At 43.2% G+C, this 1142784-nt stretch overlaps 3 protein-coding genes across 6 annotated transcripts; all 3 read left to right on the top strand.

Moving 5' to 3' along the window:
* The first annotated feature begins 15896 nt into the window (after positions 1 to 15896).
* On the top strand, positions 15897 to 24053 carry LOC137556009 (protein SON-like). 2 transcript variants are annotated; one of them, XM_068271602.1, is made up of 6 exons: positions 15897 to 16117; positions 18926 to 19105; positions 20409 to 20595; positions 20783 to 20977; positions 21147 to 21239; positions 23685 to 24053. In XM_068271602.1, exons 2-6 carry the CDS (start codon positions 18926 to 18928, stop codon positions 23993 to 23995), a joined length of 966 nt encoding a protein of 321 aa, XP_068127703.1. In that variant the 5' UTR covers positions 15897 to 16117; the 3' UTR covers positions 23996 to 24053. The 2 variants fall into 2 exon arrangements, with proteins under 2 accessions (XP_068127703.1, XP_068127704.1); XM_068271603.1 differs by lacking the exon at positions 15897 to 16117 and having other exon boundaries at positions 16630 to 19105.
* A 157838-nt stretch (positions 24054 to 181891) lies between these two features.
* Positions 181892 to 981598, top strand: TMEM132B (transmembrane protein 132B). 3 transcript variants are annotated; one of them, XM_068243776.1, is made up of 9 exons: positions 181892 to 182352; positions 364309 to 365194; positions 536889 to 537035; positions 741256 to 741442; positions 893004 to 893147; positions 950859 to 951064; positions 965382 to 965655; positions 975930 to 976121; positions 979889 to 981598. In XM_068243776.1, exons 1-9 carry the CDS (start codon positions 182274 to 182276, stop codon positions 981032 to 981034), a joined length of 3261 nt encoding a protein of 1086 aa, XP_068099877.1. In that variant the 5' UTR covers positions 181892 to 182273; the 3' UTR covers positions 981035 to 981598. The 3 variants fall into 3 exon arrangements, with proteins under 3 accessions (XP_068099877.1, XP_068099885.1, XP_068099892.1); XM_068243784.1 differs by lacking the exon at positions 181892 to 182352 and adding an exon at positions 329358 to 329378; XM_068243791.1 differs by lacking the exons at positions 181892 to 182352; positions 364309 to 365194 and adding an exon at positions 536528 to 536586.
* LOC137561976 (uncharacterized) lies at positions 387344 to 390575 on the top strand. Its single transcript, XM_068273323.1, has 3 exons — positions 387344 to 387530; positions 388777 to 388939; positions 389762 to 390575. Exons 1-3 carry the CDS (start codon positions 387344 to 387346, stop codon positions 390573 to 390575), a joined length of 1164 nt encoding a protein of 387 aa, XP_068129424.1.
* Positions 981599 to 1142784: the final 161186 nt, after the last annotated feature.

Below are 1142784 nucleotides of genomic sequence, written 5' to 3'. Positions count from 1 at the left end.
AATGTATATGTTTTACACATGCAGTTAAAATTTTACGTTTCATGATAGTTGTCTTTGAATATTAACGGAGACACAGTTATATTTTGCATTTAATTGATAATTTAAAACCTGTTTTTAACATCTCTCTCCTCTGACTATACACAGCTTTTTCATTTTATATGTATTCCATTTTTAATAACACCAACTAAGACACCTATTTCTTTTTTTTTTTTAGTAACTTTATGCACACACATTTCTTCTGCTTTACGTATTTCTTCCAGTCAATGAAAGGGCACAGTTTTGCATTACATTACCTATTAAAGTAGTGGTTATAGGCACAGAAATTGCGGCGCTAAGAATGATGTGAAAAAAACACTGAAAAAGTGTAAGTAAGCTGAAGTACTATCCAAATCTTAACCCTTGTGGGGCTACACTCAGAAAAAAATATCAGAATAAAATCTTCTGTGAATTAAAACCCCGGGTTTTAACTTGGCTGTAGGGATAACAGTTGTGCCTGGATGAGTGAATCTGTGAATGCATTTGTTTGAACATTTGCATGCGAGAGTGTGAAGGGTTAATAGATTTTTACATTTAGAAAAAGGCATACCGTATGCTCATTTGCAAATACATCAGAAGATGATATCTTCATCTCTAAAGAGGTTTTGTGAATAAATAGGCAAGTAACCTTAAATTATGATTATTTAGTATTTATATAGTGCCAACATCTTCTGCAGTGCTGTACAGAGTATATTGTCTTGTCACTAAATTGTCCCTCAGAGAGGCTCACAATCCCTGCCCTAGTCATTTGTCTATGTACAGTATGTATTGTGTAGTGTATGTATTATAGTCTAGGGCCAATATAGAGGGAAGCCTATTAATTTATCTGTATGTTTTTGGAATGTGGGAGGAAACCGGAGTGAATGGAGGTAACCCAGACACAATGAGAACATACAAACTCTGTGCAGATAGACCCTGGTTTGGATTTGAGCTGGGGACCCAGCACTGCAAGGTGAGAACGCTAACCGCTACACCATCATGTTACCTGACCAACATTCCATTTTATCTTTGTATTGGGATTGACGATTACAGTTTATGGTGCCCGGGACTAAATAAGGTTTGGCAGATAACCAGGGGCGTATCTGGGTAATATAGAGCCTATGGCAAACACTAAAATTGCGCCCTCCCCCCCCCCCCCCTCGGCCCCCCGTCAGAGCCCCCTCCCATCTAAAAGCAGCATCCGTTCTAGCGTACATGTGTTATGGTTGCCTATGTTTTTTGGCTCGGGATATTGCTGAAGTAACTCTTCTTATTTCATCTTTGTCCTCTCTTTTTCTAACACTAAGCCAAGTGCACCCTACATACATAAACTAAGTAGCCATGTTTCCCAGATAACAGAATTAATCTGATCTGAAATCCGAGTCACAGGGACAGGCATGGGGCGCAGCACAAGGACAGGAATGGCGCCCATGGTGCTGTGGCGCCTATGGCAGGAGCCATGCCTGCACCCCTCTAGATACGCCTCTGCAGATAACTTCTGTATTATATGTATTCGGTAAAATAACCTTCTTGTAAAAGCTTATGGTAGATGTACATCTGCTCTTGCTATAAAGTCATAGTGGTTTTATACTTAGTTTATATCACGACAGACCGCTATTAAACAACAAGCATGAGGTGGATAATTAACATGCTACTGGTCTCTATCAGGTGAATTTCTTTCAAGCAGTTTTGTAAGTTCTCTTGTGTGATCTTTGGGTTGTGAAACATAAAGCGCTGTTATCCTCCTGAGTGTCTCTTTTCTTTGGCAAACCAGGAGTGACAGGATCGGCAGAGGGACGAGTGACAAGTAGGGACAAGTGAAAATGAAATGGTTTGCACAGTAGCTCATTATTGTAGTGTATGTGTCTGGTAGGCATCTCTGGGGTCTGTCACTGATTTGCTTTCGGCTGCTTATTAAATGAGATCTGTGGAGTGGGAGCTCCTGTGCTCTGTCCTCAAAGGCTCAGTCTCCAACCTGTTCCATAGAAGACTTGCTACTTTTATATTTCAGAGAATATGTGAAAAGGATTGTAATTTTATACAAATTATGAACAAATGTATCATTTTTTTCATTTAAAATGTTCAAAACTACGGCAACATGACAGAGATGTCCCATTAAAGTGGAACGCCAACCTTTTTTTTGGGGGTGTTGATAGCATAGGTTAAAATAAAATTATTCAGAGGCTGCGCTGCTTGAAAATATTAATCTCAACCTACCATCCGACAAAACCTGTATTACACAGTTCTAGTCCTGTTGCAATTGTCCTAGGGATAGCGTTGGAGCATGCACGGGCATACTGAGGCCGGGGATAGAGATTCGGGACGCTGTCTTTCTACCAACCTAGAAACGAGGCCGGATGCCAGGACAGACCCCGCTGTTTATCTGATGTGCTACTATACAATAACATATAAGTGAGTGCGCATTCATTTGCGCGGGTGCTATACTTTTTAGAACGGTCTTACGCTATGTTTCATTTTTTGTTTTTTCCATGATTGGAGGTTTTATCTGCTATTAAAGAATTTGCAAGATACAAAGTGCCAGTGGCATTAATGAATTGAACGTTATAGATCCACCTGCTGTTTGAGGTGGCCAGCATCTGGTGAGCGCATATAGTTGGGAGTGTGCAGCAAGTTGAGTGATGACGTGTGTCGCACTATTCACTGAACACATGGGTGCCTGAGAAGTTATTGATGCAGTATCACGCTATGTGGAGCATATTTTGTATTTATAGGTGTTTATAGCAAAGTGGAGAGCGCAGTTCAGGGATTGGAACTGATAGCATAGGTTAGGTTTTTATTGTTACGTTCTGAAATATAAAAAATGTTGCACAGTGACTGTATCCTGGGAAAAAATGGTACTATAAAAAAAAGAACCAGATGAAAATACTTAGTCACTTGACATTATCTGAAAGCGGAAGGGGTGTACATTATATAGGAATTTATCTTCTTTGTTTTCAGGGCATAGTGAACTGGTAAGTGGTTCTGTGGATCAATGTACGAGTTTATGTAAAAAAAAAAATATTCAATTAATAATTAATGAATAAAATATCTGTGTAAAGGTGGCCACACACTATACAATTTTTTAAATAGCTTTCCAAGTCAAGAATTGCAATCAATTTTTCGGATTGATTGTAACATTCCAAAAATCTGACCAATGTACCACACACACACACGTTAAAATGTTTCCCCAGTTGTGAAAAAATGATTGAAAACTCATACAAAATTGCTTGGGCCTGTACAATACGTAATTGACTAGTTACCCTACACCATTAAATTTTCTTCTAAATTTATCAGAAAACTCCAACAGTCCCGATCTTCTTTTATTGAATAAAAATGGGAAATTTGATTATATTTCTCGATTTGAATGAAAAAAAAGCTTTCAATTTTTGGGACAATTGACAATTGGGACAGTCAATCGTATTTATCGAATTGGTGTAAAATTGGATCTTTTAATTGTATGGTATGTGGCCACCTATAGAGCCACAGGTATGCTGTTCAGACCTCGATCTTCAGAAGAGTACTGGATCTGCATCCAAGTAAAATCGCACTATATGATTTACTGGTAAGGCATCCAAGGGACTCCTGTACCGGTTTTACTTACAGAGCTGCTTCCGTGTTGCAGTGGATTCCTGGTTGAAGACCATTTTTCTTGTTTTAGAGGACACTTGGAGTTAGAGGGATAAGAAGGGTTCAAAATGTATTTGTTTTCATACATCAGAGGTGTCTGAATCACACACCTGAAACAAGCATGTGGCAAATCCAGTAAAACATCTGCTCTGCATGCTTATTCAGGGTCTATGGCTAAAAGGTAGTGGTGTTGGATATACCGCTCTCCCTCCTGGAGACCAGATAGTGCTCAACCACAGACAGCCAGTCCACAAAGCAACGATGTCCAAAGTATCCAAGTAGAAATCTTTATTAAGGCCGTATCCAATAAAATAACCAGCGATCGCCAACAACCTACATGTTTTAGACTGATGTGGTCCTTAGTCATAGCTTATAGATCTATGGCAAAAAGTAATAAAGACAGAGGATGAGCAGACCCCCTAGGCAATGTGCATTTTTTAAAAGGAAATATGTCAGCCTTCATATCCCTACCACTTCAGGTAGCCTTTAACCACCCTGGCGTTCTGATTAAATCGCCAGGGTGGCTGCGGGAGGGTTTTTTTTAAATTAAAAAAAAACTATTTCATGCAGCCAACTGAAAGTTGGCTGCATGAAAGCCCACTAGAGGGCGCTCCGGAGGCGTTCTTCCGATCGCCTCCGGCGCCCAGAATAAACAAGGAAGGCCGCAATGAGCGGCCTTCCTTGTTTTGCTTACATCGTCGCCATAGCGACGAGCGGAGTGACGTCATCGACGTCAGCCGACGTCCTGACGTCAGCCGCCTCCGATCCAGCCCTTAGCGCTGGCCGTAACTTTTTGTTCCGGCTACGCTGGGCTCAGGCGGCTGGGGGGACCCTCTTTCGCCGCTGCTCGCGGCGGATCGCCGCAGAGCGGCGGCGATCAGGCAGCACACGCGGCTGGCAAAGTGCCGGCTGCGTGTGCTGCTTTTTATTTGACGAAAATCGGCCCAGCAGGGCCTGAGCGGCAGCCTCTGGCGGTGTTGGGCGAGCTGAGCTCGTCCAGACCGCTCAGCAGGTTAAAGCAACTAGATTCAGATCTTGGTGCAGAGCTGCAATGTTCTTACAGCCACCTTGTCAATCTTCTGCTGCTACAGAACAGGTTTTTCAACTCTTCCTATCTAATTTTGCATAATATACCATTATCCAACAAGTAGATTGGGTCTTCCTAGTGCTGCCATAGTTGTGCAGGCCTAGAAACTGGCCCGGATTGATTCGAATCTTTATTATATGCAAAAACCATTTTTGCCTAGTCTGCGAAAATAGTGTCAATAGTCTCACAATCATTTATAGATCCATCGTGATGGATTGCTAAACAATGAATAGCACATTGTTGTTCGCACTGCAGGTGGCTATAGCTCATCTATATCGCGCGTTCCCCCTACTCCCTCCATATAACTGGACTGTAAATGAGTGCATTAACCAATACTGTATAGGTTGCATTAGTCCGATGGATTCTGCCACACTACACTGCTAACAGGCAAGGCTTGCAACATGCCATAAATCTAGCTACAAGAAAGGCAGAGACTGGACATTTTGTAGCAGCGGTTATCTGATCTTAAAAGATACCCTGCACCCAGGGCCGGGCCGAGGCATAGGCTGGAGAGGCTCCAGCCTCAGGGCGCAGTGTAGGAGGGGGCGCACAATTCATTCAGCTGTCATTCCTAATTGTGTATGAAGCAGAAAGAAATAAGAAAAGGGGATACATAGCAATTACTGCAAGCCAGATAACTAGATACTAAGGTGTTGGGGAGGTTGTAGGCCCTGTGGCACCTCTTAGTCTAATAGCAATCAGTGTGTGATGGCTGGGGTGGGAGGGACGGAGGGGCGCACTTTGGTGTCTCAGCCTTGGGTGCTGAAGGACCTTGTCCCGCCTCTGCCTGCACCATTTTGTTTTCCTGCAGTTTCTTCTGGTTTCTAATAGATATATAAATATTTTTATCCAGGGGCAGATGTAAAGATAGCATCTGCAACTTCTCTAAATTCCTTGAAGTACAGTGTCCTTCTCCCTTCTCGCATAGGACTGGATTAGGTGGGTTTTGTCACAGGCCAGGAGACACTAAACAATAGTATCAAGACTATGCACTTTGATCAGTATCTGGTGGATAGCATGGCTGCATTTCTACACATGGAAAGCCAAGCCACTTTCTACACATGGAAAGCCAAAATGTCTATGCAGGCTTACTGTCTTTTTAACATTTCCAAGCATAGTGCAGGTGTTCTGTAATGGCCACTATGATCCCTTTTTGTTCATCTAGTTGGTGGCTGGTAGTCCCAGGGCAATGCTTCAATGACCACAATGCTACCATCCTTTCTTGTTCCAAAAGAAATATTGATTGTAAAGAAGTAGAAAAGAAAATTCATAGTTGAACTTTTAACTCACTTTGGGGTTGAGCAGGCTATTACAAAGCAGAAAATTGTTGGCAGATAGCAGTAGGAGAGATCAATGTGTCAGATTGCTATCCTCAATCTTCAGCAAATGTGTTAGTTGAGGGCATAATTCAACTGTGCTAGTGTGAATTGGATTACAAGTGTTGGTGAGGCAGAATAAAATAGAGTTTGATAGCAACATGTGTAGCTCTCTCCCTAGCTACTATGAGGGGGGATGTTTTAATTTCACACAGGAGTGGGCATAAGATTGCCAGCCATTGTGTAGTAATAAGAAGACTGCAGTTTGTGAGTACAATTTAAAATGAGATAGAAATGCTTTCTAAAAGTAAGGCAGCTGCAGCAGTGTAAAGCAGTTCCTTGCTATGGTTACAGATGGACCGATTGTTTTGCTTGACCTGGCTTGGATTGCACAGATTTGGATAAAGAGGTGTTCTCAATAGATAGCATTCTACTAGTGGGAATCCATCCGCAACCTCAGAAAACTGGTAAAGGTTTTTTTTTCACCTGTTTACTTCCTTTGTTGCTGATTTGGCACAGACCATGTGTCCTTTCTCCATGGCGTCTGCCCCATTAGAGCAGTCTGCCTTTCAGCTGCCATGTAGACATGAATGCTCAGCTGATACATGGTGTCTGGGATTATGGAGAGGAATGAGTGGCACCTGGAAGCAGATGCTATAGATACTGCTCATCTAAGTGGAAAACAACTGCTACAGGGAGAGGGAACCACGTAACTCTAATGGCTGTCTTTGGCGTTTTGTGACAATGACACACAAGTTCTTGATAACTGCTTTACGAAGATTACAGTAAGGCCATGCAGGCAGTGCTTACAAGGTAACAACAACCTGCTAACAAGGAACAGGTAGAGCTCCAGCAGTCTAAATAAAAGAACATTACGTCCCTTCTATGACAGACCCTCTCTCTCAGCACTGTTTGGTGCAGCTAGAGCCCATTGGCCACTAATGGTGGGTTCTGCAGAATAGTGACAGATGCAGGGGTTTGTGGTTTAGTTGTTGGGACTTACTTTAGGGTTGTGATCACAGGGGCAGGACATGGCCTTAGGGCAGGCATGTCAAACTCAATCACATGATGGGCAAAAACTGAAAGAATACAAAAAGTTGCGCTCCAAATAGTTTATTATGATTTAACTTTTACTGAACAGACTCAAACTAAGTGGCGTTACTATATTGACCATGAGAGTAGCACAGTGGAGCAGTTTAATACAGTTGCATGTTGTCAAACTCCTTGCAGCAGTATCTACACAGAAGAAATCAATCTCAAATCTGTTAGCAAAACCATCCTTATTGAAGCACAGCTCAGGTTTGGGGGGATGGGCTTATATGGAGAAGTGGATAGCTGGTTGTGCAGGTACAGAAGATGTTAAGTGCAGAATGAATGTGCAGGGCAGCTGTGTAGGCACAGAATAGGAGGAGCTGCGGGAGTACTTCCTTGGCAGTGCAGAGGAGCTGCAGGAGTACTTCCTTGGCAGTGCAGAGGAGCTGCAGGAGTACTTCCTTGGCTGTGCGGAGGAGCTGCAGGAGTACTTCCTTGGCTGTGCGGAGGAGCTGCAGGAGTACTTCCTTGGCTGTGCGGAGGAGCTGCAGGAGTACTTCCTTGGCTGTGCGGAGGAGCTGCAGGAGTACTTCCTTGGCTGTGCGGAGGAGCTGAAGGAGTACTTCCTTGGCAGTGTGGAGGAGCTGCAGGAGTACTTCCTTGGCTGTGTGGAGGAGCTGCAGGAGTACTTCATTGGCTGTGTGGAGGAGCTGCAGGAGTACTTCATTGGCTGTGCAGAGGAGCTGCAGGAATATGTCCTTGGCTGTCCTGTATTCCACCATGTATTTTGTGCTTTGCCTATAATTCATCTCTATCTTTTGACCAGTAATTGCTGGCTAAAATTCCTATGTATAATAATTTTAGACACAGAAATAAAATGAACAAATAAAGCCTTGTAGTAACTGGAAGTGACAGGAATGTCACAGTATGTGTGGGTAGAACGCTGATTAATTTCTTATTTTTCACATAGTTTAAAGGGACTCTGAGCAGTGCAGTAACTATGGAAAAATGCATACCATTTTGAAGCTCTCTTTCTCCTCTTTCCAATGATGTATAAACCGCCACCCTACGCCTTTTAGTTTTTGTTATTTTCGCAATCGAAATCACGGCCGCCATTTTGGATTCCTTATTCAGCATTGTATTAAGCAGGACGACACTTTCCCCAGTGTCGGCAGCTCCATTCAGCACAATGCAATGAAATACAAGGAACCCAGGGGGATATAATTACAAACATCATGCCGGTAGGTGTAACATAGTTATTTTGGTTGAAAAAAGACATACGTCCATCGAGTTCAACCAGGTGTGAAGATATAATTAATTAGTTGTGGGTATGCTTAAAGGCATACCCACAGGCACTGCTCAGAGTCCCTTTAAATGTGACTGCAAATAGGAAAACCAAATGTAAAGTCATTTCAGAAACTATATTACATATTTCAGGAAACGCGCGACATTAGCGAATACACAAATACTAAGAATAATAACTGAAGAACTTGTTACAACAATTTTCCAACCTTAGGTCATTCTTTTCAAAATGTTTTTGAATTGCATAGCTTTATTTTTAGACTGCACGTAGAACACCTATTATTCACTGCAATCTGGCTCCTGTTTCAGACGTACACTTTTGCTCTTTTTTCAACCTTAGTGCATTCAGTAGCCTCAAAGGCTGCAGTTCTCGCAAAGCTTTAGATAACATAATTACTTTCTTGTACAACTTAGAGAAGCGCCTGAGCAAGTCCTGATGTGACAATGCTATTAGGTTTCAGTGGGCGGCAGATTGACCCTGTAAATTGAAACTCTGAGAGGTCAGTGCATCTGTCTTATCACCACATTTAATAATTCCACACAAGCTTTGCAGCCTGTAGTTTCATTTAAATCCTTGCCTGCCAACCTTGCAGGATGGGTTCCTTGTGTCTTTCAGGCCAGGATATTGCTCTGCTGTTTGCTGACAATGTATTTAAATTAAGGAAAAGTATTCTTAGTAGAGTGGCAATAAAAACCTATGGACAATGCAAGTGAACAAAGCAGGAAGCCATTAACGTTAAGCTCACGCCGCCAATGTGAGTGAGAAGTGTTTACTTCTGTTTGCCAGCAACACTGCCGGTGCCCCCATCCTTGTGTGATGTGGCATGTAAGTGAATATAGCCAATACCGCCGATTGGTTTCTTTTAGCTCTAGGGACTGATGAGATTCCTGCATATCTGAAAGGCCTCTTGTATGCTCAGCAGGTCTGTCTCTACTCAATAGCAGCCTCTATGGATGGGTGGTGTATCCTTCACTGTCTTATTTTTTTATGGACTGTAAAGACAAAAACAAAATATTAGCTGAACAAATGCTTACTGCACAGCCTGGCCAGGTGTCCTAGAATTTGCATACGTTTTGCCTGTGTTCACATTTTTTTTTGCATTGCAAGAGTTAAAAAGAGGTGCCTTTTAACTATGCAAATGAGTCATTCAAATATGATGAAAAGTGAATAGAAGGCAAAACACTTTTTTATCTGTTCTCCTGATAAGAACATATTACTGAAAACATCAAATGGTAATTAAATCTCTCCCCTGGGACCCATTGAATGTGAGACTGACTTACTTACTACGCATACAATTAACACATCTAGTTTTATGGCCCATACAGACACTAAATCACTGAAGCAACTGTTCTTGATAATTTATGGTGGTGTTTTAGGAACGATTGTAGTACATCTACAACCAGGAAGCCTGCACTGTTCTATGGACAGGGATGGGGCTGAATGGAGAAACATGGGAAGGCACTGGACAAATAGCATGTCAGATCACTAACCAAACATCATAAAATGCTAGATCTTTACTCTAGATTATCCCAAGCAGTCGTCTCAGGCAATGAATATGTAGCATCTGCCTATAGCTTTGGTCCTTAAATCAGACTTGAGCATGCTGAATGAGATCACTAACGTGTACAGTTAGGCAATGGATTAAAGCACCACTACTTTTTTCATGGCTCTTTAATGTTAGTGAATCATAAAAATAAAGTCAGCAAAAGTGTAAAAACATGACTTCTGTGTGAACTCTCTCTCTCTCTCTCTCTCTGTCTCTCTCTCTCTCTCTCTCTCTCTCTCTCTCTGTCTCTCTCTCTCTCTCTCTCTCTCTCTCTCTCTCTCTCTCTCTCTCTTCCTTTCCTAAAAAGTATGTATTTGATCAAGTGACCCTAGGTGAAGTGAAAGATGAGCAAATGCAGATATATCATTATTGTAAGACAACCCACCCTTCGTTTACAGGATCATTACCAAAGAATGCTTTATCCTCTTCCTCCTATATCAATAAAGAGTTTATGGCCATCTGTTGTATATTTGGCTGGGTCAGAGCCAGGTTGAGGCATAGGCTTGAGAGACACCAGTCTCTGGAAGCAGCAGGCACCTCCTTCCCCTGGCCTATACAGGGGTTGGGACAGAAGGCTTCCTATACTGTGGGGAATCTGGCTACCTATACCCGGGTGACATTTGGCTACCTATATTGGGTGGGACAAGCTTTTAGAGAAATTGGTTGTTCTTTTGTTTGTGAAATATTATTCAGCCTTTCATTCTCCTCCCTTACGGGGAGTTTTGGCTTAAACATATGACTTGTGCACCAGGAGTATTGATTGCAGTCTAGTATATGGAGTTCCTGTGATGAACAGTTTTTTCCTAAGTCAAGAGTACACGCAGTCTTCCTGACAACACCACTCACATATTTTAAATTGTTTTAAACATTAACAGTGAGGTGTGTTTCCATCCTTGTCACCATGGCATACACTATTGGGGAAGATATAGATATGGATATTCATGAGACTTTTAAAGAAGGAGAACAATCTGAACATAAGATTAATCATCAAAAAGATCTTAAGAAATTATTTAAAACACATAAAAAATTAACATTAAAACATCTAAGGAGAAAGTGGAGCATTTCCACACTTCAGTCATATATTGACAGGGGTGTGGTACCTTGGGGAATGAGGGGACGGTTTGTCCCGGCAGGCCACCTGAGGAATGACCGCTTTCTCCCGGAATGGAAGAAAAAAGCGATAGAATATGACCTGAGTGTCATGAAACTTATGGTAAAAGAAGAAAAGGTACAATTGATCGAACTTCAAAGTTTAATTGATGATAGTATTGATAGTCTAGAAGAATACAAAGCTGACAAGGATTTTGATAAATTTAACGATATGGTCAAAAGAGAAGTAGAAAATACCCAAAAAAAGATTAAATCTACAAAACAGACCAAATTTTTGACAGATATCAGAGAATGGAATGATGGTGAGTATTATAACTGTAACCCAGGAAGAGCTAGGTCGAGGTCTAGAAGTAGGGTAAATCTAAGCTCTGAAGAGGATGAAGATGATGATAAAAGTGAGGCCTCAGCTGCCTCAGGTAAGTCAGTTGGTTTTTTAGGCGAGGAAGAGGAGATAGGAGAAGAGGAACAAAGCACAGACGAGGAAAGAAAAGAAGCAGAAAGAGGCAGGTCCAGAAAGAAAGAGAAACGACAAAAACAGAGGAGGAAAGGGAAGGTAGAACCAAAACCCATTTTAAAGAAACGAATACAACCCCCGAGGCAAGGGAAGAACAAATAGAGACAGATGGTTTGAGATCATCAGAAGAGCAGAACAATATAATTAATTTGACAGGCTTTGAATTGAAGCCAGAACATGTCTCGGTGTTGAACAAGGGATTGTCCTTCTCTCCAGTGTGTGGAGGTGATCTCTTTGATACATACCGAGACGTGCAATTATTTTTAAGAAAAGTTTTGCTCAAAAAGATGTTTTCCAAGCAGAAACTAGTTGAGACAGATCTAGATGAGGATGAAATCCAGGACATTACTGTTATGTCGTTGCAAGAAAGAGAAACATTAAGAAATCTGGAAAGTTTGATGGATGAAGGTGAAACAGGGGCAGTGGGAATAATAAATAAAGAAAGATCAATTGTACCTACAAGTTTGAGAAAAAAATCTAAATTCATGCCCCCAATATCATCAGACAAAAATATTCAATTGTTCTCTGAATTGGTGTCTCAGGAATTAGAAAAAATTAAATGGGGAAAAAGTTGGGATAACCTAAAGGAAATAGAAAGAAGAGCCCTAAGAGAATTAAGGGATCACGATGAAATATTGGTGAGAGGAAGTGACAAGGGTGGAAACATTGTGTTGTGGTCAAAGGATGCATATTTTTCTGAAATGATGAGACAGTTGTCTGATGAAAGTACCTATGTGAAGTTGCGTGATAATCCTTTTCCTGGTATCATCAAAAAGAGGGATCTAATCTTAGAAGAGGCATTAGTGAATGAGTTAATAACGGCAGGGGAAAATGGTTTCATGAAGACTAAAACATATAAGATGCCATGTTTATATCTAATACCCAAGATACACAAAAACAAAGATTGTCCTCCTGGACGCCCTATCGTATCTGCAATTGAAGGACCCCTAGAAAAAATAGGGACGTTTATTGATGAGAATATAAAACGTTATGTGGAACAGTTGCCATCATATGTAAAGGACACACGTGACCTTTTGATTATGTTGGAAAACTTTGAGGTCCAGGAAGAGGATTATCTTGTAGGTATTGATATTGAATCCCTATATACCTCCATCCCGCATGAGGTGGGGATGGAGGCTGTGGGATATTTCCTTAGACAAGATAAAAGCAAGTCAAATGGAAGGTGCCAGGTAATTATGGACCTATTAGAACTAGTCTTGACACACAATTGTTTTGTTGCAGATGGAGTACTGTACAGACAGGCCAGGGGGACGTCGATGGGGGCCGCGTGCGCACCAGCTTATGCTTGCTTGCACCTAGGAGCCTGGGAGCGGCAGGATATATATAGAAGAGTTGATTTTGGTGCGCACGCGGCCCTCTGGCTAAGATACGTGGACGACGTCTTCCTGGTATGGAGAGGGCCAGAATCTGCCCTATATGCCTTTTTGACAGATATAAACAGGAATGCACGCAATTTAAAGATAACCTATACTGTGGATAAATATAATTTAACCTTCCTGGATCTACAGATCAGGAAAGGAGAGAGAAAAATTGAGACTAGTCTACATAGAAAAGAGACAGCTGGGAACACCTATTTACATGGGGATAGCTTCCATCCAACAGCTCAAAAATGGGGGATTCCATATGGACAGATGGTCAGGGTGAGACGGAATTGTTCCCAAGAGGACAATTTCAGAGAAGAAATTGATAAGATGTGTAATAGATTCCAAAAACGGGGGTACCCAGACCAAGTTTTAGAAAAAGCGAAAGACAGAGCCTTGATGTTAGATCGAGACACCTCCCTAAAAAAGAGGAGAAAACCAAAAAATGATGACAAAGTACGTTTGATAACGAGATATGGATCCCACTGGTCACAACTTAGAGGGATACTTAACAAGCATTGGCATGTACTAGAGAGGGACCCCATTCTTGCAAAGATAGTAGGGTCATACCCTGCAATGACAGCCCGAAGGGCCCCAAATCTAAAAGACACTTTAGTGAAAACAGAAGTGTATTCTAGACCTAAGAGGACAGGCAATGAAGGTAGGGGCTTCATGGGTCCGATCCCAGCAGGGATGTACCCATGTGGGGGGTGTACATATTGCAAATTGGTAGATAAATCGAAAATATTCCACAATGCCAAAGAAGACAAATGTTATGACATAAGAACGTTTATAAATTGTAACACGGTGGGGGCAATATATATGATTACTTGCCCATGTGGCCTAAAATATGTTGGCATGACTGGTCGGATGTTAAAGAAACGAATAGGAGAACATGTAGCTAATATAAAGGAAGCCAATGAAGATAGCCCATTAGGCACCCATTTTGCCATATTTCATAACAGTAACCCCAATTTATTAAGATTTAAGGGTATTATTAAGCCTAAACAAAGTTTAAGGGGAGGTGATTATGAAAATTTTTTATATCAGGTAGAAAGTCGTTGGATCTATACATTGGGGACATTATACCCAGGAGGGTTAAATACAGATTTTAATCTGGCTGTTTTTTTGCCAGACTAAGCATGGGATAATAACATTCTGGAAGTGATGCCAACGTGCTTTGAGGCCAATGTAATGAATGTGTATTGTCAATCTGATATTAGAGGAGCATAGAATGTGCATATGGGTGTAAATATGCTGGGGCACACGTGTGTGTATATATATATATATATATATAAGATCAGGGTGAGTGGATCGCATGCATGAGCGGACGAAACTGTGTGGATATTAGTAGGCGAAAGTTGTTAATGGATTCTCTGGATATTTTTACATATATATACAGATGTTCTGGGTTTTTCCCAAGATAAAACAAAACCAATGAATTTAATGAAGAATAGAGTTAAAAACAAAAAGAAAATATTTGTTAGCTATGAACTGCGACATATATCCAATAGGAACAGCTATATCGTAAGAAGGAGTAACTATGGTGGACATAAAAGGAATGAAAGCACGCCCCCTGGACGAGACTAACAGCATCTTGCACTGACGAAGCCCACGTGATGAGGTGGGCGTAACGCGTATGCAGGCGTGGTCACCGAGCCGACAGAGTGTGAGCGTCTAGCCGGACACCGCTCGCCGCTCTGACAAGGCACGCCGTCTGGCCGGCCAGAAAGGACCAGAACACTCCCACAACAGCCCGCATGTACCCCGGAGGTCACGGAGCATGGACAAAGTGAGCTGCGGGACGCCGCAGCCGCAAGGTTTGGAACGCTCAGTGTTGCCCTAAAGGAGTAGAAGAAGCGGTGAGTGCTGCTGTGCAGCGTGGATGTGTTCTTAGTAAAACGCTCTCTTAATGCCATTGTTGATGTATACAAGAGCCCAGCACAAAGCTCCAAGTTAAAGCTGATGGTGCCATGCTAAACAAGGTGTGTTGAATCCCGGATGTACAGACAAGCCTGAGATTGGATTGGACATTTGAAGGAGATATAACATTACCCTTACAGCGGCTACCAATTGTTACAGTGAAGGGGAGTTGCTGGAATGCTGCTTAAATGAATGGAGGTTATCTTATATGACTGTATAGCGGTCAGAGGTCCCATATGATCATGGATCAATTCTAGGCCAGAACCAGAGATTGTGTCCTTGTGCGAGTGGTTGTATGCATGAGGAGCGCTCCACTTACTAGATAGGCTTTTTAGGGGGGAGTGGGTGGGTTACCAAGGGGGGCTGCGTGTTTTTGATACAAGAAAATAAAGATGACAAGCTTTTAGAGAAATTGGTTGTTCTTTTGTTTGTGAAATATTATTCAGCCTTTCATTCTCCTCCCTTACGGGGAGTTTTGGCTTAAACATATGACTTGTGCACCAGGAGTATTGATTGCAGTCTACTATATTGGGTGGGGGCATATCTGGCTACTTATACTGGGGGGAGGGCACATCTGGCCACCTATAGTGGGGGGGGGGGCACAATCCTTCAGGGGCCACTTCTGGTTCTGGAAAACCCTGTCCCATCCCTGGGGAAGACTGTCAAGCCCTATATTTATGATTAGTTGTGGAGATAATTCAAAATTATAACCCAACAACCTTTGTACTAAATCAGAAATCCCAAGAGTCCAAATAGTTAGATAAGGCCGAACCCAAATGTGTTTCACAGGCATGGTCGGAATTGCTGAATTCCGATTCCGTGGTAATTCCGTGTTCCGTCGATCCGGAATTCCGCTACCGGGTCATTCCGGCGGTATACGGAGCTGTTCCGCGGAATTCCGTGGAATTCCGACGGTATACGGACTTCAGAAATGTATATTATGCGGACTTCCGTAATTTACGTAAGCGTAACTCAATCCGTTTTTTTTCCACATTTACTGATTGTTTTTGGTTTCTTCTGCCTTTTATGATGATATGGAGATTGTTTTAAGAGTGTAAAGTCAATAAAATTGTTGTATATAGTCTCAAATGTGTTAACAGCGTACTTCCGTAAAAAAATTCCGGAATTCCGCCCACGTGCGCTGGGGGCGGAGGTACCGTTGCGGAAGTTCGTCATTCTTTACTTCCAGCCCATGCAGTGTTTGGAGTGGCCCAGTGAGAGTGACCTGAGAGAGACTGTCTGCACTGCAAACTGTTATTGTGGTAAGTGAGTAGTATACTTTTACATATATGTTTATGATGTGATGAATGCAATTAGTCCATTTTGTTTTAGTTAGAGAAATGTTACCATTTTTGTTTTTGACCCTCCCTGACCTGTACATCATTTGTATATGGCCCTGTTTCCACCATAGCGAATTCGCATGCGACGTCGACATGCAGATTTGCTTAGTGTATTGAAGTGGCTGGGGCTGTTTGCACGCGTGCGTCGTGCGTGCTTGATTTGGCGGCGGGCCAAATCTGCACGACGGTATTGCAGATTTTGCGTGCTTCTGGAATCCGTGCGAAACGCCGCTAATGTATTTAATAGGAAAAACGCATGCGTTTTCTTGCATTAGTTTTCCCCCGCGATTTTGCGTGCGATTTCGCACCTTTTCGAATCTTAAACTACCCTGGCAGTGTCATGGTTAATTTGGCAGTGTCCTGGTTAAAATTGCACGCGAAATTGTGGTTAAAATGCAATCATGTTGCATTTGATGGCGATTTGTGGCATGCACTTTCACGGCATGAAGTTCCCTTCGCGGGCAAGCTGGGCATGTTGGGCCTTTTTTATTTTTCCAGAGCCCATGGTGGAGGAGGGCCGGCAGACCGACACAACAACCCCCACAGAGTACAACCAGATTGGCAGCAGATTTGCCCACAAGTGCACTCAGATTGTTTGCAGATGTGTCCAAAAAAATGCAGTCAGATTGATTGAAACCTGTGCCCACAAGTGCATTCAGATTGGTTGAAAAACATGTGCCCAAATAGCAGTAAGATTGATCCTTGATGTTCCCACAAAGTGCAGTCAGATTGGTCGTAACGTGCGCACAAGTGCAGTCCGATTGGTTGAAACATGTGCCTACAAAATGCAGTAAGATTGTTCGCTGATCTTCCCACAAAGTGCAGTGCTATTTTTGTATGTGCAGATAGGCCGGTTTCCTCCCGGGTTCAGTGGTGCACTAGGATCTGAGTAGATCATAAAATAACAAACAATACTAGCTAAGCTATGTGCAGATAGGCCGTTTTTTCTCCCATTTTTACTCCACTGCACTATGATCTGACTACTAGGTCTGAGTGCTATGTGTGCATTCGCAACAGTAGACAATTGGCAACTGTGAGCGGCGGCCTTATATGTCAGAGTATATTTACAATCCCCGACCATGATCTCCCAGCCAATCTCCGTTATCAGACAGGCATGTCCCGAAGTCAGCTGACCGTCTTGTCAGCTGATATTCCTTCTCAACGCATAAAGAAGACAGCTGCGTTGATTGCGCGTGCGTGTATGCCGAGTCCTCCTATGCAGTGTGGACAAGGCAGAACACCGCACGTCGCCAGCTCCAGATGACACCAACTCTCCCTCCGCGTTCCCAGAGGAGAAAGCAGCGGCAGTGCTGTATTCCGCCACAACGGTAATTTTCTTATTCATTACAGATCCCTAGCCACGTCCGTAATTTCTAGCACTGTAGAAGCATATGAAAGTAGTAGATAATAGATATCCACTTCCGTAGTAGTGATTTGTAACTATATAAGTAGAGATGTCGCGAACCGCCGATTTTCGGTCCGCGAACTTCCACGTAAGGTTCGATTAGCGCAAACCTCCACAAACCACAATACACTTCAATGGGGAGGCGAATTGCAAAATGTAAAAAACATTACTATGGCCATAAAAGTGATGCTAAACATCTTTTAAAGGGTCTAACACCTACAACCCCAGGTGGAGGAGCGGGATACATGCCAAAAGTCCCCGGGAAAAATCTGGAATTGACGCAAAGCAGCTTTGTAAGGGCAGAAATCACCTTGAGTGCTAAATGACAGGCCTAAAGTGTTTTAAAACATATTGCATGTGTATACATCAATCAGGTAGTATAATTAATTAGTGTACTGCTTCACACTGACACACCAAACTCACTGTATAACACACTGCAAACAGCTGTTTGTGTATGCAGTATGAATTGCAACGGCTGTCGCATCAACACAAGTGCAGTAATAATGGGTATTACACTACTGATACAGTTAGTAACTGGATGTGGTTGGCCTGGCAGTGGCAGCCAGTATGATTTGCAGCGGCTGTCAGCGGTAGACAAGTGCACTGATAAGGTTGTTACTGCTAATAGTCACTGGGATGTGTGTGGTGGGCCTAACAGTGGTGGCAGCAGGCAGTATAAATTGCAACAGCTTTGGCAGCCAGCAGTAACACAAGTGCAGTAATATATACAGTTGAATTCAAATCAACATAAAAAAAAAAGAGGATTAGTTTGCAAAAGAACTGTTGTGGGGGGCTGTTATAGCGACATCAATTAGCCAGGAGCAACTTAACAAGCAAGGAGCATAACTAATATTTTCCTATGAGAGACAGTCTGCAGCAGCTCGCCCTACACTCACTAAAGCAGGCACACGAGACAGCGTAATGGCCGCCGCTGCCTGCTTTTTATTAGGGGGGCATTGTCTCCAGGGGATAGCGTATTCTGATTGGCTAGTTTGGGCCTGCTGACTGTGATGTAGAGGGTCAAAGTTGACCGTAATGGAGCATTATAGGGTGAATCGAACTTCCTGGATAGTTCGCGTTTCGCCGCAATGCCGAACACCCGGAAGTTCGGCTTGAACCGTTCGCCGGCGAACCGTTCGGGACATCTCTATAGATAAGCATTTATACAATAGTCATTGTACAGACTATATTATATAATGCTATGTTGCTGTCTTTGTCTCTAAACAGAAAACTCATAGCAATTAAACATGTTTTGATCAGAAAAATGTTTTCGTATGTGCAAAAACATATTATATTTTTCAATGTTATTTTTCATTGACTTCTAGATGGCTGCTGCTGCTGAAGCCGTTGATGGAGGGAGGAGCAGGGCGTCTGCTGCTGCTGCTGAAGACGCCGCTGATGATGGGAGGAGCAGGGCGTCTGCAGCTGAAGCCGCTGACGGTGGGAGGAGCAGGTCGTCCAACACTCGGCGACTAAGAAAGAAGGAGAAAACCTTCATCATTAAAGTAATTTTTTTTATATTTCTCCTTACTGTATTAATCCATGAACCCAAAAACTCATTAATATCAAAGCTGAATATTTTTGGAAGTAGTTTTTATTCTGTTTTTAATTTTTGCGATTTTAGGGGGATATCAATCTGTGTGTGCAGATGACTTTTACTGTGCACAATTATTAGGCAACTTAACAAAAACAAATATATACCCATTTCAATTATTTAATTTTACCTGTGAAACCAATATAACATCTCTCTCCAGTGATAAATACCAGCCCAAACCAGTACTCCACCTCCACTCTGCTGGCATCTGAGTCGGACTGGATCTCTCTGGCCTTTACCAATCCAGCCACGGGCCCATCCATCTGTCCCTGTGGCCCATGAAGAAGACTCACTCTGATTTCATCAGTCTATAAAACCTTAGGACAATGAGTCTTGATATATTTCTTGGCCCAGCCTTTATTTTTCCAGGCGCTTCTTGCGACCCTGTTGACTATTTTGAATGAAACGCTTGATTGTTCGATGATCACGCTTCAGAAGCTTTGTAATTGTACGAGTGCTGCATCCCTCAGCAAAATATCTCATCGATTTTGGACATTTCTGAGCCTGTCAAGTACTTCTTTTGACCGATTTTGACAAAGGAAAGGCAGTTACCTAATAATTATGCACACCTGATACAGGGTTTTGATGTCATTACACCACACCCCTTCTAATTACAGACAGAGATGCACATCACCTAATATGCTTAATTGGTAGTAGGCTTTTGAACCTATACAGTTTGGAGTAAGACAACATGCATGAGGCCTCTTTTCCACGAACTGTTGATAGGCAGTGAAATGCCTTTCAAACTCTCACAACCGCTCGCTGACGCTTGGTAAGTGCTCCCTGCTGGCTGCTGCCTGGCAACTGCTCACTGCTGCCTGGTAACTGCTTGCTGAGCACACAGCTCAACAGTTCGTGGTAAAGAGGTCTAAGGATGATGTGGTCAGAATACTCATTTGCCTAATAATTCTGCACTCCCTGTAGTACCCCGAAGATTTGCAATGGAAGGGCTTAATGTTCAGACTACACAACTACGCCCCACACACACTCAAGTCAACTCAACATCGTTCTTTTAGGCTCTCATAACTTTGATTTAAAATTCACTTACAGATAATCTCCTTGTATTGTTCACACAGTTGATAATACTGATAATAAGTCAATTCAACATTTAATTTACTTTCAGCAGTGTTGTTAGTACCATAGCAAGAGATGTATGTATTGTAAAGGTTTTTTTTTTGTTGATCATTAATTTTTTATTTTTTTTTATGTTGCAGACTATGTTACGGGGGGGGTATGACACTGCGAAGAGGGCGGCGAAGAGGGAGGTGATGGACCGGCTGCTGCAAGTCCTTCAGACTACTTACCACCGCACGTGGTCGGTTAAAAAAATTCAGACAATGTGGTCTGACTTTAAGTCCAAGACCCCACGTGCGGTGGCGAAAATAAAGTCTGACCTTGAGTGTAAGTAACAAATGTTTTTTTTCATATATGTAGCGGGATGTGTAATTTTTTTTCAACCTTGTTAATCCTCACGATTTTCCAATGTATCAGTGGCTTTATACTCTTATTGTTATGCAATGCACTGTTTAACCTTAGGTAATATCTTCTTCTATCTGTATTTTTAAAACAATCTCACATTTTTTTTTAGTGGATGGGTCTCAGCGCCGCAGGCGGTCCCGTCGTGCCTCTGCTCCTCCCTCTTCCAGACAGGGATTGGATCCTGCTGCTGTCCCCTCCCCTGAAGATAATGATGAGGAGGCTGGACCCAGCACCAGCCACAGATCAAGAAGTCGGCAGCGCCGTGGGCAAAGGCGTGCCCGTGGCCGGAGCCTGTCTGTGGCATGTAAGTATTTTATAACAAAGTTTTAACATTAATCAAATGAAAGTGGTACGTCTGTAAGGAAGGAGATTAGTACATAATGTAATTTTGCACAGAACTATGTTTTTTTTTTTTTTCTCTCCAAGAAAAAAAAAAAAAAGTTGCATGATGCCATGTTTTCTTTTTATCGTAGCATCTATCTCTGTGCGACTTCGCAGGCGCAGGCGCGGAAGACGACAGAAGTCTTCCAGCAGGCCAGAATCTGGTCAAAGTGGCACAACTGTGTGTAAGTAAAATGTACTGTTGTACAAAGAAGTACACACAAGACGGAATGTATCCACATATTTATAACAGTACTAACTTAACTCTTTTTTTGTGTGTGGAGGGGGAAATAAAAGTTGTACCGAGTGTTTAATGTGAAAAAAATTCCACTTTCAAATCATCTGCTGGCCAGTGACCACTGACCAGTTTGTTTTCTGTACACTGTTTGTTGTTAAAAGTCAATATTTATTACAAATATTGATTGCCACTACAAGGCCCAGGGAACTAACATGCGATGTAGTAAATTTGATAGTTACAATGATATAGTAGAGGTTCTTTGAGAAGTGTTTTTATCGTTATTGCTAATTTTCATTATGTATATAGTGCCAACATCTTCCTCTTCGATGCACAGAGTATATTGTGTTGTCAGTTATCTGACAAAGACTGTACGTGCACACAATGTACATCATACCAAAGTCCTATGTCTGTATTGCCCTCTATTCAACTACTTTTATCAAACAGTGTACAAAGTTTCTCATAATTTACCACATCAAATTTTGCTTTTGAGAAAGTCTTATCGATGTGTATAACGTTGCATCTAGAAAACATTCAATAAATATGTAACACCTTACTTAATGCAAAATTATATTTTGCTTGTGCGTTACATTATTAAACCTTTTACATGGTATTTGATGCAGTGTATTGATTTGCGGACGTTGTAGTGCATGTATCGTATGGTAGTCTAGAAGAATGAGTTATAGGAGGAAAACAATACAGACAGAAGGAAGAAATTAAAGGAACACTATCTAGAAAAAACTCGGCAGTTAACATGTTACAGATGACAGGTTTTGGGCCAGTCTACCTGTTTTTAGGGGTGATTCCCAAGGCTTTATTTGTTTTCAACAGCATTTACTGAACAACAGTTTACAAATATAACTGACAACATAGTGTGCAAGTGACGAGTAGGGAGACCGGCTGTTATCTTGCCATTTTGGCAGTTCAACTGCTGTTCATGAAATGCTTTTGAAAACAAAGAAATCCATGAGAATCACCCCATGACGGTGATGGATTGTGCCAAAAGCCGTCGGTTCTGTCAGATGTTTACTGCCTACTTATTTCAAGATAGTTGTCCTTGAAGAACTCCAGCCCGAAGTTGAATGGATTGGAATCGTAGAAAAGTAAGAGCACTGACCCACCACCACATCACCCTGCTTCCAGATTACAATACCTCATCCAGCCAGTGATTATGTCCATCCATAGTGAAACTAGTGTATCATCCCTAAATATTATGTAAGCCGGGAAGCCCATGGTTTAATTTCACAACTTGAAATGAAACTTTATCCCTAAGTGGCCATAAATAAATTGTACATACTGGGCCAACATATCAATTTAAGAAATGTTGACAAGCTTCAGTACTATGGCAGTATGCACGTGTGTAATGGTAGTTTAAAGGTATTCCTTATCCACTAGCCACAACAATTTCTTCAACATTTATGTGTCTTTTTTGGATTGTGATTTTGCGATACACTAATTTTGGCAGTCATATTTCATTAGTCATACTTTTTGAAAAACAATGAGTATGTATTTTGATTCTGGATGAGATCATTCATTGGCAAACTTAGACATGAGTAAACAGTGACTTTTCGGCTTATAAAAAGCATTCATCGGAGTGGTTCCTGACTAACAATGAAAAACACACTTTCTGTACACTGACATAAAGTTTAACAATTTTTCTGCAAAGATAAATGTAATTATACATGACTTAAATGTTACTCAGTCAGAGAACACTTTTCCTGCTATCCAAGCTGAGTTGATAAGATCAACATTGCCCTGAATGAAACGTAACGTACACTCTGGTGACTGGCTAGCCATTGTAAATTCCAAGTTCAAATTGAAACTGGGCTAGTCACATCACATCACATGCACCATTAATTCTAAGCTAAAGAGAATTGTGGCATTTCAAACCAACGTATGCATGGGGAAAAAAAAGAATAGTGCCAGTAAACACCATCTTACAAAGCATATGACACAAACAATGAAGTAAAAAATTTAAATAAATCAATCATTTTGCGCATTGATAAACCCATTGTACAAGCATGAGAGGTTCTTAACAAGAGTCCTAGTTTAAACCAGGTTGTACAGATTTCATGAAATGTGTACATTTTGAATCTTGTGTACATCTCATTTTTTCCTTTAGAAGCCACCCATGAATACAGTGAATGTCAATGTATAAGTTGTGTTTTCAATGTGTTTGTCATGAAAAAGTACAACGAAAGTATTATAATGTGAAAAATCACTGTTTACTTTTCTCGAATCTAGCCTAACCAATCAATGCTATCACTGGGTTTCATAATGCCTTGCTTTTACTGATGGCTGATACGGTACCACACTCTACTGTTTATTCTTTTATTATCAGTTTTTGTTCATGCGTAGTGTAATATTTTATTTTTCTCCATCTTTTTCTTTACAGCTTCTTCTCATTTCGAGATTCTGGCCGGCCAAGTCTCAACCCTGCAGCAGGAAGTGGTGGTTCTGACTTCCACTGTTCAACAATTAGAACAGTGGAAGTCAGAACAACAAACGACTCTTCAGCAGCAGCAGGCGGACTTTGAGGAGCGACTTCGGCAGCAAGAGGCAGCTTTCCGCCACCAACTGCTGCAACAAAGGCAGGAGATGGAGGGCCAAATTGAGGAGCAAAGGCAACGCATCCTCGCTTTCAGGGAGGAGGCAGGACAGCTCCATGACTATTTTGGACAACTGGCAGGTACAAGGAGGATGTAATGTTGGTCCTGACTCCTCCTGGGTTCCGAATTATATCCAGTGGCTTGCAAAAGTATTCTGCCCCCTTGAAGTCTTCCACATTATATCATATTACTGCCACAAACATGAATCCATTGTATTAGAATTCCACGTGAAAGACCAATACAAAGTGGTAGACATAAATAGTATTTCTTGAAATATGGGCTACAAGGTGTAGAAAAGGCCGCCCGAGTTTTGATATAGCCTACAAGTGCTGGAAGCCGAAATATTTCATTCGCCACTATCCATGGCGGCCTGGAGGGGGAATAGTAATTAACACGGCCCTGGGCTTTTTTTGTAGCCAAAGTTTTTGTATGGGTACACGTGAGAAAAAGTGGACTGAAAATCATACATGATTACAAACATTTTTTACAAATAAATAACTAAGTGGGGTGTACTTAATTATTCGGTCACCTGAGTCAATACTTTGTAGAACCACCATTTTTTTGCAATTACAGCTGCCAGTCTTTTAGGGTATGTCTCTACCAGCTTTGCACATCTAGAGACTGAAATCCTTGCCCATTCTTCTTTGCAAAACAGCTCCAGCTCAGTCAGATTAAATGGACAGCGTTTGTGAACACCAGTTTTCAGATCTTGCCACAGATTGTCGATTGGATTTAGATCTGGACTTTGACTGGCCCTTTCTAACACATATATATGTTTTGTTTTAAACCATTCCATAGTTGCCCTGGCTTTATGTTTCGGGTCATTGTCCTGCTGGAAGGTGAACCTCCACCCCAGTCTCAAGTCTTTTGCAGTCTCCAAGAGGTTTTCTTACAAATTTGTCCTGTAATTGGCTCCATACATCTTCCCATCAACTCTGACCAGCTTCCCTGTCCCTGCTGAAGAGATGCACACCCCCAGCATGATGCTGCCACCACCATATTTGACAGCGGGGATGGTGTGTTCAGAGTGACGTGCAGTGTTAGTTTTCCGCCACAGAGAGCGTTTTTCATTTTGTCCAAAAAATACCATTTTGGTCTCATCTGACCAGAGCAACTTCTTCCACATGGTTGCTGTGTCCCCCACATGGCTTGTGGCAAAATGCAAATGGGACTTCTTATGCTTTCTGTTAACAATGCCTTTCTTCTTGCCACTCTTCCATAAAGGCCAACTTTGTACAGTGCATGACTAATAGTTGTCCTATGGACAGATTCCACCACCTGAGCTGTAGATCTCTGCAGCTCGTCCAGAGTCACCATGGGCCTCTTGACTGCATTTCTGATCAGCGCAGTCCTTGTTCGGCCTGTGAGTTTAGGTGGATGGCCTTGTCTTGGGAGGTTCACAGTTGTGCCATACTCCTTCCATTTCTGAATGGTCGCTTGAACAGTGCTCCGTGGGATGTTCAAGGCATAGGAAATCTTTTTGTAGCCTAAGCCTCCTTTAAATTTGTCAATTACTTGATCCCTGACCAGTCTGGTGTGTTCTTTGGACTTTACGGTCTCGTTGCTCCCAATATTCTCTTAGACAACCTCTGAGGCCCTCAAAGAGCAGCTGTATTTGTACTGACATTAAATTACACACAGGTGCACTCTATTTAGTCAATAGCACTCATCAGGCACTGTCTATAGGCAACTGAATGCACTCTGATCAAAGGGTGCCGAATAATTATGCACACACCACTTAGCAGTTATTTATTAGTAAAAAAAATGTGGACTCATGTATGATTTTTGTTGCACTTCTCATGTGTACACCACTTTGTGTTGGTCTTTCATGTTGAATTCCAATACAATTGATTCATGTTTGTGGCAGTAATATGACAAAATGTGGAAAACTTCAAGGGGGCCGAATACTTTTGCAAACCACTGTATATATGTTTTGTTTTAAACCATTCCATTGTTGCCCTGGCTTTATGTTTAGGGTCGTTGTCCTGCTGGAAGGTGAACCTCCACCCCAGTCTCAAGTCTTTCGCAGATTCCAAGAGGTTTTCTTCCAAGTTTGCTCTGTATTTGGCTCCATCCATCTTCCCATCAACTCTGACCAGCTTCCCTGTCCCTGCTGAAGAGATGCATCCCCCGAGCATGATGCTGCCACCACCATATTTGACAGTGGGGGTGGTGTGTTCAGAGTGATGTGCAGTGTTCATTTTCCGCCACACAGAGCGTAGAGTGTTGCATTTTGTCCAAAAAGTTCAATTTTGGTCTCATCTGACCAGAGCACCTTCTTCAACATAGTTGCTGTGTCCCCCACATGGCTTCTGGCAAACTGCAAATGGAACTTCTTATGCTTTCTGTTAAAGAGAGACACTGAAGCGAAAAAAATATATATGATATAATGAATTGGTTGTGTACTATGAATAATTACTAGAAGATTAGCAGCAAAGAAAATATTCTCATATTTTTATTTTCAGTTATATAGTGTTTTTTCGCAGATTACATTATCCTATAATAATGTGCAGATTACACAACACTCAGCATTCAAAATGAGTCTTTCAGAGCAGTCTGTGAAGTAATGAACTCTCCTCTAGCAGAGGAAAAGTAAACAGTTCAATTACAGTTCAGATAATAAAAGTCAGATAACAGCCGTTTCCACAACTAAGTTAGTGGGAGAGCTTACTAGCTTTTTGGCATAGAGATAACAACTGGAGTTTCTAAATTCTTCCTGTACTGGAAACAATTAGACTGATGTATCAGATCTTAATGTTTTTTTTTCTTAGCTGTACTACACATACAAATCAGAATATCATCTTTTTTTTAAGCTTCAGTGTCTCTTTAACAATGTCTTTCTTCTTGCCACTCTTCCATAAATGCAAACTTTGTACAGTGCATGACTAATAGCTGTCGTATGGACAGTCTCCCACCTGAGCTGTAGATCTCTGCAGCTCGTCCAGAGTCGCCATGGGCCTGTTGACTGCATTTCTGATCAGCGCTCTCCTTGTTCGGCCTGTGAGTTTAGGTGGATGGCCTTGTCTTGGGAGGTTTACAGTTGTGCCATACTCCTTCCATTTCTGAATGATCGCTTGAACAGTGCTCCGTGGTATGTTCCAGGCATAGGAATTGTTTTTGTAGCCTAAGCCTGCTTTAAATTTCTCAATAACTTTATCCCTGAACTGTCTGGTGTGTTCTTTGGACTTCATGGTGTTGTTGCTCCCAATATTCTCTTAGACAATCTCTGAGGCCCTCACAGAGCAGCTGTATTTGTACTGACATTAGATTACACACAGGTGCACTCTATTTAGTCATTAGCACTCAGACATCAAGTAATGTCTATGGGCAAATAACTTCCCTCAGATTTTTTTTTTTTTCTGTTTTAAGAAACAAAAGTTTAAATTTTGTTTTATGTGTTTTATATTTGTTCACTTTTTAAAAAAAAGTTTAACAAAGTTGTTGCAAATTGCAATAAAATATTTATTATAACATGTTCACTGTTGGATTCTATGTATTGAACAATGTATGTATAACTACTAGCTGGTGACGATTGATAACCATCAGGCTCTTGCTTGCCTGGCATATTTTTATGTCGGTTGTATGCACCACAAAATATATTTACTGTAACACACAAATGTTCATTTGTCAAGGTTTAGAGATTTGCAATATTTTTCAAGCATAATTTGTTTCTTGCCTTACATCAAATTTGATGATATGGGGGTCAAACACCTCTCCTAGTTATTAACAAAGAATTCACTGTATCGGTTGAAAAGGGCACCTGGCCTACATCTATGAAAAGTGCGACGCCATAGAGATCAAAGTTATTTCTGGAAATATGGGCTTCTACAAGGTGTCTAAAAGTGCACCTGAGTTTTGATATAGGCTACAAGCCCAAATTATTTCAATCCCCGCTATCCATGGCCAGACCCGAAGATGTTATATGGGCTACACCTGGTGCATTATTTGTCGCCGAAGTGTGTATATATGTGCTCTACCAGGCGCCCTATCCTGTTTAAGGATATCAAAATTCACCCTTGGATACAATATTAAGTAGCCAAGATGTAAAGTCTTTGTTCATATTTTTAAACAAAATCTTTCATGCCATATTATATGATTTTGTTTAAAGCGGATCCGATATGAAACCGTAAATATAATAACAAGTCACTTGTCTATGTATCTTGTCTAAAGTTTAGATGGTTTACTCAGCAAATCTAGCTGCAAACACCTTCAACAGTGTATTTTTCAACAGTACTATTTTTTCCTGTGATACAATGGGATCAACCATGTATTCTGCTTGTCAGTCAATATTACACAATTACACTCAAGGCAAGCTTATCTGTATCTAGGCATGCTATTCTGCATATCTGCATATTCTTTGAATATTCCACTCCTATCTCCTCTATTACACAGAACACTGAGCTGTATTCTGTATCTGCACTGCAACTCTCAGATTGTGATTACTCTGCCCCTGAAATCTATAGCTAGCAACACCCTTTTTAAACAACCCAGACTGAAATCACACAATCCCTTGCAAACACCAAGGCGTTTTCGAGAAGCTGTGGGCATGGCTTGCTTAGTTTATAGGAAATTAGGGTATTAAAAAACACAAGTATTTTCCTTAAGGAATGCCCTATAAACTATATGTAATGAAAACAATTATGCAATGAGTAAAAGTTCATCTCGGATCCACTTTAATAAATCTCTGACATCACTCGTTGTTCGAGGCACAGGGTATAACTTCCATAAGATGGCTTGGCAGTAGCGTAAGTCAATATTGGTTTTGAGGCAGCAGGTAACGGCTGCAGGGTAGACATGCCCTTCCAGAAGTCCAGAAGTTGAAGTTGTCACAGCAGCAGCGGTAGGTATCACAAGGTTTGACACAGCAGCAGGTAATAATGTCAGCAGCGGTACAGGTCCTCTGTCCCTAGAGAGACCTGGATTGAAGGATATAATGTCCAGCAGTTGAAGTTGTCCCAGCAGCAGAAGTAGGTATCGCAAGGTTTGACACAGCAGCAGGTAATAATGTCAGCAGCGGTACAGGTCCTCGGCCCCTAGAGAGACCTGGATTGAAGGTTATAAAGTCCAGCAGTTGAAGTTGTCACAGCAGCAGCGATAGGTATCGCAAGGTTTGACACAGCAGCAGGTAATAATGTCAGCAGCGGTACAGGTCCTCGGACCCAAGAGAGACCTGGATTGAAGGTTATAAAGTCCAGCAGTTGAAGTTGTCACAGCAGCAGCGATAGGTATCGCAAGGTTTGACACAGCAGCAGGTAATAATGTCAGCAGCGGTACAGGTCCTCTGTCCCTAGAGAGACCTGGATTGAAGGATATAATGTCCAGCAGTTGAAGTTGTCCCAGCAGCAGAAGTAGGTATCGCAAGGTTTGACACAGCAGCAGGTAATAATGTCAGCAGCGGTACAGGTCCTCTGTCCCTAGAGAGACCTGGATTGAAGGATATAATGTCCAGCAGTTGAAGTTGTCCCAGCAGCAGAAGTAGGTATCGCAAGGTTTGACACAGCAGCAGGTAATAATGTCAGCAGCGGTACAGGTCCTCGGCCCCTAGAGAGACCTGGATTGAAGGTTATAAAGTCCAGCAGTTGAAGTTGTCACAGCAGCAGCGATAGGTATCGCAAGGTTTGACACAGCAGCAGGTAATAATGTCAGCAGCGGTACAGGTCCTCGGACCCAACAGAGACCAGGATTGAAGGATATAATGTCCAGCAGTTGAAGTTGTCACAGCAGCAGCGATAGGTATCGCAAGGTTTGACACAGCAGCAGGTAATAATGTCAGCAGCGGTACAGGTCCTCGGACCCAAGAGAGACCTGGATTGAAGGTTATAAAGTCCAGCAGTTGAAGTTGTCACAGCAGCAGCGATAGGTATCGCAAGGTTTGACACAGCAGCAGGTAATAATGTCAGCAGCGGTACAGGTCCTCTGTCCCTAGAGAGACCTGGATTGAAGGATATAATGTCCAGCAGTTGAAGTTGTCCCAGCAGCAGAAGTAGGTATCGCAAGGTTTGACACAGCAGCAGGTAATAATGTCAGCAGCGGTACAGGTCCTCGGCCCCTAGAGATACCTGGATTGAAGGATATAATGTCCAGCAGTTGAAGTTGTCCCAGCAGCAGAAGTAGGTATCGCAAGGTTTGACACAGCAGCAGGTAATAATGTCAGCAGCGGTACAGGTCCTCGGCCCCTAGAGAGACCTGGATTGAAGGTTATAAAGTCCAGCAGTTGAAGTTGTCACAGCAGCAGCGATAGGTATCGCAAGGTTTGACACAGCAGCAGGTAATAATGTCAGCAGCGGTACAGGTCCTCGGACCCAAGAGAGACCAGGATTGAAGGATATAATGTCCAGCAGTTGAAGTTGTCACAGCAGCAGCGATAGGTATCGCAAGGTTTGACACAGCAGCAGGTAATAATGTCAGCAGCGGTACAGGTCCTCGGACCCAAGAGAGACCTGGATTGAAGGTTATAAAGTCCAGCAGTTGAAGTTGTCACAGCAGCAGCGATAGGTATCGCAAGGTTTGACACAGCAGCAGGTAATAATGTCAGCAGCGGTACAGGTCCTCTGTCCCTAGAGAGACCTGGATTGAAGGATATAATGTCCAGCAGTTGAAGTTGTCCCAGCAGCAGAAGTAGGTATCGCAAGGTTTGACACAGCAGCAGGTAATAATGTCAGCAGCGGTACAGGTCCTCGGCCCCTAGAGAGACCTGGATTGAAGGATATAATGTCCAGCAGTTGAAGTTGTCCCAGCAGCAGAAGTAGGTATCGCAAGGTTTGACACAGCAGCAGGTAATAATGTCAGCAGCGGTACAGGTCCTCGGCCCCTAGAGAGACCTGGATTGAAGGTTATAAAGTCCAGCAGTTGAAGTTGTCACAGCAGCAGCGATAGGTATCGCAAGGTTTGACACAGCAGCAGGTAATAATGTCAGCAGCGGTACAGGTCCTCGGACCCAAGAGAGACCAGGATTGAAGGATATAATGTCCAGCAGTTGAAGTTGTCACAGCAGCAGCGATAGGTATCGCAAGGTTTGACACAGCAGCAGGTAATAATGTCAGCAGCGGTACAGGTCCTCGGACCCAAGAGAGACCTGGATTGAAGGTTATAAAGTCCAGCAGTTGAAGTTGTCACAGCAGCAGCGATAGGTATCGCAAGGTTTGACACAGCAGCAGGTAATAATGTCAGCAGCGGTACAGGTCCTCTGTCCCTAGAGAGACCTGGATTGAAGGATATAATGTCCAGCAGTTGAAGTTGTCCCAGCAGCAGAAGTAGGTATCGCAAGGTTTGACACAGCAGCAGGTAATAATGTCAGCAGCGGTACAGGTCCTCGGCCCCTAGAGAGACCTGGATTGAAGGATATAATGTCCAGCAGTTGAAGTTGTCCCAGCAGCAGAAGTAGGTATCGCAAGGTTTGACACAGCAGCAGGTAATAATGTCAGCAGCGGTACAGGTCCTCGGCCCCTAGAGAGACCTGGATTGAAGGTTATAAAGTCCAGCAGTTGAAGTTGTCACAGCAGCAGCGATAGGTATCGCAAGGTTTGACACAGCAGCAGGTAATAATGTCAGCAGCGGTACAGGTCCTCTGTCCCTAGAGAGACCTGGATTGAAGGATATAATGTCCAGCAGTTGAAGTTGTCCCAGCAGCAGAAGTAGGTATCGCAAGGTTTGACACAGCAGCAGGTAATAATGTCAGCAGCGGTACAGGTCCTCGGCCCCTAGAGAGACCTGGATTGAAGGTTATAAAGTCCAGCAGTTGAAGTTGTCACAGCAGCAGCGATAGGTATCGCAAGGTTTGACACAGCAGCAGGTAATAATGTCAGCAGCGGTACAGGTCCTCTGTCCCTAGAGAGACCTGGATTGAAGGATATAATGTCCAGCAGTTGAAGTTGTCCCAGCAGCAGAAGTAGGTATCGCAAGGTTTGACACAGCAGCAGGTAATAATGTCAGCAGCGGTACAGGTCCTCGGCCCCTAGAGAGACCTGGATTGAAGGATATAATGTCCAGCAGTTGAAGTTGTCCCAGCAGCAGAAGTAGGTATCATAAGGTTTGACACAGCAGCAGGTAATAATGTCAGCAGCGGTACAGGTCCTCGGACCCAAGAGAGACCAGGATTGAAGGATATAATGTCCAGCAGTTGAAGTTGTCCCAGCAGCAGAAGTAGGTATCATAAGGTTTGACACAGCAGCAGGTAATAATGTCAGCAGCGGTACAGGTCCTCGGACCCAAGAGAGACCAGGATTGAAGGATATAATGTCCAGCAGTTGAAGTTGTCCCAGCAGCAGAAGTAGGTATCATAAGGTTTGACACAGCAGCAGGTAATAATGTCAGCAGCGGTACAGGTCCTCGGACCCAAGAGAGACCAGGATTGAAGGATATAATGTCCAGCAGTTGAAGTTGTCCCAGCAGCAGAAGTAGGTATCATAAGGTTTGACACAGCAGCAGGTAATAATGTCAGCAGCGGTACAGGTCCTCGGACCCAAGAGAGACCAGGATTGAAGGATATAATGTCCAGCAGTTGAAGTTGTCCCAGCAGCAGAAGTAGGTATCATAAGGTTTGACACAGCAGCAGGTAATAATGTCAGCAGCGGTACAGGTCCTCGGACCCTAGAGAGACCTAGATTGAAGGATATAATGTCCAGCAGTTGAAGTTGTCCCAGCAGCAGAAGTAGGTATCATAAGGTTTGACACAGCAGCAGGTAATAATGTCAGCAGCGGTACAGGTCCTCGGACCCAAGAGAGACCAGGATTGAAGGATATAATGTCCAGCAGTTGAAGTTGTCCCAGCAGCAGAAGTAGGTATCATAAGGTTTGACACAGCAGCAGGTAATAATGTCAGCAGCGGTACAGGTCCTCGGACCCAAGAGAGACCAGGATTGAAGGATATAATGTCCAGCAGTTGAAGTTGTCCCAGCAGCAGAAGTAGGTATCATAAGGTTTGACACAGCAGCAGGTAATAATGTCAGCAGCGGTACAGGTCCTCGGACCCTAGAGAGACCTAGATTGAAGGATATAATGTCCAGCAGTTGAAGTTGTCCCAGCAGCAGAAGTAGGTATCATAAGGTTTGACACAGCAGCAGGTAATAATGTCAGCAGCGGTACAGGTCCTCGGACCCAAGAGAGACCAGGATTGAAGGATATAATGTCCAGCAGTTGAAGTTGTCCCAGCAGCAGAAGTAGGTATCATAAGGTTTGACACAGCAGCAGGTAATAATGTCAGCAGCGGTACAGATCCTCGGACCCAAGAGAGACCAGGATTGAAGGATATAATGTCCAGCAGTTGAAGTTGTCCCAGCAGCAGAAGTAGGTATCATAAGGTTTGACACAGCAGCAGGTAATAATGTCAGCAGCGGTACAGGTCCTCGGACCCAAGAGAGACCAGGATTGAAGGATATAATGTCCAGCAGTTGAAGTTGTCCCAGCAGCAGAAGTAGGTATCATAAGGTTTGACACAGCAGCAGGTAATAATGTCAGCAGCGGTACAGGTCCTCGGACCCAAGAGAGACCAGGATTGAAGGATATAATGTCCAGCAGTTGAAGTTGTCCCAGCAGCAGAAGTAGGTATCATAAGGTTTGACACAGCAGCAGGTAATAATGTCAGCAGCGGTACAGGTCCTCGGACCCAAGAGAGACCAGGATTGAAGGATATAATGTCCAGCAGTTGAAGTTGTCCCAGCAGCAGAAGTAGGTATCATAAGGTTTGACACAGCAGCAGGTAATAATGTCAGCAGCGGTACAGGTCCTCGGACCCAAGAGAGACCAGGATTGAAGGCTATAATGTCCAGAAGTTGAAGTTGTCACAGCAGCAGTTGTAGGTATCATGAGGTTTGACACAGCAGGTAATGGCAGCAGTACAGGCCCTCAAACACTAGAGACCTGGGCAGAAAAGTATAACGTCAGGTAGCTGAGTTGGCGGCCGCAGAAGTAATTTTGTTTTGGTTAGAGGCAGCAGAAATTATTTTTAAATAAAATACATTAGTTCCAGCCAGGCAGCGGTTGCGAAGCCGCAGTTCGACCCTCGCCACAGCTCGGACATCACTATTTTTCAACCCGGACAACACACAGAGTTTTTTTTTTTTTTTTAAAATGCAGCAGCAGTCAGCAGACAGTGTTGGAGTAGTATCAGCAGGCCGTGAACCCTCACTGTGGTACCACGGCACTTATTTTTATAACAAAATAATTGGGTTCAGCAGGAGTAATTTTTTTGGACAGCCGAGTATGTATTGTAGCACCCAAGCCTTTTTTTTTTCTTTTTTTTTCTTTTTACTTTTAATTTGTTACACCAGTTGTGCCCTTGCCACAGGTGGGACATCACTATTTTTCTACCTGGACACCGCATAGAGTTATGAATTTTTTAAAAATAAATGCTGCAATAGATGTTTTTTGGATAAAAGTGGATCCGAGATGAACTTTTTCTCATTGCATAATTGTGTTTGTTACATATAGTTTAAAGGGCATTCCTTAAAGAGAACCAGAGATGAAGTACCCTCATGTATTTTACCTTATAAATCAGTGGGAACATGACAGTAAACACCTAATCTGCTCTTTGTTTCATTGTTCTCTGTTTAATCTGACTGTTATCACCTCTGATAAGAATCCCCGACTGAGCTCAGTCTAGCTTTGCTACGGAAAGATTATAGCCGAGTCTGTCTTCTCTGGTGTCTTTTCAAGCCCAAGCCTGCCCCCTTGTGGCTCTGCTATAATGACTGAGCTATAATTATTCCCTGCAAAGAGAGAGTGAATGCTCAGTCCGGGATTCTTATCACAGCAGATAACAGACACTTTTAGCAGTGATGATGAAACAGAGAGCATGGTAAGTGTTTTCTCTCATGTTCTTACTGATATATATGGTAAAATACACAAGGGTGCTTCGTCTCTGGTTCCCTTTAAGGCAAATATACTTGTTTTGTTTAAATACCCTAATTTCCTATAAACTAAACAAGGCACACACACACCTTCTTAATAGAACCTTGGCGCTTGCAAGGGATTGTGGAATTTCAGTCTGGGCAGGTGAAAAAGGTGTTAATATCTATAGCTTTCAGAGGCATAGTTTCACAATCTGAGAGATGAAGTGCAGATACAGATCAATTGCCTTTGTAATGGAGGAAATAGGAGTGCAGTTTTCTCACAAAATTCAGATATGCAGATTTGCATGCCTAGACACAGATAAGCGTGCCTGCCTATGTGTGTAATTGTGTAATAGTGACAAGCAGAAAACATTTCTGCTCACATTGTATCACAGGAAAAAATAATATTGATGAAAAATATACCGTTGAAGCTGTTTACAGCTAGATTTGCTGTGTAAACCATCTAAACTTTAGACAAGATAGAGTATATAGACAAGTGACTTATTATATTTAGTTTTTCATCTCGGATCCGCTTTACATTAAAAATTTTTTGGGAGATTGTATCCAATTAATATATAATTTTGCGGGAGAGCGTGCGAGGGATTATGACCAGACCCTTTTACTCACTCTCTGGAATCAGTGACAGGGCCTTTGAACTGGTCATTGATCCAGGACTCATTCATTTTAATAAATGTGAGTCTGTCCACATTTTCTGCGGACAGACGGGTCCGGTAGTCGGTGACCACCCCACCTGCGGCACTGAATACCCGCTCAGAAAGCACACTGGAGGCGGGGCATGACAGAACCTGCAGTGCGTACTGAGCAAGCTCAGGCCAGGTGTCCAGCTTCTTCACCCAATACTCCATGGGGTCATCTGTATCCATATTGTCTGTTGCACTGGATGACCCCAAGTAGTCATTCACCATGCGAACCAGCCGTTGGTGGTGATGACTACTGCTGCCGATAGTGCTGCTGCTGGTGGGAGTATTGGGTGATTGGGGCGTATAAAATCCCCTCATCACAGCCAGCAGATTAACAGGTCGGGTGGGGTTGGTGCTCGTATTACCGCCACCACACCTCTGCTGGCTGTGACTAGCTGGCTGTCGCTGAGTAGTATGGGAAAGCGGAGGTTCAGGTGGTGGTGGAAAGGCCTGCTCCACTCGCCTGATTAAATCCTGCCGGATCGCTGACATTCGGGAGCTAAATTGTTGGGTACATCCCATTAACTCCCCCACTTTCCCCTTGCAGCGTGGGTCCAATATGGTGGCCACCCACAGATCATCCCTCGCTTTCAGTCGGATTATCCGGGGGTCCTTCCTGAGGCAGAGGAGCATGTGAGCAGCCATGTGGGAGAGATGACCGCTTTCCACCTCTTCCTGGCTGTCAGAAAGGGCATTTTCTGCTTCATGCTCCTGCTGCTCATTAAGGTCGTCCCACCCCCGGACGATTAGCTCTCCCGCATGTTCAGGCCCTGACTCTGTCACCACCACCTCCTCCTCCTCCTCCTCCTCCTGGGCCTGAGCATCCTGGGGCTCTCCACCACTTGCCCCAGCATGGACTTCCTCCGCCAATTCTATCAGGTGACCCAGTGTCCTGTCCAGCATTAGCACAAGGGGGAGCACTTCTGAAATGTTGCAGTGCTCCATGCTGACCACCTTAGTAGCCTCATCAAAAGGCGCCAAAACATTGCAGACCTCCCTGATCTGCCGCCACTGGTCCCCAGTCAGATTCTCCGGAGGTGGTCTTGACGAATGGGAGGAGGAGGCTGAAGACAGGTAATGGATGACCGCCATTTTTTGCTCCAACAACCTTCTCAACATGTACAGTGTGGAGTTCCACCGCGTCTGGCAGTCAACCATCAGCTTGTGCTGCGGCAAGCTGTGGATGCGCTGCAGTTTGGCCAAGGACGCGGTGGCGGTTGCGGAGCGTCTAATGTGGCCACACACTTTACGTGCCAAAAGCACGACGTCACTCAAACCCTCATAGGTTCGCAGAAACCGTTGCACGATGAGGTTGAGGACATGTGCGAGGCAAGGCAGGTGTGTGTAGCCACCAGTACGAATGGCGGCCAGAATGTTGGTGCCATTGTCTGACACCACATTACCTGTCAACAGATCTCGGGGGGTCAGCCAATGCTGGATCTGCTCCTGTAGGACAGACAGGATCACATCTCCCGTCAGACTCCTGTGTTGCACTGGCTCCATCCTCAGCACAGCTTGACAGCGCTTGTGCTGTAGATTAGCGTAACAGCGTGGCCGCTTGCTGGGAGGCTCAGCAGCGGCCTGACCTGCTACAGAAGAAGTGGCAGAAGGGAGGGAGACGGGCCTCCCCTTGACCCCCCGGGGCGGCACCACCAGAGCCCCACAGCTCATACCCTCCCCAGCGCCATGAAGGGTGACCCAGTGAGCTGTCACAGTCAAATAGGGTCCCTGCCCTTGCCTGCCGGTCCAATCATCGGTAGTGAGGTGCACCCTTCCACAAACCGCGTAGTCCAACGAAAGGGATACACGCCCAGCTACATCCAGGTGTAGGGCAGGGATAGCAACTCGGGAAAAGTAATGGCGGCTGGGGACCCGCCATTGTGGAGCCAAACAGCTCATCAGTTGGCGGAAGGGGGCACTTTCCACAAACTGATAGGGCAAGAGCTGTTGGGCCAACAGCTTTGCCACGAGCCCATTGTTGCGTAGCGCTATGGGATCATTAGGGGGGAGAGGCCTCTTCCGTGCAACCATCTCAGTGAGAGAGGCCTGGCGCTGGGCGGCAACATTTTGTGGGGAGGATACAGCTGGTGATGAGCACACCGTCAAGGTCTGGTTGCCGCCACCAGCCTGGCGTGCAGAGGGAACAGCCATGCAGTGGGACTGCGCAGGTTGCACAGGACGCACAGAGGAACGGCTGAGAGGAACTGCTGCATCTCCTCCTGCCGCACTCTGTGCACTGCTGCCTTTACCTTGGCTGGTATTTTTTTTTATTAAGTCCCACTGCACAATATGACTTGTTTTAAGGTGGGAACGCAAACCTGATGTCCCAAACCCAGATGCTGCTTTCCCTCTGCTCACCGTCACACTGCACAGGTTACACACTGCACGGGAAGGATCCTGTGAGTGATCAGTGAAATAGTCCCATGCTTGGGAGGTCCGGCCCTTTCTCTTGGTGTTGACCGGTCGCTGACCAGCATGGGACTGGGTGCTCACAGATGGTGCTGCAGGCTGCTGGACAAGCTGCTGCTGCTGCTGTGTTTGGCCCTGCTGATTAAGCATGCTGCTGCTGTTGCCTATCACACCACCAGCGGAGTCCATGCCCCCCCTAGACTCCACCTGATGCACCCTCCTGACCGATGGACGCCTAACAGGTTCACTTTCACTGCTGCTGTTCGGTGAATTAGTTGGCGTCCAATTTTTGTCGGCCACCTCATCATCACCCACACAAGACAAATCGTCCTCCAAATGGGGACTTGACAATTCCCGACGACGAGTGACTGGGGCATTTCTTGGTGGAGTGGATGGAGAAAAAACTGGACCCACTTCATTCACCACATCCTCCACCAAACTTTGTGAATTGGGTCCCATAGTCTCATGCAGGGCTTCTCCCCACAATTGTCCAATATTACCCTCGTCAGCATTACCTTCAAAAAGATTGGGGGAGAAGCCAGACTCTGCAACATGACCAGCTGCCACAGAGTCTTCCCTGCTATTTGCACTGCTGCCACTGCACATCAGCTCTTCAGATTGGGTGGAGGGCTCCGCACCGATCCAGTCAACCAATGAGGCCGCATCCTGCTTGCCAATGATGCGGCGCCTAGTGGTTGGGAACATAGAAGTGATCCGGGGAGTTCCCCTGCTGCGCCCAGGAAGAACCTCAACCTGATCTGTTTCTGCTACATTGCTGGGCCCTGCCTGCTGCTGGCGTCCTGATGAGGAGGAGCCACCTCGTCCACCAACACTCTTGATGTGCCTCATTTTTTAAATTTTTTTTTTGGGGTCGGGGACAGTAATGAAATTAAAGAAGAAGGGAGGGGACTTACAGGCAATCAATGAAGAAAATCAATGAAATAAATGAAGAAAAAAAGTATAAATGAAAAACTGACACTATGAAAAAGAATAAAATACACTACACTATCTAGCTTTATCTAACCACTCTCACTGACTTACTAATTTCAAAATACTCTCAGTCACTTGTCACTCAATACTATATCTATCACACTAAATCTGTCTCTCACTCACACTACTAATACAGGCCTGATCTAACTTCAAACTGCTCTCACACTGTCTACAATCACACTACAATCTAATCTATCTCTCACTACTACTAGTATCTATCTAATATATATAGCAATAATAGCAATCACAGTGAAAAAAAATGTCTCAACAGCACACAATATAATAATGCAGCTCTGAGCTCTCTCTTTCACAATTCTCCTCTAACTAAAACCCACACATGACATCAGCATAAGCCTGTCTTATATACTAGAGGGGTGGGATAGACTCTGATAGGTTGCTAGGATGTGGTTGCTAGGGCCTGTGATTGGTGTAAATTTATGAGGACAGTTATTGGACAGTACTTTTCCGTTTAAATCAAATTTCCGTATATTTATACGGATTTCCGCATTACATACACGGAATTACGCTTTTTTTTACCGCGCTAAATTTCCTCTGATCATGATTGGTCAACTCATTCCGCATCTCCTCATTGGTCAATTCATTCCGGTTCCGTTTGGTCGGATTTCCGCGGAATTCCGCATTCCGGATTGTAAATTCCGGATTCCGCAGAACGATCCGGAAACCCAAATTCCGACGGAATTCGGAATTTTAGATTCCGCGGAATTCCGGAAGCCCATGCCTGGTGTTTCAGAGTACTGTACCTATTTAGTGACAACCTCTCTAACATACATTTGAATCGTGGTGGGAACATTTTGAGAGATTATAACAGTCAAATACCAATATTTATTTTTGGAATGTTTTGAGTATTTAGCGATATGTTGAGAAACTTTTTTAACCATCTCTTGTGAAATGTGAATTCCTGCAAGCAATATTCTGTACTACCACCATAATGAAAATCCCCCGCTTAAACATGATGGGATTATTTAGCAAGAGTTTTTTTTATTTGTCTATAAATTTAGGACAGCCTAAAGTTTACTAGATAAAAAAAATCACATTGGGCTTCTGCATGAGACTAAAATTACACAAATTTTAATTTACTAACCCTTCAGCATTCTCCACTGTGTCAATAAATCAGAGGTGTGAGTTGCCGATTTTAAATCGAAAGTTCATTTAAAATTGCATAAAACTGCAGCAGCTCGCGAATCAGGGGTGTGTACAGCAGATCCATGGCATACATATATTCGCTGTGGGCGCAGGGTGAGCCAAATGACTGCTCAAACTGCTGCCCAACAATTTCGGGGTGGTGTTAAATACTATTCCCCCTCCAAGTCGTAGCAACTCGAAGAAAGGGGGTCATTTTGGGTCCTGCTGTAGTCACGCCAAGCTTCGGCGCTACGCAAAGCAGGGTGCCAAAAAGCCCGGCTTTGTTAACCTCTGCTCTAAGGGCTCTGAGTGTTTGTGGATTTTTTTTAAGCGCTGGCGATTTAAGAAATCACCCTAAAAGCACTTGTACAATGATTTCCTATGAGAGTGTTCACATATGAGCTTTTTGATTGCTTTTTGTTTTCAAAAGTGCTGCCTGTACCATTTTCTGAGCGCTTTGGCTCAAAAGAAGGTATAGAGAAATCGCAAAGCGCTTTGTATAGCGATTTCCCCAGCACTTTTTAGAATAAATACATTGTATTTATTCTTTTCCGGGTCAAAGAGTTCACTTCCTGACAGATGCCAGGACATGAAAATCTAAATCGCTCAGCAAAAGCGCTTAGAAAAGCGCAGGGAAAAGCGCTTTGAAAAAAGCTCAATAAATCGCTCAGCGCTTGCGATAGTGCTGGCGATTTATAATGTGAACAAAGCCTTAAAGCTAATGCATGATCACGTGGGTGGGGGCATGACCACACTCCTGTCCTAGAATGTATTGTAGAAGAATACAAAAGGACAGAACAGACCCTTACAAACTAGATAATAATTAACTGTATAATGTAATGGGAGGAGGAAGGCCTCTTTGTACACACCTTTGATGGATGTCACCGGTAGAGGATTAGGACCCGATCCCCTTGGGCAACATCGCTGGGCCAGGCTGCACAAATGCTGTGTAGGTGACAACACGCTGCGTTGCTATGAGGGGAGGTGGGGGTGGCGCATGTAATGGGATCAGCTGTCGCTGGAGGTGTGTTGATAAAGTTGTGTTGGAGGTGTGTTGCTGGGCAGATGACTTGCGGTTTGAGGGTAGCAACACACTGTACATGCGCCTGATTATCAGCTGAGGATGTCGTTACCGACTTTAGTCAAGCATGTGTACCAGACATTAGTGTCCAGTTTTACTTAAAGGGGAACTGAAGAGAGAGGTATATGGAGGCTGCCATGCTTATTTCCTTTTAAGCAATACCAGTTGCCTGGCAGCCCTGCTGATCCTCTGCCTCTAATACTATTAGCCATAGCCCCTGAACAAGCATGCAGCAGATCAGGTGTTTCTGATTTTAAAGTCAGATCTGACAAGACTAGCTGCATGCTTGTTTCTGGTGTTCTTCAGATACTACTGCAGAGTAATAGACCAGCAGGGCTGCCAGGCAACTGGTATTGATAAAAAGTAAATAAATATGGCAGCCTCCGTATACCTCCTACTTCAGTACCCTTGAATTACTTCCATAGCAGCCCACATGGGTAGCAAATGAGAGTTCACCCCAATCATTCAACAAATGGATAGGATGAGTTGCAATTTAAAAAAAAAATCTTGGGGACTTCCGGTTCCGGCGCCTGCAGGGAAGGAATGTGATAGCGGAGCTCCGCTGAGCACCACACCAAACAACCAGCAAAAATCCTGGAAGAAGCTTGGCACCTACCCCCCAGGACACCAAATACGGTCCCAAGGCCACAGAGGTCACGCATGGATCGATACCTCACCAGGTCAGCGGCAAAGCACGGAGACCGCCCTCGTGACTCAGCACGCGGCAAGATGGCGGAGCAGGCCCGATATACTGAAGGCTACGCCACAGACGAATCCTCGATACATGACTGGGAAGAAGATGGGCACCCAGAGCAGAGGCAGGGTAAGAGACATCCGCAACACCCCAAATCCCTAGCCAAAGAGGTCGCTAAATACCTCAAGCCCGACCTGCACAGCATAGTGGAAGCCGCAATAACTAAATCCCTGTCCGCCATTACTAAAGACATGCAAGCGCAGGCACACAGGCTCAAAGAAACAGAAAAAAGAATATCCACATGTGAAGATGACTTACATGATGCCCACATCAGATTGAAAGATACAGAAAGAAAGAATAATACCTTTCATACACGAATAGAGGATCTTGAAAATCGCTCCAGGCGGAGTAACTTACGTATAGTAGGCCTTCCAGAGTCATTTAAAGCAGAAGACCTAAAAGAATTCTGCGAAAAAACATTACCAGATCTGCTATCCATCACGGAAACTTGCAAGACTGAAAGGGCGCATAGAGTAGGCCAGATACGAACAGACAAGAAAAACCCAAGGCCCAGAATGGTTATGGCGAAATATTTAGATTACACAGACAAGGCCACGATACTCAGAGCATATAAAGACATGGAAGGGACGCTGACCTACGAGGACACTCCAATCAAGATCTTTAACCACTTGCCGACCGCACACTCATAACGTGCGTCGGCAAAGTGGCAGCTGCAGGACCAGCGACGCAGTACTGCGTCGCCAGCTGCAGCCTAATTAATCAGGAAGCAGCCGCTCGTACGAGCGGCTGCTTCCTGTCAAATCACGGCGGGGGGCTCCGTGAATAGCCTGCGGGCCGCCGATGGCGGCTCGCAGGCTAGATGTAAACACAAGCGGAAATAATCCGCTTTGTTTACATTTGTACGGCGCTGCTGCGCAGCAGCGCCGTAAGGCAGATCAGCGATCCCCGGCCAATCAGCGGCCGGGGATCGCCGCCATGTGACAGGAGACAGCCTGTCACTGGCTGCACAGGACGGATAGCGTCCTGTGCAGCCCGGCTTACCAGGGGGGGCCAGGTAGGAGAGGGAGGGGGAGGATTTCGCCGCGGAGGGGGGCTTTGAGGTGCCCCCCCCCACCACCCACAGCAGGCAGGAGAGATCAGACCCCCCCAGCACATCATCCCCATAGGGGGGGAAAAAAGGGGGGCAATCTGATCTCCCTGCCTGCATCCTGATCTGTGCTGGGGGCTGCAGAGCCCACCCAGCACAGATCAATCAAACCAGCGCTGGTCCTTAAGGGGGGGTAAAGGGTGGGTCCTCAAGTGGTTAATGACTATTCACAGGAGGTCTCACTAAAGCGTCAGGCTTTCACACCCATTTACTCTGCCCTCATCAAAAAGAAAATACGATTCGCATTACTATATCCAGCCACGCTACCAGGGCCGGCCCTAGACTATTTGCCGCCTGAGGCAAAAAAAAAAATTTCCGCCGCCACCCCCCCCCCCCCGGGGCGCGCTCTGGGGGGCCGCCGAGCTGGAGGGGTAGCTGGCAGGACGGTGGTATTGGGCCTAGCGGCGGGGAGGGGGTCGTACCCCCCCGCTCCCTCGCCTGGGTCCCCCGAACTGCGCTACCCTCCAGCCTTAAATACAAGCAGCCGCTATGTGTAAGAGGCACGGGCGGGTAGGACTCACCTCTTCCTCGTTCCAAGCGTGCGCTCCACTGACGTCACTTCCTGCAGCGTTGCAGGAAGTGACGTCAGTGGAGCGCACGCTTGGAACGAGGAAGAGGTGAGTCCTACCCGCCCGTGCCTCTTACACATAGCGGCTGCTTGTATTTAAGGCTGGAGGGGAGCGGAGCACGGGGGACCCAGGCGAGGGAGGGGGGGGTCCGACCCCCCCTCCCCGCCGCTAGGCCCAATACCCCCGTCCTGCCAGCTACCCCTCCAGCTCGGCGGCCGGCTCCCCGCACCCACGGACGGGCGGGTGCCGCCCCTGGAATTTTGCCGCCTGAGGCAAAAGTTTCACCCCGCCTCATGAGCGGGCCGGCCCTGCACGCTACGCATCACAGACCAGGGAGGCCAGATACATGTGTTCAAAACACCGAAGGAAGCTGAAAACTTTCTTAAAACACATAAAATCGCTATACATACCCCCCCAGAAGCATCTCCGCGATCTCAAAAGTCACCATCGCAGGAAAGGGGGTGATGTATTATACCTCCAGCGGGTAACTAGAAATAACCATAAGAGTCCTGTAAACTAACAGGTTCAGATATAAATCATATCTTCTGAATTATGATATCTATACATTATTAACATGTCATATGCTGTTGTTTGTTGTGAGTGCTTTGGTAGTAAGGAAGCTTATCGCAAGTCTGCAGGGAAGAGGTGAAGTCAGTACCTAATTGGAGAAATGCTGTTATTTCCCAGAGGAAGGTTACCTCATGTTTATATTTTTATGATACTTTACTTAAACCCATTCCACGTTGGGAGTAGGGTTAGTGTTCAATACTTTTCATGTAATTTTGGGGTACTGTTAAGGGGAAAGGGAGGGAGTCACATCATTTCCTTATATACTACTAATGTGATAATGTTGAATCGTGTGAAGATCGTTCGGGAGACACAGGAAAAACGTCAGACATGACAGTGAAAATCTGTTCATGGAATGTTAAGGCACTGCGCTCGCCTATTAAGCGATCGCAGATCCTGAGACATCTAAAAAAACTACAAGTAGACATAGCACTATTACAGGAAACACATTTAAGAGAAGAAGAGATAAAATTCATGCATAAGAACTGGGTGGGACATTGCTTGGGGTCGTCAGCCATAGGTAGGAAAGCAGGAGTAATCATTTTAATTAACAAACGTTTACGGGGTAAGGTGGATTTACACTATGCAGACAGAGAAGGACGTTGTGTAGCTGTCAAAATTCATCTCCCGGGCGATCTTCTCACCATATACAATATTTATGGCCCAAATGATAACAAATCAGTGTTTTATGACAAATTGCAGTCCACATTACTTAAGGAGAATCCGGAGTCTCTCATATTGGGAGGAGATTGGAATGAGGTGCCAAATTATGTAGAAGATACTAAGAATGAAAATAAGGGAATAAAACAAAGACCCAAACACTCGCTATTAACAAATCTTCTCAACCCCCTACAAATTATAGATGCTTGGAGATTTCTCCACCCATACGATAGAGAATTCACTTTTTTTTCCGCACCTCATTCATCTTTTTCCCGCATTGATAGCCTCTGGATAGGTAATAATTATGCCCCTAGACTCATATCAGCCTCCATTCAAGATATTTTAATTTCCGATCACGCCCCAGTAGAAATAGATATACTGGAAAAGATCCCACATGGGACAGATATATTATGGAGGTTCCCTTCTCACCTATATGGAGACGACAGCTTTGCTCAATCTTTGCAGGGATGGTGGCTAGAATACTATGAGGACAACAAAGCGCATATTGAAGATATCTCTCTATTCTGGGATACTGCCAAAGCAGTGCTAAGAGGTAGGATCCTGGCATACTCCTCCACAAGGAAAAAAAAGACAAATGAAGCATATTTAAGTACAATCAATAAGGTTAGACAGACATACCAATGCTACCAGCAATCCCCCTCACCCAATACACAAGCCGAATGGATCAAACACAAAACAGAGGCAGACAAATGGTTAAAACTTAGGGAAATACAACTACAACCCAATAAACGTCATTTTTTTTTTCAAACATGGCAATAAATCTGGTAGATTACTAGCTAACATATCTAAAGGCATATTTGCCCCTACCCCAATCTTAAAACTTAGCGACCAGCAGGGTAATATAACTTCTCACCCCAAAGAAATAGCTACTATTTTTTCTGAATACTATAAGACCCTCTACACACAACCTTCAGGAGATATAGATATAAAGGCACGCCAATGGCTTGAAGAAGCAAATCTCACTAAAATAGCATCAGAAGATCTAGAAACCTTAAATGCATCAATTGCCCAAGAAGAAGTTATTGCTGCAATTACTGATCTGTCTAATCATAAGGCCCCTGGGCCAGATGGCCTCCCTGCTGAATTTTTTAAAAGCATAAAAACAGAAATCGCCCCAACACTCACGAAACTATATAATAAAATCTTGCTGGACCAAATAACTTTAAAATCAGGGAATGAAGCATATATCAAATTATTATTAAAAAAAGACAAAGACCCCCTCGCCCCTGAGTCCTACAGACCAATATCGTTAATAAATCAGGACATGAAACTACTCACAAAGATAATGGCCAACAGATTAGCTCACATAACCCCAAAACTCATTAACCACAATCAGACAGGATTCACAAAAGGAAGATCAGCAGTGACTAATATCAGAAAACTCTTGGCTGTCCTGGAGAGTGTCAGGACATACCCCACTACACATAAGCAAGCAGCAGTCCTAACATTGGACGCTGAAAAAGCGTTTGACGCTGTAAATTGGCAATGGATGAAACTGACGCTCTGTAGGATGGGCTTTACGGGTAATTTCTTAAATTTAATTCAATCAATATATCAGGCACCCACAGCAAGAATACATTTACCAGGATATCTCTCCACTTCATTTAATATCTCCAGAGGTACACGACAGGGCTGTCCCTTGTCACCCCTGCTGTTCAACTTATCTTTGGAACCGCTAGCCAGACTACTCATGAACACAAATGTAGGAATCCTCCTTAATAATCACCCTGTACAGCAAGCTATATTTGCGGACGATATCATGCTTTTCCTCACTGACCCAAGCAAACAACTCCCACCCATATTAAAATTAATATCTGAAGTAGGTGCACTATCAGGCTTTCGGATCAACCCCACTAAAAGTGAACTGATGTTCTTATCCAGAAACGCCACCATCCCTGCAAATCATGATTGGGGAGTAAAGGTTACTTCAGGCCCAATTACTTACCTGGGCATCAAAATTGGACCAGACCCCTACTCTCTATATAATTTAAATATCACACCACTGGTGAAAAAAGTGATAGATCAGCTTAAAAATTGGGCCAATCTGCCGCTGAATCTTATGGGCAGGGCAGCATTGATAAAAATTGTAACTTTCGGAAGACTGCTGTATCCCATGCAAGTACTACCTCTCCTATTTAGACACAGAGAAATACAGCAATTACAAAAAGCAATTTCTAATTTCTTATGGCGCAATAAAAGGGCTAGAATATCTCTAAAAAAACTGTCCCTGTCCAAGGAATATGGGGGGCTGGCTATCCCTGACATTAGAAGATACAATATAGCCTGCCTAACCAGACACGTACGTGACTGGATTTTTCAGACTTCCAAATTTTCTGATTACAAACTAGAGGCAAGTATTGCCGAACCTTGGTCACTAGTTGGTATACTACATGGAACTTGGTCATCACTTCCCTCCAGACTCAAACACAGCATTCTATTCAGAGACACAGTGCTAGTCTGGAGGGAATTGAGGAAAATATTTAGAATGCCATGGAGGGTATCAAAATATACATCATTATGGGGCAACCCCAATTTCCCCCAGGGGATGCAACATGAGGGTTTCATTAGATGGGAAAAAAAAGGTCTTACTAATTTAGGCCAACTACTGAACCTAGACACACATAAATGGAAAACCTTTCCCAACATATGCGAATCGTTTCAGATCCCTAGATCACAATTTCTTAATTTTGCACAAATCAGATCTCATGTCAACTCGCAGCTACTCAATATTGCTAACATAGCCACTATCACACCCTTTGATAAATTTATAGCACCAACAGTGGACAATTTATCCTTGTCTTCTATTCATCATACTTTACTACAAGTGCAAGGAAAACCGTATGCCTCAAAATGCTTTAAGGGATGGACTAAATATTTTCAGGACCCACAACTTATAGAGAACATGTGTGAAGCCTATCTAAAAGTCCGGAAACTCATCATCAGTGAAAACTGGAGAGAATCGTACTTTCTATTAATACATCATGCTAAATACGCTTTCAACTTTAATCCTATAACTCCACCAGCAAGATATGAATCCAAATGTCCAAAATGCAAACACCCACGAGCTGATCTCTACCACTGTATCTGGGCCTGCCCAAAAATAGAGAAATTCTGGTCTAAAGTGATTACCTATATAAATCTAATATGCAAAAAAACGCTTGTTAAAGATCCTCTGCTGTTTCTATTCAATATTGTACCCACAAGCATGGACCCCTCTATGAAAACGACGGCACCATCTGACTTAGCCCACATTATACTTTGTGCTGCACGCAAAGCTATCTTCAACAGATGGATATATCCTACAAACCCGTCTACATGGGATCTACAGGCAGAAATGCTAGAGCTATTTGCAATGGAAAAAATAGGAACATTGCTTCATAAAGAAAAGAGTTCAAAGAAATTCTTCAGTAGATGGAAACCCTTCATTATATCCACATTTACTACTTCTGACATTAAGACCCTGATGGAACCCTTTAAATATACCAGCTGGTATGCCATGGAAGATCTGCAAGGCACATTGGGTCGCCTAGCCGTCACCTAACTTAACCACTTGAGGACCCACCCTTTACCCCCCCTTAAGGACCAGCGCTGTTTGTTTGGATCTGTGCTGGGTGGGCTCTGCAGCCCCCAGCACAGATCCGCGGCCACACAGAGCGATCAGATCGCCCCCCTTTTTTCCCCACTAGGGGGATGATGTGCAGGGGGGGTCTGATCGCTCCTACCTGCAGGCATGTTGCGGGGGGGGCACCTCAAAGCCCCCCCCCGCGGCGACATTCTCCCCCCTCCCTCTCCTACCTGCTCCCCCGGGAGATCTGGGCTGCACAGGACGCTATCCGTCCTGTGCAGCCAGTGACAGGACGTCCCCTGTCACATGGCGGCGATCCCCGGCCGCTGATTGGCCGGGGATCGCCGATCTGCCTTACGGCGCTGCTGCGCAGCAGCGCCGTACAAATGTAAACAAAGCGGATTATTTCCGCTTGTGTTTACATTTAGCCTGCGAGCCGCCATCGGCGGCCCGCAGGCTATTCACGGAGCCCCCCGCCGTGAATTGACAGGAAGCAGCCGCTCGCACGAGCGGCTGCTTCCTGATTAATCAGCCTGCAGCTGGCGACGCAGTACTGCGTCGCTGGTCCTGCAGCTGCCACTTTGCCGACGCACGGTATAAGCGTGCGGTCGGCAAGTGGTTAATCTTAGGCCTATAATTCGCTTGTTTATTATGTCTATATTCATGTCACTGTCTGATCTATGATAACATGCATTATCCTTTCAGGATCGGGTCTGCACCGGGGATGTGGACCCGACTATAGCTCCATATATATAGAGGAAATGATGTGACTGGGGAGGGATAGGGGTTAGGGGGGTTTTATAACTAATGTTAGTGTTCAGAGAGGAGGGAGGAGAAAGAAAGCATCAAAAATCAAACCAGCACACTATAAATATTAGTTAGGCAAAGCAACTTTATTAAAAGCAGCAAATATAAAGTAACAATGGCACAAACTTATAACTCAGTAAGTTTTAATGCGTAGTGATCGCTCATTCACATGTATGCAAGTAAGTAATCAAACTATGTGATGAAACTTTAAGCATAATTGTATCACTATGTAGTAATGTCATATATGCAGTGCTATGTACTAATCCTCTCATGTTTAAAGATGTAAGAAACGCCGAAATACCAATAAATACATTTTCAAAAAAAAAAAAAAAATCTTCTGAATGCAATTGGATCTTTGATGTGAATATTGTTTCACTTCACTTCCTTTCCTTGTACTTTCCCTTTAGCAAATCAGCTGTACAGCTTCTCAGAGCTGTCTAGCTAACATCCATATTGTCAAGTATGCACATGTTCATTAAATTCTGACACCTTCGTGTCTTCTGGCCTGTTACATATTAGCTTGCTAATAAAATGATAGGTCTTTCTGACCTTATTCGCTTTCTACAGACTCTCTCCCCTGCTACGTTTGAGAATTTACAAATTAAATCTCACTTGCAAGGCACATTACCTCACATACTTACCATTGCATAGTAAAGGAATATTTCATTGTATGTGACTTAAAACAAGACAAAATGGACAATACTTGTCAGTATATTATACACATGGGCAGTGACTCACTGGTGCCTCCTGGTTCACGCCATTTTACTGCACACTTCTAGGAAATAATATAAATTAAACTTCCTTACACACATTTATTTAGACTGTTTGCAAATTTAATCTTAAATTAAAAAATATGATTGTTCCCCCAAGTGACCAGACTTATCACCAGCACTGACTTATAACAGATGGAGGAAACCATGACCTCTTGCCCAACTATTACTTCTATACATCACTCAATATCAGAAATTCAGTTGGCAAGTGAATGGGTTTAATCTAGGAATGTTTATAGGATTACTGGTGCCATATCACCTTGGTACATAATGTAATCCCAAAGATCCTGTAAATTGCTCACACTATGAGGATCTGTCTTCAGTCTAACCATTCACTGCCTTGCAAAGGGGTCCTTGGGCATACATGTATAAGAGGTGCTCAGTACTTTGGGCACCAGATCAAGTGGTGAACTCTTGCCAATAGAATATTGGTAAGGTTACCAATATTCTACTATTGGCTTCCCTTGAAAATACCTTATGCTACTGCCACCCCATGCCTACTAACACTAACCCCCCCCCCCCCCCCCCACCTACGACTAACATTGACCTCCCCAGAAGTATGCTTGATGACACTAACCCACTCCCTCCAACTTACACCTAACACTAACCCCCGTACCAATGCCTAACACAAACCTCCCCCATACCTATGTCCAACACTAATCCCACCCACGCCTAACACAAACCTCCTCCATACCTATGCCTAACACTAATCCCACCCTATCTATGCCTAATACTAACCTCCTCCTTACCTATGCCACTAAATGAGCTGATAGCGATCATTATGCCGTAGCTGATCCAAGGTTCTGCTACACAACTGATTACTATCCCCCTGTCACTAGCTTCGCTGGAATCCAGAGTAAGGCTACATAACATCCAAACTGGGAACGCTGTGTGCTCACCCTTGCCGCTGCCTCTGCCAGTATACATTGTTTTGGCACCAAGCTGGAAGGGGGCAGCAGGCACAGCAGTGGGAGGGGGGTCGGACACCCTCCCTCACCTGAGTCCCCCATCCGCTCTCCCCCTCCAGCTATTACCGCGGTGTAGTAGGCAGCTGGCGGAGAAGCAATGACTCACCTCCTTCCACATTCCAGCGTGCATTCCATCTTTCGTCACTGTACTGTACAGTGGACGGTATTGCAGGAAATGACGAGAGATGGAACGCATGCTGGAACGCGGAAGAAAGTGAGTCATCGCTTCTTTGCCGGCTGCCCCCCCTCCCCCTGGCATCTTCACAAGTTTGCCTCAGGCGGCAAAAAGTCTTGAACCAGCGCTGTTTACCAATATTTTATTGCTAAGATTTAACAATAATGTACGTGCTAACGCCTGGCTTTATCTCAACAGCTTGGACTGCTGTATTTTTAAAAAAATGGGAAAAGCAGACATTATTTCTGACTTGCTGTAAGAAAAACGTCGTAGGAAATTCTGATAATTACCGACTCTTTGTTTTGCCATCAAAGCCGATTTAATACTTTTTTAGGGTCAATATTCTCAGACTGAATTCTAGAAGCTAATTATAAACTCCATTTTCATTGTTCATTAGCTTTGTTTTCCTCAGTTTGCAGTACAGGCCAATTATTAGGTTGATATAATTGCCTTTACCCAGTAAATGTGGGTTAGCAGATTCTGACAAGAGTTTTTCCGCTGGTCAGATTTCCGTGAAGATGACATCGGAAAGTTTTCAAAGTGTGTCTCTTCTGGGGTGATGTAATCAGAGTTTGAGCAAAGCATTAGAATCTACCGATCAGGATATGAGGTGACAGCCCATCACCGGGCAAAGGTCAAAGCTACACCGTTGTTACCAGCTGCTGGTGTGTCTTCATCTGAGGTGTCAGTTTGAAGGTCTTTTCATCTTCACTACAAACACTTCAGGTCATCCTGGGCTTTGTTGTCATGGTGATACCGGATAAGCAACTGAGGCAAACTTCATGAAACAAGCAGTGGCCAGGGAGATTCAAGGAACAAGCAGAGGTGGTGACAGAGTTAAAAAGAGATTTTTTTTTATTGCAATAGTCCTTTAATATAAACAGAAAATGGAGTACACATCTGTGTGGATGCTGGGTATACATATATGTAAAGTGGCAGCAAGGTGGCATGGTTAGAACGCTCACCTTCCCAGCCAGGGCACTATCTGCATGGAGTTTGTCTGTGTGGGTTTCCTCTGGGCACTCCGGTTTTGTGTCTGCATGGGTCTCCTCCAGGCACGCCGGTTTCCTCCCACATCCCAAAAACACACAGATAACTTAATTGACTTCCCACTACATTGGCCCTAGACTACGATTCATACACTACATGATACATACATAGACATAGGACTATGGTAGGGATTAGACTGATAGCCCCCTCTGAGGGTCAGTTAGGTGACAAGGCAATATACTTTATGCTGTTCAGTTAAAGATGTCAGTGCTGTAGAAATAATAATACGTTCACATTGGCTCATGTCCACCCACTCACCTCTTAGTGCCAGGGAGACTCTTAAGAGCTTTATATTAGCAGTAGGGATGATCAAAGATATGCAAATTCTTAAGAGTTGATGCAAATGTATGCAGCTTTAAAATGGACCAATCAATTTAAACCTGGGTTTACATTGATTGGACCATTTTCAAACTGCATACATTTGCATAAGAAATTTGCATAATTTCAGAAATAATTTGCATCTCATTGATCATCACTAATAAGCAGTTTCAGTGCAGCAATCCTTGCAATGTACATAGCTGTTCTGAGGATTTTTTCTTAGCAAGGAATGGGCCTACACTTTGAAAAGTTTGTGTACTTAAACGTAAAGTAAAACTGAAGTGGTAAAAAAAAAAGGCAAATACTTACCTATGTTTAGGGAAGGCTCTGGCTCCTGTTGAGCCCTCACTGTCCCTTCTCATTCCCATCATTCCAGCAATGTCAACCAAGTAGCCGAATACACCTCTGTGAGCACATAGGCTTTTGGGAGCACTTGTGTCCGAGTGCTCACAAAGACAGGTACTGTGCATGCACAAGCGGGGAGGGAGCATGAGTGCTCACAAAGACAGGTACTGTGCATGCACGAGCATGGAGGTAGCATGAGTGCTCTCAAAGACAGGTACTGTGCATGCACGAGCATGGAGGTAGCATGAGTGCTCTCAAAGACAGGTACTGTGCATGCACGAGCGGGGAGGGAGCATGAATGCTCACAAAGACAGGTACTGTGCATGCACGAGCTTGGAGGGAGCATGAGTGCTCACAAAGACAGGTACTGTGCATGCACGAGCGTGGAGGGAGCATGAGTGCTCACAAAGACAGGTACTGTGCATGCACGAGCGTGGAGGGAGCATGAGTGCTCACAAAGACAGGTACTGTGCATGCACGAGCGTGGAGGGAGCATGAGTGCTCACAAAGACAGGTACTGTGCATGCACGAGCGTGGAGGGAGCATGAGTGCTCACAAAGACAGGTACTGTGCATGCACGAGCGTGGAGGGAGCATGAGTGCTCACAAAGACAGGTACTGTGCATGCACGAGCGTGGAGGGAGCATGAGTGCTCACAAAGACAGGTACTGTGCATGCACGAGCGTGGAGTTAACATGAGTGCTCCCAAAGTCTTCCGGGGGCGTAACTTCACCTGGGGACAGTGCTGTAAACAGGGGACAGGGAAGGTTCAATAGGCTCCAGAACCTTTCCTCTCCATAAGTATCTGACTATTTCTTTCCCCATAGATTTGCTTTGAAGGGAGCCTAAAGTGCAAGGGATATGTAGGCTGCCATATTTATTTCCTTTAAATAATGCACATTGCCTGGCTGTCCTGCTGATCTTTTACCTTTAATACTTTTAGCTATAGACCCTAACACGCATGCAGATCAGCTGTGTCTGCCAAAAATCTCACAGGAATAGCTGCATGCTTTTTTTAGGTGTGCAATTCAGACACTACTGATGCCAGAATAAGCAGGACTTCCAGGCAACTAGTCTTGTTTAAATGGAAATATACAGGTCAGCTTCCATTTATGTTTCACTTCAGGTTCCCTTTAAGATGCCACTTTTCTCTCCCCCCCCCCCCTCCCCCCCCCACACCAGATTTTTAATTGGTAGTGAAGGTAAATAGCATACTATGCAATACTTCACACAGTTTTCATATTTGATGCAACTGTTCCAAAGAATGCATCTGGAGAAATCGACCACCTGACCCAGATAGTTTTGCACAAAGCATGGAGCTGGCAGCGGAGTGGGAGTTTCTTTCTCTCCACAGAGCCATATCCTGACCACACTCACCTCATCCCTCCGGTGGCCAGGATGAGCTCAGCGTACACCAGGAGTGACTGGCTAATGCCATCTTGTGTTAATAACATCCTGTGTTTACAAATGATCTGCTCTGCTGAGGCAGCCAGCTGACACAGCTGAGATAATACTTGTGATTATTCACAGATGAAGTGAAATTAGACAGGCTAAATTTTCTAAATACATCCAGGGTGCATTTCTTTCTGTTTTCCTTCTGTCCTGTACAAGAGTGCATCCCCTGATGAAGGCATTGGGCCGAAATCCGTATCGAGATAATGTTTTATTACATGCAATAAATTCAAGAGTCCGTAAGTGTGACTTTATGCGCAGCTAACCAACATTTGGCGCAGTCTGCACAATTAGGTTGTCCCCTCTGTGTTCCCTTACTCAGGAAATAGCCGACTCACGCCTGGTAAGCACTTGGAACGCAGGCGATGATGTCACTACCGGCGGATGTGGAGGGAGACGGATGTGGCGTCTCTGCGTGAGCCTTGATTCCTGCTGTGTCTGAGTAATCCTTCCCCACCCCGGGACGGACTGGATGTTACTAGAGAAAAAGTCTTCTATATTGGGGCACCAAAAGAATAAAAGGTAATTAAATGAACTTAAAAAACCAACTGGTTAAACAGAGGAGGCAGCGGTGGTCTTACCCCCTCCAAACAGACACAGGCAAGGACTGCGATTCAGACAGTCAACAATTTATTCGGAACTCCAAAAAACAATGCAACAAAGGCGCCGAGCTCGCTGATATAATACAGATGCTGTGACTCCTACTGTATTTTGCCTGAGGAAGCAGGATGTATGGCCCGTGGAAAGCGTTGCATTGTTGTTTTTTGGAGTTCCGAATAAATTGTTGACTGTCTGAATCGCAGTCCTTGTCTGTGTCTGTTTGGAGGGGGTAAGACCACCGCTGCCTTCTCTGTTTAACCAGTTGGTTTTTTAAGTTCATTTAATTACCTTTTATTCTTTTGGCGCCTCTGTATCTTGTACACTACATTGAGTCCACCCTGGGTGGAGGGTTGTTACCCTAATTTCCTGTCTACAGAGAGCGACTTTTTATTCCTGAGTGGGGTCAGGATTGTTCTCCCCACATGCCTATACAGTGGTTGCCTATTGGTAACCCTGGTTTGTAAGTATAAATTTAACTTCTCATTTATTTTGTTGTCCCCAAGACAAATTACACTATTGGGGCTCTTGGTGTCCCTCTGCTTTATTTGTCTTCTATATTGGGGAGGTATTTTTATACACCCCATAGAGCACATGTGTTGAACTCCAGGCCTGGAGGGCCAGATCCATGCCAGTGTTTAGGATGGACTGAGAAAGAGAGGAATGTGTTCTACCTGATGGACCACACCTTTCCTGCTTCAGACCCATCAATTTATTTGAGCTGTATCAAATATGTGTGAGGATCTCGGCCCTCGTAGGACCGGTTTGACATACCTGCCATAGAGGTACTGTGCTTAGACATTTTACATGATCAACCCCCATTACAGTTGGGGAGAAGCACTACTGCTGTTATACATGCCTCTTTGAAATAGACATTTCGTGAGACTGTGCTATTTTGATCATATTGATCCATATTTTTATTCATTGAGCGCCCGGTGCTTTAGTTTTTCGTTTGATTCCTTTTTAGGGGCTTGAGGACTGGCCCTGAGTACACCTGGGCTGCTCTTTTAGTCCACCAGTGCGCTACTGCTCTTTTGTCCTGTGCAAGAGTTCAGGTCCATTTTTGAAATGAAGCCTTATTCTAAGACATTTTAAACACAGTTAAGTGTAACTATGCTAGCATTTTATCTGTATTCGCAAATGCGGCAGAAGTTTAAAAGCATTACCTGGGAGGCATTAGGCCATATCAATTACTGCATAACCTGCAGATGAATCCTGTGGCTTTGCACACATTTGAATGGGTTTCCTGTGTCAGAATACCGGTCACTGGGAGAGGAAGCCCACGATTGGCCCATTTGGAATTGCCATGCAGGGATGATCTTCCTGACATCTGATGACAACTCACAAAGAAGCAATTTTAAATGTAATTCATGACTCCTATGGAACATCACCAGTAAGAAGACTTTAATTCTTAGGAATGCCAGACCATGAAATATTCATTCACCTCTTGAGTGAAAACATGGAGGAGAGACTGTAGCTACGAGATATTCTGATGTCTGCCTGTGGGGCTCAGTGACTCCTCAAAGCATTCCGGAGTCATGTGATAATACACAGAGATTAATGTGTCCCCCGAAAAATTCATTTTCCCAATACAAGCCTTATTTTCCTTAATGCCCAACAGCTTATTGATCTAAATCTTTCAAGGGTGAGGATATACAATTCCTATTTACTCCTGTAGTGGAAATATCGAATTCCTTCCATATTGCGTTTGCTGGGTAATTTATTTAGCAGCAGCAAAGAAGACTCATACATGATTTATACATATTAAAGCAATTTAACCTGTGCCAGAATTCTGTATACTGACTAACGCTGAAAGGTGACTTATGCGTTACAGATATGCCCATAGTGTAGGAACAAGCAGCTCACTTACATAAAGATGAATAATATGCTCTGCTTAAAACTGTATATTTGCAGAACAGACCCAGAGGACACGTTTTGCAATTATAGCATTTCACAAAAGAGGATGTATGGTTTTCTCCAAGCTCTCTATTGGGGTGATTTACTAAAGGAGATGTGCAGTGAAAGTGAGTGGAACTATACTTCTACTCCACTGAAATAGAAACAAAAATCCCATTTGTTAAAAGACATGGCTAACCTTGCTGTCCAAGAAAAACAAAACTTCTGGTGAGTTTTGCTGAGACTAGCATAACCTACTGTGACGTTTTCATGATGGTGGCCGCCATGCTGTCTTGCTTCTAGGAATTGAGATACATGTACATGACTGTAGATGCAGTTTCCTGACTCTGCAAGCCCAGTTTAAAGACTCTTTCTCATGGGAGGCTGAACTGTGAGCTTGCCAGGCAGCCCAGCTTCCTGTCTGCTGGCCACCAAATATCTGTAATTCCACTTGTTTCTGTAATGGATTGCGGAGACACCACTGCGCGGTCTGGCAGCGGGGCGGCTGTCTCCGCATTCAGACCGGCGGTTTCCGCACAGCAGCATGCGTCTGGTTTGTCTGAGCCTAGTAGTGCACACAGATGGAGAGCTACGCGCGCGCTAGGAGGCAGGACCTTTATGCCAATAGGAGAGGGATCAGCTGATCAGGACGATCAGCTGATCCCAGCGCAGTGGGTGATTGGCTGAGTGGGACTTGGCGGCGCTGAGGAGCGCTGCACTATATATACTTCTTGCCTGTCAGTTGCTGGTTTTCTGCCGTTGCGAATACTAACGTGTGAGCACTCAGACAAGTCAGATCTCACAGTGTGTTAGAACCAGGAGGACCTGGGAATTCACACTTAGCCAGATTACGTTTGTGTTATATGTTAGACCAGTTCCAGGGTGTTGTGACCAATGACCTCACACCCAAGCTTAGGGATACTGTGTCATTGCTGTGTTATTATTTAGACCAGTTCCAGGGTGTTGTGACCAAGGACCTCACACCCAAGCTTAGGGATACTGTGTCATTGCTGTGTTACACTTTAGACCAGTTCCAGGGTGTTGTGACCAAGGACCACACACTCAAGCTTAAGAATACTGTGCTATTACTGTGTTATACTCTAGACTAGTTCCAGGGTGTCGAGACCAAGGAACTCACACCCCAGCCTAGGACTTTGTTATACTTATATGTTATGACCATTTGCTCTGTCAACCTTTCTCTTGCTTTCTGATTCGGTACCTCTGCATATCTGCCTACCTGTTGCCAGACCCTGCCTGTACCCGGTTACATATTCAGTCTCTCTCTCTCTCTCTCTCTCTCTGTACCTGATCTGCTCGTGTGTTGCTGACCTGGCTTGCCCGACCACTCAAGCTGTCACTCTCCCTGAGTGCTCAGTCTATCTGTACTAGCAGTAACACCATTCCACCAGGTGTCAGCTGCAACCAGGACTCCCGCTCCTCAGAGAGTCCGGCCTGTTAGCAGCCAGTGGTCTCTTACTCTGGCTGCAGTACTGTTTACCATCTGATATCATTATCCCTGGTTACCAGGTCCTCACTATCTGCACTGCCCAGGGCCACCTGCCCCTCAGGTGGCTCTTGGCTGAGCTGTTAACATCTCCCGCTCCTCGGGAGATAGCCTTCAGTTCATCTAGCACTTTACTCATTAGGTGTCCAGAGGTTAGTCATACTTGTATTATTGGTGATTCTGCAGATCATCCATAATCAGGTATACATCTGTATTGTTGAAGATTCTGCAGATCATCAACAATCAGATTCTCTCTGTGTGCTGACACCAATCGTTACAGTTTCCTTTCTGTTTGGATGGAGGGGGCAGTGACTGTGTATCCATATGGATGTAGTGACAGCAGGCTGGGCATTCTGGGAGGAGGACTTGATATAGGCGGATGCCCTTGGATTGGACAGATGGTGATGACGCGCCAGGTGCGTCTGACGTCACGAGGATGCGGAAGTGCTTGCCGGCCGGCCGGGACATGTGAGTGGCGTAGCGGACACGCCGCGGTGGAGGAACGGGACGCTGATGCCACCAGAGGGGGTGAAAACCGCTGGGCTTATCAGCCCGATAGGCGCTATATCCATTGGGATTATGTAAGTGCGCTGGCGCAGGCTGAATACATTTGATCATATGAAGTTGCGCTATGAACGTTTTTCTTGTTTGTGTTTTTACATGGAATCTAGATTAAATATCTTTTACTACTTGTGATGGAAGTGACTGTTGCCTGGTCATTGGTTGACAACATATGCTAGACCCACCTGGATGTGAGGTGGAGAGAATCCGGTGAGCGGTTACTATTGCTGGAGGACCGATTGTGTTCACACACGGTCTTAAAAATCACGCGTGTATCACTTTTCACCGGGGGAGTGTGGTCACTTGCTTATGTTGCAGTAATGCACTATGTGCAGTATGTTTACATTTTGCAGATATAAAGAATTATAGAAGAGGAGCGCTGTCATTCATCATTATCAGTGGCGTAGCTAAGGAGCAGTGGGCCCCGATGCAAGTTTTACAATGGGGCCCCCTCAAGCACTCTATACGTAACAATTGATACGGCGCACCAAAACCTGCCAAGGAAAACTACAGTTTCAGAGGTGCAAGAAAAGGATGGGAAACAGTTTGTTAAGGATTACCACTATTCCAAGTATCTATAGAAGTAATTATTATGAGCACAGGACCAATAGAGAGCTAATACTGTAGTTGAGGAAGGGCCCTTCGGGGCCCCTCTGGCCCAAGGGCCCCGATGCGGTCGCTACCTCTGCAACCCCTATTGCTACGCCCCTGATCATTATATGTGTGACTCCTATTGGACTCGTGATAGCGAATACTCTAATTGTTGTTGCTTGGAGGAACTGATCATTTGTAGGGTATAGGGCAGGCACAGTTTGTTTATTGATAGTATAAAATAACAGGAAAATAGTGCAGTAACAAGGTGTGTTTTACAAATAACAACATAGTGCAAATACAATTCGAGATACAGCAAAATCTGCAAAAGCAATGATGATTTTATGCAGGTGATGCATGGTGTACGGTTAAGGTGATGTTTACCTCAACATTGCAGCAATATTGATCCACATCAGTCCCTATAGGGAAGCAGTTTAACAATTTACCCTCCTTGTTTTTAAATTATTTTATTCATTTTATCATCGAAACTCAATAAAAGATATGTTTTCAGTATAGGTTTAGGAATACATAGTAGTCCAGTGTTTGGTAATCCCACATGTGTCAGCATTTGACATGGGGTTGTTAGGTAACAATAAAATGCATTATGTCGCATCTCAGATGTGACCCAATGCAATGGCTGCCTCTTCACCACATGTGCTGAGCACTAGCAAGTTCCCGGCTGGTGCACAACAGCAGCTGACAGGCAGTGAATTCACTTCTGTTATTGATCAGAGCTGGGGGAGACACCCATAGAAGACACTTTAGGATTAGTTGGTGTCAGGTGTAGCACTGGTAAGGCCATTGCTGTGTTTGTTGTTTGTATGTCTTGGATTCTAGAGCCAACTCTGACAATGCTGGTTTCACCTATGGAGGTGAATGGCAGTCTCCTGCAAGTTTTAGGCATGCTCATTTGCAAACTACCTCCTGCTTTAGGATGCTATTCAGAAAATGTTGCTTAACCACTTCACCACTGAGGGGTTTTACCCCTTGAGCACCAGAGCAATTTTCACCTTTCAGCGCTCCTTCCATTCATTCGTCTATAACTTTATCATTACTTATCACAATGAAACGAACTATATCTTGTTTTTTCCGCCACCTATTTGGCTTTCTTTAGCTGGGACATTATGCCAAGAATTATTTTATTCTAAATATATTTTAATGGGAAAATAGGAAAAATGTGGGAAAAAATACATTATTTTTCAGGTTTCGGCCATTATAGTTTTTAAATAATGCATGCTACTGTAATTAAAACCCATAAAATGTATTTGCCCATTTGTCCCAGTTATAAAACCGTTTAAATTATGTCCCTATCACAATGTTTGGCTCCAATATTTTATTTGGAAATAAAGGTGCATTTTTTTCAGTTTTGCGTCCATCCCTAATTACAAGCCCATAGTTTATAAAGTAACAGTGTTGTACCCTCCTGACACAAATATTTAAAAAGTTCAGTCCCTAAGGTAACTATTTATGTAATTTTTTTAATTGTACATTTTTTTTATTTTTTTTTTAATTACAAAATTTTTTAATTACAAAAAAAAATAAAAAATTGGGGAGTGTGGGAGGTAATGAGTTAATTTTTTGTGTAAAACTAATGTATTTGTATGTGAAAAATGCTTTAGGGTGTAGTTTTTTACTATTTGGCCACAAGATGGCCACAGTAACATTTTGTTTATGCGACCTGCAAGCGTTCATTGATCTCCGGGCGAGTGGGCGGCGGTGTGCATGCGAGCGGGAGTGCCCGCGGGAGCACGGGCAGCGGCGGGAGCGCTGAAAGTATGGATTTTTCCATCCCTGGTGGTAAAAGGATGGAAAAAGCGACGGAGAAATCCGTACGGCTGAGGGTAAAGTGGTTTCATATATTACGTTTTTATTGATTTACATAGCGCTAGCATCTTCACTGGTGCTGTACAACAGACTACAAGGTCTAACAATAGATCATAAACTATACAACAATTAAAGAGAGTCTGAAGCCAAAATGATTTGCTTTTTTATTGCTCACTTATGTTAAGCAGTGAGATCAAAGTTGATTCACCGCAACAGCGCGACAGAACGATATATATATCACCCCGAAATCCCCAGGGCAAAATTCTCCCTTTGCTTCCTGGAGGAGGCAGAGCTTTGCACAGTAGCTCTGCCTCTGCTCCAGTCAATCTACGCCTCTCCCCGCCCCTCTCAATCTTCTTTCACTGAGAGGGGTGGGGAGAGGCAGAGATCGGCGGAGATTGACTGGACTCGAGGTAGAGCTACAACGAAAAGCTCTGCCTCCCCCGGGCAGCAAAATCCACAACCTGGAAAGTTGTGGAATTTTGCCCTGGGATTTTGGGGGAATAACAACCTTGTTCTGCTGCGCTGTTGCGGCGAATCAGCTTTGATCTTACTGGTTAATATAAGTGAGCAATAAAAAAAAGCGAATTATTTTGTCTTCAGACTCTCTTTAACAATACAAGACGATGGAAGAATACAGTTCACAAATCAGCTACAGATTTTACATAGGGGTGGAAGATATGGACACACATTACACAGCATATAGAGACAAAGGGGACAAATGGGAAAGAGCCCTGCCCAATAGTTTAGTGGTGGATGCATTGAGTGAATGAGTTCATGAGAAGGGGAGAGGATTGAGAGAAGGCTTGCAAGCGGGAGTGAGAAGAGGTGACCATAGAGAAAGACAGGAGAATATTGTTAGTAGAGCGGAGATTGCATGTAGGATGGTATCTGGAAATAAGTTGGGTTTTTTTTTTTAAATAAGGAGCTACAGTAGATTGTAAAGGGCTTTGTAGAAGAAAGTCAGGATTTTGAATTGTATCCTTTGTGTAATTGGCAGTCAGTGAAGGAAAACAGTGAGATAGGGCTGGAGAAGCGTTAGGAGAGGTGGATGAGTTGTGCAGCAGAGTTCATGATGGACTGTAGAGGGGTCAAATGGTTAGTGGACAGGCCATAGAGCAGAGAGTTGCAGTAGTCTACCGTAGTTGTAGACATACTCCCATGGCTTAATTGTGTATTTCCAAATAGGTGCAACTAATGCCTGTGCTTTTCATGGCAGAGGATTACTGCAACCTGCTGGGGTAACCAAAAGGTTCCTTACTTAGAATTGGGTTTCAGAAAGAAAACGGCCTTTTGACAAGTATAATGCATGAGGGCATTTTTGTTTTCTTGCTCAACTGTAATGGATAGCGGAGATACGGCCGCAACAGCAAGCGGCATGGCAGCTATCTCCGCGTCACAGCCGGCGGTTTCCGCCGCGCAGTTTCACGCTGGTGCTTTGACTAGTCCTTCTATTGCTCACAGACTAAGGGCTACGCCAGGCGACAGGACCTTTATGCATCCAGAAGGGGAGTCAGGCGATCAGCTGACTCCAGCTATGCTCCGGATTGGCTGAGTGACTGGGGCGGCGCTGTGGAGCGCTTGCAGTATATATAGGACAGGTCATTCAGTTGCTCCGCATCTGCTGTTGCAAATGCTACGTGTTAGCACTCAGACCTAGTCAGATCCCAAAGTGTGCTAGAACCAGCTGGAGCTGGGGATCCACACTTAGCCAGATTCTGTTGATAGCTTAAAGTACTAATTGAATTGTATTATTTGTTATGACCTTCTGCTAGCTTGACTACTCTTCTGTTTCCTGATCTTGTACCTTTGCCTATCTGATATAGTTGCCGACTCTGCCTGAAACACTACTCTGATCTAGCTTTCTGTCTCTGTACCGTATCTGTCTGCTAGTTGCCAAACCTGCTTGTCTGACTCTCCTATCCTCTCCAGTGAGCCTAGTCCCTGGTGAGGGATTCTCTGCCAGTATCACCTGCTTTACTGGTGAATACTAGCTGCAGTACTATCTGAATCACCTGCCCCTCAGGTGGTCGGTAGCTGCAAGTACAATCTGAATCACCTGCTCCTCAGGTGAATAGTCACTACAGTGCTATCCTCTCTACCTGCTCATCAGGTAATAGTGGCTGCAGTACAGTCTGAATCACCCATTCCTCAGGTGATCAGTACACTTGTTGTAACATAGTTCCACCCGCTCCTTGGGTGAACTATCTCACTATTGTCTGTATCTCCAGCTTGCTGGAGTTTGTATTCCTGTGTTATATAGAGATATTCCTATCTCCCAGCTCCTCTGGGAATAGTGAGTATCTCTATCATTACTGTTGCACCAAACACATACCCTAACATTGGTTGTCCTGGTCCTGGCTATACCAGTATTATTGGTGATTCTGCAGATCACACATAATCAGGTATAGCGTGTGTATTATTGGTGATTCTGCAGATCACACATAATCAGGTATAGCGTCTGTATTATTGGTGATACTGCAGATCACCAATAATCAGAGAAATCTGTTCTCGCTGACACCAATCGTTACATCAACATTGAACTTTTCATACAGATGCTGTAACACTAGTTGGCATCAGATCATTGGGTTCATTAACCTTTCCTGCTACTTTGCAGAGATACTCTTGAGTGCACCCCTGCTTCATTTAGCCTCTACAAATAAAGTGAATCCACTCATCAGACATTTTTGTTCAAAGGCATATCATCTCTACCCTAGAAAAGTAAACAAGCACAGTACTTAAATTAATTGACATGGTTTTTCTTTTCTTTATAGGGTTGTGTAATGCTGAATCATTTTGCGCATCATCCTTAATTAGTCTGGCTTGTAGAGTGGTTCTGGACAGGTGTCAGCGTCTTGTTCCCTTTATGTGTTAAGATGAAAGACTCCTGTGAACATTCATTTTCACACTTCTCTCTTGACATTGGAATCAACAACGACATCATGCAATGTGGAGCAGCTCAGAGAAAGGTACAGTTTAATTCGCTTTCTCATGTTGGGGTCCATTTGAGGGATCTAGGCTCAGAAGTATTGAAATAAAAGCGCAAAGTTTATATTGAAACAAAGAGTAAAATGAAAGCAAAATCATTGTCATTCCTCAAAAGTGGCCTAGTATAAGGTAACATGAGGACCTTGCTGGCTGCTAAGCATATGTGGAAGAGTTTGCTTACAATCTGTAATGCTGTAAGATTATAGCATCTTTTGAAATTATTTGTACCAAACACATAGTTTAAAATCACTATATAGTGTAACCTTGTTAGAGTAAATTCCAATACAGTAGAACTTCGGGTATAGTAAACTAAATCTCCTGGTCCCGGCCAAGCACCATTATGGGAGTAACGCCTGGTATAGTAAACCCGGATGTAATAGAAGTTTGGTTATAGTGAACCTGTTTTTGGCCTCTGTGTTATTCTGTATGTGGTTATAGTGGAAAGTGGGCGGGCATATGCGTCACATGTCAGTCAGAGACCCATGAGCTGTGGGCGGGGTAGCAGCCACTTGCACCCTGCTCACTATCTGCGTGCTACTCTGGGCCTGCATGGATTATCTCAAATGCATCGACCATTGCATGGAAAAAATGCCTGCTAGCTGAATTTACTGGTGAGACCTATGCTTTCTGTGTAAGCTGTTGTGTGATTATTGCATGCAAACCCCTGCATATTGAGCACTGTGCATTTTGATCTAGCTTAGACACTGTCTGTGCTCACTTGCTGAAGCATTGAAAAGAAAATTATGACTCCTAATTATCGACTTAATTAAGATACAATATTCTTTATGCGCTTGAGTATTTCTGAAATAGTAAACTATTTGACCCAGCCGCTTGGAGTTTACTAAAAATTAATTCTTCTGTATTAGTTTGTCAATGATCTCCTGGCCCAGCATTACTGATTGATACACTTCCAACAGATTACCAGTTAAAAGCATTATCGGTCATGGTGGTAAATTTGGATTAAAGTATTTTTTCAGCCTGCCATGTTTGTTAATACATATGACAGAAAATTTGCATTAATTAGCAGTGCACACGGTTCTGTGCAGTGCATGTCTGTTTTTTGCGCAGTAAATTATATTTAATGTTCCTGTTTGGCAGGATCCAGTAGCTCCTTATTGACAGCAGTGTGGGAGTTCCCTTCCCAGCACACACCACATGACCTAACCTGTCCCACCAATTCCCACTGCAGCACTACATCTTTACAATGCCCTTCTTACACTCTCCCAGTGTACTTGTACAGGGCGTTAGTAGTGCTTAGGGCTCTTTCCGACAACTACGCTTTAATACAGTTATTGGAGCGCTTGCTATTTCAAGTTGCATATAATTTACATGAAATTTAAATGCAAGGAGAAAAGATTTCCATCTCATTAGTCATCCCTAGCAAACATAGTCAGTGTCTCGAACAGTTCAGCATTCAATCAATGCCTTTTGATATAAACAACCAAAGGTAAAATTTAATTCCCAGCATGCTTATTTTACTTGCCGCTAAAATCTCATTTTGCTGTCCTTATCTATAATACACAAAGAATTTTGGAATGCGAGGGCGAGCCAATTTCACACATCTGCCTTAGATATAACTTCAATGTCCTGCTGTCATTGTCACATCTCTTTAATGTCACTTTGTCACAAATTTCCAAAAAAACCTGAACCTTTATATGTGCCCTTTTCAGAATATTCTATTTCAGACCCAAACTGTGTGTGTGCGGCGGCAATTTATTCCCCTTCATTATTCTGAACTCCATCTTTAATGGGAAGGGCAGCCTCTTAAGGATGATGGTAGACTCTATTATCTCCTGCTCACCTCTCTGACTTTACTGTTAAAGCCGGCGTGACTGTGATGTTCTAAACCGCGCCGTCCTCTCACCACCTACTGCTCCCTCTCTTATTCTGCAAACCTTTAATACAATTTTACTTTCATCCTGGTTTTTTTTTTATTTCCACACATTCGTGCCCAGGCCTTATCGGACTACCTCCAATGCTGCAAGATAAAGTCACATCGGTAGAGCAAACACCTTCTTTTCTAGAATATGGTGCAGATAGGCATTCTATACTTTTTTCTTTATGCTGAGCATCTAGCTTTATGTTTTACCATTTGATTTGCTAGGCATGGAGATGTGTTAACAGCATTGCTGTGATTACAGTTTATTGGGGGTTAATATGTTGAGGGGATTGCAGCAGTACTGTCGTGGTTCACAAGATGCAAGTTAAATAGCCATTTGCAGAAATTAATCATGCCTAAATACTTTTATAGGGTACCTGATCTGACGTGGTGTGATGAGATACATGTGTATTCCGAAGCATTCATATAACTAAACTGTGTTATTTTTTTTTCTCACTGCAAGGGTTAAACATTCAGGTATGCAGATGACAGCGTAACCCTCACTGATAACTAAATATAACTATGAAAATGAAAACAGCTTTTGAGTGCAGGTGAAAGATTAAAAAGGTCAATAGTTCATAGATTGTAGGTCTCGTACATTAAAAGGCCGTGTTATGCAGCTGAGACAATAACAACAATAACAATAACATTTCTATAGCACTTTTCTCCCATAGGACTCAAAGTGCTTAGGCTCTCTCAGATTCAGTAATTTAGTAGGATGAAGTATTCACACAACAAAAGTTATATTTCTGCAAATGCCAAACTGAACAGGTGGGTTTCAGTCTGGATTTAAACATCCAGAGATAGAGCTGCCCTAATCAGCGTTGCCTGGGTATGTATTTGGCTGGTGTTGGCTGCGCCCACTTTTTCTAACCCTAACACACAATTACTCAGTTACTCAGTGACCTAGTTTGTGAGCTTTGCAGTCTTTGGCATCAATAATTTCCATTGAAATGAAACAAATCTGATTGGCTGTGGCTCCACACCCTTTTCTGAATTTGATCCCCAGTCACCTAATGACCAACTATACCAGGTTTGAGGCTTGTGCCATTAACAGTACAAGAATGGCAGCAATTAAATATTCCCCTTAAAAATCAATAGGTGAATTTTGATTGGCGTTTGTAGGCTCCACCCACTTTTCTGAATATCAATCCCAGTCACCCAGTGACCAACTTTGCAAAGTTTGAGAACCCTGCCATTAACAGTGTAAGAATAGCTGCAGTTTACATTTCCAGTGAAATTTGTATTTGTCTCCACCCACTTTTTGGTTATGGGGATAAAAAGTATCCTATGTGTTATTCCAGCTAATGTACTCTGTGGGTGCCAAATTTCATTCAAATCCGTTGTTGCGTAATTGAGTAACAAACATCCAAACCTCTAAACTTTTGCATTTATAATATTAGTGAGATTTATCTAGTGCAACATCTTCCGCTGTGCTTTACAGAGTATTTAGTCCTGTCAATAACTGTCCCTCAGAGGAGCTCACAATTTAATTCTTACCATAGTCCTATGTCTATCATAGTCTAGGGCCAATTTAGGGAAAAGCTAATTAACTTATCTGTATGATTTGGGGATGTGGGTCGAAACCGGGGTGCCCAGAGGAAATCCACGCAGAAACGAGGAGAACATACAAACGCCTGCACTGCAGAGACCAGAAGGATGAAGAATCAGCACTGGAGAACAGATAAAAACACTATGGAAGGCTATAACTAAGGGCCACACTGCGGCCTGAAACATGTAAGCTTTTCTGTCACTGATGTTTTGCCATATGCAAGTAGAAATGTTTGGATTTAATGGTGTGTTGTGGAACTTTCGTTTTTGGATACATGATTTGCAAAGGGTATGGAAGAGACACAGGGCAGGGTAGGAAAAGGACACTGGTTAGGGTAGGTGTGAGGATCCATGTGGTGATGATGATATGTACGGTAATATGCAGAACATGGCAGCCATATTGTATCTCGTGGAGGCCATATTTGTCATTTTTCTGTCTGTGTCATATGTGTATGGCTTTGGGGGAATCTGTGATTGTCTGTATGACAGTATGAAGTACTTTGAGTCTGTATTCAGTTCCTATGGAAGTTGGAAGCTGCTAATTGGATCTTCTGTAGGCCAGTATATAGTACATTTGCATCTGAAGGGTGAACTCTTGTGAATAGTAGAGCAGGAAATGCTAAATTGGTTTGCTAGCTTCTGGCAAGGAAATGGCTAATTAGGCCAATAGCAGTCATGTCCCCACCTTTGATCTGCTGTGAAATACTGTCTCAGATGTGTACTATTGTCACCTGGACTGGCTGCAGACCACACCAGCACCTGAGCCAGGAATTTACATATGACAGCCTGCTGGAATGTTGAAGAAACCAGGAAGCCTTACTCAAAAAATCTTTTTGATGTGTGTGGTAAGCTACAATTTTACCTGTGGAAATTAGATCTATGAGGAGATGGGAAATCTCTGCAAACTTCAAAGGCTAATCGGAAACCCAGCAAGGATGTGCTGTCACGTCTGAGGAAATTGGATTATTCCTGGATCTGGACATTTGAGTGGCCCAGGGCCACAAATCTGGCTATAAAACCTCAGCTAGGAAGATTTAGAGTTGTAGTTCTTTGGAGATAGCAAGACGCTAGGACTATCCTGGTCTGACCAGAACCGCGTTCTCCTCGCAACAATGCTCAGATCTATATGCTGGTACTGTTTATCATCATTTATTTTTATGCAAACTGTCTTATTGTGTATCTTTGTAACTTTTACCCTTTGTAATTTTTGCTTTGTTTTTGTAAATCTTTTATATATATTCTTGTCTGCACTGTTCCACTTTTTGGAATATTAAATATTTATTTAATAAGTTTGACTTCTGCTGTACTAAGCCAACGCTCATAGCCTAGAAAGAGACTGCAGTGTAATTTACGTTATAAGTCCTGTGCCTGATTGTGCTGTGCTATTGTATGATTGTATTGTGTGTGTGGCGTTCCCGTGTTTGGCCTAAGCGCAAAGCTGACCCAAACACGAAAACGCGGACTGCGTGCAGATCACTCGACAGCAGAGTGGGATTCGTTGAAGTGTCTAGCAGCAGCTAGTGGTGGCAGTGAGAAGTGCTTTGAGGGGAGACGGCCTTGTTGTAGCTCGATCTGGTCAAACCCGCAGTTGGGAACCGTATCTGCAGGCGTGCCGCGGGGCCGGTTCCTGACAGTAGGGAAGGGACAAAAGGTAGCTTAGGGTAAGGAAAGGGCAGAGAGTAAGAGTGGGAAGTGAAGGGGCACTGGGTAGAGTTAGGTATGGAAGAAGCATAATAATAAGGTAGGGAAGGGGCATGGGTTGGGTATGGATGGAGCATAATATAGGGCATGGAAGGGGGGTACAGGGTGGGTTAGGGGAGGGAAGAAAGGGAAACAGATTTTTTCGGACATCGGTTTAGCTGCAGGCTCTTATTACATCAGTTACCTACATGCTGTTGCATTTACAGTGTAATATGTGAAACTGGAGATAAATCCTTTTTTGCCCCAGTAATTTACAGAACTCACAGAAGAAGGTTCACATAACTTATTTCATGAATTATCTCTGCTTTTTTATTTTTCACCTGATCTGTAAAATTACATTTTGGAACTTTCCAAGCAAATAAAAAAAATCTCAAAATAGGTTGTTTATTACCTTAATTCTGTTTTTTCTTTTCTCCTCTTATTTATAGTGCGTTTTGTATTGTTTGGTTTTTAATAAGCTTTATACAGATTAAGTAAAAAGGCTAAGGGGAGATAATTCAGGAGATGTTTTCTGAATAAATCCCTTTGTACATTATTTCTAGTAAACATGTGTTTGTTTTGTTTTCTCTGAGAGCGGTTACAGCATGGAAGATTTTGCCTTGTTGTATGTATGTGGATTGCTGCTGTTAGTCTCCATATTGATGCACTTTGAGTTTTCTGCTCGACCCCGTCATACAGGTTTCAAATGCTGCTACTTTAATATCTGAGTCGTGCCTCCTGGAGGCAGTTCTATTAACTGAAGTCAATATTAAAGTCACATGGCTGTGTGGAGATTTATTTATGAAAGCCTCTTTGTGGAGGGAATGTAAGCACTATACTTAATCCTTTGTGGCTACTAGACTGAATGGCAAATTCTTTTAAAGTGCTGAATTAATTAACCTAATTAAAACAGGTTGATTAGCTTAGATAATATCTAATTGCACGCTATTAGTATCGGCTTGCATGTATTAATGATCTGCTTGGACCATGTTAGGTTTTCATTGCATCAAGGCCAAAAACATTTTTCATGGATAGTACAATTAAAGCAGCATGGTTTGTTACAGCCAATATGCCTGAATCGGGGACCGCACTTTTACTGCTAATTATAAATTGATGAGCTGCTTGCCAGTTTATCTATTTGCATGGTTTGGTACACATACATAAAAAGAGCGTCAGCTGCTGGGAGTTTGTATGAGTATGCCAGGTGTTACTATACAATAAAAGGATATGGATGGCTTCCCATTTTTTTTTACCACTTCTCCCCCACCAACATAAAAAATAGACCAAACATAAGATTTAAAAAATAAAAGAAAGGAAAAAAAACTAAAGACAATCAGATGTAAGGTCATGTTCTTCTCACCAAAACTTAGTAGAAGAAAGGTCAGACCGGCACCATCCGTAGTATTTTATGCTCTTTTAATACTCTTTAATGATACAAAACAGCCATAGTAGCGACCTTTCGAAGTATCACCTCCTTTTTCAAGCTAGGCTGAATATTAATGACAATATAACACACACTCAACTTGCTTTATATAGTGTATAATAGCTTGGAAACACCAATAGCAATCAAGTATACTCATAACCAATAACAGTGGTCCATACAGAGTCGAACCTGATGGGAAACTGAGCTTGTGGGATCCCATTGGATGCCCGCATGTAAGGCAACTCACCCACACTATTTCAAATCCACCGGCGCCGTATCAAAGTACGCCTCCTGGCTCCGGCAGCTCCCCGCGTCATCACAGCTCCGCCTTCCACCCGGCGGACCTGCTGGGAGAAGTCGGGCAGTCACGTGGGACGGTGTGACGTGCCTCGTCTCCACCGCCCACTTCAGCCAGTGCCCAATGATGAGAGCGCCGACACTGTCAGCGCTACTCATCATAGATGGAATGCGGAAGCGGCAATGATAGCGGTGCCCGTGAACTACAATGTTTTTTTAACATATCAATTTTTATTTTGAAAAACACATAGAAAAACAGGTACAGAGACAGAAACAGTGGGAACACTGCACTCCCAGACATAGGAGAAAGTATCCCGTTATCTTAACTACGTTGCCAAGTAGGAATGGAGCATAGTAAAATATAGCATCAACACAACTGCTGAATAAGTACATAGTATTACATACAATGGTCCTTGTAATTAAAACTTGTATAATATACATGTTCCATCCAGAAGACTAGCTTAAACATTGCATATATATACTACACATTAGGAGAACATAATGTCTGAGCCACTGTGTCCCCAGAGGGTAAAAGAGAAAGGAGAAGAAAAGACAAGAGAATAAAAGATGAAAAGACGAGAAAAGACGACGGCTCCGACTCCACCCCCCCCCGCCACCACACGGCAACACCAGCCCCAGTGATCCCCTACGTGACACTATGAAGAAACAGGTGTATGGCGTCAAGGCTCCATATTTGAGCCAGTCGTGGAAGAATTCTCACACCAAGGTGTCCATATTTTCTGGAATCTTAAAGGACAATTGCGATTCTTATATGTCATTTGGTATAAAGGCAGGACTCGGTTAATGGTACGTTTCCACATATTTATAGAGGGCACCTCCTCCCCTTTCCAAACCCTTAATATTTCTTTGCGTGCATAGAAGCACAGTATACGAATTAGGTATTGCATATATTTATTATATGTTGGCTCCTCGAATAATCCTAGCAAAGCAAGTTTGGGCGTACATTCGATGTATGTTTCCATAATTTCATTTAGAATATCAAAGACCCTTCTCCAAAATAACTTAATCTTTGCACATCCCCAGAACATATGATAGAACGTACCATTCTCAGCAGAGCACCGTTGGCACAGTGCACTATTAGTGCTACTAATATTGTGCATTCTTATGGGAGTAAGATACGTTCTATGCAGGAATTTGATCTGTATAAGCCTATCTCTAGCCGAGATAGGGATTTTCACAAAATCAGTCAAAATGTCTTCCCAGTCAGTATTATCTAGACCTGGAATGTCCGAATTCCATTTTTCCTGGCAGTGGAGGATCTTTTCATTGTTTTGGGACATTAGGTCTGAGTATATCACCGACAAGGATTTGTCCAATTGTTTTGTCAAAAGAGTATTTTCAAGGTGATGTACCTCCAGCACAGGCGCACCCCCGGGAAACTGTGCCGTGAAGGCATGCCGAAGCTGCAGGTAGCGAAAAAACATTTTGTTTGAAATGGAGTAGGATTGCTTCAGCTCATTAAACGTTAATAATGAACCCTCTTTAATGATATGTTGTAGATTCTTAATACCTGCCGACACCCAGAGTTTGGGGTCCGGTATCTGGGTAAAATGCACCAGATTAGCATTGTCCCATATAGGCATGTATGGGGATAGTATCTTCTCTACTTTTAAATATTTAATCACTGCTGACCATACTTTGCATACTGTTTGCATTGGAACAGTGCAACGCACATCATTACTGGTACCTCTGTATAGTAGAAGAGTGAGTCTCTCATAGGAGCCCAAACAAGCCGCCTCAGTCACCACTGCAGGGTTATAATCATCTTGGGAGAACCACCATCTGGCCGTGACCAGTATTGCAGCATAATAGTATAGCTGCATATCAGGAAGGGCCAGACCTCCCTGATCAATAGCTAATTGGAGCGTACTGAGAGCAATTTTGGGAACTTGTCCTGACCAGATAAATGATGAGATCAGGGAGTGGAGGCTTTTAAAGAACTTTTTAGGGATATTTACTGGCGAGTTACGAAGGACGTATGTAAATTTGGGTAAAAAGATCATTTTAAAGATATTTATTTTCCCAATGAGTGAGAGCGGTAAGTTTTTCCAAGTTTGCGATTTCCTACGAAAGGCCTCAGTAACCGGCTGTACATTAAGCTTAAAGTAGTCATGCACAGAGTTTGTTATTAGAATTCCCAAATACCTAAATTCGGTTACCCCATGTAGAAGATTAGAAGGTACAATGAGCCGGGACCCGGTCAGTGGCATGATGACAGACTTATCCTGGTTGACCCTAAGGCCTGAAAATGTGCCAAATGTCGTAATAATATTAAGGGCTGAGGCTAGGGAGTCATCCGGGTCATTTAGATAGAGTAGGGTATCATCCGCATATAGTGAGATCCTTTCTTCAATACAACCCACTGGGATACCCTTAATGTGTTCAGAGTCTCTTATTAGAATAGCCATGGGTTCTATGGCAAGAGCAAAAAGGTATGGTGAGAGTGGACACCCTTGACGGGTACCCCGTTGTAGCTGAAATGGATCAGAAATGGTGTTACCGGTACGGATTTTAGCTTTAGGGTTATGATATAGGGCTTGTACCCACTTAATGAATCTAGTGCCAAAGCCATAGCGATGCAAGACCTCCCAAAGATAGGGCCATTCCACGGAATCAAATGCCTTCTCCGTGTCCAGCGAGGCAACAACCCTGCGACTGGACACAGAGGAGGACATCGATATATTAGTAAACAGCCTACGCAGATTGATATCAGTGCCCTTGTTAGGCATAAATCCAGATTGGTCTCTGTGAATGAGAGAAGTTATTACTGGTTTAACCCTGTTTGCTAGTATCTTAGCTAAAATTTTTGCGTCAGTGTTGAGTAGGGAGATTGGCCTGTATGACCCGCAATGTGTTGGATCTTTCCCTGGCTTTAATATTAAGATTATTATTGCTTCTGAGAATGACGCAGGAAGAGAGTGACCCTCCAAGACATCATTAAATAAGGAACGTAGTTTAGGAGCTAATATGTCGGTATAGCATTTATAGAACTCGGAGGGGAGGCCGTCTAGACCGGGAGTCTTGCATGGCTTAAGGTCAGCTATAGCTTCCTGGACTTCCTCAATAGAAATTGGACTGTCAAGAAGCGTCCTGTGCTGATCCGATAGAGATGGCATATCTATTTTACCTAGATAGTTAGTCAGCTCCTCCGAGGAATAATGGGCTCTGGAAGAATATAATGTTTTATAGAAGACAGTAAAGGCCGCATTAATATGCTCAGGATCAACCTGAAGGAGCTGGTTATTGTCTAAAATAGCAGGAATGGCTGTAGGCACACTAGAATCTTTAGACAACCAAGCAAGTAGTTTGCTATTTTTGTCCCCAAATTCAAAGATGCGCTGTGTCTGATGTAGAAGTGTATTTTTAGTTAGGGATATTTGAGCCAGTCTCCACTGCCGAATTAACTGTTGCCATGATCTCCATGAGTCAGGAGAATTAGAATTGGTAAAAACCTCCTCAGCCTCTTTGACTTTATTTTCAAGGCTCTGTACATGCGCCCTGGAGTTGGATCTAAATGCTCTAAGTTCAGTCATATATTGACCTCGGATGACTGCCTTTCCCGCATCCCATACAACCGGGTCAGAAGTAGAGCCATTGTTTGTGTCCCAGTAGTTTTGCAGGGCTTGCGATATTTGTGGTTGGATTGAGGGTTCAGTTATATAAAAGCGAGAGATTCTCCATAGTCTATCTCTTGGCTTGGTGGTAATAGTAATTGTAAGTAGTATAGGAGCGTGGTCTGAGATACCCGACGGTAAAATATCTATAGAATGTACCTGAGATAATATGGAAGGGGTAGCAAAGGCAAGGTCTATGCGAGACATAGAGTGATGTGCCGAGGAAAAGCAAGTAAATGCCTTTTCCATGGGATGTTTCCACCTCCACAAATCCTGGAGATAATGACCTTCAGCCCAGAGCCTCAAATCGTTCCCGTCTCTAGTAGAGCCGTGAACTACAATGTTAATCGTAACCACAGAAAACAAACATTATAGCCAAAGGGAAGTACACACTTATGGGAGGAGGTGCGCCTATATGGGCATAAGGAGACTGGGCAGTAAAAGAGAACACTAATCATCTGTATCAGACATACAGTGTATGTTCTAAATATATGACTTACTGAGTTCAAGATATATAATTACACTAGGTAATGGAAAGGAGGAACCTGTCACCATGGAAACCAAGGGCAACAAAATAGAACTCATATAAAAGGTAAAAGATCTAGTTCTCGATTAAGACCCCTGGGTTCCATGGTGTCAAGGACCTTAATCCAGTGAGCCTCACGCCACAATAATTTCTTAATACGAACACCAAAACTTAGCAGACGTAAGCTAAACTGAGACTGGGAGTGTGAGAGTTACACAGATAGTCTCCACCTCTTCATGTTTCCCATTCCTCTCTGACAATTGTTTTTTTAGCACCATTTATTTATAGAGTTGTTTTTTTTTATTATTTTTTATTTATACAGCGCCAACATCTTCTGCACCATTGTACATAGTACAAAACAAATACAACACCAACAAAACATATGTAAAGCACTTTTCTCCCTGCGGACCCAAAGCACATAAGCTTGTCTCAGATCAGTGCATAGTGATGTGTATAGGGGAAAAGTCATGTCAGACTAAACAGGTGGCTTGTTAGTTTTGATTCTTCAAACATGTTCAGAGTTGGAGCTGTCTTAATTTGGCAAGGTGTTCCAAAGGGTAGGAGCAGCATGACAGAAAGCTCTGACTCCAAAGGATTTTAGTTGGACTGTGGGGGTGGTCAAGTTATTGGATCCTTTTGATCTGAGGTTGTGGGAGGTTTGACACAATTCCAACAAATCCTTCAGGTATCTGGGGCCTAGGTTGTGTAGGGATTTAAATGTTAGCATGCCAATTTTGAAAAGGAGTCTCCATTTCATGGGTAGTCAATGTAGTGAGCAAAGGATTGGTGTCCTGTGGCAATGGAGGGGCTTGGCTTGTTGCAGCATTCTGTAGCAGGTGGTGTAGGTATTTATTTGGAATGCTCACAATGTTGGAGGAAGTAAGTTCTAAGCTCCTTATTCTCAGTACTGTTGACAGGGTCTGGAGCTGCTTTGCTGCTAAGCGCTGACCTCCGATGACTAGAACCTCGGTTTTGTTAGCATTTAGCTTAAGCCAGTTGTCATTCATCCACTCATGAAGCTCAGCTAAGCATGTGTTTATTTTTTAAATAGTCTGTCATGTCAGGTTTGAATAACAAATATAGCGGAGTGTCATCAGCATAGCAGTTGTATGTCAGACTTTGGTTTTGGATGATTTTCCCGAATGGTAGCATGAATATGTGGTTAACAACAAAGGGGACAGTATCGAGCGCTGGGGCACACCATATTTTAGTGGTACAGGGTTGGACCGGAAAGGCTTCCCTTTTTTTTTCTGCCAGTCAGGAACTCAGGAAGGAGGAGGACCACTGCAATAGTACTCTTGCAGCCTATTAAGCAAGATTTCATGATCATCTGAATCAAAAGCCGCTGAGAGGTCAAGCAGTACCAGGATGAAACAGGTGGCAGTCACTGATTACAGTGTACTGTGGAGAGGGGATTCCACTTCACGTATTGCACAATTCTAGTATATGGATCTGTGTGATCCAACCAGGTCTGCTCGGGCCCACTCCAGCTGGAGGATACTGTAGTAGTAGTAGTTTGGAACCCCTTACAGCACTATGCCCCCTTGCAGTTGCAGGGGCTGCTCCTCTGTATTTACGACCCTGCCTACAGTTGTACAATGTTTGTTATACCTGGAGACTGAAGAACAGAGGAATTCCTGCTGACAGTTTTTCTGCTGCTTATGGTGGACTAGGGATGGTCGCTGCATTCCGCGGAATTTTAAATTCCGCTATTCCGGCTGGAATTTGGTGATTCCGGGGATCCGAAGCGATGGAACGGAATCGCTATAGCCATTTTTCGGAATTCCGTGAAACAAAACTGATTTCCGTGAAATTTTACGGAATTCTAATTTTTACCCCCTAACTGATTTCTGCCTTATAAGAAGTCTTTCTACTCAGTAGACTCCTCTCCTCCCTTCCTCGCTCCCTCCTCTCGTCTTTCAGGGAATTGTAGAATTTCAAAAGCCAGCTTACATACCTTGGCCGGGAATTGAACCCAGGTCTTGGCCGGGAATTGAACCCAGGTCTAGTGCTCGGTAGGTAGCTCTCTTCACCACTATACCACCACCAACACTACATGAAATGAGCTTGCTTAGGGATTTGTAGGATTTTAAAAGCCAACTCACATATATTGGCCAGGCCCAGGATTTGAACCCAGGCCTACCGCTCTGTAGGCTGCTATCCTAACCATTATACCACCAACACAATCTACACCCTTCAAAATATCTACATATTGTTGCTTTGTAGTTAAATATAAAGAACAATATTTTTCTAGCCAAATTAAGGAATGACTAAAGGATTACCCCCTGCCCCCGCCTCCCCATCTGAGAAACACTTTTAAATTCAGTTGTAACAAATCACCTTCTTCATTTAACACCAAGTTGACTGGCTTGTTCCTCTGATTTAACTGTAATCATTTTGATTAGATTTGCATAAAAACAACTATTACTATGGCATTCCAGTGCTTGGCAATTCAACTGAAAGCACACAATCAAGCACACAATCAACTATGGGTACTGTTAAAAGATTTCAGAGATAAAGTGATGGACAGGCATAAGTCAGGACATGAATTCAAAAATACATTTCAAAAATTATACCAATCCCTTGGAGCACAGTAAACTATATAATTAAGGTCTAGCAAAGTGTTTAATATTATTAGGATCCTTACAAGATCCATCAATTGGTTGGTAGAGTGAGGAGAAAACTGGTGAGAGTACAGTTTTAAAGTTAAAAACAAGTGTAGTTTGTGCATACAGATGAAACAGTAGAAATGCATAGGTAGCTACAAACGGAAATGGAAAGCTAATTATTAATAACATTACCCTGCAAGAACATGTGTATAGCACTAAGACGTGTTTATAGTCGTTTTTAAGCAAGTGTGGAATTTCACTTTACGTGTTACTTGAGGCACAGCCACTAGTGAATGGTCTCCGAGACCTGCTCAGTTTTCTCCTTTTCTAGAGACATACCTGGCTGGCTGGCTAGACAGACAGCAGTTAACTACCAGAGCTATTTTAGGGGGAATTACTTGCCCAGAACCTTTGATTGCAGATTTCATCACATTGCAAACTGAGAAAATGGCACAAAGCAATATGAGTATAATTTTTCCTCACGGCTCCATTTATATACTACAGGAACTGACAAAAAAGCTTTTATCCAATTTCATGTAAAAAAGTTTCTTAAATAAAAAAAGGTCTGGAAATAAGGGAGAATACTTTTTTTCAGCATTGTTCACTATTATCAGTTGTAGAGAAAACCTTGGACTTAAGTCATTTATTTGCAAATGTACTGATTCTAAATGTCATAGTACTGTACAAATACATTTTCTAATAGTTTCCTCACCTGGGAATGCTATAATTTGCTCTGTATACAATATATGTATAGATTCAGCACACACAAAAAAGTTTCTTGCAGTGTGTGCAGTTTATATATATATATATATATATATATAGAGTACAACTCACAAAAAAAACACCTCAAGCATCACTTGTTCAAATAATGCGACTTTCTGATGAAAGAACTTAAAGGGGACTTGAAGTGAGAGGAATATGGGGGCTGCCATCTTCATTCCCTTATTAACAATGCCAGCTGCTTGGCTGCTATGCTAAACGTTTGGGGCGGTGGGCAGGGGAGCGGCCTAAATAATGGGATCGGCAATCTCTGGGGGTGAGTTGATCCACCTGGTGGATCACTTGGGGATCGTGCGTCGTTTGCCTCCTTACACGGCTGATTATCTGCCAACTTTAGTCAGACGTGTGTTATCTCTCCTTCTCTGTATATTTGTCTTCTCTTATTTCCACCTGTAAGGTGGGACAAATCAAGAGGCTTTGTGAAGCAAACCCATTGCTTGATAAAGAATAAAGTGCCACTATCACACATACTGTATACATATATTACCACACTAATCATAGAAGTCATTTTGACTCTTATTATTTTCTTTTTAGTTTCAGTTCCTGATCTCCCAATGAGTTTATACTGGATGAAAATGGCTTACCGTATATATAAAGATTATCAATGAAATGCTAGTAATCCTCCCTTGATTGCCAAAACTGCCCTATACCTCTGACACTAGTTTATTAAGCAATACTTTGATAATAAGCCTCAGGGCCCTTTTCCACTACAGCGTTTGCGATTGCTTAATCGCAAAACCGCAAACCGCTAGTGATTTGTCAAATCGCTACAGTTTGCTTTTAGCATAGGAATCGCGGTAGGTCATTTCCACTACCGCGATTCGTTTTTGACCGGATCGCGATCGCGCGGCGGAGCGATTATTGCCGCGATTTTGCTATGCAGTGCATAGCATAGCAAAATCGCGGCCGCGAACGTCGGGGAATCGCCGGTAATTGCGATTCAGCAATCGCTAGCGTTCAGCGTGAACGCTAGCGATTGCTAGTGGAAAAGGGCCCTCATGGACGGTGTACCAGATATTGGGCCTTACCATTTATTTGATGCACAGTACTTGTAACTTATCATACAACACAATTATTTCTCTGATACACTCAGAGAGAATCTTGAAGTAGTTTGAAGCATCGTGGCTCAATTAAGAAATTTATTAAAGTGAAACTGTCACATGGAACATCTCAAATACACTAAGATGGCATCTATATATTGCATAAATTGCATATCTTACACCTTTACCAGCAAGGTAGCACTGAATGCTATTTATAGCGTTATCAATGGCACATTCTAAGTACCAGTCTGAAAGACATTGCAAGAATAGCTTTGACATCATCAAGGTGTCAAAATGTAATGAGGATAGGTCTGTACACTCTCATGCTGACCTAGAGTGCTTTTATTCCAAACAGTGTACTAACAGCGCTATTCTATGTGTCGCAGCTACACGATCCCCTTCTGCAAGAAGCAAAACAGCAAAAATGGCTACACTGAGGTAATAACTTTATTTCACCACAGATAAACAACCATCATATAATAGCATACAGTATTTTATTACATGGTAATGATGTCATTTTCTGGCCAATGTTGTGTTGAGTTTATCAATGCAGAAAAAGAAGAAATGGCATGGACTCACTCATCAGCTGTGCCATGCTGTGGATGTAAAAATGCAAGCAGCACTACTTGTTACCAGTTTGCAAGCTATAAAGACTAATTCAGGGCAAGAGGCTACTCTGAAATGGAAATCTAGATGGTGTTTAATTGGGTGGGAAAATAAGATGGACACAGGATGGTAGGAATCTTTACATACACATAGGTTACTAAGAGAATATGCAAAGAGGTCACAGTGTGTGTGTGTGTGTGTGTGTGTGTGTGTGTGTGTGTGTGTGTGTGTGTGTGTGTGTGTGTGTGTGTGTGTGTGTGTGTGTGTGTGTGTGTGTGTGATGTATATGCTAGTTTGCTCTTTGATGAAGGTGAACCAGCATTGGGTTAACATACAAGGTAGGACATACAAGTAGCTCACAACAAAGCAAGATCATGCAGATGTCTTTGATAACAGTAGTTCAGTGTCTTTGGTCAAGATAGACTGTTCTAGCCCACACGAGGGATGACAGACAGTGAGATCGCATAATCAAGCTGGAAACACTAGAGGGGAGAACCTTCCAGAGGCTTACAATCTAAAGGGTGGGGGTAGACTAGAGACAATAGGTGCATCTGTTGAGAGGATGCCCAGCAGAACATATTATGGTGCTGATGAAGGGGGGTATGTGAGCATGAAAAGGTGAGTCTTAATGGCTTTTTTGAAGGTATTTAAGGTGGGGGCGTGTCTAATGACTGGTGGTAGCAAGTTCCAGAGAGTGGGGGCAGCCCTAGTGAAGTCCTGCAGTCATGCATGGGAATGAGATATACGCGGTGCAACTAGGTGCGACCTGCACCTGGAGAATCGGAGGAGGCGGGACGGTATGTGCCTATGGACAAGATCAGAGATGTAGGTCGGGCAGGTCTTGTGCACTGATTTGTAGGCCAAGCACAACATTTTGAAATTGATCCTATACCAGATGGGGAGCCAGTGGAGGGCTTTACAGAGGGGAAGTCGTAGAGGCGCTGAGATGAGAAGAGTTTATCAGTCTGTCTGCCACATTCATTACCGATTGAAAGGGGGCAATATGATTAGAGGGAAGGCCAGACAAAAGAGAATTGCAATAGTCTAAGCGGGAACTGACAAGGGCATGGATGAGGAGTTTGGTGGTGTCAGGGGACAGGTAGGAGTGGATCCTGGAGATGTTGCGGACGTTGAAGTTGCAGGATCGGGCAATACTTTGGATGTGGGGTCCAAAGGACAGTGCAGAGTCCAGAGTAACACTTAGACAGCGGCTTGGGAGGTAGGGTGGATGGTAGTGTTATTGATACTGATATGCATATCTGGGAGGGGTGCAGCTGTGTGGGGTGGGAATATCGGAAGCTCAGTCTTGTCCAAATTAAGCTTCAGGAATCTGGCTGCCATCCAGGAGGAAATGGATGTGAGGCAGGTGGAGACTTTGGCCATGGTGGAGGAGGAGAGATCTGGGGTTTAGAGGTATATCTGGGTGTCGTCGACAGGTGATAGTTGAAGCCCATGGAGATGATTTTCGCAATTGAGGCAGAGTAGAGTTATTGTTTACAGGGAGTGCAGAATTATTAGGCAAGTTGTATTTTTGAGGAATAATTTTATTATTGAACAACCATGTTCTCAATGAACCCAAAAAACTCATTAATATCAAAGCTGAATATTTTTGAAAGTAGTTTTTAGTTTGTTTTTAGTTTTAGCTATTTTAGGAGGTTATCTGTGTGTGCAGGTGACTATTACTGTGCATAATTATTAACTTAACAAAAACAAATATATACCCATTTCAATTATTTATTTTTACCAGTGAAACCAATATAACATCTCAACATTCACAAATATACATTTCTGACATTCAAAAACAAAACAAAAACAAATCAGTGACCAATATAGCCACCTTTCTTTGCAAGGACACTCAAAAGCCTGCCATCCATGGATTCTGTCAGTGTTTTGATCTGTTGACCATCAACATTGCGTGCAGCAGCAACCACAGCCTCCCAGACACTGTTCAGAGAGGCGTACTGTTTTCCCTCCTTGCAAATCTCACATTTTATGATGGACCACAGGTTCTCAATGGGGTTCAGATCTGGTGAACAAGGAGGCCATGTCATTAGTTTTTCTTCTTTTATACCCTTTCTTGCCAGCCACGCTGTGGAGTACTTGGACGCGTGTGATGGAGCATTGTCTGTCCTGCATGAAAATCATGTTTTTCTTGAAGGATGCAGACCTCTTCCTGTACCACTGCTTGAAGAAGGTGTCTTCCAGAAACTGACAGTAGGACTGGGAGCTGAGCTTGACTCCATCCTCAACCCGAAAAGCCCCACAAGCTCATCTTTGATGATACTAGCCCAAACCAGTACTCCACCTCCACCTTGCTGGCGTCTGAGTCGGACTGGAGCTCTCTGCCCTTTACCAATCCAGCCATGGGCCCATCCATCTGGCCCATCAAGACTCACTCTCATTTCATCAGTCCATAAAACCTTAGAAAAATCAGTCTTGAGATATTTCTTGGCCCAGTCTTGACGTTTCAGCTTGTGTGTCTTGTTCAGTGGTGGGCGTCTTTCAGCCTTTCTTACCTTGGCCATGTCTCTGAGTATTGCACACCTTGTGCTTTTGGGCACTCCAGTGATGTTGCAGCTCTGAAATACGGCCAAACTGGTGGCAAGTGGCATCTTGGCAGCTGCACACTTGACTTTTCTCAGTTCATGGGCAGTTATTTTGCGCCTTGGTTTTTCCACACGCTTCTTGCAACCCTGTTGACTATTTTGAATAAAAAACGCTTGATTGTTCGATGATCACACTTCAGAAGCTTTGCAATTTTAAGAGTGCTGCATCCCTCTGCAAGATATCTCACTATTTTTGACTTTTCTGAGCCTGTCAAATCCTTCTTTTGACCCATTTTGCCAAAGGAAAGGAAGTTGCCTAATAATTATGGACACCTGATATAGGGTGTTGATGTCATTAGACCACACCCCTTCTCATTACATAGATGCACATCACCTAATATGCTTAATTGGTAGTAGGCTTTTGAGCCTATACAGCTTGGAGTAAGACAACATGCATAAAGAGGATGATGTGGTCAAAATACTAATTTGCCTAATAATTCTGCACTCCCTGTAGGGCCTCAGTGACTTATTGTCTTATTGCTGCCTCAGTGACTTGTCTTATTGCTGCCTAAGTGACCTAGAAACTAGTTTAATAGCAGTGGATCCTTTCGGCAGGTGTCTAATAGGCGCCAACGCTGAGTATCGGTAATGGGGCGCCCAGGCAGTAAGTTGGGCCCTCGATGCGGGAGCAGTAACAGTAGTAGTATTAGGTACTAAATCCAAGTGAGAATGGCAGCTGAATTAGTCAATAGTAAAATATCGGTTGGTTGGTGAGGAAGAGAAGCTGTGTGGCGGCTGAGGTGGTGGGCTCATCAAGTGGAATGTTAAAATCTCAGAGGATGATGGTGGAGAGGTCTGAGGACAGGATGTTTTGGGAGCCAGGAGGCAAGGTTGTCTAGGAAATGCAATGTTGTACAGTACAGGACTGCGATAATGGCTGGGAGGGGATAGTAGAGGCGAATAGCATGGGCCTCAAAACAGGTAAAGTGAAGAGAAGGTGGAGGGGTAAGGACACGGAAAATGCAGGACAGGAGAGGAGCAGCCTCACCCCTTCCCCATGCCTGTTATCTGGTCTTGGGGTATGGCTGAGTTATAGACCCCCTGTAATAAGGCAACAGCGGGCTGAACGCGGACGTTTGTCCGCGTCCGCATCAGCAGCGCAACCGCCCGCATGGTCGCATGCGGAACGTGGAGAAACGTCCGCAGCGGTAGCACGATCCGCCGTTCAGTCGCAGACCTCTCGGCGTACTCCACGTCGAGGCTGCACTCCTGGAACACCTTCACAGGCCTCATGGCATGCTGCTCGCCGAGACACCTCTCATGACAGTCTGGACCCCGTAGGGGCCGCGCGCGTGTGCAGTAGAGCCTTTTATACTCTTAGAAAGAGAGTCAGCTGACCAGCTGGTCAGCTGACCTCAGCAAGGTCCTTGAGCTGTGCTGCAAGGTCCTTGAGCCAGGTTGTGATTGGTTGAATGGCTGGGCGGGCTGTTTGAGTCCAGCACAGTATAAAAGCAGGCATTCTGTCAGTTGCAAGTTGTCTGCAGTCAGCGAATACTTGTGTGTTAGCACTCAGACCCTAGTCAGATCCCAAAGTGTGCTAGAACCAGCTGGAGCTGGGGATCCACACTTAGCCAGATTCTGTTGATAGCCTAAAGTACTAATTGCATTGTATATTGTGTATGATCTTTTGCCTGTTACCTCTTTATTCTCTTGTCTCCTGATTTTGTACTTCGCCAGCCCGTACCGTTACCGACTATTGGCTTGGCTTCTGACTTCCCTTGTGTTTCTCAATTCTGTACCTCTGCTCATCTTATTTCCCGTTGCTGACCTTGGCTTGACCTCTGATCTTGATTTCTATCTGTCGATTTGGTACTTCCTTGCTAGTTCTGATACCGAACCATTTTCCGTTGACATCGCCCCCTTTAGTGGTTCTCCACTAAAAGGTTTACTTTGCTGAGTTCTTCTTGCGGGGAACTCAGTAACTCCTCAGCATATCATTACTGCTGAGGAACGCTATTCTGCGTTCTTTTCCTAGTCGCAGAATCGCACACACTGCCCTTCCTTCCAGAGGTTACCATCCCTCTGAGTTAACGTCAGTGTGGTGGGTTTTCCACAAGTTATTATATCTGTACCTTGTGTTTTCCAGAGTACGCATAAATATTTGTATTATTGGTGATGCCGCAGATCACCATATAATCAAATATATCTGTATTACTAGTGATACTGCGGATCACTAATAATCAGAAAACTCTGAAGTGTGTGCACCTAACACCACATCATTACACCCCCGTAGGAGAGGGCTGCAGGCAGGCTGGAGGGGTTGAGCCAGGTCTCAGTAAGGGCAAGAAAGAGGAAGAGATTATGGATGGTTGTAAGCTTGTTACAGATAGATCTGCCATTCCAGAGACTGCAGGATAGAGGGAAACATTGTCTAAGGATAGGGTGGATGGGAATGAGAAAGGGGCGGGGATGTTCGTAGGAGGGGGGAGGGATTTGGGGTGGGTGGTGCAGTGGGAAGTGCGGCTAGGTGGGTGATTTTGGGCGCCGGATCAGCCGCGGAGGAAGACCCGGCTTCTCCGCCGGATCAGATATCCTCGCCTGAAGCTCAATCGATACTCTTAGCCATCTCAGCTTTACAAACCTCCTTAACAGACACCTTTACCACCAAAATAGAGGAGGTCAAAGCAGACCTACAACTTCTACGCCAAGATGTCCGTAACCTCCGCGAGCGCGTCTCTGACGCGGAAGCCCGTATCTCCAAACTTGAAGACGACCTCAAAACACTTCCATCTGATGTACGCACCTCACAGGGCCATATCAAAGCCATCATAGCCCGACAGGAGGATATGGAAAACCGGCTGCGCAGGTCAAATATACGCCTGGTGGGGCTCCCGGAGAAAACGGAAGGGAATGATCCTGCTCGTTTCCTAGAAGACCTGCTTACCACACAATATGGTAGGGACTCTTTCTCCATGGCTTTTTCCGTTGAGCGGGCCCACCGCATACCCTTCAAACCTAATCCCCCTGGCGCAGCCCCGCGCACTTTCATTGCTAAACTCCTTAACTTCAGGGACCGAGACACCGTCCTTCGGTTATCCCGTGAGCAAGGTAACATTCAACTTGATAATGCCTCTATTTCTATATACCCCGACTTTGGGGTGGAAACACAGAAGCAACGCGCCAAATTCCAGGATGCAAAGCGCAAGCTTAAAAACCTGGGCCTACAATACGCCATGCTTTTTCCTGCTCGCCTCAGGGTTATATCAGATGGAAAAACGCTTTTCTTTGAATCTCCTACTGAGGTCCTCACCTGGATTGACAAGTACAAGCCTCAATCCAGCTCAGAAGATTAAGATCCACCTCTATGACATATATACTCACTAATGTCCATGGGCTTACATGGTAAAATGTCCGATGACATCATGGCACCATTTGCTGTGCCACCCGGTATGACTTGTTGCTCTACCGAGGACCATACTCCAATCTCACCTACTCATATAAGAACTGCATGTGGTAAATATGAAGCTGTTCTAATACACTAGCTATGTCTGTCCCTAGATGCACAATGCCTACCCAAGTAAGGTGTAGAGCAAGGCTATATGCGACATCATATTTTGATGTTGCACCCACAGGTGTTATTATTCTACTGTTATGTTCTTTTTTCATGTATTTCTCCTGATGTCATTAGGATTATGCATGTTACACGTGTTATCTATATGTTTTTACACATTTATGGGAAAAAGCTCTGGCCCTATGTTTTGGGCTATGAGCCGGGTAATATTTTTCATAGCTTCTCCAATTCCATGTCCTGCAGCCGGGACCCCCCTGCCCCCTCCCCCCCGCTACGATGTATACTTTGCATATTCCACTCTTCCCTCCAATATGGCACCTGTCTCGCAGACCCTTAGCACTTCCTTGTCCATTTTGACCTGGAATGTCAGGGGCATGAGGGATAGGGTCAAAAGGACGGTGGTTTTAGAGTTTTTGCGTAAGCAACATGTAGATATAATTGCACTGCAGGAGACACATCTAGATGGCACCCTTCATATGGCCCTACGCCGCCCATGGATTGGATGGTCCTTTCATTCCATTTACACTTCGCATTCTAGAGGTGTCTCCTTGCTTTTTGCTAAAAGTGTTCAATTTCAGCTAATAGACCAAACTACTGACGGTGAAGGCAAATACGTATTTATGCACTGCTTACTATATAATGTTCCTGTCCTAATCATTGCTGTATACATACCACCTCCATTTTCATTTGCAATCCTGAAACTTGCACTGAATTTTATTGCTCTTTATCCTCAGGTACCCTCAATATGGCTCGGAGATTTTAACTATGTCTTATACCCTAACGTTGATAAAATCCCCCAGCCAGTTATTTCCACTGCACCCACTGGTAAAGACACCAAATTGGTAACCCTTCTTAAAGATGTATCCTTACACGATACTTGGTCAATGAAATACCCTGATACCCCGGCATTCTCGTGCTACTCTGCATCGCATAAAACCTGTTCACGCCTGGATTATATTCTAGTCTCATCCTCTTTACTCCCAAATATATGCAAAGCACGCTTCCTCCCCTCTCCCATGTCAGATCACTCTCCATATGTTATCCAACTGAATTGGTCTTTTCCACCTAAATTACCTTTCTGGCGTTTACATCCTTTCTGGCTATCCAAAATTGCTGAGACAAAATCCTTCGAAGAGACCCTTGCTAGTTTCTTTGACCTGCAAGGTCTTTCTGCATCAGTTGCATCGATCTGGGAAGTATTCAAACAATTCACTAGACAACAGTTCTCCTCCAAAATAAAAAGCATTAAAATAAATTCTGCCATAAACGAACGTGCAGTCCTTCTAGAATTACAACAGGTCACCTCTGATTTTACCGCTGACCCCTCTCCCACCCTCCATGATCTCTACAGATCCAAACTAGCTGCATACGAGCAACTCCTTATAGCTAAAGCAAACCGGAAAATTTTATTTTCCAAGCAGAGAGTCTATGAACTAGGTGAACAATGTGGAGCGTTATTAGCTAAACTATCCAGAGAAATGACAGCCCCACAGGTTATTCTTAAAATAGAGGATGATACAGGATCTACTCTCTCCTCCCCTCCTGATATTCTACAACGCTTTGCCTCTTTTTATCAATCATTATACTCCAAGACCTCCGTTGCCTCTGCATCTTCAGTTGCAGATTACCTAGAAAATATCCCTCTCCCCTCCCTAGATGAACCCAGCCACTTATTATTAGACGCCCCAATTACAATTCAGGAAGTTGAAGATGCCATTTCTTCTCTGCCCCCCTCCAAATCTCCAGGCACTGATGGCCTACCAGGGGAATTTTTCAAACAATATAAATCACTACTGGCCCCTAAGCTCCTGGAATTATACAACAATGCCCTTGCAACAGGCACTCTCCCACTCTCTATGAGAGAAGCTCTAATCATCCTAATTCTGAAACCTGGAAAAAATCCCCTCCAATGCGAATCATACCGCCCTATTTCCCTAATCCAAACTGATGTCAAGATCCTTGCTAAACTCCTGTCACAACGACTTAATAAAGTTATAACCTCCCTAATACATCCAGATCAATCTGGTTTTATTCCAGGTAGATCAACCTCTTTAAATATCAGAAGATTGTTTCTTGCTATGCAGACGGGGCATGAGAATGTTGGTACCAGAGTGGTGGTGTCTCTTGATGCCGCCAAAGCCTTTGATACCATTGAATGGGACTTTTTACTGTCCGTTCTTCGTCGTTATAATATTGGCCCCCGTTTCATTGCTTGGGTTAAACTACTCTACACTGATCCCTATGCCCGGATAAGAATCAATGGATGGATCTCTGATGCCTTCCCCATATCCAGAGGCACGAGGCAAGGTTGCCCACTGTCCCCCGTCCTATTTGATCTGGCGATCGAGCCCATTGCTGCTCTGATTAGATCAGATCCCTATGTCCGTGGCCTGGAAAAAGCAAATATAACAGACAAAATTAGTCTTTATGCTGACGACATGCTTCTATATTTAAACGACCCCGGGCCCTCATTACATCGTGCCCTCGCCCTCATTGACAATTTCGGTCACTACTCCGGTCTACGTATCAATTGGTCCAAGTCCTATATCCTCCCTATTGACATATTTCCCCCAACCTTGTCCCAGGCCTCCTCCCCTCTACAATGGGCATCAGAGATTACATACCTAGGTATTAAGATCTCCCGATCTCCACAAGATTTTATTCCTCTAAACTGGACACCCTTATTACAATACATATCAGCTAAATTTCAGGCCTGGTCCAAACTTCCCATAAATGTGGCAGGCCGAGCAAATCTATTTAAAATGGTTCTCCTCCCCAAGATACTCTATGTTTCATGGAATGCCTCGATATACCTCCCATATGACACCTTCTCCAAAATAAACACCCTTTTAACTCAATTTATTTGGGGCTCCTCAAGGCATCGCCTCTCCCTCACTACTCTTCAAAATCCAAAAGACTTAGGCAGCTTAGCAGTTCCTAACTGTCATATATACTACTTGGCTGCTCAACTTTCACATATATATTATGACCTTACAATTAATAGGAACCGTATATGTAATTTAATGCACGACACCCCCCCTCTTCGTCATACAGACCCTCTCTGTATTATTGCCACTGAAGCTAAAAAATCTCCCCATACTAAGCAATTTCCGACAACTTTCCGCCAAACTCTAAAAGTCTGGGATACCGCTCATAAATATCTAGAGCTAGATGCCCCATTGAAATTCACCCCGTTGTGGGAAAATCGAGGCCTTCCTGAACTCCGTAAACTTCCTAATAGCCGATTGTGGATTGAACACGACATCATATACCTACACCAGGTCCTGGACTCTGGTTCCATTGTCTCATTCGAGCAACTGGCAACTAAATTTCATCTACCAATACACATGAAATTTTACTATATGCAGCTCTCGCATGCCCTCAAAATCCAATTCCCAACAGTACCCCCTTCCCTCTCTGATTCTGGTATACTAAATATTGTAACAGGCCCCTCTCCCACTCAACTCATTTCAGCTTTATATGCAGCTAAAATGATAACTGGAGCCACCCGTAGAGCCTTTGGTAGGAAATCCCAGTGGGTGCGGGATCTTGGGGAGCTCTCCGATGAAGATTGGGAGGAGGCTCTCGAGGATTCTGCCAGGGTTTCCCCCCACATTCCTGATAGACTACTTGGTCTCTACGTGTTGCATCGCGCCTACCTTACCCCGGCTAGATTAGCCAAATTTTGTCCCGGGTATTCACCTTTATGTCCTAAATGTGCTCTGACCCAAGGTACCTTCTACCATATGATATGGTCCTGCCCTGAAGTGAATATCTACTGACAACAAATTATTAAATTTCTAAATGACAAAATGGGTTGCTCAGTTGCCCTGGACCCTAAACTTTGCCTATTAAACATGATTACTCATGATATCCATAATAAACACACTAAATTGCTCCTGCTCAATATCCTCCATATAGCCCGCAAGGTGCTTACTCGACACTGGATACAACCTCAGGTCCCAGAGCTAGCTGACTGGATAAGATCAGTTAATAAAATTCTTCCCTTCCACAAAGCCATATATCTACACAGGGGGTCCGTGCAAAAATTTCATTCCATATGGGACCCCTGGACCACCTCACGCTACACTCGTTCTAGAGTCTAATACCCGTCTACAGACCTTCACACTGTCATCACTACTGGAGGCGTTTGAGGCGGGGGGCGGGACTACGGGGATCTCGGCTGTTGTCTGTATATATTTTTTACTGTTCACTAAGTTTTATACTCGGTTTATGTTATAACATGTCTCTTTGTTGCTCAATCCATCCTTCTGTTTAGGAAACTCTCCTCCAGGACTCTCTTATCTCGCCAATCACTCCAATGACCTTTAACATTAATGTCTCTTTTCATCCTTACATTAAACTGTCATTACTATGAGTATACCGCATGCGTGCGGATAACAACTATTATGTACCATCACTGCATTATCTCAATAAAGATGACATGTTAAATCAAAAAAAAAAAAGTAACATGGAGGGAGTTGCCGAGCAGTTGCAGACTTTAACTACAGCAGTCGATGAGCTTAGAAACACCGTTGCTGCTCAGCAGGTCCTGATCAAACAGCTGACTGAGGCCTTTCAGAAACTGTCGGCACCACTTAATGTTCTACCCTCCCCAGCCAGTAGCGAGCCTAAGATGGCTCTTCCTGAAAGATTTTCTGGTTCTCGGTCCGACTTCAGTAATTTCAAAAATTGTTGTCTAGCCTATTTTCAGATGAGGCCCATGTCATCTGGTTCTGAGGTACAGAGAGTAACTTTAATTAAAACTTTGTTACAAGGGGATTCTCAGACATGGGCTTTCAGCTTACCTGAGGGTCACTCTGCCTTATCTTTAGTGTCCGAGTTTTTCAAGAGCATGGCCATCATATATGAGGATCCTGATTTAGCCGGTACTGCCGAGCGTAAATTCCGATGCCTAAAGCAAGGCAATCGTATGGTTGAGGAGTACGCTGCCGAGTTTAGAAGGTGGGCGGTCTCAGTGAGGTGGGATCAGTTCACTCTTCTAGACACATACATGACCGGTCTCTCCGAGTCCATTATTGACGTCATGATAGGCCACCCTGAGCCCAAAGATGTAGATGCAGCTATTGCCTTATCGGTTAAAATCGATAGACGCATCCGTTATCATAAAAAGGGCAGGTCATCTGTGCTAGTTAGAGCGCCCTCTACTGTTGGTTCCCCTGAGGTTCCAGAGGAGGAGCCAATGCAGTTGGGGCACGGACGACTCTCAGTCGCTGAGAAAGCTAGGAGAAGGAAGGAGGGTCTGTGTCTATATTGTGGGGAAAAGGGTCATCGAGTGCAGAACTGCAGTAAGAAGGTGGAAAACTTGTCCGCTTAGGGATGGTTGGAGGTACCACCCTAAGCGAGCCAGTTCTACCTCCATGTCAGAATAAAATCTTGCTGCCCTGCTCTCTTCATTGGGAGAACAGTGACTTCCTAACCTCTGCATTTGTTGACTCTGGGTCAGCTGCCAACTTCATTGACAGAGACCTTGCTTTGAATTTTAACATTCCCATTCTTCCCATACAAAGACACATCTATGTTACAGCAATCGATGACTCTCCTTTACAGAACAAGACACCTCTTTGTCAAACTCCGCCGCTCACACTTCAGGTTGGAGTATTGCACACTGAGGTCATCCAGTTCTATGTTTTAAAGATGGCCACCTCATCTGTCATATTGGGGCTACCATGGTTGAAGAAGCATTCCCCCCAAATAGACTGGAAAGAGGGCCAATTATCTGCCTGGTCCTCCTATTGTCAGGAAAATTGTCTTAAATCTATCTCTGTGTGTGCTTCAGAGGTCCAGGTCCACGGGGTCCCACCTCAGTACACTGATTTTTCCGATGTATTTTGTCCTCGATCTGCTGACAGGTTGCCTCCACATAGACCCTATGACTGCCCCGTTGAATTGAGACCGGGTACACTGCCTCCTAGGGGTCGTTTGTACAACCTTTCCGGCCCTGAAAAGGTGGCAATGAAAGATTACATCAAGGAGAACTTGGAGAAGGGATTTATCCGTGCCTCCAAGTCTCCTGCGGGGGCAGGTTTCTTTTTTGTTAAAAAGAAGGATGGTGGTCTTCGCCCCTGCATAGACTACAGGCAGCTAAACAAAATCACCATCAAAAATCGATACCCTCTTCCACTCATTGATGATCTGTTTACTCAGATTACTGAGGCCTGTGTTTTTTCAAAGTTAGACTTGAGGGGGGCATATAATCTTATTCGGATTAGAGAGGGCGACGAGTGGAAGACCGCATTTAACACTCCTGACGGTCACTATGAGTATTTAGTTATGCCCTTTGGATTGTGCAATGCCCCAGCTGTCTTTCAGGAGTTTGTAAACGATATTTTCAGAGATGTGTCTGGCAGGTTCACAGTGGTCTATCTTGATGATATTTTAATTTTTTCAAAAAATTTACAGGAACACAGGCAGCATGTAAGATTTGTGTTACAGAAGCTCAGGGAGAACCAGTTATATGCTAAACTGGAGAAATGCCTCTTCGAGGTGAAAGAGGTGGCATTTTTAGGGTATATTATATCCACCTCTGGACTGGCAATGGATCCAAGCAAAGTCTCAGCAGTTTTGGATTGGCCGCAGCCTTCAGGCCTCAAAGCCCTGCAGAGATTTCTAGGCTTTGCTAACTATTATAGGCGGTTTATTAGGGGGTACTCTTCTGTTGTTGCCCCATGACCCAGTTGACCAAGAAAGGCGCTGATGCGACTAACTGGTCACCAGAAGCCATTGAGGCCTTTCAATCATTAAAAAGATCTTTTTGCTCCGCCCCCATATTGCGTCATGTTGACGTCACCCGCCCCTTCATAGTAGAGGTAGATGCATCGGAGGTTGGGGTTGGGGCAGTCCTCTCGCAAGCTTTTGGACCAGATAATAAGGTTCATCCTTGTGCATTTTTTTCAAGAAAGTTTGCACCGGCAGAGAGGAATTATGATGTGGGGAACCGGGAATTGTTGGCTGTTAAGCTAGCTCTAGAGGAGTGGCGTCATTGGTTAGAGGGGGCAGAATTTCCCTTTACTGTTTATACTGACCATAAGAACCTCGAATACATTGAGAAGGCCAAGAGGTTAACACCCAGACAGGCGAGATGGGCACTTTTTTTTTCCCGGTTTGATTTTATCATAACCTATAAGCCCGGGGATAAGAATGTTAAGGCTGACGCCTTATCCAGGTGTTTTGAGTCTGAATCTGCCCCACCAGCCACTCCTGTCAATATTCTACCTGAGAAATATTTTTTGGCAGCCACTGAGATCTTTGAAGACTTGTCAAAATCGCTTATTGCATGCCAGTCCAATGTTCCCAATGGAAAACCTGAGGGACTTCTGTACGTCCCTATTCGTTTTCGGGAACGGGTGCTCCAGATGTTTCATGAACATAAGAATGTGGGACATCCAGGTATTGCCAGAACCCAGGAACTCTTAAATAGGGCAGTCTGGTGGCCTTCTTACATGTCTGATTGTGAGGAATTTGTTAAGTCCTGCTCTGTCTGTGCCAGGAGTAAGTCCTCCAGAAAAGCTCCAGCAGGCTCTCTTCAGCCCCTGCCTTCTCCACAGGTTCCATGGTCCCACATTTCCATGGATTTTGTGGGTGAGCTGCCTGAATCTGAAGGTAACACTGTCATCTGGGTTGTTACGGACAGATTTAGTAAAATGGCACATTTCGTTGCTCTGTCTGGGTTTCCATCTGCCCAAAAATTGGCAGATTTGTTTATTAATAACATCTTTAAATTACATGGAATTCCGGTGGATATTGTTTCTGATAGGGGGGTACAATTTGTGTCAAAGTTCTGGAGGGCCTTTTGTAAGGATCTGGGGATTTCTTTATCATTTTCTTCAGGTTATCATCTCCAGACTAATGGACAGACGGAGAGGATCAATCAGTCCATGGAGCAGTTTCTTAGATGTTACATAGCAGATGCACAACATCTCTGGACAAGATTCCTCCCATTTGCTGAATTTGCTCACAATAACCTGAAAAACGCATCCTCTGGTTATTCTCCCTTTCAGATTGTCAATGGGAAGTGTCCCAAGTTTACGTCACTTCCAGTCAAGGAGTCACCTCTTCCAGCTCTCCAGGAATGGCAGGGGACTTTCAGAGTGATCTGGGGGAAGGTCAGAGATAATTTGGACAAAGCTTTTTCTGTTCAAAAGAAATTTGCTGATAGAAGACGTTCCACTGAGTGGAACTTTATTCCAGGAGATTATGTTTGGGTCTCTACTAGACACATTCCTCTCAGACAACCATCAGCAAAATTAGGTCCTCGCTTTATCGGGCCTTTCCCTATAGAGAGTAGGATCAATGAGGTCACTTACAAGGTAAAATTACCAACTAATATGAGATGTGGCAGGACTTATCATGTTTCTTTATTGAAGCCTGCGGTAAGGGTAGATTCTACTCCCCCTGCTCCTGTGGTAGTGGATGGGGAATTGGAATATGAAGTCCAGGACATTTTAGATTCCCGTTTTTTACGCAACAAACTCCAGTATCTGGTGCACTGGAAGGGGTACGGGCCAGAGGAGAGGTCATGGGTTCCCCTTCGAGATGTTCATGCTGAGGAGAAAAGGAGGAGATTTCATGAGTTGTATCCTGGGAAACCGGGTGAGGCATGCCCGGAGGTCATGCCTGAAAGAGGGGGTACTGTAATAAGGCAACAGCGGGTTGAACGCGGACGTTTGTCCACGTCCGCATCAGCAGCGCAACCGCCCGCATGGTCGCATGCGGAACGCGGAGAAATGTCCGCAGCGGTAGCACGATCCGCCGTTCAGTCGCAGACCTCTCGGCGTACTCCACGTCGAGGCTGCACTCCTGGAACACCTTCACAGGCCTCATGGCATGCTGCTCGCCGAGACACCTCTCATGACAGTCTGGACCCCGTAGGGGCCGCGCGCGTGTGCAGTAGAGCCTTTTATACTCTTAGAAAGAGAGTCAGCTGACCAGCTGGTCAGCTGACCTCAGCAAGGTCCTTGAGCTGTGCTGCAAGGTCCTTGAGCCAGGTTGTGATTGGTTGAATGGCTGGGCGGGCTGTTTGAGTCCAGCACAGTATAAAAGCAGGCATTCTGTCAGTTGCAAGTTGTCTGCAGTCAGCGAATACTTGTGTGTTAGCACTCAGACCCTAGTCAGATCCCAAAGTGTGCTAGAACCAGCTGGAGCTGGGGATCCACACTTAGCCAGATTCTGTTGATAGCTTAAAGCAGGGACGGATCTAGGGGGGAGCAAGCGGGTCTCTTGCCCCAGGCGCAGTTTGATGAATTCTTAAAAAGGCGGCTAAATGTGGATGGGGAATGGCAGTTTAGGCGCCAAAACCTGACCTTGCCCCAGGCGCAACTTGGGGCAACTTGGTCTAGATCCGTCCCTGGCTTAAAGTACTAATTGCATTGTATATTGTGTATGATCTTTTGCCTGTTACCTCTTTATTCTCTTGTCTCCTGATTTTGTACTTCGCCAGCCCGTACCGTTACCGACTATTGGCTTGGCTTCTGACTTCCCTTGTGTTTCTCGATTCTGTACCTCTGCTCATCTGATTTCCCGTTGCTGACCTTGGCTTGACCTCTGATCTTGATTTCTGTCTGTCGATTTGGTACTTCCTTGCTAGTTCTGATACCGAACCATTTTCCGTTGACATCGCCCCCTTTAGTGGTTCTCCACTAAAGGGTTTACTTTGCTGAGTTCTTCTTGCGGGGAACTCAGTAACTCCTCAGCATATCATTACTGCTGAGGAACGCTATTCTGCATTCTTTTCCTAGTCGCAGAATCGCACACACTGCCCTTCCTTCCAGAGGTTACCATCCCTCTGAGTTAACGTCAGTGTGGTGGGTTTTCCACAAGTTATTATATCTGTACCTTGTGTTTTCCAGAGTACGCATAAATATTTGTATTATTGGTGATGCCGCAGATCACCATATAATCAAATATATCTGTATTACTAGTGATACTGCGGATCACTAATAATCAGAAAACTCTGAAGTGTGTGCACCTAACACCACATCATTACACCCCCGTAGGAGAGGGCTGCAGGCAGGCTGGAGGGGTTGAGCCAGGTCTCAGTAAGGGCAAGAAAGAGGAAGAGGTTATGGATGGTTGTAAGCTTGTTACAGATAGATCTGCCATTCCAGAGACTGCAGGATAGAGGGAAACATTGTCTAAGGATAGGGTGGATGGGAATGAGAAAGGGGCGGGGATGTTCGTAGGAGGGGGGGGGGATTTGGGGTGGGTGGTGCAGTGGGAAGTGAGGCTAGGTGGGTGATTTTGGGTGAAGGGTGAAGTAAAGAGAGAGGAATGGGGGGGTTGGGAAACCGGAGTAGGCCTGGGGTTAAGACGTATGGCAAGAAGTGGACACGGGACTGGGGCAGGATCAGATGGAGCCAGCCCAGAACATGAGACACCGGTAGGGTGAGGTGATCAGGGGAGAGAGGAGCAGGTATGAGGGGGGTACACATACTGTGCTGGGGATACATACTGTTGCACTGGGAGCGGTGGAGTGGAAGGTGGGGAAAATAGTGGTGCAGTGGCAGCCGGGGAATCCTTGGAGGTTGCGTTGACTAGGGCAATAGAGCAACGGTTGGTATATTATCATTGCAATTCGATTGATTATCAGTGGGGTGGCTTGTAGGCAGGGATGGTATGATTAGGCTGAAATAGTGCTCAGCAACACAAGTGAATTATAAAAAATATGTTGAAAGCTGTAATTAATTAAAAGTGTTGGACCTATATTCATTGATGTGCATAGCGATGCCATCCACTCCAAGGCACCAGCAGGAATGGAGATGGAAGGATGTTAAAAACTAGAGTGCAGGCCAGACAGGTGAAATCCTCCAAGTACAGGTGGCACCGATTACTGCTGGTTTGAAGGGATACAGGTGGCACCTAATACTGCCGATTTGAGGGGTGCGGGTGGCACTTAATACTGCTAGTTTGAGAGATAAGGGTGGGGCCTAATACTGCTGGTTTGGTGGTTGTGGGTGGCACCTAATACAGGTTGGGGAAAAATAGGGGGTGCAGGCGTCGCCTATTACTGCTAGTTTTTAGGGGGGGAGGGGCAATTGGATAAATTGGTAATTCTAGAGGCACCTAATACTGCTAATTTAGGGGATGCAGTGCCCTGACATCTGATACCACTGATTTGGGGGGTGGGTGCGGATTACATCTAATACTGGGGAAAGTGGGTGTGTGTGGGAGGGGGGGGGGGGGGTTGGGGACATTATGATGACGGTTGCCCAGTGCCCTATTTTATCTATAAGCAGCCCTGACTTTGAGGGTACTGTGATTGGTCAGTCTGCATTACAAAACTCCATGTGATGCAGAATGCCAAATGACAACAGCCAATAAACCTTTCTATTACAGTGCAAATGTAAGGAACTACTTCTCTGCACATAAAAAAAAACATTGCTGTTCTATACTATGGAAAATGTATTCCTTTGTATAAGTGAATTTTCTTTGCAAAATGCTACTATGCGCAATGCAAAGATCAGATGTCAAAGTATACGTTTTTATGCACAAACATTTTAATTTATGTTCGCAGCTTTCTGAGGCCACTATCCAATGGGCTAATTAACTGCTGGAAACACATTAATCCCAAAAGCTAAATGTATAATGATTGGCTGGTAGCGATTAAATCCTTTGTGGCTGTGTTATTAGTGGCTTATTATCACCCACAGTTTGGGTACCTATGGATCAACAGAGCTATTTGATTGCCAGTGTCCAATCACTAGACTGGATGCTGCATTCGGGCTATTCTCATTTTACAATGTGTAGCTACTCGCTAGTCGGGCAGATACCCCATGTGACACGTGCCTTGTGCCGCAACAGGGACAGCCATACTATCCAAGGGAAAAAACACACATATATAAGTAGATAAATATTTGCTATAGTAAATAAAGAGGAAACTGTTCCAGGCATTTTCTATCTTTACTGCATCTGTTTGAAGCCAATCCTGATTCCATTTCCTCCCTTACTCCTTTTTTCCTTCTCTGACTGGTGTATGCATTGCCACTGAACTCTGTAAAAACAGCACTGTTATATCTAGCTTGCTTTGTAAACACATTAGCACAGTATAGATTGTATTTCAGCAGCTTCTGCAGTGGGTTGCGGTATATTATATTTTCCCTCTCAGCCTTGTGTCACACTGAACTGGCTTCAGCCAATCAATAAGAAGCAGCTATGTGGGATTGGAGATTACAAGCTTCCCTCTACTTGAGAATGTACCAGAAAGGAGCCAGGCTTATTAAGATAAAATTCATTACAGAAGACTATTATTGGAATGCTTGCAATCAGGGCGGTTCTAGACTTTTTGCTGCCGGAGTCAAACTTGTGAGGATGCGCCCGCCCCAAATTAGAATGATTGCACAGCATCCGACAATTCGCACCGCATGTTATATCTGCGGTGAACCCCTGGCTGGTGCTGCCCCCAGACTTCTGACGCCTGAGGAAGTCTCCTCACCTGGCCTCATGGGGGGACCGGGCCTGCTTGCAGTGCAGGGTCACGATGTAGACTACAGTACATAAACACAGAGCAGTGGATAAATGGAATTTGATTTTATGGCTGACAATCCCGCTTTAACGCAAGACTTCATGTGATGCAAATCTTTATAGCATAATGCTGCTGAAGTTTCTTGAGGTCATACCAGTGACCTGGTTACAAAGGTCAACTTGCTCTGCAGAAAAACTGACATAAGTAGGGAACACCTATTGCTATCCAGCCCCCAGCTCATGATGAACACTAATAGGTTGTTTTCAAAACCTGCACTAACTGAACTGTTGCTTTTATATATGAAATATCTATGGACAAAAATATTGGCACCACTTCTCCCTGAAAATTATTAAAATTAGAAATGTTTTGATATTGTCATGGTTAGTTATTTTGTTGTCACTGAAAGAACACAAAAAAGCAGAGGAAGGAGTAGAAAACCTACTGGCTTAACAGGGTGGACTGCACAGTGTGTGCTGACCTATAATTGTGATGGACTGCATGTCCCCTGTATATTTTGCTTTCATAGTGAAGGACTTTCATCCAGTTCGCTCCCTCAAGGGTGCCTCTTTTTTCTGTACTGGTATACATTGTTTTATTATGTATGATATCTTTTTTGCTTTCAATAAAAAGATGGTTGATTAAAAAAAAAAAACACAAAACATCAAAATGGCTGGGATAGAATTATCGGCATTTTATCAGAATAGTATTAATTCTTTAATTGATAATTCAACTAACCTGTAGCAAATGACAGTTGCTGGCAGGAATGGAGAAATGTTGAGTCTTGCTTTTGGTTGTCTGTGGCTGGATAGTATACTGGTGAAAGGCTCTGTCTCTGAAACAGGAGACCAGGGTTCAAATCTCAGCTCTTCCTGTTTAGTAAGCCCAACACTGTTACTGCCTATGGTGCACGCCCTAGTGGCTGCAGCTCTGGTGCTTTGTCTGCCAGGAGAAAAGCACGATATGAATGCTCTGTGTTCTGTCTTGTCTGTGTGTATGATATGGAAAAAAGAAAGAAATGCAAGGAATCGTCTGATGATTTGATAACCAAAATTATACAAAAGCCCGGGCAATCCCAAGGCTACAGGTCCACCTCCAGAGATCTTAATGTTCCTGTGTCCAACGTGGGTAACCTTGTAATGAATTTTTCAGCCCATGGCACTGTAGATAATCTCTCTGGAGCTGGACAGAAGGGAAGCATTAATGACATGATACAACAAAGAATTGTTTCAATGGCGGATAAAGAACCTCGATCAACTTTCAAACAAATTCAAGCTGACCTGCAGGCACAGGGTACAGCAGTGTCAGATGGCACTATCCGTCTACATCTGAATAAAAAAGGACGGTACTATTCCGTTAGCCGGACGCAACTGAGCTAATTAATGTACCGATTCATGTATTTTCTGGCCGTCTCGCTGTGGCCAAATGTATCAAAAGTGAGTTAATTTAATTAAATTAAGCCGGCAGCAATGTAACAGATGAAGCCGCCGGCTTCGCCTCTCTCTCCTCCCCCTGCCTCTCTCCTATACAATACTGCCAGCCAGGGACATGAGTGTCCCCCCAGAGTCGTTCGTCGCGGCAGGGAATCCTGCCGTTCGTTCTTGCAGAGCGGGTGCTGGCAGAAGCAATGTGTGCAGCCTCCCCGCTCTGCTTGTTTCTTGAGACGAACGACTCTCAGGGTCACGCGTGTGTCCTGGCTGCCAGTGTTCTATAGGAGAGAGGGGGAGGAGAGGAGGCAAAACCGAAGCCGGCGACTTCATCTGTTACATTGCCGCCGGCTTAATTTAATGAACTCACTTTTGATACATTTGGCCGCAGCGAGACGGCCAGAAAATACATGAATCGGTACATTACTTAGCTCAGTTGTGCCCGGCTAGCGGAAGAGTACCAAAAGGACACTATGGCAGGATACCCAGGAGAACTCCACTACTGACACAGAAACATAAAAAAGCCAGATTGGAGTTTGCTAAATCTTACATGTAGAAGCCACAATCCTTCTGGGAGAATGTCCTCTGGACAGATGAGAGAAACATACAGCTCTTCGGTGACACAAACCATTCGCCTGTTTACCGAAAACAATAAGAAGCCTTCAAATAAAAAAACACATTCCTTACAGGTAAACGTAGAGGAGGGTCACTGTTATTTGACGTTGCTCTGCTGCGTCAGGCACTGGTAGTCTTGACTGTTTGCATAGCACCTTACAGAATTCTGGGGCGCAAGACACAACTAAAATGTTAATACATGTTCTTATAATATCTCGTCTGGACTACTGCAATTCTGTATTTTTATCATTTTTGTATTTTGTCACTAATTATATATCTTGTATATTGGTGTACACCATTGTCTGTATTATTATGTACCCCATGTTAGTTTCTTACTTTGTACAGCGCCACGGAATATTTTGGCGCTTTATGAATCAATAATGATAATAATAAATGTAGGGCATAGCTGTAGGTCATGTGTTTTACAGCAGAAAAATTACCCAATGCATACTTCAAAAACACCCAAAAATGGTTCAGGGCAAATCGCTGGAGAGTTCTGAAGTGGTAAGAAATAAGTCCAGATCTAAATCTGTGGACCTGTGGAGAGATCTAAAACAGAAGTTGGGGGAAGGAACCCTTCAAATCTGTAGCGAGATGACAGACCACAGATGGCAATCTCACCAGGGGATGCAGAGCCTTCCTGGAGAGGAAGAAGAATGGCGACCAACGTCGGGATCCTCCGGGAGGTGAGTGAAAATGCCCGGTGTGTGTATTGCTCTGCAGTAACCTCCCAGCGGCTTCCCAGAGTCCAGCTCAGGGTTACCCCTCCTGGCTTGTTTTTTCACCCCCGAGCTGGATTCGTGATTCCGGCTAAGGGGGGTAATGGGATTCCTATATGCCTTTCACATTGATTGCGGTGGGGCACTGCGGGTTCCCATGCAGTAACATACAAGATGCTGTGTGTTAACTGGGCCACATGTGTATCTACAGTGGCGGTGAAGCATACTTTCATTGTACTGTATGCCTCACTGTATGGTCACACCGCTACTGCATGATGTGGCTTTTTGGCTACGTTGCGCTCCGATGTCATCGCAATACCACTTGCTCAGTGTGAAAGTGCCCTTACACATACTTCTCTTTATTGTATGTTTTGGTTTCAGTGGCAGGCACCAAATCTATTTCCTACAGCAATAAAATAGGTGCTGATTCCAGTTGTTTATACTTGCTAGCAATGGTGCAGTTACTTAGCTCAATGCTGGGTCACCCACAGCTGATAAAGCAAGCACAGAGTTTGTATGTTCTCCCTGTGTCTGTGTGGGTTTCCTCCAGGCACTCTGGTTTCCCCCACATCCCAAAACATACTTACTTAATCCTGTATCTCCCACTGGAGCAAAGGGCCTCAACAAATGTATACCAACCGTTTCTGTCCTGGACAATTTTTTCTATCTCAGTCCATGATATCCCTGCCTTCTTTATTTCTTCCTCCACAATTCTTCTCCAAGTTGTCTGGTCTTCCTCTTTTTCTGCTGTCTTGAGGATTCCATTTTAAGACTTCTTTCTCAACTGATTTGTCCTTGTGAAAGACTATGGCCAATCCATCTCCACTTTCTGCGTTTGACCTGCAAGTCCACTTGTTGTTCTTGGGTTCTTTCCCACAACTCTTTATTTGGACAACAGGACTGTCTTCACGTTACTCTGGAATATTCTCAGTTTGGGTTTTGTGGAATTCTCATGGGCTCTCTAAATTTGATACAGTTGTACAAAAGCTGCGTTCGCCTTCTTGATTCGGCTTTTAACATCAGCATTGGCACCACCATCCATTGTCATCTGCCTTGATACTGAAACGTAAGTCACAGTATCTATATGTGTATTCCATACGCCTGAAACGTAGAATTGTTTAGGACCTATCTTGCCTTTTAATCACATCTTGTTAGTCCCAAAAACATACAGATAAGTCAGTTGGCTTCCCCCTAAATTGGCCATGGACTACGATACATATACTACACAATATGAACATTTTACTCTTGTCCATAAAGTGCAGACAATGATATTTAGTGCTCGTTACTACTGGCCTTTTCCCTGAAAAATTAGTTTACAAAAACAGAGGCTTGGTTCAGCTGAGCCTGCGTATTTTTTCGGAGAGGAAAAGAAGGAGATGTGTAGTAGACCAGATCCTGTGGCTGAATCCATCCAAACTCTAAATCTCCTGGTAATAGAAGGAACTGGAGGTCAAGTGGGCATTCAGGGGTGACAGACCTCTAATGGTAACTGAGCCCATCTGTTGTCAGTCAGAGAGAGGGTTGCAGTAGTTAAATGTCTGCAACTTACTGATATATAATAAAAATACAGAACTATCTCTTAGTAACAGACAGAAAAAAAAAATCAATAACCAATAAAATGAATGAAACTTGACATAAGAAATGCTTCAAAGCAGTGAAAAGATTTATTGTGAGTAATGCTTAATATACAGGACAGGTTATACAATAGGAACGATTTATTTTAAATTTTTAAAAATATAACTTTCCTAGGTACATACAGAATATCCTTTTTTAGTTTGTGGTCAGTCAGTAAATATAGCATGCTACCACATGGGGGCACTGTTGCTCCAGCCTGAGGGATGATGAAGAAGAATTCTGTAGACTTCTGCTTCTTGCAAGCAGCGCTGTGCTTAACCACTATGTGAATTTGTTCGCAGACTCCAGCAGGCTTTCGTGGCCAATGGGGAGGTCTCGACAGGTTAAACGAGATTATGAGAACAAAGCAAAGTCATATTGCCCATGGTTTTTTAATTATAGGCACTTGCACAACAAAGTGAAAATAAACGTGCAGCATTAACTATGGGATACAGACGGACTTATTTATTAAAGCAGCAGTTTTGTGTTGGTGGGGAAGAAATTGATGATTCTTGGAAAGATCCAGACAGAACAGTTTAATGATGCTGCTGAGTATCTCTATTCATCTCCGGCCTCCTGCAGGGCTACCTGGGATAAAATAAAAGCCCGCAAAATCCCTCTTCAGCTTCATACTGAAGTCCTATCGTCATTCCTTCAGCAAGACATTCATAAAGCATTTCTGAACATGAAAGTACAGGTAGCTGTATCTCTCAGCGCTCTCCCTGTTTTCTACTGCCTATCCTAACAAGACATTCATACTTAAATAGAGATGGCCCGAACCTCCGATTATCGGTTCGCGAACCTCCGCAAAAGTTTGGTTCGCGCAAACTTTCGCAAACCGCAATAGACTTCAATGGGGAGGCAAACTTTGAAAACTAGAAACACTTGTGCTGGCCACAAAAGTGATGGAAAAGATGTTTCAAGGGGATAGACGCCAAAAGTTCCGGGGAAAAATCTGGATTTGACGCAAAGCAGCGTTTTAAGTGCAGAAATCACATTGAATGCTAAATTGCAGGCCTAAAGTGCTTTAAAACATCTTGCATGTGTATACATCAATCAGGGAGTGTAATTAGAGTACTGCTTCACACTGACACACCAAACTCACTGTGTAACGCACCGCAAACAGCTGTTTGTGTTGTGACAGCTGTGCTGGACTGGTGCGCACCATGGCGAGATTGCTCTTCCTCAGTGATATCAGGTAATGTCTCCACCATTGTTAAAGCTTACATCTATTTTTTTTTAAATTACATTTTCTGCTGGCTGTTCAGTACCTGTAATGAGAATCTGTTATGAAGGGCAAGTCTGCCATTGTGACCACGGGTAATGAACGGGGAATCCGGGTTCGATTCCGGTCCAGAGTGGGAGCCTGAGAACCGGCTACCACCACCACACATTCAAGTAAGGACCCATTTGCTGTATAAGTAATGTACCTGCCGTGACTGTGCTTTGCAGACCAGGCATCTGTGGTCAGATGGACCCTTGACCCAGCGCAAGATGAACCAAATTGAAAGCATTTGCCAAGAATGTGTTATGGAGGGCAAGTCTGTCATTCATTCAACTGTGTGAAACTTTCAATGGTACTTTCTCAGTACCATGGTGACCACGGGTAATGGCCGGGGAATCCTGGTTCGATTCCGGTCCGGAGTGGGAGCCTAAGAAATGACTACCACCACCACACATCCAAGGAAGGCAGCAGGCATGCTGTGGGCAAAGGAGCAGGAACAGCTACCACCACACATCCAAGGAAGGCAGCAGGCAAGCTGTGGGCAAAGGAGCAGGAACGGCTACCACACATCCAAGGAAGGCAGCAGGCAAGCTGTGGGCAAAGGAGCAGGAACGGCTACCACACATCCAAGGAAGGCAGCAGGCATGACCTGCACGTCCCGAGGTAGTGACCAAAAATAACAATACAGGAGGACTTTCGAGGCCCTGCTGTATATGAGATGAATCAACTTTAAATCCTTTAACGAGAATCTGTTATGGAAGGCAAGTCTGCTATCCATTCAAGTGAAAGGTATGCACTGACCGCCAGGTATAATACAATGTGCAGTCAAAGATGCAGTGAAAGGTATGCAGTGACTGCAAACAGCTGTTTGTGTAGTGACGGCCGTGCTGGACTGGTGCGCACCATGACAAGAGTGCAGGTGATGGCGGCTTCCCAGCCCATATGGTCGCCGGGCTGAGGTAGCTCAATGACAGAACAGTGCCTGTCCAGCTGATCAAATTTGGTCTGTCCACAATGAAGCAACAACCTTATTATTGTGTGTGTGTGTGTGTGTGTGTGTGTGTCCCGAGACACTTATATAGCCGGCGGTCATTGCTTCATTGTGATACGCAAGCCTCTTCACCGTGGCAAGGTAATTATCACGAAGGGGAATTGGCACATGTACATGCCTTTTGTTTTGCTGTTGCAGCTGCAGTGCAGCCAGACAAATTAGGCAGGCATGTACACGCACCAGAAAAATTAGTATAGCGGCCTTAAAAATTCAGGAATCCACCTGGAGTCCTGGACTCTGTTGGTGGTGGCAGTCAACCGGCCTGTGGGCAGAGATGCTGTGTGGGGAGCGACTTAGTCTTGGGGCAGGCAGTCACATGGCGTGCAGGCAGAGATGCTGTGTGTGAGGACTGACTTAGTCTTCGGGCAGGCCTGAGCGTGCTTTGCAGACCAGGCATCCATGGTCAGATGGACCCTTGACCCAACGCTGTGTGCCAGAGATGTCACCACTTGCCTTTCAACATCACGGTACGGTTTAGGTATCGCCTTTTTTGAGAAAAGATTGCAGCCTGGTATCTTTCACTGCGGTGTGTGGCTTTGCTTTTGTGTGCTGCATTTCCTCAGGTGGATATCCCATTGCAGTTTGTGCTTTGTAATCATGTGCCTTCGTAAGGTAGTTGTCCCTACGCGGGTCTTGGTCTTTCCACGGCTCAATTTTCGGTGGCAGAGAGTACAGATGGCATTGCTTTCATCTGAGGCAGACACACACAAACATTTCCACACCGCTGAGCCCTGGGGTGATGGCACTTTGGTGGGCGGCAGCCGACTGAGTGTAAAGTGGGGTGCCAGAATCAGAGCAGGAGGAGGAAGATATGTCACGCTTCCATGCGGATGCTGAGAAGGATGAGGTGTTCTGTGTTAAATAGTCAACTACGTCCTGACAATATTGGGGGTTTATGGCACGTGCCTTCTTCTGAACACTGTACTTTGGTTGAGGGCCGCACAAAATCACGACAGCGTGACCTCAAACAGACCTGCCAGGTGGCCTGCCTCTGGCTCTGGCTTTTGTTTTGTCCATATTGGGGGGGATGAAGTGAAAGGTATGCACTGACTTGACTAATACAATGTGCAGTCACACAGGTGCAGTTAACAGGTATGCACGGAGTGGTATATCACACTGCGTACACTTACGTAGGTAGGTGGGTGCACTGAACACAACAGGTAGGTATATGTAGTGATGGGTATTACAAATGTGCACCTGTCACACACACACACACAGGTACTGCCTGACGCTGCCTGCCTTTTATAAGGGGGGGAGTGGCTCCAGGAGGGAGTGTAGCCTGATTGGCTACAATGTGCATGCTGACTGTGATGTAGAGGGTCAAAGTTGACCCTAATGATGCACTATGGGGGCGAATCTAACTTCCGGAAAAGTTTGCGGTTCTCCGCGAACGCGAACCACGGAAGTTCGCCGGGAACCGTTCCTCAGTGAAATGCTCGGGCCATCTCTATACTTAAAGTGTACTGCATGTATACAGAGTGTCCGAACTTCAGATCTCTCTCATATACTGCCCCTAATGGTGGCTGAGAAATCCCAATGGCTTTCTAGAAGGAGCGAAGTATCTAAGGAACGTTTAAAGGGAGCCCAAAGCCGATGAATACAAAAAAGTCAGACACTTACCTAGGTAGAAGGAAGCTTATGGATAGTCCAGAGGCTCCCCGTGTCCTCCTCATCCTGGACCCTCTGAACATATCTGACAGGAGCTTGATGGGTATGTTCTCATGGATGCGTTCCTGAAGAAGATGTCAGTGCTGCTATATAAATACATAATTATATTATGGTAGAACATTAGACTATGGCTACAAATGCAGAAGGGCCCGGCAGCTAAGGAGGACCGACTCCTCTCCATGGTTACCATGCATAGCAGCAGCAGCTTGGTGGTAGGACAGGTTCTCTTTTCAACTCTTCAGTGTAGCTCATCACTGCACCGTGCAGCCAATCACCATGCGGTTCTGGATGCATGCCATAGAAAGTCACTTGGTGATTGGCTGCACGCTGCGGGATGAGCTGCATTGAAGAGGAGCGAAGAGGCCCTGTCCTGCCACCGGGAACAGGTGCTGTATAATGCTCCGCTGCTGCTCTGCATGGTAACCATGGAGAGGGGCCAGCCCCCCTTAGCTACTGGGCCTTTTTTATTATATTATTTATATTTACATTTTATTTCTAGTCCTAGTCTAATGTCCTACCATATTGTTGTTATATAGCACTGAAGTGGCATCTTCTGCAGCACTTTACAGAGTTCCTAGTCATGTCACTGACTGTCCTCAGAGGAGCTCACAATCTTACCCCTACCATAGTCATATCCTAATGTCCTACCATATTATTTTGTATTTATATAGCACTGACATCTTCTGCAGCACTTTACAGAGTGCATAGTCATGCCCTGATCTTGTGATAATTTACCCTAAATTGATACTTCACTTTATCCCTTTTCCATAATCCAATTCTTAAATTCCTAGCCTCAAACTGCATTGCCCAAGAGCCTAGCTTTTAATCTTTCTTAAAGGGATACTGTAGGGAGTTCAGGGGAAAATGAGTTGAACTTACCCGGGGCTTCTAACGGTCCCCCACAGACATCCTGTGCCCGCGCAGCCACTCCCCAATGCTCCGGCCCCGCCTCCGGTTCACTTCTGGAATTTCAGACTTTAAAGTCTGAAAACCACTGCGCCTGCATTGCTGTGTCCTCACTCCCGCTGATGGCACCAGGAGCGTACTGCTCCTGGTGACATCAGGGGAAGAGAGGACACGGCAATGCAGGCGCAGTGGTTTTCAGACTTTAAAGTCTGAAATTCGGGTAGTGAAGCAGAGACGGGGCCGGAGCATCGGTGAGTGGCTGCACGGGCACAGGATGCCTGCGGGGGACCATTAGAAGCCCCGGGTAACTTCAACTCGTTTCCCCCCGACCCCCCTACAGTATCCCTTTAACTACCCTTCCTACTTTTACCTAACTTTAACAAATTTTTTTGTAAATGCTTAACCCTGATCTCCTAACCTATCGGTATCCCTAACCTCCCCCTTTCACATGCCTGATAACCCTGTCCTAACGCCGTTGTTGTCCGGGGGCGGCTGGTGATAGTCAGCCTTGGGTTATAAAAAGTACAAATCCGGGCCCTGTGTGTAGGTTTTGGTTGCTTGAGAAGTCAAGCAACTGGGCTTAAATTTAACATTAATTTCCCCCCACGGGATGAAATGCAGAGCAGCCCGCTGCGGAAACAATTTACAAATTTCTGGGCTCCAGTCCTCATCACTTCATACAGCTCCCAGCTCCTATGCTGCATCTGCTCTGTACTATTCCCGATGTGTCATGTTACCCGATGCGGATCAGGTGACATGTCAGGAGCCATATTAGGATGCAGCAAAGCAGCTGGCAGCCGAACTGTGTGCCCCTGTTCTCTGGTCGGCAACTCTCCCCACTTCACCTGCCCGGCGTGCCTATGCTCACCATCCTGGACTCTTGCTGTGGACATCACCAAGGGAGTATAGAGAACTAGAGGTGATTGCCCATCTATCCTGCCTATCGAGCTCTATATGCTTGTTTGGCAGTGACCAGCCCGGCTCCATGCATGTAGCATGGGGAGTTGGGGTTGGTTTGGGACTGCCAATATTGAGGCAAGTATTATAAACATGGGTTTTGGTCCTTAAGTATACATTTAAAATTGAAAATGTATTTCTGCAAACTGCTGCCTAATGTGGCAGCAGCTTTTCTTGATATTTTGGAGCTGAAAGCTGGAGTGGACAGTTCTGACTTTTAGCCAAAGCACTGGGTAACATTGTTGTTTTTAAATGGGACATTACAGGAAGCTTGAACTCATTTAAAAGGACAAAACACAGGATAAAGCTGCCTCATAGGAATTCTTACTACCCAAGCTGCTGTGCTGCTACCTTCCTGTGCCTGGTAGGTCCTGTTTTCTGTCTCCATATTGAGTGAGTAGAAATACAGTATAATCATGGCTCCTCTAAAGTCACCCCCTGCTGTCATCAGCGCATTGGTGGAGTCCACTGAGCCATCACCACTGAAACCTCCATTATAATAAGTTTCCATGAAGGCACATGCTGTGGTGGGGGCTGTGGGAGCAGAATTTTAGACCAGCAGTACTGCTGCCTGGTAAGCAAAACTTGCTAGAAGGCAGCTGTAAAGCCTTAGCTCACTTTCATATTATTTTAATGCATGTTGTGTTAAATATATTGTCATTTGCAATGCACAATGATTTGGGCATTACACATAAACCATTTTTAACACTGTTCATTTTTTTTGTTAGATGGCCAGGTAGGTTTGCAATTCTGAATTACTGTGCTACTTTCTGATACTGCTTGGCTGGACTAAACAGCACTCTATGAGCTGCCCAAACCCCTCCCCAATCCGATCATCCCCCACAGATTGTAGTCAGGAAGAATCTAGAAGGGTACACCAGCCAGTCTCTCCCTGTGAGCACAGAGCTGACCGCACCCACAAGAAAGAGCAGAAGAGTGAGGACTTACCTGGAGGCTACCCCACACGTCCCCCTCAGCACAGTGCCCAATCAGATACCAGCTATGCCATTGTATTAGTTACCGTAGCAGCTATTTTGGCATGGTTGGTGTCTGACTATTCACTGCCCCCTGTCGCAGTTATAAATCAAATTATAGGTAAGTCAGCTAACCTTGCGGGACTGCAGGAGATATTTGAGGCAGGGACCACACTTAGCAGAATCGCATGAGTTTTCCACTATATGCTATGAGGAAAACACATGTGATTCTGCTAACTGTGTTCCCTGCCTGGGACAGATATGTGCTAATTATTTGTTTTCAATTCTGTATGGAGGTAGCTACTTTTGCTATACAAATCCAAACTTTCCCAGGAGACTATTGGCCTACAACAGTTATGGTTGGCCTTTACTAGGGGCTCAAGGGGAAGGGAGAGATTGGGAAAATACACTACTTCTACAGTAATCTGAGTGTACTTAAATGTAAATTCCGTCTCTTTGTGTATGTTTTGCTAACTGCTTCAGTTTTCCACTTAAATGTGTTCAATAGTTTTTCTCCGACCAAAAGCGCATTGACCTCTTGTGATGGGGTTTTATGATTGCTTTGCCTGAACAGACTAGCTTATTATAATTAGAAGCCTTTGATAAGCTCATTTGTGCTCAAGCAAGAAAATCTTTGCACTGTATCAGTCCCTAAAGACATGGAAGTGGTCAATCAAACATGATATCCTCTCCGTCAGTAAGTAAAATACTCAATGCACAGTCAAGCATTCGGCTTGCCATCTGAATCCTAAGCAGACCACTGCATGCCAGAGGCTCTGCTTTGAAATCAGCGAACGTTTCAGGTGCAAAATGACTGTTGTTTGCACAGCAACTAACAGTTCTTCCTCCCTCAGCACACAGTGGCTTGCGTTGTAGGTATTGCTTTTTTCATGAGATTTGTGGTACTGAGGAGTGCAGGATTCCGCTAACATAGAAAAAGAGATCATGTATTTATTTAACTCATTTATAGAGAGGCTAACGCTTTTGTTACAGTACTGCACAGAGATCACTTAACCGTGCATATCATCCCCTGGGTAATTAAGAGCTGACAACATCATGTCCATATCAGAATTATAAATATGCACACAGAGAACACAGACAGTTTTTGGATGGAAGCAATTAACCTACGTAGTATGGTTTGCAGAGTAGGTAAAAATGACACCCACATAGTGAGAAGACACATCATAGTTCATTTCAATGTGGTTGGTTTGGGGGCTGGCCATGGAGTGTTCATTCTTGCGTGGTTCATTCCATTGTCTCATCTGGATATTGCCCTCAGCCTGGTTAGAAGCATGTTCTGGCGTTTCAAATGTTTGTAGCTAAGAAAAGATACTTAAATAATACCATCTGCTCCCAGCAATTGCATCCTCAGCGTAGCCAGCACTAAATGTTGAACTGTCTAAGTTATAGGTCGTTCAGCAGCAACCATCTAATGCATACATGTCAAACTCTGGCCCGTGGGCCAAATCTGGCCCTCAGAGCCATCAGATTTGTCCCTCAGGTGGTTTCCCCACTTTACATTATGTTTAGCCCAATTAGGACTAGTGTTGGGCGAACATCTAGATGTTCGGGTTCGGGCCGAACAGGCCGAACATGGCCGCGATGTTCGGGTGTTCGACCCGAACTCCGAACATAATGGAAGTCAATGGGGACCCGAACTTTTGTGGTTTGTAAAGCCTCCTTACATGCTACATACCCCAAATTTACAGGGTATGTGCACCTTGGGAGTGGGTACAAGAGGAAAAAAAATTTAGCAAAAAGAGCTTATAGTTTTTGAGAAAATCGATTTTAAAGTTTCAAAGGGAAAACTGTCTTTTAAATGCGGGAAATGTCTGTTTTCTTTGCACAGGTAACATGCTTTTTGTCGGCATGCAGTCATAAATGTAATACATATAAGAGGTTCCAGGAAAAGGGACCGGTAATGCTAATCCTGCAGCAGCACACGTGATGGAACAGGAGGAGGGTGGCGCAGGAGGAGAAGGCCACGCTTTGAGACACAACAACCCAGGCCTTGCATGAGGACAAGAAGCGTGCGGATAGCATGCTTTGTACCACCATGCAGTCATAAATGTAATAAAGATAAGTGGTTCAATAAACAGGGACCACGCGGCAACGCTAACCCAGCAGCAGCACACGTGATGGAACAGGAGGAGGCGCAGGAGGAGAAGGCCACGCTTTGTGAGACACAACAACCCAGGCCTTGCATGAGGACAAAAAGCGTGCGGATAGCATGCTTTGTACCGCCATGTAGTCATAAATGTAATAAAGATAAGAGGTTCAATAAACAGGGACCACGCGGCAACGCTAACCCAGCAGCAGCAGCAGCAGCAGCACACGTGATGGAACAGGAGGAGGCGCAGGAGGAGAAGGCCACGCTTTGTGAGACACAACAACCCAGGCCTTGCATGAGGACAAAAAGCGTGCGGATAGCATGCTTTGTACCGCCATGTAGTCATAAATGTAATAAAGATAAGAGGTTCAATAAACAGGGACCACGCGGCAACGCTAACCCAGCAGCAGCAGCAGCAGCAGCACACGTGATGGAACAGGAGGAGGCGCAGGAGGAGAAGGCCACGCTTTGTGAGACACAACAACCCAGGCCTTGCATGAGGACAAAAAGCGTGCGGATAGCATGCTTTGTACCGCCATGTAGTCATAAATGTAATAAAGATAAGAGGTTCCATAAACAGGGACCGGCAACGGTAACCCAGCAGCAGCAGCAGCAGCAGCAGCACACGTGATGGAACAGGAGGAGGCGCAGGAGGAGAAGGCCACGCTTTGTGAGACACAACAACCCAGGCCTTGCATGAGGACAAAAAGCGTGCGGATATAGCAGCAATGCTTTTTGCCGCCATGCAGTCATAAATGTAATACAGATGAGAGGTTCAATAAACAGGGACCGGAAACGCTAAACCATCCCAGATGTTCATCGGTCATGTTACTTGGTTGGGGTCCAGGAGTGTTGCGTAGTCGTTTCCAATCCAGGATTGATTCATTTTAATTTGAGTCAGACGGTCTGCATTTTCTGTGGAGAGGCGGATACGCCGATCTGTGATGATGCCTCCGGCAGCACTGAAACAGCGTTCCGACATAACGCTGGCTGCCGGGCAAGCCAGCACCTCTATTGCGTACATTGCCAGTTCGTGCCAGGTGTCTAGCTTCATGCCCGGTTTCAGGTCCAGCGGTGCCAGCCACAAATCCGTCTGTTCCTTTATTCCCCTCCAAATTTCCTCCCCTGTGTGCTGCTTATCCCCAAGGCAGATCAGCTTCAGCAACGCTTGCTGACGCATGCCAACAGCTGTGCTGCACTGCTTCCACGATCCTACTGCTGCTGGTGCTGGGTTAGCATTTCCGGATGAGGTACAGCTTTGAGATGCGTTGGAGGAGAAGGAGTCAGAGAGGTAGGTGCTGCTGTTGTTATCCAGCTGTTTGCGGCGTGGGCAACACCCGCGCCGTAGCAGGTGAGGAATCGCTGCCAGGCTCCACAAGGTTCACCCAGTGCGCGGTAAGGGAGATGTATCGACCCTGGCCGAACGCACTCGTCCAGGTGTCAGTGGTGAGGTGAACCTTGCAGGCAACGGCATTCTTCAAGCTTCGGGTTATTTAGCTGACCACGTGCTCATGCAACTCAGGCACTGCAGAGCGCGCAAAGTGGTAGCGGCTGGGAACCACGTAACGTGGGATGGCCACTGACATCATGCCCTTGAAGCTGTTTGTCTCCACCACTCGATATGGCAGCATTTCGCAGGCCAGAAGCTTGGCTATGCTGGCTGGCTGTTACTGCCACGGCCCGGGGGTCATTTGCTGGCAATTTCCTCTTGTGCTCAAACATCTCAGAGACAGACAACTCAACCGTAGCGCTGCACACCGAAGGGCTGTTGGTTGTTGTGTTTGATGAACACTGGGAGACCTCAAGAGCACTAGTCCGGAAAGTGACAGTGTCAGCATCGTCTGATGTTTGTGAATGTTGTGAACCACGCAATGGCTGGGCTACTGCTGCTGCTGAGGCGGGTCTGGTGGTGAGTCTGGTGAACCCAAGGGAGGCAGTGTTGCTGGTGGTACCCTGTCCTGCCGCGTTTGCCCACAGAGTGGGATGTTTGGATAGAATGTGGCGGCTCATGCTGGTGGTGGAGAGGTTGTTAATACTTTTCCCCCTGCTCAGGCGGGTCTTGCACACCTTGCAAATCGCCATGGTAACATCCTCAGTGCAGTCTTCAAAGAAAGCCCAGACTTTAACTGGCTGAGGACTCGGACCTCGTGCGTGATGTGCTGGTGCTGCTTAACCCACTGCTGGACGCTTGAGAGGTCATCCAAGTAATTATCTGGTCCTGTTCTTTTGGATCTGTGAGGGTTGTTGTCCTGGACAACATGGGCAGTATTGAGTGGGTTTTCTTGGGTGCTCCCCTGTGGCCTGTACGTGAACCGTCAGGGGAAACACCTCTTCCCTTGCCCCTCCCTCTTTCACCGGATTTCTTCCTCATTTCACTTATCCTTAAAGTACACGCTGACTGGCAGCAGTACAGTGGCAGTACAGAAATGCTATACAGTGGTGGGTGAGCGGTGTACCACTATTGTCAGCAGTGACACAGAGCACAATGCTATACAGTGGCGGGTGAGCGGTGTACTACTGTTCCCAGCAGACACAGAGTGGAAGTAAACACAATGCTATATAGTGTGGCTGAGCCGTGTACACAGAGTGGCATTAAACACAATGCTATATAGTCTGCTATATAGTCACCCCGAACAGGGTGATGTTCTGCAGAACCCGAACAGTGGCAAACACTGTTCGCCCAACACTACTGGGAGGGAACGCAGATTTTAGTACCTAAACACACGATACAACATGTTTTCCGGGGTCGGACTCTGAGGCACATACAGATGGTCCCGATCATCATCCTCATCATACAACTCTTCTCCTGAGTCTGACCCACCCACCACCTCTGCCACCCCAACATCCCCAGACACAGACCCCTCATCGTCCTCAACATTAACTTGGGATGCTGGCCTGAGCCAGACCTCCTCCTCCACATCAGGCCCCATCATCTCCTCAATGGCAGCCCTCATTAATCGCTCTGGCGACGGACTGATGGACACAACGTTCTCCTCCGGGGAGGGCTGCTGCTGACCACTGGCTGCTGGGGTGGATGTTATAGCTTGCGTGGGGCGTTGGCTGTTGCTGTTGTTGGGAGTGCTGCTCACAGCGGAGGTCTCTGGGGAACTCATGTTGAGCTCATATAGTGGTTGACGGTGAGTGGAGTATTACTGATCCCAGCAATATACACACTGACTGGCAGAGTACGCAATGCTATATAGTGTGGCTGAGCGGTGTACACAGAGTGGCAGTAAACACAATGCTATATAGTCTGGCTGAGCGAGCGGTGTACTACTGTTCCCAGCAGAATCAGAGTGGCAGTAAACAATGGTATATAGTCTGGCTGAGCGGTGTACACAGAGTGTCAGTAAACAATGGTATATAGTCTGGCTGAGCGGTGTACACAGAGTGTCAGTAAACAATGGTATATAGTCTGGCTGAGCGGTGTACACAGAGTGTCAGTAAACAATGGTATATAGTCTGGTTGAGCGGTGTACACAGAGTGGCAGTAAACACAATGCTATATACTCTGGCTGAGCGAGCGGTGTACTACTGTTTTTTATAGTTATTTTGGCTGAAAAAAGACATACGTCCATCGAGTTCAACCAGTACAAAGTACAACTCCAGCCCGTCCCCCACATACCCCTGTTGATCCAGAGGAAGGCGAAAAAAACCCCACCAGGCATGGTCCAATTAGCCCCAAATGGGAAAAATTCCTTCCCGACTCCAGATGGCAATCAGATAAAATCCCTGGATCAACATCATTAGGCATAACCTAGTAATTGTAGCCATGGATGTCTTTCAACGCAAGGAAAGCATCTAAGCCCCCTTTAAATGCAGGTATAGAGTTTGCCATAACGACTTCCTGTGGCAATGCATTCCACATCTTAACCACTCTTACTGTAAAGAACCCTTTCCTAAATAAATGGCTAAAACGTTTTTCCTCCATGCGCAGCTCATGTCCTCTAGTCCTTTGAGAAGGCCTAGGGACAAAAAGCTCATCCGCCAAGCTATTATATTGCCCTCTAATGTATTTATACATGTTAATTAGATCTCCTCTAAGGCGTCTTTTCTCTAGACTAAATAAACCCAGTTTATCTAACCTTTCTTGGTAAGCGAGACCTTCCATCCCACGTATCAATTTTGTAGCTCGTCTCTGCACCTGCTCTAAAACTGCAATATCTTTTTTGTAATGTGGTGCCCAGAACTGAATTCCATATTCCAGATGTGGCCTTACTAGAGAGTTAAACAGGGGCAATATTATGCTAGCATCTCGAGTTTTTATTTCCCTTTTAATGCATCCCAAAATTTTGTTCGCTTTAGCTGCAGCGGCTTGGCATTGAGTACGATTATTTAACTTGTTGTCGATGAGTACTCCTAAGTCCTTCTCCAAGTTTGATGTTCCCAACTGTATCCCATTTATTTTGTATGGTGCTAGACCATTGGTACGACCAAAATGCATGACTTTACATTTGTCAACATTGAATTTCATCTGCCATGTATGTGCCCATATAGCCATCCTATCCAGATCCTGTTGCAATATGACACTATCTTCCTGAGAGTTGATGATTCTGCACAATTTTGTATCATCTGCAAAAATAGCAACATTGCTCACTACTGCATCTACTAGGTCATTAATAAATAAATTGAAGAGCACTGGACCCAGTACAGACCCCTGTGGGACCCCACTGCTAACAGTCTCCCATTTTGAGTACGATCCATTGACCACAACTCTTTGTTTTCTGTCCATTAGCCAGTTCCCTATCCATGCACACAAACTCTTCCCCGGTCCTTGCATCCTCAACTTTTGCACCAGACTTCTGTGGGGAACAGTGTCGAAGGCCTTTGCAAAGTCCAAGTATATCACATCTACAGCATTCCCAATATCCATATTAGCATTTACTACCTCATAAAAGCTGAGCATGTTAGTCAAACAGGACCTGTCTTTAGTAAACCCATGTTGATGCTGAGAAATAAGATTATTTTCTACTATGAAGTCATGTATAGTATCTCTTAGTAACCCCTCAAATAGTTTGCATACAACTGATGTTAAGCTTACAGGTCTATAATTTCCTGGATCAGATTTTTTGCCCTTCTTAAATAATGGGAAAACGTGGGCTGTACGCCAATCCATTGGGACTCTGCTAGTTGCAAGAGAGTCACAAAAGATAAGATAAAGGGGCTTAGCTATAACTGAACTTAATTCTCTTAGGACCCGAGGATGCATGCCATCCGGGCCAGGTGCCTTGTCTATTTTTAATTTATTTAGTCTTGCCTTTACTTCTTCCTGCGTTAAGTATTTAATATTACAGTTAGAAGATTGAGACTCTTCTGCCTCTGTAATTTGCAACAGTGCTGTTTCCTTTGTGAAGACTGAAGCAAAGAAAGCATTTAATAACTCTGCCTTACCTTGGTCGTCCACCATCGAGTTCCCACCCTCATCCTTTAGGATTCCTATACAGTCAACCTTTCTTTTTTTAGAGTTGATGTACTTGTAAAACTTTTTTGGGTTAGATTTGATATCCCTAGCGATTTGATTTTCAGCTTCGATCTTTGCCAGCCTAATTTCTTTTTTACAATTTTTATTGCACTCCTTATAATTGCTTAGTGCAGCCTCAGTCCCCTCCTGTTTTAGGACCTTATAGGCATTCTTTTTCCTCTTCATTTTATCCCTAACCTTTCTATTCATCCATAGAGGCCTTTTTTTATTCCTAGACATTTTGTTTCCATATGGGATATACATACTACAATATTGATTGAGAATACGTTTAAAAGCTTGCCATTTCCCTTCAGTGTCGTCCCCTTGTAGTACATTATCCCAGTTCACCAAACTTAGTGCCTGCCTAATTTGATTGAACTTTGCTTTTCTAAAATTCATAGTTTTAGTGGTCCCGCTGCCCCGTGGCCTATCAGTCACCAGATCAAACGTTATCATGTTGTGATCACTATTTCCCAAATGTTCTTGAACCTGCACATTTGATACATTATCTGGTCTATTAGAAATGATCAGATCCAGTAACGCATTCCCCCTAGTTGGTTCCGTTACCATTTGAGTCAAGTAATTGTCCTGTAGTGCTGTCAGAAATCTGCTGCTTTTACCAGAATGGGTAGCCTCAATACCCCAGTCAATGTCTGGAAAGTTGAAGTCGCCCATAATTATGACCTCGTTTTTACTTGCAGCTTTTTCAATCTGCTGTAGTAATCGCAGTTCTGCAGCTTCATTAATAAGAGGTGGTCTGTAGCATACCCCAATAAGCAATTGGCAACTTTTATTTCCACCATGAATATTTACCCAAACGGACTCCACATCTTCGCAATCTTCCTCCATCTCATCGTTGAGGACAGCTGTAAAAGAATTCTTAACAAAGAGACAAACCCCTCCACCTTTTTTCCCTGTTCTATCCCTCCTAAACACATTGTATCCTTTTAAATTAACTATCCAGTCATGGCTTTCATCCATCCATGTCTCGGTTATTCCCACAATGTCATAGCCTTTGTCATTCAGAATGAACTCTAGTTCGTCTATTTTATTTGCAAGGCTCCGAGCATTGGTTACCATGCACTTTATATTTTTACCAACACATTTACCAATTTTGTTTACACGAAATAGGCTACTTGAAGTTTTACCAACCTCCTTAATCTTTACACTGTCTCCACCCCCCTCTCCACCCCCCATAATGTTAGGCTCCCACTGTCTTTTTACCTTATCTTGTCTACATATTGAGACTTTATCCTCCCGCCTCCCCCCAGATCCTAGTTTAAAATCTCCTCCAACCGTTTAGCCATCTTCTCCCCCAATGCAGCTGCACCCTCCCCATTAAGGTGCAGCCCATCCCTGCTGTAGAACCTGTAGCCGACTGCAAAGTCTGCCCAGTTCTCCAGGAACCCAAACCCTTCCTTCCTACACCAATTTCTCAGCCACTTATTTAACTCCCTAAGCTCCCTCTGTCTCTCAGATGTAGCGCGTGGCACTGGCAGTATTTCAGAGAACACCACCTTGGAGGTCCTTGCTTTAAGTTTATCTCCAAGTACCTGAAAATCATTTTTGAGGACCTTCCATCTCCCACTAACTTTGTCATTGGTGCCAATGTGTACCATGACAGCTGGGTCTTCCCCAGCCCCACCCAATAATCTGTCAATTCTTTCCGCTACATGCCGAACCCGAGCACCCGGGAGGCAACAGACTGTACGGCATTCACGGTTTCTTCGACAGATTACCCTATCTGTGCGCCGAATAATTGAATCCCCTACCACCAGTACCTGTCTAGCCTTAGCTGCACTCCTATTCCCTTTCTCGTTACAGCAGTCTGCCCCTTGGTTGCTAAGGAGCACATCCTGCTGCAGCATTGCTACTCCAGAATCATCCTCCCCAATATTACGCAAACAAGCATACTTATTAGTGAGGGACAACTCGGGACTAGCCTCCCTGTCACTTTTTCCCCTACCCCTTCTAACTGTGACCCAACTAGCGGCTACCTCTGCTTCTTGCTCCGGCTTTACTCCACCCACCTCATCTTCACCGATTCCATCCAGTGTCTGGATCGTGAGATCCAAGCTCATTTCCATGTTGTGTATGCGTCTCAGTGTTGCGAGATGCTTATTTAGCTCTGCGACTTCCGCCTCTAACTGAGCAACACGCACACACCCAGGGCAACAGTAAACACCCTCAATCCGCTGATCAAGGCATGCATACATGTCACAGGATGTACACTGTACAGCATAGTCCAACATGATGACTATTGTGTGGGGAAATTTTATTTAAAGTAAACTGTGGCGGTAAAAGTTGAAACGGGAGAGGGAGTGAAGTTCGGGAGTGAGTGCAGCTGGGGTGGAAGAGGGGGAGGGGTGGAGGGGGAGTGAGTGAAGTTGGAGTGGAGGAGGGGGAGTGAGTAAGGTTGGGGTGGAGGAGGGGGAGTGGAGGAGGGGGAGTGAGTGAAGCTGGGGCGGAGTCCTCAAAACTTAAAGACTACACCACAACGTGTTAGCACATCCTAACCAATGCAAAGAACCGCAGTATTGTTTAAATTTTTTTTTTTTTTTTTTTACCTGCTTCCTCTCACCTCTCTGTTTGTGCCTGTGTTGTAACGCCTGTTTTTAACGCCTATGCCACTTGTGTCGAAGCCACTTAGTGAGCAAGCCACAGACTGAGCAAGCTCAGTACTGAGTCCTGAAGCTGACCAAATGCCTCCTGTTACAGCTAATCCCTCCCCCTAGCTAATTACCTGCCTGTTGCAAGCACACTAGAGGAAAAAAAAATGTACTTTTAAAAACTTTTAAAACTAACACTTGCGGCTAGATATCTGATGAACTGCAATGCACAAGCCCACCAGATATCAAAGCAGCAAAACACAAATTTACAAACAACAGCAATATAATATAATCAGAGCTCACAATTCCCAGCAGTGAAGTGAAACAGCCCACCACCAAGATTAAGGCTTTGGCCTACACTTCCTGTTTAATATATCACCTGTGTTACAGCTAATCCCTCCCCCTAGCTAATTACCTGCCTGTTGCAAGCACACTAGAGGAAAAAAAATGTACTTTTAAAACTAACACTTGCGGCTAGATATCTGATGAACTGCAATGCACAAGCCCACCAGATATCAAAGCAGCAAAACACAAATTTACAAACAACAGCAATATAATATAATCAGAGCTCACAATTCCCAGCAGTGAAGTGAAACAGCCCACCACCAAGATTAAGCAGATGTTCCCAGCAGACACAGAACAGTAAACAGAATGCTATATAGTGTGGCTGAGCGAGCGGTGTACCACTATTCCCAGCAGACACAGAACAGTAAACAGAATGCTATATAGTGTGGCTGAGCGAGCGGTGTACCACTATTCCCAGCAGACACAGAACAGTAAACAGAATGCTATATAGTGTGGCTGAGCGAGCGGTGTACCACTATTCCCAGCAGACACAGAACAGTGAACAGAATGCTATATAGTGTGGCTGAGCGAGCGGTGTACCACTATTCCCAGCAGACACAGAACAGTGAACAGAATGCTATATAGTGTGGCTGAGCGAGCGGTGTACCACTATTCCCAGCAGACACAGAACAGTGAACAGAATGCTATATAGTGTGGATGAGCGAGCGGTGTACCACTATTCCCAGCAGACACAGAACAGTAAACAGAATGCTATATAGTGTGGCTGAGCGAGCGGTGTACCACTATTCCCAGCAGACACAGAACAGTGAACAGAATGCTATATAGTGTGGCTGAGCGAGCGGTGTACCACTATTCCCAGCAGACACAGAGTGGCAGTAAACAGAATGCTATATAGTGTGGCTGAGCGAGGTACACAGAGTGGCAGTAAACAGAATGCTATATAGTGTGGCTGAGCAAGCGGTGTACTACTATTCCCAGCAGACACAGAGTGGCAGTAAACAGAATGCTATATAGTGTGGCTGAGCGAGGTACACAGAGTGGCAGTAAACAGAATGCTATATAGTGTGGCTGAGCAAGCGGTGTACTACTGTTCCCAGCAGTGACACAATGACAGGGGGGACCCTGGCTAGCGTGGCTGGAGCGCGAACTACCCTGCCTGCCTACCCAAAGCTAAACCCACAGACAAATGGCGGAGATATGACGTGGTTCGGGTATTTATTTACCCGAACCACGTGACAGTTCGGCCAATCAGAGCGCGTTCGGGTCCGAACCACGTGACCCGTTCGGCCAATCACAGCGCTAGCCGAACGTTCGGGGAACGTTCGGCCATGCGCTCTTAGTTCGGCCATATGGCCGAACGGTTTGGCCGAGCACCGTCAGGTGTTCGGCCGAACTCGAACATCACCCGAACAGGGTGATGTTCTGCAGAACCCGAACAGTGGCGAACACTGTTCGCCCAACACTAATTAGGACCACCAGAGAATCTATGTTGGAGTGTAAGCCCTAGATCCCCAGGGAAGCCAAATAGGGAGGGGGAAAGCACAAAATACCATGGAACTGTACAGGAGAGAGAGGGAACCACCAGACAGCAGGAAACTGTATAGGGGAAGGAGAGGGCCACCAGACACCAGGGAACTGTATGGGGAGGGAGGACCACTAAATATCAGGGAATTATATAGGGGGATAAAGGGAGAACCACTAAACACCAGGGAACTGTATAGATGAAAGAGGAGGGCCACTAGACACCAGGGAACCATATAGGGGAAGGAGGGGGGCACTAGATCAGGAAACTATAGGGAATGGAGGGGGCTATTAGATACCGGGGAAGTTTATAAGGGAGAGAGGTGGCCATTAGACATTGACGTTGACCCGTGACTTGGTACCAGAGCTCAATTTCGGCCCACTTTGCATTTGAGTTTCACACCCCTGATCTAAGTCCAGGATAAAAGGTTGAAATTTGTGAACCCATGAGACTGGGTGATTTTGAAGTGGTTATTTTGGGTGCCAGACGTGAATAAACCATAGCCATTGTCAGTGCCCAGTGATTTTATTGGCACGAATGGGTATATTACCAAGGGTGCCAGTTGATAACTAGGGTGTTTGATTTGCCAGTGCTGGCGCACAGACGAGTTCATCCCTGGTGCTTAAATTTGCTGTCATGAGTAAAGATGACAAGTAGTGAATATTGGTTATAGTTAAAGAGACACTGAAGCGAAAAAAACAAGATGATATTATGATTTGTATGTGTAGTACAGCTAAGAAAAAAAACATTAAGATCAGATACATCAGTCTAATTGTTTCCAGTACAGGAAGAGTTGAGAAACTCCAGTTGTTATCTCTATGCAAAAAAGCTATTAAGCTCTCTGACTAACTTAAGGTGGCCATACACTGGTCGATTTGCCATCAGATTCGACCAACAGATAGATCCCTCTCTGATCGAATCTGATCAGAGAGGGATCGTATGGCTACCTTTACAGCAAACAGATTGTGAACCGATTTCAGCCTAAAACCGTTCACAATCTGTTGTGGTGGTGGTGCTGCTGCTGCTGCCCCCGCCCACCCGCATACATTACCTGCTCCACCAGCGCGACTCCAGTCCCCCGGTCACCGCTGCTCTGTCTGCGCTCTGGTCTCCAGGTCCGGCATGCCTCACTTCTTCTAGCCCGGCCGGAAGTTTAAACAGCAGAGGGAGTCGCGCCGGCGGAGCAGGTAATGTATGCGGGCTCTATTGCGTTGGTCGTCGGGCACTCGAACGCCGCTAGCGACGCGCTCCCTACCCGCGGGCGATCGACGGTAATTTTCCGCATGGAGCGATCGACGGGATCGGACGAAATGGATCGAAATTCGGCGTGTAGCGCGAACGATTGGCAGCAGATTCGATCCCAGTGATCGAATCTGCTGTCGAAACGGCGGCAAATCGGGCCAGTGTATGGCCAGCTTTAGTCGTGGAGAGGGCTGTTATCTGACTTTTATTATCTCAACTGTAATTGAACTGTTTACTTTTCCTCTGCTAGAGGAGAGTTCATTACTTCACAGACTGCTCTGAAAGACTCATTTTGAATGCTGAGTGTTGTGTAATCTGCACATATTATAGAGTGATGCAATGTTAGAAAAAACACTATATACCTGAAAATAAAAATATGAGAATATTTTCTTTGCTGCTAATCTTCTAGTAATTATTCATAGTACACAACCAATTCATTATAGCATATATTTTTTTTCGCTTCAGTGTCTCTTTAAGGCTGATTCACACTGCAAGAGTTTTTTTTAAATGCTGGTAATTTAAAAACCTCTTGCTAATGCAATGTTATGGGGGATTTTTATAAAATCTTATCACTCTAGTGAGAACACACACATTAGCGCAAGCTTTTAAAATCACAAAGCGCTTAGAAAAGCTCCTTTAGTGTGAACAATCCCTTAGCAGGTTAGAGTACTCTTGGAGGGTTGGGGTGAATGGTTAGGTTTAAATGTTAGAGAGAGGTATAAGGAAGGAGATAATGTTACTGGAAGGTTCGGGTTAGGCACCACAAAGGGAATAATGTTTGGAAAGAGGGAGGAGGAGGTGGCGATTTTACTGTTTAGAATCATGAGAGACATTTACCAAAAAAAAGGAGTCAGGGCCTCCGTCAGGGGGGGACAGCTATTACTGCAGTAAGGGGCCTGGGGCACCAAGGGTTCCACGGGGGCCCCCCCCCCAACATGGTGGCATTACCTCAAGTCCCGGGCAGAGCACCAGGGGGTGGGGACGCAGCGGCGGTGGAGAGTGGGCATAGCACAGCAACTCACCTTCTGAGATCCCTACAGCCTCTTTCTACTTCCTCTCTCGTCCCTCGCATTGGTAACAGCGTCCCCTGTGATGACGTAACTGCTTATCATACTAACGCAAGGGTCGCCTGGGAGAGGAAGTAGAAAGAGACTGCTGGGGATCCAAAAAGGTGAGTTACCGTGCTATGCCCATTCTCCACCACCACAACTCTACTGGCTACCTTTACTGGAATCATCTACTTAGCTATCCTATACTGGGGGCAATTATACTGGCTACCTATACTGGAGGCACCTACCTAGCTAACCTAAGCTTTACTGGGGGCAACTATACTGGCTACCTATATTGGAGACACCTACCTTCCTAACCTGTACTGGTGGCAATTATACTGGCTACCTATACTGAAGTCACCTACCTAGCTAGCCTATACTGGGGGAAACTATGCTGGTTACCTATAAATGTCCAAGGAAGTCCCGCTACACCAAGAGGTAGGGTGAAGTAGAAAAAATACTTTATTGTAAATCCATTTTAATCCATCACCAGTGTACAAGTAAAAAGCTCGGGCGTATCGGAGCGATGTATGGCTCCTTAATCATAGCTTGCCAAGACAGGTGTTCATACAGATTATATAGGATACAAGACCACACCCTTAAAGGTGTGAGTCTTAGCCTTAAAGGTACAAGCATCAAAAAGCTAAAAGTGGAGTATACCACTATAAAATATAAATATAAAACAAAATCTGCATAAAAACACAATATACTGCATCAGATTATAGCGACCTGTCATATATAAATGTAATGGTAACATGTAGTATCTAGACAAAATGCATGACTATTAGATAGGGAAGGGAGGCAAGGATGCAAAAAAAAAAAAAAAAAAATGGGAAGCAGGGGATGCAAAAAAAAAAAAAAAAAAAAAAATTTTTTGGGAAGGTTGCAAACAGAGAAAGCAGGCCCAATTTATATACACATATATATGCAACACATCAATGTATTCATTTATCATAAAATGTATGAAGGTCTAATCGGGAGTTTAATCCCAAGGGGGAGCGGGTCCCCAATTTCCAGATCCAAAAGGCCTCCCGCTTCAATAACTTGCTATATAGGTCTCCTCCCCTTAAAGGGAAGGTTCAGGGACTAACTAAAAAAAATAAAAATCCATTTCCACTTACCTGGGGCTTCCTCCAGCCCGTGGCAGGCAGGAGGTGCCCTCGGCGCCGCTCCGCAGGCTCCCGGTGGTCTCCGGTGGCCGACCCGACCTGGCCAGGCCGGCGGCCAGGTCGGGCTTCTTCTGCGCTCCATGGTGCGTTTCACGCCGGCGCGATGATGTCATCGGACGTCCTCTGGGCTGTACTGCGCAGGCTCAGAACTACTGAGCCTGCGCAGTACAGCCCGGAGGACGTCCGATGACGTCATCGCGCCGGCGTGAAACGCACCATGGAGCGCAGAAGAAGCCCGACATGGCCGCCGGCCTGGCCAGGTCGGGTCGGCCACCGGAGACCACCAGGAGCCTGCGGAGCGGCGCCGAGGGCACCTCCTGCCTGCCACGGGCTGGAGGAAGCCCCAGGTAAGTGGAAATGGATTTTTATTTTTTTTAGTTAGTCCCTGAACCTTCCCTTTAATGAGGGTGTTACTCTTTCTATACCTTGGAACCTAAACCCAGACATATTGCCTAAATGGACATAAAAAAAGTGCTTGGATACACTAGATGCGTGCGTAATAAAACTTTTGTTCTTGAGACATCTCCCGGCACCATTATAGTGCTCTGAGATTCTTTGACGAAGAGGACGCGTGGTGCATCCTACATATTGTATCTCACATTCCGTACAAGTGACTAAATATATAACATTGTAGGTCTGACAGTTAATATACTGTCTCATATCATAATTGTTGTGTCTGGAAAGTGAGATGATTTCTCGTGTCTGGTCATGAACCCTACAGTATCTACAGGTACTATAGCCACATTTATACGAACCTGTATGTGTGAGCCATGTAGGTTTAGGCCTATTTGTACTCTGAAATAAACTGGGAGACAAGGTAGTTCCCAAAGTAGGGGCACGCCTTGAAGAAAAGCCACAACCCTCCTTCAAAACAGTATGAAGTTTAGGATTCGAATGAAGAACAGGCAAATATTTTTTAATGATATTGACAATTTGGTTATATTCCAGACTATACGAGGTAACAAAACTAACCCCTTTATTATGTTGCCTGTTCCTGCAACCGGATCTGGGAGTAAGTAAATCTGACCTTGTTTTACGTAGGACCTGATCTCTTGCTCTCAGGATTTTGTCCTCATGATACCCGCGATCGCGAAGTCTCGATTGTACCAAATCCAGCTCTTGCTGCAACATAGCCGGATCAGAGCAGTTTCTTGCCGCTCTGATCATTTCCCCATATGGAATTGATTGCAGTGTATGTCTCGGATGACAACTAGTGGCCAATAGTAACGAATTGCCAGCACATTCTTTTCTAAATGTTTTAGTTAATACCCTCCGTGATGTAGCACAGCCACTCAAATGGAGATCCAAATAGTTAATTTGTGTGGCATTATGGGACATCGTGAAAGACAGATTTAAATCATTGTCATTACAATAAGTAAGGAACCCGGGCAAATCACTTTCAGGGCCCCTCCACACCAGCAGCAGATCATCTATATATCTAGCATACCAAAACAAAGAATCAGAAAAGGGGTTATACTCCCCAAAGATGCAGAGCTCCTCCCACCATCCCATATACAAATTGGCTAGGGATGGGGAGAATTTGGCTCCCATAGAAGCTCCGCATCTCTGGAGATAGTACACCCCATCAAACATAAAATAATTTCGACTAAGTAGATGATCTACCGCTAGGAGGAGAAAATCACAGACGGTGGATGTAAATGACCCATATTTTCTAATATGAAAATCTAGGGCTTTCAGAGCCAACTTATGGGGGATGGAAGAATACAAGGAAGCCACATCCATTGTAACCCAGACAAAGGATGGCTCCCATTGCAAGGGTTCCAAGCTTAATAAAAGGTGCGTCGTATCCCGCAAAAAGCCCGGTAGACGACGCACCAGAGGTTGGAGGCACCCGTCCACCCACTGTCCAAGACGCTCCCCCAAGGAACCAATGCCGGCCACTATGGGACGGCCCCTAGGGGGTACATCAGATTTATGGACCTTGGGTAGATGATGGAAAATGGGCGTGACGGGCGCCTCCACCAAAAGATAGTCCCTTTCTTTCTCACTGAAGATTCCCAATGAAACCCCCAGATTAAGGAGCTGTTGAAGCTCAGTCTTAAAGCGACCAGTCGGATCACTAGGCAGAGCCTCATAGGTGGTAGTGTCCTCTAGTTGGCGTAGTGCCTCTTCTCTATAGGCAGCCGCATCCAGGACCACCACAATAATGTCCCTGTCACTCACTCACTCACTCACTTCCTAAAGGGGCTCACTGTCACTCACTCACTCCCTAATGGGGCTCCCTGTCACTCACTCACTTCCTAAAGGGGCTCCCTGGCACTCACTCATTTCCTAAAGGGGCTCCCTGTCACTCACTCACTCCCTAATGGGGCTCCCTGTCACTCACTCACTTCCTAATGGGGCTCCCTGGCACTCACTCACTTCCTAATGGGGCTCCCTGGCACTCACTCACTTCCTAAAGGGGCTCCCTGGCACTCACTCACTACCTAAAGGGGCTCCCTGTCACTCACTCACTGCCTAAAGGGGCTCCCTGTCACTCACTCACTTCCTAAAGGGGCTCCCTGGCACTCACTCACTTCCTAAAGGGGCTCCCTGGCACTCACTCACTTCCTAAAGGGGCTCCCTGGCACTCACTCATTTCCTAAAGGGGCTCCCTGTCACTCACTCACTCCCTAATGGGGCTCCCTGTCACTCACTCACTTCCTAATGGGGCTCCCTGGCACTCACTCACTTCCTAAAGGGGCTCCCTGGCACTCACTCACTTCCTAAAGGGGCTCCCTGGCACTCACTCACTACCTAAAGGGGCTCCCTGTCACTCACTCACTGCCTAAAGGGGCTCCCTGTCACTCACTCACTTCCTAAAGGGGCTCCCTGGCACTCACTCACTTCCTAAAGGGGCTCCCTGGCACTCACTCACTACCTAAAGGGGCTCCCTGTCACTCACTCACTGCCTAAAGGGGCTCCCTGGCACTCACTCACTTCCTAAAGGGGCTCCCTGGCACTCACTCACTTCCTAAAGGGGCTCCCTGGCACTCACTCACTACCTAAAGGGGCTCCCTGTCACTCACTCACTGCCTAAAGGGGCTCCCTGTCACTCACTCACTTCCTAAAGGGGCTCCCTGGCACTCACTCACTTCCTAAAGGGGCTCCCTGGCACTCACTCACTACCTAAAGGGGCTCCCTGTCACTCACTCACTGCCTAAAGGGGCTCCCTGACACTCACTCACTGCCTAAAAGGGGCTCCCTGGCACTCACTCACTGCCTAAAGGGCTCCCTGGCACTCACTCACTTCCTAAAGGGGCTCCCTGGCACTCACTCACTACCTAAAGGGGCTCCCTGTCACTCACTCACTGCCTAAAGGGGCTCCCTGGCACTCACTCACTTCCTAAAGGGGCTCCCTGGCACTCACTCACTACCTAAAGGGGCTCCCTGGCACTCACTCACTGCCTAAAGGGGCTCCCTGGCACTCACTCACTGCCTGAAGGGGCTCCCTGGCACTCACTCACTGCCTGAAGGGGCTCCCTGGCACTCACTCACTGCCTAAAGGGGCTCCCTGGCACTCACTTATCTATTTATGTGCCTCATGACTGCTGAATTTGTCTTGTTGGGAGCCTTATGATTTGTTGGGGCCTCAAGATTGCTGAATTTGTCTTGTTGGGGGCCTCATGATTTGTAGGGGGCCTCATGATTGCTGAATTTGTCTTATTGGGGGTCACATGATTGCTAACTGCGAGACTATGGGAAAAGCTGAATCCTTATCATATGAGACTATAGCAATAAACCTACTTTTTTTAGCTTTTTAAAACAGAAAATAAAACTGGGAGGTTCTAAAAAATTGAATACATTTTTCAGGAGTAGGATGGATGAAATTGTTTATCTTCACAGTTTATTTTCAACTTGGATTTTCCATAATGTTCATGTATGAGTTAAAACGTTTGTACAGTATTTAGTTTAAATTGCTGTTGCCACTTTGCGATAAATAAGTGACTTTTGGGTTGCAGTTTGGGCACTCGGCCTCCAAAAGGTTCGCCACCACTGTCATAATCTAATGTCCCACCATTGCTAGGTTCATGTAAATTTGTCTCCACCCGTTACCACACCTATATTCTGGTCCATGGCCCACCCATTTTTCGGTGCGGCGCGATAAGCACGCCGCACAACGTGATCCTCATATTTTTGGCACGCTAGCTGCAGTGTGCTGAATTCTGCTGCCTACAGTATGTACAGTATACACTGTTCTCTAGTGCCTGCACTGTGTGCTGATTTACCTTCAGTGTGTACAGTGTAAGGTGTTACTCTGTGCCTTTACTGATTGTAAACCAGCTATATTGTATGCTGATCCCTGCTACTTTCAGTGTGTACAGTATTAGCTGTAAAGCCTGGTACACACATACAATTTTGATTAGCCAATTTTAGCTCTGTTCATAAAATTCATTGTCTGTTGGCCCACTTACTGCACGGGGGTGGTAAAATTGGGGGTCAGTGATTGACCAATCAAAATTGTATGTGCGTATACATCTTTGATCTATGCCTATACTGATTGTAAATTATCTAAATAAAGGACAGGGGGCTCCATCCAATATTTCGATGGGCAGGCCCATTATCTGTAGTTTACACCGCTGCTAAGTTCATGTACATTTGGCCCCACCCATGGCCATGCCCACTCACCTCATGGCCACGCCCATTTACCTCCCCACCTGGTGCCCACAGGTGCCACCGATCTCCAAGGACCCTAGAAACACCCCTGGGGGCAACTATGCTGGCTACCTATACTGGAGGCATCTACCTGGCTTAACTATACTAGGGGCAACTATACTGGCTACCTATACTGGAGGCACCTACCTAGCTATCCTATACTGGGGCAATTATACTGGCTACCTATATTGGAGGCACCTACCTAGCTATCCTATACTGGGTGCAATTATACTGGCTACCAATACCGGAGGCACCTACCTAGCTAACCTATACTGGGGGCAACTATACTGGCGGCAACTATTTTGGGGGCACCTACGCCTGGCTACCTATACAGCTGGGGACCTATAGCTGGCTACATATACTGGGGGCACCAACTGGCTGTACATGGGAGCATAATGCAGAATACATGGGAGCATAATGCAGAATTACCTCAGTATTCATGATACTTTGTGTCAAAATTTAATGTATTCTTGTGAGTGCCAAAGGGGCTACTACAACCAAAGTTCCCTGTTACCAATTACCTATCCTTGCTAATGGAAAACGCACATGTGAGGTAAATGTTATAATAATTGTGACTGAAAAGAATGTGGCAATTACATGTATAGTAATGTGTATATACTCATACACATGGCTAATTTGATAGATCTGTTCCTGCCTTAGATGTTTGCAAGGGCAGAGGTATGCATATGCTGCGATTTTGGTCTATATATACACAATGTGTTTGTGCAAACATTTGCATGTATTTGTATGTATTTATGCAATCACTGGTTGGTAAATCCCTGTGTTGCCCATAGCTGAAATCAGCTTTCTGAAGCAGAAAAACGACAGAAAATGCTTCTAAGAAAAATCCATAGGAGTATAAGCAGAGTAAACAGCAGTGAGTACCGCGCTAGAGAGACAACTAATCGTTTATTTTGCTATGGTCTCATCCGTTAAAAGTTGGATGAAAGCCAAAAAGCCAGAAAACAAAAATTATTTTAATTCTGGATAGTGTAAAAAGGTGCTGGAGCCTTTTTGGGGTTTTCATTGCTGCCCATGTCTTCATTGTGGAGATTTTCCCTTCCTTCCTGTCCTTAAAACTTCCTATTTTTATTCCAGTTTTTTTAAGAAACCTGCTATAAATTAATTCAAACTGTCCAAATAATTTTTGTACTTTAATTACATCAACAAACAATGATCTTTTCATCTCATTTTGCAACCAGCTGTAATTTTTCGTGAATACAGTGAGCCTCTATTTATCTCTGCATGTTGTGACACACTCATCTAGCATTTACTGCTAACTTTCTTGTGTTCCTCCACCCTCTGACTATCAGAGCCCATGGACTATATGCAGTGTAGATTGCATGAGAATGTAAATTGACAATTAACTCATATCCATAAGGGTAGGTGCAGGTGGCAGAGCTAAAGAGTGTCGATATCTGAGGGCCCAATGAACGTTTTGCTATGGGGCCCCATAATCTCTAGCTACACCACTGCCCATAGCTCCCAACTGTCCCTCTTTCAGAGGGACAGTCCCTCTTTGGGAGCCCTGTCCCTCTTTCCTCCTCATTTGTCCCTCTTTCAGGACTTTGTCCCTTTTTCTATGTAAATATATATATATATTTCTGTACTAAAAATGTGTTTGACACAGAGGACAGGAAGGAGTGTGAGGCTGATCTTTCATTCTCTTCACTGCAGGATCTAAAGCCTTCAACAGTGTGTCCATAGAAAAACAGGACTTAAAGAGGAGAAGGCGGGACCTGGGATGAGGGGGTGGGGCCCGGGATAGTCCCACCCAAATCGGGACTGTTGTGCCCTATGATATTACACACAGGAATTTATTTGTGAAACATGGTAGGTTTTGGTTATTTTCTCTATCTAAATGTATTTCTACTAGTGTATTATATTATTTTTGTTTCACAATGCGGCCAATAAATTGTAAGCTACGGAGAGAATATGCCCCCTTATAGGTACCATCATCAACGGCTTACCAGACTATGGTCCTAGCTTGTGCAGGTAGCACCCATTTTGTGCTTTATGTTGTGATCTTGAGGTCTGTCATATATGTGCATTACCTTCTTTGTTTCCTTTGTTATGCCGTGTGCTATTTCCAGACACAGCCAGTGTTAGGCAGGAGATGAACGCTGCTCACTCATGCATTGTAATAGCGTGAACAGACATGACTGCATCAGCAGAGTGTGGAATAATAAGAGGAGTGCTTGCTGTACAAGGGAGAACATAACTGGTGAGTGAAATGGTGGGAAATAGTGATAATCAGGCGGCATACATCACTTACCCATCACACCAGAGAAATTAATCAGCCTCAATGAGACAGTGGACTCAATCAATACCTTATCTTGTTGAAGCAAAAGCTGCAAGGCTGGTGGTGATGGCTCTGATATTTAGAAATAATTTAGCCAGCACCACAATTTGGACAGTTCAGAGAATGACAATCAGATACAGGTAACCTCAGCCACCTGCAGCAGTCATTATGTAGGGCTGCAATAAAATTTTAAGTGGGATTACCAATTACAGAAGATCTTCATGAAGCAACATTTGCGTTGAAAATGGCAAAATCGCTTTCCTCTATTTTGGAAAAATGAAAAGTTCTGTGCGTAAATTGCTTCACGCTGTCGCTCAGGTATATTGTGATTTAAATGTGGCCACAGCTCACCCGCTCAGCATTTTATAGGTGAATAGGTCATTGAATATGAATGAGCAAAGATCTAAAAAACGACAAAATCTTAACTAAATCAACATTCAAATTTTTTGGGACAGTTTAAAGTAAAATAAAGCAAAATAAAAGTGTTCATACCATGCAAAATGTTGTAGTGGGAGGTTGTCCAGGCAGCATGTGTACATGTTCAGTGGTTCCAGAGATTAGAGGACACGTACGTAAAGACAGCTGAGTTGTCCATCAGTGCAAATGAGCTGGCTAAAAATGTTGCATGTGTGTAGGTTACGGCACTCATGCTCTGGCTTCTAAGTCTGTGGCTTCACATTCTATTCCATGTGCTTCCCCCAGTGTACAGCGGCTCCCCATTCTATTTCATGTGGATCCCCCAGTGTACAGCTGCTCCCCATTCTATTCCATGTGCACCCCCAGGGTACAGCATTTCCCCATCTATTCCATGTTCTTCCCCAGTGCACAGCAGCTCCACATTCTATTCCATGTGCACCTCCCAGGGTACAGCATCTCCACATCCCTGATGAGTCATTATTGATGATGAAACCGGTAAGGCGGAGCCTAGGAGACACGCTGAAGAAGGAACTAGTTCACATGCAGTCGAGACCGGAGCTTTCCCGATGGCAACGGTGACTATGTGATGTGCTTTTATCAAGATACATACAATGTACGCATGTATTTTTTAGGCAAGAAGCTGTATTAAAACGGTTTTACACATAAGTATTTTGTGAGGTGTATGGTGTTAGTGGAAGTAACGACGTTGAGAGATACGCAAGTTTACAAAACTATCTGGTGAGCAGGGAACCTAAATGGTGGGGGGGGGGGGGGGGGGGGTGTATCCCCAGGTGGAAGTGACTGCCAACACTATTGGTGTGCTTTTGAATGTGGGTTTTCTGGGTGCACATAGGTGAAACAGCAATATACCGACATCCTGCACTATGATATGTCTCTGATGTTTTTCCATTTAAAGGTGTATGCATGTTCTGAAGAACCAAGCATCCGTGGATATTTGTAGTCCTTCGACATTGAGCGCCAGTATTGTGGATTTTAATGATTTATAACCAGAGGATGTTGTGTTTACTGTGGCGCCCTACCGTACCATACAGTTTGTATTGAAATAACTATCTTTTAAAGTCTTTGTATTGGAATTATTAACCTTAAAGCATTTGTAGCCCGGCTTGAAAAACCTGTTTTTTACTTCCCCAAATGGTGTCCTCCTGTGTTCCCCATGTTTCCTCCTGTGTGCCCCATGTTTCCCCTCATGTGACCTCCTGTGTGCCCCATGTTCCCCCCCCCCCCCCCATGTGTCCTCCTGGTTGCCCCATGTCTCCCCATAAGTCCTGTGTGCCCCATGTCTACCCCTGTGTGTACTCCTGTGTGCTCAATGCCGCCTCCTGTGTGCATCATGTCTCCCACTGTGTCCTCCTGTGTGCCCCATATCTCTCCATGTGTGCTCCTGTGTGCCCCATGTCTACCCATGTGTGTGCTCCTGTGTGCTCATATCTCCCCCCTGTGTGCATCATGTCTCCCACTGTGTCCTCCTGTGTGCCCCATGTCTCTCCATGTGTGCTCCTGTGTCCTCATGTGTGCCCCATGTCTCCCCTGTGTGTTCTCCTGTGTGCCCCATGTCTACCCCTGTCTCCTCCTGTGCGCCCCATGTCTACTCCTGTTTGCCCCATGTCTCCTCCTGTGTGCACCATGTGACCTCCTGTGTGGCCCATGTCTCCCCCATGTGTCCTTCTGTGTGGCCCATGTCTCCCGCTTTGTCCTCTTGTGTGGCCCATGTCTCCCCCATATGTTGTCCTGTGTGGCCCATGTCTCCCCCATATGTCCTCCTGTGTGGCCCATGTCTCCCCATGTGCCCTCCTGTGTTCCCCATGTCTCCCCCGTGTCCTTCTGTGTGCCCCATGTTTCCCCCCTTGTCCTCCTGTGTGCCCCATGTCTCTTCCTATGTCCTCTTGTGTGGCTCATTTCTCCCCCTGTGTCCTCCTGTGTGCCCCATGTCTTCCCCTGTGACCTCCTGTGTAGCCCATGTCTCTTCCTATGTCCTCTTGTGTGGCTCATGTCTCCCCCTGTGTCCTCCTGTGTGGCCCATGTCTCCCCCATATGTCCTCCTGTGTGCCCCATGTCTCCCCCCGTGTCCTCCTGTGTGCCACATGTCTTCCCCGCCGTGACCTCCTGTGTAGCCTATGTCTCTTCCTATGTCCTCTTGTGTGGCTCAGGTCTTCCTCTGTGTCCTCCTGTGTGGCCCATGTCTCCCCCTGTGTCTCAGAATGTGCCCGCTCCCCCCCCCCCCCTGCATGTGCCTCTGCTTTCTCCCCCGCGTGTCTCCTAGTATCCCCCCCTCTCCCCCGTGCATCGGCAGCCAGCTTAATTCATCCATAGCGTACAGCAGCTCTCAATTCTATTCCATGTACTTCCTCCCTTCCTCCAGTGTACAGCAGCTCCTCATTCTATTCCATGTGTTCCTCTCAGTGTACAGCCACTCCCCATTCTATTCCATGTGTTTCCCCCAGTGTACAGCCACTCCCCATTCTATTCCATGTGTTTCCCCCAGTGTACAGCAGCTCCCCATTCTATTCCATGTGTTTCCCCCAGTGTACAGCAGCTCCCCATTCTATTCCATGGGCTTCCCCAGTGTACAGCAGCTCCCCATTCTATTCCATGGGCTTCCCCAGTGTACAGCAGCTCCCCATTCTATTCCATGGGTTTCCCCAGTGTACAGCAGCTCCCCATTCTATTCCATGTGCACCCCCAGTGTACAGCAGCTCCCCATTCTATTCCATGTGTTTCCCCCAGTGTACAGCAGCTCCCCATTCTATTCCATGTGCACCCCCCAGTGCACAGCAGCTCCCCATTCAGGACTGGCCAGGGGGAAGAGGGGGGGGGATATTTCCCCCCAGGCTGCCTCTCATTTAATGATTTAAGGCTGGTAAAGTGCCTGGTGCATTCATATTTTTGTATAAGTGTAACGAACGGTGAAGCAAAGAGAGGATCTGATTACCGGTGATCTGCAGTATCACTGGGAATACAGATGTATACCAGATTATAAGTGATCTGCAGTATCACCGATAATCCGATATACCAGCTAACCTCTGTTCACCTGAGTAGAGTGTAGTGTTTGGTGTAACAGTAACACTTAGAGGACTGGCCTCAGTGCAGTGAGGAGTACTGCATGGCTTCCTTCCGAAGGCCTGAACTCTCCAAGGCGGGAGGAGTCGGGCTGACAGTAGGAAGGTAAGTCTGAAAGTAACACTCAGGAGGTAGTGTCACTAACAGGACGGGGAACCGCCTCCAATAGTAAGGTCGGTTCTCGAGGTCGGACAAGCCAGGTTGTAACACACGGACAGATAAAGTACAGAATCAGAAGGCAGAGGCGGAGTCTAGGTACAGGCAGGGTTCGGCAACAGGGTATCAGAAATATCGAGGTACAAGATCAGGAGGCAGAAGCAGAGTCTAAGGACGAGCCGGGGTTCGGCAACAGAGTATCAGAATGGCATGGTACAAGATCAGAGTTCAGGAGGATAGTCAGGCAGGCAAAGAGTCATAACAGATAATCACAATCAAACTAGTACTTTAGCTATCAACAGAATCTAGCTAAGTGTAGGATTACAGCTCCAGCTGGTCCCGGCACACTTAAGGATCTGACTACAGGTCTGAGTGCTCCCACGTATGTGTTTGCAACGCCAGACAACCAGCAACTGAATAAGCAGCAGAATATATAGTTGCTGGACTCTGCTGCCCCGCCCGAACCATTCAGCCAATCATGAGTCCTGCAGGAATCAGCTGACCTTCCTGATCAGCTGACACTTCCTCTGCAGGTATAAAGGTCCTGAATTCAGGCCCGCGCGAGCATAGCTCTCCATCTGCCTAGGTGCACTAACAGACCCAGCCACCAAGCACATGCTGCTGCATGCAAACAGCCGCTTTGCTGTTAGGACATGCGGCGGCTTTTCCGCGTTCCACCACACAACCAGACGCGTGCAAACCGCCGCGTAGGACGCGGAGTCAGCCGCCTAGCTCTTGGCACATGCGGCGGCTTTTCCGCGTTTCCTCACAATAAGGCAATGTGAACCACTTGGCTGGCTGAGAGAAATAAATACCCAATTACAGAGCAATTAGAGGGCGGGCAAGCTGGTAAATATGCACAGCATGATGGAGAGCAGAGGCTTGCCTGCAGGGTCCCTGGGAATAATCTGTCTGGTCTCTCACCATTGTTAAAATGACTGCATGTGCACAGCTACATAATAAAGTATTGTCTAGGTTGAAAAGTTTTCAACAGTCCCTAGACTCTAGAAGGGCTGCTTACAGACAGTCCCTAGAGGCCAGAAGGGCTGCTTGCAGACAGTCCCTAGACTCCAGGAGGGCTGCTGGCAGATGGTCCCTAGACTCTAGAAGGGATGCTTGCAGGGTTGCTCAAATCCGAATTTAGGAGACATCCGGGGGGTGTCAATCTTACCTGTATGATGTCTTCTTCGGTCCGTCCCTGGCGCCTCCCACGATGCAGTCCAAGCGGCGGTCACGTAACTACAAACACTTCCTCCTTCCGGGTTGAAGGAGGAAGTGTTTGTAGTCACACGACCGGCGCATGGACTGAACCCAGTGTACAGCAGCTCCCCATTCTATGCCATGTGCTCCCCCAGTGTACAGCAGCTCCCCATTCTATTCCATGTGCTCCCCCAGTGTACAGCAGCTCCCCATTCTATCCCATGTGCTCCCCCAGTGTACAGCAGCTCCCCATTCTATTCCATGTGCTCCCCCAGTGTGTAGCAGTTCCCCATTCTATGCCATGTGCTCCCCCAGTGTACAGCAGCTCCCCATTCTATTCCATGTGCTCCCCCAGTGTGTAGCAGTTCCCCATTCTATGCCATGTGCTCCCCCAGTGTACAGCTGCTTCCCATTCAATGCCATGTGCTCCCCCAGTGTACAGCAGCTCCCCATTCTAGTCCATGTGCTCCCCCAGTGTATAGCAGCTCCCCATTCTATTCCATCCAGTTTCTAGGCTAAATTGCTCCCAGGGCGAGGGTGTAGAGGACAGAGAAGACATTATCAAAGTACCTGGGAATCTGCAGCAGTAAAGGATGAAGAAAGTTAGGGGGATAGGTAAAACTGTGCCTGTTTGATGGTGACACGATGCAAGAAAATAGATACACTGAATTGGGAAAGAAAGAGCTATCAGGGAATATTACTTTTAGGGCTAAATTGAAAGAAAAAAAATTAAGGTAATCAATAAAAGACAAACTGCAATGTACAGTTCCTGTCACATAAACCTTTCATGAGAAATGTCACCTGTAAAATTCTTGCCCTCGTCCTGCATGTTTAATGCTATGGAATAAACTATTTCTCTAAACTCCATGTGACCTTTCAGAGCCAATTACTAGTCTGTGACAAGTTTTCAAATGTCAGCAGAAGGAGGGTTATATGCATTACATAAGAATATGCATTAGATGCCATGGCTAATGGTGGGCGTTGAAATCAACATTCACGCTGTGTGCCTACCAGTGCAAAGCTGCCACCAGGCCTGAAATTCCCATAAAATGGGCTCAGGTTAACGGAAGGGGACATTTTGCACATCTGTATTCTGGAATCTCAGCTGGGCCAAGAGAAGCTCCATTACGTCATTCCCTGTGTTGCCATGAAACAGTGTTAGGAAACCAGTAAAGGCAGGCATGTGATTACCAGTATATACTGTAGATCTGTATGTTGGGTTCACTGTGCATTGGAGAATCCAATACCTTTATATGTCTTCTATGCAACAGCCCATTTACTGCTTTAGCTTAACCACTCAAGTACCAGCGGCCTCTGCCCTCTTAAGGACCAGAAACCACTGGTACCAGAAACAGCGGAATAGCGACGAATACCGACAAATCGCCACACATACCCGCCGCAATCGCCGTCACCGCCGCATGTTGGGAACCTGGACCACCCAGCCCATCAATGTAAGCCAATAGGAGCGGCTTACATTAATAGACAGGGTCAGGAGCCAATGAAATCGGCTCCTGACCTTCTCACAGGGCTCTGCCGTCCTAGAGATGGCAGAGCGAGTAAGCTGTGGCAGGGAGACAGCGGCAAGAACGTCGGGAGCGACAAAAACGCAGAGAACGTTCGGTGTCGGTGGATTGAAATCTATGCCCTGGCAGCCAGGTAGCCATCAAAACAGAGCATAGATTTCAATCACTAAGGTCCTTGGGCTCCCTGAACACTGCAAATCCGATTTGCAATTCCGATTTTTCCTGAATGTTATCAACAGAAAAACGCGGAAAAAATGCAGCATGCTTTAACGATTAAAAATCGGATTTGGAATCGCATGCAGTGTGCAGGGGGCAGTAGTTAAAAAAGAAAACCTGTGGAGGTTGGCATGACAACAAACCCTTGCCAAGGGTCCCTTGAATAGCAGTGTTTGGCTTAACTTCCTGGCTAGGAATACATGCCACGCCCCTCCTAGCTCCCTGGTGAAGTCATTGCCTGGCCTTTGCACAAGTGCCAAGGCCAAGTAGCTGACAGGTGTGGAGAGAGGTGTGACTTTGCTGTTATTTCAATAGCTGGACTCTCAGCCAACTATAGGAACTTGCCAGGGTGCTGCCTGAGACAGCAGTCAGTACAGCTGTGGTATTAAGCCTGCTTAGTATGATACATTTAGTATTGCCGCACGTTATTTGGGAGCGAGATGTTAATATCTTGATGCTCTCCATTACAATGCTAGCTTCCTATTCGACTCTAGGGGCTTGATTCACAAAGCGGTGCTAACCTACTTAGCACGTCTAAAGTCTTTAGACGCGCTAACCAGGGTGCTAAGTAGGTTAGCACCGGATTTCTCAATCAGATCGCGCGCTAACTTTGCGTGCGCAAAGTTTTATGCGCGCAAAGTTTTACGCGCGCTAAGTCCCATAGGCTTTAATGGGCACTTCGCGCTTTATGCGCGAAAAGCTTGTTTAGACGTGCTAAGCGGGTTTTCACAGGCGTGCTAACAGTTAGCACCGCTTTGTGAATCAAGCCCTAGACCTCTAACGCAAATCTTCCCCTTCTCCATGCCTAACACTAACCTCCCTCCTCTTCATACTTAACACTACCCCCCCATGCCTAACAGTAAACTCCCTCCTCTAAATGCCTAATACTAATCCCCCCCTCTCCGCTATCTTACCAAATAACACTAACCCTCAAGCCCTGTTCCTATTCCCTCACACTAACCTACCAGCCCCACTGCTATCTACAGTGTAGCCAAACGCATTTCCATTCTGTGTGCCACTACTATCTGAGTTCTTTTTACTGATGGCTAACATGGTACAGTACTCTACTGTTTTGACCACAGTGTAGGCAATTTCATTACCATTCCATGTGCCATCATCACTGTTATCTGTGTTTGACAACAGTGCAGCCAAACTCATTACTCTGTGTGCTGCCCCCACTACTATCTGAGTTCAGATACAGTGTAGCCAAACTTGCTACAGTTCTGTGAGCACACACAAAACTAACCTGTTGGTGCATCATAGCTACAGTTCTGCATTGTGGTCTTTGGAGGTGCTGAGTATCGACAACTGCCGCTTGTGATCAAATCACCTGCTTCCTGCTTAACATGCTATATTATTAACAGACTAGTAGACCCAATCCCGTTTAAAAACGGGCACCAAGGTCTTTTTTTAAGGACTTCTGAGGCCAAATAAAAAACAAAGTAAAATACCTACATCATATTTTAAGGCGTGGACGGCGTCCTCTGTGCCTTAAAATATGATGTAGGTATTTTACTCCGGGGGGTTGGCCCTAGAGCTGAGCAGCCGCACTCGCGGCTATGCGGACTGCGCAGCCGCGGCCAGCTCATGCGGCCATGTTTGTAGAGGCAGGAGAGTCTGACCCGGTCGGGTGCCAGACCGGGGGGCTATTGAGCGGCGGGGACCTGGCGGAACGGCACGGAGGGCGTGGACGGCATCCTCTGTGCCTTAAAATATGATGGAGGTATTTTACTTTTTTTTTTTAATTGGGCCTCGGAAGTCCTTTACCGCCGCCGCCCCCCCCCCCCCCCAGTCGCTGCGCATGCGCATGCATCCGACGCGCGCGCGCCTGCCGCACGCAACTGCCCGCCCACCCACCTTGCTCTCTGGTCCCTCCAGCAGCCCGTTACTGCGCACATGTGCAGTAAAACAATACCAGGGACGCTGCAAAATTGTTGGACGCAGCAACACTTGGACTTTACTGTATAGAATGATGTGACCTACTACAGGGTCACTGTAATTTACTGTTCCTATAGTAATAAAAAGATGCTTTACTCTTTCTTATAGGTGTTCATGACAGTCTTGAATGTTAAACCATTTTAATAGCACTTACTTACTCACAAGCTCTGTAGTCTAGTCCCACCCAGGGCCGGGTTTGTACTTTTTACTGCCCAAGGCCCATTATCAACCCCCCCCACCCCCGAACCGACAGCATCCTATACTCCCCCCCCCCCCCCAAGACGGCAGTGATTAGATTGTAGGCTTCTCTGAGGACTGCTAGTGACATGACAGGCATTAGATTGTAAGCTCCTTGGTGAGTAGCACATTTGGTGAGTGATAGGCAGCTCAAAGATCACTGTAAGTGGCTGTTCGCTGCCCCTGCATCCCCTGAGTGCCACTTTCGGCTGTTGGTAGCCACTCACCCCATGTGCAAGCTCTGTGCAGGGGCGTAGCTTGGGGTGGGCGGGCTAGGACACGTGCCCCCGGAAGCTGGGTCCCTAGGGGCACCCTGCCGTGACCTGTGTTTTTTTTAATTATTATTTATTTATCCCCCCCCCCCCCCATCGGGAGTGCAGAGAAGAGGGAGAGTGGTGGGCACAGTGGGGAAAGGGGGAAGTCTCTACCCCCCCTTCCCTCACCTTAGGGCTCACCCTCTCTCTCGCTCCCCCTGCAGATATGAGCGGTGGATGGGCGGCAGAACACTTACTTCATTCACGCGTAGAAGACAGATCTGTGCTCCGCTGATCTGGTCTAGACTAGACCAGATCAGCGGAGCACAGATCTGTCTTCTCTGCGCGAATGGCGTAAGTGTTTTTGGCGCGGCGCGCATAGGTCCCTCCTTACAGAGCGCATTAATAGTCTTTGTCCCTGGGTGCTGAAAGCCCTAGCAACGCCTCTAGCTCTGTGTAGCAGGACGAATGTTCAGCAGGCTAACTGCTACTGCCACTCTGCTGCCCACAGCCTGCCCCTTGCTTTCCTGGTGCCCTAGGGCATGGCCTTTGTGACCTTGCCTGAAATCCAGCCATGGTCCCACCCCACATAAAATACAACAGAGGTGGAAGTTTGGTGGATAAATCAGTCCCACCCATTGAGAGCACACAAAATTATGAAGAGCATCATGCGTGCCAAGCCACTCTCCAAGAAGGCACTGCAGATGTTTAAATCGTTGCCATATTTGGCTTTTACTAGAAAACACTGTTGTAAGATACCGTATAAGGTGGTCGCTGGATCTTCCTCAGCAAATTAGTGAGTACTGGGCTTTTATTTAAAGTGGAATTAAACACAACTTCCTCTCTTCTCTAAAATATTAACTGCTGCATGATAACCTTTATGGAAAAAAAAGTCCTAAAAAAACCTGACGATTTACTTGGTTTGATTTCACATTTGAAGAAGGCATTGAAAGGGTTAAGCCTCAGTGTTTACCTTGTGGACAGCTATCCTGCAGTCTTATGCTTCTTACACACTTGAGATAAAAGTCTTTGGAAAAGGCAAGATCACAGACCAATCTTACCACCCTTCATGTAGTATGAGAGCCATACTCTACACAGTCTATTCTATGGAGGTGAACTCCCCATCAGATAAAATCTTTGCAAGATGCTGCACACAAAGATGCCCGTACACACTCAAAAGATCATTATCTGCAAAAGATCTGTTCCTGCAAAATATCCATTCCTGCAAAATGCATTCATAGTCTATGAGATCTGCAGATCATCATACACACTTGGTTTAACAGACAATCATCTGCAGATCATCTGCAGATCAGTTCCACCAGGATGGATTTTCAGATCTGCAGATGATTGCCAGATATGCAGATGAAGTCTGTTAAACCAAGTGTGTATGATGATCTGCAGATCTCATAGACTATGAATGCATTTTGCAGGAATGGATATTTTGCAGGAACAGATCTTTTGCAGATAATGATCTTTTGAGTGTGTACGGGCATCTTTGTGTGCAGTATCTTGCAAAGATTTTATCTGATGGGGAGTTCAGCTCCATAGAAAAGACTGTGTAGATATGGCTCTCATACTACATGAAGGGTGGTAAGATTGGTCTGTGATCTTTCATTTTCCAAAGACTATAGTCTGATGTGTGTATGCACCTTTCACAGCTTCTGCTAAGAACTAATTAGACAGGTTTATTTGCCTAATTAAAATACAAAACACAAAGAAGTGCATTTGTTCAGCAACTTTATGTGGAATAAAGATATTTCATTGTGTGCTGTGCAAGAGTTCAAGTCTGCTTGAAGGGAGAGGTTTTTTTTCATGTGAATAAGGAAAATGCTTCAATGTTTAGAATTCTTTTTTTTTTATTTTTTTTATTTTAAGAGATGCAGAAAGATCAGTGCAATAAAGTACTATGCTACCAATGCAACAAAAACCTGAAAGAATATATAGAGACTTTACAGCGCACTAGAATCTACTGCTTTTTCCAGTTCAAGTAAATAATGTTTACTGAGCTGCTTTGTCTAGGATTTTCTGTAAGTGTCTAACAAATTCAGTTTGGTATTATAAATGAACTCTCACACCGAGAAAATAAACCTGTGTCTAAATGCTTTTCTCTGCGAAATATGCTGTTTGAATAAATACGTATTTCTTTGTATGCGCTAAAGCAAGTGGGCAAGCTAGCATTCCAGTGAGTTGCCCGGTGATGTTGCAAGGCCCCTGCAGGTCAGTAAACACCTCTTCCTTCCTCGTCCAGATGATTACTGGCGGCATGTGGAGAGACGTACGGTGACAGGACTCCCTCGTGTTTCAGACCACTAATTTGGACAGCTTTTTGCTCATACATTTTTCATGGGCTCCTCACCATGTTATTTTCTCCCTCACTGAAGCATGGTGTGGCACATTTGTTTGCTGAACGGTTTGTCACAAAATTGCTGCTGAGTCTGATTTTCTAGGACTGTGCCCGATATCTGCCCGAGAGTGGATGTGACTTTCAAGATACACGGGAAGTTGCTGCGGCAGCAAAATCTGTGGTGTCAACATCCAAGTTTTCTTGTATGGCTCCTGGAAAGGAAAATGTATTTTCAAGGCCATGGAAATGTCAGTGAAGCAGAGCGCAAGTTACACAATACGCATCACGCCATATGTGCTGCTGGCCCATATTCACAATTAGTCTCTGCTGTTAACCTGTTTCTTCCTACTCACATCCTTCCTAGGAATCTTATGTCTCTTTCTGACACACACAGATGGAGTTCAGTTCCAGGTGAATGAAGGGAACAGGTTTTTAAGGCTGTGTTTACCTCATAGGCCTGGATGTGAGGCAGAGGGGCCTCAGGGTGCGTTAATACAGTCACTCAGCTATGGCTCCGCTGGAAAACCTGCTTTCTCTTCAAAGCACTTGTGGCAAAAGCTTTGCATTTATTTTACAGATGCCAACATTTGTTTGAATATACGAGTGGGCTGTCAATGGATAGGTCAGTGGCTAACAGCTTAAAAAAAAAAAAGAAAAACACTTATTTTAAATGTCAGCAGTTCTGTACAGGACTCTTCAATATCTGAAGTTTATAATTATTTGGAGTTTCAAGGTTAGTGCAGCAGTTTTAATAGAAATCTGAAAGAAAATGGTGTGGAAGCTGCTGTTTTTATTGTCTTTCTATGTGCCTGCCTGCCGTGCTGTCCTCTGCCTCCCAAGATAATGACATGAGTTTAATTACTGGCATAGAAACAATCGTCTTTTAAAGGATACCCGAAGTGACATGTGACATGATGAGATAGACATGTGTATGTACCTTGCCTAGCACACAAATAACTATGCTGTGTTCCTTTTTTTCTTTTTCTGCTTGAAAGAGTTAAATATCAGGTATGTAAGTGGCTGACTCAGCCCTGACTCAGACAGGAAGTGACTACACTGATAAGAAATTCCAACTATAAAACACTTTCCTAGCAGAAAATGGCTTATGAGTGCAAGAAAGAGATAAAAAGTGGAGTTTCTTATCAGTGAGGGTCACACTATAGCCACTTCCTGTCAGAGTCAGGACTGAGTCAGCCACTTACATACCTGATATTTAACTCTTTCGGGCAGAGAAAGAAAAAAAGGAACACAGCATAGTTATTTGTGTGCTAGGCACTGTACATACCCATGTCTATCTCATCATGTCACATGTCACTTCGGGTATCCTTTAAAGGTGGCCATACACCACAAAGCAGGTGGTTTCAGCCAAGCGCCGCAACTAGTCGCAACTCTCACAGTAATGCTATAGTGCATGGGGTGCGTAAGGGTAATTTGGGGTTCCAGCGATTGTCAGACCCCGAATTACATCTCCCTCCGAGTTGCTACAGCTCATGTTTAACACCGCCGGGGATTTAAAGGAAACATGTAATGTCCCCCCCCCCCCTCAAAATAGAGTTTCACTTACCTGAGGCTTCTGCCAGCCCCCTGCAGCCTCCCTGTGCCCGCACGGTCTCTGAACGATCATCCCGTCTCCTGCCGTGGCTCAGCTTAGTTTCCACCGAGAGGAAGGGGATGGCGAATGAGGACGTGCGCCTAGGGCCACACAGGCACAGTGGACGGCAACTTGCGGCAGTGAAACTGAGCCATGAGCCGGGTGACCGGAAGATCGTTCAGAGACGGTGCAGGCACAGGGAGGCTGCAGGGGGCTGGCAGAAGCCCCAGGTAAGTGAAACTCCTTTTGGGGGGGGGGGGGGTTGCGACATAATAGGTTTCCTTTAACCACTTGAGGACCACAGTGGTAAACCCCCCTAAAGACCGGGCTATTTTTTTTATAATTGGCCACTGCAGCTTTAAGGCCAAGCTGCAGGGCCGCACAATACAGCACACGAGTGATTACCCCTTCCCCCTTTTCCCCCCACCAACAGAGCTCACTGTTGGTGGGGTCCGATCGCCCCCCCCCCCCCCCCCCCAGATGTTTGTTTGGTTTTTTGTCAATATTTATGTAATTTTTTTAAATTATTTTTTTACCATTTCTTTCTTTTTTTTTTTCAATTAAACCCTCCCTCCCCCAGCCGGCCAATCATGGCGATCGGCTGTCATAGGCTTCAGCCTATGAGAGCCAATTGCTCTCTTGATCCCCCAGGGGGACAGCCGTGACACACGCCTGTCCCCAGTACAGCGCTGCTGCTGATCGCAGCCCCAGGACCATGGGCGTGGAGTGGTCTTTAGGTAGTTAAGTGGCAGCAGCGTGAGCCGGGTGGTGTCTTACCCCTGCACCCAGCTCAGCAGCAGCGTTCTAATAAATACGCAAACATCATTTAATCAAAATGTTTATTTGTAATTGCATAGAAAAAAAATGATTTATTTTTTTTGAATGAGAAAAAACAATTAATTTTAGGATAAAAATCTGATTTTGAATGTTGAAAAAAATCTGAAAATACAAAAATCAAATTGTCTATCGGGTTTCTAATAAAAATTATCAAATGTGTAAGATATAAATGATTCGATTTTTGAAACTATTTGGTCATGTCGAACGATTCAATTTCTTTGGTTGGAAAAGAAATCCAAAAAATTGTATTCTGTATGGCCACCTTTAGAATTATTGGTATACATTACGTTCCGCTAAACAGTGTGAAAGAAACCCTAAATAAGGGCTCGTTCACACTAGAGGCGCTTTTTCATTTTTTCAAGCGCTGGCTATTTTTCAAAATCACCCTGAAAGCGCTTACACCATGCTTTCCTATGCGCTTGTTCTGATTAGGGCGTTCCGTTCGCTTTCCGATTTGAAAAGCGCTGCATGGACCTTTTTCAGGGTGATTCCACCTCAATGAAAGGTTTGGGAAAAGTGCAAACGCTCACAAAATCGCTTTGTGCAGTGATTGCGTTTGCATTTTTAAGAACGAATACGGGTCAAAGAGTTCACTTCCTGACTTGCGCCAGGGAGTGAATTAACCGGTTCAGCACCGCAGTCCGAAAATCTCATGCATCCGAGCAACGTTCACCTCCCATTCATTCGCCTATAACTTTATTGCTACTTATCACAATGAATTGATCTAGATCTTGTTTTTTCCGCCACTAATTAGGCTTTCTTTGGGTAGTACATTTTGCTAAGATTTATTTTTTTCTAAATCCATTTTAACAGGAAGATTAAGAAAGAAATGAAAAAAATAATTATTTCTCAGTTTTAGGCCATTATAGTTTGAAATTAATATACGCTACCGTAATTAAAACTCATGTATTTTATTTGCCCATCTGTCCCGGTTATTATACCGTTTAAACCATGTCACGAGGTAACTATTTATGTTGTTGTTTTTTTTTTTATTGTATTTTTTTTTATTTATTTTTTTTAATAAAAAATGTATGTGGGTAATTTTTGGTGTGGGAGGGAAACTGTTTATTTTACATGTAAAATAATATTTTTCTTTAATTAAAAATGTATGTGGGTGCAGTTTACTATTTGGCCACAAGATGGCCACAGTGAAAAAATTCCTGGATGCGAACGATCTCGCATCCAGGAACCAAAAATCAGAGGAGTTGTTTCCTGGGGGCAGAAATACCGCGCTCTTTGGAGAGAAAGCGTCGGTATTTCTGTGGGGAGGTTAGATCGGTGAATGGGAATTATATTCCCATTCACTGATCGGGGGGCTAGCGGCGGGTGGCGGGTGCGGGCCCGATCGCGCGCACCACGCAGGGAAAGATGCAGTGCCTATCTGGACGAGAAAGCTCGTCCAGATAGGCCGAACTGGTTAAAAAAACACTTTGGAAAATCGCTTAGAAAAGCGCTTTTAACAAAAACACACTGTGCAGCAGTTTCACCCCAGCAGTAAATGGTGCATCCTCCCGAATAGGCGAGTGGCCAGGATGAACTGCAACTGCAGTCCCCTGCTATCCCCTGCAATTCAAAAGCCTGGCCTGTGTGCTGCTCCACTAAAATGAATAGGAAACAGTAACTGTGCTTTCATATTTACCTATTCAGCAAACAACATCACACTGCAGCCTGCTTGCAGCATTTATCAAATCAATGAGCTGTGGCTAGGTGATGTAATGCATGGAGATGTATTTTTTTTTTAATATTGTGTATGTACGTGCCCACATGCCTCAAAGAACGTGACTAAGAAAAAAGTAATGCCCACATGAAACAAAACGTGACTAAGAAAAAATAATTATAAATATAAAAAATAAAATAAATCATAGCATGATCCTTGAGTCTAATTAACTCCTTCTACCCTGGTATTAACCAGTCACATAGAGCCAGTTAACATGTGGCTCCACTGTTTGAGCAATACCAGCCAACATGGCTCTTTACATTGGAGGTATCCTGAAAAAGACATTACACCCTTCATAAAAGCACCCATCCCACTTCTGGCATCTGGAAGAAGGTAGAAGTGATGGTATGATGTGTTATATGAAATATCTTAAGCTCACCCTTACCCATTTACCATAAAGTGTTAAAAAGTAAAAATAACAACATACTAAAAAAAAAGATCAATGACGTTCAAAACACTACTATCTGGCATAGGATTCAATTTAATTTCCCTTATTAACCATATCATTACCCTACCTTTGTGAAAATCACAATCACCACCCCCTCCCGGTCACAAGAGCTAGTGTGGTAGCTACCATCTTGCACAGTAATGTAATATACAGGTCACTCTGTAAGCCCCACACTACAATTGTTCTGAAATGTACAGTTTTGTATCAAATTACATTGCAAACAGATGCTCTCTGCCAAAAAACAATGTTACTTCTGCATAGACAAAACACGCAGAAAAAGGCTACTGCCTGAAAGGCATTTCTTTCCTTTTTTTTATTTTAGAATTTTCCTCTTCAACTAGTTGCTGGATCTTTAACATATCTACGCCCCTTCAGACTTCATCTTAGCTCCAGGGGCATAGATATACATATTCTACTGTGATCTCCCGCAGTGTGCACGTGCTTGTTACGATCGATGCCCGTTAGGACACTGTGTTCCCAAAGCTGATCAAAATACCTGTAATGAATGATCATCAGCATCAGCAAGATGCCGGTGGTTATTAACAAAATAAAATAAAATCACATACACAACACTTCCTGTGTATTGTTAACCGTAGACAGGATTAAGTGTGGGGACATCCTGTGGACAAAAAAGTAAAATTACACCTATAAATATCTCATATAGTTATTAACCCATTCTTACCCCCCCATAGTTATCAAAATAAAACACTTGTAAAAAAAAATACAATTAAAGAGATAGCATTTGAAAAAAACAAAACACATAAATAGTTACCTTGGAGACTCAACTTTTTAATATGCATGCCATGATGGTATAGTACTGTTATTGTTTTTTTGCAAATAAAGGCTTGTAATTAGTGATATAGTATAAACCAATACAAAACAGAGAAAATACACCTTTATTTTCAAATAAAATATTGTCTCCATACATTATACAAGGGACATAATTTAAATGTTAACACATTTCATTTTAAAACTATAATGGCTGAGAACTGCTAGGATGCAAATACAATGCTCTGGTAAATGAAGAGGTTTTAACAAAAAATAGTTTTTTTTTAAATACACTTTTTTTCTTATTATTCCTGTTAAAATGTATCTAGTATACAGTGGCGTAGCTAGAAACCTCTGAGCCCCGATGCGGAATCTGGATGTGGGCCCCCCCCCTCCCGGCAACGACATGCCCCTCCCCCCCTCGCAACACCCGAAGCACACACATATCCAAATCCCCATAGCTGTGCATGGCATGGCTATATCAATTCCGCTTTCCAGCAGCATGGCTGCCACGTTCAATTTGCAAACATACGCATCACCCAGAGGAAATAGGGCAATTAGTAGCAAGATGCCAGTCTGAAGGAAAATAATCGTTATGTGCGCAGCATTCACCCGATAATAATTATTATGTGTGCAGCATTCACCAGAAAATATTAGTTATGTGCGCAGCATTCACCAGAAAATTGTTATGTGCGCAGCATTCACCAGAAAATAATCGTTATGTGCGCAGCATTCACCAGAAAATAATCGCAATGTGGGAGCATTCACCAGAAAACATACGCAATGTGGGAGCATTCACCAGAAATTAAACGCAATGTGGAAGCTTTCACCAGAAAATAAATGTGGGGGCATTCACCAGAAAATAAACGCAATGTGGGGGCATTCACCAGAAAATAAACACAATGTGGGGGCATTCACCAGAAAATAAACACAATGTGGGGGCATTCACCAGAAAATAATCGTTATGTGGGGACAGTCACCAGAAAATAATCGTTATGTGGGGGCAGTCACCAGAAAATAATCGTTATGTGGGGGCAGTCACCAGAAAATAATCGTTATGTGGGGACAGTCACCATAAAATAATCATTATGTGGGGACAGTCACCAGAAAATAATCGTTATGTGGGGAGCAGTCACCAGAAAATAATCGTTATGTGGGGGCAGTCACCAGAAAATAATCGTTATGTGGGGGCAGTCACCAGAAAATAATCGTTATGTGGGGAGCAGTCACCAGAAAATAATCGTTATGTGGGGGCAGTCACCAGAAAATAATCGTTATGTGGGGGCAGTCACCAGAAAATAAACCTGTACAAATAAAAAAAAATCACTCACCTGGCCAGCCTCTGGCGTGAGCTCCCCGACGTGCAACCAGCCTCCCTTGTGCAGCTCCTCTAGCAACGATCCTGCAGCGGAGCAGCCAGTTTCTCCCTAGCTGACAGGCAGAGTGCAGGGCTACGGGAAGATGGCGCCCGAAGCCCTGTACTGGAGACACAAATAGTCTCTAGTGCAGGGCTTCGGCAGCCATCTTGCCGTAGCCCTGCTCTGCCTCCGGGAGAAACTGGCTGCTCCGCTGCAGTATCCTGCTCTGCCTTCGGGAGCCAGTCCCCGGGATTTCAACACCTGGGGGGTCCAGGCCCCCGGGCCCCTCCCCCGCCTCTTTAGGAGGCAGGCCCGGTCGCCACGGCGACCCCTGCGACCACGGGCCCTACGCCCATGCTAGTATAAAATACTTTTTAGCAAAAAGTGCCACCCAAAGAAAGCCAAATTTGTTTTGCGGAAAAAAAATGTATAGATCATTTAGGTGCAACTTGCTCTGGTCCATAAGGGGGAAACTTGCTCTGGTCCATAAGGGTAACACAACCTGTAGTGATCAAGTGGTTAAACTTAATAGGTGAGGCTAATCTATTAAAGCAATCTGGAAAATCTGAATATAGTGTTCGCAGAGATGTTTACCCAGGGAATATGCAAGCCACATTAAATTTGTGGTCAAGCAATAAAATCAGCCTACTAGTTTATTGTTTGATTTATCTGTTCTTTTAAGCGCACATCAAATCCAGGCTGGAAACAGTTCCAGTATGAGATCAGGTTGGAAACAGGTCTAGCAAGACATCAGGTTGGAAACAGCCTTAGCAAGAGATTAGGGTAGAACAGCCGTTTTTTTCCGGAACGTAACCGGAACATATACTGTACAAACGGAGCGGATGTGAATGGATCCAATGTTAACCTATGGATCCATTCACATACGTCCATTGGTACGGATACGTTCCGGTCCCAGGATCTGAAAAATGCGGCAGGCCCTAATTTTCCAGACCGTTCTGCCTAGCAGAACGGATCTGGACAAAAAATACTGCAGCATTGGGGGCAATGGGAAACGGAACGTTTCTTCACGCTAGTGAACAAACGGACCGTTCCACGGGGATGGGTGCATGGGCTGACTTAATCTAGTGACGGGAGGGTGAGGGGAGGGTGCAGCAGCTGTGCGGGTGGGCTAGGGAGGCTTTACCTTCATAGGCAGCCGGCGGTAGAGGCCTCCGTCTTCTTCCATGTCATGTGACTAGTCACATGATGCGCTGTATAGTCACAGCGGAAGAAGAGGAAGCCTCTACCGCCGGCTGCCTATGAAGATAAGGTATGTATTGCCGAGTGTTTTCACTAGTGTGAACTAGTGTGAACAGGGCCACTAGTGTGAACAGGGCCATGGACGAGCCATCCGGATCTGGTGAAGCGGACACCGGATTCGCTCACTGGATCCGTTTGGCTCAAAATGCAGATATGAACCGGGCCTTAGCATGACATCAGGTTGAAAACAGCCCTAGCATGGGATCAGGTTGATAACAGCTCTAGCAAAAAATCAGCTTGAAAACCTCATGAGATATGGTTGGAACCCCCAGCACGAGATGAGGTTGGAAACAGCCCGAGCATGAGATCAGGTTGGAAACAGCCCTAGCAAGAGATCAGCTTGGAAACAGACCTAGCACAACATCAGGTTGGAAACGGCCCTAGCATGAAATCAGGTTGGAAACTGCATGAGATATGGTTGGAACCCCCAGCACAAGATGGGGTTGGAAACGGCCCTAGCAAGAAATCAGCTTGGAAACTGCATGAGATATGGTTGGAACCCCCAGCACAAGATGAGGTTAGAAACAGCCCTAGCATGAGATCAGCTTGGAAACAGCCCTAGCACAATATCAGGTTGGAAACAGCTACTTAGCATCTTTTTTGATACAATAAAATTGAGTCCTTTATACCTAAGACATGTTTTCTTCATTAGTGTGGTTGGACTCATAAGTTATATACACTCCTACCCTTCCCCTTTTCCCTAATATCATATAGAAACAGCCCTAGCATAAGATCAGTTTGGAAAGTGCCCCAGCATGAGATCAGGTTGGAAACAGTCCTAGCACAAGGTATTTTGTGGAGTCCTCTTAAAAACAGGAATTTGATCAACAAAAAAAGTGAAGTAATACCGTTACACCGACATCCAGCCAGGGGCATTTTTAGTCATAGGCATTCCAGGTCACTGCCTGGAGTGCAATTGGTCCAGGGGGGTGCCATGCTCCTGATTAAGCCGCACCCCCAAACTAAGCCATGCCCCAACGAAGCCATGACCCCACAGGTGTCTGTGCCTACTTCTGTGTCCCCCTTTGTGTCTCCTTCTGTTCCCTTGTGTATTCTTCAGTCGCCAGTGCTACTTGTGCCCCCCATGTCTCCCTCTGTCTTTCCCCCTGTGCCTCATTCTGCCACCTTCAGTCTCTGTGTGCCACCTCTGCCCCCTGTGCATCCAGAGATGGAGTAATTTGAAATGTTGCTCTAGGCAAGCAACAACTTTGGGCCCACTCTTGATGGCCATCCAGCTTTTTTGGCAAGATTTGTTGGGAGCTAGCATAAACCAGGCCCCTAGTCTCTTTCCAATTCCTAGGCACCTGCTTAAGTTGCCTTAATGCTGATCTAGCTCTGTGTGTGTCCCACTGTGCCTCCCTTTGTCCCACTGTGCCTCCTTCTGTCCCCCTTTTGTGCCTCTTTCTGTCCCCCTTTGTGCCTCCCTCTGTCCCCTTGTCCCACTATCTATTCCCATCCCCCTCCTGGGCTCTCCTCCAGCCCATTGTTTAAAGGAGTATAGCGCAGCAGAAGCTGTGCTCTAACCTCCCCTCTGGAGTCCAGTGTTGTGTCCGTGCAACCATCCTGTTTTCTACTCCCTCTAGTGCTGGCTCTCCTCATGTAGCGTGTAATCACATTACATGTGGTAGGAGATGCTGGGCACTAGGGCGAATGGTGAGCGGACAGGCGAAAGCACATTACTGGACTCCAGCGGAGAGGTGAGAGTACAGGAAGGGGTGTGCAGGAAGGGGTTGTGCAACAAAATGTGACAGGATCGGTGGGTTGTTTGTATCTCAGGTGTATCCCAGGTATCTCCCTGTATTATGCATCCACCTTATACGGCACATAGTTTATATTCTCTAGTGTGTAGATGTGTTTTGTTTTTTGTTATATTTGGGGGGGGGGGGGAGGGTAGGTGACACAGGACTTCTTACTTGGAGTGACAAAAATGCTGGAAACGCCCCTGCATCCAGTAAAGGTAGAAATAAGAACTGGACATCATTAATTACTGAAGTGCAGATGCTCTTTCACCTGGCGTAAAATGGGAGCTTGATCAATACTGGAATATATTTATGTTATTGACCTTGTTCTGCTCAGTAGATACCTGATAACAGACGACCTGGGCTTGTTTGACATATGTGACACTTGGCTAGGCTAGCCTATTCCCATTTTGTTTGCTACGCTTAAAATGAAATTCCACCCTTGCTAAAAAGTTGTTATTACCAATGCATCCCTCCTGCACAAATGTTTTTGACATTTAATGTTATTCAAATTTACATTTCTATTTCAAGATTCAGCCAACTGTCAATTTCCAAAACTGCCCATTTAAAAAAAAACAAACAAAAAACAAAAAAAACAGTTATTGTCTAGTCTGGAATCTGTACTGTATTTTTTTCATTCCCAGACAGTCCAGGCATTTCCTTTTCCTGTACAAGCAATCAGCTACACAAAGCAGGAGGTCTTACTAATTAATTCCCAAGCCTGCACTAATTGAGTGACTTTCAGCCTTATGAACACACCCAAGGTAAATATCTGTGTAAAGGTGGCCACACACCATACAATTTTTCAAATACCTGTTCAATTCAAGAATTGCAATCATTTTTTTCTGACTGATTATAACATTTCAAAAAATCTGACCAATGTACCACACACATATGTTAAATTTTTCCTCAATTATGATAAAAATGATTGGAAACGCTGAGAAAATTTCTTGGGTATATATAAATAATTTAAGATACGACACACCATTCAATTTTCATAAAACTTGATCAGAAAAATCCAACATTCCCGATCAACTTTTATCAAATAAAAAGGGGAAATCTGATCGGATTTCTTGCTCAAATAAAAAAAAAGCTTTTGATTTTTCAGGAAATCCAATCTTTTTTTTTATCGAATTTCCATAAAATCTGATCATTTTATTGTATCATGTGTGGCCACCTTTAGGATCATGATGGAGGGCCCGTGAAGGGACAGGGAGATGGCTGAGAATCAAGTAAGCAGTTTGAAATACTTTTTGGCATTCATTCTAGCAATGTATAGAGCTGTACCAAAGACATTGCTGATTTCGTAACAAAAGAATAGTTTCAGTATAAAGAATACTCTCCTAGAGGTGACAGGCACTGATCTCCTTCACCGTGACAGAAAAATCACAGGAAATCCTTCACTGCAGCTGACTTTGCTTTGGGAGCAGTTTGTTTTGCTCACTGCTTCTGTCATGTGGAGGAGATGTGAGCTCAGGTAAATAGCTGTACTTCAGGAGAAAATAAAGGCTGAGGCAGCATATGGCTGGAATTAGGAACTGGCTGGAAGAGCAACAGTTACAAGCAAAAAACCTAAGACAGCAGGAATATGGAGTATATAGGCTGGCTATGAGCCTGGTTTGCTATGTATACACAGGACTGGCACTACCTCAGTGTCTATGAAGAGAGCAATGAACAGTAAAATACAGATAAAGCACAGGCCTCATTTCCAAGTGTACCCAAGCGGAAACCTGCATGAAAAACCACATGTTTACCTAGGTAGAGGGCAGCCTTTTCATCCTGCAGAGACTTCCCACGTCCTGCTGGCCACACCCTTGTTGCAAACGGACTCCCGAAAGAAATCCGACAATAGCTTGTCGGATTACTAATTGTGACTATGCTCCTGTTCATGCATGAGTGCGGCTTTACTGTGCCTGCGCGAGTACAGCCACGCCTGTGCAGTAAGCCATAGCTGCTCAAAGAGGGAAGAATGAAGAAGAACATGGCCCCTATCTTCCAAATGGTCCTGGCAAGCAAGACAAGACACAGAACATTTTTTTTGCACTTTTCTCCTTGCGGATCCAAAGTGCCAGAGCTGCAGCCACTAGGGCGTGCTCTGTAGGCAGTAGCAGTGTTAGGGAGTCTTGCCTAAGGTCTCCTCACTGAATAGGTGCAGGCTTACTATGCAGCCACAGATGTAATAATAATAATCTGAACATTTGTATAACGCTTTTCTCCTGTCGGACTCAAAGCGCTCAAAAGCTGCAGCCACTGGGACGTGCTCAAGAGGCCACCCTGCAGTGTTAGGGAGTCTTGCCTTGAACTCCTTACTGAATAGATACTTGACCTAGCCAGGATTTGAACCCTGGTCTCCCATGTCTAAGGCAGAGCCCTTAACCAGTACACTATCCAGCCACCGTAGGTGTAGGGGCGAGACTTCACTATCCAGCCACAGAGGTAGGGCGAGGAGGACATGGGAAGCCACCTGACTGATCCCCTGTGTAGGTATATGGCTTTGTGGAAAGGAAGAATTTTATTGACTGATCTTATCCAGTCAGCTAGTACTGGGACTTGAGGTTGTATCCATTGTCGAGTGAGCACCTTGCGGGCTATGTGGAGGGTATTAAGCAGAAGGAGTTTGGTGTATTTATTACGAATATCATGAGGGATCATATTTAGTAAACAAAGTTTAGGGTCCAATGCGACTGTGCAACCCATTTTGTCATTTAGAAATGTAATAATTTGTTGCCAGTAGATGTTCACTTCAGGGCAGGACCATATCATGTGGTAGAAGGTGCCTTGGGTCAGGGCACATTTAGGGCATAGAGGTGAGTATCCTGGGCGGAATTTAGCTAATCTGGCCGGGGTAAGGTAGGCACGATGCAACACGTAGAGACCAAGCAGTCTATCAGGGATGTGGGGGGAAACCCTGGCAGAATCTTCGAGAGCCTCCTCCCAATCTTCATCGGAGAACTCCCCCAGATCCTGCACCCACTGTGACTTCCTACCAAAGGCTCTACGGGTGGCTCCTGTTATCATTATAGCTGCGTATAAAGCTGAGATTAGTTGAGTAGAAGAAGAACCTGTTACAATTTTTAGAATACCAGAGTCAGAGAGGGAAGGGGGTAATGTTGGAAATTGGGTTTTAAGAGCATGTGAGAGCTGCATATAATAGAATTTGTTTCAGCTCGGGTTTACATTAAAGTTACACTACCAGTACCACACTAAAGGGGTCAGGAACCTTGTTGGCTGAGAGAGCCACATATTGTAAAATGTAATTCCGTGACAGCCATACAATATGTTTCAAACTGGGACCGTAGGGCTCATGGCCATGGTGATGGGTATACAGTTGATCCGGCAGGCAGCCGAAGTGTTAGACATGTCTTCAGCTTCTCTTGGGTTTCAGCACATCAGCAATTTCCCAGAGAGTCAGAGAGGAGAAATACCGACTAACAGTTTGTACAATTAGCTAGCTGACTTCCGGGTTGATTGACTGATTGACCCTGTCAGGTTCAGTGACTTTGTAGGACGAGATCCCTGCACTTTGGCCCAATAGGCTGCCTGTCAAGTGACAGACAGCCTATTGGCCCAATCAAAGTGCGGGGATCTCGTCCTACAAAGTCACTGGACCTGACAGGGTCAAGAGTGGGACAATTGGAGCAGCCATTGTTCGTTTTGGGGTAGCGCGAGTAAGTAGTGCATGCTACAGCACTAGCGTGCCTACTTTGAAAATGTTACTTGCACTGCCACACTGCGCTGCTTGATCAGTGTAGCTTAGTGAATCAACCCCTACTGATTTGTATGTGTAGCCAGATGTAGTCATCAAAAGAGCCACATCTGGCTCCCGAGCCATAGGTTCCCTACCCCTGCACTAAAGTGACAGAAAATAGTGATGTGGCGAACTGTTCGCAGGCCAGGGGGAATGACCTCGGGGTCATTTCCGCATTTGTCATTTTACGCATTACTGCGCAGACGCGCGATCGATCGGCTGGCGTGAAAGCATCTGCGCAGTAATGCGTAATATGAAGAATGCGGAAATGACCCCAAGGTCATTCCCCATGGCATGTTCGCTGCAATCAGTTTGGGCCCTCTCTAATAATGAATTGTATGTGCAGTACTGATAATTAATAAAACATTAGTAACATAGAAAAGAGTCTCATATTTTTATTTTCAGTTATATAGCTTTTTTTTATAACATTGCATCATTCTCTAATGTTTGCAGTTTACAAACTACACTCTGTATTTTAACCTATGAAAAAGGGCTAATGACCCTTTGAACTTTCCTGCAGTAAAATTTTATCTGAACTGTTTCTCTGATGTATAAGTGCTTCAGAAAATAGGACTGCCTATGACCCAAATTGGGTCAGAGAGCGCAGAGAAGCTCTTTTGCATAGATAACAACTGAGCAATATGAGATTTGTCTTTGCTACTAATGTTCTATTTCTTAGCTGTACTACACATACAATTCATTATCTCATATGTGTATTTTCACTTCAGATTTCCTTTAAAGAAAACCTGAACTGAACATAAAAAGTCAAAATAAACATACACAAGTCATACTTACCTCCTGTGTAGTCTACTACTCAATCTATTTTTCCTCTCCTGCATCCTGTTTGTTCACTGTGATCAAGGGAATTCTCAGTCCTCCATTTTGAAAATGGCCATTACTCCATAACAGCTTTCTGGTCAGCACACAGTTAAACTGTAACATCGCTCACTTGAGCCATAGGGAAACATGGACACATCAGTTCTCCTCTCAGCTATAACTGACAGCAACTGATATTTTACCGACAGCAACTGATATATTTCAGTTCTGACAAAATATTGTCAGAACTGGAAGGGATTATTGTCAGAAGAAAATGGTGAGCTTCTGAGAGGAACTGATGGCGAGGTAACTATGTAATGTTCATTTGAAGTAACCTCATGTGTTTATTTTAAATAATTTTACTCAGTACAGGTTCTCTTTAAGGATTTTTCTTTAAATAGTTCAAAAGGCATTTATATGTTAATGCTGTATTAAAAGCAGGGCTAAAGCTGTGTACACACTTATAATGTAGGCATCGAGTGTCATACAGACACATAATGCTAGGTACACATGGTGCAATTTTTCGACAGATTTACTGTCAGATCGACTATTTCCAACATGTCTGATGTGATTTTCGATCGACTTTTCATTCACTTCTATGGAAAATCGATCAGAAAATTGGTCAGAAATCATATCTGACATGTTGGAAATAATCAGTCTAACAGTAAATTGGACCTAGCATTAGGCTAAAGCCTTGTGATCAGGGCAGTAGAACTACTAAGGGGCCCGGAGAGAGTCTGAGGCCCAGCCAGGCGTGATGTGTTCTGATGCTATGGAGGGCAGGAAGGACGATGGCAGTGCACAGTGAAGCAGCTTCCAGCGGCCAGGGTGAGGAGAGGAACAATGCACTCAGCTGAGATGATCTAGCGTGTGTATCGGTCTATGCTATACATGAGTGCATTGTGTACAAGTGCTATCTCACCTGTAATGTGCCAGACCAAGACCAGCAACCCCAGAGTAGAGGCTTGCGTGGGTCTAATTTTTCAGACCCGCACTCGACCCGCAGCCCTGCTATCCGCACCTGACCCGCAGCCCGATTAGATCAAAACTGGTACCCGAACCCGACCCACATTTCGGGTAACCCGCAGGTACCTGACCCGATGCAGGCCTCTATCCCAGAGTACATTCTTGACACCAGCTCCCTGGACTTCAGCACACCCAAAGTTCAGGAGCTGCGTGCAGCCACTTAGAGCAGGCACCAGCTTTGCAAGGACCCTCAGTGGAGTACAGCAGGAGCCTTAAAGAGTTGCATGCCTGGTCCATGGTGAGAGGGACAAAGGTATACTGCTGGGAACCCCGTACGGGCTTGCCAGCCACCAATTCAGATAAGGTTACTCCTCGGCCAGCTGGCCACCTGACACCACTGAGTGCGCTCTTTTCCTCTTGTCTCCCCTGTTGCCAGATCATCCCACCACCAGAGTGGACCACAGAGCGGCACTAACCACACACCCTACCCATAGACAACCAACTCGGATCTAGCAATCTAGCAAAAGTCATACATCCTTCTATTCCACTATTGCTGATTTTGGCTCCTTTACTGGTAGTGTACACTATGGACCTATTATAAAATGGCAGTTTAAGCATCACCTACATGGAAATAAATAGTGGGAAAGTAGTGGCAAATGTAAAATAGGTCAGCCTGCTGAGATGCAGAGAACAATAAAGTGCCACCATTTCTGCAAAACACAGTCCACCTCTATATAAACATAAAATAAGCCTGTAAGTTAAGAAGTATAGTTTACTTGGAAGGCTCAGCCTCTGGTACACAAAAGGAAAGATAATTTGTAATAAACCAGAATATAAAAAAAGACTTATGCAGCACAGATGATACATTTTTTTCAAAGTTGTGGAATTCCACCTTGTGCATATTTTGTACCTCTTTGTTTTCTCTGTCCTGCTGTGTTCCCCATTTGTTCTCTACCCCTTACAACTCTCTGCACTCTTCTTACAGTCCTAGAGATATGACAACCCGAGCCTATATCAAGTCTCCGCTAAGCAGCTTTGTGCCTCTGTTAGTCACATTCGCTTCACCGCTACATTTTAAAGGTCAGCCAGTTATGTTACAAAACTCACATTTCCTTGTGCTAGTTATAATACATATACTATTCTTGCTCATTAGGACAAGGCACTGCATCATTTTCCTGTTGTGTACATGATATGCCTTCTCAGCAGTAGAATACCTCTCATCACAAGCATCATGGTCTGTTCTGCCATCATTTCCCCTTCACTAGGTTGAAGCTAAACTGACCTAGATTCTGAGAAGTATTGCTTGCCTTTGTACACTTGTATCTTCATCTTACTGAATATTTCCATGGGAAACCTTTCCATTCTTCCAGACAACATAATTATGGTGGGTGTGACCTGAACCTGTACTTGTTGTTACAACTTCCTCCACTGTAACACCTGAAATGACTGCTCCGTCTTTTTGCTGTCTTCTGCCATCAGCGTATGCTTAGAGAAGTGGAAGATAGCCCCAGAGCTTTTAGGGCACACAAATGACAGGAGGCATTGCTATGTAATATTTGCTTTGCTTGTGAGATGCCCATCTCTTCTCATTATCAGAGAATGTAGTGCATCCAGTGGAGATCTTTTAGCGGTCAGCATACAGTAGCAGCAAACTCTGTCATTTAAATAGAAATATATTTGCACTTTTGTACTACCACTGTTTTATATTTCAATAAACCTTTTGGTCAATGAAAAACAAAAATAGAAATATGTTTAAATCTGTTGAATTTAATGGCTGGAGACATTGGCAGACCTTTGTACTTTGTAGGGGAACTTTCCAAGGCATTCAAGGCTTAAAACTAAGTTTTAAACTAACTAAGTCAGGTCATGAACCAGGTAGAGCGCCTCTGTTGTTCACAGAGGCGCTCTACCTGGTTCATGACCTGATTTTGCACCCTCCAAATAATCGTTTGCCTGAAGAAGCGGGACTGTTACCCGTGAAACGCGTTGCACTTTTGGAGTTACTAATAAATGTTACTTTAGACTGTAAGTAACCTGTCCATTGTCCAGCCATTTTTTTCAGAAGGTAGGTGAGTCCACCCACTTCCCCCTTTTTAACAATTTTAACTAATTTTATTCTGCTTGGCGCCTCTGTTATCGTATTTCAATATTTCCCTATTTCTTGTTAGACCCTCTTGTATCTCTTGTTATGACCACATTCAAATTCCACCTTTGTCTGCCTTGTAGCTTGGCTTGTGAATCACTCTGCACTGTTATTAACCTGAGGAAGTGGGGCGAGACCCATGAAATGCATTGCCAGTGCGCAATAAAATTATTTGTACCGTAATTTAGAGTCTTCTTTGATGTAAGACACCTCTATTCCTTATCATTTTTGTTGTATTTAACTGTTTTATATAACCTTAGGTGCCTCCTACCCCCTTGTGCTTCTTGCCCTTCCTTCTGAGGGACCTTCGCCCCAAGCTGGATAGCAGCAGTCGGTACCTTGTTTTTTCTTAGAGAGAGCAACCACATCAGAAATAGTCTGGGAATACCTAAGTGGAGACAGGATTATACATCTCCACTTGCCTGTTCGGTTGGTTGCCCTCATTTTTTGAGTACAACTCGATTGTTCACCTTTTTTACATCCCTTGGCATACTGCACCATTTGGGCTCCTGTTGTCTTTGTGCTCTTTTTTTTTTCTTAAAGATGTTGTGTAATCTTATCCTACTTTACCCCGCTAGCAACACAACTTCTAAAAAATGTAGCAGTGTCCGAGAAAATCTGTTGCATAGCAACACTGATGCCAGTGCGAGGCCTGAATTTTCGTTACTGAGCAGTCCAGGGGAGAAAAGTGTGGTTGCTTGGTGGTGTGCTGTCTACTCTCTGAACCCCATGTTTTGAATTGTTTCCTGCCAGCTGCTGCACTGAACATTGGGAGATGATTATGCTCCACCTACCGTTCCTCCTGCACCCAGAAGATGGAGCCTCCCTCACCTCAGCTTTCACTTGGCCTTGGGTACAACTAACAACACACAGAGAACCAGGAACACATATGGTAATTACAGTATATAGCAGCAAGAGGCAAGCGAAGCGGCAGACAAATAGATGCAGTATAATCTCGTTATAGTAAACTCCAATGGACCGGAAAAAGTGTTTTACTAATTATATCGTACATTTTCTATATCAGAAATTGCCCTAGAAATGGCCCAGTATGCCCTGGTACATTCTCTGCTGCAAAGGAGCAACTCTGTTCTCCCATTGGAGGTACAGTAGAAGCACTTGCACATTTGGTGGACTGCAAGGTTAAGTATACTTAGGGGTCCATAGCCAGGCTGGACATATTGCTGGTACAGTATCCAGGACTCGTTAAAAATGGCAGCCGTCACTGAACAGAGGCAGCCACTCGCTTCCTGTGAGTGGCTCCGATATCTCCTTGGGTGGGACTTGCAGCACCAGCCTGAAGAGAGCAGCTGAGCATGGGTTTTACACTGACATAACGCACGCTCCGCCAAATTTTTACTATATCCAGAGTCCGCATTACGTAGCGGCCCAAAAACATGTTTACTATAACAAGTTTTATTATATTTGGGTTTACTGTACCAGACGTTGCTCCCATAGACTATTGGAGATTGGCCGGGACCTGGAGAGGTAGTTTACTATACCCAAATGTTTACTATAACCGAGTTTATTATAACGAGATTATACTGTAATTGTAGTGCCATTTAGTGCTCATTCATTTTAATCTGTCTCTACCATGATGTTAATAAATACTGCTATGGCCTTATCTCAATATTTGTGCTAACATGAAGTAACTGGAAAGTAGCATATTGTAAAAAAGGAAATAAAGATGGTATTCATGTATATGATATTCTTACTAGGAATGTGCCAGCATATTTTATTTCCTTCAAAGACAAGCTTTCGTACAAGTTATTATTTAATTAAAAATAGTGCGTTATGAGCAGAGTAGAGAAAAGAATCCTGTGTAATTGAATCTCTATTCAGTGAGTAAATACAAACCTGCCAACTTAATTAGGATCAGCAATAATATGACTAGTATGATTACAAAAGCATAAAAGGATAAGACGTGAAATACAAAGAGCAAATTGTAAAGCAGTCAGTTGTAAAAGGTGAGATCTGGAAATTTACTGCTGGCACTGAAAATGTTGTTATTACTGTATGGGCCACGTAAGGTATCACATTCATCTTTCATCGCTGTGGGAGTTGCAGCTGAAGCTGGTCACGTTGGTGCAGAGAGGCGTAGCGCAAGCTATCGGCGGAGCTATAGCTACAGTGCTATAGTCCGTGCCCTGTGTATCTGTAATCCAGGTGTCGGCAATAGCCTGACCCCAAATTTAATGTCGTCGCCCCCCCGAGTTGAGTTACGCTCGGCAGTAGAATAGTAGTTCACCCTGCCGGGAATTTCAGCGGCAGCAAGGTGAGCCATAATTCAGCTCACCCTGTGCCAAGCTGACCGGCGGCGTACTGCCATGTATGTGTTTATAACATATCTCAGCACTGAAAGAGTTAAAACCCTGGTTCAAGCTTTTTTTCTTACAATATGTACTGTATTTAATACAGCATTTTAAATTAATGATATATTTGCAAAATAAAATAAGGAAACTACCTGATACATTACTTCAAAGATCCTCAGCATCTGACAACTGCCAGGTAAATACCCACTCAGTATGAAACACTTCCTGGTCCTTATTCAATTCACTTTTTCTTCACAGTTTTCTCCCAAGACATCATTTTTCATTTTCTGTTTAAATTATTTTTTTTCAGCACCTCACAATTGAAACAGTGCCAGGATTTTCTCCCTTGCTGTTGGCTTACAAGGTATTTAGAAGGTGTGTAAGGGTCACTTTGGAGAAAACTTAGGAGAAAAAAGTGAATTGAATAAGGACCCCTGTTAGTTACTTGTGAATGCAAAGGAAAGAGTGATTGTTCTGACAGCTGAAGCCACGCCTACATGCTGACTGATATCCTATGGTGGCTTCAGACTGACTATAAGGGAGCGGGGAGGAGAGTAAGCAGGCAGTCAGAGATCACTGCCTTTGAGGGGTGATGAACTGTTTTGTTTTTGTTCTGTGTAATCTGCATTTTTTTTATAAAGTTTTTTTTGTGCATAATTAACAAAAATCATTTTGTTGAATGCATTATTATTAATATTTTGTATATACTGCGCCAGTATCTTCTGTGGAGCTATACAATAGACAGTAACCCTGCCCCCCTCCCAAATATAAAAATTGTATAGGCACTTCATAAGCTGGTGGCTTAAGCAGCAGTCAGAAGCTTCTTCCAAATCTTTCTGCTTCCAGTCACACCTTACAGCTCTCAAATGGCCTCAATTCTGGTAGGGTTATCAAACAAATTACCTCATGTGAGGTAATTTACCTCATGAGATAATGACATTTAGCAATTCTGGTAGGTTTTAGTCATGTTTTACCTGATGAGGTAAATTATGAGGTAATCCATGAGGTAATTTACCAAAAATAGCTATTCTCATGGAAATTAGGGGGCATGTTAGCACATAATTTACCGATCCGTTTAAAGGGAAGGTTCAGGGAGGGGATTCAAAAAATAAAAATAAATTTCCACTTACCTGGGGCTTCCTCCAGCCCGTGGCAGGCAGGAGGTGCCCTCGCCGCCGCTCCGCAGGCTCCCGGTGGTCTCCGGTGCCCGACCCGACCTGGCCAGGCCGGCTGCCAGGTCGGGCTCTTCTGCGCTCCATTTCCTGGGACTTCTGCGTCCCACGACGGCGCGCTGACGTCATCGGACGTCCGCCGGGCTGTACTGCGCATGCCGGCCTGGCCGGCCTGGCCAGGTCGGGTCGGGCACCGGAGACCACCGGGAGCCTGCGGAGCGGCGGCGAGGGCACCTCCTGCCTGCCACAGGCTGGAGGAAGCCCCAGGTAAGTGGAAATTTATTTTTATTTTTTGAATCCCCTCCCTGAACCTTACCTTTAAGACCTGCCTGTACCTGGTGGTAAAGTCAATTTGCATGCATTTTGCAGTTTTTAGTGGAGTTCCTATTGCTGTTTTAGTGTCGTTCCTATTCAGGGTGTGTAATAGAAAAAGATAGTAGAAATAAAACTTCAAATATTTACTGGTTTTTATTTTATTTAATTTTTTTTAATAAGGGATGTCTATAATTATACTTTTCATTGGTTGTTACATAATCAAATACACCCTCCCTCAAAAAAAAAAATCTTCCAAATCCTAACTTATGGAAGACAATTAGGCCTCGATTCATAAAGCATTCCCGCATTCGGAAATGCAGAAAACCGCTCACTTTACCGACCACACAGCAAAATATGTATTCATAAAGGCTTTTTCCGCATGAAAAGCCGACATTCGCGAGCAGAGTGATCAATCACCGCCTTGCGCGGTGATTATCATAGCAAAAGTAACAAATGTCAATTCATAAAGATTAGAGGTAGCAGTATGCGGACGGGTATTACCGCTACCTCTGATGTGGCGAGAAGCATGCGGAATACAGTGCAGTGAATGGGACAGACCTCCCAAGCAGCTGCAGAGAGAACACCGCACGGAGGGACTCCGCCTGCTTCTCCTGTTTCCGCATGTCTCCCGACAGCCTAACGCCTGCCTACAGCGGAATATCTCCGCACGCCTGTCACAAGTAGCAAAATTTTTATGAATTACCACCCTGAAGGCGGAAATACCGACAGCGGTGTTTCCCCGCTCGACGTTACCTTCCCGACAGCACTTTTATGAATCGAGGCCTTAAAGGCATGCTTACCACTGGAATACCTCATGTTTTACCTCACTTTATGCATTTACCTCATGTTTTACCACATGTTTTACCTCATGTTCGGAAATGGAGAAAAATCTTTCAGAATTGCTATATAAAGAGGTAAATACCTCATGAGATATTTTACCTACAAAAAAATATTTACCTCACATAGCTACCAGAATTGAGGCCAATTTAATATCTTTAATAATCATCATTGTGCAAAATGCTAAATTTTAAATCTAGACCTATTTAGTTATGAGCTAAACAAAGTCCCATTTTTTTTTATTTAGAAAGATTTGTGAAGATTATGCTGTATTTAGGAGCATTAATAGTGATCTTATTGTGTTTGATGAAAAATGGAGATTTAGAATTTTTATTGAACGTTTTCAAGGTTAAGCAAGGAGAACCAATTGAGAAATTTCAGAATGCCTCCCACGCAGGGGAGTAAAAGGTTATGCACAAATCTGCTAAAACGCAACAAATGAAGAACAATAAAAATATTGATGGGATCCAGGGGCATAACTAGAAATCACTGCCCCCCCCCCTGCAAAAGTTTGAATGCCCACCCCTTGCTTTCTGCACAGATAAACTGAGAACCAATGATATTCATTTGGCTAGTGCACACTTGAATGTGTTTTCCCCATGCAGATAAAAACATAAAAACAGACAGCAGTGAACATTGCACACACTTTCTCTATCAATTACATTAGCTGCTGTGAATAAAACGTGCATGTTTACACACATACAGACACACATGGGGCTTGATTCACTAATCCGTGATAACTCATATCATGGCCGTGCTAGCGTTGTTGTGCGCATTTTTTGCGTGCAATCGCGCAGTGATACAGGTGCCGACAGCTGACTTCTCTAGTGTACAAAGAAGCACGCTCCAGGCAATTTAGATTAGCTTGATTGCAGGCAATCATATCTCTTCCCAGCTCCCCCTCCCACCCTCTTGTTTTCCCCCTGACCCTTTCCTCTTTCAGTTTTCAGTGGCTTCTTTTAACAGCATATCCCTGCCAAACAGCACCCGTGATGTCTGCATTCCTGGTGAGAGGTTGCCCTGCCATTTCTCCTCTCCTACCAGGCTCTCTGTCTTTATCCCCATTCCTCCTAATCATCCCCCTCTTTTGTATGTCTCCCTTTTCTGACTGTCCTCAGAGGAGCTCACAATCCAATCGTACCATAGTCCTAGTCTAATGTCCTACCATATTATTATTGTGTATTTATATAGCACTAACATCTTCTGCATCACTGTATAGAGTACAGAGTTTAATAAAGGATTGCTCCATCCACATCCTGACAACTCTTTTTCCCCAAAAAATCCCCCAAAATTTGCTGCAACACCTTCGGTGTCTTAACCCGTCACACCTCCCATCAAAAATGTGTTGTTTTTTTTTGTGGGGAGGGGGATTGGTGGGAGAGGGTGTTTGTCAGTACATAATCAGCACCAATTTCCTAGGTATGTCACTGCTCCCAGGTTTAGCTTATTACACTCACTCTGTCCATCTCTAATGGAGCAAAACTCCCAGCTCTGCAGACTCCTCTACCATCACTATAGTACACAGCACTTGGGGAGGGGTAGAGAGGTTGGGGGTTGGGTGCTGTACACAAGAGCCTGCTGCACATTGAATAGGGACTGGCTACAAATCTATGTCTACAAAACTTTGTACGATTCATTATCAGTGACTGAGCAGACGCAGTCATTAGAACAACTGTGCAGAGTATAAAAGGCTTTTTCTCTCTGTGCCCAGTCTCCCCAAGCACTACTACAGTACACAGCACTTGGGAAGGGGTAGAAAGGCTGGGGGTAAAGCAGCTCTGTACACAAGACCGTGCTAAACACTGAATAGGGACTGTCTACAAATGTTTGTCTGCAAAACTTTGTATGATTCTGTAAGGGATTGCGGAGATGCCGCCGCATCAGAGATTGGCATTGCGGCTATCTCCGCGTCTCAGCCGGCGGTTTCTGCCGCGCGGATACCTGATGGAACTATGCCTGGGATTGTGGGGAATGTGGAGGAATGCGCCACAGCGCCGAGTGGCATGGCGGCTATCTCCGCATCTCAGCCAGCGGCTTTCGCCGCATGGTCACATGGTGGATCTTTGCCTGCTCCCTCAGTCGCATATAGACTGAGGTCTACGCGCGCGCGCGCACACAGACACCATCTTTATGCAAGCAGAAGGGGAGTCAGCTGATCAGCCGGTCAGCTGACTCCAGCTCTGATTCTGATTGGCTGAGTGACTGGGGCGGTGCTAAGGAGCGCTCCTAGTATATATAGTACAGGCCTGTCAGTTGTTCTTCGTCTGCTGTTGCATGCTACGTGTTAGCACTCAGACCCATAGTCAGATCCGAAAGTGTGCTAGAACCAGCAGGAGCTGGGGATCCACACTTAGACAGATTCTGTTGATAGCTTAAAGTACTAATTGGATTGTATTATTTGTTATGACCCTCTGCTAGTCTTGACTACTCTTCTGTCTTGTGATACTGTGCTTCTGCCTATCTGATCCAGTTGCCGACTTGGCTTATCCCTCACTCTGATTCTGTCTTCTGCCTTTGTACCGTATCTGTCCGTGTGTTGCTGAACCTGCTTGTCTGACTCTTCTACCCTCACCAGGGAGCTTAGTCCTGGTGAGGGGCTCTCAGTTTAGTTATCACCTGCTCCTCAGGTGGATAGCTGCAGTATAGTCTGAATCACCTGCTCCTCAGGTTGATAGCTGCAATACAGTCTTAGCCACCTGCTCCTCAGGTGACTAGCTGCAGTACAGTCTAAATCACCTGCTCCTCAGGTGATTAGCTGCAGTACAGTCTTTAGCACCTGCTCCTCAGGTGACTAGCTGCAGTACAGTCTTTAGCACCTGCTCCTCAGGTGACTAGCTACTATTAGTACTGTCTGGATCTCCTGTCCCTCAGGAGGTCACCTGTTGCAGCACAGTCTGAGTCACTCGCTCCTTGAGTGATCCCTCTTCATTGTCTTACTGTGCATCACCCGCTCCTCGGGTGAACACATCATTACTCCACTAAGTCTCCAGCTTGCTGGATTACTGATTACTGTGTTGATAAGAATTACCCCCTTCACCAGCTCCTCTGGACAGTGGGTATCTCCATCCATGTTTACTGTTGCACCAAACACTATCTTACATCTTAGTACCTTGTGTGTCTAGCTATACTTGCATTATTGGTGATTCTGCAGATCACCATATAATCAGGTATAACATCTGTATTATTGGTGATACTGCAGATCACCAATAATCAGGAAAAGTCTGTTCTGGCTGACACCAATCGTTACAGATTCCTTATCAGTGGCTGAGCAGATGCAGTCATTCAAACGATTGTGCAGAGTTTTTTTTGTGCAAGCTTTTTCTCTCTGTGCCTTTAGTTGTCAGTCTCTCCCCATTGAGCCCCCTGTGGTCCTGCCCCATCCGCCCCCCCCCCCCCTGCAGCTGCGTTCCTTGCAGGGTCTAGTGTTATGGAGCCATTTCTGATTCCTTCGATTTTTTATGACCTCTAGTTAGTTTTTTTCTATTCACACATCTATGTCAATTAAGTTCTGGCAGATTGGATCCCTTTGAACAAATCTGCCTATAATGTTTTGCTCCAACATATCCAATGGATTGACTTGATTTTGTACAATGGCATACAATGCACATGTGTGGTGGGGGATTGATTGCCCATAGTGTGGCACTGCATTTCAGTTTCTACTGAAATGTAGCAGAACTGAGCTTGCCATGTATGGTAGCAATTAATCGCTATTAGATCAAATTCTAATTGGATAGGACTTGTGTATGGCCAGCTTAAATAGCACTTTCCTGGAGTCTCATATTCTTATTTTGCACTTAAAAAAAATCTAGATTTGAAGATGGTGTCACAATGACATGGCTGTTGTTTATTCAAATGTCACACAGAGAAATGATGACCTCTTGAGCTTTTTACTTCACCACCCTACTATTACAAAGCACTTTTACAGCCACAAAGAAATGTTATGACTTCGAGTTCGTTTTTTGGATTGCAATCCAGCTTCTCTGATTGCAGAGATAAAGCACCAATTGATTAACCCTTACAATGAAATAAATAAAAAAGGGAACACAGACAAATTCTAAGTAGGATTAGTAGCACATTTACACCTTTCTCTCATCATGCCACATGTCATATTTAGGGTCCCTTTAAACCAATAAAAACCATTCCCCTGGCCGATGAGGGTCTTTAGAAGTACACTAGTGTGCAGTAGCAGAATAATCCTCTTTTTTTTACAGTCCTGTCAACCTTCTTTTACGTTAGCCTGACTGCTTTCAGTTGCTTAAAAAATTGCTTATTTGCATAAACACATTAACTCACTTGCATAGAAAACATCCAAGCAGTTATTTCTCTAATGCAAAAGTAAATGCTAAATGAGGCATTGTAAGTTTGTAGTATTTCTGGCCCGGAAAGCATCAGGAAATCATTATGGGGGCACTCATTATAAGTGTGATGGAATGAAAACTTGACAGAGAGAGAGGAATAATGGTCCATGCAAACAGAACGTATGCTCTCCTCCCTGCACATCCATTACCCCGCGAGCTGATAGAGAGCAAGCAAGCGCCTGGACGGCGAGGATTTAATGAAATGACAGCCACAACAGTGGCATAGGCAGAAAATCATCACTTTTGCAAGGAGGCAACATAGAGCACTGACACGTAATAAATATATTAATATTTTCATTATACTGTACATGCAAATCCTGCTTATGAATTTAAAAGACAGCGGCAGGAAAAGTACAATACAGTAGTAAGTAAAAATAACAGCTTGTGTAATCTAATCCAAAAACAACAAATGCAACACAGGCAATGATTAGAGATGGCCAATCATTTTGGCTTGCTTGCAAATCTAACCCTTTAGCAGCCAATTTAGAGCACATTTTTTTTATTTAATTGTTACATTGTTTGCTACTAAATAGTACTTCTGTAATGTGTATTTATAGCCACTTATCACTAATGGCAGTGTGAGACAATAGAGGACTTCTGCTTTCAGTTTCTGTGTTTTCTGTTAACAGGGGGAGATCAAAGCATTCTAAGAATTAACAACACACTGAGTTCTGCCAACTAAGGTCAAAAGCAGTACATTTATTTCAATCGAGATAACTCTACTGAAGCTGCTAATGCAAGTATTAAGAAATGTATTAATAAGATACTCATAAAAACCAGAAGTAACAATACATATTTCATACATTGATGAACTCATAACAAACCAAGACATTATCATAAATGGTCATATTATTATTATTATTATTATTATCATTATTTTTTATAATTAATCTCGTAATAATACATTGCCCTTTTATAAAAGATTTTGATTTGTCAAAATGGAAAAAATTAAGATTTCCAAAATATTTTTTGTTTATTTTTAATGTATGGGATTAAATATTTGGTACAGAAAGGATTCTGTTCTTTAAATACAGTGATACCAAGATTATCTGTTACATGTAAAAGTGCTATGTTCAGAGAAAGTGTCAAACTGCTAATTACACTAGGCCTGCTACAGAGAAGTGGTGGCAGTGAAGTGGTTAACTTTATTCTTTTCCCTTCTTTGTTTCCCTCCCTATTTGTTTTATTAAACCTGCTCTACAACCTTACTAATGGTTCTTTGCAGGGCCGGATTTGTACTTTTGCAGCCCAAGGCCCACTGTCACCACCATCCCCTGACCAATAGGATGAATGTGCATAGTATTGTGAGAAGCAAAACTGTACCTGAGGAGGGTGTTATGGCAGAGAGGTTTAATTTACCTGTATTACAACCTCTTGCAGTGGTGCTCCACACTGCGCTCCATCCTCCTGACACTGCCTACTTCACAAAATGCAAGAGGGGTAGGGGTATCCAGACGCGCTCCATTGGCATCAAAAACGAGGTGCACACACGGTCAGCCAACCAGAGCACAGATAGATTTGTATTGTGCAAAAGAACAACACTCTTAAAAAAATTACTTAAAAAGTAACTTTTACTCAATTCAGTAAAATACATGCAGTTCAAAAATAGTGACAATCCAGTGGATCAATTGGCAACAGGTTAATTACCGAACCGGTAACCAGAGTCAATCAAACATGCCAGACCTGTCTGGATACACTCAGCGATGATAAGTGGTTGCTAATGAGTCTGATAAAGTTATAAATATGTGTTCCTTTAAGACAATGGCAGCAGACACATGCCACAAGCTATTTCAGGCAATGGTGCGTGTTCTCAAGCCAACATGGGTCCCCCTCCTAATATGAGGCCCACAGAAGTCTGCTGTTATTCCTATGCCATGTTTATGTGTTTATTCTTTCTGAGTTTAACGCACACTTTCTCCTATTTTTCTGCAGGCCATTCCTAAACCTGGATAAGGGCCCAAGAAGTGGTCTAGGGCCCTAAGCACTTGTCCAGTGTGCCCCAATTAACCTCTCTGAAAGGGCCTATATAAAAATGTCCAACCTGTCAGCTCACTTGCACAATGTTCTAACAGCTGGACTGAGGCACTCCATTAAGTACCTTTAAAAAATAAAAAAAATCCTAAAAATCCCCATAAAAGAAGATGAACCAGTACAAAACTTGTCAGTAAGAGGTTCAGAACCGTCAGATTAACAAATCCTACTGTAACTGGGAGCTACATAGTAAAAAACGTAATTTATTTTGCATTTTACATTGGGATAACTAAACATTTTATACTTATGTGTACAAATTGTTTATACTTGCTACATGTTTTTTTTTTTTTGCAGTAGTGCTCCTTTCACCAAGAAACACTAAGCTAGCACTGGTATTGGAAGTTGGTCAGGGAATTGTGGGTGTCCTGCAGGCTTGGATTTCACAAAGCAGAGGTGACTGTAGAGATGTCCATCACATTGTCCACTGAAGGGAAACAAGGAAGACTCACAGTCAATGCAAATATGGAGAGAAAAAAGCACTTGCACAAAATGCAGCAGGGGTGGATGCTGCCACACTGGGCTTACCTGTGGCGTGCTCCAATGGAAGTCCACAATTTCAATCAAAAGAGAAGAAGGAGATGGGCACAGCTGCTAAAACACCCTTTATTGTGGTTGGGCTGACACAAAAAAGCTTACAGCAGTGGGGAAAGGACAAGTCTGACAGCTGTTACGCAGGGGTTAACCCTGCTTCATCAGAGACCGGATGTCTAAACAGTGTATAGTAAAACTTTTTTTATCATAGCACAATGAGACAACGCGTTTCGTGGGCAACAACACCCGCTTCTTCAGATCAATAGCGTGCCAAATCATCGGTATAATGGAGCTCAGAACCCTTTTGTTCGGATGAGAAATGTGTTCAAATTTGTGCAAGTGTCGCCATTACACATGCATATTTATAGTGGTTTTCAGGCATTCAAAGGCCTGGTTTAGATGCTTGGGAAATGCTACCAACCACATATTACATGCTTGAAAATGCCTAGTGAAATGCATATAAACATTTTATGCTCTTTCCCAAGCATCTTCAGTGCAAGTGAGGCCTTGTTGTCTGGAAGGTATGATTTTACTAAAGGGTCCTTTTATTTCTAGTGGCAGTGGCTCATGCATGATCAGCTGACAGTCCTGGTGTGAAGTCAGAGCCTGGGGCAGAAGATGCAGCTCCTGGTATAAAAGCAATAGTCTGAAAATTTGTAATATGGCAAGTAGCTTGTTTTGATAGATACTGAAGATTGGAGATACTAGTACCGATGTCATACTGATGGTTGCAAAGTTAATGAATGACTGTTTTAAAACTTTCTGTTTGTACAGACCTTTCTACTTAAAGTGGATCCGAGATAAACTTTTACTCATTGCATAGTTGCTTTCATATCGTTTATAGGGCATGCCTCAAGCCAAATACTTTTTTGTTTGGTGTTTTAATACCTTAATTCCCCAAAAACGAAACAAGCCTCGCCCACAGCTCCTTTTGTGCCTTGGCACTCTTAGAGCAATGTAGCAAGAGCTTATGGGAGCTTAGTCTGGGCAGGAGGAGGAGGTGTAACTAGCCAGAGATTTCAGAGGCAGAGGGGAGGAGGAGAGGGGATTGAGCTGAGGGCTGGAAATGCTATCAAGCTTGCCTGTGTAATGTGACAAGTAGAACATGGCTGCCCTCATTGTATCACAGGAATAAATAATCATAAACTGTTAAAGCTGTTTGCAGCTAGATGTGCTGTGCAAACTATCTAAATGTTAGATAACATATATAGACAAGTTACTTGTTATAGTTAGTTTTTCATCTCAGATCCGCTTTAATGTCATTTTCCCATCCTCTTACAGATTTCCTTTTTTTAAAGGGTACCGGAACGAACTAGAAGGCTGAAAAGTAGGCTGCAGGCTCAAAGTTTTATTTTTTTTCTGCCTGACTTTTATCTAGAGTATTTGGCTTTGCAGGTGTCTGAAATTCATGCCTGGGACAACTTAGTTCACAAACAGTGTAGCAGAGGGAATCAGATTCCTGATATGCATTTCTTACTGAGCCTATTTCAGTTTACCAAGGATTTGCATTGATCAATAAAGATACTTTCAAATAACCATTATTGCAAGTGTGTATGGGGCCATAAAGGCACATGCTAGATTAAAGTTGGCGGAGGCAACTAATAATGTCCGACTCTACAGATAATACCGGAGTCTGTTCAGCAGCCCCCATCCACGACCAACAATCCACTAGGCAGAACAATTCGGCCAAGCGATGCTGATAGCTTTGTTCTCCCTGCTTGCCCCGCCTGCCACGATAGGTGACATCTGTAGCACTACCGTAATCCACGATACCACAAACTTTGTACACCACAGTCACATCAATGCCTCGGCAATGGCAGCCCGCCTAGCCATCCCAGCCACAATAGACAAACCAGAATCCTAGGGTTTACTAAATCAGGCCCTGAAAGAAACAAAGTAGAGAAACAGCCAGCACCCAGACAAGTAGTGCTTTCAAAAGTATACGGTCCTGAGAAAGCCCAGGGGGCGAAACAATCGTCAACCTTCCTCTGCACCTCTTGCTGATCTTCATGAGACTGATAAGTATCATTGTTTTTTATATCTACTGCTGCTTGCATTGTGTTTTTACCTTAAGAAGATCCATTAAATTGTTGGAATGTAGCACGTGTGTTCTTGGATTCACTATCCTCTTGCTATGCCTTTTAAAAACATAGTTAGCAATGGTTAACTCCATTTTCCTCTCAGCTCGGGTTTTCCTCAAATCAGTCTTGCATGAACGATGTCATCTTGATAGCACACAACCCTGGTGTTTTGTGCGTTATACTATGTTCCATGACAGCAAGTGCCAGAACAGTCATAGCAATTCCTAACAATGTATATTATGTAGCTAATAACGTTTCAGATTAATGGTCCAAACATTTGTCCAAGCAGCATGATAAGATCTGCGCATCTCTATACATAGTTTTAAATTGCATGCTGCCAGGGCAAAGCTATTCCCCTATCAGTTAGTCTGGTCTCCGGGGTCCATCATGCTACGCTACAGAATGGCTCCTGACCCTTATTCTGTATCACCTCTGATGGTCAATTAGATTGGTAAGGAGTGAGAATTCTCTGTTATCTTGGTGCTTTTCTTAGTTACAGTTCAGTACTGCCCACTAATTAGAGTAGCTTTAACATGTCTTTTGTAAATTCCCCAAAGATGCCTAGTTCTATAACATGGCCAAAACAATAGCGATACATACAGGCTCGATTAATAAGAAAGCACAAACAACAGTCATGATGCACACAATACATGAGCTCAAAACATCTCACCAGATTTTGCATCTCACCAGAAGTCAAATAAATAAACAGTGATACAATAGACTAATCTTGGGTCATTAGACTTTTTTTTTTTTTTTTAACAAATCAAACTTGTCCCATTGCCTAGCAATTCCTAACTACAATTCATGGGTTCCCTCAGCAAAAGTTTAGCCACAAAAAACACCTGATCTGAAGTATAAGGTTCTCTGTATCGGATGGAGGGAAAGTTAGTTTCAGCTTTGGTCCCACCCCCCCACCACACGCAGGGACTGCTCCCCTCTAGTTACGCCCCTGCGCACTCTGCCTGTTACAATGTGCATGTTACTTTTCATAACATGAAGACCGCTATGGATGGTAAGTCAGAAAAAAAATACAGTTTTTATTCCATCCAAGACCAGTTTAAAGAAATACCAATTACATACCTAGGGCTTCTTCCTGCCCGTAGACGCCTGCCTGGTCTCTCGCAGCAGCTCCGTCTTGCTCGAAGGTCCCCCTGTCAGCCTCTCTGACTCGAAGAGTGTCTTGTATGCATGCATGGAGGTGCGCGCTCGTGCGCTGTTCGCAATCTCCCTCCTGCCAGCAAAAACGTTCTTTGCTTACGCAGTAGTACTGTGCAGGTGCAGAACAATCCCAGGAATGTAAGCCTAATCACGGGCAGTGCGCAAGTCAGTGACCCAGTGACCATTGGAGATCCTGAGAAGGCTGACAGCGGGACCTTCGAGCAAGACAAAGCTGCTGCGTGGAACTAGACAGGCTTCTAAGGGCTGAAAGAAGCTCCAGGTAAGCTATATAGCGAGGTCTCACCTCTCAACACCTCTAAGATATAAAACATGCATCTGGCATCCAACAGTAATCAATAAAAGCATCTCTTTACGACCTGTTGGTGAAGCAGGCTAGATAAAAATGAGTATGTAGCCAGCGGAGTAAAATGTATTCAGTGGAAATTTGCTGACGCGTTTCATGGCCAAATTCCAGCTTCCTCAAAGGATCCATGAACTAATGGACAGAGTGTTGCCATGCAATTTAAAAGTTCTAAGGCTCGCTGATATTCAATATAAATAAGCTTTTCCCATAGATATAGGAAAAGAAAGACGCATACATTGGTCTATATCCTGGCATTCTGAAGTATGCCTGACATCACCATGGTAAACACAGACAATACTCCTCATTCACCACGGGGACGTCAGGTACATTCCACAAATTACATGTAATTGTTATTTCTGGCAGATGCTGTCAACATGTTGCAGTTCATTTTATATTTGATATAATGAAAACTGTATTTTCAGTTTTTTTGTTTTTCTTTTCTTTCTGCATATTTAAATGCTTGCCATAAGATTCTATATATATTGAGCCATGTTGATTATATGAAGTTGTACAATTAATAACAATTTTTTTGTGCTTCATAATAATACATTTTTAAAATATTAAGCCTAATATATGGAAAAGAAATTGTACTCTACATATTACCTAAAACATACTGTATTTTTCGGTCCGTATGACGCACTTTTTTCCCCCATGAAAGTGACAGGGAAAAGTGTGTGTATCTTATGGTCCCAATGTTACAATCAGCAGTGCCAGGATCCCACACATACACCGCGGTCTGCTGCCAGACACGCTGACCCCTGCCGCCCGCTGCTCCCCATTTGTGCCCTCTATCCGTCCTGTGTCCCCCTCTGTCCTGCTTGTGCCCGCCTCTCTCCGTGTCCACCACTGTTGTCCTGTGCCCCCTCCGATCCCTCTCTCATCCTTCATCCCGGGGTTGGCAGCATGTGCAGAAGTATGGTAGTGTAATAGCCAGCCTTCAGAGCCCTCGGCAGCGATTGGCCCCAATGAAGGAGCTGTGGTCCCGCACATGAGACTGTCGGCTCCTGTAACAGCACAGCAGCGGCCATGATTGACAGCACCCCACACCCAATTGGCCAAAAGGGCTCTGAAGGCTGGCTGTTAAACTACCATACTTCCACACACGCTGCCAACCCCTGGACGGAAGGGCAGTGAACGACTGGAGGGGGACACAGGCAGGACAGAGAGAGACGTAGGCAGGACACAGAGGGGGATGCAGGCAGGACAGAGGGGGACACAGGAAGGACAGATAGCAACACAGGAAGGGCAGAGGAGGACACTGGGACACAAAGGGTCCAAAGGAGACTAATAATTGGGGGTATTAGGAGGGAAAAGTCCCTAAGCCACCCCTGCACCATGGACACACCAGGATTAGTATATTTTATTTCCCGGGTTCTTGTCCACCAAACCTACGTGTGTCTTACAGTCTGGAGTGTCTTATCGTCCGAAAAATACGGTACTTTGTTTTTTCTTTTTTAGAAAGTGGTTTTAGCTTTAAAGTGGACCTGAACTCTCTCACAGGATAGAAGGAGAACATAGAAAAATGCACCCTGTATGTATTTAGAGACTTTTGCCTTTCTAATTCCCCCTCACCTGTAACTAATCACCACTGTAATTTGATCCCTCAGTTGTGTCAGCTGGTTGCCTCGGCAGAGCAGCTAATTTGTAAACACAGATTGTCTGCTTCCCCAAAAGCAAGGAATAGACACACTGCAGATTTATTGCAGGATTTGTATTAGCTGTAACAAAGACATTTTTCTCTTTAAAGGTTATTATGCTGTTGCTTTACTTTTCAAGCAGAGAGAAAGTTCTGAATTTAGGTCCGCTTTAAGGCTTATAAATGAATAAATAAGATGATCAGAAAAAGAATCATCCTCCCTTTTTCCCTCTGCACTCTCTTATATTATCATTTTCTGCACATATTACAATAATTCCTCCAGCACTTTTGAAACTTAGACACTGTTTAGCTTTCTACATATTAGAAAGCTGATTACTCTGCTATGGCATTTGAAAATATAGTAATAAGGTCAGAGAGCAATATATTTCATATATAATCTATTCCATATTTTCCCTCCTGTAATTATAGTTTGAAAACCCCATAAAATTAAATTAAATGGAGTGCTTATTAATATTCATGATGCCAAACTCTGTGTGCTGACATGCACATAAAAACATGGTAACGGCTTCCTAAGTTACATATCAGAGTTGTGCATAAGTTACACTTCCCAGCTGTGTGAATCTGCTCAGGAGTGGATGAGGCCCCTTGTGTATGCATCAGCTCAAGTGTCTACATTATCATCCATGAATAGCTCACTTGGCTCTGATGATTTTTTAAAAGTCATTTCGTATGGAAGTGCAGTGCCGAAGATTGTTAACAGCATTAAACTAGCTCAGCAAACCAACAGAGTTCAGGCATGCATGCTCAATTTGATTTCAACCTCACAGATGCTAACTGGGTTGTAGACTCTCTGTATCACAAAAAGGGCAGAGGGTGTGTAACCAAGGGCAACAGTTGATGATGGGTCAACAAGAGCCAACAGAGGCAAAGAGGAGAAAATGCATGTTGTAGATACAAGGAAATAAGAAGGATGACAGACGGTGGAATCAGACATTGAATAACCTGGAGTTGGGCAGTTACTTGACTGGAAGTAGATACTTTTGCTTGTAGATAGTGGAGCACTCCCCTTAAGATCAGATGGTGATGTACCACGGCTTTTCTGGCAACACTCCAGAATCTTTGTAGCAAAAAGGAAAGGAGCCGGCACCATCAAATGTATATATGCTCTTTAATTAACCCTCCTGGCGGTCAATTGTTCTGCGGCTGCGCGGCCGCGGGAGGTTTTTTAAGCCTAATTTTTTTTTAATCATGTAGCTAGCCTAGCTACATGATTCCCCCCTCCCTGCGGCCTTCCTCCCACCCCTCCGATCGCCGCCGGCGATCAAGCCCATCCGGAAATCCCGTTCTAAACGGGATTTCCTTCAGGGCTTCCCCCGTCACCATGGCGATGAACGGAGTGACGTCATCGATGTCGTGACATCACAGGGAGTCCCGATCCACCCCATAGCGCAGCCTGGCGGCGATTGGCCAGGCTGCGCAAGGGGTATGCGGGGGGGGCCCTGTATTGCGGCGGGTAGCGGCGCATCGGTGGCGAGCGGCGGCGATCGACCCGAACACGCAGTAAGCAAAGTGCCAAGGATCTGTAAAAAAAAATCTACTCACCCGGGGTTTCCTCCAGCCCCTTGCAGCCGTCCTGCGCCCTCGTTGCAGCTCCGCTCCCCGCAAGTGGCCTAGGGTCCCATCCGGCGCAAGATGCCCAATGCGCCTGCGTGAGCGGCTCTCAGTCGCACTGACATCATCCGGACTGTACTGCACAGACGCAGTAGTTCTGCACCTGTGCAGTACAGCCCAGATGACATCAGTGTGACTCTGTGAGCCGCACGCTGGAGCACAGGAATCGCCAGGTCGGCATCTGCTCCGGATGGGAACGGGAGCCACCGGAACTGTGGTGAGGGCACAAGACGGCTGTAAAGGGCTGGAGGAAGCCCTGGGTAAGTAGATGTTTGATTTTTAATTACCCTGGACCTTCCCTTTAAATAGCTTGGAATCAATTAGTATCTAAGATGAAATTCTGGTTGCAATTTCATCCTCAGAAAAGACATGGCATGCTTGGACCAAGATCTCTGAGCAGGAGGATTTGAAATAAGAGCAGCACTGTAAGGGTCCAGTCACACTGGAGTGTTTCCTGCACAATTTCCACTTCACTTTCAACCGCTGGTGTTCTTGAAAAGTGCTATTGCATTGTAACGTGTATGGCAGTGGTCTCAGTGTAAGTATTGCCAGCGATTAGCAATAATCGCAAATAAGGCGTCTGCAGCTTTTTTTTTAGTGATTGCAAAGTGATTGTGTTTCAATGCTAAAGAATTGCAAAATGCAATCACTCCTAATTTGATTTCCTGTACAAATTGCAAAATATTAGCAATTTTGATAGTGTTTTGCTATTCGCAGTGTAAATGGGGCCCCTAACAATGCTTAAGATGATGAGAAACCAGCACCCAATGCAGGAGGCCAACCTTGAGACTGACTGGAGGAGTCTGGGTAATGCAGCTATAGCCTCGTACACACACTTGATTAGAGTCGGCTGATAATGACCACCTCAGGTGATAATCAGGTGTGTGTACAGCAGCTCCTGACCCCCAACCTGAAATCAATCCACCAGGCTGATCAGCTGCCCCAACCGGTAGACCCCTGCATAACAACAGAACGCCTTGTCAGCTACACAGCTGATACGTGTCTGTGCAGCCCGGCCCAGTGATGGAGCCCAAGGGGATCAGGTCCTGATCCCCGATGAGTGACATAAATCTAAGACTAACTAGGTTAAGAGACTAATGCTGGGAATACACGGGTAGATAGTTTGTTATCATTCGAGCCGCTGATGGCTCGATTGATAATTTTTGACATGTCCGATCACCGCGCGGATCGATTCCCTGCTCGATACCTGTTGGCGGACAATAGCGGAAATCGAGCGGAAGATAAGGAAGCGCCCGCGGGGACGAGCGGGAATCGATCCAGGCGGCCGCAGGGACGAGCGGCTAATCGAGCTGACGGATCTTACCGTGTATTCCCAGCATTACCTAGGACTAACCTATGAGAGATATGGCAAGTGATCAATTAATCCCCAATTGGAAATCAATCAGGTATAAGTGATCAACACTTTGTCTACTAAATCTCCATTACATTTCAGCAGAAAAAAGCAATTGAACCACTAGCATTGTATTGCTTGATGCAGTACCATGCTGTGTGGGCATCGATCCCTGCTACCCCTCCCCATCTGCTGATCAGAGATTTTCCAACCTGACCAATTACCTCTTCTCAATGGATAAACTATCTGAAATTAATCAAAAGTTGATTGTACAGACTTGTTGGGAACAGAAGATCACCAGCAGATTTTATCAAACTGGCCAGAAAAACAAATGATATATGTACCAGTCTTAGTAAATGAGTCCATTAAAATAATCCCAGAAATCTGCCTTTCACTATATCTAACCATGCTAGACATCACAGAAAGGATGTAGCCTACTGAGAGCAATATACAATAAAAGCCAAGTGTAAATGTGAAAGAAATTGGAAGTTAGCACAATTCTTCCTACTTGTTTGTGCTTGACATGGTGCCATTTCCTCCTGCAAGGATATGGTACATTTATCTTGCTTTAATTTGTGCCTGAGTTTTGAACAGTAAATTGCTGCTCATTTCCTGCTATTTTCAGGAAAAGTGTGCCACCACCAGTACCTGGGAGTCAGTGGCCGGTGAATGGGCATCACGTCAGCATAAAACAATAGAGAGCAGGATTAGCACCCCTGAGACACCCAATACATGGCACATCACTCTGAGACGCTCAGGCAGGTGTGCCATTAACATTAACTCTTCCCTATCTCTCCCCCAGTGCCTGAGCTGTCAGAGAACTGAGGCACCAACACCAGCCGGAGCTAGCCCTTACCCCAGATACATCACCCAGCCCCTTGCCACCAGATGCCCACTCCTCCCAGCCCCCACCGCGCCTGCTAGTGGTACACAGAAGCTGCCAATCCACTCCGCCCGCCCACTCTCACATTCAAGGAGTTGCAGGGGAGTCCTCCTGGCCAGATCTCTGTCACTGGTGGGGCTGGGAAGATGCTGCTATCCAGAGAGCACAGAGGTGAAGAAGCGTCGTCCCTATTGGCAGAGTGCAGCAGGGGCTGCTGGAATCCGCACGTGTGAGTGAGCACTGCTGCTACACAAGAGGATCCTTCAAACATGCCTTAAAAAGTCTTTTGTGCTGTCCATCAGTCTGTCCCAATCCTCCTGTGGGGGTCGTTCTGCTGCGCTAAGAGCTCGTAAAGTTGCTTGCCAATACTTCCTAGGCTCCCTTGTGCCATGCAAGCCATGAGCGTCCTTGCTAGACAGCATCTCTGCGAGTGGGATTACCAGAGGATCGCTCGCTGATCAAACCTGAGGATATGTCATCAATGTGTTCTAATAAGTGCTGATCTGCGACTGGGGAAGATGGCTTGTCTCGGTAGAGGCAGGACGGTGTGCCTGCAGCCCGCCCTGCACCTTCTAGCACTTGCCCTGCTGTGGAGAGGTTAGTGAAACTTTCCTTCTATCAGTCGCTGCTCTCTCTCTCCCCTCTCCCGGTGCTGCTGCTGCTGCTGCTGCTGCTTTTTAGCAATGTCAGATCTGCTGAAGTGACAGCCGATGTAAGCGGCTCTTGAAAGCAGCCTGGAGGGGATTTTCCCCCCTTTATTTAAAAGTGGTGAAGGAAAGCGTTACAAATGCAAAGCCACCTTTAGGATACGCTGGAGGTTTGCTGCTGCCTCCCTTATTTAAAGCGAGCACGACGAGACGTAATATTTTTTTCACACATATCCAACATGTGCTCTCCAGAAAATAGGTTAATTGTTGTAGAGCAACGCTTGATGAGATTAGGCAGCGAGCAGACATGTTTTATTTGGGCTAAATAAATTCTATAATCATCTCAGTGGAACAGAGAAAAGAGATCTGTATGAGTCCCAGTGGGGATTTCATAGTACTTTCACGGTTAGTAGTGTGAGAGTTACTAGAATGGAAAACAGTCACACACATTATATATATATATATATATATATATATATATATATATATATATATATATATATATATATATATATATATATATATATATATATATATATCACACACAGACACATATAGTGAGCTTTTGGCTCCCTCCTGTGTACAGTGGATTTAGATCTGCAACCATGACACCTTTGTCTTTGGTTGTCTTTGGGGACTTGCCTGGATATCATTAATAAAGCTCTGCTAATTCCCTTCAGTGCCACAGGAGGAAAGGAAAGTTGTGGTACTTGGCAAGTGCCCACATGTGCTTCCCCCTTTCCATTCATTATCTTTTTATTAGCTTCAAAGGAAATAGTTAATAGCTGTCCCCCTCTCTGCCTAGGCATCGGCTATGTCAACCACTCTAAGTGTTTGTTTGCAATATAACCCAATGGGGCCTATAACATTAACATTTTCAGTGTCCTTTGGCGAAGGAAGAATTGCATTTTAAAGGGGCAGGGGGGCATATTCATAACCACAATCATCCAATTATGCTATTCCACTGTGTATTGGTCTGTGATAGCTGCATAATGTACCAGTCAAAGCTGCAATCCTCAGAGCTTTTGTTGTCTGTAGCACATCTGTAGTATTTATGAGATTCAGATTCACAAATCTGAGCATTTGAAGGTCAAACCTGCGTTTGTTTTGGAATTTAGCATTTTGAGGTTTTTTTCTATTGTACTCCTCAGCTGAACTGCTTACAAAATGTGGACGCAGAATGACAGCATATAGTTACATAGTTAACTAGGCTGAGAACATACACATCCATCAACTTTAACCTCTCAGCTTCTGTAGTCTGAGTCCAGGAGAAGCAGAATAAAACTCCTTTGGTTGGAGTGGCCAGTTCTAGGGCTCTCAGGACCAAAATATACTTGTACTATGTGTAGTTATCAAAGCTACGGTCGTCGTTGGATGTAAGAAATTCATTCTGTTCTATTGTTTAAATCTATCTTTGCTTTTGTTACATGCAGTATATCTCATGTGTTTTAGGGCATACTACGGATAAACCACTCTTAAGGTGGCCATACACACATAGATTGCCACCCAATGTGGCAAACAGATCAATCCCCCTCTGATCTGAATATAAGAGGGATTGAATCTCCCCAAACCCTGTACACATATTTTCAATAGATTTCACTATAAAATCTATCGGACTGCATCGACCTACCACCGCTTACCCGCCACATTTGATTGAGACTTACCATCTGGTAATAATTTCGACCGATTTCTGCAGCAAATCGATTGAAATTATGATTGGTGTGGCTCATTGAGTCATAGATGACAGTTAGATTAGATCCGAGTGATCGAATCTGCCGGTAAAAGTCAATATGTGTATTGCCAGCTTTACTGTACACAACATCTTCGTAAAGCATGTTCACTTACTTTGTCAAAGTCTTACTGTGCATTTTTTATTGCGCGAGTATAACACTAGGAAGAACATAGCACACAAGTCAGAGTCAGTCAGCGTTTATGAATGGTTTGCTAAAAGTGGCAACATTTTTACCAGACCTGTCAAGCTGTGATTTTGCTCCAAGGCCAAAGTAGGATAACTGAAATAGGAAAAAAAAATTCTCTTGAAACCAACATTTCCTGTATGCGCTCACCATCGTATGGTGGCAAAAATCATTTGATCACTGGTTTAAATAATCACTATGTACAGTAAGCTGGATGCTTGTACACAGAATATTCTTTGATGGATCTCCAGGATTATTTCACTCTGGCTTACAGTTGTGTCTTGGAAAGATCAGGAGACAGGGATTACATACAATAACTAGTCATGTGACATGCTGTTTAATGACCTAGAAAGTTTCAGGCATAGTAAAAGGCAACGCTAGGGGGCTTATCGGGTAGCTCAGAGGAGAGTGCAGGGCAGTTCCCCATAGCAACCATTCGGAACTTAACCCTCATGATTCTGTCATTGCTGAAAGAAGATCTCTGATTGGCTGCTTCCACATCTCTGCACTTACCACTATGATATAGGGGCTGGGTTCACACAGACGTTTTAGAGGAGGAGGTTATAACTAGGCATTTTAATACTCACTAAGATATGGACCATTTAATACTCTCTAAGATATGGTGGCAGAAACACTATTTCTGCCACCATCACAGCCTGTACAAGTAGAAGGCATCGCAATTGTGTCTGTGGAAAATGCAATTCCTCGCAAACGTTTTCTCACATAATATGTGCTTTTGACTATATATGAGCGCAGCAGTGTTTTTTTTTTTTTTTTTTGTACGATAGCAGTGAATATCAACGTGTTTGCGGAAAAGTAGAGCAGGTTGTATCTTTTTTAAAAGCTATGTAGAATTGCAGATGGCTCCTGAAAACACAGTAGCCTCATAGGAAAGCACTTATCATTGCAAAAAAAGTTTTTTCACTTGTGTTTTTCACATACGATTTCAAATTGCCGCAAAATGCATAGGATTTCAAAAAGTGTGACCCCTGCCTGAATGATTGATGGTGGTACTCTGTATGTCACAGTTTTCGGACACCCTTTAACTCTGCCACCCTCCTGTGACATATATGTTGATGGGTCAGGTGGGTTTCACTTCACTAACACTGACAGCTGTTTAGAGAGCAGTTAAACGTGAACTGTCATCTGCCCTCAAAACCGTAATCATACAAGTTAAACTAGCCATAGACTAGTAGATGTCTTTAATCAATTAGCCATTTGATTACATAAAGACATTGAACCAAGTGAAAAACAACTTAAAGAGAATCTGTACTCTAAAATTTTTACAATAAAAAGCATACCATTCTATTCATTATGTTTTCCTGGGCCCCTCTGTGCTGTTTCTGCTACTCCCTGCTGCGATCCTGGCTTGTAATTGCCAGTTTTAGGCAATGTTTACAAACAAAAGACATGGCTGTTAACCAGCTTGTGATAGGCTGAGAGGAGCTCAGTCTGTGACTCGCACAGAACCTGCAGGGGGCGTGGAGAGGGTGTGGATAGCTTCTATCCTATCACAAGCAGAGCAGCACATTAGTGCCTGAGTGCCTGAGCCCGACAAAGCCGTCAGAGGAAAGAAGATTAGATTACATAACGGAGATAATACAGCCACTGTGCAACTGGGAAAGGCTGCAGTAAGACAGACCACATTAGAACAGGTATAGAAACTTATAGGATAGAAGAAATAAGGCTGAAAATGTTGTTACAGAGTCTCTTTAAAATTCAGCCCACAATTGATTGTTTTCAATGAAAATATCAATCAAAACTCGATTGAGAAAGACTGTTATTGACCAGGTATGGTGAAAGTGGCTTGGTTGGGGGGCCGAGAGGTTTATACTGCATGAGCAGTATAAAGCTAGCACCAGTGATGGTCTGACTGGTCTGACTGGTCTGTAATTGAGTGCTGCAAGGTGGTAAATGTAGTTCATCTGCCAGATTGGATGAATGTCTAATAGTGTATGGTGAGCTCTATCTCATTGTATGTGTCCAGGGCACAAGGTGTTCTTTTAGTAAGTTTAGTTTTTTAAGACTTAATACAACTGATGGCTGTTGGTTAGCTAATGAATACACTGAGTCTTGACGAAAATTGATTAAGATGAATAAATAGATGGTCCTTTTGGTAATCTGAAGTGTGAAAGGGGTAAAATAAAGAGAACATCTGGGCATCTTGACACCCACTGGGCCCCAGGCACCTGCCTAACTAGCCTTGTGGACGATCCTGCTCTGAGTATTGCTGTTTATGCATAATGCTTTCTGTTATTTTTAATATTGGTGGGGTACAAACTTTTTCTTATTGTGTCCAAGTTTTCCTAGTGTACGGTATCTCCCTGGGCATTCTGCTAAGAATATGAGAATAAATACACATCTATATTATGGTCACTTTGAAGCTCCTTACTTAGGCTGTGTTGAAATTGGACTTGCTAATGCGAAATGAAACCCTAATAGCGTAATTACTGTGCATGGCAAATACATAAACAGTGATTTCACGCGTGACACATACAAACGCATGAGCGTCCGCCACTGATGTGTGTGTAATTTGTATGTGTTATGCCCTTGTGTGTGCCTGGCAGCTGGGCACAGTTGGTAACAGTTACTGTGTTGAGCAGTGTATGGGCCCTTATAGCTCTGCCAGCAGATTCACCATCTTGAGGCTACATTATGACAGCACAATACAGGCATTTGGCTTTGGAAATGAAAAGCTCAATACAAACATGCTGTGATTCATTAGTTTGTTGGGGACTGTGATATTATAGCAGTGAAACAGATTGAGAACATTTTACTCACCCTGGATTTTCCTTGCCAGTTTTTTTTTTAATTTTTTTAATTTTTTATTAATTCGCATCATGTGAGTGACACAGTGCACTGCTAATCTGTGCTTATGTAATGTTTTATGCAGCTGAAAATAAAAAAAAAATAATAACAAGATAGCCATATACTAGCAAATATTACTGACAGGTAATTCCTAGAAAACTGGCACTTGGACTTTTCTAGTAACGTGCAAAGAGAGATCTGTGACCCACAATTTATTTAGTACTGAGCAAAGAACAGTACTCAATAGCAACCAATCACATTTGAGGTTATTGATATAGACATGTGAAAGGTGAATTCTAATTGGTCTGTAAGCATTAGGCACACACAAACATAAACTGACAGAAAAAAAATGACTGCCACACAATTGCTGGGGTGTAACATTAAATAGTGGCATATTTGCTCGCACTAGCCAAGCAAGCATGTTTCTGCTCTGGGCAGGCAAGTAGAGCAGGCAACATTAACCTTATTTTGAGGGAAACCATAGCATTTCAGTTATTAGGAACTCTAACATTTATTGGTCAGCTCAGCTATTCTGCAGCAGTCTATGGTACTCCAACCACAAGCATACTTATTCATTCTTCTATCTGAGTATTTTCGTCTTAGTCCCATGAATAGCCTAGGTGTAGTTTGCTGTTTTCCATTTCCACCAATCAGAAATAAGCTTTCAGGTGCTCTCAGCAGGCAGACGGATGAAAGGCGATGTGTAAGGAATACAGCACACAGCGATTCTTTGCAATGTTATTATATTATATTAGACAGACTGTGCTATTTTTGGAAATCCACTGTGTACAAAGCGACGCAGATATAGTAGTAGTTGAAGCATCCTCATTCTTGTCAGCTCCAGAAGAGCTTTTGTCCAAGTCTCTCTTTTTAGGATTATACAGATAGCTAGAATACAACAGATCTTGTGTCTTCAAACATGTGGCTCATATAGTAGCAAGTATTAGTCTTCGTTTTCACCTTGGCGTGCTAAGAAATTAGATCTGTGGGCGTTAAAAGTGACATCTGTACGCACCTAACACTTCTCAGTCTGCCTCAGCCCCCTCCCATCCTCCCTTTCTAATCCTATCTCTTCTTTCTTCACATTTCTCATCTCCCTTGTGTGTCCCTGCAGTCCCTATACATCCCTCCCCCATTATCTTTCCTCTGATTCTCCTTTCTCCTTCATTTGTTTCCAGCTAAGTTTTTATTTTATTGTTTCACTAACACATGTGAGAGGAGATGTTGCACTGCTGGCTTTTATTGAGGTGTCTATTCATAGGTAATGCCAGTTATAACTCTCTGGGGATCCAACAGGAAGCTTTATTTCCTCTTATATTGCTATTGTAGGAATGAGCCCAGTTATCAGACAGGTCTATTGTTATAAGTCTGTAAAGAGGCTGCTATATCTGGATTTGCAGTGAAAGTGTCTTCAGTGTTTTATATGAGCCTCAACCCGAGAGAGATGAAATCAATTGTTGTGTTTTATTGGGGACCTCACTGCTGCCTGCAGTATGGAAAATCGACCCGGTCTATTTTTAATTGCATAGGTTTGATACATTAACCAATTAATGAACCTTTGAAAGCATTCTGTAACACTGGAACACAATCAAATTTCTTCTAGGTCTTCCATTCGCAACAATCATTATAAATTGGGGGGGGGGGGGGGGGTGATAATGCTAATTATTCTCAGATTTAGTGTCAGTTATTATGTTGTGTGTATGTATTTGTTCCCTGTTATTTAACTGGAGTCAGTTTCACTTAGAAGTACAGGATTGTAGGCTTCTGAGCCTCTGGGGAACAACTGATTGGATAGATTGATAGATAGATAGATAGATAGATAGATAGATAGATAGATATTGATATATGTAGGTACATTGATAAAGATTGAGTGATAGATATAGCTAGATTAAAAAGCAGAGCTAGAATATAGATGTAAGTAGACTGATATAGGTGGATAGATAGATAGATAGATAGATAGATAGATAGATAGATAGGAAGTATCTAGAATTAACAGATTTTTTTCGGATTTAGATAAATGTAGCAAGAGATATAAGATAGATAGATATGAGATTGCTAGATGTATCTAGAATTAACTGACTTTTAGATAGATAGTTATGAGATACAAGACAGGTGGACAGACAGACGGCTAGACGCTAGATAGACAGATACGAGATTGCTATTAGAGGTATCATTCTAGAATAAATGGTCTTTTAGATAGATAGATAGATAGATAGATAGATAGATAGATAGATAGATGTAGTTTAAAATAAAAGATAGATAGACCGATACATAGACATATGGATACATTGACAGACATTCAACTGATGTAGCTAGATTGCTATAGATATACAGAGTGATAGATATAGAGAGATCCATAATAAGTAGAGATAGCTTGATAGATGTAAGTTGATTGATAAGGAGGGAGGGATAGATAGATAAATAGATAAAAGTAGAATACATTTCCCACTTTCCCTACAAAACTCTACACATAGATATATCTGTGTGGAATATGTTTTCACTGTTAATATTGAGCTTTATCAGTATACATTCTTACACTGTGTGTTTAAAGTGTGTGTGCAACAAATACAAAAATGTACAAAACTTTGCTTAAATGAGTTCTTTCAGTCACAAATATGAAGTACGGTACAATATGTATAATAAAAATGTGGAGTTTTGGGCAGCGATCATAATTAGTATGCCAGAATCTTTTGTGATTACTATCGAGCAGGGCCCCCATATTTGAAGATTACACATTGGTGCCAAAGCTGAAGTTTGGGGTTGCACAGCTGTGACCCTCCAGTGCCAGAGGCCTTCCCAGAGTCCCGAGTTGTAGCTTCTAAAGGAACTTCACAAAAATGGTTTGGGCATCTCTGACTTGATGAGTTCCTTGAGAGATAGACGAGTGCAATATTCGAGCTGATACAGATGACATACATGCTGCCATCAGGGTTTTGGCTTTAGATAGTCTTTGTGAAGTCATGTCTATTTCTTCAGGAGGCCTTCATAGTTCAGCCAAGGCTATATCAGCTTGATCTTTCTAATTGATTCGTGAGTAGATTCCTTGCATTCTGCTTCCTTGCCTTCAGAAACACCCAGAAGCAGCAGCACGGCTCACCCCATCCATCACGCAATGATTTCATTAGGGGTCTGTGTCTGTCAGAAGACAGATGACGCACTGCTTTTCTGATGGCTGACTTGGCCTTGGTTATCTAGGGATTTCCTAATAAAATTACAATAGACTTCATTTTAATCCTAGAAAGTATTATCTTTGCATCACTGTTTCTGGATCCTTGAAAAAGAAGGTAGACTTCGGCCTCCACATTTGAGACAAGGAGAAACATTATCACACAAATGTTTCTAGATGTGAATATATCATTGTTAAGGAGGAAATAGCTGAGATTGGCAATACAACGAAACAAAGTTGTCTCTGTGACATTTGGAGAAAACCAAAAGCTTGGAGAAAACCATTCGGAGAAAACCATTCCCCCCGAAGCTGCTTTTAGAGCATAGTGCTCTTTCTTTTTCAATTGCTTTTTTGATATCCAATAGGTATAGAAATGTACAGAGTATCTAATGCACTGACAGGGGTGATGGGGTAGCTATTGAATTTACCATATTTTTTTAACTACAAGACGCTCCTCACCAAAAGACACACCTAGGTTTAGAGGACATAAACCAAGGGAAAACTATATATACTAAACCTGGTGCATCCATGGTGAAGGGGCATCGTGTGGATTATGCCCCCTTTGTATCTCATGCCCCCTTGTACCTCTTGTGTCTCCCTGTGTCCTCCTCTGCCCCCCTTTTGTCCTCTTCTGTCCCCCATGTGTCTGCCTCTGTCCTCCTGGTGTCCTCCTCTATGCCCCTTTGTGTCCCCTTGTCATCCGTTTGTCCCAGTGTCCTCCTCTGCATGACATTGCAGCAGGATGGAGGTTCATATTGGCAGGCGTTCACAAGTCAGGAACTTCCTGCATTTGGAGGAGAAAAAGTGAGTCTTATAGTCCAAAAAATACAAAAATACAGTATGTCTTGATTTTTTTTTAATCTAGAAGGATATATGTGCAGGAGAGGAGTGGTCACATGACTGCTACTCACCTCTTCCTTTTGTCCTCAGGCTGAAAAGAACAGGTTTGTGTGGGGACAAGAGCTCCATCCACCACCTGTTTTTCCATTTATGTTGGATCAACCCGATGCATCTATAGTTTGGGTGCCATTATGATGTGGTCTTTGGATTTGGCTGTCAATAACAAATATTATTGTCTCCTTATTGGAATGTAGTGCTGGCAATCCTTGTGAGATTTGCTCACCAGACACTGAGGCTGAAGATGACCCTGAAGCTGATGACCGACAGTGAGCATTGGTTAGGGCTGGGGGCCTATAAGGAATCTTAGGTTAGGGGGTGGGGTAGAGGGAGGTTAGTTTTAGTTGTAAAAGCTACAAGATTAAGGTCATGCATCAGAAAATGATTAATTATAGGGGAGAGGTTAGGGTTAGGCAACAGAAAGTGTTTACAGTTAGAATGTGTGGTTAGGGTTAGGTGTTATGGAGAGATAACATTCGGGGGGAAGTTAGGTGGAAGGAGTTAACAGTCCAATTTCTAGCGAAAACTCGTTAGGGGGATCAGAAATTCTGATCGGATTGGTTGTAAATAATCTCAGTTGATGGGCACAATCGATTATGAATGATTATAAAAATAGTTGTCCGATTTGGATTTTTGGATTTTCTTCTTGGTTGTGATAGATAGGAAGCAAAGATTGATTTGTTGATGGTGTAGTGAACGATTTTCTTCCGATCAGAATTTCTGATCACTAGAACGATTTTTTCGCTAGAAATTAAACTGTTAGTGACCACCTTTAGAGCATCAGAAATAGGCTACTATTGGGTCAATGTTAGGAATCAGGAGGGGTTACCATTAATTCATTGGTTAGACCCAGACCTCAGGAAGGTTAGGCAGCCATCAGGGGAGATGTGTTATCACACAGATTAAAACAGCATCACAAACCTCACATAGTAGAATATCAGGAATTGCATCCATTAGAGCAATGATTCCAAGTGAACAGAGACAGGAGGGAATAGGAGAAGGCTCTGTCACACCTCTACTTCCAGGTAATATCTAATACTTAGGAAATACTAAACATGCCCCACTCAATAATGCACTATGAGGAACATTTACATACATGTAAAGATATTAAATATCATTGCCTTCTGCCCATTTTTTTTATTTTGTTTAGTTACTAACTATCCAGGCATAGTAATATTTCTGCTTAGTCTGCTATTCCACACATTCTTTAAGTGTGTCATGTGCAGTAGATATGTTGGCCATGATGCTGTGTGAGGGTATTTTTCATGTTGCACACTTCAGGTTAGTAATATACAGTAGAGGCCCAGTTATCCAGAACTCAACTAACAAGAAGTCTCAGCCAACCACACAGTACTCACAGTAGGCTCTGCTGTGCTTAAATACCGGGTTCCATACCTCCCCCTAGGTTAATATGCTTCCAGCTACTGTATTTTAATATTTAATACATAATTTATGGTAAGTACATAAAGTGGGGTATAGTCCTGTATTAGTTGGGCCTTTTTTAACATGGTGTTTCAAGCAACCAGCAAGCACATGTTTTCTGGCATCAGCCAATCCCAGACTGTGCCGAATAACTCAGACTCGACTGTACTTTGTACGCTACGGCAAGATAGTTTTGTTTATGCCTTGTTTTGATGTGCTTCTACTGACTCAAGTTATTGTAGAAATTACAGAACGGAAAAATGCTAAAAAGTAGAGTCAGTCCACTATGGTGGTTTGATTAGCTCCAGATTCACAAAAGGAGAGAAAAAAAATCCATGTTTACCTTCCTTTACATGTTCCACAATCCAAAACCAAACCAAATCTTTGAATGCTACAATTTTGCTGACTGCTCTGTGCATTGAATCTGGGAATGTAAAGGTGTCTTTTGGAAGACTACAAAACAGTTTTATAAAATGAAGTTAGTTGGAAAGTGAAACAAAAACTGCCATTTTAATTGCTTTTACTTATGTATGGCTCGTATATAACAATTGTTCAAAGAAAAGTACAGTCTGCGGTTACACTCTCACTACTATAAGACACAACGGGTCCGTCAGACCCTCCCGCTGGGCGGGCGTTCCAGTGATAGTAGAGTGTGTGTACAGTCTGTCGGCAGACTGATAACACTGTTTCTGACCGATCCGCTGAGCGGATCGTTCAGAAACAGTGTTATCAGTCTGCCGACAGACTGTACAGCGGATCGGTCAGAAACAGTGTAATCAGTCTGCCGACAGACTGTACACACGCTCTACTGTCACTGGAACGCCCGCCCAGCGGGAGGGTCTGACGGACCCATCGTTCCTTATATTATTGCGTGTGTACGCACCTTAAGGCCTAGTTCATGCAGACTGCTGTAATCCATTTCTATCCCTGTCTTCTGAAGATTTAACTAATAAAGGACACATTTATTTAAAGGACAGCTATCAACGTTAACTAAAATTGTAAATGCCACATATATTTCCACTAATTACTAACAAATAGCAATACAAAGGCTTTTCTTCATCTTTTCATTTTTTTTATGAAAAGAAAGTATGACATTTACAGAGAACATTTTTCACTGTGGGTATTACTGTGGAGAACTGTGTCCAGCATATCCAGCATACAGAAACTGTCCTCACTGTCTATAATCCTGTGACTGAAATGTCTTCAGAATCATAGAAAGCAGAAATATAGCATCAAATAGTGTGTACATAACTCATCAGCTCTTCCTGTGTCTCGCACTGCCTCACGCTGTTGTAACGTAACCAGAGATTACAGACAGGAAGAGCTCATTCTGAATGGGGGGGGGGGGGGTGTAAGCATGCAACTACAGGAATAAAGTTCAGGTCCTTCTCTTCAAATCCTTTCTGAAAAACTCTCAGCTGTTCTCATATGATCTGTGAGAAAGCAGTGTGTTTGGGCAGGGCATAATCAAGCAGTAAATCATTGCTCTGTGAATAGTGACAGAGAAGTGGCACCTATCTACATGGTACAGCTCTGGATTCAACTGTTACAAAAAGGTGATACACAAGGTATTCCTTTTACACAGGTAGTGATCAGCTTCAGTGGCTGTGCTCAGTCAGCCACCCTCAACTGTGTAGCAACTATTATGTTAAGAAGCTGTTCAGCTCCTTTTAGTGTTCTGTAGGTGTACGGTACATCCACATTTTGATCAATGCCTGCCATATGTATGTTACAGTGGACATGGGGCAGGTGCAAAGGTGATATACATATGTTATTTTTATTATTTTGCCCCTTCTTTCTTTACTGAGAAACAGGTAATCAAAATGCCTATCAGCTGCTCTCTCAATACATTTATAGTATAAGTATCTCAGCCTGTTGTGGTAGTCGAGCCAAATAACCTTCTTTCAAGAAGGCAAACTTTGATGATCCCCCACCCCACAGCATTCACACCCTTCCCTTGCCTCCCCTTGATGCCCTTCACAGCCTTGGGGCCCATCAAACAAGGTTCATAAAACAAGTGTGGCCATTATGATCAGGGCCGGTTCTAGACCATTTGCTGCCTGAGGCAAACTCGTGAGGATGTGCCCCCCCCCGTCCCCTTCACAAATTTGAATGATCGCACAGCACCCGACAATTTGCACTGCAAGTTATAGCTGCGGTGATCCCCCCCCCCCCCCCAAAAAAAAAACACCCTCAGTATAGGTAGGTAGGTAGCCAGTTATAGGTGCCCACAGTGTTGGTAGCTAGGTACAGTTGCCCCAGTATAGGTTAGCCAGATACAGTTGCCCTCAGTATAGATTAACCAGGCACTCTCTTCACTTCTGGTTTCTGCCTGGTGCTGCCCCCAGACTTCTTCCACCTGAGGAAGTCGCCTCCCTTGGCATCATGGAGGGACCGGACCTGATCATGGTCTTCAAACCCATAACAAGTGTAGCTACAAAAACACCTGATCTGAGGTATAATCCCCTGTATCAGAGGAAGGGAAGGTTAGTATTTGGGGTCCCCATAGCTCTACTTCCCCTCTAGTTACTCTCCTGGTTCCAGTACCACACCCTGTAAAAATGCTTCTTTTATTTCTTTACATGTACAGTGCAGGAAGTGGCTGTCGATTGGCATCTGTTTCTTGCTCACATAAAGGGGAATTTCTGCAAATACCCTCTATATTAAGAAGCAGAATTTATATTTAGCATATCACAAACTTTACCCTGTCAGAGTTTGCTGCCAGTGAATGGATTAACCCAGGTGTTGAAAATTAGTAACACAATCTCTTGTGCTGCTAATTACTCGTGCAGCAAGGTGGGGGTTTCTAGACAGGGCTGTAGTAACTGTACTCATCTTTCAGTACAGATATTACTGTTACTACCATAACAGCAGAGAGGAACAATCTGAGCTTACTAACAGTTTATGAAAATTGTTATCTAGCAGGAGTTGTTAATAACCTATTTCCACTAGCATGTTGCATGCTGCATCCATTTTTCTGGATCCAGATTTCTGCATTGTTTCCATGCCGTGATTCATAGCTACATCCAGATTTCTGCACTAATATTAGTGGAAACAATGCGCAAATCTGGATGCAGAAAAACGGATTCAGAATGCAACATGCTAGTGGAACTAGGCCCATGGAAAACTGAATGTGGCTATCAATCATTGTATGAGAAGCTGATGCGTGCTGCAGAAATCTGCAACATGCCATCCATAATTTTTCTGCGTCGCATCAGAAAAATCTCATTTAGTGGAAATGGGCCCATTGGGAATCAATGTAGTTAGTTTGGATATGGAAATTTGCATCCAGAATCCGCATGTAGTGGAAACAGGCCCTTATTTTCTAACTAAGTAGAAAATATTAATACATATATATGAATAATAATATTACTATTACCACAAGCTGTGTATGCGCAGTAATATTAGCACATTTTCATGAATCAACCCCTATCTGTCTATCTATTGGCCTACCTACTTATTTATCCATCCATCTAGCGATAAGCATTAAAATATTTATTTATTATTCTTATTATTTTCACTATCTATCTATCTATCTATCTATCTATCTATCTATCTATCTATCTATCTATCCATCCATCTTTCGTGGGCTTTAGTAGCTTTCCTTTAATAAAGAGTGCAGAGGTCATAGGCCGAGTGTTAATGTTCATGGTAACCTTACAGGGCACTACAACCTAATTGTCTTTATTTGCAGTTGCCTTTTGCTGAGGGAAGCATTCTCCTTCTTTCCATAGAGAACAGGGAAATAATTATTTTTTTATCTGCCTTTTCTGTTTAATCCTTTCCATGCCAGGAGTGACAAGAGTTATGCAATCGCATAATCAACACTTTCAGGCTGGAAGATGTAATGAGAACACGACACTTTGTTGCTGGACTAAGGAACAGACAGGGATTTTTAATGCTTCGCTGCATCCGGGACACATTCAATTAATCTTAAAGGGGGTTTGAACATGACTGGGTTTATCATGCTGGTTTTGCAGTTGCACAAGCAATGAGTGGAGTTTTACAAGACATTCTGCTGCACTTCCACCTGTGCAGGGGTCACCTTGGTGAGGTTGTAAGATAACAGTTGCACAACCTCTGTGGCACTTTGGTTTGTGCCTGGCATGTAGCCCAGTCCTGATGTGTGTATGAGTTTGGCAGTAACATCAGGCCGTTGTTTTATTGGCGTCTTCGCTTGTTCCTTGGCTTCCGTCCTCACTGGCAGCTGTGTAGGCTGTCTCTGTTATGTGAAGGCATGGAAGGGTCAATGTGCTTCTGTCCCAGATGAGCTGTTTTCTTCTCCATCTCTGTTCTTTCTGTCTGTCACTTCAAAGGAACGATTTTGGATAGTATAGAATCTTTTACTTGGGTCATATTTTTACATATTCCACTGAAGCTGCGAGAGGATCTTATTCTGAGACTAGCCAAGTAGGACGTGTTTATCAATGAATAGATGCTATGTTAACCCATCTAGGACTAGCAGCAAGTGATATTCAGTAGGAATTCAGTGCTGCAGATTTGGTGCCAGTGCAGAGTTTGCTGATGTAGCCATGTCGTTTTAGTATGCTGTGCATTTTTAGGTTGTGTTATTTTAGCTTCTCCCACTAATCCCCTCCTTACCACAAATTCATTTCCTAACAATTATTGATAACTTGCTCAGCTAAAATGAATCCTTTCCTAAAACCTAATAATAGTCTGCCTCTGAAGTTTGCATTAAAAGGTAAATAAAAAAATGGTAAATAGCACTTCCCCTGTTTATCTCTCTTGTAAAATCTGTCAAATGAGCCAAAAGGGTCCGCTTCCCCGGACCCGGATGGCTCAGTCCGTGGCCCGGTTCATATATGAAAACCGATCTGATAAGTGATTGATCGGATCCATTTTCACTCAGCAAATACATACCTAATCTTCCATAGCAGCCGGCGGTAGAGGCTTCCTCTTCTTCTGCTGTGACTACACAGCGCGTTATGTGACTAGTTACATGACGCGTCATGTAGTCACATGACGCGTCATGTAGTCACATGACGCGGATGAAGACGGAAGCCTCTACCGCCGGCTGCTATGGAAGATTAGGTATGTATAAACCCTCCCTAGCCCACCCGCCCGGCTGCTGCACCCTCCCCTCACCCTCCCGTCGCTAGATTTGCGTTGGCCCATGCCCCCATCCCCTGTGGAACGGTCCGTTTCTTCACTAGTGTGAAGAAATGTTCCGTTTCCCATTGCCCCACTGCTGCTGCATTTTTGTCCGGATCCGTTCCACTAAGCAGAACGGTCCGGAAAATTAGGGCCTGCAGCAATTTTTAGGTCCAGGGACCGGAATGTACGGAACATATCCGTACTAACTGACGCATGTGAATGGATCTATAGGTTTACATTGGATCCATTCACATCCGTTCTGTTTGTACAGTATACATTCCAGTTACGTTCTGGAAAAAACTGCTAATGTGAACTGGGCCGGCCGCATCTGAATATGGAATTCAGTTCTGGGCACCATATTACAAGAGGGACTTAGGAGTTTTAGAGCGGATGCAGAGGTGAGCAACAAAATTGATCAGAGAAATGGAAGGTTTCACTTACCAGGAAAGGTTAAATTAACTGGGCTAATTTAGTCTGGAGAAAAGACGCCTTAAGTTGGCCATACATCAGATGATGCATGGGCAGATCGACCAAGAGACAGATCTCTCTCTAATTGAATCTGAACGGAAAGAGAACTGTTGCCTGCCCATACCCCCAGGCCGATTTCCGATCAATTTCATGTTGAAATTGATCCGCAATCGGTCTTGTGACTCTGCATTTGCCACCTTGCCGGCCCTACACTCTCTTCCCTAATGTTAAATATTCCTGCCAGGTGCACTATACTTTACCTGTCTGGGTCCGCTGCATACATGTGCGTCACATGGCTGCCGGCATATACGTGGGTGCGTGTATGTGGATTGCGGCGAAGCCAGTAGTGGACCTGGACAGGTAAAGCCCCGGGAATGGGGGTGGGGTGGGGGGTCGGACTAAGGCACATTTAACATTAGGTGGGACAGCGCCGGGGGGTTTGATGCTCATTCCAATATCGCTCGCTGTTACCACTGCGCACCCGGTAAACCACAATGGCCTGACATTGTGCAGCATGTCCAGTAGACATGCTCGGCCCGAAATTAGCATCGTCAATCAGGCATGCATTTGGTGGCACCAATTTTCATCCGATTCAATAATAATTATCAAATCAAATGGTTGATCGGCCAACAAGTCACTAGATGTATGTACCTTTAGAGGAGATCTAATTAACATGTATAAATACATCAGAGGGCAATATAAAATCTTGGCAGATGAGCTTTTTGTCCCTAGGGTTGTGCAAAGGACTCGGCGACATGATCTGCGCATGAGGGGAAAAAAGTATTTAGAAGAGGGTGGAATATATTACCACAGGAAGTAGACATTTCAAATTCTATATCTGCGTTTAAAGGGGGCTTGGATGCTTTCCTTTCACTGAAGAACATTCCCAGTGGGGTTGATCCAGGGATTTTATTGGAATGTCATCTGGAGTTGGCAAGTATTTTTTTCCTTTTTAGGGCTAATTAGTCCAAGCCTTGTAAGGGCCTTTTCACCCTCCTTTGAATCAATTAAGATATGTGAAAGTGCAGGCTAGTGTTGTACCATACAACTGCATTCATGCCCAGTAAGTTCTGAAAGGTATTCCATTCCAGCTGCTATGGCCACAGATCTTTGAAGCTACACAATTCTTATAGCATGAATGCATCCTGCTAATTAACAATTCAAAGCTTTCATGCCTATCCGTACAAAAACAGAGATAGACAGAAAATAATTGAAGATGGCAGTCTGCCATCTACATAAGACTTGCCACTATGGACCACAGTTTATATGGTCTTTTAAAGAATGAGCAGTCTACAAATTTTATTTATTTTGGCCTGTTAGGTTCTCAACTTATGACCCTCATGAGATTTTTACAATTTGAGGTTGAGTCTTGGCACCGAATGTGGATTTTTAATGTTCTCATGACCATACATTCCCATCCTCTGAGGCTTCATATGTGACACTATCATCCCAGCCTAAAACAGGTCATAGAACTCAGAACACATGACCTACCAGCAGGGAGGTAGCTCAAAATCATGGGGCCCCATAGCGATTTTTTATTGGCTCTCCACCCAAAAAAGGTATAAGGTACCTCTGTGCCCCAGGTAGCCCCCAGGATAGGTAGTTAGAGAAACCTCCCAGTATTAGGTAGCTCCCCCCCCCCAGCATAGCTAGCTAGAGACTAGGTAGCTAGAAGTACCCCCCTTATGGGTAGCCAGAGGTACCCTCAGTGTACATAGCCCAGTAGCCCCCAGATACTTACCTAAGGAGGGGGGAGGAGCTGTTCTGCTCCTAGTGTCTGCGTTCCCCCGCAGGCTCCCCCATTAGCAGTCCATGACCAATTTAGCCATGGCTGCTCTCTTCCAGGTTGGGGAGACTTCAGCAGCCTTCAGAAGCACTCAGGTTTCCAAAGACGGGCCACTCCATACTGCACCCACGCGAGTGCCCTCTCTGGCGCACTCTCACTTGCGCGGTACAGAGCTACTCGAGTGATTCCGAAGACTGCCAAAGTCTCCCGTGTCAACCGTGGAGCCTGCGGGGGAACAAGGACACCAGGAGGAGAATGGGAAGGCTCCTTAGGACCCAGAACCTTCCATGCACTGATGAGGATCAAACAATCCGAAACAGTCTGTATGCATGTTGGATTATTATGGCTCTGTACAAATTAACAAGCTGACACATCATTGCATTCCAGAGGTTCTGGAGGTGTGTTTAGCTTCTAAGGGTACAATGGTTAATTTGCATATATTCAGCAGTGTTGCTCTGGGAGACATCTCGAGCTCACTCCAACCTGAATTATCGCAAATTCTTTCTGTTTTAAGAAAGCAAACTTTTGTTTTGTTCTCCTTAGGTAAGTATCTGTTTTTTTATTTTAAAATTAACTTCAGATTCACTTTAAAGTCAGTCCTGCATTGTTCCAGCATGTCTGATGTCCAAAATACAATAGAACCAAAAACCCCATTAGCAAAAACACACGGCTTCTACTGAACACTGGTAACAGTAGTACAAGCAGTACTACTAATCTTATTTTGTTATAACACTTTGGAAATACCGGTAACACTTCAAATAAACTCTTCAAATACAAAAAAACAAGACTGTCAACAGTAAATAGTTTTTTTCTGATAAATGGTCACGATGCATTTCACAGCATACTGTTATCAAAAAGACAAAGATCATATATAAGTATAGAAAATAAAATAAAAGGATAAAACCAGGAGGCTTAAGGCAGACTCAAGTCATGTAAAAACTCGGAGATACAGGTCACATTAATAGAAAAGCCTAAAGTCCTATTTTTTATTTCTGCGTTCATAGTTGGCGTTGCGTTTCCTGTAACAGGAACGTACCGGAACAGGAAAGTCAGCACATTGCCCGCGGGTTGCGTTGCATGCAATGAAACATACGCTTAATTAAAAGTGTGCTGCACTGTCACTTTTAATGCAGGTGTTTAGTGGGGACTCCCCTGCAATCGTAGGTGCTACTCCCCTCTAGTTACACCCCTGGTTTTGTGGTAATGCCCTGGATGCAGTGCGCTGGGATGCTGTTATATTGCCATTGGCTGCACTGTGACATCGCAGAGGGGGAGTATTACAATGCGGACATTACACCGCACCGCAACACTTCATAGCCTTGAAAATACTGTGTGTAAAGGTGTTCGGAAAATGATTGTACCAGTAATAGTGTCCTGCTGATGGCTTTCTCTTCTGATTTGCTAAGTAGTTTAGGACTGACATCTGCGTAATCCCCACTAATATCTATATACATCTTTATTTAGCATGTGCAAACCCTGTCTCACTTCCTGGCCTTTTCCATTACAAGTTTTATTCAGAATTGCACAGGATATAAAGACTATTTCTGTTGCACATCTTGCCAGTGCATTTTTTCCAGTCTGTAGAGGATTAAATTGTTTAGTAGCAATCCCTCTAGCAACAGCTCAGGGCCAAGGGCTGTAAAGACTTATCGGTAGCCTAGAGGCTTGCAACATGTTCGGTTTCTACAGAGGGAGTTGGAGGCACAATGGCGCAATGCAGGACAGAGTGGCGTGGGGTGGGAGGGTTAACTGGGAGATCTGTGGGCTTGGTCTGCACTCGACTGAGGTGATCTCTTGGTGATGCATCTGGGCCACCATGGCTGAGAACCGTATTTCATGTGTCTTAGGCTTAAAGGAGAACTGGAGTGAAAGGGATATGGAGGCTGCCATATTTATTTCCTTTTAAGCAATACTAGTTGCCTGGCTATTCAGCTAATCCTCTGCCTCTAATACTTTCAGCCATAGGCCCTGAACAAGCATGCAGATCAGGTGTTTCTGACAAAATTAGACAGATATGACAAGATTAGCTGCATGCTTGTTTCTGGTGTGATTCAGACACTTTAGCCAAATAGACCAGCATGGCTGCCAGGCAACTGGTATTGCTTAAAAGGAAATAAATATGGCAGCCTCCATATCTCTTTCACTACAGTTCTCCTTTAATGCATTCATCCAGGATATTTTTTTTTAAAGTTTTATTCACCTGGGGCTTCTTCTAGCTCAGGCATGGGCAAACTCGGCCCTCCAGCTGTTATGGAACTACAAGTCCCACAATGCATTTGCCTTTATGACTCATGACTGTGGCTGTCAGACTCCTGCAATGCATTGTGGGATTTGTAGTTCCGTAACAGCTGGAGGGCCGAGTTTGCCCAGGCCTGTTCTAGCCCCTAGAAGTATGTTAGGTCCCTCAACATTGTTCTGCTCCGAGCCATAGTTCCGCTCCTCTAGTGCCTCTAGTGATCACACTCCTGTCACCATTGAAAAAGAAGTGCATGGCATGACCATGTAAGTACATCTGTTTTAATGTTTTTGTGGTCAAACCACTATTAACAACATAATTCTGGATCCAGTGATGCACCTGACACACTGTGCTGATCTGATTCACTGATTACCCACATCCTCAGTTATTAATCACCAGAAGAGGAAGAGCTGTCGGTGTACGGCTTGTATATAGTGAATGAACATGCTTCAAAGATAGATTCACTCTCATAGCATTCTTCACAGTGCCCCCGATTATTAATGCAGACAGATGACATTAGAGATGTTGTCCCCCTTAGGAGATTTCACAGGGTAGGGGCAGCACACTGTTTGCAAACTGCCAAGCAGTTGCCATCGCTGTCGTCCTCAAGCTGTTTTTTATCCCCTAAAACAATGCTGTTATTTCATAGTGCTGAAATGTATTCATATGAACTGTGAGTTTGGTGATAGCTGTTTTCTTACTATGTATTTCCTTTTAAACAATACCAGTTTCCTGGCATCCTGTTTCATGCATCAGTAGTGTCTGAATAACACACCTGCAGCAAGCATGCAGCAAATTCAATCAAACATTGGCTCTTCATGCTTGTCTGGGGGCTAGGAATAGTTTTAGAGGAAGAGGATCAACTGGACTGCCAGGGAATTTGCATTGTTTATAAGGAAATAAATATGGTAGGCCCAGTATCGCTCTCACATCTGGGGTGCTTCATCTATAGTCTAAAGCATAGGTTCTCAACGTGTGGTACACGTACCCCAGGGGGTACTTCTGATCGTTCCAGGGGGTACTCAGGCTTGATATAATTACCCAAGAACAACAAATTTAGAGTTTTAGAAAATTATAAATCTTATTTAAACAACACCAAATTAGTGTTTTAGCTAATTAAAAGCAATAGTAAATGCTTGGAAATTGTTTAGAACCAAAATATCATGTACTACAATTAAATATATATTTGCCAAGGGGTACTTGTGATAATGTGTATTATGCTAGGGGGTACTTGTTGAGTACAGGATTTTAAAAGGGGTACATCCCAATAAAATGTTGAGAAACACTGGTCTAAAGTATTAAAACAGCATAACATTAACAGCTAAAACAATGACTGGTCAGTTGGCCAATACGTTACATGTAATGGTTATGTGATTGCCTCACTCACCCCACCTAGTGGGGGAGTGGGGTTAACGGTTATACAAGATGTGGCTTACTTCATGGTTACTTTATATGTGGTGGTTTTGCACAATTAAAAGGGCACTATGGCGAAAGATTGTAACATTTAAAATTTTAAATATGTGCAAACATAGACAAATAAGAAGTACATTTTTTCCAGAGTAAAATGAGCCATAAATTACTTTTCTCCTATGTTGCTGTCACTTACAGTAGGTAGTAGGAATCTGACAGAAGCGACAGGTTTTGGACTAGTCCATCTCTTCATAGGGGATTCTCAGCAAGGCTTTTATTCTTTATAAAGATATTCTCTAAAAAGGATTTAAACAATGATGCTGGCCAGCTTCCCTGCTCGCTGCACAGTTTTTTGGCAGTTGGACAGAGCAATTGCCATTCACTAAGTGCTTTTGAAAATAAATAAATCAATGAGAATCCCCTATGAAGAGATGGACTAGTCCAAAACCTGTTGCTTCGGTCAGATTTCTATAACCTACTGTAAGTGACAGCAAGATAGAAGAAGTGTAATTTGTGGCTCATTTTACTCTGGAAAAAAAGTACTTCTTATTTGTAAATGTTTGCACATATTTTAAATTTTACAATTTCTCGCCATAGTGCCCCTTTAAGGTGTACATGTTTTTGTCTGCCTATGCCTTGACAAAGGGGACCTTGGTGGCCCCAAAACGATTGTTGGCTGTGGCAGTCAGCTGTCATAATATGTGTGTGCTGGAACAATAAGGATTTAGGTTGTTCCTGATTAAGACTGTGTGCTGATCCATCATTTGATCCTGTACCAGCATCCACTGCCAACAGGTGTGCGATTCTTTCGATTGGTTCCAATGAGAATCCTCCCTGTTGCTAGGTAGCATTTGCCAGTTGGATCGGGCAGAATAACCAGTTTGGCTAAAACAGCGATATCTGTCATTCATTGTAAATTTCAAATAACTTTTATCTAATGTGTGTACAAGGCTTTACACAGGAGCTCTGTCTGCTGCATGCAGATGGCAAAATATTTATCTCTTTAAAAAAAATATTATTACTGAACTTCTATAAAGAAATAAAAATACAACAATTAAATAACAATAAAAGACATACATTCCTTTACTAGAGTTTGCACGTCTTTCTTTCTGTATGTAGCTAGTGATAAGTGTATCAGTGTTATGAGGCTATGTGTGCCTGCAACCTTTGTCCTTGAACAGTAACTTGGTTTAACGTGCCATAATGTATACACAGTTGTGATTTTATTTTATCTCTGACCTGTCACATAGGATTATATCGATGGAGCAGGCTCTGTGCAGTTAGATTACACCAGATAGTGTGCGCCTCAAGGCTTGTACATAGACTAATTCCTGCACTAAAAGATTCATTCATGATCCATTCATGTCAGTCAGATCTCCAGATAAATACGGTTGCTGTAAGGATCTGGCAGCCTGAGACTAACTAAAGACAATACCATTGAGAGCTTGTTCCAGGGAATGATTGCCTCAGATAACCTCCTGTATTTTGATACGTTTAAGCAAAACAATGATTGCCAGGATGTACTGTATCATTGCCGCAAGTGTAAACACTCGCAGACATGGAGCTGAGAGAACTGGACTTGATGGGGAGGAATTCACAACGGAGAGCTGAGGTAAATGGAAACACTCACAATAAATAGCAGGTTATCGGCATCAGGGATTAGTCGGTAATGGGGTAGCAGTATTAAGAAACAGCTCAAGGGAAATAATATTCCAGCTTTTAACTGTGTACAAAAAAAAAAATTAGAACTACTTTTGTTTTTTTTACTACTGTCTACACCCCCATTGTGTAATCTTCACTTGCTTACTTCCCTTTGGAACTCTATGGCGGCTTACATACAAATTGTAATGGACTCTGCCTAACACCTAAAAACAAGGTCTTTTTTGCTGTCTCTTTCGCTGCTGTAGAGATTTATTTACTTCCTGTCTGGACAGGAAGTCAGGGAAATTCTGCCAAACAGGGCAATAAATATCAATAACACCCTAAAGAGAATTTATAACACGTTTTATAATATCCAAAACTAGAAATGTATCTTTGTTATAGTTGGCCTGTAAGGTACACTTAGGACAATTATTAGCAGATTCTGCAACTCAACTACAATTCCATGCCTTTTTCATTTAAGCTGAATCCCTTGTAACCTGTTGATGATCTTGGTAAGGAGCCACAAAGACCAAAAGGTATTGCAAACGTTTGCTTATGAGGCCCCAATTTAATTAACTTAATTAACGTTTTACCTGATTTTTCTCACAGGAGATATTTTGACACCTTATTGATAAAATATGCTTTAAAGATGAACTGCAGTGAAAAAATGTAATGAAAAAAGTGCTTCATTTTTACAATAATTATTTATAAATGATTTAGTTAGTGTTTGCCCATTGTAAAATCCTTCCTCTCCCTGAATTACATTCTGCATTTATCACATGGTGACATTTTTACTGCTGGTAGATGATGTCAGTGGAAGGAGATTTAATGATACCAGCCCAAACCAGTACTCCACCTCCACCTTGCTGGCGTCTGAGTCGGACTGGAGCTCTCTGCCCTTTACCAATCCAGCCACGGGCCCTTCCATCTGGCCCATCAAGACTCACTCTCATTTCATCAGTCCATAAAACCTTAGAAAAATCAGTCTTGAGATATTTCTTGGCCCAGTCTTGACATTTCAGCTTGTGTGTCTTGTTCAGTGGTGGTCGTCTTTCAGCCTTTCTTACCTTGGCCATGTCTCTGAGTATTGCACACCTTGTGCTTTTGGGCACTCCAGTGATGTTGCAGCTCTGAAATATGGCCAAACTGGTGGCAAGTGGCATCTTGGCCGCTGCACGCTTGACTTTTCTCAGTTCATGGGCAGTTATTTTGCGCCTTGGTTTTTCCACACGCTTCTTGCGACCCTGTTGACTATTTTGAATGAAACGCTTGATTGTTCGATGATCACACTTCAGAAGAAGCTTTACAATTTTAAGAGTGCTGCATCCCTCTGCAAGATATCTCATTATTTTTTACTTTTCTGAGCCTGTCAAGTCCTTCTTTTGACCCATTTTGCCAAAGGAAAGGAAGTTGCCTAATAATTATGCACACCTGATATAGGGTGTTGATGTCATTAGACCACACCCCTTCTCATTACAGAGATGCACATCACCTAATATGCTTAATTGGTAGTAGGCTTTCGAGCCTATACAGCTTGGAGTAAGACAACATGCATAAAGAGGATGATGTGGTCAAAATACTCATTTGCCTAATAATTCTGCACTCCCTGTATATATATATATATATATATATATATATATATAATGTAAAAGAGTTAGTAGGTTAAACTTAGCCAGTAAACCTGCATATTAGCCACGTTGTCTCCTCCAGAATTATTTGGATGTGGCTTTGCTAGGGCTAAGTATTTGGGGTCCATGTCCCAAATACTTAGTGGTGCCCTGATCCTTTCACTGGACTAAATAGTCCTGCTTCAGGATCTCTTGTGTTTGGTCAGGGAGGGGTAGTGCATTAGCATCATCCAGGTTATCTGATAGGCGGAGATCAGAGATGGATTAAGGTGAAATGGGGCCCTAGGCAAGTACCAACTTAGGGCTCACTCTTGTTGGCCACCTGCTTTTTTTTATAAGATTTGGGTCGAGTTAGCATTAACTAGGCCCCTAGTCTCCCTCCAGGCCCTAGGCAACTGCCTACATTGCCTTGTGGATTATCCAGCTCTGGCGCAGATGGGGATGCTAAAGATACAAAAAAAACTAGCAGGGATGGGAACGTAGATAAGGTGAAATGAGATAGAGCATAACGTAAAGGTGTCAGACTTTTGCTTCTTGCCCTCCCACAATGCTGGATCAAATGTGCCCCCTACAGCTACTGAGTTTTGCTAAAGCAGATATAAAGCTCCGCCTTGCTAATATGTTTATGAAAGCATGAAATACTCTTTTATATTTGTAGGAAAAAACAACATGCTACTTCTCAGTTGTTTGGTTACCCTACTATTCCAATACATTAGGTTACCTGTTCCATACTATCTATCTCCCTTTTTTATTGGGGACAATCAGCTTTCTAACCAAGTGCATTCATACTCAGTCACCTCAATTGGAGTGGTGAATATAATTTCCTCCATCTGCATAATCCAGCCTTCCTGGAAAGGGGGATTTGGAGCTTGTCGTGGTCTTGCCAGTACCAATTTTGCTGTGTTTAGCTCATTAATCAATGCTATTTGATTTTCTAGGCTCTTTTAGGTATACACAACTATCTGCAAATGGAAATGAAACAATAATTTCTAATAACATTAAATAAAGACAGATTGCATTTGAAGCAATGATATGCTGTACATATCATAATAATTCTTATTTTATTAAATGGACTTTAAACTGGGAACTTTAAAATGGGATTGTCAGCCATACAATCAAATTCCATTTACCCACTATTCTATGTTTATTATACAGTCTACAACCTGACCCTGCAATGTAAGCAATCCAATATAATCATAAAAGTTTATGCTGTAATAAATATTATCTTAGCTTGGCTCTGCTTGGTACATTGCCAAGGAGAGAGATGCTTGTTATCTTCCCTCCCACATGTCTGCTCTTCACCAATTTGGCTGAGGACAGTTCAGTGTGAAGCTGCTGAAATATGAATAAATAGTAAAGGAGTAATTGACATCAGGGTTGGCTTCGATCAGAGGCAGTAAAGATGGACAATAACTGAAACTGTTTTCTCCTTATTTACATATATAAAATTCACTGTAATCAGAATGTGGACAGTACAATACATATGTTATGTAACAAGTATTCATCTACTTACCGTATATATGTGCTTTTTTTCCTGGGATAGTATGGCTGTCCCTGCTGCTTTAATGTAACAACTAATGGAAATCAGGAGACCTAAAAATATGAACATGTGCAGTACCTGACACGGTTCTCCCTAGAGAGGGTGGATTTGACCTTTAAATCCTAGTTGTAATTGTAAGCAGGTACATTTCCTGCCTGCACTGCCACGGCAACTTTTTTCATGCAGAATCAAATGACTTATTCGGTAGTTCTTAGTGTAAACAGCAATTTCTTTGCAATAACATTCATGGGTGCAGTGTTTTAAATCAAAGCCTCCAAATCAGTGCTGTTTATATTGTCATGGTAACTCCCATGGCAGATGCTTGATGGTTGGTTCTGATTGCATTTCCTTAATAACACAAATTCTGCCTTCTGCCTGAAATGACATTTATGGCCAGACAGATTATAGGACCTGCGCTCTTATAGAGTGCATAACTCATTCTAAAACATACCAAAATAAAAATATTTAGCATTCGATTTTTATTTCATGCTCCTTTTCCTAAAATAGGAGTTTTACATTTATGCATTTTGAAAATGGGAACACCCGTAGGGGATTCATATTCATTTATTAAAAATAATTTCAAGCTGTCAGAAGGTACTTTCCGGTCAAACATAAAATTTTGCATTCACACTCAGTCATTGGATGCAGTCTGGTTACTCAGTGACTCCACTTTTTATCCTGACATTCATCTTTTGTAGCTGTCTTGCTTTCTAAATCTTTATGTGCTGCTGTATACTACTTGCTGAATGATCATGAGTCTAGGTGCTCAGCGATAGAAAGAAATTATACAGTGTACAGTTATAGAACCAGAGTCTGCAGGCCTGCACAGAAGCACTACAAGTGGCCATACACTTATAGATGGCCACTAAATGCGACCATCAGATACATCCTTATCAGAACAGATTAGATCTGGGAAGGATCTATTACTGCCACACACTAGGCATACATTTTAATTGATTTCAGCATGAACCCCAAGTGTTGCGCTGTTTGATGCAGTTCAGTGCTCTGGGCTGCCGATCTCCGGTTACTCCTGTGGTTCTGTACACACATACAATTTTAATTTGCAGGCGACTGGCTAATTTTACCACTGCCATGTAGTATGAGGGCAAACAGATTTTGAATACCTTGAACAGACAGTGTAGGTATGCTCTCATACTACATAGAAGTGGTTAAATTGACTAATTATCTGTAGATAAAAACCAGATGTGTGTACAGACATTTACCCCCCACCGATCATTATCTTTCATCTGGCGTGATCAACTGATTCGACTGATTTCTAGCACATGTTGGGATCAGAATATGATCTGAGAGGGATCTATCTGATCAAATCCCTCCACACATTGCACATAGATTTTGAATAGTTTTCAGCATGTATAACGTGTGAGGAGAAATGGTTATACTCACTTCATGTCTTGAGGTGCCTTTTCTCAGTGCATCTCCATTTCTAAAATCCACATATTTGTCTTTTTCTAGAGCTTGTGCTGGTCACACAACTGTGTTAGCTATCAGTAAAAGCAAGAAGTTTTATCAGGATGATAACTCTGTAAAGCTGCCCCTTCCCCACAAACATCACAAATAAAGATGCCACCATGGTTGGTTAGTGCTACATTTGTGCTGCAAAAATTACAATTCTATCTTTTAAAGTTTTTGAGATATTCAAGTTTTTATAGAGGTCAAAAGTTTACTCAGCTTTTGCGATGTTGTAGGGGGGCTGAATGAACTTTTGAATATTTTAAAAACTATAAAGGATCGAATTAAGGTTTTTGCAGCACAAATCAGCACAAACTCAACACTACCCAGCCATACCAGATTCATGTTCGTAGGCTGTTATACGGGGGCTGAGGGATATTATTGTCCGGGAAAAAATAACTGGTATTATCTTCAAAATGAAAGCAGCACCAATCTTAATTTTTGTTGCACAAATGGGCACAAACGTAGCACTAACTAAGCATGTCTTTATTTGTGCTGATTGTAGGGGTGGCCAGCTTCACGGAACTCATTTACTCATTTAGCGGCTAACTTTCTAAGTTAGCCAAATGTCATAATCCTGATCCAAAACTTCTTGCTTCTGCTGAAGCCAGAGAAACTCTTTTCTGAAATGGCAACTGCATCACACCAGCTCTGTAAAGGAAATGGGAGGGGCTTATTGTGACAGAACCACTTCTAGGCCTTCCATGTACCTGGAAGTGCAGGGATGTGACATTATCTTGTGATGGGACTTCATTTTTGAGCCATGGAGCAGTTCTGCCTGTGGAATGACCACAAGAAAGCTGCCAATCACCACACAGGGTTAGGTGAGTTTTACCTCTTCTCACCATTGTATTTCTTTTTCAGAAGTTAATCTTCGCATTTCTTGCGTATCATTAGCACTTCATCTAACTAATTTGCATGTTGCCTGGAGACAGGTGGTTGACAAATCAATTTACAATTCATGAGGCAGTCATGTAGGACCTTGGTTCTCAGCGCTCTTTGCGTGTACCCCGGGGGGTACTTATGTTGGGCTCAGGCGGTACTTGAGCTTGTCAACGTCTATCAATTACTGTAAGTTTGAGATTAAATAAATGATAAATCATATATAAACAAACCGGGAATAAATATTTTAAGCTAATTAAAAGCATGAGGGAATGTTAAAAATGCAATGATAAACTATAATGAAGTACTCATGGCGTATATATGTATATAGACATCAAGCAAGGGTTACCTGAGCTGATGTTACCCACAACAGGGGAACTTCATTCCAATCCAATTTTCCAATTGATCAGAAGTTTGCGATGAGAATCTTTGAGGTACCACACATGCTTTTTCAAGATTGCAGCAATTTCAGAATAAAAGATCGTAAACTCTGAAAAAATTGCTTGGTTAGGAAAATCAAGAGAAAAAATTGAATAAATAAAGCTTGGTATGTACTAAATACTTACATACATTGTTTTCTGGTTGAATACAATTTCACAATCCATCACACACACCATACAATTCTTAATACAATTGGTCTGAATTTTCCAACATGTCTAATCTCAAAAAAAAACAAAAACAAAAAAAAAACAGGAAATTCCATCAGATTTTGAAAACAGATAAAATCCAGGACAACCGATCATATTTATCGAATTGGTGTAAAATTGGTTCTTTTAATTGTATGGTGTGTGGCCACCTTAGGGCCGGTTCACACTTGCGGTTCTCTGGCAAACGGACCGGATGACCTGACCGGATCTGGACCGGATCCGGATCGGAACCGTGCGGTTCTGATCCGGATCCGATCCGGATCCGATCAGGTGTTCATCAGGATGTGATCCGGATCCGTTTGGCAAAAGATAGTAGAAATAGAATAAAAATGTTGGGGTCTGGGAGGTTAGCAGAAGGTGGACCTGTGGAATCAGGCCCTCCGCTGTTTAGCACTCACCTCCACCTCCGACATACTGCCAACATCTCCAGCACGTTTAAAGTCACTGCTGCTCCACTCCAAAATGCTTGCCCATGTGTCCCCATCCAAAATCGCCGCTACAATACGCATAGGAAGTGGGGTAGAACATCCGGATTTTTAGCCAGTGTGTTGTGCGCTCTCCGGTTCTCATTGGTTTGTATTGGCCGGATGGTGCAGTCCGGCTCCGCTCCGGATACGGCTGCCGGAGGAGCCGGACCAAAAAATAGCGCATGTTGGGTCTTATGCCGGAGTCCGGATCCGGTCCGGACGAAACGGACGCATGTGAACGGACGCATAGGCTTTCATTGCTATGCCGTGCGTTCGTTCCGTCCGTTCTGCATGCGGTCCGGCTCCGGCACGGCGATTCCGGACGGCGACCGCTAATGTGAACCGGGCTTTAAGTGTCTCCCTGCCCTGCCTTGAATGAAAAAAAAACCCCTGCTCTTCTCACTGGTATTTTACAGTATATAACCCTGTTTGGTGAGTGATAAGGGAGAAACAGGAAGATGATGATTCCCTGCTGAGCTGTAGCTGCAGTACTGGTTACAAACAGTTAATCTCCTAGCAGCAGAAAGAGGATGTGGGTAGGTCACCTCTGTGCTGACACCCAAGACTTTTGTGTTTCCTCTCCCTGTCCTCTTTGACTACCTGGTGTGGTTGATGATACGTTAGGAGGAGGAGTTTGATTGGTTTACAGATTCTTCTAAGCAACTGGCACAGAAAGTCAGTTTTGCAGACCTATGCAATCAGGGTATAAGACATTAATAATGCAAAATGGCTTATGTGCAGACAACAACATTTTGTACTGCACATCTTGGTATATTTCATACAAAGTGCATTAAAGCTTAGTTCAGCTTTGTATTTTCATCAGAGAAAATTTGCATAAATTAGTATTGCACAAAGTTTTGTACTCTGAATTTCAGTATGTTACTGAAACATTTTGTATCCTTTGTCCTAGCAGTAGCAGTTTAGAACATTGGGTACTTATCCGTTAGCCGGGCGCATCCGGCAGGTGGCGCTGTTGTAGCGAATTTCATTCATGCTTAGTTAACGTAGTGCTGTGTGAATGGAAGCGCCGCAGGTGGCGCTAATTACATTGATACGGCACATAACAATAACAGTGTTAATGGGAACTAATATGTATTTCAAGTGGCCGGAACTGTTACTTAATGCAATTAAAATGAAGGCGGCGGCAATGTAACAGATGAAGCCGCCGCCTTCGTCTTCTTCTCCCCCTTTGCCCTCCTCTGGCTTTTATACAATGCTGGCAGCTGGGGGGGACATGCGTCTCCCCCCAGAGTCGTTCGTCGCAAGAAAACAAACAGGATTCCCTTCCGCGACGAACGACTCTGGGGGGAGACGCATGTCCCCGCAGGCTGCCAGCATTGTATAGAAGCCAGAGGAGGGCAAAGTGGGAGAAGAAGACGAAGAACAGACGAAGGCGGCGGCTTCATCTGTTAAATTGCCGCCGCCTTCATTTTAATTGCATTAAGTAACAGTTCCGGCCACTTGAAATACATATTAGTTCCCATTAACACTGTTATTGTTATGTGCCGTATCAATGTAATTAGCGCCACCTGCGGCGCTTCCATTCACACAGCACTACGTTAACTAAGCATGAATGAAATTCGCTACAACAGCGCCACCTGCCGGATGCGCCCGGCTAACGGATAAGTACCGAACATTGTTTATTTAAGTTCAGAAAAGACACATGCATGTACTGTATCCCTTTCTTGCTAATAGGAAGTTACTGATGAGTGTGAGAGATTGTGTCACTGACCAATGGGGAGGCCCAGAAGCTCATCTCCCTTTACTTTCATTTCCTCTTAGCCCCTTCTCACCTGTTCCTAGAGCTGCTGAAACCTCTCTTGATATGATTTTTCGGGCAGAAATTTCTTTCAGTAATCTGAGCTTGCTTGATCTTGCTTTAAGCTTGCACGCATCTGCTTGATTATAGAGTCACAGCTTGGAAGTTTCCAGTGAACAGTTCTTGTGCCAAAGCTGCTTCCTGAGGCACTTTGCTGCTCAGAAGCAAGTGTTGTATCTGAGGAAAGACACACTTCATCCCTTTCTGTTAGATTGTGTGCTATGTTATATTATGAATGAGCTGCTGATACTTCTTTATTATAACATGGTTTACCAGGGCAAGTTTACCAATGCAGACAGATTTACATCACAGGAGCCTATAGGCACAGAACTTCTGGCGCCCTAGACTCCACCCACAAATTCTGACAGGAATGCTCACCATACTGCAAATGGGCTGGCTTACCTGGCTGACACAGCCGAATATGTGCACGAAACCCACACTGACTTTAGAAAGCAACATGTTCTTCTGTAGATGATGCCCACTATACCGCTTTATGTGCCACACACTGGAATTACTACCCTCCAACTCCATCCTACACTTCTTCATGAAAGGTCCCTCACTTTCCCTCCTGTGCAGGTAACGGCAGAGACATATTTCAGCGTGCAGCAAATTTCCACAAATGCTTTTAACAAGCAGTAAACAGTAATCTGCTACATGCGTAATAAGCCTCCAGGCCATGCTGAAAGCAAAGAGGGCAGCTGTCTCTGTATAGGCCTAGTGCCTTGCTGCGCATGCATGGAAATCTGCTCCATACATAAAGATGCCTCTCCCACTGCCTGTAGAGGAGGTGAAAGTGGGGACCGCTAGTACATAAGCATGGAATGGCACTGCAGGGCCAGAAGTCCCAGCGTGTGGCACATATAGTGAGACGTATGACAGCTGGGGGGACTAACAGCAAAAAATATTCAACATGATTAAACCACCTGCATTGCAAGTGATATAGTAAGCTTCACCTACAGGATAAATGGGGATCTCCACAAACTGTAAGTCTTGTGCCACATATACTGCTGCAGCACTTAATATATACACGTACAGTATATATATATATATATATATATATATATATATATATATATATATATATAGTATATATAACACAAACACAATGCCTTAATGTATGCATGTGTTATTTCCATTGTTTGAGTCCCTAAAAATTAAGAGGTATGGCGAGTAGAAAATATAATATCAGCTCTTTACTTACTAATAAAACAAGCCAGCATTAGGACCCTGCAGCCTGACGTCTGCCTGTCCAGGGCGCATCCTTATCATTACTGCCTGGAGAGGGAGAGAAGGGGGGGGAGGTGATGACTGAACTTGTAACTTTTTGTGCACTTATTTCCCTCACTGCAGTCAGGATAGAGGGGGAAGTCTGGGCTGCACACTGCACAGAAGCTGCTGTCCACTGCTCTCCCAGCTAGAGCAGAGCTGCAGCAGCCTGTGTCAATCTATAGATGCCTGCGTGAAAGAGAAAGGCCTCAATTCACTAAGCTTAACTACTGTCTTTAATAACTCTTCTGAGCTGTTTTACAGTTATCACCATGGTGATATATTTGTGATAACTGTAAAACGGCTCAGAAGAGTTATTAAAGACAGGAGTTAAGCTTAGTGAATTGAGGCCAAAGAGACAGAGAGGGGCGGGAGCCGCCTTTTAAAAGAGCAGGTGCCTGTAGGCATGAGCCTTGGTTACTGTATTGTAAATCCGGCCCTGAATGCATGAAGCAGGCCAATTCGGTGCATGCAGGCGGCCACGTAGTGCCTGATTTGGGTGCTGTTATAGCTACAGTACTATAGTCTGCACCCATGGATGTGTAATTTTGTGTGCTGGCCCCCGAATAGTCGGACCCTGAATTGCGTGTCGTGCCACCCCCCCCCCCCCCCAGTTGCTACGACTACGGGTATTTAACGCCTCTGGGAATTTGAGAGGCAGCAGGGTGAGTCGTCATTTGGCTCATGCTGCACCTAGACTGACTGGGAGCGATTCAGTACATATGCCCATACCATATCGGCACACTGATACTTACTCGTTACTCTTCAGTGTCACCCAGTCTTCTGTGGAAGATTGCATGTCTGGGTGATTCATTCTACACAATTGTTCCAAATCGATAAACAATGGATGCATGTGCTCAATACCTGTACATTAGTCTGCACACTTCTGGCTATTTAATTTAAGTAAACAGATTGATATGCAAAGCTTGAAGAGTATGGATTTGGCAGGCTGTACAATGCTGTAGAAGTTTGACTGAAATGTGCTGCTCCTTTTCTCCTATCCATGTTCAGCATACGCTTTCCTACATGTGGCATTGGCGTCTTATATCTCCCCTCACTAACCAACCAATCATTGAGAGTCTCATTGATTAGCCATGGACCAGGAGAGAAGACATGCGGGGTTGTCACACCCACAGAAACCAAGCTGCCCCCGTGTGTAGCTGGAGGCTCAGTGTGGGTGCTCCCGTGACATACAGAGCCAGAGCTTCCATAGAGGCAAAAATGCAATTGCACCAGGGCCCCTATAATTGTTCACAGTGTTTTCATGGTGTCAATAAATGGGAACAATCACAATGGGCTCTATTCACAATAGGCAGATCGGTAAAATCATTTTGGACAGTAAAATACCTAATGCGGTATTTTACACTTTTTTCCAAATCCACTGAAGTTTTCCCCCGTGAGGCAGAAATACGGTAATTTACCGAACAAACATGCCTCAATTCACTAAGCCCTGCAAGGTAAGTGTCACTTATCAGCCTTCTAGCAGGGCAGCAGGCAGGAAGCTGTGTGTGTGACTCCGAGGTTTTCTGTCCAATAGACCCCGTCTTCCCTTTAGATGTGCTGCAGCCACCAGGGGAGATCTTCTGTATGCTACAATACAAATATGTACTGGGTGGACCATTTATATGGATACACCTTATCTATGGATACACCCCATATACCACACCATACCATCAATTTTTTTGTTCCAACAGTCTTGGAGGGATCTATCCAATGTGGGTTAGTGTCAGACCAATAGCAGTGGTTTTGTTCGTTAAATTCACCATTCACATAAAATGGTCTATCCATATAAATGGCCATATTAAGGTGTATCCATATAAATGGCCCACCCTGTACATCTAAAGGGATGCAGGGATGCCCGCAGAATTGTCAGCTTCCTCTGATTTGATACAGTGAAAGACCCACCCGATACCCCATTGCATCAAATCAAAGTGAGAAGCAGGCTGTGTGGCTCTCCCTATTGGCTGCCTGGCTCTCCCCAAAGGCTGTCTCTGTGTGGTAACTTGACAGACAGCCAGTTATCGGCTGCTGTGAGCTGAAGAAAAATACCAAACTCTATTGGCCGGTAAATGAAATGCGGAAATCTTTGTGAATTGACATTTCTTGACATTTCCTGAGGTAATTACCGCACTAGTCGGTAATTTACCGCACTAGCCGGGAACTGTGATTTTCTGTGCGGAGATAGGTTTAGTGAATTGTAACTTGGGAAGGTGATCAGTAAAATTAGCTTTTTTCAGCATTACCGAATGCGGTAATGCTTTGTGAATAGAGCCCAATGTGACAGCAATCATTTTCCTGTAAAATGGTATTTTGTTTTAAAGTGACCTGAGCACCTGGAGCTTATTTACACAATCTGTTCTTAGTATTCACAGTCTATTGACCCTCATACTACATGTTGTTAATTAAATTGGTCAGTGATTGGCCAATCCAAATTAGATGCGTGTATGCACCCTCAGGCATATAAAACACACACACACACACACACACACACACACACACACACACACACACACACACACACACACACACACACACACACACACACACACACACACACACACACACACACACACACACACACACACGTAGAAATCATAACTATTCAGCCATAAACACCTCCAGATTTAAGCAGTGTTAATACACTGCCTTGTGTGAGTGGAGGGATAATCTGGTAAATGATGATTCAATGTAGTAAAAACCCTTGTTGCTAAGCACTAATTTTACAGTCAAGGCTGTTTTACAATTAACATTTGAATGAAGCTTTCGGCTGGCAACCTGGTAGGCGCAGGGGTTAATTAAGTTTCCAGTCTACTTTCATAAAACACAGTCTCTCTTTATGTCATAATATTTGAACTTGGAATAACACTTTACACACACTGAATATGGTTTGCTAACAATGGAGACTAGAAGGAGATTGTGCTAGAGAAAAAAAAACACCTCACAATAATTTTCACATTTGTGTTCTCTAACACCTTTAACAAGTGTTATTTTATCAGGATGTATCATAACATTTTGCTGTCAAATTCAAGGAAAAACGGTTATGGGCACAGCTGTATTTATGATTATACTTACTATGATGTTTTGTGGAGTTTGGGGATTTCAAGAGAACGAGTAGGAGAGGCAAACTGAATCTCTGCAATGAAACTGCACTAAGGATAATGTCACACTGGGGCATTGCATTACACATCTGGAAAAAAAAGGATCGAAACAGTACATGAAAAGTTTGCTGTGCTCCAACTGTAAACGTGCATGTTTGGAACATGTAACATGATGAGATAATATAGGTACACACAGTTCTAGTCCTACTAAGTAATTGCTTGAAATCGCTTTCTGTTTTCTAGTACAGGAAGTGTTAGAAAGAAGAAAAAAGAAAATAGTTGTTACCTATGTAAATGAGCTCAGTCTAGTTTCCTGAAAAGTAAATAGAAGCAAAAAAAGTGTTATCTGAGTGAGAAAAGGCTTGTGATTAGGTTTTAATGGTGGAAAGTTTAAAGGGTCATTATTTCTGGTTGTTTTTCAACTTACCAAGGTAGATTTGTCAAGCCTGCTGTTTATTATTATTGATTCATAAAGCACCAACATATTCTGTGGCGCTGTACAAAGTAACAAAACAAACATGAGGTACATAATGATACAGATAATGATATACATCAAATATAGACACCGGTACAGAAATGTTGATTACAATAACAAATTTAAACATGAGCAGTAGGGTATAAATGGTCTCATCCTGATTCAAAACTTCTTAAATTTAACATGATAAATAAAATGTATACCAGAGTGCAAGCTACAGACTGAGGCCTCGTTCACATAATTTAGTGGAGATGGCTGTGCGCTCGGAATGCAACGCGTACGATCGCACGCCATCTGCGCTACTATGCTCTGCGCTGCAGATCCCTCTCAGTATAGTGAATGGATCTGCGATGCGCTTCCCAAAAAATGCATGCAGCAGTGCGACAGTGCACGGCACTGCTGCACTGCGCATATGATGGGAACGGCTGTCTATGCCCTTCTACCGTTCTTGCATGTCACACTCTGTACGTGTTGCCAAAATGCGCACGCCAACGCGTATAGTCTGAACGAGGCCTAAGAAAAAAGACACAAGAGAGTGAAAGATCCCTGCCTTTGCAAGCTTACAATTTGTTTAGAATTCAATATTAACATGAAGCCCTTAAACTGAAAATAAAAATATATAACTAAGTTCTATGTTCTAATTATCTGTAGTAATACAGAAAATAATCTCAAAATTATATTCCCTTCAGGTTTTCCATAATAGCACTGGACCCAATTTTAAATTAGCCTGAAGGAAGAAAACGAAAAAGCTTTTGCTCGTCCACATTTGAAAACCAGATGTGCCATTTACAATGACACTTTTACATTGTGGGGGTGGGGTTTGTACATGGCAATCTGGCTTTGGAAAGGGGAGAAATTCAGTACTGTATGACCTGTAAAATGGCAAGTCCCTTCCACTTGCATTACAAGTGGAGCGCTCTTCTCCAGTCACTTCTTCCCACGACTGTTATCTACAGAGTGTTGAGTGGTGCCTCAAACCTTTGTATTGCAAGCTGCATACCTCTACCTCTTAATCATGCACCTTTAATGGAAAAGTGGCCATGCATGGCAAATAGTTATAAAGTGGTGAAGAGATCTCTTATAAATGTGGTGTTAAATATGGTAGTGTTGTTTACCAGTGACTAAAAAACAAGACATCTGCACTTTAATACATTTCCTGATAAAAAAATGCCAGTTATTCAGAAATCACCATCATTTTTCTAGTGAGCAACCAGTTCTCTTCTTTATAAATAGATCCCTTTGGTTTTCAACCGCTTTGAAGAGAAACAGGAATAAACATGTTCCTAAAGAGATAATCAGTGACTAAGGTCAGCTGGTCTTACCTGGCCCAAGGCTTCCCTGCTTCTCTACCTGGTCTTCTCATCTGGCTAACACTCATCCTATTAGCGGTGGCATAGTAGGAAACGCATACAAAATGTGTCTTTTGCCTGATGCAGTACTACTGGAGTCTCAAAGGGAGGAGAGAAAATGGTTGAAACCCATTTAAGGGGTGCAAGGGAAGTCTGATCCCAGTTGGGGTTACAATGCTAGCTGGACATATAGATAGACAGTCAGAAGAAGGCAAGTTCAATAAGAATTTGCTTTCTGGGCTGCCCCTCTTGAAGATGTGCCTAAAGCTGTTGCCTATTCCTTGACCTGACCCTTCTGCCAAGTTCCCAAAGGGAGCAGGTACTTGCCTGGTGAACCCGATTGTACAGAAAGATCTGTAAGTGATCATGGGACTGTGAAGATTACATAATATTGATATTTTATTTCATTCATTATTCTATATGTAGTACTAATGGTTAATAAAACATTAGTAAAAGAACTGAGTCACAGATTTTTATTTTCCGTTTAAGGGCTTCATTTTTAAAACTTAATTCATCAAATATCAGCCATGACAGCTTTTAAACCCTTATCAGCATTGTTTTCTCTGACAGATAAAACAGTTTTTGTTTCTATTTGCTTTTCAGGACACCAGCTAAATTGGGCAGATGATAACTCTAGCTTTTTAACACTTGCTCTCCAGGAAAACAGGAAGCGACTTAAAACAATTTCTTAGTAGGACTAATAGTATTTGTAACTGTATTTATTTCATGATGTCACATATCAGTTCAGCTATGCTTTAATGGACATACCTTGCATAATACTCATGCCTGCTAAATGCAAGTGCTGAAAACTGCAGCATACACAAAGTTCATCACGTTGACTTGCTGCAGTGGGAACACGACTGTGCTTGCATTGATCATCCTATTGCTCCTGGGATTTCCAAAATGTGAAAAAAAAAATAATCGCATCCCATCTGACCAATGGAAAGGGACTCTAACTGTACTTTTTGGTAGGTGGTTGAAGACCTTGACTTATTTTTTAAGAATACACTTAAACCTAAAATAAATTGCAGTATATTTATGTTAGTAATTTTAACACTGTTTAAAAGGGAACCCAAGGAGAGAGGGATATGAAGGCTGCCATAATTATTTCCTTTTAAAAATTACTAGTTGCCTGGCAGTCCTCCTGATACTGTGCCTCTAATACTTTTAGTTATAGAGCCTGAATAAGCATTCAGCAGGTCAGGTATCCTGAGTTCCTGGCTCAGCTTTTACTGGATTAGCCATATGCTTGCTCCAGGGTTTTGACTCAGATCAGCAGGACTGCCAGGCAACTAGTATTGTTTACAAGGAAATAAATATGGCAGCCTCCATATCCCACTCACTTTGGGTTCCCTTTGATATACTGGCCTATCACTGCCATTGTTTACACTAAGGAATGAATCATAATTTGGGCATTCTCCATGTACTCAGTGTGGGATGAAGAACTGATAACATGCGCAACATAATGAGTGTAGAGATAATATGCAGCAAGAGAAAAGTAAGGGAACACGTTTGAAGCAGATTTTTCAGACAGCAATCAACACACTCATTGCAGCATAGCGTGAAGGTTATACAGATGCTAGATTACCGTCATTCAGAATGATAGTTGGCAATTGTTGATTGTTGCATACACTTTAGGAACAAATTCTATATAAACATTTTGCCTGGCTACAGCTGCGCAGCCTGTTTTATGGCTCAGTGGAAGAGCTGTACTGACATGAGAATTTCAGCCGACATGATCAGGAATGACAATTTATACAGTACATACTGCCCATGACATGTCAGTATTGTAGAAATGAGTTAAAATGAATAATGCAGGTGTAACGCATTACTGATCAGGCCTCTATTTTAAGCTCAGTGATATAAAAGCGCACTATTACGCTACATTGGTTATCATCACTGCTTTGATCTTCTTTACAGACAAAATCTATTTGTTGCTGCCGATCCTAATGTGAAGTGAACTTCACTGGTGAACTTTTCCCCTTGTGCTGTATTTACATTTATCTTTGTAGTCTGATTTTATACTACTGACAATGTTCCTAATGAAACAGTTCACTGGCAGCAATTGGAATCTTTCTTTATAAATCTAAATACTCCCCCGAGAGTTGACTGTGCTGTATTTCATCTGAGAGCTGTGGTTTCATGGATAAAATGAACTATCAGCATTTAGAAGGCTCAGAATAGTCATTCTGCCTGAATTAGCCCTACAGCACTTATGCTATAGCAGATGCTTTGAGCACCCACAACAATTAGTAATTAAAACAAAACTGGCAATGTTGATTTGATTAAAAAGTTATGTTTATTAACAGTATTTTTCCATCTGTTTTGTGCAATGGGAAGTTCTGCGCTGCTCTTGCTATAGGCAGGTGGTCATAAACTGGCTGAGAAAAGACTGCAGTAGTGATTGGCATAATGCTGTGCATGTGAAATCTAACACAATTTCTTACATAGTCTGCATTTTACATTGCTATATATATATAATGTGTGCATGCTGGTCAGCAAAGCCACAAGCCCAGTATGTAAGTTCTTCTGATCTGATCTGCTGAGACAAGGTCTCCACAGATCCTATAAATTGGGAGGTCCTCCATGGATAAAAAAAGAATCTTTGAGGGGATACCCAGACAGAAGGAAAAAATAAAAAGCCCAGAGAAAAAAAACAAAATACTTTATTAACATACACCAAAAAGTTCCAACTTCCCATTTTTAAATGTTTCCAAATAAATGCACCACTCCCTTTTGCAAGCATGGTATCTTCCACACTCCTTGCACGTGGAGTCTACAGACATATTATTAATCACAATGCACTATTGTAATAGCTAGCGCTTTGTGTACATGATTTGTAGGCTATTTCAGGTGCGTTTTTCGGCGATTAAGGTAAGACATGTACTATGTATTTTAGTCCAAATGCTCACAAAGTGCTGCATGTCCTAAATTTACTATTTCCAAAGTTGCAAGTGCTCTAGTGGGCTCAACTCCTAGACTTACACAATTGCCGATTGTCAGATCTTCAAAAACACACCCAAAATCGCTCTAGTGTTCCCCAGCCCTAAGATTTGTACCCTGTACTATATATGATTGCACAAACAACATTCCAATGTCTAAAAGGACCTTTTGAGGTTTGAAATAGGCAAGTGTTATTGCCATTGTACATCAATTTTTATTTATATTGGAATAATACAGCATATTTGGCTGCCTTGATAATAGGCATTGTTTGATGTATGTTAATAAAGTTTACGTATTTTGAACTAACTTTTTTTTACCTTCTGTCTGGGTATCCCCCTCAAAGACTTTTTCATATCAAGTGGGTGTAGTGATCACCCTCTGGGATTGCCCTTCCCTCCACAATGAAAGATTCTCTATGGATCACATGAATTTTTCACATCCCACAGATGAACATTGCACATTCACTTCCATGTGATCTAAAAGAAAATGGGATTCATTAGATCATCTTGAGCTGTTGTTTCATGGTCCAGTTCTGATGCTCAGATAGTTATTGCAGAGACTTTCAGCGGTTGATAGGAACAACATTTGGACTTGGGTTCATGCCTACCCTACTCTTTGGAGATGCTCAGACACAGCAATCTTGACAGTTTCTCTCTTGTAAAAGTAGCCAAACCTTTTGCCTGCACATTTTTCCTGTTTCTAGCACTTTAACTTTAAAAACTGACTGTTCACTTGCTGCCTGATTTAACGCCTAGACAAGTTCCATTGTAATGACATTAAACACTTCAACAAGGTGTTAGTTAAATTGTGTGCACACTTACGCAACAAGCTTATATTTTTTTTTGTATTTTAAATATTTAAAAAAATATATTTACTAATTTTGCAATTGAGTTTTTCCAGAATACCAGAAAACTTGACATCATCTTATAGGGGTACCGTAGGTTACTGGAATGGCTGTGTTGTCCAACTTAATGCACAATCGACCGCACAACAAATTGTTTACACAAGTACATACACACATGCAAACCAACTAAACAACCAACTCAAATATTATGCGCGCAAGCTAAAAGTCAAACTGCACAACATGTCTGCAATTAAAAACAACAAATGTGTTTAAAAGACTTGTACACACGTTCTAACCTGCATCATAGTTGGGCAGATTGATACACCAGTTAAATCTGGCAAACAACCTGTTATCATTTGGTCATCTTGCCAGCTGTACACACACCCAACTCTCTTCCAACAGACCAAGCTTGAAAGATAGTTGGGCAGATTTTTGAGATGTGTGTATGAGCCTTAAAGAGGAACTTCAGCCTAAAAAAACATACTGCCATTAAGTTACATTAGTTATGTTGATTAAAATAGATAGGTAATATAATCTCTTACCCACCCTGTTTTAAAGGAACAGGCAAATGTTTGTGATTTCATGAGGGCAGCCATATTTTTGCTTGAAAGAAGGTGACAGAGAGCATGAGACACAATTTCAACTGTCCTGTGTTCTGATCACCCCTCCCAGTTGCTAGGCAATGAGAACAACAACATCAGAAATCCCATCATGCTTTGCACAGTATCAGGGGAAATATGCCCATGCAGTTTTCTTTGACGGGGCAGAGCTTAGCTTCTGTGCAGCCGAAAATGAGGCCTGGATAAGAAAAACAAAGTTCTGATGCTGTGAAACTGTTAAAGAAACACCAAGCCTTTTCAGTGCTGCTGAGTAGATTTTTTGTCTGGAGGTTCACTTTAAATTTAACACTTCTGCTTCAACACCTGGCACCCAATCCACCACTACACCACTGATAAATCACATGTGCTGAATGTTCAAACCAATCCTGCATTGCTCAGAAGTGTGCTGAAATCATGTGTTGGCGCCCAAACCGTTGTGGTTTATTAATCTACTCAATTCAACCTCATTCCAAATGTACCCTGCTGCATTTTCTGTTCAATAAAAAAACGACAGCGCCAAAGGCTAGAGCCGTTCATATATACTCTATACACAAATTTTTAAGCGATCTTATATTGTTATCCAAGCATTTTATTCTCTACAAATACCTGCCTTCTATATTTTATATACATCATTTTACTGCCATGAATATGATAGATTTGGCCATTTAAAATTCTTACTAGGAAAGAGAAGGATTGCAGTCCCAGATTTATTGTTTTCATTTGTAATTCCCCAGTGTATTCAGCCTGATACTACTGTACCTGCCAAATTCCTCAGGGATTTATGGATCATACTTATTTTAATTCCCTTGTGTCTCAGGCTGAGAAATATTCAGGCCCTGCAGAAGGAGAAAACAGGGGATGCTTTACTGACTAACATAACCTTGTTCCATAAGTAAAAGATCAAAATCCTGTTAAAACTTTGCTGTGGTGTCTTGATAGTGTCCAGTGTGTGCTGATTTCTATCTGAAAATAATAAGACTGATGTACAGGGGGGAAATGGGATGTAAAGGGGAGAAATGTTGTCTTCGGCTACCAATCCAACACCAGATGTCATCTTTATGGAACATGATACAAAATCAGTCAGGCTTTCTAATATTAGATATTAGGCCACCACTTGACTAACTGCTTCAATGCTGAAGAGATTGAAGCACACCTGTCTTGAGCTATGGGAGTAGCCATTGCAAATCTCTCAAAATGCTAGTTGTCTAAAATGCATTGTGACATGGGTGTGGTAGTGTAACAATAGACCCACATCATTGCAGGGAAGCTCAGGGAGGGGCCCACTCCTGGGGTGATTTGTAAAGCAGCATCAGCAGAACGCCATATGCTTCCAGCAGTGGGACAGGTCCTCAATCCATGTGACACATCTTTGAGCTATTATGGAACATTGTGACTGGTCAGTGTGCCCATAAACTCCAATTATCTTTCACTGCAGGAACAATCAGCATGGCTACCCAAACCTGCTCACTATGCCTGGATACAGAGAGGGATTGAATGAGGGGAACAGGGGACCTGGAGCTTAGGGAAGACTGGGTGGAACTTTTGGCTCTAAACAGTGCCAGGTCCGGGACAGGAAGGAGAGACTCCCTGATCCCCCAGTGATGGCCTGTCTTGGGTCACGTGATGTTTAAACATCATATGACTCTAAAAGAGCTTGCCATTTGGAAAAGCAGGTATAAGGAGAACATTGTTTCACCTTGCATCCATTATAAAGAAGCCTTCATTGCAGTGATGTCTAGCAGTACAGGGCTACATGTGAAATGGCAGTTTTCTGCCTTTTAATACATGTGCCCTAAAGAATTTATGGGTGGGACAAAGGGAAGAAAGGAAGAAAGGGCAGGGAGAGGATAAGAGAAAGAACATACTTCCTGTGCTTCTCAGCCTAGGCTAGATCAAGGAGCAGGTTCTTCTGGTCCAAAAGATTTCAAAGAAATGAATAAAAAGTAAAGCATTAAACAATCAGTTCAAGTTTCATAAGTGCTGCAAGGTGGTATGGCTATGGAGGAAGTCTTAGGGTCCAATACAATTCACTTTTTCTCCTAAGTTTTCTCCTAGAAAATAATTTTACATCTTCTGTTTAAAGTGAATGGAATCGATATGTAAAAAAATAAGCCAGATACTTACCTAAGGAGAGGAAAGGCTTTCCTCTCCCGGTCCCCGTTCCAGTGCTGGCTCCCTCGTAGCAGTATTAACCAATTTGTTTAAATACTGCTCTCTCCCCTGTTGAAAGGAGGCTTCGGAAGTCTTCAGGAGCCCAAGTGCTCCCGAATATGGGCCGCTCCACACTGCTAATGCGCGTGCGCTCTCTTGCGCACTTACGTGTGCACGTTTTGGAGCCGCCTGTCTTCGGGAGGACTCGGCTCTCAAAGACATCTGAAGTCTCCCATGGCAGGGGATTCAAATGGAGGAGCTGCTGCTGCAACGAGGGCCCCGGGAGAGGAGAGGTAAGGCTCTAATGGACCAGAGCCTTCCCTCTCCTTAGGTAAGTACCTGGTATATTTTTTTTTACATATCAATTCCCATTAGCTTTAAAGTGGACCTGAACTAATGCAGTGGACACAAGCAAAACACAGATTAATCCACCCTGTTTGTGTTAAGAGTGAAGAGCCTGTCTAATTCCCCCTCAGTTGCAAGTAATCACATTGTAATTTGATCTCTCAGCCGTGTAAGCACAGGAATCACAGCAAGCCTTGGCAGCTTCAGCTAATTTGTAAACACAGGATGTTAACCCTGTGTCTGCTTCCATGACAACAGGAAGTAGACAAACTGCAGATGTATTGCAGGAGTCCTGTGTGCTGTAACCCCCCAAAAATGATGTTCTTTAAAGGTTATTATGCTGATAATTATCTTTTAGAGCAGATAGGAAGTTCTGAGTCCAGGTCCACTTTACAATTTCCAAAATTTCCTCTACTTTTGTTAAAATACTTTTTAAGCAGTTAACCTAAGAAAGCATAATACATTAAACAAAAACAAACCAAAACCCCCCAGAAACAAAGCACCATGCATTTGTGTAATTAGCTGCCTCAATTTTGCATTCACTCTCCATCTCTGAGAGAAATGGGAATATTTTTTCTAGACTGCCCCAATACCATCATCTTCACTTCTTCATGCCTCCAAGACAAAGTAATTAGTGTGTACAATGCAAAATTTAGACCCATTTATGTAGCTTGGAAAGGTCACAAGAAGTGCCAACGCTTTTAAAGTTCATCGTAGATGTAATTACCAACTCCATCCCCAAATGTATATCTCCACTAGCAAGTCTGACAGAAAAAGAGGCAAAATGGAATGCAATCTATTATCCAATTAGATAAATGTGTTCTAAAAGCAATGCAAATTTGGCATTGGCTATACTAATGATTACAGAGGAAAAAAAACTTTCATTAGCCATAATGACCTCATTAAAAAGACATCATTAATGCATCTTTTCCTGATTTATACCACTTAAGCTATAAGCAGCATTATGGTTTGATTGTAATCTGTATGTTTCTTACTTAATACTAATTGGCTTTGCTTGTGCATCCCATCAACACAAAATTAATTTACTCCACATTTGCACTTTTTCTGCGCGGCGTGGCTGCGGAGAAACGCCGGCGAAATTGTACTTGGTGATTTAGTTATTTCTTGAACTAGTTCAAATGTAATCATCAACATCCATTCAGAATGAATTTGTTCTGGGCACGGTGCCAGCCTTGACAGGAATGGGACAAAAGTACAATGGCTATCATTCATAAAGCATTCCCGCATGCGGAAATGCGTAATACCGCTGACTTTACCGACCACCGAGCAAGTGCTGTATTCATAAAGCCTCTTTCCGCATGCGGAGCTGACATTCCCGTGCAGAGTGACAACGTACCGCCTTGTGCAGCTTTGATACGCAGTTATCCAGAAAAAGTAGCAAAAGGTTCATTCATAAACATTTCCGCATAGTGGTATGCGGAAGGGGATTACCGATCCCCTGGATGTAGCGGGAAGCTTGCGGAGTACATGTAAGTGAATGGGACGGACCTCCCACACATCAGCAGAGAGAGCACCGCATGGAGGGACTCGACCAGCTTTTCTGTTTCCGCATGCCTACCGCCCGCCTGCCGACACCATGCTCCAGAAAACCTCCGCACTGCTACCACCCCAGGCACAAAGTTTATGAATTACCACCCAGAAGGCACAACTACCGACGGCGGTATTCTCCCGCACGGGTTCCCCTTACCGACAGCCTGTTCATGAATGATAGCCATTGTCTCGCCCGTTTTTGTAACAGGGCAGTCGTCGATTTATAGGCAAGACTGGCTATAGATCCACTCGAAGGGGCCTACAGTGTTTATACCCAGACAGTCACGGTTAGGCCCCCGATGGTTAGAAGTTGAACAAATATGTAAATAAGTAACTCAGGAAAGGTGCTCTCTATGAGCTGGGAAAACGTCGGAGAGAGAATACATTTTCTCATTTCAGTGTAAATCATTTGGAAGATGACTATTTAGACTAGAGATGCGTTTTAATTACCCATTGAGGGCTTTGACCTTTTCTAACGAGATCTCTAAAGTTGTTGTTGAACAATAGGATCAGGATGTTGGGGAAGTTTATAACTTTTTCAATAAGTGCTTGCAGGTCACTTCTATTATTGATGGAGGTGTCGGCGTTAACACAAAGTACTCTTTACAGGAGCTTGGTCTGCATTTCAAATATGTGCTTCTCAGACACTGTTAAATAATATAAGGAATAAACTGATTATTTAAGCACAGAGCTGAAGAATATGTGTCTTAGCTGTCATTACTATTCAGATTTTGTGCCGTAATAAAAGCACAGTTTTTTCTCCTGATCCCCATCGGAGCTCAACAATTTGTCCGGAACATATTGGAACTGGCACAGCACAAATGAAGAAAGGCAAAGTACAATTCTTACTCCACCATCTCTGCCATTATGTCCAAATGGCTAAAAGGTTCCGTTTCTGGAAGCTCTGCTGGTCTGACCCGAACAACCTGTGCGCCTGTGGGATGAACTGGATGGCTACTGTTGACTGAGCTGGAAGTTAAAGGGGAACTAAACTCAGAACTTCCTCTCTGTTCTAAAAGATTAGCCACAGTGTGATTGACTTTATGAAAGAAAAAAACATTTCTTCATTACAATTTATGAAAATCCTAAAAAAAAACCTGAAGTTTTAACTTGGATTTACTTTCCAGGAAGCACAGAAAGGGTTAAGCTTCCATGTTTATGTATGAGAACACAGCTGAAGCAGAACTAATGGCAGAGCTCCTGTAGTCTATTCACAGCTACTGATAACTAATTTTACACTTTGATCTGGCTAAACAAACACAGAACATAGGTTTTACTTCCCTGTACTATTTCCTTTTTGTTTCTATGTTTAAAAAGAAAACTTTACACTAAGAACACACATCTTAACTGTTAATGAAGTTAACAGGGCTACTCTACCAGCACTACAGTTTGCTTTGCCCTGGTTTCCTCTTCAGCACAAGAATTGCTGCTGGATTATTGGATGAAGCACCCTTGATTCTTAGGGGCAAGTTCAAGACTGTTGCACCCTTAAAAATCCTTTAAGGTACCGTAACTTTGCCATCTCCATTAACCACAATGTGACTTATTAATTGACCTACCATTTTTTATGTAGATGATATTACCTTGGGACAAAAGCAGGTAGAATAGCTATATAAGCATATAAGCAATAAAGCACAGGAAGGCACATTTTGATTCTATGTTATGCCGTACTATAACTCCACTTTAAGTAAAGTTGTGCTTTAAAGGAAATTTGGACAAAGAAGAAAATGCTGCCTGTCATTGGTATACACTTTTACAAATGTCACTTTCCTGCTTCTTGTGATGAACTTTTGACTTCAGTAACATCTGAGTCATTACTCTACAATAAGGATGCAACCAATGGAGTCAGGGAAGAGCAGCACATGTTATTTGTATATTCAATCAGTGTAAGTAATTCATATAATAGTAAGGACAGAGCTTCAGTGTAACAGTCAGGGCCTGTTCTTATTATTGGGTGATTCCCGCTAATAGCCGTCGCCGAAGAAAAGCGCTAGCACAATAGAAACTTAATGGCAGTGATCTCACTGCTGCGATTGCCGCTGATCGTGGGCGTTTCGCGATTATCGGCAATTGCAAAACGCGTTACCTTCAGCATTTTGCTGCGATTCTTGAGCAATCGCGGTAAGTGCTTTTACAAGCGATGACCTCAATTGTCAGGAATCGCGGAAGTGTACAGTGATCACCCACGCAATATGGTAGTGCTAAACGTTTTAAGTGTGAATGGGCCCTCAGGAAGGAATTTTTACCAATGGTACCATATTATTGTCCCTCCATTTTCTGTAACATGACTTTTGCTTTGTTTCTTGGGCTGGAACAGCATGTTACTGTACTATGCCTATGGCGAAAATAGGTAAAGATCATGTCATTAAGAAATCAGCACCAAAACCTTATCAGAATATTTGCACCAAATAAAGGGGTATGGTCACTAAACTACAACAATTACAGTAAGGTGCGTCTTACGGCACAATGAGCATAGTGTAATGCATTGCATGTAATGTATTGCATCCTGCTCTGCTTAACATGTGGTAAGACTTTACACACATTATTCTGTTTACCGACCTTTGTTGGCACACCCCATTATTAGGTATTAGTTTTGCACACTATAGCAGTTTTAAGGAGGCCATACATCTCTTGACTTGGCAGCCAATCGCCCATTCGATAATTATTATCAAATCGGATGCAAATTGGTGCCACCAAGAGTATGCTCGATTGACAATTTGACCAATTCTGGCCCGACATTGGTTGCGCGTACTGATCGGACGTGCAATAAAATCTCAGGCCTACATGCTCGATCTGGTGCACGGTTGTAACGGCATGCAATCATCACGAACAATGAACGTGACGCCCCCCCCTAAATTTTAGATGGACCCCCCCTGCCCGAGCATTAATACTTTTCCTATGTCACACCGCTAGCTTGTGTACATATATTAGGTAAGTGTGTCATAAATCCTGTTAGTAATATATAATAATGGTAAACAATAGTAACATAATAATGCACTGATGAGGTCATTTTTATTGTGTTATTATTATTTATTGGATTTATATAGTGCCAACATTACGCAGCGCTGTACAATACATAGGATTACAGACAATGAAAACAGGGGTGACCTGCAGCACGACACAGGTAATAGACAATAGATACAACAATACAGGTAATAAAAAATCAATAAGATACACAACACAATACAGGTAGTAATACAATGTCAGATCATACACTGGAGTGGTAGTGCTAATAATACAAGTTCACATATTCCGGGTAGGGTGTACAATTAAGTAATTGTAATTTTTTGGCACTAGGTAATGTCATTTTTGTTTTTCATTAAAATACCTTTTTTAAAAAAATAAAAATTGCTTAGTTTCCCCAGATACCTCTTAGAAGCAGAGACTAGCAATGTTGCAGATTCTACCCTTAATAAGGTTATATTTCCAGCTTACTTTATAATAAATCTACTAATAACATTAGATGAACCATTGCATCATCAATAAGCCAGCTGTACAGATGGTAATTTCATCCAACTTCATCTAGTATTCTGCAGTCCTTTTTGCTTACCTGTCATTGAGCAAATGTTGCTAGAGACATAGCAGGCTATCATTTGCTGTAACACTGCTTAATTTTCCAACCTGATCTATTGACAGACAATTGGTGACAGTTCCATGCGCAAATTTCCTTAGCTGAATATACGTCTGCTCAGCATACCAATGTAGTGTTCTATAATCCTTGTGATTTTTCCATAATTGAATGACTGTGACCAGAGCAGGCAGATAGCTGTAATTGCCACCGGTATGGGAAAAAGCTATCTGCTGGGCTGGATATTTATACTGCTTAGCTTAGAGTTCACATTCACATTGCTCACACAGATAAGAGCCACTTTAAACACGGTTAAATCTCTGGTGATTGATCAGTTACTGTCGAATGTCTATAGCAAGCTGAAAGCTGGCCATATGGATGCATGTGTAGATATTTATCAGCCCATTTACCTGTGATCAGATTGTTTCAAGGTTCTTTTCTCACATGAGACATTTGTGGAGCACTTTGTTTATCCAGTGTCATAGATCGGCAGCACCCTATTATTTCCCCTGTGTTCTATACAGTATATTAAGAGTAGCAACTATTAAAGGGATACCGAGCAACTTTAAAAAACACAATTTGTACTTACCTGGTGTTTTCTCCAGCCCACCATAGGCCGTGAGGTTTCCCAGCGTCCTCTTGGCTCCTCTCCTGGTCCCGTTGGCAGCTCCGTTAATTAGCGACTTCCGCCTGAAGTCACCAGTACGAATCACCTTCGCGCATGTTACACGTCATCACGTCGGCCGAAGTAAGAGTCCTGCACATGCGCGGTTCTCTAACCGTGCATGTGCAGGACTCCAGTGGCGTACCTAGGGCATTTGGCACCCGGTGCTGGGTATTAAAAGACACCCCCCCCCTAAAAAAATGGGCGTGGCCACAACCTGCGGCGTGCTTCGCGGCAAAAAATGGGCGTGGTCATGACCGGATGAGGGCGGAGCTAACTGTAATTTAAAGTATTAGCTAGTATAGTTGCCCCAGTATAGCTAGTAGTTTCCCCCAGTATAGTTGCCCCCAGTGAAGCTAGTATAGTTGCCCCCAGTGAAACTAGTTGCCCCCAGTATAGCTAGTATAGTTGCCCCCAGTATAGCTGGTTTAGTTGCCCCAGTATAGCTGGTTTAGTTGCCCCAGTATAGCTAGTTTAGTTGCCCCCAGTATAGCTAGTATAGTTGCCCCCAGTATAGCTGCCCCCAGTATAGCTAGTATACCTGCCCTCAGTATAGCTAGTTTAGTTGCCCCCCAGTATAGCTAGTTTAGTTGCCCCCCAGTATAGCTGGTTTAGTTGCCCCCAGTATAGCTAGTTTAGTTGCCCCAGTATAGCTGCCCCCAGTATAGCTAGTATACCTGCCCCCAGTATAGCTGCCCCCAGTATAGCTAGTATACCTGCCCCCAGTATAGATAGTTTAGTTGCCCCCAGTATAGCTGGTATAGTTGCCCCCAGTATAGCTGGTATAGTTGCCCCCAGTATAGCTGCCCCCAGTATAGCTAGTACAGTCCCCCCCCCCCCCCAGTAAAGATGCCCAGGAGGGGGAGAAGCAGCGCTAGAAGAAGGGGCAGTGGGGGCAGCGGTGGGGAGGGGGGAAATATCCCCCCCCCCTCCCTCACCTGGGACCCCTCCTTCTGCCTCTCTCTCCCCCTCCAGAATAGCTGCGACAAGTGCTGGGCGGCCGGAGGCGTATAGACAATTACTCACCTAATCTCCGCGTTCCCAGCGTCATGACGTTACAGGTCTCCGCCTCCAATGCCGCCCACTGTGCTTCCACTAATCAGGAAGCACAGTGGGCGGCATTGAAGACAGAGACCTGTGACGTCATGACGCTGCGCTCCACGCTTGGAACGCGGAAATCAGGTGAGTAATTGTTCATACGCCTCCGGCCGCCCCGCACTTGTCGCCGCTATTCTGGAGGGGGAGAGAGGCAGAAGGAGGGGTCCCAGGTGAGGGAGGGGGGGATATTTCCCCCCTCCCCACCGCTGCCCCTCCTTCTAGCCCTGCTTCTCCCTCCTGCTGTGCTGCTGTGGGGGGTCGTGGTGACACCCCCCTGGGTGTCTGACACCCGGTGCGCCCCGCCCCCCTGCGCACTATGGTAGGGACGCCACTGCAGGACTCTAACGCTGTACACTGTGATGACACGTAGCAGTCAGTGTGATAACGCATAGCATGCGTGACGGGGACTTGTACTGGCAAATTCAGGCGGAAGTCGCCAATTACCAGAACCGCCAGCCGGGACCGGAAGAGGAGCCAGGAGGATGCCGGGGAACCACGCAGCCTACGGTGGGCTGGAGGAAGCCCCAGGTAAGTACAAATTAGGTTTTTTAAAGCTGCTCAGTATCCCTTCAAATGGGATTGATAATCCTGAAGCATTATAAAAACAGCACCTCTGGAAGTTTGGAGCAAACTGCAAGATTTCCTCTGCTCGCTATTGCTTTGCTGTTTCACTTAGTCCACAGTTGTCAAATACAAGGCCCGTGGGCTGAATGCGGCCCTCCTTGCCATTTCATGTGGCCCTTCAGAACTTCAAAAGGTCATCATTGCACACAGTAAAAGAACCACAGCACACCGCTTTCCCAATCAGAGGAGCACACCAGTGACAGTGTTTCTGGTTGAAACAGTGTCTGTTTGAGGTGGAGTGAGTGCAGCAACAACCAATGGGACCCCTTAGCAAAATTACCAATGGGCCCTCTCTTGCCATCCAAAACTCCTCATGTGTCTAATAACCTGCCGGCCACCTCAGCTTACAAAAAAAAGACTACGGGGAAAGGAAAAGCTAGCATCTTGCCTTGGGCCACATTTCATTTTGATACTTTTCTGCTGAAGCAGCATTGGGGCAGGTAAATATTTAACTGCTCCACTGAAAGATGACAGGATTTTTTTTCCATTGAAATCCACGCGAGATATAAAACCTTCCCAGCATTATAAAAATTCATTTTTATCAGGTGTCCTTTAAATGTGCTTGGTATAGGCAAGTTTGTGGTGCTTTTAGATCATATTTATATGCATGATAGAGCTTTAACATGTGGTTCTGCATGCTGTGACAGTATGGTGTACCCCATCTCTAAGTTTACTCAGCCTCCCCGAGAAGCTCTTTTTTTACCCAATCATGTTGCTCTTGGCAATTATTATTATTGATTTATAAAGCTCCAATATATTCCGGATCAGTGAATAATGGCGCACAGTGCCTATGCATACAAATGGCGCCGCATTAAAAAGATACGCTTATCGCTATTTATCGTTAGTACTGCATAATAATGGCGCACAGGGAAAAAAGAAGAAAAACGGCACACACTAACGTTATGTATCAATAGTGGCACACACTAACGTTATTTATCAATAGTGCCGTTTATTTGCCAAACAGCAGATGTTATTGCCCACAGTAACGTTATTTATCAATAGCGCCCTACATAAGCCAAACTGCAGAAGTTATTTAACTGCAAAACGGTGAATGGATTTAATGTACTACTGTCAAGGTTAGGGTTAGGCACCACTGGGGGGGGGGAGTCTTAGGGTTAGGCACCACCAGGGGGGTGGTTAGGCTTAGGCACCACCAGGGGGGTGGTTAGGGTCAGGCACCACTAAGGGGATGGTTAGGGTTGGGCACCACCAGGGGGTGGTTAGGATTAGGCACCACCAGGGGGGTCTTAGGGTTAGGCACCACCAGGGGGGGTGGTTAGGGTTAGGCACCACCAGGGGGGTGGTTAGGGTTAGGCATCACCAGGGGGGTGATTAGGGTTAGGCACCACCAGGGGGGGTTTAGGGGTTAGGGATAGGTACAGAGAGGGTTCTGTGTGTTAACGCTAAATAACAATAAGGCTTTAACGTCAAATAACAATAAGGCTTGAACGTTAAATAGCGATAAGCGGCAAACGGATTAGCGGCAACACCGTGCGCCGTTATTCGCAGGCGCCATTTTCAAATGGATCCATATTCAGCCAACATACAATAGATGTGAGCTATTCCACCTAGTGTTTTACTTCTATACAACTTTTCCAATTTTTTATTACGCCTGTCTCAGATTTTATAAAACATGTTGCTGGCATCATATGAAAAAAGTATACAGTAGAGTCCCAGTTATCCGAAACTCAACTAACCAGAAGTCTCAACCAACGAGCATAAATCGCCGGCAGTACTCACAGTGGTGAAGGCCAACTTCTTAGGCTGTTGTGGGCTCTGCTGTGCTCAAACCTGGGTTCCACGGCTCCACCAAGATTTATATACTTTCATTTACTGTATGTTAACATTTACTGTAATACTGAGCTCATCATGGTATGTAAATATAGTGAGGTATAGTACTGTATTCATATTTTTAACATGGAGATTTACGCAACCAGAAAGCACACTGATCCTGCATCAGCTGATCTTTGCCAGTCCTGGATAACTCTACTGTTTTATAGGCTGTTGTGAGCCTCCATAGCCACATGAAAGTGAATAATGCAGGGTGAACAGTTGTGGGCATTAGATTCTTTATATCATTTCTCTGAGAAACACAAATGTAGGCGATGAGCTCATTCTGTAGAAAGATGAGAGAGATGGGGGCTATACAGTGTCACACAACTGAGTCTGCATGCATGTCAACACCAGTTATTCAACGAAAAGGATACAGATCTCTCATTCAGAGCAGCGCACATAGATACTGTACAACTGAAGGATTAGTTGCCAGGATTTTCTTCCTTAATACTCTACCTCATATAATACTAAACCTCATTCCTCTTTATTTGTCTCCAGCTCTTTACACTGTTGACCACTCGCTGCCACTTCGCATTTCATCCTATTTAGGAATTCAAGGCTTTGTACTTTCTGAATGTTTGTGGGTGGACATATAGGGATCCTGCTTTTCATAATCTTTGGTTGTATACCTTAAAGCTTTCAGTAGACCCCTGCAGTTTCTCTACTTTATTCCAGTATCACAGTCGTATAGGCTGATAATACATGATACAGTCCTCACATCTATCTCTCAGACCTGCCTCTCCCCTGAGCATCCCATCTCTCATCTATCATTGTTACTGATGAAATCTGAACTTGTCATTATTTCAATTTTTGGTCCGCTGGCATGTGTAAAAGAACAATTACTGTAATACACCAGACCCCAATACCTCCAACTGTAGCAACAAGTTCCTTGTTTAAAGCAGATCCAAGTTAAAAAAAAACAAAAACCTATATTGCACCAGCAGCATTATAAATACAAAGTACAATAGTACTACCTAGCTAAGCCTCACCCACTAAAAATTTCTGATAAGCGGGTTCCTGTATCAAATTCATCTTACCACTATCTTCATAACGTAAATGCATAAGGCAAACACAACCTCAAAAATGCTAACACAAAAAGTGAACACAAACTAAATGAACGCAAACACAAAATGCATGTGATTTTTCTGTGCTTTTTTCTGCATTTGTCATTCTGAGAGAGGAGCTCCCAGGAGCATTTGTGAATTTGGAACCAGGAGAGCCACAGCGGGGGATAGATGAGGGGGAGGGGCTAGTTACAGTAGAGGGTGATGGGAGAGGATGAAAAAGAATTAGAGTGCAAAATGTACTATTTAAAGGGAATGTTAAATGAAAACGTTAGTGGCCAGTTACTTACCTGGGGCTTCTTCTAGCTCCCTGAAGTCTTTCTTGTTCCTTGCTGTTGTTCCGTGCTGCTCCGTTCTCTAGGCGACTCCCTCCTTAAGCTTTCCGTCGGCCTCTTTGATCATGCTTCCGTCGCCAGGAGCATTCTGCTCATGCGCAGGAGTACTTACTGAACAAGCACAGAATGCTCCCAGCCACAGTAGCGCAATGGAAGTGGCACATGGCCTCATGCAGCATTGGGAGGGGGACAGTGGAGGAACGGAGCAGCACAGAATGATGGCATGTGACTTCAGGGGGCTGGAAGGAACCCCAGGTAAGTAAACTGGCCACTAAAGTTTCTGTCCACTAAAGTTTTCACTTAAATTGTCGTTTAATGTGTGTGAGGAGGCTATTAGTGATCGTGGATGCACTTTAATTGTAACACTTCATACTCATACGCTTTGAAAAAAATCATTGTTCAGACAGTCACTAATGCCTGTCACCCTCAGCTGAAAATGATTCCCTTCCACATCTATGACACAGCTAAAATTCTACTTTCCCCTCTCGTCATCCCTCACCTTTTCCCAGCCTGACCACTGTAATAGCATCTTCTGTGAGAGGATACTCCTATCTATCCCGAGCCTTGCAAATATCATGCTGATAATCTCTGTGCTTGTCCAAAAAGATTTGGCATGACAAATATATATGCTACCAAAAATATCACTTTTATACATAAGCTAGATATGGACGTTTGGTTTTCTTACTGTTATAGATTTATTTTTTGAAGTTACATACATTTACCAGCCAATAGATTCTATATGCATATATATGAGCATGACTTCTGGTAGATAATATATAGTTCTTTTAATATAGTATATTATAAGAACAAAGCGATAAAGAATAATTTTGCCAGTCCAGTATTTTTACGGTAATGATTAACAAATGGAGAGAACTGAATGTAGTCATTAACCGTCAAGCACATTTAAAAGAAATATAAGTTTATGCTAATGTTGGAATGAACAATAAAAAATGTAATGTCACTTTAGTAAGTGTCTTTTATAGTGTGCTGGTAGCAGGCTTAACAGTTGTATGTGAAAGTGTAAATGCCATACACGCATTTACCAGACTGACCAGTAGTATCAGAAATGTATAGTAGAGTCCTGGTTATCCGGAACACAACTAACCAGCAGTCTCAACCAACCAGCACAAATTGACGGCAGTACTCACAGTGGTGAAGGCCAACTTCTTAGGCTGTTTGTGGGCTCTGCTGTGCTTGAGGACTAGGATCCGTTACTGTATTTTAATATTTAATACAGAGTTCGTGGTATGTATATAGAGTGGGGTATAGTACTGCATTAGTTAGGCATAATTTTAACATTGAGACTTAACCATCTTAGCGGTATGGACGAGCTCAGCTCGTCCATCACCGCCGATGGCTGCCGCTCAGGCCCTGCTGGGCCGATGTTGTTGAAATAAAAATCAGCACACGCAGCCGGCACTTTGCCAGCCGCGTGTGCTGCCTGATCGCCGCCGCTCTCCGGCGATCCGCCGCGAGCAGCGGCGAAAGAGGGTCCCCCCAGCCGCCTGAGCCCTGCGCAGCCGGAACAAATAGTTCCGGCCAGCGCTAAGGGCTGGATCGGAGGCGGCTGACGTCAGGACGTCGGCTGACGTCCATGACGTCACTCCGCTCGTCGCCATGGCGACGAAGTAAGCAAAACACGGAAGGCCGCTCATTGCGGCCTTCCGTGTTACTTTTGGCCGCCGGAGGCGATCAGAAGAATGCCTCCGGAGCGCCATCTAGTGGGCTTTCATGCAGCCAACTTTCAGTTGGCTGCATGAAATAGTTTTTTTTTAATTTAAAAAAAAACCCTCCCGCAGCCGCCCTGGCGATCTTAATAGAACGCCAGGGTGGTTTAAGCAACCAGAGAACTCACTTATCCGGCATCAGATGATCCCTATTGGTGTCGGATAACCAAGACTCTACTGTAGTATTGAGTATTAGAGATTCTGCTTCTTCTGAACTTAGTATGCTTCGTATACATACAATACGAGAATGGACACCTTGCTACACATTTGTCTTGCCCATCCTTCAGTCACGGGGGTTGATGAATTAACCACTTGAGGACCGCAGTGTTAACCCCCCCCCCAAATACCAGGCCATTTTTCACAAAAAGGGTCACTGCAGCTTTAAGGCCTCGCTGCAGGGCCGCACAACACAGCACACAAATAATCCCCCCCGCCCCTTTTCTCCCCACCGACAGAGCTTTCTGCTGGTGGGGCCCAACGGCTCCAAGGTTGTTTATTTTATTTATTTTTTAAATATTTATTCTATTATTTTTTCAAATAAATTTCCTTCTTTCTTTCTTTCTTTTTTTTTTTTTTTTTTCCAAAAACCCTCCCTCCCCCAGCCAGCCAATTCCCATGATCAGCTGACAGCCGATCACTTCTGTCTCCCCCAGGGGGACAGCCGTGTCACATGGCTGTCCCCTGTACAGCGCTGCCATAGATCGCAGCGCTGTACCCTGCTAAAAGACAGCGATCGCCGCTGGGAGACTGAAGGTGGGACGGAGCTCCGCCTACCAAGCGGAGATGCACGTGCATTAGTGTGCACGATCTCCAGCAAACAGGCCCGCAGGACCTAACGCCAATGGCCGTTAGGCGGTCCTGGGGCTGCCGCCGTGGCCACTCCCATCAGCGTGACGTGGTTGGCAAGTAGTTAAACATTGGTAATATTACTGTACATACTCAGCGCATGGCGATATTACTGTTTCTTCCGCACATAAGTACCTTGAGATATGCTAGTAGTGTGACCCGCAGTATTCTAGTAGTGCTACCGCTACTACGGTAACGAATGCATTACCTTAGTAAAGGTCGCCCTACTGGAGTACCGGGGTCACGTTACTAGCGCATCTCGTGGTACTAACGTGTGGAAGAAAAAGTAATATTGTCATGCGCTGTGCATGTGCGGTAATATTACCAATGTTTACTGATTCAACCCCATAGTTACATAGGTGCATAGTTAGTTGAGTTGAAAAAAAGACATCTGTCCATCAAGTTTAACCAGAAAACAAAAACACTGTCATGAACTAGCACATACAGTATCCCAATCCTGGAAAGTATTTAGCGTTTACAGTATAAATCTTTTTTCCTTGTGCTGGGCATATCTCCCTTACCTCTCCTTCATCACCGTATTTAAGAATCCACTATATGTTCTGGCCTTTCGTGACAAATCCTCTGATTAGTCTGATGAAGCCAAAAGCTTGCTTACGCTTATTCTTTTAAGTTAGCCAATAAATGGTATAGTTCTGATTCAAAACTTCTTGCTTTTACTGATGGCTAACACGGTACAATACCCTACTGCTACTGATAAGTCTTGTGAAAATTGTTACAGTCACTATAGACAGTCCTTGGAGACTATCCTATGATCTATAAATGCTATAAACACACAGACGTGTGACAAGTAGCACTGCAGCACATTAACCAATGTGTTGCTATGCACCGTGACATTGGCTTAAAACGGAACTGTAGAAAGTTTTTTTTGCAACAATTTGATATTTTGGGTATGTACCTTTAAAGCCCACATACCTCTGCGCAGTCTATGTATCTTTTTCCTGGCTCTACCAGTTCTGAATTTCTGCCATTAAAATCATCGATTTACCAGTCGATGCTATGATCAGGCAGAAGAGCCTGCCTGCATGACCACTATTCCTTACCTCAGGCCAGGTCTCCGCCCTTTCTCCGCACCACCGTGGCTACTTCTTGCTCGTTCACTCAGCGCAGCGTGGACGCTGCTTTTTTCACCAGAACGAGCAGGAGAGGGGCTGTCTGATCAGAGACAGTCTCTGCTGCTGGCGCTTTCAGGGAACAAGCAGGATGAGATTTCTAAGTGCATGAGAGGACAAATTGAGCATGTGTGGTGCTGGAGTCCTCTCGTGCACGCTATCAGGAGCAAGTGAACGCATACAAATGACGCGCAATAACCCAGAGGTAGTTAGGCATCACGGTATGCCGTGATCGCGATGTCAGGGAGCAAAGATAATTAGAGATGGCGCAAACGGTTTGCATGCAAACTTATTCGTGTGAACAACGCGAGTTCGTGTTCGCGTCGATCCGCAAACATTTAGCGAGTTCGACCCGCCCCTATACTACATCATTGGGCTAAACTTTGACCCTCTACATCACAGTCAGCAGACACATGGTAGCCAATCAGGCTGCACTCCCTCCTGGAGCCCCCATTTCCCTTATAAAAGCCAGCAGCGTTGGCCATGTTCTCACTCTGTGTGCTGCTGTTTTAGTAAGAGAAGGGAGAGGTTACTGCAGATATAGGGAAAGCTTAGTTAGGTCTTGTTAGTTTACTCCTTGCTGATATTTGTTGCTGAAAAGCACCACCAAAACAGCCCTTTTGAGAGCTAATGTTCTTGTGATGTGTTTTTTTTTTTTGTGTGTGTGGCCCATTGACACTGCATATAAAGCCCTGTCTGTCGCAGCTGGCCCTTGCTAGTTGCTATACTGTGCCAGGCCCAGAACATTCAGCACACCTTTTCACTGTACCTGTGTGACTGCACATTGTATTATAGCAGCAGTCAGTGCATACCTTTCACTGCACATTGTATTATAGCAGCAGTCACTGCATACCTTTTCACAGCATCTGTGTGACTGCACATTGTATTATACCACCAGCAATCGCTGCATACCTTTCATTACCTTGCTACGGTGAAGGGTCTTGCGTATCACAATGAAGCAATGACCTATATGAGTGTGTTGGGCTCACGCCCAAGAAAATAAGGTTGTTGCTTCATTGTGGACAGACCAAATTCGATCAGCTGGACAGTCACTGTAGTTCTGTCATTAAGCTACCTCAGCTCGATCATATGGGCTGAAAAGCCACCATCAGCTGCACTCTCGCCTACGTGCGCACCAGCATGGCCAATGGCCATCTGTTTGCGGTGCGTTACACAGTGAGTTTGGTCTGTCAGTGTGAAGCAGTACACTACTTACACTACCTGATCCATGTATACACACGCAAGATGTTTTCAAGCACTTTAGGCCTCCAATTTAGGAACGCAATGCTATTTCTGCCTTTTAGGGATTATAACCCTGCTGTGCGTCAAATCCGGAATTTTCCCTGGTACTTTTGGCATCTATCCCACTCTGCCATGCCCCCCCCCCCCCTCCAGGTGTTAGACCCCTTGAAACGTCTTTTCCATCACTTTTGTGGCCAGAAACACTGTTTGTAGTTTTTCAAGTTCACCTGACCATTGAAGTCTATCGCGGTTTGCGATGTTCGCCGGTTCGCAAACTTTTTCATGAGTTCGCAGTTCCCGAACCAAAATTCGCCGGTTCGCGCCACCTCTAGCGATAATTAAATGGACGTGTTCAGGAAAAAAAGGAGAAGCTGCTGGTATGTTTTTTATTAGTATTGCATACAATATTTCAGTTCCGCTTTTAAATGGGGATGTTGTGTGTCATTGCTCAAATATTCATGGAGCCTTGAGATACCCCACTGCACGAATTTGATCTTAATGTACTTACTGATTTTGTTGCATGTGTGCAATATGTGCTTTGTTATAATGTGTGATTTAGGATTGATCAGAAAGACGAAGGGAGGACTGTTGTGGTGAAATTAGCGTTGTTTCTTGTGGACTAGATATGAGGCAAGTTAACATACATGATAGCTGCCTGTACCAATATTTGCTGAGTCTAATTTACTCCTGTGATATGCAGGAGTCCTTATTTTCTGTGATGTGCAGGAGTCCTTATTTTCTGTGATGTGCAGGAGTCCTTGTCTTATGTGATGTGTGAGGATCCTTGGCCCATATGCAATTAACTTTTTCTCTTGCGGTTTCTCCTAGGAGATTATTTTCATCTTCTCGTTAAAATACCTTTCCAGCACTTTGCATAAAGAATAAAAAATAGGTGAAAAAGTAATATCAAAATTATTTTCTTGCTTGCTGGTGATTTAAAAGGCATTTTTGACAAAATGTGAAAATATCACCTAGGAGAAAACTCAGGAGAAAAGGTTAATTGCATATGGCCTATGTGTTCCAGTCATAGCCCAAATATTGGATTGTTTCTTCATTTTAGTTTCTACAGGGGGTGGCCAAAAATATGGAACCACCTGGCAAAATGCTTGGCTTAATGAATATGTTTGTTAGAGTTGAGTTTGTGGTGGTGCTGTCTTGCATAGTGCAACTACCTATATAAGCTCAACTCCACAAACAAGGTTCTTGTGGATGAGCTGCCATTGCAGAACCACTCATCAATAATGCAAATTCTACTAAGACGAGTCACATGAGTCAAGCTTTACAGAACGCCATCTCACACTTATGGGGCCATAGGAAATTAACTTTTTCTCCTGAGTTTTTACCTAGGAGATAATTTTTCATCTTTGATTTAGAATAACTTTTTTGCACTTTTCAATAGAAAAAGTACCACAAAGTAGGTGAATAAGTGCTATCAAAATTATTTTGAGATGTTTTTGCTTGCTTTTGGCTTAAAAGACACTTTATTGAATATATCACCTAGGAAAAAACTCAGGACAAAAAGTTAATTGCATATTTGCCATGATGTTTGCTAACAAGAGTGAAACAGGGCAGAGGTTCAGTCATGGCATGGGGAGTCGTATCTGTTATTCTGCACGGTCATGTCACAAAATTGTCATGGGCCCCCTGGAATCCAAACTCTCCTTGCCCCCAACCCCCCCCCCCCCACCGACATGGGACTCAATTGTGGAGCAGCGCAGGGAGCGGTGAGATATATACTTGCTTCCAGTGCAACGGGTCTCCTCCTTGCCTCACAGTCACACCCCCTGTGCTTCCATCCTATGGCTCCCAATAACATAACCCACATAGATCATGTGATCAGAAGCCAGTGAATGGCAGCAAAGGGTGTGCGGCTGTGTAGCATGGAGGAGACTCACAGTGCTAGAAACAGGTAAATATCTCACTGTTTCCTTTGGCTACTTTGCATGCAGGTGGGGAAAGTGAGGAGGAATGGCCCCCACAGCCCTTGGGGCCCCCACCATAGCAGGTGTTGCAGGGACTATTATTACGCACCTGTGCCATATGAAGCAATAGAGAAAGCAGGATAAACCAGGGCATAAAGGACAAATACTAGTGTATTTAGTGATAGGTTTAGTTTATTCAAGGTTTATTAAGGTTGTTTGAAAACTATGGAAATAAATAGAAAATTGGTAGAAAATGTGTTTATAACACCATAATCACAGTTTTAAAATGTTGGCTTTTCATTATTAAAATGATTAGAGGCTGTAGCAGTGTGTAAATGAAAATCTCCATACAAAACACATGTATTATAAAGCGTTATTGCCTGCTGCTTGCTGGCTATTACTGCAGCCACTGCTTGGGTTATATCAGGTAACAGCATTTACCGGTGAATGTTTAGAAAATGCGAGCGCTGCCTGTAAACAAGGTGAATGGAACTTGGATCACAGCAGATTGCTGCTCATAGTGGCCTTAGTATATTAGCCCAACTAAACCTAAAATGGAATCCGGCAAAGTCACAAAGCAATCGTGCTGATCAGTGTAAACTGCAAGTATTACTTTCCAAACTGAACATTTGAAGTTTAAATATCTATTGTGAAGTTTACTGACAACTGTGTACCTTGTAAGCAGATTGTGGTCTTGGGCTGTGAAAACAGGATCACAACACAAGGAAGGGGGAAGTAGCACCATGCAATACACACGTGCTGTGATGCCTACAGTGAAGCATAGAGTTCATGAGAAGTATGAGTAATGAGTATAGGACTAGCGATGAGTCATTTTTTTATGTAAACAAAGACAGAGGCACTACAATATTTTTAAACAGGTCTACAGTCAGTAATGCAAGCATTTTGCATTATTGATCAAATCCTCATTTTAAAGAGGAACTTTAACCAAGGACTGAATTTCATCCCAATCCGTAGCTTATACCCCCTTTCCTAAGATAAATCTTTACCTTTTCTCAAATAGATCATCAGGGAAATCTATTTGGCTGGTATTGTAGTGAAACCCCTCCCACATTGTGATGTCATGACCATGGTCCTGACAGTTTTCTGTCTGTGAACCTTATTGCATTGTGAGAAATAACAGCTTTTTCTAACTGCCAAGCCACCAATATCTCCCTCTGTGCATAAAACTTCCAGTAACGAACATCTGCACAGATCACCCCGCAGAACAGAACTAAAGATGTCGCCACCAGTGATACATTTTAGAATGTAAATCAGGAAGATGAAAGATTTTACGATGGGCAAAAACGGACTAAATAATCTATAAATAAATATTTAAAAAAAAATAATTTTATTTTTTAATTAATTATGCTTATTTCACTACAGTTCCTCTTTAAGACATGTTAGTCACTCTTAACCTCCCTGGATGTCTATTAAAACCGCCAGGGTGGTGGCGCAGCACTTTTATTTGCCGGCCGCGCGGCAAAACCAATTGCTTCATACCGCTCCTGCTCCCCGTGGCCATGCTGCGTGTCGGGTAGAGCTGTGAGCTAGATGGAGGTGAGCATCCGATGGTAAAGCTGGAGACTGAGAGCTGGGACTAAGCTCTGTGCAGCGCTGTTTTGGCCCTACATCACTCAGTGAGGAGCGGGGAATCCGCATATCCAGGAAGCGATCGCTGATGATTGGAGAGGACGTTTCAATCTTTCATTATTGTGGTTGGCTTAGCTGGGAAGCTGGATCTGCTCGTGCTGTATCGGCATATGGCCTAAACTTGAATCCCCAGGCAGCTTTACTTTCTCCCTCTCCACACTCTGAAGATTAAGGACTTGTGGTACCGGTACCAGAGAGAATGGAGTGAATGTGGGTTGCTGTGTTTGGTGATTGTGAGGAGCGCTCCCCACTATTTTAAAGTGTTTTTAGGGTAGGAACGGTGTAAGTGGTTTTGATACTATAATTGACAATAATAAAGATGTTTATACTTTTGGAATCCCTGAGCAGCAGTATAGTTTTGTTTTTGTTCTAATGTCATATATGGTTCTATAGGCAGCTCCTGCACATGTAATATTACATATGCAGTATATAGGGCACTGGTACTGGTGAGTGAGATAAATAGGGTGTATTGTTCTTTGGGCGCAGCACTTTTAAAACATCTTTTTTTTAAATCACGTATTTAGCCTAGTGCTAGCTACATGATAGCCGCTGTGCAGCGGCATCCCCCCACCCCTTCCGATCGCCTCTGGCGATCAGAACAAACAGGAAATCCCGTTCAGATTGGGATTTCCTGTTCGGCTTCCCCATGTCGCCATGGCGACGATCGGGATGACGTCATCGATGTCATCCATGTCATGGCGTCTGGGGGAGTCCCGATCCACCTCTTAGCGCAGCCTGGCGGTGATTGGCCAGGATGCGCAAGGGGTCTGGGGGGGCCTCTAACGTGGCGGGTAGAGACTAATCGGCGCGTAGCAGTGGCGATCGGCTTGTAACGCAGCTAGCAAAGTGCTAGCTGCGTTTAACAAAGGGGCTGAGAAATCCTCCGCAGCGGCTTACCCCGTGCTCAGCTCTGGGTTACCGCTAAGGAGGTTAAAGGATACCAGAGGTGAATATAAATAGTGTGCTTTAGCTTACCTTGTGCTTCTCCAGCCCCGTAGGCTTGTAGGTCCCTTGCTGTTCTCCTGGTCCTCTTTCCTGATCTGCTGTTCTGCCCGGTACAAAGTTGGCCAAGTCATGCACTACTGTGCACTACTGGGAGCACTCTGCACATGCACTCCTATGAGTCTTAACATAGTGCACATGCTCAGAGTGCGTCAGGCAGCAGGAGAGCGATCAAGGACATATGCCGCTGCACCAGCACATGCGCAGTAGTGCACAGCTTGGCTGGCTGGGATTCAGTACTGGGCCGATACGAGAATTAAGAGGGCCAGGAGGACAATAAGGGACTTACAAGCCTATAGGGGCTTGAAGAAGCCTCAGGTAAGTAAAAGCACATTATTTATATTTACCTCCAGTATTCTTTAGAGTGTATCTGAGACACCTGGGGCTTCCTCCAGCCCCCTTCAGGCTGATCGATTCCTTCACAGGCTGTCCGGATCCTCCGCTAGGTGGCCTGGTAAGTCCGCAAGTCAGCTCCAGTCGTAGTAGAGTATAGTAGGCGCAGAATGCTTCCGGCGACAGGAACACGATAGGGCGTGTGGCTGGGTTGCACATGCCCAGTCTGCCCCGGCGATCTGAATTACCGGGCTGCCTAGTGGAAGATCCAGGTGATGTGGGAAGATGACAAGGGACCTATCAGCCTGAAGGAAGCTGGAGAAAGCCCCAAGTACCGTATGCATATATATTTTTTTTGTGTCTCAGGTTTCCTATATGTATATAACGTTTGTTAACATTTTCATCTTTTAATTGAAATGTGTAAATGTGCATGGATTTACAGTACCTCTGCAGTATGTGCCTTCTTTAAAAATGATCTGCAAATTGTAGGCAAGGTAAAGTAATCTAAAAATAAAAACAGATCAGCGCCATCTGAATGTTCTTTATAAAATGCTATTTGCCATAGTCTAGTAATTTATTTTAAAACGACTCTTTTTGTCTGTTGACACTTGTAAATGTTAAGAGGCAGTGGAGAAATAAATACATTGGCTCTCGGTGACTTCATCAGCTGCAGAATGAGATGTCCCTTTCCTCCAGGCAGGTGGACAGCAGCATGTGATGGGCAGCCCCATATGTGGATTCCCACGTTGAGATTAACTTCTGTAGAGGCATCTGATCCTTGTGATGATGAGAGGCTACTCTGTGCAACCCTTGCTTGATAGGCCACTCATTGGCTTACATGTCATTTGTCCCAGTGTCAGATCAATACATAGTCATTTCTGCCAGATTCTGCCACTAGCAGCAAAACAACTCAGATAACTTAGAAATGAAACTGAAATACAATTTACAGGATTTTAATAGCTTTTTTTATGATTGCAAGAGGCAGACCCATGGAATTGTACGACCTGACTGGAATTTTTAATGTGGGCAGATGTGTGTTTATAGATAGCACACTACATAAAACTGTACAACTGCAGCCAAAGGGTGCCTAACAACCTCCTGTGCTATTTTACCAGCGTATCCTCTCCATGCTTGATTAAACAGACTTAGTAGGTAGCAGCAATTCACAGCAAACCAACAGAGCATTCACTGTGTCCACGTTAACCTATAATACCGCGGAAAGCAACAATTGGGCCTTTTGAGTTACCGGGAGTTCTACTAATAAACAAAGTTTCTTTAACAAATTTAAAGAATAACATTCTCTATCACTAAATGGCGTGAAAAGCCTCATTACTTCATAGACTTCCCATAGAAGGTGGAATGTAATAGAATTTCTTTCCCCTGAACAAAAAAGCATACAACTAAATGAAAAGATATATCAGGAAATATACAAAGCATATGATATGAAACAGACAGTCACAGTATTAAGCCAATTAAATGAACTAGTCAAATTGATGGGCCAACAGCTTCGGCTGTCTCATTAGAGGTAAATAGGGTGTATATACATTTATAGAAACACACATACTTCCCCAATACGGTATACAAATCTTTACAAGCTGTGTGCTCCCAATAAATGAAATACACTTTGAGTTTTCTTGAGAGATAAAATAAAAGTCTCCAAAGATAATCAATAATTGTAAATGTTTTAAAAGTAGATTGTTATAACTCATAGAGATAAGTTCAGTATTAACCCATTAGCAACTTCAGTAGAATTATCTCGTTTGAGGTAAGCGCACTGCTTTTGACCTCAGTCGACAGAACTCGCCGTGCTGTAAATTCTTGGAATGCTTGGATCTCTTTCTACTAGCAGAAAATGTAGACACTGAAAGCAGAAGTCTTGTGTTATTGTCTCACACTGCCACTAGTGACAAGAGGCTATAAATACATATTACAACAGTACTAGTTAGAAGCAGTGAAATGTAATAAATAAGAAATAAAAACATGTCCCAAAATTAATTGTTCTGGAGCACTTGCAAGCCTCTTAATAAATTGGCTGCTAAAGGGTTAAAGTGACACAGACAGTGCCTGCAGAGTAGCACTGGTGCAGTAGAGTAAAAAAAATACAGTGTACAGATACAGAACCAAACATAATTTCCTAGAGCGCAGGGGATTGAGTAGATAGACATGAAGACTGCACTGATGACAAGTGGGAGTCCAATAAGACCCATAAAAAGTGATTGGAGACAACATGATAGGTGCACATCCAATTATGTCCTATGAAACGGTAATACCCTAATCCCACCTATTTCTTAGCACTAAAACAAACCAGGCCTGACTGCAATTGACAGTGGAATAATTAGGCCAATGCAGCCCAATCTTTTTTATTAACTTTTAACATTTTAATATAAAACAATTTATTCAACTCGTTTAACAAGAACTTTTTAAACCTGCAAGGCAAGGCATTCCGGAGGTTAAACCATTGACCTACTCATCGGGAAACACTATGGGCCTGCAGCCATATTCTGGCCCCCAGCCGCACCACAGACTCGGGGACAGCGGCATGGCCTTCACGAACCAATTTTCTATGACGCCTCTTACCAAGAGGAAATCACCCGGTGAAATTCCTCAAATAAGATTTAGCTCCATCCTCCGGACACCTTGCCCCGCCAGCTGCAATGACAAAACTTACAAAACCAAAAAAAAACAATAGGGCGGGTGGGCGGGAAACTTTCTCCTGCCTCCTCTCTCCTTGCTGCCGCTGCACTACTTCCTTCCGGAATCCGCCCTTCCTAACCTAGCCTGGCACCACCCCTAACGCTCCTCCCCTCCAGCTTCTGACCAGGGGATAATTCATCCCCCAGTCAGATTAACCCTTAAGCTGCCTGACAAATGGCTAGCCCTATCATGGGTGGCCTTTCCTTAGCTGCGCTCCCCAGGCCCTGCTTGATAGGTGCACATCCAATTATGTCCTATGAAACCGTAATACCCTAATCCCACCTATTTCTTAGCACTAAAACAAACCAGGCCTGACTGCAATTGACAGTGGAATAATTAGGCCAATGCAGCCCAATCTTTTTTATTAACTTTTAACATTTTAATATAAAACAATTTATTCAACTCGTTTAACAAGAACTTTTTAAACCTGCAAGGCAAGGCATTCCGGAGGTTAAACCGTTGACCTACTCATCGGGAAACACTATGGGCCTGCAGCCATATTCTGGCCCCCAGCCACACCACAGACTCGGGGACAGCGGCATGGCCTTCACGAACCCATTTTCTATGACGCCTCTTACCAAGAGGAAATCACCCGGTGAAATTCCTCGAATCGGATTTAGCTCCATCCTCCGGACACCTTGCCCCGCCAAACGCGAGCAAGGGAGAAACCTCACCCTTGAGCCGCCCGCAACAAAAAGGCCCTCTGGATCCCCTCCTCCAAAGCCAAGGTCCATAAGTCTGTGCCTATGGCATTCAGATGGACCCCGTCCCTGCTCAACCATGAAGTAGTCTCCTCCTCTAACTCTAAATGTCTCACCGCCACACCGCTATTTTTGTAATAAATCTGGACATTTCACGATTGAGCTTCTTCCGAGCCCTGTTGACCCGATCAACAGACCGTGCATTTCTCCAGGTGCTCCGGCCGATGATCTCCGACCATACTAATATAGTGTTGGGATACGTGTGGCGAATCCACAACATGTCGCTCTTCATGTCGCATATGATTCGCCTCGTTGTCCTTGAGGCCAAATCATTGCCGCCCACGTGCAGCACCAACACGTCAGGCGCTGTGTCCAAAGCCACAAAATGCCTTATTTCCGAAAGTACCTGTTCCCAAAGCATCCCAGGAATCCCGATCCATCTCAGATGAGCTGTAGAACGGGAAATCCCCAGTTGCCGTCCATTTGGGCGTACCAGAGCTCTCCGAGCACCCCGTGCAACGCAGGAATGACCTAGAATCCATACCAACAAGGCGGGGGTTGGGTTGCCTGCAAAACAAAATAAAACAAAACAGCAAACAAAACAACCAACAACCTGCCTTCACCATACAACTGCATAACCCATCTTACCCACCCAATGGCTTAAACTACCAAATGCGGTCTCACATATGATAAAAATCTGGATGACTCCCATCTCCCTATACGCTTAATCTGTTCATTGCATAGGCCCCAGCGAGCAGCTTCCGTCGCTGCTCCTATCCTGAATGAACGTGAAGCGAACTCCTTGGGTATATGACCCAAACTGAGCAGAGCCTTTCTGAAAACAGCCACAAATTGGTACTTCGAAAGTGATGAGCCATCCGCATGGCATAGGAAAGTACTTTTCGGCCCTGTCCGGACAGCTAAAAATTTTTCTACGGCCCGCACCGGGCACGCCACGGAGTTTGGTACTGGGAATAACGATATGGTTCTACCTTCGCCCAAGCGATCTGTCTTAGAACTACGCAAATAGACCTCAATGCCCTCCTGCGTTCTGCGCACCTCGCTGCACATTAACCCCCCTTGATGCTTTGTATTACTGCTAACTAGCTCACTAATTCTGAAGGCACCGAAAAATGCCATAACGAACGCAACACTAAACAACAGCACCTCGTAGTGAGATGTACAAAACCCCTCCAAACTACCCATTACCGCAATTAACAGCTGAAAAGTAACAGGGCGTCTAGTGTCCTGCTTAACCCTACTCTGAGATTTAAAACCTCTCATCGCCATGCGCACGCGAAAATCTTTCGTGACATCTGTAACTCCCTGAAGCTTGAAACAAAAGGCTAGTGCTGCCAAGTTTTTTGACAACACCGTTGCCGACACCCCTGATGCTCCCTTCAATGCCATAAATTGGAATAACAAACACAACCGGTCCTCGTCCGAGTCGGAGCCTCCAGCCTGTCGGGACAGTTCGCTCCATTGTCCCCATACAGCCGTATATGCTGCCCATGTAGAAGCCGCCAATGACCTTGCTATCCAGTCCTCTATGCATTTAGGGGTATGTCCCATAAGGCCCGGGGGCATGAAACCCCCTGCCGTTCCGCCTGTGGTGCGCTGTCCCAAAATCTCTGCCATTGGAATCGAGAAAGAGCGTCAGCCACCTCGTTCTCAACCCCAGGTAAGTGCACAGCAAATATAAACATGTTAAAAGTCAAGCAGCTAAGCACTAATTGCCGTAACACCCGTACCGCTGGCGGGGATGAAGCCGATAATCGGTTCACTGCTGTTACCACTCCAAGGTTGTCACAATTGAATCTTATACGCTTATTCCGCAAAAACGGCCCCCACAATTCCACAGCTACCAAAATTGGAAACAGCTCCAACAATAACAAATTTTTCGTGAAACCTAACTGTGCCCACCTATCAGGCCACCGCTCCACGCACCACTTCCCTGCAAAATAGGCACCAAAACCGCTTGATCCCGCCGCGTCCGTGAAGAGTTCCAGATCGTGGTTACCCACGTTCTCTTCCATCCACATAGAATGACAATTGTAATCAGCCAAAAACCTAAGCCACATGCGGAGGTCTTCCTTGTGTTCCGCCACCAATCGTATCCGATGATGCGGCAACCTTACCCCGGCTGTGGCCGCCGCCAAACGCCTGCAAAAAACACGCCCCATAGGCATAATTCTGCAGGCAAAATTCAGCTTTCCCAGGAGTGATTGTAACTCCCTGAGCGTCACCTTGTTCCTAGCCAAAATCGTCTCTATATGAGACCGTATATCATGAACCTTCTCTTGTGGCAACCTGTATTCCATGGCCTCAGAATCTATTACAATTCCCCAAAATTTCATGATGGGCCGAGGCCCCTCAGTCTTTTCTTCTGCCAGTGGAATGCCAAAACTATCACACACCTGCCTCATGGTTGCAAGTAAGGAAGCGCACTCACCTGAACCCCTCTCACTGATGAACAAAAAGTCGTCCAGATAGTGGATAACCGTCGACACACCAGAGACCTCCTTAACGACCCATTCAATGAAAGAGCTAAAACATTCGAAGTAAGCGCACAAAATGGAGCACCCCATTGGCAAACAGCAGTCAACATAATATTGTCCTTCCCAGAAACATCCTAACAAACGAAAACTACCCGGGTGGACCGGTAACAACCTGAAAGCAGCCTCGACGTATAGTACTGTGGCCGTGTCCGGGTCTATGCCGTCATTCACCGAAGCTCCCTTTGGGTGTGAAAGGTGGTGAATTAACCGGAACGAGTTTGGTTCCTTCTTAGGCACTAGCCCCAAGGGTGAAACCACTAAATCGTCCACTGGAGGTTGCCGAAACGGACCCGCCATGCGCCCCAAACTTACCTCCTTACCCAATTTCGCCGAAACCACCTCGGGGTGACTCAAAACTGACTTCAAATTACGGTGTGGAGGGTTGGAACCCCCCACCCCAAAACTGGGAATAACAAAACCTTCATAAAACCCTGCCTAAGGAAATCGGCTGCTGAAACGTCCGGGTACTTACTTAGGAAACGTTCCATCCTTTCCACTCTCACCGGACTCCTCCCTTTTACTAGCAGCATCCGCGGAACGAGTTTTTCCTTGTCGGTGGCATTTACTGCTCGTATGGCTTCCCCCGCAGGACGAACACTCGTGTTTGAAGCGGCAGGAACTTCCATACTTACATGCTCCCTCGTTATATTTCCAGCACACTCCCAGCTTTCTGTTGGCCGACTGTCCCGAAGCTCCTGAACCGCCGGCCCCCCATTGAAAGGACTGATTTGATCTTGTACTTGGAATCATCAGACTCATCCATAGGTTGATGTCTTTGTGATTCCACTGTATCGCTGGGTGAAAAGCTTTTGACTGCCTGAAATGTTCATCATAGCGCAGCCATGCATTTCCCCCATACATCCTGTGGGCCTCCCCTATTGTCTCCAGGTAACAAAATAATGCTGAGCAACACTCCGGTTGTTTCTCGCCCAGCACACTTGCAAATATAGAAAATGCCTGCCTCTAGTTTTCGAAGTTCCGCGGTATCAACCTATACCGTCTGCGTTCCTCCTCTTCCTTCTTACTCTCATCCCCTTTTCCGCGATCTAAGTTAAACTTACTTAAGCATAGAAGCGAAAAAATTTCAACATACTCCCCCTTCCAAATTTTTTCGCGCACCTCAGGCTTCAAATGTGAACCCAACGGTCCCCCAACGCACAAGTATGCCTCCCCTTTTGCCGTATCCGCTAAACGGACTAACTCAGTTTCCTTTGCTCTTGCCCCGCAGCTGTTGTTGCATTACCATTACTAGCACCCGACTGCGTTTCCATGGCTGGAGCCGCTTGTGACGCCACGGGCCCGACCCAAGCTTGCGCCGGTGATTCGGCCTGAGCAATGTTCTGGCTAGGCGCACGCAATGCGTCCCTGATACTCTGCACCAATGATGACATAAGGGCTACCATACTAGGGTCATTGACCGCTGTATGCTGGGTGCCCCCCGACTGATTAACCCCCACCCTGCTTCCCACACAGCTACCACTACAAGATTGAACATTAGACGCACTAACAGAAATCGCCTCACATGGCTGCACCGGATGATGATCCCGATCAGCCGCCACGACTGGTCTAGGTGACACATCTCGACCTCCATCCTCGTCGGACCCGCCGTAAGCGCTATTCACCGGGGAAACGGATCGACTGGCAATCCTGTGGCTAGGATTCCCCCGTCTCCCTTGCTGGTCACCCCTGCTGGGTCGAGCATCACTGACCGGCCTGCCATGCTGATGTTCCCTGTTCTGGGCTTCAGGATTGTTTCTCCGACTGCGTGGAGGTGATGGGGAAAGTTGCCTGCCAGGTCTGGCAGCCGACACCCTGTGACCCTGCTCAGAACTGCGCTTCTCCTTGGCTGGTGCAGTCTTCCCTCTTGCTGCTGTAGTTTTTCTTTTGGCAGCCTGCTGTGTGCTCTTTTGGCTGTGTCCAGCAGCAGCCGGTGAGCTAACTCCTGCTTGGCCCACCTCCTCTGCCGCCTGGGGCCCCGCGCTGGGGGTACTGGTGGAAGCTGAGGCTGCCGCTTGCTGCTGCCCACGTGCTGAAGGGTGTCCCCCCGACTTGTGACTGGCGCCGCTGGTGCCTGCGGCCGCCATCTTGTCGCCGCTCTTCTTGCCGCTCGCTCCCTTCCCACCCTGCGCTTTACCTTTTTTTGGAGGTGGGGTCTGCGGCGAACTGTCGCTCCTCAATCTCCGGCGGGGAGACGCTGTAGGACTCAGCCGATCAGGCGGCCTGGACACTCGGGCACTGGTGCGGCCTGCCGGATCGCCGGCGCCGCCTCCCGCCATTCGCGTCAGCTGCTCCGCAACCCACTGCGGACCATGTGCGGCTGCCTCACTCCTGACGAGGCTCAAAAGGCTCTCCACGTCCTCCATGCCGGCGGTAAGTGCTGCGCAGCCAGGTAAACTTTCTCCTGCCTCCTCTCTCCTTGCTGCCGCTGCACTACTTCCTTCCGGAATCCGCCCTTCCTAACCTAGCCTGGCACCACCCCTAACGCTCCTCCCCTCCAGCTTCTGACCAGGGGATAATTCATCCCCCAGTCAGATTAACCCTTAAGCTGCCTGACAAATGGCTAGCCCTATCATGGGTGGCCTTTCCTTAGCTGCGCTCCCCAGGCCCTGCTTAACCTTCCCAGGCCAAACATTTGTGGAGTGCTCCATGAACATACATGTGGAGGCAAAGGGAAGGAGAGGATGCTATCAGTGATGTAAAGGCAGAGGAGAGGATGCTACCAATGATGTGGAGGCAGAGGAGAGGAAAAGATCCTAGCAGTGATGTAGAGGCAGAGGAGAAGATGCTGCCAATGATGTAGAGGCAGAAGAGAAGAGGATGCTACCAATGATGTGGAGGCAGAAGAGAAGAGGATGCTACCAATGATGTGGAGGCAGAGGAGAGGATGTTGCCAATGATGTGGAGGCAGAAGAGAAGAGGATGCTACCAATGATGTGGAGGCAGAGGGGCGGAGAGGATGCTATCATAAACAATATTAGAAAGGCATTAGTTACTGATATGCTAGCCAGATAAATCCACAATTTATTAAGTGAAAAACAATTGTACAAATGTTGCTTGATTGCATGCTAGAGTCAGTATTTTTAAAGGAGGAGGGAGGAGAGGATGCTGCCAATGATGTGGAGGCAGAGGAGAAGAGGATGCTACCAACAGGGGCATTGCAATAGGGGGTGCAGAGGTAGTGACCGCATCGGGGCCCTTGGGCCAGAGGGGCCCGAAGGGCCCTCCCTCAACTACAGTATTAGCTCTCTATTGGTCCTGTGCTCATAATAATCACTTTGTATCAATTGTTATGTATAGAGTGCTTGGGGGCCCCAATGTAAAACTTGCATCAGGGCCAACAGCTCCTTAGCTACGCCACTGGCTACCAATGATGTGGATGCAGATGAGGGGAGAGGATACTGCCAATGGTGTGGAGACAGAGGAGAAGATGCTACCAATGATGTGGAGGGAGAGGATGCTACCAATGATGTGGAGGCAGTGGAGAGGATGCTACCAATGATGTGGAGTGAGAGGATGCTACCAATGATGTGGAGGCAGTGGAGAGGATGCTACCAATGATGTGGAGGGAGAGGATGCTACCAATGATGTGGAGGCAGATGAGAGGAAAGGATGCTGCCATTGATGTGGAGGGAGAGGAGAGGATGCTACCAATGATGTGGAGGCATAAGAGATGAGGGGATGCTACCAATGATGTGAAGGGAGAGGATGCTAAAAACAATGTAGAGGAGAGGATGCTGCCAATGATGCGTTATCAAATGGGAATAATAATGATCAAAACAGATTTTGCGTGCAAGTGTCTGTACATGTGGCTATGTATGCACATGCATGTGCTTAAATGAATGATGAGTGAATGATTGCTGTAAAAAAATGTTTTTTAAATGAAGTGTTTTTTGTTCCTATACTGAACTGTAGACCCCCACCTAACTAATTAACCCCTCGTGTCACCTATACTTGGCATTAAGATTTATGGACACCTGTAATGGCTGCCACCCGTAGCCAAATAATATATTTTAATGTTTTTTGTAACTGGCGTTTGCCATGTGAAAATTACGAAGGGTGAAACATTTAAACAATGTGTATTTTCTTCATCTTTGCCCATTTGTACCCTGCAAAATGCCTGTAATATTAAACAATTCTTAGATCAAAATATTACTCAAAGAAAGCTTAGATTGTCCCAAAAAACAATATATATATTTATTTTTTTGGCGTGTTACAATTATTGGTCTATCAGTAGTGATACAGCTGACACATTTTCAGAAACCTTAAAAACCTGAATTGTTTAAGGTACGACCCAGGTACGACCCAGATGACCATTCACCCTCTGCACTGTTGGCTGTCTGCCTCTGCAGGTGCCTGTAGGTGTTAGGACATCACACAAACTGATAAACATGGTTGTATCAAACGCCTGTCATCCTATGTCTGTAGCACCCGGACTAAGGCAGCTTCTGATTAGAGTTAGAAGAGTGACAGAGTGCCAAGTGCCACTTACTACCAATGAAGGTATGAGTGTAAATGGATGTTTATTTATTTATTTTTAATGTTATTTTTCCCAAGGCAAAGGACAGTCAGGAAAGAACTATAAATATATATTTGGAAGTGTATCTTTGCGAAAACAAATAAAATCCTGATTTAAGAGTTGGTCTCTTCTGTTTTGGTATGTTGTGCCATTTGTAATGCTGTTACTGCAATCATATTTCTAGGGGAAAGTGAATGTAAAAAGTCCATTAGGTTAATTAGTGCATGACTAGCTTTGAGCTAAGGGACATTATCTGTAGATGACAAAACGTAGGTGTACAGCCAAAAACGGTTGGCTGGATGCCCCTCTGATTGGTCCCGTTGTAGTCTGATTTATTGTGGCAAAGAGCAGCCTGTTTTTAGGAGAGGAAAAAAAAGAATATCACTTAGAATATTGATCGCTGGCCATAAGGATGGTTTCAGGACTAGTCCTTGATGAGTCTACACAGAGACAGGATAGTGTCCTTGAAAGAGCTGCAAGCCTAATCATATGCGTTGGGATACAAGCCACAGTCATTTGCATTGAGATGTGATTCTAATGTAGAGCATTGGAGACTAAGCTGTGCTTTGCTGCCAATGTTGTCTAGAACATTCTTTATTATCAGTCAGACAAGCTGATGGACGGTAACCACCACGTGCTGGAAGTCATCTTCTCCGTACGGTGAACTTATGAGAGCTGCATTTTGTTATTAATGCTGGTCATACGCAGGACAGCTTTCTTTTATAAAGTCTGTGACGGGAGAAATAATGGATGCGGTCATCCTAAACGCATGATTGCAGAAGACTTTCCAAGCGATATGTTGTTTAGCATCCTGAATGTTTTATTCTCCAGAACATGAAAATGATTTCTGAGAAGACGGGAAAGTGACCGTTCTTTGCGCTGCCCTTTCAGAAATAAAGAAATAAATGCTCTCAGGTTTTCTCTGTCAAATCATTTGAGTGACCAAAGCTGTATTTTTAGGGGACCAGTACTGACAGAAGGATAATGCATGTTATTTGAAAGTATGATTTTTTTTGTTAGATTTTGATATCTTCTCTTTTCCCTTAACCATTATCCATTTTTATCTTTATTTTTTTTTATTTTTCATCTGCTTTAGGCAGCAAAAGAAAATATGAAAATAGAGTCAGCTCATCTAAAAGGAACTTTTCAGTTACAGTTGGAGACATGTAAATAAAGTCAACCCCCAGCTTCTACTAAGTCTTAGAAGTTCCAGCAGGAAAATTCCTGGCTCAGTAACCTCCCTCTTTGGTTTTCTCTTCCCCTACTTGGGTTGTTCCCATCTATCCAGTGTCATCCTGTTATATTACATAAGATACACATTTCAGCAGAAAAAATTGGTATTAGTTTCCAGATTGCCATGCCAGTTCTCATCCTGTTTGCTGGCAGTCTTGTTCCTGATGTTTCTCCTAACCCCATCTTGCATGTCCTGTACTAGCTGTGGAAGTCCCACTGATGCATTCAAGGATAAGTGAGGGGACGAAATGAATGTATCTTTACTTACCTCGGGCTTCTTCCAGCCTCTGGAAGTCACGCGTGTCCCTTGCTGCAGCTACGGTGTTCTCCTGGGTCCTGCTGGCAGCCTCTAAAGGATCGCTGCACCCCGATGGGTCGGTGTCTTCTGCGCATAGACAGGCGTGCGCCCACACAGCGCACAAACGCGCCCCACATCATCAGGATTGTTCTGTGCTCCCGGGGACGTGCGCGCATTCACATTTGGCGCGTGCTCACGCATTCGCATAAGATTCGAACCTTTACAGGCTGCCAGTGGAACCCAGGAGAAGACTAAAGCTGCAGTGAGAGACACACATGACTTCTAGAGGCTGGAAGGAGCCCCAGGAGCCTATTTTGTGCCTATTTTGTATGTAGAATGAGTGGTCATATTCCCATGTTGGCCATGACATCCAGCTATCCAGCTAAAACTACCATGTAGTGGAGGTCCCTACAACTAGATTATATTATATTTTTTTCCACTGTTGTGAACAGGAATGAAAAGTATTGGATGAACAAAATAAATCTCCTAGCGTGTAATTCTCCTCTGACCCAAGGTAGACAATTAAATACAACCACTCAATGTGGACCTATACTCATCTTGCTTAGGGATCGAGCGAGCCGGAGGACTTCAGGGGGCTCGAAGAAGCCCCAGATAAATAGATGTGCGACTTTACTAATAGGGACTCAACACATCCCTACATACAACTGCATAGTCAGTACTGATGAGGAAAAAAATGACTTTATATAAAGTCTGATGCACACACCATACTATTTATGGATTTTTTATTTTTTTTATTTTTACATCTGCTTGGTACCAGGGGTGGGCTTTGGAAGGGATTGATATTTTTTTTATTATTAAAAATATGTGGTGTGTGTAATTTAACACTCCCTGGATTACAAGGAAGTGTTTCATTTTTCAACTTTAGCTTCACTTTAACCTCTTCAGCCTATCTGGACGAGTATTTTCATCCAGATAGGCGCTGCTCAAGTCTATCTGGACGCGTATCCGCGCTTACTGTTTAAGCGCGGGTGCCGCTCGAACTGAGCGGTATCTCCGTGTCAGTGCTTAGGGAAGGGAAACTAAGCTTCCCCGAACCAATCGCAGTGGGTGTAATTAATGGACATGACCCCGATCAGGGGCCATGTCCATTCATAATATTTGTATAGTGCTTTTCTCCTGTCTGGCTCAAAGCGCTCAAAAGCTGCAGCCACTGGGACACGATCAAGAGGCCACCCTGCAGTGTTAGGGAATTTTGCCTTGAACTCCTTACTGAATAGGTACTGACCATAGCCAGGATTCAAACCCTGGTCTCCCATGTCGAAGGCGGGGCCCTTAACCAGTACACTATCCAGCCCAAAAAATGAAACACTTCCTTGTAATCCAGGGAGAGTTAAATTACACACACCACATATTTTTAATAATAAAAAAAATATCAATCCCTTCCAAAGCCCACCCCTGGTACCAAGCAGATGTAAAAATAAAAAAAATAAAAAATCCATAAATAGTATGGTGTGTGCATCAGACTTTATATAAAGTCATTTTTTTCCTCATCAGTACTGACTATGCAGTTGTATGTAGGGATGTGTTGAGTCCCTATTAGTAAAGTCACACAACAATTTTGGGTGAACAACCTCTCTAATTTAAAACTAACAAACATGTACAGTAGCAATAAAAAGTATGTGAACCCTTTGGAATGATATGGATTTCTACACAAATTGGTCCTAAAATGACCTGATCTTCATCTAAGTCACAACAATAGGCAATCACAGTCTGCTTAAACTAATATCACACAAAGAATTAAATGTTTCTATGTTTTTATTGAACACACCATGTAAACCGTCACAGTGCAGGTGGAAAAAGTATGTGAACCCCTTGACTAATGACATTTCCAAGAACTAATTGGACTGAGGTGTCAGCCAGCTGGAGTCCAATCAATGAGATGAGATTGGAGGTGTTGGTTACAGCTGCCCTGCCCTATGGAAAACATACACCAGTTTTGGGTTTGCTTTATCCAAGAAGCATTGCCTGTTGTGAATGATACCTCATTATTCAGGGTTATAAAAGTATCTCCAAAAGGCTTGCAGTTCATCAGTCTATTGTCTATAAATGGAGAAAGTTCATCACTGCTGCTACTCTCCCTAGCAGTGGTTGTCCTGTAAAGATAACTGCAAGAGCACAGTGCAGAATGCTCAATGAGGTAAAGAAGAACCCTAGATTGTCAGCTAAAGACTTACGAAAGTCTCTGGCACATGCTAATATCCATGTTAGCGAATCTACGATACATAAAACACTAAACAAGATTGGAGTTCATGGGATGATACCACAGAGGAAGCTACTGCTGTCCCACAAAAATTGCTGCACGTTTAAAGTTTGCAAAAGAGCACCTGGATGTTCCACAGTAGTACTGGCAATATATTCTCTGGACAGATGAAACCAAAGTTGAGTTGTTTGGAAGAAACACACAGCACTGTGTGGAGAAAAAGAGGCACAACACACCAACATCAAAACCTCATCCCACCTGTGAAGTATGGTGGTGGGGACATCATGGCTTGGGGCTGCTTTGCTGCGTCAGGGCCTGGATGGATTGCTATCATCAAAGGAAAAATGAATTCCAAAGTTCATCAAGCCATTTTGCAGGAAAACTTAAGGCCATCTGTCCACCAGCTGAAGATCAACAGAAGATGGGTTGGCAACAGGGCAACGACCCAAAGCATAGACGTAAATCAACAGAATGGCTTAAACAGAAGAACATATGCCTTCTGGAGTGGCCCAGTCAGAGTCCTAACCTCAACCCGATTGAGATGCTGTGGCATGACCTCAAGAAAGCGATTTCCACCAAAAATCTCAAGAATATTGCTGAACTGAAACAGTTCTGTAAAGAGGAATGGTCAAGAATTACTCCTGACCGTTGTGCACATCTGATCTGCAACTACAGAAAACATTTGGTTGAAGTTATTGCTGCCAAAGGAGGTTCAACCAGTTATTACATCCAAAGGTTCACATACTTTTTCCACCTGCATTGTGAATGTTTACTTGGTGTGTTCAATAAAAACATATAATTAAAGCATTTAATTCTTTGTGTGGTATTAGTTTAAGCAGACTGTGATTGTCTATTGTTGTGACTTAGATGAAGATCAGATCACACGTTATGACCAATTTGTGTAGAAATCCATATATTTCCAAAGGGTTCACATACTTTTCTTGCTACTGTATCTCAGAGTAAGCCTTCAGTGTTTTCTTTGTTGCTATTACTGATTTCGGTAGTGGTATAATAATTTATTACATGACAGAAACAATGCAAAACACTATTGCATTATAAATAATGCAATAATAAGTCTTAAACAAAATAAATACAATACTTTTTTTTTAAATAAAAATCTAATGAAAACTGATTTTAGGTCACTTTTTAACTTTGGAATTGAATCATTTTTTTACTGTCTTCTCTTAACACTTAAAATATGCAAGAGCCATGCATGGCATGTTCTGCTGTAATAATCAGAAGTTAATGGAGTTTTCCAGCACAAATGTAAATTTCACAGTTTCTTCTTCCCAGCCCCTTATGCATATTCACTTTCTCTACAGACAGACATCAGACTGCTTGACTATAAAAGGAAACTGGAGTGTGCTTGCAGCGTGCACATTAGTTATATCCAGATTCGTGCATTGACCACTAGAGGGAGAGCCATACATCACTGTACTCATTCTGTCTTGCTGATCAATACATCTGCCTACAGACAAATGGGCTGCTGGACAAGCAGGACATTTATACTAAGCAAACAAGAAGCATCAATGTGTCGACATTCTTATACCTAAGTGTGCTTCAGAGAACTTAAAATGAGGCCCTGGTCAATAATGTTATGTACTTGTAATACATAACTTACAGTATCTACATGATATGATGTCACACTGGGCTTATACTGACAGGAACAAGCTGCATTGTGGGCTAATCACTACTTGGATATTGGTAAACTATCTCTGTGGCCTCTATAAAGTTAAAGAGAACCCGAGGTGGGATTTAGTAGGGCACAGAGGCTGGTTGTGCACACTATCACCAGCCTCTGTTGCCCTATTGTGTGCCCCCAGGACCCTCCTGCGCTCTGCTGTCCCCTGTAACAAAAACCACAGCGTGTCGCCAGCAGGCTGTTTACCTGTGAGTGTCTGTCACCGCCGCTCCCCCGCCTCCTCTATATTGGCGCTCCCCGCCTGCGTCCCTTCCCTCCCGCTGATTGGAAGGGATGGTGACAGACACTCACAGGTAAACAGCCTGCTGGCGACACGCTGTGTGTCGCTAGCACGGCGGTTTTTGTTACAGTGGACAGCAGAGCACATGGGGGTCCTGGGGGCACACAATAGGGCAACAGAGGCTGGTGATTGTGTGCACAACCAGCCTCTGTGCTCTACTAACTTTATTAAATCCCACCTCGGGTTCTCTTTAAAGGAAACCAGAGCTGTAGCAAATAAAAGAATCAATACTTTCCAAAGGCTTCCTCCAGCCCTGATGCAATCACCCTGGCAACTGGTTCAGTCGCGTCAGACCCCGACTAACGCGACTGAGCCAGTTACCAGGGCTAATTGCGGCTGAACAGCAGACCGCGAGAGGATCGGTGAGGGACTAAGATATGCTTATGGGGCTAGAGGAAACCTTGGGTAGGTATCGGTTCTTTCTTTTGCTACAGCTCTGGTACACTTTAAGGTGGTCATACATTAGGCAACTTGGCAGCCAATCGACCATTAAATTCGATAATTATTATGGAATCAGATGAAAATTGGTAGCAAGAGCAAGCCCGATCGATGATGCAATCAATTTCGGACCAAAATTTGTTGCATGTATCCATCGAACAGCCTGCAAGATGTTGGGCTGTCGTGGTCTATCAGGTGTGCAGTCTTTGGAATCCCGCTCCTCCATTAGCCCTATACACACCTCTGTCTTATAGCATGTGGTGCATGTGTGTGACTTCAGCAGACCCAGACGATTCCCAAGAAATTGTATACTGCAATTTATCAGGAATCGGCCTGCGATGTACTTTATGGGCAGCCGACAGGTCTCTCTCTAATCAGATTTGATTAGAGAGAGATTTGTCTCTTGGTGAAATCTGTCCATCATCATTAGATATATGGGCACCTAAATACACACCTCTGTTGCAGTTCTAATAACACCATTAACACATGCAAACAGTGAGTATGTGCAATCACTGAGTATGTGCAGGTGGTTCTTTTTTGTAATGTAAACATTGGTAGAATTAAGCTTTCTCTTTTCTTTTTTTTTCTTTTTTGCTCAACCATTGAACCTGATAAACCAATATCTGGGGTTCGGCTATAGCCAAGTACTGGCGTCAGTTTAAATATTGGCTATCTCATAGCCTATCAGCCGATAACTCACTTAAATAGCGGGTGCCTGATGTCCAATTTACACACTGGTAACATGTGACCAAATTAACTGTTTCATGGTGGGCGTCTCCTTAACAACCACTTTAAAGGGGTTCTGTGGAGTCCTTCAATAAACAAAAAACAGACACTTACCTGAGGCTTCTATCAGTCCCCTGTAGCTGTCATGTCCCGTGCCGTCCTCCTCCGATCACCCGTTCCCCGCCACCGGCACAAGTCAATTATTTGTCTAACAAGACGAATAATGCGTGCTCCTGCTTGCATCTCCGGGAGCTTACTGCGCAGGCGCAGTCCGAGGTTCTCTTGTACTGTGCATGCGCAGTAAGCTCCCGGAGACGCGAGCGGGAGTGCGCACACGCGCGGCCATGGCCCCGCAGCCGCATGACACAAATAATTAGACCGGGACTGGCGGCTGGGAACGAATGATCGGAGGAGGACAGCGCGGGACATTACAGCTACAGGGATTGATAGAAGCCCCAGGTAAGTGTCTGTTTTTGTTTATTGAAGGACTCCACAGAATCCCTGTAAGGCCTGGGGTCCACTATGAGCGCTTCTTCTGCAGTCGCAAAATGTTAGCGTTTAAGATTAAGCATGCCACACTGCATTTGTCTTATGTGATACTGTTATATTGAAAGTTGCAGCCATTCATATATTATATTCACTTGCACTGGGTCACTTTATAGAGGGCTCATACCCTCACACATGGTCATATGTGTTTGCCTCTCACCATTTATCTATGGCTGCATGGTGATTTTTCTATCATACATGTACCTTTTTCAATTTTTGTTCAGTTTTTCATGTTTGCCCACAAAAAAAAAACTTTTTGCACTTTTTTTTGACACCTTTAGTAATATGTAGTTCTTTTCCTTAGTGATCACTCATTTTGTGCACTAGCACGATTTTTTCAGGAATTTGTATATTCATATATTTTTCCACATACACAATTTTTCTGGACAATGTTTTTTTTTTTTTTTTTTCATGCTGAGGCTCCTTTGCACTTGCGTTTTACATATGACCATCTCATAAGCAGGGGTTGTGGTTATCCCCATTACAGGGAATTTTATATGTTTTGAATTGCTCTTATTGTCAGTGTATAGACATTAATAAAGGTTTTCCTAATTTGCAAATATTGTGTTCAGCCTACTTTCTTATACAACAGATGGGATCTTTTCTTTCTCGTTTTGTAAGATTAGGCACTGCGATTTTTGGTGATGCCAATTGCCGGTTGATCTGCAAGAGCTGTAAAAGTGCTTGTAGTGGGTCTCAGGCCGAGAGGTGTTTTATGTGTCAGCAGATAATCATTGTGCTTATTCAAACATGAAAATAAGCTCTGCGATTGACACAGGACTAGGAAATCAATTTTACTTGATGTTGCGTTTTAAAGAGAACCCGAGGTGTGTTTAAAGAATGTTATCTGCATACAGAGGCTGGATCTGCCTATAAAGCCCAGCCTCTGTTGCTATCCCAAACCCCCCTAATGTCCCCCTGCACTCTGCAATCCCTCATAAATCACAGCCCCGCTGTGAGGCTGTGTTTACATCTGTAGTGTCAGTCTCAGCTGCTCCCACGCCTCCTGCATAGCTCCGGTCCCTGCCCCCGTCCCTTCCCTCCAATCAGCAGGGAGGGAAGGGATGCAGGCGGGGACTGGAGTTCTGCAGGAGGCGGGGAGAGCAGCAGACTGACACTATAGAGATAAACACAGCCAGCTCTGACAAGCTGTTTGTCAGCAGCATGGCTGTGATTTATGAGGGATTGCAGAGGGCAGGGGGACCTTAGGGGGGTTTGGGATAGCAACAGAGGCTGGGCTGTATAGGCAGATCCAGCCTCTGTATGCAGATAATATTCTTTAAACCCACCTCGGGTTCTCTTTAAATGCTGAATGCTTAGGGGGTTAAAGTGAAAATAATGGTTTGGGAAGAGGAAAATTCAAGAATTAGCAAGAGCCCTCTTAGGAATATACACTCAATACAGTAGATATCTCTGTGAAAAAGTACAAAAGTTGGTCAGAGTTGCTCTATGTTAAAGCGGGCCTGAACTCAGAACTTCCTCTCTGCTCTAAAAGACACGCAACAGCATATTATTATTTATTGTATTTATAAAGCGCCAACATATTACGCAGCGCTGCATAATATCCTTTAAAAAAAACTTTCTTTGTTACGGCTGATACAAATCTTGTAATCTTGCAATAAATCTGCAGCGTGTCCACTTTTTGCTTTCATGGAAGCAGACATAGGGTTACCATCCTGTGGTTACAAATTAGCTGCTCTGACATGGCAGAGATGATTCCTAAGCTACACAGCTGAAAAGATCACATTACAGTGGTGCTTAGTCACAGATGAGGGGGAATTAGACAGGCTAACCTCTCTAAATACACACAGGGTGCATTTCTCTATGTTTTGCTTCTGTCCTGTGCTCGAGTTTAGGTCCACCTTAACCCCCCACTGTAGGCAGGTGTTTGGCATTCCCCTATCAGACCCTTGGTTGGTTGTTCTGTGAATTGTGACAGCAGAGCATGGGTAACATGCAGTGCTGAAGAGGCAGCTAGTGCTGATAAAATGATAAAGGTTATAAAGCCTCTACTGTAAGAACAAACTTCCAAAAGTATAACTGCTCAAGGGCAAGAGTACGTACTGAAGACTTGATTTAACATTACATATGTCATAACCATAGATAACTCCTCAACAGGTGTATACAAGTCAAATCCCACAGAATGTTGCATACAAGCAACCCTGGCTTTGTATTCTTATTAGTGCTATGCTATTTTTATTGTTTTCTCACTGGCCTATCCTGATTTTCATATGAAATGTGTCATATTTGGGTGAGCCAACCTGCTAGTCCTTTCAGCACTCACTAGATGGTGCTTTACACACCCAGCCTTCATCACATTAATCAAAGCAGGGATTTCCTGGCTAGTGCACTATGAAAGGAGCTGCCTTCTAAAATTTTGATGTTACACGAACTGACCTGGTAAGTGCTTCTGTGTGATTTACGCCAGAGCAGAAATGTTGTTGCCTTTCCAGCCTCCTGCTATTCAGTGTTCCTCTACATCGGTGCCTGCAGCTGAACTCTTTCTCGGTGAGGGCCTTTGCCCTGCTTTAAATGAAATCTTATTCTGGTCTTTGATAAATGCCTAGTGTATGCGGTGGTTAGATAGGATGCAGCCTGGAGCTTTCTCTCGCAAATGGTTTCAGTAATTAATCCCACGAGCCCTGTCAGAATTCCTGGCTTCTCTATTACTTACAGCCAGCAATGTAGATAAATGGGCCTGGCTTTTATCTCATTTGTATAAATCATGCTTGTTTTTAGAGTTAACGCGCTGGGATGGGACATTGTTACATTGCCTTTACCATTGTATATTTCCATAAACCTGTAGCTAACATTGATGTACTATCTTTAAAAGGCTGTTAATAAAGATTGTAATGATTTTGTGTACGTCCTTTTAGACTGTGATATAGGTGTAAGTTTGCTCTTTCTGCTGAGGCACTGTTGGCCTTACCCACCTATTCCTATAATTCTGCTATGTTGTATTATGCAACAAATAGTTGACTAGCTACATACACACTTTAGATATCTTTCAGCTAGAATGACCATTCCTCATTATTATGGCCTGAAATCTAAATCGGGCCCTATTCACAATGGGCAGTTCAGTAAAATAATTTTGGTCTGTAAAATACCTCATTCGGTATTTTACACTCTTTTTTCTAAATTCACTAAAGTTTTTTTCCCGCATGAGGCAGAAGTTCGGTAATTTACCAAACAAACATGCTTCAATTCACTAAGCCCTTGTCAGCAAGTGTCACTTACCAATGTGGAGCAGGTCAGCGTACAGGCAGGGAGCTGCGTGTATCACTCAGAAGTTTTCTGTCCTGGGCATCCCAGCCATCCCTTTAGATATGCGGCAACCGCCAGTGGGAAATCTTCTGTATGCTAGAATACAGATTTACACATCTAAAGGGTTGCAGGAAAGCCCTCAGAATTGTCAGCTTCCTCTGCTTTGATACACTGAAAGACCCACGCGATACTCCCTCACATTGAATCACAGTGAGAAGCAGGGCTGTGTGGCACTCCCTATTGGCTGCCTGGCTCTCCCCAAAGGCTGTCTGTCAAATCCACTTTACAGAGACAACATGGGGAGAGCGAGTTATCGGCTGCTGTGAGCTGGAGAAAAATACTGAACACTTTTGCCCGGTAAATAAAATGCGGTAATCTTTGTCAGTTGACATTTCTTGACATTACCTGAGGTAATTACCTCACAAGTCGGTAATTTACCCCACTAGTCGGGAACGCTGATTTTCTGTGCGGTGATAGGTTTAGTGAGTTTGACATGTGAATTTGGGAAGGTAATCTGTGAAATCAGCTTTTTGAACATTACCGAATGCGGTAATGCTTTGTAAATAGCCCAGTGTGTACAGGTGTCCCCTGACATCGCTTACTACCTCTTCTGTACAGCAGTTTAGCTAACTAGTGATGGGCCTCAGCACAAGTTTTACATTGGGTCCCTCAAACTCTCTATACATTGATTGATCTGTACCATGAATACCTGCCAAGGACAGCTGTAGCGTCTAATAAGTTTAAATTGCAAGGGGAACAGCTAGTTAATAATTAACAATATTCAAAGGACATATATGGGGGATCATTACCAGCATAGCACCGCTGAAGAGCTAATACAGAATTTGAAGGAGACCCTTGTGAGTGACAGGCAGCCTAATGAGCCAATCAAAGTGCGAGGATCACATCAATTACAGCCACTGGACCTGAAGGGGCTCAGGGCGGGCTCAGCGGAGTGGCCGCTACTTAGAAGGAGCGTGAGTAAGTTACCAGTGCACACTACGATGCACTGCATAGCGTGCATTGAGCTCGCGCTCCTCTCATTAAGCTGCGCTGCATTAAGCTTAGGCTTTAAGACTCTGTTTGGGCAGTTGCACTCTGAAGAGCTGAAACTGCTGACTTTCTCTTCAGGGCTTACTGCTATACACTGATCTGCACCACCGCTACCATATGCATTGAGTGGAGATTTGATTTTACTTGGGGAGGTCAGTTAGTTTCAACCTATAAATCATCTAATGTTATTTTTATAATTATTTGTATGTAGCAACAGCTTTACAGATGCACTGTGAATAGCTGGCCTTTACTGCAGCAGTGATAATGACTGCTAGGCCCACCCTTTACACTGAAAACATGAGCTTCTGACAAGAGTCAGGAAAGGCAGTGAACTTTAGCTGCACTCTGACATAGGGGCAAATAAGATGTGCTGTGACATGGGGGCTCACCAGCACCACTGAATAAAAGAACAGCTACTTCTAGATACTCCGGCACTGTATTGATTCTACAGATTTCTCAGGCTTTAAACCCCCATCATTTTCATTAATTTTGTAAATTAAAGCAATCCAATTATGGAATGCCGTTTTGATGTTCATGTACAGTACGTCCATCAGGATAAGGGCTGGTTTATTATGCTAGTAAACACATCATATAGTTAGCTCAAATCCTATTTTCCAGACTATTTATTTAAGTATTTATATAGCACCGACATATTACGCAGCGCTGTACAGAGTATATTGTCTTGTCACTAACTGTCCCTCAGAGGGGCTCACAATCTAGTCCCTACCACAGTCATATGTCTATGTGTATGTATGTATTGTGTAGTGTATGTATTGTAGTCTAGGGCCAATTTTAAAGAGAACCAGAGATGAAGCACCCTCTTGTATTTTACCTTATAAATCAGTGGGAACATGACAGTAAACACCTAATCTGCCCTTTGTTTCATTGTTCTCTGTGTAATCTGACTGTTATCACGTCTGATAAGAATCCTCGACTGAGAAGTCAGGCTGCTCCGTCTAGCTTTGCTACAGAAAGATTATAGCTAAGTATGTATTCTGTGGCGTTATTTCAAGCCCAAGCCTGCCCCCTTGTGGCTTTGCTATAATGACTCAGCTATAATCATTCCCAGCAAAGCCAGATTTAATTGCTCAGTCTGGGATTCTTGTGACTGCTGCTAACAGACACTTTTAGCAGTGAGGGTGAAACAGAGAGCATGGTAAGTGTTTTCTCTAATGTTCTTACTGATATATATGGTAAAATACACAAGGGTGCTTCCTCTCTGGTTCCCTTTAAGGGGAAGCAATTAACTTATCTGTATGTTTCTGGGGATGTGGGTGGAAACCGGAGTGCCCGGAGGAAACCCACATAGACATGGTGAACACATACAAACTCCTTGCAGATGTTGACCTTGCTGTGATTCGAACCGGGAACCCAGCACTGCAAGGCGAGGGCTAACCACTACGCCACTGTGCTGACTATGAATGTAAATGTGTGTCTGTGTTCTAAACAGGAAGTTACCACAGATTGGTGCCAGGAATGATCTTAAAGGGAACCTTAACTGAGAGGAATATGGATGTTTCCTTTTAACTACCTAATGACCGCTCCACGCCAATTGGTGTGGACGCGGCGGCAGCCCCAGGACCGCCTAACGCCGATCGGCATGCAGTCCTGGGGTTGTGATTTGCAGGAGATCGAGCACGCTGATGCGTGCGCATCTCCGCTTGAATAACGGCGCACAGCTCTGTTAGACGCCAAAACCGCCGTCTATTAACACTGTACAGCACTGCGATGTAAGGCAGCACTGTACTGGGGACAGCTGTGTCACTCGGCTGTCCCCTCCAGAGGCACAAAGGTGATCCGCTGTCATTGGCTAGCGGGGGGAGGGAGGGGTAATTATAAAATACATTTAAAAATATAAGAATGTAGTCTCAAAAAAACCCCCAAAATAAATTAAAAAATCAAATAAATAAACACTCCGTCAGGGATCAGACTCCACCAACAGAAAGCTCTGTTGGTGGTGAGAAAAGTGTGTGTGTGTGTGTGTGTGTGTGTGTGTGGGGGGGGGGGGTCACGTGTGTTCTTAGTTGTACAGCCCTGCAGCGAGGCATTAAAGCTGCAGTGGCCTACTTAGCAAAAAATGGCCTGGTCACTTGGGAGGTTTAAGCCTGTGGTCCTTAAGTGGTTAAACAATACCAGTTGCTTGTCACTCCTGCTGATCTCATTGGCTGCAGTAGTGGCTGAATCACACACCTGTAACAAGCATGTAGCTAATCCAGTCTAACTTCAGTCAAAGCACCTGATCTGCATGCTTGTTGGGGGGCTGTGGCTAAAAGTATTAGAGACACGGGATCAGCAAGCGAGTCAGGCAACTGTTATTATTTTAAAAGGAAAAAAACATATCCTTCTCGGTATAGGTTCCCTTTAAAATATCTGTAAAATAATGTGCATATAGCAGTCGGGTGGAGCTAGCTCTGCTATGTGCAATTCTGGTCCTCTGTAGAGCACACAACATTCTCAGCTGCCTGACCACCTGACAGGAAGTAGTGACACATCCAGGTTGCTTGCCATAGAGCAGGGGACCAGCAGTGGTTGTGGTGCATAGAAGCATTGGCCTGGGGAAGGAGGGGGTGCTGCACATTTTTTAAAGGTTTTGTAAAATAAAAAAATCACTGCAATTCCCCCTTTCTCCTAAGTTTTTTCCTAGGTGATCATTTTTCATCTTCTATTTAAAGCAGTGGTCCTCAAACTAAGGCCCGCGGGCTGAATGCAGCCCCCTGAGGCTTTTTCATTGGCCCCCAAACACCAAATGTATACCTTATAGATGTGGCCCACTGCACCTTAAAATATTGGTGGCCCTCATATAGAATAGCAGTGCTGGCACCACCCATCCTCATACTGTAGAAGCCAGTGAGCAGTAATTTGCTGGCTTCCAATTCAGGTTCATTAGGTGACACTGCTGTCCAACTGGTTGTCACCTGGGTATGCTTCACTGTCTGGTGCACTAAGACGTTCTTCAGGAGCCACATGGCTGCTGCTGGGAATTCTCCTCCGGGAAAGATTGGGAGGGAAATCAATATGTAGATTCAATGTAATGTCTTTCAACATCATTTTAAGTATGTTCAATCCCCCAGCAGTCTGAACTATGTTGACCTCAGCCCTTCACCAAAAAAGTTTGGGGACCCCTGATTTAAAGTAATGTTTCAGCACCCAGAAATTGAAAAAGTACCAAAAAGTGGGTGAAAAGTATTATCAAAATTATATATATATATATAAAGTATTTTCTTGCTTGCTGGTAGCTTAACCTATTTTGGTTCCTGGACGTAGAAACTACGTCCAGGAACCATGCGCGCTACCGCGCGCTTCCGCGGCCGATCGCGCGCATGCACGCGCGCTCCCGGCTCGCGGTTCGTTAGCCAGGCAATCAGTGAATCGGGCTATGGTGCACGATCACTGATTCCTCTCCCCCGCTGAAAAAGCGACAGCTTCTCTCGGAAGCTTCGCCTTTTTTGGCTGTTACCTCCCCCATGCGTCGCTCTAAGCGTGTGTTACGCTTAGAGTGATGTCATGTAAACAAACTCATGGCCGCCATCTTGTGGCCAAAAAGTAATACTACAACCAAAAGTAAAAAAAAATTAAAATCAACACACATTTACATTTTAAACCTATTGTTTACATCCCACCCTCCCAAAACTACCCAAATAAAATGTTTAATATAAAAAAAAAACATTACAATAAAAAAAAAAAACACGTAAATATTTACCTAAGGGTCTAAACTTTTTAAATATCAATGTAAAGATGATATATGTCTATTTTTTTTTATTTTAAACTTGTAAATAGTGATAGATACAAAACGGAAAAAATGCACCTTTATTTCCGAATAAAATATTGTCGCCATACATTGTGATAGGGGCATAATTTTAACGGTGTAATAACCGGGACATATGGGCAAATACAATACGTGACTTTTAATTATGGAGGCATGTATTATTTTAAAACTATAATGGCTGAAAACTGAGAAATAATGATTTTTTCCATTTTTTTTCTTATTTTTCCTGTTAAAATGCATTTACAGTAAAGTGGCTCTTAGCAAAATGTACCCCCCAAAGAAAGCCTAATTGGTGGCGGAAAAAACAAGATATAGATCAGTTCATTGTGATAAGTAGTGATAAAGTTATAGGCTAATGAATGGGAGGTGAACATTTCTCAAGTAAAAACGATGGAACGCGAATGGGTTAAAAGGCATTACATTTATAGGATATAAAAATATAACCTAGAAGTAAACTTAGGAGAAAAAGGGAATTAGATTTGGCCCAAGATCCTTAAAAATAGCACATGAATGTTGAGTCAGGAGCCTGTGCTGCCCAAGTGACACAAATAGGCATGTGATGAAATACTCAAAATAAGTTTGATAATACTTTTTTTTTTACCCAATTGCTAAGTGCTGAAAAGTTGTTTTCAGATAAGATGAAAATGATCTAATGGGAGAAAACTCAGGAGAAAAACATAATTGGATAAGGACTCGGATATCCCAAAACAAGTTGGATGTGAGTTTAAGCAGACCATACTAAATCTGGATTCAGACAGATCCCAGAATGCAGGGCTCATGTTTAGCCTGGTGCCAATTTGCTAGTGAAACACTTTCTTGCTGACAGTATTTTAATTATTCTGCACTCAGTTTGTATGCTCTGTAATTTTCTGTTATGCTTTACACGGTACTTCAAAGCATTATGTCTGGATTGTTTTTGTGAATTATTAATTAAAGCATTGTTCTCCTGCACTTTATGTGTCTTCCTTTGGCCTACACCATGTAACAAACCCCTTGAAAGGATGTTTTAATATTGCCTCGCAGAGTCATTATTTTAATGTTCTTTTGTTCTTTAATCAAATAGCAAAAATGAGGAGACTAGATTTTTTTTCTTCATGTCCATAGCTTTATAATGCACAACACTATACAGAGCAGGGGCCCCAACCGCCCCGATTTCGGCGGGACGGTCCAGATTTTGGGGGGCCGTCCCGCTGTCCTGCGCTGCCCCCCCTGGTCCCGGCCGCTGGGGAGTGAGGGGAAAAAAAATGATCGAGGCACCAGCCCGGTATGCGGCATGGATGGCCGCCGCCCGCCGCCATTACACTTCTGCCTCCCTCCCTCCTAATATGCCCCCCAGTGTCCCCTTCCCCCCGCAGAGTAAAATGGGCAGTGGAGCGGGCAGTAAGTCTTATCACTGCCTCTCAGCTGCGTACCGGGATCTCCTCTGCTCTTCCTGCTTCCTGTGACGTCACAGGAAAAACGGGACACCGAGCTGGAGGGGTAGACGCAGGAAGGGGTTATTGGGCCTAGCGGTGGGGAGGGGAGTCAGACCCCCCCCCTCACTCGCCTGGGTCCCCCGAACTGCGCTCCCCTCCAGCTGTAAATAGTTAAGTACCAGCGTATAGATTAAGAGGCAACGGGCAGGGATCACTCACCATTTCCACGTTCCAGCGAGCACTCCACTGACGTCACTTCCTGCAGCGGCGCTCAGTAAGTGGGCGGCGTTGCAGGAAGTGACATCAGTGGAGCGCTCGCTGGAACGTGGAAAAGGTGAGTGATCCCCCTACCCAAGGACAGGCGGGTGCCGCCCCCCCAGATGTGCCGCCCGAGGCAAATGTTTCACCCCGCCTCATGAGCGGGCCGGCCCTGCCCACGCTCTGTCTCAAGTTTTTGGTCACACTTCTAGACACCTCTATGGGTGGAATTAATTCCAGATGTCATCCAGTTCAGATACCAGTACCAGATAGCAATGCAGTCTCCTGTTGTTTTGAAGGCAGGTACTGCTGCTAGTGGCTGGATAATGTACTGGTTAAAGGTTCAAATATTGGCTCTTCCTGTTTAGTAAGCCAGCACCTATTCAGTAAGGAGACCTTGGGGAAGGCTCCATAACACTGCTACTGCCTACTGAGCATGCTCTAGTGGCTGCAACTCTGGCGCTTTGAGTCCCCTAGGGGAAAAGCACTAGTTCTGTGTCTAGTGGGCTGAGCTGACATGTAGCGCCACCTTTTCTCAATCTCAGGTCCTGCTTCTGTGGCCTAACTTTTCCACTGCCTTCTGTACACTGCGCATCATGCAAAATTCCTATTTGCCTGCTGTCACATTAACTGGAAAACCTCAAGGTCTTTTGGAAATGTTCTCCTCTTGTTGCCAGTGCTCCTACACATACCAAGCAAATTTGGTGGTCCTACATGTATTTGCTATTAACCTTTAGAACCCTTTTACACTATGGCGTTGCAGTAAAGTTGTGGTAAGCACTTTTACCACAAGAGGTTGCTAAGTCAATGAAAGTGTATCTAGACTTTCATACTAAATGTGACACAATGCAGTGCAACGAAAGTAGTCAAATCACTGCAATGCAAGAAAAAACAGTGCGTTACTGCATGATCCATGCCTCCTCCAAGGATTATACAGATATTGAAGTCTATGGCCATGCAGTGTAAACGATGTAGTGCGGTGCAGAGCAGTGGGAATCTCGTTGATGTACTTCCTGTCCAGCAGGGAGTACGTTACTGAACAAGGGCGGCCTATGCATATGACCCTGTCGGCACACTCTGCCGCAGGGTCATTTAAAATACTGCTTCGTGCTGTGTGGTGACCCCACAGAAGTCTGCCATGCCATAGGATAATTGCACCGCACAAGTGTAAAAGCAAACTTCAAGTCTGCTGATTGACTAAGCTTCACCATCTGAATCTGTGATCCATTTAATCCATTTAAAGTTTAAACAAATCCTGCAAGACTGACAGAGGTGTTTTCGCTCATGCCTATGACATAGTAAGAACTAGAATAGTTTAAAGTGATCCCGAGCTGAAGCTTGGGATCAAAATAAGATACTAACCTGAAGAGAGGGAAGCCTCCGGATCCTACAGGATCCTACTTAGGTTTCCCTTGCTGGTCCCATGTCCCCTGTGGCTGAGCGCAGCCCCTCTCCACATCAGGACCGCGCTGCTCCTCTTCTTGTGTGGTCATGTGGATGGGCTCACGAGGCTTCTTGGGCGGGCTTGCGTGGCTACTGCCCGGCCATGCTGCAAGGAGAGGAGCTGTGCAGCCCCGATATGAGTAGCGACAGTACTTTGTCGCTAATCTTGCAGGGGGGGGGGGGGTTGCACACGCTCTGCGACATGGGACATCAGAGCACCGAGGGAAGCCTCAATAGGATCCTGAGATTTCCCTCTCTTTAGATAAGTATCTCAATTTGTACCCAAGCTTCGGCATGGGTACACTTTAAAGAGAACCTGTACTGAGTAAAAATATTTAAAATAAACACATGTGGTAACTTCAAATGAACATTACATAGCTACCTTGCCATCAGTTCCTCTCAGAAGCTCACCATTTTCTTCTGACGATGATCCCTTCCAGTTCTGACAATATTTTGTCAGATCTGAAATATATCAGTTGCTGTCAGTAAAATATCAGTTGCTGTCAGTTATAGCTGAGAGGAAAACTGATGTACCAGGTAATGTCCATGTTTCCCTATGGCTCAAGTGGGCGATGTTACAGTTTAACTGTGTGCTGACCAGAAAGCTGTTATGGGTAATGGCCATTTTCAAAATGGAGGACGGAAAATTCCCTTGATCACAGTGAACAAACAGGACGCGGGACAGGACAAAGACACTGAGGAGTAGACTACATGGAAGGTAAGTATGACTTGTGTATGCTTATTTTGACTTTTAATTTTCAGTTCAGGTTTTCTTTAAGGAAAGCATATAAGGAAATTTATGTTTGTCATAGTTTTGATTAAGATAATTGTTTCCCGTCCACTGTAATTTCTTTCTAAACACTTCTCATTTTTCCGAGCTCTGTCTTTTCTCTTCAGTAGCACCGCTGATCACATTCGAGTGTTGACTGCTGGAAAATGAAAAAGCAGCATACAAATCATTATTCCTTGTAGCAACATGACTGATTGACAACACATGTGAGATGCGGACAAACAAGAGACTGATTGAACAGGGTCAGATCTGATTGACTTGGAAGACAAAAATACATTTTCCAGGTATTGTGCTTTGTATGAAATGGTGTAAACTTAACCCATTTCGCACTAGTGTCGCCCATGTTGAATAACACATTGCCGTGGGAACACATTCGATTTTCTCTTTGAATTACTTAAGCAGAACATTAGCATTCTGGAGCATCAGCTCAGGGCATTGCTTTATGTAATTGTGCCTTATATTCCCTATATTCTTCCATTCAGGCAAGTCATCACTCACATTCCTTGTAATGCCATAGGCATTAAAATTCAAGGCTAAATGTTCGCATTATTCAGTAACAATTGGCTGCCACTGTAGGTGAATCAGAACGAGTACTTAGCAAGTATAAACATTGTTAGCTACGTTTTTTTTTCTGTTAAATATATCATAGAAGTGTAATATTTAATTGGTTGCCTATCTAAAGGAGACATACTGTAGTTGTTGTTTTTTGTTGCTAAAAACAAACCTTATCAAATAATTTCTATATATGTCATGTCATGCATTTGAACAAACTGTACTACACATGAATACCTGTGGTTGCTTTGGTGTCTTCCCAGGCCACTACACAAGAGCTCTGCATGGCTAATTGTGAAGGTTTTCTTGCCTTTGCTGAGCTCTCAGCTGTTAGTGAGATGGAAGTGATTGTGGTCAGCATCCCTCAGTATGTGAAGGATACCTGAGATGAAAGTGATTGCTCCACTCCTTGTATACATGTGGTCAGCAGCCCTCAGTATGTGAAGGATACCTGAGATGGAAGTGATCGCTTCACACCTTGTATACATGTGGTCAGCATCCCTCAGTATGTGAAGGATACCTGAGATGGAAGTGATTGCTCCACTCCTTGTATAAATGTGGTCAGCATCCCTCAGTATGTGAAGGATACCTGAGATGGAAGTGATTGCTCCACTCCTTGTATAAATGTGGTCGGCATCCCTCAGTATGTGAAGGATACCTGAGATGGAAGTGATTGCTCCACTCCTTGTATAAATATGGTCAGCATCCCTCAGTATGTGAAGGATACCTGAGATGGAAGTGATTGCTCCACTCCTTGTATAAATGTGGTCAGCATCCCTCAGTATGTGAAGGATACCTGAGATGGAAGTGATTGCTCCACTCCTTGTATAAATGTGGTCAGCATCCTCAGTATGTGAAGGATACCTGAGATGGAAGTGATTGCTCCACTCCTTGTATACATGTGGTCAGCACCCTCAGTATGTGAAGGATACCTGAGATGGAAGTGATTACTCCACTCCAGGGGCGCTTTAAGGCAAAGGCAGCCCAAACAGTTGCCTGGAGCGCCTTTTGTGGTCAGGGCGCGACTGCTGGATATTGTAGTGCGCCTGACACACGCTCATTTCCCCTGCGCTGGCTGCTGCATCCACTAGATTCAAATTGCCACCATAGCAGCACCTTTGTGCGCTCCACGCCAACCTGGACCAATAGAGAGACAGAGGAAATGGGCTCTGTCTCTCCTAGCCAATAAAAAACTATGCAGTAGTGCTCTGCCCCTCCTCCGATTTTAACCCCGCCCCCCGCCACACGGAAGTTCTGGTTAGCAGGTGCCGGACAGTGCAGCTGATCTGATGCTAATTGCCTGTCCGGCATGCCTGCTGAGTCTAACGGCGGGGAGAAGAGAGGTGCTGGGACATGGAGGGAGCCACCAGAGAGAAGAGAGCGAGTGTCGGGAACTCAGCGGCGGCGTGATTGGTGAGTCAGTCAGTGACATCACAGATGTCGGGGAGGCAGAACTAGCAGCAGCTGCTGGCAATGAGCACAGCATGGGCATCTGTTTGCACAGTGTATGAGGCTTACCCACTGTGCATCGCCTGCTGCTGCAGACAGCAATATTCCAAGATGTCTGCTGGAGAACTGTCAGTGCATCTATCTATCTATCTATCTATCTATCTATCATGTTTGTACATTTTTAATGCAAAATGTCTAAGTGCCCCCCCCCCCCCCCCCCCCCAATCTTTCCTAGTGGAATGTTTTAGCTTCTTCAAAGGTCTATGTTCTCTCCTCTCTTTCTCTGTGGGGTCCAAATACTTGAAGTGGACATGAGACAGCAAGCGAGAGAGAAGTTATACATACCTGGGGCTTCCTCCTGCCCCTCTCAGGCTGATTGCTCCCTCGATGTCCTCCTGTGCTGCCTGGATCGTCTGGAATCTGGCTCTGAAAATCCTCCGGTCTGATGCGTACTGCGCATGTGTGAACCTGTCACGTTCCAGCCGCCGGGAGCGTTCTGCATCTGGGCAGTACTACTGCGCAGGTGCAGAACGCTCCCGACAATGGGGACACGACAGGGAAGGACTGCGTCTGCGCCGACTGGAGAACTTTCCGGCATTCCAGGCGGAGGATGAAGGCGAGTGAGTGATTACCATGGATGAAGCCCCAGTTATGTATAATTTTCTCTCCCGCTCTGTCTCTTAACACATTAAACTTAAAAGGTCCCCATTTGGCTGGACTTCCCATCCTAGCATCACTCTGCCCGCCCCCCCCCCCCCCCCACCTCCTACCCCACAGCTGTGACTAGAGACAGTTGAATAGAAGCCTACAGAGTGTGGCATGTTCTATCCCCTCCTTGCTCCTTGTATTTCCTTGTATTTCAGCACTCCTGCCTGGCTGTGTATAGCAGCTGCAACCAGGCAGCGCATACTTCAGAAGCAGCACTAAACACTCCCAACAGCGACTGTTGTGCGCAGGCAGGTGGGAGCGTTCACATACAGGGAGAGAGTAGTGGACAGAACATGCCATGCTATCTCAGCCTCTGTTCAACTGCCTCCAGTCAGAGCTGGAGAGGGAAGACCATTTAAATGGAGACCTTACAGTATTTGGATCTTACTGTGCAAAGAAGAGAGTTCTCAAACTGCTACTATAGCTGAGGGACTATGGAACTTGTCCAGTGTACCCAATAACCCTTTATTTTCCGAGGTATTTTCTCCAGGGTCCTGTTGGATAGACTCCTCTCTAGAGTTGGGCCGAACGGTTCGCCTGCGAACGGTTCCATGCGAACTTCCGTGGTTTGCGTTCGCGTCCCGCAGGCGAACCTTTGCGGAAGTTCGGTTCGCCCCATAATGCACATGGAGGGTCAACTTTGACCCTCTACATCACAGTCAGCAGGCCCAGTGTAGCCAATTAGGCTACACTAGCCCCTGGAGCCCCACCCCCCTTATATAAGGCAGGCAGCGGCGGCCATTACGGTCACTCGTGTGCCTGCATTAGTGAGAGTAGGGCGAGCTGCTGCAGACTGTCTCTCATAGGGAAAGATTAGTTAGGCTTAGCTTGTTCCTGGCTGCATACCTGTTCTGTGAACCCACCACTGCATACCTGTACTGTGAACCCACCACTGCATACCTGTTCAGTGAACCCACCACTGCATACCTGTTCTGTGAACCCACCACTGCATACCTGTTCTGTGAACCCACCACTGCATACCTGTACTGTGAACCCACCACTGCATACCTGTTCAGTGAACCCACCACTGCATACCTGTTCAGTGAACCCACCACTGCATACCTGTTCAGTGAACCTGCCACTGCATACCTGTTCTGTGAACCCACCACTGCATACCTGTTCTGTGAACCCACCACTGCATACCTGTTGAGTGAACCCACCACTGCATACCTGTTGTGTTCAGTGAACCTGCCACTGCATACCTGTTCTGTTCAGTGGACCCGCCACTGTATACCTGTTCAGTGAACCCGCCACTGCATACCTGTTGTGTTCAGTGAACCTGCCACTGCATACCTGTTCTGTGAACCCGCCACTGCATACCTGTTCTGTTCAGTGGACCCGCCACTGTATACCTGTTCTGTTCAGTGAACCCGCCACTGTATACCTGTTCTGTTCAGTGAACCCGCCACTGTATACCTGTTCAGTGAACCCGCCACTGCATACCTGTTCTGTTCAGTGAACCCGCCACTGCATACCTGTTCTGTGAACCCGCCACTGTATACCTGTACTGTTCAGTGAACCTGCCACTGCATACCTGTTCTGTTCAGTGGACCCGCTACTGTATACCTGTTCTGTTCAGTGAACCCACCACTGTATACCTGTACTGTTCAGTGAACCCGCCACTGCATACCTGTTCTGTTCAGTGAACCTGCCACTGCATACCTGTTCTGAGAACCCGCCACTGTATACCTGTACTGTTCAGTGAACCCGCCACTGCATACCTGTTCTGTTCAGTGGACCCGCTACTGTATACCTGTTCTGTTCAGTGAACCCGCCACTGTATACCTGTACTGTTCAGTTAACCCGCCACTGCATACCTGTTCTGTTCAGTGGACCCGCTAGTGTATACCTGTTCTGTTAAGTGAACCCGCCACTGCATACCTGTTCTGTTCAGTGAACCTGCCACTGTATACCTGTACTGTTCAGTGGACCCGCTACTGTATACCTGTTCTGTTCAGTGAACCCGCCACTGCATACCTGTTGTGTTCAGTGAACCCGCCACTGTATACCTGTACTGTTCAGGGAACCCGCCACTGCATACCTGTTCTGTTCAGTGAACCTGCCACTGCATACCTGTTCTGTGAACCCGCCACTGTATACCTGTACTGTTCAGTGGACCCGCTACTGTATACCTGTTCTGTTCAGTGAACCCGCCACTGCATACCTGTTGTGTTCAGTGAACCCGCCACTGTATACCTGTACTGTTCAGTGAACCCGCCACTGCATACCTGTTCTGTTCAGTGAACCTGCCACTGTATACCTGTTCTGTTCAGTGATCTCGCCACTGTATACCTGTTCAGTGAACCCGCCACTGCATACCTGTTGTGTTCAGTGAACCCGCCACTGTATACCTGTTCTGTTCAGTGGACCCGCTACTGTATACCTGTTCTGTTCAGTGAACCCGCCACTGCATACCTGTTTTGTTCAGTGAACCCGCCACTGTATACCTGTTCTGTTCAGTGAACCCGCCACTGTATACCTGTTCAGTGAACTCGCCACTGCATACCTGTTCTGTGCAGTGAACCTGCCACTGCATACCTGTTCTGTGAACCCGCCACTGTATACCTGTACTGTTCAGTGAACCCGCCACTGCATACCTGTTCTGTTCAGTGGACCCGCTACTGTATACCTGTTCTGTTCAGTGAACCCGCCACTGTATACCTGTACTGTTCAGTGAACCCGCCACTGCATACCTGTTCTGTTCAGTGAACCTGCCACTGCATACCTGTTCTGTGAACCCGCCACTGTATACCTGTACTGTTCAGTGAACCCGCCACTGCATACCTGTTCTGTTCAGTGGACCCGCTACTGTATACCTGTTCTGTTCAGTGAACCCGCCACTGTATACCTGTACTGTTCAGTGAACCCGCCACTGCATACCTGTTCTGTTCAGTGGACCCGCTACTGTATACCTGTTCTGTTAAGTGAACCCGCCACTGCATACCTGTTCTGTTCATTGAACCTGCCACTGTATACCTGTACTGTTCAGTGGACCCGCTACTGTATACCTGTTCTGTTCAGTGAACCCGCCACTGCATACCTGTTGTGTTCAGTGAACCCGCCACTGTATATCTGTACTGTTTAGTGAACCCGCCACTGCATACCTGTTCTGTTCAGTGAACCTGCCACTGCATACCTGTTCTGTGAACCCGCCACTGTATACCTGTACTGTTCAGTGGACCCGCTACTGTATACCTGTTCTGTTCAGTGAACCCGCCTCTGCATACCTGTTGTGTTCAGTGAACCCGCCACTGTATACCTGTACTGTTCAGTGAACCCGCCACTGCATACCTGTTCTGTTCAGTGAACCTGCCACTGTATACCTGTTCTGTTCAGTGATCTCGCCACTGTATACCTGTTCAGTGAATCCGCCACTGCATACCTGTTGTGTTCAGTGAACCCGCCACTGTATACCTGTTCTGTTCAGTGAACCCGCTACTGTATACCTGTTCTGTTCAGTGAACCCGCCACTGCATACCTGTTTTGATCAGTGAACCCGCCACTGTATACCTGTACTGTTCAGTGAACCCGCCACTGCATACCTGTTTTGTTCAGTGAACCTGCCACTGTATACCTGTTCTGTTCAGTGAACCCGCCACTGTATACCTGTTCCGTGAACGCGCCACTGCATACCTGTTGTGTTCAGTGAACCCGCCACTGTATACCTGTTCTGTTCAGTGGACCCGCTACTGTATACCTGTTCTGTTCAGTGAACCCGCCACTGCATACCTGTTGTGTTCAGTGAACCCGCCACTGTATACCTGTACTGTTCAGTGAACCCGCCACTGCATACCTGTTCTGTTCAGTGAACCTGCCACTGTATACCTGTTCTGTTCAGTGAACCCGCCACTGTATACCTGTTCAGTGAACGCGCCACTGCATACCTGTTGTGTTCAGTGAACCCGCCACTGTATACCTGTTCTGTTCAGTGGACCCGCTACTGTATACCTGTTCTGTTCAGTGAACCCGCCACTGCATACCTGTTGTGTTCAGTGAACCCGCCACTGTATACCTGTACTGTTCAGTGAACCCGCCACTGCATACCTGTTCTGTTCAGTGAACCTGCCACTGTATACCTGCCCTTAAAACGCTGCTTTGCGTCAAATCCAGATTTTTCCCGGGGACTTTTGGCGTGTATCCCACTCCGCCATGCCCCCCTCCAGGTGTTAGACCCCTTGAAACATCTTTTCCATCACTTTTGTGGCCAGCATAATTTTTTTTTTTCAAATTTCGCATCCCCATTGAAGTCTATTGCGGTTCGCGAACTTTAACGCGAACCGAACGTTACGTTCGCGAACCTAAAATCGGAGGTTCGGCCCAACTCTACTCCTGTCCCTGGTGCTACTTTATTCCCATGTGGTTCTGACTGTCTGGAGGCTGGCATTCCTTCCACTCCGTGGTCTGTGTATGTCAGCTTCTGTTCAGGGCTGTGGAGTCGGAGTCGAGGAGTCGGAGCAATTTTGGGTACCCGGAGTCGGTGATTTCATAAACTGAGCAGTCGGGAGTCGGATGATTTTGTACAAAATCCACAGCCCTGGTAAGTATTAGACAAAGGAGTCGGAGTCAAGGAGTCGAGTCTGAGCCATTTTGGGTACCCGGATTCGGAGTCGGTGGTTTCATAAACTGGGGAGTCGGAGTTGGAGTCGGAAGATTTTTGTAACGATTCCACAGCCCTGCTTCTGTTCACAGCCAGGCGGAGGCACTGACATTTAGGGAGAGTGGAGTATAAAGAGCATGCTACACTCTCTCGGATTCAGTCCAGCCTTTAGTCACAGTCCAGAACAGGGGGCATAGCAGTGCCAGGGTGGAGAGCTCATCCAAACGCAGATCTTTCAGTATTTGCACTTTAGGACACACATTGATACAGAAGAGGCTAATAGGCACTTTGGCAAAGTTCAATGGTGTTCTCTACCCCCCAGCTATCCTAGAAGTTTTTTTGGGGGGGGGGGGGGGGGGGGCGCCGCCACAGATTTTCCCACCTGGAGTGACGGAGAGGCTAGAGGCATCCCTGCTCCACTCCTTGTATAAATGTGGTCAGCACCCTCAGTATGTGAAGGATACCTGAGATGGAAGTGATCGCTCCACTCCTTGTATACATGTGGTCAGCATCCCTCAGTATGTGAAGGATACCTGAGATGGAAGTGATCGCTCCACTCCTTGTATACATGTGGTCAGCATCCCTCAGTATGTGAAGGATACCTGAGATAGAAGTGATTGCTCCACTCCTTGTATACATGTGGTCAGCACCCCTCAGTATGTAAAGGATACATGAGATAGAAGTGATTGCTCCACTCCTTGTATACATGTGGTCAGCACCCCTCAGTATGTGAAGGATACCTGAGATAGAAGTAATTGCTCCACACCTTGTATACATGTGGTCAGCAGCCCTCAGTATGTGAAGGATACCTGAGATGGAAGTGATTGCTCCACTACTTGTATACATGTGGTCAGCATCCCTCAGTATGTGAAGGATACCTGAGATGGAAGTGATTGCTCCACTCCTTGTATACATGTGGTCAGCATCCCTCAGTATGTGAAGGATACCTGAGATAGAAGTGATCACTCCCCACCTTGTATACATGTGGTCAGCATCCCTCAGTATGTGAAGGATACTTGAGATGGAAGTGATCGCTCCACTCCTTGTATACATGTGGTCAGCATTCCTCAGTATGTGAAGGATACTTGAGATGGAAGTGATCGCTCCACTCCTTGTATACATGTGGTCAGCATTCCTCAGTATGTGAAGGATACTTGAGATGGAAGTGATCGCTCCACTCCTTGTATAAATGTGGTCAGCATTCCTCAGTATGTGAATGATACCTGAGATGGAAGTGATTGCTCCACACCTTATGGTCAGCATCCCTCAGTATTTGAATGATCCCTTCTCCCTTTAAAAAGATAGGGCCTGATTCAGTAAGGCAGAGGATTGCAAATACTAATCTATTTGGCTTAAAACCTCACTGGTCCCTATTGCCAGTTGGAAGTGTGATTACATCTTGCCCAGCTGGAGATGCATCCATGAAGTGCAGAGAACCATGGACGCTTGTAGCCTTCTACACAACAGCAGGTGTGATAGGCTCTACTGAAATGAACAGGGAATGGCACAAAAACTGATAAGGCTTATTTTTTTTTTTGCCTTTTTATAATAACATTTGTGAAATAAATAATTAATATCAATGTAATATTTATTTTGAGTTTGCCAGGAAGTTTTATAAACACCTTTCCTGCCAACAACTATGCCTAAAAAGCAACATTGCCAGCTATTTGCTGGTGATTACTGCAGCCATTGAGCATAAAGTTCTGCAGGGATAGCCAAGAATCACTTTGTGAATTCCCTGTGTACCTCCATGGGCAGAGGAAGAGTTTTTCTTAATTTTGTCCTAGAGAAGGGTCTTTCCAAACTATGAGACATTGACTAGTCTTAGTAAATCACCTCCAAAGTGTCATTTCAGTACACCCTGCAAAGAGGACTGTGAAGAGGAAATACTTTATTCTATTTAAATTGTTAAATACAGTTAATATAAGTACATGATTATATCCTTATAACAGCTTCCAATAATCTGCTTGGCTTCACACTGCAGGTTGGGGGGGGGGGGGGGGGGGGGGGAGTGTTGGGGGTTCAGATTGATTGCTCATAGCTGTGAAATTCTGCTTCCTTGGCGGGACTACCATATATTCTGGCATATAAGACGACTGGGCGTATAAGACGACCCCCAACTTTTCCAGTTCAAATGCAGAGTTTGGGATATACTCACCGTATAAGATTACCCCTCTTCCAATGCACAGCAAATGAAAATTGGAAAAAAATCATATACTGGTGTCATGTATGAACAGATACTGGTGCTGTACTGTAGTGATACCCAGTATATAATAGTATATAGGCAATTGACTGGTTGGATTGGTCAACTCTCCCTAAGTGGATTGGTCAGATCTCCCTGTCTACCTGTTTATCAGAGCGGTATGGAAGAATAGATCACGCTGTGCCCGTATAACACACCACCTTTCTGGCCCACCCTTGTATCCTATTTACCTCCTTCTCTGCCTCTCAGATCTTGCACATCTGCGCCTGCACCGCTTCACTACAGTGCTCAGCAGCGAGATCTGAGTGTCGGTAACAGGATAGGGCGTATCACCCGGCATCAATGACACCCGCCGTATAAGACAACCCCTGAATTTTCAGATGATTTTCAAGGGTTAAAAAGTAGTCTTATACGCCAGAATATACAGTAGTTAGTGTACAAGTGTACAAGTCACATTTTTAAAACATAGCTGGTGTACATATATGAGCAGCGATGAATCAAGATGTAAAAGGGGCCCTAGGCAGGGTATTAGATTTGGAGCCCCTTTGTGGTCCTTTTTGGTAAGCTGAAGTGGAGAGAGGTCGACCAAGGTGATAGATGGGCCCCTTGACACCCACTAGGCCCCAAGCACCTGCCTCGGTTGCCTGGTGGATTATTTTTGCTCTGTATATGAGTACAAATGGCTTAGAATTATTATTACAATTATCATTACAATTGTTTTGATTGTAAGCTGCTTTTATTTTCACAGCTTGAAATGTTATTTGTACAATATGCCATCTTCTTTCTTCATGAGAAAAGCTGGCTGGGAATTTTAGCTGACTCTTTCTTTGCTATACAATTTCAGCTTGTGGCTAATGCCATTTATTTAATTAACATACTGTATATTATATAAAAAAGAGCAGTTGGGAGTACACAGATCTTAGAAAGCAGCAAACCAATGAGATACTTGGATGTTTCACCATCCTCCTTGCAAGGTAGTTCTTGAATGCTGATAGATGTATGGATTAGTAGATGATGCGTAGAGGATTTTTTTTGGTGTTTTTTTGTTTTTGTTTGTTTGTGTGATGATCCGCTCAGCTGGCTGCACAGGCAGACAGCTGTTTGTCCATTCCTCTAGTCTGTGGGCTGCAGGTCTCTGGAACAGAGACCTGTCTTTTCATTGCAAGGTTCTGTTCTCTTGCTGGGGAATTTGCATACATTCGTTATGCAAATCCCCTACCTGCCTTCTTTGATGACTGGCACTATAAGAGCTTTATGTTTCCCAGAATGCTTTGCTGGTCATTTCCCTTCCTTGCTCAGTTCCTGATGGACACTGCTGGAGTGTCAGCCATTGCTATCTAGTATAGTTAATTCCTGGGGGTTGCTTTTGGCTCCCCTTCTAGCCCAGTCAGTTTGTATTATCTGTATTGCCTGTTCTGTCTTGTCTTGCCTGTTTGCCATTGTCCTGTCCCTATGGTGGTTGACAGGAAATGGTTCTGATCTATGTTCTTGGAGTATAGCTGGTGCAGCGGTTGCTACCAGCTATCTCTTCTGTTCTGTTTCCTGGGATCGCGCTAGCTACTTTGTGCTAGCGCTGGGGATCCTTCTGTTCTGTTTCCTGGGATCGCGCTAGCTACTTTGTGCGAGCGCTGGGGATCCTTCTGTTCTGTCTTGTCGGTCGCGATTGCGCTGTCACCAACGGCGGTTGATAGCGAATCGTTCTGTCTTGCTGAGATCGCACTAGCCGCTAGCATTAGCGGCTGTGGATCTTTCTGATCTATGTTCCTGCTTGGATCACACTTGCTCTGGCGGAAGAGCGGTGGATCCTTCCTGCCTAGTTCTTGTTTTTCGTGTGTCTGTCTTGTCCGCTGCGCTTGCTACAGGCTCGGTGAGGTAACCGTTAAGCAAGCGCTCGCGTCCCCTGTTTCATGTTTGTCTGTTTATGGTTAGTTAGGCGTGCTTGTCTCTATTGTGCTTATCACGTGGAGATCGCGCATAACCGCGTGCACTGTTGCGAATGAGTGCGGTGTTCGCGGTTAGCTAGCGGTTGTTATTTTCCGTATCTCCTTATTGTATTTGCTGTGCCTTTGCTACCCTTGTATTCTATTCTGTTCTGCCTTGTGTCACGTCTCGCGATCGCACCTCTCGCGATCGCGTTCCTATTTCGTATCTGCTGTTGTGTGTGTGCGGTCGCGGAGTGGCGACTGGATTGGCGCACACACATACAACCTATCCCTTTTGCTCAATCTCATTCACAATCGCCTCTCTTGCTTTTGCATTCTGCGCTTCGTACAATTCCTGTCTGGCACTTGTGGAGGTACAGAGGATTGGTTCCTCTGCACTCCCCAGCGCCATCTGCCGACAGGAATTTCCCTCTACAGGTGCGTAGCACCTTTTGCTGGGTTCCTGCAAATTATACGCTTGTGGAGGATCTCCGCCGTGTCAGCGCACGCGTTGTGCGCTGATCACGGGGAAAGTTCCACAATCGTGACAGTTTGCTGGTCTCTTTTTGCTCATATCCAGCCTATATGCATACGACTTGTTTACAAACACCAGGGAGCCTCACTCTGTTTTTTGTTTGTTTGTTTGTTTTTTAACTAAAAAAGGCGTGGTCGGTAACTTGCAGCAGTGCCATGTGAGGTAACTGAGCTGATTTCATTTCTAGGTCAGATATTAGTGATATGGTTTTTTATCGAGTCTATTCAAAAGATATATAATCCTAGTAAAAAAAAAAGATGGTTCTTCATTGGTCCAGATCGGACCAAAGAGAATCCTCCTCAGGACGGTGGGTGATGAGGTGAGGGACTCTTAAGTCAAAATTGTCAGAAGACTTTAGAGCACTTCAATTCTTTATGGGACTTGTCTTTGTGGGAAAAATGTCGTTTTAAGGTGACCACAGTTTTTTTTTGTAATAATTCTAGTAGAAATATATTTTTAATTAAAATAAAAGGAGTCCCTATCAGTGCACCTAAAATGCATTTTAACTCTCATACCAGAGGCCAAATGCAATTCACTTTTTCTCCTGAGTTTTCTTCTAGGAGATAATTTTTCATCTTTGATTTAAAATAACTTTTTAGCACTTTACATTTGAAAAAGTACCCCAAAAAAGTGAAAAAGTACTGCCAGAATTATTTTGAGTATTTGGTTGCTTGCCAATGGTGTAAAAGGCAGTTTATTTACAAGTTGTGAAAATATCACCTAGGAGAAAACTAAGGTGAAAAAGTGAATTGCATGTGCACCCAAATGTGTTATTGCTCAAGTGCAATGTGTTAATGTGCCAAGCGAAATTCCTAGTTGCACTTACATCAAAAGTGTTACCCTAGTAATTGAATCTGCCAGTAAAGTTTGTTCACGTGTTGATAATTTTACTCACATCAGATCAGTTTTTTCTCTTGTAAATGAATTGAGGCCAATGTGAGAAGATGTAAAAAAGAACAGTAAAGGTTAAAGAAGAACAATCAAATTAATAAAAACTGCTGAAACAGTATAATAATAGACTACTGGCTACTATACTATCTGTGTGATGTTGTACAAATTCTCAGGTTTACGTTAACGTCTTGTGTTTGAGAATTGAAATTTTAGAAGAATCCAAAGTAAGAGGATTATGGAGTCTACCATCTTTACTTTCTTTTTAAATATGTTAACAATCTGGTTGTCATGCAGCTATTTTGGTTTCAGTTTGGTTTCAGTCTCAGTTGCTACAAGAGCATGTAGCCAGTGGACTTATACTTCAGTCAGTAAATATTCTTAAAGTATTAGGCTGGATTCACAGTGGTCAGATCCATAACAAACATGCTATAATGAGCTTGAACTGGAATGGAGACTGTCCGTAGACTTTTATACAAAACCTGTATGCAGAGAGTTAGAATAACACTGCAGTACTGTGAACTGGCCCATAGATTTGTATGTGCAGTGAGTTGACATGCAGAATTAATCTGTTACATCACTGAGCACTGTGAACTGGCCATTTTTAGAGTCAAAGGATGAGCATGACATTGACATTAGATCAAATAGCATTTAAAAAAAATGGAACAAGGATGTCATGCTTGCCAGTAAAAATGGCAATGTTGATGAGCATTCTGGTTGCAGTCATTATCCCCTGTTCATGAATTTTTCACTGCCTTGGAGAAGTGGGCTGACTCAAAACCCTTTTACTGAAATCGAAGATCGGAACCACTGATATCTCCAGAGGGACTGTAACGATTGCGGAATCGTTTTCGTGGTCAGCGCACAAGATGCGCACTGACACAACGAAAACCCTCCACAAGCGTATGAAGGGGGGAACCCAGCTTTGGTGCAAGCACCAGTAGAGTGCAATTCCCACCGGCAGATGGCGCTGTGGAGTGCAGACGAGTACAACCGCTGCACGGCCACAGATGCTAGATGGGGATTGTACAGATCAAGACAATGCGGGGCTGAACAGCCCTTAAAGAGAAAGAGCACAGGTACAGGATGAATGTGTCTTCACCAATCTAGTCGTGACCCAGCGACGGTGCACACACAACAGCAGAAACAAAGTAGGAACGCAATAACGAGAGAGGCGATTGCCAGAGGCGACACAAGGCTTAAGCAAGACAGGGAACGAGAGTAGCAAAGGCACAGCAAATCATACAATGAGAAGATAAGGAAAATAACAAACGCTAACTAAACGCGAACACCGCACTCATTCGCAACAGCGAACGCGTTTACAGCGCGGTCCCTGCGTGTTAAGCACAACAGAGACAAGCACGCCTAACTAACCACCGACAGACAAACACGAAACAGAGAATGCGAGCGCTTGCTTAACGGTTACCTCCCTGAGCCTACAGCAAGCGTTCGTATCAGACAAGACAGACAAACGGAAAACCGCAATAAGCTAGGAAAGATCCACAGCCGCTACCGCTAGGGGCTAGTGCGATCCAAGCAAGACAGGCAGATGAGATAGCTGGTAGCAACCGCTGCTCCAGCTATACTCCAAGAAAACAGAACAGAAGAATCCACAGCACTAGCGCAAGGCTAGTGCGATCCAGGCAAGACAGATCAGAAGGATCCACAGCACTACCGCTAGAGGCCAGTGCGATCCAGGAAAACAGAACAGAAGGATCCGCAACAGACAGACAAAACAGATATGCAATCTAACTGCACTAGGAAACTGCCTAGTACAGTTCCAAGAATTACTCTAAGATAACTTTAACAAGAAATAGCATGGCTGACACTCTAGGAGTGTTTCAACAAACCCTGAAGGAATGACCAGCAAAGGATTGTGGGTGATCCCAACCTTTCTACTGCCAGCAGCTAGATGATTTGCATAAGCAATGTATGCAAATCTCTCAGCAGCAGAGCAGGTCTGGAACTTCCAAGACAAAGCCAGGTCTCTTATCCAGAGACCTGCATCCCTCAGACACAAGGAATGGTCAAACAGCTGTCTGCCTGTGCAGCCAGCTGAGCGGATCCTTACAGGGACATTGTGACTAAGGGCTCATTTCCACTTGGGGCGATTTGGATTGATTCTGTGCACGTAAATTTGGACGGAGAATAATAGCCTATTGAAATGAATATGCAGGTCCAAATTCGCTACCACCAAAGACACAACTTTTTTTTGCATTACGCATAGGAATTTCCATAGCTCTGCATGCCATGGCTAGAGGGATTTGAATGCACATCAGAACAAGTGCACATATAGTTCTTTCGAGACACATGGTAATAGTGGAAAGAGGACTTTAGTGATGTCTTAAGGCAACTGTTTAAAATTTCTATTTTCAAGTCCCTCCTCTAAGCTTCCTTATAAGTTTCAATTTCAGCAGCTGAGTAAAGAAGACGGTTCAACAGGTTTTCCGTTACATTGCTTGGCCTAATGGATGATTAGGTACTTATAGAACATTTTGATTTGGAAAGATTAGTTCTACTTCAAGATGTATTATCAAACTGCAGTGGAGGATACTGAGGTCACTGGAACGGCTATATTCTTGGGTCATCTGGGTCACAATATTGGCTTAAGAAAATAAACACATTTTTTTGAGTTTGGAAAGTTCATGCTTTTGGCTTTTAAAAGGCTTTTCCCAAAAAAAGAAGATCCTGTTGTCAGTAACAGAAAAAAAAAGTTTTATTTTTTGAAAGCTGGGATCAGTGTCTATTAGAATAAAGATTTTTTTTTCACATGATGTGGGGGCTATCACGTGTGGATGAGGAAGGGGCCTAGAAAAGACTCCATTTAACACTGACCAAGGATTGATGGCAACATGCTTTCCTCCCCCAATGGGAAGGAAACACACAACCCCAACTGCCAAACTTACTCTGTGTGATGCTGAAGAGCTCAACAGCATTGGTGCTCTGAGAAGACTGCTGAATTTTCTTGTCGCCATGAAAATGCACCCCACTGAGCCTTGAAGGTCATGCAAGGAAATACAGTACATGCTTGTTTTCTTTTTAACTTGTGGTTTGTCAGTCTGAATGACTGCTGGATTATTATCTTGGTGTGATTATCTGAAACTATAGTTTCAGCACCACGGAGAGCACACTAGTATTCTTCTGCAGCAAATAAGCTGATTGAATGTCTCCAAAGTCTATAGGCAGAGAAAATTTTATGTGAGCCAAAGCTCAAGTTAAAAAGAAAATACATAAAAAGAGGGCAGCCTCTGGATCCTATAGAGGCTTCTTAAGTCCTCCGAGCTCCTGTCCCTGCTCACAGGACCTGTCAAAAGATTTGGGCCATGCTCCTTTTCAAGCACAAAGGTGGCCCTTCTGGACCAGCGCAAGCACAGCCATGTCTGGGCAGTAGCACAAAGCCGCTTGTCCACAAGCAGCTTTATCTTACTGTGCAGGAGTGGCTGTACTTGTGCTCGAAGAAGAGTGTGTCCTCAATGATCAAATATACAACAAGCCCTTGTCAAAAGTCTTTGGGGGGTTCTGCGAACGGCAACGGGGGGACGGAAGACGCCTCTATAGGATCCAGAGGCTTTCCTCTTCTTAGGAAAGTATTTCATTTTTTTTAACCTGAGCTTAGGTTTGGGTAAACTTTAAATTTTGACTCTAACCAGATAGCACACCCCAGGTCACGCTGAAAAATTAATGAAGGTATTATTGCCATAGAAAAAAATGTTATATGTGGTCTATATTACATGTGAGCAAGTAATTATGTGTAATTCAAGAGCCATTGCAACGACATATAGTAGAATATAATCCATTATTTGGGATATCCACTTTTACATGAATTATCCTGGTTTAAGGGCCCGTTTCCACTATCGCGAATCTGCATGCGTTTCCTGCATGCAGATTCGCACAGCCAATACAAGTGGATGGGCCTGTTTCCACTTGTCAGTTTTGCTGTGAGTTTTTCTGTGCAGGATTTTTCTGCACGGCAGAGCCCTCAGAATTCGTCTGCGTGTGGAATGCAGGCGAATCACACACAATGTATTTAATAGGGAAATCGCATGCGTGTTCCCCATGCGTTTTTTGCCGCGAATTCGCATGCGAATTCGCATAGGTATCAATGTTAATTCACACAGGCAGTGACATGGTTAAAATCGCATATACCCTCACCTATGCGAATTCTCATGCTACTTTGCGGCAAAAAACGCATGTGGAATCGCATCCGCATGCGATTTCATCAGCACTGGAATCCAGGCGATTACGCACCGCAATAGTGGAAACGAGCCCTTAGTATCAGAAACCCTTTCTATATGTATATATTTTTCTTATATTGGTATGTAACCTCAGCCTCCCAGGTGTAGGCTATTTAGTTATGTAGCATTCTGGAAGACCGGGTGTTGTTTCTACTCACTTCGGAACACACAACAAACAAATGTTCTGCATTGATGGTCCTTGTCAGCAGTAAAGATGTCACCACTTGTGATTAATTTAAGAATGTAAAGCAGTGAAAGGAAAGATATTACAATGGTATAAAATTGACAAAATAATTTATACATGAATATAGTAAAATCTAAGCAATTTTATCATTACGTTACATTAAGTAAAGTTTTCTTTAAGTGCTGGTTCCTTGTAGAAATTCTGAATTGGGAGGTGAAAAAGAAAGCAAGTGGCAGCAGGCAGTGAAAGACAGATGACCTTGGCCATGTTCGGCTATCTTTGTAGCCATTGCCGCCTGTAGGCATGTGCCAACTGTGCCCTTTTGGTAAATAGGGAATTATTTGAAAACAAAGGAGCAATACCAAGGGATATGCTCTGCTTTCCTTGCATTGCATTATTTCTAGAAGTTACTGCATCAGGTCAGATTTTTCCTGTGTCCCTTTAAAAATACCAACGCAGGTAACGGGAACATGCTGAGTAATCCAGCTCCTTTAATTTCCCATCTGTTTCCTTAATAACCTCTGCACATGATTGCCAATTTACCAGCTGTGAAAATACTGTATATTGGTTAAATAAAAATAAAACTCTTTATAAGAGAAACAACTTAGTAAAACAATACAGCTAAAATGGAAAAACAAATAGTTTATCTAAGGTCATTTGGGCTGTGTAATTGCTCTTTTGATGGCCATTATTTTACATTTTGTTGACATAAAGACTTTTTCTTTGCATTTTGCTTGTTTGTTTCGGGCCACAGTGGAATTGTTTAAACAATGTTATGTCTTCTTTCTCTAGATAAAATTGTAGCACTTGTTTATTTCTATGTCATCAATACAGTAAGGAAGCCTTGCTGAATGCTCCCCACTCGACTTTTATTTCCATGCATCAATCCAGATTTTATTTATTTTTGCTTAGTTTGTTTTAGGAGTATTAGATGTTTACAGAGCTCAGCTACACTTTATTTTTATTCTACAAAAACCACACGGATGCCGTTTAACCTGTCTGGGCTTCACAGCAGTTATGAGCAAATCAATAACAATGGAATGGTCGAGCGGTGGATCGCTGTTTGCATTTCCTTCAGAAACAAAAATCAAAGCTGCTGAATATGGACCATTAAGGTCAAGGAAAATACTTTGTTGTGCCACAATTGTTATACTTTGTGGACTTGATTTACAAATGTGAATGTGAGTGAATCAACATGAAATAAATATGTTTATTTACCGTAACGTAAACCAATCACTATCAGGGCTTCATAATAATCCAAATCTCTAGTCAGAATCTGTTTATACAGCAATGTGTTACCTTTATGCTTTTATTAAAGGAAACCTGAAAGGTTTTTTTTTTAAGTTTCACTTACCTGGGGCTTTTGCCAGAGCCCTTCAGCTGCCCTGTGCCCACACCATCCTGGAACGATCCTCCGGTCCCCCGCCGCTTTTTTGTTACAGCGGACTTGCAAGTCGATGGTCACTGCACCTGTGTAGGCCTGGCTGTACACATCCTTGTTCATGCTCCCGTCGTGCAGGCCCAGTAAGAGAAAACTTTCTACTGCTAATTTGCACCAATCTGAAAACCCTGAAAAACCCTGAAACCCTGCCCATACCCATTTGGTGGCTGTTCGACCATCTGATCCGATAATTATTATTATCGAATCACATGAAAATCGGTGATGTCAAAAGCATGCCTGATCGACGATGCAACCAATTTTGGGCCGAAATTGGTTGCATGTGTCAATCGGGCATGCTGCAAGATGTCAGCCAACATGCTTGATCAGGTGCATGGCAGTAACACGAGCGATAATTGCTATATTGTGACAGGTACTACTTACTGGCACAGTTTTTTTTACTGCATTTAATAGAACTTCATTTTATATTCATTGTCTGACTAATTATCTATCTTTAACCACATCACTACCTAATGCTTAATCCTAACCTCTCCATTTTGAATGGTGCCGAGCCCTAACCCTCCCCCCCTTTAAAATGATCCCTTAGACGCCTTTCATACTTTCTCATCACGTCGCGGTACTTCCCCCGCCGCAGGTCCTTGCAGTGACCATTAATGTCTATAAGATATGCCACAGTACACAGGAAGTGACATGATGCAACAAAAGTGGTTCGACCAGTGCAGAGGCTGCAGCACATTGAAAGTCAATGACAATGCTGACATTTTTACAGTTGTTAGCGATAGAAGTGCGGTTTACTTGTGCATATGGGGAAAATCAGGTGACTATACAGTATGTAAACTATTTCATTTTAACTTTAGCACATATTAGCTCCTCTCTGATTTCTTTCATTTATACTTCACTGTAAGGGAATGAAAATGAAAGTTGCAAGATGTATAACACAAACACCATACACTGAACAGAAGCTGAGGGGTCCCATGTAGTAGAACCCATAACCTCCATATGTGTTATTATGGAAGGAAACAATATACACTGAGTCGTGCTTAGTACATAACACCCACATATAGCTGTGACCTTCACTGTTAGTGGCTTCCTTATAATACAAACATGCAGTGTTTGCAATGGCGTATGCCAGATGTTATAGAATCCATAAGACTTGCTTTTCTATGGGATTCTGTGCCTTTGTCGCCCCACTGACATTTACAGGGGAGATTATTCTTTGTATTATTTATTTATTTATTTTTAACAATCCATTGTTCATCTATCAGACCACAAACTGAGTAACGCAGCATGGCTCCCAATGTCAAAGCAGAACGTGCGCAGAGGAAATTATTCAGCTTGTCTGTTTCAGGTGAACAGCTCATTTGAATATTAGTCAATGCCTCAGCTTAAAGGACACCTGAAGTGAGAGGGATATGGAGGGTGCCATATTTATTTCCTTTTAAACAATACCAGTTGCTTGGCATTCTGCTGATCTTTCATGCATCAGCAGTGTCTGAATCCCACACGTGAGAAGCATGTGGCAAAAATCCAGTTATACCTGAGTCAGACATCTGATCTGCATGTTTGTTCAATGTCTATAGGTAAACGTATAATGCTGGGTACACACCATACAATTTTCTGGCAGATTTACCTGCCAAATCGATTTCCAACATGTCTGACCGACACATTTTATACGTGGTCAAAAACTTGTAAATAATGCATGAAAGAATAAAGTTACATTCAAACTAAGACACCATTGTTTTTCTTGTGAAATTCCCAATAAGCTTGATGTGTCACATGACCCTCTTCCTATTGAAAAAACAAATGTTGGATTCAAAATTGCCACCATGGTCACCACCCATCTTGAAAAGTTTCCCCCCTCACATATACTAATGTGCCACGAACAGGAAGTTAATATCACCAACCATTCCCATTTTATTAAGGTGTATCCATATAAATGGCAGACCCTGTATTTTAGTGAGCCAAGTAAATCAAAACTTGCTTGTAGTTTGTTTAGATAAGAATTGGTCTATAACTTGTTACATTGAAAAGATGGCCATTAATGGTACAATTTTTAGTACCAATCATTTTTGATCAGATTATTCAGATCCTTTTTATGAAGACAAAGAAACTGATGCGCCCAATCCATGCTGAACGATGGCATTATTTATCGTTTCTGGACCAGTCTTGGTTGATAGGCACATTTTTTCATACAATTGCAACTGGTTTTGATATAAGAAATGGTTTGGATCCTTTAATGCTGTGCATCTTTACAATCTCTTATTTTGATCTGAATGATCTGAAAATACGATCGTTCACTAAAAATCACACTGTTACTGCGCATCTTTAATGCAATATTGAACTTTATCCCAATTAGTAGCTGAGACCCCCTTTCCCAAGAGAAATCCTTACCTTATATCTCTAATAGTTCATCAGTTGAAACCCCTCCCACAGTGTGATATCATTGCCATGTCCATTTTTTCCATGCCACCACCAGTAAAGATGCTGACCTGCAGGCTCACGGTGGATCAAACCACAGGAATAAATTACATGGCAAGTACCAATCATTTCTTGATCTATTTTCTATTTTTTAACTTCTTTCTTTGCAATGTCTTGATTTATTATTTTCACCTTGCTACGATCTTTCGGTAAAGTTCCTCTTTAAGTGTCTCTTTTCTATAGTTCCACCAAAACTGAGCATCAGCTTGATGATCCCCAGTTGATTTTGCATTGATAAAGAGACCCTGCGTTGTTCTTGAAACATTGAATGTATATACTTAAGTACGTGCTCGAAATAATATTGGATTGCTGACAATCTTTTGGCTATTGCCCTTTCTGCTGGGGTCTGCATCATTCATTCTGCGTGTAATTAAGATGCTATTTCCTTGCTTTCTGATCTTACGCTTATTGTACTTCTGTAGCTAAAGCTGCGGGCTAGGCTGCGCCTCACAGTCCACAGCTTGGGGCACTGCTCTAATTATATTTACAGTTAATTCACAGCTCAGCCATTGCCACTGGGCTATAAGAGACAGTTGTTTCCTCTGTCGTTATTGAATCATTAATACATCTAGAGTAGATGTGAAAAGCCACTTGGTACATATAAATCAGAGAGGAAATTGTCTAAAGCTTGCTCAGTGTTTCCAGCAATCCTGTCTGTGCACAGAGCTAAAATTCTCCCAGTGGAAAGCAGGAGGGCTGCTGTGGTGTGAAAAACACAACACATCTTGCCTTCTGTTTGCTAGTTTTCATGTGTGAGAACTGTGGCTCCTGGTTGCTTGGAGACCTCCAATGGTGTAGCTGATGGACCTCCAGGCGCAATCATTAATAATTAGTAATGTCTGTGTAACAACTCCTTAGCGCCACTTCCTTCCTTGCATGAGGCTTTGTTGCAGCATCAACCCTTGGCTGAATATCTAACAACCCGAAAACAAGTTGCATACAATGCCAGCAGCTTGCCTTCACAAGCAAAATTGAGTGCTGCAGCTGTCAGTGCTATAATTAATTACAATGTTATAAAATAATGAAAGCAGTAAATGTGGGAAAAATGTATCAAAGCATTGTTACAAACCAAAATAATGGGTGGGGATTCAAACTGACTTAATGCTTCTGGCCATGTAGCCAAAATGTCAAAAAAATTTTTTTTTACCTATGTATACCTCCCAACGTTTTGATTAACTTTGATTAGTCTGCAACTCAGCATTTCTTCTGTGCCCTTTAAATTTACAGCCTTAAACCTACTACCAGAAAAAAAATGTAGCACAACAGCATTCAAACAGTTAAACACAGCACTTTGCTTTGCAGTGGAAAGCTCCTTCAGCTTGTGACCCACATCCGAAGTGGTGATAACATTATTGTTTTGTTGTTGTTTTGTTTACATTCCTCAGTTGATACAATTAGTTACAGCCAGCCACATGCAGAAACGAATCAGCTGGGAGTTAACAAGCAGAAACAGATGAGAAATTATCATTAGATAGCTGCTGTATATATATTAAAATCTATGAATAAAATGCAATGGCGGCTTTCGGAGCAAAAAACTGTACTTTGGGAATTTGTAAACAGGCAGTGTAACTTGTGCACAAAAGCAAATATGATTATTGTATGGGTAATAAAAAGTAGGAAAACACATTTTTATGTACTGTTTTGTCAGCGTTCTATTCCACTTAAAGGCACACCCTTGCCACACATCTAGCCATGCCGAGCTGCATCCATAGCCAGGCATATAACTAAAGGGGCCCATACAGTGGTCGATTTCAGCCATTGATCAGAAATCGATTCTTTCAAATCGATCGGTCAATTTGCGGCCGATTTTGATTGATATTGATGGATTTGATCTATCTGACAGGATGGAAGATCTAGGTCGATCTGCTGCTGGTAGCAGATCCACGGCCCATAGAGTTGCATTGGATCTAATGGTTCAATAATGCATTTAGATAGATTTCCAATAGATTTAATTCTAAAGGTAGTCATACACTGGTCGATTTGCCATCAGATTCGACCAACAGACAGATCCCTATCTGATCGAATCTGATCAGAGAGGGATCGTATGGCTACCTTCACTGCAAACAGATTGTGAACCGATTTCAGCCTGAAACCGTTCACAATCTGTGGTGGTGGTGGTGCTGCCGCCGCTTCCCCCCATCCCGCATACATTACCTGCTCCGCCGGCACGACTCTCGGGTCTCCGCTCTTCTTCTCCGCTCTGGTCTGCTCTGGTCTCTGGCATGCTTCCCTTCTTCCTGTCTGGGGGGAGTTTAAACAGTAGAGCGCCCTCTACTGTTTAAACTTCCTGCTGGGACAGGAAGAAGGGAAACATGCCGGAGACCAGAGCGGAGACGGAGAAGAAGAGCGAAGACACGGGAGTCGCGCCGGCGGAGCAGGTAATGTATGCGGCTCTATTGCGTCGGTCGTCGGGCACTCGAACGCCGCTAGCGATGCGCTCTTTACCCGCGGGCGATCAACGGTTTTTTTCCGCACGCTGCGATCGACAGGATCGGACGGAATGGATCGAAATTCGGCGTGTAGCGTGAACGATTGGCAGCAGATTCGATCCCAGTGATTGAATCTGCTGTCGAAACGGCGGCAAATCGGGCCAGTGTATGGCCAGCTTTAAATGTATTGGAAATCTGTTCCTAGTGTGTGGCACACATCAGATAGATTCCTGTCAGATTCAACCTGACAGGCATCTGACAGAAATCTATCTGATGGTCGAATTTGCTGCAAATCTATAAGTGTATGGCCAACTTAAGAATTAATCAGCAAAATATGTAGTTTTATCATTCAAACCACACTGGTCCTTTCTATCATCATTCATTTTATTTCATAATAAGATTTGAAAGTAAGAAATATATGAATTTAAAGGATGAGCATAAACTGTAGAGTCAATAATTTAACACATATTTCAGTAGAAAAATACATATATTTTAATAGATATGTACATCAGTCCTGAAAGAGGGACAAATGAGGAAGAAAGAGGGACGGAGGGTAGAGGCCTGCGCGGGTCCACTTTTTCATAACCGCACCCGCTACCTGCACCCGCTACCCACACCCGACCCGCGACCCGCTTTCTGGTGAATTTTATACCTGCAACCAGCACCCGCAGAACCGATACCCGCAGGCCCGCTACCCGACCCGCTACCCGCGACCTGCTTTTTTACATTTTCTTCTAAAGTGCACATTTGCATAGTTGTCGCCAGTGTAGCCAGCATAGTTGTCCCCAGTGTAGCCAGCATAGTTGTCCCCAGTGTAGCCAGCATAGTTGTCCCCAGAGTAGCCAGCCTAGTTGCTCCCAGTGTAGCCAGCCTAGTTGCCCCCCGTGTAGCCAGCATAGTTGTCCCCAGTTTAGCCAGCATAGTTGCCCTCAGTGTAGCCAGCATAGTTGCCCCCAGTGTAGCCAGCATGGTTGTCCCCAGTGTAGCCAGCATAGTTGTCTCCAGTGTAGCCAGCATAGTTTTCCCCAGTGTAGCCAGCATAGTTGTCCCCAGTATAGCCAGCATAGTTGCCCCCAGTGTAGCCAGCATAGTTGCTGAAGGAGAGGCAGTTGGGACAGCTGCGGGCGGGCGGGTGGAGGATTACTCACCTTCTAACTTTCACGTTCCAAGTGCTGGAACGCAGCGTCCCCTCGTCACAGGTCTCTGCCTTCAATGCCGCCCACTGTGCTTCCACCAATCAGGGTAGCACAGTGGGCGGCATTAAAGGCGGAGATCTGTGACAACAGGGACGCTGCTTTCCAGCGCTTGGAACGCGGAAGTTAGAAGGTGAGTAATCCTCCGCCTGCCCGCAGCACTGCCGCTATTCTGGAAGGGGAGAGAGCTGAAGGAAGGGACCCTGGTGAGGGAGGGGGGGTTCTGGCCCCCCTCCATGCCGCTGTTCCAACTGCCTCTCCTTCTAGCGCTTCTTCCCCTCCTCACTACCCACGACCCGCAGACCGCAACTCGCTATCCGCACCTGACCCGCACCCGCAGCTTAAATCAATTTGGGTACCCGAGCCCGACCTGTATTTCGGGTTACCCGCGGGTACCCGACCTGCTGCAGGCCTCTAACGGAGGGATTGGATTCTTAAAGAGGGACTGTCCCTCTGAAAAGGGAAAGTTGGGGGCGATCCCTATGATCAATTTCTCTAATCATCATGTCTGGTTAGCAAGGCTTGGAGTGTGATTGATGTGAGTGCAGTTTAGGAATTCCTGAAGCTACCGGAAGGGTTTTCAGATCAGCGTAGAAACTATGGGAGAACGTGTTGAAAGCAGGCTATACTTTTGTCCTGCATGTCAGATTTGGGGCCCGCCCTGTCAGTAGTGCAGGCTCTTTATTGCTATATTTTGTACCCTAAAAATGGCAAGACAACTACAGTGCTGAGTGTGGCTGTTGATGAGAAATGAAGCATTTAGAATCAATCAGTTTTTATTGTTGGGAACACAGAAACAAACAGCTGGCATACTTGCCTTCCTCTCAGCTTGCATCTGTAATTTCCAGAGATGTCATAGGCCGTCTTCCAATACGGTCTCATTGACTTGGCATGGCTATCGAGGAAATAATGAGAATTCTGCATGCAAGTGGCTTCAGCTTATTGCTTGTAATTCTGTTCTGGAAGAGGGCAAACTTTTATATGTGTTCTTTGTGTGAATGCTACCAGGCTTCCCATAGGAATCAAATCAAAGTATTGATAATAATCACCCTACTTAACCTCTCCTTTTCCTAAAAGCAGTGGTGCAATTACAGTCACTTACATTTCCATCTGACAGTGCAAGCACATCAATATGCATTTGTAATCATTGCTTCTGATTAAAATAATTACGCCAGAAGCAGTTTTGTGTGTGTCCAAGACATCACCTCTTTACAGCAGTCTGCAGATAACTAGGAAACCTTCACAGTCACAAATTAATGTCAAACTTCCAAGACCTGTGGGCAACATGTACCTATTTAGATAAATGAAGAAGTGGAGTGCCAAACTTAAAGAGACTCCGTAACAAAAATTGCATCCTGTTTTTTATCATCCTACAAGTTCCAAAAGCTATTCTAATGTGTTCTGGCTTACTGCAGCGCTTTCTACTATCACTATCTCTGTAATAAATCAACTTATCTCTCTCTTGTCAGACTTGTCAGCCTGTGTCTGGAAGGCTGCCAAGTTCTTCAGTGTTGTGGTTCTGCTATGAACTCACCATTCCAGGCCCCTCTCTGCACACTGCCTGTGTGTTATTTAGATTAGAGCAGCTTCTCTATTCTCTCTTATCTTTTACAAGCTGGATAAATCCTCCTCTGAGCTGGCTGGGCTTTCACATACTGAGGAATTACAAACAAGGGCAAAGCTGTTTGCAGGAAGAAAAGAGCAGCCTGAAACTTCAGTGCATGGGGGAAAGAAACACACAAATGATCTCTTGAGATTCAAAAGGAATGCTGTATACAGCCTGCTTGTGTATGGATGTATTTTTCTATGTGTGGACATACTGTACATCAACCTACTTCCTGTTTTGGTGGCCATTTTGTTTGTTTACAAACAAACTTTTTAAAACTGTTTTTAACCACTTTTAATGAGGCGAGGAGCGGCGAAATTGTGACAGAGGGTAATAGGAGATGTCCCCTAACGCACTGGTATGTTTACTTTTGAGCGATTTTAACAATACAGATTCTCTTTAAAGGATACATGTAATGGGACAAATCATAATGCAGCAAATACCCAAAACATAAAGGAGTGATTTAATAAGATTTTTTTTGATGTAGAGATACATTTTAAAGTACTAATTTTGCCTTTATGTTTTACATGGAATATTAACCACTTCAGCCCATGAGTATTTTTTCACCTTATGGACAAGAGGAATTTTCACATTTCAGCGCTCCTCCCTTTCATTCCACAATAACTTTATCACTTCTTATCTCAACAAAATGATCTATGCCTTGTTTTTTTGCCTCAAATTAGGCTGTCTTTGGGTGGTACATTATGTTAAGTATTATTTTATTTTAAATGCATTTTAATGGAAATAATAAGAAAAAAATTTAAAAAATTCATTATTTCTCAGTTTTTGGCCATTATAGTTATAAAATAAAACAATCTACTGGGGATAACAGCCACACATTTTATTTTCCCATTTGTCCCAGTTATTGAAATGTTTAAATTATATCCCTAGAACTATGTATGGTGACAATATTGTATTTGGAAATAAAGGTGCATTTTTTCAGTTTTAGGTCCATTATTATTTACAAGCCCTTCATTTAACAATAATATACCCTCTTGACATACATATTTTAAAAAATTCAGTCCCTAATGTATGTAGGTGTAATTTTATTATATGGCCACAAGATGTCCTCATGCATTATTTTCTATTAGCATACTATAAGTACGTAAATAGGAATTAATGCAGTCCTTGTGAAGTGACGCAGGCATATCGTTGATGCCGGTGATCACGGGAACCCGAGGGGAGATGAATGAATGGGAACAAAGTTTCCCATTTATTTATTTAACAATCAGTGATGGGAGCGGTGATATTAAGTGAGCAGGAGGGGGAAGGAGCGGGAGCATGGCGGCACGATCGCTACCAAATCTGAGAATGATCACATGCATGGATTGGCTCAGGGGACTTCTGTCCCCTGCCACCAATTCCTCCTGTCACTATGACCATCACGTGTGCACCCCTCCGCTAAGTGCAGGATCCCTCTCGCATCCCTGCGGCTGTAGCAACAGCAGCCGTGGACGTGAGACTAACGTCCTTGTGGCTAAACGTGTTAATGTAGTTTTATAAAACTAAAATGTAGATTTTTTTTTAAAATAAATAGCCATGAAACAGATTGGTTGATGTAGATACTGGTGTAAAGTGAGTCTGCTTCACGTTTAGAAAACCTAAAAGTGGATATAAATTCAGAACTTCCTCTCTTCTCTAAAATATTAGCTTTGGAGCATGGCCTGGCTCTAATGGAAGATGGCAACAACTTCCCTACGTTCCTAAATACTGCTTAAGATTCATGGCCATCTTGACTCCTTTGCTGGCAAAACATTCCCAACAAGGAAGGGAGTACAGTGGAAAGCCCATCCTACATCCTTGAGCAATCTTACATCTTGCAGACGGTACAGCAGCTAGGAAAAATGGCTGCATCTGCAGACCAGTCAGGCTCGGATGCACCCTTCTCTCGTTCCTCCCTTCAACATCGAAGTATACCTGGAGCCATCCAAGAGTTAGGCAGGGTGCAAACTCTACCTTAATCCCCTCAGAGCCCCTCCAAAGTGCAGCAGGTAGAGTTCCCAACGGACTACTGCACTGGACCCTCGCTTCTGGTGGGCAGGAATTTCTACTCCAGAGCTGCTAGGCATAAAAATCTGAATCTTGTCCCAGAGGTCCAAGAAGTGCTCCGGGTGCCCCTGAACCCTATTTAAGAAGGCTTTCCACAGAGCTCCTGATCTCAAGCTCACATGCTCAATTCTACTGCTGCACCACAATTGCAAAGGACAGTTTCCTGGGCTACCTCACTGGTAACAAAGTTCTCCCAGCATAGGGGTGTGGCTTGGAGAGCATAGCATGAGGATGCATCTCAAGAGAGCTCCCTACTACCCTGATCCGTTTTGCTATCCTGAATACTTAAAACCAGACTAAAAGTGTTTCTAAATGCATGTGAGAGCTACAGGGCAGTCCAAGGAATCTGCCAGTGCAGTGGTTGAACTTGACTCACTGTGCCACAGAGGTTGCAGCCAAACTTCAAAAAAAATGTTGCAGGACCAAGATGGGGGCAGCTCCTCAGATGAGGAGGCCCCTGTTCCTTCACTCAAGCAAATCCTGGAAGCTGTTACCTTGTGCCAGACGAATCTCACCTCTATTCCACATATAGGTAGAACAAATGGTTGCCAATATCTCACCACTCTCAGCACTGTAAAACCTGCAGTCACCCAAGTGCTTAACACTTGCAACAGGTGATCACAACTACAATCATTCGATATGTGGATGAGCAGTATAAATATGAATGCAGGTTTTATTCCAAATCAACATGAATAGAACAAGAAAAACGGTACTCACATTGCGGGTTCTGAACAACGGGGACCCATATACATCAAATCAATCTAAAACACAAATCCAGCACAGATCAAATCAGAGTAGTACTCACTCTCCATATCCCAAGTGGTTTTGGTTTTCCGACATCACCCCTGACGAAAGAGCAATGCCAAAATGGTTGGGATCTGGAGAGTGGGCACTACTTTGATCTGTACTGGATTTGAGTTTTAAAGCTATTTGGTGTATGTGGGTCCCTGTTGTTTAGGACCTGCAGTGCAAGTACCGTTTTTTTTGTTCTTGTCCTCTCTTATTACTGTGGTGACTGGTCGGGTGATTTCTCAATTATTCAAGCTTATAGATATTTAGCAACACCAACATCAATGCCCAAACAACCAACCAACCAGAGTCCCGTTCCATGGAGGTGACATTACTCGTACGTGTGTACAAGGCTTATGGCAATATGGCCCTAGTATTATTACAGAAATATTGCCATGTTAATCCGTGAGTTACATAATGCTTACTTGACTGTAATGATTACATTTTCTTTTTTGTTTTTGATCTGCTAGATTCCTGTACAGATATCATTGCATTAGATATGATGCTATCAATTTCAAACCATGCATACTAAATTACTGAGTACGTGGGGACAGGTACTGTATTATATAAAATTAATAGCATAATGACATCTATCCATTAATGCAAATTGCATATCAGATACCTTTTGATAATGGCATTGTATTGCTCAGACAGGGTGTAAAGTAACATGTGTCTTCATACAAAAGGAGACATCAGCTTATGTGAGATCTCCCGTGAAGATCTTCCTTCGCACATCTGCTGCAAACTGAGCACCTGTCCCTCGTTTTCACATTAATGATATGTTTGCAGAGCCACTGTCTGTTCATCGCAACTCCTTGACTACAGCTCTCTCTTTTTCAGTGTTTATATGTGTGTTGTATCATTTTCCCCTTCATGTTTTATTACTGTTTTTATACAGACCTCCTTTTCTTAAAACTACTGTTGTGCGAAAACTTAGAGCTGCTGTAACACCCCTTAAAAGCCACCCATGCACCATCCTGTTGTGTGTTTCTGTTTCTAGCCTATCCAGATTGTTCTGTACATATTCTGTAACGATAGTCAGCTGTTTGTGTCTTCATTGGGGATATTTCCTTAAGGGGAAGAGCAGTGAAGACACCATCTGTCAGTTCACAGATCGATTGGTGTGAAATGGAGATCCTACTTTTTTTCTTTTTTTCCACTCTCTAGAATTTCACAGAAATTACATTCTTCATCCTCCGCAAAGAATATAAGTAGCAATTTCAATGGTTAAAAATGGTTACAGCCACCAATAGTTTTCCACTTTACCACAGTGGCTGTGTGACCAGGGGCTGATGGAGATCATATGCCCCATCTATTGAGCACAATATCATCTTACCATCCCACAGGCTGCTGCAGTGCCTTATTGTAGGAGTTGGGCCCATGCTGACACTTACTTTCCCAAATGCTGCACTCTGCTGGTGTGGGAGTGGCCACATGACAAGCAGGGGCTGCCTGTTACCCTCCCTCCTGTTGTACCTTCTGGGAGGAGGTGGGTCAAGGCTGCCACACACTCTTCCACCTGTATTAAAGTGGTATGAAACTCAGAATTTCCTCTTTAGTCTAAAAGATTATTTACAGCATGAAATCTACTACCACAAAACAAAGTGTAGCAGAACAGCATTCAAACAGTTATACACAACGCTTTGTTCCTTAGTGGAAAGGTTCTGGCCGCATCCAAAGAGGTGATAACATTATCTTTTGTTTACATTCCTTTGTCAGATACATTTTTGTAAACAGTAGCAAACTGCTGAAACTGAGCTGAGAAGCAGTAAGAGTTGATAAGTGATCACTAAATAGTTTTTAATATATAAATACAGCAGGTATGCAATACAATGCAATGGCAGCTTTCAGAGCAGCTAAACGTACTTTGGGAATTTGTAATTTGTAAACAAACAATATTACTTGTTTACAAAAGCAAATATGGTAACTTTATTAGTAATACAAGGTAGGAAACACATTTTTATAGAATGGAAACTTTCCATCCAACCCAAAAATTTTATCGAAATGGTCGAATTGGATACAAAAAAAGTATGGTGCGTGGCCAATGCGTAAAAATGAATATAGGCTGGTTCTAAGTAGGATTGGGATTTACATACATATATTTATCTCTTCATGTTACATGTCACTTCAGATACTCTGCATACATTTACATAAAATGCATAAAATTTTCACCAACTCCAAATTATTTTCATCTCATTGACCATCTCTACTGTGAATGACTGGATCTATAACAGATTTATCTATAGATCTATAAACTTCATACATCCTCCTTTTTTACTTTACTTTGCAAAGGTAACATTGAGGTTTAATTACAAAGTATTTTTTCTAAGGCATAATATTTCATTGCCAAGTTGCATAATGTTTTCTTTTATCTTGGTGAAATTATACCAAGGACCATGTCATACACTTCACTTCCTGTAGCGCTAACTGATAACGCATGCTAGGCTGGCTCCTTAAAGGTCAACTGGTTTTTATGTAGATTAGAATTGGACATCACAAATTAATGAGAGCGACTAATTGGTTTGTTACAGCAGATTTCTTCTCTTGTAATGAATTCAATTTGGGATCAGAAAGGGACACAAGGAGGATTCACCGTTTTTGTTTCTGGTATTTAATGATGGAATTTAGGTTGTGATCAATGAGCAGGCCACAGTGGGAACCTTTGAGCTTATTATACATCATTTTAGACCTTTTGGGTATTTTCAATCACCAATGTTTGTTTTCCCTGCATAATTTGCAATGCAAAACATCAGTAAATGTAATTTCCATCTCCCTTTCAGTCATTTGTGTGACCTTCCTTGAAAAAAAAAAAAAAAATCTCATCTGGCCTCTGGTCTGATACACCATGTTCTGTTATATTTGGGTTTATTTAAAATTAAACAAAATGAACAGTTTAAAGAGTAACTGTAGTGAAAATAACATAATAAATAAAATCGCTTATTGTTTACAATATTCATTTATAGATTAGTCAGTGTTTGCCCATCATAAAATCTTTCCTCTCCCTGAATTACTGTAATAGATAGCGGAGATGCCACCGCAGCGGTGAGCGGCATGGCGGCTGTCTCCGCGTCTCAGCCGGCGACCTTCGCCACGCAGTTACATGGTGGAGTCTTGCCTGGTCCTTCAGTTGCACATAGACTGAGGGCTACGCGCGCGCGCCAGGCGACAGGACCTTTATGCGAATAGAAGGGGAGTCAGCTGATCGGCCGGTCAGCTGACTCCAGCAGTGCTCCTGATTGGCTGAGTGACTGGGGCGGCGCTGTGGTGCGCTCTTAGTATATAAAGGACCTGCCTGTCAGTAGCTCTTCGTCTGCTGTTGAAAATGCTACGTGTTAGCACTCAGACCTTAGTCAGATCCCAAAGTTGCCCTAAAAAGTCGGGAAACGCTGCCGCCTAGGTGTAGTCAGAGGTAATACCCTAGGCGAGCCGTGTTTACCTCTAGATCAGGAATGTCAAACCGGTCCTACGAGGGCCGAGGTCCTCACACATTTTTGACACAGCTCAAATTAACTGATGGGTCTGAATCAGGAAAGGTGTGGTCCATCAGGTAGAACACATTCCTTTCTTTCTCAGTCCATCCTAAACACTGGCATGGATCTGGCCCTCCAGGCCTGGAGTTCGACACATGTGCTCTAGATAATGGCCGCTTACTCCTCCCTTGCTCCATTATCTAGGAGGGTCGGGCCACGGCCACAGAAGCATTCATGGACTCAGGCTCAGCAGCTAATTTTATAGATTATGACTTTGTCAAAAAATTGGGGATTCCCTTACTTCCTTTAGACCGTCAGATTTTGATCACAGCGGTAGATGACTCTCCGTTACAGTGTAGACAGCCTCTCTCCCAGACCCCTTATTGTTGTGTAATATAGGGGTTCTACATGAGGAGAAACTACAGTTCTTTGTCCTGCAAATGGCAACCTCCACCATAATCCTCGGTATGCCTTGGTTGCAACTACACTGTCCTCAGATCGACTGGGCTTCAGGTCAGCTACAGAGCTGGTCAGCCCATTGTCATCATCATTGTGTGGAGAAAATTGCTGTTTACGCCACCAAGGTTCAGGTGAAAGGGGTGCCAGTGCAGTACGCAGAATTTTCTGATGTGTTTTGTCCAAAATCAGCAGAGAAACTCCCGCCACACCGGAGCTCCGACTGTCCCATAGAGTTAAGATCAGGTTGTATGCCCCTAGAGGCCATCTCTATAATCTTTCGGGACCAGAGAATCTGGCTATGCAGGAATACATTAAAGAAAATTTGGCCAAGGGCTTTATCTGTCCTTCCTGGCAGCAGGGGCTGGGTTCTTTTTTGTACAGAAAAAGGACGGTGGGCTTCGACCTTGTATTGACTATCGGGGTTTAAATAAGATCACAGTGAAAAATCACTATCCACTGCCTTTAATTGACGATTTGTTTGCTCAGGTGACTAATGCCAGTATCTTCTCTAAGCTAGACCTACGAGGAGCATACAACCTGGTACGCATTAGGGACGGTGATGAATGGAAGACGGCATTCAACACGCCTGATGGGCACTACGAGTATCTGGTCATTCCTCTCGGGTTGTGTAATGCTCCTGCCGTCTTCCAGGAGTTGATCAATGAAGTCTTTAGGGAAGTTCTGGGAAAATTTGTGCTAGTGTATCTGGACGATATACTGATTTTCTCACCCAATCTAACAGAACATCGGAAACATGTGAAGTTTGTTTTAAGAAAATTGAGGCAGAACCCGTTGTATGCGAAGTTAGAGAAATGCCTCTTTGAGGTCACTAAGGTCCCTTTTTTGGGATATATTATTTCCACTTCAGGTCTCTCCATGGATCCTGAAAAAGTCTCTGCTGTATTGGAGGGGCCTCAACCTGTAGGATTGAAGGCACTCCAAAGATTTCTTGGCTTCGCCAAATACTATAGGAAGTTCATCAAAGGGTTTTCTTCTGTAGTGTCACCCCTCACCAACCTTACCAAGAAGGGGGCTGACACTTACCATTGGACAGTAGAGGCACAGTCTGCCTTCGCTACGTTGAAAAAGTTATTTTGTTCTGCTCCCATTTTGAGACACGTGGATGTCACCTTCCCCTTCATTGTTGAGGTGGATGCATCAGAGATTGGGGTTGGGGCTGTGCTGTCAGAGCGGCCTTCAAGGCAAACTACATCCCTGTGCCTTCTTTTCTCATAGGTTCTCTCCAGCCGAGAGGAACTACGATATTGGCAATAGGGAGCTCTTGGCCATTAAGTTAGCCTTTGAAGAATGGCGCCATTGGCTGGAAGGGGCAGAACATACGATCACGGTCTATACTGATCATAAAAATTTGGAGTACATTGAAGGGGCGAAAAGACTTAGCCCCCGACAGGCTCGCTGGTCCTTGTTCTTTTCAAGGTTCAGGTTTGTCATCATGTATACCCCGGGAAGTAAGAATGTCAAAGCAGAGCCCGAGACAGTTCAGCCATCAACCCCTGAGACCATCTTACCTCAAAGACTGGTGGTGGCAGCCACGGAAACCTGGGAAAACTGGGCGGTTACCTTAGGGCCTTACCAGCAAGATATTCCAGAAGGAAAGCCCGAGGGGGTTCTGTTTGTGCCACTTCCTTTTCGCCTACAACTCTTGCAATTGTTCCACGCCCATAAGAATGCAGGGCATCCCGGGGCTGCTCGAACTCAGGACCTATTGGCCAGATGTGTATAGTGGCCTTCGTTGGCTCTTGATTGCAAAGAGTTTGTGAGAGAGTGTTCTGTGTGTGCCAGAAATAAACCCTCTTGTCAAGCACCAGTAGGTACGTTACAACCTTTACTGGTGCCAAATGAACCATGGACCCACTTGTCCATGGACTTTGTAGGAGAACTCCCCAGGTCTGAGGGCAAGTCGGTCATCTGTGTGGTAGTTGATAGGTTCAGTAAAATGGCTCATTTTGTCCCTCTGAAGGGACTCCCCTCGGCCCAGGAATTGGCTGATCTCTTCATCCAGCACATTTTCCGGCCGCATGGCATTCCGGAGAATGTGGTGTCAGATAGGGGAGTGCAGTTTGTGTCTAAATTCCGGAGAGCCTTTTGCCAACAGCTCGGTATGGACCTATCTTTTTCATCATGCTACCACCCACAAATCAATGGACAGACCGAAAGAGTTAACCAGTCCTTGGAGCAATTTCTCAGGTGTTATGTGGCAGATGCGCAGTCAGATTGGGTAAAGTTCCTGCCATTTGCGAAGTTTGCGCATAATAATCTGAAGAGTTCCTCTTCAGGTTTTTCTCCTTTCCAGGTGGTTTCGGGAGATCTCCCAAATTCTCTCCAATACCAGTGGCATCTTCCCCTTTTCTAGAGGATTGGCAAAGGGCATTGAAGGAAATTTGGGTGCTTGTAAAAAGGAATCTCGGAAAAGCCTTCCAGACGGAGAAAAAAACAGGCGGATAAAAGGCGTCTGTTGAGTGGAAGTTTTCCCCAGGAGACATGGTGTGGGTGTCTACTCGGCATCTGGCGTTAAAGCAACCATCACCTAAGTTAGGACCCAGATTTGTAGGCCCATATCCTGTGTCCAGAAAGATTAATGACATGACATATGTGATTGATCTCCCAGCCAGCATGAGAGGTGTGAGATCATTTCGTGTTTCTTTGTTGAAACCTGCTGTACATGTGGATTCCTCCCCCCCCCCCTGTGATGATTGACGACCAACCTGAGTATAAAATCGAGAAGATTTTAGATTCTCGATTAGTGCAGAATTCTGTACAGTACCTGTTCCATTGGAAGGGGTATGGCCTGGAGGAGAGAACTTGGGTCCAATCCTCAGGGAAGGGGGGGGTACTGTAATAGACAGCAGAGATGCCGCCGCAGCGGTGAGCGGCATGGCAGCTGTCTCTGCGTCTCAGCCGGCGGCCTTCGCCGCGCAGTTACATGGTGGAGTCTTGCCTGGTCCTTCAGTTGCACATAGACTGAGGGCTACGCGCCAGGCGACAGGACCTTTATGCGAATAGAAGGGGAGTCAGCTGATCGGCCGGTCAGCTGACTCCAGCAGTGCTCCTGATTGGCTGAGTGACTGGGGCGGCGCTGTGGGGCGCTCTCAGTATATATAGGACCTGCCTGTCAGTAGCTCTTCGTCTGCTGTTGCAAATGCTACGTGTTAGCATTTAGACCTTAGTCAGATCCCAAAGTGTGCTAGAACCAACAGGAGCTGGGGATCCACACTTAGTCAGATTCTGTTGATAGCTAAAGTACTAATTGAATTGTATTATTTGTTATGACCTTCTGCTAGCCTTGACTACTCTTCTGCTTACTGATTCTGTGCTTCTGCCTATCTGATCCTGTTGCTGACTCAGCCTGAACACTACTCTGATTTAAGCCTTCTGTCTTTGTACCGTATCTGTCCGTTTGTTGCCGAATCTGCTTGTTTGACTCTCCTGCCCTCACCAGTGAGTGTGTTTTAAGTGGCTCTATATTATCTGGATACGCCCCAGGTTCCGCCAGGTGATCTCTATGGAATGCTTGTTACTGAAAGCTCTATGCACAGAGGGAGTTAGTGGTTGCTTGGCAGTTGGAAAAAGCTGTTATTTCCCACAATGCAACAAGGTTCACAGGCAGCAAACTGTCAGGACCATGGTCATGACATCACACTGTGGGAGGGGGTTTACTACAATCAGCCATGCAGACCCCCCTCTATTGATCTATTCAAGAAAAGGTAAAGATTTCTCATGGGAAAGGGGTATCAGCTATTGATTTGAATGAAGTTCAATCCTTGGTTAAAGTTCCTCTTTAAATGTATATTTCATGTACTTTTTTAACTGTGTAAGTAATATCTTCTTCTAATGCAAAATATATTTTCCATACTTTATTCTATCAGCTGCTCTACTAAACTGTTAAAAGATAATTTTTTTTTTAAATAATTTGTATTAAAATTTTAGTATAAAAAGAAAGCAAAATGGTTAGGTCACCTTTATTTGTTAGCATAACTAATTCACGGAAAGGGTCTGATTTATTAAGGTAAAGAGACTGCAAATGTATATGCCTGCTATGACCAGGGTACAATGCCTTCACATGTTGCCCAGGGAGTAATGCGAAGTGAATGGGGAGCAGTGCATGTGGGTGAACGTTTACCTGTTCCTCCCTATATATATTGAAAGTGTAGCCCTTGACCTCCTAGATTCATTAGTCTCAGATCCACCATGCAGGTTGTGTGGCTAAAAAGATGAAAGTACCGTTAGCTCAATGGATTCCACCCTTTGGCTAACACCAACCAACACAGTAATTAACATTGGAAGCAGAGGATACCTTACAAGGGCAGTTGGCAAATCAACCCCAGACACCCCCCCCCCCCCTTCGGCCTTACCACACACAGACATTTGTTTCTCCCAAGAATTATCAATCTTTTACCCTTAGAAGTACCATCTATACTGAGATTGTTGCATGATACAATTTTAGAGGTTACTGCTAAAGCCTTGTACATACATACAAGGACTCTCGCCCTGCAGGGATCATGACTCAATCAATCCTGTAACAGTTTGAGATTGAGTTTGTATAGATGCTAGGCTGAAGGCTAGCAATGCTTTGTGTTGCTATGGTGGGGTGGAGGTGGGCCAACAGCATGATGCCTGATGGAGGAGTATGGAGAAGGTGGGATGAGTAAGAGAACATTGTCCTTAGTCTTTGGTTGAGACAATTTCCCAGGCTGATAGCTTGTCAACGCATAGAAGGCGGTTCTTGGCCATTGCACACTTGCTACATTCTTGGCAGAAGAGGGCATGACCGACTACTTTGGCTGAGAAACCTTTAGCATGTATACAAGTCTTAAGGTGCAGAATTATCTGGTGGATGCAGAGCATTGTGTGATGCAGCATGGAGGTTTCTGGAATATGACATGGGAATGTAGGATAGTGTGAGCGAAATTTGCCACCCAACCTCCCTTTTCTTCTTTACTATGAGAGGTAGGAGTATCTCTAGGACAGCAGTGGCATCTGTCCCTCAAAAAGCATGCTGGTGCAGTGAAAAACAGCAAGGTGCACTTGGAGATGGGGTCATGCATCTGTAAACGTGTGTGTGTGTGTGTGTGTGTGTGTGTGTGTGTGTGTGTGTGTGTGTGTGTGTGTGTGTGTGTGTGTTGGGTGTGTTGGGTGTGTTGGGTATGTTGGAGGATTGTATTACATAAGAGTATAACATCCCACTAGATATGTCTCTTTTTAGCGGCGGAGCTGAAATACTGTAGTAACCCTGCCCCATCCCATCACTGCATTCCTTGCCTCTGCAGTGCATATGACGCATGAGGCGAGCAGAGGGTGGATGAGGAGGCCCTCTGAAAGAATGTTAGTGGGGTAGACAGTAATGCTGCTCAGATGACACCTTTACTGTTTACTCTGGGAAATGGGGGAGAGTACTCTTTAATTCCGATACAGGTTTTCAGACATTGCTATAGATAACAGGAACATCTGACCACCTGTAAAGCAGTACAACCAGAAACTACTGGCAGATAAGCTATAGGCTTTCATGCATGGCAAATATGTCTTATCATCTGTACATTAATTAGATTAAAGTTGGCGCACACTGGCTCGCTGCATGATTTGTGCCCAATAGTCGTCAGAAAAGATCTGCCAGTTGGATCTGCCAGAAAACAAAATATCGGTTATTCGTCATTAAGCTACATTTTTATACTGATTGTCATCCGTTATGGTGATAACTGACGTAGCTGAACTATAGTGCAGCCATGATTAATTGTATTTATTTTTAACAAGGTATGGTTTTTGGCTCCTGAAGCCATTTCTTGGGGAGAGGGATGGCTTGACCAAGGAAACATATCCTCTGGGTGTAAAATAAAGTACCAAACATAACTGGTAATGTTTTACCCTTAACCAAACCATGTTTTGGTGCCCCATAAAATTCTCTCCATCACCTCCAGTTTGATTTGTAAGATAGAAGTACTGCTCTGATAATCACATTGCATGTTTTCCCAGTGAAATTCACAATATAACCAGCCTCCGTTGAGGATTAGTGGCCTCAGTAGCAGTTTGGCATGTTGCAGTTGGCAAGCTCTTTGGACATTTTGCTTCTTATGCCTTGGAAAATGGTTTGGAACCTTTCAGAGTTGCCTAATAGCGTAGTGTGAGCAGTAGCAGAGCTGTGAAGTATAAAACCTAATAGCTTGGGATTAGTTACACACCATGAACTCTATCAATTTACAAGCAGAGATAGGCAGATCAGGGCCATACTAAGAGAAAGAAAAGCAATTTACCACTGTAACCTCTTTCACAAACGCTTTGCATGGGATTTATTTATTCTCTCAAAACAAAACAAAATCATATACAAAGTAGATTAATGCTTGTAGTTTGTCTCTGCGTTTAAACAAATTTTTATACAAGGACAAGGTTGTTATCCCCACATGTACAATTTTTTCTATCAGACAACCATGCAAAAAAAAAAAAAAAAAAGACTCAACTCAATGGATTAATGGACATATTGCCCATGTTGCCTTTGGAATGCTGAAATTCTCAGTTTTGGCAGCTGTGCTTTATGAGATGTTTAGTAATTATCGTTTATGTTACCGAGTAACCATTTATGAGAGAAGCAAAGCAGTTATAGAAGGCTGGGGGGTCGCAGGGACGACTAGAAAGTTTCCCAATATTTGAAATGCCAAAGCAAAACTTATATTCTCTATTCTTCATCAAATTTTAAAAAAGGACATAAGGCAATACCTGTAACAAGCATGTACTTTTTCCTAGACTGTACTTACCAAAAACCCACAGGAATAAGGCTGACTGCATGAATAACACTGTGGACAGTGCTGTCTGTAGAGATGTTGTATGTGCTTTTAGTTGGAGCTATGCCAAATATAAGCCTCAACCACATTTTACATCATACAGACATGTTTAAAGGAATGTCTTTACCAATGGGACCTGTTCAATTAAGGATGGTTTATACTGCATGCTTAAAAACTGATTTTGATTAAGATGTGTAAATGTGAACTGACTTATAAGGAAACATGGGCATTTCCTTCACCTGGGCTGTATATTAGTTGTCCGTTCAGTTATAACTGTCAGAAACTGATTCATTATAAACCAGCATTAATGCTGGGAATACACGGTTTGTTTTTTAGCTGATTAGACGGTTCGATAGATAATTTCCGACATGTCCGATCTCCCTTTCGATTCTTTTGCCGCTTGATTTCTGATAGAAGTGAATGGATAAAGATAAGAAAAACGAGTCGGAAGATAAGAGAATCGACTGCAGAATCGAGTGGCAAAACCAATCGAGAGGAGAAACGCACAGCAGAAACGAACCGAATTAGGGTTATTTCACTCACATCAAGGCGACTGCGCTGCGCTTGCTGATCACCAACGATCAGCAAAGCACTAGTGCAGTGTCTCCCAATAGAAGCATTCACACAGCAGCGTTGCAATTGCTAAAGCGCAGCTGACGTAACCCAGGATTCAACTTCATCCCAATCAGTAGCCGATACCCATGGCCGGATTTATACTTTTAGCGCCAACTTTTAGAACAGCTTTCTTTTTGTTCCCCTTCCATGTGCTGCATCCTCTCCATTCCTTGTGCACTATTCAAGTACAGCAGCATCTCCCTTTCATTTACAGCTCTCTTGGGCAGCTACAGCCCTCTTCCAACTGTTGCAGCATCCTCCTCCATATACAGAAATGCCTGTTTCATATCCAGCTGCTCCCCTTCCATATCCAGCCACCCCCTTGGGCTGCAGACGCCCAAGACCCAGGCCATTGTCGCCTTTCCAGAGATCCTGCCCTGCCGATACCTCCTTTCCCACAATCAATCTTTTCTTTTTCTTAAATAGATCATCAGGGAATTCTGGATGGCTGAAACTGAAGATGTGGCCACTTGTAATAAATTTCAGAATGTAAATCAGGGAGATGATAGATTTTACAAAGGACAAACTTAAATACAGGTAGTCCCCGACGTACGAACGCCCGATTTACGAACGACCTGCCGATACGAATGGTATGGATTTTTTCCATGGGAACAAGTCAACATTTTTTTTCAAATTGGACTTGCAGTTTTTGAGAAAATCGATTTTAAAAAAATCAAAGAAAAAAAGGCTTTTAAACTTGTATAAACAGGTACAAAGGGCAGAGGTGACAAACAGGGGGACACTGGAGGCACAGGGGGCACAGAGGAGGTACAGGGGACAGAGATGGCACAATGTTCTGACTTAAGAACAGATTCAGGTTAAGAACGAACCTACAGTCCCTATCTCGTTCGATAACCGGGGACTACCTGTAAATAATTTATAAATAAATATTTTAAAGAAATAAGCAATTTAGTTCAGTACGTTATTTTCACTACAGTTCCTCTTTAAGTGTATGTATATATGTGAACTTAGCCTTACACAGTATATTCCTGAAGATGCCGCAAAATATTTAGATCTTGCATTCAAATTCAATACGCTTTTCAGGTTGATAAGCTCTCATTTCTAGTACTAAACTGCCAGGCAAAGATAAAATGGTTAAATGCTTGTATAAATATTCATATTCCTATCACAGTCTGATCTGAAATGTAGGGTCACTTACACGATACGCTGTATGACTCTCAATGTCTGCTACTTTTGCATCTGTCTCTAGTCTCTGTGCATCTCCTGTGATTGACGGGTTCGTCCGCCAGAGTCGATTTAAGCATCGTGTGATGTGTCCTTAGACACTTTGTATGTGACTGACTGCGGAAAAGGAACGATAGTGCGGGCTTCTCCAGAAATCTGAGAGATACAAAATCCCAGGAGGACTTTATCACAGTTCCAGGGGAGCTTCTAGGCCAGCAAGCTTCATCTTGCGGGTTTTAAATGTGCATCCATTTGTTATGAAATGTCTTTTCAAACGAATACAGCTTCTCGGTGTTAGTACACTGGCAGGTCAGGCATACAGTATTTATTTGATCATCAAGACCTTTATTTAGAACTAGATAAAAAGAAAATCCACACACACCCCGAAGTGCCGTGTTTTATCTTTTGATGTTTTGCATGAAAACAGACACGGGTGAAGGGCTCTGACATGAAGTCCCCTTACTCCCTTAGCCAAAGCAGAGCTACCAAAGAAAATCAGCCCAACAGTAATCATTAATAATGCAGCAACATCTCAAATTACGAGAGGAAGTAAAGGTATCTCCCATTGTGAACACAGTACCATAAAACCTTGCAGAAGTCCCTTCACCACTCTGCTAAAGAAACATTTTTATAGCCATATGTGTCACAAATATAAATCTTGACATCTGTAGCCCCCTACCTTTTCTGTTCAAAAGAAACAATGAGGAAAAAGGTGAACTTCAGCTGAAATAATTTTATGAAACCTTTTTTTCACACCTGCCTCAATGCACTTTACATCCTCAACTTTCGTTTACCATTGCTGCCCAGCTGTTGACAGAGTGTTAAATGTTTTCTATACTTTTAAAGTATGTCTACAGGCAGTTATACTGCAAATCACTGATTGAGCAGCACATGCACATACAGTGGGTTGCAAAAGTATTCGGCCCCCTTGAAGTTTTCCACATTTTGTCACATTACTGCCACAAACATGCATCAATTTTATTAGAATTCCACGTGATAGACCAATACAAAGTGGTGTACACGTGAGAAGTGGATTGGAAATCATACATAATTCCAAACATTTTTTACAAATAAATAACTGCAAAGTGGGGTGTGCGTAATTATTCGGCCCCCTGAGTCAATACTTTGTAGAACCACCTTTTGCTGCAATTACAGCTGCCAGTCTTTTAGGGTATGTCTCTACCAGCTTTGCACATCTAGAGACTAAAATCCTTGCCCGTTCTTCTTTGCAAAACAGCTCCAGCTCAGTCAGATTAGATGGACAGCGTTTGTGAACAGCAGCTTCAGATCTTGCCTCAGATTCTCGATTGGATTTAGATATGGACTTTGACTGGGCCATTCTAACACATAGATATGTTTTGTTTTAAACCATTCCATTGTTGCCCTGGCTTTATGTTTAGGGTCATTGTCCTGCTGGAAGGTGAACCTCCGCCCCAGTCTCAAGTCTTTTGCAGTCTCCAAGAGGTTTTCTTCCAAGTTTTCCCTGTATTTGGCTCCATCCATCTGCCCATCAACTCTGACCAGCTTCCCTGTCCCTGCTGAAGAGAAGCACCCCCAGAGCATGATGCTGCCACCACCATATTTGACAGTGGGGATGGTGTGTTCAGAGGGATGTGCAGTGTTAGTTTTCCGCCACACATAGCGTTTTGCATTTTGGCCAAAAAGTTCCATTTTGGTCTCATCCGACCAGAGCACTTTCTTCCACATGGTTGCTGTGTCCCCAACATGGCTTGTGTCAAACTGCAAACGGGACTTCTTATGCTTTCTGTTAACAATGCCTTTCTTCTTGCCACTCTTCCATAAAGGCCAACTTTGTACAGTGCATGACTAATAGTTTTCCTATGGACAGAGTCTCCCACCTGAGCTGTAGATCTCTGCAGCTCGTCCAGAGTCACCATGGGCCTCTTGACTGCATTTCTGATCAGCGCTTTCCTTGTTCGGCCTGTGAGTTTAGGTGGATGGCCTTGTCTTGGTAGGTTTACAATTGTGCCATACTCCTTCCATTTCGGAATGATCGCTTGAACAGTGCTCCATCGGATGTTCAAGGCTTTGGAAATCTTTTTGTAGCCTAAGCCTGCTTTAAATTTCTCAATAACTTGATCCCTGACCTGTCTGATGTGTTCTTTGGACTTCACTGTGTTGTTGCTCCCAATATTCTCTTAGACAACCTTTGAGGCCGTCACAGAGCAGCTGTATTTGTACTGACATTAGATTACACACAGGTACACTCTATTTAGTCATTAGCATTTATCAGGCAATGTCTATAGGCAACTGACTGCACTCAGATCAAAGGGGGCCGAATAATTATGCACACACCACTTTGCAGTTATTTATTTGTAAAAAATGTTTGGAATCATGTATGATTTTCGTTCCACTTCTCATGTGTACAACACTTTGTGTTGGTCTTTCATGTGGAATTCCAATAAAATTGATTCATGTTTGTGGCAGTAATATGACAAAATGTGGAAAACTTCAAGGGGGCCGAATACTTTTGCAACCCACTGTACTTCAATAGAAAAGCTGTCAGCAGCCGTTTGGGGGCATTGCCAACAGTGCTTACCGCGCCAATGAGCCCTAAAAGTTATTAAAGGATGACTATCATGGAAAACTGTAAAATGTAAAATACATGTGTATAAGAAGTACATTTCTCCAGATAAAAATTCACTATAAATTACTTTTTTCCTATGTTCCTGTTGCTTACAGTAAGCTGTAAAAATGTGACAGGTGTTGGACTAGTCCATTTCCTCATGTAGTATTCTCAGGGTTTTATTTATTCTTAGAACCACTAACTGAACAGCAGTTGCTCAGTCCAACTGCCAAAATAGTGTTCAAATGGGCTAGGAGACTAGCCAACATCTCTGAATAGATAATTTCCATTTGATTGCTTTTCTATAAAATAAAATAAATGCTAAGACTCTCTCAAGGGGAGATGGTCTAGTCCAAAATATGTCAGATCTGTAAGACTTTTACTGCGTCAAAGGAAAGGAGGGTAAGGAATTGGGGCATCTGATGTTCCCAGGCCCCTCTGAGGGTGAAAGGTCTGCTTCCCAAGAAATTACACCTTTGATACAGAAATTGGAAGTGCATTCATTTTTACTTTGACTGGAAAGTACATGAGCTAAACGATGAGACACCACAATTTTTCACTTAAGTATAAACTGATCTGGGTTCAATGGGCCTGAATTATTAAGGCAAAAAAAATTGCATGCAGCAATCCTTCCTCAAAGAGAATGATGCTCTGTTGGCTTGTACAAGTGTTTTTAAATGAGGTGTGAACAGGAATTAATTAAGGCAGTGTCATATTTTTAAACACTATAAAACAAATGACTAAAACCTGGGCTATTATCATATATACTTGCATATAAGCTGACCCGTGTAAAAGCCGAGGTACCCACTTTCCTTTCAGAAGCCAGGAAAAAGTGATTGACTTGTGTATAAGCCACCTCCCCAGTATAGCCCCCTCCACATTAGCCAGATCTGCTCTTGGTACAAATCAGCCCCCCTCCCCATAGCCAGATGTGCCCCAAGGATGATACAGCTGTGTCTCAAGATGCCACTAGATGGCGTCAGATATGAGACACAGCGATTGCCACACAGGAAGAATCCCTGATCATTACACCGCTCCACTCCTTAAAGGGGAACTGAAGAGAGAGCTATATGGAGGCTGTTATGTTTATTTCCTTTTAATCAATACCAGTTGCTCGGCAGCCCTGCTGGTCTATTTCTCTGCAGTAGTATCTGAATAAAACCAGAAACAAGCATGCAGCTAGTCTTGTCAGATCAGACTTTAAAGTCTGAAACACCTGATCTGCTGAATGATTGTTCACGGGCTATGGTTAATAGTATTAGAAGCAGAGGATCAGCAGGGCTGCCAGGTAACTGGTATTGCTTAAAAGGAAATAAACAGGACAGCCTCCATATACCTCTCTCTTCAGTTCCCCTTTAAGCCAGAGGACACAGGTAGGCTTCAGCAGAGCACTCTGCACACCATGTTGCAGGGGATGTGGACACAGACACAGCAGGGAGCCAGCTGGCAAGAGATCACTAGTGCATGATCCTTACGCTCCTCTACCAGTAACAAAACCTGCTCCACCATCTGTTCTGCTCCAAAAACTCCCCTATAAGCCAAGGGGGGTAACTTTTCAGCACCTTTGTTGTGTTGAAAAATTATGCTTATATGTGAGTATATAAGGTAATTAACATGGAGAGTTACTAATAACTGCATTTGAGGGGCAATAACCTAATGAGGAGGTCCTTGTTAACCATCTAGCTCGAAAGACAACTGTGTTTTTTAAAGCACTCATTATATAATGTTCTGAAAATAATTACTGGTGTAGATAGGCAAAATAAAGAAACATTGCTATGACACTTTTCTCCTAGTGGACTTTAAGCGCCAAAGCTGCAGCCACAAGTGCGCGCTCAATAGGCAGTAGTATTTTTGGGGAGGCTTGTCCAGGGGCTCCTTACAGAAGAGGTGCTGGCTTACTGAACAGGAAGAGCCAAGTTCTGAACCCTGGTCTCGAGTGTCAGAAGCAGAGCTCTTAACCAGTGCACTATCCAGCCAGATAGCATTATTGTTTTGCATCCATGAAAAAAAATATCTCCACATGTGAACAGAACTGTGTTTTGGAAAAAACAAACAGGTAATAATATCTCTGTCTAAGCTACCCGATGCTCCTGAGGAAGATATCCCATCATTTGACATACTGCAAAAGCAACTAGCAAGATCTCTCACATTGCTCACGAGCATCGCTGGAACATCTGCAGATCAAGGAAGTGTACCTCCGGATCATATATCCCCTGTTAACTGCATTGACATCTGTTGATGGCTGGAAACACCTAGACAATGTAATGTTCACCCAGTCTTCTTTGACACAGTGTTGGTTAGTTGCATCGGTGACCTGTCTCAGACTCCTGCGACATGGAAGTGGTCCGTCAGACTCCTGTGATTTATCAGCATTAATTCACTCTTCTGTAATATAGAAGTTGTTTATCAGTATGTTGTTTTACCAACCACTCATAACATGGTGGTGGTTCCTCGGACATCTGTCACACAGCAGCACTGAATAACTTTTTTTCAGATATTCCAGTTTTATTTTATATTTAAATCTAATTTTTAAGTTTTTTACTGTATTACTGTTTTTTGCTCAATTACACATTTATTGAAGTATGCCAGAGCTAAAATATATGATCTATTGACCCTTTTAATCTATTTCCAGCTCTCAGAAGCCATTTTCTGCTAGGAAAGTGTTTATAGTTGTACTTTCTTATCAGTGAGGGTCACACTGTAGTCTGACCCAGTCCTGGCTCAGACAGGAACTGCCAATTACATACCTGATGTTTAACTCTTTCAGGCAGAGAAAGAAAAAAAAGGAACACACCATAGTTATTTGTGTGCTAGACACTGTACATACACATGTCTGTCTCATCATATCAAGCATCCATTTAGAGTGTATTCTCTTCTACCACATCGATTTGGTAAAATTTTACAATCAAGATTGTATTACTAGTGGGCACCTTAAAACTTGGTTGGAGCAAATATGGGTTATAATTTGACAATATAAGTTGGATAAATATGTCAAAAAGCAATCAAATGAAGTATATTTCTTGCGCAGGTATTTGTTTAAAGTGCAACATAAAGCTCATAAATAATGTATACAAGTATAAATTTGGTCCAAAAGACTGGAAAAGAACTGGAAAATATATAAAAATAGCACAGGATTAAATTGGTGGAGTAACAGTAATTGCAGGTTCATTCTGTTAGAGTTGACTTTGCAACAAGTTAGAGACTAGATGGGATTAAGAGACTGAGTAGACTGGAAGTGAAAGAGTTAAGAAGGATTACAACCATTTGGGAAGGAGAGAGAATAACTGGACTGGTGCTAATGAGGTCCAGTAGCAGTGCGTCTTGCTTTTTAGGCAAGCCGAGTTGATAAGTGTCACCAGCATATTTCTGGCCAGCCAGTGACACTCATCAGCCTCCACTCGTTATTCTCACACCTTCCAATTTCTTGTCACATGGCTCAATTTCTTCATCCATTTGTTTCCATCAAACTCATTATTATTCTTTTTTATATTTTTCCATCACCTTGCCTTTCCACTCCTGCAGATTCAACACACACATTCATATTATGATTGCAATGGCTATTATTGGTTTGCGTGGCATCCTCTTCTTCCACCCCACTGTACCATTATGGTAATAAATAAAATAAATATATTACGCTACCATTTGCCTGGACAGAGGAGGGAAACATGGATAGCACACCATTAGGCAGTATACCTTGTAAAAAGTAAATATATATGACATAGTGAGGTATATACAGCAATATCAATAAGCACAGAGAGCGGGCTTTGTCTATACAATCTGATAGGGAAATTCTATCTCTGTTGAGAAAACCTCTATGTTTTCAGTTTGGATTTATATAATGCAAACATTAATGACAAACTCTTTTCCAGTTTCATTACTTTGTTTAATGTGCTTTTAAAACATGAATGTTGCACTGTGTTTCTAACTTATAATGGTAGATAAGAGTGGCTGGAGTACTGGCTAAGGGCTTTACCTCTGACAAAAGGAAAAGCGCTATACGAATGTAGGAATTATTATTATTATTATAGTGAGCTGATATTCTGGAAGTGGCATACTACATTGTATTGAAAGCTCAGTATATGCAATTGGTAGATAATTTACTAAAAGATATGTACAGTGAAGAGCAATACATTTTCACTGTGCTTTAAACAACTAGTCATACGCAATGGAATTCCTAATGTCATGTACCTCCAACAGATGGAGCTCCCAAACCCCTGACTGTGACCCAACTGAAGGAACCCGTGGGGCAGAAGTGCTCGAAAGCTCGTAGCAGAGAAGGTTCAGGACCAGGATCAGTGTTCACCCCACAAAAAATTTTGCCAGCCGGTTGGCATGAAAAAGTAGCCAGGTGGAGCCCGATAGGGAAATGCAGGGCCAGCGCAACTCTACTTACAGCATAGCTCACCAAATTTAAGAGCCTTTGGAGAACACTGAGGATACTAGTAGATCAGCAGCATTGCAGGCTGGCCAAGTCTCATACATTTTCATGCAATTAACATAACATTTGCATCTTCCCCAAATTATTAGAATTTCATTGGACCAATGAAAGCAGCAGCTGGTGATTTTGACTGGTCATATTACAAGCTGCATACATTAGCATAAAATAAGCATGAACTTTGCATCAATAGAAAATAATTTGCATCTCACGGGCAGCACGGTGGCGTAGTGGTTAGCTCTCTCGCCTTGCAGCGCTGGGTCCCTGGTTCGAATCCCAGCCAGGGCACTATCTGCAAAGAGTTTGTATGTTCTCTCCGTGTCTGCGTGGGTTCCCTCCGGGCACTCTGGTTTCCTCCCACATTCCAAAAACATACGGATAAGATAATTGGCTCCCCCTAAAATTGGCCCTAGACTACAGTACTTACACTACATAATATAGACATATGGCAATGGTAGGGATTAGATTGTGAGCTCCTTTGAGGGACAGTTAGTGACAAGATATATATATATATATACACTGTACAGCGCTGCGTAATATGTCGGCGCTATATAAATACTAAATAATAATAATAATAATAATAATCTTATTGATCATTTCTAGACAGTGTCTGGCTGTTTGACCCTGCTGTGAGGCAGAGAAAACAATTCAGGAACTAAATTAACTGTGTGAATCCCCCCCCCCCCCAAAAAAAAGATAGCAGCTCCAATAAAATAGTTATCTTTGATTTTGCAGCTGTGACCAGCAAGATGAGAGGACGCCTTACACCATTACAAAAATTGGGGTTAATTCACAAAAAGTATCTCATGTAAGCCAGCAAAGCACATTAGATGGACAGTGGGGCAGGTAGTCTAAACACTATTCTACACACCCTTTCTTTAATTAGCCAGCGGGTGTGTGCAGAACCAGAGGTTGTCTGGGACAGTAACCAGTGGTGGCTCTTACAGAGAGGCCTTCTCCTGTGACTGGCAGCTGATTGGCTGGAGGTGTGGCGGGGTGAGCAGGAATCTGCTTCAGGTGGCTGCAAGAGGGTTACCTCAGAGAAGCTCAGCCAGCAGAGCAATGCCCACCTGACCTCCCCTTTAACAAATGTTCAAAATGTTTCTTCCATTGTGGTTGTTGCTTGAGTAATGATCATTTAGTGTTGATCTGAATGGACTTACTGTTATTGATGGTATGAGTTATTGTAGGCTTGTGCCATTGCTAATCCTTTTATGTAGGTTGTTATTGGGTTATCCAGGTCAATAAACCATGATATCTAATTATTCTTTGCATAGTTATTTGGTTTAAGTGGCTCCCAGGTACTATACCATAAATTATCTCTTTTTATCTGTTTATCTCATCTTATAGGTGAAGTAAAACAATAAGTAGCGGTGCCCATACATCTACCAGTTTGGCAGCCGATCCACCATCCAATTCAATAATTATTATCAAATCAGATGAAAATCAGTGCCACCACAATCATGCCCGATTAATGATTTGACCAATTTGGGGCCCAAATTGGCTGCATATATTGATCAGACATGCTAAAAGATGTCAGGCCAACATGCTTGGATGGGTGCGCGACTGTAACAGTGTGCGAAAATCACAAACCAAGAACGTTTCCCTGACCAATGCCACTCCAGTGTAAAATGTGCCCCTCCCCCACACCCGGTCCTCCATGCAGTTGTTATTTACCTGCCACAACCCGCTGCTGTCTCTGCACTCCTTCCAGATTCACCACCCACATGGTTACTGGTAGGGTGGAAGGGGTGTACACGTACATTAGAAGGGACAGTGGCTTGAAAGATTTTATGCTGAAATTGATTGGGAATGGGCTTGAGGTTTATGGCACTCAACACACCTCTCTTTGATCAGATTAGATCAGAGAGAGATCCGTCTTTTGGTCGATCTTCCCTTACATTACCTTATGTATGGGCACCTTAAGAAATAATTCAAGAGAATTTCTTTGCGAATCAAGCCCATTGTTATTAAGTAGAGCACTGGAGCGATAGAGGACTCAGGTATAGCCATGTGGAGGGATTGCAGCATCATACTTTGCCCTACAGCTTCCTATTTATGTATTACAATAACTGTGTTATTTAATCATATTACTGTTTAGAAGAGTCATACTTTTTCATTACTGTGCAGACAACACGTAGCTTATTCTGTATATTTCTGACAAGGTTTTCCTGTGAAAGTCTGTAATTTGATGACCGCCGTAATACCCTTATGTATGGTGAATATATATGATAGGTGGAATGATGTTACAGGGCTGCTGTTATAGCATATTCGGCACACCCTGCAATGAGGAAACCAGTCTGTATAACAAATTAATGGAGGAGGAAGCTCTAACATGCAGTGCAGCCTTGAATATTCCATGACTTCATGGACTGTTAAATCTTTATTAGGTTTTCCTAAGACTACGATAAAAGGCATTTTATCTTTTTTAAGGTTTGCATTAACGTGTCATCAAGATTTATAGAAACATTGATCTTCATTTGGCTAATCTGAATAGAGGAATAGAAATGTCTGTTTCTGACAATGGTGCGTTCAGCTTTATCACACCTTTTCATTTGGTTATTTTTTTCTAAATGGGCGTAAGAATGCGGGGTAATGGGCAACAAAGGGCCGCGTAATTCTTCAGTGAGTTCTAATACAGGAGGTCAATATGCATGCCTGATACAGAACATTGCAGGAATGCTGAGACTTAGGCACATTATTCCTCCCTGGATGTCTAGGTAACGCTGTACCAGCACTAGTTCTGCAGTACATTATATATAGTGTACAAGTACAGCATACTGCTGGTAATCAGATGTACAGATCACATTTATAAATGAGTGGCTGGAAACAGAATCTCTTGCTGATGTGTCAGGCATGGGGCTGTTCTGTAGCATTAGGAACAGATAAGTAATTGGGCAGACTTGATGGACCAGTTGATCTTTATCTGCTGACATGCATCTGTTTCTGTGTCTAGAGAACATCCCCTGCTGTTACCTTATGTAGCAAAACATATTGTATTTGCAAGTTATTCTCATGTGGCTTCATAGGCATGTCTTGGTAAACACGCTCATACATTTTCATCTGTTTTTTTTTTTTCATTTCAGTACCATTTATTATTTTTTATGTGTAGTTACAGAAGAGAACAGCCTTCAAGTCAGCATTTAGATGGTATTGCGAGTGAGTCAGAATCGCCATTCTTGTTCATTTTTCAGGAAAGAATAATGGTTGTACTTTGCGACATTCCCTTTGGCCAGTCGTGGAACTCATGCATAAAAGAGAAAGAGGAAAGAACCCTTCTGCTGACAGCAATCAAACCGAAACTCGTGTTTCCTGTGTGAGGTATAGTCACACAATCTGCAGGTACCACAAACTGCACAACAACGAAAACTCTTCTGACAGCAGGCTTACCAGTATATCTGGAGATGGGGATTCTGGGTAGCCAGTGCAAGAAAAGACTTGCAAAGGGGGTTGGGAGATAACCCTTATCTGAAGACTTTATAATAGAATACAGAATGAACTGGAGAGTAGTGTTGGTGTTCAAATTTGGGTTTTTCAAAAACGGAAACCCGAATTCGCCTATTACCACACTTCAGCACCCAGATAAGTTGACAGGGTCAGGGGGAGTTCACTTATTTGCATTTCACGTCACGCTTCACCTGAGTCACATGAAGCACAAATATGTGTTCTCCTCCTGACCCTGTCCACATATCTAGGTGCTGTAGTGTGTTGACGGGTGAATTCGGTTTTCAAAATTTCAATAATCCGAATTCGAACACCAACACTGCTGGAGAGGTAAAGGTCATGTAGGACATTTAGTTCTCATTCGACAGCGGTGATACACTGAGAAGCACTTGGGTCTTCTCACATCCCTACTGAATGGGTGCTGCCTGCCTAGTGTCCAATTTCACCTAAATGCATTCTGATTTTCTGTATAGGCAAAAGCAGGAGGAGATCACAGCAAATCCGATTCTAACAATTCTAACATCTGATCAAACTGATCACATGCTTCCATGAGTTCCGCTACATACAAGCATCTCTAGTAGCAAAGCACCAATTGATTAATGGGTTACTTAGAGATGAGATCGAATTTTCACCAAAGTCAGTTTCATACTGAAACTTGCACTTTTGCCTTACTTGAAATTTAGCTTTCTTTTTTTTTTTTTGGGTGGGAAGGATAATGCATGTTTTGAGGCAAAATACTTCTGCCCCTCTTTCTTCCTCATTTCCTTCTTTCAGGACTGATACTGTATACAGATCTCTACGGATATATGTAATTCTCCACCATAATGTGATTTTAAACTTTATTCCGATCCTCTAAACTGATGTATTACTTATTTTTATTTGAGAACTTAAAATACGGTATGTCTTTTCCTTATAAATTCTTCATGGTATGTGAGACTAGGGGTGTGGTGGGGGTGTGACTGTAGATGTGTTAGGGGCGTGTCTAAAGTTGTTCCTTTTTTTTTTTTTTTTTTTTTTGCATTCATTTTTTATTAGAATGTTGAAAATTATTACAGACACCACCAATTAATAATGGTAAAGGAAATCAGAATAAGTACAGAATGTAAATATACCTATAGATTATGCAAACAATGCATGGTATTTAAGACATTACAGGCATTCAAAGCAGTTGAATATACATAAGTCTTCAACAACATCTATTTAGTAGGTTGAATAAATGTTTGTGAACATTAACCAGAATATGTTTTGTAATTTACAGAAGTTCTATTAATGAGGTATGAAATGTAAAGGCTCATCTACACAGTACAATTGTCCATCAGATCAGATCTATTAGACAGATCTATTAAATAATTTCCAACTGGTCCAATCAGATTGCAATACATTTTGGGTACTTATCAAAGCAAAATCTATCGCAAAATTGATCTGAAACAATTTGGACGTCTACACACGATGCAATTTCTTATCAGATCTATCTAATAGATCTGCCTATCTGATGGAAAATTGTACCGGGTAGATGAGGCTTAATAGTTTCCAGTGGGTTGCTATCTCTATCATGTTTGGGTAAATGAATAAATACAATGAAGCCCATTTGCATCTTCAATGATTTGATTTTACTCCTGCTATGGAGCTTTTAGAATCTGATGGTTTGTTTTAAGCTGATAATATTCAGCTGGCCCGATCATGCCGTTCGACCCGCGGCCGCTCGATTCCCGCCAGCGGACAATGGCAGGTAATCGAGCGGCTGATAAGCACTGCCGGCGGGGACGAGCGGGGAATCGATCCGTGTGCACGCGGGGACAAGCGGGGACGCGGCGGGAGTCGATCCGGCGGCTAATCGGCCGCCTAGTCGACCCATGTATGCCCAGCATTAAAGTCTTGGCAAATCAGAGAAGTTGCTGGTGGGAAGATCCCTCTGGTTCTTTATTATTAATGTCTCCAATGCCAGCATATTTTGCAATGTATTACACAGTACATAGAAGGTGACTACACATAGAAGATGGATACGGAGTACATACAAAGATCAACATTTACAGTAAAATGGCTTCATTTACTCAAAACAAAGAGACAGAATGCTTCTAGTTCCTGTTTTACAAAACCTTGATTCAGAAGCTTGTGGAATTAGAGATACAAATAAGAATCTTCAGAACAATGTCTAGATTTTGTAAGAAGCACTGGGGGGGGGGGGGGGGTATCTTTAGCTGGTTTATCGAATAAGATGGTTTACATTTGCTGGCCATTAGCTTGGTTGACCAAAATAAGTCCTCAGTAGTCAGGCCCAGATTTATCTCACGGGAGCCTATAGGCATTAAAGTCCTGGCACCCTAGACTTCGCCTTCCATGAACCTACAAACCTCAGCCAAACTGCACAGCAAGTGTGCTGACTGGTCTGGTCACTTCTCCCTTACTACCAGATGTACCCTCTATATTAAGTACCGGTATAGGTGTCCCCAAGTAATAGGTAGCTAGACGAGCCTCAGTATTAAGTAGCTAGAGGAGCCCCTCACTGAAGGGAGATCTCGGCAGTGGAATGCCAAGAGCATGGGGAGTAACCTCTCATTTACACTCTCATCAGGACTTTGTATAGGGAAGGAGGGAGGGAGGTGCTCGGAGAGGGTGGCCTTTCCATAATCAGGCGCCTATAGGGACATGCCTACAGTGCCTTATGGTAAATCTGGCCCTGTCAGTAGTACACCCCTCTGCTGGAACTTCTACTACTACCGCTACTGTTTTGTTTTCCACTGATGTCCCTGCTGCTTCAGTGGGTCATACTATCTACTCCTTTGTTCTGGTTCTATAACCACTGGGCATGTTCCTGCAGCCTCTCCTGGACTCCCCTTATCACCTTCATTTATTCCAAGTGTCCACATACTTTCAGGAAGGTGTGGTTAAGACGTGCCATCCTTAATGAACTTTTGTTTTCATCCTTTTTGGTCTACAATTCTCTAAAGGGTATTAAAATGTGCTCATCTATGGTTTTCTTGCTTCTGGGCGTTTCTCTTGTTCTTGCACTATTTTTTTTTTTTTTTTTGCTGGCCCTGCTTGTTCGATCATACCTGAAGTCTTCTGGCCCTAAATAGACTGTGAGGCTGTGACCTTTTACTGTGTTAATCTTCTAAAGGTGGCCATACACTTATAGATTTGCAGCAGATTCGACCATCAGATATATTTCTGTCAGATGCCTATCAAGTTGAATCTGGCAGGAATCTATCTGATGCGTGCCATGAAATCTATTGGAAATCGATTGGAAATCGATCTAAATACATTATTGGACCATTAGATCCAATGCAACTCTATTGACCATTGATCTGCTGCTAGATTTTCCATCCTGTCTGATAGATCAAATGGATTGATAGATTTGATAGAATCGATTTCTGATCGATGGGTGGCTGAAATCGACCAGTGTATGGGTCCCTTAAAGCTCTGATGTCAGCTTCATGATTTAATAGTAGCAACCTTAAAGAGAACCCGAGGTGGGTTCTAGTAATCCTATTAGCACACAGAGGCTGGGTCTGCATATAATGCCCAGCCTCTGTTGCTATATTGTTTCCTCCCAGGTCCCTCCTGCGCTCTGCTATCCCCCATAAATCACACAGCCGTTCTAGCGTCATCACTAGCCGGCTGTTTACATCTACCCTGTCACTGTCGCCGCTCCCCTCGCATCCTCTATGTCGCCGCTCCCCGCCTGCGTCCCTTCCCGCTGATTGGAAGGGACGCAGGTGGGGAGCAGCGATATGGAGGAGGCGGGGGAGCGGCGAGAGTGATAGTGTAGATGAAAACAGCCGGCTAGTGACACGCTGTGTGTCGCTAGCATGGCTGTGCGATTTATGGGGGATAGCAGAGCACAGGGTGGGGGGAAACAGTATAGCAACAGAGGATGGGCATTATTTGCAGATCCAGCCTCTGTGTGCTAATAGGATTCTTAGAACCCACCTCAAGTTCTCTTTAAGTTTACTAGTGTATCTCATGCTTATCAGGTACCCTACTCAGGCTCCTTCATGCAGTGCATAAAAAACAGGGGGCATCAACGTTCTGGTGCACTCATGAAACATTTAAGGGAACATCATCTATGTATCAATGAAAAGAGATATAGCAATGTTTAGAGACCTGAGCCAGCATCAGTACCGTTCAAAAATTCCTTTTGCTATACAGTATTATAATGATATATTTGATTGTAGCTGCAGTTCACAGAAATGTCACTTGTTATTTACTTCTTTTTTCCTAAAGTTCTCAATGCTTTCCAACAGCTATGCAACAGATTTTCCATTTTCTTGATCTGTCTTCTGTGTGTTGAACACTTGTTTAACATGAACATCTACTTTCATTTGCATGCCTGCAGCAAAGTCAAGTTACATTACAAAGCATTAAACACAGCCCCATGCATATTCATATTTCACATCAGGTAGACGCGACAGACGTACTCCCAGCATACCCAGAATTTCAGACATGGTTTATTCTTATAATGAGTTTTTGTAGCACAAGAGATAATTGAATGTGCTGGATTTCCAGAGGGGTCTTCTCCTGATTTCTTTATTTATGGTGTTCCTTGAGGTACGCATTTAGGAAGCCAGAAAAAAAATACTGATCACATAGACATTGTTAGCAAGACTCTGGAGCTGAGGTGGCATCTGAATAAATGGACTATTTGGTTCAATGCCAGAATATTTTTCAGCTGACAATAGAAAGCAAATCTCCATTTGTTATTCCCTTGCACAGTGTCGAAATAGATGCTGAATAAACACAGATTTACGGAAATCCAGAAAGTGTGCATGCATTTATTTGGCTGTGTTTAAAGCAGACCTGAACTCACAACTTCTCTGCTCTAAAAGATAAGCAACAGTATAATAACCTTTAAAAGAAAAACATTTCTTTGTTACAGCTTTACGGACTCTTGCAATAAATCTGCAGTGTGTCTACTTCCTGCTTTCATAGAAGCAGACAAAGGGTTAACATCCCGTGCTTACATATTAGCTATGTTTGCTGAGGACTGACACATTTATGTGCTGACACAGCTAAAAGATCAAATTACACTTGTGATTACTTACAGATGAGGGGGAATTAGACAGGCTCTACTCTCTAAAAACACACATGGTGCATTTCTCTCAGGTTTTCTTGTGGCTCCTGTGCAAGTGTTAAGGTCCACTATTTTTTTTTAATAAGCCAGCACAAGCTGCAGTGACAATGCAATAAGTGCAGTACCCAGTGGTTGCCAGTGAAAAAAGCCTCTATTTACACATCTAACTGTAGCAAACATAAAACAAATCTGTTTTGGTATAAGACATGACTGAACTAGCAAGATTGTCAAAGTGTCATCATTTAATTGTGATGATTCTGAAATCAATTTCTATGAACCTAAACAGCTCATATACCTCAGTGCCAAATCCAGGGATCTTACCACTGCCGGTTATAAAACATGTATAAAATTAGTGATGAAGAAATATTAAGCAGTTTCACCACATCTGTGTAATATAAGAAACACTTCTAATTAACATACTTAATATACCTCATGATGCTTCAAACATCTACCATGTAGTTTAAATGGGGCTTATGGGGGCAATGGAAAGAGGAGCATTAATTCTTTCTTCCAGCCCATACCTAGGGCCTACCTCTTGGTCTCTGCCGATAGTCACCTCTTCTCCTTTATCCATTCTATGTAGACATATGCAGTGGTGATGCTGGGCACGGTATCTTACCTACTACAGCACCAGATCCAGTATGTCCTCCACCACTACTGACATCAACTCTCTGCCTCTGCCTTGATCTTCTGCACATCGCAGGAGTTTACTTGACAAGACTGGAGAACTCAGGATCAGGAGGCAGAGATTGGTTGGCTGTGGCCAAAAAAAGAAGGATCGGACCCAGTGCTGGAGCAGGTCAGAAGTCCACGACCATCATAAGAAGTGAGCAAGTCCCATAATTTAAGGGTTGTCAATGGACTTATTGTATACCGCATATGTGCATTTTTATATGCTCTATTACTTTGCCTTAATAGCTCACATGTTTTCTGGCTATACATGTGTAGCACAATGGCTACCTGACCTCCAATTGCTTATATCAAACAACAGCAATGACCTTGCTGCTGAAACACAGTTCTAAAGATTCCTGTGTGCGCTTGAGCAGTGAATATTGACAGTAGATGGTAGTTACTCATGAAAAGCACCATCTGAAAATTGTCCATCTCTATAAGTAAAGTTTGCTTTATAAATGTGTTGTTCCATCTGAGCTTGATTTGGCTAAGTGGACATGATGTTTCTTCATCTGTACTATATCTTGATAGAATATAATTGTGATTGGCCAAGGGGAATCTAACTCAGGTACAAAAGGTCTGGGGGCGGCCAAACATAGAACACTCTGGAACAGCGCATGTTACACCTCAGAGAAGGGTGAAGTCTACAAAAATTCCCACTTTTTTACTGCCACTCACTGAAACAAAAGCTGGGTGCAGGGCCAGTTCTAGTTACAATAGGGGCCCTGGGCAAAATTAACCTGGGCCTTTCCCCCTTACTAGGCTAGGGGCCCCCCATGGCCCCCTAGCCAGCGGCTGGGCACCCCAAGTTTCCCCTCCATATAATTGGGGTCCCTGCAGAGTTTTTGGCAGTGTAGTGATTCACCTGTCCTGCTGGCAAGATCCTCCATCAGTCTGTGCTTTCCAATCTTCATCCCTGCAGGGCTGCCTCTCCTCTGTGACCCGGTGGATATCTTTACGTAATATCATACTGCTGGGCCACTGAGATTAATGCGGCCTTTGTGGATAAAGACGGGATGGCAAGGACTAATGGAGGAGCGGGCCAACTGGACAGGTGAGTCGCTACACTGCGGAAGACTCTGCAGGAGCCCCGGGAATCATACTAAAGTTGGGGGGGAAGAGATCTGGGAGGTGAGGCCCTAGGCAATTGCCCCTATGGAAGTGCCCCAATATTTGAGCCTACGCATCAAAGCAGCCAAAAAAAACCATGAAACATAATGATCCTGTATGTAGCCAGAGTGTTGGAGAAACCCAGGAGGTTCGTTAACAGACCTGACATCTTCAAACTCTACAACACATTGAAACTATAACTGCTACTTCCTGAACCTCAACACCCAAACACAAGCCAAGCAAGTTGTATTCAAACCAGAGCTAGGGGAAAAGGATATTACACTAGGAAGACCAAAAAGCCCTAACAAAGTGTAAAGGAGGACTGACTCTGAAGATAGGACTCTGTAGTCTTCCTACACTTTGATGACAGATAGCAAGCAGCACATTTTGGATAAGTATATCACTGTGTATGTTTGTGAGCTTTCATTGCAGACAGATTCCTTTTCTGAAAATGTTATTAGCGCTGTCAGGCCTTGTGACTTGACGGATATGCTTTATAAGTGAATTTTTGCAGTTATTTTGAGTTATTAGAAGTCATGATGCTCTTTGCACACCATCAGTGCGTAATAAACTGCGTAGCTGGAATATCTTTCATACGACAACATATATATATTTGTTTTGGAAAAGTTTTCTGCTATAACTTTTCTATGAATCTCTGTAAAAATGCAGCTCAGCCAACAAAAAAAATTGCAGTGCTCATTTCTATAGAGGAAATAGCATGGGGGAAAATTCTGAATTATGTATAAAGATACTCATGACGGATATGCATAATGCAATGCTTTGTCTATTGAGAAAGCTTATTCTGGTACCTGGGGACATACCAAAACACAAAACCCTGTCAGTTTTTGTTCCATGTTTACAAAAAGTCTTTAGAATTTTCTGTTTGGTGGTGTATCTTATTATGTATATTCAGGGAGTGTAGCACATGATTATGTCTCTGACACTGTGCTACGGTGTAGATATATTTATTAACTCTGCAAAAATGAATATTCTTCAGTTGGCCATGGTAACTTATGGCGGGACAGTTTTGACAGCTACATGTATTATGTACTTTTAAGTCATCCTGTAACTTTTCAAACTTGCTGAAAAACAGGTTTCTTATTTGGGAAAGATTCTCCTGTAGGAAATGTAGAGTTGCCTGATCTCCTGAGCAGACCTGGCTGCTGCCTGCTGGACTTAAACTCAACCACATGTTTGTCCCTGAATTGCCCATAACCACCCAAACCACTGTACACAGACACAGTGGTGTGCAGACAAAGTTGGACGGCAGCAGACAGCTACTGAGTGACTGTTGTGAGGTGGAAGGTGGTTTCATATGCATAACTGGGAATGGCATGGTTGGGCCACTGGTTTGTAATGGATGTATTGGTAATTTAACTGCCTGTGTGCCAGCTTACTCTTGTCTTTCCTGGCCGATACCCAAGACCAAGGCCTTAGTGAATCCTACTTAACTTTGTCCTAGAGTATATGGCAGTGACACTTTACAGCAGGGGCCAGGAACCTTTTTGGCTGAGAGAGCCATAAACACCACATATTTTAAAATGTATTTCCATGAGAGCCATACAATATGTTTCAAACTGGGACAGTGCGCATGCGCTACAGAGGGCTCATGTCCCTGTTGCCATGGTGATGTGTATACAGTTGATTCTCTGGGCAGCGGAAGTGTCAGACACGTCTTCACCCTCTCTTGGGTTTCAGCAACATCAGCAATTTCCCCAAGAGCCAGACAGGAGAAATACCTACTAACAGCTTAAACAATTAGCTAACTGACTTAAGGATTGATTCAAATTGTAGAACGAGATCCCCACCCTTTGGCCCAATAGGCTGCCTGTCAATAGGCTGCCTTTCAAGTGACAGGCAGCCTATTGGGCCAATCAAAGTGCTGGGATCTCGTCCTACAAAGTCACTGGACTTGACATGGTCCAGGGTGGGACAATTGGAGCGGCCATTAGTTTTGGGGGGAGCTTGAGTAAGTTAGTAGTGCATGCTACAGCAGTAGTGTGCCTACTTTGAAAATTTTACTTGCGCTGCCACACTAAGCTGTGCTGCTTGAGCAGTGTAGCTAAGTTAATCAACCCCTACTGATTTGTCTGTCAGCCAAATGTAGCCCTCAAAAGAGCCACCTCTGTCTCCTGAGCCATCGGTTCCCTACTCCACTTTACATCATATACAGTATGTCACTAACAATGCCTCAGAGGAGTTATTAATCCCAGCCATATTTAATATAATGTCCTCACCATAGTTGTGTACTGGTTAAGGGCTCCATCTTTAAAATAAAAGACCAGGGATTAAATCCTGGCTGGAGCTGGTACCTAACCTGTTAACCTGTAAGGAGTTATTAGGGAGGGGGGCAATATTATTAGGGAGGGGAGTATTGCCCCATAGTGCTCTACAGTGGCCTATTGAGCATGTTGGCTGCACCTCTCAAGTTCTTTGAGTCAAAAAGAGAAAGGCACTATATACGTTTTCACAGTCTCTGTGTGGCCTTTCTCTGAGCATCAGAGAGGCAGCTGTAAAGTTTTCATGAATCACTCTGCTGTGTAATGTTAAACACATTGGGCTTGATTCACAAAGCTGTGATAACTGTTATCTCGCTGTGAAAAGTGCTTTGTGTGAAAATCATCATGAAAATGGTTATCGCGCCCAAAAATTTGCTTTCGCGCGGACGTTAATTTTTGCGCACGATAACCGTTTATTGCGCTAAAACGCATGCAAAGCACTTTTCCACAGCCGTGATAACAGTTATTACTGCTTTGTGAATCAAGCCCATTCATTTATATATATATCTTAGGCAAGTGTGTTAACATATGTCTTACCTTCTAAATCACAAAACTTTACTTACGGCTGCTGTATGGTATTTCATTTTAAGATAAAGTTAAGGCAGGAAAATCCTTACAAAAAGGGAGACAGAACAGGAATCAATGCTACTAAAGCAACTGAAGCTGAATCTACCCCATTATGTTATGTACAAAGCAAATGCATTCTGTAAAATATGATCGCGTAAACAAATGTAGAATGCCATTAGGAGTGTTTGATGTTTTGAAAACTATGTAAAAGGAAAGTACTTGAAGACCGAATCTGCACATGCTGAGGAGATAATGGAGGCTGCAATCAAACATTAACTAACGTAACATGTAGAAAAAGTAAATCACAAACGAGGCATGCCAAGAACAGTCAGATGATATGGAGGAGATATCCGACATACGTTTCAGAGTGTGAGTACTTCCTTTCCAAGGGTCCCCCCGGGAAATGTATGCCAGGCATCTCTTCTGTATCATCTGACTGTTTTTGGCAGGTCTGGTTTGCTATTTACTTTCTCATTGCATTACACAACTTTTTCATTGCATTACACAATTTAATGTTTGATTGCTGCCTACATTAATTCTTAAGTATGTCCAATGTCAACTTTCAAGTATTTTCTTTTTTACATGGCTTTGCTGCTTGATTTATCTGCATTATGCATAACATACAAAAAGTGCTAGAAGTTTACCAGTTTATATTGTTAGACTGTGGAAAGTTCAGAACACTTTAGTTCCTTTTTTATTGCAAGTTCTTATATAATCTTTTTATCTGCTATAACTATTGAGCATAGATGCATTGTACTTAGTGAGCATTTTACCATGTACGATAGATTTCTTCAGGGCTTTTCTTAGGAACTGTAGGCAAATATGGTCTTGATGATTGAACACGGAACAATCAGCTCAACAATCCTTTGGAAAGGCTTTTTGTGTGAATCACACTGGGATTACTGGGATTACAGTATACACTCAACAATATGACATCTGACAAAAATAATGGAAGAAGGAACTATAAACGTGCTGTACAATAGAGCAGAGTAATCAGAATCAGAATCCATTTTATTTCGCCAAGTACGTTTGCACCTACAAGGAATTTGTCTTGGCAGTTGCTTAACAAACACAAACAAGAACAATGCAAGGACAGACAGTGTGTATATTACAAGTCAAAGACATTATGCAAGTATAGTGGCAGTAAGCAATGTGAGAATTGTTCATTTACATTACAGACCATAACACTGAACATGCAACACACACACGCACACACACACACACACACACACACACACACACACACACACACACACACACACACACACACACACACACACACACACACACACACACACACACACACACACACACACACACACGTTAAGCATGAAAGCTGTTGTATACACTAACAGGGACCACTTTCTTGATTTGCTGCACTGATTGCAGCATGGCTCCTTGTGCCTCCTACAATCTGGCTTCTTTATATTTGCATGCATGTTTCTTCTATGCTGCTTGAAGAGATTCTGTAGGAGGACTTTCCTCTTTGAGTTTCCACTCAACTAACCTACTGTCTCTAATTTCATACTCAGACTAGGCCAATGTGAAATTCAAAGTAGGTGTCAGATGAGTGTGCCCACTGCAAGTCCTGACGAGTCTATAATAGGTGAGGAGCCTTCGGCAGGAATGTATTCTGAGGGAAAAACAAACTCCTCCAGAGGCACTTCAAGTGACATAAAATAACATAATGACACATCTATTTAGAACCATGTTTTCAGTGAAAGCCTTTATGTAGATTTACTTTATCATTATAATTGTAAAATGACTACAATACCTCATATGCTTATATTTATCAGTGCTTGAAACATTACATTACATTATAGGCATGTCCTCATATAATTGTACTTGAGCTAGCAATAGTTTTCTCAGACACTGGCCCTCCTATCAGGATGAGCAGTACCTATTCTCAGAGATGAAGTACCCTGACTGCACAGGACATCACAGAGGATTTAACGGTGGTGAGGCCAGTGGTAGAATAGAATGTATTTATTTGTGCCTTTTCTTTTTTTTTCACGGTTTTCAGATGTGTCATAAGATTTCTGTTCCAGTTGTCTTTGATTGTTTTATCCCATGGTCAGCGCAGTCAGTTTGCTTAATGACAATGACCTGTGTCAGAATGTACAGTTCAAGGTAAGAACTTATGTTAGGTCAATGAACTGCACTACGTAATAGATTTGCAGTGACAGGATTAAATATCCTGAAATTCATCACGGGAGAAAACTCACTGCTGTTATGGGTGATTAAATAAACTGCAGAGAACAAACGCTGAGTAATGTAGCCAACATACAGTAGAGACAAAAAGACTGTCTGAAAGAAGATCAGCTCCACAATAACTAGCGAGTTTCTTACTTTTATCATTCTAAAATTGGACTGAAAAATTGAAGTGGAAATAAACTTTCCACATCAAATTGCTCCAGAAGTATATATCCCTTCTTCAAAGCAGAAATAATAATACCATATATATAAAAATATATATATATATATATATATATATATATATATATATATATATATATATAGGACTCACAGATCCTCAAAAGACTCCACGGCACAGTGTGGCCGTATATGAAAGTTGTAAGCTTGTGGGAGGGACAGGACTGTGGCCTGTGTAGACATCCACTATTGGATTTTCTGAGCCTCAGGCACCTCAGATTATCATTTCCTACACTGTTCATCTCAACTTCTTGCGTAACATCCACCATCAGAATTTGAGTCTCATACTAGAAAAATGTGTTGATCCCCCATTTATACTTCTCAGCTTGCCATACAGCCTACAATCTGCTGGTCAACAAGTGTCTTCCAGTTGCAATTTAATTCAGCTTAATGGTACCTTTGGAAACACAGGCGTATCACTGGTTAATAGGGATGTACAGTGGGAGACATGGCAGCGCTTTCAAACAGAAGTTATACCTGAATGATCTATCTGCATGGATGTGCAGAACTTCAGGATCTGGACAATACTACACACCTAGCACTCACTACAGGCAAAGGAGGGTGTTAGCTTCAGTAAATAATATGTGCACAGATTATTACCTAATAGACTTCCACACGACGATGACGGATCCTCTCGGGGAAGGCCTAACACTAGTCTAGCAATAAAAACATAATATTCCTTGTGCTGCTAATGATAAATGGTATACACATTTATGGGCAGCACGGTGGCGTAGTGGTTAGCTCTCTCGCCTTGCAGCGCTGGGTCCCTGGTTCGAATCCCGGCCAGGGCACTATCTGCAAAGAGTTTGTATGTTCTCTCCGTGTCTGCGTGGGTTTCCTCCGGGCACTCCGGTTTCCTCCCACATTCCAAAAACATACAGATAAGTTAATTGGCTCCCCCTAAAAAAAAATTGGCCCTAGACTACAGTACTTACACTACATAATATAGACATATGGCAATGGTAGGGATTAGATTGTGAGCTCCTTTGAGGGACAGTTAGTGACGATATATATATACACTGTACAGCGCTGCGTAATATGTCGGCGCTATATAAATACTAAATAATAATAATAATAATAATAATAATACACATGTCATGAAGCAGGCAGACAGACAAATGACAGCGCTCAAGGCTGCACCTGAAATGAAAACTAACAGAGGCATGCAGAGCCACATTTGGGCTAAATACATGCCTTGAATGCAAAACATATGCAAATTATGCACTAATTCTAATCTAAAATTTAGATTCGAATCTAAAATTTTGAATGTAGATTTGAAGCAATGAAAGCAGCTAGCCACTAGTATACTTATGTTCAATTTGTACAGCGGGAGCCATGGCAGCGCTTTTTAAACAGAAGTTATACCTGAATAATCTATCTGCGTGGATGTGCAGAGCTCCAGGAACTGGACAATATTACACACCTAGCACTCAAAACAGGCAAAGGAGGGTGTTAGCTTCAGTAAATAATGTGTGCACAGATTATTACCTAATAGACTTCCCGTCATCGCTGTGGGGAAGTCTATTAGGTAATAATCTGTGCACACACACACACAAAAATATGATATCTACTTACATGGGGCTTCCTCCAGCCCCTGGCAGCCAATATCTCCCTCTGAAAATAACTAAGCTTGTCGCATAGTTATTTTCAGAAATAACATACGGAACAGATTATGTCTGGCTGTTTATACTGAAATAAGAAGTATATCACACTACAGTAATAATATACTAGTATGCCACTTGCCTATGGAGTTCCACAGGGTTCTGTACTATCACCATTACTCTTTGCAGCCTATATGCTCCCACTGGGCAAAATAATCCAGAACTATGGCCTAGGATACCATTGTTATGCAGTTGACACACAACTGTATCTGTCCTTCAAGCCTGGCACCCAAGACCCATCAGCATCCATAAATGCGTGTCTAGTGGATTTACAAATTTGGATGAACACCAGCTGGCTGAGGCTGAACTCTGACAAAACAGAGGTGTTGGTGGTAGGTGGTCCACACATGATGGATAAAGTTCAAAACGCTCACCACCTCAAGCTAGCAATTGGGGGAGATGCCGTGCAGTATAAAGACTCTGTGCGAAACCTTGGGGTGATCCTGGATGGAAATCTAAAACTCAGACAGCAGGTATCAGCTGTCGTCAAGGCTTCCTTCTTCCATCTAAGAAATATAGCGAAAATCAAACACCTTATCCCAGCTGAAGACCTACCTGCCCTGGTTCATGCATATGTATCCTCCCGCCTAGACTACTGCAATGCCCTGTTCATCGGATCTACAGAAAAGGTTCTGCGCCCCTTACAGCTAGTACAGAATGCTGCAGCCAGACTCCTAGCCAATGCCCCCCGCAGCTCACACATCACCCCAGTACTGCAAACTCTTCACTGGTTGCCAGTAAAATGGAGAATCAATTTTAAGATCTGCCTGCTGACATTCAAGGCTCTACACCACATGGGACCCAAATACATAGCGGATCTATTGGAACTTTATGCCCCTTCACGCACCCTCCGCTCTGCCAACAAGATGAAGCTGGTTATTCCCAGGATACACTTAACATTTGGTGCTCGGGCCTTTTCCTACGCAGCCCCTACTCTAGGGAACTCACTTCCACAATCAGTACGAGAGGCTCCTTCTCTGGACAGCTTTAAAAAAAGGCTAAAAACTCACCTCTTTTCCCGAGCCTTTGAGACTGCATAATGCAGGGTCACAGCGCTTTGAGTCCCCAGGGAGAAAAGCGCTATATAAATATTATTGTTATTGTTATTGTTAATACAAAGCTTTGATTCTTTTGGTAAAGGAAGTAGTAGTGTAACTTTAACAAAGTAATTTGCACTCAAGTAGGGTACAATAGCCTTCCCTTGCCTGGTGTAGTGCAGTTTTTTTTTTTATTTCACTGTTAAGGGACCCCTCTAATGTATTGGTTGGGAGTCTTTCAAGGTACATACATATTGCCCAAAATAATAATTTGTGATAATCTAATGTGAGTACCGGTGTTCTTAATTATGTTGACCTACCCTTCAGCAAACCCCTGTGCAGTGGCATAGCAATAGGGGGTGCAGAGGTAGCGACCGCATTGGGGACCTTGGGCTAGAGGGTCCCCGAGGGGCCCACCCCTCAAACACAGTATTAGTTCTTTATTGGTCCTGTGCTGATAATATTCACTTATATAGTTGATTTGAATAGTAGTGATCATTAACACACAGTTTCCCATCCCCTTCTTGCACCCCTGACACTGTGGTTGTTCTTGATTGGTTTTGGTATGTTGTATCAATTGCTATCTATAGCATACTTGGTGGGCCCCAATGCTAAACTTGCATCGGGGCCCACGGCTTCTTAGCTACGCTACTACCCCTGTGCTGAATCAATCTTGGGCCACTGCTATAGTAATGACAGTGGGTTCTCCCTCCCTCGCCCAGAGTGGTGATGGGCCAACTTCTTTTTTTTTTTGGTTTATTCGGTGATCGCAAAACCTTTTGAAATGTTTCCAAACTGAATAGTTGGATGCTGGCAAATGCAAATATTCATGGACACATGAATTCCAAAGCAAAGGAGCATTTGCAAATGCATTCACATTTGCCAACTCCGTCTCTATTCTAGACGGCTGAGTAGTGTGTCTGTTCAAAGATTGTTAATAAATTGTGACCATAATACATTGTTTTGGGTTACAGCAATATAGCATTTGTGCGAGGCTTCAGTCTACTGAATCAGTGCATTTTAAAGCCCCAAATTTCCTGTAGAAAAACCTGTCACTGAAATTGACTGCATTTTTTTAAAAAAGTATCAGAAAGGGCTGGTGCACACCAGAAGAGCTCTTCTGAGTGCTTTGTGATTTTAAAAGCTCCTGCTAATGTTATCCTATGTTTCTGTTCTCACTGGAGCAATTTGATTTTGTAAAAATCCCCATAGCATTGCATTAGCAAGAGCTTTTCAAATCTCTAGCGTTTAAAAAGCTCTTGTAGTGTGCACCAGCCCAAAGTAGAAGTTGATATTTTATGTGCCAGCTTCTCCTCTGAGGTAAAAGTGGCTGATTTTTTGCAGCAAGATTTTTTTTTATCATTCTATATTTTTACTAGTTAGTAATAATGAGATCAAATAGTCCTGTCTCTACTATGCAAATTAGAATGTAATTGTTGAGAGGAAGCAATACATCTCCTTGAGTGTAACCATTTATAGTACTCCATGAGTGCAATAAATGTGTCTATTAAACTGCAGACCATCTGACCTTCTGTGTTCTAAATTAATTGGATATTAGTTATTTTACTTTGTTCTTTTTAAAGCTAGGCTAATAGTTTGCTCTTATGGTTCCTCCTCTCAAAAATGTCATATGACTTTAGTATGCCATAGAGGCAGCTGTCTCTCTCCAATTTATTTATTTTTTTTGCTGCTTTCAGTGCAGTAAACTGAGCCAGGATATGCTAGAGACAGGAGAAACCTACCTTTTATTTTTCTTTTGACTTAAAGAGAACCCGAGATGTGTTTAAAGAATGTTATCTGCATACAGAGGCTGGATCTGCCTATACAGCCCAGGATCTGTTGCTATTCCAAGGGTTGTGATGGAGTTGGGCCTGAAGAGAGTTCAAGGGGTTGGCAGAAAAAGGAGTTCCTATGCTTTGAAGTTCTAGGGGAGATGACCCAAAACCTGTGGAGTTGAATGAAGGGATAATGGGAGTTGAATGAAGAAGCCAGGATGTGAGGGGTCATTGACAATCCTCTGTGCTCTGGAGCATAGTCTGTAGTTGTGGAGGAGGTCGAGTGAGGAGAGGGGTCTTCCAGTGATTATTTCTGCTGATCTAATCACCCTCTGAAGTTTGTATCTGTCTCTGGTGGCCAGTCTGTTTTTTATGCAAAAGGAAACAAAGATGGCACCCCCGGCACTCTTCTCACTTCACATTCATTTAAAGGGACACCGAGCAGTGCAGAAACTATGGAAAGATGCATATCATTTTAAAGCTCTCTTTCTCCTCTTTCAATGATATATAAACCCCCGCCCTACGCCTTTTAGTTTTTGCTATTTTCGCGATTGAAATTGCCGCAGCCGCAATTTCAATCGCGAAAATAGAGAAAACTAAAAGGTGTAGGGTGACGATTTAGGTGTCGCCAGAAAGAGGAGAAAGAGAGCTTTCAAATGATATCCATCTTTCCATAGTTACTTGTATTACACAGGGCGACTTTTTCTCAAAGTCAGCAGCTGCATTCTGCTGAATGGAGCTGCTGACACTGGGGAAAGTGTCGTCCTGTGTAATACAAGTAACTATGGAAAGATGGATATCATTTTAAAGCTCTCTTTCTCCTCTTTCTGGCGACGCCTAAATCGTCGCCCTAAACCTTTTAGTTTTCTCTATTTTAGCGATTGAAATCGCGGCCGCGGCAATTTCAATCGCGAAAATAGCGAAAACTAAAAGGCGTAGGGCGGCGGTTTATATATCATTGGAAAGAGGAGAAAGAGAGCTTTAAATGATGTGCATCTTTCCATAGTTTCTGCACTGCTCGGAGTCCCTTTAAAAGAGAGTTGCGGTTTATTCCCGCTTTGCTGTTTTACATTTCCCAGATCACATATGCAATGCCACATTCTAGAGAAGTACAATATTGTAGTGTGATCATTTATTGTAGATACAGTGGCAGTTTGGAAGCTGCAGTTTATCTATGGGTGTAAGGATCCCTCCTGTCGGTTGCAGTGGAGCTGCAGCTGAGCAGTTTTGATATTTCTGCCTGCATTTGGTTGCTTGGTTTTGTTTGCATTTGTCGTGAGAGTCTTTGCTGTTTGCAAGCACACTCCAGTTCAGAGTAGTCCAGGATGTTGTCATGAATTCACATATGGCTGGCTGCAGTTGAACTGCAGTCAGACAGTCGTGGATTTCTTACATGCATGTGGTTGCATAATCTGGCATGCATTTATAATGAGAGTTCCGTCCATTCCCAGACAGCTTGCAGCTTTCAATCAGTGTAGCACAGGATTACATGATTACCATTCAGCTGTGTGGGAATTTGCTTGTCAGTTTCCATTTGCTGATGTCCACATAAAAACCTGCCTCTCATTCCAGACCTTGCCCGACATAGTGTTCAGCTTACCTGAGTTGTCGCTGGGTCCATGCTGCGAAAGTTGTATTTTGTATTGCCTTGCTTTGCATTACCTTGCCTGTCTGGATGGTCACTGTACCCGCGGGGGTAGAGTGGAGTCTTACCACCCCGCTAGCTTAAGACTGTGTTGGTGACTGGTAGTTATCCTGCCTTCTCTGTTCCTGAGGATGTGACTATAGCAGCGTTTGCTATTAGTTACGCTCCTACCTGTTTGTCTATGTCAGTGTGGATGTTTGCCGTCGCTGGGGCAGCAACTAGATTAGCAAGAATTCCGTCTGTCTGTCTGTGGTCTGTCTTGTTACTCAGTCAGTGATTCAGGCGGCGGTCGCCCTGAGCAAACATTGTATCTTGTTTGCTAGCAGTCAGTCTGTCTGTCTTTTGTATGTCTTGTTTCTCAGATTAGAGGCTCAGTGCGGCGTCGCACTGAGCAACCATAGTGTCTTGTTTACTTGTGGCGGTATCGGAAGCCCAGAGCTGCGGTTGCTCTGGGCAATCTTGCTCCCTTGTTCATTACTCCTGTGACAACCTGTGTAGCCTCTTCCATTACCCAGCTACATAGTCTTATTTGTCTGGTGGTACTCTGGCTTTCTTGCCCTCATCTGCTATGCCTTGCACCTCCAAGGCCTGGGTGTAACCCGAAGTCGGGCAGGTGTTGCTCCTCACCTCCCGTTCAAGCAGGAATGTGCCACATAGGGTGAAGAAGGTGGTGGTGAATTGGAGCATAGTGGCTGAAAAGAAAGCAGGAGTTCTGACAGGCATTACAGTGGGATTTTTGCCCTTTAAGAAAGACAGTGATCTTTGAGATTCCTACTTTTGTTCACGTGAACTGAGAGTTCAGAGGCAGGTGAGGAATTCCCATTATAATTGGGATGAGGCACTCAACCTATGGCTACCAGTCCATAAAAGAGGAGAGAGGGATAACTACACGTGGTACCCCTTGCTAACCACAACAAAAAATGGTCACATCTAAAATCGTGTGTGGCTGAGCTCTCTCTCTCCTGTCTATGGCCGATCGTCTCAGCTCTTGTTACATTCGGTACTGCAGACACAGGTGTAAGCATTTTCACTTTGTATTGTGGGACAAGGCAGTCTGCAGACCAATTTAAATGGAAAAGTGCTGTGTGGGAGTGAGCAATCACTTCTTTGTGTTTTTCATTTTGATTCTGTGGCAGTTGGGGAGTGATCACCTGGTAGTGGGAGCACTGGGGTCTGCCTACGCTGCCCTTTTGGTGTTGCATGTGGAGTGGGGGTCCTGCCTCTCATGTGCCCCAGTGTTTTATGCGTGCTTAGTTGCCTGGTGAAAATTAAATAAATTGAAATAACTCATGAGAAATGTGTGAATCAGAGCCACAGTCATTTAAAAAATCCATAACCTTTTTTTTAAACAGAATTCCTGACAGCACCTTTGATCTTTCCCATTTTTATGACAATGTGGAGCCGAAAACACATGCTTTGTTACAATGCATGCAAGTAATAACACAGGCAGATGTATTTCACTTTTAGATTCTGATTATTACATAGGTCAATTTGATTCTTGCCTGTAATCCATGTACTTAGAATGAAACTTACATCAACTAAGAAAGACACATTAATTAAAATAATACTAAAGCTTGGCTCCAGAACTATGACTAATATAGGTATTTAACAAGGTTTGCTGGTATAGAGATAAATCAAGATGTAGGTGCATTAACAAGCCTACTCCATCACCAGCGATATAACTGAACGTAATTTCACTTTGCATATATTGCAAAATAAATCTAGCCGTCAGCGTTGGCGTTAATGTAGTGCCTATATAACACTTCTATATTATACATATTCATTGCTCCTTCATATTGGCGGCATCTAGAAAGTCACAAATGATTATGAATGGGACGGCACACAGCTAGCCTGGGGCAATCACAAAGGCTCACACCTTTGTTACATTAGATATTGTAGCACTATGTCACTTCCCAAGATAATTCCCAGTACTTGTGGTCATTAGATTACTTCTGCACATAGCTTGTCAGACTTTCTAATTAATTACTGTAACAATGGCAGGGCTTGCGCATGATGTTAATTCAGTCACATCTTCACACCGAGCCTCAGCAAAAAGGTATTACTATACAAATTGCTGCTGAATGTTAAATGTAGATTTATTCAGCCGGAGTTAATTATAATCTCTATTTAGTCTTCAGTGATACACTCTTGCCATACTTATTCTAGCGGAGAACATTAATTTTTATTCTAGCATAAAGGTGAATGTAATAATCTTGGATTAGACGATGGATTATTGTAATACAATTTGCAGACAGAAATGCAATTTGTGGGGATCTGTTACTTCTTTTAAATGGATTTTGGGCTGTATGAGGTGTGAATATAAGAAAGAAAAATGAGCGCTGGCAGGAATTCACTCTGAGGATGTGAAGTTCTTCTGTCTGCACGTGTAAAGGAGGGAAGCTTTATACTTATTCATTGTTGTACCTTAAGAGCTGGTCCACACTAGACACAGTTGCAGGATGGACACTGCAGTCTGGATCAGGGGAAGTACCCACCGTACTGCAAACTGATGAAAGTGCATCAGTTTTGCATCAGTTTCCGTTCAGGTTTTTCCCTGACAGAAAACGTCTCCATCATTAGGAAGGAGTGGGAGGATTTTTTTGGGCCAATCATAAAGCTCAGGCTATCCGTTTTAACATCCGTTTTTTGCCTGTGGAGCTGGAGATGCGTTTTCTCATTGCTTTCACTACCCCTGCGTGTATCCGTGGTCCTGATCCGTTGCGTGAAAATGCAGCAGATCCGGACCTTCCGTTCAGGTTTTGAAAACGGATCCCCGCAAACGCAGACGGATCCGTTTTTTACTTGGGTGAGGCTGGCTGCTATTTTCAACATCAGTATCCGGGACTCCGTTTTTCATCAGGTTTGAAAAACGCAGCCATGGATACGTTTCCGGACCTAGTGTGGACCAGCTCTTATTGGGCGCACTTTTATTTTGTCACTGGCAGTAGGAAGTGAAGCAGGAAATCTGGGCACCTGCGACTTATGGACGATTTGTGTGCCACCATTGTCGCAAATGCAAATATCGGCTATTGGGAGGTTAAAGTAGAAATTTGGGCGCCTGATAAATATCATTGTGAAAATTAGAATGTTAATAGTTTTGTTTTGTTTTTTTAATTTTTATAATTTTGAGAACATTAGAACATTATAATTTTTTTTACATTTTTATTGTTTTGAAAATTAGAAAGTTATAGTGTTATGTCTTTTTTATTTACAAATTTTTTGTTTTTGAAATGTATCATTTTGAAAAATATGAAGGTTAGGAAGGGTTTTTTTTTTAAGGTTAAGTGGCAGGAAGGGGGGGTTTTAAGGTTAGGCGGCAAAAAGGGGGGTCTTAGGGTTAGGGGTCAAGAATCGGGGTTTTAGGGTTAGGTGGCAGGAATGAGGGTTTTAAGGTTAGGCATCAAGAGGGGGTTTTAGGGTTAGGTGGCAGGAAGGGGGGTATAGAGTTAGGCGTCAGGAAGGGGGGTCTTATGGTTTGGCGTTAGGAAGGGGGGTTTAGGGTAAGGCATAAGAGGAGGGAGGGTTCTGTGTGAGTAGGGTTAGGTTTAGTTGTAGTAAAATAATGGTAACATTTACTATTGTTTTACTATTGTCATTACCACTGTAATTATCATTTATTTTTCTGTTTTCATTTGGCACCCAATTCACAATAGTATTAATTGCTTAGACTTATATCGGCTTCACCCGGCACCCATTTTTCCTTATGCTTCTACTTCATGCACGCAAAGGGAGTGGGTTCAGTGTTTCCAGCTGGAACACAGGGGGTGCAGGAAACATTGGCAACATTGCAGACATTTCCAGAATAAGCCCCTATGTTCCAGATAATGCAGGTATTGCTAGGTAATGCGGGTGTTAATAGTGAACTGTGCACTAAACAAGTAGTGCAGCCTGTGGTACACTTACAATGCTTACGTTACATAGGTAATGTGGGGTTCGGTAAATGTGCAAAGTGCTCCACACATATGGTGTAAGTACTGGTAAAATTGACACATGCATAATGAGAGCTATGTATATTGACATGTCTATAGATAACCCTTCTAAGATGTGTGCTTTGCTGACTTATATGTACATAATATTATTGTCAGGCATACACACGCTACTAGAACATTTCTCTCACGTGGGCAGACCACAGAAAGATATGTTTAATATAAACTTTTCTGTAAATGATAAAATGGTTCTTATTACCAGTGCACCTTTGAATACTCTAGCTTCACTGGATCATAGAAACACCCATATGTCTGAAGTAAGAAGTGCATAAATTATTTTATGCGTCATGGATCAGATGACCCAATTTAGAAGCCATAGACATTTACCTATGTCTACAACTATTGCAAAGGCTGGATAAAGAGGGCACAGTTGGTTAATTACATTCACCCTTCTTAGGGCCCTTTTTACACTGTGTAAGTTGCGTTGCTATCAAATTGCAAAGCACCATGCAATAGCATTGCGGTGTGACAATACAGTGAGCCATACAGTACAATGAAAGTATTCCTCACTCCCACTGTAAGCGCACACATTGCTCTATTAATGTGCCGGATGATGTGCCTTATGCCCATCTTACATTGGAAACTGGCGTTGTAGCAGCATTGCGGTGCGACAATTGCATTGCAAAACAGGATTAAAAACAGCCTTCAGGGATTACCACGGCAATGCACAGTAATCTCCCTTCTGGCTGCAGGCCAAGTAGGAAGTTAGGTTCTCTAGTGCTTACTTCCTGTGGCCGATATTTGAATTATATTGAAAAATATGCTTGTGGGCATGTGCGTCGCAACGCGAACGCCGAAAATGTTTAAAAATCCTGCGTTGTCATAGACTTACATGACTTCCATCCCCGCAGCGCATTTTGCCCAACAACGTGCTGTTGCCGCGCCAGGTATGAAATGCCCCATAGACTTGGCTTAGTGTTACTCTATGGCAAAACAGGGTAACGCAACGTGCCAGTGTGAAAGGGGCCTCACTACATTAGAACCTGCTGTGTCACACTGCATCACACTGGATGTGATAGCCCCATATGAATATCAGTGCATCACATTGCAACGGGAAGATATTGTCCATTGAGATGAAGCGCAATGGACTTAGAGTGAAAGGGTCCTTAACCACTTAAGTACCAGCGGTCTCTGCCCCCTTAAGGACCAGAGACCGCTGGTACAGAAACGATGATTGCCGCACATACCCACCGCAACCGATGTCACCGCCGTACGTTGAGAACCTGGGCCAGACACTCTGCCGTCTCTATGATGGCAGAGTTCCTGTGAGCCGGTTAGGAGCCACTTTCATTGGCTCCTGACCCTGTCTTTCAATGTATGCCTATGGGAGTTGCTTACATTGAAAGACAGGGCCAGGAGCCAATGAAATCGGCTTCTGACCCGCTTACAGAGCTCTGCCTTCATAGAGACAGGCAGAGCAAGTGAGCTGCAGAGGGAGATGGCGGGGATTTAGCAGGGAGGTCGGCGGGAGCGGAGGAAACGGCAGGTGCCCGCAGCGGCCGTTAATTGAAATCTACATCCTGGCAACCAGATAGCCATCAAAATAGGGAGATTTCAACTAGCACGGTCCTAAAGTGGGTAAGGCTCGTACACATGCCCAATAACTGTTGCCCAAAACCATCATTAAATATTTGTTTGGGTGACAGTTTTATGAATCCCTCTCCCCTAGTCCCCTCTATGGTAAGGCAAATGAGAGGAGCAATGCAGCAGGAACTACAATAACAGGACAATAGCTCTTCTTTGTCATTGGTCATTAAGTGATCTGTCAAGGCAGATGGAGAGAGGACATCCATACTGACACAATGTTTCACCTGTGATGATCATGAACAATTGTCTCAGATAATGGAAATCGTACCGGCCTTTAGACATGAAATGACTGTTGCCTGATCTGTTACACCTATCGGGCGACATCTGTGAACGCCATGTAGATGAATGGATCACTGTCTGCTCAGTTGACTGGCCTTATGTACCTCTCACCAGCTTTTTCACATTGGCTTCCAGGTTTCAGCGATTTTAGTCTTATGTTTTAACCTTGAAGCGAACACAGCATTTTTTTTTTTTTTTTACTGGCTCACTAACTTACTAGTCAAGAGATCTTTAGTAATTTTAGGTGTACATTTAGTTGAATTCAAAATAACAGCTTGGAGTCAAACATCTGATTGTTAACAAAAGAAGGACCAAATGTCTGTCTGCAGGGAGGCCATAATCCATTTAATAAATCTGTGTGTGCACCTGGTGCCTGGCTGAAATCAGCCTTTTTCCTTTGCTTCCAAGATTTTTCTATGTACATGGAATTTACAAATTATTTCTACTCATTGCCTCTTTATAACAACAATGTAGAGAGAACACATATATTTAAAATGACCAATTCCCTGTTTCACACACAATGGCCTCAATTCACTAAGAATTACCACATTCGGTAATGCAGAAAATAGCTGATTTTAACAATCACCTTGCCAAATGCCAATTCACTAACCCTTTTACGGCACTGAAAAGGAAAATTACCAACTAGTGAGGTAAATTACCGACTTGTGCGGTAAATACCTCAAGAAATGTCAAGAAATTGCAATTCACAAAGATTAAAGCATTCGGTAAATCAGGAAAAGTGTTCAGTATTTACCTCTAGCTCTTACCAGCCAGTAACTCATAATCTCCATGTGGTAACATTGACAGATGTAGAAGACAGCCAATAGGGAGAGCCACACAGCCCTGCTTCTTACACCATTTGGTCTGATACTCTGGAGGGTCGGACTTCAGAATGAGCAGAGCGGGAGATGGAGACATTTTAAAAGGCTTTTCTGTGTCCCTTTACATGTGCATATCTGTATACTAGGATACAGAAGAGCTCTCTCTGATGGCTGCAGGTATCCAAAGGAGGGGTCCGCACACAGTCTTAGTGAAGCAAAAAGTGCAAGTTTTTATTGCTCCATTACACACATGCAATGTTCATCTGACTGTTTTGGCCAGATGGTCACTAAGACTGTGTGCAGACCCCTCCTTTGGATACTTGTTTATGCTGCCTAGGAGTCCTGCACCAGCACTCGCACAGTAAGGTGTGCGGTTCTTTTTTTACATCTGATGGCTGCAGCACATCTGAATGGATGCCACGAATACACTGGACAGAAAAAACCCGACTCATGCACACCACTTCACAGCTTCCTGCCTGACCTCCTTGCACGTTAATGAGCAGGGCCTAGTGAATTGAAGCATGTTTTTTTTTTCAGTAAATTACCGAACTACAGCATGTGGGAAATCTTAGTGAATTTGGAAAAAAGTGTAAAATATGCAGTATTTTACCAACCTAAATTATTTTACCCAACTGCCCCTAGTGAATTGAGTCCAATGAGGCTGATTGTCCCATGGAAAGATTTAAGTGACTTTGAACAAGGGATTGTTGTCGGTGCAAATAATGCGGGTGCTAGCACCTCTGAAATGACAACTCTTTTAGCATTTACATTAATCAGTGTTTAACCTGTTTCCATGGCCATCTCAGTCCCCTGACCTCAATCCTGTTGAGCATTTGTGGGACAAAGTCGAAAGATCACTTCAAAGCTTTAAAACGCCACCATCTAATCTGACCCAATTTAGAGCTGCCTTTATGTCAGCATTGGCCAACATTACCCAGCAATGGTATCAGCATCTTGTTGAGTCTACTGTATACCAAGAACAATATCGGCTGTGATCAGAGACAAAGGTGGACCAACTCTTTTTAGAGGGTGTCTCTAATTTTGTGTATATGTACTTAACACAATGCTGTAGATTCACTAAACTACAGTAAAAGTGCAGTGTGCAGACAGCATATAGCAATTTGACTGATGTTTATGCAACTAACACATGTAACACACACAGTGCATCTCTCGCTATGTATACAACACATGTTGCTTATATAGCACAAGCCATGCAAATCAGGTGTTGTGCTATGTGCACATTGCACGTTATATTGGTTGCGTAAACACTGCTAAAATTGCTCGGTGCTGTCGGTGCATGACAGTTTTACTGTAGGTTCTTGAATCAAGCCCAACATTTGCAATGCAGGCTGTCTGCCCTTGTTTTGACATGATACCTGTTCATTAAATATCTATCCGTATAGCCCCATGGAATATATTGGTGCTAGATAATTCAAGATGATACTACTTTTTAACCCTTAACACTATGATAACACTATTTGACTGGTCGATCTCCAGGCTGTTGGCTGCAGGTTTTCTATATGCCAGGGTTGGCTTTTTGTTGTCTATATACAACACCCCCATTCCTTGGTGACATCTTCCACTCATAGGGTTGAGTTGAAACAAGGGATGGTGAGTGTCAGGCTGAGATTGAAGTCTTCTTAAATCCCCCACAGTGTATCCACAGCCCATAATATGTCATGCAAGCTTTTGCCACACTCTTTCCATATGTTTAATGGTAGGGTAGACAAAAGAATGTTGTAGCAACACCCCTCTCATACATGGATCAATGGATGAGTAGGCAACCACATATCACATACCTCTGAGAAGGCATTGCGGAAGACCAGGCCATTACAGCTCTGCTCCAGGATACTCAGGGAGTCCAGTCCGAAGAAATTGTTTTCCACCATCACTGTTTTTGGGTGATTGTGGATGGTTAATTTATTAGAGAGGGGGACTTCGAAGTGATGGCCAGGACAACAAAGTTTCTGACCTTGTTCAGTCACATTCAGCTAGTGTAGAAGCAACCATCTTGTATAATGTAACAAAGAGTTCAATTTGCAAGCACCATACTTGCTAGGCTCTGACTTTCTGCTATTTGTAAGAATTCAGATGTTTGTAGCTTGTAGAAAGAATCCCTCGCAGAACCTATCGCCTTCAACACTTGGAAACCTGGAGAGCTCAGTACTCTCACCCTGAAGTTTGTTAAAGAGGAACTGTAGTGAAAAATATGGAATTAATAAAATTGCTTATTTTTTTACAGTATTCATGCATGGATTATTTAGTCAGTGTTTGCCCATTGTAAAATATTTAATCACCCTGATTTACATTCTGAAATTTACTGGTGGTGACATCTTTAGTTCTGCCAGGTGACTGAACGGAATGTTCATTACTGAGCGTTCTATGCACAAAGGAAGAAACTACTTGCTTGGCAGTTGGAAATAGCTGTTATTTCCAACAATGCAATGAGGTTCACAGACAGCAAACTGTTAGGACCATGGTCAAGACATCACACTGTGGGAGGGGTTTCACTACAATATCAGCCACACAGACCCCCTTGATGTTCTATTTGAGAAAAGGTAAAGGAGTTATCAGCTTCTTATCAGGATGAAGTTCAATCCTGCATTTAAGTTCCTCTTTAAATCTTATAAAGGTGTAGCTAATGTGCTGAAACAGAAATATTTAACTGCATTCCTGCTTTGAGAACTGAAGGAGGAATCTACAGCGCCCTCTGCCTAGCAGTGCAGTATAGCATAGTTCTGTGAATTAGAACATTGGCTGAACAAAGTTGGCAAGGCTTTGGAAGGCAAAATCATTTACATGTCTGTATTTTTTGAAAGGCAAAACGATTTACACATACTGTATTTTTGAACTATAAGACTCAACTATAAGGTCTCTCCCAAAAGTGTGTGGGGGGGGGGGGGGGAAAGTCACTGCGTCTTATAGTCCAAATGCAGGGAGTTCCTGACTTGTGAACGCCTGCCAATATGAACTTCCAACCCACCGCAATGTCGGGGGCTCCCTGCACTGTGCCCATGCAAAGGAGGATACAGGGGGAAGAACGGAGGACACAAAGAGGCACAGAGGAGGACACAAGAAGGACGGAGGTGGACACAGGGGGACACAAAGGGGCACAGAGGAGGACACAAGAAGGACGGAGGTGGACACAGGGGGACACAAAGGGGCATAGAGGAGGACACAAGGAGGACAGAGGTGGACACAAGGGAGACAGAGGAGGACACAGGGAGACACAAGAGGTACAAGGGGGCATGAGGTACAAAGGGGGCATAATCCACAAGATAAAACCCAAGAGGTAGCGCTCACAGTGGGTTGATAAAAGAGCACCTGTTCGCCTCCTCTTAATCAATAACACTTTCAACCCAAGAGGTGGCGCTCACGGTGCAGATAGAGATGTTAACATAAGAATTGCACATATTGGTACATGGGGGATAGTGTCAAACAATACAATGAGTCCTTATAAGTAGAACAACAGTCCCCAAACAGTTCCAGATGTCTCCAATTCAGAGGATGAATAAAACCTTTTCCAGCAAAATCAGTATCAAGGGCATTGACCACCACCAGCACCCCTTTGTGTGCCACTCACCAGATTCACTGACCACCAGGTCAGTATAAGCCTTGGGACAGTTCCCCTTCACCATGGATGCACCAGGTTTAGTATTTTTTTCCTGGTTTTTGTCCTATAAACCTAGGTACGTCTTATGGCCAGGATCGTCTTATAGTCTGAAAAATATGGGTATATATTCTTTAGAAGGTGAAACAATTTACATGTCTGTATTTCATTGTGTGTATTCTTATTTGCCTTACTTGGAATTAAAAAGAAAAAGTTAAAATATCACCAGTTTTCAAGCTCTAAAATTAAAGTTTAATCTGTGAAATCTTCGCAAGACAGAGCAAATAATAATGATTAAGCAAACACTTTGTTATTGTCGCCGCTGGTACTGCAGATGTACAATACCTAATAAAAGTGATTTAGTCCTGCTGTGCAGACTTGTAGTGTAATATCCAATGATATTGCTTTCCTATATCATGGACCATATAAAATATGTTCATTGGAAAAGAAAGACTACACAGCTATCGCCACACATTATAGATCACAGTGAATTTTGTCAATAAAACGGCATTTAATTTAATGTACAAGATCTATGGATGATAGCGTAGGGCAAATATACTTTGCTAAGATGCATGGAATGTTGAAAGCCTTGTGACAGCTATGTCCTGATAACATGCTTTGTATAGTTAGCCTTCTGTGCTTACAAGAACATATAAAATACAAAAAGACCTATATTTATCAGCATTGCTTTAAAATGGTATATCCTCACTACAGCTATCTCTTTGTACTTAAAGTGACTGGGGATAGGGATATGGTGGCTGCCATATTTATTTCCTCTTAAACAGTACAAGTTGCCTGGCATCCTGCTGAACTACTTGGCTGCAGTGGTGTCTGAATCACACACCTGAAACAAGGACATATTGCTTAATCTAGACAGACTTCAGTCTTAGCATATGATATGAATGCTTGTTCAGGGTCTGTGGATAAAAGTATTAATGGCAGATGATCAACAAGGCAATTTTAATTTTTTAAAAGGAAATAAATATCAGCTTCCATATCCCTCTCATCTCAGGGGTGCTTTAAAAACAAAATCAATCTGTTCTGGCCTTTAGATGCGCAAAAAAAGCAAAAACTACATACAGACAATATATTGCAATGGCCAAACTGATTATTCTATTAAATTGAAAAACGTATTCTGAGACGTTAATTGCTTTAGTATACTGTATAGTACAGACATTTCTGAACCAGAGCTCCCCAGGGTTACAGGTGATTGCAAATAGTCTGTGTAGTCCCTCTTTTTATATTTCCTTCCCCATTACTGCAATCTTATCACCCAACTCCTCCCACCTCTTTCCTGTGCTGCTGAGACATAAGCACTTTGTGGCCAACACTGCAGCACTACAGCCAGGCAGAGTCTTATCTTTGTGTTCTAGCTTAGTGTGTAAAAAAGAATTTAACTTTTCCCACACCCTCTACAGAGTCTTTATAAAAAGGGTTAAACAAAAGTGCAGTGAGAAATTGTTTCTTAATGCAGACAGCACGTGGTGGCAAGAGGTACAGGTGTATACATATTTCTGACAAGCCATATGCAAATGCTTATTTCTGACAAGCTATGAGCAAACATAATTGAAATGTGAAATGGCTGATAGTTGTTTACATCACCCCTCGCTTTACACCCACCTGCCTGGACATCCAGTACATAGCTTTGGGCATAGAAGTTGTCACTGGCGGTTCCATTTGTCCAGTAAGGCACTTCTGGATATGAGTTAGCAGTTGTCTCTGCTGCTCTTCTGGAAACGCAGACAGTGAACATATATTGACTTTGCCTCTAAAGCTTAGGTTTCTCTGCTAAGTACATGTCACAATCTACACATCCCAAAGTGCAGGATCGTCCCTAATTTTTGCACTCACATTTAATATTTTCCTGATTTACCCGATTGAAATAAATTTAAACAAAGTGGAAAAAGACTAAGGGCGGTCAGAAATGTCCCTTTCCAATTCCCCGGAAATCCCGATTTCCGCCAATGCCAATTTCCATTTCCTTTTCCTGATTTCATGAGTATTTTTATTTCCGATTTTTGAGGAGTACTTTATTACTATTTTTTTGCATCAGAGATTGAAAAAAATAAAAAAAAAGTAAATTGGAAAAACAGAAAGTCTTGTAATTGGTCTAAAATTACCGCAGTGATTTGATTTTTGCAGAAAATTGGTCCAATCCTCCCAGTTTTGTGATTGGGCTAACACTATCGAGTTGCGGTAAATCGGATTCCTGCGGAATTCCGATTTTAGAATTTTGATTGGAATTGCAGAAATTTAAATTCCCGGGAATCCGAATGAGCATCCCTTACAAGATCATTAGATCTTCTGATTTCTTTAAATAGAAAAAGGTACTATCAATATAGCTACTATGGTGACTTTGCTGTACATGGTTTGCTTTGTTTCACTTTAATTTTTCTGCGAGAAGTATTTTAATTTGCGAAGGAACAATTGTAAAGAAGCAATGTTACTCAGTAGCAGCTACCAGATGTGTGCATTCAGCACTTGATGTGTTCATAGATGTAAAATGATGTTCCATTTTTGAGTGGTTTGGGCGATACGTGCAATGTAACATCCACTGACCATCATCCTTACTAGAATTAGCTGATTGGCCAATGTGGACAGAGACGTCCATTTTGCTTGATGAATCCAAACTGTGGTGGTGCTAAACACCCACTTACTGACAACTGCTTACAGGGTATCATTGTCTGGAAACTGATGTTTCCAATTCATAACAGGTGATGCATTTGTTGTCACTGATTCATTTAGGCACTAGTTTAATCACCACTGCTTTTTCCTCTCTGTACTGTTGCCTTGCCAATTGCAAAGCCAGATACTTAACTAGAAAGTAATTACACATGATGTGGAACTATCATGATGGGCAGCCACTTAATGCCTGTGAATATTTATGTGCATCATCATCATCACACTCCATCCACAGGAACGATGCAGTCCACCTCTGTCTGTGATAGTCACTTCTCTGGTTTTGTCAGGTCTTGCACTGAGCAGGCACCTAGCTAGAGCTCTAAGGGGCTCCGTACTCAGCACTTTGGCACCGCTGGTAAACAGCTTCCAATATCCATCCTTTATTAATGCTTATTTACAAGGTCAGAATACCAGGCTTTGTCTAAATTATGTCTATAAAGCTAACCCTCTGACGGCACAGGTACCGGTAGTTTAAATTTTTGGATTCTATTGAGTCCTGACAAGTTGCTGAACTTAGCTGGAGTTTGGGTGTGGAAGTTAAGCCATATCTCACCCCTTAAAGATGGTCATACACTATTTGGTCATTTGAATAATTTGACATTAGTGTCACTGTAAAAATCATATCTAATGAAAACCTATTGAAACTTTTACAATATTCCATTGTCTATAAGAATATGGGCAGCATCAATGTTTGATTCATTGGCTGCTGTATGATTGGTGGGAGTTGAGTGTAATTAGTTGGAGTTAGTGTTGGCACATGGTGGGTCATTAGTCAAATGCCAGTCAGGTCTGAAACTATCTTCAAGTGTACAGCCCCTATTTCTAAATTACCAGCATGATGAAAGGGACTGTACAGTGTAGTGTGGAAAACCATACAACCACTTTATCTTTTTATAATTTGACCCACTACGAAATGTAATAAAGATGGGACGGGGGGGGGGGGGGGATTGCATCATACCTATACAGTTTGGTTAAATCCTGTACCATTAGCTTGTTGTGTATCAACAGAGTTACGTGAGCCAGTTTTAAGTTGGGCACCGTAAAACACTTTGTGCATCACATTTTATATGGAACATTAAAGTCTGCCAATTCACAGTGTCAGAAAGGGGAGGGGAGGGGATGGTCTGTTAAAGCATACCTGATATGCATAAAATAAAATAATGATAGACTCTTACCTGTTGCTAATCCAGAGTCTGAAGGCTTCCCTGATGGTGCTGTGGTCCACCGTTCCAGCGCAGGGACCCTCTAAGCTTATTAGACAAGAGTTTATCGAATATGTTTTCGTGACCGCACACCCATCCATGTATGAGCGCAACCATACTGTGTATGCATGAGTACAGTCTGTGCCTGCACAGTAGCATGAAGCTGCTCATGCAAAGCTTTTCTTCTGTGCTACTGCGCAGACATGAGCTGTACTCGGGCATGTACAGTATGCCCTGTCCATGCTTGTACAAGGACAGGAGCACAGCTGCAACAAGAAGAGGGTCCCAGGCAGCAGCGGTGAGGTCGAGGATGTTATTGAAACGTCTGGAGCATCCAGAGACTTCCCACTTCTTAGGTAAGTATCTAACTTTTCCATTTTTAAACTCGCAGGTTTTCTTTATTGATTACCACTAATCAAAGCACATACAGAGGTGAGAATTTCAAGAATAGCTTCAATGATGAACTACGGTAATACAATGGCTTAAAGGAAAGACGAATAGATATAAAAGTTTTTACATACCTGGGGCTTCCTTCAGCTCCCTCTGCACCTATCGCACCCACGCTGTCTTCCTCGCGTACGTTAAAAAGGGGCGCTGGGAAAAAAGGGCGCCGGGTTTTTAACGATAATCATGGATAACGTTTAAAATTGTATTGTACTGTATTTCGTTTAAAATTAATGTTTTTTAAAGTTATAAATCATTAAATAATGTGCATTAAATCGGCAATTGTAAAAACGTTAATCTTTCGTTTAAATAGTGAAACGTATAATAACGTTTAAAATTTTTTTTACTAAGTAACCCTCCCTGTACCTACCCCTAACCCCTAGACCCCCCTGTTAGTGCCTAAACCTAAGACCCCCCTGTTGGTGCCTAAACCTAAGACCCCCCTGTTGGTGCCTAAACCTAAGACCCCCCTGTTGGTGCCTAAACCTAAGACCCCCCTGTTGGTGCCTAAACCTAAGACCCCCCTGTTGGTTTTTTCGTTTAAAAATAATGTAAAAAAAAAAAGTACTGTTTTTCATTTAAAAATAATGTTTGGGAAAAAATTTTGTACTGTTTTTCGTTTAAAAATAATATTTAAAAATGTATAAATCATTAAATAATGTGTAATCATGAGAAACAGTAATAAAACATTAAGTCTCCGGGCGCCGCTTTTAAAACGTTAGTTTTCTCCGGCGCCCTTTTTTCCTATCGGGCGCCCATTAAACGATATTTATTATAGGAGTGAATGGCGGCGCCCGATTTGTCCACTAGCCTCAGGCGCCCGAATTTACTGTTTCCGTCTTCCTCTGCCTCCTTGTTCTCCCAGTAGAAGTCCTGTTAACAGGCGCAGAATGCTGCCAAGCCTGGGAGCAAGATGGGTGTGCAAGCCTGGGCAAACTGCACCTGCGCTGACTGGCTCCTACTGGCTAAGATATCGGGGCTTCTACCGGGAGAACAAGGAGGTGGAGGAAGATAGCATAGCAGCGATCAGTGTGGAGGGGGCTGGAGGAAGCCCCAGGTATGTATAAAACTTTTATATCTATTCGTCTCAGGTACAATTTAAGGAGGGTTCATGAGGGGCCTCTCTACTCCAGGGGCCCCAGTGCTTTCACTACCTCTGCATCTCCTATTGCTTTGCTACTGTCTGCATATGTATTATAAGGCCATCAGTGAGTTGGGCGCTGAATGACGGCTCTCCCTGGTGCCACAAAACGCCCTGGTGGCGTTAAATACTAGTCCCCCTCCGAGTTGTCGCAACTTGGAGGGAGATGTAATTTGGGATTCGGCAACCACCAGAGCCCCAAATTACTGCTACATACCATGCGCAGGATTACATTGCTGTTATGGGGCGACTGGTTTTGGCGCCCGGCGGTGATCTCTGTGCGCTGAAACCACCTGCTCCGTGCTGTCTTTAGCTAGCTTGCTGGGTGAGATTTTCTATTAGTATTTAGTAAAATGTGTGCTACTGTATATGGATCATTTTCCATGTATGTATTGCGTCCAACACTATTTCACATCCTCTGCATTGTATTCTAGTTGTGGCATGCCTTTGTGATTGTGTAAAAGAATTTGAAACTTATTTTTCTGTCATTTTATGATGAGGACGGGGCATAGAATTGAATAGCTATTGAACCAAATTTGTTTTGTATTTGAGGCCCCTGTGTTTTTTTACTCATAGAATGGGGGCTGATGTTTTACCTTCTTTTTTTTCTTTTTTTTTAACTTCACTTGAGTTTTCTTAAGCAAGGAACAATGTATAAGTGCTTGATGTTATCTGCAGCCTTTTATGTAGTTTTCTTTCAATAAAGGAAACATTTTACAACCATTTGGCTTAGAAACTATTTGAACGAAAGACATTCTTGCAAAAACTCTATTGCCTTCAATGTTGAAAACATTGATTTTTTCATATTTTCTCTTCTCTTTTACAGTGACAGAGAGTCGGGCGTCAATGGACAATATACAGCGGTTTGCCTCAGTCCCTGTGTATCTCCCAGTGAACTATCATGTTTGTAACTCTGAAATCTCGTTTTTCCTTAAAGAGGCCAATCAAGATCTCATGAAGAACTCAAGTCTACAGTCCAGGACTGAACCTCTTTTCATATATAAAGCCAAGGTGCCCCCAGCCATCAATGCCACCTATGGACCCTATTCAGCAGAACAGACTGTGCCCAAAAGTGTGATAATTACCTCAAGTACTTTCAGTTCTACCAACAAATTCACATTTGACTGGCAACTAAAATCTCACATTATTGAGAGCTCTATATATTTTGACAAACCCAAAGTACAGGTGTTGTTTCATATCACAGGGAGAGACTGGGATGACGTCAATCCTTCCGAGATTTTGCCATGTGTTAGAATGGTTGCCATTTCAGAAAACAGAGAAATTTCATCCAGCTGTAGACTGAGGGGAAATGTGGGATTATGTGTTGTGGAACTGGAGCTTCTGCCCAGCTGGCTGACAACATCTCCTCCTACAGAAGATCGTGTCTTCTTCCCTCCATCACAAGGAATCCCAGTGGAACTGCATCATATTGTCTACACCACTGGAGAAAATGAGGAATGTTCTGCAGAAGAAGCTAAATGGGCAAACAGGATCCAGTCCAATAGGGATGCTGTCCACAAAGTCTCCAGTGCAATGCAAAGGTTTGGCAGTGTAATTGTTTATCCCACTCAGGAGACTTTGAGGATGTCTCTGCTCAGACTGGATAGCAATATTCAGATACGTTACCCACCTGGACCAGTGAAAGTGGGAGACATCGTAACTTTCTTCGTGTCCATAGTTGGAGGCTCAGTGACACATCAGTTTATGTTAAGGTAGGCTGCTTTTATATCATATTGCTGTATAAAGTACCTTTCATGAGTTTTAGTTGACTTTAGATATTTTATGTCAATAACTGCTCACCAGCATCATAAAAATTCCATAATATGCTAATTCTTTAAAACATTAAAGTCATTTTAATAACACCCACCACTAAAGAATGAGAAGGCCAAAGGTTTACCAGCCTAATGTACACCAAACTTTTAAGGTCTTTTGCATTGTAATGAAGAACACATCCAGGGGACAACAAGCTCCATACCCGAGGGTGATGGAGGGGCTGCCACTTCTCCACCATTTCGCAGTCATTTCACACTTTATTTCCTCAGGGGTTCTTTTCTTTGATTCTTTTTTTTTTATCGTAAGTTTTTTCAGTTTATTGCTAAGCGCTCACACTTTTAATTCATTCATTGGAACCAGAAGGACACCATTATCCTAGGTTACACAGCTAAAATCCACAGGCAATAGCCGGAAGACGTGGCCATGCTTACAGCAGAGAATGGTTTAAACTGTTGACGTTCCTGCAGAGAACAATGGGCCCCAAAGGACATTGATCTAACCAGAAGGATTGCTACAAGAGAGGCCAGCAACACCTATACTAACTTTAGATTTCCATTCAAAGGAAAGAAAAAAAGTGAATATATAGTTTTAAGGTAAAATCTAGCAATTTTGCTGTCTGATCAACCATTTGATTCGATCATTTTATTAAATCGAGAGAGAATCGAGTGTGTCCCAGTATGCTCGATCGATGAAAACTGTCCGATATGTCAAATCGACCAACTTCATCGGTTGAGCAGGATGGAAGATCTCGGTTGATCAGATGATTTTTATTGACAAAGAATCAATTGCTTTCAGAACATGGAGGCAAAACATTGTTCAGATCAAATGGAAAGAAGAATGGCATAGGATCTCGCTTGTAGTGTGTGGGCCACTAGTCGATTGACATTTGATCAACCACACTGTAGTTGATCACCTACTGAAGTCGATTGCTTTGTCGATCAAAGTAAAATCGCTAGATGTATGGCTACTTTTAGAGTTCATTTTGCTGCAGTGCAGTAGAGATATGATATTGCCACAGAAAACAGGAGGACCTGGCTTTTAGTTACAAAGTCTGGGGGCCTTACTTTTGCACTGTTAAAGACTTGTTTATCTGAAAAGTAAAGCGAGGCTCTCTTCTTCTACAAACCATTACTAAGTAACGCCTGAGCACAAGAAACCTCTTAAATGTTTATATGTTACTAGTAGGCTGTTTATATGTTACTAGTAGACCCAAACCTATTTAAAAAGTGGCTCTAGGTCTTTCTGTTTTTGCTGCCGCTGCCGCCAGTGCGCATGCCCGCAAACGACGCATGCGAGCCCGCCCACCTCGCTCGCCCGCCTCGCTCCCTGGTCCCGTCCAGCTTTCCATATTTGTTACTGCGCACATGCACAGTAGCAAATAACAGGGACACGGGGACAAACGCTGGACGCAGCGACACAGGGGTTTTATAGTATAGGATACCTAATTTTTTAGACTTTTTTTAGTGGTAAACCAAATAGATAGCCACAACAAATATGCAAAGAGAACACTGTACTTTCCTCTCATAGAAAAAGTTGTGTAAGTCTGTGCCTTGGACTGTTCACCTTAGATTGCTTGGCGTCTGCTACTATTGACTTTCAGTATAATATTGCCAGCTTTTGTTTTGTAGTCTTACAACAGTGAGGAGTATAGTAAATTGTGAAGTTTCTAAAGACAATCCTCCCATTACTTGTAGGCATTACCTCAGTAGATAGCAGAGACTGAAGCATAAGTCATTTAGGGTTAAAGTAAAAGCAGAAGGCTATTACTTTGTACAAAACACTACACATGGGAACAGAATAGAGTAAACAATCACACAATAATGCAGAAGACCAAGACCTGGCCATGGGCCACAATCTTATGGAGGGTACAGCAACAGGCTGGAAAACAGCGGGAACTTTGGCGTGGGACCTGAAAGACTTTTAGGGGCTGGAAGAAGCCCCAAGTGAGTAAAAAAATTTTTTGGGTTTCTTTTAAGTTTGTCTCATGTACCCCTATCGCGAAAAATTGTAAAATGTAAAATACAGGTAATTACATACAAATAAGAAGTATGTTTCTTTTAGAGTAAAATGAGCCATCAATTACTTTTCTCCTGTGTTGCTGTCACTTACAGTAAGTAGTAGAAATCTGACAGAACCAACAGGTTATGAACTAGTCCAACTCTTCATGGGGTATTCTCAGCAGGGCCTTTATTCTTTATAAAGACACTCCCTGAAAAAGATGTATACAAAGATGCTGGCCAGCCTCCCTGCTCGCAGCACACTGATTTGTCAGTTGGACGGAGCAAGTGCCATTCATAAAATTCTTTTGAAAATAAAGAAAGCCCAGAGAAAACCCCATAAGGAGATGGAAAAGTCCAAAACCTGTCGGTTCTGTCAGATTTTTACGAGAAAAAGAAAAAAGGGCTCAGGGTTTGCCGCTAGTAAAATCTTGCTAAATTAGCGATATTCTACTACTAAATTTCCATAGTAAAATATCGCTAAATATATTGGTAATATTTACTGATATTTTACTATGGCAAAACCTAACCCTGCTGTCACATGGAATCCTCCCTCTATCAATGCTTAACCCTAAAACCCCTCCCTGATGGTGCCTAACCCTAAGACCCCACGTGTTGATGCCTAACCCTAAGACCCCCCGTGGTGATGCCTGACCCTAAGATCCCCCTGGTAATGCCTAACCTCCTCTAAAGTTTTCCTCCCCAGGCAATCAACATGAATTTCAGCTCCCGATTAGTGGTAGCGTTTTGAAATAATCCCAGGCACTGGGACTTGCGGAAATGCAAATAGCAGCATTGCATTGTGGAATAACAGCATTGCGGAATAGCAGCATTGCATTGCGCAAATGCAATGTCGCTATTTGCATTTCCACAAGCATTTCCACAGTGCAATGCTGCTATCCCACAATGCAATGATGCTATTTGCATTTCCGCAAGTCCCGGCACCCAGGATTATTTCAAATCACTACCACTAATTGGGTGCCCGAAACTTACCCCAGCGCCGATATTTCAAATTACTACCGGTAATCGGACGCCTCCAGGAGCCAAAATTTACTTTGACTGCCGCATATTGCTGCCATTATGAAAGCCGCAATTTGTGGCAAACAAGGTACATTTTGGCACCCAGAGACAACCGATAGTTGCCGCCGCTGTGCGCCCAAATATTCTTTCTTTGCCGATATTCCCGGCTTTTATAATAGGTGCCTATAGCGGCACCATTTTTTCTGAAAGGGCTCCTGCGCCCCTTTTTCCCGCTTCGTCTCCAGCGACTTATCTTCTACCTTTTTGAAATGAGAATCAGAAACAAACATATTTGGACAGATTTCACACCCTCATCTCACTTCCTAAGAAGCATGCCATTCTAGGTTTATCATCAAAACATACATTTTAGGTTTTCAAATTACATTGCTTATTTCTTCCATCAGCAATCTTCCTTAATATTAACTCTGAAAAATAAGACATGATGCAATTATTTAACGGTTGAACACAAAATTAACTCATTTACACAATTTAAATTAGAATTCACCAGAAGGAAATATACACTCGGAGGAGACATTAGCGTAGGCTTCATTTCAACTTCATTTGCATTTGACCTCATAACCCTCATAGCTACTCCAGGATATGTGAGCTGGCAGCATGAGCTACTTCCTTTATAGACTATCAGATAAGATAGGCAGGAAACGCAAAAGAATGCTGATCATAAAGGTGCCTATACATCTAGCGATGTATGTACAGATTGACCAAGAGACAGATTTCTCTCTGATTGAATCTAATAGGAGAGAGATATGTTGGCTGCCCAAATGCTAGATTCACACAATACAATTCTCTGTCAGATTTACCTGCCAGATCAATTATTTCCAACATGTCTGATCTGATTTCCAATTGATTTTCCTACTGATTACCTATAGAAGTAAAGGGAAAATCGGTCGGAAGTCATATCGGACACGTTGGAAATGTATATCTCACCTGTCCAGCTGCTGTGGCTTCCAGTCTCCAGCATTGTCTCCCCCGAGTGCCGCTATCACACAGAGTCACCATGTGGTGGTGTGTATAACACGTGGCGTATGTGTGACATCACACACACCTGGTGCAGCATGGGAGCGAAAGCAGATGAGACAGGTAAGATTTTTCAGTGAGGGGGACATTTACACTTGGGGATGGGCAGGCAGGCGGTGCTCATCACAATATCCAACACTGCTACTGCCGCGTCGGACCAAGATCTTTCCCGCATGTCCGTTCAATGCATTTGACCGATTTCGGGCCAAATCAATGATTGGACATGCTTGTCGCGGTACCGATTTTCATTCTACTCAAAAGAGCTATCTAATTAAATGGACAATCAGGCCACATTAACTCTTTTGTGGCTGGATTAGAAACTCTAACACATGTTTAGTTTACTTTATATACAGAAGCACCGTATGCTGAAGTATTTTTGTTTTTGCCCAGAGGTATGTCTTAACTCCTTTTTAATAAGCAAATTTTTATACAAATCTAAACAAGCAGAGGAAATAGAGATGGAGGGATTTGCTTACAAAGAGGCACATTTGCGAGCTGTGTCCTGTGAGGTTTGAGGACTTCACATGATTGAGTGTGGCAGTTTGCATTACATGTAAGAGAGATCTCCTCAAGGACTGCCATAAGGACTGCCATAAGGAGTGAAAGTTACATGTATTAATTGTTTGTGGAGTGAAGAGGGAAGGTAAAATACTAATCAAAAGACAAGCAGCACTCCCAGCATAAACAGAAATGCATCCCTGTCACCCAGCTGCGCGGCTTGCTGCTTTCCTCTGTTCTTTCCACCTTAATTGAAACGGCTGTGTCTCAGCAGCCTGAAGTTTTGTGACATCTCTCCAGGTTATTTAACCACTTCAAAGTCAAATGTAATGTGAGCAAGCTGTTAAAATGCAGTCTGGGTAAGCCCGGATCCATCAGTGCAGTACATTTTTTTTTATTATTTGACTCGGTCACAGTCTTGCTGGCAATAATGGGATCGGATTAGCCAGTTTTAATTAGTTTCATTTTCAAAAGACTCAGTCAAATTTTTTCCCCTTCTTACATTTTTTTTCAATGTGGCAGATCTAGCCAATTATCTTCAAACAAGTTCTCCTTCCATTAATATGTTTTGTTTTATTGCAAATGTCAGAAGGACGGTTGTAGGTGAAACAGAAAATGCTGGTTTGTAAGGATGCAATGCCTGCTTGTGGAATACTATAAAATAGAGGTGCAGGTATGGGGTGGTCAAACAACACCCTGGAGGGAAAAACAAACACAGATACAACAGAAGCCCCGATGGTGCAGTAAGTCACGCCAAGAGAAGGAAGGCAAAAAACAAAATGTTTACTCACAAAGGAAGGTTGCAGTAGCCAGTAGGGCATTAAAGAGGAAAATGTTGGAGCAGGGAACTTAGCTCTGTGGACATGGAGAGGCCCATGCTCATGTTAAAATTGGGCAAATGTTTGTATGATCTGGTGCCACCTTCATGCAAACACAAAATTATTATTATTATTATTATTTTTTTTTTTTTTTTGCCATTTTGGACCATTTGATTCCATGTGCATTTACATCAGCTTCTGGGCAGTTTTCTTTTTTTGTCAATGTGTTTGCATCTAGTTGGCTAATCTAATAAATCCGCACTGTGAAATTGCATTGGGTAGCTCTTAAAGGACTTACGAGCCCAAAATGTCTAAAAAAGCAAAGTACCTGTAAGCTGTTTAAATGCACGGAGGACGCCGTCCGCGCCCTCCGTGCAGTTCCGCCGGGTCCCCTTCCTGAGATCGCCCCCCGCGCCGACCCCGACCCCCCAGGCCGGGTCGGGCTCTCGTGCCGCTCTCAATATGGCCACTTCCATTGGCCGCGGCTGCGCAGTCCGCCTGGCCGCGAGTGCGGCTGCGCAGCTCTACGGCCAACCCCTCCGATCCACGCTACAGTGCGTGGTTCGGGGGGTTGGCCGTAGAGCTGCGCAGCCGCACTCGCGGCCAGGCGGACTGCGCAGCCGCGGCCATATTGAGAGCGGCCTGGGGGGTCGGGGTCGGCGCGGGGGGCGATCTCAGGAAGGGGACCCGGCGGAACTGCACGGAGGGCGCGGACGGCGTCCTCCGTGCATTTAAACAGCTTACAGGTACTTTGCTTTTTTAGACATTTTGGGCTCGTAAGTCCTTTAAGGGGACCACTAAGGATACAATTTGCCAAGCGATTGTTTATGAATAATTCTTTATATGAACGATCGTAAATGATTGTTTTGGACTTGAAATGGACAAAAATCTCCTAACCAATCCAATCTAATTAATGAAATCGATCTGAAAATTGGATCAATGTCATTGATATGATCGATTGATTAGGAGATTTTTGTGCATTGGTGGTCCCAAACTATTATTTACGACCATTCATATGAAGAATCGTTCGTAAACGATCGTACAGGAAATTGTATCGCTAGTGGTCACCTTAATATGCATTTTTTTGTACTTCCATTAACAAACGCAAACAGACAAAAATGCAGCAAACAGTACATATGCAGCTGAGCAAAAATTAACATATGTGTTCATTTCCAAGCGCTTTTAAGAATAATCACATTGTATTTATTCTTTTCTGGTTCAAAGAGTTCACTTCCTGACTGACGTCAGGAAGTGAAAATCTAAATCACTAAGCAAAAGCGCTTAGAAAAGCGCTTTTCTAAGCTCAAAGCGCAGGGAAAAGCGCTTTTAGAAAAGCTTAATAAATTGCTCAGCGCTTTCGATAGTACTGGCGATTTATAATGTGAACAAGGCCTAAGGGCTGATACACACTACAAGAGCTTTTTAAGAGCTAGAGATTTTAAAAGCTCTTGCTAATGCAATGCAATGGGGGACTTTTACAAAATCACATCGCTTTAGTGTGAACACACATATAGGATAACATTAGCAATGCTTTTAAAATCGCAAAGCGCTTAGAAAAGCTCTTGTAGTGTAAACAAGCCCTTATAAAAACAAGCCCTAATAAAACACATATACACAAGCATAACACTGGCAGGAAATAAATACAGCAATTTGCATGATAAAGTGTCCTTGCAATTAGCAAAATGCATATGTTTGGGAAATGTAATTGCATTACTCTATTTTGTATCAGAGCTTAGAAAGTGTTATATAACAACAACCAGTAAGATGGAGTCTATATTCAGTATATAAAAAAATGACTTCCATTTCATGGAATGTTAGCTTCTCATGTGGTAATGTGCATTCATAGCGGTGCCTGTCACACTGCTCAAGGGGCGCCTGGTGTGGTGACCACATTACACTGTGTACATCCCATCAGACCTCCAAGGGACTTGTCTGTGGTCATTTTGAGGCCTTTACAGCCCTGAAAAAAAAAGTAACAATTCTAACAGTAAGACCACCGGCAGATGTTCCCAGCTTCCTATTACTGCAATACACCACTCCAATCCTTCCCTAACATCTTGTTAAACTAGCATTGCCTTCAAAAAACAGAAACCAAATCTAAAAAGCTATTACAATTCTTTCACTGCAGTAAACCAGAATCTGAATGGCTGATAAAGGTCAATGTACTTTATAAACTATCATCATTTATACTTCAGTAGTATCTTACTGTAACCTTCTGGTATACAATATCCTTTGACTTTCTTGTCAGTTGAAGCCTATTGTGCACCTTGTGAGCAATGGGGGAAGATTGCAGTGACCAGTCTGTGTTTGTGTTACTAAATTACCATTTACCATGATATGATTGTTAATTTAAAGCTGAAGGCAGAAACAAAACAATGTTCAGCTGTTGTTGCCAACATTGAAAAAGCAAACTCGAGCTGTGAAAAGAAAAAAAAGTGTAATACTTACCTAAGAAGAGGGAAGCCTCTTGATAGTCCGAAGGCTTTCTATGTATTCCTCATCACCTCTGCCACTGCTAAGGACTCTCATGCATGAGCGCAACTGTACTGTTCCTGCGTGAGTATGACTGCGCCTGTGCAGCTCGAGAACAAGCACCTTCAGCTTAGTGCGCTAGCATGGCTGTGCATGCGCAGGCACAGTACAGCTATGTTAGTATATGGCAGTCAGAGTGGCCATGAGAACATATGCGACAGCACGACCCATGCACAGCAGAGCACAACCAGACAGGTTAGCGGAGGTGATACCGGGATATCTGATTGCCCCAGGAGGACTGAGAGGGAACCCACGCACCACATGGGGCTGAAGGAAGCCCCAGGTAAGTATAAATACAGCACTATTCTAATCTCATGTTTCCTTTACGTGTCTTTTGGCTTACAAGCGTTTACAAAACAACGTCATCAAGGTTTCCCCAGTGTCCTAACTAACATTTAGTCCAAATCCAAATCTGCAAAATTCTGACACCTGCGTGTAACAGCTGCTAAATTTTTTTACAGTTGTGTCAGGCTTATGTTTTTACATTGCCAGTACAACGAGGAGTCTGGAGACTGAGAATTTGGATAGCAGTGGATTGTTCCTTACAAACCAAGATTGAGTAATTGTGTGTTAGGGTTAGGAAAAGTGGGCGGAGCTTACAGGGCTAATATATATATATATATATATATATATATATATATATATATATACACACATACATTTTTGGGTTTAAAAGGAACTTTCTCCCGAATATATTATTATACAGGGCTGCTCTTACCTTGTCATGTCTCTCTACTGCAGCCTGTTCACCGGCTGATCTGGCCTTGGTATGTATTCTTCCAATTTCTCTCCACCAGTTTCAGCTTTGACTAGCCTCATAACTGTGTCTCAAAGCTGCAGTGTCCTCCTGTTTTTCTGCTTTCAGTTGGACAGCCCTAGAGGGTCATGACCTGGTAGTCATTTACAGCAAATGAATCTGCTGTCCACTAGGGGAAGTGGGCCAGCAATACTTGCGGGAAGCTCTGGTGAAGACCAGTGACTACTTAGACTGTTCTCTAGGAGAGCCTATGCCTACCACCAGTGACTGGTAGTCAACAAAACCTTGACACTATCCTTTTTCGGGAACCGAATGGGCTGAAAACTAAACAGTACATCTAAATACTGAATACGGGTAAACTATCACTTGAAGCAATGGTGAAAGATTGTTTTAGGTAATACTAATCCAAACAGCTGTACATGCCTTTAGCTGGCTGCAAATTGAAACGGAGAGGTTTTTTTAAAAAAACAAAACAAAACATTAAATTAGAAAGATTAGAGCAGCACCATTGTGTGTTTATGTGACTTGATAGGAGCAAAAGCATTTACTTAATAAAGACTGGATAATAGCCATTCTGGGAAATATCACCGTTAAGTTAATATTTAGCATGCACGGTGCTTTTCACGGCTTATGTTTATAAATGTCTATTTTATTTAAGTACATTAAAAACACTAACATCTGCTGTTTGACGATGGCACATTTTCCTCTGAGACATTGATGCGGGTGCAGAGCATTTCCCTTTGCATTTTGCGGCTGCAGGCTTCCCTGGAGTATAACTGCCAACTGCCAATACCTACCTCCTAACAGGTGCTCCTCCTCAGGGAACAGTTCAGCAGAATGCCAGATACGGCTGGATCTATTACACTCAGTAGTTTATTATGTGTGTATGAATTGCGAGCATCTCTCGTAGATTTGTACCGTTTGATGCGAGTCCTGGTTAATGATGCCGGCTTATGTGCAGCAGGTATACCCAACAGAAATCTGAGCAGAAAGCAGGCACAGGGTCTTTGAAAGAAAGTTTGCAAATTAGCAGTCTAGTCCTGAAGTCTGCGCACATGTTTGCTGAGTTACCAAGTGAATTATCTGACAAATCCATTGAAAAATTTTAACTAGAATTTTGTGTATAGGTATTGCAATATTCTATTGTGCTGGTTTAGTTTGTCCCGTGAGTCATACACATACCTTATAAGAGAATGATTTTACTCATGCTCCTAATTAACAGTGCTTCATGTTAAAGCCTAACTCCGAGCAAACATGTCTTTTCTTCTCCTGTGTAAACACTAAAATATAGAGTTTGTTTTTAATTTGGGAAGTTTCTTGCCTGGCTGAAGTAATTTTAAATGCATTGTTAACACATTCAGTTGAGGAATTCTTTCACCGGGAACTTTTTGTATAGTCTCTAGACCTGTCTGTTGTTTCAACAGCTATTTTCTGCAGTACAGATTCCAGGGTCCAGCTAGTGCCACATTCTAAACTACCTTATAGGGCTGAAGCAACAATTACAACTCTGCCTACTTTTGTAGCCGATTTTGGCATCTTGGTTACATCAGGCGCAATGTATAGCCGAATTTGGCATCGTGGCTACACCAGGGCCTTTTGTAGCCAAAATTTGGCATTTTGGCTCCACCGGGTGCCTTTTGCAGCGGAATTTGGCATTTTGGCTACACCGGGTGCCTCTTTTAGCCGAATCTGGCTTTTTTGTCTATATCAGCGCTGGCGCACAGAACAAGAAAAAGACAACAAAGGCTTACAATCTAAGGGCATGGAGGAGGAACACACTAGGTAGGTGCGTGTCAGAGAAAGTTACGGTGTGGTAGAAGAGGTGCGTCTTGAGGGCTTGTCATACTTCCTGGCCAGCAGGGAGAATGTCACCACCGGAGAGGGGGGGGGGTTAGGCATTTGCATTTGACACTGTCTCTGTAGGGCAGGGATGAGCAGAAACTACGCCAGTGCGAATTTACGCATCGTAGTTTGCATCTACGCATCCTAGTTCGTAGGTGAAGTTGCAGAACTACGCTTACGAATTTACGCGTAGCGAAGTACCGCTACGCGTAGCTTACTATGCGTAGTTAACATGTGTATTGCGTAGTGAACTACGTATGCATTACTCGCGTCTATTTTTCTGCGTATGATTGTATGCTTACAAATTTACTGCAGTTACTGAGGAATTCATGCGTAAAATTTTCTGCATACAGGCATAAGCATCCGCACACAATATGCTTCGCACTACGCGTAATAGCGTATTTTAACGCGTATTCTACGAAATGCATATGAAGCGAATATTTGATTTTGAAGCCGTAGTTTGGCGAAGCGTAATTGCGTAAAACTACGCGTAGTTCCAGCGTAGCGAAGTTGGTTGACTACGACCATCCCTGCAATAGGGTAAGGGCAGCTCTAGGGAAGTCCTGCAGGCATGTATGGGAGTGGGTCAGTCGGAGGTTATTAGAGGTTCAGAGGGGGCGGACAGGTGTATATCTGTGGATGAGCTTGGAGGTGTAGGTTGGGCAGGTTTTGTGCACAGATTTGTAGGCCAGGCACAGAATCTTGAAACTGATCCTGAAGCAGATAGGGAGCCAGTGTAGGGATTTATGGGGGAGGGAGGTGTCATGGATTTAGAGGGGTGTGAAGTATGGATGTGTCTTGCTGCCATATTCATGACTGATTGAAGGACGCAGTTCAAGGGGACCCCTGACAGAAAGGAGTTGCAGTAGTTGAGGCAGGAGATGGTGAGGGTATGTGAGGGTGAATGTGAAGTTTGATAGTGTCCAGTGTCAGGAAGTGGTGGATCTTGGAAATGTTGCGAAGGTGGAAATTGCGGGCTCTTGTGTTTTGGATGCCCATGCAGTGGGCCTTAGAGGACAGGTTTAGGAAACACTGATTTAGAGCATCTTTCTAAAGCATGCTCAGGTGTTTCTTGATACCTGATGACCAGCCATTAGGGATCAGACACTCAGGAAAACCATGGTCGACTGCTATTGTTTTCAGCTGCCTGCTGTTCCTTGTCACCAGTGATCCCCTTATTCTTGTCAGAAGAATCTGCCCCCCACCGCCGCAGGAACCGCAATGCATGCCAGCTGCAGAGCCCCCATCGGACACTATGGGCACGCACCCCTCCCCTCTCCTTCACCCCCGCTGTGACTGGAGTCGGTAGAGGTTGTAACACATGTGCGGGGGGGGGGGGGGAGTTGGAAGGCAAGTACCCTAACAGCAGAACCTGAGGAACTGGAGGAAAATCACACAGACATGTTAGAGGTATATGAACTCCCTGTAGACCACAGGTGTCGCCCTCCAGGCCTGGAGAGCCAGATCCATGTCAGTGTTTAGGATGGACTGAGAAAGAAAGGAATGTGTTCTACCTGACGGACCACACCTTTCCTGATTCAGTCCCATCAATTAATTTGAACTGTGTCAAAATGTGTGAGGACCTTGGCCCTCTAGGGACCGGTTTGACATGCCTGCTGTAGACAGTTAGAAATAGTCAATGACATGTCGATAATTCCAGGTTGCATGCGCATTTCATGCAAGCTGTATGCAGCTTTGGAAAAGTAAAAATCAGCAGGAAGTGCATTTAATTGGTCTACTTCCAAGCTGCATGGAATTTGCAATACATTTACATGCAGGTTGTGATCCTTTGCATCTCATTGGCCATCTCTATAGACACTGCCCTGACTGGGGAGTAACCTGGGTCTCTGCACAAGCTGGCTGCCAACTGAATCATTGTCTTGATGTTCTTTTTTCTAAAATAACAATGTGATAATTAATTTGTTAATGCTTATGACACTCAAGGTTTCCATTCATGAAGTAACTGAGCCGCTCTCACTGGCTGTGGAATCAGCTGGCACAGTAATGAAAGGGTAAGAACTGTTTTCCTCACTTTCTATGTGTAATAAAAGTTCACGTCGGCAGTCATGAATACCAGCTGGAGAATTTCAGCGTGTGTCATTAAGTTCAAAAGCAAACACACCCCCCAGTTATGTCTTTGAAGACTTTATCTCGAGCCCCCCGCATCGCCGGTCCCACAATTCATCACTCAATGCCATACCAGCCCTTTGGGATTTCCAGAAATTATCATGCTGGTGTTTGATTTTCCCTGGTTATAGTTCTGCTGTGCATCCAATTAAGTTTATTTATTTCAGCATCCAGTTCTCATATGATCTATCATAACTCATATCCAATTAAAATATTCATTGCATATAATACTGGGGAAACTGTAGAAAAATACCCTGGGGGTGGATATTTTTCAGCTTTCCAATTTTGTTCATTTAAATCAATTAAAACTTGCCTAGAGAGCCGGGGATACTCGCTAACAAATTTTCTTTTCAATGTATAATTACTGTGTACTATTACAAATACTGCTCAGGCAGGAGGTAGCGATAGGGTGTGTGTAAACTGTCTGATTCTGTCCCAGTGCACAACACACGTGAGGTGAGGCTCTAGGCTCTGTGGAGCTATACTCTTAGGGGTATTGATGATGACATCAGCACCATCAGCCAATAGAAGTTCTTGTTATTGAACAGGGAGGGTTTTGTGTTTCTTGGACAACCTCATGATATTTTCCTATTTCTTAATGAGAAAAAGCAAAGGGAATGATTTCCTGCACTTGTGTATAACTTTACCTGTCAGATGGGTCACATGGTGTAGGGTGATATTTGTTAGTGGGATGATGCCATGTACATTATTCTCTTCCATCACATCTGGATAGCCTTGATTTGCATACATACCATCACAAGGTTTAGCTTTGGAAATCCTGTCAGCTCCCATTGGGTAATTTTTTTTAAAAGTGTTCGGGTGTATATGCACACATCCAATTTTGATTGGCCAATTACTGGCCAATTTTACCTTCTCCATATAGCATGATGGGCAACAGACTTTGAATACCATGAACAGATTGTGGAGATATGGCAATTCACTTTTTCTCCTAGGTTTTCTCCTAGGAGATCATTTTTAACCTTCTTTGTAAAAGATCATTTCAGGACTTTGCAATGGAAAAAAATACTTAAAAGTAGATGAAAAGGTACCTTAAAAGTCATTTTGGGTATTTTTTTGCCTGCTGGTGGTTTAAAGCAGGGGTCCCCAACCACCGGGCCGCGGCCCACTGCCGGTCCGTGGGCAGTTGCCAGCTGGGCCGCGGCGGGTCTGGCCTCTCGCCCCTCCTCCCCCCGCGGCCGCCGCTCCTGTCATCTTATGAGCTGGCGGCCGCTTCCTGTCACTGATTCCCCCAGTAGCGGCTGTCCTCCGTATAGCATCTCCTATTACAGCAGCGCTTCCTGTGCGGCTGCTGTAAGGAGGGAAGGAGGCGGGGCAGCGGCTTCCTGTAGCGGCGTTCGCCGTTACCATGGGAACCGCTGTTGTAAATAGAAGATGCTGTACGGAGGAGAGCGGCTACGGGAATCTGTGACAGGAAGCGGCCGCCAGCTCATAAGGTAACAGGAGCGGCGGCCGTGGGGGGGAGGGTGGCCTACACTGGGGCACATGGGGCGTTATACTGGGGCACATGGGGTGTTATACTGGGGCACATGGGGCACATGGGGCGCTACACTGGGGCACTATTCTAGCTATACGGGGCACATGGGGCACTATTCTAGCTATACTGGGGCACTATTCTAGCTATACTGGGGCACTATTCTAGCTATACTGGGGCACATGGGGCACTATTCTAGCTATACTGGGGCACTATACTAGCTATACTGGGGCACATGGGGCACTATACTAGCTGTACTGGGGCACATGGGGCACTATTCTAGCTATACTGGGGCACATGGGGCACTATTCTAGCTATACTGGGGCACTATTCTAGCTATACTGGGGCACATGGGGCACTATTCTAGCTATACTGGGGCACATGGGGCACTATTCTAGCTATACTGGGGCACATGGGGCACTATTCTAGCTATACTGGGGCACTATTCTAGCTATACTGGGGCACATGGGGCACTATTCTAGCTATACTGGGGCACATGGGGCACTATTCTAGCTATACTGGGGCACATGGGGCACTATTCTAGCTATTCTGGGGCACATGGGGCACTATACTAGCTATACTGGGGCACATGGGGCACTATACTAGCTATACTGGGGCACATGGGGCACTATACTAGCTATACTGGGGCACATGGGGCACTATACTAGCTATACTGGGGCACACGGGGCACTATTCTAGCTATACTGGGGCACATGGGGCACTATACTAGCTATACTGGGGCACACTGGGCACTTTACTAGCTATCCTGGGGCACACTTGGCACTATATTAGCTATACTGGGCTTAGCCACTGTGCTTGCTGTGCCGCCGCGAATATCCAACGCTCCCCCCCCCGGGCCCCAGAGAAAATTTTGGACGGTTACCGGTCCCCGGGCCGAAAAAGGTTGGGGACCCCTGGTTTAAAGGGCATTTTATTGCCAAGGTGTGAAAACATCACCTAGGAGAAAACGCAGGAGACTTTAATTGCATATATGGGTCCAGGTCTCATACTACATGGAAGTTGTAAAATTGGCCATTCAAAATTGGATGTGTGTATCAGGCTTCAATGGTTATAAGAAGGCAAAACCATGCTTTAGCCACTGTGCTGCACATTCTATTACAGAAAACATATGACTAATGAGTGGTTGATGGTGTTTGCTGTTACCTGGATATTGCAAGTTATATTCTTTTAATCATCCTCAACAATTCTTCCTCTTAACTATGTAGATGCGTATGGGTACCTTGGTTAGCACACTGGTGGTTTTATAGGGCAGTGAGACCACCCTCAAAATCATTATTGCTAACTCTTTAAGTGGAATTTAACTTTATTTGTGTGTGTGTGTGAGCAGAAATAGAGCGAGGAAGGTTTAGGAAATCTGTCAGGTTTGTTTTGCAGTCTGTCTGCCACAGGGTAGAAAGAAAAGGCAAAGGTACCTACAATTATCATAACTGTTTCTGGTAATGTTCAAAGTGTGAATGGCTCTTAAATCTTCCCCATACTACTAACAAATAATGACAATATTAAAGAAAAACAAAAAACAAAATTTTGGTGATTATTCATGAAAAGTTATGTTGTGATTTTGCATATAGTTAACAGTATGCTTATAGGCTCTTTACAGAACATCCATCACATTTTTTTCACCAGCTACAAGTGGAGGAAGTGAGAGTGGCAGCCAGCTTCATTTAACTTTGTTGCTATATCTGTGCTTTAGCTCTGGTCTGGTACCAAAATCCCTCGTAACATAAGTGCTTGAATCCATTTCTGAGGTGTTTTGACGCAGCAGTTCTCTCTGGATGCCGGTTGGTATTCTTTTGAAAATTCAAACTCAGCTTTGCCAAAACTACCTTGGTGGCGCCAAGGCAGCAGGTGCTAAGGTAACATGCCATTTATGTAATCCCCACACTTTTCATTTTGGAACCAGTGATTTCAGTGCAGGCATCACATGATCTCAACACCAGGGATTTAAAGCAGATCCGAGATGAAAAACTAACTATAACAAATAACTTGTCTATATATCTTATCTAAAGTTTAGATAGTTTACACAGCAAATCTAGCTGCAAACAGCTTTAATAGATACAAATGTGATACAATGACAGCAGCCATGTTGTTTGTAAACATTACACAGAGGCAGGCTTATCTGTATCTTGAGCAAAAAAACCTAATCCCCCTCCTCCTCCCTTCTCCGCCTCTGAAATCAATGGCTAGTAACACCTCCTCCTCCTCCTTCCCAGACTGAGCTCCCATGAGCCCTTTCTACTGCCAAGGCTCTCTAAAAACCTGTGGGCGTGGTTTATTTAGTTTATAGGGAATTCGTATTAAAACAAAAACAAAACATATTTGGCTTGAGGAATACCCTATAAACAATAGGAAAGGAACACAATTATGCAATGAGTAAAGGTTCACCTCGGATCCACTTTAAATGACTGCCTATGCCAGATAAGCAGATAAACCCATTTGAAAGTACAGACTGTAAACATTATGTCTGCTTCCATGAATCAGGAAGTAGAAACTGTGCAGATTTATTTTAGGATTTGTATCAGCTGTAACAAAGAGATGTTTTTTGTTTAAAGGTTATTATGCTGTTGGGTATTTTTAAGAGCAGAGAGGACGTTCTGAGTTCAGGTCAAAGTTGGGAGGTCAAAGTTAGGTGAGAAGTTAGAGGTATATGGCGGTTGCTGCTTTTATTTCCTATTTCCCTTTTGGGTCTAATTGGACCATACCTTGTAAGGGTTTTTAGCCTTCCTGTGGATCAACAGGGATATGTGAGGGAGCAGGCTGGAGTTGTACTTTATTTTCTGTTTGAACTCGATGGACGTATGTCTTTTTTCAACCCAAACAACTATGTAACTATGTAACCTCCCTGGCAGTGCATTACTGTCTGGATTTATGGGTCTAAAAGCAGTAATTTTTTTCAAGAATTTTAAGCCTCCAATTCTTAAGTCTTAAATCACCAAAATATATCAGAATAAAGGCCTGGTAGACATCCTGCATATTAATAAAAGACTGGAACACAAAATTGTTAAAATAATAAAATGTATAAATAAACAAAAATAGTGAAACTGTACAAATAAGGCACCAGACTATACAGTAGGTACATATATACCTAATATACCTCCCGCGTGTGGTATATTTTGAAACGGAATGGCACAGAGGGCAACATCACAATCGGGGCAGTAGAAGCGTGGTTCCTTTTGGACTTTTTTTCCCTTTGCTATGTGTCTTAGGCGGCCGACAGAGAGTAGTCAAAATCCAGGCTGAGGTCGGTGCAGACGGCAGGCAGAGAGTAGTCAAAACCCAGGCAGAGATTGGTGCAGGTGGCCGGCAGAGAAAAGTCAAAATTCAGGCAGAGGTCAGAACAGGCGGCAGGCAGAGAGTAGTCAAAATCCAGGCAGCGGTCGATGCAGGCGTCAGGCAGAGAGTAGTCAAAACCCAGACAGAGGTCAGTACAGGCGGCCGGCAGAGAGTAGTGAAAACCCAGACAGAGGTCAGTGCAGGCGGCCCGGCAGAGAATGGTCAAAATCCAGACAGAGATTGGTACAGGCGCAGGCAGAGAGTAGTCAAAATCCAGACAGAGGTCGGTGCAGGCTGCAGACAGAAAGTAGTCAAAATCCAGGCAAAAAGAAATAACAACAAGGCAGAAACACTTAGCTCAGAAGTAGTTGGGAACCAAATGACTTTATTGTTAACATCCTGTGCTTTCAAATAAGCTTATCTGCCATCTCAGCCATGGAGGTAAGGTGACACAGTGGAGAGAACAAATTACAACGTGTGATTAGAGACAAATGAGGAGGAATTAGACAGGCTAAACTCTCTATATACATGCAGGCAGCATTTCTCTCTGTTTACCTTGTATCCTGTGCATCAAATCGGGTCCAGGTGGGGGAATCAGACAGGCTAAGCGCTCTCTATACATGCCGGGTGCATTTCTCTATGTTTCCTTCTGTCCTGTGCAGATTTGGGTCCAGAGGGGGAATTAGACAGGCTTAACTCTCCACATACATACCTACAGGGCGCATTTCTCTATGTTTTCCTTGCCCTTTGCAAAAGTTCAGGTCCACTTAAAATTTTTGTGCCACCCCCAGACGTCAGGCCGCTCCGCCGCACACCACCACTCTGCCGACCTGATTGGCCGCTGGGATCCCGGAACAAGAATGGAGGTAAAGGGGATGCTGGCAGCTGGGGAGAGAAGCCTGGAGTCCCGCTGATCAGCGCTGATCGTGCGTGGAACCCAGACAACCAATAGGAGCAGCGGTATCAGCCAGCCCGAGCTTTCAGCTCCTGCATCCTTGCCCAAGCTCAGCTTGGGAATACTGCCAGGAGGGTTACACAATACCAGTTGCCTTGCAGTCCTGCTGATCATTCTGACAACAGTAATGTCTGATTCACCTGAAACAAGCATGCAGCCAATGAGCTTGTCAGATATTTGTCAGAAATACCTGATCTGAATGCTTGTTTAGGATCTATGGCTAAAAGTATTAGAGGCAGAGGATCAGCAGGTGTGCCAGGCAACTGCTATTGTTTAATAGTAAATAAGTACTATAAGTTCCCTTTAAGAGTTACGGAAAAGTCCATTTTCCACTGTCTGCAATATGAAAGATAATCTTTGGATTCCCGTGAATGGATTGTTTTGCAATATGGTGTTCTGGTGGATAGTGCTTTTATTCCTCCTTCGCCCCTCATTTCCTCTCTCGCTGTTCTCTTGGTTGAGGCAGGAAGTGAGGCATGTCCCCGCAGCAGCATCCTGACAGAGGTTACACTCCTTTCTATTCTATCCTAAATTGAACAAAGAGCTTCTGTTGGAGTTTTGTTTTTGCCTCAGCTACACATAATAATGGGTAGGGATGAGCTTGTATCATACCAAGCTAAAATTCAACCAACATCCCGATGTGTGTGTTTGTGAATACTGAGGGCGATGCAGATTTTTCACTTTGTTTGCTTCAGTGAGTGATGCTATTGTAAAAATACATTTCTGCACAGTTCCATGCTAATTCAAATGATGTAATATTTCCCTGATTTTATTTTGCAGCTTGCTAGTTTACTAGAATCTTTTTCAAAAAACTAATTAAAAAGTGAGCTATATGCCTACATCAATGAGCAGCATTACGTGTGAAAATAATGTTATATTGAATTTCTTTGATGTCAGTGTTGTGAAGCAGCAAGAAAACTATACCGATGCTGCAGATTTTATTTCCTTTTGCATTCAGTAGTTCTTTTTTTTTTCCTTTAGTACATTCGAACAAGGAAGGGAAATTTAAGTAGCAGGTTATTAGTTAGTAGTTATTTGAACATGAAGCATAACTCTAAACTCATTTGTATTACTAGAACTGCGCAGAGCTTGTTTTTATCATTGTACAAAAAGTTCTTTGATGAGCTGATGTCACATAATCACAATAAAATAATCTGATTGGAAGCCCGGACACCTTCTACTTCCTGCATCATAGTAGACTATAGGCTGCAATCTTCTTGGACGGTTCAGACTGTGCCCCATTCCTTTAGGCTGGGATCATAGTGGGCATTGCATTCCCTGTAACATTCAGAACTTTTTTTTTCATAGATTGGAGTGATGATTAAGGTTAGCCTTTGGTAGTGGTTAAGGCTAACAGTGGTGGGGGGGGGGGGGGGGGTAAGGTTAGCCGTGAATGTAGTAGTTAAGGCAAGCCTTAGAGCAGGAGTGGTTAAGGTTAGCCGGGGAGGAGGGGGAGGTAAAGTTAGCCATGGGGGGTAGATTAAATAAAGGCATCAGAAGAGGGAGGGTTCTGTGCAAGAATAGGGTTATGTTTAGCTTTAGTAAAATATTGTTTATTTCTTACCAATATTTTGCTATCATTATATGCACTCTTGAGTACAGTATCGGTAAATTTACGGATATTCTACTATTGGCTGTTCTGTATGTCCAAATTTTTGGGTACCCTTTTATGATGTATGCCTTAAAGAGAATCTTGGGTGGCCTGGAATATAAAAGAGAGCTAATTACCTAGGTAGAGGCTTCCTGTGTTCTCCTCGCCCCTAGAGCCGCTCGCTGGGACCTCCTGGAAGGTCGTGGCCACACTACTCTTTGTGCATGAGTGCAGTATGGCTGCGCTTATAAGCAGGTAGCATGGCCACAATGACATATCCAACCAGCTCTTGTTGGATATGTTTCAGGGGTCCAATGCTCAGCAGGATCCACAGGCTTCCCTCTTCCTAGGTAAGTATCTATCTTTTCTAGTCCCAGTCCTTCAGGTACACTTTAAGATCTGAGCAGAAGAATGACTAATTTCCAGCGTTAGCAGGCTCATGCACAGAGCCTGCTGCTAAATTCCACAACTCGGCTGATCAAGACTTTTACCAGCAGAAGCCTTATTTCAATTGAAAAAGTAAAGCTTAAGCAGTTTGATTACTTACCTATTAGATAATATTTTTCAGAATGCTTTTTAGAGACCCACAAGGTGAGAGTTGACTGTGAACTGTAATGCTCTCCACTTCAGAGCCAACCCATGGAGACACTCTGATACTTTCTGAAAATGTCTAGTGCTTCTGCAGTCTTTCATATCTTACATCCCTCACATCTTACATGTAACTTAAATACTGCTATTGTTTTCAACCATCAGATCTTAACTAGTTGTAGCTAAAATATTTCTACCTTTCAGCTTGGTACACACTCTCAATAATTGTCACCGGAAATAGTATCTATAGGTTGTTCTAGGCAGCGTTTTTTGAATAGTCCCTCTATAGACGCACTGTTTGGTTCCCAGTGTGCTGTGGGGTGGGCAGCAGAGCAGTATTAAACAGGAGCTGTCAGCCATACTATCTCAGACCCCCCCCCCCCCCCACAAATATACGTAGATAAATACTTGCTCTACTTACATAACATTTGTATTGCACTTTCCACATTTTGATTTTAGTGATTTTGAAGCCAATCCTGATGTCATTTCCTGCCCTACTCTCCTCTGCATGATTTGCCCGCCCTTCACTATAGAAAGTGCATTGTCTCAGCATGAGAAAAATTGGCCAATCAGAGAGGAACAGAGGCGTGGGAGGGTAAAACAGGAGGGAAAAAGGCTTCAGCCAATCAGGCTGCATTAGTTAAGTCGGAAGGGAAATAGAGAAGCAAAAATGGATAACCCAGCATGCCCTGCAACTTCCTTTTTGTGTACCAAATATTGGGCTTGATTCACTAAACCGTGATAACTCATACCATGGCTGTTTTTGCACGCATTTTCATGTTTGCGCACGATCGCGAATTTGCACGCACAATTGCAAATTTTCGCACGAAAACCCGAATTTTTACTTGCAGCCGATACAAATGTGAAAATGCGCGTGAAAACGGCCAACGGCTGTGATATGAGTTATCGCGGTTTAGTGAATCAAGCCCTTTGTGTGTACCAAATAAGAGTCAGGTAAACTGGGGAATGATCATTTATCAACAAGAAAAGTAATAGTGGTTTTAACTTTTCGATTGCCTGGTTAGCATCCTTATTACTTGTATACCAGATAAAAATAAAGAATTGATTTTTTATTTTATGCCTGACAGTTACACTTTAACCAAATCACCAATGTATCAATCCATGCCATCTGCTACAGTTGGGGGAGTGGACCAGAAGTACAAGCTTTCCTTTTGAAATCACCAGTAAGGCCTAGTGCACACCAGAGCGTTTCCGCTGCGGTTTGCGATCTGCCTGCGGGTGCGGATCCGCTAGGGTAATGTATTTCAATGGGCTGGTGCACACCAGAGCGGGAGGCGTTTTGCAGAAACGCATACTCCCGGGCTGCTGCAGATTTTGGATTGCGGATGCGTTTCTGCCTCAATGTTAAGTATAGGAAAAACGCAAACCGCCTGTCAAACCGCTTGGTATAGCGTTTTTGGAAGCGGATGCAGATGCGTTTTTTGTCAGAAGCTGCTCTTGCAGGTCAAAGTGTACTTCCTTGAAGCTCTTGTACTTCCTGTTGTTCTGCTTTTCATGAGGGATTGCAGAGAAGGTGTGTGCAAGATGTCTGGCACGTGGTTTACCACAGAAAATTTAATAATTAAGATACAGAATTGTCCAGAGCTGTATGACAAGACATTGCCTGGACACAAAGATCATCAAAGGCTGAATGACATCTGGAGAAACATTGCCCATGAGTTTCTGGGTGAAAAATGGGATAAATTGTCACCAAAGAGTCAAGATGCAAAAAGTGAGTGTATTTGTTATACATGTGATGTTAACTGTTTTAAGTTGAGTCTTTCTGCACTGTGCTTACAATATGTGAAGACCCCTCCCCTGAAAGGTTAATTAGCTACCCATAAGTGTCATTACCACATGTCTCTCTTGCAGTCTCTGTCTCTGTATAGCCATCTCTCAATCGGAACAGCACGTACATGTGTGTGTATGTATGCACATGTATTCTGCATTGGGTTGTTATAGTACAGTAAAGAGCATGATCATAGATTAACACATACAAACAGGTTGAACTAATTTTTAATAGTAAACTAAAGATCATAATGTAATCAAATTAAATGTCAACCTGTAATATTTACATACATATCGGTTATGGCACAAAGTAATCAGCGAGTTTATCTCGCATTTGAATAGCAGAAATAGGCCCACGTAAGGTAGAAGGGACAACATTTTGAAGAGCACTGGGTGGAATCTCCTCCTCCTCCTCTGTGTTCATGCCATCTAATGTTCTGACATAATTGTGTAAAACACATGTGGCCTTCACAACTGCTATTGCATACTGTGGTTGCATTTTTAGGGCAGTATGATAAATTCGCCATTTGTTGGAAAGTATGCCAAAAGCACATTCCACCACTTGCCTGGCTTTGGTAAGGCGCTGATTAAACAACATTTTTTTCTGAGACATATCTCTTTGGGCATAAGGCCGCATAACATGTTCGGATAGAGCAAATGCCTCATCAGCCACAAACACACACGGGTAAGGTGGGTGTTGTGTGTCAGGCCAGGGTCGTGGTGCTGGTAAGGTCATTTGGCCAGTTAGGAGTTTCAAGCCAAATCTGCTGTGTTGGAAAACTGCAGAATCATGGGAACTGCCGTAAGCACCCACATCCACATATAGAAACTTCAAATTCGGATCCACCACAGCCATGAGCACAAGAGAGACATATTTTTTATAGTTGTAATACAAACTGCCAGTGGCTGCAGGCATAACAATATGGACATGTTTCCCATCCACTGCTCCTAGGCAGTTAGGGAATTGATGCTTTTCCCAGAAATGCTGAATATTAGCCTCCCACATAGGTATATCAGGAGGTGGCATAAATTCTGGCTGCAGTGTTTTCCAGATCAGTTTGCAGGTGTCCAAAACGAGGTACTGGATTGTAGATCTTCCCATCAGGAACTGATAATGTAGTGCTGCATATGTATGCCCTGTTGCCAGAAATCTGAAAAGTAATAGAGAAATATTTGTTTTTTTTTCAAAGTTGGTCTCCTGCGCAAAAGATGGAAGTCTGTGCGAGACAGTTATAAAAAGGAGCTGGAGAAACAATATCAAGAATCTAAAAGTGGTTCTGGCAGTTCCCAAAGAACAAGATATAAATTCTGTGGGATTCTGGAATTTTTGAGAAAACATCATGAGTCGGCTGAGTAAGTATGGCGCAAATGTTAACCTATTACATTTCTGCGAAAAGTATCCGCTACAGCTGTTATTTACATACAAGTCACACAATGCATTGCAGGAGTGTGATAGACTTAATGTGATTCACTGCAGGTCAATGTAAAGTAGGCCTTTGCTTAATATGATTTTTGAGTAAGCAATTTGTAATGCGATTATCTGTCAGAAATCTGGTAGGATTTTGTGGACAAATACCAGTTGCCTTACACTCATGTGGATCTATTTGCCTGCAGTAGTGTCTGAATCACACACCACGAATAAGCATGAAGATCATACATTAATACTTCACTTCAAACATCTGATCTGCATGATGACTCAGGGGCTGTGCCTTAAAGGGGAACTAAGGAGAGAGGTATATGGAGGCTGTCGTGTTTATTTCCTTTTAGACAATACCAGTTGCCTGGCAGCCCTGCTGATCCTCTGCCTCTAATACTATTAGCCATAGCCCCTGAACAAGCATGCAGCAGATCAGGTGTTTCAGTGGTTCAGACTTATAAGTCAGATCTGACAAGACTAGCTGCATGCTTGTTTCTGGTTTTAATCAGATACTACTGCAGAGAAATAGACCAGCAGGGCTGCCAGGCAACTGGTATTGATTAAAAGGAAATAAACATGACAGCCTCCATATACCTCTCTCTTCAGTTCCCCTTTAAAGTAATACACACCACATTTCTGCAGGAGAGACAGGCAACTATGATTGTTTTCCAGTTACACATGTGCATCAATTACATTTTCTATTTCACATCACTGGCCACTATAACAGTACTTAATTTTTCTCTTTTACTTTACATTAGAACTGAAGATAGCCTGCCACCTGATCATGATCCTGAGGAGGCGGAAATAGATGCTGGCCACAACACAAGTAGTGACGTCGAAGTGGAAGATTTGACTCCACAGGATGGTGACACAGCTACACTGGATGAGAGTGACTCTACAACAGCTGATCAAACACAACCCAGTACACTAACTACTAGGCCACGCACAACTCACAGATCTAGTAGAGGTGTGAGGGCATCAAACCAAGGCAGGAGATTAGGAAGAGGGATGAGCAGGGCTGAATATGATCACAAGCTCATTACTTCCATTGAAAAGGCTGTGGATCATATGGAGAAGCGAGAGGAGGAAATCAAACAATTAAAAGAGCCATGCACACAGTATCTGCTAAGTTTAGTGCCATTGTTACAGAAAGTGCCACCTGATAAGCAATGGGCAGCCAGACATGCCATATCAGAGACCCTGGGCAAATTTTTGATCACTCAGAGCCAGCCAGAAGAAAATATCTCCAACTATGTCCCTCAACAACACATGCCTCATGCCACTCATCAGTATCACTCATACCCACAACCATCTTACCAGAGTCACCGTGTGTATGACCCACCTAGTTACCCACCTATGCATATGGCAAACCTGCCATATGGGCAGCAGCCTCATTATCCAATAACAGGACCTATGCGTTTTGAGCAAGCTAATAGGTATCAAAGATCAGACACTCCAGTGTACACTGATTTAGCAGCTCAGACACAGCCACAAACTACTTCTGAATCAGCTCAACAAGCTTTCATTCATGACACTGGTAGCATGTCTGATTATCTTGCACAACATGACTAGGAAGTGTGCCTTATAGGTAGTGTAAATCGTTATGTTTTATGTTAAAATTTGAAAGTTATTTTCACATACCTCAAAGTTATGAGGAGACGCTCCGTTGGTGTTATTGCACGGCGATAGTTTGTATCTTGTCGTTGAAGGGCATCCTTCAATTTGGTCAATAGACAATCAAAACTGTCAAAAAGACAGATGCATATGTTATTTGCTGATGATGTTTGTGATATCAAAAAATTCTTTGGTGCACATATACATTATGTTTGTGCAAAACAAGTATCATCACAACATGGCCTAAAGAATTATTTGTGCAACCACTACCAACAAGAAATAAAAAAAATCGCTGGCCACAAGTGTCTTTACTGAGTTTCAGCTGTTCATAGGTGCATGACATTGGTATAGGTAGAAATGTGTGTTACGTGGGGTTAGTACCTTAGGTTATTGATCAAAAATGAACGATGCTTATATACTATAGTAGTTACTGGGTACTTAAAATAAGCTATAGGTGTTAGGCAGTGTATGCATAACACACCAGGAACAAGCATAATGGTAATATTAGTCTTTTAATGCATACACCTGATTGCTGAGTGTGTTGGTTTGTACATTGGAGTCCAACAGAGTGTGAAATAAGGCTCAGCAATGGCTAAAACATTAATTATTTAAATAACAAGAAAGACAAATGGTACAGAACAAACAAAACACATCTTACCTGCCCACAGACATTCTGGTGTAGCCAAAGAATTTGTCTGGATGCTGCCTCAAGTCACGATACAGTGTCTAAAATTGACCCTTCCTGCGCCGCTGTTGCAGTATGGGATGCACCCAGTATCTCCGTGTCCTTGGCCTGCGTCTCATATATGCTGCTACACATATTAGTAATAGCAAATCAGGATACATTTTCTCTAACAACAAAATCTCCTCACTCTCAAGCACTATGTCACCTCTCCTCAACTAACCCACAATGCTGTGAAGGACCACTCCCTTTTTATATTGGTGATTGCCCTTTAATTCCTTTATTTGATCCACATGTCATCAATATATCTACTTTTAACCCTTTGGTTCAACTTTTTCTACCTCTTTCCTTAAAAAACGCAAAACGCTACAAAAACGCATGCAAAACGCTAGCAAAACGCAGCTAAATAATAAGACAAAGCGTTCCAAAATCCGCTAGCGTTTTGCGGATCTGCTAGCGGTTTTTGGTGTGCACCAGCCCTGAGTCCACTCCCACTATCATATGACAAATGGTAAAACCCACTGTGTGACCCTGCAACCGGAGACGTCATATCAGAAGAGATCTTAATGGAGGAGTTGTGGCTAAGTGAGCAACATAAAATCTCCTAATACGCTGAGCACTCCCATCCAGGTGGCAGAATTCGGGATTAACATATCAAAGCTTCTACCAGCTGACCAATTTTCTGCTCATCACTAATTGTGACCAAAAATCCATTCCTTTGAGATGCAGAAAAAGCCAAGCTTCTCACCTATTCACAAAAACACAAGGACTGGGGTACAGAAAAATGGCATTATGTGTACTGGATTGATGAGATAAAATTGGAAATATTTGGTCAGAAACGACTAAAGAATGGTACCCAGATATGGGCTGGTTTACATTGGGAAGCCTCCTCGTGGCGCCCCTGGATAGTGCTAATGTAGCATGAACTAATTCCCGCAGGGCGATTGTTTTGCGGTTTTGGTTTTTGACCCTGCATATTTAGGCATGCGAAAGCAAATGCATATTTGCATGAGCAATGTCTCGTGATTAGCCAATAGGCCAAATTTGCAAAGCCAGATTTGTCAGGTTCACTTGGTTGATGCACATATTTTCTCTCTGGTGTAATTATGGGCTGGTTTACACTTGGGCACTTTTGAGGAGCGTTTCAGCATTTTGTTGATCGCCAGCGATGAGCAAGCAATGTGACAAATGTAACCCTATGGTAGAGGTGCCCACACCTTTTCAGCTTGTGGCAGTCTTTTAGTGATTACCACAAGCCGAATGTCAATTAGATGCATATCATAGAGTCCTCTTCAGTAAGCCAAATAGAGCAGTGTTTGATTAAATAGAGTCACAATATCATGCTTAAAATATCATGCTCAGTGTTTGGCAAAATTGTAATCAGCAGTAGCACATAATGCTCCTAAATGTATGACTGCCCACCTTGCAACATCATAATCTTCTACCCTCGCTGTGCAAAACTTGAGGGCCGCATATCACACTAAGCTCATCCAAGTGGAAGAAACAGAGAACGATGCATGCATCACTCAGGTGGGTGGTATGGGATCTACCCGGAAGTCATTTTCGATCTACCGGTAAATCATGATGTACGTTATGGGCACCTCTGTCCTATGGGATCATTCGCACTGCAGCGCTTGCAATTTCCATAAATCGCAAACATGCTGCTTGCAGCATTTTGTGGCATTTGTGATTCTCATTCTCTTGAACAAGAATTGCAAAATGCAGATGCTGAAAAATTGCTGTAAATTTGCGCCACTAGGCAATTGCGTTTTGCAATCTGAATGTGAACCAGGCCTAAATGTCAACAGACAGCAGTAAAGCATGACAAGTGCTCCCTGTAACTATGATGTACAGGAGGTTTATTTTCCATTATGGGATACCAACAAGGGGCATTCAAAAGTTTCAGCATCATTGTGCAACACAACAATGAAACAGAAAATACACAGGCAATATCTTAAATAATTAGCTGCAGTGAAAAGAAGATCAAGTAATTTTACTAAAGATGGTGCGGCTAGCAGAGTGAAGCAGGCAATTTGGGTGCTGAATGGGCTGTGGAAGTTTGGGCTCCGCCCATGTTAATAGCTGTAATTTGCTCTGCAGAGTATCTGTACCCATTCAAAGGATGACAATTGTATCAATTAGGATAAAAAAAAAGCTGAAAGAAGCCTGAAAATAGCACCACTCAATTAAGATACAAAGAAATTAACAATTTTATTCAATCCCAATTTTGCACATCACAATTCATGATTCTAATTCATAAAAGTTATCATTAAAAAAATCCCCATAAAACACATTGCTTAAATTCATATAAGCAAATAAATGTGTACCCCTAGACTTCCTCACTGTGCCAAACGAAAAATAAATACACGTCAACCTCATGAATAAGTTGACCCCAAAAACTGATCCTCTTAAGATGGAATATTTTAAAGACGCACATATAAATCAGTCCAGGAAAGTGAATTGATGCAAATTGGGAAAATGAGGGTTACTGACTGCACTTGGGGGTTAGGAGAGGTTAATGTCTGCACTTGGGGATGGGGATCAACCCTTCCTGGCCCCCCGTTTCAGGCAGCACCTGCCCACCCCCACCCTTGGTAATCAGTGTGGCCAAAATCTATCCCCTCTTCCCTCTAATCAGTGCAGCTAACCCTCCTCCTCTGCCCCCCAGTAACTAATTATAGTCAGTACTGCCTGCCCCTCTCCCCCTTAATACCTAACTGCAGGCCAGTATTGCCCCTTCTCTCCTTAGTAACACACTGCAAGGCAGTGTTGCCCCCCCCTTAGTAACCAAATGCAGCCAGTATTGCCCCCCTCCCAGTAACTAATTGCGACCAGTACTGTACATTCCCCCAACCACCCAGCTAGCGAAGCGCACAGAACAATCCTCCTCTTAGTAAGTGGGCAACAATTCTCTTCAAACTCCTGCTGGTGCCTGTCTCTCTCTCTCTCTTCCATGTGGTATGTATACAGAGGGAAAGCAGCAGAGCAAACATACCTAGTCCACCGCTGGGCACTGTGCCCTCTGATCTCCTCTTTGCTGATGCTGGTGAGCGTGCAGTAGTAAATCTCTGGCTCCTGGTGTCATGTGATTCCCAATGTCACGTGACACTGGGAGTAGGAGAGGTACTATTAAATGCTCACTGGCATAAGAGAAGGGGATCTCAGAGGACATAGCGCCCAGTAGTGTACTAGGTATTCTCTGCTGCATTCACTCTGCATTCCTGCCACACAGAAGACAAAGAGAGCCAGACGCCCTGATGGCTGGGAGGGTGGGGAGTTTTGGAAGAAATATACTGCCTAATGAAATAGGTAACTTGCAGGAGGAGAGAGAGGAAGTAATCTGCTGCATACAGGACAGAGAGGTGCCCCAACCCTTGGCTATACAGTAGGGAATTTAGGTTGGACTCTCATGTAGGGCGACCCCTATGTTTTGACTTAGTGAGTCAGACCTAAAGTTCTCCACTTATAGCAGAGGATATATGGGTAATCATCAGTGCAAACAATGCAAAAATACTAAGGATGCCCTTCAGAAAAAAACTCTTCTGGAGCTATGCAGTAGCAGTAGGGTATTGTACCGTTTAAGCCATCAGTAAAAGCAAGACATTTTGAATCAGAATACTACCATTTATTGGCTAACCTATAAGAATAAGCAAGCAAACTTTGAGCTGTGTAGCCTATACTGCCAAAAGCTTTCTTGCTTACTCTTATTCTTATAAGTTAGCCAATAAATGGTATCATCCTGAATCAAAACTTCTTGCTTCTGGAGCTATATACAAGTATTAGTACTATTAGGTAAATGTAAAGAGCATAGTCAGAAAATGGAAAACATCACACAGAAGGTATGTTTGAGAAGGTCAAGGACCAGGCTAGACAGCAGTGTGGTCAGGGGTCGAGTCCTGTGTGAACGCGGGTGGACTACGTCCACTTACTTTTTCTTGAGCGTGGACGCCGTCCACCCTAGCAGGACTCGTACTTCTCCCCAGTTCCTTCCACGTCGGGAGCAACGGTCATGTGACACTGCTTATTATCATCTCCATTTCATTAATTAAAGCCCATGATTATTGTTATAATATGTTGCTATTATGGTTAAATACCATTACTGCTATTTTTATTATCAAATTTTGAGTTGTTCGAGCAATAAATCAGTGAACTATAGTGCTCTGTTACAGCAGTACAGAAATGGACTAGCATGTTAATAAAGTTTGTTGAGAGAGGCAAAAAAAAAAAAGAGACGGAGTCCCGGAAGTTGTGTAGCAAAGTATCAGCAAGAGGTGAAAAGAAGCACATGGGAGACAGCAGTGTAGGAAAGTGCTGGACGTGATCAGACTGTGGAAGGTGTGTGCTGTAGTCGGGACCCCTGGGAAGCAGTGCAGGGTGGACAGGACTACTTAGGGCACTCTAATGAGTGGATTTGTGCACAGAGTTATTATTTATTGATAGGTAGAAAGCCTGTTGTGGGCTTCCAGATGGTTTGGTTTGATTTATTGAAGAACAGTAGCTGGATATCCTTACTTCTGGAAATATGACAGATATTCAGCCCTTGATATACTTATATATGTTATACTTTGAGTGTATGGTTTCAATCCTGACATAACTGCAAGCGTCTCTACGCTTTTCGTCCCGCCAAGCACCAGTTAGTCAGCCACAGCCCCAGAGAGAAAAAACTCTCTCACAGCTTTAGCGCAGTTTGTTATTTATTGATTTCCTCGCTGAGCACCTGGCCGGCCAGTTTGCTCTCACAGCTATTCTGCCTGCCAGTGCCAGATATTGCCTGATATTGACCTCAGTCTGCCACTCTGCCTGCCAGTGCCAGATATTGCCTGATATTGACCTCAGTCTGCCACTCTGCCTGCCAGTGCCAGATATTGCCTGATATTGACCTCAGTCTGCCACTCTGCCTGCCAGTGCCAGATATTGCCTGATATTGACCTCTAGTCTGCCTGCCAGTGCCAGATCTATTGCCTGATAATTGGCCTCTAGAATGCCTGTACCACTGCCAGATATATTGCCTGATAATTGTCCTCTAGTCTGTCTGCCAGAATACGTCTATTTTGGAGGAACCATTGCCATATTAGCTGTATTTTGGAGGAACCTCTGCCAAATTGTGTGTATTTTTGGTGAAAAGCTGTCAGATTACCTCTATTTTTGGGGGATACTCTACGTCAAAGCTCAAACTTCCCCAGCAGACCTTTTACACCACTGCTAAAGTGTATATTTGGCCCCACCCATGACCATGCCCACATTCTGCTGCGTGACCACCCCCATTTTTTGGCACGCCGCACGTAAAAGGGGTTTTTAAAGTGAGTCCACTCACCTTTTTTCCCAGGACTAGACCCCTGAGTGTGGTGAAGACTCCCCAATGACCCCCACTAGTATTGTGGTCTTCAAACTACTTTCTCAAGAGCAGGGAGTTCATAAGCAGAAAATAACATGACTATTTAGCCTGATCACTCTTTGCCTTTAAATCAGTTTAATTCAGGTACACTCTGTACAGTTGAGGCGTATGGTCCAGTATATAATTAAAAACAATTATACCAGTTGCTAATGATCAACAGGCTAACATGAAAGGTAAATCTCAGTCATTAAATTTAAGAAAAACAGCTTTGCAAGAGGAATAAGATTGGTGAGGTAAAAGCATGCTCTACCAACCTGAGATTGCTGAAGATATTTTCATGTAAAAATATCACATTGAGATTTAAGTGTTTTCAACATATTTTATTTTTTGTTTTATGATGTGACTAAATGGAAAAAAAATGCTATTTGGGGTCTTCTTTCTTCTCTGAAGTATGTAAAAATATCTTACATGAATACTGATTTAATTTAGGATGTGCTGGGCTTATGCATTTAGTGAATTGCTTACTAATAAGTAATAATAATAAAAAATAATTGCATTGGCTTTATATGCGTCCTAAACTTTACAACATATTTTTCCTAAGACTTTTGAAATAAACCATCCACAAATGCAGGGCTGCAGGGTAGCAGGCTGATGTGAATGGAAGGGAATGAGGGAGTTTTCAGCATTTATTGAAACAAAAAAGTGCGGTAAAGTCTATCTCTAGGCAAATCTGCCGGCTGTTGTGCAAAACTGTTGGCTGTGGAACTTCTTCAGTCACTAGTAAATAGTAGATAACATCAGACTGATGTCAGAATTCCTGATCTGCACATTGCTGATGCTGAAAGCCCTGAAGCTAGAGAAGCAGGGAACCTGCATTTTCAGATGGTCGACTGAAACAGCCTTCTTTTTCCGTCATGACAGGACTGCGATGGAGTAGGAAGTTCTTAGTTTTTCCTGAGCAGCAGCAGTCAAAATTGGCTCAGGATTTCTCAATCGTACATAAATCGTGTTAAAATTCACAACACATAAGTTACTTGAGTCATGTGGAATATATCATTTTCTTTGAAAAGTCGATTACAACCAAATGCATTTGATTCATTGTCTAGGCGGGTGTCTATGCTCATCCCCCCACATCACATACATACATATGCACATGTATTATACAGACAGCTGTATGCCTGAGCGCACAGTCAGTGGGGTGTAGCTAGCCCTAAAAAAACCTGGACAAGAACGCATAGGTGTTTTTCACAGTATACAACTTTTGGCAGGTATGCTACCAATGGTGTGTGGGGTTAGTGCTATAACCATGCGGCAGTGATGGAAGCCAGTGTTATTTCAGAGCCGATAGACTTGCTTGCATACATCGGCCTACTTTCCCATACACAATTACTGGTGATCACCTCACACACCAAAATTGTTTTACAACTCAGCTGGAGCTATATATACAAGGATTAGGGAGTGCAATACATGTTTGCAGTGCTAAACAGTACTCAACATGTTTCATCTTAGTTAGATTTCGTCAGGAGATAAATAACGTGCAGAAAATAATAAATAGAGAACCCCCCACCACCACAGCATCCCCCCAGCAGCATAACACTCAAGTCAGAGCTGAGGCGCCCATTAAATGATGGGTTTTTATATGTTCATGGTGTCATGAGACCCCCTCCCATTCGGGGTGTGGCTATTGTTCTGCCAACCTCTCAGTAATGAGCCATGACTCTCATGTACCTGTAATTCATTAGGCTGGGTTTGATGAGTCCTGTACCCTGCATAGTATAGAACAGCGTGCTTCTGTGCAGGCCAGACGCTGATTTCCCAGTGGATGTGATGTGATGTGCTTGCGTACTTCCTGCCAAACATGTGCATATGTATGTATGTGATGTGGTGGGGATGAGCAAAGACACCCGCCTAGACAATGAATCAAATGCATTTTTATTATTATTATTTATTGTATTTATAAAGCACCAACATAATTTGCAGCGCTGCACAATAGATAAATGGGTTAACATACAAGGTAGGACATACAGGAAACTCACAACAAAACAAGATTATGCAAATGATTTGATAACAGTACGGTGTCATATGTCAAAATAGAGACTGTTCTAGTCCACAAGAGGGGTGATTGTCAGTAAGATTGCATAATCAAGCTGGAAACACTAGGGAGGAGGGCCCTGCCAGAGGCTTGCAATCTAAAGGGTGGGGGTGGAGACAATAGGTGCATCTGAGGGTGTCTAACAGAACATATTATGGTGCTGGTGTAGGGGGTATGCGAGCATGAAAAAATGAGTCTTGAGAGCTTGCTTGAAGGTATTAAAGGTGGGGGCGAGTCTGATGGCTGGTGGGAGCGAGTTCCAGAGAGTAGGGGCATCCCTGGTGAAGTCCTGCAATCGTGCATGCGACTGAGATATGCGTGGTGTGACTAGGTCATTGGAGGATCGGAGGGGGCGGGCTGGTATGTGCCTGTGGGCCAGATAAGAGATGTAGGTCGGGCAGGTCTTGTGCACTGATTTGTAGGCCAAGCACAGGATTTTGAAATTGATCCTAAAGCTGATGGGGAGCCAGTGTAGGGCTTTACAGAGCAGAGTTGTAGAGGCGCTGCGATGAGAAGAATGTATCAGTCTGGCTGCCGCATTCATTACCAATTGAAGTGGGGCAGTACGGTTAGAGGGGAGGCCAGACAAAATAGAATTGCAGTAGTCTAGGCGGGAGATGACAAGGGCATGGATAAGGAGTTTAGTGGTGTCAGGGGACAGGTAGGAGTGGATTTTGGAGATGTTGCGGAGGTGGAAGTTGCAGGATCAGGCAATACCTTGGATGTGGGTTGTAAAGGAAAGTTCAAAGTCTAGGGTAACGCCTAGACAGCGGGCTTGGGAGGTAGGGTGGATGGTAGTATTTTCGATAGTGATGTGCACATCTGGAAGGGGTGCAGCTGTGCGGGGTGGGAATATTAGAAGCTCAGTCTTGTGCAAATTAAGCTTCAGGTACCTGGTGGCCATCCAGGAGGAAATGGATGTGAGGCAGGCGGAGACTTTGTCCATGGTAGAAGAGGAGAGATCTGGGGTGTGGAGATATATCTGGGTGTCATCGGCATACAGGTGGTAATTGAAACCCATGGAGGAGATGATTTTGCCAATTGAGGCAGTATAGAGTGAGAACAGTAGTGGTCCTAGGACGGAACCTTGAGGAACACCAACTGAGAGGGGTATAGGAGTGGATGAGGAGCCATTGAAAAATGTTGTAAAGGAGCAGTTGGAGAGGTAGGAGGAGATCCAGGCTAAGGCTAGGTCCTGAATGCCCATTAACTGCACGTAGTGGAGGAGGAGGGAGTTGTCGACAGTGTCATTTGGATGTAATCTACTTTTAATTGAATATCAAGGAAATTGATACATTCCACATGACTCAAGTAACTTATGTGTTGTGAATTCAACACGATTTATGTACGATTCAGGAATCCTGAGCCAAGATTGACTCTCGTGTTGCATTCCTGTTTGAATGTATTTTGACCTCCGTTCAAGGCTTGGAACTCTGGGAGCACACTTCTGTGTGCAGAAAACCAAGAGTTTTCTGCCATGTGCGTTTTGTATTTTTCTCTGCATTTTGAGAAATAGGTTTTTGTATGTGTTTCTATTTTGCTTTTACATGTTCCATGTGTTTGCATTTTGAGGTTTGTTTTAATAGTCTGCCTTTTCAACCATTGAAAAATATAGTCCCGTTTTTCGTTTTGCAAGAATGCATGCAAAACGCGTGTTTGTGCAGCTGCATAGGAAAGCATTGTATGCAGATTGCACACTATTTCGCCAGTTGGATTGAGTAACCACCATTTGGTAAGTGCTTTTGAAATAATGAATATCCTGAAAATCCCTCGGGACTATTCCAAGACCTGCCAGCTCTGCCAGATTTTTACTAGCTAATGTAAGTGACAGCAACATAGGATACAAGTCATTTATAATGCATTTTACTCAGGCACAGACAAATGTACATCTTATATGTATGCTACACATGGATTTTACATTTTACAATTTTTCTCAAGAGTGGATCTTTATCTTCATTGTCTGGTGGTCACAGGTAAGAGGGGAAATAAAAAATGTTAGGTTGTGGAAAAACTAGGCCCTCACCTTCTGCAGGGTCCCATAGCAGCTACACTCCTAAAGCCTAGTCATGTGAAAATGAATGGGAGTTTATTACCATTGTTGGGGGTCTGTCATCTAGTTCACTGTTAAAGACACTCTGAAGTCTCATAAAATTCAGGGCTTTATTTTAAAAATCTCTTTAACATCAACGCCCTAACTAAAATGCTGCATCCCCACGGCTGAACACTAACTAAATCACCCCAAACTCCCCAGCAAAAATCCACGACTTTCTTGGTCGTGGATTTTGCTGCTGGAGGAGGCAGAGCTTTCAGCTGCAGCTCTGCCTCCATGCGCGTCGATCCGCACGTATCTCCGCCTCTCCCCGCCCTTCTCAGTGAAAGACGACTGAGAGGGGCGGACGGAGGCTGCGATACGCGATGGACGTGTGTAGAGGCAGAGCTGCAGCTGAAAGCTCTGCCTCTTCACAGAAGCACTCCCCGCAATGTGCCTGCGGAGTTTGGGGGGATTTAGTTAGTGTGCAGCTGCGGGGATGTAGTGTTTTAGTTAGGGTAATGATGATAAAGAGATTTTTAAAATAAAAACCAGAATTTTATGAGGCTTCAGAGTCTCTTTAAACACTTGAGGACCACAGTCTTTTCGCCCCTTAAGGACCAGAGCCTTCTTTTCCATTCAGACCACTGCAGCTTTCACGGTTTATTGCTCGGTCATACAACCTATCACCTAAAGGAATTTTACCTCCTTTTCTTGTCACTAATACAGCTTTCTTTTGGTGCTATTTGATTGCTGCTGCGAGTTTTAGTTTTTATTATATTCATCAAAAAAGACATGAATTTTGTCAAAAAAAATGACTTTTTTAACTTTCTGTGCTGAAATTTTTCAAATAAAGTAAAATTTCCTATACATTTGAGCGCGAAAGTTATTCTGCTACATGTCTTTGATAAAAAAAAAACATTCAGTGTACATTTATTGGATTGGGTAAAAGTTATAGCGTTTACAAACTATGGTGCCAAAAGTGAATTTTCCCATTTGGAAGCATCTCTGACTTTTCTGACCACCTGTCATGTTTCTTGAGGTGCTAAAATTCCAGGATAGTATAAATACCCCACAAATGACCCGATTTTGGAAAGAAGACATCCCAAAGTATTCAGTGAGAGGCATGGTGACTTCATAGAAGATTTTATTTTTTGTCACAAGTTAGCGGAAAATGAAACTTTGTGACAAAAAAAAAATTCCATTTCTTCTAACTTGCGACAAAAAAAAATGAAATCTGCCACGGACTCACTATGCTCCTCTCTGAATACCTTGAAGTATCTACTTTCCAAAATGGGGTCATTTGTGGGGTGTGTTCACTGTCCTGGCATTTTGGGAGGTGCCTAATTGTAAGCACCTCTGTAAAGCCTAAAGATGCTCATTGGACTTTGGGCCCCTTAGCTCAGTTAGGCTGCAAAAAAGTGCCACACATGTGGTATTGCCGTACTCAGGAGAAGTAGTATAATGTGTTTTGGGGTGTATTTTTACACATACCTATGCTGGGTGGGAGAAATATCTCCGTAAATGACAATTTTTTGATTTTTTTTACACACAATTGTCTACTTACAGAGATATTACTCCCACTCAGCATGGGTATGTATAAAAATACACCCCAAAACACATTATACTACTTCTCCTGAGTACAGCGATACCACATGTGTGGCACTTTTTTGCACCCTAACTGCGCTAAGGGGCCCAAAGTCCAATGAGTACCTTTAGGATTTCACAGGTCATTTTGCGACATTTGGTTTCAAGACTACTCCTCGCGGTTTAGGGCCCCTAAAATGCCAGGGCAGTATAGGAACCCCACAAATGACCCCATTTTAGAAAGAAGACACCCCAAGGTATTCCGTTAGGAGTATGGTGAGTTCATAGAAGATTTTTTTTTGTCACAAGTTAGCGGAAATTGATTTTAATTGTTTTTTTTTTTACAAAGTGTCATTTTCCGCTATCTTGTGACAAAAACCAAATGTCGCAAAATGACCTGTGAAATCCTAAAGGTACTCATTGGACTTTGGGCCCCTTAGCGCACTTAGGGTGCAAAAAAGTGTCACACATGTGGTACCGCCGTACTTAGGAGAAGTAGTATAATGTGTTTTGTGGTGTATTTTTACACATACAGATGCTGGGTGGGAGAAATATCTCTGTAAATGACAATTATTTGATTTTTTTTACACACAATTGTCCATTTACAGAGAGATTTCTCCCACCCAGCATGGGTATGTGTAAAAATACACCCCAAAACACATTATACTACTTCTCCTGAGTATGGCGATACCACATGTGTGACACTTTTTTGCAGCCTAGGTGCGCTAAGGGGCCCAACGTCCTATTCACAGGTCATTTTGAGGCATTTGTTTTCTAGACTACTCCTCACGGTTTAGGGCCCCTAAAATGCCAGGGCAGTATAGGAACCCCACAAGTGACCCCATTTTAGAAAGAAGACACCCCAAGGTATTCTGTTAGGTGTATGGTGAGTTCATAGAAGATTTTATTTTTTGTCACAAGTTAGTGAAAAATGACACTTTGTGAAAAAAACAATAAAAATCAATTTCCGCTAACTTTTGACAAAAAATAAAATCTTCTATGAACTCGTCCTACACCTAACAGAATACCTTGGGGTGTCTTTTTTCTATAATGGGGTCACTTGTGGGGTTCCTATACTGCCCTGGCATTTTACAGCGGGCCCAAAACCGTGAGTAGTCTGGAAACCAAATTTCTCAAAATGACTGTTCAGGGGTATAAGCATCTGCAAATTTTGATGACAGGTGGTCTATGAGGGGGCAAATTTTGTGGAACCGGTCATAAGCAGGGTGGCCTCTTAGATGACAGGTTGTATTGGGCCTGATCTGATGGATAGGAGTGCTAGGGGGGTGACAGGAGGTGATTGATGGGTATCTCAGGGGGTGGTTAGAGGGGAAACTAGATGCAATCAATGCACTGGGGAGGTGTTTGGAAGGGGGTCTGAGGGGGATCTGAGGGTTTGGCCGAGTGATCAGGAGCCCACACGGGGCAAATTAGGGCCTGATCTGATGGGTAGGTGTGCTAGGGGGTGACAGGTGGTAACAGGAAGAGATTGATGGGTGTCTCAAGGTGTGATTAGAGGGGGGAAATAGATGCAAGCAATGCACTGGCGAGGTGATCAGGGCTGGGGTCTGAGGGCGTTCTGAGGGTGTGGGCGGGTGATTGGGTGCCCTAGGGGCAGATTAGGGTCTAATCTGATGGGTAACAGTGACAGGTGGTGATAGGGGGTGATTGATGGGTGATTGATGGGTAATTAGTGGGTGTTTAGGGTAAAGAACAGATGTAAACACTGCACTTGGGAGGTGATCTGACGTCGGATCTGCGGGCGATCTATTGGTGTGGGTGGGTGATCAGATTGCCCGCATTAGGCAGGTTAGGGGCTGTTTGATGAGTGGCAGTGACAGGGGGTGATTGATGGGTGATTGATGGGTAATTAGTGGGTGTTTAGAGGAGAGAACAGATGTGAACACTGCACTTGGGAGGTGATCTGATGTCGGATCTGCGGGCAATCTATTGGTGTGGGTGGGTGATCAGATTGCCCACAAGGGGCAGGTTAGGGGCTGATTGATGGGTGGCAGTGACAGGGGGTGATTGATGGGTGGCAGTGACAGGGGGTGATTGATGGGTGATTGATAGGTGATTGACAGGTGATCAGTGGGTTATTACAGGGAAGAACAGATGTAAACAATGCACTGGTAAATTGATAAGGGGGGGGGGGGGGTCTGAGGGCAATCTGAGCGTGTGGGCGGGTGATTGGGTGCCCGCAAGGGGCAGATTAGGGTGCAATCTGATGGGTAACAGTGATAGGTGGTGAATAGAGGTGATTGATGGGTGATTGATAGGTAATTAGTGGGTGTTTAGAGGAGAGAACAGATGTAAACACTGCACTTGGGAGGTGATCTGATGTCGGATCTGCAGGCGATCTATTGGTGTGGGTGGGTGATCAGATTGCCCGCAAGGGGCAGGTTAGGGGCTGATTGATGGGTGGCAGGGACAGGGGGTGATTGATGGGTGATTGACAGGTGATTGACAGGTGATCAGTGGGTTATTACAGGGGGGATAGAGGCATACAGTACACAGGGGGGGGGGGGGTCTGGGGAGAATCTGAGGGGTGGGGGGGGGTGATCAGGAGGGAGCAGGGGGCAGTTTAGGGTTGAAAAAAAATAGCGTTGACAGATAGTGACAGGGAGTGATTGATGGGTGATTAAGGGGTGACTGGGTGCAAACGGTGGTCTGGGGGGTGGGCAGGGGGGTCTAAGGGGTGCTGTGGGCGATCAGGGGGCAGGGGGGGGGAATTGGTGTGCTTGGGTGCAGACTAGGGTGGCTGCAGCCTGCCCTGGTGGTCCCTCGGACACTGGGACCACCAGGGCAGGAGGCAGCCTGTATAATAGGCTTTGTATACATTACAAAGCCTATTATACACATTGCGTGCGGCGATCCGGGTGCTAGTAACCCGCCGACGCTTCCAAACGACCGGCAGGTTACACCGCGAGGGGGGCGGAGCCAGTCGCCGGCGGCTGATCGCGTCACAAATGACGCGATCACCGTATAACCACGCCCGCCGCCGCCCCCGCTGATGGGCGTATTGCGGTCGTTTAGGCCCAGTCTTTGCCGCCGCCCGGGGCAGTCCTCAAGTGGTTAAATGTACATACTGTACATATTGTGGCGCTGCCGCATCAGTTGGGTGCCGGGTGGTCCCGCTATTAGTGAAATTTCAGTAATTTAAATTACCAATATTATCCATGTATTACCTAGCAGCTATTTTAGCCTTAAACTTCCGCTCTAAGTGCCCAACTCTACCCCCTCTCCATAGGCCAACGCAGGGGAGGAATACAGCTGCCCAGAATCCCCCCTCAGACCAGGGTATATCTGCAGGTATCCTGGAGCTCGCAGCACTGGCCCCTTTCTTTCCCTGCTACAGTTGACTTTGGATGTAGCAGCAGCGTGTGTACAGAGCATGGATAAGCAGTGTATGTACAAAGCATTGAACAGCAGTATGTGTACAGTTCATGGAGTAGCTCTGGGGAACTTAACAGAGTCAGATATCAGCACAGTCCTGTGCCCTGCTGTGTGAATGCTTCACTTTCCCCTTCATTAGCAATGTCGGCTGTCCTCATTGTTATCTGAATCCAAACTTGTAACGATCGGTGTAACACAGAGAGGATCTGATTACCGGTGATCTGCAGTATCACTGGGAATACAGATATATACCAGATTATTGATGATCTGCAGTATCACCGATAATCATATATATGAGCTAACCTCTGGACACCTGAGTAGGAGTGTTTGGTGCAACCGTAATACTTAGAGGACTAGGCCTCAGAGCAGTATGGAGTACTGCACAAATTCATTCCAAAGACCTGCACACTCCCGGGGGGAGGAGACAGGCTGAGAGTAGGAAGGACAAACCGAGAGTGACACTCAGGAGGGAGTGTCACTACCAGGATAGGGAACCGCCTCTAACAGTAAGGTCGGTTCTCGAGGTCGGACAAACCAGGTCGTAACCACACAGACAGATACAGTACAGATTCAGAAGGCAGATGCGGGGTCTAATAAACAAGCAGGGTTCAGCAACAGAGTATCAGAAATATTGGGGTACAGAATCAGGAGGCAGAAGCGGAATCTCAGGGCGAGCCGGGGTTCGGCAACAGAGTATCAGAATAGCAAGGTACAGGATCAGAGTTCAGAAGAGTGGTCAGACAAGCAAGAAGGTCATAACAGATAATCACAATCAAACTAGCACTTTAGACTATCAACAGAATCTAGCTAAGTGTAGGATTACAGCTCCTGCTGGTCCGGGCACACTTTAGGATCTGACTCAGGTCTGAGTGCTACCACATAGTGATCGCAACGCCAGACAACCAGCAACTGAACAGCCAGCAGTATATATACAACACCATTCACTAGCCCCTCCCTAAGTCCTGGACCATTGAAACGAAGCAGGATTGTCAGCTGACCGGCTTGGTCAGCTGACCCTTTTCTGACTGCCATATAAGTTCTGCCTCTCTGCGTGCACGCGCGTCATCCTGAATCTTGGTGGACTATCAGTCCCAGCCACACCAGTACTGTCTTGTAATGTGCTTGCTGACCCGGGCGCGTAGTTGGTCGCACCGCCCTCAGCACCGGCGGCGGCCTCCCCGCGCTTGGTCAGATTGTTTGTAACAGACCCATGCGCGCCAACCGCCACGTCTTTTCCGCGTTCCGCCATGCCATGTGCGGAAAGAGCCGCCTTCCGCTGACTTATAGCGGCGGCTCTTCCGCGTTTCTTTACAAAACTGCTCCTGGTCGATCCCGCTGTCGATAGGGAGCAGATCGGATATTTAGGAAATAATTGTCAGATCCTGTCATTTGGACGGGAAATTGCATTATGTGTACCCAGCATGATGTCCTACCATATTATTATACTGTATTGTGCTAGACCTTTCAGGAATTCCCCCCTTGAAAATCCTGGGTGTGCCCTTGCCCTCCCCCCACCTAATGCTAAACCCTAACTTCCACCATAAGTGGCTCTAAAAAGAAGACCCCCCCACATAAGTGCCTAACACTTACATAAAATTGGATGCCCAAGCGACCGATAGTTGTAGCACCGATAGTTGTAGCTGATCATCGGCTATAAGCATTGAATGCTATGTAGTAGCCCATCAGCTACAAACTGTTTTGGGCGCCCAAATGACTACCTGTGTGCCCGATTACCGAAAATGAACACAGGCATCTATTAGACACCTGGCAATCATGGCGTCCAATTGACCTGATCCAACATGTTTGCTTCATTTTGCAGTTATATACATTTTTTTTAAGGCGGCCAGGAAAACTGTTTATATCAAGAGTCTTTAGTACAATAGTACTAGAAATGTCTAACTAGATTGTACTTGCACATGTCCTTGTCCATTATTAGAGCATTTTCAGATGGGCAGAGTTTTTCTATTGTCCTTTTCCGTTTTGCTCTGTGTCATGCTGTTAGCTGACAGAACTAGTTGATTTTTTACTGAAACATTCATTTGTATGGAAAAGATGAAAAGGAACGTGCATCTGTTCTCTGTATTGTCAGCACCACGGACAGCAGATGTAACCTTGTTCATGCCTATAGCTATAGCTCAACAGTACACGAGACATATAAATGTCTGTATGGCACATTCTTAATTTATAGAATTACCAATAGACAACTTTTTTTTTTTTCAAGCATAAAGTAAAAAAAATGAGTCTGAAGCCTTAGGCTGCCTTGAAATGTTGCTGCATGTGTCCATGCCTTACTTATCTTCTTCATAAAATCCAAAACATTGCTACTGGTAAAATTGGTTGTGGAATCATCCCATTGTGATGATATTGTCCATTGCAATGCAACGGAATGGACACTATTTATTCACTTTCCTCCTAAGTTTTCTCACCTCATCAATAAAATGCCTTTTAAAGCGGACCTGAATTCAGAACTTCCTCTCTGCTCTAAAAGATAAGTAACAGCAAAATAACCTTTAAAGGGTATCCAAGGTGAAAATAAAGATGAGAAAAACAATTGTCTATTTCTTTCTTCTCTAAAAAATGACTTTTTTTTTATATCCCACCGTTTTATTTTATATTTCAATTTAGTTTTTAAGTTTTTACTGTTTCATTGTCTCTGCTCGATGACACCTTCATTGAAGTATGCCAGAGCTCAAATCTATGAATTATTGACTTTTTTTTAAATCTCTTTCCTTCCTTCAGAAGTCATTTACTGACAGGAAAGTGTTTTATGGCTGTAATTACTTATAAGTGAGGGCTATGCTGTAGTCTGACCCAATCCGACCCGCTCCCGACCCGGACAGAAACTGTCACTTGCATACCTGATGTTTAAGGCTGGTTTCACACCAGGACATTGCGTTTTAGGGGACGTTAAGGTCGCATAACGTGCCCCTAACGCAACGCCTGGTGGTGTTGGAGCAGGACGCTACCAAGAGCAGCGTTACAAGCAGCTTTTGGTGCGCCTGCTCTGTCGGAGGCACTGCGGAGATCATGTGAGCGGAGCTCTCCGCATCACGTGATCCCACCAGCCAATCAGCGGCCAGTTATTTTAAACAGAAGATTAAAAATGATCTCCTAAAACAAAACTTAGGAGAAAAAGTGAGTTGAATAAGAGCCACAGTATGAAAGGGCCCGTATAACTTTTAACAGACAACAAAAAAGAAAATTAGTTAGATCACGGCAATACACAAGCAATCCAACAAAACATCAGTATGCTTACCTCTATATACCTCTGTATTTCTGTATTTTTATATCTTAATAGCTTATGGTGTTAAGCTGTAAGCAGGGCCGGATTTACCCATAGGCACTCAAGGCACGTGCCTACAGGCGGGACCATCCGTGAGAGGCGGCTCACTAGTGCTCTTCCCTCCCTTCCTCCCTGCAGAGTACGAGCGGAGCGTTAAGTATAAGAAGACTCACCGGAATCCGACATGTCAGTGACGACCGCTTCTCTTCCCGCAGCGCGCCAAGCGTCATCTCCTAGGTAACAGCGTGTCTCCTTACTGTGACGCGCCTGCATGTACGGGCAGCAGCACGTCAGAGTAAGGAGACACGCTGTTGCCTAGGAGATGACGCTTGACGTGCTGCGGGGAGAGAAGCGCTCATCACTGACATTTCAGGTTGCAGTGAGTGTTCTAATACTTAACGCTCCGATCGCACTCTGCAGGGAGGGAGGGAGACTGATGTTACACTTGTCGCCGCTGATCTGAGGTCTCCTATCATGGCACCCAGCCAGCCTGACCTTACCCACCCTGCCCCAGCCAGCCTGCACCTTACCCACCCTGCCCCAGCCACCCAGCCCCAGCCAGCTTGCACCTTAGCCACCTTGCCCCAGCCACCCAGCCCCTTAGCCACCCAGCCCCAGCCAGCCTGCACCTTAGTCACCCTGCCCCAGCCTCCCAGCCCCTTAGCCACCCTGCCCCAGCCACCCAGCCCCTTAGCCACCCTGCCCCAGCCACCCAGCCCCTTAGCCACCCTGCTCCAGCCAGCCTGCACCTTACCCAGCCAGCCTGAACCTTACCCACCCTGCCCCAGCCACCCAGCCCCACCCAGCCTGCACCTTAGCCACCCAGCCCCAGCCACCCAGCCTCTTAGCCACCCTGCCCCAGCCAGCCTGCACCTTAGCCACCCTGCCCCAGCCAGCCTGCACCTTACCCATCCAGCCTGCACCTTACCCACCCTGCTCCAGCCACCCAGCCCTTTAGCCACCCTGCCCCAGCCAGCCTGCACCTTAGCCACCCTGCCCCAGCCAGCCTGCACCTTACCCACCCTGCTCCAGCCACCCAGACCTTTAGCCACCCTGCCTCAGCCAGCCTGCACCTTAACCACTCAGCCCCAGCCAGCCCCAGCCAGCCTGCACCTTACCCACCCTGCCCCAGCCACCCAGCCCCAGCCAGCCTGCACCTTATCCACCCTGCCCCAGCCAGCCTGCACCTTACCCACCCTGCCCCAGCCAGCCTGTACCCTGCCCCAACCAGCCTGCACCTTACCCACCCTGCCCTAGCCAGCCTCAACCTTACCCACGCTGCTCCAGCCAGTCTGCACCCTTCCCCAGCCAGCCTGCACCCATACCCAGCCTGCACCGTGCCCCTGCCCCCAGACCCAGCCTGCTCCAGCCAGCCTGCACCCTGCCCCAGCCAGCATGCACCCATACCCCGCCTGCACCCTGTCCCAGCCACACTTTTCCCCAGCCCCAGCCTGCACCCATACCCAGCCTGCAACCTGCCCTAGCCACCCTGCTCCCAGACACAGCTCCAGCCAGCCTGCACCCCCCCAACCCCAACCACCCAGCCCTAGCCAGTCTGCACTCAGACCCAGCCACCCTTCCTCTATACCCAGCCTGCACCCTGCCCTAGCCACCCTGAACTCAGACCCAGCCCCCCTGCACCCAGACCCAGCCAGCCTGCACCCCCCTAACCCCAACCACCCAGCCCTAGCCAGTCTGCACTCAGCCCCAGCCACCCTTCCTCCATACCCAGCCTGCACCCTGCCCTAGCCACCCTGAACTCAGACCCAGCCCCCCTGCACCCAGACCCAGCCAGCCTGCCCCCAGACCCATCCTGCACTCAGACCCGGCCACCCTGCACTCAGACCCAGCCACCCTGCACTCAGACCCAGCCTGCACTTTCCCCTGGCCACCTTGCACTCAGACCCAGCTAGCACCCTGCGCTCTTATCCAGCCTGCACCTTGCCCCAGACCCAGCCACTCTGCCCCAGCCACCCTGCACCTAGACCCAGCCACCCAGATCCTGCTACCAGACCTAGCCACCCACTAAGAAAAGGGGGCGTGAATTAAGGAGCATGCCCTGAGTTAAGGGGCGTGGTTTAGGGCTCCAGAGATTATGTGCCTATTGGCTCCTGAGCTGTAAATCTGGCCCTGGCTGTAAGTGCTGCTCTCTCCAGTTTTTCACCAAATGCATCTCTGTAATCACAGCTGACATTTGAATACATTTCCAGACATAGTTATTTAGCTTTCAGAAGAGTGTTTTTGCGCTTTAAGTAACATTTCTACTAACTGAATAGAAAGTTTAAAGTGTACCCTGACTGCCCACAGAAAAGCTGGAAAAACAGCTGTTTTTACTTCTCTGTGCCAGCTGTTTTGCAAAATCCTCCTCTGCTTATCCACACTCAGCTAGTATTCCAGACAGTGGGACAGGGATGTAGAAGGTTTCAGCAAATACTACCCTCATCCTTCCTGCTTTCACCATGCTGTAGCCCGTGCACTGGTGCAGTGGTTGGAAGATGCTTTCTCATGTCCATCAGCTGGGATACCCTCTGAGTAATGGCTCCGCCCATGCTCTGAGGAAACACAACCAAGAAAGTATAAAAAGCTCCCGCCCCCCTCCAACCTCAGTTCATTTGTGTTTCCGTCCGGAGACACACGGAGAAAGTGCAGCTCCCAATTTTTTGTCCTGTGCGAAAGAGGCTGAATTTCATTGTTTAGACGTTAGGAGAGCAATTCTTGCGTATTTAGAGAGGACAAGAGACTTCAGGAAGTCCTCGCATTTGTTTGTTCTGTTTTCGGGAAAAAATAAGGGTCAGCAAGCATCCAGAAAAACTTTAGCTAGGTGGATCTGTGAGGGTATTGCACTAGCGTATAAGGTCTCAGACTCCACTCCACCATCAAGCATCAAGGCACATTCTACACGGTCCTTGTCAACATCTTGGGCAGAGAGAGCTGGTGCCTCGATTCAACAGGTATGTCAAGCGGCTACCTGGGCAAGTCCTTCCACTTTTATCAAACACTACAGAGTGGATGTATTATCGCAGCAGGATCAGTCGTTTGGCAGAAAGGTGCTACAGGCGGTAGTCCCTCCCTAGGTGGGTTTCTTACTTGCTTATCTCTCAGAGGGTATCCCAGCTGATGGACATGAGAAAGCACCTGTTAGTCTTACCGGTAACAGTGTTTCTGTACAGCAGCTGGGATACCGTCTACTACCCTCCCTTAGCCTGTCGCACTTCCTTATACCTATCTTCTGTTTTGAGTGGGTCACTAGGAGGTGCTTCGCTCCTCTTCTCCCGGTGTTTCGGTCTTTTTACTTTTTATACACTGAGGTTGGAGGGGGGCGGGAGCTTTTTATACTTTCTTGGTTGTGTTTCCTCAGAGCATGGGCAGAGCCATTACTCAGAGGGTATCCCAGCTGCTGTACAGAAACACCGTTACCGGTAAGACTAACAGGTGCTATCAGAAGTCAATTTGCCTGTTTCCATTCCCTGTAAGTCTAAGGATAAATGGTACCCACTAGAGCTCAGTGAGGGACCACTGTGCAAAGCAGTGGGCATGTATAATTGGGGCTGATAATGCAGCATTACTGTTTGCATCGGAATGGGGCTCTAGATGAGATCTAAGCTCTTTATTGGCTACCAGTTAATGAGAGGATCAATTTCATACTCTTGACCCTAACTTACAAAGCTCTCCACAGTCTCTCTCCCCTGTACATCTCCTCACTAGTTTCCAGATACCAACCCAACCGCAATCTCAGATCTGCACGTGACCTTCTTTTGTCTTTCTCTAGAATCACCTCCTCGCATTCATGCATACAAGATTTCTCACGTGCTTCACCCCTCCTCTGGAATGCCCTTCCACAACACATACTTCACTTTCTAACCTTTGAAATCTTTAAATGCTCCCTCAAAACTCACTTTTTTCCAACAAGCACACACTCTCACTTAGGTCTTTCCCCTTTTGACCTCTGGCCGAGTTGTACTTCGTACTAGATAACCTAAAAACACACTGCCTCTAAGCATGAATATTGTATACTACCCCACTTTGTGTTTACCCTCCCTATCTATATATCTAATTGGCGGTTGTTATGCATGGTGTGGACGCAGATGTGTGCGCAGCAAACGAATCCATAACGTACCCACTCGCCGCAGTGAAAGAGAGGGGAGGGGGTGGGAGGTGGTCATGCGTGTGACACCGATTGTGTGTCAGGGGATCATGCGTGGTGGTAGCAGTTGTGGTAGCAGTTGTCATTGAAGCTTTGTTTTCATATAAAAATGTTTGTTTTTCAATTAAGGGTAAAAAACGCATGCGCTTCTGTGTGCTTGTATGCGCTTTGATGCGCTAAAAAACCGCACCCATTCACTTACATTAATGTGCGTTTTACAGCTGAACACACAGAAATGCATGCAACACTACGTTTTTGTAACGCAGCTCAGCGCAGTGCATAGATGTGAACCAGGCATATTAATTACATGGGAAAATCAATACCTTGCAGAATGCACAGCGCAATGCGCTCTGAAAAGTGCACAGAAATGGCCCTGATGTGAACGAGACCTTAGACTAGTGAATGTTCATGCCTAGAGGGGTCTCTATTGAAGGGCACCTGTTACTTATATCCTATACATCACTGCAAACACAAGCAACCTTCCATTATCACTACAAGCTTTTAGCTGTCCATTCAGTACCCCATAGCGTTCATCTCCTTTCTAAACCACCTAGCCTTTTACTCATTGTGCAACCCACGTATTTTTCACTTTGCTGTCCTTTATTTATACAATTTTCAAGCTGTGTGGGAGGGACATGGCTTCAGAATGGCGTGCACTAATGGATTTAATGCATTAGGTGTTGGGAAACAGATGCGGGCGTGGAAATCTGCAGCATACAATTCATCATTTTTCACATCGCTTGCATTGCATTCAACGGAAACTACTCCAATGACACGGGTTGGCTTCAGTTTTGATGCGGAAATTTGCAATACAAATTCGGATGTAGTGGAAACGGGCCCTATATCAGCCTTTACAGTTTTCTCCTTCATTCTGCCTGCGCTGTCTCTGTAAGATCGCAGAACATACATTGGCTGACTTATTAATGTAGACATTCTGTCAGTGAATGTTTTGTTTAACTTGCCTTTTTCTTTAATAGGCTTGCTGCAGATTATATGCTGCCTTTGTGGTTTGGTTAAGAGTTCATAGCACTAAAATACTGTTTATAAAAGTCAGTGAAATCATTTCCTGTGTGTGCCAAGGCTCCTAACAATTCATTATTTACGCTCGGTGTTTTAATGACAGCCATTAAATAGGTCTAGGGCAGTGATCAAATTCGTTGGGCTTTACAGTTTGCACAAGTGAAGTGTAAGGAGAATGCATCACGTCTTTCAGGAGAATACAAAAGGAACTCATTTGCATTGCCACAAATTATGCTCTGTGACTGTTATTTGAAGTGTAAGGAACAAAGCACAACCAGGAACTAGAGAAGTCCCCCAATAAAGAGCAGGCATGCAATCCTTCTAAAGAAGACTCCACTTATAGCTGGCTGCATACAAATGGCTGGATCTAAGCAAAGAGAGTCTGCAGATTTCCCTTCCCTGGCTTTTTTTTTAGTTTTGTGTTTGTTTTTTTGTTTCCCTTCGTCAGTTTACCAAATTAAACCCAGGTATCAGCAATGGATTAATATGAAATGGGGCCCAAGGCAAGATAGCAGTTTTTGCCCTGGTTACCTGGCTTTTTTTTTTTTTTAGTAAGATTTGATGGGGCTAGCATTCAACAGGCCCCTAGACTCTCTCCAGGCCCTAGGTAACTTCCTAGCTTTGACTTGTGGCTGACCTGGTAGCAGAATTTGTAGTGATATGTAGTATGATGATCCTAATCAGCAAAATTACAATTTCGCAAAATTTCACGTAAATTTTTGCAATTACGCCTATACGTAATTACGATTTGCAAACTAAATCGATTTCATAGTCATTCGTAATTTTGCATTAAAATTTGCGTAATTTTCACAAAATTTCACTTCATTTTGTGCCGATTTTGGAGGTTAATAGCAAAGCCTCCATACAGGCTACTGAGACCAAAATGACTACCTAGGTTACAGGGAATAGTGGGTACAAGGGAAAAAAATAATTTTCCAAAAAGACCTTATAGTTTTTGAGAAAATCGATTAAAAAATGTAAAGAAAAATGGTTTTTAAACTTAGAAAAATGACAGTTTGAAAACCATTTTTCTTTGCATTTTTTGCATGTATGGAGACTTTGCTTTTAACCTCTAAAGTCGGCATAAAATGATGAAAAAAAAACTTCACGAAATTATGAAATACTACTATTACATATGAAATCAATTACGATTTTCCCTGAAATTTCACATTACGATGCGAAAATGCGAATTTCAACATGAAATTTCGGCCCATCAATAGTAGTATGTGTGTAGAGCAGGCATGGGCAAACTTGGCCCTCCAGCTGTTATGGAACTACAAGTCCCACAATGCATTTGCCTTTATGAGTCATGACTGTGGCTGTCAGACTCCTGCAATGCATTGTGGGACTTGTAGTTCCTTAACAGCTGGAGGGCCAAGTTTGCCCATGCCTGGTGTAGAGTAATGATATACTACACACATACTGTAGTGTATCATGTGTAGTGATGTGTAGTGATATTTCTTTATCAAATGCCATATTGTTAGGGTTCATTGACATTAGAGGAAGGTGCATGACATGTTTCTGGGCAGCAGAGTGGAGAGGCAGAAAACTTATAAGTGTCTGACCCCCCTCCCCCCCCCCCCCCCCCACACACACACACACTTATAAATGCGTAAAAAAAAGCTGTTATGGGTGTGAAGATTTTGATGTTCACACTTGTTTTATGACCCTTGCAATGGGCCTCCAGGCTTTGAGGGTCACAAGGGGTTGGCAAGGGTAAGGGTGTGAACCTTGGGAGGCTCCATGAAAGTTTTGCTGGAGGACCCCGTGATTTACCCTGATCAGGGCGGCACAGTTTTCAGCACCACTTTAAACTTTTTTTTTCTCCTGTTTGAACGAAAAATGACGTTCGGAGCATTTACACTCAAACATAGATAAACAAAAACTGACAAAAGGCTAAGATGCATTTGCAGATACACTTTCTTAAGCTGTTTTTAATTACCTCTGAGAATGCTGCTTGCTGCTAAAGACCTTCCTTGCTTCTAATATAATTACTAACTTTTATTTTGAGGAATTTAAATGAGAGATACAACTCTCAGCAAATTGTTTGTGCTGCTGGGCAACGGCCTTCAACATGCTAGAGATATCCAATTCAAGCCTTACTTCCTGTTTTAGAAATGACGGGGTTAATAGATATGTTATTTTCTCTGCCTGAACTAAGCTTTTTCCCCTTAAGCTGTTTTTCAAAGCTTTTTCTATTTGCAGTATTATGCCGCAGCATAAATCATTCATTCCACAGATGCTATTCCTTATTCATATTATTATAATTAAAACCTCCAGTGCATGGCTGCATATCCGTGACCTGGGCCTGCACTGTTCCCATCTGCTACACTCTCCACATGTAACATGGGCAAGGCCTGGACACAGAGGACGAGAACCCAGCTCCTCAGGGTATATATTAAACCCCATGGTAGTCAGAGGAATTAACATCAGGAACAAGGACGAACGCAAGCCTTTACAACAACTCCAAAACAAGCTGAAACATTGACACCGCACAGTTAGTCTCCACTGGCCACCATCCGAGGTCACCATTGGCCAACAGCATCCACCACACAAGGATTAGAAGGGATCCTGATATAAAATACAATATACATAATGCAACAGTAACATTCACAGGCTGGAGGCAGAGCACGTCACATGCTAGAAGAATGTTACCCAAAATGTTCACTCATGATTATTTGGGGTGATAGTTTAGCAACATTTGGTTTACAGACATGCGCTGAGCAGCCTATTCTGTAATTTGGAGAAGGGAGGTAAAGCAGGAGGCAAATACAGTTGTTGCCACCTATGATTGAACCAGCACGGAAGATCAGAGAAAGCGAGGCAAACATCGGATGACACATGTGCTAGATTGTTTCATCCATAATGATCTGAAATGTGATCTGAAATGAATGTTGTATAAGGTGATGATCCAAGGTATATTTGTAGCACAGTGTGGCAATTTCAGTCAATATTACCTACACAAGCTATGTACACATATTAGATTTCCTGAAACGGTTGTGGGTTACAATCCATGAGTAGGTGTCCTCTGACATAAGTAGCCTCCTCTTGTGGGATTCCCAAGTTGGCTAATACCGTTGTAGATCTTGCTAGTTCCCCAGGGGACACATCCTGCTTGCCCTTTTAGTTCCCTTTCCATTGGACAGGCCAGGCTGCTTGTCAAAGAGCCAAGTCTGTATAGTAATTGTTAGTGAAATGTCATCGAACTGGGGAAGCTAAGCAAGAGACCTGGCAAATGGACTGAAATGCTGGCGGCTCTGGCTTTTTATCGTGGTCTGGATATATGTCTGTGCATGGAATTCGACATAACTGTGAAAGTGTGTACTGACACAAAACTCTTGATTTCTAAAACAGTCATTAAGATCAGGGGCATAACTACAAATCATGGGGCCCCCATTCAAAACTATGATGGGGCCCCTCAATGTTCAAACCCTTCCCTTGCCTACCCCTGGTGACCCGCACAGCCTGGGGGCTCATCTTGCAAGGGTCCTAAAACAAGTGTGGACATCATAATGTTCACATCCATACCAAGGGTAGCCACAAAAACGCCTGATCTGAAGGATGGACACCTTTGTTGGAGGGAGTTGCGCCCTGTTCAAGATTGTTTTGAGCCATTTATTTGTTGTCTGTACTGGCAAACCCATCTTCTACACCAGACTTAGTGTGGGCAACAAGCCTGGACATATATTTTTGTTACATGGCTTTGCCACTGGTCACCTCCTGTCTCGCTTCTTCCTCACCTTTCCATATTGTAGCACATGCTGCTAAGCTGAGCCACATGTATATAACTGCCATTGTCCTGCAACACACTGTCAGCCATAATAATGGCAAATGATTATTTTGGCCTGCAAGCATTTTATGTGTTTTTGATGATTAAAGGAAATCCAAGCTGAAAAAGCAAAGTTAAAGGACAATTGAAGCGCATATGGAGGCTGCCAAATGTATTACCTTGTAAGCAATTCCAGGTGCCTGGCTGCCCTGCTAATCCTCTGCCTCTATTACTTTTAGCCATAAACCCTGAACAAGCAAATGCAGATCAGGTGTTTCTGACATTGTTGCCAGATCTGACAAAATTCAGACATTACTGCAGCCAAATAGATCAGCAGAATAGCCAGGCAACTGGTATTGTTTAAAAGGGAAATAAATATGGCAGCCTCCATATTCTTCTCACTTCAGTTGCCCTTTTAAACTTCAGTTATCTGGGGCTTCTTCCAGGCCCTAGACGTTTATCTGGTCCAGCACTGCAGTCCAGTGCTCCGTTATCCTCCTCCGAAAGATCCCTGACCAGAGCTATGGCCACAGGCTTCTGAGCAGGCACATCCGTGCGCCACTCTCAATCGTGCTCCTGTTGCTGTGAGCGCTGTGCGCTTGCGCAGTTTAACTCTCTGTAAACTGCACAAGCGCAGAATGCTCCCAACCATGGGAGCGTGAACGAAAGAGATACGTAGACTTGCCTGTGCACAGAAGCCCGCGACCATAGCTGTGGTTGGGGATCTTTTGGAGGGGCCAGCGGCACACTGGACTTCAGTGCTGGACCAGACTTAGGGGGCTGAAAGAAGTTCCAGGCAAGTAAAGCTAAACTTTTCTTTTTCAGCTCAGATGTCCTTAATGACCTGGACACTGGATTCCATGGAAGGTCCAGGCTCAATTAAATGTTTTTTTTTGTTTTTTTTTATTATCATTTAATAACATATTTCAGTGTTTGAAACAGTATAAAGGGTGAAATCGAACGCAGTCTCCAGCTGATATACGGTTCCATTATTTCCATACGGGAAAAAGAACCTTCATTTTTATAAAGCAGATGCGTGTGCCAAACTGACGGCTCTACCCCGGTTATAATTTAATTGGCCACTAAGTACATCTAATCTCGTCAAGTGATTTCCCATGCTATTCAAAAGTACCTGGTGAGTACAACATTATCACTACTCGATTACAAGGAGTGTTTGCAATTGGCAGTGTTAGTACTGTGTAATTGATTTCAATCTCAGCCTTCGGAGACCCAGAAGAGCACATCCGATACATCATTATGTACACACTCTAATTGTTCGGAGAGGGCTTGACAGGGAGATCGGGGTACGGCAAGTGACAAAAAGATGCTGCGCATGTGAATGAACACGTTGCCGTAGCTGGCTTGACTTTCCTAAGATACTGCATGTGCTTTCATATGTGGATGAAATACATAATAGCCATATGCAGATGCTGTTTGGATGCCTTCAGTAGCTTTATGCAAAAAGAAAACATAATAAGGCAAATTGCTTAAATGTATATTATACTGAAAAATGAATAATTTCTTGGCAGTTCCACAAAACCGTTAGTAGATTTTCTCTCCTAAATGTGACAATAGATGAAACATTTTTTTTTCATTTAATAACAAATGTTTCATAAACACAGCTGTGGTACTGCAACCACTTGTGTCATTCTTTTTGATGCGATTGCCATCGTAAAGGACCGCTACAGCAGTGAAAATTTTAAAATACCTGCACTCCTCTAGTGTTTCTTGTATTAGCAGCATAATAGAATTTTCAAAGGATTTCATGGTAAAAAAGTGCTTGAAATTATGCTTTTCAATATCAGTAGATAAAAGAAGATTCTGTGGGCGGTAATGCATAAATAAAACATTTAGAAAAACATATTTAGTTTACGTGGTAAGCCTCCAATATCCCAAAAGGCATAATCTGTGTATTATTTTTTAGCCCCACTAAGAAAAGGCTCTTTAGGGGAAAGATTCCATTCATCAACAGAAGTTAGAGTAGGTTGTATAAAGGCAACTATTTATTTAAACGCTCATTAAAAAAACAGTTAGGTCTTGTTCACTTTGCATTCCGATTGCGTTAGCCTTTGCGTTGGGCTTTTTTTGACGCAATTTTTTTTGCGATTCCTGGTGCTTGGGTGGACGGTGCGTTTCGTTAAAAGCTCTTTTTTTAAGCGCTTTTCCAGAGCATTGTTTTAGTTCACTCCCTGACGCAAGTCAGGAAGTTGACTCTTTGACCCGGAAAATAATAAATACAATGTATTTATTCTTAAAAACATGAACGCAATCACTGCACAAAGCGATTTTGTGAGCGTTTTGCATTTTTCCTATACCTTCCATTGAGGCAGAATTGCCTCAAAAAAGGTACAGGCACTGCTTTGCTTAGCGGATCGGAAACATACCGCTCAGATGTGAACTCTCTCGTAGGGAATCATTGCACAAGCGTTTTTAGGGTGGTTTTGAAAATCGGCTGTGCTTGCAAAAAGGGCAAAAATGCCCTTAGTGTGAACGAGCACTTAGGCCCGGTTGACATCTGCGTTTTTTTGCGGAGCCGGCCGTACGGATCCGGCCATCTGGATCCTGGAAACCGGTCAGTTTTTACAGCCAGTGTGCTGTAAAACGTCCGTAATCCATAGGTTCCTATTGTGCTGCAAAACCTTCCGTTTCCGTTCTGCTGAGTGAAACAATCAAACAAAAAAAAGTACCCATGGTTTATAAACCAAACAACCACAAATGCATATAGCAAAGATATGAAAGTTTATTTAAAGGGAAGGTTCAGGGAGGGTGGGTAAAAAATAAAAATCAATTTCCACTTACCTGGGGCTTTCTCCAGCCCGTGGCAGGCAGGAGGTGCCCTCGCCGCCGCTCCGCAGGCTCCCGGTGGTCTCCGGTGGCCGACCCGACCTGGCCAGGCCGGCTGCCAGGTCAGGCTCTTCTGCGCTCCAAGGCCCGGAACTTCTGCGTCCCACGCCGGCGCTCTGACGTCATCGGACGTCCTCCGGGCTCTACTGCGCAGGCGCAGAACTACTGCGCCTGCGCAGTAGAGCCCGGAGGACGTCCGATGACGTCAGAGCGCCGGCGTGGGACGCAGAAGTTCCGGGCCTTGGAGCGCAGAAGAGCCCGACATGGCAGCCGGCCTGGCCAGGTCGGGTCGGCCACCGAAGACCACCGGGAGCCTGCGGAGCGGCGGCGAGGGCACCTCCTGCCTGCCACGGGCTGGAGGAAGCCCCAGGTAAGTGGAAATTGATTTTTATTTTTTACCCACCCTCCCTGAACCTTCCCTTTAAGGACGTATCCAAAATAAAAACAAGAAACAGTTCACCAGCGTTGCTGGGAGGGAAAATATGAACAATGTGCAAATGAATAAATAAGTAGTCACACAGTGCCAATAAGGGTATATCAAAGATACATCACAGATAAAGCATGATGTCTAGCTGAACAGTTCAAACTCCTCAATGTACTATCCTAATGCGCATAGATATAATGACTGTCAGCAATAGAGTAAATATGAAATAAACTTCTCACCGTTCTAATAGCACTGTCCCTCTCAGCATCCGCCGGCGAATAAGACCTACTGCTGAGTGAAACAGTCCAGAAAATTGGGTCCTGCTGCATTTTTTTGTCTGTTCAGCGGAACGGACCTCGGAACTGTACGGCCGGTTCCGTTGGCAAAAGCTAATATGAACCGAGCCTAACAAAAAGTATCGATTATTTAGGTGCACATAGTCTCCGTATGCATGCGACAACATAAAAAAGATACATTCTATATTATACTGTTTTATGGACACAAGTGGACCGGCTCCCGGAGGTTAGGAGCACACTAAGCAAAATCGATATTGCTGTGGAAAATGCAAGCAAGCATAATGAAAGTCTATGGGCAGCATAAAAAATGCAGCACGGTGGCGTAGTGGTTAGCTCTCTCGCCTTGCAACGCTGGGTCCCTGGTTTGAATTCCAGCCAGGGCACTATCTGCAAAGAGTTTGTATGTTCTCTCCATGTCTGCGTGGGTTTCCTCCGGGCACTCTGGTTTCCTCCCACATTCCAAAAACATATGGATAAGTTAATTGGCTCCCCCTAAAATTGGCCCTAGACTAGAGTACTTACACTACATAATATAGACATATGGCAATGGTAGGGATTAGATTGTGAGCTCCTTTGAGGGACAGTTAGTGACAAGATATATATATACACTGTACAGCGCTGCGTAATATGTCGGCGCTATATAAATACTAAATAATAGTAATAATAATAATAATAATATCATTTCACTATGGCATCAATTCATCAAGCATTACCGCATTTGTTAATGCTGAAAACAGTTGAGTTTACGGAGCATTTAGTAAAATGTCAATTCATCAAGGCTGTTGCATGGCAAGCTGAAATTACAGGACAGTGAGGTAAATTACCGACTTGAGCGGTAAACACCTCCAACACGTGTCAGCAAATGTCGATTTATGTTGATCATAGCATGCGGTAAAGCCCAGGAACATGTTTTCTAATTACCGGCAGCTCTTATCTGTTGAAAACCAGCTTTGAATGCCTTCTGTGTGGATATCCCCTTGACTGACAGGAGCAGAGAGCCTATAGGAACAGCCCCTGTCTCCTGCAAGTTGCTGTGGTAGGATTCGAAGCCTTTTCTACCCCCAGGCAGTGAGCAGAGAGATTGGAACAAAAGAGGTTGCCCCTGCTGCCTTAGGTTCCTGTTTAAAGATGCAGAGGAGCTAGTGGGGAAATCACCTAAGTATGGCATGTGTACTGTCTCTTGGAGTTAATCTAAGATGTGGCAGTGAAATACAATATTAATTCAGAGCTACCAGAGGCAGTATAACAAACATGTACATTCTAAACGAATGTGGGGATGCCTCTTACTTTTGTAATGCCCTCACTGCATGGAACAGCTTGTAACAACACAGAGACAGCTCCACACTGCTCTGCTGCTACCAAACAGGTTTTTGTGAATTGAAGCATAGTATTTAGGTAAATTACCGAACTTCTACTGCACCTGTGAAAATATTGATGAATTAGCAATAAAAGTCTAAGGCCCGGTTCACATCTGCTAAATGAGTCAAAAGGATCCGGTGAGCGGATCCAGTCTCTGCTTCACCAGATCCATATGGCTCAGTCAATGGTCCCAGTTCACATCTGAAAATGGATCTGATCAATGATTGACCGGATCCGATTTCACTTAGCAAATACATACCTAATCTTCCATAGCAGCCGGCGGTTGAGGCTTCCTCTTCTTCTGCTGTGACTAGTCACATGACGCGTCATGTAGTCACATGACGCGGAAGAAGACAGAAGCCTCTACCGCCGGCTGCTATGGAAGATTAGGTATGTATAAACCCCGCCCGGCTGCTGCACCCTCCCCTCACCCTCCCGTCACTAGATTTGCATCAGCCCATACCCCCATCCCCTGTGGAACGGTCCATTTCTTCACTAGTGTGAGGAAACGGTCCGTTTCCCATTGCCCCAATGCTGCTACATTTTTGTCCGGATCAGTTCCACTAAGCAGAACGGCCCGGAAAATTAGGGCCTGCAGCAATTTTCAGTTCAGGGGACTGGAACTTACGGATAGTGTTGGGCGAACAGTGTTCGCCACTGTTCGGGTTCTGCAGAACATCACCCTGTTCGGGTGATGTTCGAGTTCGGCCGAACACCTGATGGTGTTCGGCCAAACCGTTCGGCCGCATGGCCGAACTAAGAGCGCATGGCCGAACGTTCCCCGAACGTTCGGCTAGCGCTGTGATTGGCCGAACGGGTCACGTGGTTCGGACCCGAACGCGCTCTGATTGGCCAAACTGTCACGTGGTTCGGGTAAATAAATACCCGAACCACGTCATATTTCCACCATTTGTCTGTGGGTTTAGCTTTGGGTAGGCAGGCAGGGTAGTTCGCGCTCCAGCCACGCTAGCCAGGGTCCCCCCAGTCATTGTGTCGCTGCTGGGAATAGTAGTACACCGCTCGCTCAGCATTCTGTTTACTGCCACTCTGTGTACCTCGCTCAGCCACACTATATAGCATTCTGTTTACTGTTCTGTGTCTGCTGGGAATAGTAGTACACCGCTCGCTCAGCCACACTATATAGCATTCTGTTTACTGCCACTCTGTGTCTTCTGGGAATAGTGGTACACCGCTCACCCGCCACTGTATAGCATTGTGCTCTGTGTCGCTGCTGGGAATAGTGGTACACCGCTCACCCGCCACTGTATAGCATTGTGCTCTGTGTCGCTGCTGGGAATAGTGGTACACTGCTCACCCGCCACTGTATAGCATTGTGCTCTGTGTCGCTGCTGGGAATAGTGGTACACCGCTCAGCCACACTATATAGCATTCTGTTTACTGTTCTGTGTCTGCTGGGAATAGTAGTACACCGCTCGCTCAGCCACACTATATAGCATTCTGTTTACTGCCACTCTGTGTACCTCGCTCAGCCACACTATATAGCATTCTGTTTACTGTTCTGTGTCTGCTGGGAATAGTAGTACACCGCTCGCTCAGCCACACTATATAGCATTCTGTTTACTGCCACTCTGTGTCTTCTGGGAATAGTGGTACACCGCTCACCCGCCACTGTATAGCATTGTGCTCTGTGTCGCTGCTGGGAATAGTGGTACACCGCTCACCCGCCACTGTATAGCATTGTGCTCTGTGTCGCTGCTGGGAATAGTGGTACACCGCTCACCCGCCACTGTATAGCTTTGTGCTCTGTGTCGCTGCTGGGAATAGTGGTACACCGCTCAGCCACACTATATAGCATTCTGTTTACTGTTCTGTGTCTGCTGGGAATAGTAGTACACCGCTCGCTCAGCCACACTATATAGCATTCTGTTTACTGCCACTCTGTGTACCTCGCTCAGCCACACTATATAGCATTCTGTTTACTGCCACTCTGTGTCTTCTGGGAATAGTAGTACACCGCTCACCCACCACTGTATAGCATTGTGCTCTGTGTCGCTGCTGGGAATAGTGGTACACCGCTCACTCGCCACTGTATAGCATTGTGCTGTGTGTCGCTGCTGGGAATAGTGGTACACCGCTCAGCCACACTATATAGCATTCTGTTTACTGTTCTGTGTCTGCTGGGAATAGTAGTACACCGCTCGCTCAGCCACACTATATAGCATTCTGTTTACTACCACTCTGTGTACCTCGCTCAGCCACACTATATAGCATTCTGTTTACTGTTCTGTGTCTGCTGGGAATAGTAGTACACCGCTCGCTCAGCCACACTATATAGCATTCTGTTTACTGCCACTCTGTGTACCTCGCTCAGCCACACTATATAGCATTCTGTTTACTGTTCTGTGTCTGCTGGGAATAGTAGTACACCGCTCGCTCAGCCACACTATATAGCATTCTGTTTACTGCCACTCTGTGTACCTCGCTCAGCCACACTATATAGCATTCTGTTTACTGCCACTCTGTGTCTGCTGGGAATAGTAGTACACCGCTCACCCGCCACTGTATAGCATTGTGCTCTGTGTCGCTGCTGGGAATAGTGGTACACCGCTCACCCGCCACTGTATAGCATTGTGCTCTGTGTCGCTGCTGGGAATAGTGGTACACCGCTCACCCGCCACTGTATAGCATTGTGCTCTGTGTCGCTGCTGGGAATAGTGATACACCGCTCACCCGCCACTGTATAGCATTGTGCTCTGTGTCGCTGCTGGGAATAGTGGTACACCGCTCACCCGCCACTGTATAGCATTGTGCTCTGTGTCGCTGCTGGGAATAGTGGTACTGTATAGCATTTCTGTACTGCCACTGTACTGCTGCCAGTCAGCGTGTACTGTAAGGATAAGTGAAATGAGGAATAAATCCGGTGAAAGAGGGAGGGGCAAGGGAAGAGGTGTTTCCCCTGACGGTTCACGTACAGGCCACAGGGGAGCACCCAAGAAAACCCACTCAATACCGCCCATGTTGTCCAGGACAACAACCCTCACAAATCCAAAAGAACAGGACCAGATAATTACTTGGATGACCTCTCAAGCGTCCAGCAGTGGGTTAAGCAGCACCAGCACATCACGCACGAGGTCCGAGTCCTCAGCCAGTTACAAGGAGCCAGTGGGCACAAAGCTGACACAACCGGCAGCGACACCACGCACACAACTGCCAGATAACCAGTCCGATGAATTACCTCAGGACACAATGGGGTATTCGCAGGAGCTATTCCCAGCCCAACAAACTTCCACCTTTCAAAGGTCAATGGAGGAACAGCCAGAAATGTTGTGCCCGGATTCACAACCATTAACTGTGGGAAATGCACCGCGCACTGAAATACAAGGCGAGTCCGAGGAGGACTCGGAAACCCAAATCCCAGAGCAAGTTGGGCAGGAGGGGTTGCAATTGCAGGAGGTCGGCCGACAAGATCTGGAAGACGACGTTGGAGTGAGCTGCGCAGAGGTTGTTCTGGGGAGCTCTACTCCACGGCGGCGGCCCCCCACAATGACATATGACGAGTTTGAGGAGATGGAAGAGGAGGGTATGGACAATGTGGACAGAGACCCAGATTTTGTTTGTGAACGAGAACATCGCCGTCGTAGCAGCAGCACAGATGAGTCTGTTGAAGAACCCACTGCTGCACGAGTTCGCCTTGTGCCACAAGGTAGGCGGCGCGCAATTTCAGGCACCACAAGCGTGGAAGTTCAAGTGAGAGGCAAAAGAGGAGCAAACAGAAATCGCCAGCAAGGCAGGTGCTCCAAAGTCTGGGCTTTCTTTGAAGACTGCACTGAGGATGTTACCATGGCGATTTGCAAGGTGTGCAAGACCCGCCTGAGCAGGGGGAAAAGTATTAACAACCTCTCCACCACCAGCATGAGCCGCCACATTCTATCCAAACATCCCACACTGTGGGCAAACGCGGCAGGACAGGGTACCACCAGCAACACTGCCTCCCTTGGGTTCACCAGACTCACCACCAGACCCGCCTCAGCAGCAGCAGTAGTCCAGCCATTGCGTGGTTCACAACATTCACAAACATCAGACGATGCTGACACTGTCACTTTCCGGACTAGTGCTCTTGAGGTCTCCCAGTGTTCATCAAACACAACAACCAACAGCCCTTCCGTGTGCAGCGCTACGGTTCAGTTGTCTGTGTCGGAGATGTTTGACCGCAAGAGGAAATTGCCAGCAAATGACCCCCGGGCCGTGGCAGTAACAGCCAGCATAGCCAAGCTTCTGGCCTGCGAAATGCTGCCATATCGAGTGGTGGAGACAAACAGCTTCAAGGGCATGATGTCAGTGGCCATCCCACGTTACGTGGTTCCCAGCCGCTACCACTTTGCGCGTTTTGCAGTGCCTGAGTTGTATGAGCACGTGGTCAGCAAAATAACCCGAAGCTTGAAGAATGCCGTTGCCTGCAAGGTTCACCTCACCACTGACACCTGGACGAGTGCGTTCGGCCAGGGTCGATACATCTCCCTTACCGCGCACTGGGTGAACCTTGTGGAGCCTGGCAGCGATTCCTCACCTGCTACGGCGCGGGTGTTGCCCACGCCGCAAACAACTGCACCGCCGTCCCTCCCACTGGATAACAACAGCAGCACCTACCTCTCTGACTCCTTCTCCTCCAACGCATCTCAAAGCTGTACCTCATATGGAAACGCTAACCCAGCAGCAGTAGGATCGTGGGAGCAGTGCAGCACAGCTGTTGGAATGCGTCAGCAAGCGTTGCTGAAGCTGATCTGCCTTGGGGATAAGCAGCACACAGGGGAGGAAATTTGGAAGGGAATAAAGGAACAGACGGATTTGTGGCTGGCACCGCTGGACCTGAAACCGGGCATGGTTGTGTGTGATAATGGGAGTAATCTCATTCGCACTTTAAGGTTGGCTAAGCTGACACACATCCCTTGCCTGGCGCACGTGATAAACCTAGTAGTTCAGCGGTTCCTGAGGACATACCCAGGCGTGGCCGATCTTCTGTTGAAGGTGCGTCGAGTGGCCAAACATTGTAGAAATTCCAGTACTGCTTCGGGGGCACTCGCCAAGATGCAGGAGCGCTTCAATCTCCCCCACCATCGCTTGCTGTGTGATGTCCCTACGCGCTGGAATTCTACGCTGCACATGCTAGCCCGCTTTTGTGAGCAGAAGAGTGCAATGGTCCAGTACATGACGGCGCAGTACCGAGGCGCATCCGGACAGCTGCCAAGCTTCTGTGGATCCGATTGGGCCAACATGTTGGACCTCTGCCAAGTCCTCCAAAATTTTGAGCAATCCACGTTGCTTGTGAGCAGTGACAACTCTTCAGTCAGCATTACCATACCACTGCTGTGTTTACTGAAGAGGTCAATGTTGAAAATCAAGGAAACAGCTGTCATGATGCAACTGGGGGAATCTGAAGGAGAAAACGATCAGCGTGATGGTACCAACATCAGGCCATCCGCCTCAGGGAACGCTGGCCCCAGCAGCTATGACGAAGAAGAGGAGGAGGAACAGCTGGAGTTGGAGCAGGAATTTCATGCCACCACTGACGAGGGCCAGAGCGGTGCACGTTGGACTTCCACAATTCAGCGCGAATGGTCAGCAGAAGCAGACCAGGAGGAAGGTGACGACTATGATGCATCACAACAACTATCACAACGCTCACAAGAGGATGATGAGGATTCTGGTAGGACTCTGGCACACATGGCTCAATTCATGCTAGACTGCATTGAACGTGACCCACGCATTGTGCGCATTCTGGACAACACCAATTACTGGGTTTATACCCTTCTGGATCCACGGTACAAACACAATGTTCCAAAACTGCTTGAAGAAAGAGTCAGACAGGTCAAAATGGAAGAATACCAGCAGGCCCTTGTGGAGACTTTAGAGAGGAGATTGACATCCTCCCCCTCCTCTAGCCAGTTGTACGCCGACAGACTGACTTCCGCAAACCCAGGACGACCAGGAGGACAGCAAACAACGCAAGCCGCAGCTAGTGCCCAAAAGGGAATGGTATCGGCAGTGTCCTTGGAGTGGGAAAATTTTCTGACACCCATGCAGCAGCAGCCCACTGAACAGCAAGCGTGCAGATCCACCTCCAACACCGATCGCCTGGAGAAGATGGTCAAGGACTACATGTCAGATGACGTAGCTGTGTCGAACAATCCATCTGCACCCTTCAACTATTGGGTATCGAAGCTAGACACCTGGCACGAACTGGCAATGTACGCAATAGAGGTGCTGGCTTGCCCGGCAGCCAGCGTTATGTCGGAACGCTGTTTCAGTGCTGCCGGAGGCATCGTCACAGATCGGCGTATCCGCCTCTCCACAGAAAATGCAGACCGTCTGACTCAAATTAAAATGAATCAATCCTGGATTGGAAATGACTACGCAACACTCCAGGACCCCAACCAAGTAACATGACCAATGAACATCTGGGATGGTGTAGCGTTTCCGGTCCCTGTTTATTGAACCTCTCATCTGTATTACATTTATGACTGCATGGCGGCAAAAAGCATTGCTACTATATCCGCACGCTTTTTGTCTTCATGCAAGGCCTGGGTTGTTGTGTCTCAAAAAGCATGGCCTTCTCCTCCTGCGCCTCCTCCTGTTCCATCACGTCTGCTGCTGCTGGGTTAGCGTTGCCGCGTGGTCCCTGTTTATTGAACCACTTATCTTTATTACATTTATGACTGCATGGCGGTACAAAGCATGCTATCCGCACGCTTCTTGTCCTCATGCAAGGCCTGGGTTGTTGTGTCTCACAAAGCGTGGCCTTCTCCTCCTGCGCCTCCTCCTGTTCCATCACGTGTGCTGCTGCTGGGTTAGCGTTGCCGCGTGGTCCCTGTTTATTGAACCACTTATCTTTATTACATTTATGACTGCATGGCGGTACAAAGCATGCTATCCGCACGCTTCTTGGCCTCATGCAAGGCCTGGGTTGTTGTGTCTCACAAAGCGTGGCCTTCTCCTCCTGCGCCTCCTCCTGTTCCATCACGTCTGCTGCTGCTGGGTTAGCGTTGCCGCGTGGTCCTTGTTTATTGAACCACTTATCTTTATTACATTTATGACTGCATGGCGGTACAAAGCATGCTATCCGCACGCTTCTTGTCCTCATGCAAGGCCTGGGTTGTTGTGTCTCACAAAGCGTGGCCTTCTCCTCCTGCGCCGCCTCCTCTTCCATCACGTCTGCTGCTGCTGGGTTAGCGTTGCCGCGTGGTCCCTGTTTATTGAACCACTTATCTTTATTACATTTATGACTGCATGGCGGTACAAAGCATGCTATCCGCACGCTTTTTGTCCTCATGCAAGGCCTGGGTTGTTGTGTCTCAAAAAGCATGGCCTTCTCCTCCTCCGCCTGCTCCTGTTCCATCACGTGTGCTGCTGCTGCTGCTGGGTTAGCGTTGCCGGTCCCTGTTTATGGAACCTCTTATCTTTATTACATTTATGACTGCATGGCGGTACAAAACATGCTATCCGCACGCTTCTTGTCCTCATGCAAGGCCTGGGTTGTTGTGTCTCACAAAGCGTGGCCTTCTCCTCCTGCACCTCCTCCTGTTCCATCACGTCTGCTGCTGCTGGGTTAGCGTTGCCGCGTGGTCCCTGTTTATTGAACCACTTATCTTTATTACATTTATGACTGCATGGCGGTACCTCATGCAAGGCCTGGGTTGTTGTGTCTCACAAAGCGTGGCCTTCTCCTCCTGCGCCTCCTCCTGTTCCATCACGTGTGCTGCTGCTGGTGCTGGGTTAGCGTTACCGGTCCCTTTTCCTGGAACCTCTTCTCTGTATTACATTTATGACTGCATGGCGAAAAAAAGCATGTTACCTGTCCAAAGAAACATGACATTTTCCACATTTAAAAGACAGTTTTTCCTTTGAAACTTTACAATCAATTTTCTCAAAAACTATAAGCTCTTTTTCAAATATTTTTTTTTCCTCTTGTACCCACTCCCAAGGTGCACATACCCTGCTAATTTGGGGTATGTAGCATGTAAGGAAGCTTTACAAAGCACGAAAGTTCGGGTCCCCATTGACTTCCATTATGTTCGGAGTTCGGCGCGAACACCCGAACATTGCGGCGATGTTCGGCGAACGTTCGCGAACCCGAACATCTACGTGTTCGCCCAACACTACTTACGGAACGTATCCATACCAACAGACAGATGTGAATGGATCCATAGGTTAACATTGGATCCATTCACATCCGTTCCATTTGTACAGTATACGTTCCGGTTACGTTCCGGAAAAAAATGCTAATGTGAACCGGGCCTAAAATACCTAATGTGGTATTTTAATTACTTTTTTTTTATGGTACAGCCTTTAACCTTCCTGGCGGTAACCCCAAACGTAGTTCGGGGTAAGCCGCGCAGGAGGTTTTCTCAGGCCCTGCTGGGCCAATTTACGTAATTTTTTTTTTTTTGCTGAACGCAGCTAGCACTTTGCTAGCTGCGTCAGCACACCGATCGCCGCCGCCCCGCGCCGATTCGCCGCTATCTGCGCCACCGCAGAGCCCCCCCTAGACCCCTGCGCTGAGAGCAAGAAAGAGATAAAAAGGGGAATTTCTTATCAGTCAGGGTCACACTGTAGTCACTTCCTGTCTGAATCAGGACTGAGTCAGCCACTTACATACCTGATATTTAACTCTTTCAGGCAGAGAAAGAAATAAAGGAACACAGCATAGTACTTTGTGTGCTAGGCACTGTACATACACATGTCTGTCTCATCATGTCACATGTCACTTCGGGTATCCTTTAAAACACACAAAATATATTTCAAAGGAGATGCAGAGGATGTGTGATTTTTTTATAAAATACATATGATACTTTATTGTACTCCATTGAAAAAGGGAAACTATTGAAAAAAGCCAAAACGTAAATGCACCAAAGTGCATGAAAAACACAACTGCAAACATACACATAAACGCACCCAGAAATACAGAAATGCACAATGCAGAAAACTCCTGGTTTTCTGCACAGCCTAGTGTACTCCTAGCCTGAAGGTTTTTCTAACAACTGTATGGTTTCTTTGTTGTACCTTGAGGTCTTTTCTAGTGACAATTGCAATTGACATTGCAGCAATGCGATTTTCACTATTTACACTGAGCACATTTTCTACCGTGATTTTCGTCAGAGTTTAGATGGGAGTTTAAAAAGTAAAGATGCAAGAAAAATGCAACGCATTTGCAATTGGTCAAAAGTTGAAGTGCACCGGTGGGAAAAGCACATGTAAATGTAAACATGTAAATTGTGGTGCCTTTGCGATCAGGATATCGTGCGCAAACCAGAAATATGTTTGAAATGAGGTCGATATAAAGAGGCCATAATTGTGATTTATTTACAGCTAATGGATTGGTGTTTCCCTTCGGTAGTCCATCACTTTACCTATTTCTTCTTTCAGGCACTGAAGAATCTTCCCAAAATGCATTGTGTAATTTGTGTCTGTAAAACTCCACATACTCATTTACAAATAAACCACTCGAAGTATTGAGGATTTAGATTAATGTCCTCCAAGACATCATCTAAATACATCCTCAGCAATCAGTGAGTTCAGAGTATGTACATGTCTTCTCCCTGATGTCCACAATGAGTCAATTCACTAAGGGCTGTTCAGGGAAAATAAATGAGGTCAGACTTTATGGTCCTCGTCAGAGCATGACATGGATTGAAATAGCTAGTAATACAGAGTACCTATTTTCTATGAAAATGTAAACAAATGTTTTCTGTTAAATTGCATCTTCCCACTAAAAAGTCCTTTCCTAGTAGGTCTATACTTTTCAGATCCAGGGCTGCTAAAGGGGACAGCGATTCCACTCTTCACTAGATATCTTCCACTTCAGAAGACAGCACGTGCTATTTCTCTGCACATTGCTGCTGAGCTGCCAGTTACTGAAGCGTAGTAAACAGACGCGTATCTGGAGGGGTGCAGGCATGGCTAATGCCATGGGCGCCACATCTCCATGGGCGCCATGCCTGCGACCACCTCTGCATTCAGTTGCAGCTGCCCTCCCCCCACCTGTCTCCGGCTGCCGCCAGTGCTGCTAGATGGTGCATCAGCTGAAGAGAGAGCCGGGAGAATGGAAGAGATATGCAGAGCGGTAACCTTAGTCATGTGATACAGCGTAGCATCAAGTGAGTGACTAGCGGCGCTCACGTGATGCTACGCTGTATCATATGACTAAGGTTACCGCTCTGCATATCTCTTCCGTTCTCCCGGCTCTCTTTTCAGCTGAAGTGTCATCTAGCAGTAAGGGCGGCAGCCGGAGACTGGTCATGTGATGTGGCGCCGCCGGCTGAGATGGTCTTCTCCCATCAGTCCAGGGCTGTCCGCCCAATCCCTCCGGAGTCGCAAATCACACCTGGGGGACAAGGGAGTGCTGCTGGGGTGTATTGAGCGGGAGGGTCGTACTCATGGACAGGACAGGCACGTCATGCTCTGGGGACAGATGTGTCGTGCTGGGGGGCCAGGTGTTAGAGGCAGGGCGCGTAATGTTCTGGGGGGGGGGGGGTAGGGGTGCCATGTGTTGGGGGAAAGCACGTGTAATGTGCTGGGGGGGACAGGGGTGCCATGTGCTGGGGGGGACAGGGGTGCCATGTGCTGGGGGGACAGGTGTGTCGTGTTGGGAGGAGGGTGTGTAATATGCTGGGGAACAGAGGTATATTTGCTTTAGAAAAGGTGCCATGTTCTGAGGGGACAGGGATGTCATGTGCTGGGAAGGACATGAGTGTCATGTGCTAAGCGGGACAGGGGTGTCATGCTAAGGAGGGGGCGCACAATACACAAAGACGGGAAGCGCTTCAGATGCAGAAGTGACGTCATTGGTCACTTTACGCATGTGAAGCGCGCCACACAGGCACTGTGCTCCCCTCCTCTTGTGGGTCGCCGTCGACCTGAGGTCTATATGTATTGGAGATCCTGAGGTAGTCTTCTAACTTCAATGGGGGGGTGGTTGCCTACACTGGGTGAGGGGTACAGGGGGACTAACGGGGGGAGGGGCGCGATTTTGGTGTTTGCCATAGGCGCCATGTTACCCAGATACGCCTCTGGTAGTAAAGCTTGCCTTGCTATCATGGTGAGAGTTTTGGCTTAGGTTGTTTTTGAATTTCACACTTGCAACAAGCATGCAGAGATGGAATCAGACCAGAGTCAAAGCATTTGATCTGTAAGCTCATTCTGGGCCAATGACCTCAAGTATTGGAGGCACAGCATCAGCAGCAGAAGTCAGGCAACTGGCATTATTATTAGAGAATTAAGATGTTGTCCTCCACATCCCTCAGGTTCTTTTTAACGTTTAAAATAGCACTCCATACTTTCCACAGGCCTGAAACCTACTCCTTCTTCCACAAAAAATATCTAGTTGCTTGACATCAATCAACAGAGTACAAGGGCAATTAAGATTGCATAGAAGCTTCTTATTTAGCCAAGCCGTGGATATAGAGCTGGGTCATCCACAATGCAACTTAGGCAGGTGCCTAGGCCCCGGAGAAAGGCTAGGGGCCCAGTTTATGCTAGCCCCCACCAAATCTTACCAAAAAGCCAGGTGGAAATTAAGGGTGGGCGGAAAATTGTTGCTTGCCTAGGGCCTCATTTCACCGTATCCGTCTCTGCCTGGTTATCGCTATTTTAGGCTGCTGCTGTGGAAGAGATATCAGCCAATCACAAGAGGATCTTCCCTGTGCTGTAGCTGAAAATGGTGCAATTTGACTTTTCCCATCTCTATCATCACAATTAATCAAACCATGGTTTTAAATGTGGAATTATAAACAGAAGCCTTATTAGCATTTATTAAAAAAATCATTTTTACATGTAATATTAAAAAAAAAGTTTAAATAAAAAAATATGAACTGATGTCCTTTCTTCCTCTCATAGGTTTAGTACCTGTGAGAACAGGGAGAATAATAACACGTATAGTTTAGTCTTGGAGCATGCGGATCAATAATTAGCAGTAATTATTTTGTACTGTGAAGGAGATAAAAGTAAGGCCATTTATAGCCAGAGATGTGGTGGTGTGAGATGGCAGCTTCCTGGACTGCTAAGAACAAGAAATGAACTTATTGGATTTGTATTAGAGGCATAAAAGGCTGAACAAGCTATCCTTGAAGCTACTCCTCTCTGCAGCTTGGATCAATAGCAACTGGAGCATAGCTTTCATGAATTAGGCAGATGGTTACTAATTGGATTTAATTTCTAGTAGATCTGCTTGATCTTTATTAACAAGTCCATTTTCTATACATTCTCAATACATATGCTTTTTTGATTATCACAAGTACTATATAAGTATTCCGTACTTCTTATCTTTCAGGCAGCACATGTATGTTGCAAGCAAGATCACTGAGAGAATTTTAAATACATGGCATTGCAGTACAATACCTGGGGGCTTTTGTGTGCAGTCAAGGCACTCTAGGAAGAGACCCAATAGGCAAAAAATATCTCCAGGAACCAGGGCCGTAACTAGAGGGGAGCATCACCAGTGACCGCAGGGAGACCCAGAGCTGCAAGGGGGCCCCAACTACTACAACTCCCTCTGATAAAGGGCTCTGTCCTTCAGATCAGGTTTTTATGTGGCTACGCTTGTAATGGGTGTGAAGATTATGATGGCCACACTTGTTTTATCCCTTTTACAAGATGGGCCCCTGGACTGTGAGGGTTACAAGGGGAGGCAAGGGAAAGGGCGTGAACATTGGTGGCCCCATTAAAGGTTTGCTGGGTGAGCCCCACAATGTATAATTACACCCCTGCTAGGAACCAGTCTGTTTTTTGACACGCTGTGTGAAAGAGCCAAGGGAATAGTTTTCAATTGTTGGCATATTTCCAGATATGATATTTACTTAACAATTAGCTGAAAGGTTAAAGGGTAACTAAATGTAAAGGGTAAAGAAAACTAGGGGTTGATTCACTATAACAAATAGCGTGCCTTATGCTGGATACACACCATGCATTTCCGCGTTCGATGCGTCCGTCGATACGCATCGATTCGATTATTTCCGACATGTCCGATTCAAGCTTCGATGGATCGTTAGGTCGATTTGCCATACTTTACATGGCAATCGACCTAAAAATCATCGAAATGCGTTCGGAAATGCTCGGAAATAATCGAATCGATGCGTATCGACGGACGCATTCGACGTGGAAACGCATGGTGTGTAACTATCCAGCATTAGAGTTAACATGCCTTATCAGATTTAACATGCCTTATCAGAGTAGCATAGCCGGCTACGAACTTACGCCTGCTAATTGGCAATGATGATAGCTCCACTCGTCCTGCCCTGAACCCCTGCAGGTCCAATCACTTTAAAGGACATTATCCTCGCACTTTGATTGGCCCAATAGGCAGCCTGTCAAGTTTCCTGTCAAGTGACAGGCAGCCAATTGAGCCAATCAAAGTGTGGGGATAATGTCCTTTAGGGCCCTTTTCCACTAGCAGTCGCTAGCGTTCACGCTGAACGCTAGCGATTGCTGAATCGCAATTCCGCCGATTTCCCGACGTTTGCGGCCGCGATTTTGCTATGCTATGCACTGCATAGCAAAATCGCGGCAAATATCGCTCCGCCGCACGTTCGCGTTCCCGTCAAAAACGAATCGCGGTAGTGGAAATGACCTACCGCGATTCCTATGTTAAAAAGCAAACCGTAGCGATTGTAAAATCGCTAGCGGTTTGCGTCTTTGTGATTCAGCCAGCGCAAACGCGCTGGTGGAAAAGGGCCCTTAAAGTGATTGGACCCGCAGGGGCTCAGGGCAGGACGAGTGGAGTTAGCAGGCATAAGTTCACAGCGCTCGCTAGGGGCGTAACTAGAAATCACTGTGCCCCCCCAACCGGGCCTGCTCAGGGCCGTTTTGGGGGGGGGGCGGAGGGGTCGCAGCATGAGGGGAGAGCATTGGCCCCCACATCGGCGGGGAGGGGGCCACTCCCCCCCTTTCTCACCTCCGGCTCTCCCCTCAGCGTGTTCCCATCCTGCATTAAATAGGTGGCAGCAGCGGCGGCGGCAGGAACACAGGTACACCTCTGAGGTCCGATCTCTAAGTGCTACATGCTACTTCCTGTTTATCAGGAAGTAGCATGTAGCACTTAGAGATCGGTCCTCGGTGGTGGAACACAGAGGTTCCTGTGTTCCTGCCGCCGCCGCTGCAACCTATTTAATGCAGGAGGGGAATGCGCTGAGGTGAGTGAGAGGGGGACTGGCCCCCCCTCCTCGCTTATGTGGGGGCCAATGCTCTCCCCACCTGCTGCGACCCCTCCTGCCCCAAAAACAACCCTGAGAGGCCCCCAGAGTGGCCTCAAGCCCCCCCAGGAGCTGCAGCCCCTATTGTTACGTCACGATGCTCGCTATGCTACTCTGATAAGGCACACTAACTCTGATAAGGCATGCTAACCCTGATAAGGCATGCTAACGCTGATAAGGCATGTTCGCTCTGATAAGGCATGTTAGCTCTGATAAGGCACACTATTTGTTATAGTGAATCAACCCCCTAGTGTTTTATTCTGGTAGACCTGCTGGGCCTGGAAAAAAAACAGCATTTCTTGCCCAATCTGCTCACACCGTTAAGCCCAAACTGTAAGGCACTTCTGCTGTATTAACCTGAAGAAGCAAGCAAGGTTATCACGAAACGCATTGTCCACTTTGGTGCTCCATACATTTCTTTTCCAGAACTTTTCTGGGTATAATTCTATAAGACAAGTAAGACCAACACCTCTCCTCTCAAACGGTTTTGAAGTGTTTTATCAAATACCAGCTATCTCCAAAGATTGTCCTTTTTTAACTGCTTCTTCTAAAAACTCTGTAAGTAACACATGGGTACACCTGGCCCGCTTTTAGGAAGCAGCTTTTTAAAACATTTTATTTCATATTGGAAGACACGTATTAGTACTTTGATATCTGAACCACTTATGCTGCCAGTGGAAGGGGAGAGGCATTCTCTCACATATAATCATGTAATGTGCCTGCACGTTAAACGCTACTAGTATTCACAATGCGTTTAATAGCCACACAATTACCAGTACAAAAAAAACTATTCGTGTATCCTGTCTGTCAAGATCATTTTTCTTTAATATGGAATTTTGAGCACCTGTCTTATTATATAGGCACACAAATGTCTAGTGCTGAGATACAGCTCCGGGTACACATTCTTATGCTCAACAGAAGTCATCACTAGTCAGTCGGGCTTGAAACAAGGGGTCATAGACTCCCCATGATCACTCCTTATCATGCCTGCTGTTAATGTGACTACCAGCACAATGTAGGATTAATGCTTGAAAAAGGATAGACAGATTGTGCTTTTCTATTGCAGCCCATCAAGTATTAAAAGCACATGAATGGTCATTATAAAGGCCAGTGACTTCCTCTTTCAAATATGGATTCATTCCACTGAACTACTCTAATATGAACCATAGCTCAACTGCAGATGTGTAGGTGGCAATATCTATGTGTGTGTATACCTCAAATCATTCATAATAAAGAACTCTATGTCTTGGCAACAACAGACGTTCAGGAGTAAACTTTGATAACTCTGTTTCTTTATTTTTCTACGCATCATTTGGCATTTTGTTTTTCTTTGCTGTGGCGAACAAGGTTGCCATTGTACAGCAGGAAGCCTGACAATAGTCCCTCCCACTAACTCAGTAATTATTTGGAAATATACACAGTTCCTGTCTGATTCATAACTGTCAGGACTGGCCACACATACTGCACAGGAAAAACACTAGTTTATTAGACCTTGCTTTGAAGAAAAATTAAAAGAAAACACAAACACAAGTTTTAATTAGAATAGGTACTATACGTACCCATGTTTATTTCATCAAATCACATGTCAGTTCAGGTACGCTTAAAAAACAAATTCCCCTGCTTCCTTTTAACCAGTAACAATGTACTCAACATTCTTCAAAGCCCCCACCATGCACACATGTGGGGGTCATCTCATCAATGTCATGGGTAATGTGACCCCAATTTCCAGATGAACACTCTGTATTGGATTGGCTACTTTACCACAGCACCTTCACCAATTCCACAATGCTGTGTCCCCCTCACCATGTTATAATCCATGACAGACTATGAGAGAGAGAGGTTAATGGCTGAAATAGCTATGCGTTTAATCGTTGGTGATTGGTATATTCCTCCTCCCAGAAGTTATGGTGGGAGTCACTGGAACCTCAGGAGTCCACACGGGTGTAATGGGGTATTTGGTAGGTGACAACAATGCAGCAGAAGCTAGAGATTGGCATTCATTGACTCAGTCTGTACAATTTGCTCTTAAAGTGGACCTGAACTCTTGCACAGGACAGAAGGAAAACATAGAGAAATGCACCCAGTATGTATTTAGAGAGTTTAGCCTGTCTAATTCTCCTCATCTGTGTCTAATCACAACTGTAATTTGATCTCTTCAGCTGTGTAGCTTAGGGATCTCCTTTGCCATGGCAGAGCAGCTAATTTGTAAACACAGGATGTTAACCCTATGTCTGCTTTCATGAACTCAGGAAGTAGACACACTGTAGATTTATTGCAGGGCTTGTATCAGCTGTAACAAAGAAATGTTGTTCTTTAAAGATTATTATGCTGTTGCTTATCTTTTAGAGCAGACAGTAAGTTCTGATGCTTAGCATCATTTGCCTTTCATAAATGGTGCAGAAGAAAAAGAAGAAATACATTTAAGGGCTTATTTCACATTTTAGAAACATCCCTTTAACTGATCAGGGCTGAGAGAGTCTGAACAGAGTTATCTGTTCAAAACATAATAAGTCTAGGGAAGCAACGGCTGAAGATCAAGCTCAATACCACATCAGCCTTGTGGGCCGGAGAATATCCTCCTGTGGCAGGTCACGTCTCGGAAAGTCTGGATATGTCAAAGCTGCTTTAAAGTGACTGGTAAATAAAGAGATGCAGGGCTCTCATAACGCACACATTCCTCTATTCATAGATCATTGTCAGGTGGATTCTAAGATTAGTATTCTTTCACTATGCACTCCTTTACAAGCCGCCTGTCCCTGTAGTACCTGTGAATACATTTCCATATTTCCAGGCTAGCTTCAGAAAACTTGCTCACATTGTGTGTTAGAATAATACCTCTGCATGACCAGAATATGCTGCAAACAAATAGACTTTAAAGAAGACGGGGCAGCTGAAGCGCTGATGATGTGATAAGTGCAGCAGCCCAATGGAAGTGTCAGCTGGGAGGGGATGTCTGACTTGCTCCTGTCACTGCTTTATATTAATTACAGCTGCTTGCCTGTTGCTTTTTTGCATAAGTAGGTTTGTAGCTATAATGACCACATAACATAACCTGTTATATAATCTTAAATAATCAAAAACGGCAATTCTTTTGAGTTTTCCCCAAGTAATTCAATGTGCAGAGAATGAGATTTCACCTTCTTTTTGCTCATTGTAAATTAGTTCTCTTGAGTCAGGAAGGGGAGGAAGTAGAGCTGAGATGCTGTCATGTAATGCAAGCACTGCTGTGTATGCTTCCATCTGCATGCTGGAAGAATTGACCGCAGACGCATACTTTGTGAAGGTTGCAGGTAGTACTAGATTGCACATTATTAGTTGGAAGTAAGGACAGGAAAGTGCTGTTTAGCTTCTGCCTATTGATCTCTCTCTCTCTCTCTCTCTCTCTCTCTCTCTCTCTCTCTCTCTCTCTCTCTCTCTCTCTCTCTCTCCCTCTCCCTCTCCCTCTCCCTCTCTCCCTCTCTCTCTCTCTCTAGTATAAATCACCAGGTAGGGAATCACATCCTGGTGATTTATATCATCTGAAGTTTTATATATTTAGACAGACTGGGATGGATGGACCCTGCATTACCCAGAAGAAATTAAGTTTCTTCTGAAAGCTAGTTTTAAACTGATAAATTATTATTTATTTAGTATTTATATAGCGCTGACATCTTCTGATCTTCTGCAGGACTTTTACATAGCAAATAGCATTGTCACTAACTGTCCCTCACAGGGGCTCACAATCTAATCCCCAGCATAGTCATAAATGCCCATTATAGTCTAGGGCCAATTTCTTTCTTTTTATATGCGGAGGGGGAAGCCAATCAACTTATTTTTCATTTGTCTGTTTTGGGATGTGGGAGGAAACCAAAATACACTGAGTTGGAGTTATGCATTATACTTCCCGAATGTTAAAATTAATCATCAGCTTTATATGCCAAGCAAGATAATTACATCCCGCTATCACTGATTGGAACCGTTGCTGTGTGGTTGGCCAGCTTCAAGAAGCAGCTCCTTACACAAAATACGTTGTGCTAGGGATGTTCAATGAGAAGCAAATAATTTCGAGTTGATGCAGCATTATGCACATTTTGTATGCAAATGGATGCAGTTTAAAAATGAACCAATCAAATTCTGCTGAGGTATAATTTGATTGGCCAACGCAAAATTATTTGCATCTCATTGACCTTAGTGCCTCATGGTCAGCCATTCCAATACTGCTGCTTTGACCTTATATTTCCTGCTAGTTTGAGCCTGACACTGATCTAATATACTTTATAAAGGAATTGTACTTCAGCTAATGTAATTCTTTTATTAAGTGCTGCAGACTCAGAAGTGGTGCATCTGAAATTAGGCACCAACATAAAAAGTCTGATTTTGTGTCACAGATTCATTAGAACATGTTGTTCCACCCTGTTGTGCACAGACCAGAGACTGGGGACAAATAATCTTTTCCTTACTGTAATCATCCAGGTCCTGTTATACCAAAGAAAGCTGTTATCCTCTGTCGCAGCAGATTTGTACGGCGCACGAGAAATGTTGTGACAGATGTAATTTATTTTTTCTTAACAAGTGTTCGAGGAACACGTCTTTCTCATTTCCACTTGCTATTAGGCCTTGTAAATAATTGCAAACAAAGAACTATCTGACGGCCAAGTACAATTTACATTTCTTGCAGATAATAGGCTGTCATTTGGCAACTCCTAATGCTGCCACATATGAATGGACGAAAAGGCTTAAACCTTTGCCTGGTTTGGGAAGACCTGAATGCACAAATTGATTCTGGATAAATGCCTGGACAAGTTTTGCTTGCAGATTTTTGTATGGTGATAAAAAAAATAAATACAATGACAAATTCCTTCTGATAATACTGAGACTTGCTTGCTGATAAAGTAAACCTGAAGGAAATACGTAAGCTGAAGTCATACATACACATTGCCATTTTTATCCTGTCATGCTGATCATGTGACTTCAGTAGTGCCTGAATCCAGGGCAGTTTCTAGGCTAAAATGCACCCATGGTGAGGGTGTAAAAATTGCCCCCCCCCCCCCGCGAGCCAGGTATACGTGCCCACAGTATAGGTTAGCCAGGTCTAGTTGCACTCAGTATAGGTAGCCAGCTATAGGTCCCCCCAGCATCGGTAGCCAGGCATAGGTGCCCCAGTATAGGTTCCCGGCTATTGGTCCCCCACTATAGGTAGCCAGGCATAGGTGCCCCAGTATAGTTGACCCCAGTATAGGTTAGCCAGGTAGGTGCCTCCAGTATAGGTAGCCGGTATAGTTGCCCACAGTATAGGTTAGATAGGCATAGGCAGGTGCCCCCGGTATCGGTTAGATAGGTAGGTGCCCCCAGTATAGGTTAGTTAGGTAGGTGCCTCTAATATAGGTAGCCAGTATAGTTGCAACCAGTATAGGCTAGCTAGGTAGGTAGGTGCCCCCAATACAGGTAAGATAAGTAGGTGCCCCCAGTATAGATTAGATAAGTAGGTGCCCCCAGTATAGATTAGATAGGTAGGTGCCCCCAGTATAGATTAGATAGGTAGCTGCCCCCCAGTATAGGGTAGATAGGTAGCTGCCCCCAGTATAGGTTAGATTAGGTAGCTGCCCCCCCAGTATAGGTTTGATTAGGTAGCTGCCCCCCAGAATAGGGTAGATAGGTAGCTGCCCCCCTAAGTATATGTTAGATTAGGTAGCTGCCCCCCAGTGTGGTTAGATTAGGTAGGTGCCCCCCAGTATAGCTAGGTACCCGCCCCCCATAATGGAGGGGGGAGTCAGCCGCGGGGAGGGCAGCCCGACCTCTCCCTCCCTTCCTCTCTGCTGGCCGCCCTCTGTGCTCCCTCCGAGTCTGACTGCAGAGTAAGCGTAGGGAAGCTCTGTATACAGACAGCAACTCACCTGCCTGCGTTCCAACCGCCGCTCACTCACCGCTGGTCTCCTCCTCTGCCCAGCCACAGATACACACGCTGCTTCCTGCTAAACTGTATACAGAGCTTCCCTGTGCTCACTCTGTAGTCAGACTCGGAGGGGGGAGCACGGAGGGCGGCCCGTGGAGAGGAAGGGAGGGAGAGGTCGGGCTGCCCTCCCCACGGCTTACTCCCCCCTCCATTACAGCGCCCCCACTCCTTCGGCACTCAGGGCAGCCGCATGGGCCGCACGACCCTAGAAATGGGCCTGCCTGAATCCAGAGGGCCCAACCGTCCCGATCTCGTCGGGACTGTCACGATTTGGGGGGGCTCTCCCGCTGTCACGGTATGAGCCCCCCAAGTCCCGGCGGCAGTGGGCAGCAGTAAAAAAAAAAATGATCGAGGCGCCAGCCGCGCCTAAGTGATATGCGGGATGCCGGCCATAGCATTACTACCTCCCTCCCTCCTTCCCTTGAGATCTGCCCCCCCCTGTGTCCCCGTTAGCAGAGTGCGCAGCGAGCGGAGCGGGCTGTCATTACCTGCGTCCATGCACGCATACCGATGTCCGGCTTCACTCTGCTTCCTGTGACGTCACAGGAAGCTGGAGAAAGACATCGGTATGCGTGCATGGACGGAGGTAAGATGACAGCCCGCTCCGCTCGCTGCGCACTCTGCTAACGGGGACACGGGGGCAGATCTCAAGGGAGGGAGGTAGTAATGATATGGCCGCATCCCGCATACCACGCGCGGCTGGCGCCTCGATCATTTTTTGGCACCCATCCTCACCCTCCTCCCCACCCACGGGCACCCTTACCCTCCTCCCCACCCACGGGCAGGGTGTATGAGGGTATATTTAATTAAAAAAAAAGAATAAGGGCATAAATATTAATAAAAAAAATATTAAAAAAACGATGGTAGGCGTGTCTTGGGGGTGTGGTTGGGGGTGTGGTTAGGGGTGTGGCCAGTGTCCCGGTTTCTTAGTTTAAAATGTTGGGAGGTATGCTGAATCATATATTTGTAATTAGCATGTTGCCAGCTGGACCAGACTGAGGTCTGAACATCTGATCTGCAAACTAGTTTTTGGTCAGAGATTCAGAGAACATATGGACAAATGCAACTTCTATCTTAAAGAGGAACTGTAACCAAGGATTGAACTTCATCCCAATCAGTAGCTGATACCCCCAATCCAAGGAGAAATCTTTACCTTTTCTTAAAGAGACTCTGAAGCCACTTTAAAAAGCAGTTTTTATCTCTTATTTAGTTTAAGATCATTGCCAGACCTAAAATGCTGCTATCCTGTGACAGAACGAGGGTTTTATAACCCTCAAATCCTAGGGCAAAAATCCACAACTTTCAAAGTCGTGGATTTTGCTGCCCGAGGGGGGGGGGGCAGAGCTTACTGCTGTAGCTCTGCCTCCCTTTGCGTCAATCCACCATGGATCTCTGCCTCTCCCGTCCCCCTTTCAGTGAAAGAAGACTGAGAGGGGCGGGGAGATGCTGCGATCAGTGGGGATTGATGCAAGGAGAGGCAGGGCTACTGCAGAAAGCTCTGCCTCTACCAGGAAGCGCTCCCCGGTTTTTGCCCCGGGGATTTGGGGGTTATACAACCCTCCTTGGCTGCAGGAATGTGGCATTTTAGGTCTGGCAATAATGCTTAAACTAAATAAGAGGTAAAAACTGCTTTTTAAAGTGGCTTCCGTTTCTCTTTAAATAGATCATCGGGGGTGGGGGGGGGGGGATAGGACTGTGTGGCTAATGTTGGGGGACAAAACCCCTCCCACAGTGGGATGTCAAGGCCTAGGTCCTGAGAGTTTCCTGTCTGTGAGCCTTGTTGCATTGTGGGAAATAACAGCTGTCTGCAACTGCCAAGCAACCAGTATCTACCTCTGTGCCTATCCTGTGTAATAAAACCCCTGTGTCTCTGCATCCTCCTGTGTCCTTGCTTCCAGATCTGACAGTTTGCTGTCTGAGAACCTCATTACATGTGGGATATAACAGCTTTTTCCAACTTCCAAGCAAGCAACACCTCCCTGTGTGCATATACTTTGGACAGCAGGGGAAGCAGGGGGGGGGGGGGGGGGGGAGTGGGATGCATCTGGCCTTTTTACTAGTGTATATCTAAAAAAAAACAAAAACCTTTTAGCCTATCGCATTGTTAGGGGGTGTGGTTATAGATAATGGTAGTTGGTGCTGTCTGGTTTTTTTTTTTTTCATGTCTGCCAGTAGTAAAGCTGATTACTTGCAGGCTGATTGTGGATCAAACAATATGAACACATTACATGGTGAATATCAATCATTGCAGGGAGATGGATCCAGTGACGTCTCCCTGACGACGAGCGTTCTCCTGATCCATCCTCCTTCATCTTCCGGCCGGCGGGTATGTGCAATGGTACACGACGGGCACAACTAGACTTCAATAGATCGCACTACTTTGCACGGTAATGGTGGGGATCTTAAAGATCCGATCTGCCGTGACGGTCATTATCGCCACACGATCGCCACACGATGCTAAGCGACCTGTACCCACGTTGCGAGATTGTGTAAACGGCCACGTGTCGCTTAAGAAAATCACCGATTGTGGGAAAATTGCCAGATGAAACGTGAGGTGAGTACGAGCCTTTAAAGAGAATCTGTATTGTTAAAATCGCACAAAAGTAAACATACAAGTGCGTTAGGGGACATCTCCTATTCCCCTCTGTCACAATTTTGCCGCTTCCCGCCGCATTAAAAGCAGTCAAAAACAGTTTTAAAAAGTTTGTTTATAAACAAACAAAATGGCCACCAAAACCAGAAGTAGGTTGATGTACAGCATGTCCACACATAGAAAATACATCCATACACAAGCAGGCTGTATAAAGCCTTCCTTTTGAATCTCAAGAGATCATTTGTGTTCTTTTCCCCCTGCAGGTCTCATCCACTGAAGAGTGACAGGCTGATTGTTTCTTCCTGCAGACAGCTCTGTGTCTGTAATTCCTCAGTATGTAACAGCCCCAACTCCTTTCACAGCCTAACAAAGGACGATTTATCCAGCTTGTAAAAGGCAGCTCTCTTCTCTCACTGACAAGAGAGCAGAGAGGCTGCCTAATGTAAATAACACACACGGGAGTGTGCATAGAGGGGGCCTGGAGGGGGGGGGGGGGTGCATAACAGATCAACAACACTGAAGAGTTGGCAGCCTTCCAGACACAGGGCGACAAATCCGATGGGGAAAGATACGTTGATTTATTACAGAGACGGTGATAGTAGAAAGTGCTGCAGTAAGCCAGAGCACATTAGAATAGGTTTAGGAACTTGTAGGATAGTTGAAAAAAGGATGACATTTTTGTTACAGAAAGAAAAGAAGAGAGGGGGCGCACTGAAGGGTAATATCCCAGGACAGGTCTCACCTCATACAAGATTGGCTCAGCACAGCGTGCTTTGCCACGATCAGCCTGCGTCCCTCTATGCCGAGCCGGGGACTGGGCTCTCCTGGTAGGGCGGACGTGACGTCACTCTCCGTGGTGCTTCCTGTAAGAGTTGCTATGGAGACTAAGACGCGCTCTCTGCTTCTATCGTAATACCGCAGCGAGCAGCGTACAGTCAGGTTATCAACACTTAGTAAAGAAAATCCAGCGGCCATCGATTGGGGTAGAGCCCAAAAAAACTCTGTGCCCTATGAAAACCTCCATGCTTGTGAGTGCAAATTTCTTTTAATAATAAATCGTTGTTATGGTTTTACGCTATGGCTGTTCCGAATATTATCTTTTGAGGTGTGATGATCCCATGAGAAAGGTTGAAGTGGTGGACAAGAGTTGCTTGAGAAGGCAGGAGGCGGCCACATGACCCTATAGGCACTGGAGACCCATCTAATAGAGGGTCAATGTGATGCAGTGAGTGCCCACTGCTTGGGGTATGGTGGTGGTGTCGTACCAAAGTGGAAACAGTGGTAGCCGACTGCAGGAGCAAGATTGTGCATTTGATGGAAAACTGGAATTGAGCTTGTGATTTACATGAGAGGAGTTTTTTCATGGGAACATTAGTGCGCAGCTGTTTTAGATTGTGAAAGTGGACTTTGTTTGTTTTTTAAGCAGCGCACCGCCAAATTGAATTCACCCGAGATCTGATATCAGCGCGGTGTTTGCAAGCATTTACTTGTTTATAGTTATGTTGGAATTTTTTGTAGTGTGCCAAGTTGCACTAGGTTATTCGATGTAGAAATACAGAGACAATTTCTAAGGATTGTTAATTAATTATGCATTATGTTATACATATTGTACAACAGGATAAATGTTATAAATATAATTTATGATGAATAAGCCCTAATTTGGGGCAAAGTTTTACCACAGTGGTTATGGCCTGATTGATTCATATTGATTTCTGGTTTGAATAACTGCTGACTACGTTAATATAGCAATAAAAATTAATGAAGCGCAAAATCATGGCACTAAAAACCAAATTTAAAACCACCAGGTTCATAGGGTTTCAATCAAGTACTGTCCAATATTGTCACATTTAGCAGTGATATATAAGGCAAAAACGGAAAAGGAATCTTATTATTTATTAATATCTCAATATTATGGATTTTGTATATGTTTGATTTATTCAAATGTGTAGCATAGGATATTTACAAGGTTCTAATAAGTTCCTTAAACTACTTCACTAGTATGTACTTCCCCTGTACTAAGGGTCAACTCCAGCGAAAAGTGTAGTTTAAATTTGTCTTAAAGGACAACTGTTGCGAGAAGAATATGGAGGCTGCCATATTTATTTCCTTTTTCACAATACCAGTTGCTTGGGAGCCAGTGGTGTAGCTGAGGAGCTTGGGGCCCCAGCTGCGGTAGTGTCTGAACACCAGAAACAAGCATGCAGCTAATCAGTCAGACCTGACAATAATGTCAAAAACACCAGATCGCCTGCATGTTTGTTTAGGGTCTATGGCTAAAAGTATTAGAGGCAGAGGATCAGCAGGATAGCCAGACAACTATTATTGCTTTATAAGTATGGCAACCTCCATATCCCTCTTGTTACATTTGTCCTTTAACTACACCCTTCTCTCACTGAGAGCATCAGGAGGAGGGGTGAGTGGCAACCGTGTCATGCCTACTCCTATTGTGGGAAGGAGAGTGAGTGCCAGTATAGTCTTAAAGCGGAATATATAACCCTGCATTTCAACTTTGCTCTAAAACATTATTTACAGTATATTATATGCAACCAGCATTTTTTTTTAATAGACCAGCATTGGAAGGGTTACACAGGGCTTTAAAGTTCCTGGAGATTTCTGCAGACGCATCCGAAGCTCAGATAGTTACATTTTGTTTACATAAATGTATCTAAGTGTTGAATGTTACACACTTTGGCTGTCCTCCAGCTCAGTCAGAGAGAGCGAGTCACATTCAACACTTAGATACATTTATGTAAACAAAATGTAACTATCTGAGCTTCAGATGCGTCTGCAGAAATCTCCAGGAACTTTAAAGCCCTGTGTAACCCTTCCAATGCTGGTCTAGTAAAAAAAAATGCTGGTTGCATATAATATACTGTAAATAATGTTTTAGAGCAAAGTTGAAAAGCAGGGTTATATTCCGCTTTAAGAGCAGGAGGTGACAAGTTGTTGCAATCATAAAATTTCCTCCTAAAGATCTCATTTATAGTACCATGACTCTAGGCCGCATCTGTAATATGGAATTCAGTTCTGGGCACCAGATTATAGGAAAAAATTGCAGTTTTAGAGCAGGTGCAGAGACAGGCATCAAAATTGATACGTGGGATGGAAGGTCTCACTTACCAAGAGGATAAACTGGGTGTATTTAGTCTATTTAGTCTAGAGAATGGACGCCTTAGAGGGGATCTAATTAACATGTATAAATACATCAGAGGGCAATATAAAAGCTTGGCGGATGAGCTTTTTGTCCCTAGGCCTTCACAAAGGACTAGAGGACATGATCTGTGCATGGAGGAAAAAAAGTTTTAGCCATTTATTTAGAAAAGGGTTCTTTACAGTAAGAGTGATTAAGATGTGGAATGCATTGCCACAGGAAGTAGTCATGGCAAATTCTATACCTGCATTTAAAGGAGGCTTAGATGCTTTCCTTGCATTGAAAGCCATCCATGGCTTTAATTACTAGGTAATGCCCAGTGGTGTTGATGCAGGGATGTTATGTGATTGCCATCTGGAGTCGGAAGGATTTTTTTCCCTTTTGGGGCTAATTGGACCATGCCTTGTAAGGGTTTTTTCGCCTTTTTCTGGACCAACAGGGACATGTGAGGGAGCAGGCTGGTGTTGTACTCTGGTTTCTGGTTGAACTCGATGGACGTATGTCTTTTTGCAACCCAAATAACTATATAACTATGTAATCGGGGTAAACTCACCCACACAAAACGCTAGCACTAAGCACTAGCATTTTGCCTTTTTCAAGTGTGAATGGGCCCTTAGTGTCACATGGCATAACATCCCAAACACAGGAGCCTACTCAGGGCAGGAAATCAACACTCCGTGCACAATTTCAGTTGCCAGTTCGTAGTGAGTTGTATGTTAACAACTGAATTACCCAATGGAGTCAATATGGCTAGTGGTGCCGTTGTAAAGTATGTCGTGATATCTCACTCATCTCCCTGACACCACATTGTCATTAGATGTTGATCCATTCCAAAATTTTGAGCTGGATTGACTGAGAACCATTATATTCTCCCGCAGGAAAAGCTTATTTTCAGCGTTTTGTTCCTCATAGCAATCCCTCCTTGTAAGGCTGTAGAAGGTGTGGCCATACAATGGCCTCCACATCACTCAAGCAACACATGTAACATAGAACAGCAGCTGTCATACTGGCAAAGGTCCTTGCCACCCAAGCTGCAGTGTGAGCGGCAAGGATAATATATGTCTGTATGCAGGAAAATGGATACTGCTAAACTGAACATGCATGCTTTTGGTCCATTGAGTAGAAAGGCAAAACTGTGCTATTGCGCATGTGCTGAAAGCAGTCATGCATCGCTCACTTTACGTACAACACGGACGCAGGTCCAGCAGCGCATATCCCTTCTTCTGCATCCCCACACTGCAGACTGAACTTCACGGATCTTCACCAGTATGATGGTTGCTGTTCCATATCACAATGCCACATCTTCCACAGTCTCAGGGCTGGTGCACACCAAAACCCGCTAGCAGATCCGCAAAATGCTAGCAGATTTTTAAACGCTTTTTTTTATTTTTATGAGGCGTTTTGCTAGCGTTTTGCGGATTGCTGCTGCGGTTTTCAGTATAGTAGATTTCATATATTGTTACAGTAAAGCTGTTACTGAACAGCTTCTGTAACAAAAACGCCTGCAAAACCGCTCTGAAGTGCCGTTTTTCAGAGCGGTTTGCGTTTTTCCTATACTTAACATTGAGGCAGAAACGCATCCGCAATCCAAAAAATGCCTCACCCAGGCATTTTTCGTTTCTGCAAAACGCCTGCCGCTCTGGTGTGCACCACCCCATTGAGATACATTGACCAAGCAGATCCGCAGCCGCAAGCGGATCTGAAAACGCCCAAAAAGCCGCTCGGTGTGCACCAGCCCTAAGAGAGATGGTTTAAGGGAAAGCTTCTAAAAATGTAACTTATTTTGCCGTGGTGCCCCTTTAAAAATAAGAGTCTGGTACAGCTTAATGTGCTCAAGCAATTTTTTTGTTTTCAGCCTTCCGTTCATACTTTTGTCTTAGTTAACAATAGAATTGTGTTAAAGCTGAATGGATGACACACACCAGCACCATTCATGTAAGTATCTTCAAATAGTAAATGTGGATAAGCAGACTAGGCATTGCAAGTCTGCACTCAGCAGGAGCATATTTCATCATCTTCTTTTGCTTCTTAAAACACAACTCGAGGCAAACAGCAGCATGCACAGCTGAAACACATTGTTAACTTTATTATTCAGTACAGCAACAGATTAGAGTCATAAATCAATGCCTAGATATGGTCACTAATTCCCACTGCTTCTTGTGCAAGGTCTGCATCCTCGGACTGCTCATACTGGTGGCATAAGGTCTCTGAAACTGTGCTCGTTCTGTAGCTGCCTAAACTTCTGCCTTCCCAGCCCTCGGTTCTTTATACTGTTTACATGATAATGTTTCACTACTATGCCATAGAGTTTGATTGAGCATAAATTTGGCATCTCCGCTCTTAAGGTGGCCATACACCATACAATTTATGAAATATCTTTTCAATTCAAGAACTGCAATCAGTTTTTCTTGTTGATTGTAACACTTCAAACATCTGACCAATGTACCACAAGACTATATGTTCAATTTTTCCCCAATTATGAAAAAAAAAATATTGAAAACTCTGAAAAATTGATTGGATCTGTACATCAAGTAATTGACAATCTACCACACACCATTACATTTTCAGAAACATTGATCAGAAAAATCCAACACTCCAGATCTTCTTTTATCAAATAAAAACGGAAAAATTCTTATACAAATGAAAAAAAAGCTTTCGATTTTTGATCATACCTGATTACTGGTATGCATTGCCTGCCTTCACATAGATTGAGAGGAAGGATGCTAAACAGGGACAGACAGGAACACAAGCACTTTTTGTACTTTTTCAATTGCAATGTGCTGAAACGTTATTTTAAAGAGAAGATAACAATTATCTACTTGGATAAGACATTAAAAGTTGATTTCATGCGGGCCATCGTGTCCACCAGCCCCACAGACTGAGCATGCAGTATATTGTCTGCTTCACTTGCTACAGACCAAAGGATATTGTAGCTGTAAAGCTTATTTCAACAGAGTAGTCATAATACAGTTTGTTACACTCTAAAAATGGCACAACATTCTAAATACAGCAATTAGAAGAATGATGGTTGAAATGCAGTCAAACATAAGCATCTCATGATCACTGAAGCCCTCTTGGGACGTATTAGCAAGTATGCCAATACACATCAACCAACAATCAGGTGTGGGAAGCCGTGTTCTACCAAAAGATAGTTAGTCTCAAAGCTGTAATGCTGAATACAATCAGAGCCATTCAGTTCCACAGACTTCACAACTAGCTGGATTCTGAAGCCACAGTTGGCAAGCATGTCCTGATGAGATATTCTACTGTGCAATTAAAATAGTAAGTCCTCCAGCATATAAAGTAAGCATTGTGCAGCCAACGCTCATAGCAGCATGAAGACAAAGCATCAGAAACGCATAGCAGGCCAGGAGAGCATGTAAGGAGCAGTAAGATCTGTTCATCTGGAAGCTTCTGGAATCATGTCATATAGTTTATCATTTCAATCTGCATACAGAATGCCACCTAATTTGCATCTGCTTAGAAAAATGTGCATCTTGCTGATCATCTCTAATGTGATATCCTCCTCAGAGGGTTATGTTGCTGGAGTAGAGTTGGTGCTTGACAGGCTGATCAGTTCCACCAGCATTAAATCAGCCTTTTCAGGACAGGGATTGTGCAAGTACTACCACACACACCACCTCCCTAAATATGCCGCTATGCCCCCCGCCCTCACCCTTATCTTGTTACAGCATGTTAAAAAGTATTTTCTACTTATAAAAATGGAGTAAAGAAGCTGGAAACACTTGTATCATCTAAATAAGATATTACCCAGCAAGCTGATGGTGACCTACCCCTAGGAGTGTGTAAGGGGCTACAAAGGACCAAAAAGCCCTCTTGCTATAATGTTATGCAAAACAAAGGTCCGCCTTCTTAACCACTTTACCCCCGCGCGTACGCATTTCTCCGTCCCTTTTTCCATCCTTTAACCCCCAGGGACGGAGAAATACATACTCCCGCCGCTGCCCGCGCTCCCGTTCGTAAACACGCCGCCCGCCGCTAGTAAACACGTCGCCGCCTGCTCGCCCGGAGATCAATGAACGGGAAAATCCATTCCCGTTCGTTGATCTAAGCCCCGCAATGATCCGCTGCTGCTCGGCTGAGCAGCGCGACCATTGTGGGAAAAAAAAAAGTTCTCAGCCTCTCTCTACTTCCTGCAAGCGTCCTTCCGGATGCTTGCAAGTCGCATAAACAAAATGTTACTGTGGCCATCTTGTGGCCAAATAGTAAAACTACATCCAAAGCATTTTTCACATAGAAATAAATTAGTTTAACACACAAAATTAACCCTTTACCTCCCACACTCCCCAATTTTTTTTTCTTGTAATTTAAAAAAAAAAAAAATTACAATAAAAAAAAAAATACATAAATAGTTACCTTAGGGACTGAACTTTTTAAATATTTATGTCAAGAGGGTATAACACTGTTACTTTATAAACCATGGGCTTGTAATTAGGGATGGACGCAAAACTAAAAAAAATGCACCTTTATTTCCAATTAAAATATTGGCGCCAAACATTGTGATAGGGACATAATTTAAATGGTTTTATAACCGGGAAAAAAGAGCAAATGCATTTCATGGGTTTTAAATACAGTAGCATGCATTATTTAAAAACTATAAAGGCCAAAAACTGAAAAACAATAATTTTTTTCCCATGTTTTTTCCTATTTTCCCATTAAAACACATTTAGAATAAAATAATTCTTGGCATAATGTCCCACCTAAAGAAAGCCTAATTGGTGGCAAAAAAAACAAGATATAGTTCATTTCATTGCGATAAGTAATGATAAAGTTATAGACGAATGAATGGAAGGAGCGCTGAAAGGTGAAAATTGCTCTGGTGGTCAGGGGGTAAAACCCCTCAGTTGGGAAGTGGTTAAAACAGAATGTATTTGCGATTATTCAGATTGTAATTACGGTATATATTATTGCCAACATACTGACAAAATAAACTATCTATTTGTGGTAATTGTGTGAAAGTTTTTTTTTTTTTTTTTGCTAATCTACACTGCCCGACTGTTAAGAAGATGAGTGCATTCCCCTTTAGGGCACAGTCCTGGCATTGTAAATTTATTTAAATGAATAATTTATATTTTTCAGACTGTCCAAACTCCTGCTGACACAGACCACAGACTACTAGACTACCTGCATATTATTAGCCCCTTATACACTTATCCGGCAAACAAACACTCAGGAGAATTACACATTAATGTCTCTTCATCTGCGGGACTGAAGTGTTTGTAAGCAGTGTCAATTGGGCTTCAAATAATTAAATAAAATACTAAATAAACATATCAAGGTCTAATATCGGTATTGTCTGATTTAATTTCTGGGCTGTACATGGATTTAACCTTTTCAATAACAATAAAGGAAGCTGTATAATAATGTGTTGGAGGTGTAGATGGCTTGCATATGATTATAACTCCATTTTCAATCATCAGACTTTTTAATGGAAAGAATAAACATCATGGACCCATGACAAAGTATGTAGTTGTTAAGGGATACACAAGTTTAAAATAATTATATTATTTACTAGCTAAGCCGCGTACTAAGCCTGGCAGTGTGCCTCCTTGATTGCATAGCTGGGAGGATTAAGACTCATAACGGCGCATGCGCAGAATGCTCCTGGCAATAAGTGTGATCAAGGAGGCACCCTGCCAGCCAGCACATGCGCAGTAACACTTCTGCTGTACAGACAGAAGGTTCAAAGTGCTGTATGGGATTCAAACTAAATGGCTTGGTTGTCATCCTACCCTAGTTGATTAATTATCATTTGGCATCTAAGATTGCAACCATAAACCTTGGAGAAGCAGATTTTGACAATGATATTATTTGGTTATACAGAAGTATTAGCTTTCATCTGGTCATCTAATCGTAGATACAGAGATGTAGCAGGTATTTGCTTACTTCCTCTAGTATTACTTTTCTTCTAAATGTCACTATTCCATGAGTTTCTTCACTATTTTTCTCTCCCACACCAATGTAACATTAACCTAACCTTGAACTGCCTACTACAAAGATAGCTATTTGGTTGTTATGATTTAGAAATTTGAATACTGAGAAATACTAGTATGTGATTATGTTCTGTATGCCTTAGCAGCATGATGTGGGAAATCAAATGCTCTCAAACCTTGTTGTCTTCTTGAAAAAGTTGGTTATCCCCAGGAAATTAGATCAGACATATCCCATAAGAAAAAATTATATGTATTACTCTTTAAATTGTCAACACCATAAACCTCTTATCCCAAGGTCAAAATTCCTTTTTGCAGAAGAGAATGAGCTATCATATTTTATATGTGTTATTGACAGTGCTGAGCATGTCTGGGACTTTGCGTCATATGCTATTTGGAGTCATAAGCAGCTTGCAGCATGTGAGCTGCTTATCACCTGGCCACTGAAAGAGGCTACAAAGCCTTCCCCTCTCGTACAGAACCCTTGTCCATGTCATAGACAAGGGGCTCTTTCCCACTTCCAATGGCCAGGAGGAGGTGGGCTTCTTATGTCTAGGTGGCTTATGTTCCACTCTGGGAGCCCCTAAATAAGGGTACCCCAGATGTCCTGTCAGTTCCAGGTAAATTAGTATACCTGGTCACCACCAATTTAGTGTTTAGAAAATAATAAAAATTAATAACTTTAAAAAAAATCCTTCTGTATTCTCCTTTGTTTCATCTTTCATGTCTTTCTTCTTTAACTTCTTGCTTATATCTTCCACTTTCTCCTTTGAATCCTCTCAGCTGATTGTAGCTACCTGCTTCATTAGCACCAAACCCTCCGCAGCTCCGCCAGGCACCCCTAGCCCCAACTTGGCCCACAGCACTGCCAAACATCTGTTGCTCTGTCCGTCCTTGCCGGGACTCCGTCTCTTTGTAATACTGTGAGCCCCAGGAATGCTTCCTTGATGCTCCCGCCAAGACTTCCCATTGGCCCACAGTTTGGAGCAATGAGAATCCTCCTTGAGTATGATTTTTTAATAGTTCAGTTTAATAGACCAATGTAAATTCTCCACAGGGAGGATTCTCACTGGTGCAGACCTGGACCAATGGGGAGCCCCTATGGAGCTTCAAAGATGCTATTATAGAGCGATGAGACTTCTAGCGTGGAGAGATGGCGTGGCGCATGTTCGGAAGCATCACTTTCCAGCAGCATGAAAGGGGGAATAGAACTCGCTGGGCAATAAAATCCCTCAAGCAAGTTTTTTAACACCTTACAAGGTGCTAAGGGGTATAGGATGTGGCGGCATTATCGTTGTCTGATTTTTGAACTCACCAGTGCTTAATACTGGTGAGTTAAAGTGAACTCGAAGTGAGGGGGGGTATGAAGGCTGCCATATTTATTTCCTTTTAAACAATACCAGTTGCCTGGCAGTCCTGCTGATCTACTTGGCTGCGGTAGTGTCTGAATTTCACCAGAAACAAGAATGCAGCTAATTTTGTCAGTTCTGAAAATATTGTCAGAAACATCTGATGTGCCTATGCTTGTTCAGGGTCTAAGGCTGAACGTATTAGAGGCAGAAGATCAGCAGAACAACCAGGCTACTTGGATGTGTATATATATACATGTCACTGGTGAGTTGAGCTCTCCCTGCTGCCGCAGAACTCCCCGGCGGTGCTAAATACTATATTCTCTCTGAGGTGTCACATCTCAGAGGGAGATGCAATTCTGGGTCCGGCATTACCACGTTACCCTTATACGCCCCACGCAGCATTACATTGCTGCTATGGGGCACCTCGTTTCGGCGCTGAGCACCATGCGCCAAAACCACCTGCTTTGACTGGTATTGCTTAAAAGGAAATATAAATGACAGCCTCCATATAATTCTCACCTTGGGTTCACTTTAAGTAATAGAGTATGGTGCTAAGTATGCTGCCAGGCCATGGGGTGTATTCGTTTAACTGTGGTAATCAAAATGACATGTGTAAAATCTTCTGCATGATGAGTAGAGCATAATGAATTGCGTGTTATGTTTGACATTACGCTCTACACATGCAGTAAGACTTTACACACATTATTCTGCTTACTGCAGTTAAGTGAATACACCACCATGACCCAGAGTGAATGGCACTGGGCAAATGGACTTGCAGATTGGTATCTGTGCAGTGTATCCATTCAGTGTGAACTGAGCCTTAAAGGGAACCAGAGACGAGGGAAAGCTCAAAAATGGACAAAGATGTTATACATACCTGGGGCTTCCTCCAGCTCCATAAGCCTGGATCGCTCCTACGCCGCCATCCTCCGCTGCCTCTATCGCTGGTACCGGGTCCCGTCACTTCCGCCGGACGCGACCAGTTGTACGCATGCACAGGGGCTCCCTCCGGCTTTGTACACATGCGCCTGCGCAGTACGGAGGGAGCGCTTTGCGCTTGCGTCGACTGGCCGAAATGACGGGACCCGGTACCGGCGGACAGAGGCAGCGGAGAAAGGCGGCATGGGAGCGCGAGCGATCCAGGCTTATGGAGCTGGAGGAATCCCCAGGTATGCATAAACCTATTTCTTCTTCGTCTCTGGTTCTCTTTAAAGTAAACGTTATACTTTTTCCATGTAATAAAGTAAGTTTATATCTACAAGAGTTGTTTGTGTATCTTGAAAACCATTCTAATATGACAGCAGAATTTCTAAATATGGGACCTTGAATTTCAGCTTTTTTTATTCACTTAATGCTCAGATTTTATAGAACAAACATTTTTCCCTTCATTGCCTTATCCGATTTGGAAACAGCTAAGCAAACAATAGCAATGGATAAAGTGTGTATGCCCTTCTCTGTGCTGGTTTGTTTACATGTGCCTCTATGTAAACAATGACAGAGTCAATCCACAGGAGAACAACAGTCAATATATTCAGCTATCAGCTTAATACATAATACCTGGAAAAAATGGAAAAGACACTAAAACAGTAAGTTTACTGTTTTTTTTTTGTTTTTGTTTCAGCTGAATAACACAGTCTTTGACACAGCCTGGCATAGTTCAGAGCCACAGTCAATGAATGATTGACCTTTTTTTATCTAGCTATCCATGCACTTAGAAGCTGCTCTCTGCTAGGAAAATGTTTTATGACAGTAACTAGCTATCAATGAGTGTTATAATTCAACTAGGTCCTGAATGCAGAAAAACTGTAATTTCTATACCTGAATGTTTAACCCTTTCAGGGAGAAGAAGAAAGTAAATGAACACAGCCAAGTTTTATGTAGTATGAATCATAAAGGAGTAGCCAAGAGGCCACAATACTGCAGTATGTTAAGTATCAGGGGTAAATTGTATGTAGTGATTAATACATACTCACAAACATGGGTTGCCAATCAGGCAACCACTGTATAGGCAGGTGGGGAGTTTTGACCTGACTCCACTTGGGTTAAAAGGTTGCTCTCTGTACATAGGAAGAAAAGGGGTAGTGGTGGACACAATTCTGTTGATTTTTTGTCAGCAATTAGCTTTACTTGAGTACCCCACAGAACAGTTTTAAAGAGAATCTGTATTGTTAAAATCACACAAAAGTAAACATACCAGTGTGTTAGGGGACATCTCCTATTACCCTCTGTCACAATTTCGCCGCTCCCCGCTGCATTAAAAGTAGTCAAAAACAGTTTTAAAAAGTTTAATTGTAAACAAACAAAATGGCCACCAAAACAGGAAGTAGGTTGATGTACAGTATGTCCACACATAGAAAATACATCCATACACAATCAGGCTGTATACAGCCTTCCTTTTGAATCTCAAGAGATCGTTTGTGTGTTTCTTTCCCCCTGCAGCTCACTGAAGTTACAAGCTGATTGTTTACTCTTGCAGACAGCTCTGCCCGGTTGTCTGTAATTCTGCAGTGTGTGACTCATCAGTAGTGTTGGGCGAACAGTGTTCGCCACTGTTCGGGTTCTGCAGAACATCACCCTGTTCGGGTGATGTTCGAGTTCGGCCGAACACCTGACGGTGCTCGGCCAAACCGTTCGGCCATATGGCCGAACTAAGAGCGCATGGCCGAACGTTCCCCGAACGTTCGGCTAGCGCTGTGATTGGCCGAACGGGTCACGTGGTTCGGACCCGAACGCGCTCTGATTGGCCGAACTGTCACGTGGTTCGGGTAAATAAATACCCGAACCACGTCATATCTCCGCCATTTGTCTGTGGGTTTAGCTTTGGGTAGGCAGGCAGGGTAGTTCGCGCTCCAGCCACGCTAGCCAGGGTCCCCCCCAGTCATTGTGTGTCGCTGCTGGGAATAGTAGTACACCGCTCGCTCAGCATTCTGTTTACTGCCACTCTGTGTACCTCGCTCAGCCACACTATATAGCATTCTGTTTACTGCCACTCTGTGTCTGCTGGGAATAGTAGTACACCGCTTGCACAGCCACACTATATAGCATTCTGTTTACTGCCACTCTGTGTACCTCGCTCAGCCACACTATATAGCATTCTGTTTACTGCCACTCTGTGTCTGCTGGGAATAGTGGTACACCGCTCGCTCAGCCACACTATATAGCATTCTGTTCACTGTTCTGTGTCTGCTTGGAATAGTGGTACACCGCTCGTTCAGCCACACTATATAGCATTCTGTGTACTGTTCTGTGTCTGCTGGGAACAGTAGTACACCGCTCGTTCAGCCACACTATATAGCATTCTGTGTACTGTTCTGTGTCTGCTGGGAACAGTAGTACACCGCTCGCTCAGCCACACTATATAGCATTCTGTTCACTGTTCTGTGTCTGCTGGGAATAGTGGTACACCGCTCGCTCAGCCACACTATATAGCATTCTGTTCACTGTTCTGTGTCTGCTGGGAATAGTGGTACACCGCTCGCTCAGCCACACTATATAGCATTCTGTTTACTGTTCTGTGTCTGCTGGGAATAGTGGTACACCGCTCGCTCATCCACACTATATAGCATTCTGTTCACTGTTCTGTGTCTGCTGGGAATAGTGGTACACCGCTCGCTCAGCCACACTATATAGCATTCTGTTCACTGTTCTGTGTCTGCTGGGAATAGTGGTACACCGCTCGCTCAGCCACACTATATAGCATTCTGTTTACTGCCACTCTGTGTACCTCGCTCAGCCACACTATATAGCATTCTGTTTACTGCCACTCTGTGTCTGCTGGGAATAGTGGTACACCGCTCGCTCAGCCACACTATATAGCATTCTGTTCACTGTTCTGTGTCTGCTTGGAATAGTGGTACACCGCTCGCTCAGCCACACTATATAGCATTCTGTTTACTGTTCTGTGTCTGCTGGGAATAGTGGTACACCGCTCGCTCAGCCACACTATATAGCATTCTGTTCACTGTTCTGTGTCTGCTGGGAATAGTGGTACACCGCTCGCTCAGCCACACTATATAGCATTCTGTTTACTGTTCTGTGTCTGCTGGGAACAGTAGTACACCGCTCGCTCAGCCAGAGTATATAGCATTGTGTTTACTGCCACTCTGTGTACACCGCTCAGCCAGACTATATACCATTGTTTACTGACACTCTGTGTACACCACTCAGCCACACTATATACCATTGTTTACTGACACTCTGTGTACACCGCTCAGCCAGACTATATACCATTGTTTACTGCCACTCTGATTCTGCTGGGAACAGTAGTACACCGCTCGCTCAGCCAGACTATATACCATTGTTTACTGACACTCTGTGTACACCGCTCAGCCAGACTATATACCATTGTTTACTGACACTCTGTGTACACCACTCAGCCACACTATATACCATTGTTTACTGACACTCTGTGTACACCGCTCAGCCAGACTATATACCATTGTTTACTGCCACTCTGATTCTGCTGGGAACAGTAGTACACCGCTCGCTCAGCCAGACTATATACCATTGTTTACTGACACTATATAGCAGACTATATAGCATTGTGTGTACACCGCTCAGCCAGACTATATACCATTGTTTACTGACACTCTGTGTACACCGCTCAGCCAGACTATATACCATTGTTTACTGCCACTCTGATTCTGCTGGGAACAGTAGTACACCGCTCGCTCAGCCAGACTATATACCATTGTTTACTGACACTCTATGTACACCGCTCAGCCAGACTATATACCATTGTTTACTGCCACTCTGATTCTGCTGGGAACAGTAGTACACCGCTCGCTCAGCCAGACTATATACCATTGTTTACTGACACTCTATGTACACCGCTCAGCCAGACTATATACCATTGTTTACTGCCACTCTGATTCTGCTGGGAACAGTAGTACACCGCTCGCTCAGCCAGACTATATACCATTGTTTACTGACACTCTATGTACACCGCTCAGCCAGACTATATACCATTGTTTACTGCCACTCTGATTCTGCTGGGAACAGTAGTACACCGCTCGCTCAGCCAGACTATATAGCATTGTGTTTACTGCCACTCTGTGTACACCGCTCAGCCACACTATATAGCATTGCGTACTCTGCCAGTCAGTGTGTATATTGCTGGGATCAGTAATACTCCACTCACCGTCAACCACTATATGAGCTCAACATGAGTTCCCCAGAGACCTCCGCTGTGAGCAGCACTCCCAACAACAGCAACAGCCAACGCCCCACGCAAGCTATAACATCCACCCCAGCAGCCAGTGGTCAGCAGCAGCCCTCCCCGGAGGAGAACGTTGTGTCCATCAGTCCGTCGCCAGAGCGATTAATGAGGGCTGCCATTGAGGAGATGATGGGGCCTGATGTGGAGGAGGAGGTCTGGCTCAGGCCAGCATCCCAAGTTAATGTTGAGGACGATGAGGGGTCTGTGTCTGGGGATGTTGGGGTGGCAGAGGTGGTGGGTGGGTCAGACTCAGGAGAAGAGTTGTATGATGAGGATGATGATCGGGACCATCTGTATGTGCCTCAGAGTCCGACCCCGGAAAACATGTTGTATCGTGTGTTTAGGTACTAAAATCTGCGTTCCCTCCCAGTAGTGTTGGGCGAACAGTGTTTGCCACTGTTCGGGTTCTGCAGAACATCACCCTGTTCGGGGTGACTATATAGCAGACTATATAGCATTGTGTTTAATGCCACTCTGTGTACACGGCTCAGCCACACTATATAGCATTGTGTTTACTTCCACTCTGTGTCTGCTGGGAACAGTAGTACACCGCTCACCCGCCACTGTATAGCATTGTGCTCTGTGTCACTGCTGACAATAGTGGTACACCGCTCACCCACCACTGTATAGCATTTCTGTACTGCCACTGTACTGCTGCCAGTCAGCGTGTACTTTAAGGATAAGTGAAATGAGGAAGAAATCCGGTGAAAGAGGGAGGGGCAAGGGAAGAGGTGTTTCCCCTGACGGTTCACGTACAGGCCACAGGGGAGCACCCAAGAAAACCCACTCAATACTGCCCATGTTGTCCAGGACAACAACCCTCACAGATCCAAAAGAACAGGACCAGATAATTACTTGGATGACCTCTCAAGCGTCCAGCAGTGGGTTAAGCAGCACCAGCACATCACGCACGAGGTCCGAGTCCTCAGCCAGTTAAAGTCTGGGCTTTCTTTGAAGACTGCACTGAGGATGTTACCATGGCGATTTGCAAGGTGTGCAAGACCCGCCTGAGCAGGGGGAAAAGTATTAACAACCTCTCCACCACCAGCATGAGCCGCCACATTCTATCCAAACATCCCACTCTGTGGGCAAACGCGGCAGGACAGGGTACCACCAGCAACACTGCCTCCCTTGGGTTCACCAGACTCACCACCAGACCCGCCTCAGCAGCAGCAGTAGCCCAGCCATTGCGTGGTTCACAACATTCACAAACATCAGACGATGCTGACACTGTCACTTTCCGGACTAGTGCTCTTGAGGTCTCCCAGTGTTCATCAAACACAACAACCAACAGCCCTTCGGTGTGCAGCGCTACGGTTGAGTTGTCTGTTTCTGAGATGTTTGAGCACAAGAGGAAATTGCCAGCAAATGACCCCCGGGCCGTGGCAGTAACAGCCAGCCAGCATAGCCAAGCTTCTGGCCTGCGAAATGCTGCCATATCGAGTGGTGGAGACAAACAGCTTCAAGGGCATGATGTCAGTGGCCATCCCACGTTACGTGGTTCCCAGCCGCTACCACTTTGCGCGCTCTGCAGTGCCTGAGTTGCATGAGCACGTGGTCAGCTAAATAACCCGAAGCTTGAAGAATGCCGTTGCCTGCAAGGTTCACCTCACCACTGACACCTGGACGAGTGCGTTCGGCCAGGGTCGATACATCTCCCTTACCGCGCACTGGGTGAACCTTGTGGAGCCTGGCAGCGATTCCTCACCTGCTACGGCGCGGGTGTTGCCCACGCCGCAAACAGCTGGATAACAACAGCAGCACCTACCTCTCTGACTCCTTCTCCTCCAACGCATCTCAAAGCTGTACCTCATCCGGAAATGCTAACCCAGCACCAGCAGCAGTAGGATCGTGGAAGCAGTGCAGCACAGCTGTTGGCATGCGTCAGCAAGCGTTGCTGAAGCTGATCTGCCTTGGGGATAAGCAGCACACAGGGGAGGAAATTTGGAGGGGAATAAAGGAACAGACGGATTTGTGGCTGGCACCGCTGGACCTGAAACCGGGCATGAAGCTAGACACCTGGCACGAACTGGCAATGTACGCAATAGAGGTGCTGGCTTGCCCGGCAGCCAGCGTTATGTCGGAACGCTGTTTCAGTGCTGCCGGAGGCATCATCACAGATCGGCGTATCCGCCTCTCCACAGAAAATGCAGACCGTCTGACTCAAATTAAAATGAATCAATCCTGGATTGGAAACGACTACGCAACACTCCTGGACCCCAACCAAGTAACATGACCGATGAACATCTGGGATGGTTTAGCGTTTCCGGTCCCTGTTTATTGAACCTCTCATCTGTATTACATTTATGACTGCATGGCGGCAAAAAGCATTGCTGCTATATCCGCACGCTTTTTGTCCTCATGCAAGGCCTGGGTTGTTGTGTCTCACAAAGCGTGGCCTTCTCCTCCTGCGCCTCCTCCTGTTCCATCACGTGTGCTGCTGCTGCTGCTGGGTTACCGTTGCCGCGTGGTCCCTGTTTATTGAACCTCTTATCTTTATTACATTTATGACTACATGGCGGTACAAAGCATGCTATCCGCACGCTTTTTGTCCTCATGCAAGGCCTGGGTTGTTGTGTCTCACAAAGCGTGGCCTTCTCCTCCTGCGCCTCCTCCTGTTCCATCACGTGTGCTGCTGCTGCTGCTGCTGGGTTACCGTTGCCGCGTGGTCCCTGTTTATTGAACCTCTTATCTTTATTACATTTATGACTACATGGCGGTACAAAGCATGCTATCCGCACGCTTTTTGTCCTCATGCAAGGCCTGGGTTGTTGTGTCTCACAAAGCGTGGCCTTCTCCTCCTGCGCCTCCTCCTGTTCCATCACGTGTGCTGCTGCTGCTGCTGCTGCTGGGTTAGCGTTGCCGCGTGGTCCCTGTTTATTGAACCTCTTATCTTTATTACATTTATGACTACATGGCGGTACAAAGCATGCTATCCGCACGCTTTTTGTCCTCATGCAAGGCCTGGGTTGTTGTGTCTCACAAAGCGTGGCCTTCTCCTCCTGCGCCTCCTCCTGTTCCATCACGTGTGCTGCTGCTGGGTTAGCGTTGCCGCGTGGTCCCTGTTTATTGAACCACTTATCTTTATTACATTTATGACTGCATGGTGGTACAAAGCATGCTATCCGCACGCTTCTTGTCCTCATGCAAGGCCTGGGTTGTTGTGTCTCAAAGCGTGGCCTTCTCCTCCTGCGCCACCCTCCTCCTGTTCCATCACGTGTGCTGCTGCTGGGTTAGCATTACCGGTCCCTTTTCCTGGAACCTCTTATATGTATTACATTTATGACTGCATGCCGACAAAAAGCATGTTACCTGTGCAAAGAAAACAGACATTTCCCGCATTTAAAAGACAGTTTTCCCTTTGAAACTTTAAAATCGATTTTCTCAAAAACTATAAGCTCTTTTTGCTAAATTTTTTTTTCCTCTTGTACCCACTCCCAAGGTGCACATACCCTGTAAATTTGGGGTATGTAGCATATAAGGAGGCTTTACAAAGCACAAAAGTTCGGGTCCCCATTGACTTCCATTATGTTCGGAGTTCGGGTCGAACACCCGAACATCGCGGCCATGTTCGGCCTGTTCGGCCCGAACCCGAACATCTAGATGTTCGCCCAACACTACTCATCAGTATGTGAACAGAGGATTTATCCAGCTTGTAAAAGATAAGAGAGCAGAGAAAAGCTGGCTAATGTAAATAACACACACAGGGGAGTGTGCATAGAGGGGGCATGCATAGAAGATCACACTGAAGAGTTGGCAGCCTTCTAGACACTGGACGACAAGTCCGACAGGGGAAAGATAAGCTGATTTATTACAGAGATGGTGATAGTATAAAGTGCTGCAGTAAGCCAGAGCACATTATAATAGGTTTAGGAACCTGTAGGATGGTAGAAAACACAATGACATTTTTGTTACAGAGTCCCTTTAAACAGTTTTTATCATTAGCAGTACAGCATGTATGTAGTAGGCGTAGTATGTACTTGGCGAATGGACCGTGATGGAGGACTACATGTGGCCGGACTGCGCGTGCACCGACTGGCCCCAACTGAAGGACTTTCGGGGCCGAATTGTTGACGATCCAGGTGGCTGAGGAGCACAGCGAGGGAGCAATCAGCCTGGAGGGGGCTAGCGGAAGCCCAAGGTATGTGTATTTTTTTTTCTGTCTCAGGTACACTTTAACCATAATAAAAAATACTAGAGTTTGTTATATTTATTTAAAAGAAAAAAAGTAGCTTCAACTGGACAACTTTCTGTTCTAGAAGATGTTTTCTCATCTTACAGAGCAACTTATTTAGTTATAATGAGTGAATACGTTCAGACAAGCCTATCATTTGCTATAAATTGCATAGAGGGTTTACTGCCTCATACTCTTACTGCTGTGTCTCCTTCCTTTCCAACCCACTACCCTCTAGATCCTAGGTTCTCAACATGTGGTACACGTACCCCAGGGGGTACTCCTGATGGCTCCAGGGGGTACTCGGGCTTGATATACATAACCAAGAATAACACATTTAGAGTTTTAGAAAATGATAAATCTTATTTCAACAACACCAAATTAGTATTTGAGCTAATTAAAAGCAATAGTAAATGCTTGGAAATTGTTTAGAACCAATTATCATGTATTATGATTAAATATATATTTGTAAAGGGGTACTTGTGATAATGTTTACTGTGCTGGGGGGTACTTGGGGAGTACAGGGTTTTAAAAGGGGTACATATCAGTAAAATGTTGAGAAACACTGCTCTAGATCAGTGGTCCTCAAACTAAGGCCCGTGCTCCGAATGTGGCCCCCTGAGGCTTTTTTACTGGCCCCCCACACACAAAATGTATTACTTATAGATGCAGTCAGCTACATCTTTAAATATTGGCTGTCCGCATATAGAAAAGCAGTGCTGGCACCACCCATCCACATGGAAGCCAGAAAGCAGTAATTCACTGGCTTCCAATCAAATTCCACATCAGGTGACACTGCTGTCCAATTGGACTGCAGGTTGTCACCTGGGTATGCTTCACTGTCTGGCCCGCAAAGACTTCTACAGTACATCATTTTATGTATACTCTGGCCCCCCAGCAGTCTGAAGTATGTTGACCCGGCCCTCGACCCAAAATATTTGGGGACCCCTACTCTAGATTGTAAATTCACAAGGGCAAGGACCTCCTCCTAGTGTTTCTTATTCTGCTGTAATTTATCATATGAATGTGTACCATTATTGGTGATGTCTCAAACCACACATCAACTATATTTGTTCTTGGTATTGTCAAAAGATGTTGCGTTCCTCCACAAATAGTTATTGTACACAGTCTTCAGTACCGGTTCACACCACCACAAAATTAACCAGTCTATAGAAAAGATGTCTGCGCTCTGTGCAGTACCCTGAGGTGTGTGACACTGTTCAACAGTTAATCAGTTCCAACTCGTGCACCAAGTAGGTTGTCCACTAAGTTCTGAAGTCACGGTCCTCAGAAGGTAGATAAAAAATACAAAAAATAAACGTAATAGTGTAGTATTCTCTAGATTTCGTGCACCTCCACCTTTGTGTGTGCTGTATATATTTTACAAAGTGAACACCAGCATACTGATTAATGCAAAGCGCTTACCAGATGATCATGTTGCTCAGCCACAAACAGCAAATAGAGCATCAAGCGTCATCCACAGTAGACCTCCTTGTCAGTCTTCAGTTCCTCAGATAAAAAACAATAACAATACATAGTGCAGTATCCTTGGTATAAATATTGCTCCTCCACCACCAATATGGCCGTAGCACTCCACGGCAGCCAGTTAGTGTCTACACACATGTGTAATAGTAAACCCACAGCCAGTGAGTGTTAATCACCACGTTGCAGTAGTTTAAACCCACAGTGTGAGCCCACACCAGTACCACACAGTTGCGCTCACCAAATTGCAATGCTGCTCAATCACAAACAGCCATCAGCGTTTTTGTACTACAGAACTCCTCCTTGGTTCAAGTCAACTCCACTCCTTTAACAACTGAGCAGATGCTTCCATAACGCTATAAAAGACTTTAATATAAAGATAAAATTGTGCAAGTACACTCACATGTTCCTTCAGTAAAATTTGCATATAAATTTAAAATCCAGCGTCCTGGATCAGCAATGCACAGTGCCTCCGTGTTCCGTCCTTAGCTCCGCCCAACGCGTTTCGTCATGAAGACTCATCAGGTGCCATCTTTTCTATAGACTATATACAGTATGTTCTTGTGTTGCTGGATGTGCTGATTGTACAGAGTTCTGAAATATCATGTATCTATGCTCCTCACTATATGTTTTGTTCTATATACAGCTCTATGGAAGATATTGGCGCTGTATAAATAAATAATAATAATCTGTCTGGATCAGTAAGTGCCACAGGATACTTTCTCTGTTATTCTGTCTCAGGGGGTCATCTGTGGATACCTTCTTCCTAATCTGCTGTTTTGTAACTGTAAATTACAGTTGTGAATACACCGTGACTGGTGGTTTGGTGAACAGGGATGTCTCTCTGTTATTTTGGTCTTGGCCTCCAACCTTTTCCACCATTCCTTTTGATTGTGTAGTCAAGTATTTATAGAATTCCAGTCACTGTAGCATATGCCAGTTTGTTGATGTAAATAATGGTGGTTATAGGAATGTAGGGATCATCATAAGAGCTGTGTCTGTGGGCATATTGTAGCATGCTATATGGTAGTACTGCTCTACCAACCCTTAGTATTGGTAATTACGGTAGTCTCCAGAGTTGACTGTAACAAGTTTATGTGTCTATATATGTGCAGCCAACACTGAAAGCTGCAGCTTTATTGCCACCCCCATACATACTATATAAGATTTTACTTTTTTCTGTTCAAGTTGAGTTGTGCTGCAATTTGACTAATTACAGGCTATATAGTCTGTTGGAAGATTGGCAGTAATTCCTATTAGCAATCATCCACAAATAATTATCCACAGGTGTGCTGATAAAACCTTGATAGGTATATATGTTTGATTAAAAGTTTTATTCATATCAGAACACATTTATGAACAACCAAAAAAAAAATACCAAACCTGATGAGCAGGTCAACTTACTATGTGTCATTAAGCATTCAAGAAAAAATAAATTATGCAACAGGCATATTTTTTTTTGTTATAACCAAATGATTTTGAATGACAGTTTATCTCTATATACCTTTTCTTAGGTTTTTATAAAACTTTACAGCGGGAATGGAGAAGCCAGTTTGACAGGAGTATTTAGCTAAAGGTCTTGAATATATTCAATTTCCAGTGACCGATAAGGTTACTTTTTAATAGGCGCCATCACTACTTACCTATCAAAAAGTATTTATAAATAATGTGTAAGTGAACATTATTACTATTTATTTTGGGAATAGCTGTTTTTTTTGGGACGTTTACTAAGAATGCCATACTCAGATTGAGGATCTTAAAGTGAACTTCCAGACTAAAAATCTACTCAGCAGCACTGAAAAGGCTTGGTGTTTCTTTAACAGTTTCACAGCATCAGAACTGTGGTTTTCTTACCCAAGCCTTATTTTTAGCTGCACAGAAGAAAACTGCCCGGGCGTTTTTCGCCTGATGCTGCGCAAAGCATGATGGGATTTCTGATGTTGTTGTTCTCCTTCTGCTGTTTTGGAGCAATTTTTTTATTTTTTTTATTTTGAAAGTGAGATTTGAAGCCTAGCGGGTGCAGCTGGAAGGGGTGATCAGGACACAGGACAGTTGGAACTGTGTCTCATGCTCCCTGCTGTCACCTCCTTCCAACCAAAAAGATGGCTGCCCCCATGAAATCACAAACATTTGCCTGATGTTTTAAAACCGAGTGGGTAAGAGATTATATTACCTATCTTTTAATTAACATAATGTAACTTAATGACAGTATGTTTAGGCTGAAGTTCCCCTTTAATGATTCAAGTGTGGATACATGAGCAGCCCCTTTAAAGAGGGATGGACCTCCTATTAGAAAACTCTTGTACCTATTGCTAGTAATAATTTAGGATAGTTTCCTCAATTTATTTTTCATGCATGAATATATTTATAAAAATACCTGGTTGATCCTGCAGTGCCTAGCATGTGGAAGGAACTGTGCAGTTTAAAGCTCTGTGCCCAGTATACTTGCACTCCTCCCCAGACTTCTCCTTTGTAGCGATGCATTACAATTACATGCACTAAACTGCATGGCTTTCCACTGGCCCAAACACGCTGTCAGTCACAGTGAGTAAGTGACTGACAGCATGTTCATGCCAGTTTAAAATCATGCAGTTCTGGTACAGGGAGGAGTGGGAATATGCTGGGCAAAGAGCTTACGTCTACCCATTCTACTTGCTAGGCTCTGCAGGATCATAATATATATATATATATATATATATATATATATATATATATATATATATATATATATATATATATGTACATAGCAATAGGTAAAGGAGTTTTCTAGAGTCTCATACCACTTTAAAGTCTGCAAGTCTGCATGCTTCTATTATTCTGGATGGATTCGACAGAATAAATGATAAATGGCAAACTGTCACTCAGTCTGAGGTTCAACAATAATGGGAATAGGCCCAGGGGGACCCAGGACTGTGCGGGACCCTAACTTCTTACCCGCTCTCCTCCAAACAAGGTGTCGTTGTGGCCACACACATTTGACAAGTGGATTATAATGCTAACACTCGTTATATGATTCCTATCAAATAGCCTTTCCAATTGGGGGTTCACCATTCGGGAAGGAGCTATGAATGTTGGGCCAGGGGGTAGGGCGGGTTATTAAAGTTTTGCAAAGGGACTACACTGTTTTTAGCTAACCCTTCCACTTAATGTTCCAATTAATGTTGAAGAGTTTTAGTTTGCAGCATGTTTAATGGGGCCCTGTTAAACACATTTTCTGTGGTTTGCTTAGAATTGACCACAGTAGCTTTTGCGAGTGTGAGAGCCCTTAATCCCCCAGTGGTGTAGCAATAGGGGATGCGGAGGTTGCAACTGCCTATTGGGGCCCTTGGACCAGAGGGTCCCCGATGGGCCCTCCCTCAACTGCTCTATTAGCTCTCTATTGGTCCTGTGCTGGTAATAATCACTTCTATAGTTGCTTTAAATAGTAGTAATCATTAACAAACTGTTCCCTATCCCCTTCTTGTACCTCTGACACTGTGGTTGTCCTTGGCAGGCTTTAGTGCACTGTATTGATTGATATGTGTAGTTTGCTTAGGGGAGCCCAATGTAAAATTTGCACTGGGGCCCAGAGCTCCTTAGTTACACCACTGGCTCCATCTATGAATCAACAAAAGTTCCAGCATGATATTTATCTCTGGTAGCAGTAGCCTGTCTGTCTTTCTCTAATATGGCTGCATCAGAGGCTAACATTTATCTTAGGGGGTAAAAAAAAGAACAGCAGATACTATAGCAGAGAATGCAAGCTTTCCCAATTCAGCTTTAAGTTCGTTATCTGAGCTTTTTTTCTGGTATCAAATAGAATATTGGTGTCATTCCAATGTAAAGAGACGCAGGCTCATTTGCAGCCAACGACTAGCCTCTTGAAAATAATGAACTGCAACCAACCCTAAGTTGCATATGTTCTTGCTGGGCTGACAAATCATTAGCAGAGCAAATCCCGAGGAAACTATCTTGTGGGTTGATTGTGGCAGAGGTCCAAATTCTTGCTTGCAGGGTGGAAACAGATGTCACACTTGTCAAGCTGTGAGCATGTGAGTTGTAAAACGAACAGACAGATCCATCGTGCATTAGTCGCCCAAGAGAGAAAGGCAGCAACATCCTTGCCTGCAGGTGCTGGAGTAGGGGATGGGGGGGGGGACACATAGGTGTGATTAATTAAACGCAGCTAATTCCGCAAGTGTTGGAGGCACAGCTACTGCCCTTACATGTGTCAGAAATGAGCATTGCCTGTTCTTTAACACTAACAGAGCTTAACAGTTTCACTCCTGTTCTGTACATACAGTACATTTTGATTCATGTTTTTTTTTTAATTAGGATTTAAGTTTGTTACTTTTCTGAAAAAAACCTCTGAGCGTTCATCCATAAATAATTCCTATGTGGGGCACATGTGTTGTACATTTAATGGGCAGCATGGTGTTGTAGTGGTTAGCAGTCTCGCCTTGCGGTCCTGGTTCCCAGGTTCGAATCCCAGCCAGGGCACTATCTGCACAGAGTTTGTATGTTCACCCTGTGTCTATGGGTGTTTCCTCCAGGCACTAAGGTTCCCTCCCTTATCCCAAAAACATACAGATAAGTTAATTGGCCCTAGACTACAATATATAAACTCCACAGTACATACATATGACTATGGTAAGGATTAGAATGTAATCCCCTTCTGAGGGTCATGTAAGTGACAAGACAATATACTCTATGCAGGGCTGCTATATAAGGTATTCTACTATATGTCATTGCAGGGCCTTTTTATGTCCACACCATAGAGACTTCTGGGATATGATAAAATACAATGTGACATGGCAGGAAATAAGTGGTGCTCCCTACCACCAATCATTAATCTTAGGCCAGTGAGTAGGGATAGGAATTTGATTAATATATATGAGATGTTGGTCTCTCATTAAAATGAAGGAGTTCTTTGCTTTTCGAGGACTCCAAAGTGCTATGATGGGTTCTGTTAGCATCTTTCATCTTGGTGCAGAGGCTTCAGATCTTCTATTGAAATAAATGGAGCATGTTAGCTATGGCACAGAAATCATACCTCACCAAGATGAATAAGGCTGAAGAACACATTGCTCAAGCTTCTGCTATGAGATGACATGTTCTGCAGAGTGATTTCGCTCAGTTCATCTTTGTGAGGACAGTTTTGGCATTGCTGTGCTTCCCATACATTGCAGCTTCTGACTTATGTGAGTATTTAGAATTGTAGGGATAAAAAAATGGTAATTTATCTAACTAGAGAGGAATAGTGTGTGGATAGATATAAATGTATTAGGACAGTTAGGGTTAAGAGTTTAGGAGCTCTTGGGGTTTGGAATGGATTGGGTAGGGTTTGAATTACTTATTGAGGGCAGTGGCTAGGATTAGGTATCAGTATTAAGATTAGGGATGGGCAAAACTGCCAAAATTCTAAATCTGACAAAAATTAATAATTTATTGCAAATATATCATTGCACTAACCTTAAGATAGATGAGGCTGGCACCATCCATAGTATTAATGTTCTTTATTGAGTATCCATAGATAAGGCTGTCACACACAGTGCGACGTTTCGGGATGTCTCCCTTTATCAAGCAAGTGACAGTCTAAATACATGCACATACTGCTAAACATTTATACATACCCACCATCCCATGAACCAATCAATAGCTAGTGGCTGTCTAAACCAATCACAGGTCCTGTACACATCAGTGGACCTGATGGGGAACTGATGAAAAAGGAAATAAGCCAATAGGCTTATGATGAAAAAGGAAATAAGCCAATAGGAAATAAGAGAGCTCACCTGTCACGTCCAAGCCACCATAACCGGCATCCCCCCACCAAACTGGAACGCCCAGACCCATGGAAGGCGGGCGGAGAGTCTTCATTGGAGCGCGGATGGCGCCGTCACCTCGTGACCGGCCAGACCAATCACGTCCGGCCACTTGCAGGAAATCGCCATGGAACGCAAGACCCTCACAACAAGTACGCATGATAGTAAGTAAGTCAATAGGGCTATGCGTACATAGCGTCCTCTATGCGTCCACGGCGGCCTGCAGATGCCGGCGTCGCCACATCCCCATGGCAACGAGCACCCCAGGGGGGGGGAAGTGCCGCGAATGATGGCCAAGACGTGGAGGAAGAGCCAAACTGTAGATAGGGACCACAACTGACATTACAGCACAGAAAGATTTTTTAAAGTGGAACGCCAGCAGATATATATAAAAAAAAAAAAAAAAAACTAAGAACGCTCAAAAAATGAGTAGGATAGGAAATAGAGTAGACAAGTTATAATCTATATATATTAGAATGGTGGGGACTTATTTAAAGGGCACTAGTAGGTTGTATGAATGATGGTCTGAATGACATAGACATATGACATCGAAAATGAAAATGTAACATGGAATTATCAAAAACACCCACTAGATGGCATCAGAGTGGAGTGTGAAATGAGAGTCATGGCCTAAAAAAGACAGCATGTGAATAATAATATAATGCAATCAACTAATGGAGAAATAATTAGAAGGTGTAAAATGTAAACTAATTATAAAGAATAGATGCTAATATTTCTTGGTTTGAAAACCTGCCCTTTTGAAGGAACTCAATGAGAGCCATTTGAAGCAATAAAGTTTTTGTTCAGACGAACAAGTGATGACATCATCATGGAGGCGGGGGAATCAGACTGGGAAGAGATCTATCCCCCGTATAAATAGGCAAGCACTGTGCTCCGTAGCCACGCCCTGAGGAAGCGTCATGTGACGCGAAACGTCGGTGGGAGGAGCCTATCGCCGCACCACGCGGAATCCGCGTCCCCGCTGCCCGCACCACCCGCACTGCTACAAGATAGACGGCGTGTACTAGCCGCATCCTAATCTGGCCAGGCAAGGTTACTACATGGCAGGTCCAAGCGCACAGCATGCGGAAATGGACTTACTGGCATGAATATCGACACAGAGAGTCAGCGCTCAGTAACCACTCTATACCAAGGTTGGTGGAAGTGTATGCCCTGCCTATCTAACCTGCCTGAGCGTGTGGATGGGTACAAATGGCACTCTATCCCCCCATGCACTCCATGGACGCTATGACAAGCTGGAGTAAAATCCTCCTAAGGGGAGACATGAGTTTAAAAGCGCTGCCGAAGCTGATGTGATTGCAGACAACTGAGGAGGGGAGACAATACAGCAAAGCCACCTGAGATGTACTACATCCTGGATTCATTGCAAGTATAGAATTACAATGCATGTATAAGATAAATTACTGGGAGAACGATGTCTGGATGACACTACTCCATCAAATAGCACTAATGCTTGCACCCCTGTCGCTTCACTAACGCTTGCTTATTAACTGTTGCCAAAATCATAGGACTCATCCCTAATAGGGGGAGGCAGCTGCCGGATGCATGGTGTGAGGTGGTATGTATGTGCGGGCGGACTGGGCTTGGGCGCATGGAGCATATAGTCATTGACAGACTCCATGCACACAAGCCTAGAGTATTGATCTAGGGAAAGTGTGGGTTGGTTCCTCGGTTTTAATTGTTCCAGTTTCTGCGCAGAAATAGGTTTTAACTTTTGTCTGTGACTTGTGTCGGTAAAGGTGTATACCCGCAGTGGTGTTTTGTTTAATAAAGGAATATTTATGTACTGAGATGTATTAGGTGTCTATGGCCAATTCTGTGCTACTTTTATATATGTAAATAAGAGAGCTCACCTGTCACGTCCAAGCCACCATAACCGGCATCCCCCCACCAAACTGGAACGCCCAGACCCATGGAAGGCGGGCGGAGAGTCTTCATTGGAGCGCGGATGGCGCCGTCACCTCGTGACCGGCCAGACCAATCACGTCCGGCCACTTGCAGGAAATCGCCATGGAACGCAAGACCCTCACAACAAGTACGCATGATAGTAAGTAAGTCAATAGGGCTATGCGTACATAGCGTCCTCTATGCGTCCACGGCGGCCTGCAGATGCCGGCGTCGCCACATCCCCATGGCAACGAGCACCCCAGGGGGGGGGAAGTGCCGCGAATGATGGCCAAGACGTGGAGGAAGAGCCAAACTGTAGATAGGGACCACAACTGACATTACAGCACAGAAAGAATTTTTAAAGTGGAACGCCAGCAGATATATATTCACAGTACACTGTAGTCCAATGTGGGAAAAAAACTAAAATAATAATAAAAAAAAGGGAAAAAAGAGAAAAAGAGAAAAATATAACCCAAAAATTGAAAATAAAATATATGTACAAAAAATAAAGAGTAAAAAATAAAAATAAAAATATATATAAAATTAAAAATTTGAAAAGTTGTTTTACAATAGTGGGGTTAGGTCAAATTCTCTGTTGAGTCCTCTCGGATCAAGACAATCTAATGTCCTGATCCAGAAGGCTTCTCTATATAGTAACTTTTTTATTCTACTACCACCCCTTTTCATTGCTGGGATGCTCTCAATAATCTGGCATCTTAATTGATTAACATGATGGCTACTTTGGACAAAATGTTCCGGAACAGCCTGTTCCACTAGTTTGTTGCGAATCGCAGATTTGTGGGCCGATAGCCTAACTTTAAATTTCGAAGTGGTTTGGCCCACATAAATGAGTCCACATGGACATTTCAACAAATAAACAATATACTGTGAATCACAGTTATGGCATCCTGTAATATAGTATCTTTTTCCTGAATGTGGATGAACAAAGTATGGAGATCTAATGATAGAGTGGCAGTGCACACAGTTGAGGCAGGGGAATATACCCTGCCGGGACTGTCTCTCAGGTGGTCTGACGAGCGTCCTCATCTCTGCGTGCACAAGCCTGTCACGGAGAGTGGGAGCTCTTTTGTAAGATAGCAACGGAGGCTGTTGAAATTCATTAATGGAGGGGAAGGAGTGCGACAATGTATGCCAAGATTTTACCTATGGAAACACTCCAAATATTGTACTGAGGAACGAAAGGTAAGCGATTGTCTACAGTCCTCCTCCTCCTGTGACGACCAAAGTGATCGCCTGCCTCTCTGCGTGTACTGTCCACAAGATCACTAGGATACTGTCGAACCAAATCTTTTTTGGTCATTTCATCTAGCCAGGACTCTCTAAGATTGCCATCACCCACAATGCAGCCTATACGTATGAATTGACTTTTAGGTATGTCACGCTTTGTGTTAATTGGATGAAAACTGTCATATGACAGTATCGCATTCCGATCCGTAGACTTTACATACAGATCAGTATGCAATTCACCTTCCCGTAAGGACACCATAGTGTCAAGAAAACTCACACTCCTGGTGTCTCAGTATACCGTAAGCCGGATTAACTCATTTTGTTGGTGAAGATATGTAGTGAATTCATCTAGGGTCGAACGTGGCCCCGCCCACAAGCAAAATATGTCGTCTATATATCTAAGCCAAATTTTGGCATAGTTATGAAATATTGGATTAGTGTATACACATTGCAATAACCTTAGGGTTAAATGTGGTTAGTGCGAATTCGTGAAAATGTGTTCACAATTTTGCTTACAATTTTCACTTCAGTTTTTTTGCACCTTCCCTAAGAATTTTCACATTCATGTCCCTCGTGCATGCTCAGTAGACTTTAGAATTTCTGTGAATTCTGTGAAATCCATGCACTTATCCCTAGTTAGGAGGGATAAAGCATGTGGGGTAAGTTAGGGATAAGCATATGGGGTAGTTAAGGGTGCGCATCGGGAATGGGGAGGGAGTAGTTGGGGATAGACATTAAAGGAGTAGCACTGGACATCAGAGGGACAAAAAAGCTAAGATATATGGAACTGGAAATATAATTCAAGTGGATGGTCAGGGTTGACATGACCACATATGACACAATAAAGATCCAATTTTACCGCAATTCGATAAAAACAATCAATTGTTCTAAAAAAAAAAATCGGAAGCTTTTTCTTGATTGAAAATTCCAGTTGGAGTTCCGTTCTTTCTGATTTTTCTTTAATGGGGTGGGGGAAATTTCTGATAATTTTTTTGCAAGATTGTATGGTGTGTGGTAGATTGACAATTTTGTAATGTAATAATCATAGTACACAAGCAATTCTTCAGTTTTTAATAATTGTTTTTGTGAGGATCTATGTGGTGATAATGATATGTACGGTAATATGCAGAACATAGCAGCCATATTGTATCTCGTGGAAGCCATATTTTTTCATTTTTCTGACTGTATCATGTGTATGTCTGCTAAAGTCAGTCTGGCTTTGAGGAAGCTGTGATTGTCTGTATGACAGTATGAAGTACCTTGAGTATACTGGCCTACAGAAGATCCAGTTAGCACCTTCCAACTTCCAGAGGAACTGAATACAGATTCAGTTCCTCTGGAAGTTGGAAGGTGCTAACTGGATCTTCTGTAGGCCAGTATATAGTGCATTTGCATCTGAAGGGTGAACTTTTGTGAATAGTAGGAGCAGGAACTGCTAAATTGGTTTGCTAGCCTCTAATTAGGAGAGGGCTAATTAGGCCAATAGCAGTCATGTCCCCACCTTTGATCTGCTGTGAAATACTGTCTCAGATGTGTACTATTGTCACCTGGACTGGCTGCAAATCAAACCAGCCTTAGCCAGGAATTTACATATGACAGCCTGCTGGAATGTTGAAGAAGCCAGGAAGCCTTACTCAAAAAGTCCTTTTGATGTCTGTGCTAGACTACAATTTTACCTGTGGAAATTAGATCTATGGGGAGATGGGAAATCTCTGCAAACTTCAAAGGCTAACAGGAAACTCAGCAAGGATGTGCTGTCACACCTGAGGAAATTGGATTATTCCTGGATCTGGACATTTGAGTGGCCCCGGGCCACAAATCTGGCTATAAAACCTCAGCTAGGAATATTTAGAGTTGTAGTTCTTTGGAGATAGCAAGACGCTAGGACTATCCTGGTCTGACCAGCAACCGTGTTCTCCTCGCAACGCTCAGATCTATATGCTGGTAATGTTAATTCCCATTTTTATTTCTGCAAACTGTGTTGTTGTGTATCTTTGTAACTTTTATCTTTGTAAATTATATCTTTGTAATTTTTACTTTGTTTTTTGTAAATGTTTTGTATATATTATTTTCTGCATTATTCCACTTTTTTTCTAGAATATTAAATCTTTATTCAATAAGTTTGAATTCTGATGTACTAAACCAGCTCATAGCCTAGAAAGAGACTGCAGTGTAATTTACATTACAAGTTCAGTGCCTGATTGTGCCTTGCTACTGTATGATTGTATTGTGTGTGTGGCGTTCCCGTGTTTGCCCTAAGCGCAAAGCTGACCCAAGTACGAAAACGTGGACTGCGTGCAGATCACTCGACAGCAGAGTGGGAATCGTTGAAGTGTCTAGCAGCAGCTAGTGGTGGCAGTGAGAAGTGTTTTGAGGGGTGACAGCCTTGTTGTAGCTTGAATAAGGCTGCTCCCCGCTTGATCTGGTCAAACCTGCAGTCAGGAACCGTATCTGCAGGCGTGCCGCGGGGCCGGTTCCTGACAGTTTTCATAATTGGGAAAAACTTGAATACATTGGTCAGATTTTTCAAATGTTACAATCAACCAGAAAAAATGATTGTAAATGTTGAATTGAAAAGAAATGTAAAAAATTGTATAGCATGTGACCACCTTTTAGGTATTGGTGCAAAATGTTTGCGTTATGCATATGTTAGTTGGTCAGTTTAGTGTTAAAGGGACCCTAAACTGAGAGGGATAAGGATGTTTCCTTTTAAACAACACAAGTTGCCTGACTATCCTGCTGATCTCGTTGGTTGCAGTAGTGGCTGAATCACACACCTGAAATAAGCATGCGGCTAATCCAGTCTGACTTCAGTCAGAGCACCTGATCTGCATGCTTGTTGAGGGGCTTTGGCTAAAAGTATTAGAGACACGGGATCAGCAGGAGAGTCAGGCTACTGGTATTATTTTACAAGGAAAAATCCATATGCTTCTCAGTTTAGGTTCCTTTTAACCTCCCTGGCGGTAAAGCGGACACAGTGTCGGGCTAGCCGTCTTAGGGGATCACATGGCCCCGGGAGGATTTTTTAAAATATAAACTGTATTATATGGTTAAGTTAGCACTTCGCTAGCTAATCATGTGCCCAAAGTCTCTCCGGTCCTCACCGGTCGCCCCCGATCACCACTGGTATACGTACCCCCCCAGGGATCCCGCAATGGAGCAGCCTCCAAATCAGCATCATGACGTCATCTCCGATCGTCGCCATAGTGACAGTGAAGCTCATTGGTGAAGCTGCGTCTCTCGCGGGATCGCGGACGGGTAAATATTGCTGGGGGGGGGGGGGGGGGGGTTTGAGGTGCCGGGGGACTTGGGACACATAGTTAGATAACTTAGTGCTAGCTAACAAATAGAAAACATTTTTTAATAAAAAAAATCCCTCCCGCGGACGCAGTCACTGGATCTGCGTACCGCCAGGCAGGTTAAGAATGATTTTGTGTTGTTCTTTTAGAATTAAGGTATCTTGATACTGAAATGAAAAAAGCTAAATCAAATGTATAAGGGCATATAGATGATATATGGTATATATTTTTTTAAGTAAAAGACAAGTAGAGGACAAGTAAAAACAGTATGGTTGTGAGAACTGAAAAGTGTTATCAGTCTCATGCATAGATCTCAAAGACATTTTAATTTATTCTCTGCTTTCCTCTCCTTGTTGTGCTCTAAATATCTACAGTATGTCAGTATGTCACATGTCTGTCACCGGAACTCCATAATCTATGGCTGGGTGGAATGTGCAATCCCAGGTAATCTAGGGAATAAAGTGAATTCTTTAGTAACTCTGCCTTTAACTAATACACCATGACATGTTCTAGCTGTTCAGCAGCAACAAATCACTGAGATTACGCACCAGATTCCTATCAGGAAGCTGTATGGAAGACAACTGCTGTAAAAATAACTTCTCAAATAGAACTGTAAACAACTACACATACTGTATCTTGCCATTTAATCAAGGCTGACATTGCTATGATATGATGGCTTGTAAAGCCTTTCTGTAGTTTTCTTTGTTACTGTTTAGTTTACACTATATTGTAAAGTTGGGCAAACATATGAACGTAAATATACTCTATACATGACATATTTTCCCAAGATTTTTTCTTAAATATGCTGAACGCAGATAGCTTTACTTAAAGCGAAAGTATACTGGGTTTGGGTGAGTTTTATTTAAGTTTGATGCGAGTATCAGTACAGGTTGGCACACTGTTACCTGGAGTATTCTGGGTGCATAACCAAGGGAGTAAGCATCTCAAATAGTCCAGGATAGGTCCAGGATAAGTTAGGATACCAGATTGCAGATAAATTACTTTTATTCCAATCAGTGAGTCCATAGTCTTAGCTGACAATTGTTTTGTGGTCACATGGTGTCCCCTTTATCAAAGCACAGAAATAGTCCTTATAATGTCAATTTCTGTTATTATTATTTAATTTGGAGTCATTACAAAGGAGAAGAGGCTGTTGCCTATTGGCAAAGAGAAAATCTATGGACCTATGTAGTAAAATGGCACGGTGTATGACAATCTAATGTAATGCTGAACCTTATTACCTTTATAAAGAGTCCACCTTTAAAGCCTTCTCTGAAAAAACACAGAAGGAAGGCGACTCCCTGACTAATGACCTCACTAGAGGTGGATAAGTGACATTGATGAAGCCTTGTGTAGGTTTGGGGTGTAAGCCGGAACACAGCAAGGCTGAGATCAGGGTGGTCTGGTCAGTGAAATTTTGGAAGAACTGGCCAGGACTTTTCAAGGGTCATAGTGCCATGGTGTGATAGCAGTGGTAGTAGGTTATATATGTTTTGGAATGTCTACAGGTTTATGGACTGATATTTTATCTATTTTAGTGAATTGTGTTAAAATATATTTTGCAAATTAATGTTTATTACAGGATACATCTGTTCATAGAGCCTCATGAGTAACTAAGTACAACAGTATCTCTTTGTCAAAAACAGGTTAGTGGATATGAAATTCTGTGTACTGTCCAAATTATTCAATCTTCACGCCACATTACCTGTTAACTGATTTCATAGCAGACCATAGAGCCATGACCTCAGAACCATTAGTCTCCGTTTAGGAATGTTATCTGCTTTCTCCAGACTTACTGTACATGAAGTATTAATGTGCCAAATGTTATAATTAACTGAAGAACAGTACTTAACACAAAACATTCAAAACAAATGCAAGACATATTAAAAATATTGTGTAATGTGGTGGAACTTGGCAACATCTAAAGATTTCATTAAGCAACATAGTTATATAAATTCTTGTCTCATTATGTCAGCCTTTATACTCCCCTTATTAAAGCATTTCAAATAAAGCATAGCTGTACAAATATATTCACAATATATCTTGAATCTCCTGTACCCAGGCTGGTCAGAACTTGCAAATGATGATGTTTGCCTTATATATGAACTTGTGACCAGTGCAAGCTTACTACAAAGAATATTGGCATCAGTGGCATCTTGTGTATCAAACAGTGTACAGATGGTACAGACTTGGTTGAACTGATTGCCTGAAGGATGAACAGATTTGGAGATTAAGGTCTCCCAGTATTGGTAAAAATGTAATACTTGTACCTCAATTAGATCATATTCCATCTGATCCTCCAGGAGAGAGATTATGTTTAAATGAATCCATGGTGATTACTGGCATACCATCTTTAATCCAGCACCAAACCTGTGTGACAGTATATTCTATTATATTTAGGCCAACTGATTTCAGTGTGTATATATTTTTTAAAATTTCCTTATTAGGGCTTTAAATGAGATAACTGAGAATGATCTGAAATTCACATTGGGTGTGTATGTCTGTAGACCAGGGATAAATTTACCATAAGGCACTGTAGGCACATGCCTACAGGCCCTTGATGATGGAAAGGTGGCTAACTCCCCTCCCTGAGTGTCTCCCTCCTTGAGAGGTTACTCACCCTGCTCTCCGCATTCCACTGACGGGATCTCCCTTCAGGGGCACCTCTAGCTACTTAATACTGAGGTTCCTCTAGCTACTTAATGCTTGGGGGCACCTCTAGCTACTTAATACTTAGGGTACTTCTGGCTACCTAATACTAAGAGGCACCTGTAGTTACCTATGATGACCAAGGGAAGTAAGGGTGAAATTACAGCTGGGACAGCCAGCACACTTACAGTGCAGTTTGGTAGAGGTTTGTAGGTTAATGGAGGGCAAAGTCTAAGGTGCCAGAACATCTGTGCCTATAGGCTCTTGTGTAGCTATAGCAATGATCTTTCCTCAACAGACTGAAAATATGATGCAGTAGTCCTTCAATGGTCCTTTCTCTCTCCAGTTTTACATTAGATGCTGACAATTCAGTGGCGATGGTGTGCTAAGATTGCTACTAGGATTCTGATGAGGAAATCTCACTCACATAAGCTCATGTATTAGGGGCTGCCAAATCTAGAGGTGGAAAAACTGCTCCAAAATCTGTTTGATAAGTAAATCACTCTATAACTGTCCTCTGTTAGTCTCTCACTCCCATGCAATTTGGCTATGTGCATACATAACCTGAGAGTATCAATTATTATTGCCGTTGATTGTATGAGCCCTTCCAATTACACTGACACAGTGTCCCTGTTTTCTGTCCATTCTGCATATGAATAACTTTTCCCTGAAAGTAAATGGAGATTGCACGATAGTCCCCGTAATATTACTAGATGTCTCTCTCTCTCTCTCGAGAGAGAGAGAGAGAGAGACAGAGCTGAACAACGCGGTATCACAGAAGATAAAAGTCTTCTAACATTCTCCACAGATCTGACTGGTAAAGAAAGGAGCCTCTCAAGTCACCTTGAAGAAAGTACTTTTTCAATAAAACATAGGAGAGTGTTCTTAGTACATTTTGTTTTTGATTAAGACAGATGATCTGGCTGACTCTAGTGTTAATCTGTGTGATTCATGTAAGAAACAAGCCTTTTGGGTGAAAATAGTTCAAAACAATTTTGAAGCAAGTTTGCCGTTCAGAGAATGCATGATGTGTCTGTGCTCAGTGACAGTTAAAGTTGTACAAATAGAGAAAAATAGCAGTTGATGGCACAGACGTTCCAGGGTCACCCAAGGCTAAATTTTAAAGGGCTGAAAATGATCTTGTGTAACGCTTCCAAGATATACATTTGTTGCTTCTGTATTTTTTGATATATATTTTTCAACGCAAAGCTGTATTTCACGCATTATGTGATTCAGCAGCAGCGCATCACAGTCATAAATATCCCTTACGGGAGTTTTCCAGTTTATATTTACAGATTGCTGAGCCCCACTTGATTGTCTTCATTAATTAAAAAAAACAAAACTTCACTAAGTAATGTTCTGAACACTCTGCAAAATCTACATTTGTTTAGTATTTTATCGGATGGATAATTCAAGCAAAGCATCGGCTCATTATGTCTCATCCATAAGCTGTAATTCACCTTTTTAGGTCCATCAAGTTCAAGTGATCTTTATTGCAGAGATGGCAACTAAACTTTCATTGTTATCATTATTATTACTACTATTATTACACAGTTCAATAGCACTGACACATTATCTGCAGCAGTTTACAGATAGCATTGAGTCATTCACACTGCTAACTGTTGCTCAGTAATAGAGATAGCCATGCCAATAATTTCAAGTTGATACAGATTTTATGTTAATTTATGCAGATTAATGCAACTTGAAATAACATCAATCAAATACAGTAGTTGCTGAGTTAGATTGATAGGATTCCAAGGTGCATAAATAAGTACAAGATCAACATAACATTTGCATCAACCCTAAATTATTAACATGTCATTAATCGTCTCTTTTTAGGAAGGTTTATAATGAATAATGTTCTAACCACATTTGTGCTTGGGGAGTCATTTAACGCTCCAGTATATTTTTGGGCTATGGAAAATAAGAGGAAAGGCACATAAAGATGGGGGTACATGCAAACTTATTGGCTGGGGTTTAAGGCTTCTCTTGCACATTGGCAGCTGAACTGCACACTTATCAGACACTTTAACCTCCCATCTGCTGGCCTCCAATCACCGGTGCACTGCAATTTAATGTAGCTGAATGGCAGGATTTGTAACCCCACATGTGATAGCATGAACAAAAACCGCACCATGTCATGTCTTGGTGCATCTACGACCACGCTCAGATATGACACAGATGTGCTTCCATACGCACACACCTCTCTACTGCACTCTGATCGGGCCACTTCTGTGCATTGGAAAGTAACCTAGATGGCAGACCTAGCATAGCCCAAAGGCATTGTTTTCCTATTCCCCCTGCCTGCAGTGACCCACTCTGACATGCACCACATCATTGGCTCTTTTCCAAGGCACCAAAACACTTTGCATCTGTACGGCATCGAGCCCCAAACTGTCACCCAAGGGATCTGGTCCCTATCTCAGCACACAACAGAATTTGAAGGTGTGTACGCACCATTAGTTATGGTGGAGAACAAGAAGCCTATCACATTCTTGTTTAAAAAAATATGAATCCCCTTAAAGGATACGTCCAAGGTAACTTAAAAACAAAAATCCACTTACCTGGGGCTTCCTCCAGCCCCTGGCAGCTGTCCTGTGCCCTCGCCGCAGCTCCGGTGGCTCCCAGTCTGCTCTGGTGCAGATGCTGACCTTGCCAGGTCGGCTTCCTGGTTGGGTTCTTCTTCGCTCCAGTGTGCAGCTCACGTGGTCGCACTGATGTCATCTGGACTGTACAGGGGCTGGAGGATCCCCCAGGTAAATAGATTTTTGTTTTTAAGTTACCTTGGACGTATCCTTTAAGGGACAAAAGGGTTGAGTCACTAAAGAGCGTTAATCTTAATGTGTACAGAGAGCGCACGTAAAGAATTATGCTATTTATGCATAACGTTCTATAGATATGTACAGATTTGCTTAATGTGCGCTTACGTAGCTTAAAGGGAATCTGAAGCAAGAAGTATATGGAGCCTGCCATGTTTATCTCCTTTTAGACAATACAAGTTGCCTGGCAGCCCTGCTGATATATTTGCTTGCAATAGTGTCTGAATCACACCAGCATTGAATCACAAGCATGCAGCTAAATCTTTCAGCTTTGACAGAAACACATGATCTGCTGCATGCTTGTTCAGGGTCTATGGCTAAAAGTATTAGAGTTATAGGATCAGCAGGAAAGTCAGGTAACTTGTATTGCTTAGAAAGGAAATACATATGGCAGCCTTCTTATATCCCACGCTTTTGGTTCCCTTTAAGTAAAATCCAACGTAAGTGGTGCATGTGTATAGCATGTTAAGCAATTTGTGTAAATTGCTATGTAATTTGTGTAAATGCCAATAACCTTAATGTGCGTTATCTGCACACATTATTATTCATATTTTTGTTTCAGAATATGATAGGCTTGTAGTTTTCTGGCATAAATAAAGATGTATACACACACTCAAAATTTCTCCACTGTTCTAACCCAATAATCTTCACATGGGCTTTGTTCTGGCTCTGTAGGGTACTATAGTACAAATGTAGAATTCCATTAACTCCTGCAGAGCCAGAATTGGAGAAATGTCGCTAATGTGCATAGTAGTGGCAAAATTAGTCCCACAGCTTTTAAGTTGACAGTTAACTAATGTAAAAATAATAATATAAAATATACCGGTACACATATGCAAAATAAAATATTTCAGGATTTGGAATTAAGGGAGTTTGAATTAAAGAGAATCTGTACTGTCCGATTTGTACAATAAAAAACATACCAAGCAAGTCACTGTGATCTCCTGGATTCCTCTTTGCCATTTCCGCAGCTCCCCACCACGATCCTGGCTTTTAATCGCCGGTTTTAGGCAGTGTTTACAAACGAAAAACATGGCCGCTAACCAGGAAGTGATGTATGTGTGTATATATATATATATATATATATATATATATATATATATATATATATATATATATATATATATATATCCTGATACAGTATACTGCAAGTTTTTATTACCAGTGAATTATCTGCACTCCTGTCAGGGATTCTCACAGTTTTTTAGCATGACAAGCTGAGAGCAGAGGCCTGTCTGTGAGGGTTAAACACACACAGAGCCTGCAGGGGGCCTGCAGAGGGCATGCATAACTTCTCCCTATCACAGCAGAGGCAGCATGTGTCCTTTCTGTGTCGACAAAGCCTGACAAAGGAAAGAAGATTAGTTATATCACAGAGACAGTGCAACTAGAAAAGGCTGCAGTAAGCCAGGGCACATTAGAACTAGGGCTGCTCCAATCCGAACCCGGATGCCATTTGGATAGTAGCTATCCAGATTTCTCCCAGTAAACCTTTGCGGGCTGGGCGGGGGGTTTAATCTTACCTATCATGACGTCTTCTTCGTCCGTCCCTCGGCGCCTCACATGATGCGGTCCAATCCGGCATCACGTGACTATACACTTCCTCCTTCAACCCGGAAGGAAGAAGTGTTTTTAGTCACGTGACGCCGGATTGGAGCGCATCGTGGTAGGCGCCGAGGGACTAACGAAGAAGACGTCATGATAGGTAAGATTAAACCCCCTGCCCAGCCCGCAAAAGGTTTACTGGGAGAAATGCAGATAGCTACTATCCGAATGGCATCTGGATCAGATTTGACCAGCCCTGATTAGAACAGGTATAGGAACTTATAGATTAGAAGAAATAAGGCTGAAAATTCTGTTACAGAGTCTCTTTAATATTCTAGGATACGATATTCAAAGTCTTCAGTTCAGCTTTAATGGAACAAATTAAATGCTTTTTGTGAAGCATATTGTTTCATACCCATACTTTTCAATATCAAATTAGTTAAAAAGATGGAGTGACACATTAAAGCTAATATGACTAAAACTAGAATTGTTCAAATAAATTATGATTTTGATCTTCTTTGTCAAAATATTAAATGATTATACCACAAAATGTACAGAGATAAAGTAGCTGTGTTTTACTGATATATATGTGATGACAATTAAGCTTGAGTATTTATCCAAAGCTGGTATTGGCATAATGATGGATTAATTCCATTAACATTTTGTGTCCGATTTGTATTTGCATAGTGCGTTGGCATCTCTTCTTTTAAAATATATACTTACTGTATTTTTTCTAATTAATGATTTAGGTAAGTTCTTAACCACTTCCCAACTGAGGGGTCTTACCCCCCGACCACCAGAGCAATTTTCACCTTTCAGCGCTCCTTCCATTCATCCGTCTATAACTTTATCATTACTTATCACAATGAAATTAACTTTATCTTGTTTTTTTTCGCCACCAATTAGGCTTTCTTTAGGTGGGACATTATGCCAAGAATTATTTTATTCTAAATGTGTTTTAATGGGAAAATAGGAAAAAACGTGTGAAAAAAATTATTGTTTTTCAGTTTTTGGCCTTTATAGTTTTTAAATATTGCATGCTACTGTAATTAAAACCCATGAAATGTATTTGCCCTTTTGTCCCGGTTATAAAACCATTTAAATTATGTCCCTATCACAATGTTTGGCGCCAATATTTTAATTGGAAATAAAGGTACATTTTTTTTCAGTTTTGTGTCCATCCCTAATTACAAGCCCATAGTTTATAAAGTAACAGTGTTATACCCTCTTGACATAAATATTTAAAAAGTTCAGTCCCTAAGGTAACTATTTATGTATTTTTTTTTTTAATTGTAATTTTTTTTTTTAAATTACAAGAAAAAAAAATTTGGGCAGCGTGGGAGGTAAAGGGTTAATTTTGTGTGTTAAACTAATTTATTTCTATGTGAAAAATGCTTTGGATGTAGTTTTACTATTTGGCCACAAGATGGCCACAGTAACATTTTGTTTATGCGACCTGCAAGCGTCCGGAAGGACGCTTGCAGGAAGTAGAAAGAGGCTGAGAACTTTTTTTTCTCCACAATGGTCGCGCTGCTCAGCCGAGCGGCAGCGGATCATTGCGGGGCTGAGATCAACGAATGGGAATGGATTTTCCCGTTCATTGATCTCCGGGCGAGCGGGCGGCGGCGTGTTTACTAGCGGCGGGTGGCGTGTTTACGAGCGGGAGCGCGGACAGCGGCGGGAGCGTGGAAAGTACGTATTTCTCCGTCCCTGGGGGTTAAAGGATGGAAAAAGGGACGGAGAAATACGTACGCGCGGGGGTAAAGTTGTTAAACATTATACCCAGAGGCATAGGTATAACCATAATGACACGAGCAGCTGCAATGAGGCTTAGGGGCAGGAAGACCAATATCACTAAAAGAATACTGATCCTAAGCTTAAAGTGTACCCGAGGTAACATGTGACACGATGAGATAAACACATGTACAGTTGTGTTCAAAATTATTCAACCCCCACTGAAATTGAGTGTTTTGGCCAGTTTGACATTGAATTTGATCATTTCAGTCATCTTGTTTACAATTAAATCAAAGAGGCACTTGTAAATCAGACAAATATAACATAACATTCATATTGAAATAACCACAAATGTCTTTTCTGTGCTCACATCATTATCAGTTTTATTTAACCCCCAAGTGACATTCATTCTTAGTACTTAGTACAACATCCGTTTCCAGTTATAACAGCTTTTAAACGTGAAGCATAGCTTGACACAAGTGTCTTGCAGCGATCTACGGGTATCTTAGCCCATCCTTCATGGGCAAAAGCCTCCAGTTCAGTCACATTCTTAGGCTTGCGCGCTGCAACTGCTTTCTTTAAGTCCCACCAGAGGTTCTCAATCGGATTTAAGTCTGGTGACTGCAATGGCCACTCCAAAATGTTCCAGCCTTTAATCTGCAACCATGCTCTAGTGAACTTGGAGGTATGCTTGGGATCATTGTCCTTGTCCTGTTGAATAGAGATGGTCCAAATGATTCGCCAGCAAATGGTTCCAGGCGAACTTCCGGTGGTTCGCGTTCGCCATGGAGCGCAAACTTTTCCGGAAGTTCGGTTCGCCCCCATAGTGCACCATTGGGGTCAATTTTGACCCTCTACATCACAGTCAGCAGGCACATTGTAGCCAATTAGGCTACACTCTCTCCTGGAGCCACTCTCCCCCTTATAAAAGGCAGGCAGCGCTGGTCATTACACTCACTCGTGTACCTGCATTAATTAGTGAAGGGACAGCTGCTGGCAGACTCTCATAGGGAAAGATTAGTTAGGCTCTTGTAGGCTTGTTAGTTTGCTCCTGGCTGATTGCTATTGCTAAAATAGCACCTCTCAACAGCTCTTTTGAGAGCTAATGTTCTCCTGATGTGTTTTTTTGGTGTTGTCCGCTGACACTGCATTATACAGCCCTATCTGTTGCAGCTGGACCTTGGTAATTGCTATTACTGCGCCAGCCAGGCCCTGCCTAACTATCTATACTGGGACACCTACCGATGCCTACCTAACTACTGGGGCACCTACTTACCTATACGGGGACACCTACCTATGCCTACCTACCTACCTATACTAGGGCACCTATCTATGCCTACCTACCTATAGTAGGGCACCTACCTATGCCTACCTACCTATACTAGGTCTCCTACCTATGCCTACCTAACTACTGGGGCACCTACTTACCTATACGGGGACACCTACCGATGCCTACCTACCTATACTAGGACACCTACCTATGCCTACCTACCTATACTAGGGCACCTACCTATGCCTATCTACCTATACTGGGACTCCTACCTATGCCTAGCTAACTACTGGGGCACCTACCTATGCCTACCTACCTATACTGGGACACCTACCTATGCCTACCTACCTATACTGGGACTCCTACCTATGCCTAGCTAACTACTGGGGCACCTACCTATGCCTACCTACCTATACTGGGACACCTACCTATGCCTACCTACCTATACTGGGACTCCTACCTATGCCTACCTACCTATACTGGGACTCCTACCTATGCCTAGCTAACTACTGGGGCACCTACCTATGCCTATCTACCTATACTGGGACACCTACCTTTGCCTACCTACCTATACTGGGCCACTTACCTATGCCTACCTACATACAAGAAAATAATAAATTCGTTGCTTCATTGTGGACAGACCAAATTTGATCAGCTGGACAGTCACTGTTTTTCTATCACCACAGCCCGGCGACCATATGGGCTTGAAAACCGATATCGCCATGGTGCGCACCAGTCCAGCACGGCCGTCACTATGCAAACAGCTTTTTGCGGTGCGTTACACAGTGAGTTTGGTGTGTCAGTGTGAAGCAGTACTCTAATTACACTCCCTGATTGATGTATACACATGCAAGATGTTTGAAAGGACTTTAGGCCTGCAATTTGCCATTCAATGTGATTTCTGCCCTTAAAATGCTGCTTTGCATAGTTACATAGTTACATAGTTATTTTGGTTGAAAAAAGACATACGTCCATCGAGTTCAACCAGTACAAAGTACAACTCCAGCCCGCTCCCCCACACATCCCCGCCGACCCAGAGGAAGGCGAAAAAACCCTCACAAGGCCTGGTCCAATTAGCCCCAAAAGGGAAAAATTCCTTCCCGACTCCAGATGGCAATCAGATAAAATCCCTGAATCAACATCATTAGGCATTACCTAGTAAATGTAGCCATGGATGTCTTTCAACGCAAGGAAAGCATCTAAGCCCCCTTTAAATGCAGGTATAGAGTTTGCCATAACGACTTCCTGTGGCAATGCATTCCACATCTTAATCACTCTTACTGTAAAGAACCCTTTCCTAAATAAATGGCTAAAACTTTTTTCCTCCATGCGCAGATCATGTCCTTTAGTCCTTTGAGAAGGCCTAGGGACAAAAAGCTCATCCGCCAAGCTATTATATTACCCTCTGATGTATTTATACATGTTAATTAGATCTCCTCTAAGGCGTCTTTTCTCTAGACTAAATAAACCCAGTTTATCTAACCTTTCTTGGTAAGCGAGACCTTCCATCCCACGTATCAATTTTGTTGCTCGTCTCTGCAACAAAATTGATACGTGGGATGGAAGGTCTCGCTTACCAAGCGTCAAATCCAGATTTTTCCCCGGGACTTTTGGCGTCTATCCCACTCATCCAGGTGTTAGACCCCTTGAAACATCTTTTCCATCACTTTTGTGGCCAGCATAAATGTTTCTAGTTTTCAAAATTCGCATCCCCATTAAAGTCTATTGCGGTTCGTGAAAGTTTGCGCGAACCGAACTTTTGCGGAAGTTCGCGAACCCGGCTCGCGAACCGAAAATCGGAGGCTCGGGCCATCTCTACTGTTGAAAGGTCCAACGTCTCCCAAGCCTCAGGTTTGTGATGGACGGCATCACATTTTCATCCAATACCTCCTGGTACTGAAGAGAATTCGTGGTACCTTGCACACGCTGAAGCTTCCCTGTACCTGCAGAAGCAAAACTGCCCCAAACCATGATTGACTCTCTGCCATGCTTCACAGTAGGCAAGGTTTTCTTTTCTTCATAGGCCTTGTTCTTTCTCCTCCAAACATAGCGTTGATCCATGGGCCCAAACAGTTCTAGTTTTGTTTTATCAGTCCACAAAACACTACCACAAAAGTTTTGGAATATTGTTCTGTGGACTGATGAAACTGAGATAAGCAATTGTATTTATCCTCCTACAAGGAGTAGGAGGATAAATACAATTGTTTATCTCATCAGTTTATCTTCACCTCGGGTTCACTTTAAAGTGGTGCTGTCACTTTTTGATGATTGTGGACAAAAATCTGTTTTGTTATCTGGAATATTTTAACTTGACAGCTTTGAATTGTAGCCTTATTCTTTAGTTTTGGCCTCTTGCTGATAAATTGTGTCAGACTACGATGCTCACTTACTGATTTCTGTTCCCTTAGTCAGCTTATTTGTAATTCATTTTATTTGTCTTTGCCTGTCAGAACTGTAAAGGGAGAGCAAATAAAAGCATACCCCCTTATAATTGCTAGCTGAAAATGTTAGGATATGGTAACCAGAAGATCTTAACCCCTTGTATTTGGGAATGTACAGAAAGACTGTTTTGGAAAGAAGGAAAAATAAAGAAATATACACTGTCTCAGTGAGAGAGCCACCATGACTCATTCACAAAGTAAGGCTGAACTCCAAGCATAACCTATATTTTGTAGAGGGACAAAGGTTTGTTATTTTATGGTAAGGACTCATGCTAATGTCTGGATTATTTTATTACATGATAAGATTAATGTTAGGTATTTGGGGTTAAAGGGACTCCGAGCAGTGCAGAAACTATGGAAAGATGCATATCATTTTAAAGCTCTCTTTCTCCTCTTTCCAATGATATATAAACCGCCACCCTACGCCTTTTAGTTTTTGCTATTTTCGCGATTGAAATTGCCGCGGCCGCGATTTCAATTGCGAAAATAGTGAAAACTAAAAGGCGTAGGGTGACGATTTAGGTATCGCCAGAAAGAGGAGAAAGAGAGCTTTAAAATGATATCCATCTTTCCATAGTTATTTGTATTACACAGGACGACACTTTCCCCAGTGTCAGCAGCTCCATTCAGCAGAATGGAGCTGCTGACTTTAGGAAAAAGTTGCCCTGTGTAATACAAGTAACTATGGAAAGATGGATATCATTTTAAAGCTCTCTTTCTCCTCTTTCTGGCGACACCTATATCATCACCCTACACCTTTTAGTTTTCTCTATTTTCGCGATTGAAATCGCGGCCGCAGCAATTTCAATCGCGAAAATAGCGAAAACTAAAAGGCGTAGGGCAGTGGTTTATATATCATTGGAAAGAGGAGAAAGAGAGCTTTAAAATGATATGCATCTTTCCATAGTTTCTGCACTGCTCGGAGTCCCTTTAAAGGTTAAGAATAGAGTCAGCTGATATCTTAGGGTAAAAGTTAGAGGAAGTGTAATGGAAATAACATAATGAATACAATTTCTTTTTTTCCCAGGGTTTGCACATTGTAAAATCTTTCCTTAAAGCGGAATATAACCCAGCATTCCAACTTTGCTCTAAAACATTATTTACAGCATGTTATATGCAACCAGCATTTTTTTTACTAGACCAGCATTGGAAGGGTTACACACAGAGCTTTAAAGTTCCGTGGAGAGAAATGCAGACGCATCCGAAGTTTAGATAGATAAATTTAAGTAAACACAATGTAACAAGTGAGGAATGTGACACACACACTCTGACTGTGCAGGAGCTGGAGGACAGCCAGATAGTGTGTAACATTCACCACTTGTTACATTGTGTTTACTTAAATGTATCTATCTAAACTTCGGATGCATCTGCATTTCTCTCCATGGAACTTTAAAGCTCTGTGTGTAACCCTTCCAATGCTGGTCTAGTAAAAAAAAATGCTGGTTGCATATAATATGGTGTAAATAATGTTTTAGAGCAAAGTTGAAATGCTGGGTTATATTCCGCTTTAAGGCCCGCACCCACGACCCGTTTTTCCAGATGATTTTTAGGCGGCCGGCAATACTTTGAACAACGAGCAATTGTTTGGGCGATCTCACGATGTGGATACAGGTGTGCGACCACGCAAAAACATTTAGCATAGCGCTGTGATAACAACCGTAAAGGCTGATTGGATCTTTAAGATCCCTGGCCACTCTGTGCAAAGTACCGCGATTGTTTGACTTCCTGATCACGCCCATCGTGGGACATTGCGCAGAAGATGGATCATCATGAGGGGGATGTTGCTGGATCCAACTTCCTCTGTTGGATGGTGAGTATTGGGGAATGGAAATCCTGAAACATTTACTGCATTCTACTATATTTCACTATAGTGCCTCTTTAGGGCTATGGGCAATTTAATGTAGTTAAGGACTCTGGAAACAGGGGGCTCATCAAATTCTATCTGTGGGACTCAATGAGATCTAGGTATGCCATTAATTGTACTATTTTCTCCAAAAACACATTCAGTTGAGTTATCTAAAGTGACCGAGAGCCTGGTAGACAACTCACAGCATAGACATAGGAGTCCAGGGGCTTGATTCACAAAGCGGTGCAAACTGTTTAGCACGGGTGTGCTAAACAGTTAGCACGTGAAGTGCTTTTCGCGGACTTTTGCGCGCGTAAAGTGCCGCGATTCGCGCGGTCGCTGACTTTTGCGCGCGCAAAATTCTGTGATCACGCGAATCGCGGCACTTTGCGCGCGCAAAAGTCCGCAAAAAGCACTTCACGTGCTAACTGTTTAGCACACCCATGCTAAACAGTTTGCACCGCTTTGTGAATCAAGCCCCTAGCCTGGCTTCATACAATGCCATCTGGCTGTACCAAATAATCCCAGTCTTTCCATGGAGTATGCATTGAACAATCATTGTCAAAACTTCTTAGAAATACATGCATAACTAAGCAGAGCAGTGTGAGAGGGTTGCCTGGCATCATTCTGTGCGAGCTTTGCCATTATTGGGAGGGGGGATCTCACTGCTGGGGTCACCTTGAGCAGCCTGGCAGAAGATCAAACTGCAGAAATCCACCAAAAATGAAATAATCCATTCTAATCTTGCATGTTCAGAGTCATATGTCCCTGTTTTCAGTATTTGCCTGTTTTCAATAGATCATCGTTATTCCTCTCCTTTCTCTAGCTCTAACGTTTTCTTCTGCTTGCAGTTCTCCATTCTGGATGGGTAATTAAAAGCTACTTCAATAACACTTTGTGAAATGTGTAATCTTTGTCTGACATAGAAAGGACAGTGTAAATGTGTAATTAGTAGCTACCAAGAGCTTAGTGGCAGTTATTAAGGCATTGCATGGGCAAATAATTAGCATTTAGAAAGCAAAGAGGTGGGTGGCTGCCGTATTAACCAGCAACATTAATTTACTCTACTTAGTATTTGGCAGCATTGTGGCTGATTAATCTTAACCTCTTTGTGTCCGAAGCAGACACCAGCAAATTGTGCTGTAATACGAGACTTAGAAGGTTCATGGGATTGGATGTGTTAAGTCTGCAGGTCATTTAATTTCCGACAGCTTATTCCTCAAAGGCACATTAAGAACAGAGGACATTATAAGTAGCGCCATGGGTGGCTTTTCCTTTCTTGGCTTCCTAAATGTGTTTCTGTTATTTGCAACCATTGTTTGTCCCAGGCAGTGTTTCAGCTTTGTGTCACAGACCAGGAGATGGGAAAAAAGTAGCATGACACAACAAATATCAACCCCATCATTAATTAAATTGTTTAAAGCTTAGAAGTTGAATCTCGGTGTGTGAGTTTTGTTAACCGGGATTTACAGCCCCTGAGCTAAAGTGTATGCGTTTAATCATTTACGAATAACCTGCTTAATGTCATAGGCTGAAAATGCTACGATATTTTACACTTCGGACAGAATGGTTTATTGAACTTGTCTGCCAAACATGACCGGGTCCTTAATGGGGTTGCTTAGTTAAAATGTTTCAACATTTTATAAAATTATAAGCAAACTGTAATAATCAAATATTTAGTCTCTGTGTGTGACTAACTGACAGTATCAGCGCTTGTCCTTACCACCTTCGGAAAGTATTCAGCCGGTAGCAGATTTCCACAGAACTTGGAACGCCAGAGCAAATTAAGAGTCTTTATTGTATCCAACTGGGATACTTGTTACAATCTTGGTTACAAACTTATATTGAAAAACATACGAAGCAAAGCAAACATCAGCATGTAATAATACGGATATTGAGCAAAGCTGAGATTAATATGAGCGCGCTAGCCCAGACATATAAGGATCTATCTTATATATGGAAAAACCTCCAGACCCACAAGTGACCCACTAACCACACGCCCCCAAAGGTGGGATATGGGCGGGTTCCAGATGTCACCCCTATTAAACGCTTGCTATTGGCTTATAGAACTCTGTGATTGACATCCAGAACTCTGTGATTGACATCCGTCTAATGCGCAAGTGCAAAGCCTATGTCCTGTACCCTAAATACCTTGAAGCTGGTGTTTAGAAACACCAGGCATTGTTTGGCCCTGGCCATCCCAGGCTCAGACAGCCAGTCTGCACGTCCCATAGATAATGCTGCGTTCTGACCTTTACTGTTCCCTGTAATGTTCCCTCTTAGATTCAACACTGTGGCCTCCTAGAATCTGTAGAGGAGGAGAACTCCACATACAATCTTTAACTGAAACACTGGTCAGTTTAGCTAAACTACGGGCCATACCCTGCAGGACCCTCTAAGGATCTTACAGTCCCCCCTAAAGACTTATATGCAGAATTCTCCTATCAGATTTCCTACATCGCCCTCTGTTTAACCCCTCGCTCAGCCAGTCCATATTGGTCTCCACGACTTTTCCCTTTTATGTTCCACCTCTCCATGATCACACACAGTGCCTTGTCTAGATGGCTACACCCTGGGAGAGCTACACCTCTGAGCTCTACTGGGGATGCCCTAATATTTAGCACCTCCACTCAGACACATCCATGTCACAAACACATCACTTCCATACTTGCATGTTCATGGAAGAGGGAAACTTGCCTTTAAAGGGAATGCTGGAAACAGATACCTTTTAATGGACTTCTCATATGGCATGTCTGAGCCTAGAAACTTTTCATACTATAACATACTATGGGCTTGATTCACAAAGCGGTGCTAACCTACTTAGCACGTCTAAAGTCTTTAGACGCGCTAACCAGGGTGCTAAGTAGGTTAGCACCGGATTTCTCAATCAGATCGCGCGCTAACTTTGCGAAGTTTTACGCGCGCTAAGTCCCATAGGCTTTAATGGGCACTTCGCGCGGAGCGCCCTGTGCTCTGTGCAGTACGCGCGTAAAGTTTTACGCGCGTAAAGTTTTATGCGCGAAAAGCTTGTTTAGACGTGCTAAGGGGGTTTTCACAGGCGTGCTAACAGTTAGCACCGCTTTGTGAATCAAGCCCTATAACTTATATCTAAAATATTGACTTATAAGATAATATGTCTAACACTAACTTACTAATCTTCTAACCATATTGCATAATCTCAAACACAAAATCACTTGTGTAATCAAGCATAATTATAATACCCCTCCTAATGATCAGTGGGTGCTTATCTTATCAAATTAAAACAAAAATGTGGGCTGATTTTACGACCTGGACTCCCATGGAGTATTATCTCTCAAGATGGGCACCCCCTGTGGAGCTTTGCTCTTAACACTTTGAGGAATAACATAGTTAAACCTCGACACTAGATCCATCTGGGATTTTTGCTCACACAGTAAGTTCCCCCCTTGTGAGATTCACTTTGTCTGACCACGTATAGCCATACTGTAAATGTGTCTGTAGACTTCATGTTAAAAAACAAAAGTAAACTTTTTCTTGCGGCCCCCAGGAATCTTGGTCTGCCCTCCAGTAAAAGTTGTCAATCTTCTTGCATCATAATACCAGTAATAGTAATGATAATAGTAGTAATAATAATAGTCATCATAGTAACGATAATAGTCATCATAGTAATGATAATAGTCAGAATAGGAATGATAATAGTCAGAATAGTAATGATCATAGTCCCAGATGGTACATCCTGGAAAAAAGAAAGCATTAGCACTTTGGGTTACGTTTCGCCCAATCAGTCTTTCAGTCTTTTTCTCGGTCTCGGAAATCCTGCTCCTCTCCATGTCCGGATTGACATCTGGAAACTTTCATTTGTACGGATGAAATCTCGCTAGCCATCTCAGTTGCCATCTATTCATCTTCCTTACATACATGTTGTCCGATCACCTGAAATCGACATAGGAACATATCATTCCTTATTATTGGTTGTGCCTGACCCTTCTGGAGTCGGGCCTTTCCCTTTATACACTTTACATTGATCAATATGCACAATGATTGGTTTCTGTGGAGTTCGTTTGAACTTTTTCTTGCTTTTTGGTGGATTGAATGACAAATCCCTCTCCACTACCAAAGTGGTGTCACTGACCTTCTTTATGATTTTGTAAGGACCTTCAAAATTCGCTTCCCACGGACCTGTCTTTCTGAAAGTTTTCACCATCACCCACCCCCCTTGGACATACTTTTCAGATGCGCTATCTGCAGTATGTACGGGCTCTGGGCAACACATGTTTGTGGCTGCAAACTGCAAAGTTCTTTGCAGTTGTGCTTGCAAAGCTTTTAACCATTTTTTATGACTAATGGCCTGTTTTTTCCCCTCTGAAAGAAAAGGTTCATTCGGGAAGACAAGATGCATTTTCCTCCCTGTCATGAGTTCATGTGGTGACACCTTTGTGGCCGCTGCAGGTGTGGCTCAATTACAGCTGGAAGGTGGGTAACCCAGTCTTTGCCATAGGTCAGGATCATCCTTTTTAAGCCCGTCTTAAGAGTACGGTTCATACGTTCTACTATTCCAGAGGACTGGGGTCTGTACGGTATGTGGAACTTTTGGTCTATCCCTAAAAGGGCACAAAGTGTTTTCATCACCTGACCAACAAAACTTGGGCCTTGATCTGACTTAATACATTTGGGCAACCCCCACCTACTGAAAACATGTTCCCATAAGGCTTTAGCTGTACACAGGGCTGTGGCAGTCTTGAGAGGTATGACCTCCATGTATTTTGTGAAAATGTCGACTATTACCAGCGCAAATCGCAATCCCCCCCTGGCTACAGGGAGTGGGCCTATGAAATCAATCTGTAGGCTCCCCCATGGACCTCCCGCCACAGGAACCCTCTGTAAAGCAGGTTTTTCCCCTTTTGGCTTGGGATTGATCTGGGCACATATGAGACATCCTTGTACACACTCCTCACATGTCTGTTTAAGGGTAGGGCTGTAGTATTTGTTTTTCATCACTTCTACTAGCCGTGCTATCTCTATGTGTCCTAAAAGATTGTGGTTGAATCTCACTAATTCCTTCTCTAAATGTTGTGGCATATATGGCACTATCGCTTCTGGCCTTTGTTTACACAGAACACCATTGATCACAACCAGCTCTGCCGGAAGTTTGGTCTGTTCCACAATCTGAACAATGTTTTGAACTTTCCTTTGTTCTTGGAGGAAACAGGGTGCCGGTTCCGGAATTTGCTGCTTCATCTTGGAAAGTTTTGATCGAAGGCATTTCCTCTGAATAGAGAAAATCTCCCTCCACCGCTGCCTTTTTTGCCAGTGTGTCTACCTTTGCATTTGCCAAGAGAATGTCATCATTCCCTGGAGGAAGGTGTGCATTCACTTTAACCAAAGACTCCCGTTCAGGGCTCCGCATGCCAGTCTAAAAGAGTTGCATGAAGATCTCTGAATGCTGAATGGGTTTGCCTGTCGCATCCACCATTCCTCTTTTGGCCCAAATGGGAAGGTAGTCACACAGGGAATGTACCACATATGCACTGTCACTGTAAATGGTAATTCTCACCTCTGTGTTTTGGATTACCCATTGGACGGCTTCCAATTCGGCTCTCTGTGCCGAAAAACCTGGTGGGAGCTGGAAAAGGTATGTTTGATCAGTCTGTGGGATAAAAACTGAAAAACCTGTCCAGTATTGACCTTCTTGCCAATACCTGGCCCCACCCACAAAAATGTTTACCGCTCCTTCAACGTGGAGACGGCCGTACGGACTGGTCAATTCATTTTCCACCTCCTGGACACAATCATGTTCTGTTCCCTCATACTCCATCAGTTGAGGAAGTACATATTTTGCACTGTGTACTATGGTAATGTTCTTCTCACTAAGAGGGACAATCCACTGTGTCAACCTCTGTGCTGATACCCCCCTGACCTGCCCTTGCAAAATCATTCTCAGGGGTGTATGTGGTGTCTGCACCTCGATGGGAGAAAAGCCTACAATGTGCTCTGTAGCAATTATTACCCAATGTAGAGCTACCACTTGTTTTACACATTCTGGCATCCCGTTTTCAACAGGTGACAAGACTCTGGAGAAATAACCTAGGATTCTAGGCCCATCTGGATGTTTTTGCAACAGCACGGCCGAGATGGCCTGTTCTGGAGCAAACACCTGTATGGCAAATGGCAAGTCTCGGTGCACTGTGCACAGAGCTGGAGCTTGTGCCAAAGCTTGTTTCAGCCCTTCCCATGCTGTCTGACACTCGTCCGTCCATGGGAGGCTTTTGGATGCTTCTTCCTGATCTCTCAGAAGTTCATATAAGGTTTTCACTTTTTCTGCAAACCCTTCTATGAATTCTCTGCTGAAATTGACCAATTCCAGGAATTTCCTGAGCCCTGTCACAGTTGTGGGTCTTGGGAGTGCCAGAACTGCTGCCACCCTTTTTTGTATCGGTTTCCTGCCCATCCCAAATATTTGAACTCCCAGATACGTTACCTCATCCTTCAGGATCTGGGCTTTCCCTGGATTCAGCTTTAGGCCTGAATCCTGGAGAGCTTTAAAAACCATGTCCAGTATCTCTTTATGCTGATCTACAGTAACACCTTGGACAAAAAGATCATCAACATAAAAGAGCAATGCATCTCCCAGGTTAAGCAGTTCTAAAACATGTGCCAGCGCCTGATAAAAAAGAGAGGGACTGCTGTGCAATCCCATATGCAAAACCATGAAGGTATATTGTTGCCCCCGGAAGGAGAAGGCGAACCTGTACTGGGAATCTTTATGCAATGGTATGCTGAAAAAACCTTGACATATATCCAAGCAACTGAACACATAGAATTTTGCATCAACTCTGGCTGAAATGTCTGGCATTGAAGCCACAATTGTGGTCACAGGCGGAGTTACCTTGTTCACCGCCCTCAAATCCACACATAGTCTCCATTGATTTGTTTCTCGTTTCAAGATTGGCCAAATTGGGCTATTGGATACCGAATTACATGGCCTGATAATCTGCTTGTCTAGGAACTCTTGAAGGATTTTACTGACTGGTTCCTCAGATTGTAGGGGAAGGCGGTACTGCCGAATGGATGGGGGGTCCGGACCAGAAATCCTGACCACCACATTCATCCTCCCAATGTCTGTTTTGATCTTTGCCCATAACTTTGGATATTTTTCCAGATACGGGCAAAGGTTTGGATCAAATTGTTCAGACCAGCCTTCCTCCAGATCCTCTCTTGACACCTTGAAAACATCTTGCCAACCCTCTTGATTGACACATTTGATGCTCTGATCAGGTACCCCAGTACTCCACACGACCTGATTTGGCATATCAATAAGCCACCCCTGTTTTCGGATTGCATCCGACCCCAGAAGTGTCCCCTTGATGTCCGTTTTCCACAGTGGAACAACCATAGTGAATCTGCCCAGTTTTACCCGTGCTTGCGGAATCAATCTGGCTTTGCTTTGGTATCCATTGAAACTAATCAGATTAGTGGTTTCTGTGGAACCCTTCTCTTCTCTGTGCCCTCCACTCTTTAAATGGCAAAAAATTCATACTTAGCAAAATAATATTGTCCAACTACGCTCAACTTTTCAGTATATAGGTAAAGTGGTGCCCAATTCTTGGAAACGCCCCTTCCTCTGCTCTTCATCTCAGCTGACCTTTTCCCTAAGTATTAACTATTTTCCCATAACTGGCAAAATATTAATGTCCATATACAGTATCCCTTTTTACCCCAAAATATAGTTTTGTAAGCTATAGTACAAACTATGAGATAGAATGAAGGAGGGGTGAGGCCTGATTGAATACAAATCAGTGTTATTCAAAAGTACAAAAGTTTATTCAAACATATGCTCATTATTAAAAACTACAAGATAAAATCCCACCATATAACCCATCCCTCACCCCATCCATGCATATACCCACCCAGGCGTGCCCACCACTCTCCCCCTCCTAGATGTAAATATCACTAGATCGTGTGCACACGTATAGAAGACTGCGCAGCCCTATAAAAATAGATCAAAAAACCTTGTATAAAAAAAGTTATTCCTGAATCTCTCACAACCGGAGAAATATCAAAAACAGTTCATTTGAAAAATAGATTCCAGAACTTTTATCCAATGCACAGTGATTACTTAATATCATGTAGCCTCCAATATTGTATGGGGGCCATGCACATAATCATCCAATAGAGCAGATAGAGTACTCAGCGTCCCATCAGGCTAGCAAGCCAACTCGGTATAGCATGTAGATATAGCCAAATACAGCCCTGTGTTATTGCACAGCATGGCACATGCAGTATGATTCCTCAGAACCCTTGACAAGCAAGCACATCAAATGGCAAGTCAGCATGTATCAGATTGCAGCAGCAGCAAAGCACATCCAGTGCTAGTCAGTTCATGTAGCACACAAGCAAATAAGATGCATGGCAATATTGACAGTGTCTCTGTGCAGGCAGCATGTGCAGTTAGAGTGCCCTAAGGGCTCTTACTGTATCCACCGGTGTGGAGTCTTCATGTTGGCCTGCTATAACGGAGCCTGGAACGATTGGCCGAGTCTCTAATGCTGGCGGTGTGGAGAGGAAGGTGCAGCGCCCGGTTTAGGCAGCATGGAGGCATGGAGGAAATGCTCTCATGGTGGAGGATGGCGTCCTCGATCGATTTCACCGGACTCTGCCGGCTTCTTCAGGAGGCGTGTCCTTCCGGGGCCAGCGCCGTGTCTATGTGCAGGCCGCCGTCCAATCCGGCCGCAAGCACGGCACCTCCCGCACCCACACCAGGGCCAATGCGAGCGGAGGGGCGGAGCGGGCAGACACGACGGGCGCGCCCAATAACTCACCCGGCGCGTCCGCCAAGCCCCGCCCCCCGCACGCAGGCCCCGGGGAAGGGGCGGGAGACGCCAAAGCAGCCGGATCAGACGGCGGCAGCACAAACAGACACATGCACCCCACATCCCATCCCAAAACAACATCATAAAAGCAAAGTGGCTATACAAACAATGATTATTATTCATAATTAGAAACGCCTACCATATATATATGGCTTCAAAAAACTAAGCAGGATGAGTGAATATATTAGATCACAATGTATGAGATTCCGCTCATTCGTTATAATTAGATCACCCCCATCATAGAAGTGGAAGAGACGTACGTGTCTGCACATCCCTATCCAGATGGGGATCAAGCCGATTCTGGCATAAACACAAATTAAGAGATTCTCTCCATAGACATCATGCGGAAGAACTGGACGTGAGATGCCCCAGCCGGGAGCCCCCAAAAACCCCTCCCGCTGAAAGAGCACACAGACCCATAAAGTATGGGATGCTAACACTAGAAACTCCTAAGGTGGCAGAAAGGGAACATAACTTGTATTTTCATTGAGGCCTGGTTTCTTAGTTGCCTCTAAATCAAATATCCACCTTGCTTCACGTTGTAGAAGCAAACGATCCATATTCCCACCTCTTGCAGAGTTATGGATTCTATCAAGACCAACAAAACGCACATGTTGAAATCTACCACCATGAGCAGATTTAAAGTGCTTCGCCACTGAAATGAGATTATTATAGTTTGAACTCTTAATACTTGCAATATGTTGCGAGATGCGTGTACGAAATTCATTTTTGGTCTTTCCCACATAAAAGGCCCCGCAAGTGCAGAGCAACAGGTATACCACAAGGGTGGTACTGCAATTTACATAATGTGGGAAACACCAATCCCGACCATCCGGAAGGCGAACCGATCTGCCTACCTGGATGTAACGGCATACCGAACACCCACCACAAGCGAACACAGTAAATCCAGCACTGGAGACTTGGGCGCAGCAGCGCAGGAGACTTGGGCGCAGCCGGCGCCACCATAGGCCGTAATAGGAACTACGGCTATCGCAGGCACAGGGAGTAACTTCAGCGCCGTCAGAAGACGGACCTGAAGTTGCTTTTAAAACAATAATTCGGATTCCAGCGATTGCTGGAAGCCGAATTATTTCATTCCCCCACTATCCATGTCGGCCTGGAGGGGGAATAGTATTTAACACGGCCCGGACTTGTGCGGCAGCAGGATCAGCCATATACTGGCTGTGTCCTGCGCCCAAGTCTCCGGCGCCGTTCTCTCTCGTACGCACCACAGGTGTATGTACCAGTCACTTTACAGTGCTTTTTGTTGGTCTGAGGATCGACGAAATGACTGTTAACCAAAAGATCCCGTAGACACGGTGCCCTATGAAATGAATAAAGTGGGGTTTGCGTTACCACTGTGCTCAATTTGGCATCGTTAGTGAGAATATGCCAATGCTTGTCCAGTATCCCAGAAACCTCTCGATGTTGTGCCGAAAATCTAGTACAGAACCTAATTGTATCCGACTTCTCGCGGGCGGGACATCTACTCCTATCCAATAGGGCAGATCTATCACCAGCATTAGCTCTCTTATAAGCCTTAATAAGAGTCTTGTTCTTGTATCCTCTTTGTCTGAATCTCGATCTAAGCTGCAAGGCCTCCCTCTGGAAAGTGTCATCCTCTGAGCAGTTGCGTCGAATGCGCAAGTACTGCCCAGTAGGGATACCATTAATAGTATGTTTTGTATGGAAACTTTCTGCTCTCAGAAGTGCATTTGTTGCCGTTTCCTTTCTATATAAACTTGTAGAGACAAGGCCCGCAGCCGAGACCGAGATCAGAAGGTCCAAAAATGGAACCTCCACATAACTCATGTGCATAGTGAACCTAAGATTCCAGATGTTCCTATTAATAGCTGTGATGAATTGTAGCAGTAATTATTTGCCACCCGTCCAGAAAAGCAAGATGTCGTCAATGTACCTGTGCCAGGCCAAAGCGTGGCACAGGTACATTGCCAGGTCCTCATAGGAAAAAAGCTCCCTCTCCCACGCCCCCAGGTACAGGTTGGCATACGACGGAGCACACGTAGTGCCCATCGCTGCCCCCTGCACCTGGAGGTAGTGGGTATCCTCAAACAAAAAAATATTGTTTCTCAAAATGAAATCTAAGCGGTTCAGCAAAAACATACTATGCGCAGTGTTCTGTATGCCCAGCTCACCCAAGAAGATCCTAACGGCCTCCACACCCAAGTCGTGTGGTATACTTGAATAGAGAGCCTCCACGTCCAGAGTCACAAGTAACACGCCAGGGGGAAGTTGAAGATTATCCAAGATCTGCAATAAGTAAGATGAATCTCGAACATATGATGGTAGTGCGCACACGTGCGGCTGAAGATGTCTATCTATATATGCACTTGCTCGTTCAGTAAGAGATCCCCTACCCAATACAATCGGGCGCCCCGGGGGTTTTTTAAGATTTTTGTGGACTTTGGGAAGTGAGTAAAATGTTGGCAAAACCGAATTCAGTACTTTCAAAAACGTCACTATATCTAAATCAATTACCGTGCGGGAAAAAGCGTCGTCAATTATTGCAAATAGCTCCCCCTGGCAGCGTGCAGCTCTGGACGGGGAGACCCTCACATAACAGTCCTGATTCTTCAAGATATCCAGGCACATCTCTCTGTAACGCTCGGCCCTCATCAGCACAATGTTTCCCCCCTTGTCTGAGGGTTTGATAACCCATTTCTTATTTAGCATTAGCTCTGCAAGTTTTGTAAGCTGTGCACTACTCTTTGGTATAAGGACAAGGTGTAGCAGGAGTTAATAGCATTCCACGTCCTCCTCCCAACCCCCAATCCAGCGCTGGGATGCTCTGGACGTTTGCGGTTGTTTTCCCATCCATATACGAGCATGGCCAAACTGCGCATGCACAGGATGGCCCATGTCTTTGAAGTAGCAATGGGCCACCACTCGGGCTTGGAGGAAAAAGTTGAGAACATTCGCCTCCCTGTTACTGCACACGCACGAGCCGTCTGCGTCTGTGTAGTGTGGCCAAGCTTCATTGACAAGTCTTTGTCGATGAGCTTTGGGGGGTCCCAGCACTGGAATGGTGAGGTGGAGGGGGACAGGGGAACCCTCTAAGTTATTCTGAGGCTTCCCTCTACTCAGGTAAGTAAAAATTTGGGGCACTTTTTTTTTCCCTTCAGGTACACTTAAAGAGTTGCAGTGTCACTCCACATCTATGGCCATGCCTGAGAAAAGGATTGGTGTAAGCACCTCTTCACCTGATGATTGTGTAAACAGAATTAGACCAGATGAATGTAAAAGTAAGTCAGTCTTCTATTCTAAAAGCTATACTAGCTCAATTCTTTGAGGCCTATTTTTAAACAAGTTGTGATTAGCTAACAAGTTCCTACATTTTTAAAGAGGAAATGTGATTTCTTACGGTAGCGATCAATGTTTTCATTGCCTACTGTAATTATCCTAAAATTGTGATGACATGTCATAATTAGAAAAGAAGGTGACAAAGCACACATGTGATCATGTCTTTAAATAGATTTGTCAGGAATGCCTTCAGCTTGGGATGTAGTGCTGGTCTACTAGGAGAACCTCAAGGCAGGCTGCCCATCTCACATAAACAGGTGGGCTCTAATGTGCTTAGTATAACTGTGTGTGTTGCAGTGAAGTCTAATGTTGGGCAGTGAAATGTATGGTCAAATAGGTGACTCGCCTCAGGAGCATCCTTGAGGAGGCACTGATGGACTCTGGTGCTGCACGAGTGGCTTGCAGTCTGTCTCTGGCCTGAGTGCTGTGGTTAGTAGGAGTTGCAGTAGCAATCCTCTGAAATATTGAGAACAGGGTGTTTGGTATAATTGTGACAAGGGCACTTTGCAAAGGTTGGAGGATTTATGATCCTTCTTTTTTTCATGTTATCTGCTCAGTGTCTAGAAACATGTGGGCTCCATGCTCTCCAGATTAGGGATAATCATTTGGAATCGGAATAGTGTTCTGAAGCATTTAGAGCAGAACTCAAATGTGAACTTATGCAGACCCTGGCAGGTGGTAAACTCACTCTTGTCTCTGCCTCTGTGCGCTGTGCTTCACCTCACATTCCATCTCTGTGATACTTCACAGCCAGAAGGAGGAGTATTGGAGCGACTGAATGCGATTTGGAGCACAGTGCACAGAGGAGCAAAGGTGAGTTAACCCCCCCTTCCGGGGTTCAATAAGTTCAGATTCAAATTCTGTTGTGAATGCTTTTAATGCTGTTTTGATTTTAATTAATCATCCCTCCTCCAAATTCACAGTGTTTGAAAATATGAAATAACTGCATCATCAGGCATCAGATTGCAGTCATACATTTGATAAATGAGGCAAGTGGCCTGCCCACCAAGCAATGTGACCCATGGTGATGAATAGGAAAACAAAGAAACTTTATTACTTTTTAATAATTCAGATCTTTAAAAAATATGATTTTTTTCAGTTTATTACAGGCAGGATTTAAAGTGCAAGTTTTCTGCAAGCTGCTTTCTGATATGTAAATCTGATCACAGACAAAGGTGACAATTTCACAGAGGTAAATTGATTGCTTGTCACAGGTTACTATTTTAAGACAAAGCAAGCTACATCTGTAGTTGCTGCCCCCGCAGTCAAATTAATTGTAGAAGCACTCACTCTAATGATAGACAAACTACATAGTACTAGCATTTACCCACAATTCATCTTACCTTAAAGCAATATATGCTCAGATACGTTTGTTAAAGACTAGCACTGCTGCACAACCAAAATCTGCACATGTAACTCTTTAAAAAAGTACAGCATCTTAAACTATTTAAGGTTAAACATCTCCACAATACTATCATTTCTTTTAAAATATAATAGAACATATTGATATGTGTCTTTCATTTCCGTGCAATCAGTAGATTAAGGTGACCTAGTGTAAAAAGTAAGACATGCTGTAATATGTATCCCATATAATTATTAATTAAATTTAAATCAGCCTTTATGCAGTATCTTTGCTTGTTATTAAAAAAAACCCTCCCGTATTTTATTTTCTTCTATACTGATTAGACTTTGGATCAAGAGCAGTAAGATAAATACAAACAATTAACAAATTCTTAGGTAACAACTTGCAAGACTTTTTTTTTTACCCTAGATGGTATACTGTATTAGATCTGCTATTGAGCATGACTATATAGTAGTCTATAACTATTTAGCATTGGAGATCGTCTCTTTTGCCTGTTGTACAGTTTTCAGATAGTAATGTGGAAACTGTCCAAGATGCACAGAGCATGAATGTGTATGTTGGGCAAAGTAAGAATTACTCACAGATGGATTGCATTGTTTAGATTGAACAGAAATGTGTTTGTATGTAAACTGTAGTGTATCTCTACTTAACCCCTTGCGGTCGCCGCTAGGAGACTGGTTGACGGTGAAACCAATCGCTGTCATAGGCTGGCGGCGGGAGGGAGGGTTTTAAAAATTATAATAAAATAGCAATATTTATTTTAAAAAAAAACAATAAATATTTATAAAAAAAATAAATATCCTGGGAGCAATAATAGCCCACCAACAGAAAGCTCTGTTTGTGGGCAGAAAAGGGGGGGGAAATCACGTGTGTGCTGAGTTGTACGGCCCTGCAGCGAGCCCGTTAAGCTGCAGTAAGCCTACGGTCCTCAATAGGTTAAAGACCAGTTATTGGATGCAGTGATTTTCTTATGCTAAGCGTGCACATTCAGTTACTGCCGCCCGCAGTGACCAGGACACAGGGATGAGTTCTGTACAGACGCATTGCATGGAGTAGGATGAGTAAGAAGGGAGAACAATGAAGTCGGCTAGGGTACAGAAAAGATGATTTGGCTGTCCGGATCTCTTAGCAATGCATTGGGCTGGATAGAGGCTGCATTACACATGGCAGAGGCTGCCCAAAACCCAGAACCACCTAGCATGTGAATGGGGCTTCAGCGATGCTCTGATTGCAAAACTAATACACGAGAAGCCGGAGGAAGCCTAAAGTGGGAGGAGTTGTGCTTTTAGACACATGCCTAGCTGCTGCTGCATGAACCGGGCACCAGTGCATGCATGCCAATTAAAGGAGGCCCACATTTATTAAGTAAAAGGATAGTATGATGGTTGTTGATGCCAATTTTTTTACCCCTTCCTCCTAAGCACTGAGGTAGGGATGAGCCCCTTGTCCACAATATTCAACAAGGGTGCATTGCAAAACTGAGGAACTTTGCCACCTCACTTTTATACTGTGTCCCTGAATGTTATGGATGATGTGTGCTGGTGCTCAGGGCAGCCATCAGGGGGGGGACAACTGGCACTGCAGTAAGGGGCCCAGGGCTTCTGGGGGCCCTGCCCCCCCCCCAAAGTTCTGGAAGGGCCGTGGGGAGCAGATGAGTGAGCCCGCTACAGCTGACTTTCTATACTGGGGCACCACCTATATCTGGCTACAGGCTACCTATACTGGGCCACCACCTATACCTGGTTACCTAAACTGGGGCTGGTACCACCTGTACCTAGCTACCTATACTGGGGCACCACCTATACCTGGCTACCTTTACTGAGGGCACCACCTGTACCTGGCTACCTATACTGGGGCACCACCTATACTTGGCTACTTATACTGGGGCGTCTATAGCTTGCTACCTGTACTAGGGGCACCTGTACATGGCTAACCTATACTGGTGCACCACCCATACCAGGCTACCTGTACTGAGGTCAACTATACCAGGCTACCTATACCGGGGCACCACCTATAGTTACATAGTTACATAGTTATTTTGGTTGAAAAAAGACATACGTCCATCGAGTTCAACCAGTATAAAGTACAACACCAGCTTGCTCCCTCACATATCCCTGTTGATCCAGAGGAAGGCGAAAAAACCCTTACAAGGCATGGTCCAATTAGCCCCTAAAGGGAAAAATTCCTTCCCGACTCCAGATGGCAATCAGATAAAATCCCTGGATCAACATCATTAGGCATTACCTAGTAATTGTAGCCATGGATGTCTTTCAACGCAAGGAAAGCATCTAAGCCCCCTTTAAATGCAGGTATAGAGTTTGCCATAACGACTTCCTGTGGCAATGCATTCCACATCTTAATCACTCTTACTGTAAAGAACCCTTTCCTAAATAAATGGCTAAAACGTTTTTCCTCCATGCGCAGATCATGTCCTCTAGTCCTTTAAGAAGGCCTAGGGACAAAAAGCTCATCCGCCAAGGTATTATATTGCCCTCTGATGTATTTATACATGTTAATTAGATCCCCTCTAAGGCGTCTTTTCTCTAGACTAAATAAACCCAGTTTATCTAACCTTTCTCGATAAGTGAGACCTTCCATCCCATGCATCAATTTTGTTGCTCGTCTCTGCACCTGCTCTAAAACTGCAATATCTTTTTTGTAATGTGGTGCCCAGAACTGAATTCCATATTCCAGATGTGGCCTTACTAGAGAGTTAAACAGGGGCAATATTATGCTAGCATCTCGAGTTTTTATTTCCCTTTTAATGCATCCCAAAATTTTGTTAGCTTTAGCTGCAGCTGCTTGGCATTGAGTACGATTATTTAACTTGTTGTCAATGAGTACTCCTAAGTCCTTCTCCAAGTTTGATGTCCCCAACTGTATCCCATTTATTTTGTATGGTGCTAGACCATTAGTACGTCCAAAATGCATGACCTTACATTTGTCAACATTGAATTTCATCTGCCATGTATGTGCCCATATAGCCATCCTATCCAGATCCTGTTGCAATATGACACTATCTTCCTGAGAGTTAATGATTCTGCACAATTTTGTATCATCTGCAAAAATAGCAACATTGCTCACTACTGCATCTACTAGGTCATTAATAAATAAATTGAAGAGCACTGGACCCAGAACAGACCCCTGTGGGACCCCACTGCTAACAGTCTCCCATTTTGAGTATGATCCATTGACCACAATGGATCATACTCAAGCACCTGGAGCACCTGTATCTTGCTGGCCTATACTGGGGTACCAGCTATACCAGGCTACCTATACTGGAGGCATCTACACCAGGCTACCTTTACTGGGGCACTGCCTATAGCTGGCTACTTATACTGGGGGAACCTATACCTGGCTACCTACACTAGGGGCATCCATAACTGGCTAGGGCAGGGGGACAAGCTGAGACATAAGGGAACAAGAGGTAACACAGGGGGGAAAAGGCACAGAGGCAACAGAGGTGGACAAAAGTGGCACAGGGAGAAAAGAGATGAGATGGGAATATAAGGTCACACAGAGGGACACAAAATAGGCACAAGCTGAGGTGAGACAGAGGGGGACAAAAGAGGCACAAGAAGAACAGAGGGGGCAAAAGAGAATGGATAAAGGATAAGAACGGACCTACAAGTCCCTATCTCATTTGTTAACCGGGGACTACCTGTATTTTGCTAGTATTTGGCCCACCTACAACATGCCATGGTCACACCCCCTTTTTGCCGCATCACGCTGTGCATGCCGTTTTCTCCAGTGTCGGAGCAAGCACATTTTGTGCCGTAGCGCACTTTGCGCACGTACATGGGGTGGGGTGACTAGTGGGTGAGCACAGCAACCAGTGAGTGGGCCCAGGGGGGGGGGGGGGGCAGGCCTGATGATGTGTGAGGGGCCCCAAAATTTCTGATGGCGGCCCTGCTGGTGCTACTCATGAAATGTTGGCATTGTACCCATAGAAGATAACCAGCATTTGTGCATACATTGTTTGTATGATGGGAAGTTACACTATTTGCAAAATGCATGTTATTTAGTTTACATAAATGCAGATACACTTTACTTGCCTTGCCTGAGCATGTTAAATGTATTGGTGTTTTTTGAACACACACTATACTGGTAAACTACGGTCTAAGAATCCAGGGCTGTAAATGACACCTTCTCTTCAGTCGGACTGCAGTCAGAAATGCGTAACTCTCCCCCATAATCTAATTACAGGTTATACAAATCATATCGGGCTTAGAAAAACGATTGTGTGGGAAAATAACAGATAAAAAGTTAATTATTTTAAGATTTGTCTGTATGGGAACTGAATAAACCTTTATCATTACCATAATAAACTAAGATTTTTAGTAAACCAAAACCAGAACTCAGGCTTCCAGAAAAGCCTTATTTATCTCATCAGTTTATTTTCACTTCGGGTTTGCTTTAACCACTTCACAACCACAGTTTTTTTACCCTTAAAAACCACAGCAATTTTCAAATCACACTTCTCCCATTCATTCACCAATAACTTAGTCGTTACTTATCACACTGAAATGATATATATATATTATTTTTGCGGGACAAACAAGACTTTCTTTGGGCAGTACATTTTACTAAGAATTATTTTATTTTATGTGCATTTTACAGGGAAGAAGGAAGAAAACTGAAAAATTCTAATTTTTCATATATTTTCAGCCATTATAGTATAAAAATAAAATGTGCTATTGTAGATAAAACCCACCCATTTTATGTGCCATTTTGTCCTGGCTATTACAACATTTAAATTATGTCCCAATATTTTATTGGCAAATAAAGGTATATATTTTTACCATTTAGGCCCCATTCACACTTAAAAGCACAAAACGCCGGTTGCGGGAGTGATTTTTCTTTGATTTAATGCGGAAAAATCACTGGACACTGCAGCGATTTTTCCGCGATCGCATTTAGCGTTTCTATAGCACTGAAACGTGATTGCCGGGAAAACGCCTGAAAATGGTACAGGCTACACGTTTGCGTTTGGCGATTTGCGTTAATAGCCGGCGATTAACGCAAATCGCCCAAGTAAGAATGGGCCCATAGGGTATTATAGCACTAGCGCTTTAAAAAGTGCTATCGCTTGAGCGTTTTGCCGAAGTCGCTGGCAAAACGCTCTAGTGTGAATGGGCCCTTAGAGTTTTTTTTAACACTATATCAATAATTACAAGCCTTTATTTACAAAAATAGTAAAAGTAATAGTAGACAGTAATATACCCTCATGACATACATGTATCTATTTTTTTTTGGTAACTATGGGGTAGAGGTGAAAGAGATTAAACAAATAGTAAAAATATTTTTATTTTTATATGTAACAGTGAATGTGGGTGTATGTTAACTTTTTGGCCACAAGATGTTGCCAAACCTAATTCTTGTGTACTGTGAACAGTACACGGAAGTGTTATGTGTATCTGTTTACTTTCACTTTTGTGAATGAATGCTAGTGTCTCACCGATCATGGAGCAGCAGGATTGCGATGAAGGTGAATGGGAGCATTCCTGTGACTGCAAATGACACCGAATGAGAGCATGCCAGTGATAGCGATCGATGGCGGTAAGTAAACAAATATGCATATCTAAGCCCCTGATGTGCAAGTGAAGTTTACAGGGGTGTAGATATGCGTAGCCAGGATCTTCAAATAATTAAAGTCCTTTTGATTCAATATAGTAATAAATAAAAGGTAGATGAAACATGGAACAACAGAATCACTTGGCCTTGGTTTTAGCTAGAGTGTCTTTGTTAAGGGTATATACCTGTTTCAGGCCTCTTTCACAGTGGAAGCTTAACTGCGCATTTGCTGACCAGTTCAACCTTGTATCTGGTAGGAACTTTTTCAATGCTCAGGTGTGTCCCCATGCAACGGATGCCTTCCAACTACACGTACTGAGTGCCTCCCTGTGTCTGGTGGGTGCATCACAGCAGCCGGGTTGACTACCTGCAGCTGCCCGTGTGAAACTGGCCTTAAAAAGGTGCAATTGCATTCCACTGTACTCCAATGAATGGCTGGAGGAGTGGATTTGATATTACTTATAATTCACTATTTGCAGAACTAAAGCCATTTTAATCATATCCTGCAACTGAAGCCATAATATCCAGACCAAGCCCACTCCTAAATGAGAGAGAAACAGGCAGCAGTTTTTACTTTAAGTGACATATTAAATGCTGGAACATGAATAGAATACCATACTGGCAGCAGCTGAAACCCCGTTGAACAGTCATTGTTGAAAGAAGGGTGATGAAAGTACGTTTCTATGAATGCTTGTTAATGTTTATTAATAGTAAACTTGTAATAGTAAAATAGTAAAGCATAAAAATATGCCTATATGGATAAATTTACAGTATTAGAAAATGTTGAAATCTTACCACTTAAAATGTATTTCAACTTTTGCTATAAAAAGAAAAAAATCATATACAGTATGTTATTGTTACACATATCACCATTTTATTTTGCAGCAAGCTATTATTTTGCAGACGTAGCAGCATTAGCGTATACTTCTGTGCAATTGTGGCTTCAGAAAATGATTTAACAAGTTTTTAAAAGGGACTGTAGTGAAAATAACATAATAAAAAAATGTGTGTGTGGTTCTTTTTTTGTACTATATTCATTTATAAATTATAGTATTTACTATTTAGCCAGTGTTAAGCCATTGTAAAATCTTTCCTTACCCTGTTTTACATTCTGAAATTTATCACAGGTGGGTACATCTTTTATCCTGTCAGGTGCAGCTCTGCAGAATGTTTGTTTCTGAATATTCAAAAACCAGTGAAAATAATACCTGGTCTCCCAGAATGCTCTGGGAGAAGAATTTTTCATAGCTTAACAGCCTAGGCAAAGCATCACTGGGTGGGGCCACATACCAATATCTCACTAATATTATAAGTGCAAAAGTTTGGATATTTTGATGTTTGTTACTCAATCAAACAACAATGATTGAACGGATTTGAATGAAATTTGGCACACACATAGCACATTACCTGCAATATTATATAGGATACTTTTTATCCCCAGAACCAAAAAGTGCCCTACACTGTTAATGGCAGGGTTCTCAAACTTTGCACAATTAGTCACTGGGTGACTGGGATTAATATTCCGAAAAGTGGGAGGAGACTACAAAAGCCAATCAAAATTCACCTATTGATTTTCAAGGGGAATATTTAATTGCTTCCATTCTTGCATTGTTAATGGCATAAGGCTCAAACCTGGTACAGTTGGTCATTGGGTGACTGGGGTTCAAATTCAGAAAAGGGGGTGGAGCCACAAACAGCCAATCATATTTGTTTCATTTTAATGCAAATTATTGATGCCAAAGACCGCAAAGGCAATATTGGCCAGGAATGTATTTAATTGGCTCAATTTAAATTAGCCATCAGTAGGGATAATTATTGAGATACTAATAATTCTGAGCTCATGCAGGATTATTTACATTTTGGATGCAAATGTATGCAGATTGAAAATGGACCAATCAAGTCCCACCAAGGTTTAAATTGATTGGTCCAGCGTCAAGCCACATACAGTATATACAGAGCCGACCTTAGGTTTCACAAAGCCCTGAGTGAAACTTGACTTTAATACCTTCCCCGATGATTTCGTACCCAAATTTATACAAGCTTATAAAAGTTTGCAGTTCATTGATTGTCTATAGTAGGGAGTCAGACACATGGGGACAAAATGCTAAGGTAAGCTTACTGCACTGATGCAATAATATACGGTAGCTCCTGGAAGGAAATGCGTCTTTATTGATAAAAGTTTGGATACCTGTTTATAGGCACAGGTGGCATATTCTTTAAATATATTTTTATAATGTGTAGATATTTCTCACCCAGTAAGTGGAGTGGAAGCCATTCTAGCAATATAGTATGGTAGCATTTGCAGTGTATTAGAACTTAGTGTAGGCAGGGCCAATAATGTTAGTGTATGTGGAGCTGTGTTGTCAGTCATTATCATGGTTGTTTTGTGCTGTGTATGGGGCATGCTTTATACTATATTAGTGATAGTGCATGTTTTACTAGATTAGTGATAGCACACCAGGTACTGGACAACACTGCTCCTTTTCTGCACATTATAGCCCTTTCTATGTCACTCCACTTAGTATTTGTATATATTTGTAGTCACACAAACCAGTTATTTGGGAAGAGAGTGTCTATTATTTTGTTATTTATTAAGTGTCTATATTATATATATTACATTTCAGGTTATCTCCAAAGTTTGGTTAACCACACCTCTTCATGAACTGTAGGTGCTGCAGCCAGGGGCACTTGGCTAATTTCCATAAACAATCTAGATTCAAAGATTGGCCAGTCCCCCGGAATCAATTTTCATGCTGTTATTTATTCCATCCACCATCCACAGTCCGACAGTTTTTTAGGGCAATTTATTGTACCCCTTTATCAAGGCAAGTCATCAGTGAAGGGGTAAATTATACTCCCCCTGGAACAATTGTTGGATTGTCTGTGATGGATGGAATAAATAACAGCTTGGAAATCGAGTCCAGTGTTTTGGCCAATCTTTGAATCTCTATTCCAGGGTAGTGTCAGTTAAAAAATATCTGCACTTAGTGTTCATATATCTTTTTATAACCACATAGGCCGTCAAGATATAAAAGTGGGATGTGACATACTGTATGTTTGTTCTTTAATTTGGATGTTACTAATACTGGTGGGAAATCAGTTGAAAGGGTCCGCACCGTCTAAAATGTAGTATTTATTTAAGCTCTTAAAATCATCAAGGACAAAGATAAAATGTGTGCCGGGTCACCATTGACGCACGGCGTTTCGGATCACTCCTTCTTCAGAATGGTTCCAATGCACACTGTCAAATCACAACAACCTTGTCCTTTATATATTACTACAGAGGACCTGATAGAGAACTACAGCATGCCTATCACAATTTGCATTGATGCATATTCATATCTGTATGAGCCAATAGAAACAGCAAATATATCTAAACAAAGCTAGCATTTACAAATGCTACATGGATCATATGTGAGAAACAGCGAGGAAACTTACATCAGACTGTTCAGGATAAAGGTCACCAGCGGATCCACATAGTTATACACCATATGCACTCCTTAGTCAACACAAGACGTGTAACACACGTCTATTTAGTTGATCCTGTCATTGTGCTCATAGGTGTTCCAGAGCGGAGCCGGCTGATCCACACCCTGCCAACTTCCGCATGTCTACCGCATTAGAGCCCCTCCTCCGTCTCAAGCCTATCAAACACATGCCGACAACGTCCGCTCCTGAAGTTCAAAGGGCTTCAACCAATCAGTGCGGCGCCTACAGCGTCCGCACTGAGGACTACAAAATGTTAAGGACGGCCCTCTAAATTACGGCCTATCCCCGCAAAGTCATCGTTTTCTTGGCCAATCAGTGCGGCGCCGACGGCGTCCGCACTGAAGGTCACAGTCCATACACTCCATCCCATCCATGCGGCATAAACAGCATCCGCTTCTAAGGCGGCGCATATCCACGCCCTCACCCAATCAGAGCGGCGCCTACAGCGTCCGCTCTGATAATGGGCATTAAGCTGTAAATCCTCCAACCAATCAGGTGGAGGGTAAACATACGCCACACATTGGATGTAGTGCAATGGACTGTAAGAACAGGGAAACAACAATTTACTCCCCAAAAAGACTTATTATAGTTCAATATAACATATAAACACACTAGTATAGAGAGCATGCACATTACTGCACCTCTATTTACTCACAACTTCCCAGCATATATATTGCTTCAGATCCCTCTGTTTCTCACATATGCCCCACTTTCATAACATCGGCTTCACCTGTCAGACAGAAATAGTCAAAATTAGAAATCACATAACATTAGCAAAAATTGCTATGACACCTATAGTCTCATAGTATATTATTAAGGTCATATTCTCTATTTAATCCTTTAGGCTCTAGAGTTTCCAGTTTTTTAATCCAATAATTCTCACGTTTAAGCAATAATTTATGTCTATCACCCCCCCTCCTCTGGATCGGAACTCCCTCCAAAACCTGTACTCTAAGTTGTGTCAAACTATGATGGTGGTTTACAAAATGCTCGGAAACTGACAGATCCATATTTCTAGTTCGTATATTAGACTTGTGGGATGCCACTCTATCCCGTAAAGCCTGTGTGGTCTTTCCAACATATCCCATCCCACAGGGGCACTTCAGCATGTAAACAACATATCTAGAATCACAGGTAAAAAAACCTTGTATCTTGAATTTAGTGCCCCTACTGGGATGGGTAAAGGTGTCACCCCTGCAGATAAAACTGCAGAGGTGACAACCCAAACATGGGAAAGTCCCATTCCTCACCGTTCCCTGTTTCTTCTCAGAACCTATGTCCCCTTTTACCAAAATGTCCCTCAGCGAGGGTGCCCGCTTAAAGGACATAAGGGGATGATTATGGAATTCTCTAACATGTGGAAGTCCCTCTCTCAACATTGGCCAAAATTTGTTGATGATACCTGATATCTTTTCAGACAAGATGTTATATGTGGTGACACAAGCCACCCTATCTCTATAATCGACATTAGTCTGTTTCTGCCCAACTCTCCATCCCTTGCCAGCTCTCACCTTGAAATCATCTGTCAAACATGTAATGGGATAGCCCCTGGCCAGAAATTTATACTTCATTTCTTCCAAACGAAGTGTCTTAGTTACAGGGTCACTAACAATCCGTTCAATCCTTTTATATTGTCCCTTGGGGATATTTACTTTAATGTGAGGAACGTGAAAGCTGGCAAAATGGAGGATTGAGTTTCTATCAGTTGGTTTGGTAAATAGATCCGTGATCAGGCGGTCTTCCCGTCTGATCACCCAGGTATCTAAAAAGCTCACCCTCTCACAACTGCTTTCAAAAGTCAATTTGATTGCCGGACAGGACACATGTAATTGATCTCTAAAGGTCTCTAGGCTCGAACGTGGCCCCGCCCATAAACAAAAAATGTCATCAATATAGCGTCGCCACATCAGGGCATGTTCGCAAAAAAGAGGACTAGAGTAAACAAATGCATCCTCATATAAACCCATAAATAAATTAGCGTAGAACGGGGCCACGTTCGAGCCCATCGCTGTACCTCTCTGTTGTATATAAAAGGTGTCCCCAAATAGAAAGTAATTGTGTCTTAGTAATAAATCTAATAGTGCCAGCAAAAAAGATCTCTGCTCCTTATCAAAATCTGTACTAATCAACAGATAGTGTTCAATAGCCTCCAGACCTGCCTCATGAGGTATGGAGGTATATAAGCTATTGACATCCATGGTAACTAATAAGACACTATCATCTAGGCCTTGTATGTTAGAGATTGACTTCAAAAAATGTTGAGTGTCCCTCAAATACGAATCCAAAGTGAGCACAATGGGATTCAGAATCTTATCCAAAAAGATTGCTATATTTGAAAAAATTGAGTCCACCCCCGAAACTATCGGGCGACCAGGAGGGTTTTGTAACCCCTTATGTATCTTGGGTAGCGTATAAATAATTGGAATCCTTGGATGTTCTTTCATTAAGAATTTCTTTAGTTCCCCATTGATCAACATATTCTCCTCCGCTTGATTGAGTAAACGTTCAATCTTCATCTTGATCTCATGAGTAGGATCACCCAGAGCTTTTAGATAAACTTCTTCATCATTCAATTGCGAAAGGATCTCCCCTTTATATGCTGTGGTATTTTGAATAACGACCGCTCCACCTTTATCTGCTGCACGTATAGTTATTGCAGAATTGGTTCTTAGCTGTTTAACCTCTTGACGACCAGCTAACGCCGATTGGCGTAAACTGGTCGTCTGCAGGTTACCATGGAAACGTCCGCTCGATCGAGCGGCCTTTCCATGTCAGTTCACGGAGGGTGTCTCCGTGAACAGCCGGAGAGCCGCCGATCGCAGCTCTCCGGCAAAATGTAAACAGGCAGGGAAGAAATCCCCGCTGTTTACATCATACGGCGCTGCTGCGCAGCAGCGCCGTAAGGCAGATCGCGATCCCCGGCCTCTGATTGGCCGGGGATCGCCGGCATATGATAGGCTGAAGCCTATCCTTCAATGCGCAGGACGGAATTCCGTCCTGCGCATTACGGAGAGAGGGAGGGAGGGAGGTAAGGAGGAAGAGGGCGGAAATGGCTGCGGAGGGGGGCTTTGAGAAGCCCCCCCGCAAAACGCAGATGGCCGGCGGCGATCAGACCCCCCCAGCAGGACACCCCCCTAGTGGGTAAAAAAGGGGGGTAGTCTGATCGCCCTGCTGCACTCCTGATCGGTGCTGCGGGCTGTAGAGCCCCCGCAGCACCGATCAGTGAAAAATCCATTGGTCGGCAAGTGGTTAATTGCCAATCTTTACGTATAAGATTCTGAATCCCATTGTGCTCACTTTGGATTCGTATTTGAGGGACACTCAACATTTTTTGAAGTCAATCTCTAACATACAAGGCCTAGATGATAGTGTCTTATTAGTTACCATGGATGTCAATAGCTTATATACCTCCATACCTCATGAGGCAGGTCTGGAGGCTATTGAACACTATCTGTTGATTAGTACAGATTTTGATAAGGAGCAGAGATCTTTTTTGCTGGCACTATTAGATTTATTACTAAGACACAATTACTTTCTATTTGGGGACACCTTTTATATACAACAGAGAGGTACAGCGATGGGCTCGAACGTGGCCCCGTCCTACGCTAATTTATTTATGGGTTTATATGAGGATGCATTTGTTTACTCTAGTCCTCTTTTTTGCGAACATGCCCTGATGTGGCGACGCTATATTGATGACATTTTTTGTTTATGGGCGGGGCCACGTTCGAGCCTAGAGACCTTTAGAGATCAATTACATGTGTCCTGTCCGGCAATCAAATTGACTTTTGAAAGCAGTTGTGAGAGGGTGAGCTTTTTAGATACCTGGGTGATCAGACGGGAAGACCGCCTGATCACGGATCTATTTACCAAACCAACTGATAGAAACTCAATCCTCCATTTTGCCAGCTTTCACGTTCCTCACATTAAAGTAAATATCCCCAAGGGACAATATAAAAGGATTGAACGGATTGTTAGTGACCCTGTAACTAAGACACTTCGTTTGGAAGAAATTAAGTATAAATTTCTGGCCAGGGGCTATCCCATTACATGTTTGACAGATGATTTCAAGGTGAGAGCTGGCAAGGGATGGAGAGTTGGGCAGAAACAGACTAATGTCGATTATAGAGATAGGGTGGCTTGTGTCACCACATATAACATCTTGTCTGAAAAGATATCAGGTATCATCAACAAATTTTGGCCAATGTTGAGAGAGGGACTTCCACATGTTAGAGAATTCCATAATCATCCCCTTATGTCCTTTAAGCGGGCACCCTCGCTGAGGGACATTTTGGTAAAAGGGGACATAGGTTCTGAGAAGAAACAGGGAACGGTGAGGAATGGGACTTTCCCATGTTTGGGTTGTCACCTCTGCAGTTTTATCTGCAGGGGTGACACCTTTACCCATCCCAGTAGGGGCACTAAATTCAAGATACAAGGTTTTTTTACCTGTGATTCTAGATATGTTGTTTACATGCTGAAGTGCCCCTGTGGGATGGGATATGTTAGAAAGACCACACAGGCTTTACGGGATAGAGTGGCATCCCACAAGTCTAATATACGAACTAGAAATATGGATCTGTCAGTTTCCGAGCATTTTGTAAACCACCATCATAGTTTGACACAACTTAGAGTACAGGTTTTGGAGGGAGTTCCGATCCAGAGGAGGGGGGGTGATAGACATAAATTATTGCTTAAACGTGAGAATTATTGGATTAAAAAACTGGAAACTCTAGAGCCTAAAGGATTAAATAGAGAATATGACCTTAATAATATACTATGAGACTATAGGTGTCATAGCAATTTTTGCTAATGTTATGTGATTTCTAATTTTGACTATTTCTGTCTGACAGGTGAAGCCGATGTTATGAAAGTGGGGCATATGTGAGAAACAGAGGGATCTGAAGCAATATATATGCTGGGAAGTTGTGAGTAAATAGAGGTGCAGTAATGTGCATGCTCTCTATACTAGTGTGTTTATATGTTATATTGAACTATAATAAGTCTTTTTGGGGAGTAAATTGTTGTTTCCCTGTTCTTACAGTCCATTGCACTACATCCAATGTGTGGCGTATGTTTACCCTCCACCTGATTGGTTGGAGGATTTACAGCTTAATGCCCATTATCAGAGCGGACGCTGTAGGCGCCGCTCTGATTGGGTGAGGGCGTGGATATGCGCCGCCTTAGAAGCGGATGCTGTTTATGCCGCATGGATGGGATGGAGTGTATGGACTGTGACCTTCAGTGCGGACGCCGTCGGCGCCGCACTGATTGGCCAAGAGAACGATGACTTTGCGGGATAGGCTGTAATTTAGAGGGCCGTCCTTAACATTTTGTAGTCCTCAGTGCGGACGCTGTAGGCGCCGCACTGATTGGTTGAAGCCCTTTGAACTTCAGGAGCGGACGTTGTCGGCATGTGTTTGATAGGCTTGAGACGGAGGAGGGGCTCTAATGCGGTAGACATGCGGAAGTTGGCAGGGCTGTGGATCAGCCGGCTCCGCTCTGGAACACCTATGAGCACAATGACAGGATCAACTAAATAGACGTGTGTTACACGTCTTGTGTTGACTAAGGAGTGCATATGGTGTATAACTATGTGGATCCGCTGGTGACCTTTATCCTGAACAGTCTGATGTAAGTTTCCTCGCTGTTTCTCACATATGATCCATGTAGCATTTGTAAATGCTAGCTTTGTTTAGATATATTTGCTGTTTCTATTGGCTCATACAGATATGAATATGCATATATGCAAATTGTGATAGGCATGCTGTAGTTCTCTATCAGGTCCTCTGTAGTAATATATAAAGGACAAGGTTGTTGTGATTTGACAGTGTGTATTGGAACCATTCTGAAGAAGGAGTGATCCGAAACGCCGTGCGTCAATGGTGACCCGGCACACATTTTATCTTTGTCCTTGATGATTTTAAGAGCTTAAATAAATACTACATTTTAGACGGTGCGGACCCTTTCAACTGATTAAGTACTTATCCCTGTGACTCCAGGGGTGGTCACGGCACGTCATATCCATTGGTGCAGATGCAATTCTAACTTGAACTAATACTGGTGGGAAAAATCTAAATTAAACACTCTGCTTAGTGTCACTTAGTGTCAGAAAAACCTACCTTTTACAAGCAGAACAAAAGTAAGGGGCAGTGGTGGTAAGCATAAATGGTGGTAAGTAAGGGGCAGTGGGGTTGTAGAGGGTGAGGCTAATCAGAGGGAAAGGGCTGATTGTGTGACTAAATACAATGGCAAGAATGAGGAAATTATACATGATAAGATGTTTGATGCTACATGGGATGAAGGATCAGACCAGCACAGTGACTGGCAGACTGAGGTAGAAAAGGAGGATGTTGCATATCCTGGGAGATGGTCTATGGTGACCAAAAGCAACAGGATCTTTGCCACTTGGACATTTTTTCAAACCTTGACTGATGCAAACATCTGCAAGATCTGTCAGTAGATGAATGAGTAACAATAGCATACGGCTGAGTGGATGTGTAACCTGTCAGAACTTACCATGAGTGTGGGTCTAGTGATAGGCTAGAGGAAGTGGTAGTGTTACATGACAAGGTGTGTGACCCAGCATGGGTTGTAGCCAGGGACCAGCAGAAGCTTGAATTAGCCAATCCTGGCTTCTAGCACCTGATTTAGTTTACCAGAAGATGTGTTGATTGGTCAGTAATTGCATAGACACAATTCCTTTCCCCCTTCCTGGTGAAGCTAATTAATCTATAAGGAGCATTTTTTGAGCCTTACGAATATTTTTAAAAATACAATTTAATGAATACAAATTATTGTAAAAAAATGTGCATGTTACAGTAGACAATTTATGCACTTTATATCAACATAATTATGGATCAGAGGTATCTGCTAAGAATGACTGTAGCCATTGTAATCGTGCGATCGCCAGTTTTGTTGGATTGTGGATCATTGCCATTTTCCAAGGACCACGGCTTTAGTCAATCAGACCGTACCTGTAGAAATGTAATATTTTATGTGTGTGCATTGTTATAAATGGGGTACTATTACAACTAAAATGGAATTATCATTATTTATGTGAAAAGGAACATAAATGCAATTTGTGTGCGCTCATTATTCATGCATTCATCCATCCATTTATGTAGCGTAGAGTCACACCATTACCGTACAGAAAGCAATTTTCCTCAGCATATTTTGCATGGGACATGAATCCAGCAACATATTTCATGTCTTTCTCTGTGCAGCAAGCATTTGAAGCTGGTGTCCTTGTATGAGACGCTGTGACAATGTGGCTCAACATTCAGAGTCAAGAGCACAGCATGTCTACCCTTTTCAGATTGTCTGTTATTTGCCCTATTAAAGATCCTGCCACAGAGCACGTTATCCGTGTTTCTGTGCTTTATCTCACCACATGTGATAGACGTGATGGAAGAGGTCTATTGCTGGGAATGTTGGAAAATGAGGCATTCTTGCATTGACGCCTTACTTATGTAATCATGTGGTGATATCAATTCACTACTCAACTTTTGACAGAAAATGCTTCTGCTGAACAAGCTACGGTTTGTGGCTCATTTGCTAACATAGCCTATATCTGTAGAAGCTTATTGTAAAAAAAAAGGAAAAAAGAAGGACACGGTTAAATTCTTCCATCAACACCGACATACTGGTGTATTGTCAGCCAATGCTGAGCAATATTATATGAACTTCAGCACTAGTATGGAGGTGTACAGTTTATTAGGGCAAACTGGAGCTATTCTATAGCACGTAGGGAAACAAATTCCTGAAAAATGTGACATGATGAGGTAACCACAAGTACATATTTTTTTCATTACCATGGTTAATAAACTAGCCCTTTTACCTATGCAAGTGAGGAAGTCAAACAAGAAGGTGTAGCCACAGTTCTTCCTAAGAGTAAACAAAAGCCAAAACACTTCTATCTGGCTTAGGAAATGCTGCTGATAACAGTTTAGAGCTGAAAAAGGGCTATTATTTGTTTTGTTTTGCAGCTGAATGAAGCAGATTTATATTATACTGACTTGGCAGCTGTTTATAATGCAGTCTTAGAAATTCAGCCCTTAACCCCTTGCGGATCCAACAGCCCTGGCCACTTTAACACCAGAGCCGTCAGTGCCCTATTAAAAGCAGTGATTGCTGTGATTGCTGGAAATGATCAGGAAGTGTTCAATCTTTTTTTTTACTTCATTTAAACTTTCAGTTTTATGACTCACTTTGCCTCATGATTTGAGGTATTTTGATTAATTCACAGGGATTTCAGATGGCTTAGGGAACACATGTTTCCCTTCACCATTAGATCCCCTGTAAGTGCCGCTAGGAACGAGCAGATAGCCCAGCGCAGCGCCCTTCTGGACAACTATAATTGTCCAGATAGAATTCAAAGGTTAATTATCATAAATGTATTTTCAGTTCAGGTTTGCTTTAAAACTAAGTTCCCACTGAATTTGTTGCGATGTGCATGTAGCACATCATAATTAATATGCCACAACGCATTATACCCAGTCATTTGTAATGCAGGTGTAATGTGTGTGTTCAGGGCCGGATTTATGCCATGGCCTAGGGCACCACAGGATCAAAGGCGGGAGGACAGCAGGCTTTACTGGGGTGGGGGAAGGGTCACCTGGCTATACGAAGTGGGGGAGGGTCAAATGGCTTCTTACACTAGAGGGAAGGAAGGAGGGGTCATCAGACTATTGAAACTGGGGGGGGGGGAAGGGTATCTGGCTACCTATACTGGAGGGAGGAGGCAAGGGTCATCTTGCTACCTATACTGGAGAGGGGCAGTTGCTGACAGTGGCCTTGGGTGGGGAAGAATACAGATCCGGCCCTGTGTGTGTTGCCCGGTAATGCGCAGTGCAGCTCGTAAAACATTAACATGAAAAAGGATTTAGGGGCCAGTCCCAGTCCTAGTGTTTTTCTTTATGTGACATGAAGGAATCATTTTTTGTGATTTTGAAGGTCTTTTCTGGTAGAATTTTCATGTGTTTTTTCTATGCATTTTCATTTAAATGTTTATTACCAATAACTTCAATTTACATGAAAAATACATATCATTACCTTGAAAAAGTGCATGGGTTTTTTTGTGCAAACCGCATTTTTTCTGCATTTTGGATTATTCTGCATTCCCATTGATTTGCACTGGAACACAAATCGTACAATGCACACGAAAAATCAGGCCTCCTGAATTTTGCATGCAAAAAAAGCATGAAAAACACACAAACATTGTGATGCCATCTAAATTCAAACTGATAGGTGAAAATTGCTCTCCTCCTAAAGGGGAAAAACCCTTAGTGGTCAAGTGGTTAAAGCGGATCCGAGATGAAAAACTAACTATAACAAGTAACTTGTCTATATATCTTAGCTAAAGTTTAGATAGTTTACACAGCAAATCTAGCTGCAAACAGCTTTAACCACCCAGGTGTTCTATTAAGATCGCCAGGGCGGCTGCGGGAGGGTTTTTTTTTATAAAAAAAAATCTATTACATGCAGCCAACTGAAAGCTGCATGGAAGCCCACTAGAGGGCGCTCCTGACGCGATGAGCGGCCCTCCTTGTTTTGCTTTCCTTGTAGCCATGGCGACGAGTGGAGTGACGTCATGGATGTCAGCCGACGTCCTGACGTCAGCCGACTCCGATCCAGCCCTTAGCGCTGGCCGGAACTGATTGGGCACAGGCGGCTGGGGAGACCCTCTTTTGCCGCTGCTCGCAGCGGATCACTGCAGAGTGGCGGCGATCAGGTTGCACACGCGGCTGGCAAAGTGCCGGCTGCGTGTGCACCTTTTTATTTGAAGAAAATCGGCCCAGCAGGGCTTGAGCGGCACCCTCTGGCGGTAATGGACGAGCTGAGCTCGTCCATACCGCTAAGGAGGTTAATAGAATAAGAATATTTCTTCCTGTGATACAATGACAGCGGCCATTTTGTTTGTAAACATTACACAGAGGCAGGCTTATCTGCATCTTGAGCAAAGAAAACGAATCCCCCCTCCTCCTCCCCTCTGCCTCTGAAATCTCTGGCTAGTAATACCTCCCCCTCCTCCTGCCCAGACTGAGCTCCCATGAGCCCTTGCTACTGTCTAAAAGTGCCTTGGCTCTCTGAAAACCTGTGGGAGTGGTTTATTTAGTTTATAGGGAATTAGAGCATTAAAACAGAAACAAAAAAGTATTTGGCTTGAGGAATGCTCTATAAACAATAGGAATGGAACACAATTATGCAATGAGTAAAAGTTCATCTCGGATCCACTTTAAACAGTACAGCAAATCAACATGAGGAGTTTACTAAAGGAGACGGGCATTGGAAAGCAATGCCAATGTCCTGCTTTTCTATATTTTTAAGCTCTGATTGGTTGCATTAAATAACCACAGTGAAATTTCACTACTTTGCAGTTTTTGTGTAGTGAATCAAACCAAATTTGTGACAACTAGAGGTAACTGTCATAATCTAGAGCCCGCAAATGGTTTTGTATTGTTATGCTGTCATACATCTTCCTGTCTTGCAATAAATGATGGCAGAGATCCAATAGTTGGAAGGTTTATGAAATAAAAATGAACCTTCAGCAAGTCATAACCACAAGAATATTATCTTTAACATTTGTTGCAAATTAAATGACCTGTGGTCAAACCTGGTTTAATAAATGCCTGTTTGCTCGGGGGCCAAGAGGGCAGAGTGTCAAACATTAACCTTTCTTGTAGTGAATTCAGTCTTGGATAGGACTGGATTCTTACCAGGCTTCTGTTAGCCTAGAATACAAAGGAATGTTTTTTAATTTAGCTATAGAACAGGTCACAAAACTGAGAATGGTCCATACCGCAAAGTTGAACACTGTAGATTTGCCCTGCCATCATTTATTTTTCTTGATGGGCTAATGCCTGTCCCTTTCAGTGTCACTTTCATGGAAATGCATTTCATCGTTTGCTCAAATAAATAAATAAATAAAATATCACAATGCATCACTTCAGGAGGGTGGGTGGATCCTATGTCGACCATTTCTTTAAGCCCATAAAGGCCAGCTTCGAATCAGGAATAGGTTGCTTGCTATCATTAACCATGGTGGTTCTGGTTCTCCATAGATTAAATCCCATCTCCAAGTTAATTTGTTGCAGCCATCTCCCCTTCCTCCTAAGCAAAAATGTTAAGGGCCTATTTATTAAGGATGTAAATCTAAGTAGAGGTCACCACTTACTTGTTTTCCAGTTTTAAAAATCAGATTGCCCCTTTAAGATCATTGTTTTAATAAAGTGGCAATCTGATTAAATGCAATCAGCAACCCCTGCTTTAATCAACTACTACAATTACCCTAAAGTACTGCTCCATTTACTTTAATTGGATCCTCGGATTGAGGCGGAAATATAATAACCTAAAATTGGATATTTTGAAAGAGATCAAATAGGGGACAAAAACCAATGGCCCAATATAGTGCAGTAAGTACTGATGATAAGTGGTAATAAATGCCCTAGTAAAGGATGATACTCCACCACTGTGCAAGCAGGTGGTGAGAACCAACCTGACCCCACTCGGGTTAACTTAAAAATTTGCCCTCTGTAGTTGCTGAAAGCAGGGGGTAACAGCTCAACACCAAGGGTGAAAAATAGGCAATGTTGCAATAGGTGAAACAGAGATGCAAAAATTGATAAAATACGCTAAAAAAGGTAGTAGTGGACTTATTCCCAACAAAAGACAGGAAAGGTCTTATTCAGAAAACAATTTTAACTGGATTCAATCCACTTTGTGATGCATTGCAGGTATAACCTGCTTCTTCAGGCAAAAAGGGCAGTCACTGGGAGGCATAAAACTGTTTACTAAGAGTCCTTAAGATTCATTAAACTATACATGTTACGGCAGCATCGGTTACTGGGTGCATTAATAGAGCACTGTGACCATACTCTGATAACATTATGTGGGCCAACAAGATACTGTTATTATTTATTCTCACAACAGCAGTGGCGTAGCTAAGGAGCTGTGGGCCCCGATGCAAGTCTTACAATGGGGCCCCTCAAGCACTCTATACATAACAATTGATACGGCGCACCAAAACCTGCCAATGGTAACTACAATGTCAGAGGAGCAAGAAGGGGATGGGGAACAGCTTGTTAATGATTACCACTATTCAAAGCTATCTATAGAAGTGATTATTATGAGCACAGGACCAAAAAAAAGAGCTAATACTGTAGTTGAGGGAGGGCCCTTCGGGGCCCCTCTGGCCCAAGGGCCCCGATGCGGTCGCTACCGCTGCACCCCCTATTGCTACGCCCCTGCACAACAGTATCTAAAACAGAAAAAAAGTGTTGCAAAATGAAGTGTACTTCAATGAAGATTGTTTTTTAAATAAGATCTTTCGTGTCTTCTTTTGGGAGGTAAGTTACCTTTCTATTTAAACCGTTTTTTATTGTATTTGATCTATTTGGTACCTTTGTTTCACCTATTGTAACATTATTATTAGATATTATTTTTATTATAACTTTTTATATGCTTTATGAGTAACTTCTCTTCTCTTGCCTGACCCCGATTCCAAGCTTTCTATTGGCATTGAGAGCAGATATACCTCTGAGTGTTGTTTATTTTCCTCTAATTACCTGTAGATCTAATATATCCTTAGACACGGATTAACCACTTCACCACTAAGAGGTTTTCCCCCTTATCGACCTGAGCAATTATCACATTTCAGCACTCCTCCCATTCATTCACCAAAAACTTTGTCACTACTTATCACATCAAAATTATCTATACATTGTATGGGTTTTTTTTGCCACCAATTAGGCTTTCTTTGGATGGTACATTTTGCTAAGAGTTTATTTATTTTGTATGCACTTCAGAGGGAAATGTTAGCAACATTTTTTTTAAATACCCTATTTCTCTGTTTTCAACCCCTATAGTTTAAAAATAAACAATGTTACTGTAGATAAAAATCCACACATTGTATTTGCCCATTTGTCCCAGTTATCCCGACATTGAAATTATGTTCCTAGCACAATGTACAGTATGTCAACAATATATTATTTGGCAATAAAGTCGTATTTGTTTAATTTTTGTGTTTGTTTTCTCATTTCTCTTTTTTTGTACTTTATTAATTATTACAATCCCTAATTTGCAAAATATCAATAATATACACTTTTGGCATACATATATAAAAAGCTAAGTCCCTACCACAACAATTTATGCATTCTTTTGAAATGCCTTAATTTTTTTTTTTTTTACAAGTCATTTTTTTTGGTAGCTATGGGAGTGAGGCAGGGACAAGAAGGGGTTAATAATTTGTATTTATGTGTGTAGGATTTTTTTTGTGTGTGTGCAATTTTAAATTCATCCACTAGATGGTGTGGAATGGTCAAAAAAGAAAACTGAAACGAAAATGAGGCCTCTTGCACACTACGTGCAATTCCGAATTTTTATACGACCCGATTTTTTGATTATGATTAAAAAACGTAACAGTATGCAGTACTTGTTTAATCGAAATCAAAAATTGGATCGTATAAAAAAATCGGACTCGCATGTAGTCTGCAGGAGGCCTAAAAGTTATGGGGTTTTTTTTACACTTTCAATAAATAATATCAGCTGTTCATTAAAGTACAGAATATTCATTAATAAGGTACCTAGATTGGTTTTGGGTACATATGTTCCTATTCACCAATCTGTCCTCTAACTGCTGCCACGGAGGGCCAATGCATGTGCTCATGCGCGCGTCGCTCATAAATTTAACAGACGGGTATCTATGCCCCTGGGACAGGAAGAGTACTCATGTGGGCCGGGGGATGGGTTGTTTTCCTACTAACCTAACCAGCTCAATTCCGCTAAGTTGTGCACCCTACACAAGTTGCATAGCGTATGTTACACTAGCAACATGAGTCCATGGCTGGATTTCAGGCAAGGCCACAAAGGCCATGGCCTAGAGCACCAAAAAAGCAAGGTGCAGTTGTGGGCAGCAGGATGGCAGTAGCAGTTAGCCTGCTGAATATTTTTACTGCTACACAGCGGTTGCACATGGAGGTAGGCAGCTACCAATAGCAGGATCTGGCACTCAGGGGATGAAGGGGCAGCGAACAGGCACTTACATTGATCTCTGTGCTGCCTTTCACTCACCAAATGTACCGCTTGCCAAGGAGCTTACAATCTAATCCTTGCCATCCTGTCACTAACCATTCTCAGAGGAGTTTATAATGTAATCCATGCCATCACTTTACTAACTGTCCACAGAGGAGCTTACAATCTAATCCCTACCATGTTGGGGGGAAGTTTAGGATCCTGTTGGTCCAAGGTAACTGGTGATAGTGGGCCTTGGGCGGTAAAAAGTACAAATCTGGCCCTGAGTGTTACCCAAGTAATGTAAGTGCGCTAACTGTGTAGTCTGTTTGAGTAATGGCAAAATTGCCATGTGCTGCCTCGCAAAGCAATCTAATGCTGGACATACACTGGTCGACTATGCGGCAGAATCGAGCCAGCGGCTTGATGCCGGCGCGTCCCCGCTCGTTCCCACAGCTGCCCAGATCGATTCCCGCTCATCCCCGCGGGCACTTCCTTATCTGCGGGCCGTTTTTTCTTTTGTCCCGCCCGGGAAGTCGGATATTATCAATCGAGCCATCAGCGGCTTGATTGATAATGAAAAACGACACGTGTATGCCCAGCATTACAGAAGTGTAGTGAATTTGGACCTATAAACCACAATATAGATGAATAAAAAATTAAAATGCTTAAAAACATTGCAACATGCTGTTAAATTGAATCAACACTTTTCAACAATATAATGTTATGTGTTTTCTTCAGTGCTGTATTTTATAATATTACTTTTTCTAGTACTGTACTGTATATTGTCTGAATAAACAACACCCGGCTTACTTTATCCACAAAAGACAGAAGTAATGTGTGATGAAAATACATCGAATGTCTGGGAAGCCGAAGACTGAGAACATCTACAAATAGAAGTACTTGTTTGTTGGATTTGTTTTTAAAAATACGTTTTCCTCGATTCGTGACAGCCTCTAGAAACGCTGCCTCTCCAGATTCCCCACAGAAACAGACAGAGATTTTCATTATGTGGCAGCTTTATTTCTGCACCGGGAACAGGCGAGGAATCTCTGATTATGAAACTTCTTTCTAAATATATTCAGCAAGGCAGAAAAACCAAACTTCCCTAACAAAACATGCAGCATCCTCTGAGAAACCCAACGTTTAGGTATCCTTTGTAGCCGTTGACTTGCTGGAAAACTGCTGTGTGTGTCGCCACACGAGGGGAAAACATCCAACTGTGCTAAATTATAGAAAAAAATATCATTTTACTATAGTGCACCGCTGGAGTGAAAAGGCTGGACCACTGAAACAAGTAATCATCTGAAAGCAATTTTGAAGGATGCTTTTACTGGTCTTCCTCTGGCAGCTTTGCCAAGAAGGCAGTTTTACGTAGTACATATATAAAGAGGCAATTCCACAGGTAGAAAGAACTACAGTGAACTTTGTGGCTAGGTATAAAACTCTACTTCAGTGTTAAGACTTGCCATGGGTGACTGGAGAAGCTAAACTCTGCGTATTTCAGAGCGTTATGGAAATGTGAGCTGTCAACACAAGCATGCCTATAAATATGCTAAGCAGCCACTGCGGTCTCCTGGCAAAGCGTGTAGGTGACAGAGGAGGGAAGGGGAAAGGTGGAGGTGCACGGATGAGGATCAGGAGCAGAACTAGAGAATGCACTGTAACCTCATTCATGCTCATTTATTTTCTTACTGTCATATTACTTATGCGCAATAAATATTATATCAACTCCAATAATCATTTTTTTTGCCTCAGCTTCTAACACTTGTTTTATGATGGATCCATAATGTGCGACTACAAATTATTATTATTATTTATTTATATATCGCCAACATCTTCTGTAGCGATGTACATAGTACAAATCAAATATTGTGGAATATAGATACATGAGAAGTTCAAGACACGGTACAGTCACGACATCCAGTAATACAAGCACAAATACATACATACATACATACATACATACATACATATATACATACATACATAGGTAATGTGTGGATTGAGATATCACTAAAGTTGGTACACCTTCATATGGTAAACTATAGCAAAATACAAAATTAGAAACACTAGTAGGAGGTCACTACCCTTGCGATCTTTTTCTAGGGGGTAGCAGGGTGGAAACAATAGGAAAGGAAACACAGGGGTTAGTGGATGAGGCAGTGAACTTCCAATGCTACTTATAGCAATTTATAGGCTGGTCTGAAACGATGTGTTTTTAAAGTACATTTGAAAGTTTCCAGGCTTTGAACAAATATATAGGGAGACATTGCTGATGCCCTGAAACTGCTAGTTTCTGAAATGTTTGCTGATTCTGTCTACTGTTGAAGTCATTTTCCTAGAATGAGTGTAGATTAGGAACATCAAAACATCTGTGGATTAGGAACATCACAACAGTGATCTGATGCTTGCTTCAGGGGACTGATAAAAGGATGCCATACACTATCAGTTGTTTTTGTCTGATTTGATCATTTTGATTAAACCTGCCAGTGACCTATTGCCCGTCATCTTGTCAGTTGATAAACTTCTGTTTGACTTGGGGAACTGCAGTCAATTATTGGCAAGTAGACTGAGAGTGATAGACAGAGGCATAGTTTTGTACTGCACCAAGCAGTTAAAGTGGACCTGAACTCTTGCACAGGACAGAAGAAAAACATATAGAAATTCACCCTGTATTTAGTCCCCCCCATCTGTGACTAATCACAAGTGTAATATGATCTCTCAGCTGTGTCAGCTAGCTGCCTCGGTAGAGCAGCTAATTTGTAAACACAGCATGTTAACTCAGTGTCAGTGTATGCTTCCATGAAAGCAGGAAGTAGACACACCGCAGATGTATTGCTGGCAGAGCAGATGTGGTCAGTCTTGATTTTTTTTAATGTTCTCTGGTCAAGATCAAGTGGCGCAAGGTGATGTTTTGTATGCAACATCCTGACTGTTGTTTATCACTCAGAGTAGTAGTAGTTATAAGGGATCATTTCAGATTGTGGAGATTACTTCTTCAGGCGTACTCAGTTAGGTTTGGAGTTTGGTTTTGGATCTTTTTTGAAATTCAACTCAAAGGCTCTCAGGAGTAGAGCAAGCAAAGCTGAGCATTCTCGATGTTCAGCTGTGTGTGTTCTGCAGATGTTTTGGGCTTTCCCATAATGCTGGGCTCTCCCAAGCTGCCCTGGTCTACCAAATAGACCACCTTTACCCAGCTATAGCTGTATAAATCAGAGCGTTGGGTGAGGTTAACATGAGTAATGTGTATGGAAGGAAAAATGTACTTACAAAGGTAGGTTGCACTACTTGAAGCAGGTGGAGATTCACAAACATGACTCAACTCAGGTGTCCAAGATGGGCTGGATGTGGTCACTCTTTTTGGAAAAACACTGGTAGTAGATGTGACTAGGCCACAAAAGACCAAATACATTCCTCCAAAGGAGGGTGAGAAGCACAAGGGGGTGGGGGGGGGGGGGGACGCCTTTCGTGGGACTGAAGGCACTTCTTCAGACCAAATGTAGTGACACAATAATCTATTCAACTATGCAAAGAGCACCTTTTTTCCAAAGAGTTTCTACAGTGCTGCCCATAATTATTTATACCTCTGGCAAATTTTAACTTAAAGTTACTTTTATTTAACCAGCAAGTCATTTTTTGACAGGAAATTACATAGGTGTCTCCCAAAAGATAATACGACAATGTACAAGAAGCTTTTATTTACATTTGACCAACATGATTCATACCCTTGTCAATAATCAATAGAAAAGCCTTTATTGGCTATTACAGCAATCAGATGCTTCCTTTAATTGCAGACCAGCTTTTTGCATGTCTCCACATGTATTTTTGCCCATTCACAACACATGAGCTCCAAATCTTTCAGGTTGGAAGGTCTTCTTGTCATCACCCTGATCTCTCCACCGATCCTCAATTGGATTCAAGTCAGAACTCTGGCTGGGACACTCCAAAATGTTAATGTTGTTGTCTGTTAACCATTTCTTCACCACTTTTGCTGTTTGTTTTGGGTCATTGTCATGCTGAAATGTCCACTGGTGCCCAAGGCCAAGTTTCTCTGCAGACTGCCTGATGTTGTCATTGAAAATACTCATGTATTGCTCTTCTTTCATGGTGCCGTTTACTGTGATTAGTTTCCCTGGTCCATTGGCTGAAAAACACCTCCAAAGCATTAGGTTCACGCCACCATGTTTGGCAGTGGGGGTGGTGTTCTTTGGGTTGAAAGCTTCTCCTTTTTTACGCCAAATGAAGGAACCATCATTGTGACCAAACAATTCCATATTTGTTTCATCTGGCCATAACACAGAAGACCAGAATTCTTTTTCTTTGTCCAGATGAGCATTTGCAAATACCAAGCGAGCTTTTGTGTGCCTTATCTGGAGAAGTGGTGTCCTCCTTGGTCTGCATCTGTGGAACCCAGCAGTGTACAGTGTCCATTGGGTTGTCTACCTTAAGACGTTGCCACCAGCAGAGCCCAGATTCACCAGGATGGTGAATCCTTGGATTCTTTTTCACCTCTCTCACTATCCTTCTGGGTCTGGCCAGCACAGGTGTCTCTTTTTGCTTCCGATCACATCCTCTGAGATTTTCCTGTGTGGAACATCTTGTATTTTTTAATAATGCTTTGCCCTGTAGCCACTGGAATGTGAAAACATTTAGAAATGGTCTTGTGGCCCTTTCCTAACTTGTGAGCAGCCACAATGCACAGGCACAGGTCCTCACTGAGCTCTTTTGTCTTAGCCATGACTGTCCAAAACCAAGTACAGAGAGCTGCTGTTTTTCACCTGTTGAGTTGATTAAAACAGCTGTTCCCTATTAATCATGGTAAATAGGATGCTTTAGGACAGCTTGGACTATTTGGAATGGTATAGAACTGTGGATTTTCCCATAGACTGTGACAGTTTGTGAAGGGTATAATTGATTTTGGACTGAATACTTTTTGCTCAAATGTAAATAAAAGCTGAGAATGTTTTTTTCCACAATAATGCCTTGTGTACATCATCCTATTATCTTTTGGGAGACACCTATGTCATTTCCCATCAAAAAATTACTTGCTGGTTGAATAAAAGTAACTTTAAGTCAAAATTTGCCAGGGGTATGAATAATTATAGGCAGCACTGTATATGTATTTATCAGACTGCTACATATAGACATAGTGTGCCGTGTTCTGGACAACTCCATATTTACCCTTAAATCTGAATGTTTCAAAATCAATGATTTATCCATCCGTGTATCCATCCGTCCATCCATCCATCCATCCATCCATCCATCCATCCATCCATGATTTCTTAATAGTCTGTAGCAAATTCTCTTCCAATCAACAGACAACCTAAGCATTTTGAGCAGATTGTATTGTAAGCTTCTGGCAGGGCCCTCCTCCCTAGTGTTTCCAGCTAGATTATGCAATCTTACTGTCAATCACCCCTCTTGTGGTCTAGAACAGTCTCTATTTTGACCTATGACACTGTACTGTTATCAAATCATTTGCATGATCTTGTTTTGTTGTGAGTTTCCTGTATGCCCTACCTTGTATGTTAGCCCATGTATCTATTATGCAACGCTGCGTAATATGTTGGCGCTCTATAAATACAATAAGTAATAATAGTAACAAGGATGGTCAGAAATGCCCATTTCAAATTCCACAGAAATTCCGATTTCCGCCAATGTCTGATTTTACAATTTCCGAGGTGTAAAAACCACAGAAAATCCGAAATCTGAAAAAAAGGAATCTTCTGATTGGTCTAAAATGACCATGGTAATCCGTTTTTTAATGGAAAGATTCTGCATTCTTTGATTGGTCCAGTGATTCCGAGTTCTGATTGGGCTAAAATTACAGATTGTGGTAAATCGGAATTCCAAGTTCTGAAATGCCAAAATCTCCAGAAATGCGAAGATTTCAATTCTGCGTAATTCGAATGAGCATCCCTAGTAGCAACCCTTCAAAACTCTGTGCAGTGGCTATGTTTTATATACACAAAAAAAGCATGTTAAAAAATGTTTTTTATTAATCCTTGTGATATATAGAGTTTCTGAAAAAAAGCTTTTCTTAACAAAAGTGGACGTTCTCTTTAAATGTAGTGTACTGTTCATTGTATTTTCTTTATCCCGTGTGTCTTGGTGATTTACATCTATTGTGTCTGTATCTGCTCTATGTTCCCATTGCAATTTCCCAAATCTAGTTTTCTTTTGCAGTTCCCAGGTTCTCAGTTAGTGGTCTTATCTATTCAGCGCCTTAACTTATGTCTGTAGATATGAGTTTCCTATTCCCTAGGATTTATTGGAATAACATGCCAGGCTAAGACACTGCACTCATAACTTTCTTCGCAAGCAGTTTTGTCTACACACATTCTTTCAAGAAACAGCACAGAACAAAGGCATGTCAACAACTGTGGGATAGAAGGAATGCTATTATGTTGTTTATTCAGTAGAAGCTGAGATGACAAATATATCTCAATAAAGGAAAGCTGTGAACTCCCTAGGACATAATAATTGGTAAACTGTTTAATCTGTTTTAACTACTGATGTCTCTTTTGTTCTGAGCCACTCATCTTTATTGCATATAATCTTTCAGTTATGTATATGTGTCAGTCTTTTTCAATTACAATTTCTTACGCAGCAGATTTCTTTTTCATGGTTACTAAGCACATCTTGACTTGGGAATCAGTCATTAACGATGATCTAGAGAAGGTGTCATAACGCTGAGGTCTTTTTGCATTGTTAGGTCATTGATGCATTGCTAGCTGTCATCAGAGATGCATTGCTAAATCATTTTCCCTATATTCTTCTTTCTGTAGGGTCAAAGCGGCTCTGGGCGCCAAAATAAATGCTATAAGAGTGGATGATGCTGAACAGTGGAAGGTTCAGAGACAGATGGAGAATGGAGAGAAGCATACAACGATCACACTGGACTGTGTGTGCCAGACATCGTTCATACAGGGCAGGTAGGCTCCTCAAGAAAGCATATGCAAAGAAAATGCTTTTTGTTGGACCGAAGACAGCTTGTGTAAAGGGGATGCTTGCAAATAAAACATTTTCTACATTTAACCCACAGAGGTAGTTAGCTAAGTTGTCAGGTAGAGTAACTACCGTAAACAGGAGCATAATGACAGTGATTACAGAGGGACCCAGAGCTGTGGAGGCCCCAACCTACTTTCCTTCAATAAACTGAGCATATCATAAATACCTACAATGTAGCTTTAGTGCTAAAGAATTATGTACAAGAATAAATGTGATGGTTATGTAGGTCATAGTAATTGATCACTGGCAGTGAAACCTGTGTGTCTAAAGGTGGCAATACATGGGATCTATTCTGTGGCAGATTTGATTAAATCTGCTCTTGATCTATTGACACCACAAGTCCGAATTATAAACTTCTGATTAATATTATCCCCCATTGTATTCCCCCTTCCCTATAGCCCTCCACCAGTAGTACTTCCTCCATTACCATGTCCCCTCCATTAGTGCCCACTTCATTACAGTGCCCCCCACAGTGCCAAATTCAGGCATACAGAAGACTGTATGGTTCCCAAGTGTGCTCCTCCCACTATAAACATATAATCATACCAAACGTTGTGAAATCTGGGTATAAAATGGAGCCAAAACACTAGTTTGCTAGTCCGAAAAGCATCACATTTATTCTTGTACATTTTTCAGGTTTATGTAGATCAAGGATTCACATGCAACTCCACATGCAGAATAAATAATGGCCTGATACACATTTTGCAGTGAACAATTGCTTCCTCAGAGGCACACAAAATAACATATACAGTCAGTTCCTTAAAGCGTTAAAGCTTCCCGTATATCTGTGATACTAACAAAAACGGCTCTCCATGCCACGTGCGTCCCTTCTCAGTCATAAGGTGCAACAGAGGGATAAAACCTTGAGGTAATCATACTTATGCAGCTTGCAGTGATGTACCTACAAATCATGGGTCCCCTCAGCAAAGCTTTGATGGGGCCCCCAAATGTTCACACCCATTCCCTTGCCTCCCCTTGGTGCCCTTAATGGCCTTGGGGCCCATCTCACAAGGGTCATAAAACAAGTGTGGCCATCATGATCTTTACACCTATAACAAGTGTAGCCACAAAAACAGCTGATCTGAAGTATAGTCCTCTGTATGGGAGGAAGGGAAAGTTAGTAGTTGGGGCTTCCCATAGCTCTGGGCCCCCATGTGGTCGCAGGGGCTGCTCCCCTCTAGTTACGCCCCTGTCAGCTTGGTCTTCCACTTGTGTCAACTCTGCATTTATGGAGCACGTTCTTATGAGCCGAAAACTAAATGAACTTTTTTAAGAGGGTCGACAGTTTGGCTAAATTGCCAAAGTTTACAGCCAAAAGCCAGAGAGTTCCCAAGTATGACCAACATAGTCAATGTGTATATAACATGCACACTCTACATTATTTAAGCAGTCCTGCCAACACCATCCCAAGCAATGAAAACATAGCAGCATATGTTGGAAAAACACATAATTAGAAGGTACCTTTGATTAAATCGGCATGTCGGAAGGATCAGTAGCTGCTTAGAGCCACATTGTCTGAAGTAATGTGCAGATTTTAAGTTTCTCTGTTACAGTCAAGTCAGTCAAGTCACTCTGTAACAGTCAACTATGTACACCAGACTTGCATAATGCCTAGTAAACACCATGCAGTTTCCCATCAGATAGATGGGTCGATAGATAATTTCCGACATATCCGACTGGATTTCTGATCGTTTTTCTAATCATTTCTATGCAAATCGATCAGAAATCAGATCGGACCTGTCGGAAATGATCTATTCGACCCATCTATCTGATGGGAAATTGCATGGTGTGTACCAGGCTTAACCTTTGCAACAGTGCTTCAGACATATTTAAAGTATTGATAGTTTCCCTGTATTTGTTTGTGTAATCTCTACAAATTAGATTAGATTTTTCTCAGGAAAACCGAGAACCCATGTCAATGAATTGTCTAGTACACACTTGAATGCGTTTTTCCCATGCAGAAAAAACCTGGCAGCAGTGAAGCACTGCATGCATTTAATTTTCTTTATCAATTACATTAGCTTCTGTAACAAAACACGTAACTTTTCCCAAATACACACGGTGCAGAAAACACATACAGATAGAAGCACACAGAAGACTGATATACAAGTGAGCTCCCAGTCTAACAGACTTGTTTCAGACAGAAACCCGAAGTGTTGAGTGAGGTGTCTTCTGATGGCGCTGTCCTCCCAAGTAGGGAATTGTCTAAAGCTAAAAAACCCACCACGAAGATGATGGATTGGGGGGATGTGTGATGACGAACGATGCGAGAGCTATCATACCTGGATCCATCTTCCACAATTACGTACTAACGAAGGGCTCAAACGCAACTGAATGACCGTGGTAATTAGCACAAGTAATTAGCATGAGGGTGAGTGGTGATTGGAACAAATATCCACAATTGGATCCATCATGACAGTCGTTCAATGTGAACGATTATGGCGGGTAATAGGCCGTCGACAGTTGTTTATTAAACTTTTGTTAAACTATGTTGTGTAATATCGTGCAGTCCTTCGTTGCCGATGATTCAACACCAAATTCTTCATGTGGGTATGAGCCTTTATCCTGTCATTGTCCCTAATGCCTATTGTTGTCTGGGGAACTACAAAAGAAGTTCCTACAACAGGAAGATACTCCTGCTTCTTTCCCTTCCTCTCCATAGTGCAGCACACACTGCTCACCTGAGAGCCGAACAGTGTGCCTGTACAGCAATTGTTCCTCAACAATCACTAAAGATCATTTATAGTTTAATCTACGCTGAAGCGCGCTGCAGAATAAGTCAGCACTTTATAAATGAATAAGATTAATAAATAACATTAGTATGTCACACCAATCTAACTCCTGCTGTGGTGTATATTACGTGCCTCCATGTTCATCAGACCCTTTAATGTTATGGGCTAATTTTTTTGTAAAATGTACTCTTTAGTATGAATTATTTACCAGCCTCCATGAGATTTCTCAGCTTTTGCAATTTGCATAATTTAATTAATCGGGAAATATTAAAATTGTATCATACAAAGGAAAGAATTGAAGTGCTAATTAACTACATTTGTGCCTTCTCAATATAATTTTACAGATATGTATGAAAGTGCGAAATGTCTGCTAACAGAAGCTCTTTGGCTGTTAATGGGCCTAAATCGTTAATTTAGTAAAACAAACATACGGACTGGCCCTTGATAACATCTTTTAATAGCATTTTTTTTCATTCTTAAACGGAACCTGTCAAAAATGAGCATTTTTTTGCGGCTAGCTGAGGTGGTCAAAGAGATCCAAACAATTTCTGCCTGGATGCAGATTTCATGCAATTTGTATGCAGCTTAACCTCTTGAGGACCATGGTGTTAAACCCCCCTAGTGACCAGGCTATTTTCTACTTAATTGGCCACTGCAGCTTTAAGGCCAAGCTGCAGGGCCACACAACACAGCACAGAAGTGATCCCCCCCTCCTTTTCCCCCCACCAACAGAGCTCTCTGTTGGTGGGGTCTGATCTCCCCCTCTGTGTTTATTTTTTTTAAATAAATATTCATTTTTTTAAATTTTTTATTATTTATTAAAAATTTTTTTACAACCCCTCCCTCCCCCCATCCGGCCAATCACGGCAATCGGCTGTCATAGGCTTCTGCCTGTAACACGGCTGTCCCCAGTACAGCGCTGCTGCTGATCGCAGCGCTGTACATGTAAATACACGGCGGTTTCGCCGCGTAACAGTCTTCCGAGCGGCGATCGCTGCTCAGAGACTGAAGGTGGAGCTCCGCTCCGCCCACCAAGCAGGAGATGCACGCGCAGCCTGCGCACGATCTCCTGCAAACTGCTGCCCCAGGACTTTACGCCGATCGGAGTTAGGCGGTCCTGGAGCTGCCGCCGTGGCCACGCCCATCGGCGTGACACGGCCGGCAAGCAGTTAAAGAGACACTGAAGCGAAAAAAAATATATGATATAATGAATTGGTTGTGTACTATGAATAATTACTAGAAGATTAGCAGCAAAGAAAATATTCTCATATTTTTATTTTCAGGTATATAGTGTTTTTTCTAACATTGCATTATTCTATAATATGTGCAGATTACACAACACTCAGCATTCAAAATGAGTCTTTCAGAGCAGTCTGTGAAGTAATGAACTCTCCTCTAGCAGAGGAAAAGTAAACAGTTCAATTACAGTTGAGATAATAAAAGTCAGATAACAGCCCTCTCCACGACTAAGTTAGTCGGAGAGCTTAATAGCTTTTTTGCATAGAGATAACAACTAGAGTTTCTCAACTCTTCCTGTACTGGAAACAATTAGACTGATGTATCTGATCTTAATGTTTTTTTTTCTTAGCTGTACTACACATACAAATCATAATATCATCATTTTTTTTCGCTTCAGTGTCTTTTTAAAGGATACCTTAACCTTAAGTTAAATCTTAAAATGACACGTTGTGTGTGTGTGTGGGGAGGTGCGCATAGGCTTACCGCACCTCCCGTGGCCCGATGTCTTCTACGGTTAACCCTCTGTGCCTCCCATTCCTCATTTCCTGGTCTGCGCCCTTTGACCTTGACATACTGCACTGCGCATGCACAGTATGTCCTATTGGGTTTCCTGTGACGGGGCTCACCAGTGAAGCGTGCGCACCGCATGCACCATCCACCGGCATGCACCATCACAGGAAGCCCAATAGGACATACTGTGCATACACAGCACAGTATGTCCATGTCAAAGGGCACTGACCGCGCCGACCAGCAAATGAGAAACGGAAGGCACAGCGAGTGAACCGTAGAAGACTCTGGGCCACAGAAGGAGCAGTAAGCCTATGTGCACCTCCCCCCGGCCCACACACACACAGTGCGTCATTTTTAAATTTAACTTAGGGCTAAGGTCTGGTCTAATAATAGACCAGTCACTTTGCAAAGGAAGCAAACCTGAATGGTTCAGGTTTAAGATGCATAACATTTGCAAGAAATCTGCACATAAGTTGAAAAGACTTGCATCTCATTGGCCATCTCTGTGATGAGCCAAAATAATGATGAGATTATTTTATCTCCAAAACTGTGGAGACAGCTTAAACAGGAAGTGAAAGATTACCACTATTAACTCAATAACCAATTTCAAATATATATGTGTGTGTGTGTGTATGTGTGTGTGTGTGTGTGTGTGTATGTGTGTGTGTATATATGTGTGTGTGTGTGTGTGTGTGTGTGTGTGCAGCAAGGATTTATGGGGGGGGGAATCCGCTTGCCTTCCATCAGTACAGGAATAGATTAACTAATTCTATGCAAACCTGACCCTTTACTAAGTATTGTGCTTCTAAGGGGGGCTGTTTGATTCTACAGTTCATATACCAAGCTGGGTGGGACAGTTCCACTCCCCTTTTAGACAAAGGAATTATTTTCTCTGGTGCCATGCATGGCTCCGGTAGCAATTATTCATAGATCTAACGCTGTAATTCCTTCCACATTTGCGGTGCAACTGCCACTTACCTAGTGCTTAGCTGACCATAGCAGCACTAAATTGAGGCACTGCAATGTGTATTCATTCACCTAGGTAAATGTTGGCAAAAGTAACAGAGCCTACAAATTGTTGTAACAGCCCTGTCTCCTCCGCCGCTTGTGTCAGGAAGAGAAGAGATACAAGTACAGCAACCTCTGGTGTAATGACATATAATTAAGTGCTACAGGTTACTATCACGCTAATACGTGATGAGGTAACGTACAAGTGTATACACAAACAGTAGTACGTAAAGCATAGTCAGGATCAGGCCGAAGTCGTACACAAAGTCAGAGGTATCGAGGTACAGAGTAGCAAGGCAATATAGTAGTCAATAAACAGGCAGGGTCATACACATAAGTCAAATGTCAGCCGTATTGTAAGGATCAGGCAATAACGAAGTCAGGGACTGATACAGTTGAACACGTGTATCAGATGGCAGTGGTACAGGATGACGAGACAAGAGCGAGGTCAAGAGGCAGGCAAAAGTCGGTACACAGATAAATATACAATAAGATGTTACTTCAATATAATACGATAATATAACTACAAAATACAAGACTGACTAACTAGAGTACATATATATTGTGTGTCTACACAGTATATTAATGTAGATCTCTAATCTCATTAGCTAGGCCAAGAACCAGCGAACTGATTAGTATCAAGGCCAACGAGCAAGTGAATACTCTGGCCTTAAATACCCAGGACTCCAGGAGGCAGAGCACAAGCCCAGCCCCCAGAAATGACAGCACCTCCTGCAAAAAGGTGTCAGCTGATGACATCACCGCTGACACCCTATCAGACACGCCTCCTCAGCCTATAAAGACAGCTCTGAGCTGCGCACGTCCTGCCAGAACCAACACGCCGACCCACATCTGTAGGGGAGCCCCCCCGCCCTCTCAATCTTGTGAACAGGAAAAACATAGACTACCTTAATCAGTTTTGCAGGCACCAATAACACATTGACAGGACATATACAGAAATGTTATTTCTCAAAATAAGTTGTTAAAGAAATTAGCACTTTTGCATACATCTTATAAAGCAGTTTTCCAATAGCTCTGTGGTGCCCCCTCCTGCACGTGTCACCCCAGGCATCTGACTGGTTTGTCTATGCCTAAGAACAGCCCCGTTTGCATGCTTACTTCAAGATTTAAAAGTTTGCAGTGCAAATATGTTTTACCCATTTTCTTATTCTTAATGCAATTGCTTGATTAAAGATGAGTTTCCATAAATATCGGATGTGAAATTTTGTAAACCTTTGTGATGAAAATCCGATCCCTGCTTATTAGTGTGCTTGTGCATGCTCTGTCAATCACAGCTCTCTATTCCACTCACATGTGCTATGCCAATAAGCACAGATTTATAATTAAGTGTCTATAGGCACAGTAATAAAATGCATTGTTCTATTTATAGATGATATCCAATCACAGCGCATTGAGTGATTGCGCTTCCAGTGTGATCCTATTCAGCATCTGGAAGATATTTATCTTCAGCTGCTTCATAAGTGAAACATAAAAATCTAGTTATTCTGAATAATTAGTCAGCCGCCATTATTGATTTGCAGCTTGTAGCAGAGCCAGTTGGAAATTTGGTAAAAAGCCCAACAGCCTAGTGATGTGCTTGTTTCTAAATCAGTCAGATTAAAATGTGTTGACAAAAGGTAACATAATACTAATGAGGAGGATAACATATGCCTGCATTCTATTACATGCTAATGAGATCAATCCAACTTCATCAATCCTGTTATTGGTGCGAGGGGAAACTTTGACCTATCTCATTGTCTCGGACTCTCTCTCTCTCTTTATCTCTCTCTCTCTCAATGAGCTATGTGTGAAGCATAACCAAATTATATAAGACTATATCTGAATGCATGGAAAAAAAAATAACCATTTGAATTCTTCTAATCAAAGTTATGACTGGAATTTTGCTGAGATGCAGTGGCAGGACCAGAAAACAGCATGCTCAGAAATCTAACAATGTGTCTGAATTTCTACAAAGAAGAGTACCTCTTTTCTCTGTCCAATCACACACATGTAGTCAGCTGGCCTGTCGCTGCCAGCCTGCTGCTTCAAACTAACTGCACATATCGCACCTCATAGCTACCTGTCCTTGATACAAGACAATACATTTATATCACACTTTTCTCCCAGCAAACGCAAAGCACTAGAGCTGCACCCGCTAAAATTTGCAGTGTTAGGGAGTCTTGTTGAAGGTGTGCAAATGAATAGGTGCAGGCTCACTGAACAGGAAAAGCCGAGATATGAATTCATGTCTCCTGTGTCAGAGGCAGAGCCCTTAAAGAGTAACTGTCGATCATAAAATCAAAAATCAATTCTTTATTTTTATCTGGTAAACAAGTAATAAGGATGCTAACCAGGCAATCTAAAAGTTAAAATCTCTATGACTTTTCTTGTTGCTAAATGATCATTCCCCAGTTTGCCTGACTCTTATTTGGTACACACAAAATTTGGTACACGAAAAAGAAGTTGCAGGACATGCTGGGTTATCCTTTTTTTGCTTCTGTACTTCATCTCGGACTTAACTAATGCAGCCTGATTGGCTGAAGCCTCTTTCCCTCCTGTTTTCCTCTCCCACAACTCTGTTCCTCTCTGATTGGCCAATATTTCTCATGCTGAGACAATGCACTTTCTATAGTGAAGTTTGAATGGGAAATGCTAAGAAGGATTTTCTCTTTTTTTACTGTAGAAAATTCACTAAAATCAAAACGTGGACAGTGTAATACATATGTTATGTAAGTAAAGCAAGTACAGTATTTATCTACTTATATATGTGTTTTTTTTTTCTGAGATAGTATGGCTGACAGCTCTTCTTTAACCATTACACTATCTAGCCACTTAGATGACCACAATGAACTTGGAGCTCTAACAGTGTGTTATGAAGCTACAGGGAAGATGCAAGGACAGGTAGCTATGGTTACAGTTGCGCTGCCAATGGTTACTGGGCCCCGCACACAGGCTCATCACCTGCGGATAAGCTGACTGCCCAATTTTAGTCTAAAAATGTGTCATAAAAAGGATCAGCTTATCCGCTGTGATGTACAGTACTAAAAAATACCATATTTCAATTATCCCCTCTTAATCCATAAATATATAACTTTGATATTAGACCTTAAAGGAATGGTCCAAGCAAAAAATAAAATAAAAATCCACTTACCTGGGGCTTCCTCCAGGTCGGCTTCTGCAGTGAAGGACACCGGGAGCCACCGGAGCTGCGGTGAGGGCACAGGACGGCTGCCAGGGGCTGGAGGAAGCCCCAGGTAAGTGGATTTTGATTGTACTTTTTGCTTGGATGTTTCCTTATAGTGCCTTATAGTGCCACAGTTTTGAAAAATATTAAAAATTATTAGAGCCCTAAATATTATTATGTGATTTTTCTTTAGCAAAGAAGGAAACGTTTGGTAAAAAAAATACAAACACTTGGAGAGGATGTCATGCAGAAACCACAGCTCTGCATGCAAGTTCATTTTACGTGATAGATTTCCTTTGTATCCAAAGGGGGAAGAAATTGACACTTTTACTGTGGCAGCCTGTTGCTGTAGAAAATTCAGATTGTGTTATCGTTACATGAGTCCTGGAGAAAAGTAAAATTAAATTCATTGGTACATTAAACCAAAATGTTAATGTCAAGGTTACAGGCAGCCGGCGTACCCACACATACCGTAGAAAATTACGCAAATATTGTGCCTTAAAGGACACAAATGTTAAAGTTGCATCAGTGGAGTATTTTATATGCTGGATATAAAAGGACATGAAGAGGATGAGACGTTAGTAAGGGTATGAATGTCTTACGGTAGACATTAGCATACTGTAATTAAATAAAGCTATGCAATGGTAACACTGTATGCAAATGGGTGCTATGAGTTGGCATGGTGGGGTAGCTGCCACACAGTAAAGCCTAGGGAACACAGAAGCCCTTGGACTTATCGGAAAGGCACCTTAAAAGCTGGTTCAGAGAGAGGGAAACCTACATAGAGGGTTGTTTCCAAGCAGCCACAGAAGTAGTCCATACCTTTCATAAAACTCAAGTAGTGCTGGAAAGCAACAGTGGCTGGAGTGAGCAAATAGCTACTAGTGACATCCCGATATGTCCATCTGAGAATGCTCCTTCTTGTCTGGGAGATGTAAAGTCCTCTGCACAGCTTAGGGTACTTTCACACTATGCATATTGCATTGGGATGCAACTGTGCTGAAAAGTTGTGTTGGGTGCTAAAGCGAAGTATACAATGCATTGAAAGTATGCTTCTTCACAGCCATTGTAAATGCGCACAAAGTCCTCTAAGTTCACAGCTCAACATGCTGTGCGTTATTCTGACTGAGTCCACATTGTCCGATGCAATGCAATGCAATAGATGCAGTGTGAAAGGAGCCTTAGAAAGAAAGGCAGTGGGAGGTCCACTTCATGACACCACATAGCATTAGGATGGTGTGCAATGCTCCAGTCCTGGAACCATTCTTGAGTTTAGAAACTGAAGTCTATTGACTGTCACTGACAATGCAGCTTCTCACTCTCTCTTTCTGGTTCTCTCACAGCAGTAGGCTAGCATTTGGCTAGGTGACTTTGTAATGTCTCACATTAGGGGCTTGATTAACAAAGCCGTAATAACTCTTTATCACGGTCGCGCTAGCGTTTTGGGCGTGCTATAACGTGCGTAATGCGAATTTCGTGCCATAACTGCTGCGATTTTTGCGTTTGCCCGCTAAAACTTTTACGCGAGTTATTGCGTGTGCAAAACACTAGCGCGACCATGATAAAGAGTTATCACGGCTTTGTGAATCAAGCCCTAAATGTCAATAAGTAGAGCAGGTAGCAGCAGGGTGTAGTCAAGCCCTAGATGTTTTATGTCCTTCACCACTGTCCAACAACGTAGGAAACATTTGAGCAATTGCTAACCATCACACTGTTGCGCTGTTAGCTCAAATAGAGACTATGGCTATCATTCATAAAGCATTTCCGCATGCGGAAATGCTAAAAACAGCTGACTTTACCGACCACTCGGCAAAGTCAGTATTCATAAAGCCTCTTTCCGCATAAAAAAATGACACTACCGAGCAGAGTGATAAATCACCGCCTTGTGCGGTGATTATCCGAACAAATGTAGCAAAATGTTCATTCATAAAGAACACCGCAAGCGGTGAGAGGTCGGGAAGTACCGCTCCCTCTGATGTGGCAATACCAATGCAAGTGAATGGAGACACACAGACCTCCCAGGCAGCTGCAGCAGAGCGGAACACGGAGAAATGTATCAACTCGGCAGCTTCCGTGTCTCCGCCTGCCTGCCGCCAGCCTACCGCCTGCCTAGTTTCGGGAATCTCCGCACTGCCACCGCACCTGGATGTTTTTTTATGAATGCCCACCCAGAAGTCTAAAACACCGGCAGCGGTGTTTTCCCGCACTGATTCCCCGTACCAACAGCTCCTTTATGAATGATAGCCTTTGTGGGGAAAAGACTTCAAATTGCTCTAATGGTAAAACAAATGAATTAAAAAAAACCAAATAAATAGCTAGTTTGGCCCTCAAGAATGAAACAGCCTCAGCGCCATGTTACAGAAATACACGGATAACTTGTAGCCAAATCAGAAAGAGATGATAAGATTGGATGGTAGTCATTGCACTTTGAACAATGTTATGGCTGCTTGACTCCCATATTGAACAGTAGTACAGAAAGACCCTGTGTAATTGATTTAGATGATTTTCATACAAGCTAAAGCAAATATAAATACAAACAATGCAGGAGAAACAGAAACACGATGTATGTTTGACTGCCGAATTACCCTGACAGCTGGGGGTCATACAGCTTTTCCTAGGCAATGAGTATGGGTGAAGCATGCACTGCTACCTGGCACTAATGAGGCCATTCATCATTATTCCTGGAATTCCATGGAATTCCATTAATCTGAGGTCCTCTGAAAAACTCTGAGCACATGCAGATGTGTTAAGACTTTCATGTATTTAAGATTTAATGGAGTGGTTTAGTAGTGCCTTCATATTGCATAAGCAATGACCATGGTGATCTTGTTCTAGATCATGGTCATAATTATCTCACATATCATTTACAAGAGTGAGCTGTTCTCTTGTTGAGCATTACATTGACGTCCTTGCCCCATTTCTGATACTATAGACCCATTATCTTCAACCTATGGCAAAAAGGTTTGTTTAAAGCCCAGCTACATTTTTTTTCAGTCCCGTCCCTCCTGTCCCCTCTACTAACAATATAGAGATCCTCCTGCCTTCAAATCCCCTCATTTATGTGCACACAGACCCAAACATTGCAGAAATTATGTCTTTATGTCATACTGGAACTGGACTGTCATGGTCACTCCTGGCAGAGGCAATGCTCTCACCTCTCACCCTTGTCCTTCAGTGCCAGACGGGTGTGGAAGTTATTATATTGATATGTGGCAGGCAGGCTGGATTTACATCACAGGAGCCTATAGGAACAGATTACCTGGCATGTTAGACTTCACCTCCCATGGCCCTAGAAACCACCACCGAACTGCACCGAAAGTGTGCGGCTGTCCCAGCTGTCCCTTTTTCCTTTCATCTCTTGCTTGTCATAGGTAGCTACATGTGCCCCTTAATATTAGGTAGCCAGAAGTACCCTAAGTATTAAGTAGCTCGAGGAGCCCCCAAGTATTAGGTAGCTAGAGAAACCTCAGTATTAATTTGCTAGAGGTGCCCCTGACTGAAGGGGGATCTCATCAGTGAAATGCCAAGAGCAGGGTGAGTAACCTCTCAGTAACACTCTCATCGGGACTCTGCATAGGGAAGGAGGTAGGGAGGCACTTGGAAAGTAGAGTGAGTCATCTTTCCATCATCAGGCGCCTGTAGGCACATGCCTACAATGCCTTATGGTAAATCTGGCCCTAGTGGGAGGCATGGCTGCAGTATACTGTATGTTGTTTCTGGGGTGCTGTGATGCTGTAGGGGTTCTGGGATGCAAATTAGAGGGTTGTGGGAGGGGGCACAATTAAAATAGTGTCTCTGATGTAGAGACTAAGGCTATCATTCATAAAGCGTTCCCGCATGCGGAAATGCTAAAAACAGCCAACTTTACCGACCAGCAAGCAAAATGTGTATTCATAAAGGCTGTTTCCGAATGCGAAGCGGACTTTCCCGAGCAGAGCGATAAATAACCGCATTATGTGGTGATTCCATGCGGAATTGTAACAAAATATCAATTCATAAAAACTAACGCAGGCGGTATGCGGACGGGGATTACCGCTCCCCTGGATGTAGCGATAGGCATGCGGAGTATATGTAAGTGAATGGGACAGACCTCCCAAGCAGCGGCAGAGAGAACACCGCATGGAGGGACTCGGGCAGCTTCTCCTGTTTCCGCATGCCTACCGACAGCCTACAGCTGGATATCTCCGCACTCCTACCGCAACAGGCAACATTTTTTTGAATGACCACCCAGAAGGCGGAAATACCGACAGCTGTGTTTCCCCGCATGGATTTAATTTACCGACAGCTCTTCTATGAATGATAGCCTATATTTTCAAAATATAAACGTAGGCCTTGGACCGTTTTCTTTTTTTTTGTGCTACTATGACATTGCTATTTACTAGGTTGCATTTTGTATTTGATTCCACTTAAAAAAACAAACCAAGGGGGAACAGCTCCAATTATATCATGTTGTTCACTGAATATAAACTTTTATTTCTCTTTGTTTTAGTGCATTTTTTTCCACGGCAGGTGCTTAGTAAAAACTTTCAATGAGTAATGAAAAGACCCTTAAAAAGTATGGTCAAGGTTAAATAACAACATTGAACATTATGGATTGCTTTTAAACCACACAATCTCAATTTGAGATTGCAAATGAAAACATGATAAAGAGCTATGACTGTACTCTGTCGGATTATTCTGGAAAACTTTAAGAGCAAACAAGCAAGACAGCCAAGATATTTTGCTTACAAAGCAGTCTGTTGCTTGGACACATAACCTTTTAAGTAATTTAAGTGCTGACACCTAAATACTGTCTTATTATCAGCAGTCCTAATAGAATTATACTGTGCTCTTCAGGGACTGAGATATAAAATGCTATTTATCTGGATGAGGTCTCTTGCAGACATAGCAATCATATCCTAACAGCAGAAAAGGCAATAAAATAAGAGGAAACCACAAAAGCATTATTTTTAGAAATGGAAATTACCGTAGTTAGATATAGCTTAGCAACAGTTTGTCACCCATTCAGTAAAGATATACAGGTGTGCACATTTACATTTGTAACTTGGGTTTCTGGTCATACTATTATTTAATATTTATATAACTCCAACATCTTCCGCAGTACTGTACAGAGTGTATCAGTCTTGTCATTAACTGTCCCTCAGAGGGGGCTCACAATCTAATCCCTATCATAGTAATTTGATAAAGTTCAAGTGCGGAGGTGGCACACCTTACCCAAGATGTGGGTGCTATGGCCTGTGGATACTGAGCCCCAGCATCCAGACTTCAACAATACGGTAAAAGAGTCCAGGTCAGCACACCTTTTTCAAGAAAAGAATTTTCTCAATTTATTGCTCCATAAGCACGTGAAACTTGACAATTGTTTCGGGGCCACGGCGGGTCCCCTTCTTCAGAAAGTGCAAACAAACAAGGAATTGTTTGTTTGCACTTTCTGAAGAAGGGGACCCGCCGTGGCCCCGAAACAATTGTCAAGTTTTCACGTGCTTATGGAGCAATAAATTGAGAAAATTCTTTTCTTGAAAAAGGTGTGCTGACCTGGACTCTTTTACCGTATTATCATAGTAATTTGTCCATCACAGTTTAGGAACATTTCTTTAGGGGGAAGCCAATTGACTAATCTGTATGTTTTTGAGATGTGGGAGGAAACTGGAGTGCTCGGAGCAAACCCACACAGATACGAGGAGAACATACAGATGCCATGGAGATAGCGTCTGCACTGGAAGGTGAGAGTGCTAACCACTACACTACCATGCTGCCCATATAGTGGTCATATCGTTTTGATACCTTGCAACTATGGAAAATGTCAATAGTAATTAAAGCCATTTTGTGGTTTTGGAAAGGTTGGGGTCTTTATTGATGTCCAGTGTCTCCATCTGAGATAATTTCCATCACTTCCTGTCCAGACAGGAAGTGGTAAATTCTATACAAGAGGAATGCAGATCATAAAGCATAAAACAATGTTTACAGAGTAACAGTTAGAATTTCCAAATGTTTTTTACTGCTGTCCCTGATTTCACATCCCTGGGACTGACAATTTTCATACTGAAGAGGACACAAAGCTCCACTAAGGTCCTAGGAACAGGAAATGATGGCATATTTCTGTAATGGAACACAAATGTTAAAAACTCCCCCCACTCCCAAGAGTTTCTAACTCTTATCTGCACTTTTCAAAAAAAAAATTTTTTTACATTAGATGTACGGTCCTATAAACAAAATATTTTTGTTCGGGCCATCCGGAGAGTATTTTCTGACAGTAATAATGTCAAGAGTATAAGTGATTGCTTTTTTTTTTTAATAATTTATTTTAAGTACCGCCTACACATCTCAATTTGCTTTTCTTTACATTTTTTCATGTTTCTCATTTACGCCCACATATGCAGAAAACAATTTATAGCAAAACAAGGTAATGTTTATTGAACAATCCCGAAGGAGTATAAGGAGGGACAAATAAACAACATTTGTACACTAAAACATGGGAAAACATATCTAAGGTACAAGTAATACATTTAAAATAAAAAGAGGTGCTCCCATCAGTGGTACGCGATCAAACCAAAAGAAGTATATAATCACAATACACAATCAGAGTGTACCAGTGGTGAGTTTATACTGTATTTATGTACAATGTATTACATGATTGCTTGGTGATTTATACTCAACACATTTCACCGATCAAAAGAAAATTTGCTTAGTCAAGAGAGTACCAATTATGCATGAGGGAATATGTAGCTATGTACCTACCCTAATGACATCAATGGCCTCAATTCTGGTAGGGTTATCAGGTAACTTACCTCATGAGGTAATGATATTTAGCAATTCTGGTAAGTTTTAGTCATGTTTTACCTCATGAGGTAAATTATGAGGTAATTCATGAGGTAATTTACCAAAAAAAAACTATTCTCATGGAAATTAGAAGGCATGTTAGCACATAATTTACCGATCAGTTTAAGAACTGTATGTACCGGGAGGTAAAGTCAATTTGTATGCATTTTGCAATTTTTAGTGGTTCCTATTCAGGCTGTGTAATAGAGAAGACTAGTAGAAATAAAACTCCAAATATTTACTAGATTTTCTTTTTATAAGGGATGCCTATAAATATACAGTACTTTTCATAGGTTGCTACATAATCAAATACACCTTCCGCCTTAAAAAAAATAAATCTTCCAAAGACTATCCTAATGGAAGACAATTAAAGACTACTATTATTTATTTATAGAATGCTTACTGCTGAAATACCTCATATTTTACCTCACTTTATGCATTTACCTCATGTTTGGAAATGGAGAAAAATCTTTCAGAATTGCTAAAAAAAAGAGGAAAATACTGCATGAGATATTTTACCTACAAAAAAATATTTACCTCACATAGCTACCAGAATTGAGGCCAATAGTCAGGCTGGTGGTAAGATAGGATATTTTTCAACACACATTTTCAGATGAATTTTCTGTCATTAAAAGACACACACGCACGCACACACACGCACGCACATGTATACACACGCATCACAAGTATACATATCAGTGTCACACGGAAGGGGGTGTTCCGGGTGTCTGGAACACCCCCCAGCACCGAGACCGGAAGTGGGGCTGCCGCATGGCCCGGCCGGCTGGGGAGAGAAGAGAGAAAAAAATTATGGCGGCGCCAATAAGGGATGCGGGAGCCGGCTTTATTCCTCGCTCCCTCCCTCCCTCCCTCCCTCCCTCTGAATTCAGGCGCACCGGCAACTAGTCTCTATACTTCCTGTGACATCATGGTAAACAGGAAGCAGGACACTCCAGTTGCCGATGCACCTGATCTGCGGTAAGAGGACCTACCGCTCCGCTGCGCACTCACTCATGGGGGAGCCGGGCACACATTCACCGCAGGTGAGGGGAATTCAGAGGGAGGGAGGGAGCGATTAATAAAGCCGGCTCCCGCATCCCTTATTGGCGCGGCTGGCGCCTCCATCATTTTTTTCTCTCTTCTCTCCCCAGGGCAATCTTCTCCCCCCAGGGCAATCTTCTCCCCACACAGGGGCACCTTCCTCCACCTATCTATTCTATACTGGGGTCTGGGGGACATTTACCTATCTAACTTATACTGGGGGGCATATACCTATCTAATCTATACTGGGGGGCATACACCTATCTAACCTATACTGGGGGGCATATACCTATCTAATCTATACTGGGGGGCATATACCTATCTAACCTATACTGGGGGGCATATACCTATCTAACCTATACTGGGGGGCATATACCTATCTAACCTATACTAGGGGGCATATACCTATCTAATCTATACTGGGGGGCATATACCTATCTAATCTATACTGGGGGGCATATACCTATCTAACCTATACTGGGGGGCATATACCTATCTAACCTATACTGAGGGGCATATACCTATCTAATCTATACTGGGGGGCATATACCTATCTAATCTATACTGGGGGGCATATACCTATCTAACCTATACTGGGGGGCATATACCTATCTAACCTATACTGGGGGGCATATACCTATCTAATCTATACTGGGGGGCATATACCTATCTAACCTATACTGGGGGGCATAAACCTATCTAATCTATACTGGGGGGCATATACCTGTCTAATCTATACTGGGGGGCATATACCTATCTAACCTATACTGGGGGGCATAAACCTATCTAATCTATACTGGGGGGCATATACCTGTCTAATCTATACTGGGGGGCATATACCTATCTAACCTATACTGGGGGGCATATACCTATCTAACCTATACTGGGGGGCATATACCTATCTAATCTATACTGGGGGGCATATACCTATCTAACCTATACTGGGGGGCATAAACCTATCTAATCTATACTAGGGGGGCATATACCTGTCTAATCTATACTGGGGGGCATATACCTATCTAACCTATACTGGGGGGCATATACCTATCTAACCTATACTGGGGGGCATATACCTATCTAACCTATACTGGGGGGCATATACCTATCTAATCTATACTGGGGGGCATATACCTATCTAATCTATACTGGGCATCTACTTATCTAACCTATACTGGGGGACATATACCTATCTAACCTATACTGGGGGGCATATACCTATCTAACCTATACTGGGGGGCATATACCTATCTAACCTATACTGGGGGGCATATACCTATCTAATCTATACTGGGGGGCATATACCTTTCTAATCTATACTGTGGGCATATACCTATCTAACCTATACTGGGGGGCATATACCTATCTAACCTATACTGGGGGGCATATACCTATCTAACCTATACTGGGGGGCATATACCTATCTAACCTATACTGGGGGGCATATACCTATCTAATCTATACTGGGGGGCATATACCTATCTAATCTATACTGGGCATCTACTTATCTAACCTATACTGGGGGGCATATACCTATCTAACCTATACTGGGGGGCATATACCTATCTAACCTATACTGGGGGGCATATACCTATCTAACCTATACTGGGGGGCATATACCTGTCTAATCTATACTGGGGGGCATATACCTATCTAATTTATACTGGACATATACCTATCTAATCTATACTGGGGGGCATATACCTATCTAATCTATACTGGGGGGCATGTACCTATCTAACCTATACTGGGGGGCATATACCTATCTAACCTATACTGGGGGGCATATACCTATCTAATCTATACTGGGGGACATATACCTATCTAATCTATACTGGGGGGCATATACCTATCTAACCTATACTGGGCATATACCTATCTAATATAGATAGGTATATGCCCCCCAGTATAGATTAGATAGGTATATGCCCCCCAGTATAGATTAGATAGGTATATGCCCAGTATAGATTAGATAGGTATATGCCCAGTATAGATTACATAGGTATATGCCCCTCAGTATAATCTATATTGGGCATATAACCATCTAATCTATATTGGGGGACATATACCTATCTAATCTATACTGGGGGGCATATACCTATCTAATCTATATTGGGCATATAACCATCTAATCTATACTGGGGGGCATATACCTATCTAATCTATACTGGGGGGGGGGGGCATATACCTATCTAATTTATACTGGGGGGGCATATACCTATCTAATCTATACTGGGCATCTACTTATCTAATCTATACTGGGGGCATATACCTATCTAACCTATACTGGGGGCAACTATATGGGCTACCTATACTGGGGGGGGGGAGACCTATAGCTGGCTACCTATACTGCGGGCACCTATACCTGTCTAAACGTTGGGGGCGCATTTTACGCCCTCACCCTGGGTGCAATTTAGCCTAGAAACTGCTAGTATTTGGCTCCACCCACACCATGTTTTGGCCACGCCCACACACCGCTTTCAGGAATCCCCCCCTTGGAAATCCTGGATTTGCCCCTGCATATGTAATACAAGTGTACTTATTATACCCCTTTGGTGTCATTCACTTCTTGATTTACCACATTGCTGTGTAGCGCAGTAAAAACTGGAAGCAAGACCTTAACATATCACACTCCATAGAAATCATTTTCAGGTCAGGAAAATCAAATCAAAACATTTAACCTATAGTCCTAATTGGCACCTCTGCACTTTGACTTGTAGACTTTTCTTTGGCATCGGCTCTGATTGATTGTCTCCTAGAGCCTTTTATTTGTAGTGGCCTTGGTTTTCTTTTAAATGTACTGTATATATATTTTTTAGATAGTGTTTATTGGACATAGAAAAGGCTGCTGGACGTGCCCTTTTCTTTCTCTGAATTCCAGCAGAGAGCCACTGATGTGAACTGTAATTCGCCTGTAGTTGTGAGTGATTATGTGTCTGCAGCACTCTGCAAGCAACACTTTTTGGGAGGGCTCCCACAGCGCCAGGCTGATTAAATTCTGCTTGCTCTTGGTGTTTTCATGTGAGGTTTTATTTGACATGTTGTAAGGTTAGGCCTGGTCACTGTGTTTTTATTTTTATTTCTGCAACTGCCTTTTTGGAAACAAGCCGTGTTTGCTGCAGAGAGTTTGTTTTTCTGTCTGTGATTCCGCAGGGTGGTCTTTAGCTTTTTACTGTTTAATATTTTAGCCAGAAGAGAGAAGGGCACTCATTACAGCAGCAATGTATTATGTACGGTAGTGTGAGAATGCATTAGATCAGTCAGATCTTTTCAACAAACGTCCTTTGTGACAAATGACTGCTTTTTATCATTCATAATGTAAGATTGCATAATCTCATCCAAATGTTAAAAAAAACAGGGAACTATACACCCTAAATGTGCAAGAGAGTCTAACAAAACACTGTTTCGATATACTGATATATATGGGCATACTCAAAACAACCTGTCTCAGCTAGAATTGCCAGATGGCTCCATGCACTGCCGCTGTATAATGTAATTTAAATATTACATGGCCGCACTCGGGCTTGCCACTAGGGGTGCCTTTGCTGAATCTAGCCTCTCAGGGCATCACCCTGTGTGGATAAAAATGTCAGACAAAGTTAAAGTGATACTTAAAGAGACACTGAAGCGGAAAAAATATATATGATATAATGAATTGGTTGTGTACTATGAATAATTACTAGAGGATTAGCAGCAAAGAAAATGTTCTCATATTTTTATTTTCAGGTATATGGTGTTTTTTCTAACATTGCATCATTCTCTAATATGTGCAGATTACACAACACTCAGCATTCAAAATGATTCTTTCAGAGCAGTCTGTGAACTAATGACCTCTCCTCTGGCAGAGAAAAAGAAAACAGTTGAGATAATAAAAGTCAGAAGACAGCCCTCTCCACGACTTTTGAAAGTCGTAGAGCTTAATGGCTTTTTTGCATAGAGATAACAACTGGAGTTTCTTAACCCTTCCTGTACTGGAAACAATTAGACTGATGTATCTGATCTTAATGTTTTATTTCTTAGCGGTACTACACATACAAATCATAATATGATATTTTTTTTTCGCTTCAGTGTCTCTTTAAGTCATGGATACAAAAAATCAGTTTTACCCACCTGGGGCTTCTACTAGCTCCCTGCAGCTGGCCCGTGCCTTTGCAGTCATTCATGGATCCTCCGGTCCCCCTCCGCCAGCTAGGTTTGTTTAAGCCGACAGGCTTATTGCACCTGCGCAGGCCTGGCCACGCATCTCCTTCTTGGCATTCCCGACCACAATAACGTCCTGCACAGTTGCACTACGCTATTGTGGGCAGGAACACAAAGGAGGCTACGCATAGCCAGGCCTGTCGGCGAAACAAAACTAGGTGGCGGTGGGGAACCAGAGGATCCGTGAGTGACTGCTGGGGCACAAGATGGCTGCAGGGGGCTGGTAGAAGCCCCAGATGAGTAAAACTGATTTTTTTATCCATGGCTTAAGTATCCCTTTAAACACTTTTACCCTCTTCTGTGCCACTCTGCACCACATAATATCATTATAATGCTGACACATGTGTAATGGGGCAAAGCTACAGCGTGTAAGCCTCCCCATTGATGCTGGGTAACCTCCTTACTCTAGTTTGAGGAGGTAGAAATCCAATTTCAGGATATAAATCGGGGTGAGGAAAGATTTTTTAATGGGCAAACACTGACTAAATAATTTATAAAGTAATATTGTAAAAAAAACAGGCTATTCTATTCATTACAGTATTTTCAGTATTGTTCCCCTTAAATTGGTTAATCATTAAATAGCCAAATGCCCATTTGTTCTTTAACCGCTTCCAGACCTTGGTAATTGAAATCTGCGCCGTGCTTGGGTCCTGTTATTCCTGCTAGGGCGTAAAATTCAATTACTGTGCTGCATGCTTTTGCCACTACCCCCCATCACGCCACTATCCTGTCACCACAGCCCACTACCTCTGCTGTCAGTATGACAGCAGAGCTCTGTAAACCAGTCAGGAGATGATTTTATTGGCGTCTGACCCTGTGAGATTGGCTCACAGTGATCACAAGGTCAGGAGCCAATGAAATAGGTTCCTGACCGGCTCACTGAGCTCTTGTGTCATATCGACAGCAGAGCAAGTGGGTTACAGTGACGGGAGAGCAGCGCTAATGGCGAGAGAGATGTGTCCATGTGGTGTGACGTCGGTGAGCCCCATATTTTACCAAAAAGTCTCTGGTCCTTTAGGGGCTTAAGACTTCTGGTATGGAAGTGGTTAAATAAATGTTTCCTGTTCTCATTTAGGTCTTGCAATCTTTTGCACTTACATTGCAAGTACGGTAGTAACTGTATTACATGCTTTCTATTTTAGTCTTTTCAGTCGTTTAGGTTGAAGTCTGTGTATGACAGACTTCATATCAAATAAGTACACTAAAATACTTTTACCCTGCTCAATCCAACATACAATCTGCCGGATTAACTTGACATTTTTGTGACATCCTTTAGGATGATGATGTCCTGATGAAGGTAGTCCTGTCACTGAAAGTTTGATTTAATAAAAATTTCTTCCAGGAAATGTAAACATACTGACAATGTTTTCATACTCCATTTTGTTCCTCATGATGTACAGTTTTGTAGATTAACCCCGACTCTGCTGCAGCAGCTAGCATAGCAGGAGATGTGTGACAAGATAAACTTCATAAGACACCCGGAGTAATCCGGCCATCTGTTTTTAAAACTCCCCTTTGTGTACCCAGGTGCTGTTAATTAGAATGTTTCAGTAGTTATACCCTAATCACCTGAAATGGGACGTGGGCCAGGATTCCGGAGACGACAGATTGCTCTGTTTCCAGGCTGCAAGTCTGGCGGAATAGGAAATGGATTTGAATGATTGAAATTTAGATTGTAGCCTTTTGCGTTTAAAGAGAAACTGTGACAACCCTGGCCAATACAACCAGAGTACATACTGCACATACAGTACATACTGAGCACATACTGAAATAATGCATAATCAGCAGGTTAAAGAGGACCTCCAGTGTAAGTCAGGTTACTCTTGGTTATTTTCAAAGTACTGTATGACTTGCCCGAAGCCTTGCCGATAAGTCTCTGAGGCCACCCACACTTGTGTTGCTGTAACCCCCCCCCCCCCCCCCCATCGCAGCTCAGCTGCCACCTATCAAGCTTCCCGACAGGTATCATCTGAAGAATGGCCTGCTTAGGTGAAGCAGTGGACTCTGCAATGGTACAGCTTATCTAGCAAATATGGATACAGCACTGCTCTAGCTGGGTTTATTGTAGTGTGCAGAGGGAAAGATAAAGGGGAATTAGTATTAATAACTTCTGGCCACTAACGATGGCTGCAGCATTATTAACAACTTTCCTGGAAAGTTTTGGACCCCTGTTTTCAATTGTTTGCTAATTTCATTTAAAAACATCCCTATTACCATTTTCCAGATCCTCATACAGTCTCATAAGGGCAGCACGGTGATGTAGTGGATAGCACTCTCATTCTCAGTGCTGGGACTCCAGGTCGAATCCCAGCCAGGGAACTATCTGTACGGAGTTTGTATGTTCTCCTCAAGTCTGTGCTGGTTTCCTCCGGGCATTACGGTTTTCCTCCTTATCCCAAAAACATACAGATAAGTTAATTGGCTTCCCCCTACAATTGGCCCTAGATTACAATGAATTTAAGACTGTGGTAGGGATTAGATTGTGAGCTCCATTGGGCCACAATTAGAGAGAAAACTATATATACTCTGTAAAGCGCTGCAGATAATGTTGGCAATATACAAATGATAATAATAATAATTATTAATAATAAAGTCTTATGTCAAAGAGCCCATGGTTCAGTGAGGATGGTCACGCCAATCATCTGAGCTTTCATACTGTACTCCACATTTTTTCACATGTTTCTATAGTTATAGTAAGTAGCAATATCAATATCTGGATATACACCATTTCCTTGAACCAAGTCCTATGGCTTGCCATATGTTTGCAGATATGTAACGCTGATATCTATAGATTTAACTACAATTACAACTTATACACACTTCTACAGGGAACTGATCAAGGAAGCTTGATGGAACCATTGTTGATGATGTTTTTAAGATGTTATGTACTTTACGTGGACTATAATAAAGTATTTTCTTTAATGGTTTGAATATCAAGTACTTCTTTCACTTCACCAGCTGCATGCTTGGTCCAGGTAAGGTTTGGAGACCTTCAAAGTCATCTCAGTTTATGTTTTCTTTAAAGGAGAGTGTAATGATGGTTCATCAGCCTGAATATTAAAAGAAATCTGTAACTTGTAACTTTTGAACAAATGCCAGGGCTCTCTTTACCTGGGAGCAAAATTATATTTAGCATCGCTTTATAGTAAGAGGGCTTTTTGGTCTCTTCAAGCCCCTTATACTCTCCCAGTGGTTTTGGGTCATCATGAGCAATCTGGGTACTGGGTACTGTTTACCTGTGCAAACAATGACAATATCATTTCATCCAGATAGCCCCTTCCTGCCACTCACTCATCCCTTTTGTGTTGTTGGCGGAGGTTCCAAAACACCAACCTATCCATTCCACTGTGTTTGACAATGACAGTCAGGCTAGTCATAAAATATGATCAGGACTGGATTTCGGGAAAGGCCGTAAAGGCCTGGGACTTGGGTGGCTACAGCCCAAGGGGGCACCTGAACATGAAAGAGTGGTTGCTACATATGAAAGAGGAGGCTGAACATGGGGAGGAACACATGAAAAAGGGAAACTGATGCCCAAGGGATTGTTCATGAAAGAGAGACGCTACAGGATGGGTCGATAATATACATGAAATAGTGGGCTGAACATGGAATGGGAGGGGTGCTGCAGCACATAAAAGAGAAGCCACAACATACTTGGCCTAGGGGCACAAAAAGTATAATCCGGCCTTGGATATAATTACCTCCTGTCTAGATATACAGCACTCATTTTTTTTTTATCCAGTCCAATGAAGATTCAGAGAGTCTTTAATAATAGACAATAAGAATTGAATATACTATGCAGAAAAATATAGATTTTTAAGTGCCTCTGGATAGCACTGAAAACCTAGGTCAGTTTCATGGACAAGCTCGAAAAATATCTGGGGCATCATGGACACTCGCCAACCACACCAAGTACCACTTTCATCTAGTTTTATTTATAGCAAAAATAATGCCGCTGAGCATTCTTGGAAGAAGCAAAGAAAGTAAAATTAGCATATTTTGAAATGATAGACGTGACAGTGACAGCCTCAGTATGTAGGGCATTTTGTGTGTCCATCAATAGATCCTGACAATATCAAATCGCAGCGGCCAAAATTTCATATCCCCTGCCCTATTTGCATACTGTCATGCCTGTGCTTCTCTTTGGAGCTATTCATGTGCTTCTTCTGTCCCCAAGTTTATTTATATTGGTATTGTTTTCCTGTAAATCGGTAGCTTTTAATGTATTAGGTTGTTACCAAGCTCCATGCAAGACTGAATCTTAAAATAATACCATCTGTCTGACAGAGGAAAAAAAATGGATAAAATAGGCTAAAAGAAAAAAAAATAATGAGACTAAACTGAGAGAGCATGTACTATGAATTCTTTCAAGACGTATGATGTTCATTAGCAGAAAGATTTGGAGACATCATTTAAGCAGAACTTGAAGGGACCATCTCTTGTCGACAAGAATCACTAATGAAGTCCCAGAAATCAAATAGAATATTCTGCCTCTGGAGACACACTGGAAATAAGTGTACTTTTCATTATCCATAATACGGCAATGCTTGTAATATCTACTTATGTTAAAATTACAGCTGCATTTTAGAGTGACATTAGAGGGTTCATGTTGCCGAACACGTTAGCATACTGTGCATTTTCTACCACAAAATAAAGCTGTGGATTCATGCACTATGCAAGACGTTTCGGTTTGTTTTAAAAATGCAGAGCAAAAGAATAATACATGGACAGCGAGAAGCTGGCAGACAGTGCTCCCTTCGAGACACATAACTGCATAATAGATTATCAGTAAATCAAGTTAACTCATTCATGTGTTTTGAATGTTAGGTAATTTAAGAACGATTTACTTAAAAATGGCCTCCTTCCTAAAAGGAAAAATCCTGCAGCTTTGCGGTAATGAAAAGTTATATTTCCCACAAAGCTGTCCCAAATCCCTGCATCACTCCACTTCCGCTGCTTGGCCCTGCGGCGGAGGTGGAATCATTACCGCAGCAGCGCTGCAGGATGGGGGTCCGTTTTCTTTTAGGATGGAGGTTCTTAAGCAAATACACATGCACTGGACCATATATACACTTTTTTCCATCTGAAATTACTTTCAAGAAATGTATTTAAAGTAAACCTGTGACTTTGATTAAGGAAAAAAAATGGATATTTATTTCAGGAGGGGGAAACCTCTGGACCCTAAAGAGGCTTCCCTGTCAGAACTTTCCAGCACTGGGACCCCTGAAGAGTGGCCTCCTTGAGTGTTTCCACTACCATCCGTGCTACTGGGCAGGAGCAGACGGCTCAAACCTGCACAGTAACATGCACCCGTTCTGGCCCGGCTTTTTCCGAAGGAAGCTGAGTGGGATGGTCCTAGTGTGCCAAGTCAAGAGTCAACAAGCTCTTTTTCAGGGGTCCCAGCACTGGATTGGACCTGTAGAGGAGGATGAGGGAAGTTTCTGTTCTCCCCCGGCTCTTTTAGCCGGGTGCTCCACCTGGCTAGCTTTGTGGAGCACCCGGCTGTCTTCGGCTCACCTCCTCCTATGCTGTAAGCAGAGTTGCTCACAGAAGCACCGGCCCTGCAGTCTCTCACCTAGCCCCACCTGGCTTCTTTTTTATGCCACCCGGCTGAAAATATTTTTGGGGGAGAACACTGGTTACACTTAAAGGACAACTGACGTGAGAAGTATATAGAGGCTGTCATATGTAATATCTTTAAAGCAATACCAGTTGCCTTGCTATCCTGCTGGTCCTCTGCCTCTAATACTTCTAGCCATAGCCCCTAAACAAGCATGCAGCGGATCCAGTGTTTCTGACATTAATGTCAAATCTGACAAGTTTAGCTGAATGCTTGTTTCTGGTGTGATTCTGACACTACTGCAGCTAAATATACCAGTAGATGCTAGACAACCGCTTTTGCTTTAAAGGAAATAAAAATGACAGCCTCCATATCCCTCTCACTTCAGAGGTCCTGTAACTAGTTTACCACTGAGAAGTTTTTCCCCTTAAGGACCAGAGCAATTTTCACCTTTCAGTGCTCCTCCCTTTCATTCACAATAAATTTATCACTACTTATCACAACAAAATGATTTATATCTTATATATTTTTTTTGCCACCAATTAAGCTTTCTTTGGGTGGTATGTTTTGCTTAGAATTATTTTATGCTAAATGCATTTTATTGGAAATAATAATTAGGGAAAAAAAATCATTTTTTAAAAAGATTACATTTGTTCCCACTGTGTTCACTGATCTCTCTTCTAACGGGCAGCAACTAGAAAGCGTGTGAACAAGCGGGAGTGCACGCAGCGGTGATCGCGGCCCCTGAGACTTAGGGCCTGTTTCCACTGCATGCAGATTGGATGCAGAATGGATGCAGAAAAACTGACTCCAATGAATGCCTATGGGAAAATCTGCATCAGAAAAACTGCGTTCAGTGGAAACCGGCTCATAGGCATTCATTGGAGTCAGTTTTTCTGCATCCATTCTGCATCCAATCTGCGTGCAGTGGAAACAGGCCCTTAAGATGAAGTCCTGTGGGGCTTAGATATACTGCTGCGGGGACGACAACTAGATAAAGTTAACTACTTTGCAACTGCTCCACGCCGATTGGTGTGAGCAGCGAGACAGCCCCAGGACCACTCCATGCCAATTGTCGTGAATGGCTGCAGGCGGAGATAGCAGGGTATCACGTGTGCCAATGCGCGCACATCCCCGATGGGCGATCGTCGCTAGGAGACTGTTAGACAGCGAAACGAAAGCGGTTTCACCGTCTATAGCCGTGTCACACAGCTGGGGACAGCTGTGTGACACGGCTATCCCCCTGGGAGGCAAAAAAGTGACAGCCGATTATACTGATTGGCTGGCGGGGGGAGTTTATAATAAAATAAATAAAAAAATAGCAAAATGTATTAGGAAAAAGCCCCCAAATGAATAAGAAATAAAAAATAAATAAATACGCCAGCAAGGATCAGACCCCACCAACAGAAAGCTCTGTTAGTGGGGGGAAAGGGGGGGGGGACACTTGTGTGCTGAGTTGTGCGGCCCCGCAGCTTGGCCTTAAAGCTGCAGTGGCCTATTTAGCAAAAAATGGCCTGGTCACTAGGGGGGTTTAACACCGCGGTCCTTTAGTGGTTAAAGAACAATTGGTTTAACAGAGATTATTGTTTTAGTTTTGCAAAATGTAATTATATAGGAAAGACTGTGTGCATAAAGATGAAAGCAGAAACCACATCCATTTCTAGATTTATTTATATGGATTAAAACTGTAATTAGTGAAACTAAGTGCTGACTATGCGATCCATAGGGCCTCAAGCAAGTGTGCAATCCATTTAGTAAGAATTCTGTGCGTACTTCAACAAACAGAGCTGCCATTAGCTTCCATATTTGATATTAGCATAAGTTATGGTAGTTGGGAGATTTCCCATCCTATTATGCTGTATTCTACAGTTAATTAGATGTATGAACTAGATAATATATTTTCTAAATAATACTTGTTTGACTTGGACTGCATCATATAGTACAAAATGAAGTAATTTGCTCAGTGCTGTAGAATTATAACTGTCAAATAACAGGTTGCATTTGGCAAAGTCCTAGTCTTTTGAATAATCTTTTGCAGAAACATTTGCATAATTTACAAGATGCAGATCTCAGCATCTGTTTTTATCCACCAGCGAGCTGTTATTTGCATTCATGGAAATAGGTATTTTAATGTTTAGATCTGTTTTGTAGTGGTGCTCAAATACCCCTTTTCAAAATTCGAGTTTGGTCGAATTCGAATAGTAAATTATTCGAGGTCAGTCGAATATTCGAGTCGAATAAATTTTACTATTCGATTCGACCTCGGACTTCGAGCTCACTATTCGAGTCGGTATTCGAGCTCATTATTCGAGCTGACTATTCGAATTGGCCTTAAATAGCTTCCTACACTTGTTTTGAGGGTGAATGATGCAAGAAACATCTTTTTTTCCAAGTAACAACAGCAAGTGATTATGTGGGGGTGTTCCTTTAAAAAAAAAAAGGTGAAAAGAGAAGTTGTGTCCAGAATTTTGTTCAGTACTGTATATACTTCTTCTTCTTCTTCTTCTTCTTTATCTTCTATATCTTCTTCTTCTTCTTCTATATCTTCTTCTTCTATATCTTCTTCTTCTATATCTTCTTCTTCTTCTTCTTTTATATTGTCTTCTTCTTCTTCTTCATCTTCTTCATCTTCTTCATCATCATCTTCTTCTTCTTCATCTTCTTTTTCTTCATCTTCTTCATCTTCTTCATCTTCTTCTTCTTCTTCATCTTCTTCTTCATCTTCTTCATCTTCTTCTTCATCTTCTTCATCTTCTTCTTCATCTTCTTCATCTTCTTCATCTTCTTCATCTTCTTCTTCTTCATCTTCTTCTTCTTCTCCTTCTTCATCTTCTTCTTCTTCATCTTCTTCTTCTTCATCTTTTTCTTCTTCATCTTCTTCTTCTTCATCTTCTTCTTCTTCATCTTCTTCATCTTCTTCTTCATCTTCTTCTTCATCTTCTTCATCTTCTTCATCTTCTTCTTCATCTTCTTCATCTTCTTCATCTTCTTCTTCTTCATCTTCTTCTTCTTCATCTTCTTCATCTTCTTCTTCATCTTCTTCTTCATCTTCTTCTTCATCTTCTTCATCTTCTTCATCTCATCTTCTTCTTCTTCTTCATCTTCATCTTCTTCTCCTTCTTCTTCTTCTTCTTCTTCTTCTTCATCTTCTTCATCTTCTTCATCTTCTTCTATATCGTCTTCTTCTTCACTTATTTCTCTTTTCAATTTTTTTTTTAAAGAAATGCAGCTATTTTTGAGCGTAACAAATAGCTGGTGGCGCACGCATGTTGGAAGCGCCATTGTATGTGCTCCCTGGCAGTGGAAACACACAGACAGCAGGAGGTAAATTCAGCAGCAGGAGGAGGAGGATGAGTGTGTGGCAGCAGGCAGTCAATGAGGCAGGCAGCGTGACATAATAGCCCTGGTACCTAGCGGTGATACCAGGGCTGTAAATTAACACAGCAGGCAGGAGGTCCCAGACAGCGGTCGTGCAGCCCACATCGTGTCCAATACACAACTGGGACAACACAGTTTTCAACCCGGGCACCTCAGAAAAATTAAACCTTTTTTTTTATGGTTTTCTGGTTTTGTTTGTAAAACAAATTACACAGATATATAGCTATTGTTTGACGTAATAGCTGGTGGCAGAGTGGCAGCAGAAGGTAAATCTGTGTACCCTGGCGTTGGGAAACACAGACAGACAGCAGCAGCAGCAGCAGCAGGAGGAATGGAGGAGTAATTATGTGAGCAGCTATTGTTTGACGTAATAGCTGGTGGCAGACTGGCAGCAGAAGGTAATTCTGTGTACCCTGGCAGTGGGAAACACAGACAGACAGCAGCATCAGCAGGAGGAATGGAGGAGTAGTGTGAGTGTGGCAGTAGGTAGGCAGCGTGACATAATAGCCCTGGTACCTAGCGGTGATACCAGGCCGTAAATAAACACAACAGGAGGTCCCAGACAGCGGTCGTGCAGCCCACATTGTGTCCAATATACAACTGGGACAACACAGTTTTCAAACCGGGCACCTCAGAAAAACTAAACCTTTTTTTTGTAATGATTTTGTAGTTTTGGTTTTACAACCAATTACACAGATATAGCTATTTTTTGACGTAATAGCTGGTGGCAGAGTAGCAGCAGAAGGTAAATCTGTGTACCCTGGCGTTGGGAAACACAGACAGACAGCAGCAGCAGCAGGAGGAATGGAGGAGTAATTATGTGTGCAGCTATTGTTTGACGTAATAGCTGGTGGCAGACTGGCAGCAGAAGGTAATTCTGTGTACCCTGGCAGTGGGAAACACAGACCGACAGCAGCAGCAGCAGGAGGAATGGAGGAGTAATGTGAGCAGCTATTGTTTGACGTAATAGCTGGTGGCAGTGTGGCAGCAGAAGGTAATTCTGTGTACCCTGGCAGTGGGAAACACAGACAGACAGCAGCAGCAGGAGGAATGGAGGAGTAGTGTGAGTGTGGCAGCAGGCAGGCAGCGTGACATAATAGCCCTGGTACCTAGCGGTGATACCAGGCCGTAAATAAACACAACAGGAGGTCCCAGACAGCGGTCGTGCAGCCCACATCGTGTCCAATACACAACTGGGACAACACAGTTTTCAACCCGGGCACCTCAGAAAAATTAAACCTTTTTTTTTGTAATGGTTTTGTAGTTTTGGTTTTACAACCAATTACACAGATATAGCTATTTTTTGACGTAATAGCTGGTGGCAGAGTGGCAGCAGAAGGTAAATCTGTGTACCCTGGCGTTGGGAAACACAGACAAACAGCAGCAGCAGCAGGAGGAATGGAGGAGTAATTATGTGTGCAGCTATTGTTTGACGTAATAGCTGGTGGCAGACTGGCAGCAGAAGGTAATTCTGTGTACCCTGGCAGTGGGAAACACAGACAGACAGCAGCAGCAGGAGGAATGGAGGAGTAGTGTGAGTGTGGCAGCAGGCAGGCAGCGTGACATAATAGCCCTGGTACCTAGCGGTGATACCAGGCCGTAAATAAACACAACAGGAGGTCCCAGACAGCGGTCGTGCAGCCCACATTGTGTCCAATACACAACTGGGACAACACAGTTTTCAACCCGGGCACCTCAGAAAAATTAAACCTTTTTTTTATGGTTTTTTGGTTTTGTTTGTAAAACAAATTACACAGATATATAGCTATTGTTTGACGTAATAGCTGGTGGCAGAGTGGCAGCAGAATGTAATTCTGTGTACCCTGGCAGTGGGAAACACAGACCGACAGCAGCAGCAGCAGGAGGAATGTAGGAGTAATGTGAGCAGCTATTGTTTGACGTAATAGCTGGTGGCAGTGTGACAGCAGAAGGTAATTCTGTGTACCCTGGCAGTGGGAAACACAGACAGACAGCAGCAGCAGGAGGAATGGAGGAGTAGTGTGAGTGTGGCAGCAGGCAGGCAGCGTGACATAATAGCCCTGGTACCTAGCGGTGATACCAGGCCGTAAATAAACACAACAGGAGGTCCCAGACAGCGGTCGTGCAGCCCACATTGTGTCCAATACACAACTGGGACAACACAGTTTTCAACCCGGGCACCTCAGAAAAATTAAACCTTTTTTTTATGTTTTTTTGGTTTTGTTTGTAAAACAAATTACACAGATATATAGCTATTGTTTGACGTAATAGCTGGTGGCAGAGTGGCAGCAGAATGTAATTCTGTGTACCCTGGCAGTGGGAAACACAGACCGACAGCAGCAGCAGCAGGAGGAATGGAGGAGTAATGTGAGCAGCTATTGTTTGACGTAATAGCTGGTGGCAGTGTGGCAGCAGAAGGTAATTCTGTGTACCCTGGCAGTGGGAAACACAGACAGACAGCAGCAGCAGGAGGAATGGAGGAGTAGTGTGAGTGTGGCAGCAGGCAGGCAGCGTGACATAATAGCCCTGGTACCTAGCGGTGATACCAGGCCGTAAATGAACACAACAGGAGGTCCCAGACAGCGGTCGTGCAGCCCACATTGTGTCCAATACACAACTGGGACAACACAGTTTTCAACCCGGGCACCTCAGAAAAATTAAACCTTTTTTTTTTTTGTTTTTTTTTGTTTTGTTTTTACAACAAATTACACAGATATAGCTATTTTTTGACGTAATAGCTGGTGGCAGAGTGGCAGCAGAATGTAATTCTGTGTACCCTGGCAGTGGGAAACACAGACAGACAGCAGAAGGGCAGTACACAGCAGCCCACTGTAGGTGTAAAATGTGTGGCTGCAGGCGACGTAATAGTCAAAGTGAACCAGGCTGGCTTAGTGAGCAGGAGCTAGGAGGTGGTAAAGGGTGGTAAGGCACATTAACGATGGTTCTTAGCCAGTTCATGTCCCCCTCTCGCCGACAACAGGGGCCAGGAACTCGCCTTCCACCCACGCCTGGTTCATCTTGAGAAACGTCAGTCTCTCCGCAGACTTGTGAGACAGACGTGAGCGTTTCTCGGTGACCACACCACCAGCTGCACTGAAGCAGTGCTCGGACAGCACGCTGGAAGGGGGGCAGGACAGCACTTCCAGGGCGTACTGCGCCAGCTCGCTCCAGATCTCCAGGCGCTTGACCCAATACTCCATGGGATCAACAGGGGCATCGCTGTCAAGCCCGCTGTAGGACCCCATGTAGTCAGCCACCATGCGGGTCAGGCGCTGGCTGTGACCGGAGGAGGATGCTGCTGCATGCACCTCCTCTCTAGTCACTGCTGCCGGAGCCTCTACAGTCCTGTAGAGCTCGTGGCTGAGAGACAGCAGGTCTGTGGGGCGCTTGCTGCTGGATGCAGGCACCTGCTGCTGCCTCTGTGCTGGCTGCTGGACAGTGGGGGTGGAAGGCTGGGGGAAGGCTTCCTCCAAGCGCTCAACAAGGGCCTGCTGCAAGCTTCTTATTTGTTGCGCTGGGTCTCCTCCTGCAGGCGGCAGGAACTGGCTCAACTTCCCCTTGAGGCGTGGGTCCAACATCATGCTGATCCAGATGTCCTCCCTCTGCTTCATCTGGATCACCCTGGGGTCCCTGCGCAGGCACGTCAGCATGTGCGCTGCCATTGGGAAGAGGCGGGCCACGTCTGCTGGCACATCGACGGCAGTGCTGCTGTCCTCATCCTCCTCCTCTGCCTCGTCAGCCTCATCCTCTCTCCACCCCCGCACTAACTCAGCTGCACTGTGCTGCTCCCCCTCATCAGCAGCAAGGTCAGGGACCTCCACCAAGTCCTCCTCCCCCTCAGAGGTGGACTGTGCAGCTGCTTGCCGCTCCTGCTGGTCCAAGGCTGCCGCTCCCTGTTCCAGCAAAGCATCGAGGGCCCTGTTCAGCAGACAAACCAGGGGCACCCACTCGCAGACCATAGCATGGTCCCTGCTCACCATGTTAGTGGCCTGCAGAAAGGGAGCCAGCACTAAGCACACCTGCTGCATGTGCCTCCAGTCATCATCGGGGACGATGGACGGGATGTTGCTGGTCTTGTCCCTTCTCTGAGCGGCGGAAACAGTGGCCAGGGCAAGGTACTGGTTGACAGCGTGCTTCTGTTCAACCAGACGCTCCAACATCGCCAGGGTGGAGTTCCAGCGAGTCGGAACGTCAAGGATCAGCCGATGGCGTGGCAGATCCAGCTCCTTTTGCACGTCTTCCAGGCTCGCACAGGCTGCAGCCGAGCGCCGGAAGTGACGCACAACGTTCCTTGCCGTTTCCAGCAGTTTGCCCATCCCCTGGTAGGTGCGCAAGAACTTCTGCACCACCAGGTTCAGCACGTGGGCAAGACAGGGGATGTGGGTCAGGTTTCCCCTGTCTATTGCGGCAACCAGATTTGCCCCATTGTCGGCCACCACCTCTCCGACTCTGAGGCCTCTGGGGGTCAGCCAAATCCTCTCCTGCTCCTGGAGTTTGGCCAACACATGGGTTGCCGTCAGCTTGGTCTTCCCAAGGCTGACCAAGTGCAGCAGCGCTTGGCAGTGGCGGGCCTTCACGCTGCTGCTGAGGCGGGGGGTTTGACCAGGTGTGCCGGAGGATGGCAGAGGATCGGAGGAACCTGCTGCAGTTCCCCCGACCCTGCGGTGTGGCACCACCCACTGTGTTGCTGCTGCTGCTGTGCCCGCTGCTGCTCTCCCATCCTCACCCCCTTCCACCAAGCTGACCCAGTGGACAGTGAAGGACAGGTAGCGGCCTGTCCCGAAGCGGCTGCTCCAGGAGTCCATGGTGACGTGGACCCTTTCACCAACCGCGTGCTCCAGCCCTCGCTCCACATTGGCCATCACAAAGCGGTGCAGTGCAGGAATGGCCTTGCGGGCAAAGAAGTGTCTGCTGGGGAGCTGCCAGTCTGGGGCTGCGCAAGCAAGCAGCGCACGAATGTCGCTCCCCTCCTGCACGAGCGTGTACGGCAGGAGTTGGGAGCACATGGCCCGTGCCAGCAAGCCGTTCAGCTGCCGCACGCGACGGCTGCTGGGAGGCAGAGCCCTAACCACCCCCTGGAAGGACTCGCTCAAAAGGCTCTGGCGTGGCCTTTTGCTGGCACGGGAATCAGCAGACACAGCGGAGGAGGCCACTGAGGACTGGCTGCCAGAACAGGTCTCAGTGTCGGCGGCAGGAGTTGCAGAGGGGGGAGGAGCAGTGCGTTTCCGCACTCCTGCTGGTGCTGCTGGAGGAGCAGGAGGGCGGGTGGCTGCTGTTGCTGCTGCTGCTGCAGCTGAAGGCTGTGCAGTGATGGGTGTGGTGCCACTGCCAGCACCAGATGCCTTCAGCCTCTGGAACTCCTCATGCTGGTGGAAATGTTTCGCAGCAAGGTGGTTGATGAGCGAGCTGGTGCTGAACTTTAAGGGGTCTGCACCTCTGCTCAACTTCCGCTGACAGTAGTTGCAAGTGGCGTACTTGCTGTACACAGTGGGCATGGTGAAAAATCGCCAGATTGGTGACAGAAACATCCCCCTACGGCATGGAAGCGCTGCTGCCGCCTGTCTCCCTGTGGTGGTTGGGGGGGGGGCTTGGGTGCGGCTGGTGGTGGTACTGGCAGATGCTGCTGCTGCTGCTGCTGAGCCTGAGACACCAGCAGGCTGTGGGACCTGCCTACTGCTGCCAATGCTTGCAATGATGCGCCTCCTTGCAAGGCCCACAAGCGCATCCTCCTCCTCCTCCTCAGAGCTGCTGAGGACGACATCCCCTGGAGGTGGTGGCACCCAGTCTCTGTCTGTCACCGGGTCATCATCATCCTCCCCCTCCTGAAACATGTCCTGCTGGGATGATGACCCCCCAAACTCCTCTCCTGATGCATGGATGGGCTGCTTGACTGTCGCCACAGTCTTGCTGTCCAATCCCTCATCCCCCAAAGTGCCCATCAGCATCTCCTCCTCCAAATCGCCAACAACAGCAGACAATACCCTGATGGTGCCTGGGGTAAAAATACTGCTGAGTGACAGGTCGCCAACTTGTGACGGTGAACTGGCCTCCTCCCCAGACCTTGCTGGGCGGCTGCTGCGAACAGGGGTGGTGGTGGTGGTGGTGAGGGTGGAGGCCTCGGATGCAGAGCTGATGGCGGGCTGCTCATCCTCCGTCATGAGTTGCACCACAGTGTCTGCATGCTTTTCCTCAATGGGACGTTTCCGACCCGGCTGGAGGAAAATCGGAGCAGGTGCTACACGCTGCTGCTGCTGTGTCTCTGCAGCGTGAGTTGCAGATGCTCCTGCTGGGCGGCGCCCAAGGCGTCCACGGCCAGTGGCTATGGGAGGAATGTTATCCACTGACGCTGCTGCTGCTGCTGCGGAACTGTGCATGGTGGCGCGGCCGCGGCCTGCCACAATGCTGCTCCCTCTCCTCCTGATTCCCTTGCTGCCCTTCCCCTTGCCCAAACCGCGCTGGCTGCCACTTCCAGACATCTTCAATGTTTTGGGCGTAAAGACAAAAGTTTTTTAAAAGGGCGGGTTAAAAGTGGGGTACTCTAATGGAGTGGGTTGGTGGGTGAGGTGACTGAGTGAGTGTCCCTAGTACAGTAAGTAAGTAGTAACAGTCAGGAAGTACAACTAGAAGTTACAATAATCAGTAGTAATCACAAGTAAATTTAGTGTGTGTACACTACAGACAGTGAGTGCACGCACGCGCAAACACGCGCAGGAGCTAGCCTATGAACAGTGACTGAGTGAGTGTCCCTAGTACAGTAAGTAAGTAGTAACAGTCAGGAAGTACAACTAGAAGTTACAATAATCAATCAGTAATCAGAAGGAAATAGAGTGTGTGTACACTACAGACAGTGAGTGCACGCACGCGCAAACACGCGCAGGAGCTAGCCTATGAACAGTGACTGAGTGAGTGTCCCTACTACAGTAAGTAAGTAGTAAGAGTCAGGAAGTACAACTAGAAATTACAATAATCAATCAGTAATCAGAAGGAAATAGAGTGTGTGTAGTGTGTACACACTACACAGACAGTGAGTGCACACACACACGCAGGAGCTAGCCTATGAACAGTGACTGAGTGTCCTAGTACAGTAAGAGTAAGTAGTAACAGTAAGTACAACTAATTACAATAATCAATCAGTAATCAGAACTTCAGAAGGAAATAGAGTGTGTTGTACACAGACAGTGAGTGCACACACGCAGGAGCTAGTAGCCTATGAACAGTGACTGAGTGTCCTAGACTCCTATAGTACAGTAAGAGTAAGTAGTAACAGTAAGTACAACTAATTACAATAATCAATCAGTAATCAGAAGGAAATAGAGTGTGTGTGTACAGTACACAGACAGTGAGTGCACACACGCAGGAGCTAGTAGCCTATGAACAGTGACTGAGTGTCCTAGACTCCTATAGTACAGTAAGAGCAAGTAGTAACAGTAAGTACAACTAATTACAATAATCAATCAGTAATCAGAAGGAAATAGAGTGTGTGTGTACAGTACACAGACAGTGAGTGCACACACACAGGAGCTAGTAGCCTATGAACAGTGACTGAGTGTCCTAGACTCCTATAGTACAGTAAGAGTAAGTAGTAACAGTAAGTACAACTAATTACAATAATCAATCAGTAATCAGAAGGAAATAGAGTGTGTGTGTACACTACAGTACACAGACAGTGAGTGAGTGCACACACGCAGGAGCTAGTAGCCTATGAACAGTGACTGAGTGTCCTAGACTCCTATAGTACAGTAAGAGTAAGTAGTAACAGTAAGTACAACTAATTACAATAATCAATCAGTAATCAGAAGAATATAGAGTGTGTGTGTACACTACAGTACACAGACAGTGAGTGAGTGCACACACGCAGGAGCTAGTAGCCTATGAACAGTGACTGAGTGTCCTAGACTCCTAGTACAGTAAGAGTAAGTAGTAACAGTAAGTACAACTAATTACAATAATCAATCAGTAATCAGAAGGAAATAGAGTGTGTGTGTACACTACAGTACACAGACAGTGAGTGAGTGCACACACGCAGGAGCTAGTAGCCTATGAACAGTGACTGAGTGTCCTAGACTCCTAGTACAGTAAGAGTAAGTAGTAACAGTAAGTACAACTAATTACAATAATCAATCAGTAATCAGAAGGAAATAGAGTGTGTGTGTACAAGACAGTGAGTGCACACACGCAGGAGCTAGTAGCCTTAGCCTTAGCCTATGAACAGTGACAGTGAGTGTCCTAGTACAGTATAACTACAATACTAAATACAGAATCAATCAGTAGTAAAGGACAGCAGAAATACTGGTATAGATGAGAGAAATATACTAACAGAGGACAGGAGAGAACAGCTGCCCACACAGGCAGGCCCTGAGGCCTAAAGCTGTAAGCTTGCCTGCAGCAGCTGTCTCTGTCTATGTAACACAAAAGCTACTAACTAAAATACAATGTCTATCTAACTAACAACAATATAGGTGTGTATAGGAGGTGTATGTGAGCAAAAACGCTAGGTAAATGACCACAATAGAGCTCTTGCTAAGCCAAAGCACAAAGGAGCAACTCTCTCTCTATGCAAGTCTCAGGCAAGGACGGAGAAACCTAACATGGCGGCCGCTATTTATAGGGTAGGGGCTGGCCACTGTCCCCCTCTGTGATTGGCTGCCGTCAGAGGGCCTGGGAGCCCTCTGATTGGCTCTAAGGACATCAATCTGGGCTATGACGGTACCCGAGCTCGAATAGCGCCGTTTGCTCGAATAGCTCGAATAGTGAATGGGCTATTCGCGTTTACTCGAATAGCCCATTCGAATAGCTGCAGCTATTCGGAGCTCGAATACCGAGCTCGAATAGCTGAAAAAGAGCTCGAATATTCGAGCTACTCGAATATTCGAGCTCTGCTGAGCACCACTGCTGTTTAGTGTATTCAATGTACAACTATAGAAAGCAGAAGGGCCTTCAGAAAAAAATAAAGCTTTACATTGCCAGAATGTGTACAATTATGAATATTTGACAGCCTTTTCAGAATAAATCAAACTTAAGATATTAGAAAAAAAAACATTAAAATTTTCAGAAGAGCTGACTGTCGTTGTGTAACACTATTTAAACTGGCCACTAATAGAAAATAGACTGCTTGAACCATATCTACAGTGGGATGCGAAAGTTTGGGCAACCTTGTTAATCGTCATGATTTTCCTGTATAAATCGTTGGTTGTTACAATAAAAAAATGTCAGTTAAATATATCATATAGGAGACACACAGTGATATTTGAGAAGTAAGATTAAGTTTATTGCATTTACAGAAAGTGCGCAATCACTATTTAAATAAAATTAGGCAGATGCATAAATATGGGCACTGTTGTCATTTTATTGGTTCCAAAACCTTTAGAACTAATTATTGGAACTCAAATTGGCTTGGTAAGCTCAGTGACCCCTGACCTACATACACAGGTGAATCCAATCATAAAAAGAGTATTTAATGGGGTCAATTGTAAGTTTCCCTCCTCTTTTAAATTTATCTGAAGAGTAGCAACATAGGGGTCTCAAAATAACTCTCAAATGACCTGAAGACAAACATTTGCTCACCATCATGGTTTAGGGGAAGCATACAGAAATCTGTCTCAGAGATTTCAGCTGTCTGTTTCCACAGTTAGGAACATACTGAGAAAATGGAAAACCACAGGCTCAGTTCAAGTTAAGGCTCGAAGGGGCAGACCAAGAAAAATGTTGGATAAACAGAAGTGAGGAATGGTGAGAACAGTCAGAGCCAACCCACAGACCAGCACCAAAGACCTACAACATAATCTTGCTGCAGATGGAGTCACTGTGCATTGTTCAACCATTCAACGCACTTTGCACAAGGAGATGCTGTATGCAGAGGAAGCCGTTTCTTTGCTCACAGCACAAACACACTTGAGGTATGCTAAAGTACATTTGGACAAGCCAGCTTCATTTTGGAATAAGGTGCTGTGGACTGCTGAAACTAAAATTGAGTTATTTGGGCGTTATGCATAGAGGAAAACAACACAGCATTTCAAGAAAAACACCTGCTACCTACAGTAAAATATGGTGGTGGTTCCATCATGCTGTGGGGCTATGTGGCCAGCGCAGTGACTGGGAATCTTGCCAAAGTTGAGGGCCGCATGGATTTCACGCAGTATCCGCAGATTCTGGAGACCAATGTCCAGGAATCAGTGACAAAGCTGAAGCTGCGCAGGGGTTGGATCTTTAAATAAGACAACGACCATAAACACTGCTCAAAATCCACTAAGGTATTCATGCAGAGGAACAAGTACAATATTCTGGAATGGCCATCTCAGTCCCCAGACCTGAATATAATTGAAAATATGTGGTGTGAGTTAAAGAGAGCTGTCCATGCTGGGAAGCAATCAAACATGAATGAACTAGAGATGTTTTGTAAAGAGGAATGGTCCAAAATACCTTCAACCAGAATCCAGACTCTCATTGGAACCTGCAGGAAGCGTTTAGAGGCTGTAATTTCTGCAAAAGAAGGATCCAGTCTGGCATTCATGAACATCTGACTATCTCCTCTGTAACACAACCCAGCCTGAAACCCTGTATTAATCTGAGACACAGCTATGCGCTTTGAGTCCTATGGGAGAAAAGCGCTTTACAAATGTTATTGTATTGTATTGTATTGTATCTACTAAATATTGATATCATTTCTTTTTTGTGGTGCCCAAATTTATGCACCTGCCTAATTTGGTTTAAACAATTATTGCACACTTTCTGTAAATCAATAAACTTAATTTCACTTCTCAAATATCACTCTGTGTGTCTCCTATATGATATATTTAACTGACATTTTTTATCGTAACAACCAACGACTTATACAGGACAATTAACAACCTTACCCAAACTTTCGCATCCCACTGTAACTAGACCATGGCATGGAACATCAGTCAACCATAGCTCTGCTAACTAGAGAGGGTAAGGGGGGAGGGATCAGGAGAAGGGAAGGCTACTTTGTGTCAACTGAGACAGGTTATGCACCAGGTAAAGATTTAGGAGGGATGTGCTAGCAGTAAAGTAATCAAGTCCCAATTGATTTTGAGATGAGAAGATGATCTACTAGGCGAGTGTAAGACCATAAACACACTTTCCATTTTCAGGTTAAAACCAGCAAAATGTAATAATTGGGTCAGAGAAGGAGGGTTATGTGACTTTCAATTGACTAGAATTAAACCTCTGGCTGCACAAATTATATGTAAAATAGGGACTCTCAGTTTGGTAGGAAATGAATTAATGTCAATCAAAAATAAGCCAAGCTTGGGAGTAAAGAAAAGTTTGTATCATAGGAGGACAAGGAGAATGTTTGAGAGCACACTCCAGAAGGTGGCTATGGAAGGACATTCCCATAAAATATGAAGGAGAGTACCAAAAAAAGAGACATTCCTCCAGCATAAAGGAGAGTAATCAGCTGCCATTTGTGACAAGAGCCTTGGGGTCATATACCTTTTATACATTATCTTTTTGACAGTTTCCATGTGGTTAATGCACTTAGAGTATTGTTTAGTGATGGCTTGTGCATTGTCCAACATCTTAGTCATGAAGGAAGTCTGTAAGTCAAATTCTCAATCTCTCTCCAGTACAGGTCTGTACTGGAGAGAGTTTGGAGTCGCTTATAAACTTATACCAAATTCTTAGTATCATAGGAAGGGTATAATAAAGTCCAGACTTGTTTAGGGAAAGTAAGAAAATTTAGTAGGGATGTACGGTGAAGATGGGCTATCTGTATGTATGTGTATTTCTCAGAGAAAAGGCCACTTCTTCAAGTGTACATGTAGCAAAATCAAGTACCTCAAATAGATAGTCACCTCAATGGAGGGAAGCTTCTGGATAATCCAGCGGATTCCCCTGTCCTCATCCACTGCGCTGTTCCAGATCTCTGCTCTCCCAAAACCCATTGGCAAGCCCCTGCACAGTTGCAGTACCTGATCTGGGTCAGCTTTCTCCGTCAAAGCCTGAGTGGGCCTGTTCTACTGCGCAGGTGCAGTACGCCTGCTCTAGTACATGAATGGGAGCATGGCCACAAAGTTCCAGAAGTTCCCAGCATCCAGGATTGGTCTGAAAAAGGAAGTTGAATGCCTCCGGAGGATCAAGAGGCTTCCCTCTCCTGAGGTTGGCATCTAACTTTTTCATTTCTAAACCTAAACCTTAGCTTTAAGGCTAACTTCACACACATGTACATGGTACAAAGTCCATGGTATCACACAGGGATAATGCAACAAACAATCTTCAGGTTAATAGCATGAAGGATTACTATGTAATATGCACATTTTCACAAACATTATCCAGAAATGTACTGTATAACATGCATTAGGGCTCTTTCACACTAGAGGCTGCGGTAGAAAAGGCTGAAAGTCAGCCTTTTGCTTAACGCCAATACATAGCGTTTTCAAAGCGTTTTCAAAGCGTTTTGAAAGAGTTTTACAGCTCATATGAAAACGTCCTTTTTTTTTTCTTCTATAAAAATAAGTGAACAAGTTAGCTGTAAAACGCTTTGAAAACGCTTTGAAAACGCTGAAGTTGGCGTTTTCCATTGACTATCATTGAAACGCCAACAGCCAACTTCGGCTGTAAACAGCCCTGAAAAAGCTCCTGGGAGCGTTGAAACGCAACGCTCCAAAACGCCGAGTTAGATGTGAAAGGTAAAATGAAAGTCTATGGACTTTCTTTTACCTAGCAAAACGCCAACTTCGGCCGTGGCGTTAAAACGCCGAAAAATCCCTCTGGTGTGAAAGGGCCCTTAGGATAACAAGGTCTGTTACACCACAGAGATATGAACATGCACATACCATTGTATGGACAGTGAGTTCACATGCCGTATTATGGTGCCCCGCAATGTGCATATTATGAACATAGCCTTATGTCACTATATTTATTGTCTGATCAAAAAGATAGACTGGGGGTGTAAAATGAAGGGGTCCTCATAATCGCTGGTGTGTGTGGGGTCGGCATATGTGGGGGGGGGGGGCTTATCCATGGTTACATATGGTAGATTATAGTCTTGCAGTTCTATAAGTTACTAGTCAGTAGAGAATAGAAACTCCAAATTTCAATTCAGAAAGCACTTTGTATCCAAATATGGGGACAGTTTGGGGGAACACCCATTACCCAAAGCACCAAAGGCACTCTTTTATTTTTTTGTACTCTGATTAGTCATTTGTGCTTTAAAGAACCAGGGCTATAACTGGTTAAAAAGGGTTATCCTAGTCACTTGTGCTAAAGAGAGGTTACATGATGCTTGCATTACTTTAGTTCCATATTGGCCAGAAACTTGAGACCAGTTTTAAATAAACAAATACTTTTTTAATTCATATTTTTGAATGCAAAACTTTTTGGTATTACATGAGTAGAGTTTAACAACCTCCAAATATTGCACTCAAAGTTTAGAGCAATTTCATAGTACTGTATATACTGTATGAACAAAAAGTGTGTTGGATTTCAACCGGAAAGCCTCATCTACACACGTAGATGAGGCAGCGATCCGGCGGCTCGATTAGCCGCCGGATTGCCTCTTCCGCGTCCCCGCTCGCCGGCGCGTGCGCCGGATTCGATACCCGCTCGTCCCCGTGCCGCGCCACTTATCTTCCGCTCGATTCCCTGCCATTGTCCCCTTGCGGGGAATGAGCATGGAATTGGCGGTAGCAAGATCCGACCTGTCGGATCTTATCAATCGAGCCGCATCAGTGGCTCGATTGATAAGCCACATCGCCGCCTCATCTACGCGTGTAGATGAGGCTGAAAAGGCTTTCAAGATACAGTGAAGATATTTGAAATGCATAGTTCCTTCATAGCCAGAAATCTCCAATTATTTTTTTCAATCTTATTGGTGAAGATCTTTTCATCCTTGTTTCCTCGTGTTTGATGCAGCCTACATCAGGTTTTCATTATATTTGTTGTCTTTTTTGCACCATATAATGAAGTTTAATGGAGTTTTTTTTTCATATAATAAATTTTAATGGAGTTTTTTTTTTCACTTTATGGCTATTGTGGTACTAGTTTTTGTTGCTTTTCTAGAAGGGCACATGCAAGGGAACCTTGAAGTGTAAGGAATATGGAGGTGGACTTATGTATTTCCTTTTAAACATTGCCTTGCTGTCCAGCTGATCCACTGCCTCTAATACTTTTAGCCATAGACCCTGAACAAGCGTGCAGATCAGATGTTTCTGCCAAAAATCCTGCAAGATTAGCTGCATGCTTGTTTCAGGTGTGGAATTCAGACACTACTGACCAGAAGGATCAGCAGGACTGCCAGGCAACTGGTATTGTTTAACTACTAAACAAATTTGGTAGCCTCCATGTGTTTCCTACCACGGGTTCTTTTTAATAAGGAAAAATACACTTCAATACCTTTATAAATATGGAGAAAAGAGACCTTTTTTTCAAATAGGCCCTTTTATCACTTATACATGTAAAACTTTTGGTTTGTAGATAAATGCTGTAGCTGAAATAATAACGTTGAAGCCAAAAGGTGTCATTTGCTTTGAAAATATTATAAAACAAACTAGTTATTTTTATTTTCTGTATTTTATTTGTGTTACATTTTGTGTTGATTGGTTTCTATACCCCTTCTTTTTTAATTACTTATTCTCCACCATGGAAATGCAAATACAGTATATATACTGTATTATTTTAATTACAGTTATAGCGCAATAATAACATATTCTGAAGCAATGCATCTGATATAGAAGCATACCAGAAACGGACACAAATTGTATGCCAGGATTCATATTTTTCTGTCTTTTAGCCTTATCTGTTTTGCCACAAATATAAAAAGCCATGCATACATAATATTCATATCAAGAATACAGAGCCTAGCATTGCATCATTTTTAATCAAAAAACTTTGACAAAACATTGAAGAATCTAGATATAAATGTCCCTAAACCTCTGGCCTTGTACTAGGAGTATATACTAGGCTTTGCTTCCAGGAGCAAACAAAATATAATTTCTCTTTCAAGGACCAAATTCAGTCAATTATAATTATGAAACCTTAGGGATCAGTCATGAAGAAAATAAATAGATTCCTCTTCTTAAACTGAAAACAAGTGCTGAATAATGATAAAGAATAACTGTACTATTCATTTAACTTTCAAGCATTGCAATTGATCACTGGTTAGTTACACAAATACATTGTATTGCTGTTTTTTGAGAGATTGGACATTGTAGCAAGACTATTTTGTTTACATGCACAGCATTTCTATAGGGATGAGCAAAATAGATTTCTCCTAAGAATCTGGACTTTGTAATATGTGACCAATTGGGACCAGATTCTTTGAAAAAAATCCTTGATGCTTGGAAAAATGTATGGCAAATACAGTATATATGTGTAAGGAATAGCGGAGATGCCGCCGCATGGGCAAGCGGCATGGCAGCTATCTCCGCGTCTCAGCCGGCGGCTTCTGCCGCGCAGCAACATGATGCTGGTTTGCCTGGTTCTTCTAGTGCACACAGATGGAGAGCTACGCGCGCGCACGCCAGGCGACAGGACCTTTATGCTAGTAGAAGGGGAGTCAGCTGATCAGGCCGATCAGCTGACTCCAGCTATGCTCCAGATTGGCTGAGTGACTGGGGCGGCACTGTGGAGCGCTTTTGGTATATATAGGACTTGCCTGTCAGTTGCAAGTTGTCTGCTGTTGCAAACATTTACGCATGAGTGCTCAGACCTGAGTCAGATCCCACAGTGTGTTAGAACCAGCCGGAGCTGGGAATTCACACTGAGTCAGATTCTGTTGATAGCTTTAAAGTACTATTACATTGCTACTGTTTATCTGTTAGACTAGTTCCCAGGTGTTGAGACCAAGGACCTCACACCTAAGACTAGGATTGAGATACATTACTGTTACCTGTTATGACCTTTGGCTTTCCTGACTACTCTCCTGTTCTCTGATTCGGTACTTCCGCCCATCTGTTTATCTGTTGCCAACATTACCTGTACCTGGATACCGAATCAGTTTTTCACTTCTGTACTTTATCTGTCCGTGTGTTGCCAACCTGGCTTGTCTGACCTTTCTGGCTGTCACCTAGCCCTTGGGTGATCAGCCTTACTGTACATCTGTGACACCTTCTCTTCAGGTGGTTATTAGCTGCAAGATCAGGCCTATGGTCACCGGCTCCTCTGGAGACCATCTTGCAGCACAGTCAGTGGGTCTCTACCTCTCTAAGGTCCACTGGCTGCAGTACAGTCTGATTCCCTGCCTCTCAGGGAATCCTTGGCTGCAGTACAGTCTGATTCCCTGCTCCTCAGGGAATCCCTAGCTGCAGACCAATCCTTATCATATTAATCCAGTCAGTGATCCCTGCTCCTCAGTATCCACTGGCTGCAGTACAGTCTGATTTCCTGCTCCTCAGGAAATCCTCGGCTGCAGGTCTATCAGAATTACTCATTCCATTACATATCATTACCTGGCAGCACAGTCAGTGGGACTCTGCCCTTCAGAGGTCCACTGGCTGCAGTGCAGTCTGATTCCCTGCTCCTCAGGGAATCCTTGGCTGCAGTAGTGTCTGTATCTCCCGCTTCTCGGGAGATAACCTTTCCGATTACTGTTGCACCAAACACTATACCACATTGGGTGTCCTGTGTCTAGCTATACTAGTATTATTGGTGATTCTACAGATCACCACATAATCAGGTATAGCGTTGTATTATTGGTGATACTGCAGATCACCAATAATCAGAAAAATTTGTGTTGCTGACACCAATCGTTACAATATGCTGTATTATTTTATTTACAGTTATAGCACAATAAGAACATATTCTGATGCAATGCATCTGATATAGAAGGCTAAGATGGATAGACAACATGTGTAAAGCTGTAAACATGCTTGTGCAACAATTGAAAGAAGCATTGATTGACAGACACATCTGGCGTGCAAAAGTACATATGGTCACAAAGAGTCAGTATCGTCTAAACCAGTGTTCCCCAACCCTGTCCTCAAGGCCCACCAATGCGCATGTTTTGTGGAAATCCACAGAGGTAATTTATCAGCTCTACTGCGACACTAATTACCTCACCTGTGAATGTTTGTGGTTTTCTGCAAAATGTGTACTGTTGGTGGGCCTTGAGGACAGGGTTGGTGAACTCTGGTCTAAACGAATGAGGAGGAGCAAGATGGAGATTTACTTTTGCTCATCTTTTCACAAAAATTGACTTTTGTGAATAGGAAATCCTTGTGAAAAATGAACATGTACAAATATTCAAAGACCCTTACAATTAATTGTTAACACATGTAGCACAATTGTTATAGTTGCTAGCTAGGTAATGGACCCATGGGCCCATATGCAATTCACTACTTTTTCCTGAGAGTTCTCCTAGGAGATCATTTTTTAATTGATTTTTAACATAACCGTTCAGCACTATGCAATTTAAAAAGTACCAAAAAGTAGGTAAAAAAAGTACTATCAACATAATTTTGAGTATTTTCTAACTTGCTGGTGGTTTAAAATACATTTTATTGACAAGGACACATATACAATTCACTTGTCTCCTGAGTTTTCTCCTAGGAGATACTTTTTTAATCTTGTATTTAAAATAACTTTTTGAGCATTTAGTAATTGAATAACTACCAAAAAAGGGGCGAAAGGGTGCTATCAAAATTATTTTGAGTATATTCCTGCTTGCTGGTTGTTTATAAGGCATTATTTTTACAAGTTGTGACAATATCATCTAGGAGAAAATTCAAGCGAAAAAGTGAATTGCTTATGGGCCCTTATTAATAAAAAGAAAAGAGGAAAATGTATCCCTTAGGAGAAAACTCAGGTGAAAAATGTAATTGCATATGGGTCAATAACTTTGAATACAAGGGCCCATATGCAATTCACCTTTTCTCTTGAGTTTTCTCCTAAGTGATATTTTAAAACTTGTAAATAACATACCTTTTAAGCCACCAGAAAGCAAGCAAATACTCAAAATAATTTTGATAGTACTTATTCACCTACTTTTTGGTACTTTTTTAGGTAAAAAGTGCTGAAAAGTTATTTTAAATCAAAGATGAAAAATTATCTCGTAAGAGAAAACTCAGGTGAAAAAGTGAATTGCATATGGGCCCAGGGCTCTTATCCAATTCACTTTTTCTCCTAGGAGGTAATGTTTCATCTTCTGTTTGAAATAATTTTGCTGCGCTCTGCAAAAGTACCAAAAAGCGTTGGTGAAAATGTAATGTCAAAATTATTCTGCGTATTTTCTTGCTTGCTGGTGGCTTAAAAGGCATTTTATTGATTAAGTGTAAAAATATCACCAAGGAGAAAAAATGAATTGAATAAAGTCTAATTATGACTAATATATGCAAAGCAATGTAGAAGGCCACACCACCTTTAGAGTAATTTCTGTTTATTGTGCCAGCTGTTTCGGGCTGGCACCTTTTTTCAGGCCACCCAGTTCTAGAAATGATGTAAATAATAATAATAGACTTCTACATTGCTTCAACTACTAAAGTGGTACTTAGAACAAGGACTGCACGCTTCACCCAATTGTTCAGTAGGCCTTTGAGTGCTACACCTATTATGACTCGATTACTTCTCTATCCAAGTGTATCATAAGCATTTTGAGACCAGCCGAACAAAAAATAATAATAACAGTAATGATAAATAAAAATCTTCTTTTTCAATTGGAAATGGACATCACTATATTTGAAAAAAAGTAAATGAGTCACATTAAAACCAGATGAAGGTCCATATTAGTGCCTTGTTTTTGAGCTGGAATGCCACCCTATGCAGATCCCAGCATAGAGATTTCCTCCCCACATCAATACTATTTATTTTAACAGGTTAAGCATCTTGATGCACTGTTTCCAACAACTTCCACTCCATCTCTTGATCTTGGCATCATACTTTGACATGCTACTGTCATCCGCTTCATGCCTGTTGAGTGACATACATGGGTGTAGGTTAATTAGAAGAGGGAAATAAAAAATAAATAAAGTCCCTGCACATTTAGCAGCACAGAACTGTGAAAATAATACTCATCAGAAGCAGTGAATGTGGCAGAGCTCATATTTACATTTTAATGCATATTTATGTGGATATTTTTATGAGAAACATAATTGAGGCATTCAGGCTGGTGCCTTATGAATTTGGTGACAGGGATACAAAGTCAGCAGTGCTTTTCCAGAGAGTATATTTGTTTTTCCCTTAGCTGTACATGTCACTTTTCCATTTATAAGACGGGCCATTTCCATATTCTTACATGCTGATGAAGATGAGCTGGTTGATTTTGCAGATGTGCGTGTTGTACGCTTATTTTTTATTGCCATATCCAGAGCGCCTTCCATCCAATCATCTGGAAGTATACTTCATCAACAGCACTGTTCCGATGCAAACTCATAGTTGTGTTGTGATAAAGCTATTTATAATGCAACACAGAAACAAAATGTATATTGCAATCTACAACCACAATAGAAATTTGAACAACTAATGATATTCTGAATTCTTTCTGGTTGTGTAGCTTTTCAGTTGTCTTTTAAGTCAATGTGTTATTTTCTTCCTAGGATAATTAAATGAATAAGTCAAAGAACAGTCATGCTGTGCAAAGTACGCACACAAAAGCTGGCAGTGGATGCGCAAAGGCTGTAGGATGAACAAGTGCAAGCCAACTACCAAAATTGCAAATGATGGAGCTTGCGCTCTCATGTATGGTCCCAAATGTGATTCCATGGTCCACTTTATATATAATAGTGATCTTCAATCGCCTCAAACACAAAAGACTCTTAAAAATGTAGCAAGATACTGTGGCCGATATGCAATTCAATTTTTCACCTGAGTTTTCACCTAGGAGATAATTTTTTTATCTTCTATTTTAAATAACTTTCCAGCACTTTTCAACTAAAAAAGTACCAAAACGTAAATTAAAAAGTACTATCAAAATTATTTTGAGTATTTTCTTGCTTTCTGGTGGCTTAAAATGGATTTTATGGACAATTTTAAAAATATCACCTAGGAGAAAACTCAGGAGAACTTTTTAGCACTTTGCAAATGAAAAAGTACCAAAAATTAGATGGAAAAGTGCTACCAAAATTATTTTGAGTATTTGTTTGCTTGCTGGTGATGTAAAAGGCATTTTATTTACAAGTTGTGAAAATATCACCTAGGAGAAAACTCAGGTGAAAAAGTGAATTGCATATGGCCCTGTATGTGATAAAAATAATGCTAACATTTGCATAGCCCTTTTCTTATGGCTGATTGATTGAAAGCTGCAGCCACTAAAGGTGCACTCAGTAAGCCACCATGGGGTCTTTCCAAAGTACTCCTTAGTGAGTAGGTACTGTCTTACTGAATAGGATTAGCCAAGATTTGAAACCCGGTCCCCTACAGTATGTTAAAGGTGGTGCCCTTAACAAGGACACTATCCAGTCACATCATATATCCAACACTTAATCACCATTGTGAACGCATGCACACTTTAATGTTTTTGTTCTAGTGATAAACCCAAATCAACCAGCCCCTGATCCTTAGAATTCCTAGTCTTACAGCCACTCACCCACTGTGTTGTTTATGGATCCAGTGCCTGGACAGTGTTTTGTCCCTTAAATTGTATCTGAGGTGATATGTGACATGATGAGATAAATGTGTATGTGCAGTACAAAACATTTGAATAACCAGGCTGTCTTACTTGATTTATTTTGCTGCCTGAAAGTGTTAATTTCTAGGCACGGAAGTGACAGCTTCTGTCTTGTCAGTACCTTGTAGGGGAATATAGTATACATCACTGATATGCAAACTACAGCCATAAAAGTTTTCCTGGCAGAATCCAACATCTGAGGACAGGAGGAGATATTTTCAACTCAGATTCACTTTAAGCATGAATCTTGGCTGACCCTATCTGATCACACACAGTAAAGCTCCATACACACTGGGACTGTGGTAATTGGGAACAAACAACGAACAATGGGTTATCCGATAATCGTAAAAAAAGTCCCAATGGTGGTAAAAGACAGTGATTATATTATTGCCCTAGTAGACCAATCAGTCCTGGTGGATGGGTTCACATGATAATCACTGTTATTCATCCATACTGCATGATAGCAAAAAGACTGATCCATTTAAAATACTGACATGTTGCGAATTACACACCTCTGGGTCCTCATTTTCACATTTCCAGTAACAAATTGATCAGAAGACCGTTGACATACCTTCACTTAATTCAAATGTGCGCCTGCTCATGGCTAACCATTGGGGAGCACTCATTTACGGATGACCGCGGCTGTGATGTCTGACTTGCATTCATTATGGTGATATTTTGTACACTTTGACTGTATGTCCAGTGTAAGCAATTACACTGTGTTTATGCTAGTTGTTAACAAGCTACAGTCAGTGCTGATTACCTTCCTACTACTTTACAGGGTATATACCTGACATTCTAAACTAATTAACATATCTCTGTTGACATGTAATAACATCTGTAAACATTGAATACACAGGCTACTCCCAGCTATTTTTGGAATGTAAAAATTGTCAGGGATAAACTATTTTAGAAAAAAAAATCAGTTACAACATGTTGCGTTATATATCAGAGCATCATATTTTATAAGCACTCCTTAGTGCCACGTAAAGTTAATGCAAAGTACATTCTGAAAATTTAAAAAGGCAGTAGTGTGTTGTTCAAGTAAAACCACTTAAAGAGACTCTGAAGCGAGAATAAATCTCGCTTCAGAGCTCATAGTTAGCAGGGGCATGTGTGCCCCTGCTAAAATGCCGCTATCCCGCGGCTAAACGGGGGTCCCTTCACCCCCAAATCCCCTCCGTACAGCATAGTGGATATTCAATACATATATGGCGGAAACATACCCCCTTTTCCAGTACTAACTAAAAACAACGTTTTGCAGTTGCACTTCTAATACTTCTGAAGTTAAAAAAAAAAAGTGAATTCTGATTGTGTCTGCTATGATCTCCATTATTCCACAGTGTTTACATGTTTTATATATATTGAGAACATTTCTACAAATTACATTCCTACAAACATTGAACATACATCCTTTGAGCATGTTCCTCTTGGGACCGTCTCTTTTCTCTAATCACTGAAGTTCTCATCTGCCCACACTACTGCTATAATAAAAGTGTAGGGCTTTCTCTCACAGTTGGGGATAATGGAGTCAGAATGAAAATCACAAGAAAACATTCAGAATGTCATATTTTACTTTTTCTTACAGAAAATTTTAAAGTTTCAAAATGTTAAAAGTTTTGAAATAATTCAACAAAGCAACCTCCCCTTCTATTATTATTATTATTATTATTATTATTATTTATTGTATTTATAAAGCGCCAACATATTACGCAGCGCTGAACATTAATTTAGGTTACAGACAATATTTAGGGGTGACATACAGCAATATGACAATACAGGAATACAAGAAAACCAGATCACACACCATAGTATGAGTACAAGGTAATGCTTAGTCAGTCACTGGATGGAGCATGGAGATTAGGCAGGTTAGGTTCACTCAGATGCATAGCATGGGTGCACAGTAATGGAGGTGCAAGATCAGGTAGGACACAAAAGGAGGAGGACCCTGCCCAAAGGCTTACAATCTAGAGGGAGAGGTAAGGACACGAATGGTAGGGGACCAGAGTTCAGCTGTAGGTTTAGAGCACTTGTGAGGGGTGGTAGGCCAGAGTGAAAAGGTGAGTTTTGAGTGCTTTCTTGAAGATGTTGAAGGAGGGGGCTGCCCTAATGGGTGGAGGTAGGGAGTTCCATAGTGTTGGAGCAGCTCTTGAGAAGTCCTGGAGGCGTGCATGGGACTGGGTGATTCGAGGGGCGGTTAGGCGAAGTTCATTGGAAGAGCGGAGAGAGCGGCTAGGTGTGTACCTCTGAGTAAGATCGGAAATGTAGGTGTGACAGGTTTTGTGGACAGATTTGTAGGTCAGACACAGTATCTTGAATCTGATTCTGGACTGGATAGGAAGCCAGGAGGGATTCTAGGAGCGGATCCGCTGTGGTGGAGCGATGGGAGCAGTGGATAATTCTGGCTGCCGCATTCATGATGGACTGCAGTGGGGCTGTTCGGGTCATAGGGAGACCAGACAGCAGGGCATTGCAGTAGTCAAGGTGGGAAATTATGAGGGCATGGATGAGGAGTTTGGTGGTGGCAGAGGTCAGGAAAGGGCGAATCTTACAGATGTTACGAAGGTGGAAGTTGCAGGACTTAGTGAGGTTTTGGATGTGGGAAGTGAAGGAGAGTGCGGAGTCCAGGGTGACACCCAGACAGCGGGCTTGAGAGGTAGGGCGAATGGTAGTGTGGTTAACAGTGACATGCACATCTGGGAGGTTCGTGGATGGCCGGGGTGGGAAGATCATAAATTCAGTTTTGTCTAGATTTAGTTTCAGGAACCTAGCGGACATCCAGGAGGACATGGCTGATAGGCAGGAGGAGACCTTGTCCATGGTAGTGGTGGATATGTCAGGGGTGTGGAGGTAGATCTGGGTGTCATCTGCATACAGATGATAGTTAAAACCCATGGAGGAGATAACCTTGCCAATGGAGGATGTGTATAGGGTGAACAGTAGGGGGCCAAGGACCGAACCTTGGGGGACTCCCACCGAGAGGTGGTTGGGGGTGGAAGAGGACTCATTGAAGACGGTCGTGAAGGAGCGGTTGGAGAGGTAGGATGAAAGCCAGGACAGGGTGAGATCGTGAATGCCCAAGGACTGGAGGGACTGGAGGAGTAGGGGATGATCTACTGTGTCAAAAGCTGCTGACAGGTCAAGGAGGAGGAGAATGGAGTATTTACCTTCAGCTTTAGCTAAGGCAAGGTCGTTGACCACTTTGGTGAGAGCAGTTTCGGTTGAGTGGGCAGGCCGAAATCCAGATTGGAGTGGGTCTAGCAGTGAGTTGGCATTGAGGTACTGGGTCAGGCATTTGTGAACCAGGCGCTCAAGGAGTTTTGAGGCAAAGGGGAGGAGGGAGATAGGACGGTAGTTGGAGGGTAGCGAAGGGTCGAGGGAGGGTTTCTTGAGCAGGGGTAGTACAGTGGCCTGCTTGAAGTCTGAGGGGAAGGTGCCTGTGGATAGGGAGAGGTTGAACAGGGTAGTGAGGACTGGGGCCAATTCCGTGAAGTGAGGCTGGAGTAAATCGGAAGGGATGGGGTCAAGGGGGGAAGTAGTGGTATGGGAAGTCTGCAGTAGGTGGTTGACTTCCTCGGTCGTAGTAGGAGGGAAGGATGTGAGGGGAGGATAGGGTGGAGGAGGAGTTGGGTGGGAGGGGGTTGGAGGTGAAGATAGGAGATTGGATATTTCCTGGCGGATGGAGACAATTTTGTTGGTGAAGTGGGTGGCTAAATCTGTGGCAGAGAGGGAGGAAACGGCCATCGACCAGGTGGGTGGGTGGCTAATTTAGAGGTGCCTTCCGTGAGGAGGTTGAAGGTGAGAAGGTGATGGTCTGAGGGTCTGATTGAAAATGATTATTCTGAAATCCCTTCTACTCTCACACAAGTTATTTTTTTGTTTAATGTAAGATTTTATTACTTTGTTTCTAATCTGCCATTTCGTTATTGACAAGCATCTTGCTTATTGAGCAACTGCTGACCAATTTCAAAGCTTTGTCTCTTTTAAAAGTGTCAATGACACTTCAGTATGTTTTCATTGAGCAGGTAATGAGGAACCAGTGGGGATAAACAGATACATAGCTGTGTAAAGGGAAGATCAATGAGATGCAAATATTTCCGAGTTTATGTAGGATTATGTACTTGTATTCAAATGTATGCAGCTTGAAAATGGACCAATCAAGTCCCACCAAGGTTTAAATTGATTAGTCCATTTTCAAGTTGAGTATACTTGCATAAAAAATTACATAATGCTGCATACATTCGGAAATGTTTGCATCTTATTGTTAATCCCTAGTTCTGTACTTCACCGAGAACTGCAAAACTATCAGGGTGGTAGTTTCATCCATTTTCAATCAGATTTGTGTTGACTGGGTGAGGAACTTTTGAATATTGTAAATATTAGCAGAGAATCTTGTGAATATTAGCATTTGATTATGATTCTCTATTGTATTAAGACTTGTATTAAGAAAATTAAGTTCTGTATCCATAATGGGAAAGAACATCTCCTAATGTACAAATCTCCTCTGACCCATAGGGGGAATTACATTTAGCTGATCAAATCTCTAGCTACAGGTTAATTAACTAGTTACTAACTGATTTGATTGGCAGATGCTGTTTTTTGTAAGAAAATCTACGTCGGTTGCTATTGGCAACAACACTACACCTTTGTTCCGGCACCAGCAACTCATTAGAGCTGCAATTCACAGGAAGTGAGATAACTTGACTCTCATCACAGCAACAGCATAGGAGATTAAACTTCTTAGGCGTCCTCAAAGTTTAGGAGTTTATTCAGTAAACAGATATACAGTACGTGTGGTTACATCTTAGCAAAGCAGATTGTTCTGTAGTAAGTCCTTTGCATTGCAGCTCTTGGCTCCCTTGCATGGAAGCCAGGTTTTCTCTTATGTCTATCCTACGTTACATCTAGGCTGCGTTGCTCTTAGTCCTATATACAGCATACAGTTAGATAAGATGACAAGACATATTATAAATAAAAGTAAAGGGTTGAAGCCAAAAGTCACAGGAAGCAGAAGTGCCTCTCTGCAGCCCGTCCCCGGCTTTAATACTGATCACCTAAAAGTTAAATGTGACACCATCTGAGCCATACCCCCAAGCCTACAATTGGCGGGCATGGGCATGTGACCCACCTCATTAATTAATATTCCATTGCTTTATAACCTAGTTGCAAAGAATGCAATGTATTGTAAATATCAGTTTTGTTTACCGTTTCTGTCGTCTAACGGTCGAAGCAGTTAGACCTTAGACCTGATAACAAGTAACAGGTTCCTTGTAACTGATTGCATCATTTCTTCTCAAAGAAACTCTGCTTAAAGGGAGACTCTGCAAATCAAGTCCTTTAACTAAACTCAGTTAAAACAACTGAGGCCTTACATTCTAACAGTTTTAGTAGGCTGGATTTCTTTCCCTTCTTGGGTTTGGTTAAATTTGCATTTTAGGAGACGTTTTGCCTCTTCAGTACTCTTCAGTATGCAGACAATATCAGACATAACCAGAATTACATACCTTTCATGCATTGGTAACTGTATCTTCACTTCATCTGATGTAAAGTCAGGGATATTTTTGTACACTGCAGTCCAAAACATAAATGCATACTCAACGTTCAGTTATGCTCATATGTTTACATACCCTGGAAGGATTTATGAAATATTGCCAATTGTTAGAATAAATGTAAATATTCAAGCAGAACATTTTCAGTTGAATAAAGGGGTGTGCCCAGGTGAAGCTACTGATAATCACACATTTGTTGATGCTGTTTCTAAATTCTGATCACTAAAATCACACAAATGGGCCTGATCAAATATTTACATACCCTTGAATGTTGGAGCTAATAATATACACACGTTGAGTGAACATACAAAGTACACGTTCAAAATAAGGTAGAGTGTCCACACGTGTAACTTCCTTGATTGTAATCATAATTTACACTCATTCCCAGAAGCACTGGTGGATACTGAGCTATGGCAGAAGCAAGATAACTGTCAAAGGACCAGTGAGAAAAGGTTACTGAATTGTATAAAACATAAAAAAAGGGTATAACAAGAATTTCAAAGATCTGAAAATGCCCATCAGTAGTGTTTAATCTCTGGTGTAAAGAGAGTTAGGGGCACTGTTGTTATCAAGGCACAGCCAAGCAGATCAACCAAAGCTTTAGCCACTATTGCCAGGATCATTTGACAAGATACCTGGAAAAAAAAAACACATTACACTCAAGCCAAAATACAGACTTCTCTGCCAGCAAGTGTTGCTGCTATTTCAAGATACACAAGGTAGGTATTTGAAAAAAATAGGCTGTATTGTTGGGTTGCAAGAAAAAACGCCTTTACTCTGCCAACATCACAGCTCACTTATAATATGCCAGACCACACCCAGAAAAGCTTATAACAAAGTCTTTTGGAAGGATAATACCAGAAGGACACAATGAAGGCCTATGATGAGAAGTAAGCCATCCCTATTGTCAAGGATGGAGGTCGATCTCTGATGTTTGGGGGAAGTGTGAGCTACATTGATACAGGAAGCTTTGTTAAGATTGATTGATGCAACTTTAACACAAAGCAATACCAGAAAATATTGAAGGATAACTAACATCCTTCAGTCTGTCAGCTGTGTAAGGGACACATTTAGATCTTCCAACACGACAATGATGCAGAGCACAAGGCAAAGTTGGCCTTTACAACAGTAAAAAGTAAAGGTGCTGAAGTAGCCAACACATTCTCCTACCCACAATATTGAGCCCCTTTGAGAGGTTCATGCAAAATAACCTAATAATTTGTGAGACCTGACCGTTTCTTAGCCAAGAAGAATGGGCAGCTCTACCACCTGATAAAATAAAGGGCCTAACATACAGAACAATACAGTTTAAGACCTAGGGGTATGCAAAATTCAAACAGGAATCTTTCGTTATTTTCCCTATTGCTATGTTTTGTTAAATGATTGTGATATTATGTGGCGCAACATAGTTTATTTTAGATTCCATTAAATGTATTGAAAAGTGTTTTGCCTAATGAGTCATTTTTTCTTTAAAATATAGTACACTTCTTAACATTTCTGCCATCTATGAGCACAACTGTACCTCTCATAAATATATATGTCTTTCAAGAAGTACATTAAGGTACTAGTTATTATATTAAATTATAAGTAAAACTTTTTTTCCTATCAAAAGGTTATACTTTTAAGCTGGTGAAATAGCTACGTAATAGCAAGGTTTCCTTATTTTGTACAGTATAAGTGCTACTAACAGGCCAGTCTTTTCTAGGAGACTGTAAGACCCAGATATTCTTCCTGTAGCCTGAAACCTGCTGGACCTAGCTTAGTGATTCTCAAGTAATATGTTGGATCTCCTGAACACTATAATTTTTGAAATAGCTTTGAACATTGTGTTCCTACTTTTTAGTGTTGGATAGTACTATGTAATAAGTAACATGTTTCCTGGGGACTCATTTTATACTTTAAAGTAACATTTAACTGTAGGAAAAAAAAGGAAAAACTCGACAGACTTCAAATTGATGGTTATTAAGCTATCTTGATGTTAAAAAGTGTCTTTTTCTTTACTTTTGAGCACATCTTCAGTCAACCGGCTAGAATTTGTTGTAAGGTCATTGCCATGGAATATTTCGATGAGAAAAGGCTTTTACTATTGTTTTTTTTTGTCTTAAAATGGTACTTTAGGTCATTAATAGTCATTGCCCATGCTGTGTGGTTCATAAGTTATGGCGGAAAATCCCATTTTGATGTAGAAAGGAAGCTGTTAGCACTGCCCTGCCATCAGCTCTTCCCAATGTCCACTTGTGGTTGACACTTATTGCCCCAGTTGTGTGTTCCTTGTACTGGCATTCCAATTTCAGACACACACAGATGATGAGCAAAGTACCATAAATGTTCCCATTTTGCTTAAGGCTATATTTTGAGTTAATTGCTGCAAACGTATGTGAAGATTAAGCGATCACTGTTACAGGAATACGAACAGAAATAGAAGTACTTTTTCTTTACTTCTGAAGTGTCTCTTGAAATCTGTAAAATACATTTCCCTATTTACTTTTCCAATACATTAAGCTTATAGTCAGATGCTTAGGACCAAAAACATCAGCCTGGTTGAATGCTGTATTGCTTTTTCCTGCAGAACCATAATGAGTAATATTTCTCTCTCAGTTACCTGAAACATGTTTTCATTGTGGTGGATCCATCAGGGGACTGTAACTTTTTTGTACTGCAAAACTTTATATTTTTGAAGACATCTCTAATGACTGCAATCCCCATGATTCGGATAACTAATAAATAACATTGTATAACCTAAATTGCAGTTTTAAATGGAATTCAAGCCCAATTATATTTACTCTGATTCTTCCCCAAAGAAAATTATACTCACACTCACTTCCAAATGACCATCACTAGCCTCACACTGGGCCTTTCATGTTGCTCTCCATCTGCTTATGAAGGTGAGCCACTATGTTATCAAAATGGGCCCTACCATGGGCACTTCTGGGGGGGGGGGGAGTAACTCACCCATTCCTTTTTTTGGTGAAAGGGTAGCATGTTATTTTAACCATTAAAATACTAGAGCAATTAGCTACTATAGCAACTAGCAATGGACATGGCGTCATGTATTGAATGTTGGTGGGAGGGAAGAGGGGTGGGCCAGCAATACTGGACTGACACAAGAGATTGTGCAATGTAAGGCAGTGGTTATTGTCAGAATATCACAGGCAAAATGACTTCAAGCCTCATTGCTATTTGATTGGTGGAGGGGTCAAGTGATTCTCGAAGTTGAAAACTCATGTAGGTAAGAATTAGTGGTTGGGGTTGGGGGGTAAAGGACAGGGCTGCCATCAGGGGCTCTCCTCATGCCCACCACTTCCCCTGTTCTCCTCCATCCCCCTTCGTTAGTCAGTAGCGACCCCCCCTCCGTTAGTCAGTAGCGACCCCCCCTCCCAAAACTTACTTATGAGTTGAAGTGGTTGCAGCTTACTGCACAGGTGCTGCCTGGTGAAACGTATTCTTGTACGCGTTCATGCAGCCAGGAGGGATCGCTCTGCTCAGGCAGACTATGTAGTTGTGACTGACTAATGGAGGGGGACAGAGGAGAGTGGCAGGATCGGTGAGCATGAAGATAGCTTAATAAACATGCCTTCTCCCCCCATTTTTCATTTTATTTTCCACTAAGGCATCCTTAATCTTATCCTATGAAAGCAGTTCCTGGCGAGCACGGGGTGGGATGACTAGTGGGCAGGTACAGCAGCCTCTGGGTGGGCCGGGGGGGGGGGGCCCAGGCCTGATGATGTGTGAGGGGCCCCAACATTTCTGATTGTGGCCCTGGTGAAGAATACTGCATTAGAATATTTTTGAGAGCACAGGAGAAATTAGAAAAACAATGGAAATGGGTGTTAACCACTAGCTCATATTACTAGTATGTTCACATACTTAAAGTAAAATTTCATTCTCGTTAAACACTTGTGAAAAACATGTATCATTACTGCACTTTTTACTGTTTAATATTATTGCAGATTACCTTTCAATTTTATCTGTCAACCAGCTATGAAATGCAAAATTGTTTACTGGTTTTCAGTAAAGATAGCCAAGATATTGTCCCCTCCCTGCATGAATAATTAGCTGCACAGAGCAAGAACTGATGTTGGATATTTTCCACATCTGCACATACTAAGTGACTGACACCAACTGTTGAACTCCCCAAGACTTACTGGTCTGTTTTTAGGTTTTTACTGAGTAACTGAACATTTGAACTAATCTACTAAAGGTAAGCAATGTAAAATAGTGTGACATTAATCCTCACAATATGTAGGGCTGAATGGAACAGACTACTACTCACCTCTCAACAAAATTGGAATTTATCTTAAATACATGATCTGGATATGTTTTAGGCAAGAAACACACTTGACAGTTTTCGTACGCATTTTCTGCACAGAAAAACTGAGAACACATGTTAATCAATGGGCTAGTTCACACTTAATGTGTATTTCGAGGGCAGAAAAAAAACTGACATTCTGCATCATGATTCTGCACATTGTGTCAGTTTTCTGTATCAATTACATTGGCTGCTGTGAAAAAACGCGCACAATTTTCTGCATAGAAACACACTTGGTGTGCAGAAAACGTACGCAAACAAATGCACAGAAAACTGAAAGACAAGTGTGTTCCCTGCCTGAAGTATTTGAACAAGCTGTATTACATGCCCTGAAGCTCTGCATAGTTTATTATGAAAGGTGGATTGCATGGATCTCAAGAGGTCCTGAAGAGGTCCTGAAACAAGAGTGAATGCTCTTAATTATGCATACACATAGCTGTCATACCTCACATGTGTTGGGTCCCTCTACAGTATGACATGACCATGCCATTACAGTAAACTAAATGAAGCTGTAGGGATGTAAGGGGAAACATACAATTTGTCCTGCTTTGTATAGACCAATGGCCCATATGCAATTATCTTTTTCCCCTGGCTTTTCTCCTAGGTAATATTTTCACACCATGGCCCATATGCAATTAACTTTTTCTCACGAGTTTTCTCCTAGGTGATATTTTCATAACTTGTAAATAAATGCCTTTTAAACCACCAGCAAGCAAGAAGTTACTCAAAATAATTTTTTATAGTACCTTTTTACCTATTTTTGGTATTTTTTCAATTGCAAAGTGCTGAAAAATTAAATAAATAAAAGATTAAAAATTATCACCGAGGAGAAAATACAGGAGAAAAAGTGAATTGCACGTGGGCCCTTCATACGCAATTCACTTTTTCACCTGAGTTTTCTCCAAGGAGATAATTTTCATCTTGAATTTAGATTACCTTTTCAGCACTTTGCAATGGAAAAAGTACCACAAAGAAGGTGAAAAAGTGCTATCAAAATTATTGTGAGTATATTTTTTTGCTGGCTGGTAATTTAAAAGGCACTTTATTAACAAGTTTGAAAATATCACCTAGGAGAAAATTCCTAGGTGAAAAAGTGAATTGCATACAGACCCTTGTCTATAAAATGGGTTTTAAACCACCAGTAAGCAAGAAAATACACAAAACAATTATGATAGTACTTTTCATTCACTATTTGGAACTTTTTCAATTGTAAAGTGTTGAATTTTTTTTTAAAATACAAAAATGAAAAATGATCTCTAAGGATGAAACTCAGGAGAAAAAGTGAATTGCATATGGGCCAATGACGTAATAAGATAGAAAGAAAACTCATACTGGAAAACACTGTTCAATGACATTTAGTTACTACCTGACTATAGTGGCAATATATCTTATGTAAGATTTCTGTGCTAAAGTGAAGTAAGTCTTAACTACTGAACTGCAGCTTTTTCTTTTATTTTCTCCCTCACAAAAAGTGTAATGGTTATTTGCTAAAACCACAATAAAACAAATAAAGTTTGGTGTAGTGTTAGTCATAGAAAGGACACAAAAATATAGTTTTTGTCAAAATAACAAAAGTTGATGTTGGTAATATCTTTTAATGACAAACTGCATTTACTGGAAATTGAAGTTTATCAATGACAAAGAAACCTAAGCTGTCTTGAAAGCTTGCAATAAACATCTATCTGCTGTAGTCACTAAAAGGTATCACTAACAGCAATTCTTTTGTTATTTTACTAAAAGTACGTTTCTAGAATTGTGCCAAATACTGTGTTTTCCTTTGCAGAGCTCACTGCTTCATGACCACAAATTGGGGTATCCTCTTTCCTGCTGAAATAGGGCCATGTGCCATCATAGTGCTCTTTATCCTCTGATAGAATCTTTTGTAACAGGGTGCAGCCTATGCTTCTGTTACTACAAAAGGGATTTTAATAAAAGATAGTAGTAGGGGAAAAAAATAGCTCAATAAATTGCTAGATGAGAAGTTAAAAAATAGAAGATAGATGAAGAAATGATTTGTACTCGCCATGTAATTCCTTCATGCTGTTTAACCACCCTGGTGTTTGTTTAATTACGGCCGCGGGATACTTTTTTTAAAAAAAAATGTGCCTACGTTGGTGTAGCTAGCACTAGGCTAGTCCCCCGGCCCTGTCCCCCTCCCTCCGCTCGCTGCCGGCGATATTTACCTAGCCACGATCCCGCGATGGCTGAGACTTCCGCTATAGTTTCAGGAGTTGCTATGGCGACGATCGGGCATGACATCTGATGCCATCGACGTCATGACGTCATGCGTAGTTCCGATCACCGCCATTGCGACCCCTGGAGGCTATGGAGAGGCTGCGCGGGCTCCGGGGGGGGGGGGGGGGGTATGTATAAAACCAGGTGATCGGGGGGATCAGAGTGGGCCGGTGGCGATCGGAGGGGTGATGAAGCTAGCCAAGTGCTAGCTTAACCCCCTCCAAAAATTTTGTACTAAAAAATCCTCCAGGGTTTGAGAAATCCACCGCGGCTGTAATGGACGAGCTGAGCTCGTCCATACCGCTCAGGTGGTCCACCGTGAGCTTGCAGGTCATCATCTTTATTTCTGGCAGAAAATGGACAGCACAAACTGCCCTTATCTATAAACACACCCACTAAAAATCTTAATTAAAACTCAAAGAAATCGAGCAGGCATAATTAATGTCACATTATCTTAATAACCTAAATAGGTATCAATAATCAGGGGAGATAGGTCAACGACCTCAAAACTGATACTTAAACAAAAAAGAGAAAGAACCCCCTCTCTTGTGATCTGATAATAGGCAGAAGCATTCAATCAGGTATAACTCAGGACACCAAAGCTACCATGAAAAAAATCTTTATTGATGACCAGCTAATGAGTTAAAATCAATTAAAAACAAGCAGCCAGACCTGGTACATATGTCCCTAAATAATAAATTAACAATTGAGTCTATTGAAAGATATCATAAGTATAGTTTCTTCTGGTTGCTCCTGTGATAAGAGAATGAAAGCGGAGTCCTAATCTTGAAAATAATAATAGTAATAATAATAATAATAATAGGGACTCCTGCTCCACAGGTCACTATCCCACAAGGAACATACATAAATATTGAAAATTACTGTTCTCACATCTCTCCTGCTGGAGATAAGGTGCTAGTGCTGAAAAGACTAATTGATAGACTAAGAACTCCCTAATATAGTTAAAGTGATAACCGTGCATAATCAAATTGATTATATAAAACAAACATATTGCTGCAAAAAATTGATAAACATACAACATTGAATCAAAATAGTGAAATGTGCAACCTACAACAATTGATCAAATAGCCAAGCAAATAGAGACAAGAACTGTCTTAAGGTAGAAGTTGGTGCAAGAAGATGGCCGCAATAGCCAAATCTGAAGTCACCTAAAGTGCATGAATGAGCAGGGAAGGAGATCGTAGGAAGCAAAAGACTCACCAAGTAAAAGAAATGAGAGGACCAGGAAAGGCTGTACAGCGCTGCCTGCGCTGTCCCACTAGTTCCGCCAAAGCTGCCAAGGGACACACTAGTTCCGCCGAAGCTGCCAAGGGACAATCTGATAGAGAAGCTGGCGCAGTTTAAATAATTCCCCCGGACGCGGCCGCGTCATTATCCTAACCTCACGTGCCGTCAGAAACGTCAGCACGCAAGGTCAGGCAAGCGTACATTAGAACGCATGAAGACTAGGTGATACACATGAAGAATCTTGTTGCTGCCATCTAGTGGACTAATGAAATATTGCATAGAAAATCAATGAAAAAAATATACGATTCTACAGATGAGGAAATTTGCCGCCACCCAGTGGAGAAGAGAAGAATAACGATTGTAACATTTCATAAAAACAAAGATTTTCACATAGTCCCCAGAGCATCCTAAGCAGATACCTGATTATTTGGAGTATACATAAATGAATAGTTATAGTCTTAAAATCTGAGAGTCTAAAAGTTTGTATATAGAAAAAATTGCTTGGCAGTTGGTGATAGCCAGTTTCCCCCGCAATTCCATGAGGTTCACAGACAATATCAGCCACACAGATGTTCCTGAAGCTGAAGAAAAGATAAAGATTTCTTGTGGGAAAGAGGGTCTTGGCTGCTGATGAAGTTCAATCCTGGGATCAAGTTCCTCATTAATATCTCTCCAGCAGTGGCCCTGGGTGGGAGAAGGATGTCTGGGGGTAAAAATACATCACAACTCATGGTTCTAATAATAATCTGCTATACTTTTTGTGGTGTTATGGGATGGACAAAATAAAGGCAATTTTTAAAAAAGGAAAAAAAAACAAAAACAAACTGGATTTCAATCTTATAGAAAGCATGAAGCAAAAAAAAAAAAAATACAAAAACTTATGATATAATAAATTGAATGGATAATGAATAGAACATTAGTAGCAAAGAAAAGAGTCTCATATTTTTATTTTGTGTTATATAGATTTTTTTTCCTATACTATTACATCATACTGTCACAGCCACAGTTATAAAACCACACTCTGTCTTTTAAGCTATAAAACGAATCAGAAACCATGACCTGACCCTTTGAACCTTCCTGAAGTAAAACCTTATTTTAAGCTGTCTCTCACTGTTTTTTTTTTTTGGTTGTTTTAGTTCTTTGGAAAACAGGACTGTTTTCTACCAAGTGGATTGAATAGCTCTTTTGCATACTCTTCCTGTTCTGGAAAACAATATGAGACTATTTTCTTTGCTACTATGTTCTATTTCTTAGCTGTAGTTTACATACAATTCATTATCTCATAAGTTTATTTTTGCTACAGGTTTGCCTTAAGATCTCAGAATCCCTTAATTTGATTTCTTCTAAAGCTTGTGTTTTTGTGTGGGACCATCGGAGTGACTAAATGGTCAGCACTCCCATTTTGTAATACTAAGATCCCAAATTAGAATCTTGAACACTAGCCATATAAATATTGAATGTTCTGCCCATGTTTGTGGGGCTTTCCTCTGGGCGATCCACTTTCTTCACATAAACTAGAACATATTTGTAGGTAAATAGACTCTTGACTATTTTAGGGACATTGGGTTGTGATCCTATCCAGAAAACAATTAATGACAATAATTATTTCATGTAGTCTGGAAAGTGTGACAGAAAATGTTTTAAGTGCTTTATAAATATATAAATGAATATAATTGAATCAGGAAAAAGAAAAAAGAGTCCTGCTATAGGCGCCTATTATAAAAGCCGTGATTTGCGGCAAAGAAGGGAAATTTGGGCTCACGTCAGCTCACACTATTGGGTGCAGCCGAGTGCAAAAATGTACCTCCTTTGCAGCACCGAGGGAGTTAGGCACCACCAGGGTTGTGTAGGGTTAGGTGCCACCTGGGGGGTTACAGTGAGTGAACTCCAGGGTGGTTTAGGATTAGGCATCGGTAGTGGAGGCTTCTGTGTGAGAGTAGCATTAGGTTTAGCCATAGTAAAATATCCTTTAAGATTACTGATATCTTACTATCAGAATCCAGTTGTAGACTATCGCTAATTTTAGCAACTATGTTTTTTAGTCTTTGTCCCTGGAATGCTTTCCATACTCTTGATAATACTTAGAGTTTGTGTATCATTGTTCAGTCCCTTAGAGACGAAAAGATTTTACGCATTGCAATCAGACACCAAATGGTCTTAAATATTTCATTTAGTAGACAAAACTAAGACAGTCCTAGGGGCATAGTCTTCTTTGTAATAAAATCATCAATAATTTTCTTTGCTTCAGTAATAAATAAAGTAAACTAGTTTGTTATTCTTTGCAACCTTGATATTCATTTCCTTCGAAAGACAAGATCCTGAAGCCTTGAAGTCAAGACAATAATATGTTTAATAATAATGATAAGGGAATATTGGCATTCACAGAACTTTAACATTTTTGCACAGATACAGATATTTATGAAAATATAAGGACATGTGAAAACACATTTTCCTAGAATGCACAGCAAATGCAAAATCGCAATATTAAGACAGTTTTCATTTTGTAAAAATGTGTATCTTGCAATGGATTCATTATATTATTGCAAAAAGTTTGAGTCAGGTTAAAATATAAACGTTCATACAAACATGATTGCTTTTTGTACCATGATTACAACATTATGGACTGGAGAAATTATTTGATAAAAAAAAAATGCTGAAACACATATGACACATATGTTATAGCAATATATATATCCACAATATAATATAACATATCCAGATACGATTTGAAAAGTACAATTTATGATCTAGTATTGTATTATCTGTGTTCGACCCCCCCCCCCCCCTTTTTTCATTTTGATTCTTTTGCTTGTAGCATTTCTATATTTTCTTACATTCTTCTAACATTTCTGTATTTTCATACATGTATTCATGCACCATTTTCTATTTGGCTTTGTCATTTTATTGAAGAACCAGCACCAACCCACATGTGCTCACAGGAATAGTAGAAGGGGTCTTTGTAAGAACAGTACACAAAAGTCTTTATTGATAAAAAAAAAAAATTACAGGATTATTATAGTAGTTAGTGGATGTGAAAGATAGGGGTGGTTGCTAGGTAAAGTCAGACTGGCACTACAGCTATTGCACACCCCTTAGGAGGTGTGCTCACATTTATGTCAGGGGTGTGGGTAGAGCTGGAGAGGCGCTGGAGATGAATCCTCCTGATGCCGCTCCTGACCCATCCCACCCAAATCATTTCAACATTTTTCCCACTTTATTGTGACCCATAACCTGTACAATGCAATTCAAAAACAAACAAATGTGTTAAGGGAAAAATAGAAAAAAAACTATTGTACTATAAGCTGGTTGCATAAGTTTGCACATCTTTAAACTGAAGCTGTGTACATATTGTACACAAAGTCAGCTGAGGCAGCCAATAACAACCACCTCTGCCAAGAACCCAGCATGTGTCGTCAACCCCCCTCAGAAGCTCGGCAAGTGATCAGCCTAGCGGACCGATTGGGCCGAGTGCTGGCTGAGGGCATTGTTCTCCCCACTCATCCATACTGCAGCATAACGCTCCGTTAGCCCTCCTACCCTGCATAGCAAGAGAACGTGTTGCTAGCCTGTACAGTGTCAGCCCTGAAATGTCACATGAGGGATCAAAGCTGTGCTTAAGACTTGATTTAATTTCTGCTGCATTTAATTTTACATCACGAAAACCTAGCATTTTTTAGGGGTGTATACACTTTTTATAGCCAGTATTTAGTGTTTATTCTCTCTTAGTTTCACCCAGTACTTAAAAATGTATTATATTTCTTCATTCGTATGCTTGCAAGGTTTTTTTTCCTAAGAAATGGTGCATTTAGAAATGGGTTAAAGGTTTCATCTGTTTAGTTTCTCACTCCTGAGACTGTAGAGCTGTAGAAATTGTCACCATTCCTACTGAAAACCATCTTCTTTGGGATTCTCACAAATTCTTTGCAAATTGTTGCACAGAGTAAAATTTGTGTGGTTCACTCAGCACTAACTATGACCATAAAGAGGTTTCAATCATGGCTTTACTAGATGGTGCCACATGTCTGATATGATGTTCAATCTTTGACACTCCAAGGCAAGGATAGGGTATATAAGAGAAAATGAAGGTTGGATGATTTAGTGATGTGTAAACTGTGCTGTCACCACCTTTCGAAGTTTATCTGAGTAGCTGGTGTAGAAAGAAATAATGCATTTTAAAGTGTCAGAAGATTATGTCATTCCATGAATGTTCCCACGTATTGATCAAGAGCTTAAAAATGTTTGGTTTATATAATACTTTAACGAGACTACAGTTTTGCATTTATTTTTAAATGTGTGAAGATAAACATCTGGGCAGTGAAGCTGTGGATTATGAGTATATGGGCCATATGCAATTCAAGCTAATAAGAAGCACGCAGCATGAAAGCATCTTATCCCCTGACATCACTCAGGATTTACTGGCAAATTCAATTGCTGGCTTTACCCGAGTGATGTCTCAGCGAGAAGACCCTTACTAAATACCTGTAGTAGCTAATCACCTGAATTGCTTGTGGCTACCGAGCAATGGGGAGTGAGGTATTTTTGTTGTGGCACTGCTACCTCTCTCCCCTGGGAGATCCACTGTACCTATCGCTTTCTGCTGGTTAAGCCCTAGGCACCCTATGATGCCCGCTACATACCAGGCTCCAGGCTAGCTTGAGCTGAACCACCTGACCTACTGCCAATCCTGACTGCTAAGGCAAAGCATCTTAACAGCTCCTGCCGAGGCTTCCCATTGGTATTAATTGTTGAGAATCCTCTCATATTTGAAGGGATACACCACTTCCTGACACATGAAATAAGGAAATAGAACTTGCTGGGAGATCACACCAGCCAAGCAGGTTCTTTTCCACCCAGCTGAGTGATAGTTAGATTTGAATTAGGCAATGGACTCAACGCCCAGTTTTAGAATTCACCAGCACTTATTGCTGGGTCTGTTTGCTGTGTGATGGTGAACAGTGGGATTGCAGCCATTCCTGAGCAGATGTACTGCCATTACATACGGTTTTGGCAATAAATCACACTACAGACTTTCCATTTGGCCAGTTGCAACACAACATGCATGAGCTAAGCATACTAGCATATTTTCCTGCTATGTTTGCATCAGGGCTGGATTTGTACTCTTTACTGCCCAAGGCCACTGTCACCAGCCGCCCCCCCTCCAGTATATGTAGCCAGATGACCCCTTCCCTCTAGTATAGGTAACCTGATGACTACCTTAATCCCTCCTTTTCCAACTTCACCCCTTTCAGTATAGGTAGCCAGCTTGCCTTCACACCGCAGCAGCCATCAGTGTCACTCATTTCTCTTCTCATCTCCAGTGCAGAAGCTTCCTTTTCCTCTCTGTCTCCAATGCTGCCCAAGTCCATAGCCGCTGGCCCCAATGCAAGTGTGTAAAGAGAGCAAGGTAGCTGCTTCACAGGTGGTTAACAGCAGAGTACCACAGTCAGGCACTCGCCTGATCTCTCTGCATTGCAGCATTTGCAAGTTTGCAAATGCTGCAGAAGTTTGGCCTGTTGCTTTGGTGCCCTTGTTCCTGTGGTACCCTAGGCCATGGCCTAGGTGGCCTTGTCTTCAATCCGGCCCAGGTTTGCATATTGAGTGGGACTTGTATTATTCTGCTGTTAATGCATTGAGAGTTCTTCTGTCAATCTATATTTCCTTGGTCCCGGTAAGAATTGCCTGGTCTGGGACTTTTTAAGTTTGACACGGACATTAGACATCTCTTACTTGCTGCAGAGTTTCCCTCCAAATAAAGACAGACCTACAGTGCATAGCCTACTTGGTGAATACCATCAAGTTTATCACATGCTGCTATCCTTCATGTATAAGTGAATGATGGCGTGTATGGGTGTGTGCTCTAGCCGGCTTAGTTCGGTAACCACTTAAGTACCAGCGGTCTCTGCCCCCTTAAGGACCAGAGACCCCTGGTACAGAGATGGTGAAATCCCGATGATCGCCGCACATACCCACCACAACCGTCGTCACCTCAGCACGTCAGGAATCTCTGCCCACCCACTCTGCCGTCTCTATGATGGCAGAGTTCCTGTGAGCCGGTCAGGAGCCACTTTCATTGGCTTCTGACCCTTTCAATGTAAGCCAATGGGAGTTGCTTACATTGAAAGACAGGGCCAGGAGCCAATTAAATCGGCTCCTGACCCACTCACAGGGCTGTGCCGTCATAGAGACAGGCAGAGCGAGTGAGCCGCAACAGTAGGGATTCATCAGCGAGATCGGCGGGAGCGACGAAAACGGCTGATGCGCGCAGCTGCAGTGAGTTGAAAACTGTGCCTTGGCAGCCAGATAGCCAAAAAAACAGGGCGTAGATTTCAACTACTAAGTTCCTTAAGTAGTTAAGAAGAGGGCTATTGTGGTCAGAATTATTTTAATGCAATTTTAGATCCTATTTGTACCAGTTAACTTTTTTATTTATGTGAGCAATCACCTTTATTAGAAATGTATACTGCTCCCTTTATATAGGGGTTGAATGTGAAATAAGAGACTGATTAGCATTTTTGGTATTTGGGGGGTACCCACAGATTTGTCCATGCCTGTCTGTGTAATTGAGAAAAGATTTAATCTGTCAAGGATTTGATAAGGATAAATGCAAACAACTGAAAAACGAGGTGAATAGTGGGTGCCTCTACATTGAAAGGTGCTTCAACCCTGACTGTGAAATAATGTAGTAGTTCTAGATGTAGAACATCCCCATTTCAGCCTGAATAAGACTACCATTAGTATCTAGCTGCATCATTATCTGTCAAGATGAGCTACAGTGGTTTCTCTGGCAGGGGAAAGACTAAAATAAACCTAATTAACTTACATGACAGTGTCAAGCTTGACTGTTACTTACAGAGCTATACTTCTGCCGTGACCTGCTGGAGGTGACTGAAGTTAACGAGTAGTGGTCAAGAAATTCTTATTATAATAGGAGCTGTCCAAAGTGCTGAAAAAGTATTGTGACCAAACTATGGAACATGTTATACTGCCTCTGCTCACTGTCTTCGTTTCTGTGCTATGTGCCTATTAAAATAAGGTACATAATCTGTTTTGGTTATGGTTACACGCTGTTTACATCTAAACTGTTTATAACAACCTCATGGCAGCCAGGTGAAGATAACGGTAATTTACAAACTACTCAGAATATGTCTACGGACTGTGATGGTTGATAATAACTCATTAAACAGGAATACAAAGAAGATTCATTTTTTCCCTAGCTATCTAAGTAAACTAGTTAATTCAAACCCAATCAGAAGTTCCAGGAGGAAGCTGTAGTGTCCTTGTCTGAGTACATTTTGATGCCTCTAAATATGATGTCCAGCATTAATCATTGATCTTTCCCCTTGTTGATGCATCAGGTTGCTTATACCACTTCTGCAGCATTTGATGGGTTGGTAGATTTTGTATGACATCCATCAGCAGAGCAGGATCATCCAACAGGCAACCTAGGCAGGTGCCTGGGGCCTAGTGGGTGTCAAGGGGCCCATCTGTCACCTTCTTTGTCTTCTCTCCTTGTCAGCTTACCAAAAGAGCCACAAGGGGGCACCAAATCTTCTACCTTGCCTAGGGTCCCATTGCATCTTAATCTATGTCTGTCCATCAGCGCTTGCCTTACAATGTGTGGGTGAATTCCGCAGGCCAGTAAGGTTGTCTGGCAGGAAGATCTTTTTTACAGTTAGTCCCAGTTTCATCTGCCACACAGTGATGAATGGACAAAGTCATTCACCTCCACAAAGTTATGGCGCTCTCTTTTTGAAGTAAAGTGGGTGATTTACATTTATGTTCCCGCTCCCCATTATTCATCACTATGCGTAAATAACAGCTGCACGTGAACAGCTTTAATGTAAATCTGTAACATCTGGCACTAATGAGGTGTCATTAGGCTGCAAGGAGTTGCACTGGATGCTGAGCATGACTCTTATCTTACTACTTTTAAAGGGAATCTGCAATGAAAATAAACTTATGATATAATGAATAGCATGTGTAGTACAGCTAAGAAATAGAACATTAGTAGCACAGAGATGAGTCTCATATTGTTTCCAGTACAGGAAGAGATAAGAAACATCAGTTCTTCAGTTGTTATCTATGCAAAAGAGCTTCTCTGAGCTCTCCGACCAAGCTTGGTCGGCTACAGTGCTGTTTTCTGAAGCACTTATCACAGCCTGTCACTCACTGTTTCTTATTTGTTTAAAGTTTTACTGTAGGAAAGTTCAAAGGGTCATTAGTTCTGCTCTGTTTCATAGTTTAAGATAGGGTGTAGTTTGATGATGCAACTTTATAAAAATAAAGCTATTGTCTCTGTTCCAGAACAGCGCTTCACCATATGCAAGTGTAGGTTATACAACAATCACCGCCACCAGGAGCACCCTGAAGGATCCTCACTCACCAAATGGGGTGGGCCAGTAGTTACAGTGGCCTTATCACGCCTCTGGGGTACTTTCCAGGCTCCCCACACCTTATAGTACACAGATGGTATTCAGATATCAGCTCTTGTTTCTTCTTGAATGTATACCTCAATGCAAACAAATGCTATCATTGCGCAAGCATCTCATAAAAACAAAAGGTTTATTAAAAGGTTCCACTCACATGATACAGGTAGGTGGTAAGCCTGTGGAGTTTAGGAACGGGCTCCACCCCGTGCGGCCTCCCGGGCTGGCCGCCGTTGGTGATATCCAGAGTTCGCTCGCTCCACCACGCCACCGCGTCCCACCACGCTATCTTGTGTTATTTCCGCATGTGGCTCCTCCCTATCGATTCCGTCATGAAATGACTCATTCAGGGGATGGAGCCATCATGCGGAGATCCTCGTAAGTACTGTACGCTACGCCCTCTTTGTGACGTCACCCGTCGCTCCTCCGCACACCCATTGGCCAATTAGAAAAAAGCTGTCCTGGCCATCATACGCCGCCCCTACGTGCGTTCCATCGTACGTTTGTGCGTTCCGGAGCCCGGGAAGCTTACAACAAACAACTTTAAAACTTTATTAAAACCCCAACAGCCTTTAGTTATACATTTTTGGCATACTAATATTCTTCATTATCCCCCACAGAGAGTCACAATATCCCTTAACACCATAAAATTTACTATCATCATTTATTATATCTCGTTTGTTTACATATTATTATCATTACCAATTCCTAGCATAATGACATGAATCCCGGAGCATCCACGCTCCACAGGCCTTTACATTATAATAGTACATTCTGATTCTCCCCACTCCCAATTAGTTATCACCTCTGTTTATTCCAAATGCATCCCACGTTATACATGATTTTTTGCAATCTTCATGTGCCACCGTTTAAGCGGCATCCTTATTATATTTTAATACTATCCCAATTCCCTCCATCATCATCCCTTATCATTTCCCTACACATCATGTTTGTTCTTCTTGTTCTTACACATTACTATATGAGCCGTTGTTAACCCCCCATATAAATACCACTAGTCCCACCTCATCAGCCCTTCTTTAGTAAATCCACCTACAATTCTCTACTCCCTCCCCCCATTAGATACCATATGTGGTCCATCATCGCCTAGTTATCACCACCTCTATCAATCCTCCCCTCCTCCACTATATCATCCCACTCATTTTGCCTTACTCATGTGGGGCCCCCCCCTCTACTCAACTGTCATCTATAAAACAATTAAGGTCTACCTCCACATTCATTCCCTTTGGTTGCATGGTTTCCATTCTGAAGATCCACTCCGTCTCCTTCCTAGAAATTAGTCTCACTTTGTTTCCCCCCCTCCATGGTATATTTACCTTTTCAATTGCACAGAAGCTCAACCCACTTGGATCTTGATTATGTTCCTTTCTAAAGTGTTCCGACACACTATGCCCCCTCACCCCCTTTCTTATATTCCTCACGTGTTCCGCTATACGTTCTGTCATCTGCCTCTTTGTTCGTCCTATATATTGTTTCCCACACTCACACCACAGCAAATAGACCACTCCTTTGCTGCGGCATGTGATATTTTGTTCAATCTTAAAAGATCTCCCATTGTGGAAGGATACAAAGCAGTCAGTCCTCACCCCCCTGGCCCCCCTGCAGGAGAAACACCCCCCACATGGATAGAATCCCTTCCTCTGCCAAGGCGCCAATCCAGGGGGGATCGGTGGGCTCACACAGCTAGGAGCCAACATATTTTTTAAGTTGTTAGCTTTTCTATATATCATTTTAGGTCTATCAGGGAGCAGTCCTTTCAGGGTTACATCTTCCAATAGAATACCCCAATGCTTTGTAACAATTCTCTCCAGATTTTTATGTTGACAACTAAAATCTGTGATGAATGCAGTTTGATATTGTTGTTGCTGTACTTCTGCTCCTATTTTTCTGCCCTGTAGTAATTCCCTTCTGTCACTTCTCCCCACATCAATCATAGTCCTTTGTAAGGTTCCCTCATCATACCCCTTTTCTATAAATCTATCAATTAAGATCTGTGATTGCTCCACATACTCATGTGTATTAGTGCAATTTCGTCTCATCCTCACCATCTGGCCCTTGGGCACCCCACCTTTCCACCTAGGGTGATGGTTACTATCCATGGGGATGAAACCATTCCTATCAGTGTCTTTAAAGTGACTTTTTGTCACTAACCCTGTTCCTTCTTTCCTAATGCTTAAATCTAAAAAAGTGCTCATGTTAAACTCCACATTGAGTTCAATATTCCAATCATTGTTATTTAATCGTGCAATAAATTCATGTAAGTGCTCTACCGACCCATTCCATAACCAGAACAGGTCGTCAATATATCTAGACCAGTGATACACAGGTGCCTGTGTTTCCACCTCTAAAATACCCTCTTCCCATCTGGACATAAACAAATTGGCCAAACACGGAGCATATCCCGCCCCCATGGCACATCCTCTTATTTGTAAAAAGTATTCACCTTGGTGCCAAAAATAATTCCTCTTAAGTGCAAAATTCAATAGTTCTAATAAAAAAATCCTCTGCTTCTGGTTTGTTTCCTCATCCATAGTCAAATAGTGCTCAACCGCCTCGAGGGCCAGATGGTGAGGAATATTCGTGTACAGAGATGAAACATCTGCTGTCACCAATATTGTATCTTGCACTACTCCCATATGCTCAATTTGATTCAGCATATGCTTAGTGTCCCTAATCACATAGGGCAATTTATCCACTATCGGTTGAAGATACCCATTCAAATACTTACCCAATTTGTGGGTGATGGATCCCAACCCACTGATGATGGGTCTTCCCGGTGGATTCACTTTATCTTTGTGTACTTTTGGGACTTGGTATACTATTGGTATCCTGGGTGCTGATGGGATCAGGAATGAGAACTCCTGATCATTCAGAATGCCCTCATCCAACCCCTGTTTCAGCAAACCCCTGAGCTCCTTCATATACATACTTGTGGGGTCTCCCCTTAATCGAACATATGTTTGGGGGTCATGTATCAACCTATCCAGTTCCTTTGTATACTGAACCTTATTTAACACTACTACCCCCCCTCCCTTGTCCGCAGGGCGAATTACCAGATCTTTCTTATCCAGCATATCCTTCGCTATTTTCCTCTCATCACTGCATCTATTCTCAGGAATTCTTCTAATCTCGTTCTCAACCATTTTTTTGAAGACCTCAATGGACTTACCACTTGCCTGGGGGTTAAAGGTTGATGGATTTCTCAATCCAGAGTGGCGATATGGTTCCACCTTATTAACTCTATTATTTGGGCCTTCCTTCTGCGCAAAATACTTTTTTATATTCAATTTTCTTGTGAATTTTTGTAGATCGATATATGTCTTAAATTTATTCAATCCACTCCTGGGGGCATATTTAAGGCCTTTATCCAACAGACGGATTTCTTTATTTTCCAATGCTATCCCACTTAGATTGTATATACCTTCTCCACCTAATACCTTCTTCTTTTGAATTCTCCTCCCTCCCCTTGATCCTCTTCTACTCCTCTTTTCCTTTCCTTTGTCGGTGTGTGGAATTCTACCACCTTCCGTACCTCTGTGTCCTCTCCCACCGGGGTTCTCCATCCTGGAGGGGACTTCCCCCTCCAACCCTCCTCTAAAAAAGGCCTGTACTTCTGCTCATTTCTCAAAGGGTCATATCTATTATAGACCGGGACCTGGTATCTGTTTGGGTAGCCTCTTCTGGGTTGTGTTGGATAATATCCCCCTCTCCCTCCATAGTATTGTGGGGGGGTTTTTGGTGGTCCCCAATATTTATTGGGAGGGGTCCGTGGATTCCTTTTGGGAGTTCTAGGGTCATAGTACTTATTTGGTGTCCTTGGGGGGTAATACTTTTGTATGGGCTGTTCATCATTGTTGATGAGATTGGTCTCCTGCATTATCTCCCTTTTTTTAGAAGTTTGGCATCTATATGCTATTTTGTTTTTAAAGGCCTCTAAGTCTTTCTCATACCTAAATTTTCTGTCCTCTATTATGGTCTTTTCTGACTGTGTTAATGAATCACATAATTTTTGGGATAATTTTTTATACTCCTCCCTTTCTTTATGGGGGTCAAGTTTTATTTGAATATCCTCTACCTCCTTAGCTAATCTCTCCAATCTGGCTGTTTTCCTTTTTATACTTATTTTTACCATTAAAAGCCCACATTGAGTGAGTTGTTCCTCCCATTCTTGGTCATTCTTTTCATTTTCTTCCCCATCATCCGGTAGTATATCCCACCGGAATTTTTTGGGGATACAACCTTTGCCCGCATATTTATTCAAAATTGCAATGTCCCACCATGTTGTTTGCTCTTTGTTCATTGTATTCTGTAATTTACGAAAATTCTCCTCTAGAGTATTTTCATGAGGTGTGCATTCATTACCCAAGGCATCATCTAAATTAACCTGTCTGTTTCTCCTATACTCAAATACATCCATCATCTAGCTGCTGCCTAAACCACTCAATATGAGAAATACTAAACACTAAATTATACAGCGCTCCGATGAATTTACAATCTATATCTCACAGCCAATATGGCTTAAGGATGTATCCAATACAATCAATATGATCAGTAAATCCACAATATGTGTGCTTATAAGGTAACAGTTACAACAGTCTAGTGTTGTTGCACCCTAAATCATCGTCCAATACACAACTGCACGGGTGCGCCTCTGGCAAAAGGCTTGAGTAAGTCCTCTATTCAAGTTATTGTCTCTGTTCCAGAACAGCGCTTCACCATATGCAAGTGTAGGTTATACAACAATCACCGCCACCAGGAGCACCCTGAAGGATCCTCACTCACCAAATGGGGTGGGTCAGTAGTTACAGTGGCCTTATCACGCCTCTGGGGTACTTTCCAGGCTCCCCACACCTTATAGTACACAGATGGTATTCAGATATCAGCTCTTGTTTCTTCTTGAATGTATACCTCAATTCAAACAAATGCTATCATTGCGCAAGCATCTCATAAAAACAAAAGGTTTATTAAAAGGTTCCACTCACATGATACAGGTAGGTGGTAAGCCTGTGGAGTTTAGGAACGGGCTCCACCCCGTGCGGCCTCCCGGGCTGGCCGCCGTTGGTGATATCCAGAGTTCGCTCGCTCCACCACGCCACCGCGTCCCACCACGCTGTCTTGTGTTATTTCCGCATGTGGCTCCTCCCTATCGATTTCGTCATGAAATGACTCATTCAGGGGATGGAGCCATCATGCGGAGATCCTCGTAAGTACTGTACGCTACGCCCTCTTTGTGACGTCACCCGTCGCTCCTCCGCACACCCATTGGCCAATTAGAAAAAAGCTGTCCTGGCCATCATACGCCGCCCCTACGTGCGTTCCATCGTACGTTTGTGCGTTCCGGAGCCCGGGAAGCTTACAACAAACAACTTTAAAACTTTATTAAAACCCCAACAGCCTTTAGTTATAAAGCCTTATACAGCCTTTAGGCGATGATGGACCACATATGGTATCTAATGGGGGGAGGGAGTAGAGAATTGTAGGTGGATTTACTAAAGAAGGGCTGATGAGGTGGGACTAGTGGTATTTATATGGGGGGTTAACAACGGCTCATATAGTAATGTGTAAGAACAAGAAGAACAAACATGATGTGTAGGGAAATGATAAGGGATGATGATGGAGGGAATTGGGATAGTATTAAAATATAATAAGGATGCCGCTTAAACGGTGGCACATGAAGATTGCAAAAAATCATGTATAACGTGGGATGCATTTGGAATAAACAGAGGTGATAACTAATTGGGAGTGGGGAGAATCAGAATGTACTATTATAATGTAAAGGCCTGTGGAGCGTGGATGCTCCGGGATTCATGTCATTATGCTAGGAATTGGTAATGATAATAATATGTAAACAAACGAGATATAATAAATGATGATAGTAAATTTGATGGTGTTAAGGGATATTGTGACTCTCTGTGGGGGATAATGAAGAATATTAGTATGCCAAAAATGTATAACTAAAGGCTGTTAGGGTTTTAATAAAGTTTTAAAGTTGTTTGTTGTAAGCTTCCCGGGCTCCGGAACGCACAAACGTACGATGGAACGCACGTAGGGGCGGCGTATGATGGCCAGGACAGCTTTTTTCTAATTGGCCAATGGGTGTGCGGAGGAGCGACGGGTGACGTCACAAAGAGGGCGTAGCGTACAGTACTTACGAGGATCTCCGCATGATGGCTCCATCCCCTGAATGAGTCATTTCATGACGAAATCGATAGGGAGGAGCCACATGCAGAAATAACACAAGACAGCGTGGTGGGACGCGGTGGCATGGTGGAGCGAGCGAACTCTGGATATCACCAACGGCGGCCAGCCCGGGAGGCCGCACGGGGTGGAGCCCGTTCCTAAACTCCACAGGCTTACCACCTACCTGTATCATGTGAATGGAACCTTTTAATAAACCTTTTGTTTTTATGAGATGCTTGCGCAATGATAGCATTTGTTTGCATTGAGGTATACATTCAAGAAGAAACAAGAGCTGATATCTGAATACCATCTGTGTACTATAAGGTGTGGGGAGCCTGGAAAGTACCCCAGAGGCGTGATAAGGCCACTGTAACTACTGGCCCACCCCATTTGGTGAGTGAGGATCCTTCAGGGTGCTCCTGGTGGCGGTGATTGTTGTATAACCTACACTTGCATATGGTGAAGCGCTGTTCTGGAACAGAGACAATAACTTGAATAGAGGACTTGCTCAAGCCTTTTGCCAGAGGCGCACCCGTGCAGTTGTGTATTGGACGATGATTTAGGGTGCAACAACACTAGACTGTTGTAACTGTTACCTTATAAGCACACATATTGTGGATTTACTGATCATATTGATTGTATTGGATACATCCTTAAGCCATATTGGCTGTGAGATATAGATTGTAAATTCATCGGAGCGCTGTATAATTTAGTGTTTAGTAAAAATAAAGCTATATAACTGAAAATAAAAGTCTGAGACTCTTCTCTTGCTACTAATGTTCTATGAATTATCTGTACTACACATATTATTATTATTATTATTATTATTATTATTATTAATTTATAAAGCACCAACATATTCTGTGACCAATTGATTTTATCATTAGCTTTTTTTTTTTTTTTTTTTTTTTTTTTTTTTTTTATGCTTCAGTGTCACTTTAATTATTCTTGGATGTCATTTTCCTTTTAGAATTTGCTAACCATCCAGGATTGTGTTTATTATAATTATTATAATTCCTAGCATGTCCTCATAGCAGGGAATGGATTAAGTAAAATGTTCTAGAGGAGAGTATACCAATGCTTACGTTTACAGTTGTTTTTGTTTTAGGTCACTTATGAAAATGGATAACATCATCTTTATATCGAACGCAGTCTATTGTCTTCTTGATATTCCCCCTCGTCATGCCTGACAAATAAAAGCCCCCGGCTACGATTGTGCATGAACTCTTGTTGGCTGCAGAATACCATAATGATCTTTTCAGGTTAAAATTTCAAGCAATCATCTTTGATCCATGGCTACGAGAGTACGCAATCAAGGAGATTAATATCAATCTTCTCCAAAAAACGTAATCTAAAGAGGAAGAAACCAAAATCGCAACACTCACATAAGGTTCTTGTAGGTTTATTTTTAACTTACATATTTGCTTCCTGGAATAATCGGAACAAGAATTGTTATTCCAAAGCTTCAGAACTTTAGCCCCTTCATATGGCCTGTGTAGTGTAAGTCTCCCAACAGAGAGAGAGCTCTAGCTGATCTACTGCAGGATTTCAAAACGGCTTGCTTTGCTATATATAAATGCACACAAAGGATAAATTGGCATCTGGATGTTACAGTGTATGGAAAAATAGGTGTCCTGTGTTTTCAGAATGGTTTTTACCTGCTGTCAAATTCTGAGGTTCATTATGCTTCGCTAAAAATTGCCGAGACGTTAGGGTTTTCTAAAACTGGTTACTGCGGCTTCACTAGAAAAAGAAACTGCTTTCAAACCCGGCCATATCTAGTTCAGCTTCAGAAGAATCATGCAGCACTGAGACACAAGTACCTATCACAGTAAGAATGGTTTTTGTATTCCCCATTGTGTTTGAAGTTTCTTTCAACGCTGGGCCTAAATGCGAGGAGCTGTCATGGAGTTTTAAACGGAAAGGCATAATCTAAACGTTATTAAAATGCCTCGTATTCCTTAAAGGAAAATCAAGGCAGAAATACTGCCTCGGCTTTCTGACACTCTCAAATGCATAGTTAAAAGTTTTCATGCTCCAAGCAGTTTAGAAGATTCACGGAGAATCAGGTGTTTAAGAGAAAAATTGCCTTCCCTCCGGGGTGAACAAAAAAAAATGTGAGTTAGAATAGTTTTTATGAAGTTATGAAATGATTCAGAGAATCGCCTGTAAATTTTACACAGTGCAAATATAATTCTAGTCGTAGATTCTTAAAGGGAAAAAAATGGATTTCTTATGAGAGAAATGTAATGCTCACAAGCCAACGCAACGTCAGTTATTTTTTAACTAAAGTATCGTGCTGAGGACTGAAAGGAAAAGGGTTTTTTTTTAACACTGTTACATTGCAATGTGGTGTGTGTGTGTCAATGATTTAAGTTCATTTTTTTAAATAAAGTTTATGCAGTAAGTGGCATTCCAATGATAAGTAATGTGTGACCTTTGTGAATGTGCATCTACTGGAGAACAAGGACACTGCTGAACAGAAAACAAGTTTATTATTCCAATCGCCATGTAGATAAATCCAAATACAAGGTAAAGTAGGAGAAAACACATATTAAGTTGCCGGAGATTGGTCAGATCTGTGGGTGCGGGCAAAAGGAGCCTGACGGGCTGTATCATGCCAACCGGCACTTCTTCTGAAGCTGTGTCGGCCATCATCTGCCGCTGCCAGGTATTTAAACCTTAATTCCGTCCGTCCATCTGGACATGCGTGGTGGGTGATGTCACACACTCCAGCCCTTCCTGTATTTGCGCTCCATGGCCAACTGGAAGTGGCCGGCGCTCAGATATACACTATCCAGTATGCTCTGTAATGTAAAGCAGTACTAGACAATGTTAATTGCAAATGCAAAAGGTGGTACATCATAAACCAACTGGGAGAAACAAGTTAATATCACCATAAGTGTGTAAATAGCTACCCAGCTGTGGGAGATGCTTGCTAAATAAGAACAGTGGGCATGGATATTTTAAGCAAAAGCTGAATGATAATAGGTATGGTATACACAGGTCACAGTCACCTAATTAGAACTGATAAAGCTGTTTACTGGTGAAATGTTTTCAAATTACTGAAAAAAATGTCCATGTGAAACCTATCTTACTTTGTGCACGGCATGTACTGAAATGTACAGAAGGGCAGGCATCCAGTATAATGTACATGCTTCCTTAGTAACTGGCACACCAATGCCTCCCGGATTTATATTGCTTTCCATTATGTCATCCCAAACACTGCTCTACCCCATATGGGAAATACACCCATCATTATATTACATAGTTATTTGGGTTGAAAAAAAAAATGTCCATCAAGTTCAACCAGTTATTGCCCTATAGACATTGTTCGTTGTTTGGGCTAGCTCACTAAACTATCCCTCATATGAATTGTTGTGCATCATCGTGCCTCCATATATGCTACACGGTGTCACAATCTGTAATCCCCTATGTTCCCATTCATGTACTATACAATTAGCAAACACACGTGACCCCAGAACCATTGCTGTGCCAGCTGTTACTAGGCTGCAGGTTCCAACATTTGTGGACTGTCATGGACAAGGACCTTGCATTATCATTGTACCCAGCTAGCTCTAGAGTTGTAATGATGTGTGAATCTTTGGCCAATGTTTCACCTTGTAAGACATAGCAACATTTTAGTACTTTTTTAACCTGCTGCAGTCTCCTCTAAAACGTTGCACCTACCTCCATTTTACTAAAAAAACTCGAGATAAAGGACTGCTAAAGTTACTACCTTTTTGCCTCAATGGGACCCTGTAGTGAGGAAAAAATAATGAACCATATGTTTGGGTCGGAGAGGAGAAGGAGGGTGGGAAGTGATGTCATCATGTGGGCAGTGATGAGGGAAACCAATCACTGCATCTAGGTCAAAGCTCCTTGTGACCAAACCATTTGTCCCATTTACTACATTCACCTAATTAAATTATTAGCAGCATGCTGATCATACCATTAATCACCTTAATAATAAATCTGATCACCCTTTTAAAAATATGGAATGATACAATGACCGTTCTCATTTTAGGTGGAGAACAATTCAGTAAATAGTCTATAAGTTAAGTTTGAATGTACAGTATAATGATAAGCTATTTTATGTGGTTTACAGGACTTTTTTGTTTATTATAAACTAAGAATCTTATAATAATAATAATATCTGATATAAACGTATAGTTTTTAAACACAATTGACCTCTGCCTTATACTAGGCCGAGATATAGGCTGCTAGGCAGTGATCCAGTTCAATACCTCGTCCCTTAGCTTGCAGCTTCCTCCATTCTATCATGGCCAGACTCCCACACATGTGAGTTATGAAAGCGTGAAAGAAAGCTGAACAAAGTAAAAACAGGTTTCCTCCAGCACCTTTTCCAATTGGCATTTTTTGCGTGGCTGTGTCCATAAACACAAAATCCTTTTCAATTTATTGGGGCTCTAATTCTCCAGTTTCAAAACACGCATCCCAGTCAGGGAACCTGTCTTCTCGTTAATGTGCAGGAACAGGTTGCATTGGAAGAATGCATTAGAGATTACATAAACTAGAGTCCGGGACCAAAGCTTTGCCATGTCACAGAGAAGTATTTGCAGGCATAAGGTACTGCAAAGATCTGCTTTATGAGATTCTCTATATCTTGCCAGCATCTTTATGTCTAGTGCAGATTAGGGAGCTGGGGATATCATACATCAGAAATAGGTTTGTGTCGCTTTTGTAAATGAATACCACATCGTTCATTGTTTATATTGCCGGCTGGCAATGTACACTGCTGTGAAGAGGCTCTGTTCCAAAACAATTTTTGTGATCAGCCTAATCTCATCTGTCCCATGAGGTCATGAATAATGTAGAGGAAGGTGGATGGCAAAAGAGATAGCACTGAATGAGAGTCATTGAAGCTAGGAATTCTGTTTGTGGTTCCTGTGGTATGGATATCGACTTTACTAGTAATGCCTGAAGAATCTTAGGAAGTCACTTGCCAAGAGCACCTGCTTCAAACTGCTTCCTTACAGAGCTGGTCGGTTTTGTGTTGTTGTTTGAGTTTTGTGCATGTTATGTTACTGCTCTTTAAATAGCAGTAGATCAGTCTGGCATTTTCTAAAGTTACTTATAAAAACAAATACAGTAGAATCTCACTTATCCGGCACAGGCAGGGATTGCCTGGTGCTGGATATGTGTGCTTGCCTGTTGCTTGAGAAGTCAAGCAACTGGTGTTACAAATAACACTAACCTCCCCCCAACGGATTAACTGCGTAGCAGTGTTTATCAGAAACTGCTTACAATTCCTCCAGACACCATCCTTTTTTACTGCTTGCAGCTCCCAGCTGCTGTGTGCCATCCTCCTTGCACAACCCCAATGTGTCATGTGACTTGATCGGGGTCAGGTGACACACTGGATGCCGCAAAAGGAGCTAGGAGCTGCAAGAGGTGAAAACGACGGTGCCCGGAGGAATCGTAAGCAGTTTCTGATGCACACCTCAGCTAGGAACGCCTCCATTGTGTCCCGCCAGGCATGCTGGTTAGTTGAGACTGCCGGATGCTTGAGTTCCCGTTAACAGTGATATTTTTTGTTAACCTGCAGCTTTTTAATGGAAAAAATGTTAGATATCATCCCCTCTTCATTGGATAGTGGGTTAGGGAGTTTCAAATATATCAAGGTAATGGGAACCAAAATTTCAGTTTATACAACTTAACTGACGTTGGAAAAATGTCATACCATTGTACTTATTATGGCCTTGAAAACCTGTTCATGTTACTGTACTTGTGGCCTGCTGCTGCTCCGTTCATGTCATACCCTTGACATGGCCATTTTACTCATGACCTGGACACTTGATCACCAGGTAACTCCTGCTCTTCAGGACCCAACCAGTGTCAGAAGAAGCTGTGCAGTGGTAAATAACTGCTCAACCGTACCGCTGAATGCGCAGTAGGCTATTTCAGTCATGCAGCTGAGCGGCTATTCTGTTTTCCCCTGCACAGCTTGTTCTGAATCTGGCTGAGTCAGGTTAGATGTTCATGTAATAGGTAAATAGGCTGCGGCGTGGCATGACATGGCTAGGGCAGCAGAGCAGAGGGCCATATGCACAACAGTATGGACAGATACTCTGGGGTCAAGTGCCCAAATTCACTGGTGAATTTCCGACTTCAGTTGTATAAACTGGATTTGTGGTCCTTTTAACTTGGTATGTTCAAGCACAAGAAACATATTACTGGCATTGTAACATAATGACCACATGGTCAGATAAAGGATTTCACACTCTGTAGGAAGCTAAGCCAGAGCTGGATCACCCACTTAGGCAGGTGGATAAAACCTGCTTGGGGTCAGGCTGGTCAGGTTGCTGCCATTTTCTCTAAGCTGCTGTACTTACCTTATCCTACCTAAAAAGTCCTTGTGGAAAGGAAGGAGTGTTCAAGCTGGTACCTTGCCTAAGGCTCCAGTTTTCCTAAAAAGGGTGCAGTAGTGAGAAAATAGTAATTAAATCATCAATGTGGGTTGGCAAAGGGGAGGTGGGAAAGGGTATAAGAGGAGGGATATGTAGTGTAGGCAATGAGTGGTGGAGATGATCACAGGACTTAGTGGTGGAATTCATTGCTGTGTCCAGGTCAAGCTCCTTGTGATCACCAGAAGAGAAGTATGGATCCGCACACAAACTTATGCAGGAACAGTGAAACGTTTATTGTCCCATCACACACGTACAATAATCTGACCGTATGCTTACGATCGTTCCGGGCCGGAGAGGTCCTCTTCGTCAAAGCTAGGACAGCTCCTTGTGATCAGACTGCTGTTTTTCACAGAGCTTGCATCAGGGAAAGATACACTATGCTACCGTGAACCAATTAACTAATGGTACTGTACTTGGTAAACTGGACTCAGTGACCCAGAAGTGTACGTGGCATGGACACCGGGAGATCACAGAAGGATACTGCAGAGATTGCACTGGCTGAACAGTTGAGCAGCAAGTGTGCTTTGCTGTGCTAATGTTTTACAGAGACCCCAGAAAACTAGGCAGCTTATGTGTGCAGTTTAGGATTACTGTATTGTACAATTGGTATAAGATGCTTGGTAAATGATTACTGTTTGACTGTTAAATGCTCCCATGGTAAGGGTGTGGTTGAATTGTAATGGAAAATGTTATTAAAAAATTGTAAAGGTGCTTATTGAAAATCAATCTAACACATACAAGACACGGTAAACAGGGCAGTCAATAGAGCGTTACACAGGATTTTTACATAGGAAGGAAAGAAAGCAAATAAAATTGGCATTTTACACACCATAGCGCATTTGAAAACAGAGTATATACAGTGTATATATATATATATATATATATATATATATATATATATATAGATAGATAGATAGATAGATAGATAGATGGGTTGGTGATTCATCTTTCTGATGCACTAGAGAATTTGTTAGGGCAACCCCTATGCTGGTATACCAAGCGTTTAAAGGGCAGTGTAGCTTTCATCTTGGATTTTCAGTCATCTATGGAGAGCAGGTTGGGGACAACCAACTAAAGGCAACGCAGAATAAAAAAAAAAATACAGATCCCATGTGATGTTGTTTGAAATTAAATGTAGTAAATAGGTAAAAAAGTGGTGCAAAGGAACACATTTTGGAGGTACTGTAGGCTTTTCCTTGGAAATTCCCTTCAGAATATACTCTAGTTTGTAAATGCTATGTAGACTGGTATCAGCATGATAGCCCCACCTGCTGGATACTGATCGCAGTAAGCATGAGATGTAGGCAGCCACACGGTCAGAATTACATTTTATCTGTATGGAATGTTACTACAGCAAAGTCTGTGTTATCCGGAACTCAGTCAACCCAGAAGTCTCAACTAACCGGCATGCCTGTGGGATAGCGGGGACTTTTTTGGTGGGTTTTGAGGCTTTTAAAATACTCAGTGCGCCTCCAGCAATACCTAGCAGCTTTCCTGCCGCACCTAGCGGGCTCCTAGCAGCTTCCGGCTTCTGTGCTGGGGGAAGCAGGAGAGCCGCATTAGGTGCTGCAGGAAGGCTGCTAGACATTGCTGGAGGCTCGGTAAGTATTTGAAGGGGGGAAATTTGTGCTTTATAGGCCGGTTGCTCAAGCAACCGACAAGCACAAGTATCCAACATCAGGCGATCCTTGCTAGTGCCAGATACCGGGGACCGTGCAGTATCTGTGTTGGATCCTATATAATAAAACCTCTGTGTCTCTGCATCCTCCTGTGTCCGTGCCTCCAGACCTGACAGTTTGCTGTCTGACAACCTCATTGCATTGTGGAAAATAACAGCTTTTTCCAACTGCCAAGCAGGCAACATCTCCCTGTGTGCATATACTGCAGACAGAGGTGGGGGATGGGCAAGTGGGACACGTCTGTGCGCACATTGCGGGAGATAGCGGCCGTGGCCTAGTGTCCGTTTTTTAACCGGCAGGCCTTTTTTACTAGTTATAAGTAATACTGTGTTGCATAAATCCTACTATTGCATACACGGAGTTCCGCTTTATGACCTGGCGTAGGGACTTATGGGCACGAGGGCTGATTGCCTAGAGACTTTTAGACTATAACTGAAGCATGGAAAATGATAAAAGTATGATATGAAAATAAGAAAAATTGGAGAAGTTGTCAGTTATAACAACCATCAAAGTTTACTTTTTTGGATGAAGCAAGAAATCTGGCTTCTATATTTGCCCCTCGTGCTCAATTTATCTGTTTACCCTTTTTTTCTACAAATAAGTCTTTACAGTTTCTTTTACAGTGTTGCATTCACAAATACATAATGCTGCAAGTGCCCCCTCAAATGCAATTAAAATGAAGTGCTGTTTGTTAGACATCCTGTGATGGGCTGTAGAGTGGCAGGGTAAATAATAACCTACTGGCAGAACTGCTTATAGAGCAGAACTTACAGATAAGCTGTGCTTTGCATTAATTGCATCCATTCACAATGCTGAATATAATAGGGATGTCCAGCACAAAGCATCACCTCTTCAGGTAAGTTATTCCATACTGTGGCTCTCTCAGTTCATTTGCATTCAAACCCATTTCAGTTGATGACATGTGTTTCTTTTAATTCACACCTATGGTTTTATCTCATTCCAAGTTCATTTTCACTGGCGATAAAAGAAAATGCACAGCTTGTCACACAGTAGGCACAGTGGTTCTTTGAGCCTCTGTCACATGTTCATGCATCTTTACTGAACATTATGCTAAATCCAGCTTTACTCTGCCCAGTACTATACTGCTGCTGGGTTTTTTTCTTCCTGCATTGGGGGATTTATGTGGGGAAAAGAATTAGTCTGTTGCCCGCAGCAAGCAAAAAGTATTCAGGTGTCATGTTTTCAGTTCACAATAGAAAAAAGCAATCTGACTAGCTGTCTTCAGTTTACATTGTATATATAAGACCAGGGCCGGATTTAGCATAAGGCACTATAGGCAAGTGCCTACAAGTACCTTATACTGCAAAGGTGGGTCTCTGAACTTCCCTATTTTTAAATTCAAAATCTGGGAGTGCGATCGCTGTCACAACCACGGCCCGCCCACGATTGCTTCTCCCAGCCGCATACAGTTCAGTTGCCAGCCTGCTGTCCCACCCCCAGCAATTTAATGGCCTGAATGCAGGCCAGGGTTGGGGGTGTGGCCTATGATGAGGGGCGGAGCTTTGGTTGCCAGAACGCTTCTTCCTGCAGGCTCCTGAGTTGCAAATCCGACCCTGTATAAGACTATGGGCTCGATTCACTAACCAGTGATAACTGAGTTATCACGTGTTAAGGCTTTGCGCGTGCAAACTAGGGTGCTAAGTAGTTTGCACTGCAAAGCTGTTGCTGTTTGCGTGCTATTTTAGCACTCGTACGGTGCTACACCATTATGTTCCGTTCGCGTGCAAAATCAACCGCTTTGCATGCTACGTATCCTTATTACGCTACTTAGCATGTGAAGCGGCTGATATTGCACGCGAAGCTCTGTGCGCAAAACTTTACACGCGGAAAGTCTTACGCGCATATTAGAGCGTGAAGAGCCAGTTAGCACGTGCTAAGCGGCTTTTCACTAGCGTGCTAACACTTAGCATGCTTTAGTGAATCAAGCCCTATATGTTTTATATAACTACATGTATTGTACTGTATATGTTTTGAAATTTTGTTTTTATAATGCATATTATAAAAACTGCTTTAAATGCTTTTCCCTGCCTTAAATTTAAAAGGGAACTCCGTTATCAAGCACAACTGTTGTTCTACATTGGAGTTTCCATTTGCAATATTAAAAGAACATGTTATTTAAAATACAGGTGCTTTGCATGGACAAACTCAAAAATGTTGGTTTCCACTTGTTGGGAGTGTCTCTGTCTGTTTCTACAGCTGTCAAAGGACCACTCCAGCAAAAAAAAGTAAGCAGTTAAAGTCTGACAGAACCAATAAGTCAATTTTCTCATGAGGGATTATCAGGGATACAGTGCCAGTCAGCCTCCCTACTCACGTTCACACTATTGTGTTGGTTAGATATAACAACTGCCATTCAGAAAAGGCTTTTGAAAACAAAGAAACCCCTGAGAATGCACCATGAGGAGATGGACTAGTCTAAAAGCTTTCAGGTCTGTCAAGTTTTAACTGCTTACTTTTTTCACTGGAGTGGTGCATTAAGTGCCTAGAGATAGGTCTCAGACATGCCTCTTGTAGTCTTCTGGAGCTGAGGACAGATGGATGATATAACCATATAAGCCTTCCCCTGAGATTTCTGGATAGGCACTCTCTTGTGCACATGTTGCATCATGGAAAGGTCACTTTTACAGCATTTTGAACCAGTGAAAGTAAGATTTTAAATGTAAAAAAACAGCAGGTGCACATTCAAAACTACATTGCAGCCCGCATGTTATTGCCCATACCACAACATGGCATTGCAGCCCCACATTACATCTTATACCCCCACATGACATCACAGCTACACATAACATATAACCCATTAGACTTCAGCCCTCAGATTATATTTCATACCTACAGACCTGCATTACATCTCACAGCCCATCTTACACCCCTTCCTGCATTAAATTGCTTATCTTCACAGTATATTCCATACTTCCTGCACTGCAGCCTTCCATTATGACCTATATCACACTGCAGCCACAAATGACATGCCAAGTCAATCAGTTTACATCAGTTGAGAACTAGTGTGTAGCGGGCGGGTGCTCCATGCAGTGTCTCTTCAATCAACACAGAAAACTGCAATCAAGCTGACAAGATACCTTAGTATTTCCTTCACTCATTAGAGCTAAGGAGATTGTTATGAAGCAACACAATGCCTACTAAAACATAAAATAAATGTTCAGTTATTCTTTCTTTGGCTATGTCATGACTTGGATAAATGAAAACCTTATCAAATAAGGTGCAGTAGGTTTCAGTTATTAGAAATTGCAATTGTTTAGTAGCTCTGGATCTCCAGAGCAGGGATATCAAACTCAAATAAAACATGGGACCAAGGCACGGGCCAACCTCAGTGTCTAGTGGCCACCTCCCTCCCTTATAAAGTTCACTGGTGTCTAATGGCTCCCCCTCCCCTATATAGTTCCCTGATGTCCAGTGGCCCTCCTCCCTCCCCTGTACAGTTTCCTGATGTCTAATGCTTCTTCCTTCCCTATACAGTTCCCTGCTGTCTATTGGTCCTCCATCTTCCTAATATACAGTTTCCTTGTGTTTAGTGGTCCTCCTGCTCATATACAGTTCCCTGGTGTCTCATGCTTTCCCCCGCTATCCGTTATATGGCTTCCCTGGTAAACTAAGGCTTCACCTACAAAAAAGCTTCCTTGGTGGTCTAGAGTGGGCCAAATATAAAACATAGTAGGGAAACCACTTGGAGGCCAGATTTGACGGCCCTGCCAGATTTGGCCTGCAGGCCAGAGTTTGACAGGTATGCTCCAGAGGCTTACCCTGTTTTCCTCTACTAAGCCATTTATAAGCAGGGACCCCTGAAGCGAGGCCACACTGCATCTGCACAGTAGCATGGGCTCGCGTATAACAAGAAGGTCTGTGCTACTGCGCAGGTGGACATGACTTCACATGCGCAGTAGCATGGACCTGATCAGGTTTAGCTTTTTCTGCCAAAGCCTGAGCAGGTCTTTGATACTGCGCATGCGCAAGCTGTCCACAAGCTTGGCGAGTAGTTTTGCGGAGGAGATAGTGGAGGAACGGAGAGGAAGTGCGGAAAAGGGGGAAGGCTCTGAATCATACAGAGCCTTCCTTCTATTCCGGTAATTACCCAATCGGGCCCCTTTTTTCCCCCACAGGTTTCCTTTAAAACTTTTATTTTTTACTCACAGAAGACTTGACTCACGAACGCTGAGCATTATCTTCACACCTGTCTCCTGGCTGTATCTGTAGGTAAAGCAAGTCATATTAACATAGAGGATAATTATCTGATTTTACCATTAAACTTCTGAATGTATTTTAAACATAATTGTAGAGCTCAATAAAATGACATTATATACTCACTAAGAGCTGCTTCCTATATTTACAGCTTTTTTATTTTCTGAAACTTCTTCTTCTGCTGTATTCTGTGCAAACTCAAGAGTTAAACAGAATGCAAAAATTATCAGCAAGACAGGATCAGATCACATTATAATAGTGATGGGGTTTAAGCAAATACCTCATTAATAATTCAGTTTCTGTTTCCAGCAAAACAATATGTTGCTAAACTTTAGCTTGCAATTTGAGTTATTATCTGGAAGTTTATGAGAGAGTTATGTTTTTTTAACCAGTTCACACAAAGTAAACACTGCACTCGAAATCAGCATACAATTCTCTTGTTTAGCCAACAAAACATGTACGGTAGCTGCTGCTGGTTAATTAATTGGATTCCAACTTACTAATAAGCAGTTGTTGGCTTTGATTAGTTCAATTTCCTGCAGTGGAAATTTTCACGACAAGGGTATTTTTGATAACCATTGTTCACATCCAAAATATAGTGAATGTAGTTGTACCAGCATTTATTATTAATCTTCCATGTGGTGATTAAATCAAAATATTGCTGTGTTCTTGTATGTATTTATTTATTTATATAGCATTATACTGTGTTATTGTCTACACAGTTTACTTCATTATTCAGTCTGTAACGGAAGGATCGTTTACTTAACCGATTAGGGACAGCAGGCTTTGGCCCCTTTAAGGACCAGAGCCTTTTTTTTTTTATGTTGCACTTCCTGATCACTGTGATTGGCTTACAGTGATCAGGAGGTCACGAGTCCATGAAAAAGTCTCCTGACTGATGTACGGAACACCACTGTCTTTAGACAGCAGAGATCTGTACCGGCAGGGCCACCCAATTGCGTCCCATGCACGGGAGCCACCGTCGTTGAAACTACGCTGCATCAGGCTTAGGCAGCAACAAGTGTGACGTAGTTTTAACCATTGGCAGTCCTGACCCAGTTGAAGAAAGCAGTCAAGGTTTCATTAAAACATAATTATAATACTGGCTTTTAGAAATACTTACATACTCTAAACAAATGGGTGCTCTCTAACTACCAAACTGGGGGGCTCTCTGGCTTCCAAAACAGGGGACTCTATTGCCACCAAAATGGGCCGAGGGGTCTTTGGCTATCAAAATGGGGGAGGTGGGCTCTCTGTCTACCAAAACAGGAGTCTCTTTGGCTACCAAACTGGGAGCAGGGCTCTCTGTCTACCAAAACAGGGGCTCTCTGACTACCTTAACAATGTAAGGGCTCTCTGGCTACCTAAATGGAGTTCTCTCTAGCTACCTACAGGGAGGCTATCTGGCTACCTACAAAAGGGAGCTCTCTGGCTACATGTACTGGGAGGGGGCATCTTATACTGGGGTGGCTATATGTGGCTACCTAATAATGGGTGCTTTTGTGGCTACCTATACTGGGGGGGGGGGGCTCCATCCGGCTAATACTTGGGCTCCTCTGGCTATCTTCATAGGGTGGGGCTATATCTCTGGGTCTCTATATTGGGGGTTACCTAATACTGGAAGTCTCCTCTGGCTGCTGCATCACAATAGAGTGCCCTAGTTTGGGAGGGGGGGGGGGGGGGTGTCACAATTTATATATCCTTGCCCTGGAAGCTCTATGGCCTAAAAAACTGCCCTGCTGAGGAAGTTCCATTTATCACACTGGTGCTTAAACACACTTGTGTGACACAATGCAAAACAGTGCAACAAACACATCTACTTACAGTGGCATTTTTGTATGCTATATACATAATGCATTAAGAAAGTACTAAGTAACGTACACTGATGTGTGCCATCCACATCATATGGCTTAAAGGGTTCTCTGGTTTCCCTGCTCCACACATGATATTCCATTAGTACATAGGTAATATCATGGGTAATGTCAGGCAATTGAAGCTCCCTCAAAACCACCATTTCATCATCTATTACTACAGCAAAAGGGAATTCTCTGTTTGGATTTCTGTGCTGAAAGCCAACATTGCCATTGCGTTTGGCTGCAGGCGAGTTGTGGGCTTTACGGTTTATTGCAAGATCTGTGTTGGCGTTCTTATTAGCAGGAGAGAGGTGTCAAGTGCTGCAAAGTTCAGGCAGCCAGGAAAGGGTCAGCTGGGAGGAAAACATTGCTTATGGGCAAAATGGATTTAACAGTGTTTGAAAAAAGCTTAAAGATGAATGAAAGGCAAACAGATTTTCCTGTACATCAAAAGGCTTTCTCTTTGTTCTCTATGCATGGGACCTGTTTAGCAATAACTTACTTTGCTTCTAGCCTCCCTTAGAAAATGGCATAAAAGTTTAAATGTCATATTCCATGGATCGCCAGTGACAGCAGCATACTCACTCAGGGCTCTGACGGTTTGGCACATGCCTACTCCTCTCAGACTCTGAACTTGGGTGATATTTATAGGTCCTGAGGAGCCTGTACAGTAACATTCCTCTACTATGGCTGATAGTAGTGCACTTTCTTGACCATTGGAGTGCACCAAGGGAATCCTATGGCCAGGGGCGTAACTATAAACCATGAGGCCCCCCAGCAAAACTTTGATTGGGCCCCTCAATGTTCCTTTGCACACCCGTGGTGACCCTCACAGTTTGGTGGCCCATCTCGCAAGGGTCATATAACAAGTGTGGACATCATAATCTGCACATCCATAACACCTGATCTGAAGGATTATCATAGGGAATTAAGTAGTAGTTGGGGCTCCCTTCCAGCTCTGGGCCTCCTGCGGTCGCAGGTGCTGCTCCACTATAGTTACGACCCTGCCTGTGGCTTAGTCATGTAACTATCATTTTACTATTTCAATTTGCAAATTTAATTTTGGTTAATGAATGTCAGCAATTCAAAAAGTGTATATGCAAATTGCTGCTGCTGCTATAAGCATAGTGAAGATGTCACCCAGCATAAAGAGAAAGTCCCCTTACTGTCACATGACCTGTTAGTCTTTAATGTTATGCATGGGTCTACTGCCCAAAGTCCCAGCTAACAGTTCCATGTTTTCCTTGTTGCAAAAACTCTGGAACAGCTGGCAATTTCTGTATGTATTTTTCTTTTTTTTATTTACTAAAAAAAGTTTATTGGACGTTGAAATAAAGAAAACACCTAAATATCAAATATAGAAAATACATTAATTCCAAAAAACAATAATACTAAAGAAAAGGAAAAAAAAGGTATATAACACAGCAAAGTATTACAGAATACATTCAGAAAATTTGAAAAGCTCAGCCACTTAAAGTGAACCCGAGGAGAAAATAAAATGATGAGATAAACAATTTTTTTTATACTCCTACTAATAAAAATTGCTTTTTTAGATATCCCATGGTTGTATTTTATATTTAAACATTTACAAAATAGATTGAATGTTTTGTTGTCTCTGCTCAGTGGCAGCCTACTAAGTATCCCAGAGTTTAAATGCATGAACTATTATCCTTTTTCTATCTCCCCCTGCTCTCAGAAGTTGTATTCTGCTAGGAAAACTTTTATGGCTGTGATTTGCTTATCAGTGATCTTTACTATATTCCTGACAAGGTGCTGACAAGACAGAAGCTGTCACTTCCATGCCTAAAAATAAATTCTTTCAGGCAGCAAAATAAAACAAGTAATAATGGTCATCTCATCATGTCACATGTCACCTCAGGTACACTTTAACCCTTTTGCTGCCAGCCGATTTGTCCTAAACGCGAACATCTACTGTCGAAGAAGTTTTAGACATTTTGCACTCATTAAGTTTACTTAGTATTTTTGACAAGAAAACCTACATGAAATAGGACATATTATATATTTTTTTTCCGTAATGGATTGGGCTTGAACACAGAAAAAACATTTTTGTACTTTTTCTGGAGATATAAAAAAATGTTTGAGTGAAATATCTTTAAAAAAGTAAAATAAAAAATAAAATATTTTTTTGTTGTGCCTTTGTTTTTTCAAAGACGAATTACATTTACTGACAAAAATGTTAATGTTTGTAAAAGCTCTGATTCTTCTGAACCTAAAGATACCAGATATGCACTGGTATCCCACTTTTCCTGTTCTGGAATAGGTGCGCCAATACAGGTAGCAAGATATGGATGCAGGCAGTATAGGTATCCTGGAATAGGTGTGCCAGTACAGGTAGCAAGATATAGGTGCAGCGAGTAAAGGTAGTCCGGAATAGATGCCCCCAGTACAGATAGTCAGATATAGCTGCAGCCAGTATAGATAACCAGGAATAGGTGCCCCAGTATAGGTAACAGGCATAGGTGACCCAGTATAGGTAGCAGGTATTGGTACCCCAATATACAGTGGCATGCAAAAGTATTCGGCCCCCTTGAAGTTTTCCACATTTTGTCACATTACTGCCACAAACATGAATCAATTTTATTGGAATTCCACATGAAAGACCAATACAAAGTGGTGTATACGTGAGAAGTGGAACGAAAATCATACATGATTCCAAACATTTTTTTTACAAATCAATAACTGCAAAGTGGGGTGTGCGTAATTATTCAGCCCCATTTGGTCTGAGTGCAGTCAGTTGCTCATAGACATTGCTTGATGAGTGGTAATGACTAAATAGAGTGCACCTGTGTGTAATCTAATGTCAGTACAAATACAGCTGCTCTGTGATGGCCTCAGAGGTTGTCTAAGTCTTAGACAACCTCTGAGGCCATCACAGAGCAGCTGTATTTGTACTGACATTAGATTACACACAGGTGCACTCTATATTCTCTTAGACTCTAAGAGAATATTGGGAGCAACAACACCATGAAGTCCAAAGAACACACCAGACAGGTCAGGAATAAATTTATTGAGAAATTTAAAGCAGGCTTAGGCTACAAAAAGATTTCCAAAGCCTTGAACATCCCACGGAGCACTGTTCAAGCGATCATTCAGAAATGGAAGGAGTATGGCACAACTGTAAACCTACCAAGACAAGGTCGTCCACCTAAACTCACAGGCCCAACAAGGAGAGTGCTGATCAGAAATGCAGTCAAGAGACCCATGGTGACTCTGGACGAGCTGCAGAGATCTACAGCTCAGGTGGGGGAATCTGTCCATAGGACAACTATCAGTCATGCACTGCACAAAGTTGGCCTTTATGGAAGAGTGGCAAGAAGAAAGCCATTGTTAACAGAAAAGCATAAGAAGTCCCGTTTGCAGTTTTCCACAAACCATGTGGGGGACACAGTAAACATGTGGAAGAAGGTGCTCTGGTCAGATGAGACCAAAATGGAACTTTTGGGCCAAAATGCAAAACGCTATGTGTGGCGGAAAACTAACACTGCACATCACTCTGAACACACCATCCCCACTGTCAAATATGGTGGTGGCAGCATCATGCTCTTGGGTTGCTTCTCTTCAGCAGGGACAGGGAAGATCCCTGTGTTAGAATGGCCCAGTCAAAGTCCAGATCTAAATCCAATCGAGAATCTGTGGCAAGATTGAAAACTGCTGTTCACAAATGCTGTCCATCTAATCTGACTGAGTTGGAGCTTTTTTGAAAAGAAGAATGGGCAAGGATTTCAGTCTGTAGATGTGCAAAGCTGGTAGAGACATACCCTAAAAGACTGGCAGCTGTAATTGCAGCAAAAGGTGGTTCTGCATAGTATTGACTCAGGGGGCTGAATAATTACGCACACCCCACTTTGCAGTTATTTATTTGTAAAAAATGCATTTTGCATTGTGGAATTCCAATAAAATTGATTCATGTTTGTGGCAGTAAAGTGACAAAATGTGGAAAACATCAAAGGGGCTGAATACTTTTGCAAGCCACTGTAGGTAGTAGGTATAGGTACCCCCCGCATAGGTAGCAGGTATAGTTGCCCCAGCATAGGTAGTAGGTATAGGAGCACCCAGTATAAGTAGCAGGTAGAGGGGCCACTGCGGGGAGGGGGGCCGACTTCATCCTAAGAGATAGTGGGACATGAAACATATCTTCAAATAGGGCACGCAGCACACCCCCAAAATGTATTTGCAATAGGACAGTCGCAAAATATATAAACAAGGGAGCCTTGTCCACCACACCCCTATAGCGAAGTGGAGATACAGAAGGATACAATTAATGCAATCTGACAGGGGTGTAGTACCATCAAAATAGTAACTTCATAGGGTATCTTTCAAAATATTGGATTTGACCAGCCCAGAAACTGCTCCTACAAAGTCTTGTAGAGAATGGCGTACCCAACTCCTGTGGCCAGGCCCTCACATATGACATTTTAGCTCCATCCTCCGTATTTACCTGCATATAAGGTCAAAATTACACCCCTCCTTCTGGAAAAACCATAGTATAGTTGTTGTTCAACCTTAGTCAGAGTACTATGAGGCAGCGTAAGCATTCGGTAGTCTTTCATCAACATATGCTCTATTCTATTTCTTTTACCTGGATTTTCTCCAATCTAGTTTTAAGGGTAATTAAACTTCATCAAGCAAATGCATTGAGAACATGAATACAGTGTATGGAACCACAATGAAAATGTCAAATAGGCTAGAAATTCTTCTTCAAAAGAATTGCAACACTATTATAAAATGTAAAACGATAAGCCTGTTAAAAATACTGAAATGGTTAAAAGTGTTTTTTCTCCTTTTTTAAAGCCATATAAGGTGATTATGTGGACAAGAACTGTATCAATACATTGATGCATTGAATCATTCGCCTCCACTCCACTGTGACTGAAGACTTTGCTGTGCAGTGGCTGGATAGTGTATGGTTAAGGGCTCTGCCTCTGACACAGGAAACCTGTGTTCAAATCTTGGCCTTTACAGTAAGCCGGCACCTATTCAACAAGGGATCCTTGGGCTAGACTTCCTAACATTGCTACTGCCTACTGCACCCTAGTGGCTGCAGCTTTCAGTCCGCAAGGAGAAAAGCACAATGTAAATATTATTTGTCTTGTCTACAGAGAGAGAAGGAAGGTTACCTGTATGATTGATTGTGGCAGCTACAGTACCATCCTTGTGCCTTTTAACCACAGGGTGACATATAAATGCAACTGGGTGCTGCACAGCACAAACAGTGCTGTGACCCAAATGCATTTGTATTTTTTACACAGATGACATTGCTTTCAGCCACAGATTTATAGTGAGATATGATCAGTAAAGATTAGGAAGACATGCTTTTATTGTATGTCATGCTAGACTGTAATCCTGGTTAAATTACACCACATCATAGTCATTGATGTGAAAGCTCTGAGCACCATTCAGGACCTTCAGCCAGCTTTTAGGTCTCCGTATTAGCTGGACATTGTTTCTAGAGGAGTCTATGGGGAGATAGCCTGAGCCAACACAGCGCAGGACACAGGACCTGGAAATGGCTCAGACACTGGGCGTTTGAAGTGGCGCACTAGAGACTCATCTCTGCATGCTCCTCTCATTCCTGTTTTATAGTTTAGCTCGGAGTTGTGTTTTCAACCTTTCAAGTCTCTTCCACACTAATGATACTTGGTTGTTAAGCAGCGATAGCATAACAGCCATTGCTGTGCTGTAGTCAGACATGAAACGCACATTTCATAAATTTCATGCCAGGGACCAGCTGCTGCTAATCCTTCATAATACTGAAAAGTATTCACTGCATTCTAATAGAGAACCGTCTGTAGAAATGTTTGTAATCTGTGATTACAAGAGGTATAAGCCTGCTCTGTGGGAGGTGAATAACTGGATAAAGTCTGTGAACTTCCTGCCATGCCACGAACCGCAGATATAGATTAGTGTTGTCTGCTGCCGTAAATAACACCATGCACACTACACAAGAGATTACATCCAATGAAGGAAGGCTCACTCTTCATGCATAAGCCTTTGTTTCTCAGTCTTTGGGATTCTAATCTGTCTCTGCCTCAGTATCTTCAGCATAATAACATCCCTGAGCTTTTACATGACTGCATACTATCCTCTAAAGTGCAGATTACTGTCAGTAACTGGGCTTACATTATCATAAAGAGCTTGGCATTTTTTTTGTTCCATCTCATCTTTTAATGCACAGTGTTTACAATGGTTAATATTTAATTATTAAACCCTGCTGCGCATTACCTCTGTTGTCTCAGCGCGGCATTCATCTGAGATGAGAGGTCCTGGGATGAAGGCATATTTTGGAGTTCTGTGTTTGAAGTTCTCGGCTGAAGAATTATCTTGTTATCTAACATTACACAAAAGCATCTACATTTAAAGGGAAATGTCATGTCTGGTGCGATGTTTCTGAAAACATAGATTAGGGTTGCACAAGAGTTTTTTATTGCCACTGAAAGGACCACTATCTTAAAATCATAAAATGTAAAATACATGTAAGCACACACAAATAAGAGATAAATAAGCTACAAGTTACTTTCCTTCTATGTTCCTGTCACTTACAGTAGGTAGTAAAAATCTTACAAGTTTTGGTTCTCAGGTTTTTTATTTATTTTAAAAAGCACTTACTGTGCTACAGTTGCTAAATCCCACTGCCAAAATAGTGTGCAGAGAGCAGGAAGGCTGGCAGGCATCTTTGCATAAATCCTTTTCAGGGAGTGTCTTTATAAAGAATAAAGGGCATGCTGAGAATCCCACATAAAGAGATGGACTAGTCCAAAACCTGTCAGTTCTGTCAGATTTCTACTACCTACTCTAAGTGACAGCAACATAAGAGAAAAGTAATTTACAGCCCATACTACCCAGAAGAAACATCTTATTTGTATGTGTTTAAATGTAATACAAATGTTACAATTGTTTGCGATAGTGGTCCTTTAATATTATTTGCAGCAAACCTGAAGAGAGGAAACTCACTTCTGTTTTTATACATCCCTAAGTAGAGGGAAGACTGTGGATACCATAGAGCCTTCCTTGTTCTTGGCCTGTCCCTTCATTACTGCGCTGTCCCTAGTTAAAGATATTTGTCCTGCTAGGTCTTCAGCAGTCCCCAGGCAGCCTTCAGAACTACTCATGTCCCCACGTTGTTATGAAGATGAGTGCATCCATACTGCGTTGCCCATACTCACACATGGGCATTACTCATGCACTCGTCCCCGAGAAGTTCTAAAGAGCTATTTGACCTAGCAAGTTGAATAATGCAGAAATGTGGGGATGGACTGAGGATCAGGAAGGCTCTTTGGTATCCAGAGCATTCCCTCTACATATATACAGGGTGGGCCATTTATATGGATACACCTTAATAAAATGGGAATGGTTGGTGATATTAACTTCCTGTTTGTGGAAAATTAGTATATGTGAGGGGGGAAACTTTTCAAGATGGGTGACCATGGCGGCCATTTTGAAGTCAGACATTTTGAATCCAACATTTGTTTTTTCAATAGGAAGAGGGTCATGTGACACAACAAACTTATTGGGAATTTCACAAGAAAAACAATGGTGTTTTAACATAACTTTATTGGGAATTTCACAAGAAAAACAATGTTGTGCTTGGTTTTAACGTAACTTTATTCTTTCATGAGTTATTTAAAAGTTTCTGACCACTTATAAAATGTGTTCAATGTGCTGCCCATTGTGTTGGATTGTCAATGCATATGAGATGTGCAGCACCTGAAACTACGGATACTGGAAGCCTGTGCTAGCATTTCTCCTGCGGTGTTGCTATCAGCGTGTGAACCGTTGGAGAAGAGGGTTGCATTGACAATCCAACATAATGGGCAGCACATTGAACACATTTTGTAAGTTGTCAGAAACTTGTAAATAACTCATGAAACAATAAAGTTACGTTAAAACCAAGCTGTAACAATTGTGGAATCGTCTCCGTGGTCAGCGCACCAGACGTGCGCTGACGCGGCGGATTTCCTCCACAAGCGTATTATTGCGGACACCCAGGCTAGGTGCTATGCACCCGCAGAGGGCAATTCCCACCGGCAGATGGCGCTGTGGAGTGCAGGCGAACACAGCCGCTGCACAGCCACAGATGCCAAATGGGAATTGTACAGATCCGGGACAAGGTACAATCAGGCAGGGCTGGATAGCCCACAGGGAACAGAGCAAAAGGACAGAACCAATGTGTGCCCACCAAATTAGTCGCCACCCAGCGACGGCGAACACACAATGGCGGAAACGAAGTAGGAAACGCAATCGCAAGAATGGCGATTGCCAATAGCGACACAAGACTGAACAGGACAGAGCACAAGGGTAGCAAAGGCACAGCAAATCATACAAAGAGAAAGATAAAGAAAATAACAAATGCTAGCTGAACGCGAACACCGCACTCATTCGCAACAGTGCACGCGTTCGTGCGCGGTCTCCGCGTGTTACGCACAACAGAGACAAGCACGCCTAACTAACCAAAGACAGACAAACACGAAACAGAGAACGCAAGCGCTTGCTTAACGGTTACCTCACCGAGCCTACAGCAAGTGTTTCGAATCAGACAAGACAGACACACAAAAACAGGGACAAGCGAGAGATAGGATCCACAGCACTAGCTAAAAGTGGCTAGCGCGATCCAGGTACAGAGTAGCAGAACAGAAGGATCCCCAGCGCTAGCGAAAAGTAGCTAGCACGATCCCAGAAGACAGAACAGAAGGATCCCCAGCGCTAGCGAAAAGTAGCTAGCACGATCCCAGGAGACAGAACAGAAGGATCCCCAGCGCTAGCGAAAAGTGGCTAGCACGATCCCAGGAGACAGAACAGATGAGGTAGGCAGAAACAACCGCTGTTCCAACCTACACTCCAGACTCAATCAGAAGGATCCACAGCCGCTAACGCTAGGGCTTGTGCGATCCAAACACAAGACAGACGGAACAGGCAAAACAGATAATACAACCTGACTGGACTAGAAGGGAAGCCTAAAGCAACCCCCAGGAATTAACTATACTAGATAGCAATGGCTGACACTCCAGCAGTGTCCATCAGGAACAGACCATGGAAGGGAAATGTCCAGCAAAGCATTCTGGGAGCAGAATGCTTTTATAGTGCCAGTCATCAAAAGAAGGCAGGTAACGGATTTGCATGACTAATGTATGCAAATCCCTCAGCAACACAAGCTGCACAACTGACAGAAGGTCTCCTTTCCAGAGTCCTGCAGCAAGCAAACCTAAACAATGGTCAAAAGGCTGCCTGCCTGCGCAGGCAGCTGAGCGGATTCTCACAGTACCCCCCCTCCTAGGGTCGAATTCCAGACGACCCTCAAAACTGATATCTCCAAACCACTCTAACAGAAGACTCATGAAGGTTGGGGCAGCCCGACAAGGTCCAATTCCAGAGTCAGTCCACCCGAAACCGACCTCATCGGAAACAGAAGCCACCGAAACATGCCCATCAGTACTACCAGTCTCAGTATAACACCCATCAGGACTGTGAACGCCAGAGAAGAAGCCATCAACACCCTCCAGACAATACCCACCACCTTCCAAGGAGCGTCCGAAAATACCAAACCTGCCACAATACCTGTTCGAAGTGTCCCTTACAACACAAAAGCCACCGTTGATCTTATCCAGGGTACCAAGCAAAATCTCTCTCGGAATCTCCCAGAACCTTTTGAAGCTCCACAGAGATCCCAAGAGGGTAGAACAATCACCAGGCTCACATGGAGAATTACCAAGAACCCCCATGGAACCAATGACAATTCCGGATTCAAAATTACGAGGACACCCATCAAGATCAAGACTTTCAGGGACTACTTCTGGGCATGCAAGCAGGCAGGCCATATCAGAGCATGTCTCCACCGAGGAAGCATCTGAGTACGCTGGTAACCGAGGCACACTTGGGCTTTCTGGGTCACAGAGCACACTGGGGTACACCAGCACAGGAGAAACCTCAGGACATGTCGGGGAACTGCCAACCTCAGAGTCCGGCACGTCAAGACCAAAACCATTACCGGGCAGAGAAACATCATGAGTGGAGGTCACAGGCACTGGACTTTCAAAAGAAGACTCGGATACAAATTCAGAAATTTCTGTGACAATAATATCATCATTGACTACACAGGCGTGAAGCTCCATCAGAGCTGAAAAGGTAGCCAGCAAGGCAGCAATGCCTACTGAAGTGGGCAACACCTCAGAAGGACTTGGGGGGCAGGAGACGTCTCCTACAAGTTCTGCACCCTTTGGGAGGAACTCGGAGATCTCCAGGAGGTCAGACAGGACCTCAGGAACATCCTTTTTCAAGTTTCCTAAGAAGGATTCTGAACTATCCATGTTACAGGGCAAGGCTTGAACTTTATTTTGTGAACCGGGCAGATGTCCCAGGGAAGGTTCCACCATAAACTGAGACTGAATTTCATCATCAGGACAGGGATACACAGAAATATCTAGTGAAACTAACTCTGGCTTTCTGAGTTTCGTTTCACTGCAGGGAAATTCCTCCATAGCAGTCAAACCAGACTGCAATTCCAAAATAGCAGAGAAACAGGTAACAATGGTTGCAATACCTAGACGAGCCTCTAGGGACACTGCAGGAGATTTTAAACAAGGTAATATTGGCTCATCCAGATTACTGGGTGGAGAGTCAGTACTTACTTCAGAATCAGACTCGCAAATGTCAATGCGAGTGGACATACTGTCTTTATTCATGATACAGGGCAGGCTCAGAGACATCTTCTCTGGACAGAGCAAAGGTGCTTCAGTATCAGGTTCGCAAAACCAAAGTGCTGTCTCATTCTTAGACTCGGCTAACGATGTCGAATCCGAGGAGACAGAACGCAAAATTTGCGAATCCGCAATCGCTTTAGGTTGCGAAACCGAACACTCCAAAGACAGGGATTCTGAGGTCTCCAGGCTGGATTGCTGGATCTCAGAAACGCCAGCTGACAATGTACCTTTACAAACGTCACCTGAATGACGTACACGTAATTCATTCAGAATCATTTTCCACATACAAATCAGCGGACTCACAAAGTCAAATTCACACCCCTCTTTTTCTCTTAAGGCGGAAGCATAACTTATACATGCTCTCAAGACAGATTCACTTCTGGCAATGTAGTACTCACAAAACGACTCTGAATCGTTCTCCAATTCATACGACAACGCTTCGAGCTGGTTTTTCTGGAACGGGGGCTCCCATTCACACCTGACTAGGTCTGAGCATTCATACTGAACAATGTTAGGGGAAGTTGTGGCAACAACATGAGGAATCATATTAATTTTTCTCTTGAAACTGCATAGTTTGGGAATTTTCCCCATAGCAAGATCATAGATGGAGGATCTTAAAGTAGTACTGAGAGAAGAAGATCTGTTTTTACATGACAAGGGATCCCACAAATCATTGACAAAACTGACACACTCACGCCGATCACAATCGGCAGGAACATCTGAGAAACAGGCATCAGATCGCACAGATTTAACCTCTAAACAAACGGGAGAAACTCCATCAGAATTCACGCAGGTGTCCACAGTCGAGGCACACCCATTCATTTCAGGTCGCACAGTGTCCAAACTCACTTGCTTTACCCCAGAAAGACAGGAATAATCATGTGACAATGGTGTCTCTTTATTGGAAATAATTGGTTGGTGTGTGTGCAATTCGTCCAAAATAGTCTGCCACACATAAATCACCAGATCCACATCACACTCATCACATTCATCAGAATCGATCAAAAGGTACATAGAGTCGAGACAATCATTCAGGTCATCCGCGCTCTTTGCGATATAAAAATCGCAAAAGGCTTTCCAATCGAAATCAAACTCTTCCAACAAGGCCCCAATCTCCCATGAGGCAAATGGCGGTTCAAACAACCCAGTATCTAGGTAATCTCCATATGGGTTGGGGTCAGGAACGAGGACAGACTTTTTAACTGCTTTAATGTAGTGTGCGATCCTACCTATAATAGGATCCACATATGCCTTTGCCTCAGGCAATGACATCTGAAACAAATCAAAGGTTCCCTCTGCCCTGGGAATTTTGGTTTGGCTGGACATTCTGTAACGATTGTGGAATCGTCTCCGTGGTCAGCGCACCAGACGTGCGCTGATGCGGCGGATTTCCTCCACAAGCGTATTATTGCGGACACCCAGGCTAGGTGCTATGCACCCGCAGAGGGCAATTCCCACCGGCAGATGGCGCTGTGGAGTGCAGGCGAACACAGCCGCTGCACAGCCACAGATGCCAAATGGGAACTGTACAGATCCGGGACAAGGTACAATCAGGCAGGGCTGGATAGCCCACAGGGAACAGAGCAAAAGGACAGAACCAATGTGTGCCCACCAAATTAGTCGCCACCCAGCGACGGCGAACACACAACGGCGGAAACGAAGTAGGAAACGCAATCGCAAGAATGGCGATTGCCAATAGCGACACAAGACTGAACAGGACAGAGCACAAGGGTAGCAAAGGCACAGCAAATCATACAAAGAGAAAGATAAAGAAAATAACAAATGCTAGCTGAACGCGAACACCGCACTCATTCGCAACAGTGCACGCGTTCGTGCGCGGTCTCCGCGTGTTACGCACAACAGAGACAAGCACGCCTAACTAACCAAAGACAGACAAACACGAAACAGAGAACGCAAGCGCTTGCTTAACGGTTACCTCACCGAGCCTACAGCAAGTGTTTCGAATCAGACAAGACAGACACACGAAAACAGGGACAAGCGAGAGATAGGATCCACAGCACTAGCTAAAAGTGGCTAGCGCGATCCAGGTACAGAGTAGCAGAACAGAAGGATCCCCAGCGCTAGCGAAAAGTAGCTAGCACGATCCCAGAAGACAGAACAGAAGGATCCCCAGCGCTAGCGAAAAGTAGCTAGCACGATCCCAGGAGACAGAACAGAAGGATCCCCAGCGCTAGCGAAAAGTGGCTAGCGCGATCCCAGGAGACAGAACAGATGAGGTAGGCAGAAACAACCGCTGTTCCAACCTACACTCCAGACTCAATCAGAAGGATCCACAGCCGCTAACGCTAGGGCTTGTGCGATCCAAACACAAGACAGACGGAACAGGCAAAACAGATAATACAACCTGACTGGACTAGAAGGGGAGCCTAAAGCAACCCCCAGGAATTAACTATACTAGATAGCAATGGCTGACACTCCAGCAGTGTCCATCAGGAACAGACCATGGAAGGGAAATGTCCAGCAAAGCATTCTGGGAGCAGAATGCTTTTATAGTGCCAGTCATCAAAAGAAGGCAGGTAACGGATTTGCATGACTAATGTATGCAAATCCCTCAGCAACACAAGCTGCACAACTGACAGAAGGTCTCCTTTCCAGAGTCCTGCAGCAAGCAAACCTAAACAATGGTCAAAAGGCTGCCTGCCTGCGCAGGCAGCTGAGCGGATTCTCACACAAGCACACCATTGTTTTTCTTGTGAAATTCCCAATCAGTATTATGTGTCACACGACCTGCTTCCTGTTGAAAAAACAAAAGTTGGATTCAAAATGGCTGACTTCAAAATGGCAGCTATGGTCACCACCCATCTTGAAAAGTTTCCCCCCTTACATATACTAATGTGCCACAAACAAGAAGTTAATATCACTAACCATTCCCATTTTATTTAGGTGTATCCATATAAATGGCCCACCCTGTAGATATATATCAACTCACTTCCAGTTCCTTTTAAAATTAACTTTCCATTTCATATTGAGCCAGCTGAGAATACTCAAAACTTTTACTTTATTATTGTTTTTATCTGGTGAAGACAGTCTTGCTCATATTTTTGCAGTTTTCCTGTTTCAATATGTTATTCTGATACAGCACAACACAGGTGATTTGCCCGTACACATACAGACAGTTATGTTTTCTGTGAACTTGTGATTGGACCCAATAGTCAAGCGGGAGGAGCCCTGGGAATCAAGCATTCCTCCATCAGTCTTGCTTTCAGTCAAAGGCGTTCAGTGGTGGTGCCTGTAAACTGTCTGTTGAATGTATGGTATAACAACTAGCATACCAAACAGGGAACTAGAATTATCTTCATTATGGGTGAAAAATAACTCATTTCTATAATTTACAGCCATCATCCACAGCGACTTAAGTTGGAACAGTCTGGTACAATATAAAATAGAAACGTATTTACCAACTCCTTGTTGTTCATGAAGTTATTCTTTTCATCTTTGTCCCAATGTTGTATGTGTAGCAGTCATAATTTCACCCAGAGGTGTAACTACAGGGGAGCACTCCCTGTGACCGCAGGGGGACCCAGAGCTGCAAGGGGACCCCAACTACTACTTCACTATGTCTGATGAAGGTGTCCATCCTTCAGGTCAAATGTTTTTGTGGGTGTGAAAATCACAATGACACACCTTGTTTTATGACCCTTGTGAGATGTGCCCCCAGGCTGTGAGGGTCACTAGGGGTTGGCAAGTGAAAGGGTGTAAACATTGGGGGGATCCTTCAAAGTTTTTCTGGGAGACCCCATGATTTTCAGTTACGCCCCTGATTTCACCTCAAGCCACTGCACAGCTACTGCTACTGCAAGGAGTCATCTAACATAAATGTCATATCAAAGACAGAGAGAGTTGTGGATGTGAGAAAAACAACCTTCTATCACTTGGGTCCAGTGCTGCTGTCATCTCTACATAATCTTCCTGCTTTGTTTTCTTATGAAACTGTCCTGCTCCTGCTTCTTGGTGTATGGAAGGAAAATCTCCTGGCAGCAAGAGAGGTGACTAGGTTTTGCGTCAATACAATCATGTGACAAAGCTCCAGGAGATTGTGAGAGTAAGTTTTATTAACCATTTCATGCACCTTACTTTAAAAACATGTGCATTTTATTAATAGTTATAATAAGATGGTTGTAAACCTATTTGAGAAGAGGAGATATTTTAAGTTTAATTTCACTGTAAGGATTGTTCACATTTATATGTTTGCAGCTGAAGTGCAGGCATTTTGCTGCTCCATAGCACTTTCTGAAGCATCAAAACTGCATGATACACATTGGCATAGACAGGTCCTTACTGTACTAACAATCATACATACTAGACTATATCACACAGGTATGTCCAACAAAAATTGTTCATTTGTCTATGGGGCTTGTGTTGATGTATGGAGCTTAAGACATAAAAATGTTTATGCCTATAAGTTCCTGAGATGTAAATCCAGCCCTGCCTGTTAGAATCCTAATGCCTAAAGCTTGATACAGACATCACTGGACAGTTGGACATGCAGGCACCATCCAAACGGCCTTGGGGCATTACAGCGGGCCACTACCAGTGATTAAACTATGAAAATGCGTGTTTGGCTCAATCAAGTATGGATGTTTATTGCCAAGGATGAGTTAGGGGCAAGAGTGAACAGGCATTCGTGTTGCCAGATTGTCTTTGAGAAAAGCGTATAATTTTATTGAGAAAATGTAATTTGACCAATGGCTTTTTCCCTGCGTGCATTGTAGTCAAAAGCTTGGCAGATGCCTACACAGGCATCAAAGTAAAACCCAATTTGACTTATTTCGAGTTATTGTCAGAACCAACTCTCTACGCAGCTAAATAAGCAAAATGAAGGAATAAAGACATAAACATTTGTCAGCTCATCATAAGATTTACAAGGGGTTAAATGTTGTTTTTGTTTTGTAATAAGTTCCTGGCAGTAGCTATAGCAACAGGAATAATAGTCAGAAGAAAGAAAACATATTTGTATAAAAAAGTAGTACACACTGAACCCCTGGCAATAATATTTTTGGATGGTTAGTTTATCTTTAAATCCAATTACGCAGTAGAAGCTCAGTGGCATTTTTTTGTGTTTTCAGCGAAGAATGCCAGTAATATGCCCAAATCAGAGATGAAACTCAGGACAAAATTAAGTCTAAATTTCAGCCCCGTGGCTCTTGTATAGTTTATTACCGAGAGAGTCTTGGTTCACGTAAAAACTTGCCTTTAAACAAATGCTACATTTCATTAGAAATTACAGCCCAGGTTCATGGTCAGATGCTCTTTAAGGAAGCTGAAAACATATTTTGTGCGGCAGCCTCAGATTCTCTCTGTGTTTTTCTAATGGAAAGTCTCCGAACGCAGCAAATCTTGGGATTGGACGCAGTTTGTGTGGGAGGTAAATTCTACTAGACGGCCCTTAAAGTCATTTTTTTGGCAAACATGAATAGGAGACAAAGAGTACTTGTAGGAGTTATGGATCTTCATATAATTACTTTGCAGGTTTACCCTATCTAGTCAATTTCAGGCTGCTAAAGACAATGGAAATTCTTAAAGAGATGCTATAAATATTCAGCACTCAGTAGACACAGCAATTAAATTGCGGATGTGACTTCCCTACAGATTATAAAACCATTAAGAATTTTCTACATTATGGAAATGCTATCAATCTTTGGACACCATAATCTTTTAGTGGAGGAAGGCCTTTAAAGGATAAGTGAAGTCAAAGGAGAATTAAACTTAAGATTAAATAGGTTATGGCTGTATTTTAGGAACCATCCCCTCCCTTGTGGCCTTCAGCTTATTTACAGGTTAGCCCCACCCACATTTGCCCCCTGTGAAGTCAGGCCATGGTGGTCCTTGCTAGTGATCGCAAATGTGTTCCTAGCTTTAGGAATTCTGGGAAGAAAAAACTAGTCAGACAGGGAAGAGGCAGCATGTAGAAGATACAAACAACTTGATCTCCACCTGGATTTATGCAATTATAGCTTGGTTTATTTGTAATGCAGCCACTAAACAGCACAAGGTTTCGGCATCTTTATCAATTCTATAGCATTTGATGAAGGCCTGCGTGGAGATGGAGGTGGAGACCCAGTCATTTGTCTCTTCTACATTGGATTTGACACCTTGTGCTGGGATTCGGGTGTTGACTGGTTGACTCCCTGGTGGTGAAAAGGTTGGTGGTTTGAGTGATTGGGACAATCGTTTTGCTGTAGGAAAGAGGCAGCATACACTGTGTGTTACTCTTAGGATCAATGTTGGTATGGACTCACCTTTAAATATTATTTTATTATTTAATTTAGTCCTTTTTTTAATAAACTATGCACAACCCACATTTACAGGGTATGAAACGGGGAAAATGGCATGATTTATACTTACCTGGGGCTTCCTCCAGTTAGGTTCAGTTGGTGGCTAGAAAGTGTGCCTATGCATTTCTTTTAGTTTTTCACACCTCCTGCTAGGCTACCGGGCACGGGAGAGTGATGGGAGAAGTGCGCGCGGCCGAGCCACGCATGTTCAGAAGAGTACAGCCGGCCAGAATACCAGGAGCTTTTACAGTTGAACAGAGCTGCCAGAAAGGACAGCGACGGGTCCATGGACCTCATGGGGCTGGAGGAGGCCCCAGGTAAGTATAAATCATGCCATAATCACTATCTCAGAGTCACTTTAAAATATATTCTTGCTTTTATGGTATTTATAATGGCTGGTGATGGAGAAGAATCTGTTGCCTGGCAGATGAAAGAATAAACATGATTATTTGTGGTGGGCACAGCTTAAAAGTAACCCAAGGCGAGATAAATATGGAAGCTCCCACATTTAATTTCTTTTTAAAAAATTCCAGTTGCCTGGCAGTTCTGCTCCCTTCTGGTCAGTAGTGTCTGAATCCCACACTTGAAACAACCATGCAGCTAATCATGTGATCTGCATGCTTAACCTCCTTGCCGATTATCCCGAACACAGTTCGGGGTAACCTGCGCAGGAGGATTTCTCAGGCCCCGCTGGGCCGATTTGCATAATTTTTTTTCCTACACGCAGCTAGCACTTTGCTAGCTGCGTGTAGTACGCGATCGCCGCCGATTCGCCGCTACCCGCCGCGCCGAGCCGCCCCCCCCCCCCCTGGCCCAGACCCCTGCGCAGCCTGGCCAATCAGTGCCAGGCAGCGCTAAGGGGCGGATCGGGATTCCCTCTGACGTCACGACGTCCATGACGTCGGTGACGTCATCCCGCCCGGTCGCCATGGCGACCGGGGAAGCCCTGCAGGAAATCCCGTTCTCAACGGGATTCCCTGCATACTCTGATCGCCGAAGGCGATCGGAGTGGGTGGGGGGATGCCGCCGTTCAGCGGCTATCATGTAGCGAGCCCTGGGCTCGCTACATGATTTTAAAAAAAAAAATTAAAAAAAAGTGCAGCGCTGCCTCCTTGCCGGATTTTTTAGAACGGCAAGGAGGTTAACGGGGTCTATGACTGAAAGTATTAGAGTCAGAGGATCAGCAGGACAGCCAGGAAATATGTATTTTTTAAAAGGAAATATGTCAGCCTCTATATGTTTCTCACATTTGGGTTCCCTTTACCACATACACACACACACACACACACACACACTTAATAATCTGAACATTTGTATAGTGCTTTGCTCCTGTTGGACTCAAAGCACTCAAGAGCTGCAGCCACTGGGACACGCTCAAGAGGCCACCCTGCAGTGTTAGGGAGTCTTGCCTTGTACTCCTTACTGAATAGGTACTGACCCTAGCCAGGATTTGAACCTTGGTCTCCCATGTCCAAGGCGGTGCCCTTAAAGGGAACCTAAACGGAGAAAGATATGGATTATTCCTTTTAAAATAATACCATTTTTCTGACTCTCCTGCTGATCCTGTGTCTCTAATACTTTTAGCCGCAGCCCCTCAACAAGCATGCAGATGAGATCAGGTGCTCTGACTGAAGTCAGACTGGATTAGCTGCATGCTTGTTTCAGGTGTGTGATTCAGCCACTACTGCAACCACAGAGATCAGCAGAGTAGTCAGGCAACTGGTATTGCTTAAAAGGAAACATCCATATCCCGCTCAGTTAAGGTTTCCTTCAAGCAGTACACTATCCAGCCACACTTGCATGTACATCACACACACACACACACACACACACACACACACACACACACACACACACACACACACACACACACACACACACACACACACACACACACACACACACACACACACACACACACACACACACACCTGTGCGCACACACACACACACACACACACACCTGTGCATACACACACACACACCTGTGCACACACACACACACACACACACACACACACACACACACACACACACACACACATATATATATATATATATATATACCTGTGCATACACACACACACACATATATATATATACCTGTGCATATACATACACACACACACACACACACACATATATACCTGTGCATACACACACACACACATATATATATATTGTACCTGTACATACACACACACACACACACACACACACACACACACACACACACACACACACACACACACACACACACACACACACACACACACACACACACACACACACACATATACCTGTACACACACACACACACACACACACACACACACATATATATATATATATATATATACCTGTGCATACACACACACAATCTTTCGTATTATATCATATTTTTTTAGTTGTCATTTCAGAATCACTGGATGCCCTAGTTACGTCTACCACTCCTCGTCTTAATGTTCTGTCTTTCCACTTCATGGTTAAATCTTCTCTACTAAATGAGTTATTGTAGTTTTTACAGAGCAGTATGTGACTGACTAAGTGAAAAATGAATTTCAAGGGAGCCTTGCATGTAATAGTGCTATGGGAATCTCTGAAATAATCACAACTTCATGGGAGACTAGATATCAGCCAGTGTAACAAAAAGCAGTCAAGTCAGGCAATGGACCATAAAGGCAGGATGGAGAAGAGTCACAGCCTCTGCCCTCCAGTGATTTGAGCCCTAGTTGCTACGGTGACCTGTCTGCAATCACAGGGTCATATGCCATCCTTCTTAACCCATGATGGGACCTCTAATAGCTTGTTAAGATTGATGGTTTGACAGTCCAGGTGTACAGATTTTGTGCACATAAGGGAAATCTTAGTAAAGAATAAGCAGCAGCTTCATTCAGCACTTTCATCTGTTCCAAAGGCCATTCATTTTAATGGCAGCCTATGATGTATGCATCGCACCACAACGTGTTGCAATGAAATGCGTCCAGCTGTTGCCTTTTGACACAATGTCGTTGTCATAAATTGGTGTCCATTGCATGTCTGTGCTAGGCTACCACTGAGTTACACTACACCAGATATGGTGGAAACCAGCCCTAAGTATTGATGACATTGCCATAGGCTACTATGGGCAGCACGGTGGCGTAGTGGTTAACTCTCTCGCCTTGCAGCGCTGGGTCCCTGGTTCGAATCCCAGCCAGGGCACTATCTGCAAAGAGTTTGTATGTTCTCTCCGTGCCTGCGTGGGTTTCCTCCGGGCACTCTGGTTTCCTCCCACATTCCAAAAACATACGGATAAGTTAATTGGCTTCCCCTAAAAAAAAATTGGCCCTAGACTACTACAGTACTTACACTACATAATATAGACATATGGCAATGGTAGGGATTAGATTGTGAGCTCCTATGAGGGACAGTTAGTGACAAGATATATATATACACTGTACAGCGCTGCGTAATATGTCGGCGCTATATAAATACTAAAAATAATAATAATAATAAAAATACTTGCGCACAGCAAACTTTAGTAAACTGACCTCTATGGTCTCATGCTGGGTAACAAAATGATTGTTAGAATTCAGACTGCAAAAACTGATACTGTAAAATCTTGTTTTAGATAATTCTAATAAAGTAAACATCTTGATATAGTAAACTCAGTTCTCAGGTCCCGGCAAGTACGTCTGTATAGATATACAATGTATGACCAATTCTGATATAGTAAACTTTTGATATAATAAACTAGTTTTCCTGGTCCCTTGGAGTTCACTATAAAAGAATTCTACTGTATGAAGAGCTGTGTAAACAGTTCATAAAACCAAACAGTACAAGATGTGAATTTACTATTTGACTTCACTTTACTACATACTGATCTACTTTCTGTGCTCGTCTCTGGATTTGCTTTAACATTCTATGACTGAACTGTCACATCCTGATCTGTTGTTAAAGATTTTGGAGTGAGTGACGCAAGCTCCATAATCTTGCATTTGAATGTTTTAACCACTTGAGGACCCACCCTTTACCCCCCCTTAAGGACCAGCGCTGTTTGTTTGGATCTGTGCTGGGTGGGCTCTGCAGCCCCCAGCACAGATCCGCGGCCACACAGAGCGATCAGATCGCCCCCCTTTTTTCCCCACTAGGGGGATGATGTGCAGGGGGGGTCTGATCGCTCCTCCTGTCTGGCATGTTGCGGGGGGGGCACCTCAAAGCCCCCCCCGCGGCGACATTCTCCCCCCTCCCTCTCCTACCTGCTCCCCCCGGAGATCTGGGCTGCACAGGACGCTATCCGTCCTGTGCAGCCAGTGACAGGCTGTCTTCTGTCACATGGCGGCGATCCCCGGCCGCTGATTGGCCGGGGATCGCCGATCTGCCTTACGGCGCTGCTGCGCAGCAGCGCCGTACAAATGTAAACAAAGCGGATTATTTCCGCTTGTGTTTACATCTAGCCTGCGAGCCGCCATCGGCGGCCCGCAGGCTATTCACGGAGCCCCCCGCCGTGATTTGACAAGAAGCAGCCGCTCGCGCGAGCGGCTGCTTCTTGATTAATTAAGCTGCAGCTGGCGACGCAGTACTGCGTCGCTGGTCCTGCAGCTGCCACTTTGCCGACGCACGGTATAAGCGTGCGGTCGGCAAGTGGTTAATCACACTTTTTCGCAAGGTTTCATTTCACACAAACAAATTTTAATAAGCAAAACTGATAAAACCCAGAGCAGATAATTGCTTGACTATCTGTCACTTCTTTCACCGAGAATGCTTTCTCATATCTGACACTTTACCTTCAATTATGGCACATTTATGATGGCATACTGTAATAACTCGCTGTATATTTATATGTACACACATGGAGATGTGATTGGTGTGAAAGCAAACTATCACATACTATTAATGTTGTTGCTAGATGATGTATGGGTGAAGATGACACAGATACAGAATCTAGAGCACAGGCAAGATATGCAAAGGTAATTTCTAGCTTTAAAGTAGGGAGCGAGTGCCTGTTCAATGTATGAGGACATGTAACTCTGCTAGTTACTAAAGTCAGTCTCTGTGTAAAGAACACATTACTTATTGTCAGTCTTTCACCTTTCTGGCTGGTTACAGTTAGGAATACTGAACATGGGCTTTCGACTTTAGTTTGACTCCAGTTTGACCCTTAATTTAATTTCAGTTGACTATTCATAATATAGCTGGCACTGGCACATCAAATAGACATCAAATTGAAAGCAATCTTGAGTCCAAGCTTTTTTTATTGCTTGTAAGGCCCCGTTCACACTTGCGTTTTGGCAAGTAAATGGACCGGATCCTGATCGGATCCTGATCGGATCCTGACCTGATCCTGATCAGAACCGTACGGTTCCGATCCGGATCCGGTCCGTTTGTATCAGGCATGCATCAGGCTGCCATCCGGATCCGTGGGCAAAAAATAGCGAAATTTAAAAAAAAAAATGTTGGGGTCAGCAGAAGGTGCACCTGGTGCACCTGTAGAATCAGGTTCCTCCGCTGTAGGCCTCACCTCCACCTCCGACATTCTGCCAAACAGCTCCAGCACGTCTGTCACTGCTGCTCCACTCCAGACATGCTTGGCCCATGTGTCCCCATCCGAAATGGCCGCTTGGATACGCCTAGGAAGTGGGGTATAACGTCAGGTTTTTGTAGGCAGTGTGTTCTGTACCTTCCGTTCCCCATTGGTTTCTGTGTTCCTGATGGTGCTGTCAGGCTCAGGTCCGGCTCAGGTCCGGGTGCGTGGGCCGGAGAGCCGGACCCAAAAAATAGCGCATGTTGGAAAAGAGTCCGGAGTCCGGATCCGATCCGGCTCCGTACTGTACGGAACGGACATGTGTGAACATCCGCATAGCCTTTACATTGCTATGCGGAACGTACGTTCCGTTTGTACAGTATGCGGTCCGGATCAGATCCGGAAAATCCGGATAGCGAACGCTAATGTGAACCGGGCCTTACTGAAAATTATTGCTGTTCTTTAGTTGTTTGTGCATCCAACCAGCCTTTTAAAATTGTCTTGAGGTTGCCCTGGTGATTCTATGTTCTGGTAATCTTTTATGAGAGACCATAGATAATAGGAGTACCCATTAGTGTTGCTGCTTGAGTGTGCCAGAACTCATGCAGAAGCGTGTGATCAGATTTTAGAGGCACTTATTTGCTCTGCTCATCATCATGTGATCATGACTAGCAAATCACTTGCAGCAAGCTACACAGGAGACCCATTTCTGAGGAGTAGGTACTAGCTTGTTGTTCCTCACCTCGTTTCCTCTGGTCTACGTAATCACTCCTTGAAAATTTTGCTTTTTAGCTAAAGTCAAATTTTTAGTCAGGAATAGGCAGGCTATCCCAATTAGTGGCTTAGTGACCAGGTGACAACTTAGTCAGTGCTGTCTTAGTTGAGACTATAACTTAATTCCCAGTACTGTGGGAAGGAATATCAGAAACAAATAGCAGACTGTACAGTACTAGGAGACCACCAAGCAGATGGGTGTTTGGTTACATCATACAGTAGGTTATTATATTCTTTAAAGCGGATCTGAACTCAGAACGTCCTCTCTGCTCTAAAATATAAGCAACAGCATAATAAGCTTTAAAGAAAAACATTTCTTTTGTTATAGCTGATAGAAATCCTGCAATAAATCTGCAGTCTGTCTGCTTCCTGGTTTCATGGAAGTAGACATAGGGATAACATCCTGCGTTTACATATTAGCTACTCTATTGAGGCTGCCGAGATTCCTGAGCTGACAAAGCTGAGAGATCAAATTACACTTGTGATTAGTCCCAGAGATGGGGGAGGGAGACAGGCTTAACTCTCTAAATACATGCAGGGTGGATGTCTCTGTTTTCATTTTGTACTGTGCAAGAGTTCAGGTCCACTTTAGGATTTTGGGACTGTTTTGAAGAATCAGACTTCTTTGCTGTGTGTTGCATCTAGACAATGGATGGTGTTTATGTGTCATATCCGGATTCAGAAGCAAAATGAATAATGCAATGCAGTTACATTATTGATGAGGAGCATATTTTAGCACATTTGAAAAGTGTCTTTCATCATCGCATTTACAGTTTCAGCTAAAAAGACCCTTATAAGCTTTTTACTCACTCTGCCTACCCTGGGACAGCTTGTGGATCAGGAGCCATGGGTTAGTCTTCTGCAGTTGGACATGCGCCTCTAACTGTGGCTTCTCCCACTTTTCTTTATTCATATGACTTTCTGTATCAATTCTTCTCACATTCATCTGAGTAGCTAAAAAATATTCAAGCACTGGGCAGCTGAAGGGGAAGTCAGGACATCCTCCAAGAGGATGCTGGGAGCTGTTAAAGAAGTTGTCACACTCCCTCAGGGATTGTTATTCACCGTTTTTATTTATTAATTTTTCTTAATTCAGTACTAAAAGAAAAGAAACAAGGTTCACTTAAAGAGAAACTCCAACCTAGAATTGAACTTTATCCCAATCAGTAGCTGATACCCCCTTTTACATGAGAAATATAATGCTTTTAACAAACAGACCATCAGGGGGCGCTGTATGACTGATTTTGTGCTGAAATCCCTCCCACAAGAAGCTCTGGGACCGCGGTACTCTGGGCAAACTGCCACAATGTAACAAGGTTCACAGACAGGAAATGGCTGTTTACAGCTGTCTCTAACAGCCAAAACAGCTAGCAGCAGCTACATAACCTGCCCACAGTAAAAATGTCACCATGTAATAAATGTCAGAATGTAAATCGGGGAGAGGAGAGATTTTACAATGAGCAAACACTGACTAAATCATTTATACATAATTATGGTAAAAAATGAAGCACTTTTTTTACTACATTATTTTCACTGGAGTTCCTCTTTAAAATGCTTAAAACAGTACTGCTAACCTAATACCAATTGCTTTGCAAACCACACTTCTCTCATGCCTAATTAGCAGCTTAGAGTTGTGACTGATTAACATAAAGCATGTATTTCTGTATACACTATGAAGGTGTTAAGGCAGTGTCATAGAAGCGTTGTACTTGTGTAGTAATGCCTTCCCTTCCTGTGTATCCGAAATGTTTCATGGTACTATCATGACCTCCCAGGTGCTAATGAATGTCACTAGATGACTGCTTCGTAAAGCCTTGCAATGGTCCTTTCTTCTTTCTTCATTTCATCTTGTTTTGCTGCTTTGAGCACTTTCTCTTTTTACTTATCAAGCGGCTTTGGATTCAGCCTCATTCATCCTCAGTTGTAAATATTTCTACACTCCAAAGGTCAGCACATTTCAAAATGTCACACTCAGAGGTGAAGGAATTTTGACATTTCAAGCTAAGATTTCCCCCTCTCCTAGGTTGTTATTAGAAAATCCAAAGGGATGTAAAATAGGAAAAGTGTTGTGATGTATGTACTAAATAAATGGATTTTATGTCGTTCTTGTAGCTAACTACAACAGCTTGTGTTTCCAGTGTGTTTTCTGCTGCCAAATGTTTATGCTTTCTTGCAGGGCCGGGCCGAGGCATAGGCTGGAGAGGCTCCAGCCTCAGGGCGCAGTGTAGGAGGGGGCGCAGAATTCATTCAGCTGTCATTCCTAATTGTGTATGAAGCAGAAAGAAATAAGAAAAGGGGATACATGGCAGTGACTGAAAGCCAGATAACTAGATATTAAGGTGTTGGGGAGGTTGTGGGCCATGTGGTGCCTCTTAGTCTAATAGCAATCAGTGTTTGATGGCTGGGGTGGCAGGGATGGAGGGGCGGCACTTTGGTGTCTCAGCCTTGGGTGCTGGAGTACCTTGTCCCGGCTCTGCTTTCTTGCTCCAAAACAGGTAGTAAACCTGCCATGAACCGTTCAGCACAGGAGTTTCACCATATTTAAAGAAACCCTGATACTACATACAACATCCAATAATAATTCTACGCTGTTGCTGGAGGGGACAGTTTTACCGTGACCTCACTTTGGGTACCAGCTTCAAGGAGTCACTGTATTGTGTCCTGAGCTCACCACTGACATACAATGGCTGCACTCTAATTACCAAAATGTTAATGCTGGCCACAGATAAAATTTAATGCAACCCTTTTAAACAATCAGTTTTAAACATGATGTCAAAGGTATCGCTTGTACGTACAATAAGTGCATTAAGCAGAGAAGGAAGCCCAGTCTGACATGAACTTCATAATGGTTAATTAACTGTAATTGTACTTAAAGGGGCACTATGGCGAAAAATTGTAAAATGTAAAATATGTGCATAGACAAATAAGAATTGTATTTTTTTCCAGAGTAAAATGAGCAATACATTTTTTTTCTCCTATGTTGAATTGATGTCACTTACAGTAGGTAGTAGAAATCTAACAGAAGTGATAGGTTTTGGACTAGTCCATCTCTTCATAGGGGATTCTCAGCATGGCTTTTATTCTTTATAAAGATATTCCATAAAAAGGATTTAAACAATGATGCTGGCCAGCCTCCCTGCTCGCTACACAGTTTGTGGCAGTTGGACAGAGCAACTGCTATTCACTAAGTGCTTTTGAAAATGAATAAATCCCCGCGAATCCCCTATGAAGAGATGGACTAGTCCAAAATCTGTCACTTCTGTCAGATTTCTACTACCTGCTGTAAGTGAAAGCAACATAGGATAAAAGTAATTTATGGCTCATTTTACTCTGCAAAAAAACGTACATCTTATTTGTATATGTTTGCACATATTTCAAATGTTAAAATTTTTCGCCATAGTGCCCCTTTAAACTGCAGTGATTATATTGAGTAAGAGGAAGTGGTTTGTGGCGTGGGCCAATGTTTTAACACTTCAAATCTAGATGTTATGTTTGGTATACCTTGTAGAAATGAACAATGGGGAATTATGACATTTCAGCTACCGTATTTTTCGGACTATAAGACGCTCTGGACCATAAGCCGCACCTAGGTTTAGAGGGCAAAAACCAGGGGAAAAAAATATTCTTAACCTGGTGCGTCTATGGTCCAGGGGCAGCTTGTGGATGTTCTCACCCCAATTATTATGGCCTTCTTGTACTTCTTGTGCCTCCCCTTGTACCTCCCATTGTCCTATTCCTATCCTCATGGTGACTTCCTGAGTCCCCATCTGTCCCCCTGTTACCTCCTCAGTTTGTGCCCCTGCGTCCTTTGCTTGTCCCCATGTCCTCAGCTTGACCCCCTGTGTCCTCAGCATGTGCCCCTGTGTGCTGTGCTTGTCCCTCTGTGTCCTCAGCATGTCCCCGAGTCCTCAGCATGCCCCCATGTCCTCAGCATGTCCCCCTGTGTCCTCAGCATGGCCCCCTGTGTCCTCAGTATGGCCCCCTGTGTGCTATGTTTGTTCCTCTGTGTCCTCAGCTTGTCCCGCTGTGTCCTCAGCTTGTCCCCCGGTGTCCTCAGCTTGTCCACTTGTGTCATCAGCTTGTCCCCTTGTGTCCTCAGCTTGTCCCCTTGTGTCCTCAGCTTGTCACCCCCATGTGTTATGCTTTTCCCTCTGTGTCCTCAGCATGTCCCCCGGTGTCCTCAGCATGTCCCCCTGTGTCCTCAGCATGTCCCCCTGTGTCCTCAGCTTGCCCCCCCCCATGTGTTATGCTTGTCCTGTGTCCTCTGCTTGTCCCCCTGTGTCCTCAGCATGTTCCCCCTGTGTCCTCAGCATGTTCCCCCTGTGTCCTCAGCATGTCCCCCTGTGTCCTCAGCTTGCCCCCCCCATGTGTTATGCTTGTCCTGTGTCCTCTGCTTGTCCCCCTGTGTCCTCTGCATGTCCCCCTGTGTCCTCTGCTTGTCCCCCTGTGTCCTCTGCATGTCCCCCTGTGTCCTATGCATGTCCCCCTGTGTCCTCTGCATGTCCCCGTGTCCTCAGCATGTCCCCCTGTGTATAGCACACATAGCGCTTGTCCCTCTGTGTTTTCACCGCTGCCACAGTGTAATTATCATCATCCATAAATCTGATTGCCCCCCGCTGTGCATTTAGTGGCAGCCATGTGTCCCCGCCCCCCCGCAGTGTAATTAGCGTTGTCGGTATAATCCTATTAGGCCCCCGCTGTGTAGTTGTTGTCAGCGATGTATAACCCGATATTGCCCTGTGTATTCACCGCACACATTAGTACAATGCCATCGCCCCCCGCTGTGTAATTAGCAACCATGGCTCACATGATCCTAGCAGTCCGCACTGCTCAGAGACCTCTCCAATGCGTCATTCTTTCCTCTAGTGCCGGCCACTTGTAATGACGCGACATGAAAAGCTGGCACTAGAGGGAAGAATGACTCATCGGAGAGGTCTCTGAGCAGCGTGGACTGCTAGGATCATGTGAGCCATGGATGCTAATTACACAGCGGGGGGCGATGGCATTATACTAATGCGTGCGGCGAATACACAGGGCTTTATCGGGTTATACATTGCTGACAACAACTACACAGCTGGGGGCCTAATAGGATTATACCGACCCTGCTAATTACACTGCGGGGGGCGGGGACACATGGCTGCCACTAACTGCACAGCGGGTGCCTAACAGATTATACCGATACCGCTAATTACGGGAACAAGCGGAGGATACAAGAGGACAAAGGGTGGACTGCACAGGGAGTCCCCGACATTGCGGCGCAGCGGCGGTTCGTATCGGCGGGTGTTTGTAAGTCGGGGACTCCCTGTATTGGGGGGAGAAAAAGTGCGTCTTATAGTCCGAAAAATACGGTATGTCCCTATTGATTCAGCACACACACACACATGCACAAATCACACACATGCAAAACACACACACACAACACACACACACCATACACATGCAAAAGACACACGTGCAAAACACACACACACCATACACACACACCATACACACAACACACACACCATAGACACGCAAAACACAGCAAACGCAAAACACATATACACATCACACAAAACACACACACATACTTTAAGCCCTGGATATCCGAAGGACTTGTTACAACTGCACCACATATGCCTCAACCTCTGATCTACATGGTCCAATGTCTTGGTTATTCCTAGAATCCACCTCAAATCCTTTTGAATCAGCATCTTCTGCCATGCTGTCCCTACACTCTGAAACCCCTTACCTTAATCAGTCAGGACAGATGCATCCCTAAAGGCGTTACAATTAATATTAAAAATCTTCCTGTTTAGTCTAGCATTTACAGACATGTAGCTTTATTCCTCTGTTACATTAAGCCTCATACACATGTACAAGGCATGTCGTCCAGCGGGGATCGGCACCTAATCCCTGTGATGACATTGCAGGACCGAGGCTGTACAAACTCATTGCTAGCTTACAGGTTAGGAAATGTTCTACCAATGAGTAAGGTGAAAAAATAGAAAATTCTTTATTCCAAATCCAGCATCTCAGCATACAGGTAAAAGGCTCACGCGTATCGGAGCAAGAATGGCTCCTTAATCATAGCTATGATTAACCATTTCCCTTCCCCTGGGACGAGTAACTACATCCCTGCAAACTGCCATAACTCTGTGCAGGGACGTAGGTACTAAGTCCCTCCCGCCTCGCCCCCCCCGCTCGCCCCCCCGCGCTCGGTACCGCCGCTCATTACCGCCGATCGCCCGCCGCTAGATCTATGAATGGGAAAACAAATCCCATTCATTGATCTAATTCCCCGTGTGAATGGCTGCAGCCGTCTATACAGACGGCTCGGCCATTCATTCATTCCGTATGCGTCGTGCTTCCATTTCCGTACAAACAGTACGGAACTGAAGTCACTACTGAGGGCATCTTGTGGCCAAATTGTAATATTACATCCCCCCTTTTTTTTTTCAGTTTATTATCCCTAGTTACCTCTTTTATTATTATTATTAACCCCTGACCTCCCACACTCCCCTAAAGTTACCATTTTTTTTATTTATTTATTTTTAATAAAAAAAAAAATTACAAAATTAAAAAAAAAATACATAAATAGTTACCTTAGGGACTGAACTTTCTTAGTATGTATACAAAAACTGTATACTACAATTACTTTATAAATTATGGGCCTGTAATTGGGGATAGACGCAAAACTTAAAAAATGCACCTTTATTTCCAAATGAAATATTGGCACCATACATTGTACTAGGGAAAAAGTTTAAACATTGCAATAAACGATACAATTGGGAAAATAAAATGTGTGGGTTTTAATTACGGTAGCATGTTTCATTTTGAAAATATAATGGCTGAAAACTGAGAAATAATGTTTTTTTTTTCAATTTTTTTCCTATTCTTCTTATTAAAACTGAGTTTGAATAAAATAATTTTTAGCAAAAAGTACCCCCCAAAGAAAGCCTATACAGTGGCAAAAAAAACAAGATATAGATTGTTTCGCTGTAATAAGTAGTAATAAAGTTATAGGTGAATGAATGGAAGGAGCGCTGACGGGTGAAAACTGCTCTGGTTTTTTGAGCAGAAAAACCCTTTGAGGTTAAGGAGCCATTCTTGCTTCGAAACGCGTAAGCCTTTTAGCTGTATGCTGAGATGCTGGATTTGGAATAAAGAATTTTCTATTTTCTCACCTTACTCATTGGTGCAGCGGGATTTCCTTGTGTGCAATTTGATGTTGGTCTAGACTCCCTGCTCCCATTGTTGTTTCTTCTACACAATTAGGAAATGTTCTGTTTCTATGCAGGGGGAGGGGAGAAGGAGCAGCACAGGAGTGATGTCTTGTAGAAGGCGGGTTAAGTGGGGAGAACAATGCTCAGCAGGAGCAGCCCGCCGAGTGACCAGAAGGGGTTCACATGTAAGCTGTAATTATTAGCATCTTAGTGGTCATGTCAAGGCCTTTTAAAATCACTGGGGTTTATGAGCATGGTTAAGTGCTAGCATGAGCCCTGTGTTCATTAATCCTTTCCAATCAATTTTAGCGGGAGTGCTGAGCAGCAGCAATCTGGTCGGATCCCTACATAACTGCACTAGAGTGAGGGGGTGAACTAGGTTCAGTGGGTGGAGGGGTGTTCCGGGGGGGCCAGCTCTATTCCCATTGCATGCATTCCAGCGTAATTACATATTAGCATACCCTGGGCTAATATGCAGCATGGTATCAGAGAGGATCAAAGTGTCGGACACCTTGATGCATGACTGATGTATGACTGGACTACATCCGGAAACAGTGCCCCTAGCAGCTAGCCTAAATAGGCGCACATAATATTCATTATAGGCAGTGGAGTATGGGGCAAATGGTGATCAAAGTGTTGAACTTATTCCAACAATTTGATCCTTAGTGTAAGAGGAACGTTAGGTAAAATACTGATATTCAATAGTAACCAATAGTAGAATTTCGACAGTATTGCCGATATTCTACTGGCGAGTTCACCATGCACCCCAATTTACCCAGCTGGGTTATAAAGTCTTATAATGCAGCTTACCCCACTGCAATGAGCAATGTATGTGACATTCACAGTGCGATGTTAGCATGGCATTTTAACGTGTAGCGTTATGGTAACGCACTGCTGCAGTGCGTTACCTGTAAACACACACATTACCAGGTACAGGAAAGCATACTTTTCATTGCCTGTATGCTTCACTGTACCTACTTTATGCAAAGATAATGTAGCGTTAATGTGCGTTACCACTTTTTTTTGCATTGCATTGTAATGCTGCTTTGTGACTTTAACATTGCATCACAACGCAACGTCCTACTGTGAACCGAGCCTAATAGCTCTGTTTACATTGCCATGGTGGGCTGGCAGTCATGTACTATAGCATAGCTCCCCACTGTCCCTCTTTTACAGGGAGAGTCCTTCCTTGGAAACCCAATCCCTCCGTCCCTCTTTCTTCCTCATTTGTCCCTCTTTCAGGACTCATGTACAGATCTGTATAAATATATGTATTTTATCTACTGAAAAATGTGCTTAATTGACTCTAAACTTTATTCACACCCTTTGAACTGATAGTTTTTTTTTTGTTTTCAAATGTACCGTAAATATAATGGTAAATGAACCAGCATAGAAAGGGCCAGTGTGGTTTGAGTTCTAAGACAACATTTATATTTTAAAGTCTGTATGGTATGCATAACTAGGTTTATGCTGGGGGTGTGATTAGGGGTTGAACAGGGTGTGGCTTAAGTGTCCCTCTTTTTTATCTCATAAAGTTTTGAGGTACGCTATCGTCATCCCAAGAAGTTGCATGTGATGTCGGGAACAGGCCAATAAGGGTTACCATTCTGTGCTGCACCATGGCTGCCCTTACTGACCACCCCATGCTACCTGCTGTGAGATGCCAACCCGCCATGTTTATTTTATCTGAATACCAGTGCCTGAACCTAGATGTCTGTGTCCAGTATAGGAGTCTCACTTAAATATCATATTTGGGAATAATAACAAATTCAGAAAACTTATTAAAGGTAAACAAGACGGTGATTATATTTGTGATATTTGCTTAATAATTTGCTCATTTCCTATTGCTAATTGCTTTCTTTCTTTTACAATTAACCTTCGTGAGCCTTTTTTCCAATCTTAAACAACAATTACTGTAAATGCGTGCCAGTATCTGTCTTCATTTCTTATAGCATTTTTCAGTTAAATTGGTTGCACATCATTACTTTTACTCTGTATTATTTAAATGCGCTGTTCTCACTTGCGCTTTTTTGTTCTGTACCGGTGATGATGTAATCCGAGCAGCCCTATTTTTACAGCCTTCTCGACACTTTCTATTGAAGTCTCATATTCTTTCTACGCATGATTGCAATTATCCAGTTTATGTTGCTGCTCATGAAGATGAAAGGAATTATCTTCATCTATCTGTGCTCGTGTGAGCACCTCTCAATGCTTCCAGCATCTCTCTATTCACCTGTGAATACTTAATGCTCTCGCAGTCTTAAAGTCAAACTTTGAAGGCCTTTGATGATTTTGCAATCTTAATTGATTTTCTTATATATGTTTGGAGCTTGTCGCAGCAGCAGCTCACTTGACAAGTAACAGCGCAGATACATTTCCATGTACTCAAGTAAGCATTTCTTACACAAAGGCTCCAGTCAGGTTATCTATTCCGCAGCTGTTAAAAGTGCCTGAGCCCTATCCAGCAGAACAGTAATAGTCTTCAAATACGCTGTTTAGATTATTAAAGAAATGAAATTTAGCCAGCTTTCAGCAGTGCTTTATTTAGAGAGCAGCTTTAGGCTACAACTGATATTACCAATGAACTGCTGCTATCATTGGGGGATATTGCTGCAGTATCTCACAAAAGTGAGTACACCTCTAATTTTTTATTATATCTTTTCATGGAACAACACTAAAGATATCACACTCTGATATCCTGTAAATTAATTAGTGCATAGCTTGTATAACAGTGTCATTTACTTTTCTGTCCCATCAAAATAACTCAGCACACAGCCATAAATGTCTAAGCCGCTGGCAACAAAAGTGAGTACACCCCTAAATGAAGAATGTAAAAATTCTGCCAAAGTAAACATTTTCCCTACTTGTTAATTACTTGTTAATGTTACGAGGTTTAGGGGAGCAGGTGTGTTAAATTTTTGGTAAATTTGGTGTTATCGCTCTCACACTCTCCCATACTAGTCACTGGAAGTTCATCATAGAACCTCATATTATCATTATTATTATTATTTAGTATTTATATAGCGCTGACATCTTACGCAGTGCTGTACAGAGAATATAGTCTTGTAACACTAACTGTCCCTCAGAGGAGCTCACAATTTAATCCCTACTATAGTCGTATATCTATGTATGTATTGTGTTTATTGTGTAGTGTATTTATTGTAGTCTAGGGCCAATTTTTAGGGGGAAGCCAATTAACTTATCTGTATGTTTTTGGGACGTGGGAGGAAACCGGAGTGGCCGGAGGAAACCCATGCAGACACGGGGAGAACATACAAACTCCTTGCAGATGTTGACCTGGCTAGGATTCGAACCAGGGACCCAGCGCTGCAAGGCAGAGAATAGCAGAGAATCCTCTTGGGATCTGATCATATAAATTATAAATTCTGTATTGCATGTGAAAAAACCTTCATATTAAAATACTTGTCAATGATGGAAGCTGATCCCCAATTGTCAACCATTAACATTTTAAAACCGATATTTGCCTTCAAAAGAGGTAAGAGTGTGAGGGATTCCCTCGTTAGAGCTGGTGCAGGTAGAACCAACCCAGGGCTCAGATGCTTCTGGGTACCCCAATGGTGGGCACGATACCCTGCTATAGCCTTCAAATTGCAGCAGTGTTATTAAAGAGACGCTGTAACAAAATTGTGAGCCTTATTTTTTTCTATTCTATAAGTTCCTATACCTGTTCTGATGTGGTCTGTCTTACTGCAACCTTTCCTAGTTGCACTGTCTCTGTAATAAATCTTATCTTCTTTCATCTGTCGTGTCTGTCGGCAAGAGGCTGGAATGTGTGGAATGTGCAGCACTGCTTGTCTTTGGCAGAAGCTTTACACACCCCCTCCAAGCTCTGCATGAATCACACAGTAAGCTGTTCTCAGCCTATGATACTCTGGTTAGAAGCCAGCCATTTGTTTGTAAACACTGCCTAAAACTGTTAATTACAAGCCAGGATTGCAGCAGGGAGTGATAGAAACAGCACAGATGGGCACAGGAGAACATAAGGAATAGAATGGTATTCTTTTTATTGTAAGCATATTAGAGTACAGATTCTCTTTAACCACTTGAGGACCCACCCTTTACCCCCCCTTAAGGACCAGCATTGAATTATGTGATCTGTGCTGGGTGGGCTCTACAGCCCCCAGCACAGATCAAACACCAGGCAGAGAGATCAGATCACCCCCCTTTTTTCCCCACTAGGGGGATGATGTGCTGGGGGGGTCCGATCTCTCCTGCCTGCATGTGGCTGGCGGGGGGGGCACCTCAAAGCCCCCCTCCGCGGCGAAATTCCGCTTCCCCCCTCTCCTACCTGGCCCCCTGGTGATCGGGGCTGCACAGGACGCTATCCGTCCTGTGCAGCCTGTGACAGGACGTCCTCTGTCACATGGCGGCGATCCCCGGCCGCTGATTGGCCGAGGATCGCCGATCTGCCTTACGGCGCTGCTGCGCAGCAGCGCCGTACAATGTAAACAAAGCGGATTATTTCCGCTTGTGTTTACATTTAGCCTGCGAGCCGCCATCGGCGGCCCGCAGGCTATTCACGGAGCCCCCCGCCGTGATTTGACAGGAAGCAGCCGCTCGCGCGAGCTTCCTGATTAATCAGCCTGCAGCTGGCGACGCAGTACTGCGTCGCTGGTCCTGCAGCTGCTACTTTGCCGACGCACGGTATAAGCGTGCGGTCGGCAAGTGGTTAAAGGGAACATTGTGTCCCACCCCAGGCCGGGTAAGCGCATATGTTTGTAAGTTTTTTTTCACTTGCATTACGGAATGCGTAATTTATATGATCAAATGTCCCTGCGCATACATTGGCCAGACATCAATGAGCACAGATCAAACATTCCTATTATTAAAGTGTACCTGAAACTTAAGAGGTTTCAGGTTTTATACTTACCTTGGGCCCCTTGAGGCCGCTTGGTGCATTGCCATCTCCCCGGGCTGCTCCTGCCTCCCACTGGACAGCCTGGTACTGTGTTGAGCTTTATCGAACGTGCATGACCCAAGGAAGGCAAGTTTTCATTGCTTTTTATTCCAGGTTGTAGTTCTGCTTTAAGATGATCATACATTGTTTGTTTTCAAAAGGATAATTCAATATTCTTTATATTCAAACAATCATTTTAAAGTTGAAGTTGAAACCATAAAACAAACAGCAGTTTAATTTAAATAATATTTGTATGCTGACCCAATTAAAATAAATTTTTTTGCTATTTTATATCCCTTTTGTACTGCAAAGTGATCAGTATGGAGAATTTTTATTTAAATATTTCAAATCTGGTTTATTGCATTTTCAGTCAATCAGAGCGTGAAAACTGATTGGAAGTTATGAATCAATATATTTATTTTTTATTACAGCACCATGTTAGGTCACTATACAATACTTAGGGTTAGGCATCACCAGGGGAGGGTTCTGTGTGAGAGTAGGGAGAGGTTAGGTTATTGTAGACTATCAGTAAATTTTACTGATAATGTAATACTGCAATTAAATTGTTATGTGCTGTTTATGTTATGTTTGTCAATATTTAACGTTGCGGCTAAATTATTTACCATTATTGTTATTAATATTGTTATTTAATGTGATGACGAAATTAGCACACAACTTTTTTCAACGTATGTCTCCATAGAAACTCATGTAACAAACTCGGCATACAGTCGAAGCCCAGTCATCCTGTCAGACAACCCTTACGTGTAGCTCAGACTACTGCCTTGTACATTAAGAACCTCTAGCTGAGAAACAAATTCAGAGTTTACCAGGACATTCTGCAGGATAAAGTGGGCTGCAGAAAAATTCTGTTTTTCTGTAAAATTTCCATACCAGTATATTGTTTTCCAAGGAGTTATCTCCATATTCAGCAAGCTTTTCATTGTACTTGGAAATTCATCCATTTTTCCACATGATTTTGTGCTGTACAAACTCTTTTTCTGAGAACTGCAGGAGGTGGTGTTTGACATTTGGAAACACAAGGTTTGCAATTTGGCATAATCATATTCAGTGACATTCAGAACAGAAAGATAAAGACAATCATTGGGATTTAAAGACTTTGGCCCTGATTTTGAAGGTTGGAGAAAAGTGGAGAGGCGTTGTGGCCAAGGAGGAAACCTGGACTAAGTTTGCTTTGTTTTAATTTGCAGCTGTTATATGGCAAAGGTTTGCAACCCTCCCCTGTGTCATATCAGACCATATTTAAGATTTCTGAAATGTGAGGGAAAAAGCTTCCATACAGTTTAAAGGCACCCTGAGCAGAGGAATTAAATTAAAATATGAACTTACCATCGCTGTAAGTGTCATGTGCATGGGCAGTTCTCAAAAGACTGAACCACGCATGCGCAGAACACTTATGGCGACGGGCGCAGTTGTGCAAGACTTTGGCCAAAGTTGCGCACCTAACACAGCTGCCAGCGGGACCATAGAGGGGACCCAGAGGATGCTGAGGGACCTCACAGGCAATGGGGGCTGGAGGAAGCCCCAGGTAAGTTCAGATTTTCATTTTATTCCTCTGCTCGGGTTCCTTTAAGTCTTGCACAGCAGGATACATCCAGGTAGACCTCCTAGATTTCTTAGAAATTAAATCTTACTGCAGGTATGTGTGTGTGGGTTGCAGATCTACAGTATACTACTGAATTTCCTGCTAACCTTTTAGCATTCCGTAACGTTGGATAAGTATGAGGATAGCAGACACTTTTCAGTACCTCCAGTCTAGGCAGGCAAGATCAAAAGTTATCTACTGCTCTCCAAACTGTGTAAAACAAGGCCATTGTCCTTCTGTGATCTATATTTGCCTGTAAAGCATTGTAATCCCTCTCTTCTTTCATGTCTTACCTCTGCTCCCTCACTCTGTTCCCCAACAAAGTTAGAAAACATAAAGGCGCTTATCCAATTAACTTTTTCTCCTGAGTTTTCTCCCAGGAGATAATTTTGTATCTTCTCTAAAAATTACTTTTCTGTACTTTGCAATTAAAGAAAATACTAAAAAGTAGGTAAATAAGTAATATAGAACTTATTTTTAATATTTTCTTGCTTGGTGGAAGCTGTAGGCTAATTTCACATATGGGGCTTGATTCACTAAACCGTGATAACTCAAATATCACACCTTATCAAAGATATCACACCTTATTAAAGTTAACATGCCTTATCAGAGTAGCATAGCGAGCGCTACAAACGTATGCCCGCTAATTGGCAATGGCACTCGTCCTGCCCTGAGCCACTCTGGGTTCGTAGCGCTCGCGATATGCTACTCTGATAAGGCATGTTAACTTTGATAAGGTGTGATATCTTTGATAAGATGTGATATTTGAGTTTACACGGCTTAGTGAATCAAGCCCATGGTGCGGTACTGCATCGCATACCGCACCATTACCTATTTCACACACCCTGCGGCAGACAATGCAGGCAGCGGGATTTTCATATCTCTGCCCCCCGTTCTGCTCCCTGCTGGACAGAAGGTACATCACAAAAATTTGAACGATCAGCACACTGGTTTATTGATTTGAATGCAATTGTGCTTCGAGCGGTTCCGCACTGCACAGCAGAGTCTGCGCCACCTCAGCATCGTCCATAGTACTTCTATCACTCTGCATCGCCCCACAGGTAGCATGGTCAGTCTCATATAGACTCGCTGCAGTGAAAGACGGGGAGCAGCGATGGAGAGCAACACAACACTCCAGTGTGAAAGGTTTTTTATTGATAAGGTTTGAAAATAGCACCTTAGAGAAAGCCCAGGAAAAAAACTGAATAGGATTTAAAATATCTTTAATACTGTAAGGATGTTAAGCAGAAGATTGGCCATGTGACCTGCACTGCTGCTTCTGTTTGTTACCCTTTTCCTCCTTCAGTGGAGAAGAAATGCATTGTGGGTATGGTTAAGCTGCACTCACTACCAATACTCATACAGATGTTGGAGTGAAAGAGGTCATTCTTCCATCGTGTTAAGCTAGATAAAGGGTGCAGGGGATGGGTTGTGGGAAGGAAAAGATGGCTTCAGTGACAGGCTCTTGGGGACTGAGTGGGAAATGCTGCCAATTGCATAAATAGTGTGGATCACATGATCATGCTACTAAGCAGCAACTGTATGTTTTTAGGATCTTTTTATGTCTTCTAACTCACGTTCTGTTACTGTTGAGAGGAGCAAAGTGAGAAAGGGGAGAGGAAAAAGTAAAGGCAGGATGGGTTTTAACAGAATTAATTAATCATTCAGTCAATAGGAAACTCACTGACACATGCATCTAGTTATTCATAATGGTCATTGCAGGGTGCTTCTGACACCAGTGACAATATTGAATAAAATGAGACAGGTGACAATAATGTAATTTATAATAACCAGTCATAGACTAGCTTTCATTAGCGCGTGACGCTAAATGGCTTTTAGCTGAAATGCTGGATGCTGTGTGTCATGTTATATCACTCGTTTCCATCATGTCTACAAGTCTGCAGGGTTGCAGTTTTATAGAAAGATAGCACTGTAACATTTTCCATTTTACCTTACAAGCAGCCTTTGATTTTCACGATGTACAATGGAGCTGAAATTCTGCTCTTCCAATTACTCTCACCTCCCTGACTGTGCAGAGGAATGCTGTTGCCATCTCTGGGCACCATTCTTAGTTTTACTGAAGTGAAATACTATTATGCATAGTAAAAAGGATGCCCATATGCCTTATTTTAAAACTCAGGGACTCTCATTATTTAATTACAACAGACATCCCAACTCTCACACTTACCACCTCTGGTTTTGGCTTAACTGTACTGATATATGACTGTAGCAGCAAACCCATAACACATATCATATAACCAATTACTCTCCCTCTCATTCTTTTCTAGGTGGAGGGGGGAGATGTGTGGCTTCTACTGCCTTGAACCTTCTCTCTGTTGTTCTGTTGTTCTTTATGGGACAAGAGTAAAGGTACATCTGTCACTCCCCCTCCCACTATGGATGCTGTGGGAGGAGGTATATCTGGCCTCTCAATCGCCTTCCCTGCATTGAAGAGAGATGCGGTCCAGGGAATGGGATAGCATTTAGACAGCCATGCTCCAAGGGAGTACCTCCCAATGGGGAGAGAGGATGGCTGCCTGGTCACAGGTCGTGAATGGTTACATGACTATTGAAGTTCTGAACTTAAATGTAGTCAAATTTCAAAGCTTAATGTTGGGGTTGGAAGGGGGGTTTTGGAGGGGGTTGAGACGAGTCATGTACATAGGCTTTAGAGAAACTTTGTAAAAAAAAACTAGGGATGAGCGAGATCAGTTTCACGAAAACAAAATTGTTACTCACCTAGGTAGAGGGAAGCCACTGTATACTCCAGAGGCTTCCCCCGTTCTCCTTGACCTTGCCGTTCCAGCGCTGGGACCCTCTAAATCTATTCAATAAGGATTGTTATATAGGTTTGCTCAACCACGCCCACATCTGTTTATGAGCACCAATGCACAGGTACAAGGTGGCTCATGTCTGTGCATTAGCATGGAGCCACATGTGCTTTGGCTTTTTCTGCCATGCATGGGCAACTCCATGTTACTGTGAAGGCATGGGCTCCTTCATAAACAGGAGTGTGGCAGCAAACTTTCAGAGGGTCCTGGGAAGCAGCTATGGTCTGGAGGAGGACATTGGAAGCCTCTGAAGGATCCAGAGGCTTCCTTCTACCAAGGTAAGTATCTGACTTTTTTCTGTACTCACAGGATCGGTTAAAAGCTCTAATTTGTAATACAGTTTGAAGTCCTTTGCTAAAACTAAATATTTAATTCTTGTAAACTTGGCCAAACTCAGGTGGACTTGCACTTCCCTTTTTTCCAAAAAGTTTCATATAAACTTCCCACCAACCATAATAGCTTATCCCGGTGATTTGTCTGCCTAACTCGCTTACTTAAAGTGTACCTATCACAGGGGGAAAAGTTATATTTTACTTCCCTGAGTCAACTTCCCACCGTCAAAGCCTTACAGGTCCCTTACTGTCCTCTTGTTGCACTCTGTTACTCAGCTGAACCCCTGCAAATAGGCAATCTTTCATAGCATCACAGGCGATCAACGGAGCACAATGGGAGGAGAGCGAGGGACCTGCAAGGCTTCAGGGCGCTGTAAGAATACCCATGTAAGTAAGTAGAACTTGTTTCCCCATGACAGGTTTACTTTAACTTTGTTTTGTCACATGCGGATATGTTACCGGATCTTAACAGGCTGCAAAAGTAATGTGGCATTGATGGTTTAGTCCTCTAATGGTTCTCCACCTTCCTGGCTGGCAGAACACAAAGGATATCCTCGGGGCCTTTCCGGTCCAACCCTGTACCACTAAAGTATGGTGTGCCCCAGCGCTTGATACGATCACCTTTGTTGTTCATCATATACATGCTGCCACTCAGAAAATACCATGACATACCACGGCTTTACTGATGACACCCAATGATTCAAACCTGACATGACAGACCCCATTCCAAAAATAAACACATGCTTAGCTGTGTTTCAAGAGTGGATGAATGAAAACTGGTTTAAACTAAAAGCTGACAAAGCTGAGGTTTTTGTCATTGGAGGTCGGCGACTAGCAGCAAAGCAGCTCCAGACCCTGTCAACACCACTGAGGGTAGGGAACTCAGATATTACTAGCTCCAACACTGTGCTCAGCTTGGGTTTAATAACAGGTGGGAAATTACACTTCAGGAATCAAATTTCGGGTGTTGTGAAACATTCCTTCTTTCACCTAAGGAATATTGCAAAAATTAAGCACCTCATTCCTTCAGAGAAACTTCCAACCCTAGTTCACGCCTTCATCACATCACAGCTGGAGTTTTGTAATGCCCTCTATGCAGGCCTTCCAAATAAAGACCTACACCGCCTGCAGCTAGTACAGGATGCTGAAACAAGACTGTTAACAAGCCAACCCCCCCCACCCCCCATTGCCGTATAACACATTCCTTTGCTCACTACACTGGCTACCCATAAAATGGAGAATCCTTTTCAAAATTGGCATGCTAACATTCAAATCCCTACACGGCCTAGGCCATGGATACCTGAAGGATTTGCTGCAACTGTGTCACACCTCCCACAACCTCAGATCAAAAGGATCCAATAACTTGACCGCCCCCAGAGTCCAACTAAAAACCATTGGAGCCATATCTTTCTGTCATGCTGCCTCTACCTCGTGGAATGCCTTGCCAAACTTAATCGAGACAGCTCCAGCTCTGGACACGTTTAAATCAAAACTAAAAGGCCATCTGTATAGTCTGGCATTTAGGATCACACAACGTTTTTCCCTGTACACATCACTTTGTATTGATCGGAAACAAGCTTTGGTCCTACGGGAGAAAAGCACTTTGCAAATGTTCCGTTGTTGTTATTGTAGTTTTTATTTGTTGATTAGGTTTTCTTCATCAACTTTCAGGACTTGTCACATAAAAATATAGAACATTTGAAAAGGTTCACTACCTTTCAAGTACAATTGTATGTTCTGTATACACATTTTCTCCTTCACTTTGTACCTCCAGCCCTACAGGTATGAGAATTCAAAGTATTACACGTTTGTCTAAACTCCCTATGGTTCCTTCGCTACCTGGTTTCATTACTTCTTGAAGTACTGTAGTTTTATGATGAAAAGAACTCAGATTAAACTGGTTATTCTTTTTAATCTTTCACTCTCTTTCAGATTTCAACTGTTCAAAAATCTATATACCTTACTACATTTTGTCATACCTTGTATCACAGGTGATTTTCATTAATAATCAATTATTATTATTATTTAGCATTTACCGTATTTTTCGGAATATAAGACGCTCCGGCATATAAGACGCACCTAGGTTTAGGGGGCAAAAATCAGAGAGAAAAAAAAACTAATCCTAGGTGCGTCTATGGTGCAGGGGCGTCTTATGGACCTATTCTCCCTAAACTACACTGCCCATCTACACCACACTGGGCTAAGCTACACTGCCCATCTATACCACACTACACTTCACTTCACTTCACTTACCCCTGCTGCCCCCACTACACTACACTACACTTCACTAACTAACTAACTAACTAACCCCTGCTGCTGTAACTACCTACTGCACTACACTACACTACACTACACTAACCAACCCCTTCTGCCACCACCAAATACACTACACTGGCTAAACCCTGATGAAACCTCTCACCTGATCCTGTCGCCACGATCCTCTCCTCCCCCATCTGGCTTTCTTCATCAGAGGGCGCCCATCATTCAAGATGAAGGACTTCAAGGTCCAAGCTGCGGCGCTCCTCTTCAGCTGCAGTCTCCTCTCTTCATCCCAGGACGTCTTGTCATGCATTGTGAAGGTCTTCAGAGCCCCAGCTGCCCGTGGTCCTCTTCGCTGCAGTCTTAGTATAGACTGCAGAATTGCGATATACATGTGCTGCCGCTGCCATCTTTCCTAGTTACGGCATCCTCACCTGACATCCTCCCTAGTTACAGAGTCCTTCCGCAACGTCCTCGATGGTTACAGTGTCCTTCCCCAATGTCCTCCCTAGTTACAGTGCCCTCTGCTGGTTGATCTGCGGCGCACGTGTCCGCGTGACGTCAGAGGCACTGTAACTAGGAAGGACGTCAGGGGAGGATGCTGTAACTAGGGAGGACGTCGGGGGAGGACGCTGTAACTAGGGAGGACGTCGGAGAGGACGCCGTAACTAGGAAGGATGGTGGCGGCAGCACATGTATATAGCAAGGCTGCAGTCTATACGAACACTGCAGCGAAGAGGACCATGGGCAGCTGGGGCTCTGAAGACTTTCACAATGCATGACAAGACGTCCTGGGATGAAGAGAGCCAGACGAGGAGGAGAGGATCGCGGCAACAGGATCAGGTAAGTATATTCCGGGGCCACATTTACTGCATCTTTGGAATATAAGATGCACCCACTTTTCCCCCTCATTTTTGGGGAAGAAAAAGTGCGTCTTATATTCCGAAAAATACGGTATATAGTGCTGACATCTTCTGCAACACTTCACAGAGTATATCATATTTTTAGTAACTGTCCCTCAGAGGGGCTCACAATCTAATCCCTACATTAGTCATATGTCCATCATAGTCTAGTGCCAAATGGGGGGAGGGGTAATTAACTACTTGTTTTTGGGTTGTGGGAGGAAGCTGAAGTGCCCGGATGAAACCCACACAGGCATGGGGAAAACATACAAGCTCCAAGCATATAGTGCCCTGTCTGGGGTTTGAACCAGGGACCTGGCCCTTTAAAGACGAGAGTGCTATCTCTCGTGCCATAAAGCTTTTGTTTAATTAAAAAGGATGCAATCTTGTATATATTGTCCTTGCTACTTTATTCATCACACGGTGACTCCTGATTGACTCACCCACCAGTTGCACCCAGAGCAAACAGGAAGCAAGCTGTAATTAAGCTCTAAGCACATTTGGTCCAAGGATTCTGTCTACTACTTCTTTAAACTGTAACTTTTTTACATATCATATTACGGTGTTCCTTACCTTTTTGGATTAATAAGGCTTTAAGAGAATATAATGGTCCTGTATTCTGATCCAGCTTCCAAAATGTCCTAATGGTATTTTAATATTATAGAACACAGAATTCATTCATTTGGGATGGTAAAGTAGAGCCCAGTAGACTTTATTTTTACTTTACCTGATTGCCTGACTGATTTGATCAGTTTGTATCTTTGGAAACACAAATTGTTGTGACATGAATTCACTGAACCTCTGATTGTGGATTTCATCATGTGTCTACTTTCTATGCCACAGATTTGCTTTAAAGCATTCCTGAAACAATGTGTTCTTCCTTTGATCTTATCTATCCCATATTCTACATACCTAAATAACTTTGTTTTACTAATGCACTTTGCCATTTCGCCATCTGTATTGTCCCTATACTTTTCATCACTGTCAGATCTCAGATCAGCAGTAAGAGGAGAGACAGAGAGGGTGCACACTTTCCGCCCTGTGCGCTTTAAATGCAGGAAGTGACAATTATGTCACTTCCGCTATTGTACCAGGCGGGTAGTGTGTGTGCCCTCTCAGTCTCTCCTTTCACTGCTGTTCTGAGGTCTGGCTAGTGATGCAGAGCTGGGAGGCTTAATCTCATTTTGTCAGTGCATGTGGCAACTGCTGTTATAGTTAGGCAGAAAAATTAGGGTGAGGTTTTAGGAAGGAGAGCGGCATTGTTTAAAAATAGCTGATTGATGGGGAAAAGGGTTTACAGCATTACAGTTTACAGTATACAGTTTACAGTATTAACAGCACCCACTAATCCTGCCAATGGCATAAATTCAAAAATGATGGCAGTTGGACAGTTTATTTTGGAGAGCTGTACACAGATGTACACATCTATAGCAAAGAAGACAGCTTACAGTTACTTCCATATAGCTGACATCAAACCAACAAACCTTGATTCCGGTAACACCTTTAACCTCTTGCCGACCGCGCACTCATACCGCGCGTCGGCAAAGGGGCAGCTGCAGGACCAGCGACGCAGTTCTGCGTCGCCGGCTAATTAATCAGGAAGCAGCCGCCCGCTCGAGCGGCTGCTTCCTGTCAATTCACGGCGGGGGGCTCCGTGAATAGCCTGCGGGCCGCCGATCGCGGCTCGCAGGCTAAATGTAAACACAAGCGGAAATAATCCGCTTTGTTTACATTCGTACAACGCTGCTAACAGTAGCAGCGTTGTACCAGATCAGCGATCCCCGGCCAATCACCGGCCGGGGATCGCTGTCACATGACAGGCAGGAGCCTGTTAGAGGTTGCACAGGACAGATCCGTTCCTGTGCAGCCTCGGATCTCTGGGAAAGGGAGGGGGGGAATTTCGCCGTGGAGGGGGGCTTTGAGGTGCCCCCCCCCGCAACACCCAGGCAGGCAGGAGCGATCAGACCCCCCCAGCACATCATCCCCTTAGTGGGGGAAAAAGGGGGGCGATCTGGTCGCTCTGCCTGCACCCTGATCTGTGCTGGGGGCTGCACAGCCCACCCAGCACAGATCAGCTAAAACAGCGCTGGTCCTTAAGGGGGGGTAAAGGGTGGGTCCTCAAGTGGTTAATGACTAACTGTACACGGTTTATTGCAAGCTTTCAAAACGTTACGTTTCTTCTTCAGGCATTATACACATTATACAAAACTGGATCAGAATCGTTCCGAGTTCTGTACAATGCCTGGAGAAGAAACTTAATGTTTTGAAAGCTTGCAATAAACCATGTACAGTTAGTTATTAAAGGTGTTACCGGAATCAGTGTTTGTTGGTTTGATGTCTGCATTTCTGCTCCTCGACTAACACCAGACCACACTTCACTTTCTTCCCTTTAGCTGCAGATTGTCATTACAAGTCTAAATGTGTACTCACAATTGGTAGTCTGAGATCAAATAGATTTTAATGGCTGGTGGAAACTGGAGATACATTTTTTATGCAATTGTGCCAGTCTGTGTACATGTTTCTTGGGTTTGGAGATTATCCTGTATAGAAATGATTATTATATGGCTGCTGCCACTGAAGTTACTGAATAAACATCCACTAAGGAGTGATATCATGTATAAGCTTTATTTTCCTCTCAAAGGTCCACTTATCATTTAGCTTTTCTACAGGAAGTATTTGAAGCTTTTGACATAGTATAGGGCACAGTTTTTCAAACTGTAAGGGCCCTAGAGATTTTTAAATCACAAGGGTTTGCTAAATAACATAGGAATCACAGTAGGTATTTTCCTCTACCGCAATTGAATTTTTACAAAAGCGCAATCGCGCCACGGTGTGATTTCTACTGTGATTTTGCTATGCAATGCATTGCATAGCAAAATCGTTATCACAATCGCAGAAAAAAATTAGGGACTTGCATTTAGCGCTGCGATTGCTAGTGGAAAAGGGCACTTAGGCTGTGAATGATCCAGGATATAACACTACATCATCTTTTATTTCTACATACTGTTGCATTCAGTTCGGTAATTGTATTGAACATCGGGTTGAATTTTCGTCAAACTAATTTCCGCTTCCAGATTTACATTTTAATGCATATAATGGATTTTCACAAAAATGAGAACATTCTTTTAACTGTGTTTTTTCCTCCAGGTTGACTTCAATGCATTATAAGAATATGGGTTTTCACATATTTTTTTGTAAATTTTCTCATGTGTGCACAAATGACCGTTGTCTTGCCCATTGACTTTATTGCAATTGGGGAAACTGTGTTTGCATGCCCACATATTTTCGTGTGTACTCTCATTAACATGAAAAGTTTTTTCTCATGCCCACACATTTTTGTGAATATTCTCATCTGTGCAAAAACAGACACTTTCTTGGAAATGATGGTGAAGAGAAAATGTCCATATTCACTCATCAATAGTCTTAAATTCTCACTTTCCTCTATAACTATCTTTTGTCACCAGAAAATCTCCTGTGTGTAACCTTTTTTATTTAGTTAACTTTGTCAAACAATTTGTCAAAATCTAATTTTGATGGTTCTTACAATCTTTACCTTGTTTTTTAATAGCAATTTATCCACTACCTGCTTTATTTCTTGATACACCACTATTTTCAAATTTTTTTTTTTTGCTAAAATAGGACCCTGAGTGCAGTGTTGTTCTAATGAGCAAACTTGTAGTAAAATGAATCAATTTACTACCTACTGTAAGTGATAACAACGTAGGAAAATAGTAATTTATAGTGCATTTTATTCTGGGAAAAGTTCACATTTTATATGTATGTATTTTTGCAATAGTGGTCTTTTAAAAACTTTTTTAAGGCATGCTCAAGCTTTAGTTTGTACATTTTAAAGTGAACCTAGCCAGTTAAAGTTAAGCAATGCGGATCCAAAGAACCTCAAGAAGAAAAAGAAAGCCATCCAGGAGCCTCTAAGGGAAGTACCGTATATACTCGCATATAAGCCGACCCGCATATAAGCCGACCCCCCAACTTTTCCCTGAAAAAACAGGGAAAAATGATTGACCCCCATATAAGCCGGGGGTAGGAAATGCTGGATTGGTGCAGCCCCCCAGTGTGTCCCAATATAGCTAGTATAGTGCCCAGTATAGGTAGGTAGTGTCCAGTATAGCTAGTATAGTGCCCAGTATAGCTAGTAAAGTGCCCAGTATAGCTAGTAAAGTGCCCAGTATAGCCAGTATAGTGCCCAGTATAGGTAGGTAGTGCCTCAGTTTAGCTAGTATAGTGCCCAGTTTAGCTAGTATAGTGCCCCAGTATGGCTAGTAAAGTGCCCAGTTTAGTTAGTATAGTGCCCAGTTTAGCTAGTATAGTGCCCAGTTTAGCCAGTATAGTGCCCAGTTTAGCCAGTATAGTGCCCAGTTTAGCCAGTATAGTGCCCAGTTTAGCTAGTATAGTGCCCCAGTTTAGCTAGTAAAGTGCCCAGTTTAGCCAGTATAGTGCCCAGTTTAGCTAGTATAGTGCCCAGTTTAGCCAGTATAGTGCCCAGTTTAGCTAGTATAGTGCCCCAGTATGGCTAGTAAAGTGCCCAGTTTAGCCAGTATAGTGCCCAGTTTAGCCAGTATAGTGCCCAGTTTAGCCAGTATAGTGCCCCAGTATGGCTAGTAAAGTGCCCAGTTTAGCCAGTATAGTGCCCAGTTTAGCTAGTATAGTGCCCAGTTTAGCGAGTATAGTGCCCAGCATAGGTGGGTAGTGCTCCCCCCCCCGCTCCCCCCGCGGCCGCCGCTGCTATTTTACCTTCTTAGACAGCGGCCGCTTCCTAATCCGCGTTCCTCTCTTCTTTCTCAGAGTGTCAGTGTATCACAGCAGCGCGCCGGGCGCTGCTGCTGTGACGATGCAGGGGGCAGGAAATAGCGCGGCTCCCTATAACGGCGATCTGTATCGCCGTTACCAAGGGAACCGCTCTTTCCTGCCCCCTGCATCGTCACAGCAGCAGCGCCCGGCGCGCTGCTGTGATACACTGACACTCTGAGAAAGAAGAGAGGAACGCAGATTAGGAAGCGGCCGCTGTCTAAGAAGGTAAAATAGCAGCGGCGGCCGTGGGGGGAGCGGGGAGGGGGGGGAGCGGGGCGCGGACCACCCGACCACCCACCACCCACCACTAGACCACCAGGGAAGACTCGCATACAAGCCGACCCCCCAACTTTTGACCCCCTTTTTGGGGGTCAAAAATTCGGCTTGTATGCGAGTATATACGGTAGATCTTATTTCACTGGACAAATAATATTGACTAAGCAAGCACTCAGAATTTAAGCTGGTTTCCGCCTGAGTCACTGGGTTTCCCTTTTTCTCCAGTGTACTGGTCTCTCCAAGTAAAATGGATTGTAGCCCAGGGAAAACTACTAATACTCTAGTGACTAGATAATAACACTAAAGAGAGGTACCCAGTGCAAGGCAGAACCACTAGAAACTGCTGATGAACAACGTTGTCATGATCTTTACACTAAAGATCTTTAGCAATGATATTTAAATAAACGCAAAGGACTGCTAGAAGATTGGTAACACTAGGATCCTTAAAAGAAGAAGGATGCAGGGGGAAGTTCTGTAGACTTTGCGGAAATATTGTTCAAAGATCTGTATACATGGGTGTCGTTGAACGATTTGTTCCAATGTGATCCATGACGGGCTTTCAGAATGCACAGCCATCATCGTACACCGGCCATCTGTAACTCTCCCTTACCACATTTTCTTAATAGGTAGTCTAAAGATAGTTGAAAGAAAGATAGAAAAAATAGTTACACAATGTCGGTTATAACGATCATTCAAATCTTACCGTGGGTATGGACCTTAAGACCATAACAGTACAGGAAGCAGCCAAAAAGGAATGGAAACTAATCATTGCATAAAAAAGGAAGGTAACTCTTACCTTCTTGGAAGCAACAGTCTATTTATAAAAACACCACTCAGGGGAAGGTCAAGTGTGAGTCTGTGGGCTTGTGTGGAGTCTGAGGAGTGTGTGGAGTTCTTCTTTTTATATCTGTTACTTGCTGATGGTTTGCTGTTGCAAGCTACTGAGGCAGCGCAGTTGTGTTTACTAGGGCCGGTGTGTTGGTGTTTACATGATATTGAACTTGAGAATATGCAGTTGTTTGTCAATAAAATGTGCAAAGCAACATTCTTGTTAGTGCCATTTACAGGTTGGGAGTTCAGGTCCACTCTAATTGTCAGGACTGTTTAATATTGCCTTGGACTTCATGCTTTAACCAAGCTTGCCTGGCTTATAATATATTGGCTCAGCAGCTCTTTCATTTAGTGCAGTTCTAATGCAGCGCTTAGGCACAACACTAACAAATATTACAGCATATTGACACTTGACTTCTGCTTAGTGAGTTGGTGGTCTGTTATGACAAGACCTTTTCCAGACCTCTGGGGTAAAGCAAGGACTTTATGCAACCCCTCCCTTTCTCCAAAAAGAACATTTAAATGAAGCACGCGTGACATCTACTTCATAAACTGGTTTCAGACAGTATTTTAATAAGAGTTCTCTCTTGACACATTAATGCACATTAAATATAGTGATGTCAATTACTGGGATTAACAGGCCAGTACAAGCTAATTAAGGCAACATCGTTACGGCTGCTTGATCGCATTTTAGCATCATATAAATAAGAAAAACAGGTTGCACAGTTCTTCAGCTTATTAATGACTTGTTGACAAATATTATGGCAAATAATGTGGCAGGGACACAGTCAGATCTGTTTCAAGTTGGCACTATTAAGAAAAGCGATTATTCTAGCATTATGACAGATCTGTGCAGAGACGTATACTTACAGAAAAAAATAGTAATAAGGCCGCTGCTATTCTGCATCTAACTATCATGTACATTGTTCTCAGCAGTGTCTTCAGTACACAGGGATAGAACAAAATTGAGTTTCTGCAAGAGCTGATTTAGTAGAGAAGAGACATTTTCATTACTAGAGAAACGCCTGGACGTTAAATAATGGTTGTTTATTACAAAACAATTTGACCATGGAAACAAATGATGTGCATATGCACACAGACAAGGTAGTGAGTGACTCTGATTTACTGAGGTTCTCCTGAATTGGTGCGAAGGCTGAAGAAGGTACCGTATATACTCAGATAGATTATTCATCAATGGTCTCTGAAACGTCCTCTGAAATTAAATCTTGATATACTTTAGAGCATCACTGTAAAGTATGCAGCCAGTTCCTCCCACTGGTTCCTCAGTCCCTGAACCCCCTCCCCCAGTGAAGTAGTAGGAGAATCCGGACTGCCGTCCCCATTGATCCTTCAACCCAATACGAAATGTACTGCAAAGTGTGCTGGAGAGGAATTGCTACAGATGGTGTTCTCCCTTCAGATCTTATTTTGCTGCATTTGGCTTTCACTAAACTTGTACATCATGTCCACACTTTCAGTACAGGCGAGTCCAACCACCACACTCGCAAAGTGAAAGTAGGTTGCATACATGTTTTCTTGCAACTATAGCCTCTGGACTCCTGTCCACTCAGCTGCCTGCTGTATTCTCTGCTGTGGTGCCTCACTATGGAGTTGATTCACTATCACTATAGCTCCCCTTACTGCATGCTTAGGGTGCCTTATCAGAGTTAATGTGCCTTATTAGAGTTAATGTGCCTTATCAGAATTAACATGCTTTATCAGAGTTAACATGCCTTATCAGAGTTAGCGTCCCTTTATCAGAGCAGCATAACGAGCGCTACTTACCTATGCCTGCTAATTGGCAATGACGAGAGCTCCACTTGTCTTGCCCTGAGCCCCTGCGGGTCCAATCACTTTAAAGGACATTATCCCCACACTTTGATTGGCCCAATAGGCTGCCTGTCACTTGACAGGAAACTTGACAGGCAACCTATTGGGTCAATCAAAGTGCGGGGATAAAGTCCATTAAAGTGATTGGACCTGCAGGGGCTCAGCGCAGGACGAGTGGAGCATCTCTGGAAATTGCTAATTAGCAGGCATAAGTTCGTGGCACTCGCTATGCTACTTTGATAAGGCATGGTAACGCTAATAAGGCACATTAACTCTGATAAGGCACGCTAAGCATGCATTAAGGGGAGCTAAAGTGATAGTTAATCAACCCCAATGGGTGTTGCAAAGGTGAGTGCTGTTGAACACTATAATAGGACTACTACACAGACTGGTACACCATATGAAGGACTTTCTATAAGGAGAAAATATGGTAGGGGGAATTATAAACAGGGGTGCCATGTTAAAGGACCACATTTAAGTCCAGAACAGCTTAATTTGGTAGTCAGATTGTACAGATACAGTATCAATATATCATGCTTACCGATTCTCTACCGGCTTTGCCGCTGCCCCTTTATAGGTGTTTTCAGTGATTATCTCCCATCATTTTGATACTTCTAAGAAATTTGTTTCTGTTTTCCTAACCCTAACCTTCACTCCAACATAAACCCCTTTCTGACATCTAACTCTAACCTACGCCTTAATGTAAACTCCTTCTTGACCCCTAATCCTAACTTACTCTGCAGTGTAAACCCCTTCCTGAGTCCTTACCTTAATCTTCCACCTAGTATAAGTCCCATTTTCATGTTTTATCCTAATCCTAAACCTAGCATGTCAATTTATCCTGCCTCCTAACAATAACCTACTAAAATGATGCCTAACCCTAACCTGGCACACCTTACCTCCACCCATTTAGCCTACCACTATAGTGTTGGACTCATCACCATGGGCGTCCGGAGAAAATTTTCCAGGGGGGGGGGGGGGGGCAAAAAGGGGGGAGGAAAAAGTGGGGCGGCGCGAGAATCTGGGGTGGTGTAAAAACGGGGCTACGTCATGTAGCGCGCCGCGCCAAAAAATGGGTGTGGTCATGAACCAGAATGTGGGTGTGGTCGTGGGTGGAGACAAGTTTACATGAACTAAGCAATGGTGGGACATTAGATTAGGACAGTGGTGGCGAACCTTTTGGAGGTCGAGTGTTCAAACTGCAAAGTCACTTTACTATCACAAAGTGATATTTACAATTTAAACTAAATACAAATGTTTTAACTCATACATGAACATTATGGAAAATCCAAGTTGAAAATAAACTGTGAATATAAACAATTTCATCCATCCTACTCCTGAAAAATGTATTCATTTTTTTAGAACCTCCCAGTTTCATTTTCTGTTTTAAAAAGCGGAAAAAGTAGGTTTAATGCTATTGTCTCATAAGATGATGATTCAGCTTTTTCCATAGTCTCACAGTTAGCAATCATGTGACCCCATACAAGACAAATTCAGCAATTATGAGGCCCCCCCATCAAGACAAATTTAGCAATCATGAGGCCCCCAACAAGACAAATTCAGCAATCATGAGACCCCCAACAAGACAAATTAAGCAATCTTGAGGCCCCCAACAAATCATGAGGCCCCCAACAAGACAAAGTCAGTAACCATAAGGCCCCCAACAAGACAAATTCAGCAGTCATGAGGCACATAAATAGACAGCATTTCACATAAATAGGCAGAATACCCCCTTAATATGTAGACAGTGTCTACTAGACACCTCTCACCTGGCAGCAGTTCCCCAAAATACACTCAATCTGACAACAGTGGTTCCCCAAAAATAGGTAGCCCCAGCTCTATAGGTGTCCCCAGAATAGGTGGCCAGTGGTATAGATGTCCCCAGAACTGGTAGCCAGGGGTAGAGATGTCCCCAGAACAGGTAGCCAGGGGTATATGTGCCCAGTATATGTAGGCATGGGTATATGTGCCCAGTATATGTAGGCAGGGGTATATGTGCCCAGTATATGTAGCCAGAGGTATATGTGCCCAGTATATGTAGGCAGGGGTATATGTGCCCAGTATATGTAGTCAGGGGTATATGTGCCCAGTATATGTAGGCAGGGGTATATTTGCCCAGTATATGTAGGCAGCGGTATATGTGCCCAGTATATGTAGGCAGGGGTATATGTGCCCAGTATATGTAGGCAGGGGTATATGTGCCCACTATATGTAGCCAGGGTGTATATGTCCCAGTATATGTAGGCAGGGGTATATGTGCCCAGTATATGTAGGCAGGGGTATATGTGCCCAGTATATGTAGGCAGGGGTATATGTGCCCAGTATATATATAGCCATGGGTATATGTGCCCAGTATATGTAGGTAGGGGTATATGTGCCCACTATATGTAGCCAGGGTGTATATGTCCCAGTATATGTAGGCAGGGGTATATGTGCCCAGTATATGTAGGCAGGGGTATATGTGCCCAGTTTATGTAGGCAGGGGTATATGTGCCCAGAAAAAGTAGCCAGGTGTGCCCCAGCAGGAGGGGAGCAGCGCAGAGAAGAGGGAGAGCTATGGGCACTCACCTTAGGGGGCTCTCCCTCCCTCGCTCTCCCCTCCAGAACGAAGTGTGCAGTGGCTGGGCAGCGGGCGGAACTTACCTCGTCTCGTCGCACGCGCCGGATGGATTAGCCGCTACTCTGGTCTGGTCCAGACCAGAGTGCGGCACCAGAACTTCCGGCGCAGGAGCGAGACGAGGTAAGTTCTGCCCGCTGCCCAGCCGCTGCACACTTCATTCCGGAGGGGACAGCGAGGGAGAGAGAGTTCCTAAGGTGAGGGAAGGGGGGAGACGTCCGCCCTTCCCCACTGTGCCCATAGCTCTCTCTCTCTTCTCTGCGCTGCTCCCCTCCTGCTGGCTGCATGGGAACGCGGCCAGGGGGGGGGGGCAGCGGGCGGCCAGGGTCGGGCAGATGCCCGGTTTTGCCGTATGTGCAGACGCCCATGCTCGTCACCACAGGCAATGTCCCCAGGAAGGACCAGATGTGATAGAAAGCTGGTGTGACTGCTGCCTCAATTTGGCACATTGGTTACATGGATTGTTGGATTGTATTTTTGAAAGGCATGGATATAATTTACTTAAAGAAAATGTTAAAGAAGAGATGCAAATTAAAGTGCATTTACTTATAGCATTTATTCCAATAGTATCAATTCATAAATCAGATTATTGTGTTCAGGTCTATGAACAGGAATTCCACTGAATTGCTGCGGGCTATTACATTTTTCTTATCCTCGGTAGCTTTGCACTAAATTAAGGAATAAGCCTGCATGTGTTGATGTTTGCCACTCACTGCTATATTCTATTAACAGCTTGTTATAACTGTATAGTGAACATTGTTGTGTACAGAGCCGGCCGATCAGACATTTTGATTACCATGTCCTTAAATCACATTTATCCCTGCATAAGCCTCAGGAACCCAAGCTGCATTGTGCATGGCTTGATGCCATATGCAGTTATGTTGATACCATGTTGTGGCTATGGTGTGCACCTGCTGCCTTCCAGCATCATGCTGACTGACTGATAACTACCGCATCTCTGATTTGTCTCTGAGCCTCTGTAGCAGTCAAATGCCATATAGCGTTCAGCAGGATGAATTCATGATGTACCTGACATTTGCCTTAAACATAATTGGCTTCATTGTGGTTGTACAGCATGGGGTGATTAAACCATGCTTTACAGTCTGCCATTGTTTATATTCCCAGAATCATAATACTATACTTATCACAGGCACCAGTTGCTTATAGCCTGATGCTAGTAATTTCCATATGGAGGTTGTTTAGTATATCAGATCATTTGCCTTTGCCTTTTGTGTTACACAAACACTAGCGACAGTACAGCAGTTTGTAGCCTAACAACTGAACTATACAGCAATTTGGGTTATGTGTAGATACAATGAAGGTCTGGTATGAAAGTTTTTATTATAAGTAGGGCAGTTGTAACTAGTGGCCCAGTAGCATGCTGGATTTTCTCCGCCCTTAAGGAGCCCATACACTGAGCTGATTAGCGGCCGATCGATCTATTGAAATCGATCGATTTTGATCTATTTCAACCGATCTGTCATGCTGGAAAATCTAGGTCGATCTGTTGAGATAGTTTATCATTTTGCATTGGACCTAATGGAAATCTGATGGCAAAAAAATGCCATCAGATCGATTTTCAATAGATTTCATACTGAAATCTATTGGAAATCTGTTCCTAGTAAAAAATGTTCCTAAACACATCAGGTAGATTAGAAATCTATCTGATGATCTATCTGCTGCTAATCTAACGACTGTATGGCCACCTAGTGTCACTAACACCAGACAGGTTGGCAGGGTCGGTTCTAGACTTTTTGCTGTCTGAAGCAATACATTGTGCCCCCCTCCTTTCCCGATGTGTGTGTGTGTGTGCATGCGTGCGTGCGTGCGTGCATGCGTGCGTGTGTGTGTGTGTGTGTGTGTGCAAAGTCAGACTGGAGAGGAGAGACTGGCTGTGCATTACAGGCACTGGCACTACGCTTACCACCTTCTGCTTCCTCCAAAACAGCATCTCTCCACCCTTCTGGCCTATAGCATCTCTTCTCCCCAAGATGCCAGGTATGTTTTGCATCAGCACTGCATCTCTCACCTACTCTCTGCAGATTAGCGTTGGGCTAACCAGCCCCAAGTTAAGTACTGCCTCCTCTCTGACTACAGGTGATCGTCATATGACCCGGCAGTACGTAACAGGTGACATGAAGAACCGCTGTAGCCATGGATACCGTATGCTTGATGGGCGGATGGAGAATTCATCGCTGGAATGCTGAGAGAAGATGTATGAAGCACCACCATGCATCTAGGGAGGGGGAGACAGGGAGTGTGAGGAGGGGGACATTTGGGGAGGGGAGCGGCCTCTTGCCATCTTCTAACCTCTTGCCATCTTCTAATTGTTGCCACCCTGAAGCACATGATTCACATTGTTTTATGGAAGAACCACCCCTACTTATTGATATAGCAGCCCTGTGTGGCATTAACTCATGCCATGTTCGCGAGTTAGGTCCATATATTCCCAGTAAAACAAAGCTGTTGGTGTAAGCAGGAAAAAAGCCATGCGCAAGTGTTCTGCAAGGTATGTTTGGACCATACTCATGTATGTCCAGTTGTGATGCGCTCATCCACAGCCGGGGGGGGGGGTGTCTGAATGGCTGCAGTCGAATAATTATGGGACAACCCTTCACTGGAAAAGGTGGGGTGTTAAACAATATGGAAAGCTTCTGGAATATTCAGAGCATTCCCACTACTGAAGTAAGCATCTAATTTTTATTTTTTAAAACTGCTTCAGTGGTAATTTAAATAAAAAAAATGTAAATGGACATTGGCAACCCTTTGCAATCCCACTATATGAGTAAATCTTCCAATCCAAAAGTACTCTTTCCACACCCACCTGTGAACTGATTAGATAACAAAATGGTTCAGAAGTATAACAGTAAAATATTGTAACTAAGCTAATTCCCTATCAGGCTGTGAAAATGCTGGTGGCTCATAACGAACATGAGAAAGTGGTGAGTACACATTAGTATTAATTAAACACCTTTGTTGGTAACAGGTGGATATACATCATATATATAAACTCATTTGTTTCTTGCTCACGTTTCTGCTTCTTTAGATATTGGAGTCACTCAAGCCAATTATGGTTAGTAAACAAAAAACTTGAAGATATTTGCTTTGCAGGAATGTTATTAAGCCTGCTTTAAGGCAAATATAATGAAGAAAATCCCCTATCAAGTAGCTGGATAAACATGCAGGAAATGGAGGAATTTGAGGAGCTTGTCAATGTAGCTTCCTGTGAGCATCATATGCATCAGGAGCTGGCTCATGTGTCTTATATAAATCAATGATCTAGAGTTGGGATCCATGATCTAGAGGCACCTGCCAGTCCACAGAACAAATCATTTTTGAGGACACAAGTGAAAATGGAATTTTTGATATATAACTGCACTTTGTTAAATAAACGCGCACCTTATCGCATATCTATACTATTTGTATTTGCAACAATCCTCCAAGTTTTCTCCCCTTGACTTGACCAAACTCTCCCAAATGTTTTATGACCAGAGAACTTTCTGGAACAGTTGGACACACAGTAACAATATCACCACAAAGTACAGATACATAACCTCCACAATGTCTACAGTGATATCTTTTAATTTATGAGAATCGGTAATTATTCTTAATACAATTTCTAGATATAAATTAAACAAAAATAGAGACATGGGACACACATGCCTTGTTCCATTCTATAAAATGGATGGTATCTATCTATCTATGAATGGATGATGTCAAACCTAAAGCCATTAAGATGAATACATGCAGAAGATGAGCCATAAAATACTGTATATTCCTGCGTATAAGACTACTTTTTAAGCCTTGAAAACCTTCTGAGAAGTCAGGGGTGGTCTTATACGCCGGGTGTCATTGATGCCGGGTGATACACCTTGTCCTGTTACCGCCTCTCAGATCTCGCTACTGAGGACTGTAGTGAAGCGGCGCAGGCGCACATGTGCGAGATCTGAGAGGCAGAGAAGGAGGTAAATAGGATACAAGGATGGGCCAGAAGGGTGGCTTGTTTTATGGGCACAGCGCAATCTATTCTTCCATACCGCTCTGATAAACAGGGAGACAGGGAGAGCTGACCAATCCGCTTAGGGAGAGGGAGAGTTGACAAATCCAACCAGTCAATCACCTATATACGGTTATATACTGGATACCACGTACAGTACCAGTATAAGATGGTACCTAGCATGTAAGGGGGCTTTGCTAGTACTAACCGCTAAAGTCTTAAAAAACATTCATGAGCTCAGTTTGGATTGTCTGGGTATGTTGCTGGTGTTCATTAAAGGGGTTATTTCGCGAAAAAAGTAGGCAGTTAAAAAATGTGACAGATGACAGGTTTTGGGCCAGTCCATCTTTTTAAGGGGGATTCTCAGGGTTTTCTTTGTTTTCAACAGCATTTCCTGAACAGCAGTTGCAAAGTCTAACTGACAAAATAGTGTGCAAGTGAGTAGGGAGGCCGGCTGGTATCTTACTATGTTGGCAGTTAAACTGCTGTTCAGGAAATGCTGTTGAAAACAAAGAAAGCCCTGAGAATCCCCTTTAAAAAGATGGACTGGCCCAAAAACTGTCATCTGTCACATATTTTAACTGCCTACTTTTTTCGTGAAAGAACCGCTTTAAGAAGTAAGGCCAATGCATGTCAAACCTGTTACACAGTAACTGCACTAGCACAGCGCTATGCAAACACCTTGACCTTCAGTCTAGGCAGGTCTGAATTTACCTCACAAGAGCCTATAGGCACAGATGTCCTGGCACCCTAGACTTCACCCTCCATGAACCTACAAACCCCCACCGAACTGCACCGCAAGTGTTCTGGCTGTCCCAGCTGCCACCTCTCCCTTACTTCCCTTGCCCGTTATAGGTAGCTACAGGTGTCCCCTTAGTATTAGGTAGCCAGACGTACACTTAATATTAAGTAGCTGGAGATACCCCCAAATATTAGGTAGCTAGATGAAGCTCAGTATTAAGTAGCTAGAAGTGCCCCTGACTAAAGGGAGATCTCATCAGGGTGAGCAACCTCTCATTTACACTGTCATCAGGACTCTGCATAGAGAAGGAGGAAGGGAGGCACTTAGGGAGGGGAGTGAGCTGTTTTTCCATCATCAGGCGCCTGTAGGCGCATGCCTACAGTGCCTTATGGTAAATCCAGTCTTCAGGTCAAAACTGTGCTTATAATGCAGAATTTAGGCTAGATTCTATACCTAGAGTGGAAGAATTGTTTCCCTTACTTCTGATCTTGTTTACATATATGGCTTCTTTTGTTGCTTTAATGAGAGTATATTTAGGCTTGTTATGTTTAGCAGAAACGTATGCAACATGCTATATTGAACTGATGTACTGTCCAATATAGTCCTATATTGTCATTTCCCTTTTGCAGACTTTCCTCAAATGAACAATGATTTTCTGTCATGTTTCTTGATCCATCAGAAAGGAGCCTCTTGTCCTGGTGTTATATTCATTCATTCTGAAATACACCTTCTTCCAACACCTAATTGATACCCTTGCGGTATACAAGGGACTTCAGTCATCTTCCTGTCAGCTTGTTCATGCTGAAAGTCATTGATCAGCTTGATTTTAATGAGCAATATCTCGTGAATTACCAGGTTTCAGAGCTTGTTGATTGTCTGTTCAGTGTCGCTGAAATACACGTCAGGAAGGGAAGCTATGTAGCTTGATTTTAAAAAAAAAAAGGTGGCCTTTGTGTTTCACTGTTAAAGTATGGCTAAATTAATATGCCAATTATTTGGGACTGAGGTGTAGTGAGGCTCAAAAGTTTAAACCACTTAAGCCCAACTGGACGAGATTTCTCGTCCAGTTGGGCTGCGCGCACTCCCGCGGGTCGCGCGCGCTCCCGCGGGCCCCCCCGTGCGCGCCCCCGCTGCTGCCCGTTAGCCCACCGATCAGTGAAAGGGATTATAAATCCCTTTCGCTGATCGGACCCCCCCGAGAAAAGCCGACAGCGTCTCTTCAGACGCTGCGGCTTTTCTGAGCTCTGGGCTCCTTTCTTCTGCCTGGGAGCGAGATCGATCGCTCCCAGGACTTTTTGATTCTGGCCATCTTGTGGCCAAATAGCAAATTGCACCTAAAAAGAAAAAAAATTACAAATAAACATATAAATATATTAAAAAAAAAACCCTGTTTACCTCCCACACCAAAAAATACCCACATACAAGTTTACATTAAAAAAAAAAAAAAAATTACAATAATAAAAAAAAAAAACATAAATAGTTACCTAAGGGTCTGAACTTTTTAAATATTCATGTCAAAGGAGTATATCAATATGATTTAATAAATTATGGGCTTCTAAACAGTGATGGACGCAAAACGGAAAAAATGCACCTTTATTTCCAAATAAAATATTGTCGCCATACATTGTGATAGGGACATAATTTTAACGGTGAAATACCCGGGGCATATGGGCAAATACAATACGTGAGTTTTAATTATGGAGGCATGTATTATTTTAAAACTCTAATTGCTGAAAACTGAGAAATAATGATTTTTTTCCATTTTTTTCTTATTCTTCCTGTTAAAATGCATTTACAGTAAAGTGGCTCTTAGCAAAATATACCACCCACAGAAAGCCTAATTGGTGGCGAAAAAAACAAGATATAGATCAATTCATTGTGATGAGTAGTGATAAAGTTATTGGCAAATGAATGGGGGGTGAAAGTTGCTCGGATGTAAAAAAATTTCAACCCTTCGGGCTTAAGTGGTTAAATCTGGTGGAGACTTGTCTTTTTTCATTCTTAGTAACTAATGTAGCTATGGCTCTGATACGCAAAAGCCTGGACGAATTGATGTGTGCATAGAGTGCACATGCATTTTACCAGCATGCGTGCAAGCAATGTAATGTGTGTTGCGCAAGCAGTGCAGCTTACATTATGTATACACTGTGCAAGTTGCTAGTATAACTGCATTACACTAGTTGTGTGCTCAGTCTGCGCACATACATTTTCATAAGTAAACTCCAGTGTCCCCTAAGTACGGTTGCCTAGACATTTATTGGTAATGTGAAAGGTCTGAATCTGGACACTCCTTTCAAAAGCAAGTCAGAGCTGTCAAACTAATATTGAAAGAAATGTTAAAGAGGAGGTTTACTGAATCTAACATAATTCATATAATTGCTTATTTTGTTTGCAATATTCACTTATAAATTATTTGGATAATGTTAGCCCATTGTAAAAACTTACGTTATCCTGATTTACATGATTATATATATCAGAAATGGTGGCATCTTTACCGCAAGCAAGGTAATTGTGTAGTGTACGGGAACATCAATTGATCTCCCAGAGTGCCTGGGGCAAAAGGCTGCTTGGCATCAGTGACCAGGATAAATATCACTAGGAGGATGAGGTTACATATCAATAAACAGCAATACTTCGTTATAGGAAATGTTTCTGATGCTGAAACCAGGTTATAATTAACATACAAAGTGGGTATTCTGGGTAATATTTTATGTTCTCCTTTAAAGAGAACCTGTACTGAGTAAAATTATTTAAAATAAACACATGAGGTAACTTCAAATGAACATTACATAGTTACCTTGCCATCAGTTCCTCTCAGAAGCTCACCATTTTCTTCTTACAGTGATCCCTTCCAGTTCTGACAACATTTTGTCAGACCTGAAATATATCAGTTGCTGCCAGTAATATATCAGTTGCTGTCAGTTACAGCTGAGAGGAGAACTGATGTGTCCATGTTTCCCTATGGCTCAAGTGGGGGTGTTACAGTTTAACAGTGTGCTGACCAGAAAGCTGTTATGGGGTAATAGCCATTTTCAAAATGGAGGACGGAGAATTCTATTGATCACAGTGGACAAACAGGACGCAGGAGAGGAAAAATAGATTGAGGAGTAGACTGCACGGGAGGCAAGTATGACTTGTGTATGTTTATTTTGACTTTTAATTTTCAGTATAGGTTTTCTTTAAGTCATTACAGGTGCTCTTGAAGTACTGGTGCTTTCTGGCCATACAGCTATTGCCTCCCATGAGTCAGTCTGCAGTGTGTGTCCTTCTCTCCTTATTAACCTATACAAATGACAGCAGGTTACACCTAACTCAAGAATGCTTGAGAATTACTTAACCTGTGCTCACAAATCAGTGAAACCTTCAAATTGGAATGTGCATTTAATGTGTTCCTTAACACAGAAATAATATAGTACACATCAGACTAGTAATAGGTATTTTTCCATCTTTCATTTCCAAATGTGGTTTGCCTGTGCAGTAAAGGATGAAAAAATGCATGTTAAGTACGGTATTTGAAAATAGGTTTAAGACATGTGCATGGGTTTTCTTGCAACTAATAACTTTTACATTTTGAAAAATGCCAATTGATAAGAAAAATACAAAATGTAAAGTTAGATGTTTGACAAATATATGTTTTTATTGCCGCTGATGGATCATAGGTCTAGTATATAGGGGCTAATGATCATTACTTCATAACCTCACCTTCTAATAGACCAATTTAAACGATGGTGTCAAGAACCGGCCCGCGGCACGCCTGCGTATACGGTTCCCGACTGCGGGTTTGACCAGATTAAGCGGGGAACAGCCTTATTTAAGCTACAACCAAGGCTGGAACCCCTCAAACACTTCCCACTGCCACCACTAGCATTGCTAGACACGTTCACTCAGCTATCGAGTGCTCAATACGCAATCTGCGTTTTCGTATTTGGGTCAGCTTTGCGCTTAGGCCAAATACGGGAACGCCACGCACCCACACACACACACAGTTGCAATCTTACACTGTCGTGAAGCAAAGACCCACTAACAGTCGTTCCGAACGATACTGTTAGCCACTCTGCTGTCGCTACTCGCACTGGCGTTGTTCGTACGTTGGGTCAGCTGCGCGCTTAGGCCAACGTATGACAAACGCCCCCACACACAATGCAATTACAATTTCATACGGTAGTGTTGCTCAAGCGTACAATTAGGCATGAACTTATACACGGTTACACTTCAGTCTCTTCTAGGCTATGAGTGTTAGTTTAGTACGGCAGAAGTCAAACTTATTAAATAATAATTTAATATTCTAGAAAAACATAGAACAGTGCAGAACTGAATATATACAAAAAGATTACAAAAAAACAAAGTAAAAATAGTTACAAGATAAAATGTACAAAGATAACACACAAAGCGATTTTGCTTACCAAAATAAACGGGAAATAAACGTACCAGCGTATCGATCTGGTGTTGTTGCGGGCGGTACGCACTTCTGGTCAGGAACCAGGTTAGTTCTAGCCGTGTGAGCTACCTCCAAGAACTACAAGTTGTGGCTATCCTAGCTGCGGTTTTATACTATGAAATACGCCTGGAGGCTGTAAGCCTGTGTGGACGGGGGGAAGCTAGATTTAATAACATCCTCAGACATAATTTGATTTCCCAGAGATCTGACATCCACATGTGAACAGTGTCCTATACAACAAAAGACTTTGTTAACCTCCAATCTCCCCAGGTTACAGGTGACAATTGATTAAGGCTTTCACATTGCAGCAGGATGTCCTGTGTGATCTGCTTCAAAGCAACTGTCTGATTAAGTGTTTCCTAATTACCTGTTTTCTGGCTGTCCAGAGGAACTGTATGCTAATGTCCCAGCCCCCTGCTTCCAGAGAAATTCACTGCAAATGTAGTACAGCCAGATAACCATCCCTTCAAAGCAGAATACACATGTGAGATATAGCAGACAGAAAATGACAGAGATATGTTCCTGTATTTCCTAATATCATCAGCACCTCAATATATTCCTGACACGCCCCCTCTTCCAGACGGCGCCGGCAGATGATTCTAACGAATCGTCCTGCCAAAGCCGACACTGACGGCCGGGCCTGGGGGGGTAACTCCTTAGCTCCAAGCTACAGGAATGGAAAAGTTGGTCAGGTTGCTGCAATGTGTCGTTGCCCTTGGCAACCTGACGTAACCAACCAGGGGAATGCGAGTCAGTGACAACCGTGAATTTGCGACCATAGAGACAGTGCTGCAGCTGGGGAAGGGTTCCAACCGTCGCTACACGCACTTCCTCTATAGTGGCAGGAGCTATCTCTCGGTCCCTTTGGGGAACGATTATCTGCCGGTCTGCCTCCTCCACTTCGGACAGCTCAGAGGGAATAACTCCCCAGGACCCTCTCAGCCCGCCCCTCCCAGCTGGTGACCTGCTGGCTAGCCCCCTGAGCTCTTCCAGGCTGCTGTCAAATCGAACAGCCCAAGAGAGCTCAGTGCTGCCTGTCACACATTCCAGGAAGGCTGCAGACGGAGAGGCTCCTGGGCCCTCCGGGCCAGGTTCCGGATTGGATGTGGCTGACCCAGCAACATTTGCCACTTCGGTGGACAGTCCCTGTGCTGTAGACCCACTAGCGCTGCGGGTTACCACTGCAGCTGAGGGAGCGTCCACATTAGACGTATCATAAACCACATCACCTTTGGTCTTAAAAACATCGGAAGGGTGAAGACCCGGCCTGGTGCCCCTTCAGTGGGCAATCCATCTGCTGCAGCCCAGCGACCATTGCTGGTTACTCCTGCAGCCGACGGAGTGTCCACAGGACAAGCATCATTATGTAGCACAACACATATGATATCAACATTATCCGTCTTATACATATTGACATTTAGAACATCACATAAAACATCCACATTATCTGTATCATTACACACATTGCTACTCAGCACTTTACAAGTAGCCTCAACAGTTCCTGCATCGATCACCTCGATAGTCCGTGTGTCATGAATGACATCATCAGTTTCTGCATTCTCCATATCAACATGTCCCACTCCAGGCCTAGGCACTGGAGAATCACTAGGGCTGGCTCCTAGCACACAGTCCATAGCCCCTGGGGCCTCACCAGCACTCCCCACTTGCACTGCGTTATCAAATAGTACCTTGCAAGAGTCCTGAACTTCTGCTGGGGATGCAGGCTCCACGGGGGTTGGATTAGGCTCATACCGGGCTACTAACCGTCCCAGGTCAGTACCCAGCAAAACGTTGGTGGGGATTTTGTCAGTTACCCCAACTTCTTTCAGTCCACTGCCGGCCCCCCAATCCAGGTGGACCAAGGCGGTGGGTATGGCTGGGGTGACACCCCCAATTCCTCTGACAGCAATCATTTTCCCAGGTATGTACTGCTCTGGGTTCACAAGCTGGGGATGTATGAGAGTCACTTCTGCTCCAGTGTCTCTCAGCCCAGTGGCAACTGTACCCCCAACCGTGACAAGCTGCAGATTCTCTGCATAGCCAGTAGCATTCCTGGTAGCACACAAAGCCGTTGGGACTTCACTGGGGTTTGAGGCCTCACTGGATTTTGGGGCCTCCCTCTTCCTCTCTGGGCAAGTCGTGCTGATATGACCCACCCTGTCACATACAAAGCATTTCCGAGTGTCATGTTGCTTGAATCCAGGAGACAGCGGTGCTTGCCTCCTCTGGGTGCTGGGTGAAACAGGTTTAGCAATCTGTTCTCCTCTCCAGCTGGGCGTAGTAGTCCTCCGGGACTCAGGTGCTCTATGGGCGGTGTAGGAATCGGCCATTTCCGCAGCCTCATCCACTGTCTTTGGTTCTCGATCCAGCACAAACAGCCGGACCTCAACAGGACAGGTGTGGAGGAACTGGTCTTTTATCATCAGTTCCTGCAGGGCATCTAAAGTTTCCACTGACAGTCCTTTTACCCACTGCTGGAAGGCAGTGCGCAGGTTGCAAGCATGATCCAGGTAGCTGTCATTAGGACCTCGCTGCACTGTCCTGAAACGTTTGCGATACACTTCTGGCGTGAGGTGGTATCGCGCAATAATGGCTTTCTTAATTGCCTCAAAGTCTGTTTCTTCCTCCTGGGGGAGACTCACAAACGCCTCCAGGGCCTTGCCTCTCAGCCCTGGTGTGAGGTATCTTGCCCACTGCTCACGGGGCACCCCATACTGCCGACAAGTCCTTTCAAACCCCTGTAGGAAAGTGTCTATGTCAGAGTCCTTGTCCATAGCGGGGAACTTATCCAGGGGGATTCTGTGGACTCGCTCACCTTCGCGTTCTGCGGGTCCAGCAGACCGGTTCTGCTGCTGAAGTTTAGCCAGCTCCAGCTGGTGTTGCCGTTCAGCTCTTCCCTCCTCTGCCCGGAGTCTGTCCCTCTCGGCCTGGAGTCGCTGGGCAGCTTGTTCCCTCTCTGCTTGCCGATGTTCCAGAATCAGCTTTAGGCGCAGTTCGGGCTCAGCCGAACCTAGTAGCTGTAGGTCGGCTTCCAGAGATGTCATCTCCGTGTTAGGTGGATCATCCAGGACATCGTCTCCACTCGCATCCTGTGGCGGGAGCGATTCCTCCTCTGGCGTGTCGTGAGCTGCATCTGCTGACGTTGAAGCACGGGCTCGTTCTGCCTCATCATGCTCCTCGAGCGCACGAACTAACTGCTCCTTAGTCTGGCCGCTCACCGTCTCGATGCCTTTGTGCTCACACAGGTTGAGTAGTATCTCTTTGTTTTGCCTTGCATAGCTGGATGCTTTCTGAGCCATCGTGTTGCACAAAATAAAAAGAAAAAAAAAAAAGGGGGGGAGGGAAAGCAAACACCAAGTGTGTATCTTTGAACAAAAAAAAAAACGTATATAGATTCTGCACTGAGTAGACTTCTGTAGGCTAGTTGCTTCTAGCAAGCTTCCAGCCTTTAGTACTCAGAATAGCGAGCTAAACTGCGTACTAATGTACTAAACGATGCCACCACTGCCAGCCAATTATGTCAAGAACCGGCCCGCGGCACGCCTGCGTATACGGTTCCCGACTGCGGGTTTGACCAGATTAAGCGGGGAACAGCCTTATTTAAGCTACAACCAAGGCTGGAACCCCTCAAACACTTCCCACTGCCACCACTAGCATTGCTAGACACGTTCACTCAGCTATCGAGTGCTCAATACGCAATCTGCGTTTTCGTATTTGGGTCAGCTTTGCGCTTAGGCCAAATACGGGAACGCCACGCACCCACACACACACACAGTTGCAATCTTACACTGTCGTGAAGCAAAGACCCACTAACAGTCGTTCCGAACGATACTGTTAGCCACTCTGCTGTCGCTACTCGCACTGGCGTTGTTCGTACGTTGGGTCAGCTGCGCGCTTAGGCCAACGTATGACAAACGCCCCCACACACAATGCAATTACAATTTCATACGGTAGTGTTGCTCAAGCGTACAATTAGGCATGAACTTATACACGGTTACACTTCAGTCTCTTCTAGGCTATGAGTGTTAGTTTAGTACGGCAGAAGTCAAACTTATTAAATAATAATTTAATATTCTAGAAAAACATAGAACAGTGCAGAACTGAATATATACAAAAAGATTACAAAAAAACAAAGTAAAAATAGTTACAAGATAAAATGTACAAAGATAACACACAAAGCGATTTTGCTTACCAAAATAAACGGGAAATAAACGTACCAGCGTATCGATCTGGTGTTGTTGCGGGCGGTACGCACTTCTGGTCAGGAACCAGGTTAGTTCTAGCCGTGTGAGCTACCTCCAAGAACTACAAGTTGTGGCTATCCTAGCTGCGGTTTTATACTATGAAATACGCCTGGAGGCTGTAAGCCTGTGTGGACGGGGGGAAGCTAGATTTAATAACATCCTCAGACATAATTTGATTTCCCAGAGATCTGACATCCACATGTGAACAGTGTCCTATACAACAAAAGACTTTGTTAACCTCCAATCTCCCCAGGTTACAGGTGACAATTGATTAAGGCTTTCACATTGCAGCAGGATGTCCTGTGTGATCTGCTTCAAAGCAACTGTCTGATTAAGTGTTTCCTAATTACCTGTTTTCTGGCTGTCCAGAGGAACTGTATGCTAATGTCCCAGCCCCCTGCTTCCAGAGAAATTCACTGCAAATGTAGTACAGCCAGATAACCATCCCTTCAAAGCAGAATACACATGTGAGATATAGCAGACAGAAAATGACAGAGATATGTTCCTGTATTTCCTAATATCATCAGCACCTCAATATATTCCTGACAGATGGCTGTTATGATATTCCTAGAAGAGGAATAGGATTGGTTTGTGACCCCTCGTTCTTGTACCTTGCACTCCTGCCCCTCTACAGGAGCCGTTAATCATTGATCTGAATTCTCATAGCCAGAGGAAAACAAGGCTGGAATGAGTCCTGCTGCTGTTCATAGGAGAGATCCCTTCCCAGGAGAATGGAGAATTCCTAGAACAAGAATGGGCAATGCTGTAATAACTGGAACTGAAGAGCATGTGTTTAATGGATGTAGGTAGAGTGGCCAATCCTTCTAAAAACATAATAAAAGGGTAAAAGGATTGCTCTATGGTAGCTAACTGACTTCACAAGATCATTACAAATATTATAATAATAATAATAATAATAATAATAATAATACAATGTGAATATAATTAAATACATTTACCAACCCTATACAGCTTTAACCACTTCCACACCATGAAATTTTATGCTGATCTGTGCAGCGTGGGCTCTCCAGCCCACAGCACAGATCAGCTAGCAGCCAGGGCGATCAGACTTCCCCTGTTTTTTCCCCACTAGGGGGATGTCCTGCTGGGGGGGTCTGATCGCCGCCGGCTGCTTGCGCTTGCGGGGGGGGGCTCTTCAAAGCCCCCCTCCGCAGCGCTTCCTGGCCTCCTTCCCCTTCCCTCCCTCTCCCTCCCCCTGTGAGCGGCGCAGGACGGATTTCCGTCCTGCGCCTGATGGGATAGGCTTTAGCCTATCAGATGCCGGTGATCCCCGGCCAATCAGAGGCCGGGGATCGCCGATCTCCTCTACGGCGCTGCTGCGCAGCAGCGCCGTATACATGTAAACACCGGGGAAGATCTTCCCCGTGTGTTTACATTTACCCTGCGAGCCGCCGATCGGCTCGCAGGGTGTTCACGGAGACACCCTCCGTGAACTGACATGGAACGTTTCCATGGTATACACTTCAGGATTCAGGGGCGTGTATATACGCTCCGAGAATCCGGAAGTGGTTAAAGCTTGCTTCACACATACATCTGTACATTTCCTGTCCAGTCCTGTCCTGTCTTGTCAGTTTTGCATACGTTTTCCATTATTTTTACCTGACCGAATGTAAACCTTTTATGTGTGAACACATCCATAAAAAACATACAAAACTGATACTAACTGTCAAAAAACTGAAAGGACTGGACACCTTTTAATAAGTGAACCCAGCCTAACACATATTTTAATTATTTTAGAACTGTAGTTCAATGATATAGGTGAAATGACATACCCCCCCCCCCCCCCCACACACACACACACACAATCGTCCATAAATAAGAAACTACAGGTAAATCAACTGCTGCAAAAATCCATGTGTGCCACTTTGCAACTGCTGTCATTGTAGTAGATTTTAGCCTAGTGCAGGTTTTCTAGATGACATATGTTCTCACAGCCTTAGGGTCCACACACACATTGGCTCCAGTGATCGTCTAAAACAAATGCTCTTGATAATTTTGTACAGCTTTTCTACATAAAACATGCTGTTTGGCTCTCTGACAAATCAATACATTTTGTATTATGGAGGTTATAAGGGCGAGTGGGGATAAGAGTGATATTCCATTGTCTACAACAGTACATAACAGTAGTTCCCCAGCATAGCTAACTGCAAATTAGCTTTTGGTTGATATTGGAAGACTCCTGTACTTGACAAAATCGCCCAAAACAATCTTGAACAATTTCTTTGAGTGACCTAATTTTCAATGTATTGGTTCAATTACCTTTTTAGTCATTAAGTCATTTATTTTGAAGTGGGACACATTGTTTGCTCATCTCAGGGTGGTGACTTTTGTTATTTAATTACATTTAACCTTTATTTTAAATTACTTAAAAAGCAGTGTGCCCAAAGGTACTCCATTTTTCCCAAGCTGTCTGGTGTTCATCGTGGCTCTGCTGTCTGAGCTAGCACAGATGATTCTTAACATTGAGGGGTACTCTACAAGGGAGGGTTGAATCTTTCACCCCCAGTGTTAAGAAAATGGGCTCTTCCCTGCATCCATGGAAAAAGGTGCAGGGTTTGCCGGTAGTAGAATGGCACTGACAATAGCTATATTCTACTACTGAATTTCCATAGTAGAATATCAATAATATTTACCAATATTTTACTATGGCTTAACCTAACCCTACTCTCACTCAGAACCCTCCCCTGGTGGTGCCTAACACCAAGACCTCCCTTGGTGGTGCCTAACCCTAAGACTCCTCCCTGGTGGTGCCTAACCCCACCCCCCTGTAGTGCCCAACCCTAAGACTCCCCCTGGTGATGCCTAACCCTAAGAACTCCCCCGGGTGGTGCTTAACCCTTAGCCCCCCACAATGGTGCCTAACTCTAAAACTCCTCCTGGGGGTGCCTAACCCTAAATCCCCCTCCGTAATGTGTCCTCCCTTCTGAAAAGCCGCGATAAGGTACATTTATGTAGGTACATTTAAGTGCCCAGAGGCGCCGGATTAGCAACAAGAGGTGGACAAAGGCTTAAGGAAAAGAAAATGGCTTGCAGATAACTCTATTGTGACATTGACTAGCGGGCACCCAAATTTACCTACATAGCCACAGGGCTGTGGAGTCGGAGTCGTGGAGTCGGAGTCGTGGAGTCGGGCAATTTTGGGTGCCTGGAGTCGGAGTCGGGAAAAAATGCACCGACTCCGACTCCGACTCCTAATGAATTTGTAACTGTAATTAAAATAGAAAATATGATAAAATGTTCTATTTCTCAGATAATAGTCATTAAAAATAATGTATATATACAGTAATAGCTGTGCTTAGTCCACAAAAATGAAATAAACCAATCAAAATTAGTTACTTGTGCTGCTTCAATAAAGCAGTCCCCGTATTTTTAAGGTCAGATATACATATCTGATTGTGACTGTATATATGATGCGTACACAGGAATCTCTTATATATACTAAATAACATCTATGCTGTAAGAATAAAGCCTGATGTGTAGCTGTGTCACTAATAGAGATGGTCAATGAGATGGAAATAATTCTGCACTGATGCTGATTTATGCAAATGTATGCACTCCCTTTGCTGATGAAATCAAATAATTTGATATGTTATTAAAATTTGGTTTGGTGACTACAAATTAAAGGGTACCTGAGACGGATGAAAAGTAAAGTTTTATACATACCTGGGGCTTCCTCCAGCCCCCTTCAGGCTAATCAGTCCCTCACTGTCCTCCACCACCCGGATCTTCTGCTATGAGTCCTGGTAATTCAGCCAGTCAGCGCAGTCCGGCCGCATGCCACTCCCACAGCCAGGAACATTCTGCACCTGCGCAATAGTGCTGCACAGGTGTAGTATGCTCCTAGCGGTGGAGTGTGTTCATGCGCACTACGCCAGACTGGCTCAAGTACCTGGACTCATAGCAGAAGATCCAGGTGGTGGAGGAGGACAACGAGGGACTGATTATCCTGAAGGCGGCTGGAGGAAGCCCCAGGTATGTATAAAACTTTAATTTCATCTGTCTCAGGTTTACTTTGTTACACAGTAGTACTATACTCTACATATGCACTCCTCACAGAGCTGTAGGGAATCCACTGAGAATGCTGTGCACATTGAACACAGAGGTGTTGTCTGTTTACAATCTCCTCATTCCCCTGCAGAGTACCTGCACATCATTCTTACATGTACCCACACTTACATTGCCTAGGGCCTGATAGATGTTCTTTGTTCCGGTTTGTACCTTTTACAAGTACTATTACTAAGGACTAGTTTTAGTCTAAAGGGAATAAATATAGTAGTCTACATATCCTTCTCACTTCAGTTGTCTTGTAAAATTCCTAAGCGTTGGCAGTTATGAGACGAATTTCATGTTACATACTTTTAATCAACAAAACTGTAATATGCAAATTAGAGGAGTCGGAGTCGTGGAGTCGAAGTCGGAGTCGGTGGAATCCTAAACTGAGGAGTCGGAGTCGGTGGATTTTTCGACCGACTCCACAGCCCTGCATAGCCATTTATTGTGGCTTCTGCAAAGATTTGGGGCAAAAATTGGTAAATTTCTGTGCCGGTAGGCGCCTCATAGCGGCCACCACCGTGTGCCCAAATTTCCCCTTTCTGCCACCACATAAACAAATTATTTACAAATAAATGTGTATATACCAGAATATTATTTTATTCAAAGCCCCCTGCCTAATCCAGATCACAAAGAAGTGTAAATGCATTGTAATCCATAAGAGTCTTCAGAAAATCTTGCTTGAACCCCTCTTGTCTGCCCTGTATCACCGTTACAACACTATCTGGCCACCTTGGCATAAGCATCTCCCAGTGGTTCATTCATCTGGCCAAGTTAAAATCTTCAGCAAGGAAAGATTACCCACCACTCTCTCAATACAGTGTGGACTGACTCAAAATTGTAACTCCATTATCCATGCTTGGCCTTATTTGCCACCAAGGATTTTTATTGGTACAGACAAATGGGAAGCATTGGAGGAACATTCTAATACCTTCTTGCTGGGACTCCCAGTCCCTTTGTACCAGAAAACTACAGTGATGAATGGTAGGGCTGAAATCAAGAAAGAAGTACACATGAAGAACAAAATAAAATAATGTCTAGAAAATATGTATCACAATGCTGATATTTATAAATTATTATTAAAGCCATTTTTTTAAATAATAGTAAGATTTATTTGACATTGCAGGAATTTTATCAACATACAGTACTTCCACGAAAAGCATGCTAAAAGGCATCATAAAGCTCCATAAAAATGGCAACAGATGACTTGGTGAATTCTCAAACTGATACTGCATGTCACATGTACCTCCACTCAAGGGCCTGCTTGTCACCTGTATTAGATAATGGGCTATCAGAATTGTTTTCCAGTTGTAGGTTAAAACCACTATAACAAATCAACCCTAGCAGGTAGCATTGACCATCCCGCCATTCTGTGATCGGTGTATGGGAACAGCTGTTCCCAAAGCCAATCACTGTCTGTGATGAATGAAAGCCGGCATCAGCGAGACACTGGCAGTCATTCACAAAGTGAAAGTAAATTAGATACACTTAACACATCCTTTGTAAGGTTCACAGCACACAATAATTAATTGTGATGCCATCTTGTGGCCAAAAAGTAAAAATACTCCAACGTACACTATTATATATAAAAATAAATACATTTTTATTAGTTTTTTTTACCCCTTACACCCCTATCCCATAGTTACCAAAATAAAACACTAGTAAAAAAAACAAAAACAAAAAACATAAATAGTCACCTTAGGAACTTTTTTAATATGTATGTCTTGATGGTATATTACTATTATTTTTTGTAAATAAAGGCTTGTGATCAATTATATAGTATAAAACAACACAAAACAGAAAAAATACACCTTTATTTTCAAATACAATATTACCGCCATACATTATACTAGGGACACAATTTAAACAATGTAATAACTGGGACAAATAGGCAAATAAAACATGTGGGTTTTATCTGTTGAAACACATTTTATTTTAAAACTGTAAAGGCTAAAAACTGAGAAATACAATTTTTTTGTTTTCATTTTTTTATTATTATTCCCTTTCAAATAGTCACTGAAGTTATTGGTGAATGAATGGGAAAAAGAAAACAACCTGTGGTTGGGAAGTGGTTAAGAAATGATATTAAAATCAAATGTGTATTTATTTTATGTAGTTTATGTTGCATTATCTGCATTGTATTTTGTTTCCATCTCAAGAATGCAGACTACATGCTGTATGATTGAACACTTTCATATTAGTGGAACACTGGTATAACTTGCTGTCTCTATATAATTGAGACTATAGATTTTCTCATGCAGTTAATATGTCAGGGTAATCACAAGTTTTGCTTTGAGGATAAACAGTGGGGTGTCACTGGGATAACAACTTGTGTAGGGATGCCTGCTGCTTGCTCCTACTCCCCCTGTTCATCTTGTGTAGCCATGAGAGCTCTACAGGATTTCTCCTTTATGCACAGCCATTAACCTTTTAAAGAGAAATAGCCTCTCTCCACTGCAGGTCTGCATGGCATACCAAGTTTTGACTTGTGATATGCAATTCATAGCACTCCAGCCAGATCAATGCCAGTATTGACAAATGTTCACGACAGAACAGCAAAGTTTCCTAACATTCAGTGGAAAATCTTTATGCAGTGTTAACTGTTTGCATAAACTGGCAGACTGTCCAACCTTCAGAAGTGGAAATAGCATACTAAGTGAAGGGAGGCTGCTGATATCAAGATCTGTACGGAAGAATTGTAGCTGTAATGAAAACAATTCAGCATTACTAGGAGGGAGTATTTTTCATAAAGGAAGAGAACCAGAGGTCAGGCCATGAGGAAGTCTTGCGTGTTCTTAAGAATATTAGAAAACACCTCTCTGTAACTGAGTCTGGCAGAGCGTTTGCCATATAATGATCACATTTTTTTCTTTCCCGTCTTGTCTGGATAATAATAATAATAATAATAATAAAAAAACAGTCATAATTGCTACATACATACGGAAAATATTTTGGGAGGTTATTTTATTGAACAATCTGAAATGTCTGTCAAAAAAAGATGCTATCAGGGTAACCATAAATTATTTTTACTGCATTTTTTGATGTGTTGTGATGCTGTTTCTTAAGGTGGCCATACTTGATTCAACTAAACCATTTGATTTTACTGTTTTCTATTTTTATTAAAAACAAATCAATTGCATAAATTAATTTTTATGCAATTTTTTTTCGGTCTGGAAAACCAATTGATTGTCATTTTTTCCATAATTCTCTATTGAGTGTGGTGGAAAATGTTGAGAATACATTGAATAATGTATGGTGCATGAGTTTTCTAACAAAGCATTTATCAAGGAACTTGGGCAAGCACCATCTACAATCATTATATAATAAGTACCGTACAGGAGTGTGCAGAAAGGATCAATGTACAGTACATATGTGAGCTTAACAAAAAAGAAGATCCTATAAACACTGCACCACTCTCCGAGATAAGTATTATCAAACTTTATTGATACAAAAAAAAGACAAAAACAATTAAAACCTCAGTGTAGTGGGGTATGAGTCAATGAGTCAATGGAAATCTATAAACATGAATAAGTACAATGAAAATTAGTATCTCAAATTGCACAAGCCAGTAAGAATGGAACAGAAAAATAAAGGATCCACACGATGTGGTTATTATGCACTGAACACTTTGTTCATTGTTCACAATCATCATGATCATTATATGAGGTTTGCATAATTATTGTTTGAACACTTTTTGATTGTGCTATTTTTCTATTCCATTCTTCCTGGCTTGTGGAATTTAAGATACTCATTTTTATTGTACTTATTCATGTGAGTGGTGCAGTGTTTATTGGATCTTTCTTTATTGTTGAGCTCACATATGTTCTTCTTTTTTGTCGAGTTTTTCAAAGAAAGCAATCAAACAAGAAAACTAATTGAATTTAAAAGATTGGAAAAAGTAAAAAATGTATGGTATACGGCCACCTTTATGCAGGTGTGATCCCACAAGAGATCAGAGCACCCATCAGGCTCAGGATTCATTCAGTGGATGAGGTTTTTGTTGTCTGCGTTGTTTGTAGATTTCCCTTCATGATTACCAAATGTAGAGAATTTGTGATCATTAAATTCTGCTATTAATGGATTTAATTGTAGATTGTAGTTGATTAATTGTGAATTGTTGGATTAATAGACCTCGTATGGTGTCATATTTTAGGATTTGATACCTCAGGTGAAGGTTTGTGGCTGAGTTCTATACAAAGGCAGGCTAGAGATACATTTGCTACTAAGGAGGGAGGCAGAGCAATGACTAGCGGTGCATGATGTAGTGGCTTCCTGAGGGCCAGGGGAGTGGTGAGAACAATGTGATTGAAAGTTGATCATGGGTCGCTAAGTATTCAGCATGCCGTATGTTTAGGCAACGTTGGGTGGCCACTGTACGCACACTAGATGCATGCACAATTCTCATCTGAGACAGTCTTCATTTCCTACCTCAGCTGAATTAACTTTAGCATGTGTACATAGCTTTAGGCTCAGCTTGTTGTGTTGTGGGATGCAGATGGAGTGTATCAATGCACCAACTAATGGTCACCTCCATTGTTTTGGTCCTGATTAAAAATCACATTTATTAAAATGATCCAGCTGCAAGAAACCCGGAGGTCAAGAAAATTACTTCAAATGAAATCTGCAAACAAGAAAATAACCTCCTTAGTTTCAAGACATTTGTACGATAGGTATAGCCATGTTGGAGTTACTTGTCGTGCTTGGGAGAGCATGTTGTTGATGTATTATGTGTATGTGCATGTGCACCCTGATTCTGTACTCTCTCCTACAAATTATTTCACTCTTCTACAAGATTTCTGCTTAGGCAGAATCCCCTGATGGAAGCTTCAAAGATTTTTTTTTGTACTACTAATGAGGAATGAAGCCGGCACCGTCCATTGCTCTTTTACATTTTTATTATAAAGCTGTCATCATAAAGTACAAGGTACAGGCGACGTTTCAGAGCGTTAGACTTGCTCTTTTATCAAGCCATGACAGCCATAAGGTGGCCACACATGATACAATAAAATGATCCGATTTTAAGGCAATTCAATAAAAACGATCGGATCTCCCGAAAGAATCAAAAGCTTTTTTTTTTCATTTGACTGAAAAATCCAATCGGATTTCCCGTTTTCTTTGATTTTTATCTATCCGGAATGCCAGATATTTTTCTTCAATCTTTGTAAAGATTGTATGGTGTGTGTTAGATTGTCAAATTATTAATACACGCACTCTAGCAATTCTTTCAGAGTTTCCAATCATTTTTTATCATAATTGGGGAAAAATTGAACATACGTGTGTGATACATTGGTCATATTTTTGAAATGTTACAATCAGTCAGAAAAATTGATTGCAACTCTTAAATTGAACAGATATTTAAAAAATTGTATGGTGTGTGACCACCTTTAGTATGATACAATCACAGACCCGTTTTTATAACACTTCAAATTTAAATTCTACCAATCCCAGGCTAAGAGACTCTAATAGCCAATCCCAGTCAGGCCACTCAGGAGCCGGACGGACTTCTCCGCCCGCATCCAACTCGTCTCCCAGGTAACGTCTGGGACGTTACAAGGCTGCCCCCCCCCCCCCTGCTCAGTCCCCCATCAGGTCCGCCGGACCAATTGGTGGTTTCCACCTTCTGCATGACGGGAAAGGGGCTGTATCAGCGGTAGCGCGGACATGGGAGTTGACATCCCATAGGTGAGTTGATCGCTTCTATTGGTTGCTTTTAAGGTAAAACAGTTTCACATCACGTCCAGCTCCTAAATGGCCTGACTGGGATTGGCTATTAGTGTCTCTTACCCTGGGATTGGTAGAATTTATTTCATTTATGTGATGTGTTATAAAAACGTGTATGTAATTGTATCATACTAAGGCTGTCATTGCTTGATAAAGGAGCAAGTCTAACGCTCCAAAACGTCGCCTGTCCCTTGTACCTTATGATGACAGCTTTATAATAAAAAAGTAAAAGAGCATTGGACGGTGCCGGATTTATTCCTCCTTTGACAGTACTCGGGTAGTGACCGAGCTTGCTGTGGCACGTCCACCGACCGCATTGCTGGGGTTGTGCATTTCTTCAGCTACTATTGCTTTTTTACTACTAATAAAACATTCTGTTTCTTTGTGTAAAAAGTATTGCTGTTTTTGATTATGACATGAAATCAGTCTGTATGTGTAATTGTACAATTTAGGATTAGGTACTTATAGGGACTTGCGCTTTGCAAGTTAAGTAGCTTTTGTGGTGGATTGAAGGATTAAAAGGCACCTGAGTTTTGATAGCTTTTGTAATTACAGCTAGCAATGTATTTGTTTTACTGTAGCGCATTGAAAGCATATAACATTACTATCTGCCTATCGTGCTTGAACATTAGACCTACATTGAACATTTCAAAGATTTTGCAAATAAATTAACATTTTAGTCAAGTGGCCTGAAAATATGTTCATTACATTTCAGTGACAACAGGAATAAACTGATGTAAGAAAAAGTAGGCAAGCAAGACAGCTAGTGGAATCATCTGTAATTTCTATACTAAATTAAATTACTTGTACATGCAATAATGCTGTGATTGTTGCCTTTTAGATGGGTGTGGCTGGATAGTGTACTGGTTAAGGGCTCTGCCTTTGTCGTGGGAAACCAGAGTTCTAATCCTGGCTAGGGTCAGTACCTATTCAGTAAAAAGTCCTTGGTCAAGACTTCCTAACACTGCAGGGTGGTCCCTTGTGTGTGCCCTTAGTGGTTGCAGCTCTTGAGCGCTTTGAGCCCAACAGGAGAAAAATGCTATGCAAATGTTAGGATTATTCTTATTATTACTATTAAATGTTGTACTACCTTTAAAGGATCTCTTAGTTGCTAGCTGCAATCCTAATGGGTGGAAAGGCAGCATACGTTTCCTATGTGATTGCTCACAGGGTCAGGAGCCAATGAAATCGGCTTCTGACTGGCTCACGGAGCTTTGCTGTCATAGTGACAGCAGAGCGAGTGGGCTGCATCGACGGGAGAGCAGCACAGATGGCGAGAGAGATGGGTCCGTGCGGCGTGATGTTGTTGAGTCACGTTTTTTGACCCAAAACTCTCTAGTCCTTAAGGGGCCAGAGACTTCTGGTCTGGAAGCAGTTAATTAATACGGAGGGTGCTGCTCTTCGCTGTACATTTAATTCACTGGTCACCTGCATTGTTGGTAAATTCTGCTGATCTGACGGATATGTGCCACATCTGCTGTTGTGTAGCCAGTGTTATATTTTATGATATACTCACAAGCAGATATTTGTTTATGCAATATTTAAACATGTTCACCTTCTAATAATTAAAAAAAATTAAACAGCAAAAAAAGACCCTTTTAATAAAGCTAAAAGCAGAGAAGACTATTTGTCCTCTTCACAGCCAAAAAGCATGAATAGATCGTTTCCTTTTATATGTTTGAGAACATGCCTCAGAAATCTTGAAATGCGAGCCTGGTAACTTCTATGACAGGGCATAATAGCTACGGTAAACGTATACTGATTGCAGTAATCGGAGTAATTGCATTCAGTTCTGCGTGTGAAAGTCGTGTATTGTATTCTTAATATGCTCTGATAAGAGCATTCATAACATAATTAACTGCCTCAAGAAAAGAATGGCTTTTATGTTTAACATTCTGATTAGTAAGTGGCAGGACTGCACCAACCGCATATCTTGTATATATTGGCTGCTTTTGCATTACAACATTTTTAATTTCATTTCTGAGCACAATTGTTTGTAACACTCTTGTAATTTCAAGATGATGAAAGATAATATTAGAATTTCAAGCACTTTACTTTACACCAAAATGAAAACAAAGTGAAAATGCAAACAGATTTTTTTTCTTTAATTATTTTGTTACACTCTACAAGGCCGTTAAAAAGAAGAAAGTCTTCAAGGGCCAAGAATATAAAAGGCTGTTTCTTGGATTACTAATAATAAACAGAGGCAATGAAGCAGCACTGAAGAATTTACTAATAGGCATCCCAGCTCAAGCAGTGCTTAAAGGGGATCATCTTACTGTTTCTAATAGACTTCTGTCTTCTGCCAGTTAATTATTGGCATGGATTACTGAACTTAAAGGGAAGCCGAGGTGAAAGGGATATGGAGGCTGCCATATTTATTTCCTTGTAAACAATGCCAGTTGCAGAGTAAAAACCCTGGAACATGCATATGGCTAATCCAGTAAAACCTGAGTCAGCTAAGTCAGAGTACGGGGTCTGCTGCATGCTTGTTCAGGGTCTATGGCTAAAAGTATTAGAGACACAGGATCTGGTGGACTGCCAGGCAACTAGCATTGTTTAAAAGGAAATAAATATGGCAGCTTTCATATCCCTCTGAACTTAGGCTCCCTTTAAGCCAGACATACAGGGTTTATAACTGCCCAATAGAGCAAGCCAAGCAATCCCTTACCAATGGGTATTGATTGGATAGTGATATACTATAACATGACAAAGTTCCAGTGCCCCAGCTTTTCAGTGCTCACCAGTGTATCTACTGCTTTCACTGCCCTTTTATATCTGAATATCCCACAAAATGTGTTTTTTTTCCTAATCTCCAATATATCCACATCTTTGTAGTACTTGCTAATCACTGATGAAGACAGTGATCACCGCTGGCAGTGATTGTGGCCATCCATGACTGCTTGCAGACATTGGGGGCCACCTATGATTGCTGGGAGATATTGGCAGCCACCTATGACTGCTGGAAAATATTGTGTGCCACCCTTGGCTGGTGGCCAATATGGGCTGGGGGTGGCACCTGTTACTGCTGGCAGATATTGGAGTCACCTACAGGGATGCTCGGATAGTACTTTTTAAAATCCGAATTGATCCAGATCAGGATATCCAGATATCCGGATCCGGTTCGGATATCAAAATCAGACCTTTTAGATATCCGCGTGAACGCGGATATCCGGGCACAATATCCGCGGATCTCCAACCTATTCGGATATCTGGATAGACAAACCGGAATTGCCTTTTAAAATGCTTTAAAAACGTTTTTGAACATTAAAAACACATCAATTAGCCTAATGTGCTAACTGATTGCGCCACAGAGACTGTGTATGCAGTTGCGGCTAAATGATTTTATGGGGATGTATGTGTGTCTTTTGGAGGAAGGAAGTAAGTCTGCTCCAAGAAGTTTAATGCCACTTTTTCCTACAATGAAGCATTCACTGTGTGGCAGCAGAGTGGTGCAGTGAAAGCGTTCTGGGCCCATAACCCAGAGGTTGATGGATTGAAACCATCCTCTGCTAGGTGTACTTTGTTTTTTACACCTTGCTTTACCACATGGGCCAATCGGCGGCCATAGCGCCTTAAGAGAAAGTGTCATTAGGGCCTTGCTGTAACATAGATTGTAGTGTAACTATTTAAACTAATGTACCCTTCTTAAACTTGAAGATTGTATACAAATGTAAGCAGACTGCAGAGTGGCGCAGCGGAAGTGTGCTGGGCCCATAACCCAGAGGTTGATGGATCGAAACCATCCTCTGCTAGGCATGATTTCATTTTTGCAACTCGCTTTATTGCATGGGCAAAACGGTTTCCATAGCTTTGTAAGAGAAAGTGTGATAGGGCTCCGCTGTAACATAGATATTACAGTAGCTAAGACTACTCCTGGGCCTTTCTTGTAGTTGAAGAGATAAGTGAACTGTGACACCACACTTAAAAAAAAAAACAGCAAACAGCAAAGCTTCCCCATATTGGAGCATTGGATTTGGTAAAGTCTTAAGCCAATGTGTTGTAAGCCACAAGTAAGCTTTAGGTTAGCAGGAATGGTTGCATGGCCACCTAGCTTTTCATCTTTCCCACCCTTGCCCTGGAATCTTCCAGACTTCAAATTGCTGTCCTTTGCTGTGTGTGTTACACCAGCATCATCCAGGGGGGCACATGATCTTTCTGATTCTGAAGTCTTGAATTGAAGCCTGTAAGCAGTATCACCATGTGTCCCACTGCTTTCATCTAGCAAATTAGGCAAATAAGCAAGCTAATTTTTCTCTTGGGTATATCACAATGGTACATGATAGGCTGGCTTCAGCATGTAGTGCTGTCGGTAGCAGGGTCGGACTGGGACACTAAGGGCCCACCAAGGAAGTTTCAGCCCGGGCCCCCCCTCCCCCCGATCCCCTCCTCCTCGCGCCCCCCCCCCCCATTTTGGGCTCACATACACATGTACTCTAGAAATTTTGCATGAGTTTATGGTAGGGAAAAGATTGTGAGCACTTCTGAGGACAGTCTCCAATAGGGATATGTCCACATGCGGCGCGCGCAGCGCGCCGCAGCGAAAGTAAATGGGTGGCACCACGCACTGGAACATCGGCGTGGTCACGATGAGTCATGGGCAGACTTAAAAAAAAACAAAACACAACATAAGTAGCGGTGTTATTCACAGAGATTAGGTCCGACCAGATACATTTTAGATAAAATATTCAAGTAGTTACATGCCTCATGATAATTCATCAAGTAGTCAAATCGCAGCAGATTTTCCGACAAAATGCAATCAGGTTGGCGGCAGATACCCCCACAACATGCAATCAGGTAGGCGGCAGATACCCCCACAAAATGCAATCAGGTTGGCGGCAGATACCCCCACAAAATGCAATCAAATTGGCGGCAGATACCCCCCCAAAATGCAATCAGGTTGGTGGCAGATACCCCCCCCCCCCAAAAAGTGGGCAGCAGTGACCAGAAAATCGTAATGTGGGCAGCAGACACCTGAAAATCGCAATGTGGGCAGCAGTGACCAGAAAATCGTAATGTGGGCAGCAGAGACCTGAAAATCACAATGTGTGCAGCAGACACCTGAAAATCACAATGTGGGCAGCAGACACCAGAAAATCGCAATGTGGGCAGCAGACACCAGAAAATCGCAATGTGGGCAGCAGACACCAGAAAATCGCAATGTGGGCAGCAGGCACCAGAAAATCGCAATGTGGGCAGCAGGCACCAGAAAATCGCAATGTGGGCAGCAGTCACCAGAAAATCGTAATGTGGGCAGCAGACACCTGAAAATCGCAATGTGGGCAGCAGACACCTGAAAATCGCAATGTGGGCAGCAGACACCTGAAAATCGTAATGTGGGCAGCAGTGACCAGAAAATCGTAATGTGGGCAGCAGACACCTGAAAATCGCAATGTGGGCAGCAGTGATCAGAAAATCGTAATGTGGGCAGCAGTGACCAGAAAATCGTAATGTGGGCAGCAGACACCTGAAAATCGCAATGTGGGCAGCAGACACCTGAAAATCGTAATGTGGGCAGCAGTCACCAGAAAATCGCAATGTGGGCAGCAGTGATCAGAAAATCGCAATGTGGGCAGCAGTGATCAGAAAATCGTAATGTGGGCAGCAGTGACCAGAAAATCGTAATGTGGGCAGCAGTGACCAGAAAATCGTAATGTGGGCAGCAGACACCTGAAAATCGTAATGTGGGCAGCAGACACCTGAAAATCGTAATGTGGGCAGCAGACACCTGAAAATCGTAATGTGGGCAGCAGTGATCAGAAAATCGTAATGTGGGCAGCAGTGACCAGAAAATCGTAATGTGGGCAGCAGTGATCAGAAAATCGTAATGTGGGCAGCAGTGACCAGAAAATCGTAATGTGGGCAGCAGACACCTGAAAATCGTAATGTGGGCAGCAGACACCTGAAAATCGTAATGTGGGCAGCAGACACCTGAAAATCGTAATGTGGGCAGCAGGCACCAGAAACCCCCCTCCCTCACCTAGGGGCCCCCCCTCCAGAATTGTAGCCAGCGGCAGCAGCGGGGATGAATCACTTACCAGCATGACGACTGGAGATCCATAGCTCTGCGTGCCGCTGGCTGGTCTGGCCTCTCTCTGTTTCCTGAACTGACTGTCCAATCACGCTCTCGCAGTACTTCCTGCGAGAGCGTGATTGGACAGTCAGTTCAGGAGCCAGAGAGAGACCAGACCAGCCAGCGGCACGCAGAGCTATGGATCTCCGTGTCATGCCGTTAAGTGATTCATCCCCGCTGCTGCCGCTGGCTGCAATTCTGGAGAGGGGGGGGAGCGCGGAAGGGGGGCCCCTAGGTGAGGGAGGGGGGGGGGAGGCTTCCGCCCCTCCCCGCCGATCTGTGCACAATGTCCCCCCTTCCTGCGCTTAGCCCCCCTCCTTTTTAGCACTGGGGCCCCCAGGAGGCGGGACGGCCGGGGCCCACCGATGGGACCATCGGTGGTTCGGTGGGCCTGTCCGAGGCTGGTCGGTAGTATAGTGGTGAGCATAGCTGCCTTCCAAGCAGTTGACCTGGGTTCAATTCCTGGCCAATGTATGTGAGCTTGCTTTTGACAGCCTACAAATCCCTGGAAGACAAAATGAGAGAGAGAGAGAGAGAGAGAGAGAGAGAGAGAGAGAGAGTGGTGGTGGTGGCGATTCGGATATCTGGTAGAAATCTTCGGATATCCGGGGCATGCGTCAAACTATCCACAGATAGCTATCAGGATTTTTTTTTGAAATCCGGAATCTGAATCCGATCCGGAATGCGTAAAAAATTTCGGATATCCGGAATCCAGATGAGCATCCCTGAATGGCAGATATAGGAATCCAATCTGGCTGGTTAATATTAGTAGTCATCGATGACTGCTGGAAGATATTGGAAGCCACCCATGGCTGCTAACAGAGACTGATAGGCCATTGGACAACATGGGGGTAACCCTTAATAGCTTTTACAATCCTGATAAGCACATTAAGGCCGGTCTTCCCTTGCATTCTCTCCTCTGAGGCTACACACAAGGTACACACAATATAATTTACTGGTAGATTTACCTGCCAGATGGATTTTTTACAACATGTCCGGTTTGAATTTCAATTGATTTTCTGCTCACTTCTATGGAAATCAATCGGAAAATCGATATAAATTCAGATCGGGCATGTTGGAAAAAAACGATCTGGCAGGTAAGTCTGCCAGAAAATTGTATTGTGTGTACCTAGCATAAGATTTACTTCTTGGGAAAGTTATCTTCCCAGCTCCACCTCCACCAAACTGTTGTCCAGTCATTTAGAGGAAGGTGAGGCTGCGGCTGTTGTGTAATTTGGGCTTGCTGCTTAGTAGAGAGGAAGTCTTATGGGTGTGACTCTGGATTAGTAACAGTGTGACCCTTTTAGCATAAGCAGATGGCCCATAAACAGCCTTTGAAAGGAAGGAGAGTGGTCCAGGAATAAATGTCTCCCTGCCACCTGAGCCAGTTCTTTCCTGCACCTTACACACTCAGCTCAGCTTGATTTCAACTGAAATCTATTGAGCATTGACTTGGTCACTAGCATTGTGGCATCATTAATCACCACGCCTTCCCTTTCTGCTTATATAGAAAGTTTCTAGCGTATCAGACAACACTATTTGTATTATATTTACATGCACATCATTATTTTGTAGCAAAGACTTAGATCCTTAATTCCCATTTATATAGCATGGTTAAGAAAACATACTCATATAACTAGAAAGGTAGTGGATAGATAGGACTTGATTCAATTAAATTCCCAATGTTACAGAGAACCCGGGGTGGGTTCAAAGAATCTTATTAGCACACGGAGGCTGGGTCTGCATATAACCTTTTAACTGGACCACTCAGGTTATAACAAATATTGCTATCAGGTAGTAATAATAATATATATATATGTGTGTGTGTGTATATTTATTATGTTGAAATTTTCCTTTAAAGGGAATCTGATGTGAAAGATTTACGGAGGCTGCCATATTTATTTTCTTTTAAACAATACCAGTTGCCTGGTAGTCCTGCCAGTCTCTTTGGCTGCAGTAGTGTCTAAATCACACACCTGAAATGAGCATGCTTCTAAACTTGTCAGGTTTTTTTGTCAGAAACATCTGATCTGCATGCTTTTTCCAGGTCTTTGGCTGGGAATCAGGAAATTTGAACGCCTGGGGCTAATGGACTATTTTGGTGCCCCATAGGGGTTCATGCAAAATATTGTCTATTGGGTGCCAGGGAAGAAATTGGGGCACCCGATCAAGGCCCATCCAACCGAAATGTTTTGTTTTGCGAATTAGTGTTTCAATAAATGTTGTTTTGAAATTAATTTTAAGAATTATAATATAGTAAATTATTACTTTGAACTTTATTATCTTAGAAATATATTGCTTTTTGTAATAACACTATTTGCAACAGAGAAAGGGGGTTTAAGGGTTAGGTGTCAGGAAGGGGGTTTTAGGGTTAGGTGTCAGGAAGGGGGTTTTAGGGTTAGGTGTCAGGAATGGGAGTTTTGGGGTTAGGTGTCAGGAAGGGGGTTTTAGGGTTAGGTGTCAGGAAGGGGGTTTTAGGGTTAGGTGTCAGGAATGGGGGTTTTAGGGTTAGGTGTCAGGAAGGGGGTTTTAGGGTTAGGTGTCAGGAAGGGGGGTTTTGGGGTTAGGTATCAGGAAGGGGGTTTTAGAGTTAGGTGTCAGGAATGGGGGTTTTGGGGTTAGGTGTCAGGAATGGGGGTTTTAGGGTTAGGTGTCAGGAAGGGGGTTTTAGGGTTAGGTGTCAGGAAGGGGGGTTTTGGGGTTAGGTATCAGGAAGGGGGTTTTAGAGTTAGGTGTCAGGAATGGGGGTTTTGGGGTTAGGTGTCAGGAAGGGGGTTTTAGGGTTAGGTGTCAGGAAGGGGGTTTTAGGGTTAGGTGTCAGGAATGGGGGTTTTAGGGTTAGGTGTCAGGAAGGGGGTTTTAGAGTTAGGTGTCAGGAAGGGGGGTTTTGGGGTTAGGTGTCAGGAAGGGGGTTTAAGGGTTAGGTGTCAGGAAGGGGGTTTAAGGGCTAGGTGTCAGGAATGAAGGTTTTAGGGTTAGGTGTCAGGAAGGGGTTTTTAGGGTTAGGCGTCAGGAAGGGGGTTTTAGGGTTAGGTGTCAGGAAGGGGGTTTTAGGGTTAGGTGTCAGGAAGGGGGTTTTAGGGTTAGGTGTCAGGAAGGGGGGTTTTGGGGTTAGGTGTCAGGAAGGGGGTTTTAGAGTTAGGTGTCAGGAATGGAGGTTTTGGGGTTAGGTGTCAGGAAGGGGGTTTAAGGGTTAGGTGTCAGGAAGGGGGTTTAAGGGTTAGGTGTCAGGAATGAAGGTTTTAGGGTTAGGTGTCAGGAATGGGGGTTTTAGGGTTAGGTGTCAGGAAGGGGTTTTTAGGGTTAGGCGTCAGGAAGGGGGTTTTAGGGTTAGTTGTCAGGAAGGGGTTTTTAGGGTTAGGCGTCAGGAAGGGGGTTTTAGGCTTAGGCGTCAGGAAGGGGGTTTTAGTGTTAGGTGTCAGGAAGGGGGGTTTAGGGTTAGGTGTCAGGAATGGGGGTTTTAGGGTTAGGTGTCAGGAAGGGGGTTTTAGGGTTAGGTGTCAGGAAGTAGGTTTTAGGGTTAGGTGTCAGGAAGGGGGTTTTAGGATTATGCACCACCAGGGAGGTTTTAGGGTTAGGCACCGGTAGTGTAAAGTTCTGTGTGAGAATAGGCTTAGATTTTATTGTAGTAAAATATCAGTAATACAATACATAGTAAAACATTGGTAAATTCAGTATTTACCAATGTTTTACTATGTTTATTATGAAAATATATTTTCATTCTCATAGATGAGATTTTACAATTTTGTTACTGTTATTTTATCATATGTATGGTAAAAATGGTATTCTATTTCTGATAAAAAATAAATGATAAAAATATTGTTATATACAATATCTTTATATTTCGGCTATACCTTGCACCCTTTTTTCCTGGCACCCTGTGGCAGAGTGTCCTCCTGACTGTATCATATGCATAGCTCTGACCCCCTCACGCCCCTTGCTTCCACTCGCCGCCCCTTCCCCTATGACCTAATCCCTGCTGGACAGGAAGTACGGAGCTGGGTTTCCTGGGTCTCCCTGTTGTGTATTCATGTTGGTCCGCACATGCGTCCCGCACCACCGCCGCCAACAATTTGAAATCATTGCCCATTGAATTACATGTATTCCACTGCGTCACCACGTAAGTCTGGCAGTAATGCGCTGTTTACTTTGCAAAGTATCGTTGACTGATCAGGCACTTCTGGTACAATGCAACATAGTAAGTTTGCTAGGCCCCATTGCCTTGCATTGTTGTTGCATCTACCTATGACAAAACAGGGTAATGCAACGTACACTAGCAAGGCAAGTGTAAAAGGCGCCTGAAAGTATTGAAAGCTTGGATTCTGCCAGCACCCCGTTGGTGACTGGTAGTATTCCTTCTTGCCTTGTTCTTGAGGACGTAACTAAAGCAGCGGTTGCCATTAGTTATGCTCCTACCTGTTAGTCTTGTCTATGTCAGTATGAATGTTGCCGTCGCTGGGGCAGCGACTAGATTGCCAAAGCATTCCATCTGTCTGTCTGTCGTTTGTCTTGTTAATTGTTATTACTTATGCTTTAGCTAGTTTTTTGATAAATATATATGCAGATCTGCGATGTATATTTATCCGTTAGTTGAACCATTTGCTATTTTTCTGAATTAACGTGTATGACCTTAGCCTGTCACCGACTCCGATTCTGCCTAGTCCATGGTACCACAGCCATCCGATCTAACGTGTATGACCTTAGCCTGTTACCGACTCTGATTCTGTCTAGTCCACTGTAGTGGTGCTCAAATACCCCTTTTTAAAATTCGAGTTTGGTCGAATTCGAATAGTAAATTATTCGAGGTCAGTCGAATATTCGAGTCGAATAATTTTTACTATTCGATTCGACCTCGGACTTCGAGCTCACTATTCGAGTCGGTATTCGAGCTCATTATTCGAGCTGACTATTCGAATTGGCCATAAATAGCTTCCAACACTTGTTTTGAGGGTGAATGATGCAAGAAACATCTTTTTTTCCAAGTAACAACAGCAAGTGATTATGTGGGGATGTTCCTTTAAAAAAAAAGGTGAAAAGAGAAGTTGTGTCCAGAATTTTGTTCAGTACTGTATATACTTCTTCTTCTTCTTCTTCTTTATCTTCTATCTTCTTCTATATCTTCTTCTTCTATATCTTCTTCTTCTATATCTTCTTCTTCTTCTATATTGTCTTCTTCTTCTTCTTCTTCATCTTCTTCTTCTTCGTCTTCTTCATCTTCTTCATCATCATCTTCTTCATCTTCTTCATCATCATCTTCTTCTTCTTCATCTTCTTCTTCTTCATCTTCTTCATCTTCTTCTTCATCTTCTTCTTCTTCATCTTCTTCTGCATCTTCTTCATCTTCTTCATCTTCTAACTTCTTCATCTTCTTCATCTTCTTCTTCATCTTCTTCATCTTCTTCATCTTCTTCTTCTTCTTCTTCTTCTTCTTCTTCTTCTTCTTCTTCTTCTTCATCTTCTTCTTCTTCTCCTTCTTCTTCTTCTTCTTCATCTTCTTCTTCTTCATCTTCTTCTTCATTTTCTTCTTCTTCATCTTCTTCTTCTTCTCCTTCTTCTTCTTCTTCTTCATCTTCTTCTTCTTCATCTTCTTCTTCTTCATCTTCTTGATCTTCTTCTATATCGTCTTCTTCTTCACTTATTTCTCTTTTCAATTTTTTTTTTACAGAAATGCAGCTATTTTTGAGCGTAACAAATAGCTGGTGGCGCACGCATGTTGGAAGCGCCATTGTATGTGTTCCCTGGCAGTGGAAACACACAGACAGCAGGAGGTAAATTCAGCAGCAGGAGGAGGAGGATGAGTGTGTGGCAGCAGGCAGTCAATGAGGCAGGCAGCGTGACATAATAGCCCTGGTACCTAGCGGTGATACCAGGGCTGTAAATAAACACAACAGGAGGTCCCAGACAGCGGTCGTGCAGCCCACATCGTGTCCAATACACAACTGGGACAACACAGTTTTCAACCCGGGCACCTCAGAAAAATTAAACCTTTTTTTTTTTTTAATGGTTTTTTGGTTTTGTTTGTACAACCAATTACACAGATATATAGCTATTGTTTGACGTAATAGCTGGTGGCAGTGTGGCAGCAGAAGGTAATTCTGTGTACCCTGGCAGTGGGAAACACAGACAGACAGCAGCAGCAGGAGGAATGGAGGAGTAGTGTGAGTGTGGCAGCAGGCAGGCAGGCAGCGTGACATAATAGCCCTGGTACCTAGCGGTGATACCAGGGCTGTAAATAAACACAACAGGAGGTCCCAGACAGTGGTCGTGCAGCCCACAACGTGTCCAATACACAACTGGGACAACACAGTTTTCAACCCGGGCACCTCAGAAAAATTAAACCTTTTTTTTTTTTTTTAATGGTTTTTTGGTTTTGTTTGTACAACCAATTACACAGATATATAGCTATTGTTTGACGTAATAGCTGGTGGCAGAGTGGCAGCAGAATGTAATTCTGTGTACCCTGGCAGTGGGAAACACAGACCGACAGCAGCAGCAGCAGAAGGAATGGAGCAGTAGTCTGAGTGTGGCAGCAGGCAGGCAGCGTGACATAATAGCCCTGGTACCTAGCGGTGATACCAGGGCTGTAAATAAACACAACAGGAGGTCCCAGACAGCGGTCGTGCAGCCCACATCGTGTCCAATACACAACTGGGACAACACAGTTTTCAACCCGGGCACCTCAGAAAAATTAAACCTTTTTTTTTTTTTTTTAATGGTTTTTTGGTTTTGTTTGTACAACCAATTACACAGATATATAGCTATTGTTTGACGTAATAGCTGGTGGCAGAGTGGCAGCAGAATGTAATTCTGTGTACCCTGGCAGTGGGAAACACAGACAGACAGCAGCAGCAGCAGAAGGAATGGAGGAGTAGTCTGAGTGTGGCAGCAGGCAGGCAGCGTGACATAATAGCCCTGGTACCTAGCGGTGATACCAGGGCTGTAAATAAACACAACAGGAGGTCCCAGACAGCGGTCGTGCAGCCCACATCGTGTCCAATACACAACTGGGACAACACAGTTTTCAACCTGGGCACCTCAGAAAAATTAAACCTTTTTTTTTTTAATGGTTTTTTGGTTTTGTTTGTACAACCAATTACACAGATATATAGCTATTGTTTGACGTAATAGCTGGTGGCAGAGTGGCAGCAGAATGTAATTCTGCAATTTCTGTGTACCCTGGCAGTGGGAAACACAGACCGACAGCAGCAGCAGCAGGAGGAATGGAGGTGTAATGTGAGCAGCTATTGTTTGACGTAATAGCTGGTGGCAGTGTGGCAGCAGAAGGTAATTCTGTGTACCCTGGCAGTGGGAAACACAGACAGACAGCAGCAGCAGGAGGAATGGAGGAGTAGTGTGAGTGTGGCAGCAGGCAGGCAGCGTGACATAATAGCCCTGGTACCTAGCGGTGATACCAGGGCTGTAAATAAACACAACAGGAGGTCCCAGACAGCGGTCGTGCAGCCCACATCGTGTCCAATACACAACTGGGACAACACAGTTTTCAACCCGGGCACCTCAGAAAAATTAAACCTTTTTTTTTTTTTTTAATGGTTTTTTGGTTTTGTTTGTACAACCAATTACACAGATATATAGCTATTGTTTGACGTAATAGCTGGTGGCAGAGTGGCAGCAGAATGTAATTCTGTGTACCCTGGCAGTGGGAAACACAGACAGACAGCAGAAGGGCAGTACACAGCAGCCCACTGTAGGTGTAAAATGTGTGGCTGCAGGCGACGTAATAGTCAAACTGAACCAGGCTGGCTTAGTGAGCAGGAGCCAGGAGGTGGTAAAGGGTGGTAAGGCACATTAACGATGGTTCTTAGCCAGTTCATGTCCCCCTCTCGCCGACAACAGGGGCCAGGAACTCGCCTTCCACCCACGCCTGGTTCATCTTGAGAAACGTCAGTCTGTCCACAGACTTGTGAGACAGACGTGAGCGTTTCTCGGTGACCACGCCACCAGCTGCACTGAAGCAGCGCTCGGACAGCACGCTGGAAGGGGGGCAGGACAGCACTTCCAGGGCGTACTGCGCCAGCTCGCTCCAGATCTCCAGGCGCTTGACCCAATACTCCATGGGATCAACAGGGGCATCGCTGTCAAGCCCGCTGTAGGACCCCATGTAGTCAGCCACCATGCGGGTCAGGCGCTGGCTGTGACCGGAGGAGGATGCTGCTGCATCATGCACCTCCTCTCTAGTCACTGCTGCCGGAGCCTCTACAGTCCTGTAGAGCTCGTGGCTGAGAGACAGCAGGTCTGTGGGGCGCTTGCTGCTGGATGCAGGCACCTGCTGCTGCCTCTGTGCTGGCTGCTGGACAGTGGGGGTGGAAGGCTGGGGGAAGGCTTCCTCCAAGCGCTCAACAAGGGCCTGCTGCAAGCTCCTTATTTGTTGCGCTGGGTCTCCTCCTGCAGGCGGCAGGAACTGGCTCAACTTCCCCTTGAGGCGTGGGTCCAACATCATGCTGATCCAGATGTCCTCCCTCTGCTTCATCTGGATCACCCTGGGGTCCTTGCGCAGGCACGCCAGCATGTGCGCTGCCATTGGGAAGAGACGGGCCACGTGTGCTGGCACATCGACGGCAGTGCTGTCCTCCTCACCCTCCTCCTCTGCCGCCTCATCCTCTCTCCACCCCCGCACCAACTCAGCTGCGCTGTGCTGATCCCCCTCATCAGCAGCAAGGTCAGGGACCTCCACCAAGTCCTCCTCCTCCTCCCCCTCAGAGGTGGACTGTGCAGCTGCTTGCCGCTCCTGCTGGTCCAAGGCTGCCGCTCCCTGTTGCAGCAAAGCATCGAGGGCCCTGTTCAGCAGACAAACCAGGGGCACCCACTCGCACACCATAGCATGGTCCCTGCTCACCATGTTAGTGGCCTGCAGAAAGGGAGCCAGCACTAAGCACACCTGCTGCATGTGCCTCCAGTCATCATCGGGGACGATGGACGGGATGTTGCTGGTCTTGTCCCTTCTCCGAGCGGCGGAAACAGTGGCCAGGGCAAGGTACTGGTTGACAGCGTGCTTCTGTTCAACCAGACGCTCCAACATCGCCAGGGTGGAGTTCCAGCGAGTCGGAACGTCAAGGATCAGCCGATGGCGTGGCAGCTCCAGCTCCTTTTGCACGTCTTCCAGGCTCGCACAGGCTGCAGCCGAGCGCCGGAAGTGACGCACAACGTTCCTTGCCGTTTCCAGCAGTTCGCCCATCCCCTGGTAGGTGCTCAAGAACTTTTGCACCACCAGGTTCAGCACGTGGGCAAGACAGGGGATGTGGGTCAGGTTTCCCCTGTCTATTGCGGCAACCAGATTGGCCCCATTGTCGGCCACCACCTCTCCGACTCTGAGGCCTCTGGGGGTCAGCCAAATCCTCTCCTGCTCCTGGAGTTTGGCCAACACATGGGTTGCCGTCAGCTTGGTCTTCCCAAGGCTGACCAAGTGCAGCAGCGCTTGGCAGTGGCGGGCCTTCACGCTGCTGCTGAGGCGGGGGGTTTGGCCAGGTGTGCCGGAGGATGGCAGAGGATCGGAGGAACCTGCTGCAGTTCCCCTGACCCTGCGGGGGGGGCACCACCCACTGTGTTGCTGCTGCTGTGCCCGCTGCTGCTCTCCCATCCTCACCCCCTTCCACCAAGCTGACCCAGTGGACAGTGAAAGACAGGTAGCGGCCTGTCCCGAAGCGGCTGCTCCAGGAGTCCATGGTGACGTGGACCCTTTCACCAACCGCGTGCTCCAGCCCTCGCTCCACATTGGCCATCACAAAGCGGTGCAGTGCAGGAATGGCCTTGCGGGCGAAGAAGTGTCTGCTGGGGAGCTGCCAGTCTGGGGCTGCACAAGCAAGCAGCGCACGCATGTCGCTCCCCTCCTGCACAAGCGTGTACGGCAGGAGTTGGGAGCACATGGCCCGTGCCAGCAAGCCGTTCACCTGCCGCACGCGACGGCTGCTGGGAGGCAGAGCCCTAACCACCCCCTGGAAGGACTCACTCAAAAGGCTCTGGCGTGGCCTTTTGCTGGCACGGGAATCAGCAGACACAGCAGAGGAGGCCACTGAGGACTGGCTGCCAGAACAGGCCTCAGTGTCGGCGGCAGGAGTTGCAGAGGGGGGAGGAGCAGTGCGTTTCCGCACTCCTGCTGGTGCTGCTGGAGGAGCAGGAGGGCGGGTGGCTGCTGTTGCTGCTGCTGCTGCTGCTGAAGGCTGTGCAGTGATGGGTGTGGTGCCACTGCCAGCACCAGATGCCTTCAGCCTCTGGAACTCCTCATGCTGGTGGAAATGTTTCACAGCAAGGTGGTTGATGAGTGAGCTGGTGCTGAACTTTAAGGGGTCTGCACCTCTGCTCAACTTCCGCTGACAGTGGTTGCAAGTGGCGTACTTGCTGTACACTGTGGGCATGGTGAAAAAACGCCAGATTGGTGACAAAAACGACCCCCTACGGCATGGAACCGCTGCTGCCTGTCTCCCTGTGGTGGTTGGGGGGGGGGGCTTGGGTGCGGCTGGTGGTGGTACTGGCAGATGCTGCTGCTGCTGCTGCTGAGCCTGAGACACCAGCAGGCTGTGGGACCTGCCTACTGCTGCCAATGCTTGCAATGATGCGCCTCCTTGCAAGGCCCACAAGCGCATCCTCCTCCTCCTCCTCAGAGCTGCTGAGGACGACATCCCCTGGAGGTGGTGGCACCCAGTCTCTGTCTGTCACCGTGTCATCATCAGCCTCCCCCTCCTGAAACATGTCCTGCTGGGATGATGACCCCCCAAACTCCTCTCCTGATGCATGGATGGGCTGCTTGACTGTCGCCACAGTCTTGCTGTCCAATCCCTCATCCCCCAAAGTGCCCATCAGCATCTCCTCCTCCAAATCGCCAACAACAGCAGACAATTGACGCATCATGCCTGGGCTCAAAAGAGTGCTGAGTGACAGGTCGGCGACTGACGGTGAACTGGCCTCCTCCCCAGGCCCTGCTGGGCGGCTGCTGCGAACAGGGGTGGTGGTGGTGGTGGTGGTGAGGGTGGAGGCCTCGGATGCAGAGCTGATTGTGGGCTGCTCATCCTCCGTCATCAGTTGCACCACAGTGTCTGCATCCTTTTCCTCAATGGGACGTTTCCGACCCGGCTGGAGGAAAATCGGAGCAGGTGCTACACGCTGCTGCTGCTGCTGTGTCTCTGCAGCGTGAGTTGCAGATGCTCCTGCTGGGCAGCGCCCAAGGCGTCCACGGCCAGTGGCTATGGGAGGAATGTTAGCCACTGACGCTGCTGCTGCGGAACTGTGCATGGTGGCGCGGCCTGCCACAATGCTGCTCCCTCTCCTCCTGATTCCCTTGCTGCCCTTCCCCTTGCCCAAACAGGGCTGGCTGCCACTTCCAGACATCTTCGATGTTTTGGGCGTAAACACAAAAGTTTTTGAAAAGGGCGGGTGAAAAGTGGGGTACTTTAATGGAGTGGGTTGGTGGGTGAGGTGACTGAGTGAGTGTCCCGACTCCCTAGTACAGTAAGTAAGTAGTAACAGTCAGGAAGTACAACTAGCAGTTACAATAATCAGTAGTAATCACAAGAAAATAGAGTGTGTGTACACTACAGACAGTGAGTGCACGCACGCGCAAACACGCGCAGGAGCTGGCCTATGAACAGAGAGTGAGTGAGTGTCCCTAGTACAGTAAGTAAGTAGTAACAGTCAGGAAGTACAACTAGAAGTTACAATAATCAGTAGTAATCACAAGGAAATAGAGTGTGTGTACACTACAGACAGTGAGTGCACGCACGCGCACACACGTGCAGGAGCTAGCCTATGAACAGTGACTGAGTGAGTGTCCCTACTACAGTAAGTAAGTAGTAACTGTCAGGAAGTAGAATTTACAATAATCAATCAGTAATCAGAAGGAAATAGAGTGTGTGTACAGTACACAGACAGTGAGTGCACACACACACGCAGGAGCTAGTAGCCTATGAACAGTGACAGTGAGTGTCCTAGTACAGTTACAGTATATAACTATTCAGAAGGAAATAGAGTGTGTGTACACAGACAGTGAGTGCAAGCACATGCAGGAGCTAGCCTATGAACAGTGACAGTCAGTGAGTGTCCTAGTACAGTTACAGTATATAACTATTCAGAAGGAAATAGAGTGTGTACAGTACACAGACAGTGAGTGCACACACACACGCAGGAGCTAGTAGCCTATGAACAGTGACAGTGAGTGTCCTAGTACAGTTACAGTATATAACTATTCAGAAGGAAATAGAGTGTGTGTACACAGACAGTGAGTGCAAGCACACGCAGGAGCTAGTCTATGAACAGTGACAGTCAGTGAGTGTCCTAGTACAGTTACAGTATATAACTATTCAGAAGGAAATAGAGTGTGTGTACAGTACACAGACAGTGAGTGCACACACACACGCAGGAGCTAGTAGCCTATGAACAGTGACAGTGAGTGTCCTAGTACAGTTACAGTATATAACTATTCAGAAGGAAATAGAGTGTGTGTACACAGACAGTGAGTGCAAGCACACGCAGGAGCTAGCCTATGAACAGTGACAGTCAGTGAGTGTCCTAGTACAGTTACAGTATATAACTATTCAGAAGGAAATAGAGTGTGTGTACACAGACAGTGAGTGCAAGCACACGCAGGAGCTAGCCTATGAACAGTGACAGTCAGTGAGTGTCCTAGTACAGTTACAGTATATAACTATTCAGAAGGAAATAGAGTGTGTGTACAGTACACAGACAGTGAGTGCACACACACACGCAGGAGCTAGTAGCCTATGAACAGTGACAGTGAGTGTCCTAGTACAGTTACAGTATATAACTATTCAGAAGGAAATAGAGTGTGTGTACACAGACAGTGAGTGCAAGCACACGCAGGAGCTAGTCTATGAACAGTGACAGTCAGTGAGTGTCCTAGTACAGTTACAGTATATAACTATTCAGAAGGAAATAGAGTGTGTGTACAGTACACAGACAGTGAGTGCACACACACACGCAGGAGCTAGTAGCCTATGAACAGTGACAGTGAGTGTCCTAGTACAGTTACAGTATATAACTATTCAGAAGGAAATAGAGTGTGTGTACACAGACAGTGAGTGCAAGCACACGCAGGAGCTAGCCTATGAACAGTGACAGTCAGTGAGTGTCCTAGTACAGTTACAGTATATAACTATTCAGAAGGAAATAGAGTGTGTGTACACAGACAGTGAGTGCAAGCACACGCAGGAGCTAGCCTATGAACAGTGACAGTCAGTGAGTGTCCTAGTACAGTTACAGTATATAACTATTCAGAAGGAAATAGAGTGTGTGTACACAGACAGTGAGTGCAAGCACACGCAGGAGCTAGCCTATGAACAGTGACAGTCAGTGAGTGTCCTAGTACAGTTACAGTATATAACTATTCAGAAGGAAATAGAGTGTGTGTACACAGACAGTGAGTGCAAGCACACGCAGGAGCTAGCCTATGAACAGTGACAGTCAGTGAGTGTCCTAGTACAGTTACAGTATATAACTATTCAGAAGGAAATAGAGTGTGTGTACACAGACAGTGAGTGCAAGCACACGCAGGAGCTAGCCTATGAACAGTGACAGTCAGTGAGTGTCCTAGTACAGTTACAGTATATAACTATTCAGAAGGAAATAGAGTGTGTGTACACAGACAGTGAGTGCAAGCACACGCAGGAGCTAGCCTATGAACAGTGACAGTCAGTGAGTGTCCTAGTACAGTTACAGTATATAACTACAATACAAAATACAATCACTAAGTAGTAAAGGACAGCAGAAATACTGTCTAATACTATCTAATACTGTCTAAATACTAATGAGAAATAAACTAACAGAGGACAGGAGGACAGCTGCCCACACAGGCAAGGCCCTGAGGCCTAAAGCTGTAAGCCTGCAGCAGCTGTCTGAGTCTCTCTCTATGTAACACAAAAGCTACTAACTAAAATACAATGTCTATCTAACTAACAACAATATAGGTGTGTATAGGAGGTGTATGTGAGCAAAAACGCTAGGTAAATGACCACAATAGAGCTCTTGCTAAGCCAAAGCACAAAGGAGCAACTCTCTCTCTATGCAAGTCTCAGGCAAGGACGGAGAAACGGAACATGGCGGCCGCTATTTATAGGGTAAGGGCTGGCCAGGGTCCCCCTCTGTGATTGGCTGCCATCAGAGGGCCTGGGAGCCCTCTGATTGGCTCTAAGGACATCAATCTGGGCTATGACGCTATTCGAGCTCTGTATTCGAGCTCGAATAGCGCCGTTTGCTCGAATAGCTCGAATAGTGAATGGGCTATTCGCGTTTACTCGAATAGCCCATTCGAATAGCTGCAGCTATTCGGAGCTCGAATACCGAGTTCGAATAGCTGGAAAAGAGCTCGAATATTCGAGCTACTCGAATATTCGAGCTCTGCTGAGCACCACTGGTCCACTGTACCACTGCCATCTGATCTATGGTGTATGACCCAAGCCTGTTACTGACTACATCTGTTGTGTATTGTATCACATAGCATCTAGCCTAATAGGCGGCCCAGAGCTGCAGTTGCTCTGGGCAATCTTGCGCCCTTGTTCATTACTTCTGTGCCCATCTGTGTCCATTACCCAGCTACATAGTCTGGAGCACACACACTGACTCAGAAAGTATGCCCCCCAAGCATTACAGATGCATTGTCCTCTCCTTTGCAACTCTGCTCATCAGCAGTGTATTGCATATATTTGTACAGTTAGGGAAAGCTGTCCCAGAAATGATTTATAGTAGACATAAAGTAGAAGAAACCTGTAGGCACGTAATGAGACAGCATTATATAGATATCTCTGAAAAATATTGGCAGTATGTTTTTTCTTTCATGCTATCCGGTAGTGCTCAGAAAAATTCTCCGATTGTAGCTGAAAGCACTTTTGTTGCCAACCGGAGGAAGTCATTGACACTGTTCATTTCATGTTTATAAGTTTAGATATTCTCTCCTGACAAAACACTGAATAGCCTTCCTTTAATGAGAACAGAAGGGAATGTTTACGTCTGAAGAACTTGACACCAAGATGTGCAGCAGAGAAACACTTCTTTAAGTGGCTAACAGATATTAAAGTCCTGTAACCTCCTGTATTTATTGAAGCCACATTTCATATCAAGCCTCTATAACGCTGAAAGTTCCAAGGCATTTTTAACTTTCCAACTGTATTATCTTAACCTTTAAGCATAATGGCACTGCGCTCGCTTCTGCATATTACTCATGACATTGTAGATCTGTGGGTTGCTACAGTTAATTAAACAACAACATGAGCTATGAAATCCTTCTCTTGGTTCTAATAGTAAAGAGGTAGATCATCAAGTAGTCGGCGAGACAGTTGTACCAAAGGAGAGGCAATTTGTCCGTGAACTACTCATGTCTTCCCTGTCAGAGAGCCTGACAATATCCTCTAGTGTTATCTCTATTACTGCATTCAATTGTATCTGGGATCAAGCAGAAATGATTTGTCCAGTGACCCAATTCTCAGGAGGAGTGTTATATTATCTTTTGAAGCTCTATTTGTGCAGAATGCTTGGAACTGGTAAAAACAGACATAGTAACATGGTTGGAGTATTGTTTCTTCTAGTATGTAATGTGCTCATCATCTGCATAGGAGATTTAGGCCTCTTTCACACTGGGACCCTATCATTCATTGCGTTGCATAACCCTATTTTACCACAGGGTAACGCTAAAGCAATAAAAAACCTATGGGACATTTCATACCTGTCGCGGTGAACTGCAATGCAGCGGAAGCATTACATTTGACGTGAAAGCAACAGCAAGTTACTGGCCGACATGCACGGCTACGTGCGGCGACCAGAAGTCATGTAAGTCAATGGTGAGAAGTCATGTAAGTCAATGGCGGAAGTACAATTTTTCAATACACTTACGTGCAATTCGCTTTTCAGCCACAGGAAGTGAGTGCTTGGGGGCCAGAAGTGAGATCATCGCATATTGCCACGGTAATCTCCAAAGGCTATTTTTGATGTTACGGAGTGATGCGATCATGCAATCGTACTGCAACCAAAACCGCACTTATGGCCAGAAACCGCACTTATGGCCAGAAACCGCACTTATGGCCAGAAAATTGAAAGCTGCTTAGACATTATTTTTTGGGGGAGAAATGAACTTTGTGGCAATCTGTTTAAAGTTTGATGGAACTCTCTATTAACTGAAAGATAAATCATCCAATATGAAATTACTTGTTTCGCTTACCTATCCTGTTGTTTTTATTGTTCACTGTAAGATTTAGGAGAATAGTGACATAAATAAAAGAAAATAATCCTTGATGCCAAATGTGACATAACTTCTGCCCTTTTCTCTTTTATTTCCCTTCATCATCTCAGTGTTAATTTCCCCTACCTGCTGCCATATATTACTGTTCTTCCCACAGCAAACATCCCCTAGACAATGGGCTTAGATCACTATGTAAACTTTTCAAAGCGGGTGGGGGATGCGATTACCTTCTGGTCATACTGCCCTTATCTAATCTGAAATAGGAAGCTCTCTGTTATTTGAATGCTTGGAAATGCTTGTTCTTCTAGCTAAAAAAAAGACTAGGCAAAAATAAAAAAGGGAGACATATTGGGTCCTATTTTAGAAATGGGGTTTACATATATTTTTGGGGCACTAACTATTTTTTTTGGCAATTTTTTTTTATATTTGGATGTTACAACCTCCTTTAAGGACTTGTTGCTATGCATGAGGAAGTGTTTACATTCAACTTATTTTAGTCACAGAGTACTAAAAAACTAACATTTTATTTTATGTTAAATTTAAGTGGGACAGTGAAAAAAAGTTAGTTACCTAGTTTTTTTTAAGCTGCTCTTGCAAACCAGAACTCATGGTCTAGAATGTCACTGGTTTGATCAGGGAATAGATTTGTAAGGCTGTGATTTGTTGGTCACTATAATTTGTCACTTCTGTTTTCATTGTAGGCTTAAGCAGGAAGTGGTCACTGCAAATCAGAACCTTACAAATATGTCACCTGATCAAGCATCTCCACATTACAGCAATACAAGTGACAGTGCCTTAACGCACTGTAGGACAAGCATTTCTAGTAAAACACAAACAATAATACAGTGTTTGTGAATTTGAATGAATGTCACATATCCTCTGCTAGCATGAACAATTATAATCTCATGGATTAACTCCACTTTCACTGTAGAAAAGAAACAATTCCATCCATCCCAGCATTGCAGTGATGCTAAGAGGTGTAACTATTTGCTTATCTTCTTATTCTTTGTTCTGCGTGTCTTTCACCTAGTTTACAGATTAACTAAAGGCAGTTGTGACTGGGTTGGATTAATATAGGATGTGAGTAGGGCTGGTCAATAGAATGCTAATAATTATGACTTGATACTGTTTCCATGAACATTTATGCAGCTTGGAAATGGACCAATCCAATAATGCAGCAACTTGATCACTGTCTGGATACAAGTCTCACAGCGGTAGTGGGCCAAATCAAGCGTACTCTACAAACACTCTACTTAAAGTGTACCATTGACCTGCAAATGCAAAGATTTTTTTACTACCCGGGGCTTCCTCTAGCCACATAAGCACAGTTACTTCCCTCGCTGTCCTCCCACGGTCCTCCATTCGTCCGCAGTCAGCCCCGGTAACTGGCTCAGTCTCGTCACTCATAATCTTCTGCGGATGCGCGGGTGGTCCATGCATGCACAGTAGACCCGGACTGACGCGGCTGAGCCAGTTACTGGGGATGATTGCCGCTAAACAGAGGACTGCGGGAGGACGCTGAGGGAGGTACCCGTGCTTATGGGGCTAAAGGAAGCCCCGGGTAAGTAAAAAATCTTTGCATTTCCAGATTTACTTTAAGGCCTGTACACATTGAAAATAAAAGGGGAGTAGTGCAAACAAAGCGAGATCTGACCAAAACTTGACAAGGATATAAATTGGTACAAAAAATCTTCACTTTATTATATAAAAAATTCAAAATGTAATTGGATGTCAGACAGCTAATAAACCCACCCACCCACAAATAAAACCCAAAAGTCCATGGAGCGAGGACCCTTTTCTGAATAAGATACCACAATCAAGATATAAATTGACTGAAAAGCTAGCCTTAGGGGGAACTAATCACAGTCCATCATACCACAGAGAAAAACACTTGCACACAGCTTGGTCTAGCCATGGAAAATCCCACTTAATAGTAATAATAGGCACAAGATAAGTCCCACTCGCAGACTCATATAGGATAGCAAGCATGTAGGCAGCAAGCAAAAGTGGAGGAAAAGGGCTAACGTATTAGGAGGCAGAAAGTGAGTAATGGCTGAAGCTGCAGTTTTCCATAAGCAGGCAAAGAAATGTCCTCATGGACGAATGATTACTTGCCTCGTCAGCTTTACAGTCCAGTTTTATTGCACCGCACATCCTCACTATTCCGTGATCTGCCCACATCCTCCTCACAAGCAAGTTTGCAGGTCCGTGGATAGTGGCTGATGGTTAGCTTCCAGTGTGGCTGGCTGCTGCGGGGCACTGACCCGCCGATGAATTGGAGATCCTTCAGCGTGGACACTTCCATACGCCAGCGTTCACACACAGTCATATAGGTGGGGTATCGGGTCCTCGAGCTCCGCCCACCGACCGGTTTCGCGCATCTACCCAGAGCATCAAGTAACTCCCACAATGGCATAGTCTGTGTGGCGCCTCTACCCGCCGTGTGACGTTACACACACAGCGCTCTGTCTTCCATCCTTCCTTGCATAGCAACAGGAGGCATTGTCTGCTACATAGCTGACATACATCTGTACAGGCCAGACAGTGATCTCAGACAGGGACATTAGTCATGAGGTGTGTAAACACCTTTAGATTTGGCTACTTGACTGTTTCTGGACATCCCATTATAAGACACAGGGCATTGCAGTTTCGCTGCTAATTTATTTCCCGATATTGGCATGGGCTGGAGCACGGTTCTCTCAGTAACATAATTCAGATTTTACAGAAGGACACAAGCTTCCGAAATCAGGAATGCAATTGTATCAGTAATATTAATTTGCTTCATTTATGTATTATGCAGGAGTTTACAGAGTACATGGAAATATTTCATTCAGTCCCAGCCTTGGGGCGATCTAATGTTCCTGCCACATTCATATGAGCACACACATTAGTGCCAGTTTGATAGGAATTCAATTAATCTGCCAGTATGTTTTAGTGCTTCAGAAGCTGCTAAAACTCAAAACAAGCAAAAGTAGACTGCATAAACATTATATAGATAATGCATAGAGAAAGGTCTGAACTGAAGAGTCAACTTTTTGATATTGCATCTAGTTTAGTGTGGTTGCCACTATATTGTCACTATATTGTCCTAACAAGGAATACATATTTACTTTCACACTCACATGCTGTATATATATCCCTGATTTCATGTAAAGAAACATTACCATATGTACCCGCTGTTGATATATCTTTGAATAAAGAAAGTGTGAAAGTAGATAAAATATGCCGTATTCCACATAGATGTTCTGTAATATTGTGGACACATTTCTTGCTACCCTTAGAAAAAAAACAACAACTAAATTACTGCTATCTTTAATAAGTATAACACATGGAGAAAAGTAGTCATCATCATGAGACCAACACGGCACATGGACCAGAGGAGAGAGTTGTCTGAATAGATCAGACAGAAAATTATCTTATATATTTGCATATAAGCCTAATTTTTCAGCACAAAAAAAGGTGCTGAGAAAAATTACCCCTTCGACTTATATGCAAGTCATTGGAGCAAAACAAATGGTGGAGCAGGTTTTGTTACTGGCAGAGGAGTGTAAGGATCTTGCACTAGTGATCCTGCTCTTGCCAGCTGGCTCCCTGCTGTGTCCATGCCCCAGAGTGCGTTGCTCAAGACTACCTGTGTCCCCTGGCTTGTGGAGCAGAGCATGCAAGCAACGTGTTAGTGGTGCAATGATCTGGGATTCTTCCTGTGTGGCAATCGATGTCTTATATCTATGACACCATCTAAAGACACAGCTGTATCATCCTTGGGGCTCATCTGGCTATGAGGAGAAGGAATGACTTGTACTGGGGCACATCTGGTTACTGTGGAGAGGGCTATACTGGGGAGGGTGGCTTATACGCGAGTCAATTGCTTTTTTCTGGTTTCTGATGGAAAAGTTGATACCTCGGTTTATACGCCGATATGCAACTATATACGGTATACACAAGCAGCTTAAAGGCAAAGGCTATAAGACCATTTTATATCAGACCTACAATGGCGATCATTCATAAAGCATTTCCGCATGCGTAAATGCTGAAAACAGCTGAATTTACCGAGCACTTAGCAAAATGTATATTCATAAAAGCTGTTTCCGCATGAAAAGCTACAATTACCGAGCAGTGCGATAAATTACCGCCTTGTGCGGTGATTATGTTAACACATGGCATTACATGTCAATTCATAAAGATTAGAGCAAGCAGTGTCAGCACGGATAATACTGCTTCCTTGGCAGAGCCGATAAGCATGCGGAGAACAGCTAAGCTAATGAGACAGACCTCCCAGGCAGCAGCAGCAGTGAGAGCAGAGCAAAAAAAGGCATACCGGAATACCAAGGCTGTGTTTTTTAACCACTTGGGTACCTGTTTTCAGATTTATTTCACATCACAAAGCCTGGCATGTGTAACATTTTTTTGAAGTTCTTCTAAGCTGTGGCAATTACATAGATTGTTTAGAAAGACTAATACACCGATTCAGCGCAGATTCAGGGCAAACAGAGGCAGTTTAAAAAAAATGCACATGTAAAGGGATGCTGGGGCTGCCTCTTCTATAGTAACGCTGTCTCTGGAGGAGAAAATGTATCAACTCGGCAGCTTCTAGTGTTTCCGCAACCCTACCGCCTGCCTAGAGCAAGCCTAGTTCGGGAAAATACCGAACTTGTATCGCAACTGTAAACATTTTTATGAATGAGCACACAGAAGTCTAAAATACCGAATGCGGTATTTTCCCGCACAGATTTTTTTTACCGCACTGCTTTTATGAATGATTGCCAATATGTCTGATGTCAAGAATGGTACCATTATAGCACTTTACAACAAATGCCTAAAAAATCCCTCTTTGCCATCCCTGCGTATATGGTGCTGTCACCTCCAATAATATGAAACTGAAAAACTTTCTCCAAGAGGGAGAAGCTGGGACTTGGAACTTTCGAAAACAACTGGAGGAATATTAATTTTGCATGACTACGGAATTAGCAATACACCTGCCTATATTCTATTTCAAACCCTGATGGATGCCGAAATCTAAATCATTACAGCAGCTCTGTGGAAGTCTGATAAAGCACACTTTGGTTTTTACGCAACAAGGACAGCTTTATCCTGTCAGTTTGCTTCATAAATATATACAGAGAACAATGCATTTCTCACTACACTTTCTCTTTTATACATGTTCTTGCTAAGATTTGCTGTAGAAATACAGAACGCCACTGTAACTGTAAAGCAGCATGCAATATGCTGGTGCTCTATATAATAATAATAACGATGTTGTTTTGTAATGCTGTTTTGTTATTGGCAACCAACCAGTAAGTTGCTTTCATTTAAAGAGAAACTGTAGTGAAAATGTAGCAAAAATAGCATAATAAATAAAATTGCTTATTTTTCTCCAATAGTAATTTATAAATGATTTAGTCAGTGTTTGCCCATTGTAAAATCTTTCCTCTCCCTGATATACATTCTGACATTTATCACAGATGGCAACATCTTTAGTCCTCTCTGGGGATCTCTGCAGAGTCTTTGTTTACTGAGAATTCCAATACAGTACAAAATGTACCGGGTCTCCCAGAATGCTCTGGGATTTCCACCTAGCTATTCAGCTTTGGCAAGCATCACTGGGAGAGAGGAGCTACAGTCAATATACAGCAATATTTAGAAACAGGAAGCAATGCTGAATTCAGGAAAATTACTGTAAAAGTGGGTATCTTGAATAATTTACTGCATTCTAATACATGTCACTACAGTGCCTCTGTAAAGGAACACTATTACAAAAATTTAAACATTTAACATACATGTAAACATCCTCTATGATAAAACCTAACTGTCCCTGCATCATCCTCTTTCCCTGTCTGTGTGTCTGTGTTTTTTTGTACTGCGAGTCAACCGTTGGGACAGGAGGACGGGCGTGTGTGCGGCCAGGCGGTGGCGGCAGTATCACTACCTAGAGCCCGTCTTTAAACGGGCTTATGCCTAGTACACACCATAAAATTTTCTATTAGATTTCTCTGTTAGATTTTCTGTAAGATTTTCTGTAATTAGATTATTTTCTGTAAAGTACTGGTAGAGACTGGTCATTATCTCTGGTGCATTGTCTTCTGGTTATCTCCTGCTGAGTAGAACAATGCTTAATTGCTAGGCAGATAGATGGTTAGATAGATAATTTCCAACATGTTGGAAATTATCTATCTGGCAGGTAAATCTAACAGAAAATCTTACAAAAAATTGTATGGTGTGTACTAGGCATTAGGTAGACTAGTATACAAATAGGATGTATGTTTCTTCCAGAGTAAAATGCACCATGAATTACTTTTCTCCTATGTCTTTATAGAGAATAAAAGCCATGCTGAGAATTCCTAGTGAAGAGATGGACTAGTCCAAAACCTGTCACTGTCAGATTTATTCTAATTACTGTAAGTGACAGCAACATAGGAGAAAAGTAATTTATGACTCATTTTGCTCTGGAAAAAACACACTTCTTATTCTTCTTATCAATTGAACAAAAATGAGAGAAATATTAACCTCACCTACACATGTAGTTCAGTGGGTATTTCCTTTTTGGATCTGTGGATTTGGATGGAGGGAGAAAGCCTGGTTACCAGGACCTTCCGCAAGCCGACAGCGGGTAATACCCTACTCCACGCTACCAGCCATCATCCACGCAACCTCAAGGAGGGTATACCCACCGGTCAATTTTTGCGAACTCGTCGGAACTGCTCGCGTGATGACGATTTTGGGGTAGAAGCCAAAGTTTTATATGAGCGTTTCCGGGATAGGGGTTATAGACATGAGACGTTGTGCTCCAGTATTGACAGAGCAATCCAGACGCCCCGGCAGAGCCTCCTGGGAGAAGGTGTTAGGGATAGGAGGATGTCATCAAGGACCACTCGCTTTATAAGTCCCTTTAACTCCCAATGGCATAGAATTCGGGAAATTCTTACCAAACATTGGGGAGTTTTGTTAACTGACCCTGATGTGTCAAAAATAGTGGGTGAGAGACCTTTGATGGTGGCCCGCAGGGCACCAAACCTACGTGATAATCTGGTCCATTCCCAGGTGACAGCTAAAGTCACCAACACCTGGCTAGGAGGCAGGGTCCCCAATGGAATGTTCAAGTGTGGGGGATGTTCAGTGTGTGTGCATGTGGATGTGACAAAAACCTTCTTGAATTCAGCAGGGGATAGGGAATGGGAGATTAGGAGCTTTATAAATTGTAGGTCTGAATGGGTAGTATATCAGCTTACGTGCCCATGCAAAAAGATATATGTCGGTATGACTACAAAGGCGCTAAAGAAACGCATTGGACAACATCTAAGTGACATTAGATGCGGAAAGCAGATAAATGGAGAATATAGAAGTACAGTAGCAGAGCATTTTGGGGCGGCACATAAAAGCGATCCTACTGGCCTTAGATTTAGGGGCATTTATAAACTGCCCGATAAGGGAAGGGGAGGAGATAGAGAGAAGATCCTCTTGCAAAAAGAAAGCCGCTGGATATATTTGCTAAATGCTCTTGAACCTGCTGGCCTGAACAATGAATTGGACTTTGCACCGTTTCTCTGAGATCCGTAGCTTGGAATCAAATGATGGACACTTATGAGATGTTGTGTGCCATCTTGTCAGATTTCATGATGAAATATGGAGGGATGTTTTAGCTCCTACCTTGCCTACGCAGAAATGAGAAGTCTACGTCTCTATCATCCTTGTGCACACTGTGTTGTGTATATACAAATTGTGGGATGCTGTGCCTTACAGACGGAAGAGGAAGTGATGGTTAGAAGGAGGAAGGACCATGCTGATACGCAACTATAAGGGAAGTGTTTTTATGGAACCAGCTACACCCAGTTGAAGCCCGTAGAAGGCGGGCGCAACGCGTAGGTGGGCGGGGCTTCAACCCGCACGTGTGTTCCGGAGTCTCCCGGAGTGTTTGCTGAAACTGGTCTTCAATACGGCTTTGCTGGCCTAAACCTTGGATATGTGGAGCCGGGAACCTCTCCACCCGGATCGAGGACCCAGCGGAAAATTCACGGTGTCTTCTGTGCGCACAGCAGCGATAAAAGGATGGCAATTGGAGGAAGAGTGGTGAGTCCCGCTACGCGGGTGAAGATATCCCACGTACCCGTTGTCTTGGTTCTGATAGCCAGATTGACTTTTTATCCCAGCCAGCATTGAACACTCTGCAGACGGCCGACATATCCGCTTAGCCATTCCCTTCCCGCAGGGCAGTTATATAGGTTGTGGTACCGGTACCCCTGTGTGGTTGGTGTGTTAGTGTGACTGCGGCATGTCTGGATTGGGATTGCTCCGGAGCTTTTAATTGGTTTTAATAGGTCCCCGTGTGTGTTCATATCCACCAATAAAGGTTTTCTATTTTTTCATACCTGTTGAGTGATGGCACTTTTCATTTTTTCAATTAAGTGACAGCAACATAGGAGAAAAGTAATTTATGACTCATTTTGCTCTGGAAAAAACACACTTCTTATTTGTATGCGTTCGCAGGTATTGTAAATCTTACAATTTTTCCTTTAAGGAACATCAGCAAAGCAATGTCAGTGAAGATGTGAGCTGTTTGTTGTTGTTGTGGTACCTTGTGAAGTGGAATCGTGAGGAATAATCTGACCATTCTGCATCCAATAAAAGAAGCTCAGACATGCCATTATTATTTGTTATTACAACCTTGGGAAATGTGCTTATCTGCAATGTGAACTTTGAGGCACTTATGTGAACATCATGTCCTTGTCGGTGGAGGACATCCTGTGAAGCGCAGCAAGCAGACAGATTTTCAGATATCAAAAATGACAGAGTGTCACGCTGCTTCCGAGCATTTCCCTTTTCAAAAACAAAATGATAATGACATCTAATTATAACATTTGATCACACCTGTGTTCTGAACAAACCGGCTCCGAGTGTTTACAAGAGGACTATCAAAAGTCTGCCTTTGTCTAATTCATACACAAGAGCTCATTTATTTAACAAGATAAGATCCCAGGCCTGTCTTGACAGTGAATGGATTTCTTTTAAAAACTCTATTTTGTTGAATTGGTGTCATTGCTCACCTGACACTGCTATTCGGTGCGCTTGTGAACTGTTATTTGTTATCGCAGCAAAATCATGATTGGCATATGTCTCTAGATTAAGAAGCCTTGTTATACCTTTACAGCACTGCTCATACAAGCCTGTATTTTATGATTCATATTGATGAGCTCAGACAGCTTAAGTGGTTTGTTCTACTCAAATCAGCATTTCCTGGTCCATTTGGTGCTATTTATAGAAGCAGACGCTGTAGCAGAGCCCTGTACTGTACCATGTCAGCCACTGATAAAGGCAGAAAAAGGAGAAATTACTGTGGCTTATTTCATTGGCCAACAGAATGTAGCTATAAATATTAAACAGCTATTCATCAGGTGCAGCATTTTTATTCCGGTCCTATGCAGAACACTTTACCCCTTCCCCCTCACCCCCTTCAATAAAACAAAGAATTCCTAAAAATAACAGTAAATAAACTATCGCTTAAAGAGGAACTCCAGTGAAAATAACATAATGAAAATAAGTGCTTAATTTTACAGTAATTATTTATGAATAATTTAGTCAGTGTTTGCCCATTGTAAAATCTTATCTCTCTCTGATTTACATTCTGACATCTATCACTTGACGACATTTTTATTGCTGACAGGTGATGTCTGTGGAAAGAGATGATGCAGTTTTGGCAGTTGGAAACAGCTGTTATTTCCCAGAATGCAGCCAGGCTCACAGACAGGAAACTGTCAGGACCATGGCCCTGACATCACACTGTGGGAGGGGGTTCACCACAATATCAGCCATACAGGGCCCCCTGATGATCCGTTTGAGAAAAGGAAAAGATTTCTCATGGGAAAGGGGGTATCAGCTACTGATTGGGATGAAGGTCAATCCTTGGTTTCGGTTTTTTCTTTAATTTTAGGTAAAATGACACAGCCCACTGAATAAAGTGTTAACTCCTTGCTAACCATTTCTGCCTTGTTTTTCCAAACACATTTTTTTCCACATATATTTCAGCTGTTATCATTTCATAACACTTTAGATCCAATAAAATGATTGCATCTATGCAAAATATAATTGATAAGAATGATTAATTATTTGTGATTTTTTTAAATCACATTCAATCATTGTATCAAACAGGAAAGTGGAAAAATTGTATCTGTGTCCTAAAACATTCAGATGATCAGTTTAGAGTTTTATATATTTATTCTCTGCTATTGTCTTGGCACCCCTGCCAACCCCCTAATTGCATTATTATGAGGAACCTATGTGTCTTTGTAGGATAAAAGGTATGGCCCATATGCAATAAACTTTTTCTCCTGAGTTTTCGCCTATGTGATATTATCACACCTTAACAATAAAATGCATTTTAAGCTACCAGGAAGCAAGTAAATACTCATTACTTTGATATTACCTTTTTACCTACTTTTTGGTACTTTTTCAATTGCACAGTGATTAAAAGATGTTTTAAAGAGAAGATGAAAAATTATCTCCTAGTAGAAAACTCATGAGAAAAAAGGTAATTGAACAAGGGCCATGGTGTAGTTGGTTTGAGCCATTGCTACTTCTGGTACTGCAAATTGCACATTCTGTGCCTTTAAATTTGCAGAGCCATTTATTAGTCTTGTGCTGTTTGGTCACAGCACCTACTATTTCATTCACTATCTTGTGATGGTTACGATAAAAGAGTTTAATTTTCACCTTCACAACTTAGTGGTGGCCAAGGAGCCCCCTACCCAGTCATCTCGCTGCAAGGAGAGCTGTGACTGCTTGTGAAACCACTGCCAATGTGAGATGACCCTTAGTTTGACTTATGTTGAATTGTACCAAGCCAGAAAGCTTTAAATGTTATACTGATAATTCAGAAGCCAGCATTTTAGAATTAAGAAAACTGGATTTGTTAGGTTGGCATCTTCAGAATATACTTAACTCAGTCTATTTACCTGTGCTTTATGGGAAGGGTACTCTTTACGGTTCCATGGGGAGCAAGCTTCAAGATTTCTGGAGCTTTATTAACAGCTTCATTGCAGTCTTTCACAGGCCATAGAGTACTCCCCGAGCACTATTCCCACAGTTCTGTGAATGTTATAAGCTGTTTCCAGAGGTTTATGATCAGCTGGCAATGGTTCACAAGGGAATACACATTAGCTCACTAATCACTTAAAAGAATAAGACAGTTAATGCTTCCAGATTTCAAATACGTGAAGAGCACCTGTCATCTTAGGTTTGAAAAATATAACATTTATGGCACATTTTTAGTAAAAAGCCGGACTAGGAGTACAATGTACAATTATTGCTATTTTTTCTTAATTAAATGTAGCTATAAAGCTTTGGCCTTTTTTTTCTATAGCATGAATGCCTGTGGCGGTATTTAAATTAGTTGTTGATGTAGGCTAGGAAAAGCTTAATTGCGTACGATCATTCTGAGCCAATCAAGAAATGCTGGCAGTCGAGAACATTTCTGTACTACACTTCAAGCACAGAGATGAAGAACGAAGGATTTCTTAATAAGTTGCTGATATTTTGCTGCACAACCCCAAGATTACTCATCGGAGGTATACAAATAATTTCTCTTAAATATTATAATTTAAAACTATCTCCTTATTTCAGTTTGCAGTCATTAGAAATGGTCAGCAAGATGCTAATAATTGTGTCATCCATGCATGCATTGCTGATTGTATGCAGCCCCTCGGCCAAACCAAATGCATTTCCTGCTTGGTGGCTCGATAGTGTAATGGTTAAGGGCTTTGCTTCTGACTCTAGGTGACCTTGGTTTGAATTAGTCTTGGCTCATCCTGTTCAGTAAGCCAGCACCTATTCAGTAAGGAGTCCTTGGGCTAGACTATCTAACACTGCTACTGGCTACTAAGTGCACCCTAGTGGCTGTAGCTCGTGTACTTTGAGTCTACTAGGAGAAAAGCGCAATGTAAATGTTATTTTTCTTGGTTTGAATGACACCAGTTCCAATCTACATGAAAGCCTAATGTTTTTCTATAGCTATGTAGAAAGATATGACTGTTGTCTCCCGACACAATAATTTATTATTGTTTACTGATGATTGGCCTACGGACATGTTATTCTGGTAAGCAGCTTGTTCTGTCCCATAGAGAAGGTGAAAGATATGAAGCAGTGGTTGACCAAAAATGATACGTCGGTGTATTAGTGAAGAGGAAATCATTGATGTTGGGAAACAGAGGGATTCCCAGTAGTCATGCTAGATAGTCTGTGACAAGTGACTGACCAAAATTGTACATGAGAGACAATAAGAGAAAAGTTCCTGAGCAAATCAAACAAGGTATTCTAGCGGCAATTACACTGGAAAAGGTGCTGATGTCTCAAGGCCATCTGAGAATGTTTAGTTTGACTCCTAATCGGAAAGTGTGGCAAGCACACTAATTAGAAAGATTGCTTCTTTCAGACAGGTATAGAAAAAAGGCCTGTGAGTCACCTGTGATAAATTAGAGCTATTGCAGAATTGATTAGATGATTTATGCTTTGATCACTGCGGTAAAGATGGAACATCCATGCTAATTCATTACCATGAGGTTAGGCTGTTATTTATGTTTGCAGGAGCTGTGTTCAAAGCAGTGACATTTTCTCAATTTCTTTCAGAGCCAACGACTCGCTTTATGAAATTCTGCAGATGGACTTTGAAATGGACGTTAGCGGTGGCTCGGCTGGGGCCCAGCAGATTACGTGGCAGGTGGAATACCCAGAGGAGGATTCTGTCAGCGAACTTGTGATTTCTGAAATCTTTGTCAGCCAAACAGCATTTACAGGAATCGTTCCCATAGCCATGGTACAGTACAAATCCTGTTTATTATCTGCCTATGAGTTCCGCACAGCGTTTAACTGCAAGCTTTGACAGCTACGCTTCTCTTGAACTATCAAGAGGCTGAGACAATTTCAGTATTTCTTCAAATTGGTTTTCTAAACAAACTGCAAGTGTCTTTATTACTTGGAAGCCCCCTTTGTAGAAATATCGAGAACCTCCTCCACCCCACCCCAACATACAAACACATACACAGTTCCAGGTTTCAGGTAGAATGGAAGCTGTAATTACTAATTACACCACCTGCTGGTGGAGTCTGAAATTATAACTTGAACATGAAGCATGAGGAAAACCATTCATTAAATTGAACCCGAGGTGAAAATAAACTGATGAGATAAACAATTGTATTTATCCTCCTACTCCTAAAAATGACCCTATTTTTAGATATCCCATGGTTTTATTTTATATTTGACATTTACAAACTAGATTGAATGTTTTGTTGCCTCTTTTCAGTTTCAGCCTAATAAGTGTCCCAGAGTTAGAAGAAGGTCAATAGTTCATGTATTTTATCCCCCTCTGGCCTCAGAAGCTGTATTCTGCCATGAAAACTTTGATGGCTGTAATTTTCAGTGAGTTTTACTATATGCCCCTACAAGGTACTGACAAGACAGAAGCTGTCACTTCCATGCCTAGAAATTAACTCTTTCAGGCAGCAAAATAAGACAAGTAAAACAGCCCAGTTATTAGTATGTTTTGCACTGTACATACACATGTTTATCTCATCCTGTCATATGTCGCCTAGGGCACACTTTAAGCTGTTTGGACACTAGCCTGTGAAATGTAAGGATCAGTTTGCTAATTGTCTACATTTGTTTATACCGAAAAATGGGATGCATATTCTTATTACAGTACAGTTGGAACAATTCAATAATTAAAATTATTGTTAAAATACCAGTAATGTGCATCATATAAAATGTAGTGTTGGCAGACATAGGCTCTCTCTTGCACTGGTCTGAGTAGGTCGTGTCCACCATCATGCGTACTTCCAGTGTCTCCAGCAAAATAAAGCGCGGCCCCATGATGCACACCACATTGGATCATAGCTTTTCTCCCACACAGATATATTATTGAATTCCTTTTTTCAACAAATTCTTGATGATTCCAACAAATAAAAAAAAATAATATATATATATATATATATATATATATATATGTATACATATATATATATATATATATATATATATATATATACACACACAGTATATTCTAGCGTATAAGACTACTTTTTAATCCGTAGTCAGGGCTCGTCTTATATGCCGGGTGTCATTGATGCCGGGTGATACGCCCTATCCTGTAACCGACTCTCAGATCTCGCTGCTGAGGACTGTAGTGAAGAACATGTGCGAGATCTGAGAGGCATAGAGGGAGGTAAATAGGATACAAGGGTGGGCCAGAAGGGTGAAAGAGGTGTGTTTTATGGGCACTGCGCAATCTATTCTTCCATACCACTCTGATAAACAGGGAGACAAGGAGAACTGACCAATCCACTTAGAGAGAGGGAGAGTTGACCAATCCAACCAGTCAATCGGCTATATGCTGTTATATACTGTGTACCACATAAAGTATAGCACCAGTAATCTGTTCATACATAGAACCAGTTTTTTTAATTTTTATTTAGTGTGCATTGGAAGAGGGGGGTAGTCTTATACAGTGAGTATATCACAAACTCTGTATTTTAACTGGAAAAGTTGGGGGGTCATCTTATACGCCCAGCTGTCTTATACAGATAGGTTTACTTTATGGTACTTTTAGGACTTGTTTCAAAAGCCGTTAATTTTTTAGGTGACATTCATATTAAAATAAAGAAAATGTTAAAGTGTTTGCAAACTTTTAAACATCAGATGAAACTAGGGAGGAGAGCTATGCAATCCCCTCTCCCAATTCTGTTAGAAAACATATCGAAGAAAAAACAAGGAACTGTAAAGCAGTAATGATCGTAATCAGCTAATTACGATTACGCAAAATTTTGTGTACATTTTTGCATTTACGCTTATATGTAATTACAAATTGTTAATTCAGTTGATTTCATATAGTGATTCGTAATTTCGCTTAAAATTTTGCATAATTTTGTGCCGACTTTGGCAGTAAGTAGCAAAGCCCCCATGCATGGTAGTGACACCAAATTTGCTACATATGTTGAGGAGAATAGTGGGTACAATTAAAAAAAAATAATCTTCCAAAAAAAAACCTTTTAGTTTTTGAGAAAATCAATTTTAAATATGCAAAGAAAAAGGTTTTTAAACTAAAAAATGACAGTTTAAAAACCCTTTTCTTTGCATATTTAAAATCCATTTTCTCAAAAACTAAAATGTCTTTTTTTTAAAACTGTTTTTTTGTAACTTGTACCCAGTACTAACATTTGTAGTAATTTTGGTAGCAATAACATGTATGGGGGCTTTGCTATTAACCGCTAAAGTCAGCCCAAAATTTTGCAAAATTACATGAAAAATTGTGCGAAATTATGAAATATTACTATTACTTACGACATCATTACAATTTTCCCTGAAATTTCACATTATGATTACAATGCGTAAATGCAAATTTTGATGCAAAATTTCGGCCCACCACTGCTGTAAAGTCACTATTTCCATTGCCTGCTAGTCTGCCCCAGAGGTTAGTTATAACATTACAAGTCTGTGTGAGAATCCGCTTAGCTGCCTGTGCAGGCAGGCAGCTTTTTGACCATTGTTTAAGTTTGCATGCTGCAGGACTCTGGAAAGAAGAGCTTCTGTCAGTTTTGCAGCTTGTGCTTGCAGAGGAATTTGCATACGTTGTCATGCAAATTGCCTGGTCACATTCATTGGAGGCGTGTACTATAAGTACTATGTCTTTCCCACAATGCTTGGCTGATCATAAGGAGTCTTCCTGTGAAACACTCTGGAGAGTGTCAGCCATGCTCTTTGTTTGAAGATCAGCTTAGAGTAATTCCTGGAAACTGTGCTAGGCAGGTTCCCTAGTGCAGTTAGGATTGTTTATCTATTTGTTTGTTCTGTTGCTATTGTCCTGTCCCAGCGGTGGTCGACAGGAAATGGTTCTGATCTCTGTTCTTGGAGTATAGCTGGTGCAGCGGTTGCTACCAGCTATCTCTTCTGATCTGTCTCAGTTGGATCACGCTGGCATCTTGCGCTAGCGCTGTGGATCCTTCTGTTCTGCTACTCTGTACCTGGATCGCGCTAGTCACTTTCGCTAGTGCTGTGGATCCTTCTGTTCTGCTACTCTGTACCTGGATCGCGCTAGTCACTTTCGCTAGTGCTGTGGATCCTTCTGTTCTGCCTCCCTGGATCACACTAAGCATCCTGCGCTAGTGCTGTGGATCCTTCTGTTCTGCTACTCTGTACCTGGATCGCACTCGCTTCGCCCTAGTGCTGTGGATCCTTCTGTTCTGTCTTCCTGGATCGCGCTAGCCACTTTCGCTAGTGCTGTGGATCCTATCTCTCGCTTGTCCCTGTTTTCGTGTGTCTGTCTTGTCTGCTACGACCGCTTGCTGGAGGCTCGGTGAGGTAACCGTTAAGCAAGCGTTCGCGTCCTCTGTTTCATGTTTGTCTGTCGATGGTTAGTTAGGCGTGCTTGTCTCTATTGTGCTTATCACGTGGAGATCGCGCATAACCGCGTGCACTGTTGCGAATGAGTGCGGTGTTCGCGGTTAGCTAGCGTTTGTTATTTTCCGCATCTCCTCATTGTATGATTTGCTGTGCCTTTGCTATCCTCGTATTCTGTTCTGATCTGCCTTGTGTCACTTCTGGCAATCGCCTTTCTTGCGGTTGCGTTTCTGTTTCGTATCTGCTGTTGTGTGTGCGCGGTCGCAGGGTGGCGACTAGATTGGCGCACACACATACAATCTGTCCCTTTGCTCGTTCTCATTCGCAATCGCTTCTCTTGTGATTGCGTTCTGCGCTTCGTACAATTCCTGTCTGGCATTTGTGGAGGTACAGGGGATTGGTTCCTCTGCACTCCCCAGCGCCATCTGCCGACAGGAATTTCCCTCTACAGGTGTGTAGCACCTTTTGCTGGGTGCCTGCAATTATACGCTTGTGGAGGATTTCCGCCGTATCAGCGCACGCGTTGTGCGCTGCTCACGGAGAAAGTTCCACAATCGTTACAGTATGACCAGCCCAACCCAAAACCCCAGTGTAGACGGAATTTCTGATTTGTACGATTTTGTCGAGTTTGGGTCCTGTGTCTTTAAGAGCTTTAAAAGGCTAAATTCAGAGACCAAGGCGGAATTTCTTTCTGAATGTGTGAGGTTTTGCCTGAATCCCTCCTTTCGGATTTCTGATCCGTCCACATCAGCTCTTCTGTTTGCCTATGTGCTCTTAAAAGACGATTTGTTCACCTGGGCATATGATGTGCTAAAAACCAATTCTTGGAATGATAATCTGTATCAGTTTCTTGCAGTGATATTCTTTCACTGGTTTAAACTGCCTGGCTTACCACCTGTTCTGATTGAGTGTGTAGCTGCTGATAAGTCAGCTGATCTTTCCCTTCCATGCAAAACCTTTCAGTATGACAATCAGTTCAATGTGTCTGTTGCCACTTCAGATTTTAAACAGCAGACATGCAAAGTTGCAAAAAAGGGAAAAACTAAAAAGCGCAAGCATCTGAATAAAACACTCCCTAGTGATGTGTATAATGATGTTGCTCAATCTCCAGGTTTTTTGCCCCAATCCAAAGCTTATGTGGATCCTGCTATAGGTAGGATCGCACACTATATTAAAGCAGTTAAAAAATCTGTTCTTGTTCCTGAACTCCACCCATATGGAGATTATCTAGATACTGGCCTGTTTGAACCCCCATTGGCCTCCTGGGATGTTGGGGCCTTGCTGGAGGAATTCGATTTTGATTGGAAAGCCTTTTGCGATTTTTACATCGCAAAAAGCAAGGATGTCTTGGATGCTTGTCTCGATTCTATGTACCTTCTGATTGATTCCGATGAATGTGACAAGGATGATGTGGATCTGGTGATCTATGTGTGGCAGACGATTTTGGATGAGTTGCACACACACCAACCAATTGATTCCAATAAAGTGACATCGTTGTCGGATGATTGTTCCTGCCTTTCTGGGGTAAAGCATGTGAGTCTTGACTTTGTGCAATCTGAAATGAATGAGTGTGCCGCTGTGGTTGATTCCTGTGCGAATCCTGAAGGATTCTCTCCTGACAGTGTGCAGTTTGAATCTGTGCGATCTGATGCCTGTTTCTCGGATGTTCCTGCAGATTGTGATCGGCATGAGTCTGCCGGTTTCCTCAAGGATGTGTGGGATCCTTTGTCATTTAGTAACAGATCTTTGAGATCTTCCGTCTGTGACCCTGCTATGGGGAAAATTTCTCGACTATGCAGCGTCAAAAGTAAAATTAATATGCCTAATAAAGTTTATCCTGTTGATGTCACTATTTCTTCTGCAAATGAGTCTCTGTCTCACCCTGTTCACGCCTGTAAGGACCCGTTGCCTGATGTCAGTTGCTCCAGTGTTTCGGTCCTAGATGCCTTGCAGTCTGCTCCGCAGATCGCAGAGGTTTGCGCTATGGAAGCATCAGTTTCACAACCTAAAGTGAGTTTTGATTCGCAGGTTTTGCGTTCTGATTCCTCGGATTCGACATTGTTAGCCGAATCTAAGAGTGAGACAGTGCTTCGGTTTTGCGAATCTGATGCTGAACCTTCTTTGCCTTGTTCAGAGACGCTTTCTCTGAACCTTCCCTGTACATGTTTTCCTTTCACACTGACGTTTGTGAGCCCCTTTCTTGCTCTGAGGGAAGTGCTGATTCTGCACCCTGTACTCTGGATGAGTCAATGTGGCCTTGCTTAGAATCCCCTGCAGTGTCCCTAGAGGCTCGTCTAGGTATTGCCACTATACTCACCTGTTTTTCTGCAGTTTTGGAGTTACAAGCTAGTTTGACTGCCACACAGAATTCTGGGTACAGTGAGAATGAAGTTAGGGAGTCAGTGTGTGTTCCAGTAAATATTCCTGTACATCCCGCTAATTATGATGAAGTTCAGTCTCAGGTTATGGTGGAACCATTGCTGGGACATCTGCCCTGCCTGCAGGAGGTATTTCATGTTCAGCCCTGTAACATGGATACTTCAGAATCCTGCTTAGAAAACCTGGAAAATGATGTTCCTGAGGTCTTGTTTGATGTTCTGGAGGTCTCCGAGTTCCTCCCAAAGGGTGCAGAACTTGTGGGAGATGTCTCCTGCCCCCCAAGTCCTTCTGAGGTGTTACCCTCTTCCGTGGGCATTGCTGCCTTGCTGGCTACCTTTTCAGCTCTGGTGGAGCTTCAGTCATGGGTAGTCAATGATGAATTTCTGTGAGATACCATTACAGTCATCGAGATCTCTAAGCCTGAGACCGAGTTTTCTTTTGAAATACCAGTACCCGTGACCTCTACTCGTGATGATTTTCTGCCCGGTCCTGGTTTTGGTCTGGTCGTGCTGGACTCTGAGGTTGGCAGTTCCCCGACATGTCCTGAGGTTTCTCCTGTGCTGGTGTACCCCAGTGTGCTCTGTGACCCAGAAAGCCCATGTGTGCCTCGGTTACCAGCGTACTCAGATGCTTCCTTGGTGGAGACATGTTCTGATTTAGCCTGCCTGCTTGCATGCCCAGAAGTGGTCCCTGAAAGTCTTGATCTTGATGGGTGTCCTCGTAATTCTGAATTCGGAATTGTCATTGGTTCCATGGGGGTTCTTGGTAATTCTCCATGTGAGCCTGGTGATTGTTCTGCCCTCTTGGGATCTCTGTGGAGCTTCAAAAGGTTCTGGGAAATTCCGGGAGAAATTTTACTTGGTACCCTGGATAAGATCAACGGTGGCTTTTGTGTTTTAAGGGACACTTCGAACAGGTATTGTGGCAAGTTTGGTATTTTCGGACACTCCTTGAAAGGTGGTGGGTATTGTCTGGAGGGTGTCGATGGCTTCCTCTCTGGTATCCACAGTCCTGATGGGTGTTACGCTGAGACTTGTAGTGCTGATGGGCATGTTTCGGTGGCTTCTGTTTCCGATGAGGTCAGTTTCGAGTGGACTGACTCTGGAATTGGACCTTGTCGGGCTGTCCCGACCTTCATGAGTCTTCTGTTAAAATGGTTTGGAGATATCAGTTTTGAGGGTTGTCTGGAATTCGACCCTAGAAGGGGGGGTACTGTGAGAATCCGCTTAGCTGCCTGTGCAGGCAGGCAGCTTTTTGACCATTGTTTAGGTTTGCATGCTGCAGGACTCTGGAAAGAAGAGCTTCTGTCAGTTTTGCAGCTTGTGCTTGCAGAGGAATTTGCATACGTTGTCATGCAAATTGCCTAGCCACATTCATTGGAGGCGTGTACTATAAGTACTATGTCTTTCCCACAATGCTTGGCTGATCATAAGGAGTCTTCCTGTGAAACACTCTGGAGAGTGTCAGCCATGCTCTTTGTTTGAAGATCAGCTTAGAGTAATTCCTGGAAACTGTGCTAGGCAGGTTCCCTAGTGCAGTTAGGATTGTTTATCTGTTTGTTTGTTCTGTTGCTATTGTCCTGTCCCAGCGGTGGTCGACAGGAAATGGTTCTGATCTCTGTTCTTGGAGTATAGCTGGTGCAGCGGTTGCTACCAGCTATCTCTTCTGATCTGTCTCACTTGGATCGCGCTGGCATCTTGCGCTAGCGCTGTGGATCCTTCTGTTCTGCTACTCTGTACCTGGACCGCGCTAGTCACTTTTGCTATTGCTGTGGATCCTTCTGTTCTGCCTCCCTGGATCACACTAAGCATCCTGCGCTAGTGCTGTGGATCCTTCTGTTCTGCTACTCTGTACCTGGATCGCACTCGCTTCGCGCTAGTGCTGTGGATCCTTCTGTTCTGTCTTCCTGGATCGCGCTAGCCACTTTCGCTAGTGCTGTGGATCCTATCTCTCGCTTGTCCCTGTTTTCGTGTGTCTGTCTTGTCTGCTACGACCGCTTGCTGGAGGCTCGGTGAGGTAAGCGCTCGCGTCCTCTGTTTCATGTTTGTCTGTCGATGGTTAGTTAGGCGTGCTTGTCTCTATTGTGCTTATCACGTGGAGACCACGCATAACCGCGTGCACTGTTGCGAATGAGTGCGGTGTTCGCGGTTAGCTAGCGTTTGTTATTTTCCGCATCTCCTCATTGTATGATTTGCTGTGCCTTTGCTATCCTCGTATTCTGTTCTGATCTGCCTTGTATCACTTCTGGCAATCGCCTTTCTTGCGGTTACGTTTCTGTTTCGTATCTGCTGTTGTGTGTGCGCGGTCGCAGGGTGGCGACTAGATTGGCGCACACACATACAATCTGTCCCTTTGCTCGTTCTCATTCGCAATCGCTTCTCTTGCGATTGCGTTCTGCGCTTCGTACAATTCCTGTCTGGCATTTGTGGAGGTACAGAAGATTGGTTCCTCTGCACTCCCCAGCGCCATCTGCCGACAGGAATTTCCCTCTACAGGTGCGTAGCACCTTTTGCTGGGTGCCTGCAATTATACGCTTGTGGAGGATTTCCGCCGTATCAGCACACGCGTTGTGCGCTGCTCACGGAGAAAGTTCCACAATCGTTACAGTCTGATATTTACATACAAATATACTAAATCACTTCACCCCTTATAGGTTGGCAGAAGTGACCCCTTCCTGTTTGTCTCATGTACAATAGCAGGATGAACAAGAAAGTTACATTTTCAGTCGGTTCTTTCTATGATGTACCACATTCTTAGTGTGACAAATGATGTATTGCTGTATTTTATATTCCCTCTAGATGACATGAGACTTTAGCACACTTTTTTTGGCCTACTTTCAATAAGCGTATCTTACATTTATTAAAATTACCACAAGGGACAACACCTTTAGCTTTCTGCATCAGCTTAGGCCCTTTTATTGCACTGTGAACAATAACAACCTTAGCATTTTTAGGTCTTTGGAATATAAATTCAAGATCTTCTGAAAGTTCTTGGACAACGTCTCCCCTGAGAATGTGCCAATGCTTTCTTATTATCTCATCTCTACAAAAATCTATGAAAGGCAAATCTTCTTTAGTTTTAGCTCTACAACATTCTATTAAATCTTAGTAGGCACTCGTCACTTCCATCTTTCAATAGTAAATAAACTTATGAATCTAATGCTTTTTCTCCATCATTTCTAAAAAAAACTTTATTTTATCATGTAAGTTTGTGCAAGAAAGTCCAGATCCTCCGTACAGTTCCTGCTGAAATGCTGGTTAAAAATACAGGAATTCCTATCTTTAGCTTTACATTTTTCTTATTGGGATTAAACTCTAACATAATATTCAATAAAAAACATGTTTTTCTACTTTTTATTACATTTGATACAGTTATCATGTTTGCGTTTGTGCATTATAGTCCATTTACAAATTACAAGTTTCCATAGTACAGTTTATCTGCCCTGAAAGCAGCCATTGCGTTTTATTGTGCTGCTGTATTTATATATTTTAGGCCAGGTTTACACCTGAAGCAAGCATTGCTATGCGATGCACCCTGCTGAATGCGCCAACAGCAGTGGCGGACTGGCCAGGGGGGAAGGGGGGCAATCTCCCCCCAGGCCGCCTTTCATTCAGTGATTTAGGGCCATCTGGTGTCTGGTGTATTCAGGTTTGTTGTTGTAAGGCAAAGTGAAAACACTAGGCTAGCTGATAAAAGTGCAATTAGAGGACAGGCAAGCTGGTAAATATACACAGCATGATGCAGAGCTTGCCTGGAGGGTCCGTGGGCAAACATCTGTCTGGTCTCTAGCCATTGTTATAATGACTGCATGTGTAGATAAGGCTTAAAACAAGTTGAAAAGTTTTTGACAGTCCCTAGACTGCATTCTGACTTGTTTATAGACTAGCAGGGACAGGAGGAGTCATATTATAGGCAAGTAGCCTCTGTGTGATGTGAGACTGCAATACAGATAAGCTCACTGCTTCATATTAGTCTCTCTCCACTCCTCTTCTCTCTGGGCTAGTGAACGCCAAAATCACAATCAGGGCCGGGCCGAGGCATAGGCTGGAGAGGCTCCAGCCTCAGGGCGCAGTGTAGGAGGGGGCGCACAATTCATTCAGCTGTCATTCCTAATTGTGTATGAAGCAGAAAGAAATAAGAAAAGGGGATACATAGCAGTGACTGCAAGCCAGATAACTAGAGATTAAGATGTTTGGGAGGTTGTGGGCCCTGTGGCCCTCTTAGTCTATTAGCAATCAGTGTGTGACAGCTGGGGTGGGAGGGATGGAGGGGCGCATTTTGGTGTCTCAGCCTTGGGTGCTGGAGGACCTTGTCCCGCCTCTGATCACAATAGCAATTGCTAGCAATTTGCGAGTGCGATTTTGTGAGCGATTTTTGAATGACTCGCTCCAAAAATTGCTACATGCAACGTGTTTGCGATTTTGAATAAAATCACAACGCTGCTGTGAGAACATCATCATAGGGTAACATTAGCCCAGCGCTTTTCAAATCACTGTCGATTTTAAAAACGCTCAGAAGCACTCTTGGTGCGCACCAGCCCTCCCTCATTCACCTTTGTTTCCCTCTTTCCCTAGTGCCGGTTGGCTGTGTCTTCTTCTTATACAGGAAAGCTAAATAAAAGTGCAATCCTGGTGAGGCAAATTATTGTTATTATTGTTTAGTATTTATATAGCGCCGCCATCTTCCGCAGTGCTGTACAGAACATATTGTCTTGTCACTTTACTATCTTCTTTTTCAGCTTTTCTCTCCTCACTGTTTCTCCGCTTCTCTGCATAAGGGCTCAGACACACTATGAGTGCTTTTCTGAGCGATTTTACTGTGATCACGTTTTTACCATGATTTTAATGTAAGTCAATGGGAGCCCTTTTAAAAAACCTCTCAGAAAGCTCTGATGGCTAAAAAGTGCTCATAAAAGTGCCTATAGTGTGTTTGAGCTCTTAGTATTTGTACGCTGCGGGTAATTTGGGCGCCGGGAGCACCGAATGATGGCTTTTGCTGCTGCCACTAAACTCCCTGGCGATGTTAAATACTATTCCCCCTCCGAGTCGTTGCAACTCAGAGGGAGGGGTAATTTGGGGTACGGCGATCACCAGAGCCCCGAATTACCCTTACGCTCCCCGCGCAGTTTATTATTGCTGCTATGGGACTCCTAGTTTGGGTAAACGGTGCAGGGCTGTGGAGTTGGAGTAGGAGTCAGAGTTGAGGAGTCAGAGTCAGAGCAATTTTGGGTACCCGGAGTCTGAGATTTTATAAACTGAGGAGCCGGGGGTCGGATGATTTTTGTACAAAATCCACAGCCCTGGTAAGTATTAGACTAAGGAGTCGGAGTTGAGGTGTCGGAATCTGAGCCATTTTGGGTACCTGGAGATAGAGTCTGTGGTTTCATAAACTGAGGAGTCGGAAGATTTTTGTACCGACTCCACAGCCCTGGCGCCGTGCACCAAAACCACCTGCTTTGCCTCCTCACTCCATTCTTGTTATTAGAAACCATAATCTAAAGCTGGCCATACATGCATCAATTATTACAGATAGACTCTTTCACTATGATCGAATCATAATGGCTTTTCAACCTGCCAGTACTGAGTATGGATGTAGCCTATAGGGTTTCATACTATAGTGAAGTGGGTCGTGGGCAGGCAGTGATTCACTGCCACAGGGGCAAATCCAGGATTTTCAAGGGGGGGATTCCTGAAAGCGGCATGTGGGCGTGGCCAAAACATGATGTGCATGGAGCCAAATACTAGCAGTTTCTAGGCTAAATTGCACCCAGGGCGAGGGCGTAAAATGTGCCCCAATGTGGAGACAGGTATAGGTGCCCACAGTATAGGTAGCCAGCCGAGTATAGGTAGCCCATATAGTTGCCCCCAGTATAGGTTAGATAGGTATATGGCTCCAGTATAGGTTAGATAGGTATATGGCTCCAGTATAGATTAGATAGGTATATGCCCCCCAGTATAGGTTAGCTAGGTATATGCCCCAGTATAGATTAGCTAGGTATATGCCCCTCAGTATAGCTTAGATAGGTATATGCCCCCCAGTATAGATTAGATAGGTAAATGCCCCAGTATAGGCTAGATAGGTATATGTCCCCCAGTATAGGTTAGATAGGTATATTCCCCCCAGTATAGATTAGATAGGTATATGCCCCCCCAGTATAGATTAGATAGGTATATGCCCCCCAGTATAGATTAGATAGGTATATGCCCCCAGTATAGATTAGATAGGTATATGCCCCCCAGTATAGATTAGATAGGTATATGCCCCAGTATAGATTAGATAGGTATATGCCTCCAGTATAGGTTAGATAGGTATATGGCTCCAGTATAGGTTAGATAGGTATATGCCCCAGTATAGATTAGCTAGGTATATGCCCCTCAGTATAGCTTAGATAGGTATATGCCCCAGTATAGGCTAGATAGGTATATGTCCCCCAGTATAGGTTAGATAGGTATATGCCCCCCAGTATAGATTAGATAGGTATATTCCCCCAGTATAGATTAGATAGGTATATGCCCCCCAGTATAGATTATAAAGGTATATGCCCCCCAGTATAGATTAGATAGGTATATGCCCCCCAGTATAGATTAGCTAGGTATATGCCCCTCAGTATAGCTTAGATAGGTATATGCCCCAGTATAGGCTAGATAGGTATATGTCCCCCAGTATAGATTAGATAGGTATATGCCCCCCAGTATAGATTAGCTAGGTATATGCCCCTCAGTATAGCTTAGATAGGTATATGCCCCCCAGTATAGATTAGATAGGTATATGCCCCCCAGTATAGATTAGATAGGTATATGCCCCCCAGTATAGATTAGATAGGTATATGCCCCTAAGTATAGCTTAGATAGGTATATGCCCCCCAGTATAGATTAGATAGGTATATGCCCCCCAGTATAGATTAGATAGGTATATGCCCCTCAGTATAGCTTAGATAGGTACATGCCCCAGTATAGGTTAGATAGGTATATTCCCCAGTATAGGTTAGATAGGTCTCTGCCCCGGTATAGGTTAGATAGGTAGGCGGGGGGGGGGGGCAGCGGGGAGAGAGGAGTTTCCACTTACCTGCCTTCATCCTGCACGCAGCTTCTATCTTCTGCTTGTCCCGGCGCGCGTCGCATCGGTAAGAGCTCCCCCTGTGATGACATGCGGTACGTCATCACAGGGGGCGCTGTTACCATAGCGACAAACGCCGGGACAGAAGGTACATGGAAGCCGCGCAGGATCCAGGCACCGTAAGAGTCTTCTCTCCCCGCAGCTCTGCCTTATGCCCGCCGCCAGCAGCAACCGACCCGAGGCCCCCCGCAGCGCCGCACACATGTCCTTCTGGTCACGGGGGGGGGGGGTGTTCCAGACACCCGGAATACCCCCTTCGGTGCGCCAGTGTGACCACCAATAAAAAGCAGGTAAGCAAGGCATGGATGTTGGGGGGGAAAGAGTGGTGGAAGGAGGGGGTGGAAGGAGGGGTATCAAAACTTCGGAAATTAGCATTAGCGAGGCAGGGATCATGGTGCCAGGAGGGAGATCAGTAAAGATGTGTTACCTGACTGTGGGAGATGGTGGTCCGGTACTGGGGGGGATGATATCCGAGGTGGAAGAGGGGCATATTTGAGGGATTAGTAGAGATAGTGGCAAAGGGGAGGACATAAGTGGGGGGGAGGAATTAAAGTGACCATACGTCTGTTGACTTGACAGCCGATTGACCAACCGTTTAGATATTATTGAATCGGATAAAAATTTTGGCTGGAAATTGGTTGAATGTATCAATCTGAGATGTTGGGAACTCTCAGGCCAATGTTGTTGTCAGGTGCGATTATCACGGCATGCGATAACCACGAATGATAGACATGACATAAACTCTGGCCGTTGTCCCTCAAAATGTATTATGTGCACCTGTTGCCTGTATTTCCGCATTGGCGCTCCACATGACTACTGGCATAAACGACGTGGGATGCGTGTGTGACGTCATTTGGGCTGGGACTGCCATAATAACGGGCCTCTGGTTTGTGTTTCCCCCCAGGCAAAAAGGTCCCAGTCCTCCCCTGGCCAACAGGGTCATTTGCATAATGTCCCCCACACGTCCCTACATGCCCATTGCTGCCCTTCGCCCAGTTGTGTACTCCCTGCTGAACAGAATGTATGTCATTGGAATTCCCGGCTTCCCCGTCACTTTTGCGTCATTCCGCATATGTGTGCTACAAAACTAAAATTTCTGCATCATCCATTGACTTCCATGCATTCCATTGCTGCGGAAGTCGCGTGGTAACACGCTGTTGACTTTGCGTCAGGTCGGGAATTCCTGGCGCAGCACGAAAGGGTAAGTGTATTAAACCCTATAAACTTTCTTTGCTGTTACATTACCCTGCATGCAGAAAGGGTAATGCAGTGCAAATAAGTGGCCTAGTGTAAAAGGGGCCTTAGGGCTCTTTTCTACTACCTTGTGTTTTGCGATCTTATTGCGATTGCTAGCGGATCACAAAACGCAGAGTACAGTAAATCTAATGGAAATGGCAGCGTTCATTTCCATTAGTGCGATCGGATTGTGTTGCAGTTTTGGCCCGAGCGCAATCATCGTCCTGACACGTTTTGGATGTGATTGAGCTCTACTATACTGAGTATAGTAGCTCAGTTGCAATCACATAGTTTGAATTGCGATCGCGTTTCATAGTGGAAAAGAGCTCTAAATGTACTAAGTGAGAGTTCTCTGCTGTTTTTACCTTCTGCTATCTGTGCAAGCTGATACACTTCTCAGCAATGTTTACGAACAGTATCTGTATAGCTGCTAAGCTAACATAAACAAGATAATGTTATCAATTGAGTTCCGCTCTAATGCTGGATACACACTTCGCGTTCCCGCACGCGATGCGCCCATCGATTCGCGTCAACTCGATTATTTCCGAGCATTTCCGAGCGCATTTCGATGATTGTTAGGTCGATTTACATGTAAAGTATGCCAAGTCGACCTAACGATCCAAAACGCAAATCGGACATGTCAGAAATAATGGAGTCGACGCGAATCGATGGGCGCATCGAGTGCAGAAACGCACAGTGTGTATCCAGCATTACATTTCTAACTTCGGCAGTAATCTTCTCTCTGAAGAAGAAAGTGCTGTGTTTAATTGCTTGAATGCTGTCCTGCTACCATTTTTTCTGGTAAAAAGTTTAAGAAGAAATGCAGAGTTTCATCCCTTTTTAAGTGTGTTATCTAAAAAGATACAAAGGCTTACAAAGGAAACTTGATAAGGACTTGACTGTGTGGTAGACTGTAGGTTCCAGTCATTCTCGTTAGAAACATCTGTAATTATAAGTACCCCTGTTTCAAGATTCCGCTCTGTATAATATAGTCATCAATATGAGGTATGTGTGTAGTTCCTTCTTAGAGTAGGTTCACACTTGTTTTAAAAACGAATCTGTGGCTCCGTTTTTTGGATCAAAAATGGAGCCACGGATACCAATGTTAGAAATAGCATTCTTCTTCACTAAAAAGAAAAAAAAACAGATCAGCTTACACTCAGGGGGATCCGTTTTAAAAACCTGAAGGAACGGTCTGGATTTGCAGCATTTTCCTGGACTGTGATCGCTCCCGCATCGCTCCCACATACACTGGCAGTTTTGAACAGAGAAATGGATCAGTTTCTGTGTCACAGCCCGTGGGTGGGGAGGGGGCCGCCATGCTGGAAGGGGAAGCAGCCAGGATGGGGGTGACAGCAGTCGGCAGGGAGGGGGGTTGTCCCCCTATCCCTCACCTTGGTCCCCGTGCTCGCTCCCCCTCTAGCTATTTGTGCAAAATTTGTTACTTTACATTTTAACAAGTTTTGCACAAATAGCTGGAGGGGAGCAGGGGCGGGATTCCCAGGTGAGGGAGGGGGGATGACCCCCCTTCCCGCTGACCACTGTCACCCCCGTCCTGGCTGCTTCAGTGCCCCCTCCCGGGCATACATTTCAACGGACTTGAAACACATGCTCCAAACATATTTAAAAAGTTAAGAACGGAGGGGGAAAAAAATTACCAAACCAGATCTGTTTCAAACGGATCCGATCTGTCATGGACAGGTGTGGACCTAGCCTTATGCATAGTGGATTATGTATCCACTATGGATGATGGCCAGATGGGCACAGAGAAGGGGAAGCACAGAGCACACAAGGGCTTACCAATGATGGTGGCCCATCTATTGTATCTGGATGCACAGAGAAGACTCAGAAGACTACAGACCCAGAGTGACAAGAACCTGTAGCTCACTATGACACTTTACGGTGTAACTGCTAGATGGAGGAGACAGAGCAGTGGGAGCCTAAAGCACACATAAACAGATTCTGGGGTTATCTCTCTGGGTGAGTGTGAACGTTCTTTGCTGGGAAAAGGAATTAATATGTGGAGTACATTTTGATATAACACATTTATTTTAAGCTGCTGTACTTAAAGAGAAACTCCGACCAAGAAAGGAACTTTATCACAATCAGTAGCCGATACCCCCTTTTACATGAGAAATCTATTTCTTTTCACAAACAGACCATCAGGGGGCGCTGTATGGCTGATATTGTGGTGAAACCCCTCCCACAAAGAAATTCTGAGTACGTACTCTTGGCAGTTTCCTGTCTGAGAACCTTGCTGCATTGAGGGAAATAGCTGTTTACAGCTGTTTCCAACTGCCAAAAAAACATGCAGCAGCTACATCACCTGCCCACAGTAAAAATGTCACCATGTAATAAATGTCAGAATGTAAATCAGGGATTTAAAAGATCTTTTACAATGGGCAAACATGGACTAAATCATTTATACATAATTATTGTAAAAATGAAGCACTTTTTTTATTAAATTATTTTCACTGGAGCTCTTTAAGAAGTGGTATATGTATTTATTTCTGTTCTAATGGATTATTGACCTGAACAGTTAAACGATTCTTCTACAACAAATAGTAATGTTGTGGGACAGATGCTAAAACAGTTTTTTTTCACCACTTTCCTACCTGTTGTCACTTCACATACCCAGTCATAGTCTGTAATACCTAATTTGGTATTTTAAGTAAAAAACAAGCTGGCTGAAAAAGCATCAGGCCCTTGGTCTTTGTTTCATTAACTCTCTTAAACATATCCCAATTAATTAGTGCAACGCTTCTTTGGAAAACAGCACATTTTCTAGAAACATTCTAAATGAGCAGGTGAAGTTGTAATTACATTTTCCTCTGATGTTACAACTGCTTCTGGCGAGGCAGAATGCTCTGATAATTGCATAGGTATTATGGAGTGCTACTGCATTCATTCTATAGCAATGAAAAGTTGCAGTTAAACTGAGTGCACCAGTCTATTCCCGAGATATGTCCAATCCATATGATGACCATTTTCTTAGAGGACTTAGAGGACCACGAAAAAAGTAAGCAGTTAAAATCTGACAGAACTGACAGGTTTTGGACTAGTCCATCTCGTCATGGGGGATTCTCAGGTTTTTTGTTTTTTTTCAAAACTGCCGTTCAGAAAATGCTCTTGAAAACAAGGAAAATCCTAAGCATCTCCCACGAGGATATGGACTAGTCCAAAACCTGTCGGTTCTGTCAGCTTTTAACTGCTTACATGTTTTGCTGGAGTGGTCTTTAAAGGCTGGACACCTACTAGAGGCTGACAGCTATCAGGCAGCAACTGCCATGTCATTTAGTGTTTTGAACAGCAAAGCAGGTCAGAGAAATGTATAGCCTATTATTGTAATGTGGCTAACATCTTCTAACCTACTGTGTTCTGTATGGCAGGGGTTTGGGATAGCAGATTAGTGAATATAAGGTTTACAGGCAACTGAGCAATGTGAGTCTATTAAATTACCCTGTCACATTCCCATAAATATGACTTCATTTTTTTCTGAGACTTAAAAGAGGGACATTTGTTATTGTAAATATAATTGAGCACTTAGCATGTCCACACTACACCTCCATGACAGGTCCAATCATGCCTTCAGTATATTACGTACCACACCTACATCACGTTTGATGTTATCATATCACCAGTGGCAGATTGATCACACCTCAAATCACACATTGATCACACCTTCAGTTCACCTTCATCACATCTGAACTCCAAACTTGAATCACTCCGCCTGTCATATTGTCATCACAACTCTTGCCTCACCTCCATCACACCTGAAGTCAACCTTTTATCACACCTCCTGTCACACCTTCATTATTCCTCCTATCACACCATCCTACACCTACTGTCATACCTTCATCCCACCTCCAGTCACACCTTCATCCCACCTCCAGTCACACCATCATCACACCTCCAATCACACCATCACACCTCCAATCACTATCACAACACCTCCAGTCACACCATCATCACACCTCCAATCACACCATCACACCTCCAATCACCATCACAACACCTCCAATCACACCATCACAACACCTCCAATCACACCATCATCACACCTCCAGTCATACCTTCATCACACCTCCAGTCACACCATCACAACACCTCCAACCACACCATCACAACACCTCCAATCACACCATCACAACACCTCCAACCACACCATCACACCTCCAATCACACCATCACAACACCTTCAATCACACCATCATCACACCTCCAGTCATACCTTCATCACACCTCTAGTCACACCATCATCACACCTCTAGTCACACCATCATCACACCTCCAGTCACACCATCATCACACCTCCAGTCACACCATCATCACACCTCGAATCACCCATCATCACACCTCCAGTCATACCATCATCACACCTCTAGTCACATGAATTATCACACCTCCAGTCACACCTTCATAACACCTGCAGTCACACCATCATCACATCTCCAGTCACAACTTCATCACTCCTCAAGTTTCCAGACAGACTGCTGAGGAAGAATGGACACACAGTGAATATAAAAATGTGTACTTACCCCTTAGCCACTAGTACTCTGTAATACCATAAAAGGAGAGTTTTTTTTTTTAACAAAAAATATTATGTTTTGCATTGTGGTTGTGTAATGTAGTCTTTGTGGACTCAAATTATTCTTAGCAGAAATAAAAAAAAGTTAATTTGTTGCTATTATAGCAGTCAGCTCTGCTGCCTTTTGTCACCTCTGTATAATAGAATATGCATTGCTTTAAGGTGTATGGCTTAAACCCTTTAAAGCAGAAACCTTCTGTGGTGACCTAGTTCATTTGTGTCTGGTTTCTGCTGAAGTTCTGACATCGTCATTTATATTTAAAGTAACTTTACTAATGAATTCCAGCAACTTCCAAGAACAAAATATTCATGATAGAAAATTGGCGATCAGAGGCAAATTGAAGGAATCACAAAGGTGGAAAAGACCCCGAGACTTTGATTCTCGAGTTGTGTGTTTCAGGCTGGCGGGTCTAACTTGCCTTTGAACATCTTATGGTCCCTCTTCAGGTGCTGCTACAAAGGGCTCATTAGGCTCCAGAAACGTATGTACAGAATGAATATATGTCAGCTCCTACTGACTGGCTACCACATTCCCATCTGCACTGATGATTAGGGACTGATCTGTGCTTCTGTGGCCTGTTTTTTGAGATAGAAAGTTTTGAATCGGGATAACATTTATTAGCTAACTTTATAAGATTCCTAGAGTAAGCTTTCAGTACATAGTGAATGTCTTCTTCCGATTCTCCTCCTCTGTATTAAACAGTGTTGTGTAGGGGATGCAGAGGATATAACCACATTGGAACCTGAGGGGCCCATGTGAGGCCCACCCTTCTTTGCTGCATTTACTCTTTATTGGTGTTGTAGTGTTATGATTGCCTCTGTATACCTGTATGCTTTTGATAGTCTTAAGGGGGCAATGGTAAGCTCCTGCAAGCAAATGCAGAGTTAAAAGCAGAGTGGTGGCAGCAGAGTGTCATACAATACCGGTTTCCTTCAGCGGGACAGGTCCCTGCTCACTCCTCTTGTATAGCCGCACACCTGTCAGCCAATCACTATGCATCTCATGATATGTCTCATGACCACATGGTGATTGGCTGCACTGCACCTAGCAGTGAGGAGGACCTGTCCCACCACCAGAAGCAGGGAATGTATAATGCCCAGCTGCTGCAGCTCTTCATTTAACTCAGAATTTGCTCACAGGAGCAGGTTGCCATTGACCCGTTGCGGCCCCCAAGGAAGGGAGGGGAGTGGGCTGGAAGATGGTGTTTGGACCCCGGCTGGCAGATCTTTGCTTGGGGAGCCGGGTAGAATGTAGTTATACCCCTGCTGCATACTAGTTATCATTAACAAACCATATATATTGCTTTGATAACACCTCTTTCACACAGTGCTTGTCTTTGGAAAGTCTGCTTAGGTGATCTGTATCATCCAATTATTATACATTCAGTGCTGGGGAAAGATGGCAATGTATAATATGCACTGGGGCCCATGGTTCTGTTGCTACATTGCCGCTACTGAGCAAGAACACAGCACAATACTCTACTAAATGTTGTCTGAAATGTAATTGCAAGGAATAACTCCAATGTGCTGTAGGCTGTGCATGTTGATGTCAGAGTGTCTTGGTTGCTGCAGGTCCTTCCTAGCACTATAGTTATTAAAGGCTGAAAACGATTTCTTGTAAATTTTAGTTCTAGGATAATAATAATCTTCTGCAGAAACATTTTCTACCAGGGTCCCTTGATGATGCTGTACAGGACTACCTGTGCTTTTAAAATTTTAGACCTCGTATATTCCAGCACTTCCCAAAACTGCTTCCCTGTCATAATTGCAGAGAGCAAAGTGAACATCTGAAAGCATAAAAAAGGAAAGCAAAGCAGGCGTGTTATACACGGTGAGTAACATGTACTGCAGCAAACTGTTTTTCTTAAGGATTAGGTCACGTGAACAGTGGTTGCAGCCACAGGTCCATGATCTGTGGCTTTCCCTCAGTGGTCATAGCTAATTTAGGGCAGCACAGAATCAATGGAAGCAGCAGATGCTGCAACCCAACCAAACACGTTAATCATGTTGTTAGTCAAATTCCTGCGATACCTGTGTCCACCCCTGGTGGAGGGGTAATATACCTCCTTCTTTCCGATCTACAGAGAGCGACTTCTTAATCCTTAGTGGGGACAAGTCTTAATCTTCCCACCTACATTTACAGTGGTTGCCTATCGGGTAACCCTGGTTTGTGAGTATCAATTTACCTACACTATCCATCAAATCCAATACATACTACACTATATTGGGCTCTTGGTGTTTCTCTTTTTTTGTATTACGAAGATTGTGTATCTCATTCTCTCTTCTTAGAACTGCTGGCCTGCACATTTTGCACCCATCATGTGACCGACTCACTGTAGCTCATGGTAGGATTTATTTTCCCAGTGATAAAGGGATATTAACCTGGCTAAGGGGTTTGGGCATCATACCATTCCCCTTGCAAAAAACTTTGGACACTGGAGGTCAAGACTATTCAGTTTCAGCCTGCAATTCAGAACTGTGGCCTTGTTAATCTATCTTCTCTCAACACAGTGGTATCTGCAGTGTTGTTGCTGAGCACAAAGGAGCCAAAACTTTCTCCTGCAAATTCTACAACAGCCCCCCCCCCTCCCCTCTGTGCAGGCAATCTGCTTTAAAGGGGTACCCCTGGTGAAAACTGTACTGTAGCCCACTGGCAAGTTGGGGGGGAGGGAGGGGGGTTGTTAAATAATGTTATACCGTTTATTGCATTTGCTTAAAGTGAACCAGAGACGAAGCACCCTCATGTATTTTACCATATATATCAGTGGAGACATTAGAGAAAACACCTACCATGCTCTCTGTTTCATTATTCACTGCCCAGCCTGCTTCTAATCAGCCCTGATAAAAATCCCCAACTGAGCATACAGTCTGGCTTTGCTCAGGAATCATTATAGCTGAGTCATTAAAGCAGAGCCAGAAGGGGGCAGGCTTGGGCTTGAAAAGACATCAGAGAAGACAGGCTCAGCTATAATGATATGCATCAGGGGGTGCCTGGTGAACAGCTGTACAGGTCGGTGAGTACCTGTGTATCTGCCGGTGCCTCATCTCAGCTGGATTGCTCTACAGCTTCAGTAATATCCAAACAGAAATGAAGAGACGGCACACCACTGACTGCAAAAATCACTTGCTTGTATTCATCGAACAAGAACACTACATGTTACGGATTAAAACATCCTTCATCAGGTGTAAAACAGCGGTGAAGCATACATCCACTAGTGTAAAAACAAATTCAATTGTAGGCAACCACACCCTTAATTGCTCCGCCCATTGAACAATTAACCCTTAAGTCCATAGTCCCAAGTGTATATAATGACAATTGAATGGCACTCCTCATCGGCTACCAATACACAAAAATCAATAACTGACCGTCATCCTGGCACTTCCGATATAGGACTGCCACAAAACCACCTGTAAATGAAACATGTGGTTAACACTAGTGCATGTACCCACAATCTCATATCACATACAATTTGCATTATGATCACATCCTCATTATAAAAAACATTTCAGCGGTAATCGCTCGTTCATCCCTCTAGAGGTAACAACATCCATGGAGTGAATCCATCTTGCCTCCTTTTGTTTAAGCAATTTCTACAAATTGCAACCCCTGTTTGAAGGGTTCACAGCCTCCAACACACATCATCTAAGCTGTGCTGCATTATGCCCTGCTCAAAAAAAGTGTCTAGCCACAGAAGTGTCATAGTTTTTTCTCTCAGCCCTCTTATGTTCCTGTATGCGGGTTCTGACTGTTCTAGTGGTTTCTCCCACGTACATGAGCCCACATGGGCACTTAAGCCCATATACTACCCATGGGGTGGAACAATAATGCCTGCCCTTAATGGCAATGTTTTGACCTGTGTTGGGGTGACAGATCTTATCACCTTTAATATTACCATTGCATACATTACAGTTCAGGCAGGGATGAGTCCCTGCCTTTCCTGCAATAGTATCTTGGTTCTCAGGGCTGTATCAGTATGTCTGACCCTGTCATAAATTGTTTTGCCTCTCCTAATGGAAAAAAATGGGCTCCTCCTGAAATAAGGGCCCCAATTCCTTGTCAGTACTTAGCAAAGGCCAGAACCTACATACAGAATTTTTAATCAGATCTGTATTTTTGCCAAGATTGGTGACAAACGGTATACCTTTGGGGCTTTTAGTTCTCTTGGATCTCTTCAGCAAAGTGGACCTGTCTACTGCCCCAACCTCCTTGATAATACAGTCAATCCTGTGTGGGTCATAACCTTTCTGTCTAAACTTTGACGTTAATACATGGCTTGCCCTTAAGTAGTCATCATTGTTGGTACATATCATTCTGGCCCCGAGAAATTGCCCCCTAGGAATCACCCAAACAACATGGTTGTGATGATGGCTGTCGGGACGCAACAAGTTGTTTCGATCAGTCGGTTTACGAAACAACCTAGTAACAAACTGACTGTTGGATTTTTTAAGAGATACATCAAGGAAATTAATAGTTTCCCTAGATGTCTCAAGGGCAGGGCCGGTTTAAGCAACAATGGGGCCCCAGGGCAAAATAAACCTGGGGGCCCCCCCAACATATACCCCGGAACAAAAATCGGCATTAGGGGACCTTTTTTACAGCTGGTATAGTCAGGGTGTGAAGTCCCAATCTGTCGGAGCTCCACATTCTGGCTATCCCAGCCTGCATGGGGGACAAGGGGTTAAAAAGTTTCAGGAGGGGGGACCCCACATAATTTTTTTTTTTATTCCCACACTCTAAACATAAAAAAAAAAATTGGGAAAATAGGAAAAAATGCCAGGGATCTTCATACAGCCATATTGCGGCTGTATAGCGATCCCTGGCCAAAGCGCTGCGGCTGCGTATAGACCCCCTGGAAACCCCGTCAGGAAATTTATTGCGCTTTCATTTGATGCATGTACAATTGCACTACCGTTAGGTTTGCTACTAAAAGTGACATTTACCGCATTTAAAAGTATACTTTTTTCCTTCAAAACTTTAAAATTGATTTTCTCAAAAGCTATAAGCTCTTTTTGAAAAATTGTTTTTTCCTCTTATTCCTAATGATCTCTTTAACATATCCTGCAACTTTAGGGTTTCTAGCATTTAAGGTGGATTTGCTATTAACCATTAAAGTCAGCAGGTTTTCAAATGTGTATTTTTTTTCCTTTGAAACCTTAAAATCAATTTTCTCAAAAACTATAAGGTTGATTTTAAAAAATTTTTTTCCTCTTGTAGCCACTGGGGGCCCCTACAAGCTCTGGGGCCCTGGGGCAGCTGCCTCCTTTGCCTCTATGGTAGCGCCGGCCCTGCTCAAGGGAAAATGTAATCGTGGGGTGGGCCCGATTTGCATCGTTCACCATTTCAAGGAGCAATTCCTCAGGGCCCTTCCACAACAGTAGAACATCATCCACAAAGCAAAAGTACTGAAATATATGTGGCTTATATTTAGGATTGGTGAAAAACATAGACCGTTCTAGTGACTCCACAAACATGTTGGCAATGGAGGGAGCTGCCGGTGACCCCATGCTGGCTCCCTGGTGTTTTATGAAATATTGGTCATGGAACCTGAAATAATTTGATTTCAACATCAAGGATGTCAAGTAAAAGATACACCAAACCATTTGAAAGACTTGTCCAGTAGTCTGTCCTCAATAACGGTTATAGCCTCATCTTGAGGTATTGCCGTAAAGAGGCTCTGAAAGTCAAGACTACAGAACACAATATTGATTGAACTGTGTTGGAGCCAGCATGGGGCCATTCAATTGTCATTATATACACATGGGACTATGGACAATGGACTTAAGAGTTAATTATTCAATGGGCGGAGCAATTGAGGGTGTGGTTGTCTACACTTGAATTTGTATTTATACTAGTGGATGTATACTTCACCGCTGTTTTACACCTGATGAAGGATGTTTTAATCGTAACATGTAGTATTCTTTTTCGATGAATACAAGCAAGTGATTTTTGCAGCCAGTGGTGTGCCATCTCTTCATTTATATACACTGGTACTCACCAACCTGTACAGCTGTTCACCAGGCACCCCTTGTTTCATATCATTATAGATGAGTCTGTCTTCTCTGATGTCTTTTCAAGCCCAAGCCTGCCCCCTTCTGGCTCTGCTATAATGACTCAGCTATAATGATTTCTGAGCAAAGCCAGCCTGAATGCTTAGTCTGGATATTATCAGGGCTGATTAGAAGCAGGCTGGGTAGTGAATAATGAAACAGAGAGCAGGGTAGGTGTTTTCTCTAATGTGCCCACTGATATATATGGTGAAATACATAAGGGTGCTTCGTCTCTAGTTCACTTTAAATATTTGTGCTTGCTGTGACAGTGCATCCTGTGCCAGTGTAGTGTGCACTTGTTTGAAGTGACACTAGAGAGGCAAAGAGGGTTGCTAATTAAATATACACAATGGGCTCGATTCACAAAGCGGTGCTAACCCAGTTAGAGACTTCAGGAGTGATAACCAGTGCACCACGCTGGTGAAAAGCCAGTTTAGGCGTGAAAAGTTTAGGCGTGATAAGTTTAGGCATGATAAGTTTAGGCATGATAAGTTTAGATAAGTTTAGATTGCACGCAAAGTCCCGCATGCAAAGCAGCGCCATTAAACTCTATGTGAAGTGCACCATACTTTGTTAGCGCAAAACTTTTGATCAGCTGTGCACTGCGGTGCTAACCCAGTTGGTGCTTAAACTTATCATGCCTAAACTTATCACACCTAAACTTAACACGCCTAAACTTATCACACCTAAACTTATCACACCTAAACTTATTATGCTTAAACTGAGTTTAGGCATGATAAAGGGCTTTTCACCAGTGTTAGCACTGCTTTGTGAATCAGGCCCAATGTGTGCATCTTGCACATGTTAAACCTTTTTCTCTCATGTAATATGTTGAAAGGACATATAAAGCCTGTTGCTATACTGTTATAATTTGGCAGAGCTGACAAGTGTTTGATCAGTCCTCTGTGATACTTTTCATTGCTTATTCTACCTTAGTAGACCATGTTGGTCTGTGTACAATAAATGTATTGCATTGTTACTGGAGTCTGCATGACTTTGGGAGGCAGGATGGCACTGGAGGTGGTAACCACTAAGAGGCCCTGTTACATTCACTAGCGAACAAGTGTGCTTCCCTACATGTAGGTCATGTGTGCGTTGTTAGTATAAGCGGATTATGATACATGGGATATGGCAGAATTCATAAATGCACTTTAGGCTCTTTGAGGCTCCAGTATGTACAAAGCTGGGCAGAACTGTAGACAACACATAGCATTAGAACACGTAGGCAAGACTGATGATAGATTGGAATTCATGTGAAGTCTTAATAGGAATGTGCTAGCTTATTCCGGGTATCAGTTCATTCTGTGATGGAAAGATGGAAGTTCTTGGCTAATCACTATAGTTTCCCCAATATCAGGTAACATCAGGAATGTCTTCTCTCTATCCCTCATAGAGAGAACATCCATCTTGGTTAGACAGTGTCTTTCTAATCAAGATTACGCAAAACAGAACTTTCAATTCCTACCCCACAGAGCTACATTAATCCATGCCATACACTGGTGTGGATCAACCATCCAAACCAGTCTGTATGCATGTTGGATTATTATGGCTCTGTACAATTAATAAGCTGATGCATCATTGTATTCCAGCGGTTCTGGAGGTCTGTTTAACATTCAAGGGACATCAAAGGGATGATTTGCATACTCAGCAGTGATGCATTGTGGGACACCTCAGAAGCTCACACCAACCTGAATAATCACAAATACCTTCTGTTTTAAAGGGGTCATCAGGGGAAATATGCTAAAAGAAGTGGTACTTACCAGGGGGCTTCCTCCAGCTCCAAGCTCCCAGGACGTCCCTCGCCACAGCTCTGCCCGCAACCTGCGGCGAACGTCTGCGGGCAGAGCTGCGGCGAGGGAAGTCCTGGGAGCTTGGAGCTGGAGGAAGCCCCCGGTAAGTACCACTTCTTTTAGCATATTTCCCCTGATGACTCCTTTAAGAAGGCAAATTTCTATTTTGCATACCATTTTAGTAAGAGGGCTTTTTGGTCCCTTTTAGCCCCTTACACACCCTTTGGAGTTCTGGTTCACCATGAGCTTGCTGGACAAGCTATCAATCAAGATTACCTAAGAGACAAGAGGAGGTGAGTGGTGAACAGACAAAGTATTTTGCCAATCTGTCCAAAATTGAGCAGATTTGGGGGCAATCACCTAATTTCAGTTTCTACAGGAAGCAACTCTTATGCTGATGTGAGCATTTGTCAACATGCCTAGTCTCATTGGTTTTTCATAGAGACTATGGTAATCATCCCAATCGTTAGCAGCTTACGTTTTCACTAGCACGTATCTAATAGGGTTAGAAACTGTGTTTCTCCCACGCAGCTATTTGTGTGCAACTGTTCCCATAACAATACTGTGACCGTATAGCACGCTCTACCATTTTATTATGCCTGGCGTTACACATTTTTAGCAAAACTGCCATTATAGTCTTTTGCCAGTCGTTTTGTGCTGTCTCAGTTCTTTAATGAACAGCATTCCAAGCAAAATGCCTATTGTCTCAGGATGCTTTATAGCCACCAGGTTCTTTCTTTTGACATAAATGATAGACCTCAAGACAACATTTCTGCCTAAAATAAACTGGCTGCATTAGCGATGACACAGACTCCATTTTACGACGTCCTGTTTGCCCTTAATGGACCTCGTCCATATCTGCACATCTTGTATTATACCTCATCTACCTTTGAAATTCATCCAGCTGCTTTGGTATTCAAAGTCAGCCTGTGATTCACAGGAATATCTTTGGCTTGCCTCTTATGGATCATTTGTGGCCCTGCCGCTGACCTTTCTTAGCTTTTCTGCATCACTTAGAGAAATGCTTCCCAAATCTAAAAATTAGTGACTTGTATTTATGAGTTCTCCATTATGAGTTCTCCATTGGAAGAATTAACTTTTGTCTGATTCGGGGTTAGCTTGCATTGAAAGTGCTTTTCCGGACTGTAAAGTGCCCATTTATCAAACTTTTCTAGCCTTGTCTTATAAAAAGGAATATAGTCTGTTCCATGTGTAGGTGAATTAATATGGCAGTTTGTACTAGTTTTTACTAGAAAGGTCAACTGAAATGGGAGTTACATGGCTGCATACTTGTGTCTTGTGTTATTCAGATACTACTGCAACCAAATAGACCAGCAGAGCTGCCAGGCAACTGCTATTGTTTAAATGGAAATAAATATGGCAGTCTCCATATACCTCTTGCTTCAGTTGCCCTTTAAGTCTCACAAAATCAGTGTCAGATGTGGTTAAACATTGCTAGAGTGAGATCATCATAGGAGGGGTGAAACACCCATAGCAACACAACATTTATTATTGAAATGCTGCTTAATTCCAGAATAGGTTTAGAAAAGGCAACTGATACCTGCACACATGACTGCATCAATGCCTGCTCTTTCTATTCAGTGAAAGAGCTACCAGGATGAGAACACCTTGAGCTTGGGCCAAACCAGGCAGATAAACCGTCCATTTCATAGCTTTTGTTGCATCCAATGAAAGATCTGGCAGCATTTTTGGAGCCCGGTAAAGTAATTTCATGTCCTGGAATGAATAGACATATGAATGTTTCTTATTCCTCTGAATCAGGCAGATTGGATCAGTGTGATTGAATCTGCTAGGGATCTGTTGACAACAACACATCTCATTAATAAACTTCTAATTCATTTTGGACTGTTTATATCAATCTAAAGCAGAACAGGTAAGTTAACATAGGGTCTATGGCCACAGTGAGTTGTACTGCATTGTATGGTGTGCTAGCATAAGCAGCAGGTCCTCATCACTTTTCTGATGACATTCGATTATACCGCAAGGGTGTACATTAATCACAGCTACCTGATCGATATGTTGCTGAATTGGGCCTCTATATAGCTACCATGACAGGTAACCTTCTGTAACAGCCATTTTATTACTTTAGCTTGCTAAAGTGCAATGAAAGACACAACTTTTTTTTCTTCATTTTTATTTTACATATAGGGAGAATGGATTTAAATACATTTCTTTAAATACTGGTTATTACGGCAGCTACTGACAGTAATACATAAAGTGTTGTGCTAACGGATCCGACCCAGTGTGCAACAATCAGTCTGCAACATTTCCATTTCTCCCAGACTGCTAAAGTGACAAAGAGTATTGAGCCACAAACAGCAGATGAACAATCCAGCCCACCCACTGCTGAAATTCTTTGTGTCTGGATGCAGAGGTAGGGACCATACAGATAAACTTATAACTAATAATTTATAGCATTCAATAAAATTCATTCAGAAGCAAAAATCTCAACATATTAAAAGCCATTAAAACAAAGGTTATTGCTCTTATAGGGACTCTCATGTGACTCCATGCCTTGTGTTGGGCCATCAATATGGCTGGTGATACAGGGGATCCATCTGTTCAAGTCTCCTTTAAAGCGGAATATAACCCTGCATTTCAACTTTGCTCTAAAACATTATTTACAGCATATTATATGCAACCAGCATTTTTTTTACTAGACCAGCATTGGAAGGGTTACACACAGAGGTTTAAAGTTCCGTGGAGAGATATGCAGAAGTTCAGATAGATACATTTAACTAAATAGAATGTAACAAGTGAGAAATGTTACATACTCTTTGGCTGTCCTCCAGCTCCTGCACAGTCAGAGAGAGTGAGTCACATTCCAAACTTAGATACATTTAAGTAAACAAAATCTATCTATGTAAGCTTCGGATGCGTCTGCAGTTCTCTCCAGGAACTTTAAAGCTCTGTGTAACCCTTCCAATGCTGGTCTAGTAAAAAAAATAAATGCTGGTTGCATATAATATACTGTAAATAATGTTTTAGAGCAAAGTTGAAATGCAGGGTTATATTCCGCTTTAAGGCTGGTTTTATACCTGATGTTTGCAATGTGTTGCAGTGTGCACACACTGCATAACACCGCATAAATGAGGCTTCATATGACTGACTGTGCCATGGTGCAGGGATAGGGTCATATGCATAGGTTGCCCCCCCCCCGTCTACTGACGTACTTCCTGCTTGGCAGGAAGTAATGTAACTGGGATTCCCGTTGGTCTGTGCATGCGCCCTGCATTGCACCGTGCTTCCATTGTGCACACTGCCTGCATCGCCTATCAATTTGCATTACTGCATAATCCATGCGGTAGGCAGGGATCATGTGGTTGCATGCTGCAGATTTTGCTGCGGGATTCCTGCAGCCCGCAATTTTGCTACTTTTGGCGCACCACATTGCATCGCGGGAACTGTGCAAGTCTCCATAGACTTGAATGGCCCCTGTGGCAGGGAAGCGTACCGCGGTATGACACAGTCTGCAAGTGTGCAAGGAGCCTAAAAGCTCGTACTCACACCAGAATATTCTCAGTTGAAATGGCTGATTGGGATCATCTCAGCTTAGGATAAAGAGTGTGTATAAGTGTCCCCTGAGGACTTTAGGCGGTCGCTTAATGAACTGGCATGCCGGATCTTTGGTGGCTTGTCCTTTTTTCTTCACCTTACCCACCTGCTGAAGTTGCTTTCCTTTCCTGGTACCATTGCACCTCCTTCCTTTTTTAGCGCCATATGTCGCTCTACTGTTGCCAACAACCTGCCTGTACAGCAATGGGGCCCTGCAACGTCACCAACAGAATCAAACCCGATCCTGGCGGGCAACATAAGTTGAGGGCAGATTGTGCTTGTGCACATTTTCTTCACCTATCTACATTTATGCACTTTTCTAGCTTGTGATTCAGTAGAGAAAAATAGTCCTCAGGTGATAATCACATTATATGTTAGCTCAAGTTTATCACTCTGCCAGTCCCTTCACTATTGAAAGCTAATAGAGCTGTGCTAAAAACAAGTGCAAAGAATTTTAATGAGAACACAAAATGGTGATCTATTACATCTGCCTGAAGTTCATCTTTAAGGAATAAGCAAGTTTTATAACCTCAACCCACGGCAGGCTTTCATCCATCCTACCTGTATAATTGTTTGCTCAGTATTTTCTGTCTCGCTCTTCAGGCTTTAATTGAGGCTGATTATTTATGATCAGGTAGCAATAAATGCCCAGGACAGCTAATTATTGTTTGGCTGGCATAGCTGAGCTTGTAGCATATCATGTAGACCCGCTGTGTTTGTACTGCAGCTGCATGAGTAATGTTTCAGTGGGCACTCAAGGCTTATTCAATTGATTTTACTTATAATGTATCACATTCATTAAGGATTGTTAGGTTAATTGCTGACACAAATGGTCACTGGGGTGTGAGCAGGGCTGATACTAGAGGGAGCAGTATCAGATAAGCACCAGTGTACTCTGTGTCCTTTCTGCTTTTCATGTGAACATGCCATATTGCGCAGCATTGTCTGTATGCCTAAGAGACCGTTGCTGTGTGGTTTCACATTTCTTTACCTTTTAATCACTTTATTCAGCTGCATTTGTTCAAGGCTAACACGCTAACTCTACATACAGAAACTCCAGTCGCCAGACATCTCACCTATGCATTTTTTATAGTCAGATTAAAGGCCACTAGCCCGTTCGTAAATCCACTGACATTTTCCCTGTAGTTATCTTGCCCTGTTGACAAGTCTATTATCAGTTTCTTGTCGTCAGCTGTGCTGTTGCTGTTGTATATATATTATTTAGCAGGTACGTTTGGAAAACTATTGTTTGGTGCGGCACGTATCCCCAGCGAGCCTCGCTAATGAGAACGCAGAACCTGGATGCTTTGAATGGCAGGAAGATTTGGAAAATAGTACAAACGCCGGTAGGTCACTAACAACAGTGGGTCACTATTATATGCTATGAGTAGCCAGAGCTGTTATAATAGATTGAATGCTGTGTAGCGTATCTAGTCTATTTTACAGTAGACACTGAGAAGGTTTTATTTATTTAACATAGTTTTTCTTTCAAGTTATCCAGTAGTGAGTTTATATTGCACTTCTTATCACACCAAAGGTTACAGGCAGAATACAGAGCTAGAATTTGGAAATAACTGGATATATGACTTTCCTCAGCTTCCCTGTAGACCCCAAACTCTGAGCAGTTTATTATGCATAATTTGTTAACAGCTGAGCTGAGTCCTTCTCCTCTCCTGCTCATAGCACTTCATTATTAGCTCACCACTGTTGGGTAGTATAACTAACACATGATGAGGCCCTTTTACAGCATCCTTAATTTTCCTGAAATTTGAGAAAGGTAAAGCAAAATTACTCTCACTCTACTCCACCTGCCAAGTATCTCACCTCTCAGACAAGGTCTTCTACTTTCCCAATTGCCAGGTATTTCAATGCTCAGAAAAGGTCTTCTGCATCACAAATACCAGGTATCTCACCTTACAGACAAGGTCTTCTGCATCCCAGTTACCAGGTATTGCATCACCAGCCAGGTCTCCTCCATTCCAATTGCCAGGTATCTCACTTCTCAGACAAGGTTTTCTGCATCCCAGTTGCCAGATTTATCATCTCTCAGACACCGACTTCTGCATTCCATTTTCCAGGTATCTCACTTCTAAGCCAAGGTGTGCTCCATCCTAGTTGCCAGGGATCTCACCTTTCAGGTAAGGTCTTGTAAGAGATTGCGGAGAAGAACTTGGGTGCCAGATTGTCGTATGCACGCAGATGAATTGAAAAAGGAATTCCATGACTTGCATCCTGGAAAGCCTGGTGGGAAGTGTCCGGAGTCCGCTCCTCGGGGGGGGGGGGGGGGGGGGGTACTGTAAGAGATTGCAGAGAAGCCGTCGCGCAGACTGGCGGCGAGGTGGCTGATTCTGCGTCCAGCGCGGCGGTTTGCATGCAGCAGCGTGTGTCTGAGGTGGCTGGGCCTGTTAGTGCACACAGACTGAGGAATACGCCCGCGCGCGGAGAGGCAGAACCTTTATGCCAAACGAGGAGGGATCAGCTGACCAGGTTGGTCAGCTGATCCCAGAACTAGTGGCCATTGGTTGATCAGCGGTGGGTGGCGCCGGTGAGCGCTGCTCTATATATACCTATTGCTGGTCAGTCTCAAGTTGTCTGCCGTTGCGAACACTTACGTGAAAGCACTCAGACCATAGTCAGATCCCACAGTGTGCCAGATTACTTCTGTGTTATACTTCAGACTAGTTCCAGGGTGTTGAGACCACGGACCTCACACCCAAGACTAGAGATTCTGTGTCATCATTGTGTTATACTTCAGACTAGTGCCAGGGTGTTGAGACCACGGACCTCACACCGTAGACTAGGGATACTGTGTTACCATCATATTATACTTCAGACTAGTTCCAGGGTGTAGAGACCACGGACCTCACACCCAAGTCTAGGCATTGTTTGATATCTGTTATGACCTATTGCATTCTTGACTATCCCTCTGCTTTCTGATTCGGTACCTACGCATATCTGATATCCTGTTGCCAATCCTGCCTGTCCCTGGTGTTATGATCATGTCTGCAGCGTTTACTGCTGGCTGCAGTGGTATTGTAACCCAAGCAGTTCTGATGTCATTACATGCATTTTCTTGCATAGTTTGGTTTGCACTTAAACTAGTTGCTGATTCCATCTGCAGTCACTCTGAAATTAATGACAGTTTAACATGCTCTTGTGTAAACAAACATTGTCTGCTGCAGTGGAGGGGCAGTCCCTTTCCTGCAGGCTGCATATCATTGTCTGCCTTTTCCTGCTATCAGCCTGTGATTAATTACCATTCACTTGTGTGGGAATCTGCAGGTCTGCTCCCATTGGATGACCTCAGTATAAAGAACTGCTTCCTGCAATGTCTCATGGGCTACCATAGTCTCAGATTCTATCTGTTACTCTGCTCGTGCCCCACCTCGTTCCTGGTCCGTGTGGACTGCGCTGACTCCTGCAAAGGGGTCAGCGAGTCCTCCTAGTTCTGCTCTTGTTCTAGAAGTTGTTACTTGCTTGTCTTGTGTCATATATTGGTTCATCGCCAATATATACGCATACTTGCGCATTTTGTTATTTTCCTTGAATTCGTGTTACGTTGATACATCAGTGTCGCTGATATATACGTACACGAACTGTTTATATCCTGTGTTCCGTTAGTCAGCGTTCCAGCACGCCGAGCTAGTTATCCTGTTCCTGGTCCTGTTTGTGGATTGCGTTCATCTCTGCGAAGAGATAGCGAATCCTTCTGAGTCCTGTTCCCTGTATTACTCCAGTCTTAGTCAGAGTTCCTGCTTATGTCATATATCGGTTCATTGCCGATATATACATATGTAAGTCAGACGTTACGAATAGTTTCATTGATAGCTGTAATTGTAATACGCTAGGAAAACATACTTATTGTGTATTTATCTGTGTTACGTTCATCTATCTTGATCCTGCTATTTCCTGTCTCTCCTGTCCTGTCTTTGTGAGGCACGCCATCGCCGCAACGCATTGGCTGCCTCATTCCAGTCTGTCTGGTTTTGGACGCTTGCTGTCGCTAAGTAATCGCTAGCTAGCAAGCGTTCATTCTGTCTACCTGTCCTGATCTCCTCAGTCCTGGTTTATGCGCTCAGCGCTACTTTGCGCTGAGACGTTATTACGAAAGTGTTGTTTGTGGCTGTTCGGATCTGCACCGGCTCTGTGCACCACAATCTCCTATTGGAGTCAGTCCTCTCCTCCACTAAACTGGGGATATCCTGATCCCTTGTGCTGGTGTGTGTACCTCCTTCACGTCAGCTTATGTGTTGTATGCTGACTGTGGAGATTACACCTCCAAGCTTAACATTATGGTAGCCCCATTACCAATCCCCATTGTGGGGGGGGGGGGTTCCCAGCAAAAATGACACTGTTTGTTATGGTTCCTGTTCCTTTAAGAAATTTGAGAAGCTCAATTCTGAAACAGAAAATGAGTTTTTTTCTGAATGTACCAGGTTCCTGGCCAATCCCGAGCTCCAGGCTACTCCTGTTTCAACGTGGGCCCCCCAGCTAGTTTATGTTTTATTTAAGGGAAGATTGTTTCAGTGGGCCTACGATGTCTTGGATCATACCAATTTAAAAGAAAGACCACTGGAATTTCTAGCGTTTGTGATCCATAACTGGCTGCGCAAAACCGATTTGCCTAGCCCTTTTGATAAGCTCCTGGCAGCTTGTCAATCAGCTGCTCCTTCTACTGCCTACAAAAATAATCAGCAAGCAGATAATTGTTCTGATAACTTTTCTTCTGCTAAGGCAGCAGGGTCTAAAGCCAAACGTAAACGCTCCAAAAGAAAAGCGTTACAATCAGCGGAGTCGTTGCCCTTGGCGACTGCGCATCAGATCTGTAATGAGACTCCGCCAGTAGCAGATAATGAAATTCAGTCACCATTCAGGGGAGTCAAATGGACCTATGAAACTACTAATGAACTTTCATTGCTAGCCAGGGAAAATAAAAGTTCTTGTTTAAATGAATTATCTGAATATGATTATGAAGATATATTACAGAGTATTGAACAGATCAATTTATTCGTGCAGCAAGGGAAATTTGCATACACTACAGTTCAACACTTGCTACAGGTATTGGAGATCCTTAGGAATAAGAAATCGGCCAATCACCTGCTAAATAACCCAATGTATGTTTCTGCCACTAACACATTTGCAAACTATGATCAGCCGGAATGCTCAGCTGTTAAATATGCATGGGATCCTCCATTTGAGAAAGGAGAGATGGAAGCCCTGGTCTATGAATGGAAGAAAGAAGTTCATTTTGTCAGTTTTACAGTGCAAAAAGTGAATTAGTATTGAATGCATGCATTAAGTCTGCCTATAACCTAATAAAAACTGGTGTGTGTGGGTATGACTTTGTGGCTCCATTGATCGATGTGTGGAGAATGATTCTGGACGATTTTTATGCGATTCAATCAGCTGATACCAGGGAAGACACACTGTCAAGTGGAGATTGTTCCACTTCCTCAGTTCCTGAGGACTCGCCTGCTTCAGCACCTTTGGCTGATTCAGCGAGTGATTCAGAGCTCCTTTTGTGTGAAATTGAAGTTCCTGTAATTCCACCCTGTACCATGGATAACTCAGTGTTACTTCCCAGTAAGACAGAAATTACTAATACTTCCTTAATCTTGCCCTGCACAAATTTCTCAGCAGAGGACCCAGAGGTCCTGCTGACTTTTGAGTCCAGCCTAGCCAGTACTCATGAGTCTTTGTTCAGTGAAACAGACACCAGAAAAATCTTGCCTGTCTCTGCAAACACTTCTGCAGAAATTACCTGTGTTAATAAAGTTCAACTCCTGTCTGATCCAGCAGATGCCAATAGATGCACTACATCAGTTTCTGAGTCCCAGCAATCCTGTCCAGAAATCTCAGAACCCCAGCATCTGAATTTTCCAATTTCACAATTGAATGGTGATTTAGATGCGCAAACATTGTGTTTTGATCTTCCTGTTTCTACACCTCACTCTAGTTTCATGAATAACTCAGAGCGCCTGCTATGTGAGTCCGAAATCGCAGAATTATTACCGTGTTCAGAAAATGTTCCAGTGAACTTGCCCTGTACCCTGAATTGTGCAGTAGATCTCTCCAATGAAACTCAGGTCACAGAATCATTATGCTGTCCAGCAGGTGCTTCCATGGTTTTGCCCTGCAGTGTGGACTGTTCGGTGATCCTGTCCAGTGAAGCTGTGGTCACAGAGTCTTATGCTTCACCCAGTACTTTGGATACTTCAAACCCTCTAGCAGAACAGTCTGAGGCACTGCTTACCTCAGTTGGTGTTGCAGTAATATTCACTTGTCTAGCAGCTGTTTTGGAATTACAGTCTGCTCTAATAAAACTTGATGAATTTCTGCCCAGCGAAGCAGAAGCCATTGAAATATTGTCCTCGTCAGCAAGTGTGTTAGATACCTTGCCCTGTACACAGTCTGATTTAACCAATGTTGTTGAGTCCCTCTCCAGTGTTGTAACAGCCGAGGAACTCCAGCCCTGTCCTCTGAATGTTTCAAAAGTCTTGCCCTGTAACATGGATAATTCTGACTCGCTGGAAAAAATAATAGAAATCTCAGAATTTCAGTCCGGGTTAATGAGTGTTTCTGAAACCCAGCCCTGTATCCTGGAAAATTCTGGTTCTCTGGCCGGTGTGGCAGAAGTTCCTGAGTCCCCTTCCTGTCCAGTGAGTTACTCAGTTTTGCCTAGTTCAGTGGGGATTGCTGCACTACTGACTTGTTTTGCAGCCCTTCATGAGCTCCAATCCAGTGTATTTGATGAGTCTCTTTCTAGTCCAGAAGAAGTTATGGGAACCCTGTCTAGTTCGGTGCATACATCAGAAGATTTGTCCTGTCTTGTAAATGCCCCTGAACATGATTTGTTAATAACTTTGCTGGAATCAGAGACATCTAAGTCTGATCCTGCATTTTTTAGTGAGAATCCAGTAACTGTGAAGTCTAGTCATGATGATTTTTTTTTTGCCCAGTCCTGGTTTCGGTCCTACCTTGACTGACTTTGAGGTTTGCAGTTCCTTGACATGCCCAGAAGTCTCTCTTGTGCCGGTGTGCCCAGATGTGCTTCGTATGCCAGAGTGCCCAAGTGTGTCTGTGTTGGCGTGCTCACACGCTTCCCTAGTGGAGACATGTTCTGATGTTGCCGGTTGGCCTGCATGCCCGGAGATGGTTCTGGTCCCTAAAAACCCTGATCTTGATGTTTGTCCTTGTGACCCTGACTCTAGAGTTGCCCTGGGTTCCATAGGGGTTCTTGATGGTTCTCCATGTGAGCCTAAGGGGCGTTCTGACCTGTGGGGATCTCTTTGGAGCTTCCAAGTGTTCTGGGAGATCTCTGAGGAAACTTGTCCTGGTACCTTGGACTGGTTCAACGGTGGGTTTTGTGTTGGTGGGGACAGTTCCGGTGGGCATTGCAAAGGCTTTGGCGTTTTTGGACAGTCCCGGGAAGGCGGTGGGTATCGCTCAGAGAGTTTCTGGGGGCTTTTCTCTGGAAGTCGTGGTTCTGATGGGTATCACACTGAGGCTTGTGGTGCTGACGGGCATGGTTCTGTAGGTTCTGGTTCTGACGGGTCCAGTCTTGTGGGGACTGATTCTGGAATTTGGTCTTGCAGGGCTGTCCCGGTCATCATGAATTATCAGTCAGATTGTTTTGTTGGGAATTTCAGTTTCGAAAAGCGTCTGGTATCCGCTTTTAAGGGGGGGGGGGGGTAATGTTATGATCATGTCTGCAGCGTTTACTGCTGGCTGCAGTGGTATTGTAACCCAAGCAGTTCTGATGTCATTACATGCATTTTCTTGCATAGTTTGGTTTGCACTTAAACTAGTTGCTGATTCCATCTGCAGTCACTCTGAAATTAATGACAGTTTAACATGCTCTTGTGTAAACAAACATTGTCTGCTGCAGTGGAGGGGCAGTCCCTTTCCTGCAGGCTGCATATCATTGTCTGCCTTTTCCTGCTATCAGCCTGTGATTAATTACCATTCACTTGTGTGGGAATCTGCAGGTCTGCTCCCATTGGATGACCTCAGTATAAAGAACTGCTTCCTGCAATGTCTCATGGGCTACCATAGTCTCAGATTCTATCTGTTACTCTGCTCGTGCCCCACCTCGTTCCTGGTCCGTGTGGACTGCGCTGACTCCTGCAAAGGGGTCAGCGAGTCCTCCTAGTTCTGCTCTTGTTCTAGAAGTTGTTACTTGCTTGTCTTGTGTCATATATTGGTTCATCGCCAATATATACGCATACTTGCGCATTTTGTTATTTTCCTTGAATTCGTGTTACGTTGATACATCAGTGTCGCTGATATATACGTACACGAACTGTTTATATCCTGTGTTCCGTTAGTCAGCGTTCCAGCACGCTGAGCTAGTTATCCTGTTCCTGGTCCTGTTTGTGGATTGCGTTCATCTCTGCGAAGAGATAGCGAATCCTTCTGAGTCCTGTTCCCTGTATTACTCCAGTCTTAGTCAGAGTTCCTGCTTATGTCATATATCGGTTCATTGCCAATATATCCATATGTAAGTCAGACGTTACGAATAGTTTCATTGATAGCTGTAATTGTAATACGCTAGGAAAACATACTTATTGTGTATTTATCTGTGTTACGTTCATCTATCTTGATCCTGCTATTTCCTGTCTCTCCTGTCCTGTCTTTGTGAGGCACGCCATCGCCGCAACGCATTGGCTGCCTCATTCCAGTCTGTCTGGTTTTGGACGCTTGCTGTCACTAAGTAATCGCTAGCTAGCAAGCGTTCATTCTGTCTACCTGTCCTGATCTCCTCAGTCCTGGTTTATGCGCTCAGCGCTACTTTGCGCTGAGACGTTATTACGAAAGTGTTGTTTGTGGCTGTTCGGATCTGCACCGGCTCTGTGCACCACAATCTCCTATTGGAGTCAGTCCTCTCCTCCACTAAACTGGGGATATCCTGATCCCTTGTGCTGGTGTGTGTACCTCCTTCACGTCAGCTTATGTGTTGTATGCTGACTGTGGAGATTACACCTCCAAGCTTAACATTATGGTAGCCCCATTACCAATCCCCATTGTGGGGGGGGGGGGGGGGTTCCCAGCAAAAATGACACTGTTTGTTATGGTTCCTGTTCCTTTAAGAAATTTGAGAAGCTCAATTCTGAAACAGAAAATGAGTTTTTTTCTGAATGTACCAGGTTCCTGGCCAATCCCGAGCTCCAGGCTACTCCTGTTTCAACGTGGGCCCCCCAGCTAGTTTATGTTTTATTTAAGGGAAGATTGTTTCAGTGGGCCTACGATGTCTTGGATCATACCAATTTAAAAGAAAGACCACTGGAATTTCTAGCGTTTGTGATCCATAACTGGCTGCGCAAAACCGATTTGCCTAGCCCTTTTGATAAGCTCCTGGCAGCTTGTCAATCAGCTGCTCCTTCTACTGCCTACAAAAATAATCAGCAAGCAGATAATTGTTCTGATAACTTTTCTTCTGCTAAGGCAGCAGGGTCTAAAGCCAAACGTAAACGCTCCAAAAGAAAAGCGTTACAATCAGCGGAGTCGTTGCCCTTGGCGACTGCGCATCAGATCTGTAATGAGACTCCGCCAGTAGCAGATAATGAAATTCAGTCACCATTCAGGGGAGTCAAATGGACCTATGAAACTACTAATGAACTTTCATTGCTAGCCAGGGAAAATAAAAGTTCTTGTTTAAATGAATTATCTGAATATGATTATGAAGATATATTACAGAGTATTGAACAGATCAATTTATTCGTGCAGCAAGGGAAATTTGCATACACTACAGTTCAACACTTGCTACAGGTATTGGAGATCCTTAGGAATAAGAAATCGGCCAATCACCTGCTAAATAACCCAATGTATGTTTCTGCCACTAACACATTTGCAAACTATGATCAGCCGGAATGCTCAGCTGTTAAATATGCATGGGATCCTCCATTTGAGAAAGGAGAGATGGAAGCCCTGGTCTATGAATGGAAGAAAGAAGTTCATTTTGTCAGTTTTACAGTGCAAAAAGTGAATTAGTATTGAATGCATGCATTAAGTCTGCCTATAACCTAATAAAAACTGGTGTGTGTGGGTATGACTTTGTGGCTCCATTGATCGATGTGTGGAGAATGATTCTGGACGATTTTTATGCGATTCAATCAGTTGATACCAGGGAAGACACACTGTCAAGTGGAGATTGTTCCACTTCCTCAGTTCCTGAGGACTCGCCTGCTTCAGCACCTTTGGCTGATTCAGCGAGTGATTCAGAGCTCCTTTTGTGTGAAATTGAAGTTCCTGTAATTCCACCCTGTACCATGGATAACTCAGTGTTACTTCCCAGTAAGACAGAAATTACTAATACTTCCTTAATCTTGCCCTGCACAAATTTCTCAGCAGAGGACCCAGAGGTCCTGCTGACTTTTGAGTCCAGCCTAGCCAGTACTCATGAGTCTTTGTTCAGTGAAACAGACACCAGAAAAATCTTGCCTGTCTCTGCAAACACTTCTGCAGAAATTACCTGTGTTAATAAAGTTCAACTCCTGTCTGATCCAGCAGATGCCAATAGATGCACTACATCAGTTTCTGAGTCCCAGCAATCCTGTCCAGAAATCTCAGAACCCCAGCATCTGAATTTTCCAATTTCACAATTGAATGGTGATTTAGATGCGCAAACATTGTGTTTTGATCTTCCTGTTTCTACACCTCACTCTAGTTTCATGAATAACTCAGAGCGCCTGCTATGTGAGTCCGAAATCGCAGAATTATTACCGTGTTCAGAAAATGTTCCAGTGAACTTGCCCTGTACCCTGAATTGTGCAGTAGATCTCTCCAATGAAACTCAGGTCACAGAATCATTATGCTGTCCAGCAGGTGCTTCCATGGTTTTGCCCTGCAGTGTGGACTGTTCGGTGATCCTGTCCAGTGAAGCTGTGGTCACAGAGTCTTATGCTTCACCCAGTACTTTGGATACTTCAAACCCTCTAGCAGAACAGTCTGAGGCACTGCTTACCTCAGTTGGTGTTGCAGTAATATTCACTTGTCTAGCAGCTGTTTTGGAATTACAGTCTGCTCTAATAAAACTTGATGAATTTCTGCCCAGCGAAGCAGAAGCCATTGAAATATTGTCCTCGTCAGCAAGTGTGTTAGATACCTTGCCCTGTACACAGTCTGATTTAACCAATGTTGTTGAGTCCCTCTCCAGTGTTGTAACAGCCGAGGAACTCCAGCCCTGTCCTCTGAATGTTTCAAAAGTCTTGCCCTGTAACATGGATAATTCTGACTCGCTGGAAAAAATAATAGAAATCTCAGAATTTCAGTCCGGGTTAATGAGTGTTTCTGAAACCCAGCCCTGTATCCTGGAAAATTCTGGTTCTCTGGCCGGTGTGGCAGAAGTTCCTGAGTCCCCTTCCTGTCCAGTGAGTTACTCAGTTTTGCCTAGTTCAGTGGGGATTGCTGCACTACTGACTTGTTTTGCAGCCCTTCATGAGCTCCAATCCAGTGTATTTGATGAGTCTCTGTCTAGTCCAGAAGAAGTTATGGGAACCCTGTCTAGTTCGGTGCATACATCAGAAGATTTGTCCTGTCTTGTAAATGCCCCTGAACATGATTTGTTAATAACTTTGCTGGAATCAGAGACATCTAAGTCTGATCCTGCATTTTTTAGTGAGAATCCAGTAACTGTGAAGTCTAGTCATGATGATTTTTTTTTTGCCCAGTCCTGGTTTCGGTCCTACCTTGACTGACTTTGAGGTTTGCAGTTCCTTGACATGCCCAGAAGTCTCTCTTGTGCCGGTGTGCCCAGATGTGCTTCGTATGCCAGAGTGCCCAAGTGTGTCTGTGTTGGCGTGCTCACACGCTTCCCTAGTGGAGACATGTTCTGATGTTGCCGGTTGGCCTGCATGCCCGGAGATGGTTCTGGTCCCTAAAAACCCTGATCTTGATGTTTGTCCTTGTGACCCTGACTCTAGAGTTGCCCTGGGTTCCATAGGGGTTCTTGATGGTTCTCCATGTGAGCCTAAGGGGCGTTCTGACCTGTGGGGATCTCTTTGGAGCTTCCAAGTGTTCTGGGAGATCTCTGAGGAAACTTGTCCTGGTACCTTGGACTGGTTCAACGGTGGGTTTTGTGTTGGTGGGGACAGTTCCGGTGGGCATTGCAAAGGCTTTGGCGTTTTTGGACAGTCCCGGGAAGGCGGTGGGTATCGCTCAGAGAGTTTCTGGGGGCTTTTCTCTGGAAGTCGTGGTTCTGATGGGTATCACACTGAGGCTTGTGGTGCTGACGGGCATGGTTCTGTAGGTTCTGGTTCTGACGGGTCCAGTCTTGTGGGGACTGATTCTGGAATTTGGTCTTGCAGGGCTGTCCCGGTCATCATGAATTATCAGTCAGATTGTTTTGTTGGGAATTTCAGTTTCGAAAAGCGTCTGGTATCCGCTTTTAAGGGGGGGGGGGGGGGGTAATGTTATGATCATGTCTGCAGCGTTTACTGCTGGCTGCAGTGGTATTGTAACCCAAGCAGTTCTGATGTCATTACATGCATTTTCTTGCATAGTTTGGTTTGCACTTAAACTAGTTGCTGATTCCATCTGCAGTCACTCTGAAATTAATGACAGTTTAACATGCTCTTGTGTAAACAAACATTGTCTGCTGCAGTGGAGGGGCAGTCCCTTTCCTGCAGGCTGCATATCATTGTCTGCCTTTTCCTGCTATCAGCCTGTGATTAATTACCATTCACTTGTGTGGGAATCTGCAGGTCTGCTCCCATTGGATGACCTCAGTATAAAGAACTGCTTCCTGCAATGTCTCATGGGCTACCATAGTCTCAGATTCTATCTGTTACTCTGCTCGTGCCCCACCTCGTTCCTGGTCCGTGTGGACTGCGCTGACTCCTGCAAAGGGGTCAGCGAGTCCTCCTAGTTCTGCTCTTGTTCTAGAAGTTGTTACTTGCTTGTCTTGTGTCATATATTGGTTCATCGCCAATATATACGCATACTTGCGCATTTTGTTATTTTCCTTGAATTCGTGTTACGTTGATACATCAGTGTCGCTGATATATACGTACACGAACTGTTTATATCCTGTGTTCCGTTAGTCAGCGTTCCAGCACGCTGAGCTAGTTATCCTGTTCCTGGTCCTGTTTGTGGATTGCGTTCATCTCTGCGAAGAGATAGCGAATCCTTCTGAGTCCTGTTCCCTGTATTACTCCAGTCTTAGTCAGAGTTCCTGCTTATGTCATATATCGGTTCATTGCCAATATATACATATGTAAGTCAGACGTTACGAATAGTTTCATTGATAGCTGTAATTGTAATACGCTAGGAAAACATACTTATTGTGTATTTATCTGTGTTACGTTCATCTATCTTGATCCTGCTATTTCCTGTCTCTCCTGTCCTGTCTTTGTGAGGCACGCCATCGCCGCAACGCATTGGCTGCCTCATTCCAGTCTGTCTGGTTTTGGACGCTTGCTGTCACTAAGTAATCGCTAGCTAGCAAGCGTTCATTCTGTCTACCTGTCCTGATCTCCTCAGTCCTGGTTTATGCGCTCAGCGCTACTTTGCGCTGAGACGTTATTACGAAAGTGTTGTTTGTGGCTGTTCGGATCTGCACCGGCTCTGTGCACCACAATCTCCTATTGGAGTCAGTCCTCTCCTCCACTAAACTGGGGATATCCTGATCCCTTGTGCTGGTGTGTGTACTTCCTTCACGTCAGCTTATGTGTTGTATGCTGACTGTGGAGATTACACCTCCAAGCTTAACACCTGGTTTCCGAATCAGCCTTCTGTCTCTGTACCTTATCTGCCCGTGTGTTGCCAACCTGGCCTGCCCGACCTTGAGAGCTATCCCTCTCCGTTGAGAGATTAGTCTCCAGACCTGCTTGTGACGCCCACCTTCTAGGTGTCACTTAGCCTCAGGGCCTTTCTGCTTTTCAGCCTGGGGCTCCACCCCTTTGGACGTCTCAAGATGCTGAAAGGTCTTTGCACTTATCTGAGGGAGGTACTCCCATACGGCCAAACACCACCTGCTCCTCGGGTGGTCCCACTCAAAGTCATTACTGTTGCACCAAACACTCACATTACATTGGTGTCCAGAGGTTAGTTATATCTGTATTATTGGTGATTCTGCAGATCATTAATAATCAGGTATATATCTGTATGCTTGGTGATACTGCAGATCACTAATAATCAGATTCTCTCTGTGTGCTGACACCGATTGTTACAGGTCTCCACTATCCCTCTTGCCAGCTATCTCACTCAACAAGTGCCCGGTCATTAAGCAACTTCAGCAGACCTCTGAGTAAACTTGTACACACACTAGATTCTCATTCAAGAGGGCCCAACCAACTGCCTTGGCCGATAACTGTCTGGCTTGTGTTTGTGGCTTTAATCTGGCTTTGGTTTCCGGGGAGTCAACAACCATTCTCACATGCAATGAGGAAGGCAAATCTAGAAAATGTACTAAATTTAGTTCAATGACAATATCAAAGTTCAACCAAATGCTAACGACAAAAAAAAAAAAAAAAAAAAAACACAGCAGGACTAGGGCATACTAACAACATTCGTTTCTTCAAATATTTGATGGGCTTTGAACTCATAGAAAAAGCCTAAGAATCTAGGAAATAGAATATAAATGAATAAAGTGTACCTACAGTGCTTTTATAAAATTAAACCCTAAACTTAACATAATTCTACTAACAACCTTTTCCGAATGACGTAGTTTTATATTTAAAAGCCTAACCGATCTTCTGTGGTGTAGTGGTACAAATCTCATGATTTCCCATCTCCGTTCTCCAGCCCAGAAGTTCAGCTTCATGTGAAGCCCAACTAATGACGCAGGACATGGGGAAGGGTGGGGGAATGTTTACCACAACTTTATGGAAAATCAGTAAAGCTTTTGGAAATCAAGCTGTACCATTTTGCAAAGGTTATTAGAAGGTCTACACAGAGGCATGTTTACTTTTAGTGAATGCATGTGGTAAATTTTAGAAGTAGACATCTATATGGGCACTTCTAAAGCTAAAATGTGCTTAGCTAGAGATGAAAGTAGGCCTCCTTTCACAGTATGCAAATTGCAATACGATGCTATGTAGTCACAGCGCAACGTAGCCAAAAAGTCACAGTGTGCAGTACTGTTGTGGTGCGACCACACAGTGAGGCATACAGTGCAATGAAATTATGCCTCCCCTCCACTGTAAAAATGCACTTTGCCCTGTAAACGCACTGTATGTTATAGGTTATCTTGATGGGACCCGTTGCACTGCAGTCAATTTGAGCCCCGTAGAAATATCATGCCATTGCGCTGTGATGCCGTGATATATTGTCCATTGCAATGCAACAGACACAATGTGAAGGGAGCTTAACAGTGGCCACTAGAGGTCAAATTTCTAGCAAAAAATCGTTTGAGCTATCAGAAATTCTGATCGGATTAGTTGTAAATACTCTCTGTTGATGGGCACAATTGATTATGAATGATTATAAAAATAGTCGTCCGATTGGATTTTTTTCAAAGATTGGTTTGTTGATGGTGTAGTGAATGATTTTTCTTTCGATCAGAATTATCTGATCGCTCGAACGATTGTTTACTAGCAATTGGATCGTTAGTGGCCACCTTAAGGCTCAGTTTCCACTGTTGTAATGCAATAATGCATCTGAATCCCTCTAGCCATGCCATGCATGGCTACAGGGATTCACATGTGTAATGTCATTTTATGGTGCTGATTGTCTGTTTTGGTTTTGTTTTTTTGTTTTTTTTTGTCATCACATGAATTTGGAGGCAGCCTTTTGATTTCAATAGGCTGAGATTCCCCTTTCAAATTTGCATGCGGGGGAAATGGATGGAAATTGCAGCAGTGGCAATTCAGCCTAAAGGACAATTCAAAGATGTATATTGATGAACATGTTTGTTTGCAGACTATGACATAGGTCTTTGCTTTTATTTTTGTTTTTTATCCTAGTTGCTCCTGCCTGTGTGTATTTTCATTGCCTGAGGAAGCGGACTTGAGATCCGTGAAACGCGTTGCAATTTGTTTTTTGATAAGGAGTAATAAATTATATGGTTTTTATTACACTAAACCAGTGCTTGTGCTTTTTTGTAAGGTGAGCAAGTCCACCATTGCCACCCACAATTTTATAATTTTAATTTGACCCCTTTTTTTATTCTTCTGGCGCCTCCTTATTTTGAGTAAAGGACAATTGAAGTGAGATTGATATTGAGGATCATATGTTTATTTCCTATTAAACAATTAACAGGTATTACTTTTACAAGACTTTGTTTTTTTCCACCTACATCTATTAAACAATGCAAATTGTTGGCTATCCTGTTGATCCTCTGCCTCTAATACCTTTAGCCATAGCTCCAGAACAAGCATGCTGATCAGATGTCTATGACAGATGTCTGACTGGTTTAGCTGCATACTTGTTTCAGGTGTGTGATGCATGAAAGATCAGTAGGATGCCAGGTAACCGGTATTGTTTAACCACTTCAGCCTACAGTGTCGAAAATTGTATGCATCCGAGCAAAGTTGCCCTCCCATTCATTCGCCAATAACGTTATCGCTACTTCTCACAATTAATTGATCTATATCTTGTTTTTCCCACCACTAATTAAGCTTTCTTTGGGTGGTACATTTTGCTAAGAATTATTTTTTTCTAAATCCATTTTAACCATAAGATTAAGAAAGAAATGGAAAAAATGAATTATTTCTCAGTTTTTGGCCATTATAGTTTAAAAGGAATACATGCTACCGTAATTAAAACTGATGTATTTTATTTGCCCATTTGTCCCAGTTATTACACCATATAAATTATGTCCCTATCACAATTTATGGCACCGATATTTTATTTAGAAATCAAGGTGCATTTTTTCAATTTGCGTCCATCACTATTTACAAGCTTATAACTTTAAAAAATAAAATAAGATACTCTCTTGACATGTATATTTAAATACTTCAGACCCTTAGGTAACTATTTATGTTGTTTTTTTTTTTTTTTTTTGTAATTTTGTTTTTTTTATTAAAAAATGTATTTGGGTAATTTTGGGTGTGGGATTGAAACAGCCAATTTTAAATGTAAAATAATGTAATTCTAAAAATGTATGTGAGTGTAGTTTACTATTTGGCCACAAGATGGCCACAGTCAAAAAAGTCCTGAAGCGTACAATCACGCTACCAGGAACTATAAGTAGGCTGTCATTTTTTTTTTTTTAGAAATACTGCGCTCTCTGATTAGAATGCATCATTTTTTCTGCGGGAGAACTATATTCCCATTCACTGGTCGGGGGGGGGGGGGGGCGGTAACGGCAGGCAGCGGGAGTGCAGTGGCAGCTGCACAGTCTATCTAGACAGATATATCCATCCAGATAGACTTAAGTTGTTAAATAAGGATAAATATGTCAGCCTCCATACCTCTCTCACTTCAGGTGTGATTTTTTAACACTGTCTTTTCACCTTCCCTGATCCTGTGATCATGCTTTATAATGAACTGTTATGTCCTGTACACACTATGCAATTTCCCATCGGATCAATCATTTCTGAGAGGTCTGATCTGATTTCCGATTGTTTTTCTGATCGATTTTCCGATCACTTCTGTACAAAATCGATCAGAAAAAGGAGGCTTAACAGTTTTCTTTGACAATCTCACAGGTTAACAGTGGATCTACTGGTGAGCATCATTTTTAGCATAGTATATTTCATGGTGCATTCCCCCAGCCTGAAAACACCTTCAATAAGATTATACAGAGGATCAGTTTATTTTTATGTACCAACTAATTTGCCCTGTCTATATTTGTTATTTATTTTCAGTAAAATCATGTCCTTGTTCTTATTGTCTGTCAAGATTTCTTTAAAGAAATACGTTTTTCTCAATGGTGTAACTACAATTCATGCCCCCCCCCCCTTATGTTCACACCCCTTCCCTTCCCTCTCCTTGGTGTGATTCAAATGCTACTGCAGCCACACAGACCAGCAGGGCAGGCAACCATTATTGTTTAAATAAATATGGCCTCCTCCATATCCCTCTCGTTACACTTGTCCTTTAAAGAGGAACTGTAGTGGAATTTACATTATGACTAAAATTGCTTATTTTTTACAATATTCATTTATAGATTTATTAAGTCAGTGTCTGTCCATTCTATAATTTTTTCTCACCCTGATTTGCATTCTGAAATCTATCACTGGTGGTGACATCTTTAGTTCTGCCAGGTTATCTGTACAGAATGTTCATGTACCTAGAGTTCTATGCACAGAGGTAGATATTGCTTGCTTGGCAGTTGGAAAAAGCCATTATTTCCCACAGTGTAACAAGGTTCACAGACAGCAAACTTTTAGGACCATAGTCATGACATCACACGGTGGGAGGGGTTTTACCACAATATCAGCCACATAGACCCCCCTGATGATCTATTGGAGAAAAGGTAAAACTTTATCATGGAAAAGGGTGTATCCGCTACCTCCTTAGCGGTAATCCCAAATCAGGCTCGGGACGGAAATCTGCAGCTTAGAGCGATAATCCCGAGCCTGAGTGAGTTATATGCAGGAGCTGCTGGAGATCTCTCTGGGGTATGTTTTTTTCCTTGTTCTTAGAGTCTAAACGCTTGTGAAAAAATTGCACGGCTTTTAGATCTTAAATCTGGAAATAATCATAACGCCAGGGAGGTTAAAGGGAATCTGAAGTGAAAATAAACGTATGATATGTGATATGTGATTTCTATGTGTAGTACAGCTACAGTAAGAAATAGAACATAAGTAGCAAAGACATGTGTATAATATTGTTTCCAGTACTGGAAGAGTTAAGAGACTTCAGTCTAATTTTTTACCTTATATTCTTATTCCACCTTCTTCAGCAGTAAATTGTAAGCTGAATCGCTGCATCCCCGTGGCAAAATGAGTTATTTATAACCATGAAATTGACCTGCAAAATTCCATGACTTTGCAGGTTGTATGTTTTGCTGCCTGGTAGAGGTAGAGCTTTGCGCAGTAGCTCTGCTTCTACACCAGTCAATATCCGCCAATCTCCTCCTCTCCCAGCCCCTCTCAGTGAAAGAAGACTGAGAGGGGCGGGGAGAGGCAGAGATCGGCGGAGATTGACTGGAGTAGAGGTAGAGCTACTGCGCAAATCTTTGCCTCTACCAGGAAGCACAATGATGCGAGATCTAGAACTTTGCAGGGCAATTTCAAGGCTATAAATAACTCATTTTGCCGCAGGGATGCGGCAATTCAGCTTTGAATTTACTGCTGAGAAAGGATAAATAAGAATATAAGGTAAAACATTAGACTTCAGTGTCTCTTTAAGCGCACAGTTCACAATTGTGACATTATTTCCTGTGCTGCAAGAAAAGCTCTTGAAAAAATCCTGCAATTTAGAGCCAATCTGGCTGTCAGGGGGCTTGGATACAAAGATGTTATATTTACCAATGTATTATGAACATTCCTCACCTTGTCATCAGTCCCAACAACCAAATACTGGGTTAAATGGATGGGTGTGGTACAATCTGAAAGCTAATACAGGTGTGAAGATGAAGACACTTTATTTTAGCAAGCCATGTGGTGAGTCCAGCAGGGAAGGGGTAAGCCAGAAACTACTCCATAAAGAAGTGCAGATTGCATTTTTCCTGAAAGGACACATCCTATGAATAATACATACATGAGAGAAACTGGCTGAGGGAAGGAGAACTCAGGCATCTGGAGGCTTCTCATGGAAGCATATGTGACACGACAATTTTTAAATGGTCTATCGATAGTATTAATATTTATAATACACCACATAAAACATCTATTGTCTGACAGATACATCAAAGAATATTTTGTCAGGTCCGCCTGCGATTGCTGCACTTTGTTGGGAGATGAGATGCTAGATGACAGTTGGAGCAGTTTATAAAAAGACTTTTATGTGCTGGCTTCTGCCTGAGAAATATCATCAGAAGTCACTGCGTTCCATACCAAAACGAAAGCCTTTGCAGGACAAAAACAAATGGGCTTTGTCAGTTGGCAAGAAGCACATTTGATTGCGTGAATAGCAGGCCTTGATTAAAGTCCATCGCAGAGAGCAAAAGTCATTATTTCGACATTATGTGTGATTGTTTACAATGGGAAAATGTTATCACTTGAAGACAATCGCCAAGGCATCAAAATGCACTGCAGATTGAGCACCAACTGGAATTGCTGCTTTTTTGTGGGCTGCAGTTATGCAGAAAAAAAGGACATTTATGAAGCTATCATAAAACAATTTAAGACAAGAGTTAAAAAATATACTAAGGAAAAAATAGCAACCAGACGTATATTTTTTTTTTCACTTTTCAATCTTGATCTCTGAAATTTGTTCTTGCACACCACTAGTTTTAGATTTAATTTTAAGAGCCAACACAGTATAGATGAAAAATAATACATGTCAAGCAACTGTAATATCAGTGTACACATTTTAGAGTGACATTCTGGGTAAGACAGTTAAGGTGATAATAATCCCCATCCCTTCCTATTGCTGTCTGTAAAGCTTTGTACACATGCTTGATAAAAGTCATTGGAGATGCACGATACACGACCAGTTGTCAGGAAATCATCTGTTGAAGAACAGGCCAATGATCCTACTAATATAATAAATGGGAAAGTTCGGATGTTTGGATGTTTGTTACTCAATCACGCAAAAATGGCTGAACGGATTTGAATGAAATTTGGCACAAACATAGTACATTACCTGGAATAAAGTATAGGATACTTTTTATTCCCATAACCAAAAAGGGGGCAGAGACAAATACAAATTTCACTGGAAAATGTAAACTGGAGCCATTCTTACACTGTTAATAGTAGGGTTCTCAAACTTTGCACAGTTGGTCACTGGGTGACTAGGATAAATATTCAGAAAGGTGGGTGGAGTCTATAAAAGCCAATCAAAATTCACCTATTGATTTTCAAGGTTAATATTTACATTTCTGCCATTCTTGCACTGTTAATGGCACAAGCCTCAAACCTGGTATAGTTGATCATTGGGTGACTAGGGTTCAATTTCAGAAAGGGGGTGGAGCCACAAACAGCCAATTAGATTTGTTTCATTCCAATGCAATTTATTAATGCCAAACACCGCAAAGATCACAAACTTAGTAATTGAGTAATTGATTAATTGTGCGTTAGGGTTAGAAAAGTGGGCACAGCCAACACCAGCCAAATACATAAGCGGGCAACGCCGGGTCATAAGTGGGCGGAGACAAATACAAATTTTACTGGGAAAATGTAAACAGCAGCCATTCTTACACTGTTAATGGTAGGGTTCTCAAACTTTGCACAGTTGGTTACTGGGTGACTGGGGTTAATATTCAGAAAAATGGGTGGAGCCTACAAAAGGCAATCAAAAATTACCTATTGATTTTTCAGGGGAACATTTCATTGCTGCCATTCTTGCACTGTTAATGGCACAAGCCTCAAACCTGGTACAGTTGATCATTGGGTGACTGGGGTTTAAATTTATAAAAGGGGGTGGAGCCACAAACAGCCAATATGATTTGTTTCATTTTAATAAAGGTTATTGATGCCAAAGACCGCAAAGCTCACAAACTTGGTCATTGAGTAATTGATTAATTGTGTGTTAGGGTTAGGAAAAGTGGGCGCAGCCAGCACCTGCAAAATACATAATCGGGCAATTCCGGGTCATCAGTGGGTGGAGACAAATGCAAATTTCACTGTAAACAGCAGCAATTCTTACACTTTTAATGGTAGGGTTCTCAAACTTTGCACAATTGGTCACTGGGTGACTGGGATTAATATTCAGAGAGGTGGGGGGAGCCTACAAAAGCCAATCAAAATTCACCTATTGATTTTCAAGGAGAATATGTAATTGCTACCATTCTTGCACTGTTAATGGCACAAGCCTTAAACCTGGTACAGTTGGTCATTGGGTGACTGGGGTTCAAATTCAGATAAAGGGGTGGAGCCACAAACAGCCATTCAGATTTGTTTGATCTCAATGCAAATTATTGATGCCAAAGACCGCAAAGCTCACAAACTTGGTTATTGAGTAATTGTGTGTTAGGGTTAGAAATAGTAGGCGGAGCCAACACCAGCCAAATACATACCTGAACAATGTTAGGAAATAAGTGGGTGGAGAAAAATACAAATTTAATTGTGCAAATGTAAACTGCAGCCAATCTTATACTGTTAATGGTAGGGTTCTCACACTTTGCACAGTTGGTCACTGGGTGACTGGGATTAATATTCCACCTATTGATTTTTAAGGGGAATATTTAATTGCTGCCATTCTTGCATTGTTAATCACATGTACCTGGTACAGTTGGCCATTGGGTGATTGGGGTTCAAATTCAGAAAAGGGGTGGAGCCACATCCAATCAGATTAACTTTATTTCATTGCAAATTATTGATGCCAAAGACTGCAAAGCTCACATACTTGGTCATTAAGTAATTGTGTGTTAGGGTTAGGAAAAGTGGACAGAGCCAACACTAGCCAAATACATACCCGGGCAACGCCGGGCAATCAGCTAGTGTGAAATAATAATGATCAGAAGGGCTGGTGCTACCCTGGGGGCCACCTGGGAAATTGCCCCAGGGCCCTGAGTGGGCTGCTGGTCCCCCAGGTCACCACCCAAATTAACTATGGACCTGCGGAGTCTTCAACAATGTAGCGACTTGAATGTCCCAGCCAGCGCGCTGTTCCATAGGTTTGTGGCTCTGTGCACTCCAGTCTTCACCTTCCATGGCTTGGCACTTGTTATTATGCAATGTGCCAACAGGTCATGGATGAGAGGTGCCTTTGAGGATGAAAACTGGAGTGCACAGAGCCACGGACCGATGGAATGTTGCACTGGCTGGGACAGGTGAGTCACGACACTGCTGAAGACTCTGTAGGGGACCACAGTTAAAATCTGCAAAGACAGACCAGGATGAACTATATGCCTCAGACTAATTTATCAAGATGTTCGAGACTGGAAGAAGTTTCAGCAGTTGCAATATGAGTTCATATTTTACCTGCAGATACATACCTTGTATAGCCCTTGAACATTCCTGATGCAAGATTGCTCTTGAGAAGCAAGGAGGAACATATCAGTACATTGGGAGGCTGGTGACTTCCATGAAATATGAATCCAAGGAAGAACTGGAGCAGTTAAAATACTCTGATGTGCTGCACTCCTGTGCATATGGGGAGGGGAGTGTAGGGGTTATTTATACTGCCCAAACCTGTTATGGTGATAGTGGTGTGTCACACTCGCTGCCCAAATACTCCCATACACCACACTTCAGTACCGTTTCAGTACCGAACATATAGACAGGATTTAGGGAAGTTTGTTTCTTGGTTTTCACAGTGTGTTTCATGTGACTGATGCTTCCTCCTTCCAAGGAGGGAGGAAGTCTTCTCGGAGCCACATGAAACGTGATGTCAAGTAGTGATTAGTGAACTCTCCCTGATCCTCTCCACTTGTTCGGCACTGAAATTGTACTGAAATGTGGTGTTCAGCAGTATTCAGGTGTCCTGAATTTGTTATGCCGAACAATAGCTGTGCCTACTGGAGAAGCCTTCATTGGTTCCAAAATATAGGATATTAATAGAAGGACAGTCCCTTTACCCCTTTGGTGAAGGCTCTCCTTTTTATCGATTTGATATGCTTTCCACTGCATCGAACACTACAAAGCAAGTGGCGGGGACATTCCAATCGATTTTTAATCATTTTTTTTGCTGCAGCTACAGCTCAATTTTTTAAAAACAAATATGCCTTTGTGTACATTTTGTTATACCTGTAAAATGCAGTGGGACTTAAATCTGTCACGGTTTCTGCCCCGATTGCTCTTTTGAAAGTTGTCCATCACTAGGGTGTAAAGCTAGGGTGTCCCCATTAACTAGTTAATGAATGAGGAGAGAGCTGACATCTGAGGCTGTGTCCTCTACCTTTGCCCTGAAGAGCAGGATAAAAGCATCACTCAAAGTGGAAAAAAAATTCTGGAAGAAGCAATATATTAGATCATGGCGTGAAAATGCTTCATAAATTTGAGATGGATGTCTGTCATGGCAAGAATTACCCATGGTTCATTAAGTGACAAATGACATTTAACAAAAGAAAGGATATACAGCAGGCCAAAAGGGTGGGAAATCAATCATAGGTAGACCAAAAAGGCTGTTGCACATTGATTGCTGGAAGGTAAATTATCAGCCAGTGGGTTACTGAAGTACAACGAGCTTTGTTCATATCAGAATAAAATATAACATTTGCTGTATAGTTGCCAAATATTACAGTTTCTCTGCAGTCAGTAGAGATATAATGAAAACTGCTCAACTGTATTTCGTAAAAAGGAAGACTATTAATGATTACTTCTATTCAATTATACACAGGCATCTGTAATTTTTTGAAGTTAAATAGATACATATCTATCTAGATATACCTAGACATATATAATATTCAGCATACAATCCGTCTCTATTGAAATATAAAATGGTAACACAGTGGTGGAATACCTTTCCTGTAAAGAAAGAGCTCTCACCGGTGCATGGGCAAATGACCAATGCTGTGACATTAGTCATGTTGTCTACCAGCTTTGTATGAATGTATAGGGACCAGAGCAATGTTTTATGCAGGTAAGATGTATTTCACTGCCTATTTTAGCATTTATATGAGTTTAAAGGGACTCCGAGCACCTCTCATAGGTATGCCTTTAAGCCAGATGACTTCCAACAAAGTCGTGCTATGACGGCACTGGAGGAGCCTCTTGCAATGGCCATGCGTGTCGCTTCCTCTTCCTGCTTCATTCAGTGATGCACTTCTCTATCAGAGAAGACAGGGGTGACCCGGAAGTTATAACATAGCCAAGATGGCAGCTGCGATTTTTAAATTGAAATCGAACGAAAACTATTTGGTGTAGAACGGCGATTCAGACATCAAATGAAAGAGGAGAAAACAAGCTACAGAAAGGTATGCATCTTGAAGTACTTTGCAGTACTAGTCAGAGTCTCTTTAAAGGGATACCCATGAGAGGTGCTCGGAGTCCCTTTAAAGGGACCCAGAGCAGAGGTTGTGGGTATGCATTTAACACTCGCTGGCCAATTTCCTAAAACCTTCTCCCCTGCGTCGGTCCGACTGGTGTAAACATCATGAGGCTGGTAACTCTAGACAAATTCGCATTGCGACCCAAAAACCAGAAGTCAGATTATGCGCTCTGCGCATGCTCTAGCTTCCTCCTCCTCCCACATCATTCTCTTCTTGCGGTGGAGTAGTTCATGAGACCGCGGTGCCACGGAAGTTTTTCAGTGGTTGCCGATGGATCCAAAATGGCAGCCACTGTTTTATTTGCTGAAATAAATGGAGATTGAGGACTTTGGGATGGTGGTTTTTGCAGCATTTAATAGAGGACAATTCAAGCTACACATCGGTATGTGTATTATTGTACAATGCAGTTGTGGTCAACTTTCCTTTAATAGCCCAGAGTTGTCAGAATAGTCGAGAAGTTATTTGAAAAGTATATGAGTAAATGTCCACTTCATCATGTACTTACACTGTTAAAAATAACAAAAAAACACATATTTATTTGTCAGGGGCCATAATTATTATTATTTTTTTTTTTTTGCATTTGAAATTGCTAAGAGAATAATTATCTCTGGAAGTTCTCATAAGACAATCAAACGTGACAATTGTGACACTCAAAATGGGCCGCTATATCCAGTGGAAACATTAATATTATTAAATGGGAAAATATTTCATATTAGAGTGATACATTTTATTGTCCGAGATGTAACTGCCAATCGTGAAGCCCCATAGCTAAATATTACTGTGGACCCTGGCTTGGGAACATTTCAGCAATGTTTCCCTCACTATCACTAAGTAAATATAAATTGGACAAGTTATTTCTCCAGTACAGGGCATCATCTAAACAAACACAGCCTGCAGCTTACCTCTGTGGAGGTGAACATCTAAAGCAGGTGGTTGCAGTGCTATACAATATATGTTTAGTTTCAGTATGATGCTATCTAATCATCATTTATTTTTAGGTCAAGCAGGTCAGGTTGGGGGGGTTCCACTCTGGGAGAATTTTAGGCTGCTTCAGGCTATGTTAAGGTTTTTCCATAAGGTTTCTTAAAGTGCCTGAGTACTTCCAGAGTTGCGAAAAGGCTTTGTACACACTCAGAAAGGCCCTCTCAGAAGCCAAACATTCATACTTTTCCTCACTAACCTCACAGTTCCAAAACCCAAAACTACTCTTTGCTACTTTCAACTCCCTCCTCTGACCTCTACCTCCACCTACCACTCTCTGCACCTCAGCTGAAGACTTTGTCTCCTTCTTTAGTGAAAAATTGCCTCCTTCAGAAAAAGCTTAACCCAGCAGCCTCCTCTCTCCATACAAACTCCAAACCTTATATCCTCCCATCTGAACTCGCTGTCTACGCTCTCATCACTCATGTCCTACTACATGCCACCTCAACCCGATGCCCTCTCACCTCATTACTCACCTATACTCTACCATATCACTTGCCTCTTCAACCTTTCTCTCACCAAAGGAATCTCTCCATCCACACTCAAACAAGCCCTCATAACACCTAAAATCAAAACAACCTTCTCTTGACCCCTCTTCCCTGCCCAACTACAGTACTGCCCCATTTATTTCCTCCACTTCTCTTCCAAACTATGTGAGCACCATGTCTACACTGACTTAGCCCATCACTTACCTCACCGCTAATTGTCTGTTTGATGACCCCCAATCTGGATTCCTCCCCAGCTACTCAATGGAAACTGCCCTACTCAAAGTAACCAATGACCTAGCAATTGCTAAATCCAAAGGCCTCTACTCTATTCTCATCCTCATAGGTCTTTCTTCCACTTTTGACACAGTGGACCACCCTATCCTTCTTCAAACCCTTTCATCTATGGGCATTCAAGGTCTTACTCTCTCATGGCTCTCCTCCTATCTCACAGATATGACCTTTAAAGTCTCTCACTCCGACATCCTGACTCTCACCTACAAAGCTCTCCACAACCTAGTTCCTTCTTATCTAAATAAACGTATTTCTAGATACCATCCTACACGCAATCTCCACTCTTCTAACAATATTCTCCTGTCTTCTTCTCTGGTCACCTCTTCTCACTCTTGCTTACAATACTTCTTTACATCCTCTCACCTCTTCTGGAACACTCTCCCTCAACACATCCACTGCTCACCCACACTTAGCCAAACTTGAAAACTCTCCTCTTCAGGCAAGCATACTCTCCTACCTAGGGCACTTCAGCCACTGACCACTATTTCTACCATCTCATACAAAACTTCCCTTAACCTACTGTCCTATCCCTTAAACCTTTAGACTGTAAGGCCTTTTGGCCGTAGCTCTCTTCCCCTTTTGTCTCACAATGCTGTGTAATGTTTCTGCAAACCTCCCACCGCTGTGTAAAAATTTGTAGTTGATTTGTTCACTGCATTAGTGGTAATCCACCACTGTCTTGTATTAACTGCTGTATTGTATGTTTTGTATTAATATACCTTGTATGCTGTTGTACAGGACCACGGATGGTGCTGGCACTATATAAATCAATAATAATAATTAAGATTACTAGAGATGGCATAATCAGTTCACCCGGTGGGTAGTTTGTGCGAACTTCAGCTGTTCGTGCCCGCGGCAAAACGCAAATCATTTTCAAAAAGGTTTGTGTTCGCATTTTTCCCCTAGACCTTAATGGTGCCAACTTTAATGGTTAATAGCTAAGCCCCCTTACATGCTATAAACACCAAATCTGCAGGGTATGTAAATAGTGACAGTGGGTATAAGAGGAAAACACAATTTTTCAAAAAGACCTTATAGGTTTTGAGAAAATCAATTTTGAAGATCTCATACTGAGTGTGGGAAATGTTTCAACTGCCGCCGACTTTAGCGGTTAATAGCAAAGCCCCCTTACATAGTTGAAACACCAAATTTGCAGAGTACGTGGAGGGGGACAGTGACCACAGGAGGAATTTTTTTTTCAAAAAGACCTTATAGTTTTTGAGAAAATAAATTTTAAAGATCTTGTACTGAGTGTGGGAAATGTTTTAACCACTGTCGACTTTAGCGGTTAAAAGCAAAGCCCCCTTAAATGCCAAAAAACAATTTTGCATGGGAATGTTAAGAAGAACAGTGGGAACAATAGGAAAACATTTTTCAAAAAGACCTTATACTTTTTGAGAAAATCGATTTTAAAATTTCAAAGGAAAATAGTACACATTTAAATGCGTAAATTACAGTTCTTATGGAAACAATTCCTGCCAACTTTAGCAGTTAATAGCAAAGGCCCCTTACATCTTAGCAACACCAAATTTGAAGGATATGTTAAAAAGATAGTGGGAAACAATATTTTAATAAAAAAATTTTTTTAATGTGCTGAGTGTGGGAAATTTGAAAAAAAAAATGACGTAGGGTCCCCCCTCGCAGGCCTCTTTAACCCCTTGTTACCCATGCAGGCTGGGATAGCCAGAATGAGGAGCCCCAGCTGACTGGGGCTTCACACCCTGAGCTATATGAGCCCACATGGTCTATGGTAGCGGGAGCTCTGTGGGAGAGGGGTGGCCAAGTCTTCCCCTCCCTCCCAGAGTCCTTGTCCAATCCATGGACAAGGGGCTCTTCCCCACCTCCGGTGCCCTAGGAGGAGGTGTGGTGATGACTTCCTAGGGGGTTCATGGGGGCATCTGGGAGTCCCCTTTAAGAAGCGGACCCCAGATGGCAGTCCCCCCTCCCAGGAGAAATGAGTTTGGACCGCGTGGTCCCCTTCTTAAAGGGGACTCCCAGATGCCACCATAAACCACCCCAGGGATTTATCGCCCCACCTCCTCCTGGGGTACCAGAGGTGGGGAAGAGCCCCTTGTCCATGGATTGGACAAGGGCTCCGGGGGGAGCAGGAGGGGAAGGCTTGGCAGCCCCTCTCCCCCGGAGCCCCCCATACCATGGACTATGTGGGCTGGCTCTGCATTCTGGCTATCCCAGCCTGCAATGGTGACAAGGGGTTAAAGAGACACTGAAGCGAAAAAAAAATGATATAGTGAATTGATTGTGTACTATGAATAATTACTAGAAGATTAGCAGCAAAGAAAATATTCTCATACTTTTATTTTCAGGTATATAGTTTTTTTTCTAACATTGCATTATTCTATAATATGTGCAGATTACACAACACTCAGCATTCAAAATGGGTCTTTCAGAGCAGTCTGTGAAGTAATGACCTCTCCTCTAGCAGAGAAAAAGTAAACAGTTCATTTACAGTTGAGATAATAAAAGTCAGATAACACCCCTCTCCAGGACTAAAGGCCCATACACACGTCGGATTTCCGCGAACAACGGGTCGTTTGAACGTCCCGTCGTTCGCCCGCTAAAACGGGCGTGTGTACAGACTGTCGTTCACTTGATAAGGGCGGGTTTGAGCGATCCGCCGGGTGGATCGCTCAAACTCACCCTTATCAAGTGAACGACAGTCTGTACACACGCCCGATTTAGCGGGCGAACAACGGAACGATGGGACGTTCAAATGACCCGTTGTTCGCGGAAATCCGACGTGTGTATGGGCTTTAAGACTTAGTTGGAGAGTTAATGGCTTGTTTGCATAGAGATAACAACTGGAGTTTCTTAACTCTTCCTGTACTGGAAACAATTAGACTGATGTATCTGATCTTAATGTTTTATTTCTTAGCTGTACTACACATACAAATCATAATATCATAATTTTTTTTTCGCTTCAGTGTCTCTTTAAAGAGGCTCGGGAGGAGGGACCCCACATTATTTTTTTTCAGATTTCCCACACTTAGCACATAAACAAAATAATTTTTTTTTTCAAATATTGTTTCCCGCTATCATTTTAACATATCCTGCAAATTTGGGGTTGCTAGGATGTAAGGGGCCTTTGCTATTAACTGCTAAAGTCAGCGGGAATTGTTTCCCTAAGAACTGTCATTTACGCATTTAAATATATACTATTTTTCTTTGAAATTTTAAAATCGATTTTCTCAAAGTATAAGGTCTTTTTCAAAAAATGTTTTCCTTTTGTTTCCACTGTTAACATTCCCATGCAAATTTGGTGTTTCTGGTATTTAAGGAGGCTTTGCTATTAACTGCTAAAGTCGGCAGCGTTGAAACATTTCCCACACTTAGTACGAGATCTTTAAAATTGATTTTCTCAAAAACCATAAGGTCTTATTGAAATTTTTTTTCCTCTTGTAGTCACTGTCCCCCTCCATGAACCCTAAAAATTTGGTGTTTCTACTATGTAAGGGAGCTTTGCTATTAACTGCTAAAGTCGGCGGTGGTTGAAACATTTCCCACACTCAGTACGAGATCTTTAACTACTTGCCGAATGCTCCATGCCAATTGGCGTGAGCAGTGCGGCAGCCCCAGGACCGCTCCACGCCGATTGGCATAAACAGCTGTCTATGGGGCTAACAGGAGATAGCGCGCAGGCTGCGCGCACATCTCCTGCTCGGGTGTTGGAGCTCTGCCCCATTCAGTCTCAAACACTGGGGGGGCAATCAGACCCCACCAACAGAGAGCTCTGTTGGTGGGGAGAAAAGGGGAATCACTTGTGCTGAGTTGTGCGGCCCTGCAGCTTGGCCTTAAAGCTGCAGTGGCCTATTTAACTAAAAATGGCATGATCAATGGGGGGGTTAACACTGTGGTCCTTAAGTGGTTAAAGATATTTGAAATTGATTTTCTCAAAAACTATAAGGTCTTTTTGAAAAAAAATTCTTCTTGTAGTCACTGTCCCCCTCCACGTACTCTGTAAATTTGGTGTTTTTACTATGTAAGGGGGGTTTGCTATTAACCACTAAAGTCGGCGACCGTTCGCCTGCCATTAAAGTCTATGGTGCTCGCTACGAGCAATCTGTTCACAAACTTTTACGAAAATTCGTGTTGGAGGTTCGCAAACCCAAAGTCTGAGGTTCGAGCCATCACTAAAGATTAGGTGACATTTTTGGATAGGTTAGCTAGCAGTAGTAGTAGTAATAGAATTGTAAGTATAGTGATGGTAATTTTCATTAAAGCGGAATATAACCCTGCATTTCAACTTTGCTCTAAAACATTATTTACAGCATATTATATGCAACCAGCATTTTTTTTTTACTAGACCAGCATTGGAAGGGTTAAACACAGAGGTTTAAAGTTCCATGGAGAGATATGCAGAAGTTCAGAAAGATACATTTAACTAAATAGAATGTAACAAGTGATCAATGTTACACACTCTTTGGCTGTCCTCCAGCTCCTTCTCAGTCAGAGAGAGTGAGTCACATTCAACACTTAGATACATTTATGTAAACAAAATTTATCTATGTAAGCTTCGGATGCGTCTGCAGTTCTTTCCAGGAACTTTAAAGCTCTGTGTAACCCTTCCAATGCTGGTCTAGTAAAAAAAAATGCTGGTTGCATATAATATACTGTAAATAATGTTTTAGAGCAAAGTTGAAATGCAGGGTTACATTCCGCTTTAATGTTACTGAACAGATTTCAAGTTTAAGTCAAAAAGTCCTACCTTATTGTTTACATTCCTTGCTGCTGGATACATTTTAATGTAATATTTAATCTATTATTATTGAGTTTAGTGAGATTAAGCTAATGCAAACAAATAATCACATTGTACCCTGCATTGCTTTTAGGTACTTACATCAGTTACAATGGCCTTTATCACATTAATATGTACTTGCTGTGAGCCATAGCATGTACAAAGTCAATGGGCCCTCCAAGACTACAGATATGCTAATATTGTAAGCTCTGGAGGATATTGTCTCTATCCTGGAATTTATTTCTTTTTCCTTATTTGTGGCTGGCAGGTGTCTGTCATGTAAGAGTGGTGGAATAGAGCGTGCAGGAATAACTAGGGTTTACAACATTCTGCTGTTGGTGCTTCTGCTGTGACAGATGACCAGGTTGAAAACTGCCTAGAATTGCAATATGGTTTCACTGACCAGCATTAGATGGTAAGGTCAGTGTCCTTCTTAAGGTAGCCATACATCTAGTGATTTGGCTGTACGATCGACTATTCCATTCAATCATTTTTTAGAATTGAGAGAGAATCGATTGCGTTCCAGAATTCCTAATTGATGGACAGTGGCTAATTTCATGTTGAATCGACCAGCTTAGTCAATCGAGCAGGATGCAAGATATTGGTCGATTGCACAAAAATCGGCTACTGTTCACATATTATTCGATCGACTCTGAATTGATTTTTGCATTCTGCGCATGGAGACACAACTGCGGTTAACTAATCGAATGTGAAGGTGAATCGCATAGGATATAGTTTGTAGTGTGTGGGTTACTAGTCGATTGACTTTTGATCAACCACATTGAAGTCGATTCCCTAATAAAGTCGATTGCTTTGTCGAATGAATAGTAATCGCTAGATGTATGGCTACCTTTAGAGTATCTCTGAATCCAAACCCATTCCACTTTGCATTGTTTTAAACTAGCACATCAAAGTCTAAAGGTGCGTATACACGCACGACAGCAGCCAATGACTGTAGTGCGTGTGTACGGCCGGGTGGATCGTTCAGGAACAGCTTTATCAGTCCGTCAACAGTGCGTACACACCCACTGCAGTCTGCTGAAAACCCGGTCAGCGGGAGGCGCCGACGGGCCCGTTGTTGACTGCTGTCGTGCGTGTGTACGCACCTATAGAGTAAATATATTGAAGCATTTATCTTTGAAGACCAGGTATTGCAATTGTATGCAATACTGTAGGTAGATAAGCTGTTGTATTTTCCTACTGTTGATAGACTCCAAGCTCTTTTCCGCCTCTAAAAAAACTTATTTATACAAACTAAACAGACAAAAAAAATATCAGTCCTCAGTACCATATTCTACATCTAAATCTTCATATATTCAACTCCTTGGAGATGCCATTGTGTGAAATGTCTTGCAAAACCCTGTTCCCAGTAATCTAAAATGCATGCTGAGAAATTATTTTATTGGACACAAGTGCCAATTTTCATAAAAGAAGAAAGATAAAAGTTGTGCCCCAACATGACCCCATTATATCACTATAATCAAATATAATCAACAATCACATATAGTGTTTCTATATTCAGTGGCATAGCTATTGTGAACAGCAGCATTTCACAAGATTAAGTACATAGTGGCAATAGGGGAAACAAGATGTTGAGCATAACAATGTGCTGGTGGTAATAACAACAGGTAGCCAGGTAATTCACAATAAATGCCAAGGTGTTAGGTCTAGGTATTTGGATAACCCAAGGTATCCAAACCTATCACACGTGGATTGAGGATGAGAGGGAGGAGGGAAAGACTATAGATCAAATAGAGCTTGTGAAGCTCTAGAAAGGCCTTTACTGATCCAGGTGTCCCACACCTTATGAAACTGATCTGCTCTGTCATAGATTATGGTGTTTATGTGTTTACATATTAGCATATAGTTAATGTTATCCAGTGCAAGGGTGTAGGAAAGGGTAGGGAATTGCGGTAATATGAGTTTTTGCTGCTGTTATGATACATTGGATGAGTTTGTGTTGAGTGTGGGGTATTGATTCAGATTTGAGCCCCAATAGGAAGATTTGTGGATCTAAAGAAATGGGTGAGAAAACAGTGAGTTAATCAAGGTATGGATTCTTCCCCAGTCTCCCCCAGTCCCCCAAGACGTGAGACCCCGGGGCAAGTATACCATGTGTGGTACATCGACTGAGGTTTTTAAAGTTTAGGAATTCCCAGAGTCTGGAACTGTTCTAAAGTTAGAGACACAGTACACATTTATTGAAAAGGAAAAATGGTTTGGGCCCCTCTTAGATATCATATTCAAGACCCATTCCCCTGCCAATCTAACCACCCTTCACAGCGTTTAACATTGGAGTGGAGGGGGAGGGGCTCACCCTGCAAGTGGGTTGACAGATCCTCTCATCATGGTCCAGTGTGCTAGTGTTCAGAGGTTAGATTTTTTCCACCACCAAAGAGTCTCCTTGGGGTAATATGTGTGGAGACGTATGCTGGTTCCTGGAAGCCACACTTACTGGGTGAAATTAAATGACAGATCTCTGATGCCTGATAATTTGATCTTTCCCATGACACTATTGTCCTAGTATGATCAAACAAACACAGAACACTTATATCGCGCTTTTCTCCTGGCGGACTCAAAGCGCCAGAGCTGCAGCCACAAGGACGCGCTCTATAGGCAGTAGCCGTGTTAGGGAGACTTGCCAAAGGTCTCCCACTGAATAGGTGCTGGCTTACTGAACAGGCAGAGCCGAGATTCGAACCCTGGTCTCCTGTGTCAGAGGCAGAGCCCTTAACCATTACTACATTCAGCCACAGCATGATGATAATCATGTTCCCCATTTGAACAATGTTACTTATCCCCAGCAGAAATTATAAATGAATAGACACCAGGGATCTGACATTTACCCCATGGTGTAGGAAAAAAAACAAAAACAAAAACAAAAAAAAAGTGTTGCGTCTCTGCAATCAAGTAAGAATATGTTGTGACTTAAGCTGGATTTTTTGCGCTAGATGACTTGATTGATAGAAACATTGCTGGATGACTTGATAGAAAGATTCCTTGTCTTAGGATATAAATAAATGCATTTTTAAATACATAATTTATTTTACATATTCCCTGTCTGCAATCAGTGTTTTATTTATGAGATTACTCTGGGCTTTTATTTACTTTTTTTTTTCTTTGTAATGTCATTAGCGTACAGGTGGCCTGGCCACTGCATTTATTTAATTTCAGCAGTATTCTAAAATTAAATAACATTATTAACTGCAGCATTCAATACTACCAATGCCATTTTCCCCATATAATTTATTTTTTCCTGAACAATATTTAGCTATTGTGTGAAGACTGGAAGCATCCTGTGTTTTTGCTTTTCATTTAAAATGATGCACTTATGAAAAAGCCACTTACAGCATGCGAAGCGATGTTCTTCTTAATCAAGTATACAACATCCACTCAAGTCATTAGGTGTAAGAAGATTCTCCGCTTTAAGTACTTATGCAGTAACTTATTCATTATGATGATTACACTGCAGTTAAAGGAAGTAGATACTGCCTTTCTGACAAGACTTCAGCGCGTTTTGCTGCATCTTATCGTCAAATAATGCTAGAAAACATCATTAAAACATACTTCAGGAGTCTAGAACTTCCTTGCATTTGTAATAAGCTGCAAAGACTTACAATGATCCGATTAGCATTTCCACCGTTTAAAGTTTGTATCTTCTTTTTTTTAAAGCCTTTTTAAAATAAATGAGTTTATACACATAATGTTATTTTCAAAACTTAAAAACGGAACTTTTCAGATGTGAAATATAACTGTGCATTGCTGTGTTCAGTGCTAAATGTGAGTTGTACTGAAGAATTAGTTTTAAATTTACAGTAGCTCCGACAGCAGACTTTAATATAAGGAAAACTTACTGACTGCTTCAAACAAGGCACATGATCTGCTGAGGAGTAGTCAATAGAAACACTGAGGGGAGGAGAGGCAGGAACTACAATTCAGAACCTGATTGGTTAGGCATTTACAGAAATTACGTGAAGGACAAACTCATACAAAAACACCTGGACATTCTCTGCTAACAGGGGCGTAACAATAGCCCCTGCAGGCCCCTCAACTGCAGGTGGGCCCTGAGACTTACAGGGGCCCGCACACGCTGGCTGCCTGCACAAGACGATCCTTTGCAGTGGAGAGCAGGCAGTGCAGAGAGTGCAGGTGGCACGCAGGGGCAGTAAAGAAGAAACCTCCTGCTGCTGCAACTTAGATGGAACACTCACTGTCAGTGTCCCTGGCAGAGAGTGCCAGAGACACATATTGCAGCAGTTCCCGGTCAGCATCACAGAGCCACTCGCTACTTCCCTTCCCTCACAGGAAGTTACATCCTGCCAGTAGCTTGCAGTGGAGCTGGTCGCTTCTTCTGTTCCTCTGCCCTCTGATGCTGGCTGTGTGCTTGCTGGGCCCGTCAGAGCAGCGTTCCCGTTCAGTGACAGAGTGGACTTCTGCTGGGAGGATGCCTATCTCTCCTGCACTGTGGTGTCGGGTGACACAGGGAAGGAGAACACAGTCCTTGCAGGCTCAGCAGAGGGATGAGATCATGTGCAAAGGTATGCTTCATCCCTGCTGTGCCCTGCATTTCACTGTCATTGTAATGTAGTAGCAGTGAAAAACACACTCACTAACACTCTCCTACTTACACTCTCACTCACTCACACTCTCTTCCACTTACACATTCGCTCACTCATACTCTCACTCACTCACTAACACTCTCCCACTTACACTCTCACTCACTCACACTCTCTTCCACTTACACATTTGCTCACTCACACTCTCACTCACTAACACACTCACACTCTCTCACACCCTCACTCACACTCACTCACACTCTCCCACGTACACTCTCACTCACCCACTAACACTCTCTCCCACTTACATTCTCACTCACACACTCACCCACTAACACTCTGTCCCACTTACACTTTCACTCTCTCACTTACACTCACACTCTCTCACTCACGTACACACACACTTACTCTCACTCACTCACATTCTCACTCATACACACACTCTCCCACTTACAGTCACACTCTCTCACTCACGTACACACACACTTACTCTCACTCACTCACATTCTCACTCATACACACACTCTCCCACTTACACTCACACTCACTCACACTCTCCCACTTACACTCTCACTCACACTCTCTCTCACGCACACACTCACTAACACTTTCTCCCACTTACACTCTCTCACTAATACTTTCTCCCACTTACACTCTCTCACTGACTCGCTCTCTCTCTCTCGTACTCATACTCACTCACTCTCACTTACTTACTCACTCACTCTCACTTACTCTCTCTCACTCACTCTTAGTCACTCACTCTCTCTCACTCACTCTCTCTCTCACTCTCTTTCTCACTTACTCACTCACTCTCACTTATTCACACTCACTCACTCACTCACTCACTCCGACTTACTCACTCTCTCTCAGTCACTCACTCACTCTCTCTCACTTTCACTTACTCACTCTCTCTCACTTACTCACTCTTACACTCACTCTCTCTTTCACGTATTCACTCTCTCACTCTCACTTGCTCTTTCACTCTCACTCACACTCTCTCTCTTACTCATTCTCACTCACTCTCTCTCACTTACTCTCACTCACTCTCAGTCACTCACTCTCACTCACTCCCTCTCACTTACTCTCTCTCACTTACTCTCTCTCACTCTCTCTGACTTACTCACTCTCACTTACTCTCTCTCACTTACTCTCACTCACTCCGACTTACTCACTCACTCTCACTTACTCTCTCTCACTCACTCTCAGTCACTCACTCTCTCACTCACTCTCACTTACTCTCTCTCACGCTCACTTACTCTCTCTCACTTACTCACTCACTCTCACTTATTCACACTCACTCACTCACTCCGACTTACTCTCTCTCAGTCACTTACTCACTTTCACTTACTCACTCTCTCTCTCACTTACTCACTCTTACACTCACTCTGCTTTCACTTATTCACTCTCTCACTCTCACTTGCTCTTTCACTCTCACTCACACTCACTCACTTACTCACTCTCACTTACTCTCACTCACTCCGACTTACTCACTCTCAGTTAATCACTCACTCACTTATTCACTCTTGCTCACTCACTCATTTTCACCTACTCTCTCTCTCTCACTTACTCACTCTCTCACTTATTCACTCTCTCATACTCACTCACTCTTTAACTCTCACTCACACTCTCTCTCTTACTCATTCTCACTCTCACTGAGTCACTCTCTCACTCATTCACTCACTCTCTCTCACACACTCTGTCTCCCCTTACACTTAACCCTGACCTCTATGACCTCATGTTAATCACTTCCCGATATACTAATACGGGGGTCCATATTGAATATATAATGCGGGTGGTGGGGGGCCCCATCTAAAAATATCGCAGGGGGGCCCAATGATTGCTAGTTACGCCCCTGTCTGCTAATGTTAAAATAAGAAGCATATCTATAGTGTTTTAAAAAGGCACCACAACCACATATAGTAGAATGCAATGCTATTCGGCATAACCAATTTTAGGTTAATTATCTTGCTTTTAGCATCAGAAACACTTTCTATATGTATATAATGCTGTATATTAGTATGCAAACAAACAAAGCAGGAACGATCCGCCCGACGGATCGTTCAGGAACAGCCTTATCAGTCCGCCGACAGTGCGTACACACGCACTACAGTCTGCTGTCGTGTGTGTGTACGCACCTTTACTTGAGTCAGGTCTGTTTGTTGACAAGCTGATATACTGTCTGGTAGAGAGGGAGAGTGTAAGGAGGCGCGGAGGAGCAGCCGCCTCTGCTCAGCGTGAGGCGGCTGCTCCCACTAAAGGCATGGCGGAACGCGGAGAAACCGCCGCGTCTGACGCGGCGGTTAGTGCACGCGATCCTTTCGCCACTGGGTCCCAGCGCGGGGAGGCCGCCGCCCGTACGGCTAGCGGTGCGGCCAACCCCGCGCATGGGGGACCGGAGGGATTGCCGCACAGCGGTGTGGCTGGGACACATAGTCCCTCCAGGTTTAGAGTGACGCGCGCGCACGCACTCAGGCAGGGAAGATATGACAGGCAGAAGTGAGTCAGCTGACCAGGTTGGTCAGCTGACTCTGGCTCCACTCCTCATTGGTCAAGCACTTAGGGAGGTGCTGGAGAGATGCATGTGTATATATACTGCTGGCTGGTCATTTCCCTGGTGTCTGGCGTTGCAAACACATACGTGGGAGCACTCAGACCTGTAGTCAGATCCTTAAGTGTGCCGGGACCAGCTGGAGCTGTAATCCTACACTTAGCTAGATTCTGTTGATAGCTAAAGTACTAGTTTGATTGTGATTATCTGTTATGACTTTTGCCTGCCTGACTATCCTCCTGAACTCTGATCTTGTACCTTGATATTTCTGATACTCTGTTGCCGAACCCCGGCTCGTCCTTAGACTCTGCTTCTGCCTCCTGATCTTGTACCTCGATATTTCTGATACCCTGTTGCCGAACCCTGCCTGTACTTTAGACTCCGCCTCCGCCTACTGTATTTGTACCTTATCTGTCCGTGTGTTAACGACCTGGCTTGTCCGACCTCGAGAACCGACCTTACTATTGGAGGCGGTTCCCCGTCCTGTTAGTGACACTTCCTCCAGAGTGTCACTTTCAGACTATCCTTCCTACTGTCAGCATGACTCCTCCCGCCTTGGAGGGTTCAGGTCTTCGGAAGGAATCCGTGCAGTACTCCTTACTGCACTGAGGCCTAGTCCTCTAAGTGTTACTGTGACACCCAAACACTACACTCTACTCAGGTGAACAGAAATTAGCTGGTATATCGGATTATCGGTGATACTGCAGATCACTTATAATCTGGTATACATCTGTATTCCCCGTGATACTGCAGATCACCGGTAATCAGATCCTCTCTGTGCTTCACCGATCGCTACAGAGAGACAGTCAGTTGTGGTGTGAGACAGCTAGGTGAAAGCTGTATGCTACGGTATGGATGGAAGTTCACTTTTGTGTGGATGCAATAAAGCGTTTATCATTGGATTCTATGTCTGCTCACTGTTTATGGACAATCCTTATGTCATATCATGACAGTGTTGTTTCTGCTCACTTCGGAAAACACACAAGAAACAAACATTCCACAGTGATGCTCTTTGCCAGTGGTAAAGAATTTAACCACTTGTGATACATTTAAGAATGTGAATCAGACAGAGGAAAGATTTTACAATAGGCAAACACTGACTAAATAATTTATAAATGAATATTGTAAAATATAAGCAATTTTTTAAAGGTAGTATTTATTGATGTTTATAAAATATAAGCAATTTTATCCATTAAGTTACGTTTAGTAAAGTTCCTTGTTAAATAAATTTTGTGCATTACAGACCTTTGTTTGTTTTGGTGAATGTGGGGAAATTAGCAATGATGATTAACACCTCACCACCAAGGGTCAATGATAAGCAACGCAATCATAAGTAGGTTAACAGAGGTGTCAACAAGATAAAATACACTGAAATCCATTTAAAGAGAATCTGTACTCTAAAATTCTTACAGCAAAAAGCATACCATTCTCTTCATTATGTTCTCCTGGGCCCCCCTGTGCTGTTTCTGCTACTCCCTGCTGCAATCCTGGCTTGTAATTGCCAGTTTTAGGCAGTGTTTACAAACAAGACATGGCTTCTAACCAGATAGGCTGTGAACAGCTTACTGCGTGACTCATGCAGAGCTTGGAGAGGGTGTGTAAAGCTTCTGCCAATGACAAGCAGTGCTGCACACTCCACACATTCCAGCCTCAGCCCGACAGAGCTGACAGAGGGAAGAAGATAAGATTTATTACAGAGACAGTGCAACTAGAAAATGCTGCAGTAAGACAGACCACATTAGAACAGGCATAGGAACTTATAGGACAGAAGAAATAAGGCTCAACATTTTGTTACAGAGTCTCTTTAAAGGAAAACTGAAGTTAGAGGTATATGTAGGCTGCCATGTTTATTTAATTTTAAGAAATACCAGTTGCCTGGCAGCCCTGCTGATCTATTGGCTGCGGTAGTATCTGAATCACATCAGAAACAAGCATGCAGCTAATCTTGTCAAATCTGTCAGGGTCTATGGGTAAACGTATTAGAGGAGGAGGATCAGCAGGATAGCCAGGCAACTGGTATTGCTTAAAAGGAAATAAGTATGGCTGCCTCTGTATTCCTCACTCTTTTGTTGTCCTTTATAAAGATGTAGTAGTGAGCTTACCTCCAGGTATAAGACACTATTTCAAAAACAGCTTTAATCAGACATAAAAATCCACTTGAAAGTTCACACGTTTCACGGGCATCTCTTGCTTCTTCAAAAATGATGGGAGTATCTGTGTACAAAGTATTGCAGGCTCTGTTCCTCCTGCCTTCAACACTGTGTCCACAGATATTCCCAATTTTTTTAGCCCTTTTTAGTGTATTTTATCTTGTTGTCACCTCTGTAGACCTTTTATCATTGCATTGCAAACAAAGCCAAATGGCTCAGTGCTCACTGCAGTGATTATCCAGCAATGATGTCCCTGGGCTGGCATGGACCTCTCTGAATGTCTCAAATGGCCAGGCTATGGCTGACATTTTCTTCTCCAGTGTTCTGACTATGCCCCCGCCAGTCACATCACCATTTCCTCTCTGCTGGGATGCCTGCCCTTCTGCATACACAATTTGTGTGAATGGACCCATTTACACTACATGGCGATACTATATTACATATTTCCTACACTTGGAAAGGATAGATAGGCTTGCCGTAAACACAGATTTTTTTTTAAGTGAAGTATACCTTTGTGCTAAAAAGCAGAATTATGTATTGTTCTACTCCACATATCTGTGAGCTCAGTTCCCTGGAGCCATGCAAGCAGCATGTTAAATGCTGAAGATCCAGACACTGAAGATGAAGAATGATGAAAGTCCTTGCGTTGCTTCACCTAAAGCTCCCCGATTCCATGCAGTCAGCTGTGGAATGCAGGATTTACATCTAGAAGAATCCCTGGAGTTTTCATTGTTGATGTTAATTATGTTGTACAGAAGTGCTGCTGTGTAACATACAGTATAGCCTGCAGATGGCTGAACACAAAGTATTGTTTGTGCTGCCTGGGGCTAAAATGACAGTCCTCAGAGTACATGGAGAGAAAGGCTGAATAAAGCAGAACTCTGGGTATAGATAAAAACAGTGCAGAGAAAATATCGTATACATCTCCCCATGAAGGATTCCATTAGCCCCTTGTCCTCTTGGTTCTTTCAGTTATCTTTTCAAATGGGATGACCATTAGGTACTATGCAAGAGTCTTCTCTGATGTTTCTGTTCACTAGAAATATACCAAATATAAATGGATATAGTTCCTATCATTCAAAGCTGTTTGCCTAACCTGACCAGAGTGACACTGTCTCAGTAGAGCAGTAAGAAGATGTCTGGAGAGAAAAGACCATAAGGAGCCTTTTTTTTTAGGAGGTCAGTACATGATTTTCTCCTTCCTGACAATTTTAGTGGTATGCTCAGCTTTTGATTATATGGTTTATTTTGGAAAGTTATTTGTTGTCTTTTATTATGCTAGAGATAAAATGAACAACATTGGAAATACTAGCACTATACAACCTAAACTTTCTTCTCAGTTCCCTCACTCCACTTTCTCTCCAACTACGTTCACTGTTCTAACCAGTCAAAAATCTATCTTCTCTAATCTAAGCTCAAGCATTTATTAACCACCCTGGCGTTCTGATTAAATCGCCAGGGTGGCTGCGGGAGGGTTTTTTTTAAATAAAAAAAAAACTATTTCATGCAGCCAACTGAAAGTTGGCTGCATGAAAGCCCACTAGAGGGCGCTCCGGAGGCGATCTTCCGATCGCCTCCGGCGCCCAGAATAAACAAGGAAGGCCGCAATGAGCGGCCTTCCTTGTTTTGCTTATATCGTCGCCATAGCGACGAGCGGAGTGACGTCATCGACGTCAGCCGACGTCCTGACGTCAGCCGCCTCCGATCCAGCCCTTAGCGCTGGCCGGAACTTTTTGTTCCGGCTGCGCAGGGCTCAGGCGGCTAGGGGGGCCCTCTTTCGCCGCTGCTCGCGGCGAATCGCCGCAGAGCGGCGGCGATCAGGCAGCACACGCGGCTGGCAAAGTGCCGGCTGCGTGTGCTGCTTTTTATTTCATCAAAATCGGCCCAGCAGGGCCTGAGCGGCAGCCGCTGGCGGTGTTGGACGAGCTGAGCTCGTCCAGACCGCTCAGCTGGTTAACTTGTGCCCTATAGTGTATCCCACTCCATTACCCCATTTTTCATATCTCTTGCTCTCTCATACTGGCCTTAACTCCCTTTCCTTATTCTCTGTAGACATTCAAACCTGTGCTTTCTTAAAGGAGTCATCAGGGGAAATATGCTAAAATAAGTAGTACTTACCGGGGGCTTCCTCCAGCTCCCAGCTCCCAGGACATCCCTCGCCGCTGCTCTGCCCGCAGCCGTTCGCCACAGGTCCATCCCGGTCCCCGGCGATGACGTCAGAGCGACCTGGAGGTCGCTCTGTACTGTGCCTGCGCGATTGGCTGCGGGCAGAGCTGCGGCGAAGGACAACCTGGGAGCTTGGAGCTGGAGGAAGCCCCCAGTAAGTAACACTTATTTTAGCATATTTCCCCTGATTACTCTTTTAAGGCTTTTCTGGCTAACTCAGTGAAAGAATCTTCAATGTGTTGCGCTCTAACACTGTTAGCAACTTTCATGGGCCTCAGTTTTCAGACCTCATTTCATTCTCCATCTACACAATTGGTATATACAGGGGTTGGACAAAATAATGGAAACACCTAACATTTTGGCATCATAATCTTTGAACATGTTTTAAGCAATCAAAACTTGACATATGTTAATTTTTTTTTTGTTTATTATTTTTGTTATTTGATATGTTTAATTAAAATAATTGGTTTTTTTTTACAGATATTTAAACCAAAGTTGGTTATAATTTATAATAATGGCAGATCTCTCAGACTTTCAAAGAGGCCAAATAATTGGTGCTTGTATGGCAGGCGCTACTGTAACAGAAACTGCCCGAATGCTTGGCATTTCAAGAGGTACTGTCTCAAAAGTAATGACTGCCTTTGAAAGAGAAGGTAAAACATCCTCAGCAAAGCACAGTTGTGGCCAGAAGTCAAAGTTGTCTGAGAGAGACCGTCGGACTCTAAATCGAATTGTTAGAAAAGCTTGCAAGACCGCGGTTCCTAAAATCACTGCAGAGCTGAATGAACACCTACAGAACCCAGTTTCCACAAAAACTGTTCATCGGGAGCTGCACAAATCTGGATTCCACAGAAGAACTGCAATTATAAAACCTCTGCTCTCAAAGACAAATGTTTCAAAGCGTTTAGAGTGGTGTAGAAACCACCAGAATTGGTCCCTCGAGCAGTGGAAAAATGTGATTTTCTCTGACAAATCATCTTTACCTTATTTCCAACCTCCGGCCGAGTGTATGTTTGGAGACAGCCGAAAGAAGCATTTCATCAAGACTGCCTTCTCCCAACCGTAAAACAGGGGGTTCTGTGATGATCTGGGGTGCTTTTTCTTAGAAATCTGCCGGGCCAATGATTTCCCTTTTTAGAAGAATTAACAGCCGAGATTATTTAGGAATTTTGGGCGACCAAGTTCATCCTATGGTTCAAGAACTGTTTCCGGAGGGGAATGCCATCTTTCAAGATGATAATGCCCCAATCCATACAGCTAGAATTGTTAAAGAATGGCATGAGGAACATTCTAATGAAGTTGAGCATCTCATCTGGCCACCACAATCTCCAGACCTCAATATTAAAAAGCATTTATAGTCGTTATTAGAGAGTCAAGTAAGAAGTCGATTTCCGCCGCCATCGTCTCTAAAAGAACTGGAGGGTGTTTTAACTGAAGAATGGGATAAAATTCCTTTGGAGACAATTCACAATTTGTATGAATCAATACCTCTGAGAATCGAGGCTGTAATTGCCGCAAAAGGTGGACATACACCATATTAAAATATATTTTTTTGATTTTCAAGGTGTTTCCATTATTTTGTTCAACACCTTTATCAGCTTATTAATATGTGTGGATGGTGCCCAAGTATATCACTCTGCTTCTGATCTTTCTGCTATAACTTGTCTCATCCCTGGCAATCTAAATACTATACTGTTTTTATGTCCTCTGGCTTACCTAAGCTCAATACAGCCAAAAATAATATGTAATTTTCAGCCTTTTAATTTACCTTAGCTTCCTGACATAGCAATTAATGCTAATAACATCTCAACAACGTTAGTACCTCAAGCTCGCGATTTAGGTTTGATGTTTGTTTCGGCAGCCTTACTTAAACCTCACTTTAATAAGTTAACCACCTCCTGTCATCTCCAACTTAATAAAATCTAAAAAATATATTCCTTTTTAAGGCCATAAGGCCAGAAACCCACTAGGAGAGATTTCTAATCACGAGTGATTTGAAAAAGCTCTTGCTAATGCAATGCTATGGAGGATTTATATAAAATCACATCACTCAAGTGGGATCACACCCATTGCTTTACATTAGCAAGAGTTTTCAATTCGTAAAGTGCTCAGAAAATGGCTCCTAGTGGGTTTCTGGCCTTATGCAGGATGCAACTAAAATGCTAGCGTTTGCCTTCAGCAAATTCTGACTAGACTATTGCAGCACACTGTTTGGTGGTCTACCATAAATTGAATTGTGACATTTCAGTCCTTCCTAAAACCTTGTGCTCAACTGTGCTATCACTTGTCTCACTCCTCAGATACTGTTCCCCTCTGCCAGTGTCTCTGCTGGTTGTCTATTAAGTGAAAGGTACAAAGTATAAGTTGGAAAAGGAAGTAAACAGTGGCGTAGCAATAGGGAGTGCAGAGGTAGCGCCCGCATCGGGGCCCACGGGCCAGAGGGGCCCCAAATGGTCTACCGTCTATCACAGTATTAGCTCTCTATTGGTCCTATGCTGGTAATAATCACTTCAATTGATCCTTTGAATAGTAGTAATCCTTAACACACTGGTTCCCATCCCCTTATATACACATGCATCTTAATATAAAAGGACTTCTTGTCACTTTCCAGAATGTTTTCCTGATGGTTGAATACTTACAGTGCCTATTATCCCTGAGAACAAGTTATCTACACATGGTGCATGTGAATCCTGCTGTGACCCAGTTTGTTTTGCATAGAATATCCCTAGGTGAGCAGAGAACTACCTTGCTCTTGTTTGCAGTATAGAAACAGTGTAATACAGGCATAGTTAAAAAAAAAGTATTTGTTTAAGTCTCGATTATTGAGGCTAAGCAAATGGGTGACTTGACTGAAATAGAGGATAAGCAGTATTCTTTAACCACTTGAGGACCGCGGTGTTAAACCCCCCTAAAGACTAGGCCATTTTTCTTAAATTGGCCAATGCAGCTTTAAGGGCTCACTGCAGGGCCACACAACTCAGCACACAAGTAATCCCCCCCCCCCCCCCATTTTCTCTCCACCAACAGAGCTCTCTGCTTTTTTTAAAAAATCACAGTATTTTTAAAATTTCATTCTTGGTCGTTTCTCAAATCAGGACAGACCCTGATTTGAGAAAGGACCGAGAATGGCCCGAAATGCCTGTGCGTCATCACTTTTGACTTACTCACAGATGAAATTTTAAAAATGCTGTGATTTAAAAAAAAAGCCTAATAAAGAACCATTTTAAGATGGTGCAAATCGTATGGAGTGAATGACAGTATCTCGTGACTCCAGAGGGGATTGTTGCACGTCTGCAGCGATTGGTGCCGTGGCAATTAGGCTATCTATGTTCACGCCAATCGGCGTGGAGCGGTCGGCATGTAGTTAATGCTGGGAATGCACAATGCATTTTTTCAGTCGATTTACCATTCAGTCGATTTTCGATTCGTTTTTCTGCTCGATTTTCAGCTTGATTCTCTTATCTTTTGTTAAAGTGATCGAAATTAAGATCGGACATGTCAGATATTATCTATCAAACCATCTATCTGCCTAAAAAACGCATGGTGTATTCCCAGCATTAGAAGATAAACCTCTGGATCTGAAATAATGAATAGCATGCTTGAGCAGAATATTAAATCTAACAGTAAAACTGCCCTGCAAAGACTAGAAACCTGACATGAGTAATTTAGTCAGAATTGCCCTCTGACCTTTCAATTTTATTTATTTTTCCAGTAACTAAGTTACTAGTCTCTTTTCATACAACACTGCAAATTACTTACATTAATTATATTGGTGGTACATTTTGCATGTGATACATAGGGAAATGAGTTCTTTATTAAGGTGTAAGCTTGTTGGAATAGGTCAGCCATAATTTTGAAATTAATTTTATTTATGGTTTATGTATTTCTGTATAGATGAAAGTATTTTTCCTATTTCCTGACCCTGGGTTCAGTTCACATTTTTACATTCAAGATTGCTAATTATTATTATTAATTATTAAAAATTCAATTCACAGAGTACAGTATATTGAACATTTGTTGAAAAATAATAATTCCACATTTTAGATTAGATAAGCACCAGAGCCCATATGCAATTAACTTTTTCTCCCAAGTTTTCTCCTAGATTGTATTTTTAAACTTGTCAATAAAATGCCTTTTAAACCACCAACAAGCAAGAACATACTCAAAATCATTTTGATAGTACTGTTTTACCTACTTTTTGGTAATTTTTCAGTTGCAGAATGCTGGAAAGTTATTTCAAGTAGAAGAGGAAAAATTGCATAGGGGCCCTCCAAGTCCATTATTCAATTCACTTTTTCTCTTTAGTTTACTCCTAGGTAATATTTTCACATCTTATTAATAAAATGCATTTTAAGCCACCAGCAACCAACTAACCAACCAAGCAACTACTTTTTGCAATTTTTTCATTTACAGAATGCTTAAAAGTTATTTTAAACAGAAGATAAAAAATTATCTTCTAGGAGAAAACTTGGGAGAAAAAGTGAATTGAATGAGGGCCCAGGGATACTGAAATGTATTGAAGTCAATTCACAAATAAAAAAAGAGATACAAAGTAGATAATGGTGCCATATCTCTATATACCAGAATTTTCTAATTAACTTGATTTCAGAGTAACTGTCAGTCACACTCATACATAAAAACATATGTGAAGTGTTAGGAATGTACCTGTTAATCATGAAAGTGCTGCCGATACCCGGGCAGAATCTGCCACTTCTGGGTCTCGGCACTTGTTCCCTGCCACCGGCCCTGCTGGTGACTCACAGTCCACACACACTGATAGGCGGAGGGCATGTTCACAGTATGCCCTCTGTTAGGGTAAACAATAGTTAGCTGACCCACTCAGCTGACAGGAGCAATGTCAGCTGATCTCTAGCTGATTATGCCTTGCTGTGTGATTGGTTGAGCGGAAGGTGGTCGGCCACTGATTAGAGAATAATCGCTATTTAAATGTGCGGAGTGCTCCCAGTCATCGCCCGTGATAGTATAGCTTTGGCTAGTTGCCGGGTGCACACTCTGAATCCTGTGTTGATATTCTGGACCTTAAACTCGACTTGTACTGGACTACTCTATTATATCTAACCTCTGCTTGATCCCTGAATTACCTTTTGCCTGCTGCCTGGACCGACCTCTGCTAAGTTACTAGGCTTCCCTTGATTGCTGCCTGGACCGACCTCTGCTAAGTTACTGGATTTCCCTTGACTGCCGCCTGGACCGACCTTGGACTCTTACTGGACATTCTCTGTAAGCCACTTGCCTCGGACTACAAGTATAGTCTACTCTCCTTATCAGTCAGCTAACAGTGTGTTTACAATCTTGCATACACTTGTCATATATCATCCTGAACGTCTGCTATCCATTTACCTAATCTTGCATGCAGATTCAAAGGAACTGTGTCAGTTACATCAGTCACTTCTTGTCAATATTCTGCATGCAAGTCTGCTGGAACTCTATCAATCAAATTACAATTGCTGTTGCATATTTTTGCATGAAGAGATTCATACTTGGATTATTGTACTGGAACTGTGTATGTGATACTGCTGAACTGTGTTGTTAGCCTCAGTAGTGACCTCTGGTGGTACTCTGGCTTTCTGGCCTCAGCTGCTATACCTTGCATCTCCAAGGCCTGGGTGTAACCAAAGTCAGGCAGGAGTTATTTCCTCACCTGTGTGGTGGTGATAGATTGGGGCATAGCAGCTGAAAGAAAGCAGGAGATCTGCCAGGCATTACATGGAGATAATATGACAAGTCTAGTTTTTGTCTGAATGCAATGCCAACAGGCTCCCAAATGCAACTATGTCAAAAAACAAAAATGTACTTCTGCGCTGTGCCTTTGACTAATAACTACCAGGAGAAAAAAAACAAGCAACTAAACAAAGTAATAATAGCTTATTACTTTGTTTAGTTGCTGCTTTTTTTCTCGTGGTAGACGCCATTAGTCAAAGGCACAGCGCAGAAGTAAATTTTTTGTATTTGACATAGTTGCGCCATTTGGGAGCCTGTTGGCATTGCATTCAGACAAAAACTAGACTAGTCATATTATCTCCACATATATTTTTATGTGTGAGTGTGACTGACAGTTACTCTGAAATCAAGTTAATTAGAAAATTCTGGTATATAGAGATATGGCCACAGTGATCTAGTGCTGGTCCAGCTCATAGTGATGTAAGCTGAAGCTCCATATTACACAAAGCACCTAGGCAGGCAAAGGGGTAGCACTTCTGATAACAGTAGTCATAGCAATAACAGTATTTGACTGACTAGGGAGTACTTGCATCTCCTGAACTACATCTCTTGGCATGCATCGCAGTATGCACACATGTGTGAACCCGCTGGGTATTATGAATTCCGGCAGAAGCTGTGGTTAAAAAGATGGAGAATTTCAAAGGGGTCAGAAGACCAGTATACCATAGGTTAGTAATGGTACTTCCCTCAACCCCTGAAGGTCCAGAGGCACACCCCATCACGAAACTCCCTTACGGGAAGATTAATTGTATAAAAAGAAAAAAAAAAGCTGCACAGTTCACTCTAATAGTTTGGGAACTGCAGAAGGGGCTCTAAATGGTATAGTGCTGAGCCCTGATGTCTTGTATCATTCAAGCACTGGGTTTATACTGCCTTCGAACTCTAACGGATTGGATTTTCACACGCTCTCTCACACATACTTACACTTCTTTTCAGTTAAAGTCGTAGTGGAGTCCACCATTATCTTCTTAACAAAAATGTCTCACTTATCCTGAACATCTTTTCTTCTTTCTTATTCAGCAATGTAAAAAAATGTATAAATGCTGTAGGTCACTTCAATTCTACCCGAGGCAACATGTGACATGATAAGTGAAAATGTGTATGTACAGTGCAAAACATATTCATAACCAGGCTGTTTTACTTGTTTATTTTGCTTCCTGAAAGAGTTAATTTTCGGGCATTGAGGTGACAGCTTCTGTATTGTCGGTTTCTTGTCAGGAATAAAGTAAACTTCTGTGATAAGCAAATAACAGTCAAACAAATTTTCCTGGCAGAATACAACTTCTGAGTGCAGAGTGCAGGGAGAGATAGGGAAAGGTCAGTAGATCATGCATTTTAACTCTGGGACACTTAATAGGCTGCCACTGAGCAGAAACAACAAACCATTCAATCTACTTTGTAAATGTTTAAATATAAAATAAAACCATGGGATATCTAAAAAAAGTCATTTTTAGGAGTAGGAGGATAGATTCAATTGTTTATCTCATCAGTTTATTTTCACCTCGGGTTTACTCTAAGCTTGCTTGTTCATGTCCATGATTACTCCTTACCCCTCCTTTTTGATGACCCAATCTTTGTGCTTACCAATCAGTGACCACGTGGGAGTCATCAAGCTCAGATATGACTTGACTACTCAGTGGCCTATTCAGTATTTTTATACAGCTGAATTAGAGAGATTTAAACATTTTCAAGGTAAGAAACAGCATCTGTACTGTCATTAAACACTTCTCTTTCAGGATATAACAGTGGATTCAAGTGCATGCTTCCGCTGTCAGGTTACTTTAAAGGGCCATTATAGGAGAACAATTAATTTCTGTCCTTCATATACAACATGATAAGCCACTACCAAAAGAGTAAACAGATTGCTAGATATAAATAGATTCAAACAAAAAATCTTCCCAAGGCCTGCGGCCAAAAGGCTAGTTTATATGTTTGTAAGCAGAAGGAAGAAAACAAAATGTTAAATGAAATGTAAACTTTTATTCCAATAAATCTAAGAACATACAAACAGTATAGCAAACATGTTATAAAAATTGGAATCTATGTTTGAGAGAAACCACTCCAAAGTAGGCAAGCTCAGGTCAAGAAATCATTCACACAGCCAGATTGAACAAGTTCAGATAAAAAAACAAAACCTCATTCACCCAGCCACATTACAGTCATGCATACAAATTGTATTAAACCAAATTTTTCTGTACCCACCCCACTGTGAAAGTTGCATAGGTGGTGCATTGTGGTGTGGCAAGCCACGTTGCGTTATACCGCACTGCAACGCACCACTGTGAACATAGACTAACCCAGGGTTCTTCTACTATCATTCTTTAATATCAGGACACGCATTACAGACTGATAAGCACGCCAGCAGGGGCTGCCAGATGGCTCTTTGATTGGAAGCCAGCTCTGCCACAGCCAGCTGAAGAATCAAAATAAGGTTTTCATTCTACGAATGATCTGACAGAGTGTCTGCTTACAGTCTCCTGGAGTTTCCCCCTCTCCCCCGGGGCCCGCTCGGGGTCATTTTGGGGGGCTGGAGGGGTCGCAGAATGAGGGGAAAGCCATGCCCACAGTCGGCGGGGAGGGGGGGGGAGCGGTACCCCCCCTCCCTCACCTCGGGGCTCTCCCCTCTGCGCTCCCCTCCAGCTTAATGAGTGTCCGGGCAGCGGCGGGCAACGGCTGATGCATACCTTCCGTCTTCCGTGCGCTCCAGCGTGCGTTCCTCAATCTAGTCTCTGACGTGACTTCCTTTACACTGGAGCGCACGGAAGACAGAAGGTATGTATCAGCCGTTGCCTGCCGCTGCCCACCGCTGCCTGGATATTCATTAAGCTGGAGGGGAGCGCAGAGGGGAGAGCCCCGAGGTGAGGGAGGGGGGGGGCGTCCCCCATCCCCGCCGACTGTGGGCATGGCTTTCCCCTCATGCTGCGACCCCTCCAGCCCCCCAAAACAGCCCGGGCCCCCCGGGGTTGCATCCTCTATTGTTACGCCAGTGAAAGGGGGTATGAGTCCAGGGGAAAGGGGGGGGGGTCTGCTCCTGTGCTGATGAGTAGAGTAGCACAGTGGAGCATGAAACTTTACCTGCTTCCATAGGGGGGACAGGGTCTTACTCCTCTCTTAAGTGTAGCCATGGGCCGTATATGTGGCATGCATTAATACTCACAAGAACTGAGGAGAGCAGTGAGGACCTGTCCTGCCACTGAAAATTTATAGTATTTTAGTCCACAATGCTACTCTGCTTATATCTATGGGCACAAAGGCTAACTGAAATATGCTTTTTGGGGGGAGGGGGGAGTCGGGGTGCTATGGGCATAATACTCCTATTGAGGGGAAGGGGTGCCGACAAAAGTGACTTTCCCGTAATACTGCTATAGGGAACAGAAAGGTTGCAAAACTTTTACCTGATTTTGCTATGTGGGTGGGTGGAGGATGCACACAAAGTCTACCTAATATTGATATAGGTGAGGGGATGTCAAAGAGGCAATTTAATATTTGTATCTGGGGAAAGGAAGGGGAGGGCACAAAGACTGCTAGATACCAATATTGGGGGGAAGAAGAGGCTACATGTTGCAAAGTTTTGTAGGAGGCAATGATTTCAAGCTATACACCTGCCTACTCAGTCACATTCTGCAACACAGACTGTCAGAATTCCAGATCTTATGTGTGTGTACTACACCCATGCAGCTGGGGTAACAGGAGTACCACCATCTAAAGAAAGCCTGCTGTATACTCCTTTAACATGGTTGCTTTAAGTCACATGACCATGTTTTTACAGATCAGGTGACCTTCAGGGACTCAGTAAGCTGGAGAAGACTCTTTATAAAAGGTCACATCTCATAACCCTGTATGCTCCGCACTGAAATGTTATTCCCGGGATTATAAAATCTGTAGATTGTCTTAAACAATAATACATAGATAAAAGATCTTGCAGGTTAGGGCTTCTATTCAATTGTTCCTGTATGCAACAGAGGACTCCTGCTGTATTCCGATGAGGCTGGTAGATTTAATTAGTAAAAGACCACATTGTGGAATAAAATGCTGAAACTGCATGAAACAAAGGTGTGCAGGTGACATATGCTGCGCATGATGGGTGGGCCTTTTGTGTAAGCAGTTCTATCTTCACTTATCCCCACTTAAGAATGGACAAGCTGCCTTTTTCTCTGTCACTTATTATTCCTATGAACTCAGCAGGAATAAATAATCTTTATGATGTTTTGCTCTGCATATACTTACCTCCGAGTCGTCAATACACTCAGTTCTGTGCCTGCAACCTAATAGTTCCCTTTAGGTTGATTAATAAAAATAAAAACGACAGCACAATCGCTCATTTAAGTAATGCAGCTCGGCAAAAGCGCAAGCACTTAATTTGTGCGTTTCCACTATAAATTGCTCGGGCAGAGGAAAGGGACGGGCTTTGCATGCTGAATACATGTGTCTAATATACCTGGATGATCCAGGCTGGCTCTTTGCAGCAATTCCATAGAGAACTTTTAGAGCATGGGGAAATGTTCTTTTTTTTAGTGCTTAAACGGAACCCGAAGTGAGAGGGATATGGAGGCTTCCATATTTATTTCCTTCTTAAAGAGACTCTGAAGTCTCTTTTTTTACCTTCTTTTGTTTAACAATCCGCATCAGCTTTAATGCCAGAGTTAAATCGCCACATCCCCGTGGCACAGTAGTGGTTTATTACTTAGAAAATGACCTGCAAAGTTCTACGACTTTGCAGGTGGCAGATCATGCTGCCCTGGCTCGCAGGGCTTTTGTTCCTGGAAAGGCTGAGCTTTGAGCTGTAGCTCAGCCTCTCCGCAATCAATCTCCAGGGGTCTCCGCCTCCTTCCCACCCCTCTCAGGGAAAAAAAGATTAAGAGGGGCGGGGAGAGGTGGCGATCCACAGAGATTGACTGCGGAGGAGGCAGAGATACAGTGTAAAGCTCTGAGGAAGTAAAGCCCTGCGAGCCCGGGAGCTTTGCAGGGCTTATCTCAAGTAATAAATCACTCCTCTGCCACGGGGATGCAGTGATTTAACTCTGGCATTAAAGCTGAAGAGGATTGTTAAACAAAAGAAGGTAAAAAAAGAGACTTCAGAGTCTCCTTAAAGAGACTCTGTAACATTAAAAAGATCCCCTGGGGGGTACTCACCTCGGGTGGGGGAAGCCTCCGGATCCTAATGAGGCTTCCCACGCCGTCCTCTGTCCCACGGGGGTCTCGCCGCAGCCCTCCGAACAGCCGGCGACTGTGCCGACTGTCAGTTCAATATTTACCTTTGCTGGCTCCAGCGGGGGCGCTGTGGCGGCTTTCCGTTCCGAACTACACGGAAATACCCGATCTCATTCGGGTCCGCTCTACTGCGCAGGCGCAGGAAACTTGTGCCTGCGCAGTAGAGCAGATCCAACGGCGATCGGGTATTTCCTTGTAGTTCGGAGCCGACAGCCGTCAGAGCGCCTGCGCAGGAGCCAGGAAGGTAAATATTGACGTCACCGCTGCACGGACTCCACGGAGGGCTGCAGCGAGACCCCTGACGGATGGAGGACGGCGTGGGAAGCCTCATTAGGATCCGAAAGGCTTCCCCCACCCGAGGTGAGTACCCCCCAGGGGATCTTTTCATGTTACAGATCCTCTTTAACAATGCCATTTGCCTGGCAGCCCTTGTTGATCTTCTGGCATAAGTAGTGTCTGAGTCAAACCCTGGAACAAGTATATGGCTAATCCAGTAAGCTGAGTCAGAGTACCTGATCTGCTGCATGCTTATTCAGGGTATATGGCTAAAAGTATTAGAGACACAGGATCAGGAGGACTGCCAGGCAACTGTTATTGCTTAAAGTGGGCATAAACTCTAGCACATGACTGAAGGAAAACATGCAACCTATATGTATTTAGAAAGTTTAATTCCCCCTCATTTGTGTCTAATCACAAGTTGTAATTTGATCTCTCCCCTGTGTCACATGACTGCCATGACAGTGATGGCAGATAAGCTCATTTGAAAGCACAGGTTGTTAACAATATGTCTGCTTCCATGAAAGCAGGAAGTAGAAACAGTGCAGATTTATTGCAGGATTTATATCAGAAGAAACACAGAAATGTTTTTTTGCTAAAAGGTTATTATGCTGTTGCATATCTTTTAGAGCAGAGAGGACATTCTGAGTTCAGGTCCGCTTTAAAGACTTTATTTAGAATTGCAACTCTTGGTCTCTGCTGAGTGCTGAAGTGAGAAATTGTGCAGAATAGTCACTGACAAGCCATGTCACCTGTGATAGATCGCACTTACTCAGCACTGACCAATCCATTGTCATGGCTGTTTGGAAATCTGGTGACACATGTCATTGTGACTTTTCCCACGGGAGTGGGTGGCTCATGTAAGCTTGTCGATGCTACAAGTGAATGACTTCTACTCTTAGAAATGTAGAGCACAGCTTGTGTGCATCTGACCTTTTCATATTCCATTTGTGAATGTGCATTAATATGACTGTGGTCCCACCACTTAGCACTGACAAATGATGGGCTGAGTATATATTTAGTATCAATTTAACATGTAAGAATATTTGGAGAGGGTTTGACATACGTAGGCATGGATATGCAGAGCACAGTGCTCTCCCCTCTCCCCTCTGCAACTGTATATAATGTCTGAAAACTTTGTTTCTATTGTAGAAAGTTTACAGCATACAAATAAAATACAAAATAACCACTTATCGGTTAAAGTGTCATAGTTTTGAATCTGGATATGAAGATACCATTTATTGTTCATTGGTTAACTTAAAAGTCGGAAGAAGGCTTATTAGTAGAAAGCTTACTATTTTTCTTTGAAGTTAGCCAATAAATGGTATCATCCTGATCTGATTCAAAAGTTCCTGTTCTTACTGATGAGTAACACAGTACAATACTCTACTACTACTACAAGTGTTGTATAGCTGCAGCTGGCTGACCAGAAATGGGGAGGCTCTGGTTCATATGGACTATGTAAGACGTAGATGATTGCTAGTTTAATGAGACACAGTATGGCGTCAAGAGGGTGCCAGTAGTACAAAGGTAATTTTATTTCCAGTATTCTATGTAGGATACATAACACCTGAAGAGGAAAAACCTATAGATTTTATGCAGATAGTATTCATGGTTGGGATTCAAACTCTTTGCTTGAGTGCATTTTGGAAGCACCAACATTTTCCATACTATGTTCACTTATACCCAATTCCTCTCCTTGGATTGCTGAGAACTGAAGATGTTTGAGATGCAGGCCTAGACTTATGCAGCTTCTATGCTGTTGTTACGTCTTGCTCACTTTATCTCCTATCACTATCTATATACCGAACCTCCAGACACCATCTTCTACCCATCCTACAGCTCCTTTCCGACATTCATGCACAGCTCTTGGCATGTCACCTGACCCGATGCGTGTCAGGTGACGTGTCGGTAGCTGTTCACAGAGGACATTGGAAAGTGGCTAGAAGCTACAGAAAGGGTGGAAGATGGAGCCTGAAGGCGCGGTAAGTATTTTTTGGCTGCATGGGGGGGGGGGGGGAGTAGGGGGCTGCATGGGGGGGCACACATATCCGGCAACAGGCAATATAAGACCATGTATACTTTGCAGTATAGATGGTCAAATAAATTGCTTTCTTGATTTGGTAGCATCCAACCTTATGTTTAGAATAATGTAATAGTAACACCCCCCCCCCCCCCATATTTATATTTTTGGTACTCTATCATACACATGTGTTTAACATTTAGGATGTTTAATGAAATGTATTATGTAAGATCCAGTAGAGATTTTTTCTTTTTGCTTTGAAGCGCTTTTGCTAAAGTAATCTATGATATTTCTTGCACATAAGAGCATACGCATGTTGGCTGCTATTTAATTAGTTTTTCTACTTTGCATTCACATTGGAAACTGTAAGACATGGCAGTGAAATGACAAACTTTGTAATTAGAATGTATCACCTATCTTGTTTCATTAAAGGAATTACCTACTTTTGAGGTATCCACTGAACCATGTGAGAAAAAACTAGATGTTGCATATTGTCGACTATGAACTCTATGGGCCTGATTCACAAAGCGGTGCTAACCCAGTTAGCACGCCTAAAAGACTTTAGGCATGATAACCATTGCATCATGCTGGTGAAAAGCCAGTTTAGGCGTGATAAGTTTAGGCGTGATAAGTTTAGGCATGATAAGTTTAGGCATGCTAAGTTTTGATAAGTTTAGATTGCACGCAAAGTCCCGCATGCAAAGCAGCACCATTAAACTCTATGCGAAGTGCACCAGACTTTGCTAGCGCAAAACTTTTGATCAGCTGTGCACTGCGTTGCTAACCCAGTTGGTGCTTAAACTTATCATGCCTAAACTTATCACACCTAAACTTAACATGCCTAAACTTATCACACCTTAACTTATCACACCTAAACTTATCATGCCTAAACTGAGTTTAGGCATGATAAAGGGCTTTTCACCAGCATGCTAACTGTTAGCACCGCTTTGTGAATCAGGCCCTATGTCTATTCATAAATACTTTAATAAACAGAAGGCTCTATAGCTCTTATTTACTAAAGGGCTGTAAAGTACTGTACTTTTGCTAACATGGTCATACCATACCATACCAAACCATGTGGCAGAGAATTTTCCTTGTATTCCTACCGTAGTTTTCCATATCTGTTTCCCTTTACATTAGTTGGTATTAAAGGGCCATTATCACAAAACATTGCAAAATTCAAAGTACATGTTAACATATACAAATAATACGTATATTCATCCTATGGTGAAATGCACTATAAATCACTTTTGTCTTATGTCAATGACACTTACAGTAAGTAGTGAAAATCTGACAAATTTGAGATTTTGGACTAGTCCATTTCCTCATGAGGGATTGTCAGCATTCCCCTCCCCCCTTTTTTTGGACAGGTTCTATACAAAGATGATATTACTTTCCACACTGTTTTGGAAGTTGGACTGAGGTCATTCAGTAAGTACTTTTGAAAATAAAGAAAACCCAAAGAATCTTCCAAGAGGTGATGGACTAGTCCAAAATTTGTCAGATATGTCAGATTTTTCCTGCCAAACATTATTTAAAAATTATAAACCTATATTTCCTTTAAATGTCACTAATTTTGTTGCAATCGTGTAGCTTTACACTCATTTGGCATCCTGCTTGTTTTGCACTTTATTTTGTATTCTCTAGCAGTGAGCTTGAGTCTCCAGCATATTATTGCAGAGATGGTAAACGGCCACCCCTTACAGAGCTGCAAGTATTGGTGGGCTTCTTAGCTGGTCACTGTCATGCTTGTATATCGCAGCATCTTAGTTAGTACTTGACGAACAAGAAAAGGATCCGCAAACCAAGCCGAGTAGTAGTAAATAGCTGATGAGTTTATTAGAAAAATCCGCAGACAGTGCAATAAAATCACAGGATCAACTCACGCGTCTCGGGCCTACCATCTGCCCTTAATCGTAGTTAAAAGTGAACCTGCTCAAGGAGGAGCTTATATGGGGCAAGGAAGGTGTAAAACTCCACCCCACCACACACACAAGCTACTCCTTAAAGAGACATACATCTCTAAACAATACAATGCAAAAATACAATAATAACATTAGAAATGACATATTAAAAATATGTATATAGAAAAGATGTAAAAACGTTACCACTGGGTTACATGAAAAAATATATATAAATACACGAGAGGAAAGAAGAGATCAATCGTATACGATACATTAATGCTTTATAAACATGGCCTGTAAATCCGCTGGAATGAAACATACAAGCTTAATATGTATATACCAAACTTAGGTCCCACTTTTTGTTGAGACCCTGTGGTGTCCGGGTACCCAGTCTATGGATCCAAAAAGTTTCACGTTTCAACAACATTCTATACATGTCACACCCTCTAATTGGACTAACTACTCGCTCCACCCCCTGAAAACTGAAGGAAGATAAGTTTCCTGTGAGGAAACGCGGAAAGCCGCCGCGTGTGCCAAGAGCTAGGCGGCTGACTCCGCATCCTACGCGGCGGTTTGCTCGCGTCTGGGTGTGTGGTGGAACGCAGAAAAGCCGCCGCATGTCCTGACAGCAAAGCGGCTGTTTGCATGCAGCAGCATGTGCTTGGTGTGGCTGGGTCTGTTAGTGCATCTAGGCAGATGGAGAGCTATGCTCGCGCGGGCCTGAATTCAGGACCTTTATACCTGCAGAGGAAGTGTCAGCTGATCAGGAAGGTCAGCTGATTCCTGCAGGACTCATGATTGGCTGAATGGTTCGGGCGGGGCAGCAGAGTCCAGCAACTATATATTCTGCTGCTTAGTCAGTTGCTGGTTGCCTGTCGTTGCAATCACTTCGTGGTAGCACGCAGACCCTTAGTCAGATCCGAAAGTGTGCCGGGACCAGCTGGAGCTGTAATCCTACACTTAGCTAGATTCTCTTGATAGTCTAAAGTACTAGTTTGATTGTGATTATCTGTTATGACTTTCTGCCTGTCTGACTACACTGCCTCTGTCTTCTGATCCTGTACTTTGTTTGTCTGTGAGTTGCCGACTTGGCCTTCCTGACCCTGAGAACTATCTCTATCGCTAGGAGATAGTTCATGCCTGTATGTGCTGGGCACCTGCTCCACAGGGCCAGCTCTGTATGTGCTGGGCACCTGCTCCATAGGGCCAGCTCTGTATCTGCTGGGCACCTGCTCACAGGGCCGGCTCTGTATTTGCTGGGCGCCTGCTCCTCAGGGCCAGCGCTGTATTTGCTGGGCACCTGCTCCCCAGGGCCAGCACTGTATGTGCTGGGCACCTGCTTCACAGGGCCAGCTCTGTATGTGCTGGGCACCTGCTCCACAGGGTCAGCTCTGTATTCGCTGGTCACCTGCTCCTCAGGGCCAGCTCTGTATTTGCTTGGCACCTGCTCCTCAGGGCCAGCGCTGTATTTGCTGGGCACCTGCTCCCCAGGGCCAGCACTGTATGTGCTGGGCACCTGCTCCACAGGGCCAGTTCTGTATCTGCTGGGCACCTGCTCCCCAGGGCCAGCTCTGTATTTGCTGGGCACCTGCTCCTCAGGGCCAGCGCTGTATTTGCTGGGTACCTGCTCCCCAGGGCCAGCTCTGTATTTGCTGGGCACCTGCTCCCCAGGGCCAGCGCTGTATTTGCTGGGCACCTGCTCCACAGGGCCAGCTCTGTATTTACTGCCCCAGGGCCCATCCTGTATTCATTGGGAACCTGCTCCTCAGGTTCCTCAAGCTTGTTACTATTCTTCTGTATTCTGATCTTGTACCTTGTCATTCTGATACCCTGTTGCCGAACCTCGGCTCGCTCTTAGACTCTGCATCTGACTCCTGATTCTGTACCCCGATATTTCTGATACCCTGTTGCCGAACCCTGCTTGTTTATTAGTCTCCGCCTCTGCGTTCTGAATCTGTACTGTATTTGTCCATGTGTTACGACCTGGCTTGCCTGACTTCGAGAACTGACCTTACTGTTAGAGGCAGTTCCCAGATCTGTTAGTGACACTCTCTCCTAGGTGTCACTCATGTTCTGTCCTTCCTACGCTCTGCCTGACTCCTCCCCCGGGAGAGTCCAGGCCTTCGGAAGGAATCTGTATTGCTGCACTACTTCATACTGTACGGCACTTGTTTCTGAGGCTTAGTCCTCGAGGTATTACTGTTGCACCAAGCACTTACACTACTCAGGTGTTCAGAGGTTAGCGTTATATCGGATTATCAGTGATACTGCAGATCATCGATAATCGGGTATATTCCGCATTCTCGGTGATACTGCAGTTCACCGGTAATCAGACCCTCTCTCTGCTACACCGATCGTGACAGAATGACAGGCCCAAAAAAACATGGTGACACTTGATGAACGGATCGATGTGTTAACCGCTACTCTTAAGGAGGTTAAGAAAACGGTTAATACATTGCAGACTCAGGTTAACCAACTGACTGAGTCAATTAAGTGTATTTTAAACTCTGTTGCACCAGTGTCACCCCCCTCTGTAATTCAATCTAGAGTACCCTCACCTGGGAAATTCGTAGGGCACCACTCTAGGTTATCTGAATCAGAGAGGACGCGAAGACGCCTAGAGGGGCTTTGCTTCTATTGCGGACAACATGACCATTGGGTACGAAATTGCAGGAAAAAGTCAAGAAATTTTTTTGGGGGGATGGTGAGAGGCCCCAGTTCTAAGGAGTCTGCTGCGCCATCCCCGGGAAATACGAGATCTGGTGCTAGTTCAGATCCCGGCCTCCAGAAACCATGTGTTGGTGTAACTAAACTTATGGTGGGAAATCTGTCGCTTAAATATCACCCCGATTTAGATACCTCCCGTCCGTCTGATAAATCTTTTCCATGTTCACAGTGTAAAGAGGATTTTGTATATTATGCAGATCTCCTCAATCAATCATAGAAAGTCCCACGTACATCCTGCACCACCTATTATTCCTGAGGAATTGCATTCTGGTGAAAACTCGTATAGGGGAAGTGCGGCCTCACTGGGATCAGAGATTAGTTTTGAGGAACAACAGATAGAGAGCTACTATGCGGATAACATTTCCGAACTTTATGAGAGTGATGGCTCTATCTATAGTCATGAATCTGCTGTGCAAGGGTCAAGCTTGCTTATTGCAGCAAATCGAGTTCAGGAGTCTGAAACCGTACAGTCTTCAGCTCCATCATCTGACCAGATTCTAAGTAACAAGAAACCACATTCATGTTCTGAGCATAATTTAGATCTTGTTAATCATAGTAGGCCCCACTTTAAGGGATACATATATTCATGTTCTAAGTGTGGGGACTCTTTTGTACCTGAGGGACGACCTGTGACTAATAGGAAATCTCACACAGGTGAGAAATTATATGTGTGTCCTGTATGTGAGGAGAAACTTCTCAGTCATGGGAAGTCTCACACCAATGAGAAAACGTATTCATGTTTTGAGTGTGGGGTCCCTTTTGTACCCGAACTACCGCCTGCAGCTCATGGGAAATCTGTCACTGGTGAGAAGTTGTACTGGTGTTCTTTATGTGAGGAAGAACTTCTCAGTCATGGGAGGTCTCACACTGATGGGAAATTACATTAATGTTCTGAGTGTGGGAAATGTTTTAAACATAACACAAATCTTGTCAATCGAAGAAACTCACACTGCGGGGGATAGCTTTATTCGTCTTCTGAGTGTGTAACATGTTTTGTAAATAACACTGAACTTCTCAGTCATTGGAAGTCTCACACCGATGAAAAAAAAAAAAAAAAACGTATTCATGTTCTGAGTGTGGGAAATGTTTTCCGCCTGATCCACCGGTTGTCACTCATGAGAAATCTCGCACCTGTGAAAGGTTGTATTTATGTTCTGTATGCGAGGAATTTAGTGACTATCACATTTATGCCTTGTTCCAAAATCCTGAATCTGACACAGGATGGTCCTCGACTTTGGTAGCTGACGTCGCTATCATTGTCTCCTGGGGATCTGTCTGGGGCGTGTCCGGAGTCCACGCCTCGGGGGGGGGGGGGGGGGTACTGTGAGGAAACGCGGAAAGCCGCCGCGTGTGCCAAGAGCTAGGCGGCTGACTCCGCGTCCTACGCGGCGGTTTGCTCGCGTCTGGGTGTGTGGTGGAATGCAGAAAAGCCGCCGCATGTCCTGACAGCAAAGCGGCTGTTTGCATGCAGCAGCATGTGCTTGGTGTGGCTGGGTCTGTTAGTGCATCTAGGCAGATGGAGAGCTATGCTCGCGCGGGCCTGAATTCAGGACCTTTATACCTGCAGAGGAAGTGTCAGCTGATCAGGAAGGTCAGCTGATTCCTGCAGGACTCATGATTGGCTGAATGGTTCGGGCGGGGCAGCAGAGTCCAGCAACTATATATTCTGCTGCTTAGTCAGTTGCTGGTTGCCTGTCGTTGCAATCACTTCGTGGTAGCATGCAGACCCTTAGTCAGATCCGAAAGTGTGCCGGGACCAGCTGGAGCTGTAATCCTACACTTAGCTAGATTCTCTTGATAGTCTAAAGTACTAGTTTGATTGTGATTATCTGTTATGACTTTCTGCCTGTCTGACTACACTGCCTCTGTCTTCTGATCCTGTACTTTGTTTGTCTGTGAGTTGCCGACTTGGCCTTCCCGACCCTGAGAACTATCTCTATCGCTAGGAGATAGTTCATGCCTGTATGTGCTGGGCACCTGCTTCACAGGGCCAGCTCTGTATGTGCTGGGCACCTGCTCCATAGGGCCAGCTCTGTATCTGCTGGGCACCTGCTCACAGGGCCAGCTCTGTATGTGCTGGGCACCTGCTTCACAGGGCCAGCTCTGTATGTGCTGAGCACCTGCTCCACAGGGCCAGCTCTGTATTCGCTGGGCACCTGCTCCTCAGGGCCAGCTCTGTATGTGCTGGGCACCTGCTCCTCAGGGCCAGCGCTGTATTTGCTGGGCACCTGCTCCCCAGGGCCAGCACTGTATGTGATGGGCACCTGCTCCACAGGGCCAGTTCTGTATCTGCTGGGCACCTGCTCCCCAGGGCCAGCTCTGTATTTGCTGGGCACCTGCTCCTCAGGGCCAGCGCTGTATTTGCTGGGTACCTGCTCCCCAGGGCCAGCTCTGTATTTGCTGGGCACCTGCTCCCCAGGGCCAGCGCTGTATTTGCTGGGCACCTGCTCCAGAGGGCCAGCTCTGTATTTACTGCCCCAGGGCCCATCCTGTATTCATTGGGAACCTGCTCCTCAGGTTCCTCAAGCTTGTTACTATTCTTCTGTATTCTGATCTTGTACCTTGTCATTCTGATACCCTGTTGCCGAACCTCGGCCCGCTCTTAGACTCTGCATCTGACTCCTGATTCTGTACCCCGATATTTCTGATACCCTGTTGCCGAACCCTGCTTGTTTATTAGTCTCCGCCTCTGCGTTCTGAATCTGTACTGTATTTGTCCGTGTGTTACGACCTGGCTTGCCTGACTTCGAGAACTGACCTTACTGTTAGAGGCAGTTCCCAGATCTGTTAGTGACACTCTCTCCTAGGTGTCACTCACGTTCTGTCCTTCCTACGCTCCGCCTGACTCCTCCCCCGGGAGAGTCCAGGCCTTCGGAAGGAATCTGTATTGCTGCAGTACTTCATACTGTACGGCACTTGTTTCTGAGGCTTAGTCCTCGAGGTATTACTGTTGCACCAAGCACTTACACTACTCAGGTGTTCAGAGGTTAGCGTTATATCGGATTATCGGTGATACTGCAGATCATCGATAATCGGGTATATTCTGCATTCTCGGTGATACTGCAGTTCACCGGTAATCAGACCCTCTCTCTGCTACACCGATCGTGACATTTCCCCTATGTACAGTTTCACAATGTTTTGAAAGGCGGTGAGAAAAGAGGAGCAGAGGTTGAATGTTAGCAGAGGATTGTTAGCAAAGTTACTGACAAAGCAGATATCGCTGAAAATGAGGGCAAGTATGTGGCCATTGTTGAGTTGGTGCACAGGACCACTGAATTAGACCACATGAGGTGTTGAGTGAGGGCATTCCAAATCAATTCTAGATACGTGTTGCAGGACAGCAGAGTTTAGGATCAAGATGGGGGAAGTGTGTTGGCTGATGGTGTAATGGTTAAGGGCTCTGCCTCTGACACAGGAGACCAGGGTTCGAATCTCGGCTCTGCCTGTTCAGTAAGCCAGCACTAATTCAGTAGGAGACCTTTGGCAAGTCTCCCTTACACTGCTACTGCCAATAGAGCGCGCCCTAGTGGCTGCTGCTCTGCTCTGGCGCTTTGAGTCCGCAAGGAGAAAAGCGCAATATAAATGTTATTTGTCTTGTCTTGTCTTGTATGCAAACTGTTATGGAGATAAGATGTTAGCATGTGGGAGGAGTTGGGGCAAGAGGACTCTGCATTGCCCATTTCTTGGGAGGGATAGAGTGGTAGGATACGTCTCTGTGTCCACATGCTGCCTGCGATTTGTTATGTTGGAGAAAGGATTTGTTATCAATGGAAAAAGGATAGTGCTATTGCTCAGCTGTGTCTTGGTCCAGGATTTAGTGCTTTAGCTATATTTTTATAGGACCCAGTGCAAATTTTACAGTGGGCCCCCATCAGCACTGTATATGTAATAATTATATGATATGAAAAAAACAGCTTTCCAAAGGCAACCACATTTGAGAGATGTGAGGAGAGCATAAAGAATGGTATGGTAATGATTACCAATATTCAAAGCACATATAAAGGTGATTATTACCATAGCAACAAAAGTGTTAATGTGGGGACTAAAGGAGTGTCCCATATGGGTACCTTTGGTGCATGGGCACTGGGGCATTAGCAACCTAAGTATGCCCAATTGCTATGCCGCTGCCAGGACCTCTATCAAACATTTCTGTGGAGCCCCATGATTTCTAGTTACATCTCTGGTGTAAGAAAAAAGTATGTTAAGACATTCAAAATGGGAGTGCTAATGTCTTATGTTGTATGGAACTATTAGAATGCTATTGTCAGCAGCCTGTACCGTAACATTTAGACTATCGTAATGAATGCCCTTGATATGTGAATTGAAACATTCTTTTTCCTAGACAGGACAGCGATGGCAGTTGTACAGAAGTACAGCACCCTAAAGGAATAAGTCTACAGCAAGCAGAATAGCTGGACTAAGCAGTTATCACTTGTCAAATTAGAGATTCCAACTTCAGTACTAAAGCTGGGAAACTTTAAAACACAAGATTTTCCCTAAGCTGCTATTCATGCAATTTTACAGTGAACTATCAGAATATATTACTTGAAATATGACTGGGTGGAAGATTGTTGCAAGCCTTCCTATTAAATAAGTATTGCTATTTCTGTAACTATGCATGCCGGCCCTGGGATACCTAGAAGCTTTGCCACAATTCTCGAATCTTGATATGGAAACCAGCAAAAGAAGCCATCATCTCCTGCCATTATAAGCGTTCCTTTGTTAGCAAAAAAAGAGAGAGCAAGTGCATGGCTAAGGGAAAAAGATACCTATTGAAGTTCCTGTGTGATATTAGATTTTTTTGTAGTACAGTCAAGTAACACAGAGCCTCCCCATTGAACACATCAACCACAGCAAGAGAATTTAGCTTTGTCCTGTGAGAGCCATACAGCCAGGCCTAATGATGGCTTACAGGACAAAGCAGACTGCTTCTTTTCAATTGATTATCTTGTCTTTTTTTGAAGCAATAAAAAAACTTTTAAGCCTATAACAATAGGCAGTGGAGGATTCCTTTACAGTCTTCTGCCACAGAGCGAGATAGATGAGAATGCTCAGAGCCTTCTGAAGTGGAGGTTCTGCTGCCACATCAATGTATATTCCTGCTTTGAAACGATCCTCATGAATGTTTTAAGTGTACCAATGCCTGTTAGTAGCCAAGAACATAATTCATGACTCATTTTGTGAAATTAGAATATTATATTAATTTCTTTATCAGATTAGCCTTGTTGAGTATGTCAAGTTCTCAATAGGTGTGTTTTACACACACACACACACGCACGCACGCACACACGCACGCACGTACACACACACACACACACACACACACACACACACGCACACGCACACACACGCACACACACGCATACACACACACACACTTATAGAAAATCATGCAGTAGCAGAAGCATCTTTACTGTAGTGTATTAAGGTATAACAGCACAAAAACTACATGTACACAATTTTTAGATATTAAAGGGACCTTTGGGTGAAAGGGATTTGGAGGCTGCAATATTTATTTACTTTTTATCAATTCCTGGCTGTCCAGTTGACTGCTTCCACTACTTTAAAGTAAACCTGTGAGATCCACAGGTCTCAAATGCAGATACTTACCTGGATCCTCCAGAGGCTTCCCCTGTCTTGCTCCTGACCACTGATCTAGTGCTGGTACCTTCAGAAACTTGTGGCCGCACTCCAACGCGAGAACATGTGGCCAGGTCGTCTCACGTTTCTTCACAAGCAGGGTTTGGTGAAAAAGGTCTAAGCTTTTGCAGTGCTCCCATTCTATGTATGTCACATTCGGTCACCAGGTCATCACTGTTTATTACAGTGCATACAGATGTCCTCAGGATGCTCTTAGTCCCCTTGCCACATTGGGCCTTCAGCAAATCCAGGTTTCTCTCCTTGTCGACAGTTCTGATTTGACATAGAAATTAAGGCATCTCTGCTGTTTTGGTGGTTGTGGTGGTCAATAGTTTATATGGTATTGTTAATAGTTTTTTTATTTCTATAATGCCAACATCTTCCGTACCGCTGTACACAGTACAAAACAAATAGTGGGGAGCATCCAACAATACAAATAGAAATACATACATAGTTGATGTATGGTTTGAGACATCACCAATACTGGTACCTGTTCATAAAATACATTACTTCACTTAAGATACTGGTGTGAAATACCCTCACTCAACCACCTAACTTTTATATTTATTTGAATATTATTTAAATATCCCCTGTAACCCTTTTTAAGTTTCTTTCATGACCCATCTGCCTGCTTTACCTCTCATTTGACACATCTTTCGTCTCTTAAATTGCCACACTAAGCCTCCAATCGAAACAGGTTATTTTGGCACCCAACGCTCAGCGCCAAGCACCGAAGCTGGGCACCACCATAGCACTAGTGCCATGCTATGCGCCCAGCACAAGGGTAATTCGGGGATTCCCAGACCCCGAATTACATCTCAATCCTAGTTGCTACAACTTAGAGGGGGAATAGTATTTAATGCCACTGGGGATTTGAGAGGCAGTAAGGTGAGACGTCACTCGACTTACCCTGTGCCCAGCTCATCGGTGGTGCAACAATAAGTACATCCTCCAAGGCCTTTGGCTCAATTTTCCAATCATATTTTAGCCCTCACTTAGCCCTTCCTGTCTCTGGATGCTACTTTAAGGTTAAATTTCAGGCAAGGAAACAATTTCTGCCAGTGGAAAGATAAAGTGACTGCTAAATGTAGACTTTTCTGAGTTCAGCAGTTCTCAAACCAAACATTCCAATTGAAATCACAAGGTAGTTACCAATGACAGCTGCCCTTTTAAAAAGTTTGAATTGTGCTCCTCTATTCACAAAAGTCAAACTCCTTCTGAACTTATTATTTTAGTTTAGAGATAAAAAGAAGTAGAGTGAACTGTTTAAAGGGGAAGTACAGTCAACACTTCCCGTCTTCTCTAATACATTGCATCAGCACATCACTTTTTCCACATTTTGTTATATTACATCCTTATTCCAAAACAGATTCAATACATTTTTTCCTCAGAATTCTGCAAACAACACCCCATAATGACAAATAAAATGACAAACAACACCCCAAATGACAAATAAAAAAAAATCACATGTACATAAGTATTCACAGCCTTTGCTCAGTACTTTGTCGATGCACCTTTGGTAGCAATTACATCTTCAAGTATTTTTGAGTAAGATGACACAAGCTTGGCACACCCATCCTTGGCCAGTTTTGCCCATTCCTCTTTGCAGCACCTCTCAAGCTCCATCAGGTTGGATGGGAAGTGATGGTGCATAGCCATTTTAAGATCTCTCTAGAGATGTTCAATCCGTTTCAATTCTGGGCTGTGGCTGGGCCTGGGCATTTACAGGGTTGTCCAGAAGCCACTCCCTTGATATCTTGACTGTGTGCTTAGGGTTGTTGTTCTGCTGGAAGGTGAACCGTCGCCCCAGTCTGAGTTCAAGAGAGCTCTGCATCAGCTTTTAATCCAGGAGTCATCTTTCCTTTCATCCTGACTAGTCTCTTAGTTCCTGCCACTGAAAAACATCCCCACAGCATAATACTGCCACCAGCATGCTTCACTGTAGGGATGGTATTATTATTATTATTATTTAGTATTTATATAGCACCGACATCTTCCACAGCGCTGCACAGAGTATGTTGACTTGTCACTTAACTGTCCCTCTGAGGGGCTCACAATCTAATCCCTACAATAGTCCTATGTCTATGTATGTATTGTGTAGTGTATGTATAGTAGTCTAGGGCCAATTTTTTGGGGGGAAGCCAATTAACTTATCTGTATGTTTTTGGGATGTGGGAGGAAACCGGAGTACCCGGAGGAAACCCACACAGACACGGGGAGAAGATACAAACTCCTTGCAGATGTTGACATGCATTGCAAGGCAAGAGCACTAACCACTACGCCACCATGCTGCCCGGGTATTGGCCTGGTGATGAGTGGTGCCTAGTTTCTTCCAAACATGATGCCTGGCATTCACACCCAAGAGTTCAATGTTTGTCTTCCCAGACCAGAGAATTGTTTCTCATTGTCTGAGAGTCCTTCAGTCTTATGGAAAACTCCAGACAGGCTGCCATGTGCCTTTTACTAAGGAGTGGCTTCCGTCTGGCTGCATGACCTGATTGGTGGATTGCTGCAGAGATGGTTGTCCTGAGAGGTTTTCTTCTCTCCACAGAAGACCTCTGAAGCTCTGTCAGAGAGACCATAGAGATCTTGGTCACCTGCCTATCACTTAGTGTAGATGGCCGGCCAGCTCTAGGAAGAGTCCTGTTGGTTTTGAACGTCTTCCAGTTACAGATGATGAAGGCCACTGTGCTCATTGGGACCTTTAAAGAAGCAGAACATTTTCTGTAACCTTCTCCAGATTTGTGCCTTGTGATCTACGGACAATTCCTTTGACTTCATGCTTGGTTTGTGCTCTGACATGAACTGTCAACTGTGGGATCTTATACAGTATAGACAGGTGTGTGCCTTTGCAAATCATGTCCAATCAACTGAATTTACCACAGGTGGACTCTAATTTACCTACAGAAATATCTCAAGTATGATCAGGGGAAACAGGATGCACCTAGGCTCAATTTTGAGCTTTATGGCAAAGGTTGTGAATACTTATGCACATATGCTTTCTAATTTTTTTTAATGAATTTGCCAAAACCTCAAGTAAACGTTTTTCACGTTCACGTTATGGGGTGTTGTGTGCATAATTCTGAGGAAAATAAATTAATTAATCCACTTTGAAATACGACTGTAATGTAACAAAAATGTGGAAAAAGTGATGTGCTTTGAATACTTTCCAGATGTACTGTATATTTGTCTCACTAGTGTTGTTACAAAGAGAAAATTCTTGTTTTAAAAAAAGGCCTGAAACAGTTAAAGACAGGCGAGCACTGCCATGCATGCACAGCAGCATGGAGCCTGTGGCTCCGGCTTACTGCGCAAGCACGGGCAGGCTCGGGCGGCTACTGCATGGCCGCAAGACAGGGACAAGAGCTGCACCTTTGACATTAGAATACAGAGAGAAGCCTCAATGGAATCCTGAAGCTTCCTTCTCTTTAGGTTTGGCTCAGGTACGCTTTAAAGCAATATCTATAAGACCCTGCAATAATTTTTTTATTGTTTCAGTGAAAAAAGAATTTTACCTTGTACCTCATGTCCCCTGTTGTTTCTGCCATTGCTGGCAATAGAGGAAGAGGCTGTTATCCTAATTGTGCTGCTGATAAGATATAATAACAGTCACTGCACAGAGGATCACTTGCTTTGCATGCCCACCTCCCTGGACCAAAGGATCCTCCCAGTCAGGGGACCTGAGATACAGTGTAAAATGTTTTTTTTTACATTTGAACAATTAAACAAAGGCAGGGTCTTATAGTTATTACTTCATTTAACCAGTACAGTGTTTATTTAGATTTTAATTTTTCAGAGTGTAGCACCACTTTAAGATTATGTTCGCACACTAAACTAATGTTGCCCATCAGGATGAAACTTGATCCTAGGGCGCACTAGTGCTGTACAAATGCTACAGTCAAGTGATTCATCTGTTTCTCTGGAGAAGGGAGGAGGGGCGACAGCACAGTTCATGATGAAGAAGTTTGCAGGGGTGGGGTAAAGAGGGGAACTATGTGCTGAAACTGTCACTGTTGCTGAAAGTTCTGGCATCTGGAATCTTTAAGCACCCTCGGGGAACACTTGTACACATGCTAGATTCTCAGATGGGAAGGGTCCGAAAGGCTGCCTTAAAGTGAACCCAAGGTGAGAGTGATGTGGAGGCTGCCCTATTTTGTTTTTTTAAACAATACCAGTTGCCTGCCAGCCCTGCTGATCTATTTCGGTGCAGTAGTATCTAAATAACAGAAACAAGCATGCAGCTAATCTTGTCAGTACTGACAATATTGTCAGAAACACCTGATCTGCTGCATGCGTGTTTAAGGTCTATTCCTGCAAGTATTAAAAACAGAGAATCAACAGGGCATCCAAGCAACTGGTATTTCTTAAAAGGAAATAAAAATGTCAGCCTCCATATCACTCTTATCTCGGGTTCACTTTAACTATGTTTAGTTTGGTGTTTATACATACTAGCTTTAAAAGGGCCAAAGATAAGGCTGAAAATCAGAGAATAGGTAGGGCTGTCCGATTCTTTGTGACAACTACACTGATTTTAAGAAGCAGAATATGGTTACCTTACTGTACAGCTCTGTCTGCACTGGATGCGACTTCACCATGTAACATGTATAACTTCTGGTACTTGCTGTACTGTGTGAGTTGGGAGGGAAGAGGGGAATGGGGGAATTGAGAATTTATGTAATTAATGTCAAAACAAAGTAGAATAACATGGGTACATTTCAAGCCAAACTAAACATTCAGTGCTAAGCAGTTGTTCAACATTAAAACCAAATAGAAATAATGGGGCAAGTTCTGCACAAATTCTACTAAGACTTCAGATCCTTTCTTCTTAACCAACAAAATGGTGCACTAGACTAGAGTGCCCTGGCAGCTAGAACAGCCCAAGGCTATAGATTGATTGCTAACAATGTTTCAACTCACAATTCCAGCACCCGTCTTATGGGAAACGTAGTATACCCAGAACATTGTAAAATAATAGACGTTTAAATATACTGTAAAGACTATCTATAGAGGTAAAAGACGAGGAAGAAACCGGTCAAGAGGTCAAAATGACACTACTCCCGAGCCTGTCATAGTCAACATGGAAAAGTCAAAGGTTAGAGATACATATGAGGTAAAATAAGAACCTTATTAGCAAATCAGAAGCAAATAAATGAACTTTTGCTGTAAACTAAATAGATATTTCAAATTGATTCTATAAAGGTAAAAATCTTAAGCTCAGAAAAATAAAGTTTATAAACTTATTACATTTAAAGGATTATAATATATCTTGGTCTAACACATGGCTAATAAGTTAGGATGCCCAAGAGTTACTCATTCAAATACCAAAATTGTGATTTTTTTACACAGACAAATTGCCTTAAAGGCAGGCAGGATAATTATAGGGGCTCTTTGGGTTTTTAAAGTGGACCTGAACTCTTGTACAGGACAGAAGGAAAACATAGAGAAATGCACCCTGTATGTATTTAGAGAGTTTAGCCTGTCTAATTCCCCCTCATCTGCGACTAATCACAAGTAATTTGATCTCTCCCTTGTGTCACCTGACTGCCATAGCAGATAGGAATGTTAACAATATGTCTGCTTCCATGAAAGCAGGAAGTAGAAACGGTGCAAATTTATTGCAAGATTTGTATCAGCTGTAACAAAGAATGTTTTTCTTTGGAGGTTATTATACTGTTGAATACCTTTTGAGCAGAGAGGAAGTTTTGAGTTCAGGTCCGCTTTAAAGGGGGAGAAAACTTTAATTTATAATAGGAAAACTGCTTATGTTTCTCACACTCTGTTTTCCTTGCAGTGTTTCTGAGTGTATGCACTGCAGGCACATAATAAACGTGGATGTGCAAAGCCAGATTTGACTACCTAAGATCATTATAAAAAAATATCAGCATAGCAATATGCACACTTCATGTGTTCTATGGATAACATATAGGCTGTAAATGGAGGGCAGAGCACTGCATGAGACCTTCTTTAGTGTGTTATTTAGGAGGAAAACAAAAGCGTTTGACCAGGAAAATTAAAACCAACCAATTATTATTTCTGTCACACTAACAGTGGCGGATCTACAGGAGTTCAAAAATTAGTCTCCTCTCTTTAATCTCCCATGGTGCCGGTGCCCAATGCCATGGCACCGGCACCACTCTTTTCAGCCAGCCTGCTCTCCCTTTCAGGCCTGCAGATCAGGGTGGGACGTGAGCTGCACACAGTACCACCTGGCTTCAGATGCAGCGGTGACGCCACTTGTCACTTCCTGCATTTGAAGTGATTTGTGCAGTTGCTGAGTGCCGCTCAGGTCCCACCCTGATCTGCACATCTGATTTTCACTGTGGTCTGGAGGTCTGAAAGGCGGCGGACAGGTGAGCTACCTTTATTGGGGGCACCTTATTACCTGGACTAGGGGTACCTTGTTACCTGTACTTAGGGCACTTTGTTATCTATACTGGGGCAAGTTTCTACCTATACTGAGGGCACCTTGTTACCTATACTTTGGCACCTAGTTACCTATACTGGGGCAACTTTCTACCTATGCTGGAGGCACCTTGTTACTTATACTGGCCTACCCATGTTACTAAACTAAAAATTGTGTTCTACTATGGAATCTCAGACTATATGTAGTGTTATCTGTATCACCTGTACTTGCCTATCTTTGATCGACTGTGTGGGAGTTCACCTACTGTATATACTGTACTCTGACTTATAGCTTGTTGCACATAATAAAAACTTTTGAAACTAAAATTGGATGTAAGTACACACTCTAAAGCCTGGTACACACATCCAATTTTGATTGGCCTATGACTGACCAATTTTACCACCTCCATGAGGGCCAACAGATTTTGAATACTATGAACAGATTGTGTAGATAAGCTCTCATACTACATAGATGTGGTAGAAATTAGCAATCGTTGGCCAATTTAAGTTGTATGTGTGTATCAAGCGTTATGCCATCTAATAGACAAACCTTAAAGAGTTCTGGTCAGGTTTGCTGAATCATTTTAACTTGCCAGTATTTCCAACCTTGGAAAAACCTTTAGAAACCTGAGTCACTGTCATACCGATCTTGACAAGCATAACAGACATCATTCCAAAGAGTGATTGCGGTTAATGTCACAGCATCTGTATTATTGAACCATTCAGGATCATATTGTAATTCTTTCAAAACTTCACACTGTTTGCATTTTCTGTTATCTGGAGACTTTAAAAGATTACCAGCATTTTAATATTACAGGCAACACCAAAACAGAGATACCTTGTAAATTTTACTGCTCCTTTTTAACTGCTTATATTTGTTTTTCCCTTCAAAGATTATTCTGCGAGAATATTAATGCGATAAAGTCTGACCTTTTACAGTCAGCAAGATTTAGACAGCATTGTTTGAGGTCTAATTTGTCATCATTTTGCCTTCATCAGAATATTTAGATCAAATAAATGTTAAAGTATGAAATGTGAAAGGTCATTCAGAAGGCTGACATTAATGGAGGTCACTATTTTGACTACTTTAGTCTAAAAGCTCTCTGTGACCTTCTAGCTAGATAATGGATTTAATGGAGACATGTTTGATATAGTGATATCTTGATATATCCCATTACTTTGGTTAAAGGTCTTCTCAGTAGAAGGTTTCAGTGGCTGTGTGGGTTCATTTAGCTTAATGCTGTTATGGACGTGAGTGCCGCAGTGAATCATTGCTCTAGATACAAGCAGAATTATTGGAAAGGAAAAAAGGAAAAACAGTTTCCCTTAACAACGTACAACAATCAATTATAGTGATGTTCCATCAATATACTCAACTCACCCATTCGGGGAGGAGTCTAGTGGCATACCTAATTCACATAGAATCCAAATTCATATGCATAGTCTCAAAGTGCTATAGAGATTATTTATTTGTCCCATAGCAATGTTAGTATAAATCCATGCCATAAAGTCAATTAAAAAACTACATACAAACTCATCAAACCAAGAGATGTTACTTTAGTGAGAACTCAAAGATTTACAGGAGTCCTGTGGCAGTATATACATGTTTACCATCACCCAACTATGCGCATGCACATGGTCCATGCTACTGCAATACAATTTACCCATCAAGGTCCCACCACCAACACACACTCCACACAAGTGATTGCACTGGCTGGAACCCATTCTCTAATCTGTCCCAATGTTGGTGGCTTGCAGGCCCTCTTTATATAAATCAGATGATACAATGATTTGTGGTTATTGGAAGAGTGCATGCTCTAGAGGGCTGTAGTAGTCCACTATGGCTCAATGATTTCTATGCAGAAAGTTCATTCAGACTGATAGAGGGTAAAATAATAATATATTTTGCCGTGATGCCAATTTACTTGCAGTTTCACAGGACTTGTGTTTAATCGTCCTTTCTCCCACTCATTGGTGCACTGGGACCTCTGCCTGCATCTTTCAGAACCCGCCCATTTCAGAATTGAACGCTACTAGTGCTACTGACCTGCCATCAGTCCAGTGAAATCTTACATTAGGCATAATCAAGCAAATGGATCGATTTTGGATACAAATCTATCAATCAGGAATCATTTCAGGCATCGATATCTAGCAGATTCGAAGTGAAAAAAATTGAAGCTCATCTTTATGGTTTATTGAGGTGTAGGTGTCTGTAAGCTACAGTTTACTAGAGAATGCAAGTGACCATGTAAAACTGGCCTGAATTTTTCAGAAATGCAGGTATTTTGATATTATATGACAAAGGTTTGCAACAGTTAACTATATCATATCGCACCATAAGGTTAGCTAAAACTCCTGCACAGTGTGTGCATGCATGCATAGGTTAAAGGTTACCTTTCTCTCAAACAAATGAGGTAGCAGAATGAACACACAGAGGTTTAGCTATGCAACTATTCTCTTTTGACAAGAAATCTCTTCTTCACCAATCAGACTTTTTGTTTTGTGTATGAGGGTGACAGTGCTTCCTTTATTAAATAAAGTTCCATGTTTTTGAAAGGCAAAACTCGTATGCCAACAATTTGGATCCTCAATCTCGATAGTGTGAGGCTGACGAAAAGCATTTTGAAAGATAACGCAATCTGATTCATCTGGCTTGTTCATGGTTATTAAATACAATCAAAATTATAGCTATATCAGTGTAACCTGATTTTACTGAGTCTTGTGATGGATAGTTATAAAGGAAAAAAGTGCATGCCATGTGGGTGTATAGTTCTGTAACAAAATTACCTCTTAAATCTACCCTCTGGAGCCAAAAAGAGACAAATAGCAAAAGGAAGTTAAGTTTTTTTTTGTGCTAAAATTGGTCTATTAATATATATAGAGGCAGTAAAATATTACTATTAAGTGGCTGCTAGCACTCTGGAAGTGCCATCAATTAAAGTAATTAAGCAAAATAATGCATTTATATGTCCCATAAAATTGTTGCCTGTGGGATACTCTGCAAATGAGCATCAACATAAGACAGGAAGATGTTATCACAGTGTTAAAGACTGCTGCACTGATTATGTTTGATTTATGGTTATTACAAGACTTAAGCGAAACTTAATTTCAGCTTCGCAGATAGATGTCGCCTGATAAAAACTAGTTCATTCTAGCAGAGTTGGCTGCATATGTCTTTGTAGTCAGTAACAGTAACCAGTAATGTAAAAGAGATTATCCTTTGGCAAAGTTTTGTATTTCTTCATTTGTATACATTACGAATAATGGCATATATATTCTGGCCTGGATGTAGGGTGTGTGGGCTGCAGCTCGGGGGAAGCAAATTTAGCAGGGATTAAACTTGTTTTATCAACTAACCACATTTATTATGTAAGCACAGGGATAAAACCATAACAACTCATTATTTTATAATACAGCCATCGTAGCTATGCTAGGCTTGTGCATGTGTATTTTATTTTTTAGCCACCACATCTGTAAATAAATCAAGTCATACATTCCTTGATTTTCCTGCTTGATTACCGGCAGATTTGATCATTCATTCTGATGGAATCGGCCAGGAATTTATTGCACTAATATGTCCAATTTATTGAATTCCAGTCAATGTTGACCTAAAATTGATTTGAAGTGTTGATCAGACAGGACAAAAATTGGAGGTCAGTTGGGAGAGAGGCAGGGGCAGTGTTTGATCGATGAGCTATAGCGTTGCACTGCACCAAATAGTGCAGCAATACGCCTCGATCAATTTTCTGTTGATTTTCTGCTGAAATCTATTGAGAATCGATGTGCTGTGTGTGGAAAGAATCAATCACAATCTAAGGAGATTCTGAATGGATAGTGATGGATAGGATAAGACACATTGACCTTTATTTGATTCACTTTTCTCCTTGATAGTATTTTATACCTAATCAATAAAATCCCTTTCAAGCCACTGGGAAGAAAATAAAAGTACTTCTTCACCTATTTTTTGGTCACTCTTGTATTCTCTAACTGAACGGGTACACTAATATCCCCTTTTCCCCACACACACATCAAAAAAGGGTTTTAGACTATGATAGGGATTATATAATGAGCTGGCCTGGGCAATTTATTGCTTAATGGATGCTAAAGGGTTAAAGCGCCGTGGAAAATGTTAACATCATACAAACTCATAATAATAATCCGTACAATAATAATAATGCTACTCTTGACAGAGCAGTCAGCATGGCACAGTTCAGTTGAACAAACCTCAGGCAAGGTTAGTGGTGGTACTGCCTGGCTGGGTAGTCTACAGCCATCTGAATCACAGGACCACAGTATATGTGCAGAATCACAAATGTTTCAGCAGGTAAGTCATTTCACCTACTGTATATCATCTATGTATTCGCTTGTGCTGGAGTACAGCTTTAAAGAGAATCTGTATTGTTAAAATCACACAAAAGTAAACATACCAGTGCGTTAGGGGACATCTCCTATTACCCTCTGTCACAATTTCGACGCTCCCCGCCGCATTAAAAGTGGTTAAAAACAGTTTTAAAAAGTTTGTTTATAAACAAACAAAATGGCCACCAAAACAGGAAGTAGGTTGATGTACAGTATGTCCACACATAGAAAATACATCCATACACAAGCAAGCTGTATACAGCCTTCCTTTTTAATCTCAAGAGATCATTTGTGTGTTTATTTCCCCCTGCAGCTATCTTCCACTGAAGTGTCAGGCTGTTTCTTCCTGCAGAGTGCAGACAGCTCTACCTATCAGTATGTGAAAGCCCAGCCAGCTCAGAGGACGATTTATCCAGCTTGTAAAAGATAATAGAGCAGAGAGAAGCTGCCCTAATCTAAACACACAGGCAGTGTGCAGAGAGGGGCCAGGAGGGGGGAGATGCTTTAAAGAACCACAACACTGAAGAACTTGGCAGCCTTCCAGACACAGGCCGACAAGTCTGACAAGAGAGAGATAAGTTGATTTATTACAGAGATGGTGATAGTAGAACGTGCTGCAGTAAGCCAGAGCACATTAGAATAGATTTTGGAACTTGTAGGATGGAAGAAAACCGGATGAAATTTTTGTTACGGAGTCTCTTTAAGCAGTACAGACAGACCATGGAAAAGGGTACAGATGCTGTCATCTACGTAGAATACTTTCCAAATAAGGCATAACCTTTTTATCTGTGTCTACAGCATGAATTCCTCTGCCTCATTTATCATATACCGCTCTGTGCAGAACGGGCAGCAAATCTAAAAAAAATAGAAAATGTTATCAGAAAAGTGGAGATTTTATCAAGCGGTAATAAACTGATTACAATTAGCAATGCAACAGGGTCAGTGCCTAGCACAGATGTGATTGTGAATAGAGAGGGATTGTTCCTTTCTCCTCTTTCTTTGTTTTCCACCTAAGCAGGAATAAAATAAAACTTCCAACATTCCATTGACCTTCTTTTTCAAAGCCAGGTCTATTAACAAGTGATACATTTTATTCACATAATGACTCTTGTTTATAAAGGCACAGATGAAGTTGAAGCGGACAGCAGGTATTCAATTCCTTATCAGCTCTCCTGCCAAGTTGCTCATTCATATTTCTGAGTTTGTCCAAACCAATGAGGTGGCAAACATTTACACCGGCCCAGCAAAGAGCTTATTCATATTTAAATAAAGCTATTATCTCTGCCTTGAGTTTCAATAGTTTTATACTCATCCTCTGGAGTATTCCTCTCGGCACTGCCATCTAATCAGCTTTAGCTTTTAATTAAACAGCTGTCATTTGCTTCCTAATTCTACTTCGACCTGATGTTCTATTAAATTTTAATTTACGCTAGGCTGGGTAAGGAATATATTCCTTCAGACAACAAAGAAATACTATTAACTAGGTTACAGTTGTAATTAAAAAAAACTGGCTACTTTAGCTACCCAGCTCTGGTACAGGAAAATTATTTTCCTGTCTGATATCTGATTGCCTGGTGTGGTTCACAGTATTGTGGATGTTGCTATTACACTTTGCTTTTTATTAAATAGTCTGTTGTGTATCTTAAGTTGCCAGTTTAATATGCGGACCAATCCTGTGAGCCCCAGCTAAGTGAACATGATGCTTTGCTTAAGGATTGAAAACCCCTATAATGCCCACTAACTATCCTCTATTGGGTTGGAAGACACTTGTCTGCATTTAAGACAATGGTATTCACTTCAAAATGTTGTAATTTATACAACTTGCAAATGGAACTGAACATGGAGCAAATATCTTCAATGCAAATTAGGTTCTTCAAGCCCTTTCATCTCATCTCTGAGGATTCAGGTGCTTCAATAAGATGAATAGAGCACCTGAACTGCTGTGTTCAGATCATAGAATACAGGAATTAAAGTTGTCTTTGCCATAAGGTTTCATTAAAGGAATTGTCAGGCAAAAAATGGTAGATGGTAGGTTCAAGCAACATAGCCCCTTCCCCTTATCCTATGTGGCTGTGTTTTTACCTCTACACTGGTGCAAAGGCCTGAGGCTGGCATGACAGGGGTTATGCCTGCACTTATATTACATAGAAATGCAGGATCACAATGGAACCCACTGGGGCTCAATGGACACTTACTTCTGTATTTAATTGATCCTCTTACTATAAAGTTTGATTATGCAATACATTGCCTAGAAAGTGGTCTTATATGTTTGTACTTTATTCATTTATATTTTATGTTTTGGTTCAAGTTCATTCTAGATGGAAGTATGAAATTTGGCTTCAGGAGGGGCCATAGAACTTTGAGCACTGCTATATACTGTAGATACCCATAGTAATTTCAGATATGGGGAGATTGCTGCTACAAATAACTATTTGTAGCTGCAGTTTGCATAGTGGGCAGCCCCGGTACCAGGTATTTTATCAGGCACCTCTGGCGCCTAAAGTTCCCCCTATAGCCGAAAATACTATGGGCGACTATGGTGGCATCCAAACTTATGCAGGACCCAATATGTTTGTTTTTATCTGGCGCTAATATTGGCAGGTTTGGAGCGGGGTTTTTTGGCTAAGGTTCGGTGTTGGTGGGAGGTATTTTACGGTTAGGTGTGGGTGGCGGGTTCTTTTAAGGTTAGGCATTGCTGGGGGGTTGCTTAGGGTTAGGCATTGCTGGGGGTTGGTTAGGGTTAGGCATTGCTGGGGGTTGGTTAGGGTTAGGCATCGGCAGAAGGGTGGTTAGGGTTTGGCATCGGTAGCTGGGTGGTTAGGTATTGGAAGGGGGCTGGTTAGGGTTAGGCATTAGTAAAGGGAGGGTTCTTTGTGAGAATAGGGTTAAGTTTAGCTGTATTAAAATATCAATAACGTGTACCAATATTTTATTATCAGAATTAGCACTGTAAAATGGTAGCATAGCTGTAAATTTATCAATATTATACTAGCGGCTTATTCTAGTGCCCACATTTCCAGGCACCCATTTTGTAAGTACACCTTTAGACAGTGAAATGCAATCATCTGTAAATGTAAGTACCTTTTGGACTGCCTTGTTTTGCATCCGTTTCTTGCTTTTGGTCCTCTAAAGATTCAGATGATTGCCCCCTGGAGTAGGATATAGCTTTCCACAATGCTTTCTGCAATTCATAGCCAAAGTTTGACATAGGAAATTGCTTTTCAGCTGACTTTGCCTTCCTGTCTTTAACTGGTTTACTAGGGTAGTCATATCATATTGTGCAAAACTACATATGGTAACACACATACACACCCCCTTTAAAAACAAGCAATAAACTGGCTATAGTAAGCTCCTAATCTAGGCCAAGATCGTTCCTACTGGAGTGCACTCCTATGAAAAACCTTTTGTTAAGGGATCCAGTTATGGCAGAAATCGTGGGGGAATACCCACATATGGCAGCCAGGAGATGCACCAATTTGGGTGACCTCCTGGTTTCCAGTGAGTTCGGATGGGCAAAATCCCCCAAGGTGAAATCAAATAAGGGGATGCACAAATGTTTGGATTGTGATGTGTGTAGGTTTGTCCAGACTGGCAATCGTTTTTATAATCATGATCGTTCTAGATTTTTTACTGTGAACGATTACATATCATGTACATCTACCAAAGTGGTGTATCAAATCAGATGCCCTTGCGACAAAATTTATATTGGGAAAACTTATCGAGCACTGAATACACGAATTGGAGAACACTTAGCCAATATCAGGAGTACCACCATTGATAAAAAAAGACTCAATCCTCTTGCCGAACATTTTAGGTCTGTTCATAATGGAAATGTGTCGGGACTCCGATTTATGGGGATATATAAGCTGAATATCAGCCCCCGCAGGGGGGATTTTGACAGACAACTCCTACAGAAGGAGTCAAAGTTGATATACGAATGTGGGAGTTTATCCCCCCAAGGTTTGAACGGAGACCTAAACTTAAAAGTGTTTTTGTGACCTATACGCTTTGAAGCCACTATATCCTTATGAGGACTTGCCTGAATTAATATTTATTCATTAAAAGTAGCATATGGGAACCCGATTTTTAATTACCTTATTTCCAGCATTGAATTAAGCAGCAGGTGTGGTTGCCATGGCTATATAGAGGCGCAACCACACCGCTGACGTCACGTCTGAAGAAGTCACGTGGAAGTGACGAAACGCGTCACGTGAATGGCGCTACCCGGAAGCGCGCTCTACGCTGCTGTCCCCCGTGCCTCCGCTCCTCTTCCTCCTCCTTTGCCGCACATTAGATGGGACTCTTCAAGCCTCTCAAGCTACCTGGATCCATGCCGACTGATTACTCCAGTCCTGTTGCACCGCTACAATAGAGGGGCCTCCTCCATGCGGATGCAGACTATCCAGCCTGGTCACGTGAGTCCATACGTTATCCATGGTGGGCAATAGGAGTCTGAGGTTAGACACTCACCATACGTGTCTGTAATGAGAGCGTATATGCTTTTTGTATAGAGGCGTGCTTTGTACTTTTCAAGCACACGGGCGGTACAAGTATCTGGATGCAAGACTTTATGCCATCAACGGAGTAGCGCCTATAAATTGGCTTAGGACTTATTGGGCCCGAAGATTATATGCACTGACATGTCAGTTCCGATTTTTTCATAGGAGTGCACTCCAGTAGGAACGATCTTGGCCTAGATTAGGAGCTTACTATAGCCAGTTTATTGCTTGTTTTTAAAGGGGGTGTGTATGTGTGTTACCATATGTAGTTTTGCACAATAAAGATTTTCTACTTTTTTATAACCAGCCTAGAGCTCCCTATACTCAATTTACTAGTATTACTGTTCATTATGGGTGAGACAGGCCAATGAGAGGTTGTTGATATCCCGTACCTTATTTTTGTTTATAGTCATATCATATCAGTGGATGAGTTATTTAGCTTAGTAATGACAGCACTTACAAGATAATACAGTACATTTAGTGCATATGGCCACCTTTGTGATGTCACTTTTGCTCAGCTACATGATAGCTCCAGCTGTGACAGTATTATCTACCAGGACATCATTAATCTTGCAGTACTATTGGAGAAGGTGGACAGGGTAACTAAAAGGCATTAGAATGAAGATCCGTATTTGCTAGGCTTTGCCTGCATCAGCCATCAGCATGCATACATAGAAGTAATGGGGGTAGCCATGATCAGAAAGTGATGACAACAAAAGTTTAATACATGCAAAAAAAGAGACCCGTTACAGGCATTAATGCAAATTCAAAATTGCTGATTACTTCTGATGGGAGTTCCAGACTCAAGATTTTCAACACTTAGTGAGGCCTATGTTTGATGCTCATGTAACCAGTCAAATAAACACCCCTCCCCCCCCCCCCCCGACACACACACACACCACACATTGTGGAAAGCAATTAGGTGGTATTTTGAGTCTATGACCAATGTGGTTTCTCACTTTCAGCCAGTTGCTGTCCAAAATCAGTCAGTGGGGATTCTAGAAAAGTTGAATCGTTTTACAATATATTAACAGATTTACTACACATCTGACTCCATTCCCTTGCACTGGATGAATAGCACTTTTTTCCCCAAATAAATAAGCTCTAAATACTTTTTTTTAATCTTAAAATGGTGATCATGTGACCTGCAAATAGCTTTTTAACACTATTGCATATAGCTGCTTATGAAATATCCTCACCATTGTAGCACACAGACGGCTACAGGACATGTGATTACACTATGCAATTTTTTTAGAAGATCTTTCAAATATAATCAATTTTCTAGATAGTATTGCATGAAAAACTACACCAGTCCACCATACACTATTAACTTTCTGCCATAGCAATAGTAATTATCAAAAAATTAAACTACACCAGTCCACCATACACTATTCATTTTCTGCCATAGCAATAGTAATTACCCCCCCCCCCCCAATTGTTTTTCCTCAAAAAATTGCATTCAATTTTACTATACAATCAATCCCTTTTATTGAAAAAAAAAGAGAAATAAGATGAGAAAATTCAACATTTTGGTTGAACCATGTGTGGTGGCCACCTGTTTTGTGATATCATTTTCTTCCCCAGTCTGTTGTATACTTAACTCACCTGTATGCGCATGAGAGTAAGCATTACTATCTCACAGGTGCATTATGTGTGTGCGTTCACACTTGAAAATATTAGGTCCAGTTAGAAAGCCTTGCTCTGATCTGCTCATGCAGTAGCTATAAAACCATTAATTAAAGGGAACCAGAGAGGAATGGTTTGTTAAAATAGAAAAAGGCTTTTATACATACCTGGGGTTCTTCCAGCCCCATAAGCCTGGATCGCTCCCACGCCGCCATCCTCCGGTTCCTGGAACCGCCGATACCAGGCCCGTCACTTCCGGCGGACGCGGCCAATTGTCCGCATCACAGGGGCTCCCTCCATACCCGTACGCATGCGGCTGCGCAGTAGGCAGCCTCATGCATACGTTCATGGAGGGAGCTCCGTGTGATGCGGCGAATCGGCCGCGTCCGCTGGCCGACTGGCTGACTCGCGGCAATGACGGGACCCGGTACCGGCGGATCCAGGCAGCAGAGGACGGCAGCGTAGGATCGATCCGTGCGTATGGGGCAAGAGGAAGCCCCAGGTATGTATAAAACCTTTCCTTGATCCTCTCTGGTTCCCTTTAAAGAGAGAGAGAGCATAACAAAAGTGCAGTGGGTACAGTAGTTTTTAGATATTAATTTGGGGATCTAATAAATACATTTACATATCATAACAAGTACAAATTCTAACAGTGGGTGCTGGAATTCTGATGCCCGCTGTTTATCTTTGTACTTAATATTGGCTCTTTGCATTGTGTGACTCATGGATATCAGTAATTAGTCTGTTGAGCACTAGCTTCCAACTCACTAGCTGAGTACGGGGAACACTATTTTCTTGTTTCAAGTGGACCTAAACTCAGAACTTTAAAGATGATAGAGATCCTACAATAAATCTGCAGTGTGTCTACTTCCTGCTTTCATGGAAGCAGACATAGGGTTAGCATCCTGTGTTTACAAATTAGCTGCTCTGTCGAGGCTTCTGAGATACCTGAGCTGACGCAGCTGAGATAGCTAATTACACTTGTGATTAGTCACATATGAGGGGAAATTAGACATGCTATCGCTAAACTGTCTAAATATATATATATATATATATATATATATATATATATATATATATATATATATATATATATATATAGTTCATTAATGTTTATAATGATAAGTTGATTAAGTGATTCAACATGGTGACATCAAATATATGCACTGTCACTTTAAAATAATTAAGCACCTTATAATGGGATGTGCACAATAAGATTACCTTATATGAGTTCATAAATATGTGTAGGGGTAAAGATTTAGGATGAATATAATTTGGGGAGATATTAAATAGAGGCGCTGTCACTTTGGAAATGAGTAAGCATCTTATAATAACTTGTATTAACTAAGGTGATACTTTATATGCAATGCTATTTTGGTAATTAGGTAGGCACGTGATACGAGGATAATACATGTTGTCACGTTAAAGTATTGATCAGCAGTAATGTAATTTTATGGTAGGTGGTGGGTTGAGGGATTTTGATGTATGTTATGTATAAGATGTACTATGACGTATGAATAATATGCACTTATGGTGTAGTGGGGATAAAAAGAATGGACTATATAGAACAAATGTCTTTCAAGTATGGGGAGAAGTTACAATGGACACGCATAGGGAGAAAAGGCTGTATAGTTTTTAGTATATTTTAACTTTATGTATATAGAGTATTGTTAATTTGTAATCCATGCCGCGGAGTGTAATGGGTCAGCACGCTGTGGGGCAGCCTAGCAACTAGAGGAGGGCGGGGATGCGGGCGGAGCCCATCGCAGAGGAGGCGCGGCTGAATATACATTTACCAGATGTCGGGCGGTGACCTTCAGCCCCTGAATGAGTCACGCACAGTGACGAGGTGTGCACGCTGACGTCACGGAGTACGAGCAGGAAAGGCAGTGTGGTGGCGTGCGGCTCTATTATATCCATGGAAAGGAGTGTATGTACCTGCTGTTCTCCTGCATTGGTGTTTTATTAAAAGTTGGATGCTGCTTTTACACATGGAGGTCTTCCTTGGCTGACTACTCGTATATGTGTGATATGCTGACACCCAAGACTCGCTTCTGGTGAGTGCATGCACAAAGTGAGAGTGATACAGTATCCCATTTATGGTGGAGGCACTACCCCCAGGAGTGCAGGCACGGGTGCTAATTTTAGCTTTTTTAAGGCAGTACTGCAAATGAACTGAATACATTTTATTGCAGGTTTGACACTAGCAACAAAAGCCAAACACACCAAGTCAATTTGCATAATTTCCATCTCTGCAGCAGGCAAATTGAACACTCTTCCTGCCAGCCAACGTCTCCACCCCCTGCGGTGCCTCAGCAACTACACAACACAGGAGGCCAGACACAATCTATTGACCTGTCCCCAGATGCGCATGCTCTAACAATATGCCAATCAGATGTAAGCAGACTCTTCAAAAGACAAAACACTAGGAAAGCAATGGGGCCAGACTCTCTCTCTGCGAAATGCCTGAAACTCTGTGCCGATCAATTAGCTCCTGTATTCACAGACATATTCAAAGCATCTCTCGAACTCTCAATTGTTCCGGCCTGTTTTAAAAGCTCAACTATTGTACCAATCCCAAAAAATTCAAAACCTACATGTTTAAATGATTACAGGCCTGTTGCCCTGACATCATTGGTAATGAAAGCATTCGAAAAACTGTTAATGGCTTATCTGAAATCTATCACAGATCCCCTGCTGGACTCTCTGCAATTTGCCTACAGGCCTAATAGATCCGCAGATGATGCCGTGAACATGTGTATGCATTATGTACTACAGCATCTAGACACCCCAGGAACCTACACCAGGATTTTATTTATAGATTACAGCTCTGCATTTAATACCACAATGCCATCTCTGCTACACAGCAAGCTCTCCCAGCTACACATACCTGAATCCATCTGCAAATGGATAACCGATTTCCTAACCGATAGGAGACAGCATGTTAGTCTTGGTAAACACACATCAAGCTCTCTGACCGTCAGTACTGGTGCACCCCAAGGCTGTGTGCTTTACCCACTGCTCTACTCACTGTACACCAATGACTGCATCTCCACAGATCCATCTGTTAAGGTTCTGAAGTTTGCAGATGACACAACAGTAGTTGGTCTCATACAAAACGGAGATGAATCTGCATACAGGCATGTGGTGGGACAGCTTTCCTCCTGGTGCAGCAGCAACAACTTGGAACTAAACGCTCTCAAAACCATGGAGATGATAATAGACTTTAGGAGATCTCCCCCCCAGCAACTCCCCTTAACCATAAATGGATCCACAATAACCCAGGTAGAGTCATTCAAGTTTCTTGGGTCCACGATCTCACACAACCTAAAATGGGATAACAATACGGCCACTATTGTCAAGAAAGCGCAACAGAGGATGTACCATCTACGGCAGCTGAAAAAGTTTGGCCTACCTCAAAATTTCATGGTGCAGTTCTACACTGCAATTAATGAGTCCACGATAACATCATCTATGACTGTATGGTTCAGCTCCTGCTCAGCATTAGAAAAGGGGAGGCTGCAGCGCATCATCCGAACAGTGGAAAGGATAATTGGCTGTAGCTTACCTTCCCTGCAGGATCTTTATGCTAGCAGGTGCAGAAAGAGAGCAACCAAAATTGCCTCTGACCCCTCTCACCCAGCTCACTCCATCTTCCAGCGCATGCCTTCAGGAGTAAGATTCCGGTCAATCGCTACCACAACCTCTAGAAACAGCTTTTTTTCCTCAAGCGGTAGCCATACTTAATGCTGAACCACGTTAGAGCTGGCAGGACTTGATAGTAATCAGCACAGAACTGTAAATGAAGAATTCTCACATTGCTTACTGCCACTATACTTATAATGTCCTTGACTTGTAATATACACACTGGCTGCCCTTGTATTGTTTTTGTTTGTGTTTGTTAAAGCGGAATATAACCCTGCATTTCAACTTTGCTCTAAAATATTATTTACAGCATATTATATGCAAAAAGCATTTTTTTTACTAGACCAGCATTGGAAGGGTTAAACACAGAGGTTTAAAGGTCCTGGAGAGATATGCAGAAGTTCAGATAGATACATTCTATTTAGTTACATGTATCTATTGATAAACAGTTAAACACTCTTTGGCTGTCGTCCAAGCTCCTTCTCAGTGAGAGAGATGAGTCACATTCAACACTTAGATACATTATGTAAACAAAATGTATCTATTTCAGCTTCGGATGCGTCTGCAGAAATCTAAAGGAACTTTAAAGCCCTGTGTAACCCTTCCAATGCTGGTCTAGTAAAAAAAAAATGCTGGTTGCATATAATATACTGTAAATAATGTTTTAGAGCAAAGTTGAAATGCAGGGTTATATTCCGCTTTAAGCAACTGCCAAGACAAATTCCTTGTAGGTGCAAACTTACTTGGCGAAATAAAATTGATTCTGATTCTACTGGGCACTATGAATGAATCGATTGACTGCCAAGGACAGGGATAATTATAAAAAATACTGTTTGGCATGAAGACTCAAGAATGAGTCATTTGTCCTCGGTATAAACACCAAAGAAGGCAAGGCCAAGCATGGTGAGCCATCAGTGGCCATAAATACATTTTTTTCATAGTTTGTTAAGCATTTTATATTTCCGGTATGTCACATGCTCATTGACTAAACAGACTAGAAAAGATTAAAAAGCTAGATAATATAGTGTCTTCCTTTAAAAGCCTATTAAATATTTATTCAAGGCTTAGTTCTGTGTGATGAGATATTTCAAGTGTTTCTTTGGATAACCTTTGAATATATGTCTTATGTACTCTAGGGATATACAGAACAGTATAAAAAAGTACAGAATAAAGGATACATGTGCTAAAGGATGGAGACACAAGGCAGAGGGACTTTCAATCATTTTAATTTTTTTTAAAAACTTGCAATGGATTTTACAGCGATTTTAATGCAAGTGAATAGAAGCCTTTTTATAAAAAACAAAAATGATCCAAAAAGCTCTCTGCTGTGTGTTTCCAGTCTTAAAGGTATTGTATAATCATCTCCATATGTGTATTTTATTTTTGCATTGGGTTTGATACCATAACTATTTTTTTGTAAGTCATACATTTATTAATTTTAATGAATATTCAATGTTTTAGTTGCTATCTGCTGGTTTTACATTTATTGTAGTGCAAAGGTAAAATAGCTCCATGTAAGACATAGGGGGTGTACATCAAAAAAGGGTGCCGAGTGAAGCCGCTAGTGGAATATTGGCAATGCTGCCGATATTTATTCTACTTTCGGGTGCTGGATAATTATGATAATAGAATAGCAGTAATTTTACCGATATTCTATTATCACTTTACCTAACCTTCCTATCACACTAACCCTCCCTCTGTCCACTCCTAACATTAACTTATTGCTAACTAATGCTGGGTACACATAATACATTTTTTTGGTCAATTTTTCATCCGATCCATTTCCGATTCGATTCTCCGATCCATTTCCTATTGGATTCTGTTATCTTTTCTTATCTATTTCCATTCACTTCTATGAGAAATTGATCAGAAAAAACGATCGGAAATAAGATCAGACATGTCGGAAATTATTTATCGAACCATCTATCTAACACAAAATGGTGGTGTGTACCTACTTCTAACATCAAACTACTGCTATCTAAGCCTAAATACTCTAACCTACCACTATCTAAGCCTAATGCTGGGAATACACGGTTCGTTTCTGCCGGTCGATTCTCCACTCGATCGTTTTTGCCACTTGATTCTGCAGCCGATTCTCTTATCTTCCACTCGTTTTTCTTATCTTTTACCATTTACTTCTATAAGAATTTGAGCGACGAAATTATTGAACGGGATATCGGACATGTCAGAAATTATCTATCAAGCCTTCTATCTGTGGCAGAAACGAACCGTGTATTCCCAGCAGTACACTAACCTACCCCACCTACTCCTAACATTACGAGTAAATTACCCCCGTGGCTATTTAAAGTGTACCCGAGCTGAAGCTCGGGTACAAAAGCAGACACTTACCTTAAGAGAGGGAAGCCACAGAATCCTATTGAGGCTTTCCTCGCTACTCCATTGCCCCTGTCACTGAGCGCCGCGCTGGAAGAATAGCAACATAGTCACTAATCAAATTGGGGCCAAGCAGCTGGGCTGGCTGGGTTGGCGGCCACTATGGAGGGGAGCCTTGGAGACTGGTGGAAAGCGAAATTGCCGTGAGGGACACAAAGGCTTCTAGGGGCTGGAGGAAGCCCCAGGTAAGTAAATCTGATTTTATATACTTTGCCTCATGTATCCTTTAAAAACAAGGAGTGGTAATCATGTCAACATATCTTAAATAAGATATTTAAAATAAGGGGAGTTATTAATAAACATACAGACATTATTGTGATCAACAAGAGGCAATGTGGTAGTTCTGACATATGCATTGCTGGCTCAATGCAAATTTATCACCACATCTGAAATCATATCAAAATTGCATGCAAAATGATGTGGAGATGGGCAATAACACAACATACGAGGAGAACCTAACTTATCCGTATGTTTTTAGGATAAGCAGGAAGCTAGAGTGCCCAGTAGAGATGGCCCGAACCTGCGATTTTCTGTGCGAACTTCCGCAAAAGTTCGGTTCGCGCGAACTTTCGTGAACCACAATAGACTTCAATGGGGAGGCGAACTTTGAAAACTAGAAACACTTATGCTGGCCACAAAAGTGATGCAAAAGATGTTTCAAGGGGTCTAACATCTGAGTTTTTGCATGGAGGAGTGGGATAGACGCCAAAAGTCCTGGGGAAAAATCTGGATTTGACGCAAAGCAGCGTTTTAAGGGCAGAAATCACATTGAATGCTAAGGCCTAAAGTGCTTTAAAACATCTTGCACATGTATACATCAATCAGGGAGTGTAATTAGAGTACTGATTCACACTGACACACCAAACTCACTGTGTAACGCACCGCAAACAGCTGTTTGTGTTGTGACGGCCGTGCTGGACTGGTGCACACCATGGCGAGATTGCTCTTCCTCAGTGATATTAGCTAATGTCTGACTGCCTTATCAACTTTTGATGGTTCTTTCTCTACCATTGTTAAAGCTTACATATATTTTTTTTTAATTACATTTCTGCTGGCTGTTCAGTACCTGTAACGAGAATCTGTTATGGAAGGGCAAGTCTACCATTGTGACCACGGATAATGGCCAGGGAATCAGGGTTCGATTCCGGTCCGGAGTGGGAGCCTGAGAACTGGCTACCACCACCACACATCCAAGTAAGGACCCATTTGCTGTATAAGTAATGTACCTGCCCGGACGGTGCTTTGCAGACCTGGCATCTGTGGTCAGATGGACCCTTGACCCAGCGCAAGACGAACCAGATTGAAAGCATTTGCCAAGAATGTGTTATGGAGGGCAAATCTGCCATTCATTCAACTGTGTGAAACTTTTGATGGTACTTTCTCAGTACCATGGTGACCATGGGTAATGGCCAGAGAATCCTGGTTCGATTCCAGTCCGGAGTCGGAGCCTAAGAAACGGCTACCACCACCACACATCCAAGGAAGGCAGCAGGCACGCTGTTGGCAAAGGAGCAGGAACGGCTACCACACATCCAAGGAAGGCAGCAGGCATGGCATGCACGTCCTGAGGTAGTGACCAAAAATAACAATACAGGAGGACTTTCGAGGCCCTGCTGTATATGAGATGAATCAACTTTAAATCCTTTAACGAGAATATGTTATGAAGGGCAAGTCTGCCATCCATTCAAGTGAAAGTTATGCACTGACTGCCAGGTATAAAACAACGTGCAGTCAAAGATGCAGTGAAAGGTATGCAGTGACTGCAAACAGCTGTTTGTGTAGTGACGGCTGTGCTGGACTGGTAGCCGGGCTGAGGTAGCTGAATGACAGAACAGTGACTGTCCAGCTGATCAAATTTGGTCTGTCCACAAGCAACGACCTTATTATCGTGGGTGTGCCCCATGCCCCGCCGAGACACTCATATAGCCGGTGGTCATTGCTTCATTGTGATACGCAAGCCCCTTCAATGCAGCAAGGTAATGATCAAGAAGGGGAATTGGCACATGAACATGCCTTTTGTTGAGTCATTGCAGCTGCAGTGCAGTCAGAAAAATTAGGCAGGCATGGACACACACCAGACAAATTATTATAGTGGCTGCTGCTAGCAGCGGCCTTAAACATTCAGGAATCCACCTGGAGTCCTGGACCCTGTTGGTGATGGCGGAGAAGGCAGTCAACTGGCCTGTGGGCAGAGATGCTGCGACTTAGTCTTGGGGCAGGCAGTCACACGGCGTGCAGGCAGAGATGCTGTGTGTATGGACTGACTTAGTCTTTGGGCAGGCCTGAGCGTGCTTTGCAGACCAGGCATCCGTGGTCAGATGGACCCTTGACCCAATGCTGAGTGCCAGAGATGTCACCACTTGCCTTTCAACATCACGGTACATTTTAGGTATCGCCTTTTGTGAGAAAAAATTGCGGCCTGGTATCTTCCACTGCGGTGTGTGGCTTTGCTTTTGTGTGCTGCTTTTCCTCAGGTGGTCATTCCATTGCAGTTTGTGCTCTGTAATCATGTGCCTTCGTAAGGTAGTTGTCCCTACGTGGGTCTTGGTCTTTCCACGGCAAAATTTTCGGTGGCAGAGAGTACAGATGGCATTGCTCTCATCTGAGGCAAACACACAAAAAATGTGCCAGAATCAGAGCAGGAGGAGAAAAATATGTCACGCTTCCGTGCGGAAGCTGAGAAAGATGAGGTGTTCTGTGTTAAATAGTCAACTATGTCCTGACAATATTGATGGCCCGTGCCTTCTTCTGAACACTGTACTTTGGTCAAGGGCCGCACAAAATCACGACAGCGCGACCTCGAACAGACCTGCCAGGTGGCCTGCCTCTGCCTTTTGGTTTGTCCCTATTGGGGGGGATGAAGTGAAAGGTATGCACTGACTTGACTAATACAATGTGCAGTCACACAGGTGCAGTTAAAAGGTATGCACTGAGTGGTATATCACACTGTGTGCACTCACGTAGGTAGGTGGGTGCACTGTGAACAACAGGTAGGTATATGCAGTGATGGGTATTACAATGTGCACCTGTCACACACAGACAGGTACCGGACAGGCACAGTGACACTGCGTGCGCTCACGTAGATAGGTGGGTGCGCTGTGAACAACAAAAGAGCTGTTGAGGGGTGCTTTTTTTAGCAATAAGAATCAGCAAGGAGCAAGCTAACAAGCCTACAAGAGCCTAACTAAGCTTTCCCTATAGGTCTCTGCACAGCAGCTCTCCCTTCTCTAATTACTACAGGCACACGAGTGAGTGAAAAGCCTGACACTGCCTGCATTTTATAAGGGGGGGAGTGGCTCTAGGAGGGAGTGTAGCCTGATTGGCTACCCTGTGCCTGCTGACTGTGATGTAGAGGGTCAAAGTTGACCCTAATGATGCACTGATGGGGGCGAATCAAACTTCCACAAAAGTTCCCGGTTCCCCACGAACACGAACCACTGAAGTTTGCCGGGAACCGTTCGCTGGCGAACCGTTCGGGCCATCTCTAGTGCCCAGAGGAAACCAAGCAGACCCGGGGAGAACATACAAACTCCTTGCAGATAGCACCCTGGTTTGGATTCAAACTGGGAACCCAGTGCTGCAAGGCAAGATAGCTATCCACTACACCACCATGCTTCCCAATATCCCGTATTGTTGCCCATGGACGATCATACATCCCCCACCAGCAGTTGATCAAGTTTTTATGCATTTGTATTTTGATTATTGTCATGCTTATCTTCTAGATTGTAAGCCTTTGGGCAGGGTCCTCCTCCTTTTGTGTCCTACCTGATCATGCACCTCCATTACTGTGAACCTATGCTATGCATTTGAGTTAACCAAACTTGCCTAATCTCCATGTTCCATCCAGTTACTGACTAAGCATTACCTTGTACAGGGGCGTAACTAGGCCCCACCAGGCCCCCCTGCAGAATTTCATTGCGGCCCCCCCTGGGGCCTGCTCAGAGCCATTTTGTGGGGGCTGGAGGGGTGGCAGCATGAGGGGAAAGCCTTGGCCACAGTCGGAGGGGACAGGGGAAGTTCCCCCCTCTCCCTCACCTCGGGGCTCTCCCCTCTGTGCTCCCCTCCAACTAGTTGCAGTTTGGGCAGCGGGCAGTGGCGGCAATATACATACCTTCTTCCTTGCGTTCTACCGCATACTCCTCGCTCTAGCGGCTGATGTCACTTCCGAAAGTGACGTCACTTCCGGAAGTGACGTCAGCCGCTAGAGCGAGAAGTATGCGGTGAAACGCAAGGAAGAAGGTATGTATCTTGCCGCCGCTGTACGCTGCCCAAACTGTAACTAGCTGGAGGGGAGCGCAGAGGGGAGAGCCCCGAGGTGAGTTAGAGAGGGGGGAACTTCCCCTCTACCCTCTGACTGTGGCCGAGGCTTTCCTCTCATGCTGCCACCCCTCCAGCCCCCACAAAATGGACCCAAGCGGGCCCCAGGGGGGGGGCCCGGCCCCCCTGCGGGAGCAGGGGCTGAAGGGCCTATTGTTACGCCCATGACCTTGTACTCATGTTGTGCTGCGTGATCTGGTTTTTCTTGTATTCCTGTATTGTCATATTGATGTATGTCACCCCTAAATATTGTCTGTAACTTAAACTAATGTCCAGCGATGCGTAATATGTTGGCGCTTTATTAATACAATAAATAAAATAAATAATGCTTGCGTGGGTGGCTCAATATAACTTATTTTAATGGTAATTACTTCAATAAAATTACACATTTTGTACACAACTTTGAGTGCAGTGCAGGGTGATAAACCATTCCTTTTTTCTTCATACTTTTATTTTAATTATGGCTTCACTGCCCCTCCCTATGGACTTAGAGGTATGCACCATGTCATAGATTATGGCTTAATATCCCATGTCACTTTAGGATGCAGAAAAATGTTTACGGTATATTATAGCAAAAGAAAGTAAATTATTGAACTAGAGTCGCAAAACATATTGTCCATTCCCTTTAACTGCATTTTTAAGGACTGAGGTAGATACTTTCAGAGTTGGACCCCTATTCATTTAGGAGAGTGAGATAATGTTTCATCTAATTTACAAAATTACTTTTCAACACTTAACACCTGAAAAGGTACTAAAAGGTATGGAAAAAAGTAATATCAAACATATTTTGGGGTATTTTCTTGCTTGCTGGGGGCTTACAAAGTATTTTAATGAGAGTGTGAAAATATCTCCTGGGGAAAATCAGGAGAAAAGTTAATTAAAATGTACCAGTATTGTAACATGTCCTCACCATGAGGGTAATAAGACTGTGGAACTATTTGAAGTTAGTGATAGCAAAAGTATACACTTAAATGTGATTTCTTTGTGCGTGCAGGCATATTGGTGATGGTTGGGCCCTTTACGACTTATGAAATAGTCGTAATGTTTCTATTCACCCCGACTCTGCATACATGGTATAGATGACATCAATCTCCCACAATGCTTCTGTGAGGCAGAATTCAAGGTATATTCCAAAGAAGAGTCCCCAGATGAAAGCCCTAGGGGTGCTTTTTTATAGATAAAACATACCATTTCTTAATAAGAGAAACTTACTATTGTACATTATGATATGTGATGGCACTATATGCAGTAAATCAATAACAATAATAATAATACAAAATTATACACACAAACTTACAATTTAGTTTTATGTCTGTTTTAATGGAAATTCCATAATTAACTTTAAGTTTAAAATTACAACTTGACAGACTTGCCAATTTGTTATAATGCGTAATCCATAATTGCAGTTTCAAATCGCAGATATGGTAGGTCTACTCTAGGGCAAACATCACTGTCTATCACAGCCTAATATGTCATCTTTCCCAAATGTACATTTTGGTAAAATCCTTACCTGTCATAATACAGGCTGTGGCTTTTCATATTCTGTAGGTAAAGATGGAGAAACTTATAACTTTTATATCTGTCCAAATACTAATACAGTTTGGGATGAAACGTAGTTCTTTGGACTTTCTTTTCTTATATCTAATCTACGGGCAATATGGGGAAAACAACAGTTTGCCTATGCACAGTCAGTTATAGGATAATCTATAAGGGTACATGATGTAAATATATGAATTATTTATTTTATACAGGGTTATTTTCTAGGACATTGCTTACATCTTAACTTCACAAACAACTTTTAAAACTTCACTTTATGTCCTGCTGACTAGTATGATTGTCCATTTCACTTAACTCAGAATTCATATTTGTGCCCCTCCGGATGCTGTTATTGTACTATTGCTGAAAGTACTTTGTTTTAGCATTGCCTTGTATTGCCTCCAGGCATAATCACTAGTGTGGGCATTCCTGCCAGCTGTTTTCTTACTTAGAATGTCCTCAATGACCTTCTTTGGCCACTGTAAAAAGAGCTATCCTCATTCATTCTGGCTAAGATGCTGCAGCTCTACAAATTTAACCTGGTTTTAAGTGTCTTGCATGAACATTCTCTATGTGCGGAGGCAATGTGATCATAATTCTCCTTTTATTACTTGTAATTGTGTCACTTAGTATAACCACAGAGAGCTTAGCCTTCAGAATGGCAAATAAAGTGATCTGGGCTTCACCACCATGCCTGCTAATACCTAACAGCAGAAGCATAAAGCTCAGTTTTGTTGGCCTTGTCCCTAAGCACATTTGAATGACAGTTCAATATTTTCTATTAACATGTAAAAACCTACATTGCTATACAACATCACCATACAGCCTTGATTTATTAGCTGAGGTCTTATTTAACTCACTTACTGCTTCCATAACTTGACATAATACACAATGGGATCAGTTTGCAAAGCTAAAAACAACAATTTTATCAAACATTTTCTAAAATGTCAATTCAGAAAGGCTGTTACTGCATGTAAAACTAAAAATTACTGACTATATATATGCTGCATATATAAGCGCTAGTATGGTTGAGGTGAGCCAGTGTGAATGACCAGAGGGAAATTCGCCTAAGGTGTTTTTGTTGACAGCATCCTCTCAAACTGCTAGGTTTTAGATAGGTTGTAGTAATAATGTGCCCACACTAATTGGTCAATTAGAATGCCTTCAAGTAGAAGAGAACTGTTCCCTTTGAACTTTCATGCTGGCTCACCTCAACCATACTAGCTCCCATAAATGTTAAAGAATAGTGCGTGCGGTAAAACAAGTGAGATATTTAACATTTTATCTCCAGCCTGGAGCTATCAGCGGGGTAATTAACAGCTCTTTGTAAAGTTTAAGAAAGTTTAATGTAAGCAAACTGATCTTATTTAAAGCATAAAAACAAGGTCTGTTCACACCAGCCCATTTGGAACCGAACTATTTGGTCCATACTAATAAGTGGAATGCAACTTTGGGCTCTGCCCAACTTTTCCAGATCAGACAGATGAAACAGTTGCCGACAAAATCATTGTTAACCTATGAGAAAGTATGGTGTCCCTTCTCACTAGGTTGCTCACTGCATATGTCTTGCAAGTTACTCACCTGCTGCCATCCATTTATCCTCTGCACTGTTTACACCACTGCTTGGGTCCTCAGCACTGAAGAAATGCCGTTATGCAGATCCCAGATCCTTATCAGAAGCATCATGCTACAATTGGTTTACAATTGACCAATAGAAATCGTCCCTCTCCAGAGAGGATTCTCATTGGTTCACTCAGTGGTGGACCAATGAAAGTTCTCCCTGGTGATCAGGGAGAATTCCCACTGGAGCCCAAGGCTTCTGATGGGGCTATGGGATCTTTGTATTGGTGTTAATTCAGTAGAGGACCTGATTGGAGACAGGTGCCAAGTAGGTGGCAATGGGAAAACAGAATGGAAAGACAATAAAAAACTGACGTGGAACGTAACAAACTGATCCGTTTAAACAGAAAACAGATCAGTTTTTCAGAATCAGTTTTTCAGTGTTAATCGGCCCTTAAAAGGGAGGAAACAGAGAGCAGAGAAAAGTTTAAAACTAATTAAGCTATTCAGGAAAATAAAAAAGTTAATCAAAACATATTTACCTGTACATTACATTGTACAGCACAAATCTACAATGTGATCATGTACAATAGCAATTAAATGAATGAAATACCACATGAATCTGCAAAAGATGATGTAAAAATCTTAGTGAATTGTCATACAGTTTTTTTTTTGTAAATTACCAAACTGTTACCGTATGTATGAATATCATAGTAAATACTCAAAAAAGATATTTTACTACATGAGATAAATTACAGAATATTATATTTTTACTGAAAAGGTTATAGAGAATTAAAGCCAATGAATAAAAAAGATGTAAGTACTTGCTGCTACTAATTTTGTATCCTCAACTGGTCCTTTGGAATCACTAAGGGACTATGAGGATAACACTAATACCTTCTACCATATACCGGTAATTTAATTGCATGGGACCACATCAAGAAAGCTAATAATAATAACAACACTGTCCATCATTTCATCTTAGTCACCATAAGAACAATAATAAATAGCTAGCTATAACTTGACAACTAATTTTCTGTGGTGACCTTACCAACATAACCTAGTCCAGGCTCACATTTTTTTACCCTGTGGGTTGAAATTGACACCGGGGTCCATATACAATTCACTTTTTCTCCTGAGTTTTCTCCTAGGTGATAATTTTTCATCTTCTATTTAAAATACATTTTCAGCAACTATTCATCTTCTATTTAAAATACAGTTTGCAACTAAAAAAGTACCAAAAAGTTGGCGAAAAAGTACTATCAAAATTATTTTGAGCATTTTCTTGCTTTCTGGTGGCTTAAATGGTATTTTATTGACAAGTTTAAAATTATCTCCTAGGAGAAAACTCAGGTGAAAAAGTGAATTGCACATGGGCCCAGATGACTAACTTGTTACTTGACGGACATTAGCTATTTTCTGTATTTATTTATTTTTCTCGTAGAGATAGCTATATCTATACAATGAGGTTATACAGACTAGGGATGCTGAGTAAGTAACTTAATCCACAACTTGACTAGTAGATATTGTTTATCCTCTATGGTTGCTTCTACTTTCTGAAATTAAAAGAAAATCTATGCTAAATATTTGGGGCTTTTAGGTTTCTTATTGTCCCTTACAGTATACTACTGGTTCTGGTTCATCAAGAACTTACTGGTTACACTTAAAGAGTGAAATCAGAAAAGTAATCAACATGGTCCATTTGCTTCAGTACATTTGCGGTCTTCTATGATTAACTACCCGTCATCCTGTAGGCAGTATATCTACGCCCTGCAGGACTTCATCTAAAGTCCCAGTGGCGTATATATACAGTATGTACCTTGCCGCGATCACACGCCGCGTGCGTCAGTGCCCACTCTGGCGCATGTTCTTGTTGCCGCTAGTTAGTACACTAGTCAGTGAATGGGAACGCAGTTTCCATTCAATGATCAAAGTGCCTGCCGCTATCAGTGGGATGCCGATGGTCATTAACAAAGTGAAAGTAAATATGCACACACTATTTCATGTGTACAGTCCACAGTACACAGGAATATAAAGTGGGGGACATCTAGTGGCCAAATAGTAAAATGACACCTACATACCTAAAATGAAATAAAAATACATAAAATCTCCCATTAAATTAACCCCTTACCTCCACCACTCTCCCATAGTTACTAAAATAAAACACTTGTACATAAAAGAAAGTGACATAAAAAAAAGACATAAATAGTTACCTTAGGGATTCTACTTTTTAATATGTATGTCATGAGGGTATATTACTGTTATTTTCTTAAATAAAGGCTTGTAATTAGTGATGGACACAAAACTGAAAAGATACACCTTTATTTCCAAATAAAATATTGTTACGATACATTGTACTAGGGAGATATTTTAAATGTTGTAATAACTGGGACAAATTAGCAAATACAATGTTTTATCCACAGTAGCATGTTTTATTTTAAAACTATAATGACCAAAAACTGAAAAATAATGATTTTTTAAAAATTATTTTCTTTTAGTTCCCATTAAAATGCAGTTAGAATAAAATAATTCTTACCAAAATCTACCACTCAAAGAAAGCCTAATTGGTGGCAAAAAAAACAAGCTATAGATCATTTTGTTGTGATGTATATATAGTGACAAAGTTATTGGCGAATGAAAGGGAGGAGCAATGAAATGTGAAAATTGTTTTGGTCCATAAAGGGAAAAACCCCTTAGTGGTGAACTAGTTAAAAAAATCAAGCATAAGTCTTGTCTCAAAAATCCTTACTTGTACACAATTGTGTTTTACTATAGATTACTATGGAAAATAGCAATCTGTACAGGGATGATCAAAGCTATTAATTATAAACAAAGCAATATGGATCCATAGGAATTTGTCTTGACCATTAGAGATGTCGCGAACCTCCGATTTTCGGTTCGCGAACCGGGTTCGCGAACTTCCGCAGAAGGTTCGGTTCGCGGAAAAATTCGCGAACCGCAATAGACTTCAATGGGGAGGCGAACTTTGAAAAATAGAAAAAAATTATGCTGGCCACAAAAGTGATGGAAAAGATGTTTCAAGGGGTCTAACACCTGGAGGGGGGCATGGCGGAGTGGGATACATGCCAAAAGTCCCGGTGAAAAATCTGGATGTGACGCAAAGCAGCGTTTTAAGGGCAGAAATCACATTGAATGCTAAATTGCAGGCCTAACGTGCTTTCAAACATCTTGCATGTGTATACATCAAACAGGGAGTGTAATTAGAGTACTGCTTCACACTGACACACCAAACTCACGGTGTAACGCACCGCAAACAGCTGTTTGTGTAGTGACGGCCATGCTGGACTACTGCGCAACATGGCGTGATTGCTCTTCCTCACTCAGTGATGTCAGGTAATGTGTGACTTCCTTCTCAACTTTCCATGGCATTGTTAAAAAGCTTACGTTTTGTTTTTAATTTACATTTTCTACTTGCTGTGTACTTGTTCAGTACCGCTACAATGAGAATCCTGTGGAGGCGGGCAAGTCTGCCATTGTGACCCCGGGTAATGGCCGGGGAATGAGAGGTTTGAATCCGGTGTGGAGCCTGAGCAACGGCTACCACTACACATCCAAGGAGGGCAGCGGGCAGGCATGCACGCCCGCCCGCCCCGAGGTAGTGACCAAAAATAACAATACAGGAGGCGGACTTTCGAGGCCCTGCTGTGTATTTGAAATGAATGTACTTTAAATCCTTTAACGAGAACCAGTTATGGCGGGCAAAGATGACACCACATTCCTTTCACGAGAATCATATGGAGGCGGGCAAGTCTGTCATTTGTGACCCCGGGTAATGGCCGGGGAATGAGGGATGGAATCCGGTGTGGAGCCTGAGAAACGGCTACCACTACACATCCAAGGAGGGCAGCAGGTAGGCATGCACGCCCGCCCCGAGGTAGTGACCAAAAATAACAATACAGGAGGCGGACTTTCGAGGCCCTGCTGTGTATTTGAAATGAATGTACTTTAAATCCTTTAACGAGAACCAGTTATGGCGGGCAAAGATGACACCACATTCCTTTCACGAGAATCATATGGAGGCGGGCAAGTCTGTCATTTGTGACCCCGGGTAATGGCCGGGGAATGAGGGATGGAATCCGGTGTGGAGCCTGAGAAACGGCTACCACTACACATCCAAGGATGGCAGCAGGTAGGCCTGCACGCCCGCCCCGAGGTAGTGACCAAAAATAATAATACAGGAGGCGGACTTTCGAGGCCCTGCTGTGTATTTGAAATGAATGTACTTTAAATCCTTTAACGAGAACTAGTTATGGCGGGCAAAGATGACACCACATTCCTTTCACGAGAATCATATGGAGGCGGGCAAGTCTGTCATTTGTGACCCCGGGTAATGGCCGGGGAATGAGGGATGGAATCCGGTGTGGAGCCTGAGAAACGGCTACCACTACACATCCAAGGAGGGCAGCAGGTAGGCATGCACGCCCGCCCCGAGGTAGTGACCAAAAATAACAATACAGGAGGCGGACTTTCGAGGCCCTGCTGTGTATTTGAAATGAATTAACTTTAAATCCTTTAACGAGAACCAGTTATGGCGGGCAAAGATGACACCACATTCCTTTCACGAGAATCATATGGAGGCGGGCAAGTCTGTCATTTGTGACCCCGGGTAATGGCCGGGGAATGAGGGATGGAATCCGGTGTGGAGCCTGAGAAACGGCTACCACTACACATCCAAGGAGGGCAGCAGGTAGGCATGCACGCCCGCCCCGAGGTAGTGACCAAAAATAACAATACAGGAGGCGGACTTTCGAGGCCCTGCTGTGTATTTGAAATGAATTAACTTTAAATCCTTTAACGGGAATCCGTTATGGAGGGCAAGTCTGCCATTGTCACCGCGGGGAATGAAGGTTGGATTGCGGCCCGAAGTGGGAGCCTGCTGAGACCCATGCTGTAGCTGCCCTGACCGTGCTTTGCAGACCAGGCATCTGTGGTCAGATGGACCCTTGAGCCAGCGGAAGACAAACCAAGTCGAAAGCATTTGCCAAGAATGTTTTACCGAGGGCAAGTTTTTTTGCCCTTTTTTTTTAATTTTTTGAAAATTATAGATGGTTGAATTTTTAAATTGTTTGAAAGTTTAGATGGTTGTATTTTTAAATTGTTTGAAAGTTTAGATGGTTGTATTTTTAAATTGTTTAAAAGTGTATCCATTCTTCCTCCCCCCAGCCACGAACAATACCATGGGAACGTGGAGCAGCAGAAGCCCCCTGTGACGGCTGCCACGGTTGTTCTCCGCTGCTTGTCTTTTGAGGGGTGCTTCTTTTCCTCAGGTGTTCTTGCCATAGCTGTTTGTGCTTCTCTCCAGGTGCCTTCGTAAAGCACTTGTCCCTACGTGACAGTTGGCCTTTCCACGGCTCAATTTTTGCTGGCAGAGACAACAGATGGCTTTGCTCCGATCTGAGACACACACGTGAAAAAATTTCCAAACCGCTGAGCCCCCCTGGGGTGATGGCGCTACGGTGGCATCAGCAGCAGCTGACGTTGAAGGGCACGTGTGCTCTCTGGCCATAGCTGGCGATACATGGCACCGGACACTGCCCCCAGCTGTTTCTGAGGACGAGCTCCCTCTGCTTCTATCATGGAGTCGTCTCCTCCTACTCCTCTCTGACTCCTCCTCTGAACTGTCCCCCTGGTCATCTCCTCTACCGGGAACATATGTGGTATCCGTATAATCGTCATCATAATCCTCCTGGCCAGCTGCGCTTTCCTCAGACACCTCCTCAAGTGCACCAACTTCAGGTGGTCCACCATCATCCCCATCCACACACGTTACGTCCATACTATCGCCACCTAACTCAGACGTATGAGGTGGTGTACCTGCGCCTTCTTGTTGTTGTTGCAGTAGTGGCTGGGAATCAGTGATTTCACCACCACCACCAAATAACTCCTGCGAAGTGTCAAATGCAGCGGATGTGGTGCTTGTTGTAGCGCTGGTGGCTGCGGGAGATGAGGTGTTCTGTGTTAAATACTCAATCACCTCCTCACGATTTTGGGAAGTGATGGCACGTGCCTTCTTCTGAGCACTGTATTTTGGGGCAGGTCCGCATGAAATCACGGCAACACCACCTCGCACAGCCACAGACCTGCCGGTGCCTGGTGGCCTTCCTCTGGGTCTGCCTCTACCTCTTCCTCTACCTGGTTTGTCCATTTTGTCCATCTCGGGGGTATGCTAGCTATATGCAGTGAGGTGGGTTCTCACTCAACACAACAGGTAGTTAAATGCAGTGAGGTGGCCAGGTGGGTTCACACTCAACACAACAGGTAGTTAGATGCAGTGAGCTGGGTTCACTCAACAGTAAAGGTACTTAAGATGCAGTGAGGTGGGTTCTCACTCAACACAACAGGTAGTTAGATGCAGTGAGGTGGCCAGGTGGGTTCACACTCAACACAACAGGTAGTTAGATGCAGTGAGGTGGCCAGGTGGGTTCACACTCAACACAACAGGTAATCAGATGCAATGAGCTGGGTTCACTCAACACAAGGCTAGGTATATGCAGTGATGAGGTGGGTTAAGTAAACACAACAGGTACTGGGTAGTTAGATGCAGTGAGCTGGGTTCACTCAACAGTAAAGGTACTTAAGATGCAGTGAGGTGGGTTCTCACTCAACACAACAGGTAGTTAGATGCAGTGAGGTGGCCAGGTGGGTTCACACTCAACACAACAGGTAGTTAGATGCAGTGAGGTGGCCAGGTGGGTTCACACTCAACACAACAGGTAATCAGATGCAATGAGCTGGGTTCACTCAACACAAGGCTAGGTATATGCAGTGATGAGGTGGGTTAAGTAAACACAACAGGTACTGGGTAGTTAGATGCAGTGAGCTGGGTTCACTCAACAGTAAAGGTACTTAAGATGCAGTGAGGTGGGTTCTCACTCAACACAACAGGTAGTTAGATGCAGTGAGGTGGCCAGGTGGGTTCACACTCAACACAACAGGTAATTAGATGCAGTGAGCTGGGTTCACTCAACAGTAAAGGTACTTAAGATGCAGTGAGGTGGGTTCTCACTCAACACAACAGGTAGTTAGATGCAGTGAGGTGGCCAGGTGGGTTCACACTCAACACAACAGGTAGTTAGATGCAGTGAGCTGGGTTCACTCAACAGTAAAGGTACTTAAGATGCAGTGAGGTGGGTTCTCACTCAACACAACAGGTAGTTAGATGCAGTGAGGTGGCCAGGTGGGTTCACACTCAACACAACAGGAAGTTAGATGCAGTGAGCTGGGTTCACTGCATGTGGTGCTTGTTGTAGCGCTGGTGGCTGCGGGAGATGAGGTGTTCTGTGTTAAATACTCAATCACCTCCTCACGATTTTGGGAAGTGATGGCACGTGCCTTCTTCTGAGCACTGTATTTTGGGGCAGGTCCGCATGAAATCACAGCAACACCACCTCGCACAGCCACAGACCTGCCGGTGCCTGGTGGCCTTCCTCTGGGTCTGCCTCTACCTCTTCCTCTACCTGGTTTGTCCATTTTGTCCATCTCGGGGGTATGCTAGCTATATGCAGTGAGGTGGGTTCTCACTCAACACAACAGGTAGTTAAATGCAGTGAGGTGGCCAGGTGGGTTCACACTCAACACAACAGGTAGTTAGATGCAGTGAGCTGGGTTCACTCAACAGTAAAGGTACTTAAGATGCAGTGAGGTGGGTTCTCACTCAACACAACAGGTAGTTAGATGCAGTGAGGTGGCCAGGTGGGTTCACACTCAACACAACAGGTAGTTAGATGCAGTGAGCTGGGTTCACTCAACAGTAAAGGTACTTAAGATGCAGTGAGGTGGGTTCTCACTCAACACAACAGGTAGTTAGATGCAGTGAGGTGGCCAGGTGGGTTCACACTCAACACAACAGGTAATTAGATGCAGTGAGCTGGGTTCACTCAACAGTAAAGGTACTTAAGATGCAGTGAGGTGGGTTCTCACTCAACACAACAGGTAGTTAGATGCAGTGAGGTGGCCAGGTGGGTTCACACTCAACACAACAGGTAATCAGATGCAATGAGCTGGGTTCACTCAACACAAGGCTAGGTATATGCAGTGATGAGGTGGGTTAAGTAAACACAACAGGTACTGGGTAGTTAGATGCAGTGAGCTGGGTTCACTCAACAGTAAAGGTACTTAAGATGCAGTGAGGTGGGTTCTCACTCAACACAACAGGTAGTTAGATGCAGTGAGGTGGCCAGGTGGGTTCACACTCAACACAACAGGTAATTAGATGCAGTGAGCTGGGTTCACTCAACAGTAAAGGTACTTAAGATGCAGTGAGGTGGGTTCTCACTCAACACAACAGGTAGTTAGATGCAGTGAGGTGGCCAGGTGGGTTCACACTCAACACAACAGGTAGTTAGATGCAGTGAGCTGGGTTCACTCAACAGTAAAGGTACTTAAGATGCAGTGAGGTGGGTTCTCACTCAACACAACAGGTAGTTAGATGCAGTGAGGTGGCCAGGTGGGTTCACACTCAACACAACAGGTAATTAGATGCAGTGAGCTGGGTTCACTCAACAGTAAAGGTACTTAAGATGCAGTGAGGTGGGTTCTCACTCAACACAACAGGTAGTTAGATGCAGTGAGGTGGCCAGGTGGGTTCACACTCAACACAACAGGTAATTAGATGCAGTGAGCTGGGTTCACTCAACAGTAAAGGTACTTAAGATGCAGTGAGGTGGGTTCTCACTCAACACAACAGGTAGTTAGATGCAGTGAGGTGGCCAGGTGGGTTCACACTCAACACAACAGGTAATTAGATGCAGTGAGCTGGGTTCACTCAACACAAGGCTAGGTATATGCAGTGATGAGGTGGGTTAAGTAAACACAACAGGTACTGGGTAGTTAGATGCAGTGAGTTGGGTTCACTGAACAGTATACAGTAAAGATACTTAAGATGCAGTGAGGTGGGTTCTCACTCAACACAACAGGTAGTTAGACTTAGATGCAGTGAGCTGGGTTCACTCAACACAACGCTAGGTATATGCAGTGATGAGGTGGGTTAAGTAAACACAACAGGTACTGGGTAGTTAGATGCAGTGAGCTGGGTTCACTCAACACAAAGCTAGGTATATGCAGTGATGAGGTGGGTTAAGTAAACACAACAGGTACTGGGGTATATGCAGTACTGGGTAGTACAATGTGCAGCTCCCTGTCACACACACAGGCAGTAAGTCACTGAATGTGCTGGGCTGCTGGCAGTGGCACACACACTATCAATTAGCAAGGCTGTGCATGCAACAAAAGTGTCAGAAAAAAAATGTACAGGTTGAGCTCTGAAAAGAGCTGTTGCTGGGTGCTTTAAAAGCAATATTAATCAGTCAGGAACAAGCAAAGCAGCCTAGAACCTAACTAATCTGTCCCTAAGAGAAAAAGTCTGCAGCAGCTGTCCCTTTCCTCTCTCTAGCAGGCACACGAGTGACTGTAATGGCCGCCGGAGGCTGCCTTATATAAGGGGGGGTGGGGCTCCAGGGCTTACTGTAGCCTGAATGGCTACAATGTGCCTGCTGATTGTGATGCAGAGGGTCAAAGTTGACCCTCATAGTGCATTATGGGGCGAATCGAACTTCCGGAAAAGTTCGCCTGGCGCAGGCGAACGCGAACCCCCAATGTTCGCCTGGAACCGTTCGCCGGCGAACCGTTCGGTCCACCTCTATTGACCATCCACATTCAGAATATTTCTAACAATTAAACTGAGTCCCTGTAAAAGTCCTCCTTATATGTATAGCAGAAGGGACTTTTTTGCAGCTCGGTTGTTGACACGCAGCAGTGCATTCCCAGCAGGTTCTCTTGTTTGTTCTCACTGAGGGTGGAGGGAATTTTTAAGCTAAGCATGGCATGAACCCAGTGCTTGACATGATATTGTAACTGCATGAACATTGGATTATCATGCATTATTCAGCATTACTAGCTGCCAAAAACATCACTTGTTTTTCAATGTGTCTCTCAAGTTTGCATTCCCTGTCACTTTTATATTTTAAGAAGCATCTACAGTAAGTAAAAGCTTGTGTATCAAAGTTTTGTGAGCTTCTTAAGCATTTCAATTTGAAATGTAGTCATTGGCAACAACGTTGATGATTAACACAGATTTCAAGTGCAATATGAGCGATATATTGTTTCATGGTTAATGGCCAATTCTGCACAAAGTCACTTGCTAGTTTGACATTCATAAATCTTTCGGAGGCCCAGTGCACACCAAAAGCCTCTAGCAGATCCTCAAAACGCTAGAGGTTTTTGAAACAGATTTCAGAGCGATTCTAGGCATATTTAGAGACGTTTTCTAAACATGCCTAGCGTTTTTTTGGAGCGTTTTTGTGTAGCAAATTAAAAATATTGTTACAGTAGCTGTTACTGAACAGCTTCTGTAACAAAAAACACCTGGAAAGCCGCTCTGATCTAGCGTTTTTTAGAGCGATTTTTTCCACTTTCCTATACCTTAACATTGAGGTCAGAAATGCCTCAGAAATCTAAAAAATGCTGCAGCCCCCGAGTTTGCGTTTGTGGAAAAAATAAACCGCTCTGCTGTGCACCAGCCCATTCACTTTCATTAGCCAAGCGGTTTTCCCCCTGCAAGCGTTTTAAGAAACTCTCCAGAACCGCTCTGATGTGCACCAGACCGGACTCTTCAAGGCTTCAGTGGGAAAAGCTTTACCAGAACAAAGGCTCTACAGCAGTCCCTCTTAGGTAATACTTGTGGTGGGTGCTGGCTGGAGATTCCTGATATGTGGACATCTTTTACTTTTAATGCTGACAGATGTTGTCTGAGGTGTCTGAGGCTGAAAATCTGTTACATATACTTTTAGCTGTTTCGCTAATGTAAAATACTTACAGGTCCAGTTTAATGCCTATGGGTGCCCATCAAGTTCCTGTGTTTGACGTTGTTCTGCCCTTCTCATTATGGTGACGTAGTGGTTAGCGCTCTCGTCTTGCAGCACTAGGTCCCCGGTTTGAATCCCAGCCAGGGCACTATCTGCACAGAGTTTGTATGTTCTCCCCGTGTCTGCATGGGTTTCCTCCGAGCATTCCGGTTTCCTCCCACATCCCAAAAACATACAGATACGTTAATTGGCTTCTCCCTGTATTGGCCCTACACTACAATACATATACTACATGATACTTACATAGACATATGACTAGGGATTAGATTGTGAGCCCCCTCTGAGGGACAGTTAGTTAAGTGACAAGACAATACACTCTGTACAGCGCTTGGAATATGTTGGCACTATATAAATACTGAATAATAATTACTTCTATGTAACCATTGCTTCTCCTGCTCTACTCTTCTACCTGTCTTCTACAGTAAGCACCCGCACCATCTACTGGTTGTCACTGATTTGTTTATACGTAATACCTGGTTTAATAAATGACTGTTGTGGGAGAAATTAAAGGGGAGGCCAGCAGTCAACAAATAACAGCATTTTTAGCTCATCCACAGGAAAACCTCTTTCTTTAAGTTGTGCTTGTTCCTCTAAACCAAGCTTATCTTTCTCCTTTATTCACTACCATTTTCAGGCAGCATGGAAAATATGTTTTCTTGCCCGCATACAGATAACAGTGAATTAAGTAATGTAGAAAACTCCCTGGGCATTCATCAGTGATATTATCTCATAGAAAATACAAGTGTAGGAGGCATCCATAACAGGAGTTGCCTTCTGAACTTGTATGCAATGTCATTAACAGGCCATAATCCATAGCTGCCTACACTGAATGAGGCACCAAGAGCAGCTCATTTAAAGCAATTAATCAAAGCGCTGCTAGGCTGAGGTCTAAATGGAGGCTGTGCTAATGGAATCATTAGCGTTAGGCTACTGTAAATTCATCAAAGGAGCAGATACTTCTAATCTGATGGTCAGTACAATGTCTGCAGCTTGGATGGTTGCTGGAGCATTTTATAATCATTCTCTGGCAATCAGTGGGCTGCCTGTTTGCACATTTAGCCCCTAAGGGCAGCGGCTTTGTATAATGTTCGTAAATATCTCTGCAATCTGCCAAGACATTTCTCCTCGAATGAAAAGCAATTTTCTTTACCAGATTCAGCAGTTAGACCCTTGCCAGCATTTCCATGTTTTATTTATTTTGTTCATTTACTCACCGGTAATTCCAGTGTGTATGAGTTAAGCAAGGACACAAGTGCATTACATGAATTAAAAGGTTTGGGGAAAAATAACAGGAGCCAGTAAATAATAACAGTGCACATATTTCCCGGAGCGTCTTACAGCTGTAACCTTTCCGACCTGATTTTGTCACAGTAAGTGCAATCCCTTTGTTTTGTTTAGTAATGGTATTCCTCCCATCCATATAGTGTATGGCATTTATGCAGTTAACCCGTGTCAATTTTCTGCAAACGTCAGTATTTAACAAACTCTACATTAGTGTATTCTTAACGTTGTATAACCTCATGGTATCTAAAATGTTAAATCATGAGTCAGGACTGGAGTGTGCATGGCATTAGCAAGTGTTATGTGCACCCAGCATTATAGGAATGTGGACATCAGACCTGGATTTTGCTAGGTCTTGGCCTTTATGTACTGTTTTCTGCCCCCCCCTCCCCCCACCCCCCCCACACACACATTCCATTTATATGTTATCTCCTGGCTCTTATTAGGCAATTGCTACATTCTTTACTTTATCAAATTTAGGATCGATGCCTAGACTCCCCTCAACGCACCACTCTGCTTATCTCAACAAAGGACATTTCCATTATGGAAGTGTGCAAGACCTTTAAAAACACAACAGTAATCTGATTGTTGCAAGTGACGTGATCTACAAAACTAGATATTAAAGGAAATCTGTAGAAAAAGGAATATGCTGACTGCCATCTTTATTTCTTTTTAAAAATACTACGTGGAGCATCCAGAAAGTGTCAGATGTCTTCTTTTATCTTCCACGCAAAGTATAGTTTCTGTGTAATTTAACTTGCATCTGTCAGGTTAATCTTCTCTTCCTGTACTACTTGGCACGTGACAAACAAAGTATCGGTAACTAATTTTTTGAGCAGCGTTTACACAAAGCTACCCCCCAATCCTCCAACCTATAGGTGAGGCGTGTGATGCCACTACAACTGAGGGCAAAGCCTTGAAAAAAAGACATGGCAAATGCTCACTGTAAATAAAGGAGGTGACTATGTGGAGAGATGCTCAGGTCAGTGGCCCATATCCTATTAACCTTTCTCCTGAGGTTTCTCCAAGGAGGTATTTTCTTCTTTTTTTTTTCAAACTCAGCATACCGGATTAGGTAATCACCCAACTGAAATAGGCTTCACTGCAGCGCTCTTTATGTTGGGTAAAAGCATCATCGTCTGAGAATCTTATGTAATCTTTATTTATCTTTGTAGAGAAAAAAAATATTTAACATATAGTATTCCTTAATGTTGCAATAATCAATGATACCTAATCCACAACTCTCCACACATCCTCACTGCCACTCATACTTCTAACATACTACATGCTAACAAAATAAATTGTCTTCTTACTCACACATACTCACTTGTGACACACACATACACCAAAGCATACTGATGGGCTAGCACTTACGTATTCACCCTTCCGTTCATTCACACACCTAAGGAAAGGCTATCTTAGGGCTCACACATTTCCTCTCACTCCTCCTTTAACGCCTCAAAGGGAACCCCTGCTTTCACTTATAGTTACTAGTTGTTTGTATATCTCCACATCTGCATCTGTAAATTACCACTTACAAAGTTCACCCATCCGAGATATCCATTCTGGGTTTTTCCAATGCTTTGCAAATAAGCTCTTGACCACTAGTGTGCCCACTTCCTTCAGAAAAATGGCACCTGGATTATCCCCCTGTTCAGCCAAACTGAATAGTGCCGTTGTGGGAGAAATACTAAAGTTGGGATCTGCGGCTCTCCGGCCAAAGTCAGAAAACTCCTTCCACAATGTTTCTACATAGGGACATTTCCACTACATATGAATCTCCGTACCATCCTCGCCCCCACATCTCCAGCATGCGTCTCCAACCTTTGTTATAAATGGGAATTATTACACAATACACCACTTGAAGAAAATTGGCCTAAAATCTGGGCAAATATTTGGAAAACTTCTGATAGTGATTTTCAATTGCTACAATATAAAATTGTGTCAAGATGGTATCTTACCCCAGTACGTCCAAGGAGGTATTTTCAAACCTTATCAATAAAATACATTTTAAGCTCCCAGCAAAAAAAAAACTTAATTAAGAAGATAAGATAACAAAAAAAAATCTGTTAGGAGAATACTGTACTTAGGAGAAAAGTTGCTTGGATAAGGACCAATGGTCGCTGTTCACTTAACTTTTTCTCCTGTGTTTCCTCCTAGGTGATATTTTCACACCTTGTCAATAAGATACATTTTAAGCCACCAGTAAGGAAGAAAATATTTAAAATCATATTGACAGTACTTTTTTTACCCACATTTCAGCACTTTTTCAGTTGCCAAGTGCGGAAAAGCCATTTTAAAGAGAAGATGAAAAATTATCTCCTAGGAGAAAACTCATTAGAACGAGTTAATTGAATAACAGCCAGTGTATCTAAAATAAAATAAATGTGTTTCCTTAATTGATTAAATGAAAATGCTGTTACCTTCTGGATTTCCTTAGTACTGTATGTGCCTGGCTGCTGTGGCGAGCCTTTCCCTCCATATGTCAGCAACTGTGGGTTCCAACCGGTGGTTAACATTGTCATTGATACATTAGGGCATATTTTGGCTCAACATACCTATGAACAATGATATATGTTACTCTCGGATATAATTAAGTACATAGATTAAAATATATGTGCAAAACTGCTCGTCATAAATAATATCATTCAAAGATACAGATTGGTTCAAGAAAGACTGATGCTTCTGCCAGAGTGTTCCTTATCCATAACTTAACCACTTGCCGACCGCCCACAGCCCATGGGCGGCGGCAAAGTGGACGCCTAAAGGACCGCAATACGCCTTCAGGCGGCGCGTCCTTTAGGCATGCCGGGGGAGCGATCGCGTCATTGATGACGCGCGCTTCCCCCGGCAACTGGCTCCGCCCACCCGCCGTAACATCCCGCCGGCCATACGGAAGCGCCGGCGGGATGTTAACCCCGCGGTCGCCGCTACAAAGTGTATAATACACTTTGTAATGTATACAAAGTGTATTATACAGGCTGCCTCCTGCCCTGGTGGTCCCAGTGTCCGAGGGACCACCAGGGCAGGCTGCAGCCACCCTAGTCTGCACCCAAACACACTGATCTGCCCCCCCCCCGCCCACTGATCGCCCACAGCACCCCTCAGACCCCCCCCTGCCCACCCCCCAGACCCCTGTTTGCACCCAATCACCCCCCTAATAACCCATCAATCACTCCCTGTCACTATCTGTCAACGCTATTTTTTTTTACCCCCCCCCCCCCCTGCCCCCTGCCCCCTCCTGATCACCCCCCCACCCCTCAGATTCTCCCCAGACCCCCCCCCCAGACCCCCCCCCTGTGTACTGTATGCATCTATCTTCCCTGATAACCTGTCAATCACCCGTCAATCACCCATCAATCACCCATCAATCACCCATCAATCACCCCCTGTCACTGCCACCCAACAATCAGCCCCTAACCTGCCCCTTGCGGGCAATCTGATCACCCACCCACACCAATAGATCGCCCGCAGATCCGACATCAGATCACCTCCCAAATCCATTGTTTACATCTATTCTCTCCTCTAAACACCCACTAATTACCCATCAATCACCCATCAATCACCCCCTATCACCACCTGTCACTTTTACCTATCAGATCAGACCCTAATCTGCCCCTTGCGGGCACCCAATCACCCGCCAACACGCTCAGATTGCCCTCTGACCCCCCCTTATCAATTCGCCAGTGCATTAATTACATCTGTTCTTCCCTGTAATAACCCACTGATCACCTGTCAATCACCTGCCAATCACCTATCACCCATCAATCACCCCCTGTCACCCCCTGTCACTGCCACCCATCAATCAGCCCCTAACCTGCCCCTTGCGGGCAATCTGATCACCCACCCACACCATTAGATCGCCCGCAAATCCGCCGTCAGATTACCTCCCAAATGTATTGTTTACATCTGTTATCTTCTCTAAACACCCACTAATTACCCATCAATCACCCCCTATCACCACCTGTCACTGTTACCTATCAGATCAGACCCTAAGCTGCCCCTTGCGGGCACCCAATCACCCGCCCACACGCTCAGATTGCCCTCAGACCCCCCCCCCCCCTTATCAATTCACCAGTGCATTAATTACATCTGTCCTTCCCTGTAATAACCCACTGATCACCTGTCAATCACCTGCCAATCACCTATCACCCATCAATCACCCCCTGTCACTGCCGCCCAACAATCAGCCCCTAACCTGCCCCTTGCGGGCAAACTGATCACCCACCCACACCAATAGATCGCCCGCAGATCCAACATCAGATCACCACCCAAGCGCAGTGTTTCCATCTATTCTCTCCTCTAAACACTCACTAATTACCCATCAATCACCCCCTATCACCACCTGTCACTGTTACCCATCAGATCAGACCCTAATCTGCCCCTTGCGGGCACCCAATCACCCGCCTACACGCTCAGATTGCCCTCAGACCCCCCCTTATCAATTCGCCAGGGCATTATTTACATCTGTCCTTCCCTGTAATAACCCACTGATCACCTGTCAATCACCTGTCAATCACCCCCTGTCACTGCCACCCATCAATCACCCCTGTCACTGCCACCCATCAATCAGCCCCTAACCTGCCCCTTGCGGGCAAACTGATCACCCACCCACACCAATAGATCGCCCGCAGATCCGACATCAGATCACCACCCAAGCGCAGTGTTTCCATCTATTCTCTCCTCTAAACACCCACTAATTACCCATCAATCACCCCCTATCACCACCTGTCACTGTTACCCATCAGATCAGACCCTAATCTGCCCCTTGCGGGCACCCAATCACCCGCCTACATGCTCAGATTGCCCTCAGACCCCCCCTTATCAATTCGCCAGGGCATTATTTACATCTGTCCTTCCCTGTAACAACCCACTGATCACCTGTCAATCACCTATCAATCACCCATCAATCACCCCCTGTCACTGCCACCCATCAATCACCCCCTGTCACTGCCACCCATCAATCAGCCCCTAACCTGCCCCTTGCGGGCAATCTGATCACCCACCCACACCAATAGATCGCCCGCAGATCCGACATCAGATCACCACCCAAGCGCAGTGTTTCCATCTATTCTCTCCTCTAAAGACCCACTAATTACCCATCAATCACCCCCTATCACCACCTGTCACTGTTACCCATCAGATCAGACCCTAATCTGCCCCTTGCGGGCACCCAATCACCCGCCTACACGCTCAGATTGCCCTCAGACCCCCCCTTATCAATTCGCCAGGGCATTATTTACATCTGTCCTTCCCTGTAATAACCCACTGATCACCTGTCAATCACCTATCAATCACCCATCAATCACCCCCTGTCACTGCCACCCATCAATCACCCCCTGTCACTGCCACCCATCAATCAGCCCCTAACCTGCCCCTTGCGGGCAATCTGATCACCCACCCACACCAATAGATCGCCCGCAGATCCGACGTCCGATCACCTCCCAAGTGCAGTGTTCACATCTGTTCTCTACCCTAAACACCCACTAATTACCCATCAATCACCCCCTGTCACTGCTACCTATCAGATTAGACCCCTATCTGCCCCTAGGGCACTCAATCACCCGCCCACACCCTCAGAATGCCCTCAGACCCCAGCCCTGATCACCTCGCCAGTGCATTGCTTGCATCTATTCCCCCCTCTAATCACACCTTGAGACACCCATCAATCACCTCCTGTCACCCCCTAGCACACCTACCCATCAGATCAGGCCCTAATTTGCCCCGTGTGGGCTCCTGATCACTCGGCCAAACCCTCAGATCCCCCTCAGACCCCCTTCCGATCACCTCCCCAGTGCATTGATTGCATCTATTTTCCCCTCTAACCACCCCCTGAGACACCCATCAATCACCTCCTGTCACCCCCCTAGCACTCCTATCCATCAGATCAGGCCCAATACAACCTGTCATCTAAAAGGCCACCCTGCTTATGACCGGTTCCACAAAATTCGCCCCCTCATAGACCACCTGTCATCAAAATTTGCAGATGCTTATACCCCTGAACAGTCATTTTGAGACATTTGGTTTCCAGACTACTCACGGTTTTGGGCCCGTAAAATGCCAGGGCGGTATAGGAACCCCACAAGTGACCCCATTTTAGAAAAAAAGACACCCCAAGGTATTCTGTTAGGTGTATGACGAGTTCATAGAAGATTTTATTTTTTGTCAAAAGTTAGCGGAAATTGATTTTTATTGGGTTTTTTTCACAAAGTGTCATTTTTCACTAACTTGTGACAAAAAATAAAATCTTCTATGAACTCGCCATACACCTAACGGAATACCTTGGGGTGTCTTCTTTCTAAAATGGGGTCACTTGTGGGGTTCCTATACTGCCCTGGCATTTTAGGGGCCCTAAACCGCGAGGAGTAGTCTAGAAAACAAATGCCTCAAAATGACCCGTGAATAGGACGTTGGGCCCCTTAGCGCACCTAGGCTGCAAAAAAGTGTCACACATGTGGTACCGCCGTACTCAGGAAAAGTAGTATAATGTGTTTTGGGGTGTATTTTTACACATACCCATGCTGGGTGGGAGAAATTTCTAGGTAAATGGTCAATTGTGTGTAAAACAAATCAAACAATTGTCATTTACAGAGATATTTCTCCCACTTAGCATGGGTATGTGTAAAAATACACCCCAAAACACATTATACTACTTCTCCTGAGTACGGCGGTACCACATGTGTGGCACTTTTTTACACCCTAAGTACGCTAAGGGGCCCAAAGTCCAATGAGTACCTTTAGGATTTCACAGGTCATTTTGCGACATTTGGTTTCAAGACTACTCCTCACGGTTTAGGGCCCCTAAAATGCCAGGGCAGTATAGTAACCTCACAAATGACCCCATTCTAGAAAGAAGACACCCAAAGGTATTCCGTTAGGAGTATGGTGAGTTCATAGAAGATTTTATTTTTTGTCAAAAGTTAGCGGAAAATTGATTTTTATTGTTTTTTTCACAAAGTGTCATTTTCCACTAACTTGTGACAAAAAATAAAATCCTCTATGAACTCACCATACTCCTAACGGAATACCTTGGGGTGTCTTCTTTCTAAAATGGGGTCATTTGTGGGGTTCCTATACTGCCCTGGCATTTTAGGGGCCCTAAACCGTGAGGAGTAGTCTGGAAATCAAATTCCGCAAAATGACAAAATAAAATCCTCTATGAACTCACCATACTCCTAACGGAATACCTTGGGGTGTCTTCTTTCTAAAATGGGGTCATTTGTGGGGTTCCTATACTGAACTGGCATTTTAGGGGCCCTAAACCGTGAGGAGTAGTCTGGAAATCAAATTTCGCAAAATGACCTGTGAAATCCTAAAGGTACTCATTGGACTTTGGGCCCTTTAGCGCAGTTAGGGTGCAAAAAAGTGCCACACATGTGGTATTGCCATACTCGGGAGAAGTAGTACAATGTGTTTTGGGGTGTATTTTTACACATACCCATGCTGGGTGGGAGAAATACCTCTGTAAATGACAATCTTTTGATTTTTTTTACACACAATTGTCCATTTACAGAGTTATTTCTCCCACCCAGCATGGGTATGTGTAAAAATACACCACAAAACACATTGTACTACTTCTCCCGAGTACGGCGATACAACATGTGTGGCACTTTTTTGCACCCTAACTGCGCTAAAGGGCCCAAAGTCCAATGAGTACCTTTAGGATTTCACAGGTCATTTTGCGGAATTTGATTTCCAGACTACTCCTCACGGTTTAGGGCCCCTAAAATGCCAGGGCAGTATAGGAACCCCACAAATGACCCCATTTTAGAAAGAAGACACCTCAAGGTATTCCGTTAGGAGTATGGTGAGTTCATAGAAGATTTTATTTTTTGTCACAAGTTAGTGGAAAATGACACTTTGTGAAAAAACAATAAAAATCAATTTTCCGCTAACTTTTGACAAAAAATAAAATCTTCTATGAACTCACCATACTCCTAACGGAATACCTTGGGGTATCTTCTTTCTAAAATGGGGTCATTTGTGGGGTTCCTATACTGCCCTGGCATTTTAGGGGCCCTAAACCGTGAGGAGTAGTCTGGAAATCAAATTCCGCAAAATGACTTGTGAAATCCTAAAGGTACTCATTGGACTTTGGGCCCTTTAGCGCAGTTAGGGTGCAAAAAAGTGCCACAGATGTGGTATCGCCGTACTCGGGAGAAGTAGTACAATGTGTTTTGGGGTGTATTTTTACACATACCCATGCTGGGTGGGAGAAATAACTCTGTAAATGGACAATTGTGTGTAAAACAAATGAAAAAATTGTCATTTACAGAGATATTTCTCCCACCCAGCATGGGTATGTGTAAAAATACACCCCAAAACACATTCTACTACTTCTCTTGAGTACGGCAATACCACATGTGTGGCACTTTTTTGCAGCCTAACTGCGCTAAGGGGCCCAAAGTCCAATGAGCACCTTTAGGCTTTACAGGGGTGCTTACAAATTAGCACCCCCCAAAATGCGAGGACAGTAAACACACCCCACAAATGACCCCATTTTGGAAAGTAGACACTTCAAGGTATTCAGAGAGGGGCATGGTGAGTCCGTGGCAGATTTCATTTTTTTTTGTCGCAAGTTAGAAGAAATGGATTCTTTTTTTTTTCTTTTTTTTTTGTCACAAAGTGTCATTTTCCGCTTACTTGTGACAAAAAATAATATCTTCTATGAACTCACTATGCCTCTCAGTGAATACTTTGGGATGTCTTCTTTCCAAAATGGGGTCATTTGGGGGGTATTTATACTATCCTGGAATTCTAGCCCCTCATGAAACATGACAGGGGGTCAGAAAAGTCATAGATGCTTGAAAATGGCAAAATTCACTTTTTGCACCATAGTTTGTAAACGCTATAACTTTTACCCAAACCAATAAATATACACTGAATGTTTTTTTTTTAATCAAAAACATGTTTGTCCACATTTTTCGCGCTGCATGTATACAGAAATTTTACTTTATTTGAAAATTGTCAGCACAGAAAGTTAAAAAAATCATTTTTTTGCCAAAATTCATGTCTTTTTTGATGAATATAATAAAAAGTAAAAATCGCAGGAGCAATCAAATAGCACCAAAAGAAAGCTTTATTAGTGACAAGAAAAGGAGCCAAAATTCATTTAGGTGGTAGGTTGTATGAGCGAGCAATAAACCGTGAAAGCTGCAGTGGTCTAAATGGAAAAAAAGTGGCCGGTCCTTAAGGGGTAGAAAGACTGTGGTCCTCAAGTGGTTAAACAAAACCCAAGGTGGAGAAAAAAGTGGATTTTAACAGGCTGAGGGCTGGAGATGCTATCAGCGTGCTTGTGTGTAAATTCAGTCCCCTCTTCTCCTCCCGCCTCCCCTCTGCCTCTGAAGTCAATGGCTAGTAACCTCCTCCTCCTGCCCAGACTGAGCTCCCATAAGCCCTTGCCACAGTGCCAAGGCACTAAAAGAGCTGTGGGCGAGGCTTGTTTAGTTTATAGGGAATTAGAGTATTAAAACAAAACAAAAAAAAGTATTTGGCTTGAGGAATGACCTATAAACTATATGAAAGGAACACAATTATGCAATGAGTAAAAGTTTATCTCGGATCCGCTTTAATAATCCTGGTCCCATATGCTATTAAATTTCCCTCCTAAGTTTTTTCCTAGGAGATAATTTTTCAGACTTGTAAACTTCTTGTGTGGCTGAGAAAAATGGATCTGAGTGCAGTGGACACATGGCAAGTTCAGTAGATAAAATGTGTTTGTATGGGTGTTGAATTAGGGCATTTTCTAGGCTATAGATCTCCTAGGAAGAGGGTCTATAAAATGTGCCCCCCTACCACAAAAGCCTCCCCCCCCCCGTATTAGGTAGCCAGATGCAGCTTCCTTAGAATAAGATGCCCCACCAGTATAGGTAGCCACAGAGGCCCCCTTCCCCATGTAGGTAGCCAGAGAGCCCCAGAGCCTCAGAGTGCTTCCCCCTTAGGGAACCAGGGAACCCCCCTTTAGGTAGCCAGAGAGCCCTCCTTGCAGGGAGCCAGTGAGGTCCCCATTTAGGTATTCAGAGAGACACTCTTAAGGTAGCCCAGGGAGCCCCCCCCCTTTTGGTAGCCAGAGTGCCCCCCTGCAGGGAGCCATTGAGACCCCTTTTAGGTTGCCAGAGAGTCCTCCCTGAAGGCAGCCAGTCAGCCCCTCTATTTAGGTAGCCAGAGGAGGGGCACATGCAGAGCGCCTAGCAGGAGCATTATAAAGACCACAGGTGCTGCATGTGTACTTCCGGGTCCTGTGTCCTGTCTCATGAAGTGCCCCCTTCATCACGGGGGTGCTGTCGCCATGACATGGGGCAAATGTGTAGTGCCTGTTGATCCCAGAAAGCAGGTGAGTTATCGTAATGCTTCCATTGCACAATCTGAATGCACCCTCTGCTTCTGTGTGCCTCCCCCCCATTCCCCCTGTGCGTGCCACTACACCCCTGTCATTACCCCACCTCACCCACCCTTAAAAATAGGACTACATTGAATAATATTAAAAAAACTATCTTCATGTACCTGACACATCAAATTTTGACTGTACATTTTAACCTTTACATAAAAAGAAGACCTACATGAAAGCTAAGATTAGGACTATACATACAATTGTTTATATCATCACTTTATTTTCACTTCAGGTTTACTTTAAAACTTACATTTTAAAATGCATTGCAGAGAACAAAGCAGCAAGCTCGAACAACAGTTTAATGTAGTTCATTTGTCTAGTTTAGGGCAGCCTTCCAGTCCAATGGGATTCATATCAAGCCAGATCTATGCAAGGTTATAAACTCCTTTCAACTACCTCAACATTAAAATTGGTATTTTAAGTTCTAGACTGTAAATTGCAATACAAATGCTACGCTCATATTGCTAAATAAACAAGGCTTAAAATGTTTAGTTACACTAAAAACACATGTAACTTATTTTGTGCCTAAAAAAGCAAAGAGCTGACAAACATTTAAAGCTAGTTTTATCATATTTGTAACCCTTAAAGTAGAACAGTCTCTACCTGTAGAGGTCTAATGACACAACAAACAGTCAGTAAACAGTAACAGTAAAGGGGATCCAGAGGTGAAGGAGGTGTGTGTGCCTGCTGCTCCCCCTCCAGAATACCTATACTGGCTGGGGGCAACTATACCAGGCTCTCTATACTAGGGGCAACTATAGCTACCTATACTGGGGACACCTATACCAGGCTTCTATGTATGGGGACACCTATACCAGGCTACCTATATTGTGGGCACCTATAACAGGCTACCTATGCTGTGGGCACCTATCCCTGGCTACCTATACTGGGGGCACATATACCTGACTACCTATACTGGGGGCACCTTTACCTGGCTACCTATACTGTATTTTTTTGTTTTTTTTATATCCTACCTGGCCTGCCTTTCCAATTTTCTGCGTGAAGTTTGTATATTCCCCTCATGTTTATGTTGGTTTCCTTCCACATCCAAAAAACATAAAGAGAAGGTAATTGTTTGCACCCAAAAACTGTCCTTAGCATTCTATGAGGCTAAGACAATGACTATGGTTGGAATTTGATTGTGAGCTTCTGTAAAGGACAGTGATAGGACTATATACTGTGTAAAGCACTGGGGAAGATACCAGTGCTATAAAAATAAACAATAATAATTTTAGAATTTGATACCAGCAATCCATTTCACAAAAGTTGGGACAGCAGCAGCATAGGTCTGGAGAAGGTGTCTGTTGCATAAAATTGTGCAGGAATTTAAATATCACATTGTTTATAGGGAAGGAGGACAGGGCAAAGAGATTCATGTTTTTCATAATGTCTGAAATTCAGTTTTAATCTTTGTAATTCAGTTAATACTCAAATAAGTAAATACATTCAAAAGACTCAAGTGTACTGGTATTGCGATCCGATCATACAGTAAACAGGCTCAAAATGTTGCTTTTAACATTTTATACTGTTCAGTGCAGTACAAAAATGTCAGTCCACCACTGATCCATCAAGATTTTCCACTTCCATATGTTCGGTTGATTTGGTCCTCAAGACTGTAAGTTATCGATTTGTAGGAAAGCAAAAGATTAGAAGCAGATACAATCAAAATAATGAAATTTGCCAGATGTTGCTAGTTACACCTGATCGATGTGTGACAGTCTTTACATGGAGGATTTACTACAGTGTGTGTGCTGTGACAAGATTAAGTGAATCTGTCTGTGTTCACTTCAAATGTACAATCATGTGCAGAGGGCTGAAAAAATAAGATATTCTCTGATCATGATTAACCCAGGCTGACTGGAATTCCCTTACTGCAATTCTCCTTCAGTAAATCATTGTTAGCCTTTATTTCTTGTTTTCGTTATTAAAGTTGCAAACATTGTACAGCTGTACTGACCGCTTGCATTATGTACTCTATTGCAGGACACTGAGCTTCTAAACACGGCTATTCTAACTGGAAGGTTAGTGTCTATTCCTGTGAAGGTGGTGGCTGTTCAGGAGGATGGCTCCGTGATTGATGTGTCTGACTCCACCGAGTGCAAGTCAGCAGATGAAGATGTCATCAAGGTGAGACCTCTGCTTCTTGTCATTAATCTGAGGTCAGGCACCTGAAAGTCTGCTTTTATATTTCACATAGTTGTCAATGCATGCTTAACTTCGGAAATACATATGCCATATATCTGGTTAATGAGTGTTGATCAGGTTATCTTACAGCACTTACTGTACTTACTTTAGCTTTTTATAGGAATGCACTAAAAGTAAGTGCGGTAAACTGAACCTTCAGTGGCTGGTCATTTTGTTTACGTGGACCTGACCTCTTGCGCAGGACAAAAGGAAAACATAGAGAAATGCACCTTGTATGTATTTAGAGAGTTTAGCCTTTCTAATTCCCCCTCATCTGTGTCTAATCACAAGTTCTAAGTTGCTCTCTCCTCTGTGTCAGCTGACTGCCATGGCAGATAAGCTCATTTGAAAGCACAGGATGTTAACAATATGTCTGCTTCCATGAAAGCAGGAAGTAGAAACACTGCAGATTTATTGCAGGATTTGTACCAGCTGTAGCAAAGAAATGTTTTTCTTTAGAGACCAAAACACCCTCCTACTAAAACACAATGCTCAGTGTAGTTTGCCTTCTCAGAACAGAAGGTATTTGTGATAATTCAGCTTTAAGTAAGCGACTGTGGTCTCCCAGATAATAAAGTAATAATTTGCATATTTAGTAGTGAGGCGTTGTGTGAGACCACAGTCGTTCTTTACAATAATGGGCATTCAGATGCATACATTTCAATGGGGCACCCGGTAATATGGGAAATCCCAATAGTACAATATCTTTAATTTTACTATTATTCTTCTATCCTCGATAGTAGAATGTCAGTAATTATATAAATATTTTACTATCCCTCACTATACCCCTATTCTCACACTAACCTTTCCCTGTCTAAACCTAACACTAACTTCTTCCTACCTACTCCTAACACTAACCTCCACTCTATATATGCCTAACACTAATCCCTGCAGCCGATATATATGCAAACTCCTGGCACACATTGCCGCAATCTCACCCACAGCTGATATAAATTAACTACCAGGGCCAATTGCCACAACCCCGCCTGCAGCTACTCCTACCAAATATATGCATTGGGAGTACTTGAGATGATTTCACCCTAATTATTTCTTATTGCTACAATTGATCTTCATTAAAAATCCTATCTAGCCATATGATTTATGTTTAGTGCTCTCCCATTTTCTAATTATTCTCATATGGGATTGCCCCAGGGTCTCCAGAAGGCCATATGACTCAGGTACTTGAGATGATGTTATCTCCATGAAGGAGGACTTGACAAACCTCACTGGGCATATCCACTATGCAACGGTAAAACTGCAGTGTGTTGGGATTGCATAGCAATTTTACTAGTACTACCCACAGGTAAATAGCACATGTTGAGCAATTAGCATGGCCCATGTTGCCTATGTAATGCGTATGTTGCTTTTGCACTGCAAGGTTCATTACTTGAGCTAATTGCGCAATGTGCCTGTCGGAAGAACCGATAAAATTCTTGTCATGTGAAGCAGTCATGTGCTCCCCGGGCAGGGCAGTTTTACCACTGCATGCTGAATATGTTTCCATAATAGGGAACAAAAACTGTAATAAACATTGTTCTTAGACACCAGGGATAGATCTTCAAGACATTGGATTGTTACTAAAGTCTACCGTATGTTTACTCTAATATCTGTGTCTGGTTTGCACAGAGAAAAAAAAGCTTATGTTGGAATGTTATGTAGGCAGTATGTTTTGTATTTCTCAAGTATAACTTGTTTGTTTGTCTGGTATTGTACCGTATGTAACAGCATGATAAAAATGACTACACTACACGAAGCAAAGCAATGAAATATTTTAAGTAGCATAGTAAAGTAGTATAGTAAACTCATAATCAGCCATCTTAATAGATAAACTCAAGCTGTTCTTGTGTTAATATAAATGTAAATAAAAGCCTAAATTTGTACATAAATATGATTTTTCATGCAGACAGGCTGCAACCGTTGTGTAAAATAGCCCAGGGCTTTTCTGTTCCGTGTCCTTACAAATTCTTGGTGGCTTTTAAAAGTTCCGCTACAATGAACCTGTTTGAGTGATCTGCTTTTATATATTGTTAGACTAATACTCTATCCTCCCACACGCCTTTCCGGATAATCCTCCTCAAACCTAAAAGAATGCATCTACAATCGAGGGCAATTAAAGGAGATTTTGTGTGCTCATTAAAATATTTCTGCCCAGAAACCTTGAAAGTCTGTGCACAAATTGGCTTTGCCTTCATTTCTGTGTTATGTTTCCATTCCCGTTCCGTTTGTGACTCTGCCTTTTTTTAAAAAAAAAATCAAACATTCTTTCTTTAGATGGTAAACGCTGTCTTTACAAAAGATGCAGGTGGCAGATTGTTCTTTCTTAGAAATTCAGCTACATTGTAGCAAAAATGCTTGGTTTAAGTGGAAACTACTGTGGCTTAACAACAAACGATGGTAACAACGTCTCCTCCTCTTACAAGGATTTACTGTCTGAAGCAAACTTCCTCTACGTTAAGAGACTTTTTACATATGCAACAGTACTGAGTGATGCGTGCTGCTTGACTCCACTACTGGCCATGATTGTATGTCATGCCGTGCAGTATACAGGAATTGAGCAGCTATTGCAGCAAAATACAGCCAGTCAAAATTTGTCTTCCATGCTGTTACACTCCCATTGTTGGTGATTTGACCCTGGGCAATAGACGCAGCTCCCCCTGATCCAGCTGCTGTGTGCTTGCAGGTCTCCCTTCAACTTTATTTTTCTCCCTAGGACCCTTGTAGAGTTTTCGGCAGCGAGGCTCCTCTTCTCCATGACCCGGCATGTTGTTAGGTAATGCACCAGGTCACTGACAAGAGGTGCCTCTTCAAGGATGAAGACAGGAGTGCACGGACTAATGGAGCTATGCACCTCCTGGGACAGATGAGTTACGATGCTGTTGAAATCTCTGCAGGGGCCCAGGGGACAACAATAAAGTTGGGAACAGACCTGGGAATGGGCCCAGCAGCCGGCTCAGGGGCCCTGGAGGGCATAGGCAACCCTAATGACATGGGTGGGTGTCAGGGGGGCCCATTGTGAATAGAGCTGGCCCTGGTGAGAGCACTAGATGGGAAGCCTGGTCAGTGTCAATGTATTGACCCAAGCGTAAATAGCGTCTGACCCTAGATAACTTATTATTTTAGAAATCTCAACTTCTGAATACGTTTTGTATTGCTCACTGTTTCTCTGTTGGGGAGATTTTACCCCACTTTCTAACAATGACTGCTAGCACCAAAACATGTGGCAAACCAGTCCTAAAATGTCAGAACCTGGTGCTAATGCTGAGTGGTAGAGTCCTGTTACAACTCTCAGAAGCGGGACCTGCCATTTCATGGAACAGATTATCCTCTCATTCAGAATTAGTTTATTTCGCCAAGCATGACTGGGTCATGCCCGGAATTGGGTTTGGCACAAACAGGGAACTCAGCGACACAAGGCAACACAAAAGGCAACACAAGGCAACAACAAAGACATTGACAATACATCCATGACATATAGCAACCAAGACAAAAACCTTACAGTAAAAACATGGCAGATGACGCCTTAAAGTAGGAACACACGTGCAAGTAAATTGTACATTAAGATAGGTGTAGTTTAGCAGAGTAGGGCACTAATAAGAACACGGGTTCAGGGGGAACGGAACACAGCCAGTGGATGACCTAACACCCATATCGTTGGAACCATACGATCTGACTACCGGCCTGACGGAGGGAGCCAGTGAATGGAATTCAAGAGTTTAACGGCAGCAGGGAAAAAGGAGTTCATATGCCTAGCTGTCTTGGTGGAAATGGTCTGTAGCCTTCTGCCGGATGGGAGCACATGAAAGTAACGGTGGCCTGGGTGTGAGCAGTCGTTTGCGATCCTTTGTGCTCTGGAACGCAGTCTGGAGTTGTAGAGGAGGTCAAGCGAAGGGAGTGGTTTCCCAATGATTCTCTCCGCTGACCTGATGACCCTCTGGAGCTTGTATTTGTCCCTGTTTGAGGATCCAGCATATCACACCAGGATAGAGGCTCAATTCCTGTATACTGCACTGCATGACATACAATCATGGCCAGTAGTGGAGTCAAGCAGCACGCATCACTCAGCACTGTTGCATATGTAAAAAGTCTCTTAACGTAGAGGAAGTTTGCTTCAGACAGTAAATACCTTCTGTGTCTCTTGAACAGGTAGTAATAGGCAATATCCCAAACAGGGACACTGACCATTATGACTCTAACTTTCTCTATTCAAAATATTAATAACAAGTTTTGGCTAGACTAAGAGTTTTTCTTTCACGTCTTCTATTCTACATGCTTTGGCTTACATGTATGCTATACCATCATGTTTCAGTGAGATCCCTTTACTAGACATGCCATATATGATAGTTTATGTCGATGGTTCCTGTGGTTCCTGTGATTGTAACAGCACCAGGTTCATCTAAAAAACAAAAGGAGACCAGGAGCCCAATGGTGCAGAATCGTGTAAGAAAAAAGATAAAAAAAAGATAAACTATCACTAGAGGTGTGCCAAGACACTTAAAACGGGTGGAGGCGCCCAATGCATAAAAGATAGGTTAATAAGCTGTTAATCTTATAAACAAAGAGGTAATCTTACCTCTATTGAAGAATTTGGACCAGTTTATTGAAAAAAGGTCTTTTATTCAAACACATAAAATTGACAACACGTCTCGCAGGTGCTTGCTTGCTTCCTCAGGTCAGTGAAAAAACAGGTTCCCTGACTGCTATGGCTGTGTAGCAAGCATGAGTGCATCTCTGTGTAGCATGAGTGCATCTCTGTGTACCTCTCTGTGTGTGCCTCTCTGTGTGTACCATGTATGAGACCAAAGACATTAATTTAAATTTTGTCTTCTGTATGATGACCATCATGTAAGAGAATGTTACCCTTTGCCAAGACAGAGTATCAGTGGACACAGATCAGAAATGCTGCTGCTGTGACTATAGAAGTTCTTGGTCCATCTCATGGAGACACTATTGTCAGTTTGATTTTCATGGTAAATGTTAGCACAAATTTATTTAAGTACATGCATATATTTTTTAATTGTATACATTCATCATCACTTGTTAAAGGAAGACCCTGTGGAATTTCAGAGGCCAGCGCATGAAAAAGAAATAGCATTTTTAATGTATGCCTTTTACATTTTGTTGTTGTTCAAAGGCTATCCACTGCAACAGCTTTAATATTCCTCAAACTCTCTCTCTAGCCAATTGTCCTGCTCATGCCAGCAGCAACAAGATATCTTTTAAGTGGCTGCGTCCGCGGGAGGGATTTTTTAAATTAAATGTTTTTTTGTTATGTTAACTAGCACTAGGCTAGCTGCCCAAGCCCCCCGCCACCTCTCTGACCTCCCCGATTGCTGCCGGCAACGCTCACTCGTCCGCGATCCTGCGAGAGCTGCAGCTTCCCAATCAGCATCAGTCGTCACTATGGCGACAATCGGACATGACGTCATGATATCATCATTGTCATGGCGTCATGCGCAGTTCCGATCCTCCCCATAGCGAAGGCGGGTGCTGATTGGGAGGCTGCGCGATCGCGGGATCCCTGGGGGTATGTATACCGGAGTTGATCAGGGGCGGTCGGAGGGGACCGGAGCGACTTGGGCACCATAGTTAGCTAGCAAAGTGCTAGCTTAAAGGGAAGGTTCAGGGACTATCAAAAAAATAAAAATCTAAAACCACTTACCTGGGGCTTCCTCCAGCCCGTGGCAGGCAGGAGGTGCTCTCGGTGCCGCTCCGCAGGCTCCCGGTGGTCTCCGGTGGTGCGCCCGACCTGGCCAGGCTACTGAACTACTGAGCCTGCGCAGTACAGCCCGGAGGAAGTCCGATGACGTCAGTACGCACCAGTGAGATGCAGATTGGAGCACAGAAGAAGCCCAACCTGGCAGCCGGCCTGGCCAGGTCGGGCGCGCCACCGGAGACCACCAGGAGCCTGTGGAGCGGTGCCGAGGGCAACTCCTGCCTGCCACGCACTGGAGGAAGCCCCAGGTAAGTGGATTTGGATTTTTTTTTTGATAGTCCCTGAACCTTCCCTTTAACAATATTTAACTCATTTTATTTAAAAAAATGCTCCCGGGACCATGCGATCCCCTGCGGCGGCTAGCCCGACACTGTGTCGGGCATACCGCCAGGGAGGTTAAGCCATAAAACTAGATAATGAGAAACCAGTTAATCAAACGAGTCTGAAATATTTTGCTTGAAAATGATTCAAAGCGGTATGTTTGTGTGTGGAAAAATAAAAACTATTGGTTTCATTAACTGGGGTGGATAGTTAACATCTCTGGTAACTGTTGATCAGTTCTTCAGGTTTGTTTGGGGCAATTTTATCTGTTCTCTTTGTAGAAGGACTTTATCTAGTGATGTTGGTAGATCTCAACAACCTATACACACATACACTTTCCAGTGTTTGGACATGCTGGGATTTATCCTGCAAATGCTTTTAGTGCCATTTATACCTCTCTTATTTCCTTTTTTTTGTTGAAGATTTTTCTGCCTTTACTTTCTCTCCAGATTTAAAGAGATTTAAATGAGCAAACTCTTGCTTTAATTTAGCTTCTAATTATGTGCATAAATGAACACATTTGCACATTATGTGTGCATGAATTATTTCTTTTTGCATTACAAAGATCGACACAGGTATTTACTGATAACATCCAGTAGTGGGGTTTTTTTGTGGCTCCCTCCTAAGCTACTCCATAGTCCTCCTCCATAGAGTCAGATCGCATTACTAACCTTCTGACTAGTGACATGTCTGTTTAGAAAGCATCCCAAGTCCTGATCCCATTGGGTGAGAGTACTCATATGTGTGCACATAGCTTTACTGTGCATAAAATAACCTTTTAATGAGGTCTGCAGTTACAAAACATATTATGCTTACTTTATGACGTATGGATGATTTTGGAGACATAGAGCTTTGGATAGTATCTCTTATCTTGATGTATAGCATCATGTGCCTATGCTCCCTGAATGCATGCATAGTTTGCATGTTACATATGATATTATCAATCTTATTTCTTGAAAAAACAATATTGTTGGTTGTGTATTATAATATAAAAACAATCTATACATGCAAACTTGGAATTAAAGTGTAGGTCCAATTAAAGTGGGATTGTCACCCTAAAAAAATCAAATTTCAACAGCAACTGGTCGGAGTGGTCTGGAGTTATCACATACTTAAGGAGTGCTGGCCCTTTAGTAGTCAGTGCCAAACAGTTGCATGCTGGGGGTTCTTTTTATCTATAATATATTCCTCCTCTTCAATTTATTTCCTTGCCTAGCTACTTATCTGAAACATGATCCCCTGCTCACTTGTGTTTACAAGCAAAGCTGAGGTGACTCAGCGTTTGGAGGAAAAAAGAAAAAAAAGCAAAGGGCAGAAATGACATCAGGATTTAGCCTAAACTGTGGGCAAAAGACATGGTTCCCACCAGGAACAGAATTCTCTTCATTTACTATAGAGCATTCACTGAAATCAAAATGTGGACAGTACAATATATGTGTTATGTAAGTAGATCAAGTATTTATCTACTTATATATGTGTTTTTTTCCCCTGGCGTAGTATGGCTAATCCTACCGCTTTATGGTGGTTAAGCTCTTGCTTTCATTTTCATGTGCTGTACTTACTGTTTTTGTACTTGTACTTCCTGTTTTTTTTACCTGTACTTAGGGCTGGTTCAGACGGGTGACTCCCAGTGGCTGTGCACTGCATTTACCACTGGGATCTAACGTGTCCACATTGAGATGAATGGTAGTGATTATCTCAATGCATTTACTGTTGAGTGCTGTCATTTACAACGGGGTCGCAGTTCAGTGCCCCCCTAAGGGCTCAAAACGCTATGAACCAACAAAACACCAGGAACCGTTGCCATACACTTTTCTTCCTGGTAGCAGAAAAGCATTTTGCATGGGCTAAATAAGCTGCCAGCCAGCAGCTGTCCATCTGGACTGGCTGCCTTCTTACTCTTGTACACAGACCAGGGCTGGGCCGAGGCAGAGGTGAGAGAGGCTCCAGCCTCAGGGCGCAGTGTAGGAGGGGGCGCACAACTCACTCAGCTATCATTCCCCTATTGAGTTTAAAGTAGAGAGAAATAATAAAAGGGGATACATGGCAGTGACTGCAAGCGAGATCACTAGAGATTAAGGTTTTGGGGGGTTGGGGGCCTTGGGGCACATGTTTGTCTAATAGCAATCAGTGTGTGGCGGTTGGGGTGGGAGAGATAGAGGGGCACACTTTGATGTCTCAGCCTTGGGTGCAGAAGGACCTTGTCCTGGCTCTGCCACAGACAGCACGCTCTTCAGGTGTGGTATTTTAGTTTCTATTATATTCTATGCAAAAAATATGTGTCACTCACAGAAGTTTATAAAGTGGACTGCCCTTACAAATGTACCAAATGGGATTAACCTAATAGTAGAAAAGAGCTGTCTGTTGTGTTGCCTGTTGTTATCAGGAAATATATTTAAATCAGTTATGACAAAGGCCCATTGTTTGTTTTGTTTACTTCAGTTATATGTTTTATAACTTAACAGGCTTCTAAGGTAAACAAATACAATTATGGGCATTTGAAAGGTACTCATATATTGAAAGATAGAGCAGCAGATTTGATAATCAGATAGAGTCCTCTCTGATTGAATCTGATCAGAGAGGAATCTATCGCTGCCACAAAGCTGCTCACAGACGCTGATCTATTGCTGCCGCCATCCAGAGTGCTGATCGTCTTTGCTAAGTGCAGGCAGAGAGCAATGTTCTCCTCCCTGCCTACATAAAAAAAGAAGCCTGGAAAAAAGGTCGCAGGGGATTGCCCTAGTAGATTATTGCTACAATTAGATAAACTCTACTGCTGGTTTCCAATAATAAAATATTGGTAATGTTTACAAATACAGTATTTGACTATGGCTACACCTAACCCTATGCTCACACGGAACACTCCCTCCACCGATGCGTAACCTTAAGACCTAGGTGTCCAACCCTAAGACCACCCCCTTGCCTAACCATAATCCCCCCTGGGTGTCTAAACCTACCCTCCTTCTCCCCGATGAACTTTAACCCCATCTCTGCTTCAAAGCTGCAAAATGCAGCAAGCAAGGGACGTTTCGGCATGTGAAGCCACCGGATTAGGAGCAATGAAAGTATACAGTTTCACATTTCTGCAAGCCCCTGGCACCCACAATGCCAACGGTTGCCAAAATTTACTTCCACTGCTGCTAAGCAGGTGCCTCTAGGCGCATAAGTTTACCTTGCTTGCCTAGAAGGATAATTTTGCTGGCAAAGAAGGTACATTTTGGAGCCAAAAAGCGCCTGATAGCAAGGGCTGCCATGTGCCCAAATGTTCATCTTTTGCAGCAAATCACATCTTCTACAGTCGTGCCTATGGTGGTGCTGTTTCTTTTCTGTAAGGGCTCCTGGGTCCTTTCTTACTGTTCTGTATTATGGGATTAGAACATTTAAGCTTCCAACAAGTTTAAAGGACCACCGTACCAGAATCTGGGCATTCTGCTGGCCCGAGTCACTCTGCAGCATAATACAATCTCTAGGGGCTCTTCTATACTCTGTGCAGTTTTCAAGTTTTTCTGTGATGCAGAAACACATCAGATCTGACAGGTAATGTAGATCAATGTCAGCAAATAAGGTGCTCGTGTGTGATTCTTTTTTTGCATTTCTCCGATTAAAAACAGCTTGGAATGTAGGCTTTATTCACACATATGTTGGAGTTTTGGTATCAAAATGTTTCATCAACACCCAAAAAACATGCGTGCATGGAAAAAGGTGTGAAAATTCATAGTAGGCAATAGACCCCACATACAGAACAGTGTCTTTAGTGTGAAAAAGCCTTAATATATTTTATGTCAAAAATAATTCTCGTAAACACGGCTCTTCAATCTCTGACAGTTCATAAACGGCGTCCTCCCATCGAGCTAAGCTGTGCTTCAGATTAGTGTTCTGCTTTTAAAGATGACAGATAATGATAATACTTACAGACTACCCACCCCTCCCCCCCCCCGCCCCCCCTTTGGACTGGCTCGGCTCCCCTCTTTTACGTCACTCTCCGGAGCCGGGGGAATGGACTCTATGCTCTCTGGTTGTCCATTCTCAGAAGTACACATGCCCAAAAATGTTCCTGGCTATGGCTGCTATACACAGCCGAGCAGGAGCACAGATATTCAGGAATTCCGGAGCCTGTTTGCTTTGCTCTTCTTAAAGCCATGAATGGGGAACAGAGCAGCAGCCGACAGTGAGTCCTGTAAGTATCACCATAATGCACACAAATTAGAAAGTGCTGGAGTAGTCGCTCATTCCCAGCATCAAACACCTGGTCATCTCGTGCACAATCTCTGGGTCAACCATTTACAAAAACAATAGGAATGTAGGAGGCACTCCATAGGCTTAGTAAGCTAGTGCTTATGTCAAGTAGCAAATACACTACAGGCTTGTGATGGAGTAGAGTGTTCTGTACACGCAGATAGACATGCAGTATAACTTGTTAGAACTCTTTACTAAAGAAAAACATGTAGAGATATATCATACACTACCATCAGGAAATGCAGCTTACTTAGTACAAAGAGGAATGTAGAGAATGCAAGAAATAACAATCCCATTAAGATCATCATCACATTTTACACACAGTGACATCGTGTGGTTATTTTACTGTACTGCAGCTTAAGGCAATAATGTGAGTTATCCTCTTCCTCAGGTGTACTGCATAATGTACATGCTGACATATTTGAGCAGTATGGGGCTCAGTTCAGGTTTCCTTTAGGGGCAGGGTGATTGAAACAGAGGCAAAGGGAATATACAGGGGCGTAGCAATAGGGGTTGCAGATGTTGCGATGCATCGGGGCCCTTGGGCTAAAGGGGCCCCAAGGGGCCCTCCCTCAACTGCAGTATTAGCTCTCCATTGTTCTTGTGCTCATAATAATCACTTCTATAGATACTTTGGATAGTAGCAATCATTAACAAGCTGTTCCCCATCCCCTTCTTGCACCTCTGACACTGTAGTTGCCATTGGCAGGTTTTGGTGCTCAATATCAATTGGTATGTATAAAGTGCGTGGGGTGCCCCATGTAAAACTTGCATGATGGCCCACAGCTCCTTAGCTACGCCACTTGGGATATAAGATGTTAAAGGTGGTAGCAAGGGAGATACTTGGGGAGGGGGGGTTTAAGCCAAAGTGTAACAGAGGGCCCAGCGATTTTTTCATCAGACATGTGGTGTCGAAAGATCAATAGCTGGAATGATCAGAGGCATTGCATATGCCATAAAATGGAACCATTAGCGGTCAACTTTAGCAGCAAAAGAGTTTTCTGCAGGCACCAAATACTCTGTCTGATTTCCAGTATTTTCTGTTCTGACCTTTTCACATCTGGTCACTGATAAAAATACTGAAGAACAAGTAAGACCTCTTAAGTCTACAGTAAACATGGATATAAATAGTTTCGACATGCTTCCCATCTGTTCAAGTTATTTCAGCGCTCTCTAATGAGATGTTGTTATAGTTGCTGCTGTTTCCTGGTGTATGGTAGGCTCTTGATATTATGTGTAAGGTGATTTCTGCATGCTTCAGCTTGCCTCCTACATGACCTGCTTTAACACACAACATTTCTTTTGCAAAGTCTAAATGAAACAAGTCTGCTCCATGGGTTACTGAGCAGCCCTGTAATGTTATTAGTTCAGTCTTTCCATGCTGTGGCTTTTAAAGTGCACCTGTCACTATGAATTAACTTTTTCCGGCTTCCAGTAATACAGTGCTGTTCAACTTATGTGATGTGGAGAGCAGTATTATTTTGGAGCCAAAGGCAGGAAGATACACTCTTACCAGCCAGATGTGCCTTGTAAGCTGACAAACAAAAAAATGGTTCAGTAATATTTTGAAAGCTATTAACAAGATATGTTGGAGCTTTATTTCATTTCAGAAAAGTAAATAATGATTTATCTTTCAGGCTGTTGTTGTGTCAGTAATCACGACCTCAAAGGTTTACCAGTGTGTTCGGATGGCAAGATGTAATATTCTCGGAAAAAGCGGGAGGTTATAGTTTTCCCTTCTGGGTTTTTTGTTTGTTTTGCTTTTATTTAGAAAACATTCGGGTAAATCGTAATTTAATGGCAAAATATGAAAATGAATGAAAATTAATATTATTGCAACAGTACCACAATGATAAAGTCAAATACTATTGTTATTTACTCAAAGGGAATGTATTGCAATTATGTGTTCTTATTTTATTCCTTTCTACTCTTTAAGGACTCCTGGGGCTTCTTCCAGCCCCTAGAAGTCATTCGAGTCCCTCAGCGCATCTTTGGTCCTCTCTGGGGTCCCGCTGGCAGCCTGTAAGGATTGCTGACCGCCGCTGGGTTGGTGCCTTCTGCGCATGCACGGGTATGGGCCTGTCCCACACAAGAACATGCCCACATCACCATCGGTGCAGGATACTCCCGATGACGCCTGTGCACACACAGAAGGCGATTCTTACAGGCTGCTAGTGGACCCCTGGAGCGGACCGGAGCTGCGGCGGTGCAGTACACTCCTGATGGCCAGCGCTACGCCAGCACAGTATGCTCCTGATTACATGGGCACATTTGTGCTCGCTTGCACCCATGCATTTGCAGAATGTGCTGACCCCGGAGAGCAACAGAGCTGCGCCGAGGGACCCAAATGACTTCTAGGGGCTGGAAGAAGCCCCAGGTAATTGAAACTACATTTCTTTTTTGGCCTTGTTAGCCCTTCCAAGGTGTCCATCCATTACTCAATTTACCTGCTTGATGGAGCATTTGATTCAATCGTTTTATTGGACTTGGGAGAATTGATTAAGTTCCATTCTGTTCAATCGGTGGAAATTGGCCGATATCTGGTCAAAACAACCAATTTACTTGATCAAGCAAGATGATAACTATCATGAAGGAATCGGCGATCACATTAATTCACATGATTTGTTTGACACAGATTGGAGGCACAAGATCATTCAGCTCAATTGGTGAAGGAGAATCGCATAGTATCTTGCTTGAAGTGTGTGGGCCACTAGTCCATCGATTTTTGATCAAGCACACTGTTGTTGATATCGCCCAATAAAGTTGATCGCTTAATTGCCCGGTGAAAGTCGAGTAATGTATGGGCACCTTTAGCCTTAAAAGTTGTTTAAGACTGTTTTTTTTAAATCTGAAAAGTATTCTTTTAATGACATGAACATGTGATGTTTGTTTAGTGCTAGTGTCACTGGAATGCATGGAGTGTACAAGTAAAAGTACCCATATGCCACTCAATATTTTTAATTTGTGGGAAAAAAAATCCCTCAAACCTCGTAAAGAAGCTATTGAAAAATTATGATTTTAAATATTGATTGGGAATAGCCTATCGTTTCCTAATCAAAGTGATGGGGTGCTGGGATCTATGAGTAGGAGTGGGTCATCTCAGCCTCAGAACTTTGTTTTAAGTCCAACAATACACTCCAAATGGCTGTAGTGAGACTGATGGTAGGTCAGATTTTTTTCTGTCTGATTTCTCTTTCTGTTCTCTGTAACAGTTGTGGCTGGAGAGAGAGTGATGTAATCTCTGAAATAGGACAATAGGAAAAAAAAAACGCTGCTAGAAGTTCTATTCCTCCCTCTGTATAAAATGGTTTAACTGTTGGAATTTCCATTAGCAATGTCTCCCTTAAAGTGAACCCGAGGGGAAAATAAACTGATGAGATAAACAGTTGTATTTATACTCATACTCCTGAAAATGACTTTTTTAGATATCTCATGGTTTTTGTTTATATTTAAACAGAGACAAAGTAGATTGAATGTTGTATTTGCTCTGCTCAATAGGGGTCTATTAAAGATAAATACATGATCTATTGAGCTTTTTTCTATCTCTCCAGGGTAACTTTTATGGCTTTAATTTGCTTATCAGTGAGATGTACTATATTCCCTGGAAAGTATGGACAAGACAGAAGCTGTCATTTGCATGCCTGAAAATGAACTTTTTCAGGCAACAAAATAAAATAAGAAAAACAGCCTGGTTATGTTTTGCATTATATGTAGACATGTTCATCTCATTATATCACAAATCGCCTCCACTTTAATGTCTTTTCAGAGGCAACAAAACCCGAGGAAATCTTTTCAATGTGAATAAGGCAATGAAAATGTAACTAAAGTTTAAAACTGTGTTTACTTTATCTAAAATAAAAAAAAATAGAATTAACTTAAGGTACCTATACATTGCAATGATCATCAATTCCGTGGTCAATATTGTATAAGTTATCATTTTATTGTTGATAGTATTTGTCTAGGACAGTGGAACTTGAGGAGTCTCTATAGGTTAAGGTCTGCCCCACCATCAGGTTATGGCAAACTACAAGATTCTAATTTTTTAGCCAATTTAAAAAAAAGAAAAGAAAATTACGAACAAAAAAAGATACTCAACCTTTATTCTGGTGGCATGAACCCACTGTACAAGTTAAATATCCATATTACCTTATTTGCTGAAATGTTATTACATTTTCACCTGTGTGGAAAACAATGAGGTATCCAAGATAACAGCAGAGAGGGGATAGCAGTGGGATTGCAGTGGGATCGCAGTGGAGGCATGACTTTGGTGGGGGAGGGAGAGATCCCAGCTGGAGTCATAGTAGAGGTAGCTGTAATCCAGTTGGCTGCTGACAGCATATAGCTAAAATTTTAGTTTGTTATACTGAAAAAGGTATGATTTGTTTGGAATACAATTTGAATGCACTTTGTGCATATCTTTTGGTAAAGCATTGGTAGAGCACCATTGATTATATTTTTGCCCACTAGTCTCTGTAATATGTTATCGCTTAAAGGGACACTGTAGGGGGGTCAGGGGAAAATGAATTGAAGTTACCCGGGGCTTCTAATGGTCCCCCACAGACATCCTGTGCCCACGCAGCCACTCCCCAATGCTCCGGCCCCGCCTCTGGTTCACTTCTGGAATTTCAGACTATAAAAAGTCTGAAAACCACTGCGCCTGCATTGCCGTGTCCTCACTCCCGCTGATGGCACCAGGAGTGTACTGCGCAGGCCCAGTATGGTCTGAGCCTGCGCAGTGCGCTCCTGGTAACATCAGGGGAAGCAAGGACACGGCAACGCAGGCGAAGTGGTTTTCAGACTTTAAAGTCTGAAATTCCAGAAGTGAACCGGAGGCAGGGCCGGAGCATTGGTGAGTGGCTGCGCGGGCACAGAATGTCTGCGGGGGACCATTAGAAGCCCCGGGTAACTTCAACTCATTTTCCCGCGACCCCCCTACAGTATCCCTTTAAATTTACAGATGATTGCATTTCCATGTCTAAAGGTGTACTTACAAAATGGGTGCCTGGAAATGTGGGCACTAGAATAAGCCGCTAGTATAATATTGATAAATTTTCAGCTATGCTACCATTTTACAGTGCTAATTCTGATAATAAAATATTGGTACACGTTACTGATATTCATTTTCCCCCGACCCCCCTACAGTATCCCTTTAACTGAACACCATTAAATATTTTTCAACTTTGTGTTGTAACTTGCTGTAAACCATGGCAACAGTATCTCGCTTGTTGTTAAAAATACTCAGAAGTCTCTTCTACCCTTCCACCCTTTACACATTAAACAATTATTGTTTTCACATTTCTAAGGGCTAATTTCCACTACATCCGAATGTCAACCTTATGCAGGTGAAAAATACATTAGAACTGACAGCCCATTAAAAATAGTGCACTTTTTCCATCTAATGTGTTTTTCATGCATGTAAATGCCCAGATAAACAAACAAAAAAGGATAACATGTTGATTTTCTCTGGACACGGGCCCATATGCAATTAACTTTTTCTCCTGATTTTTAAAAGAATTTTTAGCATTGTGCATTTGAAAAAGTACCCAAAAATACAGGGAAAGGTGCTATCAAAATTATTTTGAGTATTTTCTGGCTTGCTGGGGGTTTAAGAGGCATTTTATTTACAGGTTGTGAAAACATTACATAGGAGAAAACTTGAATTGTGTATGGGCCCAAGTGCTTTCATCCATTGACAAACGTCGTGCTGCTCTGAACATGCGCATATATTGTGTACAAAAAGCACATGTTGTCTGGAACACTAGACACAAACAAATAGCAGCTTGAACTAGCGGATATTCAGCCTTTTTTTACATCCATTGCATTGCATTTTTAAAAGCAAAAAAACACCATGCTGCATTTTTTTTTTTAGAAACACGAATGTTTTTTTATCTCTTTGTTTCCCAGGTGCTTAACAGGGTTTACTGCACTAACACATTTATTTTACATGGAGAGGGGATACTACACATCTGGCAGACTGCTTGGTATTTGTATGCAGTAGTTAGGAGTAACCATCCGCTAAGACTGCCAGTAAGGCAGGTTTCACAGTGATAATAGCAGAGCTTCTGCAGTGAGAAAACACATGAGTGATCACAGGTAACATGGGGTGAGTCCAACAAACTCTCAATAAGCTGAGGTACCCTGGTCATATATCATCATTGGTAATTGCAGCTTATTACATTCTTAAATTTAAAACCGGAGCTCCTACGCAAAAAGGTGACATGCGTTGTGAGCAGATGAGCTAACCTGCTTAGCAACCATATCTCGCAGAGCACTGCTTCCACCACTGGTAGGCATGGGAGATCTTTGAACAAACCCATGGGTGGCCCAATAATAGGAGTGAGGATTTATGGTGTCATCTCATTGTCCCACAATTTGAGACAATCTGAGGAGTTACATATTTACAAAGTTACATAGTTAGTTGGATCGAAAAAAGACATGCGTCCATCGAGTTTCCCTTCAATTTTGGAGTAACCCGCTGATGGGAATATGCCTCTTTAAGTTGTGAAGGCATGTGATCTTTAAGAAAAACCCAACTTACTACAGAAAAAAAGAAAACAGATCTGAGCTGGAGGTCTACTTTATAATACCACTATGCCTTATCAATAAACATTTGCTGTGTGCAGATCTTAACACAGTCCCTCAGCCATGCATGAGTGGTGGCTGTAAAGGTTTGATGATTTGCTTGGTAGTTCAAAGAACATTACTTTATGCGCAAATTATGCAAATGTGTTCATTTACACATATAATTAGCTGCTAAATTAATATACAACTTGCTCATGGATGTTACATCTGCTTGAATTTGGAGATAAAGCAAAAGCAGTGAAAATCCTTAAAGAGACTCTGCAACAAAATGTTCAGCCTTATGTCTTTAATCCTATAAATTCCTATACATGTTCTAATGTGGTCTGTCTTACTGCTGCCTTTCCTAGTTGCACAGTGGCTGTGTTATTTCTGTTATATGATCTAATCTTCTTTCCTTTGACAGCTTTGTCAGGCTCAGGCACTCAGGCAGGAATGTGCTGCTCTGTTTGTGATAGGATAGAAGTTATACATACACTCTCCAGACCCCCTGCAGGCTCTGTATGAGTCACAGACTGAGCTCCTCTCAGCCTATCACACTCTGTTTAGCAGCCATGCCTTTTGTTTGTAAACACTGCCTAAAACTGGCAATTACAAGCCAGGATTGCAACAGGGAATGGCAGAAACAGCACAGAGGGGCCCAGGAGAACATAGAATGGTATGCTTTTTATTATAAGAATTTTAGAGTACAGCTTCTCTTTAAAACAGGAGTTAAAGTGAAGTTCCAAACTTGTTGAGAAATAAGCGGTCCCATCACTTCAGTTTTGCATATGGTTATCACTGATGGCATTAAGTAGTTCGTTTGTTCATTCAAACTGAAGACTGGGAATGTCAGATCTTTCTGCCAGTCACTCAGATTATTATTTTTTAAATATTTTTTTTTATATCATGTAGCGAGCCTAGGGTTTGCTACATGATAGCCGCTGTACAGCGGCATCCCCCCACCTGCTTCAATTGCCTCCGGCGATCTTGAAAGAACGGGATTTCCTGAAGGGCTTCCCACGTCGCCATGGCAGGATGACGTCACTGGCGTCATGGACGTCGTGACGTCTAAGGGAGTCCCGATCCACTCCTCAGCGCTGCCTGGCACTGATTAGCCAGGCAGCGCACGGGGTCTGGGGGGGGGGGTGGCGCAGCGAGGCGAACAGCGGCGATCGAGCGCGGAGCGGTGGCGATCTGAATGCACACACAGCTAGCAAAATGCTAGCTGCGTGTTGCAAAAAAAAAAGTAAGTAAATCGGCCCAGCAGGGCCTGAGAAATCCTCCTGCGTGGCATAGCCCGAGCTCAGCTCGGGCTTACCGCCAGGGAGGTTAAAACAGGTGTTAATGACTGTAGGAATGTCTCCTGAATCTTCCCTGGATATCTAACTACACAGAGGTGATTTGATAAGAACTATTTTGTCCCTTGGAAAAGCGAGGATACACTTTAAAGCGAACGTGGGGTGGAACAAAAAGGTAAGATACTTACCTAAGAAGGAGCAAGCCTTTGGATAGTCCAGATGCTTCTCATTTCCTCCTTGAACCCACTGCAGCTGACCTTCAACCTTTTTTTAGTTAGTGGCCACGCTTCCCTTCATGCACAAGTGTGGCTGTACTTCTTCTGCAGGAGTATGGCAGTGGCTGGCTAGCAGTATGGAGCTGCTCCTGGATCAGGGGCTTGGGCTTACTGTGCAGGTGCTGCCATACTTGCGCTGGTGCTGTACCTCTTCATTCGTACATGGTGGGGAGTACAGCCATGAGAGCATATTCGACAAGCTCTTGTTGTATATGTTCAGAGGGCCCATGCATGAAAATTATGGTGGAGGACACGGAAGCCTCTGGACTACCCATAGGCTTCCCTCTACTTACGTAAGTATCTTTTTCTCTGCCACTTTGGGTTCACTTTAAGTCTAAAATACTGTGTGCTTTATTTGCCTGTGCGCATTTATAATCCCATAATAAAATAAAAGCAAAGAAAGAAATATGGTGCACTGTAGACATTTCCGTGTCTCTTCTTTGGTTGTGTTGAGACGGTATAGGAAGTGAGTTAATTTCCATGCTGTCACAGCTGTATATTCATGCGCAGCTTCTTAGTAACCAGCGTGTATTTTCTGCATTGCATATTTACAGATTTAGAATGGGTAGCATGGCGAATTTGATCTCTTGGGGCCACTTATTTCTGGGGACATGATGACTGCTGTCCAAGCTGTTATATGTATGACATAAACAATCAGAAATATAGCATGTGAAAGGCAGATATTTCAGGAACCTGTAAGTCCCCAGGTACACAGCTATGGAGTGCACAGATATTTAAATTCTTCAGTCGTACAGTTTTTTAAGCCAAAAACATCTTGTTCAGGCAGTAACTGTGCAGCTCTGATATTGCATTCCAATTTGGTTTAAAGGGGAAACTAAGTTTTTTGGGGATTGGACATTGAATGAGATAAACATTTGTAATGTAACCCTTTTAAAAATAAAAATAAGAAAAGAAAACAGGATCTTCAAACATGATGAGCTGTAAATAATTTTGATATTCTTCAAAGTGCTTATTTATTTAGTGCAAGACACAAAGCCCTGGCTAGGGATGGGCTTGAATTCCACATAGTAGTAATTTTGCTGTGAAATTCAGAATCATGATGCAAAATCGTAACAAAAAATTTCAGATGCAGCCAGCATCAGTTATAACAATGGTTCGGAACAATTTTTCTATACACAGACCCAGGAATATGTATATGGGTGTGGAATGAAGCAGGTGTAGAAATAACATTCATTGGGAGGATTTCTGATGTGTTTGATAATAAAGAGACACCGGATCTGTGAACAAAAGAATAACAAAAAGCTGAGTGCATTACACATTTCATACAGGGAAAATTGTAGGAAAAGACCAACAATTGATGACTATTGCAAAATTAAGTAGCATGTTATAATAATTATGATCTGTAATTTGGCAATGGCGTGTCATTTTGCAAAAATATGCCTGGCAGACTTTAACCTGTTCAGCACCACTGGTATGCATGTATGCATATCTACGCACGTGGACTTTTCTTCAGCACTAGGAGCATAGAAACATGTACCCCACAGCTCACACCAGTGCATCCCCTCCCCCGAGAGCCCCCCGGGACACACCTCCCCCGTACCACCACACGTATCGATAATTTCGGTGTCATAAGTGGCGGTAAAGCTGTTGGCGAATGAATGGTAGGAGCGTGATGTGTGAAAATTGCTCTGGTCTTTAACCTTCTGCCGCCTGCGTCACGCCAATGGGCGTGGCCGCGGCGGCAGCCCCAGGACCGCCTAACACCGATTGGCGTAAAGTCCTGGGGCTGTAATTTGCATGAGATTGCGAGCACGCTGCGTGCGCATCTCATGCTCGGAGGGCGGAGCTCCGCCCCGCCTTCAGTCTCCGATCGGCTCCCATAGGCAGAAGCCTATGACAGCTGATCGCCGTAATTGGCTGGCTGTGGGGAGGGAGGGTACATATTTAAAGAAACACTTTGGGGGGAGCGATCAGACCCCACCAACAGAGAGCTCTGTTGGTGGGGAGAAAAGGGGGGGATCACTTGTGTGCTGTGTTGTGCGGCCCTGCAGCTTAGCCTTAAAGCTGCAGTGGCCAATTTTACTAAAAATGGCCTGGTCACTAGGGGGGTTTAGCCCTGCAGTCCTCAAGTTGTTAAGGAGAAATAACCTGTGGTAGGGAAGTGTTTAATGCATTTGTGCGAAAATGTGTTTTCTCATATGCATAAACTTGCTTTATACAATAAACAGTGCATGAAGCCCACAGTAATCAATGGAAAAAAAACTTGAACTATTGAATGTAGTATACTTGGCTACTGCAGTTTCTGCATTCAGTATTTTGTCCTTTGCACACTTTTTTCACTAACTCCAATGTGATCAATTGAATCAGATAGGCTACTTTAAAGAAAATTCTAAACACAACCATTAGTCTACCTAACAAATTCAGACATAAGAGAGACATGATTTACAATATCCAAACTGAGGTGTGTGACTGTTTAAAGATTAAATACAATCTAATCTATTCTATTTCATGTGTTAGGAACATGACAGGGAATGGAAAGTTCTAAGGAATACCTGTGTAACTGATGTAATTATCTGGAATCAGATTCAGTTCAGCAATGTGAAATGCATCAGATTAACTTTAAAGGAAAAGTCTAATTTGTAGATGACATTTGTGTGCTCTGAATACGGTAGTAGAAGTGTCTACTATTTGAAGCTGCACATGACTGATGTCCATTCCTCATTTATTTACAACACAGAGTGCCTGATTTATTAAAGCTTAAATGCGTGGTCAACTATGATGTGGGAAACAGCCCAATGATACTATTTCCAAATAAGGGCCCTTTAACATGGGCAGCTGACAAGCGGTAAAGTCACCACCTGTCAGCTGCCCTCCTGCACCAGGCGGGAGCTTGTTAGCACCCGGTGCCGGCGCTGTACAGGCGGCCCCACCACAGAGTGAGATCTGAGCGTGGCTGCAGCCGCATTCAGACTTTACATGTCCCATTCCTTCACCGCCCATTAACGCCACTGCGTGTCAACTCTTGACATGCAGGGTGTTACAACTGAAGCAATTCAGTTGCATTTCAATTCCAGCCGAATTGCACTAGAAGATGGCAGATGGGAGGCTGATCTGCTCATCAAATACAGAGTCCAGTTGACCATCTGAAAGGGGCCTTAGTGTGGTAAACATACCTTTGCATAGAGGGGTACTAACTATAAATTAGCATTTGGTGTGAGCTGATAGTGATGGTGATGGATGCAGTGATCATCGGGACATAGCAGGAAAAGTGGCTATGTAACTATGCATTTTGTGTTTGACCCCTGTTTTGTGTTGCATTTTTATAAAAAAGAAACACACAACACAGCTCTATTGGCTGGTGGTCAGTAGGAAAAGGAGTAGTAAGAATATGGACCCATTCCCACTCTGCAATGTCAACCAACTCATATGTATTTCAACATTATTTAGAAGGGGGGGGGGCATAATTCTCTCCTACAAAACACCCTTGATTCAGTGTTGAAAAATAAGTTACTCTTTCCAATCTACAGTGTCCCTAGGTGAGGTGGGATGCTCATGTGTTATCTGGGTAATGCTTTAGTGAGGGCAGCAGTAGAGGTCTTTGCACAGATATCTTAATCATTCCTACAGTTTTGAAAGGAAAAAAAAATTATCAACAAATGGGGAAAAAAAAGAGAAAAACTTGAATGAAATTAAAAAGAAAAAAAAAATAAGTCAGTCTTGTTGTGGATAGATAAATCCCCTTGTGGATACATAGATTACCTTTCATTTAGACCTGCATTAGTTTACTCCAGTTGTTGCCTGATGAAGCATGATTGAACCCGTGAAATGTGTTGCATTGAGGAATATGTGAATACATGTTATTGTTGACTAAAAATCAACAGAATCTATGTCTACTTACTGGGAAGATAAGTCCATCACTACCTCCTTTTTAACCAGATCTTAAATATTTTATCCTGATTTTGGTGCTTCTGTATCACACTTTATCACACTGTAAAGTCCACCCTTTGCGGAGGGGTGCTACCACTTAGTTTCCTTTCTATAGAGAGCGATTTATTAACCTGAGTGGGGTCAGGTTCTAATCTCCCCACCTGCTTGTACAGTGGCTGCCTTTGTGGTAACCCACGTTTTTGAGTATAATTACATATATGCTGTTCATCTGTTCATTTCTTCTCAATGTTAAAACTACACTATACTGGGTTCTCTGTGTTACTTTTTGTTACCTTGTACAAGCATTGTTGTGGATAACTTACTGTATAATGCAAATTGGTGTTCATGCAACCTGTAACCAAATCAAGTTCACGTTGAATCTCATTGTTATATTACTGATATAAGGAAAAGCTTCTATTGCTACAAGGTATGCAAATACTCTATAGGGACTTCATATCCCTTTCAGTAGCATGCTTGCAGGTTTCAGACTCTTAAAGCATCTAACCCACAAAAGGAAGCAGCAGCCTTTAAAGCTCTGCCACTAATACTGAAATATTTTGTACTGCACTTAGTTAATATTTATTTCACATATTTCTCAAGCACTATTTTCTACCTCTATATGAGATAGGGAAAAGGGAGCACTTGATTTGCACAGTTACATGATAGGTGGCAAACAAAGAAGCATATGCAAACACAAGAAGGATTAGGTCATGTTAAAAGGGCTCTAATAGAATCAGTATGGCCAGACGTTCATAATGACAAGGAGGTGCAGGTAAATGGGAGCCATGAGAGATACCTGATTGGCTAACATGACATAACGGACCATCTGCAATTCACTTTTTCTCCCGAGTTATCTCCTTGAAAGTAATTTTCATATTCTCTTTAAAGGGAAGGTTCAGGGAGGGGATTCAAAAAATAAAAATAAATTTCCACTTACCTGGGGCTTCCTCCAGCCCGTGGCAGGCAGGAGGTGCCCTCGCCGCCGCTCCGCAGGCTCCCGGTGGTCTCCGGTGCCCGACCGGACCTGGCCAGGCCGGCTGCCAGGTCGGGCTCCTCTGCGCTCCATTTCCTGGGACTTCTGCGTCCCACGACGGCGCGCTGACGTCATCGGACGTCCGCCGGGCTGTAATGCGCATGCGCAGAACTACTGCGCATGCGCAGTACAGCCCGGCGGACGTCCGATGACGTCATCGCGCCGTCGTGGGACGCAGAAGTCCCAGGAAATGGAGCGCAGAGGAGCCCGACCTGGCAGCCGGCCTGGCCAGGTCGGGTCGGGCACCGGAGACCACCGGGAGCCTGCGGAGCGGCGGCGAGGGCACCTCCTGCCTGCCACGGGCTGGAGGAAGCCACAGGTAAGTGGAAATTTATTTTTATTTTTTGAATCCCCTCCCTGAACCTTCCCTTTAACCACTTGAGGACCACAGTGTTACACCCTCTAAAGACCAGGCCATTTTTTGCTAAATTGGCCATTGCAGCTTTAAAGAACAAGCGACACCCATGCTAACCTAGAAAAAAAAAAACATATATAAGTAGATAAATACTACTTCTACTTACATAACAGATGTATTGTGCTATCCACGTAATGATTCCTGTGAATTTTATAAAGGAAAAGCAGAAAATCCTATTCTAGGCAGTGGCCATCTTGCCAAGCTAATGCTCACATCATATCCTCCCTGACTCCTTTTTTCCCCTCTCCCTTCTCTTGCTCATTGTGTATTCATTGGCTGCCCTCCTCCCAGAGTCTTCAGACACTCCCGCTGAGGTGTATACTAACAACTGCACTGTCTTTTTTTATTTACACATCCAATCACTGAGTCACCTCAGCCTTGCTTGTAAACACAAGTAATCAGAGGGTGTTTCTGATAAGCATCTAGGCAGGGAAATAAATGGAAGAGGAGGAATATATTATAGATAAAAATAACTCCCAGCATTAAACTCTTTGGCGCTGTTTGGCACTAGGGCCAGTGCTCCTAAAGTATGTGATAACTACAAACCATAACAGCAGAAAAAGTTTTGCAAGTTTTGAATGCAGGATTAGCATCTTTATCACTTAATACACTCAGACCAGTTGCTGTTGAAATTAGATTTTTATGGTGACAATACCACTCTAAGGCCTCGCTGCAGGGCCGTACAACTCAGCACACAAGTGATCCCCCTTTTATCTCCACCATCAGAGCTCTCTGTTGCTGGGGTCTGACCCTGCCAGGATGTTTATTTTTTTTTTATAAATATTTATTCTATTATTTTTTAAATATATTTCCTTATTTATTTGTTTTTTATTTTTTTCAAAAACCCTCCCTCCCCCAGCCAGCCAATCCCCGTGATCAGCTGTCATAGGCTTCAGCCCATGACAGCCCATCACTTTTGTCTCCCCCAGGGGGACAGCCGTGTCACAAGGCTGTCCCCAGTACAGCGCTGCCATACATTGCAGCGCTGTACCCTGTTAAAAGACGGCATCTAACAGTCTCCTAGTGGAGCTCTGCCATCCAAGCTGGGATGCGCTTGCACTAGCGTGCGCGATCTCCTGCAAAACAAGCCCCCATGACCTTACACCAATAGGTGTTAGGATGTCCTGGGGCTGCCGCCACGGCCACGCTAATTGGCATGACGCGGTCGGCAAGTAGTTAAAATAATGTTTAGGCATTTTACAAATGAAAATGTACCTAAAAGTTGTCAGAAAAGTACTATCAAAATTATTTTGAGTGTTTTCTCGCTTGCTGGTGGTTTAAGGGACATTTTATGACAAGGTGTGAAAATATCACCTAGGATATTGGCTGAGTGGAAGCATGCATGTTACTTTTTGATTTTGTACAAGTACTGGTCCTGTGTATCCTGGAGTATGGGGAGAGGTTTTTGAAACTAGAGTTTAAGTTCGAGTTCATGGTTGTGTCATGAACATGTTTAACAGTATGCTAATGACTAAGTAAGAAGTCAGTGCTTTGCCTTCAAAAAGAACAAAAACACACTATATAAAATAAGCCTTTTAAAATGATCTGAGCCATCAGCATTCATATGTTTTGTTAATGTGTCTTATTGTCCTGGTAATGTGCTAATGCTTTTATTCAGATAATATCTGAAATGTATAAAAAGTTTCCATGGTAACAGGTATACACATTTATCAACCTGTACGGCAACATTCTTTTAATTGGTCTTTTTGCTTATATCATTGGACTTCACCGTGGTTTTTTACTGCAGGGTACATTATATAATGGAAGGCATTATATAATGGAAGACAATCCTTCAGCCTTGTTTAGAGAAAAATAAAAAAACTATTTAGTCTCTCCAAGCCTTATTAAAATCTATTAATCATGCAACAAGCATGGAGCTCTGCTCCCTGATAAATACCAACTGAATAGGTGCTGGCTTACTGAAATAAGAACATCTGAGATTTTAACCCAGGTCTTCTTGTCAAAGGCAGAGCCCTTAATCATTTCACTATGCAGCCACTTATAATAGTGTTTTCTTATAGAACAGCATTATGTTCACAGCCAACACACACAGTGCATTTCAGGAGGACCAGTGTCAAGACATTGATGGTCCAGTACTGCGTATTGCTTTTGTATGGAGAGTTTTGGGAATCAATGGCCATCATGAGATAGTAATTGAGATCTCTGGAAAGGATCAGAGATAGGTGGTAATATTTGTGGATATAAAACTAAATGTAATCAGAAGGGGAATCCCGTAGGGTCGCTACTTCCAGGGTTCCATAAAAACAATGCTGTGTGGAGAAGCTAATAGTGGTGCCATTGTTGCAGCAAGAATGATATGGCTACAACACTGCAAAAACTTTTTCCTCTTAGATGTTTCACTTGCATGAATATTCTACTGTAGCACCAATTTGCCTTTTATTCATTGTTCTCTCTAAAGGGATCCTTAGCTCCTGTTATTTTATTAACTAATACATAGTTAGTTGTTATAATGCTATTTCTGCATAGACATTGCACCCCCTTGTAAACAGATATGAGTCTATTCCATGAAAAGCACTAATAAACAGAGTAGAACTTTGTAAAGTCAAACTATTTTGCGAACATTTGTGCAGTAATGCCGCCAAACCATTAACAAATGACTTAATAAGGCCAACTAAGTTAATAAACCATCATCACCTGTGTTTTCTGTTGAATTTAGGAAATGTATAAAGCTTTATCGAAACACTATCATTGTGTCTGATTGTGCTAAATTGTACAGTTGCTTGAAGTCTAATTGGCTTAAAAGAAACTCTAAAACCTTGACTCATTAAAGTAATGCATCAAGATAATGTTTCTACAAAAGAGCACAAAATGTCTGTTTAAAAACAGAAAAACATTAGCAGTGACAAGCATTGTTCATTTTCCTTTTAGTTTTTTCTTACTTTTTCCTCACTTTCTTTTCTTTTTCTTTTTTTACTTATTTTGCTGGTAGGAAAATATAAATGTTATAACAGAGAGAAGAGCAAAAATAGTTTTTCTTATTATGCACAAAACGGAAGGATTGATGGACTAAATGCGTACATCTCTGGAGAAACAGAACACAAACATAGTGTAGTAGTAGAAGTACATTTTATTGTGTAAGCCATCAGTTAAGGCAAAACGTTTTGAAATACAATGATACCATTTATGTACTTACTTTAAAAGAATCAGAGTAAAGGTGCCCATATACTCATCGATTTTCCCATTTGCTTCCCTGCAGATCGATTCATCTGTTGGGAATCAAAACCCCAAAATGTCAGACCAATCGAATTGTAATTGAGTTGGACTAAAAAGGAAAGAATCGATCAGACAGGACAGAAAATGTAGGTTGATCGGCGGCGGGGATAGAGGATTGGTAAATCGATGGCACGTAGCCTTGCACTGAATCCAACTGTGCAGTGCTGCGGTTCTATTCATTTTTAATAGTTTCCCTGCTTGAAACTATTGGACATTGATGCTCACTGTATGGTAGGAATCGATGTCTTCTGAATCAATTCTTTTTCAGAAAGGAATCAATTGTTTTGGAACATTGGGTGAAAATATATAGGTCTACGGCCAGCTTAAGCCTTTGATCTATAGTAATATCTTCAGACTCTCATCATGTCTGCCTTTGTTATTTGTTGTAATATAGATTTCTGTAAGTATCGGCAGATCCACTGCCTTATATCAGTCCCTATGCCCCAATCTATTTCTGCAATCTTCACCTTGTGTGGCACGTCCCCGCTTGAACAGGAGACAGAGTATTGTATACCTGACTTCATTTATACTTAGGCATTAATGTGCAAGATATAGGTACTGAAGACATGCCTGCAGTGACCAACTCAGGATAATCAGTCACTTCCTGGCTTGTGGATAGCGCCTGGGAGAGTACACTGATCAATCCCATCATCAGGCAACAACAGGACAGATCTGACCACGCGAGCCTGCTGTGATAAAGATGCCGCTCACCTGCCATGAGCCACTCATTTGTCTGTACCAGCTCTCGGCAGCAGCCCAACTTGCCACTGGAACCAGGATAAGGTAAGATCATGAGAGCTTCCTACTAAGATACATCGTTTTGTTACAGATACCTAAATAATAGTTTTTAACAAGTTAACATAAGGGATTAGTTGTTATTACTTATGGGACCATATTTACTGAGGTTCTCCTAGGCTGCAGGTCATCAAAGAACATACAGTAACTGATCCTGCCCAACTGGTTTGGATTTGTATCAACTGCCTGCTGTTAGATGGCAAAAGCTTGCAACCCATGATTTTGTTACACTGAACCATCGGGAACATTGCCAAAAACAATAGTGCTCTGTACACTAACGGTCCATGAACAGGCAAATTTACAAGATAGCTTTAGTTCTCCATTGATCTCCAACCCTGGAGAACCTTACTCAGTTAGGACCAGTGGTGCTCATCCAATATTCGGGTATCCGGACTACCCAGATAATCCAAACTTTTTTCACTATCCGAACTTTGAATAGCAATTCGGATATTTTTTAGTTTCAAATAGTTTTATTAGGTTAAAGGAAACCAATTACACATTACAGCAATAGTTCTTTCACCCCAGTTGGGGCTGTGCTAGATAAAAACAAGATAGGAAAAACAGATACACAGGTATCGTACATGCATTCTATTTTTGTATGGTCTATGGTACAGGGATTCAAAGAAGGTGACAATAAGAAATTCGTAACCATGGGGTTATTACATAGGTTCATAATGCAAATGCACAGGAACGCAATCCTAGGAGAGTCGAGGCATTCATCCATGGCTGCCAGGTCTTAATGAACACATCAAAAGTATCATTTATGATAGCCAGTATCCTTTCAGAAATCATGATATCGAGTATTATGCTATCAGTTAAGTGAATGGAAAGCGTTGGTTGTAACCATTGTTTGGCTATGTGTGATCTGGCGGCCTTTGCTACATGTTGGGCTAATCTGTGATGTGGGTGTTTCCACTTTGTAGGCTTATCGCCAAAAAGGAGCATACAAGGATCTGGAGATAGGGAAGTCTCCAATGCAGTATTTATTAGCGAGATGACCTCCCCCCAATATTTCTGCACCACCGGGCAAAACCACCATATGTGCTTAATATCTCCCACTCTACCACAATTTCTAAAGCATAGCTTTGATTTAGTTGGGTCCATGCCATGTAACTGGTATGGTGTAATGTATGCTCGATGAAGGACCTTGTAGTTGGTTTCAATGTGGGAGTAATAGTTGCTACCCTTGGAAAGGGTGGTGCAGCACTTTGACCATCTTTCCGGGGAAAGTTCAACTCCCAATTCCAATTCCCACGCTCGCATTGTTTTGAGCTTTTGAAGTGCAAGGGGCTGTGAAAGGATGGAATAGAGTAGCGATATGAGGCCTCCTTCTAGTGGCCTAAGGTCGCACCAGGCCTCATATGATGAGCGTTGTGGGATGGGGGAATTAGTTGGGCCCATAGTTTTAAGGAAGTGGTATATCTGCATTGCAGCAAAAAATTCCGTCGGATATTTTTTAAAATCCGAATTGCACTATCCAACAAACTCGGATTTCCCATCTGAAATCTGAAATCCGGGCGGATAGCTAGTTCAGATATCCGAGCAGAAGCCAAGAGAGAGGCACCTCTGAAAGGGGTTTTTGCCATTTAAAGAGACCTTTGGAAGCATTTTAAGCCATTTTCAGGTCACTTCCGGTTTTCTATCCATATATCCGAATCCGGACGGATATCCAGGATATTGGTTTCAGATATCCGAGTTTACTCGGATACCAGAAAGTTCGGATTCAGATCTCCGATTCGGATCCAGATATCTGAGTATCCCAATCCGGATCAATTCGGATTTTGAAAAGGGGTATCCGAGCACCCCTGGTTAGGACCATTAAATGTAATCATGCTTATTTTATTGTCATTCAACAGCTTTTTACAAATAGCCTAAAAATTTGAGTTGACTTTACCCTACATACCCCTTTAATGCAATGAAATCTGTTTTTTAGGTTCACAGATCTTTTGAACAAGACTGGCTTTAAATGCTAGTTTATTTTGAGGTCTTTAACTAGTGACTTATTGTTCTAAATACAGTAGTAACCGAAGAATAGAACAATTCAGTCCAAATAATGAGTCAAATACCAATAGCAGTCCCTAGCAGAGCTATTTTAGTTAACATTTAACCATACAATGCATGTAAATTTTAAGTACAGTAGGTGGTTTATAGAGAAGAAAACGGTTGATTACTAAAGAGAAGGGGCTTATACAAAGTACCGTGAATGCTTTTCACGCTGACGATTTAACAGTCTATTGAAGTGATTTGGGGAAGGTATATCTTTTGTATACACAAGTGGGAAAATGAAAAAAAAATTGGAATAGGTATTTACTTTTAACCCCTTGTCTTCTAAAGGAGTTATACAGTTAGGTATGCAGGCTTGATGTTTTCAATTCAAGTCACTGCAGCAAGGCAGTGAATGGAAAGATAAGCAACCATAATATTTAAATTGTAATCACTTTCATGTTCGCTGCCAGGGAGAGAAATATAATCTTTTTCCCATTTGCACAATAGAGAGCAACAAATGTGTTATCTTTGGGGAAGTGATTGAAAATTGTTTTAATCGGTTCTTGGGGACAAGCGTCTCTTGCTTTTTCCTGATTATTTTGGAGGACAAGTCTTGATTTAAGTGGATCCTTTGAATTCTAAGTAAGATTTCACTTCAGTGGAAAGCAGGCGACATTAAGAATTAATGAACCACATTATGTTCCTTTAAACATGTAATTTAAAACCAGTGACCAGAACATACAAGCAATGATATGCTTGGGATGACACGACAATAACAGAAACAGGTTAGTTGCCATAGATGTCACCATTTATGACCTGTAAGAGTGAATAATGAGAACACAGTAACGTTTTAGGCAATCTCAGATTGCAAATAAGACATTTATTGTGTGCATTATATTTATTTCTAAATTATTACAATGTGGCTGCTGTGTTTGCTTCAGTGAGTGTTTATTTCTCTAACTGTTTCAGAAGCATATGATGCTGCTCTCTTAGTCTCTTTGCTGCAAAATGTTTCCATGCTGAAGAGAGCAGATCGGGGAAGCATATCAGGCAAAATCTATATTATTATTATTATTATGCATTTGTTGCCATTTTTATTCTAATCTGTGTTTCTAATCTCTTTATAAAAGCTTAAAGTGCAGTGAAAATTTAGAAATATATATATATATATATATATAGAACACAAGGCGGCATTAGCTGCAGCTGTCGTGACCCCCAATCCCCCCCCCCCTCCATGCTGACTGAATACTAAAATACTTGTTAGCCCACTCATGTCTAGATAGTGGAAGTACAGGAACATTTCCATGATGTTGGATTGCGGTAGGGGTGTCTTGGCACCCTATAGAGAAAGACACAGGAGACAAAAGCAGGAGCCCAGTAGTGCCTGATGTCAGTTGTTGGTGTGTGGAAAAAAAATGAAAAAGCTACTCACAAAGGGGGGGTTGCAAGGGGCAACCCGACCATAGGAAGCAGGTGGAGACCATAAACCCTCCTCCACTCGGGGTGGTCATGGAAGGACCTTGATGCGGTCGCTATCTTGGTGAAAAAGGGACAGATGTCTACCGTGGTGAAACCAACAGATGTTCTGTCACCACTAGAGATGGCCCGAACCTCCGATTTTCGGTTCGCGAACTTCCGCGAAAGGTTCGGTTCGCGCGAACTTTTGCAAACCACAATAGACTTCAATGGGGAGGCGAACTGTGAAAATTAGAAACATTTATGCTGGCCACAAAAGTAATGGAAAAGATGTTTCAAGGGGTCTAACACCTGGAGGGGGGCATGATGGAGTGAGATACACGCCAAAAGTCCCGGGGAAAGATCTGGATTTGACGTAAAGCAGTGTTTTAAGGGCAGAAATCACATTGAATGCTAAATTGCAGGCCTAAAGTGCGTTAAAACATCTTGCATGTGTATAAATCAATCAGGGAGTGTAATTAGAGTTCTGCTTCTCACTGACACACCAAACTCGCTGTGTAATGCATCGCAAACATCTGTTTGCGCAGTGACAGCCGTGCTGGACTGGTGCGCACCATGACGAGAGTGCAGGCCATGGCAAGATTTCAAGCCCATATGGTTGGGCTGAGGTAGCTGAATGACAGAACAACAGTGACTGAATGTCCAGCTGATCAAATTTGGTCTGTCCACAATGAAGCAACGACCTTATTATCTTCTTGTATGTCGGTAGGTATAGGTAGGTGCCCCAGTATCGGTAGGTAGGCAATAGGTAGGTGTCCCAGTATAGGAAGATAGGCATAGGTAGGTGCCCCAGTAGTTAGCTAGGCATAGGTAGGAGTCCCAGTATAGGTAGGTAGGCATAGGTAGGTGCCCCAGTAGTTATCTAGGCATAGGTAGGATACCCGGTATAGGTAGGTAGGTAGGCATAGGTAGGCGCCCTAGTATAAGTAGGTAGGCATAGGTAGGTGCCCTATTATAGGTAGGTAGGTAGGCATAAGTAGGTGTCCCCGTATAGGTAAGTAGGTGCCCCAGTAGTTAGGTAGGCATAGGTAGGTGTCCCAGTATAGATAGTTAGGCAGGGCCTGGCTGGCACAGTAATAGCAATTACCAAGGTCCAGCTGCAACAGATAGGGCTGTATAATGCAGTGTCAGTGGGCAGCACAAAAAAAAAACAAATCAGGAGAACATTAGCTCTCAAAAGAGCTGTTGAGGAGTGCTTTTTTAGCAATAACAATCAGCCAGGAGCAAGCTAACAAGCCTACAAGAGCCTAACTAATCTTTCCCTATGAGAGTCTACCAGCAGCTGTCCCTTCACTAATTAATGCAGGCACACGAGTGAGTGTAATGACCAGCACTGCCTGCCTTTTATAAGGGGGGGGGGGGGGGGGGGGGTGGCTCCAGGAGAAAGTGTAGCCTAATTGGCTACAATGTGTCTGCTGACTGTGATGTAGAGGGTCAAAGTTCACCCTAATGGTGCACTATGGGGGCAAACCGAACTTCTGGAAAAGTTCACCTTACATGGCAAACGCGAACCACCGGAAGTTAGCCTGGAACCGTTCGCCAGCGAACCGTTCGGGCATCTCTAGTCACCACCCCTCGGACAGGTTATGTACGGGGTTATACTATGTACAATGGGGGAAAGAGGCGCCCTAGTTTGGATAAAAACTATCCAAACCAGGGCGCCTCTTTCCCCCCATTTCCATGATGTCGTCCTTCAGGATGTGCATCAAATGCAGAGGTTAGGCACAGCCCTGTGGTGGAGGAGGTCGATAAAGATTACAAGAACCTTCTGAATTGTGTAACAGGTGAGGATGAACCAGGGCACCCGGACAGATTATATGAGTAAAAAACTTGTTTTTGGTCACAGAAAATCATGCTTTAATTTTCAATCACAAAACCAATAGGCATGAGCTCTACAGATCCAGGGGCTTATTTCTGGAAAGCCATAAAGGCCATGGCCTTGGGTGCTGAAAAAGCAGAAGAGCAGAGTGTCGGCAGGAAAAAGTAAATAATCTCTTCTGGTGTGAAGCCACCCTGCTTTTCTGCATACACAGCCTGAATTCCAGAGTTCCATGCAGCTTGTTCTGCTGCATCTGTTATGTCCTGATGATCCCGGGAGATACAAGCTTTAGTAATTAGTGGCAGGGTTGTAGAAAGCAGAACCCTTGATCCAGTAAAGTTTTCCTGCATGGCACAGAAATATAAGCTCCCCTTTAGAAGTCCAGCTGTCAGACAGTATAGCTAGTCAGCCTCTGTTAATGACCTGAGCCCTTTTCATTCCTTCTTCTCTATCCCACCCTCCCTCCCCCGATTCATAAATCTTGAACAGAAAAAGATAAGAGGGCAGAACCTCTCATGTCTTCTTAAAGTGAACCTAAAGTCACAAAAAAAACACGAGATGAACTCACCTGGGGCATCCCTCAGCCCCCTGCAGACGATCGGTGCCCTCACAGCTCCGCTCCGATGTCCCAGGACCTGCCTGCGAGCACTTCCGGTTTGGCTGTCACCGGCCGACAGGCATGGGAACGCGAGTGATTGTTCGCGTTCCCAGCCTGTATATCGCCCCCTATGCAGCTATTGCGACCTCCTGGCCTCTTTAAGATGGTCAGTTTAGGAAAGCTCTTATAACTAATGCATGTACTCCTGTTATTGTGTAAACATTTGGATGTAATAAAACTAATTCGGACATTCGCAACATTTATATGGGGGGGGGGGGGGGGGGTAAGAGGGTACAAATTAAATTGGATAAATTACAGATGCCTAAATCATGTGGGGAGCAAAGCATAGCTGATGTCCGGAGATATAACTTTGCTGTTTATGGGAAAAAAAAGAGGAAGAAGCAACATCGACCTTTTACAAAACCAGGAATAGAAGGAGAAAAGTGTTTTTGTCTCCTAGAGAAATGTATAGCAGCAGCCTCTATGCTCAAGCCTAACGCCTTGCTGGCTCATTTTAACCTCCCTAGCGGTATGGACAGATATATCCATCCATAAAAACATGCTGTGAACAGTATAAACCTGCATACACATCAATACTCTCCTGCACTGTATACTAGACCTTTGCTTGACACATTTTGGCAAGTTACAGGAAAAAAAAAGTTTTAAAAATAAATGTTATCACTTTTTGCACAGAAATCCTGGGAAAATTGAACGCCAGGAGGTTGCAGTAGATTATCAATGTTAGCCATCAGTAAAAGATTAAGTAAAAGAAATAAGTCTGAAGTAGGCATAGCAATAAAAGCAGCTTTTAACTATGCATGGGTGCATGTTTTTTTTCCAAACTCAATAGCCTTGCTAAATTCCAGTGTAATTAGGCCCGCAGCAGTGGATTTGGCTACCAGATTGTAATGAAACAGACCATGTTAATAAGTAAACAGAAGACAGATTAACTGTTCATTTACAAAACAGAAAATAATCTGCTTGCTGAAAAGACCCTATACAGTATTTCAGTCCCATACGGAGGATAATGGGTTACACTTTTCTTGTCAGCTAATTGATGGCTTTTGATAGCTGAGCAACAGGTCTCTGGTTACAGCAGAGCATAGAGAGAAATTAAAACTGCTCTGCTACTTCACTACTGAGGGACTCACTGCTCTGACAGGAATTACAATCATTTGTCAGCTGAGAGAAAACATACACACATATACATGAGTCACGAAAACAGACTGTTCCTGCTGCAAACCAGTGATTGATAGTCAGGGTGCTTGAGAGAATAATGTTGGGTGGAGGAGGGTTGGGCTCACTTTGTGGCAGTTGGCCTTGGGCTTTGGAAAGTACAAATCCGGCCCTATGCAGAGCTCTGCTGCTCAGATTCCTGATGGGGTCCATATCGCGTTCCATCGTGTTCCATCTTTCCGACGTTTCTTCCTTCAAAACTGGAAGGAGGAAATATTGGAGTGATGTGGGATGTGATGGTACACGACATGGAGCGCATCAGCTATAGGCATCAATAAGGGTAAGTTATTTTCCCTCCTGCTGCAGCCCACTTGTTTTACTCTGAATTTGGAATCCAAGCAGCAGAGCGCTGCAGAGCTACTGCCTAATGACCAGAAGCAGTTTAGGTGATAGAATTAGTTTTAAGCTCTATGAGTGGTCTGCTGCTGCTTGGACTGCATCACCTTGACATTAAAACTGCAAAGTAATGGACAGATTAAATCTCTTTGAGACGATTGCAGTCTACAGAATGACAGTTTAGAAGGAACTGAGGAAGTGTCTAATGCCTTGGTGCCTGAACTGGTACTTTAAAATGTATTTATTTGACAACAGCTAATCAAGAAATTTATACACAGGCAAACTCAGGCTTTGCAACTGAGTGCCTGCACAATTATTGGAAAATATTTATGTCTGGAGTGGGGACTTTTCAGACCAGTATAATTGAGTCCTGCTGATCTTTTATGCATCAGCAGTGTCGGACTCACACACCTGAATGAAACAAGCATACAGCAAATGCAGTCAAACTTACGTCAAACATGCTTGTTCAGTCTATGGCTAGAAGTATTAGAGACAGAATAGCAAGCAGGACAGCAAGGCAATGTGCATTATTTAAAAGTAAACACATATACCAGCCTCCAGGTGTCCTTTAAAGCAGGGGTCCCCAAACTTTTTGGACCCAAGGACCGCTTTGATGCACAACATTTTTTCCAAGGCCTGGCAGGCTGGGTGGATGGCCGCACATGGGCAGAAGAGCCCATCTTGCGCGACCGAGCCAGATTACTGGGGCTGATTGCGGCCAAACAGAGCCACCCAGGAGGACAGCAGTTGATGCAGTGGTGCTCATTGGGCTGAAGGAAGGCCTGGGTAAGTCTGATTCCTGCTCTCATGTATCCTTTAATAGAAAATTACTAAAAGTACAATAGGCAGGCGAAAAAAGATAAAGGAAGAAAAACACCACTACAGAAAACAATAAACAGGAGCCTCGCCCACATCCTTTGCACTTGAGGTAGTCTATACCTAATAAACCCCCTCAGTAAGTACAATCAGCAAGAACATATTTCACAAGGTGATGGCACACATACCAGCTTGCTGTATTCAAAGCCTCTTTCTAGGCTTTCTCCAGTGCTTCCCACTCAGCTCAGTGGCAAATGGCGCCCAGGTGATCTTTACTAGTTGCTCATAAGGTTCCCAACACTGCCTCTGATTGGGCTTTTTGGTGAAGAGGTGGGACTGGAGGCATTGAAAATGCAGGTCCATAGTGGTGACGTGCACGCACACACTACACGTCACTGGAGCTCATGAAGGGAATGGTAATTGAGGGGGCGGGTCAAGCACAGTTGATGTAGGGATGGAGGGGAGGGCCAAGCGCAGCTCATGGAGCAAAGGAGGAGGCGGGCCAAGCGCAGATGATGGAGTGATGGAGGGGGCGTAACTGGAGGCTTCCGGGTAGGAGATCGCACACTACACAGCAATTCTATTTTAGTTACAGCGGCAGCTGCACTGCAATAAGGCAGAGAACCACGGCCGGTGGTTGGGGACCCCTGCTTTAAAGGACACCTGAAGTGATGTCTACAAAAAAGTAAGGTAAGTCCCGCGGCAGCGGGTGAAGATTACACACTTGCCCTTTGTCAGTACCTTTCTATGACACAGCCATATTGATTCCCTACAGCAGGAAGTTGACACTTCACAGACGGTCTGCATCCCCGCTCTGCTCCCCCCTCCCGCAGGGTAGTTATTCAGTGGTGGTACCGGTACCCCTGTGAGGCTGGCAGTTTGAGAGTGGGTTTGCGGTATGTCTGTTTTTGGAGCGCTCCAGAGTTTTTAATTGGTTTTAAGGTTTCCCATTTCGTGTCAATTTCACAAATAAAGGGTTTTTCTATTTTCATAACCTGCAGAGTGATGGCACTTATTTATTTGCTAATCGGTTGATTTTTTGTTGTGCCGTCAATCCTGCTACGCAGTGCACAGGTTCTACTACGTGGTTGAGTACGTGCAGTTTTTGTTTTCATTCTTGGACCCCTGCTTTAAAGGACACCTGAAGTGATGTCTACAAAAAACAGTTCTGGATGGTCCAGAGACTTCCCCAATCCCCCCACAGCCACCCTGTCTAGTGCAGGGTCTCTATATACCTATTTGTTAAAAGTGAGGTGAATAGGTTTCTTCTGGATGAGTGCCTGCAGACAGGTGCATGTGCGAGTAAGGTCCATGCATGTCCAGTAGAATAAAGTGCTCCTTCACACTCACAGAGGAAAAAAAGGCATGCGTGAGTGGCTTTATTCTACTGGACTTATGCGGACCTTACTTGCATATGCCTAGTCCGGATGAGCACGTCCACTGCTAGTCTTTAAACATAAGCATAAGACAATATTTTGGGATCCTCTAGCTTTGGGATGATCACACCACAGAAGTTCCAATTTTCACAAAGTGTTCCAGGAAGGTAATTTACATTTTGCAGTGTGCATGCAGTCTAATTCGTTCTCCTGCACTCATCTCCAGGAAAGTCTCCAACTAAGCCAGTCAGGGACTACTGCGCATGCAAGGCCTTGTCCATGCACCTCCTTTGTCGTGCTCCCATGGCTGGGAGCATTCTGTGCCTGCGCAGTTACAAGCCACAGGAGCACAACCAAAGAGGCCCACTGCCAGGGCTATGCATGAACATGCATATTAGACCCTAACTGTGGGAGTGGATGTACACTGAGAGAGGACATAGATTACAGGGGCTGGAGGACACCCTAGTTAAGTATAAAATCTTGTATTTGTCTCGGGTTCACTTCAATACACAAAATACTTTCCAAATAATGTTTTGCTAAAAGAGAAATAGACTGTAAATGCTGAACGTGGCCTCATTAACCTCTATACAACTGCGTCACACCAATTGGCGTGAATGATGCGGCTCCCCCAGGCTGATGCGCACGCATCTCCGCTGAAATGACGGAGCTCCGTCATCAGTCTCCCAGCGGTGATTTCTGCTAGGAGACTGTTAGACGGCGTCTATTTACACTGTATACCTCTGCGATCTACGGCAGTGCTGTACTGGGTTCAGCTATGTCACTCGCCTATCCCCCTGGGAGGCTTAGTAGCGATCGGCTCTCATAGACTGATGCCTATGACAGCCGATCGCTCATTGGCAGCCAGGGATGGGGGGGGGGGGGGGGGGTTAATAAAAAAATAGGTGAATTTATAAAAAAAAGGAAACAAATAAATACACAAAAAAATAAACATTGGGGTAGGGATCAGAGCCCACCAACAGAAAGCTCTTTTGGTGGGCAAATAAATACACAAAAAAAAAAAACATTTGGGTAGTTATCAGAGCCCACCATCAGAAAGCTCTGTTGGTGGACAGAAAAGGGGGAGGATTCATTTATGTGCTGTGTGGTATGGCTCTGCAGCAAACTTCTACAGCTTCAGAGCCCAAAATTGTAAAACATAGCCTGGTCACTAGGGGTGGTCCTGAACTGGTTAAAGGACAACTATAGTGAGAGGGATATGGAGGCTGCCATATTTATTTCCTTTAAACAATACCAGTTGCCTGGCAGCCCTGCTGGTCTATTTTGCTGCAGTGGTGTCTGAATGACGGCAAGCATGGAGCTAATTTTGTCAGATCTGACAATATTGTCAGAAACATCTGATCTGCTACATGCTTCTTCAGGGGCTAGGGCTAAATGTATTAGAGGCAGAGGTTCAGCAGGACAGCCAGGCAATTGGTATTGTTTAGAAGGAAATAAATATGGCCACCCCCACATACCTCTCGCAAGCAACCAAAAAAAAACAAAAACCCCAATCAATTAAGTGGCGATTGTTGTACAACTTGACAGTGATCCTTTGAGATCAGATTTCAGCAGAAACCTAATTGGAAAAAACAATATTTGTGCTGCTTTGCTGATTTTAAGTATTTCAGTGCTCAGTCTTTCAGTTACTTTCAATCAATAAGATGGCCAGTTGGAAGTTCATTGACTGGCAGTGAGCACATTTCAGGCAGATTCAACAGATTTAAGGTGGCCATACATCTCTCAACTAGGCAGCCAATCCACCATCCTATTTGATAATTATTACGGAATCTGATGAAAATCGTTGCCACCAGGAGCATGCCTGATCAACGATTAGACCAATACCAGACCAAAATTGGTGACATGTATAGATCGGTCATGCTGGAAAAACTTGAGCCTACGTGCTTTTTCGGGTTTTTAGCAGTAACGGTGTGGGAAAATCGCAAATAATGACAAACACGATGGAAATCCCAGGCTGCACCCCCCAAATGTTAGATGGATCACTCATGCATTAATGCATTACCTGTATCACTCCGTCTCCCGAGTGTCTGCCGCTGTGTCCGCACTCTTCTTCTTCATGGGTGCCCAACGTGGTTGCTGGCGTATTGACAAGCGCTCCCACGTGAAATACACTAGCAACTATGTGCGGCGCCAGTGAGGAAGAAGAGTGCGGACACAGAAGCGGATACTTGGGGGACAGCGGCCAGGTAAAGTATTGTGCATGGGCATCGAGAGGTCCATCTAAAATTTGGGGGGACATGGCTTGGGGAGACAAAAGGCAGAATCCTGAATGATTTCATGGTGAAATTGAAAGGAATTGGCCTGCAGTTTATGGCAGCCAACAGATCCCTCTCTGAGTAGATTCAATAAGAGAGAGATGTATGTCTTGGTTTATTGGCTGCCAAAATTGCATGATGTATGGTCATCTTTAGAGTCATAGGACTTAGGATCGTGTTTATTTAGGACACATTAGTGCTGTGTCCACCTGGTCCACAATTTTATTTTTACAGAAGAAACATGGAATATCTTGACAAGACTGTGATTTTTTATAATAATAGGCTGACTTGTTTGTTTAGCAATGTGATCATTATATATGCTTTAACAAACTGCTATTATCGTATAGTTTATCCAGTGTATTGTATAATATAACATTTTGTGGTCATTGCTCCTGAGCCACGGGGTCCACCGTTTAAGGAAATGCCATTTCTCTTTATAATACATGGCGATTTACCCAAGACATTTGCCAAGAAAATGAAGGCCTCCTTATCATTTGGAAATAATAATACCAGAGGCAGTGCAAGTTCAGTGTACTCTTATATCATTACAGGCAGCATATCTATAATGTGGGATTGTGATTTTCCGTCTTAAGATTCTTTGCTGTTTATGTTCAAAGCTGTCTGTCTCATCGGGAAGTACAGACAACAGATACATTATCTCACCTCAGCTTCTGAATTTTCTGGAGAGAGAAAAGTTCTCCCTGCCAACCCTCAAAGGCACTGCGTGTTTAGCTGCCTTTTTTTCTTAAGTGAAAACTGGGAAATTAAAACACGTGGGTTAGTGTTAATATAAGACAATCTGTTTACAGCAGCTTTTGTAGAAGAAGGCATTTGTCTGTGAGGGATGCAGACATGTGTTGCCAGTTCTTTGTATTACTTTCTTGGTTTCACCCGGCCCTAGATAAGACTGATAATGTTTTCCATGTGGGAAAAGTTACAGAACTGTATGGATCTTGACACATACAATAGAACTTGTATGATTTGAAAAACGTTATTTCTTTAATCTTCTTGTTCAACTACAGTAATCGTAATCCATTCAATACATTATCAATCAATTTAAAGTGTAGACACTCAAAATGACCGCGAATGAACTGAGCATAAGGGCTCTTTCACATTAGGGCAGATTTTCTGCGTTTCAACGCAAAGGATAAAGTTTGCGTTACCCAAGGTGAAATGAAAGTCCATAGACTTTCATTTTAGCTTTCACATATAACGCAGCCTTTTTGTGCGTTGCGTTCCACTGCACCCAGGCGCAGTTTTTTGGCCAACGCTAGCTTTATGCGTTACAATGTTAGTCAATGTAAAACGCACACTATGCGCGTTTTTAATCCGTTAACGCAGATAATCAGTCCCAGAATGCAACAGAGGAACAATGTAGAAAGTTGACAACTAAAAGAAAAAAAAATTACCTGCGTTTTTCTATGTGCAGTAACGCATTGAAAACGGATTAAAAACGCACACTCACTGCAGTGCAACGCATATCAAAACGCAGTAAAAGGCATACAACAAAACGTATGCTTTGAGCAGTCTCCAACGCAAGCTCTGATGTGAAAGAGCCCTAAGACATTGGAGCACATAGACTAAGGTTACTTTCCTAGAAAACTGCATGCAAACACAATATTTTGTTCTACAGATTTACCCAGTGTACATTTTACTGTTGCTAAGGGAATTTAGGAGGAAGTCCAGCAGTGTCAGGGACAGGCTCCTCCCATTTCAACTTTAAAGCCTCTCAATTTGATAGATGGCTTTACTTACCAATAAAAAAAGCTCAGAGGCTCAGATCGTTTTACTCTCACTTCCACTTACATTTGCTCCAATCTCTGGAAGTAATGACATTTAGATGAACTGTTGCTTTTGGCGCAAGTTTATTTCATTGCCACTTTAAGGGATAAGTGTAGTTATAATATACTGCTAGTGTAATCCTGAATAGCACCTTGATAAACAATGGAGTATATTTTACAATTAGGAACTCCTGCAGACATCTGTAATATGCTAATTACTAAATGTTCACATAATTCCCCTTTACCAACTGTTACTCTTTCACTTTAACATTTTGAACACTTGAACTTCATACATTAGGTTGTGCGTGAGCTGTGGCCTATTTTCATAGATGTGGCAGTTATAAAAAGATTGCCACATATTTGTTCTCCAGTTTTAAAACTTATATTTACATTTGAATAACACCATGAGCTTTATGAAATTCACTTTTTCACCTGAGTTTTCTCCTAGGAGATAATTTTTTATCTTCTATTTAAAATAATTTTCCAGTTCTTTTCAACTAAAAGTAGTACTAGAAAGTAGGTAAAAAAGTACTAGCAAAATTATTTTGAGTATTTTCTTGCTTTCTGGTGGCTTGAATGGCATTTTATTGACAAATTTAAAATTATCTTCTAGGAGAAAACTCAGGTGAAAAAGTGAATTGCGTAAGGCCCCATATCTCTGAAAAGTCAATCTGATTTATTACAACGGCAACCAGTGCTTTGATCAGCTAGGGGCAGTGAGCTTGTGACTGTAATCACATGAATACTACTTCTGTAATTTACTGGCAACAATTGCTGTGGTCTGTTATGATATAGGTAAGATTTTTAAACCAGACGTTAACTCGGAACTTCCTCTCTGCTCTAAAAGATAAGCAACGACAAAATAACCTTTAAAGAAAAACATTTCTTTGTTACAAATCCTGCCATAAAACTGCAGTGTGTCTACTTCCTGCTTTCATGGAAGCAGACATAGTGTTAACATCCTGTGTTTTCAAATTAGCTGCTCTGCTGAGGCAGTCTGCGGGTTTCCTTGTGTCCTGTGCAAGAGTTCAGGTCCACTTTAAGCTACCTTTTCTTTTGCTACCTAATAGCAGCTGCTAAACTAGCTCCTAATTATGTCTCAAACAAGATTGCACCCATTGTAAGTGAAGCCTAAACAGCATGACTGGTAAGTTAGGATAAGAAAATAAGTGCTGAACAGCTGTTTTAAAAGGTACCTGAAGTGGCTTGTGATATGATGAGATAAACATGTGCATGTACAATTCCAGATCTTCTTAGAACTAAGATGACTTCCTCTGCTTTTTTCTTACTGCAGGGGTTAAAGTGAACCTCCAGACTAAAAATCTACTCTGCAGAACTGAAAAGGCTTGGAGTTTCTTTAACAGTTTCACAGCATCAGAACTTTGTTTTTCTTACCAAAGCATCATTTTTAGCTGAATTTTTAGCTAAGCTCCACCCATCAAAGAAAAAAAGCCTGGGCTTTTTTTCCCTGATGCTGTGCAGAGCATGATGGGATTTCCTATGTTGTTATTCACGCTGCCTAGCAACTGGGAGAGGTGCTCAGGACACAGGACAGTTGGAACTGTGTCTCATGCTACCTGTCACCTCCTTTCAACCAAAAAGATGGCTGCCATCATGAAATCAAACATTTGCCTGTTCTTTTAAAACAGTGTGGGTAAGATATTATATTACCTATCTATTTTAATTAACATAACTAATGTAACTTAATGACAGTATGTTTGTTTAGGCTGGAGTTCCTCCTTAAGAATCCAGGACCCATATACAATTCACATTTTCACCTGAGTTTTCTCCTAGGTGATATTTTCCCAACTTGTAAATAAAATGCCTTTTACATGACCAGCAAGCAAACAAATACTCAAAATAATTTTGACAGTACTTTTTTTTACCTATTTCTTAATACTTTTTCCATTGCACAGTGCTAAAATGTTAATATAAATTGAAGATGAAAAATTATCTCCTAGGAGAAAACACTTTCCCTATAGACATACTCAGTCAGAATTTAGCACAGCTCTCAGTAATAACTATTTACAGACCATAAAACTCTTGCTTGGCAGGGAAAGTGTTCTGACTGCATATAACACTGTCATGATTCACCTAAGACAATAAAAACTAGACATGGATTTTTAACTTTTAAGCACAAAATAAGAGTACTTAACTCCAGTGAAGTGCTATTTAGGTTTGGACTATAGACACAATTGTTTATCTCATCATTTTATTTTCACTTCATGTTTGCTTTAAGAGTAATTTATGTACAGCAGTTGATTTTTGATGGTAGATAACGTTTCAATTAATTGATTCAAAATGAATTAAGAGGTGATTTGCTACCTACAGTGCAGAACTATGAAATAACTGAATGTGTACAGAGAATAAACAATAAGGAAATACATGTTAAAATATGATTATGATTATATTCTGATTTAAGGGCAATGAAAGTGCTCGTTCAACATTGTAAATTCTTTTTCTAATGTGGCTAAGTAATGCTTTCAAAAGTGTAATTTTTTGCTCGTTTACTACATATAATGGCTCTTATGGACTAACAAATCTCAGGATATTTTATTGATGTCTAATGTAATAACCTACAATACCAGTAGCCTGGCCATTAATAATGCTGATAGACAGATGTGGTTAACATTGCAGTTAATTTTACAATAAGAATCCATGTCAGCACAAAGAGATCTTCAGTCTAATCCCCAGAAAGTAGAAGCTGGATAAAACAAACACACATTCTTTGCCACCATTACCATCCCTGTCATTTCATCGCATAATTTGTCACAAATGTCTCTTGACATTTTTAAGCACATTAATCATAGCCATTGAGAGACACAGTGGCTGAAATTTTAAATCAAGAAGGTGCTGTCTTGGGATCTTTGTCAAAATTAATATCAGACACGTATAATTAAGTGAGGAATGTGATGATATAAATCATTGGTGGGTATGACAGAAATGGATCAAACATGGCTGTGCTTTAGAACTTCCTCCCTAATAATGTGTATAATACATTAATGTACATAATGAGAGAAGATGAGCATCACTGATGAAATAAGGATGGAAAATAAAAATAATTTAAGCTTTGCACAAAATGGTACTGTTAAAAATTGAGGTTTTTGAAATTCCATCCCTTCCATTTCTACTCTGGAATTCATTTTATAAAACTAATGTGTGCAAGTATTGAAAGAGGAAATCAGTCAGCAGATCATAAAGACATACATTTACAGTAATTAGAGATGATTAACAAGATGCCAATAGTTCAGAGTTGATGCAGGTTTATGCAAATGTCTAGAGTTTGAAAACGAACCACTTGGCAAAGGTTACATTTATTTGCTCCATTTTTAGATTGCATACATTTGCATACAGAATTTGCATAATCCCGCATCAACTTGAAATTATTTGCCTCTCATTGAATATTCCTGACATCACTAGCATTTAATAGGGAATAACATGACTTTAATCTAGGTCTATTACAAACTCTCTTTCTACATTCTCCTGAAGGAGAAACATAAAGATTCAAAAGCTAGCAAGGAAATCTTGTACAGTTAGTCATTAAAGGTGTTACCTAAACAACTTTTGTTCTTATGTCTTTGAATACACAATCTTTGTAACTGAATCAGGAATAGTGTATTTTTATTTTTTATTTTTTTGCCTGCAAGGTTCTTTACTTTAAAATAAGTCTCCTGGGTGTGTGTGGGGAAGGGGATGTTATTTCAAGACAAACTATATCCATCTCAAGACAGAGTTTTGTGGAAGATGCTACATGTGAATAGTTAAATTCAATTGCCAGTTCTCCCCCATCGTGTACATGGATAATGCAGCTGAGCAAGATATGGACACTCCTGGGAAAGTTTATTATTTCCTCCCTCTATCTCCAGAAAGGTGGAATAATACCTGAGCTTTACAAAGACCTATAAAGTGCTTATGTGCAATAAAAAGACATGTGCCAGATATTTACTGTACACACATACGTGCTAGATATATAATGCTCAGAGATATGTGACAAATATGTAATGCCCAGAGACATGTCAGACTTACACAGTGCTGGAACTGGCCTACTGAGGAAACAATAGAATCCCCCCCTGCTGATCTCTCCATCCTGACTTCCCCCTCAATTTTGGCTGCCCCCTATCAAACTCTTACCCCCCCCCCCCCTTATGGCTGCCCTCACTTTTTATTTCCCTCACACTTTAGGTTCCCTTTAGTTAGCGATGCACAGTTTTTTATTGCATGTCTGCACTTTTTGCAATAAGTATATTTAAAATACCTTACTACCAGCTTTCACCTGACCTCACCACCTCCTTCCTGTGCTGAGAAAGGTTTGCACTTTGTAGTCAGCTCTGCGGCTCCAGTTCCTCCAGGATCGGTGGGAAATAAAACATTTATTCGCTTCCCCTCCCTAGTTATGCAAGCTCCTCAAGTTTGGTCCTAAGCAAAATTCAGCCTAAAAATAATGGTTAACTCCACCCATTTTTAATACAAATGATAATGCATGTTAATGTGCATGATAATGTACATGTTATTAGCAAAAAACAATTTCTTGTGTGTATGTTTCTTAGCAAAAATATATAAAATACCCTGCTGGCTTGTTGGTGAAGTCTCTTGCTGCCAGGAGAGATGGAGTTATTTCCCCAGCACAGAGCTATCACCTGCCCCCACCCACAATGTTTCTATTCAAATATGTAAGCAGCTGTAATGATTTGGGAGGTATGGACTGTCTAGACTAGGAAATCTTCCTATATGAGAAAATTAGCCACACAGGGTAGGAGGTAGTTACTCATTCTCCACACTCATAATATTCCGTTGACACAGTTCTAGGAACATGTCCAAAGTTCATATTAAACCCTGCATGTAGAAAGCTGAACTGATGGGATTGGGGTTTTCTCAGCAATAGTGCAGTGTTCACTTAGAAAACAACAACACGAGTTATTGTGTACCTAGCCTTGTGCTTAGCTTTTTAGTTGCTATGAATCATACTGTGGCATCTTTCATGTCCCTATTGCAGGTTCAGAAATATACATATCCTGTATAGTAAATTAGTGATATGTTCACTTTAAAATTCTCTCTTTTTTATCAGTTCTTGTCGATCTAAATTCCTGGCTTCAGACTTGGTTGCTGACCTCTAATTTGTATTAGTGTCTGATTAGTCAGTCTTTAATGGGCATGGTTGCAGAAAACTCATCCATGTGTCATCAGTTCTCAAGGTAACCTTCCCATACACCTCAGTCTTAATGTCAGTTGACTAATAATTTCATTTTGCCAAGTTCAGATTTATGGAAAGGCCAGCCAGAATAAGAAAACAATGATTCTTTTAATTAGAGTAGACATATTTCTTTCATGCCAGATCTCTGGGTGTACTGCTACCTGAGAGCAGGCTTTGTTGTGGCCTAGTTTGTTCTTTGTCTTTTTCATATAGTTAATACATTCTGGAAGCACTAAAACAATGCAGCCATCTATGTATGGGTAAAAGTTGGAGAAGGGGTTAAAGGAGAAGTTATTTACTCTGGTAGAACACCAGCATGGGGTTAAAATGGCCGGGATCCTTACATTTGCCTGATTTGGGATCCAAAAAGGACCATGAAGTTTACTTTGCCTGTGGCCTAGAAATGTTTTTTTTTTAATTATTTTTGTGGCCCTGAGTAATAGGGCAAATTGTTTACAAATGCGGAACCAAGTTAAGTTTTTTTTTTACATCTATTTAGGAAAGGGTTCTTTATCGTAAGAGTGGTTAAAATAGGGAATAGATTTCCACTGGAAGCATTCATGGCCAATTCTATATCTGTGTTTAAAATGGTCTTAGGTGCTTTCCTTGCATAGTACATCCATGGTTATAATTACTAGCTAATTCCCAGCAGTATTCATACAGGGATTTTATCTGATTAATAGCATGGTACGCATCTGCTCCAAAGGCGCTGAAACAGACCTCTGCAGCATATTTGGATATGCCACCATACTGGCTGGTTCTTACATGGTATGAACCAAGCCTAAGGCTTCAATAAATGTGTGTTTGCCGTGCCTGGTGATGCCTGGTGATGTTTTCTTGTGTAAACATTGTTTGCACATGTGCACAATGTGTAAACAATGGGACTGATAAAAGTAGGTTTAGGAAGTTGAAAAAAACAGCATGTCCCCAGGCCATATTAATCCCCTATAGCTGGGATGCCCAACTCCAGTCCTCAAGGACCGAGGTCCTCAGACATTTTTGGCACAGCTCAAATTTATTGATGGGACTGAATCAGGAAAGGTGTGACTCATCAAGTAGAACACATCAGTCCATCCTAAACACTAGCATGGATATAGCCTTTGAGGACTGGAATTCAACACCTGTGCCTTTTACGGTTCTTCCACCTGAGCGATACAAGCATGGATGGTTTTTAAGGTTGGATGGTGATTACCTTGCAGGCTGAAAGGGAGTAAGTGAAAAGTTATCCCCACCCTTGCAAAGTACCCTTGTTCCAGCCTTTATAATAAGAGGGTGTCTAGATATTTTCGCATACTCAGGGTAATAACTACAGGGGTAAATAGTATCTCTTACCAATACATTTAGTAGAGTTATATGGGACAAACACCTTGAAAATAACCTTCAGAGCTCTTTCACACTGGGGACTTATTTTTTGCTTGTCCTCTGCAGTTGGATGAAACAGGGTAAGAGACACCCACAACACCACATGTGACAAAATATAAAAAAAAACCTATAAAAGGAATAGTTGGCTTATGACAATAGTAAATGTATTTTCCCTTCCTAAAAAAGGTATTTGCGATAATTCAGCTGTAAGTGAGCAACACTGGTTTCCCATCATGCATCACCACTGAATATGTAAATCATCTCTTTATGCCCTGGAAAGCAAGGCTGCACATCCAGAACCCCTGGTGTATAGTGAACCAGTAGCTTATACATTTTACAGAGCCACACCAATCCAAAATATTTACAGCCTGTTTTGGACATGTTGGTCCTCATCAGTGCATGGTAGGGATTGATATGACTCTATGGGGTAGGGCTTCAACCAGTATTAAGGAATACCCAGACAGCTCATGGTGACCCAGAACTATCTGGAAGGCACCTCAATAGATGACACAAGTATTGGAAAAAATGCATTTATTTTCACTATGGCAACACGTTTTATGGGAGGTAGTGCTCACTTCCACAGGCCAATAAATAGTGCCTGCTATATTTATTAGCTGAACTCTGAGCGCTTATCTGATAAATCATATTTTCTCACGCTGAGATTTTAAAATGACCAGGTTGTGGTTCGCTGCTTCTACATTTGCATACGTTTGTTTGGTATACAGCTTTACCACTGCAGCAGCTGTAATTACTGTCACAAGCACTACTGATCCAAGGTGAAATACCATAGTATGTGACCAATTCCATTGACATGCTTCCTCCCCATCATTCTCTAGCCATGTGACCACAGTGTGGCTTCACTATTGGTGCAGAGGCAGGGCAATTACGTCACATGGATGTGGGAAAAATCTGTCTGCCAAAGAAGGGGTTTGACTAAAGCAGATGGAGGTGTAGACTAGAGGGGCAGGAAGAGTCATGGCATGAGCAGAAAGGGTGTGATTGGACTTTCAAAAAAGGACATTCAGCCAGACACCAGGATTGGCATGGGCTCAGCAGAGCCTCATTAGTGAAATCAGCCTGCTCTGCTTAACCACTTAAGGACTGCAGTCATAAAACCCCTTAAGGACCAGAGCCTTTTTTTCCATTCGGACCACTGCAGCTTTCACGGTTTATTGCTCAGTCATACAACCTACCACCTAAATGAATTTTACCTCCTTTTCTTGTCACTAATACAGCTTTCTTTCGGTGCTATTTGATTGCTGCTGCGAGTTTTACTTTTTATTATATTCATCAAAAAAGACATGAATTTTGTCAAAAAAATGACTTTTTTAACTTTCTGTGCTGACATTTTTTAAATAAAGTAAAATTTCCTATACATTTGAGCGCAAAAGTTATTCTGCTACATGTCTTTGATAAAAAAAAAAACCATTCAGTGTATATTTATTGGATTGGGTAAAAGTTATAGCGTTTACAAACTATGGTGCCAAAAGTGAATTTTCCCATTTTCAAGCATCTCTGACTTTTCTGCGCACCTGTCAGGTTTCATGAGGGGCTAAAATTCCAGGATAGTACAAATACCCCCCAAATGACCCCATTTTGGAAAGAAGACATCCCAAAGTATTCAGTGAGAGGCATGGTGAGTTCATAGAAGATTTTATTTTTTGTCACAAGTTAGCGGAAAATGACACTTTGTAACAAAAAAAAAAAAAAAGTTTCCATTTCTTCTAACTTGCGACAAAAAAAAATGAAATCTGCCACGGACTCACTATGCTCCTCTCTGAATACCTTGAAGTGTCTACTTTCCAAAATGGGGTCATTTGTGGGGTGTGTTCACTGTCCTGGCATTTTGGGGGGTGCCTAATTGTAAGCACCCCTGTAAAGCCTAAAGATGCTCATTGGACTTTTGGCCCCTTAGCGCAGTTAGGCTGCAAAAAAGTGCCACACATGTGGTATTGCCGTACTCAGGAGAAGTAGTATAATGTGTTTTGGGGTGTATTTTTACACATACCCATGCTGGGTGGGAGAAATATCTCCGTAAATGACAATTTTTTTATTTTTTTTACACACAATTGTCAATTTATAGAGATATTCCTCCCACTCAGCATGGGTATGTGGAAAAATACACCCCAAAACACATTATACTACTTCTCCTGAGTACGGCAATACCACATGTGTGGCACTTTTTTGCACCCTAACTGCGCTAAGGGGCCCAAAGTCCAATGAGTACCTTTAGGATTTCACAGGTCATTTTGAGAAATTTCGTTTCAAGACTGCTCCTCACGGTTTAGGGCCCCTAAAATGCCAGGACAGTATAGGAATCCCACAAATTACCCCATTTTAGAAAGAAGACACCCCAAGGTATTCCATTAGGAGTATGGTGAGTTCATAGAAGATTTTTTTTTTGTCACAAGTTAGCGGAAATTGATTTTAATAGTTTTTTTTCACAAAGTGTCATTTTCCGCTAACTTGTGACAAAAATAAAATCTTCTATGAACTCACCATACTCCTAACGGAATACCTTGGGGTGTCTTCTTTCTAAAATGGGGTCATTTGTGGGGTTCCTATACTGCCCTGGCATTTTAGGGGCCCTAAACCGTGAGGAGTAGTCTTGAAACCAAATGTCGCAAAATGACCTGTGAAATCCTAAAGGTACTCATTGGACTTTGGGCCCCTTAGCGCACTTAGGGTGCAAAAAAGTGCCACACATGTGGTACCTCCGTACTCAGGAGAAGTAGTATAATGTGTTTTGGGGTGTATTTTTACACATACAGATACTAGGTGGGAGAAATATCTCTGTAAATGACAATTATTTGATTTTTTTTACACACAATTGTCCATTTACAGAGAGATTTCTCCCACCCAGCATGGGTATGTATAAAAATACACCCCAAAACACATTATACTACTTCTTCTGAGTACGGCGATACCACATGTGTGACACTTTTTTGCAACCTAGGTGCGCTAAGGGGCCTAACGTCCTATTCACAGGTCATTTTGAGGCATTTGGATTCTAGACTACTCCTCACGGTTTAGGGCCCCTAAAATGCCAGGGCAGTATAGGAACCCCACAAGTGACCCCATTTTAGAAAGAAGACACCCCAAGGTATTCCGTTAGGGGTATGGTGAGTTCATAGAAGATTTTTTTTTTGGTCACAAGTTAGCGGAAAATGACACTTTGTGAAAAAAAAAACAGTACATATCAATTTCCGCTAACTTGTGACAAAAAATAAAATCTTCTATGAACTCACCATACTCCTAACGGAATACCTTGGGGTGTCTTCTTTCTAGAATGGGGTCATTTGTGGGGTTCCAATACTGCCCTGGCATTTTAGGGGCCCTAAACCGTGAGGAGTAGTCTTGAACCCAAATGTCTCAAAATGACCTGTGAAATCCTAAAGGTACTCATTGGACTTTGGGCCCCTTAGCACAGTTAGGCTGCAAAAAAGTGTCACACATGTGGTATCGCCGTACTCAGAAGAAGTAGTATAATGTGTTTTGTGGTGTATTTTTACATATAACCATGCTGGGTGGGAGAAATATCTCTGTAAATGACACATTTTTTATTTTTTTTTACACACAATTGTCCATTTACAGAGAGATTTCTCCCACCCAGCATGGGTATGTGTAAAAATACACCACAAAACACATTATACTACTTCTCCTGAGTATGGCGATACTACATGTGTGACACTTTTTTGCAGCCTAGGTGCGCTAAAGGGCCCAACGTCCTATTCACAGGTCATTTTGAGGCATTTGTTTTCTAGACTACTCCCCACGGTTTAGGGCCCCTAAAATGCCAGGGCAGTATAGGAACCCCACAAGTGACACCATTTTAGAAAGAAGACACCCCAAGGTATTCCGTTAGGGGTATGGTGAGTTCATAGAAGATTTTATTTTTTGTCACAAGTTAGTGAAAAATGACACTTTGTGAAAAAAACAAAAAAAATCCAATTTCCGCTAACTTTTGACCAAAAATATAATCTTCTATGAACTCATCATACACCTAACAGAATACCTTGGGGTGTCTTCTTTCTAAAATGGGGTCACTTGTGGGGTTCCTATACTGCCCTGGCGTTTTACGGGCCCAAAACTGTGAGTAGTCTGGAAACCAAATTTCTCAAAATGACTGTTCAGGGGTATAAGCAAATTTTGATGACAGGTGGTCTATGAGGGGGCAAATTTTGTGGAAACGGTCATAAGCAGGGTGGCCTCTTAGATGACAGGATGTATTGGGCCTGATCTGATGGATAGGAGTGCTAGGGGGGTGACAGGAGGTGATTGATGGGTGTCTCACGGGCGGTTAGAGGGGAAAATAGATGCAATCAATGCACTGGGGAGGTGATCGGAAGGGGGTCTGAGGGGGATCTGAGGGTTTGGCCGAGTGATCAGGAGCCCACACGGGGCAAATTAGGGCCTGATCTGATGGGTAGGTGTGCTAGGGGGTGACAGGAGGTGATTTATGGGTGTCTCAAGGTGTGATTAGAGGGGGGAAATAGATGCAAGCAATGCACTAGCGAGGTGATCAGGGCTGGGGTCTGAGGGCGTTCTGAGGTGTGGGCGGGTGATTGGGTGCCCGCAAGGGGCAGATTAGGGTCTAATCTGATGGGTAACAGTGACAGGTGGTGATAGGGGGTGATTGATGGGTAATTAGTGGGTGTTTAGAGGAGAGAATAGATGTAAACACTGCGCTTGGGAGGTGATCTGATGTCGGATCTGCGGGCGATCTATTGGTGTGGGTGGGTGATCAGATTGCCCCCAAGGGGCAGGTTAGGGGCTGATTGATGGGTGGCAGTGACAGGGGGTGATTGATGGGTGGCAGTGACAGGGGGTGATTGACAGGTGATCAGTGGGTTATTACAGGGAAGAACGGATGTAAATAATGCACTGGCGAATCGATAAGGGGGGGTTTGAGGGCAATCTGAGCGTGTGGGCGGGTGATTGGGTGCCCGCAAGGGTCTAATCTGATGGGTAACAGTGACAGGTGGTGATAGGGGGTGATTGATGGGTGATTGATGGGTAATTAGTGGGTGTTTAGAGGAGAGAATAGATGTAAACAATGGATTTGGGAGGTGATCTGATGTCGGATCTGCGGGTGATCTATTGGTGTGGGTGGGTGATCAGATTGCCCGCAAGGGGCAGGTTAGGGGCTGATTGATGGGTGGCAGTGACAGGGGGTGATTGATGGGTGGCAGTGACAGGGGGTGATTGACAGGTGATCAGTGGGTATTACAGGGAAGAACGGATGTAAATAATGCACTGGCGAATCGATAAGGGGGGGGGTTTGAGGGCAATCTGAGCGTGTGGGCGGGTGATTGGGTGCCCGCAAGGGTCTAATCTGATGGGTAACAGTGACAGGTGGTGATAGGGGGTGATTGATGGGTGATTGATGGGTAATTAGTGGGTGTTTAGAGGAGAGAATAGATGTAAACGATGGATTTGGGAGGTGATCTGATGTCGGATCTGCGGGCGATCTATTGGTGTGGGTGGGTGATTAGATTGCCCGCAAGGGGCAGGTTAGGGGCTGATTGATGGGTGGCAGTGACAGGGGGTGATTGACGGGTGATTGACGGGTGAATGACAGGTGATTGACAGGTGATCAGGGGGGATAGATGCATACAGTACACAGGGGGGGGGGGGGGGGGGTCTGGGGGGGTCTGGGGAGAATCTGAGGGTGGGGGGGTGATCAGGAGGGAGCAGGGGGCAGTTTAGGGACTAAAAAAAAAATAGCGTTGACAGATAGTGACAGGGAGTGATTGATGGGTGATTAGGGGGGTGATTGTGTGCAAACGGTGGTCTGGGGGGTGGGCAGGGGGGGGGGGCTGAGGGGTACTGTGGGCGATCAGAGGGCAGGGGGGGGGCAGATCAGTGTGTTTGGGTGCAGGCTAGGGTGGCTGCAGCCTGCCCTGGTGGTCCCTCGGACACTGGGACCACCAGGGCAGGAGGCAGCCTGTATAATACACTTTGTAAACATTACAAAGCGTATTATACGCTTCCTATCCGGCGATCGTCGGGTTAACAACCCGCCGGCGGTTCCGATTGGCCGGCGGGTTGACGTCGTGGGTGGGCGGAGCCTATTGCCGGCGGATGCGCGCGCATCCCAGCGCGCGATCCCCGGCCAAAGAGTGCCCCAGGACCTGACGCCATTCTGCGTTACGTGGTCCTGGGGCTGCCACTTTGCCGCCGCCAATATGAAGTAGGCGGTCGGCAAGTGGTTAAAGGGGTACTGTAGGGGGTCGGGGGAAATTGAGTTGAACTTACCCGGGGCTTCTAATGTTCCCCCGCAGACATCCTGTGTTGGCGCAGCCACTCACCGATGCTCCGGCCCCGCCTCCAGTTCACTTCTGGAATTTCTGACTTTAACCTCCCTGGCGGTCTATTAAGATCACCAGGGCGGCTGCGGGAGGGTTTTTTTTTATTAAAAAAAACTGTTTCATGCAGCCAACTGAAAGCCCACTAGAGGGCGCTCCAGAGGCGTTCTTCCGATCGCCTCCGGCGTCCAGAATAAACAAGGAAGGCCGCAATGAGCAGCCTTCCTTGTTTTGCTTACATCGTCGCCATAGCGACGAGCGGAGTGACGTCATGGACGGCAGCCGACGTCCTGACATCAGCCGCCTCCGATCCAGCCCTCATCGCTGGCCGGAACTTTGTTCCGGCTGCGCAGGGCTCGGGCGGCTGGGGGGACCCTCTTTCACCGCTGCTCGCGGCGGATCGCCGCAGAGCGGCGGCGATCAGGCAGCACACGCGGCTGGCAAAGTGCCGGCTGCGTGTGCTGCTTTTTATTTCGCTCAAATCGGCCCAGCAGGGCCTGAGCGGTGACCTCCGGCGGTGATGGACGTGTATAGTCGTCCTTACCGCTGAGGAGGTTAAAGTCAGAAAACCACTGCGTCTGCGTTGCCATGTCCTCACTCCCGCTGATGTCACTAGGAGTGTACTGCGCAGACACAGACCATACTGGGCCTGCGCTGTGCGCTCTTGGTGACATCAGCGGGCTCGAGGACACGGCAACGCAGGCGCAGAGGTTTTCAGACTTTAAAGTCTGAAATTCCAGAAGTGAACCGGAGGCGGGGCCGGAGCATCGGTGAGTGGCTGCACCAACACAGGATGTCTGCGGGGGACCGTTAGAAGCCCCGGGTAAGTTCAACTCATTTTCCCCCGACCCCCTACAGTATCTCTTTAAGTAGCGAGAATGTATGGTGAATAGCTATGACATCTCTTTGTGGCCATGCAACCCCTTTTAACTGATTTTGTCACATTATTTTCCTAACAAAACAAAAAAAAGCATGAGCTCTTATACAACAGAGGACAGTAAATGGCAGCCCAGACCACCAAATCTTTTCCTTTCCACTCTTGCATTTGTGTTGTACTATCTTGTAGCCAGTTGATGATTAAAATAATAACATGACACTTTCTGCAAGCAACAAGCGACCCCGCTAAGCTTCTAAGATGACTTTGTAAAATGGGTTTTTCCTCGGCCCACAAGATCACTTTGTACTGTGCATGCAATCTTTTATAATAAAAGAATACAAGTGCTATTTGAAATATTGTATCTATTTTTGCTCCTCTCACTCTGTTCTTATCAGAGGTCCATAAAGAACACCTTTTTATTTTGGGAGAAAGAATGGAATATATAGGAGATCTGTTGTACCCGAGGTGACTGTAGGAAAATAATTGAAACATGATTTTTTTTTATCATCAAATTCAAATATGATTCGTAAAAGGGGTCTTTATTGTACTTTTTCTATGAATGTTTAACCCTCTAGTCATGCCGTCTGTTGTACTCATATGGTTGGTTTCATATGCTTGGCTGGAAATGAAACACACTAAGCCTAGCAGAGATTTTTATTTTTGTCCCCAGAAAGCTACAGTGTTATTTTGTTTTAAGAGAATAATTAATTCTTCCCACTTAGTCATCATAACAGGTCTCATTTGATTTCACAAGCACAGCAATACCTTTTTTTCCCTTGATTATAATTTTCTCATGAATGGTCATGTGTGTAGCAGTATAAGGTACTACTACTACTGCTACTGTTGCTGCTGCTGCTGCTGCTGTTGCTGCTGCTGCTGCTGCTACTACTACTACTTATTATTATTGTTTAATGTGGAGCTGAACTATTGCACAGGACTGAAGGAAAACCTAGGAAATGCACCCTACATGTATTTTGAGAGTGACTTATCTATCTGTGACAAAGCACAAATTTTAATTTGATGCCTCTGCTGTGTCAGCTAACAGCCATGGCTGAAGTCTCTTTTGTAAATACAGGATGTTAACAATATGTCTGCTTCCATGAAAGCAGGAAGTAGACACACCGCAGATTTATTGCAGGATTTGTATCAGCTGTAACAAAGAAATGTTTTTTTTTAAAAGTTGCTTATCTTTTAGAGCAAAGAAGGAGTTTTGAGTTCAGGTCCACTTTAAAGGACTGCTCTAATTTCCAAAGAAATATAAGGCCCTTTTTTCATAATTACTAGAAATAACTTGTAAAGTAAAGGAGAATGACCACAAACTTATATGTACAGATAGTTCAATTAGTCTAGACAACAAAGATCTTTGCCTTCATAATTTATTCAGAAATACACAAATATTATATTATATTGCAGCATGTAGGCATCAAACATGTGATGTACAAAAAATATTATCTGTGACCATTTTGGCCAGCAATATGACGATGCCCTGGGGTTTACGCAGCAAATGGCGGTAAATCTGACATGTGCAGAAAGTGTGCAACAATTTTTCTGGTACAACAGACAGCAAAGGTGTGCATTTACCACGACCCACGTTAACTAGGTAATATATTAATTACTAGGGTAACGTGTGCTACATGGTAGCTGTGCAACGCACGTTACTTCACTGTTAGTAGTACCAGTAAAATTGTTGCCTCTCCTTCTTGCCTTTCTGCATAGGACAGGGAATAACACTCCGCTAGATTAAATATAGCTGATTATTTTAGCACATTGATTATTATAACACTAGCATCATTCCTGTACCTGATTTTATGGTTAAGAACCTTTTTTTCCCCATCCATATGAAAATACACAGATAGTGATGCTGTGGCCTTGGTTGATCAGACTAAAGTGGCTGGATGGTGTAATGAATAAGGGTTCTGCCTCTGACGCAGGAGACCAGGGTTCAAATGTCGGCTCGGCCTGTTCAGGCAGTCTTAGGCAAGTCTCCCTAACACTGCTACTGCCTATAGAGCGCGTCCTAGTGGCTGCAGCTCTGGCGCTTTGAGTCCGCCAGGAGAAAAGCGTGATATAAATGTTATTTGTCTTGTCTTGTCTAAAGTAAAGATATTGCATTACGAAATTGTATCGGAGGAAGAAAGTATATTATCCCTGACAAAGAATAAGTTATAAAAACATGCTTATTTATCAAACAGTGCAAACTGCAAATTACTTGGTAAAGTACCTCACAGGAGTCAATAAGAATTTACTTTACCAAATCAAGAACAGTGTATTATGGCTGCAGTGGTGTAGGTCAGGACTTTACTGAGTAATGCAAACACTAAGCTGTAGTTCTAGCTTTATTTTTGTAAATCATGTACAATTTTCCTTCAGTAACAAATCAAAGATGTTTGATGATGATATTCTTCTGTTTAGTAGATTTTGCCCTGTGACTTACGAGCTTCCTCTTGTAGGTTTCAGAAAGATGTGACTCTGTTTTCGTCAATGGAAAAGAAATGAAAAGCAAAGTGGACACCATTGTGAACTTTACATACCAACATATCACAACCCAGCTGGAGATCACTGTGTGGGCCCCACGACTTCCTCTGCAAATAGAGATATCAGATACTGAGCTGAGCCAAGTCAAGGGTTGGAGGATTCCAGTTTCTGTTAATAAAAGGTAAGAACATATTAAGCTTATTTTTAAATGTTTTAAAGTATAACGTAACCTACACTAAACTTTCCATATATCATCAACAGGTGGCAGCACTAGCTTTTGCTTAGTTTGTATACTGTCATTTTCCTTACAGTGTACATAAGTGTACTTGAAGTTAAAAAAAGTAGATAGTTACGTCAGTATGGTTCAGATGCTTCCTAGATCCTCCTGCAGCCCACCTTTCCAGTGCAGTGTCCCTCTAAACCTATTTAACAAAAGCTTCTGGCCATGGATGAGGGAATCCAGATTGGACATAAATGAGTAAGGGCCACGCATCAGTGCTGCTCGGATACCCCTCAATCACAGATTTGGCCATGATTTAAAAAAAAAATCCGGAAACGGCGTGATTGACTTTCCGGATTTGAGACGGCCTCATGAATTCGACTCGATTTTTTCTGAGAATGAGGCAATCATGCTTAATCACGGCCGTGATCACAGAATAGCATTTAAGCTATTCTTAAACCCCCCATACATGCTACAATTCTCCCAAACTTAACTTAATAATCACTCGGTGGCTAGCTACATACAAGTATACAGTCAGAGCAGTAGTAGTTAGAATCAGTGAGCCTTTCAGAATCCCTTTCAGAGGTCTCTCTCTCTCTCTCTCTCTCTCTCTCTCTCTCTCTCTCTCTCTCTCTCTCTCTCTCTCTCTCTCTCTCATGGATTTTTGCCACTGAAGGTGATTTTGGCTTCTGCTCGGATATCTGAAAAAACTATCCGCCCGGATTTCGGATTTCAGATGGGAAATCCGAGTTTGTCAGATAGTGCTATTCGGATTTAAAAAAATATCTGAATTGCTATTCAAAGTTCGGATAGTGGGAAAAGTTTGGATTATCTGGGTAGTTCGGCTATCCGGAATCCGGATGAGCACCACTGGTGCAGTAGAATAAGGCCCAAAGTAGTGATGATCGTAATCTGCTAATTACGATTACGCAAACTTAAGCATAATTTTTTCCAATTACGATTTGGAAATTCAATTGGTTTTGTGTAATCCATTTGTAATTTCATGCCAATCGATTTTAAAAATGCAAAGAAAAACAAAACAGTGTACCGTTGTAAAATCAATTATATCAAAAACTACAAGATTTTTTTTTTTTTATCATTTTTTGCCTTGTTCCCACTATTCCTAGCATGTATGAAGGTTTTGCTATTAACCAGCTAAGTTTAAAATTTCCTTTTAAACAATGCACATTTCCTGGCTGCCCTGCTGATCCATAGACCATACCTGAACAAGCATGCAGATCAGGTGTTTCTGACCGAAGTGTGACTAAACTAGCCACATGCTAGTTACAGGTGTGTGATTCAGACACTATTGCAGCCAAAGAGTCATCTCTTTTACAATAAGAATCTATGTCAGCATATCTTCAGATTGCCAGGCAACCAGTATTGTTTAAAAGAAAAAAAAATATGGCAGACTCCATATACCTCTCAGTTCAGGTGTATGATGAGATACACATGGGTACGTACAGTACTTAACATATTAATAACTAGGCTGTTTTACTTGTTTAATTTTGCTGCCTTAAAGAGTTAATTTTTAGGAATGGAAGTGACAGCTTCTGTCTTGTCGGTACCTTGTAGGGGAATATGGTAAACATCACTGATAAGCAAATTACAGCCACAAAAGTTTACCTGGCAGAATACAACTTCTGAGAGCAGGGGAAGATAGAAAAAGGTCAATAGTTCATGTATTTTCATTTAGGGACACTTAGTAGGCTGCCACTGAGCAGAGACAACAAAACATTTAATTTACCTTGTAAATGTTTACATTTAAAATAAAACCATTGGATAGCTAAGAAAGGGGCATTTTTAGGAGTAGGATAATAAATACAATTGTTTATCTCATCAGTTTATTTTCACCTCGGGTTCACTTTCAATCTAATCATTATGCTTTCCAGCAACTCATATTTTGGCATACCAGTGCTGATTTTTATATTTTGGATGGTTGTCTTTATATGTTACTAGGCTTGAGGCATACACCCATACAGTTCCAACACAGTTTTATGGCTCGGGACATTATTACCATTTAACAGAAAAAAATATTCAGAGATGCCAAATAACTGTTTTGTATTTTTGATGGTTGTTTTTATATGTAAATAGGCATGGCTTGAGGCATACATCCATACAGTACCAACAGAGTTTTATGGCTCAGGACATTATTACCATTTAATAGAGAAAAATGTTCGGAGATGCCAAATAACTGTTTGCTAAGAGCAGAAATAACTTGGCACTCAAAGAGCGACTAAAAATTGTAGTGGCAGCAGAGAAAAGTGTACATCAGCAAATAAACCTTTTTGCTTTATTAGCTTCTCCTATTTGTAATCCCAGGATGTGATCCATGAATAAGTTCAAAAGACTACTGACTACTGTTTACAGACTGTTTATAGAAAAAGGATCCAGGGCACTGTCCATACAGCGGGTATGTTATTGAACCAAAGTACAGTAGTCAGGATATCAGCAGAGCAGTTAATTATTATATTTTTAGAAATAGATCAACAGGGCAACCTTCTTGACTCTCTAGTAATAAGTGTATTTGAATTTGATAAGCTTAGGAAAACAATGCTTATCACTGCTGACATACTTATGATCAATATGTATTGCTTATCCTATAAATTGGTAAACAATGTCATGTGGACTTGTCAGGTGTACACTACATATAATAAAATATCGCCAATATTAGAATAAATCACACTACATGTTTTGTAAATAGGTTTTTAAAAGCAGGTTAAACAGTTCTGTAATTGTGGGTTAAGTATGTGAAGAAAATAAGCTGTCATCAATAGCTATAATAAAATGTCATGCAGTCATGTGCTGCTGGATGAATAGAGGAACAATATTTAATTAGCTTATTCTTATTATGCATGATAATATTTTTTTTTTGTAAAAGGTTATGACTAATGTGAAAGTAGGCTGTTACCTTCGAAAGGCATTAAAGTGAAACTCAAGTTTATAAAATAATTTCCTCTAGGTCAACTATAAACAGCAAGGACTATAAAAAACTTGCTATCTTTTATAATTATAAATAAGGTAATTATAGCCTTGTTTATGCACTTGTTGCTTTTAAAAAAGGTTTAGTTCTGAATGTAATATCCTTTTTATTTACAAAAAGTATGTTTTAAAGGAAGCTCCAAGATTTCACCAAAGTCCTTTTCAGGAATCCTCCTGAACATGCGTGGGGTTGTTACTCACACCTTCTCCTGTGCACTGGTGATGCGGATGAACTATTAGCCTTCACATGTCTTTGACATGGACTGAGGAAGGATTTCTTCTTAAATAGTCCCTCCACCATGTCATGGACTTTGTGACCTGGTTTGGTGGGCCCATGCTATCCGATTCAGCTGTTATGGCTATACTCATATCTGGACCTCACAGCCCTCCGAGTCCATAGCTGTCACCAGGTTTCACTTCTTTCTCTCATCTCCAAATTACTACAATACCATTCCAGCCACTCCATAAAAAAACGGCCTTTAGGAAAGTAGCCAATGACATCTAAGCAGTTAAACCCAAAGTCCATTACTACATTCTGATTCTTCTTAATCTGTCCTCTGCATTTGAACCTGTTGACTACAACTGACTTCTCCAGACACTTTCATAATTAGGTATTAGTGGCCTCATTATTTCTTGGATATTTTCCTATTTTTCACAAACTCTTATTCAAATCAAATCTCCTCTCCATGTCCGCCTGTCTGTAGGGATACCTCAGGGCTCTGTCTTTTGTTCTCTTTTTTCCATTGATATGCATGGTCTCAGCAAATTAATACTTTCATTTGGTTTTCAATACCACTTACAGTATGGGCTTGATTCACAAAGCGGTGCTAACTGTTAGCACGCCTGTGAAAACCCCCTTAGCACGTCTAAACAAGCTTTTCACGCATAAAACTTTACGCCCGCAAAACTTTACGCGCGCACTGCACAGAGCGCAGGGCACTCCGCGCGAAGTGCCCATTAAAGCCTATGGGACTTAGCGCGTAAAACTTTGCGCTCGTAAAACTTTGCGCGCGCAAAGTTAGCACGCGATCTGATTAAGATATCCGGTGCTAACCTACTTAGCACCCTGGTTAGCGCGTCTAAAGACTTTAGACGTGCTAAGTAGGTTAGCACCGCTTTGTGAATCAAGCCCTATGTGTTGATGACACACAACTGTACCTCTTAGCCCCAGACCTTAATTTCCTCTCATCATGCAAACCTGGCTGTATGCCTGCTCTATTTTTTTCCTCTTGACCTCTCACTTACTAAAACTTTATATGCACAAAACATAACCTATTGTTTTTCTACCATCTCTATACAATTCTCTGTATGATATTACATATGATATAACAACTTAAGTCCTCCCTTTAACTCCAGTTCTTCAAGCTTGATGTTTAAAAGTAGCACCTCCTATCATCTCCAACTCAAAAACATATCTCACATCTGACCCTTTTTTCTACTCAGGTCACTACTAAAATGCTAGTGCATGCTGTAATAATATCCCACCTTGGCTAATATAGAAGCCCTGCTCTGTGGCCTTCTAGTGTATACTTAACTTGGCCGCTTGACTCATCCCCCTTTTTTCTTGTTTCTCACCTGCTCTTCCTCCTATTTGTAGCCTTGTAGTCAACATTTCAAGGCAATATTTTTAGTTGCAGAAACCTATTTTCACACAAAAATAGGTAACACATGAGAACTCTGGCTACTAAGCTATTAGGTGGTATTTTCAAGTCTGTGCCTAGAGGTGAGCTTTAAATATACAATAACACATTAAAGTAAACCTGAGATTAACTAAAAGAAGACATTTATACATATCTGGGGCTTCCTCAAGCCCCCTTCAGGCTGATCGGTCCTTCGCTGTCCTCCTCAAGCTGCCTGGATCCTCCGCTCTGGGTCCCGGTAATCCAGCAAGTCAGAGTGTAGTGCATATGCATGGCCCGGCCATGCAAGTGCCCGCATTGCATTTCCATCGGCAGGAGAGTTCTGCTCCTGCGCAGTACTACTTTGCAGGTGCAGAGTGCTCCTGTGATGATTTGCTCAGCTGGCTGCACAAGCAGACAGCTGTTTGACCAATCCTCTAGTCTGAAGGTTACAGGTCTCTGGAAGAGAGACCTGTCTTTCCTTTGCAAGTTTCTGGTCTGTTCTGCTGTTGAGGAATTTGCATACATTCGTTATGCAAATCCCCTACCTGCCTCCTGTGATGACTGGCACTATATAAGCCATGTTTTTCCCAGAATGCTTTGCTGGCCATTCCTTCTGGGTTTGTTGAAACACTCCTAGAGTGTCAGCCATTGTTGATCTGTTAAAGTTTACCTTAGGGTAATTCTTGGAACTGTACTAGGCAGTTTCCTAGTGCAGTTAGATTGCATTTCTGTTTTGTCTGTCTGTTGCGATTGTCCTGTCCCGGCGGTGGTCGACAGGAAATCGTTCTGTTTGTCTGGATGCTAATCGGGGCAGTGGTTGCTACCGGTAGCCCCTTCTGATCTGTCTTGCTTGGATCAGACTAGTCTTGCGCTAGCGCTGTGGATCGTTCTGTTCTCCTGGATCGCACTAGTCTCTAGCGGTAGTGCTGTGGATCCTTCTGATCTGTCTTGCCTGGATCGCACTAGCCTTGCGCTAGTGCTGTGGATCCTTCTGTTCTGTTTTCCTGGAGTATAGCTGGAGCAGCGGTTGCTACCAGCTATCTCATCTGCCTGTCTTGCTTGGATCGCACTAGCCCCTAGCGGTAGCGGTTTTGGATCCTTCTGATCTACTTTCTTGAAAATGGGGGAGAAACCGAGAGCCCAATATGGTGCAGTATGTTAATATGGAGAGGTCTGTTGTGAATAAATGAGATGATTATACTCACAAGGGTGGGTCGCCACAAAGGCAACCACTGGAAAGGCCGGCGGGGAGAATTGTAACCTGACCCCGCTCAGGTTAAAAAGTCGCTCTCTGTAGATAGGAGAAAATGGGGATACACCCCTCCACCAAGGGTGGACTAGATGATATTGAAATATGATAACAGAGGCGCCAAGCAGAATAAAATTAGTTAAAATTGTTAAAAAGGGGGAAGTGGGTGGACTCACCTCCCTTCTGAAAAAAATGGCCGGAGAGGCACTCTACCTGGTTCATGACCTGATTTTGCACCCTCCAAATAATCGTTTGCCTGAAGAAGCGGGACTGTTACCCGTGAAACGCGTTGCACTTTTGGAGTTACTAATAAATGTTACTTTAGACTGTAAGTAACCTGTCCATTGTCCGGCCATTTTTTTCAGAAGGGAGGTGAGTCCACCCACTTCCCCCTTTTTAACAATTTTAACTAATTTTATTCTGCTTGGCGCCTCTGTTATCATATTTCAATATGATCTACTTTCTTGTTCCTGAGCTCGGATCGCACACGCTCTGACAGAAAGAGCAGTGGATCTTTCCTCTCGTATTCCTGTTTTCCGTTTGTCTGTCTTGTCTGATACGAACGCCTGCTGTAGGCTCGGTGAGGTAACCGCTAAGCAAGAGCTCGCGTTCTTTGTTTTGTGTTTGTCTGTCCGTGGTTAGTTAGGCGTGCTTGTCTCTGTTGTGCTTAACACGCGGAGACCGTGCTGTAAACGCGTTCGCTGTTGCGAATGAGTGCGGTGTTCGCGTTTAGTTAGCGTTTGTTATTTTCCTTATCTTCTCATTGATTTGCTGTGCCTTTGCTACTCTCATCCCCTGTCTTGCTTAAGCATTGTGTCACCTCTGGCAATTGCCTCTCTCGCGATTGCGTTCCTACTTTGTTTCTGCTGAGGTGTGTTCACCATTGCTGGGTCGCGACTAGATTGGTGAACACACATTCATCCTTTACCTGTGCTCTCTCTCTTTAAGGGCTGTTCAGCCCCGCATTGTCTTGATCTGTACAATCCCCATCTGGCATCTGTGGCCGTGCAGCGGTTGTACTCGTCTGCACTCCACAGCGCCATCTACCGGTGGGAATTGCCCTTTACTGGTGCGTGCACCAAAGCTGGGTTCCCCCCTTTATACGCTTGTGGAGGATTTCCGCCATGTCAGCGCACTCCTTGTGCGCTGATCACGGAGATTATTCCGCAATCGTTACAGCTCCCGGCAACAGGAGCACGACAGGGAGCACGCACGGCCAGACTGCACTGACTGGCGCCAACTGGCTGGCTTACCGGGACCCATAGCAGAGGGTCCAGGTGGCTTGAGGAGGATGATGAGGGACCGATCAGTCTGGAGAGGGCTCCAGGTATGTATACATTTCTTCTTTCAATCCATCTCAGGTACTCTTTAAGGTTTGTGAATGCTTATAGGAAACATGTAGAGGGGATTACAGGAAGGCAGAATGATTTTGGAGACACCTATCATGGTATCTGAGAACAAAAATAGGAGATTTTATGGGCTTTACAAAAAAACCATGTCTGGCAGCCCAAATGAGATGAAATCTTATTTTTCATTAAATTATAGAAATAGAAAAGTTTGAGTAAAAAATGTGAACTTGTTTGAATAGACTGATAAAGTAACTAAAATGCATATAGGTTTGTGTGTTTTCACCGAGTTGTCTTTTCTACTGTGATCTTATTCCATGTGGTTTTGACACTGCTATCATCTTCACAGATTTATGTATTGGTGAGTATTCATAAGTTTCAACATTCTATTTTCTAATGCGAAGAATGCCCACTGGGCTTCTGAAAACTCAGCCAGAGTACTGCAACAATTACCAGAAGCTCCCGATTACCTCTAAATGGCAAGCAGCAGTACAGTTAAATAAGTCTTGCTGTGGTCTGGCATTTCATACATAAGAGAAGATGAGGGGGGAATTGTAAAGCTGCTGGGTACATTTGGCATTAAATATGTACTGCATTTTACTTATGGTATTAATGTAGCACTAGAAGTACATTTTCAAACCTGCATGCCTGACGAAATAAGATTTAAACTCATGTTTTACCTCAGTATGAATCTTTCAAATACAAAACAGTTCTCTGTGGAGAAAAAGATATGCTTATTTATTACGAGATAACTAGGCATATCTTTGTGTAGTGTGAGCAGATGTTCTTAGACTATATTATTCTTTATCCACTTATTCTTGTATGGGCTGAGCAGGAGGGCTTTTATTCTATATTATTTTGCTTTTCACTGAGCATTGTTGTTAAGTTTCCACATTTTCTTTGTCATTTTGTAAAGACCCATTTTTGGAATTTTTCTTATAGTATAATGGAAAGTGTCTTCATTTCTAGGTAATTTTAAATGGTTTACATACAGATTTGTACTTACGTGTTTCAGATTAATATTGTATATTCTGGCATATAAGACTACTTTTTAACCCTTGAAAATCATCTGAAAAGTCAGGGGTCGTCTTATACGCCGGGTATCATTGATGCCCGGTTATACGCCAAATCCTGTTACCGACTCTCAGATCTCGCTGCTGAGGACTGTAGAGAAGCAGCGCAGATGCAAATGTGCGAGATCTGAGAGGCAGAAAAGGAGATAAATATGATACAAGGGTGGGCTAGAAGGGTGAAAGAGGCGTGTTTTATGGTCACAGCACGATCTATTCTTCCATACTGCTCTGATAAACAGGGAGACAAGGAGAGCTGACCAATCCACTTAGGGAGAGTTGACCAATCCAACCAGTCAATCGCCTATATACTGTTATATACTGGGTGCCACATACAGTGCAGCACCAGTATCTGTTCATACACAGCACAAGTATATGATGTTTTTTACATATTTATTTGGTGTGCGTTGGAAGAGGGGTAGTCTTATATGGCCAGTATATCCCAAACTCTATATTTTAACTGGAAAAGTTGGGGGGTTGTCTTATTCACCGGAATATACGGTACCTATGAACTGCAAGCAACTTTCTTAAAATTCACCTGCTGTCGGTGGTATATGTATGGACTCCTTACAAGAAGAGTAGAATCATTTAAGTTATTCTGCACAACCTAGTACTGATTTAGGCCGGTTTTATATCTGTGGCGGTGCAATGCTCTGCCCCCCCTCACATCATACCACATGACAAAAACTTGATTCATATGACACTGTGGCAGAGAGGCAAAGTGCGTCACTGGGATTCCCGTCTTCCTAGTTAAATTTGCATCATTATGCCCATGTGTGCCGCAGCACTGCCGCCAGCAAATATAACATTTCTGTGCCATACATTGACTTTAATGCATTGGTGGCCACTGCGTTGCTGTGGAAGTCGCATGATAAGGCACTGTTGAATTTGTGGTGGATCAGTGGTGAATCGAAAGTTTCCAATTCTCAAAAAAAGTGCCCATGTGTAAAAGGGGCCTCAGTTATTGGTGGAGGCAACTTCAATCATTACCTTTGAAATACTCAAGCAGCTGTTTCAATACAGATTTGGGCCACAGCAGAGATAGTTAAATTACATGTGTGATGTCATCTTGCAGCAATGCTCCACGCTGCGCTCCATCCCCTGACACTTACTGCTTCACAGCCAGAATGTCCAATGTGAAGGGGCAGTATCGCAAAGATGGAGCGCAGTGGCAAGAATACATCACGCACAGAAATTAACCCTCCCTGCTGCAACCCCCATTTCAGACATGACAGGTAAAGTTTCGCATCTCGCACAACTGTGCTCTCAGATTCTTATTGAAGAACTGAATAAACTGTTTTGATGCTTGTGCATCAAATTTTGTCTTTTATCTCAAAATGGCCAACCAAAGAAACTGTGTTTGGGGATCATTTGAAATGAATGGAAAGAGTGAGAACATTTCTCTAACTTATATGAGAATCAGGATCAGAAATAAAGTCTTTAATTTGTAATAGAACTAGCAGCATCAGGATCAAAGTCAAGCAACCTAGACCCTTAAGCCCCATTTACCCTTTACACTAAAAAAAAAAAAAAACTGCCACTTACCTGGGGCTTCTATCGGCCCCCTGCAGCTGGAATGTCCCGTGCCATCCTCCTCCGATCACCCATTCCCCGTCGCTGCCACCAGTGTAATTATTCGTCTAACTGGACGAATAGAAGTGCAGCTGCGTGGTTGTGCGTGTGCTCGCTCCCGCGCGTGCCAGCCGGAGCTTACTGTGCAGACGCAGTACAGGAAAACTTCGTACTGTGCCTACACAGTGAGCTCCTGCTGACGTGCGCGGGAGCGAGTACGCGTGCAGCCACGGCCGAGCAACCGCACTTGTATTCGTCTAGTTAGACAAAAATTACTAGGAAAGGCTGAAGGGTTGCAGAAGGTTGGCACTACAGCAAACATACACGCATTGTGCACAGTCTGGGTTAAAGGTGCCTCTTCCTGGAAATACTTACTTAGCGTGCACTAGCCAGCAGACATTAGAGCTGTCCCGAACATTTTGGCCGCAAACTTATTCGTGCAAACATCGAAACGCGAACCCGCCCCTATACTACATCATTGGGCTAAACTTTGACCCTATACATCACAGTCAGCAGACACATGACAGCCAATCAGGCTGCACTCCCTCCTGGAGCCCCCCCTTATATAAGGCAGCTGCGTCAGCCATTATCTCACTCGGTGTTGCTGCAGTAGTGAGAGAAGGGAGAGGAACCTGCTGCACAGACATAGGTGTAGCTTGCTCCTAGCTGATATTTGTTGTTGAAAAGCACCACAAAAAGAGCTCTTTTCAGAGCTAATGTTCTTGTGAAGTCTTTTTTTTGTGTGTGTGCCACTGACACTGCATTGTACAGCCCTGTGTGTCGCAGCTGGCACTTGCTAATTGCTATACTGTGCAAAGCCCAGCACATTCAGTGCCTACCTTTTCACTGCACTTTTGTGTGTGACAGCTGCACATTTGTAATACCAGTTCGACCGTGCATACCTGTTCATGTTAACTGCACCTGTGTGACAGCACGCAGTGTTATATACCAGCAGTCACTGCATAACTGTTCACTGCACCTGTGTGTGTGACAGCAGCACATTTGTAATACCAGTCCGATCATGCATACCTGTTCACTGTACCTGTGTGTGTGACAGCTGCACATTTGTAATACCAGTCCATGCATACCTGTTCACTGCACCTGCGTGACAGCACACAGTTTTATATACCAGTCACTGCATACCTGTTCACTGCACCTGTGTGACTGCACATTGTTATACCAGCAGTCACTAAATACCTTTCACTGCATCTGTCACTGCACATTGCATAATACCTGGGAGTCATTGCATACCTTTCACTTGAATGGATGGCAGACTTGCCCTTCATAACAGATTCTCATTAAAGGCAAGTGGTGTTATCTCTGGCACACAGCGTTGGGTCAAGGGTCCATCTGACCACACATACCTGGTCTGCAAAGCATGGTCAGGGCAGGTACATTACTTATACAGCACATTTGGGTCCTTCCTTGGATGTGTGGTGGTTGCCGTTTCTCAGGCTCCCACTCTGGACCGGAATTGAACCCTGATTTCCCGGCCATTACCCGTGGTCACCACGGTGCAGAAAGTACCAAAGAGAGTTGACCACACAGTTGAATGAATGGCAGACTTGCCCTCCATAACAGATTCCCGTTAAAGGATTTCAAGTGTACTCATCATTATACAGGGAGTTGAAAGAGTCCTGTATTGTTATTTTTCATCACTACCTCCCCGAGTCGGGACTTATGTGCCGTGTCTGCTGCCTTCCTTGGATGTGTGGTGGTAGCCGTTTCTCAGGCTCCCACTCCAGATCGGAATCGAACCCTGATTCCCTGGCCGTACCCTTTCTTTAACAATGGTAGAGAAAGAACCATTGACAGTCTGAGCAGAGATGAACCCCTGGACTACTGGGTGCGCAGGCTTGACCTTTGGCCAGAGCTGTCACAATTTGCCATCCAACTCTTGTCTTGCCCTGCCTCAAGCGTCCTAGAAAGGACCTTCAGTGCAGCTGGAGGCATTGTCAGTGAGAAGAGAAGTCGCCTAGGTCAAAAAAAGTGTTCAGTACTTAAAATGAATGAGGCATGGATCCCAGAGGGCTACTGCCTGCCTGAAGACCAAGTCAGTCCCCACACACACAGCATCTCTGCCTGCATGCCATGTGACTGCCTTCCCCATGACTAAGTCAGTCCCCACAAAGCATCTCTGCCTGCAGGCCACTTGACTGCCTTCTCTGCCACCACCAACAGGGTCCAGGACTCCAGGTGGATTCCTGAACAAAAATAATACACATTTTTCTGGTGTGTGTATATGCCTGCCTAATTTTTCTGGATACACTGGGGCTGCAACAACAAAACAAAAGGTATGTACATGCGTCAATTCCCCTTCTTGATCGTTACCTTGCCGAGGTGAAAGAGCTTGCGTATCACAATGAAGCAATGACCGAGTGTCTCGGGGGAGGGGGGGGGGCACACCCAAGATATTAAGGTCGTTGCTTCATTGTGGACAGACCAAATTTGATCAGCTTGACACTCAGTCACTGTTGTTCTGTCATTGAGCTACCTCAGCCCGACCATATGGGCTTGAAAACCGGCATCGCCTGCACTCTCGCCTTGGTGCGCACCAGTCCAGCACGGCCGTCACTACACAAACAGCTGTTTGCGGTGTGTTACACAGTGAGTTTAGTCTGTCAGTGTGAAGCAGTACACTAATTACACTACCTGATTGATGTATACACATGCTGTAACGATTGGTGTCAGCATTAACTGAGTTCTGATTATTAGGTGATCAGCAGAATCACCTATATAATACAGATATACAAGAGCTGAGGAGGCAACCAATAGCAAAGAGTGTAGATAGGTGTAGTGCTTGGTGCAACAATAGTAGTAATAGGTTTGAGTATACCACACCAGAGGAGCTGGTGGGCACTAACAGTACCAGACCCCTCATCAGAGACTAGGGCCCTCTGGTGAGAGTAGAGTAGTCAGACAAGCAGTGTTTCGCAACAGGCTGGCAGATACGGTACAAAGTCAGAAGGCAAAGACAAGAAGGTTATAGCAGGCAGAGTCGGCAGCAAGATCAGATGGGCAGAAGTACAAAATCACTGAGAGTAAGAATAGTCAGAACGAGCAAGAGTCATAACAGATAATACAATTTTCAATTATAATTATGGCTATCAAACAATCCTATCACTGTGTGAAATCCCCGGTTTCCTCCCGGATCAAAGCACACCGGATCTATCTAAGGTCTAAACGCTCACATGAAGTATTCGCAACAGCAGACAAGTTGCTACTGAATCCGCCGTGCTTAAGAAGCGGAGGAGACCCCTGAGGCATGCCCACCGCAACTCAACCAATCAGCGGCGGCGAGCGTGCCCTGTGACGTCAGAAGACCAGCCGGTCAGCTGACGTGCCTCCTCCTGGCATAAAGATCCTGACGGTGAGCGCGTGCACGCGCTAATGCACCCCTGTGAACTACGGTTAGCCTCCGTAGAAGCGCTGATTTGCGCGAAACGGCCATGGCACCCACCACCATCCACGTGCCTCCTCTCACCATGGTATGTGTACCTCTTGCACCAGTTTTTGCAATTTTGTATATTGCACTGTGACATTATATGCAAACATAAATCTATATTGAGACAAACAATTACACCTGTGCTGGCGGAGGGGAATGGGTGATCAGAGCAGGACCGTGCAAGACATTCCAGCTGCAGGGGGACAATAGAATCCCCAGGTAAGTGGCAGTTTTTGTTTTTTTAAAGTGCAAGAGAACCCCTTTAATCAGTTGCTCTCAGATATCACTGAAAGGACAACTGATTTTCAAAGTAATTCCCTTGTTTTCCTAGGGCACAGTTCACACTTAACACGTTTTAAATGAAATCTTTTTCACAATGCAGAATGCACTGCTATGGAGAAGAAAAAAAACGTGTACCAACTGATTAGGTGTAAATAGGGCCTTACTGGTATTTACAGAGCCTTCAGCCCTGCAGTGTCTTATGTATTATTATGCTTAGAACTTAGAACTTTAGAGTTTACTTTCTTTTATGAGTGGGCCATGAGGAATGAAAGGTACTGATGTTTGCTACTGTTAATCTTGAGTTGAGTAAAAAGTAACCTCCAAGGGCTAGCAACATTTGCAGTTTCCATCTTGGAGTTACATTTAGAGCCAGTGCATTTCTATTTTAAGACCTTTTAAATTGTTTTGTAATAATTTCTCACATGCCACCATTTCATCATCACATATCAATTTTTGGGGATTAAAATTAAAGCTGTTCTGCCATAACTGACATCTGTATTTGGAGGTGGAATTCAATCAACTATAAATCTGCCACTTAATCAATAAATCAATTAAGCAAAATAACTAGACTCTATTTCATTTTCAGGCTTATATATTGCATGATTCTAGAGTTCAATCAATACTTAGTTCCAAAATAACTTCATGATCCCTCTATATTTAATGTTGAGGAAATACAAAAATTTACAATGCTTTAACTTTCTTATTTACAGACCCACCAGAGATAGTGAAGATGAAGAAGATGATGAAAAGAAAGGAAAAGGGTGTTCCCTGCAGTACCAGCATGCAATGGTCCGTGTCTTCACCCAGTTTGTTGCAGAGTCTTCAGATGTTGGTGGGCAGCTGATGCACATGCTTGGTCCGGACTGGCAGTTTGATATTACTGATCTAGTGAGTGACTTTATGAAGGTTGAAGAACCCAAAATAGCTACACTAGAATCTGGAAAAGTTTTGGTCGGCAGAGATCAAGGAATCACTACAGTCCAGGTATTATTGCATTTTATTATTTTTTAATTAATATTTCAAGAAAAACATGTTGAGATAATAAACTATCAATATAAACAATTGTACGTATACTCCTACTACAAACATAAATCCTTCTATCTCACCAGTTTATTTTATTTTTTTAAAACTAAAAAAAGTAGGTTGAATGTTGTATTGTCTCAGCCTCTTACACAGGCTCAGTGTCCCAGAGCTAAAATATATGAACTGTTGACCTTTTTATCTATCCCCTGCACTTAATAGCTGTTCTATTCCATGCAAGAGTTTTATGGCTGTTATTCCTTGGTAGTGAGTGTTACACTATACCTGAATGGTTAACTCTTCAGGCAGAAAATGGAAAAAAAACATAGCCTAGTTATTTGTATGCTATGCATTGTACATACACATTTATCTCATCCTGTCACATGTCCCTTTTGGTACACTTTTAGGCTACTTACACACCAAGACGTTGCGTTTTAGGGGACGTTATGGTCGCATAACGTGCCCCTAACGCAACGCATGGTGGTGCGGGAGAGGACGGTAAAGTGAGCCGCATTAGGCGGCTCTATCCGCATAAGGTCTCCCAGGGTGGCGCTGATTGGCCGGCGGGACCACGTGATGCGGAGCGAGACACTCCGTATCACGTGGTCCCGCCGGCCAATCAGCGGCCGCCAGTGCAGTGCATATTAAGTAGCCATGTGCGCGGCTACTGTAGCGGCATCTCCCCGCCTCCTCTCCGCCCCCCACTGAGCATGTGCAAACAGTCTAACGCGGCTAAAGCCGCTAGAACGCACAGCATGCTGCAGTTTCACTACAACGTGCAGTGTTACATGTAACGCAACGTGGGCAATGTGAACAGCCCACTTGTGTTACATTGCTGTGCGTTGGGGGAGCGTTACAGGCTGCACTAACGTATGCCTGTAACGTCCCTGTGTGGAAGCAGCCTTAGAGTACAGTATATCATTATGTTTATACTTATAACCCAGGGTACATAAAGTAAAATATTATTATGTAAACTATTCGCTTGCCAGCACAGTTCAATGTGCCACTTATGTCAATTATTTTCCCAAATGAAGATCATTAAAGTCAACCTAAACCCAGAACTTAATTTCTGCTCTAAAAGATAAGCAACAGCATAATAACCTTTGAAGAAAAAACATTTCTTTGTTACAGCTTATAAAACTGCTGCAATAAATCTGCAGTGTTTACTTCCTGGTTTCATGGGATACCTCCTCAGCACACATCAGACAAAGCTCAAATTACACTGGCTCATTACTTAAAGATAAGGAAAAATTAGACAGGCTGTTCTTTCTTAACACACACAGGGTGACGTTCTCTTGTGCAAGAGTTTAGGTCTGCTTTAACACTTACATTTCTGCAAGTATGATTTTCTCTTCTCATAGACGTATTAATTTTTTGGTATAAATGAAATTAGCTGATTTAGTTTAAATCTCACTTCCACAAGTTACTTCCGTTCGTACCTTTCCATAGGCCAGACACACTCTAAAATTATTGTTTACATTGTTGATTTTATGTTTAATTTTTTTTGTTTAGTAGAGTTTATTGAAAGAATTTTGTGTTATTTAAAGTGTACCCAAGGCGTATTCGGGAGGGGCAAGTGGGACACAGAGGTATATTCCCTGGTCAGTGACACGCCTCTGTGTTCCCTTGGCACCATACTCTATCTCCCCTGTCCGTGCTGCCGACCCCACCCCCCCACTGAATCTCCTGGCAACTAGCTTGTTGAAAAATAATAGGGGAAGGGGCACTCCCCGCCTCTCTGTGTCCTTTCTCCGCTTTCGTTCCACCCCTTCCCTGCCTCTATCTTGCCCTTTTCTTGCCTGCCTGGGCTCTGTGCCTCTTATGAGAAGCACAGAGCTGAAGACTGTAGTGTTGTGACTCTGGGGTCGCAGATTTTTTTTTAGAACAAAAATGAAACAAACAAAACAAAAGATAATGGAGCAGCGAGGAATGACGGTAAGCATTCCTGAGCTGGATAGCCCTCCAGCTAAGGTAGCATGTTTTTTAATAGGAAATCACTGGCTCGGGTTCACTTTCAGGATATGGGTTCATAAGCACTGTTATCATCTACACATACAGTTTAATCTATTTCCTGCAGTTGTTCAGTGATTTTTTTTTATTTTCCATTGTCCTTGTTTCTGTTAATTTATTTTCTAAAGTTATGCTAACAACAATACTTTTATTGACTTACCATATATACTCGCATATAAGCCGACCCGCGTATAAGCCGAGGTACCCCCTTTTCCCTTACAAAACCAGGAAAAAGTGATTGACTCACATATATCCCCCTCCCAAGTATAGCCCATATGTGCCCCCAGTACAAGTCAGCACCCCTCCCCATAGCCAGATGTGCCACAAGGATGATAGTTGTGTCTCAAGACCACTAGATGGGGTCATAGATATGGGACAGCGAAAGCCACACAGGAAGAATCCCCGATCATTTCACCACTGACATGTTGCTTGCATGCTCTGCTCCACAAGCTGGGGAAACAGGTAGTCTTGAGCAGAGCACTCTGCACACCATGTTGCAGGGGATTGAGGGCACGGACACAGAAGGGAGCCAGCTGGCAAGAGCAGGCTCACTAGTGCACAATCCTCTGCCAGTAACAAAACCTGCTCACCATCCGTTCTGCTCCACGGACTCGCATATAAGCCGAGGGGGTAACTTTTTTAACACATTTTTGTGCTGAAAAATTAGGCTTATATGTGAGTATATACAGTACTTTATGCTAATCCACCAGCAAGCAGGAAAATACTCAAAATAATGTTGATAGTAATTGTGCACCTTCTTTTTGGTACAATTTCAATTACAAAATGCTGAAAGGTTATTTTAAAGAGAAAATAAAATATGAGTTTCAGAAAACTCAAGAGAAACATATAACTGCATTTGGGGCGTCATGTCTGTTGAAAATTCTCTCCAGAATGTCTCTGTTGCCGTGAAATGTCTGGCTTTCTAGCACATTTCAACCTTAGTTCATGCATTTTAAAAGAATAAATGAGTGTCCTAATACAGAAGAGCAGAATTTCTAGTGAATGAAGCAAGTCTAAGAGAGGGTAATTGGTATGGAATATTTTTGAAGTCATAAGATTCAGCAAGATAATCACATTCAGTACAGAAGATTTCCTTCAATAAGTTGGAAATGAAGGAGATGAAATGCCACCCATACTTCAAAGGCACGCCGTAAAATCACATAATTTCATTTCAGTGTCTGTTAAGTTGGGTAATATTTGAAGTGAATTAAGAAATTGCTATTCAGCCGACTGTGGCATTCAACTCATATTAACCAAAACAAAGATTAACAGACCTAAGTGCTTGTTTAAAGTTCAGCCTGAAGATTTGTCATTGAAAAAAAAAGGATATAACAGACACACTGCTAAAAGCTATCCATCGTGAAATGTTTTATATAAATGTTGACAGTTCATGCAGTATGTCATTGTTAGACCAGTACATGTATAACTGCCACAAGACAGAGCTTCACGGTGACACTGGAAGACAAATAAAATCTTCAGCCAATGTGTAATTGGGCTGATGGGTAAATTCCTGAAAAACAGGCTATAAACGAACTACAAACAGCATTAATAGTTGATTAACGTGACGTATGGATTTGCTTCTTATATTAAACCACTTTCAGGTAAAACAAAATACAGTGCTAAATTTGACAGTACCATGGTATATGGCAGTCATTAAGTAAAAGAAAAATGAAGTAATGTAAACCATAGCATCCCCATCACTTTTGTATTTAGGTCTGTTCATGTTGAGTGATGTTAAAACAGGGCAGGAAAATTGGACGCAGCCGGCTCCACCATAGGCCGTAATAGAAATTACAGTTAAAGGAATACTATCGATACCCAAGTGTTCTAAAATGACAGTGTGCAAATAATGTCTAAGTAGCTGTGTAAACATTTTCCTACTTTTCATGTTAAATATCAGAGGCAAAAGCTGTAATTTATTGAGGGTAGGATTTAGCTATATTGGGACAAATCAATTGCAGAAGGGGTGTCTGCTTCAATGCACAGCCAGAGTTGCATATCAGACTACAGAAAGCAAATATCAAACATATCAAACTCTGAAAGCAAAAGCAGTATGACAAAGCTGTGACAATTATATACATTTCCTCTGCTCTCTTCAGACACTTTAGTCAGAAACACAGGACACAGGAGTTGCAGCTTTCTCACTGTCACACTCAGAGTTACACATAGAGTTAACTGATCAAGTGTGAGGGGAATTTCCCCTCTCCTCATGGCTCAGTCAGTCGTCAGTTTTGTAAAGTTTGAAGGTATTTTGCTAACAGTAAACAAAGAAGTTGCTACTCAAATGTATACACCAGTAATTAACATCACTTCCCAAACAATTCCTGTGTCAATTGAAAAAAATATGTGAATCGATAGTATTCCTTTAAAGCAGCGATTGGTGAGCAATTTGGGTGCAGTCAAAAGACAAAGCTCAAATTACTTTTAAGACACTGAAAGTCAGCCATTAGCAATAGCTGGAAGCCGAATTACATCATTTCCCACCATCCACGGTGACCTGGAGGGGAAATAGTAATTAGCACCGCAGGGACTTGTGCAGGAGCAGAGGATGCTGTATATTGGCTTTATCCTGCACCCAAATCTCCTGGTGGCATATTTATAGGTAGGGATGATCACATATATACAAATTGTTCCAAATTGACGCAAATTTATGCACATTTTTATGCAGCTTGAAGATGGACCAATCAATTTAAACCTGGGTTTAAATTGATTGGTCCATTTTCAAACCGCATACATTTGCATAAAAAAATTGCATCATTTTGGAAAAATTTGCATCTCAGAGATCATCCCTATTCATAGGTATGCTGTTCACGTTGCCTCTGCAGATTATACATGTGCTCTAATGGCTGAAGGTGATGAGTAGCACTGACCATTTATGATGGACTGGAAACAGGGATGCTAAGTTTAATATAGTTTTGTATTACCCCTAAAGGTAAATATGAGGCTTTCAGTAACCCTGTTCTTTTGAGTTCATTTGTATGAGTTATTATTAAATCCAAATGCTGTCCTCAAATACATAAGTACAACTCTTTGTGACACAGAGGGCATAGAGAGGGTTGATTGAGTTAGGGATTGGTAGAGGGAGAGCTTGTGTGAGAGTTGGGTTAGGTTTAGTGCTAAATATAGTAAGTCTGATCTAGTTATGTATAGCACACAGCACTAAACAGAATATATAGAGAAAACAATCTCCATCCCTGTCACTAATATTAATCCAACTCTCTGCAGCCTCTATACTCTTATCCCTCTGGTCTATTACAAGTACTTAACCCTATCATGATACTTCAGCATTTCTTTTTTGCTTGCAACTACAGATTTCAATCTAAAAACCTTTGCATGATAGAACTATATAATTTCTTCATTACCTTCTTAATTATTAGATATATAGTTTAATACATAATTTTTATAGCTCACAGACACAGTTTTAAAGGCACTTTATCTGGCCTGAAGAAGTGGGCGAGTTCCCACGAAACGCGTTGCCTGTGCTTTTTTTCACTAATAAATATCCATTTCTATATGGGTGTGTCATCATTGAGGTAAGCCACCTCATTTAGGGCTGGTTCAGACGGACGTTTGTGCAGCGTTTACTGCCAGCGTTCGGGGCTTGGCGTTAAACGCTCCTATTCAAGTGAATGGGAGCGTTTGTACCAAGCTTTCACGCGCGTTTACACGAACGCGGCGTTCTGGTCCCTATTTTTACTGGCGTTCAAGGAGCCCCTGGAAGCTACATGTTGCTTCCAGGGGCGGTTAACCGCGACGGGTAATGTTCCCCTAGGGGAATAAAAAACGCGACCGCATCCGAACGCAATGCGAACGCTGCTGAAATCCCGAACGCATTGCCGCCGCGACGCCAACGAACGCGACGCCTCCAAACGTCCGTCTGAACTAGTGATGGGCGAACACCTGGATGTTCGGGTTCGGGAAAGTTCGCCGAACATGGCCGAGATGTTCGGCATGTTCGGGCCGAACCCCGAACTTCCCGAACATCCCTATTTTGGGGGCCCTATGGGGTCGCAGGCATAAGGGGGGAGCATGCCCCGATCGCGGGGGGGGTCGGAAATTCCCCCCACCCCCTCCGCTAGCGCTCCCCCCTCTGCCCGCTTCCCCATTCAAAAGTTTCAAGAAGTACCTGTATAGCGGATGGCCTGGCAGTGGGCGGCACTGTGGAGTGAGGAGGAGGAGGAGTCCGGAGAGTGACGAGTTGAGGGAGGCCGGGCAGCGGGCGTGAGGTCAGCGAAAGGGCGGAACTTCCGCCCTTTCTCTGACGCGATCGGGGCATGCTCCCCCCTTATGCCTGCGACCCCATAGGGGGGCCGTATTGCGGCCTGTTCGGCCGAACAGGGCCCTGTTCGCCCGAACAGGGGCCCTGTTCGGCCCTGTTCGGGGGCATACAGAAGTTCGGGGCGAACCCGAACTTAAAAGGCCGAACACCATGAGGTGTTCGGCCGAACTCGAACATCACCCGAACAGGGTGATGTTCTGCAGAACCCGAACAGTGGCGAACACTGTTCGCCCAACACTAGTCTGAACCAGCCCTTATCTATATTTTAGTTGCTTTTAATGCATTTTATTCACCTTGGGTGTCTCTTTACCCCTTTTTATCATCTCTGAGTAATGTATCTTCACTTTGCCCCCTCCCTCTGCTGAATAGACACCTATCAACAGCTAAGTAACTTTAGCAGAGGAAGAGTGCAGAATGAAGACACAGAGGCAGCTAGCTATCCATCTGCAATGATTACATTTGCCACTGACTAAAAATATTAGATATGTTATTTTGTACCACTCTCTACAGTGAATATATATATATGTGTGATTGTTTCAAATGGTCTTTTATGTAACTGAGAGTAGTTACTGAAATTTTAGTTTTTAGAGTATAATCCCACTTTAAGCTATGCCACGTTCATGAGCACTAGTCATTTTTCAGTTTTCTTTCTAATTCACTAAGTACTATGTATAGTACTTGTATAGTTCTCTGATGCTTTCTGCAGTTTGTTGTAGGTATTATGAGATACAACAAGATATGTAGATTATATCTTACTTCCAGAATGTCTCTGAATAACTGCTGGAAGCCACATTAAAATGTTTAACACTACTAAAAGAGGTTAATTGAATTTGAACTCCTTTCCTAGTATTAAATGCAGAATATTTAACCCTAAACAAGTTAGGCATTGTGTTTTCTCATTTAGCAAAACTGGCCGCAAGCAACCCAAACAGGGACCATTACTTTGAATAATATGTATTAACGCAACAGGGGATATCATGTTGTACAGTAATCTTGCTGGTATTGCTAATATTATATTCTCAGATTTAAGAGCTTTAAATGATTAACAGTATAGTAATTAGACCCAATACATCAAATTAAATCATAAGAAACGGAATACGATTTATTTTATACTAAACCTGTGTAGGTCACAAAATTAGGCACCTATTGTTAATACTGAAATGAATGATTGGAAGGCATAAGTAAGTGTTCCTTATTTTCTAATATACAAAGAGTGAGGGGAAGGTATTTGTCAATAAGCACACGCACACACACACACACACACACACACACACACACACGCACGCACGCACGCACGCACGCACGCACGCACACACACACTTATTCAAACTGCTAGTGAGATCCTTTATAAGTCATAGCTGTGCTTAACGTGCCTTAAACCTTTTGATTGCAGGTTGTTACAAATTCTAACATAATGGTTGAAGTAAATTATAGCAGAGAAAGTATTTGTTTAGCTGAATATTGCTTTATAGAAGCTTATCCTCTCTTATGAAGTGACCCCCCATCTCTAGGCAGCCATCAAATATTTTGACAGTAAGGCCTCATTCAGATCATTTAGCACAGATGGCTGTGCGATCGTAATGCAACGCGCACGATCACAATCAATCTGCTCTACCATGCGCTGTGCTGCAGATCCCATTCACTACAGTGAATGGATCTGCGCTGCGATTCCCGAAAAATGCATGCAGCAGTGCGACAGCGCATCACACTGCCGTGCCGCGCATATGATAGGAACGGTAGAAGGGCTGTCTATTAGTGTTGGGCGAACACCTGGATGTTCGGGTTCGGGAACGTTCGCCGAACATGGCCGCGAACATCCCGCCGAACTCCCCGAACATCCCGCTTTTGGGGGCCCTATGAGGTCGCAGGCATAAGGGGGGAGCATGTCCCGATCGCGGGGGGGTCGGAAATTCCCCCCACCTCCTCCGCTAGCGCTCCCCCCTCTGCCCGCTTCCCCATACAAGAGTTTGACGAAAGTAAAATAGTACCGGTGGTGGTGGCTGGCTGCTGCAGTGGCTGGCTGGCACTATGAAGTGACTGAGGAGGAGGAGTCAGAGTAGGACGCGTTGAGGGAGGCCGGGCAGCGGGCGGTTCAGCGGTAGTACCCTTGTGGTACTTCCGCCCTTTCTCTGACCTCACGTCCTCTGCATACGAGGGGACGCGTCATGCGTACCCTCGTATGCGTCATCACGCAGAGGACGTGAGGTCAGAGAAAGGGCGGAAGTACCACAAGGGTACTACCGCTGAACCGCCCGCTGCCCGGCCTCCCTCAACGCGTCCTACTCCGACTCCTCCTCCTCAGTCACTTCATAGTGCCAGCCAGCCACTGCAGCAGCCAGCCACCACCACCGGTACTATTTTACTTTCGTCAAACTTTTGTATGGGGAAGCGGGCAGAGGGGGGATCGCTAGCGGAGGGGGTGGGGGGAATTTCCGACCCCCCCCGCGACCGGGGCATGCTCCCCCCTTATGCCTGCGACCCCATAGGGGCCCTGTTCGGCCGGGCATTCAGCAGTTCGGGCGAACCCGAACAGTTTGGCCGAACACCACCAGGTGAACAGGGTGATGTTCTGCAGAACCCGAACAGTGGCGAACACTGTTCTCCCAACACTACTGTCTATACCCTTTTACCGTTCTTGCATGTCACACACTATACACACTGCCGAAATGCTCACGGCAGCACGTATAGTCTGAACGAGGCCTAATTTCAACAAGCCTAAAAGAAAAAAAAAAAGCTTTGATTTTAATCTTTTTCACAAATCTGGGTTTAGTTGATTATGTCTAAGGTGCTGCTAGGTTCACAAAAGTGATTAATCCAAATATAGCAATCTTTTGCTAAAATCATTTAAAGTGGCATAACATGCCCACAGTAAAATCAAAAGATAATAATAATAAGGCAGCCCTCATTTCAAGTGATAATATATTGCAAACAACCCAAAAAAGTACCACGATGGTGTTGTCCTTTGACAAAACATTCCTTTTACAGTACTATTCATAAACAATATTGTACAGAAAATCTTCTAGACAACCACCAATACTGGTTTATTCGTAATACACTGTTACTTTAAAGTGACCCTGAAATCAACTTGCAAAATAAAATATAAAATGGCTATATTTTTAGCAGCTCCAAAAATTGGGGCAGATGTGAAATGCATTTAGCTTTTGTTGACTGAAGCCATCTATCGCATTTAGGACCAACAATAAGTCTTCGAAGGTCAAAGGGAAGGGACTTCCTTTTGACACTGAGGGACTCAATTTTGACTTGTTTAGCAACAGTATTTGTTCTGTAGTGTGTGACCATACATAAAAAAAAATAAAATAAAAATTAAAAATCAAGTTATTATGCATAATCAAGTTTACGAAGATGTGTTAAAAAGTTGTTTAGAATTCCCATAAAACAGAGAGTTTTGTATGGAAGTGCAGCAGCGCAAAAATTGTCCCATGTCTTTCCTAAGAATAATGTACCAAATTGTACATAATTATATCTTCATTACTCTTTGCTTTGACAGTACAGTTTATTATTTTTGGAGTGATTTTATGTTTTTATTTATAGCACCCACTATGCATTTTATTTACTTTATCTGATGCATCTGATGCTTTAGTTCCCCATTGTGAAGTATTTTGGATTAATTTATTTAGTCGTAATACTGTTTGTTGGTCATCAGTTTTAAGAAGAACTCCAGTTAACATTTTACTGTTGGCAGGTGATGTAGCTGCTGCATGTAAACAGCTATTTCCCACAAAAGTTCAAACTTTTCTTGTGGGAGGGGTTACTTGTGGGAGGGGTTTTACCACAATATCAGTCATACAGTGCCCCCTGATGGTCTGTTTGTGAAAAGGAATAGATTTCTCACGTAAAAGGGGGTATCAGCTACTGATTGGGATAAAGTAAAATTTTTGGTCGGAGTTTCTCTTTAACTGTCATAATTGTTTTCTGTTTGCTTTTGTAGGTCCTTTCTCCACTGTCTGATTCCATCTTGGCTGAAAAAACTGTGACTGTATTGGATGACCGTGTGGGAATTGTAGAGCTGGGAGTGCAGCTCATTACAGGCCTCTCCTTGTCTGTACAAGCCAGTAAAGGACACAAGCGAGCCATCATTACAACTACCACAGCCAGTGATATTCTGCATGATTATAAACAGGTAAAATTACCAGGTTCTCAGGGAGGGGGATGCTTATAAAAGTGGAAACAGATGATGTAGCATGCTATTTTAATGTTCATCTTATTTATAAGAATTTTGACTATCCAAATCTTTTATCATCTTATTTTTTTGTGTACATCTTTTCTCCAATACTCATTATTTAGCACGGGCGTTGTGTATACTGCCGCATTTATAAAAAAAAAAACATTACAAAATGCATTTGATCCCAAACAAAGAGTTGGGGCAAGGAGTACGAGGCTCATTTATTGCTACCACTTTGATATTGGGGGACACCATAATGAAAATGGAAGAAAAGGGCAAATTTCTTTTACACTGGTGCTGCTTTTTTATACTCAATCCAATGCAAGCTAATGGGGCTTCTTTTTGCCGTTCTTGCACTACTTGTTTTGTTATCCATGTAAATAGCGCCTGAATTGTTTTTGAAATGTTTGATGTTTAATTTTTTACAATCATGTTTGAGAGGAATTCAGAGGCTAAAAAAGAATATATTATCGTTAGCATATATTATTGTTAGCATATATTATTATTATTAGCATTCCTTCATACAAAACATCCAGCAAGGCTCAGAAGAATTAAGGAAAATCTATATTTTTTTTGTTTTTGGTGTGTGTGCGTGTGTGTGACTAAAGGTGGCCACTAATGATCCAATTTCTAGAGAAAAATCGTTCGAGTGATCAGATAATTCTGATCAGAAGAAAAATCGTTCACTACACCACCAACGAACCAATCTTTGCTTCCTATCTCTCATGACGAACAATAAAATCCAAATTTTTTATTTGACAAAAATCCTATCGGACGATTTTTATAATCGTTTGTAATCGATTGTGCCCATCAACGGAGATTATTTACAAGCAATCCGATCAGAATTTCTGATCGCTCGAACAATTTTTCACTAGATATTGGACCGTTAGTGGCTACCTTAAGCATAACATTACTCCTTCAGTGTACTGACCTGTTAGTCTCCAGCTTAAGTAAAAATGGCTTGGTTAAAAAACATTTTCAGGCTTCCAAAATTAATTGTGGTCTCAAGGAAAACCTCTCCAGTTCAATTACCATTCCTCTTATGACACATTGCCCCACCCCTTCCGATCTGCAGCCAGTGTGTAAAGGAGCATTTAACCCCATCACCATTAATCTCCCCTCCATGTAGAGTATGCATTGGTTCATGCTGGAGAAGGATTGCTCTATCTATCTCTCCTGGTCCCAAGCAGCACGTTTTCTCATGACTGCTGCATACCTACTTGTTCTTCACATCCAGCTCTGTGTTTTCTGGGTTGCTTTTCTTTCACTATCAACCTCTCTCTAAATCCCATTCTCATATGCCAATGTTCAGCTTTATTGCTTAAGTGAAGCTGATTATTCACAGTGGAAACTAGAACCTGATGCAAAACCAAAAGGTTATGGCAGTGGAGCAACCCAGAGAGCACAATGGTAGTCTGGAGAACACAGAGGATGTGCAGGTAGGCAGTGGCCAAACTGAGAAGACCTTATAGCTGGAACCAAGAGAGATAGAGGCAATACTTAACCAGCATGCACTGCTGCATAGTCTGATTAGATGAGAAGTAGGAGAATAGACTGGTGATGGTGGCCTGTAGAGGGAAGGGGTGACGATGCTCCCACATTCTGCAGTGCATTAAATGGGGATGCATAGGTTTATTCTCCTCTGTATATACTGAAATTTAAACTAAGATTTTATAAATGAGCTAATTTTTTTGTCGAAAAAAAAACAACCTTGGGTTATATTTGAATATGTAGAGTAGGCATCATTGTTGATGTTTCTGCTTTATCTTGCAGGTAGCTACAGGAATTAAGTAGTGTATGTTTTCAGCTGTTACTCCATTTAGTTGCTGTTTAACTACTTTGGCCTCCTGGACGTACTAGCTACGCCCAGGAGGCCATGTGCGCATCCGCTTTTTCTGGCTGTAACATTCCCCATGCGTCGCTCTAAGCGTATGTTACGCTTAGAGTGACGTCATGTAAACAAACTCATGGCCGCCATATTGTGGCCAAAAAGTAAAACTACAACTAAAAGTGAAAAAAATAAAACTCAAGACACATTTACATTATAAAACTATGGTTTACATCCCACCCTCCCAAAAATACCCAAATAAAATGTTTAATACAAAAAAAAAAAAAAAAACATTACAATAAAAAAAACATGTAAATATTTACCTAAGGGTCTAAACTTTTTAAATATCAATGTAAAGATGAAATATTTCAAATTTTTTTGTATTTTAAACTTGTAAATAGTGATAGATGCATCTATCTATAGTGAAAGATGCAAATGCACCTTTATTTCCAAATAAAATATTGTCGCCATACATTGTGATAGGGACATAATTTTAACGGTGTAATAACCGGGACATATGGGCAAATACAATACGTGAGTTTTAATTATGGAGGCATGTATTATTTTAAAACTATAATGGCTGAAAACTGCGAAATAATGAATTTTTTCAGTTTTTCTTATTCTTCCTGTTAAAATGCATTTACAGTAAAGTGGCTCTTAGCAAAATGTACCCCCCAAAGAAAGCCTAATTTGTGGCGGAAAAAACAAGAAATATATCAGTTCATTGTGATAAGTAGTGATAAAGGTATAGGTTAATGAATGGGAGGTGAAAATTGCTCGGATGCATAAAGTGAAAACGATTGAAGGCTGAAGTGGTTAAAGAGAAACTGAAGCGGAAAAAAAAATTATGATATAATGAATTGGTTATATAATATATATAATTACTAGAACATTAGAAGCATAGAAAATATTATATTATTATTTTCAATTGTATAGTGTTTTTTATAACATTGCATCATTCTCTAATATTTTGCAGTTTACACACTACTCAGCATTCTAAATGATTTTACATAGCAGGCTGTAAACTTTTGACCTGTCCTCTGCAGAAGAAAAAACAATACAGTGACTGACAGTTGAGATAACAAGCTTCAGAAGACAAAGCTCTCTGCCACTTTGAAAGTTGTGGAGCTCAATGGCTCTTTTGCATAGATAACAACTGGAGTTTCCTAACTCTTCCTGTACTGGAAACAATATTAGACTTATGTCTCTGCTCCTAATGTTTTATTTTTTAGCTATACCACACATACAAATCATTATATCATATATTTTTTTTCGCTTCAGTGTTTCTTCAAGCTCAGGTTTCATTATTTATTTGTGTTTACTGCATTTTTTATTCTCTACTTTACCCTACTATCATGTAAAGCGAAAGTTCAGAATTATCTGAAATATTTTGCAGTCTGTTGTTATTTTATTATTATTATTATTATTATTTTTAATATGCTTGTCAGTTCTGCAGTGCTGCAAGCTTCTCTGCCAGTTTAAAAAATTTAAACATTGAATCGTGTCACTCACACACCTCCTGTGATTATTTAAAAGTGCTCTAAGTGCCTCTGTTTATTCACGGAGTGTCTCAGTTTATTCATGTGGAATAAATCTTGTCATCCCCCAATAGTGGTCCCGTTTCTACAGAAAATCCTTTAAGTAAGCTTTTTAAATTGCCCATATATTAGAAATGTAATACAGAATCAGACATGTCTGCCTCAGGAATGCTTTTAGAATGCTAGGCATAAGTAGAGAAGTCGAAGGTACTGTCATCATTCTGCAAAACAGAACATTAGGGGTCAGCTACCACATTATATTACCGTTTACTGTCAGATACCTTTTGAAGTAAATATATTAACTTGCTTAATAGTTTTGAGATTTAAACAATGACAAGTCTGCTTTTTGTTTAATGCAGGAAGCAGTCATCAGTGTTTGGATCCTTTTTAGCGATGGCTCTGTAACACCACTGGATATTTATGAAAGTAAAGACTTTTCCATTGTGGTGTCTTCCTTGGATGAAATGGTGGTGTCTACTTATCAGAATCCTTTGTCAAACTGGCCAGTGGTGGTTGCTGAAGGAGAAGGCCAAGGACCATTAATTAAATTAGAATTCGGAATCAGTGAGATCTGCCAGAAATCTAAGAGAAAAAGTAGCCTTGCTGTTGGCACAGGAACTATCAAGGTTAAATTTGGACAGAAGGACTCTGATCAGAAAGGAAACATGAATGAAATTCAAACCATCGATGATGATTTAAAGAAAATCACAAGTAAAACTACTGAGAAAGCTGCAGAGCAAGAAAGGACAGCAAATGAGTGGCCAAAACCTGGATCTGGTGTCAGCCTTGAGGACATAATTAACAGAAACTCAACATCAGATTCACCATTAGACTATCATAAAAAGTACAATGATGCTCATGTTGTTCCTGTTCCCTACACCAGTTTCCCTACAAGAATAGCCTCAGTCCAGAACCAGGAAAGTGAACTTGCACAGGCTTCAAGGGGGTTAACAGACTTAGAAATTGGCATGTATGCCCTTCTTTGTGTGTTCTGCCTTGCAATATTAGTTTTCTTAATTAACTGTGTGGCTTTTGCTTGGAAATATAGACACAAAAGGTTCCCTGTGGCTGACCAAGCCAATATTCCTCATTCTCATGACTGGGTATGGCTTGGAAATGAGGTTGAATTACTAGAAAACCAAGCTGATATGCCTCTTCCAGCAGAAGAATGCACTACCATGATTGATAGGAGGTCACAATTTGAAGAAAACAATTTTCTTCTCAACGGAGGTTCTCAAAAGAATCCATACAGTCAAATTATGCGATCAACAGATTACACTTATGAAAAAGAAGGACAAAATGAGCCATTAAACCCAGGAGGGTCAAAGAGAAAACGGGTAAAGTTTACGTCTTTTACGACTGTCCTACCAGAAGAAGGTGGTCCATATACCAATGCAGTCATTTTTGGAAATGAAGAAAATATTAAATGGGTTTGTCAGGATATGAACATTGGGGATTCACGCGAACTAAGAGACTACATGGATAGTCTTCAGGACAGCCTGTAAAATACTATGTTTATATTCACCTTTATGCCTTCGTTTTGTTTGTTTCTTTTTTTTTTAAAGGGTGGGACTATCCAATCAGCAATAGAGAAGCAGAATATATCTTACAGAGTTACGGTGGTTATACTGCCAGTATATTGGTGGCACTAAAATTATGTGTCAAAAGATTTGTCAATGGTTTATGTCTGTTATGGGAGGCATGTGATATATGAAGGTCTCCAGGTTAGGAAAGTGAGATCTTAAAATGACAGTGTACTAAATGGAATAAAAAACATGACCTGACATAATTACAGCAGTGAGTCCTACTGAACTTTGGTCCATTGACTGTATATTTGTCTGTAAGTGAACACTGTTATGTTGGGTTTACAATTAAAAGCACAGTGGACTTTTCTTGTAATATTTTAGATACATGCTAACTATAAATTTGAATGTATTACTCATGTGTACAAATTAATCTTGGTATACCATACCAGTTTTTTCATATTCATGATGTTTGGAGGTGACTAGCACAGTAAGACCACTATGAATAAGTAAGTAAACTGAAAAATAAACATAGGTTGACAATAACTTTTATCCTTTAAATATCCCAGTTTGTTATATCTAATAAGTATATTTGCTTATTTAATGATGTAATAATTTTCCTATTAGTTACCATAGAATTCTAGGTATGACACTGGTGAAGTGCTTACCAATACATCTGATCCTGTAAAGCACTACTCCATCCATCTGTATCTGTATTATCGTCTGGTGGTCAAAGCAATTGTGAGCAACTTCTGCCGATTTGTTCTGCAACATGCAGTATGAGGATGCTAATGAGCAGAACTCTGCAAGAGTCAAAGATACTATTTGGTTTGTTGCACTGGATGGCAGTGAATGTAAAAATGATGCTCAATGTTCTAGTGCCCTGGTGATCAAATCTAGTGGTTTTTGACTACTAAGATAAGCAACATCCAGTGGGACTTGTACCAGGTAGCTTTAAAAACACTATATTTTATCAGTTGTAGAAATGTATGTTTCGGGGTTGTTGCTTTTACTTTATGCTGTGACCTAAAGGAGAGCTCTCCAACCCTGTCCTGAAGGCCCACCAGCAGTACATGTTTTTGCAGAAAACCACAACCATTCACAGGTGAGGTAATTAGTGTCTCAGCAGAACTGATTAACTACCCCTGTGGATTTTCACAAAACATGCACTGTTGGTGGGCCTTGAGGACAGGGTTTGGGAACACTGACCTAAAGGGAACAAAACATCTACATTTAAATATGTATTTCTTTTTGGTGGCTGTCATGCTAGTTTCATAATAAGAGTCATAATTGACACATCACCTTACGTACATGCTTGTTTGGGTTCACTGATTTAGAAGGTATTAAAGACAGAGGATAGGTGCAACGGCTGAGGAAGTATCTTTCAATTTAAATTTTCAGGGAAAAAATATGGAAATTATCTTCTATTAACATATTTAATAATTTTCCAGTTGCCTGGTTGCCGTGCAAATATTTTAGCCTTTGTAGTTTCTTCAAACACGCACAAGTATGCAGTCAGCAAAGTCAGACTTGAGTCAGAACACTAGATCTGTCAAGGTATTCTGGTTTGTTTGTTTAGAATTAGAAATTATTAGGGGCAGAGGAACAACATGTACTGTGGTACAGGTACCTTGTCGTCGTATAACATAAATAAATATATCCATGCTGCTAGCCAGTCTATGATAGCAGGAAAAAATATAATGATGTATTAGAAACAAATATCCTAACAGAAAATGAATAATTTGTTATTATGCTCAGCATAATAACATACTCAGCAAATGCTCTATTGATCTTTAAAAATATTTGTGTACTTTTGCAGCAATCGAGTCTTTACCACAAATTGTAGCTGAAAGTCTGTGCAACATAGGCCAAAGTACCTACATTTAGTGTAGTAGATGTTTGTTTATATAAACTTCACAAATATTACATACAACATGGAAATATCAAGGAAAAAGAAACTATACCATCTTTCATTTCTGAAGTTTTACATATCAGGGCATAGTAAAGAATATTTAGTTCTTAGTAGGTTTTAAAAGTATTTAACGTTAACCTCAGATTCAAAACAACATACAGTTGATTCCACCATGTCATTTATTTAACATAAATGAAGCCATAACAGAAAACTTACTGAACACATTCTGTAATTTGAAAAATTACAGAACCTTCTTTAGCAGCAATAACTTGAAGTATTTATTTTCTGCATGATTATATCTGTCTCTCACTGTGGGAAAAAATGGTGCACTCTTCCTTACAACATTGCTTCAGTTCATTGAGTTCTCTGGGCTCTCTTAAGGTCCCACCACAACATTTCAATCTGGTTGAGGAGGTCTGGAATCTGACTGGAAACCCTTGATTCTTTCCTTTTTTTAGTCATTGTTTTGTAGTTGTAGCCAGTTTGCTAGAGATCATTATCCTGTTGGATGACCCAATTTTTGTACTGTCATGGACTTTGATAGTTAACATGTTAACTAAGGTCTGTAGAGACTGAAATATAGCTATTCTGTGAACACTGCCGAGTCTGACCTTGGGGTGAATTTGCTGGAACATTCACTCCTTGGGAAGATTGGCAACCTGGTAAAATGTTCTGCACTTGAGAGCAATCTTTCTCATTATAGACTGAAGATTAATCTTTCATACTATAGATTGGCGATGGTCTTATATACCTTCCCAGGTTGATGGAAAGCAATAGCTTCTACTCTTAAATGAATACTGGTGTCTTCCCTCATTGGCTTTGTGTTGGTACACAGCTGAATGCTTCAGCCCAGCAAACTGACAAAACTTCTGTGGCTGTAGAGATGATCATACCTGCTGATGATCAATTAATCAGGGATGGTCGTAGTCAGCCAACTTCGCTACGCTGGAACTACACATAGTTTTACGCAATTACGCTTCGCCAAACTACGGCTTTGAAATAAAATATTCGCTTAGTATGCATTTCGTACTTCGTAGACTACGCATTAAAATACGCAATTACGCATAGTGCGAAGTGTAGTGTATGCGGATGTTTATGCCCATATGCAGAAAATTTCACGCATTAATTCCTTTAAAATGCTTATACCGGGAACTCTTCTATGCGTACATTCCCCTTTCCAATGCGTGCATTTGTAAGCATACTATCGCACGCGGAAAATAAGATGCGAGTAACGCATTCGTAGTTCACTACGCAATACACATGTTAACTACACATAGTGGGCATAAGCTACGCATAGCGGTACTTCGCTACGCGTAAATTTGTAAGCGTAGTTTTGAAACTTCACCTACGAACTACGATGCGTACATACGAACTACGATGCGTAAATTCGCACTGGTGTAGTTTCTGCTCATCCCTGGATTTAATCAAGTGCATTTGATCAATCAGCACATAACTTTCCATCTCTATGGAAATGGTAAGCGTGCTAACATTTTCACACATGGCTTCTTCATTCTGACTTAATCTTTGGTAAATTCTAAAATGTCATATATATATTATGTATTGTTGCTCATCTAAAGTTATATGTATCTAATTTTAAGATCTTGACAAGTAGATGTACAGAGGCTCCAAAAGGATAAAATATGCTAAAATGTTTAAAATATTCGGGTGGCGGCGGTGGACCGGCCACTCAGAAATAGACTCGATGCTGTCGCTTAAGATAAAGACAATTTATTCACATACTCCATGAACAGAACCGCAACACGTTTCACGGGTATATTCCCGCTTCCTCAGGCAATAAACAGATAGGAGTACACAGTACAGTCTCAAAGTCACGAATAGCGCCTCTGTATTTTAAGATCTACTAAGGATCAGATTTTTTTTTATTATTATGTCCAGATATAAAACCCCTTAGACCTGAACGAGAGTGTATTTTCTTTTAATTGTGATTGTATTAAACTCAATGTCCAGTCTCCATTACAGTTCAAATTTATTATAACGCATGCATTACTTACTCTATATAGTGAAATATAGATGTTGTTTTGCTAGCACCCATATTAACCACTTAAGTGCTACTGATCTCTGCCCCCTTAAGGACCAGAGACCACTGGTACCATAAATGATGGAATAGCAATGAATTTCCGCACATACCCGCCGCAACCAACACCCATGCCAAATGCCAGGAACCTCAGGCCACCCACTCTGCTGTCTCTTATGACGGCAGAGCCACTTTCATTGGCTCCTGAAAGTGTGATCAATGTAAGCCAATGGGAGTTGCTTATATTGATAGACAGGGTCAGGAGCCAATGAAATCAGCTCCTGAGCTGCTCACAGGGCTCTGCTGCCATAGAGACGGCAGGCCGAGTGAGCTGCAGTGGGCAGAGAGCGGCACGATCAGCGAGAGTGTCGAGAGCAGCAGGAATGCACAGCATTGGTGAGCTGAAATCCACGCCCTGGCACCCACAACAGCTTCAAAACAGGGTGTAGATTTCAACTAGCATCATCCCTAACTGGTTAATGGCATGGATGGTGGAAATTATTGGAATCATTCTCCATCAGCATTTGCAGCACGAAGAAAATCGTGATATCATAGCGTTATGGTTTTTAAAACAGTTGTTCAACAAGAAGCCACAATTTTACTGAACATTCCTACCCATCTGGACTTTGATTCATCTTCTCAGAACTTGTCAGAATTGGATAAATTCCAAGCCATGCTCAATTGTTTCTCTCATGTCTATTTAATAACTTCGTAATTTGGTTGTTGCTGGTCTTTATTCATGAGTAATGCTGTCAGCCTAGTAATCTAGCCTTAGTCCTAACTAATGCAATTAAATATAAATGTAATCACAACGAGAAAATAAATATTCACATTTAATTTGGTTCCTAATATCACAGTACATCAGGGGAGTCCATGCTGCAAATAAAGCTTGAATCCAATTTTCTCAAATGGAAACGTAATTACATTGCCCCAAAGAGAGCTGCATCAGCTTTGTGTTCCAAAACATATTACATCTGTGAAAGCAGTTAAAGCTCAATATAAACTACTCAAGTCAAATTCTGATATATACAGTTTAAAAGAGCACTGGCACTGGCCAGGATACCTGTTTCATGGTCCAAATGTGCGTGTAACTTCAATCCTTTGAATTCAGCTGCTGGGCAGGTCACTCAAATTTTACCCTATGACACATAAATTATGGAAACCAATATATGACTTTCCCCTTTACAGTAGAAACTATGAGTCTCCATGTGGATGCAGGAAGTAGGTGGTCAGTATTTTTAAGATACCAGGGCCCATATGCAATTCATTTTTTCACCTGAGTTTTCTCCTAGGTGATATTTTTATAACTTGTAAATAAAGTACCTTTTAGAAAAAAATTACTTGCGCTCCTTCCAGAAAACTCAGTCAATCTCACAGCTGCTGAATCCTAGCTGGTTCTGTGCACTTGTGCTGCTCCAGGTATTGGATACAGTAAAGCAAATCTGGAAAAATGGAGCGCCCAATAGTGCATTACCAGGGATACGCTTTTAATCGCAATAAATAAATGTACTTACAAGAATGTAGTTAAAATGTCGCATATCAGCGGTACAGCCAACCGCTCACTCTCCAGATAGTGGATGGCAACACGCTGTGGCCAGCAGCGCAAGCACCGGAGCCCGCGCTGTTGGCCACAGCGTGTTGCCATCCACAACCAGATTTGCTTTAAAGTACATTTTACACCACTAGCACGCAAACAAAAGCTCAAAATAATTTTGATAGTACTTTCTTGCTTACTTTTTGGTACTTTTTCCATTGCAAAGTGCTAAAAAGTTCATTTAAATTGAAGATGAAAAATTATCTCCAAGGAGAAAACTCAGGTGAAAAAGGTAATTGCATATGGGCCCATCTGTGGTAGGAGTGAATAATAGCTTGTAGAGATCTTTAGGGAAAAAAACAAAAAGTTCCTTTAGTATCAGCATCACATGGCCTCATACAGAATTTCCTGGAGGACTTAAGCAGTTTTCTGTGGCTAGTTGCACTACTCTGACACCTTAGCTATTTAATTTTTTATTTTTATCATATACAATAATGAGTCACAGTGGAATAAAATTGCTTTCCTTTTTACACTAATCAAGGCATACAAACTTTTTTTGTGTCAATGAGAAAACAGGTCACTGCAAATTGAATTTGTTTAATTATTTAACCTGATTGTTTTGACCAGAAACAGCCTCTCGGCTTATATATCAAGGTAAAGGCAGCGTGAGCACTGATCTGGTGTTCCATGTACTGCACAAGTGTAGAGTGTGCAGTGGATAACCGTCTCCTACACTTTCCTTGCCACTGCCTAATGCAGAGTACTATCAGAAAACTGTGCTTGTTGAGAAGGAGTATACTAGCTAATGTTCCTGGAATCAGCAGTAGAGATTTGGACTCAGAAAGAGGAACTGCAGCAGTAGAGGACCAGAAGAAAAAGTATCCAGGGCTCTTTTGGCAGTGGTCAAAGACACAAGATCCAGCAGTAGAATCAGGAGTGGTAGCTAACTAGACCGCTGTGGTGGAGGATAAATGCTTCCTCAGTTTTGAATAAATCAAATATTTTTGGCTTTTCTAATGGATAAAAATAAAGGCCCAGTTTATATTAAAATTAGTTTATATGCAAGTGTACACAGTAAAAGGAAAATACTTGATTGAAGATGTATTCACTCAAATAAATCTGATGCAGTAAGTTATTTTCCAAAGCCAATTATTAAGGTAAATAGAGATCACTTTTGTGTGGTCAAGGGTTTAAAGTAATTGCAGTATAAATAAATGGTTATCAGAAAGGTCCCGCTTTTGGTGAGTATTATTATTATATGTTTATTTTTATTTAGAGAACTTTACAGATTACTTTAAACAATTCAATTCACTATTTTTACAAGAGTTCCCTATCTAATTTAATGATGTACAGTATACTTGTTTTTTATTGTTGGAGAAAACCAGTGTACTCCAGAGTACAAGATGGGACAAATATAGGAAAAAATCCAGGTCAATGAATATTCCTTTAAATACAGGCAAATCAATCTTTAGGAAATGGAAAAAGTATGTCACAACTCACAGCTCTAAATCCTATAAGAACAGGCTGTTTACAAAAAATAAGTGACCTTGCAAGAAAGATACTACTGAAGTAAGCCACCCAGAAGCCTATGACGTTTCCAAAGTAGTTAGGAACCTCACTTTTTGATCAGTCAAAAAATAGAAATCTAATTCCACTTTCGTTTAATATTCTTTATCAATACACATTATTACATCAAATGGGGGAGGGGGGAATAATTTTGACATTTTCTACACACTGTATTTGCTGACATCTGCTTTGCCTATGAAATTAAAAGCCGTGTTGCAATTTTGAATAAATATATAAATAATACTTATTTAAATATTGAGATAAAAAAAGTGCCAATATAAAGCCATCTATGTTAAAGAGACACTGAAGCGAAAAAAAAAAATTATGATATAATGATTTGTGTGTGTAGTACAGCTCAGGAATAAACCCTTAGGAGTGGAGACATAAGTCTAATGTTGTTTCTAGTACAGGAAGAGTTAAGAGACTCCAGTTGTTATCTATACAAAAAAGCCAATGAGCTCTAGGACTTTCAAAGTCGCAGAGAGCTCGGAGTTCTGAAGATTGTTATCTGAGTTGCCAGTCAAGGATTTTATTTTTCTCTGCAAGAGGACAGGTCAATAGTTCACAGCTTGCTCTGTAATAACATTTATAATGCTGAGTGTTGTGTAAACTGCACATATTAGAGAATGATGCAATGTTATAAAAAACACTATATAACTGAAAATAAAAATATGAGAATATTTTCTTTGCTACTAATCTTTTAGTAGTTATCCATACTACATAACCAATTCATTAGATCATAATTTTTTTCGCTTCAGTGTCTCTTTAAAAACATCAAACATCATGTTTTATTTGCAAACAGTCTTAGCTTATGCTGTTCCCATCTCAGGGAGAGATGAATGTCACACGCCTTCCTTTGTGGAGCAAAAACATGATAAGGCTCCAGGAAAACAGGAAATTAAGCTTATTAGAAATTTCGTGCACTTTTTTCTAATAGCAATGGCATCAAACATCTGCTCAGATAGAAAATTTTTACTCCAGTGTTGCTTTAACTATGCTTAATTATCCTTCTCCTTTAGTAACCAGATAGATGACCACTGACAGTTAGTTAGATGTCCACTGCCAAGGAAATCAATTCATGCAGGTGTGAATTTAAAATAACCTATCTAGGATTACTTAGAGTCAAGATGGTTCCAAGTAATAATATTTGAAACATTGGTTTGCTGGAATTGTTTTAAAAATGTCAAGAGCCTTCATTACAACTTTTTCATTGAACTCATCATTACATTACTGGAAGGTGTCAACAAAGAAGAAAATAGTTGTTGTTGATGATGATGATGATATGTGCATGTGTGTGTGTATTAAAGGAGGATTCCACCCACTACTGTTTGGTAAGTACAGGTATATGTCACTGGACCGAATAGTTGAATGAGCAATACTTACCTGGATGGAAGAACGTATAGTCTTATTCCATACAGAAATACTGGCAATAGGTGAGAACTTAAAATGTGTGTTATATGCTAATACTGGCTAAGTGGGAAGTAGAATTAGCAGGGCCTGAACCAAAACATTGCAGCAGGCTATGCTAATACTGGAGCTGCTGATCAATTAATTAGCAACCGGTTTATTAAAAATCCGATAGTTAATTGAGTATCAGTATTTGCTGAATCTGATTAAATACTGTATATTGATAGCATTCGTCTGGTTTCTTTCAGGCAGTATCCAGTAATTCCCCAATGTCAGGGAAGTGGAGTTCTTTTCCCAGAACAGAGTAGGTCACTTGACCTACCTCTTCCCCAAAAAATGACATTTACAGGGAACAGTTTTCACTGTGGGCATTACTATGGATGACTGTATCCAGCACAACCAGCATAAAGAAACAATCTTCACTGGCTCTAATACTGTGACTGGAATCTTATCAGAATGATAGAAAGCAGAAATATAGCTTAAAATTTGTGTAAATAATCATCAGTTACAGCTGACTATGTGTTCTTTCTCTGCCTCTCTTTCTGCTTGCAGTTTAAAGTACAAACAGTACAGTTCAGCCCTGCCTCCCCCGATGCTGACACAAATTTGTTACATTCAGCTGGTATATACAAAGCTATTTTGTCATGCACACTGTGCTGAGAGACCTCTGAAAAGTGTTCTAGTGTTGCTGGCTAAAAAGCTCTATAGGTATGTGGGGTTTACAGAAACATTGTTTCTTTGATAGCTGTTCTTTAAAGGATAACTGAAGAAGCATGTGGCCTGGGGAGGTAAACATGTAATTTAATAGCAACATATCTTGCCTGTGTACAGTTTTTATTTATTTTTTAATTACTCAGGTTAATAAACCATTGCTTTATCATAGCAGTCATAGCAGCTCTCCTGAAAACTAGGCTTTTACTATTATATTTTATTTTTGAGGGATGGGGGGAGCTCTACAAACATATGGTTGATTAATTTCAATAGGTCATCACTTCTAATAGTTTCATGTTAAACATGGCTCTGACTTCAAAGTGGAAATGCCAATCATTAACCACTTATGCCGCCTGGACGTGATTGAGTTTCCCGTCCTCTTTACACTTCCTGGAAGCTTCCAGGACTAAAAGAAAAATTCACTTTATTCAAATAAAAACACACATAATTACATTTAAAATTAACTGTTTACCTCCCACACTAAAAATTACCCAAATACAATTTTTAATGAAAAAAAAATTACAATTAAAAAAACATAAATAGTTTCCTAAGGGTCTGAACTTTTTTAATATGCATGTGAAGAGGGTATATTACAAGCATTTAAGCATTTTTTAAATTATAAGCTTGTAAATAGTGATGGACGCAAAACTGAAAAAAATGCACCTTTATTTCCAAATAAAATATTGGCACCATACATTGTGATAGGGACATAATTCAAATGGTGTAATAGCCAGGATAAATGGGCAAATAAAATACATAGGTTTTAATTGTGGTAGCATGTATTATTTTAAAGCTATAATGGACAAAAAACTGAGAAATAATGATTTTTTTTCCATTTTTTTCTTAATCTTCCTGTTAAAATGCATTTAGAAAAAAGTAACTCTTAGCAAAATGTACCACCCAAAGAAAGCCTAATTGGTGGTGGAAAAAACAAGATATAGATCAATTCTTTGTGATAATTAGTGATAAAGTTATTCGCAAATGAATGGGAGGTGAAAATTGCTCTGATGCATAAGGTGAAAAATCTATTAGCATTATGCACCTTACTGATATAATACAGAAATCAGGCCCAGATTTATATCACAGGAGCCTATAGGCACAGATGTTCTGGCAACCTAGACTTCTCCCTCCATGAACCTATAACTCCCACCGAACCACATCGCAAGTGTGCTTGCTGTCCCAGCTGTCACTACTCCTTTACTTCCCTTGCCCGTCATAGGTAGCTACAGCCTGTGTCCCTTAGTATTAGGTAGCCAGTATTCTGTAGCTAGTGGTGCCCCTGACTGAAGGGAGATCTCGTCAGTGGAGTTCCGAGAGCTGGGTGAGTAACTTCTCATTTGCGCTCTGCATAGAGAAGGAGGGAGGCACTAGGGGAGGGGAGTGAGCCACCTTTCCTTCATCAGGTGCCTGTAGGTACATGCCTAATGTGCCTTATGGTAAATCCGGCCCTGACAGAAATTGCTATGTTAAAGTGCGGCATAACATGTGTGGCACAAATAGAGTAACTGAGAATGCTCCCCTGGCATTAGGAAGGGTAAAATTGCCATGTGCTACCTGCACATGTCGAAATTATGGGCCTTTTGTGCTTCAGGCCCCATGTGTATTATACCAAAGATCTGAGCTAGTCATTTAAGTAAACAGCATTCTTAACAGAATATCAATATCATACTCTTATGAGTGCTGAAGAATGGCTCAGATCCTTCCCGTTCAATGCTAAAACCAAATGGTGTCACGGAATACAGAAGACTTTCTCTAACAGCTGTGCTCAGGAAATAGAATGATAGGTTTATCAAGCTGAGGAATTTCCACAAGGTTAATATGAAGGTGAAGTATCACGGAAAATGTCATGGCCCCCGATATAAATGCAATCAGAGCAGAATGAGAAATCCTGAACCAGCCTGTCGGCCCCGTAGTCTTAGAGTAGAAACTCTATTCAGGCTCCAAACCTACAGATTTTATGAGTTACTATTAACCTCTCAAGGTTCACCAGCTGCAGATTTATGTTCGGGTAATGTGTGCTGAAATGCACTAGGACATAGATGTAATGTAGTACAAATGTAATGTTTACTGTACAGATGTAGCCTTGTGAGCTTACACTGGAATGATCACAAACTGTACATGAACACAAAAGAATGTACTTTATATTCAGGAGTTTTATGTTTAGAATGACAATCAGGCTACTTGAAACAGAATAAAATCTGAAGAAGCTGATAGACAAACACATCAACTCCCAGCAATGATCGTTTAAAGAAACCATTCCTTTAAAGCTGGCTACATATAAGAATGTGCCTTCTGCTGTTTCTTAAGCTGGCCATACACTATACAATATTTTTGTCCAATTATACATTGGATGTGTGACAAGAATGTCTAATCAGGCAACAATTTCCCTCCCCAACGCACCCTTATCATCCCGTGATTGACATTAAATGATCTGGTAAGGAGTTTCTTGGCCGATATTGAGCGCAACGACAATCGTGGGCTAAATGGTGGTGTAGTGGTTGAATAGTTTATGGCTAGCTTTACTCCCAGTGGGAACAAAGACGATCACATCCACTTCCGCAGGTTCTAGCAGATAAATATAAAGATCTAATTTCTTCAGAAGAAAAAAGTGCAGCCCATGCCAGAGGTGGGAAGGGGCATGGGTGTGCTGCTGTAAGAGATCATTGGAGCATTGATGAAGGCAGACTTCAGATAGGCAGGTGGACAGGAGCATGTAACATGTCAGCACCCAAAAAAGTACCGAAACAAGCTGTATGTATATACCAGAAACACTGAAAACTTTAGCCTCTCCAGCATATAATTATGTTTACTTTGTAGTCTGGAACGTGCATGGTCTTCTATGCACAGGAAAAATAATAATTTTAAAATGCATACAGGGTCTACAACTTACCAGCCCTTATCCAAATCCTGTTTTCTCCTAAGTTTTCTCCCAGAACATAATTGTTCATCTTCTGTTTAAAATAACTTTTTCAGCATGCACTGTGCAATTGAAAAAGTACCAACACGTTTTTTAAAAAGTAGTGTCAGTAGCTTGCTGGTGGCTTTAAAGTATTTTTAATTGACAAGGTATAAAAAATATCACCTAAATCACCTAGCAGAAAACTTAGGGAGAAAAAGGGGACTGAATAAGGGCTTGCTCACCAATGCCTCCTTTTTAACTTATTACATCGTGTATGAACTGAATTGTTGAAAATCTGCAAATACCATATCAGCTCCCCTTCTAGCTGTTGACATTCTTTTCTGTACCTATATTTATCCATTAGTCTTGGTGACTTTGCTCTTTGTATCAGTGGACATTAGGATAACATTTTTTGAAATGTGTTCCTCCTATCTACAGTGGAGAGCAGAATGAGGGTGAAGCATTGGCAACAGAAAGCAGGTTCAGGGCTCTGGAGAAGAAGGATAACATGCAGGCTGGCAGTAGCAGATGACACAGTAGTAAAACCTTAAGCAGTAGTTACCACACTTTACTGACAGTACTCTCCATGCAGGGGAGAATCAGAGGGAAAGAATAGGAGGGATTTACACTGCAAACACTCCATTAAAAGGAGAGAAACCAAAAGCTGCAGGACTACCAGGAATATTGTGGGGAAGGGTGGTTATGGGAGAAGGCAGCACTAGCAATGGATCAGCAAGAGGTCCATAAAAAGGATCACAGTTTATAGTTTAGCTACATTAGCCATAAATCCTGGGAACAGTTGACCTAGGATGGAGGCCAAACTCAAACTGAAAGAGAGGTCTGGTTAGCAGCAAGGTTAACAGCTTTATTTTAGGTTCATTTTTTATACAATATTATTTAAAATTAATACTGCATAAAACAAAAGTTTTGTAATACAAAATGGTAGTTTTTGCTAATGTAAGAAAAAATGATCTGCTCCGCCAGTTGAGACATTCTCATGGACTCATGCACATCTGTCCTAACCTAGCTAGCTTGAAACACACCCACTTTCATCATGGGCATGAAGGCAGACCAGTGATTGGTGTATAGTGTTGGGCGAACACCTAGATGTTCGGGTTCGCGAACGTTCGCCGAACATCGCCGCGATGTTCGGGTGTTCGCGCCGAACTCCGAACATAATGGAAGTCAATGGGGACCCGAACTTTCGTGCTTTGTAAAGCTTCCTTACATGCTACATACCCCAAATTAGCAGGGTATGTGCACCTTGGGAGTGGGTACAAGAGGAAAAAAAATATTTGAAAAAGAGCTTATAGTTTTTGAGAAAATTGATTGTAAAGTTACAAAGGAAAAACTGTCTTTTAAATGTGGAAAATGTCATGTTTCTTTGCACAGGTAACATGCTTTTTGTCGCCATGCAGTCATAAATGTAATACAGAGAAGAGGTTCCAGGAAAAGGGACCGGTAACGCTAACCCAGCAGCAGCAGCAGCACACGTGATGGAACAGGAGCAGGCGCAGGAGGAGAAGGCCATGCTTTTTGAGACACAACAACCCAGGCCTTGCATGAGGACAAGAAGCGTGCGGATAGCATGCTTTTTACCGCCATGCAGTCATAAATGTAATAAAGATAAGAGGTTCAATAAACAGGGACCGGGCGTCAACGCTAACCCAGCAGCAGCAGACGTGATGGAACAGGAGGAGGCGCAGGAGGAGAAGGCCACGCTTTCAGGTGCAACTCAGGCCTTGCATGAGGACAAAAAAATGTGTGCGCAAAGCAATGCAATGAGTAGTTTTCAGGACACAATGGGCTATTCGGAGGAGCTATTCCCACCCCCACAATCTTCTACCTGTGAAAGGTCAATGGAACAGCCACAAATGTTGTGCCCGGATTCACAACCTTTTTCTGTGGAAAATGCACCTCGCACTGAAATGCAAGGTGAGGCCGAGGATGAACATGACGTCAACAACTCAACATGACGCAAAATGGGGGCGGAACAGAAAGCTGCTTTCAATGTTTTGAAGGCCTTAATTGCCTCCGGGTGGCCAGTTAGATGCATCATTCATCACACCCAAATCCCAGAGCAATGTGTGCAGGAATTTGAATCTCAGGAGGTGTACCGAGATCATCTGGACAAGTGACAAGTGACAAAGTGACCAGTGACAAAGTGACAAAGTGACAAAATGACAAAGTGACAAAGTGACAAGTGACAAAGTGAGAAGTGACAAGTGACAAAATGACAAAGTGACAAGTGACAAAGTGACCAGTGACAAAGTGACAACTGACAAAGTGACAAAATGACAAAGTGACAAAGTGACCAGTGACAAAGTGACAACTGAGAGGTTGTTCTGGGGAGCTCCACTGCACTCAGTCGCATATGAGGAGAGGTCTCGTCGGGACTGTTGATCCTCCTCAGCTTGCTCAAAGCCTTGAGGGTTCCTGAAGATCCTCTTCTGGAGTTCGCCGGGGTTCAGCTTGGTGTCGGGGTCGGCGGCGTCCTCCTCACTCCAACGTGGCAGATCTTCTGTTGAAGGAAAAAAAACCAAACATTGTTAAAAGTCCAGTACCGCTTCTGAAGGACTCACCAAGAGATGCAGGAGCGCTTCAATCTAGCGCACCATCGCTCGCTGGGTGATGTCCCTGCCTACGCGCTGGAATTCTACGCTGCACATGCTAGCACGCTTTTGCGCAGTGCCGAGGCGCATTCCAGCAGCTAGTAGCTACCAAGCTTCTGTGGATCTGATTGGGCCACCATGTTGGATCTCTGCCAAGTCCTCCAAAATTTTGAGCAATCCACGTTGCGTGACTGAGCAGTGACAACTCTACAGTCAGCATTACAATACCACTGCTGTGTTTACTGAAGAAATCAATGTTGAAGATGGAAACCGCTGGCATGATGCAAGTGGGGGATTCTGAAGATGAAAACGATCAGCGTGATGATACCAACATCAGGCAACCTGCCTCAGGAAACGCTGGTCCCAGCTATGACAAAGAACAGGACGAGGAACAGCTGGAGTTGGAGCAGGAATTGGATGCCCCCACTGCCGAGGGACAGAGCGGTGCACATTGGACTTCCACAATTTAGCGGGAAAGGACAGCAGAAGAGGAAGAAAGTGATGCTGGTGACGAATATGGTGCATCACAACAATCACAACGCTTACAAGAACATGAAGACAGAGGAGTCTGGCAGGACTCTCTGGCACACATGGCTCAATTCATGCTAGACTGCATTGAACGCGGCCCGCGCATTATTCACTATTCATTATTATTCATTATTCTGGAATCTGGACAACACCAATTACTGGGTTTATACCCAGTTTATACAAACACAACGTTAAAAAACTGATTGAAGAAAGTGTCAGACAGGTCAAAAATGGAACAATTCCAGCAGGCCCTTGAGGATGGAGACTTTAGAGAGGAGATTGACATCCTCCTCCTTCTCTAGCCAGTTGTACGCCGACAGACTGACTTCAGCAAACCCAGGAGGACCAGGAGGGCAGCAAAGAACACAAGCTGCTGCTAGTGCCGAAAAGGGAATGGTATTGGCAGTGTCCTTGGAGTGGGAACATTTTCTGACACCCATGCAGCAGCCCACAGAACAGCAATCGGGCAGTTCCACGTCCCCCAACACCAATCGCCTGGAGAAGATGGTCAAGGTCCAGGACTACATGTCAGATGGCGTAGCTGTGTTGAACAATCCATCTGCAGACAGACGGTGAGTGTGACAGGCAGCACAGAAGGACCATGGCAACTCACTCATAGCACCACAGTTTGATAGTGCTGCTCAAAAAATTATATGGATCCGTGGACCCGGGCACTGCGGGCAGTACTGGGAAGTGGGAACGCAGATTTTAGTACCTAAACACACGATACAACATGTTTTCCGGGGTCGGACTCTGAGGCACATACAGATGGTCCCGATCATCATCCTCATCATACAACTCTTCTCCTGAGTCTGACCGACCCACCACCTCTGCCACCCCAACATCCCCAGACACAGACCCCTCATCGTCCTCAACATTAACTTGGGATGCTGGCCTGAGCCAGACCTCCTCCTCCACATCAGGCCCCATCATCTCCTCAATGGCAGCCCTCATTAATCGTTCTGGCGACGGACCGATGGACACAACATTCTCCTGCGGAGAGGGCTGCTGCTGACCACTGGCTGCTGGGGTGGATGTTATAGCTTGCGTGGGGCGTTGGCTGTTGCTGTTGTTGGGAGTGCTGCTCACAGCGGAGGTCTCTGAGGAACTCATGGTGAGCTCATATAGTGGTTGGCGGTGAGTGGAGTATTACTGATCCCAGCAATATACACACTGACTGGCAGAGTACGCAATGCTATATAGTCTGGCTGAGCGGTGTACACAGAGTGGCAGTACACACAATGCTATATAGTCTGGCTGAGCCGTGTACACAGAGTGGCAGTACACACAATGCTATATAGTCTGGCTGAGTGGTGTACACAGAGTGGCAGTACACACAATGCTATATAGTCTGGCTGAGCAGTGTACACAGAGTGGCAGTACACACAATGCTATATAGTCTGGCTGAGCCGTGTACACAGAGTGGCAGTACACACAATGCTATATAGTCTGGCTGAGCCGTGTACACAGAGTGTCAGTAAACAATGCTATATATAGCGTGGCTGAGCGAGGTACACAGTGGCAGTACACACAATGCTATATAGTCTGGCTGAGCGGTGTACACAGAGTGTCAGTAAACAATGGTATATAGTCTGGCTGAGCGGTGTACACAGAGTGGCAGCAAACACAATGCTATATATAGCGTGGCTGAGCGAGGTGCACAGTGGCAGTACACACAATGCTATATAGTCAGGCTAAGCCGTGTACACAGAGTGTCAGAAAACACAATGCTATATATAGCGTGGCTGAGCGAGGTGCACAGTGGCAGTACACACAATGCTATGTAGTCTGGCTGAGCCGTGTACACAGAGTGGCAGTAAACACAATGCTATATATAGCGTGGCTGAGCGAGGTACACAGTGGCAGTACACACAATGCTATATAGTCAGGCTAAGCCGTGTACACAGAGTGTCAGAAAACACAATGCTATATATAGCGTGGCTGAGCGAGGTGCACAGTGGCAGTAAACAATGCTATATATAGTGTGGCTGAGCGAGCGGTGTACTACTGTTCCCAGCAGCGACACACAATGACTGGGGGGGACCCTGGCTAGCGTGGCTGGAGAGCAAACTACCCTGCCTGCCTACCCAAAGCTAAACCCACAGAGAAATGGCGGAGATATGACGTGGTTCGGGTATTTATTTACCCGAACCACGTGACCGTTCGGCCAATCAGAGCGCGTTCGGGCCCGAACCACGTGACCCGTTCGGCCAATCACAGCGCTAGCCGAACGTTCGGGGAACGTTCGGCCATGCGCTCTTAGTTCGGCCATGTGGCCGAACGGTTTGGCCGAGCACCGTCAGGTGTTCGGCCGAACTCGAACATCACCCGAACAGGGTGATGTTCTGCAGAACCCGAACAGTGGCGAACACTGTTCGCCCAACACTAAGTGTAAGCTCCACTAGTCCATTGGCTAAGCATATCATGGCTTCAAACTAGCTGGGAGCGTGAAGGGTGAGCATGAGCAGGCCATTCGAAATTGCTATGGAGGAAATAAAAAGTTGCACATTCATCTATTCCCTATTTTATCTTTTAAAACTGAGACATTTGTTATACATCATTTTTATGCATAGTTAACGTGCACAGTTAATATAAAACAATGATCTATTAAATAATACAAAGCATATAAAAATTGAGCCTGAACTGGTGCTTTAAAATGCATGGGTCTGAAATGGCTAAAGCCCGTGTCACATCTCACAATTCTCCTAGCTAATAACTGCTTTACCCAAGTCTGCTCTGAAGGCTCTCATTATGATGTGAACATTGATCTGTTCGTACCTACTTGTGATTGTAATAGTCAGGAGTAGCGAGGAAGTTTATTATGCCATTGTTTGCTTACTGGCTCCTGTGACAGGTGCAGGAAAATAATATAAATTAATATGTAGTGGTGCATCCCCTGATTTTTTTTCTCATATGGCCCTAAATGCTGCTTGCATCTATCAAGAGTGTTTCTTTTAAGAGAAATTGAGCATAACTTGGAAATTTTGTAAAAGAAACTAGATCAACTTATTAATTTGTTGATGTTTTTAAATCACTTCTATTACTTTCTGCTTTCATATGTCTATCACTGTCACCTCTCTCCTGACAGCATCATATGGGACCTGAACCAATTCACTTTTTCTCCAACATTTTCTCCTAGGAGATTATTCATCATGTTCTGTTTATAATAACTTTTCATTACTCTGCAATTGAAGAATTACCAAAATGTAGGTGAAAAGGTAGTTTAAAAATTATTCCAAGTATTCTCTTGCTTGCTGGTGGCTTAAAGAGGAACTGTAGTGGAAATGACATGATTCATAAAATAGCTTATTATTTACAATGTTCATCTACAAATTATTTAGCCAGTGTTTGCCCATTGTAAGATCTTTCCTCTCCCTGATTTACATTCTGAAATGTATTAGTGGTGGTGACTTTTTTTAGTTCTGCCAAGTGATCTGTGTGGAATGTTTGTTCTGAGATTTCTAGACACAGAGGGAGGTATTGCTTGCTTGGCAGTTGGAAAATGCCATAATTCCCCACAATGCAAGGTTTACAGAAAGTGAACTGTCAGGACCATGGTCATGACATCACACTGCAAGGGGTTTCACCACACTATCAGCCATACATACTCCCCTGATGATCTATTCGAGAAAAGGTAAAGATTTATCGTGGGAAAGGGGGAATTAGCTAATGATTGAAATCAAGTTCAATCCTGAGTTAAAGTTCCTCTTTAAGTTGCCAGCAAGCAAGAAAATACTCAGAGTAATTTTGACCATTTTTTCCACCAGCTTTTTGGTACTTTTTTCAAAGATGAAAACTTATCTCCTGGGAGAAATAGGTGACTTGAATAAAGGCCTTAGAATCCTCCCACAAATACTCACTGATGCAGCTACCACTGATACTAAACAATACATTCCTTCACAAAGGTGTCAGTGACAAGTCACCATCTACATTAGAGGCAGATAATGACAACTTACGTATTATTGGTAATATGGGAAGATTAAGTAGTCATGATAAAATACAAGACAGCTATTGAAATGTATCATAATCAATATCCTATTTTTTAAGTGTGCACAATGTAAAAAATACTTACACCATCACCATTGATTAAATAAAAACAGGTTGTTATAAGAAGCCTCTGAAAATAATATATATATATATATATATATATATATATATATATATATATATATATATATATATATATATATATATATGTGTGTGTGTGTGTATATATATATATATATATATATATATATATATATATATATATATACACATATATTTTTATATATGTGTGACCCACAGCTAGTAACATAAATAACAGTAGTTTCAAAAGGTTTTATGTTGGAATAATTGTGCCATTGGCTATGTTGTAGTTAAAAAGAAAAAAAATAGCAGTATGCCCTTTTTGTCCTATGGAATGAGTCAATGAAGGCTACACTGTGGCATTAAATTCTAATTTAGCCTAATACGTATGTAATAGGTTCCTGATGCATTTGGCCAATACAACGTAAATGAGAAGGACCTAACAGGAATGTTACACTGGATCAGCTTATATGAAAAACACTTTGTATAAATAAATAGATGCAATCAGAATTCTACACATTGTATGATTATAAACACATCTTCCAGAGATATAAAATATTTATATGTAATATATTTTCTTGGCATTGGTATTTATGAGACACTAGAGATGCCTACATTAAATGGTTGTATAAAACACAGCTTAAATGAAAATTTGCCTTGCCACTCAATATTATTCAGATCACAGGAGTTTTGCGACACATCCATGCAGAGTACTAAACACAAGGCAATTTCATTCCCCCAGCAGGAAGCTACTGAGAAAGGCAGGTGGTTAAAAAGTAAAGTTCAATAAATGTATACTGGTACCTTCTGCTAAGCAAGACAGCAATTCACGCCAATATAGATATTAAAGATTGTGCATTGCTGATCTAGGTAATATTCATTAAACAATTGAAGCGCCTTGGAAAATAAAAAGGTAAAGCTTTATTTCATTCTATTTGGAATCAGTATGTGGCATTGGCCTGCTGACTTGCTGTGCAGAATGGATTGTACTATATTGTACTCATACAGATACATATTTTGCAATGTAACCACTGCTTAAAAGGAATGACATATATTTATATATATATACATATATATATATATATATACATAATATTGTACAGTGCCGCGGAATATGTTGGCACTTTATAAATAAATAAATTATATATATATATATATATATATATATATATATATATATATATATATATATGCTGTATTTTTTTTCCGTCTTTTGGTACATTTTCTCATACTTCTGAAGTTTAGTGCCAAAATGAATTGTAAACATGTAATGAATGTTTTTTAACCAGCTAATGACCGATTGAAATTCTTTTATTTTTTGTTCTATACATGCTTGTTGTATTGCTGTACATTAAAAGTAAGTCCATAGTGAATAAGGGCTGTTTCAGACAGATGGCTGGCAGCAGCTCATTTAGCTAATGCTAAACACTTTTCTGCTACAGTGCTTAGCATTGGTTTGCATCGTTTCCCGTCATTTGATTGTAGCGTTTTGAGCCCCTAAGGGACAAGAAACCAACTGTGAATGCTACATGCAGTGACTGAGATGAGGTGAGGGATCAAGTGCTGTTAAACACTGTAACTGTAATCTGAACAACCGCTTCCATTCACTCAAATGAAGAAGCAGTTAATCTATTTTCAAACATGGTGGTCCACAACTGTAAAAAAAAAAAAAGGCTTTTCAGCCCATGTGAATTGCCCCGAATTTATTTAGATGGTTCTCTGACAAGGTGGCTGGTTAATGGAAGCTAGCATGTGTATTGTGGCCCTGATGCATCACTGAGAGATCCATAATGACAAATCATCTTGGCTGAGACTATTGTTCTCATACTCACCTTGCCCACTTGCCATGCCATTGCCCCCCCCCCCACAGCTACAAGCTGGCAACATATCTGTGCAGTGCTTGGCTACAAACCCTGTATTGCCTATCCATATGGGTAACAGTAATTGTACATGTGTACACACTTTTATTTTTCCCTCCAACTACAAGGAGAGTTGATTCGAGAGACAAACTGATACGGAGGGATACATCTTGAGCCAAGACCAATTAAGAGTATTTAAATATTAGTTGAGACACATAAAATGATGCATAAATCATTAGATACACCAATGAGAAATAATTCATAAAATAAGTTTTGTGAATGAACTTTAATTGGACTAAAAAAATAAAACATTAATTGGTAACATTTTACATTTAGTTACCAACAATATATAAAATGAATGTTCTAAAATTACTGTCCATTCCTTTTACATAATATGGTTTAGTGATGTAGCTTTTCCCCCATTACTAGTAAGGTCAAAAGACCCTTAGATATTCCTGGATGTAGATCTAGATTTGTTCTCTTGGATAAAATTGCAAAGCACCTATTCTAGCAGAGCAATTATGAAAAAGTGTTTTAGGGGAAAGCGTCTATAAAAATGGTCAGAATAAGTTCACCAAAACATTTTACATTTAACATTTCAACCACTCCTTCAAGTGCTGACAAATACGAATCCATCTGACACTTGACTTGCGCATGGCAGAAGACTCAAAGAATATTTATGTTCCTGAGCCAGCACATTGTGTGCCATTTTATACGGGACCTGACTTGCTAAAGCACTTTTAGGCAGGATATAGTTCAGGAGACCATCGAAAGCTGGACTTTAGTTTGTAAACAATCTGAGAATTACAGGTTACTTCCATCCAAACCACATTAAGATAAGGTCTAGAAGATGAAAATAAATCCTTTATTGTTTGTTATTGATTGAATGACCCAGAGTCTACTTACTTTTCTACAGAGTAAAAAAAATAGCAAAATATTATGGTGAAAGAGGCTAGTGGTTCTTCTGTAGGTTAAAAGCCCACCCTGTGACTCAGGTAATTTTTCTCATGTGTGTTAGATTAAGGAAATATACTCTTGTAGATATTCTAAATAATTTAAGTAAAATGCCCATAATTATTTGTTGACGCACAGTCTTCTGGCAGCTGGGAATTATGGTTCATAGAGGGCATGTTGCTATTCTGAACATATTTCTTCTTAAATGTCCTCACTAACTCAGTGTGCAGTGAGAGCATTTCTGCTCTGCTTTTGTGAAAGGGAATTTTTTAAAGGTTACCTTTATATAAACCTTGTTCTTTAATTCAAATATTTTTATTGCTGAGTCGTGGTCAGGAATAAAAAGAACTATAGTATATATATACTTTCTGATCAGTCTTTCCATTAGTTTCTTACAAAACACATCGTGAAGGCCAGTAGAGTGAGTCAATCATACTATATGACACTATATTGTGAGTCAAATACTGGGAGAATGAGAGAAATATGATCTTATCAGTATGGTGGTCCTGTGCTATTAGTAAGCTTAGGGCAGGCTAGTGACCTAGATTTATTACTTAAAGTGAACCAACATTTACTTGAAGCAGCCTAAGGTGGAAACATGTTTGATATGCTTCGACGTACCTTGCAGGATGCCCTTGAAGCTTTACATTCAAGTGTGCTCTGTCACACAAAAAAATCAACTGTCCACATCTCATCCCTGCCCTAGGAAGTCCTGCCATTTCCTCATTCCAAAATCTTATTGTTTGTACATCACTATTTTGGGCACCCTACTAACCATCCATGAGACAGTGGGGGAAATAATGGGTGGAACTCCCAAAGGAAGGGGCAAGGGTTAATCACAACAACTTAAAGCTACAAGATATGCTGCAAGGTCTCTGACCTTATTTTGGACAGCTACTTGGTTAGGAATCTGAAAATCAGTACAAGTTAAAAGATAAAATTGCAAAGCACCCATTCTAGCAGAGCAATTATGAAAAAGTGTTTTAGGGGAAAGCTTCTATAAAAATGGTCAGCATAAGTTTACCATAACATTTTACATTTAACATTTCAACCACTCCTTCAAGTGCTGACAAATCCGAATCCATTTGACACTTGACTAGTGCATGGCAGAAGACTCAAATAATAATTATGTTCCTGAGCCAGCACATTGTGTGCCATTTTATACGGGACCTGACTTGTTAAAGCACTTTAAAGAGGATCTGTAACCTCAAAAAATCCCCTGGGGGGTACTCACCTCGGGTGGGGAAAGCCTCCGGATCCTAATGAGGCTTCCCACGCCGTCCTCTGTCCCACGGGGGTCTCGCTGCAGCCCTTCGTGCAGCCATGACGTAATATTTACCTTCCTGGCTCCTGCGCAGGCGCTCTGACGGCTGTCGGCTCCGAACTACACGGAAATACCCGATCGCCGTCGGGTCTGCTATACTGCGCAGGCGCAAGTTTCCGGCGCCTGTGCAGTAGAGCGGACCCGACTGAGATCGGGTATTTCCATGTAGTTTGGAGAGAAAAGCAGCCACAGCGCCCCCGCTGGAGCCAGCAAAGGTAAATATTGAAATTACAGTCGGGCCTGTCGCCGGCTGTTCAGAGGGCTGCAGCGAGACCCCCGTGGGACAGAGGACGGCGTGGGAAGCCTCATTAGGATCCGGAGGCTTCCCCCACCCGAGGTGAGTACCCCCCAGGGGATCTTTTTCATGTTACAGAGTCTCTTTAAGGCAGGATATAGTTCAGGAGACCATCGCAAGCTGGACTTTAGTTTGTAAACAATCTGAGAATTACAGGTTACTTCCATCCAAACCACATTATGATAAGCTCTAGAAGATGACAATAAATCCTTTATTGTTTGTTATTGATTGACCCAGAGTCCATTTACTTTTCTACAAAGTAAAAAAATAGCAAAATATTATGGTGAAAGAGGCTAGTGGTTCTTCTGTAGGTTAAAAGCCCACCCTGTGACTCAGGTAATTTTTCTCATGTGTGTTAGATTAAGGAAATATACTCTTGTAGATATTCTAAATAATTTAAGTAAAATGCCCATAATTATTTGTTGACGCACAGTCTTCTGGCAGCTGGGAATTATGGTCCATAGAGGGCATGTTGCTATTCTGAACATATTTCTTCTTAAATGTCCTCACTAACTCAGTGTGCAGTGAGAGCATTTCTGCTCTGCTTTTGTGAAAGGGAATTTTTTAAAGGTTACCTTTATATAAACCTTGTTCTTTAATTCAAATATTTTTATTGCTGAGCCGTGGTCAGGAATAAAAAGAACTATAGCATATATATACTTTCGGATCAGTCTTTCCATTAGTTTCTTACAAAACACATCATGAAGGCCAGTAGAGTGAGTCAATCATACTATATGACACTATATTGTGAGTCAAATACTGGGAGAATGAGAGAAATATGATCTTATCAGTATGGTGGTCCTGTGCTGTTAGTAAGCTTAGGGCAGGCTAGTGACCTAGATTTATTACTTAAAGTGAACCAACATTTACTTGAAGCAGCCTAAGGTGGAAACATGTTTGATATGCTTTGACGTACCTTGCAGGATGCCCTTGAAGCTTTACATTCAAGTGTGCTCTGTCACACAAAAAAATCAACTGTCCACATCGATCTCATCCCTGCCATAGGAAGTCCTGCCATTTCCTCATTCCAAAATCTTATTGTTTGTACATCACTATTTTGGGCCCCCTACTAACCATCCATGAGACTGTGGGGGAAATAATGGGTGGAACTCCCAAAGGAAGGGGCAGTGGTTAATCACAACAACGTAAAGCTAAAAGATATGCTGCAAGGTCTCTGACCTTATTTTGGATAGCTACTTGGTTAGGAATCTGAAAATCAGTACAAGTTTACTTAAGTAGACTAAAGGCCATACAAACAATGTGATTCTTCTTTGGACATGCTCATAAGCCTCATAAGCCTTGCTGATGGCAACACACAGGCAATTAGGTAAAACCTGAAACCTCACTGGACTATAGGATGTACACAGTTCCACTCATTGGACTTTGCTGTGTGTTTGTTAATTGTATAAATCCATTGGTATGTAAGAGTTTCAGGTTTTTCTTTCTTTCCTCATCTTGAGTTCAGATTTAAGATGATCTCCATTTATTCATCTACGTAAAATGAATTGTTAAAGTTTGTAAAATGCTTTTAGAGAATTAAGATACCAGCTGGGTTTCTGGTATAGGAGTTCAAATGTTATATTTTTTTTCGTAAAAGAAAATGGAATTGCATGCTGAAAGATACCTTTATTTTATTTATTTTTTTGAAAGGCCAGTCCATCTAATATGTGGTTAATGTTTATTTTCAATAATATGTATGTACTGTAAAAGTTCCCATAGCTGACCCTATCCTATGCCATTTTATTATGGAACACAGTTTTCCCTTTGCGCCATTGTGATTTATGCTGAAGATATATATTGTCTGGTATTTTAATGAAAATCAATTTCTGATCATTAATCTTTTGAAATAGTGGTTAAGTTCTTAAACTTTAATGAAAATAAGCATCCACCTACTTGTTATATCCTGTTTTCTGTTCAAAGTCTCTGAGGGATAAACTTTTGCTGACAGTGAACTTATAAAGCAGACCTAACCTCCGATAATGCTACCTATCTGGCAATCACAACAGGTTTCTGAGCAAAAAGTTGTATGTTAAATGCACACTGGCATTTAAGAGCAACATTTTTGCATTGTTACCATCACCAAATGAGTGCGGGGGGTGGGGGGGTAAAATATAGATATGGAGGTTCCATGGTGGCAATCATCTTGAAATTGAACCCTTATGCTTGATTGATACCACTTGCAGCATCTTTGGGCCGTCCTACAGGTGTCCCATGGTAATTTCCCTGCTGAAAACAATGCAAAATGTACAGAATGACACATCTGCTCAAACTTTTCAATCAAAAGTGCAGCAACAGCAATGCAACATCCATCCCTGAAGCACATTAACACTGGTGTGAATCTAGCTTTAGTGTGATTGTCAACTAGGTAACAATGTTTTTGAATGTATTCAATACCCTTCCTAAATGATTCTGCCAGTTTTAACTTTCTTTGATGAAATATAGAACTGTGACTTGAAGGCAGAAGTAAAATGAAGCAAAAACAGGGAGAGGCAGGCTGTCACCTTTTCTCATGAATTCTCCCAAAATATATCTGTGACATAAAATCTCCAGCAGTTCACAATCACATGGCCAGCCAATGGAAAACATGATTATTATTTTTTTTTACAATAAAATGTAATACATTCAAGTGTTTAACTATGGTTTATGTGTCAATTGGATCCAGACACACTAATATATGCTTAAAATTCATACTGCCTGATGAACTGCTTTAAAACATGTTGTAAAAGGTAATACAGTGGACTTCACACTTGGTAAGGCCTGACTTGATAATAGAACCATTTCAACTTACTTGGTTGCTCCCTTATAATAAAATGGATGCTTCCTGATGTCTGGAGGCCAATTAATATGTACAGTATCTTAACATGTATATAATGTATTTTATTGAATAATAAAGTAATAATGTATTACTTGTGAGTGTCTGAATGTGCTGCCTTTTTTAATTCCAGATAAAGTCATATAAATTAAAGGACTTATTGGATTATTCATTAAAATTATTACCGGGTCAGGTATTGATTACGGAATAATGGAACAACACTTGTCATTGTCAAGAATTGCAGCACATTGAAAAAGCAAATGATAAGTAGGCTTACAGCAGTTTCATTTAATGTAAATTAAGTGTAATTTAATGATTGTTTGTTTTTTTTTAAAACAAATATGTACTTTTTTTTGGGGGGGGGGGCATTCATCTCCTCTGAAAATGGTAACTATTCTGAAAGTAATTATAACAATTAAATCTACCTTTTTTCTAGTTTATTAAAATAAAGAGCATTACTGCAATTTTTGTTCTTAACAAGTGAAGTTCAGTACAAATATTTAAAGGAAAAATTCCCTTTCATTATAAAACTGACAAAACCATAATTGAGTGATACACAGGGGTTCTTTTTTAAATTCAAACTTGGTTTTATTGTTTTTTGCAGTAGGATAAGAAATTGTAATTCTCTGCAACCATGACAGCAACACTCTACTTTATTTGAATTATGTTTACAGTGTACAGAAATTATATTAATGTGTTATGCTTTAATTTACAAAAGTGGAATATCACTCTAAAGGTGTTCATTTTAACTTACAGGTTAACCAATTACATTGGGTTCAGTTTTTCTTTATATTTGGAAATATACAATAGAATACTTATTGAAAAGTACTATTATTAAACATGGCAAATTGCTGCTAAGTCCTAAGTTAATTTAATTTGATTATTTTTTTAAGTTCATGTTTCCCAATTTTGTTTCAAAGTACCTTATTTCACATTACAGTTTTACAGTTTATTTTATTTTTTTCTTATTAGCATAACGAATTCAAAGAAAAGATTAAAAAAAACATATATTTGTAATGCTTTGAAAGTCCAAATTATGGTCACCATACAAATTTCTTTACTCTGTTTTATTTTCACAAGTGTAGTTACCATGAAAAACTACAACCTGTCTTCTGTAGCTTGGGTGGCTTGCAGTAGGTCATGGCCGCTGTTACCAATTCAGAGCACAAACCTAGTTGACATTGATGAATTGGCAGCCTCAGACCACTAATCACACTGCCCTGGGTAATTTTAGTCCAATCAAATGCTGTCCTCATCGTGACCAAGGTTCTACAGGTGGACATCTGGAAGGAGAACATTTGTCACACAGGTTTCCTCTTACATTCACTGCAGTCCCTGAGGTCAATGGTGTTTTAATGTATTGCTGTAAACACTTTCACACAAAAAAAAGGAAAATAATTTTTCACAGTAGCACTGTAACAAGGAATTAAAGAAAATGTGCCTCCATTACTCAACATTCCTGTTTAAATCCCACTAAGATGTAAGCAAAATAAACATTTAAAAGAAAACATTATTTTGTAATCAACTATTACCAACAGTTTACTCATGATACTTTTGAAATGTAAGCAATCCGCAAGTCATTTTTTTGTTTTAAAATAATAACAGCATTAACGATATACAGTGGGATGCGAAAGTTTGGGCAACCTTGTTAATTGTCATGATTTAATAATAATTATTGCACAGTAGTTGAATTCCAGCTATTGGCATAGCATTTGAGGGGTGGGGTGCAATCGGTGCTGGGGTTTGGCAATTACATAGCAAAAACGTAAGATTTTCTGTCAAAACATCCAAAATTGTGTGTGGACAACCGGTTTATAAATAGCACAACTCAGAAGAGGAGCTGCTTCAGTTAATTACTCACTAATATATACAACTGCATAAACTAAAGCTTCTCATATGCTTAAAATTCACAAAATTGTATTAATGGCTTGCAGATCATGGAATGCTGTGTCACACAGACCCTAAAAACAACCGCATAAAAATCATCAAGAAACCAGCACATGTAGCACACAATAATTAATTCCTACTGTCACTTTGTCAGATTCTTGCCTATTCCGATCACCCAGCTCTCGCCTATGCAAATCAGACTGGCTATCCAATCACTGCCTGACATGTGTGGGCCCTCCACCGACACACACCATGAGGCCTCAATTTCACTCCAAGCACACTGTCAACTGACTGGATAGTAAGCATGGACTTATGCGGATCCGCAATAGTGTAAAGCAGGTTGTTTTCTATAATGACCAGGGCCGGGCCGAGGCATAGGCTGGAGAGGCTCCAGCCTCAGGGCGCAGTGTAGGAGGGGGCGCAGAATTCATTCAGCTGTCATTCCTAATTGTGTTTGAAGCAGAAAGAAATAAGAAAAGGGGACACATGACAGTGACTGCAAGCCAGATAACTAGATATTAAGGTGTTGGGGAGGTTGTGGGCCCTGTGGCACCTCTTAGTCTAATAGCAATCAGCGTTTGATGGCTCGGGTGGCAGGGATGGAGGGGCGCACTTTGGTGTCTCAGCCTTGGGTGCTGGAGGACCTTGTCCCGCCTCTGATAATGACTATCGCTGTAAAGTTCAACAAGACTCCCTGGATCAGTAGTATATATTTACTGAATGTTCTGGCATATAAGACTACTGTTTAACCCTTGAAAATCATCTGAAAAGTCAGGGGTCATCTTATATGCTGAGTGTCATTGATGCCGGGTGATACGCCCTATCCTGTTACCGACACTCAGATCTCTCAGATCTCGCTGCTGAGGACTGTAGTGAAGTGATGCAGGCGCACATGTGGGAGATCTGAGAAGCAGAGAAGGAGGTAAATAGGATACAAGGGTGGGCCAGACGGGTGAAAGAGGCGTGTTTTATTGGCACAGCACGATCTAGTCTTCCATACCGCTCTGATAAACAAGGAGACAGGGAGAGCCGACCAATCCACTTAGGGAGAGGGAAAGTTGATCAATGCAACCAGTCAATCGCCTATATGCTGTTATATACTGGGTACCACATACAGGACAGCACAAGTATCTGTTCGTACATAGCACCAGTATATGATTTTTATTTTTATTTTTTTGGGTGTGCATTGGAAGAGGGGTAGTCTTATACGGCAAGTATATCCCACACTCTATATTTTAACTGGAAAAGTTGGGGGGGGGTCGTCTTATATGCCCAGTCATCTTATAGGCCGGAATATACGGTATATGGAAATTCCTGGCTTTTACAGACATATACAAGTGAAGTGACTGGAAGAGCCAGGCATTTCCATCTAAGTATATACTATTAGTGTGAATACAGGAGGCTTCAGAAGACTGGGATTTGTGAAAGTTCATAGGTTTTTTTTCTGTCAGGTAGATATTTTTACAGTTTATTATAAGTTACACAATTTGTTTTAAAGTATAATTTAAAATGGCTGCCAGGTTCATTTCTTGTATGGGGGGTTAAAAAAAAAGCTTAATTGGCTGTCCTGTGAACCTTGTGTAAACTTTGTATTACATGCGAATGATCATTGTTCGCCACATTCTTTCCGCTGGCAAATGTGTTCATCCATCTCTATTAGGGGACAGGGTGAGAGTATGGTAGATTTAATAGTGTTAGGAGGTAAGGGGTAATTTAAGATTACGAAGTAATGGCAATATCACTACTTATATTTAAAATAACAGCAATCCCACCATTCAAATTAACACCCACCCCACTCTTTTTACCACTTCAGCCCACAGGGTTAACCACTTCAGCCCACATTTTTTTACATCTGAGCAACTTTCCCCTTCCATTCATTTGCCAATAACTTTATCACTACTCATCACAATGAATTAATCTATATCTTGTTTTTTCCACCACCTATTTGGCTTTCTTTGGGTGATACATTTTGCAAATAATTATTTTATTATAAATCCATTTTAACAGGAATATTAAGAAAGAAATGGAAATAAATCATTATTTCTCAGGTTTTGGCCATTATAGTTTGAAATTAATACATGCTACTGTAATTAAAACTCATGTATTTTATTTGCCCATTTGTCCCGCTTATTACACCATTTAAATTATGTCCCTATCACAATGTACGGCGCTGATATTTTATTTGGAAATAAAGGAGCATTTTTTCAATTTGCGTCCATCACTATTTACAAGCCCATACTTTAAAAAATGATATTAATATACTCCTTTGACATGCATATTTAAAAAGTTCAGACCCTTAGGTAACTATTTATGTTCTTTTTTTAATTAATGTAATTTTTTTTATTTTTTTTAATAAAAAAATGTATTTGGGTAATTTTTAGTGTAGGAGGTAAAAAGCTAATTTTAAATGTAAAAAAAGGTATTTATTTAATAAAAAATGGATGTGGGTGTAGTTTTACTATTTGGCCACAAGATGGCCACAGTCAAAAAGTTCTGGAAGCGTATGATCACGCTTCCAGGAATTTGAATGGGGACGGGAAACTTATTTTAACTAAAAAAAAAATGTTTTTTTCTGCGGGGGGCTTCGTTCAATGAATGGGATCTATAATCCCATTCATTGATCGCTGGGCTAACGGCTGGCAGCAGGAGTATGCACAGCAGCCTATCTGGACGAGAAGTTGGCTTAAGTGGTTAAAGAGAACCTGAACTGAAAATAAAAAGTCAAAATAACCATACACGTCATACTTACCTCCTGTGTAGTCTACTCCTCAATCTCTTTCTCCTCTCCTGCGTCCCATTTTTCCACTGTAATCAAAGGAATACTTGTCCTCCATTATAAAAATGGCCATTACCCCATAACAGCTTCCTGGTCAGCACACTGTTAATCTGTAATATCACCCACTTGAGCCATAGGGAAACATGGACATTACTTTGCACATTCAGTTGTAACTGACTGCTGCTGATACATAACTGACAGCAACTGGTATATTTCAGTTCTGACAAAATATTGTCAGAACTGGAAGGGATCACTGTTAGAAGAAAATGGCGAGCTTCTGAGAGGAGCTGACAATGAGGTAAGTATGTAATATTCATTTACAGCTACGTCAAGTGTTTATTTTAAATAATTTTACCCGCTTCAGGTTCCCTTTAAATATATGTCTCCTGGATGCTCCTTTGAGGCTGTCCTGTTAAGAAATTCTTCACAGAACTGTAGCAGTCATTATCCCATGTGTGCAGTAGATTACCTGTAATAATATTCATTGTGCAAAATAAATAGTTCAACATACACAGTAAATTTCAGTGATAAAAGTATCATAAATTTAGTTTGGACATCATTTGGATGCACAGATCTAATACAACATACACTTTTACAAGTACAGTAAAACCTTATATTGCAAGTAACTTGGTTTAAGAGCGCTTTGAAAGACAAGCAAAAATGTTATGGAATTTTGACTTTATAAGCGAGTAATATCTTGATATCCAAGCAGATTTGTTGACATGACGTGAATAAACGTTCTGTATATGCACGTCACATCTAGGCCTCACAACTGAGTTTTTCTCCTTTTAACACTGAAGGAGTGTACTTAATTGTATTTAATCTAAGTTTATTGACTGTACAATATCATACTAACATTAAATCCTCAAAAGCAGCATTGTGCAAGTCCCTTGTTAATGCCACAAACAAGACGAGACATGGAACTTGTAAACTGCACTTTTCTCCTGACAGACTCAAAGGCTTCAGGGCTGCAGGATGATTAGGGAGCCTTGCCCAAAGACTCTTTAATGTTTTACATATTGGCTTGAGATGGGATTCAAATCCTTGTCAAAGGCTCAAATCCCACATCAAAGGCAGCAACCTTACCAGTATTCTATCCAGCTGATAAAAAAAAAAAAAGTTGGGTCGAACCAACAGATAGCAATGATTATGTTAGCTAAAGTGAAAGTCATTTTTACTTTATACATTACTTTGTATTTTTCTATACATAGTTTTGGGTTGTGGAACCAATCATCTCAGTTTCCACTAATCATTATGGGGAAATTCACTTTGCTATATGAGTGCTTTGGATTACAAGCATGTTTCCTGAACAAATGATGCTCGTAAACCAAGGTTCCACTGTACAGTATTACCCTTTTATAACAAAAAGGCAATTTGTTGCATCCTCCTGTCTGAAATGTAACACTGTGATGATGATTCAGGGGTTTTAGGATTGGGAGAAAAATCAAACTGCAGCAGATGTAACTGAACCTGAGAGAGAGTGCATATATTTGGAAAAGGGTAGGCAGAGATTGTGGAGTATAGAAGGTGGTAAAGAGAGATGTGCATGCTGTTTGCTTGTTTTCCCTCAGTTTGTGTCACTTTCATTCCACATTCCAAAACCATACTGGTAGGTTAACTGACACTCATGACAACTAAACAGTTGTAGGGATCTTTAGGGTTGGCTGAGATGGGCGTCAAGCAAGTGCGGCGGTTAGTTGAACCTGAATGCTACATATAGCATTCAGGATGAAGCAAGAGGATGGGAGACTATGGGATTGAGTGCAGCCTGTGTGCGGGAGAGTGGGGCGTGAATGGGAAGTGCTTAAATTACGAGTTTATATTTTCTTGCACGTGTCTTCAAAAATGAGGTTCTTTGAGTGATGTACTGTTCTGTAGCCAAAAACATGGTGTAATATCTTGGTATCTAACAGACAATAATAAATAGATAACAGATGTGGTAAAAGAGAGATGTCTGGGTCAGAGATAGAAACCGCAAGTACCAATTAGACACAGAGGCCCATATGCAATTAACTGTTTCACCTTGGAGTTTTCTCCTAGGAGATAAGTTTCATCTTCTTTTTAAACTAACTGCATTTTACATTTGTAAAAATACCCAAAATTTGGTGAAAAAGTACTATCAAATTTATTTTTAGTATTTTTTGCTTACTGGTGGCTTAAACAGCATTTTATGACAAGTTATGAAAATTATGGCGAAAACTCAAGAGAAAAAGTGAATTGCGTATGGGCCAGAGGAACAAGGATTAGGTGAAATAGAAAGAGAAAGTTGGTAGAGAAAAAAGAGAAAGAGAGGGGTGATAAATCTAGAGAGACCCACCCATCCTAAATCTAAGTAGAGCTTGCACATGTGCAGTAGCACAATCTATGATTAACTACATCACATGATAGGAACTGGTGATGTGGTGGACTTAGGTAATTATTTTCTTTCAAAAAATGTTATTGTGTTTTAAAGTTTACATCATGGTATTGAGTAACACATTTTCAAAACGTATAAAACATAAGTACAAGGTATGCACAGCCCTGCCGAGGTAGGGAAACTATAGCAGACATTACAAATACCTTATATACTCGCGTAGAAGCCTAATTTTTCAGCACAAAAAAAATGTGCTGTAAAGTTACCCCCTTATATGCGAGTCAGTGGAGCAGAATAGACGGTGGAGCAGTTTTTGCTACTGGCAGAGGAGCGTAAGGATCCTGCACTAGTGATGCTGATCTTGCCAGCTGGCTCCCTGCTGTGTCTGTGCCCCCCTTCTGCCGCAACATAGGGCTTTGAGTGCATTGCTCAAGACTACCTGTGTCCCCTGGCGTGTGAAGTGGAGCGTGCAAGCAATATGTCAGCAGTGCAATGATTGGGGATTCTTCCTGTGTTGCAATATCTCATATCTATGATGCCATCTAGTGGTGTCTTGAGACACAGCTGTATCATTCTTCGGGCACATTGGCTGTGTCGCAGGGGATGACATGTACTTGGGGCACATATGGTTATTGTGGTTGGGGCTATACTGGGGAGGGGGCTTATATGCGAGTCAATCACTTTTTCCTGGTTTCTGAGGGAAAAGTGGGTACCTCGGCTTATATGTGATTGGCCTATATGCGAGTATATATGGTAGGTGCCAGCAGCACATTGGCATCATATACCGGCATCCAGAGAAAGGCCCATAATTCTTTATTAGTGATTAAGTCAAAGCATAAATGAGCACCACCCCTCAGTTCTCGCAGTGGAGTAACTACAGCATAGCTACCTTTCCATGCTGTGCTGTCCTTTTTCTACCCAAGTCTCCTGGGCTGCCCCTCCCCACTACCACTATGCCAAGAAAAGGAGGGACAGACAGCAGAGCAGCACAGGAGACTTGAATAGGAAGTGGACAGCATGGTGTGAACAGCTAGCTATGGAGCAGTCACTCTGTTGCCAGCTTTGCACAGGGAGAGGATAACACCAGGGATGAGCAGAAACTATGCCAGTGCGAATTTACGCATCGTAGTTCGTAGGTGAAGTTGCAAAACTACGTTTACGAATTTACGCATAGCAAAGTACTACTACGCGTAGCTTACGCCCACTATGCATAGTTAACATGTATTGCGTAGTGAACTACGAATGCGATAACTCGCAGCTAATTTTCCACATATGACTGTATGCTTACAAATGTACGCATTGGAAAGGGGAATGTACGCATAGATAATTTTCTGCATACGGCATAAGCATCCGCATACACTACGTTTCACACTACGCGTAATTGCGTATTTTAATGCGTAGTTTACGAAATGCACAGGAAGCGAATATTTGATTTCGAAGCCGTAGTTTGGCGAAGCGTAACTGCGTAAAACTACGCGTAGTTCCAGCGTACCAAAGTTGGCTGACTACGACCATCCCTGTATAACACCAGGAGATCTGAAGGCAAGCAGGAGGAAGATTGTACTGTGCTGGTGAGGAGTCGGACACAAAATTGTACAACCACAGTGTTTCCAGCTCTGAAACACTACCCCAACTCTCTTGCCTTGGTGTCACCCCAAAATTTGCAAAATGTAATTGCTCATGACCATAAACTTTAATGGATTTGACAAAAGTGGGTTTTCTCTTGGCCTCGTATTTTTGTGAAAATATTTATCTGTGTGAAAATGTGTTCTTTCATGCACATAATTTTTGTAAACATTTACATCTTTGCAAAAAAGGAACATGAAAATGATAGGTAAACAGAAATAGCCACATTCACTCACCAAAAAAATAAGCAATAAATGTCACATAGCGCACCCCAATGTAATCCAGGACTACAAACACTATGGGCTTGATTCACAAAGTTGTGCTAACCCAGTTAGAGACTTTAGGCATGATACCCATTGCACCACGCTGGTGAAAAGCCAGTTTAGGCATGATAAGTTTAGGCATGATAAGTTTAGATAAGTTTAGATCGCGCGCAAAGTCCCGCACGCAAAGCAGCGCCATTAAACTCTATGCGAAGTGCACCAGAATTTGCTAGCGCAAAACTTTTGATCAGCTGTGCACTGCGGTGCTAACCCAGTTGGCGCTTAAACTTGTCACGCCTAAACTTATCACGCCTAAACTTATCATGCCTAAACTTATCACACCTAAACTTATCACCCCTAAACTGAGTTTAGGAGTGACAAAGGGCTTTTCACCAGCATGCTAACTGTTAGCACCGCTTTGTGAATCAGGCCCTATATAACTAAGTATTGCATTTTTACTAGATTAATCTAATACACAAAAGGGAAAAGTAGAATAGAACAAGTAGAATAATACATAACAATATCCTAACCTCACCATCAACTCAAGGATACTTTGGAAGACCAGCTTTGGTTATTCCTGCAAACAGTATAAAAGGACATTATGAAAAGTATTAACAAAATACAATAAGGAGGTTATCCTGGCATACATAAATTACTTAGCCATGCAAAATGGTTTAGTCGAAAAGTGAATAGCTTGATCAGCCAAATAAAGTAAAGAGATACTTGACATTATGGTCTGAAAATGTTTCTTTCTCAAGGCTACCCCACTCATTTTCACTCAGAAATATCAAAATCTCCCCTACTTTCCCTCATATGACCTAGCCATTCTGCAGTAAATGCCCTCGTCCTATTATCATTCTGGGGGACCTGATAGGTTATTTCTAGCGGCATTGCGTCTACTTTATACTTCTCTCTTAACTTTTTGTCCTTATGTTACATGCAGTTTGCAGCATTATACAGTGTGGTCTTCAGATATGACCTTGTCTTTTGTAAATACACATCTGCAAAGTGTACTAAAATTAAAAGTCAGAGAAGCTTTTGCTGTATAGTATTGATGTATCTAAATACATATTGTTCAGTTATTGCACCATATAAAAGTTGTACATTTATTGCTGGGTTATCATTGTCACCTTAAAGTGGACCTGAATTATTGCACAGGACAGAAGGAAAACTAAGAGAAATGCACCTTGTATGTATTCAGAGAGTTTAGCCTGTCTATTCCCCCTCATATGTGACTAATCACTAGGGTCATTTAATCTCTCAGCTATGTCAGCTGGCTGCCTCGGCAGAGCAGCTAATTTGTAAACACAGTATGTTAACCCTATGTCTGCTTCCATGAAAGCAAGATTTGTATCACTTGTAACAAATAAATATTTTTCCTTAAAAGTTATTATGCTGTTGCTTATCTTTTACAGCAGAGAGGAAGTTCGCAGTTCAGGTCCGCTTTAAAAGGAAAACTAACATTGGGAATGCCAGAATGCAAGGTAGATTTTAAATCACTGGGAAAATAAATGTGCGTAGAAGAGGAAGGTGTCATGTTTATAATGTGGCTGCATAGTGTGGTTATACAATAACATTCAGTTGCAGAATAAACACCCCTTCTCAGAGCCGGCCTTAGAATACACAGGGCCTGGGGCAAGTGTCAGATGCGGGGCCTAGAGGCATAAGTGAAGGCCATGTACCGTACCACCACAGTCACGGGCTTGTCCACCTCTATAACAGTATGCCTTATTATTGTTTAAAAACTTGTTAAAGGCCCCTAAGCCAACCAATACAGGGACAATTACAATACGTAAAGTAATCAAACTGTACCTATCCCTAGCTCCCCAGCCAGCCTCTACCTATCCCTAGCTCCCCATGAAACCTAGCACCAATCCCCAGCCAGTCTAGAAGCTCCAGCCCAAGCCCCCTCTAGCTCCAGTCCATGCTTGACTGACTTAAATGCCCCTGGGGCCCTCAGACTGATGCTCTTTTACGTTACCTTAATCTGACATTTGGCAAGCTTCATGTCAGTGCAGAAATTCATTTCAAAAATGCAAATGGCATAGTACAGTAAAGCATGTTGAAGACCTAAACCTAAGCAATAAAGGGGGGGGGGGGGTGCAAAATATAAGGTGTGTAAAACAAAATAGGAAAATCTGAGTATTTGTAAATGACACACTGCTCAGAACACAAACAGCTAGACTTCTGTAGATCTTTCCTTCACCACCACCAAAATGAGCATGGTATGGCGGGCATGACATGCTGGGCCCTCTTCATGTGCGGGGCCTGGGGCGATCGCCCCACTTGCCACCCCCAAAGGCCGCCTCTGCCCCTTCTACTCACATTTATTTTTTCAAGTGGTGTGAAACCTCTTTCTTTAAGTGGTATGAAACTCAGCCTCTCTTCTTTACTGTAAAAGATTAACTACAACATTAAACCTACTAGGAGCAAAAAATTGGAATCAAAAGGACATTCAAACAGATAAACACAGCACTTCTTAGTAACCTATGCCAAGCAAGTGATTACATTGTCTTTTGTTTGTTTCTTGTATGTTTCACAGAAGCTTAAATATTACAGAAATTGTTACTAGATACTTTTGAATATATAAGTATAGCAGCTATGCAATAAAATGCATCTTTCCGAGCAGATGAACTGTACTTTGGGAACTTGTAACTTTTTGTAAAATGATTAATGCACAAAAGCAAATATGATAACTGTATGGATAATAGAAAGTAAGTAGACACAATTGTATTGAATGTTATGTTAAGATATTCATCCCGCTTTAAGAAAATGTCATGTAAAATAGTCGTTTAGCTATAGATAAAAGCAGTTGGGATACACTGTCCAATAAAGAAACCAACAATTTGAGGCATAAACTGAATATGTGTGTCAGACTAAATAACCTATTACCAAATGTATTAAGTTATGAATAGTCTAACAAAAAAAAGAAAACCAAATATTAAAAAAAAAGTTAAATGATGTGGAATGGCAAACAACCCCCCCCCCCCCACACACACACACTTATAGTGCTGCCGCTCTCGCACACCGGGACTAGAACTATTATTTGCTGCTGTATAAGACGCTCTGGAGTATAAGACACACCTAGGTTTAGAGGGCAAAACCCAGGGAAAAAATATACTGTATATGTTACGGCCAGGTCCCGAAGTTTCGCCACTGGCGCGACGAACAACTCTCAGGGACAAGCGTGTCCCCGCCGGCTGCCAGTAGGAGAGAGAGAGGCAGGGAAGAGGAGAGAGAGCTGAAGCCGGTGGCTTCATCTGCTACATTGCCGCCTGCTTCATTTCATTAAATTAACTAATTTTTCATACATTTGGCCGCAGTGAGACGGCTGGAAAATACATTAATCTTAACAGGAATCATTTCATTTCTGACACTGGCCGCAGCACAGTGGCCACTTCGCACATTGGCCGGCCAGAACCCGAAGTGGCCAGCCAGAGCACGAAGTGGCCAAACTTCGGGTTCTGGCCGTAACATATATACTAAACGTGGTGCGTCTGTGTTCCAGGAGCATCTTGTACATGGTCTCCCCCAAATGGTGACCTTTGGCAAAGGCAGGGAATCCCTGACTTATGAACGCCTGCAGATAAGAACCGCCGACCCGCTGCCATGTCGAGGATTCCCTGCCTGTGTGCCCGCAGTGTGCCCGGCTCCCCCCCCCCCGCATTCTTCCGCTCCCTCCCCTTGTTTTTCCTGCCCCCCGGATTACAGACCTCCAGTTCTGTGGCAGCTTGCTCTAGTGTTCGGCTTGTGATGATGATGCATGGCGGATTGGTAAGCCGGAAGGGGGGGCAGGAAACACAAGGGGAGGGAGCAGAGGCATGTGGGGGAGCCAGGCACACTGCACTCACACACACACGGGACACAGGAAGAGACATGGGAGACACAGAAGGACACATGGGGCAGACATTGGGGACACAGAAGTACACATGGGGGATACAGGCGGACACATGGGGCAACATTGGGGCACATGGAGGACACATGGGGCAGACATGCAGGACACAGGAGGAAACATGGGGATACAGGATGAGGACACAGGAGGATACATGGGGGGTATAAGGGCACATGGGGAGACAGGAGGACACATGGGGAGACATGGGGACACAAGAGGACACTATTTGGGGAATAACTGGTACAAGACGCTCCTGGAACACGAACACACAGGTTTAGTATATATATATTTTTCTCCCTGGTTTTTGCCATCTAAATCTAGGTGCGTCGTATATTCCGGAGCATCTTATATGGCGGAAAATACGGTACTTACGGTATTCTTACACATTTACCAGACGTCACAAGCAACAACTCTTACTTCTTGCATTTTTCTTTTGCCAGATCTATGAGACTTATATATGAAAACTATGGCTGAAGAACCATAGGGATCTGGAATGCATCAGCTTTGTTTTATTATACTGCCACAATAAGAAAAAAAATCATTATTTTCACATGCTGATCTTGAATTGTCCAACAAGACGTTTTACTAATATAAGCTTTAAAGTGGACCTGAACTCGTGCACAGGACAGAAGGAAAACATAGAGAAATGAACCCTGTTTACATTTAGAGAGTTTAGCCTGTCTAATTGCCCCTCATCTGTGACTAATCACAAGCTGTAATTTGTTCTCTCAGATGTGTCAGCTGGCTTCCTCGACAGAGCAGCTAACTTGTTAACACAGGATTTGTTAACACAGGATGTTAACACTATGACTGCTTCCATGAAAGCAGTAAGTAGAAACACTGCAGATTTATTGCAGGATTTGTATCAACTGTAACAGAAATGTTTTTCTTTAAAAGTTATGCTGTTGCTTATCTTTTAGTGCAGTGAGGAAGTTTGGAGTTCAGGTCCGCATTAATGTTTAAAGAACCAACATATTATGCAGCAACATGGATGGGGACTGAATAAATGGTACTTGCCTCTTTTATAAGATGGATTCATACAGTCAAGGCCAGACCAGGTTAAACAAAAGTTCCACCAATGATACTTCTTATAGAAAGTAGGTTACAGGATGTGTCATCCAACAAGATTTGTTAGCTGCTTTTTGCTTACACATCCTCATTAATAGCAGTCTGCACATTATACTCTATTAGTTATTTGATACATGTGTGTCTGGGTTGCTATCTGGCTAGTGCAATGGCCAGTAAAGTATAGGGAGACACGCATGCATCTGCCCTGTTTCACTGTTCACTTTCATTAATGGAGGCATGCATGGCTGGGGTACCGGCTCACCATAGCTGCATTACCGATATTTTACTATTGACAATTCAGCCGCCATTCTCACTTGAACTTAGTACCTAAACATACTATGGTTACTACTCCTGCAACGAGGACCACCTTACTGCCTGGGCAACACATTAGCGATACTCAGCATTGGCGCCTATTAGACACCTGCCGAAAGGATCCACTGCTATTAACCTCCCTGGCGGTAACCCCGAGTCAGGCTCGGGATGGAAATCCACAGCTTAGAGCAGTAATCCCGAGTTGGATCCAGTGGAGGTGTGGAATGTGTAGGGCTGCCCCAGATCTATCTAGCGCTATTATTTTTAGGGTCTGAAAGCTTGTGAAAAAATTTCCCCGCTTTTGGAAAATAAATCTGGAAATAATCATACTGCCAGGGAGGTTAAACTCGTTTCTAGGTCACTGAGGCAACAATAAGGCAATAAGTCACTGAGGCAGCAATAAGCCATAATCACTCTACACTGCATCAATTGGGAAAATCATCTCCATGGGCTTCAACTACCACCTGTATGCCGACGACACCCAGATATACCTCCAAAACCCAGATCTTTCCTCTTCCACCATGGACAATGTCATCACCTGCCTTACATCCATCTCCTTTTGGATGGACCCCAGGTTCCTGAAGCTTAATTTGGACAAGACTGAGCTTCTGATATTCCTGCCCGCACAGCTGCATCCCTCCAAGATATGCATATCACTATCGAAAACACTATCATCCGCCCCACCTCCCAAGCCTGCTGTCTAGGTGTTACTCTGGACTCTGCACTTTCCTTTGAACCCCACATCAAAAAGTACTGCCCTATCCTGCAACTTCCAGCTCTGCAACATTTCCAGGATCCATCAAACTCCTCATCCATGCACTTGTCATCTCCTGCCTAGACTTTTGCAATTCTCTTTTGTCTGGCCTATTGCCCCCCTTCAATCGATAATGAATGTGGCAGCCAGACTGGAAAACTCTTCTTATCGCAGCGCCTCTATGACCCCCCTCTGCAAACCCCTTCATTGGCTCCCCATCCACTTCAGGATCAATTTCAAAATTCTATGCATGGCCTACAAATCAGTGCACAGGACCTGCCCGACCTACATCTCTGATTTTGTCCACAGGCACATACCGGCTCACCCCCTCTGATCCTCCAATGACCTGCGCCTAGTTGCACCGCGTATATCTCATTCCCATGCATGATTGCAGGGCTTCTCTAGGGCGACCCCCACCTTCTGGAACTTCCTCCCACCAGCCATCAGACTTGCCCCCGCCTTAAATACCTTCAAACAAGCCCTCAAGACTCACATTTTCATGCTTGTTTACCCCCCCCCCCCCCATACATCAGCACCATAATACATTCTGCTGGGCACCCTCTCAGCAGATGCACCTATTATCTCTACCCCCACCCTTTAGATTGTAACTCTCTGGCAGGGCCCTCCTCCCTAGTGTTTCCAGCTTAAGGCCTTCCTTTATAGTGTTTCCAGCTTGATCATGCAGTCTTACTGCCTGTCTCCCCTCTTGTGGACTAGAACAGTCTCTATTTTGACCAATGACACTGAACTACTGTTATCAAAAACATTTGCATGATCTAGTTTTGTTGTGAGCTACTTGTATGTCCTAGCTTGTATGAAGTTTTGAATCAGGTTGCTACCATTTATTGGGTAACTTAGAGATGGATAAACAGTGAGCTTTCGACTTATAAAAAGCCTTCGTCGGACTGGTTCTTGACCAAAACTGAAAAACACAGCTTATATACACTGACATACAGAGGAGAAACATTCTTTAGCAAACATAAATGTAATTAGATGCCTCAACTGTTACTGAGGAGGCTTTCCCAGTCATCCTGGCTAAATTGATAAGATCAATAGAACCCTCAACATGACATGAAGCAGACTCTGGTGATGGGGAGACATCGTAAATTCCGAGTTCAAATTGTAACTGGGCTGGTTACATGCACCATTAATTCTAAGCTTAAGAGAATTCTGGCATTTAAAGCCAGCGCATGAAAGAAAATAATATGAATAGTGACAGTGAATTCCATCTTACACAGCATATGGCACAAAAATGAATGAAAAGATAGAAAAATTAAAATTAAAAGAATTGTGGCATGTAAAACCCATCATACCAGCACAAGAAGTTAGAGTCCTTGTTTAACCACTTTACCCCCGCGCGTACGTATTTCTCCGCCCCTTTTTCCATCCTTTAACAACCAGGGACGGAGAAATACGTACTTTCCGCGTTCCCGACGCTGCCCGCGCTCCCGCTCGTAAACACGCCGCCCGCCGCTAGTAAACACGCCGCCGCCCGCTCGCCCAGAGATCAATGAACGGGAAAATCCATTCCCGTTCGTTGATCTAAGCCCCGCAATGATCCGCTGCTCTCCTATGGGCAGCGCGATCATTGTGAGAAAAAACTCACGGGTCCAGCCTCCTTATTCTTCCTCCAAGCTTCCGGAAGGAAGCTTGGAGGTCGCATTAAAACAAAAAGTTACTGTGGCCATCTTGTGGCCAAATAGTAAACTACACCCTACACATTTTTCACATACAAATAAATGACTTTTACACATAAAATTAACTCATTACCTCCCACACTCCCCATTTTTTTTTTTTGTAATTAAAAAAAAATTAAAAAATGTACAATTAAAAAAAATACATAAATAGTTACCTTAGGGACTGAACTTTTTAAATATTTATGTCAAGAGGGTATAACACTGTTACTTTATAAACTATGGGCTTGTAATTAGGGATGGACGCAAAAATGAAAAAAATGCACCTTTATTTCCAAATAAAATATTGGCGCCAAACATTGTGATAGGGACATAATTTAAATGGTTTTATAACCGGGACAAAAGGGCAAATACATTTCATGGGTTTTAATTACAGTAGCATGCATTATTTAAAAACTATAATGGCCGAAAACTGAAAAATAATTATTTTTTTCCCCACATTTTTCCTATTTTCCCATTAAAACACATTTAGAAAAAAATAATTCTTGGCATAATGTCCCACCTAAAGAAAGCCTAATTGGTGGCGGAAAAAACAAGATATAGTTCATTTCATTGCGATAAGTAATGATCAAGTTATAGGGGAATGAATGGAAGGAGCGCTGAAAGGTGAAAATTGCTCTGGTGCTCAGGGGGTAAAACCCCTCAGTGGTGAAGTGGTTAAACCATCTTCTACAGTTTTGAACCAATGTATAAACTTTGTTTCTTGTAACCCTTTTATCTATTGTGCAGCGCTGTGTAATATGTTGCCGTTAAATAAATACAATAAATAATAATAATCAATCCTTGGTGTTCTTGTCATGCCATTTTGGCGCGTTTAATAACTGTGATGTTCTCCAGAGACCAAAACACACCACATATTTTTTCTCCCTTTGGCATAGAACTCAGGCCAGTTTGGATGAACATCCCTCAAATTGAACTGAGGTGAATTTTAGCAACACTATTTTAGCAACACTATCAAAACAAACGTTTGCCTCCATAAAACAGAAGGTATTTGCAATAATTCAGGTTGGAGTGAGCATATGAGGTCTCCACAATGCATCACTGCTGAATATGCAAATTATCCCTTGTTGTCCCTGTAAACTAGCCACACCTCCAGAACTACTGGAATGCAATAATGAGTCAGCTTGTTAATTGTACAGAGCCACAATAATCCAACATGTATACAGACTGTTTCGGATTGATTGGTCCTCAACAGTTCATGGCGTGGATTAATGTGACTCTATGGAGTAGGACTTGAAACACCCAGAGTTATACTACCCAGCAAGCTTGTGGTGAAGCAGAACTCATTGGAGTGTGTAAGGGGCTACAAAGAACCAAAAAGCCCTCTTACTAAACATTTTGCTTACTAAATATTTAAACTTTTTGCTTAACGTTTTAGTAATAGGGCTATGGGTCCTTTGTAGCCCCTTACACAATACAATTAGTTCTAGTTCACCATGAGCTTGCTGGGTAGTCTGTAGCAACACTATCAGTGATTCTGGAAAAATTAAATGGAAAAGACCATCAGTTTATCAGACAAGCAGCATTTTGAAAGGAAGTTTGTATCTTATATATTATCATTTCTTCTGCTTTACTTTGATGTTGTGCCTTACAAAAGTTTATAGATGTGTACAGACTGGTTGATAATTGTTATTTTAATTATATTTAATTAAGAAATGATTTGTGTTGCATTTATCTTCCTTTTACAGTGTTTTGTTCTTTTGTAGCAATATTACTCTTATACTTAAACTGATCTAGGTTCTAGTTGCTTCGGTTACCTTGATAGTCACATGTGACATCATCTTTATGTGCTTCCTCCCATTATCTTTCCTTTATTTACAGTACTGTTCCCTAACATATGGCCTTAATAAAATACAAATTTTCAGGCAATGACAGCCAGGCAAGAAAGTGACGCATTATACAGATCAGGTTAAGCTAAAAGCAAGAGAAGACCTTGAAAGAAGAAATGAATGGCTGCTTGGTCAGTATTTCATGTACCAGCTACATGGTAACCAGCTCTTAATCTTTTAGATAACATGGTATTGATTAGTAAACCTATCAGAAAGACCATCAGACCAGGACACTGGAGTGTTATCTACCTAATAACCTGCCTTGGGTGACAAAGTGCACATTGAAAATTGAAAAACAATAATTCCTGGCTGTCCGGCAGCTCATCTCAGTTTTTGTGCCTACTCTGTGCCCTGCACATAGCTGCATTTACCAGGATGCCACTCTGTAATTTGGGTTCACTAACCACAGCGATTAAAAGATATGTTTTGTAATAAATCTACCTGCATTTCTACTTTTAGGAAAAAAGATAGGAGACTGAAACTTAGATAGAAAAAACAGCTTAAATTGGAACAAACTCAGAACTCAGAAACTCAGAAGATCTCTGCTCTAGATCTTTTCCTTTTAGGGGGGAAAAAAATCTTTGTTACAAATTTTGGAAATCCTAAAAAAACTGAAGTTTTAACTCGGTTTCACAGCTTTGATTATCAGCTGCTGTTAAGATCTAATTGGACACTTTGATCTGGCTAACCAAATACAGAACACACAGCAGTGAATTTGTTAAAGTGATCCCAAGCAAAGCTCTGGTTCAAAATAAGATACTTATCTAAAGAGAAGGAAGCCTCAGGATCCTATTGAGGCTTCCCTCGGTGCACTGATGTCCCTGGTCGCTAAGTGCAGCCCCACAGAAGATTAGCGGCAAGGCATTGTCGCCAATCATATCAGGGCCGCGCAGCCTCTCTTTCTGCAGAATGGCCATGCAGTAGGCTTGCGACCCCGCCCGTGCATATGCAGTAAGCAGGAGGCGCTTATGTACGAGAAGCTCGGTGCTTCTGCGCATGCATGACCATACTCCTGCAGCTACTGTGCGGCTGTGCTCATAACAGAGGAGGAGCACAGCCCCGATCTGGAGGGGAGCCCTTCTCAGTGACAGTGACAGTTTTACGTCCATCACTATTTACAAGCCCATAATTTAACAATAATATACCCTCTTGACATACATATTAAAAAAAATCAGTCCCTCATGTATGTAGGTGTAATTTGACTATTAGGCCACGAGATGTCCTTGCACATAATGTTCTAATACCGTACTATAAGTACGCAAATAGGAAGTAATGCATTACTTTGGAAGTGAAGCAGGCATCTCATTGATGCTGGCGATCACAGGGACCTGAAGGGAGATGAATGAATGGGAACAAAGCTCCCATTCTTTAATCTAAAGATCGGTGGCAGGAGCAGCAGGAGCAAGCGGGAGGGAGCACGGTGGCATGAAGGCTCCTACATCTGAGAATGATCACTGTTTTTGAACAAAAACAGTGATCATTCTTGCTGTACATGCATGGATTGGCTCAGGGGACTTCTGTCAGCAGCATCAGCAGCTGCGGAGGTGCGACTACCGTCCCTGCGGCAAAAGGAGTTAAGCTATTATATGTGAAATGAATACTTTTTATTGAGTGCTGTGCAAGAGTTTGGGTCCGCTTTACTATGTAGCAAAGGTAATGCAGTACACTTTTAAACTCCTAGCTGTTAAAATGACAAAAATATAGATATTTTACTTAAATGTTATGGTGAGGACAACCATCACTTTCACTGTCCTTCCCTCTGTCAGGTGGACTGGCTTAGTATTCTTTAACTTAACTTCAGTGTCAGTAGTCGCTGAATTTTTGCACTCCTATTATTCCCAAGTTACTGCATTGAGCAGTGATATTTCAAACTTTGCAATCTGAAGTTCCCTTCCATCCCCTCTGGGACTTCCCAAGGCATGCTCTATTCTCAGCTGCTGGGTATGTAAGGACATCTTTTTTTCTGCCACAAAGCTCGCGAATAGAACATTGTACAGTCTGCTCCAATGACGGATTGACTACCTGAGAAACAATTTGATGTAGCAAGTTTAGCTACATTTTATAACTAATAGATATATAAAAAATGTATTGTGAATGGTAATAGACACATTAGAGTCTGGAGATGTTTGGTTTATTATACTGTAGTCTGTATTTCTCATCATTCAGGAGAGGGATGAAAAGTCCAACATGATTTGGGGGTACCATGGTTTTGATAGGAATGATGATTAAAGTGGTATGAAACTCCATATTAACTTTAAAAATAAAAATACAATCATGGAGTGAGAAATTAAATTACTTAATAACTTACCTATTCTGTTGTTTTTAGTGTTCAGTGTCAGATTTAGTAGAATATATGTACAGTATGTGATATGCAAAAAGAAAATAATATTTATGCTAGTTTCCAGATTCACTGTTTCTCTGTAATGCCAAAAATGACATCACTTCTGCACTTCTGCCACTACCTGGCTAACCTATACTGGGGGCAACTATACTGGGGCACCTATGCCTGGCTACCTATACTGGGGAGACCTATAGCTGGCTACCTATACTGGGGTACCTATTCCTGGCTACCTATACTGGGGGACCTATACTGAGTGCAACTAGACCTGGCTTACCTATACTGCTGGCACGTATACTTGTCTCCTTAGGGGGACGCAATTTTTACACCCTCTCCCTGGGTGCATATTATCCTAGAAACTGCCCTGAACATACTATTACACAAAGGGCTTGATGCACTAAACCATGATAACTTATATCACGGCCGTTTTCATGTGCATTTTATGTTTGCGCACGATTGCAAATTATCGCACGCAATCGCGAATTATCGCATGAAAAGTACGAGTTATCAAGGTTTAGTGAATCAAGCCCATACAGTGTTAACCATTTTATGTTACAATTATAATGAATACCACAGTAATTTGTTAATATGAAAACTAAAATTATTAAATCTAATTTACCAATTTTGTGCTGGTAGTTATCAGATATCATTAGGGATAATAAATAACCTTCAGAAGTATCCCAGACTTCTTGAAAATGTCTTCCTTTTAGGTGACAACTGGCAAAGATTTGCAGCTTTCACCTGGATTATATCAGACCGCAGCAAGGGTGGGTAAACATTAAGCAGAGTATCAGTTTTGCATTTGTTGTAGAACTTACTGTCTGTGTGACTTGAATTGTGTGCATGCACATATTGTGCAAGCTTTATTTAGTAAATCCAGAAGAGCCTAAGGTTTTTGTTTTCCCTGTCTGTCAGTCATACTATCTCAGAAAAAAAACAACATTCTGTATATAAGTAGATAAGTATATAAGTAGATCAATACTTGCTCTACTTACATAACTAACATCTATGCATTGCACTGTCCACATTTTGATTTTAGTGATTTTTTATAGTAAAAAAAAAAAAAAGAAAGAAAAAAAAAAGAAAATCCTTCTTAGAATGTTCCATTTTGTCTGTGTCTATCTTGAAGCCAATCCTGACATCATTGCCCACCCTCTGCCCAGTCTTCAGAAACTACAGCCCAGGTCTGCATTAGAAAACGCATTGAGAAATTTTGGCCAATAAGAGAGGAACAGAGGTGTGGGAGGCGGAAACAGGAGGGAAAGAGGCCTCAGCTAATCAGGCTGCAGTAATTAATTCTGAGGGGGAAGTAAAGAAGAAAAAAAGAAAACCCAGCATGCCCTGCAACTTCCTTTGTGCGGTAGATGTACCAAATAAAAGCCAAGGGAGCTGGGGAGTGATGTTTTAAAAAAGAAAAAAAGAGAAAAGAAAAATAAAAGTGATTTTTTTTTATTCTCTGGTTAGCATCCTTATTACTTGTTTACCAGATAAAAATAAAGAATTGATTTTATGCCCGACCGTTTAAAGCAAACGTGAAGCAAAAAAAGAAAAAAAAAAACACTTATGATATAATGAATTGCATGTGTAGTACACACAATGAATAGAACATTAGTAGCAAAGAAAAGTCTCATAATTTTATTTTCAATGATATCTTTTTTTTTTTTTTATAACATTGCATCTTATTGTCACAATTGCAGTTTTAAAACCACACTCTGTCTTTTAAGCTATACAGTACAATAAAGCAGAAAAAAAATGTGCCTTTGAACTTTCCTGCAGTAAAACCTTATCTTAAGCTGTCTCTCTCTGTTTTTTGGCTGTTTAATTGCTTCAGAAAACAGGACTGTATTCAACCAAGTTACATCAAATAGATCAGAGAAGCTCTTTTGAATAGATTACAACTTAAGTTTTGTTAACTCTTCCTGCACCGGAAAACAATATGAGACACTTTTCTTCACTAGCAATGTTCTATTTCTTAGCTATACTACACGTAAAAGTCATTATCACATACGTTTATATTCACTTCAGATTTGCTTTAAGCTATATGTGTAAATGCAGTGTTTAGTCACTGAAACTGTAATTCATTAACCTTTAAGTTATCAAGGCTATGACCTGATATGACCCAGACAAAGTTGTTAATTAACCCCTACATCACATTTTTGTGTTCCTGCACCCTTGATCTTCAGTCTCCAACTTCAGCTTTAGTTACCCAACTTAGGTCGTAATTAACCCTTAACCTGTTACCAATCAATAAACCTTGATAACGCTAACCTGATACTGACCTGGATTGAGCATGCTGAAGGAGAATGGTGATTACTAATAATGGAATGGACACCTGTATGTCAATGCTATTATATGGCTCCATTTATCTGTATGTGTGCAGGGTATCTTTACAAAAAGCCTCTTTAAACTGGTCCCCTTCATTTGATGGTAATTTATCTGCTACTTCAGATCGTGTGTCATGCACAGCATGCATACAATCCTTAGATAACAGGTGTTACATCCTGTATACAGTAGAAGACATCTCTTGATAAGGATATCACTGCCGGGTGTCAGGACAGATCTTGAAATACAGTATCTAATGCCGGGAATATGCCATACAATTTTCTGTTAGATTTTTCTGTTAGATTTACTGTAATTAGATTATTTTCTCTAGAGACTGGTCAATATCTCTGGTGCGTTGTCTTCTGGTTATCTCCTGCTGAGTAGAACAATGCCTAATTGCTAGGCAGATAGATGGTAAGATAGATACATTTCCAACGTGTTGGACTTTATCTATCTGGCAGGTAAATCTAACAGAAAATTGTATGGTGTATTCCCAGCATTAGGGTACGTTCACACTAATGCTGGGTACACACGATGCAATTTCCCACCCGACACACGGGAATCGGGCGATTATTTCCGACATGTCTGATCAGCTCCCAATCGATAAAGTGATCAATTTTTTGCACTTATAATTGGAAAATCTATTGCTTTATCGATTGGGTGCACTTTGGACATGTACGCATGATGCAAGTTCCTGTTCAATCATCTGTCGGACGTTCGGGGAATTGCATTGTATAGGGAATTGCATCGATCCCACTTCCAGTTCTTTTGCATAGATGACAACTGAAGTGTCTTAACTCTTCCTGTACTGGAAACAATATGAGACTCATATCTGTGCTACTATAATGTTGTATTTCTTAACTGTACTACACATACAGGTCATTATATCATAAGTTTATTTTCACTTCAGATTCCCTTTAAAGAGAACCCAATGTGGATGTATTAAATCTTAATAGGACCCAGATGCATGTCATGTGCACAATGACATGCCTCTGTGTCGCTGTATTGCCGCCACTAGTTCCCTCTGCGCTCTACTGCACCCCCTGAAAATATTATCAGACTAGGGACAATCTGCTTGTCACTAGCCTGCTTTGTTTACCTGCAGCCCGTCAATAACTTTTTCTAGCATCGCCGCCCGCCTCCTCCATAGCGTAGCTCCCCCTCCGCTCTCCGCCTCGCTAGCTTCCTCCAATCAGAAGCTAAGCCGCGACCCAGGAGTATTTCCTGGGTTGTGGCTTAGCTTCCAAGGAGGAGCTACGGTATGGAGGAGCCGTTTCCGGGGGGAGCTACGCTATGGAAGAGGTGGGGGAGGCGATGCTCGAAAAAGTTATTGACAGGCTGCAGTTAAACAAAGGAATCTAGTGTCAAGTGGATTGTTGCTAGCCTGATGATAGTTTCGGGGGAAGGGGGGGGGGCAGCAGAGCACAGGGGGGACTAGGGGAACTAGCGGTGGAAATAGAGTGACACATTGTGCACATGATATGCCTCTGGGTCCTATCAAGATTCTATATTTCCGCCTTGGGTTCTCTTTAAGTGATTGCTACATTCGATGGTCTAGGTTTTGCGTTTTGCTGCAGATGAACATGCAAGAAGCCTGGTCAAGTGCTGATCAACTACTGTAATGTTTGTTTGTTCTTCCTTTTCCTTTAAAATATGACTTGCAGCACCCTATTAGCATTAATAATTGGTAAGAACCCAAAGGCTCTCCAGTGAGCTTAGTCGCTGCACCTAATTAAAGGGATTTCCCTGAGATATGAATAATTGCTGTATGACTATTTTTATGATCTGTGTTTCCAGGTTCTGAGGTTTAGAAGAGTGATGCATGCATGTGAACCTATTATTCAATAAAAGACTATAGCTTTATTGTAGGATTAACACCTTGCACATTAGCAATCAGTGAACCTTGGAAAGTGCTAGAAGGGTTTCTCCACTATTTGCGACTATTACAGTAGCTCTTAGAACATACTAAATGTAACATTTTACAGAAGGTGTATCCACTAAGCTAATCTGGGATTCAGAAAAGTAATTACTGATTCCCTATAGGCTTTATTTGATGTATTAAATAAACTTGGTTTTGTTCAGAAGATGTAAGATATGATTATAATTCTGAATCACATGCTATGTGAGTTTTAACAGTGTTTTTCATTGTGCGCTGTAAGGTAGTGCTAGTAAAACATGCCCATCTTCGATATCCTGAAAAAATATATCTTTATTATATTGTTATACTGATCAGAATTTTCACTGTAGGATTTCCTACGGACTGTATTATAGTTAATATTAGTGTTGGTGTTCAGATTTAGCATATCAAATTCGGAACACTGCATACTTTTACAGAAGGTTATGATGTTTTAGTGTTGATGATACCATTCCATTGGGTGATGCATTTGCAATGCAAATTGTATCACACCAATGTTCTGGTTTATCTGTAATGGACCTGTGGGTCAAATACTATTGTACATCTTTTATTACTATTATTATGTTCGTGTTTACTGATTACTATATAAGAGTTGTCTTCTTAGCTGGTTTATTTTTGATCATCCTATTTACTACTATTATAGCCTGATAAAGCTTGTGCCTACAGGTGCCTGATGTGGGAGAGGCAGCTCACATATTTGATGAAATACCACCTGTCTTCCTGCCTGTCAATCCAAGCCCCTATGATTGTGCTGCCAATGCCCACTGTTGTTTAGAGGAGAGGAGTACAGGGAGCGCACTCCTTTGTCGGCTGTGCATGCAAAGCTGTACAGCTCTGCATGCATAGTTGAAGCGCATGAGTCGCATGACTATCAGCACATAATGCATGATTGGCTGGAGCAGAGCGGGTAGGATCGGGAGATGAAAAGAACAGGATCCAGCGGCAGGAGAAGGTAATTATATGGCTCTACAGTCCTTCTTGTGTGTGGGGGCAGCACCAACATCACTTATGAAACAGGAGGAAAGAAGCCAGGTGGAACCCGTAGCTTGTAGGGCAGCAGTAGTTACTGGAGTGAAGAGAGGTGCCCGGCACTGTTTGTTCAGCAATAATTAAAAAGGTTACAGACGTGGATGTGCAAAACAGACTTGTTGTATCTGACCTTGTGGGTGGATAAGGGATGTAAAGTGGGAGTCCGGGGGTGCAGCGCCCACTGCCACATATATTATCCTTATGCACCTACAAGGTCAGATACAACATGTTTGTTTTGATTGCATTACACCTATAGATGTTTTGCACATCCATGCCTGTAACCTTGTTTATTACGTAGATAATTGTCAGGAAACTTGCTGTCTCCGTAAAGTACAGCACTTTTGTCCAGCTGCACCATTATTGCACTACTATCCAGCTGCACTGCCATTATTCACTCCTGGCTGTCAGTGCATCTCATCAGAAAGATGCAGCCAGCTGCTCTAGCTGCAGACAGAGAGCAGGGAAGTCTTGGCTACTATGGGGTGCACAGGCAGGAGCACTGAATGGAGGGAGCTGCCTGCTGGAGTATACAAAAAAAGTTCCTGGCTCTGAACACAGCGTGGCATTTGATTTGGCCTGAGGAAGTGGGCGGAGACCCACAAAGCGCATTGCCAGTGCTATTAAAGATTATTCATTTATATATGACTTTGTCTTCATTGAGGTAAGCCACCTCAAACCTTATTTATTTTATAGATTTTAGTTAATTTTATTAGCATTTGGGCACCTTTTTATCCTGTTTGTGAAGAATACAAAACCTGTGGAGTCCCAACAGCCAGCATGCCCTGTCAGGCCATGCTTTGTATAGCAGAAGGATCAGCACACTTAGTAACTTTAAGCTCTTTTAATACAAAAAAAAGTTTCCATAAATGCACTTTGTGTACAACAAGGACCAGCAACTTGCAGTAGGTAGGCGGCAAAGACACCCAAAGTCCATCAAATGCCTGCTGGCAAACTTGCATAAAGAGTCCATGAGGCAGTAGAGTGCAAGAGCCACACTTCCCAAAAAAAATGCGTCTCAAAGCATGGCGACAGACACTGGCCTAATGCTGAGAGTGCACATTTATCGGCTTGAAGACGGGTTGATGCCCGAAACAGCATTAGGCAAGTGTCTATCGCCATGCTTTGAGACGCATTTTTTTCTGGGAAGTGTGGACCTTGGACTCTTCTCCCCCACGGACTCTTTATGCAAGTTGGCTAGCAGGCATTTGATGGACTTTGGGTGTCTTTGGCGCCTACCTACTGCAAGTTGCTGGTCCTTGTTGTACACAAAGTGCATTTATGGAAACGTTTTTGTATTAAAAGTGCTTAAAGTTTTGCAACATATTACTGAGTGTGCTGATCCTTCTGCTATACAAATTGTCGATTGCCACCTGGTGCTCTGGTGGCTGGATCGTTGCACCTTACATATGACTAGGGAAGTGCGGCCAGATACTACTACTTTACTTTCAGGCCATGCTAACCCTTTTCCACCAAAAATGCAGTTAATTTGTAAAATGCAGCTTCTTAGTTCATAATGCAGCTTCTCAGTTTGATTTCACTAGTGATGAGGTTTTCCACATCTTAACGTTGTTTTGAATGACTTGGAACAGAACACAAATTTGAAGCACTATACTTAATCCAATCCACTGCGCGCTTCCAACCTGCAAAGATAGCCTCTAATAGCGTAATTCTGTTTCACTGATGTTATTACATATGAACATCACCCATCAAAAAGTGCTTGTGACTTCCAGAGTGTCCACTCGTGACCCCACCACCTTTGATATAAAAGCAGCTCACCAGATTGCAGCCACCTATGTTCAGGTGGGAATCTCGCTCAATATGTGGCACACTAGGACCATCAGTAATCCACATCCATATACTGTATAAAAAGGCCTCACTTTATTCCTCAAAACATCATTGCGCAACATCCATGTTCTGCTTAAAAACAACACTGCGCCTCTCGCGCCCACTATACACTTACAAGCTCCTAGATGGAGATATTAAGCGTGTCACAGCGGCAAGGCTTTAGGTTCTAATGTGCTCTTTCCGGAAAGATTGTTCGCAGCGTCCCGCTCGATCCTCTCCCGCACTCCTCCAGCACTTCTGCGTTGTGCGTCAGGCGTACTGGCTCCGCCCTAGGCGTTTCGTCACTAGTACTCATCAGGGGCTAGCGTTGCCAGTATGCAAGCCACACTTGTACTTCCCCTCAATGACGTCACCCTCCCCGCACTTAAGGCCCGCCTATACAACCCGCCCCCAAGTCTCGCCGCTGTCACCAGCCGTTACAGCTTACAATTAAAGGCATCCTCACTACCCTAATACAGGACCCACTCCTATTCTATCTAACAACCCCCCATACATGATATCTATGCATTATATCAATTTAATTCCTCAGCATATACATATATAGTGATCCATCTATGATGTTCAAACCCGCATGCTGCCATCTAGTGATGCTTTTCTAAATAATCCAAAAACAAATATCCCTTGCTACTATCCCTCAATCATTACTAATGAAACAATTTAGGTCAAATTCAATATTTAAACCTGTGGGGGCAAATGAATTAAGATGATATATCCATCTCCCCTCCGCTCTGGAGATATCTTTTTGTTTGCTAGATCCTCTCCATTTTGGGATCCATTTCTCTATACCCATGAACTTTAACTTAGATGGATCTTTTCCATGACATTCCTTAAAGTGCCTTGAAACACTGTGTGTGTCAAACCCCTTTCGTATATTATATACGTGCTCACCTATCCGTTTGTGCAGTGCCCTAGTGGTGCGGCCCACATACTCTAGGCCACATGGGCACCAGAGGATGTAGACCACACCCACAGACGTGCATATACAATGCCTCAAACTAAACTCATATCCGGTATTTCTTGCCGTGAACTGACCCCCCCTTACGGGGCAGGCTTCCCGGCATCCCCTACATTTCCTGCAGGAAAAGAAACCTTTTTGCCCCAATAGATTGGTGCCCTGACTCATTGGTGGATCTATATAGCTAGTCACCAATCTGGATATAAGATTAGGGGCCCTTCTGTATACAAAGGAAGGTTTTTCTGGCATATACTTACCTAAAACACCATCCATCCTTATAATGTTCCAGTGTTTACCCACCACCTTCTCTAACTGTCTATGCTGGTTACTATATGCAAATTGCAATGCAAATTCCTGATTACTCGGTGGGGGTCTGGCGGCATTCCCAACAAGCGCCAATCTATCCACCCCCCCCCCCCACTTCCCCAGCAATCTTCTCCACCTCTCCTCTCCCATACCCCTTCTCCACAAACCGGTCAATGAGGATCTGACTCTGTGCGGCATAATCCTCCGGATTCGTGCAATTTCTTTTCATTCTTATTAGCTGACCCTTTGGAATGTTGGATAGCCATCTGTCATGATGGCAACTCGATCTAGGAATGTATCCATTCCTGTCGGTAGGTTTAACCACTTCCCGACCGCCTAACGCACAGAGGCGGCCGGGAAGTGGACCCCACAAGGACCAGCTCATGCCCAAAGGCGGCAGTCCTTGTAGGGGCATGGGCGGAGCGATCGCGTCATCAGTGACGCGATCCTCCGCCGGGAGTCGGAAGCCCGGCATTTTGTCTCCGCTCGCCGGCCACTTAGCAGCGCCGGCGAGCGGAGGAATCCGTGCATGGGGCCAATCAGAGTGTATAAGGCACTTTGTTAGGTAAACAAAGTGCCTTATACGTGCTTCCTCCTCGCCTCTTGGTCTCATTGTTGCAGAGACCACCAGCGAGGAGGAAGCACTTGTAAGTCTTTCCAGCACACAGCTTTTTTTTACCCACAGCCCCCCTGATCTCCCACCCCAGGCCTCATACCCCCCCTGATCACCCCAGCAGACCCCTGCCCAGCACCCTTGCACCCCTGCAAAACCCCCACCCCCCCCCCCACCTGCCACTAACTAGCGATGCTGCCCCTTAGTTTAGGTCCCTAACTGCCTCCTAGTCACCCCTGATCCCCCCCCTACCTTTAGATCACCCCCAGACCCCATCCCAGACTACCCCCCTGTATACTGTATACATCTGTATACAGCTACCTTACCCCCTGATCCCCCTCTGATCCCCCTCTGATCACCTGTCTATCACCTGTCCATCACCCCTCAGCACCCCCACCCATCGGAGCAGACCCTAACTGCCCCCGGGGGTAACCAATCACCTGCCCAGGCCCTCGATTGCCCTCATACCCCCCTCCTGATTACATCCCCTGCTCTTTGTTTACATCTGTCCTCCCCAGCAATCACTAACTGATCTGCGATCAGTAACCCCCTGTGTCTGCCTCTCATCAGATCAGGACTCAGTCTGCCCCGTGCGGGCTCCTGATCAACCCCCCACCCCCTCAAATCGCCCTCAGCCCCCCCCCCCCTAATTACCGTCCAAGTGCATTGTATTTGACTGTGTTTTGATTGTATCGATTGTGCTGCGCTTGTATTTGATTGTGCTGCGATTGTATTCGATTGTGCTGCGATTGTATTTGATTGTCCCGTGATCTGCTTGGATTGTCCCGTGATTGTTTGATTGCCTCTGAGACCCCACTTCCCGCCACACCCAACCCCACCTTCCCCCCATCACCTTCCGAGTGCATCAGATTTGCTTGTGCTGTGATTGTATTCGATTGTGCTGTAATTGTATTTGATTGTCCCGTGATCGGCTTCGATTGCCCCGTGATTGTTCGATTGCCTCTGAGACCCCACTTCCTGCCACACCCAACCCCCCCTCCCCCCCACCACCTCCTCCAACCACCACCTTCCGAGTGCATCAGATTTGCTTGTGCTGCGATTGTATTCGACTGTGCTGTAATTGTATTTGATTGTCCCGTGATCGGCTTCGATTGTCCCGTGATTGTTTGATTGCCTCTGAGACCCCACTTCCCGCCACACCCAACCCCACCCTCCCCCCCACCACCTCCAACCACCACCTTCCGAGTGCATCAGATTTGCTTGTGCTGCGATTGTATTCGATTGTGCTGTAATTGTATTTGATTGTCCCGTGATCGGCTTCGATTGTCCCGTGATTGTTTGATTGCCTCTGAGACCCCACTTCCTGCCACACCCAACCCCACCCTCCCCCCATCACCTTCCGAGTGCATCAGATTTGAATGTGCTGTGATTGGATTCGATTGTGCTGTAATTGTATTTGATTGTCCCGTGATCAGCTTCGATTGCCCCGTGATTGTTTGATTGCCTGAGACCCCACTTCCCGCCACACCCAACCCCACCCTCCCCCCCACCACACCCAACCCCACCCCCCCCCCCCCACCACTTCCAACCACCACCTTCCGAGTGCATCAGATTTGCTTGTGCTGTGATTGGAGTCGATTGTGCTGTAATTGTATTTGATTGTCCCGTGATTGTTTGATTGCCTCTGAGACCCCACTTCCCACCAACCCCAATACCTCTCAAATACTCCCTTTTTGCTAGGTAGGTGCTCTTTTTTTTCTGGGTAGTCTCGGAGGAAAACACCATAAATTTAGCAATCCAAAATGGCAAGAAGGGGGCTTTCCGATGACGAGGTATACAGGTACATGGACCAGTCGGATGAGTTCTTTTGGGAAGAATCATCCGTCGAATCTTCCGGGTCCGAATTTGAACCTGTAGAAAGCAGTGGTTCCCTGACCGAAAGTGATGACGAGGCTTTGGTCCCGGCTAGAGCCAGGCGTACCAGACCCCAAGTCGTTAGACCGCAGGTGGCGCAGGATCCGCCTCAAGGGCAGCAGGGTGGTGCTAGCGCTATTGATAGTTTTCTTGGTGAGGCAGGCACCAGCAGCGCAGCATCTCCTGGACTTGGTACCAGTACTTCTGTAGACCCTGGCAAAGTGGTGAGCGTCAGCATGGAAGTTGAAACTGGTACGGTGGCAAGTGCAGTAGTACCCCCGTCGCAGCCACCAAGAAGAAGACGGGCCCGTAGTACCCATAGACTCCCAGAGGTGCTGGCACAACCAGATTGGCAATCCCCTGATTCCGCCGCACCCGTAGTGCCCCCTTTCACCGCCCAGTCTGGAGTCCAGGTGGCGACAGCTCATCCAGGAACGGCCCTAGACTTTTTGCAGCTGTTCATCACCCAGGTTCTCTTGGACTTAATTGTGGTTGAGACCAACCGTAAAGCCACACAATTCATCACCGAGCACCCGGAGAGCATGTATGCCCAGCCTTTCCGGTGGAAACCAGTCCAAGTTTCCGACATTAAAATCTTTTTGGCCCTTATCCTTCACTTGGGACTAATGAAACAGAATGTACTGCGGTCGTATTGGTCTACGAACCCAGTAAATCATGTTCCCTTGTACCCTGCTGCCATGTCCAGGATACGATTTGAGTCCATCCTGCGCTTCCTGCACTTCAACGACGACAAAACCTGTCATGAAAGGGGAGACCCTGCTTATGACCGGCTCCACAAAATTCGGCCCCTCATAGACCACCTGTCATCAACATTTGCAGATGCTTATATCCCTGAACATAACATCGGCGTAGACGAGTCCCTCTTACGCTTTACCGGGCGCCTTGGCATCAAACAGTACATCCCAAGCAAGCGCGCCCGGTATGGGGTGAAACTGTATAAGCTCTGTGAAAGGGCCACAGGCTATACATGTCGTTTTAGGGTCTATGAGGGAAAAGACTCAAAATTGGAGCCGGTCGGATGCCCTGACTACCTGGGGAGCAGTGGAAAGGTTGTGTGGGACTTGGTGTCACCCTTGTTCCGGAAGGGGTACCATCTTTTTGTGGACAATTATTACACAAGTGTGGCCCTCTTTCAGCACTTAAAGTTAGAAGGAATCCGATGCTGTGGCACTGCGCGGCCTAGTCGCCAGGGCTTCCCCCAATGGCTCGTTACCACCAGACTTGAACGGGGGCAGAGGGCCGCCTTGCGTACTGAAGACCTGCTTGCGGTGAAATGGAGGGACAAGAGGGACGTTTACTTTCTGTCCACCATTCACACAGACACGACAGTCCAAATTCAACGGGCAACTAAGGTAATTGAAAAGCCCCTTGTCGTCCACAAATATAATGTCAACATGGGAGGGGTGGACTTCAATGACCAGAGGTTAGCGCCCTATTTAGTTACCTGGAAAACAAGACGCTGGTATAAGAAAGTGTCTTTTTATCTGATTCAATTGGCAGTATACAACAGCTTTGTTCTCTACAGTAAGGCTGGGAGAACTGGATCTTTCCTTCAATTTCAGGAACAGATCATTCTGGACATCCTGTATCCAGGAGGTGTCAGGGTCCCCCCCCAAATGCAACTAGCCGATTGCATGGAAGGCATTACGCCTATCAGATTCCGAGTACCCCAGGTCAACGCATCCGAAGAAAACGTTGTCGTGTCTGCAGCAGTGCTAGAAGAAGGACTGACACCGTTTTTTATTGTCCCAAATGTCCTGACCACCCTGGCCTATGCGTAGGGGAGTGTTTTGAGAGGTACCACGAGCAGGTACACTATTAGAACCTAGGGAACTCCAGACACAGGAGTAGGCACACACTCAGTGGTCTTTCGCACATTGTCGCAGGGAGAGGAGAGGTAAGCTTGAAAACCAAACGGGTAAGCATAAAAGTCGGAAGAAGGATCGGTTTCCATGCTTGATATTGCTGATCTGTCCTGGGTTGGCGATATAAGACGGCATGTTTGAATTTCCCTTGAGTGTGGACACCCCCGGTTTATATGTGAGTTGGGCCTATGATGATGCTTTAATGCCACACAGAGTCATCTCTATTGGCAGGCATATTGCTGTATCCTACAGGCATAATGCTGTATACTAAACTTCTGAGGCCCAGTCACATAAGTTGGTGGCTCACCCTGAGTGCAGGGTGGCACGGGGTGTCTCTCTCCTGAGGTTATCACTGCCATTGATGTGGAGGAAGATCTGCCATTGATGTGGAGCAAGGTATGTTTGCCGTTCATTTTTCCTTTCAGCCCAGAGTGCATTACCCGTATACCCAATATAAGGAGTATAGCAGAAACTCCTAATACTGGCCATACATGTAATGATTGCAGAGACCCTAAAATGCCAGGACAGACTTCACAAATGACCCCATTTTGGAAAGAGGACACCCTAAAGTATTATGTGAGGTGCACGGTGAGTTCATAAAAGATTTTAGTTTTTGTCACAAGTTAGCAGAATTTTTTTTTAACTTTTTTTTTTAACAAAGTGTCATTTTCCATTTACTTGTGACAAAAAATAAAATTTTCAATGACCTCACCATTACCCTCATGGAATACCTTGTTGTGTATTCTTTCCAAAATGGGGTCATTTGTGGGGTTTGTTAACTGTCCTGGCAAGTGGGCGGGGTGCTAAATTGTGAGCACCCCTGTAAAGCCTAAAGGTACTCATTGGACTCTAGGCCCCTTAGCGCAGTTAGGGTGCAAAAAAGTGCCACACATGTGGTATCGCCGTACTCGGGAGAAGTAGTACAATGTGTTTTGGGGTGTATTTTTACACATACCCATGCTGGGTGGGAGAAATAACTCTGTAAATGGACAATTGTGTGTAAAAAAATCAAAAGATTGTCATTTACAGAGGTATTTCTCCCACCCAGCATGGGTATGTGTAAAAATACACCCCAAAACACATTGTACTACTTCTCCCGAGTACGGCGATACCACATGTGTGGCACTTTTTTGCACCCTAACTGCGCTAAAGGGCCCAAAGTCCAATGAGTACCTTTAGGATTTCACAGGTCATTTTGCGGAATTTGATTTCCAGACTACTCCTCACGGTTTAGGGCCCCTAAAATGCCAGGGCAGTATAGGAACCCCACAAATGACCCCATTTTAGAAAGAAGACACCCCAAGGTATTCCGTTAGGAGTATGGTGAGTTCATAGAAGATTTTATTTTTTGTCACAAGTTAGTGGAAAATAACACTTTGTGAAAAAAACAATAAAAATCAATTTTCTGCTAACTTTTGACAAAAAATAAAATCTTCTATGAACTCACCATACTCCTAACGGAATACTTTGGGGTGTCTTCTTTCTAAAATGGGGTCATTTGTGGGGTTCCTATACTGCCCTGGCATTTTAGGGGCCCTAAACCGTGAGGAGTAGTCTGGAAATCAAATTCCGCAAAATGACCTGTGAAATCCTAAAGGTACTCATTGGACTTTGGGCCCTTTAGCGCAGTTAGGGTGCAAAAAAGTGCCACACATGTGGTATTGCCGTACTCGGGAGAAGTAGTACAATGTGTTTTGGGGTGTATTTTTACACATACCCATGCTGGGTGGGAGAAATACCTCTGTAAATGACAATCTTTTGATTTTTTTACACACAATTGTCCATTTACAGAGTTATTTCTCCCACCCAGCATGGGTATGTGTAAAAATACACCCTAAAACACATTGTACTACTTCTCCCTAGTACGGCGATACCACATGTGTGGCATTTTTTTGCACCCTAACTGTGCTAAAGGGCCCAAAGTCCAATGAGTACCTTTAGGATTTCACAGGTCATTTTGCGGAATTTGATTTCCAGACTACTCCTCACGGTTTAGGGCCCCTAAAATGCCAGGGCAGTATAGGAACCCCACAAATGACCCCATTTTAGAAAGAAGACACCCCAAGGTATTCCGTTAAGAGTATGGTGAGTTCATAGAAGATTTTATTTTTTGTCACAAGTTAGTGGAAAATGACACTTTGTGAAAAAAAACAATAAAAATCAATTTTCCGCTAACTTTTGACAAAAAATAAAATCTTCTATGAACTCACCATACTCCTAACGGAATACCTTGGGGTGTCTTCTTTCTAAAATGGGGTCATTTGTGGGGTTCCTATACTGCCCTGGCATTTTAGGGGCCCTAAACCGTGAGGAGTAGTCTGGAAATCAAATTCCGCAAAATGACCTGTGAAATCCTAAAGGTACTCATTGGACTTTGGGCCCTTTAGCGCAGTTAGGGTGCAAAAAAGTGCCACACATGTGGTATCGCCGTACTCAGGAGAAGTAGTATAATGTGTTTTGGGGTGTATTTGTACACATACCCATGCTGGGTTGGAGAAATCTCTCTGTAAATGGACAATTGTGTGTAAAAAAAATCAAAAGATTGTCATTTATAGAGATATTTCTCCCACCCAGCATGGGTATGTGTAAAAATACACCCCAAAACACATTGTACTACTTCTCCCGAGTACGGCAATACCACATGTGTGGCACTTTTTTGCAGCCTAACTGCGCTAAGGGGTCCAAAGTCCAATGAGCACCTTTAGGCTTTACAGGGGTGCTTACAATTTAGCACCCCCCAAAATGTCAGGACAGTAAACACACCCCACAAATGACCCCATTTTGGAAAGTAGACCCTTCAAGGTATTCAGAGAGGGGCATGGTGAGTCCGTGGCAGATTTCATTTTTTTTTGTCGCAAGTTAGAAGAAATGGAAACTTTTTTTTTTTTTTTGTCCAAAGTGTCATTTTCCGCTTACTTGTGACAAAAAATAATATCTTCTATGAACTCACTATGCCTCTCAGTGAATACTTTGGGATGTCTTCTTTCCAAAATGGGGTCATTTGGGGGGTATTTATACTATCCTGGAATTCTAGCCCCTCATGAAACATGACAGGGGGTCAGAAAAGTCATAGATGCTTGAAAATGGGAAAATTCACTTTTTGCACCATAGTTTGTAAACGCTATAACTTTTACCCAAACCAATAAATATGCGCTGAATGGGTTTTTTTTAATCAAAAACATGTTTGTTCACATTTTTCGCGCTGCATGTATACAGAAATTTTACTTTATTTGAAAACTGTCAGCACAGAAAGTTAAAAAAATCATTTTTTGCCAAAATTCATGTCTTTTTTGATGAATATAATAAAAAGTAAAAATCGCAGGAGCAATCAAATAGCACCAAAAGAAAGCTTTATTAGTGACAAGAAAAGGAGCCAAAATTCATTTAGGTGGTAGGTTGTATGAGCGAGCAATAAACCGTGAAAGCTGCAGTGGTCTGAATGGAAAAAAAGTGGCCGGTCCTTAAAGGGATACTGTAGGGGGGTCGGGGGAAAATGAGCTGAACTTACCGGGGGCTTCTAATGCTCCCCCGCAGACATCCTGTGTTGGCGCAGCCACTCCCCAATGCTCCGGCCCCGCCTCCGGATCACTTCTGGAATTTCTGACTTTAAAGTCAGAAAACCACTGCGCCTGCATTGCCGTGTCCTCGCTCCTGCTGATGTCACCAGGAGTGTACTCCACAGACACAGACCATACTGGGCCTGCGCTGTGCGCTCTTGATGACATCAGCGGGATCGAGGACACGGCAATGCAGGCGCAGTGGTTTTCTGACTTTAAAGTCAGAAATTCCAGAAGTGAACCGGAGGCGGGGCCGGAGCATCGGTGAGCGGCTGCGCGGGCACAGGATGTCTGCGGGGGACCATTAGAAGCCCCGGGTAAGTTCAGCTCATTTTCCCCCGACCCCCCTACAGTATTCCTTTAAGGGGTAGAAAGCCCTAGGTCCTCAAGTGGTTAAAGTACGTCCTAGAGGCCAACCTCCCATTCTCTTTCCATAGTTCTAAATCCGGGAAATTGTACTCCCTCCTGGCTCATAGTAAACGTTAGGTCTATTTCTCCCCACAGCTGATTAATCTCTTCACAGAATTGATCCAATTCATCCTTGGGTCCCCTCCAGATAAACATAAGATCATCAATAAACCGAGACCACATGACAACCTTCTGGCTGGATGCTCCTTAATTAACCGTTTTTTCCCATTTCCCCATATATAAATTAGCTACGCTGGGGGCATACTTTGCCCCCATAGCGCAGCCCTGTTTCTGTAGGAAATAGTCGCCATCATACCAGAAGTAGTTTTGCTCCAAAGAGAACCCCAACAACTCCAGGATGAACGCGACTTGTCTTCCATCCAGATCTGACCCATCTATCAAGGCCTCCTCCACTACTTGCATTCCTTTTTCATGTGGGATCACCGTATATAAGGATGCCACATCAGCTGTGACGATCCAATCCCTCGGTTCTATCACCAAACTTTACATTTTTTGTAATAAATGTTTAGTATCCTTCAGCAGGGCTGGGAGTTTCCTAACTTCCCCCTGAAGGAAATAATCAATATATTCCCCCACCCGTTGCATAAGAGACTCCACTCCACTTATAATGGGGTGACCGGGGTTTTTTTCTACATCTTTGTGAATCTTGGGGTTAAAGTAAATGACCGGGGTTCTGGAACATTGGGGAGGAGGTACTTAAACTCCCGCGTGTCAATAATCCCATCCTTCTCCCCACCGAGTAATATATCCTTCAGAATTCCCTTGTAGTTCACCAGGGGATTTCCTGGCAATTTTTCATAAGTGTTACTGTCTCCAAGAATTCTCCCCATTTCTGCTTTGTACTGCCCCCTACTCATTACCACCAGCCCCCCACCCTTATCAGCTGGCTTCAGAACCAAATCATTTTCCTCCACCAACTGTTTAATTTGCTGATCCATAAACTTTTTCCCTTTTTCCTTTTTTACTGCCATTTTTTCTAAATCCAGCAACACGGCTTTCTTAAACGTTTCAACAGTGCTTCCTTTACCCGTATCTTGTGGATTAAAAAGTGATCTATTTCTCAATTGTGTATGTCTAAAGACCGATTGGGGAGAACTTCCGTTGCCTCCCACTACAGGTTTACTCAGAAAATATTTTTTCATATTTAACTTCCTTGCATACTTGTTAATATCCAAATACGTTTCAAATTTATGTAATCCCTTGGGAGGGGCAAAATTTAAACCTTTATCCAACACATTCAACTGCTCTTTGGTAAGGCTCACTCCACTGATATTGAAGACCCCCTTACCTATCACTCTTTTCTTCTTTTGTTCTCTGTATCCTCCTTTATTCCCTATCCTATTCTTCTTTTTTTTTTTTTTACCCCCCCTCCCCCCTCCCATCTCCCATCTGGACTCCACCCCTGTCTCTGCAACCCTAAAAAACGATCATCGGATAGTGACAAAACGCGTAGGGCGGAGCCAGTACGCCTGACGCACAATGCGGAAGTGCTGGAGGAGTGCGGGAGAAGATCGAGCGGGATGCTGCGAACGATCTTTCCGGAAAGAGCACATTGGAACCTAAAGCCTTGCCGCTGTGACACGCTGAATATCTCCATCTAGGAGCTTGTAAGTGTATAGTGGGCGTGAGAGGCGCAGTGTTGTTTTTAAGCAGAACATGGATGTTGCGCAATGATGTTTTATTTGTTTTATTGAGGAATAAAGTGAGGCCTTTTTATACAGTATATGGATGTGGATTACTGATGGTCCTAGTGTGCCACATATTGAGCGAGATTCCCACCTGAACATAGGTGGCTGCAATCTGGTGAGCTGCTTTTATATCAAAGGTGGTGGGGTCACGAGTGGACACTCTGGAAGTCACAAGCACTTTTTGATGGGTGATGTTCATATGTAATAACATCAGTGAAACAGAATTACGCTATTAGAGGCTATCTTTGCAGGTTGGAAGCGCGCAGTGGATTGGATTAAGTAAAGATTTGTTCAAGAGGACTAAAACACAGCGCACTACCCTTGTTGTCATTTGACTCTGTGTATTCAATTGGTGGCGCAGCATTACTTATTGACTTATTGAAATTTGAAGCACAGTGGACTGTGGCATGGGAGGGTTTAGTCACCCTTGACACCATCTCCATGCACTGCCCTACATGGTGCATTCCAGCTCACAATACTTCTTTCTTCACAGCCAGAGGGAGGAAGTAGCTGTTGAGCTGGAACACACTATGGAAGGTAGCGTACGGGAGCCGCGTCAAGGGTGACATAACCCCCCACACCGTTTTCTGCTGTGTTTAAAATTTGTGTTCTGTTCTGAGTCATTCCAAATAACATTCTGATATAGAACACTCATTCCTAGATCTCACTAATGTAAGGGACATGCTGACCCTTGTGGTTCAACAGAGGCTACATCTGCTGCAGGTTTTGGAGGTAGTAATAAACATTATTCTTCTAGAATGCCAGACAGAACTCCCCCTAACACCACATCTTTGCCTGCCCCTAAATTAACACCAACCTAAATGCTAAATCTCCTTCTTAAACCTGATTACCAACCTGCATCCAAATGCTAACTCTCCTTCTGATCACTAACCTAGAAAATGTACATACTTGTTGTTGGTAATATTGGTCTTTATTTGGTTAATTCTGTATGTCATTGGTAATATCTGCATACTGTTGGTATTCTCTACTTGTCTTGTAATATCTGCATTACCTTGCCTGTTTTTATTTTTAAATAATTTAATAAGATCATCTTTATATGGTTCTTTCTTTTTATGAATAAATGACATATTTACTATATACCCAGCGCTCCTAATTCATTATATACAATTTAATAAGATCAATTAATTGAATTAGTAATTTAATAAGAAAATGGCTTGTGGGTATGGCCTGTGCTGAGGGGCAGGTTTTAAGGCACCAGAACTTCTGAGCTGAGCTGTAAATCCTGCCTTGAAAAGCATTAAGGCATTGCTATCGTCACCAAAATTGCTATATTAAGAGGAATAATGGGAACAAGTCAAAAAATCCTTTTTCAAAATTACCTTGTAGTTTTTGAGAAAAATCAATTCTAAAAATTCAAAGTAAAATTGGTTTTCAAACTTTTCATGTTTCTGAGTTTAAACAACATTATTCCTTTGTATTTTTAAAATCGATTTTCGCAAAAGGGACTTTTTGAAAACGTATTTTTTTAACTTGTTCTAACTAATCCCCTTAACATATGTCGCAATTTTGGTGACAATAGCATGTATGGGGGCTATGCTATTAACCGCTAAAGTAAAAAAAAAAATATGCAAAAATTACCTGAATTTGCAAAATTACAGTAATTCTCATTACTGTTACACATGATTTATGATTTTTCCTGATCTTTTGTATTACAGTTTTGCATCGTAATTGTGAATTATGATGCAAAATTACAATTAGGCGAAATTTGTGCTCATCACTATCTACGAAATCCAACATAAATTGCACATAGAAATGTCTTTCCACCACCTGGTGGCTGTACATAGCTTTGCTTTCTCCATGAGAATTTAATATAATCCCTCATATAGACAAGTGTGAAGTGAGTGATTGCTGCTGGCATATTATCCCTTGTAGACACTTATATAAAAACAAATCATTATATTTTACAGCATATCAGCTCTTCGTTCCAAGAGACTTTACAATGCACGTACTTCATCAGAATGTTAGATACAACTACTCATAATGAATGTTTATTTTCTTGACATTTCACAGTAATTTATGAGCAGTGTTTGTTTTTTTGTAAATTATGATTTAATTATAAATATGCCATGTTCACACATTTACTTTTAATTAAACATCTTTTGATGACATAAATGTGCTAACTGTGAAAGTCGACGGCTGGTTTGTGCTTCCACTTTAATCAAGCTTCCATATTGCAATAAAAGTTATATATGTACCTGAATAAATGACACGCTTATTCAAAGATGAATAATAGAGAGATTTAAAGCACAGCAATTCTCAGTCCACTCTAATGGCCTGGGCTACATATATTGAGCCATTTTTAAAGCGGAATGTAACCCTGCATTTCAACTTTGCTCTAAAACATTATTTACAGCATATTATATGCAACCAGCATTTTTTTTTTTACTAGACCAGCATTGGAAGGGTTACACACAGAGCTTTAAAGTTCCGTGGATAGAAATGCAGACGCGTCCGAAGTTTAGATAGATACATTTAAGTAAACACAATGTAACAACTGGTGAATGTTACACACTCTCTGGCTGTCCTCCAGTTCCTGCACAGTCAGAGAGTGTGTGTCACATTCCACACTTGTTACATTGTGTTTACTTAAATGTATCTATCTAAACTTTGGATGCGTCTGCATTTCTATCCACAGAACTTTAAAGCTCTGTGTATAACCCTTACAATGCTGGTCTAGTAAAAAAAAAATGCTGGTTGCATATAATATGCTGTAAATAATGTTTTAGAGCAAAGTTGAAATGCAGGGTTATATTCCGCTTTAAATTATCCTTGACCTCTTGTAATCCTATTATACAGCACATCACAGATAACACATTACTGCAGCTGAAGTTCTCTCCGTATATCTCCCATAAACTGGAGAACACTTGGGTTTACTTTTCAGCCTACATTCAAGGACCCTCTGTGACATGTGCATTGTCAGATGCAATACAGGGACGTGATAAGGAAAATAGCCTATAAAAACTTCACCGAGAGATTAAATATTCTGAGACTGACATAAAACTTCTGCAGTTGGTAGCAGGCATAGTTATAAGAAACCGGATAAGCTTTTCAGACTTAAGGATATCTCATCTTGGACTTGTAATTGTAAGAAATTAGTAAAATATTTGTTTTAAACTAGTTGGAAGCATGAGATATATGACAAAGAGAAAGACTAACATATTGATCTGCATTAATATCTAAAAGTTTGAAAGACATTTAACATTTGAAAGATGAAACTGATTGCTATGGTCATCAGTCCGATCTCAACATAGGCATCTCCTGTATTCTGTACAGAAATGTACTGGCATCCACGGACTACATCTCTCAGCATCCATTGAGGCACATGCACGCCTTCACCAGGTAAAATTAAAATGCGGCGACAGAGCAGGCTCTCTGTTGAGAAGAATGCACGTCCCATAAGACCAAGAGGTTTTTCTTCTTTCCCTTGTAGATTTAGCTGGTTGATGCATCATTCAGGACTGATCATGTGACTTTCAGAGCCCATTCATTCTAGAAGCGCTTTTCTGAGCGTTTTGCGATTGATTAGTGTTTTTAAAAATCGCTCCCATTCACTTTCATTAAAATCGCAGTAAAAATCACTGCGATTTTGCGATCGCATATGCAAAAATCGCAGCGATTTTTTTTCTGCAATTTTTACCACGATTTTAATGAAAGTGAATGTGAGCGATTTTTAAAAACGCTACTCAATCGCAAAATGCTCAGAAAAGCTCTTCTAGTGTGAATGGTCCCTCAAAGTCTGAAAAACAATAGAGGCAAAACTACATGTTACCACAGCTTGAACTACTCACGTATTCTCTGCCTAACTGGACTGGCTAGACAACAATCAGTGGTGCTCTGATAGAGATGAGCGTAATGACGTAATTACGATTTAGCAAAATTTTGCGTAATTAGTGTAATTACGATTATGGCCGTAAGTACATAATCGTAATGAAGAAGGATTTCGCGAAATTTCGCGTAAGCGTAATTTTCACGTAATTTTCGCATTACAGTGGGTATTACGAAATTAATGCATATGGCCATGCTCCCAAGCAGAAAAGTTGACGCATGGATCAATGTTAGGTAGCCGCCGGCTTTAAGAGTTAATAGCAAAGCCCCCTTGAATGCTAAGAGCCTCAAATTTGGAGAATATATTAAGGAGATCAAAAGGAATAAGAGGAAATTTTTTTTTTCAAAAAGACCTTATAGTTTTTCAGAAAATCGATGTTAAAGTTTCAAAGGAAAAATGTATACATTTAAAAACCCGCCGACTTTAACGGTTAATAGCAAAGCCTGCTTAAAGTTTAGGAACACCAAATTCCCAGGGTATATTAAGGGGATCAGTGGGAATAAGAGGAAATTTTTTTTTTTCAAAAAGACCTTATAGTTTTTGAGAAAATCGATTTTTAAGTTTCAAGGGGGAAAATGTCTTTCAAATGCGGAAAATGTCAGGTTTTTTTGCACTGGTAACAATAGTGTATTATTTTCATAGATTCCCCCAAGTGGGAAGAGTTTTACTTACTTCGTTCTGAGTGTTGTAAATATAAAAAAAACGACGTGGGGTCCCCCCTCCCAGACCTCTTTAACCCCTTGTCCCCCATGCAGGCTGGGATAGCCAGAATGCGGAGCACCGGCCGCGTGGGGCTCCGCACCCTGACTATACCAGCCCGCATGGTCCATGGATTGGGGGGTCTCGGAAGGGGAGGGGCAGCCAAGCTTTCCCCTCCCCCTCCGAGCCCTTGTCCAATCCAAGGACAAGGGGCTCTTCTCCACCTCCGATGGGCGGTGGAGGTGGAGACCGCGATTTCCTGGGGGGGGGGGGGGGGGTTCATGGTGGCATCTGGGAGTCCCCTTTAAAAAGGGGTCCCCCAGATGCCCACCCCCCCTCCCAGGAGAAATGAGTATAGAGGTACTTGTACCCCTTACCCATTTCCTTTAAGAGTTAAAAGTAAATAAACACATAGAAAAAGTATTTTAATTGAACAAAAAACATAACCACGAAAAAAGTCCTTTAATATTCTTAATTAACCATTAATACTTACCTGTCCCTTTAAATAAATGATCCCTCGCAATAGCCTCGGAAATGTTCTATCAGTTACAATGTAACAAAGTTATTACACCCGACGCCACTCGCCGATCAGCCGCCGCATACGCGTCCTGCACGGACCCGACAGAGCTCTGAGCTATATAGCTCAAAGCTCTCTAAGCATCTTTGTATTAGGGCTCCAAGGAGCCCCATTGGTCCTTTGCAGACCAATGGGGTTCCTTCTGATTTGAAGCTCTGTCGGGTCCGTGCAGGAGGCTAAGTCCCCGCTGGCTCCCGCTGCCTTCCCCGCCTCTCCCACATGTCACCCACATGTCACCCACATGTGGGTGACAGATGTGGGCGGGGTGGACAGCGGGAGCCGGCGGGGACTTAGCGTCCTGCAAGGACGCGTAAGTGTATGCGGCGGCTGAGCGGCGAGTGACGTCGGGTGCGGCGTAGTTACAATGTAACAAAGTTGTTACATTGTAATAACTTTGTTACATTGTAACTGATAGAACATTTCCGAGGCTATTGCGAGGGATCATTTATTCAAAGGGACAGGTAAGTATTAATGGTTAATTAAGAATATTAAAGGACTTTTTTCGTGGTTAGGTTTTTTGTTCAATTCAAATACTTTTTCTATGTGTTTGTGTGTTTATTTACTTTTAACTCTTAAAGGAAATGGGTAAGGGGTACAAGTACCTCTATACTCATTTCTCCTGGGAGGGGGGGTGGGCATCTGGAGGACCCCTTTTTAAAGGGGACTCCCAGATGCCACCATGAACCCCCCCCCCAGGAAATCGCAGCCTCTAACTCCACCGCCCATCGGAGGTGGAGAAGAGCCCCTTGTCCTTGGATTGGACAAGGGCTCGGAGGGGGAGGGGAAAGCTTGGCTGCCCCTCCCCTTCCGAGACCCCCCAATCCATGGACCATGCGGGCTGGTATAGTCAGGGTGCGGAGCCCCACGCGGCCGGTGCTCCGCATTCTGGCTATCCCAGCCTGCATGGGGGACAAGGGGTTAAAGAGGTCTGGGAGGGGGGACCCCACGTCGTTTTTTTTTATATTTCCCACACTCAGAACGAAGTAAGTAAAACTCTTCCCACTTGGGGGAATCTATGAAAATAATACACTATTGTTACCTGTGCAAAAAAAACTGACATTTTCCGCATTTGAAAGACATTTTCCCCCTTGAAACTTAAAAATCGATTTTCTCAAAAACTATAAGGTCTTTTTGAAAAAAAAAATTTCCTCTTATTCCCACTGATCCCCTTAATATACCCTGGGAATTTGGTGTTCCTAAACTTTAAGCAGGCTTTGCTATTAACCGTTAAAGTCGGCGGGTTTTTAAATGTATACATTTTTCCTTTGAAACTTTAACATCGATTTTCTGCAAAACTATAAGGTCTTTTTGAAAAAAATTTTTTTCCTCTTATTCCTTTTGATCTCCTTAATATATTCTCCAAAATTTGAGGCTCTTAGCATTCAAGGGGGCTTTGCTATTAACCCTTAAAGGCGGCGGCTTTTTTATACGGGAGCGTTACGGTTTAATGCGAAATTACGGTATGAACGAAACGTGAAATTACGCGTTGAAAATTACGCTTACGGTATTTTCAATTACGATTTTAATGGCAATTACGCTACCGTAATTTCGCATCGGAATCGCAAATTTCGCATGCGTAATTATAGTAATGCGAAATTACGAAAATTTCGGCTCAACTCTAGGATAATTTCGTGATCGATTCTGGATCACGGAAGCCAGCCACAGAAATTCTGTGATTGCAAGTATTCGGAATTCGGCTACGGTCGTGATCGCGATGGAAATCCGAGATTAGGTCGTGATTTGGCGGAAATGGGCAGAATTGACATCCGTGGGCCAATCAGAGGCCCCAGCTAGGCCCTAGCAACCAATCATAGGAGGGGAGGCTCTGCCCTCCCCTCCTGTGTATAAAGTGGGGCCCATTTCCAGAGCTCCGTCCTTGCTAGACTCTGTGGCACTGAGAGGATCATCTCCAGGCCATATTGTACATCAGCAAGAGCGTTTTCAGTCCTTATATTGCCCTTATACTGTATCTGATACTTGTATTCAGCTAACTAGCCAGTGAGTGATTACTTAACCACTTGCCGACCGCGCACTCATACCGCGCGTCAGCAAAGTGGCAGCTGCAGGACCAGCGACGCAGTTCTGCGTCGCCGGCTGCAGGCTAATTAATCAGGAAGTAGCCGCTCGCGCGAGTGGCTGCTTCCTGTCAATTCACGGCGGGGGGCTCCGTGAATAGCCTGCGGGCCGCCGATCGCGGCTCGCAGGCTAAATGTAAACACAAGCGGAAATAATCCGCTTTGTTTACATTGTACGGCGCTGCTGCGCAGCAGCGCCGTAAGGCAGATCGGCGATCCCCGGCCAATCAGCGGCCGGGGATCGCCGCCATGTGACAGGGGACAGCCTGTCACTGGCTGCACAGGATGGATAGCGTCCTGTGCAGCCCAGATCACCAGGGGGAACAGGAAGGAGAGGGAGGGGGGGAATCTCGCCGCAGAGGGGGGCTTTGAGGTGCCCCCCCCGCAACACCCATCAGGCAGGAAGGGCGATCAGACCCCCCCAGCACATCATCCCCTAGTGGGGAAAAAAGGGGGCGATCTGGTCGCTCTGCCTGCACCCTGATCTGTGCTGGGGGCTGCAGAGCCCACCCAGCACAGATCAGCTAAAACGCCGCTGGTCCTTAAGGAGGGGTAAAGGGTGGGTCCTCAAGTGGTTAAGTCAGCCGCACGCTTGCTGTTACATCCACTCACGGACATCCACCCGCCAGGTGCTATTGGGACTCACCTTCACCTCTGTGATTGTTTAAAGTGTATTTCCTTGTTTAAAACCACTTATTACCAATTAATAGCCTCACTTATTACCGATTAATAGCCGCATTCATCAACTGCAGGCCAAAATACTTGCCCAGAGATTTCTTCTTCTACGTCCTTGTAGGCGTTTTCATACCATGCTAAAGCCAAAAATGACCTTCACAACCTCAGTGATACCATTACACAGTGAGAGATGGCCCTTCCAGACTCGATATTCATTGTTATGGGAGATTTCAACAGAGACAGCCTCTGCCAAGAGCTGCCAAGCTTCCACCAGTACATTGCCTGCCCCACCAGGAACCTGAACACCCAATGCTACAGGGTCCTTAAAGACATATACAATGCCATTCCATGGGCAGCACTAAGCTTCTCCAACCACTGCCTTATCTATCGGATCCCCACTTATAGGAGACACCTGGAATCTGCTAAACCAGTCCTGAAGACCACCAAAGTGTGGTCAAATAAAACTTCAAGCCTTCTTGACCCTGGAAGTGCCAAATTTGAATAAGTGGGAGGACAATGTCACTTGTATATCACCTTGGTTCTCCAACAAACTATGGCAACTGTGAAAGTGCAAACAAACTGCACAAGGTCTGGCAACTAGGATGGCTATAGGGAAGCAAGAAATGACCTTGACCAGGAACTGAGAGCGTCCAAAAAGGAATACGCAGAAAGGTTGAGATTCAACTTCTGCTCGATTGACCAGAAAGCTTTTTAGAGGAGACTCAAGGCTGCCACCAATTCCTAGCCCCCTTGTTTTACATGCAACTCCTAGCTTTGAGCTGGCTAAGGAACTTAGTAATTTCTACTGTAGGTTTGAGAAGCAGGTGGCACCTGTGGGGTGCCCAATGCCATCTGCACCCCCCTACCCCTTTGCCTTCGATAAAAATGTTCCAAGTCTGATTACCCCCCCTCCCCCTTGCATTTGTGTGCTATGCCGATGCTTTGGGCAAGGATGGTCCTAAATGGCTGCTATGGCCCAGTGCTATCTTACCAAGTGTACATAGCTTAGTGTATTATTATAGGTCAAATAAATTGTCAATTTATATCTCCATAATATCCCTCTACCTCTAGGTGTACTGCTCTGTACACTACAAAGCTATACAATCACAAATGCATCCTAACTACCCAATCAGAGTGACAGGTACCCTTTAACGTGGACTTTAGGATGAGTTGTTCATAATCACCATGGGGTCATAACTACAGAGGAGCATCCCCTGTGACTTCAGGGGGGAACAGATCTAAAAGAGGCCCCAACTACTACTTCACTCTGATAAAGTGGTCCATCCTTCGGATTAGGCGTTTTTATGGCTACGCTTGTTATGGGTGTGAAGATTACGATGTTCACGCTTGTTTTAGGACCCTTGAAAGATATGTCCCCAGGCCTTAAGGTTCACCAAATGTAGACAAGAGGAAGAGTGTGAACATCCTGGGGGGGGGGGGGGAGATCAAAGTTTTGCAGGGGGCCCCATGATTTGTAGTTACACCCCTGAATCACCAGTGTCACAAGGCCATTTAAACCTTGGGCTCATGACCCAGTTTCAGAGTACCTCCACTACGGCTAAGATCAACATAGAGCAAACTGGTAAGTATAGCTCCCCTTCCAATCCAGTTTGCCACTGCCGCTATTCTCTTGAATCTTCCTACTACATCTTCTCTGCTTCCCATTGCCCAGACTGATTGCATAGCCGATTCGGGTGTCCACAGCCCTCTGAAAATATCTGCAAGGGGAAGAAGAAGGGCAAGGTATCACGGCCACTGCACTGGGGCAATTTAATGGGAGCACCATATCTGAGAGAGCTATAGCAATAGCTACAGAAGGATCTATAACAGAGTGCATTGTAATGGATGGGTATGTAATGGTGGGAACTTCATTGAGAAGGATTATGAGGGCTGGTTTACAAAGAAAGTTGCAGATTTGTTAAGGCATTTAACAGACGAGTCAACAGCAGATCAAGAGCTTCTCCACTGAGCACTTATGGAGGAGTGTGTGATGTGTATTTATGAGGCTATGCCATGTGGAACTAAATGTGACTCAAGGAATTCCTAATTTATTGTGCTGCGTCACATTTGATCTCTATGTTTATTGTAATTAAAAGCTATGTTTTATAATTAATATTTAATATGATGCCTTAAAACCCTCAATATCTTTGTTTTCATTATATTCTGGTTTGCTATTCGGAGTGGGTGGCCTTGGTATACAAACAATTCTATTTGTACATGTATTTATGATTACGAATTACCACTGCAGAGCTTTTGTGAAACCTTTTTTTGCTTCAACGGCTTTAGTAGAATATTCAATGCTTTAAAAAGAAACTGCTTTGATATGTGTTTGACAACCTCCTGTAAATGGCCTCAACTGTTCTCCGCAAATGCCTTGACAGTTGGACGAGGTCAGTTGTAGGCAGTTGAGAAGCTGTCAACAGTAAATGCTTTATAAGTGTTCATGTGAACTAGCCCTAATAGGAGACAGTGTAACAGAGGAGCTATGACAAAGAGCACTATAATAGAGAGAAAAACTATTCAATAGAAACCATACTGAAAGGGGATATAACAGGGAGCACTATAAAAATAAGTACCATAATAGAGCTGAATATAACACAATGGGCCAGATTTATCAAAACATTACCAACAGTTTGTCTTCTCAACCTGTTCTAACCAGCAAAGGATTTGTTCTGCATGATAATAAGAACATTCCTAAATTCTACTTAATAGCGGCAGTTTAGCATGAATTTCTAGAGCTGCACTAAAGTTAAGAATAGTGCAAATCCATCCCTAAACTGCCACAGATTGAGAAGTGCTTATTAGCAGCTCTACAGATAGTGCAGCAGTGTAGGCTAGACATGATTTGTGAAGTGCTCCTCCCCCTGCTGCCAGGTGTCCTTTTCTGTGCTTAACCCTTCCAGTGCTGGGCATGATGCAATACAGCAGATGTATTGGTTACGTCAGGCAACAGCTATTTCCCTGACAATCTGCACTGTCTGATAAACTCCTCCTATTTTACAACAGTTTTAGAAGGGAACTGCACTGCTTAGATATTTTTTAAAGGAATACTATTGATTCACATATTTTTTTCAATTGACACAGGAATTGTTTGGGAAGTGCTGCTAAGTACTTACATTTTAGTAGCAAAAGTATACATTTTAGTAGCAACTTCTTTGTTTACTGTTAGCAAAATACTTTCAAAGTGTACTGACGCCAAAACTGACGGCTGACTGAGCCATGAGGAGAGGGGAAATTCCCCTCACACTTGATCAGTTAACTCTATGTGTAGCTCTATGTGTGACAGAGAGAGACAGGACACAGGAGCTGCAGCTGTTGGGAGCTCTGTTTCTGACTGAAGTGTCTGAAGAGAGCAGAGGAAATGTTGTCACAGCTTTTCATACTGTTTTTGCTTTCAGAGTTTGATACTGTTTTTGCTTTCAGAGTTTCTGTAGTCTGATATGCAACTCTGGCTGTGCATTGAAGCAGACACCCCTTCTGCAATTGATTTGTCCCAATATAGCTAAATCCTAGCCTCAATAAATTACAGCTTTTGCCTCTGATATTTAACATGAAAAGTAGGAAAATATTTACACAGCTACTTAGACATTATTTGTACACTGTCATTTTAGAACACTTGGGTATCGATAGTCTTCCTTTAAGATGTCTGAGACAATTCTGCAAGGATTTCTAAAAACCTACTAATATTTTGTCTCAGACACTCTTGATATTTGTCTCCCAGATTTCTGTAAGAGAGGGTACTGTTACAGAAGGCACTGCAATACAGGAGAGTTCTAGCCTATATTGTTATGAGGGAGTATACCTCATGGATGCACATAATGGTTGATCTTGTTCAGGGAAGGACTGGGACCTTTTGGCCTGGGGGGAAAACACAAACTAGAGGCCCATTTTCATGGCAGCCTCAGCCTAAATGACGTCACACATGCTCCCCACTTGCTATATGCCGGTGGTCACATGTGGTGCCAATGCAGAAATACAGGAAGGATACTTGTAGGACAGCGCTGCGTGAAAGTATAAATGCACAGGCATCAGGGGTCACATAAGACATTTGGAAGAATGACAGCCAGGACTTTCCATTATGTCCGTCTTTTGTGATTATCATGCACGCCGTTAGCGCTGCACACCCAATCAACCACATTGGCCTGAGATTTCCTAGCATCTCAGATTCTACCAATTTCTGCCTGAAATTAGTCAAATTGTCGATTGGGCATGCTTGTGGCGGCACCAATTTTCATTCAATTTGATAATAACTATCAAAACAGTTAGTTGATTCAGCAGTCGACAGATGTATGGCCACCTTAAAGGATAACTGTAGTGAGAGAGGTATATGGAGGCTGCCATATTTATTTCCTTTTAAGCAATACCAGTTGCCTGGCAGCCCTGCTGACCTATTTGGCTGAAGTAGTGGCTGAATCCAGAGCAGGGACAAGGTCCTCCAGCACCCAAGGCTGAGACACCAAAGTGCGCCCCTCCATCCCTCCCACCCCAGCCATCACACACTGATTGCTATTAGACTCCTCTCCAGCCTATACCTTGGCCCGGCCCTGGCTGAATCACACCAGAAGAAAGCATGCAGCTAATCTTGTCATATCTGTAAAAATTGTCAGAAAAACCTGATCTGCTGCATGCTTATTTAGGGTCTATGGTTGAAAGTATTAGAAAGTATTAGAGTGAGAGGATCAATAGTATAGCCAGGTAACTGGTATAGCTTAAGTTAAAATAAACATGGCAGCCTCCATACACCTCTCTTTACAATTATCCTTCAATTCCCCACCAAGCCCCCCCCCCCACACACACACACAATTATGTCCAAAGAGGGACTGTCCTTTCAAAAGAGGGACAGTTGGGAGCTATGATTGTAAGAGACCAGACATTTTTTTTACCCACAGACCCTGCAGGTAAACTTCTGCTCTGCATCATGCTGTATAAATTTACCAGCTTGTCCGCCCTCTAATTGCTCTGTAATTGTGCTTTTATTTTCCTCAGCCAGCTAGCCTAGCCCCTTCGCATTGGCCAATTAGTAAGAGAGGCCCAATCTCGTTCCTCGCACTGCCCCACCCCCCTCACGTACTCTGGCACCTCCCATATTCCACTCATATACCCTGCACACACGTTTTACTGGCACAGAGGTGCCAAGCATCATCCAGACGAGACGCTGGTAAGTTTTTACTCCCCTCCACCCACGCAACTCAGTATTATTTCCCCGGACACTTGTTCACTCCACCTGGCTCTTCACCCATTATAGTATTCACTACACCATTGAGCAGCGTAATCCCCTACTAAATCAGCACAGCCCAATAGATATATACTCTCCTCGAGAGAAAAATACAAAGTTACAAATATAAATATCCAGACATACATTAACTAATGCAATGTTTGACACAAGAGTAAGGGTAATTTATAACATGTCAGTGAAAGCACACAAGCATTAACACTTTCCATACTAGAAAGATTATGCATGTATGTAACTTACTAAACCTATACAATTGTACCACACACAGTATGCTGATGCATGCCATGTATCTCTGTCATTTTCAGTGTTGTTGCTCCTGTCCCTTATTGCCTGAAGAAGCGGGTTGCTGCCCGTGAAACGCGTTGCGACTGTTTACTGGGAGCATTTGAATAAATTGTGTATATTTTGAAAATCGACAGCCTTGTCGTCCGTTTATGGTTAGCTGGTCCACCACCGCAACCAAAACATTTTAAACTTTTTAGCTACTGTTATACTTTCGGCGCCTCTGTACACCTTGACACAGCTAGCCTAGTTGTTCACATTGCCTTATAAAAAAATGAATGCATCAGGCCCTGCAACAGCCCTAAATCATTAAATGAGAGGCAGCCTGGGGTGAAATCTCCCCACTTCCCCCCTGGCCAGTCCTCCCCTGATCTTGTTATTGAGGGGAGGGGTAGTAGAGGGGGGGAAGGGGGCTATTGGCTGCATATGTCCACTTCCTTGTCATATCATTTGCATATTACATTTGTTATTAATATTACACTTTGTAATTTTATTCTGAGTTTTAAGGAGTTATTTTGGGCAAAGAGCTATTTGTGTTGATTAATACACTAAATATATGGAGTAGTTTATAATTTGTTTTACTACACTATGCTTGCTTACTCGTGTTAGTATCCAGTGGTTTTGTTATAACGATGATGTTGTTGTCATGATTGTCTTGCCTTACCTGTGTCCCAGTTATGCCTTGTTTGCATACAAATTTGGCTACACACATATGCATGAGGGATTTTTATGTGTTAAGTGCAGTATACAGGTGCAAAGTACACAATGCTGTAAGCAGTTGGTTGGGATCCTGGCACATGCTCAGTGGTGCATGCACTGCCATGCATCCTTAGGCACATCTGATTATGTAACATGGCATGCTTTATACTCTGCACAGTTTCAGAGTAGTGATTGAGAGACTCTTAGTCATTTTGTCTGTGTTCATCACCCATATTTGTGTTCTGCCATGTAGATTATTTCCATGTTGATTGAAGAATCAAGGCATCAAGCACAAGCACCCATCACCTAGAGGCCACAGTGATTGGCTAATGTAATCCTACTAGTTGTGTGTCAGTTTATATGTGCACTAGTGTTTATGTCAATATATTAGGAGGTTGAATTATTTCACAGGTTATCTGAAGGTTTCATATCAGGTTTAAATTTAGATTAAAGGTTATGCTAGGGTTTGCAACTTATAAAAAAAAATATGGGTATGGTTTGGACTAGGCCTAATCTAGGTGGTGGAGAAAAGGGACCCCAAGTTTTGTAGTATACTTTATTTAACAGAGTCCCTGCTTCTTATGAAAGTCTTGGGAAACCCTAAACATGATAAGGTCCACTTCAGGTGACAGTTCAGAAAAGTCTCTAGAGATCCGTTTTCAGGTGATCAGTGGAACTGCAGAGTTTCTAGCTTTCCTTTTTACAAGGAGAGACATCTGCTGGTGTACAGCAGAAGTCCATACAAAGTTCATAATGTTGCCACCAGCAGGAATACAAAGGCAAATATTATGACAATAGGCTAATTATTTTAGCTTTGTTGAAAAAAAAAATCATATGAGTCCCATTGCTTCCACTAAGCAATGACTAATGACTAGTCCTCACTAGTCATTAGTTATAAGTAGCAGAAAATACTGTAACAAGTTTTCTCTTACAAAAGAAAGAGAAACACAGAGAGCCTAATATAGTGTAGTATGTATTGGAATCGAGAAAATGAAAGTAAGTAATAGTAATACTCACAAACCAATGTTACCTATTAGGCAACCACTGTAAATGCAGGTGGGGAGATTAAGGCCTGTCCCCACTCAAGGCTAAGATGTCGTTCTCTGTAGTTCAGGAAAATAAGGTTATATCACCACTGGTATCGCAGAAGGTGAACAGAGGCACAAAAAGGATAAAATATGCTAAAATTTCTAAAAATTGCTAAGGAGGCAGTGGTGGACTCACTTCCCCAAACAGACATGAAGCTGTCCATTTTCAATTAGAATAAATGTATTAACATACTCCAAAGTACAAAGTTTTCTCTTAGTTTAAGCACACGATAATAGCTTATGCTGGAGATGACATGCCATTGCCTGAAAATGGGACTAAAATCATTAATTGAAGTATATTACTAACACATTAATTACAAGGTTCCTTTAATTACAACCATTCAAAAAATAATGTACATATAATGGTGTTTTGTGCATCATTTTCTTCAAAGATGTTTAGAAGCTTTAGTTATTTTTCTTAATAGAAAAGTTTAGTGTATTTTAAATACACTTAGAGTTGTCCTAGATGTCCTAAAGTATTGACCTTATCTCATGCATACAGTTTCTAAAAGCTGTTAGTGTTATGGGTTATACACGCCCACAAAGCATCAATATTTCCATTAGGGAACAGAAGTGGAGCCTGACAAATACAGATTATTTCACTTGCTTTATTTTAATGATACCGTAACTCATGGGATAGTGCAGGCAAAATGTGACTGTTTTCCTATGGATGTGACCAAAGCAGATACTGGTATGAAAAGTAACAGCAGCTCTTATTAAAATGCAAAAAAAAGAAAGTGATGGTGTACTCCATAGACTATCTACATCCCCTATACTATGTGCCTTTTGTATTGTAAAGAAAATAAATACTTTAATGAGCTAAACTGAAACCTTTCTTCATTCGATCTGACCTGATTAACAGACAAGGCACAGAACATCTATATTGCGCTTTTCTCTTAGCGGACTTAAAACACAAGACCTGCAACCACTTGGGCATGCTAAGTAGGTGGTAGCAGTGTTGGAGTGTCTTGCCCAATGTCTCCTTACTGAATAGATTTTGCGTTGTATATAAGAAGAAAAATGGAATAACCGGCACCAGATGCTCAGGCTGGCAGGTCAGGAACCCCGGGTGCAACACCACCGTGCCTCCAGATAGCAGTATTGTAATGTATAAAGGAGAAAACAGTGGTCGCGGGCACCAGTGTTTTGCAGTCACCCTTTATTCAGTTCCCAACACCTTCCAAACATATACATCAATCTTAGGCCTTACAGCCATTTTGCAGGATAACCTGCTTCTTCAGAGGCAAGACTATCTTGCCTCTGAAGAAGCAGGTTATCCTGCGAAACGGCTGTAAGGCCTAAGATTTATGTATATGTTTGAATAGGCTTTAGCATACTGAACAGGAAGAGCCAAGATTCAAACCCTGGTTGTCAGTGTCAGAGGTAGAGCCAAAAACTGGTACACAAACCAGTCCAAGAACAATGCAATACATGTTTACCAGGACAACAGTATTCACATACTGTATATATGGCACATGTATGTGACGAAAATTCAGACTTACCATATGAATACATGGATCATCTTATGCGTTTATAAGGCCCTGTTGAGCATCATAATTATAGGAGCAGCATTAAAATTGCATAGTCCCATTGCTTGGTTGATAAAAGCTTTGTTTCGTACTACCCAGTATTAAACAGGTGGCAGTTAAGTCAATTTTCACTAGAGTTCTGCTTGAAGTGATTGAGACCAGGGAGTGTTGTATGGTATATTGATTGCTACTTATTTGTATTTTTAAAATGGACTGTACCAATCCAGCTATGTTACACCCCTCTTTTTTATTAAAGTTTGCATTGTCGGATCAGTGGGATTGGGTGCCGATATTTAGCTATATTACCAATATTTGAACTATTGGCACACCTAGTGCCCAATTCACTTGGTAGCTGTAACGATTAGTATCAGCACACAGAGTGTATCTGATTATTGATGATCTGCAGTATCACCAATAATACAGATGTTATACCTGACCATATGGTGATCTGCAGAATCACCAATAATACAAGTATAGCTAGACACAGGACACCTTAAGTAATGTGAGTGTTTGGTGTAACAGTAAGAAAGATTATCTCCCGAGGTACGGGAGATACAGACACTACTGCAGCCAAGGATTCCCTGAAGAGCAGGAAATTGGACTGCGCTGCAGCCAGTGGACACCTGAGGTGCAGGTGGCCTCTGACTGTGAAGACACTCACCTCTGTGATGAAACGCGGAAAAGCCGCTGCCTCTCAAGGTGAGGCGGCTGTTTCCGCGTCCAGCATGGCGTCACAACGCGGAAAAGACGCCGCATGCTGCATAGGCAGAGCGGCGGAATCCGCATTGGTAACGGCGGAATCCGCATTGGTAACGGCGGAATCCGCATTGGAGGCGGCTCCCGCACTCGGTTCACTGGATACATTGCAAAACAGTACTGGTGGGGCTGGGACTGATAGTCCACCCAGATTCAGAGTGACACGCGCGCGCACAGAAGCAGAGCTTAAATAACAGCCAGAAGGGAGTCAGCTGACCAGGCGGGTCAGCTGACATTTTCCACTACTCTCATTGGTCCAGCAGATAGGGAGGTCCTGGAGAGGTCCTTGTGTATATATACTGCTGGCTGTTCACTTGCTCTTTGTCTGGAGTTGCGAACACATACGTGGGAGCACTCAGACCCGTAGTCAGATCCTTAAGTATGCCGGGACCAGCTGGAGCTGTAATCCTACACTTAGCTAGATTCTGTTGATAGTTTAAAGTACTAGTTTGATTGTGATTATCTGTTATGACCTTCTGTCTGCCTGACCATCCTCTTGTATTCTGATCTTGTATCTTGCTATTCTGATACTCTGTTGCCGAACCTCGGCTCGTCCTTAGACTCTGCTTCTGCCTCTTGATCTTGTACCTCGATATTTCTGACACCCTGTTGCCGAACTCTGCCTGTACCTAGACTCCGCCTCTGCCTTCTGAATCTGTACTTTATCTGTATGTGTGTTACAACCTGGCTTGTCTGACCTCGAGAACCAACCTCACTGTTGGAGGCGGTTCCCCGTCCTGTTAGTGACACTTTCTCCTGAGTGTCACTCTCAGACTTACCTTCCTACTCGCAGCCTGACTCCTCCCGCCTTGGAGAGTTCAGGTCTTCGGAAGGAAGCCATGCAGTACTCACCACTGCACTGAGGCTTAGTCCTCTTAGTGTTACCGTTACACCAAACACTACACTCTACTCTAGTACAGAGGTTAGCTGGTATATCGGATTATCGGTGATACTGCAGATCACTTATAATCTGGTATACATCTGTATTCCCAGTGATACTGCAGATCACCGGTAATCAGATACTCTCTGTGCTCCACCGTTCGTTACAGAACGCCAGACCAAAGACAAAATGGACGCACGCACTGGTCCTCTGGGTGAACTTGCCACCTCAGTGGATAATGTCAATCGAGTGCTGGGTGAACACAAAGTCTGACAGGGTCCGTCCAAACCCTCCAGACGTCAGTGGATGAAGTGCGATCCCCTCCTAGCGCAGACATACGCATGCCCGTTCCAGAACGGTTCTCTGGCCACAGATCTGACTTCCGCAATTTTAGGAGTAGAGTGTTACCATATTTTGAATTAAGACCCCGATCCTCTGGTACTGAGGCCCAGAAAGTCACGTTCATCAAAACTCTACTGGCCGGTGATTCTCAGACCTGGGCATATAACCTGTCCCCTAGAGACACAGCTCTGACCTCGGTAGAGGAATTCTTTAAGGCCATGGCCGTAATTTACGATGACCCAGATCTTGCTGCGACCTCTGAGCGGAAGCTCAAGCTTTTACGGCAAGGCAAGGGTCCAGTACGCGGCCGAATTTCGTAGGTTGTCCGTTACCGCCAGATTTGACACCTATGCCCTGATGGATTACTTCCTGTCTGGGTTGTCGGAGGAGGTCTCCGACCTAATGTTAAGTTTGCCCGAGCCCAAAACAGTCGATGAGGCCATCTCATCGGCCATTCGAGTCGACCGTAGGCTACGCCATCAGAGACAGACTAGGGGCAGTCACCGTGTCAGGGTGGCATCTTACGCGGCACCTTCCGCTGCACCCCTAGTAACGCCATCTCCGCCTGTCTCACCCTCTCCGGCCTTGCCTCCACCTGAGCCAATGCAGATTGGTCGATCAAAACTGACCCAGGTGGAACGAAGGCGGAGAATGACTGAACAACTGTGCCTGTACTGTGCAGAAGCAGGGTATAGAGTGCGAAACTGCCCTAACAAGCCGGGAAACGAGTCTGCCTAGGAGTAGTGGGGGGTGACACCCTAGGCACACAATTCTCACCCCAGAAAGAGAAAACATTGCTTCTCCCTTGTACGATTACATGGGATAATAAGTCTGTAGCCACTGAGGCTTTTATTGATTCTGGCTCAGCGGCTAATTTTATGAACTTTGAATTTGCTCAGGAGTTGGGTATTCCTCTCACTCCAGTGAGATCCCCCATTCAGGTCACGGCAGTAGACGATTCCCCTCTGCAACGGAATCGATCCCTGTCACAGACCCCGGAGGTGAAGGTCACGATAGGAGTACTACATGGGGAACAACTACAGTTTTTCGTATTACATATGTCAACCTCCACTATCATCCTGAAAGAAAATAAAGCAGAGGGACACCAAGAGCCCCAATAGTGTAATTCGTCTTGGGGACAACAAAATAAATGAGAAGTTAAAATGATACTTACAAACCAGGGTTACCAATAGGCAACCACTGTATAGGCAGGTGGGGAGAACAATCCTGACCCCACTCAGGAATAAAAAGTCGCTCTCTGTAGACAGGAAAATAGGGTAACAACCCTCCACCCAGGGTGGACTCAATGTAGTGTACAAGATACAGAGGCGCCAAAAGAATAAAAGGTAATTAAATGAACTTAAAAAACCAACTGGTTAAACAGAGGAGGCAGCGGTGGTCTTACCCCCTCCAAACAGACACAGGCAAGGACTGCGATTCAGACAGTCAACAATTTATTCGGAACTCCAAAAAACAATGCAACGCGTTTCACGGACCATACATCCCGCTTCCTCAGGCAAAATACAGTAGGAGTCACAGCATCTGTATTATATCAGCGAGCTCGGAGTTCCGAATAAATTGTTGACTGTCTGAATCTGTCTGACTCCTGACTCCTCCCGCCTTGGAGAGTTCAGGTCTTCGGAAGGAAGCCATGCAGTACTCACCACTGCACTGAGTCTTAGTCCTTTTTAGTGTTACCGTTACACCAAACACTACACTCTACTCTAGTACAGAGGTTAGCTGGTATATCGGATTATCGGTGATACTGCAGATCACTTATAATCTGGTATACATCTGTATTCCCAGTGATACTGCAGATCACCGGTAATCAGATACTCTCTGTGCTCCACCGTTCGTTACAGAACGCCAGACCAAAGACAAAATGGACGCACGCACTGGTCCTCTGGGTGAACTTGCCACCTCAGTGGATAATGTCAATCGAGTGCTGGGTGAACACAAAGTCTGACAGGGTCCGTCCAAACCCTCCAGACGTCAGTGGATGAAGTGCGATCCCCTCCTAGCGCAGACATACGCATGCCCGTTCCAGAACGGTTCTCTGGCCACAGATCTGACTTCCGCAATTTTAGGAGTAGAGTGTTACCATATTTTGAATTAAGACCCCGATCCTCTGGTACTGAGGCCCAGAAAGTCACGTTCATCAAAACTCTACTGGCCGGTGATTCTCAGACCTGGGCATATAACCTGTCCCCTAGAGACACAGCTCTGACCTCGGTAGAGGAATTCTTTAAGGCCATGGCCGTAATTTACGATGACCCAGATCTTGCTGCGACCTCTGAGCGGAAGCTCAAGCTTTTACGGCAAGGCAAGGGTCCAGTACGCGGCCGAATTTCGTAGGTTGTCCGTTACCGCCAGATTTGACACCTATGCCCTGATGGATTACTTCCTGTCTGGGTTGTCGGAGGAGGTCTCCGACCTAATGTTAAGTTTGCCCGAGCCCAAAACAGTCGATGAGGCCATCTCATCGGCCATTCGAGTCGACCGTAGGCTACGCCATCAGAGACAGACTAGGGGCAGTCACCGTGTCAGGGTGGCATCTTACGCGGCACCTTCCGCTGCACCCCTAGTAACGCCATCTCCGCCTGTCTCACCCTCTCCGGCCTTGCCTCCACCTGAGCCAATGCAGATTGGTCGATCAAAACTGACCCAGGTGGAACGAAGGCGGAGAATGACTGAACAACTGTGCCTGTACTGTGCAGAAGCAGGGTATAGAGTGCGAAACTGCCCTAACAAGCCGGGAAACGAGTCTGCCTAGGAGTAGTGGGGGGTGACACCCTAGGCACACAATTCTCACCCCAGAAAGAGAAAACATTGCTTCTCCCTTGTACGATTACATGGGATAATAAGTCTGTAGCCACTGAGGCTTTTATTGATTCTGGCTCAGCGGCTAATTTTATGAACTTTGAATTTGCTCAGGAGTTGGGTATTCCTCTCACTCCAGTGAGATCCCCCATTCAGGTCACGGCAGTAGACGATTCCCCTCTGCAACGGAATCGATCCCTGTCACAGACCCCGGAGGTGAAGGTCACGATAGGAGTACTACATGGGGAACAACTACAGTTTTTCGTATTACATATGTCAACCTCCACTATCATCCTGAAAGAAAATAAAGCAGAGGGACACCAAGAGCCCCAATAGTGTAATTCGTCTTGGGGACAACAAAATAAATGAGAAGTTAAAATGATACTTACAAACCAGGGTTACCAATAGGCAACCACTGTATAGGCAGGTGGGGAGAACAATCCTGACCCCACTCAGGAATAAAAAGTCGCTCTCTGTAGACAGGAAAATAGGGTAACAACCCTCCACCCAGGGTGGACTCAATGTAGTGTACAAGATACTGAGGCGCCAAAAGAATAAAAGGTAATTAAATGAACTTAAAAAACCAACTGGTTAAACAGAGGAGGCAGCGGTGGTCTTACCCCCTCCAAACAGACACAGGCAAGGACTGCGATTCAGACAGTCAACAATTTATTCGGAACTCCAAAAAACAATGCAACGCGTTTCACGGACCATACATCCCGCTTCCTCAGGCAAAATACAGTAGGAGTCACAGCATCTGTATTATATCAGCGAGCTCGGAGTTCCGAATAAATTGTTGACTGTCTGAATCGCAGTCCTTGCCTGTGTCTGTTTGGAGGGGGTAAGACCACCGCTGCCTCCTCTGTTTAACCAGTTGGTTTTTTAAGTTCATTTAATTACCTTTTATTCTTTTGGCGCCTCTGTATCTTGTACACTCCACTATCATCCTAGGCATGCCGTGGTTACAAGTCCATTCACCACAAATAGACTGGGCTACGGGTCAGGTAACCAGCTGGTCCGATCATTGTCGCCAGCAGTGTTTAGGGAAGGTGGCATTGGGCCAGACCAGGGTTCAGTTGGAAGGGATTCCAGTACAGTATTCTGAGTATGCCGATGTGTTCTGTCCTAAGGTCGCTGACAAGTTACCGCCGCATCGCCCATTTGATTGCCCCATTGATCTCCAAACTGGTTGTATGCCCCTTAGGGGTCATCTTTACAATTTGTCCGGGCCAGAGAAACTGGCCATGCAAGAGTATATATTCGTGAGAATTTAGCTAAGGGGTTCATTCGACCATCCCGGTCGTCCGCAGGTGCAGGGTTTTTCTTTGTTAAGAAAAAAGACGGGAGTCTGCGACCGTGCATAGATTACCGGGGCCTGAATAAAATCACGATAAAAAATCGTTACCCCTTGCCCCTAATAGATGACCTTTTCACTCAAATTACCAACGCTAAAGTCTTTTCAAAATTAGACTTGCGGGGCGCATACAACCTGGTGAGGATCAGAAAGGGCGATGAATGGAAGACGGCCTTTAACACACCCGACAGGCACTATGAGTACTTGGTGATGCCCTTCGGGTTGTGTAACGCCCCGGCCGTCTTTCAGGAATTGATTAATGAGGTATTCAGAGAGGTGTTGGGCAGGTTCATGTTAGTATACCTGGACGATATACTTATCTTTTCCAACAACCTCTCTGAGCACAGAACACATGTCCGAATTATACTGGACAAACTGAGGCAGAACTCGCTTTATGCAAAGTTGGAAAAATGTATTTTCGAGGTGACATCTGTTTCTTTTTTGGGGTACATTATTTCCACTTCGGGTCTGTCAATAGATCCTGCCAAGGTCTCTGCTGTGATAGAGTGGCCCCAACCCGTGGGGTTAAAGTCTTTGCAGAGATTCTTAGGCTTTGCTAACTACTATCGTAGGTTCATGAAGGGGTACTCCACTGTTATCTCACCCCTCACTAGTCTCACAAAAAAAGGGGCAGATACTAACCACTGGACCCCAGAAGGCCAACAAGCGTTCTCTACCCTAAAAACCTTGTTTTGTTCAGCACCCATCCTGAGGCATGTCGACACCTCTTACCCCTTTATTGTCGAGGTGGACGCCTCGGAGGTCGGGGTGGGGGCTGTGTTGTCTCAGCGGTCAGGGTTACAGGGAAGATTACATCCTTGTGCTTATTTCTCTCGTAGGTTCTCCCCGGCGGAGAGAAACTACGATATCGGCAACAGAGAGCTCCTGGCCATTAAACTTGCCTTTGAAGAATGGCGTCACTGGCTGGAAGGAGCAGAGCATACCATTACAGTGTACACTGATCACAAGAACCTGGAGTACATCGAGGGGGCTAAGAGGTTAAGTCCCCGACAGGCTCGATGGTCATTGTTCTTTTCGAGGTTCAGGTTCATTATTACGTACACCCCGGGCAGCAAGAACATCAAGGCAGATGCCCTGTCCAGATGTTTTGAGCTGGAGACAGCCCAGCCCTCTGACCCAGAATCCATTATCCCACAGAGGTTAGTGCTAGCGGCAACTGAGACTTGGGAGGACTGGACAGAGACCCTGAGTCCCTTCCAGCAGGATGTCCCTGAGGGGAAACCGTAAGGGGTTATGTTTGTGCCCTTACCCTTTCGTCTCCGCATTTTACAGATGTTTCATTCCCACAAGAATGCGGGACACCCGGGGGCAGCCAGAACTCAGGATCTGGTATCCAGGTGTGCTTGGTGGCCTTCTCTGGCAGCAGACTGCAGGGAGTTTGTTAGGGAGTGTGCTGTATGCGCAAAAAGTAAACCCTCCCGGCTGGCACCTGTGGGTACCTTGCAGCTAGTGTTGGGCGAACAGTGTTCGCCACTGTTCGGGTTCTGCAGAACATCACCCTGTTCGGGTGATGTTCGAGTTCGGCCGAACACCTGACGGTGCTCGGCCAAACCGTTCGGCCATATGGCCGAACTAAGAGCGCATGGCCGAACGTTCCCCGAACGTTCGGCTAGCGCTGTGATTGGCCGAACGGGTCACGTGGTTCGGACCCGAACGCGCTCTGATTGGCCGAACGGTCACGTGGTTCGGGTAAATAAATACCCGAACCACGTCATATCTCCGCCATTTGTCTGTGGGTTTAGCTTTGGGTAGGCAGGCAGGGTAGTTCGCGCTCCAGCCACGCTAGCCAGGGTCCCCCCTGTCATTGTGTCACTGCTGGGAACAGTAGTACACCGCTTGCTCAGCCACACTATATAGCATTCTGTTTACTGCCACTCTGTGTACCTCGCTCAGCCACACTATATAGCATTCTGTTTACTGCCACTCTGTGTCTGCTGGGAATAGTAGTACACCGCTTGCTCAGCCACACTATATAGCATTCTGTTTACTGCCACTCTGTGTACCTCGCTCAGCCACACTATATAGCATTCTGTTTACTGCCACTCTGTGTCTGCTGGGAATAGTGGTACACCGCTCGCTCAGCCACACTATATAGCATTCTGTTCACTGTTCTGTGTCTGCTTGGAATAGTGGTACACCGCTCGCTCAGCCACACTATATAGCATTCTGTTTACTGTTCTGTGTCTGCTGGGAATAGTGGTACACCGCTCGCTCAGCCACACTATATAGCATTCTGTTTACTGTTCTGTGTCTGCTGGGAATAGTGGTACACCGCTCGCTCAGCCACACTATATAGCATTCTGTGCACTGTTCTGTGTCTGCTGGGAATAGTGGTACACCGCTCGCTCAGCCACACTATATAGCATTCTGTTCACTGTTCTGTGTCTGCTGGGAATAGTGGTACACCGCTCGCTCAGCCACACTATATAGCATTCTGTTTACTGTTCTGTGTCTGCTGGGAATAGTGGTACACCGCTCGCTCATCCACACTATATAGCATTCTGTTCACTGTTCTGTGTCTGCTGGGAATAGTGGTACACCGCCCGCTCAGCCACACTATATAGCATTCTGTTCACTGTTCTGTGTCTGCTGGGAATAGTGGTACACCGCTCGCTCAGCCACACTATATAGCATTCTGTTCACTGTTCTGTGTCTGCTGGGAACAGTAGTACACCGCTCGCTCAGCCAGAGTATATAGCATTGTGTTTACTGCCACTCTGTGTACACCGCTCAGCCAGACTATATACCATTGTTTACTGACACTCTGTGTACACCGCTCAGCCAGACTATATACCATTGTTTACTGACACTCTGTGTACACCGCTCAGCCAGACTATATACCATTGTTTACTGCCACTCTGATTCTGCTGGGAACAGTAGTACACCGCTCGCTCAGCCAGACTATATAGCATTGTGTTTACTGCCACTCTGTGTACACCGCTCAGCCAGACTATATACCATTGTTTACTGACACTCTGTGTACACCGCTCAGCCAGACTATATACCATTGTTTACTGAAACTCTGTGTACACCGCTCAGCCAGACTATATACCATTGTTTACTGCCACTCTGATTCTGCTGGGAACAGTAGTACACCGCTCGCTCAGCCAGACTATATACCATTGTTTACTGACACTATATAGCAGACTATATAGCATTGTGTGTACACCGCTCAGCCAGACTATATACCATTGTTTACTGACACTCTGTGTACACCGCTCAGCCAGACTATATACCATTGTTTACTGCCACTCTGATTCTGCTGGGAACAGTAGTACACCGCTCGCTCAGCCAGACTATATACCATTGTTTACTGACACTCTGTGTACACCGCTCAGCCAGACTATATACCATTGTTTACTGCCACTCTGATTCTGCTGGGAACAGTAGTACACCGCTCGCTCAGCCAGACTATATACCATTGTTTACTGACACTCTGTGTACACCGCTCAGCCAGACTATATACCATTGTTTACTGCCACTCTGATTCTGCTGGGAACAGTAGTACACCGCTCGCTCAGCCAGACTATATAGCATTGTGTTTACTGCCACTCTGTGTACACCGCTCAGCCACACTATATAGCATTGCGTACTCTGCCAGTCAGTGTGTATATTGCTGGGATCAGTAATACTCCACTCACCGTCAACCACTATATGAGCTCAACATGAGTTCCCCAGAGACCTCCGCTGTGAGCAGCACTCCCAACAACAGCAACAGCCAACGCCCCACGCAAGCTATAACATCCACCCCAGCAGCCAGTGGTCAGCAGCAGCCCTCCCCGGAGGAGAACGTTGTGTCCATCAGTCCGTCGCCAGAGCGATTAATGAGGGCTGCCATTGAGGAGATGATGGGGCCTGATGTGGAGGAGGAGGTCTGGCTCAGGCCAGCATCCCAAGTTAATGTTGAGGACGATGAGGGGTCTGTGTCTGGGGATGTTGGGGTGGCAGAGGTGGTGGGTGGGTCAGACTCAGGAGAAGAGTTGTATGATGAGGATGATGATCGGGACCATCTGTATGTGCCTCAGAGTCCGACCCCGGAAAACATGTTGTATCGTGTGTTTAGGTACTAAAATCTGCGTTCCCTCCCAGTAGTGTTGGGCGAACAGTGTTTGCCACTGTTCGGGTTCTGCAGAACATCACCCTGTTCGGGGTGACTATATAGCAGACTATATAGCATTGTGTTTAATGCCACTCTGTGTACACGGCTCAGCCACACTATATAGCATTGTGTTTACTTCCACTCTGTGTCTGCTGGGAACAGTAGTACACCGCTCACCCGCCACTGTATAGCATTGTGCTCTGTGTCACTGCTGACAATAGTGGTACACCGCTCACCCACCACTGTATAGCATTTCTGTACTGCCACTGTACTGCTGCCAGTCAGCGTGTACTTTAAGGATAAGTGAAATGAGGAAGAAATCCGGTGAAAGAGGGAGGGGCAAGGGAAGAGGTGTTTCCCCTGACGGTTCACGTACAGGCCACAGGGGAGCACCCAAGAAAACCCACTCAATACTGCCCATGTTGTCCAGGACAACAACCCTCACAGATCCAAAAGAACAGGACCAGATAATTACTTGGATGACCTCTCAAGCGTCCAGCAGTGGGTTAAGCAGCACCAGCACATCACGCACGAGGTCCGAGTCCTCAGCCAGTTAAAGTCTGGGCTTTCTTTGAAGACTGCACTGAGGATGTTACCATGGCGATTTGCAAGGTGTGCAAGACCCGCCTGAGCAGGGGGAAAAGTATTAACAACCTCTCCACCACCAGCATGAGCCGCCACATTCTATCCAAACATCCCACTCTGTGGGCAAACGCGGCAGGACAGGGTACCACCAGCAACACTGCCTCCCTTGGGTTCACCAGACTCACCACCAGACCCGCCTCAGCAGCAGCAGTAGCCCAGCCATTGCGTGGTTCACAACATTCACAAACATCAGACGATGCTGACACTGTCACTTTCCGGACTAGTGCTCTTGAGGTCTCCCAGTGTTCATCAAACACAACAACCAACAGCCCTTCGGTGTGCAGCGCTACGGTTGAGTTGTCTGTCTCTGAGATGTTTGAGCACAAGAGGAAATTGCCAGCAAATGACCCCCGGGCCGTGGCAGTAACAGCCAGCCAGCATAGCCAAGCTTCTGGCCTGCGAAATGCTGCCATATCGAGTGGTGGAGACAAACAGCTTCAAGGGCATGATGTCAGTGGCCATCCCACGTTACGTTGTTCCCAGCCGCTACCACTTTGCGCGCTCTGCAGTGCCTGAGTTGCATGAGCACGTGGTCAGCTAAATAACCCGAAGCTTGAAGAATGCCGTTGCCTGCAAGGTTCACCTCACCACTGACACCTGGACGAGTGCGTTCGGCCAGGGTCGATACATCTCCCTTACCGCGCACTGGGTGAACCTTGTGGAGCCTGGCAGCGATTCCTCACCTGCTACGGCGCGGGTGTTGCCCACGCCGCAAACAGCTGGATAACAACAGCAGCACCTACCTCTCTGACTCCTTCTCCTCCAACGCATCTCAAAGCTGTACCTCATCCGGAAATGCTAACCCAGCACCAGCAGCAGTAGGATCGTGGAAGCAGTGCAGCACAGCTGTTGGCATGCGTCAGCAAGCGTTGCTGAAGCTGATCTGCCTTGGGGATAAGCAGCACACAGGGGAGGAAATTTGGAGGGGAATAAAGGAACAGACGGATTTGTGGCTGGCACCGCTGGACCTGAAACCGGGCATGAAGCTAGACACCTGGCACGAACTGGCAATGTACGCAATAGAGGTGCTGGCTTGCCCGGCAGCCAGCGTTATGTCGGAACGCTGTTTCAGTGCTGCCGGAGGCATCATCACAGATCGGCGTATCCGCCTCTCCACAGAAAATGCAGACCGTCTGACTCAAATTAAAATGAATCAATCCTGGATTGGAAACGACTACGCAACACTCCTGGACCCCAACCAAGTAACATGACCGATGAACATCTGGGATGGTTTAGCGTTTCCGGTCCCTGTTTATTGAACCTCTCATCTGTATTACATTTATGACTGCATGGCGGCAAAAAGCATTGCTGCTATATCCGCACGCTTTTTGTCCTCATGCAAGGCCTGGGTTGTTGTGTCTCACAAAGCGTGGCCTTCTCCTCCTGCGCCTCCTCCTGTTCCATCACGTGTGCTGCTGCTGCTGCTGCTGCTGCTGCTGCTGGGTTACCGTTGCCGGTCCCTGTTTATGGAACCTCTTATCTTTATTACATTTATGACTACATGGCGGTACAAAGCATGCTATCCGCACGCTTTTTGTCCTCATGCAAGGCCTGGGTTGTTGTGTCTCACAAAGCGTGGCCTTCTCCTCCTGCGCCTCCTCCTGTTCCATCACGTGTGCTGCTGCTGCTGCTGCTGCTGCTGGGTTACCGTTGCCGGTCCCTGTTTATGGAACCTCTTATCTTTATTACATTTATGACTACATGGCGGTACAAAGCATGCTATCCGCACGCTTTTTGTCCTCATGCAAGGCCTGGGTTGTTGTGTCTCACAAAGCGTGGCCTTCTCCTCCTGCGCCTCCTCCTGTTCCATCACGTGTGCTGCTGCTGCTGCTGCTGCTGGGTTAGCGTTGCCGCGTGGTCCCTGTTTATTGAACCTCTTATCTTTATTACATTTATGACTACATGGCGGTACAAAGCATGCTATCCGCACGCTTTTTGTCCTCATGCAAGGCCTGGGTTGTTGTGTCTCACAAAGCGTGGCCTTCTCCTCCTGCGCCTCCTCCTGTTCCATCACGTGTGCTGCTGCTGGGTTAGCGTTGCCGCGTGGTCCCTGTTTATTGAACCACTTATCTTTATTACATTTATGACTGCATGGTGGTACAAAGCATGCTATCCGCACGCTTCTTGTCCTCATGCAAGGCCTGGGTTGTTGTGTCTCAAAGCGTGGCCTTCTCCTCCTGCGCCACCCTCCTCCTGTTCCATCACGTGTGCTGCTGCTGGGTTAGCATTACCGGTCCCTTTTCCTGGAACCTCTTATATGTATTACATTTATGACTGCATGCCGACAAAAAGCATGTTACCTGTGCAAAGAAAACAGACATTTCCCGCATTTAAAAGACAGTTTTCCCTTTGAAACTTTAAAATCGATTTTCTCAAAAACTATAAGCTCTTTTTGCTAAATTTTTTTTTCCTCTTGTACCCACTCCCAAGGTGCACATACCCTGTAAATTTGGGGTATGTAGCATGTAAGGAGGCTTTACAAACCACAAAAGTTCGGGTCCCCATTGACTTCCATTATGTTCGGAGTTCGGGTCGAACACCCGAACATCGCGGCCATGTTCGGCCTGTTCGGCCCGAACCCGAACATCTAGATGTTCGCCCAACACTACTTGCAGCCTTTGCCCTCCCCGAGTGAACCATGGACTCACTTGTCCATGGATTTTGTAGGTGAGCTTCCCAGGTCAGAGGGTATGTCGGTCATTTGGGTGGTGGTCGACCGCTTCAGTAAAATGGCCCATTTTGTGCCCTTGAAAGGACTCCCCTCGGCCCAGGAATTGGCCGACTTGTTCATCACACATGTTTTCCGGCTAAACGGCATTCCGGAAAACATAGTGTCGGATCGGGGAGTCCAGTTCGTTTCTAGATTTTGGAGTGCATTTTGCCAACAAATGGGCATGAAGCTGTCATTTTCATCGGGCTACCACCCACAGACCAATGGTCAAACGGAGAGAACCAATCAGTCTTTAGAGCAATTTTTGAGGTGCTACATTGCAGAGGCGCAGAATGACTGGGTCAAATTTCTGCCTTTCGCGGAGTTCGCGCAAAATAATTTGAGAAGCTCTTCCACCGGATTTTCTCAGTTCCAGGTAGTGTCTGGAAGATTGCCCAAATTCTCACCATTGCCAGTGGCCTCCACCCCGTTTCCAGCTCTGGAGGCCTGGCAAAAGTCTTTTAAAAACATTTGGCGCACGGTGAGAGATAGTTTGCAAAAGGCGTTTTTGAATCAGAAGGGTCAAGCTGATAAAAGACGTTCGGTGGAGTGGAGCTTCCAGCCAGGAGACTTGGTGTGAGTATCCACACGTCATTTAACCCTGAAACAGCCCTCAGACAAATTGGGCCCCAAGTTTTGATTAACAACGTTACCTATACCGTTGATCTTCCCGCCAGCATGCGTGGGGTAAGGTCATTTCACGTATCCCTGCTCAAACCTGCAGTCCATATGGGCCCTACTCCTCCTCCTCCTGTCCTGGTAGATTGTCAACCTGAGTTCGAAATAGAGAAAATTTTGGACTCACGCATTGTCCAGAACTCGGTACAGTATCTGGTACACTGGAAGGGGTATGGCATTGAGGAGAGACAATGGGTACCGGGGACTCGCATGCATGCGGATGAATTGAGGAAAGAGTTTCATGCCTTACACCCCGAGAAACCTAGTAGGAGTTGTCCGGAGTCCACTCCTTTGGGGGGGTACTGTGATGAAACGCGGAAAAGCCGCTGCCTCTCAAGGTGAGGCGGCTGTTTCCGCGTCCAGCATGGCGTCACAACGCGGAAAAGACGCCACATGCCGCATAGGCAGAGCGGCGGAATCCGTATTGGTAACGGCGGAATCCGCATTGGTAACGGCGGAATCCGCATTGGAGGCGCCTCCCGCACTCGGTTCACTGGATACATTGCAAAACAGTACTGGTGTGGCTGGGACTGATAGTCCACCTAGATTCAGAGTGACACGCGCGCGCGCACAGAAGCAGAGCTTAAATAACAGCCAGAAGGGAGTCAGCTGACCAGGCGGGTCAGCTGACATTTTCCACTACTCTCATTGGTCCAGCAATTAGGGAGGTCCTGGAGAGGTCCTTGTGTATATATACTGCTGGCTGTTCACTTGCTCTTTGTCTGGCGTTGCGAACACATACGTGGGAGCACTCAGACCCGTAGTCAGATCCTTAAGTGTGCCAGGACCAGCTGGAGCTGTAATCCTACACTTAGCTAGATTCTGTTGATAGTTTAAAGTACTAGTTTGATTGTGATTATCTGTTATGACCTTCTGCCTGCCTGACCATCCTCTTGTATTCTGATCTTGTACCTTGCTATTCTGATACTCTGTTGCCGAACCCCGGCTCGTCCTTAGACTCTGCTTCTGCCTCTTGATCTTGTACCTCGATATTTCTGACACCCTGTTGCCGAACTCTGCCTGTACCTAGACTCCGCCTCTGCCTTCTGAATCTGTACTTTATCTGTCCGTGTGTTACGACCTGGCTTGTCTGACCTCGAGAACCAACCTCACTGTTGGAGGCGGTTCCCCGTCCTGTTAGTGACACTTTCTCCTGAGTGTCACTCTCAGACTTACCTTCCTACTCGCAGCCTGACTCCTCCCGCCTTGGAGAGTTCAGGTCTTCGGAAGGAAGCCGTGCAGTACTCACCACTGCACTGAGGCTTAGTCCTCTTAGTGTTACCGTTACACCAAACACTACACTCTACTCTAGTACAGAGGTTAGCTGGTATATCGGATTATCGGTGATACTGCAGATCACTTATAATCTGGTATACATCTGTATTTCCAGTGATACTGCAGATCACCGGTAATCAGATCCTCTCTGTGCTCCACCGTTCGTTACAGAACGCCAGACCAAAGACAAAATGGACGCACGCACTGGTCCTCTGGGTGAACTTGCCACCTCAGTGGATAATGTCAATCGAGTGCTGGGTGAACACAAAGCATTGATTGAGGCTCTGACAGGGTCCGTCCAAACCCTCCCGACGTCAGTGGATGAAGTGCGATCCCCTCCTAGCGCAGACATACGCATGCCCGTTCCAGAACGGTTCTCTGGCCACAGATCTGACTTCCGCAATTTTAGGAGTAGAGTGTTATCATATTTTGAATTAAGACCCCGATCCTCTGGTACTGAGGCCCAGAAAGTCACGTTCATCAAAACTCTACTGGCCGGTGATTCTCAGACCTGGGCATATAACCTGTCCCCTAGAGACACAGCTCTGACCTCGGTAGAGGAATTCTTTAAGGCCATGGCCGTAATTTACGACGACCCAGATCTTGCTGCGACCTCTGAGTGGAAGCTCAAGCTTTTACGGCAAGGCAAGGGTCCAGTACGCGGCCGAATTTCGTAGGTGGTCCGTTACCGCCAGATTTGACACCTATGCCCTGATGGATTACTTCCTGTCTGGGTTGTCGGAGGAGGTCTCCGACCTAATGTTAAGTTTGCCCGAGCCCAAAACAGTCGATGAGGCCATCTCATCGGCCATTCGAGTCGACCGTAGGCTACGCCATCAGAGACAGACTACTGCTTCTGCCTCTTGATCTTGTACCTCGATATTTCTGACACCCTGTTGCCGAACTCTGCCTGTACCTAGACTCCGCCTCTGCCTTCTGAATCTGTACTTTATCTGTCCGTGTGTTACGACCTGACTTGTCTGACCTCGAGAACCAACCTCACTATTGGAGGCGGTTCCCCGTCCTGTTAGTGACACTTTCTCCTGAGTGTCACTCTCAGACTTACCTTCCTACTCGCAGCCTGACTCCTCCCGCCCTGGAGAGTTCAGGTCTTCGGAAGGAAGCCGTGCAGTACTCACCACTGCACTGAGGCTTAGTCCTCTTAGTGTTACCGTTACACCAAACACTACACTCTACTCTAGTACAGAGGTTAGCTGGTATATCGGATTATCGGTGATACTGCAGATCACTTATAATCTGGTGTACATCTGTATTCCCAGTGATACTGCAGAGCACCGGTAATCAGATCCTCTCTGTGCTCCACCGTTCGTTACAACCTCCTTAGGAGAAGGAGATGGAGAAAGTACTGCAGCCAGGGATTCCCTGATGGCTCAGGAATCAGACTGTACTGCGGCCAAGGATTCCCTGATGTGCTGGGAATCAGACTGTACTGCAGCTAGTGGACTCCTATAGGTAAAGTCCCCTGATTGCACTGTAAGGAGGTCTTCCTGAGGAGCAGGCAGCCTTTACAGCTAATGAACACCTATAGAGTTGGTGTCACAAGGAGTACAGAGAGGCGGTTCACTCAAGGGACGAGTGACAGCCAGAAAGGTCATACAAGCCAGGTCGGCAACACACGAGCAGATAAAGTACAGAGACAGAAGACTGATTCGGTATCTGGGTACAGGCAAGGTTGGCAATGGGTAGACAGATAGGCAAGGTACCGAATCAGTAAGCAGGAGAGAGGTCAGCAAAGCCAGGGATCATAACAGGTATCAATATAGCACAATCCTAGTCTGAGGTGTGAGGTCCTTGGTCTCAACACCTGGGAACTAGTCTGAAGTATAACAGTAGTAACACAATAGTCTCCTAATCTTAGGTGTGAGGTCCTTGGTCTCAACACCCGGGAACTAGTCTGAAGTATAACAGTAGTAACACAATAGCACAATAGCGCCTAAAGCGGAATCTGACTAAGTTTGAATTCCCAGTTCCAATTGGTTCTAACACACTGTAAGATCTGACTGAGGTCTGAGTGCTTACACGTGAGTATTCGCAACGACAGACAACCTGCAACTGAGAAGCAAGTCCTATATATATTTGCAGCGTTCCGCAGTGCCGCCCCAGCCACTCAGCCAATCCGGAGTCCAGCTGGGATCAGCTTATCAGCCTGATCAGCTGATTCCCCTTCTGCTGGCATAAAGGTCCTGTCGTCTGGCGCACGCACGCGTAGCTCTCCATCTGTGTGCACTAGAAGGACCAGGCGAACCAGTGACATGTTGCTGTGCGGAAAACGCTGTCGGCTTGCACACGGAGACAGCCGCCCTGCCGCTAGTCCGTGCGGCGGTGTCTCCGCTATTCATTACAGTAGCATGACTATATATACTTGGTGTTTGGTTTTCCCAAAAAAAAAAATTTGTGTCTTGACATTAAAGCATTCAATACTTAAAGGAATACTATCGATTCACATATTTTTTTCAATTGACACAGGAATTGTGTGGGAAGTGCTGCTAAGTACTGGTGTATACATTTTAGTAGCAACTTCTTTGTTTACTGTTAGCAAAATACTTTCAAAGTTTACTGACGCCAAAACTGACGGCTGACTGAGCCATGAGGAGAGGGGAAACTCCCCCCACACTTGATCAGTTAACTCTATGTGTAGCTCTGTGTGTGACAGAGAGAGACAGGACACAGGAGCTGTCCTGTGTTTCTGACTGACCTGTCTGAAGAGAGCAGAGGAAATGTAACTATTTGTCACAGCTTTCATACTGTTATTGCTTTCAGAGTTTGATATGTTTGATATTTGCTTTCTGTAGTCTGATATGCAACTCTGGCTGTGCATTGAAGCAGACACCCCTTCTGCAATTGATTTGTCCCAATATAGCTAAATCCTACCCTCAATAAATTACAGCTTTTGCCTCTGATATTTAACATGAAAAGTAGGAAAATGTTTACACAGCTACTTAGACATTATTTGTACATTGTCATTTTAGAACACTTGGGTATCAATAGTATTCTTTTAACTGTTTGAAGTATCAGTGATGGGTACATTAGCAACATTTGAACTTCAGAATCATACTTTTGCAGTGGTGCTGCATTTTCTCAGAATTAATCACAATTTCTGTATATACTGTAAGACAGATGTTTTACGTTCTACAGAGATTATAGGTTGCATTGGTTTAAATTTAACTTTTCTTTTCAGTTTGGAGATGCTATGTAACGGCTCACAATCATCTAAATTGCACATCATGTCAGTTTCTCACATTATACATCCAATTGAGTCCTGGTGCGTGCCATGATTCATTTTGCATCTGCTATTTTGCAAGTTTAATCAGTAATGTTTTTAATCTCAGAGCAATTATTTGCTTTAGCTATATTTATTTGTAAAGCTTCCTTTGCAACTTTTTGACTAGATGTTTTGAGTCTCAAGCTCTCTACAGGCATTGAACAACTGTTGCCTGAAATGACTGCCAGTGGTAATTTTGGGTAAAAGTAAATGCCTGTTGTTTACAGATGTAGATCAGAGACGGCCATGCTAATTATTGTAAAACAGTACAATTTCTAAAGTTCTGTATACACTTGCTAGTTAGGTCAACCAAAATTATTATTTTAGATTAACATTCATGTCTGTGGAAAATCATGAAATTCCCACCGACAGCTCCTTAGGGCAGAACGCTTCTAACAACGGACAGACAATTATAGCGCTTGCACATGGAAAGGCTGCCATAGTGATAGCTGCATGTGTGTACTTAGCTTAATACTGCTGTGCTGCAGAGCCAGGAGCAAGCAGTTCACATAATGCTGCAGAGGCCTATCTGCAGGCTGCACTACCATACTCAGAAAAGTGTGTTGTCCCCAGATAACAGAATTAAAGTGGATCCAAGATAAACTTTTACTCATTGCATAATTGTGTGCCTTTCATGTCGTTTATAGGGCATTCCTAAAGCCAAATACTTTTTTTGTTTTGTTTTAATACTCTAATTCCCTATAAACTAAACACGCCTTGCCCACAGTTTTTTCGGGGGACTTGGCATTGTAGCAAGATCTTATGGGAGATCAGTCTGGGAAGGAGAAGGAGTAGGTTACTAGCCAGAGATTTCAGAGGCAGAGGGGAGGAGGGATGAGGAGAGCAGAGTGAATTTGTCACAGGCAGAGAGCTGGAGTTGCTATGAGCTTTGCCTGTGTGTAATGTTTACAATCACAACATGGCTGCTGTCATTGTATCACAGGAAGAAATAATTATATTCTGTTGAAGCTGTTTGCAGCTAGATTTGCTATGTTAACTCTCTAATGTTTAGAAAAGATATATAGACAAGTTACTTGTTATAGTTAGTTATTCACCTCAAATCCGCTTTAAGCAGCTGGGTTCCCCAGATACCAAAATGTAATAGCCACTATGCCCTAGGATACCTAAGTTAATGCAAACCTGAGTTGGCCACAGGAAAAAAAAGTTACTCACCTAAGAAAAGGATCATCCTCTTCATGAACGAGCCATGTGTCTCCAGATAAAAAAGTAAGTGGGCACATGTCTTTAGATAAAAGAATCACGTAGTCACATGGCCCCAGATAAAATAATTAAGAAGCCACATGCCTCCAGATGAAGGAATTAAGTAGTCACATAAAATAACTAAGTAGCCATGTGCCTCAAGATAAGATAACTAAGTAGCCAGGCACCCACCATAACATCAATTAGCTATGTGCCTCTAGATAAAATAATTAGGTAGCCATGTTCCCCTAGATCAGTACTGGTCATCCATGTGTCCCCAACCAGATAATAGTTCCATAGTTAGTTTGGTTGAAAAAAAGACATCTGTCCATCAAGTTCAACCAATACAGTAATAGTATTACGTAACCCTGTGAATCTGCCAGATAGCAGTATTATGACCTCCTCCCTCTCTAGATCCCCAGATAGTAGTGCTAGGTAGCCAGTTGTGTCCTTACCTATAACAATAGTTAGCCATAGGTTTCCCTAAAATAGCAATATTAGAAAGTCCTGCCCATAAATTATTAGGCAGATAGATTTGCCACCCAAATTTCAGTACAATGTACTGTCCTGTGACAGCTACAATTAGCAGTAATAGGTCAAATCAGGTCTGTTCATCAGGCATGTATACAAGTATGGGGGGGGGGGGGGGGGCATATAAACTACTGAATATGATTTTGATTCACTGCAGAAAGATTTTGGCAAAAATGGACTAGCCTGCTACAGTACATAACTTTTTTTCACTTTGATTTTCAAGGTGTTTTTTACTTTCTCTCTGTGTAGGTTGAAAATTTCAATACAACAACCTGGCATCCTTTCATTCCTAACACAGTACTCAGTCCATATATGTATAAATATACATCATGATTTGTTTTAACATTGAAATCTTATGTATTTTCAAAGTGCTTTCAAGAGTAAGAGACATGATAAAGTGGGTTCTCCATTAGCTCCAGCAGAACCCAGTGAGAAAATGTTTTTAGTTTCCAAGAGGACAGTCATTCCACCCATTTTTTTAACCTGGTGGTGGCTGTGGCACACTGCAGAGGTTGCTGACTCGATGTCCCAGGGGTATTTCTTCTTCACAGATACAGTTCAGGCTACTTGTACATGGTTTTTAAATGAGCCCCCAACAAATTAAAGGATACCAGAGCTGCAAAAAACATGAAACAGCGGGGAGAGCAGGCATATACGGTCACCTGTGCCAATGCCGAACACTCCCTCATTCTCCTCTCTGCCCCCCACATTGTACCTGAAAGCACCCCGGATCTTCTTCTAAGTCGCCACAGTCGAGTGACTGCACGGGCACTAGCCGGGCTGCCCTTGGCTGGGAGCTCCCTACGCCATACGCATGACATCATATGCTTGTGCTCTGTGCTCCCCACCACGGGTAGCCCGGCTAGCACCTGCGCAGTCATCCCGACTCCAGCGAATTAGAAGAGGATCCTGGGGTGCTTTTTTATGTACAATATGGGGGGCAGAGAGGAGAATGGAGGGAGCGTTAGGCATCGGCACAGTTGACAGTATAAACCCACCCCCCCATTTTCCATGTTTTTTTTTTGGCTCTGGTATCCTTTAAATACTTGATGTTCTGCTCTTATATCAAAATTATTTCTTAGGAGGGGCCTTTTTCTATTATTATTAACAACCTTTTTGCATACTGCCAAATTACACATATTGAAAGATATAGTGATTTGTGGTAGCACCTTGTATGCGATTTTGAAAGCAATTTCCCTGCTCCTATACAATACATTAGAATGGTAACACTACCAAAATGCTGCATGTCCTGCGATTGTGATTTCCCTAATCGCAATTGCACCAGTGAGATCTTCTCTATCCACTTACATTGGCAAAGGGTTTTGAGAAATCGCTAGCAATTAAAAGCGATCGCAAAACGCTGTCAAAAATGCTCTAGTGAGTCTTAGCTCTGAGTAATGTTTGCTAAAATGACACCAGTTAAGACTTATCCTACAAGAGGAACTTTTCATTTTATGGAAATGTCCTTAACATTGTTTTTGGGGTGTGTACAAAGTCAGGTATTGATTTTTAGCCATATGTTTTAATTATTTTTTAATGATTTTTCTGTTTCTATTACATTTTTGTCTGTAAGTGAATTGCTACAGACAATATAATCCACCATGCACTAGGCAAGAGTTTTGTAGATCAGGAAGTCAAGCATGTTTACAGAGCTTTATTCACTGCACCAGTATAAAATTCACAAACCTATTTAGCACCACCGGCAAGAGGGACATGTCACCAAGAAAACATAAACAAGAGTCCTATGGTATTTAATGGCTTGAACTATGGCACGTCCATTACTTTGTTTATTAGATATTGCAGCATTCCATCTTCCTGTGGATGCTGCACTAGACTGCTTGCTGCCGTGTTTACCGAGAGAAAGTACTGAACATCAGTACTGCATCAAACTATGGGAGAGAACTCAATTCATCTCTTCAGAATTGAGACGTCCTACCTGGAATAAAGCATCAATACAAACAGAAGCAAGAACATCATGTAAGTTATGAGATTTATACACTGCCGTGTCCAAAGAACAATTTATAAGCTCATGCTAGTAAATAAAAAGGCAATTGTATCATCAACTGTACCATAAAAGAGAATAACTCCCTAAGCCCCCCATGTCTAGACTCTGGTGTGATACATAAAATCATGGCTGGTTCCCCAGGCTATGCTTCATCATGCTAATCCTACATCCTTAGACAAACAATCAATGCTTTGTAAATTACCCCCTTGAATATATTAGCATTTTTTGAAACAAAAGCAATTGCTGTAAGAATCAATGAAAGGCTAGAGATATATGTATATATACAAATATCAATAACAGAGAAGAGATATAAATAAATATAATGAAAACAGTACATTACTCCGGAACAATAATAAGTGCCAAAAAAGTATTTTGGGTGCATGGATAATATATATACATGTTTTTATTGAACAACTTGCAGTGGCTTAAATGGCTTCAATTTCAATTAAGAACTGTTTTCTTTCTTTTCTTTTTTTTTATTGGCAGCAAAAATACTTTAAATATTAAGTATAAGTCTAGAATAAAGTACAAAATGCATCAAATGAAAGTTCTACCAAAAAAAGCAGCGTGCATTCTGTAGATTCTGGGATATGCACTCTTTATGTGTTTAGAGAGTTTTGCCTCTCTAACTCCCCCTCATCTGTGTCTAAGCACAAGCTGTAATTTGATCTCTCAACTGTGTCAGCTGGCTGCCACAGCACAGCAGCTAATTGGTAAACACAGAATGTTAACAATATTTCTGCTTCCATGAAAGCAGGAAGTAGACAAACTGCTGATTTATTGCAGGATTTGTATCAGTCATAACAAAGAAATGTTTTTCTTTAAAGGTTAGTATGTTGTTGGTTATCTTTTAGAAGTGAGGGGAAGTTCTGAGGTCAGGTCCACGGTAAAGTAAGCCTGAAGTAAGAGGAATATGGAAAGAATGCTAGAAATGCTAAATGTCTCTATGCAAGATTCTGATTATTTTCTTGCCTTCACCCGCCCCCAGGGCCGGCCCGCTCATGAGGCGGGGTGAAACGTTTGCCTCAGGCGGCAAAATTCTAGGGGCGGCACCCGCCCGTCCGTGGGTGCGGGGGGGGGGGGGTGCCGAGCCGGAGGGGTAGCGAGCAGGGCGGGGGTATTGGGCCTAGCGGTGGGGAGGGGGGTCGGACCCCCCCTCCCTCGCCTGGGTCCCCCGATATGCGCTCCCCTCCAGCTTAAATAGGAAACAGCAGAATACAGTGGGCGGCGATGCAGGAAGTGACGTCAGTGGAGCGCACGCTGGAACGCGGAAAAGGTGAGTCCTCCCCGCCCGTGCCTCTTACTATTGGGCATCCGCTGCTTCCTATTTAAGCTGGAGGGGAGCGCAGATCGGGGGACCCAGGCGAGGGAGGGGGGGTCCGACCCCCCTCCCCACTGCTAGGCCCAATACCCCCGTCCTGCCCGCTACCCCTCCGGCTCGGCGGCGGCAATTTTTTTCTAAATTTGCATCAGGCGGCAAAAAGTCTAGGGCCAGCCCTGCCCGCCCCCCTTAAAAAAAACAAAACAAATTAGATGATGTGACTGTACTCTGACTCTGCTAGCTGCATTCTTGTTCCAAGTGCATCTACTTAGACAACAACTAGCCTGACAGAAATAAGGATGTCTCACTATTGTTTTTTATTATTTTAATTTGAAATTACTGCCTTTCATGGTCTGCATTAGTTACAGCCATACTTTTGTTATTTATAAGATGATAGCGCCGTATAAATCACAAAGAAAATGGGAATATTAATAATGTCAGTCCACATATTCTCCTCACTTCAGGTTATATTACTACAAATAAGGATTTTAACCCAGTACAGCAATAATTCCTCAATTTTGCAAGCAAATACATTTTAAATAATTAACTATACATACCATACAAAGTCTGTGCCCGGAGGATTTCTGAATTTGCATGTATATACAGTATATCATTTATTTTTTTACTGGTAATTCAGTGTTACATGTTTTTTTTTACCTCTTGAGCATGGGCGCAACTAGATCCCACGGGGCCCCCCTGCAAAAATTCTGAGCGCCCCCCCGGGCCCGCTTGGGGCCGTTTTTGGGGGATGGAGGGGACGCAGCATGAGGGGAAAGCGATGGCCACACTCGCGGGGAGAGGGGACAGTCCCCCCCTCCCTCACCTCGGGCTTCCCCTCTGCGCTCCCCTCCAGCTTCAATAAGTGTCTGTGAGCAGCAGCGGCAGATACATACCTTCCGTGTGTTCCAGCGTGGATTTTTTATCTTCTGGTTAAAATAACTTTTCAGTACTTTGCAATTAAAAAAGTATCAAAAAGTGAGGGAAAAAAGTACTGTCAAAGTTATTTTGACTATCTTCTTGCTTGTTGGTATTTTAAAATATGTTATATTGACAAGGTTTGAAAATATTACCTAGGAGAAATCTTAGGCGAAAAAGTGAATTGCATATGGACTATTGAATTTGAGAAAAACATCAAACTTTAAGCGGATTTGTACTCAGAAAGTCCTATATGTTCTAAAAGATATGCAACAGCATAATAACCTTTAAACAAAAACATGTCTTTGTTGCAAGCAGTGCATTACCATAATGCTAGACGTTACAATGCAGTGCTAACGTCCAGTGGCATAGCTAAGGAGCTGTGGGCCCTGATGCAAGTTTTACAATGGGGCCCCCCAAGCACTCTATACATAACAATTAATATGGCCCACCAAAACCTGCCAATGGCAACTACAGTGTCAGAGGTGCAAGAAGGGGATGGGAAACAGTTTGTTAATGATTACCACTATATAAAGTATCTATAAAAGTGATTATTATGAGCACAGGACCAACAGAGAGCTAATACTGTAGTTGAGGGAGGATCATTTGTGGCCTATCTGGCCCAAGGGCCCCAATGCGGTCACAACCTCTGCAACCCCTATTGCTACGCCCCTGCTAACATTGCACTGGGAACATCCATTAAGATTAGCATTGCAGTGCAGTAAGCTGCGTTATGAGAGTTTATAACGCAGCCCCATAACATCCCACTGTGATTGAGGCCAGACAGTTTTATTTCTGTGGCTTGATTCAAGATTCTCATTTACGCAATCAACACTAACCATGCTGTTGTAGGTTCGAACACAAATGTTTTACCATTCAAATTAGAAAGTGGTCAGTCACAGAATCAGAATACATTTTATTTAACCAAATAAGTTTATACTTACAAAGAATTTGACTTGGCAGTTGTTTAATGGGTACAGGCAAAACAATACAAGGACACACAGTGTAGATATTACAAGTCAAGGACAGTGTGTAAGTTAAAGTGGTAGTAAACAGGGTGAACAATATTCATTTTCACTTCTGTGCTGTAACGCTTTCAAGTCCTAGCAGCTCTAACATGGTTCCACATTTATTTATTTATTTTTCTTTATATATTGTATTTATAAAGCGCTAATATATTACGCACCACATTGAGCATGGCCACCACCTGAGGGAAGAAGCTTTTCCTGTGTCCGGAAGTTTTTGTTGCGACTGACCGGTATCGCACTCCTGAAGGCCTAAGTTGGAAGACAGAGTGAGAAGGGTGGGATGAGCTACAGATGATCAATAAGATTCAAATAACTCCGACTTGCATGCAAATTTAATGTAAATGGTATGCAGCTTGCACAGCTTGCACCATTCAAAAACAATTATTTTCATTTTACAGAGCCTCTGTTCCAGCAGTATACATCAGCAGAAAGACATTACTGTAGTTTTCATAGTTTGTGAATACCAACAGGAAAGTTTTTCAGACAAACTATTTTAGCACAAAACGTATTATGCTCATCTTTATTCAACATCAAAAAGAGGTGAGAAAATCATTAATTACTGCAAAAATATGAACTTATCATATTGTTGATCATTCATTGGTTACCGAAAGCTTTGCTAGTTTCTTCAGTGAACAAAATACACCCCATTTACTCTCTAGCAGTCAGACTGGAAGATATTATTGTCCAATGGAACAATAAAGCTTTCAAATTTGAAGCTATAATAACACCCTGGTTAATAATAATTACTGAAAGATGTTTCATTTGCTTTGCATAAAGCCTCACTGATTATAGCTTTATCACATGAAATATGGAGCACCAGTGATTCAGCTCAGGCTAGATCTCTGTGCTAAGCACCTCTCTGCTGAATGGCTAGAGAAATAAATGTTCAGCTGCTACAGCTTATGCTCAACAGAAAACCACTTAGCAAAATGTAGTATTTAATAACTTCTTTGGCTTCATTGTTTTTCTTCTAACAGCATTATGGTTTCATCTCTGCTTCTTGTGTAAGTTAAATTTCATGGTAATGTGTTGCTATGCTATTTAAACAATATTACAGCAGTGGATGAGGTCAATTATATATATGAGATAATGGTTGCATAAGGATGAAGCCGGCTTCAACCTGATTTCACAGTGGTAGACAAGAAGAATAGGGCACGAATCAAGAGCTCTTACATTTCCTTTACACCCACACACTTTTTTTTCAAAATAAAAGGATCAGATGCAATTTAACGTACATTAAAGTGAACTGATTCAGTAACCAGTGTCATTTTTACATCAACTTAGACAGTCGCTCTCCATATACTTGACAGATAAAATAGCAGTACACGCAAGTACAGTACGCAAGAAGCAAGTCAGTGACAGTAAAGAGGGAAGGGTGTGTTTTCCACGACATATTCAAACAATGGACAGTCATGTAAGAGGAATGGTATGGCCCCTCCCTATATCCAAAAGTATAAATATCTTATGGAAAGAAGTATTAATTTTGTAAGTGCAAAGTGGGAGCAGAAAGACAGTTTTAGTACATGTGTGTAGTTTAAGTAATACAACTACCTACTTTGTTGTTCAGAAATAGGAAAATCGAAAACTTACTGTCCAGACCACTCCTTATTGTTGCTTTAATTAATAATTCATAATTTTATCTCAGATGTTTGCACATGTTGCACTAGTTCTTTGGTTCTAGGGACAGGACAAACCACAAAATGGTATACAAAAAATAATACAAGGACTCTAATATGAAAGTAGAACCTTGACCTACTATGGAGAAATATTTGATTCTAGTTCAAATTAGCTTGCCAAACATTTTCTTTAGACTTAAAGAAAAGTGAAATAAGTCAGTTACTTACCTACAGGGTGGGAAGGCTCTGGTTCCTTCCCGATCCTTCCTCTGTGTCTTGGTTCCAGGGCTGTTACCCCGTTCGAATTTGTAGGGCATTGGGAACACTCGTGTCCCCTAGCACTCCTGAAGACAGGCAGTTGGATCAAGGGGGCTGAGAGGGGGAAGGAAAGGCTCAATAGGATTCAGAACCTTCCCTCTCCATAGGTAAGTATCTGACTTTTTTTTCACTTCATTTTTACTTAATTACGGTCTCTGAGCAAAATACGTTAAGAGAGATGAAGGTCTTTAATAGATACTTCAACCTTTTAAAGAGAGTGACACAAGGGAAGATAAGGAGCCGCGGTGGTATAGTAAATTAGTAATAAATAAGGAAGTAATGTAACAAGGGTATTTACAAAGTGGGGTTGCACAATTTGCAACAGCTGGAAGCACCGGCAGGGAAGACCTGTCCCTGCTCGGCTAAAGGCTATTCACATTCTCATTCACAGTCCTAAAGTGATCTTATGCAAGAAAGAACACACATAAATATCAACCTCCCAACTGATATGAACTGAGACTGTGTGATGGAGGCATCCAAAAATGATAAAAGCCTGTGTCAGAATTCTAGCAGTTTATTTATGCAGTAAAAGCTGTCATATGTGTATGTTTTAAGTTTTAATGTTCTATGCAAAATTTCATTGTAAACTATAAAGTTGGTGTACTTCTTTAAAATATCGCTCCGGCACATCTCAGCATATTCCAGGCAGTGAAACTCATAATTAGATTATTTTAGTTTAGAAGCTAAAACATTTTTGTTTGTTACAAGCATCTTTCAAATGTCATGGTTATAGATAAGCGTTCTGTGGGAAGACTGGAAACAAGTTTTAGAAGTCACATTAATGCAGCAATCATATATAAATATATATTTGCTCAGTTATTACACATACATATTAATAATCAACACAGTCCTTCTAAAGAAATACATAAATAATTGTTAAACCTATAATTACACATAATAGAATTTAATACTTTGACATACATTTTAAAAGCTGGATTTTGCCAGTGATAGATGAGACAGTAAAACATTTTCATAAGATTGTTTTAATTTTAGAAGATTGTGTATATGTTCTTCTTGCCTGAAGGATGTCTCAGCTAGCTGAACACTGATAATACATGCTATGTTTTGGGAAAATTCATCAACTATATAAAACAATAAGGGTTTTTCCCAATTATTTAAAAATTATTCAATGGTGACCTCTGCCGGTGGAAAATATTAAATGTATTTATTTTTAAGAGACAAATTTATAGAACAGGATTTTAAATATTACGTTTTAATATGCAATTATATCTTATATGATTAATTGTTTTAAGAAGAATTATACAATAAGCTTTATATTTAAATAAGTATATTGGGGGAAGCCCTGTATGTTTCAATAAGCCTTAAATTGCTGTAGACATTTTACTGGGTCAACCTGACCAATTTTTCATTTTGGAAAAGGACAGACATATTCCAAACTAATTAGCAGAAGGACACATTATCAGAAATGCATCATAAATGACATCCATTTTTAACCATTTTACGGCAATCTAACGTATTAAAACGTTATGCTTTTGGCTGGTAATGGCAACATGATGTTTTAATACGTCGCCGCCATTTCCATCTGGTTAATGTGCTGGGTGCTTGCGGAAGAGGACCGAGCGGTCCTCTACCCAATCGCACTGCATGGAGTGAATGGACGCGACCGTGAACAGCGGCCACCTCCATTCACAAAAACAGGAAACGGTAACAGTTTAATAAAGTGTAAAAAAAAGTGATCACTTCCTATACGGGAGAGTTTTCACTAGCGCCATCTTGTGGCCAAAAAGTATATTACACATACAAAGCACATATATATATACAAGTAAAACAAAAGTTTGCTTTCCTAAAACAGAAAGAATTTGCGATAATTCAGGTTGGAGTGAGCTCGAGATGTCTCCCAGGCACCACTGCTGAATATATGCAAATTAACCATTGTACCCTTAGAAGCTAAACACACCTCCAGAACCGCTGGAATGCAATGATGTGTCAGCTTGTTAATATGTACAGATATATACAAGTAGATACACACTATTAATAAAATTAATGAAATTAATAAAATTAATGAAATTACACTTCCAACCCCCCCCCCCCCCCCCCAAAAAAAAAACACTTGTAAAAAAAAATTAGCTTAAGATAAATACATAAATAGTTGCCTTAGGGACTCAGCTTTTTTAATCTATATTTTATGGGGGAAAATTAATTTTAATGTATTATATAGGGGCTTGTAATTATGGCCAGAACAAAAAAAAAAACAGAATAGAAAAATAACACCTATATTTCGAAATAATATTTTGTCGCCATACATTGTGATAGGGACATAATTTAAACGGTTTAATAATTGGGACAACATGGGCAAATAAAATGTGTTTGTTTTATCCACAGGAGAATGTTTAATTTTAAAAGTACAATGGCTGAAAACTGAGAAATAATGATTTGTTTTTCATTTTTTTTGTTTTTTTCCCACTAAAACGCATTTAGAATAAAAAAATTCTTAGCAAAATGTACTATCCACAGAAAGCCTAATTGGTGGTGAAACAAACGGGGTGTAGATTATTTTCTCGTGATAAGTAGTAATAAAGTTATTAGGGAATAAAAGGGAGGAGCGCTGACAAGTGAAAATTTCTCTGGTGCGTTAGAGTAAAAACCCTTGAGGGTGAACTGGTTAATTAACTGCGTCAGAAATGACCTAATCAGAATGTGTAAACATTGCAAACCTACGTAGATTCTCACAGTTAAGATAATTAAGGTATTCAAAACAAAAAAGTGTTATAGGTATTTTAAATGTCAAAGATAGCTAGCTACACACGGAACTTTCAGCCAATCAGAACCTGGGATTTAGGGAAATTCCAGATTAGGCAGCCATATTCCATCCAATCACTATAAAAGTAGGAGCTGAAAGCTCATAATTTGCACTACCCTACCAATCTCCTAAGAAGACACATGAGGCAGAAGCTACCTTCCCACACGTGGTTCTAGATGCTGAAGAGATGACAGCGAAGGGGTAATATGCGTAATATTCTGATGATTTACTTTATTCATTTTTCAGCATTAAGTTCTGTTAAGATTTTAGCAAGATGTTTTTTTAGAAGCTATTTTTATGCCATTTCTTTAAGAAGATTACTACAGGTTTTACACTGCTACTATATACACAGCTATTGATACAGATGAGACTACTTTTGATCTTATTCTACACAACACAACTGTTATATTCTTTTTTGAATGTACTTAGAAGATTGATGATTGCTTGGCTCTAAAGCCTTGATAATATGGAATACTGTTAGAAGGAAACACTACTTGGAACTGTTCATATTTAGTATAAATGCTGTATGATAAGCAAATACAATTTTTTATGTAAAATCATATACTGAGTGCTCTGATTCATTTCATTTCAAGGTATACCGTCAATCTATAATTACTGTTATAGAGGGTTCAGACCCCGCTATGCCGGATTTATATGAAAGCAACGCTGTTCCTTTACTGAATTAGCAATCATGAAAAAGGAAAGAACCGCTCAGGTTTTTGACACCTGAAGAAAGGATTTAAGCTTTTTATCCTTTTTGGGCTCCACCATCTTACAGTCTCTAGGTAAACTGTTTATTGCAACAATTCATTTTAGCCCTTAAACTGTACTTGAGATGGTGATTGTGAGAAAAAATATCCTCCAGCCCCCTATGGCCTTTTTGCTCCCTCGTAGTCCTCAGTCACCTCCCGATTCATCCATAACTGGCCTTGGAAGGCAGTCCAGTTGGGGCTAGTTGGCGCAAGCTCAGCCAGGCGCTTGGGTTCTTTTGTTGCGCTCCCATCACCGGGAGCATTTTGCATCTGTGCAGTAGCACTGTGCAGGTGCAGAACGTTCCTGGTGACGGGAGTGTGGCGGGAGCATGCGCACAGCCTTGACATGCATACGCAGTTGACCTCTGACCAAAGGACTTTTTGGGGCCATTAGCAGAAGAACCGGGAAGGGACCGAAGACTACAAAGGAGCGCTCAGGCCAGAGGGGGCTGGATGAAGCCCCAGGTATATGTATTTTTTGTTACAGTCACCATCTCAGGTTCTCTTTATGCCATATTTGCATCAAAGGATCAACCATCTCTGATACCAAAATACTTAGCCTGTTTTTGCTCTAATTTAGCCTGTATGGTCAGGAAACTAATAAAATTATGGTGGCGGGAAAGTGATCTTTGCACCAGAGCTGGAATCAAAATATTGGACAAAGATAATGAAAGTTGAGTATTGATTAAAGTTAGGAACAATATAGTTAGGGAATATGGTTGAGCTGGGTTAGCAAAAAAGTAAGGTTTGTTGTCAGAATGGGCTTTATACTGGATATTAAGGCCAGGCATGAGGGAGAGGGGTTTCATTATGAAGGGAGATTAGGGTTATGCAAACAATGGGGGGATGAAATCTGAAGAAAACATTGTTACAATCCAGACCACAAATCTCTTAGCTAATTAGTTAAAGAGGAGCTGTCAGCCATACTATCTCAGAAAAAAAAAACACATATATAAGTAGATACATGCTTGCTCTACATACATTGCATTGCACTGTCCACATTTTGATTTTAATGATTTTTTTATAGTAAAAAAGAGAAAGTCCTTCTTAGTGTGGCCATACATGGTACAATTTTTTCATACAATCTTACCATTTCTATGTAGTAGAAGGGTAAATTAAGTGAATATACTGAAAGGATAATTTAGGCAGTTCCTTTATATTACATAGAAATGGTAAGATTGTATGAAAAAAATTGTACCATGTATGGCCACCATTGGGATTCTCCATTTTAACTGTGTCTATCTTGAAGCAAATCCTGATGTAATTTCCTCTCTTACTCTCCTCTGCCTGATTGTAAATGCATTGCCTGCCCTCCTCCCAGTCTCCAGGCACTCCCACCCAGCTCTGCAATAGAAAGTGCATTGTCTCAGCATGATAAATATTGGCCAATCAGAGAGGAACAGAGGTGTGGGAGGGGAAAACAGGAGTGAAAGAGGCTGAAGGGAAAGTAAAGAAACAAAAAAAGACAACAAAGCATGCCCTGCAACTTCCTTTCTGCGGCAATGTACCAAATTCGAGTCAGGTAAACTGGGAATTGATCATTTATCAACAAGAAAAGTAATAGTGATTTTTAACTTTTGTATTGCCTGGTTAGCATCCGTAGTATGTGTTTATCAGATAAAAATAAATAATTGATTTTTTTATTTTATGCCCGACAGTTACACTTTAAGCTGGTTCCTAACCCTGTGGTGCTAGACTGATACATATCCTAGTTTTCATGCTAGGATAATGTACCTGTACTCACACATGAGCAGTAATGGCTGCATCTTATGACATGTATTTACGACCCCCAATAGTAACCAATATCCAAATTCTAGTATCCTACATCCTGTCCAGCACCATGCATTATATCAAATAATGCGGTCTTCTGGTGTCACATGACAATCCAAAGGGAGCTAAACTTCACACAACATCTTCTCTGATCTAGATTTTAAGTTTTCAAGGGCAGGGAACTCCTCCTAGTGTTTTTTATTCTGATGTAATCTATTATATGAACATGTAATAGAATTGATGATGTCTTAAACTACAAATCAACATTGTATGTATTTGTATTGCTGTTTATGCAAAGTTTTGAATGTGAATGCTCCTCACTATGGGCTTGATTCATTAACCCCCTTGCCGTTACAATTCTGGCGGCAAGGGGGCAGCGCAGCACTTTTTTTAAAAAAATTTTTTTAAATCATGTAGCGAACCGAGGGCTCGCTACATGATAGTCGCTGACAAGCGGCATCTCCCTATCCACTCTGATCGCCTTCGGCGATCAGAGTAAGCAGGAAATCCCGTTCAGAACAGGATTTCCTGCTGGGCTTCCCCGGTCGCCATGGCGACCAGGCGGGATGACGTCACCGACGTCATGGACGTCGGGACGTCAGAGGGAATCCCGATCCACCCCTCAGCGCTGCCTGGCACTGATTGGCCAGGCTGCGCAAGGGGTCTGGAGGGGGGGGGGGGGGCGGCACGGCAGGTAGCGGTGAATCGTCGGCAAGCGGCGGCGAGCGGAAACTGCACGCAGCTAGCAAAGTGCTAGCTGCGTGCAGGAAAAAAAATTGTGAAAATCGGCCCAGCGGGGCCTGAGAAATCCTCCTACGCAGGTTACCCCGAGCAGAGCTCGGGATAATCGGCAAGGAGGTTAAGCTGCGCTGCTATAGCAGTGCAGCTTAATGTGAAGGAGCGACCGCCATGCAAACATTACCTAGCAGCGCTTGCTGCTATGTAAGGAGAGCGCCTTCGTTAGTTACGTGTGTTGCTTACATATCAATGTGCTAAACTTTAAATGCAGGCCGTTATTTGAAGTATTTTTTTTTACTTCATCAGTTTACCATGAGAATTTACTCATGTGATTTTCTGTTACGTGGGAACAACTTGATACATAATTCAGCTGCTACATTATCTGAATAGTTGCAGAATGTGGATTTAAAAAGTATTTTTATTTCTGTCCTGAGAACACCCTAAAAAGGGGATCTCTATAAAACAAAATTTGGGCTTTAATTAAACTTCACCTGAAGTGAGAGGGATATGGAGACTGCCATATTAATTACCTTTTATGCAATGCCATATTTCCCCGTATCAGTAGTGTCAGCAGTCACCAGACTAATCTAGTCAGATTTTAGTCAGAGAGCCAGATCTGCATGTTTGTTCAAGGTCTATGGCTAAAAGTATTATGCTAGGTACACACAATGAGATTTTTCAGCCGATTTACTCTCCGATCGATTTTCTGATCAATTTTCTTATCTTTTCTTATTAATTTCCATTCACTTCTGTGAGAAATTGGAAAAATGATCGAAAATAAGATTGGACGGACGGACATAGCTCTTGGTTTTTCAGTGGGCAGCTTCTGCCCACATCTGAAGATGTAATATCTTATCTTTTGTTTGCTAATTGTACCACAGAGGAATGTAAACATTAGTAGCTTGCTGAAACTGAGCTGCTTCACATAGTAAAAGCAGAAACAGGTGAGAAATGATCACTAGCTAGATTTTAATATACATTATAGATTAATACAGCAGCTATGCAATAAAATACAATGGCAACTTTCAGAGCCGATAAACTGTACTTTGGGAACTTTCAATTTGTAATTTGTGAACAGACAACGTTACTTGTGCGCAAAAGCAAATATGGTAACTTTATGGGTAATACAAGTAGGAAAATGCATTTTATTGAATGTTATGCCAGAGTTTCATTCCACTGTAATGTATTTCAATTGTTAACATGCAAACTTATCCTCAGAAAACTGAAAAACATTTGAAGAGCGTTAATAATAATAATAATAATAATAATAGTATACAAAAATGGCAATATGCATCATTGAACAGATAATTATATAAGATGGCATTAAGCAGCCTAGTCTATGAATGTGTTTCAATAGTGTATTAACTTGCTTAGTTCAACTGTTGCTTTAATTTGCTTTGTGAACACAACATTGCCACAAGTAATTAAATAATAAGTTAGCATTATCATCACTGCCACAGACACCATTTAGCAGTCTAGCTGTCGCTGAAGAAAATGCATGTTGAGTGGTTTTAATGTGTCAGCACCAACAGCAGGGGTAAAGCAGTTATTTATGCCTGAGACAACCCTAAATTCATATAATCACATTATTGTGTTATTAAATATACATTCTTCTCAACTGCACACCCAGTAGTTCTTCTAAAGGACTCATTGTGATGCACTGTTCAATAATAAACAAAGTACAAATGCGTTTTATTGAAAGAAAGGCATCCAGTGGCATTATTACATCATTTGTGACCTTTAGGTGTCATGCATCCCCTAGCTAACAATCCAGACTTGCACACTGCCACCACTGTGCTGGGAGCAAAAGCCACCAACCTTTTTCACCTTCTAAGTCAGGCAATGAAGGCAATGAAGAATGGCACGCAATAAAGAATGTATGAAAAAAAAAAAACTCAATTTTTTTGTTAAAACCACATCACTTACTAGAGCATTGTATTTGCATCCTAGCAGTGACAGTGCTATATCAGTTTAAACTATAATAACTTTTTCCATTGCAGTAGGCAGTCATTCACATTAATTCTTTGTTCTACCTTCAAGTAGGAATTACAATTCTCTATTTGCTTCTATAGAAGCATTTAGGTAAAAAAAAAAAACCTATAAAATGTATTATAGTACCGGTATTTCCTATATTATCCATTATTTAAGGTTCAGAATACCTGAATGCACAAACGCTAATTATACAATTTTTTTTACCAATAGGAGTCCCTTTTAAAATATTAAATATATGCTGTAGTTTTCTCTTTGTTTTCTCTAAAGGCTGAGATTGGCGTTACAGTGAAGGTTTGGCAGATTAGGTGCTGCCACTAACAGCATATGAATATAGACAACAAAAGGTGAGTACCAGTCAAGTTTAGGTGTTGAGTAGGAGGTGGAGGATTATGGTAAGAAGCTATAAGGCTATGGTGGTATACCTTTTGTTTTTGTTGGTCAAAAGTTTAAGGTTTGTAGTCAGTAAGGGGATTTTTGTTAACCACTTTCAGACCAGCGTAGTTGAAATCTACTTCCTGCTTATGTCTGCCTAAGCCTGCCAGGGCAGGTTTCAACTTCCACATTCCACCCGCCCACTGTTCCTGTCATTTGCAACGCTCTCTCGTCGCTGCAGCCTGATCACTCTGCTGTCACGCTGACAGCAGAGCTGTTTCTCGGTCAGGAGCCAATTTTATTCCAATTTTTGTTGGCTCCTGACCTTGTGATTACTGTGAGCCAATCACAGTATAACTATTTACATAGGGAAAGGATGGCTCTGGTCCTTAGGGGACAGAGATGTCTGGTCCCAAAGTGGTTAAGCAGGATGGTTAAGGTTAACGTTTAGAAAATAAAGTTTTGGCATGAAGGAGGTTTTCATTAACGTGAACCTAAAGCCAGTTAAAAAGATGAGATTAACTCACCTGGGGCTTCCCTCAGCCCCCTGCAGCCGATCGGTGCCCTCGCAGCTCCGCTCCGATGCCTCTGGACCCGCCGACGACGACTTCCGGTTTCGCCGTCACCGACCGACAGGCATGGAAACGCGAGTGATTGTTCACATTCCCAGCCTGTATATCGCCCCCTATGCTGCTATTGCGACCTCCTGGGTTTTAACTGGCTTTAGGTTCACTTTAAAGGCTGAGGGATGAGGAGGTTATGCATAAGCAACAGAGTTATCGAGATGGGGTGGTGGTGGGGGGCAGAAAGGTTTGATATGACAGACAGAGATTAAGATTAGATATCAAGGAGGGGAGTTTTTGCTAAAAGTCAAGGTTCGGGTAGACATAAGGAGTTTTCTAATGTGATCTTTGCTTTATATGGATGCTGACCATGGCTTCTAATAGCATCAGTACACAGAAAAAAGATATACTGCATTCAGCACAATATGGAGGGAAGCCTATTTGGGACACTTTTTAGTTAGAAGACTTTAGTTACATTTTGAATTTTGTCTTCATATATACATTAATTTCCCTTCTTTCCTATTCCTACCCACCTACAGAGTTGTAATCATAGGAGGTCTACATTGCCTGGCTGCTCTTCCCTGTATTAGCCAGGTTTCCTAGGGTCTAGGTGAGAGATGTCAAACTCCAGTTCTCAAGGGCCAAACTCCACACACATGTTTGGCACAGCTCAAATTAATTGATGGGACTGAACCAGGAAAGGTGTAGTTCATCAAGAAGAACACATTTCTCAGTTCATCCTAAAAACTGGCATTATATTTGGCCTTCGAGGACTGGAGTGGAGGTTGACAACTAGAGTCTAGATGTTTCCCACATCCCTTGGCCATAACTCCACACATAGGAAATAGGAAAGATTAGGATGGAGATGAATGGCAGGATGCCCCATCACACAAACCCCATGACACATATTTATTTATGTATGTATTTATATAGCGCTGACACATTACGCAGCGCTGTACAGAGTATATTGTCTTGTCACTAACTGTCCTTTAGAGGGGCTCACAATCTAGTCCCTACCATAGTCATATGTCTATGTATGGATCGTGTAGTGCATGTATTATAGTCTAGGGCCAATTTTAGGGAAAGTCAATTAACTTATCTGTATGTTTTTGGGATATGGGAGGAAACCAGAGTGCCCAGAGGAAACCAAAGGGAGAACAGCTACTACAAGGCGAGAGCGCTAACCACTATGCCACCATGCTACCCGTACATACCAGACTCCTCTGTATTACATTTTCCTATACAGCACCTTTCCATGCTGTGGCCATGCCCCGACCACTGACTACAATAAGAGGAGTTTTCATAGATATAAAAGCCTAACATTTGATAAAAGGCATACAAGAAGTTATAAAACAATCAGAAAGTTAGGAGACAATCAAAGATCCCTAAAATAGCTTCCACGTATTTGGTTTTCGAAGTACAACTAAAAAGAAAAAAAACAAAACAAAACACAAAAACAGCTGGACATGTCAACAGATTAAAATACAGGAAATTTGAAACCTTGTGTGGTGAAGAGTCATTTGATAAATCTTGTAGACAACAGCCAGTTCTTCAATCTGATAGGGATACCAATATAAGCAACAGTTACGGTATACACGTAGCCATTAAAAGTCACATAAAGATCACTTTGTCAGAATGCAATAGTAGATCATACTTTATCTTGATAAAATGAGAGGCAAGCCAGCATTTTGAATCAAAGTAATGCATTTAAAAAGTATTTTTATGTTAACCCACCGTAATTCCGCCAATTAATGAACCTGACACTGGAGAGGGAGCATGCTGTGAGATCAGATTACTTTGCCGTGTATACTAATGAATCGTTCCGGAATGACTTCAGACAATAGGCGCAGACAATTCATGCCTGATGAAGTGGCTTCAATTGTCCTGAAAGCTTGTTATAATAATATACTCCATCCAAGATTTCATTTAACTCTTCATTGTTCTGCTCCTTTGACAGGCTGAAATGTTAACAAAATATTATAAAAAATATGTAATGTGTGACCTTATCAAACAAGGAAAGTTGCTTATCAGGTAGACTGGGTAAAATAGATTTATCAGGCATTTATCTATAACTGGCCAGTTCCAAAAGATCATGGCACATGGTTTACCTGTGTGGCTTGACACAGGTTGACCCTAGTTTACATAGGATGGAGAACACTAATTTGCTGTCACAGGCAGGCAGCACCTGTGATACTATTTATTACCTAAGGCTCTGGTATTCTTTGATTTAGACAGATTGCACTCTGCACTTGCTGTAAATGAAAGTTGAATGCTTTTGCCACCTTCCCAGGGGCATAGTTATAGGGGTTGCAGAGGTAGCCACCACATCGGGGCCCTTGGGCCAGAGGGGCCCTGAAGGGCTCTCCCTCAACTACAGTATTAGCTCTCTATTGGTCCTGTGCTCATAATAATCACTTCTATAGATACTTTGAATAGTGGTGATTATTAACAAACTGTTCCCCATCCCCTTCTTGCACCTCAGACACTGTAGTTGCCATTGGCAGGTTTTGGTGCGCCATATCAATTGCTATGTATAGAGTGCTTGGGGGGCCCCATTATAAAACTTGCATCAGGGCCCACAACTCCTTAGCTATGCCACTGCACCTTCCTTATAGAAAACAAGATTTAAAAGAATCCGGCACATATTTGTTAGGACACACATACTCACTGCTCTTCATTGCTCTTAAATCTTAATAAACCAGGGCCCTTTCTTCTAATTCACAGCATTTGTTTGGACGTTACTTTGGGAATGTGTTGGAACATATGTGGAAATCATGGAAAAAGAAATCAAAGTAAGTCTGTCACATGAACTTAAAGGGTTCATGCAGAACTTAAAGGGTTCCTCAACTGACATTATTGTTATTATTTAGTATTTATATAGCGCCAACATCTTTCTCTGTGCTTTATAGAGTACATAGTCATGTTACTAACTGTTCCTCACAGGGACTCACAATCTAATCCCTACTATAGTCATACATCTATCGTAGACTAGATCAATTTTAGGGCAAAGCCAATTAACTAATCTGTATGTTTTTGTAATGTAGGAGGAGACCAGAGTGCCCGGGAGATACCCACACAGATGCAGGGAGAACATACCAACACCTTGCAGATAGTGCCCTGGCTGTAATTCCAACCAGGGACCTATCGGTGCAAGGCAAGAGCGCTGTCAAAACACCTGTCACACATACTATTGGTAATATGGTGCGCAGGCTACATTCCTTCTTTTTGCTATATCACAGTAAGAATTAAACTTCCAGGGCTCAGAAAGTTTCAGTTTCTGTCCAATCGACTTCAGTCAGACTGTGGTAACTGGCAGAGTCCCAGTGGATTGGCGGACAGCCCACGCTTTCCCATTATTTAAGAAGGGCAAAAAATCAGATCCAGGAAATTATAGACCTGTAAGCTTAACATCAGTTGTATGCAAACTATTTGAGGGGTTACTAAGAGATACTGTACATGACTTCATAGTAGAAAATAATCTTATTTCTCAGCATCAACATGGGTTTACTAAAGACAGGTCCTGTTTGACTAGCATGCTCAGCTTTTATGAGGTAGTGAATGCTAATATGGATATTGGGAATGCTGTAGATGTGATATACTTGGACTTTGCAAAGGCCTTTGACACTGTTCCCCACAGAAGTCTGGTGCAAAAGTTGAGGATGCAAGGACTGGGGAAGAGTTTGTGTGCATGGATAGGGAACTGGCTAATGGACAGAAAACAAAGAGTTGTGGTCAATGGATCGTACTCAAAATGGGAGACTGTTAGCAGTGGGGTCCCACAGGGGTCTGTACTGGGTCCAGTTCTCTTCAATTTATTAATGACCTAGTAGATGCAGTAGTGAGCAATGTTGCTATTTTTGCAGATGATACAAAATTGTGCAGAATCATCAACTCTCAGGAAGATAGTGTCATATTGCAACAGGATCTGGATAGGATGGCTATATGGGCACATACATGGCAGATGAAATTCAATGTTGACAAATGTAAAGTCATGCATTTTGGTCGTACCAATGGTCTAGCACCATACAAAATAAATGTGATACAGTTGGGGACATCAAACTTGGAGAAGGACTTAGGAGTACTCATCGACAACAAGTTAAATAATCATACTCAATGCCAAGCTGCTGCAGCTGAAGCGAACAAAATTTTGGGATGCATTAAAAGGGAAATTAAAACTCGAGATGCTAGCATAACATTGCCCCTGTTTAACTCTCTAGTAAGGCCACATCCGGAATTTGGAATTCAGTTCTGGGCACCACATTACAAAAAAGATATTGCAGTTTTAGAGCAGGTGCAGAGACGAGCTACAAAATTGATACGTGGGATGGAAGGTCTCGCTTACCAAGAAAGGTTGGATAAACTGGGCTTATTTAGTCTAGAGCAAAGACGCCTTAGAGGAGATCTAATTTACATGTATAAATACATCAGAGGGCAATATAATAGCTAGGCGGATGAGCTTTTTGTCCCTAGGCCTTGTCAAAGGACTAGAGGACATGATCTGCGCATGGAGGAAAAACGTTTTAGCCATTTATTTAGGAAAGGGTTCTTTACAGTGAGAGTGATTAAGATGTGGAATGCATTGCCACAGGAAGTAGTTATGGCAAACTCTATACCTGCATTCAAAGGGGGCTTAGATGCTTTCCTTGCGTTGAAAGACATCCATGGCTACAATTACTAGGTTATGCCTAATGATGTTGATCCAGGGATTTTATCTGATTACCATCTGGAGTCGGGAAGGAATTTTTCCCTTTTGGGGCTAATTGGACCATGCCTTGTGGGGTTTTTTTTCGCCTTCCTCTGGATCAACAGGGACATGTGAGCGAGCAGGCTGGAGTTGTACTTTGTACTGGTTGAACTCGATGGACATATGTCTTTTTTCAACCAAAATAACTATGTAACTATGTAACTATGTAACTCTCCCTGATAACCAAATTGCAGGCTATAAAATGCTCACGTGACAGAGAAACAATTTTGAGGAATATATAAAAATGGTCAGTAGTTCAAGGGGTTGTAAAACTGTCATCATTCAGCTAAGGCAAAAAAAAAAAAAAAACATAATTCTTATTTTTTTTTTTTTTAGTTTTTAAACATTAAATAAGATGGTTTGATTCCAAGGAAATCCTATTTATGAGTAGAACTACAGATACATTTGTTAATCTCATTAGTTTATTTTCAGTCCAGGTTTGCTTGAACTTTATCCAGTGTCAGGCAATTATTGAGGTTTCTGGGAGGGAAGTATGTGTTGTTCTGAGGACTTTTCTCAGTTCTGAGTCTTAGTCTGGCATTTCAAGCTCCTTGTGTTTTTTGAAATGCCACAAGGCTAATTTGTGGCACTAGAACTAATCCCTCTGCATTCTCAGAGGCCAGTACAAGCTTCAGTCCATTTACTTCAGTGCCAGTGATTTGTTGCTGCAACCTGAAGTAAACATTGCAAAACATAAATATAACTTACATAATTTAAAGCAGAAATGTTTGAAAAAATAGCTGTTCTAAAATATCAGCTTGTAAATTATGAATAATCAAAGAAAATCAATCAAATAAATAGGATTAAAAGCCTATTTTGATTACCTTCCTTTTAAAGAACAACTGTAGCCAGAGCTATGTGGAGGCTGCCATGTTTATTTGCTTTCAAATAATACCAGTTGCCTGGCAGCCCTGATAATCACTTTGGCTGCAGTAGTGTCTGAATAACACACCAGAAACAAGCATGCAGCTTATCTTTTCAGATCTGTCAATAATGTCAAAAACACTTGATTTGCTGCATGCTTGTTCAGGGTCTATGTATTCTCTAAATACTCTATGTATTCAGGTCTAAAAGTATTAGAGGAAGAGGATCAGCAGGATAGCCAGGCAACTGGTATTGTTTAAAAGGAAATAAATATGGCAGCCTTCACATACCTCTCACTACAGTTGTCCTTTAAAGGGCAACTGTAATGACAGGGATAGGGAGACTTCCATATTTATTTACTTGTAAACAATACCAGTTGCCTGGCGGTCCTGCTGTTTCTCTGCCTTTAAAGTGAATGGGAACCGCATTTAAAAAACTTACCTAAGGAGAGGGAAGGCTCCGGGTTGTATAGAGCCTTCCGTCTCCTCTCTCAGTGCTCTCTATCCTGTGCTGGCTCCTCCCCGTTTCAATCCCCCGTCGAAAGGGTATTTGGAAGTCTTCGGGAGCCGTGTCCTCCCAAAGACGTGCAGCTCCATACTGCACAGGCGTGAGCGTGCAAGAGAGCGTGCTTGCACAGGCGCAGTACATGGTCACCCTTCTTCAGGAGAACTCAGGCTCACTGAAGATTTCTGAAGCCTCCTTCGGCCGGGTAAAGCAGTATTTGACTAATTTAGTCAAATACTGCTACCGGGCGAGCCAGCACCGGAACGATGGGACTAGGTGAGGAGCCGGGAGGCTCTATAGGACCCAGAGCCTTCCCTCTCCTTGGGCAAGTATCTGTCTCATTTTTTTTAAATGCGGTTCCCATTCACTTTAAAGAGACACTGAAGCAAAAAAAAGATGATATAATGAATTGGTTGTGTACTATGAATAATTACTAGAAGATTAGCAGCAAAGAAAATGTTCTCATATTTTTATTTTCAGGTATATAGTGTGTTTTCTAACATTGCATCATTCTCTAATATGTGCAGATTACACAACACTCAGCATTCAAATTGATTCTTTCAGAGCAGTCGGTGAACTAATGAACTCTCCTCTGGCAGATAAAAAGAAAACTGTTCACTTAGGCCTGGTGCACACCAGAGGAGTTTTTCTGAGCGTTTTGAGTTTTTAAATCTGCTGCTAATGTTATCCTATGTGTCTGTGCACACTGGAGCAATGAGATTTTGTAAAAAAAAACCATAGCATTACATTGGGAAGAGCTTTTAGAGGTTTCAAAAGCTCTTCCCAATGTAATGCTATGTTTTTTTTTTACAAAACCTCATTGCTCCAGTGTGCACAGACACATAGGATAACATTAGAAGCAGATTTAAAAACTCAAAATGCTTAGAAAAACTCCTCTGGTGTGCACCAGGCCTTACAGTTGAGATAATAAAAGTCAGAAGACAGCCCTCTCCATGACTTTGAAAGTCGTAGAGATTAATGGCTTTTTTGCATAGAGATAACAACTGGAGTTTCTTAACTCTTCCTGTACTGGAAACAATTACACTGATGTATCTGATCTTAATGTTTTATTTCTTAGCTGTGCTACACATACAAATCATAATATCATAATTTTTTTTTCGCTTCAGTGTCTCTTTAATACTTTTAGCCATAGACCCTGAACAAACGTATGCAGATCCGATGTTTCTGACATTATTGTCCGATCTGACAAGATTCTCCACTCCTCTTCTTTAATGCTGACAGGTTAACAGATTTAGTTATCTCGCACTGACAGGTTCTCTTTATCTCCACGGCTCTGTTCTATTTCTCTTTCTTAGGCTGAACACTTAGGTAACACAAAACCACACTATGGCTCACTTCTCAAATCAGACTTTTAGTAAATACTGCAGAATACATCAACTGATGAAGATGAACTATGAACTGAGCAGATTGACAGGAACAATGTCTTTGAATCAGGATTACTGCGAACGGCTGAGCTGTATTAGTTCTTAATAGAGGCTGTTCACTTTTCGATGACAGAAAGGCACTCACACTTAATATACTTGGTTGCTGTTTCTACTCCTTTGGCAGGGCAGTACTATCTTGCTCATCAGAATATGCCTTTTAGTAACTTGAGTTAACTATCTCTATACTCAGAAAACCTCCACTAAACGCTGGCCCTTTTCTGAACAGAGATGTAGCGAACGGTTCGCAGGCGAACGGTTCCAGGCGAACTTTGGTGGTTCGCGTTCGCCTGCACCAGGCGAACTTTTGCGGAAGTTCGATTTGCCCCATAATGCACTATGAGGGTCAACTTTGACCCTCTGCATCACAGTCAGCAGGCACATAGCCATTCAGGCTACATTAAGCCCTGGAGCCCCCCCCCCTTATATAAGGCAGGCTCCGGTGGCCATTAGCCTCTCTCGTGTGCCTGCTAGAGACAGACTAGGGACAGCTGTTGCAGACTTGTTCTTCTAGGGACAGATTAGTTAGGTTCTTGGCTGCTTAGCTTGCTCCTGGCTGATTATTATTGCTTTTATAGCACCCCTCAACAGCTCTTTTCAGAGCTCATCCTGTACTTTTTTTTTCTGTGTGTCAAACTGACACTTTTGTTGCATGCACGGCCTTGCTAATTCATAGTGTGTGTGCCACTGCCACTTACTGTTCAGTGAACCCACCTCACTGCTAGAGATGTAGCGAACGGTTCACCGGCGAACGGTTCCAGGTGAACTTTGGGGGTTTGCGTTCGCCTGGACCAAGCGAACTTTTGTGGAAGTTCGATTCGCCCCATAATTAGAGATGTAGTAAATGGTTCGCAGGCGAACGGTTCCAGGCGAACTTTGGTGGTTTGCGTTCGCCTGCAGCAGGCAAACTTTTGTGGAAGTTCGATTTGCCCCATAATGCACTATGAGGGTCAACTTTGACCCTCTGCATCACAGTCAGCAGGCACATTGTAGCCATTCAGGCTACATTAAGCCCTGGAGCCCCACCCCCCCCCCTTATATAAGGCAGGCTCCGGCGGCCATTAGCCTCTCTCGTGTGCCTGCTAGAGACAGACTAGGGACAGCTGCTGCAGACTTGTTCTTCTAGGGACAGATTAGTTAGGTTCTTGGCTGCTTAGCTTGCTCCTGGCTGATTATTATTGCTTTTATAGCACCCCTCAACAGCTCTTTTCAGAGCTCATCCTGTACTTTTTTTTTCTGTGTGTCAAACTGACACTTTTGTTGCATGTACGGCCTTGCTAATTCATAGTGTGTGTGCCACTGCCACTTACTGTTCAGTGAACCCACCTCACTGCTAGAGATGTAGCGAACGGTTCACCGGCGAACGGTTCCAGGTGAACTTTGGGGGTTTGCGTTCGCCTGGACCAAGCGAACTTTTGTGGAAGTTCGATTCGCCCCATAATTAGAGATGTAGTAAATGGTTCGCAGGCGAACGGTTCCAGGCGAACTTTGGTGGTTTGCGTTCGCCTGCAGCAGGCAAACTTTTGTGGAAGTTCGATTTGCCCCATAATGCACTATGAGGGTCAACTTTGACCCTCTGCATCACAGTCAGCAGGCACATTGTAGCCATTCAGGCTACATTAAGCCCTGGAGCCCCACCCCCCCCCTTATATAAGGCAGGCTCCGGCAGCCATTAGCCTCTCTCGTGTGCCTGCTAGAGACAGACTAGGGACAGCTGCTGCAGACTTGTTCTTCTAGGGACAGATTAGTTAGGTTCTTGGCTGCTTAGCTTGCTCCTGGCTGATTATTATTGCTTTTATAGCACCCCTCAACAGCTCTTTTCAGAGCTCATCCTGTACTTTTTTTTTCTGTGTGTCAAACTGACACTTTTGTTGCATGCACGGCCTTGCTAATTCATAGTGTGTGTGCCACTGCCACTTACTGTTCAGTGAACCCACCTCACTGCTAGAGATGTAGCGAACGGTTCACCGGCGAACGGTTCCAGGTGAACTTTGGGGGTTTGCGTTCGCCTGGACCAAGCGAACTTTTGTGGAAGTTCGATTCGCCCCATAATTAGAGATGTAGTAAATGGTTCGCAGGCGAACGGTTCCAGGCGAACTTTGGTGGTTTGCGTTCGCCTGCGGCAGGCGAACTTTTGCGGAAGTTTGATTTGCCCCATAATGCACTATGAGGGTCAACTTTGACCCTCTGCATCACAGTCAGCAGGCACATTGTAGCCATTCAGGCTACACTAAGCCCTGGAGCCCCACCCCCCCTTATATAAGGCAGGCTCCGGCGGCCATTAGCCTCTCTCGTGTGCCTGCTAGAGACAGACTAGGGACAGCTGCTGCAGACTTGTTCTTCTAGGGACAGATTAGTTAGGTTCTTGGCTGCTTAGCTTGCTCCTGGCTGATTATTATTGCTTTTATAGCACCCCTCAACAGCTCTTTTCAGAACTCATCCTGTACTTTTTTTTTTCTGTGTGTCAAACTGACACTTTTGTTGCATGCACAGCCTTGCTAATTCATAGTGTGTGTGCCACTGCCAGCAGCCCAGCACATTCAGTGACTACCTGTGTGTGTGACAGGGAGCTGCACATTGTACTACCCAGTACTGCATATACCCAGTACCTGTTGTGTTTACTTAACCCACCTCATCACTGCATATACCCAGCTTTGTGTTGAGTGAACGCAGCTCACTGCATCTAACTACCTGTTGTGTTGATTGAAGCCACCTCACTGCATCTAAGTACCTTTACTGTTCAGTGAACCCACCTCACTGCATCTCACTACCTGTTGTGTTGAGTGAACCCACCTCACTGCATCTAAGTACCTTTACTGTTCAGTGAACCCACCTCACTGCATCTCACTACCTGTTGTGTTGAGTGAACCCACCTCACTGCATCTAAGTACCTTTACTGTTCAGTGAACCCACCTCACTGCATCTCACTACCTGTTGTGTTGAGTGAACCCACCTCACTGCATCTAAGTACCTTTACTGTTCAGTGAACCCACCTCACTGCATCTCACTACCTGTTGTGTTGAGTGAACCCACCTCACTGCATCTAAGTACCTTCACTGTTCAGTGAACCCACCTTACTGCATCTAACTACCTGTTGTGTTGAGTGAACCCACCTCACTGCATCTAAGTACCATTACTGTTCAGTGAACCCACCTCACTGCTAGAGATGTAGCGAACGGTTCGCCGGCGAACGGTTCCATGCGAACTTTGGGGGTTTGCGTTCGCCTGGACCAAGCAAACTTTTGCGGAAGTTCGATTCACCCCATAATTAGAGATGTAGCTAACGGTTCGCCGGCGAACGGTTCCAGGTGAACTTTGGGGGTTCGCGTTCGCCTGGACCAAGCAAACTCTTGCAGAAGTTCGATTCGCCCCATAATGCACTATGAGGGTCAACTTTGACCCTCTGCATCACAGTCAGCAGGCACATTGTAGCCATTCAGGCTACACTAAGCCCTGGAGCCCCACCCCCCCCCTTATATAAGGCAGGCTTTCCGGCCATTAGCCTCACTCGTGTGCCTGCTAGAGACAGACTAGGGACAGCTGCTGCAGACTTGTTCTTCTAGGGACAGATTAGTTAGGTTCTTGGCTGCTTAGCTTGCTCCTGGCTGATTGTTATTGCTTTTATAGCACCCCTCAACAGCTCTTTTCAGAACTCATCCTGTACTTTTTTTTTCTGTGTCAAACTGACACTTTTGTTGCATGCACAGCCTTGCTAATTGATAGTGTGTGTGCCACTGCCAGCAGACCAGCACATTCAGTGACTACCTGTGTGTGTGACAGGGAGCTGCACATTGTACTACCCAATACTGCATATACCCAGTACCTGTTGTGTTTACTTAACCCACCTCATCACTGCATATACCTAGCTTTGTGTTGAATAAACCCAGCTCACTGCATCTAACTACCTGTTGTGTTCAGTGAACCCACCTCACTGCATATACCTACCTTTACTGTTCAGTGAACCCACCTCACTGCATCTAACTACCTGTTGTGTTGAGTGAACCCACCTCACTGCATCTAAGTACCTTTACTGTTCAGTGAACCCACCTCACTGCATCTAACTACCTGTTGTGTTGAGTGAACCCATCTCACTGCATCTAAGTACCTGTACTGTTCAGTGAACCCAGCTCACTGCATCTAACTACCTTTACTGTTCAGTGAACCCACCTCACAGCATATAACTACCTGTTGTGTTGAGTGAACCCAGCTCACTGCATATACCTAGCATCCCCCCGAGATGGACAAAATGGACAAACCAGGTAGAGGAAGAGGTAGAGGCAGACCCAGAGGAAGGCCACCAGGCACCGGCAGGTCTGTGCGAGGTGGTGTTGCTGTAATTTCATGCGGACCTGTCCCAAAATACAGTGCTCTGAAGAAGGCACGTGCCATCACTTCCCAAAATTGTGAGGACGTGGTTGAGTATATAACACAGAAGACCTCATCTCCCGCAGCCAGTGCCACCAGCACTAGTACAAGCACCACATCCGCTGCATTTGACACTTCGCAGGAGTTATTTGGTGGTGGTGAAATCACTGATTCCCAGCCACTACTGCAACAACAAGAAGAAGGCGCAGGTACCCTACCTCATACGTCTGAGTTAGGTGGCGATAGTATGGACGTAACGTGTGAGGAGGGGGATGATGAACCACCTGAAGTTGGTGCAGTTGAGGAGGTGTCTGAGGAAAGTGAAGCTGGGCAGGAGGATGACGATTATACGGATGCCACGTATGTTCCCGGTAGAGGAGATGACCAGGGGGACAGTTCAGAGGGGAGTCAGAGAGGAGTAGGAGGAGACGACTCCATGAGAGAAGCAGAGGGAGCTCGTCCTTAGAAACAGCTGGGGGCAGTGTCCGGGGCCATGTTTTGCCAGCTATGGACAGCCAGCCAACATGCCCTTCAACGTCAGCTGCTGATGCCACCGTAGCGCCATCACCCCAGGGGGGCTCAGAGGTTTGGACATTTTTTCACATGTGTGACTCAGATCGGAGCAAAGCCATCTGTTGTCTCTGCCAGCAAAAATTGAGCCGTGGAAAGGCCAACTCTCATGTAGGGACAAGTGCCTTACGAAGGCACCTGGAGAGAAGGCACAAACAGCTATGGCAAGAACACCTGAGGAACAGCAGCACCCCTCAAAAGACAAGCCACCCTCCTTCTCCTCTTCCTCCTTCAGGTGCATCATCTTCATCCGCTTTCTCCCTTGCACCTTCACAGCCACCCTCCTCCACACCGCCTCTTCCCTTGAGCGGTTCCTTCTCCTCTGCCCACAGCAGTACCCAGCTGTCCGTGAAGGAAGTATTTGAGCGTAAGAAGCAAATGTCTGCCAGTCACCCTCTTGCCCGACGTCTGACAGCTGGCATGGCGGAACTAGTAGCTCGCCAGCTATTACTATACAAGCTGGTGGAGTCGGAGGCTTTCCGTAAGTTTGTGGCCATTGGTACACCGCAGTGGAAGATACCAGGCCGCAATTATTTTTCACAAAAGGCCATACCCAAACTGTACCGTGCAGTTGAGAGGCAAGTGGTGTCATCTATTGCGAAGAGCGTTGGGTCAAGGGTCCACCTGACCACGGATGCTTGGTCTGCCAACCACGGGCAGGGCCGCTACATTACGTACACAGCCCATTGGGTCAACCTGGTGACCGATGGCAGCAAGTAGGGAGTACGTGGCTGCGCAGCGGACCGACTTGTCACACCTCCACGGCTTGCAGGCAGGCCTCCATCCACCTCCTCTCCACCTGCTACCACCTCTTCACTGTCGTCATCCTCTTCCTCCTCCTCCTTGGCTGGTGCCGCAATCTCCTCTCCAGCTACACAGACCCCGCACCCCAGGGCCTATGCTGCATGCCAGGTACGACGGTGTCACGCAGTGTTAGACATGTCTTGCCTGAAAGCGTAGAGTCACACTGGAGCAGCTCTCCTGCCTGCTCTTAACAAACAGGTGGAGCAATGGCTGACCCCGCACAAGCTTGAGATCGGCAACGTGGTGTGTGACAATGGCAGCAATTTCATTTCTGCGTTGAATTTGGGAAAGCTGACACACGTACCCTGCATGGCACATGTGCTGAATCTGGTCGTGCAAATATATGTGTCCAAGTACCCAGGCTTAGAGGACGTCCTGAAGCAGGCCAGGAAGTTGTGTGGGCATTTCAGGCGCTCTTACACGGCCATGGCACGCTTTGCGGACATTTAGCGTAGAAACAACTTGCTGGTGAGACGCCTGATTTGTGATAGCCAGACTCGCTGAAATTTCACCCTGCTGATGTTCTCTCACCTGCTAGACCAGGAGAAAGCCATCACCCAGTACCTGTATCATTACAGTACAAGGACACAATCTGGGAGGATGGGGATGTTGTGGCCCAACAACTGGAGACTGATGCGAAATGCATGCAGGGTCATGAAGCCCTTTGAGGAGGTGACCAAACTGGTGAGTCACGCTGAGGGCACCATCACTGACTTGATCCCCTACGCCTACTTCCTGGAGCGTGCTGTGCGTAGAGTGGTGGATACAGCTGTGGAGGAGCGTGAACGAGAACAGTTATAGCAGCAGGAGTCGTGGGAGCGATTTACATCCGAACCCGATGTTTCCACAACACCTGCGGCAGTACAGAGCGGGGAGGAGGAGGAGGAAGAAGAGAAGTCGTGTGGGGAAGGAGAGCAGTCAGACTCTGATGATGGTGATGAGGAAGGTGTTTCTGTGGAGGAGGAAGAGGCGGCGGAAGAACAACTGCGGCAGCCGTCACAGGGGGCTTCTGCTGCTCCACGTTCCCATGGTATTGTTCGTGGCTGGGGGGAGGAAGAGGAGTTGTGTCCCATCACTGAGGAAGAGCAAGAGGAGATGGAGAGTACGTCTGCATCCAGCTTTGTGCAGATGGCCTCTTTCATGTTGTCCAGCCTGTTGAAGGACCCCTGTATCAAAAAACTCAAGGCGAATGACCTGTACTGGGTGGCCACGCTACTAGACCCTCGGTACAGGCACAAAGTGGCAGACCTGTTACCAACTCAACAGAAGGCAGAAAGGCGGAAGCACTTGCAGAACAAGCTGTCGATGATGCTTTACAATGCGTTTAAGGGTGATGTGGCTGCACAACGCAATCAAGGTACCACTGGCAGTAACCCTCCTCCTCCCAAGTCCACGCAGGCAAGGACAGGACGCTCCAGCGATCTCAGGGTGATGACGGACATGCGGACATTCTTTAGTCCAACTTCTTGCCATAGTCCTTCCGGATCCACCCTCCACCAATGCCTGGACCGGCAGGTAGCCGACTACCTGGCCTTGAGTGTGGATGTAGACACTGCGAAAAGCGACGATGAACCCTTGGACTACTGGTTGTGCAGGCTTGACCTGTGTCCAGAGCTGTCCCAATTTGCCATACAACTTCTCTCTTGCCCTGCCGCAAGCGTCCTGTCAGAAAGGACCTTCAGTGCAGCTGGAGGCATAGTCACTGAGAAGAGAAGTCGCCTAAGTCATGACAGTGTTCAGTACCTGACCTTTATTAAAATGAATGAGGAATGGATCACGGAGGGCTACTGCATGACCGAAGACTAAGTCAGTCTCCACACACAGCATCTCTGCCTGCAGGCCGCTTGCCTTCTACGCCACCACCAACAGGGTCCAGGACTCTAGGCAGTTTCCTGAATTTTTAAGGCCGCTGCTGGCAGCGGCCGCTACACTAATTTTTCTGGTGCGTGTACATGCCTGCCTAATTTTTCTGGCTGTGCTGCGGGCGGCTGCAACAAAAAAACAAAAGGCATGTACATGTGCCCATCCCCCTTCGTGATCATTACCTTGCCGCAGTGAAGGGGCTTGCGTATCACAATTAAGCAATGACCGCTGGCTATTTGAGTGTCTTGGGTGGGGGTGGGACACAAAAGATAATAAGGTCGTTGCTTCATTGTGATCAGACCAAATTTGATCAGCTGGACAGTCACTGTTGTTCTATCATTGAGCTACCACAGCCCGGCGACCATATGGGCTTGAAAACCGCCACGGCCTACACTCTCGTCACGGTGCGCACCAGTCCAGCACGGCCGTCACTACGCAAACAGCTGTTTGCGGTGCGTTACACAGTGAGTTTGGTGCGTCACTGTGAAGCAGAACTCTAATTACACTCCCTGATTGATGTATACACATGCAAGATGTTTTAAAGCACTTTAGGCCTGCAATTTAGCATTCAATGTGATTTCTGCCCTTAAAACGCTGCTTTGCGTCACATCCAGATTTTTAACCGGGACTTTGGACATGTATCCCACTCCGCCATGCCCCCCTCCAGGTGTTAGACCCCTTGAAACATCTTTTCCATCACTTTTGTGGCCAGCATAATTTTTTCTATTTTTCAAAGTTTGCATCCACATTGAAGTCTATTGCGGTTTGCGAACTTTTACGCGAACCAAACCTTCCGCGAAGGTTCGCGATTGGGGCTCGTGAACCGAAAATTGGAGGATCGCGACATCTCTATTTCTGAACACACACTGTGGCTTGAAGCTGGTGCAAGGCCTATACTCATCTGGCCTGACAGGTTCCCTTTCCTTCCACGCTAGCTCAGATCTTGCCTGCAATCACCTCACTTTGCCTCCGGTACTGTCTGGCTCTTTCACTGCTGCCTTTAATACTTTTAGACCCTGAACAAGCTTAAGCAGATCAGAGGTTTCTGACATTATTGTCAGATCTGACAAGATTAGCCACGTGCTTGTTTCTGGTGTTATTCAAACACTTCTGCAGCCAAACAGATCGGCAGGACTGCAAGGCAGCTGGTATTGTTTAAAAGAAAATAAACATGGCAGCCTCCATATTCATCTCACTTCAGATGTCCTTTGATTGAAAGAGCTGTGTTTTATTCCTATCACTGAGCGAGTTTTGCAGGAAAGTATGTATTTATTTTGATGTAGTATTTCTTATAATGGATTTATTGTATCTTGCTTTTCTTTTTTCTAATGTTGGCACATGACTCATATGTGGATCTTTTGCTTCATTGCCCAGATTTATAGCTAACTGTATGGGAATGTCACCTATGGATTATTTTAATTGATGTCTGATTACATGTCTTATTTTACAACATACTTTCACCACTCCTTCCTAAAAGTATAATTGATGTGTTCTGCTTCATTTCAAATGTATAATGCTTACGTATTCACCTAGAAACATACCATTTAGAAACTGTATTATGTTGTATACTATGATAGAGTATAGCATAAGAAGCAAATATGTAAAGCATCGTATTACCATTTCTAGCCTACAATATAGTCTGGTGACAATTTCAAAATGCTGGTGTAACCCTCTAAAAGAGAGTATTGTAATGTGGGAGTGTAATGTATATGTGTAATGTGAAATTAGCATGTTAAGTAAACTGTGCCTTTAAAAAGGGATATTGTGAAGTAGGAATGTAATGTGCCTTTATTCTGTGAAATTGACATACTGTGTGCACTGCGCCTTTAACAGCAGTATTGTGGACTCAAAACGGCGCATAGATAGGCCTAAGTGGTCAGATATGCATATCAGGGTTGCTAAGGCGACCACATAAACAGAGAGGCGAATGTTCTGGAAGCTCAGAGCGGTGACAGAGCAGAGACAGAGGGGACGTGGCCAAGCCTGAGGGAACTAGTTTAAACCAGTTTTCCTCACAGAGCCAGTCAGTCAGGAGGAGGTGGTGAGAGGGGATGGAGGCTGGAGAGAGAGCGTTCACAGCAGTCACCCCATGAGGCAAAGCGGGGACCCGGCAGCAACCTAAAGACCACCAGCAGAGAGAGGAGGGCAGCAGTGAAAAAGCCAGACAGTACCGGAGGCCAATTGAGGTGATAGCAGGCAAGATCTGAGCTAGCGTGGAAGGAAAGAGACCCTGTCAGGCCAGATGAGTATATGCCTTGCACCAGCTTCAAGCCACAGTGTGTGTTCAGAAAAGGTCCAGCGTTTAGTGGAGGTTTTCTGAGTATAGAGACAGTTAACCCAAGTTACTAAAGGGCATATTCTTATGAGCAAGATAGTACTGCCCTGCCAAAGGAATAGAAAAAGCAACCAAGTATATTAAGTGTGAGTGCCTTTCTGTAATCAGAAAAGTGAAAAGCCTCTATTAAGCCCCCTCAGAACTAATACAGCTCAGCCATTCGCAGTAATCCTGATTCAAAGACATTGTTCCTGTTAATCTGCTCAGTTCATAGTTCATCAGTTCATCAGTTGATGTGTTGTGCAGTATTTACTAAAAGTCTGATTTGAGAAGTGAACCAAAGTGTGGTTTTGTGTTACCTAAGTGCATGGCCTAAAGGCCCATACACATGTCGGATTTTTGCGAACGATCCGTCGTTTGAACGTTCCGTCGTCGCGGATCGCTGAAAACCAGTCTTATCACCCGAACGATAGTCTGTACACACGCCGGATTTGATGTGCGAACGACGGAACGTTCAAATGACGGGTCGTTTGCAAAAATCCGACGTGTGTATGGGCCTTAAGACAGAGAAAGAGAACAGAGTCGTGGAGATAAAGAGAACCTGTCAGTGTGAGATAAATAAATCTGTTAACCTCTCAGCATTAAAGAAGAGGAATGAAGGAGTTTCACTGCATCTTGTGTTACTAAAGTGAACTACACTGAAAAGCGGAGTGACATCTGACAGAGATAAAGAGTCAACAAAGATGGAGTTACAAGGTTTTCAAACAAAAGTTTTTCATAACAAAATTAGAGCTTATTCAGCATAAAGTTCAAATAGCATAACGAAAGAGTTATATTGAAGGAGTGAGATATTGATGGTATAACTGGGTGCATTGGTCAATTTTGTGCTTTTATTTCGTGTTTTTTTTTATTTCTCTAACCCTTTTTTCATTGTTTGATTCTTTCTTTATTTTGTTTATTATTTTGGAAAGCCCTATCCAAACAAGTGGTGCTCAAGAGTATAGTGAGTTGAGAGATACAGTATAAACAGTAAGAGTCTGGGAGATCTTCTGAGTAAAGTGAACATTCTTTTGGATGCCATATTGCCAACCAACGAACTGTGGAAACTGTTCAGTACCATATTGAAGAGAGCCATTGTCCCCCTAAGGTTTTGCTGAGCAATATAGCTTGGACTTGGCTACAAGGGACTGATACTGTGTAGGAACTGAATTGCTCAGTAGACCTGGCCCTGCCAAAGCCCCTATACCTTAGTAATGGTACTGTGGTTTAATGGTGTTGTATTGTAAAGTGGTTGTTGATTGTACAAGAAGACCTGTTGTAGCTCAATTTTATTTAAAAGTTTCTGTGTAACTTAACATTTTTATTCCGCAGCTTTTACCGGTCACCGGCTGTGAAGAGGAGAAGATTGTATTATTTTGACCTGTGATGTACAAGGGAAGTGTATATTTGTGTTGAGAGTTACTGGTTGAGAAAAGTTACCAGTTGACCACTGTTAGGTCACAAATAAATCCTTGATAATCACATCTGAGTCAGTGTCTGGTGGATTCCTCTCAGCCGAGGCTGAGTGCTAAAGGATACATCTGGTTACACTGGTGCGGAAATCCATGTCAAACACTCTCTTCTTACAAATAAAATATAGAGAAACCGAGAGCCCAATATAGTGTAGTATGTTAAAACATAAACGAAGTAAGGCAAATCAGTGAGAAGAATATACTCACAAATGTGGGTTACCACACAGGCAACCACTGTATAAGCAGGTGAGGAGATTAGACCTGTCCTCACTCAGGATTAAGAAGTCACTCTCTGTAGATGAGAAAAAGGGGTAGATCACCCCTCCACCAGGGGTGGACACGATTTTGCAGTAGGAGAACAGAGGTGTCAGCAGAATAAAAGTGGATAAAAGCTTTAAAATTTGCTTGGAGGAAGTGGTGGACTTACCTCCATAAAGCAGACACGAAAGACTGTCTGTATAATAGTAATCACATTTATTATATGGTACCCCAAAAGTGCAACGCGTTTCGCAGGCCGAGCCGGCTTCATCAGGCAATAAAGTGGGGACAAAACAGAATTCCAGCAGTAGCAGGTGTAGCGCCTCAGCCATTGACTGAGGCGCTACACCTGCTACTGCTGGAATTCTGTTTTGTCCCCACTTTATTGCCTGATGAAGCGGGCTCGGCCTGCGAAACGCGTTGCACTTTTGGGGTACCATATAATAAATGTGATTACTATTATACAGACAGTCTTTCGTGTCTGCTTTATGGAGGTAAGTCCACCACTTCCTCCAAGCAAATTTTAAAGCTTTTATCCACTTTTATTCTGCTGGCGCCTCTGTTCTCCTACTGCACTCTCTTCTTACAGGTACTACCATGGGTGTAACTTGCTAGACAACAGCCATTGCAGTGACAATCTGACTTTTTGTCTGTGGTACTGTTCCTTTTGACACAATAGGAATTGCTGCTATCAGGGCAGTTTCTAGACTGAGTTGCTCCCAGGAGAATGTAAACAAAATATGCCACCACCATAACAAATGTGGCTACCCTGGGATCTCAGCTGGAGGTACTCTGTGCCCCATTTCCCAGGTTGAGTGGTCCATTTTTATGGGCCAAGCTCCCCGGCCGCATCCTTATTTTTTTATTTTATGTTTGTTTTTTGTTATTTTTCCTTTTATTTTTAGGTTATGTTAATTAGACTCTCTTTTCAAATCACTTGTATAATTGATGTGCTATTTGACTGGCATCGGATGTTGTTAATATTGATAATCTGTTCAATAAAGCCTTTAATACAAAAAAAAAAACAAATGTGGCTAATACAATTTAGTTCTCCTCTCAGTTACTTAGTGAATGTGGCCATCTTCTCCCTCACCCCCCCCCCCCCCCTTCATTGATATGTGATCCCCTCCTCTTCTTCTCCCTCTGCTCTACCTCCCCCTTTGCAGATAAGTGCAGAAGTGATGCTGACATCTTGCCTCCGTTAGCACGAGACTCTATCTGTCCTCCTTTGCTGCAGGTGCCTCTTCTCCTATGCCTCCTGCCTGAGTCTAACTGTATGATGAATAACATTACATGACATCCAGAAGACCAAGATGGAGACGGGGGACCCTGTGCTGGAGAAGATCATGACAGCAGCATCACCACTGCTCTTATCTGCAAACGGGGTGGGGAGGGAATGAAAGTTAGCTTTTGGTAGATGGAGAGGGGAACCTAGGTAGAGAGGGGAGGAAGAAGTTCCGTGCTTATTGCCCCTTCCCTGCGACCCTCATGTCTGTCAGGGGCTGATCCAGCAGGACTTAAATCTCTGTCAGGCCTCTTGCACACTACATGTGATTCCGATTCGCGACTTTGTCGCAATTTTACATGCGATTTTAAATCGGTGCTGCATGCTGAGTTTTTTCTGTGTTTTTATTTTTGTTTGGATAGCATCCAGGGAAAATTGGAACCGCAAATCAGATTTGCAGCGTGCAGGGGGCCTGAGGCAGTATTTCCACTGGGTGCTGCATCTTTTTCAGAATCGCAGCACCTATATTGTTGTGAAGCCACAGCCAAATCTCTATAGCCTTGCCGAGCAGACCAGGACATCAAAGGGGGCTGGCCACATCCAGAAGAGAAAAGAGGGGTGGAGTTCCACAGCCAGCTCAGTACAGTACAAGCAGATGAATAGCAACTGCAGCTGGAGGGTGAAATTGAAATGGCCTGGGGCGGAGTTACAGCCACATGATAGGGGCGGAGTTACAGTGGCTAGGGGCGGAGTTACCACAGCCGCAGGCAGCTCACAAATAGGGGCGGAGTTACAGCAACCTTGGCTACTACAGTGAAGTTAGATTGGGGGCCCGCTGTAGTATGCTGCAGGCAGCATTGCTGCTCTCCCCCCAGAGTGCTCCACAGGTGGCAGCCCGCCTGTCCCGCCCCTTAAAGTTGCCCTGGCTGCTATAACTGGTCACTACTGGGCTGCATCCAACAGCCAGTGCAGGTGGGAGTTGTAAGCAGTGGAAGCACAGTAGCTCTTAATGCAAATGGAAACCTATTACCGAGCACACAGACCATACTGTAGTAAAGTTACAGTGACGTTTTGTTAGGGGCACATACCAGTAGGGATGAGCTTGACTTTTTGCCATTTTACCATCGGAATTCATATTTTTGTCTGGCTTGAACTGTATTGCAAAAATGTAATAGAATATTTATAACATAGACATTTCTACAAGAAAAATGTTTTTCTTGAAAATGTGTTTTCTTGGTCTCATAGACTTTAAAGCCGACGGACAGTGGCGGCTCCAGGAAATTTTTTTAGGGGGTGCTATGCAGGTGCTGGACCAATTTCCGGGGGAGCTGACGACCTGCGGCGCGCGAAGCGCGCCGCGGCAAAAAATGGGTGTGGCTACAACCTGCGGCGCGCGAAGCGAGCCGCGGCGAAAAAATGGGCGTGGTCATGACCGGATGAGGGCGGGGCTAACTGTAATTTAAAGTGAACCCAGGGTGAGAGTGATATGGTGGCTGCCATATTTATTTCCTTTTAAACAATACTAGTTGCCTGGCAGCCCTGCTGATCTATTTGGCTGTAGTAGTGAACTGAATTACACCAGAAACAAGCCATGCAGCTAATCTTGTCAGTTCTGACAATATTGTCAGAAACCCCTGACCTGCTGCATGCTTGTTCAGGGTCTATGGTTGAAAGAATAAGAGGCAGAGGACCAGCACGGCAGCCAGGCAACTGGTATTGCTTAAAGGGAGATAAATATGGCAGCCTCAATATTATTCTCACCTCGGGTTCCCTTTAAAAGTGCAACGCAAAGACAGAGGGCCCAAGTTTTGGTGACCCTTTTCCCAGAAAATTCACATAATTGTGCAGGTTTTCTCAAGAAAATACACGTAATGTGAGCATATTTTAACAAAAAACGTCCAATGACCCCAATATGCACAATCGTTATCAGATATGGCTCCAATATGCACAATCGGTAGCAGATATGGCCCCAATATGCACAATCGGTAGCAGATATGGCCCCAATATGCACAATCGGTAGCAGATATGGCCCCAATATGCACAATCGGTAGCAGATATGGCCCCAATATGCACAATCGGTAGCAGATATGGCCCCAATATGCACAATCGGTAGCAGATATGGTCCCAATATGCACAATCGGTAGCAGATATGGCCCCAATATGCACAATCGGTAGCAGATATGGCCCCAATATGCACAATCGTTATCAGATATGGCCCCAATATGCACAATCGTTATCAGATATGGCCCCAATATGCACAATCGTTATCAGATATGGCCCCAATATGCACAATCGGTAGCAGATATGACCCCAATATGCACAATCGGTAGCAGATATGACCCCAATATGCACAATCGGTAGCAGATATGACCCCAATATGCACAATCGGTAGCAGATATGACCCCAATATGCACAATCGGTAGCAGATATGACCCCAATATGCACAATCGGTAGCAGATATGACCCCAATATGCACAATCGGTAGCAGATATGACCCCAATATGCACAATCGGTAGCAGATATGACTCCAATATGCACAATCCGTAGCAGATATGACCCCAATATGCACAATCGGTAGCAGAAATGACCCCAATATGCACAATCGGTAGCAGAAATGACCCCAATATGCACAATCGGTAGCAGAAATGACCCCAATATGCACAATCGGTAGCAGAAATGACCCCAATATGCACAATCGGTAGCAGAAATGACCCCAATATGCACAATCGGTAGCAGAAATGGCCCCAATATGCACAATCCGTAGCAGATATGACCCCAATATGCACAATCCGTAGCAGATATGACCCCAATATGCACAATCCGTAGCAGATATGACCCCAATATGCACAATCCGCATCACCTGAAAAAGAAAAGAAAAACCCATTTACTCACCTACAGCCAGAAGACCTTCTTTCCCGACCTCCTGTCCCGAGTCCCGACCTCCTTGTGGCGCGCAGCGCCCGCGCGCCCACGATCCTCTTCCTTCCCGACGTCACGACGAGACTTCCTGCCTGCATGCAGAGAGCAGGGCTACGGGAAAATGGCCGCCCGAAGTCTGCAGAACAGGGCTCCGGGCGGCCATCTTACCGTAGCCCTGCCTGCTGCTCCGTGCTGCCGCTGTGAACTGACTTGGCGTCTTTTAGACGCCTGAAGTCAGTTCACTCCAGGGGGTGCTTTGGGGGTGCTTGGACAATTCTAGGGGGTGCTCGAGCACCCCCAAGCACCCCCCTGGCGCCGCCCCTGCCGACGGAACACCTGACCTGTAAAATTATAAAATGAACCTTCCCATAAGGGAGGTTCATAACACAATGTGCTGTTGGGGGGGCTGGAGGCGTGTCATTACTTCCCTACAGGGAGCTGTCTCCTTCAGCTCACTGTTTGTATGGAGTGCAACCACAGGAAATGCAGTTTGAAGCTCCACGCCCGCTATGCAATGCAGCTATTTGCATTTCTCCAAGCCCTGGCAACGGGACTCTATCGTGTGCCAAATAGGATTACTGTTCCCATGCTGTAGTCTGATAGATTTGACATGTTCTTAGTGTATTAGTGTTTAAGGTATATATTACTTGTTCAGAATTCAGTATTAATTAACCCTCCTGGCGGTTTGCTAAAAATCCGCCAGGGGGCAGCAAATCCGTTTTTTATTCCTTTTTTTTTCTTTTTCATGTAGCGAGACAAGGTCTCGCTACATGATAGCCACTGCTCAGCGGCATCCCCCCAGAACGGGATCTCCTGGAGGGCTTCCCCCGTCGCCATGGCGACCGGGTGGGATGACGTCACCGACGTCGTGACGTCATAGGGGACTCGGATCCACCCCACAGCGCTGCCTGGCACTGATTTGCCAGGCAGCGCATGGGGTCTGGGGGGGGGAGGGGCAGCCGCGGCGCGACGAATAGCGGCGGATCAGTGGGTAGTGGCGGCGATCGCATTGCACACACAGCTAGCAAAGTGCTAGCTGCATGTAGCAAAAAAAAAAATTATGCAAATCGGCCCAGCGGGGCCTGAGCGGTGCCTTCCGGCGGCATAGCCCGTGCTCAGCACGGGCTTACCGCCAGGGAGGTTAAAGAACAATATTACATAATAGCATTATAAGAATACAATTATATAAGTATACCAGTATTTCAGATACAGAGTTGTAAAAACAAGAGTTGCATCTGTTTTAACAGCACCTACACCTAGAGAGGAGGGACTGAGGGACCACCTGATATGTTCCCTGTGATTTTATTAAGGCCGATTTTGTCTTATGTTTCATATGATTTTACTAAATAGCATAAAATTATTTCAAGGGGAGAGAAACATGGTTCATTGAAAAAGTAAAAATTATTATTATATTGCACTAATTCTCCAAAGGTTAACACTCAGGATATGTTTAGCTAGAAGGTATTACTACATAATTAAGATGAATATATATTCATCCTTAACAAACAGATGATTTTCTGCGCTTTTGAAGAAGTACATATGATGCCTATATCGGAGGGGTTTCTCCAAAAGCAATCCTTATAAAAACATTTTTTTTTTCAGTACCATGCAAGGTGGTAAATGTCAATAATGAACTATTAAAGCAAGAGTTAAAGGACACCCGGGCAAAAATAAACTAATGAAACAAATGATGCTATCTATCTTCCTTTTCCTAAAAATGACTTTTTAAGATATTCCACAGTTTCATTTTATGTTTAAATCTACTTTTTAAGTTTTAACTGTTTTATTGTTTTTGCTAATTGACACATTAATTGAAGTATGCCAGAGCTAAAATCTATGTACTATTGACCCTTTTTTATCTCTTTTTGTTTCTCAGAAGCCATTTTCTGCTAGGAAAGTGTTTTATAGTTGGAATTTCTTATCAGTGAGGGTCACACTGTAGTCACTTCCTGTCTGAGTCAGGACTGAGTCAGCCACTTACATACCTGATATTTAACTCATTCTGGCAGAGAAAGAAAAAAAGGAACACAGCATAGTTATTTGTGTGCTAGGCACTGTACATGCCCATGTCTATCTCATCATGTCACATGTCACCTCGGGTATCCTTTAAACTATACCTGAGATGAAGTACAGCTGAAGGCACTTATATGAGCATTGCAGTGGCAGTTGCTTTTAGTGCTGGATCTGAGTCTAATGCTAGGTACACACTATGAGATTTTCTGGGCGATTTACTGTCAGATCGTTTATTTCCAACATGTCCGATCTGCTTTCCGATCGATTTCCAAGCATTTTCCGATCGATTTCCTCTTGTTTCACCTGTACTTAGCCTTAAAGAGACTGTATTAAGAAAAACATCCCCTGAGGGTACTTACCTCGGGAGGGGGGAAGCTTCTGGATCCTAACGAGGCTTCCCCCGTCCTCTGGTATCCTGGCAATCTCCTGCTGCAGCCCCCCAAAGTGAGGCGATGTAAATATTTACCTTCCGCGATCCTGCGCAGGCACACTAGCCGCTCTTCCTTTGGGTTAAAGCAGAAATAGCCAAACCCAATCGATCCACTCTACTGCGCAGGTGCGAGTCCTTTTGCACCTGCGCAGTAGAGCGGATACAATCGGGCTCGGCTATTTCCACCTAGCCCGAATGAAGAACCGCTACTGCGCCTGTGCTGGATCCTGGAGAGGTAAATATATCAAGCCTTGTCAGGCTTGTCGGGGGAGGATTCTGGGGAGCCAGCGCTGGATTGCCTGCAGCTACAGGGATGGGGAAAGCCTCATTGGGACCCTGAGGCTTCCCTCTCCCGAGGTAAGTACCCCCCAGGGGACGCTTTTTTTTTTTAATACAGATTCTCTTTAATATCCATGGACACCTTTAATGACTGCTGTCTGCAGTGATCATGTGTGAATACTAGGGCGACAGTTCGGTACCCCAACGCTGTACAGATGCTTTGCAATGCTGTTTCCTTGTGATGCAACTGAACAGCACTGAGGTCCCCAAACTGCACTCTAGGAATCACAACCAATCACATTTAACCTGGAAGAGCCAAATAATATATTTTTAGAGGTTTTATAACTGTGGCACTTGTCATGTGAAAATTAGGAATGTAGAAAATGAAAAAAAATGTGTTTGTATTTTCTGCATTTAGGCCTATTTTTCGCAATAGAATTTCAATAAAGTATAACAATTGTTGGGAAAAAATCTTAACCAAGACTAGGTTGGCGGTTGGCACCCCCAAAAACTCAATATATGTGTCATTTAGATGGCATAAGTAATGTAAGAGTAATTGCTGAATTTAATAACGTAGCGACATAGCTGAGATGACAAGATTGTCAAGAGCCTTAGGGGTGAAAACCTGAAGTGGTTAAAATCCGAAGCATTTTCACCTAAACAAGCACTGTCCTCTGAACCATTGGCAGGGTGATGCTAGATTCCCAGAATATCTCGACCATATGTGGGTGCTAAAGACAAGGTGGATATGCAATGCTACAAACTGTGTGTGACCATATCAGATTGTGGGTGGGGTCAAATACTGGGCATATTGTGAAAGTGTGTGAATTTAGGTTGCATGCTGTAGCAGGGATGTCAAACCGGTCCTACGAGGGCCGAGGTCCTCACACATTTTTGACACAGCTCAAATTAATTGATGGGTCTGAATTAGGAAAGGTGTGGTCCATCAGGTAGAACATATTCCTTTCTTTCTTAGTCCATCCTAAACACTGGCATGGATCTGGCCCTCCAGGCCTGGAGTTCGACATATGTGCTGTAGAGTCTGCATTGATATGACATATACCCCTACCCAGGGTCACAACAAAGTTTCACTGCTAATTATTCCATGGATGGTGTTGTACATGAACATGTACTCTTGTAAAAGGAAAAAATAAAATACATAGTACAGCAACTTAATAAGGAAGCAGGATAAGCAAATTTCAAATGTAACAGACTAATACCAATGGTGAGCACATATTCAGCTTCAAGAACACATAGGAAGACCGTTACCCACCAGACTCAGTTCTAGATTGGCTGGATAGTGTAATGGTTCTGTAAGGGCTCTGCCTCTGGTACAGTTGACCTGCGCTTGAATCTCGGCTCTTCCTGTTCATTAAGCTAGCACCTATTCAGTCAGGAGTCCTTGGGCTAGACTACCTAACACTGCTACTGCTTACTGAGCACACCCCAGTGGCTACAGACAAAGCACTTTGACTCTGCCAGGAGAAAAGCGCAATATAAATGTTATTTGTCCTGTCTTGTCTAGATTCTAGTGGCAGGCAGTATACAGTATACTGATGATGTCAGGATACTGATCAGTATAGTGGTGGGTAGGTAGTGATCAGATTCTGGTTACAAGTATCTGTAATGATCAGTGACGCATATGATGATCAGAACAAGCTCTATCAGCTCAGTAGTCAGTATTTTATTCAGAGTGTGATCACACGTGGTTTTTTTGCACAGTATATAACAGAGGAGTACTCCTATGTGATAGCCCTTGGCTGTAGGGACTATCACTGGATAGAGTGGTCGTACAGGCATGTCAGTCGGTAACAGGTCGGTCAGGCAGCAGTACAATATCGTCAGGCAAATTCGTAGTCAGTAAACAGGCTGAGGTCGGTAACAGATCAGATGAGTAAAGGTACAGAATCAGAAGGCTTAAATCAGAGTGGAGGTCGGGCGGAGGTCGGCAGCAGATCAGATTGGCAAGGTACAGAATCGAGAGGCAAAAAGAGTAATCAAAGGTTCAAGCAAAGAGTCATACACATAAATAAATATACCATGATATGTTTTTCCTAGGCTAAGTGTGAATCCCCGGGGTCCTGCCGGATCAAGCACACACGGTTCTGACTAAGGTCTGAGAGCTTTCACTGCAAAGTTTCAGCACCAGCAAACAACGAGCCACGGACAGCCCAGGGCTTAAATACAGATGATCATACCAATGGTTCCGCCCAGCTGATCTCAGCCAATCAGTGGTGAAAGTCAGACCACTGCTGTCAGCTGACCGGCCGGTCAGCTGACCCGCCTCCTTAATGCATAAAGGTCCTGTCTCCGGGTACGCGCATGCGCTATTCTGTCCTGATGCACCCTAGAGAGCCCTGTTCTGCCGGAAAAGGATGAGCGAGAGGACGCGGTGGGATCCGCCGTGACATCAGACGTGGGAGCGGCGGCCACGCCACTCCCTGCTGCAGAGGTAACAATATTCCTAACATTACCCCCCCCTCGAGGCGTGGCCTTTGGACACGCCCCCGAAGTGCTTTTAGGGTGTGATGAATGAAACTGCTATTTTAATTCCTCAGCATGAAGATGATGAGCTGGGACCCATGACCTCTCCTCAGGACCATACCCTTTCCAGTGGACCAAATACGCCGCTCCCCGCTGCAGAGGTAACAATATTCCTAACAGTATCAATGCTGATCATTAGCAAGCAGTGACAGAGGCCACGGCACCATGGAGAGAAAATGGTGCTCCAAACAATGGTTTGAAAAGTCTTTACTCATAAACAACCCAGCACAAGACAATAGATGTGAAACCGAAACAGAAAGGTAATAAAAAATAAATGATTCAAAAAAGGTTTATGAGTAATGTACAAACATTTGTATATTGAAGATTATTATATATTCTATACAATGTGCATAAAGAAAACAAAGTTTTGAAAATCACTGAATTCGCATCTAACCATGTGGGAAATAACTAGCTAGACAGAGTGGAAAACACGATAAATGACTATCAAACAGATAAAACGAACATTACATTTTCTGTTGTGGGAAAAAAAAAACTTCAAACTTTCCCATAATGTATTACTCTCTCTCTCTCTCTCTCTCTCTCTCTCTCTCTCTCTCTCTCTCTCTCTCTCTCTCTCTCTATATATATATATATATATATATATATACTTTTTTCTAAACAACCAGAAGAAGCCTCCTTTAGTTTACATAATAGCCTGCTTTTGTAAAATAAAGGGTAATGGAGATAAAAGAGAAAGAGAGAAAGGAATGTGATTAGGAGGTGATGCAGTAGCGAAATGGATTTGCATTAGTATTAACATGCAGGGAAGAGAATTACCTGGAAACACCAGCAAAACAGAACAACCTAGTTATTTTTGTAATGATTTAAGGTGCACATAGATATACAGTAGGAGGATCAGTATAAGTAGTGTTTCTGTTTAGACTCAGTAAAAGTCAAAATGCAGTGCTGCTGTGGGGACTGGTATGTTATTGTACATAAACTACATGCCTTGATAAAGGGGGACCTACTATGGACCCTGTGAGGCCTCCTGAACAATTGTTGGATCTTTGTGGAAACTGAGCACAATAAAAAGCGTGCTAAAATTTGGTGTGCTAATATCCTCTGCATCTTATTTTACATTCAGGAAATTCAGTACAGGGTGGCAGACAAGCCCATCTGCATGTCAGTAGTGCGAGTATACAGGCAGATGCCGGCCCACCCAGTGTGCCTATTACTCACTCTGTTCTGTGTGTGTTCCCAAAGTGTTGCCTGCATTTGCTGTCACATTACCCATATGTCTGCAACATGCAGGTAACAATAAACCAGGAGAGCACACACAGCACAGAGTGATTAACAGGCACAGAGGCACAGACTGACCTTCATTTGCCTATATACTCACGCTCCTGGCACTAGGGGTGCTCGGATACCCCTTTTCAAAATCCGAATTGATCCGGATACCCAGATATCTGAATTGGATATCCGCATCCGAACGTTTTGGTATCCGAGTAAACTCGGATATGCGAACCCAATACCCGGCCGGATTTAGATATCCAGATAGAAAACCGGAAGTGACTTGAAAATGGCTTAAAATGCTTCCAAAAGTCTCTTCAAATGGCCAAAATCCCTTTCGTAGGTCTCTCTCTCTCTCTCTCTCTCTCTCTCTCTCTCTCTCTCTCTCTCTCTCTCTCTCTCTCTCTCTCTCTCATCCCTTCGAAGGGATTTTTGACATTGAAGGTGATTTTGGCTTCTGCTCGGATATCTGAACTAACTATCCGCCTGGATTTCAGATTTCAGATGGGAATTCCGAGTTTGCTCGGATAGTCTATTCGGATTTTAAAAAATATCCGAATTGCTATGCGAAGTTCAGATAGTGGAAAAAGTTCGGATTATCTGGGTAGTTCGGATATCCGAAATCTTGCTGAGCACCACTGCCTGGCACGGACGGGCCTTTTTATGTGCCACCCTGTAGTTTGCTTGGAGAAGTCTGGCAGGAACTGCAGCATTAATGAAGGTTTGAGTTGTAAAGCAGTCATTATCAGCACCACTTTTTGCTGTCAGTGGGGCTTTTTTCACTATGTTTGCCCAAGTGCATCATACTACATTCAATCACTGAACAGCAATGTTGCTATTCTGTACATTATAGCTTTAGCAACTTTTAACTGTCTGTCATCATTGTTTTGTGCTGCCTGGCAGTGGAATCTATTGTACTACATTTGCAAATATATATTTTTTGTTTTTTTTGTTACCATGAAAAATAGAGTTCACTATAGTTAGAGTCTCATGTATTTTCAGTTAGACACTGAATCAAGTCAAAAAGAGAAGTCTGTGATTTGCTTATTATTGTCTCACTTCCAGGTTAGAGTACTTGTCACCAGAATGTACTGTTACAAAGGTACAAGAAAAGTAAAAAATACATTTAAAAAAATCCCCAATTAAGAATAAAACATTCCAAGCCGCTTTCTCCGTACACATGCCACACAAAATACAAGAAATAAATATCTCACCAATATTTAAATCATTTTAGGATCATAGTTTTAAAATCATTAGATACAGAGCCCCTCTGAAGGACAGTTGAGTACAATAACTCTTCAGTGTACTCTGTGAAGCACCCAGGAATGTCAGCACTATATAAATACATAGAAATAGTAATAATATTATTAATAATAATAATAATAATAATAATAATAATAATAATAATAATAATAATGATAACACTGCTAAATAGAGAACATTATTAAAGCGTACCTGAACTGACATATGACAAGATAAATTTGGGTACATAATGGGTCTTATCCACTACAATTTTTCTCCTAGTAAACCTCCAAAATAATGTTTTTCATATTAATCAATAAAATGGCTTTTAAGCACCAGCAAGCTAGAAAATATTTTGACAGTACTTTTTCTCCTACTTCTTGGTACTTTTTAGGTTGCAAAGTGCTGAAGAAGTCATTTTAAACAGAAGATCAAAATTATCTCTTAGGAGAAAACTTAGGAGAAGAGGTGATTTTGATCAGGCCCAAGTGCACTAATACTACTAATAACTTATTTAGAGACACCTATTATTGATTTGGCTTTGCAAGGGTTAAACAATTAGTGCTTTTATTTATGAAAATAAGGTAGTAAAAGAGTAAACAAAAGTCAAGGCTCTTCTATTTGGCTAAGGAAATTCTGCTAATAACAACTGTAAAGTTTAAACAGCTTTTTTTTTTTGTCAGCTGAATGAAGTAAATGTAACATCACTCTGACTTAGCTACTATTTAGAATTATATTCTAGAAATTCAACCCTTAAAGGACAAGTTTTTTTATTTAAAGAAAAAAATCTACTTACCTGGAGCTTCCTCCAGCCCGTGGCAACCTATCTGTCCCTTGCCACTTCTCCACTCCCAGCCAGTGTCCTGACCTTGCCAGGTCTGCATCTTCTGCTCCTGCGTGAGTGTGCAGCTGCACTGCTCGCAGTTGTGCTCCCATCGCTGGGAGCGTTCTGCTCAGGTGCAGTACTTCTGCACCTGAACAGAATGCTCCAGGACACGCTTGCGAGGGACGCAGTCACGTGTGTGGGAGGGATCACTTGTGTGCTAGGTTGTATGGCCCTGTAGCGAGGCCTTAAAGCTGCAGTGGCCTAATTAGTAAAAAATGGCCTGGTCACTAGGGGGGTTTAAGCCTGTGGTCCTTAAGTGGTTAATGAGGAACGCCAGTGAAAATAATGTAATGAAAAAAGTGCTTAATTTTTACAATAATTATGTATAGATGATTTAGTCATTGTTTGCTCATTGTACAATCTTTCCTCTCCCTGTTTTACATTCAGACATTTATCACATGGTGACATTTTTACTGCTGGCAGGTGATGTCACTGGAAGGAGATGCTGCTTTCTTTTTTGGCAGTTATTTCCCACAATTAACAAGGCTCCCACATTGTGATGTCAGGACCTCAGAGCTGTGAGGCGCTGACATCACACTGTGGTGGGGTTTTACCACAAAATCAGCCAAACAGAGCCTCCGATGATCCATTAGATAAAAGGAAAAGATTTCTCATGGTAAAGGGAGTATCAACAACTGATTGGTGTTATAATTTAAGTAGGCCTCAGTTATTTGGACTGAGTTAGTCAAAAAGGCTTGATGAGCAGACCTGCCCTTTAAGGGGATTTTCTCTGAAGAGAGAAAATCTGCAGTTCTGTCAGCAGAACTAGAACATACCAAGAAGCTGTTCTGAACAAGGCCGCAGGTCTCCCTGACCTGGGCCTGGAACAATAAACATCAGTCATGTTTTGTAAATATTCACATTCCTGCATGTATGTCAAATGTCTCATTGATTATTAATCGAGTAGGCGGGTATGATGACACCATGAGTGGGTCCACCAATAGACTGATATAGGGGGTGGCGAAGATGATGTCATATTTAACTCTTTCCTAGCCGGTATTAAATCTGGAGCGAGCGATGGAGAACTCACTTCTGCTTCTTCCTTCCGCACTAGCTCGCAATACTGACTGGAACCCAATTATTTCTCTAAGCATGTTCTTCCTTTATGTAAGCTGATATAATGTATGCTATGTACATAGGTAGTTTAGTGTAACGTAGGTAGGAAGAAGGTACCTGATAGACTTCGGTAGGGAGTCTAATCACGAGCAACATGAAGATTTGCATAGCTAGGATATGATGACTGTATCTATCTGTCTTTCTGTGTCTTGAATAAATAACGGAAACATTGGAGAAGCCTGAGAAAGTCTATTTCCTGTTTGCTGTGTGGAGAGTCAAGTGATCTCACAGTCTGTGAGACGATGGTGTCGAAGCAAGGTGATAAGAACAGTTTATAACAGTGGTGCCGTGAACCCAGCGCTGCCTAGCAGAAAAGGCAGGCAAGGACCGGGCCAGATGTCAGTCTGTTATCTAGTTTTCCAGGACTTCCACACTAACAAGCGGAGGAGACGCTGAGACGCTCGCTAGAAACTTATCGAGAAGAGATAAGTGGTGCTGCCAGGCTGCGAGGAAGCCGGGCGCACGGAATGACGTTCGAGTAATTACAGTGGCGAAGGTTCGTGGACTGAATAATATAGGTGTGATTGTACACATGCCTAACGCCAGAATCCAGATCGTGGGCTGTCCCGGGCGGCGGCTTGGGGTGCAAGTGCCGTAGTGGTGGTCGATCTGCTGAACGAAGGAATCAGTAGCCCGAGGGGGTCCAGAACTTCGCGAGCAAAACTTGACCGATGCTGTAACGAATGGTCATTTGGGGAGAACGTCTCAAGACACTGGCAAGTATAGTGTTTCATTTGTTTAATTCTAATGCAAGTGTTTGGTATTACATGTTGACAGTTTGTTCCAGCAGTGTTTTCTGTACCTTTTCAAGTGTGTGTTCGTACTGGTTTTCCTGTGTAGGTTTTTTTTTTCTCTCTCTCGGGTTGTGCTAGTGGCTGCTGCGTGCGGTTTCAGGGTTTTTTTTCTCTCCTTTCTCTTTCTCCCGTGTGTCTGGGAGGTTTGCCAGATATGGGAGTCCCCCGCAGGAGAGATAAGGGGGGGCTAAGGCTTTCGAGTAGTAGAGGGGGGGGAGAGGAGAAGGAGAGAGAGGGAAGAGAGAGGAGACTGGCAGTGAGGAAAGTGAGAGAGAGACAGCTGTGCAGTTTTAGAAGGGTTTAAAGCACTGTGTTAGCTGTCGGAAGTATGTTTTTTTTCTCTTCTCGGGGAGCTATACAGATGCACGCAGCCCACGGACCTGGGTCGCTTTGAAGGTATGCAACAGTTAGAGTGACAGCTGAGATAGTGGGTGGTGCTACTGTATGGGGCTCGGACGTAGTTTTTTTCTTTTTTTTGTCAGCAGGGGTGTTCGGGAGATGTTCTGCTGGGTAGAGTCTGTGGTTCAGAGATAGGAGACTCCACGGTGGAATTTCTGGTATTTCTCTTTTGGGATGTTTTTCCATCCGAGAGTGTGTAGAGCGGTATGCTTAGCTTGGGGAAGAGCTTTTTCTGCTGAAATGTTTAGTGTGCATATACATTGTATGTATGTTCTGACTGTGTTTTCTCCTAATGTGTATAGGATTAAGCGGTTGCTATGGGAGATTGATAGCAGCCATTTTGACTGGCATGCCATGACTCAACATGGCGTCGGGTTTCTGAGAAAGCCACTCCCATCTGCAGGATGTATCAGCAGGGGAGGGGGCGGGAAGCGCCCACTGATAGGCACGCCCCGATGGCAGGGGGGAGGATGTGCTGGGGGGGTTCCCAGGTCCCACGTCACAGCTGGGCACAAGGCGCCGTGCACGGAAGCAGCTGGTGGGAGGGGGGTCCAGAGTGGGGACAGTAGAGAGATTCTACTGGGTTTCTTGGCTTCCAGATGATTTCCTCAGAAGAAGTCTGGACACAGGGAGTGTCCGCATACGTGAGCCAAGCAAGTTGCAGGCTCACAGATAGGAAGTGTTTCCCAGCTAGGAAAACACGTATAAGTCAGATAGTCCCCAGGGAGTGATTTTCGAGTGCTGCGCAGATCAGGGAAGTATCTGTACTGGGTTGCTTATGGGATTATTCCTGTAAGTGAGGCACCTTGATGGGCGGGGCAGCATGAGTTCCCAATAGATAAGGGGGGACAGCGCATCAGGGGGGGTGCCGGAGGTGGAAAAAAGGGAGTTGACCAATACGGGTTTCCGTCGCCGCTGATGCAGAGCGGTAACGTTTTTTCCGGTTTTTGTCGTGGACAGGGCCAGAGCTTGACTGAGAGGTCTATGCTGGGCTGTTTTTTTGTGCGGTTTTTTTTTTCCGTCCACTGATTGGTCAAATATGTTTTTTCCAGCTCCTATCAATTGTAGCACAAAGAACAAGGACTGACAGCAGTTCATGGGGCAATTATACAGATGATAGAATTGCCGTTTACAAAGTGACAGTGTGTCAGTACGGTGTTTTCCATGTGACTACCTACCAAGTGGGCATTCAGGGATCTGCATACAGGCATGTGACGCTGGTATGCTTAGCCCTGCACCCTGTGTAGGTTAAGTGCAAAGTGCTCCTTCCTACAGGGAGGCAGCAATTTTTTTTGGTAGTTTAGGTAGTGGCACGGCAAACATTGATCAGAGGGTACAACACACAGAACTTCTAGCAGAGCTGGTATCGCGATGAAGTTCTAGATAAGTAAATGCGATAATGAGTAAGAGCATTGCAGGCTCACCTGCAAAGCAGCATCAGGTGTGGCATCCGTAATCTGTGCATGCGACGGCCGCGCATGGACAGATAAGGGGGGATGTGGAGTGAGCTGCAATGGGGGGAGAGCTTCCAAAGGTGAAGCGAGCTTCCATAGGTGAAGTCCGCGGGAGCATATTTTAAACAGGTAAGTACTGAAGATAGTACTGAGGTAGGGGGGTGAAGTTTAACTCCAATCTACCAATAAGAGTAAACAGAGTTCATGAGAACCATAAAGCAACGAGATCAATTACGGTATATATTGATCAATTTAAAGTGTAAAGAGTACAAGCCGCAGGGCGAATCCCAAATCATTAATAAGAATTGATTTGTTTGTATTTCGATTTCAGGTGTTTGGCAATATGGAATTGAGACAGCTGCAGTGCTGGCAGCAAAGATGGAGATGTCAGTCGGATAAGCGAAAGGTTCCAGATGCCAATCTAAGCTTGGAGGAACACGAGATTCCTGAAATCGGAAAGAGACTAAAACACGAGATTCCTGAAATCGGAAAGAGACTAAAACACGAGATTCCTGAAATTGGAAAGAGACTAAACCACGAGATTTCGGAGATCGGAAATAGACTAAAAAAACTGTCTGAGCAAAGCATAGTGCAAATTGCTAATGTTTTTCTTTCCCAAGGTGGTGCTTTTATAATGAGGAGTACCGTGCTGATGGTGATCCTAGGTTGCCATTTCGTCCTAGGAGAACGAAGAGAGGACATTCTCATGTATAATAAGGGGTTAATGAGAATGCAAGGCCCAAGCATGTTAATGTTTGGTGACAAAGGTACTAATCCTTTCACACCTCCCTCTGATTGGCACAGATGGACCATGCAGGGACGGAGGAAAAGAGCACTTGTGCCAGGAGAAAGCAAATTTCATGGCACAAAGTGGGTGAAAGGTCTGAAGGGTCAAGTGTGCGGGCAGTGGGAATTTAATGGCAGTGTAAATCTGCTATTGAATGCCACACTCCCAGAATCAATGCACCGATCCAAAGGTTTGTTAAAAGGTACATTGCAGTATAATGGGTACATGCAAAAGGTGGAGTGTGTGATTCAGGGGTACCTTGTCTTGGTTATGCAGAGTGAGATGGTTCCAGATTGGAGAGGAACGAGCAGGAGGCGTCAATTCTCTTACCAGAGAGACGCAGGGGACAACATCACACTCTGGAGCTACCAACAGAGAGTGCCTCTGAAACAACTATACACACGTAAAGGCTGGAAAGCCGAGGGTTGGTGGTTCTCGAAACAAGAAGTAAAAATCGAGATCCAGCCACAGTCTCGGGGGACCAAGAGGGTGGGGAGAGCCATCCCGAGTAGGGGAGGGTCCACACAGATAACATCCTCACTACAGGGGTCACAACATGAGACAATACCACACAGTCCATATTCAAGCACTTATCCTCATGCTAGATGGGTAAGTGAGGAGGTACTCTTAATCGAACGATTGCAGAGAGTACATTCTTCCCGACCTAAGGTACGCATTTTGCCCCAGGACATAAGGGGGGCAAAGGTCCAAACAGGACAGTTGGGGACAGCGTTTGTCATTGATATGCTAATCAATTTCCCAGAAGAAAGAGTACCTACCGTATTCTTCTGGGGAGGGCCACAAGGGTTAGCATGGGACGTGAGTTGGATGGATCCGGGGACCTTTTGGAGTAGAGAGGTAGAATCCTGGGATACATCAGGTAGCACCCCGGGGACTCTCTATGACGGAAGGGTGATGGGACTAAAAAGGGGGGGGTTTAAAAATAGCGCCCTTAGTCCAGGAGGATGAAGGACCATGGACATATGGTTTTTGCATCCCACAGTCCCTAGAGTTTAAGGGTCCAAATAGATCTTGCATAATGAGAAGGGGAACCGTGACAGTAAAAGTGGTGGTTCCCACAACTCCTAAAGCTCAGGTAGTCACCCTGCCAGTGACTACCCAGGAACCCCACCTACCGTCATGTGAGACACATCAGGTTGTAAAAAGTGGCCCTTTCCAGTTAAATCAACTGAGGGCGACTCCAGTTATCATGGAGGCCCAGCTTCAATTGATCACTTGGCAGATTAATTTAGAAGAGTGGGTAATATCTAATATCTACCCTAACTACAGCACTGTCACTGCCACCCTGGTACAGGCTTTTATGTCATGGGCACATTCCACGGGGAATAGCGTAGCCAGAAGAAGGTCCCGAGATTTAACAGATACACTCTTGGGAGGAATGGGCGCTGGAATGGGGGTAGCAAACAGTGTAGACATAGAAGGGATGACGGAGGTCATTCAACAATTAGGCACATTGGGACAACAGAATGTGGGTACCCAACACCATCTGAACTTGGTTTTGGAACAGTTAACGCACAATACATATAGAGTTCAGGGGTACACTCAAAGGCACATTCAAATAATTCTTCAGAAGATGATTGAACATGCTAGGGGTACTGCATGGGAGACAGCATGCCTGTCAATGCAAACCGAGTTAACAGCAGATTTTAAGATAATGGCTCAAGCCTTATCAGAAGGTAAAACTCCTTTACAGCTGAGACTTGACAAGGAGCGATTTGTCGATTTTCCGGGGGAAGGATCTTTTGCATGGAGGCACCGAGAGGTGTGGATAAACAAATGGATGGGGTGCGACAATTTTTTATGCACCGCTACTTCCTTAGTTCCTACCGGCGGAGAAACTCAGGTAGTTTTTCCAGTAGTATCCCTGGGTACACCTGTTTCCTCAACACATGTCTTACACCATGACCTGAGAGGTCAACGATTTTTGGTGCTAGACGGGGAGGTGAAACAAGTAGATTTGTCATCATGCTGGCAATTCTCAGAGAGGTACCTGTGTTTGCCGGGGCAAGTCCGATTTAGTGAGGACGCCTGCTGGCTCAATAACACAGAGTGCGCAGCTGCCATCCAAAAGATCCCTCCTAATGCCAAACCAATATCTCCGGTGGCTGAAGGAAAAGTGTGTTTTTTAAACATGAGGTCTAATGACACATTCATTGTACATTTTCATAATTGTTCCGATAGGGTTGGTCTCTTAAGGGGAACATATTGTGTGAGCGGAGATCCCATACGGATCAAGTCATCTAGGTTTGACTACGTGATTCCTCAAATTGTGAGGAGAACTCTACAGTTCAAAGCTCCACAGGAGGTGCCCATCCTGAGGGATAACACGCCATGGGACAAATGGGTACAGGTTTTGAAACAAGATCACACTTTGTTAAAACGGTTAAACAACCAGAACACTAAATTAGAGGTGATATTTCGTCATGATCAAGGCGATCTTAAAGAGGTTGAACACAAATATAATCAGGTGAGTTCCAGTCTGACCTGGTGGAAACGGTTTCTGGCAATATTCCAGGGACATTCGGACTGGGCCTCTGCAATTCAGAATTTCTTCCTACATCCACTGGTCGTAGTGATGGGGGTGGCAATCTTGGGAATCATTATACAGGTGAGTTTGTGTGTAAAATTACGCAAACAAATTAACACGGTCCAGAGATTGGTGCCTCATAAACCATCTCATGAACCAATATTTTCAAATTAAGGGATATACAGGGTTACGGGTATAGGTTTAGTAGTACCTAGGAGCTGATTGTATAAAGGCGCTCTTTTAGAAGGCACCTGGCACTGCTCCGTTTTGTAACAACCAAACGAGTTTCACTTTTCTGTGGTCATGCAAGTTTGTGAGTGATACGCAAGTGACGCAAATGCTGAGCATGTGGTATTGAGGGATTTAGAAGTAGGGCTTCCCCAGAGAGCCTGGTTACAGGAAGACCAAGAGGTCTTGCTCTCTCTCTTCCAGGGGTAACCACCGAGAGCAGAGAAGTTGTGTGAGCACGAACATCGAAAAGTGAAACATAAACGAAAGAAACCAGGTACTGGGAGGTTCAGACGCTGGGATCTGCGGGTCAAGCCGTTTTAGGGGGGATTGTTATAATTTAAGTAGGCCTCAGTTATTTGGACTGAGTTAGTCAAAAAGGCTTGATGAGCAGACCTGCCCTTTAAGGGGATTTCCTCTGAAGAGAGAAAATCTGCAGTTCTGTCAGCAGAACTAGAACATACCAAGAAGCTGTTCTGAACAAGGCCGCAGGTCTCCCTGACCTGGGCCTGGAACAATAAACATCAGTCATGTTTTGTAAATATTCACATTCCTGCATGTATGTCAAATGTCTCATTGATTATTAATCGAGTAGGCGGGTATGATGACACCATGAGTGGGTCCACCAATAGACTGATATAGGGGGTGGCGAAAATGATGTCATATTTAACTCTTTCCTAGCCGGTATTAAATCTGGAGCGAGCGATGGAGAACTCACTTCTGCTTCTTCCTTCCGCACTAGCTCGCAATACTGACTGGAACCCAATTATTTCTCTAAGCATGTTCTTCCTTTATGTAAGCTGATATAATGTATGCTATGTACATAGGTAGTTTAGTGTAACGTAGGTAGGAAGAAGGTACCTGATAGACTTCGGTAGGGAGTCTAATCACGAGCAACATGAAGATTTGCATAGCTAGGATATGATGACTGTATCTATCTGTCTTTCTGTGACTTGAATAAATAACGGAAACATTGGAGAAGCCTGAGAAAGTCTATTTCCTGTTTGCTGTGTGGAGAGTCAAGTGATCTCACAGTCTGTGAGACGATGGTGTCGAAGCAAGGTGATAAGAACAGTTTATAACAATTGGGATGAAGTTCAATACTTGGTTATGGTTTTTCTTTAAAGCTTGTAAAAGTTACCAATTTGTGGTTTTGTGTATTAACTCTTTGTTACTGTTGTCAAGATGCATAAAATTATTTACAATCATGAGAAAAAGACAACACTTCATCTTTCCATTTTCAGCTGTATCACAGCATAGTAAAAATTATCAGGTTTCTTAACAGGCTTTAAATGTATTATTATTTTTATAAACCTCACCTCAGGTTTAAAACAACATAAAACAGATTTCAGCATGTCACTATATATTCAACAAATATGAAGTTTGTAGACCCAACTTTGGCAGCAATAACTTGAAGTAATTATTTTATTTATGACTTTATCAGTCTCTTGCAGCAGTAGATAGGACTTACTGATGTTTTTAAGCATTCCATTTTGTATAGCTCATGCATGGTCCCACTACAGCATTTTGGTAGGTGTGAGGACTGGTCTTCAGGGCTAAATTTGGGGGAAGGCCACCAAGGCCAAGGCCTAGAGTGCCAGAGTGACAAGGGTGGGAAGCCAGTGAAGTTGCACCTTCTTCTATGCCCCATGTTCACCGTCTGTGGATGCTCGCTGTGCTCAGCCTATTGCAGCATGCATCTGTGTGCTGTGGGCTGCTATGGATGGGAACAAGGAGGATTTATCAGTGAGTCATCTGCATCCTCCTTCCTTTTTTTCTATTGCAGATTTAATGGAGTACTTTGAATAATGGGAGCATTTTCAGCAAACTACATTAAAAGTGTCATGCAAAGCCAGAGCATGGCAATTTTATCTGTACTTAGCTAGTTACATAGAGTGCATTGCATAAATAAAACTATACAAAAGATGCTGGTCTGCCCGGCACTCAGTAGTGGGGGGGTGAGTGGGTCCACTGCACCATAAAATAAAATAAAACACCGTCCTGTTCCTCTTTACTGCTTGGTTTGTGTGTATGGGAGCGTGCAAACAGGCTAATGCAGTCAACAATCAATTCACAGTACATGTAAGACAGTCCGTGTACTGCTTCCTTAAAACACATTTATTTTCCCATTGATTTTTCATCAGCAGACAGATAGGCACATATGCAGTATGCAGCTGGTCACCATTAATGAAATGAAACGATCTGACCTGTGCCAGGGACAGGTGCGGGAGTGTGACCAGGGGGTGAGAGGACGGCGCAACAGCTGTTTCGCGCTGGTGTGGCGCTTGTTCACGTGCGGATGTCCTAGGGCAAATGGCGGCGTGTTCGGGCTTCCGAGATGTTACCAGGAAGCCCCGCCCACCACGCTCGCCATTGGCCCCTGGTGCTGGGGAGTGATTGGAGCTGAGGGGGAGGAGACTGGCCTCATGACGTTGCGTTGGTGACAGGGGATGCTATGCCTGTATAGCACTTGTGTACAAGGGGGAAGATCGCCATAACGCGGCGAATTCAAACATTGTGCGTTTATAAACAATTACCTTGTGTCTTGTGCTCATGAATGTTTGGCCATTCCAAAAAATTAAACACATTCATTTATACTGTGAAACTTTAAAACTCGTGCGTGCATAGTGCCTATTTAAAGGACCCGCATCACTCTAAACCCAACTAATTATCATTACTACATTCCAGTTTCCGCCTGCTGTTCCATAAAAAGCTAACTTTATTTAAACATATTCTAAAAAACCCTCATTCCCCTACCTAAAATCACTGTGAGGTTGGAAGGAGAAGGGGTGAGAGTGGAGACTAGAGCCTCTAGATTATTATCTAGGATGGAGCCTTATTACATCCACCCCCTTCATTTTCCCCATCTTTCATGTTCAGACCGGGCTGTACCAGTCCTTTCTAACCTTTTCATTTTAGGGTACTAGGATAGAGGATGAGGAAAGAGGGGGGTGCTCCCACTAATGCCCACCAGGGGGGCATAGGGAAATATTTACTCAATGATCCAAGGGAGGGGAAAAAAAGCCAGGTGTTACCCAGGGGTCAAGAACAGGGAGGGGGGGACCTATTAGACATCCCCAGGGGCAAAGCCTCCCTGGAGTGTGGGGGGTGTGGTTAACAAGGAGACAGTGCATATATGGGATGGTTTAATCCTGGGGGGGACAACCGCCGGGGCATTTGTATCATCCCTCCGTGGTGCCCACTCATCCCCCAGGGAAAAAAATGGTGGCGTTGCCACTACCATTTCAGTGACCGCATTTG

The sequence above is a fragment of the Hyperolius riggenbachi genome, chromosome 1, assembly GCF_040937935.1.
Source record: "Hyperolius riggenbachi isolate aHypRig1 chromosome 1, aHypRig1.pri, whole genome shotgun sequence".
NCBI classification, from domain to species: Eukaryota; Metazoa; Chordata; class Amphibia; order Anura; family Hyperoliidae; genus Hyperolius; species Hyperolius riggenbachi.
The sequence above is the reverse complement of the archived record's forward strand: the minus strand, read 5'-3'. Positions and strand labels throughout refer to the sequence as shown.

Excerpts from the sequence above, each read along its gene's own strand:
- LOC137556009 (XM_068271602.1), top strand. The coding sequence starts at position 18,926 with ATGGCTGCTGCTGCTGAAGCCGTTGATGGAGGGAGGAGCAGGGCGTCT. Across the intron at positions 19,106-20,408 it reads AGAAAACCTTCATCATTAAA|ACTATGTTACGGGGGGGGTA; the intron begins GTAATTTTTTTT and ends TTTATGTTGCAG. Across the intron at positions 21,240-23,684 it reads TCAAAGTGGCACAACTGTGT|CTTCTTCTCATTTCGAGATT; the intron begins GTAAGTAAAATG and ends TTTTCTTTACAG.
- LOC137561976 (XM_068273323.1), top strand. The coding sequence starts at position 387,344 with ATGTCTGGCACGTGGTTTACCACAGAAAATTTAATAATTAAGATACAG. Across the intron at positions 387,531-388,776 it reads AAAGAGTCAAGATGCAAAAA|TTGGTCTCCTGCGCAAAAGA; the intron begins GTGAGTGTATTT and ends TTTTTTTCAAAG. Across the intron at positions 388,940-389,761 it reads AAACATCATGAGTCGGCTGA|AACTGAAGATAGCCTGCCAC; the intron begins GTAAGTATGGCG and ends ACTTTACATTAG.
- TMEM132B (XM_068243776.1), top strand. The coding sequence starts at position 182,274 with ATGGCTTGTCTCGGTAGAGGCAGGACGGTGTGCCTGCAGCCCGCCCTG. Across the intron at positions 182,353-364,308 it reads ACTTGCCCTGCTGTGGAGAG|TGACAGAGAGTCGGGCGTCA; the intron begins GTTAGTGAAACT and ends TCTCTTTTACAG. Across the intron at positions 976,122-979,888 it reads TTCTGCATGATTATAAACAG|GAAGCAGTCATCAGTGTTTG; the intron begins GTAAAATTACCA and ends TGTTTAATGCAG.